Source organism: Pholcus phalangioides, unplaced genomic scaffold (genome assembly GCF_987345545.1).
Source record: "Pholcus phalangioides strain wild (caught in Gottingen) unplaced genomic scaffold, Ppha-v1.0 ptg000015l_1, whole genome shotgun sequence".
In the NCBI taxonomy this organism is placed as follows: Eukaryota; Metazoa; Arthropoda; class Arachnida; order Araneae; family Pholcidae; genus Pholcus; species Pholcus phalangioides.
In genome coordinates this window covers 40935873-42089305 of record NW_028301608.1, presented here as the reverse complement: position 1 = coordinate 42089305, position 1153433 = coordinate 40935873, and the positions used below count along the sequence as shown (strand labels likewise).

The window sequence follows — 1153433 nt, the reverse complement described above, 5'->3', positions numbered from 1 at the left end:
GGCTGTAGGAAGAGATATTGATGTTTTGGTGGAGGGCTCGTCGGACGTATGAGAGTCCGGGGTTCGAGTCCCCTTGAGGCCAGACATGATTTTCCCTTTCCTAAAAGAAATATCAATATCTCTTTATATTTTTCTGCACATTATTCCGAGGTAGTCATAAAAGCGAATAGAATGTTTGGTTTCGTTTTGAAAAATGTATCTATGCGTACTCCTAAAGTTATTCTTCAGGTTTTTTTTTCGAGGCTTATTAGTTCGTCCTGGACTAGAGTATACTGTAAGGTTTTAGGTTCCTTACAGAGGGACATTGACTTGGTCGAAGGGGGTGCAGAGAAGAGTCATGTCTGTCCTTGTTGATACATGGGTCTTGAGTTATGAAGACAGACTTCATTTTTTGAATATATATACATTGGAAGAACGCAGGTGTCGGGGGAAATGATTGAAGTGTTCAAAATTTTCAACAGGATAGATAGGATAGCTATAGTTACTAATACGTCGTGAATCGACTGCTATGACAAAGGGACGCCAGTATCGATTGGTATTTCTGGGTTGTGGTGTCGTAGGAAATTTTTGTCTAATAGGGTTGTATATAAATTCTTACTCCCGGGGAACGCAAATGACATATTTAAAAGATAAACATGCTGGAGTAAATCAAGAAACTATCCATACTTAGAATATATATATATATATATATACAAAAAAAATAATTATTTCAAGAAAAAGGATATGCAGTGGATCTTCATCAGGGGAAACCCCCATGCATGGTTCGAAAAGTGTAGGCGTTTCTGAAGTGTGGCTATTACGGCCTAGATGAATTAAAGATGCCAACCCTTGTTACCCGACGCCTGCCTTCTCAAAAACAATATACAAAGTTGCAGGAATATAATAATTACAGTGAATATTTTACAAGGATTATGAAAAATGCAAAAAAAAAATTAACAAGTCCACAAAAAGTCGAAGAATCACCGGACACACCTCAAGAATGGAGAGACCGTTGTTTGTTGATTTTTCTGGAAAAATGTCGTTAAAGAAGATGGTTGGAATACTGTTGCCAGATGCAGTTTTGAAAAGATTGAGGAGTGAGTATTGAATTCCTGTTTATTATTACAAATGTGTACAAATCTGTTAATTGTAATATATATATATATATATATATATATATATATGTTGTTTTTAGGTTTTACAATTGCATTTTTAATTGGGGTGCTGCAGTCTAGAAATATATGACATCCATATTTGTAATGAGCATATTTTTCTCAGCCACCTCGTTGTGCATTTTGCCTGTTGTGGACCAGTATTTTTATAGCCAGTTTTCCGTATATAATGAATCCACCTAATGTTCTTTGGAATCTGTATCAGTCCCAGTTTTAATACCTACCGAAATTCTTATCAGTATCATTCCAATTAAACGTAGCTCATATGTGCAATAGTTACACGTATTGCACAATTTACAGAAATCAGAATAGCTTCGATCGCATCATGCGTTCGAAGCTGAGTTTATGGTGAGTTGTCTTTATCAAATGTAACTTTCCCACCACTATCTCGAATGAAGCCCAGAACTTCTGTGGAGAGGTAAGGTGTGCACCAATAGCGCTCTTCGGCATACTCATCACTCTACGGTTACGGGCAATTATGCCACGGTTAGTGTCGGTGCGTGATCTTCTCTTCTCAAATTCGACGACATCCTGTTACCTGTCACAGGGATTAATTCGCACGAGCTTTCTCCTGGTGCTGAATTAACCGCTACACGCTAACAACCAGAGAGTTGTACGAACAACTCGGTTTTAGAATCCAGCGACAATCGCAAGTGGACTTTGAAATGCTTCGTGACCTTCATAATTATCGTTCCGAGGCACGTCCGGAGGAATTCATGCAACAACTTGATCTAGATGTTTCCTCTAAATCCGAGGGTATTAGAAATAGCAGATGCCTCGCGTTATATCTGATATATTGCATATACACAAAATCGAACGTGTATTCATCGGGATATACGTTGCGGTAAATGTGATGAATCGGTTATTATGCAAAAAGAGGCGGATAATATGCATACTTACCAATCTTCTTAGTAAGTTTGATAAATTTATCACTTCTTCCGGTGAATATGCATAATTTTTAAGCGTCGTTGGTAAATTATTTGACGCATTAAATACTGTAAATGTTGCTAAACATTCTCCGGTATACCTGACACATGCAAGCATACTTTTTAGGTACATCATAACGTGTGTATCGGCCTTAATTTATCTACAGTTGAAAAACAAAATTTCGAAGATTTCTGAACATGCGTTGCCTTGAAAAATAGCTTTACAATCTCCTCTGTCATCGAACACTCTCAAATGATTCAAAGAACATCATGTTGCTCATGAGCAGCAGGTTTAAGATGTTTGTGTCTATTTAACGATTTCCTCATCAAACCCATCTTCAGAAGGGAAAAAAAAATTAATAAATGAATTCCCACAGTGCCGTGACTAATCCTTCCCATATGATCCCATCCGTGTTTCATCCTTAGCTTCCACCGCTTTCCAAGCCCATTTCATCACTCCTCCCCCCCCCCCCCCACAAAGGGGTGATCTCACCCATTTTTAAAAACACGTGCCCTAAGGTTTTACTTGCACAACCCATAAAGCCAACGCTACGCCCTGAAATATTCTGTGGACCGATTTGGTCGCAACGCAAGGCATTTTACTGCTACTGATTTTCTAATTTTCGAAATCAGTTTACGAAAATCGCCTCCGCTAAGCTGAAACTCGCTTTATCGAGGTTTGTATAATCGAAACCTACTGTATTTGTAACAAAAGTATAAGTTTTAATGCAGTAGTATAAACCAGTGGTTCCGAAAGTGTGGATCTCCCACGGGGTCAATGAACTAGGTAGGCACGAGATATTCTCCAAAATAAAACGTCCAAATAATAAATTTATATGTACTTTCAATATATGAATAAGAAATTTAAAAAAAACTTACTTGAGCTTACTTCCCTATGCATCATATATAATGAAATTTTATCAAATTCAACTTGTACAATAATTCAAACCGTTTTCAAATATACTTATGCAGGGTTGAGTCAGAGAGAATCATCCGATTTCAAAATTGTATACATATATATTTATTTTTTTTAATTGAAAACACCGAATGATATGCGAATATAAGGGGGGGGGGGGAATGCCTATGTTTTATGAAAAATGTTATTAATGGTCAGTTTTGAGTACAGAATCATTCTGCGTACCATTCTGCGGAAATCGGATGGTTCTTTCTTAATCACCCCGTATACTAAAATCGCTACGTTACACTTCCATCTCGCATAAGAAACATCAAAAAACAAAATAAATATTTGTATAATATTAAAAAAAAAAAACAATGAATACCGTTAAAAGACAATATCGTCTAAAAAACCAAAACAAACGTCTCGAAATATAAATGTTCCGGAAATTTGGGACATATGGTCACCAAGAGGGGATTGGCGGTGAATTTCAAAAAGACTAGCGCTAACTGGCAAATATGTCTAGTGTATCTCGGAAAACCGGGGCATATGGTCATTCTATGAAAGGTAAATTGCCGATGAATTTCTTGCCAAAAGAGGAGAAAAAAGGTTGGGAACCACTGGTTTTTTGACAAAAAAAGTTCTAAACCAAAAAAAAAAAAAATCAATAATATCCCGCGAAAAAACCTATCCCAAACAGTGATCAGCAAGAAAGAAATTCACTGAACGATGTTTTTTTGTACAAAAATCATTTTCAAATAAATATTAGTCATCAGAAGCATCATTTTAATATTGGTCTATAAAACATATTTCGTTAGTTTTCCACCACGTTTATTACCTTTATAATGATAACACTTTTTTGTAATGTTTCAAATATAGAGAAACACCTGGCAGTGCCAGTACTTCTACTACTTAAATTGTGAAAATGTTTTTTTTTCCCCTTTCATTTCTTCAATGCAAAAGGTTGCTCATATTGTCCAGAAAAAAAAATAACTATTTTTTTCACATATTTAATGCTTCATTGAATGATGAAAAATGCAGCAAACTGACTTGAAAAATGCATAACGCATATTACTCCTTTTTGTACAATATAAATCAATTTAAATGCTATAAGGTTTTTTTCCTGTGAACGTCATATTCCTTTCTTGCTATTTTTCATACATGAAAGGAAAAAGGTAGAACCCGTGGCAACAATGCTTTCTAAACAATACCAATTCTTCCTGGTATTGGTAGAATTGTTATTTTTACGGAAGAAAATTCTACTCTTCTAATAAAAAAATCCAAATAACAATTTCACTCGGCAATCTTTTTACACCAGCAAATTTTATCAACAAAGTTCTGGGTCACAAGTATCTCTATATTACTCAATCAAATATATTACTCAGGTATATTTGAAGAGTTCATACCATTTTTAAATTATACAGAAACCACAACACAGCATTTTTTTTTTACCATGCTAACAATATTCATTCAAAGTTTGGCACACAAATGATAATAAATGTTGACAATCGTGTACGTCTGCGAATAGTCCGAACAATATAATTTTCCGAACAATGGTTTCACGGAAGAATAATGTTTGACACTATTCTCCCACGAAATTATTCAGAAAAAAATTTATTCTTGAAATATGAATAAATAAAAATCATATCAATGCGTTTTCACTCGTAAATACGAATCAAAACAAAAGTTGGAATAACCAACTTACAATCACTATTAATTACTCTATTCAAATTCTACGCAATTAGAAATAAACGCATGTGATTTTTAGGCTTAGGAAATGCACAAACTATTTACTTTCAAAGGGGAAAAAAATGAAGTGAGAATCGAAACTTGGCGCAGGGCGTCATATATTTTAACCTCTCTACGACCATTTGTTATTAATAACATATCAGCCAAGTAAAAGGTTGAGTTCATTTATCAAGCTGCGTCGTAAATGCAGTCACATTTCTTCGTCGGTTTTTAGCAACTCACACACACACACATACAAACACGAAAAGTTGAGTTTGAATAATGGGTTTTGAAACTGTGGGCGCTGTTTCCACGGGAATTATGATGGTTACCATACGTTATACTCAGATTTCACAAACTCAATGTGGGAATAAAGCACACATGCCCTACAAAAGAGAAAAGAAAACGAATGGCATTCGAATTTTTCTCTTTTTAAATCTAGTTTCTGTGATGGATTCCTTTTGCATTAACTAAAGCTGTCTCTGGAATCGTATTCAACAACTTTGGTTCTAGCTATTTGAAGGGATTCTTTTCTTGTTCGTTGGAAATAGACATTGAAAAACGCATTTTTATACGGGTTATTCGATTTATAATTGTTTAAATATGTTTTTTACTTGTAGAATTGCACTCCCGTTGGAGTTTTCAGAAGCATTACGAATTTTTATATTTGGAAAATTTCTATTGGAGTGGAAATATTCGTGAAAAGGTATTCATTCTGATGTTTATTGCTATAGCATTTTTTTTTTTTTTAATATTTCAATTTTTAATTTCGAAAATTTTCACTATACAGCCAAAAATTAGTAAACATTTTTGGTATTATTTTCCAATTTCTATAGAAATTCTCGATGGATAACCGTTTTGTAACTTTGGGCATGTATATATGATGCTTGAACTCACACTTTTCACTGAACATTAAATCGTGAGTGCAACTGGGGGACCAAGAAGTAATTAATTAAAAATAATAGTATATAGCAAGTGTGTGACGGGGCTCACAGCCACAAATTTCAAGCGCCTGGACACGTACGTTGGGATCATTTATTGTCACAACAAAATATAAGCTCAATTAATAACTGGAAACATTCGGCATTTCATTCCGGATAATATTGGCAGAGCTTAGGGTACTGGGCTACCGGAATTTTTGAGATCAGAGTGAGTACTCAACTTGAGTTTAGATTGAGTATTTTTATTTAGGAATCAATTCTGAGGTTCTCAGCAACTCTCACTTCTGAGAGTGAGTACCTACAGCCCTGTCTCATACGCGACTGCTCAGGATTACCATCTGCAGCCCTCGGATAACCAGACTGTCCTAAATTGTTTGCACAGCAGATATTTCTGCAACCGTTGACTTCAGAAACATACTTTCAATTAAAAAATGTTTTCAAATGACCTACACTTACTTAAAATTTTAAAATTTTCTTGAAGGGTCGTATACATACAAAATAAAGAGATAAATTTTTTAAAAATATGAAACACAAATTTTTTTACTCATTCCCCGAGTGCTAAAATTTTCAATATCATTGAAATGCATATCGCACTCTGAAAAGCCATTTGTAAAAAATTCATATTTTTGAATGCAATATATATAGAGATATTAAAGTGATAAAATAAATGACAATGGTTAGGCAATTTATCATTGTGTTATCTGAGCTTTGATTCAAAACGCTGGTTCAAAATTTTCCAATTTTATGAGCTGTAAACAAAATACAACAAACTCAATTATTTTATTTTTTATTCACAACAAATAACACAATGCCATTTTTGACTATTATTTATACAAATATAAATACAAACCTAAAGGCCCGAATAGGAAAATTGCCCAATGAAATGGCTGAAAAAAAGATGCCCTTGGAAAAATATGGATGTCACGAATTTCATCAAAATGCAGCAACCCAATGTAAAAACATAAGCCACGAAAGAAAAAACTAATAATTATTACTATATAATACACCGCCCGTACATAAAAATATATATTATGGTTGTTCTATCTCTAGGTATGGAAGCTTCTCGATTTATCCCACCACGTTTAGGCAATTACAGAATTTTTACAAATTTGAATTTAATTTACTTTTCGAAATTTTTGAACCACTTCCTCATCAAGGCTGAAAATCAAATATCTCCGTTAGTGCGAGGATGATGTTACTCTGCTATCCATACAAAGGTTTTTAACAGCTGGCTAATGTGAAGATATATTTTGGAAAGAAAAAAAATTCAACTGCCCCTGCGGGGAATCGAACCCACGTCCTTTCACTTTCCCCGATGAAAGGACGAACGCTAGGGTGTTCACCCGGAAGTGAAAGGACGTGGGTTCGATTCCCCGCAGGGGCAGTTGAATTTTCTCTCTTTCCAAAATATATCTTCGCACAGTCAGCTGTTAAAAACCTTTGTATCTCTGTTAATGTTGCATTTAAAAATACTCAATTTTTTGTAAATGATTTTTCAGACCCGCATTTACATTTCACTAATTGGAAGTTTCATCACACACTATTTATAACAACACAGGAGGGCATGAAATGCACTTACACTAGGAAAGTAATAATAAATATAAATAGAATGATAGTGATAATCAGGGCTCTACTGCAATATCGTCGATTGTTTCTGAAGCTCAATTACGATGTTGCTGCACATTTTAAATCGGTTTTGTGCTGGAACTTTCAACATATTTTTAACAAAACGAGATACAGTGGTACCATCGGTCCTTTATCTTTTAAACCGAGCACAACTCTAGTCTACCGTCATTGAGCAATTTACTACCATTTTTATCCATTTTCAGATGTGAGCTGTGCCGAAAGTGTGTATATGCTCAATAGTTCTAAATGTTAATGAAACGTTTTGCACTGTTTGTAGCCCATCTTAAGACATGCAGTGATTCTACGCTACTCCTGAGTACAAACCCAAAAATTCTTCATCAGACTCCATTGTCGGCGACTTTTTGTTTTCGAGTGAAGCAAGTAGACTCTCGTCACAACTTCGATACCGTACTGAAGACGGTTGAGACGAGATGATGTGATAGTCTCTTCACTTGGAAACAAAAAGTCGCCGACACTAGAGTCGGATGAAGAATTTATAGAATATCAAAACGCGAAATATATTTCCCTAACGTTAATTGTGGCCCAGAGGCGAACCAGCCTATACTACTAGCGATATCGGAACAATCTTGGCCTCGAATAGGACGCGAACCATTCTTCTCTTTAAGAGACCAGCATATAAATTGAGGCCCTGAAATTACAGCGTACTACCACTACTTGGGTGAGATAATATATCTTAGCGAGAAATTCATATACTCCTGTGACCTAAAGGCAACCACGTGAATTTGCAGATATAGCAGTAGCACCACTTGCAAGTCAATGTGGCTATCACCCCCTTTCACGAGAAAAAAAAACGTGGTCTTCACTTTTTCTTATCCATATCTTCTTTCTTTTCCAGAGCACAGAAATGCAAAAAAGACGTGTTCTCGCAAGAGTAAGAAAAATTTCTGAGAAAAGAGATATCTTATCACGCTTTCCTTTGTCTCGTTCAGTGACGGGGGGGTTTGTTACATTGAGACGTCATTTGCAATGGCTCAGGGTTCCACGGGGTTATCATACTCCCTTCTTCTAGTCTAGGACTTTCACTCACACATAGGAGAAGAGACATTCCTTCCAAAGAAGGTGCTTCTGTGTTCAGTCGGCAAAATACTTCTTATCAAGGTCAGGATGAGGCCAAAAAAAGAGAACCAGAAGAAAAGTTGGTTAAAAAGCCAGTTTATGTGCGTGCAATCTATACCCACTAGATTTTTTTTTTGCTGGGTGTTGTGACATGTTCCCAAGCTATAACCTGACATGAGAGAGATACAGTGTGGTACATTACTTTCAGTTGGTGCTGTTGAGAAAATGCATAGATAAATATTGTGACAGTGAACATTTTTGGTTTGAAGTGGGTACTTCTGTTGTCCTTCCTAGTAAATGGATAGGATGTTGATGTACTACAGATTAACGTCTGCAGCATATTAACATCCCAATCTCCACTTTAAATAATCTTGACACAGACAGCAACAGGCCTACAACGGTACAATTATTCAATCACTGTACTTCGCTCATAGTTAGAAAATTTCATAGCAGACTGCAACACTATGCATAACAAGCATTACACAGTAACAAACTTCACGTTAGGTTCACAACTCGTACGCGCACATTCCAACATCTACCAATCCGTTAGAAGTTCTGCCGAGGAATGCGGGCGAGATGCATGTGTGGTTTAGTATTAGTAGTAGTACATTGACATCCATGTAAGGCTTATATTGTAGGGTGAGTTTCCATCAATTCGTTTTGATGGCTTTTGCTTACTTTAAAAAATTGCTCGAGACTTCGAATTTACCAACAGTTCCCATTATGCTGAAAATATATCATGATAATTCAAGCATTTCCCCCTTTTTTACTTCAAAACATGTACGATAAATGGCAACACCAGCAAGAACACGAAACAAGCCCAACTTTTACAACATAAATATGTTGGGGCCTCGTATATACATGCACTCACACAGCACGTTCCGACATGTACAGATTCGTTAGAAATTCCACAAAGGAATGTATAAACCACAAGTAGAATCCGAATACCCTCGAAGATTTTAACTAGGGAAACCTGTTCATACATCTGCCCCTAGCAATGAAGGGTGGTTCCAAGTCTGTGGTGCTCAGATCCTCCCAAATGACTTACAGCACAGCGATACGAACTCATTTCTATCTTTGCCAGATTATATTTGTCTCACATTGGGTCCTACTATGTAAAATGATTGTGGTGTGACCCGAAATGAACAAGCAAATTACGATAATTATTTTCCCCATCAAAATTAGTATGAATATCATTATTTATAATCCGTGGCCGCTGAACGTTATACAGAGCACCGAGTTCAAAAGAGCCCTATTCTCCTTCCTGTTGGAGTAACACAATATTACATTATCATAAAAGGTAAATGTTGTACAGACCACTAATCATTTCACTGGAAGGGTCACAAATCACATAGAACAACCGAGTAATTTCATTCAGATATTCTGAATTTTCTTTTCAGTTCGTTTTAGTCCAGCTCGCTTCCTTAAGAAAGCTCTGGTTTAGACCATTCGATTTGGTAGGAACCTCTAAAAAGGACATTGTGTATTGTGGCTTGGAATCACACAAGTCAGGGTTATCTGAATTCGTTATACTAATGTTGTTCAAACATTAGGAGAATGTGAAGCAGTTCATGGGTTTGAAAACGTGTCGCGGGCCACTTAAAATATCTAGAAATGAGACCTAAAAGCATAAAATAACTTGTATATCAAACTATACTATTACAGAATCGTAGTTTGGTTACGGCCCCACTCTTCAACAACAACAACAACAACGTTATGCGTTCCTGACCTCTGATCCTGGAAAGGTGCAAAGTAACTTTTGTACCTGCGATGAAGAATAATAATGGAAAAAAAAGTAAGGCGTGCGACGAAACACATCTGGAACAAGGTGGAAACACGAAATGGAACCAGTTGGTTTCCCCATCCTCCCGGGTCCCGGGTCAGACCCCAGGAAGCACAAACATATGGACTTCCCATCGTGACTGTGTGGGTGGAGATATACAACACTTGATGACGCCAAATTATACTCTTTTCGCCCCACACACGCACTCGTCTCGTAGGCGTGCCCGTTCAAAAGCAAAATAAAATAATATTGCGCCAGAGTAGTGGCGAGAAGAGAGAAAAAAAAAATGAGAAAGTATAAATAGGGTTACCTGTCCGTGTAGGGAAGGTAATTTCAGAACCGACGCTTATACGGCCTAAAGCTTATCGTAAACGACGTCTGATTCATGAATGGATTCATCTGGTAATTGAAATGGAGTTGAAACCGCTACCGACGGTAAAAAAAAACAAACAGAATCTCCTCCACAAATAATAAAAGTACCGACGCCATCTTGGATCCTGTTAATGACTAACTTTTTGTCATAGTACCATAAGCACCATTTTATGAATCACGGTTGTCAACGAGATCAAATGTCCGGGGTTCCAAATATATTTTATGCAAATTTTCAACTATTCTTATAGTCTCTTACCCGTAAAGCATTGCAAATACCCTAGTAGGAACCAGGACTGTCTTGACGAGTCCGGGACTACACATAAACCTTCTTGTAGCTCTTTTTTTATAACAAAAACGTTTGCACACGAAGAAATACCGAATAGAATTGACTCAATCAAAATGAATGGAATATTATTGGGAAATAAAATAAATTAATGCAAAATTTAAGGATGAATAAAAATCTTGAAGGATTCGTGAGGACACTGTACACCGTCGGTGTATTCATAAATACACTGTACATCGTCGGTGTATTCATAAATACACTGTACACCGTCGGTGTATTCATAAATACACTGTGGTCGGATCAAACTTGACAGCATCTCTCATTGACAAAAATAATTTTTAACGATCCAGTGCAGTGGGGATTCCAGCCACTGACGAACATAGTGGGGTTGCGTCACCACAGTGGCGGTCGGCTGACATTGGTTTTCTGTCGTTCCCAAATTGAAGGTGCGAATGGGAGTCCATCTCCCCTATAAAAAGGCTCGCCACAGAGAGCAACAGACCTACAAACCGTACAAATGTAATTCAATCATAACACATCACTTACTTCACTTCTGAAATATAGATGGCACCACTGAAAAATTAAAACACTACATATGCACTCGGACTGTTAGGTACACACACAGTTACACTTCCGGCACAACTCAATAGGTAGCAAATCACCCATAGATGGCGATAGACCTGAATTGCGCTTGGTTTGAAAGAAAGAAAGGGCTCCAATATTTCGATTTTTTTTTTTTTTTGTCCTCTGTGCAAATTAAGGCAAGCATAGAAAGCACATGATATAAGAATATAGTCAAACCTAAAAACGAAAAAAAGTATAATTATTTTACATTACATATTTACTGGGGAGGAGGTAGAAGACCTGCTTTAGTATTTGCAACTACTCTCGCGTAGAAAAATTTTCATTATCATTATAATAAAACAAATTTTAAAAGAAAAAAAAATAGAATACTATATATAGTGTTTTAACTTGATCGTCGTACCATGGTGATATTCTATGTATTCTTTACAGCTGAATATGTTTCAGAATGTCTGAGCAATAACAACCATCTTTCTCAGGTACGACTTAGTCCGGAGCCTGGATAAATAGTGTTTTCCAAAGTGCACTATTGAGGGACAATGGACTGCTCCTTGAGAACGATGGAACGTACCGGAAGAGAGTGGGAGGTAATAATAGTTACGGGAAGAATTTAGGGTCGCATGGAATCTCTCGCAAAGAGGGGTGACGAGTACAAAAAGTTTGGTAAATCACGGTCCAGATCAACAAGTTTAGAATCGACATCGTATGCTGTAGTAGATTAGTAGACTTTCATACCTTTGTGGTCACGAACAAACTTCGAAAAGAATTCATAAAAATATTTTAGGGATAAATGATTTTAGGGATAATAAAAAAATCAATATTACAAGGAAAATAATTTTTTTTACACGTTTATCATCTTTGTGGGATGTGATGACCTTCCAATAGTGTAAATTTTTCCACCTCTCGGCGAGCCTTTAGGAACAGTCGGTGGCCGCCTTCAAGATGTTTTTAGCTTTTATTCTGGATGTATTACAAAAAAATTGCCAAAACGGCGAAAAAGTTTCCACACTTGTAGCCTCTCACGAATGAAAGAAAAACACACAGGTATATATGAAAGTATAAACTTTTAATGTACTTTCCTCTCCGACTTCAACCTTTCACCTTTGCTATTCTTTTTCCACTTAATATTTTTTCTTTATCCCTCTTCGCAGTTTTTTTCTTATTATTTTTTTCCCTCATTCTTTTCATTATGATGTGTTGGCCCCGGGGCATTCCTCGTTAAGTGCCGGCCGAGAAAAGAAAAAGAAAATGGGCGTGTTTTTGGAGAAAAGCTTTTGCGTGGGAAACAGATCGCGTGCAGCCGAATTCCCTGGCACGAGTGACATCGATTCCTGCCGATAGATGGCGCAACGACCGCTTGCGGAGGGAGTTTTCTAACTTTGATTCGGGCGGGAAATTTCTTCGTGCAGAATCATGAAAGTATAAGGTATTGCCGAAAAATAACTATATAACATTTTCCAATAAAATTTTAAAAGAATGATTAGAAGAGATGATGAATCCAATAGCCATTAATTTTATCGTTAAATTGCTATAGTTATATCCCCTAATGATCGTTTTAATCATTCGTGACTAACAAACTTAATTGTGAACAATACTTGAAAATTTAAGGATATTAATCATGATGCTCTCCGAGACCGCTCTGGCCCATTCGCGATTCTTATCTGAACCACGAACAAATCGAAATCATCACTGTTTTTCAAAATTAAATCACTGTCTATCAAATTTACTGTACGTTTGATTTGATTTTAACGCAGTTCTATACCATATTTAACAATGTGTTTGTTCTCCATACAGAACCTGTGTTTGACCTCACAAAATCAAATTAAGCTTTTATAAAACCTTTAAAGACCTAATTTAGTTGTAATACACTCTTCGTAAAAAACTAATTCAGCTTTAAAACAGCCCTCGAAGAAGTTACTCAGCTTTTATGGTGTCTTTTATACAGAGCCAATGATGAACTGAGATGCAGTTTTAATACAACTTTAGAACAGGTGCACGACTCGTAAATATAACACATACCTTCCTATTATGTTTTTTAATTGGAAGGGATATAACACATCCTTTCCAATTAAAAAACATAATATTTAATTAAATATATGTTTTTACATTTAGCTATGTATTTATAATATATGCTATTTATAATATATGCTATTTATAATATGTGCTTTTACAAATATTGCATATACATTTAGATGTGGCTGATAGCGCAGCACAAGTATGAATGACGTGAAAAAAAAAAATCAAGTAATAGATTCTTTCTGTGAAAGGGAACTCGGATCTTCTCGGAATCTGACCCAGCAGTTTGTGACGATGTCACTGTTCATATTTAACAGCAAGGATGCTAAATTAAAAAGAGAGAGAGAGAGAGAGAGAGAGAAAACAAGAGTGTGCGTGGGAGAAAGAGTAGATCACCCGCAACACAACTCTCAAAGAACTAATTCTTGTTTTATATGACACGAAGAAGTAATTCGGCTTCCATATAGCCCTGATTCCGAATTTATATCCCATCGGAGAGTAAATACGCTTTTTATACAGTCGTCGAAAAGTATTTTTGCTTTCATACGTCCATTAAAAAAAGTTTTTCGATCCAGGGTCGTAATATGATTTTGAGAGGGGGCAAACATGGCTTTGTCACACCCACCACTGTAAAATTCGATATTTTTTTAATGGTTTATTTGTTCCCTCCTGAATTTTGCCAACCAGCCAGTTTGCCTATTTGCATCACCCCCCCCCCCTCCCGCGCTGATATTCCAGTAAGTTCTAGCCCTGATAAAATGATTAAATCACCCAAAAATAGATTCTTTCCGGCATGTCTTTGAGATAATCAAATGACCAACAAGCCGAAAACTTTGCACACCAATGGCTTTAATCATATTTAACCACATAAATGCAAATATATTTGTGTTTTCTAATGATCAATCGAATCAAATGTATCATATCGATGACATCGAGTTTTAAATTATGAACGTCTAAAGCAGGGCTTCCCAAAGTTACACGAAACCCTTGGAAATTAGATCGCAATTTTAAATATCTCTCATCGCCCCCTACCTACGCTGCAGAAATACTTTCCTAACACATTAGCCGAGAAAAAAAGCTCAACTAATTGCATTTCAATAACACATTCTATCCCCTAAATATTATCATCAGACACCCATGGATGTTCTCACAACACTCAAAAAATCACTTCGCCAAAGACACAAGATGATTTTACAAGGATCACGGGTCACAATGAAAGTCTATAATTTAAGTGATGACCTTTTAAAAACCTCACCACCGTTTATATCATGTCGATACGTATAACTTTCAGTGCAAACAAAGAGGACATGGGTCAGTCATGTCGAGCCAATTTAAACGAGGCAAAGCCCCTAAGCTTTTAGACATGTTTTTATGAACCGTTAAATTACCGATAGGATATATACATAAATTTCCTTTTCTTTGAAGTTATTGATAACTCGTTATACCTGAGTAGAGGCGGAGCTCGAATTGACTTAAAAACTTCCTGACCGTGAGAAAATGTTCCGTGCCGCCGCAATATATATATGTATTTTAATACCTGGAAGAGTTGAGAACCGGTCGGGTCGTGTGTCTAGGTCTAGTCAAAAAGCAAGACAGAATAAAAAATAGCATTAAAAAAAAAGAGAGAGAGAACAGAAAAAATAGGTTCCTCTAGAAAGGATCTCATGCGAAAGCTCAATTTGTCAACATTTAGCCTCCGGGTGAAAAAGCCTGTGAAGCAGACACCTGAATCATAATGAGATCGGGAGAGTTCAAAATCGTAAATTCTCGAAGGGGTGATTAGATGGTGACTTTATTTTCGTCTGAGTTTACTTTGAATTCATTTTTTCTTTTTCAATCGTTCGCAGACGGAATTAGAATTAAGAAAATGCTGGGGATTTATTTCTGTTCATGAACAATTTTAAAATGTCCTGCTGAAACTACATATTGCCTGTTGATGTATTATTACAGTAGTAGTGTTTTGTGCGTTTCTGGAATGGTCCGGTTGTTTTTTGGTGCGTTTCTGGATTGCATCACTCCAGAAACGCACCAAAAACTACCGGACCATTCCAGAAACGCACAAAACACTATTACTTATTACAGTCAAATCCCATTGTATTGAACTTTAAGAGACCGGAGAAATCACTTCATTATAAACGAATTCCAGGGGTTTTAGCTTTCTTCCTATGTAAACTTATCTGGAGTATTAGAAAAGAGTTCGTGAAAGCGAGATTTTTTTCCGGTATTCGTTAAAACAGGATTCGACTGTATTAGAATTCACAGATAAAAATATAATTCCGATTTCATAATGGTTTGGAATAATAATAACCTGTCAGAGTGTTCAGAAATTTTGCGTTAGCATTCAAGAAGTAAAACTAAAATACTTACTTCTTAAAAACACTTGATAAAATTTCGATTGATGAGCTAAAGAAATATTATAAAATTCAAATCTACTTCAGTTTAAAACAATGAATGTAATAAAAATTCATAAGTCGCATAACATATGCTAATTATAATAGCCTACGTGGTCCGATACAAGCTGAAACCTGAAAATGACACGTGCACCGATCAGTATTGATCAATCATTGATTTAAATGTTTCTATACTGTAAAGTACATTGAATGCAGAATCTAGACATTTCTATAACCTCATTATAGGAACATTTATAACACCAGTGCAGCTGTTACTTGTCAGGATTTGTGAGAATGGCTGAATAATGAGCCGCTATTTTCCTGTAACAAATCAAGAACGTTTATCCGTGTATGATATCCGTGTGAATTTCTGTTTCGGGGAAATGAATTTAAAGTATGTTGTGGACATTTTATGAATTTGGTGTAGCACCATGTGGAAAAAAATGTGTACATAAAAATTGAGATTTTTTGCCATATATGCTATTTTTAGATTTCAGAACTGCATCAGAATGCTAGGATAACATGAATATTCATCGTACTACTGTTTATTATCTACATATTTATTTCTATCGCAATAAAACTCCATACACCTGTCCTCCTAGTGACCAACTTTTGGACTTCTTTTTCCCGTCAAATCACTGTTGTGGGCACTATTGCCCAGATCGATGCATTCTCGTCCCTAGTGCCAAAGGATGTTTAGGGGTGTCGCGAGTCCGATACCCGATTTGTCCATGTCAGAAACTTTCCTGACGCGGAGGTACAATAGATACGGCGATAACAAGACCGCACAAAAAACGATTGCTACCGTAGCAGTCCCACACCGAGGGGTTAGCGCGCAAACCACTGGGTGAGTATAAAAAGGCAGAAATATCGAACTTTGCTGTTCGGAATTGTCAATAATGTATATGTCTAATTCGCTCTCGTGTGCAGAAAATGACTGCGATGACAAAAATGATCAAATAACCATTGTAATCTTGAAGATCTACTTGATCTTCGCTTCTACCGTTTATTTCTCTTGGTGACTTCAGTGCGCATGTTATGATATGACGGTCAGAAATTATACTCCTCATGGCGACATTTAAAAACTGGAAACCCTCAATGGTTGTACAAGATTGTCGCTGAATATAGGCTGAGCAGACAGCCTCTTCATCATATCCTTACCCATTCGAAAACATTAGTACGACGAACAAATAAATTCGATAGGAAATTAGGAAAAATACTTTTTTTAATTTGAATCCATTGGGACCACTCTCTCTTAGAGAAACCATAGCCCAAGTTGTGAAGCACTAAAAATAAAGTAGAGCTCATAACGGAATGTAAGTCTATATTGCATTTCATTATGAAAGAAATGATACAATAACACTTTTCTGCGAATAATATCAAATGCCGCTCAGGTTGATTCGAGCATATAATAAGTTAGGTCGGCTTAATATATAAGAACTTCTGGGCGGAGAAGAAACTCGTGTGGCGATCCCACGACCTTGCGAACTAGTATGCATGTAGTATATATTTAACAAGCTATAATGAACATTGCACGACTTCCATATGATATATAATGTGTAATACAGCCAGCCTACTGGAATGGGTTTATACGCACACAATGCGCATTTCGTTCAACTCTTTTCTTTGGTTTTTCTTTTCAACTGCTCATTGTTCTCACTTTTCCCCGTAAAATTATAGCACATGCATGCTTTTCTTTTCTCACATGAATGTACCTTTTTCGGAGTCAATTCGTGACGCTGAAATAGCGAAGAAGATTCTCTCTCTCTCTCTCTCTATGCTTTTCGAGAACCGCCCCATGCTTCAAAATTTCGCTTTACGAAGTTGCTTGGCTCTATATGGTAGTTGGTGAATATGTTGCATAACATATATTTTCGATTTTTCTTTTTCTGTTTTTGGAAGACCTCGTTATTTTAGAGAATAGCTACCGAAATTGTAATGTTCTGATCTAAGTATGGGTATCTTTCGGCATAGAGGAAGAAACAAGGATATGTCCTTAGAGAATGGAACGGATATACAATATATTGTTTTGAATGAAGATGCGCATGCAGTCTACTCTATTTCTTTCGATTCCTTTTCTTATTTATTCCAAAATATATTGATATATTTTAGTTTGTTTTAACCAATTTACTTATGAAAATATTCAGATTCTGTAGGAAGTTTATATGTGATTACAATATATGATAATAGTTCTATATAGTTTTAACCCACTATGGTTTTCCAACATAAAAAGCACTGTTTTTTTTTTGGTTTTTTTTTTACAAAAACGGATGTAAAGTTGTGCTATTAGAACATTTTAAATTCAAAAACTACATCAATAGAGCAATTTAAGTAATTGGAGAGAATTTTCTAATTAGCCAAAATGGTCAATTAAGGGTAAAATAAACATTTTCCCTTGATTTTAACGTTCTATGCAAATAGAAAAAAAGCTTACTTTGCAAAGTTAAATAGTTTTTACTTTGAATTTTGTTTTCAATCCTCTAGAGTTTGAGTGATTTTACGAGTTACACCGACAAACAAGGAATCAGCTATTTATAAATGAAAAAAAAACTGTTGTGCTTATACTACTTTACCAAACACCTACTCTGGCCATATCGCGATACACTGCCATTAATGAGATGGGTTGGAAACGAAGGCACCATCTATCGTATTTTTCATGTATTTTCCGTGCATACTCAAATATACACCTGCACCATAGAAGGTTGAGGTAATATTGGTTTATAGGGATACTTAAATTTCGCAAAAAAAAATTTCGAAATTTAGCAACAAAAAAAATTTTTAAATCAGGAATTTCGCATTTATTCGCAAAAAAAAAACAAAATCTGATCAGAAATTTCGCATTTATTCACAATAACGAATTCCAAATGAAAAATTTCATTTTTCTTCACACACACACACAAAACAACTCGAATAAATGAAACGATTTAAATCAAAAATTTCGCATTTAAAAAAAATGTATCTCTATTTTCTATTAATTTAACCTTACTTTTCAAATGCTTTTTATAGCATCATTTTCCGAAATTCAAACAAAGTTGCATATACAGTCGGGTACACTTATAACATAACCGGTGGATAAAAATTACGGTTGTGAAATCCTTAAAATTTGGCCCACATACACGTCTATACATTTTATCTGTGTTATAACATACCCTGCTTCAAACATACACTGTGGATATAACAAACCAAAAAAACTTGCTTAGCCAAAAAAATAATCCAGATATAACACTGCGAAAAATAAAAAAAATTTCAGATAATAATATAGTCAAAACAGCCTTTTATTTGTATACGGGTGATATCTTAGACCTAAATTGTTTCAATAAACGCAAAAATACATGGATGGAATAGTTACACTTCCTAATCAACAGATAGCATTGAATATTATAATTGGCAAACTTTACCATACCTGTCGATAGTAAATGTAACTATTTTGGCAATAGAATTTTGCCATTTATTAAAATCCTGTCTTCCTGTGCAGAACTGTATCGTCTATGCTTTTCGAATTATGTAATTTTTACTTCTTTTTATAACTTTGTGATCTTTTTATTAGTGGTCTCAATTCAAGTCCAAATTGATGGAGGTGGCTAATTCAAGTGTATTATTGATTGATGAATTCATGAACATCAGTGGGATTACTTATTTTTTCTGTATTTTTTAATTTTACAACACTGCCAACTTCAAAGGGAAAAACCATTAGCATAAACTCAAAAAAAATCTCATTAACATTTCAAAAAATATCTGCATGTTGTTGTATAATTATCTCGTTTTCTAAATAAATTTCCAAAATTTTCAGATACCAATAAAAAACTATCTTCATGCTACATTATATTTCAATTATGTGAGGCATAATCTTATTTTTTCCACGACAATCTCAATAATGCATATATGTCATTGCTACGTATAATCTAATTTCAACACCTCCCTTATAACATACACGTCGGTTATTACATGCACTTCTCGAATCATCTACGGGCTATGTATTACTCAACTGTATTTACATCTAACACAACATCAAAGAGGAAAGAAGTGATGCTTGTGGTTTCCCTTTCAAGCACAAGTACTGAGTAAAGTTACTTTTCCACTTCAAAAAGTGTAAATTACCTAGATTTCGCGAAAAAGGAGTAAAAAAATCAAATTTCAGCATTTATTCGTCAAAGTTAGCAAATTTCGCATTTATCGCATTTATTTAGTAAATTTCGCATTTATCGCATTTATTTAGTAAATTTCGCATTTATCGCATTTATTTAGTAAATTTCGTATTTATCGCGGTCATTTCGTAAATACAAAATTTACGTATCCCTATTTATAAATCCAGATAGAAATGAGTCGAAAATTGTTTTTTTTACATAATTATTGAATATATTTTGCCAAAAAAAGAGAAAATATAAAATCAATGAATGACTCAGTTAAAGTTTCCTTCGAATAGTAGCTGTAAAATGCGTAATATGAATGCAAAAAAAATGTTTGCATGCATGAACTTCGTTTTCTTTCTTATAATTATCGGGGATAATTTTGATTGGAAACCACGTAATTTAATTTTAAATATACCCTTATTCACACTTTGCTATCAAGGCTTGATTTCCTTCTTTTTTGATATTTTTACGTATCTCATTTTCATTCCATAATCAACAATACGATTTTGATTCCATCCGGACATTATCTGTAAAACACCTCATGAGGAATAAGAAAATCCAATGCCATCAACTGTAAAGTTCACCAAATTCATTATCACTTCACGAATACAACGATCACCCACATCTTTCCGGCTCAGACACCGCTGCTGATGTATCACATAGCACAGACATAAGTTTGCAGAACAATAAAACTGAAAAACAACGCATTGCAATTCTCAATGTAGTGTCTTCCTCTTCCGGCCAACCGAAAATATGGAAATACGGGTACTCCTGGTATGCGGTCTCCCTCGCTGTTTCTCGGCATGACGGCTAATGCGGTGGAATACGCTACTAGTAATACAGTTCCTGCTGTGATTGATATAAAAACATGACATCATCATGATAAATTCCTCAAATTCAAAGAAATGTCCTTCATTCTTTTTTTTTTCGCGGTCTCATTTTGAATGAAAAACATATTTAAACGTACTTAAAGAATGCTTAAACATTCAATGTACATACATCTTCACTTTTCTAAAGACATCAAGTAGTTTACTTTCTTGCAAAATTATAATAGAATAGTTGTGAAAGGCAAGATTACGCCATTAAGAAAGAATTAAAAGACCCGCCGTCATGAATGAATTCGCCCCCGGGTCCGAAACCACTTCATGGCTATTTTCACTTGGATTTCTTCCACCTGGCGCGAAAGGCAGGTGGTCTCAATCTCTTCTTTTCTTAAAGCATTTCTTATTTAATAGATTCCCCACTGCGAGGCTGTATTGTACTCTTTTACGGGCTCTTTTTATGTACCGCTTTAGTTACGGGGCTGAAAATGTCCCGTCGTTTATGATAATAATAATAAAGCATATGTGAGGTTTGCGTAGGATAAATGTTGGTGTTAAAATTTCAAGTTTTCAAATTTCAATTTTCTAGCCAAAAAAAAGGAAAGAATTTTTACGAAAAAAGAAAATCATATCTTTTTCATGCGATTTAAATAAAAACTTAATTATAATTGTTGTCTTTTTCATTCATATTTCATTTTAATTCTTGTTTTCGGACATTAACACTTTTAAGAATTGGATAAAATTAATTACTTATGAATAAGCTCAAAGTATATCTTGCCTCATATTTTTTATTCAATTTTATTTAAATTGCTGAATTAATGATTTTTCTAATTTATGTCATTGATATCAAATACATATGGATGTAAACGTTATATGCTACTCAGCAATAATATAGAGCAGTGTGTGTGTGTGTGTCAACCTATAGTCCGCAGACGGACTTGATAATTCGATTCTGACTGAATGAAAAAATTATTGAGATGTTATAGTTCATATTACTAATATTCATATGAGTTCAAATAAAAATTATAACTTTTAGGATAGCTCATCAAAGGAATCGCAGGAAATTGCAGTCCTTAATACGGAATGTCACTGATTCTAGCCAAAAGATGTAATCCATGACAAATTTGCTGATTACGGCAAAAAGGGATGAAAAGTGGACAAATAAAAGGCTTCTACAAATCGCAGTAAACAAAAATGTATTTCATTCAAAAAAAAAAAAAAAAACATTCAAATGAATGGATGACCAAATTTCATTGAGGAAAATAAGGGAACTCTTAAATACGATAAAATGCGAAATGCCACCAATATCCATTAGAAACGTTGTCATAATTCTGTAAAATCTTTGACTGCAGTTAAAATCGTTAAAAAATTGAGGGAAAACATGCAACCTGACAAATACGTCAGATGAATATTTGTATTTATAGTCATAACTATCGAAATGATTATGAAAACACTGTTTAATTCTCTATTTGAGTAGATGTTACAAATTTAAATAAGCAACGTTGAAAAACTAGACAAATGCATAAAATATTTTGGAACAACTGAAAATACTGTAATGTATCTTAAAACAGGACACAAGTGCAAGTGGTCTGTCGAATTGTTTCAGATATTTTACTGGTCTTTGGGTTCAGAAAGGTTTAGAAACGTTGATATTATAGAACAATGATTACACTGATCAAAACCAAACATACTTGAAAAATTAAAGATAATGATTTATCTCAACAGTTTTCAATTTTTCAAAATGAAATTGAACTTTCTCTGAACCACAATGAAACTAAAATTTATTAATTTTTAGTTATATACAACTAAAAACAGAGCCTATAATTATCCAATGCCATGTAAATGATTGATTTCGTGAATATTGAAGCTGTTAAATGATATCAGGAATTAATGAATTTAATCATTTTTTGTGATTTATCTTCAGTAAAACTTTTAAATGGAAATCTCAGATGATGGCAGTAAATATAAATTTCTATTATATACATTGGTAATTTATATCTTGAAAAATATTATCTCCCCAATTTTTCTCCAATAAATATATTTTATTTGGGTATTTATATACAAATACAAATACAAATACAACGCCACAACAGGCAAATTGCCCAACGAGGTGGCTGACTTAAGAACATCATGGATCCCCGAGCCATTTTTTGGAGTCCCTACCTACCACTGCTACACCACACATGCACCCCCCCCCCGCGGAACCCCCCCCCCGCGGAACCCCCCCCCCCCCGCGGAACCCCCCCAACGAACCCCCAACGAATCGGTACATGCGGGAAAGTGAGTGTACGTGTAGTGCAACCTGACGTAAAGTTTGTTTCGGTGTAATGCTTGTTATGTGTAGTGCTGCCATCTGCCCCCAGTTTTTCTAACTATGAGTGAAGTGTTATGGTTGAATGATTTATCGTTGTAGGACTGTTGCTCTCTGTGGCGAGACTTTTTAACGGGGAGATCGGCTCGCATTTGCGCCTTGAAGTTGGGAACCACAGAAAACCAACTTCAGCCGACCACCACTGTGGGGTTCGAACCCGGATCCTCGCATCACGAGTCCGGCATTGTAACCACTCGACCACCACAGCGGCTAAAACTCATCTCTGCCTCTACCGGGAGTCGAACCCGGGTCCCTCGATTACCGGACGAGTGCTCTGACCACTAAGCTACAGAGGAGAGTTACGCTATATGCCATCACAGTTTGAGGTTGGGAAGTATATGACTCTGACTATGGCGATATGATTGAAAGTACAATGCAAACAGTGATTAATAATTATCTCAAAAAATGTTCATGAACCAGGTTTACAATAATAGTTACATAGGTTTAACAGTCAAAAACTTTGCTCTCATAAAATTCTATTATTTATTCAGAAAAACCTTGCCTGGTTTTAAGACAAAAAATGAGACAAATTAGACAGAAAAGTATTCAATATAAAGTGCAAAACCGAATTATACAATAGCAAAAAAACAAACCAAAAAATTAAATCCCCTATTTTCAAGGAAGAACAAAAAGTTTAATTTTTTTTTGCTTTTGATTTCAATATTGTTGCACATGAGCAAATCCAGAAAGCTCAAGAATTTTTTTTTTCGTGAATTTCATGGTTGGTATCTCTGAACTAAAGGATGGGAAGGGAAAACAAGAGAAACAATAATGATAAACTAAATTCAAATCTGAATTCGGCCGGTATAAGGTTAACTTAAAACATATGTTGTAGCACATTTTCATTGCATTATATTGTGAATATTATTTTAGCTATTACATTAATATTATAGAAAGGCTGTAAATATTTACAATCCACTTGGTCCGATGTGGTGAGGAAGAGAAGTGTGGAATACTGTTTATAACCTTATCCCAACCGATCACAAAACTTTTTTTATGTGTCCCGGAATGGTATCGAAGAATCGTATAGAGTAGGTGCCAAATATCGGTAAGATTCATATGAAGTCTCGGACATCCATTCCTGAACTCCAAACAATCTTAAGTCTGATACGTGTAGCAATAGCCATCGATAGCGATATATTGATAGCATATTTGTTTCATTTTTTACCTCTGGATATCTTTATGCTTTTTCTCGTTGAAACTTCCAAGTACACTCTTCAAGGGAAGATTATTTCTTCTCTTTATGTTTTGATCTCGAAGGAGAGCGCTTACATAAATTGTGTGTGGTATATGTCCACGAACAAATTTTATTGCTTCTCTTCCCGAGTCTATTGCCTGTAAAGGCTTCCGAGTGTTTTGGAGAAGGGAAAGCAAGATATGTATACCCGGAAAAAAAAAGATGACGGAATTTTTTTCCTAAACTAAGTACGTTTACAGTCTAGTATAACATCCGAGAGGCATAAGATGAGTTTGTTAATATCAAGTATGGATTTTTGGAGATAAAAAAGTATATATTTATATTTGGGAGGGGGGGGAGTCGATGCAAGAGTATGGATTTCCATGTTTTTCTATGGGAAAAATCACCTGTGTTTAACCCTTTATATCCTGATGGTACTTGTATTAGCTTAGATGACTTGTTTTGAACTAATTGACTGCTTCAAAAACATTTTTTTGTCTTTAATCAGAACTAAAATGACCTACCAAATAACTTACATAATAAATATTTATTATTATCATTACATTTATACTTTTATTTTAATTTATTAAAACTTTCTTATTCTGTTTTTCATAATGTCGGATATAACGGGTTAAGGAACATTTAAAAATTTTATTCACTTTAGGCATTCTTTTTTATTTCATTTTTGTAGATATTTTTGAGCAGTTTGACGAGAGTTTTATGATTTTAGTATTTAATTGTTTTATTTCCTTTCACATTTTAACTTCAATAGCTCACATGTTGGTGAAAAATGAAAAAAAAATGTATCAATATTTCGTCCATAAAATTGTTGTAAATCATTTTTTTTTAAGAAATCCTCGCCTTGAAGCATGTTCCACTTTAGTAGTAGCTCGAAAGATATTTGATCAAGTAGTGTTTGATAAAATGTCTCTCATTTGATAAGAATCATAGTTGTGAGAAAAGATCATTTTAATGGTAAACCTTAGCATAAATAATGCTTGCCAGTGCCTTATACAATGAAACCTTTGTAAAACGATAAGCCTGTCTACAATGATATTTTTGTAGCCCCGAAAGAACTCCTATATAATAGGAAGTAGCGTAAAAATGCTCAAACTATCTACAACGATAACCTGTGTCTGTAACAATATTTTTGTGTTTCTTTATTATCGTTATAGACAGGTTTCACTGTATTTAAACATTTAAAAATATTTTTGCTGCAAGTAGAACTAACAGTCGAACGCAGCGGACGCAAAAGTTATTGCATTTAAATATTGAAAAATATGTTTTTGTTTACGAATTTTCACACATGCTCCGAGACCCTTAATGAATATAACATTAAACACTGTTAAATTTCCATAACATTATAATTCATAGTAAGCTCTTATATGTGACGCAAACTTAATCTAGTTTTTAATACAGTACATTAGATCAATTTTAAATAGTATCTGTGTAATGTAGCATTTCTCTTTGAGGAAACCAAGATTCCATGTGTCATGATTTTCGAAATTTTCGTCCTTGTGGCTCCCTAAGCTTTCAAAATTTGTCCGAAACTTCATTAGTAGAGCCCGGAAGTTTGAGCACTAAAAATGACCAAAATAGGCAGGCAAAAAAGCATTAAAAATGGTTAAAACAGGCAGGCAAAAAAGCATTTGAAATGGTTAAAACAGGCAGGCAAAAAAGCATTAAAAATGTTAAAACAGGCACTAAAAAACATTCATAATCAACTTGAAAGGGAAAAATAACTGAAAGTTTAGATATTAAGTCTACGAAAACTGGTTAAAAATTGATTGCATTTACCCGGTTTAAAATGTTTAAATGATAGCTTATAATAACTGCATTATTTTCAAACTTTAATTGATTTCATGCCAAAAATAAAGTGTTAGTGATCTTTCGAGATTAGATCGATTCCAGAGCAGAATTACCAGACGTGGAACCCATAGAGGAAATGAGTGGTGGGCTCCTTCGTGTAACGAATGATTCTCATTTATTTGCTGCATTATTTGGAAAATCCATTACAATTTTTATAGTTGAAACAAGCCTATACCGTGTTATACAAGTGTATAACAAGTGTTATACCGTCGTAAAAGAAAAAAATAAACTTTCTTTTATTCATATTACCCCGTATACGGACACATACTTTAAGGGCAGGGCCCGATGTTGCCGCAACTGTCACACACAGAACCACAATTATATGCTTGGTCAGCCTAGGTAAGTACGCATTTTAACACCATCATGTTATGTTGAACGAGTGGTTAAAGTGTGACATCTGCGCCCCCTTCTTTGGTCCATCACCCGGGGCACCAGACCCACCTCCCCCCCCCCTACAGTAGCGGACCTGGCCACACACCTCTGGGCGTCTCTGGTCAGTTCAACCGAATGCTATTTATATCTAGAATAACTTGCCATGGTTGTTTGCAGTTGATTTGTGGCTTAAAGAAAAATAAAATGTTACCCACAATAAAAAAAAGGGCCTCAGGTCCAGAACCCTCTCAACTCTTGCACGGCTTGGGTGAGCGAAGACTTCAACTGATGATCTCTTGGTCAGTGATCTCTCTCAGCTCTACATTTTCAATGCAGTTCAATGCATCATCAAGATACACCGGTGAAATAAATTAAGAGAATTTGCATATTTTATCGAATTTCATGAAAATAACTGAACTGGATGTAAAACCACTGCTTCTAGACAAAAATGCAAATCTTGTACGTCAAATACGTAAGCGTGCACTTGTGTGTTGGCGGAGCCAGTAGAGAAGCAGGCTTTATAAGCGCCAGTAAGTTAAGACGTATTTCGTTCGCTAGCACACCTCGGCGAATTTCTTGGTGTTATTTTGCAGCAATCGGTTAATTTCAAATTGTAACAGAAAAAATGAGTAACCACCAACGTTTAGATGATTGAATGAGGTGGCGAATTGTGGGGAGGCTAGAAGCAGGACAATCTCAAGTCCAGATTTGTAGAGAGTTCAATTTAACGCCCAGCGTCGTGTGTACCTTATGGAAACAGTTCCAGGATACCGGATCCATCGGGAGAAAGCCTGGGCAAGGTCGTCCAAGAGCCACGACGGCCAGAGAAGATCGCAATTTGTCGATTATAGCGAGGCCTGTAGTACTCCTGTTACAGGAGTACTACAGCTTCTCAGCTCTCTCGTGACTTGTATGCAGCCACAGGAACCCGTGTATCAAGGGTGACTGTTTCCAAAAGACATCATGAGAGAGGGTTGTTTGCAAGAAGACCTGCTGTTTGCGTTCCGCTCACTTCTACGGACAGGAGAATCCGTTTATCATGGTGCAGAGAGCATAGAGATTGGAGTATGGATCAATGGGCGACCGTTCTCTTCACTGATGAGTCCCGGTTCAGCATAAGCACCGATTCTCGCCGTACGGTCATATGGAGAGAACCACGGACCCGCTACTTACCCTCCAATGTCCGCGAAATCGACCATTATGGCGGAGGAGGTTTAATGGTCTGGGCAGGCATCATGTTGGATGGCCGCACAACTCTCCATGTCTTTGAAAGAGGCACTGTGACTGGCGTGAGGTAAAGGGGTGAGGTCTTGGAGCCCTATGCTCGCCTTTTCAGGGGTGCAGTTGGCCCTGAGTTCATTTTAATGGACGATAACTGCGAGGCCACATGGAGCTCTTCTGCTCGACGATTTTCTAGAGAGTGAGGATATTCGCCGGATGATAGGCCAGCCAGATCTCCAGACCTTAACCCTATAGAGCATGTCTGGGACGCTCTGGGGAGGGCAATTGCAACTCGCAACCCCCGTTCCGGGAACCATCCAGGGCATTGCTGAACGAGTGGGACCAATTGCCACAGGAAATGATAAACTGCCTTATTTCAAGTATGAAATCAAGCTGCGAGACCTGTATATCTGCAAGAGGGGACCATATCCCCCTATTAACCCATCTATTAACCCATTTTTTTGTTTATTCTGCAACCGCTGTTTAATACCTTGAAACGCGTGAAAATTTTTCAAATAAGGCATTTTTACAACAAAAAAAAGTTCGAAAATAGGCAAAAATAGGCGTTTATGACATTTTGCCGGAAAACTTCCGGACTCTACTTATTAGTATAAAAATAAAATTAACAAAAAAAGAATCATTGCATTTTCTCAGTAATTTTTCTTTTAAAATCTGATTTTGTCGTTTTTCTCCAAAAAAGAAAAAAAAAATCAGTGTCACACCGTTTGGAAATCCCGGTAACGTGCAACAAATAAATAATCAATTTTTCGGTGATAAATTTCTCCTTCGTTTAACTGTACTTTATACCAGTTAAGATAAATCCTACTTTCTATTTACAAGGCAATGTAAAAATGTGCGAAACTTTAAATTCAATTGTTTCTCCTTTTTCCATCAGTTCTAAATCAATTCAAATTCATAAATCAAGTGGAATAAAATATATATAAACTAATTATTTCAGAAGCCAAGTCAACTTTTTTTCCGGAAGTACTAAATTATCTGAACTATTTTGCAAGATTGAGATATATTTAATTCCAAACCGATTATATAAAGTGAATTTTTTTTAAGAAAAACAATTTTTTTTATTTATCGTAAGCCGGAAAATTTCGAAAGTATTTGCTGCGTAGGGTTTTTTTTCACTCAGCATGGAGATAAAAAAATAAGATATTCAATACAAAACACAAAATCAAAGCATCGACATGATATGTGTGAGAAAAATAAAATAAAATAATGGAGAAAACAAATAAAAAACAGGTCTAGCTCTGGAATCCGACATGTCTTTCTCACTTCTCTCTTTGAGAAAATAAAATAAATATATAAGAGTATATAGTTCGTAGGTATGTGCGTGGAAGAACACAAAATTCCTTTCCGGCAAATTGAGGCGAGCCCTTCAGGTCTGGACATTTTATTGTGCAGTTTTCCTCTCGGTCGTCAATTTTTAGTGCGAAGAAGAATCTGTGGGATGTGGGAGAAAAAAAAGAGAGATCTGGTGTAAAACGAAACAAATCAGTTTCCTTTTATTTTTTTTCGTCTCCTAACAGTGAGATGTTGCGTCTCGTTCGAAAAAGAGTTTACATGTCACAGTAGTTGGATCTCTACTAATTTGACACGCGTTCACAGTTTTTCGTCTAAGAACATTTCCAGACAACAACAAGAAATTTAAAAGAGCAAAAAAGTGTTTCCTTAGTCGAATCGCATCGGGAAAAAAATGCTCAGCGCTTTGGAGAAAGTTTTTTTTCGAAAATAAGTTTTTTTTTCGTACATTTCTAACTTGATGTAAAAGTAAATAACAGTGATAGAAATAGGTATTAAAATCATAATTGATGGAATTATTCATCTCATTTGATGCCTATAATATCAGTTATCAAAAACATCAAAAATTTGATGTATCGCAGTAATTTATTAAAATGTTTAGGTATTGAAGATATGGTGCAAAGAGTAATTTCTCGAATTCATTGCTTTCAATGTATCATAATCTATAGTAATTTTAATAAATTAACACCTTTAAACTGCCAATGTTCCTAATTGGAAACATCGGCTTTGTTAATTAGAAAAAAAAATATTTTTCATACATGAAATCACTTGATTTTTTTCCCTGAAGGTGTGAGATTTCAAACTCAATTTAAAAAACAATTTAAGAAAAATAAAATTTACTATGTTTTGTTTCTAATTGCGATCTTGTTTCTGTGGACATGAGCAAGTAAGGATAGGTAAACAGGTAAGCAGGTAAACATAATAAAAAAAATGCATTTATCTTTTGCTTAATATCTCTGAAACCAAAGGGCTGTAAGGGGAAATATAATAGGAAAAAATTAAGAATAATCAATCCAAATCTTACCTCGGCCGGTAAAAGGTTAAGTAACTGTTAATCTATTTATCAGTTAAATAATCAAATGAGTTGAGAAAGACTTTTCGACTGACTTCGCAGTATTCTGAAATAATTATGATGTCATAAAACTTATTCAAAATATCCAAGTTTTCCTTTAAAAAAACACATTTTCTCTCAAAAGTGTAATTATATAAGCATTGAATATTTTAAGGAACTATAAAAGGAAAGAACTATACTTGTACAATGTATTTTTCAAATGTTTCTAGAGTACTTTATGTTATGATATAAATATTAGCTGATCGTTTTGACGATGCAGTCATATAACTGCAATTCGACTTTGCAACCTATTACAATAGGTTGGGAAAAAAATTATGTTAAAAAGATTGATATTTTTTGAATATTGATATTCAAAAAAATTAGTCAAAATCAGTTATTCTACAGATTATCTAGGTATCAAATCAGTTAATCTGCAGATTAGCTAGGTAATGTGCACATTAACGGCTTTCGAGCTTTCACCGCTAAAGCTTATACATGTTATGCAGGAAATGTGATTATAACTGATAACTTATTGGCGCCAATAATTGAGAAGTTATTGATGCTTTTATAACTGTGGAAGAAAATAACTGATCTTGGCTTCTATGGGGATTGAATATTTCAGTTCGTTTTTAGAAAGCCTGCAACCTTCTGCCGAGGAAGAATTCTACTTTCGTTGGTTGTTTGGGGGCGTAAATGACCGGTTACAAAAATGACACGTCACAAAAATTTAAAACGTTATAACTTATTAAATATTCGTCTGATCCCACAACGGAAAACATTTTCTATATTCATTTAGAATAGCGTGTGTAATTATTGAACAGTCGATAGTTACTACCCTGTATATATTAATATATTCTATACATATATATTTGATTTCATTTCAAAAATATTTGAAAATAGAGAAGATATAAAAACAGGGAACAATAAATATATTTTTTCAACTTTTTCTATTGTACTCTACCAAGAACTTCTATTGTATTCTACACTTTCCAATTTTCTAGTCAATAAGGTTTTTTTTTACTCTCATCACACGTTCTAAGATCATTTTTCAACTTTGGATCTCATAGTTTCGCTAGTACAAGATTTCGTCGTACATATATACTTTCACCCATTGTTCTCGTCACAACCGGTGTTAAGAAAAATCATTGTAAAAGAACAATAGATGAGAAATCTTGAGAACAAGACCAACAAAGAAACACGATAATTCGATTATTGAAAATAATAGTGTTATTCGTCTATGCGCACATGCTCTAGTAAAAGTTATGGGAAAATTTTGTGGGGGGTTTAGAAATTGTGATAATTATCTCCGAATCTCTTGATGTGATCAAACGTTATTCGTATCTCTCTATTACGGAATACATGAATCTCTAGATACGCAGGATATTCCTGAACTCGTGGCATTAATTAACGTAGGGGGGGGGGGGTATAGCAGTATATACCTAACTAACCAACATTCGCCACTGAGAATGAAGTTACTAATCTGATACAGTGCAAGAAATCGAGCCTGAAAAGTTTCCCGACTGATATTTTTCTTGGAAATCATTACAACAAATGGCGTGGCCTAGTAAGTTCTATCGTATGTGATACTAATTAATTGTGCAGGAAGCCAGAGAGAAGAAGGGTTAGGGGTGATCTGGGACCTCAGGATCGGATCACCGGATCTATTCCTTTGCTTTCTAATGACACAATCAGATGCTTTAATGACCATACTGGAACCACAAACGCGAGCACAGATGGCGTCTGCTGTATTCTCAAACATTTCCAGCAAAACTGAAAAAGATCAAAAAACAAGTACTATAACGAATTATTTTTAATGTATCTATCTACACTCATTGCCATAAAAATTTGCGCACCAAGAAATAATTGTGAGATGGAAACGAAAGTTGGCCTGAAGGTACATGTCGGGCAGATATGCAAATGGTTATAAATGCAGCGTGATTGCGCATTGTGTAATGCCACTAAAGGGCGTTGAACTTCGTTCTCCTTGGAGTATAAAACAGGTAAGCAGAGCTTGCTGGAGTGTATTTAATCGTTTGCAAAAGAAATGCTGAGGTAGACATGCCGTTACGCCGCCGTCGAAGACCATATGAGCAGTTGTCAGAGTTCGATAGGGGAAGAATCATCGGGATGATGGAAGCTGGGTGGTCAGCTCGGCGAGTAGCTCGTCAACTAGGCCGTTCTGATTTTACTGTGAGGAGGTGTTGGGACCAGTGGACAGAAGAGACGTCATTTACACGGCGACCAGGTTCAGGACGCCCCTCGACAGACCAGTCGTCGAGAAGACCGTCACATCATCCGAAACGCACGCGTAGAACCAACTGCCTCATTGGCCGCTATCCAGACATAGGCAGCAGCTTCACTACGGGCCCCTGTGTCTTCCCGAACCATCGCAAGGCGCCTGGCTGATGGACATCTGGTATCGCGGTGCCCATTACGTGTGCTGCCATTGACACCCACCCACCAACGCCTCCGTTTTGAGTGGTGTCGAGCACGACGGGATTGGACTGCAACGGAATGGAACCAGGTCGTCTTCAGCGACGAATCGAGATTCAACTCGAGCAGTGATGACAATCGTGTTCGTGTATGGAGGCCCCGTGGTGAACGCTTCAATCTTGCCTTCGCTTTACAGCGACACACAGCTCCCACAGCTGGTGTCATGGTATGGGGTGTCATTGCTTACGATACACGGTCACCCCTAATTTTGATCCATGGCACAATGACAGCCCAGCGGTACGTCCATAACATCCTTCAGCCACATGTGTTGCCACTCATGGCAGGGCTCCCAGGAGCCATTTTTCAACAAGACAATGCTAGGCCACACACAGCAAGGATGTCACAAGTCTGCCTCCGCCACATTACCACCCTTCCCTGGCTTGCTCTATCCCAAGATTTGTCACCAATCGAGCATATCTGGGATCATTTGGGACGGCAAGTTGGACACCCTACGAGGTTGGTCGAACTAGAGGCGCATTTACAGCAACTGTGGAACGAGATGTCTCAGGAAATCATACGGAACTTGTATGCCTCAATGCCTGCCCACTCGTATCGCATCGTGCATTCGCGCTAGAGGGGGTCCAACAGAGTACTAAAACTTCTGTTCATCTGTACTTTTTTCTGCAATAAATGATCCTTTTTCTTGGATTTTCTAGTCACTTACTTATATCAACGTAGTACTTACATGTGTAAAATTTCGTTTCATTTTGACGACTTCTTCTGGGTGCGCAAATTTTTATGGCAATGAGTGTATATATATAAAATTGATTTTCTGTGTGTGTGTGTGAGTGTGTTCTCTATACAAATCTACAATTTTAGATCGATCGTCACCAAAGTTTGCAAAAAAAAAAACAAATGGGACCCGACTTGAACGATAGGCTACTTTAAAAGTTTGTCAGAACAGGGCAAATGCCCCAAATGGGCAAAAAAACTGTCGGGCAACAATGGTTTCTCGGCGTCAACAATCATTTTCCGAACGTTTACTTTGGTTACCATGGTTCCTTAGCAATGCGTTTCAGACGTATATATGCCTTTACAATGGTTTGCCGCTTCTTTTACGCTGCCAGTGTATATGTTTAAATCTAGATTTGTTTATTTCATGAAGTCGCGCAGGAAGTCGCCATATTGGTTAACTTAGACACGGCTTGCATGTCCCTCAAATAGGGAAGATATCACGTGATCCAAAAAAGCCTCATTCAAGAAAACCCGGCAGCGCCGGGTATTATATCTGGTGTATTATATTTTGCGTAAATACGCATTAAATTAAATATTAACAACCTATTTAGAGCCGGCGGATCCGATATGAGATGTTCCGATCACTTACGGGCCAGAAATTAGTATATATGTTACGGTAAATGTGATAAATCTCAGTTATTATGCATAAATCGTTTTGGTAAGTTCGATAAATTTATCACTTTTGCTGGCGAATATGCATAATGATTATATAAGTGTCGTTGGTAAATTTTATAAGTACTTGCAATGTATCGCGTGTATCTGTGATCATGCATAATACCCTCGTGTATAATTAGGGATTTCCATATATCTATCTATATAAATCAGTTTCGTCTTGAAACGAGCGACGGTCACCGGAGTCATACATGTTCCTTTAAATTTCTCTTCTGTGTACACAACGTTCGTAAAGCTTCAACCACCGATTCGCGGCTGAGGTAAATAAACTTAACTAAGAGGGCTTTATCCACCAATATCAACGTTACAAGGAACATCTTATGTAAGCGCCAGAAATTGGAAAATTCAGAAATGAGCTGTTGACCGTTCATCCTGAAAAATTATAGGATGCTAATTTGCATATTTCCAGTGATTTGCTTTCGTGCAGCGCCCTCTATCGACAAAAATGCGACCAAAACCATTTTTTCTGCATTAAAAAAACTTTTCCTGTGAGAATATTTTTTTGCAAACTGCACTCAAAAAAAGGTACCAAATCCTTCAATTTCTTTTAATGACTTTTTAAAATGTTTGCGAATTTATGGGACACCCATTTATGTTAGTCCACCTAATAAATAGATAAAATTTGAACTCATGGGCCCCAAAATATAGGCCTTGAGTTTCTCGAACTTGTTACGACAGCTGTGAAAGAAAAAATAACTGAATTAACTAATTGAATTTTTTTAATTACCAATTTTCAAATATAATTAAATACATAATTGCTTCGATCTTCAAAGGATGAATTACACTTGAATAATAATTACTGATGAAATTGAATTATTAATTAAGTACGTACAAAATAAACGTATGAAACATATTTCTTTTATAATCAATCAATAAAGAGAGTGATCAGCATTTTGTAGTCTTGCATCAACATATGAACTTTATAATTAAAAAAACTATCGTAAAAAGCCACGTTTATGTCTTTTAATGTTTCTTAATAAAACTCATTTGAAATAGCAAGACATAATCGGAAGCTCAATCTACATTTTTTCCCCCCTTTCTTTCTGAAAATAGAAAAAAAAATTCGAAAAAATATATTTCTAGAGAAAAATGAAAAAAGAAAATAAAAGAAAAAAACTTTTTTTTTTCCTTGACGTTAATTATTTTAAAAATGGATGAAATACTCGGTGCGAAATAAAGATTAAATGTCGATAAATGAATTCTAATTAAAATCTTATTTGATTGATAGAATTTAATTAAAAAAACAGCAGATCATTAACAAGAGTGTGTGTGTGAATGCAGGAAATAAGTTCAAATAATTGAGCTTTAGGAACTCTTATTAGTCTGTCGAATGAGAGTTACTTGTAAATTAACAAATGAGATATCTATTAATTTTAATGTTATTTAAACGTGAGAGTGCGATAAAAGGGACCTCGATTTCTTTTTCTCATTTAAATTTTTATTCCTAAATGTGTGTTTTCTTTCTTTTAATGAATAGCTTTTGAAATATCTGGGAGAATATCAAACTCACATGAATAATCGGCAGGTATTCATATTTATTAAAAACTTTCCCTCTTATTAATGAACGCTTTATCGGGTCTCAGTTATAATAAAAATAACCAAACTAATGATTGCTGGATTTCTTGATTGTAATTGAATAATCGTAAATGAATTCGAGGCTGTATAGATCAAAGGATTACAGCAAATTTATTAATTATTTTGCTTACGAGTTTATTTTAAATGTGTGTTTTGTTGCGAGAAATTTGTCATATTAATATAATATACACATTATACAAGGGAAAATGTGAGTCTCAATGTCCCGAATATCATTTGGAAGGATCAGACATTTATTTTATTTGTTCCGTTAGATCCAGGAATATCAGATTATACTTTTCTAGATGGGTTCCCTAAAAAGTCTCCTTGTATGTTAAACTACGAATTAATAACAATTTTAATAATAATGTTTATCAATAAAAACAATTATCACTGGATTTACTTGAATGAGGACTCGTCAGAAATAACCCTACAGCTTACAACTGATTGGGACAACCACATTTTCATGCCTTAAACCACAACTTTAACTCATCTTTATTGAACTGGTCAATCATTTGCTGACCCAGAGATTTCTAAACGCTTTTAAAAAAAAGCAATAATTGACAATGTCCCGGATGTTTCCCGATTTCCTCCCTGTTTTTTGTGAAGAAAATTTGGTTAGACCAGGCATTTATCGTTATATGTGTGTGTTAATAGTATTTGTCTACCGGAACATCTTCCGCGGACACCTTACAGGCCGGAGGTTGTGCGACTTTAATTTCATGCTTACGTTATAGCTGAATAATATTAAATTTTGTAACTAGCATATTTTAACATGTATGAAAAATACCCTGATTTTTTAGAATTAAAATTTGGAAAAAAAAGTTTTATTCAAAGATATTTTTAAGTTATAAAAAAAATATTTTTCATTCATCATATCTCTCACTCTCATTTGATACCTCACAATCACTACATCAGCTAGGTCATTATCGTTATCAGAGTCACTCTCATCGTAAATTTCAAGGAATTTAGTAATTCGATAGTATCTATAATACTATCTGTTTATAAGAACACAACCCACCCCCCAATACTTTTGGGATCCTACTTTTGGCAAAAAAGGGGGCGGGGATTCCTTATATGAGTCACAATACTTTGCATAAATCATATATGAATTGCATAAAAACGTGGAATATATTTGACAACCAGTATTTAGACAAACAGTTTGACAAACAGTAATTTTTTTTTACGTTCAACGCCATCTTATTAGTACGACGCGAAAGTATTTAAATTAGGGTTATATATGTACGAAAATATTTATTAATTTTTTTTTTCAAGATGCTTGTACAACACCAAGCATTTTTCTCTCGATAAATATATTTTAAAGTTGCTTCAGTTACTTCTAATGATGTCTAGGAGAGTTTTTATGCGTCTCCCAGTTGATTAAAGGAACTCTTTAATGGCGAATTCTGCTTAAAATGCCAAAACATTTTTTTTTTTTTTTTGGTTAATAATCAAGTGATATTCTACACCTTTGATACCAAAGTGTTTTTGGACTTGGTTCGGAAGAAGGTGAACTCACATCGATGCTTTTGCGTTGGAAGTAATTCTACCATGCTTTCATCTCATTAATTATCATGCTAACAAGGTGGATCCCGAGAGATCTCTGCACTTTGGTACTTTGATGAAAAAGAAAAAATATATATATATATATATTAAAAGGTGGTTGCGGTGCCTCTTAAAAATTTTGAAGTCTATCAAGTCTGATTGATAAAAAAAAATCTTTTTTGCCTCCGTGAAAAAAGATATGAAAGTTTTACATGAAAGAACTCTCCTTAATTCTATTTTTTACCCATGGTGATTCACTTAATATTTTAAATTATATCACTAACAAATTTGCGAAGATGCGGTATGAAACTGTGGTTATATATTAGAGAAAGCTACTTGATATAATTAATTTAGACGGAATTTCTGAAATGACCAGATTCGTAGTCAATTTGATTACAAATAAGCACTTAAATTATCTACAATATATAATTACATTAAGTACTTTTGTAAATACTAACCGAATCATTCTGATTCGATATATAATACCGCAGTGATTCAATTTTTACAATATAGAACTCGTTTCTAGAGGGATTTTAGAAATATGTATTTTAAACGACTTCCAACATTATTAATTATGTTAAGACGAAAAAAAAATATTCCATAAGATTTGATTAAAGAGTAAAAAAAGTTTGCTGAAAATGATTAACTTTAAATTTCGGTATAATCTGATATTTTTTTTATTATATGGAGAGAAAATAATTATAACTAGTTGAAAAAAATGTAGAGATAGCGAAGAAAAATCGAATTATTTATACTTATAATAGTTTATACACTTCACTGAAAGTATTTTTCAGCGAAAACATCGTTTTCGTGCATTTATTATATAAAAATGAAAAAAAAATGGTAAAGAGGAAAACTAGAAAATAGTAAACAGATAAAAGGTTAAATCAAATACGATAGAACATTAAATATACCGAAAAGTGCAAAAATGATTAAATGTGATTCATTCTAATCAAAAATATAAAAAAACTAGATTAAAAAATTTTATAACGGAAATATAAAGCATTAAAAAAATGATATAAAATGAAAATCTGAAACAAAAAGAGTTGAAAAGTACAAACTCTAAAAATTTATAATTTCGAAAATTTCAATTAATTACCATTAAATTATTATTTAAGTAGAAAAAAGTACGAATTATTTATTAAATTGTTATTTAAGAAGCGTAATTATTAAATAATTATTTTTAAAAATATATATTTAATTAATAATAATTAATAATCCGATTAAATAAATAATTAATAGTCAAATTAATTAAATTAAATTATTAATAAATAATAGATAATTTAATTAAGTTATTAATTTCAAATTTCAAGATAAAAATACAACAACAAATATATAAAAAAATAAAAATTATTACAGTAATAATAAAAATAACGAAAAATACTACAATAATAATAAAAATAATCATGAAAAATTTAAAAAATAAATAAAAAATTCAAAATATGATAAAAATTTGAAAACAATGTTTCAAATTAAAATTTATTTAAAAGTATATATATATATACATAAAATAAATTTTCATGAAGCTGTAAGATCTTCCTGTGTATCAGTAAATTTTCTCTGTGAATATATAGTAGAAAGTCTCTTTGCGTGTCTCTCAGACATCCTAATCCCCGGATTTTTCATGGCTTATATCTTCTTTTTTATATATATTTTCATTTACTTCTCTTTTTTGCTTTCTGCTGTATTCATTTTTCCGCTCTGCACCGAACTGAATTTGAATCACTTCAAGTAAAGTGGCCAGCTTTGGCTGCTCGATGGTAATCCCTCTGAAAGATTAAAGAAGGTTGAGAGGATTTCTCTAATCCCTCTTGACGTTCTATTCAATCGGAGGAGATGAGATGAGAGAGGAAAAAGAGATTGTGGAAGAGGGTGTTCCAGGACTCTTCAAGGCTGTTCCGTCTATAAACCTCTGATTTGATTTATAATGTGTACATGCACGTGAAGCACTCTCTCTCTCTCTCTCCCTCTCGGATAGATATTTACCACGACTGATTAATCTCTGAAATCTGAATAGGTCGTGGAGGTGCCGAGTTTGGTTAAGGCACTTCAAAAGTGGGATTACATCGGAGTTCTCACCCCTGTGTAAAGGGATTTTTTATAGTAATGCTTTGAAGTCCCGCTATTTGTGCGCCTCGCAATTCCAGTAACGTTCTATGTGCAACGCTATGTAAAGTTTGTAAAAATATTTGACCAGGAAGGGATTCCTACCGGTATGAGTTTTGACTAATCGTGTACTTGAGAAATGACTTCTTTTTCTCGAGGGCACTTTTATTCGTGCCATTTTGTTTCGAATGTGTACTTGGGAAACACGTCAGCCATACTTGAATTATAAATTGGTGATGGTGCGTTTGCTCATTGGAGGGAGCGCGCGTGTGTGTGCATTCTAAGAGATTTAATTTTTTTTTTAATAATATGTTCTGGAATGACTCACTCACTCGTCGAAGAGTTTCAAGTACGAATGCGCTTCTATTTTTGGACAAAAAATACTTTCACACGTTATTGAATTCCACAGGTTTTTTTTGACAATTTTCCACTTGTTGAAATATTTTTTATATCAAATATCCTATGTTCTCCTGAGAATATATGAATTCGCACTGACTCGGTAATAAAAAACACACGCACGCGTGCGCTTGCATTCAACTAAATTTCATAGAATATTGAAAAGAAATTTAGAAATTATTGAAATAAATTAAAACATAGAATATTTAATATTTACACAAAATACGACTACATAAATTATTTTACTCTATGTGCTTTTCATTCAAAAATACTGCCTTTTATTCAGCTTTCCTGATTTTCATAAATATATTCGTATCTTATAAATTAATCAATCCACAGCATTCTTCCATTTGAAAAATTCCTTCAATATTTCTCTTTTTATTTTTACCCTTCATCTGTTCATTTTCCGATTGAATTTCCAATTATTTCAAGTGCAATTATGAATATTTAAAAGGAAAAATGTACACGCAATAAAAGAACGACAGTTAAAACAATAAGAAACTAGATATTCTTCAGCAGTAGCATAATCTTAAATTATTAAATTCATATCTGTTATAAGTGCATCGTCTAAGTAATGTGATATTCATGTAGTTGTTGTTTTCAAATATAGAGAATTATTTTTTTTAATATTATAGAAAACAAAATAACATCGAAACTAATTCCACATATGTCTACCTGAAGTGGTTTCCTTCGTATACAAAATGTCTATTATCTTGATCACTTTAGTTCTGCCTCGAAGATCAGTAAAAAATTAATCAATATAACATTTTACTTAAAATAGCGATAAGAATCAATAACAAGTGGTGTTTAGTTACTGGTTTTTCATTTAAAATTCTTCTAGATCTACATCGAGTCAACATTCATTTCAGTCTTAATAAGTTTGACTATACGTGATTTTAAGTGAATTAAAAGGGATAAAACTTCTATAAAATCTAATTAATATTCATTTTCCGGGAAATTCAAGTGATATTATCCGTGATTATTCTAACGAATGAATATATGTTTCCTCATATCTGTTAATTAATAAACACTTGAAATGAATTGATACTAATACGCATAAAACCCTCACTGTATGTTATTTTGATCAGTATTTTTTCAAAGACATACATCTTGAATAAATCACTCATTAAAAATAATGAGTGTAATGAATGTTTCTCAATTAATTTTTTTTTTTTTAGTTGTTGTGCGTCACGTTAAATTTTTTGCTCCAATCGAAAACTTGCAAATAATGCAATTTGAAATTCAAAAAAACAATTTAAATAAATATTTCCTTGGAGCATAATTATTAATCAAAAGCAAATAAATTGCCGAGGGGTTTGTGTATGTTTTTACATTTAGCGTAAGAGACATGCATAAAATTTCTGCTAATGAACTAAGCAATAATAATAGATTCATATCACGACAAAAAAAAATTAATTAAAAAAAGCAATTCTTTGTAATTAATCATTCTATGCGAAAAAAAATATACTGAAGTTAATGAGTGAAATTTTTGATTATTTGTCAGAAACATTTATCGGGAGATACTAACTAAGATGAATGGTATATGTGTTTTAATTAGATTGTGCCGAAATTAAGGAAAATAGTATAAGAAGAGAAGACAATTTGTATATGCAAGTTTATTTTGTGTTCTATTTAATAACACGATTTTTATTTTTTATTTGGATGTCGCAAATCATATTCTATATATATATATAAAATATATTTTTTAATTAATGTGTGATTTCATAACACAATTTTTCCCAACTGACGGGTGTTTCTTAGAATATCGATGAAAGTGGCTTTGATCTTGATATTTTTCGTATTAGATAAGGAATAGAAATTGCAATTTTATTATTTTTGGTATTTAATATTCCGTACTGTAGGACTTTGTTCCTTGTCATTTTTGTAGTTTTTAGTTGACTGAGTAATTATTTTTAATTTTATGAGTATGTAAGCAAAGGGGAAGAAGTCTCCACCAGCTACTATTTCTATTCTTGGAAGCTTGCAACAATAACTGGAACAAACTGGGTAGTATTGAAGCTGATAATCAACGATATCTGATTGCTTTTTATCGACAAATTTTATTTCAAAGTTCTCCGGAAAGTTTTTATTTCAGGTTCTTGTGATAACTTTTACTTCGAGGTGTGTTTTCGGATAAGTTTTATTTCGGGGAGGGGGCGGGGAGGTTCCGGATGAATTCCATTTCAAGGTTTTCTGGATGAATTTTATTTCGATGTTTTTCTTATGTATTTTTTTTTTGTTTTTTTTAAGGGTTTTTTGATAAATTTTATTTATTTTCCCTATATGTATTTGTACCTAATTCCCTACATTTTTCATTTGTGTGGATGGAGTATTTGTTTGAAAAAAATATAATAATCATGCTTATTCGGGTTTTTTTTCATAAAATTTTTCCCTTCAGCCAAATAGAAGTTATGATATATCTATCTGATGAGTATATACTATCTGTCATAGTAACGTGTCATAGTGAGCATATCGTAGTAACTTTCTGATTGCATTCAGCAGAGATTATTTTGATTGCATTTCCACTGGGTTGAAGCGGAAAAATACTATTAATAACAATCGCAACAATTAAATAAGTTTTAATTCAATTAGAGTTAATCATCTATTAGTGGACTACCTTTTTCAACGTCACACGGACTACCTCTAGTCCGGGGGCCATAGGTTGAAAAACACTGCTATAAATTATTTCAATGCCGCCGCCCCCCCCCCCCGGACTACCAGATTTCTATCAAAGCCTCTCCGGCTTATATTGTCAGTTTATCATCCCAGGACCCTGATTACAACTTCCACATAGTAACCGAATGCTTTTCGGAAAGGATATCCGAAAGTAGTATGGGAAAGAGAGAGAGAGAACTCTATCTAGGGTTTTTCCTCTATTGCTGAATAGGTAGCAGCACTATCGGAAAACAGAAATGGCCCAAACTCCACCCAAACTCTTAAACACACGCACGGGATCTTTATCGTCCGCAATCATCAAAACCTCTATACAGGAAAACCCTTCGTCCAAGTAAATGAGATTCTCCGGGAGAAGTAAAGGAAAAAAAATCAGAATCTCTACCCATAAACGTAACCCTGAGGAACTCTGTTGCTTATTTAAAGTCAACTGATAGCCACCCAATGTCTGGTGATATAGCCTCCATTAGCTGGATACGATCTTTGCGTGGACTATACGGAACCATGGAACCAAGGTATTTGGTCGGAAGGGAAATTACGAAGTCCAGATTGAAGCTTAGACATAGAATAGGGGGGGAAAAAGTCCTTTTTCGGGATTTTCCATTTCCCCTGGTTTTTTTTTTCCTTTCCTACCAAAGAGATGATTCTGAGAGAAAACAACAGGAACCAAAAGTCTATCAGGATTTCGAATAACATTTTCTTTATCTAGTTCAGCTTTACAGTTCCTTCGGACTGAAATAGCCGGAATAAAAACTGGACGGGTCTACTCGGACACAGTCCGGGAGCGACTGTTTTTTTGTTTTTTTTCTAACTTCCCGCCTTCAAAAAGAAAAATACAGCACGCAAAAGAAGTAAAAGAGCAAGCAGCGAAGGATAGCGAAACAAATGGCCTGTGGAGTCTTTATTTCTCGTCCATTAAACCTTAGCCAAGACGCAAGTGTTCGTTAACTAAATTGCTAGATTTCTATTGGGCGTGCCGTATGTCTAACGACTAGAATCGCGGAACCCTATATTCTCCTCTCACTCCATTTGCTTTCATTTATTTAATTCATGATCTTTCTCGACTGTTTTTTGGTTCTGGTTTAATGCTTCCCGGTTACGTTTAGTGGGTATCGAATCTAGGTGTATTTATTACACGTACTCGAGAGCACTCACACTCTCATAGAGTGTGATGCGTGTGTATCATGTTAATTGATGGCAACTGTCTGAACTACGGCCGAACAGGCATTATTGTCAGGATGCAATTCAAGAGAACCATTTTCTAACGTATTTATATTAGCGCATCAATTTTTTTTGGTTAATATTTTAATATTAAATGCTACTATGAAAGTAATAAATTGGCTGAAAATACATAAATGTCGACCATTTTGGTAATTTTGATAAATTTTGTTCATGCATTAAATTTATCCCATTCACCGGTGATTATTTATAATCCCCAGCTACCACTGATAGATATGATAATCGCCAATGAGTTACTCAAATTTACTGAACATTATGCATAAACGTCTGTCTAAAATGTTAAATTCAATCAGTGATTTTGGTAATGTTTGCACAGATTGAAGAATGTGAAAAAGCCACTATTTTACAAGTAATAATTGATATTTTATATACATATATTTATTTATTTATTTCTATTACAGTAAGGCATTCTCCTCTCTTGCGGCCACTCGTGGGACAAAAATATTCGACCGCAAAAGATGGGCGACTGCATCAGAGAGAAGGTTCCTGTTGAAACTGCAAAATGCAGTATTAACAATAACTGAAATGGTTTTAAGTTTGCAAATGAACGAAATTCTGACAAAATAAGATGGTCTTTAAAGAAATGAAAATAGATAATTATTGCACAGTTACGCAATGAAAATTACAAAAGTAATATTGTGCAAGGAGCTTATACTGAATTTACATCTTTTGGAAAAAAAAACTGTCAAATGGCGTTTGATGGGTTTCGCTGAGCATTCAAACACCTTCTCAAACATTGGCCACATGCAGACCATGGGGTCAGCTGTTAGCCACCCCTTGTACTAGCATTGGATGAATATCTTTAGATACTTTTTGGTAATTTTTTACTCCATTCTTTACATACTTCATCATTGGCATCAGTGGATTCGCCACACAATTTCTTCAATAAGATTTCGTTACGCACGCGAAGACTATCCAACCAAGCATTTGAAGTTGGCGAGTTTGAGTTTCTCTGCAGCTTCTTGAGCTTTTTCTTGTAGAATCGGGTCCAAAACAGGTATATTCTTGCTGAAACAAACCAATCGTATACAACTGCATCGATCGCAAGTTCTTCTTTACAAATACAACAAACAAATACAACGCCACAACAGGCAAATTGCCCAACGAGGTGGCTGACTTAAGAACATCATGGATCCCCGAGCCGTTTTTTGGAGGTTCTACCTACTACTGCTATACCACAAATGCACCCCCCCCCCCGCGGAACCCCCCCCCCAACGAATCGGTACATGCGGGAATGTGCGTGTACGTGTAGTGCAACCTGACGTAAAGTTTATTTCTGTGTAATGTTTGTTATGTGTAGTGCTGCCACCTGCCACCAGTTTTTCTAACTATGAGTGAAGTGTTATGATTGAATGATTTATCGTTGTAGGACTGTTGCTCTCTGTGGCGAGACTTTTTAACGGGAAGATCGGCTCGCATTTGCGCCTTGAAGTTGGGAACCACAGAAAACCAACTTCAGCCGACCACCACTGTGGGGTTCGAACCCGGATCCTCGCATCGCGAGTCCGTCACTATAACCACTCGACCACCACAGCGGCAAATTTGTCTTCGGAAATTCATTTTTCCCAGCTTGCTCTGTGTTTTCATGTGTCAGCCATTCTTCCTTCCAATGTTCCTTTTGCTTTAAAACGGGACAAATTTGTGTCCTCCGACATTGAATTCATTTGCAAGATCACGAATTCCCATTTTACGTTTTTCACTGTATTCGATAGCGTAATTTTTTTTTCTCTGCGGAATCTCTTAGTGATAGACAGCGAGAATTACAAGAGCTGGCCATATTGAACAGCGTGAATCATATAAAATACACGAACACAACTAGCAAACTGACATCAGAATTGTCAAACATTAACAAAAACTTCAAGCAAGAATTTCATTGAAAAGTAGACAAAAAGAGGACTAAATACAGTGAAAACCCTCTTTTGCGGACACCGGCGGGTTAAAAAAAATCCGTCAGTAAAAGAGGGGGTGACCGTTAATTAGGAGTTTCAGATGCATACATTTATTATACAAGGGAAAATTATTTGGCCGTAAAAGAGGGAATGACTGCATCTGAGGGTTATCCGTTGAGAGGGCTTCACTGAATTTGAACTTATGCTGTCCTCTAGTGAGCATAATTTGAACCAAAATTACAAATATTGGTGTCATAGGGGTTTCAGTCCAATGAAACTAATGACGAAAATGGTGTCCGCGACCGAATCTGAGGGTGATCGTTAAACAGGGGGGTTTGGAAATGCATTATTTAAATAGGCTTTTGCCGGGGTATGTTTATTTGGCTGTAAAACAGGCATGACCGCATCGGAGGATTGACCATTAACGGGGGGGGGGGGTTTACTGTAATGAAGAATAATTTTTTAAAAAAATCTACTTCAAATTGTATACTGCTTGTACAAGACCTTATAGAGGTCGTACGGAGTCTCAAACATCGCCCCTTAATTAAATGTATTGAAGTAATATCACTTTCCGAAATATGCGGAGCGCATAGGTAACAGCAGCACGTACGCAATTTTACTGGAGAAATGTTGATCCTAGAGGCATACTTCATATTCAAAAAAGTACCCATATGACGTGTAGTAATCAGATATGACATCTATGTTGCAAAGGGTTGTATGGTTGTTAAAAAGGAAATATTAACATTTTAAAAGTTAACAAAAACTTTTTACAAAGTTAACATAACCAAACTCTTTTTATACCATTGCCCTCTTCTTCAATTTTTTCCCTTGTCATAACCCCCCCCCCCAACTCATACTAACCCATAGAATGCTATACTAAACCCAGAGCTTCTATTGCCCCTTTGGAATCTCCCATTACCCCCAGAGGGCGATATTGCCCACTTTGGGAAACACTGCTTCATACTGACACCCTGTGCTCAGAAAATCAATTGCAAAGTTGTTGCCCTGTCTCTCAAATGCCAAAAAAAGAAGCAAAAATCCAATGTTTCTATGTTCACTGAGATATTTGAATTCGATAAACGGACGAAAGTTGGGAAAAGTGAACGTTAAATACGGGCAATGCGGTTTACTCGTATTAAACGGGTTAACATCGCATTTAAGGGTTGAAATCGCTTTAGCGTCTTTAATTTCAGTAATTTGTACACATCTATGCTGAACTTACCTAAAATTCTACAGCTTCTGTATGGTTTGCTTCACGTAATTGATTCTTTACTATGGCTTTTTGGCAGTAATTTTAAATCAGCAATTCATTCTATTGGTATGAATACGATAAACTGCTGAAATCTCTTAATTCAGACAAAGCGAGCGGCGAACCATGATCTGGTTACCGGGAGGTAAGAATACGATCCTTTCTTTTAACAGTGAGTCGATTCTTCAATGGAATTGGAATTTCAACGACAGGGAACAAACACTACCTCAATTAACTGAAAGCACCATCTTTCAAAACAGTGTCCATTTTCATCTTGTTTTGAATGCAATTGGGCAACCATTCAACTGTTTCTCTCTATCTGGAACGTGAAGTAATTCGCGTTGGGTGTTATATATATAAAAGCTTCTTAAATACTTACCGGCTATACTCTGATTAGATTTTTCAACTCCTAGGTCTCCCTTTGGAAAACGTCCTCCGACCAAAATAACACATGAAAGAGCCAGCCACATTGACAAATATGTTTCTCCAGCGCAGTAACTGATCTCAAAGAGTGGGGTCCTTTTCTGAAAATTTAGATAATGGATTACTCATTTTCAACGGAACCCTCTTCCTCCAGTAACCAATGTGTTTGATGTTTACTATCTTCCAGATCGTGGGTCAATCATTCATGGCCACATTGAAGTTAGAAATTCTCAAATTCGAGAGCTATTCCCCTCATTTTATATTTTCCATCCTAATTCTTTCTCATATTCGAGAATAAATTGGGGAAGGAAATTTTATTCGCATATGATGCAAACAAGGAAGATAGAATATATCACACAGCATTATCGTACATGTTTGAAAACCATCCACATTTTGTTAATTAAATTATTATTATCATCAACAATAAAAATAAATACAGTAAAGTAATATAACGTGCGCTGTATAGTAATTATAGTGCATTGCAGTAATAGTGCAGTAGAGTATATAGTAATACACGTACAATAGAACATTTTCTACAGATATGATGCATATAATTACACTGATAAAAATTAATTTACTTTTTCAGAACCTGAAAATCTTATTATGAACTTGAAATTATATTCAGATCGGACGATTGTATTGAAAAAAATAAATTAAATGTTACATGTTTTTGTAGAATAGTAATCTATTCTGAGGAGTAGGGATACTTTTATGTATTTATATATTTCAAGTAATACATTTCCGAGTACATTCTCTATTCATTCTATATTTGTGCGTAATTTGATATTAAGTTTTTTGAATTTTATATACATACGGGGTGATCCTTGCTCCATTTTGCTGTTGAACCGTTGATCTTAGAGGCAGTATTTATTTATTTCATGATATAATAACAGTACATTAATAGTAATTAGTACTTCATTTCTCTGTTAACATAATTATAAATGTTAACAAAATGTTGAACCTGTGGCATTTTAGAATTAAACTGATCAAGGCCTGCAGCTAAAGCAAATACCGAACGGAAATGGTTCCATACCAGCGCTTACTATTACTTAACCTCATATAGAAACGTCCTATCCACTTGTCAATACAAGATTCATCGAAAGACTGGTTATTTGTGGAGATGAAGATGACAAGGAAGAAAATGGTTGGCCTTTGTCATTCACGAGCTATTAGTTGATTGTTGACGCCGTCCATGTACGGTGCCTTTCAATATATATATACGCTCCAAGGTTGAAATGTTCTATCTGCTTCCATAGCTTAGATGGTATAGCACTCGTCCGGCAAGCGAGAGACCGGGGTTCGAGTCCCCGCGGGGGCAGTGATGAATTTTCGTCCTTGTAATCTTCATCTCAACAAATAACCAGTCTTTCGATGAATCTTGTATTACTTAACCGTACATGTACTTCGTAAACATTCTTTTACTCTCTAGGCAGGGAATTTCCAACGAATTGGTGCATGCGGGAATGTGTGCTCTGAGTAGATGTGTGGCTATTACGTATTCATATTCTCAGAGGTTGTTTATTATGCTATGTTTTCAGAGCTATTAAGCTTGTTTTCGTGTTTTTCTGTCGCTGCTATCAGTCTTCCATATTTACTAGTGAAAATGGCAAATACTCGAAATTTCGTGTTATGTAAGTATCATGTTGAAGTCATTGGAATATCAACCAAAATCCGCCGGAACTATTGGTTTTCTCCATTAACCACTTTACGATCAAGAACGTAATATTGCGTCCAAACGCTTTTGGAATAAAGTTAAACAAGCTCTCTCTGCCTTCTTGCCTCTGTTATCACCGTCAGGCTTTGTTGTAGCCCTACGAAGTTGTTTTTTTTTTACCTTCCTTTTATTTCTATACAATTATTAGTGACTTTTCCCGACGACGTATGACGCATTCTTCTACTATATACGTATAAGAGCAAAAGAGAATTGGTTGAGTGAGGGTGAAAAGAGAAATCTACTCTTCGTTATATATCACTAAACTCTCTTATCTCTACTATCTCTTATCTGCACTTATGTAATATACTGTTTTCCTTCATTTGTTTTTTTTCTTTTCTTCAACTTCTTTACATTTCTCTAACGTATGGTTAGGTTAGGACGAAAGAGGTTACCACATTTTTCGCCTATTCTTCAAATAGAGATCATCCGAATTTCTTGCTGAAACCTCAAAGGTGAAGCGATTAAGGAGTGTCATGACCCCTTCATGACTTCAAAAAATATTTCATTTGATAGCAAATAAAATACTAAAAATTTCGTGTCAATCGGTTAATTTGTTCAAAATAAAAGAAAGAAGTAATAAATTATAGTGTAAATGCATACAAGAAATAAACTTTGATAAGACAACCATAACATTATTTATGGGCGTTGTATCCATGTGTATATATTGTTTATAATTTTTGTGGTTGTGTTTTTAGTTGGGTTGCTGTATTTTTTAATTATATGACATCCATATTTGTTATGGACATTTTTTTCTCAGCCATCTCGTTGGGCATTTTGCCTGTTGTGGCGTTGTATTTGTATTCATTTCAACGTGGTTTTCTCAAATTGCAATTTTTAAGTTAGAAAAAAAACTACGGCACCAAAAATTCCGAAATTCTGCAAAAATGTTTACTCGACGTGTGCCAGTAAAATGAACATCGCACTTGTATATCAGACGATTCGTTAGAATTTTATGCATTTTTAAAGTTTGAAAAATATATAAATTTCAAAAATCTAAATTTCCAACATTTTTCTAAAAATACTTCGCATTATTCAATCGCTAAATCCGAAGTTCATTTAAATTACACAAGACGATAAACATTTCTGCAAAATTTCAGATCTTTTGGTGCAGTAGTTTTTTAAAATATTACTGATGAACTTAAGAACTGCAATCTGAAAAAAACAACGTTCAAAGCGTTTTTTCTTGTATACATTTACACTATAATTCATTACGTCTTTCTTTTATTTTGAAAGAACGAATTAAGCGATTGACACGGAATTTTTTAGTATTTTACTTGCTATCAAATTTCATTTTCGAAAATTCGACTTCAGGGATCGTGACACCTCTTAAGGCTGTATTTACCTCTCTCAACTGAAAGTTTCACGATAACTACTCTAGGAACCAATATCCTTGGCAGATTGTCTTTGGTACCATCCCTTATATTTAAACGCGGAAAAGTCACTCTGGGGAAGAACGATTCGACAATGAGAGAGCTGCTATCGAGTCCATGATATGTACAGATTGTACATCAAATACAGGTGTGGATTCAGGGTGATTAACTATGTGGGTTCGTAAGATCGTCCTGTATTTTATGGGACAGACCAATATTTTCCAATATCAGCCATCTCTTGGGTAGCCCCATCACCCTCCCCCACCCCTATGGATCGACGCCTGATTAAATTGATGTATTGTAGTTCTGAACCACAGCGTTTTGAATTTAATAAATGGGAAAATTTATTATATGCGTTGTTATACGTCACACAAATATAAATTCAAAATAAAATCTGGTTGATTTGAGAATTGAATTAATTAGAACTATTCGAAATGCATCATTTTCTATCATTTGTGTATAATTCAAGAGGGCTTCAAACAATAAAATCCGTAATGAGTTGTTGTGAATTAACTATGATATAAATAAAGAAAAATTATGAATCTTAATCAAATTATGAAATTCCATCATGTGTTTACCGTCAATTCTATAGCAGTATCAAAATTTTCTATGCTTACGGATTCCTAAGAAAGCCAATTAATATTCATGTATGAAATACTCTTTTTTAATTATAACCTGAACACTTTTTTCTTTCTCCCTAAATACTTATTAGATTATTAAAATCATCCGAATAGCAAATTAAATCAGAATTAATTGATTTTTGAGTCTTACCAAAATAAATAGAAAAAATATATAATTTTTTTTCCACGGTAGATAATTGAGTTTAAATATAATCCTTAAATAACTTTAAAGTAAGTACATCAATTTTCATGTTTTCTCTAGAAATTGATATATTAAGAATCTCATTTTCCGCCACGAAAAAACTCGTAGAAGGTTTTTCTGATTCACTAACATATATTACAGAAAAAACTTACACGTTTATTTGGGGAATTGAGTATTGTTAATTATGTGAAAATAATTTTTTACCGAATTGTTCATCTCTGCTGTCAACTCAAGCTTCAATATATTTTCTCAATATTTTTTTTATATTTATTATTTTTACATGATTTGAGATTATCGTGAAGTTGTTGTATTTTTTTGTGATAATTATGCCAACGATGGTTTTGGCAACGCATCAAACCGCAGTCACGATGCGGTAATTATTTTTTTCTCCAAAATTTGGCAAAAAAAAAAAAAAACCAACTATATTTATATAATTATTGTTATAGTTTTTTCTCTGAAACCCAATACAAATGCTATATGTATATGTAGACGTGTCACACGTTGGCGATGAAAAAAAAAGGATTTACCTCATACCGGGCAGCATTATCACATTGAGCATGGTCACCATGTTTAGCATCAGCACATCGACCTTCATTTAGTCAGGGATCTCCGGCAACTTCACGAAATGTCCGGCCAAAGTCAGTATCATTTCTGCAATTCGGACTGTGGCCAAAACTCTCCTCCGATTCGTGAAGTGGACGGCCCTGTCGTGAATTTGCCGTACTTCGGGCTTTGGCAGTAACGTATATGTAAATGTGTTTTCTTGTGATCAATTTTTTATCAATTCCGAAATTATTTATTTCATCAATTTAAATTTTTTTTTCGGTTTGAAATTTTAATTTATGTTATGTTATTTATTTGTTTATCATTAATATATTTTTTTTCATAATTCGCATTTAATTGTCTATATTTTTTACATGGATATTTTTTTTCAGCATTCCTCTATATTTTGTAATAACCTATGAATTATTGGATGCTGATTTCCTCCCCTATAGAATACATATATAAACTCGCTGCTGGGGGGGGGGGGGCGAAATTATTAATACATCTCTGGCCCCGCTTTCATTTCCGCACTGGGCCCCGCGTGTGGCAAGGACGGCCCTGTAATATGATATATATAATATAGAAAATATATACACAATTACTTCTCAAAAATGCATTACAAAAGTTTTAGAGAAATGCCCATAAATTTCAAATTAATGGATTATTTAACAGTTTTATATAAAAAGAGCTAATCTTCATTTCTTTGTGAACAATTTCGTATCTATTCAAGTCGATCCTTATCAGCGGCTTACATACACTGCGTACATATTAGTTATTGGGTGAATAACAAGTCCAGACTCTAGTTGCTCTTTTCAGCCAATTCTTCTAAATTCTTTTCGCCCTTCATTCAGGTCTTTTCTTCGATAGAAAAATACCAAGGACCATATTCTTACTGATTTCTTTTCAATATTTTCTCCTAAAAGAACATCTAGAGAGAGAAAAATAGACGAGAGTGTACAAAAAAAAAAAAAAAGACTCTCGAAGCCAAAACATCTGCTCTTTTACGGAAAAAGCTCATGCCCAGAGAAACCATGTTTTTTTCTCCCTCAATATCGAATGAATGAATACCTTTCGCCTTGACCCTCGTTGTTCGCGCCCCTGTTACCTACACAATCTATAGGGTACAAAAGAATATTGTACCCGATCAAGGCGTTCTCTATTACCTTTTTCTTGGAACCTCTATTCTTTTGATCGTTCCTGTAGGTTCTTTTTACGCTATAACTCAGGTACGCACATAGTTCTATTCTCTAAAAGTTACGGCAAGGCGTTCTTTTTATTTATTTATGTTTTTTTCCTCAGAAAGTAAGTTTTTATTTGGTTGAATCGTTGGCCTCTATTTGCCTCCGGTGAATATTTTTATCTACCGAAAAACTTCTCATAATATACAAGAATTTTTCTTTCCATTTTTTTTCTATGAACGCTTATGATTTATTGCACTGATCACGCCTTATGTACTTGGCTTTTGTCGGTCAACGGGTAGGATAGGAAGTAGAGAGGAAAGGAAATACGAGGACACACAACAATAAACAAATGTATTATTTCCATCTCATAAAGCAAAAGTATATTTCACTAGTAAATGTTATGAATAAGGCAATAAAAATGGATACAACATACGTTTGCCGGAAAGAGACCCTGATTCGTATTCAGTGACATTCATTTTAAAAAGAATACAGAACGAATTTTTTCCATGTTTTTCTTACCGTTTTTATTGTATTTTTAAATTCTATAGGTATTTCCAATATTTTCGCGAGTTATTTTCCAAGACTTCCAAATAAGAAGTGCCAGGTGTTTCTTTCTACTAGGACAACCTTGAAACAAAAGTGTTATTCTCATTAAAAATTAAAATCACAAGGCCACGTCAATCAAAAACCACGGTAAAGAGGATGTTGTTTAGAATGAATAGGTAATATATAAATACTTGTTACTTTTAGAAATTGTTATAGTTCACGTTATCAAAGATATTTTCAATATTGAATTCTCGTATTTTCACGTAATATCTAAGCAGCTATTTACGAAAAAATACGAATTAACTGAATTGGTAAGAAATATTAAAATATGTACGAGAAGAGAGGGACACACATTTTATTTTGAAATTAAGTAAGAAAAATCAATACTGAGGAATATACTTTTTCTGTATATAAAATTTTCCAACAGTTTGGGGTAATTAGGCTGTCTTTTTTTAAATTTTGCCACAAAAAACATTTCTTATGCCATACATAGTGTGACATAGGGAGCCATAACCAGCATTAAAATGAAAAAAATATCATTATGTAAAATATAATCACAAATACAGCAATATAAAAGGAATGAAAAATTATAAAAATAATAATCATGAAATACAAATTATAAAATGGGAAGAAAATAATAATGAAATACAAGTTGAAAGTAATTTTTATAATATCAAAAAAAAGCACAAAACATAAAAGAAATTTATCGTTGTTAACATAAAAGAATACAAAAATAACTGAAATTATTATTGCTAAAATAAAACGAAATACAAATTAAAAAAAATTTGAATAAAAAAACAGAGCATGAAAAACAAAAATATTTTGAAGTAGCATTTTTTTGAGAATGAAACTGTTTTTATTATTTTAAACCCCCGTTCTCGAATTAATAGTTTGTTTACATCAAGAGTGGGTCCTGTGTGAATCGTTGGGTATTAATCAATCCAGGTTAAAATCCATTGCAATAGGAATTGTTTTCCGTATTATGTGAATGCCAAAATTAGAGCACAAAATGAAAAGTATTGTACTTGAATGAAAATATTATGCATCCCCTATTGCTATAACGTAGGTTGTTGTGACCTCGAGCTGCAGCAATGTAATGCGTGTAACGATTTTTCCCCGTATAAATACATACTAATTTGTTTTAAACACTATATTGCCTTTTTATAGTTTAGGGCATTGCCTCTGCTGTGAATGAACTGACTACTTGAAGTCTTTCAGGGTATAATGAATAATTATGAGTAATGAGTCTATATTGTCTTCGCAAGATTCGTTTTATTTTGTGGCATTGATTTTATCCCATAAGAATTACTTCAAACGTATTAAATAAATTCAAGATGATAACTGTGCGTGTGATACAAGGCAGTGTTATAATATAGGTCATAAAAAGTGTATTATCGCACACTAAAATTGTAATGTGATTCTTGCTTTACTGAGAAAAAATAGAAGCATGGAACAGCCCAGCTATAAGAAAAAAATATCAGGGAATTCATTTTGAGCAAAGTACTTGTCTTGTGAATCCCTTCCCCTGAAGGAGAACTTGAGAACCCCTGGCCGATAAGATCATTTTGAAAAGAAACCTAATCCGTTTGAAATCGGCTTAACAAGGTGAAAGTTCTTTCCCCCGCCACACACACACCCCATTGCCGTCTTCTTACATTTCTCTACACGGATATCGACGTCACAGATCGAACGGAAAACTGAGATGTTCGGTAACTACATGAAGTTGAGCAAGAACATATATATATAAGAGTATATATACATATTTAAAAGAAAACAGAGACCTTTGAATGGACGTCTACAAGGTAGTGGAAAGATCTATTATCCCATCTTTTATTCTGAGATGTTTATCTACTTCAAAAAAAATGTTAAGAACCTTGTAATGAAGATGTACAACTTCTTATTTTCCTATAAAATAACATTTTACGCACCCGTTACTTGGGGGAGTATTTATATGGAGCGGTTAAATTGTGTTAAAGAGTGGAAAATTAATTTTTAATAAATATGTATGGAGATAAAAATTTCCGATTTACGTTTTCGTATTATCGGGAAGTGTTTATAGTATGAGTGCCGTCTCTTAAGTAAGAACCGATTGGTCATTAAAAGAGAATAAAAAGTGAGACAAAATTTTATTGGAATATATTTGTATGTATTTGTGTATTTGGAACCGTTGTTCCTAATACAATTACAAATACACTCCTTAATTCCCATCAATTAATTTCTTTTTAATGGTCATCCTTTTTTTTCACCCATTTTTGATACCATTCAACAAGCCATTTTTTTTTCTAACCCTCTGCATAAAATATACCACAAGTGCAGAGCATTTGTGGATTGCACACTGAAATTTTGAAAGTCTTTTGGTGTTGACTTCATAAACCATAGCACATTCTTTTCATCCCCAAAATGAAGTTTGAATGGTTTTTTTATTTACGATTAGATTGATTTACCTGAATTTTGTTCCTTTTCGTTTAAAGCGACAATCCCATGATATCTTGCCTAACTTAACAGGATTTATTTTTTTTAAATCTCGTAGTATCTCGGGTTCTTAAAACCCTTTCATTCCGGCATTCACGAGCCTAGATACCATTGTAAAGTGTTTTTCTTCTGATGACATGTTCTCCCCTCTCACCCATCCTGTCAATCAACTACCAGTAGATGGATTCAGCTTCTGTTCAAAATCTGATGACAGAAGAGGGGGGAGAGAGTGAGAGAGAGAGCGGGAGGTAATAATACGATTATGATTACACCATAAAATGAATAACAGAACACTACAACTTTTTTTTTCCTTTCCTTGTTTTTGTTATTATTGTTTTGTGTCGAGGGGATAGCATTTATCAACTCACGAAATCGCGAAATCAAAAAACAGATGCCATTAAGAATATTTCATATTTTTATAAAGGGTGGTTGATGACGTATCATTAAAAACACCCTCCTGCCCCCCCCCGTCATGAAACGTCAGCAAATACGAAACACCCCCCCCCCCCCATCGATGCTGACGTAATACTGAATGACCCCTAATGCGAATCGGAAAAATTAAAAAAAAAACTGCTTAATGGGTTAAGAAATATGATCACTGAATGAAATATTGATTTCGGCACTCACTATTATTCACTGACTCAAAAAAGTAATTGTTGCTACACAGTAGAACCTAGATTATCATCCGGGGTAATGGTTGAAAAGATAACCACGTATAAGGATACGCAGCCGAGTTCTCTGGTAATAAATAAGTTGTAACATAACCCTAATCACAAAACAGCTGGAATAAATGATAAAAAAACATTCATATCAAGTCCCCAGGACTTGAATCCCTTTTAGCCTTCCTTAAAAAGATGTTATTGGTTTTGGCTGTTGGGTAGTAAATTAAGTAGTTGTTGAATTTTTAGGGTAAAACGGGTAAAAACAGGTAAGAGTAGGTAATAATCCCCTTTAACCTACCCATTAGTTATATTGTGGTTTTCTATAACTTTTCAGGTAATCCGAGTTGTTCTCGGTCCTGCTTACCTCGGATTATCGTTTTACGTGGAGGCATTGGCCCGAGCTCTCACATTTTTATCTCCCAATGTTAAAATGAACCGAAAATCTTTGACCAGATTCACGAGGGTCCTAAATGCCTGCTTTTTTTCCAGGGCCATTTCAAGTAGAAGGTTGAGTTGAGCAACGAAATTTTGGGATGTATTGACTTCGTTGTGTGTGTGTGTGATTGATAATAATCAGTTTCTTGGTTTTTTTCCCCTTTTCGTTCGTTTCTCCTATTCGATGTTTACATGAAACATGTTTGGATAGTCGAAACGACCATAATTTCAACACAATAACATTTTATTCTAATTACCAAATCATATTAATATTACCCTTATTTGTCATTTCAAGGTTTTGGCGTTCTTTTGTGCTCCGTGAAGTTTTGAAATGTTGTGTCTCGGTTATTTCGCTTCCCAGATAATCGAAGTTGTACTTTGTAATCAAATTTTCCCCCCATTTTCCTGCCTAAAGAAGCAGTTGAAGTTATTGTGCTTTCGACTTGATAGAATTTGCCGTTTTTTTTTATAGTCTAACGACCCTTATTTTCTGAACAAACGACACTCGTCCAACCACGTACATACGTACTTATATCTTGAGATCGAAAGCATTTCTTTTCGCCTCAGTAAAACGACAAAGAAGTATATGATGAGTTTTCCGCAGACCTAAAGATATGAAGAAAAACTATGAGTGAGAAGAAAATAATAATAATAACAAGATAACAAGTAGAAGTAGGGCCCCTGAAGTGACGTAAAAAGCCTCGAGAGGTCAGAATGGGTCAGCTGTGTGTGACCGCTGTCCACACCCACTACATCAGCTGAGTAACGACCTTCGGCCACCTTAACGTACGAGAAACAACCAAGATATATATATTTCATACACATACATACCTCTCTCTTAGTAAAAGTTTCATCCGAAGAGACCACACTGATAAATGGGTCCTAAGTGAAAGTTCTTCTCTTGAAAGAAAATATAAAAAACCAAAGGAAAAAAAAAGGTAAGAGAAGAGCCGTGGCCTGACCTCTGTCTCTCCATCTGTCATAAAAGATATAAACGATTTTTTAAATACATTCTTTGTTTTTACTTCTGGATATATTTCTTCTAGAGAGTTTTTATGTGTGCGAACAGAAAAACCAATTTCATTATGGAAAATGTATGCTTTGACGTTTCCTAACGGGATATTTGACTCCGAAGTGCATGGTATCTATAACTGCAACCTCGTTGTTTAAAGGTGTTAATACCAGGGTTGGACAAATCCCAGGCGCCAGGTCGTCGTGGCAACTAAGAAATTGATACTGGAGACCATTTGTTTTTGAGAGCAGCATAAAATGCTTGGAATTTATTCCAGCATATCTGTCAACGTGAAACAGAGTCGCTATGCCCTGTTTGATAGAAAAAAAATCGATGCCTTAGAAATTTTTCTAACCCATCGATTTTTTTTCGCGCTTTGTCCAGCCCTGGTTAATACCCATAGCTGTTAATCAGAAAGCTATGGAATTTCACGCTATACTGAGTTTTCTATTTTTTTCTCGCCATTGTGAACAAATACAATCGTATATTAAGGGAATTCGTATGTGAAAATTTCATACATCGATAATGAAATGTTAAAAAAATTTAAGGGGTCGTTTGCCCGGTTTTTTGGCAAGAAATTATAATATTTCTTATAATTTCTATAATCGTAGTGCATTAATATATATATATTTTTTAAATTACCTGTATAAAAATTAATTTTAATTTTAACAGTCGAATCCCGTTTCAACGAACATGTTTCTGATTTCCCAGATAAGTTTGCATAGAAACAATGCAATAACCTGGAATTCCTTTATAACGAAGTGATTTCTCCGGTCTCTTGGAGATATTGATTCATTATAACGAAATTCGACCGTATATTTATGTCTTTTTAGAAAAATATTATAAATTCCAACCACTCAGAAAAGAAAACAAAAAAACAGCAAGATGAAATGCAACTGGTAAATGTTAACAGCACCATATGGAATTCCGATGTTTTCTCACGTATAAAATCCACTGATCATACTCAGGGAAATAGATACTTGCGACATTTTTCAGGAGGAAGTATTGAAATGATGCACAAATCTTAAAATCGTAAATAGTGGCCAATGTAAAATTGCAAGCGTACATGTGATAAATATTCATATCACATGTACGCACACACACAACTCACACACACAGAACAGATAGATAACTTTCTAGATAACTTAAAGAAATCTAAGTTTTTGCATGTTTTTTTCCTCTCTTGTTTGCATTCCACCAATACGGCTATGTTTGTCTAGTATTTATTATTGTTTATACAGTGTTCCACAAGAACAGACCGTTCTTCCGAATGGTGCGGAAGTACAACATTCCTGAAAGCTTTCTCCTGTACTTTAGAAGAGACGCAGATGCATATTGCGGGGAAAACAAGAAGTGCTGCTGGTCTAATGATCATCATCTGAGAGTCCCCCGTCGAGGGAGACGCTCACAATTTCCGATTAATAGATGCCTTAGGAATCAAAGCAAAAGACAGGGATCTCGAGACAATATTCCTTGCAAGGCGTGAAACAGAAGAGGAAATGTTCTTAAGTGAGAACGGGGTCGAGAACTCTTTGAAGTGAACTTGAACGCGTGGAACTCACTCACCACTTCAGCACGAACTTACAGCACGTGACGACAACGACTATCGCTTTTGGCGTCGGAAAATTAATTTGATTTGCGAAAACTATGCATACTCTGAACAAATAACAGTGAAGAGATTCAGAGAAGAATTCCGAAGTTGGGTAGACAAATCGGGATCTATCTACAGCGAATATCTTGCCTGATATCGATGGAACGCAATGGCCATAAACAGCGCGAAATCAAACTTTGTGTGGAAATTTGTGAACATAAGAGAATGGAATTACGAAAACACTTCAGTAGGTAAGGTATTCACTTTGTGTGCATAAATGTCATCCCTTGAAGTGCCTTAGGGTGCCGTAATAGTAGTCCAAGTTTGAGAAGTCATCGTTCCGTCTTGTGATTGGACAACTAATATCGGATATTTTTTTTAATATGTGTGCATATATATAAAGGAGGCAAAAACCCATAGAAATTGCTTAGATATCTATCGTCAATGTCTGAAAGTATTGAAGAAAGTTTGTTAGGAGACATTGGGGTAGAGATTCTTCTTTTATCAATGAACAAACTGCAATGGTGAAGAGACATCAAACATCCCGAAGACCGTGGACACTCACTTCCATAACCTCGCATCGGTCCCCTCAGAGAAAGAAATAGAAGTCTTAAGCAAGTACAGATTCGAGTCCATTATTTTTTTCTTATTTCTCTAACGTGGTTTTTTTTTACACTATATTCTAGCTTGTCCCACTCAGTGCCTGTGTGTGACGATCATTTTCAAGTGGTGTGTAAACAGTTCGCCTGCTTTCCTGTGTAGCCTGGACAAACATAGCTTTCAAAAGAATACCCTATCGACTTGTTGACTGTTCCATGTTCGATGCTGTTCAGCTCCCTTTTCTCTCTCTCGCTTCTTCAAAGATCACGACTGGCGTGATCAAGTTTCAAGTCAGCTGTCTTAGCTCAGTTATCCATAAATATCTGTCTTTCGAGACGGTTATCCTATTTAGTGAGCCTAAGTAATTCGTGCTTTCACGCCTTAGGAACTTGAACTCTGACCCTGCTTCAGAGAAACTAGAGTGGCTCTGAATCTCTCTCTATACTTTTCAACGCGTCTGTTTCTCATGTATGAACAGAGAAGAAAGCGGCCGAGTACGAGAAATAAATAATTGCCTCAGCAGCTGCTGAAACTAATAGTGTGTTGACTTTTGTTCTATTTCTATATTTGATGATGTAAGTCAACAATTTCAAGTACCAAATGTAAGATCGCTGCATATTTATGATTCATTATGATAAAACCTTTCTTATATACTTTGTAGGAATAAAAGACTGCCAACACTGATTAATCACAGGTGAGGTGGTCATATGTCCCGTATATTTTTGCATATTTTGGCCATCCCGGTTTTCTTATAAAAATCCATTTGATGTATAAAGCACACTTGAATGCTTTATCTGCACTGTCATCGTGTATATAGTAATTTGCATATAACCATTATTGCAAACTTGTATATTTTAAATGTATTCAGGGATCTGAATAGGAGCAAAAAAAAAGGAAAATCAAAGACGGAAAGTAGTAGAATCATTTTCGAATATGGCCATATTTTTGATAGCCAAATAGGGGAAATTGTTATAACTTGAGATAGTAAACCTTGAAACACTTGAATAGTTTTTACAGTGTTGCATTACAGTTGGTGACTAGATTGCAAGAGACCATACCAAGCACTGCGAATAAAGTTATTGATATTTTTCACAAGTGGTTGAATATCGTGTGCCTTGGAACAAAAAATATTGGGTACCTTCGAACGGCATAAAACTTGACATTTTCCTAGTTTGCGCTGGAATACTTAACATTTACTATTTTTAACTCTTCTTTCGCTATTTTGTTCTTTTTTTAATACGCTTCATATTTCAAATTTTAGTTCTCACTTCTCTACTACAAACAATTCAGCTACCCCGCAACCCAATTTATTCTTTTCCATCGGCCTTTGTTTATTCCCTGTGATCAAATTTGTTTGGGAAAAACAAAGATTACAGAGGGGGATGTGTGCAACAAAAACTTTTGCCAGAAATTTCCTTAGGAAGACAGGTGAGAAAATATTTTATTGTCCATCAGTGCCAGATATAGCAAGTATGTGTTTCCTAAACAGGGCAATATCGTCCCCGGTGGGCAATGGAATGGTCCAGGGGATAGAAGCCACGGGTATTACATAGGATCCTATGGGTTAGCTTGAGTTGTGGGTGAGGAAAGAAAAAAAATTTCTGAAGGAGGCGATGGAAAAAAGGTTGGGAAACTATGCTCCAGTCGCCTAGTATCAAAGGACATAACAAAAGAGTTAAGAAAATATTGGATGAAAAAATGTCGCCTACGTTACTGTCATACTCTTAAAAGTTGAGACGCAATAACATTAGAAAAATAAGTCATTTGTCCGCATGATAAGAAAGCAAACATTTAGAGTAGGAAGAGATAGGGCAGTGTTTCAAAATCGGGCGCCATCACTTGATTTACCATTATTCGATTACCTTAAACCACCCTTCATCTTTGGGGATTCACGAGAAATAAGAATGATAATAGGATTGCAGGGATTCCTAAGAGCTCAGCTATTATTTCAAGAGTTCCACAAGGGCGAGAAACTCCAGCTGAGGGGTGCCTTGTATCGGGGAGGACGGGTAGTAATAAACTACCGAAATAACAAGAAATTGCAGAAAAAAAGAAGAAAAAATACCCCAAAAGGTTCCGGAACAACGAGCGGAACATTACCTGCCCGGCACGATTCACGGATCAAATCCTGATTATAGTTCAGTCATATCGTACGTATAATAACGTAAATATTCCTAGTACATAATACAATATGAGATTCCACGCATGTGGTACTTTGGTCAATTCGCATTCACGAACAGTACTGTGCGTCCGTATAACAACAACTGAAAGCACCTGCCCCCCCCCCCCCTTTTCATGAACATGTTCCCTTCCTTTCCCCTCAACAACAAGGGCGTGATGATGATTTTGAAGGTTCATCCAAGCACTCAGGAAGTCCCCTGCAAGTCTCCTGAGAAAATCCTCCTTCATCAGACCTAGGCATCCATAAAGCATTTCTCCCTCCCTTTTCTCGCAATAATAGCCTCTAGCCCTCTCCATCGTATCTCAAAGGAAAAGGTTCGTGTCCCTTTCAATCACCACTAGCCGTGAACCCTCCCCTGGCTTCTGAGGGGAAACTGACATTATGCATAATATATTTTTGAACGACTTCTCTATTCCATTTCTTCTTACTAGTGCAGTATTTCTACATCCGTAATTCATATCCAGTCGCCAGAAATATCTGATCCTATTTCACGGCCCCGGGAGGTATTCGACAATGTTTTCTCAAGATCACAATAAAAAGAAGTGAATCCGCGGGGAACGTTCGTTAAAATCTGCCCTGAGTATTCAGCAATTACGAGACGGTCGGATGAATCACGGTAACACAGCGAATATTCGCAGTCAAATGAATATCCAGGAGTCAATGAGTGCTTCCAACGTGACCTGTTGGGTACTAAATCCAGGTGTTTTATAACAGGTGCTGCATCCTGTTTACGTAAACTTGAATATTACGTAAGAAATGCGGTGAAGTTCAATTATGGCGATATCCATGGAACGCGATTTTTCGCCGCTATAAACGAGGCTGTCATTTTTAAGACATGAAATTTGTTATCGGATGGTATCATGAAAAGCTTTTTTCATTAGTATTGAGAGAAATACATAGTAGTTTTTCCCACTTCGAGGTGCGAATGCGATGCGGTCTCCCATTTGAATTAGTATCTCTGCAGAGAGCAGACAGACCTTAAGCATGATACTTACGTAACATGAAAAGTTCAAGTATTTACCAACTTCATTTCAAAGTATGGAAAACAGATGGCACCATCATCAAGAACACGAAACAAGTACAACCTTGGCAACGTTAATTTGTTAGGGGCCCACACATACGCTCAGAATACACATCCCGGCATGTACCAATTCATCAAGCTGGCATCCCACTATGACTGGGTCATGAAACAGGGTCAGATAGTTAAGGTTAAATATAATAAAAAGTCTCTGTTGGCCATAAACCGGAAACCGCAAAATGCTATCGGCAACCTCAGCCGGCGTCAAGAAAAGCCATACTTTTTCTGAAATTTCAAAGGAAGACGCTTGGTAGGGAGAAAAACATCCTGCTCCATTCTACGGCCTTTGTATTGAAAGCAATAAAATTATTGTTACCGAGACCAGAAATGGATGCCTGGACCAGTCATAGTGGGATGATAGCTTTAGAGACCACGCAGAGAAATATGTACGAGCTGCATATTCAGTTAAGTAGTAACAATAGACGCCTGACATAGACCTTCGGCAACACTAGCCATAGCAGATAGCTGCCCGGTGCCTTGTATATGTCGGAGTTGCTGTTTGCGGGATGAACCAAAAGTGAAATTTTCGTTCATCGCTAATTTGGAGGCCAAATAAAAGAGACACATTATACTCTTAAGTTTTAGGATTTGCAAGACCTAAGGCCGTCACTCAGTATCCCTTGGCGTTATCTTTAAGGTGACTCCCAATAGCCCTTAAAATAAAAGATGAAACGTAAGAGTATAATGTGTGCCCGCTCGGATTATCTATGGCAGTGGATCCTGAACTGGAGGCAGGGATATATGGCCTCCTTATGGCCCTTAGTTATTTTAGGTTGGGGGGGGGGGAGGCACGAGAGAATATCAAGTAAAAAAAGGAGCCACGGCAGGGATTTAAGAAGCCATAAAGAAAAATGCATTAAAGTGAGATATTGTGAAATAAAGTTTGGCTACTTTCAGAATCCAGTAGAACTACTTGAATAGTGTTCTCAATAGTGAGGTCGATGGCTATCTTACCGAAGTGCAAGATGATGTGCCTTATTAATGATTTTTGTATACAATAAATTAAAAGAGATCGCTCCAGGATGTGTAAACCAAAATATAAACTGATACAGTATATACTGTGATAACTGACATTAAAAAATAATTAATTCATAACTCCTAAGTTACGTAATGTTCCTGCCTCCCAAGCCACTTTAATTACAAATATTTTACCATTTTAGGTGAACAATTGATCTTCATTCTCAAATAATTTGGATTTCATAATAATCAGAGACTTACAAATTTTGAAACAGCGAAAACTTTCATATAATATTTGTTCTCGATATGTTGGGAATATAACACGCAATCTACTCGATTCAGTTACCATAATTTCAAGTAAATAAGCCGCATCTATGTGGAAGAATATTCAGTGTTTCATCTTCGTATAAGCATCAAATAATTTTAATTCAAGAATAAAAAAAAAAACTACCAGTATTTTTGAATAAAAACTGAATTTTATATTTAGGTTTTTGACTCACCATTTTCCGGGTTTCTTTGAAAATTTTATTTTCACTGATTACATTAAGCATTTCTGGAGTTGTATTAAAAAGAAATGTTCATAAAAATATATTAGAATCCCTTAAAGTCAGAGGGAAAAAAAATGTATTGAATACGTCCCGGCATTGAGCTAAAACTTAACATTTAAAGCTACATAAGCCACCTTATATTACGGTACTTTCACTAGAATCAAATCCGATAAACTATTCCATGAATACATGTCGTAACATTAATACAGCTCATTAGAATATCAAAAACATGAATATGAAATGTGGAAATTCCTCACCAATTCAAACTTCGAAACATCTCAATAACTTTACTCGTGGACGAAAACTATCTACGATCGACGGTAGAGCAGTAATAAGAACCAGCCGCGACAGGAAATATATTTTAAATAGCTTTCAATTACAATTTTTTCTTAAATAATTTCCTCATGAATATCACTCAACCATGTAATTAGTTAATAAATTTGAATATAAGGGAAAAAAAAAGCAAATTTCTCATCGCGAGAGCTACCAAAAAGCCCTCCCTCAGCGCCACCATTTTAATTCTCATTTCAAACTTAAAAGATACGAAGAAAGGAGGGGGGGGGGAGAGGGGAGTTATACGATTAGGAACGTTTTAATTTAATGTCAAGATGAGTAAAGGTCTCATCCGAAATTAATATATTAAACTTCGTTAATTAGCAGGTAGCTAAATTGCTAGCGGAACGGGAAAAATATTTGGGAAAGGTCTCCGGGGACACGCGCCGCAATCCAAGACGTCTTCTTCTTTGCCATCATATCTCATTTTCCCGCCGCGACAGTTCGGGGTCCCAAGGGTGGTGATGCCATCTAGCGGCAGTTCGCCTCTTCAACCCTTAATGATCTTCTACATTTTATTTTCCTTTTTTTTTTTTACTGGATAAATTTACACTGTGCAAGTAATTTTTAAATTTAATTCAACATGAAAAATATTTATGTATTTAATGCTAATTTGGTGGATTAATTGCGATTAAATTCTATGAAATGTCTTTCCGTGGTACTGAGTTGATTAATTGCGGGAGAGATTTCGCAATTCAAATTTAGGTGCCTGCGTTTTCGCAATTTTATATTGAAATTATCATTTTATTACAAAAAATTGTAAATAAAAAAAGGAAGAAATCTTTGATTGTTTTTAATGTGGGTATCTGAATTTAAAATTTATTGTGAGTAGGAGAATTTTATAAGTTTATTTATTCATTATTCCAACAATACAACGAATCCAATTACAGTTGGAGGGGAAAAAGGGCCATTCAAGTACTACGCATAGGCGGTGAGAGACTTGGAAGTCTGGGGAGGGGGCACAGTCATTGTTGCTGGGGGGGGCGGCAAGATGATGATGATGATGTCGATTCATTTATACGTATATACATTAGATCTGTCGACTTCACCTTTGATGCTGGGGGGGGGGGGGCATCGCCCATGGTACTATGTCAGCAGATTTTTAGCAATTTTTGTTCCCAACCCTGTCAGTAAAAGTCAGCAAAAATCTGACCCCTCCCGAGACGATCAAAAAAAAAAAAATTTTAAATATCGGAAGAAATTACCTTCATTATATACGTTATTATTATAAATTTCTGTTAATTTTTCAATGCTATTTGGAGGATAACTCAGAAAATTTCTTTTTAAGAAATACATCGCGAACCACCCTCTAAGTCATATATGCTCACCCATGGCCCACGGGCTAAATGTGTTCCCCCGATGTTGCCAGCTACCCCCAAATTTAATTTTCTCAAAATGAAGTAAGCAGCATATTTACACATCGCTTAAGTCACCCGTGGCACATTTTTTCAGGTCATTCAAGTACGCACATGACATATTCGCAGATCACTTAATGGCTAGGCGGAACTTTAGAGATCACTGAAATGTCTCAATAGAGGACTTATCAATAGGAGGGAATAACAGTTCACGTGCCCACAAATTGGAGAAAGGTTTTTCTTGTTTTCGGCACACTCAGTAAAGATTTACCATTAAGGATATTTCATATTTTTATAAAGGGGAGGAGGGGGTTGATGACATGAGCATCATCCAAACCCCCTCTCGTCATCAAATGTCTGCAAATCCGAAACCCCTCGCTCCCCTATCGATACTGATGTGATATTTTAATATGACCCAAAGAAAAATAATAATAAAAATATAAAACAAACGGTTAAAATTACATAAGAAAATCGAATAAAAACTTTGCAGAACGTCCGATGGACTAATACAGAAAAGCTACAAATTGATCAAATTCTGGACTTTATAACCTCCTCATATGTGGGGAGAAAAATCTCCAAATAACAGCGTAGAATGAACAGGGAGGGGGAAAAACAATTTTTGTTCATAGGTTTAACAGTGAAGCTTCACGATGACGAGAAAAGAAAAGGTTAAAACCCCAGGGAGAGCTGGAATAAATTCATTCGGTTTGCGATATGACGAGATATCTCTGCCCCGATCGTTAAGGGGGTAAACAAAACAAAAGAGCAATATTATAGATATCAATAATGTAGTGAAAATTGGTCTAAATTTAAACTATACAAATTTTAACTAAATTATATTATTTATGAAGACAAACATAATGCTCGTACTTTTAAACGCAATCCTTTTATTCACGACACTTGTGATTTGAAACGTATTTTTAAAGCGCAGTAGAACTTCTTTGTACCAACGTTTTCGATATAACGAAAGTTATACTTATTTTAACTTGATCTACATGGAAGATTATTCTGTATAAAGAATTTTCTTTATAATTTTTTTTTTGATTGAATGAAGTGTTTTCGTAATATGGAAATCCCCGTCTATATATTTACCTCGATTGTACAACGAAAAACAACGCATTTCCTTGTCATAAAAAAATTGATTGACTCCCCGAGAACTGTTACTCCATTTTTGGAAATGTATTTCGATTTATTTACAATTTCTATACACTCCGTACAGTACCGTATAACGCTTCCAATGCATGCATACTCCGAAGGAAGAAAATATGCATAGGAATTCTGTCGGGTTTCTCCCCAGAGTATTAATTTCGTAAGTGATCAACGAAGTGAAATTGAGAGAATTTTACGAAACAAGACATTGTTTATTACAGTATCACGTTGCCGCGTTTCGAAACATTGAAAATACGTATAAGCTGATTAAAAGTCAACGAATCTAATCTATTGGGACATACGTTTGAATAAATGCAAAAACATAAAATAAAATATATCTAAAATCGCAATTAAAAAGAAAAATCCATCCTCCCCATACGAATTATAATTTTGTTTTTATCATGGAATCATACTTTAGCGTATAATCTTGTGATTTTTTTTAAAGAAAACCAATTGTATATGAAACTTAAAGTAAAATTTCATTTAAGTACAGGGGAAGGTGTGTGTATGTTGTGCGTGGGAAAAACTCTCAACACTTCCAGTATTTATACTGTACCATCCACATCGGATTATTGAAAAACAAATTAAAAAAAAAAACTTTTCGAGAAATCACCTGTATATGAAAGAAACAACAGAGAATTTGTATTGAGATTTAATTTAAATCTTTATTATTATTATTATTTTAAGCATAAAATAGAGTTTGTATAACACCCTAATCAATCGACACATTTTCAATTATTATTTTTTCATTCGTTTTCCCCCAAAGGAAATTTTTTGAACTATTTTTTTTTCTATTTAAAAAATAAATAAAACACCGTGAAAATGATGTTCTTATAAGAACTGTGTATGAAGTTCTGTAGTAAAGTTCTTTGTTCAATTTTCTGATTTATATCTTATTTTTTCCTGCTATGTTTTTCTCTTAAAACTCATTCCTTATTCTATGTATTTTTCTTTCTTATAATCTTTCTTTTTGTTTTTTTTTTCAAATATTTAAAGATTATTTTCAAAGTTCCGATTTTTAGTTTTTTTTATATAGCGGCTGTTTTCTTCATTTTCTGAACAGATTCTAGCTGTGTGTGTACAAAAAGGCTCTTCTATGTTTCAAACTAATCAGCTTATGAGGTCTTAAAAAAAATAAGAGCTGGATAAAATTTTCTGGGGAACAAAGAACAAAAATACGTTGGGAATGAGAAGACAAAGAAAAGAAAAGAAAAAAGGAGAAAGAAATATATATAGTAGAAAATGAATTATTTCAAGTTTCGTATCAGATGTCATTAAAAAGAGTTGATAAAGATCCGTTTCTTGTCAATTCCGTTCAAACTTCGACCATTTTCGTTTATTTTTTTTTCTCCATTTCCGAATCTAAAAAAAAATCTAATTTAAAGAAAATATATATTTTTTAGATCAATATAAATAATGCTATTTTTTTTTTCTTCGGTAATGTCAAAAATTAATATTTCACATGTAATAGGATTAAAAAAACTTGAAAAAATATTTTGAGATCTTTTGAATCGAAAATTTTGGAAATTATCATCAAAAGGCAGTTTGTGAAGTGGATAGACGAGAATAATGTATTGTCGGATAATCAGCATGGGTTCAGGAAGGGGAAGTCATGTGTAACTAACATCCTTTGCTTCTATGATTACGTGACTAAGGCTTTGGGTAAGAGCAAAAATGTCGACGTTGTTTACCTTGATTTCCAGAAGGCATTCGATCGGGTACAACATGGCAAACTCTTGAAGCGTTTACACGAGATTGGAATAGGGGGCAACTTGCTGAATTGGATAGAATCGTGGTTAAGAGATAGGTCGCAACGAGTTATGGTGAACGGGGAATTCTCTGGTTGGACAGACGTCACAAGTGGAGTTCCTCAGGGAAGTGTCCTTGGCCCCATACTTTTTTCACTTTTTATCGACAAACTCGATCAGGGTATCGATGGAATTACTAGCAAATTCGCAGATGATGTGAAGCTAATGGGGGTAATCGGGAATGAAAGCGATAGGGAGTTGCTCCAGACCAACTTAGACAAGATTGCAGCATGGGCAAATGAATGGAGCATGACGTTTAGCGTAGATAAGTGCATGGTCGCTCATTTTGGTTCGAACAACCCACGGTTCTCTTACGAGTTGAATGGTGTCACTATCCCGGATGCAACTAGAGTCACCGATTTGGGAATTCTCATTGACGAGCGACTTAAGTTTTCTGAACATTGTTCAGCGGTTGTCAAAAAAGCGAATAGAATGCTTGGTCTCATTTTCAAAAAGGTCTCTTCGCTTTCTCCTAAAGTCATTCTTCCGCTTTTTCGAGGCTTAGTTCGTCCTGGACTGGAGTATGCGGTAAGGTTTTGGAGACCATACCTACAGAGGGACATAGACTTGATTGAAGGGGTGCAGAGAAGAGCTACGCGTGTCCTTATTGGCACACAGGGCTTGAGTTATGAAGAGAGACTTCATTTTTTGAATATGTTTACATTGGATGAACGTAGGTGTCGAGGAGATATGATCGAAGTGTTCAAAATTTTCAATGGGATGGATAGGATGGACCATGAACTTTTAGTACACCGCCAATCAACCGCTTTTACAAGGGGACACCAGTATCGATTGGTGAGGGACAATGCAAGGTTATGGTGTCGCAGGGAATTTTTCTCTAATAGGGTTGTTAATAAATGGAATAGCTTACCCCCGGAGGTAGTAAATTGTAACACAATTGACACGTTTAAAAAGAAATGCGATGGACATGTTGGGGTGGATCGAGAGGCTATCCATTCTTAGAATAAGACAACCATAGGTATTCTTTATGGGCATTGTATAATATTTTATCATGTGTATATATTGTTTATAACTTGTGTTAATTGCATTTTTAATGGGGTTGCTGTATTTTTGAAACATATGACATCCATATTTTTATGGGCATCTTTTTATCAGCCACCTCGTTGGGCATTTTGCCTGTTGTGGCGTTGTATTTGTATTTGTATTTGTATTTGTATTTTCAAGAGAAATTATTAAATCAGCAATTATATTGTATGCAATTTCAAATAACGCTTCGCAATGACTTTCTGGTAATGGGTTTTTTACATGAAAATATATATCGTATATCATGAAAAATAACTAATACTTCTATTTTCAAATTTTTAAATTCGAAATTTGCAACTACAGCTGTATTGGAATTTCAGCAATAGTTTCTATAATTCGAAATAATCAAATGCTACTGAATTACCCTTTTTATCTGTAATATAAACATTATGAATAACGTATGGAAATCAATTATAGCTCAATATTTTCACTCATAACACTGATATTTTGCTCTATTTTGCACCATTTTTGAAAGTTTATCAGGGAAAAACTCATGCTCTAGGCATAGCAAATGTATTCCAAATGATTGAAAAAATGATGTTGGAATATTATTCTTCGACAATGTGAGAGCACGTCGGTTGCCATAAAAAACATCACAACTTTATTATTTTAGAATTTCATGATTTTCTTTTTAATTGGTGCAAAGCAACCCATAGGAGCGTTAGTTTGCACTGCCTAATATAATGATTATTTAAAGACTATTCAAGACTATTTCAGTGCACTGTCGACCCACTTGAAATTTATTGTGCTACCTCATAATGCTATGAGAAATTATTAGGAAAAGGATATTTTTGGTCTTAACGGGAAAAACATTATCAAAATTCACAAAAGTGCAACTTACTTTATTTAACATAAGGGAAAAAAACTGATATGAATGAGATTTGGTGTTAGTTTATCAACAAACAAAAGACACAAATTCAGTTATTAATATCAATTGCATGAGCTGAATTAATCCTAAAATCTACTTTGGTGTTTCCTTCCACGTCTTTTTTAGATGGTGCGAAGTAGCTCCAGCTTTGCTCAGAAAGTTACCATCAAATTACTATGGATCATATAATGATAAATAATCAAACAATTACGACTTTATGGGCATGATTTAAATGAAAATTAGTTTTACAAAAATTCAACTTTTTCTCGGCAAAATTCCATGTGAAATCAACTAGCAGAGATATGTTTAACAAAAGATATAAGCTATGAGATTATGCAATATTATTGCAATGATTGGTTAAAAAAAAAATGTTTGTTGAACAATGTTCCACATTACCAAGTAATAAATTCGTAATAATGAATTCGTAATAATAAATTCGTAATTCATGTCATCTTAATCTATATAATTTATTTTCGCTTGAGACCGGATTATATGCGCTAAAAAAGCGGCAAAATATGTACTAGAAAACACTGAAATATGCTCTAAAAATATGAATCTTAAAAATGCCGATATATGCCATGAAGTTAAAAATATGTGTGAAAAATGAGAACAAACCCATTTACCAATGCCGAGGTATGACACTGAAAATAAAGAAAATCATAAAAATGTTGAAACATATATAAAATAAAAGTATGTCTTAAAAATCCTTCAACACGCTTTACAGGGCATAGGAATTTCTAAAAATTATACGTAAAATGAAAAAAAGCATTACACTTTAAAATCATATTTTAAGCATTACACTTCACTCACAATACAGATGACAACACTGATTTCACGCAAAGCAACTAGATATGCACGCAGACGGTTATGTGTATCAGATGTCAGTTATAGAACACAACTCACTCGCATCTTAAAGCGGATAAAGTGGTAGTAAATTGTCTAATGACGGTAGGCCGGAGTTGCGCTTGGTTTAAAAAAGAACTGATGGTACCACTAAATTTATTTTGTTAAATATGTGGAAAATCTCAGCACATAACTTAATGCGTAATAACATTGCAATTCAGCTTGAGAAACGACCATAGAAATTGGAGAAACTAGGCGTCTCCTCTATGCCAAGCTTCCTTAAAATATTGCTTTTGGTAATTTTATCGAATTAAAAAAAAACTTAAAGTAGTTTCTCTAAACATTTCTTAAAAGAAACTTGTTAGATTGAAAGAATTTATATACTTATGTATTTTTGCTCAAATGATCCAGGCTTATATATTATATTTATGATTATAATTTATTGTGTAATTAATTATCAAGTTAGAGATAATATTTGTATAATTTGAGTTTCTTTGAACAGATAATTATTGCATATATATTTTTAGAAAGTGCCACAAGTATATGTGATCTTTGACAAGCATATCCTTCAATCATTGTAATCCCAGGGGATTCTGCGAAATTTTTCCTTTTTCATGTTAGATCCATAGATCAGTAGTTGGTTGTTGATTGGAGAAGTAAAGAGATTCAGTAGAATAGTCTGTTTATTTTTATTTATTATCTGGCCAAAATTGTGCACTTTATCCAAGAAATAAGCATGTTATGCACTAATGTTATTCTGCTGTTACTTATTGGACTGGAAATAAACTCAAGAAAAATAAACAATAGCAGATTTTTCTAAACCATTTGAGAAAAAAAAAAAACTGCATCACACAAAATTCAGTGAGATTTTTTATACGTAATGAAGAACACAGTTATTGTTAATAATATAGGCGTGATTTTTCACTTGAATCTAGTGAGAGAATTTTAATTGAAAAGGTAAATTGATTAATTTTTTTTGGTTATTTCTTTAACTTAATGAGATAAAAAGCAATAACTCAAAAAGAAGAGATAATCATTTGATCATTTTTGTCGCACCACGGTCATTTTCTGCACATAAGGGCTAATTAGACCGGGACCTACAATTTATTTCCGAATCAATTTATACAATATTATTGCCCAATTTATTGAAGGCTTATTTTTTTATACTTATCGAGAGGTTGGTGCACTAACCCCTCGATGGGGGACTCCCTGCGGTAGAAATTTTTTCTGCGGTCATGTCGCCGTTTTTTTGTTGTACCCCTGTGTCAGGAAAGTTTTCTGACAACGACGAACCGGGTATCGAACCCGCGACACCTCTAAACATCCTTTGGTACTTTCACGAGTATCTTTTCGACCTCGGCTATCGCGACCAAAGAAGAGATGAAATAATGGGAAAATTATAAGGTCTTTTTTTCACGTTTCTTATATCAAATGCTTACATATTCTCAAGATTTGTAGGCCATAAAAATCGATGATGCTTCATTTTTAGTTTATTATTTCGGTACAGGCACATATTGATAATGTCCATAGATAATACGACTTTTAGAATTTTATTGAATTTAAAAATTTCTTAAAATCGGCACACTGTTTTTTTTTAAATATCAATAGCCAAAATGTAAATCTCCAAAAAAAAGTAATAATTTCAACGTTTTTATCCCTCCCAAAGGCAATTTTTTATTTATGTTCATTTCTTTGCTATCACCGCAATTGGAAAGAATAGGATGCATTGGTACGGATATGTACACACACACACATATTGAATCTGTTCATTTAATTGATTACTTTGTTGTTGTTCATAGGATTAAAAAAAAAGGAAATTGGTGATTATATCAGGCGTACTTTAAATTCCTTCGTTAATTATTTCTGTTTCGTAAAGGTATTCTAATAATTACTTTTATTGTCCTTGCATATACACATTTAAGAAAATTTCAAAAGAAAATAAACAGAACTTGAGGGGGAAATTCCGAATTTAATTAAGCTAAAATAGTCGAGTTTGTTGCTGGTACGTAGAGAGAAGTGCCAAGTATATTTTCACAATCATTCCGAATAATTTTTCCCCCTTCTCTTCAAATATTTTCTGTTCATTAAATATTTAATTTTTTTTTATTCATTGGGAACAATTGAATTTAAAAATGTATGCATTTTTATACTTATATTTCAATTATTTTTATTCATATGTGAATATTTAATACGAACGAGCGGAAAAACAAAGACTTCACATTTACCAAATTAGAAATAGGATATTTCAAGTCTTTTGTTTCCCAGAGAATGCATAAAACACATTGTTATCAGATAGAGTACTACTTCTCTTAGACGGTAAATTCAGAATTTTTGTTCCTTTTTTACTATTTAAATTGCTTTCATGATTTATTTTAATGAAACATGGCGTTGTATTCGGATGTTGTGTGCGTGGAAAGGCTATATTTTATATCTTTTAAATGTTTTTTTTTTAATCAAATCTGTTTTGTAAGTAATGATACGTCATTCTTTGTTTAAGATTGTAATTGTTAATTGTGGAAATGGTCTGTAATAAAAATATTTACATCGTTATTTTGATTAAATTTTTCTAGATATGATCAGAGGCGGATTTATGGTTCTGCAGCTTGTGGGCTACACACATTCTTCTCGCATTCTTGTCTAACCAAACTTTCTTGACCCACTCATTCTCGAATTTGCCACCTTGGGAGTAAACGCACCTGCAAATACGCATCATCTGTTTTAGTCTCTGACATGCTTGCACACTTTCGACCATTCACTGACCTGATCACTCGCTCTTTAGGTCACTACTACTTTACCGCACACCAACTCCGGTCATATATCGCCATACGGCAATTTCCAAGCGGAGGAGTTGGGTGGGAAATGAAGGCTCCATCCATCGGTGGTCGCCCAAGGCTCGGTAGATAAAGAACTTGTTCCTAACGTTCTATGCCCGAATTCGAACTCACGGACGTTGATAGTAACCTTCATAGGGGAAGACGAGCATCTTACCACGGTGCCACACGGGCTCTTTAGGTCGCTGCCACGGTTATGCATCCTCAGGTCAATCTTTTGGTCCCTCACTCATAGGTCGCTTCCTCTCTCCTTGTTACTGTTTGGTTATTCACATAGTTCAACACTGTGTTGGTCATAGGTCGCTGTCACACTACATAGGTTACCATCATGCTTACACACTCTATAGGTCACTCTCATGCTTACAAACACTCTAGGTCACTCCCATGCTTACACACTCTCTGGGTCACACCCATACTTATCCATTCTCTAGGTCACTCTTTCAGTCACTCACTAACTCGGTCCTTCACTTCATGTCGCTCTTTTCATCATTCATGCTTACACAATGTTTTGGCCACCCACATGGTTGTGTACACGTTAGATCACACTGATGGTTACACACTCTCTAAGTCACTCTCATGTGCGAACACAATCTAGGTCACAATTCTGGTCTCTCATGACGTAGTCCCCCTCACTCCCTAAGTAACCGCGGATTTATAGTTCTAAATACATATTGGTGATCAATATAAACCTCGCATTTCCGGCATGCCGGGAACGAACCAGACCCCAGAACTCAAAGAGCTGGTGCCTGTCGAGTTTCACGGCACGCCGGCTTATGTGGGGGAGTACGGTAATTTTTTGTTGACTCATTCCTCGAAGTTGGCCACCCCTTCGAACTTATTTACAGGGAAGGGGGCCCGCTAAGCACATTTCCCTGTAAATACTCTTCTGGATATGATTAAAATTATAAATTAATTTTATATCATATAATTTTTGTATTTTTACAGCATTTTTACATTTTGGGTTTAAATTTTGAAGTGGTCTCTAATAAATCATTCGATTTTTATCTTTTAGAAAATGAAAATTATATATACGATAAAAACAAAGGAGATGATAACAAATGCATGGATGCTGTCATTTACATACGCTTATAAATCTCTAATCCAGTATACATAATAACTACGTGATTCGGCATGAGGAGTCAACCTCATAATTTTGAGTTATAGTTGGTACTACGGCATATCGGAGACGTTGAAAATACAGTCGAATCCCGTTTTAACGAATACCATTATAGCATAAATCGCATTTTAACGAACACTTTCTAATCCTCCAGATAACTTTACATAGGAAAAATGCGAAAACTTCTGGAATTCCTTCATCATAACGAAATTTCGTTATAACGAAGTGATTTCTCTGGTCACTTTGAGTTCGTTATAACGGGATTCGACTGTATAGTGATTTCCATGCATGTCAGACATTGATGATAAAGATTATACGAGAGGAAAAAATTGGAAATCTATGCATGATGGAGATTCGCTCTATGAAGATATTCAATTCTGAAATATCCATGTCTGTAATGATCGTGCTCGTCGGTACTGTTATAGTCTTCAGCATGGACATTTAAAAAAGTTCGAATTATCCGATTAATCTATACTGGATCCGTAAATTGACTGGAAATTCCGAAGTTGTCATCAATAGCCTACATTAATTCACGTAGGATTAATAATGATCTTTAGGAATTTAATTAATGATTTTTGGATTTATGGAAACAGTTACTGATCATAAGTTAAGAAACTGTTTCCCCGAATTTTTAACCATTTGTGTGTGAATGGAATTAGGGGAATTTATTTCTATTAGAATTTGTTAAGTAAGAAAAATTTATAAAAAGAAATCTGTTTCTAGAGGTTGAACAAAGCAATTCATATCAAGTGATACATAATTTCGATGATCCAATGTTGGAAATAGGAAAATTTATGAAAAAAAACTAAAAAATTACAAATTAGCGTTTTGAATTCTTTTCATACGGGCAGTCGTTTATGAAATTCCTCGATAGTCATCCAAACAAGTTTGGCGGATTAATCCAAAGCATGGATATTTTTTTACGAATTAAGATCACGTGACTTTTGGTGGTTTCCGATTACTAACCGCTAATTCTTTCACAATTACCGGTGAAATTTACAGTAAGTACCAGTTTAATTAATCATTAATTACACCGGTAATTTTTTCGAATTGAATTAATAATCGTGAATTTTCTTCAATTGGCTACATTTTATCATACAAAAATCATGATTTCCCCCCCCTCCTCCAGCTTCAAATTATTCAAAATATTAAAAAAAAAAATTCGAATTAAGCAAAACATTTGAATATTTAATTAGCTTAAAAACCTCGAGGGGAGTTCGTAAAAAGTTTGAATTATCCGAAATTCAAACTAACCACGTACGAATCAACCAAGTTCTAATATAATTTGCGATTGTGAATGTTAATCGATTGAATGGTCCGTAATGAAAACCTTTACATAGTGTGTGTGTGTGTGTGTGTGTGTTCATTGCAATTATTTTGTTATTAAATTTTTCTTGATATGGTTAACATTAGAAAAGTAATTTTACATCATATCATTTTTGTGTTTTTTACAGTTGTTTGTGCGTTTCGATTTTGTGAAGTTTCCCATGATAAAATGATTTTATTAAGTTTGGGCGATTTTTATCGTTTAGAAAATAAAGATTATATACGATAAAAACAGAGAGGATAGCAATAAATGCACGAATGCTATCATTTACATACGCTTAAAATTCTATAATCCAGTAAATATGATAACTACACAATCCATCATGAGAACTCAACCTCATAATTTTGAGTAATACTTGGTATTATGGCACACCGAAGCATTAGTTGAAAATATAGTGATTTCCATGCATCGGACGTTGACGATGAATATAATATGAGAGGAAAAAAATTGAAATGTATGTATGATGGAGATCCACTATGAAGATATTCAATTCAGAGATATATCCATATCTATAATGATTGTATACGTCGATACTGTTATCTTTTCAGCAAGGACATTTAAAAACAAAAACTGCACATCGCTCTAATGAAACTGTACTTCCGACGCATGCGCAAAGAGTCTCCAGCTGCTGTCTGGATCATTGAAGTCGAGGTCAAGTATCGCCTTAGGGCATTCCGACTGACGTGCAACACCTGCCTTGTTGTGTATATGTAAGACGCTATATAGCAAGAAAAAAAGTGGTAAGACGTCCGTGAAGAAGAGTGGTGTAGTCTCTCAATACGTGATGCTGTATGTGTGGTAGTGGTGAAGAAGCAAAAAAAAAAGTATACTATCGCAAAGATTATATGTCTCTCGCAAGATCTTCCTTTTTTACTTAAGAAAAAAAAGTTATCCTCGTGACCGATAACGAGTGTGTTTAGCAACTTCTCAGGACGACTCAACCACATACTAAACAGAGATGCTAACGATAATAATCGCTGCTTTGTTAAGTTTTTTGATTATTTTAGACCGGTTGAGAAGTTTTGTATTTTTCTAGGAAATCCCATGCTATTGTTATAGTGGGTAATTGGGGGGGATTTCTACTTGAAACAGATGTTCTCGAGCATATTAATCAAGGGGAGTAGAATGTTGTGCCGTATCAGAATATTGCCGGTCCATGCCTGAGACACGCACTCTTCAAGACGTTTTATCACGATGAGAGAATATTGCTTGGGAAAAAATAAGGAAGGGGGAAATATATATATAATATACAAAATATAGAGCGTCTATATTGATCATTTTCTCCCATAGAGCCCGATAATAGCCATTAAGAAGTACCACAGAGCAAGTTATATTTCCTCAAGGTAGTCATATGAAGATGACATTATAAAATTTCTGAGTTCTGTAAATGAATGTTGCAGTGCAATTTTCAACTACAGCGGATTCCACTGATAACGTGTTACTTAGAACGTTTTCCTTCCTCAGTACGAAATATTTCCGTAGTCCCAACTCTAACACTTATCGATGTTTCGCGTTTGGAAAGTTTTCCCGCTTACATCGTTTTTTCATGACAGTTTTTCAAAAAAACCTCATAAGCAGGATTCAGCTGCATTTCAATTTCAATTAGTTAAACCCATTTTCATATGAATGTTCGGTACAAAATGAGTAATGTATATAAGTTTTTAATCGTCCAAGTATAGATAATCTTAAGAAGTTAATATTTTCAAACGTTTGATATAACAACCTCCCAATGTTCATTATCCGTTGAACGAGGTTGGTTGATATAACAAATGTCGATTTGTTATAACAACATAAACCAATTTGCGGCCAACTTGACCAGAATTAGATCGTTAAATGCAATGAGTACTCAGGGTACATTCACCAACACGGTTTTCAAACTATAGACACAATTTTTGAATGAGAATTTAATCAATCTGTGGCAGTAAATTGCAATATAGTGATATGGCCACAGTTGGTGTTTCGTGAAGTAGGGGGCGGTAGAAGCTACGGGTATAACATAGGATCCTATGGGTTGGATTGCGTTGGAGGCGGTAGGAGAAAAAAATTTCTGGAAAAGGGGGCGATGGGAGAAAAAAGTTTGGAAAACTATGCTCTAAACCGTTTCAGCTGGTTTCAATATAAATAATGCAGTTGCTGATGCCTTCGAAAATCTTAAGAATCAGAAATGATAGGGGGGAAAAAGAAATCACCAGAAAACTAATTGATTCGGCCTCCGATCACATTGATAACAAACACCAATCCTGTAAGTCATTATTATTATTTTTCTACTTTCAAGGATTAACGTGATTGGTCGTAGTCGGCAAGATCATAAGTAATTTGAGCAACCCCCTCCTTATTGTCCTTCGGCCAGCCAATCAGAATCAATGTGGTACGTCAATCAAATTAGAAAAAAACCCTTCAAGCACTTTCTCACTGGTCACGGAATTTACCTTTAGGCTTTTTCAAGAGGATGAAAGTAGTACGGTTATACAAATAAATTAGAAGAGAAAAAGTAGGCTCAAGTAGGGCAAACGGTTTCTCTAAAATAATACACGGTTGTTTATGTCTGTGAATTTAACAAATTAAATAAACGTGGATTAGGGAGAAAAAATTATATTTTCGGCAAAGAATTTCCCAATATTAATTTTTGAGGTGGCAAACTCCATACGTTACGTTAATTTAGAATAACAAATTGGTCTTCGTAATATAACACGAGTTCATCCGAAAATTACTAACGTACGTTTTCAAATTAATTTTTGAATTCAATTTCGAACTATAAAAATATTTATCCTGAGGAATATAACTCCATATTACATTTATATATATATTTTAAATAGTTTAACATATTTTTAGTAACCGTTTAAATACATATATTCATCGAAAAAAATTCAAATACTCTTTCAATCGCAATGTCTTAATCCCGTAGAATTGAACATGGGATAAGAAATTTCCCATCACACACGTGAAATAATGAGGAAAGTTTATAATTGAAAGTAAACGTATATATCAGACACTAAAAATTGAAATTATAATTGAAGAAATATGAAATCATGATCGGAAGTTTCAATTTAAAATTCCAGAGATTAAAAAGCATAAGATTTTCAATAAACAGAGCAAAAATGATTAGAAATCGCAGAGGGGAAAAATAAATTGATAGGATATATATTTCGTCCATTGTCTTTAGTGTTAATTCTATTTATTCAATGCGGTAATCAACCATTGTAGAAGAAGAATAGCGGAGATCCAATTGGATTCTGCTGATGCGAGACTTGTAGCGATCTTACATGTCAAGATATAGAAATGAAAATAAAGGATTATGACAAAGAAATAAGAATAAAAAGTTGAGGATTTCAGTCACGCACTGCACGTCATGCGAGAAAACTCGAAAGCTGAGAGAATTCCACAGTTTTGTTATTTTATCTGCTTTAACTGCGGAATTATTGTAGCCATGCAATTTGTTCTGCAACCATTAACTAATTTCCCCCTTTTTTCACATTTGTTCATCCCATTCATTCACGTGAAAAACAATTTTTTTCCGACTCTTGTATGATATCTGCATTAATGTGTATAGTTATGTCTTTACTGGTAATCTTATGTCAAATTTTCGGATATTTATTAATGCGCAGATGTTACGGAACTTGTATATTTTTCTTCTACAATAATATTTGCTCATTCTCAATGATAATTTTTCAAGAGACCACCATCGTTGTGGGAAATAATCTGACCGTAATAAATGAGTAATTCGCAAATTGGATTCATCGTTGAAATGGCATGGTGAACAAAAAATATCGAGAAGTTCTTGTTCAATCCGCTGTAAGATAATATTGCCTTCAGGCACATCACGATTTCTACACGGGGAAAAAAATATATGTATTTCTAATGAATCTCTGTTAAAAAGCTCTCTAATGCAATATATAGTAACCAATCTACAGTAACTATTCATGAATAAATAAAAGCATATCGCGGTATGAAGAAACGATAATGAAATTATCGTGGAAATTTTAATAGAGAAATGATTTCAGTAAATCAGCAAATTAAAGGTTATGCAACAGGAATGCTTTTTTCATTAATAATCAGGCAAAATTCGTTTAATATTTTTTATTTTTTTTTCACCAAATATAATAATTGAATAGTAAAAATGATCATGAAGTTACTTTTTTGTATTTTTGCTATTCATACAATTTGGCCTATTGGTGTTAAAATACAGAAATTCAATGTGTGTGCCTTATAATATTCCTAAAAATATTAATCTGATTTCTATTCATGGTAGTTATGGAATTTTCATACCTTTCAACATGGTCCAAAAGCCTCAAAAACTATTGCCCACTTGAAATATCATTATTGAAAGATATTACTTATTATTATTATTTAAAATTGATTTATTTAAAAATTTGGTGTAGGTACACCTATTTTGTATTGTATATGCTCTAAAAAATACAATGTTTTATATATCTCTAATACTTTTTTTCGCAAGTTTTGTAACATTAAGAAGAAAATTTATTTTTAAAACCTGTGAAACATAACAAAATAAAAATTATATAAATAAGAATTACTTTTATAGATCTAACGTGTATTTTAACGTGAAACTGTTTTTAGAATAAATGTGAAGTTTCGTTAATTCGGGAATTATTTTCTAATTGAAATTAAAAAAAAAAAGATTTAAAATAAATGAAAACGTTCAGTCTATAAAATAATACAAAAAAATTGAGATTCGCTCAATTTCATTTAAAATTCTGATTTTAAAAAAAATAATAATTTTTTTCTGTTTATACAAATCAAGCATTTATTAATGGATCTCAAATATTTTACCTCATTTTATGAACTGAAAAATTTCTTTCATTATAAATAGATATTTATTCAATTGCGTTGATGTCATGCTATTTTCGTATATGTGCGTGCAAGGTGTGGGTGGTACATATTTTTTTTCTTAATGTTTGAAAATTAACAGAACGTATTTATTGGAGATGTGTATATAAAATTACGTTATCGTAGCATATTACGTACAGCCAAAAATATATGTAATAAATCCGATATAAATCAAAGTTAAATAATTTTCCAAACAATATTTTTACTGGAGCTTTGAACATACCTTTTCAACATGATGAAAAAGTCTCGGCAAAAACTTTTCACCGTGATAATAAAGTACGAGGCCCTCTAAATTGAATTGCGCTTTATTATGAAGTACATTTACATTTTTCTGGTTTTGCTTTGGTACTAAAACTACATCATTTTCACTTCAAAGCGGATTCTTTAGAAAGCACATAGACTTCCTTGGCATATATATAGACACACACACACTTTTATGTCATTAAATATAATTTTTTTTTTAAATTGAAGTTTCGGACTAGTATCCTGAAACACCACCTCCCCACACATTATATTTATTTTGGTTCTAAATCCGGGAACTGTTATTATGTTGAAAATATAATGAGTGTTATACGGTTCTGGGATATACAAGAATCACATTAGCGGGGGAAGCATCTCCCACGTAAGTCATATGGCGTCATTATCTAAAATGTCTCTTCCTTTTATAAAAAAAATAATGCAACATAGTTTTTTTTTTCAATCCTGCAGGATGGAAAAGTTCAAAAAAAAAATATATATATACCAAAAACAGAAAAAAAATGCATGAGAAAATTAGATTAGTTGTGACATTTAGAATATTTTAAAAATATATAATGCGTAGTTTTTTTGAGAAAGTAAAATCTCATCATTTGTTTCAGTGCGAACAAAAATAGGGGATTCTAAGTCAGGGGTGAACAACCTCCTTCCCGCGGGACAATTGCGGCCTGCAAAGGGGGGTCAGATCCAGCCCGTGTACCGGTGTCAATTGTACCGGTAGAAAAGTATCAATACATCCAACACGATAAATATATATGCACTGACCATATATCTTTCATAAAAATTCAGGACATCACCGAAAAAAGTTATCAAAATAAGTAAAGTTGTCAATTACAGCCGGAAAAATAAGGATGCGAATAAGGATGGCAGTTACAAGCAGAAATTACCAAATGCAAGTAAAGTTGCCAACTATCGCTAAAATTGCTGAAAAATTCGCCAATCACGGAAAATGATGGGTACTAAGTCAAAATTTAATTCAACAAGAAAATTTACTTGTTTGACGTAATCTATGCGATGAAGATATTTACTTGACTGCAATAATTATAACAGCCATAATTATTACGATATAATTGATGTCATGAAAATAATCTCAGTTCTTGATTTTCAAAATCAATTGTTTATCAATCAAAGCCTTGTCGAAAAAAAGGGTGAGAAAAACTGGACACTTTATGCAAAAAATTTTGGGACGGCCAAAATTACAAAATGTCCGTAAAATACGAGTCACGTGGTCACCATTTTTTATACAAAACATCCCGTAAAATACGGGTCATATGGTCACCATTTTTATACAAAATTTAAACAAAATCTACGAGCGACAGAAATACCGCATATCTAGCCCGCAGACAAAAAGGTCGTGCAGCCCTGCTCTATAGGCTTGTTTCCTCTCCTTTCCTGGAAATTATTTTATATTAGTATTCGAGTAGCCATTCTTCATACTTTCAAGCGACTAGTAAAGCAACACTATGGCTGTCCAACCACCAGGGCATTGCCCAAGATCATTAACTTCTCAAGTAAAGTCAAGCGAAATGATCGAGATCTCATCAAAATAACTTTGCCGAGCAGATGGCCGCTATGGAACATCTGCCTCATGATGCTTGCAAATAGCCAGAGGTAGAAAATAGTCAAATAAAAAGTAAAAGGATATGGGCAACACTTTATTCGATGAGACAGACTCGCGACTTTGTTCAAAGAGAGAGTGTCATATCACGCACGGATAGTCGGATGTTTCCGGAATATACATAGTTCTTGGTACGTAGCAAAAAAAATTCATAAAATCATCGTATAAATTCAATTTTGAATTTAGAATATTTTTATATTATCTTTAGAGAGAACAGGGTTCTTCAACCTTTGAGATACTGTGGGCAAAAAAAAAATCTCGAAGAAACCCGGGGGCCAACATTTTGCGGTATCTGGATTCATGCAGTGGCGCCTTAACGGGTGGGTCGAAAACGAGGCCCAGGGCTTCGAATGTAATGGGGGCTTGTTTTATTTGAGAACATGATTTATTTTCAGATTATTTTCAAAGCGAATATGCATTTTCATTAACTCTGGAATTATTTTTAATGTGAATTTTTATCAATTCGGTATTTTTTTTAAATTAAATGTGAATTTTCATTAATTCCGAAAATATTTCTTTCAATATGTCTGCAAATATTTTTCGTCAATTCTGCAAGTACAGTAAAACCTCTCTTTGAGAGGCGTTGGTGAGATAAAAGCATCCGTCCGTAAAAGAGGAGTGACCCTTAATCATGGGTTTAAAAAACATAGTTATCATTTGGCCGTAAAGGGGGGGGGGGATTAACTGCATCTGATGAATGTCCGTTAATAGGGGTTTTATTTCCCATTAATTCTGCAAATATTTTCCATTAATTATGAAAACATTTTTCATTAAAAAGTTCATCATTTAAATCTAAAAGAAACTTTTTCATTAAACCTAAAAGAAACTTTTTCATTAAACCTAAAAGAAATTTTTTCATTAAATCTAAAAGAAATGTTTTCATTACATCTAAAAGAAACTTTTTCATTACATCTAAAAGAAACTTTTTCATTAAATCTAAAAATATTTTCCCTAAATCTTAAAATTCTTCTTCCATATTTATTTTGGAAGTTATGGATTTTCATGAATTTCGAAGCACTTCTATCACACTAATTCTGAAATTATCTTTTCAATAGTTATGAAATGATTTATCTTATTTGTTTTAAAATTATTTCTTTCAATAATGAATTTTTCCTCAATAATTCTAGAATTATTGAGGAAATTATTCCATATTCTGTTAATGTTTGTCATGTATATATATTGTTTGTAATTGCATTTTTAATTGAGTTGCTGTATTTTGGAAATATATGACATCCATATTTTTTATGGACATTCTTTTCTCAGCCACCTCGTTGGGCATTTTGCCTTGTATTTGTATTTGTATAAATTACTTCTCTCACCAATTCTATATTTTTTAATACAAATAATATAGAATATAATATATTTTTTCAATGAGGAAATTTTATCAGCATTTCTGTACCTTCTGTAATGTTTTAGCCATTTCATCGGCGGATCACTGCAACAACCTTCGAGGACCACATTTGGCCCGAGGGCCATGCGTTGAACACTCCATTCCCCCGCACCTGCTTTACAGTATATAAGAAAAGTAGCAGAAAAGAGTGTTAACTCAATTTATAACTTTAATTTTGCTTCTTTTCAAAATAAATATACCCTTAAATACTTTAATGCCAGGGATTTTTTAAAACATACTTACCGACGTGAAAAAAAAAAATGATGATTTACTTCATTTTTTAGCGCATCACATCAATAGTTATAAACAATAGTAACGGATTGAATAAAATGTAGAAAGAAAATGCAAATCTTATTTCATAATTTACTCGGCGGAATGTACATATATTTAGCTTGGTCCAGATTTTTTTTATTGTAAATACTGTACAGTATGCAATAATATAGTTTCATTCATTTTTATGTCTTCTAATTTTTATATAATCATGACCATTTTTAAATATTGATATGAAAAACTGGTTTTAGAAGTCTTATGACAAAGAAAAAAACGTATTTGCACAGTATTGTTATTTTTATCAGTACTTTCTTATCTGTTATGATGTTTGTTTTAATATCAAGTGCTTTTAAATACGTGTGTTTATTAAATTAATAAATGGTGGGCTCACGCACATACATCATCCATTTTTTTATTGCGCTTTATGTCTCATACAATAAATTAGTTTGGTATATCATCATATTTCACTTGTTTCGGAAATTATTTCGGTGAAAGCGTGATAAAGTATATGGGAAAAAATTTACTATAATTCGGATATACAGTCAAGCCTCTTCAGCGGGTAACCCGGATAACACGTCACTCTGCCTACCGGACCATTTTTTTTACAATGCTGATTGTCTTTTGATGGTATTAAACTTCTGATAATGGGGATAACTCCGCTGAAGAGACCACTTTTTGCGCAAGTTCCCTTCACGAATTTTCATAAAAATTGGACGCTCTTCACACAATGTGCATGAAAGTTCTGGTCCCTACCTAGCTAGAAGTACCAACATACTTTTTTTACATCAAATGTTACTAGCACGAGGGCTACCCCCACACATGAGGTTCCCGGGTGGGAAAATGCAATGAGATTGCTCTGAGAGAGCCCTGGAACAAAGACTCCCAAGTTAATGTTCATGCGTCCCTGCTAGTAGACGTTCATTCACTGTCCCTGGTAATTGTGAATTTTATATTTTTGCTATGAAATTGAATATAATTTTTTTTGTAGTTTTGATCTCATTTTTACGAGAGACTCGTGCACCTGAAACCTCTAGACGACACCACGGTTGGCCCATGCGTTGAGCTGACCTAGCAAATATGGTCAATTTGACCTCAAAAAGAGATTTTCACTTGTTTCAGAATTAATATTTTTGTTTCTTTTCTAGCGAAAGAATTCCTTATATCTTTTCATTTCAATTATTTTTTCTTCAAAATTTTAAAGATTCTATTACTTTTATTTCTTGAAAATGATGAAATGGCATCGGCGTGAAATTCATGAAAATGATACTGTCACACCATTTACTATCGTTTAGTGACAATTAATTTTTCTCCACTTCAAAGATAACTTCAGATTTAAACCATTAAAAAATCAATACTCGTTGTAGTTGAATTTTGAATTTATAGTAAAACTTTTATATGGATTAATGGATACCTTCTGAACATGTAGCAGTCTTTTCAATAGATTACTTATTTATTTGATGGTCGCATTTTAAAGCGTATTGGATGTTCACAAAACTACAAGAGGTCCTCCATTTTAGGCAATGATAAGCATGCATCTTTGAACGTCGAAATGTTTTTAAGAGCATAGTTATCTCGGAAAGCTTGTCATTTTTCCGTTATATAGTCACGAGCCGTCCTCCCTAATTATCATGCAGTGCAATTACAAGCATTTAATAATTTATCTCTTCAGACTCGCGACTCTCTTATTCTCAAGGGGCTACGAGAAAATAGAGTGAATGCACTTGGTACTTATGGCGATGTTACGATTGCGCGTTAGGTTAGCTCTTCGGGTAAAAGCACACGCCAAAACTTCTACGTACTATACTGGTTGTACGTGCCCTTCGGCAAAACATTCTGTTCCCATTTCATATGTACCTGATTTATTCATAGCAACCAATTCAGCCGAAATGGAACATCATATTTCCGAAGGATGGGGTTACACACGCACACACACATGCTCTCTATTCAAATTCTAAGGCAGAAATTTACGCCTGACAGTCGCGAGAAATACTGCCATCTCTTTCTCCCACCATAGGCCGAGTTGCGTGAAAGTGAAATATTTCAACTTTCCTTTGGTTGCCATTGATGCAGTTCAGAGAAATTTTGAGATCAAAAGATGATCTTGCCCTTCGGGTGAAATCTAATTCTGAGACCAATCAGAAAGCAAGAACAGAAATGCGTTTCTAGGACCCCTAAGAATTTAGCACATCAAATGCTTTGATTAATTTTCTAGAAGATATAAGTGGATTTTCTCACATTAAACTGATGATGACATACATCTACAACTTTTTAAGAAACTTTGAGAAGCAAAATTATGGTATTTAAAGGTTTTTCAAAACAAATTACTAGAATAAAAATAGAATATATAATATAGTTGTTTTTTTCAGAGAGAGAAATGAATGAAGTATTTTAGTTATATATGTCACGGTGATGTATAGTATGCTATATGGTTAAGATAAATCCGGTTATATTATGCATAATAACAGGCTATCAAGCATACTCACCGATAACTGGAAAAATTGATAAATTACCCTAAATATATCAATTTTACCGGTGATTCTGCATTTTATCCAAGCGCCGTAATATTATAGCCTTTGGTTTAGTATTCATCAAATTTACCAACGAAGCTTGTGCATTATTCATGATCATCGATAAAAGCGATAAACGTAATCAACTTACACAGAGGCGATTGGTGATTATTCATAATAACCGATGCATGATAAATTTATCACTTTACCCGTGAATATGCATAATACCAAAGCGTTGGTAAATTTGATTAATACTGAAAACATTATGACTTTCACTGTCGATTGTGCACAATTACCAAGCGCTGTTGTTAAATTTGATAAATACTTGAAATTTATGACATGAATGTCGCTCTCCACTTGTTAATAAATTCATGTTCATCCATTCATGTCATATATATAGCCCTCTGGTGGCTCGTCGTCCATGAGCTATTAGCTGATCGGTTTCACCGTCCATTGCACGGTTCCGTTCGGCATATATACGCTCTAGCGAAGGAAAATCTCTATTTCCTCTGTAGCTTAGTGGTCAGAGCACTCGTCCGGCAATCGAGGGAACCGGGTTCGACTCCCGGTAGAGGCAGAGATGAGAGAAAAAAAAATTAACATCTCAAATATCTTCACAACATCCAGTCTTCTGTATTACTTGAAATTTATCGCCTTTTTCTGTGATTATTCATAATATACCATTGTGCAATTGGGTAATTTAATATGTATGAAATAATCAAATGAGTCTGATTCGTGCATAGTAAATATATATCATATAGTGCGATTTATCATTTTATTAAAGAGGCGGCATGTGGGTATTATACATAATTACCGGTAAAAATAATAATTATTTTTGTAATTAAATTTACCAACGACTAAAAATTGCTACCGCAAGGAGTCTCCCATCGAGGGGGTTAGCACACCAACCCCTCGACGAGTATAAAAAACAAGCCTGCCGTTCAGAATCGGCAATAAATTGTACGTCCCGGTCTAATTAGCCCTCGTGTGCAGAAAATGACCGAAAATGACAAAAATGATCAAATGGTCAACCAACGATGCTTGGTTGCCCCGTTTAATTGCCGGCAAAAGTGATGAATTTAGGGAAATTTATCAAACTTACTAGAATGCTCAGCGATTATGCATAATAAACTGTTTTTATGTATAATAATCGCGGATTCATAACATTTACCATTTGCGTAACATAATATTTAAATTTAAATAAATAAACTCATTCGAGCATAGAGTTTTGAAGGGGGAAAAATATTTCACCGATTTCTTATCATCAAAATATATGTGAGAACTTCAGATTTTTCCCAAGTTTCGGTAATACGAAATGATATAGAAAAAGAAAATGAAAATACACTGCTGTAAATCAATTTTTCCTCCATCATGGTGTTCATATGAATATCCTTCAAGAGACTATCGCACGCACACACACTATATTTATCAAGTGTTAAATATTTATGAGTGTGAATTATATAGAAGAAGAATCAATCTGAATTTCGAATGCTATAGATAATCATATGTTTTTCGTAATCTAAGTGCATTCAGTGTGTCCCTGTCTTAAAACGATGATGTGATAGATTGATTTTTGACAGATACCTCACTGTTTATGCATTGATATGATAACATTTAGAAATGACAGCTATTTAATCATATTTTAAGATCAAAAGGTTTTTTTTTTAATGTTCCATTTTTAGTCTGTGAATATATATGTATGAATAACTTTCACCAGCGTCAACTCGTCTTTAGATTTTATCGTCATCTTGACGACAACAGAAGGTCAGATTCGTTATCGCCTCTCACGTCGTATTTTGGAGTTTTCGGATATAAGTTTTTTTTTAAATCAATTAGCGATAGCTATACGCATTTTCAGTACATAAAAATGACTTTGAAGCTTTTATTTTTTTAGTAAAAACAATGCCTCATAAAAAATTTCTCTCAAAACAACTGCTGTGAAAAACTCTTGACAGTTTTATCATTAACAAAATTCACTCAATGTTAGCTTTGTTAAAAGTCACCAAATTTTTAGCTTTGCAAAAATTCTCTCAACACTTTAGCTTTAATAAAATCCTCGTGACAATTTTAATTTCGATAAAATTCAATTAATTAATTTTTTTTTTAAAATTTAGTTAACAGTTTTATCTTCAACAAAATTCTTATTTCCGACATCAATTGAACCAATAACAATAGATTTCATATCCCTACAAAATAAACAAAATCTTGTTTCACATGATCATATAAATTAAAATTTTTTAAAAAAATAACACGGTGATAGTTCATCAATCAATATAATTCATGTGTCCTCAAACTAAACATAATAAACTCAATACAGTTTCACATAAGATCCATCAAGAAAAAGCTCTCAAACTCGTACAAAGTTGTGATTTTATTTCCATAAAGAAATATTTCAGAAGAACTTCAGGGTATCTTCCTCGGAAATATTTCAGTCCCGGTATTCCTTTGAAAAAATGATGAGGGAAAATTGAAACAAAATTTCATTTTGTAAAATTTCAAAGAAAATTCAAATATAACCAGTAGCGGCTGTATTCGTTTCACTTTGTTATCCTAATAGTTGTTGATATTCGCGCATGTTCTCTTTTTGTCTTCCAAAAAAAAGCACCGTATTTATTTATATTCCACAAGAAATATTTTCTTTAATACTCCCCGTCAATAAAGAAACATAGTTCATTTCAGTGAAGTCAAGAATTACTTTGCACGTAGGGCTATTCGATATTTATGCCCAGAAGTAATGCAGTTATTTAGGTGGAGCGATATACGTACAAAACCTCTCGCGGATAGGAACGAAAAGAGTGTGGTGTTCCCATACATATACATAGCGTGAAACAAGAATAATTTTACAGAAGTTCCTAAAGTAAACCTAATTTAGTTTTTCTTTTGCTTTTTTGCCCGAAGTGAAGTATATGTATATAAAATTTGGAACTAAATTTGAACGTTTCTTTTCGATATCGTAGTTTTGCAATGAAAGGCCTTCGTACAAAAACGTATAAAACGATATATTCAATCAAATACTATTTCAGCGAATATATTTGTTTCCCTTGTTTGATGTAGAGATAAATTCTATTTTTCTTACTTTATATACACGGAAAATGGGTTTAACTGGTAAACAAATTTTCACTCATTGCTCCTTATAAAAAAAATCATCATAAAATTATACATACATCTGTTTTTTTTTAAATTCGTGTATGAGTTATAGTTAATATATAATAACTATATAAATACAATAAGTTATTATATATATATATATATATATATATATCACTGAAATATATAATAACTTATTGTATTTATATAGTTATTATATATTTCAGTGACACTTGTCTGATAATAAAGTTGCTATAAAAATGTTTCATCAGCAAACTTATGTAAATGTGGATTTCAGTCACCATAATGGTACATCATCTCATTTCGCACACTGTTATGGAACTTTTGATGTATTTATATACTTTCGCTATTTCTTAAAAGATACGTCCAACCTATACGTATAGAGAAAGATTTCTAACCATTATACCATAGTTTTGTCGTTACACTGCTCAAAAAGTAATCACGTCAAGGAAATTTTAACGGTTTTAGAGTACATTGGGGGCTGCTTATTTCAAAACCGGTGTTTATACTGTTGATTTTGCCGCATTGGCTCTAGTTTTTCAGATAACACATACTCTCAACATTTCAGTGCAGTCTGCAACCACTATTTTTCGCGTGAAATTTTTACTTTTAATTTTTTACTTATTTTACTATTTCGCAATATTATTGCATTAATATCATCAGGCTACAGCAGACATCACTGATCTACGTGTATTGATCTTATATTTACCACGGATTTGAATTTCACGCAATATTAATGTGATTTGTATGGTGCTTCGGTTTTTCTGTCGAAGTTTAATTTTCATTGTATTTCAAAAACTAGAGCCAATCTGAAATCACCAATGCGATATTTGGAATCAATACCCAAATTCTACCTTCAAATCACTGAAACATCTTCGACAATAGAACTAGTGTTCAGCAGTGCTATTGAATGTAAAAAAGTACTGAATATTTCTGATAGCATAGATTTTGAATATTTTTGAAGAGATACATTCAATATTTTTTATAAGATAGTTTCACTATTTTTTATAAGATAGATTCAATATTTGTAATAAGGTAAATTGAATATATTCGAAATTATTCGATTACGACTGAACGATAAATTTTTCATGTCATTGCTATTCGGCAATGTTAATCCCCAATCATTCGTAATTTAAAGGATCAAAATTAAATGACTTGATTCAGAGAATACATTGTCAACAATAACTTTTATATTATTGTGTTCTTATGAAGGTACAGTATCAACTATAAAGATTTATTCATTTACAGATACTTCGTGATTTGGCGGATTAATACATATTTTGTGTATTAATACGCAACAATGCGCAAAAAAAGTGTCAATCCGTATAAGAAAATCTAAAACCGGTTATGATACATCTTGCCATGAGCAAAAATGTATTTTGAGTTACTCTTATTAAAAATCTGAACATTATATACATCCAAAGTTCCATGTAACGATGGTCTGCGGACCATCTGTCGTTGCAGAGATGTTATCGTCATGTCGAAAGACAGCATCATCATCAATCACCATCGAATTTATGCTGTTATTGCTATCCCTTCTGAGCTGGCGTTGTTAATGCCACCATTAAATGTGTTTATAGATTTTAAAATGCATATATAAACTTATTTTCTGTAAAAATTTCAAATTGATTAGTTAGTTAATTAAATTCAGTAAATTGTTTCACACTGTAAAGTGGTAAATCGTACAGCACTATCGTATACTACGCAGTAGCTGGCATTTCGGTATTTCTATTAGCACTTTCGGAAAATAGATAGTGAAAAATGCTGTTAAAATCCTTGAAGGAAGGAAAACTGTTTAAAAGAATTTAAAAAATATATTGAAGCTGATTTTGAGAGAAATTTTGAAAAAAAGTTGTAGCGGTTTCGAAATCTGTTCAAAGAATATCGTTATTGAGGGATACACCGCAGTAAATGATATCAATGTATTAGGAGGCGTTTAAAATCATACTGTAGGTAATCCCAGACAAGAGTTAAAAAAATATCGTTGTAAAAGGATTTATCGTTATATGGGGTATCGTTGTAGCGAGATTTCACTGCATATAGTTATTTAACAGAAAAACAAAACAAAAAAAGAACTTGAATTTCAGAGAAAAATTACTGAACAATTCAAGTTTAGACAAATCAGAATAAAAAAATCCTACTTCCAACTTCCCTTTTCCCCCTCCTTTCATTTTACAAATTCCTCTGAAGTGAAGAAAAATAAAATAAAGAAAAATAGCAAAGAAGTATAAGAGATGTAATGTAAAAGGAGGGTCTTCGGTTGAAATTGAAAAATTAGAAAACGTCTCCTAGAGAGTCCCACAACTGATATCGGAATTCCAATCCCACCAATTTGCACATATTTCACCTCCAAACGAAAGAAATACATTGGCAGCAAGGGGTTTTTTTTTTTTTTTTTTTTGTATTTATTTTATTTTATTTTTTTTAGTGGAAAAGAATAAGCACTACTAAAAAATTCAAGCCCCATATCCGAGTCAACGAATTCAGTCATGAATTTTTTAAGTGAAGACATGGGCAAGTCCTTACGTTGGGAATGAAGAAGCCGAAAGAGAAGAAGAGATATACGGGGAAGCGCTCGAAGAAAAATGAAACAAAAATAAAACTTTACAAGGACAAGCCGTATAAAATAGAAACCAATAAGAACTTCCCACAGTCTTGATTTTATTTCCTTTTTTTTAATCCGCAAAAACTCACCGTGGTTTTATATATCTTTATTTTCCGGATAACTTCTCCAGTAAATCTGCGTGCGTAGATTTGTTATCTATCTATCATACTCTAGTTTTTACTGGGTTTCTTCAGATTCTTTTTCTTTCTTCTTTTTTGCGTTTCATGTGTACTTTATGGGTTTGTTATGATATGAAAAACGACGTGGTTGTTGTTTTATTTTTATGGGAAAGTTTTACGCGTCGCAAAAATTATTAAGTTATGCATGTTCGTATATTTAGTGTGTGTGTGTGTGTTCGTTTTCCGTCCCAACCTAGCAAAAACTTTTCACAGATGAAAGTGAAGTTTACACATCATTTCCGTATTTTTAAAAATTCATGCTTCTATACTTTTTTTTCACTGGCATTATTTATCTCTCACATTCCGTTGCTTATTCCACTTGTGATAGAGTTGAAGGGATTTTCTATGAGAACAATTTAGATATGACCTCTTATGGAGAGGTAATATACGATACATGATTTGAAGGACCGAGTCATGAGCATTGTGTTTATCGTAAAACGTTCTTTTTCTCTTGCATCCGTTTCTTTTCTCGATTTTTCGGGAATAGATCTTGAAAATTCCACAGTTTTTTTTTATCACGATTTATCACGAAAACGCCAAAGAAAATAAGCATCCATCTGAACAATTCCGATTTTTTAAAGCATAATCTGTGGATTATAAGCAGATAATTACGATTATAACTTGTTATTTTCTTGACAGTATTCGTTTGAAATATTTTTAACTCACCCTATCATATCATTCTATGATTAAAATAAAAATACTGCAACACCAATATCAATTTAAGCTCATAGGAATGCGATCACACTGCAAAATTACTAATTAATTTTTCCCAATCATTTGAAACTTTGTTTTGGTTTTGAAAATCACTGAAAGGAATTACTTTGGTGAATAAAAGAAATTTGGATAAAAATAACTTAAATATTCAAATATTGTATCAGTAAACTTGAAATGGTCGTTAACGTGAAGATTACCTAGCTAATCTGCTGATTAACTGATTTGAGACATAGATAATCTGTGGAAAAACTGATTTCTGCACTTCAGCGGTAACTTATATACACACAGCTGACCGTCTAGCGAGGCGGTTTCGCGTCGGTTTTAAACAGAGATAATGATATTCAATATACAGGTGTTGCATGGGGGAATGAAACCCTCAACGATATTCAAGTGGAAGATGTGGAGGTTCTAAATCTTCTAAAAAATATATGTGCGAGCAAATCGCTAGGACCAGATGATATATATCCCAGGGTCCTCAGGAAATGTGTTAATGAATTGTTAGGGCCAGTCGCACGGATATACAGGAGTAGTGTTGCTGAGGGTATCATTCCAAGGGATTGTAAACTTGCTAATGTTGTTCCGATATTTAAGAAGGGTAGCGGAGAAGCTGTGTTGAATTATCGTCCAGTGAATATGACGAGCTCCCTCTCGAAAATTTTGGAAATTACCATCAAAAGGCAGTTTGTGCAGTGGATAGACCTCCTTTGCTTCTATGATCACGTTCACGTGACTAAGACTTCGGGTTAGAGCAATAATGTAGATGTTGTTTACCTTGATTTCCAGAAGGCATTCGATTGGGTCCAACATGGTAAACTCTTGAAGCGTTTACGTTTAAAAAGAAATACGATAAACATGTTGGGGTAAATCGAGAAGCTATCCATACTTAGAATAAGACAACCATAATGTTCTTTATGGGCATTGTATAATATTTTATCATGTGTATATAGTGTTTATAATTTTTGTGATTGTGTTTATAATTTTTGTGATTGTGTTTATAATTTTTGTGATTGTGTTTTTAATTGGGTTGCTGTAATTTTTGAAATATATGACATCCATATTTGTTATAGTGCCGGACTCGTGATGCGAGGATCCGGGTTCGAACCCCACAGTGGTGGTCGGCTGAAGTTGGTTTTCTGTGGTTCCCAACTTCAAGACGCAAATGCGAGCCGATCTCCCCGTTAAAAAGTCTCGCCACAGAGAGTGTCCTACTCGATAAATCATTCAATCATAACACTTCACTCATAGTTAGTAAAACTGGGGCCAGATGACAGCACTACACATAACAAGCATTACACAGAAAACAAAAAAACTTTACGTCAGGTTGCACTACACGTACACGCACATTCCCGCATGTAACGATTCGTTGGGGGGTTCCGCGGGGGGGGGGGGTGTGGTGTAGCAGTAGTAGGTAGGGGCTCGGGGATCCATGATGCAGCCACCTCGTTGGGCAATTTGCCTGTTGTGGCGTTGTATTTGTATTTGTATTTGTTATGGACATCTTTTTCTCAGTCACCTTATTGGGCATTCTGCCTGTTGTGACGTTGTATTTGTATTTATTTTTATATATACGATGTTTTACGGTGTTTGTCCAATGTAGACACAACAATTTGAAAATTCGATTTCAAATTTAAAGTAAAATATGATATGATGCAGTCGAATCCTGTTATAACAAACTCCAAGAGACCCGAGAGATCACCTCGTTATAACGAAATTTCGTTGTAAAGGAATTCCATATTTTGGAATTATTCCTATGTAAACTTATCTGAGGGAATAGAAAAGTGTTCGTTGAATAAAATCATTCCCGGTAGTTAATGATATTATATGACCACACACACATGCGCGCGCGCACACACAGACATATTAACACTGTGATACCCAAATTAAATTGAATCTTCCTACCGAATCTGCTGTATTCGATGTTTTAAGTACTTAGGTTATAAGAATCTTTGTATTTGGATTAATACCCGAGAAGAGTTCCAAAATTCCGGGCATTGTATTAGAAGCGTTTAATTCATTGCATTTTCAGGCGATTAGACACAAATTTCGGCGAATCTCACCGCGAAAGACCATCAAATCGCTTCTCAACTAGATTTATAAAGTTCTGGTTAGAGAGAGTGAGTGGAAGTTACTCAAAGCAGTTTGTTGAAGAGAAAAATCTTTCTTTTGAAGAGTCGTAATGATTCGCTCGTAGATTAATCATCTTACCGATCAACTGCAGCTTACGCACACACATTCTTGAGACTTTCATTAGAAAGCCTAAGTATTCGGAGGTTTGAAATTTTCTTAAAATACTTCCTAAGATTTTCTCTATCGAAACGAGTTTTACTTCAACGAATGCAGATTCGTATTCAATTTTTTTCTTGTTTTACAATAGAAAAAACAGGATGGCTAATCCTGTAACAAACCTTTAATTAAGTAATTAAAGGTTTGTTCCTATCTCATTTTATTTCATAGATTTTGAAAACCGTATATCTACCAGTAATTTATTTTTTTCTCTACGATATATGATTACAAGATTACAGCTGTTCAATATTAATTAAGCAAACAGTTAATAAATTATGAAATATTTCCCATTGCTTTATAACAACACTTAGGAGTGCGTTTGGCTCAGAGCCACTGGTGAAATCGTACTTACATGCATTTTACATGTGTTCCATCTATCAAAAATATTAGATAATATTCTCTCTCCCTCTCTCTTCTCTCTGTCTCTCACTCTCTCTCTCTCACTCTCTCTGATTCCGTTGAGTGCTACACTTTAATTCAATTTAGTTAGAAAAATTTTAATTTTTGATAAAGAAGGATATCTCGGGTTCTGTAACATTATCCAGAATTTATATCTACACCAATCGGCAATAAAGATATGATATTTAGTGAATTTACATCATTATTTAAATTTAAAATACGAAAAAAATTTCGTAAAAATTTTCCATCAAATATAATAGCGTCATAACAATAACAAATTCAAGCAAATGTGACGGTATTACGGTTATGTAGAAAATTACACTGAACATGGAACAAGACTTCATCAGTCACTATTCGCACAGTAATCATTTATTTAAGAAATTTTAAAGAAATCACTTCAATGAATTCAAACAGAATAAAATTAGTTGCAATACAGTGAAGCTTTGTTACAACGGTACCCGATGTGATAATAAACCCCTCTACAACGATATTTTTTCAAATCTTATTCAGAATTGTGTATACTATAATGATAAACTTCTCTCGATACAACGATATCCTTTGCTATGGTAAATCCCTCTATAACGATTTTTTAGAATACTTTGAAACAGCTAAAACGATATTTTTTAGATGGCACTAAAAATCAAATCAAAATATCATTTTATCAATTAAATTATAATTTTTTGCTGCGAATAAATACTTATAAAGACATTCTGTCTTGGTACCAACAGTGCTTTTTCACTTTTGATAATAATATTCTGCCTCTTAATATGACGATAACCCCACTATAACATTATTTTTTCTCGGTTCGCACACTATTGTTATATTGGGGGGTTTCACCATATTTAATATATAACATAAATGCACTCTATATATATCTATTATAAGATTGGTTGAAGTTAAAAAATTAAAAAGCATAAAGTTTTTCTTTAACACGTGATCTATCAAATCGATCAAACTGTGTGAAAAGAAAAAAAAAATGGTTTTTTTTTTCCTTTTTTGATTTGGAATTCGAGTGGAGACGTACTTTTTATTTCGCTCTGCTCTTGTGTGAATCTCTCTCCCTGCAAAAACGTACACAGAAATTGAATCATACTTTCGGAAATCATTTTTCCCTTCGAGCAATCGGATTTGATGAGTTGCTAGAGACGTGCAAAGAATTGTTTGCAGCTGCAATTTTTTAGCCATTAGGAAGTCTCTTTCAAAATTTCACTGGACAACGCCGTTAGCGAAATTTATATTGTATTTTTATTTTATTTCATTCTTTTATCCTTCACTATTCATTGCCAAAATCTTGGAAAACTTGATGCTTGAGAGAAATAAAGAAAAGTTAACTAAAAAAATATTTAATGCATATTGACAGGATAGAGAAATCGAAACCTTATTTTTCTAGTAAAAAAAAAGATAAGTATAAGCATGAGTTCTGGAGATTTAGAGAATTTGAAAAAAAAACATGCTCTGTGTGATTTGTAAATTTATATATATTGTCAGATGCTATTTATATTATCTTGTACCATTCGTGTTTAACAATCTATCCATTTCCTCTCGAGAATAATCAATTACTAGTCAGTCGAATGATTAAATTAATCCTAGATGAGATTGAGTGGGACCTCTCCGAAGACTTGATCGATTACCTACGGATACTTGATAATTCTCGTACCGAGTATCTCTGCATCAAATCATTGATACAATTCTCTTAATCCAGAGATAGTTTTCTCACAGATTGTCATAACCTTTCAGATGAGGATGAAATTTGTTTGACATTAAATATATAATTGTTTTCACGTATTTAATTACATATTTATGATGAACTAAATCAGACATAGTAATAAATAAATAGATAAATGCATAAAAATAGATAAATAAATAAATAAATAAATATATATATATATATTTTTTTTTTTTTTTTTTTTGTATCAAAGTATGCTTTTTCTCTTATTGAAGATTTTTAATATAGCATACAATATGTGTTTTTTTATTGAATTCATCACCACATAGATTTTTTCATATATTTCGATCATCCAATCATCCATCATGGTCTATTTATTCACCGACAGAAAATAGAACTAGATGATAGTTAGAGATAATAGAACGAGAAACGAAACTGAAATTCTACGTTATTCGAGTTGATTTGAATTCAGACCTGTTTAAACATGCCAACATGCCTCTAAATACGAGCCAATCTTCCCGGAAGTCTCACCACGGAGGGCCTACCACGGTGCACACTTCCGACACGACTCATTCGGTAGTAAATTGCAAATTGCGATAGACCACAGTTGTGCTCGGTTTGAAAAAAAAAGGGAAGATTTATTTAAAAACTTGAAACATGCAAGGCATCGTTATAAATTATGGGGGTCATTCCTATAAAATGAATAATTTTATTGAATATCTTATAACGTAATTACACAATATATAATATAATCTTACGAGATATAAACGTATTTTATTTTTCCCATAATCCCTTCATCTATTACCTCCTTTACGACATAATTAAATGCAGTTTCAGTTGGCCGATGTTAGGTTATATTGGTTAAGTAGCAGTTGGTCGATACCATGAAAAAAACGGTATTTAAATTAAAGAAAATTACAGTTGAACAAAAAAAAAAAAATTTCATTTTTACTGTATGCAGAGTGTGTGCACCTCTATCTCGAAGGGTATCCTCTTCCTCCAAACCAGATCATGGGCCCCACCGCTCTGTCCCAACAAAGAGATGTAAGCAGGTGGTCGAAGAAGACCTTGGCCAATCGGAGTGTATTCGAAAGAAGTAAAATCTGTATGGTTCATTCTTAGATTAAGGTAAAATATGAAAATAAATTGTATAGAAGAAAAAAAAGAAAAAATTGAAAGAATTATATATAAAAATAAAAATTGCATAATAGACCAATCATGAAATTCCCATTTCATGCAATTTGTGTTGTTCTCTGTTGAACCAAAATAAATTTATTCCGTAATATTTGGACGAAAATTTGTCGAGAGTAATTAAGAATCTTGGTTTTTGCTGTGTTTTAACGTGCTAAAATGATTAACGTGCGTCGCAAAGAAATATTGAGAAAGTCATAAAAAATTGAAAAAAAAACCCCCGAGAAATCAACGATATTTTTCTGTGAATTTTTCTTGACATATTACGGGTATTTCTTCCGTTTTAACAAAGTGTGCTCAAAATTTTCTTCCATCACATTTTTTTTCGAGCCTTATGTAACATTAATTTTTCCTTTTTGAAACTTTAATTTTTCAAACTGTAGAAATTATTACAAACTGAATTTTTTGGACAACTTTTATTTACCTTATTTTTGTCAAAATTTGAACTAATTAAAAAAAAAACAAATATATTTGCAGAGCTTGCAGTTGCTTTATTTCATACAGAAATTTTATTAAGCTTTAGGATGGACAGAATAAGACATAAGGAGCTGCACAGATTGCTTTATTTTCGTTTTATAGTCTTTCTTTTTCTTGTATTGCATGTGTTGTTTTTGCAGAAAAATTTCAATTCTAGAACCCTCGCTAGAAATTTTATTATTCCTTTTTTTACCTTTGTTAAACACCAGATATATTTTTAGAAATATTTACACAACATCAACTGGCATATTAAGCTCGTCAATCTCTCTACTATTATTATTTTAGGAAACCTGTTCGATATCAGACTCACGGATTTTAGTCTCGGGCAGTTTTTTAACGTGGTCCTAATAATAGCTAACACGAGAGCGAAATAGAACGTGCGGTGAATTTTACTTGTATTTTATTTTACTACTTTTTTTTGTTTTTACTCGTGTTGTTATTTCTCGTCGCTAAGTGGAGCAAGTTGATTGCTCATCAATTAGTTCTCCTCTCAGAGTTGTTAATTGGTTCGGCTTTCCTTAAGTAATCGTGTGCTTACGCACGTGCGTTACTCTTATCGTCTATCAATCGATGTTTGATAGATTAAGTTCATTAATAGCCTACACACGAAAAAGACTACAAAAAAATTATGGTTTGAAAGTAAAAGAGACCTTATAGTGAAGTCAGTTGGGTAAATCTTGTTTAGTGAAATATTATAATTTATTTTGTGGTACTCACATTTAAATGAGAAGCACTCATGTAGAAAGCTTACCAGTTGACTAGCCTTAAGTTTTTTGAGAAATTTAATTTTCAAAGGCATCATGTTTTGATTAATTTTCATATAATTTGATTGATGAACAATCATTTATCCCTTTAGTATGCAGGCTGTCCGGGCGGAAGGCATCCGAAAGTAAGGGCTTATAGTGAGATAACCACACACGACGAGGTTATAAATTTAAATTGCTTGAGGCAGCTCCTCAAGTTTGTTTTCAGTTTAATAAAGTTCAATGTGAGCACCCAGTAGTGACTCTGCAGATGTGCAAACGGTATTCGATATCTTGTTTGACAGTTTATTTTGTATATGTGTTAAGTGTTCACTAGCATTTGAGGTTTGATTGAATCAACTGTGGTAGACGCTTTCAAATCATGTGGGGGGGACTTCATGTTCCTCTGAGTTCATACTGTTCATACGACGCTTACATGTGTCCCTTATTGAAATTCCGTTAATATAAAAACGTAATGAACTTTATGCTGTGGCGTTGACATGCTACTACGGTACTACTATAAAACTGCACATGTGTACCTAATGAATTTCCTCTAAGAAACTTGAAGCATGTCGGAATCACGGTTCACTAATGCACATCTAGATGCGTGATTCACGGATGCAAATTAACTTTTACTCCTCCAAATTTCGTTGAGGAGTGAAAATACTCATTCGAAATTCAGGTAATGATTTAATGGAGTTATTTCTCTCATAAAAAAATATATCCCTCTTTTTTGAAAAAACTGCTCCTTAAAATTTTGGAGAGGAGTGAAATCACTCTTCAGAATTATTTTTTTCGGATGACACTGGCCGGAATGTGACGTGCATGTGTTCTGCTACACATAGCTAAGTTTGTTTCTGAGAAATTCTGTCACTCATTCACTTCATCACTCATATGGTGACTCATGCACTGACCTGACATGGTCACTCATACGTTCACTCACTTGTTCACTCATACGTTCACTAATTCACTTTGTCACTCATATGGTGGCTCACGCACTGACATGGCCATCATCATCCTAACCGAACGATGACCTAGTTCATATTCCAAGGAATTTGAAGCTGAAAGGTCCCCACCGGATATTGAGATCATCTTTCCCCCACGGGGGTCCCAAGAACGGTCACACAACCAAACAAAGGACTGGACCCCTGCCCGCCAAACACAACCCACCAGTGCGACCTCGAACACTCCCGAGCGCCCACCATCCAGAGGGTCATATATTGTGCTAGAGGAAACTAATAAAAGCACTGACATGGCCACTCGTACGGTCACTCACCTACTCACCTGGTCATTCATATGGTCACACAATTGGTCGTTCAGATAGCCACTCACTTCTTCACTCACACGGTCAGGGACGAAACGTCGGGGCGAAATGTCGGAGGCGGAATTATTTCCGTCAACCAACTATCGATAATATATCCAACAATTTTAGAGAGCAGCAAATGATTTCCAAAGTTGTCCAATATGATCGGTTCGGATACGCCTTCCAACATATGAGAAGCTCGCTATAACGAAACATCAACCCCGAAATCAATCATCGTATCTAGGATACGATTTGGTGATTTGGTGTTAGACTATCAGATTACTGCCATATATATATATATATATGTGATTTAATCTTCACTCCATATCGCAGTGCAATCTAATGACACCACATACAATCCACGCCGGTCTGATCTTGTAGTGTTCTTTTTGCTTAACGATATTTCAAGATCCGGCTGTCTTAACTTTGATCGATTGATTCCCGAATCGGATCGATTCTTCGTGATCTTAGCATGCTTTTGTTACGGCGTGAAAAGCGAACTAACTCTAACGTCATCCCATCATATGTTCCATGAGTGATCACGTGTCAACCGCAGAAATCAGCCACCACAGCTCATGAATGTTCTTCAGGTATCCATTTATCGACTGACCAAGCAAGGTAGTGTTTCAATCACGTAGCTTGTTAAGGAGTACTGGATAACTTCTTCCCTCGTAACTACGTTTAAGTCTTAGTCTATAATCTGTGGTTATCTACAAACAACATCAATTTCAGATGGGAAAGTATTCCTCTTATAATGATTATGCATGACTGAAATGATATCATCGAATTAATAAGCCCTTAAAAGAGATGTCTGAATGCAAGACATTGATTGAAAACTTAATCAAGAGATAACATTCTTAGGTGTAAAAATATGTATTTTTGGATCATTTATGACCAAAAATTTACATATTAAAAACGAAAAAAAAAAATACAAAGGGTAGTGAGGAAAAAAAAAACATTTTTGTGATATCGGTATATCGGTATCCGTGATGATGTGCAAATGTTGCTCAATTTACAGCTTCGAAAGATTATGACTCATCAGATGGTATATACGTTACGAGATAAATGTGATAAATCCGATAATTATGGTAAACATGATAAATCGTACTAAATTCGTCACATCTGTCGGCTATTATGCATAATATATTTCGTATTGGTAAATATGATAAATTGTTTCTATTGCTACCTGTATATGGACAGAATTTATTATTTAGATGACGTACTTGTGAGCTGAAGTCTGAACCAGACATAATGAACTATGATAAAGCGAATTTTTCCGAACTCCCCCAAAAAGTAACCCCTATAATTTACTTGTATTTGACGAATTCTGAAATTGGACCTCAGTATAACGAACTGTTATTTAAAAAAAATTTTGCTAAATGGATTATACGATTGTAGCCCGATATACTGTGAAATCTCAATTAATACACTTAACTACAACTTAATTATAACCAACGACACTTGGTTATTTTGTATAATCACCGGTAAAAGTGGTAGTTTTTTTTCGTATTTATCAATTTTAACACGCCGCTTAGGTATTATGCGTAATCATCGGTAAAAGTGGTAGATTTTTTAAACTTACCGATGCGATTGGCAAATATTCATAATAACCGGAATAGTCACAATATATTGCATAATATCCCATTTATAGTAACATATATATATTCATTTGTAAATGAGTATTTTGCATGGCAATAAGTGTAATGAAGTATCATATAAGTTGATGAGTGACCAAGTGAGTGTGAAATTGACTTTAGGAGTGAGTTAGTGACCGTACAAATAACTAAGTGAGTGATAGAATTTGATCATTTGATCATTTTTGTCACACCACGGTCATTTTCTGCACACGAGGGCTAATTAGACCGGGACCTACAATTTATCTCCGATTCCGAACGGCAGGCTTGTTTTTTTATACTCATCGAGAGGTTGGTGCGCTAACCTCTCGATGGGGAACTCCCTGCGGTAGCAATTTTTTGCTGCGGTCAAGTCGCCGTTTTTTTGTTGTACCCCTGTGTCAGGAAAGTTTTCTGACAAGGACGAACCGGGTATCGAACTCGCGACACCTCTAAACATCCTTTGGTACTTTAGGCGAGCATCTTATCGACCGGGCTACCGCGCCCGTGAGTGATAGAATGACTGACAACGTGAAGTGACTGTATCTGTGAGTGTGTAATTGACTGTGTGTGTATGTGACCGTATAAGTTTGTAATTGACTGTATGTGAGTGTGACCGTATGAGTGTCCAAGTGAGTGACTGTGATTGACCATATGAATGATTGCATGAGTGACCAGGTGAGTAGAGGTATGAGAATCCAAATGAGTGATTGAGTGATTGACCGTGTAAGTGATCAAAGGAGTAACCGACTGAATGCTTCTATGAGTTTCCAATTGAGTGACTGAGTGATTGAGCGTATGAGTGACCAAGGGAGTTACCAAGTGATTGACTCACGTGGTGAATAACTCACGTGGTCACTTGTACCCATCATTCATATGTTCACTCATACGGTCAGGGCAGGCGAAATGTCAGGGGGTAAATGTCAAACTCACTTGATCACTGATAATCACTTAATTGGTTAATCATATGGTCACTCACTGGGTCGCTCATATGGTCAGGGCAGGCGAAATGTAAGAGGGGGTGAAATTTCTTGGGGTCAAGTGTACCGGGGACGGAACGTGCTAGGGGCGAGATGTTGGGGACGAAATATCGGGGCAAATATTCCGTGCACCAAAAAAATACATATGCATTTGCTTAAAAATATGCAGTGTGATGAAAAAGAAACAGTATTGGTCTTCGTGTTTTGCATTTTTATTATCTAAGAAAAGTAATATTTTTAAAAGGGAAGGCGCTGAATGAGTATTTCGAATGAACACTGTGGTTAATGTATAAGATCCAATTACACCAATTAAGTTTCATCACATGTAATATGGAGAAAAAAATACGATTACAATATTTTTTCCTTGGTTTTTTTGCATGTGCGGAGCTCTCTTAAAATCTGGATTTTGACTTTTGCAACTAGCCATTGCGACATTTCAATTTCGATTTCGTAACATAATCGCCTGCATGTTGCAAAATTTCATGATTTTCTCTGACATTTATTTCTGAGAGGATGATGTAATTCGATTTCTTTTTTCTTCGTTTCCTCTGATGTTACGAAATCATATTCCGATCATTTTTACAACAGTCTATTCCCGAAAAAAAAATTTCCTCATGGAATTTATCTATGATTAAAAGAACGTTTTTCTCAAATGAAATGCCAACGTTTAACAAAATGGGATAGTGTTATATTATGCTGAACAGGACTGAAATTTTCAATTTCGATTAATTTCAATTTTCTTTATATATAAAGAGACGTTAAATTATTTTTCTTTTCGTTCCATTATTTATTATTATTATTATTATTATTTGTTTCCGACTACGTTCCGTTCCATTAATTTATAAATTAAAAGATTTTTTTTCATTAAAATATAAGTAATATGAAATCATCAATCGCTGCACTAAAGCATATTGTGAAATTTAAATTATATTAAACACTTCCTAATCATAATTTAAAATAAAAAAAAATAGGCAACCCACCCATACAAATTTAATTGAAATTTTATTTATACACGTAATTGGCTGAATACATATTTTTTTTATTTCACAAATACAAACATGTAATACACAAATTCAGACGTGTTATACGAATACAAGCATGTGTTACACGAATACAAGCATGTGTTACACGAATACAAGCATGTGTTACACGAATACAAACATGTGTTACACGAATACAAACATGTGTTACACGAATACAAACATGTGTTACACGAATACAAACATGCAGTACACAAATCTAGACATGTGTTACACAAATACAAACATATAATACGCAGAAAAAATAGATGCACACATATAACAAACAAACACTTTGTAGCCTCAAGGTAATGAAAAGTCCTTCCAGCGGGCCTAAAGGAATAAGCTACAGAATATTTTTTTCTTTCTCTTGCAACAGCATTATTATATTTATTAGATATGTGTTCAAATGTATTTTCGCTTATCTATATATCTGAATGTTCACAATTAAATTGCTTTTCGTGAGAAATTCAATATAATACAACCATAGAACACCACGCTTTTGTATATTATTATACTCTCTTTTGCACTTTCAATACTTTCATCTAAATGGTTTCGTAATGTATGCGTCTGACGAAGTCAAAAATCACATGATTTATGTTTTTATTATTATTAAATTGATTTTCATTGTGAAAAATGTTTGATGTCTTAAGGGCAATGAAGGTAAAGCTCTTTTTATATGATGTTTTATTTGATTTTGGTACTTGGTAAGTTCAATTATATTTATTTGTAGTTCTATTTTTATTTTTCGTTAAGTAATTTTCATTTAATTGTGAAAATTTGATAACTCTGTACCAAAAAGTTTTGTCTCAAAGTTAGAGTATGGCATTGTATTTTGGAACTATCGATTAATGTTTGAGATCTTATTCTATTATATATATTATCTAATTTCAGAATATTTTCGTAATATGCCACGTATAATATTACGTATTTAATGTGATGTACATGTGATTCGAGAACTTTTGAAAACTATGAAATGCCTGATTATTACGATTTTAGCCAATGAATCTATATATTGTTGAGACCATCACACGGTAAATTAAACTCCATACAATAAATAATCAATAAACCATTATTTACTTTACTGATTACGCACTGGTTATACCAATTGGACGAGAAGCCCTGGACATATTTCAATCAATCAATCATTTAATTTCGCTTATGGGGCCAAACCCGTGTGAATGGTTGGCTCGAGTACAAAACATAGGTCAACATCGTATCAGCAATACAGAACAGTTCAATTTAACTTTTGCGGAGGTTAGTAATTTGATCATGTCATTTGAAAAAAGGTACAGATTTCGGATTTGAAGCTCGGAGAACTTTGTTATAGAGGATAGAAGATTTTGTCGGTTAGTGTTGGTTTTAAAACAGGAATTTAAATATGCAGCACGTTGTAGACTGAATAACGGACATTCCATAAGCATATGCAATAAATCGAAAATTTGATTTGACGCATTGCTACAATTAGGGCAGTTTTTGTCCGGATCAAGTATCACATATCCGTCAGAGGTGCGCAGGAATTTTCCCCCAGACCGCATTTGGAAAATCAGTCGTTTCCATGAAAATAGAGCATTACAGCAGAGATAGTTTTCCATCGCCAAATTCCGGAAGAGTTGATTGTAATACGAATAATTTGTTGAACGATAAACTGAACATAGATCGTCTTGGATAGTAATGTCTACATAGCTCGAGACAACCAGTGAGAAATGTTTCATAAGTGAGTCTGGTGCAATTTGGAGGTCCCAAATATATGAGTGGAGGTCCCAAATATAAAAGTCCGAGTGTTTGGAGAAATTTTAGAATGCTGTAGGCCCAATTGCGGCTATTGTTTATAGGGGGACGTTGAATTAGAGCGTTATAACAGATTTTAGGAAGACGATTATTGGGCATGAGTAGTAACTTATACCAAAAAAACAGGGTGTGCTTAAGGATTGCTATCGATATCGGGCGTCAATACCTGGACATATTTTAATATAACAAATAAACCAATTCACATAAAAAGGTGCGGCTAACATTAAAATACTTATGGTCTGGAGTTCTGTTTTTTTTTGTATTAATTAAAAAAGTTCAAATTTAACTTACAAATGACACTGTAAAACGAAAAAACTCGATATAACAAATAAAATGCAAGTCAAATGGTGAATAATTGATGTTTATTACAATTTGCGTTACATAAAATTATCACATTCGAATATGAGCGCCATTTTTAGTTCGAGCTGCATCTAAACCGGTTAAATATTGCTAAAATATAGTAGTTAATGTTGAAATATGGTAGTTACTATAGCCCGCTTTCTCTCTACAGAATTTATGATATATATTCCCTACATAATACACCAACAGGCTTGTGGTTTGTTTCTATGAGTCACGTGATTTGCAAATCGTGATTCCTAATTGGTGTTTTCCGATTCTGACAACTCCAAGACGCAATCCTTCCAAAGTATGCATTTTTATTTTATTTTTTAAATATGGTACCAATTTTATGTATTCGATGTAGCACCAATGCAAAATCGGTGCCAATTCGTAATACTTCTCCGATTTCAAACTTTTTAATTCATCCTATTGATAAATTTATCTAAAAATTCCAAACAAAAGCTAATTATTTGATGACATTTCGAAACGTTATTTTTTTGAATCGGAAACATTACTCGACTTGAAAAGACAGAAAACTCTCGACACCCGATACCCATTCATTCCTATACTTTATTCAATACAATCATTTAAAGAACAATATATCAAAAAGGGGAACAAATACTTCATGCCCTTTTAAATCGTATTGATAAAGTCTGTTCTGATGTATATAATGGAAATACAGTTTATTCTAATTTCGTCCAAAATATATACTAATAGATCTGCCGAATTTACTTTTTTTCTCTCCTCTCTCTTAGAATCCATACATTCCAGTGTGGAATATTCTTATAAGAACAAAAAAGAAAAAAATCCCATTAATATCATTCCCATTATTTAATAATTACATTGGGCTTTAACAACCATAAGTCTTTATTGTTGTTAAAAGTATCGATTTCTCTTTAGACTAATCCCTTTTTTCAAAGAAAGAACAGAAGTTTCTTGTTTAGTATAAATTTCTCGCTTGTATCGTCACTTATACACGCCATTAAATCTGCTAGTATAATGTTACAGTATACGTACTCAATATTACAGAAATATAAAAAAATTATCGAACACTTTTTCACCATGATAATGCCTGGTTTTTACAGTTCGAGCAACTTATAATGAAGATAAAGAGCTAATTTTGAGATCGGTTTCAAAATATCCGAGATTTAAAGGTGCAATTTTTCATTTTAGAAAATTTGGTTTATTTCAAAGTTTACAGCACAAAAAAAATCAATAACATCAATGTCAACAGAGTAGTAAAACCTAAATAACATCATCAGAGTGGTAAAATATCAATAACATCATCAGAGTGGTAAAACATCGATACATCGATAAAGTGGTAGAGCATAAAAGGACATCAATATCACAGTGGTGTTGAGAATTTAAAAAAAACTCAAGAACCAGACTCGTTTCATAAGAATAATTCCATTCAATTGGTGTGTGTGTAAGATCTTATAATTATAAGCACTGATCCCTAATATTTTTCGGATTTCAAACTTTTTAATTCATCGCATATATTGATACATTTATTTTAAAGTTCCAAACGAAAGCTATTCATTTAATGACATTTCGAAACATTATTTCTCAGCATCGAAAACATTACTCGACTTGAAAAGACAGAGAACTCTCTACACCCAATACCCATTTATTCATACACTTGATACTATGCAGTCATCAAGAACAATATATCAAAAAGGAGGGGGGGGGGGAAGAGCAAATACTTCTTGCCCTTTTAAATCGTATTAATAAAGTCTGCTCTTATGTGTAATGGAAATACATTTTATTCGACTTTCATCCGAAATATGTACTAATGGAGCTGCTGTGAATTCTTTTTTTTTTCTCTTTCACGCATTCCGACGTGGAATATTTTTGGTAAGAAGAACAAAAGAGAATCCCATTAATATCAATCCTATTCATTGAATAATTATATCGGACTTTTACAGTCATAAGTCTTTATTGCTCTTAAAGGTATCGATTTCTCTTTAGACTAGTCAATTTTTTTGGTTAAAGGAAGAGAACAGAAGTTTTACGCTTTATATAAATCTCTCGTTGGTATTATTAGTGGGCTGTTATCGATCTGAAGATATCTTTACTATATATATATATTTTTTTCCATTTTTCCAGGAGGTCTTTTAATTCCAAGAAAGTTTCTGATGGTGGAATCATATGGCAAAGAAGACTAAAGAAATGAAATAGAATAAAAATGTCGGAACTTGAGCTAACGGTGCGTAACGTCTCATGACTGCCCCCGGTGATGACTGTTTCTTAAAAGAAAATGGTCTTTCATTTATATATTTTTTCTATGGTATGTGTATTATTCTCCGAGAGTCGTTAGGAAAACATAGAATCTTTCAAGAAATGAGGTAAAATAAGACGGAAACATTTTTTTTTTATCCACCCACACGTGACTAGCCCGTGATGAGTATTGTTCGAAATGAGGAGGTAGGCTATATGTACGGGGCTATATATATTTTTTATGCATTACTATTTTTTTTGGGGTTTCCCTCTTTTTTTTAGAGTAGAAACCCTGTGGCTTCCCACCGACCTCACGTCCTACATTTGCACATCATTTCATGCATCCCTGAGCTCGTTGAAATGGTTGTCAAACTTATGATGGGTAATTTATATCTTCAGTCGTGTGACTGAACGATATGGAGAAAAGTTTACTTTTAACGGAGCTGTTTTTTTTTAATGTATGTGTAGGAGATCTAATGGATCCGTCTGTAAGTAGCCACTTACAAGGAGGTCTGAAATTACTTGGCTGGTGTCCATTAAGTCTACATTTTTTCTACGAATGACCTCAGATTTTGAGACAAACGAGTAGCCTGTTACATTCAAAACAAAAGAAGTGTAATAAATGTCTCCGTGGAGATAATATCGCAGTTCTGTTTTGATAATCTGTTTTAAAAAATTCCGGATCGGTGGAATTCGGAAAATACAGTGAAACCTGTGTGAAACGATACTGTATGTAACGATAATCCTGCCAATAACAACTTTTTCTTTGGTCCCGGCGGAATTCCTATTTTATAGGGAAAAAGCGCAAATGCTCAAACTGTCTACAACGATATATAACCTGTGTATATAACAATATTTTTTTTTTCTTTCTAGGTCCCTAGAGTATCATTATAGACAGTCCTTACTGTAAAAAGTGCTGCTATATCACAGATATATATTCAGTCATTTTAAAAATTTTAATTTTAAGAGAACATTTTTTAATAAAACTTAAACATGAATTTTTCGGTTTTAAACATGTATTGAACCAGTGTTATACGAAAAAGTAATTTTGAAAAATAAATTCGCTCCTCTCCAAAATTTTAAGGTATAGTTTCGTTAGTTTCTTCGATAGTTAAAAGAAAAGTGGGGTGTTCTTTAATGAAAAATATATAGAGAAATAACTATATGTATCAGGAAAGATTACCTAAAACTTTTGGAGGAGAATTTTCAATTCTCAGCGGAATTTTCAGGAGCAAAATTGGATTTTTATGCGTGAATCACGCATCTAGATGCGTATTGGAGAACACTGTATACATTTGATTTTGCGCAAGATTATGACGTCGATGGAAATATGAATTTTCAAACTAGTTTTTTGACTATGTATACTTGCTACCTACACTTCTGTAATTCCTCATAAATTTGAGAATTTACATGTAAATTTATTCCTTAAACATGCCTTTTACGTGTCTTATTTCAACAGGTGTGCAAAATATATTAGAAAATTACAGTATCATTTGTGACATTTCCAATATGATTGAGCATTATCTGCATTGCGATAAAGATATCAAATAAAGAATGAGAGTTTAAAAGGGGACTTTGTCGCTAAAATTAGGTTAATGTGAGAATTTAAAAAAAAAAGTCAATAACGTGATATTTGTCACGTATTTCCAAGATATCTGTAAGATCTGACCAGGAATCACTTACATTATATACTATCGGTATCGGTAATATAATATGAAGCCACCGGATTTAGTATGTCTATTCGCCACTGGCCAGTAGGGAAATTTCTTAGTTTTCATCTCGATTACATACGTTATTAAATCTGCGAAGTATAATGTTACAGTATACGTACCACTTAATGTTACAGACGTGGAAAAAAAATTTTTATCAAACATTTTCTACCATGAAAAATGCCTTGTTATTTCTATTCAAGCGACTTTTAACAAAGTTTGGAACTAGCTTTGAGATGAATTTCGGCATTTCCGAGATGGAGACGAAATTTTGAGATTTTCGAAAATTTAGTTTATTTCAACGTTTACAGTAGAAAAGTTCTAGTAAAGCATTAATAGAATCAACAGAGTGGTCATGAGAATGAAAAACTCAAGAGCAACCAACATCAACCGACCAAAATAATCTCATTCAATAGGTGTGCGTTTTTGTGCTCTGATGTAAGTCCTGATTCCTATCGCTTTTAAGATTTCAAACATTTTATTTCCTTGTATTGATACACGTATCTGAAAATTCTAAACCAAAGCTATTTATTTAATAGCATTTCGAAATATTATTTCTCAAAATCGGAAACATTACTCGACTTCAAAAGACATACAATTCTCTACACACGATACTCATACACCCGGATTCATACACTCGATTCAATATAGTCATTAAACACAATGTATCAAAAAAAAGGGGGAAAAACAATTATATATTACTTATATTAACCTTCAAATACGTTAACACGACTTGCAAAATTCCTCTTTATTTTATCGCACAAAAAAAAATTCAATAGAATTTACAGTTAAAAATTATCATGATTTGCTGGTAATGTTTTTTTTTTTTTGTTTACAGTGATTCCCATTTAAGACGTCTCCCTGAGAATCAAGCAACACATATTTACTAAACGAGAAAACATCGTAAACCTGAAATAGTCTGTACAATGGAAATAAAACAGGAACTTTGACAGAGAATTTCTTAACCGTAAAATTTCTGAAAACGTGGTCCCTTGCACATTTTGTCATTCAAGATGCGTTGTAAAATTACTGTATGGTTTTTAGCATTTGAAGGATTCGGACGAATAAGACGTTTAAGTTGTTTTTTCAAACTTTACAGGAGACACGATCAAAGTTATCCCTGATAAAAGGGATCTCTCTTTCTCCTGATCGTAACATAGACCGCTTTTGCGTCTGAGCTGCAATGACAAAGCATAGACGGCTGCTCCAATTATAGAACTCACGATTGCAGCTGCTTAAAATGGCCTAGCAATGATATATATGGGTTTATGCAGGAAATAACTTAAGGAACCTATAACACGGAAGCTATGTGGAACATTATTCAATAAAAAAAAAAGCCGATTTCCCAAAAATGTAACATGCACTATTATTCGTCCAAACCCCTCATTTTTAGCTTCAATTAAAAATTAAAGTCCACAGCATTGCAAGGCAATAATCAGTTTAAAAAAGCTTTAAAAAATAAAGATTTTCAAAATTTCTTGTTGAATCGATATTATTCCAATTAATTATAACATATGTATTCATACACTGCATCTATTTTATTGTCGTATTCATGTTGCTCACCGAATAAGGTGCTAAGCGAGATAGCACGGGTGATCCCTAATTGTATATATTCCCCCACACAATATTTATATTTTGTTTCATCAAATCCACCGGAGCGAGTGAACTCAACCCAATAAAACTGATGCTGGCTTCTAGTCCGCAAGTTATCAAACCCATTTGCTCACCAATAAGGTGTTAAGTGAGATGACTCGCTCCGATGGATATTTTATATTTCACAATAAGATTCTCATTTCGTTTTTTTTTTTGCATCCTATGTATATAATATGGCAAGTGTAAGATACCAGATGAGGTGGCATGGAGGGCCCCCGCCAATTGCTTTTAAAATATACCTCCATCCTAATACGCGTACATTCATCCGTCTTAACGATACCCCGGAACTTTTCTCCAACTCCCAACCCCATCTCGTTTGAAATCACCACAAAATTTGTTAATCGCGGCAGTACCCAATTGTCCGAAGAAAATATATTGCAAAATTTTTTTCTATTTTGACACAAAATAAAGTATTCCAGACTCTGCCACGAAGCTGGGCTGGAAAAGATCTCGACAACGGGATAGGTCCAGTGGCAAAGTTCTGGCATTCATTCATTCATGCATTTTTCTATTTATATAAAATTTATTTTTCCGTCTGTCCCTGTTTGTATACAAAGCTAAAATTTTAGACCGATCGTAGCCAAATTTTACATGTATATACCAAACAGGACCCGACTTGAATGGTAGATTAGTTTAAAAATTCGTCAGAGACGAGAAAATACACGAATTGGGTGAAAACTGTCGGGCAACAATGATTCGTGGGGTTCGTCAACAATGACTTTCAGAATGTTTACCTTGGTTGCTGTGGCTCCCTAACATTGCTTTTCAGACATGTTTATTCCTTGAAAATGATTTGTCATTTCTCCAACGCTCCCGGCATATAGAGAAAACCCGGGCAACGTATGGGTAAAAATGCTAGTATTATGTAAATAATATTTATACGATTCACTTTTTGGCTGATGAAAATAACAATTCAATAAGGGAATTATATCAATTTATTTGTGTGAGAGTTTTGACCGTGAGTTGCGTGTCAACCACCAGGTCAGTAAATCTGATGAAATTGATGTAGTCTGCCCAAATGTCCCATCAAACCAGAGAAATAGTAACAGCTAATAATTACCATAAATATATGCTTCATAACAATTTTTTACTTTAGTTATTCAAAGTAGATGTGTGTTGAGCATTTATTTTTGACGTCGGTCAGTGAATTGCAAGATAATCGTATCTATTTTGCGTCGAAGAACAAACATCTTGCCGAAAATACTGGTTTGTTATTTTCATAGTATAGAAATCTAAAAACAAATAATAGATGGGGCATTTATTTATAAGAAAGCATCACTTCTGAACAATGGTTATTTTCACTGTTTATAGGCTTTTCAAGAGAAAAGAAACCATGAGAAAATAAAAGTGGTTTAACTCAGTAATCCTTCTTAAGTGGAGAGGATGGTGACCACCATGAAGAACAAATCGTATGCTGTCAGTTTCGTAAAATACATCAGTGGCTTCACACCTGTCAAAATAAACGTTTCATTATCAAAAATATATATATATATAAAAAAAAAATTCATGGTCCAACACTTTACTGCTGTCACTTTACAGTGAAAAGTTTCGATTTCTTTCTTAAAAAAAAAAAGGTTCAGTTTTTAAAAGAGAAGCCGCAATGATGTGTTAGAGACGGCTATTTACTTTTTCTATTTCTTTTCTTGCCAGTCACAATATAAAGCATTGCGCCTTTGATGTGTACTTAAGTTGGGTTTACGTGAGAAATGTCACGGAAAACAAAATGGAAAAATAAATATTATTCAACTGTGTCGGTGTGTTCTGTTTGTCCATCTCACATGGACGAATAAATCTCTTCCTAAACTTCTATGGAAGCGAATGTTATTACCAAAGCACGCAACTTATATGAAATCAAATGACGAGACAACAATGGAATTACCAAGCAATGGCAGCTTATTGGACTGGATGATGACAAACATGGAATTTGAAGTGTTGTGATTAGAATGTTTTCAAGTACTCAAAAGAAGGAAGAAAAACTCTTCATTATGAATGTCCAGTACATACTGATTCTTAACTAAGAGCAGTGATGCCACTTTGTGGTACTGCGATATTTTCCAGTTTCCAGGGGCCCATAGATGAAAATCATGGTGGGAGGGAGCAGTCATTTTTCAGTAAGATATGGCATGGCGAGCACAGAAAGTAGTGGGGGGGGGGAGAAATTAAGCGAAAGTGGAAATTAATGGGGGGAAAAAGTATGACTGCTTTCAGAATCCAGCTGAACTGCCTACAGAGCCGAGGCCATCATGACGCATGGGCACGTCCGCGCTCATCAGAGGGGCCCCCTAAAGCGGGGGAGCTACATGACGCGATCTGTTACTATGATTTTCAAGAATAAGTAGTAAACACGAGGAGTCCCATAAATTCGTGAATGGTTTAAAAAAAAATGAAGAATGAATTTGCGGATGCGGTTTTTGTGAAAATCTAATTCTTTAAGAGAGGAGATTTTTCTTTTTCTGGTACAGAGAAAAATAGTTAAAATTTTCACCGATAGAGAGTGCTGCTTAAGATTCTCATTGTGATGTTGACATTGGTGGATCCAAGTGCTGTTGGTTAAGTTTTTTTACCTCAGCCATGAATCACTGGCTGAAGATTTATGAACATTTCTGACACAAAAGAGGATGAAGAAAGGTTCGGGTCCAGTCTCTTTTGCTGCCAAGTCCTGTTTCTTCGCCCAAGTGGCGTGGTGGTAAGATTCTCGTCTACCACTGTGAAGGTTGCTGTCACGGTCCCAGGTTCTAACCCGAGAGGGTACAGTTGGTTCATTTCCAACCCATCTCATTAATAGGCGATATGGTCAGAGTTGTTTTGTGAAGTAATAGGTAACTGCCGAACTTACGTGCAGCGTTCTCTCTGGATAGAAAATCGAGCTAATTTTTTGTCTGTATCAAAAAGATCCCTTTCGTGAAAATAATTTTTTTCTCGCAAACCGCATTCCAATGTACCGATTCCTTTAATATTTATGACTTTCTAAATTATTTAGAAATTTATTTAACAAATTTTATGCATTCTGCAACTCACAGCTGATTACGGACCCCAAAATCAACTTTTTGTCCAGAAGCCCATGACGCTGAGATGTCTCTGAATATAACCAATAGAAAAGGGTAGCTCACGGAACCTTAGCCTACGTTTCTGGAATCTGATATATTCAATATTTTTCCACTGTAAATTTACAAAAAAAAACAACTAATAATAACTTGCATAGAAAATAGCTCACCCCTAAATGGGGGGGGGGGACCCTGAGTAATATGGGGGCAACGAAAACAAAATATGGTCCAAAAGTACTACGGACGGAAAAAAAAAAGTTAAGAAACACTAGTCTAGCATATTATGATTTGAAATTTTACCCCGAAACGAATTAGGGCAATTCTTTTTTACAGTGGATGTCGATGCATGATATCAAATTAATAGCGAGTTTTCTTCTCTGATGTTGTAACACACACTAGAGGCAACTGATACTTACCACTGTATACATGAGTGCACATTATCTCTTACAAAATACATGTCTTGAAAGCTAACATAATATCCCTTGGCGACATATGACCTGTTGAGCGATGAGGCTTTACAAGAAAGCGATAGCGTTATCGATTACTTACGATTGAGGTACGAAAACAGGTTTTAATCACATCTAATGAGTGAACCGGTGAGTAGTAGGGTGATCATTTATCATGGTCCCGTGTGATACCTAAGGCTCTTTTTATGTCAGTGCACAAGAAAATGTTGTTTTTTTTTCCCTTTCTTTTATCAAGGTATCAAAGGCATCAATTTCATAAGCGAAAACATGAAACATGATTCAAAGCGTACTTTTCCCTTATATTTTTAAAAATCATTCAGTATCGGATATTTTGATAATTTCGATTTGAATACAGCAATTTTATATTAAAAAAAGAGCAATGTTTTGGTGAATTTTATTTCTTTCCCGGTTGATAAATATTAGCTGACTAGAATTCAATTCATGAACTTGATAAAAAAATGAAAACAAGAGAAATTTAGTGTATAGAAGGCCCGGAATATACGTTGTACCTGTAAGAGCCACAGGCAGTCTATTTGACTGCTGCTGCTTCTATTCAGCGCAATATATGTAATCTAAATTTTAACGATGTGTGCCATTTTACATGTGTATCAAGGGCTGTTTAGTATTGTTTGCGTACTTTGTGAAGAACATGTAATGGTATGTCACCATGAATTTGTACTATTGGGGAAAAATACTAAGAGTTGCTTAAATTCAATTCTACTACTTAATGTATAAAGAGCACAAAAATTAGAAAAATACATTTTTTTCTTTTCATCAGTATTATCTGATTCAGACGAGTCCCTTCCGGAATCAGTACTTTCTCGTCCAGGTGGACATAGCAAAAAATCATAATTTGAATTGTAGAGTTCGCATCGTAAGTCTTTTCAGCCGTAGACTCATTGTTTGAAATATCATTTAGTGCTGATAAATTATTGGTCTTCTAAGAGCCATTTCTACGCATTGCGAATGGACCTCTGTTTCCTAGACAGCTTTGAAAGCAGATGATACAAATACAATACAATACAAATACAACGCCACAACAGGCAAATTGCCCAACGAGGTGGCTGACTTAAGAACATCATGGATCCCCGAGCCCTACCTACTACTGCTAGACCACACATGCACCCCGCCCACACACACCCCCCGCGAAACCCCTAACGAATCGGTACATGCGGGAATGTGCGTGTACGTGTAGTGAAACCTGACGTGAAGTTTTTTTTGTTTTTCTGTAATGCTTGTTATGTGTAGTGCTGCCATCTGCGACCAGTTTTTCTAACTATGAGTGAAGTGTTATGATTGAATGATTTATCGTTGTAGGACTGTTGCTCTCTGTGGCGAGACTTTTTAACGGGGAGATCGGCTCGCATTTGCGCCTTGAAGTTGGGAACCACAGAAAACCAACTTCAGCCGACCACCACTGTGGGGTTCGAACCCGGATCCTCGCATCGAGAGTCCGTCACTATAACCACTCGGCCACCACAGCGGTGATGACATGGAAAGTTTCGGAATGTTTAACTGAAACAACAAATGAGTTTGCCTGATGAACGATCAGACAAAAAAATTTTCCTCAATTTTTTAATAATAAATCATAAATAATTAACAATTCAAAAATTGAGTTTTAATATTAGAGACCTCTACATTACATCACCATACTTTTATAGACACCACTTATTATGTATCTAAATAAGAAATGGTGTGAATACATGTATTTCTGTTTGTCCCGCAAACAGCTTTTTTAGCTAGCCAAGTACGATGATGCAACAACTATCATTATTTTATTCAATTTTCCTTAGCTGTACGTAACTCGTGAGTATGTGTTGTGTTGCGTATGCCATCAGCGAATGATAACGAATAAATCTATAGTAAAAACATCTACTGCCCGTCGCAATGAGAAACATATACAATTTACATTTAAAATGACTGCTTTTGACCGTTTAAGGTATAAACGACAATACCTCTAGAACAAAACATTCAATATCTTAAAATTTTCGTACAAGAAGAGAAATACAGAAATACAATGAAAAGTCAAAAAATTGAATGTGCATGTCAAATACTCTCAAGATTATTTTTAAAATCATGTATGTCAAAATGATTGCTCTGGCCCTTCTAGAGTAAAAAGTAGATATTAATGGGAGAAAATACTTGGAAATTTTGAAATTGACTACAAGGAAATTTCTGTACCAATCTAAGTCAATCAATATAAGACATTAACACTTTTATTCCCGACATGGTATAAAAATGATCTAAGGAAGAAAGTTTTGTTTTTTCTTCCATTTAATTAAAAAACAATACGATTCTAGGTATTTTCTTTCATCACCCCTTAATCTTCTTTTTCATAATTGTAACATTTTTGCAAATTTTTCTTTTTTTTCATAGCCTTGCACATATATATATATATATATATATATATATTTCAGCGGAAAAAAAATCAATAACATTATCCGAAGTCCAGATAACTATAACAGCATTTTTCCCATGTTATGATATTCATTCGTTACGTTCTTTGCAAAATTTATGGCAACACTCGAATAAAACATTGTCCGTGATACTAATAAGTGGCGTCTATTGTATTTCTCATATACCAAGTGGAAAACTAATCTTGAAATTAGAATGACTACAGCTGCCAAGTTACCAAATGCTTATTCAAATTTGGAAGTTGGATGTAAAGAGAAATTTCTTCACATATAAAGAGAAAATTTAAAAATACCTAAAATATAAATACTTAAATTGAGTATTTAAAATAAATACTCGCTTTTACTCGACAAGAATAATACCGGAAAAACGTTAGGAGAGAAAAAGTAACTGTATTTAAAAATACGTACCGTATATATATATATTTATACTCCACATGAAAATAAAACAAACTGCAGAAATAGCAATTAAGGATTATAATGTTCAAACGCTGGTCTTTTTCGTAAAATACATATTTTTCTCAGTTACCAACAATTCAAAACGATGTAACTAAATCATTTAAGAGAAATAAATATAACTTTACATTGCTGATAATAAATAATTAATGTAAATTAACAATAAACAAATAATATTCATATTTTTTTAATAAATAGCACCAAAATTACGTAGTATTACGCAAAATAATAAACATCAACATATATAACTTTGAAATATTTTACTAATGATGAATCCTGATGATATGAGTAAAATAAATTATTACTAACAGAAGCAAAAAAAATATCATAATAAACTTATAATATGGGACGTAAATCCAATTTATTATCATAATTTTTTGAGCACACGGACATACAAAAATGCCCTTATTCAGAAAAATTCAATCTTTCCCATCCTTATACACGGAATACAAAAATTCATAATAAGTACTGAACACCTCAAAACATGCAAAACGAAAAAAAATATATATATCTTTCGAACAAATCAGAAAATTGAATTTTCACACATGCAAGTAATTTCTTTCTCTTCTCTTTCTCGAGAAATTGCACAACAGGGATATGTAAAGAATAAAAATAAGACACACATATATATATAGAATATGTGATATATATACATATATATATATATATAAAGAATAAAATAATAAAACTCAAAAGTAATCATTTTAAGGTTTTCCGCACCACTTTTAATTTGACAGAAATTGAAAAACGACGCCCGAAATTGGATTGGAAAACGCTGAGAGCGGATTGCGGAGATTTTTGTGTGTGTGTTACGATAGAAACGAGCTAAAATAGTACAGTTATTTTTCTATTTTCTATCTCCCACTTTTTTAAGGTTAGAAACAGCTTCTGGCGTATATATCCTGAATTGGATTAATGCCTCCCTCTAATATCTCATTCCTTTTTTTTTTTCATTTTTAATCTATCATTGATAACTTCCAACGAAAAATTACGAAAACTAATATTTATTATTATTTTTATACTAATTCTAATTTCTATTAAATATAATATCGTCCTTCATTCCAATTTCCTTCTTCTAAAAAAATGCCTTGAGGCTACTAAAAGCTCCATGTTGATCGAATTAACGATAACGGCTTGAAAATAAACGAGCAGTATGAGTTATATGTAATGTATTGAATGCATTTCGCGTGCCACACCGCGTAGACGTTAGATAATAGTAATATTTAGAAGAGAGATATTAAATAACACAACAAAAAATACAATTAAAATACAGGAAATAAAGTAATATAAATTTATCAACGATGAATAAAAGGGCTGGGTAAATCTATTGCCCGCAAGCCCGAGGCACGTAAAATTTCTTACCGAGCATGTATTACTTCGAGTTAGGCATGCGAATGTTTGCCGATTTGTCGAGACATGCTATGCACTGTATATTATTTTTCGTGAATTATAAATTTTTGCATGACTTTACTCATTTTTCATTGAAAGAACATTAATATAACAACTTTTTTTTAAAAAAGTGACGCATTTTGTTTTCATGGAATAAGCTGGATTTGAATATTCTATCATCCTCAAAATATGAAAAATGGTAACTTTTAAATATTTTGAGTATTATAATACCCTTTTTTTTAACACGGCCAAAAAACCTCAAAATATTCAAGTAGAGAAATGCCATTAAAAAATTAAATTATTTGTTCATTGATTTATTTCGAACTTTACATATATATATGACATGAATGTCACTCTCCACTTGTTAATACAAGATATGTATTGTTATACACTTGTTATACAATACTTCTGTACATCTTGTATTAACAAATGGAGAGCGACATTCATGCCATATATATAGCCATGTGGTGGCTCGTCGTCCATGAGCTATTAGCTGATCAGTTCACCGTCCATTGCACGGTTCCGTTCGGCACATATACGCTCTAGCGAAGGAAAACCTCTGTCTCCTCTGTAGCTTAGTGGTCAGTGCACTCCTCCGGCAATCGAGGGACCCGGGTTCGACTCCCGGTAGAGACAGAGATGAGATTTTTCCTTCCTTAAAAAATTAACTTCTCAAATAATAAATATCTTCACAACATCCAGTCTTCTGTATATCTTGTATTTACATATATAATTTTGATTGTATGTACTAAAATATGATGACATGCTTCATATATCTTCAATACTTATGCTTTTGATAATTTTCTAACGTAAAAATAAAAATGTATTGTTAACATAGTGTGCGCATAATGAAAATAGTATGACCTCAATGGAATTAAAAATAACTAAATCAATTAAAATAACTAAATTAATATAACTTCAAAACAGTTTCATCTTTCATATCTCATTTATGTTTCCGCTGTGGTGGTCGAGTGGTTATAGTGCCGGACTTGTGATGCGAGGATCCGGGTTCGAACCCCACAGTGGTGGTCGGCTGAAGTTGGTTTTCTGTGGTTCCCAACTTGAAGGCGCAAATGCGAGCCGATCTCCCCGTTAAAAAGTCTCGCCACAGAGAGCAACAGTCCTACAACGATAAATCATTCAATCATAACACTTCACTCATAGTTAGAAAAACTGGTCGCAGATGGCAGCACTACACATAACAAGCATTACAGAAAAACAAAAAAAACTTCACGTCACGTTTCACTATACGTACACGCACATTCCCGCATGGGGGTTCGTTTGGGGTTCCGCGGGGGGGAGGGGGGTGTGGGCGGAGTGCACGTGTGGTGTAGCAGTAGTAGGTGGGGCCTCCAAAAAATGGCTCGGGGATCCATGATGTTCTTAAGTCAGCCACCTCGTTGGGCAATTTGCCTGTTGTGGCGTTGTATATGTATGTACTTTTTTTGAAAAACTGAAATAATAGAGTATTGTCATATAATGGGTTAAATATAGAAATATGATGTGATTATAGGCATCATTATGCATAAAATTAATCTAGTGCTAAAATTGATCGAATGATTTTGAGTCATAACTGAAATCCCAAACTCATTTAAAGGAAATTTTATAATGTTATATAACGTTTTTAACACATTTGGATTTTTCGTTTCATATTGTGATCTTTCATCAGAGTGCATTATTAATTTATTTAATGTGAAAAATTTCCACGAGATATGTAAGAATAAATGTGTGAAAAGTGAATACGCGCACAGTTGCACGTTGCAATTTTGGACCATTTTAAGCTCGTAGAAGTTAACCTGAAAAAAAAAAAAAAGCTCTCTTCCATTGGGTATTATTCAAATTCTGGAGAAATTCGATTTATAACAAGATTCTTGTGAATATGAAATGAATGCGCATAACTAACGTATGGAAATTATGGAAGATTAATGTAGATAATTTTAGATTAATGGGAAATTTTTGATTGCATTTTTTTTTCTTTTCGGTAATGAATAAAAATTACGATTCTTGCGTTATAAAAAAATAAATATGCATTTTTTTTTGTTTTTTTTACATAAATGTGAAAAAATAATCACTTTCTATTTTAAGGAAAAGTTTTTATTAGTCACCCTATCATTTTATAAATAATTCCGATTGTTTTCGACGCATACATTTCCATTTTAAAACATCCACTTTACAAATTCTAATGCACATCTTAAATATTTAAAAACACTTCCTATACAAAAAAATAACCATTTTAATGGAGAAAAAAAAGGGTTCAACATCTGAGAGTTTATAACTAGGCTTTGAAGATTTGTATTATTTGAAAGTTATTGAAGCTGTTGTACCTACGAGTTTTTAATACAAGAAACTCTTCGCTTAAATATGCAACGCGCGGGTTTAGTGAATTTCCTAAAAGCGAGGGAATTTTACCTTGAAGAAGAGGAAAATATCTATAAAGGCAACTGCCCCAAAATTTTGGAATCGCAAATGTCAGCTTTCCACTTCTTAAACTCCTCCATCGATGTTTTCGACAAAAGCAACGCGCGTAAACACCAAAGGAATGCAAATGAGTGTTCGACGGTAAAGCCTCCTTTCGTTGGATTCCATGCAACCAGCCCAATCTACCGGCCGCGCAACCACCACCACCACCATCACCACATATCCTTGTAAATTCCCGTGGCTACTTGTACTTCTCCCGGCGCATCTCCTAGAATTTTCCTGAAGACTTTTGAATACCGATTGCTTCATTGATATTCATGTCCAGGACCCGTAGTTGAAACGATGTTCCCGCACAATTAGCCTATGGATGTGTATGGTGGATGGAAGGGAAACACTCAAAACCAAATTGTTGATTTTTTTTTATCTCCCCCTCTTTCTTCCGATTTTTCCTTCTGAGTTTTATATATATATTTCCTCTCTTTTGTTTTGCTCTATATTTTTTCCCCCTTACCTCTGGAGATGGGAAACCTTGGGTTGTTTCTGGAAATAATGATTACATGTGACTAGAATATTCATCGGTACCGGTTATTATTCAGTGACGTCTGTAAAATAAATACTCATTCTGAGAGTTCGGAAGACTTTAGCGGTTCTTAGTCAATAAAATTATGGTTTTTAAAACTCATAGATCAATGAATGAAGTATCAGAATCGATTAAAGTAGTACGAAAAACATAAGCTACAGAAAGTTATAGTGACTTTTTTGTATTTCAATGCATTTTGATAAATCAGGTATTGGGTACACCTTTTCCAAAATTTATAAATTTTTGATTGATTTTGTAAATCGTCAGAGTTAGGTACTTTCAAGTGGCCGAATGGTTCTGATCGCTACATTCAAATGAAACAAGTTTATTTGCGAGATAAGATTCTACTTGGAAGAGTTAGCCGCTGTGGTGGTCGAGTGGTTATAGTGCCGGACTCGTGATGCGAGGATCCGGGTTCGAACCCCACAGTGGTGGTCGGCTGAAGTTGGTTTTCTGTGGTTCCCAACTTCAAGGCGCAAATGCGAGCCGATCTCCCCGTTAAAAAGTCTCGCCACAGAGAGCAACAGTCCTACAACGGTAAATCATTCAACCATAACACTTCACTCATAGTTAGTAAAACTGGGGGCAGATGGCAGCACTACACATAACAAGCATTACACAGAAACAAACTTTACGTCAGGTTGCACTACACGTACAAGCACATTACCGCATGTACCGATTCGTCGGTAAGGGGGGGTTCCGCGGGGGGAGGGTGCATGTGTGGTGTAGCAGTAGTAGGTAGGGGCTCGGGGATCCATGATGTTCTTAAGTCAGCCACCTCGTTGGGCAATTTGCCTGTTGTGGCGTTGTATTTGTATTTGTATTTGTATTTGTATTACTTTTGTCCAAGAATATTAGAAGACGCCAACGAATAAGGTAAATACACGAAAGCAAAATTTGATCAACTCTTCCATGTTTCAGATGGCAACGGGTCGGTCATCACTAATAAACGTGTATTTGCCTTATCCGTTGGTGTTTTCTAATGAAATTCTACTTTCATGCCAATTTCTTAATGCAGTCGAACCTTTATAACTGGATATCGTTGAGGTAGCAATCATAATATCCATTTGAACGATTTAAACGATTTACCAACACATCCACGCATACAAGAGACGATGATATAACGTCCTTAAACTTATTTGCTATGCATTCAGTCACAAAATTATCCAGGTAGGGATTTATATAATTTATTTACAGAGTGATTACTTAATTCCTCTTGCCGGGGAATTAAATAATTTTACTGATCAACCATTGGTGCTGGAGACCTACTTCCAATTAGAAAAAAAAAATCTGCAAGTAACAACTCAGATACGCCATTCACGTTGCAAGGGGATACATAGTTATTGAGATTAAAAAAAATTACATGGACACCCAGTCCTTAAAAATTAAATTAAAAAATTATGTTTCTTCTGAGGCCACCAAAGAAAATTCCACGTTTTTAAGTGCAAATATTCACCGACATATTTGAGTTCAAAAATCGGGGATAAGTTGGGAAAGAAACATTGTCCGTTTGTTTGTATATATAATTGTGTTCGTTCACAATTTTCCTCAGATTTTTCACTTCAAATATCTCAGTGATTATTCAGAGAAGTCTGATTGTATCAACTTTATTAGATTGAAGTGATCAATTCAAATCATTAATTGAATCAAAAAATGCGTATTGAAAATTTGATCAATAATAATCATGCCCCGGTTCGGGCATGGATGTTTACTAACACTAACAAATTCCCTGGACGGATCATGCTGATCCCTTGGGAATACGTGAAGATCACGTTATTATTAAAAAAATATATATATAATAAGTAAAGTATAAATAGCAGGCACGGCATTTCGAAACAGATGAAATTAAATTCAAGGTGGTTATAGAGCACACCCAAACAAGCGGTTCCATCTTAGAATATATTGTCGGACGTGAAACGTTAAGGCATATACGCAGGAATGACGAATTTAATGGCTATAATTTTGGCGTCAATGTCTTCAGGGGACATGACAGCTGAAATGTCCTGCTAATCTTTCCAATCACACAGAGCGTCCATAACTAAAAGACCCTATTTTAAAGTAGCCTACAGGAGAAATAGTCATCAGAAAAGTGTGAAATATTGTGGAGGACTTCATGAAGTGATGGGATTTCTTTCGAGGGGGGAAGAAGTTAGTTTCACACATCGCCATCAGAGGGCTATTCACTTGGAATACCTGTAATGAACATGTAAATTTATGTGATGTCGTGCAGCAGCTGTCACTGCAGTTTGTTGTAAAACCTAGAAGCATTCGCGGAGACTTGTTTCTCAATCTGTTAGCTGCTCACAATGACGATAACTTTACGAGATCGTGCTTTCTTGGTCAAATTGTTTTACCAAAAAAAAAAAAAACTGCAATTCCGCAGTAACTGCTCTACGGAAATATCGGACTTGGAAGAGGATTCGGAAAGATCCAATGAATGTTAAAAACCTTTGGAGTATGATAACGAAATTTTAAACCACAGGATCGTTGGCTGTTCGTCCTGCAAGAGGAAGAAAACCCGTTTTTATAAACGCAGTACAGGAGGTTTCGCTTCAGGTGGAAGAGGCCACGTTCAACTGTCCATAAAAGATCATGCGGAATATCCTCCGATATTATCCGTACAAACTTTGACTTGTGCAGCGGTTGCTTCCACATGATTATGAAGCTCTCACTATAGTTTCTAGCTCGCGTTAAGGTTGATTCAGAATGGCCTTGGAATATCTTCTGGACAGACGAAGCGCCTTTTCGCTTGGATGGTGCAGTCAATACTCACAACAGTCGAATTTGGGAATCAGAAAATCCACACGCTATCTTAGAGGTTCCATTGCATTCACCATAAGTGACGGTATGGTGCGGATTTACTACATCATTTATTCTCTGTCCCTACTTATACGAGGAGTTACGTTCTACAGGTCCAGTGGCATGTTCGATCACCGGTAAGCAATATCCATTGCTGTTACAGAACAAAATTGTTCCGGTTCTACCTTGTAGACACAATCTTTATGCAAGACGGAGCTCCTCCACACATTGCAGTATGTGTTAAGAATGTTCTTAAAATGCATTTTACAGAAGAACGTTCATCAGCCGGCACTTCCCTAATCTATGGCCTCCCCGATCGCCGGACATTAATCCATACGGTTTTTGGCTTTGGGGGAACGTTTGAAACGTCTGGTAAGTCGTGCCAATCCAAAAACTTTACCTACCCTTAAAGGCAGCATTTCACGCAACGTGCTGAACGTTTCCCCGCACACACTTCGGTCAGTCGTGGAACATTCCATCTTGCGATTTCACATGGTATCTGAAAATGATGGCCATCATGTGGAACATGTTTTGTTGAAGTAACAATTGTAAAAGAGTTTCGCAATTGTTAAAATTGTAAACGTTTGCCTAAATATGTCATTTCTTAATAAAACGCCCTCCGGTTGAGACATGTGTAACTAACCCCCCCCCCCCCAAAGATGTTTTGAAACAGCCTGCATAACAATACAAAAAAATAATAATAATAATAATACATATAAATTCAATATTTGAAGGGTTCGGACGAATTACCATCTATTTTACATTTTTGCGAAATCGGTTTTTTGACTGAATAATAATCCATATTGCTTTCGTTACAGGTTTCCTCGAATTATTTCTTTCGAGAAACTCAAATATTTCATTGCTATGCCATTTTAAACAGCTGCAATCGTGTGTTCTATAATTTTAACAACGGTCCATGTTACCATCGCGTCTCAGATACCTTCCCAGATGGAAAAACGGTCTATGTTACGATAAGGTGAAAAAAAAATCATTTTTTTTTCAGTGATAACTTTAACCGCGTCTCCTGTAAATTTTAAAAAGTGACACGAACCGCTATTCGTCTGATTCCTCCATTTCACTATTTCGGTATCACTTTTTGTGTATCAATTCATGCGTACAAATATTTCTATTATTAACAACAACAAAAAAAAAATCAGATTCTCTAAAGTTGGAGATGAAAGTGTTTCGCTCTGTCTCTCTTCCCACGAATATCTCTTCCGCATCCGCCAAACTTCAGGAATTGTATAATGGTCGGTGAAATATTATTCACACAGCGTGCCCAACCACAGGCACAGTTCAGTGCTTTTCCCATTGAAGCACTACAGAAAATCCCGAAATATATTAGATTTCCTACGCTACAAGCTGGGACAGCCCCTATTTAATTATACAGATAGCACTTGACTGTTAAGGAGAGAGGGTAGGTTTCGGGTTGTTCACGTGACACACACACACACAACACTCACTCATACCCCTGACCTCTTCGTATATGTGTTTGTGACCAATGAGTAGGACCATGAATTTTTTAGGATAGGGAAAGGTTACGCTCTAAATCTGGTAAAGACCCCTTGGGATACGAAGCCCCCGATCTGAGAGTTTGATATCCCTAGAGATTAGGAGCAAAAAAAGAGACGAGTGATTCATCCAGCTTTAGAGTGGAACAGCGTGCGAGGTCGTGCATATTTCAAATAAGATCCCTCTATAAAAATAAAATAAAAGTAAAGAGACGGGGTGGAGGGAAAGAAAAACTCAATATATCAGAATCATTTCTATCCCAAGTACCATTTTCTACTGCTCTTGCTTTTATTGTTAGCTCAAGGAAGAGCGCACTTTTATCTGAAAAAAAGATGACATATAGCCGCGGCTTTTTCAGCAAAAATTTAGTGGCTTTTCATTTCCCCTATTTTGGTCTCATAGGGAGATACAAGAAGAGACTTATGACAAGCGAAAAACACTCGATCAAATTTGAAAACGTTTCATCTCTTTTGATGGGGGGCAAAAAAGAAAACAAAAATCACGGATTTTCACCAAGTTTGACGATAAGCAGAATGGCGATTTTAAGAGCTGCGCTTCTGTACTTCTTAAACCATATTACACGAGTGCTTTCGGCTTCAATCATCACGAGTTCGGACTCTTTTTTTCGAAGTATTGGATTCGTGGTTATATATTCGTTATGAGGAATAATTCGTGATATATTTTTTATCGGTTACTTTTCATCATTGAAAATCACGGCATACCTACACGCGCCTATTATATTTCTACGTAGGTGAAAATAATAGATCAGCGTTTCTCAACATATGGTCCACAAAGCGGAGGTGGTCCTCGATGATGACAAAGGTGGTCCGCCAGCAAACTCGGTGATTTACTTCCAAATATCTACTGTAAAATAGTTCAATTGGAGTAATTGTTACTAGTAATAAGTGTATGGGTTCAGATACTAATTACAGCGTCTTACTTGGCGTCACCATATCTCATCTAGGAAAATGCGAGAAATTGTGAACCCATATTCGGGATATCGTTAGCTGTAGCCAAAAAATGCAATTTCAGACGAATTTGCTAATTGTTTCAAAAATTGTTGAAATAAAGGGCTGCTGTAAATCACAGTAAACAAAGTTGTATTTCTTGGAGAGAAAAAAAAAAAAAAAAACAGAATATACGTGACCATATTTCATATGGTAATGCTCGTTATAGTAATGAAGCTGAGGATCTTAAATGCGGTGAAATACGGGACATCATCAATTGTCACCAAAAACGTTGCAAAAAGTCAGAAAACCCAACGATTGTAGCTGAAATTGCTAAAGAATTTACAAATGCTTAGGAAATATAGGGCTACTGGAAATTGCCGTTAGTTGAAATGTAGAATCATCATAATATGATGCCATTCACAAATTATCATTCACGAGTTTAGTAAGCGTAAAAAATTCAAATAAGCTTCTTTTAAAAAAAAAAATTACACAACTGCATTAAGTAGTCGTAACTGCCAAAAATCTGACTGTTCTGACGGTCCCGTAAAATACGGGATGCCATCATATTGTAAGTTTGTATTTTGTTCTATTGTGTTTTTCTTCTTATTGTTTCAGACATTTTACTGGTTATTGGGTTCATAAAGATTGAAGAACACTGATAGATGATTATATTAGGTAATCCAGAAAATGCTGACCGTGTTTGGTACGCATCAGAATTTAGACAAATGTCCAAAACTTTACCTGCCCCAATCAATATTTGAACTATGAAATCGAAGAGAACAAAATTTCTCAGAAAATTACAGATAACTAACATTCACTGAAAACAGTCGAAGGAAAACCGTACATCGATATTTATCTTGACATGCTACATTTAAAGGGTGAAAAGCGATGAAAAAAAAGACCATATAATTTATTGAGTCGCTAGGGATCATCAATACATTACTTTCCTCCATTTCGCTTCTTTGCCCCAATCGAAGTGATGCTAAAATTCAGTAGATGAGATTTTTTCCTTCAAAAGACTTAATTCTGCATGAACGAAAATTATAAAATGACTGAGAGACATTCAGAGTATATAGGTAAAAATTCGTAATTTGTCCACCTTTTGAAAACAAGTAAAACACACTAAGCTTTCTCAATAGCGCAATACCTTAATTATTAAAGTATAAAAATATTCATCAACTATCACTATATGTTATTCGATCATTTTTGTCACACAATTGTCATTTTCTGCACGCGAGGGTTAATTAGACCGGGACCTATAATTTATTACCGATCCCCAACTACGGCCTTTTTTATACTCACCAGAAGTTGGTGCGCTAACCCCTCTATCCCTCGATATGAGATTTCCTGCGGCAGCAATCTTCTTTTGCGGTCATGTCAGCGTTCCTGTTATACCTCTGTGCCAGGGAGGTTTCTGTCAAGGGCGAACTGGGTATCGAACTCGCGACACTTCTAAGCATCCTTTGATGCTACCCTCTTTTTTTAACATTATAGAAAAATCACCATCTAAATTCATCGGAGGTGTTTCATATTTGATTATAAAATACCTAAATTACAATCCGATATACAATAAGCACTGCAAATGAAATTTTGAGAAAATATTCTTTAATGCCATCATCAAACTAAAGAACAATAAATAATAGCTCTGAAGGAAAAAAAAATGTATTGTTATCATTAAAGTAAGTGGAAAAACGTTGGTGAATATACGATATTGTATTCGAAAAAGAAACAATATTCAATGGATGAAACACGAATCTTTCAGATAATAAGTTGTAAAAACTAATGACGGAATATTCAAAAACAGATATAAAAGCTTGAGTTTTATGTATAAATGAGAGAGAACAATGCTTTTTCCTAAAAAAAGAAGAGAAATCGTGAGAAGTAATCCGGAAGAACTACCGGAAAGCAAAAAAGGAAAACGAAAGAAAAAATTCTAAGGAATAAAAATGAAAGGAATTCATTCAAGGAGTGCCCCGTTTTTTTTTAAAGATGAACAATAATCTCCAAGACTTTAATTGCTATGATATTATGCATCAAAAATTATAATTTTTTCTATAATATTCTCCTTTCTTTCAACCTCTTCATATGAAACTAAATACACGTGATTAAAAGGAATATGAATTTATACATTTATATATTTTTTTCAATTTATTTTGTGAATTTATATCTACATCCATTCGTTCGTTAAAAGAAATAGGAAAAAAAAAAATTTTCTTTGTTGTTGAAAAAAAATGTTTCTTTCATAATAAATTTTTTTTTTAAATTTTCTTTACACGTATTTCATTCACTGCAGTTTCTCTTGTTTGAATAAGTCAGCTAATTTTCATCCTGCACTGAATGATGGTGTTAATGGCTAAGAGCTAATTATTATTAGTTGTTCTGCCAATGCGCTAATGAGCATTACTTTAAACAATGTGAGAATAAAAAATAATAATTATCTTTGCTTGTGTTGAAATTGTAGAAGTGGTAGTTGTTTTTTTTTTCTTAATCTTGCGAAAAAGTTATATTTTATTCCAGGAATTTTTTTTTCCTTATTCTTTGTAATTATTTATTTATGCTTGGATGTTTAACCTTTCGTTTCTGTTTAATAATGTGCGAGAATATAAACTGTAATGAGGTATTCTTTGTTTGAATAACAATGAATTCATTGACAATAAAAATAACAATGGACGGTGACTTGCAAGAATTGTTGGAATTTTTTTTTTTGATAGTCCAGTCCTCCAATTCTGAAAATAGTATAAAATTTATTTTTATGTTCATTAAAGTTAGAAATTGCTATTAATTATAAGATGAAATAATCTGAATCCACGGTGAAACAATTCATGAATAAAATATTCTGTATCGATTGTATTCATTTAAGTAAATAACTTTTATTTATCGATTGTTTGTTTGTGCGGGTATAATATAAAGTAAATATTTTTCTTTACCTTTATTGGTTGTATGTTCTCATTACGAACAAGTAATTTTTGACAAATTTTTATTTTAAAATAAATTTACATACTCATTCTTTCACATGTGAAATAATATGTCATGATAAATATCCATATTTATTATTCTAGAATTTTTTGGTCTGTGTGCACTAATACTTTAATGACGAATTTCAATACTTTAATGACGAATTTCAATACTTTAATGACGAATTTCAATACTTTAATGACGAATTTCAATACTTTAATGACGAATTTCAATACTTTAATGACGAATTTCAATACTTTTGTTTTCATTTTTTTATCTGTAAAATAATACTTTGATGATAAATTTCCATATTTATTTCCTGAATCTTTTTATCATTAAAATGACATTTTGGTTATACTGCATGTAAGTATTTGTAGTACCGACTAAAATTGAAAATTATATCGGAACTTCGTAGAATATTCCTTTTCTTCAATTTTAATACAAATACAAATTCAAAGGCCACAATAGACAGAATGCCCAACGAGATGGCCGAAAACTTTTCTTCTCCCCGCTTGCCATCAACTGCACCGACGATGGCCACCGCAGCAAGTGGGCAATAATTCGCTGATAAAAAGCCTTGAATACAACATAGCAAACATGATAACCGCCCGAAAAGTATGGGATATTACTTTACTCACTGTTTTCGAACGCTTTGAATACAAGTGGTAATATTGTCCGAATTTTTTGATGAAGAATGGTGTTTTCCATTTTTTCAAAAGGAAAGCAAAATTAAAATTTCTATTAAATGGATTTAATGTAAATGGGTAGAGAGAGAATATAAATTCCAAGTAACTAATAGATTTTACTAAAACAATATTAAAATGATTGATCAAAAAAATACATTTTGATATTTCACGGAAATTCTTAAGTGCTTGCGAATCCGTCCTTTTGCGCGTGATAAGAAATTTTCTCATTTCAATTAAAATTATTTTTCGAAACACTCAAATTTTTGAATTCTCGATTTCTCGAAACTACCCACGTTTGCGAAAACTCTTCATCAGGTTCTTTCCTCTAACATAACAATACGAACATACAAGCTGGTATAAGATTTCGAAATCTCATTCTAAAAATGGTTTCCTCCTTTCCGGAGAGAGAGAGAGAGAGAAAGAAAGCGTTTGATTTAATATAATGCATATCCATTTAATCTAATGACGCTAAAATAGAAAATTCAATCGCGGGAATTTTTAGTAACAACAACAACATCAAAAACGTGCCCACCATATAGGAGCAACTGATCAAAATTGAACAACGCAGGCTCGAATTTGATTTCTTTGGAAAACATTTTTCCCCTAACACTTTCCCGAAAATATAATTTCATCAAGTGCCTATTTGAAAAGTTGATTAATTTAAGTAAAATAAACACGTCGGAGCGATTTCCATTCGGGTTTTATAAGAAATAAAATTTATTCTATAATAAATGTGCTTTTGCTCTCAGTAAACGTCTTATCGAAGTCAAAAATATTTTTTCCCCTGATATTCATTTAGAGAATTTATTTATTTTTTCCTCGTAAATGCGTTACGTGAGTAGATTTAATGAACTGGGACTATGTTAAGACAACTGAGAGATCTAAATATGCGAAGACATCTCGAGTGTGCTCTTATATTTCACTTCTTTAATTTTTATTTATTTTTTAAATGAACTTTGCCATTTGAAATTTGATTAAGTAAATTGGAATGCAGCGAGCTGTGGAAAAGACGATCTCAAAACGAATAAGATGACGAATTCTTTGGATGCGAGCAGCAGAAGTATTCGATTTAATCACTGAGAGAAGATTTTTCCATCAGCTCATATTCTTTAGTCTTCCCTCTCTCTCTTTTTTTTTAATTAGTATTCATTATCACTATTATTATTCAATATAAATGCGATTATATAAAATGTGACTAATATTACGTTATATTCTTTTCTTTACAGTTTCGCTATCAACTAGTGCACCAATGAATAGCGAATGCAATTGTTAAGTCTTATTCGAATTGAAAAATTAGAGAATTTTTAATGATATTTATTTAATACAGGGTGGTTAAAAATAAACTGTCATTACTCAGACGTATGTAGTTGTTGTTACTAAAGATTTGATGTAGAAAGTTGACGAAAAATTGAGGGAGAACAGACGCTTTACGATTTTGTCATTATCTAATGAGTTTCCTGAAATTTCCAGAAGTGTTCTCTATGAATTGCGAATGAAATTGCGACCAAACGCTTAAATTATCGAAAGTTGTGCAATCAAGAACAAAAGGCGTAACATATTGAGTAAGGGGATGGTTCTGCTTTATGACAATGCCCGCCAATACATGGCAAATCGAACCAAAGATCTCATCGCCTCATTTCGCTGGGCAACTTGCTTCGTTTGCAACAACTTGATCACCCTCCGTACAGTCCCAATCTAGCACCCACATGTTCCTGCATTTGAAGTAGCATCTTGGTGGTCAGCGCCATGACGACGATGATGATGTCAAAACGGCCTTGATGCAGTGTTTGTCAAATCAGGGGACAGACTTCTATGAGAAAGGGATTCAAAAGCTGGTTGTACGATACGATAAATGTCTTAATATTGGTGGAAATTATGTTGAAAATGAGATTAAGGGACAGGCTTTCATGTAAAAAAAATTATTAAGAAAAGTGAACTTGTTTTCTTTTCATTTCAAAACGGTACTTACTTAAAAAACACGGTACGTACAGTAGATATATGGGTCATTGGGGAAAAGAAATATTCAATTTCTTTTGAATTAATAAAAGATAAAAAATAATCCAATAATTGGCCACTGCGTGAAAAAATGGAGCTCTATTATCGAAGTTATCATCTTCACCTGGTCCAAATAACGTATGCATCAAGTTTTTTTTTGATATACTTACACCTAAATAGGCACTACATAGGTCGGGGTAGTGTCAGTATAATTAAACTGATTCCACTCAGTTTAATTAAATAATTAACACGGGGACAATCACCCCCGCACCCCACCCATCTCTTGCACCAGAGCCTGGTCTTACTGTGAAAACCAGTGAAACCATTCATGATTTTTTTCTCCTTTTTTTTAAATGCATTTTCTGTTTTTTTCAGCTTAATCATCCATGCTACTTAAAATGGCTCCTATAACCTTTCTGGAATAAGGGAGAGGTGTTATCTGGAAAGTCATTCCATAAAAGGTGGAAACGAATTAATTTACTCGAGCGACTCAGTTACCCATTCGATTTATTTTGATTGGCATGGAAATATAGCTCACGACTGACCGTTTAATGTTACCACTTGCGTTCATCATTAAGGAAATTGTTCGTCAGCCGAAGCGGCAAAACGTCGAAAAAAAAAAAAATCTTCGTTTTCGAAAAATTCGTAACCCCAGGTGTTCGTTATCCGAGGCATCACTGTATATGTTACAGTAAATAATTTTACAATTACCAAATTTTTAAAAACCATCATTTCAGTTAATTACTTGTTGTATATGACTTATACAAACGTTGAAAATTTGAGTTTTAAAACTCCATGTTGTGCTTTATAAAAACATTTGGTACAGTAAAAATGGTAAAAATTCACCATGATGCACACAAATATCCTTGAGCAGGTTGTAGTTTTGAATTTTCAAAAATCTGAGGCCTTCCGCTCTGGGAAATTGCTGAAGTGTCTCGAGCAAGACACGAAATCTTCATTTTCCAATGTTTCACAACTATACAGTTACACAAAATTCTTTCGAATCCCACGTTGATGGAAAGATAATAGAGCATGTGGGGAGAGGGGGTACAACGAAGAACTTGAAAATCCCTCATGGCCAGCATATAGAGTGGGTTTCCCATTCGAAAAGAAAAAAAAAAAACTTCTCGAGATAGAAATAAAGATAGATAGGTAGATGGATAGAAAGAGTAGGAAAACGTTCAGAAATATACTAACATAACATGAAAATCCAAGCATTTGTCATTTTTACTTCAAAATATGGAAAGCAGATGGAGTATAACAAGCAACAAGCATAATGCGTCCAGCAACAAAAATGCGTTAGCACTACTCAATATGCACGTTCCTGCATGTAACTAATTCGTCAGAAATTCTCCAGAGGAATGTCACAAGGTACATGTACGGTTCTAGTAGTAGTATTCATAACCTTGCTGGTGTTGGGACGAGCACTCTTCGACGAATTCGATTCATCGCAGTAGGTATTGTTCGAAGCATGCCTCAGAAAGTCATAAATGGTGTGGTTCGGAGTATGCATCAGCATGTCATTTCTCTCCAGCGTGGCCCATCCCTTCGGGGTAATGTGCATATATATCCCACGAGACCGAGCCTGGGGTCATGTCTGGCTCTACAGTATGTCGTGCATGGCATGGCTGAGATGTACTTCAGTACACTATACATGATATCGTTGAAAAATGCCTCAGATATTTTAGATATTGTTCCAGATAATGTCTCTTACAAGCACTCGAGATGAAACAAAGCAATTCAGCGGATAACACAGATTTACATTATTTTACACAACAGCTATTAGACGTATTCACAAGCAGAGATTTGAAACACGATCTACAAATTCAGAGCGACCGACAAATAACATTTTGCCTTCTGGCTAAAGTTAAAAAAAACTGATGTTAGTTCCGCGGAAGCGGCACCACTATACAGGTTGGTGAAACCGAAAATTCTCGCGTGATCTTTAAACTTCTTTGACTGCCAAATCATCGTTATCCTCAGACTTACCAAGTTCGTCATCAATTTGGCGAGATTTTCAGCGGAACTGATTAATGATCATTTACAGGCGAAAAATGACATAATAAATGATAAAAAATGACTATTTACATAATTTTCTTAACAATATCATAGTTCAAAGTATGCCTCAGTATGTCATACGCGGCGTGATTTAAAATATGCCCTTGGACATCATGAATTCAGAGAATGCCCCAGAACATCATAGATTAAAATAAATTCTCATTACGATTCTCAAAGTTTGCACCGCTTTTTCTGGGGAACGTCACCAGCATTCGTCGTGGGTTGATGACGGTGGGCTGTCTTTATTGAAGTGTACCTATTCAGTGCTTCGAAGTGGTTCTTTATCTACACTATTGTGGATATTTACGGATAAACGCTCTGAGGCAGGAAGCCGTGGTTGACATAAATTTGAAGAACCTCTGTCTTTAATCATAGATTTAAAATATGCCCTGTTGCTGCAAGTACAGTGAAACCCGTCCTAACGGTCACCCCTAGATACGGACACCCCTTTTACAGCAAAATAATAATTCTCATTGTATGTGCAATGAAAATATGCGTTTAAACCTCTGATTAATGACCCACCCTTCATGTACAGCTGTATTTTTTGTGTTTCCATGTAACTATAATAAACGCTGTTCATCGGTTTTCCAGCATTTCATAAGTGACGATCATGTTATGTACCCTACGTGCGCCAATAATAATATGTATTTTATTTATATGGACCAGTAGTTACGCTGACATCACATTACGCATTTTTATTCACGGAAGAGCAGGAAAATCGTATTCATCACCGAAAAAACTGTATTATTAATAGTTTCCTTTTTCTTCTCTTAGCCTAGGGCTATGAAAATAATTAAATTGCTCTTAGGAGAATAGCTCGTCGTGACTAAATTCTTGTTTTCCTGATCCTTGTTTAGTATTTCCTATCTCATATTCCATTACTAAACACGAAATTCAACTCAATTTTTTTTATACATCAAATACGAATTTTTGAATTTCAGACAAACCGTAAAACTCTCTCAGCAATAAAATATATATACAATCGCCCACTGTGTGCCATCTTAACACGTGTAAATCTCCAATATTGAAATAATTTTTGAAATTCAGAATCCAATTTGTTATTCAAAAAATTCTAAGAAAACTCAATCAATTTTCGAAGAATTTTGAAATATTCTATTTCTTACTTCTCTTCAAACGAGGACAAAACCACTCCGATTCAAATCCCACGCATTTAATGGTGCACTAAATATTTAAACATACGACGATGACATAAAATTCAGAATTTTCTCTATAGGTAATCTGATAGCGCCTGTTCAGGTAAAAACAACAAGATTCTTTTCATATATGTTGAATATAACTTGTATACTTCAACAGAAATTCATAAAGGCTAGTATGCGTATCTGTCTATACCACATGATTGCAGAAACTCTCATTGAAAATATTTCTCGGATAATAAGATCATGGAAATTTTATACATCCAGATATAAAATTGGACGAAACACATGGGAAAAAAAGGTGGTAGTCTGTGTTATAGCTACGGACGCATGTTCTGATGTGAATATGCACTTTGTGCCTTGAATCGCGGGGTAGGAAGGTACTCAGTGAATGGAGTGGGTATGATCGAATTTGTGAGTGGAATAGCTAACATATTATACCAGAGGTGGCCAACTTTCCGTTTAAGGGCCAACATAACGGTGAGCTACAGCGTCGCGGACCGCATTACGTGTGTCACTTCGGTCTATAAGCGTCCGAGTAAAATCAGACTCGGAAAACTTGTACATTAGTACATGCCATAAGTAATGCGGCAAAACATGGGAAGTTCAGTCGCCAAACTTTACACGGGGCATTGAATTCCCTTTCATCCTTCATAAACATATTCATTGTTTATCTGATTACTTTCACAGCCAGATGTAATGGATCAAAATTTTGTATATTCTGCGAATTATTCCATCCAATACATTCATAGGTTGAATTTTACAAATAAAACATTTGTTCCAATTTTTCTTCAATTATTATTTTGGAAAAATAGGCAATTTATCAAACGAGGTTGAAGGAAAAAGGAGAAGAAAAGTCATATATATTCATGACAAGCTTTATGAGCAATTTGTAGTATAAGTAAAAGGTAAAGGAAAGCATTATAGTGAGAGATAACATAGTAAATTATTTTTCGTCACTAATAATAACGATTTTTCCGCTGTTGGAACTAGATTATTTCAAATAACGATCACACAAATTTGATTTTACACCTTGTAAATTGTAATTCGATAACTCAAAGACCGCACAAAATCAACTCGCGGGCCAGCGGTTGGTCACCCTTGAACTTAAACCTCTATTTAGGTTGCGAACCACCAAAAATGTCTATCTGGCGGCATTACTGACTTCTATTTGTATTGTGAACTCACCGAGATTTAGCGTAAACCAATTTTATTACGAATGCGGGCCACGGGTCTGGTGCTCACATCTGAAAGAGATATTAAAAACAGGGTAGTATTACATTGGATTTCTAATAACGAAATCTACCCACGGACATCAGAAACACTGATATATTCTGAAAACTTCCAGAGATATGAGCGTTTAAAGAATTTTGTTTTGCACATTTTTAGCGAATGTATAAATTATCGTCAGAGATGATTTTAAAGACGTAATCACGTCAAAAATGTGGCGAAAATATCGAATTGCTATTGATACGGAATATTTTTTTTACTGGAATAAAACATTCAAAGGAAGGTATAATATACACGCATAATACTAGTATTGATTGGAAGAAAAGAATCATAATCTAGGGCAGCGGCTCTCAACCGGTGCTCCGCGGAGCACTTGGGGCTTCGTGAGCACTTTTCACAGTTTCCGCACCCACTTGGTGTGGGTGCAAAAAAGGCTCCGCCATAGAAATTATATACGGGGTGATTATAAAAAAACTATCCCGACATATGCACCCATAACTATCATACCATTCACAGAAACTGAATGAAATTTTGGCATAAGGTATTTTGAGGTATGCGCTCAAGAATGATATGGAAAACAACAGTGTCACTCTAACAGTTACGGTTACAATGAGAAAATTTCGAAAATATCAAATGGCAACACCAAGTTTTTTTGTTATGGAATGCGATCTCCATACTGAAAAACACTAAATAGCGTTGGAATGGCACCTGTAGCACGAAAATCCCCGGAGCTAGGCAAGGAAAAAGTAAAAAGGACTTTGCCGTGCACCAGAGCATTAATGTTCGTTTCATTCGTCACACCGTTTCTTCGGCTGAGATCCCAGCCTGATTAGTCCTGCACAAGGTCATGTGGAAAATTTTTGAAACACATTAAAATTTTCTTTATTTTATGCTGCTTCTCTGTCCTTATTGGTTGTCCTCACTTTTAGCCTATCTACCGCCGGTGATTTTCATGCTACAGTTGCCGTTCGAACGCGATTTAGGGTTTTTCACAATGGAGATCACATTCCAATACAAAAAACTTGGTGTTGCCTTTTGATATTTTCGAAATTTTCTCACTGTAACCGTAACTGTTAGAGTGACGCTGTTGTTTTCCATATCATTCTTGAGCGCATACATGAAAATAATTTATGCCAAAATTTCATTCAGTTTCTGTGAATGGTATGATAATTAGGGGCCCATACGTTGGGATAGTTTTTTTATAATCACCCTGTACAAAAAAAGGACTCGCAAATCAAATAATGCTGAGAACTGCTGAAATAGGGATCAAATTCGTAGATAATAAAAGTCGCACACAACACATAATACGCAAATTTTCAATCCTATTGTCCGAGGCGAAACGTCTCGAAAAATCCTCGGTTTTAAATTTGTATCAAAGAGGAATCGAGCGGTAGAAAATCCAACACGAATAGTAGTTCGATTTCAAACAGACCGTGAAATTATCGAGGTATTTAAATCCGCATACAGAATTCCCGCTACTATTTTGGCACGGCTTCAATATTGAATTTTTGAAATATTTTTCCTTATTTCAAATATTGAATTTTTGAAATTCAAGATCTATTCATTTATTATTCAAAAAAATTCTAAAAAAAACTCAATCAAATTCTGGTATTTTGAAGTAATATTACTTACTTCTCTTCATATTTTTATGGGCATCTTTTTCTCAGCCACCTCGTTGGGCATTTTGCTTGTTGTGGGGATGTATTTGTATATAAAGTCACGTCACTGAAGAACTCAGAGAACGTCCACGATGGCAAAGAGTCCCGTCATGCTGATTGCCAATTCAATCAGCAAGATAATCAAAATCACTGAAATATGTTTGAGAACAAAATCAGTGTTGAGCAGTGTAATAGTTCTTGGGAAATTTGTAGTACACCAATACAATTTTCTACAGAATTCGGCAATACACGTGCATGAATGGTGAAAGATCGAATTGCAACAGGATGTCTTTTTATCGGGATAAAAGAAGGTAGAACGTATATATAATCACGTGTAATACTGTCTCGTAGTATCCGGGGAAAAAAAATCATAACCTAGGGCTCAAATTCGAAGATGATAAAAGTCACATAAAACACATAATACGCAAATTTTCAATCACATCGTCAGAGAACACGAATAAGAAAAAAAAAAAAAAGACGTAAAGAACCAGAGGGATGTAGAAGAAACTCTCTCTCCATTTCATCATCGAAAGTATGATTTAATTAAAATTGAAATCGGAAGGGAGAGGAATATACCAATATTTTTTTTTTCTATTATTATTATTATTACCATCGTTATTTTCCTATACAAAGAGACAGGAAAGTTAAAAAAAAAAAGATTAGAGATCGGTTTACATTGAAAGGATGTTTTAAAAGAGAACGGCAGATGAGAAAAATATTAAAGAAAAAAAAAAATTCCTATAAAAATATAGCAAACCATTTCTATGCCCGTTTCCTATTCCTCGAACCCCAGTCCTCTTTTCCCCCCAACATGGCCGTGTATGTGTGTCTGTTCATGTAGTTTTTTTAAGAACTTGAGTCGAAAGGCATCCCAGTAATTGAAAGTAGATGTTCAATTTTGGATACATATTGCGCTTCAAGGAGAAATTGAGATAGTCTGTTTTTCTTTCCTTTAGTAGTACTTCCGTTCAATCCAATTTTGCTCTCTCTCTCTCCCTTTTTGGTGATTTTTTTCCCCTTGCTATTTCTCTATTTTTCCTTGTTATTTAGAGCTCCACTCCCTCTCTACAAATCTCCACCCTACCTCGTCCTATTCCATTTCGAATTTCGTCCATGGTAGGTAAATATTTTTGAGCGCAGCGGCAAGTTCGACTTTTCTATGTCTGCAGGGCATTAGCGTTCCTTTTGTAAGATGAGTAGCTGAGAAAGACGGAGAGAGAGAAAGTATATGGTATACACTGTAGAACATTACCCACACCTCTTCACCAGAACCCACCGATTTTATTTTTTTTTTTTTACTGAGGGAAAAAAAAGATGTTGAAATAGGAAAAAAAAAAGGAAAAACAAGGTTTAATTCCGAAAATGACGTTGCCTATCGGCACTTTGTTATTTTCCGGTGAGTTTATCCGATGGTTTTTCAAATCCTACCTTCTCTCAGTTTGGTATTCCCCATAAAATAGAAAACCGTGCACTTTTTTATTTGTATTATATTTTATTAGATGAAGCGGTTCGACAGCATTATTATATTTATAGGTTGAGTTATACTATACTAGATCAAAATTTTATAATGGAATTGAAGTTTTTGAGACTATTATCGCTACAGCAATACATGTCAATCATTTCTAGTATTTTCTATAAGAGTATATATCATGTATAATACGTGGACATACATACATACTAGGACTGGTCCGATTAATCGGTTAATCGGGTCAGTTAATCGATTAGTTTTTAATCTCAATTTAAAATTTTAGTTCAGGTAATCGACTCGACTAATTCGATTAAAATTTCAAACAAAAATTTATAATTTATCTGTTTGACGAAAACAATTAAATGTCTTATATTATATTTTTAGATGAGTGACCATATTCAAACATATTTGAACCAATAGCTTGATCAAATTTTTTGGCATAGGGGGAAATATTAGTCGATGCAACACAAATTTTTTCAGTTATTTTCAGTTTTAGAAGGAAAGACAGCATATTTCATATTCGGGAAACAACAGTCCCCCCTTCCCCCACTGCAGTTTGAGAGCAATTTTTAAGGACAAAAGTAATGATATGACGACCAAAAGTAATTTCGAAAAAACGATGACCAACCAAAAATGATTGATTTTCTGAAAAAATAACAAAATCCTAGAGAAGGAATTCCAGAATCGGACAAAAATGTTTGTACACTTAATTTCTTAACTTATTCTAATATTTTTTTACATCTAGCGAATAGGTGAGTCAGAGAGAAATAAAGTATATTTTTGTAGCATCAATTAATATAAAAAAGTTGCCTAATAAGTTTGTTTTAAAGTGATAAATACTATACGCCTTATTTATCACTGTGGACAACTCAAAAGTACTCGATTAAAATTCGATTAATCGATTAAATTTTTTTGGTTAATCATTTAAAAATTTTAATCGATTACCAGCCCTAATATACACACATATGATATACATTGTCTCCTGCAAGTCTTAATTCACCCTTTATCTCATCAACCATTTGTCGTAAAGCTATGATTCTAATTCAAAAATGATAAAAATGTGTTATAATATTACTCTAGTGATAAAACAATTTCGAGAGTGAAAATAGAGTGCGTCATAAAATTCAAAGAATCCAAATTTTTTATTTGGCCCTCCCCACGTTCTCTAACTTCCAATTAGATAATTGTTGCCCTGTCTCTCCTGAAAAACAGAGAAAGGATGGGAAACGATAGCATAAATAAAGGTGAATAAGCATCCATGAATTTGTTTTTTCCCAAATTTCTACGCATTTAAATTTAAATATCGCAGCGAATAGTGCACTTAAAATCATGAATTTTTTTTGTTTCGCCTCAGAAGAGACACGGCAACAATTTTCTAATTGGAATTTAGAGGACAGGAGGATTATATAAAAAAATTTTGACACAAACTGTATGTTCACTCTTAGAACTGGCACACAGTGATACTTGAACACATTTTGACCATTGTTTAGTTTAGAACCTTATCTCTACGACGAGCGGTTGATGAGATAAAGGCCGAATTAGGACTTACATGACACCCTGTATACACATACATACTGTATATATATATGATAAAATCATATATACTTTACATTCTGTGTATATATTTTGTGGTTTGAATAAAGCTGTCAAGCCAAGCACCTCCATTTAATTAGCTAGCTGTTGTTTTTAACCTATTCTTATGTATTTTAACAAATACAAATAAAACGCCACAACAGGCAAAATGCCCAAAGATGTGGCTGAGAAAAAGATGTCCATTAACGTATGTTGTTGTTAACGTATTCGTTGAATCGAAATCTCATACGCCGATTGGATTTGTTTAGTTCTTCTTATATTTATACTTTTCCGTATATATTTCTCTTTTTCAATATATCCCGTACTTATAAGACTAAGTGAAGAATCCCATATCCTTGATCATTTTGATTCACGATAAAAAAAACCAACTTATGTGAGTAAAATTTCATTGTTGAACATTTCGGGATATTTTTCTTCTCTCACCAGAGAGAATTTTCATATAAATTGCAAATTAATTTGACTCTCTAGCTCTCCATTCAACACATTTTTTTTGTGTGTGTCGCAAGTTTCGCGTTTTCCCATTTTATGTAAATCACACGAGCTATACCTTTTACCACTGACGCAGGAATCGCAATTGAAAATTTCACCGTAATCCCGGAATATATACGTATATTGCAGGATACGGTAGCATATGCGCGACACCAAGTTTTCACATGGAAAATTTTTTTTTTTCCGCCACCTGTATTTTTGTTATGCTTCTTTAACCCCTTTATGACGGAGGAAAACGTTATTTGAATACGAAAATTTCTCGCTTTGCGTCTCTGGGAGTCAGGTGTCAGAAAAGCAGTCAGAGAAGAGGCACCGCGTAGAATCGCGCAACCTATATGTCCTGGATCGTTCTTATTTTCCTCTCCCCTCTACGTAATATATATTCTAAAGAAATGATTGGCAGAACGGTGCGAATATTTTTTTGACAGGTATTCCGAAATAAATTACAAATTGAAAATATTCAAATTTTTTCACCGAATTGCATATGCAAAAGGCCTCGGTATAGTAGTATCTTGAAATATGAAATTCTCGGGAATCTCGACTTCTGAAACACCGTGCTGTATAGATATGCTTATTCGTGTATTGGGTTTGTAAGAATGCAATGTCTCTGTGACGGAACTAGACCGGAATATTCCGTTATGTCTTCATTGAGGTTCAGACAAGAAGACAAGATCAAAGATATGATTCTGAAACAACTCTCTAGAAAATATTGGATATCCGACTAGTCACCGCGGAATTCTGTATTTTTTTTCAATAATTTTAAAAATAATACATTGTAATACAATTCCAAGAGAAATATTGTTCGAAAAACGTCATAAACATATTCCAGAAATGATAATCATGCTGACAGACATGATTGTATTCTTCTAACATTTTTGGACCTGTCACGAGCTCTGTATTAATGATTTGTTATAATTTGAGTAGTTTTACGAAACAATATATTAAAAAAGTTTAATGTGTCGAAAAATTATTTCAGTTCAAATGAGAAAATTTCTGATCACGCAAAGCGAGATTTGCAAATACTTAAGAATTATCGGGAAAAATATCAAATTGTATTTCTCTTTCATCACTCATTTTAATATTTTTTTTCCAAATTTACTTGTTTATTTTCAATATATATTATCTTTGCAAATTTATATAAATCCATTTTGGCAGTTGAATTTCCTCTTTCCTAAATATATCTTCGCATCATCCAGCTGTTAAAATTCTTTCGTATGGATAGCGAAGAGTGATCACATCCTCGGATAAGTCACCATCTGGTGACAGTATCAGCAGCTGTGGGCTTTGGCCTGAATTAGGTCCGACCGTCCATGTACGGTTCCGTTCAGTGCGCAAGAGCTCCAAGGAAAGATCGAGATATTCGTTGCTTTTGTGGTCTAGACCGCTTATCCGTCAAATGAGAGGACGTGGGTCCGATTCCCCGCAAGGGACCAGTTGAATTTTCTGTCTTTCTTAAATATATCTTCGCATCAGCTGTTAAAAAAACCATCGTATTGATAGCGGAGAGTTACGTCATCCTCGAATAAATAAATTTGCTATAAATTTTAATTGTATTTTCAACTCCAACCACAGTAATGAACATATTCATTGCAAAAATTCGAATGCAAACTAATTGTATCAAAGTCGAAGCAAAGCCACATTTCTGCTTGATTTGGTATAATTTTGCGTCGGTAAATGAATTTTTTAATTTGGTGCCACATAATTTCAGATATACCTATGGAAATATAAATCTCGCTGCTTCAAACTAGACGAGAACAATAAATCAAGGAACTTCGACGGGACGTGGCCACCAAAGAATCACTTTATATTTTTCATATTTGAGTGTGATGATTGGCAATTTCCTATATGTTAACAATAGTGACAGTTTTTCAGATTTATCTCTGTTAGTTCAACAATGCATCGTCCAAATTTGTTGCAAAAAGTCTGTCCTTAAAGGGGAATAAGGCGTCTTTGTTGGAGTTATGAAACTGTTTTTGATCCCATACTTGTGTCGCTCCAACTCAATTCCGACAATTGAAAAATACAATATTTGTGATTAGCCGAATATTTTTGTGATGGATTTATTTTAATTTAACCTCTTTATAGCAAATTTTAATAATAAAGCAACTTACCCACTTCACACACAAGCTTTTGGTAACAAATTTGGATTATCTATATTTAACGAATCGGCGATAAAACTGGTAACCTTGTCCTACTCCAACCGCACGTTAGAAAAAGGAAGATGAGGGGTAAGAAAAAATACAAAACAAAAAAGTAATAGATAAGTAATAATAAGTAATAGAGTTTTTTACTCTTTTCACCTTCACACTACGTGTTCTCTTTTGCTCTTACATGTATATAGTAGAAAGATACAATTTTTGTGTGGGAAAAAAATCATTAGTATAGAAAAAAAGAAGGGAAGGAGAAAGCAACTTTTCAGCTGATAGGGTTACTATAAAGCTTTGCGATTGTGAAGAGCGATGAAAAACTCAGAGAACTTGTTTGCATTTATTTCACTGGTGTTTGTACACAATACTCCGTTCATGATCATAAAGGGAGTTAAATATTCTATTTCTCGCATTGTTTGCTTCTCATAAGTATCCATACAACTATACCTCTGTTTCTCCTGGTATGAACTCGACTCTTTCTTCCTGTACCAAACAACTTTGATCACAGTGACATTTCGTGATGGAGCTCTGGAAAACTCAGTTCTGCTAAAACTGTGGCAGCAGTTGAGCGAGGGGACCGTTTATTTCAACAAGATCGGGCACCAACTCACACTACTCGGGGCGTATGCAGTAGGTTTTTTGAATTGGATGTTAAGGAATCGTACTTACCTTCTCAAAGCATTGATTTTAACCCTATTCGTGCTTTCGGGAGGAACTTACACCTTATGAAAAAAAGGTCCGTTATTCAGATTCGAACATTCCGGATAGCCTTCATGCCAGAGTGGAAGCTGCGACTGAAGTCAAAGACACACACACACACGTATTGATAGTTTCTGATTTCCTGATGCAGTTTGAAACACAAAAATGTCTGAATATAAGCATGACCAGATACACTAATAAACCACACATGCAATTCATCTACATTCCTCTGCGGGGACCAGATACACTGAGTATGACTGAGAAATGAAAGGGAGGGTCAAAAAATGGAATAGAAAATTAAAACAAAATCATCTCGTAATCAGATTTAGTATCAGTTGTCGATGAAGTTTCGACAAAGAATGTAACGTCTTCAAAGTTAACATAGAAGTGCTTATTGAGTGCGTTATAACTGCTTATTTTTATAAAATTTTCAACTAAAACTCAGCATTTTTGAGAAAAGCGAATCTAAATTTATTTATCGTTGGAAATTGTGAAAGAACTGAATTTCTCTCACTCGATTCTAGCAAGATGAAAAACGTTATCTGAGTTATCAAAATTTAATAATATGTTTAATAATAATAACGGGATCTTTACGAGTTCCCAACAGATCTCTAAAATCTGTCCAAAAAATTTGTCAGTGTTAGTAGACATCCATGCCTTAACCGAGATTCAAACCCAGACCTGCACAGACAGAGTCAAGCTCCCTAATCACTGGAATGCCAGGCGGCAAAGATGATCACATTTGAAAATTAAGAGGGAAAAGATCCAGATACTGTATACATTATATGGCATAGCACGAATATGTCATTCAATTTTTGTAACCCTTTCATAACGTTACACCCATACCATGCGCAGGGAATGAGGATCGTTGCCAGTGACGTCTAGCAGCGAAGCGAAAACTTTTTCCGTGTGATCTCATTTGCTTATAAATGGAATCTCTCACTCTGTATTAGATTGCTTGGTTGTTCGACGGCTATGATTCTTCTTCTTCTTTCGAGCCGAAAAACATATGTTTTGCGCCGATTCGTCTTCCTCGCTGATCTCACTGTTCTCCACCCTTATATAATATATATATATAAGAAGAAAAATATATATTTCTTATTTGTTAGATATGAAAAATAATAGAAAAAAAATGGCTCTCGTGAAACCACCCAATATGTTCATCTTCTTTTTTGGTTCGCTCTTCCTTCTCACAGCAGGGTGATGCCATTATTTCTTGCCTGTTTCCCATTTTGTTACTGAGGCTCCACAGCCCTCAGAGGTGTGATTTGTTTGAAGATCCTCACATACGGGATTTCCGGAATGACAGGAAAGAAAAAAGAATTGTCGCCAGGATCCGTTGTGTGTGGTGATGATGACGAAAATTGTTTTTATGCCGACATTTTCAATAAATCATTTACGAAAACATTTCATTCATATAGATTTCTATATTATTCCGGATTGAAGCGATTGGATACATATAGTCAAGATCGGTTATCGATTAGATTAAGTAATTTAATAATCAATAATTAATTATTAAGCTACCTCGTGTAAGTAATGTCATAATTTAACCTTTATTTATCAGCTATTCATATTCATTATCGAATTCGTGGCTTTTTACAGCCTGTCTTGCAAAACAAAGTATTCTATAAAAGCATTTCGAATTGCAAACTTACGCTGTCGCAGTTTCTACGTTTAGCTGCTATCTATAATTTCGTCTAAAGCAGAGGTGCACATCCTACTACCTGAGGGCCAACATTTTTTTTTCGGCTCGCGAAAGGTGTAAAAGCATTTATTATTATGATCATATTTCCTTCATAATAAATGATGGTGATCGGGTTCCATACGGGATATCGCGAATAATCGTAAAAAAATGTCAAATGCAAGTTAAGCTGTCCATGATTGCCAACAAATGTCAAAGCAAATTAAGTTGCCATTTGCAACCAAAAAAATTTCACTAGATAATAACAGTCAAAACAATTGTCAAAGGCAAATAATGTAGCCTGTTACAGCCAAAAAACTGTGAAAGACAAGTAAGTTGCTAATTACAGAAAAAAAAGTTGTCAAAGGCACAAGTAAGTTTGCTCATTACACCCAGAAAGTTGTGAAAGGAAAATAAGGTTGCCACTTACGGCGAAAAAAAAATTGTCTGGGACGACCAAAAATTACAGGAATGTCCAGCAAAATACAGGTTATATGGTCACCCCTAGAGATGCAAGTCCCTGTCCCACGAGATTCTGAATCACCACATATCTGAATCGCGAACTGAAAAGGTTGTGTACACCTGGTTAGACCGGCCTAGAGTTTCTTGAAATACGCACTTTATCTTTTTAACTTTGTGTTCAACAACAGCCAGATCTCATAAATATAATACATAATGTATTGAGCGGGGTGGGGTTGATATGTCATAAATATAAAAAAAAAATGGACAAACTTCATAAGAGGAACAACAAAATCGGATATAACGATACGTTCTCAACAGTATTTTGCAATGTTTTTTATATAAAATAGTATTTTGTCCAAGAATTCAAGCTTAAAACACACACACACAAATAGCACAAACTTTGCTTATTTCTGCATTATTTATTTCTGTGCGAAACAACCTCTTCATGATAGCAACTGATCATATCTTTCAAACTATATATAATTCCTTAGAACTTCAACATCTAGCTTTACATTGCCTGAGTTATCACAACACAATTTTACCAGGGCAATTTTTCGATCTCTTCGATCGCATTAATAATAATGCTGGACAAAAATAAAGTTGTGTGTCGGCATGGACATATACAATTACAAATGATTTTGATCTGCTAAAGACGAATATCACTGTGAAAAAGTTTTATTTCCTGTTTTTGAGATATAACCCTGTTAACAGTTAAAAAGTACTTTACAAGCGTTACTGTACGGTAAAAAAAACGGTAACGACAATAAAACAACGTGTCGGGGGTAATTGTCAACCCAGATATTGGCTGATTACTGTTGGGCAATGTGAGAGACGCTGTTTATATCCAGTAGAAGCGTAACGAAGTACGTGTCGGACACCTATAAATGGACTATTATACTGTTTTAGCGATCACCGGTATAACTTGATGGTCGTAACTATATTATCTGAATCCATATATTCAGCAAGTATTCGATTCCATAATAAAAATACTTGCAATCAATAAGTAAGAACGTGATCAGAATTTATTTTTTGACATTTATTCCAACATAAGTAAAACATTATTTACACTTAACAAAGTAATAAAAATTAAAATCGATGTAATATGTTAAGGCAATCAGCTGCTACATAAGCGGAAAAGCGTATTCACAAATGGAAAAGCGTGAAATATACATATTGCAACACAGTGCCACGAACAGTCCTAAACAAAAATATGCAAAAATATGCAAATTACATATATTTTTTTATTCGTCCGCAACACCGTAATACATTTGCCGTGTCTACGTACTTGTTGTTTTTATGGTTTTTTTTAAATGTTGTGCTTCTATACAGGGTGTCCTGTAATTGCTAATGCGAACCTTATCTAATTAACCATTTGTCATAGAGGTTTGGTTTCAGATTAAAAAAATTTCAAAAGGCGGTAAAAAATTACCCTCTACCAGTTTTCAGAGTGAAAATTCAGTGTGTAAAAAACAAAAAAAATAAAATTTTTGTACTGTTCCCCGTCCTTCAACTTACAATTAGGAAGTTGTTGCCCAGTCTTTTTGGAGTCCAACAAAAGAGGTCCTATGTTTCTAACTGCAGTATTCGCCGAGATATTTAAATTCAAAAATTGGAGGGAATTTGGGGAAGGACAACATAAATGAAAAATAATGAACAACAAAGAAAGCATAAGACGAAAAAAATATTGTTTTTGCTTTTATTTACCAGCTCCACTCCGTTTTTTGAATTCAAATGTCTCAACGAATACAGCAGTTTGAAACATGGGCTGTTTTTCTTTTTGTCTTTTTGGGCTCAGAGAAGACTGGGCAACAATTTTGTAATTGGAAGTTAGATAACAAGGGGAGCGTATAAAAATTTAGATTTTTATTTTGTGACACTATAAGAACGGTACAGGGTAATTTAGAACAAATTTTGAGCCGTTTTTTTAAAATTCGAATCATACCCCTGCGACAAGTAGTTGGTGAGATAAAGGCCCAATTAGCACTTACAGGACACCCTAATATTTATAAAGTTTCTTTATATACACTCATTGCCATAAAAATTTGCGCACCAAGAAATAATTGTGGAATCGAAACGAAAGTTGGCCTGAAGGTACATGTCGGGCAGATATGCAAATGATTAGAAATGCAGCGTGATTGCGCATTGCGTAATGCCACTAGAGGGCGTTGAACTTCGTTCTACTTGGAGTATAAAACAGGTAAGCAGAGCTTGCTGGAGTGTATTTAATCGTTTGCAAAGGAAATGCTGAGGTAGACATGGCGTTACGCCGCCGTCGAAGACCACATGAGCATTTGTCAGAGTTCGATAGGGGAAGAATCATCGGGATGATGGAAGCTGGGTGGTCAGCTCGGCGAGTAGCTCGTCAACTAGGCCGTTCTGATCTTACTGTGAGGAGGTGTTGGGACCAGTGGACAGAAGAGACGTCATTTACACGGCGACCAGGTTCAGGACGCCCTCGACAGACCAGTCGTCGAGAAGACCGTCACATTATCCGAAACGCACGCGTAGAGCCAACTGCCTCATTGGCCGCTATCCAGACACAGGCAGCAGCTTCACTACGGGCCCCTGTGTCTTCCCGAACCATCGCAAGGCGCCTGGCTGAAGGCCATCTGGTACCGCGGCGCCCATTACGTGTGCTGCCAATGACACCCACCCACCAACGCCTCCGTTTGGAGTGGTGTCGAGCACGACGGGATTGGACTGCAACGGAATGGAACCAGGTCGTCTTCAGCGACGAATCGAGATTCAACTTGAGCAGTGATGACAATCGTGTTCGTGTGTGGAGGCCCCGTGGTGAACGCTTCAATCCAGCCTTCGCTTTACAGCGACACACCGCTCCCACAGCTGGTGTCATGGTATGGGGTGCCATTGCTTACGATACACGGTCACCCCTAATATTGATCCATGGCACAATGACAGCCCAGCGGTACGTCCATAACATCCTTCAGCCACATGTGTTGCCACTCATGACAGGGCTCTTGGAGCCATTTTTCAACAAGACAATGCTAGGCCACACACAGCAAGGATGTCACAAGACTGCCTCCGCCACACTACCACCCTTCCCTGGCCTGCTCTATCCCCAGATTTGTCACCAATCGAGCATATCTGGGATCATTTGGGACGGCAAGTTGGACACCCTACGAGGTTGGTCGAACTAGAGGTGCATTTACAGCAACTGTGGAACGAGATGTCTCAGGACATCATACGGAACTTGTATGCCTCAATGCCCGCTCGTATCGCATCGTGCATTCGCGCTAGAGGAGGAGTCCAACAGAGTACTATAACTTCTGTTCATCTGTACTTTTTTCTGCAATAAATGATCCTTTTTCTTGGATTTTCTAATCACTTACTTATATCAACGTAGTACTTACATGTGTAAAATTTCGTTTCATTTTGACGACTTCTTCTGTGTGCGCAAATTTTTATGGCAATGAGTGTATATTTGTATTGCTATTTCTGTACATTTATTTCACTTTCTATATATACTTATTTCAATGTATCTTTTTGTATTTGTATGAAATGTGTAGTTTCAGAAAAAAAAATTGTTGCCGATACAGTTTTTTTTATTATTTGTGTTCAGCCCAAAGAATTACACAAGGAATCACTGTTCCGAAAAAAAATTCTGCAGTAGAATTGACGTAGAAACTGTCAAAATTTGCTGTTCGGTAGAAGCTTGGGGGTCTAATACGTTTGGTATAAGTATATTATTTTTCATTGATATAGTCCGTGATAACCATACAAAAATCACTAGTATATTATATAGTTACTCAAATACCACACTTATTTTTCCCCTCGGTAACGTTTTATCCAGACATTATTCATTTTGAGACCCGTGATCATTATTAGGATATGATAACACATTAAAAAGAGAAAAGCGGCATCGGAGCGCGTAACCATCACGATGGAGAAAGCGAGCTGCAAAACATATTGGCATTTAGTGCGTGGTACGCTGAAGAAGATCACAGCGCGTGATTGGAAACGCTTGGCTCACCAGCCGTAACCACGAGTCTTCTACGAGAACATGAAAAGCCACTTTGGGAATATACCTACTCCTCTGCGCCACGGAATGGAGCGTTACTATTGCGCCGTGTCCAGCTGTGCGTTATACCGGCTAATGCATCGCAATTAGTATTATGAGAGCTAATAAAATATTTAAAAGGTGGGAAATTGCTCTTTTTTTTCTCTTTTCCTGTGATCACCTGGCCGCGAATGGTTTGGCTTTTGACTGACAGCTTGGAAACGTTTAGAAGTTCTTTGTGTTTGTAGAGTGTATTAGTATATAAGTGCGCGCGCATGAAACTTTTTATTACGCGCAATTTTTCGGTCGATTAATGCACGAACCATTTTTTCTCGATTTATTAAAATTAAGAGAGAGAGAGAGAGAGAGAGAGAGAATCAGATCAAACTGGATGATAAAGTTAGATATATTTCTAACTAAAGAGAAAGATCAATGAACGTCGTATTAATAATGCATGAAGTTAGCAAATATGGGATATAACAAAAGCTGAGATGTCTTTCAATAGAATGAACTTGAATGCGTGCACATGCACACGTTGCGTAGCTTCCTATTTTAGTTATGTACAGTAAGGGGGGCCATTCAAGTATTACGTCAGCATCGATGGGGGGGGGGGGAGAGGGGGTTTCCGATTTGCTGACTTTTGATGACAAGGGGAAAGGGGGGGTTGGATAATGCTTACGTCATCAACCACCCTTTATGAAACTTGAGTGATGTAGAGCCGCACTGGGGGCCACTTAAGTCCTCTAAAACTACGTCACATGTCACTCAAGGGATCTCTAAATGTGTCACGGATCGCGCAAATGATCCGTGACACATTTAGTACACATTACTTAATTAAGTGTTCTGGAACTGCGTCCCGGGTCATTTAAGTGATCTGAAAATGTACCATGCGCCGCTTAAATGCTCTGAAAATGTACCACGCGCCGCTTAAATGCTCTGGAATTGTACCACGGGACACTTAAACGATCTGTAGATGTGCCGCTTAGTTTATTTTTACAAAATTAGGTTTGAGGAGGGCAGACTGCATCATATAACTCCATGGTCATATTTGGTCCGCGGTCCAAGAACATTTATGCGATTTATCGTTATATGTCTTAAAGGGTGGGTCGCAATGTATTTATTGAAGATAAATTTTGAGTTTATAGCCTTCAAATAACACATTGAAATCAACAGAAATTGATTATAATAACATATAAAGGTATTTTTTTCCGAAATTTCAATTATGAAAATAAATTTTTGATCGTCGAGTGGGACTACGAGGCCCCCCCCCCCGCAACCCCGTGTACGTCTCTGAACCCACCAATATGCGTTAGGATTCACAGGGGCAGAGCTGATGACGAAATTTTGCTGACAAGGGGGGAGGAGTCAGAGTTTTGCTGACTTTTGCTGACAAGGGACGGGGGGGGGGTAAAAAATGGCTAAAAATTTGCTTACGTAATACTTGAACGGCCCTAAACACTCAGTTAAAAGATGCTTCATAGACTCCAGAACTTGAATGCGAGTGCATCTTTAGTTTGATTATTTGCAATACTGTTCGAAATATGATATTACTATGCTAATATTATACAGAGATTAACTAAACTGATGGTCAGAATTATAAGGGGTGATAGAGAACTCGAAAGTTGTTTATTTTCAAACAAACAACTTTCATCATGCAGTGTGGGGTCGGAAGGCAAGCGACGAGACGCTAGAGGGAGCTTTCTCTGGAGTGGATGAAACGTCGCCTTTCGCAGAACCCATCATTCAGTTGCCATCCGTCACCGATGTAACGCCTGAATTGCAGCTGGTGGTAGCACATTTGAGCACTTCTTGTAAAGCTATCGATAATAAAGATTCTTTCTCCTTTATTATTCGTCTTCACTGTATTCTACATTTTCACTATGCAGGCGCCCTGTCGCGGATTTCTGACCTCACATTGCATTGTTTTATAAATTTGTTCGTTTTGGCGAGTTGTATCAGCCCTTACAGTTCTGACCATCGGTTTAGGTACATCCGTCCAGTATATATGTTACGGTAAATATGTAAATCGGTAGTTATATACGGAGTTTAAAACTTGAAGTTACACGGGTTGACTCGTATTTATTTTTGCGTGCCTTTGTCTGTTTGAGGTAAACAGTATGTAGGACTTTTATTTAGGTACAAACTGTTTGATGTCATCAGTAATCCGGTTGGCAAAAGGAACTAATTGCTTCATTGCCAAATGGCTCCAAAAAAGAAAGATAAAAGAATATACTTATATGCAAAATAATGTTTTAGAAACATAATTTTGGCAGTTTATTGCAATTAGATATGCGGTGCTTTCATCGATACATATTTTAAAAAACACCATCTCCGAGAAATTGCTAATGAGCATTATCGCATAATCTCAATGAACTCAAATGCATTACTACTATTCAGATTCTGTTCTGAGCTTTAAGCAAAAATTTATTTTTTCTAGATTTGTGAGAAAGAGTTGATCACATAAAAACTGAATTTTATTCATGACAAATGCGGTGCTTACATCAGAAATTTTTCTTTTGTCTCATTGAAACGTACGAATCGAAGTAGGATAAATATTTCTACTTCAGTATTCTAATCATTATTACGTGTACAATATATATTTATCGATTAAGAGATATAATTTAGAAAATTGTGATACGTGAGCAGAGACGTATTTACGCAGGGGATGAGAAGGCTATAGCCCAGGATGCCAAATTTGAGGAATTGGTGGTAAAGAAAATTTTATTAGGCCTACAGAGTAAAAAAGACAAAAAAAATCATAAATACGCATCTGCCTATAGAGCGAGAGACAGGTCAGTGAGACATTAAAAATAGCGTAGAAAGTATGCAAGCATGTAATCGATCGAAAGTCGTACTTTCGATCATTGACCTGGAGTGAGAAGCCAGGTCAATGAGTGACCAAAAGAATGACTTGAAAAGAATATTTTTTTAAATAGGGGAGTGACACCCAGAGAGTGTGTGAGCATGGAAGTGACCTAGAGAGTAGTACCTGCCCAAAAGAGTGACCTAGAAAGTGAACTAATATAGGAGTTACCTCGAAGAGTACATGTGATAATTACGTATAGAGAGAGAGAGAGAGCGCGTAACAGTGGGAATAACCGAGAGTGCGAGGGAACATTTCAACAACCGACCAAAACAATGACCTAGGAATGTATGTATGTGAGTGACCAAACGAATGACCTACTGAACGAGGGAAAATAAAGACCAAGATATTGTGAAAGCATCTGAATGATCAAAACAGTGACTGAGACAGGTTTTTAGGGGAGAAAGATGGCTATAAAACCCAGGACGGCCAAATGAGGAATTAGTGGTAAAGAAAATTAGACTGGAATGGGTAAAAGCCGGAAAATTGTGTTTTTCCTGCAGGCGGAAAAACAAAAAATCCTCCCATGAACGCGGATAGGGGTGAATAAGCAGCATATTTGATGCAGCACATGCCCTTTGCCAATCACTCCATTTGGGAATTGCATAGAAAATGTTCTAGCGTGTAGTAATAATTTGAAAGAAAAATGTAAAAGAAAATGATACGGGCCACCCACTTCATACATTTAAAGAGATAATTTGTATATATATCAAACCATACATAAAAATTACATACACCTGATCTCAATACTCACGTAAATGTTTAATGGAGGCAATGTTTGGGGGAAAAGGGTAGCGGATTCAACAATTCCATGAAAAATGGACGGTAGAACGAACAACCATCAGTTTGATTTCTACTCGAAGATCACAATCGCAAAAAAGGCAACCAAAAGCGGTAGCGAAAAGCCGGAAAAAAAACTGTAATAATAATAACAATAATGACCAGAGATTATAACAAGAATATGTATTGGAGAAACATAACAAAAAAAAGTTGCAAATTGGTTCAAATGGGAAAGTCATGACAGCAGCTTTTCCACAAGGACAAGGTTAAACTTCTACTTTACCACAGCAGAAACAGAAAAAATAAAAAAAGAGTCATGACCCTAGCAAAGAACGTGAGGTTGATTGTTTCGCAGGATCATAAATTGAATTATAGTAGTATTATAGTTCTATGGCGATAAGAAAAATGCTTCTGCAGTAACGGTTTGAATATCCGTCAAAAGATGGGAAAAGAAGGGATATAGAATGGAGGGGAAAAAATATATAAGTTGGAAAAAATGGATTGATCGTGCTTTGTACTTGTTCAAAATAATGATCATGCGTGCGTACCCCACATGATGCTGTTTGTAATGCATATCAAGCTATTTATGCTTTTCTTTTGCGGATTGGTATTCGATTCATTTCCATTTTTATTTTTTATTCGTGTCGAAATGTTTTTCCATACATGGTTATGTTATTTGGGCAGTTTCTGTTTTGGTAATGTGCCGGGTAAAAATGGCATTATTTGACACGAGAAAGGTGTCAAAAACCGAATACTTTCATGTCAGAATTTTTTCTTATCCGTGAAATGAACACGTTTTCTAGCATATCGAATGCTTTAATAACAGTGTACAGTGTGTGCAATTATTTCAGCTCGGCAATTTTCGAATTTGAATATCTATGCAAATATTGCATTTGAAATGATGGAATGTTTCTGTTGGCCTCGGGACGTCTTCTCTCTCAAAGTTTTTTATTGCAGGGTGACTAAATGAAAAGTTCATTTTCTTTCTTATTTTAATAAACATACAACCACTTGCAATATGAATGAAGCATCCGAGGCTCACACATTATTTGTATACTTTTTCCAATTGAAGTACGCTTCTAGGATCCACGGTTCTCGAATTATTCAAGGATAAAGAGACTTCCCTATGCACCCGATATTTTCTTCTTTCTATGTACCAAAAATAAAGTAAGACATACTTTATTAACACGTTTGTTAAAAAAAAATAGCAATATACAAATGAAAATGCATTATCACATGGAATATGTTCACACAAATTGGTATCAACATATTCGAAAATCCTGTGTATCATTCGGTGGGGTGCGTGGGTTTTATTTTATTCGCAAAAAGTGCCAGTGGATTACAAAAAGTTTATGGACCCAAAATATAAGCACGTGTGAAAGGTTGTTCTGCGTTTGCTGAAATGTAGAATTTTTACCCGTTAAAAATATTGAATCGGCAGACTCTAGGTTTATGTAGATGGCCAGAAAGGAAGTATAAGTTTACGAGTAAAAGTTTATTTATTCCGATCAAGCTCACTTTGAAATTTTTGTAAGGACTCTCCCAAGGGAACGGTGGATTCTTTTGCTGAGAATAAATGGTTAGTTAATATGATAAAATACGAGATGATAGTTATTAATCTAATATATAGACTTATGATTTATTTTGCATCATGGTATCCAATTAATAGTTTTCTTTTATTCCTTCACACATCATGAGATGATGAGGCCTGAGGCCTTTGGCTTCAAGATACATGCCCTGGTTCTATGGACGGCTCTGCTGAATACGGTTCTGCTGATTTCCATAACGTATTTCATTTTAAAAGCTTCATTTTTTCAGATCTTAAACTTTTTCAAAACACTTAATCATCTGTCGTTTCCTTTCAAATTGATTTCATCCGTGGCCCCGTTTTGAATATCCCAGAACAGTAGTGTGGGGAGACATATGGCCCGAAGATGATAACACTGCTCTAATGCATTAGTCTTTTCTTTTGATTTCATAAGGGGAAATATGTTATTTACAAATCATAACTTAATATTTGGAATCAAGATACACACGAAACTCTCAGCAGATTTTGAATAAATAAATATTTTTCATATAAATATTTTACCATTTTTATACCTAAGAACCTCTGCTAAAACGGGATTTTCAGGATGTTATAAAATTAGGCCTTTTTGTAAGTTAAGAGGGTTGGTGCACGATCTCATTTTATTATGCTTTCCTATGGGAAAAGTCTTCTTCCTTTAAGGAATATTTAAAATTTTTCTATTCACTTTAGGCACTCAATTTTTTTTTCAAATACTATGGATACTTTATATAATTTAACGCAAACATTCAGTATTCAAATTGTTAGTTATTTTTTCTCGAATTTCAAGTTCACCAACACGCAACATTCTCAAAAATCACCAAAATTTACCCATTCTTTGTTCCATAATTTTTTTTTTGAAAATAATTTTAATACAAAATTATCGTGTAAACGATGTAACGCACATAGTGTTGCGAGACAGACAAAATTTTAAAACATTTGAATGAGTTGCAATTTGAATGAGTTTTAAAACATTTGAGTTTTCGAAAAATTGTTGCTTATCTAACAAAAAAATTGTGTTGAGAAAAGAGCATTTTAGTGGAAAACATTAGCCTATATAATGCCTGCTAGCAGTTCATGCCCGTGTGTTTTCAGAAATTTTAAAACTATATTTTTACCACAAGTAGAACAAAAACTCCAACACAGAAGCAGAAAAGGGCGCGATAGCCCAGGTCGATAAAATACTCGCCTAAAGTACCAAAATATGTTTAGAGATGTCACGAGTTCGATACCCGTTCGTCCTTATCAGGTATTTGCCTGACGCAGGGGTGCAACAGGAACGGCGGCGTGACCGCAGAAAAAGATTGTTACCACAGAGGGTGCCACACCGCGGTGTTAGCGCACCAACCTCCCGGTGAGTATAAAACAAAGAAGCTGCCGTTCGGAATCGTCAATAAATCGTAGGCCCCGGTCTAATTAGCCGTCGTGTGCAAAAAATGACCGTGGGGCGACAGAAATGAGCAAAAGAAGCAGAAAATTGCATAGTAATTGAAAACTCAAAGACTTTTTTTTTTTTTTGGAAAATTTGCGTGCACTAAATTACCCACTGAGCACTGGGGTATAGACTGCGCTTGAAAATCTGGTTGTAATTGTTAGAAACAAACATGTTAAATTCTGATACATTCGTGATAATGGACGAAAGTAAATAGCAATACAAAAAACTCTTCTGTGATATAAATCCTTTCTCTCTTCGTATATTCTCTAAATTTCCATTACAATTGCGAAATAAATTTGCATGATTCTTAATCGCCCCGGGGTAGAAAATATTACAAAGTGAGATATGCATACAATTCACAAAAGCATTATGGGTAATTTAAAATATAAGGATGGCGTGACGGGTGCATAACATTCATTTATTGAATGTGTTCTGCCTTTTTGTTTTAATGAGTGTAATTTTTTGTTCTGCCTTGTTTTTATTTCAAATTGTGTCACGAAATTTCAACGGACATCTTGCCAAGCAAGTTTTTTCTCATCTAATTTTTTTTTTTCCGTTCCGACCGTTGACGATTACCAGAACAAAAAGGTAATAGCCGCGAGCAATGAGCCAAGATTCCAACCCATTATGTGTGTTTCTCTTCTTCATAATAATCTCTCCACCTTTTACTTTTCCTTGTCGTACGCTTCGGTATTTAGCGGATCATTTCTCTGTGCGGTTGCTCAATGCCTCCTCCTTTATACAGCCCTCAATTATGAAGTAAACACCAGATTATTTTTAGGTCGCGCTCCGATAATGTTACAGCACTTTCCTCGGGCTAGATGTGGCGCACAAATGCGTTTTCTATCCGGCCCGCGGGAGGTGTGCTACCAATGCATACAACATGATGAATATTTAGACTGACCCCCATTTCCTTCATAAAATTTACGAAAATCAGGATCCACATGGAATATCACCAAAAACTGTTAAACTGCAAATAAAGTTGCCAATTTCAGTCGAATAAAATTGTCAAAGGCTAGTAAAATTGCCAATTACAGCTGAAAAATTGTCAAAAGCAAGTAAAGTTGGCAGTTACACACAAAAGAAATTTCAGAGTCGGGTAATGTTGCCAAATGCAGTCGAAAAATAGCGAAAGACAAGTAAAATTGAAAAATGGCCAACAGTGGAAAATATGAGGCTACTGCAAGGCACAATGGGTGATTCCAATAATATTTTATTTAAAAAAAAACGTAAATGGTTTAAAAGCATTTGTGACATGAATATATTTATGTGACAATAATCCATGCTGTAATAGAGTCATAATTATCACAACAAAATTCATAAGTCATGTCAGTAATTTTAATTTCTTGGTTTAAAATTAAGTGCGCCTCGTTGAAATTGAGGGGGAAAATGGTTGTAAAACAATTGAGACAAAATTTGGCCAACGGGAATGTTCCGAAAAATACCAGTCATATGGTCACTCACTATATACAAGTTTTTGCCAGCCAGCGAGCGCTAGAAATGTTGCATGTCTGTCCCGTGAACTGAAACGGTTGCGTACCCCTGCTATAGATAGTCCATCTGTAATACACTAGACCAGATTTCTTGATATTTTTTCACCCGTGAGCTCCCTTGGACCAGAGTCCCACCTACCTTTATCCAGCACTTGAATTCTTTCTACGCAAGGGATAATTATTTTTGACAGCATTCCATAGTGAGTCTTGAAACCATCAAAAATTCCTCGAAATCCAAAACATCTAAAAAACCATTGCACTCTATTCGCCCAGTGATAACTAACACAGTGTCGTCTTAAATAAGCATGGGGATTAGTAGGCAGGAACTTTTATGGTGGAGGGGGGAGGCTTTCAAAAAATAATTTTGCCCGAGGCACATGATGCTTTTAAAAGAACTTCAATGCAGCAGAATCCTAGATAGTCAGATTGACTAGGGAGATTGCCACAAGATTTTTTAATATAAGCATTTAATTGAATTCGATATAGAATTGGATTTAGATCCCTGGTAGTGTCCTGATAGCATTTCTGCGGGAGTAATCACAAATATATAGATTTAGTCTGATTCCGACTTGGTCTGTACTTTGGGGTTGTTATTACTTAACCGTTCAAATGCAACTAACTCGTAAGCATTCCTCTAGGGAATTTCTAATAAATTGGTACATGACGAAATGTATGTACTGTGGGCTGTAGGTAACCCAGGGCGAAACTTTATCCTTCCCCATGTAATCGCTTTACTTTTAATTTGATTATATTGGTGGGGGAGGTGTTCGGTAACTCCTGATCTCGCAGCCTAAGGGCATTGACCCGTTTGTCGATGTACATGCAGCAATAACATAGAGGTTATTGAATTCTGTTCACATTGTCAATCTATTAGGTACCGATCTACGTTATAGTTATTAGTTATTGTTTTGATCTATGGTAGTGAGCATCTATATGTGACTTGGTTATTTGATGTAAGTGTTTTTTGTTTGTATTACTATCTCTGAAATGTTTGGAAATTGTGGAATGTGTATGGGATGCACATATGTGTGTGTACTATTTCATTTGCCATTTTAAATATATTGAAAATATGTTTCCCGATGATGGCTTTACAGTTGAATATCCCAAACAAGATATAGAATGGGCTATCACACGGTTAGTTAGTTAGTTAGTCCTGGTACATACAGAGTTCCAAAGAACGAAGCTCGATGAATCAATCAGTCAACATAGACTTATAAATGTTTTCTGAAAATGGAAATTTGTATATGCTCCCCTGAGTACCGACTGCCCTTAAGGTGCATGGAAATCCTTGCACGCGCCTTCTGGCCACCATGTTGCATGAAAAAGTAGCTTTCCGTGGGGAGGGAATCAGTGGAAGGGGGAATAGAAATAAAAAATTGAGGTAGAAAAGTGTCCATGATGGTTATTTCTCTGTTTCTCTCTACATTTTTTGTTTCGTCTCTTCAAGGACAACTTTGTTCTATATTCTATAGAAAAGGGGGCTGGGGATCGCCAAGAGATTATTAGAGGAGTTCTAACGTCCATTAGGGTTCCGCTTCGGAGAATGGAGTCCTCTCAATAGTTGGTAGCCACACACTTGTGAGGAACTTTCTACTATACCCTCTCATGGTTGTGGAATCAGCTAAAAATTGAGGATATGAAGGGAAAAAAAGGAAGGTACGAATAGAACGTGATGGTGAAACTAAACAGAAGGGAAGGAGGTCTCATTTTTTTTACACCGATGTATCAGAAAAAAAAACTCGGTTACAAGGTCCCAAACATCTACGAGTGCTATCATTTTTCAGGGTGAAATGCAACACTGCTTCTCTGAATAACAATAGAGTTTGATGTATGAAGAAGCCCAACCGGTCACGCCATTTATCCACTTGATTTAGGCTTAATTTTCACTTTTATCTCTTAGGACAATCTTGTTTCTGCTGTCCCATTTGTTTTCGTTGAATACAATCAACGAATTCGTCTAGCAAGTGCAAGTCAAAACACAGTTTGTAAAGGTTCCGTTAAGCTTCTTTTTCCCCCTTTAAACTTAGCCCTACAGTTCCACCTTTTGGCGAGTTGTGACATGGAAATGTTTGATCATTCCTCTAAGATTGTTAAGAAATTTCGGCCTCCAAATTTTGCTCAATTTGAACGTCACAGTATTGTTCTAACGTTCATTGAAAAATGTCGATTAAACAAAGACATGCTTATTGAAAAAAATTAGAGAAACAGCCACAAGTTTTGACGTGAATACATTCTTCACGCCTGCCTTTGCCTGGTAAGCACTGACATAATTAAATTGGTATCATTGGATTTGTGCTTGCAATAGCTAACAGATGATCGCGATGTTATCTATTTGCGCTACGAACTTCTCGAGATATTAGCGCAAAACTATTTCGTTAGAATATACCCTAAAATACTTAGGGTATCATCAGATTCGTCTTCAAAATATCTAATAGAAGATATTCAGAGAGAGGTGGATGGCTTTTTCTCAGCCCAAGATATCAAGGAAACAGTTATTTTCCGGATATTATGCTGAGGTAAACTCGGAAAGAAAAGTCATCATGTCTCCGTTGTGACAGAAGATATACAAATACAAAATACAAATACAACGCCACAACAGGCAAAATGCCCAACGAGGTGGCTGAGAAAAAGATGTCCATACCATATAATTGTCTTTCATTTGAAATTGCGAACTTCTTGAGAAACAATTCGTAAAACAATTTCGTTACGAAAGCGGGCCACGGGTCTGGTTCAGCCCAAACCGGAAAAAGTATTAAAACCAGAGTAGAATGATTGGATTTGTATCACACATGCCTATCAGGCGACACCATTATATTCTGTATGCGTTGCGAACCTCTCGAGATACAGCTTAACCGGTGAAAAAATTTAAAAAAAACGGGTTTTAATACGCAATAATTACATTAGATTAGCTTTTCCGACCGTGTGGTCCGTGGACCAGAGTTGGTCCGCAATGATGGTAAAAGTGGTCCGCAGGCATACTTAATAATTTCACTTCTAACTAGATGAAAAATTATTCAAATTTGTGCAACTGGTATTAAAAATACTCCTCGGTTCAAATAAAAAAGTAGTCCTCCATTCTTGGGTAACCGTATCTCTAAACGAAGAAAATACGATAAATAGCGAAACTAAGTATGTAGTTGTAGCCAAAAATCGCAATGTAAGACAAATTAGCTGCTGATTATTGCTAAAATTACTGAATAGCGAAATAAAGTGTATTTCATGGGGGGGGGGGCATTTATCATGATTAGGTGGCTATGAAGGAAGTGTAGTAATTGAAGATTTAACCGTTGTAGGCCTGTTGATCTCTGTGGCTAGACTTTTTAAAGGGGAGATCGGCTCGCATTCGCGCCTCGAAGTTGGCAACCACAAAAAAAATAACTTCAGCCGATCACCACTACGGCGCCGGTGGGGTTCGAAGGGGTCCGTCAGGTCACTCTGGCTGCAAGTTGATGGTCCATCGACTGGTCTATGGGTTCAGAAACGCTGCATCAGAAAAACATCTATCACGACCCCCATTTCCGCAAGACCTAGCAAAAAGCAGCAAAGAAGTACTAAACATGATTTTTTTAACTGATGATTGGAAAAATGAAAATCTCTGATCTAACTTCAGCTTGAATACCTAAAGGAGGGTCTTGGTGACCTTTGCAGAACTTCACTCTAGCCCACAAATTGATTAACATACATGATATTTGTGGCTATAACAGTATCACAGTCTTTGATCATCCTTGTATTTGTCATATTTAGTTTCAGCATACTTGAAAACTTCTGGTTATACTTGGAAATTCAAACGTCGATGAATGAACATCATCACAACACCATCGCGAACGTCTACCGCAGTTCCAAGTGCGATTTCATAGAACATTGAAAAACTTCAACTGTGGTATACTGATTCAGAAAATATTTCTATATTGCTTCTCCACTCAGCGATTCGCGCTAATAATGCGTGTTATAAGGAATTGGAAAAGTGTGTCTTTGGAGCATTGATTAGCCCTGGGGGAAGTGGGGAGTTCAATTCCCGGAGAAGATAAATCTCTTTTCTTTACAAATATTCATTTTGGCATAACATACAGAAAATTCGATCGATCTCTCAGTGCACTTCGGGAGAAAAAAGCACCATCTCTTAATAAAGTAACACCTATCTTTCGTGGTCATAGGAGAGACAACATTTTTTTTCGCAGAAGAGGGGTACGAAATATGCAGCCTATATGAAATCATAGGCCTCAAAAACTGCTTTGGTTCAGGGTCCCTCACATTCATTACGACAGTCCTTTTTATGTGTCAAATACACAGCATGATTGTGAGTTTGGAATTCACATATTCTATCTCACAGTTCTAAATATAGCGGTAGAGATTTTAGTGACTAGCGCTTTTTTAGTCAGAATGTTTTTGGAATTTAATCGGTTTTTCTATATATGAAGTATCATTTTCTAAAAATGGTTTGTGAGCCACAGCAAGAAGCTCGGAGGGCCACATTTGGCTTGCGGAACATGTGATGAAGAATCCTGCTGTACATGATGGACAACTGGAGATACACTCTAAAAATATCTCCACTTATCCTATGTAAATATTTTTAGATATTTTGCAAGATGCTATTCCTATGTGTATAAAAAAATCGCAAAACACCTAGAAGATAGCTTCATTTCATTTTTACTTATGGTTAATGCGTAGTTGAAGTAAAGCCGAGTGGTACTATATAAGACATAGAACCACATTAAATTTTATTTAATACAGAAACTTATGCGGAGAGCACCAAGTGATCCGCAGTCTCATAGGGAGCCTTGTTATACTAAAAGTTTGTTTGCGTGTTGTTCCGAGTAGGTCTTATTGGTAACGGCGGTCCGTGCGATTTTTCTTTCTCGTTCCTCAAGTGTATAGTTCGTGGCGGCCAAACTTGACAAATGTCCAGAGATGGAACAGCCACGTTTGTGAACAAACACAAACGAAGTTCCTGTCTCTGGGCACATCTGTCTGCGATCCTTTTGGGAATTTGATTCGGCACAGGGAAGAAAAGACAAAGTGAATCCTACTCAGCCATCCTTTATATATCTTTTTGTTCTTGTTGTTTTCTGAACAAACTAAACGAGACAGAAAGAGGAATGCACGTATCGGTCAAATTAAGTGATAAAACAAGATATACGCTCTATATATCTCTCTGTAAATCTTATTTTTATACCTGGGTATTTTTTTGAGGGTCTTCATACACATAACCGAGCAGTTGCGAAATAAATACGAAGGGAAACAGTTTATTGCTCGGTTGAGAAATCGGTGGCAAGAACACTAGAATCCAGATTGCAAAATAGAGTTTCGATAGCATGATATATAGAAAAAAGAAATAACATCGTGGAATTCAATAGATTTTCCTTTCAGATAATGAATCGCTATAGAATTGCACATCAAGGATTCCCTAATCTAAAAAAAAAAAGAAGCAATAATGGTGGATACCGCCAAACCGCGAAGCCACATCGCCGTATGGCAATATCCGCTCATTGTTTTCACGGAACTGGGTATCTCTGTCAATTTAATTTTTATATGTAAAAACTGTATATATAAACATAGCAAATATATAATTGTAAACAACCCAGATATAAAACCGCAAATCGAATATAAATTTATGATCTAAGTATGAATGAGAGCGTAAAATAATAACTATCTAAAGTATATAAAATAATAATCTAAAGCTCAAAATCATGAATCAAAATATACAAAAATAACTATCCAAAGTATAAAATAATAAGTATCTAAAGAGTATAAAATAATAATTATACAAAGCATGAAATAATAATTGTGCAGCATTTCTCCAAACTTTTCGCATGTCACAGACGCCCCCGTAGAGTCAAATTCGATGCTGTCGACCCTCTCCATAAAATCAAAAACACACTGAATTTGTTTATAATTTGCATATCATAAAAAATTGATGTAATAAATTACAATTTCACAGCACTAAATGCGTCATATGCAATGTTAGTGCAAATGATCATGCGGCCACAGATTGAAAAAAAACACTGATCTAAAGTATAAAATAATAATTGTCCAAATTATGAAAAAAATAATTGTGTAGATTATAAAAGAAAATAATTAGTCAAAGTATAAGACAATATTTATCCAAACTAGATAATAAATTTATAAAAAAATCAATCAATAAGAAAATCCTAAATATAAAATTTAAAACCCTAAATGAAATATGAAATCATAAAATGAAATACAAAATTCTGAATAAAATATAAAATTATAAACAATAAGTTATAAAATATATAAAATAAGAATTCAAATATAAGATCACGAATCAAATATAAGATCACGAATCAAATATATGAAATCCTGAATCAAATATATAAAATCTTAATGCATGTATTTTCTATAAGCTCATAAAAATGTTATATTGGGAGGTACAACAATGTTCATCCAAGTTTAATGTGGCAAACAGTGAATGAAATATTGCCACGAAGGGTAGAAATTTGAAAAGTCGTTAACGCATGTAAGGTGAGCGTGGCATGCGATTGTTCGAATAGAAGTGCGAGATTGTAGTTACTCGGACAGAACAGCTCGAAGAGAGTAGGTGTAGGTACAAATGGCTGCTGTAGTTTAGCGGCACTTCTATTTACTGTAAATAAAAGCGTTTTTCTTCGTTCTCAAATTCTCCCGTCTTGTGAGTTTCCACACGTCGTCAAGTCCACGGCGAAGGACCCGAGAGATCCACGCGGCGGTACAATATATATTAACAGTAACAACGGGAAATATCCATTATATAACATTTATATTTAAATATGAAAATGAATATTCAATTCTGCAGTTTCATTTGATACCAATTTCACAAGTTTGATATTTCCCTGAAATTCAACATGGAAAACCAGCGCAATTACTTAATCTAGTTGAATAGTTGAACATTAAAGATCATTTTTATAATGTAATTTATATATGATATGCCTTTCTTACTACGTTTGAAAATGCTCATTAAAAATAAAAATACGTATATATAGTAATCCGAAATGGTATTGATATTCAAAAGCGCAAAAGGGAGGATTTTTCCCGTTCGTTTTTAAAGATGGAACAGAGCCTGTGCATTAGTATCGCTTTCCATTTCGAAAATTGCCGAAGAGAGAGAGATATGCATTGTGTGCTGAGAAACTTATTAAATATTCGTATTCTCTGAAGCGCATTGTTTGTCAAACACTCCAGGGATTCACCCCCCTCAAAGTATGTACTGTGTGTATGGGTACGTATAAATTCTTCGATTCCATCGCAAAAATCTTTTCAGTTCGGCAAATAAACTTACGTCGTGAAACTTATGGAATTATATCCTCCGAAACATTGTCGTGCGAGTGAACGAATGTTATACGGAAGAGTATCGAATATACGTCAAAACGCTCTCTAAATTATAGGCAATCTCTAGAACCGCTTTAAATATAAATTAAGATAGGCAAAAAAAAAATTGTATTTTCCTCTTGGTATTTTAATTTCCCTTTGGATTTACTTCCAAGAATATTCCAATTGGTTGATCATATTGCATTTTTCACACGTACGATTGAGGAATAAGAAATCATGTTTCGCTTATTTCTAGCTTAAATCGAAATAACAAATCAAATTTTAGTCCTTTCTAGAATTTCACAAATTCAATTCATAAAATTTCCAATGTATTGTGAAAACATTCGTCTGAAATTAACGAAATTTGTATTTCTTGCCCTTTTTGATGAATTCATTAATTCAGTTGTTTTGAGATAGTGGTATCTTTTTTCAGTATTTATCGAAGTGTTTTTTAGTATTTTTATCAGTTTTTTTTCAGTATTTACCAACAATGCTTGGGTATTATGCATATTCACGGTGAAGTGATAAATTTATTAATCTTACCAAGACGATTGGTATACACACAATTGCACATTTACCGTAACATACATACACTTTTAACAGAGTGTCCTGTATGTGCTAATGCGGTCTTTATCTCATTAACCGTTCGTCGTAGAGCTTTGATTTCAATTCATAAAATGCTCAAAAGAAAGCGTTCAAAAATCATCCTGTGCAAATTTTGAGAGCGAAAATACAGTGTGTAATCAAAATAAAAATAAAAAATTTATGCGGTTCCCCCCTGTCCTCTAACATCCAATTAAAAAGTTGATGCCCTGTATCTCCTGAGGCCACAACAAAGAAGTTCCAAGTTACTAAGTGCAATATTCGCTGAGATATCTGAATTCGAAAATTGGAGAAAAGTCGAGAAAGAAAAGCATGAATGAGGGAAAGGAGCATTGTATCTTGGTTTTTGCTGTTATTTCACAACTTTTCTCTGATTTTTAAATAAAAATATCTTAGCGAATTCACTTAGAAACATGATTATTATTATTTTTTCCCACAGGAGATTCAGGGCAAAAACTTTGTAATCGGAAGCTAGGAGAAATCGGGGAATGTACAATAATTTCGATTTTCTTTTTTGTGAAACGCTGTATTTTCACTCTCAAAACAGGTGCAGCGTAATTTGTGAACGCCTTTTGAGAATTTTTTAAGCTGCAATCATACCTCTGCAGCGGATGGTTGATAAGGTGAAGGTCGCATTATCACTTACACGACACCCTGTATACACATACATATCTCAAAAAATACAGTATCACAAAACAGTTTACCCATGTGCAAATAATGAAAATGTAAAAAAAAACCAATGGAAAATGATATGAATGTATTCTTGGAATGTGTGTGTGGCGAATCAACGCGCCACATTCCAAGAATACGTCACGAGACCAAAAATGCATGTCTTCGATCATAACATGACGGCTCATTCGACGATAAAGTGATGTCATAGTATAGAGAAGTTTCTTGGAGCGAATATACAATCATCACATTATCAACATACAGCAATTCTCCAAGTGAAGCATGCTAGAAAAAGATTATCATGTAATTATCAATTTTCTTTCGGGAAAAACATATTTTAAAATGTTTTTTGGCCTCTTTTCTAAGATTATGGATTGTGATACGACGCATAAAACCACTTCACGAGGGTTATTACTGAATAGTACGAATATGCATTTTTATTCACGGGTGAGCAAATGATTAAACGAGTATTCGTGTTGTCGGTTTTTAGCGTGTGTGTTTTATGCGTCCGCAATGTTTTTGCGCACGGCTAAGCATGAAGATGATGCTTATGATAAACGAAGTGATAAGTCATCATGCGTGAAGATCATTTTCTTGCATTTAACGTGTGTTTCATCTTAAAAATTTATAACGCGATATGTTGTGTGTGTGTGTGCTTTGTTTTTTCACCGCCATCCCTTTATTTAGCTGTATTTTTAGGTCAGATCCTAACCATAGTTAATTTTTTTGTGTGGATTTATTATAACAGTTATTTAGCAGCCACAGCTTTACTTGGAATCTATCCAAGCTATAATTTTGGCACTATAATAACACGCCGTATCATTATAAATATCCGATAGAGTTTACTATATTACATTCAAATTAACAAGTTTTTTCATAAACGTGGAGAATATAATAAATTAAACAAAACATTTACTAATTGTTTTAATTTATAATAAATCCTCATATGAATTACCATTTTCATAGGGTAACCAGTATTTTCCTTTTTTTCTGTCGTCCTGATATTTTCTTATAAAAATTCCCCGTTTTTCTTAGTGTTTAGTCAAGGCGACTGCCTACACTCGGGGTACTTTTTTTTCCAAAAAACGTAATTCGATAAAACGAATGTGGATTTGGTTTTGATATGGCATAAAATTAAGAAAATAAATGTTGTTTCATAAACATTTTTACAACAAAAATATTAAGAATTTTATATGTAAGATTAGAATATTTTGTAGTACTTATGCTAGACATTGTACGCTAAAAATTACTGCTGGTATTATCCATGTTCTTCACACAGACTATTGCTCTGACATTTTTCTGTGCAATGAACTGAAAGTTTTAAAGTACTGTAAAAAATTTTGAGATAAGATAGTTTACGTGAAACAATACGCACTTTTCGTTAAAAGCACTTGATATTCTGAATTCAAAATCATGTAAATATACAAGTTTCAAACGTATTACTTAGTTTCTAGTTCATCTTTCGGCCTGAACTGCCTAAAATACAATGGGAAAGCGATATTTTTAAAAGTTTTTGAGCTATGAAGTTTTTCGTGAAATGATAAGGTGAAGAAAAAAGATTCCGTAAATGCATTCAAAATTTCATTACCGAATTTAGATCATTACATTTGTTTTACATAATCTGCAATAACTTCGCTTCTAGTTATTGTAGAGACAAAAATGAAATAATTTTGGATTACAGAATAACTACACTTTTTCAAATGAACACACAAAATTAATTTCAAACTTTTTTTGTGAAATTCGTCATTTGAAGGCAGGCTTTTGTTTTAAATTTGTTTTCATCCCTGACACTAAGAGCCAAGATAATTTGTATAACTTTATAACTACACAAATATGATTATGCATTTGAGATCGGCTCGCATTTGCGCGTCGAAGTTGGGAACCACAGAAAATCAACTTCAGCCGACCACCACTGTGGTGACGGTGGGGCTCGAACCCGGGTCCCCGCGATGCGAGTCCGTCACTATGACCACTCGACCACCACAGCGGCTTCCGTTGATGCTACAGTTTAGGAAGACGATGACATCTTCATTTTCCAATTGGATTTGAAATGCCAAAGTAGGCTACTGCAGTTACAGATTCCGTTCCGCTCGATTCAAGAATACAAAACGGCTTCTCTACCGCAGACACAGCAAATTTTCACTGATATGTCACGTGACATGCGCGGACGCAAACTTTATGATTACATCTACCCAACGGACTGCAGTTGTGGTATATGTCTTCAACTGCTACTGTTTTACAGCATCTGTAAACTGTATGCTTCTTTATGAATCACTTGACACCACTTATCTTTTAACCGACGTAATCGTAGTTATAGACAGCCAGAAACACGATGTCCTCAATACTTACACCACAAATTACCGAGATGAACAAGTTTTGAAGTATTTTAGGATATAATCCTTCAAATGTGCGGGATATTTTCAGATTTTCAGGTAAGGAGGTGAAAGGATATTTTTTACAGCCTTCTTCATATGAAGACAAGATTGTATCATCAACGGATTTTCCGATTTCCGATTGGTAAAGTCAATCCAAGCACAAGAAATCACTACATAATTCAACAAGGAAAAATTTACGAGGAATAGAAATTTCTATATAGCCCCTCTACTTCTCTGTATCTCTTTCATTTTATTTTCATTTTTCATACCATATAGCTTGAGTAGTCTTGATATACAATGCAAGACCGTTTAAGATCTCTTTGGGGAGGCGATTCCTGTTCACTGAAGCCAGACCGCGACCAAAACTGTAGATCACTTATTTCTTTCCGTGTGTAATTTTGTATTGATACCTGCTCTTGCCTATACTTACGGTGGGCGGGGGTTTCTTTTTTGCCACGCTTCCTTGGGCAAGACTGGTCCAGTGTCACGAGCTAGTGGATTTTTCGTGCAGTAGGTCTATTACTCTTATTTTGAAGAGTATTTTTTTTTTCGTTTTTGTATATGAGTATCGTTTGCCTTTATTACACACCTTTTTCGGGGGAACGGATCTCCATGTTTTCTTTGAATTTTTGGAGTACATTTTGTGGATTTTGAAACTTTTTATGGGCTCAAAAGTCTTTTTACTAACAACCATAAAAATTAATATTTTGTGTATAAAGTAGGTTATATTAAGGAGGGATTTATTTTTTCAAGATATTGTAATGAATGAGTAAAAAAAAACTAGGTGTGATCAGCATAGAATAATTGAATAATCTTGCGAAGGCTGAATGCAGCGTGCATGCGTGCGTTCACACGCGGGTGTGTGTGGGAGGACATAACTTGTGCATTACATGAGCATATCTTTGTGCATTCGAAAAGTTCTTCCTCCTAAGAATCAGTAGGAGTAATACCATTCAATCTAAATCCACAGCTCTCGGCTTCACCGTCTACTACGATGATCAAACACCTCTGTTGATCGAATATTTGTCATATGGAGCACCTTCGATACTTTTCTATGTTGTGAAGTACAATCTGCATCATGCCACTAAAACGTTCTCGAAAAAGACCAATATACTTCGGTTTGTTTCAATCAACAGCCATTCTACTCGATGGACTTTCACAAGAAAGTACTGGAGCAACCACTCCACAGTTCGGAACTGTCGAGCTTTCATCTGTTTGCTCTTTTTCTTTCCTAAACAGACATCTTCAAGAAAGAGGATTAGTCTCGGACGTAAGGGTGTAAAGCATTTTGAAGAGAACCAGCTGCTATGACAAGATTTCTAAGAGAAGGACACAAGAAGCTGTGAAAATAATGGGAACCTTTTTTGTCATTACGCCTATCACCGCTAACGTATATTTTATTGCCAGGGCTTGTGCGGACACCTTTCCATCTGATCAATCTCATTAGTCCCAGTATTGCATGAACAATTCTTCCCGATTGTGGTTATCGATCTATTCGATGGTTAAAACGTGGAAGCATGTTTCATCCATATAGAAGAGTAGACCCCATTACTTGCACAAAAGCTTCGAAATGGATTTCTCTAGTGATAAAATATCGATTCGTTCATAATACATATCCATTAAATTAGTGTTTTAGCAGCGTTCCGCTCCGCATGCAATCTCACAGAACTTAACACTCAGTGTATCATCCGCAATTGCTGATTGATTAAACGATAATAATTCCTGCTCTCGCTCCACAAACCGATACGCCAAAAGCCGAGGCAAACCACTCAATCGCCGTACGACGTGACTAATAGCCGATGCACCGAAGTTTGGCATCCAAACCACTACTGGGGGCTATTCAACAGTAAATCGAGGGTCACATTTTGAATTTAAGAGCCATTTCGTAAGCGAAGTTTTAATAAAAGCGATATGATTGATGTTTAAATAATTGTTAGGCTTATATAGGAACGGGTTTCCCCTTTTAGCCATGAGGTTATGCGTGCTCAGCGGATTATCACACAGGATGATCGGCTGAGTGAGAGGTAGGAAAAGCCATGTACGTACGCTCTTAAATTCTCTCAAACAGCCATTTTCTAGTTAGGCTCTAGGCTGAGCACGAACTTGAGTGATTGAGACGGATTCAGGCTGATAGTGGAACGAATTAACGCTTCGGGATCCAGACTAGAGATAAGTAACGTCTGAGCTATAATCGGTTCCGCCTGTGTGTATACATATAACATAATATAAGAGATCTTTTTTGTAAGCTTGGGTTATTTGTGTGAACATGCTGTAGCAATGGGCGTCACTGTGAGGCTGAACCAATTTTGCTTTAATTTGTTTGCGCCAAATACAAAGGATATAAGAAGCTTTTCTTTTTTGCTGTCCAAAATATTTACGCATCGATTCTGAATTGAGAGATTCATCAAAAAGAGGGACTGAAGCTGTGGAAGAAACTGTAGGAAAAAAAATGTTTTCCGCGTAGATTTTCTGTGTTAAGTTTTACGAGTAAAGTGAATCCATAAAAGGATAAGGAAGTTATAATTGAATTAGATCAAAGTTATATAATTGAATTGGTTCAAAGTTATGATTGAATTGGTTAAAAGTTATGAGAGATTGAATTGGATCAAAGTTATGAGAGATTGAATTGGATCAAAGTTATGAGAGATTGAATTAGATCAAAGTTATGAGAGATTGAATTAGATCAAAGTTATGAGAGATTGAATTGGATCAAAGTTATGATTGACTTGGATCAAAGTTATGATTGACTTGGATCAAAGTTATGATTGACTTGGATCAAAGTTATGATTGAATTGGATAAAAGTTATGAGAGATATTGGATTTTCACATGAAGCAATTGAAGTTTTGATTGAATTCACATATGAGGAAACGAAGTTTTAATTGAATTCACATATGAGGAAACGAAGTTTTGATTGAATTCACATATGAAGAAACGAAGTTATAATTGTGAATTGGATCGAAGTTATAATTCAGTTCGCACAAGAAGAATCGAAGTTATTATTCAATAGGTTAAGAGTTATAATTCGATTGGTTGCAAGTTATAATTCGATTGAATCACAGTTATAATTGAATTCACGTGGAACAATCGTAGTTATAATTGAATTCACACATAAAGAATCGAAGTTTATAGATTGAAATGGATCAAAGTTGCTATGAAATGAGACCAAAGTTGTAATTGAATTGGATCAAAGTTAATATTTCAATTATTTTCATTGATTGCCGAAGTTGCAGAAGGAATTAATATGCTAAATTCATAAATAACTAATTAAGCTAATTGAAATAAAACTATTTTAAGTAAACTAAATTACAAAATCGGTAAGATAATGCTTGATAAATATTTAAAAACATATTAAATATTGGGGTAAATCGAGAAGCTATCCATGCTTAGAATAAGACAACCATAAGTATTCTTTATGGACATTGTATAATATTTTATCATGTGTATATAGTGTTTGCAATTTTTGTTAATTGCATTTTTGATTGGGTTTCTGTATTTTTGAAATATATGACATCAATATTTTTATGGGCATCTTTTTCTCAGCCACCTCGTTGGGCATTTTGCCTGTTGTGGCCTTGTATTGGCATTGTATTGTATTCGTATTTTTAAATTTAATATTAATATTAAATATTTAAAAAAATTACACATATATAAAGGACATTTTTTCATTACTGACTGAAGTTATATAAAGGACATTTTTTCATTACTGACTGAAGTTATATAAAGGACATTTTTTCATTACTGACTGAAGTTATATAAAGGACATTTTTTCATTACTGACTGAACTTATACAGAGTGAATTCCTTTATTTCACTGAAGTTATGAAGTCGGTAATGTGGGATTGAAGTTATGAAACTGAATCATTAATGATTAAAGTTATAAAATTAATTCATATATTAATAAAGTTGTAAAAATAATTCATAAGTTATCGAAGTTATAGAAATCAATTCATTCATAACTTTAGTTAAGAAATTAATTCATTGAAGATTAAGGTTACAAAATTTGTTAATAAAAAATTATTAATTATTATTAATATTTTTTAACTCATATATTTTATGACTAAAGTAATTTAATAACGAGTATTGCACTTTATGAAATTCAAATCTATTTAAGTTGTGATTCATTGAATTTGTGTAATTTCAATCTTGATTTTTTTTCATTCATTACATTGAAGTTATAAAATGAATTAATCAAGGATTTTTTATTGTTATTGAATATAGTTATTGAATGCATTAATAATTGCAAAGTTATTAAATTATAAAATAATTTTTCCATCAAAATTTTACAGCAAAGATTTAATAATAATTTCTTTCATAGAAACTGGTCGTCTTATAGACCAGTTTCTATGAAAGAAATTATTATTAAATCTTTGCTGTAAAATTTTGATGGAAAAATTATTTTATGATTCGGTTTTTTTGTTATTTATAGATGTAAAATATTTTCTAAACTAACCTCAAAAAGTTGTTTTCCCTTTTCTCTCTAGAACACGTGCATTAAATTTTTATGCGCGCATATGATCTCAGAGCAAACATAAGAAATCTTAGTTATGGAGTGGATACAAACTAAATACATTGATCCAGAGTAAATTTAAATATGGCACCTCATAAAAGTTCTTAATTTTATTTTTGAGAAATATGTTGTGTTTACTTATTTTCGATAGCGAGGATAAAGAAGATGAATGCTTTTCTTATGACGCAGACCAAGAATGTTTACGTGCGACCCTTCGGTGAATGCAAAGATTAAAAGAAGAAAAAAAAACTGAATTTATTGACGCTAATAATCTCTTGAAGAGATAGTTCAAACAAAAACACGTTAAAAATAGTCTCCAGTAGCAAATTTAAAATTTGTGGATGCCACAAAAATCCCAAATTAAAAATAAACATGGTAACCCGGTGTTTTTAAGAATGACGTGAAGTAATTCAATGCATTAAAAAATGATATATACACATATGTGTTGATTTTTTCCGTTATTATATTGTTAAATTTTCTATAGAATATGAAAAATATTTAATTGCTTTAAAATAGGGGAGACTATATGGTGTATAATTATATTATTTATTATATTATATTATATTATATTATATTATATTATATTATATTATATTATATTATATTATATTATATTATATTATATTATATTATATTATATTATATTATATTATATTATATTATATTATATTATATTATATTATATTATATTATATTATATTATATTATATTATATTATATTATATTATATTATATTATATTATATTATATTATGTTATTATGGTTTATTTTGTGCATTTTATATAATTAAATGACCCAGTTATTTCAAATTAAATTCATAAAACTTATATCCCTTCTTAAATTAGCTAGCCTTCGAAAAAAATAGTGTTATTCATAGCTACTTCATTCAGTTAGTGCGAAGAAGAATAACAAAAATATAGAAACCAAAATTTCTATAAATAATAATAACAATGTCTCTTTTTGCCTCCTAGGTTCGGAAAAAAATTGTATCTCCCAGCAGACCGGTATCGAATCTATGAAGACTCATTTCTCTCTCAGGACTCGAGCTGTGTACCGAGAACTGTTTAATGTCAATGTACGTAGGTGATTCATTAAGTCATAAAAGACTTGAAAGAATATTTTTTTTAAATAATTAAAAAATAACTTGCAAAGATAATCACTTCAAAGTTATTTTTATTTCTCAACACATAATATCCATGACTATTTATGCACATACCCCATCGTTTTATCAGTGCCCCAATAGCAGCTGCATAAAATTCTATGGATTGCTGTCTCAGCCGCATCAGGACTTCGTCTTGGAAATCTGCAAGGTGTTTTCCTCCAATATGGTTTTTAGTGGACTAAACAGATGAAAATCACTTGGGGCTAAGTCAAAGCTGTAAGGTCGATGTTGTAGAAGTTGCTAATTTTTTTTTAACTGTCTTCTGTGTAAGGTGATGCTGTATGAGGTCCCGCATTATCGTGATGAAGCATTATTTCTACTTTGGTTAATAGGCCTGGACGCTTTCTCTGAATTTCAGTCCGACGCTTCAATAGAAAATCACGATACGATTGAGCATTCACATGTTCACCTCGATTTTGGAAATGGACCAGTAGTACTCTTTTTTACGTCCGAGTGGCATGGTGGTGAGATGCTCGTTTACCGCCGTAAAGGTTGCCGTCCCGGGTTCGAACCCGAGGGAGGATATAAAAAGGTATTTCCGTAACGAGTTTGAGGCGACCACCGACAGACATCGTCTTCATTTCCAACCCATCTCATTAATGGCAGTAAATTGTAATATAGCGATATGGCCAGAGTTGGTGTTTGATGAGGGGTAGTAGTAGCACTCGTATGGGATTCAAAAAAACATCCACCTTACAGCCATGACTCAGCCCCAAGAGATTTTCATCTGTTTAGTCAACCAAAAAACCATCTTGGAGGCAAATGTTTTGCTGATGATGAAGAGGTTCAAGATGAACTCCTAATGTAGTTGAGACAGCAGCCCGAAGAATTTTATGCAGCTGCCCGCGAGCAAAAATAAAGGTTAAGAAACACCGTTGTAAAGTACCGTCTGACGATTTTTAACACAACTATTGATAGTTCGTGTATTTTAGTACATTATGTACGATGATTATAATCGTCGTATATAATCTGTAACATTTAATGATGAATAATTATCCGTCATTAACTTTTACGGAATTTGATTCTTCACATGTCTCAAAATTTCGATGTTAACGATATGTATGTAAGAAATAACTCCGGATGTGGTTTCAAATACTGTGTATTTTCTGTATCATATCTTGAATTAGTCGCATTATCCAGACATAACACAGCATTTGCGTGCCTACAAAGTCACAAAGCGTTATTAGCTACAAGATCATTACCGAGTGGAAGCAATAAACAAGCTTTCTCTCTTTCTTTTTTTTTACATTTAATTTTCTGTTCTTGTTTCCAAGTTCATTGTTTTAGTTGCTTTGACTTTACTCGGTGCTCAGTTTCATTGCGAGAGCACGTACTGATTAACATCTCTAAATATAATGATTACATGCACGCATTACGAAAAAGGAGCCTTTTTTATTCATTTTTTCGTCTCTCTCTTTCATCTTATTAGTGTTTGGGGGAGTGGAGAGTAGGAGGAGTAAAAACAATGGTGATTAATTGAAATGATAATTAATATCGCCCGGGATTCTCCCACCGTACACGGCACAAAATGCGCTTTGATATATTGTCCTCTAGTCAGATAAGTCGCTGGATATTTGTTCTGGTTTACAGTGGAATGCAAAAGAGGGTTTTAATTTCTTTTCCCATCTTTCCGCTTAGTTAGTTAGTTAGTTAGTTAGTTAGGATTTCGTGGGTAGAAACCAAGAGGTGGGGAAACGATCATTAATTCAGGTTCCAACCTATGTTGGGAAAACGCGCTCCGTCTATGGAACGAAAAGCTCAAGTTAAAGGTAAAAATTTCATTAGCGTGAAAGTATCGAATAGAATGAATTCAATAAGCTCGAAATGCCAGGCGTGAATAATAGATTTTCTTCACTTTCACGATTTCAAAAAGCAGGCGTATAGTCCTGTGTGTATTCTCTGTTCTAGCATTACGGGTATTTCTCTTGTGAATTATTTCTACGTGAAATCGTAACGTGCATTCTTTGTGAAAATTTTAAAATTACATCAGATGAATCCAACAATTTCAAATATTCCTTCAAATATTCCTACAAATATTAAAAATTAAAGCAATATGCATTGCTATATTGAATCTTTGATGTCCAATTTTTTAATTCTGTGCATTTATGAAAATATGATGTCCGGGAAATAAAGCCCTCTTAATAATTTTGAAAGCATTCACAAAAAATCCTCTTCATGGAAACAGTTATTTTCCGGATATTATGCTGAGGTGAACTCGGAAAAAAAAGTTATCACGTCTCCGTCGGGACTCGAACCCAGGCCCTCTTGCATACCGGGCAAGTATGCTACCATCTACACCACTGGAGACATGACTCTGCCTTCCTTATTTCACGCACTGTGGCGTGAGGCGCTGAAGTAGAGACATTAGTAGCCTCAACTTCAGGAAATAGCCTGGCAGGGTCAGTATAATGGATCAAATAAGGAAGGCAAGGTCATGTCTCCAGTAGTGTAGATGGTAGCATGCTTGACCGGTATGCAAGAGGTCCTGGGTTCGAGTCCCGGTTGAGACGTGATGACTTTTCTTTCCGAGTTCACCTCAGCATAATATCCGGAAAATAACTGTTTTCTTGATATCTTGGGCTGAGACAAAGCCATCTATCGCTCTCTAAAATCCTCTGCATCTTTCATATATAATTCTATATTCGTCAATATATCTTCACATTTATCTCTCTCTTACATATATTTTTAATATTATAGTACCCATGAATATTTTGTTTTACGCTGAACAAGTATTGTATGTATCGACGTCTCTAAAACTATTTTTCAAGTTTCTATGACTTGAAAGACAATAATATTTTGATTATTTAACATCTGAGAAACCACGCCACCCCCCCCCCCTGTGATTTACCGGCCTAAAAATTCTGTGAAGCTAATTTCTCTCGAAGGGATATTTTCTAATGGAAATATTAGATGCCTACTTCATAGGAGAAAAAATATATACTATTTTTATAGACGGATTCAATAAATTAATTAATTTTATGCTATTTCTCATGCGTATCAATGAATATAATTAGGCCACAAAAAGGGTTAATACTAGGGACGGGAATTAATAAAAATTTTTAAATGATTAATTTAAAAAAATGGAGAGCGAATAGAGAGAAATTCAACTATGCATGTCCCATTGAAATAGTCAAGTACAGTAAATGAGGAGTGTAGTGACTGCTCATAGACGATACCTGTCACGTCACGCTTCGCGTTGTAGCATTTTTGGCCTTGCCGCAACTGATAACCTGAAACCAGTCGTAGGGATTCGAACTTTTTTTCATGTGAAGCCCCGTTTACTGTGCTAATATCACTGTGGCATTGGGAGTTCTAGCACCCGTTTGATGACTTTTTTCCTTCGTAAGGAAAGAAATGGAGAGCAGGCATTAGTGAAAATTCTTGAAGCGGTTGAAGCGCTTTTTAAACCCGCCTTTTCTATTTCCCCATGTAAACGAGGTTTATGTGTCGCGATAGATGAGATGGCTGCCTCGTGTAACTTGTCCATGTATGTAAATTAATGTTTGTGGTTTAAAAATAACTTTCATCTCCTCATTGCTGTCGCCTTTAAGGAATAAAACTCGAAAGGATAATAAATGAGGATGCAACGCGTTTTTCCCCAACTTTTCTTCATTTTTTGAATTCAAATATCTCAGCGATATATTTTTTGTTGAACCCAGGAGAAATAAGGCAACAACTTTTCAATTTGGTTTTTGAGCACAGTGTCACTAAAAAGTTTAATTTTTTTTTTAACTACACAAACCCTTTACAATTTGAATTATGTATCTGAGGTCTACACATTCTTTGTATAATGTTTTCTAATTAGAAGTATGCCTCTAGGATGAACTGTTGACCAATAATTTACGATTCATGCTGTTAACTATATACCCTGTATATTTTTATATAATTTTAATAAACCCAAAAGGCTTGAGATTTAAAAAAAAATCAATTTCTTTCATGTAGATTCTTCATGACTTATTTCATTTATATTAAAAAAAAGTTGACTAATAAAGAAGAACAAAAACTTTTACTCAAAACAGGAAAAATTTCCGAGACTGTGATGATTGAAAGCATATATAAAATTCATTTCCCAGGTGATTCTTTAATGGAGCTAATGTACGGGGGGGGGGGGGGGGGAAAGCACATATATGATTTTTTCCACACTTTAAAAGCAAGTTATTTCTAGATCAACCTCCGCGATGAATTAATTTTTTTTCTTCAAAAAGAAAAGAAGCAAGAGATAGACAGAGAAAGAAAGAGTGATTCTGGAACCATCTTCGCTCTCATCGCATCGAAACAAGCGGAAATTTTCTTTACTAACTGATTAATGAAAATCATTACGGAAGGTGACATACCGTGAAATTACGCTCTTCAATCATTAAATGGGGGGAAAAGAAAAATTATAAAAAAAAATATAGGAATGTGGAATGATAATTTCGGAGAGGGAGAGAGAGAAAAAAAAATTTCCCGAATAAATTGGAAAATCTCATCGTTGTCCGAAATCTCGGTAGAGAGAGAAATTACAATAAGAACAAAATAAATAAATTAATAGGAAGAGAAAAAATCGATACGTACAGCAGAAAACAATTATCAAATAATAATCGATTTCACGGAAAATTCATCAGTGGAGGGTATGTGTAGAAACAATATAGAAAAAAAAAATTAGATCATGAAGTTCATACGTCTACTCGTATTTATCAACAACGCGCTATTATTATTACTAGAAGAGTGTATTACAAGCCATTTTCCTACCAGAGGCGAGAGCCATTTTTATGGGAACAGCTGCCTTTCGGATAATTAAGCCTTTGTGTAGTTTATAGGATCTAATCATCGTCTAGAGTTTCGTTGGGAAGCATGACAATAAAATCGTTGCTGGTATAGAATAAAAAATAAAATAAAAAATTGCACATATATATTAAGCGTTTCTGTCTCGCGGAAGGGTTTTCGCGAAGAATCTCTCCATGAAATTACTTCCGCAGTATTGTGATAGTAACTTTTCTCATTAAACTTAATGCCAGTTTTCTTATTATTATTTTGTTTTATTTGTGAAACCCCCCTTCTTCTTCGACCCTTTTTTTTTTAACGTAGTATTATCCGAAGTGAACAGCACCCAAGTGGTCAGTTCCATCGTTTGCTTGCTCGGTCACGAGGATAAAATTAAAGCGAATTAACCCGAAGGTCGTTAATGGGAAGGGACGGTTAATATTCTTTGCTCTCTTTTATTCATTAAAAAAAAATGCCTTTCTCTCTTCAGTCAACTATTTTTTTTTTTTTTTTGAGCTAATAATAATCATGATTAATATGCATTTATTTTTAGCCTCACTAATTTTTCGGTATAAATACTCGCACGATTGGCGCGATAATCATTCATGAGTGTCTTGAAAGAAAGGGTTTTTTTTTTTCCTAATTAGGTGGAGTAACATGGAATTATTGGTATGAGCTATACACGCTCAATCCTTGGCTTTCGAGGCCATTTAATATGGTCCAAGAGCCTGAACTTACGTTGAAGCGTCAAAATTAGGAATACGAGTACTCCCACTGGTGGTGGATTGACAATTTTGGGCTCTCTGTTAGTCATAAGTCGAGGAAGAAAGAGGAAGTTAATTCCAAGTCAGGGCAGTGTTCACGAATTGAAGATCCTCGTGGGTGAAAATTATCCTTGCTCGAACCTAACCATTTATTAAGCTTAAATAAGATATATACTACAGTATATACATGGGCAGGTGTCATTATGCACATTGCCAACATAGTAAAGGAAGAAGAAAATAATATTAAATTCAGAAAATAATAGTCCTTTTTTTTCAACGATTAGGGGGGGGGGGGCTCTGTTTAACTACTGCTGCAACTTGATCCCCCTCCCTAACTAACCACGGCCCCGATCTGTCCTCATAAGGGAGTGGTTCGCGGGCTTTATTAACTCGCTGAGCCCATTTTAGTATACATGGTAACTCATGGGAATACAATTTAAGAGGTGATATAAAGTACCTGAACAAGCATTTTTGGTCATAGAAAAAGCGGTCGAATGACAATAACAAAGTCGGTAGAGGGTGTTTTTAGAGAGTGCACAACAGCACTTCCCTGAAAACAAATATATTTTTCGATCGTCTAACTGTGACAAGAGTAAACCATTGAAATGTGCATGAATGAATGAACGCCAGGGTCTCTGCCACCGGACATATCCCGTTGCCGAGATCTCTTCCAGCCCAGCTTCGTGGCAGAGTCTGGAACAAAGTGAGTGTGTACACCTAACAGTCTGAGTGTGTAGCTAGTGTTGTGTATGATATTTCAGTGCTGCCATCTATACTTCAAATTGTGAGTGAAGTGTAATGATTGAATATTTGTAACGTTGTAGGCCTGTTGCTGTCTGTGGCGATACTTTTTAACGGGGAGATCGGCTCGCATTCGCGCCTTGAAGTTGGGAACCACAGAAAACCAACTTCAGCCGACCACCACTGTGGGGTTCGAGCCCGGATCCTCGCATCGCGAGTCCGTCACTATAAGCACTCGACCACCACAGCGGCCATTCAAATGTGCAGAAAACGTGAATTCCACCCCAAGCCATGATACCGGTAGCAACAGACCAATAAAACGTATGTCATTGGCTGAAAATTCTAAAGCCGAAAACAATCCATGGCCCGAAAGTTGCACCTTTTGTCCTAACAGGTTCACCCGGTTCAAGAAAAATTTTACGAAAAAAAATCAAGACTTTTTCTAGTAATGTGAACATATGATTTTTTTCCATTGTCAAAAATGTAAATACAGTGAAGCCTCGCTACAACGATATTCAGTACAACGATAGATTCCTCTACAGCAATATTTTTTTCAAGTCTTGTTTGGAATCACTTGTAATCTAATGTTAAACTTCTCTCGAGACAACGATATGCTTGACTACGATAAAGCTCTCTTGAACGATATTTTTGAAGAGATTTTGAAACCGTACCCACGATATTTTCTTATACCTCGCTCAAAATATCCTTCAGTGCATTTTTCAACTCATTACATATTTCAGTTCTTCAGAGGACGTCTAATACTATCTGAATTGGGCATCGCCTAATCACCAAATGTGTTCGATATCGATACATTTTGTGTGGCACACCAAAGTGTATTGCAATAAACCTCTTTACAGGAGCAATACAGCATCTAACTGAATATCGTTTATAAAATAACTAATTAAAGTTTTTGCGGAAAGTAAATATTGAAAAGCACATTTTTTTGGTAGGACGGACTAACAACGCCGATTTAGAAAAAGTTGCAAACGGCAGCATAAATCCGATGAAACGTGGTGATAATGTTGTTTTTTTTGTCTGCAGAACATCGTTATATCCTTGTTTTCGCAATCATTATTCGTAAGCATGTAGTAATTGCGATCAAAATTTATATAGTCGAATCCCGTCATAACGAGCTCCAAGAAACAGGAGAAATCACTTCATTACAACGAAATTTCGTTATAAAGGATTCCCAAGTTTAAGCATTGTTCCTATGATCCGATCTGGAGGATTAGAAAAGTGTCCGTTAAAACGAGATTTTCGCTATAACGGTATTATTACATACAATACAAATACAACGCCACAACAGGCAAATTGCCCACCGAGTTGGCTGACTTAAGAACATCATAGATTCCCCGAGCCATTTTTTGGAGGCCCTACCTACTACTGCTACACCACACATGCACACCGCGGAACCCCCAACGAATCGGTACATGCGGGAATGTGCGTGTACGTGTAGTGAAACCTGACGTGAAGTTTTTTTGTTTCTCTGTAATGCTTGTTATGTGTAGTGCTGCCATCTGCCACCAGTTTTTCTAACTATGAGTGAAGTGTTATGATTGAATGATTTATCGTTGTAGGACTGTTGCTCTCTGTGGCGAGACTTTTTAACGGGGGGATCGGCTCGCATTTGCGCCGAGAAATTGGGAACCACAGAAAACCAACTTCAGCCGACCACCACTGTGGGGTTCGAACCAGGACCCTCGCATCGCGAGTCCGTCACTATAACCACTCGACCACCACAGCGGCCATTCGTCTGTAATTGAAATTTATGCTGATAGTTCCTATTTTTTAATGTTCATTAAAAGTTTCCCGTTCTATGGAGTAGACAAGCATTGCGAAATGAAATAGTTCAATTCTGAAGTATCTTCGCCAAAAGAAAAGGGTTTCGAGAGACACGCCATATATACAAAGTGTATTTTCAGTTACTTCTAGACACAGGAGAAATACGGAAGGGAGGCGCAGTGAATGAAAAACCCATGTTTTTGTATAGCCACGTACATTTCCCATAACCTACGGAGAAATTTAAGATCCTTTCAATTCTTTTCAAGTATATTGCCCTACATCTGATTTGTATTGTATACCCCGAAAAATGAAAAAAAAAAGTATAAAGGTAGGTGGGGGGGGGGGGAAGAAAATAATAATGTTGTATACCCCCTGCTTTATCCTTTTGGTTTTTCCTGATATTTATTGTCGTCCAGTACGAAGTCATATATCTTGCATTCCGAGTGCTCTAAAAATGCGTAGCGGTGTGGCTTCGAACGCGGTTTCTGGAGTTTGTCCACGCACGGATGGAATTCGAATGAGCCCCAGACGCGTGACGTGAAATCTTGAGAGAAAATTCCGAGTTCTTTCTATCTTCTTATATTTTCTTCTTTTATATTTCTTACTTCCTTCCAGAAGCCTTCGCAAACAAATAAACGATTTTAACAAGGCAAATATGATATTTTACATCTTTCTCTATCTTTCATAAAAAAAACTTGCCTGCGTTGAGTTTGAAAAATACGAACTTCGCAGTATTAGTGATGTCGTCGAGGATAGCCACATAAGTTTTCTCTCCTACAAACTATAGTGAATTAATGGTACAGCCTCTGACATCATACTTGGTTAATTTCCAAGTAACTATATTCATCGAAAATAATTTTGTTAGCGAATCAATCGGGTGTGAAAGCAACTAATTTATAAATGAATTAAATGCTCTATATGCTTTTCAAGTGGAAATACAAAGGCTACAACAGACAAAATACCCAACAAGGTGGCTGAAAAAACATCCTCCCCCCATAAAATTATTGATGTCCAGTGCATATCTAAAATGACGAATACATATCTGAAATGTATCTCTAAATTTCAGCCATCTATTATATATGGACGTGGTGCATGCGTGGTTTATAGTAGTATCTATTATCTATTACCCTATCTGTGTGTGTGTGCGCGACTGGTGTGAAACTGGCTTCTTTAGCGATTTAATATTGTATTCATAATTAATATTTGCATTCATAATGTATAATGTATTTCAAGGGTCATAAGCAGGGACCAGGCTGTTGATGGCATTTGCACTTTATTTTGCATCTTTTTGTTTTTACCGCTTTTTTTCACTATAAGGACATTTTTTGGCATTCTCACGATATTTTTTCCACTTTTTAAAACTTTTGACAATAGTTTGATTGAATTTAAAAAAAAAAGAAAAAACATTTCATTTTCCAACAAAATACAAGTCTATTTTTCATGAAGATTGGTTTCTTTTTTTAAATCTTCCTAACCATAGGCATACACAGGACTTGTTCCAGGTGCGGGGGAAGGGGGTTATTTTTTTTGTTTTTTACAGCAAAAAATCAAACCCCCCTCCCAGCACGCCAGTCATGACCCCCCAAATCAAGCATCAGGGCCCTCCGTTCAGATTCTTCAAGGGCCTCTCAATAAACTTTTCTTGTGAAAAAACTAAAAATGTTAAGAATCGTCTCGGGTCCCCCTAACTGAAGCCCTGTCGGCCCCACCTTTCTCGTGGCCATAAAGCCAGTGCTCTTAACCCATTCATAAATGTAATGCACTCGTTTATTATGAAAATTGTTATTCTTTTGATAAAATCTAACGTTGAGAAAAAAAATTCACATGTCACAAGTCACAGTTTCGACATGCTGTCGAAACTTTTTCTTTTCACGTTCGAAAATAATCGGTTTTTCAAAAGAACTTTGTTTTATTATTTCGATGGCATTTTTTTCCAATTTTTAGGGAATTTTTTCAAGTTTTTAAGGTATGCTTTAGTCATTTTTCAATCACCAGAAAAACACAAAAATTATGTAATTGCTTGCAATGCATTCAAATATTTTAAACTATTTTCATGCTCATGTCTTCCCAATTCATTCTTTTCTTAATTTTTAGCATCAATTTTTTATAATTTTTCCTATTTCAGCATTTTTTACTTTTCTAATTTTTATTTATTTATTTAAAATAATATATTTCCTTACTTTTGTCTTTATTTATTTATTTTAGTATTTTTCGCTGGTGGTTTTTCTCTATGTGAATTTTTATATTGATTTTGTGTATGTTATTCCTATGCGTATTGTGATTATGCGTATTCGTGGTTCATGGAGTTGTATGTAAATAAATGAAATAGGATGAAACACCTCTGATGCTGCTCAAATTCTAATGACTAAAATGCTAATTTTTAAAACCAGCTTAACTTACATGTTTAATTAGAGCTCCCCATTCATTTTCTTTTCGAGATAAAAACTTTAATTATTGCAATTTGGAAAAGTAGAGCATTTCGAAAATTATTTTTATTGCATTTTTATCATTAGCGGCGTGGAGAAAATTATTGAAATAAATCTGAACGTATATTTATTTATTTATTTTATTGTTTTGGTGAAAATAAATGCAAGTACATATACGGTTTATAGTTATACTCAGTAAATTAAAAATTTGATTTTTTAAGCAAATCTTTTACAAATTATTATAGTTTTATCACCCCTAATTTTCTGGGAATTATCCCCAGATGCAGACTTCGTTATTTAGGGAAAAATATCGTTTAGTCCGCACGTTGGTGTTCCATTTACCAATGGAATCATCTTAAGGAATGAAATGGTTTATTTAACGTGATTTTTGTAGAAAAAAATATGTTGATTTTTTTACCACCGCTCGTATATGTCATCTATGATTCTCTAGTAAATGATTTTTTTTATAGAAACTAGCTTTAAATCATTTATTTCTCTATCCCAACCTCCAGAGAAAAAGCTTGGGCTATCACGCGGTACAGATGCATAATCACACGACATTCACATGCTTTTCAAAACATTTGACCCGTGGATCATAAACACGCGAAAGTAAAGTGCATGCCCATAGCCACGAATCTCAGTTATTAGCTTGAATGCAAATACAAATAAAAAGGCCACAAAAAGTCGAACCCCCCCCCCACCCACGAGGTAGCTGGAAAAAAATGACCATAAAAATATGGATGTCAAATGAAAATTCAAAAATTTAGCAAAATTAAAGCAATTTCCATAAGCAAACAATATGTTGTAGTGCCCTAAGTTATAATACATACTCAAATGAAGTGTGAATTTTTTAGTACACTAAATACAACTTTTTTTTTTTTACCAGCTAAATAATGCTAGTCGTGTATGTTGTATTCAAAAAACCCGAACAACCTCAAAACCACATTTTTTTTTTTGCTACGATTAAATAGAGCTGATTTATGGTTTCTAATTTACATTTAGGTGAAATATAGTGAGGTTGGTTCGTAAAATTACATTGCGTGATGAACCGAAGTTCCGAAAATATCTGCTGTGAGATCTTAAATATATGCGCCATTACACTCAATAGACTAGCTAATGAAGCCTTATTTTCAAATCGCTGCGTTTGAATATGCAAAATCCTTTTCGTCTCTCCCTGTTTTCTATGCGCATATACAAACTCATATACAAAGGTCACGTACATATAATTTGAATTCTTTTTTTTTTTCTTGTTTGATGCTTAATGCTTGATCTATATAATCTCGGTATAAGTCTCAGTTCAAAGTTTGCTCAGAACTTTGTATAAGGAATATTAAAGGGTGATGTTCTCTCCGTCGTTTTCACGCCCGTTCCTCAATCTTCTAACGAGTGAACAACTTGTCAAATATTTCGAAGGAAAATCCTTCAAGTATCCTCTCTTCCCCACTCAGTTCTCTATTCAAATATTTGCCGCTGTAATCGGTGCTCTTCCAACTGTCCCTTTGATCACACACACCATTTTCGAGAATCCAGAAATAAGGAAGTTAAAGATATTCTTGCGAGAGTACTATGTTGAAGTGTCAATATTTTCTATGGAATGACACTAATACTGTTTATAATCCGTATCTCTCTCTGTCTCTGAATCAACAAAAATGAATGAATTCAAGTTCCAATTCTATTTGAATTCTCGTGATGTACATATATCAAGATCTCATTCTGGAATTCATCACATGACATGTGCAGTCAGTGCCGACAAATTCTTAAGCTTGATGCACGTGTTGGAACAGTTTGGAAAAAAAAAACATGTTTACTCGAAGAAGTAAAATCAAATATTTAAAAAAAACTGTTTTTGTTCTCAAATTGATATTTTCTGTATTTCCCAAATCCAAATATATACGATTATTTTTTCATGATCTTTTCAAATGATTTATATGCAGATAGCATATAAGTTTTTCATTACCGCGATATGTAGTTTGAAAAACATTTCTATAGGGGACTGTTTTTTTTCAAAAGAACAAATGAAAAAGCATTGTTTAAAACATCCAAATGGAATTCGACAACATTGGCAAGTATTGGCATGATAATATTGCTTGAAAATAAAATAATTCACCATATCAGAAAACAATGTTTGTGGAAAAAAATTTTAACATCCAGACTTATGATGTTAATTTTTTTTCCTTCACGCAATACGTCCTGATACTAACACTTTTTTCCCCTCAAACAATGTGCTCTGATAATTTTATTTCCACAAACAATGCGTCCCGATAACTTTTGTCACAAACAATGCGTCCCGATAACTTTTGTCACAAACAATGCTTCTTGTTATTAACGGTTTTTTTTCCCCTCAAACAATTCGTCTTAATGTTGTTGAATAAGAACGCTTTGTCAAATCAGCCATTTTTATTTTTGAAAATGAAATGTAGTCAGATCTATACAGTGTAATGTCCCTTTAACGTCATCCCGCTTAAAAATCCATTTTTAAAAAGACCCTGCCAATTATTCGACGGTATTATATAAGCTCTGACTTTATCAATCTTTCAAATATAGTCGAATCTCGTTTTAACGAATACCGTTATAGAGAAAAAATATCGTTTTAAGGTATCCGACTACCTTTCTTGTCACTTTTCTTTAAAATGGTTCTGGACTGAATTTTAAATACATTTTTTGATAGAAAGTCTCTCGAAATGGTGAAAGCAGTGACAAATTTTGGACTATCTATTATATTTTCTATGAAAAAGACGTTTTTATGTCAAATTTTATGTCAAGTTTTACGTCAAATGCATGTGATATTTCGAAACACGATTGCAAAAAATTTTATTAATGAAATGCTTTGTGATTTTCACAGTACATTTAGCTAGTAATGTTGCAGGTTATGAACTAAAGTTTAAAGGATTGCATGATATGTTCATAAGTTACACCAAAATATGTTTAAGTACGTGTGAATTTTTTGAAATTTCATCCTACATTTTGTCTATAAAGCACTGTAATTCGAAAAATATATGCGATAGATTTTGGTTCATAACCTCAACAATATATAGCAATATATCACATTAAAGGATGCAATGCATCAATTTTTACAAATCATGTCACGAAGTCAAGTAAAATGTCAAAAATAGCATTCTTCGTAAAACACGTTTAAAGTCTTTATTCACGTATTACTTGTATGTAAAAACGCAACACTAAAGTGAACGTAACTTTGATTCTAAGCATCATATAAACAAAACAAGGCCCGTTTTAGAATCACGACAAATAGGACCTTTATAAAAAATAAAAAAATAAAAATCCATATTTTCTTCCAAAATGGCGTTTTCAACATAGTCGGATACCTTAACGAAAACTTTTCTAATCCCTCAGATAAAATTTACATAGGAACAATGAAAAAACCTCGAATTCCTTTATAACGAAATTTCGTTTTAACGAAGTGGTTTCTTCGGTCTCTTAGAGTTCGTTATAACGGAATTCGATTGTAATATAAATTATATTCTAGATATAAAAAATGCATCAACCACTCTTTAATTACGATGAAATATTTATCGATTATTATTATGGAATATTTTTTTTATTACTGTTGACTGCTAATTATTCGTAGCAAATATTCAGTAGGCTTTTCTTCACCGGAAATAACAGCAATACGATAAGCCATGTAAATAGGAATATTATAAATGGCTATGGCGATTTAAAAAAAAAACAACATTTTATTACATTATTAATCGGTACAAAAGAGTAGTAAGGTTTTTATATCACGTGAAAAGCATTTTTTTTTCCAAGGCTCAATTGACTTAACATAAACTTAGAGGATATAATGTCTAGATAAATAAAAAGAAAATACAATAATATCAGCAATTATCCAGTGGCAATAAAAGATGATATACGTCAAATAAGAACTTCCATGACTTGGGTATAGCAGCTAGATATAGTAGGTATGTATCTGACCGATTTGATAGTTTTTCTCTCGGGCATTATTTGTCTCTTTTAAGAAGGAAAAATAACCAATTCTTATCTATCTAAATGTCTTATCAGCCTATCTAAATAAGAAAATCATCTTCTTGCTTGATAAAGTCGTGACTAGTATAACCTCTCGATGCCGAAATTTTCCGATAAAGCCATTTTGTGATCGTCGTTATTATTGCGTATTTTCTGTTTGCGTACAATTTTTAATGGTCATTCGAACATCTTTTACGTTCATGAGGCGATTAATTTGAAATTTATTTTATATATATATATCCGTCTCTTCGTTTTATATATCCTTGTATTTTCTATTCGGCAAATTATATTTTGCTTTACAAAATGGATTTATCTCATAATCCGTTGTTATTGATCCATAATTGTGTTTACGGAGAGTTGAATGCTCTTTCTTCCCCCTCCTCTCTTTCTTTTTCTGTTCGAAAACTTTTTTTTTTTTCTATTTAATGGATAATAACCCATCTTAGGACTTGAGACCACAAGTTCTAACAGCGTTTATGTTTATCGAAGGTTAATCTTTATTACATCTGTTGACAGGAGTGGAGTTTACATAAGCATTTTTTTTTTCTTCTTTACTGAGCAGCTTTTACTGAGAGAAAAATTTCCTATTATGATGATAGAAGGTGGTCTCATTTTGGTAACAATAATTCACAATAAAACAGTGAATCAAATGCAATGGATGTAAAATACTTATACTTTTGAAATAGTGTTAGACAACGATGTTTCAAAATAGATAAACCAACATACACATTGAAAATATTTGGCACAATTTTTTTTACATAACAGTCTGGTTTCAATTAATTAATTTTTTTTTTAATTTTAAATTTAAAAATATAAAGCAACAAAAAATTCATCAAGAATTGAGATTGTTAAGAAAAGAAATGCGTTTCACAAAATGGATAAAAAAATGTGGATTTATTTGACCACTCGCTCACTTCACCAGCACCAACTACTATGGAGCACCTCGTGGCAGAAAAACTTCTTTTCTCACAAGCTTATTTTATTTATACTAAATTTCAGGAAACTCCTGGTGGTTCCACCAAATAATTGCGATGTCTCATACTTTGTGTTACTAGATTTTATCGCCACGAAGTGACGTTATGATTTTCGGAAAACACACCTAAAGTGATTCTTTATTTTGAAAAAAAATTGCCGACACAGTGACGTAGAGAGGTAAAATAAATGTTCGATTTTCAGTTGATTCACTTGATTAAAAAAAGGATTAAAATCCTCCCAGGCAAAAGCTATTTATATATATATATACATGCTAATATACCACAATCTTCTTTGACTGTCCGCTGCAGGAGTGAGAAAATGTTCCGTGAATGAGTTGGGGCGGGTCTCACAGACCCATCTTTGAATGTGTTTTTTTATAAAATATTTATACACAGAGTGCGTTTATAATAATTTGATCGATTAATGATCATATTTCAACTACATTATGAACATAAAAGGAATGTAATTACCCATTCCTAGAAAAATATTCAAGAAAATATTTCCAACCACTTACTTTAGCTGCGGATGCTTCCGATCTGTATCGATGTCCTTAGCTGAATCGACTTACTTGAAAAATTGTTTCCTTTTGCACTAATTCGATTGTATTACGACGTATTTTCCTTATTTGTACGTCCGTTTTGAGGAAATAGTATGTGTCGATAGTCACCACAGAGGATGCAATCTGTTCGTGATGCGGACTGTTGACACTATGTCGCACCTAATTTTATCTTTTAGGAAACCCCAGGGCCGTCATTTCAACTTTTTCCGGGGGGGGGAGGCAAAGCACATGTACTCAATGTATGTATATATATATTTGTATATATACGTATGTACCATTTTTAGTGTATTTTCAAAAGCCCGAGAGGGGAGGCAATGCCCCCCCCCCCCCTAAATGACGGGTGTGTAGGAAACGTGTTAAAGTTAGTAACAATTGTCATAAATGATAAAAAAATGCGATAAAAAATTCCGGGGTGGATGAAAACATTTTTTTAAACCTTTCCTGTATGCACAAGAATGAGAACAACTTGCTTCAGCTATGCTGCAAGAGTGGGGACTGTTTTAAAATAATAACAGCCATGTCGACACACTGTCAACGCACTCATCAGAAAACAAGCGAGGGATATCGACAGTCACGTTGATTGCGGTTGTTTTCCGACAACAATTAACATGCTGGATGAGAGCAATGTGCATGGGTCTCAGAGATCCCACCCGTGCACTCGAGGGTTAAAATCAATTATCAAATCAAAATTGGTTTCATGAAACCACAGTTAATTGCGTTTTTCTTGGGTCAACTATAATCAACATTGCAGTGAAAATAAATTTCGTTTGGATTCGAACGCTATACGTAATAGTGTTGCCAAGCTACTTGGTGAGCATAGGAAGTGCGGTTATTATGAAATATAATTTTTATCACTTTTTCATCTTTCTAATTTAAAAGATGATAGAATCCCGAAACCTGTATAAAAGTTGTAAACCTTAAAATTTAGACCTTGTAAATCTTATTAAAAATATTTTTTAAAATTTTGATTCTTGTCGTTGCATTGACAAGAAATTTCATAATTTGTTTTACTAGTTGATGATGGTGGTGGTGTAATTGTGTATTTTTGAAAGTAACAGATGTAATCTTACTACTCTGCCCCTGAAAACTCCTGTTAAGTCAAAAAGAAAAGGACGCACATTATTCTTCAGACTTTTCCTCTCTTATCTTACGAAAAATTTCCGTCTTGAACAGATATTCTGGCCCAACTCAGATTTAACATATAGTATTCGATATTACCTGACGCACTAGGTTTGACAAAAATGGCGTCGAATCTAATTAGAATTAATCGCTAGCTAAAAATGAGCGCATCAATATAAATTGCAACTTTTATGATGTTTATTGCGCTTAGTTTCAAATTATCCAGTAATTACTTCATAAACCCTTTTAAAAACTTGTTTGAATAAATTTCTTGAAATTTAAAAAAAAACGAAATATTCTCCTATAGCAGGCATAATGAGTGTGAAACTAAAGTGATACTAACATCATCATGAGATCAATTTAACTAGTTCATTACCCTTCCGCTTCTAAATATATCTTTGCATCAGCCATCTGTTAATAATCTTCGTATACCATAGTACCCTACATCTCTCATTTACCTCCGCTTTGCAAGGTCCAAGTTCAAATCTCATAAACTTTCATGGAAAATGATCCTCTGCTGTACTCTCTAGTTAGCTTGAATGAAATGATATTGGAGCCACAAAAAATTATCTACTAACCTTTAATGATAGTGTTTCAACCCCACCCCCAAAAATACTCTTTTATTAATATTTTATAATAATAAGCCATCTCAACATCATCAACGCCAACGTACATCAGGTGCTGTTCTGTTTCGTAACCCAACATTACAGTTCTATATGTTCAAATATCGATCTGATATACAGTTGACACCACTTATTAGAACCGCGGACAATGTTATCATTCCGGCACTGTTACCACTGTCGAAAAGGGTTAAAGGATAGAACGAACCAATATCCAACATATATAGGATAAAATTTCGGATAATATTATAGGGAAATATTTCGTAAAAAACTTATCATGACATCTGTTAACTTTTTTTTTCTGTTGAAAGGGTTTTTTTCCCCCTGTGCATTGTGGAAAGCTAAGATTCAACCAAACTTGGCTGGAAGGTGACTAGAAGGTGTTCTTCCCCCCACCCCCCGTTTATAACATTTCCTTATTTAGTGTCGTAATTGGTCCGTAGCATTTGCTGTGATCCATAACGCGTGAATCTATTTTTCCAATTGGCTTCCAATAGTGAAGGCAAATGCATGACGATAAACAAGGCCTTTCTTTCAGTCCTTCATGAGCTTCTAGCAGTTGACCAGACTCAAATTTCTTTTTCCAAGAGGTTTGATATACAAAAACTCTCTATTTATATATATTTTTTTAAATGATCGTAATTCGTGATATACATCAGATAGTTTCATTCTAACGCGTGCTAATGGCTGAATAAAAAATGTTTAGCTGAAAGAAAAAGCCCAGTTTTTAGAACAGAATCAAGAAATGAAACGATTTTGAACATTTTTCAACCAATTATGTGGAAAAGAAACAATTGTTACGTTTTATGAATATCAGTTTGCCATACACCCCGTTCAACCAAACGGTGTGTATGGTCATTGTACCTGCAACTGGCACTTTTCCGATATCGTTATCATTCGGTAATTGTTATCCCCGAGATAAAACTCCGAGTCCCGATGTGATCACATTGAATGGGCGTGGACTGCGTAATTGAGATATCATCCAATCGTGTTAACATTAGCATGTCATATCTTTATGACTTCATTCTATATGGAATATGAATCTCATTCATGGGTGACTAGTTAATCCATTGTTCGGTTATTAATTGATTTATTGTCCTCTAAAGCTAATAGCTTGACGTCGTATATTCTAAATAGTTTTAATTAAGAAATAATTAACAGTACATTCATAAATATTCATTACTAACATAATGATCCTCAGTCGCGACAGACGGCTTGAATGAAATTATGGCTGCTACAAGACATGATTGAGGAAACCCCAAAAAACCATCGATCACGGACAAGAATTGAACACTTAGCTATTTCTCAGATTAAATTATAAACATTCCCACAAAATTTGAACGGATTGCAAGAGAAAAAGAGTCATTTATAGGATAAAAATTTCTTATAAATTATAAAAAATATAATCGCATATATCATGTCTGGGAAGACATCATTGAAATTATATAACGGGAAGGTCTATCAGAGCTAATATATGTACACCCGCCAAAATTTCGCCTCCGCACGTGCAGATTCATCAAATTACCCATCTTGGACGTCAGGATTAACGCCTTTGTAAATTACATCGCATAACGATGTGCATCGCGGATATTTATGTTAAACGCCAATTCGCGAGGGAGATAAATTGAAGTTTCCACACCCTTTCGACAATGACTACATAACATCGATTGTTATAGTTACGTCGCTGGCCGCACCTTAGACATACACACCACTTAAATATTATGTTTGCAGTTGACTTTTTTTTCATTATCCTTTTTTTTTTAAGATGAAGGCTTGCATATTGACTGTAAAAATACTCACTATGTGAGACGTGTATCAAACTTACATAGAAACATTAATTTTATCCAAGAATTTATGTTTCGATTCTAAATTTGTTATTGTTGGGTGACTTTACTCCCTCATTAATGATACTTGAGAGATGGTATTGGCACTATATTTTCACTCTTCACTTACTGGAATAAAATATTTAGGTGTGTCGGTATTTTGTTTATTTATACTTTGGGAAGAGGAGTGATATCAATTTTGGTATATGCAGACCAGTAAGAGAGCATTCGATAGACTGATGATGAGGCCATCATTAATTTATCATTTTATTTAGATCACTTTATCATCTTTGTTGCACCCCTGTCATTTTCTGCATACGAGGGGGTAATTAGACCGGGGCCTACAATTTACTGTCGATTCCGGACTGCAGCTTTTTTTTTTTTTCTCACCGAGAGACTCCATGCGGTAGCAATCTTTGTCGGTGGTCATGTCACTGTTTCTGTTGTACCCGTGTGTCAGGAAAGTTTCTGACGAAGACGAACCGGGTATTGAACGCCTCCAAACATTCTTTGGTACTTTTGACGAGTATCTTATCGACCTGGGCTACCACGCCCATTTTATTTAGAGTATTCAAAAGTATTTTTATAGTTGAAGGTGCAACCGCTTTAATTACAAAATAAATTAGTGCGTATTGTTTTGTTCATTCCCAAGAGCGTATGCCATGTATATCACTGTTTGTGCAACCCTCCCCCCCCCCCCCCGTGAGACACACGTAAGGGCAGCTCTGCATGGGTACCTCGAACTTGAAAAGTTGATGGCTCCTGGCATTGAAATGCTTTGAAAAGCTCTTATTCTACAATACCGTGTTTCCCCAAAAATAAGGCCTGGTCTTATATTAATTTTTGCTTCAAAATATGCGTTAGGGCTTATTCGGGGTAGGGTTTATTTAGGAGCATCCTGAAAAATAGCGCTAAGGCTTATTTTTTGGTACAAAAGTTCTTCCTTTTTCTTGAAGGCATTTTTGAATGATGGTTACACAAAAATATCGACAAAGTAATTGCAAACGCTGAACTTCAGAAAATTTTTATTTTGGGTGTCTTCATTTAAAATAAACAAGAAGTTCAGTTCAGATTTTCAGGACCAAACGAGGCGATGTGTCTACTCGGGCTGGAAATACTTGTCGCTTCATTCGATCCTGAGCGTCGCACTGCACCGGTTGTTTACTGATGACAGCGGCATTCGTTGAATAGCCGAAATATGTCACATGTTGTTTTTATCATCAGGAATGTTGAGCAGTAATTTTCTTCGTTTTCTTTGATAAAAGTCTAAAATTTATCTATTTAATTAGACGTTCTCCTCTCGTCCAAGGACACCTGCTTGGGTATTAACGAAAATTTAATTATAGTTTATATTAAAATTTATATATATATATATATATATATAAGTATTAATTTCAATGATATAATTTTTTTTTGATAATAAATAATAATAAAGCATCATTTTACTCAATACATGTGTGTTGCAACAACGTACTAAATGTGTCTGATTGACGATTTCAACAAGGGCTTATTTTCAGGGTATGGCTTATATTAGGATCCTTCTGCAAAATCATGCTAGGACTGATTTTTGGGGAAACACTGTATTTTTCATATCAACGTTGCCGGTATACCACGAGTATACCATCGCCCAGTCATTTCCAACGTAATGTTTCTCGTGGAACCCCTGATGATGAGGCTGTTCCACGTAACTGAAACTAGTATTTGAATATTTATTCAAAAATAAAATGTCCCTACCGCCGTCTCAAAAGCATCATAGCCCGAGGGCGAAATGAAAGAGCGCTTAGGCGCTACCTCTAATAAAACGTATTTATTGTCATAAATCATTGCGTCAGATCTTATTATGGAAGACCCCGCATGGCCCTCACAAGGGGGATGGCGGGCTAACAGGGCTCCAGCCTGGAGAGTCCCCACCATTTTTTGTTATTCACACTACAAATTTGTAATAGACGGACCCGTTAAGAGTCTGAGCCGAGGTCCCACGAAAGATCAAAGCCTAGGATGCCTACTGCTGGATATGGAGGCCATGGGTTCCCGTGCACATAAAGTACACATAAATTCTGCAATCCAAGAATCCTCATTTCCAGTGAACAAAAATATTTCCAAAACACATCCTATTTAAACCTTGTATCCTGATGAATCGGAAAATGACATTTATGAACTAGCTTCTGGTTCAAAAATTTGAATGCACTTAGAAACAAGGAATTTTTTATGACATCAGGGCAACGGGGCAACAACTTTGTAATCTGTTTCTTGAGAATACGGGGATCGTATAAAAATGTAGATTTTTTTTTTATTTTGTGAAACACTGTATTTCCATTATCAAAACTGCTACAGAGTAATTTTTGAACGCCTGTTGAACATTTTATAAATTGGAATCATACCTCTACGACGGACGGTTGATGAGATAAAGGCCGTGTTAGCACTTACAGGACACCCTGTATATATTTTCTGTTTTCCCTCCTTTTCTATTAGCATTCTTCTCCTACCTTCTTTTTCGTATATTTTATTGTTGTTGGCATTTACTTCAATCATCCCGGGTCCGGTTCCCCTTTTTTTTTATTTTCCATTGTGTACGAAGGCCTGTATGAAGCTACATTTGCTATTTTACTGAGCAAAGTAATCAAGGGTTGAAAAGGAAGAAATGATAATAATAATAATACGGGAAAAAAAATAAAATGAAAACGATAAGAAAATAAGAGAGGTAAGAAAATGAAAGTGAAAGCTTTTCGCCTTCTGTCTCAGCTTAAACTGAGAACCGCCCAAACAGTAATAAAAGGGGTTTTTTTTCCTATTTTCCCTAAATGAATGTAAAAATCCCTATTATAAATGTTTTTCCCTTTCATTATGCTAAAATATAATTAATATGTATGTTTTTTTTATTTATTCATTTATCTATACAATATTGTTGGCCCTGTGGCCTATACAAGAGAATGCGATTGAAAATGACAAAGATATTGTTTGATACTGGACAAAAAACTAGTGATAGTGGAGGGTTCGACAATAGCGCTTGGGAGTTTGATCCGTTCACCAATGGTATGAGGAAAGAAGCTGTACTTCAATCAGTCAGTGGGAGCAAAAATAGGTTTCATTTTAAGGGAATGGTCGAGTCTTCTACAGATGTAGGATGGTTTGGCTAAGAAACCAGAAATATCTATGTTGAATTGGCCATGCAAAATTTTATATAATGTTAATCGAGAAATGAGACGAAGAGGAGATGAAGTTCGTTCTCAAGTTCGGACACGGAAACAAAAGATAACCAGCAGTCGTGAGCAAATCGGGTGGATTTATTTTGGATTGATTCGAATTTGTTTACATTACTGGTGGTGGTGCAGTGATCCCAGATTTCGGTGGCGTAGGAAAGAACGGGGGAGATATAAGTTCGATAACAAAAGTCAACGTGTTTGTTCCAATGTAGGTCGGCTGAGATTATGACACCGAGGTATTTGATTTGAGAAACTTGGGATAACGTTAAATTATCGGTGGAGTACGAGTATTCAAGAGGGAGTCATTTACGGGTAACTTTTATGTGAACTGTTTTTGAGATATTGACTGCCATTTGCCATAAAGAGCACCAGTCCACGATGGAAGCCAGGTTACGTTGGAGAAGTTTTTGATCAGAGATTGATGGTGAATGATACGGTGAAATTACACCAACGACGTAACAATCGTGGGGCGATTGAGAAGAATAATTAAGACTCCGATCTAACGAATTAGACAAAATAAACAAACATGATTCGTTAAATCAAAGAATCGCTTGATCGGTGTCGACGTTATCATAATTTGCATAAGCTACAACTAATTTCGTAAAACAGAAGAATTATTTAAATCGACACTCTCTACTGCATTGTTTCTCAAACCTTTTCAGCTAATGGGCCTCTTTGAACATTTTCTACCAGTGGCTCCCCTGTTTTCATAGCCCCATATATCATTCAAAAGGGCCCCTAGGCTGGGATCGTTAGAGGTGCTCCAGACCACACATTTCACTGGCCCTCTATACTAAATTTATAGTGCGGAAGAGCAGAAAATTTTAAGAATCATCGAGGAACCTCAGACAAAAGCGCGGTTAACCCCAATGGGAGGGGAGGGAGCAACTAGATTCTTGGGTACGCTGGGGGTATCAGCTGGAGGTACGCATGCATTTTGGTGCCCCCTTTTAATGTTGAAGGAGAGGTTAAAGGGCAAATATACGCCCCCCCGGTTCAATGCAACGGGACAAAACAGAACTCGCTTGCCTACCTAGTAGTGGCCATAGGACCATGCCTGTCTTACCCAAGGCTCCCTACCCTCATCCAAGAGCAAGACCCTTTCTACTTATCGAATTAAATATAATCAAAACTAAATTTATAATGAACAGAAATTTTATAAGTATAGTTTATCTCTATAACCAAGGGACAGGCATGGATCTAGAACGAAGAGGAATTATCCTGACTCTCAAGAGCCTAATTGTATGAGAAAAATGTGTCTGTGTAAAATAACGAGATGATCCAACAAACAACGCGATAGATCGAACCACCATGTTTGCCATACATCCCGTTCGGCAAAACTGGATGTGAGGTCACCCATACATGCACACCGCACATACACAGGTCACCAACTTGCACACGGGACTTTTTCGGGTTTTGTTATCATTCGGTTATTGCAATCAGAAACCCCGAGTCCCCATGCGATCACATTAAGCGGTGTGGACTGTACGAAAAATACGCACTCGTAAATGTGTGATTGTCATGCCAACATCATATACTTATTTTTCCGACCTTTTTTTTCCAGAAATATATGCGTCTAGTTAGAAATTAATGTATAAGCGGGGCAAGGTTTTAAAATTCTTTACACAAATGCACAACTACGAATTTAAAGGATGAAAATCAAAATAATTAGAGAGGTCGATGATACTTTTCTATAATATGAAACTTTGAATATCTTGCTAGAAGACAGTCTCGCTATTGGTGCCCGAGTGGCATGGTGGTAAGATGTTCGTCTACCATCGTGAAGGTTGTTGTCAGGGTCCCGGGTTCGAACCCAAGGGAGGATATAGATAAGATATCTTCCCTAACGAACTCGAGGCGACCGCCGATAGACAGCGCCTTCACTTCCAACCCATCTCACTAATGCCAGTAAATTGCGGTATGGCCAGAGTTGGTGTTTGGTGAAGTAGTAGTCTCTCAATTGAAGGTCACAAGCTTTTTCGCACAGCTAATGATATAAATTAGAAGAGAAACACCCATACAGCAACTCTGACCTACAAATCAATATAATGCTAAATTTTGATGAAATTTAATTTGGGAGTCGATTAAGTGTCCTTCGAGAGCACGGAAACAAACACAAACATCGATCACTCAAAATCCTTCAATGATATTGTGTTGCTCTCGAGCAACATATTGATGCTCTCCGGTACATCTTATCTAACGGTAGAGGATAAAAGAAAGTCTCAAAGGGGAAAAATCTAGAAATCTTTTGTGAGGATTTTTCCCTACTTTCATTTTGTTTTGTCCCGCTAGCCTTTATGAACCTTCCTTTGTAAAACCTTTCACCTTTATATAGTGCAGGTTAACGACGCAGCTATTGACTCCAGCTGAGGGTGAAGAAACAAAAAAAATACTCCTATTTCTTATTTATATTTTTTTAGTATTTTCACGTGTCTCCCCATCTCCGTCTCCCCCTGATCTCCATTTACTTCAGTGATTACCACCTGTTACGAAAAACCCGAATTCAACGACGTGTCGTGCAATTTAGGCGAAATAAATTTCAAAGATAAACACGTGAATACAGAAACTTATGAATTTCTTAAGTTGTCATATTTTTGATGCGGTCGAAATCGGTGAAATTAGCCAAATTCACGCGCTGACCTTTGGACACAGGGCGTGCTCATAACGCATGCGAATTTTTATTCTTCCAGTTTTATTCTTCTTGACATTTTTCTTCTCCCTCGAAGAGTATCACGAATTTCCATAAGCGTATACTTAATGCTGGATATACGTATTGAGGTCGAAGAGTAGCGAATTTTTAAGCCGTCTCTTTACCGCGAAGATTGCCCAATAAAATGATGAATGGGTGAAATTTAGTGAGCATTCATTCATTTATGTATGGTAGCTCACGTACCGAGATGGGCATCGTGATCCCATGCAAATGGCTCTCTCTGCGACCTTATTCCCTCCCAAACCCGAAGTGGATTCTTGTTCACCTACGCGGTTGTATATAAGCTGCCTTTTAATTGGAAGTTTAGGATTTGTAACCGGGCTGTGGTAAGTAAAACAGATTGAACTACTGGGTGGGAGTAAATCACTTATGTACGGACAGTTTTCAAAATTTCAACCCGAAGCAAGGTCATAACGACTTCGGTTGTAACGACACCTCGGCTATATACGTCAATAACCGGCCGTCTGGGCTGGTCTCCATAGAGAAGAACGTTAATGAACCTTGTTTATAACGTCGGTGAAAAGGGACCACCAACTAGGGCGTAGCGACATTTTCCGTCGCCACTGTTCCCATTTCGATGACATTTCCCCTTCCCCACAATGAACCCATACGTATGGAGCTGATCACATTCAGGGCATGTTCATCTGTCGGTCTGTTAAAACCTAACGTTAAAAAAAAGAGATTTATTGCATGTTCGATGCTTAAATTTATTTTCTTAAAAGGTCCGTCCCACGAGAGTTTGTTAGGGGACGCTGGGTAAGATAATTAAAGTTAATAGAAGTCTAAAGATAATAAAAGTCTTTGTTGGACATAAACCGCGAAAACCACAGCCGGCGCGAAGTGATCCGTACTTGTTCGGTCATTCACAAAGGAAGACGCTCGTTCCGCTGCCTTTGTATTGAAAGCCATAAAAATTATTGCTTCCCCGAGGCCCGAGACGACTGCGGACCCTGACAAAGACTTTTATTATCTTTAACTTTAATTATCTTACCCAGCGTCCCCTAGCATACTCTCTTGGGACGGACCTTTAATATTCTTGGTATTTTTAAAATTGTACGTCTTTTACTGTCATCTCAGTAAAAAATATGAATATATAAGTAAGGAATACATTTTTTATATATATAAAGATTCCTTGTTGTGTCATTTTTTGAGAATCACTTGAGGGTTCCACTGAATTAGCTTCAATCCCCACGATACCTCTTTCAGACTTTAAAACATTCATTTAAAGCAGTAACATTATCTGTTGAAACAAAATCTATCTAAAAGTTATGAAAGCTGCTTCCTAAAATAAAAACTGCCAAAATTGTCTCTATATGCCTATATTCCCAAGATATAACTCTGTCATTGCATAGGTCAAAAATATTTAAAACCTTCTAAATTATTTTCATCAACGAAAGCATTCTCATCCTACTAGGCACCGAAAAGTACATGCTGTTTGGCCAATTCACGTCGCTTTCATGTGTGCTATTTTCATTTCGATTTCCCATAGCCATTTGGAATTTTTTTTATCATATTAAGCACAAGATTCATCGAAAGACTAGTTATTTGTGGAGATGAAGATTACAAGGAAGAAAATTCATCACCGCCCCCACGGGGACTCGAACCAAGGTCTCTCGCTTGCCGGACGAGTGCTCTATCATCTAAGCTATGGAAGCGGATGGAATATTTCAACCTTGGAGCGTATATATATGTTGAAAGGCACCGTACATGGACGGCGTCAACAATCAACTAAATATGCATATGGCTATCTGGTTGGCCTTTGTCATTTTCGAGCTATTAGTTGGTTGTTGACGCCGTCCATGTACGGTGCCTTTCAACACATATATACGCTCCAAGGATGAAATATTCTATCTGCTTCCATAGCTTAGATGGTAGAGCACTCGTCCGGCAAGCGAGAGACCGGGGTTCTCTCCAGAGTCCCCGTGGGAGCAGTGATGAATTTCTTTCCTTGTAATCTTCATCTCCACAAATAACCAGTCTTTCGATGAATCTTGTATTGACAAGTGGAGAGGAAGTTTCTTATGCATATTAAGCACAGTTCGACGTGTGCAAATCAATTTGCATTCCTCTTCTGGAATTACACCAGAGATTTTTTCTTCATTTAAAAACTGAGTAATCTTCTTTTTCTAATAACGATAGGATAAGAAAAGCCTTCTTGGGAAGGTTTCAGTCCAATATTCTCGCTTCCATTCACAAAACGTTTACTTACAGTATTCAATCTTTTAATTCTTCTCGAAATTTCACTACCAGGCATCGAAGTTTCTTTGAGGGCAAATATTTCACCTTTTCAATGTCCAATAAATATGTTGCCTTTGGAATCTACACACTTTCCAAAAAATAAATTGATTTCACGGTGCATGACGAATCGAAACAGTCTCGGCTGTTACGACAATATGAGAAAAATTAAAATTTCTTTCTTTGACGTCCGAAATGACGCGTGTTCTTATATTTTTTCCAGGTTTTAACCTATTGGTAAAAATTTGACGATTATTTTCTGAAAAACTGCAGCACTCATGAAAGTTATTTTTAGGGCAAAAGGTTTACTTTCGCTTCTAGTTGTCGCTCTAAACTTTTCATGCACCTACAAGCACAAGTTTCAAGATATAGCTGTTTTCGGTTGTCCTTAAATAATTTTCCAGCAACTCATTAACTCTCTATGAAGTCCCGAGTATATTTGAATATAATTTGAATATACACGGATACATAGTCATGAAAAACCATTATGCCAATTTCTTTCCTCAATTTTTTTGGTATTTTAGAAATTACACCTTTTACTGTTTGTTCATTTCAGTGTATAAAATACAGCTATACGTATACAATACGTTTTTATCTGAAAAGAGTTGGTTCCTTGCCTGTGTCATTTTTTGAGAGTTACTGAAATTTTACGTGGTTCGAAAATTTATAAAATCACACCAAATTGAAGGGACTGAAGATAAAATTCAAGGAAACGAGTATTCAATTTTATTAAGCGTGATTTTTATCTGTTTATATATAACATAAAAAAAAACCAAACTGTTATTTCACCGTTAATTGGTCACTGTGATTAATGTGAAAATCCACTATAATTATTTGTTTTTATATTGCTGTTTCGTTTCAATTGAAAATGTGCTAACCACACCAATTTACGTACATTTTTTTTTTTCAAAAATAATATTCACTATGTTTTTATGGGGGTGAACCATAGAGGGTTAGGAAGAATTTCTACTTCAATAATACATCGAATTTCTATTAGAGTGACATTAAATATTTATTCATAATCTTTTTCTGTAGTGTTTAAATTATAAGGAATTAGAGAGATAGAGAAGAGAAAAAACCGCTATTTAAATTTGATTCATTAAGAAGAAATTAATATCCTAGGCATCTAATGTCTGGCATCACAACAAAATAACATGAGATGAAGGAATCAAAGCCCATAGGTCAAAATGCAGCCTGATCTTTTTTCCTTTAGTTTCGAGTCATTTCCCTACACTTCACTCCGACTTCAAGTGTCCATATATATAAATGCATATATACACACATTCGCATACACGCATTCATTCACACACTAACACCAGGCAATGTATATAACGTTTGGGACAGTACCGATATAAATCTTCTTCTTGAGAACTGAGTGGGATTTTATGCAGTTGATTTCCATAAAATGAACGCTATAAATTGCCAACGTGTTTCTCTATACGTTCCTCTCTTTCTTTTTTCAGGGGGAAAAACTCTGGGGCTCACATTTCTCTAGAGGTAATAATGAAAGCAAAAGAAGTAGAAAAAATAGAGGAAAAAAGAGGAGGAAAAACAGTCAAGAGTTGTTTGCACAGTCCGGGAACCTAGAGAGCTGATATCCGACGTACGCAAATAGTATCTCGTGACTGAAGGGGGTTGACGTGAAATTGCTTCAATTCTCCTACTAGATCTTCTCAATCCTCTATCTTAGTACATTATATCATTAGTTATAAATTTTCAATTCATATACTCGAACACAACAGCTCATCCAGCACAGAATAAATTGCCAAAGACTTTGAATGAATTCATTTACACAAAAGTTATTTATCAGTTTATAATAAAAGTCTCATAAATACGTCATTGACTGCTAGAAGATCTAAGTTACACATGAGACTGCAAGTATGATTGTTATTCTGATATTTCACATAATTTGTAAAATTTTAATATTAAAGATGTGTTCAAAAAATGCAGGATAATTTTACCGTACAAACCCGCTAATCCGAACTAACTGGGATCGGAACCTGTTCGGATTAGCGAGAAGTTTGGATTATCGGGATTTGTCTCCTAAACATGGTTTTTTTGAAACTATAATAAGAGTGCCTGTACGGATGGGCTAAGAGTTGGAGACCAAATAGTTTCGTTTAACAATGACCAAAACGATTACGGAGAAATTAAAGTTACCTTTGAATGTTACGTATTTGCTTCAGCCAATCGACCACGGAGCGATAGAAAACATCAAAAAGGGGTACAAAAAATGTTGCTTCGATGCCTCATTGAAGATGAGAATGAATCCCTTTCCATTCTTAAAACAAATGAATAAACAAGTCGGTGAAAAATGTCGTGTATTGACTTGCAGAAACATACGTAATGGAACCTGCCAAAATAAAAATTATGGTCAAGACTTGCTTTCAACGATAATCAAGAAATAGCAAAGGGATTCACCGAAATCCTCTGGATTATAAATAAAATCCCTGGTTGCGAAGAGACAGAGGAAAAAAAGATCTGGATGAAATGCTGTCATTGGATTTCAACAGCAATCAAATTTTCACGGATGAAGAAATCGTCGCCGAAGTTCCAACTGACAATGACTCATCGTCAAGCGATGGGTTAGATAAGTGGTTCTCAAAATGTGCGTCGTGTCTCGTAGACGCTTCGCAGGCCTCTGCAAAGTACGTCGCAGGGAGCTGCAAACATTGATGATTGCCTTTTCAGTGCTTTGGAGTGGTTTTTTTTTTTTTTTTCTGAAATATTCTGGGCAACGCTGATAAACGTTGCCAGAGTAAGGGAGCAATGGACGGCAAAAGTTTGAGAACCACTGAACTAAATCACGACGCTCCACTACCAAAGATTCATTCACAAGATGAAGTAGGCCTTGAAACTGCCCTTCATACGTGGAGTAGCATGATCATGCAACCCCTCAGACATCTGAGACACGATGACTGCAAACTGCATCGTCCGCTAGGTACAAATGATTCCGTCCTCAAATGAAAACGGAAAGTTTTTTTCCAAGTCAAAGCTCATCATTATGAGGTATTTGTATTTATTGCCCATATGCAAAATGCATTGCGCGCACGTCGTCTTCTTTTTTTTTTTCAGGACCATTTTAGATTAAGCGAGTTTTCCGATTAGCGAGGTTCTACTGTAATTATAGTTCCGATTTAAAAACGACCTAAAACAAAAATATCTGTTTAGAATGTTTCAAAACAACGTGAATACTTGTGAGACAATGAAATAATTTAGTTTTGTTATCGAGAAAAAAAATATTCTTGAGCGCGTAGTAAGTATTCATTTTACTGTCCTTCGCATTCTTAGTACCTTTTTTCTTAAGTCAGTTATAACTTCTTCACTCCACAGGTACGCATATGTCTTCCTGATTTTTAACAAATGGTTTCTAATGATTCTTTTTTGAAGTAAGACCTCAGAAACACACATGTGTACCCAATTCAAATAGTCCTAGTAAAGATATCAACCAAAACTAATTAATCAATTAATATTAAAATATTTCCTTTTAAGGGCATTTTGACGTACAATAAACACAAATCAGTCAACAAAAATTTTCACAGTCTGTTTTGGCTCCGGCATGAAGATGTTAAAAGCACCGTAATGTATTCTGTCAACAGCTGTCGACACGAATCTTTGCTGTAAAACATCATAGCACCAACGCTGCACCAGCTTCACCGTCTACTACTATCTAACCGCATATGGACCGCATGAACATTCATTCATTTAATTTCTAACGAATCTGGGCATACCCAAGAATGTGTGTTCTGATGGTATTTGTAGCCCTAACGTATTCATGTCGTCAGAGTTGATCGTGTTTCAGGTTCAAGTGACGTACACCCATGGCAACTCGTTGATATCTCAGTGGTCTATGTATCGGATACAGGGAAACACTAATCCATATGAACTCGATAACTTTAAGTAGGTAATACGAATACGACCCCCTTTTAATAAGCAACGGAGTACCCATATACATAGAACCAAACGCAACGCGTCGTCGATCGTATCCCACTGAGTTTTGTTAGGGATTCTTTTCTCCGCATCTTCGGGAGGTTCGTCTCAAAGGGAGATCCAAAGAAATCAAATACCTGATCTTCTTTTCGTCTCCCATCAAACAGATACAAACCGTGAGAAATAAAATGCAATCTCTCTTCTCCACCATCACTATCCCATTTTTTTTATCCGCCCCCTACCGACAACTTTTGAAACGAGTTCGAAAGTGTAGGGAATGGGATTAAAAACGGCTCGTATTAATAAAAAGCCAAGGGGAAACATAAACATGTTCCTCTTGGGTGTAAAAAACAAACTGCAGTAAATGTCCAAATTGATTTCTATAAGACATTTACAAAAGATGTCGCTGATTACACATCTGTTCTCTTTATCCGCTTGTCTGATAAAGTGCCTGGCCTCAGGAGGGCTCTTATCTAATATTGATCTAGTTATATTACGAAGGTGCATGTAATAATATGCAGAGTGCGTAGCAAACAGGGGGTATGACATTTTACTGGCGAATCGTTTATCCTAGAGGTATACTACCAATTAGAAAAAGTTTTCAAATAACGTTTTGTAATAAAATATGTCATCATGTTGCAAGGGATTGTATAGTTATTAAAATAAAAAGATTAGCATTTTATACAGTTCCCGTGCACCCCAAAACACAATTAAAAAATTGTTGCCCTGTCTCTTCTGATACCAACAAAATGAATAAATAAATTCCATTTTTCTAAGTACAATATTCACTGAGATATTTGAATTCGAAAAACGAAAGAAATTGGGGGGAAAAAAAACAGCGTTAAATGCAAGTAAACGGTTTCTCCGCATTTGGAGCTGTTTTCTTCCAGCTTTCCTCTGTTTTTCAAATTCGAATATCTCATTGAATATCGCGTTGTATAAAGCATCCCTTCTAATTTCATATTTTACACATACAGGTTCCATCGCTACCAACACGCAACGCATTTTACTTGCGAACAGTCGATCCTAGACGTATACTCCCATTTACATAATATCCAAATAACATGTAGAGCTCAAATGAATCATTTATGTTGCAAGGGCTATATATATATATATATATGTATGTATATATATGTGTATATATATAGTTACTGCAATACAAAAATTAACTTTTCATACACAACCTGTGCTCAAAAATCTAATTGAAGAGCTTTGCCCTCTCTATAGAAGATGGCTCTACTCGATGCCCAAACGCGCAAAAACTTGTTTTCCGTGAGAACCGCCCCACGCTGTGGGCTAAAAACAGGTTTTTGAATGGTTTAGCGTGGCGGGTCCCGACACGGATTCATTTGCATAGTGCATGGTCGAGCTCGCGGAACTTGTGTCGTAGGAGCTCTGATAGGAAGAAAACGGGAATGGGGTGGGGGTATATACGGGCCACAAGGGCGCATGCAAGAAGAGATTGCATTGAATATTCATGAATTATTGTAACTCTCTTCACGTACAAGGTTTTGACAACAAATTTGGATGATCTCTGTTTGCCGAACTGGCGATAAATCTGGTAACTTTGTCCTAACCGCACTTTACGAAGAGAAAGAAGAAGGGCAAAAATAAAAGAGAAGGAAGAAAAAAATAAATAGAAAAACAGAGTGAGATGGAAAACACTAAAATAGATATGTAAATAAGACAGTATACATTCGATTTTTCTTTCACCCTCACCATACGTGTTCTCTTTGTGCACTCTTACATGTACGTATATAGTAGAAATATACATTGTATATATGTAGGGAAAAAATCGCCAACAGGAGTGGAGGAAAAAACAGCGATGAAAAAACAACCTCGGTTCATAGGGTTGCAATAAAGCTCTACGATGATCAGGAAAGACGATAGAGAAGACAGAGAACTTAGTAGAATTTTTTCCACTGGTGTCTGGACGGAATATTTCGTCCGGGATCGTAAAGCGGTTAAAAATGGCTCGTATTAATAAAAAGCAGAACAATATCGAAAAAAAACAACTCCAGTAAATGTCCAAATCGATTTCTATAAGATATTTATAAAAGAGTTCGCTGATAAGAGAGTTGTTTTTCATCTTCGAGTCTAACAGAGTGTCTGGGATAAGCAGGGTCTTATCTAGTATTGATCTAGTTATATTACGAAGGTACATGTAATAGTATAAAACCTCCCTTCTAATTTCATCGTATATATATATATATATATATGTATATATATCATTCTTTCTTGTTTATTTTTATGTCGAGAGTAAATTTAAGAGGAATACGACTTGTGTTATTAAGAAATCGAATAGATGAAAACTAGATTTATTTACTTGGGAAGGTTAATCAAATTATTTCCCTTGCGGGTGAAAAAGAAATATTTTATTTATACATACGTATTACAGGTTATTACATTGATTAGTTTATGGGAACCAATGGTGTGGTTCGTGGAGGAAGGAAAAAAAAAGAATTACAAGAGAATACAATTTTCATTGATTTTTGATAAGAATACGTTGAGTTAATAAATGACTTTATGGAATTATACAGAAGCTCCTGAACGAACGTTTGTTTTTTTTATAGGAGCTCGTAATCAATCATAACGAGATTACTGAGGATGATATTTCATGTGGAATGATTTAGCACAGTGACGATTGAAAATTATATACTTATGCGTAAGAGGATCCGATTGCTCTTTTGGAGACAATTTTTTTTGCGAAATAATCGGGGGTTTTCGGTTTTTTTTATTTTTACACGCAAGCGTTTATGCTTTTATATAATTTTATTGTGAACCTTCATTTTTGTTAGTTGATCGTATTTATTTCAAGCTTCGTCAATAACATTAGAAAAACAAATAAACCTATATTCTCAGGAGAAATAACCGAGTTTTTAATAAATTTGTGAATAACTGATTTCACACAAGTGGTATGTTATAATCGAAACCTAGAATGAGAAAATATTATGAATTTTCTACAAAACACATTATGCTATAAATCACCAGCTCTGTAAAAACGTTATTCAATTACCATGTAATCAATGTTTTTATGTTTCATTGAATTTATTAGTGGAAGATAATTAAACAGTTTTCTGATTGTAAATTGCATTTATGTCAGCTTTTTATTTTTGTAAATATAATTAAAGAAGTTTGCGTTGCTCACAAAACACAACCCGATATGGTAGAAACAACAATTTTTATACAAAAAGAATGCAATGCCCTAGAAAATGTTACGTGCATTTCAATTAAGATCTAATTATCGATCAATTAGAATCAATTTAAGATGTTCAACTCTTCATCTGCCACACTAATTAAAAACATAATAAAAAGAAAATGATAATAAATTAAGACAACAAAAATATAATGATAATTTTAGCTTGAGCTTAAATTTTTATGCTGAGAGCTGTAATTGGGTTTTAGCCAGTTACTTTGTGTTATTAAACAAATAAATGAATTATCATGTAATTGCGGTGAACCAACCTACATCTAGTTTTCTGTTGCGTATTATTTCGTATATGATACGGCAAATGTGATAGATCCTGTTGTATTATACATAATAACCGGTTATTATGCATAATCGCCGAGCATTTTATTAAGTTTGATTTTACTGGTGATTTTGCATAGTATCCAAGCGTCGAAGGTAAATTTGATAAATTTCCCTAAGTTAATCACATTTGGAAATATACAAATACAATGCCACAACAGGCAAAAATGCCCAACGAGATGACTGAGGAAAAGGCTCCCATAGCAAATATGGATGCCATATATTTCAAAAACACAGGAACCCAATTAAAAATGCAATTAAAAACTACATATCTGCATTATAAAATATAATACACTGTCCATCAAAAATATTTATGTTTGTTTTATTTTACCGGTGAGTATGCATAATACCCAACCGTTGGTAACCATGATAAATCACACTATATAATATACTACGCGTGTGATAATTTATACATACATTGTATGATTATATAAGGAAGACTAACTCATCACACATACTCATTTCGAATTTTTTCCACACTTATCCAATTCACCAATTACACTAAAGCAGTATGCACAATCACGTGTAAATTTCAAGTATTTAGAAAATTTATGAACGACACTTATAGTTATTATGCATATTCAAGTGATAAATTTACTAAACTTACCAAGACGATTGTTAAACATGCATGGTAACCAGGTTACAGATACCCTTTACGTTAGAGGTTCCGTAAGGAATATTAACGTGGATATCTATCTGGTAGTTCAAGTTCAAGTCATTTATGTATTATGAACGATTTATCGTTTTTACTGTAACATATATGCTATTATATTTTATTTCTCGCAATGGTCAAGTATTACGTTTCGTTTGAGTCATTTTTATTATTCTATATTCATTCTTTGTAATGTAATTGCCACCACATTTATATTATAATCGGTCCAAGCACCTGAGCGAATGGCGATTGATTGATAATTTTTAATACCAATGCAATTTTTTTTAACAATTTATTTTGAAACAATGGTTTTCTTTTCCACAACAGTTCTTTTCAAACATTTCGCTGAAATTTCGCTACGTATAGATACATATACCTGCAGAGAGCGCATTCAGAAAAGAAATTACACTATTTCGGGAGTGAATCCGCCATGATAATTCCCCTGTTGCCAGCCGCTGCTTTTTGATTTGTTCTACAAGCGCTGCACACACTTTTTTCATGACATCGGAAATTATCGTTTAAGCAGCGTTTTAGTAGGGCGTGTGCTATTCCTTTTACCTGTGAAAACACGAATCAAGCACAAGGGGAAAAGAAATATAAGAAAAATAAAAAGAGAGAGAAGCCAAAAGATATTTTCGTGTACCAGATTATAAACTTCCCTTTCTTATTTTGTACCTTGTAATGCTGCCATGTTCCTTCTCTTGAAAGAGAGAGAGACTAGGCTTTTATTGAAAATTACAGGCACAAGCGTCGTAATCGCTGGGCAAAAATGTCGGGTGGAGACCGGGTGGTTATTTTATCTGCCCATTTTTGTACCACTAATTTCTTTACGAGCGTTATTCCAAAGTAAGTGTCTCACGTGTAGCGTGACTATACCATTTTTCCCTCGATGTTTCTTTTTTATTTTTTGCATATAGGCCTTCCCTTTATAACTCTCCGTCTCAAGGGATGGCGTGAGGGTGAAATTTTTGCGTTAATCATAGGAAAAAGACAACATGTGACAAAGAACAAAGGGGACTTCAAATGGAATGTGAATGGTAATCGAGTGATATCATGTCATTGGTTTTAATAAATCACTGTACATTCTATACGAAAAATGCATATTTAATTTTACATAAATGAATTATACCGTAATTTTCCGTAATAAAGACAGCCGTCGCCTGTTCCATAATTTTCTTTCTGGCTTTCCTACTTCAACCGGTTCTAATGAGTTATATGAACATTTTTACTCAAGGATGATGTTTGATCTTAATATTATACAAGTCTCAAAGAAAAGTTCACAAAATCTAATTTTAATTTTTTGAATTTTTTCAACTTTTAAATGCGTAGCTTTGCATCTGTGCAAAGGTTTCTTTAAACGCTCATTACTGCAGCCAGTTTGAAGATAAAAATTCAGAATCGCCTTTGCACATAAGGTGAAGTCATATTCTTTCCATTTTATATTTTGAATTTGCTGGTATATGTTCCAATCAACGGCACGCTCTTTGTTGCAGAGCATGCGCAGCTGAAGTTTGGAATCAGAATTTTTTTAAACAATAGTTTGAATCGCAAAGAAGGTAGTTATATATTTGGAAAGTAAATAATATTACTTGAATACGCGTATTTTATTTGTGATTTTTGAGGATTCGCAAGACTTCAATAAAGCTCTGTATAAACAGTAAAATTCAAAATAGATTTTTATGAATGTTTTTTCCGGTTTCCGTTGACTAAAATGATCAGTTCGAAAAAGAAAAATACGAGCAATTACGACAAGTTTTCGGCTTATACGAAGCTGTGGAATGTAACAACTACGGGGATGGGATTTTACGGAAAAAAAAATTTCCGGATGCAGCTTATTTACTAGAAATTATGGTTATTAAATACCACAATTATATTTGCTCATGCTCGAACTATTATATGCTGATCAAGGAATATAATAAATGTTGATGAAGAAATGTAATAAACTTCAACCATGAAATATATAACATGATAGTAAAAAGAAATAATTAATTGCAAGAACGATGTATTTTTATATCTGTTCTTTTTCAATCCATTTCTGAAATAAATTTTCAACATTTTTGCGTTAAATCATGAGTCAATCAATAATGAGCTTAACATTTCAAAATAGGACTGAAATATCTATTACGAATAAAAACCACATTCCTAGATACAGCAGTACATATTTGAATCGCTGCAGCAGTTAGAAAACTGCCAGACATTCCCAGTTGAACATGACAACCCGAAGAACGTGAGCAGACTGATACTCAACTTTTATATAAGAGACCCATCACATGGTAAAATAACAGGATGATACCGATATTTTGGTACCAGTGTACGTGCGTTCGTGCCGAACGAAAACGTTCGTACGTGTTTCTAGCCTTCAAATATAATCAGCTTATAATGAATGTATATCAACATTGGGTGCTACCCATTTCTATCCAGCACTATATAACAGTTCTCTCCAACGTATATGATTTTTTTTTTCTGTTGGGTTATCATTTATGTGCTCATTGTACAATAACATTTTTCTGTGATCGATTATTTTTTATTAAACAAATACACCACTCCCACTAGAAAATCTTCATTAAGAACATGGTATTCCTCATATATACGAGTAAGTATTAATGAAAATAAAATGATTTTCTTTCGAAAATATAACATTTTTCTTCCAATTTTCTTCAAAATTTGATTTTGGTTTTTTTTTTACTCCTGAAAAAAAAATGAAGAAAGAAAACAATATATATATTTCATTTCTATTAATATTATTTTCCACTTTACAACACACGGTCCAATGCTTGGCAAAACAACCATCTGTCCAAACTATCCAGGCATCTTGGATCACCTCAAAATCGGTTTAGGCTTTTAAAAGAAATAAACAAGAGAAGATCCAGAAACAACAAGAAAATAAAAGATATAGAGGAAATAAAATCTAAACCAGAGAGAAGAAACAAGTGCAATTTGAAAAACGCCAGACAAAACTCCACAGCTTAACCCAATTACTATCGACTTTGAAGCAGTTTGCTTTCAAAAATAAGAAAAGAAAAAATACTGGAAAAAAAAAAACCTGGGAAATAATAGAAATATATTTTTGGTTTTTTTTTTTTAAATAAAAACCGGAAAAAATTTATTGAGAGGAAAAAAAAAACGAAAAGAAGAATTTCATACTCGAAACACGATTGCAATCGATCTCAGACCTGCCAAAGATCGGCAAAATTTTCAGTTGAACAGTTCACTTAGTAAAGCCTCACGGAAAAAAAATGTTTGTTTTCCTTTTTTTCTGGTATCAGATTTAAAAAAAAAATAGTTTGGTAAAGAATAAAAATTTTCCCGAGAAAAAAATCTTTACATTTTCTCCCAATTTCTGGAAAGAACTGTACAAGAACTAACTAAGAGAGGATTAGATCGGGGTTTTTTTTTCTGTCTATTTGAGGGAAAAGTCGAATTTTTTTTTTTCTCTCCGATTGTTTTTCAAGTTTACAAATTGGGAATGGAAATAAAAAAAAAAATTGAAATAAACAGAAACTCTTCTCGATTTTGTATTTCCTGAAAATTCATTCCTATTGATGAAGAAGAAGTGGATAGGCCAAAATGTAAGAATATCTTAGTCGTATCATGAAGAGGATTGATTGTACAGCTGTCAAAATAGGGAATTTTCTACCAGTTTATAATGATCGATAAATATTAGATGTTTACAGAAAACAAAAAAAAAACTGTCTTCTATTCTAAATATAATTATTTAATGTGTTTATTTATTACAAAAATAAATTCTGAGTGTCACTGAAAATTAGTGATAGTAAATTAGAAATCAGTTAGAAGTTTTAGTTCGTTCAATACAGCGACCGATGCGGCCAAACAAGAAATTTTAAGCTAATTTTATTGTACATATTTTCATATTATTTGGCCAAGATTCAAATGATTTCTCAGCTAAAAGTGAGAAAAAAAAACTCCGCTGGTGTTTTTCGATAAATTTGGCTTTCAGACATAATTGTTACCTATTGTTTGTGATCTCTTTCACAGCGTTCATTATTATAACAACCATTAGACTATCAGAATAATAATTGTTATGTATCAACTTAGAGATTGTTTCTTAACCGATAGTTCGGCCGATCATTCAGTAGATTTTAACCGTTTTTAATTTCTTACGTTTGTCAATTACTTTAATGAAGATTCGGTAATTTTCTAAATCAGACGTAATAAGTTACATTGAAAATGATTTAATGAGATTTCCTCGTCTTTTGTATAACTTTGTATAACCTCCCAACGCGCAGACACATCCCATCAAAATTTCTGATCCCAAGAGTGGCAGTTATCTAGAGATTTCACTGCAGTTTCAAAATTTATTCTTGATTTGATTTATTGCTGATAATTATCACTAAATGATTATTTATCCGGTATATTAACACATTACTTTGTGTCATTTTGCGTAAGCAAATTCCAAAGCATTTATTGATATTGCATACCGGTTTGAGCATTCTGCCGAATAAATTTGAGACAGTGAACGTGTTTTCTTTGTTTTGTTTTTTTTTAATTTTCATTTTTGCTTCTCAAACAATTCATATGAAGCATGTTTCTATGTATTGTGTAAGTGTCACATGTGTCCCGTAAGTCCCAATTCAACCTTTATTTCACCAACCATTCGCCGTAGATGTATGGCAGCAGTTTGCAAAGCTCGGGCCCAAGTTGCGTGGCGGTAAGATGTTCGTCTGCTACCGTGAAAGTCCCTGCCCCGGGTTCGAACCCATGGGTTCGAACCCGGATATAGATAATATATTTTCCCTAATGAACTTGAGGCGAGACCACCGATTGACAGAGCCTTCATTTCCAACCCATCTCATTAACGGCAGTAAATTGCAATATAGCGATATGGTCAGAGTTGAAGTAGTTTACAAATGCTAAAAATGTGCTCAGAAATCACTCTATGCCAGTTTAAGAGTGAAAATACAGTGTGTCACGAAATAAAAAATTTCGATTTTTTTTTTTTGCGGTCCCTCTGTACTCTAACTTCTAAGTCTTCTGAACCCGAAGGAAAAATTTCCATGCTTACAACTGTAACATTCGCTCAGGTATTTGAATCCTAAAATATTGGAGGAAATTAATGGATCATTATGTTGTTCTTTCTCACCTTTTCTTCGATTTTAGGATTCAAATATCTCAGCGAATACTGAAGTTATATGCATGGGATTATTATTATTATTACCATTTTTTCTTAGGCTCAGAAAAGACAAAGCAATAACTTTGTAATTGCAAGTTAGAGGACATGTGTGACCATATAAAAATTAAGATTTTTTTATTTTATGGCACACTGTATTTTCATTAACTGATTTCTGAACACATTCTGAGCACTTTTTAAAAATTGGAATAACACTTCTATGACGAACGGTTGATGAAATAAGAACCGAAATAGGACTTACAGGACACCCTGTGTATATATATATCCGTTTGTTATGCAGTGTTCTTACACATAAATAAAATACAACACTCAATCTTATATGTCTATGCTATTACTATATTCGTATTTTGTGGTTCATATTTGTATCATTACAGCTAATACAGCTTTCTATTCCGTAACGCTTCGCATAAAGGAAATGACTTTGGATGGCCGATAATTCTTCTTGAGAAGGAATCCAATAGGGACTGAAGGGTCACGAAGGGTGGCGCAGTGGTTGGCTGCAGAAAATGGAAAAATACAATATATATATCGGCCTTTTAGAGGGCAAAAACATTCAGTCAATTTTATGTTGCGTATTATATCAAGCATACACTGAAGTGCCAAAAGTCATGGGATACCTCTTAATATCGTGTGGGACCTCCTTTTACCCGGCGAAGTGCAGCAATATTAAAAAGATATCCCATGACTTTGGCATTTCAGTGAATATCAGTGAATTAAAAAAGAAATTTCATTGCATCTCAGGAGGATCGGATATTTTTAGAATAGATGAAACAATAACTACATTGTCTTAGATATCATTTATAATGCATTTCAACGTAACACAGATCCTGCATGCTAAATCACCATCAAACACAATAACAACATGTTGACCAAAGTAACACTGGCCATTTAACCAATAATATAATCCCTAAGATTTTTGACCCGGGTATGCTGCGAAAACTGAATATCTTATCCGTTCACTTAGGTTGTCTATCTATATACGAGCATGTAAACGTACAAAGGATCACGGGAAATCACTATACTCGCCATCTTTCGAAAATCTACATATAAAAGGAGGTCTGTTGGATGCCGTACGATTTGAATAGTTCAAAACAGGAGACCCCCGTATACGCTTTCTCACTCGGTCTATCTCGTTCTGTCCCACTTCCCCCCCCCCAAGTGTGTCTCTGTCCATGATACGATTTCGCATGGAAACATCATATATGCTTACATTTCCTCTGTTTTGCATAAAAGAGCAGTTTCCACCTGTTAAATGAATAATTCAGTGCAGAAAATGTGAGAGTATTATATTTCGACCTCCTGTTTCGTGGAATCGCTTATTCAAATGATATTGTCCTTTTCCGTTGGTGTCCTTATAGTAGCAGCTCATAAAACTTCTCACTCCCCACCGGCTCCCCGTATTTTTTATTCCATCAAGTGCTATAAATATATATTGTTGGGAAGAAAATTTTTGTTTCATTTTTTTTTCTATTGTTATTATTACTCGTACAATTGTGTGAGGAAGAAGAAAACGCGATACAATATTATACACAGATATACGATATGCATTCGGCTGCTTAATATTAGCAATGATTACACACGCGCGCGCTCGAAATAAAATAACGGGGTTGAGAACTTGAAACGTGGAATGATTTAAAGCTGGTATTGCACGGTGTGGCACGTGGGCAGCATTAATCAAATGTGTGTATAAAACTCGATTTATTTTGGAAATTATCTATTTTGCATAATTTTGATTTCACATATTTTCTCATATCTGATTGCATTTTTTTTAAAGAAGAGGAAAAAAATGAGTTGATGTTTTTTTTGCATGGCACTTTCAGTTCATGTGATAAAGTATAAGTAAGATAATGAGTTGGATTTAATGAGATATAATTTCCCACCCTGAATACAAAAGGGAAATAAATATCTATCATTTACGAAGGAATTTTGCATGGCGCATCATCTCATGTGATTCTTGCATGATGAAATATAAAGTATTAAGACTATATCGTTTTACTAATTTTTCCCTTTGCGTGGAAAATTGGGAAAATTTGAAACTTTGAGTAAATTAAAAAATATATATCATTAAAAAAAAAAAAATAGAAGTATGTACATGTTACGGTGAATGTGATAAAATCTCGTCATTGTATGTAATAGCCAAGAATTATTATGTCCAATCGCCAAGAATTTCGGTAAGTTTAATAAATTTCCATAAATTTATCACTTTTACAGGTGATTATGCATATTACTATATACATAAATCGTACTAAATGATATACTTTACATGATAAATCATACATGTATTCAATCATTATATCGGGGTACAATCGTAAAATTTATTATCATTATATCGGCGTCCTACTATATTCATCACACATACTAGAAACATTTGGAATTTTTTTTCATATTTATCAAATGCACTAATTACAATAGGGTAGTATGCTTAACCACACAAATAAACGCGATGAATTTCAAGTGCTTGTCAATTTTACCAACGACACTTTATTATTATGCATAATCGCCGGTAAAAGTGATAAATTTATTAACCTCACCAATACGATTGGTAAGTATGCTAATAACCGGTTATCACGCATAATAACATATTTATCACATGTACTAACATATTTATCACATATACTAACATATTTATCACATATACTAACATATTTATCACATATACTAACATATTTATCACATATACTGTAGCATATATAATTGTTTTTATATTTTAAGTAATAATATTTACATTGATTATATAATTTATTCTTTTTTTTTAATTTCTTATAATTTTAAAGGTTGTTTTAAAAAAATTGCATTTTTGAAGTATTTTTATAAACAAACCTTTTTTTAAGTAATTTTTTCAATAAAAAATATTTTAAAAAATATACTCTTTATTAGATTATGCTTTTCATAATGCTGAATATCAAAAACTATAACAATAGCCTTTCACCTGACGACCAAATGCAGTTTAATGTTTTTAATTACATATATAAATGAATTATTTCGAATATTTGAGTGGAGAATCAATAATATCCGCATATGACAATATCTAGATGAAAATTCTTACAATTTTACGGAAAAAAACATCGCTTGCATTATTATTATTTTTTTAATTATTATTATTATTTAACACACACACACACACAAGGGTATGTTTTCTTTTTAAATGTTTTATATGTGTTTCAATTGAATGCAACACAAAGTGTGTTTCATAATTATTTCAAAAGCCAGCATAATTCATAAAAAATACAACGAAAAAAATATGGCGCCGTTTCCAAGTAATTAACTCAGATTTTATAGCTAATTCCACTAATGATCGAGCATCAGACGATCAAGTTAATCTTCTTCAAATCAGCTTACAAACATGTAATTTAAATTCATGTGAAAATAATAAATTTATTCGTATGCGTGTAATTCTGAAGAGTTATTACTTAAAAAAAACATTGGAAATCTCTTAAGTTTTTTATGTGATTTATTTAATATCATATTTGTAATTTTTCAGCTTGGTCTTCTCTATTCATCTCAGTATCAAACAATTCTCATGCATTTTTTTTTTTTAATTTATTACAGCTAGCAAATATAAATCAATAGCTATACAAGTATTCAAGTATCTAGTCTGTAGTGACATACTATCGTGAGAAATTAATACCCGAATAATGTTTTTGAAATAAGACGCTATTTTACGGTTCTAATTTCTGTATCACGAAGAAATAACATGTATACGCTATATAATGAATGTGATTAATGAGTAACCATGCATAACAACCGGTAGTTATGCATAACCACAAATCGTATCAGTAAGTTTGCTAAATTTATCACTTTTATCGGCTATTATGCATAATACGCAGATGTCGTTGTTAAATTTAATGAATGATGAATGAAATATCACTTTAAGGCCGGTATTACACTATAAAAGTTTGATAAAATCCCTTTTATAAAACTTGAAAAATCTAACCAATAAGGTTATTGGTTACCTTCTAGAAAATGCAACCGTTGACCTGATTGGCTGCATTTTTCAAGTTTTATAATAGGACTTTTATCAAACTTTTATAGTGTAATACCGGCCTTACAGGTGATTATACATACTAACCAAACGTATCGGGTTAATTTGATAAATAGGCTTACTTGAAATTTATTACTTTTAAGGCCTAGTGTAGTTGCTGAATTTGATAAATATTAAAAAAATTCTGAATTGAGTCTCGATAGAATGCTCGATTAATACAATTGGGCCCCGCTTTAACGAACTCATTTAATTAATTTCACAATTTAACGATTTTTTTTCTCGAAACTGTTAAATAAAACTTGTAAAAAATCCTCAAATCAAAGAATTTGTTAGATGAGACTTCATTATACCGGGGTACGGTTGCAAAATTTGTAAAGTTCCAGTTCCCTATATCGATGTTCGATATCAAAATTCGTCAAATAGGAGAAAATTCTGAAAATTATTTCGGGGATGTTCAGAAATTGTTGAATCAGAAGTCCATTTTATCAGGTTCAGACTCTGTCTCACAAGTGCGGTTATATTAAATGACAAATTGCAATGAGACCAATTTATGATATTTATCAGTACGAAATGTCGAATATGCATAATTACCGGCAAACGTGATAGATTTAGTACGATTTATATTCAGCAACGTCACTTGGATATTATACATAATCGCCTATATAGGTGGCGCATTTTTAGCATTTTATCAAATTTACTAATGACACTTGGGAATTATACATTATCAGCGTTAAAAGTGATAAATTTAGAAAAATTGAACAAACTTATCAAAATGGTGAGCGATTATACATATAAAAACCATATTTATCATATTTACTCATATATTTTCCATCCATTCTAAATTCTCGGTATAGTTTATATACACATACAAAAAGGGTTCTTACACAATATTTTCCGTAATGCTGAAACTCAGACACTTCCCAGAAGATAAAGAAAGGGTAAAAAGGAAATTTCCCAAGACAAAAACGCCAAGGGATTTTAACGAAAGGAGCCATTGGGAGGCAACAAAACAAATTGTGTTTCGTTGTGTGTTTAGTGTAATTTTTTTCCCCTTCTGCCATTGCTCTGAGGGTTTTTACGCCCCCTGGCAATCTATAACAGCATCTGGAGAACATTTTTTTCCCTGCCATTGTTTATTTTATAAATAGTTTTTCCAATTCTTGTTTCTTCCATTGACAATTTTTGCACGATCTCCAAACTCATGACATACTTTTGTTTATATATATATGTGTGTGTGCACGTTACAAATAAAAAATTGTAATTGATTCTCACGGAGATATTTTCATGAATTGATTTTTCCTATATTACGTGATTGAAGTTCATGAAATGATAAAAATTTCAAAAATTCTATTTTCTTATCGTTTTCCACTTATTTTGTTCACCCTTTCTATTCATTATCAAATATGCAATACTGTTTTACACAAGAAAATATGTAGTAACTATGAGCAGGGTCTCTCAGACGAAATCTCATTATTATCACTGTCACGTTTGTAACATTTTCTTGGCCATTTTAATGAACTGATTATTGATGATAAAATTTTTAAAAAGCTTTTTCGATACTATTATTAGAATTGTTTTTTGAAGTAATCGTGAATATCACAGTAGAGATATGAAAAGTAAGTAAACATTGTTACCATCCAAAAAATGAGCAAAAATGGATAAGAAGACCTCCATCAAGAGATGAAGAATCTATAGTCTCAAAGTGCCATCGAGCGAAGTTTTTAAGAGAAGAAGGACCTACAGTTCTCTTTCTTGAACGTAACAATCGTAAATAGTGGACAATAACACTTTAGAACAAAAGAAAATGCTCTACTAACTGCCAGCAATTTAAAGCTCCACCATAACAATATTTCTCATTGCAAAACTACTACTTCAAGCAATCCCCGCAGAAACTCTAGAAAATAGAGGGGGATTCTCTTTTCTCTCCTTTTTTTGTTATTACTGCTTTTTCTTCTTGATTTCTAAGTGATATTTTTCCCTGGAGTATTTTCGGTGAAGATTTCGTATGCACGATTTCGGTCATAGAAACATTAATTGGAGAAGTAACTTCTCCCGAGAGGGTCGATGAAAGAAAATAAAATGGCAAGATAGGGTTAGAGGAGAAGAAAAAGTGGTAAAGCACGCTATAAAGTTCCACCTATTTTTTCGGTGAAGTTTTTTCTTTCTTTCTGAGTGACTTTTCGACGATTTAAAAACATTATGACTTGGAAAAAAAGATTCATAAGAGATTCTAGAAGTTCTTGAAACTGCTCTCGAGAAGTAATCTATGTAATCTGACTCTTTCAAAAACTAATCTTGCATTTTACAAGTCCTTCTCTATTTTTATTTTTTATTCATTTACTTATTTTGTTTTTATTCATTTATTTATTTTTCTTTTTGCCGTGATTTCTCCTGATATTTCAGAGAAATTTCAGCAGGTAAGTTGGACATTTAGCTCCCATGACTCTGACTTTTAATGTCTGATGAGAGAGAATAAATATATTTCACAGCAAAACTTATCATCTAAACGTGAACTTTCTACGGTAAGAGTTCAGTTCGAAATGATGCGATAGTGTTTCATGGTACCGATAACGGTGGCTATATTTCTTGAACTGCTGAATAAATATTACTTGGAATTTCCAATATTATGAAATGTTTACCTTAATGATTTTTCTTGTGCTTATACCAAAATGGAGCCTTGTAATGATAACAACTTGACACATCTCACATGTGAAGATGCAAATCATGAAAACTCCTTGCAACTATGTGAGAAGTTTAAAGATAAAATGTTTCTTGATCATAGTACTTGCGAAATAATCAAACATAAATTGATCAAAAAAGTCTTAGTTTTCGAGCATATGCACACAGACTTGACCCAGAGAGTTCATCGTGGGATGGTTCGTGCTCTTTCCCTAGGGATGAACGGTTTCGAACATATGCAGTGTGGTTCTTATAAAACCGACCTAATGAATTCGCTAATAATTCCGTAGTTTATGCACCGCTAGACATTGGGAATCATTAATTCCTCAGTTTCGTGGAGTGGAATAGTCGAAAAATTTGCGGATGACACAAACAGGGGGCAGCACATACGATGCCAAGTGCTCCTGTTGGGATCAAGGCAATCATCAGATGGTCACTTCAACACATCACTGATAATATGAAATATTAAGTGACCTTGTGTCTTATAAAAACTCCAACTATTATATGAATGACACTCGAATGTACAGTACAAAATGCAAGTTCCAATTATATCAAGCATTTTCCTATATATGAGTATATTTTTGTGATTTACCTCATTTTGTGAGGCCGATTCTATATGAATCACCCTGGACAAGATTATAATTTTTCAAATATCTAAAGCTTGGTCATATTTCTTCTAAAATACATACATGCTTAAATTTCATATAACGTATCGGTTTGTTTATTCCCTTGCGAAAGCATTGCAATATTTATTAGAAAAATGGAATCGCTTCAAAATAAAATTTATTTTCCAGTGGAAAAACGTCTGTGGATTTCAAATGATTCTCAGAAAACCGAATATTCATTTTGCGTATTTGATTTGTATTCGTGAAATTCTTGCCAAGCCGGAATGGCCCGTTCATTTGAGCTGAGATAACCTTAACATCGGAGGTCGGATGCACTTAAAAACATAGAAAATCACTATTTATTTGTGAAAATCATTAAATTCTGGAAATCGTGAAAAATACTTTAAAATTACTGAAAACTCATGGAAAAATATTTTAAAATTAATGAAAATCATGAAAAAAGGCCTTAAACTAACTGAAAATCATGAAAAAATGCCTTAAAATAACTGAAAATCATGAAAAAATGCTCTACCGCTTAAACATAATGAAATACACACAAAGCCAAAGAAATATCTTCTCCATTAATAACTTTACAAACAAAATGCAAGTGCATTAGGAATGGAAGCAAGAATCATTATCGCATTCGCACAAAAGTGTGAAATAAACATCAAAGAACATTTCCCTTTAATATGTTGAGATAATGAATAAGCAAATACTGCATGTGTGTCTTATCAGTCATTCGCAAGTATTTCAGACATGAAAAAGTATTGGGGAAAGATTTAGTTTGTGAACGATCCCGATTGACTGCCGGTCTGATCAATTCTCGTCGACAATCGGGGACACAACTAACAGTTTATGCTTAGCAGCGTTTTTCCTGCGCTTCCCGTACGAAAAAAAAACAACTAAATAATAATAATAATAACAATAAGAACAAAGAAATAAAGAACAAGTTTTGGCAACAAGAGCCAGAGGTCATCAGGTCTACAAATGGATGCTCTTAAGCCAAATACGAATCTCATTTTCCGAGATACAAGCCAAGTACTTTCGCATTGTTTCCTGTTCTGATTTGTTTCTATTTTCGAAATCAGTTGTAGTATAAAGATTGTTATTTTGTTTTCCTCGTTCGAGTGTTATTTGGAGAAATTAGATATAAAAATTTATCTTTTTTTTCTCTCTCTCTTTCTGTTCTCACAAAATCTACGGATCCGGAATTTCTTTGTATTTGTCCATCACGAAATTTTGAAATTCCGGAAGTGATCTAACATCAGGTTTTCCGATTCTCTCTGTTTTGCCATATTTTCTTTGACTGTTTCCGCCGGAAATAAGACCAAGTTTTTTTTCAAATGAAGAGAATTTAGTACCGAATGAGAAGGAAATGCAACTCATATGGATCGTAAAATTGTTTGTTCCACCTAAAAAGTACAGCGATATATTTTACAAAGTACAGTCAAACTCGGTTATTACGACATGGAAGATTCTGTGAGATTTGGTCGTTATAGCCGAGATGTCGCTTCAATCGAGATTGATTTTTTCAAGACTTTTAAATATGAAACATGTAATCAGATGCTACCAAATATTATCTATACATTTGAAATTTCATTAGCATTAGGGTGACTGTAATTTACCAAGTAATTTGAAGTAAATGTAACCTGGAATGGTTTGCATGTTACTCATATGTGATAAAGTTTGTATATAAGAGATGTTTAAGGTAAATATCAGACTTGAGCTTAATCCTTTGATACGGTGCAGAAAGAAAGCTGCTCCATTTCTAAATTTTATGAACGGTAAACATTGCAGAAAAATATAGGGAGCTAAACTGCACTATTTTCAATGCATTGCTGTGTGGTACTAGGGTTCTCGTGATTAAAAAAAACAGAGAAATAATTTTTTTGTCCTTGCCCTAACTGCTGATTCAAAATAATAATAGATGCTGTACCAACATAGATATCAATGGGCTTGAGAAAAGCGGGAATGTGGTTGACATTTTCAAGAAGTATGTCCCCACGTAACCTACATTCATCAGTACAATAGAATAATCTACAGTAACCATGTATAATTATACATTTTTTACTTTGTTACGAAAAAGAAATGCACAGATTCTCATTTCGCAAACTCATTCCAGTTAATTAATAAAATATAAAATATTCTTAATTGATATTTAATGTTCCGTTCATTTTTACCTTTATATGGTGTTTTGTAAAATAAAATATGATGTATTGTTGTTTTTAAATAATTTGAATACATTGTTTTTTTTTCGAAGTCCTTCCAGTAATCCGGCGAACCCCTGGTCTGATATGTGCCGGATTACTGAGTCTACCGTATAGCGAAAATATGACTTGAAACTACTGTATATACAACCCCGACGTACTTCAATAACAATTATGCATAGTCACATCCACAAACAGGGTAAATGAATTTAACATGTATGCCAGGTCATGCTCCGCATAATTTAGCATTCCGTGATACGGGTGCAGCAAGTGATAAGCATATAGTGCACGCATGGAGAATAAACGTCACAAATGTTCAATCGGCATTTTCAACTGTCTATGTGATAATGCCGGAGAAACACGGAATTCTGTGATATCATTATGAGAATAGGCGTGTTGAATCGTGCATATCACTGTTAAATTTAGTAAGTCAACAAAAAAGATATACAGGGTGATTATAATTAAACTCCCCGTACTCAGTGTGAGTTTTTTTTTCTCAAAAACGTCTTATCCGGATGCAGACAAATTATCAGGGTATCTTAATTTATCCTGTTAACCTATTAATGCCATTATATGAGAGAGAGATTTATGAAAAAAAAGCTTTTCACGTTTAATTTTCGATCACCAGGTGAGAAAAGTGACACTTTCTTCTTGCATTTTTCATGATCCAAATAGCATATAATATACCAAGTTACAATGGAATACGTCTAACAGAACGGTCACTACATGCATCAGTAATTTCAGTATACTACTTTACCGCAAACAGACTCCGGTCATGTATTGCCACACGAAAATTAGTGGAGGAGTGTGGGGAAATGAAGGCATCATCGCTCAGGTTCGGTAGATAAAGAACTTGTTTCTGATCTTCTTAGGCCGGATTCAAATCCGTAGACCTTGACGGTAACCTTCATAGTGGAAGACGAGCATCTTATCACTGCGTCACTCGGTCACAGTTTCAGTATAATGGCACTGCTCAGACCAATATAGCACCCGTTCTGGGGACGTATTTAATTGAAACTTGTTATACACCCTATATGGTCCATGGAGAAAAATAAATGCAAGGCAAAAGCACCACTTTTTGAACTTGTGGTCAAAAATTTAACAATTTTTTTTTTTAATTTCATAAATCTCTCTCCCATGACCTCATTAAAATATACTAAAAATGTGGCTGTATCCGGTTAAGCAGTTTATGAAAAAAACTACTAAGAGTACACGGAAACTTCAATTATATATATACAGTCGAGACCGGAGAAATCATTTCGTTAAAATGAAATTTCGTTATAAAGGAATTCTAGGTAACCTATCTAGCATCGTTCCTATGTAAACTTATTTGGGGGATTAAAAAAAGTGTTCGTTAAAGCGAGATTTTCGCTATAACGGTATTCGTTAAAACGGGATTCGACTATAATCACCCTGTATTTTCATAATTATGTATTAGCTAATAGGGATTAAAGATCATAATTCCACTTTTATTGATCTAGAATGAATTTTCTTCTTTTTTTACAGGGGAAACAAGAAGCAAAGAAATTTATATATACACTGAATTATAGAATCATGGCCCACAAAAGAGGGGCGCTGACAGGGCTATAACCCTGGGACCCGGGACAGTTCTAATCTGTTTTTTTTTTTTACTTTTTCACGCTATAAATTAACTACAGAAGGGGCCCGTGACAAGTCTGACCAGGGGCCCTGCAAAAGATCCCAGCTTAAGAGCCCCGCTCAGGGATGTGGGGGCCATGCACAGAATTGATGGGCATTCATCGAAAGGAGTTGCAGTTACCGTTATCATACATATTAAAGAAAGGTGCAATATCAGTAAATACTATATGCACAATTGCACAGAAATCAGTAAACATCTGTCAAGCAATATACCTATTATTCATTTATGAATAACTGAATATTGATAATTGTTCAGGTAAATATAAAAAATGTTGTTCAGAAATCATTAGATAACATGAACTACCCGAATTCATGGAATCTCAATAAATATCGGTAACTAGCTCGGTAATAATACCTGGGAAACTATCGATAATTATTCACAAAACGATAAATAGCAATAGTTATTTGAAATTCAATAGGTACCTGTGAATATTGTGAACTATTCCACATTCGGTTTAGATATCCCGAATTATTCAGAGTTCGATAGATTTTTGAATGTACATAATTATCAAGAGTTCGATAGATTTTTGAATGTCCATAATTATCAAGAGTTCGATAGATTTCTTAGAAATAAAGAATATATAGAATTATTCAGAATGAAATAGTTTTCTTAGCTATTGAGAACATATCCAGAACCATTCAGATACAATATTCGAAAACTGATAGAAATCGAGAGTTATTCAGAAATTGTTTGATACCGATGATTATTCATAAATTCATTGGTATCGATGACCATTAAGAAATCGGATGATATCGATGACTATTCAGAAAGTGGTTGACATTGACGATTATTAAGTACACGGTTGATATCGATAATTATTCATAGATTGGTTGATATCGATGATTGTTCAGTGATTGATGGACATTGATGATTTTTCAGAAATTGATTGATATGAATGACTATTCAGAAATTGATTGATATCGATGAGTGTTCAGAAATTGGCTGATATCGATGATTATTTAGAAATTTGTTGATACTGATGATTTTTTGAAATGGGTTGATATCGATAATTATTCAGAAGTTGTGTTGGATATCGATGATTATTCAGGAAGAAAATTGGTTGATATCAATGATCACTCAAGAAGAAAATTGGTTGATATCAATGATCACTCAAGAAGAAATTAGTTGATATCGATGACTGTTAAGAAAGAAACTGGTTAATATAGGTGGTTATTCAGGGAGAAATTGGTTTTTCCATCACGGTCCAGGAACCGACCACCTGCTTATATGTATCCACTCTTATTCATGAGACAGAGCAGCGGGTCATGAGGAGGACGAAATTGGTTGACGTCGATGATTATTCAAAACTCGGCAGATATCGATGATTATTCAGAAATTAGTATTGTTACGGAATCGGTTCATATCGATTACTATCAAAAAATGAGAAAGTGCCCAGGAACTAATAAAAATTTAGAAAACTTAGGTATCAGTTAAGTGAAATTAACTAGGTGTCAATTCATAAATCGGTAAATTTGGGAAAAAAATTATCAGAAAAGGGTCGAAACCGAGAAACAGAAACCGGTCACGGTCAGTAATGGGACTTATTCAGAAACCAATACTTAATATTAGAAGCATTCAAACATCATCAAGTATAAATAATTATTCAGAATTCAGTAAAATGTAAATAATAATTCAAAAACATTAAACTTTGAAAAGTATCCAGCAATCATGAATCGATTATTTCCTACAGCACATTAAAATTATTTTTACAAAAGGAGTTCACGTACAAGATGGAAATAACAGCCAATTCAGTCACTTCTAGTTCATGCATGCATTATTATTATTTTTTTCATTTATTTCGGAGACACGGGGATTAAAAATAATTGATTTATAAACTTCAAACTCAGTCCATGTAGCAGGCAGGCATTTTCCTCAAATGAAGAAGGACTAACGCTTCGCTTGTCACACCCCCCAGAGATAGAAAGAGACGTAAACCGTTCATCTGATCGCAGTCATCTCTAAGACGTTTTAATTAAAACGTTTCTCTTAAAAGGTCACTGATTAAATTCTCCAAGTCCACTTGCTGCTGCTGTTTGATGGAGTTGCTCCTGGCATCGCATGTATGTGTGTGTGTATATGTTCGCTCAGAAATCGGTTGCTGACTTTTCGTGAGATTTCTTCCGAATTTAATTGACTTTCACTGCCGTGTCATTAAGAAGAATGGGGTGGCAACGACGGTGGTACTAAGATGTTGTCTGACAATTAACTCGGAACCCACGTGGATAGCCTTCCAGTTCATAAATTAAGTGAATACCGAGTAGCCGTGAGTGATTATGAGTGACTGGAGCTATGATTAATTAGTGCCAAGGACGTTGATGTATCATATTCCAGTCGAAAAAACTGAAGAAAGCGTGATGATGTGAGATGAAATCTTGCTGGATTCTTAACTCTCAACGCCTATTCTTTTTTTTATTTATATGTAAGATAGTTTTTATCTTCACCGAATCCTGTCAGTCCCTGTCTCTTGACCTTTGTTGTTTGATACTGTTTAGATTGAACTTTTCACCCCTGCGTTACCCCTGATGTAATAACAAAAGGTTCTTATTTGATAAGGTTTTCATTATTTCCTTGTCACGCCTTAGGCCGTGACTTCTTTCAACGCGTACGAACTTCCCACCCTTTGTTGTAGTTTCTCTCTCTTTTTTAATTTCACTGTTGCCATTTTAGTTTATTGTAATCATATTTCTTTCTTAATCAATTTTTTTCCCCATTATATCTACCAGGGTGTTATCACGATTATTGAAATTGAAGGCTCGGCACCAGTTAATCTACGCATGTTTCAAGATGGAAATCAAAGGCGTCAAAAGGAGATTCCTATACGTTATTCAACGTAAAAATAAGTGTAAGAAAAAGAGAAAAAATATTATATAGCTAGAGAATGAGACGACATTTTTCTCAGCCCAAATACATAAAATACATCAGAGATTACTTATTGCTTCACAGTAAGTGATTTAATTCTCAACTTTTGTTCAAAAATATACGAACGAAAATACAATTGAAACATATCTAATAAATATAATGGTGATGTTGCTAAAAATATTCTATTAACTATTTCCTAATCCCTTGCCTGCTGGAAGAACTTTTCATTTAATTTCATCAAAATATACATTTTTAAAGTACTTTTATTTTATATCTGGTTCCGCCATATAATTTGCGATTTAAGAATAAATTCCCATGTAAAACCTGAAAGATACGATTTTTCCTTCTGTACTCACGATTGGTGAAATTGAAGTTTAAATCTCATGTTTCAAGATGGAATTCGAAAGGCATCAAGAAAATTATTTGATTACTCCGCATCATCCAATATAAAAATAAGCAACGAAAGAAGAGGAAAAAAATAGCAGTAAAAAAGATGAGAATTTAAAACGTTGGCATTTAAAAACATCCAAATAAAACTTTCTTACTATTTCATAAGTTTAAGATAATTTCTGACACCCATACCAACCGTGGCACAGACAAGGACAAAACATAATTGCAATTAAAAATTGAAAAAAATTAACAGGAAAAGATTACATATGTTTTAAATTGCCCGTCTTTCATTTCTTCGATAATGCATAGAAAGTTTCCGTAAAAGTTTGCTAACATTGAAAACGTCTTTCATGAATAAGAAATAACATTTTGTTATTCTTCTTTCCTATTTTGCGTAAAAAATGAATAAATAAATAAATAAATTTAAAAAAGTTAATTCAAATTTTATTTCATCGGAACATATATTTCTTTTAGTTGAATTTTTTATATCTGGTTCTGTCATACAGTTCGCAGTTCCACAACTAACCTATTTTTTGGTGGTGTTTGCTCTCAAAAGCAGCATGGTTTTCTTATACTTTCAAGTAAATGCATTTTATATTTTGAGCTGGTTCCGGTATTGATGATTCTATACAATTCGAAAGCATTCGATTTTTACTTCTAAGATGTTCATATGATCGTGATGATATTCATGCTTTATCATCACAATTATTGAAATCGAAGGCTCAACCTGCAATAACATTTTTTGTTGCTCAACAAATGTTTCAAGGTGGAAATCAAAGGCGTCGAGGAAATCATTCTATTCTTATATATTATCTAATATAAAAAGTATTAAAAAATAACACGGAACAAATTTGTTAAAAGATAAAAATTTAAAAAAAATTGTCTTATTTTTTTTTCCAGTTTAAGATAACTTTGACACCAATATGATAAATGCCAATTGTGACAAAAATAAAGTACAATAATAATCAAAAACCACAAGATATGAAGAGAAGAAAAGAAATTCCAATATATTTTAAATTACTTTTCTTTTATATCCCTAATAATTCATAACACATAAAAGTATCCGTAAAAGTTTCCTTAAACATTGAAAACTTTTTTTCTGAACAAAAATAACATTGTTATTCCTCTTTTTATCTTTCACGATCTAGGACAGAAAAAAGAGAAATTCATATAAATGGAAAATAAAATTAATTCAAATTTTATTTCATCAGCAATTTTTTTCATTAAATTTTTGATATCTGGTTCCGACATATAATTCTCAGTTTTACAATGAATTCACGTACAAGACATGAGAAAACAGGAAAAAAAAAAAAAACCATAACATAAATAAAATGGATGTTCCCAGACATCATTATTTCGTGAATTTCTACACACACATACAGAGAACTAACTCCTTGTCATCTTCTTCCCACCCATTTCTCTTATACATATATATTTCAGTGCAAAATAAAGCCTTTCCTTTCTTTCTATGTATGTTTCCTAGCATTCGAGGGGGGAAAAAAAAAGTCCGAAAACATGCTTTTCAGAGATTTCCCATCAATCACTGCTCACGGAAACGAGTTCCGTTTTTGTTTGTTTGTTCCCTCTGGTGAATTACAGATTTAAAAATATGTCAGATTTTATGTTGCGTTTGTGGCGGTTGTCAGCAATGCCACCGGAAAATTTCAAAGAAAGATTAAAAAATGTATATACATATATATTTGGAATGAGAGAGAGATATACAAGAAAAAAATAATAATAATATGCGGTGAGTTTAACTTTTGATTGATGTTTTCCTACGTTCCGCTCTTTTTTATATATATGAATGTTCTTACAGTACTGCAACTAGCTGTTTATTTATAAAATAGCTTTTATGTATATGTATACTTTCCTGATTTCCTAGAATATGTCCGAGAAAGAAATGAAATACCCTAGTGATATATTTAAATGCCGTTTTTCATTATGCAAAAAACATTAATTACCCTACGATATATCTTGATATGTATTTTTTTTATTTTTTTAACGATGAATTTGTGGACAATTTTTTTTATTTCAGTTTGTAAACTTAAAGTATCCGACTACATTGGAAGGCACTTTTATATAAAATGGTAATAAAGTTAACTTTAATAACATATTTTTGGTAGAAACCATACCAAAATGGTGGAAACGGTAATACATTTTGGGAAACTTATTTCATTTTCTGTGAAAATGTCATTTTTATGTCAAATTTTAAGCAAATTTCATGTAATATTCGAAACCCGATAGCAAAAAATTCTATGAATGAAACGTTTCGTTGTTTCCGCAATATATTCAGCTAGTGGTGACGCAGGTTATGAACTAAATGTTAAAGGATTATATTTTATGATCATACGTTACACTCAAATTTGTTAATCTGCATGTGAATTTTTTGAAATTTCGTTCTACATATCATTAAAGCACTGTAATTAGAAACTGCAGATACCGTTCATAACCACGTCAATATCAAAACATCATATAAAGATTTCGTATTGATATAATGAATAGATTTTTATAAATCATGTTTCAAACTCGAGTAAAATGTCAAAAAAAAGCATTCTTCGTAAAACATGTTTAAAGTTTCCATTCAGCTATTGCTTATACGTAAAAACGCGACGCTAAAGTGGACGTAACTTTGATTTTAAGCTTCATATAAACGAAACCAAGCCTGGTCTGGAATTACAACAAACAGAACTTCATCAAAAATGAAAAAATAAAAACAGATATTTTCTTCCAAAATGATGTTTTCAACGTAGTCGGATACCGTAATTATTATGGGTTGATAGTCTTATTGTGAAACTGCGATTTCTTTTTTTTGTTTTTATGATATAGGTATTTTAGTAAATGCTGTATTTTTGCAAATGTCTTCTTTTTAATTTCTTCCTGATCTACAAAACTGTAATTTAAATTAATCTTTTTAAAGACCAGATTGAAAATAATCAGGTAGTACAAAACATCCTTGAATATTATTTATATTTCAAAACTTTCCTGTAAATGTTAAAACAAAGTGCCGTGAAGTGTTCATAATATTTTTTAATCGTATTATATATATATATATATATATGTGAACAGAATATTTATAATAATCACTCTAGTTCTTAGCGATAAACGGATACTTTTAATTGTTTTACGTGTTGTCATAGTAAATATACTTAGAATTACTTGTGCGGGGAAAAGTGCAAACTAACAAATACTCAGACAAAATAATTTTATTTTAACTCAATTCACTAACTCAATATTTTACGCAATTTATTTTTTCAAATTTTCTATCAAAATTTGTTGTTCACAGTAAATCCGTTTATTTCACAGTATGTTTGCGTTGGGTTAAAATTATATTGAATGTAACAATAAGACTGCGATTCCCAATCAGTGTGCCACGGCTATCCTAGAGTTCTTCGAGATGGGACAGTGGTGCAGAGAAACGTGGTAAATAAATACACTCTTTTGAAAAGAAACAAAAACAACAAAACGAAGCAACATGAAGAAAGTGCCTGTTTTTATTGAAATTAAATATGCACAGATAATAAAATGATTAAAAATTCAAAGCCGTAGGACCCATCAATGGTTAGCAATTGCAAGGTGAACGTTCAAATCCGTAATTGGTGAAATCTCCCTTCGTGGCGATGCATACTTGTATGCGTTGATGTAAGGAGTGATAAGATTCCGAATCTCATCTTGCGATACATTCTCCCTGGTATTCATCACTTGTTGTTTCAGATCTGGAGTGTCCGAATCTGGCGGCCTACAATGCCCCATGCATTTTCGATTGGCGTAAGGTCCGGTGACCTTGCCGGGCAAGAAGGAGTCAGTTATCAAAGGCACGGGGGCAGTCCACAGATATGTGAGTCGTATGCGGCCTCGCATTTTCTTGTTGGAAAATGGCTCCAGGTTGACATGCCATGAAGGGTAACTCAACCGGAAACAGGATCTCATCAACATATCGGTGAGCTGAGTTGTACACAGGATGACTAGAAGCACTCTCCTGTCAAAAGAGATAGCACCTCCACACCATCACATCAGAAATAATGGCTGTATATTGATTGGTGCGTTAATCCCTTGATGTGGGATTCCCGGCGGTAGCGACCTCCTTCAGTAGTCATGTCGCCGTTTCTGTTGTACCCCTGTGTCAGGAAAGTTTCTGACAAGGGTGAACAGGGTATCGAACCAGCACCCGCTAGAGATAGAAGGCCTCCGTATGGGTTGCTAAGTTCAACTGTAACATCATTACGACTATCTTGCAATTTTACCACATTTTGAACAACAGCATCCTATTCCGTTTCTTCTTATTTTGGCGTAGAATCTTCATGGTTTACTCAGAAATACCACATGGGGATTGGATATGGGGCATAGAAATCGCCAATTCTGAACCCGATCATTTCTTATCCGCACAACGATTTTCCCCTCAATATTCTGAAGGAAAATGGACTACTTGCTGACGTCACCAGTAGAGTGCGGAGGTCTTCTATCACTAGGAGGTGCTGATTCGAACTCGCGACACCTCTAACAACCTTTGGTACTTCAGGCAAGTATCCTATCGACATGGGCTTCCGCGGTCTAGACGACATTGGTATCGTTTGTTAGCTATTCCAAAGACGAAGCCGATGATTATGTCATAGTTTCATTGTGTCAATACCTACTACGTAATTCAAGGCACAAAAATTTTTTTCATGTCAAAACTTACGGCCGTGCCTATGACACAGCTTACCGAATTTTTTAAGTTTTTTTTTTAATCTTACGGACAAGCACAAAAACTACAATCTCAGAAAATCGCGTTCAAAGTGCTTTCTCTTGTATAGATTTATATCTAGTTCATTATATATATATATATAGTTCATTACTTCTTTCTTTTATTTTCAAACAAATTAATAGATTGATACAGCTTTTTTTACATTCATATGGAATTAAATGTAACATTATTTAAAGTTATTTTTGAAAAATCGTGACCCCGCCTTGTGCTCACGATCTCCTCAATGTCACATGACACGAAGTATCTACTAATTATTTTCAGACGGTTCTAATACTGCATAGACTGTCAATGCAGCTTTAATGACAAGCGCAAGCAATAAGTGTACGGAAGACGAAAGAAATTTGTAAACAAAAATAAAAATTGTTTTTCACATGAACCGTGATGTATTTAAGACTTTCAACAGACTTAATGCAAACAATTTATGTTTTCCCGAAGGTGAAATATCGTTTTTTCCTTCGTGAACAAAAAAATAGAGTAAAAAAAAAAAAAAACACCACTTTCAAATACTGTATATAAACACTTCGACGGAAGAAAAATTTCCGGTTCGTTCTTGATGATATTTTGATCCTGTTCCGTTAGAACAGGAGACATTTCAACTTCGTTTCACTTTTTTTTTTCTTATTTTCCTACAAGAAAATATTTTCCCCATTTTGTTAATTTTTTTCGTTTTTTGCCGTATGTGTGTCTCGTGTTCGTGCATCTCTTTGAAGGAGCGTTTAATCTTACGTCAAAGAGCGACTGCTTAGAAGTCATTCGAAACTACGTGACGTTGAAGATGTGCTGCTGCTGCTGTTGATCGGAAAAGAAAAGTATTTAAAAGAGCTTCCGATGGGTCTTTCAGGAGAAAAAAGAAAATCTTCTATTTTGTTTATTTATTTTGATATTTATTTTACTGACATTTTCCTTTTCTAACTTACTGCACATCATTCCCATTTCTTGAAGAAACTGAAAACGTCGCCGTCTTTTCTATTTTTTTTTTAATCTTGCTGCTCTTAAAAGTCATTTTGATGTAGGAAATTTCCCTCAGTCTGGAAAATATTCAAATTTTTATGTATATATATTTTTTTATTTATCATTCATATCTCGTGGAAACGTAATACACATGATGTGGATGTCTGATGATTGCATGATATTTGGAAACAGACCTCTTCACATTTTTTTTTTCAAACTTGAAAATTGTGTTTTTATAGATGTTTGATGTATTCAAATGGTCCTATATTTCCATATACTCGTGAAAGGCTTTTTCTTTGTTTTACGTCTGACGGAGTAAAATCTTTCACATCCATTAGTTGTGATGAAAATTTCCAAAAAAAATATTTAGAGTTTCGTCTAATGATAATGAACCTTCTATTTTAGAGTGCTTCATGTTGCAGACTATATGTAGAGTACGATCATTACGGCTGCCCGAAAACATTCTTTTCATATAAAATATGGAAAGCTCTTGACAATTTGGAGTGAGTACGCCGTATTAATGACATAAAACTTGTGAAATTTTGTGTAGAAAATAAGTTTTTCTTCAGGAATAACAGGATATATTACAACAGAAAACGATGCATGGTGCATAAAATGCAAGTATCAATATTCATATTTTCGTGGTATTAAAATCATTAGATATTTTAGTTTGAAATGCAAACAAAAGATTTATGTGAAGAATAAATTAAGTAATTAAGCAAATTATCCTTATTTAGTTATTTATTATGACACATCAAGCGGGGACTGAGATTTCTGTCCAACTTCGTCTAACTGGAATTTAAAACTCGTTCTTGAGCTGCATAAAGTTTTCGAGTGTGGAATCTTTTGTCATATTTTTAAAACATGCTGAAAGAAATGGTGGTTCAATTATTTTCTTTATTTTCCTCGTCTCTTTGGTTATGAAAGAGCGGGGGGGAAAAAGCAAGAATGGTGATGGAGTTCCAATATATCATGCCAGTGTTGCGCCTAAAAGAAACTATAAACCCCTTTTACCATTGCACGTGAAAATCGCCATCATACGAATTATTAATGTATTTTATGATTTTATAAATTTTATGGGAAATATTTTGGATACATTTTTTGAAGTAAAATATCTTAAGCATCATGGTATCATCATGTCCATTCTACGTGAACAACATAGGAAGGTCAAGATTTTTTTCCTTTACTTTTCGCGTTAATTCATCAGGCATGTCATGAGTTCTAACTAGATGGATTCATGCCCATTTTCATTTAATTGGCATGAATTTAAATTTCACCATACTTATGAAGTACACTTATGAGAAAATCGTTAAAATGCAGATCAGCCCACTTCTCGGCGCCAAAATGATGCCAAGTTGTTTTCCCGTGTGCAACCATATATATATTTTTTTCCATATTAAAGAAAGAAGGAAAAACAAATTTCACTCACATTCACTCACTTTTCTAATCCATTTTTTTATGGAATAGAAAATTATTCTAACATCAGCTCGATTCCTCCATGATAATACAATGTAAAAATTAACTACAATAGGTGACTTATCACTACGGTAAGCTCATCTCCATTTCACCTATAAAGCAAATTTCGTATAAACGAGTACTGGAGTGTAATTACATTTAAATAATTCAAATGAGATACGTATTAATTATCGATAAAATTTTCATATTTCCTGAATTTTCAATTTTTTTCAAAAATGACTAAAAATATTTTACTGAATTGCAAATGAAATGCAAAAAAAAAATTCTTGCCAATCGGTTTAATTGTTTATTTCAGAATAAAAGAAAGAGGTAATGAGTTATTGTGTAAATGTATGGGTAATGTAAATATGATAAATCCGGTTATTACACAAAATAACTGATTATTATGCATAATCGCCGAGCATCGACTTCAGAGGTCGTGACACCTCGTAAATGGAAAGCTATATTGAAAATGTCGGTTGAAGGAATCACTTTCAATATTGTCCCTACTTCAAAACTGACAGGTATTTGAAAAACATTCCATAGAACAAGAGTACTCACATCGTTCCTAGGATATTCCATTCATATACGTAAGATTTGATTGTGAACATGTACAAATAAATAAAAGAAGCATTTTCGGTAGAGTTTGCGATTCAAAGAGATATGAACTTCAGGTGTACCTGGGGAAATAATATATATATATACACGCGGTTATATAGGATACAGAATAAAACGGGATAAGAAGTAAAGAGAAACGAAAACTTACTGTATGAGATCTTTCGATCTATCTTTAGATTGAGATAGACTCAGCCCTATTATTGTATCAACTTCCAATACTTTTCCAAGTTCGATTTTTAAAGACTTTTTGACTGTTGCAAAGAAAAAAAAAGCATCGAAGCTTTTCAGATTGGGAAAGAGCGAAAAAAAGGAAACCCTAAACAAGTATATATAGATAAAAAAAGATATATTGATTTCTTAGAAACTTGTATCAGAATTTAATACAGAAATTTCTGAAAATAAGAAACAGACTATATATGCCTATACATTGAAGAGAGAGAAATATTATAATTTATGTGATTATACTTCACTATTGATTTTTATCTAAGATGTTTTAATGGGCACCATCGAATAACAATCACTACAAAAGTATGTTTTACATTTTTTTATCGCTGTACAGGATGTCCCAAAGTAATTGCTCAGCGGATATCACTGCAACCGTTGACTTCAGAAACATAATTTGCTTTACAAAAACTTTTCATTTTCAAATGGCGTGCGTTCTTTATGTAGACCCTGTACATAAAACTTCCGATTGGTGAAATGTAGATGCTGCTCTGGCAAATAATTTACAAAAACGTGCATTTTTTAATGCAATATTAACGAAGATATTAAACTTTAAAGTTTTCAGTCATAATCGCCAATGATTGAAGGTATGGTTCACAAATTCCGAAACATAAACGTATTCAAAGTTGTAAAAATTCCATAACTGTCAAAAAATTTAATTGATATTTATTTTGATTCAGAAATAAAATTGTTGAATTCACTCTATTTGTGCACAATCCCTACAAATGGTAACATTTGAGACATTGAAAATTTGCCAACACAGTTCCAAGTTGCCAAAACATAGTGATTTTATATAGAGAAGTAAAAACCAAAAACTAAAAGTATCTATATAGACCACATTTTACTGACGACCCGTTGATCCTAGAGGCATACTTCCAATTAGAAAAATTATTCAAATAGCAAGTATATAGAACTCAGATACGTCGTTCATATTGCAAGGTGTAGTATAGATATTAAAATTTAAAAAATAGCTTTTTATACGGACACCCCTGATGAATGAACAGAACACCCCTGATCCTCAAAAACCTAATTAAAAATTCGTTGCCCTATGTCTCCTGAGGTCAGCAAAAAAACTTTTACAAGTGCAATCTTAACCAAGATATATATATACTTTTTAATAATAACGTGATCCTCACGTATTCCCAAGGGATCAGCATGATACGTCCAGGGAATTTGTTAGTGTTAGTAAACATCCATGCCCGAACCGGGATTCGAACCCAGACCTGCACAGTGAGAAGCTAGTTCCCTAACCACTCCACTGCCAGGCGGCAATTTAATTTTAATTCAATTTTCAAATTTAATTCAAAAATCGGAAAAGATGCACATAAACAATGCTTCTTCTCCGTATTTACGCTGTTCTTTCGAAATTTTTGTCAAATTTATAAAGTCAGTTTATAAATAGTAGAGTTTTTAAATTCGGAGGAAAGTTAAGAAAGCATAACATAAACGAAGAAAAGAAGCGTTTTTTATGCTGTTTTTCCCCCAACTTTCCTCCATTTTTCGAATTTAAATAATGCAAATTGCACTAAGAGCCATTGAAGTTTTTTTTTGACCGTTCCAGGAGTGACGGGGCAACAAATTTCTAATTGCGTTTTTGAGAATAGGGTGTCCGCATAAAAAGTTAGTTTTTGTATTTTAATATCTATATAACCCCTTGCAATATTAATCACGTATCTGAGGCCTACGCGTTATTGGGATACTTATTCTTATTGGAAATATGCTGTGGCTTAGTGGCTTAGGTACTTTCTTTACTACCCTGTATAATAGTATATCCAACATCTCGATAAATATCACATCAAAAATATTAAATTTTTACCAATGACTTTTCAAAGCGGGATCCACATTTCAGTGATTCAAACTTCAAGCACATGGATGATTAATTATACGACCCATAAATCAAATTTTGAGATTTAAAGAAACTGCACATGAGTTGAAACTTTTTGTGATTTTATGTATGTTTTTCAAGTCAGAGTTTTTTCAGAAATGTCCGTTATGCAAATAATTTGGGATGTCCATATATAGTGATGGAGAGATGTGCAGAATAATAGGAGTGGATGTGCAATAGATATTTGCCAATAGCTTAACTATCGATAATATTGAGAAGACTGTTTTGTGAGTTATCTTATTAGGAGTCATTCAAGTATTACGTCAGCATACGTCAGGGGGGTTGGATGATGCTTACGTCATCCTTTATGAAAATATGAAATATTCTTAATGGCATCTTACTCGGTGTGCCACAAACGGGAAAAATCTTTTGCTAGTTTGTGGTCACCTGACCTAACATTCTCCCTAATGATAAATCCCTTACAGAGCCCTTAGCTAACTCTAAATGGTTCACGTATCCTTCAAGTGCTCTGGAAATGTGTCCGGGCCGCTTAAGTGCTCTGGAATTGTGCAACGCATCATTCAAGCCAAGCCATCACTTAAGTAATCTGGGAATGTTCCGCGGGTAACTTGAGTGATTTAGAACCACACTGGGCGGGGGCTGCTTAAGTACTCTAAAATTGTGCCACATGTCACTCAAGAGATCTCTAAATGTGCCACAGATCGTTTAAGTGTTCTGGAACTGTGTCACGGGTTACTTAAGTGATCTTTGAATGTACCACGGGCCTACTTCAGTGATCTGAAAATGTGCCACCGACCACGTAAATGCTGTGTAATTGTGCCATGGGTCATTTAAGCGATCTGTAAATGTGCCACTTAAGTCATTTATACAAAATTGCGTTTGGGGGCAACCCACATCAGATAACTTCTAGGGCCACATTTGGTCCGCGGGTCGGGGGTTTACCATATATGTCTTAGAGGGTGGGTGGCAATGAATTTCTTAAAGAGAAATTTTGAGTTCTCACCCTTGAAATAGTATTCAAATTAACAGAAATCGATTATAATAACATTTAAAGATATATATTACCTTAATATTTTCTTTCGAAATTTTAATTTTTCTCGAAATATTTTTTTTCGTCTGCAGGGGGGGGGGGGTCGCATGAGCCCCCAATATCGCCTCCCGCGTACGTTTCTGATCCCACTAATATGCGTTAGGAGGTAGGGGGAAGTGCTGACGAAATTTTGCTGACGGGGGGGGGAGCCAGTGTTTTGCTGACTTTTGCTGGCAGGGGTGTTAAAAATGGCTAAGCATTTGCTGACGTAATACTTGAACGGCCCCTTAATAAGATTTAATGCAGTGATTCTTTCATATATTACTTAATTAAAACAATCTATGCTTGTTAGAAATCGTACACTTTATTATACTTTCAATCTCCCTACATTGTATATAGAATACAATAAATTTCCATGAATAATGTTTACGAAACTAGATTGAAACTGTAATTTTAAAAGTATGAATATTCATCAGCAAACAAAATATGTTCTTCAATCTAAAAACATCAATTACAAATGTATAATTTAATATTTTTTCTTTGGAAAATCAGAAAGAAGCATTCCGTTTTGATTGTTGAATAAACCCTCGATACATTATGAATGAGTTTTTGCCGTGCATATTTGAATATTATTTTCATTACAGTACGCCTCACAATGAAACCATAAGCTTCTTCTAAATCCTATCAGCGCAAGGGAATGCCATTTGCATATCTATGAAATCAAATTTACTCAAAGAAAACATCAATTATTCGTAAGCGCTCCAGTTATTAATTAAAAGGTATTGGAGAGCGTGGATATTCGAATGAGTACGAATAAAAACGTGTGAAAAATAACTGGTTATTCACAATGAAATATTTATCCCTGACCTTATCCGCGTTCATGTCATATCTTATATTTCATATTTCCTAATTAATTATTGTAATAGGAAGCGAAATATCCGTATATCCCCAATATACGCTCTAACTATACGTGTTTATCCTTTCCGATAACTTAATAAAAAATTTACCATAGATTTACGCTTTTTGATCTTGAATATTTTTCCATTCATTTAATAACAACTTTGATTACCAAATGGAATTTCTATTATGTTATTAATAAATTCCTCCGATGTTGGATAGGAAAAGGGAAAAAAAAGATAAATTTTAAAATCCCCTTGAGAAATTGAATACGTCAATTCGAGTCAAACGCGTAGTATATTATCAAGATCTCTTTTTTTTCTAATATTTTAATATGTGTGGCGAATTTTCTGTTATATCGTAGTCAAATTATATAAATTAAACCAACGCTCTACTAGAAATTAAGATGTAAAATTTATCTATTCCTCTTTCTTTTTTTATTTTTTCTTCTTGATAAGAATAAAAAAAATTAAAGAAGAAAACAAAGAGAAAAGATTGAAGATAATTAATGACAACGAATTAAGATGTTACGAGGTGGTACAGTAAACAATGTTAAAAACGCGAACATTAATTACGGGCGTCGTCAAATTTATTAGTTTATCATGTTTCTTCAGCAAATTACTAGGTGACAGCGGCGTAATGGATAGTTTTAAAACACTGAGCTTTTTGGTTGTTGGAGAATCATGAGCTTTATCAAGGCAGATAAATTAATGTAACGCGTTGAATATTTCTTTAATTTTTTGTCTTATTTCTCGAATATTCTAGGATTTTTTTCCCCCAATCTCATGAAAATTACCCCAAAAAGTAATTTTTGATTTATCTCAATGGCAAAACAGATTCTTCGGCCATACAACCTCAGGATGATATTTGAATTTTAATTTCAAATGTGATCTAGAGTGCTGTGTTTCTTCGCGAATCTCCGAAGCTGTTCATGAATGTTTTTTCCACAGAAAGATGTAATTTTTAAGGTTTGTGGTTCTCAATCTGATGCGTTGCCAACGTGATTTTTGTTTCGAAGAACACAATCACCACGTGGTGACTATGAACATAATCGTAAACATTCAAACATCTGCTACTGTAATTTATAGAAGGAACGTCGCATCCTCTAATTTTCTAATAACTACTGAAACACTGCATCGCACCTAAACCCAGCAACTATGAAAAATTTGGTGGATTTTTTTTTTTTCCATATAGGGAAATAATTTATGAATCTGATACGTCTTTGGCTTTTTGATTGTGTCTTAAAGGGGGATGTTGACAGTTGAGCGTGTACAGTGTGCCATCTTTTTACACAGATATATTTAAGTTTTCTTTACAAATACAAATACAACGCCACAACAGGCAGATTGCCCAACGAGGTGGCTGACTTAAGAACATCATGGATCCCCGAGCCCCTACCTACTACTGCTACACCACACATGCACCCCCCCCCCGCTGAACCCCCCCAACGAATCGGTACATGCGGGAATGTGCGTGTACGTGTAGTGCAACCTGACGTAAAGTTTGTTTCTGTGTAATGCTTCTTATGTGTAGTGCTGTCATCTGCCCCCAGTTTTACTAACTATGAGTGAAGTGTTATGGTTGAATGATTTACCGTTGTAGGACTGTTGCTCTCTGTGGCGAGACTTTTTAACGGGGAGATCGGCTCGCATTTGCGCCTTGAAGTTGGGAACCACAGAAAACCAACTTCAGCCGACCACCACTGTGGGGTTCGAACCCGGATCCTCGCATCACGAGTCCGGCACTATAACCACTCGACCACCACAGCGGCGACATTTATTTATTTAACAGAAACAACGACATCCTAACATGGCATACAAAGTGAAATTACAATACAAATGAAAGACAACACAACAAAACAATACATACAGGGTGGGCAACGCAAAGGGGGTCCGTAGAAACTTCATAAAAATTCATAAAAACCTGGAAAAAAAACGATTTGCCGGGCTAGCATCGCTAGGTCACGGGGATTATTTTAAGACACGAAAAAAACTAAAAAGCAGCCGATAGGCGGCGCTGACGTACACAAGTCAAAGAAAATATACACAAATAACGAACGGAATGCCTCCAAATCGTTTATTACAGCAGTATGTGTTCCACATGACCACCACCCCAGGGGATAACACATTGCATGCGAGTCACAAATCCAGCAACGGCAGAGTGCAGCAGGTTCACATGCACGATTCACAACAGTGAACTGGCTGTGGATAAGGAGCGCAAGTTCTTATAACCGTCTCATTTGCATATTTCCACCCAAATCGCCTGTAGCAGCGTCACCTATCGGCTGTTTTTTTAGTTTTTTCCTGTCTTAAAAAAATTCCCGTGACCTAGCGACGCTAGCCCTAAAAACCGTTTTTTATTTCGGTTATTTTTCCCGTTTTTATTCATTTTTTTTAATTTTCTGCGGACTTCATGCCCACCCTGTACTTTCTTTCTTTCTTTAAAACCGAACACAGCTCCGGCTCTATCTCGGAACATCTTATACTACACTTTGATCTAAGCCAAAACGCCGAATCATATGACATAATATGTTATGGTAAATGTGATAAATTGGTTATTATACATAATGACCGGTTAGTATATGTACTTATCAATCATCTTGGTAAGTTTGATAAATTCATCATTTTTACTAGCGAATATGAATGATACCCAAGCGTCGCGTCGTTGTTAAATTTGATAAATACTGAAAACATTATCACTTTTACCGACGATTATGCATAATACCCAAGCGTCTCACTCTCTTATTGGCAAATTTCATAAATACCTGAAATTTATTACCTTTGTCTGTGATTAAGCATAATATCCTCTGTGTAATTGGTGAATTTGATAAATATGAAAAAGATCCCAAGATGATCCAAAAGATGAGTCTAGTATGTGTGATGAATAGTCGTATCCCGATATAATGATAGCAAATTTTACGATCGTACTTCGGTACAATGTTAAAATGCAAGTATAAATTAAATTTATAATAACCATGCATAATATATCATATAGTATGATTTATGAACGACGCGACGCTTGGTTATTATGCCTAGTCGAAGGTAAAAGTTATTATTTTATTAAAGAGGCTTATCAAACTTACTAAAATGTTTGGTAAGTCTGCATAACTGCTAGTAAAAGTGATTAATTTTAGGAAATTTATCAAACATACCAAAATGCTCAGTGATTACGCTTAATAACCGGTTATTACGTACAATAACTGGATGTATGACATTTCCGTAACATATATGCACACCACACTTTCCTGCATATAACCAATTCGTTAGAAATTTTCCAGAGGATCACTCATGTGTGAAAGTGCATATGTGGTTAAGTAGTAGTAGAACAGATATTTCGAACTTGTACCGTACATACGGTACTTCATTCCTGAAAATATTGGGAGACTGAAAAAAAAAGTTTATAAAAAGTACAAAAATTGAATTGTATCTTAATTATTCAAAATAATTGGTTACGAACGTTAGCAAGCATTTTCTAATAAATATGAAGTAGAAAAACTGAAAATCACTGAAATGATACAGCATGTCATTAAAGCTCAGAAATACACTTTAATGCGTGTTTTGGCTTTCTTTTCATTTTTGGCCGCATTTCAGACCATAAACCCAAATTAAGAACAATGTACTGCGATGTAAAATATATCAGATGTAAATATGTTTTTTTTTCCTTTTACCACACAAGTTAGTAAAGATACTTAATTAAAATGATTTGCTTGGGATCACGGTCTGTTAGTTCTAATTGATATCCGGAATGACTTTCGTCAAAGGACCATAGTCGGTTGCCAATTAGTTCGTCCTGAAGATTGATGATGGCTGTCGTGAAAATTCCAGCAGTAAAGGCTTACAAGAATGATTCTGCCAGGGAGTCACAGTACACTCATTTTTTTTTCTTCTCCTCCTTTCCGGGGAGCAGGTGGCTTCAAAACCGTCACGTAAAGCCATTGATGATGAGACTATCACGGATTAGAGGAACGGTCCAATGGTCCATTTCCCGTCCAGTCATGATATTGAGAGAAAATGGAAGAAAAAACAGGAGGAGGATCATCGGTGCAGTCATGTCTAAGATAACATCGGATGCAAGGCGGAGAAAACAGTAATGACCATCGATAATTATATCTGTGAAAATCCAAATAATAGATGTTAAACCGACTTTTATAAGCATTAGATGGCATATAATGGCTTCATAAATACCTGTCAATAGACTGTTATAAATGTGATTGGGAATCAATCAAGACTATTAAGAACTCACCAACGAATAAGGCAAATACATGAAAAATACACAAACTCGTAACGGATTTTCGACACGCAATAGGTGTCGTCTTCAGAGGAAAAAAATATTTATCCATTTCTCACGCTGACCGAGGATCCAACTTGAATTGGATACCAAATATTAACCCTCGATTTCACAGAGGAAAGAAAAATAAGTTTGTTCACTTTGAACACCGTGGTCAGAATGAAGCTGAGGGTCTGCGTGTAAGACTAATGCAGCAACCTGATTGAATGCTTATAAAATGGAGCTAGCCTATTGGTCTATTCGGATTTTCTTACAATTCCCGCTCATAATGAATCTAAGCAATGGCGTTGCGATCGGTGGCGTTGATTTATTGTCGTTTACTAATATATTTTTGAATGCTCGAATGTATGTGCCCTCTCGAAGAAATCTAAATCAGCTGTGAAAATCTCCCGCGACCGGAAATTTAAATCTATGGCCCTCTTGCCAAAAGTGAGCGACAATAGTTGATTTTTTTCATTCCTGATTCTTTACACAGTGAGCGTGTTCATTTTATCGTGCTTTTATGGGTTTGCTTGTCTGTATAACCGAGAGGGTAATATGGAATGTAATAAAAGTCATATGGTTTATTCTGTAGTATAATATCTTTACAGGGCTTCAATGCTTAGTTTTTAGTAGGACATTGGTATTCACTGTCGAAATGAGCTTTGGAGGTGATCTCCCCTCTAGAAATGTGAAAAAAGATGAGAAAAATCGGTGGATATATCCTAAAAATATGGGACCATCGTACGAACCTACACACTTACCACTATCGGCATATCACTCTCGATCCGCTGTAGCCGGGAAATTACTTGTATTAAGCGAAGAACCTCCGAGAAATACCTTCTGTTCATTGCTAGATCTGATAGCACGGTAGACATTGCCCCAAAAAACATTGTGGCTACGTCTAGAATGAAGGTGAGTATGAGATTTGAATGGGAGACGGAATGGAAAGCGGTTTTATATATGGTCAGAAATGTTTAACAATCCATGAAAATGCATGTTCAAGACCATCTGTGGTAAACCCTGGCTTTATAATCTTCTACATTCAAACTTAATGGATCATTACATAGCAAGATGATGCATAGAGAGTACCTCCGTCCCGCCTATAGAGGTTATCCGGGTATAATTTCTTGGTTGGACATCACCACGGCAGTCCCACGCAGCACGAGAGGATGAGCTAAGCCATAACTTGTGGTGTTAAGGTCTAAAAATAATACCTAATCGCAGCTTGCGCTAAATTGAAAGCCCCAAACGCGTCCCTCATTTAATTAGTCATGGTCTAGCTTGGACATACCTCCACCTAAAAACAACTGATAATGTTTAGCTGCTCTAGATATTTATCACAGTTATCTCGAATAATGTTTCCTCAAAGTGAGGGCACTGGAATGGACTGTGGGAGAGGGCAACAGGTGTCACAAATGCAATGTAGGATTCTATGGGTTGGCGAAGAAAGCAGGATATATGGCGAAAACAATAGGATCAATAAATTTAGAACACTTCGATTTAGAACAACCAAATACATATTATTATATAGTATTTAGCTTGATCATTTGTTCAGTTTTGTCGCACCACGGTTATTTTCTTCACACGAGAGCTAATTAGACCTGGACCTACAATTTTGAACGCCACCTTTTATACTCACCCAGAAGTTGGTGCACTAACCCCTCGGTATGTCTTCTAGCGGTAGCAATCGTTTTCTGTGGTCACATCGCCGTTTCTGTTGTATCCCTGTGTCTGAAAAGTTTCTGGCAAGGATGAACCGGATATCATACTCGCGACACCTCTGAACTTCCTTTGGTATTTTAGGTAAGTATCTTATCGACCTGGGCTACCGCTCCCAAATAGTATTGAAGACAATACAAATACTTTCCGTTATACAGTTATTCATTGTTCTATTTGAGTTGCAAGAGAGGTATACCGAACTACCCGTACTACCGAACCACTAAGTTATTCATAGGTCGGAAATATTACATATTTTATATCATACAGTTTTGCTTTGTTTTTCTCTCTCAGCAAGTGGAAAGAAAAAGAGCGACATAATTTTGTTGATGCTCTTTTAAGTGTCGCGTAATGATATCAGAATTACATTTTCCATATTTCAGCAAAACAAGAACCTTTCGATTAAAAAGAAGAAAGAGTCTTTCGGATAGGTATATATTTATTGCTTTCCTAGAATTCCGAGAGGCTTATCCAGAAACTCGTAATGTCTTGGAGACGTACAGATATGTATGTTCCGCTGATCGAGATAGTTGTCGATTCGTCACAGGCTAAATGGCTTTAGAACACCTGTTCGTTCCGCATCTCTCTCTCTCTCTCTCTCTAGATGGGCGATGAACGATAAATGGCATCGGGCTGAAATCGGAGCATTCAGAGACACAGGGAGGGAGACGGTTTTAACGTTAACGTTGAGGCCATAACAGCTTCACGTCGCTGATCGTGGCCTTACTAGTGAAACTATTGATCATACTCCCGTCGACTCGCTTTGATCGAAGAGGTAATTCGAAGCAAGTGCGAATTATTAACAGGCAAACGTCTTTCCGTTCCATCCAATTCGGATACGAAATTGTTCTTGCGCTATTACGAATCAGTTCGGCTATTATGCATCTGTATTTAATACATACACACGCTTTGTTCGATATTTAGAGAGAGAGAGAGAAATGAGATACACAGGCAAATTGTCTGGGCGGTGTTTATCATAACATTTGCCGATCTGTATTATGAACGGTTATAAATTATAGATGAATAAAGCATTTAATTGTCTGTCGATGTGAGCGAAATACCCAAAATCCGTATGGTTCATAATGTGATCAAGGATCGAATTTCTGTACATATTCAATGTGAGTAATTGCAATAAAAATAATAATGATTTCCACGTATACTGTACATTCGAAGGAAACGTTACTAAATGGTTACGTTTTTTTATGAATGAAACGTTTATTGCAATATCTAAAAATGGAAAGTTGTTTGCAATAATAATACTTTGCATTCTGTATCTAAGAATAAAACTTTTGTTGCTCTTGCTTTATTTAAGATTAAAACGCTGGTTGATGATAATAAGGCGTTTTTCTCAGAGAGAATAAAATTCTGTTTACTAAGAATAAAACACTGTTCACTGAGAATAAAATGTTTGAAAGTATAAAGCAATGTTTACTGGGAATAAATGTGTTTCCTAAGAATGAAACATTATTTGCTAAGAATGAAACATTATTTGCTAAGAATGAAACATTATTTGCTAAGAATGAAACATTATTTGCTAAGAATGAAACATTATTTGCTAAGAATGAAACATTATTTGCTAAGAATGAAACATTATTTGCTAAGAATGAAACATTATTTGCATTACCTAAGAATGAAATGTCACTGCTTGCTGTATGAAATGTTGTTTGCTGATAATAAGGCGTTCATCATAGAGAATAAAATTTTGTTTGCTAAGAATAAAACGTTGTTTACTGAGAATAAAACGTTGTTTACTGAGAATAAAACGCTGTTTACTGAGAATAAAACGTTGTTTACTGAGAATAAAACGTTGTTTACTGAGAATAAAACGCTGTTTACTGGGAATAAAACTGAGAAAACAATGTTTGCTAAGAATATAATTAAGAATCGAACAATGCTTTCTGAGAATAAAATGCTTGCTGGGAGCAAAATGTTTGGTAAGAAAAAATGGTAAGAAAAAATGTTTGGTAAGAAAAATGTTTGGTAAGAAAAATGTTTGCTAATAATAAAATTTTTGCTAATAATAAAATGTTTGCCAAGAATGAAACATTGTTTGCGGTAGCTAGGAATAAAACGCTACTTGTAGGTGCTATATTCACACACCCCATTTTCATTGTTTTTGCTGACAGGCCGTCAATAAATCCAATTTCATTTTGCACCATAAATTTATTACGAACTTATAAAATTTGCCCTCAGAATCCAACCTCACAAACGCCCAAAGCCTAGAGGCATGATGAGCCTCCATAAACTAAGGCGTTGTTTCATTCGTAGGCTCACCAACTGCAAACCGCATTTCATTCGTGGATATAGTAACTGCAAAAAAGGCACTTCTATAATATCAATATATAATATCTTAATTATCGAGTCCAATCAACACACACCATCGCCTTGAAAATTAAATAAACTATAATCCCTTATTTTAAATATAAAAAATAAATTAATCCAAAGTCCACGAAATCATTAAGGAAGGATCATCTCAAATAACGTAAATACAATTCCTTATTTTATCAATTTCCTCTCTTCTAATAATAACTGTTTTAGTTGAATGTTTATTAAATTCGAAGTAATATCGAGATCACACCTGCGATAACACGTACGAAAGCAAAGAAAAAGTAATAATAATAGTGGCAATGATGATAATAATAATAATAATAAGGTGAGATCGGGTAATTGATAATTGTGAATGGAAAAGTAACTTCATGACTTTTCGCGCAAGTTTCATTTTATTTCTCTTTCCGTACAATTTTTTTTCTTTTCTCTTCTATTCGATGGCGGAATTATAGCAGTAGAGGTGGGAGAAAATACCTAACCTCATTATCGAAACCTATACGTATTTAATTACCAGGGAATAATGCGTTAATGGGTTTTCTTTTAATTATTTTTCCGCAGAGATACGTCTTGCGCGAGTGGGAATCAACTTTTTCTCTTGATCTCCGGAAACTCAATTAATTACTTATTTTTTTCTCTGTCTCTTAACTCTTCTCTATTTTCTCTTATTATTATTATTTTTTTTTTCTATCTCTATACGAGATTCTGGAATGAAACAAGAATGAAGGGATACGCGAAAGTAAAAAAAGAGGAAACTCAATCAATAATTCCTCTAACGGTAATCATCTCGGATGATACTTTTATTATTATTATTTTTTTTTTCGCTTTTAATCTTTTCTTGAGAATTTTCTTATTTCTCTCTCATTTATTTATATATTTTTTTCTTCTTATATCCTCTATTTTCGAGCTGTTGCACGAAATCCTGATTTTTTTTTCCTACTCCTATTTTTTTCACTATCTCGGGAAGATACTTTAGGAAAGAGAGCAGAGAAAAAAAAAACCACACAGGAAAATACTCTCTTCAACGAAGCAGACACGTATTTGCCCCGGTGATTACTAAAGACAGTTTTAGATAGGACCTATTTTATTTTTTTCATTTATTTTGTATTTTTTGTTCGTTGTATGGTACTGTAATTAAAGTATACGTATATGAAGGGCTTGTGTATGTGTGTGTGTAAAGAGATCGTCGTCGTTGAAAATTTATTCAGAAATTTGTTGATGATTCTCGAGAATAGGGATATATTTTTAAATTTTTTTATTTTTTTTTTTTTTTTGGAATTGAGTGTCATTTCACGTTCCATCAAATGCGATTTATTTTTTATATTTTTCTTGATTTTTTGTAAAAAGTGACTTTAATTTATCGAATGCTTCATTTCCCCTTAAATATATTCTACTCGAGTTTCTTTGATGTGAACGTAATTACGTACTTGTGAGGATTTATTGATCGTTTACTCAAATATACAGCCTGTATATTCGATCTTTGATTATTTATTTCTTGGATAATTCAAGGCTGAAGAAAAATATTGTTTTTGTAAAAACTAGTCATTTAAAATTGTGAATTTATAAAATGTATATAAATTAAATTTGGTTATATATACCTGTCGAATGCCATATATATTGAAGTCAATTTCTTCGATCAAAAAAGTGGGAAATATAATATTTGTTGTAAAGTAGTAGTTTTCAATGTAAAATTTAAAAAAAAAAAATTGCGTTCCGTTATAATTCCTGTTGTGTAGAAAATTTATCTGTTTTAAAAGGTAATTATATAGAGAATCTTCTGAATTAATTGACCTGGATAGTATATATCTGTATTTTTCTGTTCATTTCAATGTATTTTATGAACGAGTGTGAAACAGCACATCCAACTGGGCCTGTGACTTTAGGATCAGAATATGGCGGCGGGCGTTCTAAGACTTTGGCTGTACAAAGAGGAAAGACGCCAGAATTCCCGAATCTACCTTGTAGATTGTCTTGTGGCTTGGGAGAACTTTATTCCACAACTTATTTAATAATGAAAGAAATACATTTCTGGATACTGTTGGCACGCAGTACTTCCATGTGGTGTAATTTTCCACTCATCAAGTATTTGCTGCATATTGCATTATTCAACCGCCGAAAATAACCTAATAATGTAAAAAACTGAAACAAAAAGTTGGAACACAACTATGGTCCATAAAAATGGTTGTACCATTCCTGAAAACAAAGTACTATTTTCTAATATTTTTCCAATAAATATGACAATACATATCCAATTGTAAAATTATTTATTAACAAATGTAAATACTAAATTACCTGTAATATAGAACATCTCAAGAACACAGAACAGCTTGTTGTAGTAGCTTTTAGCCGAGAAAATTTGCACCTGACAAGATAACATGAAAAAGTAAACCCTCAACTAACAACTGATTAGAGGGGCGAAGTATGGGACAGAGTGCGCTCTAAAAACACCTTCTATAGCTGAAAGCCTCTGCGCGAAGCTCGTTACGTCACTAAAGTCGACCATTTCACCTATAGTCATTGGGTATACAGTAAAAAATTTTAAAGATTTCGCATTCGTCGGCCTACTATATCCAATGACCACGGGTGAAATGGGTGACTTCAGTTACGTCAAAGCTTCGCGCGGAGACGTTCTACTATAGAATATATTGTTTCTAACCACATAAAAATAGTACATTATCTATGATCTTTGCGCGCGGGCTTCGGTATTTAAATAGTTCTCTAGATGTTTGCATTTCGATTATCAACAGCTCAGTGAGCACGAGTGTTTGGTCCATACATCTTGTCTCCGCGCTGAGCCAAGACAGTCGGAGAAGCTAAAAATGAAACACGGATAGACCATAGATCTGGCTTAGGACTATAGTTGTGTGAAATTACGGTAGTCAAAAAATTATGTTCAAGCGAAAATCGTAGTTTTTATGCTTATAATAGCTATTTGCATTCTTATTCTCATTAATTTTATGCTTATAATTAATAAACTTTGTGTTATAATTTTTTTCAATTGAAAAACAAACAAACAAACGCAATAAACTATACAAAACATGAACCTGCACCTTTTGACTAGAAGGGATAAAAAAAGAATCTTTCCATGAGTCTTACTAACAGATTGATTTGCACACATTTTTTTTTTTGGCAAGTATTGAATAGCAATTGAAATTTAAATTATCTTTTTCACCTGCTTAAGGAATGCACATTCTTTGTCCTTCAAAGACATACCCATATCTCTAAATACCTTCGCCATATCTACTCCCGATCAAACTTTTATCTAATTTTTAGCAACCCCTCTCCTTTTATGTGTCTACATTTTTTTCGCTTTATCGAGGATATATTAAAAATTGTATTTTTAATATAATACTAAGTACTGCTTGGTGCAGTAGTTTTGACGCCCTCCCCCTTTCTGTTTTCGTTTGCTCCCCATCTCTGCCCATACACCCAGGTAACATTTTATTTATTTATTTTATTTTAAAATCTATTTATCTGGATTCGAGACTATATTATGCATGTAAATTTTTTTGTGTTTAAACCTTATGCATTTGTTTCTGTATTGTGCGTGAATCTGCAATAATTTAATCTCTAATATTTGTACTTGCCATTCAGTGGTGTATTGATAGGCACGATTGTGCAAATCATTAAAGGTTCATTTCAGTTCAGTTATGAAAAAAAGAATGAAATAATTCACATGAAAAAATTTTGGTAGGTCATTTTAGTTCTAATTAAGACCCGAAAACAAATTATTTAGTACACAACGAATTAATTCATCTGGTACTTAGTATTATTAGCACTATACGCTTACAATAAAAAATACCAATTTAAATACGTTGAATAATACGCAATAATGAATAACAAAATTTTTTTTATACATTTGCTAGAGAACACTTTATAAAAATGCAGTCTTTCACTGCATCATATGATAGTGTAATAAAGTAAACGCTTTTACAGGGGCAAAACATGGAACTCAATTTTGTCAATGAACATATTTAAAAAACTAATAGTCCTGCACTCGTGCTGTCATCTGGTAATCACGTAAATAGTTATGCAGCTTTTATAGTTCAAAATACCAACACCAAACAACGTATGTAAATAATATTACGGGATTGGTTTTGAAAAGTTGTGGTACTTTTTAAAGTACTGACAGTACTGAAAGTGTAAAAGAAAAAAACAGCCAGCAACAAACATAAAAGTAAAATTCAATAGTTAAATGATATATTTCTTTTCACTTTTAAACTAGAAATGCCACACATAATCGTCTCACACTCAAATAAAATTCCCAATAGTTTATATTTCTTTATATATTAATCCCAAACGAAAATTGATCATCCATCACTTTTTCACAGTGACGTCTATAGTGACCGACCTGAAAATAGCGAGACAAAATATTTCTAGCCGTTAATTCACCTCTTCGGAGAAGATATTTTGTCATTTCCCTATAGAAACAGCGTTCATAGAACACGAGAAAGTTTGGTTCATCATCTTCTTACAAAGGAAAAAAAAAATGAAGGAGAAGAATACGGAAAAGAGGATGGGGGAAAAAAAAAAGGCTAAATATAAGGACAGAGTATAAAAGAATACGTGGGTGAAAGAGTAATTACTGGTCACTGGAGCATGGACGATTGTCAGGACAAGGATTTCTCTACTCCTTTCTCGTCCTCTTTTATTCTACAAACCATCCTCTTTTTCTAAGACGTTCTCATCTCTCTTCACCTTTTTCTTCATTATTTTTCTTTACCTACACGTTTTGCTCTTTATCCCGAGAGGCAAGAAATAACTAAACCTGGGAACAACGCATAATTCCACCGAAGAATATGGATGTGGTAAATTTCCGTCTCCTCCGATTCTTTCAAAATTGCTACTTGGTTTGCCGTGTCTCCTATTTCTCATCTTTTTTTTTTTTGTCTCATTTTTTCTCTTTTTTTTATTATTATTATTTCTTATTTTCCTCCTTATTTCCTCTCGCACCGTCTCTAACAAAATAAATAACTGAGTAAACTGGGAAAAGAGAAGATTTTATAAGGTTTAACTCCCTCGAGAGTTTTACTTCCTAATTGGGGCGATAGCGTTCGGACCTTGTTTGGTTACGTTTGTGGAAAATTGAATTTGTTTCTCTTCGTTAAAGACTTTCTATTTCGTTTTTCCTGCTCTTTTTTTTTTTTCATTCCTTTCTCTTTTTTGAAGATCATTTTTTCTTATTTTACTCGATTTCTTCGATTTTGTTACGAATCTTATTGGTTTCGAAAAGTTCGATCGAATCTTATTAGTCTTATTCTCTTAAATTGATATCGGAAATTTGTTAGTAATTTATAAAAGTATTTACTATCATTGCGATTAATATAGTTTCAGTTAGAATCCGTAATGAAGATAATACGATATTACGCAATACATTGCAATGTTTACTATTGAATGTCGGTATAAAATGATTTAGCTAATTTTTTTATTCTATTATTTGTTCAAAATCGCTAATGGTATGATGGTATGGAGTTTTTTTAGGGTAATGTTGTGTTGTATCGATATTCATAATATAGTGGTGAGGTAAAACTGTAAAATCGTTCGAAATCTACTGTAAAATTTTCTTTTATGTGCGAAAGCTATGCAAGATATGGTATATTAAAATTTACAATACTATTTAATTTTTTTTGTTTATTATTATTATTTAAAATCCCATGACTATGAAGAATTGTTGTTGGAGTACATTTATTGTTTCCGTAAATATTTTTTTTCCAAGTCGTTTTAAACATTTTGCATCTAGAACAGACTTTAGATTCAGAGACCTATTGAATAATATGTTCATGATGCGCTGTTAGTCACGGTTTCCAATGCACGTTGTTCCATTGCCCCTTTCTTCAACATTTTTTCGCCCCCAATTCAAGCCAACCCATAGGATTCTATACTAAACATATAGCTTCTACCGCCTTGGACTATTCTATCGCTCCCCGAGGGCTATATTTCCTACTTTGGGAAACACTGCTCCAAGTGATAGTTGAAACTACATAACCCGGAAACAAAGGAGCTTGAAATCATTTTTGGCAAGATAAATTTCTAATGAGTGAACATATCCTTAAAGTTATCAAAGACTAATAAAGGTATAAAGCTGATAAAAGTCTAGTCTAATGGTTGTTCCAAACTTATTACATAATTGTGTGTAAATGACTATGAAAATTGATATCTTCCAGAGTCTTTAGGACCTAGGTCAGCAGTTGTGCTCGGTTTGGAAGGAAAGAAAGTACCGTAGAATCGCCAATATTATCAATAATCATTATGGCTGTTCTTAATATTTTTTTTATCATCGAAGTAATTGCACTGCAACGAATGTTTTGGCGAAACCATTCCAACATGAAATCCAATGGTTTACAAAATAAGCTGAGAGGAGAATGCCTAACTGTACATAACATCATTAGGATTAAATTTAATTCTTCGGTTTTCAGGTTTTTTGGCCGAAGTAAAATATTATTTCGATTGTTGCAGGTATGGAACATTTTACAGTACAAATGTCTTCAAGAAAGTCTAAACATTTTTTCCCCTCTTCTTTGAGTTTTTGAAATTTTTGGGTTTTACAGACACCCTTTATCCAATGAGATGAGGGCCACGGACTCTCTTTTGCCAGTAAAATGAACGCCACGGACCCCTTTACAGAATATGAGGTTAAAAAAAATTAAGTTGACTTTTTCATCATTAAAGCTCACGGACCGGTTGAAATGTCTTCAAAGTTCCCCAAGGGGTCCATGAACACCTGGTTAGTGACCCCTTGTTCTAGACCGGTTCAAAGATTCCGTTACAGAGATTATAAAAATTTCTACTAAATAATCCAGACCATAAGGCACGTCTATAGATCGAATCCTACACCTAAGATATATAAAGCTTTACTCAAATCACCGATGTCTTCTATTCCAGTTTATGTTAAGGCAAGATTCTAAGGCTATACATTAATTTTAGATCATTATTTTTACAATCAGGCCAATTAGGGTGTAGAATTTGTTTTCCGCGCGCGCGTTTAAGAGTTTCTAAATTTTTCCAAGTTGCGTTTTCATTTGCAACATTTATTCGAAACATGAAGAAAAGTGCGATAGAGCTTGTTTCCCGTGATTAGGTTTCTATCTAGATAGGATAGAATTTCCTCAACAGCGATAACTAATGAGTTGTAGAGGGCGAACGAAACACCTAAAAGCGATAGGCAAGACAGCAGCTGGAAAAACATTTCCTTTCCGTAGTGTCTCAAGAATGAGTCTTTTTTATTTTATTTATTATTAGTATTTCTTTCTAGTAGTTGTTTTGGTTCGAACTAGCCGTCTGTTCCAGAACGTTACTTACTATAGGGATCCCTGATATCCGATAATGAGTTCTTCTAGGTTAAGCAAAGCGAAGACGGATAGGGAATTTATTCGATGCTGCAAAGAATAAAGTTAATGGAACGTTTCTCTTCATTGACTACCTAATGTAATCCCGTACCGGGTTAGAAAATAAAAATAAATAAATAAAATGGTAGAGGAAACTCGTGGTACCTTCATATACACACACACGTACGCCTATATAAATCTTCCACGAATACGCAAGAAAAAAAAACGCACATTTATGTTATATAGAACGCACTTATTTAACTAGAGATTGTGGAAATTGAGTGACCATGGTATGGGAGGTTAGTTTACAATGAAATATAGAGCAAAAAATTCCACTGAGGGAAACCTATAGTACTTGTTTTCATTTCCTTTTCTTCTCGTTTAGAATTCGCGATAGTATAAAGTTGTTTATTGCCAATTTATCTCAAAGGTGTGTTATCCAGTGGAATGTTCTGTGGGTGCTTGAAAATGTGCGTTTGTGTCTAGTGGATTCACAGCCGGCACCAGGCATTAGCCGACGAGGCTGCCAACCAGGGCAGCATGATTAAAGCAGAAGCACTTTTTTTATAACAGATTTATTACGACGGTGATTTCCACTCTCGGAAATCTGAAACATCGAAATGATTTTGAAGGGAAGGTGTGAGTGGATAAATTGGCGCAGGTGAATACAATGCTTTTCAGTGTTCTCTTTGCCCCATTCTTGCACTTCAAAAAAGTGCCACCTATCTCTAGAGAAGCTTTCTTTCAAACCGAGCACAAGTCAGGTCTATCGACATGGACAATTTACTACCTCGTGAGTTGTGCTGGGAGTGTAAACGTGTATACCTAACAGTCTAATGCGCATCTCGTGTTGGATCTGATTTTTCAGTGCTGTCATCTATATTTCAGAAATGAAATTTTGTACTGTTTGTAGGCCTGTTGTGCTTTCTGTGTCGAGACTTTATAACTTTTTAACTCTTCAAAACTTTTTAACTTTTTAACTCTTTAAGACTTTTTAACTTTTTAACTTTCGATTTTTAAACGAACTTTTATTCGGCTCGCATTCGCATCTCTACGTTGTGAACCATAGAAAACCTACTTTAGCCGACCACCACTGTGGTGACGGTGGGGTTTGAACCCGGGAGCTCGTGATGCGACTCCGTCACTATGACTATTCAATGAAGAACATGTAGTATAGTCCTGTTTGACTCATAAATATTTGTTTTATTATTATTTATTTATTTATTTATACTTTTTTATATCATATTTTTCTGACGGATTTGTTGTGATATGTGCCATCAACCAAATCCGAACTTAATCTCCGCCCTTTCTCCACTCTTCGTGTCATTTCTCGATTAACCTTGTTATATAAGATCATGGTCATCTCAACTTCGATACTTCTGGTATCCTAGCCAAACCATCCTAAATCTCCAGAGTGATCGACCATTCTCTTAAAATAAAACATATTTTTGCTTCTACTGACTGCTTTAAGTACAGCTTATTTCCTCATACCATTGGTGAACGGATCAAACTCCCAAGCGCTATTGTCGAACCCTCCACTATCACCAGTTTTTTGTCCAATATCAAATAATTATCTTTGTCACTTTCAATCGTATCCTCTTGTATAGGCCCTAGGGCCAACTATATTGTATATAAATAAATAAAGTAAATAAATAAACCATTCGACGGTTCACATGCATCTTCGGATTGGATTGGAGTATGTTTTTTATTGGTGCTCAGTACCATCAAGGTTATGCTGCGTTGAACAATGATCAAGCGGTACAATGACTTGTGGTAGAATTTCGTTACCAGGTTGCACCATGAGAAGACCAAGCACATTACAATACCCTGCAACCTGGTCACGAGCACTGACGTACAAAGGATTAACGCCTTTACAGGGGGCGCATTGTGTTTAGGGAGCACAAGGAATCTCTCCAACAGAGAAATTTTGAGCTACTAACCTTCAAAAAAAGCATTTTAAATTAACAGAAATTCATAAAGATGACATACAGTGAAAAAATATTTTTTGCCGATATTTTAATTTTTGGTTGTCTTGAGGAGGTTACTGTCCCCCGTCTCCCTGCTCTCTCCTGTGTACTACGCCTCTAATCACAAACATATGAACTCAAGGATGTCACTTCGCTAGAAAATTTCGCACCAACCTATAAATAAAAAGGCAGGGAAAAAACTTGTCCTTATACTACGCAACATAACATGTAAGCAACATAGTGCGGAGAATTACGTTTTTAAAAACTAGGAAGTAAGGAGAGCGATTTTTGGATTTCAATAAATAAATTTTGTCTTTAATATTTATTCAAAATAAATATATTAATTTATTAATTTTCATGTTTCTCATTAAAGTGCGCGAAAGCACACTTGTGATACTTGTGATTGTGAATAAGGTTTTTCTTCAAATTACTTTTAGTGAATATTATGTAGGATTTTAATGCGTTATATGATATACTGTATATGTGCTAAATAACTCAATTAATTCTTCACTAATTCTAAGGGCAGACATTTCTCCAAAACCCATAGGAAAAAATGTGAACAGGTGCGCTCACTATGGGACCACCCTCCCGCTTTAACGAATAGTTATTAATTGATTTGATATATTTACTCTCATCAGGCCAGGACGTTTTTATTTAGGAAATTCTCTCACAATATCTTAAATAATTAAGATGTTACCTCCCACCCAAGGGGGTCGTGACCAACATTTTGGGATCCACTGTATCAAGGTGAAGAAGGAAAATTTTCAGATAGTCGTATCTTAAGGGAGGCAAAACATAATTCTCCTCAGGCGACAGAATTTCTAGGCCGGGCATAATAGATGAGACATATACATACTTATCAATAAGTATTCGAATCACCATGGGTTAGCATGGTCCATGTTGGTGATTACAAGAATTCCTAAGGAAATCTGCTGATATATGTCAATATACAAAACAAAGACAAATAAAACAAAAAACACAAGCACGAAAAACTTATAATACTCAAGTGTAGTTTGATTGAATATTAAGGTAGAGCGAATCGAAAAAAATATACATTCACATCTTCAATACTGTAAAATATTATGTATGCTCATTCCTTTATATTGGTTTGTCACTTTTTCGACCATCCCAGTAATTAGAGAAAACCCGGACAGTACCCGGTATTATAGCTAAATTTTATATAAGATTATCCCTCAACAATATTAATTTTTTGTGAATTGCTATCACAGAATAATTCAACTCATCATAACCATTTTTCATATTTCACTTGAAATTTAAAACTTAGTGTAGAGCATATATTGTTTTTCGGATACTTTCGGTAAAACATTCCATATGCATGTATAATATAGTGTCACAAGATAAGATGAATAACATAAATATTTCTAAAACATAAAACGAACTTGAATTTTATTTCCGATTCATTTTACTTGCATTAAGGGTATTTTCAAAGACATAGATTGCAATAACCTCCCACACTTTTTCCCTCACCCTCTATGTATTTCAATTCACCCCATCACTGGAATATCATGTTTCATGGAAAAAAATCTTCTCTTTTCCAAATTTACTGCCACCTTTTTTGCCTCCATTTTTCCCCGCTCTTGAAAGTCCTATTTTATACGAGGAAAAAATATATATATTATCCTTCTGCAGTATTATCGTTGAAAACACGCATTTTTTACCTCCGTTTTTTGAATATAAAGGGGCGAAAAATGTGTATATACATATTACAGAAGAGATTTACTTCGCGTATGCGGGGATCAAGGATTCTCGAAGAAGATCAGAAATTTTCTTGCGATTTCTCTTTGGTATGGATGTACATTTCGATGCGTGCATGCGTGTGTCCTATCTTTGTTCTCCTTAGGATGGTCTTTGAGTCCATTATGTCTTGCATAGTGAACGGTTAAATGCACTTCCAAAAGCTCAGTCCTATTCTTTCAGTATTTATGAAATAAAAACAGGAAAATATCCAAATACGCTAGAGACAGGCACCAATGTTTTTTTTTTCCTGTCATGGAATGCCAATGTGGAATAGCAAGAAACATCATGGAGCACGTGTGTTGCGAGTATATTTACTGGCAACCGAGCTTGGGCTAGTTTTGGATCCTTTCAAGGCAAATCCACCATTCCTGTATGTACCGTTTTGCGTCTCGTCTTCAGAGAATATTTTGATAGATCATAAAAAAGGATGTGCGTGCTTTATTTTTCTTCATGCTCAGAGCCTTAAAATCCCGGTACGGGAAAGGAATAGACCTTGTTATGAATTTTTATAATTTTTGTTCCCTTTACTGTTTGATAATTTAATAAGTTATAAGTTACCATTAACCAGGAGACAGCCATAATTTGAAATATATTTATATTTTATCATAATCATTGGGTGTTTAGTGCTCTTATTGGGTTGTTTTATTTTGATATACTTTAGATATATATATTCGACATCCAAATTTTTATGGGCATTAGCGGCTAAATTTTGGAAAAAAATGTATGTGAAGATGAATGTACCCTGTATAAATTCTGTGCAAAAACAAAATAGTACAAAAAACAACTGCTCTCTAAAAACAAAATGTTGTAAGTCAATTTTTTTTAAATTTACCGATTGCGAATTTGTAAATAATATTTTGCCAACATGCGATACAGTGGGTTTTTTGACTTAAAACAATTTGCCTCCGTTGTTTCTTCATAAACTAGAAGAGGAGAAAGATTAAATTTTGCCTCCTTTTCCAAAATTTTCAAAAACGAGACTCCGATATGCGAGAAACTAAATTTTTTGGGAAAAGTGACTTATATATAAAAATTTTTTAAAAAAATTGCGAAAATACAGACGATGAAATTTATGTTTTTGATGTATTTTTTTGAGTATCATAAATGCAAAAACATCTTGAAACTTATTAAAAACATTAAAAAAAATTTATGCTCGGGTCTGAAATGGTAAAATAGAATTAGTATTTATCATATTCTGATTCTCTTTGGCATATTAGTTTTCATCACACCATGGTCATTTATTTCAGACTTGCAAACATTAGCCAAACCTTATTAGTTTAAATTAGTTTAAAACAACTAATTCCAAACAGCCGTGTTTCTATGCACTTTGCAAGCATCCAAGCAATGGTGTGCTACAGATTGTAGCGTTGCAAGTTCCTGTTGCTTCAAAGCTTGGCACTATATCAAAAAAATCAAATAAAGACCGAGTGACACAAAGTCACCCTCCGCTTACGGTAATTGATATTTTCAATAAATCATTCGATTTCAAATTTCTTTGTGTTTAGGAAATTAAGTAGTTAATTTTCTGTAACAGAGAAGTGAAAATACACTCGCTTTAAAAGTTAAGCACGTGACGGCTTATATAACATAACGACACACCACTTTAACCGCGTCCTTCTATATTGGACGGTTAATGGAACACAAATGCATGCTACTCGGGAGCATAATCCCTTCATGTGGAGCTTTCGGCACACAGTACTGGCAAATATTGTCTTACCAAGTGATGCTGCAACAGTGGATGTAACAGTGGTGAAAGTCACTCGTGGATTCCACTTGGGTACTATAGCAACATACCGATCAGCAGATGGGGGTGGTAACCCTGGTGGACTGGACCCATGTCTCCGGTCAGCTGTGTAACTTGCTTGGGAATTATTTTCGTAATCGTTATATTGTGCTATAGCAGCTAAGCGGAATCGGCGAGCGACCTCCACAACTGTTACTTCCAAGGTTGCAACATCACTTGGTAAGACACTATCTGCTGGTACTGAGTGCCGATGGCTCCACGTAAAGGGATTGTATGCGCGAGTATCACGCGTTTGTGTTCCACTAGCCGTGCAATCAAGAGGGGCAAGATTAAAGTGGTGTCGTAATGTTATATAAACCGTCACGTTATTAATCACCATATACAATATTTTCAACGGGAAAATATTTGGAATTAATGAAAAATAAGTCACCAAGTTAAGGATTAAAAAAATCCTAGACTAGAGTGAGAATGCAGTTTAGTTGTCAATGGAAGCGAGTGTATTTACTGTTCGAGAAAAATACGGACGCCTGGTTACCCTACATACCTGAGATTCTAATTCTCTGAGATTCTTCGGGAACATTAAAACCAAAAATTAGCTCAGTAATCACACTGCTGCGAGGCGGCTGTCTCAGATGCACAGAATTGAATCTCCAGCGGCTTTTCATATCAATTTAGTCAAGTTATCACTAATATACATATTTTCTGTCTTTTTGCATGTATTTGAAATTTTTTGTTTCGATTGTATAGGTGTAAAAATAGCTCAATTATCGTAATTTAAGGAAGAAAATCCCACGAGCTGGTCGTTTTAAACATTTAATTTTTAACCTCCGCAAATTACACCATAGTGCAATGTGATTAAAAACAAATTTTTGAAAAAAAAATAATTGTCATCTTAAAATAACGACACTTTAATTAATTTTTCGTCATAGAATCGAAAAGAGTAGAATAAAATTTCTGAAAAATTTTACAAGATCCTGTTTCGCAAGAAAGTTGCAAAACCCATAGATATCGATGAATCGAACACAACCAAAACATCGATGAAGAAATTTGGTTAACATAGCTGTTATTTCATTTCATTTCAGATGAACAACAATCAATGACTGAACTTCCGTACGTACGCAAACAAATTTCAATAAAACTCCTCTTAAAACTAAATTCAAAACTTTTTAGAGGGCAAAAGAGTAAAAAAAAAAAGAACGTGGGATACAGAAAATATAAAAGAGAATCTTCAAACTCCAGAGTAAAAGTCAGCTGCACATCAAAAGTTCTCTTTGCAGTACTTTTTATACATAAAAAAAAGCAGTGAAAAACTTTTCAAACCACATATATATATACTTTTTTTTCTATTCACTATGCACGAACACAGAGGTTTCCCAAGACTCGGAAACGATTTACCGATTTGAAAAAAAAAAAACAAATAATGATGAAGAAGAAAAAGTAAATAAAACCTCTTTTCAGTGGTGCTTTTTAACCGGACTCGTCATCGGAGTACAGAACGGATGCCTGCTCTGGACACAAGGTACCGCCTTTCACCTGTTCTTCAAAATAAATGGTTCTCAATATTCACTAAATTATAGAAACCGTTTGTAAGGCTTGTGTCCTGCTGTGTTTCGATCATTTACTTTTACTTATTTTTATTTTCGTCTTTCTTTTCTCCGCCGTATCGTCTATCTGTTATACAAAAAGGAGGTAAAAGAATAAGAAAAAGGGTTTTTAGCCGGAGATGATGAAAATGGGAAAAGAAAAGAACAACATGGAAAAGAAGAATAGCTGATTGAATGAGCTACAAGTAAGTGAGTAAGTAAGAAGTCCCCCCAAATCTATAGATTTCCCAAGAAGAAGAACACACACACAAAAAAAGAAAGGGATCAGAAAAGAGCATCAGTAGCCATCGAAAGAGGACATATACTTCTGTAAACGAGGTTACATCGCCCACCCGTCTTACACTAACAAAAATGCTATGTGATTCGTATTTTCCAAGGGAAAAACAGTACGTATTATAGTCTACACATACATATACATTCTCAAGTTTCCAAGAACAATATACGTTGGAATGTCTTCTTTGGAAAAGGGTCGTTTAGTTTTAATGTCTCCTTCTGGAACAGTTAGTACCTTTAATGACCTAGAAACGTTTTCTCTCGAAAATATCATCAACCAATGTTCTTGTCTTTGGTGCCATTTTGATTTATTCAATGGTATAAAATAGGATTTTTTTATCTTGATGTTATGAAACCGGTGTTGTTCGATTTAAATGAATCTATCGGAAAGAATGGTAGAACCCTCCCTTATCCCACTGGAAGTAGATCCTCCGCTGCACCCACTTCGGATATGAGAAAATATTCTCGTAAACCTATGAAAGGAATGAAATAATTTCTTTCCTGCTAACATTAGGCTAAGCATTGTATAAATTTTCAAATAAATCTTCAACATCATAAATTATTTGCTCACACTAATATTATGAGTTATTTTCACAAGTATTTCGCTTGGCACTGATCTTGTCTCTTGGCATGCTAAATATGAGTACGTAAAATATTATTCTGGTCGGAATGCATATGAACACTTGTTTTTATCCTTGTAAAATAAACATCTACGCAATACTATACTCGATATTGCTTTTATATTCTGAATCACTCCAATATGTTTATAAGAGAATTTTGAATTGTATTTTTTTCTGTCTGTAAATTCGAACTTACGCTAACATAAATGCTACGTGATTCGTATTTCCCAAGAAAATCAGAGCGTATTATAGTGAACATATACATATACATTATCAAGTCTCCACGAACAACATGTGTTGGAATGTCTTCTTTTGAAAAGGGTAATTTAGTTTTAATGTCTCCTCCTGGAACAGTTAATATCTTTAATGACCTAGAAACGTTTTCTCTCGAGAACATCATCAACCAATGTCCTTGTCTTTGGTGCCTTTTTGATTCATTCAAAAGGCACCAAATGGGCAAAATGAGATTTCGAACTGGATGTTATGATATTTTTTTGGAGAGAGTTCGATTGAATTTTATCTATTAGGAAGTATAGTGTAGAACCTCCCTTAATGCGGAATAAACAGGACTGAGCGAACTTCGGATATGACTAAATGCAATATCTCTGTACAGCTGTAAAAAAGCTAAAACAAGAGATTTCATGTTAATAATAGACTAAGCATTGTAAAAATGCGTTTCTTTTGTTTACACAATTCTACATACATCAACAAAATCATGAATAACTTTCACAAGTATTTCTCTTATAACTGACCACGCTGAATATGTGTGTATGTAAAGTATTATTCTGGTTGGTACGCGTGTATATATAATAACTGTCTTTTTCCCTTGTAAAATAAGCATTGCTGACATGAAACTATAATACATTTTCTATTTATGTTCTGTATTATTTCAATGTGCTAATATGAAAATTTTGAATTGTATTCAATATTAATTTTTTTCTGTCCAGAAATTCGAATTTTACTTCAGATAAATCAAATTATTTTGTTTATTTGAATTTACATATTTTTGTCAGAATCTTAATGTTTGTTTACTTAAATTATCATTAAAAAAACTTCGGATGGGCTATTTTTTCAGATTTTCCTTTAACATTTTTCAAAAAGCAAATGCGTATTGAGATGTAACATCCCATGCGGGTCATTAGTCCATAAATTTGCAAATTATTTAGAGAAGAAAAAAACAATTTTCGAACAATGTTTAATGTAAGTATTTTGAAATTAAATTTCATATGATTTTGACAAATTTGCATTAATTATATATTCCTATTTATTTATTTGTCTCCACAATTTTGCTGACATGCACTGTTACATAATGTGTGAAATATTCGATTGTTCATGATGAGCAAAAAGAATTATAATGCAGTGAAATAATTACAGTTGAATCCCATTTCAAGGAATACCGTTATAGCGAAAAATCTCGTTTTAACGAAAACCTTTCTAATCCGACCAGATAAGTTTACATAGGAACGATGTAGAAAACTTGAAATTTCTTTATAACAAAGAGATTTCTCTGGTCTCTTGAAGTTCGTTATAACGGGATTTGACTGTATCTATAGAGAGAGGAAATATTTCATTGGAAAGTTTTCTTCTTACTTGCACAACAAGTCTTTTCCTCCCTTCTTTTGAAATCCCAGGCTACAGTCTCCGGGCCTTATATGCTACTAGGCGCACGTGAAATGTTTCTCCTTATTCATTGGGTTCAGCTATCCATTTTAGTCAAATGGCTTGTACGTTGCATCGAGTTGATGGCTGTCTTCATGGGGAGAACGACGCGAGTGATTCGATACTTGCGAGCACGGGGCAAGGGGAGCCACCACTATAAATCTTTGCTAACTTTTTCCGATACAACTCTGCCTCTTTTGAGGTAACGGAAGTAAGGTGCTTTGCATCAGTCCGGGGTTGTGAGCGGTTCTATCTATGTATCATCTACAATATCCGTATGTCGGGATCCCTACGAGGAGCAAGCAGAGTTGCCATTTATCATTGAAAACCCGTCAATTTCGGAAAATGAAGCACTACTAAAAATTTGCAGTGAATTAAAAATAATATAATCCACGAAGTTGACCTACTTTGAGTTGGACATTCATGCAATAACATTGATTTCAACCATTTATTTAGATCTTCTCAAACATGAAAATCAATGTCTCCGTATTGTGTCTTTTAATATTCAACTGCATAAATTCATATGGTTTAGGATGTTTTAAAATTATGAGCCCGTAAAAAGTACATCGAAAAAATTCCACAGCTTTAATTAAGCATTTTTGAAAGCTGAAACTGGCAGATGGATAACTTGAAGTTCAGGGAGGGGGGGAATCGAAATACTCAGCACCCCTTAAAAAAGGGGAAAAAATATTCATTTCTACGTTTCTTTAAATCTGGATTTATTTATTTCATAAGTCGCGCAGGGAGTCGCCATATTGGTTAACTATTAGATACGGTTTGCATGTCCCTCAAAGAAAGAGGGAGATATCACGTGATCCAAAAAGCCTCACTGAAGAAAACCCGAGCAACGCCGGGTATTATAGCTAGTATAAAATAAAACGCATGTCCTGATTTATTCATTCATGGTCACTCAGTCAAACCTGCTGAAGTTATAAATCTGAAATTTGGTCAGTAGTTTTAGTTTATAATGTAGACTCACTAAGAAGGAATTTCTCAAAATTCAGCCCCTAAGGGGGATTTGAATTTTATATGAACTGCCGAATCTATAAATGTTAAATTTGATCAGTTGCTTTATGTTATAGTGTGTAAGTAAGAATTTTTGGAAATTACCTCTAGAAAAATTTATTAAATAAAATATTTATAAAATAATATTTATAAAAAAATTAAAAAATATTTATAAAAAAATTAAAAAATATTTATAAAAAAATTAAAAAAATATTTATAAAAAAATAAAAATATATATTTATAAAGCAATATTATAAATAAAAAAATTATTAAATAAAATTTTTATTATAAAAAAAATTGCGGGAGAATTTTTTAGATTGCCAAAATCCCCGCGAGCGAAGCCGTGGATGGCACAGATATTCGTAATATAATTAATTCATAAGTTGAGAAAATATTCGCGCGAATAGTAATTCTCTTGATTTTAATAAAGATCAAAATTTCAAGTTTGCTTCATTGAAATTACAGGACAACTTTATAAAAAAAAAAATTGGGGCAGGCAAAATAAAGGGTATTTTTCCCCAAAATACACCTTATTTTCATCGTATGATCACCCTTATAGTACATACCAGTTTCTCGCCAGCGAGGGATAGAAATATCGCATATCCGGTCCACACACTAAAAAGATGTTTCACCCCTGAATTGTAGTTTAATTTTTATATGTTTCCCCCGGAGTCGAGGGTTCTTGGGTCGAGGGTTCTTGGGAAACTTACTTCCAAGGACTCCCCGGGATACCGGGGAGTCCTTGGAAGTAATTCAGGAGGAGACGGGGGGGGGGATTTGCAAGGTTTCGAGACTGAATGAGAATTAACTTGTTTTTATATTATTATGCACTGAATTATTTATTCTGTGTAGGACTCCGTAACCATCATTTTACTGGCAAAGAAGGGTCTTATGGGTCCGCGGAAAACAAAACGTCAAGAGAACCCCTACTCTAAGTATTATTCAAGAGCGTTGCCGTTCGTTGCATCTGATCGGTCACAGTCACTTTCCTATAACGTTAACTAAGTCACATAGCTGTGAATTGTTTTACTTAGAAATATCTTTCCGATACAACCTTCATATATTGTATTTGGTTTTTATAATTGCTTTCTTATAAGTAAAATCCCTCGTCTATATTAATCTTCTGATCAGTATGCAGTATGATCTTCCCGAATCACTACACATTTATCTCACAACGCCATTCTATGCATTTAATGAGGCCGTTCATCAAATGCTGCTTGTCCAAGAAGCCAATTAGAAACTGCGGGGGTCTAAGAGTGAGCCTTTCGCTCAGCGGTGTACCATGCGTACGTATAATTTTGATCCGCAGAGTATGTGCTGTCCGATCTACGATATTCTCAGATTTTGAAGTATTTCTTCGCCAATTGAGTCTGACGGGGGTCTGGCGTCTATCAAGATGGGTTTTATATTAACAGCGCTAAGGAGCAACAATCTTATGTGTGAGTCTGAAATCTTTCCTCTGACCTGTTAGTTCATTTATTGAAGACGCACATCGACGCCACCAGATTAACTCGATTTTGTTGATGCTGTTCGAGAAGCCTGTTATGCATAGAAATATTAAATAAATTTAACAGTGTTGGCTGTTTTATGAGATTTAGAGAACCTTAACGTGATTACTATTCTGATCAAGTCACTTGCAATTACAGACTTTCAAGTTGAATGAGTACCGAATAAAGAGGATGATATCACACACACACACACTAATCGGAGATTTTTCATGAATCTTAATTGATATTGTGAGCTATATAAAATAGTTAAAAAAAATAAACTTTTTACCATTATGAGCACAGCCGTAACTAGGCAGGTGCGCCCGCACAGGGCCCACTTGAAAGAAGGGCCTAAATGGGCCCACAAATGACCCCTGCCCTTCAATTTAAGAAGTTTCAAATTTCGACAATAGTTACGACTCCTTGGCAAAATAAGAACATGTGCAACGACTCATTTGGAGCACACGTAGTTATCAAGAATACCTCATATGGTCTGACTGAGGTAGATACATTTTCTCGGGACGTACGGAGTTTTTAAGACCCCCCATAAGCTTCCCTGGTCGATGCTGCTCCGTACGAGCTGGATGAAGAAGTTAAGAAACTGTTTGTACGTAATAGTTGAGTGTGTGTGTGAGTGCACGTGTATAAAAAGCGTGTCAATAAAAGATAAAAGCCTATAAAAAAATTACAGCCTGTTCTGTACTTGGAGAGTCAGTACATGTCAAATTAGTTGAGATCATTTTAGAAAATATAAATTCGATAAGTTGTGGCTTACTTATCACAGACATTTGGAATTTGTAGAACTATGTCCGAAGGAGGTGAAGTATCAAAAGTAAAGAACGCATTTCATATTCAATTACAAAATCTAACTATCAAGTATCTGACCAAATAATTGACAAAAAAGTGTGGAATCATGCACCTAATGGTTGCAACAGAGTGTATATTTATATACATATATATACTCTGTTCATTCAAAAAATTATAATTATAAATTATAATTGTAATTATTAATTATAATTATAATTCATAAAAATTATATATATAATTTTAATGAATTGCATGATTAAATACAATGTATATGATTACGTGTGGATTCAAAATTAAATGTGATAAATATGGGTAGTAGCGTTCAGTATACAGTATATGTAACACTATGTCTCCAATCAATGAAGAGATAATTAGAACTATTACACTTTTTACAAAACTAATAGACCAATAGACTTATAGACCAATTCGCTGACCCATATCAGGCCAATATGTTCTTAGGTCGAGGAAACCTTAACATCTCTCCCGCAGGGTAAGGCGAGATATCTCTTATGTGCTGATATTCTGATGTTTCAGCCCTATCAAAATTTCCTATACATAGTTATGTATGGTTTCAATGTTCATATCCTTCATTGTGTCAAGATTTCTGATATAACATTGTGACCCGGTATATCGCCCACGTATTTTATTTTCTACGCTTGTGATTGTTTGATGACAGATGGTTTCGCTTGTAATTGTTTGATGACAGAGTGTTTCGCTGTGGGAAAACATGGTGCTGCATGGTACATAATTGGTCTAAGAAACCGAGCTTTTATCCAAAATAACACCAAGACATTTTGTCTGAGATTTGAATTGTTACATGGTGTGCCTCACTGTGATAGTGGTGTTCGGCGGGAGTTGCCTTCTTGCAAACCATATAAAGTTACATTTTCTCTCGTTTAAGACCACTGCTTGTAGTTGACATTGGATATCGACCCTTCTTACCGTTTCTTGCAAATTCCTCAGAGCTTGCTGATCGTCCCTGGATGCCATAAGGATTTTCGAGTAGTCAGCATATGAAGCTAAGATTCCTCTTTGTGGAGAGGAATCGTTAAAATCGTTAATAGAAATATTGAAGCGTATTGTGCCAATTACTGACCCTTGACAATAGACGCCTTAAGTGGGTGTCCAGTAGAGAGGGCGTTTTTGATACGAACCTGAAATGTTCTATCCCTGAGAGAAGTAGCTGTAAGCCATATGTATAAAGTGGGAGGGAAACCTTCTAAGTATCATGTTGGCAATCAGTGTTGGGTGCTTAACTTTATCGAGGGCCTTGTGTACGTCTGAATCAAAACATGGTACATAGTCATTGTGGATTAAATCATCTTGTATGTATTCTACAACACGAACCAGTTGTGTTACACAAGAATGTCCGCTGCGAAAGGCATGTTATTCATCTTGGATAAAGCTATTTATCCTCGAGAGATACAAAAATTATCTCGCCTTAAAGACTCGCTCAAAAATCTTGGCAATCCCGGGAGCCAGTTGATCGGGCGAAAATAATTCGCAAATAGACTTATCTCCCAAGTTTTTTGAATGACTTTAACAATGGTATGTTTCCAGATAGAAGGGAAATGACAAATTTTTAACATACCATTAAAGATTTTTACCAATGTGGTAATAATATTAGATGGAATCATCTTCAAAGCTGTCTATGTGATATTACCATACTCAGGGGTCTTTTTATCGTTAATCCTTTAATTATCTCGAGGATCTCCTCAGGATCAGCCGCAGCAGCCATCAAGATGTTATATGTGGCTGATTGTTTTGTAGAAAGTTGTTAACCACTTGTTCAAAGTGTGCTTCTACAATAGGCGGTTGATTACAATTTGGTGAAAACTGGTCTTCATATGTGTTAGCGAATCTCTCTCTCACTCCGCTATCTCTTCATCGGTGTATGACACCAATGGTGCCAGTTAGATTCTGTTAATGTTGATATCTCTGGACTTACAAATTCTAATTAATTTCCAAAGAGACGATACATCAGCCTCGTCAAGAATATCATTCCATTTCTGAGAGTGATATTCCTCAAGGCTGTTTCTTATTTCTCTGCATATACGGTTCAGCATATTACGGAGATTGGGGTCTCTCGTACGCTGTACTCATCTTCGGAGTTGATTTTTTATGTTAATTTGACACTTCAACTCCTCAGGGATCCCATAATTTCTAAAAGCTGCTATATCAATGTCCTCTTTTGTCAAACTATTGATCTCAATGACTGGTTCATTTTCTAGAGTTTTTAACTGTGTCTCTTTTGAGGTAACGGAAGTAAGGTGCTTTGTATCAGTACGGGATTGTGAAGGGATCTATCTATTTACCATAACAAATATCTTAAAATTGTAAACCATACAAGCAAAAATAAGGACTAATTTTTTTTATTATGGTAGATCTGATGAACCAATAATTATTCATAATCGTCGGTTAATATACATAATCACCAAATGTCCCTGTAAAAGTCTCACTTCGTTTATCATTTTTACTGGCGACTATGCATGATTGCCAAATGAAGTTGGCAAGTTTGATAAATATGAAAATATATATATATATATATATATATATATTTTCTCTTCATGTGATCAGTGTATCAGTTTTGCCCGTATGTGGTTCACTTACTACTCGAATTTTGCCATAAAAACTAAATTAAAATAAAATAAGTGCATATACTAGTTTTCCACACACTCATCAACATATGCAAACAAAACCAGCATCACCGATCCGATTCATCATTCTAGAATGAAGTATATGCACAATTTTTTTTTTTTTAAATGTTTGCCAGTCACCTCGTTGAGCATTTTGCCTGTGTGGCGTTGTATTTGTATTTGAGTAATTTTATCGACGATTTATGTTCCCAATATGACCCGGGGATTAATATATATATTCATCGGTAAATGTGACAAATTCGCAACATATGAACAAAATATACTTGGCACGACTGCAAAAGAACTTACCGAAATGGATGGGAAACCGATGACCATAATTACCTATGGTTATCCATAACTACCGGTGATTATGCATACTCACTGAATTTATCATATTTACGTAACATACTAAATGTAAGTTGGATAAATTTTCAAAACACTAAAACTGTATGATTTTCGAGGAAAAATAATCTCTCATATAATTATCTACTACTATTCAGAAAATCATCATGGGGGCGTCTTTGAATATTTTCTCTTGAGAAATCTATAACCCCCCCCCCCCCCATTCATGTAAATATTAATTCGTATCTTTTACTTCAGAATGTGTTTCTTCACCAACATTAAGGGTATTTTTTTCATGTCAATATCAATTAATCTTTATCAATTCCTTCCAGTCGAATATATTTCCAAGAAGAATTGTGCACCGTTGGAACCTCAATAAGACGTTGAAACTCATACGGCGCACAAACATACACATAAAAAAAAACGCTGGAAATGAAAGAAAGGAAGAATAAAAGGGAAATCACAATAAAACGTGACTTCCAGATCAAGTTCCATATTTAAGCTCTTCTCATTAGTGTTCAAAACTAACGAGGGATAGCAAAAGAAGAGGATCCCCTGCTGCAAAAGAGAGGATATTCTTCCCAAGTTCTTTTCATTCTCGTACACTAATGACTGCTACTAGAATCTCGGGTTTTGCGTATTCATTAAGATGTCCCTCCATACTTTTTATGATATATCGTGAAACTACGCAAACACGCTAACCATCGTTTTACAGAAAAAAAAAATACATATAGTATATGCGACAAGAAGAGGAGAAGTTGGAACTTCGTGAGTTATCCGCGGGATTGTGGTGAAGCCGGTGGTGGTGACCCCCCAGATTTAATTGGATTGCGTTATTCGCGTCAAGAACACTGAATAGTGACGAGAGCGAATGAGAGAAAGTGAGAGACAGGATCCTGAAACTCTTTACACTTAAGAAACAAAAACGGTACATGATATTAAATAAGAGAAGAAAAAAAAATTACGAGGATAAAATAAAATATGCAGAATTATATCCTTGAACTTCTACTGAGTCTAAGCTCTTTTTCTGAAGTTAGTTTGGTAAACGGAAAATTAAACTGTTCTGAAATTTCTGACTAGTAAGTGTCCCAAATTAAGAAATTCGCACGTGCGTATACCAAGAAGTGTATGCCAATTACAGCTTGTTATGAAGTCATTAAAAGTTGTAGCTCGTTTCAGTATACGGCGTTAACAACACCTTTCTAGGGAATCACGACTCCATGCTTGAATCTGAAAGTTCCTAAGTCTGAAATATTCTAGCTCCTCGAACACTTCGAACTTTAGTCAAATAACTTTACCGATACCAGAAAAAGCCAGAATTTTTTTTGAATTAAACCTTTAACTGTGAACATTAACATGTAGTCTACACAGATATGCTCATTGAGGAAAGAAAAGAAACGCACTATTTTCATCGATTAATATATAAGGGTGATTCAAAACTAAACGTACAAATTTTTAGGGGAGGTAGAAAACACAAAAACAAAACAGAATCCCGTAGGAATGTATGACCGGAAATCCCAACCTGATTAGCTGAAGGATAAACGAAGATGCAGAAATGGCAAGCCAATAATGGGTGGGAAAACTATTTATTTAGCGATACTTTACATGAGGACAGTACATGTACACATTAAGTTTCACGAGAAGTGCTCAAAGTTCTTACCATCCACAGTTATACACGCTTGTCAACGGCGACGCATTGATTGTTGAGATCTTTCAAAAATACCCGGCATTTCGCGAACGTTTGCAGCTGCGACGGAGATTCGTGCGACGAGGCCGGTGTCAGAGTCAACGGGAGTGTCGTAGACCATGGTTTTTAGCGTTCTGTAAGAACTTTGAGCACTTGTCAAACATAATGTGTACACGTACTGTCCTCTTGTAAATTATCGCTAAATAAAGTGTTTTCCCACCCATTATTGGTTTGTCATTTCTTCATCTTCGTTTATCCTTCAGCTGAACAGGTTTATATGAAGGCCCATAGGAACTTCCGTACAGATCATTATGCCGTTACAATGGATAATTATCAGCTTGTTGCTCAACTTTTGAAAAGAAGAGTGGGAATTCCATTTCAATTCATTCTAAAGATAAAGATGAATGAAAAGTTTTTCCATTTCTCTTGCCCTCTCCCTGTGCAGGGTCGTACTAAATGACCTATGGAGAAGACACGCCTGTTTGGGAAAGGGGCCACAAAGAATATTTCTTCCAAGAAAAAAGAAAATATTGAATTACAAATATTTTAAAACGTTTTAAGTTTATAAAAATTAATTAAGATAGTATAAAGGTACAGTAGACTCTCAATAATTCGGCCGCGTGCTTATCTGGCTCGTCCAGTAATCTGGCGTTTTTTATTCAAGCCACAGAAGAGGAAAACATGCTACTGCATGTCTGTGAGCAGTGCACGACATCCTCTTAATGTGATCACATCGGGACACAGTGTTTCTGACAACAATAACCGAATGGTAATTGTATCTAAAAGACTTCCGAAAACAAATACAATGACCATAATTACAGTTTGATCGAACGGGACGTATGAAAACGGGATTCTTCTGTTTTTCTTTTCCACATAACTGGCTGCAAAATGTTCAATCTTGCCATTTTCTTTTTCCATATTGTGTTACAGGATATTTTTACTTTAAACTAAAAACCTGCGTTTCTTATTATTATTCACAAATTATGAGGAGTCTGAATGAAATCATCGAATTTGAGAATTATTAATTGATTTTACGAATCATGATATATTTTTAATACACGGGACGTCCCATAGATAATCTAAGAAAGTCTTCCGGTGAAATAACTGTGAATCTGGTCTACCGAAAAAACTTACCATGAACTGATGGAAAGGGCTTTTGTGTGTTTTTGCATTACATGTGTCTCCACTAAAAGTGGGCCATTGCGAATGTATCTTGATGAATACATGAATTATAACGGCTACTACTGGCCAAATAGGGCATTGCGAACCGAGCATATGGCAGGGAACCTTCTGAATCTTCTATATAGTGTTTCAGGTTAATAACGATAATTTGTCGAGAAAGAAAGTCTGGTTCAATCTTATCGCAAAAAAAAACACACACACACCTTTTAACGGAAAAAAAAAATTATAAAATAAACCGAAATTGTGATAACTGTTCATATTGGTCTGTTCCGTACTTCAAGAAAGTCATAACAATGACTGAATGATGAAAATATCCGTGATTCTGAATTCTGATAAGCGGCATCGACTGTATTATTCAAATGATCCTTTTTAATAAACTTCGAGTAATCCGGCGATTTTGAGAGAGGATATCGTATATTTTCTTTCGAAATTTATTTTTAGAACCGTACTTCTGCAAAAATTGGGTTCGTCTTGGGAGGCACGCCCCCCCCCCCTGCCCTTCCGCCGTATGGCTCTGCCTCTTTATTCCGATCTACAGCTGCTGAGCAGTTTCATTTAATAATTATACGTGAGAATTTATAATCTGACGAATCAGCCCCAAACGATCAGAAAATCTCTAATACCCATAGAAGTATTCCATATCAATAATAAAAAGACAGACTTAAATAAAAAGACAATATCCCATGAATAAGAGAATTTACATTACTTCTGCAATGGTATAAATTATCCAACACCCTTAGATACAAAAGAATAAAAAAAATGTAGATACAAATAAACGTGAATTCGTTTTTCGGTTTCATCTTTCATTTATTAAGGGTTCTATTAATGAGACAGCTCTGAATAAAAAAAATCTACACAGAAAATCTTAAAGAAATAAAAATAAACCATACGAAAACTTTCCATTCAACCCTAAATATTATTCGTTTGTTGTTTCCCCCTCTCTTCTTTTCGGAATAGTAATTGCGGAATCATCGAAAACGTTGAAAAAACAAAAATCCGATTGAATGGAATAATTCGACTATTCATCTTTATCTATGTAATTAGGTCTGTCAGGGGATTTATTTTCGGTGATATCATTATTATAGAGCAGCAATAACGTAACTGTGATTTACAAGTTTAGAGGGAAGGGGGGTAGTATAGACGTTGTGTAGAACGAATATGATCACATTATTATTTGTCTCCGTTAATCCCCCTTTTGCTATCGGATTAATTCTCCCTCCCCTCTTGTTTCTGAATGTATGAATATCAGTAATTGACGTCCTTGTTAGTATTACTTCGATGCGTATCACCGTGTCGTATTCATTGCCACTCCTGGCTGGGACCAAAGTTATTATGAGTGTTATACATTTATTTGTAAAGGAAATTAGGAATATAATTCTTATGTCTGTTAGATAGATATTTCTCTTATTTCTTTTGTATCTGGATATTATCTTCTGTTCTGTATTGAAAGTAAAAGTATAACGGAAAGTGATTCTCTATTTTCTATGAAATAATGTACGTGATTACCATGCATCGTTTCGTATATTTGAATGCTGCTTCGTGATAAATGATTAGAATGTTTCGAACTTATGAGAGTACCTTAGCTGAAGTTCAAATTTCAACAAAGGCTGGAGTTTATAAATACACTAATACTGGATCCCTTTTCTTTTGGATTCTGGATTTTTTTTTACCTCTTATCAGGTAAACCCGAGTGTATCCGGGTAAAGTGTTTGTGAATCACTTGATTTGCGTTTGTGCCTCTTAGCTTTTCTTCTTTTTCATTTTTATGTAAAAATCCAAATTTTGTTTAAATAAAAGCCCTTTCACACGTATATATTACCTTGGATTTCTGAAACGCAAAAAAAACATTAACACACACAAAAAAGGAGTATTCACCATGTCTCACGTGTGACATTTTACCTTTGGTGTAATTTTCCGTCGTCCGCTGACCACTTTCAGGGAAATACCTATTTAACATTGAAAAAGATGATTTCACAGGGCTCTGACAGCTGTACTGTGGTATTTGGAAAATGCTTGATATTTCCTAGTTTCAACAGAGGCAATTCGCATTTGATTCATTACTGGAACCGTCTGAATGAGTTCAGGGTCCAAAGAAATTTTGAGACCCCTGATTTCATATATTTTGTGAGAAAAGAAAATCATTCAAAAGGCATACTATTTTACAAAAACACTGAATAGCTCACATTAATTAATGAAGGAAATAATTTAGTTGTTACTTTTAGAAAATAATTTAATGATTTCATCAATTTCATAATTCATAAAACAATATTCAAAATATATTTTTTTAATAATTTCAGAATAAATAAATACTCAGCAATTTGGAGGCCCTGTGTTACTCGAATTCCAATGGTTTATATCAAGACGCCACTGTACCTACATCAAGTTCTTGTTGATATGAATATTATCTTATAATATTAAATCTCGCAGTATGATTTGGTGGCCCTTCGAGCTCTACAGAAAAGTTTAGATTGATGCATTATGTCTAAAACAGTAATGGCCGACTCCTAGCACGCGTGTCACAAGTAGCACGCCATGGTATCAGGAGTGTCGCATAAACAAATTCTATTCCATTTTTCAATCAAAGAAATTCTCTCCAACCTTTAAAACAATCCTCTTCTTATGAATGATGGTCTTGTATAGGCTGTCAAACATATATTTAGTACGGTACGCAATCTTAAAATAACAATTGTGTGACGACTTTCTATTCAAAGTGTTTCTGTTCGATTTTTCATCTTTGGCCTTAGTTGCTGGACGTCTCATGTGTATGAGATTCGGGATCGTCCGCATGGGGGTTAAGCACTATATAATACAATTGCATTGTGTATCCATGATGTTTTTTTGGAGAGGAAGGGTGGTAAGGCCTTTTACAAAGTTTATTGGGGAAGGGCAAGCACCCTGCTGAGTCCTCAGGATCCGGTGTCTATGCCCCCAACATGGTGTAGGTAGAAAGAATTCTACAGATATGCTTACATATACAATCTGCATTGCGATAATCGGATTTATGACTCAAAAATAAAAGCAATTTGAATTCAAAAGAGTGACAAACTGAACATTTACACGAAAATAAGAGGGCAGCCAAACAATACTTGGCACGTAAGGATGTAATGCTGGTGTCCCGTAAAAACGGAACGTATGGTCAACATGTTAAAATTCGTAAAGTTGCACTTGCATCGAAAATGATATTGATTGTGGCACGTGTTGAAAAAGAAGTTGTCGACCCCTGGTCTAAAAGATCGAAAACCCTGTGCAATGCAATTAAACTGACATATTTTAGGATTTGATCAATAAAAGCAATCATGTGTACGAAAATGAAAAAAAGAAAAATATCGTATCAAATAAATACGTAGTTTGTTTACAATGAAATTCATATAAATCAATATTTATTTAATCACCCCTCCCCTGTCCTTAAACACATCGAATTTCTGGTCTGTGCTGTCCGTGCTATGATTTTACCCATACATATATAAATGGTGTTTCTTGAACAAAGAACAACACCATTACAATTACACGCATAAGCAAAAAGAAATACTTTCCACATGACGTAAGGAAATGAGAAACATCTCACAATCATTACGCTTTTTTTTTTATGCCTCATTCTGGTCGTTATCATGGAATATTATAGCATGATTCCAACAGTATATCACAATATATTTCTATTCCCTGCTGGCGAGGATCATAACCATTTTTACCACCAGCTGTAAGAATATAGATTACTTCATTTTAATCTGAATCATAAATAGAGAGGACGTTATTCTTCAGAAAACCACTGCAGAACGCAAACAGTAATGATATCATTTTAGAAGTCCTGCTATAGCTATATCTATATTGCAATAAGAATAATGATATATAAACTTGAAATTATGCAATTTTTTATTGTGCAGTTACCTTTATAACATATCAGGCTATTGCAATACGATGTATAAAATATCGAAATTTAAATACAATTACACTATATTCCCATGTCGTAAAAAGAGGTTCTATAAAAATCGCTCAATTTAAGAAAGGTCAATGTAATATAGGGTGGGCAAAAAGTCCGTAGAAACTTTAAAAATTCATAAAAACCGAAGTAAAAAAAAACGGTTTGCAGGGTTAGCATCGCTATGTCACGGAAATTTTTTTAAGACAGGAAAAAAATAACTCAAAACAGCCGATAGGTGGCGCTGATGTACACATGTAAAGGAAAAGATACGCAAATAAAGAACAGAATGCCTCCAAATCGTTTATTACAGCAGTATATGTTCCACGTGGCCACCACCACAAGGAATAACACATTGCATGCGAGTCACAAATCCAGCAACGGCAGAGTGCAGCAGTTCCACATACACGGTTTACAACGGTGAACTGGTAGTGGATTAGGAGCACACATGTTCTTATAACCATCTCATTTGCATATTTCCACCGAAGTCACGCGTACCAGCGGCACCTATCGGTAGTTTTTTGAGTTTTTTTTTTCCCTGTCTTGAAAAAATTCCCGTGACCTATTGATGCTAACCCTACAAACAGTTTTTTATTTCGGTTATTTTTCCGGTTTTTATGAATTTTTAAAATTTCCTGCCGACGGGAAGGTTTACATAGGCACAGAACTTATAGAAACGCTAGGGGGAGGAGAAGGCACATCAATGAAAAAATGCTAGCCAGAATTAGTCAAAGAAGTAGTTCCAAAATTACTTCTAAAAAGATTTCAGAAGTAATGAGAGAAACAGTTAATAAGAAATAATATCATAGATTTTCAAAAAAGTAAATATTTGTATCGTTGTAGGCTGGTTGCTCTCTCTGTGGCGAGACTTTTCAACTGGAAGATCGGCTCGCATTCGTGCCTCGAAGTTGGGAACCGCAGAAAACCATATTCAGCCAACCACCACTGGGGCAACGGTCGAGTTGCGAGTCCGCGCGATGCGAGTCCGTCACTACGGCCACTTCACAACCACAGCGGCAATTCATTGTGCAGCGGCACAGAGTCCAAGATTAATTCATACTTCCCAGAACCGGGTAAGAATACTATTCCCCTCAATCGGGCAGAAAAAGATGTAAACTATAACAGAGGTATTGGGGGGCGAAAAAGAGACCATAAAAATCCCTCTTTCATGATAAATATTAAGACATCACATATAGAAATCATTCCAAACCACATTACGTGCGCTAACGAGATACAGAAGTAGGATATCACGGTATAAGTGATACTTTTCCAGCGTTTGATGTGATTGCTGGTTTTATTTTCTTTTTAAATATTAAATTCGGTGAGTATTTTAACTGCAATATTAAGGGAGAAAACTACACCGCGAAACTTTTTCATATGAGACGTCTGAATTGACTTTTGGGTCCTGTAACACGTGCCTGTCTGATAATGACGTTTGGAGGGAGGTGGGACTCAATCCCAAGATCGTCGACCGAATAACAGCCGACTGGACGCGAAGTCCAAAATGTCATTCTGATGATCATTCCAATGCATCATGGAATGTTGATTGGGTACGCACCCATCATGCTTGGATGGGGAAAAAACCTAACTAATTAGAAAAAAAAAAAAGCCTATAAAATTGCGACATAAAAAGGTAACAAATTGAACCTACAACACCCGGCCGGAAAAATATGTCTTTTTTTTCTAACTGAAAAAAGTACTAAATTTTTATCAGTGAGATCTGGAACGTGCAAGTTTTAAGTGTTACTTCTAGGCAGTGATATCATCAAGAGCCGAGGCTGGACTCTCCGCCTAGTCTCTCCCTTTACCAGCCGAAAGTGAGGCGCATAAAATGTCACTTAGTAAATATAATTAAAAATGTGATGAATTTATAGCTCCATATCCGAGATTGGTGATAACCATCTATCTTCGGTATCGAGATCGGAATTATGATTTTTTTTTTCAGGTTCGACTGGTAGCAGCACCGAAACGGAATGTGACAGTTCTATAATCGATTATATTTTCCCGGCGCAGGATTGATCATTATTTCGTCGAATATGAGCGCTTATGATGCTATCTTATGGGTGGTTATTTCCAAGTCTCTCCTCTCATTGGTTAGGTTTTGAAAATGAAAGTGTCTACGAATCGTTGGAGTATGATCGCAAATAGGTTGACTAGATGGTTCGAATTCAAACATTGTGATGCATTTTTTTTATTTTACCACTCTGGATGTATGGTCACTGTACTTGCAAACGGGACTTTTCAGATTTAGTTTGGTTATTGTTATCAGAAACCATGAGTCCCGATGTGAACACATTAAGCGGCGTGTACAAAATTTAATTGGCAATATCAGTCTTTTACCCATGGATTTCCCAATTTTCGTGGATCTACACTGTCTTGAATAATTTCTCGAAAAATTGAATAGAGAATGGACATGCCATCGCTTGTGGCTGGTATCATTGTAAATAATTATTGAATGATATAATGATGTATTAGTCTGTGTGTCTAGAATTGCCATGATCTATGATAGTGTTCACCGATACGCAATCTGCATGCGTGATTCTCGAATAAACATTCAATTTCACTCTTTCAAATTTGGAGAATTTTTTTGAATAGAGTTGTTTCTGTGTTTCACATTTAAAAAAATATTCTTCTTTTTACAAAATTACCCCATAAATTTTTGGAGAAAAGTGAAACTACAATTGAAAACTATTTTCTCTGATAGCACTGATCTCTACACGACGTCCAATGATATGTAGTTACTTTGGAGCTTCCGAAATGAACCTTCATCCTTTTTATGCTTACTTCCTTCGTATATGGCTCCTACATTCCATGAGATATCTGTACTTTCAAGCGGTCCAGGTTTCTACCTCATGATCATAACAAAATTTTCGAGCTTCCCCCATGTATTAAATCAAATAATAGACTTATTTCTCTCTTTAACTGTATTAGGTCACTAGACTTATTAGGCACTCTCAACTGATCTGTGTGACTGTCCATTATAATTCACTGAATTATTATTATTATTATTATTATTAATTTCAAAATTGACAGCTCTGAAAGTTTGTAGATCGCCGCCTAGGCCTGTTTGAATACCGAATGCTTTCGGAGTAAAACTCTGAATTGCTTGGCATAATTATATCGTGTCTTTGCTTTTGTATACATCGGACAATATTTGCAAAGATTCCATAGAATAGGATAGGAAATACCGACCAAGTATCGGGATCGCAAACTCTTCTTCACAAAGAACTATATTGCTAATAGCAATTTAATCCTCTTGATAATAATCCGAGGTGGAAGGAAGAAAAGGTCAATGTGGGCCAACAAGCTCATCTTTCAAATATTCCAATGAAATTAACTTTTTAATATTATTTTAGCGTGAAAGTTCAGCCGATGAAACCCAATATCACACCTGATCTAAAATGTGTCTAATCCTATAATGTCATATACAGGGTATCCCGTAAGTCCAAATTCGGCCTTCATCTCATCAACTGTTTGTCGTAGAGTTGTGGTTCTAATTTAAAAGAATTCTCAAAATGTGTTCAGGGGTCACTCACTCTGTACCAGTTTTGATAGTGAAAATGCAGCGTGTCGTAAAATGAAGTATCTCAGTTTATATACGGTCCCCCCCCCCTCCCCGTCTTCTAACTTTTAATCACAAAGCTGTTAGTCTGTCTCTCCTGAAGTTTCTAAGTGCACAATAAATATTCACCAAGATATTTGTGTTCAAAAATCAGAAAGGCTGGGAAAGAACAGCATAAATAAAGTAAAGAATCGTTGTCCGTTAGTTTATGTTGCTCTTTTCCTCCTTTTATCCTTTTATACGATTTTTGAATTCGAATACCGTGTCTCAGTGAATATTTCACTTGGAAACGTAGAGCTTCTCTTTGACCTCATTAGAGACAGGGCAAAAACTTCCAATTTAAAAGTTTGAGCACAGGGAACAATACAAAAATTTACATTTTTTTATTCAAAGACATACGGTATTTCCACTCTCGAAACTGGTACAGATTGAACACATTTTGAGCATTTTTTTCAAAAAACAACTATATTGAACATTGAACATAGAAGGACCGGACACACCCCACTTTCAATCTCAAGGAGATATCGAAGCGTTCCCGAAAGATGGATGCATCCGGAATTTTATTAAATGAGTACATGTATATATATATATATATTATCTATATAAATTAGAACCATAGCCCAGCGACGAACCGTCGATGAGATAAAGGCTGAATTAGGATTTACAGAACACACTGTACATCAAACGTCCAATCAAAAACTTCCATTCATTCGCTATATTCAACAATAGTTTACAACAATCATTATTTAACCATGACTTCATATCTCGTTGTTGGAGCTACAAAAAATATGAAGAAGGGCATTACTGGAACATTTCGTATTATGTTGAAGAGAGGTTTCACATGTTCCACATACGTACACTTTCAAGAAGATTTTATAGTCCTTTCTTTGGTTTTAATCATTTAAAGACTTATTACAGTGAAATTCTTGTGAATCGATCCCACCAACAGAGATCATCAAAAGCACTTCGAAAAAAAAAATGAAATAATATAACCAATTGTTAATAGCAATGTACCAACTCACTCACACACAAAAAATTTTAATAATGATAACTAACATATCAAAATAAAAAAATAATGAATCGTACGTTAGTTAATTGTCTTTAAAGCCATTGATATTATATGTATAACTCTATTGATAATGACCCAATCAAAATTCATATCACAGAGCCAATTAACGAACGTGAGCGATCTCTTTTACAGAAATTCAGCTTTATATTGGAAATTTTAATGACTATAAGGTCGGAAAAAGAAATGAATAAAAAAAAATAAATATAAAAGATCGATTCACACACAGGGAAAGAGTACGATATAAAAAATGCACAGGAAGAGAACTCTCCAGTGATCAGATTGGTAAGATTTTCTTTTGATCCCGGAACCATACATTATTAATAGACCTCATAATGAAGCTTAGGATCGGACATATGTAAGAATGTCTGAACAAGAAGATAATACATATCATATCTCCTTTTACTATTATCATTACTCGCATTTAAGGAAAGAAAAAAAAATTGTTCTCTATTCAACATTATCCGAAACTTAATGACAATCGTTATGATTAAGCGGCACAAATTAATGAATGCATTCCATTTCTTTTAATTGAGATAAATATAAGCCGATCGTTATATACGTATGAGATATTTCTTAAGGAAAAAAAACCGATCTTGACTTTCTTCATTATACACGATTTCTCCTCTTTTTTTTTTTATCTTTCAAGAATTTTTAAGAGGGATTCCAAATCCCCATTTTTTTTTTAAAGTTTAAGGAATCCAAACCTCTTTTTTCTTTGTTTCCAACTTCTCGCTTTACTAAATTTTGTTTACATAAAAATTTAGCCCTCCCCCCCCTCTCCCTACGCCTTTCTTAACGTCTTTTTTCGGTCTAGTAGAAAGAGTGAGAGCCTTAAGGCAAAAGCCTTAATGAACGTGTTTTAATTACGTTGATGATGATAATGACAATGACGTTGTAATTCTGTTCTTTAATGAAGTCTAATACTAGACTAGGAGTGTGGTGGTGGGGGGGGGGGATTTGCTAGAAAAATGGAAATGAGGAGAGTTGTGGGTAATGTTAAATATGTATACGCTAATGATCTGTACTTAGGACCTTAAGCTTTTGTTAAGAGCTGGACTTCTTTTTTTTTTATACATATGCATTCCAATATTCAGTATTTTATACATAAAGAAATGGGGAAAAAATGATTTTTGTGGATTTTAACAAATTATTAAACATTAAAGTGTGATTTTTCTTTTTTTTCCCCCATACCAAGGCATTCGAAATTAAACATAAACAGCTGACTCGGAAATGACTTTTTGTTAAATAAAAATTATACATTTACATAAATTCTGCATTCGGACTGAAAAAATAATAATTAACTACCTCTAATGAGGTTTAGTGAAAAACTGTGATAATTCCAAACTAGCATTTGTTTTCTACATTCAAACTCTTATAAGTTATTATATATATATGCATAATAGGATGATATTTAATATTATGAGGTAATAAAACTGATTGTTATTCGTATTTGTTGATTTGTTTTTGCTGTTTTTCTCATTATAAGCGTCTTATCATTGATTAAAGTGAATAGAAAGACAACCGGAAAGGAATTATGATATGTTAATTACATTTGTGATTATATATATATAGTATTTTCATGAATTTTTCAGTCTTTTCTGATCGGAGGTATCATATCACGATCTAATTGCTTTCATTTCCTTATGGATTTACATTACTTTTCAATAACTATTCAAGTTCAGTGCGTGGTTATAAAATAGTTCGTGAATATCTGATGAAATCAATTATTGTGACTGGAGAAATTTGTCTTCCACTGTTATGCTTAAATTCAAATTTAAGCAATTAATATGGAAATTGTGCAAATCTTCTATCTTTTGATATTTTTTTCGATTCAAATAACATTATTATATTGGAAAATAACTATCGTTTTCGCACAGGTTATTCTCAAAGAAATGTTTAGATATTCTCACTATGAAAATGATTTCCAGAAGATTTCCACTGGGTTATGAAATGCATTCTATCAGTTATTTAGTTATTTGAGAGGCTGTCATATAAAATATTATAAATAATTTCAGAATATTCTGAATGCTATATTTATTAATGATTGCTTCAAGCAAAATATAACGCTTTTCACATAAATTTCCGTGAAATTCCATTCCATAAAACAAAGTCGCAATTTAAAACATGGAATTACACGGTCTGACCTTTTCATCTCTGATTACGTATAAGTCAAACTCATTTATAATGGCATTCAAAATTCCATTAATTTTTTCCGTTTTCGTCTGAGGTCTAGATATTTACAACCGAGGTTGACGTTATAAAAATCTTTTTCACAGAAAATATAATCAAATACTGTGTGTGGAATTGTTATTTCATTTTGATTAGAGTGACCATATTGAATCGAGAAGAATACAATAAATAGGGATAATAAATACTCGAGAGACATCACCAATTCTCACCAAAATTGTTGCCACTTGTCGACAAAATTGCTAAATATTGGTCATAAATCAGCATTGGCCAGAAATACATTACCACAGTGAATCTGCAATGATTTCAAATATATTTCACTGGGGACCAAAAGTAAACATGGCATATATGGGAGATGGATATTTATATATACCGTAATATCCATCACAACACAATTTATAATTTATACAAATCATTTACATTCCTAATTCTAGAAAAGGTCATGAAGTGAAGTTAGTTTTTTTGAAAAAAATAGGACATCTTTATGGAGGAAAAAGTCGGGAAGGGAAAAATTACGATAGAATACTGGTACTGCCAATAAGCAAGTTGGAAATGTGAGAGAAACATGAAATATATTTATAAATCTCTTTTTTTAAACATTAAGGCATCAAAGGAGCAACAGACGAACACTGACTTCATAAGATGAGAACTAATTCTAAAAATTTCTTGGCAAAAAACCCTAAAAACGGAAACAGAATCAATGAAAAATATTTCATTATATCCCAGCTGATTGTGTTTTCATCGACGTGACTAAGCACTATTCATTAAGATTATTCTTTAAGGAAAGCAACCCGAACCAGGAATTATTGACTTAATACTCAAGGTGCCGTTGCAACTTAAGTCGTTATTATGGAATTTTACAGCATCTTATTCCCGTAGCAATAAATTAGTGATACAAATTATGAAAAAACCAAAACTATCAAATAACATTTTTTATAATAAAATAATTATAAAATTATCACATTCGCAAAAAATAAGCAACAACAAGAAACATTCTATATCACATTTTTCTTTATATAAATAGCTCACGTATGTACAGTAGGCCCCTCTTAATCGGATAAGCCCCGTTTAAGCAGATAAAATCCTCCATTGCCATAATTTATCCGATAGAGACAAAGTTAAAGTTTTCGATTTGAATATAATCAATTTTGTTTGATCGAATATTATTCTCAGCAAGCCTACTGTTAATACACATCAACCACTATACACAATGTTTTTATTAAATGAAACTTAGAATGGATCAAAAATATTTTTCCAAGTTATGATTAAAAAACAAAAAACATTTCACAAAGTAGGATCTTGATTTAAAGATTTCAAGATTATTTTATTTTTATTCTCTGTTGAGCCAACAGAGGTTTCAACAGAGCTTTATTAATATTGATCCTTCATGAGTTTTCAATATACAAACTATACTAAGGTTGTATGTAAAATGGCAATTGAATTGTTCCCCACGTAATCCCGATACCCAGCTTAAACAGATATTGTGTGCTGGAATCGTTGATATCCGATTAAGCGGGGTCGACTGTATTTTCAACAGTGAAGATGAAGTATCAAAATTCTAACATATAACCTAAAAATAAAACGTATTTTCAATTAATGTCAGTCCCCGTTGTGTATGAGTCTCGATTGAGTTGAGATCGCTTGAAAGATTGTCCACCTGGAATAAGAAAAAAAAAACTAATAATAAATGACGCGATACGAAAATACTAGAAAAATGTGGTCGAATGTCTTTTCCTTTTTATAGATTATTTTCTTTTTAAAAATATATATGTATATATATATATATATATATATCTGTCTATCGGGTTGCGGCGGCAGAGAAAAGAATCAATTCAAGGAATATCTGATTGTCGCCAGTAAAAGAACTTGACTGTATCTTGAGCAATAAATGACAGCTTCTGCCGATACTGTCAGAGGATAAAGATGATTTCGGAAGTTCTTCAATGATCAGGATGCCAATTCTTATGTTATATAAAGAAAAGGGGAAGCCATACTTCTTTTTTAAACAATTTCTCATTTCTCTTACTCCGAAGAGGAAAGAAAAACTGTATGAGATACTTACTGCATGTAAATATAATGTAAGAACCCATTTTATTCCTATTTACTTCGGATTTCAATAAAAAATAATTCGCTTGTGTGTAAGTTTAATGAAGTGCTCCAAACAGGTGTTTCTCAAGTTATGGTTCGTGGACCCGAGGTGTTCCGCGAACGATGGCATAGGTGTTCCGCCCGCAGGCAGACTTGATAGTTTAATTCTCTAACTCAATGAAAAATCATTCAGTTGTTGTAATTAACATTAGTAATATTCATATGGGTTCAAGCAATAATTATACCTTCACACTTATGTCCACCATATCTCACCTAGAAAATTGCGAGAAGAGTTGGGATCCTAAATACTGGATATTGTAGCCAAAAAATGCAATTTACGACAAGTTTACTAATTACTGATAAAATGGGTAAAGGGAGAGGGGATAAAGGGCTGCTGCAAATTACAGTGAACAGAAATGTGAGCAAACGACAATATCAAAATGAGTAGATGAACATATATCATTAGAAAAAAAAATCCTGAAATATTAAATACGGTAAAACACGAGACGTTGTTCCTCATTAAAAACGTTGGCGATAGTAGATAAAATTCCAAAAATATATATATATACATATATATATATATATTTTAGTTATAATTGGCTGAAAAACGTCTAACTTGACAATTGTGTAAGAGAATATTTGTATCTATATCTATAATAACTATAATAAGTTATGGAAATTATATTTATTCACGATTTTTATAAACATTACATATTCAAATAAGCATCGTTGCAAAAAAGCGACATTTGCATAAAACAATCCGGAAGTAAAAATGCAGAAATGTTGTGGAATACGGGACACAAGTGGTCTCTCGAATTGTTCCATACATTTTACAGGTACCGACTTTTCTGTACCCTCTTGGGTGCAGAAAAGTCGAGAAACGCTGCTCTAAACAATATCTATTTCCTAGAAAATTAAATCAAACAATTGTTTGGATTTTTTTTTGCGAAGATCAATTTATTAGCAATAAAATATGAAAATAATACCTATAATTAAATTCGAATATTTAATTTCAGATTTAAAAAGTTTGAAATAAATAGAAATGAAAATAATGCAAGAAATGTATAAAAAAATTGGTTGATATGATAACATTTGTATAAAAATATATTAAATAATTTTTCTGCAAAAATAATTAATTTTCATATTCCTAAAAAATGAAGTTAAATATCATAAAAATTATGTGTTTAACATTGGGATTGACCATTATATCGATGAGAATAAAACAACATGCGATTCTTTTTCGGTATTTGTCAACGGTTAGATTATACATCCATTTTGTTCAGCTTTGACTGCATCCATAATCCGCTTGCTTATTAATGAATGACTTATCAGAATTTCATTATTTTATTTCATTTTTTTATTAGAAAGTAGAAATCACATCCCTCCCCATCATTACGAACCTGAAATTCTTATTTTCATACACAAAATACATCTACGCAAATTTAATCATACATCGCTGTGTAGAAATATAAATATTCTTCATCAGTCCCCTAAATTTACGACGAGTGTGAAATTAATGGAGTGCTTCAAACTGCATCTATTTTTCACAAAGTGAAATCAAACAACTTATCTTTGATATATCTTGCTAAAATTAAATTATTAGCAATATAAGCTATTATTAATATACAAAATGAAATTTTGAGAGAAATAATTTTCTTTTTTTCTAACTATTTTATTTATGAATATATGAAAGGTATGAATTTGTTTTATCGTCTGATATGGTTAAAACATTCTTATCCCGTTTCCTACAAAAATAATTATTTTTTGTAAATATATTATGAAATAGTCATAAAAAATAATTAGTTTTTATATTACCAATAAATAACGTTATTCTTCAAATAACACATTTGAATTGAACATTATATCGGAAAAAATTAACAATATACGAAGCATTTTCTGTGTCTTCAGACAGTTAAATTGTATTCATTGCGATCAGTTTTCATTGATCACCATAATGTAGTACATTTTTAATGAATGACTTTTCAGAATTAGATTATTTAATATACCTATTTATTAGAAAGTAGAAAATATGTTCCTGCATGCTTGAAAAAACCTCATGTGCTCATTTTCATTCACAAGATATATCTCCATGTATTTAATTTCAACATAATACTATATCTGTAATTGTAACGATTCTTCATTTATCCTCCCGTTTACGACTTCGTTAAAGCAGATTTTGTGCTAATATGAAGCAAAAATGCTCTTTTTTTCATTAAAGTCAGTGTTACCGGGTTGCCTCAATTGTAAGTTCGTTTTTTATCTGCCAATCTGTTATAGTGCATGGGCAATTTATCTCGAGATATATCTTCCTCTTGAACTAAGATAATAAATTTCCAATTCATTCGTTTCTTTTCCTACAACTATACTATCACATTTACTTACACAATATTGATAATTTTAAAGATAACTTTAAGAATTTTCATTTTGCTAAGATTAGTATTATAGTTATCTTTCAATTATGAAATGAATCCCTTTTGTATCTTCGAGTTCTGTGGTACCTTTTTGATAAATTACTGTGCATCGATGACAAAGAAACATAGTTTTTTCAGTGTAAAATATTTATCTTTTTCTCCTAATGCTACAGTACACGCATATTAAAATCAATTCAATATCATCTTTCGAGTAATATTATCATTTTCCCCTGACCAATATCATAACATAGGAAGAAATTCGTGTTATCAGGACTTTGGTTTAAATTATTTTAATTCTTTCCCGGCGATTTTTTTTTTCTTTTTTCATATTTTGAAGCTAAGGTTGAATCAAACACATTTTTTCCTTTTTAAGTTATCGTTATCAACTTGCACGACTATGTCGAAAGTAAGAAGGCTCCTTTGTTGACAAAAATTTCTGCACTCATTTCACAATGGGCGTAATAGCCTAATCAGGACGTAATGGTTTCTATAATCCATGTGCGTGTAGCGCTGCTTTTGCAATTTATTTCTTATAGTGAAGGCATGTGTAAGGTAAAAAAGCCCCTTTCTTCAGTTTAGGGTCAGTTTCTTTCAACTGATAACACATTCACAGTTACTCGTACAGAATACTCGAGGAAATCGAGTATACTATAAAAAGTATGGTGACCCGTAATGCATATTAGATAGTTCCATTGTATCTCCATACAATTTCTAGATTTAAAAAATTATTTAGGTTAAAAGGGTGGAAAAATGCTTTTATATGGAACTTTACAAAAAAATGAAAAAGAGCAAGAATTAACATTTTGGAACCTGTTATGCTAAAATGAAAACGGAGCTGTCCGGTTGCCATACGTCCTGTTCGACCAAATGGGACGTATGGCAGTGGTACTTACAACCGAATTTTTTTTTTCGGATATAGTAAATCGGTTATTTTTATCAGAAATCCCAGTCCCCATGCGATCCCATTAAGGAGCAACACTGTATTATGCGGTTGTGAGAGAGAACATTGGAATATATATATTTTTCTTAGTTTAATCACTATTTGCATTTTAAAAAATAAAGCAAAATTACCCTCTGTTCTGTTTCGCAAAGCTAGCTTATGATAATGAATAATGATGAGAAATGGTCATTTAAACTGTTTATCCGGAACGTTTTCCAATGACGTCACACTCCATTAAATTGTTTACTATCATTCGCGTTGTCTTCAAAACGGTCATTAACATGGCAGGCACACCCTTCTTTGAAGATCGATCTTGATCGTCTTGTAACATTGACCCTTTCTTCATAGAGAATTAGGGTTCGGTAGCATCTTCACAGACTGGTTTGTTGTTTTGATGATGACTTTCTCTCTCTCTCTCTCTCTCTCTACGTGTATGTGTGTGCGTGTGTCTTATTCTAGCTGCAGCCAAGATATTGTCTACACGTACATTTCAAAGAGGATGTCGCGAAGTGTTCTCACCAGCTCTCAGTAACTAACTTTATCTTAGTCCCAATTTCCGACCTTTATTTAATAGTGAAACCGTTATATGCAAATCATACGAGAGAGTGGACTAGAAATGCGTGTTAGGTGTTAAGAGAGGAACCCTTTATAAAACTGCCCGATGCGATCCCGATGCGCCTTGAAAGATTTGCATGATATGAATATTAAAACGTGCAACGCAACCTACAATTAGCGAAGTATTCATCCGGAAAATTCGCACTTGGGAATAGTATTCGAGAACGAGAGAGAGAGAATGTTCTGGATTCTATCTGCAGATGAAACCATGTAGGGAGGTCGGGAGTAACGCGTATTTGTGTGTATATATATGTGTGTGTGTGTGTGTTTCTGTATAAATGTGTATCCAAGACAAGTAGGAGCAAAATGTCTGAGAGATCTTTTCCCTTTCATTCAAATCTCTCGCATTCGTTTCTGCCCTCACATCCTCTCTTGCAAACCATCTTACTCCATCCTCAACAAGCGAAACCTTAGTTTTATGATCGCGGTGGGCCACGTTTCGTTCTGGATGTAATTGTCTCGCGTGTTAGCTGGCAATGTTTTCTTGGCTTCGTACCTAAAATACGAAGAAGCAACCGTTCAGATGAATTCCCTTAGGTTTTCAAGTATTCATTTGGTGGGTATTTCACTTCCATCACAAACCAACGAACCGCTGCTCCTAAAATGCAACGAAGAAACTCCCGTTTTCGAAAGAGAAAATGGAGGAGATAGAGAGAGGGAGAGAGAGAGAGAGAGAGAGTCATTATATAAGTGAGCCAGCATTTTCACTCGCTTAAGAGTATTACTCGTTAACGTGAGCATCGGTATTCCTCGTCGGTAATTGAAGCAAAAATTGATGCCTATGATGATGCATCATTGTGGTGTGTATGATCAATTTATATGTGCACAGTACTTTTTTTTTAAATCGTGGTAAAATTAAATTTACGTAACGTTTATAGCCATTGTCCGTCCATGTCAGCAAAGCATCTAGTTTCATATGAAATGCGCAAATTTTTTACACGGGAATATTCAAAAGTACGAGGTTGCAGAGCTGCCCAAACCAAAAAAAAATCCTTGACCAAATCAATATTTTATGTGCTAGCCTTAGGCATGTGTGCCCCAGGGGCATGATGGTAAGATGTTCGTCTACCATCGTGAAGGTTGTTGTCAGGGTCCCGGATTCGAACCCAAGGGAGGATACAGATAAGATATTTTCCCAAACGAACTCGAGGCTACCACCGATAGACAGCGCCTTCATTTCCAACCCATCTCACTAATGGCAGTAAATTGCAATATAGCGATATGGCCAGAGTTGGTGTTTGGTGAAGTAGCCTTAGGCATGTGGTTAAAGAAATGCATGCCTTTTCAAAGTTTTTAAATGCCTAGGGTATGTCGGACAATAGATGAGTTGAGAGGGTGTACTTGAGTTCAGACCAGACAAACTGTGACAATATCTTGTGTGCGCTAATTCGGTTAAAGTTACATGAGAAAACTAAACCCAGTTGAGAGACGATCATTACAGCGGTGACACGTTATTGCAATCCTTCTATTATTACGACCGATATAACAACTCTCAAATATTTTTTTATTCAAACTATAGTGTTTTTCTTCCAATGTAACGCTACACGAAGGCTATCCAATCCATTAAAACGTCCACACTCATCTCTGCCTCGGCCTATAGCGCAAAAAAATGAACAAAATCCATTTCGGGTGTTTGACCTTCATTTGGGTGATAGAGAATTTGAAGCATAAGTGCGTGTAATAAGTCAATTGGAAAACAAAATCATCATTTCCTAACCTGATGCATTTACGAATTGCAACTTTATGAAAAAAAAATGACCGAGATAATTTTTTTTATATTGTCCAAATATGGAATTATCTTAAGAAATTAGCTTTCAATATAACGTCCTTTTCCATTGAAACGTGGGGGTATTTACAACAAACGTCTACTGCAATAAAACTTTAAACTGTATTTCCCTACGTATGACTGCGAAATTATACGCTGGATAAATACGCTAAAATTAATCGGAAATTCATGATGTGGATTAAATAATAATTTGTATAGATTCATACATTCAACGAAAAAGTGTCGAACATCAATTTCAGTCCCTTATGATTTCATTATTGATCAAATTTTAATATGCGGATTCTACACCGCTGCAGAATATAGGACGAAATGTTTTCTTAAAGTAGTCAAATTTGCAAGAGCGTATAATACTCAGGAAACTAAATTAAATGAAAGGAAAAAAATTCTAAATTTCTAATCCTTTACTAGCTTTAAAACTCTGTTTTTTCAACCTAAAGAAATATTTACTCAAGTTCGAAATCGATTCACTTTCCTATATTTCGGGTAACTTACTACATTTCTAAATGACTCTGAAAATTTTCATGGTATTCAAAAAGTCGTTTATTCCTCTCGCAGCAAAATACAAATTTCTCTAAATCCTGCAGTAACACAAAAACCCCAGACTGTTCAATTTCAAAATGAAACAGTTTTTCATTAACGAAATCGTACAAAGGAATATTTACATTCAAAGAACAAAACCATCGACTTGAAAGAATTCGGGAAAAAAAAAGTTAACTCTTAGATTGATTCGAACAAGAGAGACCGCATTATACACCTACGGAATGCCTTTGAACAAATTTACAGAAAATAATGTATTCTTACTTCATGAATTTCTTAAAAGAAAAACGGACTGGAGGAAAAAAAAAAGGAGCGATCAACTTTTATTCTCAAGCATTACAAAAGAAAAAAGTGGGGAAAAAGTCCAATCTCTTACATGAGAGAAAATAGAATATAGTTACTCTCTCATTATTTCACAATGTTTGAAGTTACTAACGACTCTGAAGGATTATTCGTAGAAGTTTTAGAAACTTTAGTCTCTCTTTCCTTTTTCTTTACCTCCTCTTGGGTTTTGGGGATCCCTTCCGGCGACGTGCAAACATTAAGTTCGATTCAAAATTGAACATTTCTTGCAATGTAAACACGGCTCCTAAGACAGAAATGAGAACTTTCTTGGTAATAAAATAGAACAAAAAAAAGAATAAATAAAAACAGGAAGAGATGAACAAGACGGGTAGGAGCCATGACAGACCGCAATCTACTCACTGCATTCACTGCAAACGTTCTAGGCATTTTCTCTCCTCCGCCATGGAAGAGGCAGACAATAATCAGTCTTTAGTCTCCAGGATATATTTCTAGGATTTATTCTCGCTCCCGTATTCGGCCACATTTTTTCCTGTTATTATTGTTATTTTCCACGTCCCTTGCCTTTTTTTTTTTTTTTTTTTTTTTGTTCTTATTTCAGTAATTGCTCCCCGTGTAATCAACAAGGAGAATAGGAAGAGAGAGAAAATAAGAGAAAACTGACTAACATGAAAGAAAACGATACCTTTGAAAATCCATAGAGTCAATCATTTCGACTTCGAGGATATCGTTATGGTTCCTCATTAAATGGAGGAAAAATTTGAAGTATGAATTTTTTTGAATTGATCAGAAGGAAATAATAAGAGAGACTTCTTATAATAATAATATGTAATGCATTTCTGGGAGTATTTTACGTTGAATTTAGTCTTTTATTTCGGATACAAATGACACGACTGTCTCAAAAATCATGACAAATGAATGGGACTTGAAATATCTGTGACCATAAGTTTTGTGTAGCTTATTAGGAGATAATGAGTATATAAAATTGTGACGGAAACAAAAAGGAAGAGGTGAGGCGTAGGAAAAGGCATTAATGATGTTTCAAATGGTAAATATTTTTCAGTACTATTTGTGTGAGTTGTATATACAATTTTTATGTTCTAATAATAATAATTAATATGTCTAATAGGTTTTGAATACAATATAATTTTAATTATTTTCATGAGATTAAAATTGTTGCATATTATGTCTGAATTGTTACAAATGTGGATGGGAATGGTAGCCCAGGTTGATGAGATACTCTCCTAAAGTATTAAAGGATGTTTAGAGGTGTCGCGACTTCGATACCCGGTTCGTCCTTATCAGAAAACTTTCCTGACACAGGAGTACAACAGAAACAGCGACATGACCGCAGGAAAAAACCCCTATCTACTAAAAAAAAGAGATCACGGATTCCCTATACCAAGAAAATGCAACCCTTGCACCACTAAAATACAGGCCACTAATTCCTTTTACAAAGAAAATAAAGGCCACGGACCCCATCGACCAAGAAAATGAAGGCTACAGACCTATTCCACCAAGTAAAATGCAGGCCACGAACTCCTTATACCAAGAAAATAAAAACTAGGAACTCTTGCACCACAAAAGTGAAGGGTACGGGCCTCTTGTATTATCAAAATGGAAGCTACGGAACCCCTTTTTGCTCTTGGAGGAAACTATAAGTACTAACCCACACATGCACCTCGCCTCCATATTCCTTTGCAGGACTTCTAACGAATTGGTGCATGTTGCAATGTGTGTGTATGTATTGCGAACCTGACGTGAAGTTTGTATCTGCGTAATGTTTGTTATGTGTAGTGCTGCCATCTGAGACCAATTTTTCTCACTATGGCTGAAGTGTAATGACTGAATAATTTCATCGTTGTAGGCCTGTTGCTCTCTGCGGCGGGACTTTTAACGGGGAGTTCAGCTCGCACCCGCACCTTGAAGTTGGGATCCACAGAAAACCATCTTCCGCCGACCACCACTGTAGCGACGGTGGGGGGTTGGAACCCGGATCCTCACGATGCGAGTCCGTCACTATGACCACTCGACCACCATAGTGGCTTCTAAAATAAAAGCCACCCCCCCTTTTTAATATAACGTTCAGTAAATACTAATAAAAGAATGAAATAATGAGTTAATAATTTTTCACCAAAGCCCATCAACTCGCGCCCCCCCCCCGAAATCTCCCCCCCCCCCAAGGACCCGTAAAAGATCCGTGTAATCCAAGTTAATAACCTCTGACTTTAACTAAAGACTTTAGAAAAAAATATACTTTTTATAAATTAACATTTAAATTCATTTTTTCCACTAAATGATGTTCAAGTACAACTACAAAGCAAACCAGTAATAACTCAAATAATTGCAATGCAGTCATTTCTATCATTTTCTACAGACCAGTTATGCCTGTCACTCCACAAACAACAAGGTTTTCTTTTAGACTGATATACTTGTCAACGTATGATATAGTTTGATAATTACACATTGGTTCTTCCAGACCACTTAATAATAATATTTTCCCCCGAAATAAAGCTGTAAAAAGGAAAAAAAAAGACCCGTAATTATTTCAATTCTATTAATTTACTCGAAGTAACCACGCAGAATCTAATAATCAAATCCAATTTTACTCCCTTTATCGAAAAATGATCCCGATATAATTAGCTGATTTTCTATTTAGCAAGTAATAAACATAGAGTCGATTAAATAGAGCATTAAGTAATTTTCCATCATTAATGTCGGTAGATGGGAAATGCTAAAAACTAACCAATTCCATACATCTTTGAACATATTCAAATGACATCCGTCGCTGTAAAAGACTATTAATGGACTCATTGAATGATCTATTGGCCGTTTCACAATAATAATAATAATAATCTATTCATACACTAAAGAAAAAACTAAAACTCAATGAATAGTAGAAATGAATAAAAGCCCCCCCCCCCCCATAAAAGACGATATCACGCAAACTTTACAAAGACGACGTGAAAATGTATTATTAAATTGGATAGGATGGGAAAGAAGAAGAAAAAAAAATCGCAAAATTTCAGGTAAGTGTCTGACTAAACAAAACGTTTCTCCAGATATAAAATATTTCTTTATATCTTTGTATTACATAGGCCTTATCTACAGGAAAGAAAACTTTTTGACGGGAAAACGAATGAGTTTTGACAAGTTACTTTTTTTCCATATGTATGTTTTTATATCAACGAAACAACAGCCCTAAAAAAATCTGGAACCATCATCTCGGAAATTGAACAGGCATCTATTGAATATAGCAGATTTGAGAGAGGAAAAAATCTTCAAGAAAAAGCTCAATCTCTCTCAGGGCTATTTGTGTTTAAGTAGGGATATTTCCTTTGATGGATAAGCTGTGAAAGCTATCAAAAGCCGGAGTAAATACACGAGATGAAAATGTTCTCCGCCATTAACGGAAATAAACTAAAAAAAACGACGTTAATTTTACTTGCATTTTATTATTTTGTTCGGAGAGGTTTCGACCCTTTCTTTTAGCACCTGATGACAATCTGACGTAACTCGCAATTTAGTATAGAGGTCAAAATGGTAAGAATTAGAGCTATTTTTCTCATATGTATGGCAACAAAAAATGTAATAATAAATAGCTCGGGATGATGTAAAGAAAAATTGTAGTTGTAATAAACCAATGTAAAAGGGAGAAAAATATAAGCGTGTAGAAACGGAGAGGAAAAGATTTTATTTTCGTCAGGGTTAACACAGATCGTGTGGCATTTCATCGTTAATGAATTGTACGTGACGCGTGAAAAAACGGTGACCATAAAAAATCAGAGAGAAATAATGATAAAACCGAAACGTGGCTATGAGAGGAGGGTTTTAGTGAAACCCATAAAAAGCATTTGAAGTTCAGCGCTCAGATCAGGAACTGGTTCTAATGGTTGAGTACAAGGGGACCATGAAATGAAAGACATCTTTAATGTTTATAGTTATCAGACTTATTTTGGCTCCGTTTAAAAGAATATATAAAATATATATATTTAATTTTGTGAGTTTTCACTGATGAATTATTTTCCGGATGTACTAAAATTATGGAATATTTGACGTTAGGCAGAGCGTATATTGTTTAGACAAGGCTGGGCCCACACCGGTCAGACAAGACGAAGACAAGACAGCTTCAGATTTAGATATAATTAGTAATATTTATTCACATTGATGTGTAGGATGCAACGTTTCAATTTGTCTGACTAACCGGTGTTCGTGGTACAGCAATGTGAACAGCAATGACAACAGCAACGTGAACAGCAACGACAAAGCTTGTCTAAAGCTGTGTTGTCTTATCTAACCGGTGTGTGCTCAGTCATAGGTTTCACACCAATGAGTTTCGAAAAATTTCCATGAAGCTATGTATTGAAACTGTTTTCTATTATGTAAAATATGAATTGACGAGCGTTCAAATTTTTAAATAAAATCAATTTAACAATTTGGAACAACTGAAAAGATCATTCTATCCAATGCAAAGTCCAAACGCGCAGCCTTGCCTTCCCCTTTTTGAAAACATTAACAAAATCGGTCGAAGTGTTCGATCTTGACCTTTGATATTGGATAATTTCTTACTTAAGTACGTATATATGTGTGTATTTAATTTTTATAATTTTTCTATTATTCTCTAACGTCATGCATTCTTTTTTGCAACTGCTGCTACATTATAATAAAATGAATAATACACCTTTTTTTATATATTCTTTCGAAATAGGAATTCTCTGAAGATTTAAATTTTTGTCCAAACTTTTGGCATAACGACCTCCCAATATAACGTCCATTTTCCATGGAATATGCTCGTTATTAAGAGCGTCCACTTTATTACATAAACAAACATGAGATCAAAAATATAATAAAATAAATCAGTCATGGCATCTTGGAGACACCGCATGAGCCCATGAGGGGTTATAATGTCCAAACCATTATTAAGTTAAGATGTATCTTTACAGGCAGCATAAGAATATCTTTTTAGTTAACTGATAATATAAGAATAAGTTTGGAGCAGCAACCATTTATGCAGGAAAATGGTTAGTGTTACTTGTTTTCAACATGATTTGGCAGATGGTAAAAGAGACCTATTTATAGCGGTACTCAATTCAGCAAATTTGAGGAATAAGTGGTCAAGAAAATTCGACTAAAACCAGAAGAGACCGGCGAAGTGGGCATAAGTGGGGTCGTAACATGCTCTGTATGTACTCTATATTTGACATGGGAAGTATGTAGTTTCATTTTTTACTCAATCCCTTTCAAGAAAGACAGATTTTACGTGGGTTGTACCTATGCAAAAAAAGAGGTTGGGTCATAGGATCCCTTATCAGATACTGTAAATGCACTCCATCCGTCCCACCTTTCTCAAACTAAATGATCCTTTCGGTCCTATTGGACATTGCCCAAGGCCTCCCAGACGGACTTCGTGCTTTCTTTTATGACTTCGACTATTGATACGCCGAGAATTCCTCTCGATAACACACTTTCATTACTTCTGTGCTCGGGATCTTCTCCTCCCATTTTCAAAAGAAGAGCGCATTTCTTTTCTTTTAAGATGATTAGACACAGACGGCTCTTGCTCTTTCGTTGATGTGTCAATTGGCAGATCGCCCAGTTTCTTTTCACTTTCGCGATTTCTTGCTCGTTTTTTTTTTTCCTGCTTTCTTTCTACCCACAACAATCACCTCACTCCCTTTTGCTAATGATATCATTGCAGGGAATTAATTAGCAGTTTGTGAGGAGCAGGTGATCCTCCAAATAACTACTGTCTCCGACATGAATGTGTCTCCATTTGTGCGAACCGTTCTTTTCTTAAGTATAAAAATTTTATGAGTCGGGGTCATATATAGTCCCTGTAGGTAACTGTTTGGTTTTTTTTTTCTTTTGTGAAAAACCACAAACAGGTTTTTTGTGTCTTACAAAATCAAGATCCTGTGAGAGATCTTGATTTTATGTTTTTAACATAATTTTTTTAACATTTTATTAACTTTAAACACAAATAAAAATTTCGACACACCTATTCATATGCGTCAAAATATATATATTTTTTTTCGATGATGACGAAAGACAATTCTTTCTGCCTGAATGTGCTATCATTGGGGCTTGTCGGATTCTTCGATCGATTGTTAACAGCAGAGATAACCCTTTCAGACCCTGTAAGCACAAACGGGGGGGGGGGGAGGGAGGGTCGCTTTTCTCGCTTTAGATCAGAGGTTCTTAATCCTTTAAGACCCTGGTGCCATAACGGTGTGGGTTAATTTTTCTCGCTGTAGAATTTTTATTTTTGACCTCAGGAAGTTAAGCGCTGTATTAAAGGATTGTATAAGTCAGAAATATGGTGAATACTAGTTAGAAATATAGTGAATATGAACTTTGGGAACATAGGCAGAGATAGACTTGGAAGTCTGGGGGGAACGGTCATTATTGCTGGGGGGCATGATGATGATGATGATGATGATGATGATGATGTCAATTCACATATACGAGGTGATTATAAAAAAACTATCCCGACATATGGGCCCCTAACTATCATACCATTCACAGAAACTGAATGAAATTTTGGCATAAGGTATTTTGAGGTATGCGCTCAAGAATGATATGGAAAACAACAGTGTCACTCTAACAGTTACGGTTACAGTGAGAAAATTTCGAAAATATCAAATGGCAACACCAAGTTTTTTGTATTGGTATGCGATCTCCATTGTGAAAAACACTAAATAGCGTTGGAATGGCACCTGTAGCACGAAAATCCCCGGAGCTAGGCAAGGAAAAAGTAAAAAGGACTTTTCCGTGCACCAGAGCATTAATGTTCGTTTCATTCGTCACACCGTTTCTTCGGCTGAGATCCCAGCCTGATTAGTCCTCCACAAGTCATGTGGAAAATTTGTGAAACACAATAAAATGCTTTATTTTATGCTGCTTCTCTTCTGTCCTTATTGGTTGTCCTCACTTTTAGCCTATCTACCGCCGGTGATTTTCATGCTACAGTTGCCGTTCGAACGCTATTTAGGGTTTTTCACAATGGAGATTACATTCCAATACAAAAAACATGGTGTTGCCATTTGATATTTTCGAAATTTTCTCACTGTAACCGTAACTGTTAGAGTGACACTGTTGTTTTCCATATCATTCTTGAGCGCATACATCAAAATACCTTATGCCAAAATTTCATTCAGTTTCCGTGAATGGTATGATAGTTAGGGGCCCATACGTCGGGATAGCTTTTTTATAATCACCCTGTACATATATACATTAGGTCAGTCGACTCCACCTTTGACGCTAGGGGGAAGGGGGCACTCCCGTATCTCCGCTCATGTTTAGGGACTCCCATCACAGGGAAGCTCTTAAACGTGAACGTTCAAAGAGTCTTTAAGAACTCCGAGCGAAAGTGTCTCCGGAAAAAAGTGGGATTTATTGCTAATTTATTGCTAATTTTATTTAGCAATAAAATTTGAAGAAATTGTACATGATGATTAATATATCCTGCATCATCTCTTGGTTGAAAAAAATTTGAACGAAGTGAATTTATTGTTTCAAAAAATATTGAAAATTTTAAAAAGTAAAGATTTTCTGACATCATGTTTTAATGCATTTTTTTTCGGAAAATAAAAAAAAATACAAAAAGATTTTGAAAATTAGAAGAAAAAATTAATGCTCGGGGCCTATCACTCGTCTGTTGGTTAACATTTCACGTGTTCCAGGGAACTCTTTTGTCAATAAAATGAAGGCCACAGACCTTCCACTTTTGGACAATGAGATGAAAGCCATGAACCCACTTTACCGAAGAATATTTCATATAATAATGTAGAAGCGAAAAGCTGATTGTTTTTTCATCAATGCTCACGCAGACCCCCCCCCCCCCCCCGTCCTAAAACCTCTCCAAGGACCTCCAAGTATTAAGAAACTATGCTTAAGAATTACTGTTTGTGAAAGTTCAAGGAGTTCAGCCCTGACTTTAAGGATTACTTGTGTTATCATTTTGAATTCTGGGCTGATTTCCATCGGGTTAAAAGAATATTTACAGCGTGTATCATACAAACCGTGACTTAAATTGTTACATAATATTTTGAATATTAATGACCATACCTAAAACATTTAAATTGATATTATGATCAAATTGGCATTGGGAAATGAAAATCGATACAACGGAAACTGGTGATGATATTAGTTTCGAATTTTGTAACTAGATCACCGTGAACAGTAGCTTTTTTTAATTCGGGAATCATCAGTGCAGTGTCACTCCTTTACTCAGTACCATTTGGAAGCGAGACCCACTGGATACTTTTCATACAATTTATAAAGGGAAACAAACAACGGTATGAAGCTCAAAACAGTTTTGAAGTCGGTGAATAGCGTATAACAACTGATTTTCTAAAACGGAAACGACAAGATCCGAATGAAGAAATGCCAATATTGCACAAATATGTTCAGTATATTGAATAGCCTCAAGTGGCCGGCCTTAATTTCCTAATCTCTTCCTATATTTTTTTCAACTTTAGTAAATAGATGTGCGAAATGAATGAAATAGAATCAATAAGTTATACCTATACGAGGACCCGGGAACCCCACTACCGCCATAGTGGTAGTCAGCTGAAGTAAGTTTTCCATGATTCCCAACTTCGAGGCGCGAATGTCAGCCCATATCGCTGTTAAAACGTCTCGCCACAGAGAGCAACGGGCCTACAACAGCACAAATATTCAAACATCATATTTCACTCAGAATTTGTAATATAGATGGGTCATTAAAAATTCTTACACATCACTATACACGCACTTAGACATGTCCTCACACACGCACACTTACGACACAACCCAATCGGCAGTAAATTGCCCATGCAATAAACCACGATCACTACTACTGCCACTTAACCTTACGTGCTCCTCGTACACATTCCTCTACGGAATTTCTAACGACTCGGCAAATCGGAATGTGTGTTCTGAGTGTATGCGTGGCCCTAACATATTAATGTTGGCCGAGCTGCGTTTGTTTCGTGTTCATGTTACCATATTTCTTCCATTTTCCTGAACTAAAGATGGTAAATTCTTGAATTTTCATGTTACTTCATTCTCGTGTTGAGGGCCTGTCTGCTCTCTGCGAAGAGACTTTCTCAAATGCGAGACCAGCTCGCATTCGCTCCTCGAAGCTGGGAAACCGCAGAAAACCAAACATGGCTATAGATCGGAGTTGCGCTCGGTTTGAAAGAAAATAAATGGAAGAAAGTTATCAATATACAACGTTTGTTATGAATGGTCAGCATTTAAAAATATCCGTTCAAAATTCGACTAATCAATCGATGAACTGATTAAAATTTCCGGTTTTTTTTTTTTTTTGCAGTAATATATTTGTTATTTTCAGATGAATATGCAATAAAAGCCATCTTTTTTCATATATAAATGATTAACTTCAGAGATATGCTATAAGTTATTTATTACACAAATTCAAGGAGTCGTTGTAAATTTTTATTTCAATATTGAACCAAATACTTCTCTAAATTGCATTTTTGTTGTTATTGTTGTTCGAAATGCTTTGTCAAAAGCTTAGAAAATGATTTCTCCAAGAGAAGATCTCCTTCAACTTCTCCTGAAAATACTCTTCGAAATAACCTGTTGCCATGAGCACAAACTGTAAGAAGAATTTCTATCCAGTGTTACGTAAGTATCAGCTATCTGGATAATGTGCGCTGTCATTTAATGTAACTTACTGAACACCTTTTCCTCGCCTGCAGAACGATACGGTTAATATTGAACGTCTTCTACAAAGCCTCTCCTCCCTTATTTCACCACTCTGTGTATGTGACTCTCTCGCTCTCTTTCTCTCTCTTGCACGAAGATTCCTCTGTAAACATATATCCATGCGACCTGGTTATTGCGAAACCAGCAGCAGAGGAATCCGAAGGAATTCTGGCTTCAAAGTCGTTAATCATAGACGTATATCTTTGGTGAGCAACAAGTCTTATTATTCCTTCAGCCGTTTGTTCATAACTGCTCAACACATTATGCGAAGATTTATTACTATCGCCGATTCACTGGGATGTAGATGGCAGCAACGGTGCAGCAGATCAAGTTGCCGATAATATTAAAACGTGAACGAAGACACGAGACATTCACCGCATTAAATCTGCGAGATTCGTTTAATCAAATGTGAAGGCAATGCGACATAAAATGCGAGTCGTGACGGATCTTCAGCAATGACATGAATGTCGCTCTCCACTTGTTAATACAAGATATACGGAAGACTGGATGTTGTGAAGATATTTATTATTTGAGATGTTAATTTTTTTGTTAATATATACGCTCTAGCGAAGGAAAATCTCTATCTCCTCTGTAGCTTAGTGGTCAGAGCACTCGTCCGGCAATCGAGGGACCCGGGTTCGACTCCCGGTAGAGGCAGAGATGAGTTTTTTCCTTCCTTAAAAAATTAACATCTCAAATAATAAATATCTTCACAACATCCAGTCTTCCGTATATCTTGTATCTTCAGCAATTGTTTCGATGGAAGAAACGTTGTTTGCTGAAGGCAAATTAAACAAATAGCATGCGATTTCTCCACTTCTAATCAACTTTCTAGCCTCTATAGTCCCGCATATGTATTAGGGCAGCAGTTCTCAACCTTTTCTGACTCGCGGAGCCCTTTTCAGTGAATAATTTCTCCAGCGAGGCCCTGTTTAACTCGAGGAGCCCTTTTTAGTATATTATTTATATAACGGTACCCTTTAGGCCTCTTTTTTCGTATGTTTATCAAATTCATTGATTTCTTTCATTATTCTCGAGTGGCCGCGGAGCCCCTAGGGAGTGGTTCTCAACCGGCGCTCCGGTTGAGAACCGCTGTATTAGGGAATATGTACACGACAAATACGAGGTCAAAGATATCCCATTTCATCTTTTAGCGTCATTTCAATATAAAATAAAGCTGTATATATTGGAAAGCTTTTTGTTTTCTTTTCATCTAGTGAGAGTTGATTAGTTACCGATGCCATTTTTTCTGAGAGCTGCTGTAATGTTTCGTTTTCAGAGATTTATAAAATTGCACCAAATATTGATAGAATAGGAGATAGAATTCAAGGTAACAACTATACAGCTTTTTTAAGCGCAATTTTATCCTTATACGGAAAACTTGATGTGTGAAGAAACATTGATGTTTATATAGATAAGGAAAATTCATCTCTGCCCTCACGGGGACTCGAGCCCCGGACGAGTGCTTTACCAACTAAGCTATGAAGGCAGATAGAGCATTCCCTCCTTGGAGCGTAAATATGTGCTGAATGGCTCCATGCGATGGACGGCAGCAACATTCTGCAAATATGACATCAAGGCCATCAGATGGTTGCGTATATGTAGAGAAAGATGACCTTTTATTTTAATAATGATGATAAAATTAATAAGTTCTGAGAATAAATTAATTGATTCCGAGGTTAATTTTGAACTGAAATCGCTTTGAACGATCCTTTAGTTATTTATTTCACTCTTTCTGTAAAAAAAGAAGAATTATCTTCTCTCTCAATATAATTCCGAAATCATTTCTTTCAATAATTATTCAATTATTATTTTATTCATTGTAAAATAATCTCCATCAGAAATTAAGGTATTATTACTTTTTTTTCTGATTTGTAAGTTTCTTTTTTTTCAATAAATTCTGGAATTATTTCTTTCATTGGATTGATCATTGTTTTTGAATGTTTTCTACCATTTTCTGAAATTGTTCACGGACCGTAACAGAAAGATCCGAGGACCAACTGTGGCTCGCGGGCCATGCGTTGAAGCTCTCTGCTGTAGATATTAGTAATATACAGGGTGGTTAAAAATAAACTGACGCAACTCAGACGTATATAGCGCCCATGCTGTTGGAGATATCTTGATGAAACTTGGTATATAGGATACATAGACCATGGACAAAAAGGAAGATTCAATAAAAAATCGTTCGATTTTTGACCACCAGATGAAAAAATGGCGCTATTTTATTGCAGTTATCCCCCCCCCCCCCTGGTTTAAATAACGTATAAATCAAGTTAATGATATATACGTTAAGTTACTAAGTCTAAGTATTGATAATAGTGACACTACTCAGACGTATGTAGCGCCCATTCTGGTGGAGATATTTTAATGAAACTTGGTTCATAGAAGGACCATGGGGAAAAGATTCAATAAAAATATGAAATGTGGCAGTTTTGTTATTGCAGTTACCTTTTCTCTCGTGGTCCAAACAACGTATATACCAAGTTCCTAAGAAATACGTCCACCACAACGGGTGCTACATTGGTCTGATTGGTGTCAGTGTCAGTAAACTCACACTACTGCGGTACTATACTGGCATTGCTCCGACCCATGTAGCGCCCGTCGTGGTGGACGCATTTCATTGGAACTTGGTATATACGTTATTTGGACCACGAGGAAAAAGGTAACTGCAATGACAAAATTGCCACATTTTCACCTGGTGGTCAACAATCGATTTTTTTTTTTAAATTGAATCTCTTTCCCATGGTTCATTTATTCTATATACCAAGTTTCATCAAAATATCTCCACCAGAATAGGCGCTACATACGTCTGAGTAGGGTGAGTTTATTTTTAACCACCTTGTATAAGAAAACTTATTTTATTAATAAACTTTTTAAAGCGTATTTTATGCTTAACTGGCAATTTGAAATAATTAAAAAATTCACTATAATTAATTAAACTACTATGCATTGTTTCAATTAAAAATGTGCCAACAGTAACCATTCACATCCGCACTTAAAAACTAAATTATAATACTTTTTATGCAGGTGAACCATAGAAAGTTAATAGTAATTTATTCATTTGTGTATCGAATTCTTATTCGATCTGAAATGCTGCACATGTAGGTAAACATTCCCAAAGTGAACGAATGATAGTTCAGAAGCCTCAAAGTAATTGAAGGAACCCTAAGAGACTTCATACTCGGTCTATTCATCTCTTTAATATGAAGGAAACAACTAACTAGATGTAGCTACTGCTACGAACTAATTCTGTCAGCCGCAACCGAGATACGCGAATCAAAACATAGTGATTACAGCGAAGTATTAAAAAAGATAATTTCGTGTGTGTGCGATCAATGTAAGTGCACCTGTGCAAATCATAATCAAGATAATTGCACATTCTGCGCAGAGATAAGAAATGAAAATAAAAAGAAATCTAGATGATTCTGTACATAGTATAAATTGGATTTTCTTTGATACTTTTTATTACATTGCGTCATTTTTTTTTATTTTTTACTTACCATTCGTTCATTAATTTCTCATTCCCAGTTGTGGAATCGCAGTTGCATTTCGGCGGCGCGCATTTGTTCGCATCTAATGACAAATCTCATTCTTGAGATGATCAGATCAAGATATCGTTACATCGAGATTATATCAAAGGAGCTGTGGTCACGTTCAAAGGATTCTGGGGATGTTTGACGTTGATCTTATTATTATTTTTTATACTTGTTCCACTTCTAGGTGGTTCATAGGGCCTGGATGTTCGATTCTGGATGTTAAAAACAAGTCGTGAAAAACGAAGTATTTTTCTCTCAAGAAAATAAAGTGAAATTCTCATTAATCTAATCAGAGCGCAATTTATTGATGGTACTTTATACTCAATTAGGTAACTGGGATAATCATATAAACATTACCTGATTTAAAAAAAAAATGTTTTCCTATTTTTATTGCTCTCGGCAGCCAAGCACCGGAGTAAACTACATTTATGTGTCCATCAGTGTGCACTCCTCCGGCCCTTGTGTGTGTGTGGGGGGGGGGGGAGGAAGGCATTCCAAGAGGTATGTATGTGTATAATATACATACATCACCAGTGCCCGCAACACACAGAATCGGGATGCCGCGTGGCATTGCACGTATACCTTCAAGGGGAAGTTAGGTTTCATTTCCAAAGGCCTTTGACGGATCTCATTGTTTTCTTGCCGCTTTAACATTGAAAAATTTGCAATAGCGGAAGCCCAAGATGTATCCAGTCTGGTGGGCTCCCACAAAAATCTGCGAATTGGGTCTCGGCTCCTTGATTGAGCGGCACTGTATTTTATTCGTTGTTAAAATTAATACAAATAAAAAATTTTCGTGGCCCTCATAGGGGGGAGAATGTCCTACAAGTCTCCAGGTCGGGAGTCCCCCATGGAATAGTTGACAGGTTTCTTTTCTCTACATTGTAAAATGTTCAACATCGGAAGCCCGATATAAATCCAGTTTGGGCCCCCCCCCCCTTAAAAATCTGCGTATTGGGTGCCGGATCCTCGATTGTGGCCCTGGAATTTATTTGTTGGTAAATTGAATGCAAGTGAAAAGTTTTCGTGACCCTGACGGAGGGGATGTCCGACAAGCTTCCAGGTCGGTGGCCCCATGTGGTAGTTGGCAGGTTTCATTTTGGGAGCCCTGGATAAATCGCATTATATTTTTGTTGTTTACTCCGCTTCTACTTCTACACCGCACATGTAACTCGTAAACATTCCCCCGAGTGGCATCCCTATATGTCACCTTATAGGATTTTTGTGCAAAATCAAATTGTCACCAAAATCTGTAACCGCAATTCCGAATTTTCGTCAAATATCTACTTCGACAAACGTTGATTTCAGTGATATATTGTCAACAAAAGACCAAATTTCTCCTGAATCAGAAAACTGATATGGTTTATTGTAAGCTCTTTTTCGGAAACTTGTGAAATGGACAAGTTTTTGGCAAATTTGATCGATCGTAGCTAGAAGGGTGTTTACAGAATTGGAGAAAAAAATATGGTGACAATTCAATTTTGAACTTTCTGATCTTTCAGCGCTTGTAGCTCGCCATCGAAACCAGATATTTCAATGAAATTGGTATCACTTGATAACATGTTTTTTGTTCTTCCCCAAATATGTGTGCTTAGTTTACGTATAGGTCTATCAGAAACTTAACAAATTATGTTTTTTTTAGACTTGGCGAATTATTTTTTTCCACAATCGATTATCTACCATAACTCGAAAACGGTTTGAGATAGGACATCGTTCTTGGGGTGTTTCGTGATTCATTCGGGCTGGTCTGTCAACAGTATCGGATTCATCCTGTACAACAGTAATATGTTTCAGCATCAACAGATGATGTCATTTAATCCTACATCTATTTTCGAAATAAACTTTAAAAAATGTTAATGTATATTTCACCATGGGGAATAGAAAAGGAATTTTAGAATCATTCAATATAGAACTCGAGAGTAAATGCATTTTTTCCGGAAGAAAATATATTTTTCTATGTAAGAATCAGGAGGGAAGATCTCGGTATAGAAAACAGGCCAGAGATAACTCCGAAATTCTAAAAGTAAGAGAAATGCTGGAAGAGAAAGAAAAAAAGAGGAATTTTCTTTCGCCAAATGTTTTTTCATAGCCAACGCCTCTCTCTTTCAGGTCTCATTCAGCAAGCAATCCATAACAGGCTTTGCTCTCATCAATAGCAAATTTTCTTCAAAATCACATTGACATTTTGCGTCTCACTGTTTTTTCGTCTTCTATTCGAAACTTATTTCTTATTTTTCCTTCAGATTTCCCGTATTCATCTTTTTCCACTAAATAAAGAAACTTTACAATAAAACGGGGAAAAGTAGGGAATTGCAACTATACCTATATTATATCCGTATTGTTTATCATAATTAAGGAGGTAATGTAACGCATATACGAGTCATTCCGTAGTTTTGCCCTTGCCTACTTTTAAAAATGATCTGTCTTTTCAAAGAAGTTACTCTGATTCATAATCCATACTGAGATCGGGGATGAAAATGATTTGTATAAATAATTAGTCCTTTTTTGCAATTAATATGTGTTTAAATATGAATGATATTTTCATATATTTATCATGTTCAATTTTATTCAGTAAAATTCATTTAGAATTACTGAAGACCTTCTATAACACTCACCAAGAGGGAGGAATAATTGCTAATTTCACCGATAATTCTGAACATTATTAACAAGATGTGGCGATGTCTACGTTATTTATTATACAATTTACAGTATTTTTCAATCAAAAATGGTCACTCTAAACAGGGAAATACGAAGGATGACCTTGGGGGGGGGGGGACACAAGGTCGATCCTTCTTCGAGAATAATTTTGTGTTGCCAACCATCGAAATCAGTTAATTTAACAAAACTTGATTAAAATAGCAAATGAAAAGTATTTAATTTTTTTTTCATCAATATATTAAAAAAATTTTTTGGTTGAGTTGGAGGAAGAGGGACTCTCCTTTCCCTGCGTACACGGATGATCGATCCTAAACATAACGAAATAACAGCTACGTGCGTGGTATTTCATTTGCATCTGATAGGAATTTTGTTGAAAAAAAAAATTTCAACGTCAGTTATAACGACGACGACATTTCACAGAATCGTCGATGTCGTTATGAGCGAGTGGGAATTTCATTCCTAACGTTAAATTATACGTAATGCTTTTTTAAAAAAATTCTAAATACAGTCCAACTCTCTTATAACGACATCGATGATTCTGTGCAATGTCGTCGTCGTTATAACTGAGGTTAAAGTTTTCAACATATTTTTTTGGATGAAAAATTTCTATCACATGCAATCAACGTTAGGAATAAAATTTTAATTCCAAAATAATTTTTCTTAATAGTTTTATTGCCAATATTTAGGAATTCGTTGAGATATAAATTACAATCAGTTTTTTTTGTTGAATAATAATAGTCAAATCCACATATATAACTTATTCCGTAGCTGTTTCAATGAGTATTGATTTGATTGTGCTGTTTGGTATATTTAATATTTCTGATGATGGATCAGATATTTACGGGAGATATTTATCGATTTATTTGATGTTGTTCCCAAAAATACATCGTACCTACTTGATAGCAAAATGAATAGGGGGAATATAATGGATGCATTCATTTTTGAACTGCTAATTGCAGCATAATTCATACTAATCAGGTCATTTTGTTGTTTCCCCGCATTGAGTAGCGTAACGATCATTGCTGGTCGTTGAATTCGAGATAGAAATCAGATTTCGTATGTGTGTGTTTATATAGGTTTACGAATGTGCGTGAAGTATTTTCGAAAATGTTTTAAAAGCATCCGAACATTTTACGGTGCGAAAATCCTTTCCTAAATCAATACGACGGTTCCCCATATTTTCTCGATTCAGAAAAGTGTCGTTATTATCCGCTTTTCCGACAATAACGGAAAATTTTGCGGTTGACATCGGTATTTACGAGGGTAAAAATTCCTTTTATTGCCCCTCCAGGAATTTATGGGATTGTTAAAGGAGAGTCGCGGAGGTAAAAGGAAAAGGGATGTTAGGATGGAGATTTATCATTCTATTAGCTTTATCGAATAGTTGTTTGATGCTGGATGCTGAATATGTTTCTCTTTTGACTGCTATGTCGTTAAATCTATTAATACAAACTCCTTTTGTCTTACCGAGCCAATAAAATTGAGTACAGCAACAAGGCAATGAAATTATACAAGATACAATATCGTAATGGTTCATCTGAGGCCATTTTCGAGCCTCTTTGCATTGGATTTATATGAAAACGAGAAATTTCTATCTTTCTGACGCTATGTAACATTTTTCCTAGTCGGTGTTGTTGAATCAATTCGAGATGATAAATTTAGTTCTAGTTGGGTGTTAGAAATAATTCTCTTTGTCCTTTCTAATGTCACGTAAAAATGTATTATGTTCATAAAAATCTGAAGAATATACATAAGTGTAAAAAAATAGAATTGATGGAATGTTTTCTCTTCACAAATGTTATATATTTGTGAAAACCAATGTGAATTACTAATTTAATAAGTTTTATTCAAAAAAATTTCAATCAAACATCCTATATATTTCCGAATATGAAATTGCTAGCATGAAAATAATTTTGAAACGGATTTTAATTATTTAACAATGAACTTTTATTAAAATGTAAATAACTTTATATTTCATATTTATTGTAAAAAGCAATTGATTTCATATCTATCAGATTTTCTCCCACTGATATTTACTTAATTAAATTCAGTTAACCCTTTAATCTACTTTTTCAATTTCTTAAGATCATAAAGATTTTTTTTCTATTGTATTTACAATTTTTCTTTCAAAAATTGCAGTATAACTTGACAATACGTATAGTAGTGCAATTATAATATAACCATGTCATGCACATAATTCACGACTGTCATTTCGTTTATTTGCACATGTAAATGAAAAAAAAATTAGTTGAAATTAATTTAAAATCAAGCAATGTGAATCTTTTAAGCTATTGAATTTAATTATTTTGTATAATTTCATTCGGTTCTGATATTATTAATATAAAATAATTAAAATTGAAATATATATTTTTAATCATCTATTTTTTCATACTAAAATCATCAAAAATAAGATATATATATATATATATATATATATATTACTGGTTTATGCTTTGTATTCTAATTAAGATTAATGCATAATGTTAGCAGATATTACTCACTCAGCTAAAAAAAATTATTCTACAAATTTATAATTAGTTTTATTACATTGAAATTACCATTGTTCTTTTGAATTTAATTATCCCAACCCATACAGAATCATTCTGAACGGATTTATGATATTCATCAATTCACAGTATTCCATAAATTCTGTGCGCCATATCCCAATCTAAAATAGATACGAAAATTATTCCATATCTCTTTAATCATATCCACCAGGGCGTATAAATTTCTTCATAAATGAACCCATTCATCTAAAATATTTACTTGAATTCATTCAAAGATAACAAAAGAAACCGTATTAAAAAATCAGAGACAAACAAAGACATCGAGTGTTGAATAAACAAATAATTACCATATTTATCTTAACTATAAATAAAACGTATTTTAATTAAAATACATTGGAAAAGAAACCGTAATATATTTTATTTCTTTTTTTTTTCTTCAGTGAATTCCAATGATTATAAACGCTAAAAATTAAGGAGCAAAAAGTTCATTAGGATCTCTTATAGGCAAACAAACATTTCAAGACGGGATAAAAAAAAATGGTTAAGATGGGAGCTTATGTCATTTCAATCGTACGTTTATGTAACATTAGTCTTGAAATAAAAGAAGATAATAAAAAAATAAGAAATTTATAAGAAGGCAGCGGATGAGAAGGAAAAACTAATTTAAAGATGCCCATGGGTGATGTATTTTACTCCAGAAATAAAAGCAAAGAGAAGAAAACCTTTCGCTCTTATCCTTTAATTAATAGGCAAAAAACGAATAATCTTTAAAAAAAAGGGCAAATATTTTTCTACATCTGGTCCCCTTTAGGTTTCTATTAAAAAAAAGAGGGAATTTTTCCATAGCAAAAAAAAAAAAAGAACCAATTTATTTTAAGATTTTTTCCCCTTTTTTCCTCAACTTCAATTTTCACTTTAATTTCTTAATTCGATTACTTTTTTTTTTTTGTTTTTGTTTTTAACGCTCGATATTTTCTCATAAAATTAATAGCCGCCTTTGACCATTCCTTTATCAGGTAATTTATTCTAATACAAATAATTTATTCACGATTTCTTAGACATTCAATCCAATTATTTTAAATCTTGAAGATTTATAGTTTTTTTAAAGGGTTTTTTTTTTGTGTTTATTTTAAAATTAATGGTAATTTTTTGATATTTGATATTTTGATGATGATATTTTTTGTTGGTTCTACAGAAATTATAAATAATTGTTTGTTTATACGTAGTTGTTTTATTATTTTTTAATTGTGATATTTTAATATTATTAAATGTGTGTGAGTGACATTCGCTTTTTTTTCCCATTAGATTTCTTTAAAATTTTGGATTAATTGGAAATACAAACATGTTTTCGCAGATTAAAATCAATTTATGATACATTCTTGAGTTGAAAATAGACAAACAAAATTGGTTACGAAAAATACATAGAAATATATTTATTTTTACAAGGATCTGGTTTTCTAAATCTTTAAAAATTGATTTCTTTTGTGCAAATTTAATCGATTACCATATGTTTGCAGTTATTTGGAACTTTCACGTGTATAAAATGTGATTTTGTAGTAGAGACATTTCAAATATAAAAATTGTATTTTTACAATTTGGCAATAGCTGCATAGTAAACAAAATTAATGAAGCGATTTTCTGTCTTTTTCATGACTGAATAAATCACAAAATTAACCGTTTACACTTCTCTGGGTCCCAAGGATACTCAAAATATACTTAAATGTATTCTGATCAAACATTTGAGAAAACTCACAATTCTCAAATGTTTTCGCTCCCAATTCAAATCCCTCGCATATATTGATTTTTGAAATGGTAATTTTTTCCTATCTTTAGAAAAATGAGAGCATACATACTTCCTTAATTCAAAAGAGTATTCCAACAAAATGTACGATGTGTTATTCATTTTGCAAGTGAGTGTATATTCATTAAATTACTAATTTCATGATTTTGTACTATTATCTCCCCCTACTCCTTACTTAAAACGCATTCCAAGGAACTTTTCGACCTGCTCAAATCTACGTGTCTTCAGGTGTTATTCGTTGAGACATTTGACCTGAGAATGCCTCTTTTAAATCATCTGACGATACCAATGCAGATGCATATTGCAAAGGTGCATTCAACGATCTGGGCACGAGGCCCGCTGCCGTGATTCGCAACGAAATCGTTTTCCGTTATATCAGCAGCAGTTCATAATGAAAATAGACGACATTATGTTTAGTTTATTAGCCATTCCCAAAAAGGCAAATCCGATGATAATGACGTGTTTTCATTATATCAGTACCTACCACGCGATTCAAGGAACAAAAAAAAACTTATTCACGTCAGAACTTGCGGCAGTGTCTACGACACAGCCTACACCATTTTTTTTATTTTAGAATACGTTATTTTCTTTATAATAGAAATAATAATGTGTTAGAGCAAACTTCCTTTCTCTCTGCTGATATGACTTTATATATTTTATTTCTCTCTATTTAAACATTGAACGTTTAAAAGAAGGAATTCTAACAATAGCATGTTTAAATGTATAAATACTGAATGTTTCAATGTGTTCACTCTTTTAGAAACACCTTTAACCTTTGAAGACCGGATACACCCCGCTTCCCATCTCAGAGAGATATCGAAGCGTTCCCGAAGGATGGGTGTATCCGGAAAGTTTTATTAAAAACAACGTACATGACCACCTCAGACGAAGGCAGCAAAATAAAATAATTTACATAAAAATTGATCGCCAACTTCTGAAGTCATATAACAAATAAATAAAATCTAAACAATCAACGCCAATGGGCAATCAAAATTATAAACGGGATTATAAGATGCTTGTGTATAGCCGTCCATCCCATAAGAATCCAGTAATCGTCAATTGATCGAATGATTGCCGATAATCTTGGTATATAAAATTTCGAATCACTGTGAATTAGCCGCAGATCATCATCGTCTAAGCCGCCAGTCGTTTCCCGAATCGTCACCGGGTGAACTGAGATCAGCACAATTCACTATATAGCCGAGTAAATAACACTTAATTCGTCCTTGCCATCGATGACTTGATTCGTCTCCTTGCAGGTGAACTTGCTTCTGTTTTCCATTTATCGGTTACTTTTGTTGACGCCGACGTGGTCGAAGATCATATTTCCTCTTAAGATCAATCGCTGGGGCTCTTGCCGGTTTGAACTCGTCATCGCTCCCACCGCTCAGACGCGCACTTCCAGTCTTCTTAGTATGTATGCGATGTAAGTTGCTATCGAGGAACAATATAATCCACCGCACCACCAAAGAAACACCAAACACCAAAATTTAGAAACACCAAATTTTTTCCAATCACTCGAGAAATAACGGCATCCTTTAAAATAAATGGCACATTCAAGACTGTGGCGTACAAAAGATCGACTTTTTTTGGGAAGGAAAGCCTTCGAAAAGCATTTAAATTAAGATACGTTAATTTTCATTATAAATATTTTCAAACTTTGATCGTTTTGGGGAAGGGAGGTGCCTACGTCTCACACGTTGATAAATACTTACACGGTGTTAATAGTTTTTCTGATCGGCAATGTTTCAACGATCAACGGCATTCTTCAACTTTCAATGTATAAGCATTTTACTTTTTTGCCGTGTGTAGTATATGTACGTGCAGTAAATCCATTTATTTTGTTCATCTATCTATTTTTTTATTTAGATGTACAATATGCAAAATGTACATCTTGGGCATAGAATTTCATTCACCTACACACACAAGCACGCAAGCACACGCATAACAGGTAATTGAAAAAAAGAATACAAGATGGTATTTATACTAGAGTGAAATAGAACATATGCAGTGGGTCGTTGTCAGAAGGAACCCATGAATGATTCGGAAATACGTTCTATTATACTCTTGCATAAATTACATCTTCTATTCTTCTTTTTTTTTTTTGAATGAACAAATGAGCAGCACTAGCGCTTTTGTCATTTAAAAAGCTATATACCAATACCAGCGCCATAGGCAGCTGAAATACGTAGTGTGGTGCATATAGCTTATAATTTAATTTTAAGTCAGAATCTGATTTCTCAGATTTTAGCATAAAACATAAATTATAATCTACGTATGCATATAACCATATCTATTTCTTAAGCATATACATGTACTTATTATTTATTCATTGATTCATCCAAGTTACGAAATTGTATTAAAGAACGATATTTTCATTACTTTTTGATCAACAATTCTTCATTTCAGTTACAGTATTTACTTTCTTAAGAGGATCTTAGCATTTCCGTATCAACAAAGTTCAGCGTCCAATCAAAATATAATAATTGAACTCAATCAAGTTAAACGGGGGGGGGGGGGGAAACAAATCGAAATAAATTCAGCACGAAAAATTCAACAGACGTGTAAGAATCTGTCAGTAAAGTGTTCTTAATTCCTCGATATTGTCTTCCGGTGTCATCTGCAAAGGGGTACAGTCCAATGACTCACGGACCTTAGCGATCAACCGTGAAGAAAGCGATGATTTTTAAGTAAGAAACAAGAAAACTAAAAGGTAGGCAAACGATAAGATGAAAGAGGGTGCAAGTTTTTTGAAAAAAAAAAAAGGAAAAAAAAATTAAATTAAGCACCCGTATGTCGTATCCCGGACATGATGGAAAAAAAAATGAAAAAAATTTTTTTTTTCTTTAGTCATTTTTTTTTTTTCCTTTTTCTTCGGCGTCTTCGAAGGAGAGGAAGAAAGAAAAGAATCTTTTCTCTATTTCTTTGGGGTTTATTTCCCGAAACCTGTCAGGGCGGGAAAGCTATTTATTTAACCTTTAATCTTGAAGTGCAATTCCAGCCCTAAGGAAAGTAGATTGCTGAAAGAAACGGCACATGAAGGAGAAGAAGGCTTCTTCACAGAGAAAAAAATAGTGAGAAATTTCGTTTTTTTTTTTTTCATTTCGCCCTCTCTCTCTCTCTCTCTCTCTATTTCTCTATGCTATAACGGAATGAAAGCGTTACGAGAATTCCGGATAGAAATCCAGAAATACAGTTGTCACGGCACTTCGTTTCTTTTGAACGCTAAATGAAGTTCGGACACGGTCTTAAACTGGGAAGCTCTTGTAAAACTGAAGATCAACGCCCTGAAATATCCATATTACTCGTATATTTTTGTTTGAATTATTTTTTTTCCTTGGTGTTAGCGCGATCGTAATATTGTTGGATAAATGTTATCGAAATGTAAAAATCTGTGGTATCGTATAGATTAGTGATTCTCGACCGCCGGGCCGCGGCCCAAACTGGGCCCTAACATTAGTCACACTGGGCAATGAGTGATTAGCAGAGTTTCATTTTTCCCCATTAATTTCTGGTTAGTTATGTGTATGACAGGGTCTTTCACTTGAGCAAACGAGATTCACCGGACCGCAGGCTTCCAAAAATTGAGAACCACTGGTATATATCATACATGCTCATTCCATAGCCCGCGAGCCAAATGTGGCCTTCGGAGACATTTAATGTGGAACGTGACCTCAAACTTAATTTTGTAAAAATTTACTAAGCAGCTCCTAATCAGATCACTCTCATCACCCCGGCACACTTACAGATACCTTAAGTGGCCCGCGGCATATTTTCAAACCACTTAAATGATCCGCGGCACATTTTTGTATCACTTAAGGGATTTCACGTTGCATTTGTAGATCTTTTAAATGACTCGAGGCACATTTACAGATCACTCAAGTGGCCCACGGCACACTTACAGGTCATTTAAGTCATCTAGGGCGCAGTTCAAGATCGAATAATGCCGGATGAATGCTATTCAAATGTAAAAATCTATTTTATCGGTGTATCGATTGAAGAAGTTCTAATCTCTTCATCTAATTCAAATAGATATATTTCAACAAATGTCATTTATATTAGCCAATTTAACGTAATTTGTAAAAGTTTGTATTTATCAAGTTTGCTATCTATCCAATTTATCATTTATCTAGAGATTCATTCACACAAGAAAAAATATAATCATGCAGCGTATGGACAGGAATGGATAAATGAGCAGAATAATACAAGCCCGCCATTTAAAGAAAAAAATCCTTAGCGGTATAAACTATAGGTTTTCATCAACTCTGTAAGTGTTAATAAACTAAAAATACCGCGTATTAGATTGATTTTTTTTTATCAGTATTTGGACGGCTTTTATATAAAAGGAACCAAGCGCCATTTTTAACTATTGAAAGAGGTGGGATTTTTTTTATCTAAATAGAACCAAGTGACACATAGGGTGTGATGACGTCTGTGTGTATTTGAGCCACCTACCAAGCTGAAGAAATAACTGAATCGATTGTAATTTCTTATAGTCACACCATATATTGTCTTTTCTATCACAAAAATTGCCACAAGTTTCAAAATTCACAAACGTTTTTTTTTATGAGCGTTTTTCTTTCCGCTACCTCATTTGGCAAACCGTCTGTTGATGGTATCTGTATTTGTAGCTCAATGCATATTTGGTGTTCCGCTCACCGTGATGAAACTTTCTCAAAGTGGATGTCGACTCCCAATGTACCTCGGAATTTCAACCGACAAAACTACGCCGCACCCAATAATTTCATAGAGCAAAAATGTTTTGTAGTTGATGGTCGGGTTCATAGTGTTCTGTCGGACAAGAGTTCCACACCCAGAGAAAAGATGATTATTTGTGTTGAAAACAGAGAAGCAGTCATCTCCTAATTTCGAGACAGCAGGTTGTTGGTATTCCACGCTGAAGCAGACTCACACTTTTTCAAACCAAAATACCGACATCCTGTTTTAAGACGGTAACTCAAGTAATAAGAATTCATATATCGCAAATTTGATTCCGTTCATATAGGCACATAGGAGCACCAGGTAAAGGTGAGTGCGCCCATCTTTCCACATCTACAGGTAGTGTGCCCGGTCCATGCGAACCTAGTCTACCTTAATTCGGTACTGTCAAGTGCTTGCTTATTCCGTATGGTCAGTAATATGCACGCGGCTGACTTTTGGCATGCTTTGCATCAAAATAATAAATCTCCTATCGAAGTCTACAGGTAGTGAATTATTTCATCGTGTGTCTATTCGACCCATACGACCCCCACGAGTTGTCGTCAAATCAAGAGTAAGGAATAATAATAATAATAACAATGTGGGGGAAAATGTTGTCTGTAAAATTTATCTTGTAAATTTAAAAGGATGAAATAATTTTCAGAAGAATCTGTAATTTTTAATGTAATGAGTCTATCTGGGAACACAACAAGATAAACAATGAATATGTTATATTAATATCAATTTATAAAGTGGATATAGACAATCCCAAATGCCCGTATTTCATCATATTAATTACGGCGAAGACAATCTGCGTGTTTTCTGGGTGAATTTACTTATACTGCTTATACACCGGAATAGCCGACCGCTATGTTGGCCCCTCGAAAATGAGAATTTGGCCACCCCGGATCGAGCTGATTGGGAAAATCTGAAATTGGGTGAATCTGGGATTAGTCTGAAATGAAACTAAGAAATACTAAAATACTAAATATTGCGGAAGTTTTGAATTTTTCAATCAAACGTAAAAGGAGTGAATTATATCGAACTGGTTATTCTTGAATTATGCAGCCGAGTGAAATAAATAATTCACCTTCAAAACATATAGAAACGTGAATTATACATGGACATTCGATTGTATTTTTTAAAAATCGTATAGTTTTAATTATGGGAAGCTAGAGATGTCGTATTTCGCTTAGATACATACTCGAAACCTCACGAAATAAGAAGCACACACAAAAGTTCGTAATTAGATTCCTCGGAAAATAAATTTTTCCTCACGAAATCCTCTTTTCACGAAATCACGGTCACAATGGCGGCGGTGTTATAATTCTCTCTTCCGTAACACTTTCGGTTTTCTTTAAAGGAACCAGTCGTAGCGTTACGTGTGTGGTGGTGGTATATCTCTCGGAGGTTGATTATGAGAAGTGTCATCTCTGTCATAATATGTTTTCTCAGGTTCAGCTTACATAAATTTCCATTGGGAGAGAAACGTTGGCGAAGAAAAATACCAACCGGTGCCGTTGATTGATACCACCTACTGTGAGAGAATTAATTTACTTCACACCAGAGAGAATTTCACTCTCTTCTTCTCTACTTAATTTTTTTTTAACTCACTACCAAAGCTGTTTTAAATGACAGAGTGTCTCGTTAGAATGTGTGAATATTCCATTTTATTATAATAATTCATGAAGAAAATTCAAATAAAACTCATGTTGCAGGCGGTAACTGCTGCAAAAGATTGCAACTCTTCATCGTTGTTAGAAAAAAAAGTTGTTGTTAATTACATTAATTACATAGACCGTAATTAATGGAACTTTTTGCATTTTTCTAAAAGTATTCGACATCGTATAAAAGGCAGGACATTGAAATTTCTTCGACTCATTTAAAGTTGAGATTCAAAATTTAAAACATTTAATTTTTTTTTTCATAAAATATTTATAAATGAATCCCAAATACTTTGCTGCATTGGATGAACTAAACAGTTTTCTTTTCATTTTGCATTAGTTTTAATTCAATTATAATGATGCCATGCTAATTTATCATGTGCGTAAGGTGTTGGTGGAACAATTCATTTCTTCTTAATGTTTGAAAACGTGCAAAAAAGAATAGGTACTGAAGATATACAACCTCTGACAATAAAGTTCGGTGAATAGTAGTGTAATATTAACGTAGACAAAATGTTAACGAAAGTTACCTTACTGTCCTTCGAAATAGTCACCTCCCATTACTATGCACCGCTGAGATCTCCTATACATGTCCTGGAAACTTTGCAAGAACTCTTCTTTTGGGATGGAGTTCAAAAGCCTCGTCACGTTTCGTTGGATGTCAGGAATATCGTCAAATCTCTTTCCTTTCAAAGCGAGTTTGAGTCGTGGGAATAGGAAAAAGTCTGGAGGATTGAGATCTGGCGAGTATGGTGGATGTTCAATTTGCACCACCTCCTTTTTTGCCAGGAACTGTTTGACGATATTGGCTGTGTGAGGGCGAGCATTGTCGTGAACAAGAAACCATGAACCTTGTTGTGCGTACTGAGGTCGTACCCTGCGTAGGCGTTTCATGAAACGGGTCAAAATTTCAATGTACCTTGCAGCATTTATCGTCGTTCCCTCAGGTAGAAATTCCTTGTGGATAATGCTTTGACTATCAAAAAAGGTGATTAGCATCGTTTTGATGCGTGATTTTTCTGCTCTGACCTTTTTCCGACGAGGTGATGCAGGAGAATACCATTCCATGCTTTGCCGTTTTGTTTCAGGGTCGTACCTGAAACACCAGGACTCGTCCTCAGTGATCTTTTGTTCGTTCATTTTCCTGTTCTCAGTTAAGAACCAACGCACTAAACAAGCACTTTGTAAAACAAGTCTTTCGCGGAACACAAACGACGCTCAACTGAACAACGGTGGCGGCAGATGGTCAACACCTGCCGCTACGATGATGTGTAGCATACAATACATAATAAAGCAATATATATACTGAATTTAAAGGGAATCGGTGGCAAAATATAATATTTAATGGTATTTGTATTAGAACATAGTTTGTCAGGCTTTTCGACCATACAAAAAAGTAGGGAATCCAATATACTAGTTTCTATATAATATTCAAAATTATATGTTTCTAATTCAGGTCATAATTATTCAATGAAGTTGTGTGTACGGTAAAAATTATGGCTCATCGTGCTTTTAAATATTTTATTAACAGGAGTCACCGATTAAACATGGTACAGTAAGAAAATGTCCGGTAACCAATTATTGACAAACATTAATACAGGCGGTTCCAGCTTTAACGAATACCATTATAGCGAAAAAAATCTCGTTTTAACGAAAATGTTTCTAATGCCCCAGATAAGTTTACGTAGGAACAATGTAAAAATCTTGAATTCCCTTATAACAAAATCTCGTTATTCCGAAGTGATTTTTCCGATCTTTTGGAGTTCTTTATAACGGGATTTGACTATACTTCAATATCCCCTAAGAGTTGTCGTCGAGATACTCATCTAGTTGTAATTACAAATATGTCATAAATGGCCGGTAGAGCCGTCTTAACGTATGCACAAAGGTCAATGGGGGCCACGGTCAATCTGACCCACATGGATGAATTATATATATATGCCGCATTTTTTATTCCGAGAAGTCGGAATAAAAATAAATGTTTCAAAATTATTTTATGTAATTTTGTTTTCAAAGTATGACCTACAGATGTCAGTATAAAGTTTGAAATTTTTTGAATTTCATTTTTAAGATTTCATTATGGATTAATGAAGATTTCGCACATGTGGATTATACGTCTCTGTGTGGACCATATATTTCTTCGCAAAGTACCCAAATTCGCATCTGTGGATTATACTCCACAGATGCGAATTATTATAAATTATGTTGCATTTTCTTCTTTTCTGAAATAGGCGTGTAAAGCGGGGATAGATGATACTTGGAAGTGCAGAACATGCTGACCTTATAGGCATTAGGCTACGTTAAACAGTTTCTAAGGGGTCATTCAAGAATCACGTCAGCATCGGGAGGGTTCTGATTTCCTGACTTTTGATGACGGGAGGGGGTGGGGTTTGGCGGTGGTTGATGTTTACGTCATCAACCACCTTTTTTTGAAGATGTGAAACATTCTAAGCTGCTGACAAGGAGGGTCAGTGTTTTGCTGACTTTTGCTGACAAGGAGACGGAGGAGGTCAAAAATGGCTCAAAATTTGCTGACGTATAATACTTGAATGACCCCCCAAAACAGTGTCCACCAATATGAATTTAGATGTATTATTTAATCATAAAAATTCAATTTTACTCCAAATTATTTTGAGGAGTGGAACTACTCCTTCAAATTTCAGGTAATTTTTATAATGGAATTATTTCACTATTTTTTATTTTAAAAAAAATAAATGTACTTCGTAACACAAAAATGCTCCTTGAAATTAAAGAGAAATCACTTCTAAATTACTATTTTCCGAAGTCGGATTCCATCCGACCCAAGACGGATTTAACGGCATGTACTTACATGGGGATTTCATATTCTTTCAACAATATTCAAAAATATTTTGAGACATTTAATCGTATCCTCATTTACAAGTTAGTAATAACTCTGTATCATAAATACTAAACATATTAATGTTCTTTAATTGTTCTTCCGAGACTGATTACACATAGCAGAAAGTAAAATAATTTTTATATTTCCAGATTAGGACATTTTTCGAAATTTTTATTTCCAAACTATATCTAATGGAATAAAACTTTCGGAGAGAAAAACCATTCCACTAATTGGGTAGATTTAACTTTATTGTATTTTATTCGTTCATATTAAAAACTTTATATTATTTTTCTCAATAAAAAAAAGTGAAAATTTTCATGGAAAAAACCGAAACATAACAAAAACCGATTTTTCCACTAGTTCCTATAGAAGAGGTATTTGGAACTCATATGTAAAATTTCAACATCACATATTGGGATGCACTCATCCACACGTTATCTAAACTAGAAATCCTACATAAAAGATCTCGACAGAAGGAAAAACTTTATAATATCAGACATCAATATATTCACTGGAACTTCTAGGGAGAAAATTCTCCTGCGGTACTTTATTTACCTTGGCAATTCTTTCCCATCCCCTCCATCTCTTTATGTATGTATATATATATATATATAACTAACCACTTTTCATATCCGCACGATTTACATAACGAAGCTCCGACCCAACGATAACGATAGGACATAATGATCTGAGATTCCCCTGAGACCGACATATACATATCAGGATCCGATAATTTGAGGGTATCGCGGGAGACGGATACTACCTACCTCCAACACACACACACGCGCGCACATACTTTTCTCATATGCGTTTTCTGCTCCTGCATGATCAATATTTCGATATCGGCTTGTATCGATAATGCGAGTACGATGATTTTTGGTCCTTTTATCGGTGCATATCACTGAAGGGAGAGAGAGAGAGTTATGTCAAATGTTGCTTGGATATCAGAGATGAGATTTGAGTGGAGTTCGCTACTTCAATCTAAATTATGAAAAATATATATGAATATATACGTGGGAAACAACTTATAAATCTACCTAATTTCTTCCAGTTTTTTTTTCTTATACGAGGATCGATATTTGAATTTTTCCGATATCACAGATAGGAATAAAAAGTATTTTTCTAATATTTCTCGTATTAGATAGAGTGCAATGAAATCGGCTTACCTCGCCCGCCCACCCTCCTCGGTGTTTTCTTAAATAGAGGAATATATCTGTCTCGTTATAGTATGAGAGAGAGAGACATTTGCCAGTATTAAGCAATAACATCTAGTCAATTTTAAAATATGTATACGCGACAGAAAAATTGTATTGATTATATCCGTTGACATTATTTGAGGGAGAAAAAAAGAACATCGAAAATCGATTATAGGACATTAAAATTATTGGCATCATTATATTCCTAGCTGAGGGTTGCCATGTTCTGACAGCGAATTTATGTTATTTGGAGCTGCATTATCTGAATGCAGTAATGCATCATAGTATTTTTTTTTTCTGGAGAATAAATAATTTTTTTATTGTATACCTTGTATAGTTTATATCTACTAATGGGATCTCAAACTAAATGATAACTTAAATAATGAGATAATTAGTCTGAGCGCTTATCCCTAGCATGACGTTGATACTGGATGGTTTTTCGGTGTGAGAGCGAGCCAGTGTGCAATTCGAAAATTGTTTACAGACTATAAATTCAAACACACACACACCTGCCACTTCCATTACTGATTCGGCAAATAGATGGCAGTATTTCAGGTGAAACGCATGCCTTGGACAATCGTAAATATATAGGGGAACACATACGGTACAACCATTTCCGCCACGCACCAATTCTTTTCAAATCTGAAGTATCAGATGTTCTTAACCATTCCACGGACCCCTTATACCATTGAAATAAAGACCACGGAACTATTGACCACCAAAATGAAAAATTAACGGACAGTTTTTTTGGATAGCACACACACATTCAGTATATACTCAAAAAATAATCAGTCAATCGTTTTCTCATCTGAACTCACGGACCTCTTGAATTTTTTCCAAGGACATTTGGTAAAGACCCGCAGGCATACGGGAATATGTACGAAATGCGTAGGTGGAGTAAAGTAGTGGCTCTAGTTCTTAGCTAACGATGACAAAAATGTATTGGGAAAATGTTATTAAATTACCGAATGCGTCTCAACCTCGGATCAATAATTGCTCTACGATAAGAAGGTGACGCACCTCTTGGGCTTTTAGTGCTCTTCCTATTTCGATTCTCAAATAAACTTATAATGGGAAATCGCAAAAAAAAAATATAGAGTCCATGTCTCTGTCTCGTGACCAGGATTTTTATTAGTCCCCTTTTGTTGATTTTCTCGTTATAGTGTAGAAAATGCAAAAATACAAGATCGATTCACGGACTCTCAGACTACAGACTTGACAGTGTCGCCTTAGAGGAAGGGATGCGATAAAGGGGAGTATTTTTACTCACCCTCTGTATCATAGGCGTACGCAAGCGGAGGGCATTGAGTCCAGTGCCCCCCTCCCAAGATAATAAAAAAATTTAAATATACGTTTTATAATATTTTTGTGAAAATTTAAAATACGGAAGGAAATACTTTTTTTTAATGTTATGGAAAAGAGGTTTATAGTAACTGAAAATTCTCCTTTGTGTGGAAGAGATTTCTTGTGCCCCCCCCCCCCCCAAAAGTCGATGGTACGTCCGTGATCGATATAATATGTGATGCCACCTCCATACTAGAAGATGGTCCCCGCTCTGTTCCCCAAGGGGCCTTCAGCAGTTGGATAGACCATGCTATGAGAACTTTTCAGCATTAGTCCGGCGAGGAATTCCCGCAAGCAACGTGACCGTGACTAAGTTATGTAGAGCACCAGATCAATATTACTATTATTTTTGATCTACATCTCCATCATTGGGATCATTAATGGCGTGATTGCTAATACTAAATATTATTATTTCAATTTTAATTTTAAAACCCCAGGAAAGCACTTCGTGCACCACCACCACTGTGCAATCAGCCAACACTCGGGATCGGTCAATCTTCCAATAAACATTCAAGATTTCATATTCATTTTTAAGTTCTCATAGGTCAGGGCTGCTACCATGTGTATAGAATCATAACTCCACTCTACCTTCGTTTTTTCCCCATAATTTCCATCAATAATATTTCCACTTAATATCATATTGCTTATCATCATAGCGTCTATGGTTCATCATTTTTTTTTTCTTTTTTTCCATAACATACAACAAAAGTGAGTATTATATTGCATATTGCAATCATTGAAATTAAATTTGTTATCGTTTATTCACTTATCGTTATGAATCCCAATATAACTCACTACGTTATCCAGACATTTCTGTACACATTATATTGAGTAATCAAGAACAACTCTTAACTTTAGTTATTCAATTTAATTCAAAAACAATTTCTAGTATGTCATTATTACTATTCCAAAATAATATATCATAATAGATGAGAAAACAAATAAGGTTAAATGAGGATATATATTGCATGTGCTTTTATATTACCGATGCAAAAAGCAAACATTCAGTATCTTATTCAAGAACAACACATATTTTTAGTTTTATTCATTCTATACAAACACATTTTCTTGTCTATTACACTTATACCAAAATAATATTACTGTAATAAATGAGTTTAAAAAAGTTTAAATGCGGTTATAACTATATTATATGTGCTTACATATTACCTTATACCTTGTACAAAAAAGTTGAATACCTTTTTTCAAGGAAACGCATAATTTCAGTTATTCAAATTTTTATTTTCAAAGACTTTTTTATTCTAGTACATCGCTACTATACCAAAATAAATGATAGAAGGTTAAATGCGGTTATTTATATCATGTGTTTGTATATTACCCTGTACCTTATACAAGAAAGAATTCGATATCTTACACCAAAATATTAAGATAAATGATCAAAAGAGTCATTATAGTCCTTAATAGAGTTTTATATTTACAATATTTTTTCAACTAACACTAATATGATATATTTATCCCTATATCCTCATTCCCTTAGAACTCCTTTCTGGTACTGAAAAAATCATCAGTACACTTTTTTTTGGCCTGAGAAGTCGTAGTCGCCCATTTTGATCATATGAATTATATATTCTTATATTATATTATTATATTATACTGGAAATGTCTCATATTGGATTTCTCCAGTCTATCATAAATTTTTTTTCCAGGTCCTTTTGACATATTTGTAAATCGATGCCACCTCTATTCAGCAAATCAGATATTTTGAAGTATTTTGGAGCTTTTGAGAAGCATCTTAGCACGCTGCTTTGAAAAATTTGCAGTTGCATTTTTTTTTTATTTAGAAAATTTGCATTTGTTTCTTATATTTTTTATCTAATGTTTTGTTTATTTTACATTTCTCATCATGCATTAAGAACTTTGTCTTTTTTGTGTTGTGTATGTACGTTTTTTCGTTCTTGATTTTTTGATATTTGTTTTTTTTTTACACTGAAAATTTTGTCTTGTTTATATTGTATATGTGTCTTTATTTTAATGCTTCCTTCACGTCATATGTTTTATATATTTTATTCATTAATTACCATGTAAATTTTTAATCATCCGTACAGGCATCACGGCCTCTGGATGATAAATATGTTTTGAAAATCTAATCTAAAACTCTATATGTTGAAAATGAATAAATTTGATTTGATTTGTACATGTTCCCTTTAGAGGCAAATAACCAAACAGGAGCAGCGTAAAGTAGAGATGGTCGAATTACTTGTGTGTACATCATGATTTTATTTTTTTAGCTAAACTTGGTTATTGGATTACAAAACGTTGATGTCTGGTCCGAAGATCCTGCAGCGAGCATAATTCTACTGGAAGTGTGTGTATGAAAATCTATTGCCCAGTATTACTCCTAAGTATTTTGTGTTTACTGATAGAGTTAGTCTGTAATTCACGATGCTAATTGATGGCAACTACAGCACGACTCAATGAACTAAATTGAGATGGGAAATCTGAAAGAAAATTGTTAAAAACGCAAAGATGCAATATTCAAAGGCATGATACAGAACATTCATAAGACCCGTTTCACACGGAGCGGATGCGGACACGGGTCCGCATACCCTTTCAAACGTCGCCCGCATCTTTAGTTTGAAATTCATGCATAAAAACTATTTTTTCACAATTTTTGTAATTATGTCTCTCCTTCACCCCTGATTCAGGGCCCATAGGCATTCTTTGGTGGTTTAGTCTAGAGCCCCATAGAATATGGGTCTAAAGATGTTTTCATTCCGATCCTCACAAGTAGTCGATGAGAGAAATGTCTTAAAATATTTTCAAAAGATTTTGAAAAAAAATCTGTCTTTTCGGAAAAATATGAAAGAAAAATTCCAAAAACATCCAATGTTCGAAAAATCAAATCCAAAAACATCAAAAACATTCGATGTTCCAAAAAAAGAAAAAATTCAAGAGATATCAAAGAATTTGCAAGTAGAAAAAAAGGGCAGGGGTGGAGACTTGCTTAGAAATATTCACATCACAATTCTGTCTTAGGCCGAGATTACACTATAAAAGTTTTATAACAGTTCGTTTATAAAACTTGAAAAATTCAACCAATAGGCGGATCAGTTAAGTTCACTCGAATGTAACAGATGTGTTTATTGCTTACATTTTTCACGTTTTATAAAATAATTTTTATCAAAGTTTTATAGTGTCATACCAGCCTTAAATCCGAGATTACACTATAAAAGTTTTGTAAAAGCTCTTTGATAAAGCGTGAAAAATTCAACCAGTAAGATCACCGGTTGTATTTGCTTGAATGCAACCGATGCGCCTATTGGTTGAGTTTTTAAACTTTTATAAAAGATCTTTTATAAAACTTTATAGTTTGATCCCGGTTTTAAGTCTGGATTACACTATAAAAAATTCTATAATAATTCTTTTAAAAAAAAGCAACTAATAAATTTATTAGTTGCTTTTTTCAAGTTATATAAAATAACTTTCATAAACTTTTCATAGTGAAACCCCATCCTTAGATTAGTCACTTCTGAAATATGAAATTTCATTTTTTTAAGTTTATAGACTGATTATAGATTAAAATATACTTGTAGGTATCGGGGAACCACCAAAAATATTCAAGTGCTAGGGTCTTCAAACGTCTTAATCCGGTCCTGAGTGAACACCGTACGTGGATAACGTTGTTTAATAAAAGTATTTTTTTTAAAGTTTAAAAAAATTAAAAGATTAAAAATTAATAAAATAATAAATATATAAAATAATATTTCAAATATTTGTTTTTTTTGAATAATTTTAAAAATTTTAAAATTAAAAAATTAAAAATTTTTAATTAAATTTAAAAGTTATTAAAGTATGCAGTCAATTAAATATTCGTAATGGACAGAACGACTTATAATTTTGGTCCCGTCAGTGGCCGTTGTTGGCAGGTTTTACTGTATAAAATTGTAAAGTATGGACAAAATTCAGTTAAAGTTGCTATATCTCCATCTCAGAAGGAAACGGAGGGAATAGACGTATGTGGGTACATCATATTGATAAACAGGGACCTTCATATGGTGTTTTTAAAGGTATTTATGGCAAAATAATTAAAAAAAAAATCCGTGCAAAATTCCGTTAAAAAGTAGCCAAAGATGCGGACGAATTCGCTCCGCATCCGCATCGTGTGAATAGCTCCGAATAACCCAATTGTGCAAACTTCTATGTGCGGATGCGGAGTCCGCGCATAGGTTTTGACAAATGCAGACAACGTCCGGACCCGCATGAACATTTCCTAGGTGCGGAGATATTTCGGCTCGTCTGAAAGGCTCAGTATATTCCAATTGTTAAAACTTCTTCCGGACACGCGTCCGCATCCGCTCCTTGTGAAAGGCCTCTAAGTAGTTGCCACTATTAACAGCAATGCAGTGGGAATCTAAAGAGCATCACTGTCCATTGTGGAGTTGAGACATAACATTTCTGTGGAAATCTTATAAATCTCGCTATTCGCATCAAATATGCAATATACAATGAATAGAATTGGGATTGAAAACATATGCCACCGGAATATTTCACCAGATCAAAGCAAAAATATTCAAAAATGTTGCGCTATAATTTTCATTTTCATTCATGAAAGCCCCCCACCCCTCCCGGATATCTTTTGTGGCAGTTAATGAGGGCGTTATAGTAACCTCGCTACATCCTACCGAAAAGCTGGATTCCCTTTCGAGACATCTTTATAGCGACGAAATATTTATACGTAATTTCACGGGAAATTTAAGACAAAATCCACGATGAGACTATTCCCCGCATCGTTTATTAACACAGCGTTACGGCGCATTCCTCTAATAAAACCCAGGGCTTAATTTACAGATTAAACCTTGCTGCGTATCAAGAATCTCAAGAATCAGATAATTTATGAATCGAGATTAAAATGAATTACGCGAAACAAACAAACATAAAATAATAATAATAACCAAAGATCATATATATAAGAGAATATTTTCACTTTTTTTCTCTCTCTCTCAGACGAACGTTTTCTGCGTTCGCGTGTCTTCAAAAGAAAGCTAAGATCAAGCCCCAAACTAATTGTTGTTTATTGGATTCCGTTGTAGCGACTGCCCTCAGCATATATTTCCGGGTTTCGGTTTTGGGCGTCGAAAATGAGCATAACTTGGGATTATCTTTCGCTAAATTAACTCTTTGCTTGAAAGCCAGAGAGAGACCGAGTCTTGTTTAGTAATAGTCCGGAGAAATTAAGTGAAATTTAAGTGGTTATGGCTGAAGTCCATGGTGACAAGGAATGTCCGTTTTATGCCAGAAGCGTCGTAGTACAACCACCCATTCGCAATCCCTTGCTCTCCATCCTTTTCACTTCTTACAGCGTTTTCGGTATAAGCGACTAGAAGCTCGTTAGTTAAAGCAGTAGGACGAGGTGTTTTCGAGTTCACGGTTAATGAACTCATTAGGGTCGGTTGGTTTAATATGGAACCCTTTCCCCCTTTTCCACTCACAAGCACACAAAGTCGACGATTATTTCAGTTATTTTGTTGAGTGAAATCCTTTAGTATGTGGGCAAATATCTATCTATTAGGGCATCGTGTTATCGTTAATTATTATTTGATGTAAATGAGACAATTATTATTGCTGCTTATAAATGATGATCAGGCATCACGAAAAAAAAAATTTACTTTAATTGGAATTTGTATTGAGCTCAATACACAATATGAATTGCATAAAGTTGCTCAATAGATTCAGAATACGACAGATACAGGAAACTGGCTAAGTGAGGAGATACCGATGGTTCAGGAGGGAAAAATTCATCGCCGTCCTCACGGGGACACGAACCCCGGTCTCTCGTTTGCCGAACGAGTACTCTACCAACTAAGCTATGAAAACAGATGGAATCTCCTCTCCTTGGAGTGTATGTATATGCTGAATTACTCCGTTCAATTGACGGTGGCAACATTCTATTAATAGCTCGCAAATGACATCAGGGCCACCAGATGGCGGCATATGACGAAAGACGTCACATATATTCACGTATTGAATAGATATGCTCCAAGGAGAGGAGATTCCATCTGTCTTCATAGCTTAGTTGGTTGAGTGCTCGTCCGGCAAACGAGAGGCCGGGGTTCGGGTCCCCATGAGGGCAGAGATGAATTTTCCTGAAGAACATCGATATCTCCTCGCGGAGCCAATTTCCTGTATCTGTCCTATTAACAAGGGAGAATGACGTCTTTCCGTGGCATTCAGAATACTCTGCGGCTAATATCAATTATATAGGATCGATATAGAAATTTCGTGCACACACACTATTCTAAATATGATTTCAGAATTTTTGCTATGGTAATTATAATGTATTTGCCCTCGTTTAGTACGAGCATGCTTCTAACATTTTCTCTACCACCGGGACGTATATGTCACGCGGGCATTTTCAATCATTATTACAATATCACTGGAAAATTGTGACTATAAAGCAAGGGTGCCCAACTTTTAGGACAGTGTGCGGACCACTTCACTGGTTTGTAAACGTGTCGTGTGCCACTTAATCAAGGAATTTGCAACTGGTTACTTGAATGATCTGTAAATCTGCCGCGGGCCGCCTGAGTGATCTGTTATATGGGTCTGCTGCGGGTCAAGAACTGTGCCGTAAGGCACTTAAGTGATCTAGAACTACACCGCGAATTACTTAAGTGATCTGAATATACGCAGCGGGTCACTTAAAATGGTCGCACTACGCAAAATGCTCGAATATGTGCTGATTAAATAAACTAAAAAATGTGCCACGGGACTCTTAATTGCAATGAAACTGCGCCGTGGTGATCTATAAATAATCTGAGGGTCTGATCTGGAGTTGTGACGCGTCGGGCCACTTGAGTGATCTGGAACTGCTCTGTTGCACATTTTAAATCCCCTAAGTGATTAAAAATGTGCAACGGACCACTAGTGTGACCTGAAGTCATACTGCAGGTCACTTAAATGACTAAGTTTGTCATAGGTTAGCTTAAGAGCTCTCGATCTGTGCCATGATGATCTATAAATATGCTGTGAGTCACTTAAATGATCTGTGGCTGTGCTTCGTCACCCTTGAGTTCTCTATAACTGTGCCGTGGGTCACTCAAGTGATCTGGAAGGTGCCGAAAATGCCACTCATATAATTTTTACGGAATCAGGTTTGAAGTCACGTGTCTGGTTTGCTTGCGTTGTGCGTGTCCACTTGTGATGCCATCTGCCTCCCATATGTATCGATGTGAAAATGGCGTTAAGTCTGAATTTTCGAGTTTCATAATTATAATTTTTGTAACTACGCAAATCCGCATTTTTTTTACCATTTTATGTCACTATGCAAGTTCACAACATGTTCCCTTACATTTATTTTTATAAATTATGTAAGTTCACACGCCACGTGTTTCCTCCCGCATTATTGTACCCTGGCGACGCCGGGTATTATAGTAAGTTCTGATACTGTATAAATGGCAGTAAATTTATTTAGTCATTTTTCTTGCTTCAATTTGTTGGTTTTTTTGTAAATTATTTTTTTATACATTATACGTATAAGAAGCATAAATTTGAGCACAAATTTATGTGTTACAAATGGATTTTGCTCACACATAAAAAAAAATCAAAAAGAACCCCGAACCGAGCAGAAATTAATTTCATGCTCTCATTTGCAATACAAATTTCCTGTATAAGCGGCGAAATTTATCATTACTGAGGTACGTGTCGGATAGGCAGATAGAATCGCTCCGTGCTTCTGGACCGGCTAAACTTGTGGATAGCATTTGATAGTTTTTGGAGTTTTATGGAGTAGGGAAGGTACCGTATCTTCGTTAGCTATGTATGTGTGTGTATCCATTTCAAAAGTGCGATGGAAAGCGGATGGTATAAAGTCCCTACGAGAGCGGAACATTCGTTTTCGAAGCCTTAACTACGCACGAGGGAATACGTTGTTTCCTGGAATATGTATTCGGCGTTTTGCCTCCCACACGTACCTCTCGCGCGCGCTCTCTCTTTATATTCGGAAAATTCTCTCTTCATTCTAGATGATTTAAAATTTCGTTCGTGCGGTTGCGAGAAATTGCTCTCGATCTTTCGGTGAAGAGTTATGTGTGTCCATACATAACGCGGTATGGACTTTTTCGGCCGTTCGTTTGAGAATCTGGATTTAAATGCAAGGCATCGTGTGTAAATAAAGGGCATTCGACCTTTAAGCACAGTGGAGGCCACCTGGTTCGGAAACCCGTCGCGGGACACTTAATTAACTGATGTGGTGCAGTGCAGCCGGTTAATTGGGTGATTTTCATAAATGTGCCGCAGGTTAATTAAATGGTCTGTGAATGCAATTGAGTGATCTTAAAATGTGCAGTGGGCCACTTGAGTGATCTGGAGATATGCTACGGGTCACTTAATTGATCTGTAATTGTGTCATCGGTTACTTAAATGCTGTGAAACTGCGCCGCGATAATTTGTGAATACATGTATGCTGCGGTGTCATTTTAGTTATCTGAAACTGTGCCGCTAGCCACATAAATGCTCTAGAACTATGCCGCGAGTCACATAAGCAAATATACTGCGAAAAACTCAAATGGTCTAAGAACAGACCGCGCTTCACTAAATTGATCTAAGGGTGCACCGCGGTTCACTAAATTGATCTAAGGGTGCACCGCGGTTCACTATTGATTTAAGGGTGCACCGTGTTTCACTAGAGTGATCTGAAAATCTGCAGCAAGCCACTTGAGTGATCTGCAGATGTGTCACTCAAATTGTTTGTAAACGTCTTATGGGTAACTTAAATGCTATGAAACTGTTCCGTGGTATAACGATCTGGGATATGCCACCGAAGTCATACTGTCTTGTGGAACTTCACCGTCGGCCACATAAGCAATCTGGAAATGTGACGCACAGTTCACCTTTACAAAATTAGGTTTGAGGTGAGGGGCACATCGGATGGCTCCGAGGGTAATGGGTAGACTGTGTGTGGGGTAAATGATGACAGAGAAAGGTCATTCCATAAATGATGTGGTTGTTTTCACTCGAGAGAGGGGAGGGGGGACATTAGAAAAAACCTTGAAATCTATATGTATATAATACAAACTTTAATAATCGTGTGATTATATCCTGATTTTTCAACATTCTAAATCTTGTCCCCCCCCCCCCACCCACCAGTTTTTAAATACAAAGCTTGAAAAAAAAGTTCACCGTTTGGAGTCCGACATGTACTCCGTCTTTTATTGACGCGTATCTTCAACCCATTACTCGCAAGTACCAAGGTGTTCCCTTGAAGTACTCAGAGTGCTCGATGCTCATGTCCGATTTTGTATTCGTGAGCACTTGAGCAACGTTCCAATTAAAAACCTTGGAGGAATTGCATTCAAGGATTGAAATCATCGTTATCTCATGCACTCGTATGTTAAACTCGCCGTAAGGGTGTTCTTCTTTTGATGATGGGTACAGTCAGTGCTCGCGACTGGAAAAAGGTTGAAGACCTCTAGAGGGAAGGGGGGTTTAGGAGAACCTCCGTAAAAGACTGAATACTGTAGGATCAGAGAACAAATCGAGGAACAAAACGGTGGGCTTAATTCATTCATCGTTTAAAATGACTCATTAGAGCGCCGCAAATTTTCACACGCTGCTGTGTTGTTGAGTCATCCTTAACTCATTTTCACAAATCTGATTCATAATCATGGTTCGAAGGTGAAAATAAAAAGTTTGACGTGTCCAAATGACACCCGTCCCGATTTTTTAGTCAACTGACACAGATCATCGCCAAACATTTCTCTGGATACTTGTTTTAGTGTTCAGTGGTTCTCAATTTTTTTTTTTTTTTTTTGGTTCGCGGAACCCTTTTAGGTATGCAGTGTGCATAGGTAAACCGTTTTACCCACATTTAATCAATGCTGTTTTTCCCACCAACTTTCCTCCGTTTTTCGAATTCGAACATCTCACTTAGTAATTCACTTAGAAACGTGAAATCTTTGGCGTTGGCTTCAGAAGGGACAGGGCAATAACCTTCTAAGTGAGTTTTTTGTTCACAGGCTATCCGCGTATAAAAAAGTAATTTTCTTATTGTGTCTATTTCTTAGTGTCTATATATATAACAGTTTCTGTTATATATATATAACAGAAACATATATATATATGTGCCATTTGGATAATTTTTCAGTTTTATAGTATGGCTCTCTGGGATCAACGGTTCGATAGTGAAATGCCGTACGTGCTGCTGTCTTATGCACCCCATATAATTTCTACGGCGAGCCGAGTAGGCCTCCCTTTTCACAAATACAACGCCACAACAGACAAATTGCCCAACGAGGCGGCTGACATCATGGATCCCCGAGCCATTTTTTGGAGGCCCTACCTTCTACACCACACATGAACCCCCCCCCCCCCGCGGAACCGCCAACGAATCGGTACATGCGGGAATGTGCGTGTACGTGTAGTGAAACCTGACGTAAAGTTTGTTTCTGTGTAATGCTTGCTATGTGTAGTGCTGCCATCTGTCACCAGTTTTTCTAACTATGAGTGAAGTGTTATGATTGAATGATTTATCGTTGTAGGACTGTTGCTCTCTGTGGTGAGACTTTTTTAATGCGGAGATCGGCTCGCATTTGCGCCTTGAAGTTGGGAACCACAGAAAACCAACTTCAGCCGACCACCACTGTGGGGTTCGAACCCGGATCCTCGCATCGCGAGTCCGTCACTATAACCACTCAACCACCACAGCGGCAAAAGGTGTAGTTATTTGGAGGTGGGTGGATTTGAACCCATGTCCTCTTCCCATCTCTAACTCTGTATCTTACCAACCCACCATTACAGCACTCCTTATCAAATTTACTAATTTGTTTTATTTTGCCCTTTGGAAGTGCATGCGGAGTACTGGTTGAGAACCGATATTTTAGTCGACAGGTTGATCTCCTTACCGTTTACAGAATGGAATTTTGAGAACCATTTTTTTTGACATATAGAATTATATACTCAACACTGATGTTTTGGGCCACTGCGTTCACAGATGCCCCTTACATAACATAGCATATCACATATGTTCTTCAGACAACACCATGTTAAATCATGTGTTTTTTCCACCCACATCCCCTCCAGACAATTTCTTCAACGCACAGATTACCCGCAGAGCACCAATCACGCGAATTTAACAAAACTAATCATTCATTTATCATATAGTGTGTATAAATGTATGTATAAAGTTATGTAATGGTTATGCGTAGTATTAGTATTATGTGTTATTAGTAATGGTTATGCGTAGTATTAGTATTATGTGTTATTAGTAATGGTTATGCTTAGTATTTATTATTTTGATAATCCATGATAAAAACGAATGAGGGTTTTTTAAATTCTTCCCGGTTTAAAAAGTCACTGTCCTACGCTGATTGTAGAAATTATTAAGTTATTCATAAGTCAATGACATAGCAGTAGCTTAACCCGAAATCTTGAATAATGGACTCGTGTTCTCAATAAATGTGCAGATACTTCATTTCTCCCGGGGCTGAATTTCGGGTCCCTATTTCCATAGTGGTGTTGAAAAACACGTGTTATTTTTGGCCACGAGTTCATTTCTTTGGAAACGAAATGATGTCTAGCAACCAATATTAATCATGTTTTCGCGTAATTTCCAAAACATTTCTCAAAATATTGCTCATAATCAGCATCTGGTTCCTATAAAGACAAAATGTGGTGATGAAAGGCCATTTTGACTTTAAAAACTAGTGCAGATGAATAAAAATGTTGAAGACAATGTCAAAATGAGTCATGAAGTAATTTCCAGCAACCATGACACTGACTCGCAGTTTACGAATCAATGGAGGAGTTGCAACGAGCGAAGACTGCACCTTACATGAAAGAAACTATGAATGTGTGTTTAGGTAGATGCCTTTGGAACAAAAGGGAATCAAATTCGTCCTCCTATAATTTTGATAATATCACTAGAATTAACATCGGGTCATCATTGACCCCACGTTCATCTTCGAGTCCGAATTTAGGCACATGCACTGCCGACTGAAAATAACTTATTGGACAAATAAATTGCTACATTTTTTTTTAATTTACCAAGAAATCTATGTTCGCTAAGCAAATCGTTCGAGTGCTACAAATCGGAAAATATATTATAGTAATTTACATCATAAACATGACGACATTAAAAAAGATCAAGATATCGATGAAATGGAAGATGATACACATGTTCATAACGTGGCATCATGTTTTGTCAATGTTCACCCTTCAATTAATGGGTAATTGGATTTCTTCCGCATTACTTATCTTGGCGCAGCTACAGAACATAAAGAAAACCTATAATTACATCTCCAAGGAAAGTTTCTTGTCTAAACCCCCCCCCCCTCCTCCCACCATCGTAATCAAAATGAGGAATTGAAGTAATACTTGTTAGTCGAAATTGCATCAATTATTCCCTGTTCTGGAAACCGGGTGGAAGGGAAGAGTACCTAAACCCTCTTTGATTTAGCAGTTACATGGTATGCGTTGATTGAACAGTCGCCCCTAATCCCCTGTTGAGCTTAGCGATGGATCATAAGCGAAGACATACTGATCAGCTCCTAGTAGCGGATTAAATCCGGAGGATGGCAGGGAAGGATGTGATGGAAAAGGAGGGCGGGGAGGCCGGGGCCGGGCTGAGTGGATCAAGTCGATCGTCGTCGAGAGCCGATGTTTCCTGGATTAGCGTCTGTCGATTAGATGATGCCGCTGCCAACGGCCACCGATGCCCATTCAGTCTCTTCTCTTCCGCCCCCCTCCCCATACACGGCTTACGACCATCCATATACAGTTTTGCCTTTATGAGTCTGATTGCTTATAAGCCAACCATATAAGAAGATATAAGATTTATATATATTTACCTTTTGTTGACGCACAAGTAATAAGCTGAGGGGCCCATGACGGATTTCTGAGGAAATCATGTGTATACAGAAAATTGTTCAAATACCAATTCATGAAAAGGAAAAATTATCGAAATGATGGGACGGTGCACCGAAAATTGTTACGCCAATATTAATTTTATATCGGATTAAGACAATATATTTGTGTATAATGCGGGGAATTCATCAGTTTATTCAGTAAGAAATAGGATTATATAGAAAGTTTTCTCTCTTCCACAATTGCCTAAATAATAATTGACGACGTGCTAATGCGCCAACAAAAACAAAAGTATTATAATTAGGCCTACTAATTATACAATGAAACTACTATAACATCTGCGACAATAATCTAGTTTATAGCGATACTATTATTTGATCCGAACGATTTGTCATAAAGAGATGAGATAATTTAATCCCTTAACGATCAGGGACGAGATATAACGTTAAATGGAAGGAATTCTTTTCCAACTCTCCTTGATTTTTTTAAATTATTTTCATCATCGCGAAGCTTAATTGTAACCTATGAACAGAATTTCCCCCTACCCCGTTCTTTCTATACTCCTTTTAGTGATCACTTCCTCGTATCTTTCTAAATTTAACGCATTATCTGAAGATACACAAAGATGTACGTGTGCAAAAAGAAACTTAAAATGGCTGAAGTAGAGTATTTTCCCCCATATTCTCACTTGAAAATATGACAGCACAAGTATAAAGCGAAACAAGCATAACTCTGACAATACTAGGAGGAGGACGTACGTGCGCACAACATATTCCTGCATGTATCAATTCGTTAAAAATTCCCGAGAGAAATGTTTACGAGGTGCATGTGCGTTAAGTAAGTAGTAGTCAACAGTTACGTTCCTAATGTTCCTAGTGTATAAATACCGAATAAAAGTGGGGTAATAAACTCTCGTAATATAAAAGGGAGAAAACATAATGAAGCAAATGCGTGTTACATTACAGTGGATCCGAATCCCGCTTATAAGGTTTTCAAGAAACCGTCGTGAAAGAAAGTTGTAACAGTGAGACCTCACTATAACGATTCTGGATATAACGATAAATAAAACTACACCAATATGTTTTCGTATTGATTGGAAATCCCCACACACTGAAGTTTAACGGCTGTCTCTCGATACAACGATTATCCCTCTACAACAATATTTTTGTATACAAAAGTTTTCAAGCTACCGAAGGACGACAAGCAATGGTTCCTAACCAAACCTTCTATTCTTTCCTAGAGTCACGCATGCGCACACCCACTGATATCTAAGGGCACGAACGGGCCCGTCATTTGGGGAGTTAAAAATACACTAGAAATGGCACGCACACACACGCGCACACACGCATATATATATATATATATATATATATATATATGCATGCACTGAGTACATGTTCTTTGCCCCCCCCCCCGGAAAAAGTTGAAATGACGGTCCTGGGCACGAAAGCCTTATGCAAATGTCCAATAGGCAAATAACTTTCTATAATTTTCCTGCAAAAAAAAACCCGCATTCGCATTTCTTAAACAATTCGCTTGAACCAAAGTTCTTTTGCGTTTCTAATTGTACCAAGTCTTCCTATGCATTTGAAAAGATAAGCACACTTTCCAAGTATTTCAAGAATAAGCGACGCATTTCAAGGAAAACACAAGCCCAGCTCGCATGTCTAGGCTATCCATTTCAGGGCATACACACACTTTCTACCCATTTCAAATTTGGTATTTCAAAAAAGTATGTTCTCACACATTTCTAGGGATAAACGCAAGCGCTATACGCATTTGTAGGATCAACGCAAGCCCCACGCGCATATCGGAAGGTACGCAAGCATTCCTAGCATATTCAGAAGCATGCAAAGTGCAACTCTTTTATGCGTTTCTGGAAGGTAACCAACGAATGCCTTTTACGCATTTCTACAGTACGCTACGCAAGCCTCGTACGCCTGTCTGTGGGCAAGCATACACTTCACGCACTTCTAGGCGTACGCGAACTTCTGACATCTGTCCAGTCCAGAGGATACGAGTAGCGTGAAAAAGATTGGGAACCACTGGACTAGACCAAGAAAGAAGTTTCTGATGGTTTTGATTATAACCAAATCAAAATTCAGACGAAGGAATAAGAGAACTTCCACTGGGATGCGTTTCTAGTGGCAATGAATTAGCATAATCTTTAGCGTCCATTATCGAGATCTTATCTTTATAGCGGGAAAACATTAAAGCGGCCACTCTGGAATACGTGCAAGAGTGTTAACGTTCATTGTAGCAATGCACATATATAACAACACCAATAAACCACTACTTCGAAAGAAATTTTGTTTGTTTATTACTGTTCATTTCTGGTCCCCCCCCCCTCTCTCTCTACAAATAAATTTACGATGGCTATTACTCAAAGGTAAAATGAATCACGATTCGTCAGTGAAAAAGATCAGACACCAAGTCATTATTACTGCCTTGAACAACGTTATTTGCCAAAACTTGAATGGTTAGAAGGTAAACATAACCTCTAAACATAAGAGGTAATAATGTTATATTTTGTATCTGCGAAATTGATCAATCCCGCATGCTTTTGAAGCGCATGTATGTCTTCATGATATGGTGATATGGTACAATTCACATTCCGAATTGGAGAAACTTTCAAATTAATTGAATACTTTTCTGCATGTAATTAAATGTTGCTTTTGTTGCTGTTTTCTGAATCAAAAGTGAGAATTCGGAAAAATTAATGATGTCCGGAGTCCGGAGGAACGTCTACATATTCTTACTTTGATCGTAGGGAAATAAATAAATGAATACGCCGGAATTTAACTTTTCTTATTTTTTTATATTCTCTCCTTTTTCCCTCCCAAGATTAAGCCGGTTGCGATCGCAACACCTTAGCCTTCACTATACGAAACCCAAGAAGTGTGGAACGCAAGTATCTGTGATGTGCCGGCCGTCCATGGGTGCTCCCAAGTTTGACGTTCGTCTGGTGCGCAATGCTTGGCTCGCAAATCGAATGTACCACGGCACCAGTATACTTTCATGGGGAATTTCCGCAAAGCACTCAAAGAAACTCATAGCACGTGGATGTAGAAGCACATTGGAAAACGCATTTGATATCAGGGCCGGCGGTTGAGGAAACACTGCTTTATCATCTAAATTATTCACAAACAATTCGCATAGTGATCGTAATAAAAATTATAACGATATTTCATATTACAAGAAAAGCCGGTCTTGCCCGTTTAATTCATTAGTAAACAAATGTTTGAAAAATATTGTTTCCTAAAATAACTCATTTAGAAATCGAGTACATCTAATCCAAACTATAAAAATAAAAATTTTAGGAAAATGGGGAAGACCGGGCATGGTTCTCACGGTTAGGAAAACGCATTTTGAGCTTTTTGCAGGTACAAAAAAATCACCTTTACTATGATATATATATATTTAATTTCTTCAACCCCATACCCGGGAAAAGTCGACACAGACCATGGGGTACGTTATCACTAAATATTAATTAGGCATTTACTCATTATAAAGCATCGAAAATGGTAGAACTAAATGAGCTTTATAAAACTGATCATGAATTCTCTTGTTCAACTGCATTTATTGTCAATCTGCCCATCGAAATGGAAAAATAACTGAATTAATTGTTTACCTGGTTTGTATAGAAATTTCGCATGTATCCCACTTCTCTTGCTTGTTATATTCGAAAAATATGAATGTTGATAATATAATTGAACACTGCAATTTATTTGAATTTTATTTATGGCCGCTTTTAAATAGTAATTCCGACTCTTGTGACAAGCATTGTCACTTACACACAGTGACGTCTAAATAAAAAAGGTGGGTACAACCGCACAGATTGATGTAAGAGATTTAAAATTATTGGAAATATTTTATTAATACACGTATGCAACATTTTGAATAAATAAATTCAAAGGGATCAGAAAAAAAGACATCGAAGACGACTGTGGAAGAAGAAGCCGCCGTGGTGGTCGGGTGGTTATAGTGACGGACTCGCGATGCGAGGATCCGGGTTCGAACCCCACAGTGGTGGTCGGCTAAAGTTGGTTTTCTGTGGTTCCCAACTTCAAGGCGCAAATGCGAGCCGATCTCCCCGTTAAAAAGTCTCGCCACAGAGAGCAACAGTCCTACAACGATAAATCATTCAATCATAACACTTCACTCATAGTTAGAAAAACTGGTGGCAGATGGCAGCACTACACATAACAAGCATTACAAAGAAACAAAAAAACTTCACGTCAGGTTTCACTACACGCACATTTCCGCATGTACCGATTCGTTGGGGGTGTGGGCGGGGTCCTATGAGGGTAAATTGTCACACATTACACAATTAAGCCTGTTCCTGGGACAATCAGCCCCGGATCCTACAGGGCTAACAAACTTAATTCAGCAACGATTTTTCTGTTAACGAGGAAGTGTGAGCTATACAAAATAATATCTTTATAATAGACAAAATCGATTAATACAGGCATGAAATAAAATAAAAGACCAAGACAATGAATAATTAATAAACTAATTCAAATTCCAACAACACAAATACGTTAGGGCCATACGTATACATACACTCACCAAATACACCGACATTCCGACATGTACCAATTCGTTAGAAATTCCTCAGAGAAATTTGTATGAGATGCATGTTTGGTTAAATAGTAGTAGTAGCTAAACGTGAATACCAGACACAAGGGGAAAAAAAAGTTTGTGAAAGAATATATACAACGAAGATGAATGAAATTTCTCCAAAGGGTGGAGACACAATAATGGTTATAATAATGCGATTCTAATGTGTGAGCGTAATAATTTTTTTACAGTATTTTACTTACATAAAAATAAAATTAACGCTTTATAAGACCAAATTTTTTTTTATAAAAATTCCCATAATCATAACAAAAAATCAACCTTTTCTTACAAAACTCGTTCATCAGCTGCATAAAGTTGCCAATTGTGGAATCTGTTGCCACATTTCGAAAATGGAAGAAAAAAAAGGTGGTATTCGAATTAGATCTTTTTCCTTCTCTTTCCTTTGTCTGATTAATTTGGTCAAAAAATATCGTACGGTATGTAATGGATAAAGATAGATTATATTTCTCTTCTGGGTTTCGTCTGCTGATGAGAGAGGAAGAAGAAGCAAGAACGCGAGATGAGGGTGTGGTTTGTGTGGAATAATCCTGTCGTCGACTGAGTCGCAATATCGTGCCAGTAATGCGCGCATAAGAAATGATAAAGCAATTTAACGAATAAATCGACGAAGTAAGTGTTAAAATAAATTTTGTATCCAGAGAAAACTGTTACATTGAATCGAAACTAAAAAACAGAAATTATATAAATAGTATGAAGTTCTCTCTCTCTCTCTTGGAATTAATTGCGTAAAATTACAAAAGAAAGATCCAAACACACACACACACATACATACACAAGCAAACCTCGAAACCGAAAACAAAAACGAAAGAAGAAGTTAGTGACATTTGTTTATCATTCTCTCTCTATCTCTCCCTCTCTTTTTTACATCTTTATACACGTCAGAACACGATCAGGAGAAAAAAGAAGTTTCCGATGATGATATAAACAACCTGTAATAATATTTTCTCCGAAAAAGACACAATAGGGATTACGATAATGTGACTCAAATGTGTGAATGAAATACAATTTTTTTCTGTATTTTACTTCCATAAGAATTAGATTAACGCTTTGTGCGACCAACGTTTTCGTAAATATTCTGATAATCACAACAAAAGATCATCCTCATCTTACAAAACAAAAGCTCGACTTGAACATGTACTTAATTAATAATTAAATGCAGTATCCCAAAAAATATTGTTCCGAGTAATTTCTCTCATAAGTCCTTGAAATGAGCAGAGAATGAAACAAAATGCAGGACGTCATAGATTTATTCACAGAACAGCTATTTATATAGCAGAGATCTTGACGGAACGTGACCTACAGGTAAAATACGATCTGCAGATATAACGCCTTGTCTTCCGACTAAAATTTTACAACTGCCTGGTTCTGCAAAATCGGCGCCACATATATGAATGCAAAATTATCTTCCTAGAATAATCTCGACGATTCACGTGGCATCTTTACATTTCCCCTTTGGCATCAGGTTGGAGCTGTCGCCAAACATGCCTGTCGTTAATTTGGCGAGAATTACGGAGATATGTGCTATCGATTATTTACAGATGTAAGATAAATAATCGCTATTTACATAATTTTCGAAACAATATTTCGTCCTCACATATCGCAAGCGGAGGACTGAGAACACAGTCCATCCTCATCTGATGGAATTCGAAATTCATTCTTCAGTTACATAAAGTTACGGAGTGTGGAATCTTTTGTAACGAAAAAGCGGAGGTAACAAGAAGTGGTGTTGGAAGTGGATATTTTTTTCCTTTTCTTCCCTCCGTCTGATTCAAATTGGTTAAAGAAATATAGGTACTATATGTAATGGATAAAGATTATTTCTTTCTTCTGTGTTTCATCTCCTGGTGAGAAATGAAAAAAAAAACAGCAAGGACGAGATGGAAGTGTGGTTTGTGGACTAGAATAATCCTGTAACCTTCAACAAGGTTGCAATAACGTACCAGTAATGCACCTATTAGGGGCCGTTCAAGTATTACCGAAGCAAATATTTAGCCATTTTTGACTCCCCCCCCCCCCCCCGTCAGCAAAATTTCGTCATCAGCTCTGCCCCTCTGAATCCTAACTCATATTTTCATAAGGTGTGGTTGATTATTTAAGCATTATCCAAACCCCCTCTCCCCCCCCCCTTGTCATCAAAAGTCAGCCAATCGGAAACCCCCTCTCCCCCTTCCCCCATCGATGAAGACCTAATACTTGAACGGCCCCTTAGAAGAAATACAAGAAAAATAAGAAGAAATACCATATACCAGTAATGCGCCTAGAAAAAAGGATAAAACAGTTTTACAATTGCAGCTGAAAATCGCCCGCACAAGACGTGTTAAAATAACTTCTAAGTTCGTAGAAAACGGATACATTCAATCGATACCGAAAGCAAAAAAAAAACCTAATATTATAGAAATAAATAACTTCAGCAATCTTTCTCCACTTTTTTGTCACACAGAAGTCCTTCATCCGTATCATTCTGAGTAAAAATAAACTCACGCATACATTTCCACTTTTCAATTAATTAAAGCTACTCCCTCTACAACACTTGTACGTTAATAAAAGTTTAAAAATGTTTTATGAAAGAAGTGGCCATCTCAATCTGAAATTACATAAGTCTGGAATGCAATTTAGACGTCATACTATACAGGTACCAAGGCCAAATAAAACTCGTTTCCAAAAAAATTTTTCCTTTATTTAGCTCCCAAAATATTTAATTTACTTCCTCAGTTATTAAAAGAACAATCTTCATGTACATCTTTTTTTTGTCAATTTAAAATCTTGGTTGTTACCTCAAGAAGATTTAAATTATCTGTTTGATATTGTAATGTAATCTTCTTTTATCTTGCATACGATGCTAAATGCCAAATTTTTTTGTTTATCAATTCCATTCCTGTTGCCACTTATTACTTGGTGTTATATTTATGTGTTTTTTTCTTTCTTTTTTTCTCCCGTTATTATTTATGCCGACAGATATGTATCGGATATTGTTATGTGGGCTCAAAATCTTGCTTAGCCCCTAAATGTTTTGTAACTGTGTGTAAAAATCTTAAATAAAGGAAATAAAGGAAAGGAAAGAAATTGTATAAAGATCTCTCTTTCGGAATTTAATTGCGTAAAATTCCAGAAAAATAAATAAACAAAATAAAGATCTAAACACACACACACACCAAAGAAAGAAAACAAACCCCGCAACCGAAAACAAAGTGGGGAATGGAAAAAAAAGAAAAAGTTAATGACATTTGTTTTTCCTTATCTCTTTTAATTGTCTTTATACGTCAGAACACGATCTTACCTTCAGGAGAAACACCAGCAGCTAAACGTAAATAGCAGACACAAGAAATGAAAAAGAAGTTTTCCGAAGGAATATACAACGAAGATAAAAGAAAGTTTCTCCAAGAAGTAATAAAAGAAAAAAAACTGAAAAATAAATATAAAAAAAAAAATGGGGGGGGGGGGTGTCTCCCTTTTAAGAAAGTGCTAAGCTGAAGGCCGCTCTCGTTAGAGGTCGCCACTGACCGGACGATTTGGAACGCGCAGCATCCCTTCCTTTACTTCACGTTCAAAGCCGAGTTGGACCCAGCGAGGCAAGGATCTATACGGTTTCGTTATAAAATCTATATCAATTTATCGTGTTTATATTAATCGAGAAAAAAACAAATTCCAGTAGAAAAAAAAAAATAATTTCGGACAATTAATTAACCGGGAAATTTTCATCGATTTTTATTATTATCGGATTTAATTTAATTTTTTATTTAATTTCATTTCCAAAATACTTCGGTTTTGTGTTTGTTTACGTGGTGATTAACATTAGTGATACACGAGATATTTTTTTTTGTTGTTGTTGTTTTGTTTCGGACCGGGAAATTGATGGAAAGATCGAATTGAGATCAGATTTTTACTAGACGATTTTACTCGGTATACTTATGGACGTGTGAACTTTTTCCCCCATGTGGTGTACTTTTGTGTGAGAAAGAAGTGGAAATATATTTGGAAGATGTTTTGAAGAATCAGCACGAATACGGTGAGTGATAGTTTTTGTTCATTATTTTGTTTATTTATCTTGTGTGTGTTTGTTGCCGCACGTTTATTTCACGTGTTGATCACGTGATTCCGGCTTGCATGTTAGCGCGATTTATTTGCATATGATTGTTGTTTTATCTCTTGCATGATCCGTATGGACGTTGCATGCTCGGTCGATGAATATTATCGTTTGTTAATGAATGATATGCAGTTTATTGATTTGGAATTAATGAATTTTAATTTAGTGACGTATGGTAATGCTTTAATTATTTTTATTGGGAATTTATTTATGGTGAACTCAATGTGATCTGGGATATATAGAAATGTAGCATGGGGGTAGAAGAAAAATTATTTATTATAACATTTATATGTTGTTGCTAGAAAACTGACTAAATTCAACAAGGAAAAAAGTTGTTGAAAAAACTAATTTTCGTCTTTTTTCTTCAAATTTTTAAACGTTCCTATTTATGTCTATGGTTCAAAAAGTCTATAGAGTATAGATTCTTTAAATTGCGTGCGTGCTGGTCATGTGTAGCAATAACGTAAATTTGATTAAAATCATTAAAAATGCATAAAATTTTGCTTACAATCAACAAATGGACCGCTTATTATCTGAAAGGTTAATATGGAAAACATTTTATCGTAAAAAAAATATTAAAATTCCGATATGCATCAATTTAGTGCCAAATGACATCACAGATACTTCGAAATAAAAACCAAATTCATTCAAAATTTTCAACTAAGACGAGGGAATTCCCGAACTTTGACCCACGAACGTTAATAGTTATGTCATATTAGAAGTCGTGGTTTAATTGCCAAGGTGATGCGCATGCGTTACTTAAGTCATCAAAACCTGCTATTGTATTTCGATTCGGTACCGAGCGTCAGTAACATAAATGAATATGAAAAAAATCCACACACATGGCAATGAGTTATAATTTTGAAATATATTTTAACCCTTTCACTGCCAATTTTATAACCCGTATAGGCCTGTACATCCCGGTGGGAGTGAACGGGTTAACAGATAATCGAGGAAAGAGTAAAAGTAAAAACAGTTATCTTTTCAAGTCGAAGTGCAAAGTTCATTATTACCAAAACTCATCCAAGTTCAAATGTGATTGAAGCATAACTGTAGATTACATCAAAGCATAATCAAATACAAAGCAGGCAGTGGTCCAAGGAGAGGATCGAGGATGGGCGATCACCTTTTCCAAGGGTCGAATAATATGGAAAAAAGTTGGTCAGTCCGGTAAAGTATGAGACAATCTAACGAACCCACACAATAAATCAACCCCTACCAACACCTCGCCGTGAATCCCTGCCTGGGCAGTCCACAACTTTTTATTGTGTGTGTTTGCTTTGCATGCACATATTTTCATCTACCAGTCAATTGTTGAAATTGATTATTAAAAAATTCTTAATTAACATTGATTCGATTGACGTAGCTCAAACGTTTAAGAAAACCTGATGGGCTGAAAAATGCTGAGAATCATCGGCTTGAAGAAATGAGAAACTTCGGTAAAGAAACCAGAAACACATAAGTTTTAAATTTAAATAAAGTTGAACATTTTAATGAATTGTAATGATTTTGTTTTCGGTTGAGAGAAGTTGTAATTAACGAAACCAGCGATGCATGCTTTTTTTTTGCCTGTATCTAAAACGAATATTTTGGAAATATGAAGAGATATTTCCAAAAATATCATACGCAGTCCATGCATAATTTCATTCATTATTTACACGATGCATAAATACCTCTCGCAATCAACAAATCATAAATTATTCATTGATATTTCATTAAAAATCAGCTTCAATGCTCTGCATAAAAAAAAATTAGAAAAATTTTAATTACACTCCTCTCATTTGAAAAAAATCAAAAATTCAATTGGTTCAATCAAATCAAAATTATTAATTCATTGAAAATGCTTTTGATATATACATATATTCTTAATTCAAAGCCAACGATAAACCAAAACGTGATTCCCGTAGCAACAACTCTATTTCAAGTACCATTAATTATTAATAACTTCGAAAAATAATTCACGATTTCATCATTCGTCATTTGAATATTAATTAATTAAACAAATTACTCCAGTGAAAAATTAAAAACATAAAGTCAATGGTTTGTAACCACGCATTATCAACACATATTTAATAATTGAATAATTTTTGCAAATTTTATTGTAATTAATTTTATAATGGTTTTCTAAACATGATGGGTAACGTGAGACATAAAATATTTATGTATCAACCTATACCACTAATTGGTGATTTTTTGTGAGGGGGGAAAAGTTCTATTTTATACGGCACCGTAATTTCATTTACTCTCCAAGTCTTTAAGGAGGGAAATCCAATTGACTTATTTTTTCCTGGAAACTAGATAAAAGGTTTAGAGGAAAAAATTACGTGAAGATATAAATGGAAAAGTACAACCCCTCCATCTTTTCTCTATGAGGTTTTCCGATTATGAGGTAAATTCATTAGCAGAAGAAATCTAAAAGATCGCACTTTAAACACTGGTAAATCCTTTTATTATTATACTTTTTTCCTCCCTTTTTAACATTTTCCGGTGACCAGTTTCTAAGTTAATTTATTTCCTACGTTTCGTTGAGAAATTTGTTACAAAAGAGGATGCGGGAAAAACATGAACGCTTTTCACCTAATAAACCGGAAATTAAAATAGGATCTTATAACAAGATTCTCCTTTCGTTTATCAAAAATTAAGAATATGCATTTAGTTATTAGAGCATTTAGAGGGAAAAATCCCTTTAATCATTCTTCGGTCAATTAGTTAAATTCGTAAAGAAGAAACTCGATTTGTATTGAGAGATATACGATATCTATGGAGTATGTGAATTGAAAGTTTTTGATTTATGAAAATGATGTGTGGTGGTAAGTGAGAGATATGGTTTGTAGACGGATAATGACTCCTACGCGTTGTGCGTAGAGAAAACACAAAAGAAATAGGCAATTTCAACATTTCAGAGGGAAAAAATGAATATTACAGCTGTGAATGCATTTCTCGCATGAAATTGTAATATACATAATAATTCCATGTATTTTTTTGATGAGAATTATTAATCTAAAATTAGACAAAAGTATAACAAAATGATCAACGAAAGATAAAAATTCAGATGCGATAGTGACATCTCCTAAAAATAATAACAGATAATATGAAGAACTGAAATTTTTTAGGGGCCCCTTGAATCAAAATAATTTCACTTACAGAAATTAACGCCTTTCTTTTTAAGCATTACAAAAATTAATAAGGCATTGGCATTCGTATCAACATTTCATCGAGATATCGCCGGTTGAAATTTTTTATTTTTTGCTACTTTTTTACGAGCTAGAAATCATTTAAAGATTTCGAAACCAAAACAAAAATCTGAAATTTCACTCTTGGATAGCTCGTTTATTGTACTGAATTTTCTCAGTATAATACAGGCGCAGTGTTTGCTTATTGCTATTTCTTCTGCTGAGGACCCTATAGAAATTTTGATTTTTATATTTTTGTTAATGAATGTCTCACAGGTACTGTGATTTTTTACCTCTTTTTTTACGCATTTTTGGCGCTTTATTTCAATTCTAGAATAAATTGCAGGTTTTTCATTACTTCAGACACTGTTTACGAGACGGCAAAAAAACTGGTTTCCACACTCACTTCTTCAGGCTGACCAATAGAACGTTAGCACATCAATAAGTTACTGCAAAAAAAAAATGTAGGCCTTATACCAACTCCGAAGAAAAAAAAAATATGCATGCCTATACTACAATCTGTCATCTTACATATTTATTACTCGCTGTAATAACCCTTCGGTGCCCGTGTTTTCTCCACATATTGGGGCAGAAGAGAAATGACAAACCATTATAAATGAATAAACATGTCTGAAATGTATTGTTTGGGAACCACGGAAAGCAAACTAAGCATTCCAAAAAGTCATTGTTGAGTCCTATGAACCATTTCTTCCCGACGGTTTCTCTTTCATTTTAGGGATTTTCCAAACTCTGATGACGTTTTAAAGTAGCCTATGGTTCGAATCCGCCTGTTAAGTATGCATGTATGCAAAATTTGGCGAAGATTGGTCTAAAATTGTTGATTTGTATTTCGATATACATTTGTTTTTCTATCAAATTGTGGACATTTAGTGTTTGTATCTTGTTTGCTTACTCTGTATATCAGCGGGGTGGAAGAATTGAATGCCTTTGATTAACGAAATAATGTCTCTGAATATTATGTTCTGAATGTACTAGGGATACGAAAAACGATTTCCATTCACTATATTTTCATTACTTTTATCAAATTATGCATCTAATACATCAAAAGATCACTTGATGTCCACTAGTTGTGACAGTACCCTTTGACCCCTTTGGATATTGTTGTGGATGTTGGCGGAAACATTAATCCTTAGCAAATGGATATCCCTCCACTTGAAGGCCATATATTTCATTCTTTGATTGACTTCTAGTCGAGAGGATGAAAAAACACAAGACATATAATACACGCATATCCAACGAAGACCAATTATAAATGGTTCATCGGATCTCAGAATGGAAACTAAAATTCAGCATGAACGAGGGTCCACCCCGCTGTTTGTTTTCCTGCTGTGCAGGCCGGCAATATTGGAGGGGAAAAAAAGGATGAGAGCCCTTCTTGATCCTTCGAGATCCATCCTTAACGATGGGGCCCCCACACGATGATGATGGTCGTCACGGGAGCTGTGGGTTCCGCACCCTTCTGGCTCCCACGTCTCCAACAGCGATAACGAGCACTCTTTCATATAGGCTGACTGAATGGCAAGCAGTCAGGCCACTTGAGAGTATGATGTCACTGGAAAAATACTTTTTACGAAAAAAAAGTAATTCTTCTCTTCATATTGAGCTCCTTTCCTGTTTAATTGCTTATACCGTACATGGTCAACTCATGGCTTGCGGGCGAAATATGTGACCCTTGGAATCATTCCCTTTGACCTCAAACTTTATTTTGTAAAAACGAACTAAGCGACAGATTTCCAGATTTCTTTAACTGGGTTCTTTTACTGAGCCCCAGTGCACTTCCAAGTCCCTTGAGTGGCGCGTGGCATATTTAAATATCCCTCAAGTGGCCGCGGCACAATTGCAGATTACTTAAGCGATCCGTATCACATTTACAGATTACTTTAGTGAACCGCGGTGCTGTTCCAACTCCGCTTAAGTCAGCCGTAGCATATTGCTAGGTCACTAAATTAGCAAGCGGCGCATTTATAGATCACTTGATTGTCCCATAGCGCATTCTCAAATCACATGAGTGTCCCGTAACATTTTTACATATCAACTCCGGCACAGTTCCAGACCACTTAAGTTGCCCGCGATACGTTTTCAAATCAATAATATGGCCCACACTCTCATAAGGGTTTAACACCTTTGGCTCATACCGTCGGAAATTGATCATTCCATCAAAAAAAAAGAATAATAATAATTCAAATAAAAATTAAAGAAAATCAATAACTATGTGTATGGATTATAGATCCTATGCTAGCGGTAATCTGACGATTGGAATTCCATTACACAACATCATTGCCAGCGGCTTCGACGGAAAGTGACGTATAGTTGCATGTATGTGTCCATAAAAGAAAGATCAAACAAATGATTTCAGCATTTCCCGTCAGTTAAATTTCCGTTTAAACAGACGCCGAGACTGAAAAGTAGTTTGACCGCAGCACGCAACCCTTGATCGAAACAGCTGTCGAAATTGCGGTTCCCATGAATGGCGAAACACCTGCCACTTGGACAAAAATATTTTACCAAGGTCCGTAACTTACCTTTTATATTCACCCGAAAAAAGCATCGACTATATATATGGAGTACATCATTCTCTTTCAATCTATTTGCCTCACTCTTTCCAGCATCTGTCAACTCTATTTCGATTTATAATATCTATTTATACATTGACATAAGTCGGTATAAACCACTACGTGTTTTTCTCAATATACTGATTTGTGCTCTTTCTTTTTCGAAAACTACATCAGTTCTTTCACTGTCATATTTTTTCCCACACATAATGTATTTGAATAATATTTAAAACAAAGCTAAAATAAATGTCATTGTCTTTTTGGTTATTCGGCACGAAAAAACGCCGCTGTTATAGTGACCAATAACATATACTGTGATTGTCATGCATTGGCTGGGAAATGTATTTATTAACATTGTCAACTAGAGAAATGTGCGAAGTCATTTTACATACTGAAAAAATCAGTCGATAGTTTGAAGTTACTTCTTGTTCTTTTTTTTCTTCAATAATCGACATTTAAGTTCAAGGTTCTGCAGATGTAATCTTCGTGACTTATGATTTATAGGTGTTTTGTACGTGTTTTTAGGGCATGGATTGCCAAAATGTGCAGCAGGCTGGCTTGAAAATATTTTGAAACCTCCTTGTAATCCGCGGCGATACTTTTCATACAAAAGCTTGAATGAAATGAAAATTTTTTTAGGAACTAAAAGGTTCAATGAGTGTTATAAAATTTTTTTTAGAATTTGTTCACAATGAAATTTGGTTCTTTAATGACTTTTGAGTCATGAAATTTTCAGAAGTTCGATACTGGTTTTCGATTTGAAATTTTTTTGTTTCTCTGAATATGCACAGAAATTAATTTTTTTCATATAATTTTTTGCCGCATGGTTAAATTAGGTTCCCAGAATTATAATTATTTATTATTTTGATTAAATTAATTAAACTAACTTAAATTAATTACAAAGAAAAACGTGCAGAGTTTATGTCTAATTTTTTGAAGCTTCGAAAATATGTTATCTAAGTAGCCAGTCAGTATATATAAAAAAATTTTGCAATTTAGTCACGAATTTTAAGAGCGGTCAAAAATGGGTTAACACGGGCTCTTTGACGAACATTAACTATTACTATTGCTATTAAACAACGCATGCACCTCGTCCACATTCCTCTGTGGAATTTCTATCGAATTGGTAGATGTTCGAATATGCATATACGTGTTGTGAACTTTACATGAAGTTTGTTACTGTGTATGCTTGTTATGTGTAGTGCAGCCATCTGCTATCAGTTTTTCTAACTATGAGTGACTGCAATGATTGAATAAGTGTACCGTGGCAAACATTAGCTGCAAGGACAACAATAACACCCCAAATTATGGAAGACTCACTTATTTTGAATTTTCATCCATTTCAATTAATTGTTTCTCGAGATTTTTGAAACTTTTGAAATTATTTTTCATTAATTACTATTAATTACTATTAATCGAATCCCAGTTTAGACATTATGATGTGTTGGAAATACCTGATTATATATAGTTATAAAGTTATGTTTTTTTCCATTCGTGTTTTCCAGAATTATTTCTTCATTGATTCAGCAATTATCCATTTTATTAATTTTGTACTTTTTTTTTTCTTTCAAATAAAATTCTGTATCTTTCTCTTTCATTAACACCTTTTTTTTCATTAAATACTTATTTTGTTGATTTCAAAAGTCATTTCTTTGATCAAGTCTGAATGTTTAATATGAATTCTTTGATACACTGAAATGATGTCTTTCATTAAATCCAAATTTTCATTGATTCCTGTTATAAGTTAAGAAATTATTCCTTTATCAATTCTGAATTTATTTCTATCATTATTTTGTTTCATTAACTCCATTTCATTTCTCCTTTCTTTTCTACACAATTCTTCTTTCAAAATTATGACTTTATCGTTTTCGATAAATATTTTTTTTCATTAATGCTGATTTCATTTCCTTAATCCTGAAATTGTTTCATCCGTTATTTCCGAAAATATGTCTATCATAAGCTATGACTGTTCATTAACTTTTGTTTGGTGATCGATTATTTTTAAGAATGAAATTTCCAAACTTCTTCATAATCGTGTGTGTGTTACTCTTTACGCCAAGTACCCCCTTCCATAAATATATCAAATCAGAGCTCAAGGGGTGCCAAAAATTATTTTATTTCCAAGCGCCCAAACTCATTAAGATAGCCTTGCTCGTGATAAGTTCTTTTTTTTTTCAGAATTAAAAGGCAATGGGCTGAGGTACGTGCAGATTTTTGTTTATCAGGGAAAGTGAGTTCAGATTTTAGGAGTTCAAAGAAGCCATACTCAGATTTTCGAAGCTGAAGCTTTGAACCTATACGGAAAACTTTGAAAACCCCCCCAGTGTGCTACGACATAAATAAGTACACGTAAAATACAACATATTTTTATATGCTCATAAATAATATAGACACTTCACCAGTTATTGACAGAATTTTTTTTTTCATAATTATATATTCCGTTAAAATCAAAAAGCCGCATACAACTGTTTGTTTCCAAATAAATCGCACAATTTCAAAGTATATCCAATTATATAGAGATGGTATAAGTATAGACTTATTCCCAAATATACAAACAATATAATTCAATATCCATCGATGAATATAGACAGACATACATTGTGAGAATGAAGAAACAAACTAATAACACCATATTTCAAGACACAAGTAGTAATTTTTCATTGAAACATCAAAAAAGATAGGAATGATAATTATTTATTTCTTTTATGCAGACACTACATAATTTTGTTTCCATCAAGCACTTTTCATTCCCTTTTTTTTTATTTGCCCATTTTCACGCTGTTCAGAGTGATTTATTTCTATAAAAATAAAATAAATATCCGCAATATATGACTATGTCTTCCTACTGCGATATAAACCGAGCCCCTACCCAATTAATACAGTTTTCGTTTTTATTTTTGTCTGTTCTTTCAAACTTATGACAACTCCAATAGAGCCATGCCAGAGATGATGGTGATCCTGACGAGCAACGCACAGACCAAAAGCGTCCTTCAAAACTAGTAATGAGCACCTTCGACATAAGCATGCACACACATACGCGAGATGCCCTACTGCGGCTGCTGCTGCTGGCATTATTCAGTCAGATATAATAGCAGGGTATGGCTGAATAAAATACCCCCCGATGCCCACTCTAGATTACTTGTCCCGGGATATCTAGAGTCCCATGACATCACCATCCTACACAGTGCTTTATCTTTCGCATAAAAAGATAAAATACATAATTTCGAAGTATAAGAGGGAAGAGGATTGATGGAAAGTTATTCTTAAATTACATCTTATTTTGAAAAAAAAAAAAATTCTTATCGGTTCTATTTACAGTCATAATCTGAAACACATTAGGTTCGTGATTCTTGGTTTGGTTTTTCGTACTGATACAGTGGAACCTCCCCTAACGAACATTTTTCTGATCACTGGTCCCGCGGAGTAAGGCTTTAATATGTCATTGCCCGTTAGCGCAAACTCTCGATAGACGCCAGTAAAATCAGGCAATTTCTAATTTTTTTCCAAACTCTAATTTATTAATTTTTGGTCGTAAAAACGGAGACTTTATCATATACAAATACAAATAAATACAAATACAACGCCACAACAGGCAAATACCCAACGAGGTGGCTGAGAAAAAGATGACCATAAAAATATGGATGTCATATATTTCAAAAATACAGAAACCCAATTAAAAATGCAATTAACACAAATTATAAACAATATATACACATGATAAAATATTATACAATGCCCATAAAGAATACTTATGGTTGTCTTATTCTACTATCATATTCAACTAAGATTATATTTTATGCAAAGCTCGTGTTGGTAAATAAGATAAATCGTCAATTAATTATATAATTAACTGAAGGTCCAGGACCAGGATGTTGAATTCGAATGATAATGTTGGTTTTTTTTTTGGTACGTGTGAAGAAAGCCAACAGTACAAGACTGATAATGTTGTTATGAACGTTTTTACCTTCTTCACACTTATTGTAATTCAATTTTTATTGAAAATATATATACATATGTAGTGCGTACGTATCATGTCAGGGTAAAAATAATTGATTGGTTTCAAGAGAAGAAAAGTTATGAATTTTTCCATATTTGTTATACTTTCCATTTTTTCCATAATTTTGGGAATTATGCATAACCACTAGTAAAAGTGATAAATGTCGTGAAATTTAATCAAACTTTCTTTATCGAGACGATTGATGATTATGCATAATCACCAGTGTTGTCATAAGAACATATACATTGTAATGTATAGAATGCCAAACTTGTATAAATGTAGTGAAAGTCGTGTAAGCGAGGTTCCACGGTATATTGTACCTCCCCATTAGCGGACAAAATGTTTGGTCCCATGGATGTCCGTTATCGAGAGGTCCTACTGTAGTTCTCAAAACTTTGATACGTATATCATAGTGCACTCTTGTCAATCAAATTACTATCTCACTACAAATACGGGAATATAAATTCATTTAGACGAAAGTATTCTCTAATTCAGGTGAACATAAAACCCGTGTTTCCCAGTAATTTTGACTATATTCTTCCTGATATTTTAATAGAAGAACCCCCTCCCCGTTTTTTCTCCCTATGTTTTTAACGAAGTCTACCTGAATTATTATTCTTCACTGATATCATGACAAAAATGTGAATACTCGCTTTAATGTTGACTCTTTATCTACCGCGTTATGAAAAAAAAAAAGAATTAAGAAAAAATCATAATCAACAAGCATAAAAATAAAATTATAATGATTGCAAGAAATATTTATTTTATCGATTTTTGGTAGATCATTTCAGTTCTAATTTAAAGATTAAGAAAATACTTTTTCTCAAACAATTAATTAGTTATGTAACAAATAATTTTACCTGGTACTTTAATGTACTATCAGTAGATACAGGGCTAAACGTCTTTTCCGTGGAATTAGTTGGAATCCACTACTATTTGTGGCAGTTCTCTATCTCCCACGATTGTCAATTTTTCGTCGATTTTAATAGTGATTGGTAACTTTTAAGCACCATTTTGGCGGCAATTGGTGAATTCCCGTATTTTACAGTAATTCTAATCTGAATTTATCGCATTTCTCTCTTAAAAATATGGTCATCCTCTCTTATATTGTATTTCTCCGGCTTAAGCATTGCACTTAGAAAAAAAAAAGTGTTAAACATGTAAGCGTAACATTTTTGTACGATGAAAATGAACTTTTATGTAATTACTGTTTTCATGTGTTCCATTAACAAATATTTGTAAGAAGAAATTCCTGATAAATGAATTCATTTATCTATACTACCCAGAATCATTTCTGATTTAATTTCAATGTGATTTAATTATTTGATATTTTAATATACAAGTCAGTTTTTTGTAAACTGTATCTTGAGCACCGTGGACCCCAAAAATACTTTTGAAAACTTTATTACACTTAATCTTACATATACCTAGTAAAGATTTCTCTGGGGGAATTTCTAACGAATTGGTGCATGTGCAGGAACGTGTTGTGTATGTGTGCGTGCGTGGCCCTAAAGTATTTATGTTGTGAGAGACTTATGGGGGGCTTTTCATGTTATACTACTACTACTTTACAGCACACCAACACCGGTCATAAAACCATTCAGCAATTTACGAATATATTTTCATACATTCCTTCAATCAAGTTGATTGAAGTGTTAAACATGTAAGCATGTTAAACATGAATGTATGAAAATATAGCTATCGTAATAAAAAAAATACAAATAAAGTAAGTTAATAAGTAAATATTTAAATAAAGTAAAGTAATACCGTAGCACGCTGAGGCCGTTCTGACTGGAAACTATAGTCTTTAGCTGTGTAAATCATCAAGAATTCATTCTTTAAAACAAAAAGTGAAATATATATGCCGCTATATATAGATTTTGCGATTTTCGTCAAAAAAATTACATGAAGAATAAAAGTAATGAGCAAAAAATAGCGATTTAAGCACCATTTTGGCGACAAATAGTGAATTCCCGTATTTTACAGTAATTCTAATCTGAATTTATCGATGAATTAATACTTAAAAAATGATGATGGTGGAAAAGCCTAAAAAATCAATTTAAGAAATTAAATCTAAAAAAATTATCGCGAGTAAAATTTAGTGATAATAAGTAAATCAATGATCCTTTCTATATTTGTTTCAAATTTCTAATAAGATCGATCTTTTCAACGAAGTTACGAGAAAAAAAAAATCCCTTATTAAAAACCCTGTAGATATGAATACTCTTTTTTTAAGATTTAGTGACAAAAAAATGGACTCTCCAATGCTACTGACGATGGTGGCAACGATGACCTTAGTTATAAATTTTCACCAATCTTAAGAAATATTGTATATAATATCCTCGGGCTAATATCCTGGAACTAAATCACGTCGCAAACGATCACAAAAGCGGATCCTTAAGCCCTCCCTACGAGAATGGATTCACTCGGGGAGGTCGTCCTTGGCAGATGTGCGTGACAGATATTAAAGTTAGAAACAGTGAGAGAAAAAAAAAAATGAAACAAAAGTGTACATAAGGAGCCTAAAGTCACCGTTTGATTATTAGACTCCGTCGAGTTCTTTTTTTTTTCTTTGTAATTTTGTTTTATGTCTTATTTCTGTAGGATGTTTTGTTTTACCTGTGACAGAACTCATTAGGGTAAAATTCCTCCGGTCTACTCATGTAGCAAAATATGTTGTCGGTTTTTGTCACGCGATGTGTCGTCCTCTCTCTTTTTTTTCAACGAATTATGAAGAAAACAACTCCACACAGACTAAAGAACACATATAGTTGTAACAACGGTCTTCCGAGTTCCAAACACACATTTTCATATATATATATATATATATACAAAACTTCAGTGCACGTCACTTAATGTGATCGTATTGGAACTCGGAGATTCTGATTACAATAACCGATTCATAGCTATATCTGAAAAAATCTCGGTTGTAAATACTATGATCAATGATCCTATGTCCCGTTTCGTCAATTTGATAAGATTAACTGGTCCTGATTACTGCAAAAGAATTTTTTCCAGTGCTATAATATTGGCCCGATCAGTATATAGCGAAAGCGATAGCAATACATGAATGATAACACTATCAGTGATTCTTATTAGCGGCGTTGATTCTAGTATTAATTAAACTGAACAGTAACATATATTTTATCACAACTTTCCAGATCGATTGAAATGTTAAAAACGATTTATCAAGACTGAGTACCGAAATTTTTATCAATAAGTACTTCTGACCCCACTAAAAAAAACAAAAAAACATTGACGAAGAAAAATTGACAACATTATCCAAAGTCTTGATAACAAGAAACGATTTTCCCCATGTTATGATATTGGTTCTTTGCAAAAGTGATAACAATACTCGAATTATAACATTATCTGTGATTCTAATAAGCTGCGTCAACTGCACTTTGAATGAGACACAAAATGGAAGCTGCATATGTTGCAACGTCAGATTACTCCGAGTCACCCCGAAATACTAGTTTCTAGTAATATAATGTTTATAGAGGACTGACTGACCGACGACGTCGTAGTTAGTTCCGAGGGTTCGGACTCGACATCCCAAATGAGCTGCCACGGCAGACTTAATGGATGGTGCTATGCATTATCGAAAAGCGTTTATCGCTCGTTTCCAAGTATATATACGACGGGTTTTTTATTCTATTTTTCCCTCTCGTAATGACTTTCTGGCATTTCTAGTCGCCTTGAGGTGCATCTCCCTCTGTCTATCGACAGTTTTTGTCGCTCTCAAAAAGGTCGTTCTTAGGACCCGATGTCTGAAAAATATAATGATATTTTTCCTGAAGGTATATCTCGCGAGAAATCCATCATCAACTTGAAATGAATAGAATAATCTTTTTATTTATTTTCAAAAAAAAAATGTTGTTTCTCTTCGGGTCAAGAAGTGAAGAGGTTAAAGTTATTTACTTGTGTTTAAAATCGCCTTCAGAGATGGAAATCACTAATGTTATTTACGTTACTTTGATAATTTCGTAAATAGCTTTTCTTCGTCCTCCTATGTAGCATTCTGTGTGACTCGGAGTGACCAGGTAATTATCCATATTGGATATTAGATTTCGTTAATTTGATGCAACATTTCTTATTGTTATTGTGCAAATGATGCGACGTGCGGCCAAATCGGAACATATATTTTTCAATCGACCTAGAAAGTCTGATAAAACACAATATGTCTCAGCGTCAGGTTGACAAACTTCCAGGAGGGATAAGGTGCACCCAGGCGACTGTGATGAAGAATCGCATGTGATGCAGGGTCGAAATGCTTTCCTGACGCTTTAGATCAGGCATCTTCAACCGGTTGCTCGCGAGCACTTGATCGACGTCCCAAACCTTGTAAAAATTGCATTCAAGGATTGAAATCCTCCTGATTCCATGCTTTCGTATGTTAAACTTGCCGTAAGGGTGATCTTCTTTTGATGACGGGTACAGGCAGTGCTCGCGACTGGAAAGAGGTTGAAGGTCTCTGCCTTAGATGGATTTATACGGGAGCGGTGGTTCCTGGCCCGCTCGATCGCCGGATCTATCATGGCTTGGTTACTTCTTCTGGAGTCCCACAAGACTGGAGGCATATTAAAACAGCCCCGTTGCCAGCACGGAGGATCTTGTTGCTCTCATTGCAGGCAAGTCCTAGACATGCCCGGATATATCTTCCAGAATGTTCGAAAATCAACGCTCCTGAGATGTGAGAATGTGAGACCTACATTACATCTCGTGGATGACATTTTAAACACTTTGACCTCCGTTACTTTTTCTATGCTCATTTATTATCAAAACGCGTGTTCACTTACGTGGTGTCCTTTCACTTCTGCATACCTCATCCGAAAAGAATTACCAACTATGCATTGGTATGTGATTCTGAGTCATCTAGGCGTATCCTAGGCCTCCTAGGAGTTTGAAAATTTGGTACTGAGACATCCTGTATATGTTACTGTTTATTTTATTTTTTTTTAATTTGTATTAATCTATACTGCAGTTTACACCACTTATTAGAATCACTAATAGCGTTATCATTCGGGTATTGCTATCAATTTCGGGTATTCTATCAAGTACGGATCGGACCAATATCATTACATGGGGAAAAAATTCGTTTGTACTAATCAGGACTTCGTTTTATGTTGTCAAACTTCTTTCGTCGAAAGTTTTCTTTTTTTTAATATTTTGAAGCAGAAGTTCAACTATACTCATTTTTTCCCTATAAGTTATCGTTATTAACCTGTAAGACTATGGAAGTCAGAAGGTTCTCTTATCGACCAAAATTTCAGTAATCTGAGATCACTAATCGGGCCGTAATAGCCTATATGATCCATGAACGTGTAGCGCTTCTTTTGCGTTGCAATTTCTTTCCTAAAGTGAAGGCATGTGTAAGTTATAAGAGAACTCCCTTTCTTCAGTGTATGTTCATTCTTCCAACTGACCACGTTCACAGTTCCTCGGATGAAAGACGTTTACAAGGGAATCTATGGAACGTACCATACATTATGGAAAGTACAGTTATCCGTGATACATGCTAGACAGTTCCATTCCTTATACAATTTCTGAATTTAAAAAAGAAATAATGAAATTGAAAAACTTCCAAATTTAGAAAAATAAATAAAATTTGATTTTAAATAAAATTGAGTTAATGAAATCTAAATATTTTGCTTCATTTCACATGAATTGAACATTTTTCTTTATTTTGAATCAATTTTTATTCAATTGCATTGATGTCATGGTATTTTATCATGCACAAAAGCTGTTTTAATGCATTTTATTTTTAAATTTACATAAAATGAGGTGTTCGAGATATTTAAGACTTTATACTGACATAAGATAGGATATAAAATCAAAAACAAGTGTAAACAATTTTAAATAAATCAATGGCTAAATAATATTTTTCAATGATATTTTTACTATAACATAGTTTTTTATCAGGTTGAAAGGTACGAGACTCCTTAAGTAATCCGTATAAAATCCTAAAATTCTTCTCAAAAACATGTGGGATTCCAAAAATCATTTTACGTTCCCGCCGTTCCAATTTTATGAAATATACGACATAATTAATTCGTCAATTACTCGATATTTTGATTCACGATTGTATTTTTATTCATTCCAGAATCACAATCCAATAAAGTTCATTCAAAAAAGTCGAGAAAAAAAGGAAATTGATTTTTCTCTCTCAGCTGGTTTTTTTTTTTTTCCACATTGTATTTCCTTTCCTGAAACTTTTTTTTCTCAATGTTATTTAGTCACCACGTCCGCTTCACACGTCATACATCAGCAGACACACAAGACACACAATGCTTGAGTGAGTTGATTTTAGAGAGCGACAGACACAAAGAGCAACTCAACCACAAAAGGACATCTTAGAATTTGATAACAGTGTTCTCGCATCGCGTCGTTCAGATTAGAAGCAAACAGAATAAATAGTAATAACAAAACAAAATACAAGGAATCAAATTGACCGTTGTTTACGTTCACAAACTGATCAAATAATAGTTCTTTTCAAACGACAACCTGATGGATGTCAGGCAACTGTGATACATCGCAATTCTGGACTTTGGTAGCAAAAAAATAGGTTCAGCTTGGTTTCATGCGATCGATTTCATTTTCTTTTTATTTCTTGAAAGAAATTATTTATTATTGTTTTAGCAGTATTACCTCCGAAGAAATCTTGTTGCTTTTTAAATGTTACAACGCGTTAGTCGAGAGCAAAGAAATCAATCATGTAATTGGTATAAATGTCTCAATTAGTCATTTGAGCTCTTGCATAGCAACTTTTTTTTAAGCACCGCTTAATGTGATCACATTGGGACTTCTTATAAGAATAACCAATTGATAACTGTATTCAAAGCAAATCTGAAAACGAACACGATGATCATTAGTCCTGTTTGGTCTAAAGGGAGTATGGAAACACGGGACATCACCTTGATTACAAAATCACTTGGTGGCTGACGAAAGATTACAAAATTGCCTTAGTGATCTGCGACACATTTTCAGATCACTAAGTTCTCTCGTGGCACATTTCCAGATCATTTGAGTGCACCGTTACACACTTTCACATCGCTTTAGCTATCTGTGGTACATTTTCAGATGAATTAAGTGGCTCATGGTACATTTCCAAATCATTTAAGTTCTATGCTATGTATTTTCATATCATTTTAGTTGCGTTCGTATATTTCCAGGCCGCCTAAGAAATCCGTGGTATATTACCAGATCACTTGAGTGGCCCGGGGCACATTTCCGAATCACTCGAGTAGCCTTTGTCGCATTTCAGATTACTCAAGTGGCCCACACCATTGAAGTACCCACATCTCCAAACGGTTGAGCACCCTATGTGCTACTCTTGCCTTGCAGGCAATGAATTATGGCAAAAAAAAAAAAAAAATGTATGGTTCAACCTTGGCTTCAAAAAGCGCAAATAAAAAATAAAAAATATTGATAATATAAACCGAAAAATCCTGAAAACTAAAATCGATTTTTTTTTTTCTGTCATGATATTCGTCCATTCCGTACTTTGTGACAGTGATAACCATATCGATTTGCAATATTATCTACGATTGCAATAATCGGTGTCTACTGCGTATTGAGAAGCGTATCACATCGAGAGAGATTGGCTTAATTTCGGCTATAACGTGACTGAGCCTCGACACGCTGAGGAAAGCGTAACACAACTCACGACATCTGAGTTCGAAGAGGAGAAAAAACTTGAGACCTTATATACGGGAAATTCCCATTCCCACAGTCCGTAAGGCTACCGAGTCGAGTCGAGTTTGGTATTCACCCCGTGGGATATAAGGAGGAAAAAAAAATAATAAGGTTCTCTGCAATGCATAAGTATGTGTGCGACCAGAAATACACTTCTTCGTACCTAGAGTGCCCAAGGCATGGACGGAGCATGTTCCCCATGCAGACCACGTGCAAAAGTCTTCGCACATGCATGATACATGGTTTGTCGTTGTGCTTATTTCGACACTTTCACTTCGTTTTGTTTTCACGGGAGTTACTTTTCTTTACTTATCGAAATGTTTCTTTATTTGCTTGCTATTGTGAATTGAATGAAGAGGAAAGTTTAGTTGCTTTTTTTCTGCCAAGTGAATAAGTGAATTTTGTCCACTTTTGCAAAAACCGGCATGAAGACCGACAATCCGAGGACTCGAAACTGAAGAATAGCCGTTCGGAATGTCAGTGAAATCAATGTTTTGTCGAGATTATGTTTTTTCGTTATCTTCGTATCGTTCCAAGAAATAAAATTCTTGCATGTTTTTATAGATGTTTGTTTCATATGCATGATACTTCTATTAATGAATGTTTTTATAGACGTTCAATACAAAAGGGAATAAAGAAAGTATAACTTCATACAAAATGGGCATTATAGACCAAAAAAGCTGGTTAGAAAACATCAAAAAGTTGTCCAAGACTGTAGCCTTTTCTGCATAAATTTTGAAACTTTAGCTATGGATATCTTTTACCAGGCACCATAAAAGATAAAATTTTGATCTTTCGACGTAGAACACGTTAAAAACATGTACTGCAGTGGGAAATATCGAAACGTAAATTTTGCGGAAAATATACTGATACCCTTTTTTCACAAAGAGATTCAGTTATTTATTTGACACATGATCATATAATATACAAGTATATTTTAGACAGAATTAGACACTTATTATTAATCACTGTAGTTATCTTTCTCATTGTCATATTCCTTGGCCTATCCGTTGCGGCTCTTACGTTTTTGGAAGCATAATTTGGGAATTACACTATAAAAGTTTGATAAAAAAAAATTTCGAAAAATTTAAAAAAAGCAACCAATAAAACCAATTGGTTGCATTCACTCGAACGTTACCGATACTCTCATTTGTTTCATTTTTCAAGTTTTCTAAAGTATCTTTTATCAAACTTCGATTGTGTAATACCGGACTAAGACTTAAACTGATGCGTATTGATTTAGGTTCTGAATTAAAATCACTTTTTGATTCATCTGTCTTCAAAAGTTGTCTTATAACACTCAAATGTGAACTAAACAATTTATATTTCATACAATTTAGATGACTGATTCTGAACATTAAGCAATCATTTTTCTAGGAAACATGTTTGTAGATCTCAAGGAAAAAGTAATTACACGGAATTTCTATTCCACCCTGGAAAATTGTACTGCTTAGGCCAAGATTAAATTTTTTGTTCTGAACTAAAATAGTTCTCTTCTTCACCAAAATAACTGAATATATTGCCGTATAATACTCAAATAGGAACAAAATAAATTTTATTATTTCATCTAGTAAAATTTATTCTTAGCATTAAACCCTCTATGGTTCACCCCCCATAAAGATGTATTGAAATTTTTCTCTTAGAAAATATGGATGTAAATAGGTGCTGTTAGAGCATATTCTTAATTGAGGCAATACATCGGTTTGGCATACATACAGTTTGCAGGGTTAGCATCGCTAGATAACGGGAATAATATTTTTAAGACAGGGAAAAAAACCTCCTCAAAACAGCCGATAAGTGGCGCTGACATACACAAGTCAAAGAAAAGATAGGCAAATAACGAACAGTTAATAAATCGTTTATTACAGCAGTATGTGTTCACATGACACTACCACCACAGGGGATAACACATTGTAGGCGAGTCACAAATCCAGCAACAGCAAAGTGCAGCAGGTGCGGATGTATATATGACACCTCTCGGCGGATCGCATCTTTCAGTTCTGACAGATTGGATGGACCGGATCGATTGCTCCCAATCTCGATGTTCAGCCCATCTTCTGCGGGCCGCACGGTGGCGTGGGGTCAACGGAATGCAGACCATTGACCTACGTGCATAGAGCCCTACCTCATGAAGCCGATTACGTACTGTTTGGCTGGACACTCTTCGTCCTGTTGCCAAGAGCAACCGTCTTTGCAGCTGCGTAGCATTCTCTGTTCTGTTTCGACGGGCTGTTAACCGTATATACCGGTCATCAGTTGCTGTAATGGCGCGTGGCCGACCTTGTCCTGGTCGACGTCTAACATTTCCTGTTTCTTGGAATCGATTCCACAGCCTTGCAACAACACTTCTGGCGACTCCAACAGCGTCCGCGACACTACGTTGTGTTTGCCCGGATTCCAGTCTGCCCATAACACGCCATGCCATGGATTCCGGTAAATCACGTTGTTGAGACATCCTCAAGTCACCTTGTCTCAAAAAACACTACTGCGCAATCGAATTTCACAGTTAGGGCAGTAAAACAGACGTTTCTGCAACACCCCGATTTCTGCCCTTATCTCCTTTTTCTGGTTTTTGACGTCATGAACTTTGATTTGCATATGAAGTTTTCTTCTTCCGTTTCCTGCTAGGCTTTAAATTATGGATGATTAATTTTATGTTACTTATCGTTATACATCTTTGCGTAATTTTGTTAAAACCATGTGATCCCCTAATTGTTTTGAGCAGTGTATTTAAATTTCAAAATCTGAGAAAAGTTGGGGGAAAAACAGAATAAATCAGGGAGAGAAGCATCATATCCGTGAGTTTTTACTGTTCTTTTAACTATATTTAGTGAATATTGCACTTAGAAACGTGGACGTTTTTTTTCTTGACCTCAGGAGAGACATGACAACTTTCTAATTGGGTTTTTGAGCTCAGTGTGTCCAAATAAATTTTTTTTTTAAATTTTAATAGCTATTCCACCCCTGACAACATCAATGACGTATCTCAGTTTTACACAATTTTTGGAGACTTTCCAGTTGAAAATACGCCTCTCTGGGGTCACGGTTCACCAGTAGAATGCAGCAAGGGAAATTATGTAATCGCCCTGTATTTAGGGGCCGTTGAGGGTTAAGCAAACATTTTCTTAAGAGACATTTGTTTGTAGAACGCAAGAAAATGGGATCATATGAAAAATTTTTCAATTTCATCTGAAATGCCAAAGTCACCAACAAAAATGGTATCATTAATTCGAAAATTCATTCTCTTACAATATTTTATTTTCAATAACTACTTCTTTCCAAAAGTGTGATTCAATATTTATGCGCTTTAAATAAATAACCGCAAAAAATTTATAAAAAAAACAATTACGTTTTGAGTCTCTTTAAATTAATTCATTTTTTAGACAGTTTAGATGCAGGTTCTTCTAAATACGCGAATCAAATAACAACGTTTTATTCAACTTTCCTTCATATTGAGCTTATCTAATTTTTTGCAAATACTTTGCAATATGTATCCACATAAAAATTGCAAACACTTTACATAATTTATAAAATGAGATCGTCTTATCTGTATGTACGTATATATATTATCGAACAAACCTGTCAAAAGATAGCGCCAGTCCAATTTAGAGGGGTCTAATTTCTAGTTTGTTTTGTGTTTTTTGCCATCATTACTTCGGCCATCACTGTCTTTTGTCTCAGTCATTTGTACGTGTGAAGATATAATGGAAAAAATGAAAGCAATCTCGGGGAACAGGGAACCTTTCTCTTAGTTTTTTGTTGTTTTTTTTGTTTTTTTTTAAAGCGAGAAAAGGGTAGAAACGCTTTTTAGGTAGCTTATGATTCTCATAAAGATTTCAGGAGCCATCAACCCATTTTGGCCAGGAGCCGCCACCGCTGCTGCTGTTTTAATATTGTGTATTTGTGAAACGATCAGCCTTTCTCCTGTACTATATATTCCCTTTTTTATTTTTATTTTTGAAAGCTATTACTCTGTGAGGTAGCGGTTAGAAATAAAAAGAAAAAAAAAATTGTGTGAAAATGGCGAGATCCAGGACATGGCAACCGTTTGTTGGTTAGAGCTTAGCAACTACTAAGTTAAAAATCCCAGTTGAGGAATAATTCATAGCAGTTCAGCCCTTTCCGATTTTTGCTTTTGTACAGTTTGATATAAAGCACGATTTAACCTGAACTAATGATTTCTCTTCAATGTCCGGCTTCGATTACGTGAAGATCAGCAGCAATTCATAACGAAAAGAACACATTCGAATCGTGTTAGGTCTTCAACCGTTGCGGTCATTATTACCATCGGGCAATTATTTTAATTGATGGGTATCATTATGGAAACGTTGCTGTTTGTGAGTTTATGTCTCCTGAAGTAGATGTAACGATTCCAAAATAAATGACGTATATATATATTTTCATCATTGCGTTTTTTTCCTAAGCTTCTTTTCCTTTTCTTTTTTTTTCAAAAAGTCTATGAAGTCATTGGAAAAAGTTTTTACGAAAAAATCACAGATTGAGGTAAATAAGTGGTTCTTAACCGGGAATTTAGGAAGACTTGAGGGTCCTTGGAGAAGTTTCAGGGAGTCTTGTGAACTTGGAAAATATATAGCAGTTAATCAAATGTTTTTGCATTATTATTTACACAATGTTATTCAGTGAAAGGATCCGGGGCCTTTATCTTACTGTCACAACAGAGGGTTGTTACTGTCAAACACAGAAGGTTAAAAAACCTGAGGTAAATCATAAGTAAGATTCACGTCATTTCAATATGTAACGGTCCAGTTTAATTTAGAGGGGTCTTCCATTAAAGCAATCGTTTAGGGTGAATTTATTGTCAGTTGAATTGGACGTATCTGAGGGTGCGACAGGTGCTGAACAAGGCAATCCATAAGGAAGCTCCAAAAAAAACACTAGAGTTTGTTCAAAAACGACACTACAGACGTTAAACTTCTTTAGACACCACCTGTGGTAGATAATGTCCGGGAATATGAAATTTGATCAGTTCGCTACAATAAGGTCACCACTGAGGAAAAAAAAACCACAGGACACTAGATACCCACTCAGACGGTTAGGTGCACATTCTGTAGTGTGACAGAATTGACAAAAAACGGACGAGGCATTATTTAGTAAACAAATACGATATTTAATAACGGATAACACGACAGTTAAACATTCAGTAGAGTTAATATACGTAAAATATAGAACGCAACACAAGCACACACGACCACACCGGTCTGGTGTCCCTCTCGCCCGCAGCGCCATCTCTTATCGTTAGAACATTACAATTCACACTTCCGACCCCATTCACTCGGTAGTAAATTGCCCATGATGTTAAACCTCCTCCTCACCAGATCATGGTCCGCCGCTTTGTCTGAATGGAGAGATATAAGTAGAGGTGGTCGGAAAAGACCTGGACCATGTTGGAAAAATAGCGGAAAAAAAAATCGTTAGTGTGATACATTCAGCAAACCAGACTTGCGATCCAGCATGCTTTCGAGTAATGTGATTTTGCCGCATGAGAATGCTTTTTCTCGTTTGTTTTGCTTATGCAGAATTATTTTGCATTTTGATAGTGTGACAGATTACGACTTACGGATGGGTGTTGCAAATTGGTGGTGCTCGTGCCTTTTCCGTTTTCCTCCATTTTAAACATTTAATAATTTTTGTCGCACGAGGGTCATTTTCTGCACACGAGGGCTAATTTTAGACCGGGACCTACAATTTATTGTCGATTTCGTTTGTTTTATTTCTCTTTAGGCTTGTTTTTATTCTCATCGAGAGGTTGGTGCGCTAACCCCTCGTTGGGGGCCTCCCTGCGGTAGCAATTTTTCTGCTGTCATGCCGCCGTTCGTGTTGTACCCCTGTTTCAGGAAAGTTTTCTGACAAGGACGAAGCGGGAATTGAACTCGCGCCACCTCTAAACATCCTTTGGTACTTTAGGCGAGTATCTTATCGACCTGGACTACCGCGACCTCCATTTTGAACAGTTGGATGAATGTCTTCGAAGCTGTGCTTAACTTTTTTTTTTCTTACGAACAGAAGTTTATCCACGCTTCCTTATACATTATTTTGTTCAGTGTTTGTAAAATAATTGCTGTGATCAGTCACTTTTCAAGTCAACTTTCGCCCATCTTTGTAAATCCACTTGAACAGATTTCATTGTATCAACCATACTGATTCATTTTATACCTACCATAAAATGCTATAGAAAAGAAAAAAAAAGGGTCTTACCTATAGAAAATCTAGAAATTTATAATAAATCTCCGCCGCGACTTCGTTAAATTCATCACTCGAGTCATTATCCGAGATCAAGTTAGTGTTAAATATGCCCTCATTATATCCCATCTTAAGGAGCCACATGTTGCTTAAATGCATGTATGAGATTCAAAACATTCCAATCTAAGCATAATTTGCATCCGATAGTGCATTTATGTGAAGACCATTCCGAGCGATAGATGCAAAGACTTTTCTTAATTACATCATTTACTATGGTTGGAAACCATTGAATCGTGAGAAAGTTCGTCTCTCTCTTATCAAGAACGAATTGAGTACGCGTTGTATGTGTATGTTTAGGCCATTCTTGAGTAATGCTTCGTTCCAGAATCCCTCCCAGTAGAAGCGTGTATAACGGTGTTTAGCATATGTGGCCGTTTGACCAGAAATATTAAGGACACCCTCCAGAGAAATGATCGTTTTCGAATAACCGCGGCGATGGGCAAAGTATGGTTGATGTAGTACACGAGTTTATTTGCCGCTCCGATTGGCACATGCACATTAGGAAACTGCTTCCTTTTCGAATCATTTGTTAAACACGTTTTCTGAAATGCGATACTTTTATGGTCGATGAGGAGCTATCTCTGTGGTATGTGTGTTTATTGTTATTACCATTTTACAGAGATTAAAACGCGAAACGCGGGCAGTCATTTACACTCATTTGTTATTATTATTATTCATTTTTAAGATACGTTTTATGTAAATCACTTACTTTCGTATATTTTACGAAGAGGGGGAAAAACATACTGTAGTTGAAAATTGCGATGAATAAATCCGCTTATAATAATTTTTTAGCTTTTGATCGGGTTGCCTTCGATCTTTTTCTTGTTATTTTTGACCAGGATTCTGGGAGAAATGGATTCTCCTTAGATTTGAAATCATATTTTGCTTTTTTAACAGCTTTTCTATTAACTTTTATTTTTTCAACAATGCATTCAAGAGCGTTACTACCTATCAGTATTCTTATAGTAGGTTTACAGTGTCAATAATGCTTTTAGAATTCTATTATCATTATCAATAATGTTTTTAGAAGTATATTGTCGATAATGCTTTCAAAAGTCAGCGATTAATAATGTATTTACACTCTAAATGCCCCATTAATTCTTCCAACAGTTCTACTGTCAACAATGTTTATTGACAATGGATCAAATATCTCCAATGCCGATACGTTTTTTCAACAATTGTCAACAAGAGTCAATATATTTTTCAACGATGCTTTTAACAGTATTTAATAATATTTTTTGTCGACAATACTCAACACCTTTTTAGTAACAATTTTATTTTCAGTTATGCTATTTCAACTTTATTATCAATAACTGTTAGAACTAGTCTTTCCACAGCTTTATTGACAATAGCTTTCCAACAATGTGTTCCAAAAGCTTCATTGTCGATACCTTTTTCAACAATTCCACTGTCAATAGTTTTTTTTTTTTCAATATTTCTAACAGCTTTTTATTAGCATTTTTCCGGAAGTTCTACTGTCTAATAATGCTTTCAGAAGTGCGTTGTCAACAATGACTCCAACAGCTCTCCTGTCACCAATGATTCCAACAGTTCTTCTGTCACATGATTCTAACAGCATAAATACCAAAAATGATTCTGACAACTCTGCTGTCAACAGTATAACGCTTTACAATGTTTTTCGATGTCAGTACATTTAAGCACTTCAGCAGTTGTATTCCCATACATATCAGCTCAGATTGTTATGTTATCGTAAGACATGCCATTGATTTAAAAAAAAACTTATACAGGAGACTGAAGTCGCATAAACACAGCTACACGTAATAAGCTGGTCTGTAACTCGCCCACATGTTTTGAAATACATTTATACATACTAAATATTTTTTTCAACTAAACTTTTTTAAATGAAATACAGGGAAAACATTCCAGAAAAACAATTTCAGTTTATTGACTAGTGGATACCTTAAACCAGTTTGCTGCCTTATTTCAAATAGAAACCATCAAGAAATGAGAGAAAGGTAATTTGCCTGGATGTTAATACCAAAATATGCAAATTACATACGTAGAAAATTAAATTTTCAATCTCCGACACGGTACTCCACTATGCACGAAATCGAAAAAAACACATTTCTATTAAACCTGTTTCACTGTAAACAACCAGTAGCTGTTCAAGTAGAAAAATAAATTGATAATATATATATAATGGTATATTTCATGGTATATATATCTGATTACTTCCTCGTATGAACGTACTAAATATAAGCCGTCAAAGATGTTGGCCTATATCATGGCATTTTGTGGAAATATCCCGATGTTTAAATTACAGGGTTTTTTTGAGAAACTCTCTCTCTCTCTCGGGTTGAATCAAACGAGAAACAAAAACGGGGAGGGATTCAAAAACTGGTTAAAATTCGTTTACCGCATTACAATCGTATGTGTCGTCCACCCCACGTATGTTTTATTTCATATAAGTATACGGTTTGAAGTGTAATTATCTCCGATAAATACTCCACCGTTCAGCCCTTTTTCTATTTCAACTTTTTTTTCTTTTTCGGGTTAAAACTTAGACCTTATGCAAACAATAGAAATTTCTATCCGGGAAATGGGTCATTGGTGTGTTTCGTGCATGTCTCGCACGTACTAGCTACTACCGTACTAGTATCAATGGTCCAAAAGTAAGAAGAAAAAAAAAATGGGGGAAACTGATCGATTTTTGAAGTATCGTCAAAGTTCTATCCGCGATTAATCGATATCGTATCCTTTATTCGTCTCTTATGCAATTTCCGCCTCCCGAAAAGAAAAAAATAATATAATAAAAGTATCCCTTTTAGTTGTTGAGAAACATGATATGTTCGGTAACAATCCCAGTCACGTGATCTGTGGACAATTTTCTGTATCTTTAGCGATGGTGTCGTCTCGTGACGTGTATCATTAGCGTCGTGAACACTCGGCCGCGAATCCCGAAATCGTTAAAACTGGGCGCTTGTGAATAACCCCCCCCCCCCAACTACTCCTCCGGTTTTTTTCCCCCGTCCGTCCTACCTTGTCTGTCAATTTTTGAACGTGTACTGATGCTAAAAAGGGGTGACGCGAGGTTAAAAATTGAGACAAGATGTGTCAGTGTTTTGACTGCTTGCACGTATCGTGTCACTTACACATTCTTCTCTTGATGAGTACGCTTTTGTTTTATTATTATTATTATTTTCGTTCTGTTCTTTCGATCTAGTGACGCTTCGATTAGTGATCGATTGATGAGAAATGAATAGTTTAAATTTATTTTTTTAATAAGCAAGAAGCATGGATAAAAAATGCTTCATTTCCTTAGTGAGTATTTCTACAATCACGGTGCCACATGAGTCGATGACCATTCTTTTTTTGGTGTTGATCACATAAAAACGCATCTTTTGGTGAGTTGACGGAAATTGGACTTATCTTATCCGATTGGAATTGAGCCCCGAATTTCGAAGACTATTGTTCATGTGATAATTTTTTATTTCATTTTTTTAATTCTTTTTCTATATTTTATTTTGTAATCGGCAATGCCATTCAGTGTTTTATCACTAGAAGACCTTTTACAAAACCTGTAAAAAGCTCTAAAGTTGTTTGAGCCCATTGCGCACCTCGAACTTTTTAACCTTCTCAACGGCATTGTTGAGATATCTCGCTTTCTCAAAAGCCTTTTATTTTAACAATGACGAGCTCAGATATTCTGTGAAACTGATCTTTTTCTCAATGGAACACATTTTTATTCCCCCTCCCCTACTTTCAACCTTTTTAAAAATGGAAGGTCTTGTTTTAAAGAGTCTACTATACTTCTTTCCATATGTATTTAATTTTACGCAGAATCAAATACATCTATCTAATCATGTGCATATACATCTACGCATCTCTCTTTTTTATTAAATATCACGTAGATAACGGAGTTCATAACCAACCCTCATCCCATTTGCAGGAGCAGTGGGATGATTAGCATCCTGTCAACTTTTCCACGTTAAATTACCTCACACCGTGAATCTCCCGGGCCTTCCAATCTGTAGTTTCCCATCTGATTCAAACCAATGCCCAAGTACCATTGTTTACGTCATCACGTATAAAATAGTGTATTTAAAAATATATTATTCTAATTAGGATATCACATATCGAAGAATTGAATTGATTTCTCCGTAGCTGCTTGAAAATCGAGAAAAGGTAAGAGTGAGAGAGAGAGAGATAGAGACTCGTACTTCCTCACATCACCGAGATTTAGCTCGAGATAAAGTGCAACAGCTAAATTTTCGTGGTTTTACGCTTAATTAGATTAACACACACACACACACACACACACACACACACACACACACACACACACACACACACACACACACACGCTGTCTCTCTCTCTCTCTTTCTCTCTTGCACAACACTTGCACCGACCCGTCATTTCTCGTTGTTCTTATTATTCTCTTTATTCTCTCCTACGCACACACCTTAAAGCATTTTACTCTCGGTCTCTTCCGCTTAATTTAGTGTCTGTCTCTTTTAGGATTTTGCACTAAGAGTTCTCTACTCTCTCTCTCAAATATAAACTCTCGAGCTCGTGCATCTTGTGTATGTTTGCGAAGGGTAGTAGGTGCGAAATTTCGCACGCAGCGTAAAGGCAAATTAATATCATTAGTTTCAGATCCTGTCAAGTGAAACCGTGTTTTGAGAGGAAGTTCCTACTAGAGTCTTCTTTCGATTTCAAGAAGTAAAGTCGCGCTCGAAATTTGAAAAATGCGTTAGAAGTATCGAAAAGTTTTCTTTTTGAGAATCGTTTCGCATTTTCTTATTTATGGGGGGATTAGAAATATGCGCTTAAGATGCCAAAATCTCGATTACATTTAAATAGCGCACAGAATAGCTTCTTTTAGGTTAATTCAGAAAAATCAAGTTCCATTGTTACCGTACTGAGTTTTTGACGATCTTGTATGAAGTCGATGTCATTTAATGCGTCATTTAAAAAAGTCATCATTTTTAAATATCATCTACTTCCACCATTATTTGCGTATTGTTGAAACCTTATTGGTGTTTATTCATCTCGAGATTTGTTAGCGTACTGTCACTTTTTCTTAATGAGCAGATAGGAAAGCAGAACTGTTTGATAATCGGATTTTCGCATCGAAAAGTTACGAGATAATGAACGTGTTTTTTTCCGGCCGTGGGAGATATTGTTGTCAGTGAAGCTTTTGTATATCTACTTGTTATTACTACATATGGCACTGTTGAAATTATTGTCAATTGTAAAACTATTGAAGATATTGTTGACTAATAATGCTCTACTGAATTTTACATGCACCTGGCAAACATTCCTCTGGGGAATTGCTCATGAAGTTTTGTACGTCGAAATGTATTGTGTGTGTAGGGATCTATCGTATTATTTATGATAATAGTTGTGTATGTGTTTCGTTTTGGAAAAGTATGGCCCTCTATGTGTCATAGTGGAAAGGAAAGTGGCAGGTGCTAGAATTTTCTTGTTTTGTAAGTATCGTGTTGAACGTCCGCTTGCTGTCTGCTGAGGAGTACGCACGATCGGTCTTTATAGAGGGTACAAAGGTATTAAAGGGAGGGGGGGGGGCGCAAAAATTTTCTTCCCAAGAAATTTTGACTTACCACCCATCAAAAATCATTTAAATTAACAGAAATTGGTTTATATAGCATATAAAGGGTGTTTTCTTTCTATACTTCAACTTTTTTTCACCGAAATGTTCATGTTTTTTTCTAATTTTTTGTTGCCTTGGGAGGAGCACGGGCCCCCTTCAGCACCCCCTGTGTACTCCTCTGGCTCTTTGTTTAATCTGTTGTTGCGGAGCTTTTGAAATCATTCTTTGCAGTGGTACTTACGAAAGTTTCAGATAGTTAAAAGCTGTTGAATATAATATTGACCGTGGAGCTTTTGTAAGTATTGGTGACAGCTGTGTTGCAGCTATTTTTTACTGTGTAGCTGTTGTGAATATTGTTGACTGCGAAAGTATTGAAAGCCTTGTTGAAGATATTGTTGACGTTAGAGACATTGAAGATATTGCTGGCAGTAGAAACGTTGAAGATGTTGTTGACTGCAGCTGTTGAGAGCAATGTTACAATTAAAATTATTGTTGGTGATAGCATTGTTGATATTAAAATCGACGACAACAGAATCAAACCCCTTAGAGAAGCCAATTTGGTTAATGCACAGTGCTTTATTAGCACTACATTTGTTAAAAGTTGTGTTTTTCCCTACAGAATTTTACCCAACACCATAGACTAAATCCAAACCAAAAAATATTGTAACATTATTATTCCATGACTAAAGTTAAACAACGTTAAGAGTCAGGTGTAAATGAAGATATTAGCTGGCCCCTCTGCAGCTTCTCTATCCTGTGTTATTTTTCCAAGTTATCTAATTCATTCGTTATACTTCATAACATGGGAAACTAGCCAATAATATTATTTTTCCTTATTATATCCTCCATGAGAGAATTTCCTACCAAGATAGATTTTGTCTACGCATGTTGAGACAGCGAAGATTTCTGAAAAGGATAAATGACTCTCGTTTCACATGAGAAGACGATATTTTACCAACTTGTCGCACAAGTTTTTTTTTTTTCTTTCCTTCCTATTTTTCTTCTCGTGGAGTTATACATACTATATTATATTATATATAAGCCCAACGGGCAGATGCGACTGACCAACAAGAAAGTGCCTCTTTCTTCCCTCCGTAATCGGTTCACAATATCTTATTCGATGCCACTTTCTTTTTTCCCCCCGATATCTTTTCTACTACAGTCTTGCCCTAGAGCCAAACGGCGTCGTCGTCCACCTGATGATGGGTCACGCGAGGTCGATGGGCGAGATGCCTTTAGTTAATAACCCCGACGCGAGGGGGCAGCAGCTACCGGTATATAGTGAATATTTATAAACTACCAGATCTCTCAATGTGTGTAACCCGTCTAAAAGGATGGACAACCATTTCTTTTTCTTTATAACCAACCAACGTTCGCGTGCGACCTTAGATTGAGTTCATCATGAGTGTTTTGTTTTATGTGTATAGTTTTTTTCTTTTTTCTTTTCTACTTTCTTATGTTTTATCCATTTTTCTTTCTTCGAGATTGAACTTGATTGGCTGGTCGGTTTTCTTCTTATTTTCTTCTTTTTTCTTATCGTGACGGAGTGGCGCCTGTTCTTACTTAACCATCACTTCTGTAGTTCCTTTTTTTTGTTTGTTTGGCTTTTTACTTCTTTCGTTTCAAGTGTCTTCGTACAACAGCTGTTTCTTTCCACAAGAACAATTGACTGTCGACCCCCTTCAAGGTTGTTACAAGGATTTTGAATAAGTGAATTGCTGGACAGGGGTTAAATAACTTCCACTAGTCCTCTGTGTTTTGTTCTTCGGTACGCGAGACCATTCTTTCCCGTGAATTCATTGCATGTCTATGTGATAAGCATCTTCGGTGAGTTGCAATATGTAGGATGTTTGTGTTGCAAATTTGCTAGCTTTTTTTTCTGTCTTTCTGGTGGAGTGCGGGGATTAGAATTGTTTTACGCTTGATGGAACTTGTGGAATGGAGAAGTCTCGAGTCGCAGTATCCGTCATCTCCCGCTTTGTCATCACGCGGGCATCGCGAGGGTCCAGGTTCAAACCACATTGGTGGCACAGTGTCAGGGACGCAATTACAAACGGAAATTCACTCTGTGTGTGTGCACTCCTGTGTCCATTTTGGTGCCCCCCCCCCTTTCAATAATTTTCAACGAAAAAACAGTAAATTCAGCACTCTTCCTGATAAAGTGCCCGGGGTACCGGACACCCCCTCCCCCCTGCCCTTCGCTAGTTGCGATCGTGGGCACAGTGATACTTGGCTGAAGAGGGTTTCCTGCTGCTTTTTTTTTAAACTTTGCGGTACAAAGGCGAGTCGGTGTCCTATTTGAAGAAGTCTCTCCGTAAAGATCAAGCAGACGTTCAATATATAGCCAGAAATCACACTTCATTCACAGTTTAAAAAATTTATGGCAGATGACAGCACTACACATAACAAGCATTGCACAGAAGCAAATTTCTCGTTAGGTTCACAACACGTACATGGGCATTCCGGCATGTACCAATCCGTTAGAAATTCCGTAAAAGAATGTGTACGAGATGCATGTACGGTTGAGTAGTAGTAGTGTAGTAGTAATAGACCTTCAACATGATGTTTACATAACATGAAAATTCAAGCATTTATCATCCTTGCTAAAATGTGTATCAACACAGATATGTGTCGGCACCAGCGAGAACACGAAACAAGCACAATTCTGACAACATAAATACGTTAGAGCATATACATCACTCACACAACACGTTCCGATATGCATTGATTAGTTACAAATTCGGCAGAGGAATGTGTACGAGGTACACACATACATCGGTAAGTAGTAGTAGACCTTCGACGCGGGACGTACATAACACGAAAAAATTCAGGTAATTTCCGTTTTCACTCCAATGTATGAACGCCAGATGTCAGCAACAGTAGGAAAAAAATACACATGACAACTGAAATGCGTTAGAGCCACACATACGCTCAGAACACACATTTTCACACGTAACAATTGGTTAAAAATTCCCCAAATAAACTTTTTCAATGTGCATGCATGGTTAAGTAGTAGTTTTGAGCGTCATCTTGAAGACACTAAAACATTGCGCCATGAGACCAATTGACAAAATTATAATCTCGTTACCAAGTACTCCGTAAACAGGAAAAGTTCTGGAAACTCTTCACTAAAACTTCAAGATGTGTGATCATGATTCTTCATACACCGATAATCACGAAATAAATTATTTCACTCTATTATTTGGCACATGAATTTCGTAAAATTTCGATGGGAAATCTGCTGAATGATTTACTTTCTAGTCAACGCCTCTTTCATGTGCGTGAATACGTATGTCTATGGAAGCAACACTAAAAACCGATTTGAGTTTGGGCGTTATGGCTAAACATATATTTTTGTTTACCAGGGCGTAAACCTAATAAAAACTCTTCATCCTAGAAGGAGGATATGAAACATGATTTTTTTTCAACGGGATCTTCACTCATAAAACCGATTTAATATTAAGGCTTGATTTTATTGCCAATATATGGAATTGGGTGCTTCTCATTATATCAGCACTCCTCTCTTTTTAACTGTTTCGGAATTCTTGAAATAATACACACGTTCTCGAATATAGGTTTCCCAACTAGTATTTCGCGGTATATTCCTAGGTATAACAAGAGCTTTTCCTAGCTTTCATGGTATCAAACCTGCGTCAGGGTCACGATGAAAATATCTCTGGTATGCATATATATTAATATAAATATCTATATACTAGATAAATATTCATTTCAAATTCAGTGGAGCATTTTCATTTCAGGTTCAATGGAACACAGCCATCAAGTGTTCCGCGTGATCTAGAGCGTCGTCAACTTCTGATCCTAGTGACCCCTTTTCACCGAAAAAAATAATAATCTCTAAATTTCTACCACAACTATTTACCACACTGTTGCTCATAATTTCTCAGGATACCCGAAACGATTGCTCAAGATCACCGGGGTTCGGCGTAGCCCTGGATGAGAAACGTTGCATAACACAGCACTGATAATCTCATAGAATTGAAAGGGTTTTTGTCGATAATTATTCAAACAGTTATACTGTCAACAATGACTCCAACAGTTCTACTTTCAACAATGACTCCAACAGTTCTACTTTCAACAATGACTCCAACAGTTCCTCTGTCAACAACGATCACAACAGCTCTTCTGTCATTCTGCCAACAATAATTTTAACAGCTCTTCTGTCATTCTGCCAACAATAATTCTAACAGCTCTTCTGTCATTCTGCCAACAATAATTCTAACAGCTCTTCTGTCATTCTGCCAACAATAATTCTAACAGCTCTTCTGTCATTCTGCCAACAATAATTCTAACAGCTCTTCTGTCATTCTGCCAACAATAATTCTAACAGCTCTTCTGTCATTCTGCCAACAATAATTCCAACAGCTCTTCTGTCATTCTGCCAACAATAATTCTAACAGCTCTTCTGTCATTCTGCCAACAATAATTCTAACAGCTCTATTGTCAACAATGTTTCCAACAACTTTGATGCCAACAATAATTCTAATAGCTCTATTGTCAACAATGTTTCCAACAACTTCGATGCCAACAATGATTCCAACGGCTTAAATGCATTACAGTGGCTTGAATGCATTGCAACAGCTTAAACACTGACAATGATTCCAACAGCTCTACTGCCAATAATAATTCCAACAACTCTACTGTCAACAATAATTCTGATAGCTCTATAGTCAAAAATGATTCCAACAACTCTACTGTCAACAATGATCCCATCAACTTATATGTCAACAATGATTCCAACAGCTTATACGTATGTCAACAATGATTCCAACAGCTTATACGTATGTAAACAATGATTCCAACAGCTTAAATGTCAACAATGAGTCCAACGGCTCTACTGCCAACACTAGCACGCTTAACAATGTTTTTCGATCTCATTTTATTCCAGCACTTCAGCAATATTAAGCTTCCCATATAACCACTACCATATCAATATTCTTTGCCATATTCAAACTTTAAGAGCATGTCAAAGTGTCTAGACCTCCCTAACCCAAATAACACACGAGGTCAAGAAGGTCTCAAGATAAAACTCATTTTAAACCGGTCATAAAATAAAAAATAAATAAATAAAAGACCTAAATAGCTCACAATAATTCTTAATAACCATTTTATATTCAATAATGCATCCCCATATGCATTCGGACATTATTTTCATAATGTACCATTTTTAAAAATAGCCTTAATAAGAAAATGATTCCGATAAATGCATTAGAGAGTATATAGTATCATTATTTTTTCCTTTCCTTTAATGGGTATAAAAAAGGTGGAAAAATTATAACCGAATTGTGTCATGGCATAACCATTATCGCATGAAAAAGCGAACTTTCTTGACATTCTGCTAGCGGTTCCCACAGTTTCTTCCTTTTTTAAAAAAGAAATAACACGGATCCGTATAATAATCATAACACCAACTCCTCGGAAAACTACAACGAATATTCAAAGAAAAACACAAACGGAATAAGAAAAAGGGTTCTTTTCTTTTGAAAAGAGCCGTCCTTTTTTTTTTCATTTAAAAAAGAAAAGGAAGAAATATATATATTTTATTATTTCTTTCTCCATTCGAATCTTAACCACGGTCAACCCAAAAGGCTGATAGGAAGAGGTCAAGCTCTGTTAAAAGGTAAGGGCGACCGCAGTGTGGGTGTATGCTTCTAAAAATGCTACTAAGGTGTGTTTGCTAAATGCGTGCTTGGAACTTGCGCGAGATTTAAAGGAACACGCCCTTTTGAAACAGAACAAGGAACCTCCACCAAAAAAACATGATATAGTATCCTTCTAGTCAAAACAGATAAGTCCGCTATCTCTTTCTCTCTGTTGGACTAGCCCTTGGACATTGAAGTAAGAGACTCTCTGGCGGACTTCTCTATCTCTCTCTCTCTCTGTTTCTCTGTGGCAAGTGACCCCTCGGTGGCTTCGTATGTGTGGATTTGAATTTCTGTTATTAATTGCGCGTTTCATTCACAGAGAAGTTTTTTGCTTGAACCTGGGGTTGAACAACACTTTTTTTTTTCCTCCACCGTTAACATCCTTCTTTTCACCTCATCTGACATTCTTTTCTTCACCCCCCTCCAAGGACGTTGTTCTTCTCTCTTCCATGACTTGGTAATGGATTGAACATGTTCGTCCTACGATAGTTAAGTAGTTGGAATGCGCGCGTGTGTGGTATGGCCGTTGTGGTTAGAAAAGCTCCCTAGTTTCCATTTGATACTGGTGTTGAGAGTTTTGATATTGACCACGCAGTGCTTTATATTCCTTTAAGAATGGGGGGGGGGAGAAGACGAATTATCTATGGGTGCGTGCTGACATTTTTAATGAAGCAAACTTCATCCTATGCCAGACTTGGGTCAGGTTCCACATACACAAGGAAAATGTTGAGTTCTTTGTGCAGATATCTTCATTCTCATAAAGCATCAAAGTATCTGTAACCACCCTACTAACGGGAATAAATAAAAAAATGGAATACAGAATTTACCACGTGATTCGCATCGAAATTTTTTTTTCCAGTCATTATATTTTTTGCACAGTTTTTTTTTTCTTCTTTCTCAATTTACACCGGAGACATTGAATCTACGTGTAGAAGTCAGCATTTCACTTGGGGTGCATAATTTCAACCAAGTTTGGAACCATAGGAGGACCAGCAATCATACTGAATCATCTAGCACTGCTGCTCGTCGCCAGTGGCGTCGGAGCCAAGATAATTTGTATCATGGGTCTAAGCAATAGAATCAATTCAGAAATCAAAATTTCCTACATAAAGCTCAAGATGAGCACTGACGGGTTTGAAACGCTTTCGACGCTTTTGATCGTCACGAATCCTCATGTATATTATTGTGTTTAATCATTAAATATAACTGTGCCCAAACAGATCATTTGACCAGAAATAAAGAAATAAGGCCAGTTTTGGGATCTGCATATGAAACACTGCATTTCCCGAGGGAATATCTCTTCCTGAAGTAGCATAGATGGCGCCCACTCACGACACGGCGAGTGCCAAAAGTTCTAGTTTTCACTTTCTTTTGCGAGAAGATTGCCAATTCCGATTCGATAAGTAGTAGATCGCCCTTCGGCGATATGACCGGAGTTGCAGTACGGTAAAGGAAGAATGCGGTTTCGTTGCCAATCATTACAAGCATCAAATCAGAATCGCGCCACGTCGGCACAAAGCAATGTTTCTCATTTTTAATGTTTTAATGACGAAAAATTGGAAGAGAACATTGAGAAAATAATTCAAGCTGACGATTATGACCACTCATAAATTATTGTTCAGGTATTTTTTAAAAGAACTGACTCTCAACTTTCACAACCTTCATTTAACCATAAAAAATTCGACTAGATTAAAAACAATCTCTAATGATGAAAATGTGTTATAATTCATAAAATTGAATTGGGAATTTCTCTTTATATATGTAGGGAGGAAAAACTTCTCAATGAGAAGAGAAAAATTTAAATGTTGGACATTTAAGTTTTCTATCTAAATCTTGATTTTACAAACTCCTTTGCTTGTGGTCCATTTTTTTTCAAGAAATCATTTTACGGGCAGTATAAAAGCTGAATTACTCTTTCGAGAGCCAAATGAAAAATTAAACACTGGTGACATCAATTTAAGTATATTTGATTGATACAGAAGTTTATATAAAGAACAAATATTCATAGTTTTCTCAACTATATTTCACGTACGTATTACGCTTTTGACATCCCATCCTATATTCATCAAAATATTATCCTAATAGCTCTGCGGGATGAAAAAAATTATGGAATGAGCAAAGTTAGGCCCAAGGAAAGGAGTTTGTGTACCCACGATCTTAAATCACAGTTTCCAACAAATAATCTCATGAAAAATGAAAAAAAAAATATATTCAAGCAATCAAATGCCTAATGATATAAGTTGAAGGAATCATAAAAGTATTTTCACTTCAAACGTATCATTTTACCACATACTAATCCCCCATAGTCCAATAATAGAAATCACAAAATGCTACCGATTTCAGCTACACTTGGGACTATTAGTACGTCATGAAATGTTACTTAGCCACCATTTTTTCAAGTGTACGTGTACCCATAATATTTGACCCCCCTTAACTCAATCTTTCTCTTTCTAGATTCACTTTTAAAGGAAAAGAAACGCACACCCAACTCAATCAATGTGATTAGGAGGATGCAACGAGTTGGAAAAAAAAAAAAAAGAATACGAAAAGAACTATTCAAACTTTTATTGAGCCATTTTCTTATTCATGTATCTGTAAATGGCTAATTGCAGCTGCTCTGCAGGTAGTTCCGGTTATACCAAAAAAAAGAGTAAATAATAAAAGAAAAAAAAAAAGAACTAATTGTTCTTTTGTCAAGATAATAGAGGAACATATAAAGCAATGTCAAGAATTTTTCGTAAGACATCCATCTATTTGTTCACCATTGCGAATGCACCTGCTTCTTATTCCTATTCTTTTTTCTTATCCTTTGATGACTCTAAAATAATAAAAATAATTAAGCCCAATGATGATGATGAGGAGGAGAAAAGGAAAAAAAAAATCCTCTGGTAATTTACTCTCACCGAAAACCGTAATTAACACATTATCTAAATTATTATTCCGAGCGACGTTATTTCAACGTTTCTATTTAATTAATACTTATAATTACAACTATTGTATAAATTAGAAATGATCGCGTTCATTGTTTTCTTGCATCTGTCATAATTATGTTTCCGATCAACCACGTTTTTGTTATGGTAAATTAATATTTTCTTCTTTATTATATGTCGGTATTGATACATTCTTGTTAACTTATTAAGTAACCCATGAATTTCTAAATGTTTGTCGATTGCATGTAATTATTCCTTATATTTTGAATGAAGTCTTTTCTAGCACTTAATAATATTTAAAGATTTTTTTTTTCTCAATTTAACAATTTCTTAAACTAATCTGAATTAATGACGGTAATGTCATTTACACCCATGATTTATTTAAATGGCCTCAATTAAGTCAAAAGGAATTATTATTTTTATTTGAATAGTTTAAATTTCAAAGGAATAATTAATCGTGACATTGAATATTCTAGAAATTTTATGGATACAATCAATACGACAGTCAAATACTATGTTTTTAATTTTTGGGTTTCATTATAGACGTTTCATTAATTTATATAGGCGTAATAAATATATTGTACTTATTGTAGGAGGAAATGTCTTGAATTATTTCAAGTCACCTATATGCACAGAATAGAAATGAGTACTACAATATAAGATGGTCCTCATTATATTAAAATTTGAATTCTTGAATGGAAATTTTTTTATAATTCCAGTGTGGGACAAAACTATTTAGTGAGCACAAAAATACACAGTAAGAGACATATATAAACCGAGCACTCTTTATTGCGTCGGTAGGAACCACTGTGCTTACCAGCAATAGGTTCTGATCCTATTCTAATGAAATTGGTATAAGATACTGTGTAAGGACCGAGTGTGTGTTTAGCCCAGAAATTCACAAACTTTTTCCGTTCATGGCATCCTGAGGAATGAGATTGGAATTTTAAAATACACCCCTGTCTGATCTCGGGAAATATCGATGACACGCTGGATGGCTGCAACACACTGGTTGAGAATCACAGGCTCATTTCTACTGAAATTTACAATAAAAAAAGCCACTTCGTATCCGAAGATGACCGGGGGGAAAAGTTTTCTTGGAAATGCCCAAAGATTTGTACAATCCGTACGAAATTTTCATTCGGGAAAAACCAACTCTAACATTTGGATAAAATAAAAATTTTCTACTTTTTTAGTTTTCTTTAAATTTTACACTGCTATTGATTGAAGAGACATTTGTCCTGATGTAAAAAAGATAACTTCTAACTATATAAAAGAACCACATAAAAATATGCTTGTGAAAATTCATTAAAATCTCTCGAAGTCAGAATACCAGGGGAAAAAAGGGGCTCAAAAAGCCATTGTTTCGAATTGTTCGCGAGAGATAAAGGTTTAATTTCAAATCCGTATAAGCCACAAAATTATTAGGGGAATTCACAGTACTTTCAAATTTATCCCAATTTGTTACCTTTTGATCCACATGCCAATAAACAAATGTTAAACATCTCGCGGCACTCACGACTGATCGCAGACATCCTGAATGCCACACATCATATCGTTTGGGAATCCCGGTTAACCCTTAAACTCTTTTTTTTTTCACACTGATAATTTTTTTTCGTAATTAATAACATGTATTGAAAGCCAGAAAATTCATTTTAAAAAAATTATTTTGGATTGTACTGTTTAATAAAGGGCCTTAAAGAGGGCGTGCAAAGCCTCAAAAATCGCGTATAAAAAAGTATTTAAGTAATATCACTTTCCAAATCTATAACTACCTTTCTTTGTCATCCAAACTATAGTGAGGAAATCGGGTTGCTGACTTCAAAGTTAAAAAAAAATGCAAACAAAGTTTTTTTTAACAAATTAACAAAATCACAGCCACACATGCTATGCAACTAAACAAAGAATTGCTGTCTTCAATTGCAACACCGACCAGCAAATTCAAAATACAATATGGAAAGAATATGGTGTCACCTTATGGGCAAAGCCAATTCTGAATTTTTATCGTCAAACTGGCTGCAGTAATCAACGTTTAAACAACCCTTTAAACATACGCGAAGCTACGCATTTAATGATTAATCCAGGAGCGTAAGCAAGATCGACCTTTGGAGGGACACACACCTGACTTGACAGAGAATTTTGAGCTCACAACCTTCAGAAAACATTTTAAATTAACAGAAATTGATCGATACAACATATATTTAGGTATATTATTTCGATATCTTAATTTTTTTACACAAATGATTTTATAACGAAAATTGTAAACAAGTATTTTCAAATTTCGATCATATTGGGGGACCCTATGCCCCTCCCTGCATACGCCACCGATTACATCCCGTATGAAAATCATGGTTTCAAATGTCCAGTGAAAGATATTTAATTATATTAATTTGTATGTATCTTTCAACTGACAAGTTGTAATTAACCCTCTTGTTCACAAAACTGAAAATTACCAAACGAAATCTATCAAATAATCTCATAACTAAAACCGGAATAATTCTACGAATAAATATAGATTTTTTTTTCTCTCTTTCAGAAAAATATTCTCTCCCATTCAGAAATTCATGTCACTGAATAAATAACAAAACCAGGAGAAATGGGAAACAGCAAAAATAAGATAGATAGAGAGAGAGAGAAAAAAAAGGAAACAATATTCGACAACCGTCACATAAAAACCCGTATCACTTCCAGTTTTAGGCCAACTCCGTATTATGTCATCTCGAGAAATTTCACAAGTCGTTTGTTTCGGCTCATGCAATATATAGAAACTCTCTTTTTGTCGTGTTTTTTTTCCTCTGTTTACTTCCGACGAATAGAAAGAAAGGGGGGAGAAGAAAATAAAAATAAGAGAAATATTCTGAGATTTTATGAGATTCTTCCGACTTTTAAAACCCGGCGTTAGGTCCTGGAGTCGTATGTATATATACATATACACGGTTTGCTCATAGATCCGGGTCTTCATCCGCAGTAAAAACGGGCGGCTTTCATCGCCACGCACTCGACAGAAAGCGATTTTCCATTTATTTTTTACTTTTTGGCTCCCTCTTTTTTTTTTCTTTTTTTTTTCACTCCTTCATGAAGCACCGAAAGCAAACACGCTATCGAATTGGATGCGGAATAACACGGAAAAAGTACGGGCGCGATTCCCCGATTAAATTAACAGCCGGAGGAAATAAACCCAGTTTTCTTACTGGTGAATGTCTATAGATGGAGCATCCGCCGAAATTGTCTTGGTATTAACTAAGGGGACACGCTACTAAATAAATACTGAAACGAATACTGAAGCTATTCGTGTGACTTTGATAAATACAGTACACGCCGCTTAACAAGATTGTATCGGACTGGGGGGGGGGGGGGGTCTGATGAAAATAACCGATAGATAACTGTATCCGAAAACAACCATAAGCTAAAATAATTCGTTTCGTGTCAAAAACAAGACCGAATACCAAATGGAAAAAAAATTAACTCCAGCTCACGAGTCTAAGACTCGAATGGCTTCAACGGGACCACTCTATTTTTTCATCCAATGTTAAATCAATCACTTCTAACGCGAGAGATCGTTTCATTTTTTTCTACATAGAATTGATAATAAAATGTTTAATCTTGCCTATGGATTCAGTCATTGCGAGCACTTGAAGTGGAACTCTTCACTCATAGTTCGAAAACTAAATAGCAGCGCTAGAAACACCCCAAAACTACATACGTGCTCAAACTGTTAGGTACACATTGCACAATTCATTTGGTAGCAAATTACCTATGCCGATAGGCAAATTTAAACTTAACAACTTTAACGAGTTGTGCTCGGTTTGAAAGAAAGAAAGAGTAGATTTTTAAATGTGAATTACTATATTGTTGTATGACGCGTTCCACAGATCCCTTGAGATCAAGGATTCTTTACCATAATGTTTCACGAATTCTTCTTTACCAATAAGATGATGGCCACGGATCTCTCTCTTCACAGAATAATACTCAGCACATAGTAATGTAAAAATGTGTAAGTTAATTCCTATGTCATTCAAGATTATGCTCTTTCTGAAGCCTCTCCAGAACCCCCCCCCCCTCCCCGCAAGAGGTCCGTGGACCGTTGATTAAGAACCACTGGCTTAAGAAAATCTTTCGAAGAGCATTACGAAAACGGAAATGCTCATCAACCGAAGGGAGCTAAAAGGTACAGCTTTTGAACTCTCCAGAGTCTTGCAAATTGATAACGATAACATACAGGTGAAAAATAAGTCTGGTTCAACTTTGAATTCAAAATAACCAAAAACAAATAATTTAGATGAAGAAAAATGATAATATAAACTGAAATACTGATAACTTTAAGCAAAGTTTTTCGAAACTATGTTTTGGTGCGGTTCTACTTTGTAAAAGTGATTAAAAATAGTCGAATGACAACATTATCAGTGTTTTCCAGACGTGGGGTGTTTACTATACTTATACATTTTTTTTTTATTCTCTCCGGTTTTCAAATTCACCTTTGATAGAAAACAGCTATGGAACCGAATATCCTTCGAGGGTGTTATATATAGCGAGACTTTCTAGCAATTAATCTTTGTCTCTCGTACCCAAAACTAGTTGGAGGAAATGGATGCTTGTAGTCGTTTAGAATCTGTTTCAAGGCCTGTATTTAATAACTGTTACGTGTGTAAAATGACCTTAGTTTGACAAAAACATACTGGAAAGAATGGCTTTTAGAAATACAAGTATTTAGTTGAAATCGTATTTATCTTAAGGCTTTGTTCTTCAGCCTATGCTACCATTTCTTTTCAAACAGAAACTCGAAACAACCAGAGCAGTAAAGGTACAATATGCTTCCTTAAAATATGCTGTGAAAAATTCTACATGGGAAAGATGTATCTCTGACATACAGTTCTTCCAAACTATGGTCAACAGATTTTCAGTGGATGACTGTTTTGCTTGTTCATCATTGGTCTGAAATTTGTGTGAGAGATTGAACCAAGTAATCAACGCATCTAAACGTTTTTGCCCGTGTATAAAATTTCTAAAATATATATTATTGGGCAAATTTCCTCATTCCAACGCAATGTTTCTTAATGTGGCTGATAGAACGCATAAGGGGGGGGGGGGGCTACACGTATAGGTAGGAGGATCCCATGAGTTAGTTCAGTAAATGGGGGGGGGGAGGTGATGACAAAAAAAATCTGAGATAGACAGGAGACCCTGGATTTGAAGCAATGCTCAGGTTCTTAGGAACCTTTGAAGCAGTTCCAAGGAACTTTTGAAGCAATAGATGGTTTTTTCTCAGCCCAAAATTTCAAGGAATCAGATATTTTCTGAATATTATGCTGAGGTGAACTCGGAAACAAAAGTCATCTGGCCTCCGCCGGAACTCGAACCAAGGCCTTCTTGCAAACCGGGCAAGCATGCTACCATCTACACCACTGGAGACATGACCCTGCCTTCCTCATTTCACTCACTGTGGCGTGAGGCGATGAGTACTCTATCTCTTTCTACCGTCCCACCTGAAATGAGGGCCTTTTGCTGAAGTTAAGGGAGGGTACTAATGCCTCTACTTCAGTGCCTCATGCCACAGTGCATGACATAACGAAATAAGGGCCCTGTTTACAGTGGTGTAGATGGTAGCATGCTTGCCTAGTTTGCAAGAGGGCCTCGATTCGAGTCCCGGTGGAGACCGGATGGTTTTTGTTTCCGAGTTCAATTCGACATAATATCCAGAAAATATGTTGTTTATATGCAATTTTGATGTTCTAAGGAACCCTGGAAGCAATTTCTATGCTCTAAGAAACCCTTGGAGCAGTTGCCCTTTGGAACGCCATCCATATTCTATTCGACGCATGAAAATGACTGTAAAATGAATTTATGTTCTCGCGAGCCCTTCAAGTTACGAACATCGTGTAGAAATCTAGTCTTGGAATTCATAACCTCGGAAATATTCTTGGTATAGAGAATGAGAACTGAAAATATCAATGGTCTACTGTGACCCTGCAATACATCCAAAATTCAAACTATACTACGCTTGAAAATAATATTCATGATGTTCGAAGTACTTGGAATTTTCTCCTCTATAACGTTACAAACACTATTTCTCGCGGAAACATCAAGTATCGGTTCATCATGTCTCGGTTAACCCAAGGGTTTCGCAGAACCGCAGTTCAGAAACGCTGAATGATAAGTGCTTCATTTTTCTAGATTCACCACCACTGTAAACGTCTAGTTGAATAATTCAGGTGTGTACAATGATATATTTGTATGCGACGATCCCTTTTCACTATCATATGAATGCGTCCTTCTTTATACAGACGCTTATTTTCAGCGTTAATAACATCATTGTACGTGAAAAGAGGCAATTCCGTTCTGACCTGCGGTTTTCGTTTCAACTTCTTGTTCATATTTTTTTACCCCCGTCTGTGGACGAGCCGACCAGCATGAAAAAGAAGCCTTCCGTGAGATGATACCATTGCTAAAACAGCGTCACGGAATACAATTTTACTCGGCTTACAAGTCGCATCGCAAGAAACCATTGCGTGCCTACCCCCACCCCGAGGCGTGATTTCTTAAGAACAGGTCTTATACAGTTTTATCTATCCCCCTTTCTCCTTTACCGACCCTTGTTCTCTCTCGATGATTTCTAGAGGTACCCCCTTAGGCCAAATTCAGGACAAGTTCGACGGCTCTACAGGAATACCTCTCCTTCAGTTTTGACATTTCGATTCTTCAGCTTATCACCGTTATTTCTGTAGAAGAAAAAAAAAATACCGTAGGTTCCTACGAGTGCTTGCTCATTCCAGAGATGGTTTGTGAACACTTCCAATTTTTTTCTCAGGTTTTGCGGGATTGAATATGCACAACTATCGACCAAAACATTATTCTATCTTCCAAACTCTCCAAACTATGCAAAATATTTGCTTCTGACGGATGTTTATAGCACGTGACAAGATATGAAAATCTCGTTGATACGACTTCCATTTGACCTAAATTTTTCTTCATATATTTTGATGTTAAAATACTTCATTTATTCGTCGATCATCTTCAGTTACAAGGCGCTTTGATTTCGACTCCAATCTAAAATTTTGAGAAAAGTGTTATTTCTATCTCATGATCGGAGACCACAGATGGCTTTTATCTCCGAGTTAAACTCGGCATAATATTCAGAAAATATCTGTTTGCTTGATATATTGGGCTGAGGAAAAAACCGTCTATCTCTCTGCTGTCCCAGCTGAGGGCCATTTGCTGAAGTTAAGAGAGGTTACTAATGCCTCTACTTCAGTGCCTCACGCCTTTGTGCGTGAAATAGAGAAGGCAGAATCGTGTCTCCAGTGGTGTAGATGGTAGCCTGCTTGCCCGGTTTACAAGAGAGCCTCGGTTCGAGTCCCGGTGGAGACCAGATGACTTTTCTTTCCGAGTTCATCTCAGCATAATATCCAGAAAATATGTTTCCTTGTTGTTTCTATCATTTGAACTCCCACTTCCTGTAGATTGCCTTAACATATAATTGAAATCATCTCCCATGGAAGTTTTCACAGCTAAATCCGACAATTTTAAGGTTATTGTGAATAGATAGAAAACACATTACCATTACTGACGACCACTTTAAAGTGGGCACCAAAAGAAAATTCACTGTTTATTTCTGAGAAATCAGAAAAGGATCTCGGGACATACGTTAATCAGAGATGGGTGTTTTTCCTTGAAAGAGTTAATATCTTTGTCACCATGGGCGGAGATTGGGGGCGGGGGGGGGGGGGGGGTCGTGATGGGGCATTGCCCCCAGCGTCAAAAGTGAAATCGACCGATTTAATGTATATATGCATATATGAATTGACATCATCATCATCATGCCCCCCCCTCCTCCCAGCAATAATGACCATGTCCCCTCCAGACTTCCAAGTCTATCTATGTTTGCCACCCATGCTCACACGCGGACCTCTTAAAATGTCTCCAAGGGCTCCTAGATGCCCGTGTTCCCGAGAGTGTCTGTGTTTGTGTGTGTGTTGTTTATTCAATAAAACGAAAATAATATTGAAGAATTTTAGTTCTTCTTATGAAAGTAGACATAGGAAATTGTTATTTATATTGCCAGTAAATAACAAGGTAAAATTCCATTCGCAAAATAAATATTAGAATTTAATGTTTCTTTATAGACATATGGATATGACACGTAGACATGTATAAGACTCAAAATGACATCCAACAAAAAAAGAATCTACGATATGAAGTCTAAATACACACACACAAGGCTGAAAATTCGAGACTTGAGAAAACAAGATTGAGGTTTACAAATGAAGTTATACATCACATACGAAAAGTAACTTATATAAATACTTGTCGCACGGCGGTCGGCAAAAACAAAAAAAAATAGATGTCCTAAGAAAATTAATGTAAGATATAGGTCTATATATATATATATATATTTAGTATGGTATAAGAAATAAATAAAATTATAAAGTAGGGTTCTTGAAGAGAAAAAGACAAGACTAATTCATGAAGAAGAAGAAACGTCTTACACATCAAGTGGTTCTTTTTTACATCTTAACTTAATACATAAAGATGTAGGTAATATATATATATATATAAAATGGGCAAAATATTGGTGGTTTCACCTTGATGTGATTGGCCCCGGTGCATTGCGTGCAAGTTGTCCCCCCTTTCATGCTCGAGGCTTTAAGAATGAAGATGGTTGGGATGTGCACATGGCAGGGTTGGGATAGGTTAATGATTATCTCATTGCCATTTATTCTGCCTTCCATCCTCGAAACATCCCTCCGAGCGATTCTTACTTTCTTATGAAGATGAAAGAGCTTGATGTTAGGATAATGTTGGGGATGGAAATGCGTACAATCGGGAGAAAGGTTAAAAGCCGTTATTGTTTGTTTGAAGGTCACCTTTTTTTTTTTTTGGTATATTTAATGTCCTGTTCTAGTTGTCCGTTTCGGCAACATGAAAAGTCATCTTTAAAATCACTTTCGTTTTTCACATTAAAAATAACGTTTTTTTATGTTTCTTTTTTTAATGCGCAATTAATCGATGCTCATGCATTGCATTCTATTATTTTCAAGACTCTTACTGGAAGAAAAAAAACAAGAAGATAAAATCAACAGTTAGCTTGCAATTTTTCTGACAACTGCGGAGCTTTCTGTAATAAATTGAAGGAAAAAAAAAACTATGATCATTAATTGTAAAATAATGGAGTAATTTAAAAATAAAATACAAATGCAAACAAAAATACAAGGCCACAACAGGCAAAATGCCCAATGAGGTGGCTGAGAAAACAAATATGGATGTCATATATTTCTAAAATACAGCAAAATAATTAAAAATGCAATTATAAAAACTAAAACCTATATATACATGATGAAATATTATACAATGCCCATAAAAAATATTTACGGTTGTCTTATTCTAAGTATGAATAGCATCTCCATTTACCTCAACATCTTTATCATATTTCTTTTTAAACGTGCCAATTGTGTTAAAATTTACCACCCCCGGGGTAAACTATTCCATTTACTATCAAAATATTTCTTTTTTTCTTACAATAAAGGACTATTTCTCTTTTGCAGGAATTGATATAATATAATATGATATATTATATAATATGATATACTCATAATATGATAATTATATATATATATATATATATATTTATTTATTTATTTATTTATTTATTGTAATAATTATATTTTCGATTAGCAGAATTTAAACAAAAAAATTTACGTTCCTGCCTGTTTTAAACTAATGTGCCACCTACGTTCTATTTACTCCACCTACGTATATTTCTGTTTTGAGAAACACATTCTTCTAGGAATTGACTACAAATTTTATTTTATAATATTTGCATGTCAACTTATTTAATTGTATTCTAAGTATTAAGGATAATTCGTTCTGCACATTTTCTAACAAATACTTACGAGTAGAATCAGGAAGACAGTAATTACATGAAAGAAATTCTATCATGGAAAAGGAAGCATAATTCGAACATTTTTCGATTTTCTTTCTCCGGGCTTTTTTCGCTAAAAAATACAGTGGGCTTACTTATAGGTACTTTTTAACTTCTTTGTGAGGGAAAAGGTTGAAGAATTAAAAGGTTAGAATACGATAAACATTCAAAATACTCGAGAATATTATTTGACTTGGAATATTTTAAGAGAGAGATTCTTCTTGATAACATTTTCATTCTTATTTTGATGATTTATGTGTTTTCTAATGAATTCGATAATTTAATTTTTTTCCAATGAATTTGGTAATTTAATTTTTTTTCAATGGCTTTTATAACTTAACTTTAATTAACCCTTATTATTGATAACTTGATTTTGATATTAACTCGAATTGAATTCGTGATTTTCATAATATAATTTTGATTCACACTTTTTATAATAATTTTAAATAATCATTTCATAATTCAGTTTTAATTCATCGTTTCATAATTCAGTTTTAATTCATCGTTTCATAATTCAGTTTTAACTCATCGTTTCATAATTCAGTTTTAACTCATCGTTTCATAATTCAGTTTTAACTCATCGTTTCATAATTCAGTTTTAACTCATCGTTTCATAATTCAGTTTTAACTCATCGTTTCATAATTCAGTTTTAACTCATCGTTTCATAATTCAGTTTTAACTCATCGTTTCATAATTCAGTTTTAACTCATCGTTTCATAATTTAATTTTAATCTATAATTCACTTCGTTCATTTCGATAATAGTTCATTTTTCGTCTTGATGATTTGATATCTCTCTAGTTGGCTATGTATTTTCTTTCAAAAAATAACAACTGTTATTATTTTTTTCGAACTGCACTCTCAATGCAATCGAAGCATATTTTTCTCCTATTTTTATATCCAAATAGACTCCTTTCAAAAAATTAGAAGTAATATATCATTACCTAATGGACCATAATTTTTTTTCGAATCATTTATTTTATTTTAATCGAAAATGGCATTTCAATTACTACATTTGTCGTTGAGTTATTGGGATTTTTAATCTTCATTTCATAGATTAAATTTTCGGAGAAATCACATGTACGCTGCATTTACAATCACAAAATCTGCATTAAAAAAAGTTACGTAAAATCATACTTCCAATTAAACACTGGCAAATTTGATACTAATATTGGAAAAGCAATTGCAGTATTTTCTTTTTTTTTTCTGGAAATGTATGAGACAGACGAATATATTTCAATTGACACCTTCCCGATCAAACACCGAGGGATCCGAGAACTCCATGGGATACGTGCCTTATCATTATATTTTCAATGGAATTTTTTTTCATTTCTGAAATACATTCCTTGAGATTTAGATCCCCAAGAGTTCATGAACTACTTTCGAAAGACTGAGACTGAAACAGAGATATCTATTCCCATTATTACAAACCTCAATTTGAGAAAAGTCCCTATTTGCACATTAGTGGTAAAAAGATGAAAATTGTCTTCATTGGAATAGAATCGACATCCCCCCCCCCTGTCTCTTTCTCTCTCTCTCTCTCAAATCCAGCAAGAAACTTTCTTACACTCACACACCTCCTTATTATCCAGTCTTATTCTGTTCCGTCCCCACTGACATCTTCCCGTGGTCGACAATCGCAAGGATAGACAGAATACAAAAAAAAATGTCTTCTTTTTTTCCTTATTTACAACTGAAAGGGTATTTGCTGTCTCTCTCTCGCCCCATAAATTTCTCTAATTTGTGGTTATAATTTGGCCGCCGATCGCCATCTGTCGAATAAAATCGTAATTAGGTGTTCATCATTGCCTTTCTGTGTAATTGTGTAATTTTCTGCTTCCCCCTCTCTTCTAGCGATTCTCTTAGCGTTTGAATGGGTGAATGTGAACTTGCCATGAAGAATGTGTAACATGTTTGGAATTTGAAACCACGACACCGTACGGGCGTACGGCATTCATTTTTATAATCCAAGGTGCTGCAGCTCTGTTTTTTCTAATGATTCATGAAGTCCATTTCAAACCTGGAGAAAATGGTTGGTTTTTCATCGAAACATCCTGCCCTTTATGGCTCCAACTGCTTTTCATTAACGAGTGCATTACTAACAATATTTTTTTAGAATCCGTGGGTTATACGTTAAAAAAAAATACAGATTTTTCTCGGTAAAACTTGTTTTCTTCTTAAATGGGTTCCATTTATGAACACTCTTTGAAAATTGGCATTTTTGAGCCAATTCTATCTTGCCAACACAGATAAGTCGCCGAAACATAGTCATATTTCATCTCCAATATCTGTATAAATTTGCATTTAGAAATATAGTCTTTTGTATAAATGATTTTTTTTATGAAACAATCCCTATTCGACTAATTGGAAGTTTTAGGACAGAGGGTCTACATAAAAAATATTTTTTTTGTTTTCGTATATGGCCCCCTCAGGAAATTTGAGACGTTTTAAATAACTGCACTTTAATTGAAAGAAATTTGTAACTGGAAGTATGTTTCAGAAATCACCGTTTAGAGATATTTGCTGTGCGAACAATTTGAGACAGCCTGTGTGTGTATATATATACCGCTGCTTCTTATCTACATTTTCTTCAGTGGTTCGAATTACAATGAATGAAAATTTTAAACACGGATTATATGCCTCTGCTAACTATACGATGATACTTTTGCTCTAAATAGTGAATTCGCACCTGCGGATTATACGAAGGAAACTATGATATTCAATCTTATGAAATTGAAGTAAACTATATCCCTTTGCGCTTCATGGTAGCGCGTGTTATATCTATTAATGTGAATTGACAACCCCCGTCAAAATGTGAACTAATGTCGTTTCCGACATCAGTTCACATTCGGTATCTATGGTACCCTAACAACGAACAATAGTTATGTCATGCAGAGAGCAGCAAGACTTTCAACATAATACTTGAATAACATGAAAAATTCAAGCATTTGCCGTCTTCACTTTAAAATATGAAAGACAGATGGAAGCAAGAACTAGAAACAATCACAACTCTGACAACATAAAAACATTGGGGGAGTGGGGGACACACACACATTATTTACGTATTCCCTCAGATCACACATTCCGGCGTGTACTGATACGTTAGAAATTCCAGAATTTGTACGATGTGCATCTACGATTAAATAGTAGTAATAGTTACATCATGTATCGTACGTACATTCTGAGACGGTTGCCAATCCACCCCGCTGGATACAAAAACGCACCATCCTCTACAAACGATAGATAATCTACCAATTTATGGTGGATATACTAATCCAAGCTCAATTCCGCTCTGATAAACGCGAATTCAAACGAACAGTGCTCGTAATGATGGATTAATGCTATTATGCTCGGATGGAAATTAATCTCAATGAATTAATAAACTTTTATATGTTACACGCGGTTTTTTTAGGGAATCACACGGGCAGAGGAACTGCGCCAAAAACACAGTATTTGCTCGGGCTTAGCACTGGTTGTTACCGAAACAAAAACCTCACTGTAATGTAGAGGTCTTTCATTACATTAACATGAAATAATAATGACGTTTTCATTCATTATTCAACGTAAAAAAAAGAGAGTGAAAAAGAAAAATTATTCCTACTATTCCAAACGAATTCTCACTGCGAAAACACAATAATATCCGCATTTAATGGGAATTTTTCAATGTCTAATGTGAATTTTAATTGGATCTGATAATGATTCTTTTCGGACCTCTAAACCATAAATCGCAACATTACGAAGCACTTAATAACTATTAAGAGGGTTTTTTTTTTCGCAATGTTAATATTGAAAACATCGCGATAATATTTCATGCGTTTCCCGAGCCATTACTCATGAGCCATCTGTTTCGACAAAAACATTAATAATAACAGAAAAAAAGAAAAAAATTACCACGATGATTTAATGGCCGGAAAAATGTTCAGAAATAATCGATATGCTTAAAAGCTCTTGCACATACCGATCGTTTCCTCGCGTATGTTAAATCAGTGATGATATCGATATACGATTGGTGAGGGGAGGATCGTGCTGTGCTGTGATATACAGGGTGCATTAACACTCACGCACGCACACACACACTATCATAGATTACAATCAATGGGGGGGGGCGGAAATTACTTATTTAATCGTTGTTGGTATTTTCGATTTGCTCTGAAGAAGTTGGTGTGAGTAGGTGGTAGGAAATTAATGAATTATGGGGTGCAGCTCTCCAATGCGCACCCGAAGAGAAGAAATTTCACTCTGATGGTCTCTCGACGACTTTTTTTTTTTTTTTCCTTTTTCTTCGCTTTCCCCCTTTTTTCAGCAGCATAATTACTTCATATTACGAACCTCATATAATTGCATTTTTTCCCTCCAATCCTTACACTTTCTCCTGTGAAAATCATTTTTCAGTAATTAATTTTTAGATAAAGTTCGGCAGATTGGGGTGCTCTTTCGTCTTCTTCTTCTACCCCCCATTACTCACTTTTCTTATACGAATGTGACGCAGAATTAAGCATTATTGCGTTTCTTAAGATTTCTTGAAGCTGTGGATATCGTGGTGGGTGAATATTTCATGGGTCTTGGATTCAATTTTATATGGACTCCTACCGTTTTTTTACTGCAGTTACCTTCAGTATTTTTCCGACTCGTCAAAGATATGAGTCATGAGAACATGACACCGACTGGTTTTGTACACAATATAATGTCTTTATCAGCAATTGAATTTTTCATTTTTTGATTAACCAGTTTACGTACATTCTTTTTACAACGAGTTGGGATGATGTATAGTTGATGTATAGTCCCAGTGATATATTTCATATATTTCAATATATCTGGTATAGTTGTTGACATTTAGGAGATAGTGGGACGGTTGGAGAAGGTTTTATGCCCCCCCCCACACCCTTTTAATATATACGTGAAACATGAGCTCCTTGAAACCCGAAGCTGATTCAACCGCCATCTTTGAGTGAAGCACGACGTCAGTATTATCGATATCGTCAAGCACTATCCCTCACCCTGTTTTAAACGGTTGGACGTCACTTGGAACTGTAAAATCACTTTTTGTTGTGCTGGTTGGAATATAATGAATCCGCCCTCCTTTCTAGGCACCTTATACGGAACTGCGTTCCTCAAACGAGGGAGAAGAAAATAAGAATGCTGAAAGTAAGTACAGGGGAAAAAATCAATTCTTGTTCATAGGGTTATCAATATCTGGATAAGGAAAAGAAGAGAATGCGAGCCCAAATTTCTTCCATCTACTCTAGGCTGGATATCTCACCCCTGTAGAGGAAGAGATCAAAATGATTTCAGAAATTTTCTACTTCAATTAACACTACTTCAATCAATACGCATATGATATTCTTTATCTGATATTTTTTTTACAAGAATCGATTGAAACTAGTTTGATTGGATTAAATGAGATGGAATGAGCTTGAACGAAAAAGAAATATTACATTGCTTTATACTATGGCTTCCCAAACTTTTTGTTCCATCGCCCCCTTCATCAGAAATTTCTTTTTCTCATCGCCCCCTAACTCAAGTGAACCCATAGGATCCTATGTTAAGTCCGTAGCTTCTATCACCCCCTGGACCATCCCATCTCCCACTTTGGGAAACACTGCTTTATACTGATAATTATTTTGTAAAGGGGTGGGGCCTACATTTTTTTTTGCCATAGAGAACCTGTGTAACCCAAAAGGATCAGTACCCCCGGTTCTAACGGCTTTATAAAGTGCTTGTAGTGAACCGACATGCAATGGGTGGACGGTAAAACAATTCGCATACGTTTCTTGTCTTCTCAATAGGCTGGGCAACTGTCTGAATGTTGAGGAAGATGTCCTCTCCACTTGTTAATACAAGATTGCTCGATAGACTGGTTATATTTATAGATGATGATTTTAGGACGAAAAGTCATTTCTGGCTCCACTGGGACTCGAACCCCGGTCTCTAACTTGCTGGACGAATGCTCTATCTATCCCAAAGTTATAGAAACGGACAGAGTATTTCTTCCTCGGAGCGTATATAAGTGTTGAATGGCTTCATACATGGACGGTGGAAGCAATCAACTAGTCTGGCCGTGAATCTTTATATTTTCTCGATCTCTTTACGCATTCATATTTATTGAAATAACCTCTAGGGAATTCAGTTTTTATTCCCGAGAGATTCGGGATCACAATTACGTTCAATAAATCTGTAAAGCCACCAATAAAATGTCTTGTGGTATTTGACGTTCATCTCTCTCTTTCCAACGGGATGATGGTGTTTTGCTAAATCGGCGGGATGAAAAATGTCGACCTCAATCTGAAGATCTCGAAGTTTATCATTTTATACTGAATAAGGACATCGCACCACCCTGCAAAATGCATTTGTCATGCATCTCCAGGCAGGCAGCAGCAGTACTATGTTTGGTAGGTAGCATCTGTTCCGGAAGTTTCTCCCCCAGCTTTTCTGTGGAGGTGTCGGCATATCGATGTTAACTATCGATGACACGGTGGTCGGCAATGTTAAGCTTCCCTTCTCTCTCTTTCCTATCTCTCTCCCCCCATTCCCCAACATTCCACTTTACCTCTTTGTGACTAATTAGAAACCGTCTGTTAAACTGCGCAACGTGCGTGGTTCTCCCGGCAAATGATTACAGAGTCAAGGCTCATTACGCTAATTAGGCTCAGGGTTGAATCGTAATGATTGAATTCCGTCCTTTCTGCTCTAAACCTACACCACCACCACCCCACTCACTTCGTCCATGTCCCACGTTGTCCATACAGTTTGCTGATACTGTTAGTGGGTGGTAGTCGTAGTGGATTGTATGGACCAATAGATTTCTATTGCCAGTTCTAACCGTGTGGTGTCCCCCTAGGGTCAGAAGAGTAGCTCCTTGATTTGAATAGTAGCAGCGGCGATCTTGCGATAGACTTTACTTGAGAAGGGTGGGCTTGTTCGTACGTATATATACATATATATACAGTGTGTGTGTGTGTGTATATATATATATATATATATATAGTTCTAATTGTATAGAGCCGAGTTTGCCAGAGACTATCGCAAGCTAATTTAGGGAAGTGTCGAACTCACACGAAAGCCATTAGTAAACTCGCATAGAAAGGACACTCGTAAAACAGCAATAAACAAAACACATGGTGGACCAGAAATACCTACATTCTCATTTCTTTGGCTACAGATCCGATTTGTGTTAGGTCTGATTAGGTAAGTGGTGAATTTACGCAGGGCTTCATAATTTTATGACTCTAAAATTTATACGAAATGCATAGTTATTGAAAACTCAGAGGCACTTGCTTAGCATTAGGGAAAATTACAAGAAAATTCGGAAAACGGACATTTCTCAGGTGATGCCCTTTTTTTTATACATCTCATATAAAATTAGTACAAACATTCACCAACAACTGGCGCTATTGTCTGGTAGATCTGTTATCAATTCATGTCCACCTTGGTCATGAACAATGGTTTTTCTTCCAATATCAATCGAGAACGATTCACCAAGCTTTCTTGTTTCAAAGATGTAGATTTACTGCGTTCAGTAGTGGTTATTAAGGCCATATTAATAAAAATAATTAAAACGGAGGGTTGGGTGTGTCGAAAATCCCTGGAATCGTTTCTCAGTAGCAGCGGTAGCCTACCCATCGATGAATTTTCGTATTTCCCTATATTTTACCATTGGTATTTCAAGTGGTAAGAGCAAGGTGTGAATGGCTTTTCTCTGAAAAAAAAAAGTCTTTCCACATTGAGCAGGCAGATCCTCAACAAGATATGTACTTACATAACGCGAAATCTCAGGTACACGCCATTTTCACTTCAAAGTATAGAACTTAGGTGGTAACACCAGTATGACACGGGATCTTGCTCTCGGGAGATAGAATGGGTCAGATGCTCGCCTACCACCATGAAGGCCACCGTCAGGTCCACGGGTTCAATCTCGGGGAAGAACATAGAAAACAAGTTCCTTACCTACCGAGCCCGGAGCGACCACCGATAGATAGCATCTTCATTTTCGACCCAACTCGATTGTTAGTAAATTTGTGTATGGCGATATGACCAGAGTATTTATGTGCTAAAGTCGTAGTAGTATACCATGAAACAAGTGTAACTCTCACAACACAAATACGTTAGAGCCATGCATATACAAACACACAACCTGTGTTTTCCTGTACACACGTTCCTGTATGGAACCAATTCTTTGGAAATTCCGTAGAGGGATGTTTACCAAGAGTTTACCATAAGTTATCACGTTTTGATATCAATGTTTCGTGTTGCTCTTTAAGACGTGTACTATCACTGTCACACCACCAGTAGGAGGGATTTAGAGGGTCATTAAAGACCAGAAAAATACTTTGCGGCCGTTCAAATATTACGTCATCGTCGATGGGGGGAGGGAGGTAGTCTCCGATTTGCTGACTTTTGATGACAAGGGGGGGGGGTTTGGATAATGCTTACGTCATCAACCACTCTTTATGAAAATATGATTGGATTCAGAGGGGCAGAGCTGATGACGAAATTTTGCTGACAAGGGAGGGGGGTCAGCGTTTTGCTGACTTTTGCTGACAAAGGGGAGTCAAAAATGTCTAAAAATTTGCTTACGTAATACTTGAACGGCCCCTTTCCAGAGCCCTCTTAGGATGAGAAAGATTTTTTTTCAATTACTTAGCTGACGAACCAAACAATGATCTTCAATGGCATTTGTAAATCGATTTTGATTGGCTCCTCTGCTTCCCCTCCCCATCAAAGTCGGACCTTGGATTCATACTAAATAAATCAAACTTCATACTTCAGTGTATTGTTGTCTTAGTAGCAGCATCACCTTTTTTGAAAGAAAAAAAAAGGTGCTTATAGATAGTGGACTTTTTCACAGAATAAATGAACTTGGCTTTCACAAATGCCGTGATAACAAAAGTTCCATGTTGAGGTTCCATAAAGTATCTTTGGTGTAATAATGTATGTATGATAATGGATCTCAGCGCTCGGGCAATGATGAAAGTGTGTGTGTGGAGAAAATATATGGCCTAACCCCTCTATACAAGTAAGGCGAGATACCCTGCCCGAAGTAGTTTAAATGTCCAAGGTAAAATTGGGCACATTCCATTTATATACCACGCGCTCCAAATAGATCCTAATGAAGTGTTAGGCGTATATATGGCATGAACGTTATCGCACCACCGAAAGTTTCCAATTTTTCTTTTCCGAAACTCTTTTTCCTTGAGTACTTTGAAAGTGATATCTCGCAGACATTTTTTTTAACTCGTTAGAGGATAGCAAAAATCTGAGAAGCTGGAGAGTTCTGTCTCGTAGATCAATCAAGTCGGGGCCCCGTATCTGGTTCCCGCTGATATAAACCAATAAAAATTCAGGTCGGGGGGTACTAATCATTTGTTGGCGACACATCATTAAATTTAGTAACGAGGGTTTTCAAAAAATGACGGATATCATCGTTTCTAGTTGGCAGCCTAACAAAAATCGAACTTACCTCTCCCTTCCCTTGGTCACGCCAAATTCGGGTGTGGTTTATAAGAAAATCGTACGTTTGAACAACGAGACCTTCTCCGGAACAAATATCTGATTGATGGTTTAGAGAATATAATAACGTTACCTTCTCGTCTCTGTTACTCTCTTCGCCACCCTTTAACCATTCCTTCGGTGCTTTCGGATGCCGTTTTCTGTGGAGCTGTTGCGTCTCACGTAGCTGCTGACCGACCCTGGCCATCGGGTTTTGATTGATCTTGACGTCAGATTTTACAAAGTGTACACCGAGAACGTCACATTTGTTACTTATGAGTATAATAAATATCACGTTGAACACATCAATTGAAAGTAAATCATTCAATTAGTAGTAAATTTTCTCGCTTGAAGGGCTTCAGCATGAACCTAATCGCTCATGTTATTCTACGTGTATAGTCCCAAGCTACTATCGGAAGAAAACCCCCCTTTCCAGAAAATGCGAATGAGAATAATTTACCTTTTGGTTATACACGTTGAAATGTGCGATCAAGGACTGAAACTAAAAGTGGTTGAGTTACGTAAGCAAGCCGCTGAGGAAATTGAATCATGAACTAAGTTTTTCGAGGATCAGTTGAAAAATAATCATTCCAACAACGGGATTCCTGTTGGCTCTAACAGCGTGAAACATTTTGATTACTTGATGATTCACGATTCTTTTCACTGCCAAAATTGCTGAAAAATTATAGCAGCTTTCTTGATTTTAGTTAAAACATGGGGGGAGAGGGAAGGTGATGTGTGTGCATCTGAAACGCTTGAAAAAATATCAAGATGCAATTCACCTCGTTTATAGAATCATAGCCGATTTATGGTACGGGACCTGACTTAGGCAGTGTCCGATTGTTATGGGAATACCTCTCTTGCAACTGAAATAGATAACGCAAATTCACTAAGAACTTCAGCACTTCTGGCAGAAAATGTAATTCTGAAGAGCTGACACACATGGACATTCACAAGCAAGACGACACAAAGGATACAGACAACACTAAGGAGTACGGAAAGATATATATTAGGCATCACAAGGAGAGACAGAGAACGGATCACTTGGATAAGAAGCCACTCAAAGGTATATGACATTGTGGAAGATTTAAACTTTTAAAATGGGCTGGACATATTGCAAAAAGACATGCCAGCAGATGGACCACGAGTATTCTGGATTGTTATCCCCGTGGTGTTAAACGCCCGAGAAGGCGTCCCCCAAAAAAGATGGATTGACGAAATCCGAAAAGTGGCTGGAGTCAACTGGATGGCAAAAGCATCAGACAGAGTAAAAATGGAAAGATTTAGAGGAGACCTACATACAGCAGTGGATTGAAAATGGTAGGTGATGATGATTCAAATTTTCCATCATCCATTTTTGATGTTGATTGTGGAAACTAGTTTGTTTATCAGATATTTTGATAATAGGCTTATACTTGATACCAAAACATCTCTTTTGCACCCCGATACCTATTTTTTCTCCCCAAAAAAAGATTAAAGAGGCTAAATAAATGCTCCGGATTGATTATTTAGGAAGAGAAGTCGTCATTTACTTTCGTCCTTGTTCATCGGAATTTCCGGCTCGAGTTTCATTCAGAGATGTCGTTGTACCGTGTAAACAGATTCTAATGTTATTATCATTGGTTTTAAGGATATAAAACCTTTATTTACGTCATAATCTGTAGTTGGAAAAGCAGATCATCTTCGAAGAAGTAAGTACGCTAGTAGTAAATGTTTGTAGTTTGTCGGAACAGAAAGTAGCAGTATAGCATCAACTTCTCTCTCCCCACTCAATTCGCCTCTTTCTCCGGCATCTTCCTCCAGTTACAGGTATTGTCTTCATTAGGAGATCGGAACGATTAGCAGAGACATTGAGTTAGATGGGCATAGCTATTTTATGCAAATGCGATTGGGAATTTCTGATACACAAACTACGAAGATCATTAGAAACAACTATGGCGATAGGGGATCGCGGGGAATGGCTGATTGTGGGGAGAGACAGTAGACAGAGAGAAAACATTCTGTGTGTATATCTCCGCACGATCAAGATCAAGTACATACATCCTAACTTGGGATGTGCCTAATTTTCGATAATTGCTGCCTGAAGCGCCTCGTTCTCCACCCGCTCACTCCAGCCAGTTGTGGAAATGGAGAAGGAGGACGGACAAGAGCCGGTCGGTGGAAATGAGCAGCGTCAAGTCGTCGTCATCGTCGTATCCATCCTTTTCACCATCATCCACCATCGCCCAACCATGGAGTGTGCAGCTATTCCAACAGTGACGATTCCAAACCGATTCTTAGTCTTGGCTTTATGGATGTTGTTTCGAGTTTGAATGCTCATTTTCATTTTTGATATCTTCTTTACATTTTGTCGAATATCTTTTGGGAATTCTTTCAATGACTGAAAACGTATTACGTACTGGGGTTGAAACAAGAAGAAATTTTAGTATCACATACTGTAACAGCTGTACAGTTGGTGGCATTGTGACGGAGCGGGTGAAAAGAAAGAGGTACAGTTGGTGTTATCTATAGTTCCCTCAAAATGGATTATATAAGCAAGGCTCAAAATTTCAACTGTTTCCCAAAATGGGTTTTGGTCGTGATATACAGCCGTCCCCCCCCCCCAATCGGATAAATGATAAACGGATAAAATCATCCGGCATTAAAATTTCTCCCATAGGGACAGTGTTAAAGTTTTCCGTTTGGTATGATAATTTAATTTGGCTTTTCCGCGCATGATCGAATATTTCGCTGCACATGTCAACTGTTAATACATATCAACCAATAAACACATATTTTCGTTTTATTGAATGAAATATTTGGAATTAATAGAAAATGTAATACTTAGTTAATATTAAAAAAAAAAAAACCTTTGAGAGTATGTACTGACCTACACGTATTCAAGTTGTTTCGAATACGTGCATTTAATTATTTCATTTTTGTTCTTTATTGAACAAATGGAGAGCGCTAAGTAAAAATCTTAGGTATTGTGTCTATTTAATTAAATGTAATTTTAATTTTGTTTTTGATGTCTGATTTATTCGAGAAGTTTTATTAATATTGATCCTTCATCATTTTTCAGTATATAAACTATACTAATTCTGTAGAATGGCAATTGAATTGGTTCCCGCTTAATCAGATGTTGTGTGTTGGAATCGTTGATATCCGATTAAGCGGGGCCTCCTGTATATATCTTCTACGGAAAGGGTGGCGATGAGTCAAATAACTTTGAAAGACTGTAATTTAAACCTAGATTTATAATTCATGAGGCTCGATCCGTTGAGTAGAACGATTCTCATTCGGATATGAGGAGGTTTTGAAAATAATTATTGTCATCGCAATGAGCGTTTCTCAATTCTTCTTATCCTTGTGGAACCCCTGGAAAACCCTAACAATGCCTATGATCTGCGAAATTCTTACACTGTTTACTGGAATTATTTTCATTGCTATTTATCGCGGAACCAATGTCTCACGGAAACTTATGGCTCCGCGGAATCTCAGATGAGAAACAATGAAATAGCGTATCCACTACACACACACCTAAAGGGTACACGACCAACTTAGGTATAGCGGTTCAGATTTTCTGACCACCAATGTTCACTACCAAGTCACTCCCATCAATTCAGATCTTTCCATTTTTTTTAATGACACTAATGTAAGAACGTATGTATTCACATGCAACAGGTTGATGTGGAAAAGGGGCGTTAGCAAATAATCATTTAAATAAATATATTGATATTAAAATAAAGTAAATAATTATGATTTTATTACTTAAAGAAAAGGTAATTATTTAATATTTCCACTTCATAGTATAGAAAGGACTGATCGAAGAAGAGGGTTTCATTCTCTAAAAACATATCGGTATACAGTCCGTCACCATACAAATCAATGAATGAATGATATTATACAAAATTTAAGTTATTTTTTTCTGAAATACATTATTATATTTGTTGATTTCTCTTATACATATATATATATATTTATTTATTTATAAATCCATTACTATAATTTGACTTTAGGAATTTTAACATAAATCAAAGATATTTTAGTTTAATAGACATTTTTAATGTAATTGAACATAAAATATTGTACCCATTTTAGCATGTTCAGATCTTGGTGCCGCAATGGCACCATGGTGGGTGCTTTTCCTCACTAGAATTTTTTTTTCTTTTGGCCTCGGGGAGTTAAGCCCTGGCTTAGAGGATTGTGTAAGTTTTAAGTTAGAAACATACTGAATATAAACACACTGGGGGCTTTCATCAGACAGCAGCACTTAAAGTTTAACTTTTAAGGGTTTAAGATTGCTTTCTTAAAAGAAAGTGCCTTCAGGGAAAGTCTAATTTGTTGCATAAAATTTCGCAATAAAATTCTGGAAAGAATTGTATGTGAAGATAAATATATCCTCCATCATCTCTTGGTTGAATAAATTTGAAAGAACTGAACTATTTATTCACAAAAAATGAATAAAATTGAACTTTTGGAAATAATTTGAAAAAATACGGATTTGCTGGCATTTATAATTTTCATGCATTTTTTGAGTATCAAAAATGCAAAAAGATTTTGAAAATTCCAGAAAATTAATGCTCGGGGTCTGAAAGGGTTAGAAACACAAAAATTGCTGTAACCAATTAAATCTCATATAGTTCAAAGAAAAGAGCTTCAAGAATAATTAGATAAGTTTCATTCGTATAGGATTATAGATCTAAATTTGATTTTTAAAAAATATATAATACTTTGATATTGATGTATGTAATAGTGATGAAGTTCGGAAATTAAGCAAACCTTGATTAATATAAATTGAGTTTGCAACGCAGATCTAGTTAAGCATTCACTGGAGAAAAATTGCAAAATAATAAAAAAAAAAAGTTATGTTGAATAAATAGTACGACGCAACTAAAGATGCAGTATGCATAATGAACATTTATTCTCTTCAAAGGTGATGAATTACCTAATACGAAGGATCATTTCCGATGTAATAATGGTTAACCAGAAAACTCTCACCTTAAGCTTCAACCTGTTGAGCATATTATGCGTGTCGGATAATAGATGAAATAGAACAAACGATTCCCTACAGAGATTCAAATATTAGGTGAAATAATTCTCGTGTAGCTTATTAGCAGTGATGTACATCGTATCATTATATATATCTAAATAAATTCCACGTTCTTTCTGCGACCGCATGTAGAAATTGCAACTTTTATTGGTAGGTGATCTAGCTAATCGTGGTAATCTCCACGGACGATACTCTCTCTCTCTCTCTCTCTCTCTGAATCATAGAATGAACTTTACTGTTGGAATTCGCCTTAATTGAGAGACAGGGCGTTTGCTAGCCAAATCCTAAATTGAATTGATTTCGCCCTTAAAAAGAACGCACGCTATGCGTTTCGGCGCGAGGAATAATCACCGAACGTCGACCGCAAAAGTGAGGCAAAGTGGTTTGAGACCCCTTGGGGCGCTTCTCTGCATAGTCAGTGAGGTTTTGACGTAAGTAAGGGGAACACACTCTTTTCTGATTAATTAAGACTTGAAAAGAGAGATGTATTGAAGGGTTGGTCTCTACTGGCAAACACTCTTCTCAACACTTTTCTCTTAACCTTGTTAAGTAAACTGTGGAAAGCTTTTGTGCGATTTCGACCGACGCGTCTCTTTCTCTCTCTCGGTCTCGTTATTCTAATACTTGTACATACTTACTGTGTAGCAACTAACCAACATCATCCAACAGTGGAGATTTTCGAAAGCGTCGAGGCTCGACGAGTTCGTTCGACCTCTTCGATTACGTGTCTGTGTGTGTTACTTTGCTGCGTATCCTTGTCGTATATGCATAACGTTCGTTGGCTTTGATTTTCCTCTCTCGGGAATCGCACGTGTCAGAGAGAAAGGAAAAGCGTTTTGTTTCGTTCGGTTTAGTGTAGATACTGGAAAACATTCGGGTACCTAACTTGTAGTGTTAATTGGGCGTGAGAATAAATGTAACACCTGAGGCTGGAAAAGGCTGATGTAGATTGACAGTGTAAATATGCCAAGTCGGAGTCATGAAATGTTGCGACTTACGCTCCCGTTCAGATCATTCACAATTGATTCGTTGCTTTGTGGAATTTATGACGAGCCAAATTTTTTGAACGGACCCTACCGGAAAAGAAATGCATCCCCCATGATATGATGGCCTTCAGAGATAGTATTCTCCTGTGCAGCATTTGAAATGTGCGACGCACAAACTAAATTGATCAGCAACATTCTTATTCTAAAAAGAAGAAATTTTTAAATTTAAATTTTCTTTTGTATCGATTAAGAAAAGTTTAGAATACGGTGATTAATTTTCTCTTCAGTTAATCAAAGAAATGTGACAGAATAATGTAACTTGACCAGTATTTCAATTGAATATTTCGTACCTGATGCTTACCCGTCCTGCCAATTATAGCCTCGATCGAGCTGAAAACACTTTTGTGATTCAGATATTAAATAGTGTCTCCTAGTATATAACCGGTATTTTTGGCTACTGGAAGCTGTCGATGCGTTATCATTTAAATATTTCTTTTATTTTAAGTTAACAGTTAAAACACATGTATCGTTAAACTTTTCTGTTTTTTTTTCTCTATATGCGTTCACGACTTTAAACATGTTTGCTCTTGGGGCTTTTCTATTATTTATACGATAATTTTTTTGCGCCACACACATTTTTTCTCGTATAGGCCTACTGTGTAGCTCACAAAAAGCGTCTAAAAGTTATAAAAATTACAGGTCCTAAAAGGCAATTGAAAAAACAACAAAATAATAAATAAATTGAGCTGTGATAGTTTTACAACCGTAAACTCATAATTAAGAACAATCAAAAATCAATAATTAAGGAAAACGAGAATTATAAACACCGATATCTAGATTATTTTTTTAATGCTACGGGTTAGATTTCTTTTGCTTCATAATTGAGAGACGTGCATGTTTTAATAATTATTTTTCTTAAGACTAGGAGCAGTATAAGAATTCTAATTTCCAAATTTCTGCTAATTATTAATTTACAAAGATCACGTAGTCGCAGCTCCATTTCCCTCTTCTTTAGATCATTTCTCTTTTTGTTTTCCTTATTCTATAATGTTTGTTCATCACATCCGTGTCAATGTACAAACACGTGGTATGCATGCTTGCACATTATTTGATTTCGTGATAATTTCTTTACTTTTGCTATTAATATAAAATAACTGAATCAATATATATATATATATATATATGTGTGTGTGTGTGTGTGTGTGTGTGTGTGTGTGTGTGTGTGTGTGTGTGTGTGTGTGTGTATTTAAGTAAACATATGTCTTCAGATCGGTTTTAATAAAAACATTTATTAAGCCAATTAATATATGTATAAGAGAAATCAACAAATATAATAATAGTATGTATTTCAGAAAAAAATAACTTAAATTTTGTATAATATCATTCATTCATTGATTTGTATGGTGACGGACTGTATACCGATATGTTTTTAGAGAATGAAACCCTCTTCTTCGATCAGTCCTTTCTATACTATGAAGTGGAAATATTAAATAATTACCTTTTCTTTAAGTGATAAAATCATAATTATTTACTTTATTTTAATATCAATATATTTATTTAAATGATTATTTGCTAACGCCCCTTTTCCACATCAACCTGTTGCATGTGAATACATACGTTCTTACATTAGTGTCATTAAAAAAAATGGAAAGATCTGAATTGATGGAGTGTCTTGGTAGTGAACATTGGTGGGCAGATGGTTTTATTACAAGTTTTTATTAAAACCAATCTGAAGACATATGTTCACTTAAATAACTGCTATATGAACATGTAGGCTCAACTACACTCATGTCCATAAATTGAGGATAATGCCAGCTCCGGCAAATAAAGGTTCAGAAACAAAACAAACGTTACTTATTCATAAAGACCATTTATTAAGCAAAAGATAAAGAACAAAAACGATGGTGTATGTATGATGCTATTCATAAAAACTACGATTTTTGCTTCCTGGAGCAATTGTAAAAAATATCTCCTTTACAAAAACTTAGTATTACATGGTTGGTATGACGGTTAATACATTGTATGTCTCCCATGCGATGAAATACAGTCCGTACAACGCCTAGACATGCTGAGTATCAAATTATCGATCTGATCTTAGGGAAGATCACTCCACTCAGCAAGCAATGCTCTCCGAAGTTCCGGTACACTGTAGGAGGTGGTTGACGGGCTGCAACTCGTCGGCCAAGCATGTCCCCCACATGCTGTATCGGATTCAAGTCAGGTGAGAATGCTGGCCATTCCATACGGGTTATATCCTCAGATTCAAGGCATTCGTTTACGATATTTGCTCGATGGGGACGGGCGTTGTCATCCATAAACACAAATTCTGCGCCCATGGCACCCTTTAACAAACTTACATGTTGTTCCAGAATGATGTCCCGATAAATTTGGGCTTTCATGGTTCCGGTTTGAACATGCAGATCTGTTCTGGAACCCATTTCATTTTCATTTCATTCCGTGCACCGCCCAGGCTCTATCGACCATTGTCAATTGTTCTGGAACCCAGTATAATTCCACCCCAAACGAGCAATGCTGCACCACCGTAACGGTGTCGTTCGATGATGTTGTCTTGGTGGTAACGGGTACCTGGCGTTCTCCATATGAAAGTCCGACGTGAATCAGACTGTAAGCTAAACCTGGACTCGTCGAAAACATCACACAAGCCCACTGTGACGATGTCCACGTTGCATGTTCTCTACTCCAGGCTAATCGCTGCCGACAGTGAGTTGCCGTGAGCGGAACACATCTGACAGGCCTGCGAGCATACAGACCAATATCTCCCAAACGTCTGTACACGGTTTGCCTTGAAACTGTGGTACCCGTGGCTGCAGATAGCTGACGAGACAGGTCGGATGCTGTGCTCCGTCTGCTTCTTTTGGCAGTTACTGCCAAATACCGGTCTTCATTCGGCGTTGTAACTCGGGGGCGACCTGTAATGTAATGTCTACTGACATTTCCGTTATCTTGGAATCGTTGCCAAAGCCTAGAGATGACACTTTGAGCAATTCCGGTAAGTTCCTCGGATACTTCCATCTGAGTACGCCCACATTCCAGGCGGCCGATAATTCTACCACGTAAAAAATCATCCACATGCGTCCTCTGTGTCATAACTATTCGCTTATGGCACAGAGTGCCTTACAGAACTCTTGTGAACAATTTCACTTCTTTGCCACCATTCCTTATATACCCCCCTCTTACACTCTCGTCATTGTGACGTACTATATCGGCATCATCTGGTGGCTTCCTGAAATTTGCATATCATTCTTGCAGATGTGTGTGATAATTCTACAGGTGGAATTTTTACTTTCGATTTCGATTTCCGTGTGATTCTGAATTATCCTTAATTTATGGACATGAGTGTACTATCACGATGTAATATCACACCTACAGCTCTGAAAACCTTTATTTGAACCATAATTCAATATTCATTTTGGAATACTAAAAATTGCTTCATCTCTTATTTCTAAATATACACTCAACCCCACAAAAGTGGGCACCCTTCAAAAATTCGAAATTCACGTATTACGTATTCAAAAAAATATATATTACAGTTTCCCCAATCTCATGACCATTAAATATCAGAAACAAAATTGAAGTTGTGGACTCATGTAGACCAACAGGAGGGAAAATATATTTATTGGGTGTCAACTGTTCTTGCCAAGTTGCTTATATCAAATAAATGTTTAAATATCTCATTAATAGAGACTTTTGCGGCCGAAAATAGCAGTCACTAACGGCAACTGAATTATATTTTAACCTTAAGTTAGTTCGTTTGTTGTTTCAAGTTAGTTCGAAGATGTAATTGGCAGGACTGATAGGCATCGGGCAGGAAATAGTCAATTAAAATAATGACCAGGCTGCATTATTCTGACAGGTATCTTTGAATAACCGAAGAAACTTAATCGCACCGTCCTGAATTTTTCGTAATTATAAAAAGATTTCTTCTTTAAAATAAAAAATGAAGTTGTTGATGCTGCTGATTCAAATACTTTAATTTCGTTCGTAGCACATTTCAAGTATTGTAATAAGAGATTACTATTTCTAAAGACCATCATATCAATTACGTGGAGACCGACTTCATTTTATTTTAAGTTGCACCCATTTAAACACTGATTTTCTTTGGAAAAAAAACGATAAAGGAAAAAGAGTAAATAATTACCAATTGAAAAATCCAGGTTCTTTTTCTAAAAAATGGGAGCAATTTTATTGCTTCGAAAAGTGGTTTTAAATTTCTTTTCTATTTTTTGCTTCAAAAGGAAGATGAAATTAAGATTCTTGGAATAAGAAATTTGGAGTTGAAAAGTACTGGGGGATGTGAATTGATATTCAAAATGTTCACAATGGTGGGATTAGGTGCCATCAACCTGAACAAAATTGAATTTAATTTCATCAAATCTTCATCCATTTCTGCTCATTCGATTCAACTATTGAGGATTTATAAGCCGAGAAAAATCCTCGTGATATTAATAAAATTCATTTATTCAAGTTTAAAAAGGGAATAAATGGAATCGAGAAGTTTTTTAATAAAAATTAATTGGTGCGGTAGCGCAGGTTGATAAGATAATCGCCTAAAGTATCAAAGTTAGTTTAAAGATGTTTAGAGGTGTCGCGAGTTGGATACCTGGTTCGTCCTTGTCAGAAAACTTTCCTGGCACAGGGGTACAACAGAAACGGCGACATGACCGCAGAAAACTTTTGCTACAGCAGGAAGTCCCACACCGAAGTGTTAGTGTACCAAACTCCCGGTGATGATAATACAGACAATTAAACGTAGGTCCCGGTCTAATTAGCAGTCGTGTGCAGTGTGGTGCGACAAAAATGTTCAAATAAAAGTTGGCAAAATAGTAAACGTTGTCAATTAGATATGGAAATATTTATGAAAATTCATAAAATTGTATTGGATTCATAAGTTCTGTTATTCGCATTTGTTATTATTTTATGAGTTACGAATTTCGAAAGTCTAAATTACATATTTAATCACTTTTGTTTTCGTCGACACTATTTTCTCTTCAGATAGTTAAATGAACGCACGTATCAACAATTACTGATAAATAAATTTCATCTTATTTTGAATTGCTAAATAAATTTGATATTTCATAAATTTAATCGTCAAATGTTATAGTAAATCCTTTTTTTCGATATTTTCCTTATATATTTTGCTTTCTTCTGGAACTTAAAACGTATCCTTGGATTTTGCGTTTTCTAATAAGAAATGAAATTTTTATATTCAGAATTCCATATTTATATTAATAATAATTAATGTGTTGCACAAAAAGCAATTTCAATATATTTAAGAAAATTTAAATAATTAAATATTAATTTATTCTTTGGGACGAGAAATTTTTGAAATTATCAAAGAAAATCTATACCTATTTACGCCACACAGTATATAAAAATAATAATTCATGATCATTAATTAGTATTCATAAATACTGTAATTTTTACAAAATGAATATATATATAATTTATTCTACACATTGTAGTTTTTTCATAATTTTTATAAATACTTGTTCAAATTTACAAATGGTTGATATTATAATTTGGTGGTAAATATAAATAAAATTTGTTTTTTAATCTCAAACAAATAAATATTTACTTTCGCCTTCATCATGCTTTCGAATACATAGTTTCGTGAATAGGGATTCTTAACCAAGGATCCACGGATTACTTGGAGATTATTTTTGGGGCCCGTGTGATTTGAGGAGAAAACAATAGGCTCATTGGTTTTACATTATTATGTGCGGAATGTCATTGGTGAAGGGGGACCTCTGTGACCTTCATCTTAATCACCATAATACGCAATAAGCACTGCATTACAATAAGCAATACACAACACGTAATGCACTACCATATGCAATGCACCACAATACGCAGTACAATACAATAAGCAATACAGCGCAATACACAGCAAGCTGCATTATAAGAAGCAATACAGCGATGCACTACTACTACTACTAAACCAAACATGCTCTTCGTTCGTATTCCTCTGTGGAACTTCAAGCGAACTGGTGCATGTTGGAATGTGTGTGTACAATAGGTAATGTACCACAATCAGCGATGCACATTGCAATACACAATGCATTGCATGCACACGCTCACACGCTCGCACACACACACACACACACACACACAATAAGCAAAGCACCATAATAAGCAATACAGCACAATGCGCAATGCACTCCATGCACACATGCACACACACACACACACACACAATAAGCAAAGCACCATAATAAGCAATGCACCATAATAAGCAATGCAGCACAATACGCAATGCACTCCATGCACATGTACCCAAAATAATACGACATAACGCTATAAGCACCGCATTACAAGATGGCAGGAGTCTGTCTGGCCTCCGTATCATTGGTACAAAGAGTCGATGGAACAAAAAATATCAAGAACCTCTATTATAAAATGATTGGCGAAAGAATATTCCAAACCTTTTTACTTTGATTTTCTCTAGAATTAACGTTTAAAAAATTAGCGATGGAATTCGGACACCGCTAGTCAATTAAACACCATTTTTGTTTCGGTATCATTCAAAATACAATTTATATAATTTGAATCCCTGCGGAATAATCATTCACGTGACAAAAACATCCAAACCGCAATCAACATCGTGTAAAAAGTTACATCTACAACGATTCGAAAACGAAAAATTTAACGACCAACTACAATTTTTAGCGTACATACAATTTTTCCACCGACTAGAGGAGAGTCATCCTGATTGTAATATATGTCATGTATATAAACACGAATGAAAAAAATATATATACTTTTGTAAACACGGAGTTTTAAAGATTTTTCTTATTTCTCATTCTAAGAGATATTTCTTTTTCTTTAAAGTTGAAAAAACTCATCCACCTTATCGTAGGGCCTGCAGCTTCACCTTTTCACAACACGCATACATATTCTACTCAAAGTTCTCCGGTATCTTCGAGAAGTACAGAAAGAGAACCATATTACTATCTACCGAAAAACTACGTAATGAAGTTGCAATATTTTCCTGATATATTTTTTCTCCGCTGTTTCATTTCCATCCTTTTTTTATTATTATCATTTCTCCGAAAGTAGTATAAAGTAGGGAAGGAAGGACTATAAGCGCTGAATGACTCCCGTGTATTATTTGCAAGAATGGGGAATGAGTTTGCTGTTTACATTTTGCCTCTTTTTTTTTTTTCTTTCCTCTCATCCTCCATGGTTTCCACCACCAACCTCCTGACAAGAAAAATACACAATCCTTTCTCTACTTTTTCCTTCATTTTCAATTTCTTACACTTTTATTTTCTTCCTTCAGCTACTCACTCGCATCATCTTGCATCACACAGAACAAGAGGAAAGAAGTCGAGTACATGCGACGTAAGATAAGAAATTCCACCAGGGCATAAGAAACGAGATGATGCTTTCTTTCTCCGGTATTTTCCCACACATGCGTATATTTTTAGAATATTATTGTTATTTTTCCCTTAAACAGCAATAATAATAATAATGATGATGATTGTTGGCAAGCACCTGTAGAGACAGGAGGGAGTAGCAGGTTTTTTTTTTTTTTAATATAAAAGATAAGAAATATTCATGTTGGAGAGTGGGGACTAGAAAAAAAATTTTTTGTAAATACGAATGATATGTTGGGGTGACCTGATAATGAAGTGCAAAAAAAAATTGTCTTAGCCTCTGGTGTTTCTTTTTACAAATAGAGATCTCATTTCTTTTGCTCCTTCTCCTGTACAAATGACGGTAGTTTTTACTGTAAATGAGTTGGCAAGTGTTCAAAGTCTCGTTCAGCCTTGGAAGAACGTCACATGCAACTTAGATAGATTGAGGGAGTAGATACTAAAGACGTGGAAATAGAAGAAATGTTTCGTAGTGTATCAACAGGGACTTAAATTAGAACTGAATTGTACCAAAAGTTCAAAGAAGATGTATGAAATACTTTACCGGTGGAGACGTCCGTAAACGTTGGAAAAGTCATCGTTATTTTTATTTGGTAATTTCGTTACGTTTTTTTTTTCTGCTGTTATTGAGTAATCTACGATCTCTCTGGTACAGAAACAAGTTGGAAGATTTTCGCGGAGTTTTTAGACTAAAATATGGCAGGAATTCCTTGTATTTCTTCTTCCAAAATGATATCTAAGATAATAATAGGCAAGAAAAAATTGATTACCCTAAAAATTCTACTGACGATGTGAAAAAAAGAAGAACCACACCAACAACTATTTCTGGAATAATGCAACATGTATTTATAAATATGGCATATAGGAATATAAAGCGATGCAAACCATATTTATCATAAATAACTAAGTAGTTGAGAAAAACTGTTAGTAAAATCTTGAAGGAGTGATGAGATTCGGAAAGCCTTCTCGGAAAAATTGAAAGCATTTTAGGAGTTTTGAAAAGATTTTGTTAGGGAAATGGAAGCGTTGTTGAGAGAGAAATTGGAAAATCACTTTGTGTGTGCGTGCGTGTGATGGAGGGTAAAAAAAATAACTGTTGGAGAGTTAAAGAATAATTGTTGGAGAATTGAAGAATAATTGTTGAAGAATCTGAAAGCATTGTTAGATAATCGAAAAATATTATACAACCTACTGAAAATATTTTTAGGGAAAAAACAAAATTGTCACCATTGAAGAATCCAAAAATTCTAAATCATTGTTGAGGAAACCGAAAATTCCAAATTATTGTTGAGGAAACCGAAAATTCCAAATTATTGTTGAGGAAACCGAAAATTCCAAGTTATTGTTGATTAAATTGAAAATTCCAAGTTATTGTTGATTAAATTGAAAATTCCACATTAGTGTAGATTAAATTGAAAATTCCAAATTATTGTTGATTAAATTGAAAATTCCAAATCATTATTGATTACGAAGGTTTTTAACAACTGGCTGTTGCGAAGATGAATTTTTGAAAAAAGAGAAAATTCAACTGCCTTTGCGGAGAATCGAACTCACGTCCTTTCACTTTCCGGGTGAACGCATTAAACTACAAAGGCAACGAAACTCTCAATCTTTCCTTGGAGCTCGAGTGCACTGAAAGGGACCGTACATGGACGGCCTGGCTGACTCAGGCCAAGCTCAAAACTGCTGACGCTGCCACCAGATGGCGACGCCATGTCGGGCCGTCCATGTACGGTCCCGTTCAGTGCACACGAATTCCAAGGAAATATTGCGAGATTCGTTGCCTTTGTAGTCTAGTGGTCTAGAGCGTTAAACCCAGAAAGAGAAAACAGGTGGATTCGATTCCCCGCAAAGGGGCAGTTGAATTTTTCTCTCTTCCCAAAAATTCATCTTCGCAACAGCCAGTTGTTAAAAACCTTCGTATGGTAGCGGAGAGGGACCCTTGCACACATTGTTGATTAAACTGAAAATTCTAAATCATTGTTGGGAATTTGAAAATTCCAAATCATTGTTGAGGAAAACTGAAAATTACAAATGATTGTGTTGGGAATCTGAAAATTCCAAATCATTGTTGAGGAAACCAAAAATTCCAAATCATTGTTGGAGAATATAGAAATTCAAATCCTTGTTAAGAATCTAAAAAAATCCAAATCATTGTTGAAGAATCTGAAAAATCTAAATCATTGTTGAAGAATCAAAAAATTCCAAATCATTGTTTAAGGATCCACAAATTCCAAATCATTGTTTAAGGATCCACAAATTCCAAATCATTGTTTAAGGATCCACAAATTCCAAATCATTGTTGAAGAATCAAAAAATTCCAAATCATTGTTGAAGAATCAAAAAATTCCAAATCATTGTTTAAGGATCCACAAATTCCAAATCATTGTTTAAGGATCCACAAATTCCAAATCATTGTTGAAGAATCAAAAAATTCCAAATCATTGTTGAAGAATCAAAAAATTCCAAATCATTGTTTAAGTATCCACAAATTCCAAATCATTGTTGAAGAATCAAAAAATTCCAAATCATTGTTGAAGAATCAAAAAATTCCAAATCATTGTTGAAGAATCAAAAAATTCCAAATCATTGTTTAAGGATCCACAAATTCCAAATCATTGCTGAAGGTTCCTTTTTCCGAAATCATTGTTAAAGAACCAAAAAAAAAAAAAATATATATATATATATATATATATATATTGTTTTCAAAGTTTATTGTTGATCAAATCAAGGAATAAATCTTTTTGGCAATTCCTATTTTTCAAAAAGTAAAAAAAAACGACTTTTCTACACGAATCGTGATAGACCTAACTGCGTATAAATATGAACATGCGCTCCTTTCATCAATCTGAATTCGATACCCAGTAGCGGAATGATTGCAAATTATTATCTGACGCGGTAATCGGTCAAGCAATAATTTCACCAGAAAACTCTGATTCAAAAGAAAGAAGAAAAAAAAACAATTCTTGCACGCGGCCAACTATTATATACATACTTTGTTGCATTACATTCTGCAAAAAAGTCAAGAACAAAGAGCGATTGTTTTCTCGCTGGAGTTACGAAGGTAAGGTGCTGATATAATTGCCGGTTTGTCTTGTCTGAACTTATGATCTGCTGAGCAGAGAGAGAGTAAGAAAAATAGGTAAAGTGAGTATTTCAGTCGTAATTACGGGTATTCCCTAACCATCCTAATGGAAGGTAAAAATCTTATCTGAAAAACTTATTCTCTGGAAAGTTGTGCGTTGCGCCTCGTTCGTATATGTATGCACTTATCAACTGATCGGGTTGCTTAAACTGAACCGGAGTCTTTGTCTCAGGAATTTGATTAATCTGCTGGTATTTATTTTACAATGGCTCGGTAATTTCTTTTTTGTGAGTTTTTCCGATGTTATCTCTTCATGAGTGAATTCGTGGCATTTTTATTATAAATGCGACTTATCATTTTCCATTTACAACTTGTACCTTCTAATATATCGGGCTGGAGATGGGAACTAATTCGGGATTTTAGGTGGATATAAATTAAATATATATATATATATTGTACAGGGTGGTTATAAATAAACTGACACTACTCAGACGTATGTAGTGCCCATTCTGGCGAGGTATTTTGATGAAACTTGGTATATATACGACGTATGGGCCGTGGGGGAAAAAGAAAGATTCAATTAAAAATTGTTCGATGTTTGATCTCCAGGTGAAAATGTGGCGCTGTTTTATGGCAGTTATCTTTTTCCCTGGGTTCAAATAACGTATATGCCAAGTTTCAATTGGAATACATTGAATCTTCACTCATGTATCGTGGTGCCGTCGATGAGACTATAACAGCTCATACAGCCTTTATCATCGCTCTGCCAATTAAATGCTGTAGTGCATTGAAGCAACAGATTGAAGCCATGGTTGGTATAAGAGAATAAGAGATGATGACAATCTAAGAGTTGTCTAAGAGACAACATCCCCAAGATGGCGAAATATTTAGAAATGTGGCTGAAAGTACATGTTAAACCCGGGAATCAACAGCTACAGGAAGTAATGGATATCATATAATGACTATAATCAGCTTAATTATACTGACAATCTCCGACCTATGTAGCGCATGTTGTGGTGGACGTATTTTATTGAAACTTGGTACATACGTTATTTGAACGGTGGGGGGAAAGATAATTGCCATAAAACCGAGCCACTTTTTCACCTGGGCGTCAAAAATCGAAATATTTTTTATTAAATCTTTATTTTCCCTCCCCCATGGTCCATACATCCTATACACCAAGTTTCATCAAAATACATTCATCACAATGGGCTCTACATACGTCTGAGTAGTGTCAGTTTATTTATAGCCGCCCTGTGTATATTTTAACTGAATTAACTGGTTTATTCTGAATTAACTTCAGAATTAACTGGTTTGTTCTAGCGCATGATTTTAGTTCCTCTAATTATATTTCAAATCTAAGGAACTCTCGATCAAATCACATTCATACCAAAAAAGCGGTGATATATATATATTTTTTTTCTCTTTCAAACCGCTATCATTACGGACAATTTTACTACCGGGTTAGTTGAAGTTTGTGTACGTAACAATGTTGGTGCGTTGTGTATGACGCTGGTATTGCCGTCTATATTTTAAATTGTGGGTGAAATGTAATTAGATTGAATATCCGTACCGTTTTAGGTCTGTTGCTCTCGGTGGCGAGATTTTTTAAAGGAGAGATCGGCTCGCGCCTTTAAGTTGGGAACCACAGAAAACTAACTCCAACCGACCACCACTATACCACCGGTGGGGTTCGAACCCAGTTTCTCGCGATGCTAGTCCGTCACTATGTATGACGACACGACCTCGTAGTGGCAGCAGAGTGGGGAATTGCAGCATGTGCTTTAATCATTTACTACTTGTTTGTCGAGTATCGGTTTCAGGTTTTGGCAAACGAATCGTGAACACCTAGAGCATGGTTCCCACGGGTGGGACTGACAGGACTCCACTTCTGAGCACCGAGGTGATTCTTATCTTTTCTTTTTGTCACACTACAAGTTCACTATAGAGTGGCCCGTGAAAAGTCTTCCCTGAAGTCCGCCAAAGATGCCAACAGAATGCAAGATGTGGGAGCCATGACCATAGTTAAATCTTATTTTCATAAAATGGCTTGAAACAGCTGGTCTTGTTCAGCCATCGCATCGGGCGTATAGGATGATCGTTGTCAGACAAACAACGAATCTTACACTTGTTTTTAATTTCTGTCCACGGTTCGTTCACATGCCATCGTACAGAAGATAGCTTTATTTGTCGCATCGACCACAACTGATTTTTTTTTTTCACTTCTGTTCTTCGGTTCAAACTTCAAATTCTTGACTATCAATAATAAGCGGATAAAAATAGACGAGACTTCGAGAGACGAGGAGCGCGTTCCATTACTTAGAAAAATCCAATTTTTACCTTAAATCCCATACATATATTAAACGTTTAGATCATTCAGACTCATAAGAAGCGCGAAGAGAGTGGAAGTGAAAGGGGTGCCAAGAAGCAAGGGAAAAAAGGCTTACCTTCGAAGAAAATTTGAATCTAATTTACATAATTAGGAAACTCTTCCGCCCTGTCCCTCTCACGACGAAAACCGTTCCCTTGTTTTTCCACTCGAGCCTTGCACATGAAGGCATTGTTCTCGGCGTATGAAAAATCGGACGAGACAGGCACAGTAAAAAAAAGAAACAGGGAAAGAATAAAGAAACGAAGCACGGGAATAAAATTGGTGAATCGGTATTACTTGTGAATTTAAATTTTTAAATTACTTTCAGACACGCGCTTAACGGAAAATTATGATGGTATAAATAATGTACTTCTCACAGCCACACTTTTCTTCTATATTCTTCGAGAGAGAGAGAGAGAGAGGAATCTCTTTCTATAACTTTGCTTATTCTCCTTCACTTGTCATACTCATAATCCTACCGATATTGTCTGGGAATTTTTTCAAGGGATAATCGGCCATTAATAACTATCAAGGGTTAAAAGACGGTAAACGATACATGAAGGGATTATTCGCATAAATATATCCAGATGATTGTCCATGTTTAATATTAAACCTTTACACTAGTAGTAGTATATCTTGGCTATTTTATTTTCAACTGAATGAATGGATGCCAGAACTCTGTGGCCGGACTTATGCCGTCGCCGAGATCTCTTCCAGCCCAGCTTCGTGGCAGACTCTAGAACACATTTTTTATCTGAAATAGATTCATAGAAATTTGCACCAATTCGTTAATTTAAATAATGCAGATAATCTTCATGTGTTCGGTTGAGTAAATCGATTGTAAATAGTTTAACCTATGTGATAATAAACTGAAAACCATACGTGCCAGTTTTGAGGTAATATATGCTTACTATTTCCCATTATTTTCAATTTTATTCATCTCGGATATTTCAGGGTGACCGTTGATTTGAAGTATCTGTCCTGGCCTGGAGGGAAGAACAATAAAATTTCATTAAGTCGTACCGTGATTTGTAGATCTAGATTGTTTGGCGAAAAATGGGGACATATTTTTTGGAAAAAGAAGTGGTAGTATTCAACAATAATTGGTAGGGTTTGATGATTATTAGTGATGTTTGCGGATAGTTAATGACACATGGCGAGAATCGGTGGTATTCGTCTGGCAAATTGTCCCACAATTTCATCCTGGGGTTATCTAGTCTTTCTGGTCTTTTTATTGTCTCTGGGGCGGGAATGCGTACAAGTGACTTATCTGGTCAACTCTAAAGACATTGAATTATATTTGAATGATTTTAGTTAACATAAAATTGTTATATTAAATAGTTTCGTTCCTATAGTAATAGCGATTGTTCCCGCATACTAATGTAATAATAGTCACCATTATCATGTCATGCGGTACCACGAAAATCCAAAATTACAAGAATGTATATTTCTGTCGAAGCGCCGTCGCCATTGCCTCTTCTTTTTTTCTTTTACTTACCCTCTGCCGGAATGAAGCTAATCAGCGCCCTCGGCAAGGCAGTTTTCCCTTCAAAAAGGCATTCTTCTAATATTTAAAAGCGTCATAAAAGCTCTGTATTTCTGTCATAACCAGGGTGGAGTGCTTTTAGTGGCCTTATCGCGGACAGCTTTCCCCTCGGGAACAGCGGACTCCACGTCGGACAGCTATGTTAGCAGCAGCAGCAGCAGAGAGAACAGAAAGAGATAACGAACCGAGACGGGACTCCAGGGTTCGTAGAAAATGGTTTTGCTCCGCTTGGAAAATGGCCGGTCGGACGTGGGAGGATGACTGAGTTTTGGGTGGCCGACCGTTCCTCATAAATGGATAAATCCATACCTCACATGCCTACGTAGGAGGGGAGCGAAGATGGTCGTAGCCGCCGTCGCCACAGCTCTCTTCCAACAGCCGAAGGAGTAGGCAAATATTTTCCTGAAGTTCATTCACTCATCTTGATAAATTGTTCCCGTATTTCTAGGACGAATCAGACATGTTAAACTATGTAATTAAAACGTGTAAAGATTGAAATGTACTCTCTCGAAAATATTTTCTAGACAAAATGTATGAAGAGAAATATTAAACGCAGTACACGGTATATACGTGTGATTTTGTTGTTGATGTAAATGGGAATGAGACTTGGAGAAAAAGGACGAATAAATTAATATATATAAATATATATATATTTGATAGGAATTTCTCGCATTCAAAGATGGTTGAATTAGAACCCGTAAAAAAAAAGGAAACGCAACGTACATGCGATAACTAGTGTGATTTCCGTGCAGTCCAGGGCAGTATCAAGCCTGGTCCAATAGTCATTTACAAATATTTGCCTTCCTCAGATGCAAAGAAGCTGCATAGTCGGGCTACATGCTATCCCAGCCTGGCCCTTTAGTATAATATATATTTTTGTTTACTTTGATGATTATTTGTTTATACAACACCTACAAAGAAATAATGCATCACTGCGTCTCGTGATTGCTGGCGTTCTTCGATCAATGTGTGGCCAGATGGATTTTGAAATCGGGAAGGGAGGTGGCACGAAGCTGGAAGGTACCTGACCAATCTTCCAATACATTCCAACCTCGATCATTCGACGATCATTGCTAATAGTGGAGCGGCCACATTACTTGCTCATGATCAACCTTGCAACGTATTGGAGGCAGCCTTGACTGGGGACATACATTGACACGATTGCGGCCTTGGCTGTACTTAAATACTTTAGTAGTAATATTCGTCTACTCTCTGGGAATATTGGATATTATTACCGATTAATTAGAAAAGAAATTTCTGTTCGTCTCCGCTGGGAATTGCGGAACTGCGAAAACTCCAGTTTTCTTGCACTCCGGACAAATACGCTTGCGTAATAGTCATTGGAAACATGCACAAACAAATACACCACTGGAAACATGAGTTCGATTTTCTATAACATTTACAGTACCGTGATACGCTGAAGTACAGCTTAGCAGACTCCCTTAATTTCAGAACTTTACCGAGTCCGATTTTCACATAACACGAGTGGTAAATTATGTAAAAAGTATGAACTGTGTATGTCTGAAATCAGTTGAAAATGGTTAGGAAATTATAAAATGACTTAAAATCGATTGAAATCTTAAAATAAGTAATCGCGGATCGAATCAAATTGTTTTGAAATTCAGGAAAGTTTCTTTGTTCATTTGAAGGGTCGTGCATGAGGATGTGATGAAATACATTATACATACGTATTGAAAAGATTTGATAAATATTTTTTTTTCTTTCCTTTTGAGCATGAGCTCGAGACATTTGGCATTCCGCCACTGCAATACGCAATGTTTACAGTTGCAAAATTACCAAAAACTATAATGGCAAAATCCGAATTTGGTTGTGGAATCGGATCAATCAGTATTAAAAACCACCAAAAACGTTGGAAATATTTGTTCCAAATAGAGATGAAGCGGGAGGGAAAGTGTAGAAAAACAAGAGGGCTTTCACAGCAAGTTCCTTGTTCACATCTACCACACACACCAAAACGCGTTGAAGAAAGCCAATTTCGCATTAGACTAGTTTGATGAACATTCCTTCTCACGTTTCGCGAGAACTTAATGGTGGCGAGCGAGAAACTTTCTGGCCACCCTGTGTATTGATTTTTCATAATATCAACGGCAAATATCGAAGTAAATTCGAGAAATAAACTGTTTAGAACACACCCTTCTTAGGAATTTTTAATAATTATCAAATTTCAATATGAGATATCGAAACCAAAGTGAACCAGCCATAATCGTTAAGATCATCATTACGTAATTATGTAATATTATCCTTAAATACATAATAACTCGTTTTCATTCAAGCCATGTAATTTAGTTATTAGATCAATAACACGAAACTAGCCAAGCAATACAAAATCAAGATAATTAACGTGTGCAAAAATTCAATTTTTCCCCCCTTCAGCTCTTACGCAACAAAATTTTCTGATAACATAGCTTCATGGATATCCTTTATTATTATTATATTTTTATTCTTTCAGTAGATATACATATGTGTATAGCAGCCCCTGCAACGTTACTTACGCTACGAAACTTTCAATACTGCAATTTCGAGTGCGTTAATTAGAAAGGAGAGTGAGAGAAAGCCTAATTAGACGGACTTCTTTAGAACACGAAACGTGAAACTTTCGATAACGATATATATATATATATAACCTTATTTTAATTACTACTCATTACCATTATCCGAGCTACGCTCTTGAAATCAAAGCTAACTCATGAAATTTTCTAGACATTATTTCACTTTCATCTCGCATTGTTTAAATTCGGGTTGTTACCCTACAATTTAAATAGTTTAGTGTGATTTGATAGTCAGCATTTTTTTTTTCCTTCTTTGATTGGGGAATGGAAATACGAGAATTGTTTTCAGAATCTGCACCATCTTGCCGATAGTTTGGATGTTCATAAAACGGAATCATGTTCAACCTCTTTTACATTTATTTACAATGTGCCTATAGATAACCTTTTTTATTTTCAACCATTGGTTATAGAAGTATGCTTTCGATTAGGAAACAAATATTTAAATAACGGGCCCAGTTTATAGATGTACAATTCATTTTACTATGGCCGTACTCAAATAAAAAATTCGACTTTTTATTGCCCCCCCCCCCTCACGTTTTCCTACTTCTGCTGAGTCCGACAAAGTCCTTATTCCATGTTTGGGAGTGCAATATTGAAGGAGAAGCTGCTGATTGAAAGATGAAGGGACATCTCAGAATATAGGAAAGAGTTTCAAGGAAAACCGCAACTTCAAAATAATCTTTCAATTTTTCCTCCTCTATATTGTGTGTGTTACTTTATTCCTTCACTTACAGGCTTTGGGAATGCATGGACACACACACCTGTCCCATCCCTAAAGGTATTCAGGTAACTTTCGGCACCCGGACGTCGCCATCCCACTCAGGTACAGATCTGACTGGTTGAGCAAAAATGATTCCCCCAATCGAGAGCCAGCGGAGCTAGGTTCGAGGGGTGGTGCCAATCCCCTTAATTATCGCCGTGTGGTTTTTCGACCGCAGGGATCAGCGCTACATAACGGCAGCGCCAAGCTGAAGCCCTTGCCCTACACGCAAGGGCAAAATACCTGTGGTAGGGTAAAACTAACCCATCTCACGACGGTCTACAGTACATAGACGGTCAGACCTAAGCCCAACTCAGGCCAAAGCTAATAACTGCTGACACTGCCACAAGATGACGAGTCCAAGGATGACGTCACTCTGCTATCCGCGCGAATCATTCAATAGCTGACTGGTTTCAACAGTGGCATCATCCTTAAACACATTATCTGGAAGAAAGATTTCTTTTTTATGCGGGGGGGATCACTAAACAGGAGTACAGAAAGAACAGGGAGGGAAACACAATTTCCGTTCATAAGGTTACAATGAAACGTTGCGATGATGAGAAAAGATCAAAGAAAACCAGGGAGAGCTGAAATGAATTTCTTCCTTTTCCATCAGGACGAGATATCTCGTCTGTGATCATTAGGATATTAATTTATGCTGTTCTTCACTCATTTTCAGCAATGTACTCTAATATCTCAGCTAACATTGCACTGAGAAACATGAAATTTATTGTTCAGCTCAGAAGAGGCAGAGCAACAACTTTGTAATTGGAAATTAGAAGACGGGGATTGTACAAAACTCTAAATATTGTATCCCATGGACACGCTATTTGAATCTTTCCCTTAATTTAAAGTACGTTTCTGTAACCAACGGTTGAGCGGAAAAAAGCAAGCTGTATAGCCATGGTAGGGAGTGTGCAGCATCCTTTATTTATCCAGGTATGACGCTAGCATGCGCCATGGTAATGATGAGTCTACATCACGATAGAACACTAGCATGCAAATGGTGTATGTTATATGCAGTTGAACGATTGGTATTCCATTCAAATTATAACTCTCTGATGGATGATAAGGATTTGCTGTTGAAATATAAACCTGTGAGAAAATCTTTGTATTTATCGGACCTGCCACAGAGATGAATACTATTACCAACTACTGCAATATAAGAAAAGGAAAAAGAAAAGGGTTATAGGTATAATATTCGCCTACAGGGCAGGAACACGACTGGTTCCGACAGAAAATGAAAAAAAAAACCGACCAGGCTTGGTAAGACGTGAAGTGAATTCTAATACGACTTTGATGCAAGTAGATGACAATCTTAATTACAAAGACTGGGTGACTGAGTAAGTATAAAGTTATGCCAAAAATCTCGACCCCGAGCATCCGTTGGTGCCGGTTGTTCAATGTCAACACATCCTGGTAATTTCCATGGTTTTCTGAAGAAATACTTAATGGTTTGCGCCGATAAATCTTATGTTTAAGGTATCCGACTACCTTTCTTATCAATTTTTCCATAAAATGGTACTGGAGTGAGCTTTAATAAAATTTTCTGATTAAAAGAAACAACTCAAAATGGTGCAAGCGATACAAAATATTGAACTACCATGCCATTTTCTATCAAATACTCATTTTTATGTCAAATTTTAAGCAAAATTCATGCAATAATACGAATACGATTGCAAAACAAAAATTTATGAATAATATGTTTTATTTTCCCAGTACATTTTTTTGGCCAGTGATGATGGATGTTATGAACTAAAATTTAAAGGATTATATGTGTGTTATGCTGATAACTTACATTCATATCTGTTGATTTACGTGTGAATTTCTACGTGGAAATTTTATTTAACATATCGTGTATAAAACACACTATAATTAATCAACTATATCTGATAGACCTTAGACTTTTGTTTATAACGATTAACAATATATATAAATATGACAAAATATCCTATTAACATTTTCTAATGATATAGACAATACTTTGCTGTATATTGCTTCAAACTCAATATCAAAAATACCATTCTTCGTAAGACGCGTTTCAAGTTTTACTCTTTTACTCATGGATTACTTGTACATACAAATGTAACACTAAACTGGGTATAACTTCGGTTCTAAGCTTCATATTAAACAAGCCAATGCCTATTTTGAAAAAAAAAAGCTTTCATAAAAAATGAAAACAAAAGAATCGACATTTTCTTCCAAAATGACGTTCCCAACGTAGTCGAATGCCCAAGTCTTCTCTCGTGATAGATACCGAGAAATGTTCTTCATCAAAAAATATGTTTAATGTTATAACTAATGCTTATGTGATTTGATTCCCAATCAAAAAAAAAGCACGAGAAAGCTAAACAAATGCAAAGGCAAAATATTATACTCACGGAAACTTCGTCTTAAATTAAAATTTAATCTTCGCAAGATTCAAGATTCTATTTAGAGCTTTTGCCATTCTGCAACGGCCGTTTGTTGTTAATGCTATCCGTTTATACCAAGTAGTTAATGGATTTTTCGTTTCCCCTAAAAATCACATAAACACCGAAAAAAGAATGAAGTGAAACGACTGTCACAAAAATTAAGTTCTCGTTTTCTAAGCTTCTTAAATTTCCAGTTATTGCGTTCACTTAGTTGCGATATTTTCTTGGCATTACTATGTATCATTAACACGTGCTAAAACATCGGAACGTGTGCAAACATAATCATGAACAGCGAGTTATTTTAAATTCGATATTGAAATCGAAATTTCGAAAGAACTCGCGGATAAGTAGTAGTCATTCTACTTCATTCTACTTATTTTCTTGAAAAATTTTAGTCTGATCAGTAAAATGTCCCACCCTTCAAAATCGAGAAGAAACACCTTTTTTCAAGTTTAAACCATCGAACATAGAAACTTATCAAAGACTAAATCTTTAATGTACTAACATCGAGTTCCTTCACTAAAGTATGGAACTAACAAATGTTTACAAGTAAAAATCTTTTCGTCGGAATACAAAGAGACAATTTTTTCGGATTGATTCTAATGAATGGCATCCGCGGAAAGTGAATTTTCTAAAATCTCAGAAATAACTTCCAATAACAAAATCCGCCACAAGTCTTTGTTCCGAAATTTTTCTTCAATCTTCTAAGCAAAATTTGAAATCTTGTCTTTCTGAAAACAAATGAGTATTTTTGTGTTTATCTAATTGGATCTTATACATGCGGCAAAATCCCGATTTCAAGTTAATTTAATGTATTTCGATCGTGTAGAAGAGATTTCTTTCAAATTTGCACTAATACTACCCAAGTCAAAGCAAAACTGAAACCTTTCTTTAGTGATTTCATTTTCCAGAAAAATATATTCCCGATTGTTCCCTTTGTGAAAATCGCCCATTCCCGAGTTGATTTCGGTCTTTGGAATCCTAATTTGGAAATGTAGATTCGAATAATGTAGATTAATTTATCTCTTAAGGCTTTAAAACCTTCAAGATTAAATTGTTACGTGGTTTTATCAAGCCAATATAAGAAGTTTCTGGATTAAAATTTAACTTAATTAAATCAATGTATGTTGCCCAAAACACTTTTGTCGCTTCATTTAATACAATATTTTATTTCAAAAGAGGTACAAAAGTTTCCGAAAACAGAATTTTTTTTCAACACCGGTTAATTTTGATTGCTTGAAGCAGAGGCGTAAGCAGAGGGACGCACGCCTCTGCAATGTGATCAAAAATACAAAATACTTTCATATATTTTTGTAAAAAAATTGAAATATTTAAAGAAACTATCATTTTTCATAGTCGTCTTAATTAAACTGACACTACTCAGACCCATGTAGCGCTTTCTCGGGTTGATGTATTTCGTTGAAACTTGGTATCTACGTTATATGGACCACATGGTTAAAGAAAACCGCAATAGAAATAGAGTTCCACTTTTAACCCCCAGGTGAAAAGGGGCGTTCTTTCTTACAGTTTTCTCTTCCCTGCGATCCGCATAACACAAATATACGAAGTTTCAATGAAATACTGTACGGGGGACTGCAATTAAAGCCGCCACTTTTCACCTGGTGGTCAGAAATTGAAAATTACAGTAATCTTCATTTTTGCGTCGGTACAAAGGAACAAGAAAAAAGACGCACAAGTGAAAAAGGTGTATAAAAAAGTGAATAGCATTATTTAACTATTTCTTTGACCGGGAGTGCAGAAAATCGTCTTATAAATGAAAGAAACGTATGGGCCTTAAGCCTTTTTTAAGTGAGAAATCACTGTATTTTTTTAGCAGTTTTCTGTTTCCCCATGATGCATATAATCTACGTATCAACGAAATACATCCACCCCAGAACAGGCGCTACAGAAGTCCAGGTATAGTGTCAGTTTAATTATAACTACCCTGTATGTTAACTTAATCAATTTCTGTGAATTTAAAATGCTTTTGAAAGTTAGTAACTTGAATAATTTTCTGTAAAAAACATGTTTTGAGCTCACCCCCTTCGAAACGCCGATCCGGCTTACGCCACTGGATTGAAGTGCTGAAAAATTCACAAATTGGACAAAGACATTTTCCACTGCAACTGGTCAGATTATTAATTCTCCATTCTGCCTTCTTTATACTCTCATACACGGGACAAAATATTTTGACTCACTAAGTATGCTAATACCGTATACTTGCATGAAATATGGCCGGAGGATAATGTCTACCAAGGGTTCGAACGATAATGTTCTAGCTTACACCAAGAGAATACAATCGATTATACGTCACAACATGTGTCATGACATAGGACTGGTCAAGAAAAAAAAACCATTGCGAGAGGAAAAGGCGTATCCTTCAGTTCCCTAATATTTTGACGTTTCTTTTTCCTACCTTATTTGTAGACATTTTTTTTTTATTTCTTGGTCTTTTATCTTGGCCTCTTTATTCTTTTTTGGCTATTATCTCTGCCTTCATCTAGACGAGGATAGGCGGCGATGAATTATTGCCCTCAGCGTTACGCCATTAAAAGGCTCACAGTGTGTGTAATGTGTATACGTCTCAGCATTCTAGTTTGCGTGCAAGCATCCTTTTCCTGGCAAAGGGCTATCCGTCTTTTTTCGCCAGTAAACACATTTTTGTTTTCGGCTATATTTTCCGTGTGTGTGTGTGTGTGTGTTTTCACCAAGGTGTAATTTACTACCTGAGCCTCCCGAAACTTACGAAGAAGAAGAATCGTTTGTTCGCGTATGGTCTAGCCTAGCTGTTGTTGCTGCTGCTTCGGTATTCCGATGGCGTTAACGTGCTTCTTATAAAGAATTACAAAAATATGAAAATGAAAAGTTTGAGGGGAGGGAATGTTTCTACCAATTTTTCTACCAATCGACTTATAAATCTTGAAGTTGTGGGATGCGCCTCCTCATTTTTTTGGTGTTTTATAAAAATTTGAGACTTTTTCAACAACAGAAATCGTCGTTGCATCTTCCACATAAATCTACTTCTACGTAAACAATACAGAACCAAACTGTATGTTTTGATTCAAATTTGAAACTAATGATTTTTTTCTGTGTATGAATATCATTATAGTGTAAATATATCCAAAAATCATAATTTTTGAGACATAATTTACCGTATTTTTGTGAATGAATTTTTCATTATAAATTTAAATAAGAAATTTTTAACTTTATCCCTTTCAGACCCCCGTTGCTTATTTTTCACCGAAGAATGTTTCCATTTTACCTCAGAGACTTGAGCCTTGCCTTTAAGGAATGTGTATGTTTTGAATTAGAAATATGGTGAATGTGAACTTTGGGGCTTTTCTCAGAGGGTAGCACTTAAAATTCAGCTTGCCAATTGAGGGGGAGATTTAAGATGGCTTCCAGGAAAAAGTGTAATTTATCTCATAAAATTTAGCAATAAAATTCTGGAAAAAATTATATGGGAAGATGAACATACCCTGCATTGTCTTTGCTGAAAAAACTTGAACGAAGTGAATTATTTCTTCAAATATATTCATAAAAGAAATAAATAAATAATTGAAGATTTGAGGAAAGAAATTGAAGATTTGCTGACATCTATGTTTTTAATATTTTTTTTTTCACAAATTCAAAAAGCATTCAAAACTGGAAAAATGAATGCTCGGGGATTGAAAGGGGTACGAGGAGTTATGATGAGAGAGGATAAAATATATACATAGGATGATCATAAATGATGTTGATAAAAAAAATAAAAAATTGTATGATATAGTGTAGGGCGAGAGAAACGAACTATGTTTCTAGTTGAATCTTTTATCCGTTCCTCTAAAGCCGTGTTTCCCAATCTTTACGATGGCTTGGACCCTGAAGAAAAGATCAATGTTCCGTGAATCTCCTGTAGTGTCAGAAGGCAAATTTCAACGTCACCCTGTCATGAAATCCAAGCGATTTTTTTTTCTTTTACAATTTGCATAATCATAGAAAGTTGAAGAAATTAAAATTTCACAGCGTAAAATGTGTCATTCATTGCAATGGTATTAAATAAAAGGATCCCGTGGAACCCTTTCAAATACTGACGGACCCAGACGGGTCTGTGGACCACAGCTTGAAAAACACTGCTCTCTCTACAAATCGCATTCCATTCACGGTGCCAGAAAAGGGTAAGGCTTGATGAACTCAAATTAAGCACGCGTATTCACAAGTGGGCGATAATTCTCGAAGACTTTTTTTGACTTGAGCTTCTAGATAGGGCCATCTCGACAACATCACGGGCCTCTGGATAAAGTGATATTCTGAAGTCCTTACCTGGCTAGAAGCGACAGCCTATCAATTTAAATGCTTACTGATTATTACGGAACACTTATGCAGCGGCAGCGCATGGGTAAAGACTGCCCTGCGTCTCGAGGAACATGAATTTATTGATGTATGAGGCATGAGGAAACCATTAAGCCAATGAAGATAGCATTGTGAGAATGTTATTGTTAGGTGTTCACGAGCTCACGCCATAGTGAGCCTTACCTTTTAATATTTATCTGCTGCGAATGGTGTTTTGTTATTCATAATTTACCGAGTCTCATTATTTGCAGTGCCTAATTTTTATGCTTTCCTGATGCAAAAATGAGGCGCAAAACAAATATAAATGCAAATACAAAGGCCACGCTGGGTAAAATGCCCAACGAGGTAGCAAAAAAAGGAAAACGCATATAATAATTATATATATCAAATATATTAAAACGTAAAACAAAAGGTTTTCCTGCAAAAACATTGCCGTCTTTATAAGTATTATCACCCATAATCAGTCACCTTCATCTGTGTTATCACCCCTGTTGAACAAAGTTTAGGATCATTTTGTATAAAATTGCATGACGATCGAAACACGAACACAATGGAAAATCAATCCAGGATGCAGATCGATATGTAGAATTCAAATCTAAGAAATCCGAAACATACTTTTCTATGATCGATTCGATTAGATTAGAATAAAAGAAACAAGTATCTGAAATATATTTATTTTTCTTAAATTTTCAGGATTTTTTCCCTCTTTCTACAAATTTCTTTTCCTCATTTCAGCGTAAAGAAATTGAATTCTATTCTTAATTCCAAGTTGTCTTACATTAATTTAATTCTGTCTCTCTAATTTTTTTTGTTAAACTTATCGTGTTTAGAAATCACAACACAGAGTTATGTTACGAAGAGAAGAGGTTAATTTACTGCAGGAAATTAATTTCAACAGAATTCTCATCGCAGATACTATTATAAGGAACCGGTTATTAATAGCAACAAGTTCTATTGAGATTGTTCAGATCCGTGTGTATTTAGATTTGTGTGTAACTAAAACCTTATTTTTCTTCTCTTTCAATGCTCGCAGCTCCGTTTACTTTGGCTGTGCAATCTTCATTAGTCCAGATGTGCCTGAGAAAATAAAGTGACTGTAATTCTGCGCGAGTATGAATAGGAAAATTTCTTTTGTATTAGGTTTTCTTCGCAAATACCTTCCTTTTGTCTGTATCCATTGAATTATTTTTAATTTAAATTTCTGCGGATTTATTGATGTTATTTCAGTTTCTTTCATAGAACGCAATTAATTGCATAAATCTTGCTAGAACCTTCTATTATATTGAGTTTCCATATGTGTTAAACCCAATTTTTTAAATTGAAATTATAGGCTTTATTACTGTATCCGTATAGAATTATGTCTTAGTTTTCAATAAAACTCATGTAGCAATTTTATATCCTTTGATAATACTGCAGCATTCTCACTTTAATCGCCTTAAAATAAGCCGCTGATAATTTAATTCCAATTTACCATCAGATACTCTATATGTGTGAATATGGGTTTGGTACTCACACACACACATTAAGTGACGTTATTTTTCTTTGAATTACAAAATATTAAATTCTTTATTGCATTTCTTTTTCTTCTTAAAAGTATGCGTGGTGATTTATAAAAAGTGCCCAAAAGGAACAAATGAAATTAAGTTGCAATATGTAAAATTACCAGCAGTTTCTTCAGTTTTCTTTTTTAAGTCTATTCTTTGAATTGTGAAGAAGAGCATTTTCACTTGCATGACATCGGAAGAATGTAGTCTTCCTGAAAAACAAAAAATCGTGGCATTTTGCAGACGGTTTAGTGATTTCCACTGTATCAATTATAATGCGGATCAGAGGAATTCAAAAAACTGCTTAAAGGATTAAAAAATATATTTGAAATAAACAGCGTAATTAGTTACATTGAATTTTGAATTCTATTCATTTCAATAATATCGTATACGACCAAGGCTATAATTTATTTCGGAAGACATTTCATGTTGCTTATGTGGAAAATTTCACACTTGTAGGAAAATGCATGGGGTTTTCTGAAACAGTGATCGAGGATCATCCAATGGTTAAAAAAAAAAGAACCGAATCAAAAATGAAAATTATGGTCAAAGAAAAAAGGAACAATTGGTATTAAAAGAAACAATATATCGAAGAAAGAGTAGTGTTTGCGTGCGCAACTCACAAGAATTTTCAACTTCTGGAAGCGGAAATCTCAGAAGTTAATTGTTCTTTGCCGTGATCTTCAAAGACGCTGTCGAAGGTATAAAGAAGAAAAAGAAATATTAGAATCGGATCCTCTCTTATCTCTTTTGTGTTCGAAGGAATTATAAACTTTTTCTTGATCGTTATCTGGCAAAATTTTGTAAAGATGAGATGGTACGTAAGAAGAAGTCGTGCAGGAAGTCCACCGAAATGCATGAGTGTGTGTGTATATATAGATATCGAATGTGTATACCTCTTCCCACGTGTATGTAGTATACGCATGTGTCGTTGCTCAGTCACTCGCCCGAATTTCGCGTGCGCCGCTTTCAGGGTCGCACGCGACGTCAGTCTATCGCTGTTAATGACTGGCTCGTGCTTTACAATACAAAACGGTCTGGCTACTGGCGAGCGATAGACCACGATATCGTGAGGCGGCTGATCTGCATCAAATTGTTTTCATGCATTTTTTTTTTCTTTCTTTCTTTCTTTTTGCGTTTCACTCGAACGACAGATTCTAAAGATGTCTGACGGCTGTTTTCAAAAACTTTCTCTATTCATCCGTAACATGCCGTGATTGGATTTACTCACTTTTTTGTAAATTTTAATTTTTCATGTAAGTAACCCGTTTAATAAAATTAAGAATAAGACCAAAAAATGTCAGTAAAATTACATCATTTAGATATATACTGTAAAACCTGGCTACAACGATATTCGATGTAACGATAAAATCCTCGATATTTTTTCACATCTTCTTTGGAATTGCCAACATTCTAATGTTACTCACCTTTCGCTATAACGATATCCTGCACTACGATAAATCCCTTTATAAAGATATTTTTTGATAGATTTTGAAATCGTTAAAGCGAAATTTTTTATAAAATTTCGTTTTAACGGTTCAAATTTTTACAAGAGCGTCAAATTACATCGGTGTTTTACAGCACATGATCACCTTTCTGCGGTTTTCCAGCTTCGAGGTGCGAATGCAAGACGAGAGATCTTCCATTTGAAAAAATCTCTGCGCAGAGAGTAGGCAAACATACAACACGATGCTGACACAGATGGCAGCATGAACACTAAAACAGGTGCAACTCAACAACATAAATACGTTAGGGGCCACATATACACTCAGAACACACATTCCGGCATGTGCGGATTCGTTAGAAATTCCGCAGAGGAATGTGTACGAGCTGCATGTACGGTTTCGTAGTAGTGAGTTGTAATAGCACATGATCACCGATAATATTAATAAAGCTGCTGTAGTGTCACTTTCTCTGTACGACACAAAAGTACAATACTTCTTTACACGGCAATGCATCTGAATGAATTTCATAAATGGACTAATTAATTAGTTTTTCATAAGGAATAAATACTTCAGAGTGCATATTCTGATGGTACTGACAACGCAGCTTTAAAAAAGAACAGCCAAAAACAGCATAAATTTAGTGGCACGTGATGAGAAGTTTGAATCTTCGATATAACGATGATCTCTCTACAACGATATTTTTTCTTGGCCCACAGAATATCGTTATATCGAGGTTTTTTTCTGTGTTTACAGATTCTCAAATTAAATTTAAACCTTACAATCTGAAAAACATAGTAGCAGTGATATACTATCAAGTATCCTTAATTAAATTAGTCATTCATTTAGCTCAGTGGTTCTCAGTCAGGAGTCCACATACCTCTTGGGGTCCTTGATTTCGGGGAGTCCGTGAGTTTGAATTATATACCAATTAATTTATTGTTCTTACATTATTAAATGCTGGATATTATTTCGCAAAGAGTCTGTGGTTTCTATTTTACTGGCAAGAAACGAGTCTTTTTTGACTCATGGATCCCTTTCTGGTATATAATTTCTGTGACGGAGCCCCGTAGGCCTATTTGTAATTTATTCATCAAAGTTAATGATTTATTTTTATTATTTAAAAATATCGATAATTATTTTTTTCAAATTCACTATTTTTTTTATATTTTCCCCGAGTGGTCGTGGAGCCCTGCACCATTTGCAAACACCTGGTCTAAAGGATCTTTTCCATATATGCAAAGCTACGCATTTAAGGACTAAACGCTAACGTATGCCCCATATCCATCTTTATAACTACAAAATCCACATTCAGATATACATTTTACATCGAACTTTTCTTGACAGTTCCATTTGAATAAAAAATTCTACCAGAGATAAAACATTAAAATCCAAATTTAAAAAAAAGGGAGCTATAGCTATCCATTACCGTAAATCAGATCGAGGGAGGACGGGCGGTTATAAATGCAATCCACTACAGTTTTTAAACGCGTCTTAATTTTCTTTTTATCTTGACATTCAGGAGGGGGAGAGAAATTCGACCTGAAATTTAATTTTGTCGAAAACGATAGAAAATTGCGAATCTATAAAACCAGAGGCCACCACCATTATCAAATTTTTGTCAGTCAGCAATTCACTGTTTCTTTCTTTCTAATTTTTTTTTTTTTTTCACATTAATGTCTTTCTGCATGAGGATTTTCTTAAGGAATTTTTTTTTTCTTAAATTCTTTCTTTTCTACATCTTTGATCACCGCCATTGCAAGTATAACCACCATTCTCGATATGTTCTTTTTTTTCTCTCATCCAAGTGGCCCTTTACCACCGAATTTAAGAAAGCTACACTTGCTTCTTTCTTTCCCTTGTTACTTTTTTCACTTCCATTCTTATCTTCTTTTTTCCCCTATTTTTATTACAATTTTTCCTTTTTTTCTTTTTTTGCAAGTATAAGATCGTCGATTAGCAATTTCACATTGTAAGATGCGATCCTATTGTGCGAGTTCTGGTATTGCCTGAAGGATTCAGTTTTTTCTTTTCCTTTCTTTCTTATTCTTGCTTTCCATTTACGAAACTATTATTTCTTATTTTTTTTTTCCTACTGTTTTCTTATCGGTTGTTATTATTACTGTTTTTTCCTCTCAATAGATTATTCTTTTCAAAGTTGTTACATCTTTCGAGTTATTATTGATGGAATCTTCATTGTATAATTCAAGTTTGAATGCCGTTGCTTCTTGTTCTTATTTCTCTTCTATCTGATTTTGAGTTTTTCTAATAGTTTCGTGTATTGCTTTACTTAATGTTACCATTTGAGTTTTTGTTTCGAGATATTGGATTCTATTACGGTATTATATGTCCTTTATTCTTCTTTGTGTATATTTATTGATTAATAATTATGCTTCATTTGTCTAAGTGGTTACGTATAAGAAAAGAAGTCTTAGGGGTCTCTTAGGTATTTAATTAAAAGGTCGCATTTCATAAGATTCGGATTTTTTTTAATAACCAACCATTGACTCAGCGATTAACTTTTTTTTTAAGATCTATGTTTGCTAAAGGCAATAAGATAAAAACGAAAACTTCATACTAAACTTGGTTAATTTTTTTCCCGACTGGATGGCATGATATGACAGCAAAAAATGCGGCACGTGTTTGAGGTTTGAGGCTTATTAGCAGGATATACAGTGTATGCAAAATGTAAACTTTAATTTTTTATAACTTCTAAATTATTTTTATATGTATCACGCCATTGTTAACTATTTATCTACCGATTAATAATTTTGATAATTTGTTATGTACTAAGTAGTTTTCTTGAAAAAAAAATCCAGTAATTTATATCCTTAATCAGAACTAAAATGACCTTCCAAATGATTTACATGAGAATTATTCATTATTAGCATTTATATATTTCTATTTATATATTTTTATTATAATTTTCACTTTATTCTACTTTCCATAATAGGTGGAGTGGATAAAAGGTCAAATATTTGAATTATGTTATGATATTTAAAACAGCAATAATTACTATATGAAATAGATTTTTTATGATTGATTTGTCGACATTTTTTTATCCCCATTTTTCTGAAGTTTTGTGATTTCTCGTGTGTACCATACAATACTTAAGATTTAAGATATAGCCTACTTTTCACTTACAATAAAATAATAATTAATAACTTACGTATTTGATGTTTAAGATATACGTGACTTTATAGAGAGTGCGACTTCCCAACACTTGTTAGCTTGTTAGAAAATTTAAACTACCTATTTATTGACATTGTAACGTAATCGTTCATCTGGCATGCGTCGCTAATATCTATTATTGTGTATCCCTAAAAAAATGTCGTTTTTTTTTTAAGTCTATCTACTTCATTCGTGTTGCCACTCCTTTTCTTACTCGCGTTATTTGTACCGACAAACATTTAGCAATTATTATTTCTGTGGGCTAACAAGCCAACTTAGCCCCGAAATGCTTTATGTTTGTGTTTTAACTGATAAAATAAAATTATTTTATCTTAAAAAAGATGGTTCTCTCTGCACAAAACCAATTCCACGAATTCATGGGAATTCATGGGGCCCATGGACATCATCTGGACGCTGATGTCCATGGGGGTTCATATATGAAGATATCTGTATATAAAAGCTGTTACGTCTACCCCCCCGAGTACCCCCCCCCCCACAGGGCAAAATTTTTCCCAAGGTTCATAGTGTTGAAATGGCCCATCATGGAACCCTCGCCGAATCAGGGATCTAGCGATCGACTTCACTTAATAAATTTTTTGTTAATTCAGTCTAACGTGTAAGAAGGGGTTTAGTTTTTGGATGAAGGTGGAGGAGAGCTTCGAGAGAACGGGGGACCATCAGAAGAGAAAATCGTACACGGGGGGGGGGGGCACTAACGAAAAAGGTTTAAAAGGCGCCTCATTTGAGACATCTGTATGACTCAAAATTATTATAACGTCAGAAGTACGTACAAAGAAATTAGCGTATTCGGCAGTCCAATCGAATAGATGATGCATCTGCTGCCATCTACCGGCGTCTCAGAGAAATTTTTGAGGTTTCTTGTCATTCCAGTTCTGGTCCTTTCATAATGATGTATTATCTCTCTCTCTTCTTCCATGTTCTTCATTGCTCTTTTTTTCCACTTCGTCTCGTGTTTTTTTGCTGTTCGAATGAACCCGACGTTTGTAACACACGCTAATCATCTAAATTGCAGGAAGTATTGTATCTCAAAGAGAATTTCATTTTTTTTTTTTTGTATTTTTTGATGAGGATAAAGAATGATAATAACAGGTTTCACTAGTTAGTCTCAGAGAATCTAATCAGTTTCATATACGTACTCTCTGGTATAATATAATACGCTTTTAATTAAGTATTGAATTGATAAGATTAAAGCAGTATATATACAAAAAAACTGGATACTTCGTTTCACACGAACATCTTCTGATATTACTTCTCAATAATATATGAATGGCGGCGAATTGCAGAACGTGTCATGGCCTTTTCGTATATATATGACGGAGGTTTGGAAAGTGTGCCAGATAAGATGAATATTTAAATAAATATATATATATGTTTTTTATACAATGTTATATAGAATTATGTGTAATTGTTATGCAATATCATTTTTGCGTATGAAATACACTTTATAAAATATATTTCAAGCCATGCTCAAAATTTTAGTGATATATTTAATTATATTTTTCTTGACTGTAGTTAATGTGATTTACGGAACAAATGTGCATCTTCGATTCATTTAGTTATAGGAGATTTTAACGACGATTAAGGAATCACAAAAAATGGACTCATATAGATAGTATGTACTATGTTTCTCTGTGTAAGCACTAGAGTCGGTTAGAAATATTGAAAAATTATTATTTGGCTCCGCACTTCTCCGCAGGGTAAAATTTAACTTTCACGTAATTACCGTGTTTCTTGGGTTTCTTGGTCTATCCACTTCGCTAATTACGTTTAATTTACATTTACGACAAAACAAGCAGTAATTCTATAACTTTACGGACGTTATGTTGCGGCAAGCAAAACAAAACACGAACGTTGCTATTGTTTTCAAAAACATTACCAAAACTGCAGATCGTTGTATAATTTCAAAATAAACGTGTTTAACTATTGGTTTTGAGTATTTAGAAAGCACGGTTAATGAATATTTGTTTGTAGAATGCAAGTAAGCAATATTTGAATGAAATTGGATTTTATCTTGGGTTCCATAATCACAAATATTCGTTAATAATGCTTACTAAATATGAATAGTATTTCCAATTCTGAGTAAGTTAGTTAAAGATATTTACGCCGCAAAATAGTATTTATATAAGAGAATTGCATTTCATCATAGAAAAATTCGGTGGATGCAACGATATATGGCCTATATTAAGCTCACAAATGCAGCATTGTGCAATCATTTTGCTCACTGCGGTGCTTACTTCGAGGAATGTGCTACTTGTATTAATTTCTCTTGTATTCTTTAGAAATTTTAGTAAGGTGAAATGATTGCTAAATTCTCAGAATTAGTTCTTAATTGTTGAATTTTTTCGATGACTTTCATAACTCACGATTATGCGTTTCTATAAACCCCAAAAATCAAAGACCCCCCAAATTTGTTCAGTATCGGTTTGGACAAAATTGTACCGGAATTCTGAAAAGATTGCGTATGTAATCATCGAAAATACCGTGACAGATTATTAAGACTATTTACCGATGACATTCATTGAAATCCGCATTGCAACGTTTTACTATTTCGCATCTTATGAAATCGGAGTTTTAGTGATTAATGAAAGACTACTTTTCAAGTGCAATGTTGAAGTCAATATAACTTATAGCAAAAAGACCACCTACCAATTATACGCCATCTCTGGTTTTGTCATGTACCATACACGTTAATTTCGTAGACTATTATCAATATCAGTGTCAATCAACAAATTCCTGGAGTTTTGGATGGCTTACGGGACAGAGTTGCTTTCGACAGCTGACTATCCTAGAAATACACTCGTGAGAAACCCCAGTTAGCTAAACGTGCAATTAAAATAGAATATATGATTTATAAAAATATAGAAATAACAATAGTGTTATTCAAAGAGCATCTACTTGTAAGGAAATCATTGAAAATGTCTAACATAAAAGATACGCTCAATTTTTTAACCCTTCAAATAATCAACGTAACTTTCTGACAAGAGCTGCAATATGGGATTTTTGACGTGTGAGAAAATTCTAAAGGAGAAAAAAAAGTGAATATCGATAACTCATTGATAATTTTTCGTCGAACAGGAGTAGAAAACATTCATCAGCAAAATATGAAAAGCTTGATGAAAGAAACTGGACAACCCTCTTTTCATCTCGTTGTACACTTTTTTTTTATTTTACTTTTTTTTTTTGTAGCTTCCCTCCTACTTCTTTGTTTTGCTCTTCATCGGAGTTTTAGTGATTAATGATTATTAAGTTCATAATTCAACTTAAGTCATAACGCTAATAACCTTCTCTCTTCCTTCTAACCCCTCCATCCGTCCCTTTCGTTGGAACTCACTTAACTTAGATTATTAATTCCTTTGGAAATATTAATCACGTGTAGCGGCCCAAGCTTTATCGAATACCCCCATCTAGTCGACTTAATTTTCGATAAAATAAAAATATAATACGTAGGGAAAAAAATGGCGTTCGATCGGTCCGAAAAAAAAAATGTCTGACAGAGTTTTAGGAGAAAATTATAAAAATATAAAGGAGTGGAAAAAAATTGGACCTTAATCCCATTCCACAAACTTTGGTGTACCATAAGATTCGCGAAAAAAAATTTGTTAAGATATAATGAAATTATGTGATTTTCTTTTATATATTATCCGTTATCTTTTTCCTTCTTTTTTTAAAATTCAACGGCTTAATATAAGGTTTATATCAAGTAGGAAAAAAATGAGAAACTAAGTTATATGATATTATAATCCGCTATAAAACCTTCAAAAGCAATAAAATTTGGAGACAGAGTTTATTTCTCTATAGCATACATTATATTCATATTCTATGTATTCATATTAATAATTCATTGACACTATTAAGAAATGATTTATATTATCCTGAATATTACAACACCAACTATAATTTTTGAATGATTATTTATACAATATAATTATTCGTGAATTTTTTTTTTCTTATTTCGTAGAGAATGATTCTATTAATGTGACTGATGAACAGCATTATAAAAATAGATGGTAAAATATTTTTTATGATAATAATTATCGTTACAACAATTTTGTTTTTTTCATTTGACGTAATGCCATAACATTCTTCGCCATCTTGACACAATTTTCTTCTGATTTCAGGAAAGTAAAACTAATAAAATCAAAAATAGAAAAGAAGAATGAAGTAAATAAAAGTGAGAAACAAAATTAAAATAAAACAATGAATAATAAAAACATTTTGAAATAGAGAAAAAACGATTTGTCTTTTCGTCATTAATAATCTTCATAATAACAAAAAACATGAATACACCAACTATAATTTTCGATAATTCAAAAAAATAATGCTTGATAATTCATCTCAAATATCATTGAATGATTTTTCCAACAACACACTACAATTACCCATGATATACATAACACACACTAAATTTAAATAATTTGATTGCAACCTATAAACAATCCCGAAAATAATATATAATAATATTCATTCACGAAAAATTACTTCAGTAATGTTCATAGTATTAAATATATATATATATATATATATATATATATATATATATATATATATATATATATATATATATATATATGTTTTATTATTATTATTATTTTAGTATAAAATAACAAAAAACATGTTATTTTTATTTAACAGAAGCTCAGAGTAGTCTCTGTCATCTTAATACCATTTGTTTCCGCATTCAAGAGAGTCGCAAAAAAATAAAATAATACAAAGAATGTAAAAATGTAAAAGAATGAATTCGTGAGACAAAAAAAATGGATTGCAACTAATTGGAAAAAACTCTGGCAAACACTAATTTTTTTCCTATTTCATAGAAGGCCATTCTACTACTAATGCTTTTAAAGTTATGAAAGAAAATGATAAAATAGTTTTTTATAATAATAATTATTATTTTTTTCGGCCTATTATTTTACTTTGTTTATTTTGAGGCCATGATATTTTTGCCAATTTAATGCCATTTGCTTCTGATATAAAAAAAAATAAAATAAAATAATACTAATAATATCAAAAATAGGGAGAAGAATAAATTAGAAAGTCAATGAGAACCAAAATTGAAATGAAACAATAAATAATAAAATGCACTAATACTTGAAATAGAGGAAAAAATATTGTTTTTCAATTAATAATCTATTCATAATAACAAAAAAAAACATGAATACACCAACGATAATTTTCGATAGTTCAAAAAAATCCTTGATAAATCAATCAACAATCATTGAATGATTATTCAAACAACACAATATAATTACCCATGAGATATATAACACACACTACACGTAAATAATCTGATTACAGCTTATAAACAATCCCTTAGAAAAAAAAAAAAAATCTCGAAAATAATATAAATAATATTCATTCACGGGAAATGACTTCAGTAATGTTCTTAGCATTAAAAAAATATAATATCGTTTTTAATTATTGTTATTATTACACAAGAAGAGAAAAATTCTTTGTTATTTTTATTTAACATAAGGTCATGATATTCTCTGCCATCTTAACACCATTTGCTTCTGAATTCAAGAGAGTCGCAAAAAACAAAATAAAATAATAGAAGAAATGTAAAAGTAGAGAAGAATGGATTAGATGGAGTAAGAAGAAGAAAAAAAAACAAAATTAAATTAAAATAAAATAATAAGATTAAAAAAAAAGAAGGAAAAACATCATTACGACTTTAATGCAGTCATTCCAGATTAACGACTGCACCGAGAGACTCTTACTACTACTGCTATCTTGGGCATTACCAAACTTACTATTTTTAAGAATTTCTTTTTCTTTGAGAATTTGCTATTTCTTTGTCCCTCCGATTCTCTTTTCCTTCATCATTTCTCATTTCTTATTTTTTTTTGTTCTTTTCTGAAATCGGTGATTCAATTTTTTTTTTTCGTCCCTCTTTAATTTAAAAGTAAAGAAAAATAATAAAATAGCGGATGAACGAGTTTCTGTCATCAGGAGAACTATTTAAATCTATTTTCGAGGATATTTTTATCAGAATTTTCGTACTTTTCTTTAGTCTTAATTGCTGGTGTTTTTTTGTTTTTTTAATATTTCTTTATCAAATAGAATTTTAAGAAATGAAATTTTTACGATACATATCATAATGTGTTTAAATCCTAGGATATTTTTTTTTTGTCTTTCCCGGTGGAAATTATTACGTTTCTCGGTGCGTTTTATTCATTTATTGGATGGAATAGTTTCCGGTGGGCATTAAATGAATATCAGTGTCCAATAAATTTTACAATTAATATTAACGTTCTGCTGCATGTATATACGTGTGAAATGAAATATTACTGGGTTAGTTATTACTGAAAGTTACTTTGGTCAAACTATAACTTGTTTCTCATATATTCATCGTTGATGCAATATCCACTTTAACGAATTGAATATCTCCATGTTTTGAGAGGGGAATATGTGTGTGTGCTATACTGATTTGAAAATAAAATTGAAGGATTCCTTAATAATGGTTATTGATACATGAATAGTTATGATAACAGCAGTATTTAATTAAAATCACCAAACACACACATATACATTTCAAACTTTTATCATTCTTTCTCCATCAATATGCATCGCTGCTATTTTATTATAACTTGACGTTTAATTTTAAACTAATTGAAATTTGTTTTGATAATATTCTTGAATTAATCAATATTGATAAGAGGAAATTCATTAAATAAATAACCATTACTGGACTTTTTTTGTATTTTGCAATTTGATAAAATAGAAATTAAAAAAATTAGAGTTTTTCTCGTGCTCGTAAATACATTGCGTTCATCTTATTGGTAAATGTGTTTTTTTTCTAGTTTGCCAATCGCTAATACTTTCATTAATAACAAAATTTCTATATTTCTAATCGGAATCTACTTTTTCATTCATTAATAATATCCAAAGAATTATTTGAATTACAATTGCTTGCAGAAACATCATTAATTTTAATTATTAATTTTTTTTATTTATGTAATGCTAATAAATCCGTTCGGAAAAGTATTTCCTTTATAACATCCTACACAATCTAAAAATTCGTTGTTTTTTTATTCATGTTTCACTGGTAAATGTAACTGTTATTCAAAACAGTCCTTCCCATTTCTTTTACCCATAATTCGAGACACAATGTATAGACTGTGTATATGAATTTTTATGAAAGTTCTGTATAATTCCCGAAATTTCTCCAATCAATCAAATGTAAAGTTTCTTAGGAAGCCTTTAAAATGTGAGACAATATACATATATGTATATGTACACATATATATCGGTGTATCTTAGGAATTTCGAACCTCAATAATAGCTGACTATTTGTTTCCATGAAACAAAATAAGACTTTTGATCACTTTCAAGTATCATCGCATATTTATGATATCCGTAATGGCAGAGAAAGACACATTACAAAATAAAAGAAAAACTCCCGACTATAGTTACCTCAAGAGATATTCTGGAGACTAATATTTGCATTAATCACACCCTGATATGTCTTTGCTGTTTATATGTCATATACATAGAATGGAATATCCTCAGAATATACATCTCAATATAAATTCACATAGATCGGAGAAATATACTGATGTGAATACAGATTGAAATGTAAATTTCTAGTTGGAAAAATTCCAGATTACTTTTGTGTTTTCAACATGATTTCAGTTTCACTCTTTAATATCGGAATGTAATGTCTAAAAAAGACAGTAATGTTTCCCAATGTTTCATCGAATGTGATCAAATCAATGGTAGATGTTGGATTTGACAACGCTCCCCCCCCCCTTTTTTTTTTACGAAGTTGCAGCCAAGAATATAACATGGTGTTGCAGAACCCCATCAAGTAACACGCGATGGATTCGCAAGAATATATAAGTGAATGGATCAGAAAAATAAAGAAAAGAGAAATAGGTGAAATAATAGAGTGGCAAGAAGAAGAAGAAGGCAGAGGAAAAGCGAAAAATAAAAATAATAAAATATGAAGGAATGTCTCGTAAGTCGGAAGGATTTGAAATGGAACATTTCTTGTACAGATAGAGAGGAAGAAGCGAGAGAGATTGTATAGGAAAAGGAAGTACGCCATCCTTCGTGCACGTAAGAACCATGGCCCGATGATGCAGCAATTTCCGTTGAGCCCCCTTGGCCACCGGACCTCGAATTCCTAACCTAACGTATTATGTAGTTGGATTCGTGGGACTTCCTACATGCATGAGACCTATTCTATCGAATCTATTCCCTGACTAACTTGACTGGATCTTTGAAAAATCCATCATCCTCATTTCTAGCGAATTCTACTAGTCACGGATGCATTTACATGCGGTTTTGATGTATCTTTATCTATCTAGAGATGTTTTTCAACAGAATAATAATATTTTATCTTGATCGATTTCAAAATTTTTAGAATTAAAAATATGTATGTTTCTTATTTTCAATAACGATTTAAACCATGAACTGTGTGGATGTAATTATTCTTCGGAATAATTTTTTATATTCTACTGTGATACAGCTTGAAAATATTTTTTGTATTTAAAATGCCTGTATGTGAACTGCAACGGTTTATCATAAATTTACATTTATTTTCATTTGTTTTACAGGAACTAGGTATCCTGGGTGACGACCTAAGAGGCATTCATAGTGAGTTCCATTCGAACTTGTTGTTTATGTGTCTGTCATTAGCTCATAACAAGGGAAACCATTTATTTCGATCCGCCAGCACCTTTAAACATGAGAGAAGAGCACTTATACAGAAGAGTTTTCTTAATAAAATTACACAGCTGAATGCAACTGGCTTGCAGTGCCGTCTTAACGCATGTGCCAAACCGGGCACGGCTCGGGGGCCTCAAGAGAAGAGGGAGCGTCACAAAAGTGAGATCTGAATGAAATGTTCTACAATTTGCCAGATAGGGCCCCTGGTGCATTTAAGACGGTCCTTCTGGGGCTTGAAAAGCTTGATTGAGATCGATGAATAAATCTCGCGAGTGAAATCAGATTAACCATTTAGCTTAATTCAAGCATCATGAGTTTTCGTGATATGAACAGATGATAATTTAAAATATTAACCTTCTGTGAATAACACAAGTTATAATAGTCACCGAAATTATGCAGGCAATTCTCTTATTACAAATTTATAGCAAATATCTTATAGCAAAACTCTTATTTACATCCCCAGCTTAGTCATCAAAGTCATCAGCCCCATTCACTAATTAAAACAATACACACATTTTTATTTACATAAACAGTTGAATAATGAAGAAAACAAAGATTCGTCCAAGAACATCAAGATTTCAGCTGGAGCCACAAAACTGTCCGAAGCTAAGGCTACACTCATGTCCAACCTGCTGCAATAGTCATTCGCAAATATTTGTTTTCAATGTTTGTCTCCCCCCGCCCCCTGTTGCATCGAAATCACATTCCTATTTGTTTAAATACGATAATTTTATCCCCTAAAATATATCTCGTTGCAAACCATTCAAGTTTTATTGCTTTAAAGATCGATCTACAGTGAACTCTCGATACAACGATACTTTGTGGATCAAGAAAAATTATCGTTGTAGAGAGATTATCATTATATCAGGTATCGTTGTAGTGAGGTTTTACCGTATTTTTTTCCACGTTTGAAACATTATACTAAAATTATGGATGACCCCTTTTTTACATTTAGTCGAATCATGTTGTAATGGAGTTCTGTCCACATAGAACATAATAATGCATATTTGGGGTATCTGGTGGTTATTTTTGAATCCAAGCAGAAATCCATCACACACATGCAAAACTGGGGAAGTGATTACGCTTCGGATTATTATCAGGAGAATATATCCGCGCGGAGTAGAGTAGGCAGAACACAAAAGTCAATTTAAAATTTCCACCCTCTCCTACCACTCTTGAAAACAACTTCAGAACTCGAGTTCAACATTCCCCAACTCTCGACGTTCTCCCAACGGGACAACCAACCAAGAGTCTCCCTCCCACATCTTTTAAAATGATGGGACAGTGGTGGTGACGTCATCCATCAAACGCAGCTGATTGCGAGAGACAAACGATCCGTTAAGAATGGAAAAGCTCCTGTTAAATAAATGGATGCGTCAATCCATTCCCTCCACCCTAACCATTTAAGCTGTCGTTTTGATTGACCGTCAATACAATTTAGTCTTGTTCCCAGCCTTCTGGAGTAGCTTGGCACTGATTTCCTGGTTGCTTGGTAGGGAGGGAACTCCATGACACCCAGACCCAGCCATGACGGAAAAAGAATCGCATGTGTGTGTGTGTGTTTTGGATGACATGGGCGTCCCAATATATATATATATATATATATATATATATACTCTCCCTCTCACATTTTTTTCCTATCCACATGGAAGAGTCATTGGTATCAGAATAATCGATCGGAATAAAAGTTACCTAAAACTTTCATTGATAGGCAAAATTTCCCAGGAGAATCATGTGATAGCCTTTTATGCCACAGTTTGCTCAAACCTAAATCTGCCAGTGTTTCATTTTTTAACCTGCACTAACTTTGACAATTTAGTATTTGTAATTTGCTCAGTTTGCAAAACGTTTGTGATTCATTTGAGCAATTAATATGGCTTCACCGTTTTTACAAATATGCATTTCATCGCACCCAGAATGAAGGTTGTAACCCTTCTCCATAAGAGTTGGAAGTGATAATAGATTATATCTAAAAAATTTGGTATATACAAAATACATTATATTATACATTGTGATAAGCGTTTCTTCACCATTGTTTATGTATTCAACTCTAACCATACCAGAACATTTAGATTTTAGAACATATTCTTTACCAGCTTGATGTATAACAGTATTATGCGTCAAAAATTCATCAACAAAACATATGAGCACTGGCTCCACTATCTATGATCCAAATATTTTTACCTATAATATCACTGTATCCAACTTGGAATCCATGATCCTGTTTTCCACTTTCTACATTCATCCGCATAATTGGCTCGTTTAGGATAAGCTGCTTATGGACAAGTAAAACAAAGGGATTATGATGAATCACGTTCTCCAGTAATAAACATAGAATCACTCCGATTACTACTTTCATTAGTTTCGAAATTGAACTTAAAAGTGAGATTTTTTGACGATCAACAATATCACTGTTATAATCAAAAATTTAGTATTAAATAGCCGTAGTTCAAGTTAAAAATTTAATTCATTCCTTGGCCATATTCGTACTCCGGAACAAATTTTCTTATTTAGAAAATAAGAGATCTTTTCAGTTCATTTCATAAATCTTCACCATATTTATACAGTAGAACGCCACTTGATTAGCCTCGTAGGGACTGAGATTCACTGGGTTAAAAGAACCTGGCTGAACGAGTATGATTGAAAACGTCGATTTATATTAATTATGAGCGTGCACGTGTTTTATATTAAATCTCTTTAAGGTGCCAATTTTCTACAGGATGCCCATTGCACCGCATTTTACTGGCGAACCATTGATCATAGAGGCTTACTTCCAATTAGAAAAATTACCCAAATAACGTGTAGACGTCAGATACGTCTTTCATACTGATGCATTTCATTGTCGATACATTGATTACTCTAATTAACTCTGTGCAGCGATTCGTTTGTAAATTTTTTTCGAATGCTGTAACTATTCCTTTGATATTTTTGAAAAAAAAAACTCGTTCAACTACAGGAAAACTGAATTAGCATAGCGACAAACTACGGAACGTTTCTGTAATTCATGTATCATCCCGATCCCGACTAAAAAAATAATCCAGCTACAGTTGGAAAAAGAAAAAAAAACAAAGTGTACAAAAATAAATAAAATTAAAAATTAGTATCAAAAGAGTAAAATGAATTTTAAAAAAAGATAAAAATGGATTAAAAGAAAACAAAAGAAAGAGTGAAAATTGATTTTAAAAAAAAGGTAAAAAGGAATTTTAAAAAAGTGTGAAAATGAATTTAAAAAAGTTTAAAAATGAACTTTAAAAATAAAAGTTAATTAAAAATGAAAATGAGTTGAAATAAAAAAGTAATAAAGGAAAAATAAAAATGGATTAAAAAATAAAATGAAACTGAATTTAAAAAAAGTATATAAGGAATTAAAAAAATTAATAGGCAATATTTCAGGTGAAACTGATCACACAACAGGTATAGCGGAAACCTATCTAAGAGGGTGACCATTCGTTTCTCAGAGGATCCGCCCTTAAAAAAGTTTATCCCTTACTACAGGTAAAAAAATAATAACTTGCCACTGAAAATTTCCGATATTTAAAAATTAACTCTGAATGGAGAGGTGACAATTCCAAGAGCTATTACGTACTATATTGTATTTTATATTCTACGGTTCTATTGAAAAAAAATGTGTTGATTACCACAAAATACTGGAGAAACTGGAGAAACCGCGAGACACCCAGGCTCTGTCGCAAGAAGCAACGTAAGCTCTTCGCCCCCCCCCCCCCCAGAAAGGGGGAAGGTCCAGGGCATCTCCGGCAAAACCATTACTTATTGATACGTCAAAGATTACACCACAAAATACTGCTGAGACTGATCGCATCCTTACGTATTCATGATGAGAGCAACATAAGAGCTATATTTGATCGTACACACAAATATGAATCATCAAAAAGACATTGTGAGATAGTATATGAATAAGTATCAATCATTTTGTTGTTACTGAGAAATTTACTTACTCCAATGCTTAACAAGCCCAGTACTGAACACACGCAGATATATATAAATTTGAAATTTTATATCTGAGTCGAAGCGTGTTATCATTCTACTTGCAATAAATATTTTTTTCAATAAATTTGAAACTTTAGTAGGGATTTTTTTTTCATTTTCCCCCTTCCATCGTTATCGTTGATTTTGTCTCCCTTTTATGACATGCGTCTCTTTGAAAAAGTGAGTCATGCATCTGACCTAACAACCTCTTCATACATATCCCGTTTCCACTTTTTTTTTTTCAAATAATAATACGTTTCAAGGGAAACGTGCGGTGAGTGAAGCGGTAATCTGTTAAGCAAAAGAAAATCTCACGATAAGGATTTCAATAAGCTTAATTAAAATAAGAGTGTTAGTCGGAAAAAGTCGGGTACATATGTATGCAGAGCAATGCTTTTATGAACACTGAGTGTGTGTGTGGCCCCCATGTTTCATTTACTTTGCCATTCGATACAACTATGTAAGATTACCAATTTTTTAGAGTTCCACTGTGTGCCGTTGAAATTCGAGAAGATACATATTCGAAATTAATGTTGATGCCGAATTTTTTTTGTCAACACACATGTCACTAAAAGGATCCGTATACACCGCTGAAAGACAAGAGTCTTCAATTCACGTTAACGAAGACTCTAGAACATGAATCCAGAATTTTTCATTACATTTTTAAATCACTCAATTTTAATATTGGTTGAGTAGTTCTTTCCAAGTTCATAGAAACATGGAAAAAATATGTAAGATGGTTATTTTATTATTTATAAAAATTTTGGGCAATCAATATTGATTAAAATTACAGAAATACATATGTTGTATGTGTGCATTTAAAAATTCTATATCGTATAAGGAAATCTAAAACATATATGTTTTGACATTTTGTTAGGTACTAGCATTACGAGATCTCGATAACACGTGGGTATTGAATTCCATAAATGAGATTTCCAATTATATTTATTTTACTTTTGATTTCATATGTATTGAATTGATTTGGCTCTAAAGAAGATATTGAGTTTCATAAAATATTTACGAAATTTGTTCGGCACATAGAAATGTTCTTTCCAAGGATTTCATCTAGAAACAAGAACTCTACAGAAATACTAAATGAAAAATAGAACTCATTGCAGCAGCATTATGTGTACAGACTTGGTATTTTTTATACTTATAAGGTGATAAAGATTGAACCCCTGCATATTTCCATAATTTCGTTGAATTCCGAAAAATTTCTTAGAGTGATGCATCTTTTTTTTATATTATTTATCAGCGACCCACGCACTCATGTTTGATTTTCAATCGAACTAATCTGTATAAGTGTATTTCCGTATTTGATAATTCCAATTTTTTTTCCTCTTTTTGACATGAATACGGTTTTTAAATCATGCAACGATACTTGGTGCATTCGCAAAAGTTGCGTGGTGAAATCCTTTAAACGCTCATATCTCAGAAAGTATTCGGAATAAATAAGCGTTTTTGATGTCTGCGGGTAGATCTCGTTGAGAAAAATTATGTCACTCTGATTTTAATACTTTTTCTGGTCTATGCACAAGGCTTGCAGCTCACTTTTGTAATGAACTTCTTTTACGCTATATCTCGAGAGATTCACAACGTAAACAAAAGCCCATTGTGTCATCTTATAGACATTTTCGAGACAAATCCGATGATACCAATTCCATTATCTCAGATCTCAGTAGCCTACCTACCACGCCATTCAAGACACAAAAAATTTATTCACGTCAAAACTTGCGGCCTTTGTCTATGACACAGCCTACCCCAGTTTTTTTTTTTACCTAGTTTACTTTTGGTCACATCGTGTATCCAAGTAGCCTTCCTAGTATTTGCTGCCAAAATTTTCATCAGCCTTTTCAGAACCGGGCATTCGGTATTTTCGAATTTTCAAAATGTTTTGCATTTTTGAGACTCAAAAAATTAAACTTTAATTATAATTTTTTATGTTTGTATTTACACATATATATGCGTGTTTTTCTTTGTTCGGCTAAAAAGGAAAAAAGGGGAAAAAACCTAAAAATAACACTTTATAAAATCATTAACCAAGTAGTACATTAACAAGGCTGTTGCATAATTCAATTAACTCTTGAATCTAATTTATATTGACCCACTGAAGGACTTGTAGTCCCTTGGGGTCACAAAGTGTCTGTGTCATTGTAATGTCTTTTATTCCGGTTGTTTTGATCGTATGTTTTATGTGTTATGTTCAGTCCAATAAAAAAAAATACTGCCCTCCGATGAAAGCCCCCCCCCCCCTCTCCCACAAAGTTCATACTCATCATATTTCTAACTCAAAACTTACACAATCATGGCTTAACTCCCTGAGGTCAAAAGAAAAAATCTACAGTGAGGGAAAGCAACCCACACATTTGTGACACCTTGGTCTGAAAGGGATAGATAGACTATGGTTAAATCGTATATATATGAAATATATATAATTATAATAAACTTAACGAATATTATAATACGCATAACTTGCAGTGAAATTCCATAGTGATTTCACATTTCAAATACATTAAGAAATTATCTCTCTGTTTATCTTACATTACTTATCTATTCTGTGTTAGATTGTATAAAGTATAATTTTCAGTTCTTCTGCGGTGCGGAATCAATTTAAAATTGTCACAAGTGTAGAGAATTGAATACATAAATTTTTTAAGAACAGCCACATACATAAAAATTATTTCACGATTTTTCAAAATTGTAATTATCATTAGTTTGATATTATATACGTAATGATATGTGTAAATATTATTTGTTCAACGATTCTCGTAAATTGAATTAGATACCATTGCATTGTCAAAATCTAATACTAGTCATCAAATGGCTCCGAGTTGAAACAAACGCAACGTCATAAGTATGGTGCTCAAAATTTCGAACGCATCCTGAACGTCTAAATCCTTCACAATTCCTCAAGAAGTGGAAGAGGCATAATAAAAGGGGGGAAAAAAGAGTAGCCGGTACCAAGCGTTAGATCCAGCGCTAGAGAAAAGTACGTGCGGTGGTCGACTTTGTTAGAATCGGTTCAGTGGCGCGTTAAAAACCGATGGTCCATCTAGTTTAACCCGAGTCCGTGTCGCCATATAAGAAAAAAAAAATCACTTTTTTTTTTTGCTCAGCTCAAGAAATTCAGTTTCTTTCGATCACGCACGTAATTCGGATAGAAAGAGAAAAAAAAGAAATGAGAGAGAGGACCCCTTTCCGTATTTTTTATATATTTTTTCCAGCCCTGTGGATTACGGGTGCGAGTCCGTAAGCCAAAGTCATCAGTCATCGCTGAAGGGTGCAGAAATCAAAGAGAAAAGTCTGGCAAAATAAAGAAAAGAATGGGAATAATAATAGCAAGGAGTAAAAAAAAAACAAAAAACTACGGGCATAGAATAACTTAAGTGTTTTTTTATGGTGTTTAATTTATTTACTTTCTATATATAGTGTTTTTCTTAAATTGTCTTTATAATCTGATTGTAATCGTCAGCGATACTAATTCTAAGTATGAATATGTGTCGTAAAATGGGTTTTCATCATAAAAATATAATAGAGAAACGAAACTTCTATAATCAATTTCGCATAAAAGGGTCCTTTTTTGGAATTAAAGTATTATTAGTATTTTTATTGAGGTTTTTGATTATACGATATCAATTTTCACTCTTACAATAAGGCCCTTCTTTTGCGCACACCGGCGGGGCAAAAAAAATCATCCGTACAAAAGTGGTGACCGTTAATCAGGTGTTTGAAATGCATACTTCTGTTTCACGAGGGTATTTATTATTTGCCTGAATCTGAGGGGTGACCGTTAAGTAAAGGGTTTTACTGTAATTGAATGGAAAACGTTTTCCAATATTTTAGTTGAAACACACAGTTCAGTGCATAGTTTCCCAAACTTTTTGTTCTACCGCTTCCTTCAGATTTTTTTGGTTCTTATTGCGCCATTCCCACAACCAAATCAACCTGTGCCTTTTAAAGCATGGGCCCACCCGAGCAGTTCATGGGGACCTCAAATGCAAAGAAGTCGTATGGAAATGAAATTTGGTGAATATTTTAAGCATGTAAATTGGTAAGCCGTCATTTTTTAGAAAAATCACTTCGTTTTGAGCAAAGTTTTTCTTTTTGGTCCTCAGAAAATTACTTTGCGTGAGAACCCATGATGCTCTAAAGATGGCCCTGAAGCCGAACCGTGAGATTGCTTATACTCGCAGGTTATGCCGCCCTCGCACCATTCCATTGCTCCTTGGGTACATATCCAAATAATTTCCAATTTTGAGAAAGTTAACGAATACTGAGCGGTCCGGTCAAATGCTGTTATATAAAATTTGGTGTGAAAAAATTTCTTGATTTCCAAAATTTAAATTTAAAATAACTTTTAACATTATGAAACTCAAACACAATATACTCGAGTTTTCATATAAAAAAATTTGTTTTTTTAAAAGAAAATTCTTTCTATATCAACGTTATAATTGAAGAATAAAAGGCACTTGTCCCACGGACTAGTGAATATGAAAACGTACTGGTCCACAGACATCATCAGTGGCCCGCTAGACGAAAAATCTCTTCTGAATAATAATCCATTTTCTCAAATATATTGTCATTTGGAACAGTGATGTACCATCAAGGGATGCAAATACCATAAGAAAACAGAACTTTAGTCCAACCTTATGAAGCCACCACTGTTGGTTTTGCGGCTTTATCGACAAACAAGCGTGGAGGTTTGAAGAGGCATTTCTTTTTTAAATTGCATTTTCAGGAAAAATTTTGCAAACGATATGTGCTACTAAGAAAGTATAATAAACTGAATAGTTTTTTTTTTTTTGCTATGATTCATACAGCAACATTGATTACGAAATAATTAAAACAAAATATCTGCACATAAATACACGATTTTCGGCAGATTCAGCAAAAAATAAGGCATTTTCTGGTGTCAAACTGACTGGCGACGTTTTTCGTTCTTGGTGGTCCGACTGTTTAACCACTGGTCTCGGACTCGTGAACCAACAATAATTTCGAACGCTGTATAGGTTATTTATTACTGAGAAAATTTTTCGATGCAGATTAAACTCACAAACATACAAGCCTTCTCATAAAAATTTCGTTACATAGAAAAATAAATCATATTGATTATTTTATATGTAACGACTCTGAATATTTCAGGATTTTGTGATGTTTTCCACACTTTTTCGAAGAATCCACCAGAGTCCCTTCACAGATTAATTATTTCATTACAACGAATGTTTCGATAGTTCAAAGCGACTTCATTATATGGTGAATCGAATGAATAGCTTTTTATCATGCATGTAGGTAAACTGCAAATTATACGGAATAATTCTCTGAATATCAAGATTATATTCACATGAATATTCTTTTTTTAGAAACCTACTAAATTACATACATAACGGAATTACATTAACGTTAATTAATGAAAAAATTCATTTTGACGAATTTCTTGATGGATCGAAGTGACTTCTTTGCCTTGAATATATCGACTCGACTGAATTGATAAATAATTTTTATTATGCATATGGTAAATCTCTCTATAACTAATTCCTGTCCATAGAAAAATCACTCAGCAAATTACTTCACCGTCTCTGAAAAACGTTGAGGAGTCGAACACTTCGAAAACAATTTTTTTTCCTCACATTTCATTTCATCAGTTTTTTGTTGTTGTTTTTTTCAAATACCTGGCAGTGTTATTGGTTTTTTTTTTTAATATACACAAGAACCAAGTCGTTATAGAATGACTCAAGTGTGACATATCGCTATTCCATAAAAGGAGTTACCAGATCAATATTAAAAGGGCCCGAGAAAACACGGTAAGTGAGAGGGAGAGAGATAGGAAAAAATGGTTAATTAAGCCTTGTTAACAAATTGAGCCAATTAATTGTAATTAACTGAAACCAATCGACAAAGAAAGTAGTGGTAAAAGAGTAAATAAATAGCGGGAATAAAGGGGGAATAGAAGGTGGTCGACACACTTGAAACCTTCTCTATCCTTCCTAGACACTTGAGAATAATGAAGTTAAAAGTGTTGCGCTTGGTTACCCAAATGTAAGGGTGTGAAGGCTTCAGTTGTGTCAGCTACGCCACTGCCCTTCTTCTTTTTTTTTGTGTATCTGTGTCTTGACACCACTGTCTAGCTCTTAATGCATCCGGTATAGTGAGTGCTGTTCTATGTCAAAGAAGGTGGTCGAAGGTGCGATTTCTCTCTCAGGGATATAAACGAATGCAGTTAAATATAAATGAATAAACAAATAAAGAAGAATAAAATGTTTTTGTGTAGCGCCAAAAGCATTCACATCGTTAACTCGTTCACTAGACAATAAAAAGCTTTAAAGAAAAGAATTTTTTCCCCTCCATTTCTGAATTTTAATCAAGCATCGCAAATTAAATTGATAGTTTCCCCTTTTATAATTTTTTTCTCATTCGATTCTGGTCGAAACAAAAATAAAATAAATAGAACGTTTCTGAAAATTATTGTTTTATATCCTTTGATTATCAGTAAACAATGAATTGTTGTAAAAATTGCTTTTTTTTCCTCCCCTTTGAAAAATAGTATCCGTAAATGAAAGAGTAAAACATTTATAAATTCGAAACCCATTAAATATGTTTGAATGACTCGTTAAGATTTCATCGTCACTCCGTATAGGAATTGTTCGCATAAACGGGAAATTGGAAATATAAGAAATTTGATTAGAATTTATTGTGTTTTTCGGAATTGTTTTGGATTGCTGGTGTATATTTTAATAAATTCCAACATTGTTATTCGAATTTTTATCAGAATCCAGGTTTATACTTTTTTTTTTTTTTCAAAAGAGATTATCTATAGGTTTTTCTTCCTGTTTTGATGTGAGTGACTCGATTAAAATTTTTTTTACGGAATTTTTTTAATTTTAGATGGATGGAGAAATAGTTTTTGACATTATCAGGCGTTCGATTCGATTCATATCAATAATTTTAAATGGTAAATTAATCATTTGATTGTGAAATTCAGTTTTTTTTATCAATAGTGTTAACTTGTAGTTTTTAGAAGTATTTTGTCATATGTTTCCATCGATCGTAATTTTCTATTTTGTAATGAAAATGACAAAAAAGTGTCATCAGAAACTATTGATTTCCTGTTATTTTTTATGCTAAATAAATGTTAATTTTTTCCCAGTTTAATTTCCCGTATTAATTTTTATACTAAATTCGTATTAATTTTTATACTAAATTCGTATTAATTTTTATACTAAATTCGTATTAATTTTTATACTAAATTCGTATTAATTTTTATACTAAATTCGTATTAATTTTTATACTAAATTCGTATTAATTTTTATACTAAATTCGTATTAATTTTTACAATAAATTCGTATTAATTTTTACAATAAATTCGTATTAATTTTTACAATAAATTCGTATTAATTTTTACAATAAATTCGTATTAATTTTTACAATAAATTCGTATTAATTTTTACAATAAATTCGTATTAATTTTTACAATAAATTCGTATTAATTTTTACAATAAATTCGTATTAATTTTATACTAAATTCGTATTAATTTTATACTAAATTCGTATTAATTTTTACACTAAATTCGTATTAATTTTTACACTAAATTCGTATTAATTTTTACACTAAATTCGTATTAATTTTTACACTAAATTCGTATTAATTTTTACACTAAATTCGTATTAATTTTTTCCTACTAAATTCGTCCTACTTTTTTCCTACTAAATTCGTACTACTTTTTTCCTACTAAATCCATATATTTTATAACAACTTTTCATAACTTTTCCTCTCTGATTTTTTATTTGTATCGAAGAAAAAATCGGAGCTCTAACTAAAATCCAATCTTATAGGTGCTTAGTCCGCTTTTTAAAAGTCCATGATTTGCAAGTCTTTTCCAAATGTATGATGTTCAATTGAGAAACAAAATCTTTTATTCACAATTTTTGAAAATTCTCGTTTTAATCTGGACCTATAACATTCACAAACAATTCTCATTAAATAATTTGCAAATATACCTCTGCTCATACTAATTAAAAAGTATATATTTTTTTTATGCGGGAAGCGTATTATCGGAACGTATTGAGATGTTCAAAATGATGAATATCGAAACATATTTTAAGTAAGCACAATACATATTCATACGTCATTATTATGACTCAGTCTTCGCAAGATACGCGATTCAAATTGAAAAAAAATCATTTTTAATTTTCATACAGCAGCATACTAGCATAAGTACGAGTATTATTTAGAAGTACCGTAATTCGTCTATCAGAAATTCTAAGATCATATCCATTTTGATACCTGTGCGATATGTTTCGTAGACTTCAAATCTAAGTTTCAGTGAGATTTATAATCAACTCTTTTAAACATATTTATTGATTATTTCAATAAACTTAGTGATTAATCTTCAATCATTTAGACCAGTGTTTTTAAATGTGGGCGCCGCCAACCTTTGTCAGAGGCGTCGCGACGAGATGGAAATACTGGTGTGTGTGGTGTGCCTATTTCGGGTTTGAAATCGTTCTTTCATAAATTCACAATATATACTAAACTATTCTAGTTAGCCGCAGGTGAACCATCAGTAAGGCAAGGGAGATATGAGTGACAAAAGTGTGAGAACGACCGATTTAGATACTGTCACTAGAAACTCATTTTGCTTCTTGGAAACCTAATCTGAAACTTCGAAATACCGAATGGTCTGAAGAAAGAGCTGAAAACTGTGTATTTTGATGCCATGGCGGCTAAGCACGACCAACGAATTACTTATGCTATTTCCAATACATAAAAATGCAAAGAGGGAAAATTTACTCTACACTCTCTCTCTCTCTCTGAAGTCAGAAGGGGAAAAAACAAGCAAAATACTTGAAATTTCTATTTCACTAGCCTTGAAAAAAATAAAATACCGGGAAAAAAAATAGATTTCTGAAGGCAACATGCGCAGAAACTTTGGAAATAAATCACAGCCAAAAACATCAAGACCCGGAGCTTTCTCCAAAGGACCATATACTGTGTGTGTACGCGTTACTGAAAAATATAAAAAAAAATTCTACAAATTTCTTCCCTTTCAAGTAGTTTTTCTGTTGCTGTAGTTTTCTTATAAACTACCGAAGAAAAAATATTGAAGAAGAAAAAAAAAAAATCACACACACACATGCTATTTTTCTTCTTCTTCCAAGGCTTTAACCATTGATTTATTGAATTACGTGCGTCACTGCTTTTACCTCAAGAACCGCCTCTACTTTCACGGCACTTGATCCTGGTCTGGAACCTATAAATTGAACGGACTTGTATATTGATACACTTCCTATATAAGGCATATACGTATAGTACTTCTCTTTTTTTTTTTTTGCCCTCGACTCCGAGTCATTTTATTCTGTTTGAACATACAAGTTCCCAAAACTTGCTAAATTTCAAATGTATATATATATATATATACACTCCTACACTATTATTATTAGGAACTCCTAGAAAATGTTTCTTTAGGTGGGTAGTCAAATAAAATATGAATTTATTGATACCGTTATTTAAAAATCTATGTTTGTTTGCTGCTGATGAAGTGAATTGTTGGAATGTTTTTCAATGCGTCTGTAGCAGTTTAGTCTGATGCAACTATAAAACTAGTGACTTTTTGAAACTTATTTTTCTGGATAAAAATTTCTAAAAAAATGAAAATCATATTTCTTAGTATAAGTGCCCCAGTCGAAGAAAATTATAGGGAAGTTAGTTTTATTACTACGTTACACATCAGCGTATAAAAACCGCACTATTCCAAGATTGCATTGGTCATACATCGATTTAGTATGGTTTTTTTTTTATAATTAACGTAGTTTTTCTATTAATTGACTTTGTAATCACTATAAATTAACTCGATTCATCTGAAATAATCAGTAATTATGATTATAGGAAATAAGAAAACTGATACAAAATAATTTTTGTTCTGTTTTTAATGGTCATGAAAAAAAATTCCAAATAGAAAATCGGAATAAAATTTTATTTTTGAATGCTCATAAAAAATCAAATTTATTTGCTAAGAAATGTAACGATATTTTCTTAAATTTGTAATTTTATATTAATTAATAATTATTACTGTGTTTGACTTATTTCTCATATTAATTCCTGAAAATGTTCGTTTCTTAATTGTCACCTATTAATTCCTTGAAAATTTTTGTGAAAATTACTTGTAAAAAAATTCTAAACCGAGCATTGCGTCAGTCGAAAGCATAAGTTTTTACTCTCAGTATCTCATGTACGTTTTCAACTAGTAAATTTTAAATAGGAAAATTTTAAAATAGTTTTTCACATATTTATGGTCTTAATTATGTTAAAAAAATGTTTCTCAATTATTTAAATTATCAATTAGCAAATATTTCTGAACAACGAAATAATTATTATATTTTCCTCTTATATATATTCGTTCTATACGTATAAATGAGACTAGATGACGTTTCTAATCAACCCATAGCTGAGTTCCTGCTTCTTTTCTTTTTTTTTTTGGTAGCTAACGCGTAGGTTCATTATCCGTACTTGCAAGTTGTTTTCGCGGCGCTCATATGGGCTCCGTAACAAAGAAGGCTTTAAGGCGAGTTATTGCCCGAGGAGCCAAGATCCAGAGGCAATCACACTAGTCATTCCTATGTCCTCCGAAGCGCCTATAAAAGGGTTAACCTAAGCACAATGAATGTTTATTGCTTGTAGTCCAGGATTTTTATGATGTTGATGTTTTCTCCTCTCTCTCCAGAACATTCTTTTTACTTTTTCTCTCACCGCTTCATCTGTGCCGTGCCGTTGTGGAGATTGAAGCAACTGCGATGTGTTTGCGCACGTACATCTTAATGTTCGGAGCGATATGAAAGCCGTTTCTTTGCGTGTAGTGAGATATGTATTCGTTATACGCTTCTTTTTTTTTTACACCTCTCTCTCTGTGTCCCGGAGGTTACATTGGTCAGAGATATTTTCCCAGATGTTCTTTATACCAGTTTTGCAAGGAATATTTTGCTTTTATAAATATAGCAGATGGAACTCGTGATCTCTTATTAATAAGGGATAGCTTTACAGATTTGGTCAAATTCGTTTATAACGAAATCGAAGATTTCTTGATATTTTATTGTTATAACCGGTGTGGATGTTTCCATTATCTTTTAAATATGAAAAATGTAGCCAGATGCAACAAAATATTATATACATGAAGTTGTTTATTTTTCCATTATGACCACTACTACTTAATCGTACACGCACTTCATAAACAATTCTCTATGGAATTACAATCAATTGGCACATGCAAGAGCGTGTAGTGTGGGTGTGTATGCGTGACCCCTAACGTATTTATACTGTTAGATTCACACTTGTTTTGTGTTATACTGATGTGTACATTTCGTGTTTTACTGCCATTTTCATTTCCATATTGTGATCTGAAAATGGCTGATACCTGCATTTTCAAGTTACGTAAGTCATGTTGAGCCGCTGTGGTTGGTGATCGAGTGGTCACAGTGACGGATTGCCTCGCGCGAGGCCTGTAACAACACAATTATTCAATCACTGCACTTCCTACATAGTTAAGAAAATTGGTGACAGATGGCACCACTGAAGATAACGAGCATCACACACAGAAACAAACTTCACATTAGATTCATAACACGCATACGCACATTCCAACATGTACCAGTTCCTTAGAAGTTCCGCAGAGGAATATGTACGAGGTGAGTGTGTGGTTTAGTAGTAAACCCATGCTGAAGGCCTGTCTTCTCTCTGCGAATAGACATTTTTCAAATAGAAGACGGGCTCGCATTCGCTCTTCGAAGTTGGAAAACCACAGAAAACTAACTTCAGCCGACTACCATTGTGCTGCTAACTGGGGTGGACGGATTCCCACAATGAGAGAATCCAGTACGATGAGCACACGACCGCATAACGTCTTTCATTACGACTAAGATGACTACATTTCAGCTAGAAGAAATATAGCAAATTCGGATAATAAATACAGGCCATCACCAATTTTCACCAAAAATGTTGGCGAAATCGTCAATTTCCGCGCATAAATATTTTTTGCGTTAATGAAACTGTTACATCAAGTCTGCAGTGAATTAAAATTTCATTAAGGAGAGAAAATGTTCAAAATGACAAATATGTAAGATGAATAGGCCTACATATACCGACTTTATTTTCATAAATATGTCTCGTTTTACATTTCTATGAAAATAAGGTCAGGTGAATTACTGAAATGTCTCGTATAAGCAAGTGGGAGAGTCAAACATCTAATAAACACTTTTAACGCTAGGTATCAGCAGAACAGCCGCAAACATCCCCTTAATGGATGAATCATGAAACCGGAACCAAAAACGCCGATATAATATTAGGTTGGCGATATAATTTAGGATATAGGTCGTTATATCCGAGGTCGGTGCGTTACCATAGACGTTATAAGGAATGCCCATTGACATTATTGTCTATGGGAATCTGTCTGGACCGCTGGTCACTGCAGTTATAGCCGAAGAATCGTTTCGACCGAGTTCGTGTAGACAGTATAGTCTGTGAAATATGTCAATGCCAGACTTGGATCAAACATTAAAAATTATTAACTCCGCTTAATCACACCAAAAAAAAAAAACATTTTAAGAGGAATTAACAATTATTCGTTTGTATAACTGCTTACTCTGCAGCTTTAGAATTTCAACGTATTAATACGAATTAAAAGCTGAAATTCCATCTTAAATAATTGGCTGTTAAATTGTGATAAATAACAATTTCCGAATGTTTCTCCACGCTGGGAAATAACCTTTATTTCGTGAAGAACACTCTTTGTTGTATCAACAAAGCTGTATTAATTAACATTTGGAGTGTTCAAGCAAAACTCCATGTCATGCATGACAGTTGTCAGTGCTAAAGAGGCTGAAAAGACAATTTTTTTTCCCCGCCAGCCACCCTTTCTCTTTAGAATGGACGAGGCGATATCATTTAAGCTTTCACGGATGAAGGGATCCTCCAGGATAAAATGCCACTGGAACGAGAAGACGGCATTCGCAATGTTATCATTTTGTTGAAGGGCTTGGCGTCAATTTCTCGCTTCTGCCAGTTGGACATCGTCCAAGAAAATTTTGCACAAACTCTCACACACGCACTTACCAACAAATACATATATATGTATGTGTATCTATTGTATAACAGCCATGGTCTAAAAATGTCTGAGAGAGAGATGGAAAAGCTTTTGTATGTTCTACAAAATGTTTAATCTCTTTGCAAACAGATTTAGTTCGTGGCATTAAAGAAGGCAGTTAATTCTAGCAGAAATAGCGACGCATGACCAAAAACACCACGTAATCAACTCAAGCAATAGTATGAACGCACAAGATATGGTTTTATTCGTATCAACAACATTTTCTGCAGTGACGCTTGGCAATGTCGTTTGTACCACTGGTTAGTTTCATATCTATCCTGGTTCACAACAAATGGAATTCCCCTTTCAATTCACTGTGCATTCGTAATGATGATAAAAGTAAGGCTACTGTGGGTTAGAAACTCTTTGAAACACCGATCTGACCGCCATCTTTGAGTAAATGTGTGACGTCAATGTTATCGCTATCGTCAATCGTCGTTGTCTATCTTGCCTTTTTTTAACGATATCCAAGACATGAGTTGGAGCGCCAAACCTGGTTATTTGCTCAAAGATGTGTGGCGAGCCCAGCCGTCTCTATAAGCTTCTGGTTTTGGGCGAGCGGAATAAGCAAGGCACAGTCACAATCATTTCAAAACAGAAGAAGTTGAGATAGATGAAATTATAAGTGCTGGATGTCGTAAAGCACAACTATGTCAACAACAATTAACAAGAGACTGGCGGAGCATCAACATAACACTAAAAACATTAGCAAGATGAGTAGAAGAGTCCAACGAAAATGCTAAAGCGCAATCCACCATAAATATTACTGATTTGATCGATTGCTGAAATTGGGAAGTCGATCCAGCAAGTTTGATCCTTAGAGTATGTATGTATTTTTTCCGATACAAAGTGCACGCTGGTTTCCGATTCTGCGAGTCGTTGCAGTTATGCATTGGTTAAAAAACTTAAAATTCAGGTTTTTAATCAGTCAGCAAACGGCGCCGACTTGCAGAATCAGAAACTAGCGTACACTAAGTTCGTACCCTAAGATCTGACTTAGGATGGTAGAACCACTTTGTAGTATATCACTTCAGAACAATTTTTGACATTCTTCGTGTCAGTGAAGATATCGTTAAAAAGGTGGTGTCGTTATAGAGATGAAATATGCTAACACCATGAAAAGTGCATCAGGAGCAGGGACTAGTATCGTTGCATGGGGTGGGGAGTTCACTGTATATAATTTTTATGGAGTCATGTAATATCTTAACACTTATTTCCACCAAGATTTGCAACAATGTTCTATTAAGTTCCTTGGTGAATCCGGGAAGAGTTTGGCCAAGTTCTTCTCGCTTTTTAAAAGATTCATAAGTATTCGATTTATTGACACTTAGCGGCTGTCATTCACATGCTTAAATTATGAATATTGCTTTTTCAAACACTTTTTCACAGTTCAAGCTGAATCGTTCCAAATTCTACCATGAAACTGGGCTGAGAGAGATCTCGAAAACGGGATAAGTCTAGACGCAGAGTTCTCGCGTTCATTTATTCAGTTCAAGATGAATTTATTTTGTCATCATAATTCTGGAATGTTCTATGACCTCGAGAGAAAATAAATTTCTATTGCTGAGCAAATGTGGTCATTATGCATGTTGAAATATTCATCTGAATTCATATTAGGGGTCATTCAAGTATTACGTAAGCAGATTTTCAGCCATTTTTGACCTCCCCCCCCCCTTGTCAGCAAAAGTCAGAAAAACGCTGACCCCCCTCCCCTCCCCTGTCAGCAAAATTTCGTCAGCAGCTTAGAATATTTCATATCTTCAAAAAGGGATGGTTGATGACGTAAGCAACCTTCAAATCCCCTCCGCCCTTCGATGCTGACGTAATATTTGAATGACCCCTTATCGATGATCACAGTTCAGAACAACAGAAATAATTACAGATCATGGTAATTACTTCGAAAGCATGCACGTTAGGTGCAAGAGATCAATGTAATATATTTATTTAGTCTCTTTTCTTCTTCTTTTTGCAGGCAGTGTATATATTCTGCCCATCCTATAAATATTTGTCACTATTAGAAAAAAGCAACTCCTGCAGATGTGGTCGTTTATTTTTCCTTCTCTTTTTGTACGCACATCATGATATTCTACGGATTTGCAGTCATCTGCACGGATAGGGAGCTATAATAGTATCTCCAAATTCAAAAAGAGACATACGAATATCAAGGATTAGCCTCTCCGAACATTTCGCAGCATTAACAAAACAGCTTTTCATTCCAACTCACTTGGCTCCTGCTCAAGATCTCTGTAACTCCTACTTCACGGGATCAAGAAGTCGTTATATAAGGTGCTAATTGCTTTTGCGACTTTATCCGAACCTAATTATAATCAATCTTAAAAAAGGAATATCTTCAAATTAACGTCAACTTAAAGAGGTACCAGAGCGGCAAGTTGATTCATCGCCTCGGGGGGAAATTCGGGAAAAGAGAGAGAGAGAGAGAGAGAATCCGGGAAAACTATAGCTTTCTCGGGAAAACCCACCCTCGCACCCACCCCAGAAACCTAAAAGTCTTAGGTTCACATTTTTCAAGAACGATTCAAGTGACGTTCCATTCGGATCGTTTGTGGAAGTAGAAGGGAGTCGGGGAGTAAAACAAGAACAGAGCAGTAAGTACCATCCTCGGGAACGCGATTGTTCACTTCTGACCAACGTACCAATCATTGGGACCGAGGAGGAAAATGCGGGACATGGAAGAAGGGGTTTTAGGTATCTTTTCCGACCGATTGACCATCCACCCGACCGATTCCCAATGACTTCTTTCTTCTTATTTCCCCCACGCTATGTTTTACCCTTATTCGTTCGGTGCCATCTTTTCCACTAACCGATGCTCTTTGAACAAAAGCTCGATTGAATATGTGGAGTTGTTTTGCTCGGATGGGGATGCAAAGGGAATTTTCTCTTTTATATTCGTTGTTCTTTTTCCCGTCCTTTTATATTCCCTCCTTCTCCTTTTTTATTCTTTTACCCCCTTTGGAACTGAACTGGAAAAGACATTTTATGGATATTGTTTCGGTTAGAGGAAACCTAACCTTTATTGATCACGGGGCTTCGATTCCCGAGTTGAATCCGAAATCGCGTACCCGGGATTAAGGAATACTGGAATTACTGTCTTCCTATCTAATTCACTTCGAGATAAACGTTATCTAAGAATTTTCCACCGAAATATACATGGGGATTCTAAGATGGGGGGCTTCCCCCCCCCCTTGCATATGGAATTCGAATGACATACAGCAATGTGTGCACAACCTCCGGTCCACGGGCCAAATGTGGCTCGACAAGGAGGTTTCATCCGGCCCATGAATGTTTTTCCGGGAGAAATCATCAGTAGAAATAGGCTGTCCATATTTTCTTCACGAATCGAGGTATATACTGGCCATTGCTAATTATCGCCAAAAACATGTCAAGGGGAAGTACAAATGCTAATTTGAGTCGAAGCAATTGTCAAAGGGATATAAAGTTGCTAATTATCGGTGAAAAATTGTGAAGGGTAAGTAAAAATGTCAATTGTAGCCAAAAAATTGTAAAAAGAAAGTACATATGCTAATTATATATATTTAGATCCTCAAACTTAGGGGTTAATAAAGTTCAACGTGAGCACCCATGGTGACTCTGTAGATGTCCAGCGCTGCTTGATATCTTCCCACGCGTTTGAAAGAATTTAAGGTGTTACAGTAGAACCTCTCGATAACGGACACCCATGGAACCAAAAATTGTGTCCGCTAATGGGGAGGGTACGATATACAGATCGTTTATACCTCATTTATACGCCTTTCATTTATACATCGTCTTGCTCCGATCGCAGTTGGTTTTTATACATTTTAATGTTAAAATGTATATGTTACTAAGTGCAAAAGTGGTTATACATAATTACCAATCATGTCGATATAAATAAAGTTTGATTAAATTTCACTGCATTTATCGCTTTTGCCGGCGATTATGCATAATTCTCAAATAACGTTGGAAAGTCTGATAAATATGTAAAAATTTATGTATAGCCTTTCTTCTCTTCATTAAACCAGTTAGTTATTTTCACCCTTACATGATGCGTACAATACACATATTTTGCAATTAAAATTAAAACATGAAGAAGATAAAAACATTCATAACAACCTCATCAGTCTTGTAATGTCTTTTTACACGTATCAACAAACAAAAGCAACATTATTATTCGAATTCTCCATCCTGGACCATAGTTATGGCCAGTTAATTAAGTAATTAATTGACGATTTACCATATTTACGACACGAGCTTGGGATTAAACATAATCTTAGTCGAATATGATAAGTTCTCGGTTTATATGACCAAAAATTTATAAATTAGAGTGTTTGGAAAAAATTAGAGTTTGCCCGATTTCACTGTCCTCTATGGAGAGTGTCCGCTAAAACGGGGAGTGAAATACATCAAAGTCTTATTCCACGGAACCGGGGATCAGAAAACTGTCCGTTAACGGGGATTGTCCGGTGAGGGAAGGTTCTAACTGCATTAAAATCGACTGCTGCAGACTCTGTTTCAAATCATGTTGGAAGCCTCACATTTCACTCAATTCGTGCAAGTAATAGCCCGATGGTCGGTCAAACTAAAGGATGATAACTCAGTGTTTCAGGCTTACATTTTTGCCATCTGCAACGCAGTCTTAGATGCTTCCTTACATCAAGAAGCTGCCCTAATTAGATCTGACAGTCGCTCCAGCATACAAGTGGTCTCTAATTCTCAGTCATGAAATGGCTAGGACAATAAGAACGCTTCTCTGCAATCATACCAGAATGAGCCTCTCTTGGGTAAAAACACATATAGGCCAGTGGGGCAATGAATTGGCGGATACCACGGCTAAGGAAGCTACCGAAGTCGGAATCATTCCAGGTGATCTACTGCTTCCTGCGTCACACGCCAAAGCAATCCTATGGAAGGATCTAATGAATAGATGGCAACAGAGGTGGGATGACAACACAGAGCCCGGTCGATCAACTCATAGCATCCTGCGACATGTAATGCCTCGGAACCATAAATAGTCACGTGAGGTGATAATGTTCGTAACGAGCCATGGTCCATTTCCGGCTAACCTTCATAGGTTCAAATCAATCCCCAGTAATAAATGTACATGTTCGCCTCTTCACTACGTAACTATATGCCCCAAGACAACGGTTTTCCACTTCAGAGAGCCAGCTGAACATCTGCGAATACCTTGGGTTGAGTGCATCCTGAAGCGGTGAGATTCGAAAAGTAAAATACGTAAACTGGTCCGCTTTCTAGAGCAGCACCCTGAGGATATCAGAGCTATATTCCCAGAGCCAGAACCAGATAGAGAGCCACCCATGCCAGCTAGGAGATCCACTACAATACGACGTCAACTACACCCAGACAGCGATCTCATACGTCTGTTTAGAGAAGAGGAGCCTGAGTAGTCGAGAATAGTTTGGTCCACGCGGGCTTATCGAAAAGCTGGATACAAGCAGCAATTACTGACGAATGTCTTTGGACCAAATCAAACCACACGTTGCAGCGATTAGATCAACCCAGCACCAGATTGACAGCTTTTATTGATGTGATAGTTACTGATTCAATGAAAATTCCTGAAGAGAATCAAATCAAATTTTATCAAGAACTATTGTCGATTATGACGATGATTATGATGATTTCGTGATTTATAATCTGTGATTTATAATTGTGATTTTGTGATTTATTTATATGAATCACTATTTTTTCGATCATAAATTTTATACTTGTTTACTGGCGAGATGCGTAATGGCACCTGCCCATGTATGTAACATATCTTTCTCACGCTCAATAAATGGTTAGATTCCCCGGAGGCACCCCAGTCCCCTGGGACAATGTGCTTATGTCACCGAGTGTGACAGAGCCTGGGTGTCTCTCGGTTCCTATCACTATCACTCAATTCGTACGCGGACAAAAAAACAATTTACTGTTTAACACGCGTCACTAATTTAAATTCAGCAGACTTACGTACGCAATGAACTTTAATTTAAGATGTCCACAAGCTGGGCCTGCTACTAAACATCACATGCCCTCCGTAAACATTCCTCCTAGAAATTGCTAATGAATTTTACCTGTCAGATTGCGCCGCGTATGTATTGTGTATCATCGTCAAGTTTGTTTAAGAAGAATGCCTGTCATGTGTCTTACTTTCGAATTCGGAAGGAAACATATTCAAAAATTTACTTTTGCCTATTCGTATTCTTATGCGTGAATTTTTCAAAAAAATTCTTGTAAGGCTAAATTCTCTCTACGCGGGAACTTTGTTTTTAAAATTAGCACAGGCAACCTGTTTATGAGCCTATCACGTCACTTTTACCAGTGCATTGCCGAATAAAATGTTTGTTTTAGAGCACTGTATCATCCCAAACATTGTATGATGGAATCAGAATTCACACGTATGTGTTGATATGGGTTCAATATTAGTCAAACAGAAACTAATTTGTCCGGGAAAAATTACGGAAATTTTCCGCCTTGAAAATATGAGAACAAACTTCAATTCTTTCGAATCAATATCAAATTGTATCGTATATCAACATTTTCAAATATATTTAATATTCACGTACTTAAATCGTATTTAAAATTTAAAAAAAACTCGAAAAATATTTTATCTTGAATGTCATTCAGCTAAATATTACAATAAAATATCAACAGAAAATATCAAATTTTGCATTATTACGGAATAAATAACTTGCATAACTTCCAATTTCATAATAGATTAAAAAAAAAACACTGATATAATCACACTTCCATTTTGATAACTTATGTTAAAAAAAGAAACAGTGAAAGCATATAAAATTTCATTCACACGAGAAATTTCTTTCCAATTTCGTAAATTAGAAAAGAAAATATATTTATTAAATTATATGAAGATGGAGGAAAAATGTTCAAAAACGTCAATTTCTCAGAAATTTTTCTGAAAATTAAATTTTTAAATTACACTGTATCTAAAAAATGCATCGTAAGTATATTTAGAGAGGAAACATTCAAAACCGTAATGAGCCTAATTTATTCTATTTCAGAAAATTACGGAAAAAAAAATTCATATTTTTCCGGATATAAATTTCCTAGCCATTTGTCCTTAAAACTTTCATTTCGCGTTATAAAATACGTTGTTAAAAATGAATTTATTCAATATTTCCGTCATTTATGGAATCATTTTGCTTGTTCCGTGCGTTTTGTATACGTCATGAAGATGATCCTATGGGGATTCCTGACTTATGATTAGCTCCCGAACTATTTCTCGTGGATGAAAAAATAAAAATTGAAGGAAAAGTGGAATAACAAGTTTGTTGTGTTACAGTTCCACGTTATACGTTCTCTCCAACAAAGAGAGAGAAAAGCTCAGCAATTGATTGAGCTTTCTTCGAAAATAATAAGTTCATTATTTATCTTTTGCCTTAGATTTACGTCGACATTTTCCGAGATGCTAATTTAATTTCGAAAGTAACTTTACGCTTGTGAAAGAGAAACGCTTTTCGAAGAAAAAAACAAACGTTTTCCTTTTTTTTTGTTGAAAATTGATATTTCAGAAAAGAGCTATTTTGTCTCATGATATACCCGCACGCGTACCAAGCTTGAGTTGAACTACTGCAATTTTATTATAAATAACAAACTTTGATATCCTCGTTTTGAGAAATAAAATCACTCAAACGCTTTTATTGTCATTTTTTCTCGAAATATCTTTCACATTATTGATAATCCATATAAAAATTTCAACGAATATTGGTCATAATTTTCAACAACCCAATTCACGAGTTTGTGGAAAGCAAATAACAAAAATTTTGGGAGAAATTAAATTAATTACATTCAAATAATGAGCCGATGAAGTAATTCATGAATAGAATAAATTTAAAAATGAAAAATATTAAAATTTAGTTTTAACAAAATAATTATTGAACTACTGTCTAAATGTATATACAAAAAGAATTTACTTTAGAGAAATTTGAAAGAAGTTTTCAGTACGCTTTCAGAATGAAATTAATTAAAATAATTGTGATACAATCTGCAATGTATACATTGATATGTGTTGTATTGGTTGATTTAAGCGTCGATAGCACCGCAGTCGAAAAGAAACATAGGAAAAAATATTTTTTCAAATATTAAGCGTCGCATTTTCCCAGGGTGAATGTAAATTTCATGTAATTACTACTTGTTTTTAAAAATGAATATTTATTAGAAATGCTTGCTTCATGCTCAAAAAAATGCTGATTAGTTTAAATGCATTTTAATTACACTGCTCAAAACAATTAGGGGAATATGCATTATTTATTTAAATTTATTAAAATTCAGTCATGATTATTTCTTGTGACCAATTCTTTGTTAATGCCTAACAATGTTTTTTTAGCAATTAAAATGTTTAAAAATCAAAATTATATTGAAAAATTTTTGTGTGATTGTTTTGAGTAGTGTAGCTGAATATTGAGCAGTGATGTTCCCAATCGATTTCTCAGCTTTTTTTTTTTTTCTTTAAAACAAAAGTTACCATAAACGCATCAGTATGAGCACCGAAGCCTCCACAGATACGTTGTGAGGCTAAAGAAATACGGTGTACATTTAAAGCACACAAAATGACGACAGTAGTTTGTCTTTTAGAATAGCATTATAACATCAAAATTTGCGATAAATTGGTTGGTCGGTCATTATACATAATAACCGGTCATTATATATACCAATCGTCTTGGGAAATTTGATAAATTACCGACCCAAACGGCGTTGGTAAATTCTATACATACTAAAACATTATCACTTTTATCGGAAATTATGCATAATAAGTGTCTTGCCGTCCATGTACGGTGCCTTTCAACATATATATACGCTCCAAGGTTGAAATATTCTATCTGCTTCCATAGCTTAGATGGTAGAGCACTCGTCCGGCAAGCGAGAGACCGGGGTTCGAGTCCCCGTGGGGGCAGTGATGAATTTTTCTTCCTTGTAATCTTCATCTCCACAAATAACCAGTCTTTCGATGAATCTTGTATAATAAGTGTCGTTGGTAAATTTGATAAATACTTGAAATTTATCGCCTTTATATGTGATTATGCGTAATACGCTTGTGTAATTTGTAAATTTGAGAAATATGAAAAAAAATCCCAAATAAGTCTACTATGTGTGATGAATATAGTCTGCCCCGATATACAAATTTTACAACATACCTCGATATTATGATACAGTAGCCTACATATATGATTTATCACGTACAGTATACTATATAGTACGATTTATCATATTTACCAAGGATGCGACACTTGGGTACTATGAATAATCGCCAGTAAACGTGATTAGTTTAGAAAAATTTATCAAATTAATCAACGACGCTTGGATACTATGCATAATCGACAGTAAAAGTAATAAATTTAGAGAGATTTATGAAACACCAAAATGTTCGGCGATTATGCGTAATATCAGGTTATCATGCATCATATTTGTATTATATAATTACATTTACCTCAAAACATACATTCCCAACTCTACTTTAGTTCTTCAATAAAGTCAATAGAAAATGTCAGAGAAAATATTGGAGAGAAATAGTCCTAAGTCTTAAGTATTTTGTAAATTCACAAACATTTTTGCTCATTCATACAAAGAACCCCGTATCTTTATTTTCAATCACTAATGAATGCGGTTTAGCCGAAACCATTTATACAGGGGTTAAATATAATTAAATTGAGACTAAATAGATTATTTAGAAATCGCATAGTTTTTATTTTTACATTCATTCCCGGAAAAAAAAGGATAAAGATTATAATGTATATGATAAATTACTCGTTTTGTAAAGAGAATAAAAAAAAGAGGAAAAAATGAAATAATACGAATTTTTTTCCTCTTTTTATTCTTGAATACGTAAAAATGCAACGTTCTGTCATATATTTTCCAGTTATTTATTTCAAATATATATTATTTTTCCTCTTTTTTTTTCTCCTTTTTTCTCCCAAAGCTCATTAATGTTCAAAACAACATAATTTCTAGTTTCAAAAAAAAAAAATGTTTAACAAGATATTGTTAGATATATATACGTATATATTCCGACCCATCCCAATATCTTATCTTACAAATAGAAATTAGTTTTGCTGGTTTGAATACAACATATACATGAATTAAATATTCTATGAATCTTATATTTAATGAATTTGTTACGCGCATGGCCAGCGAGATGATGAAATTTTAACGAATACTATATTTTATTCCGGAAATTCCAATATATGATAATAAAATATTCTGTAGTTGTAATTTTTTTTTCATGTATTTGAATCACTCTCTCATCCTAAATTGAATTCTAATTTTTCATTATTTAAATATTTTATTGCATTATCAGGAATGAGATAATTAGTGCTCTCTTGAATGAAATTTATAATGCACTTGATTTCTTAATGTAAGAAGAATTTATTCGTTATTAAAATTTATTTGACATTGATTATTGTATATTTGAATTAAAAATAGGGGTTTATAATCGAGTTAAAATAATAGAATTCGGCCAGAATTGTATCCTTAGTTAAAAATTAGTTTCTTAGTTAAAAATTATTAGCGTTTTTCAAGAGAATTTCTGGGAAATATTCGAATAACTACTAAACCACACATGTGTGTACCTCGTCCATATTCCTCCACGTAATTTCTAACGAATTGGTACATGTTGAGATATTCATGTCCGTGTTGTGAATCTTGTTTCTGTGTAATGCTTGTTATAGTGCTGCCGTCTACCACCAATTTTTCGAACTATGAGTGAAGGGCAATATTTGAAGATTTTATCGTTGTAGGCCTGTTGCTCTCTGCGGCGAGATTTTTTAATGGGGGGAGATCAGCTTTTGCACCTCGAAGTTGGGAGCAACAGAAAACCAACTTCAGCCGACCACCGCTGCGGCGACGACGGTGGGGTTCGAACCCGGGACGTCGCGATGCGAGTCCGTCACTATGACCACTCGACCACCACAGCGGCACTTTCGAATAACTGTCATTCCTCATAATTGAATTACCAAACGAATCGGAAGATAATACTAAAATAGAAATAAACGAATACTGGTTTTCATTTTTCGATTATATATAATTTTTATGTTCTTTCATCCACCATTGTTAATTATTGTCATTAGTTTTGAGGAAAAATCTCATTCTAATCTTACAAATACAAATTCGTTTTGCTGGTCTGAATACAACATATATATTAATTAAAGATTACGTGAATCCTATATTTAATGAATCTGTTACACCGTTTTAACAAACACTATAGTTTATTCCCGGAAATTGCAATGTATAATAATAAAATATCCTTTTTCATGTATTTGAATCTCACCCTCCTCCCAAATTAAATGCATATTCTCTATTACATAATCATTTTATTGTATTATGAGAAATGCGATAATTAGTGCTCGAATAAAATTTATAATGCACTTGATTCCTCTTGATGTAAGAAAAAAAATATTATTTATTTTATATAAGAATTAACTATAAGCGTTTGGAATTAAATCATAATAATACAATACACGCAGAATTGTATATAATGAGTTTCTTATATAGTTAAATTATCAACGTATTGCCAGAGTATTTCGGAGAAATATTCGAATTCAAAGTACTATCTACCGTATAATGGATGGATAAATCGATGTTGTCATTCCACACAATTAAATAACCAACCGAATCGGAAAATAATACAAAAAATATAAATAAAATAAACGAATATTTATTTTCAATTTTTCGATTATGTGTCCCCCCCCCCTACCATTATTGCCATTATTCTTGGAGGGGAACCTCATTCTAATCCCGCAGATAAAAATTCGTTTTGCTGCTTTGCGTACAGCAAATACATGCATTAAAGATTATATGAACACAATACAGTATTTAATGAATCTGTTATGCACACACATCGTCAGTAAGATTATGAAATTTTATCGAATACTATATTCTATTCCAATATATGATGATAAAATATTTTGCGGTTTTACATTTTTTTCATATATTTGAAAATCACCTTTATCCTAAATAAAATTCAAGTTCCTCAGTATATTTAAATATTTTATTATATTATGGGAAATGAGATAATTAGTGGTCGAATGGAACCACCTCGTTTAGCCACCTCGTTGGGCATTTTGCCTGTTGTGGCGTTGTATTTGTATTTGTATTTGTATTTGATTTCCTGATGTAAGAAAAAAAATTATTATTTATATTGTATTTGAATTAACGATAAGGATTTTATATAATTGAATTATGGCAATAGAATTCGCAAAGAATTTTATAATGAGTTCCATGGTTAAATTATAAACGTGTTGCCAGAGTATTTCCGAGAAATATTCGAATTCAAAGTACTATCTATAATGGATGGATAAATCGATGTTGTCATTCCACATAATTAAATAACTAACCGAATCGGAAAATAATACAAAAAATATAAATAAAATAAACGAATATTGATTTTCATTTTTCGATTATGTACGTATTTTTTCCTCACCCATTATTGTCATTATTTTTGAGGAAAAATCTCATTCTAACACGTCCCCCCCCCCCTCCAGTTTTTATTTTATTTTTTTCTCTGCTCCGCATTTCAATCATTTTTGAAGGTGTTGCTGGAAATCTTTAATTTGATGCGAAGGTGTGGCCTGTTTCAGCCTTTCTCTTTTGTGTAATTTAAATGAGTTATCGACTATAGTTTTTTATTATTATTATTATTATTATTCTCTTTTTTTCCCCTTCCTCAGGGAAAAATTTCCGGTTTCGGAAATGTTCTCTTTCTGCTGGAAATTCAAAATATTACGATAGCGAATTTATTGCCGGAGTGTAATTATTTTAATGAAATGGATGACGGAGCACTGTCGTGCTCCCCTTATACTCCCCTTATTTTTCTATGTCGTGTCGTATTTTTTTAGTGTGTGCGTACTGGATACTGGATAATTTATATTCATTATTATGAGGATCGTAATAAACAATTGAACCCGGAGTATAGATTTCTATTCGTTTCGTCGTGCAATTTATTACACACTGGAAAATGATAGTCGTTTATGCGTTTGTAATCAGAAGTTGATTGATCAGTTTCCCACTAAAAATGTTTTCGATGACGTTAGCGATGAATATGGTATGCCAGAAATATACGAATTGGAAGCAGTTGTGGAAACGTGAGTTGCAGTGTTTTGTAAGTTGCACGATTTTAGTAAAAACCACAAATTTAGTCAATCTTCGTTGAGAGAACGGGAAAAATCTTTATAAAAAAAGATGTCACACACTAAAATATTAGAAAAATTCTCTTTCGAGAAAATCTGAAGAACACGCACAAGGGTGTGAACACAGTTCGTCCGTATTTCCGATTCTGTAAACCCGCGTTGTCTCCGATTGGTTAAAAACCTGAATTTCAACTTTTTTTTAGCTTGAAATTCGGGTTCTTAACCAATCGGAGACGACGCGGTTTTCCATAATCGGAATTACGGACGCACTATATTCACACCCCTATGAACTATTTTCGGGATGGCCGACTGTAATAATGACCGAATTGTGCGCTGTTACACACGTTTCCATTCATGGACCTTGCCATCGCCCATGACATTTGGTTGATCCAATTCACACGGCAATGAATTTCTCCTACATTGTTACGTGTATTACATTTGTTCTGGTAAGGAAACGAACAACGAACCTCGAGACCGGTCAATTCGGATTCATCACGTAACATATTTGTCACATCAAATGTTGCATTTCTTAATTGGTCTTTACAATGTAAATATTCCTCGTATTTGATGCGAGATTTTCATTGTTTTTTCTACAACTACTTAATCCAACGTAACGCATTACTGGAGATATTTGCACGGCAAATGCACATTATAACGATGATATTGTTAGAAAAATATTTACTGGACATATTTGGTAAGAAAAACATTTCCAGTGGAACGATATCAAGGCTGATAATTAACCCTCGTAGCAAATCCCCGGAAAATAACGGTTAGTAATTAATATTTTCCTTGACCCTTGCGGTATCGAACAGTCTAAACAGATTTTTCCGATCATTTTCCACGCGATTCTGCTCACGCCTCACAAAGCCAAATTGTATTTCACACACATACACACGTTCGATGTTAAAAATCGAAAATTAGACCCTAGTTTGTGCACCGAAACCACCCGAAAAGTGTCTCCCGATTCCACCACAAACTTTGCTGTTCGATTATTCTGTTGCACGATCACCAATTTTCATAATCGATCGTGCGATTGGCTATTCACTGCTCTTTGGACCGTCATTTACCAGAAACGTTAATTGGTTTGCGAGACACGTCAACGGAAGACTAATCGATATAATTTCCTAAAACTCACTTTTGCTTTGAGAGACAACAGAAGAATAAACTAATCTTACACTATAATTTTTTTTTCAGTTAAATTCTTCTGGTACTTCATTAATACAGTAAATGTTCGTTATAGTTGACAATTTACAATCAAGATAACAATTTTCGTTATAGCGGACTTCTCGATATAGACAGATTTCGATTTTTTGCTCTGTGTAATTATGAAATAGTGAAAAATTACCGCTTTATCTGCTTCGAAACGCCTTTTAGATAATTTCGCTCTAATACAGTGCACGATGCTTATTGTGATCACATAGTGATTCAGATCTCTATAGTTGATAACTATATCCGAAAAATGAGTCTGGGTCAACCTTAGCTTCAAAATATGCAAAAAGAAACAATCTATAACGGAAAAAAAATTGTTAACTTATACCGAAGTCTTTGATAAGTGCAAACAATTTTTTTCCCATAAGGATATGAGTCCGTTCTGTGCTCAGCGAAAATGCCAACAATACACGAATGTTAACATTATCCGTGATTTTAATAAGCGGTGTCCACTGTATTAACGAATGAACAGAATCTTGGTCGTGAAATAGTTTTCTGGTATCACGGTAGTTTATTCTGACGGTTTTTTGCATAGAATTTCTTTAAAGCAATCTTGCAACCAAACATTTGAAATTCTCACTCTTTGAAATTTTATCAGTTTTTACTTTCATGACTGTATGGACCAGTTAACATTTTTCCGCTAATCAGAAAATTTCTTAAGCACGATTCGTTCAGTCATTCAGAAACTACTAAAAGCTATAGGTTATGATCCCGTGCCACTGGGAAAGAGACATAAGTCAAATATAATGACCACATACCCTATATGTATGATGGGGGATTCCGAAGAAGGAAGAGGGGTTAAAAAATGGACGTTTCGGTGTGCATTCTTTGTTAGAACTATACCTCAGAGTAATTTTAACGAGAGGCATGTAACATGAATATCATGCCATCATATTCAATTTTTGAAGAAATGGAAGGAAAAACTGGCGTTTTTGAGGGGTTTTTTTTTGTCGTTATAGTGAATGCCTCCTAATTTTCAACTCACTATACAGTCCACGCCACTTTATGCGATCACATCGGGACTCGGGGTTTCTAATAATAATAATGAAGTGATAACTATATACGAAAATGTCCCGTTTGCTAGTATGGCGATCATACATCCCGTTTGGTCGAACAGGATGTATGGTGAACGGACATTGGTGAAACGGGACAACTGTTTCTCTTTCCACATGAATGGTTGCAAAAAATGTTAGTCTTCCCATTTTTTTTCAATTACGAAACGGGACTTTCTTTTATAACGTAAGTCCCATACATTCATTTGAGACAGTGTCTCGGAAGAGAAATTCGAATCTGATCAAAACAAAGAAACTGATCAAGAAATGAACGGAAAAGGCTTCCTATTGTCATACATTTGCTTTTACTATAGGAAGGCCATTCCAAAAGAAGCTCCACACGTACATGGATCGCTGCGAATACTACGGACCGGTTACGACAATAAGTACCGAAATGTTTGTCGTTAAAGAAGATGAAGCAGGGCCGTAACTAGGCAGGTGCACCCGCACAGGGCCCACTTGGGAGGGGGGACCAGCTTATATCCCCTTTGATATAAGCTGGATACCAGATATCCGCTTTTATCCCCTTTGGGGACAGAGTGGGAGTCATGTTCTGGTTTGGTGGTGGAGGTGGTGGGAAGGGGGGGGACCAAAATGGGCCTAAATTCAAATTCTTGCACCAGACACAGGAATGGCTAGCTACGGCCCTGACGTGAAGGACACCTTCTAACCTCCTACATTAGCCTGATAGCGATAACTTAGAAGAGAAAAAATTAGTTCCGTTAAACCATAGCTTCAGATCGCGCCAAAAAAAATTTCCTGATAAAGGTCCTGATAACTATAATCGAATTTCCCCCCCCCCCCATGTTATTGGTCTCTTCCGGTCATTGCAAAAGTGATAACCATGCTCGGATGATAATATTATCCATGATTATAATAATCCGCGTCGAGACTGCATTGGGATATTTTATGTATCTTTAACATTTGCTATTTCACTACTTGAAAATCCCTCGTTATAACGAGATTCTCGTTATATGAGCCGTAATCAAGACGGACGTTGAATTCTTTTTCCGGTACTTTATTAATATATAATATTTTTCTATATTATTATCATTATTCATTCTAACTTTGGTGTTTCTTTTCGTGATTTCTTGTTCGGCGCATTTCCTTGATTTATTTCATTAATATTATTGTTTTTATTTTTCCCTCTCGAAACAGAGTTTTTGGGATTTTGTAGCTGGAAACTTTTCTAGAAATTTCTTTTTCTTGTTCTTCTTGGACAGGGCCTGTTTTATTTTCTCTGGAAGAGTTCCATATGGTGTTCACGGCTTTAGCCCTTTTTCCATCTCTCTCTCTCTCTCTCTCTCTCTCTTGCTGTCGCTTGTGTTCAAGGTATCGGCTAAGCTATTAGTCCCATGTGTTGCCATCCATTTTTCCACTGTAAATTCCCTAATGACGAGGTTTAAAATTTTCTCTTTCCTACGGCCATGATTGGAGTTTAACGGACATAATCGCCTTGTAGGACAACAAATTACCGAATAATTGTAATCTTTTTTCCCTCCTCCCCTCTTTCATTATTATCATCATCATCATCATCATTTTTTTTTTTTTTAATTTTTCTTCATATTTTTCTTTTTTTTTATCTTGAGGCGTTAATTACTCCCCATGAACGTGTTTTAAAGACTGTGAGAAAATTTTGCCTTGTTCGGCAATTATTTATTTACTTGTATACTTCATTATCTAATAATCACTTCATTTATATACGTCTCTCTGAGTAAAATAAATAATGCCGTTTTCCTGTAATGACGAATTTTACAGTGGTAGAATTTTGTAAAGCATTATGGATGGCAATGGAATATTTTGCAGCTATACCTAATGTTTTGATTTCGACTTTATTAGAAGTGGTTTGAAACGGTCCGAACTGGTCAATTTTGTTTATATATAGAGCCGTAAAATTGTCTTTGTTGGCTTTCGGAAATGCGTTTTTGGCTGATTGGTCAGCGATGCTGAAGCAAAAAATTACATCACGTCAGACCAGGATTATACCAGATTATCAAATCACCAAATCACAAGAAGTCAGTTAGGAGAAAAATGAATAACCTAAACTTCTCTGCATGAACACGCATAGGAACCAATTTTCCCATGGACGGGGGTGGGTGTGGGCATTTGCTCCCCGCCATATGATTTTGTAATCCTAGAATTAAAACGTCGTATATTCGATAGCGATCACTAATGAAACATATTCGAGGAGCTACAGTTTACTTCGTTTAGCATTTCCGAACCATGACACAAATTTGGCTTAAACTAGTTCTTTATCAATCCTCGTTTTAAAATAGGTTTACAGTGATACTTCGGCTAACGAATACATATTCAGCTAACGAACATTTCTTTTTGATATGGATGCACCTGCTAACATAAAACCGGTGCTGCATGAGCTGTATTTTCACGCCAATCATCACCAGAATAATTTTAAATCGAGCCTGATTAACTCGTGTCTATTTCGGAATCCTTTTCTAGATGTAGCTCTACTTCAGTTTCTGAAAGTATTTGCATATTTTCACGTAAAATAAAGGATTCGGCTAATAGAAAATCCATTGAAAAATTATAAAGAAAGGAACCTATGTTTTGAGAGCACGCGTTCTTTCAGTGCAAGAGACTTAGCATCAAACTTGAACAGCCGGAACATTGCAGGCATATGTATCATGTATCTTTTCCATTTGCATGTATCACACACAAAAATGAGCTGCAAATTTCATTCTTACATGCAAATCACAAACGGATGGGGACTCATGAACTCGATTGGGTTGTGTCAACATAGTGAGCATATCCAGGAAACATATATTTTCTAGATTTTATGCCGACTTTTGAGCTCGAAAAGAAAAGTCATCTGATCTCTTCGCAGGGACATGAACCCGAGCCCTCTTGCATTCCGGGGGCAACCATCCTACACCACTGAAGACAGCACTCTGCCATAAGATGAATTTTCTTTCCGAGTTTACCTCCGCAATAAAACCAGAAAAAATATCACACACACACACACAGTTTCCTTGATACATTGGTTGTGTTGTGTACACAGAGTAAAGTAAAAATGATCTTTAGTATCTCTCATCTTTCTGTAAATTCTCATTTATCCTATTTTGGAACTGCTCTGAACCTTCGGTAAGTTTTCATATTTTTATAGCACTCTTTAGTTTTTTAAACACTTCACGTACGAACATTTAACAAGAAAACTGGATAATTTATATTGAACGAATCGGAGATAAATATGGTAACCTTGTTCTTCCAACCCTTGGAAAATAGGGGAGATGGTTTTTTTTGGCTTCTCTTTCGTTTTTACATGTAAATAGTAGAAAGATACGTTATATGTGTGTGAAAAAAAGTATCCAGAAGATAATAGGGTTGCTACAAAGATTCGCGATGGTGAAGAGAGAGGAACGAAAACACAGAGAACTTGTTTGCATTCATTCCACTGAAGTTTAGACATAATATGATGTCCGTGATCCTAAAGAGGTTAACGCGAAACTCATCTTTAAATTTTGGGAAGAACCTGGAATGAATTAAACGATCTTTTTATTGAAACCTATGGGAAATCGCGTTAACGCTAACGAACGTGATTCCAAAACGAATTATCCTCATTAGCCGAGATATCACTGTATTGCCCAAATCTCACTTGATGGGGGAGAATCAAACTAACATATTGATTTAAAATTATTTTCTAAGCTTACAACAATTTCCTTGAATCCGAAAAATACTCAATAAAAAATTTGGAAAGAATGTCATTCTATTTTTTTCCAGAAAAAAATTATAATTACCTCACTGTTATTCAATACAAAATTAGTCATCAGACCTAAACGATGAGTTTCACAGTAGAAAATAAAATTATATACAAATAATGAGCATTTTGTGAATATCAGCAGCTGGAAACAGCATCCTATTGAACAACTACGTCACTATGAAAACAATTGCAAGATCGATATCAATTTATATAAAATGAAGTCTAAAAGATTTTCTACGAAATCATTGCTTATAATCTCTCTCTCTCTTTCGGAATCGAGCAACAACCACCGAGCAGATTGTTTCACAAGACTCCATTTAAATAAGTGGCAGAAAATGGGATTTGTGCACAACAGGTGAGCTCCCCGATAGAAAAGTTTCAAGCGATTTAAATTTTAAAATACGTCAGAGCAATAAAACAACTGTGAGAAAAAAAAATTAAATTGATTCAATGAATTTCTCTCTTTTCAAAGCGGATCCTTTTGAAGTGGCAAAATAAAATAAAAAAATAATCTGGTACAAATTTTTTGGCTTCTTATTTAAAATGCGATGAAATCGTTTCCGTTTTGTGTGTGAATATTTTTTTCACGGCTTTTAAATTTATTTCATTCAGACGCTTTTCATTTCTCTTTAGAAACTTAGAAAAACAATTGTGTGATATTAAATATTATTCTTTCTTTTTTATCTCAAACCGTAATTTAATGGATTAATTAATTATTAATACATTAGTTAGCCTTACTGGACAAATAATTTACAGAAAATCCCAAACGTAATTTATTGATTTTTAAACACTGTTATGAATACTTTTACGATGATGATTTAGTTAATTAATAACAATATTATGTAGTTCCAGGACGAAATTAAACACCAGTCATTTACTTGAAATACTGCATATACCAATTATTTTGGTATATGCAGTGTATCAATTATCAGTAATCTTAGTACTGATTTCAGCTATAACTAGGTTTTCGGTAGTAACTTCTTAAAAAGTCCAAAGATCATAAGAATCATTTTTAAATTAATTTGAGCAACAATTGTTCTGAATGGGAATACTGTGAACAATCTGTCTCATTGATAATGCTCCGAGCAACATTAATTTCGAAAAAATATTGAGCATATAATGTTTCAATTAAAATTTTTCCGCCAAAAAATAATGCTATAATGGATACCTTTTTTTCAGTAACAATGATTTTGATTAAATACATTCCAACCAAAAATAATAAAAATGAATACTCTTAGCTCTTAGCTACAGTGTGATTTCAAAAATACTCTCAGCAAAAAATCTGATGCTCCGAGTTAAAAAAGTCTGAAAGACTGAGCAAGAAAAAACTGAAACATTGTTTTTATTCAAGTGTATTGTTCGTACACTTACAAAAAAATTTATGATAAAAAAATTTCGGAAGTTCTCTGAGCAACAATGGTATTAATGAAAATGCTGATTTACAGTGGTTTTGAAAACACCCTACAATGGCTTAGAAATACTCTGACCAAAAAATGTTTAGAAATAATGTCAATAACAAATGTTTCTCATTGGATATAATCTTAAGCAAAAAATGTTTACGCTGAAAAATAAAATGTTGAGCACAACAATGGTTTCAAAAATATTTGAGCAAAAGCTTTAGATTCATACTTTAAGTATCAACACCTTTCACAAAAAATAAGTTGTCTGGAAGTATCATATTTTGATTAAAATGCTTTCAGAAATTTGTTTAAGTGGATATGATGCAAAATCCATAAGAGAATTAATAAAATGTCATCATATCTATATCACCTTAGTAAAAATTGATTTATTCTACTAACAATCGAATTTTAGTTTTTTTTACTAAAAGATATTATAGTTTATGTTACTGTTCTTTAGTACAGAAGCCTTCAAGGCATGTCCCGCGGCCTACGTTTGGCCCTCGGAACTTTTTGTCGTAGCCTGCGGAATCATTTCCAGAAAATGATTGAAAACATTGAAAAACAATTAATTCTAGAATTAATGAAAAAAATTATTTGGGAATTGATGAAAGAAATAATTCTAGAATAAAGGAAATAAATAATTCCTAAAAAATTTGATGAAAACTCAGGATTAATGAAAAATAATTCCATAACTAATGAAGATTCATAATTACTGAAGAAAATAATTTCTGCATATTTGAAACAAATAATTTCTGCATATTTGAAACAAATAATTTCAGAATTAGTGAAAAAAATAACATGAATCAATGAGAAATTGTTTCGTAATTGCTGATACAAATCGTTTCACAATCACTAAAAGAATACTGTAATTGCATAATTATTGAAAGAAATGATTTCAAGATATATTGACAAGGAAAATGATTTTAAAATTACGAAAAAAATATTTCGAAGTATAATTAAAGAATCATTAAAGTGATTTCACCTTAAAATTAATCTCAGAATTAATTAATTTAATCAGTAGTTAATCAAAAACGTTTTCATATACAGTGAACAAAAATATTTCATAACTAATGAAAATTGATATTTGTAGAAGAAATAATTTTAAAACATAAAAAAGTCTTGAATTATTTTTGTTCCTTTTTAATTCGGGCCTCACATTAGTCCTTTCTATTAAGATGGTACTTAATTACATGAGTTGGTGGCCCGCGGGCGTCATGGGAAGTTTCAATTTGGCCTGAAAGGTTGACGACCCTCCTGCTTTAGTATCAATGGACACTCACAAAACCTGAAAATTCACATAGAAAAAATATTTATATTACGAATAGATTGTATGAGTACTATGGGCGTATATGGGAAAGTGCTTTGTTCTTTCTCGGGTTTCTGTAGTATCCTAAAACAGCTCAGAATTTTACGACAAGGCTCCATATCAATGTGCACCAATATAGTAGGGGGAAAAAACGTATTTATGTACTTTGTATGTAGACATGAGTTATGGTGATTTATAGAGTAAGGAAGAGAAATAACGTGGAAGATATTTTTTCGTAGAAACAAGTCTTAATCCAAAAGTTATAGCTGGACGTGCCTCAAAGTTACGATGTCCGGAAAAAGTAAGACTTGAATGCCTAATACCGTGTATGGTATTGGTGAACGTACCATTGCATTAGCGTGGAGATGCTACGCTGCCACCCTTAAAAACATACTGGTTTCGTATACCATGCTCCTGGTATTGCTTTTGCATAAGAGTAACGATATGACATCGAAGAATGCGATGTAAAATGATAAATACAATGATGTTCCATATCACTGATATCGTTTCGAAATATAGTGAAAAACAGATCACATAATTCTGAGCGTTTCTGTTATTAGTATTGTAACGATTGTTTGATCAAGAGTGTTCGAAAGAAAATGAAAGATAATTTATTTTAATGATTTCAGAATTATTTTAAAATTGAAGAAAATATGAGGTAATATTTCGATCGTCCAAAAAAAATTGAGCTAATTCAGTTGTACAAATAGTTGAAGTAAATTTATAAATTTGGATTGTATATTGCCTCCCCCTCCCCCGATCTAAAATATGTAAATCATTAAAATTTTCGTCGTGATAGTGGTGATTGAAGTTCTTGTTTTTTGCGACTTTTTTCACGATTGTTACTGTGCGAGTATTCTTTTCAAGACTGAGTTGGTTTAGCTTATGATAATGTAATAAAAATCAAGAATTTCTATTTCTGATAATCGATGAGTTTTCAACAAATGGATTTAATTTTTCTTGTGACATAAAAAAAAAAGGATATGAGTTTTTTTTTGGATTGGGGGGACATGGGCTTTCATAAATTTTAATTTTTACCTTTATTTCAATTATCATTTCATGAGGATGATACAATCACAGCTGAAATATATATATATTTTTCTACAAAGTTTTTATATTTTGCTTCAGTTTAGAAATGAAACATAGATATTTGCGTTCTTTTCGGTTGCACTTTATGTAACGTCCTGTATAATTCATCGGATTATACAAATACAAATACAAATACAAATACAACGCCACAACAGGCAAAATGCCCAACGAGGTGGCTGATAAAAAGATGCCCATAAAAATATGGTTGTCATATGTTTCAAAAATACAGCAACCCAATTAAAAATGCAATTAACACAAATTACAAACAATATATACACATGATAAAATATTATACAATGCCCATAAAGAATACTTATGGTTGTCTTATTCTAAGAATGGATAGCTTCTCGATTTACCCCAACATGTTTATCGTATTTCTTTTTAAACGTGTCAATTGTGTTACAATTTACTACCTCCGGGGGTAAGCTATTCCATTTATTAACAACCCTATTGGAGAAAAATTCCCTGCGACACCATAACCTTGCATTGTCCCTCACCAATCGATACTGGTGTCCCCTTGTAAAAGCAGTCGATTGGCGGTGTACTAAAAGTTCATGGTCCATCCTATCCATCCCATTGAAAATTTTGAACACTTCGATCATATCTCCTCGACACCTGCGTTCATCCAGTGTAAACATATTCAAAAAATGAAGTCTCTCTTCATACCTCAAGCCCCGTGTGCCAATAAGGACACGCGTAGCTCTTCTCTGCACCCCTTCAACCAAGTCTATGTCCCTCTGTAGGTATGGTCTCCAAAACCTTACAGCATACTCCAGTCCAGGACGAACTAAGCCTCGAAAAAGCGGAAGAATGACTTTAGGAGAACGCGAAGAGACCTTTTTGAAAATGAGACCAAGCATTCTATTCGATTTTTTGACAACCGCTGAACAATGTTCAGAAAACTTAAGTCGCTCGTCAATGAGAATTCCCAAATCGGTGACTCTAGTTGCATCCGGGATAGTGACACCATTCAACTCGTAAGAGAACCGTGGGTTGTTCGAACCAAAATGAGCGACCATGCACTTATCTACGCTAAACGTCATGCTCCATTCATTTGCCCATGCTGCAATCTTGTTTAAGTTGGTCTGGAGCAACTCCCTATCGCTTTCATTTCCGATTACCCCCATTAGCTTCACATCATCTGCGAATTTGCTAGTAATTCCATCGATACCCTGATCGAGTTTGTCGATAAAAAATGAAAAAAGTATGGGGCCAAGGACACTTCCTTGAGGAACTCCACTTGTGACGTCTGTCCAACCAGAGAATTCCCCGTTCACCATAACTCGTTGCGACCTATCTCTTAACCACGATTCTATCCAATTCAGCAAGTTGCCCCCTATTCCAATCTCGTGTAAACGCTTCAAGAGTTTGCCATGTTGGACCCGATCGAATGCCTTCTGGAAATCAAGGTAAACAACGTCGACATTTTTGCTCTTACCCAAAGCCTTAGTCACGTAATCGTAGAAGCAAAGGAGGTTAGTTACACATGACTTCCCCTTCCTGAACCCATGCTGATTATCCGACAATACATTATTCTCGTCTATCCACTTCACAAACTGCCTTTTGATGATAATTTCCAAAATTTTCGAGAGGGAGCTCGTCAAACTCACTGGACGATAATTAGACACCACTTCTCTACTACCCTTCTTAAATATCGGAACAACGTTAGCCAGTTTCCAATCTCTCGGGACGATACCCTCAGCAACACTACTCCTGTATATCTGTGCGACTGGCCCCAACAATTCATTAGCACCTTCCCTGAGAACCCTGGGATAGATATCATCTGGTCCTGGTGCTTTGCTTGCACATACATTTCTTAGAAGATTTAGGACCTCCACGTCTTCAACTTGAATATCGTTGAGCGTTTTATTACCCCATGCAACACCCGTATATCGAATATCATTATCTCCATTAAAAACCGACGCGAAAAAGTCATTGAAAGCACTACACATGCCTACATTGCTCTCTACTTTTGAGCCTCCTATCGAGAGGGGGCCAACTGTCCCCTTACATCCATTATTGACGTATCGAAAAAATGATTTTGGGTCAGAGCCAATGTTATCTGCCAACCTAGATTCAACTTGCTTTTTACTATCCCTTATCGCTTTCTTCAACAGTCTTCTTTTATCAGTAAACAATGATAGGTCACCTCGTCCACTTTTATACTCCCTGAATGCTCTTTTCTTTTCAAGATTAAGGTTCCGCACGCTATCCGTGAACCATAGAGGGTGTGATGTACAAACACGCTTTTTTCGAACAAAGGGTATGACGTCGTGCAAAACAGAGGACAGCTTCGTACTAAATTCTTCCCATTGACTTACCACCCCTACTGATTCCAACCGGTCTTTGAAAACTTCCGCTAACCTTCTTCGCAAAACATCAAAGTTAGTTCTCCGAAAACAAGGAACCAGTCTTTTGTTATCAACCTTACCCGAGGAAAAGTTACAGTGAAATCTGACGATACGATGATCACTGGAAGAAAACTCTTCCCCCACCGAAACATGTTCAACTAGATCCTCAGAACTAGTAAGAACTAAATCCAAAATAGCAGTACCCCTAGTGGCTTCTGATACATGCTGATACAAAAAATTTTCGAGCACCAACTTAAGAAAGTCTCTTTCATACTGATTTCCAGATGAAAGGTTCTCCCAATCAATACCCGGGTAATTGAAATCCCCTAGTATGAGAACCCTCTTTCGCTTACACATGTAGGAAATTTCATCATGCATTTTGGCGATATAGTTTTGATCCCTATTCGGTGGATTGTAACAAACCCCAACAATAAGCTTATGACGACTTTTGTTCTCAAGTTCAACCCATATGGTTTCAATATCACTTCTCTGCACGTTACACTCTCTAGCCTTCAAACATGATTTCACGTATATCAACACTCCACCCCCTTTCCTATCAGATCTATTTCTCAAAAAAGTATCGTATCCGGAGATGTGTAAGAAAGATTCATCCCCATCGTTTGCCCAAGATTCTGTAATGGCTATAAGATCCAAGTCCTCCACAACTATCATAGTTTCTAAAAAATCTTTCTTATTACCCAAGCTCCTGGCATTTATTAACACACATTTTAATTTGCCCGGTGGTTTGTTGTCAATCGAGAAGCCATCCAAGTCAGAGGTGGGTAATTCCCCGTCAGTACTGTTGTGATTATCACTATCATTATTAGTAATCTCTTTTTTAGCATATACATAAATTTTCGATTCTTTTTGTGTTTTCCAGAGGAATTCGACTGTGTCCCCATGAATGGTTGCAAATCGTTTTAGAGAGATTCCGACGGGTAAAAAAAGACCGTATATAACTGGTGAGTGTAGAATTTAGATCTTCAATAAAATCTTACAAGTATGCACAAGTAGCATACATTTATGTAAATGACACGTTATTCACTGATTCTATGAATTTATGGGAACGCGATGAATATTTTACCCAAGAAAAAAAAAGTTTATGTTCGATTTAATTAGAAAATAAATAAAAATAAATTAAAACCCTTTGTTAGTTAATATTTAAGAAAAGTTAATAAAACATTTGCCATAAAAATTACTTTTTGATATCCAATCGTACACTTCGAACATTTCAAGTTGTAATCTATACAAAATGATTGTAATAAATCTCTCTTCAATGCTAAAAAATATTATTTCTTCTATCTTATAATAAAATTACAACTGTCCCAAAAGTTTCAAAAGAATTTTAATAAAATTACTTTAAATCAATTGATTAAATTCCGATAAAATAATATATGGAGGGGCTCAGAAGCAAATCAGTGTAAGTCAATTTTCTGAAAATGACGTATTGCAAGTGCCTCTTCATTGTCAAACCCTGCAAGTGCCACAGTATTCAAGTCACTATCTTTATATTGTAACAGAGCAGATAGCTCCACTTATACTGACCATGGAATAAAAATATCCTTTAAAAAATCCTTTTATCTCATTTTTAATGTTCCTTAACTTATACTGATTGGCTTCTGAGTTCTCTAAATGATAGTTACCAGTTGCATCTAAACAATTTATGTCCCATTAAAAAAATCACAAATTTCCCAAGGGTTTTTTTCAAATTCTCGGCATTAAATAAGCAATACAATTTCAATGAAAGTGGTTTGATAATGCGGTTTATCGTTTTATTTTTCTGAACCCCTAATATTTTACCCTAATATCACTAGCATAATAACCCTGCAAATGAAAAGCGGACCAAATCCAAGTAGCTTCCGGGGAGTGAAAATTCTAACATGGGGATGGCTTTTGTTATCATTTTACGGCAGGGTTAATACGCTTTGACAGGTATGCCGCTTCAGTTAAACTCCACACCTGAATCTGTCCTGGGAGCGGGTCGCGCGACGAGCCCCTCCTCTAACGTACTGACATCGCACTTTGCGCTAGAAGTCCGGTGACGGGTTACTATTACTCCTTTTACGTGAAAATGGGGCCATGGTCAACCGATACAGCCCGAGAGAGAGAGAGAGCGAGAAAGACAGTTAGTTATTTGTATATGCGGATAGTTCGGTTGTTATATCAGTGTCTTGAGGAATGATTAAACCATCAGAATCCAATCGTCTGTTTCGAACATTCTCAACTTCTAATCTATACGAGATAATCGTAATAAATAGCTCTCTTCAATGCCAAAACATTTATTTTAAAATTAATAATAACTGAGAAAGAGAGGTCCTAGATTTAGAAAAAAAATTATAATAACAGCATGTTAATTCAGTTGATTAAATTCCAATGAATTAAGAAAAATTTCCAATGAAGTTTGAAAAAATAAATCAATTCAACGGGTTGTCAATTTGGACTAATAAGTAATAATAATCAATTTAATGGAATTTAAATTCCTCTTTTTCAATAAATTGAAAAAGAAAACTAAACTTATTACCTGTGAGAGAAAATTAAATTTCCCATTAAATTAAGTAAAAGAGTTAATACCTTTCAATAGTCTCTCTTTAACCTTATAGTTATTGTTGATAAATAATAACTACCAGTTGCATTTAAACAATTAATTTTCAAATTGAACTTCAACATTTTCCAACCGTCCTGTTTTTAATTTTCGACATTATATAAGCAATAAAATTCCACTGAAATTCCTGGTTTGATAACGTAAGTTATCTTTATATTTTTTTAACTTTCCTAATCTTTTACGGACTAATTTCACTAGTATAATAACCAAGCAAAAAGGAAAACGGACCGGATCCAGGTAAAAATTCTAACATGGGATGGCTTTTGTTATAATGGTATTGATAGAAAGATATGTAGATTCATTTTACTGCTGGGCTACTACTACTTCTTTTTCGTGAAAATGGGGCAGGAAGAAAGAGAAAGGGGGCCATGGGCAACCGATACAGCCCGAGAGAGAGAGAGAGAAAGCCAGTTAGTTATCTGTATACACGGCTAGTTCGGTTGTTATCAGTGTCCTGGAGAATAATTAAGCCATCAGAACCGGAACGGCGCGTCAGAGCTCCGTTCACCGGGAAAAGGCCCTGGAGGGAGAAGACGTCAGGAAAACAGGGAGAAGATTGTCGGATGGTCCCGGCCCTACCTCCTCTTCACAGACACACTAGCTAGTAATACTACTACCATCATCTATTCGGCTCTACTGCTCTTTCTCTCACTCTCTCTCTCTGACTCTTTCCTTCACTACTACCAGTTCCAGGAAACGTCGCATTCCTCACTCTAAGTGAAACAGGTTCAATTAAATGAAGCCAGGAACACCATTAGTAGTGCGCCTTTTGCGAACGAGCCATTTAAAAGCCTTCTCGCCCATCCCGCTTCGGGTGGTCTAAAAGAATATTTTTGCGTTATCTGGGGGGAGTACGTTTATAAAAGAGCCCGGGTCCTATTTCCAAGGAGAAGGGGGCCACGGGAATTCTGAATCGATACATATATATATGTGTGTGTGTGTGTGTGTGTGTGTGTGTGTATGTATATGCATACATACACATATATATATGCATCGATTCTATCGTCATAACGATTTGATTACCGCTGTGGATGTTCCACATCGATGGCAGAAAATTGGGTTCGCTTCTGCTAGATTGAAAATCCCCTTCGGAAAATGTGACTGCGTTTTGGAAATGTTTTCAGAAGTTTCAGGGAAAATGGGTGGGTTGAAGGGGGGGGGGGGTTTCGCTGAAATAGATTACGAGTCCTTCCCGAAGACGTTACGAGAAACGCTGAAAGAAGCTTCTGGGAATCTTTTTTTATGATGCGAGTAACTTTCTAAGAATCTAAGAAATATCTTGAATGGTCTCCTATTTTCTATGCTCATAGGGGAAAACCACTGATTCGAGTTATTGGGTTCGTCAATAAAAAAATTTTTTCAGTTATTTTTTTTTAATGTCGTCTCTAAGAATGAATTTCTATATTTTTCATTACCTGTTGCGTGAATATTTTTAATGTGATTTACAATAAGAAGTTGCAAAGTTTATCAGTAGATTGATTTGGAACTCATTAAATTTTTTCGATGGAAAATACCTTAAAAATAATTTAAATGATGGTGTTTTATGTTCAGAGAGAGATGAGAATATTTTCCAATGGTAGAACTGATGTGAATATTACATGAAAAAATTTCACTAGCATTCTTTTTTATGATTTTGAATTCACCGATTATTCAAACACGTTTTTGCTGAAAAATAAGTTTGAGATTTTTGTCTCCAAAGATGAAATTTTATATGTATTTATTACCTGTTGATGGAATATTTTGATTGATTCATTTATAACCCCAGAAAGCACGTATGAACTTACACAGGTAGACACAATCCATGTAAAAATTCATCTGAAGAAAGGCAGCTATATATAAAAATTCAACATATTAACAGTTACTAAAAAAGGAAACAAAAAAATTGATTTGATACAAATTTGATACAATAGGGCTGTAAAATTTATCAATATGTTATCTTGAAATTAATTTAATTTTACTGAAACAAACATTTTGAAGTTTGGATGATGGTTTTTTTACGTTTTGATATGAGAGTACTTCCCATTGTAATTTAACTCTTTTTATACTATTCACCAATAATTAATGAACATTATGTTAAAATTTTTGAAAAGTATTCATTTATCAGAGTATATTTTGTTAATTTAGATTTTGAATTCATTTCTTCCGATTACAAACTCTTTTTAAAAAAAAAATTCAGATATTTTTTTTAATTTCTAGTCTCAAAGAATATATATATTTTTTTTATATTTTCCATTAGAAATATTTTTATGTGATGAATTAGAAGATATGCAATATTGCAACCAATATGCTGACTTCAAATAAATTGGATTGAATAATAAATATTAAAAAAATGATTTTAATAACTGTTTTAATGTTAGATGTGAATGTTTTACAGTGAGATAAATCGGTAAATATTGCGTTAAAAATTATTTATTGGTATTGCTTTTGAATGTTGCAATTGATGATTTCAAATTAAATTTTGATGAGATAAATTTTATTCGAACTGTTTCTGCTGAAAAAATACTTAATCGGTATTTGATGATACATAATCGGTTCAGTGTATAAATTCAAATATGCACGTATACCAATGGTGAATTCAATGCAACAGTTAGAAGTTTCAATAAAATTTACGCATAAAAAGTAAAAAACGAATATAGACGTTCATAATAAGAAATCATAATGTTTAGATACTAGTAGGATTTTAAAGTGAAACTTTTCAATATAAATTTTCCAAATTATTGATAAAAACGCAATAAAACTTCTAAGCAAAATAGCAAAATTATTCTTACATCTTAACTGTTTGTGATTTTTGATCCCTCCGGGTAAAACGTATTTTTATGCACAAATTTTAAATTTAAAATCCGAATTTGATGAAATACTGAGGAAAAAAATTTATACTCTTCATAATGAAAAACAAAATATGATGCCTCCTTTCCCCATTATATAAAAGTAAATTATTAATTATTTACTGGAGAAATTTTCTTCGAATAAAAATTAAATTATTCTTAAAATGAAGTGTTGAATATATAAAATTAATTTCACGGCAAAAATTTGTGTGAGAAATGAATTTTTAAAACCTGCCTTATTATTAAAGTTCCAGCTTGTGATACATTGAATTAATTTAATTACGTTAGATTTGTTTCCCATTTTTGCTTCAAGCGTGAGAGGACCTTGCCAAGATAACTTCTGATTCTCACGCTAGTGCATTCCCATTTTTTCACTTTATTTTAAGAGCGCGATCGATGTGTGTGTGTGTGTGTTTCTGTTGTTGTATATGTGCGTGAAAGAAGCTTCGCGTTTTACAAACGCGGGTTTGAAACAAAAAAAAGAAAAGGGGGCTTTCCACGCGTTTGGCGACGCCACACATTTTTTTTCAGTGACGTCACGAGGTCACGTGTGGTTCTTGCCAACACACAGTCGCCACCACTTCATCTGCTCGCAGACCCGGTGATTTTCACGGGTTTGAGAACGCGCCAGTCGTGTGCAGGAGCGCGATAGTGTTCGGACACCCGTTTTAACTCTCGCGCTCTTCACTCACAAGTCCTTACTATATAATACATACGAGAGAGATCTCTCTCTCTCTCTACCTCTCAAGATCTTTTTCTTCGTTGTCATTTATTCTCTTCCCCTCTTGGGCTTCTTCGTGTTTTATTCTTTTTTGCTCTCGGGTATCCGTAACGTGTCAACGTTTTAACGAGACTGAAACGATATTTACACGATATGAAATTGAACAGAGATAAACACGGAGAATGGATTTAGAAATTTTGCGAAAATAAATACCGAAAGAGAAGAAATGAAAATGTTTATTGGAATGCTGTTACAGGTTAGTGTGATTTCGTTCTTTTCTTCATTTTCGCATAATGTCTCAAAATTTAATAAAACGCGAATGATAGAAAAATGTATTCAATATATCTATCAATTGTTCTTAGAAGGGCAAACTGCATTAAATTATGAACGTAAATTATTTCCCCGCTATGAGATTGAATGTACCCACGCGCACTAGAAAATTCGAAATATGGTATCGTGTATTTTAAGTGGATATATTTTTTTAATTTATAACCAGTAAAAAGCCAGAAGCCAGAATTTTGTAACAATCATAATGAAAAAAGATTTATCTCGTCATACAAAAGACTCATATTTTTTCCCAGGTACCGGAAACAATTTCATTCCAATGCGTTCACAAAAATTTTAAACAAGAAAATGCGGAAGAAAAAAATCGAAATTAATTACTATCATACGTGTAAAATATTTTCCTTTTTCCTCAATTACTTTAAAGAAATATCGTCAGCGATATGAAAATTTTAATATAATCAGATTTCAGTGATACATTGCGCCACTCCATGGTCATTCAGAAAAAAATCCTAATTCTAAAAACATTAATATTACGTTTGTGATTAATTTTAATTTAATTTTTCTTCACTTTCAGTTCAAAACTGTATTGTTTCCAAAGTTGAACCACATATTTTTAAAGAACCGGTTATGTTGAAAATATTTGTTTCGGTAAAGTCAATGTAATAAATAGAATACGTGCGCAAGCATCTAAAGGTTTTTAATTTTGATTCGCAATTCAATGCAGTTTTGTTAAAGAACACTTTTAGTTGCATGTAGAATTCTTTCATTTACAGTACAAAGAGAGCTTATTATCTGCAGACTTTGTTTCCGCATTTACAAATCAATATTAAAACGATATCAAAGAAAAAGAAACCAGGTTCAAAAATTCCAAAATCAAATTTTTAATATATTTCGTAAAACAATTTCATTAAAGAATATCATATTTATGGAATTGCAGCAATACAGCTTCTGTACATGAGAAGCGAGCGTTCACTGTCAAGATGATTTTGTTCGATATAATATCTATGCCCCCTTTATTGTTTCCAGTTTAAAGATTTCGTTTGAGGAAAGAATCTGCCAACACACACACAGCTTAAAAAAATCAATTAACTTTTTATCAACTTAATTTTTTTAACTTAAGTACAATATAAAATAACCAATATATTAAATATAAGTAATTTATAATAATTATTATTATAAATATTATATTAATTATTTACATAAAATATAAATAATTTAAGCACAAAAATCTATATAGTCAGATTCCAATCCGATATAGTCAGTTTCGCGTTTCATAAATTTCTTATCATGTCTGACATATATTTGAATTCAATAGTTAAATTCTGCACTAATTATTTATTAACTGATTATATTATTAACCAAATATTTCACAATCTATCTAACGTAAATTTCTCCATGGGGAAAAGCTTGGCGTGTGCATAAATTTATGAAGTCCCACAATTCTTTAATCACCAATAGCCAAACATATTTAAATTCGAAATTTAATTAATAATTAAATAATTTTACGAAACCAATTAACCCATGATATTTTTTTCTAATTTATCTAACATTAATTTATTTCTTAGCCGAAACGTTCATTTCGTTTCCATGAATTTCTTACTAATACAATTTCTCAATTTACTTAGAAAATCCCAAATCGTATACAATTTTATACAAAAGAATACTTCACACCGATAGCGTATACAAAAATATAATATAATTTATTATATTTAAAATATAAAACCAAAAATACAAAAAAAAAATATATTCCATTCCCATCATCTATTGTTTCTCTATTACGAACTGCGAAAATGAATGCGGCACTTTTTCTGACAGAACACATCAGGCGGAGTAAATGGAGATATCATACTCCATTTTCCTTAGATATCTTTCCTCCAGAAAACTTCTTCATTACTCGGTGTGATCATATCTTGTCATTTAAAAGAAATGTCATTTTAGAAGAGTTTTTTTTTTTTTTCATTTTCTCTTCTTTCTCTCTCTCTCTCTCTCTCTAAATCTAAAAGATATTTCACTTCGTATGACTTTTCTTTTTTTTCGGAGGTCTACGAATTTTGATATTTCTTCTTTTTTCTTTGATTTCGGTTCAAGTAAAGAAATATTCATGGTCGTACTCCCCTAGCGCCCTCTGATGATAAAAACATATACATTCCTGCCCATCACGGACACATTAAACGTTTTCCGCTTTCTCATATTTAAATCTGATAAGCTGACTGATATAATAAATGGGCGAAAGCTGCCGTCGAAAAATCGATAATTACATCATTAGAGGCAGATTTTTCTAGATTATTTTTTCCCACTCCTTCACCTTTTTCTCCTATTCCGCTTTTTTTTCCCCTCATCATTTTCCTCTCTCTCTCTCTCTTTTAATACATCGTGTGTATGTATGCGTGAGAAGATGGTGGCGAATGAGTCTTTTGGGAGCATAAAAAAAAATTTTTTTTGGTACGTCGAGAATGTGTGAGAAATTTCGAATGAAAATGAAAAAAAAAATCGTCAGAATTTATTCGAGGGCTTCTCTATATTCAGTGATTTTGTTTGAATATAGGCTGATGCATGAGTTTTAGTATAAAAATCGAGAATTTCTGGATTAATGCTTGTATCATATTTTTTGCTGTATTTTTGATAAATAAATGCAGAAACTTGCCGGATCGATTTTATACACGTGATTCTAAACAGTTCCAGAATACGGATGCCATGTGATAAGTTCATAGATATATCTTATGTATATAAATGTCAAAGTATGTATGTCTGTATTATGTTTGTTCTTTATACAAATCTACAATTTTAGACCGATCGTCGCCACATTTTGCATATATATCTTTCCCGTATCGGGATTGAACCGTAGGTTACCTTGAAAGTTTCTCAGAGTTAGACAAGTACCCGAAATGGGCAAAAAACCGACGGGCAACAATGGTTTCTCGGCCTTAACAATGACTTTCGGAATGTTTACTTTGGTTACCGTGGTTCCCTAACAATGCGTATCAGACAAGTGCATGCCTTTACAATGGTTTGCCACTTCTTTAATACTGCAAGTATTATGCATGCTAGTTCAAGCCTTTGGTCTCGCATCGTGAAGATCCGGGTTCGAACCCCACCGTTAAAATAGTGGTGGTCGGCAGAAGTTGGTTTTCTGTGGTTCCCAACTTCAAGGCGTGAATGCGAGATGGTCTCCTCGTTAAAAGTCTCGCCGCAAAGAGCAACAGACCTACAACTATACAATTATTTAGTCATTACAGTTCACTCATTGTTAGAAAAATTGATGGCAGATGGAAGCATTACACAGCAACAAACTTCACTTCAGGATCGCTACACATACACACACATTCCAACATGCACCGATTCGTTAGAAGTTCCGCAGATGAATTTGGACGAGGTGCATGTCTGGTTCAATAGTAGTAGTAGCATGGCCCAGATCTTCAATCGTTTGCTAAAATATCTGCATTGAGACAGTCTATGGGCTATGACCTGGTTAAGAGTAGGAGGTTGGTATATTTAAGATATTTTTTCTGCCCAAGTTTTTTTTCTTTTTGTTTTAAATTTCATAAAAGTTTTTGCTATTAGTGTTGCCTGGATGGAATGAATTCAAACTTTCAACGGCCAGGGCCAAAGGCGTACGCAGAGCGGTGCTCATGGGTCCCGTGGCCCCACCCAAAGCTGAACAAAAACTTGAAAATAATAATAATATTTCGGTGAAAAAATGGAATATCTCTCAAAAGTAAATGCTCTTCATATGGCTGTATTAACCGATTTCTGTTAATTTAAATGCTTTTTGAAGGGTGGTAACACAAAATTATTGTACCATCAATACTATTGGTATTTTGTACTATCCACTCTTTGAAAGCATGAAGTTGCCGCGAAGCTACATACTTCGTAGTGCACAAAAGTGATGTGAAGGAAACAACTATTCATGAAACAACTTACTGAATTTTATATTCATCAATTCAACTAATGAATTAGAATTTTTTACTGCGAATAAAAACCGCTGAACGAATTTTATAGTAGTATTAACAGCACCAATCCAGAGGAGATGCCAAGAACATCTGAAATTTGGCGGGGCCAGATCGTAATGCTTCCTGTCGATATAACGATAACCTCTCTAGAACGATATTTTTTTTTTCTTGGCTATCGCAATTGGCAGAGCATCGTTCTATCCAGGTTCCACTGTGTATCAAACAGCATGTCTCTATTCAAAATCTTTGAGGAAAAAAATCTATATAAGTGAATTAAATATTTGTAATAATTAAAAGAAAAAAAACAACCCATAAAAAATTCGTTCAAAATAACAATAATTTATAATCCCACTACTTTCGCGAAGTTCGGAAGAAATTCCCCCGAATGCATCCAAGAAATATATTCTCTGCTCATTCCTGTGTGACCAGCATCCCAAATATTCACGTCCAAAGAAATCTCCATCATCATCCTTCACTCGTTGAAATCTGAACCATGAATTGACGGTAACATCAACGCCAATGGAGAAGAATATGAAAACGTGGTTCGAAGACGGGTGGGAAAAAAAATGAAAAGTAAATAAATAAAAGAACTGAGAGACATGATATAGCAATGGATATGTGCCGTCAAGGTTCTTAAAGACACCCAAAATGTGGAAATATCTTACGTTCTCTTCTCCTTCCCCCTCCAGCGGTAGTTTCACTCTTCTATTCAACCGTACATATACGGATCGTCAAGGAGGTGATGAGGGAAAAGGCCTAAATAATTGATCAAAACCTTAGTGTGTAGGCCTGTGTTTTTTTGTTTTTTAGTCTTTATTCTCTCTTGCCTTATATATACACTCGACGGGAAAAAGAAGTAAAACTGATGGTTCACCGTTGATACGTGCCGGCTGTGCGGTAGCAACGCACCGGGAATCCCGAAATTCTCGAGACGCTTGCGGAATATCCGCCTGAGGGATGACCCTACACGCACACACACACAAGGAAAATTTATTTTTTCCGCCAATTTTTTTTTTCTGTTCTGTTTGTTTCCGGGACAGCCTTAGTCAGCGAAAATAAGGACATCCGAGATTCTAAGAAAGGAGATTTTTTTTGTCCGTTTGGGTGCGATAACTCTTCTTTAGACAGCGATTATCTCAGAATTTATCCCTCACTTTTTTTTCCCGGGAGTTTCGGGAACTATAATAAATTTCGTATTACCATCATTTAGGCTATACATGCTAAAACCCACTGTGCACTGGCCAGATGTGGTCCTCTGAAAAGTTAGGTCTGTGTTCCGAAACCTAAAATGATTATTGAGTGATAAAAATTCGAGCTAATAGCGACTGACACGACACTTATGCCGGATAAGTAATGTAGCTCCGAATTTGAAATGTTCTGAATATCTGTATCATTAGCCTCAATGTAGCTGAATTTTGATAAAATTCCGAGCTGTGCTCACTCTGCATCATTTTTGCGATGTAATGAAATATAGAATTTTTATCTAAATTGAATTATAGTTATTTTTATCTAAGCTAATTATGCGGATATTCAGATCATCTTAGATTGTGAGTTGTTCCCCTGCTGCATTACATGTACGTTGATATAACGATACTAACTAATTAACTAACCGTGTGATGGATCGGTCCATATCCTACGGGACTTCTAACTCATACTGAATGGACCAAGAAAATATATCATTGTAGGGGAGGGGCTAAGTTATATGCAGAGGTAGTATCAACAGGCGCTGCCAAATTCATGCTATTGTTAGCGGTTACTGATGGCTCTTCTGAGGATTGGCGTTAATACCACCATAGAATGCATTTATAAGTATTTATTCATCACGAAAAATTCTTAGTGATCAGTTAATTAGCAGAATTCAGTTGGTTATATCACCCTGTAAAGTAGTTTACCACACAATATAGTACAACATATTTTATATATACAACGCAAAAAGCAACTTCACGGCAATGCCCTTAACACTTTTGGAGTGTAGATCGTGCAGAATAACGATGTTATTGAAACCCTCGAAAGTGATGAAAAAACTGATGAGAAATTTAAAAATATACTTCAGGTGGTTTTTGAGCGAAATGTAAAATAGTTGTAGTGCTTTCGGAATCTGCAAAAATATCGTTGTAGATGGATTTATCGTAAAAGATGAATGATATCGTTGTGTCGAGGTTAATTTAACATTGGAATACAGGTGATTCCGAACAAGATTTGAGAAAAAATATCGTTGTACAAGGATGTATCGTTGTATCGAGTATCATAGTGGGGGTTTCACTGTATTAGGGTTGATTAAATAGTGACAAGAGTTCCTGACAATGAAATAGACACGAGTTTACTAAAGTGGGAAATATCGCACCCCCCCCCCCCCCCCGAGAGAGAGATGGAATTATCCAGGGGTGCGCTTATAATATAGGATACTATGGGTTAGCGGGATTTTTTTGGAAAAAACGGTGAGAAAAAAAATCTCTCTCTCTCAGAAGAGAGCGATAAAACAAAATATTTAGGAAACTGTGAAATAGGCAGACCAGTTAGAAGTAGCTGTCAACTGCCTTTTGAATCTGAAAGCAAAAATCCCATTGCTTTTTCAAGCCGATGTACACTTAAGAGCTGGAGGATACATGGGGGATATTACACCTGTGATTTTCAAAAGTATTACTGTGGGGGGTTGAGTGACCAGCACGTATACCGACCAACATACCTGATTTGACCAGAGAAGTGCTGCTCACGGGAACAGCCACAGTTGAACACATCGTAAGCAAGCCAAAATATCAAGTTCGTGTCTAATATGTCGAAACCCGACGTTTGCGTTACTCTATCTCGAAGTCATATAGGCACTGGGATTTCCAAGTTTTACGATGTCAAGTGGTCCCTGCTGTCAGTACATCGATTCCGGTAAAACATCACTGCCAGGGCCAACTGCCGTCGAAAACAACATGTTGTAATCTGGGAGTAGGTCAGACGGACGTCATAAGAGGTGAGTTCGGACTGTAGGGAGAGTGTTCAAGAATTTAAGAGTCAAATCCTTTGAGAAGATTAGTTGTTTTCTGGGACACACACGAGCAGGGAAAATGTGCATTCTCATATGACATTCCATAATATTTGATTTTTGAGTCACGATGCAGAAGTTATGCAGTGAGTCGATGTTGTGAAAACATTACACCTTACTGTTGACTAGCGGCGCCGCTGATATAGGTCAGGTTTTTAAATTAAAAATATTGGATTTGATGTTTAAGCTAGTTTTTTTTTTTTCATGACCTGACAAAACTGAGTCATCTTAAAAGTGTGTGAGAGATAATATGTGTGACAACAATCCTTTTCTCCCATTTTTGGACAAGGGGCCCCCCGTCCCTTTTTCCTCAAGATAAGGAGATTCTTCTCTTTCCTCTTCCGACGAGGGGCACACAACCGATAAACCAAAAATGAAGCCCACACCGGATGCTCTTAAAAGCCGAAAATAGAAGCAAATAGCATCGAGAAGAAGATTTGAGGTAGGAGGAGAGGAGAGGCCCTCTCCCACGAAGCAAACAGAAGCAATATTCATCTTCTCCTCTTCTCCCAAAGCACCCCAAAAACACAAAATATACAGTATTGCTGTCCCATATTGCTTTTAAAAGTAAAAACGGAGGGCAGGCCAGCCCATATTTTACTCATTGAGTTAAAAAAGAAAAGAAAAAAAAAATGAAGCATCTTGTCCGCTGTCACAACATAGACGACGGCTGTTCTCCATAAGGGGCACGTGCCACCACACGTGGATAAATTCCTGGAGCAACTGTGAACATTAGGAGGACATTACACGGGGGGCACTTAAAGCTCGTGTTTTTCTTTCCATGTTTTGTCTTATGACCCTAATATAAATTTTCTTTTGAAGAAGAACAAGAATATTGCACACACACACATTAGAACAGCTGCTATATTGGATCGCGGATGCAATTTTCTCGCTATTTCCCCTTCTAGTGAAGCCAAGTATTTTCATGTGTGGATATATGACCGTTGTTTTGCTTTACAATGCGTCTCAGTTATTATCCCTATGTCTTTGGATATTTATATATATATATATATATATATATATATACATTTTTTTTTTTTTTTGCCCTCTGTTCTTCATCATCAGCGGAGACAATCGTCTCTTGCAGAATCGAATGCTATGCGTTGTCTCGAGATTCCTGCGAGTTATGGTATACCGAGTTGGAACGTACCGTGGATGGCGAAGGAAAAAAAAAACGTTGCCTCTTTGTTTGGAAATTTGTTTCATCTTGTTAAGTAAATCTGTATATACTGACTGGAATGGTGTTGAACAATATGCCCGGTTGTGGTGGTCTATCTAAATCAGCGTTCTTCAAAATCGCTGGTCCTCAAACGTATTCAAAAATTCATTCGTGTAGGCCACTACATAGTTTCATATTTGTTAAAATGTCACACCTGTGTCTATATTGGTTGTTATTTCTGTTTTAGCCATTAGCGGGTCTGCGAATTATATTTTTATTTATTATTTTCTGGTCAGCAAATTATTTTTTTTGTTTTCATTTACTCCCTTTGTCGCCCGTAAGTTATTTCTCCCATTAATTAATTTTTTTGCCGTTCCTGAAGTTATTTCTCCTATTTAATTATTTTAACCAGTCCTCAAATTATTTCCTCCTGTTTATTTATGTTTAAGCGGTCCGCAGATTATAACTTCTCAGATTTCTACCGGCTCACAACTGTTTAAGCTCCGGAGAACACTCATATAAGTCCGCAATCTCTGATTTTATGCCCCTACATCTTTTTGATAATTCAAACTTGAAACGAGAATTACATATTTTTTAACTTTTCTTAGGAATAATGAATAAATATTTGGCATATTGTGCTCTTCACCAGCAGTTCGAAACGATGTCAGATGGCTTGTAATTTTCCTCAATATTTCAAACGAGTTCTTCCATAAAAAATTTGTTGTATCTCGCCCATCCTGATAATGAGTTTGTTCTAAACAATTGTCACTACATCGTTGTGATCACAATAGTCGGCATGTGCTATTTGAGCATGTATTTATTAGCTAGCGATTCCTTATCGTCGTTCTCAGACATTTTAACTGTGTGTATGTTTCTTGTCACATGTTTATAATTTACAGGAAATTCGAATTATAATCCCTGATGGAAATTTACCTATCAGGATGCAAGAGGCAACACTATTGTAGCTGAAAGCTCTCAAATTCGACAAATGGCTGAGTTTCATAGAGAGGATGCCATACATTACTGATACAACAATACAATATCTTTGAAAAAAATGGATATGTGTTGATGAACAAATACCTTCCGTTGTGACTGACCGTTTAATGTATTAAGTTGGAATACAGATTCCATCGAATAGGCGATTCACAATTATATCACTCTCCCTGGGATTTCATGAAGTGTCAGGTCCATTTGTTCCTGAAATTGACTAGGTAAATTGACGAATTGAAAGTCTTGTACATATTAAAATGTTTCTCGAATTCATTTGGAAAGGATTCGATTTTCATACGAATTACAGACAAGCGAAGAATTGTACGCTTTGCAATAACACTTTAGAGCGATACCTTGCTAACAAATCAACAGTCAACATACATGCATAATATTATAATCAAAGAGGCACGTTAACAATATTAAAAAACTTGAATTATTTTCTGTTTGTCAGTTTATCAACAAGAAAATGCATGTATTAGGTAAGGAGAAACATATAACATTTCAGGTAATACAAAGAGTATTTAACACTTATAGGAATATTTCGAAGACTAATTTTTCGATCCATTCACCACGTTAATGTGATCACGACCCCTTAGCCTTCAAAACAAGTATGTTTAAAAAATGACTATACGAAATATTTCACTTAATTGTTCGAATTAAATGCAAAAGATTCCCATGTCAATCAGTTCTTTCGAAATAAAAACAAAGATTGAGCGTGTTTTTCTCAGAAGTTTTTTCTGAATTTTTTTTTCGAATTTCTGAAGTTTTCGCAGATCATCCGTAAGATTTAAAAAAAGAAAGAAAAAAAATATATATATATATACATCACCAAAAAAGCTGAAATTTTTCAGGAATGCTTATTCGGCAAGCGTTAATAAAATGAACTTCAGATTCTCAGCACTTGTTTGAAAAGAAAAATGTTGAATTCACAGATATTTTTTCAATTAAAATTTTCCAACTTTTAAAATTCATAATATTATATCAATTCGTCAGATATTTACATTCCCACCCATTTTATCAACACATGTCTAATAAACATTCGCACAGAGTTTCAGGATTCATGATACAGTCGTTTTTTTTTTTTTTAATCGCCTGGATGACTGGTAAATACTGTACTTCAAAAATTCTACCTGAGGAAAAACACGTTTAGAGTTGGATACTTTTACGCTGTCATTCATTTCTTTCGTTTTGAATGAGCCAATCAATCGATTGACACGAAATTATTTGCGTTTGATTTGTAATGAAGTGAAATATTTTTGTCATTTTTGAAATCATTCTTGAAAAAACAGATTTTGTGAACGTCAGAGGTCGTGACAACCTTTACGTTGTCTTATATACATGCACAATATTTTTTTTTCTCCTCTCTATTCAATTAACTCTAACTAGAAGTCTCTTGCACCCTGAAACTGATACTACGACTTAAATTACAAATAAGTCCAAGACTAACAATACCTGCTCTCCCATCCTAATGTTTTTTTCTAGGATAAGTCCTGCATAAATATTATTGTCCCTATTCCAACTATTTTCATGAGAAAAAAAGGACTTCCCGCTTTGTTTCCGATCCATTCCGAAACTTTCTAAATCGTATTGGTTTCGTCCCATTTCTAATTTATGCCACTTTAATCCGGTCTTCTCGCATCTAAGAAAAAATATTTCAGAGATTTTTTTTTTTCTTCTCTGTACGGTTATAACAAGAAGAAAGAATAGTTGAACTTCCATTCAAAAACTTACAAAACAATTTCGTAAACTATTTAAAAGAAGGACTTTTCTGTCCTTTTTTTTTGGCCCAGGGACAACGGAAATTCAAAGGAGGGCTAGAAGCGAATTTCTTGAGGGGAGAGAAAAGTGAAATAAAGCTATTACAGTTCTGTCTCATCTGGTATCGTTGTAAGCATCGGAATAACTTTCGAGTTTCTTCTCGTAGATATCCTTGGGAAGTCGGGAAAATGAATCGGAACAGATTTTCTTCGTGTGATTCGAACCATGGCATAATCTAAGTCTGAGCCTACGGTATGCGACTTTCTAGGAGCATTTCATTTTCCTTCAAGAAAAAAAAAAATCCAATTTTTTTTTCCTCTCTGTTCTCCCTCTGGTTACTCATTCTTTCTCCTCTAGGCCGTGCACATCTCTTGATGCATACATATGTGATATGGTGGAGTAATGGTAAAAAAACACCGGAGTATAGTGGATGGCGAGCAAGCAAGCCATCGATGGTTGTATCTATGTGGTGGCGGTTGTATATATGTGGCTGGTAACCGGCGGAGCATAACACCCATTTGTGTCCCTCTTCAAGAAATGAGCTCGAGTACTATTCGAAATATTCAGATAAAACTTGAAGAGAGCGAGAGAGAGAAGCGAAACTGAGTCTACCGACGCGGACAGAACAAAACAATTTCTGGATTTAAAATTGATGAGGCGTGTTTTTTCCTTGTAACCAACAAAAAAAAAGAAATAATATTTATAAAGAAATGGAACTTTTGAAAGCAAAAATTCTTGCAATGTTTCCGTTTCGTGAATCTACTCTAATAACTGATGGAATTCGCGACGCAATCTCTCTCTCTCTCTCTCTCTCTCTCTCTCTCTCTCTTGCAGTGTTTTCGACACTTCTGACTGCAAATGATAACTTTACTTATGGTGCGTTTACTCATTCTGATTGCCATCTTTGTACTAAAAAGTTCAATTTTGAATTCAGAATTTATAGTAATACTCATACTTTTTTTTGAGTTAAATATAGCGTGATAGTTTTCTTGAAATTGCTTTCGTTATGTGATGTCCAAACATTTTATCGGATATCGTAAGGCTCTAAATTAGCTTTAACTTCTAAGTCGAGCTCCATAATGGAAAAAGATCAGAATTATTTTATTTAGGCTGAAGAGAATTTTTGGATTTTTTCAAATATTCTTACTGGAGCGTCTTCAAATCTATGCAACCAGCAACTTCACTCGTAGACGCGCATTATAGAAAAAAACTGCAGCATTAGTAGAGCTTCTCTTGACGGAAATATTGAAATTTCAATCCAGTTTTGAATAAGAAAATTTTTAATTTTCAATTAGTAACTCTGTAGAACTCTGAAAGTACTGGAATATGAATTTTTAAAGCCAAAATAAATAATTAAACATAATGTTTTTTGTCGACACGGGAATGTAATAAGGCTATTCTTCCACACACACACACACACACAGATGTTTGCGCTGTTTTAAGTCACAAATCAATCACACATGTAATAAATTATTGTACTATTTATCACACATGTGAGGTTACAAATATTGGAATCTCCCGTTTTGGGACGTTTCGGTGCATTTAAATTGTTAAAATGGGCTTCACGGGTGTTTAAAATAAGAAAGTATTGCATGATTATTCTACAGAACTTCAAGAACTCAGTTAAAAATGTAAATGAGTCAGACAGAATTCAGTTGGAGATTTCCGATTGCCATAGTTCTATGTAGAAAAGAAAGATGCGAAATACAAAACAATATTAAGGCCCTACGAGATGATGCAAATTGAAAAAATGCTTCTGAGTATTAAGAAATCATTCTAAACCTGTGATTTTTTAAGTTGAATTTCTTTACTATCTGGAAGCTCTCGGCGTGTATTATATCTTCATAGCATAATATAATTTTAGCAGCATTAACTAAAATTTAAGACTTAAAATTCATGGCCAAATAGGCATCGTGTGATAACGAACCTTCGATAAAGTTTCAAGGAAGAAACCAGAGGGTAAATTTAAGGACTAATTTCATTTCCTTGGCTTTCTGTGAAGTATTGGGCATTGAATCTTGGATAAAAAATACATGTTCGGCAGAGATGAAAGTACATATAATATTAGAAAAAATTTTAGGCTCTTCTCTGATAGCAACTTTTTTTTAGAGATTGAGTTGAACACTAACATTTATCAAATTGAATTACCTATACCACACGTATGAAAAATATGTAGTTTCCTCTATTTCTCTTTACACAACGTAGGTGTTATTTTCTGGCAAAAAAACAGTTCTCTTTGAGGAAAATTCTCGTGGGTTTGAAGTTTTCCTCAGAGAGATAACACCATTCCTAAGGGTATACGACAGAAAAGATTTGTTTTCCAGACGTATACTTTAAAAAGAAAAATAAAAGTAAAACATCATCTTTTCTTTCACACACACACAAGTTCTATTAGTTACCAGACTTGACTTCTCTAGGTCCCAAAGATCGCTCCGCGTAAATCCGCGGCTCCACCCGATGAAATTTACGACATCGGATTTCTAAATACAGTACCAGGCAGAAAACATACTCTCCGGAAAGCTGTCGACAGATCTAAAAATCAAAGAAAGAAACGTGACCCTACACTACCATGTAGAGGTCGTATCTAGGGGTGAACGTATTCTATGAGACTTATTTTACTTGGTTGAAAGAAGAGAGAAGAAAGTATGATGTAAAAAAGAAAGAAAGAAAGAGGAGAAAGAAAAATGTGGAATGAGTATTACTTTCAGCTCCTTTGATAAAAAATAAAAAAATAATAATAATATTATGAAGGAAAATATATAATAAAGAAAAAAGACAGTAGTATGATTTTGTTCTGCTTCTCTTGCTCTTGAACAAAAATAAAGAAAATTCCTATCTTTCTTCAAAACAAGGATGTATACAACTCTGGCGTTGTTGGTTGCTGGTGATGATGGAGGTCTTTGAGTTGCTGTTGTCTAGCATAGTGTAGAGGTTAAACGTTACTGTAAACTTCTCTTGCTCATCCTCCATCTTATGTTGTTGTTTTCTTTTTTCCAGAGCATCCAGAGACTTTGCTATACATTTTTCTTTTCAAGTATATGTTTACTTTTGTTTTTGCATTTTTTATCTTTTTAAAATATGTAAGAAGGCGTTAATGGTTTGTTGCCTGTTGATGTATGTTAGTATTTACAAAAAAGAAGCTTCTTTCCTCGGCACTCGGAATAGTGCATGACTCCTCTGTTCAGGAATTCAATCCTGCTTTAAACTTTCAAGCTTAAATACCACAAATTTTTTATTATTATTATTATTTGAACTGAACTCACTAACTCGTGAGTTTATGGACGTGAGAAAAAATACAGGAAGTCGTAAATTTTGAGAGAATCGGGTGTCATTTGGTGTTTGTAGAAAGTTCTGATCCGTTTCTTACTATTTTAGAAGTGAGCAGTGATACAGTAATTAAGAACTTTAAGTGTTCTTTTAGTCGACTAAATCATTTCGATAGTACGGAATTCTGCGGAAAAATAGCTTAGAGAATCAACTAACTACTGTGTGAGACCAAAAACCAATTTCCTGACTAGAGTTCTGTCCCTTCGTTAATATCAGAAAGAAACGATTTGAAGGACATTTTAGATTAAGAAGCAATTTTTTTACAATTTTATAGCCCGACAGAGCAAAAATGGAAAATCGCCTACAACGAGAAAAGCTCTCCTCACGATAATTTTCTCCGTGATTGCGATTTGTCGTTATAACGGACTTTTATTGTAATTCATAATTAGGAATACTAATAAAAATACCATTTGTGGATATTCTTCCCACAACAAACATCGTGGAATGATGAAATCGGAATGTTTACCGAAAAATATCAACTTTCGAAGAAACGAAAATATTCTCTACCTTTTTTCTTGTTAGTTGATTACACTCTTCGGTTAATGAAACCATTTCCTACTACTGATGCAGGCAATGTTTATTCTTGGAAGGAAGGTCACGTGGCCAGAAACCTAAATAATTACAGCTTAAACCCCAAAGATCGTTGCCCAAGCGGGAGGTTACGCAGACTTATTTCCAAATCTCTCTCTTTCTCTCTGGAAGAGATGAACAACTGGAAGAAAACACTAAATTCGTTGTAATAAGCTTTCTAGAAACCACAACTTCCTTGGGCGTTTATCTCATTTTGCTTTTCTTGGCATTTTTCATTTTCTGAAATCAAAAGCTTTAGGCGTGTGTGTTGTGCGTTTTTCTTGCCTTCACTTTTACTTTTTTTTTTTATCCTTTTATGTACTCATCTCCATCTTCTTAATAAGATAGATTCCGAGTTTTTAACAGGGAATAAATTACCTTTTAATTACGTTTTCATCGGTTTTTCTTCCTAGATACTCTATTAAAAATTTGAAAAGAAAAGATTTTTTTGAAATGGTATTTTGTTTTTATGAATACTCGAGACAAATTTAAACTTTCAAGAATTGACAAGAAATTGTAACAATGTGATTGAACCGTGAAATAAAAGTGGATCAGATGTTAGAAATGAACTTGTGGAATGGTTGACACGAATTTACGGTTAATTAATGGTTATTTTTTACTCATTTTTGGCTCGTTATTTAATTGCATTACAGACTTCATGCAATTTCGAGCGTTCTTTTATGAACGCTCAAATTATATTTCGGTAAACACACGAGCAAATTTTTTGTATGTCGTGCGTATATACAAATTTTCTTTCTGAAATTTCTAATGTCAAAAAAAAAAACAGCGGATTTATTTTTATTTAATTTGTTAATTTATCTACCATCATTATTATTGATAATATAGTCTATAATATGCATGTAGCTAACGTAATTCTAGTTTTCAAAAGTTAGTCCTTGGAACACCAAGGAGATAATACTGTAACTAAGAAATCTAAGCAAAAAATGAAACTCCAAAGAAGTAAACAATGTAAACATCAACGCATGTACCACGAATGCTCAAGCCTCAACCTCAAATAACTTCGGAGATAAAGGGTTTTTTACTCTTTATCTACCACATCACGAAGAGTAAAATAAGAATAAAATGATGATAAATATAATGATAATGATGATAAATATAATGATAATGATGATAAATATAATGATAATGATGATAAATATAATGATAATGATGTAACAATAAGTGATTATCATGAAATTATTTGATAGGTCATTTTAGTTATAATTAGAGACAAAAAATTTAAGAAATGCTGTTTTTTTAAACCATTAGTGAGAACGTAACAACCTATCTAACTTGGTACTTTGGAGCGTGGTTTCCAACTGGTGTTCCGTGGAACCGCTTTGGTTCCGTGACAACTTTTTTGGATTTCCGCATGATCAAATGACACAGAGCTCTTAAAAGTCGCGGAACCCGGAGAGTTTCAAAGAAGAAAGCTTTGGTATTACTGATACTCACAAAGTTGTTGTAAGGCGGTTTAAAAAAATCAAACCACTTGGAAGACAAAAACAACTTAGAAGCAGTAACAATTTATTTTTTCATATTTAACTTTAGAACCAGAAGTTTCAGAAGTTTATGAATGACGTTTTCCGTTTCATCAGAAAATTATGTGTGTAAAAGCGTTGCTTTTTTTTTTCATCCACTAGAAGTGAGGATTCTTGGGAGTGCAGAATTGACGTGCATGTTACGGGGCACCCAGGGCCATAAGTCTTACCCGTGTACATCACGGGCACCTCAATTGCATAGGATTTTCCAAGATAAGGTCTGACACAATGGTTTATGACAATAAATATGTAAATTAAGAGGCCCTATTTCATTTTGCCCTTGGGCTATCGTGCTGTTGATACGCCAGTATGGACACACCTTTTTGGATAAACATTTAAAATTCGTTTGAGTTCCTTAGAACAGCTTCATTATCATCAAGGGTTTCGTGGAACAGCCTTATAACTATCAATGTTTGCGCGAGAAGATTTACGCCGGAAACCCCCTAATTTAAAGTACCGTCAGTAGATAAAAGTGTAAAATAAGGAAAAAACTCATTTTCATTAGGTATAATTTTACAAAAAAAACCTCGTGACACAAAAATACGTAGAGCCGCAGTTCTTAGTTCATTCGATCCTCAATAATCACGCACTAATTGAAAAACATCTCATACTATAGTATAATACCATGCCGATTTTCTTGGAATGAGGATGATGTGCTCATTACTATTTCTTATTGTGTTTCTAATTCAAGTGCGATATTATTTATTAATTATTTATCGGGTATATTTGCATTCTGTTTATCCAGAGCGATGTTTATTGGGGAAAAAAATACATATTTTCACTGTAGTGACACCGAAACCTGTTGCCTTATCATCAAATGATATACACGATCAAATCCTCTTAAGCGAAAAAAATATCGTAGTAAACAAATTTCTACAGCCCAATAAAATATTCATATACAGTCAATTTATCAGAAACGTTTTAGGATACACGATGTTTATTTTATCTAAAGGACATGAACAGAAATTAAAGAAGGTTCCGTATCAGCTATATATTCGAGATTCTTGTCAGAAGCGGTTTTGACGTTATATCTATCCCCCTGACGGATATTTTTCTTGCCGCTCAATTCTATTGCCCTTCCTCCATCAGGAAATCACATGCAACCTGAAAGTCGATTTAGTTCAATTTCCCAAATGTTTTTCCTCTCTCTCTCTCTCTCTCTCTCTCTGCCTCTACAACGATATTACAAATCTCTGGATAGGCAGCGACATTCAAATTCCCAGAGTCACTCAGTAGATCATTGAAGGCCTGAGTGAAAGGCTAAGCAAAAACATTTCCCTTCCGTTCTTTTTCCTAACGTATATATATTTGAAACAGCCTTGAAATGCCCATTCCTCTTCCTATCGGAAACGACAGGGGGGGGGGGGAGAAAAACCAAGAAAAAATGCCCGTAAGACGTTATCAAACTCCTATAAAAGAAAAAAATATATAACTTTATTTCTTTGAAAACTTTTGATTTTCTTTTTCCCTTGAGTTTCTCCAACCAACCAACCAACACAGCGCTCTTACTCTATATCCTTCAATACGTCTTCTCTTATATATATCGTTTCTTTTATTTATTATTTTTCTTTTAGAAACGATCTATTTTGAAATACAAAATTTCTTCTTGATAATAAAAGAAAGGGAAAAGATTTTTGACGACAACAGCAACCGAAAGAAAAATTATCAGTAAAAATAAATAAATGAATATAAGCCGGATAAAAAACGAATTTTGAAGTCATTTTCTTAATACGTCTACCATTAGGCTATCAATAATTTTTGAAATGTATTCCCCTCCTCTTTATTTTGACTTTTATATGTTTTCTTATTTACTATATCTTTGATCAAAGAAACTGCATCTTAATGGGGGTTTTTTTTTTTTTTTTTTTCATTTTTGTATTTTCAATTAATTTTTTTATGTTTTGTGTATTTTTTAGAACTTTTGAACAATTTTTATTAAGAGAGAAATTCTTTAATGAATTTGAAGATTTCGGAATTTTTATATACAAATGTGTATATTTCAATGCGCCATTAATTATTTCCTGAAACAGTGAAATGAGTAAGAATAATGAATGATTCGTTTTTGATGTCTCACCGAACGAATTTTTCTATATTCTGTTTGATAACGATTTTTGAAACGATGCTCTTATTAACAATTGAATCGTCAGTTTTAAGAAGGGAATAGAAGACACCAAACATGGCAAATTTACTTTTTCACTGTAAAGTGTACTTAAGCTTCGCTCTTCACGTTAGTGGTAGCCATTCCCTTAAACTTGTGACATGACGAGAAACTAAAACATGACTTTAAGTCACTGTGTTCAGCGATGACGATACTTTATAGTGTATGATGATGTCTACTGGTGATGTAAAACTGTAGGCTTTTGAACAGTATGCCACATTGATTGTGTAAACTGAAATTTGTGACAATTATTTTTTTTTTGGAATTGTCAATTAAAACAATGATCTATCTTATGATATTTCGTGAAATTTTACTTCAATAAATATATGCTAGTGGAATATCTCACCTTCTCTTGTTAAAAATCTATATATATAAAATTGATTTTCTGTGTGTCTGTGTGTCTGTGTGTGTGTATGTTCTCTATACAAATCTACAATTTTAGATCGATCGTCGCCAAATTTTGCATATATACCAAATGTGACCCGACTTGAACGATAGGCTACTTTAAAATTTCGTCAGACCAGGGAAAATGCCCCAAATGGGCAAAAAACGGTCCGGCAACAATGGTTTTTGGGCCTCAACAATCACTTTCCGAACGTTTACTTTGGTTACCGTGGTTCCCTAGCGATGAGTTTCAGACGCGTTTATGTCTTTACAATGGTTTGTCACTTCTTTAATGCTGCCAGTTATGTATAATAGTTTATGCCTTTATAATGGTTTGCCACATTTTCAATACTCTCAGTAATGAGGCTTTTTGAATAGACGTCATAATCATCACCATCATCGCTTTGAGGGTCAGGAAAAGGGTGATACTCATAGAAATCACTATTAAAATTGCCGATTTAACTGCATAAATACGGAAATTTAGTGAGGGGGGGGGGGTCCCTGCCACATCAATAATTTTAAAAATTAAATTGAATTCTCGATTTTTGAAATATGGAATTCACTTGGAGATACGAAGCCCAGAAAATTAAAAATATGAATAATTTGCCGGATCTACTTTTGAGTTGGATATCCATGTAATAACATTGATTTCAACTTTTTATTTATATCTTCTCAAGCATGAAAATTAAGTTCTCCGTATTGTCTTTTGATATTTATTTGCATAAATTCATATAGTTTAGGATGTTTTTAAAATTAGTTATGGGCCCCGTAAAGTGCATCGAAAAAATTCCACAGCTTTAATTAAGCATTTTTGGAAGCTCAAACAGGCAGAAATAGATAACTTGATGTTCAGGGGGAGGGAATCGAAATACCTAACACCCATAAAAAAAAGGGGGGGGGGACTATTCATTTCTACGTTTCTTTAAATTTAGATTTATTTCTTTCATGAGTCGCGCAGGACGTCGCCATATTGGTTAACTTAGACACGGTTTGCATGTCCCTCAAAGAAAGAGGGAGATATCGCATGATCCAAAAAGCCTCATTGAAGAAAACCCGGGCAGCGCCGGGTATTATAGCTAGTTTCTTATAAAACCGAACTGCAGCTAAAAATTACTTAAAATGTGTTCAACGATGGCCTCATCATCCGTGCTTCGTGATGTGATGACAATAGCTTATTAAACTGTATGTACTCAGATATGGCTTCATAATCTGTGCTTCGCGATGACAATAGCTACAATAGCTTATTAAACTGTCCTACGCGATGGTAATAGCTTGGGAAACTGTGCTTAGCGATTGCTTCATAATCTGGTCTTCGCGGTGACAATAGCTTATTAAACTGTGCTCAGCGATGACGATAGCTTATCATATAAAAATCATATAATCTGCGATGGCAGTGGCGTATCAAACTCTGCACACTGCGATTTATCAGTTATTTACTGTATTGATATTGACAAGTGTTTTTGCTTTGAATGATTTCGAAGTTCCATAATAATTCGGATAATTCGTTTCGTTCTTCACAGTATCCGGATTTCAGGGCATGTTAACAGATAGTTGCGAATTTTCTTTCTGGACAGCGCGCATTTGCAGTCTGTCACTACATGGGAAACAAACTTGCAATGATTATGCCCCAGAAGGATTGGATTTTATTGCAATTTTTAGAAATTCTACCTCAAAGACGAGTACGATACATGTTTCAGTACTTACTGCAATCTGTTTCTCAAAATATAGGTGATATTAAGCGTATACTTTGCCGGAAGTGTAAGTGTGTGCACCTAACAGTCTGAGTGCGTCTCTAGTGTTGTGTCTGATTTCTCAGTGCCGCCATCTATATTTTAGAAGTGAAGTGTAATGATTGAGTTACATTTGTACCGTTTGTAGGTCTGTTGCTCTCTGTGGCGCCTCGAAGTTGGGAACCACAGAAAACCAACTTCAGTTGACCACCACTATGACGGTGGGGTTCGAACCCCGAACCCTCGCGTTGCAAGTTCGTCACTATGACCACCACACTAAGCTCTGAGACTTAAGCTTTCTCACAACAAGAATTTTCAACTAAAACTACAAATTCGCGTTTGCACCTGAAGTTCGTAAAACTGTTTTAGCTGGCGATCTGGGTGTAATAGGATCGAATCATGAAAGAAGCACTCTAGCTGTTATTAAACACCGTAACCATAATACAATTCCGTGGTGTTTAGTCAGAATATGATATATCCAAAAAATGACTCTTTGATCTAAAAGTAAGTCTTGCGAATTATATTTAATTAGAAGTGAGATAAATGTACAAATACGTACGTACGGCTAAACAACATGCTGATGTATGGTATTTTCATTTGTAATTTGTGTGTGTTCTTTAATTTTGATTTTTAAATGACAGTGAAAATGCTGATTTTCTCAAAAATGTGATTTTGGAGTTATCATGTTCTGACCAAACACCACAGAATTTCTAGTCGAACGGAAGCGCAACAAAAAGGGAAAACTATAACGATACTCTGACTTGAACTATCAAAAGTCTACGATTTCGGTAAAAAAATACTCATGTTATTGCATGGGAAAAAAAAGGCTTAACGTTTAAGACTTAAAGTTTAAACCGATCACGAGTAAAGCACAAGCAACTGAAAATATTGAGTTGAAGGCCCATGGTTTCGAGAGGAAGCGGAAAAAGCGCTGTTTACGCAGCTGAAAATTCCGTGTGTTCTGCATAAAGACGGAAAACACGGCTACTACCTTTTTATTCGCATTTTTTTGTCTTTTATCTTTTAGACTGTCCAGGATAGTTTTCCATTCTTCTATGAATATCATCTGGTAGCTGTGCAAACCCAAATATATATATATACACACACGCATATATGTGTGTGTATATATATATATAAATAACTTAGATCAGGAAAATATGGGCTGATTTGAGCGGCTTTCAGAAAAATGGAAGCCGGATTTGAAACGACATTTTCTTTCTCTTTTCATACGAAAAAAATAGGAAAAAGATGTATTATGATCACAACGATTTTTTTTTTCAAAAAAAAGGGATAAAGGAAAGCACCATTTGCCTTTCTTATCGTATGCGTATGATCTAATGTTATAAGAAGCGCCCTTATACCCATTGCTCTTTTTATTCCATCCTAACCAAAGCTTTTGTCTTCTTTTTCTCCCTATTCTATGACTAAAAAATGGCAAAATTTTGGGATCCATGCCAAAGCCTTTGTTAATGGATGGTAACACATAACTAAAAAATATATATAACCAATAAATACAACCGATGGCATTCTAAATAGAATTATTGTACCACTATCCAATTTATTTAAATGATGTATTGGGCTTTCGGTATGAAATCAAAATTTTATTATGGTGGTATTAGGAAATGAAGCTAAGTTCATATCATGTTTTTCATACCATGGGATTATGATGTGTACATAACTGAGGCCCAAGTGCTCGGAATGAATCTTTTTGTGGTCAATATTCCAAACTATAAATTTTCTAGAAAAAAAAAAGCCCCAAAGAAAATGGGGAGCAAGCCAAAGAAAGATCACGGCCCCGTAAAGGCCGTACAAACTACTCTGACGTGACGTGGTCCCACGAATCAGATTTTGCCATGTCACATGGGAGGAGTAGTGTGTAGTGGCTTTTTTAGGTGTGGGCGCCCTGAGTCTGGCTTCCAGTAAAGACTCAAAAGTTCCTTAAATATTAATAAAAACACACGAAAGTGATATTGGATTAGATGCTTACATACCTAATAACCAGTTCTGCTATCTCTAGCCTCGATAATGATTGCCACAAGATGAGTCAACGTACTTCCAAAAGCGTAGAATTTCAATGTTATTGCTTATCAAACGTTAGATGTAGTTGTTCTCAATTCATTCGGGATCGCCGGTGTAGATGGCACCCATTTACTCACTTTTCCTATAGCGTCTTCAATGTAATTTATAAGACTCGTTTACAATTCCTTGGAAAAATAAGTTTACGGAATGCTTAGTAGCCAACTGGAATTTATAAGAGGAGCAGTTGTCTTTATGGACACTTCATGTCCGTCGAAAAGAAAGAGACACATAAATAAATACATAAATAGATATAGTAGTAACATTACAGAATACATTTCAGCATATAATTAATGCAAAATCAATAAATTAACTGTTTTCTCATCCAAGCTCACGGACCCACCTGTAATCTTTTCATAAACCCCCAAGGCGTACCTAGATCCCTGGCGGTTAAGAACCACTGATGGAAGTGAATACACCGAGACATGATGTAAATGTTTCATAGAAGTACTAAAGGTACAAAGCATAGCCAACCCCCTTCCCCATCCACATGATCTGAGACAAGGTCTTCGTACTCGTACTCTTTGCACTACAGATTTATTGTTGTTATTCAGTACGTACGGCAGAAAATAGGAGCGATCTTCAGCTGTTGGAGGGAACATGTATCCTTTTCCGTTGTGGTTTTAATTAACCGTGGGAGCGGGATCCAATGCGTCTGTCTGGTTATCGATTTTAATGGGAAACATATCGTTTAGAAAACCTAACGAAACCGTCAAAACATGAGTCTGATCCCCACCTCCGAAAATGCAAAATAACTATTAGACTACCATTAACAACCACCATTTGAGAGCAAGGGTTTTCCGATCGATATGGCGGTAAATGTTGGTACATACACGTTACATCGATTCTCTGAGGAATCGAAAAGTTTTGTTGAAGCACAGAATACACAGGAAAGTACGACGTGGCATAGTATGACGAACAAATATATTTTAAAGCTGTATCAAAAACACGTGTGACTAAAACGAGAGGTATTTAATGCGGCAAGCGACTGACTGGAGAAGGTGCTTCAAATCAACATGGAAAGGAATCGTCTTTGTGTCACGTGACTGACACGGCAACCCTTGGAACGGGTGGATTGCGGATTGCATTCCGTGTCTGGCAGCGCTTAGCTCTCACGCGAAACCGCAACACAACCGTCAAAACCTCTCACACGTCCCCCCTCAACTGTTTTTTAACACTATCATTCTTACTCTGAAACCCACGTATTTCTCTAGTAGTAGTTGTAACATCACCCCCTTCTCACTCACGCCCTCTACAACATTCTTATTCGTAGGTTACTAGTTTTTTTTTTCTTTCTGCTCCTTTTCTATGCTTCTCTAATAACTTGAGTCTTCACACATGTACGTGTGAAATTGGTCGACGACACTATGCTCTCCGCCGCCCCTATGCAAAATTTTACGAAGACATTCTTTTTGGGGATGAATTCTTTTTTTTTTAAACTAAATGTAAATTCAAAAGATAACGGGGCATTGTCTCGCAATTGACGATGTACACCTGCATTAAAAAATATCTTTTCGCTTGCGTTAAATACGTTAAAATTTATGCTTGATTTAATACGCATCACGTGAACCTTTTAAGACAGCGGTTCCCAACCGATGCTCCGCGGAGCCCTTGAAGCAATCAGTAAATTTGATAAATACATAAAAAAAAGCTTAAAGGATTCCACCATATTAATTATATATTAAAAATACTTCCTCGAATATCGAACAGGGCTCCGCCATAGAAAAAGTCTCCGCGAGTCAGAAAAAGTTGAGAACCACTGCTTTAAGACCTTCTCTCGAACCACCTCATGTCTACCGTCACCACAGTGGGGATCAGCTGAATTTCCGAGCTTTCTTGACAGCAAAAGCACTATAATAATAATAATGCTAAAATTCAGTGGCGGTATTTTCATGGCATTTATTCAAATTTTTGGAAAAGGAACCATTTAAAGCCCAAATTTGACTTTTTTAATATCTTTCCTCCCACACGCATGCAATCATTTCTACACATACACAACTAACTTTCTTGTTTTTCTTTTCACACGGCCCCCCCCCCCAGGGAGGCCCAGCCCTTAAGCCGACTTATAGTCCGCTTTAGGGGCCAGGCATTGACATTAAAATTCTAGCTCTGGTCAGCTGAATTTGGTTTTCTGTGGGTTCCAACTTCAAAGTGCGAATGCGAGCCGATCTTCCCGTTGAAAAGTCTCGCCACAGAGAGCAACGGGCCTACAACGATACAATTATTTAGTCATTTCACTTCACTCATAGTTTGAAAAAATAATGGCAGCAACACATGCCCGCACATTTCACATCATGGCCCGGGTCTTCGACCACCTGCTAAAATTCCTTGATTGAGACAGAATTGTGTGGGCCATGATTTGGTTAGGAGGAGGGTCATTATATGTGGCCACTGTATTAGACAAAATTTCATACGAGTGATAATGAATTCGTAATGAGTATTAGGTATGCAGTATGCTGAGAAATCCATAATGATCTTGAATAACTAGTTTCTTAAGTTTCTTCTTCGAGAAGTTTAATGAAGAATTAGTCCGAAAATTAACGAGAAGACTTCAGCCCCGTTACCATTCAATTAACTCCGAAATGATAATTTAGCGATTAATAAAAGAATTTGACGAGCACTTCATAGCACTGTGAGTGACAGCTATATTTTATTTCAGTTCAGTGGTTCACAGCCTTCCATGCACCTGTAATTGCATAGAAGGCGTGTGTACTTTTTTGAAATGTGTATTTGAAGCTTGAGTATCATTAAAATGAGAAATAGACTCCCTAACCCCTTACACACATGCAGTAGACTTGTGGGCACGCTGACCCCCAGAGAGACATAAAAAGCATGCGTGTTCCACAAAATTCGAAAACTTGCTAATCCTTGGAAATGCATAAAAGGCGGCAGTTAGGAGAGTTTGCGTAGTACCAGAGATGTGCGTGAAAGATTTACGTATTTCTAAAAATGTGTAAGATACTTACTGGCTTCTACAAGTGGAATTTGTGAGTAACCCTTTGAGTACCTCAGGAGCTTGTTCACTCCTAAAAACGAGTAGAGGACTCGCTCACCCCCAGAAAAGTTTAGGAGGTCCCCTTACCTCCGCATGGAAATGCCTAGAAAGCTTGTTTACGCATATCTAGGCGTACAAGGCTTGCGTTCACTCACGTAGCGTACTACCAGTGTTACGCTTACAATTGATTAAGAACCATTGATTTGATATTGAAAAATAAGAAAATGATTTTATTTATTTATTTTTCCTTTTACTGCTTGGACAAACAACGACGCTAATAAATGTCAAATCTCGTTATAAGGTCTATGGATGAGTATTACCTCTGTTTTTTCCAGAGGATTATATGAAAACTGCCTCACTCGTATCTACAGGGAGTAAGACTAAGAACACTTAACAGTTCCAACAATTACGTTGCGTAGACAACACATAAGGGGAGTGAGACAGATAGTGAGCAATACTCGAGGTCGTTATAGCCCCTCTCCCAATTTCCTCCTAAAATAAACAACACCAAAAATAAGAAAACCTGGAGGATTCAGTACGATTTGAAATAAGAAAGTGGAAAAAAAAGAAAAAGATCAGTAAGACATAGACACGGGATGCCCCGGATGAGATCCGATTCCATGGAGGAGATGGAGAGTGTTCACATGTCTTTCAAGGTTGAAGGAATTGGTTAGAAAACTATCGCAATCCTGTCGGTCGTTACGAGTGTTTGACGTTGAATGCGAACGCTTTGGAAAAGCCATCTGGACTCATCTAATTCCAAAGTTATATAGAGAACGAGAAGAAATTTTGTAAAAGAAAAAAAAAATAGTATGGGACGATCTTTTCTTATATATATTTTTTTCTTATCCCAGAATAAGAGAGAGAGAGAAAGGAAAAGATATCGCTTAGGAATGTTTTCATTTCGGGAGATACTCTTGAAGTGAAGCGATGTGGAATAGAAAAAAAAGCTTTCGGAAAGTTAATATCGTACTTGGATCCTTCTTTAGGAGAATTCTCGTATTTCACGGTTTGAAGACATCGTAGCAAATCGTTAGTCAAGTCCAGGCAACTTTGGAACACTGCTATTGCTGGTCGATTTGATATTATAGTGGGGAAGGTATTGTTGGATGCTATATATAACAGAGTGATCAGTTTTGAAGAGTTTTAGAGTTTCCTTTGATTTCAACACTCATTGCGAATGACAATCAAGCGCAATTGCTTTAATCATCCTTCATGGCGAGATACCACACGCAATACTGTGGAATTGTTAAGACTTGTGAAATCAAGCAAGCGTTCTGCTCATTTTTATTGGGTAAGCAACCCTCCTACGACAAGTGCGCTTCTCTAGATGCCAACTGGTTTCTTGCGCATTTACAGAGATACTAAATACTCCTCCTCATTGTGATATACTCTGCGTATTTATAGACATATGCAATCCTCTTCCAAATTCATTGTGATATCCAAGCATTTATAGAGATATCTAACATGTATAGAGATACACAATCTATTTATTTATTTTTATTAATTATTTATTTAGACAATACTAAATCAAAAACATACAAGACAGGAAGACAAAAAAGACCCAAAGGGATATAATCCTTCCGTGGGTCATAAACAATAACACGAATGGTCATCTTCTCGGCAACCTTGAGAGAGAAAGTGTACAAAAACAACAATACTCAATAATATGAAACAATAATATTCAATATGAAAATTAACTTTAAGATACACAATCTTCTTTAAGCATTTATAGAGAAACAATCCACCTGCGTATTTGAAGATATACGCAATCTTCCTACGCATTCATAGATAAGCAATCCTCCTCCTCCTACACATTTCGAGGAGTAAGTGCGCATTCTACGCATTTTTCAAGGAGTGACAAAGTCTCCTACGCTTTCTTGGGTACGCATACCTTCTACACGTTTCTAAAGATTCACAAAACTCCCACGAACTACGTGGGATACGTGTATTCTCAATGCATTTCTAGGCAGTGCATGTGTGGAGGCATGAACCCTGATCATTTCTACAAATAAGCGAGCCTCCTATGCCTTTTCGGGGATGCGCAACCCTCTTTCGCAGTTTTAGGGATGCGCAGGCATTCCTAAAAATTTGAAAAGGGGTTATGCATGCCTTCTGCTCATTTCTACGGGTCGTTAAGTTTACCACGCGTCTAAATTTTCTTTGAAGATTTTGTAAAATTATTGATTAAAATCATGACACCAAATCCCGGAGAAACTGAATTAAAAAGAAATAAATATACACAAAAAATATATTCATGAAGATTCATTAGAATCCCTTAAGGTTAGAACATATATAAAAAAAATATTGGATAAGCTTTAAAATAACCGCAAGATTTAAAAAACAAGCTTTAAAGATTAGTAAGGTGCAGATTAGTTCAGACAGCTATTGTTATTGATTGCATTTTACGAAGCCATTTTTAGAGCTTCGTCTCAGTTTACAGATGTATGCAGTTCCATTAATTCCGCTGGTGAGTTACACAATGTAAAATTATTCAGCAAGCAAATTAGGAGCAAATATTTAACACTATCGATACTACACGGATATACTTAGTTTTTCGGAGGCCCTCAAAGAAGAGAAGTTGACCCGAATGTGACATTCTCACAACGTAACAAACGAAAATGAAGTCTCTTTTCTTCTCCAGAGTCGGAGAGAAGCAGACCGAACAACTTATCTCTCATTTGCCGACGTTTGGATTAAAGTGCATGCCACAGCAATACGTGCGCGAAGAGGAACTCCGACCGAACCTTCTTCTCAATTCAGTAGTTCTTTGGCCTTCCTCTACCGTTGTTGTTAGTCTCGATTGTGAGTGAGTGTTGCATAATGACGTTTACAGAAATGATCCATTTAGGTCTGATGCTCTTCCCTCAAAGACCAAACTTACAACAACAAAAAAAAACTTGAAGGAAGACGTCTCCCTCTGTTTTCGTCGGCTTCATCAAAGAGAACCGAATGTTTTCTTAATTGTGGGCCCGTTGCCAGGCTTGAGGTGATCTTCCTGGTTGGAGAAACACAAAAGACCTCATTTAGAAAACCGGTACATTGATATATTGAAAGCTACATGTGTATTCTTCAAAGTCTAATTCTCAGTTATTTTTGATAGAATAACTTCATAATTCCATCTAATTAATTTTTAGACGAAATATTCCTCTACGCGCACCGGTCTACGGAATGATGTAGGCCTACAGTCGGCCCCGCTCAATATCCAAATAAGCGCGGTATCCGATTATGCGGGAGGAACAATTCAATTGCCATTTTTCGACTTTAGTATAGTTTGTATATTAAAAACTGATGAAGGATCAATATTAATACAGCTTCTCGATTAAATCTGACATCAAAAATCAAATGAAAATTATATTTAATTGCTATTATCACAATATCTAAGAATTTTGTTTCATCAGGAACGTTAGCGCCCTCTATTGGTTCTGCAGAGAACATACATGGAATAATTAAAAACGTATAAAAGACAACTTGAATACTTGAAGACCAGTGCCTCTATCAAAATATGTATTTATCTCAACTAGTAACATATTTCCTGTTAATTCTTGTTGTGTGTGTGTTAGCTAATACAGTTGATTCCCGTTTTTTTTAACGAATACCGTTATAGCGAACACACATCTCATTTTTACGAACAGTTCTCTAATCCCCTAGACCAGTGTACATGGGAACAATGCAAAAAACTTTTTGCTTCCTTTATAACGATACCTTCTTTTCCTTTCCTTTTAATTCCTTTATAACGATATTTCGTTAGTTCTCCAGTCCCCTGGAGTTCGTTATAACGGGATTCGACTGTATTCGCTTAAGCAGAAAAATATGGTTGAAATTATCATATTAAGCAGGATATTGAACATTTTCCGTATGGGAGAAATTTTGGTGCCGAAGGATTTTATGCATTTAAGTGGGATATATCCGTTTATCCGCTCAAGTGAAGCCGATGGTAATTTATCACAAAACAAGACCAACAGAAGAAAAAAATACAAACATGTAGAAAAATAGGAAATTCCTAATGTAATTTCAACACATTATATGTGTGCCGTCTTCAGAAGACAAAAATATTATAGTCACTGTCCACGCTGACCGAGCATCCCACTTGAGTTAGACACCAAAATTTAACTCCCTGTGGCTCAGCGGAAAAAGGCGTCTGCTCAAGTCAAACGTCGTGCTCCACCCACACACAGTGCGTCAGAATGCATTATGAACTGCGTATTTTTCAGTGTAATATCCCTTTTTCATTAGTCTTGTTTTGTTATTACTTTTTTCACTAAGGGTTACTTACTATTCCATGATATAATTATATCCTCCCCGTAGAAAATGAATTTACTAATTCATTTTCGTTAAGTTGAAGGGAAATATTTCAGCGATAAATATTATAACGCCTTCTCGCGGCTTCAAAACATATTTCAAACGTCCAGACATGTCTGCCGGGTGTCTGCAGCCACTTAATTTACGAGCTGTGATCATGATAATCCCTTCAACGCGTTGATTGAAGCCGCTAATGTCCTTAAAAGAACCTCCATATTGATCTCGTTCGCAATGAGCGACGTATTCCGTCCAGCTACCAGGAAATACACGACTGTGCATGGATGATTCCGAATAACTGATTATTATATTACCTACTATTCATATATATTTATTCATTCAAAAATCAAGCACATACACTCAAAGATCCTATACAGCATCGTAACACGTCCTCGAAAGTTAGTTTCCCGCTTTCTACATTACTGTTTGGAGTGACACTCGTGACTATTCTTTTCGTGCGAGGCATATACGCACACATACACCCACGCAGCGAGTTTCGAAGTGGTCCCAAAAGAGACAAGGGCTGAAAGAAGACAGAACAAAAAGACGAGAAAGTATTTCAACTCAATTTCGGTCGATGTTTCCTGAGGGAGAAGCAAGAGTTCAATTTCGGGTTTGAGGCCCTTTCTGTTATGGACTAGACGTTCGAACAAACTCGAATTCGAATTGTCTTTAGCAGTTCGACAGAATGTCACAGTCTGGAGAAAAAAAAAGGAATAAGACAAAAAAAAAACATTTATTTCTTTTCTTTATTCGAAGGGTGCGAAGAAATGTTGCACCAACATATTTCTTGACGCTATTTCAAGAATTTCTTCCTTATACGTCCGAATATTTCTCTTATTTTGTATCTGTATAAATCATCTGGAAAGAACTTTAGTTACAACAGGTTGCAGAATGCATATTCACCACAGGTTGTTAAACATTGATGAAATGTAGCCAGTCGAACACATTTCACATACATTTTGAAATTAGTGATGATACAGTACTTACACATAGCAACGGAACCTCTTCGTGAAAATAGGGCTTTCCCCCCCCCCCTTTTCCCAAAAGTGTTTTTTTTTTCTCCTCAAAATTAACTTTTGACATTTCCCACTTCAGTATGTGCTTTTACGTGTTACATACCAAAAATTCAACATTTTTTGGTTTCTGTTAAAAGATATCCATGGTTAAGGTTTCGAAATTTATGCATTAAAATGTTACCGTCTTGGACAGTTTTTTGCTATTTTCTAAAAACTTATTTTTGTCCCTAATGTCCTTTTGCGTGAAGCGTTTCAATTTCCAACTCTAGTAAAGAAGTTATGCGCTATCGAAACACATGTACCGAATACCTAACTGTCTTTTTCACAGGTGATGAAGTCAGAGCCATCTAAAGAGCGTCATAGGCCCCGGGCCGAGTGTTTTTCTAAAAATCCCTGCCATATAGAAATATCCGCCTACCAATTTACAAACTTACTGTAAAAATTTGCTTGCAGATCCCGTTTTCTTGAGGCCTCCTCTAAACTCGAGGTCCCCGGAAGTGCGCCCATGCGTAAGACGGCACTGATGAAATATGATTGTGGAACTTCGATAGAGTCTCGGATCTTCTAATTTCGTAAGAAGTTACAATACACGTGAATTCTTTTTTAATGTAAAAATTTCTATAAAACCATCTTCAGTTCACTATTTAATTCTATCAGAAATATATCGCTTTTTACGAGCTTTGAAATTACAAGCTCATCTCATCTATTTTATGGACTTGAGGAAATGGGTGAAAGAGGGATCAGCTGAGCTTGACCGCTTACAAACTCTCTCTGTTCGAGTAGATGCCAATCAAAGGACGGCTAATCGTCTAATAATGGAGGATGATCATCTGTCAAATGAACCTTGGGAGGTGGTTAATGTCATTTAAACATTATGTCAAGGTCTTTCTCCCAGCCCTTCCTCCTCTGTTCACAAAATTCTGCTACAGGGAGGTTATTTGCGTATCGTAAATTCGATTAGAGAAATGAATAGATATAAATGCATATATCGTGTTTTACACTTCTGTATGTAGTTTTCTACATCAGAAGTGTAGACTTTCACTTGTTAAATCACTTCATTTAGACTTCAAAATGATGTCGTGGGAACGGTGCTCTCATTAGTATTCCTCTATTGATTTTAACTGTTATCACTAATTTAAGCATAATACGTTTTGTTCAAATGTTAGTACTGTAGTTAGTACTTAATACGTAAATATACACACGTATATGTACGTAATCGCTTTGCTTCTAGAATCGAATGATACTGAAGATTCTCTTTGGATCTCTGAACATGTACTTCAGTGGCATATCCACGTATCCAGTCGTGCAGAGAAATTGCTTCGAAAAATTTACTTTCTGTTATTGTAACATTATATAAATATAGATTTATGGACAATGCATGTGTTGTGCGAATACGTATTAAAAGACACCTAAACAGGGATTTTTTTTTACACCATGTTTGAATTTTGAAGATTTCTAATTACTACTACTTACTTAAGCGTACATGCACCTCGTAAGCCTTCTTTTAGGATATTTCTGAAGAATTGGTACATGCCGGATTATGTGTGGTCCTAATAGTTATGCTTGTTTCGAGTTATACTAGTGCTGCCCCTGTTATGAAGTAAAAATTACAAATGTCTGAATTTTTATGCCATGTAAGTATCGTGTTGAAGGTCTGCCTGCTTTCTGTAGACAGACTTTTTGCGAAAGAAAGAGACATGATTTCTGACTGAAAATAAGCATTCAGTCACACAAGCACTTTTATTCATTGAAATGGTATCCATTTGTTCAATGTTTTTATAATATCAAATAAGAATAAGGCCAATATATACAGTCGGCACCGCTCAATCAGATAACGGACAAACGGATACCCCGCTTAAACGGAAAACATCCTCTCGTACAAAATTTCTCCCGTAGACACAATGTTAACGTTCCCTACATAATTTAAATAACTTTTCCCCGCTTAATCGAATATTACGTTTCCCACGTCAACTCTTAACACGCATCAACCGCTACTCACATAATGTTTTTACTCAATGAAGCATTTGGAATCAATAGAAAATTTGTTATATTTGATTAAAATAAATACAGTTAAGAGTAGGTACTGGCCTCCAAGTATTTAAGTTGTCTTCAATAATTATTTTATTTTTGTTCTCTGTTGGCCAGTAGAGGACGCTAACTTTCCTAATGACCTCACGTATTGTGATTATTGTAATTAAATATAATTTTCATTTCATTTCTGATGCCTGATTTATTTGAGAAGCTTTATTAATATTGACCTTTGATCAGTTTTTAATATACTAACTATTCTAACGTTGTAATATTCAAATTAAATTAATTGTTCACCGCGCGTAATCGGATATTTTATGTTGGAATCATTGATATCCGATCAAGCGGGGCCGACTGCACTTCCACACAGTAGCCTATATACATAGAATTTCAAAATATGCTTCAAAACGTTTAAAAAAGAGGTTTGAAACAGTTTTAATGAACAAAATTCTGTTTAGTTCATGAGCGAAATGAATCTGATAGAGCTGAAATATTTTCTAATCCCATCCGACAAGAAATAAGCGTGAATCCCTAAGACGTAAAAGAACAATCGTATACACATATAAGCACAAAACACACAAATACCGTCAATATCCGTAAAAGGAAATGAAGATATCGGGATCTTCCGGCTTTTCTATACCTATCCCTTTTCTTTAGAAAACAGGATAAGAGAGAGGGAAAAATAAAACGACAAAATATTAGAAGAAAAAAAAATCAGAGATAATAACAAAATAGAAATCTGATTCAACCACAAAATGAAAAAAAATAATAATAGCAACAAAAGAGAAAAGCCTTTAAAATTTCCTGTCACAAAATGAGCAAAAGGCAAGAAAAAAAGACCAGGAAAACATGCATATATATAAAAAAGGGGGGAACAACGGGAAAAGAAGTAAATTCTGGCCTTTTAAAAAGACTGACAGAATAAAGAAAATTATCTGGCAATTAAAGAGAGCGGCTAAAATCTGTTTTGTAGATTTACAACGGACGGATTTGTTTTCCACGGGAGATAAATTTACCCGGAAACTCCGGGTAAAAGAGGGTCTTTAGGGGGAAAAAAATTCCAAGAGAGAGAGAGAGAGCAATGAAAAGGAGTTTGCAAAATGAAGTCACAAGGAAGTTTCCGGTAAAGGAAAGCAAATCGGGACTCGAAGGGGAAAAAGAAAATGAAAAATAAAAAAGAATTATGGTCGAAATCGTTGTGAAAAGCTATAAAAAAAAAGAAATATATTTTATAAAAAGAAAGAAAATACAGAGACATATAACACTGGGTAAGAGAAAAGAAATAATGTGAAGTGCACTGGAAAATAAATTAAACCCACAACCAACATAAAGAAGGAATTTAAGGGGGCTCTAAGAAAGCAGTTGAGAGTAAAAGACCCCATAGATTTATAACACGTTTTAAGAGAGGAACGTTCGAGAAATTTTTCGGGAAATATCCCGATTTCCTCACACTCCCCCTTTTAACTAAGGAAACAAACCTGTTTAAGTCAGTTTATAAAATGGAGTGAAATTATCTCCAGCTTTAAAAGTAAACCTTCCATTCACGAATTTGTGTAGTCAATTGTTATCTTATTTTCAAAATTAACCTTAAATGAAGTTCGAAAATTATTATACAGAGTGCTTAAAACTCCCTATATCGGTGTTTCTCAAAGTGGGCAATATGGGTGATTCAGTAATTTTTTTTTTTGGGGGGGGGGCGATGAGAAAAAATATTTACTGAAGAAGGGCGTGAGATGGAACGGAAAGCTTGGGACCCTATGCTCTATATTGTCCCACGTGTACAGGTTGTCCTGTAAGTGCTAATCAGTTTTGAGAATGAAGATTCAGTGCAGAATAGACTAAGTTAGAATATAGACCGTATAAAAATCTAAATTTTCATGCGGTTCCCTTATCCTCTAACTTCGAATTAGAAAGTTGCTCTGTCTCTCTCTTTGTGAGGCCAACAAAAAATATTCCAAGTTTCTCAGTAGAATATTCGCTGAGATATTCAAATTTAAAAAAAGGTGAAAAGTTGGGAAAGGACAGCATAAATGAGAAAAAGTAGAGTTGGGGTCCGTCATTTTTTTGTTCTGTTCTATCATTACTTTTCTCCAATTTTTTAAGTCAAATTTCTTAGCGAATATTTCTTTTTTGTTGGCTTCAGGAGATATGGGGTAACAACTTTCCAATTTTTTCACCCTCAAAACTATACAAGATAATTTTTGAACGCCTCTTGAACATTTTTTAAACTGGAATCGTGCCTCTACGACGGGCGGTTGGTGAGATAAAGGCTGCTTTACATAGCACTTACAGAACGACTTGTATTTTGCTATACGTAGACAAAAAAACCCGTTATACTTATTTCTTTCTTTCAATTTTGTTTTTCGGTATTTTAGAAAGTACATCTTCTAGTGCCATTTCAGTAAAAAATACCACTAAATAGCTACAACACATTTTTTTTTATCTAGAAAGGGTTGATTCTTTGTTGGTCTAATTTTTGAGAACTGCTGAAATTTTACGTATTTTACGTGAGATTTATAAGATCAGAAAAAATTTAGGGGATTGGAAATAAAATTCTGAGTGAAATCTATTTAGCTTTGGTAAGCAAGATTGTATCTGTTTTATTAGTAACATTAAATTCAAGACAAACTGTATATTTAATTAACTATTTTAGCGAATTGATAAATATTTTTACTTAATGAAATTGCTGAGCTGATGTATTGTTTCAATTGAAAATATGCTAACAGCACCCATTTTACGTCCGCATTTTTTGAGAAAAACTCCATAATCTTTTATGGGTTGAACTCTATTGAGGGTTAGTTTCAAATACCAAAAATTGATATTTTCAACAAAAATTGGCACGAGTGAACGAGGTAGGAACGAACTATTTAATAGCTTTTTAAATACAGTTTTGAAATATTCGAAGCTGAATTTAAAAACGGGAAAATTTTAGAGGAATATGTTGGAATACCTGCTCCATAAAATACGAAATGCTGAATAAAATAACTGATGCAGGCAGTTGCGGGGCCTATGCGGCCTGCTCTCAGCGGGGAGACCAGTTCGCAGTATAATACTGTATTTCCTGCCTACCAATTTACATAATTATTCTAGAAAATCATAATACCACATCTCATTATCACGAGGTCCTCTATGCATTGGAGGACGTGCTCCGGTGGAGTTATGCGTTAAGATAGACTTGGTATTATATTGCATTTTTAGGTACTGATATATTAGACTTATAGAAGAGTATTTTGAAGGATATAGATACATTCGACACCTAAGGGGGATGCGTGTCTCTACTAGGTCAACACCACTTCTCTAGTGTAGTATTTCTAGGTGCGATTTTCAGGAGTGGTCTCAAACACTCACGTTCCGTCCACTCAAAATCCAGTTTAATTTTAATAATCGATGCGGTCTACAAGTGATCAGTGCACTCGCATTCTGATTTACGGCTATCAATAACTCCATTTAAAAAGTCCGGATTATTTTCCTGAAAGTCTCCTAACTTGAAATTTTTTTACGGTATTTGGTGACTAGTCATTCGTTAACCCCCAATCAGAATCCTGCATGGATAATATTATAAACAGGAATATTTACTCCTCTAGCAACATTTTCATTCAAAACCCCTCTTATAATTTTAGCTTCCGGAATGTTGCAGATTTAAGCTAGGCTTTGGTATAAAATAGTTTTGGCAGTTACTAACTTTGAAATATATATATATATAGGGTGACGAACACATCTGTCCCTAGAACTCAATTTCTACATCCACAGTTCCAATAACAAAAATTAAGTCAGTAACGCCATATAATAAATCAGTAGAACCCGTAAATGGGAACGACATTTATAAACGGGGAACATTAAAAAAAAAGTTCCTAGGTCCAGCTCCACCAAAAATTTCTAAATTACGTTGTTTTTCTTCACAGATGTTTCTGGTATCCAAAGCAATGAATCCCTTGACCGAGGATCCATTATCTCAAAACACACACAAGAGTCAACTCCGTTGTTCGTCGAACAGAAGAGATGGAGAGTTGGTGGGGGGAGGAAGAAGAGTCCGTCCGGACATAAATCCAGAGAAAGACAGAGAATCAAACCCATTTTGACGCCACTCTCCATCCAAACCCATTCTACCAGGGCCACATCCGAAAACTCCTCTTTTCCGTTCGATCCCGATCCTGGCGAAAAGGGGGGGGGGAGGAATCCTCTCGTCGTCGGAGGTGGTGTAGGAAACTGTCGAAAATTAGCGAAAACCTCCAGTGCCGATAAATCATGGCCACACCGCGGGAGGTCTAAGGTATGGTTTTGACAGGCGTGAATGCTGTCTCCCACACAGAATAAAACTTGTGGACCCGGGGGTAGATGGTCGGTCGAAGAGTGAGAAGTCCGCATCCGAATTGTGCTTGCTAGGGTGGAGAGATATGGAGAACGACGACGAAAAGGAAGACACCCATACGCCATTACTCAAGAGATAGTTACCGGATAAACTACGAATTCCTGAAGAAAATTTCCTCCCCAGCATACTTATTTAGGATCCCTTTCACAAACGTCGAGAGAGAGAGAGAGAGAGGCCTCTTCAAATGTATAGATGGTGAGAGAGTGGGTATCTGGAAGATTCCGGAACGACAGGTTTTCGAAAGCTGTAATTTTTCTTTCTGGAAGACCTGCTCCGATATCGACGGAGGTGCCTTTCTCACCATTAGCGGCGAAAGCTTCTTCGGCGAAACGATTATCATATGGGATTGGGAAAACGAGAGAGTGTGGTAGCAACCAAAAGAAGATTCAAAAGTTGTGCAATGTGCTGAAGGAGTCGGTTATCGATGAGTTATTTGCGTGATGGAAGTAGAGGATGAGAGAGCGAACAAAAAAAAAAAAAAACAGAAGAAAGAGTTGCTTCTTGAGTCCGTTCAGGTATATCATGAGTGAATGTATGTACTCTTCCCATGTGTGGGAGAACCCCCTCTAGATTACGAATTCCGTAATTCGTGTGGATAACATTACGCGTGGGGACAGTCGGAATAGTAATTTACGTGAAAAATTTCCGGAATCGAGACAGTCATTGTGTACGCGTACAACAGGGCTGGACAAATCTAAAATAAAATTACGTGCCCGACCGGGCTAACTTACCGTGCCTTAATCAATATTTTACATGCACAAAAACATTGCTTAGTTTTCTCTTCTGAGCAAGTTTTACCAACGCATTCAAAGCGAATGTGTTATCTATTGATGAAAATATGCAGATAATATAGAAAATTAAAAGCGTTGCATTACATTAAAAAAAATTCAAATTATTCCTTTGTTTGATGAAATCTCAAAAGTTTCTACAACGGTAAGGAATTTCGCACGCGGACCAACTTTGGATAATTTTTCCACCCGAGTCTAAGGCTCGCCCCCTAGTCTAAGGCTGGTATTACACTAATCTAGACAAATGCTACCAATGAACATATCGGTTTGGGATGCGGTAGCCCAGGTTGATAAGATACTCGCGTAAAGTACCAAAGGATGCTTAGAGGTGTCGCGAGTTCTATCGAGAGTTCTTCGAGGATGTTAGAGGTGTACCCGGTTCGTCCTTGTCAGAAAACTTTCCTGAAACAGGGATACAACAGAAACGGCGACATGACCACAGAAAAGATTGCTACCGCAGGGAGTCCAACATCGAGAGGTTAGCGCATCAACCTCTCGGTGAGTATAAAAAAAACCTGCCTTTCGGAATCGGTAATAAATTGTAGGTCCCGGGGTTTAATTAGCCCTCGTGTGCAGAAAATGACCGTAGTGCGACAAAAATGATCGAAATGATTAACATATCGGTTACACTCGAGCGAATAGAACCGATAAGCTCATTGGGGTTGTATATACAGACACACACATATATATACACAACACAATCTGTCCGATATAAAGCAAGCAAAAAAAAAAGAGTCGTTACTTGATCGGATTTTTATACAATTTCTCTTGAATTCGAAAGAATTATCTGACATTCTTCTACTTTGAATATCATTAGAAAAGAAAACAGCACTCCAAGGAGTTTTTTTTTTCCCCCTTTTGTTTCTCGAAACACTTTGGGCATAAGTTTGTTTTTTGCCGGAACAACGTGACACGACACGAGCAGATCTTTCATGGCCTGTCTAATCTTTGATCGCGTTTCAAGATCGATTACCTTATCTTACGATCTCGAAAGCTTTTTTTCTACTTTTTTCTTGTTATTAAAATTCCTAACAGAACTGTGGTAAAAAAAAGCTCAAGAAAAGGGGAAATATCGATCTTTTATCGAATATCGTTCTGAAATGATCGATCGATATTTATTTTTTGGTACGTATGTATATACTCACTTTGAATAAGTATTTGTCTATATACAGCAAGGGGGGTTTCAGAAAATAAATTTCTCTGCTATTAGAATAAGTATTTTTCAAATGAATGTCTCGCTGTTATTATTGAACAGTGATTAAAGAAATGGATAATTTTTAATTATTTTTATTTTTTTTTAAGGATATTATTTTATTGATTGAAAGGGAAAAAGTAACTTGCAAGTTAATTTCTCATAATATCTTAATATCTTATTGCCATAGACTTCAATTTCTGGGTTTACACTCACTGGAATGGCGTAGAATCGCTGCAGATCTGAAGATGTGCTACAAACTAGTCCACCAAATTGTTTATCTACCATCGAGCGAGCCTTTCTTTGAGATCATAGACAGGCGAGTTAACCTACGTAGGCATCGCTTCCAAATAAGAATACCAATGGCTAGAAGGGATTGCTTTTTCCACGGATATAGATGCCGTGTGGCAAGAATATGGAACAGTCTTCCATCAGAACTTGTATGTGCCTCCTACGCAAGATTCGCTTCCACTATTGGGGATTTCGACCTGGCTCCGTATGCGAAGTGCTTTCCGTACTGACTATTTTTTTTTTTTCCTTCCAGTATAAGTGCATTTCATGCCTTCTGGGGTTATTATTATTGTAAATAAATAATTATATTCATCATAATGAACAGCATTATTGTCGCTTTAATATAGCGATATTCAAATGTTTACACGTGCAAAGTCAATGGATTCTTTTTTCCTATCAAGGTGACAAAAATGTCAAAGATAGTGGTGGGAAGAGTCAACGTTCGTGACGTCATATTAATTATGTAACGGTTAGTCAAGGACTCGGTTCAGTGAAAAACACTTGTCGAATCCATTAATAGTCAATGCGTTTCTTTAATGGAATTCACTCATAAATAAACATGAAATGCAAAATAGATGTTTTTACTTGCATTAGTTTTTCATAGTAGCTTCTAATATTCAGTAATTGTCTCCCCTTCTCTGGGAGCTGGTATTCCGCCGAAACTGTGTGAACTCAGAGTGTTTTAGTTCTACGTTCTCATGACCTCAATAGATATTCCCCAGACGACCCCTCTCATTAGCGGTCATCAACTGTACCGTTATTGACATTGTTTTTTCACGCTAATAACCCAGAGGTTCTAGCGTTCGGTCTGTCTCATGATGATGTTTTCGCACACACACTATGTTTTTTCGCAATCATTATATTAAGACAAATACCATGAATGTTTCTAAAGTAAGAATCGCTTTGTGTTAAAGAAATAAGTTGATTAAAAATCCATGTACTTTTATTAGTTCATTATTTATTATATGGTTTATGTTGTTATTTAAATATCCGATTTTTGACTGACGTTGTTATTTGTGAAACTCTTTGTTTGAAAAAAAAATTCAAATATTTTCCATTCAAATTTTTGTATGAAATGAATATTTTTGGGAACTGAAAGGTCTAATGAGTGTCATAGTGTTTTTCAAAAAGTTTTTACAATGAAATTTCATTCATTGTGATTTTTTTATGATTTTTCAAAAACGCAATTTTAAGAAAAAATTTATTCCGATTTTCTATTTGGATTTTTTTTTCCCCCTGACCAAGATCAAAAAGTATTTTTTTTAAAAACAGTAAAACAAATTTCCCAATTTTTTTTGGCACACGATACATGAGATTTCCCAAAATTATAACACTATCAATTATTTTTATTAAACTAATTAATTTACATTAATAACAAAGTTAATTAATTGAAAATTTACATTAATTGAAAATTTACATTAATTGAAAATTTACATTAATTGAAAATTTACATTAATTACAAAATTACTTGATTGGATATTTACAATAATTACAAAGAAAAACATGCTAAATCGATGTCCAATTTTTTGAGACTTCAATAATATGTTATTTAAGTAGCCAATCATCATATATAAAAAAATTGTGCGATTTTGTCACAAATTGTAATAGCAGTCAAAAATGGTGTATTAACCGTAGCATGAGACGAGTTTTTTGTAGATCGAGGTGTGTATCGTAACAATGTATCGCAGATGGATGGGATAATCAAATTTGGATCAATGGTTTCACTTTTTTCATTTGAGAGCAGAACCTTTTCGGGTTTTGTTATGGTGGACTTCATATCAACAAAGATAACAAGCAAACGATTATGAGAGAATAGAGGATACTTCATCACCACATCATTTTAAAAATAAACGTTGGCATGTTGTCTATTGGAATTCTGATTTTTGAAGAGAATGTGAAGTCTCGTAATACTGAATGTGAAGTCCAAATGCGAAAGCTGCGACGAAATGTTTTGACTATTAAGAATCCACCTCTTTGGGCATTTGCCTGTTGTGGCGTTGTATTTGTATAAGAATTCGATCTCCTCTATCCCATATCAGGGCTATATAATAAGAGCTGCCTCATGACGCGCCGTAGTCGGTACCAGCTGACGTCAAGGTCGCTCTTTGGTTAAATTTCATTAAGCCAGTCGTCACTGGAAGTGACAACATGAGATACGCGAGTGGCAACAGCGGACATTGAGTGTGACGATAAAGGGTGTGACCATAAAAAAAAGTTTCTTATTGAATCCTTCAAAATAAAACATAATTAAACATTGGCCATAAAAGATAAGTAACTGCATCTTCGGAGTGACCGTTAAGAAGGTTTCCACTGTATATTAATCAACAAAGAATTCATTTTTCAACTACATAACTCCAAATCCGGCCATGACAACTCCCCCCACCCCCGGCCATCTTGACCGATGACTATAAATAGAAATATCTGATCAGAGATATATATAGAGAATCAGTTCTTATCTAACAGTATTTTTCTTTCATTTATAAATATATATATATCACTGGTTCCAGGTTGCTCCGTTATTTTTTCTCCTTCCTCAATGTCCAGTAGAATGATGGTTGATAGGAGAACAGAACTTGGTAGTACTACGTCCAAGAACGAAACTGGATAGTGAAAGAAGATTAAAGCGAAGAACATACAACAAAATAATAAAACAGGAGAAAAGAAATGATAAAAATAGAAGGGACACGGCTAGCCGATCATCAGGAACAGGTCCCACAGGCCACGAGGAGCAGCAGCAGCTACCGTAAGGAGAAGGGAGTTGACCATTGGTATTGCTTCCCTTTTGGAAACACCTATTCCCTTTGAACTGCCGGACACTGCTGCTCCTCGTTTTCTTGCAACAAGGAGTCTTTTATTTCGTTGTTTTATTATTATTATTCTGCTCCTTGTAGCTTGTCTTTCGTCTCCTCTGGGTATTACTCATCCGAATCTTCTTATTAGCGGAATTCCGTCGTTATCCGTTATAAAACTGCTTCTTTTTTTCATTATTTTCTCTCTTTCCCGTTTTTTTTTCCCTTGCCGTCTTAGCTGAAGTGGATCTAATGTTTGATTATAGTCCAATGATTTTGTGTAACGCAACTGTCTAATGAGCATCTTTCCCAGTTGAGACATGTCTGGTCTATCTCCCTCCAGTAAATCTTTCATAGCGTCTTCCATTTCATATTTTCTAGACACTTGAGATTATTTTATTATTTGATTTTATAAAATTCATACTTATATTAAAAATATTAATTTTTATAAAAATTCTTTACTATTTTCAAGAATTTTAATTTTTATTTCAAATATTCATTGCTTTGAAATTCAATCATAGGTATTTTTTCAATTACTGATTCTAGATCCTTTTTATGTTCAAATTGTCGGATTTTAATTTCGCTATATGGGTTTTATTTCTAATGAATTATCAATTATTTTTCTCTTTTCTCTTTATTCTTTCTTCGTTTTATTAATTATTTAAAACTATTTCGTCTTATTTGAATTCCGATTAAACAAATTGTTCAATTGATATCGGAAATGCAATTGGTTATATGGAAACTTAAATTACTCATTTTTAATTTATTTCCGACTTATGTATCCTTATATTCACGCTGGATCATGAGATAGGTTTTTAAAAACTGAAAAATTTAATGAATTTTGTGTAGCGGCGTCGGTGCAAGCTTTTCAAAGCGATTCTATATATATATATATATATATATATGTATATACATATATAGTTTTCATTTCAGATTTCAATATTTTTCCTTAAAATAAAAATTAAATTTTAAATTTGTCGTAATAGCAAAGTAAATGTATTTATAATTCTTTAATTCATTTAGAACCCTGAATTAAAAAATAACCAATTGAACGCAGTTCGTGAGTTTTCATATAACTTATTCATTCAGCTTATATTACACATAATATATTTCTATGAACATTTTGTCATTTTCAGTTGAATTCTGAATTTTTATTATCGATAAGAAATTGTAAAAAATCCAAAACTCGATGATAATCGTTTATTAAGATGGGTTTTCGGAACAAAATTATTTTAAAAATTGTCATTCAGAAAATCTGTGGCGATTTTTTCTGCAAAAATGTCTCGAAATAATTAATAAGTACTCAAATAATGATTCAAGCAAGAATAGCTTTTAATGATTAACAATTGCAATACCATTAAACCATAATTCAGGCAATAATAGCATTGGAACATTCACGAAACAATGAATTCAAACAATGATTCACATAACAAATAAATTCAAACAATGATTCACATAACAAATAAATTCAAACAATGATTCACATAACAAATAAATTCAAACAATGATTCCATAACATATAAATTCAAACAATGATTCACATAACAAATAAATTCAAACAATGATTCACATAACAAATAAATTCAAACAATGATTCACATAACAAATAAATTCAAACAATGATTCACATAACAAATAAATTCAAACAATAATTCACATAACAAATAAATTCAAACAATGATTCCATAACATATAAATTCAAACAATGATTCACATAACAAATAAATTCAAACAATGATTCACATAACAAATAAATTCAAACAATGATTCACATCACAAATAAATTCAAACAATGATTCACATAACAAATAAATTCAAACAATGATTCCCATAACACATAAATTCAAACAATGAATTACATATTAATTATTTCCAAACAATGATTCATGCAAAAATGAATTCAGACAATCATTCACGCAGCAATGTCTTTAAACAATCCTTCATGCAACAGAAAAAAAGACTCACGCAACAATTTGTTCAAATAATCCTTCATGCAACAAAGCAGTCCTTCACGCAACAATGAATTCAAACAATCATTCACGCAACGATACCTTCAGTCAACCAATCTTCGCCACATTATCTTTTTTAAAGAAAGCCCTTAAAATATGAATATTTTATACTTATCATATATAACCTGATAGGTGCAAAATGAATATAATTAATAAATAATAACGTTATACGTTAAAGGCACACGTACTGTTCATTTACATACAATCCCAGAAGATTGGATACATATAGATCCCTTGGGAGATCATACCCTTGTATTCTGCGTAGTTTACGTGTTGTATTGTTTTTTCTGTTATGCCATTGTACGTATTTTATTCCTACCAATGAAAGCTTTTTCTTTTATTACACTCAATGCACTCACACCGAGCATGGAAAAATACACACAAAGCGTGTTAAAATTCGTGCAAAAGAAAAAGCAACCAAGTACAAATTCACGATTACTGAACTAAAGTAAGTAAAAATTTAAAAATTAAAGAAAATAATATAAAGTAAACAAAGATTTAAATAGAAATAAATAAAAAGTTCAATAAAATTAAATAAAAAGTTACATAAAATTAAATAAAAAGTTAAATAAAATTAAATAAAAAGTTAAATAAAATGAATAAAAAAATGTAAATAAAAGTAAGTAAAAATTTGTACGAAAATAAAAAAATGGAAAAACTAAAAATTTTAAAAATTAAAATTTTAAATCGAAAGCAAAGTAAAATAAAAAGCATTAAAAAAAACCGATTTATTATGAAAAATAACGAAACACGACATCCATTATTTTCTACATTAACTCTTTTAAATACGAGTTTCTTCATCTGTGATGTAACAACTGTATAAGCCTATATGACGTTTTCAATCAAAACAGTGAACGTAGAAATAAGTGGTGAAACGTCGACAAAATCGTTTTTTTTTTTTTTGTTTTTTTTTTTTGCTCCTCACTCTAGATTCAATCCAAGTAATTGATTCGATAAGCTTCGAAGGAAAAATCTTCAAAACAAAAATAAATCTTAAAATGAAAATAATTCCCTTATTTTCTGTGTACACACAGTATCTATCCGCACTCTTCTCTTGCCTACAATCTCTGTTATCGCGGGACGTTTTCTGTATATGTACCAATTTTTTTTTTCTTTTCTCTTCTTACTTACATATATACGTATATATGTGTATACACACACACGCACACATACATCTATCCTCTTCCAATCCAAAACTTGCTTCAAAAATATATCTTTGAAAGCGTTTTAGGATTTCACTTTTGCCGTTCAAAAGCTTTTCTCGGAGGCTGATGGATTTTTGAAAGGCTGCGAAATGGTTTCCTAAGGGTTGAAATAAAAATAGATAGGCTCATACCCTCCTTTTACCCCTTCTTTCATACTTATACGTGTATATCTCATGGGGATATATGTATGTGTGTATATATATATATATATATTTTTTTTTTTTTTTTTTTTTTCGTAACTTATCTGAGCATTACATAGCATGAGCATGCTCTAAGCGATAACGGAATCACTTCCTTCCTCATTCCTACAAGTTAAAGATCATGGATATGTTTACGTGTATCCCAAGGCACTGACATCGTAAGGAAAAGTCCAAGATATACCGTCAAGCACGGTTGTAACGACAGCTCGGTTATAACGTAAATAATTTGTGGTGCGCACTAATTCCCGTGTGGTCAGGTAATTTCCCCCGTAACGATTCGTTTCTAACATTTCACCCCTTGTACGTTTCGTCCCCGGAAATTCTTGCCGAACGTTTCGCCTGTGACAATTCATCTGCCCTGACCGCATGATGGGATGAGTGGCCGTATGAGTGACCGTATAAGTGAGTGAGTGACTGTATGAGTGACCAAGAGATTGTGCGATTGACTGTGTGAGTGATCGTATTTTTCAGTAAGTATGAGTGACTATAGTTGAGTGAATGACCATATAAATGATCAAATGAGTAACTGTATGAGTGAGTGAGTGACTGTATGAGTGAGTGAGTGACTGTATGGATGAGGGAGTGACCGCATGGGTGATCAAGTAAGTGAATGTGTGAACAAGTCACTCACCCACTCTTACTGGTTTACTGATAGTCATTCGCCCTTCAATTGATCACTCATGCATTCGCTTGTTTACTCATATGGTTACTCCCTCATTCACTTATTTACTCATATGGTTACTCTCTCATTCACTTGGTCACTCACCCACCAACTTGGTCACTCACCGACCAACTTGGTCACTCACCCACCAACTTGGTCACTCATCCTCTCACTTGGTCACCCTTACGGTCATTCACTTCACACTCATACAGTCATTCACTTGAACACTCATACAGTCATTTACTTATTCACTCACCCACTCTATTGGTCACTCACCCACTCACTTTGTCACTCACATGGTCAGGTCAGGTTAAATGGCCGAGGTGAAATGTACCGGGAACGAAACATGAAAGGGGCGAAATTTCAGTAAACCGATTCTCCGCTATGTTGGTTGATGAGCGGTCAGAGTAAAACGGACTCGCATCGCGTGGACTCGGGTTCAAACTCCAACGTCGCCACAGTGGTGATCGGCTGAAGTATATTTTCTGTCGTTCCCAACCTCGAGGCGCAAATGCGAGACGGTTTAAAAATCTCGCCACAGAGAGAGCAACAAGTCGCAACAAATATACAATTACTACACTTCACTCACAATTTGAAACATAGCTGGCTCCACAAAAAATTCACACAAAGCACTATATATGCACTCAGACTGTCAGGCACACACACTCACACTTCCGGCACAACTCAATCAATAGTGAATTGCCGTCAGAGTTAATGAGCCTTAATTATAACGTCATTGAAAACGCAACGGCATCGGGTATAACGACGCATTGTTCGTCGCGTTTGCTTCCATTTTCATTGGGTCTAAAAAAATTCCTAGAATTAGAGCTCATAACATTGAATCAATGTTTGTTTAGAAAGCTCAACGATATTCGTTCAATGCACAAGAATTATTCACACCAGGCAGCTGTTTCAAGGCTAATATACCCCGTTCGTCAGTGGAAATAGTCTGTTATAGCGCAGACCACTCTCCGAACGAAATGCACGTGGTCAGATCGAAAACCGTCGCGGAATAGTGATGATGATGGTAGCACAGAGGAATAAATATTGTTGATATGATAAAACAATTACGATCGGTAGGCGGAGTGTATCGATGATGAAGTAGCAGAGATGAGCAAGTTTGCGAGTGGCCCGCGCTATAATTGGCTATTTCCACTGACAAAGGTGCTATACTAACCTTGAAGCTGTCTGGCGTTTAATTTGTGTAGTTTGAGCGCAATATATTTTTTGGATTCCACCTTTCCACATTGTGCTCAAAAGGTATTTCCATTTTACAATGTCTGTTGTTCTGTTGAAGACTAAAGGGAAGCAATTGGAGTCAATACACTCGGTACGCATTGAGGAAATGCATCTACCTCAGTCAGGGCCGTAACTAGGATTTTTGCCGCCCCCACAGAATTAAAATGGACAATTTGTCTGCGTTTTTTGTTCGCACCTGAAACTGCCGCCCGGCGCAGTTGCCTCCTCCTGGCCCCCTTTTAGTGACTGCCCTGACCTCAGTCAATCAGCCAGTTTATATTGCAGTCTAATGTTTAGAAAGAGATTTATCGCATGTTCGACGCTCATTGACCCATTTCTGACTTGCTCATTGACATAACCCCTATACGGGACATCCCGGTATTATCCTGTAATTTTCCCCTTCCCGCGTCTTTTTCTCCCGTTTCTCCAACAAAGCTTGAATTGTGTCCCGTGGAATCCCCCCCACGCCCCCCGTGAAATACATTTGAAATCACTGCAGAGTCGCTGTAGCAGTTTCCGTCAAAGGTTATTTACAAGAAATATTCGACAATAACTTCAAATAGCAACATTTTTGGCGGGAATTGGCGACATATTTGTTATCCAGTTCCTCGTATTTTTATCGATCAAATTTGGTCTTTTCTTAAATAATCATCTTATCTTAAAAAATCATGATGAAATAACAACTTCACTCACAGTATTTTTGCACAGCATCTGATTATGTTTTTAGTCAAAAGAAGTCGCGAGAACTGCAACCTTGGTTGTAACGACATCTCCATTATAACACGACGAAATTTCTTGGAATCTTGACGTCGTTTTAACTATAAGTTTGACTGTATATCTTGATATTTTTAATGATGGATCCCTGAAATGTTTTATTTTAATATCATTTAAAAATTGGTATGTTATGTTTCTGTGCTCATATAAATATCTATTAATTACTCTATTTAATACCCTCACGAATATATAAAAGTGTATCCTTCAATAAACGACAAATCCGTCTGTCTCTCGCTGTTGATAAAAGTAAATAAATAAAAATCCTCTCGGCACTATAAACAGGATTTTCCAAGCTCCTGTTTCCTGAACTCAAGTCCTGCGAGTTTATCGGCTATATACACTAGCGCCTAAACTCGAGCCACCCTAAATTATATACATGGCGACGGAAGAGCCAACTGCAGCACCTGATTTTGACAGCTTTCTTTGGTAACAAACATTTGCGAACGAATAAATTTGCATATATTAGCGTGCAACACAAACGAGCGGAGACGTATCTTTTTGAAAAGTTTTCGTAGATTATAACTCTCCATCTGAAAATGATCCAGGCAGCTTTAAATGAACTGAGAAGTGAAAAGTTTGTTGTTGTCGTTTTTTTTTTTCCGCTCTTCTCCCACGTATCTTGAGAATATCTTTTTGAAACCTCCTCTTTTAACTCTTTTCCCTGGTTCTCCGAGAATTTTCTTTTCTCGAACACAAAACTGGAAAAAAAAAATTATAGTAACACGGGAAGGATCCTAAAAATAACTAAGATTTTAAAAAAAAATTATGTTAATTTCTTAACGGAACCTGAAATTTTACAAAAATCTTGAAGGCGAAATACTTCAAAATACGAAGGGCTGTCAAATAAACCGAAATACTTGAGAAAGAGAAGTTTTTAACGGCCTTCAACGATTTCCTTACGTATCTACCCCCGTGTAGTTCCGGAAGCTTCTTAATTGCTTGATACTCGGTATTAGTATCTTCGTTAATTGATATAAGTATGAAGTGCATCGCGAGCCAGTGCTTCATTAAATTTCCGCTAATACTTTAAATTGCGTTCTAAGGAAAAAGGAAATTTGAGAAAATAAATGTATAACGTATATATATGTAGGATTTTTAAGAAATTCGGGGAACTTCTTCGTAAATATTTTTAATTCTATGAATTCTAATTATTGACAGTACAGTATCATTCTCCGTTTGGAAAACTTGAAACCAGATTTAAATTAAAATCTGAATATATTTCCATTCATCATTTTTTTCTTATTAAGGGTTTTTCATGGAGTTTTCCCGAAATAAATAAAAATTCTACAGTTGATTCTGAAATGAAATAAAATATGGCCAACGAAAAGGGAAAAATTGAGCTTGGGCAGTTATAGTCCCGTCAATTAATAATGCAGTATCGAATAAAACTTCACGAACCATTAATTACCAGCAGAATGTCTCAAAGGTGCACATATCTTCTATTTCTTAACAAGGTAAGTAAGCGATCCTTGAATTTTGGAGGGAAATACCCATATGTAGAACAAGCATGTTAATATGAATTCTTCAACAATAATAGGAAAGTAAGTTTTCAAACAATAAATAACATTCTAAACTAGTCAAATCTATGTAAATCATATTAAAATAGTGTGTTCCCCTAAAGTGCGAAATCTATTATTTTTTAAACATTAATAATATTTTCTTTTATCATGTAATAACATTCAGAGTGCCCCTCATTTGCTCAAGATAACCCCTCGAAACTTTTCGCCTCTGGATATATCAGTGCTTGCCAATTAAAGGGTTCAAAAATCTTTCCTCTCAACAAGGACAAACTCAAAAATTTGTAAAGCTGGTTTCCCAATGAAACATATCTGTGTTATTATTTTGCACCTTGTTAAAATAAGAAAAAAATCTATTTCTTAAAGAAAAACACATGACACTTCGCAGGCGGTTTAGTTCATGCTATGCCACGGATAAGGGATGATACAAAAATTTTGATATGCTCCCAACTAAAAAAGTCTATTTTTGAAATTTTTTCTATGATTTGTTGAATCAAAAGAAACTCCTTCCGTATTATTTTATGAAAATTTTTAAGAGATGTCGGGGGGGGTCAAATTTTTTTAAGAACTTGGTTATTTTGAAGTTTTCAAAATTTCGCAAAACTTAGAAATCTCAATAACCATTGAGTCGAAAATTTTTCTTCGAACGGCCCAAAGTAAGTTTGTTTCGGTATAATAAAGAAAAATGCCTAAATTTTCCCAATAGTCATTCCTTATGTTTGGAAGGCGTATGGAAACACTTCCACTTTCACGTTCCCCTTTACACTACTATTTTCACTGTTCATTTTTCATATTCTATGTTAATTTTATAATCAACCATAGAATTTTATTCCTTGAGACACTCAAGTAAACCCCTTTTTATGTATTAATCCTTTTGTGGTTCTGTGTCGGGTTGAATCGACATCAAGAGAAAACGATGAGAGAAACGATTCCTTGTTATAACGGCACCTTACGGTAACGGCAAGGTCAAGAAGAAAGGTTTTTTAGATAGTATATATGTGCAATATCTTATAAAAATACAAAAGCTAACACATAGGAGTCTGAAATCATGATTGCGGGGGTCCGCTAGAAAATACGAAATATATACCGTAAGCACCAACGAAGTCTGGACCGCAAAAGGGGTAAAATTATGTTCGGTTAGAAAAAAAGAAATCCATTTCTAATCTTGACCTAGAGATAAATGATCTCTTTACGTAGAGATGCCGAATTCGACTCATGTCTGCCCCTTGATTAAAAAGCATACATTTATCATTGTTCAGATTATAGTACGGGAAGAATGGATTTTTTTCCGGTGAGTTCTCAAACTAAAATTGATGTAACAAGCCAACTGCACGTAAATGTGCAACAGAAACAACGTCATAGGTTATACGTGTTTGTTTTTTTTCCCGATGTACCTACATACACATTCAGTATCATTATTGTACATTCTATTACTTATCATTTTCTTCTTGGACCCATATGTTTAATGCAGCATCTCCGTATAATAGGACAAGAACAAAGCCTAAAAATAAATAAGAAACAAGGGAAAAAAAAGAAACAAGAACCGGTCACTTCAAAAAAAAAGGATAGGATTTGAGGCAGGAGAGTAGATGGACATGAGTTCAAGACAGGAGGGAATAGCAAAGAGCGCTGCTATTGGCAGAGTAGGGGGAGAGACAGAGAGAGAGAAGAGCTAAAGTGGACATGACTATCTGAAACGGCTAGACTATCCCCCTGAGACTGCCCCATGGGATTTCTCAACGAGGTGTCCAGTGTACCCTTCTCCTTTCACTTCTCGCTCCCTTGCCAGCTACTTCACTGCCAACATCTTCTAAGTACCTTAAGGTTCCCTTGAGCAATCCATCCTTTTCTTCCACGATTTCGTCGATGGAATGTTCTAGGATTCCTCTACGAGATTTTCGCTCCCCCTCTCTCTCCTCTGTTTCTTTCCATTTTATTTATATTTTTTTCTTACCTACCGTATACAACAATTGTATTGAAGGAATTTCGGAAAGCGATTTTGAAGGTTTTTATTGCCCTCGAGTCTTCCTCCATCTCCTCCCTGTCTTCCTCTCGGCGATGAAATGCTAAGATAGAAACGACTTTGTAGTTTACTTATATAAATATATATGAACGATGATGTATATATATTATTTCCATTTCATTTCGATTTCAAAAGAGATCTCTTTTGGATGGTATTTGATATTATTCTTTATTGCCCTCGAAGAAATTTCTCTGAGGTAAGTTGTGTATCTCGATTGCTGATTATCCAGTCAATAATTGGATAATTGTGGAATCAAGCATTCCGTTTTCTTTTGGTACGACTATTTTTCCCCATCGTGATATCACTTTTAGTACCGGAGCTGATATAAAAAAAAAGTTCTCTACTTGATTATAAAAAAGTCAAGTATCCCCGAATCTATTCACTAATAAAATCGTTCTCAAATCTATTCACACATCAAAACATCCTGGGAGCGATTCATAAATCAAAACATCCTCGAATATATTGAAATATCCAAACAGCATCGAATTCTGTTCACAAAATTCATAAATCTTCGAATCTATTCGCAAATAAAAACATAAAGTCAAGTTAAGCATCCACAGGTGTAAACTACTTCACACACTCTGTACTCAGCTCTCACAAAAATTTCACGGAACGTAGCGTTGAAGTAGCTGTAGCTGTTAGATTTCTAAATCAGTATTAAATAGATATTTATAACGACTGTAATTGAAATAGCACGATATGTATTTTACGCCTTCAAAGACGCACGGTTGTGATCCCTTCACCGTCACGTCAATTTTTCGACAAAATTTTTATATATATTTAGATGTTTACTTGATCGATCCAACAACCGCTCCATTTTTCAAGGTGAAAAAAAAATCATATTTCTGCTTCTGCAACCATATTTTGGCAGCTGTAATGAAAAATCATTTCCAGAACGGGATCAGATGGGAGATAGATGTCCCCTATGTAATAATCACCTGGAGCCTGCAGATTGTTGGTGAAATCACTTTATATTATCACTCAAATTTTTAGATAAATCGAAGTTTGTGAAGAACAATGAATCTTTGTTCTAGGGTAATGTTCTCAAAGTGCGCGCCGCGACGAGCTTGATACATTGATTTGTGTGTGCTTATTTACGCTTCGAAGTGGTTATTTTATAAGTGACAATATATAATTATTCTGGGGAGCCGTTAACCATGAATTGGTCAAGGAAACCGCGGGGGAATGCCCAAAGGTGTGGGAGCCATTGCTCTAATGTGAGACTACTTTTTTTATCTGTCATTTTGATTTCATACTACACAGGCACGAATAACACGAAGCTCTCATACAACTAATTCACCGCACACTAACTCCGGCCATATCGCCATATGGCAATTCCCAATCTGTGGGGTTGGGTGGGAAATAAAAAGAGCCATCTATCGATTGCCTCGCCTCTTGCGCAGTAGGTAAAGAACCTGTTTCTGGTGTTCTTGCCCGGATTCGAATTCGTGGACTTTGACGGTAACCTTCGTAGTGGAAGACAAGCATCTTACCACTGCGCCACCCCTGCGTAAACAACTCATGCAACTAGCACCGTCGGGTCTAGCGCATTTGTTAGACCATGCATTCTTCGATGACAATTGTTTTTGTATTGGTGTTTACTATCACCTCCTAAATTTTTTCCCATCTTTTCTGAATCACCCTGTACATAGATATATATAGATAAATACGAGTTTTCCAGTGATAAATTTATCTCGTAAGCTGAAATGCATGGTATATGACGTATACATGGTATGCGTGTAGAGTAAATATTCCCTGTTGCAAACTCTTGATGCTAGTATGTGGGGATATTAATCAGGCCGTACTAAATAGCGGAAGATATTTTAATGGAATAAATTCATGACGTGCCTGAATCCTGAATGTGAGGTAATGATAAGGTTCCACAATGAACGTGAGGTAAAGGTGTGCTAGTACATCTACAAGAGTGAGGGGTCGCGATTTCTTGGCACGTTCTTTCTGAAGAGTTGAAGGCCTCCTTGATGACATATTGTCTGAGCGACGCCAAAACAAAAAATCACAGGCACGTGAAGAATTCTGGTAGAAAATTTGCATTGTGTCATCTCAGACGTATTCCTAGCATTTTCAATTGCAAAAACAAAATAAACTTGAATCGACATTTTAAATGTCTTCTTCAGAATTTTTGTCTCTGCGGCAAGACAGACAGAAGCAGATATTGCAATGTACGTGCTATTTATGTCTTACCTCCTTGTCTGGCTAGAGCTATTTAGGGAACTATTTTTTTTTTCCAACGTTATTATTTGGGATGCTGTTCCAGTAGCTAGCTCTGTGTCGGCACCCATAGCTAGCAGATCCCTTCCGGGCTGTAATACTGATAACAAGCGTTATCGGCTGCGCATTCAAATATCAAATTGGATAGTTTATTTCCGATTCTATACGATTCGTATCAGTTTCGTAATGCGGAAATTCAATGGCGAATTCGTCTAATGAATGAAAACTGTTTTTAATCAAAGAAAACATCTTGGCTTCAGCGTTTGCATCTAAAAGCCAAAGGCTTCAGTACTTCAAAGCTCACGGAACATCAAAAGAATATTTCTCGGGTGCAAATGCTACCGAATTAATAATCATGAATTCACAGAATTTTGATATTTGCGCGTCTTTTCTTTAGAAACATCTTAATATAGAACACCATCTAATGCCCTGCATCCTCTTCAAAAGACTCTTGTGGAGTGTTTTTCTTGCAGTGGCTTCTAGAACGTAATAGTGGAAACTGAGTGAGCACTTCGCGAATGCTTATGGATGTGTCGCAAAACTGAATTTCTTCAAATGTTTGCATTCCATAACACTAGAAAGGAGAAGAAATAAATAGATTTACGTATTTAAATGTATATATATTTGCGTTTTTTGCTTTTATGGGTAAAAAAGCTTATGTATAATAGGTTTTATTAATCATTTAACATGAGCTACCATTTCGTGTAGAATGCATTGTTTGAGAAGGTTATTGTTAATTATGTTTCACATAAGATAAAGATACTTGGATCGATTTCACCGTTGAACCTCTATGTTTGAATTTTCTTTGCATATTTGTACTTCGGTTTATCTACACACAAAATGTATTTACTTTAATCAAAACAATAAACAATAACGCACTTTATTTATTCCATCTTATTTATATGAACACGTATGAGAGATTATTTGCTCTCATAACAGATTCATACTGAATATATTTTTGAAAGAAAATAAATGCTTATCGTACATTCATATATATATTTTTTTCTTTTTGTAGGTAAGTTCAATTCTATCTTCTCTCAAAATTTCTTGCTGTTTGAAGGTAAGCGAAGCTCAAATTCGAATCTCATTATAAGATTCTCATGGACCTGATTACGTATAGAAGGTATCCTATTCATCAAGATCGTAATAAAATACATATAATGTGGGTCCAGGTGATTTAATTGAAAACCCGATCTTTTGAATAATCCTTCCAGTAAGATTACTAGAATGCTTTACCTTGTACATTATGTTTTCCCTGCTATGTTCAGCATTTCTTTATGAGTACGAGAAAGAAATATTCGAACAAAGTGGATAATTGCTTTTTTTTAAGCTACCCGAATGTACATTCTCGACTGTGCGTATGTCGAATAGTTTATCTCTTTTTTTTTCAATTTAATAATGTTGACCTTAATGACACTAAAAGAATAAGCAATTTGTAACTTATTTAATGCAGAAAAAAAAAAGTAAAATCCAAGCAGAATAAAGGAAGGAAAACAGAAAATTAGTTCAATGGAGAGAATAAGAAAACGGAATATTTATTTTTCTACTTACATTAGTTTGTTCACGCTACAAGAAGCAAGAAAGAATTCTTTTTTATTCTTATTTTTTATAAATTGCACTTATTAAAAAAACGTTTTCTGTTGGGTTTTTTTCCTTTCCTTAATTCGTTAGTTAGAAATGCAAAATTAAATACGAGAAAAAAACATTAATTTTTAATTTATGATGTGGTCAAACGGGAATTTCTTCCGTTTCTCATTGATTTTAATCACTCCGATAACCGCTTTTTTAACTTACTTTTACTGAATTAATAATCGAAATTTATTTTTTTGTTAATCCATTTGTTTATTCGAATTCATATCCATTTTTTTAGATAAATATATTTGTTTTCATATTTATATTTCGCTTCTGTTTTACGAGTAATTTTTTTAGATGATATTTCTTGTGGAAATACCTTTTTGGGGATTTATTTATTATTCAAGTATCTACATAAATAGCATAGTACCTAACACACACCTTGCGAAAAAGAAAATGCTTTCTCCTGTTTACTTTTTTGTAGAATTATTATAACATTGTTACATTGTTTGATTTATAAACTCCGCGTAACAATTGAAATATCGTCAATAGTATTTGAATTATTGTAATAATCTTAATTAGATTTTAATTATTATTATCATTATTAATAGGTTTATACATATATGAAGCTCATCTAACAAGACTTTTTGTATCGTCAAATGCCAATCGACAACCTTCATTACCATTGTTGTAATTAACAAATAGTAACTTTTTTTCATAAATTGTACATATTTAACAAACCATATTCTCTCTCTCTCTCTCTCTGCCGTTTTTCTTTTCCCTTCCTTAATTCGCTTGCTGGAAAATGCGAAATTAAATACGAGAAAAAACTCATTTCTAATTTATATGATGTGGTACAACAGGAATTTCTTTCGTTTCTCATTCATTTTAATCACTCCAAAATCCGCTTTTAACTTATTTTTATGGAATGCATGATCAAGATTTCTGCCAATTTCTTTTACAAAAATGCATTTATGTATTCAAATTCATATCCAATTTTCTGTGAGATTAAGGTACACATTCATATTTTACTTTTGCTTTATGATTGATTTGTTTAGATGATATTTCTTGTGGGATTTCTCTTTTGGAGAGGAATTTATTATTCAAGGCTCCGCCCATAAAATGCATAAAATACTTTGCGAAACAAATCTTTTTTATAGAATTATTGTTGTAGTGTCGCAATGATTCGGTGTATAAAACCCGCGCAACAATTGACATATCGAATATTAGTCGAACCATTGCCGAGTATATTTGTGTGACTGTCGGGAGAACGGTGCTAATACTTTCCCGTTTTACTCTCATGCTCTCATGAAACTAGACAAGAAAACTGATATTTTCTGGATTTTATGCCGAGGTTAATTCGGAAAGAAAAGTCATCTGGTTTCCTCCTGGACTCGAACCCAGGCACTCTTGCATTGGAAAGCCTGGATTCGAGTTCCGGCAGAGACCAGGTGACTTTTCTTTCCGAATTCACCTCGGTATAAAATCCAGAAAATATCTGTTTCCTTGATATATTGGGCCGAGATAAAGTCGTCTATCCCTATTCTATAGACACTTTCATAATGAATGTTGAAGCCACGATAACTTTCAATACACCATCAATCAATTTACATAAAAGAATGTCTTATTCTTTTCAATCGTTTTATTAAATTTGTTTCCATAAACATCATTATCATTATTGTCGTTACTCATTGATTTTATATAGCATGATACTTATCTAACAAGACATTTATACCCTCAAAATGACAATAGACAACAAACTAATCAATCATAAATGTCAATCGAATACAATTGTTAGTCCAGGCCATGTAAAAGTGCTTTAATCTGTTGAATTACAAGACTAACTTTATGAATATATAGAAACTGTCATCTTTATGCGCGTGTAGTATTTGAAAGCTTATTTTGTCAATTGGGGAAAAAAAATCTTCTGATTGCCTTCTCTCCTGATTCTACAAAACCATTGAGATTTTATTATTGTGTTTTCTCTTTATAATATAAATATTTGCACCACATTTAATGTATTTTTATTTGTGAAATCTAAATTCCACACGGAATTAAATGGTTTTTTTTTTCATGTTTGAATCCATTTCTTTTTTTTTCCTTCAAATCCATGAGGATTACCATCCATGAGAGAGAAAGAGAGACTTAACGATTAATTACGAAGAGTGAGATAAATTGCGATATACTGCAAAGTTCTCATTACAATGAATTAATTACTTTGTGAAATCTTTTACCGTAAGCAGAACGAATGCACGAGAGAGAGAGAGAGATCATTTATCATTTATTTTGTTGAGGATTAACAACGGAACATTTTGTTTGCTTATTTCTAAGTAAAAAAAACACTTTTATCTTATATATTAAAGCCCACATAAAACAACCGTATTTGTTTCCGCACAATTTAGGTATAGCACCCTCTAAAAATACGAATTAAGGTAAAGCAACCTCTAAAACAATAATTAATAATAATTGAATTAATAATAATTTCGAAAACATTGTTTAGTTACTAGAAAAATGTTGAATGTTTCTTTTTACATTTGTGACCTGTATCGTTTTAGTCCCTCAAATAAGATTTAGCAGCCTGTAAAAACATTATTGGCTTACAGCAAAATCCAGGAGAGGGAAATAAGTTATACAAATCCGTCAAACAATAATAAACGTGTATCTAATCTCTAATTCGCTAAAAATTGAATAAAGGTAAAATACATCTTTGAAAAATCTAATTAAGGCATAGCAATCTTTTTTTGGAAATTCAATTGAGGCGTATAATTTTTTTTAGAAATTAAATAAAAACAAATAGCAATACTTAAAAAAAAATTAATGAATCATGGCAGTCTTTGAAAAATCAAATTAAATTATAGCAAACTTTTGAAAAATCGAAGAAAAATTGCGTGACGCGATTTTTGAGAAAACAAATTAAGGTATAGGAACGTGTAAAAATGGAAGAAGCTGGAGAGAGCAATGCAATTTTCAGCCCGAGTGGCGGGGTGGTAAGATGCTCGTCTACCACCGTGAAGGCTGCTGTCACGGTCCTGGGTTCGAGGGCGGATATAAAGAGCTTAACGAGAACACCAATAGGCATCGCCTTCATTTCCAACCCATTTCATTAATGGCAGTATCTTGCTTTATAGCGATATAGCCAGAGTTAGTATTTCGTGAAGTGGTAGTATAATTTTGAGGTATTACACAGATTACTTTAATCAGATTGTATATCTGCATCGGAGCGTACAAATCGCAGTATCTAATAATGAATAAAGAACTTCAGAAAATTTAGTATTTTCCGCATAAATAATTATGGAAACTATTCAGCAGTAAAAACAAATAATAATGATTTTATATTCATGCCTCGTAGAAACGTTCCAGCAAGAAAATGTTTTTAGTTCCTCAAAAATAAGATATAGCAACCTCTAAAGAAATCGAATGAAGATACAGCAAACTCCAAAAAATGTAAATGAAGGTATAGTATAGCAAGCTTCTTAAAAAACAGAAAGAATGTTTTTTCAACAACTTCCAAAAATCGAATAGAATCATAGCAACTTCTGACAATCGAATGAAATCATACCAGCTTCTGACAATTGAATGAAATCATACCAACTTCGGAGAATCGAATGAAACCATAGCAACTTCGGAGAATTGAATGAAATCATAGCGACTTCCGAGAATTTAATGAAATCATAGCGACTTCCGAGAATTGAATGAAATCATAGCGACTTCCGAGAATCGAAAGAAATCATAGCAGCTTCGGAGAATTGAATGAAATAATAGCAACTTCTGACAATGAAGATAAAGCATCCTCGAAAAATTTTGAATGAAGATATACCAACCTCTGAAAATTCTATGTAGGTATAGTATAGCAAGCTTTGAAAAGTAAAAACAGAATGGAGGGTTTTTAGCAACTTCTGAAAAATCAGTCAATGCATAAAAATCTCTAAAATGGTCAAATTAAGGTCTAACAACCCGTGAAGAAATAAAATCAAATTAAAGTATTAGCAACTATCGTATTCGCCAGACCAACTGGTACTTTCTATACATGGAATTCTGAAAATCTTTATAGCGAATATCGAAGCTCACAATTTTATATTTTCTACTAATAATTTTGAAAACCACGTAAAGCAACAAAAAAAAAGTATTTGTTTCGCTAAAAAAAAGGGTTCTTGTTCACAATAGATAACATGATTTCAGCGAGAAATATGTTCTTTTAGTATTTGAAATAAAAAGAAATCAAGCAAAGAGAGAGATTCGTGCCCATACTGATCCAAAAACGATTTTTATTGGGGTGGAGAGGCCCTGGGTAGAAGAAGAATAAGACGAAGTGTCAGTTAGACTCGGTTAGTGCGTGTGTATGTATCCCAGCCATATCCTTGGAACGTAAAAAAGGTACAGCAGCAGCAAGAGTGACATCGTCAAGAACAGATGTATTTGACAGCGGAGAGTGATGGGTCCTCCCCACAGCTCGAACGATGGCGGATTTCCTTTCCTCCTGCTGATACCAGGCCCCTCCCCAACCCTTCGAGCCATCTTTTACCATCCGCCACGTCCACTGAAATGGCCATCGTTGCGCGGACATTTTTCCGTAAACGGCAAAAAAATTGGAAGATAGATAGATAGATAGATATATACACACACATACACGCGACATACAGGTGGAGAGAGGGAAGAGTTCTAGTACCCGTAAAAAAGGTGCAAAAAATCAAGTTCCTAAATTTATTTTATATATATATATGAAAATTTTTTCTCACACACATCCTAACTTATATATAGATAGATTGACACGATGGCTATCCGAACGAATATATATCCTGATATTACATGGGAGATAAGGAAATTTTTTGGGTGGGTCAGAGAATAAGGTCTTTTCATTTTAGATGGAATTCATATATTTTACGATGCAACAATTGGGGAACAATTGACAGAGTAATGGAAACAATGTATAAACAAAGCAATGAACAATTTCTAGTGAAGTTGTTTTTCAAGAAAAATTGCATTTTTATGTTAAAATATTTGTAACCCTTTTTTTGCAAATCGGAATAAGTGAAATAGCATGATCGGATAGCTTTCGTTACAACAAATCTCAATCAGAGTCTCATACATTAACACTTCATTTATTTACAATAATAATAACCCCAGAAGGCATGAAATGCACTTATACTGGAAAATACTTATACTTCATAGTCTAGAGTAGCGTTTCTTATCTCAAGTACCACTAAAATTTCGGAAAAAATTTAATACACCACTTAGTTTATATTAAAATATTTGCAAATCGTAATAAATGAAATTGTATGATTGAATAGCTTTTGAGTTAAGAAAAATCTCAATCGGAGTCTCATACATTAACACTTCTGGATTGCAAAGTCTGAATAGCGGTTCTCTACCTGGAGATATATGGCCCTGTTGTGGTTTAAGGGGACCTGTTTGCCAATAAAGTGCAAGGGAACCCTTGATAGTTGGTTGAGGGCCCCAGAAAGCTGTGAGAAAAATTCAGATGTGAGGAAATTAATATTTTTTCAAGCGAAACATTATGGAGAAAGTGCGAATACCAAAATGACTGTCTGGATCAGGGCCATCCTAACAAATGGAGACCTTGAACTATGGCTTTCGAAGAGTAAGTACGTAAATATGTAAGCTGTTACTCTTCCAGGTTTCTTCATCCACCGCCTTAGGGTGGATGGCGACAGGTGCGGTCGCACCGGGCCCGCGGTTTGGGGAGGGGACTGCACTTACTGTAAGAGAGCTGAAAGCATATACATAATCAAATACTTTTTTTTATAGTAAGAGCTTCTGAACTTCAACTGATTTGATTCTGGGACTTTTATCAATTCTGGAATTATTTGTCTCACCAATTATTGGATTTTTCTTTCATTAATTTTGAAATTTTATCTCTTCCAATTCTCTGTATGTGTGGGGATAGTTTTTTCTTCCATTATGTGTCTCTGAATTTTTATCTCAATTCTGAGATTTTTTCTCTCAAAAATTCTGAATTTTATCAATTCTGGAGAGGATTATATCTTCAAATTATATATGAATTTGTGGATATTTTTCAGCATTCCTATATATTCTGTGATGATCCATGCATTTTTAGATGACGATGACCCCCCCCCCCCAAAATATATGAAATCGGGCTATGGAGCCCCGAAATTGTTTTTTTTTCCTTCTTTTTTTTTCGCACCGGGTCCCGCTTCTGAGAAGGGCGGCCCTGATTAAACCAGATCAAGAGGGAAGCTTACTGATCTCTAGCTAAGGGGTCTGGAAACACAGTGTATTTACAAGTTTTTGTGTGTCGCTATAAGATTATAGAAAAAATAGATTTAGTAATAGAAAGGGTCTCGGTCCTGGGCGAGGTTGAGAAGGGGGCTGGATGAGACAGAGGACTACGAGGAAAAAATATTGTCCAAAGATGACCGTGGGTGAAAAAAGGATTTAAAAAAAAACTGGCCAAGAGCCTAATAGGAGAAAAAAAAAAGAGCTGTTCTATTAAAATGTTCGTGATTGGGAACGAAAATTAATAATTCTGAAACTTTTCACAAATAAATACGTAAAATGAGTATCATTCGGATAGATTTTCTTGAGAAAAACTCAGCAGGGTCAATGTGGTTGCAAGGGCATGGCCTACAGACATGATTGGAAAACCTCGCAGTAGACTTTTTCATGTTCATATTTTATTTTTCCGTTCTATTTTTTATCGATTATTAGATTTGTATCGGCAGTTGTTATGACCTGATATCAATCCATATTAAACACGGACGGCTTTGTATAATGTTAATATATGTAAAATATACTCCCTAGACTTACATGCAAAATAAGTTATGAGAGCGCGTACCTATCGATCCCTGCACCGGAATTTTCCTGGGAATATAAAAAAACGGAAAAAAAATAGGGAACGACGAATTCCGTTTCGGAAAAATTGGCGAGCAAACAAAAGTCACCGTCAACAATTTATCTTTCAGTGTAATTGGCCAGTAACACCTGCGCTGATAGGTTCCGTGTGAGTGTTGCGGTTATACCACACGTTTAGTACAAGCTGCGAAACCGAAATGGTAAATGTATGCAAATTGTAGAGGAGCAATTTCCGATATATTTATTGTTTTATTTTAAGAGTCGTTCTTGTTCTTGTTTTTAGATTGAAATGTTCGTAACATCTGCGATCTTACGTTTAAAAAACCTTTCTTCCCTTTCTTCCCTTTCGTTTCGTGTAATTCGATTTGTGAACGTGTGAATTTATTAAATTTTTTTAAGGAATATAAAAACCTCTTAATTCGCAGTTTCAGAAAACATCAGGAAGTTTCTTGATCATTTCCTCACTTGTTTATTTGAATTTTACGCTCCTCTTATCGAAAATGTACAGTTACTATATCTACAGTTGTTTACGATGTTTCTCGCAACTTCTATCGTGTTTTTTCCTTAAATTATGAATTGAATAAATGTTTACAATGCAGAAGTTCCCAAAAGAAAAATATCGATACAGGCCTATGTATTCCATCCTGACGTCGTCCGCATCGATGAATATAAATGTTTCTTTAATATTTTATCGGTATTCCCTGCAACCGTGCATTGATTCTGAAACAATCGATTTTGATGGATCTTTTTCTATCTTCTTCAGGCATTGAATGTATTATTTTACTCGTGTATTTTAGAACTTTTCTCTGTCGGAAAGAAAAATCAGGGAATAGAATACGTGAGAATCTTCTTCAGAATTTTTTTTCCGTATTTCAAATTCAAATTTAACAGTTAACGTATCGTCCTGGATATTAGAGAAGAGTTTTCAATTCTTGGCTGAAACGTACAAGATATAAAAACATCGTTCTTTTTTCACATCAGGGAGGGAGAGGGGGGGGGGGTCCTTGAAACTGTGGAATCTAGATTCATACAGTGGCGTCTCAACTGCTCAGCCGGATGGGGCCCAGGACTCTGACAGGGACCCCTTTACTGTTGGAGAATTTTATTCATATAATACACACACTCCGAGATCATTTTTTTATTAAATCTATTCATCAGTTCTGGGTTTTTCATTGTGAAAAGGAATTTTCATTCATTCTGAAATTATTTTTTTCATTTATTCTGAAATTATTTTTTTTCATTTATTCTGAAATTATTTTTTTCATTTATTCTGAAATTATTTTTTTCATTTATTCTGAAATTATTTTTTTCATTTATTCTGAAATTATTTTTTTCATTTATTCTGAAATTATTTTTTTCATTTATTCTGAAATTATTTTTTTCATTAATGATGTATTAAATTTTTTTCATTACAATTCAATTTTTTCATCAATTCTGAATTTTGATTTTTCATTAAATATGAATTTTTATCAGTTCTGAAAATGTTTTTAATAACTCGAAATATTCTTCATAATTATGATTTTACATGAATTAGGAAATTATTTTTCACCAATTTCGAAATTATTTCTTTCAATAATTATGAAATTGCTTCTCTCATTTTAGTACGAAAATGCTTTCCAAAATTAATCTTGAAATTACTTCTTTCAGCAGTTGTGAAATACATTTTTTTTTATTGAGGGTTTTTTTCCCCAGCATTTCTATAAATTCTGTGATCCTTCCCAAAGGCTGGAAACCGGAAAAAAAAAACTTCGAGGGTTACATCTATCCCACGGGCCATGCATTGAACACCCCGGTTTTACAACGATGTAAATAAAATTCAGGACAGAACCATATTTAGCATATCAGAATTTTTTTGGTCAAAGAAATTACCAGTGAGAAGCCAATTAGTTTTATTGGCTATTCAATTTGATACTTTTATCACTTCTGATACACTCAATTCTGAAACAGTTTGCGGTATCGAAATATCACAGCACTATTCGGTTAAGCTAATGAAGCAATGTTTGTGCTATACTGTTTCTGATATTACATCTTTAATAAGAAAAGATGATCCATTCATTCACGATCCATTTTATTAATGCCCTGATTTACTTTCTCCATCTACGTCTTTCCTCGAAGATACGAGTATCGGCCATTAGTTTTTGTTCCTTATTCCTCCTTCTGGTACGAATTCCTAGTTGTGCAGATAGATTGTCATGCAAGCAATTATTGGTCATCGGCGAGATTATATAATATAACTGAGGTAATATAACTGCTATTATATGACATTATTCACCCATTTATGTAATTTCGTAGCGAACGAAAAAGAAAATGAATGTCTCATCTGCGTCTTTCATTTTGATTTATTTTTCATGCCTCGTCGTGGGAACAGCTATTTGTATCTGCCGTTTTATACCAATATACTTGCTTTTCATGTCTATACCGTCAGGATATAGTTCGATGATTTTTTTTCGGCGTATATGTCGATTACATTGTATATTGCTCTTACACAATACGTATTTTATTGTGGATTAATTTCGTTCAATGAAATATTTGGCGTTGAGCTTTTTCAGCATAAACGTTTGCTCTATTGTGTAAGAGGATGCATAGACTGGCGAACCGTTGATCCCAGAAGCATACTTCCAATTAGAAAAAGTATCCAAATAACGTGTGTACCTCAGATACGTCATTTATGTTGAAAGTATTTCCACGTTTCTAAGTGTAATATTCGCTGAGACATTTGAATTGTAAAAATAGAGGAAAATAGAGAAAAACGGCATAAATGAGGGAAAAATAATTTTCTGTTAGTTTGTGTTGTTCTTTTTTTTCCCAATTTTTCTCCATTTTTTTAATTCTAATATCGCTGCGAGTATTGCACTTAGAAATTTCACGTTTTATTTGTCTTTTTTTTTGTTGGCATCCGGAGAGATAGGCCAACAACTTTAGCTCGGTTTTTTAACACAGGGTGTTCATATAAAAGGTTAATTTTTTTAATTTCACAGCCCCTTGCAATATGAATGACGTATCTGATGTCTACACGTTATTTGTATTCTTTTTTAATTGCAAATAGGACTCTAGGATCATCAACGGTTCTCCAGTAATTAGCATTCGAGGAGTTAGCTATGCACCCAGTGTATTCGTTCCGCACTAAATTTATCGAGTTTAGATACGTTTTCTTTTTTTTCTGTGAAGGAATAGCTTTCATGATTTTGAATTCTTTAGAAAAATTAAATTACTGGTCACGAAAGTTCGTGTTCTAACTAACGGTTAGTCGAATGTCAACTCTGAAACAGAAGAAATAGTTTAAAAAATAGCCTTGACAAAAACAAGAAGAAAATATTATGAAGAAAATACTACCTTAACGCAGAACATACTGCATTTATGCTGGGATTGATTTCAAAGAGTTCGCTTTAATCAAAAACAAAATGTCAGTGATTAAACTTATTACTTTTGTATTTTACATCTCATTTTTTGTGACAAAATATTGGTTAAGCCCTTCATGGTGTAATTTATTTCAGAAAAATGCAACAAAAAAAGAAAATCGTTTTTCTTTGTTCATTGTTGCGAAACTTACCAATAAAAAAGATAAACGAATTCATTTCGAGCTTCTCATGAAAAAGAAAACACTTTTTTTAAATCACAAATATAATCATCAAATCGCAAATATAAAATTTTTCTGTTGCCCGAAGTGCAATCGGGCGTCACTGTCAAGGGGATAAACGTTAAACTGTAATTGAAGGAAGATGAGTGAAATTATAGATAGATAAATGTGAAATTGATCAATGTAGAAGCATAACTATATCAATATATCGATTCGATTTTATTGTCATTTGACCAGGAAAATTAAATGATTTTTCGAATGTCATGTGAATCAGCTAAAAAATAATTATCCGAAAGAGGGATTACGTATCTAATTTTTTAAGGCTTATGATTATAAGACCCGGATGCTTTCACTTCTAGGATAAACCAAATAATACCAAGTTTCCACATCAGTTTTAAAGAAAAAACAGGACGGGGCTAGCACGCTATAGAGCACTATCGCAACCCATTATTTTTTTCCGCCCACTATTGTTTTATTTTTTTTAGCTCATTGTTCTGCTGAGTTATTTCGTTTCCAGGTTTAGTTTCTGTTTCCTATCTCCTCCTCTTTCTCCTGAGAGAAGACAGGACCTCCTCACCTTTCTTGTAAGGTGAGAGGGGAGAATCGGGCAAAGAAGAACCAGCTAAATCCTCGTCTAATGACCTGGAGACGCAGTAGTATTTACTGTTGATGACCCATGGTCTAAATCCTTCAGTGCCATCGGAGGCCCCGGGCTAGACTACGACCACTGGACGAAAACGTCTCTTTTTTTTCTATTCTCTCCTTTTTTTCCCGTTCTTCTTGGGAGAAAGGTTATCGGGCATTCCGAAATCCCAGGGATAAAAACAGTAACCCCCAGGAGATTGCCCTCAGGAAATGTTCAGGGGTTGCAGTTAGTAAGAGAAAAAAAACAACAACAAACTTTTAGGTTCAAAGGAAATAGGCCTAATGATCGACGATGTCTAGTAAACGAAGAAAATAAAAGCAAAAAATAAATAAAACTTCTGAGAAGTTTTTTTTTTTTCATTCCCCTTTGAAAACAATCCAGTTTTCCCTTTTTTTCCAAGGTTCATTGTTGATTTTCTTTGCCTTTTTACTAGGTATTTTTCAGTTGATTACTTTTATCTTGTTTTAGATAGCTTGCTTTTTGAAAAATCTCAAATAAAAAAGTATTATTGGAGTCTGTTTTGTTGGTCTTGGAAAAATATTACTGATGATTGGGTTGTAGTTCTTCATTACCTGAGACTGAGGTGACTTGGGTAGAGATTTTGGACATTTTTGATGTTGTCTCCCTTATGAATTAACACTTTTTACCAAAAGTTGCACCACTAGAGAGAGAGAGAAGGAGTTTATATAGTTATGTGTTTATGCTAGGATATATGTTGTAGCTCATTATAATGGGGAAAAATGGCTGCAAAGTCGTACCCAAGTCCCTCCTTTAGGTGGAATGACTTTGGTGCAAAGTAATTGAGCAGTGTACCCAAGTCACCTCACCTGAAACGGTTACTACTAGTCTATTGCCTTGATATTTCGTTTTTCGAAGCGTATATTTCATCTCGCCCAACTGCAAATAATTAAGGATAAAAAAAAAACCAAACATAAATACATAAATTTTGTTTTTACTATGGATGTTATCACAAGGAATTACCGTTTTACGTGTGCAATGTAAATCTTCCTAGTTGAAAGTGTCTGCTTGTGTTTCAATTCGTTCATCTTTCAATGTGGTGTTAATGTCTCAAATAAGTTTATAAGTTAATCTAACCTTCTGAGTAATTTCTATAAGGCTTGAAGCCTAGCATTTTCTTATATGTTCGTGTCATGTGTGTAACTGTGTGTGCGCCCGTAACAAATACAAAAAATAAGTCACTCCGCAAATATTGATCGTTTCACTAATACTACAACCTTTCAACAAACTGATTTAATTAGATTATTTATCATCCACAGTTAAAATAATAAGTGTACCTACCAAAGCAAACTTCTATCAAGACTAATATGTAACCACTAAGCACTACGAATAAAGTTTTGCAATGTTTCCAGAAAACCTCCTTAAAACACACTTGGTAAAATTAGACGGAAAACATTGCGGGATAATTATGAGAGGTTTGGGTACTATTTTTAATCACGGGGGCTCACTTGGCTGCTAGACTTGGAATCGCAGCTCTATTTCATTTACAGTGGGCCATGACGTTATCCAAAATAAAAAATCAGACTATGTACTTAAGTCACCCCAATTCACGGTATCTCAAATTTAATCAGTTATCTATTTACTTCTATGTACATTTCTTGCTGCTATTGATATTGTTGAAAACATTTTTTAGCAATTTTAGACGTATATAATGAATCAGTAGTAGCAGTCTCAGTTTGTAGGCCGATGAGGTCCCGGAACAAAGGTCATCAAACAACTTAATGTTTTATTAAATGCGGATTTTTTTTAAATTAATTTTTCAATATATTCTATTTTGTCGCTGGTAGTTTTGCAACTGGGAGATATTTTTGACAGAGGCTGGAAAGAAGTTCCAAAAAAGCTTGGTCCCCAAACTCTTTAAACGAGCTTTTAATCTAATCGCGAAAATTGTAAAAAGCTCAACAATTGCGTTGAGAAGTTCCTGCCGGATGAATTATCGGTAATGTTCGGCGCACGTTTCCTCTTAACCGTTGTTTCCAAAATTAACTTGTGGTTCTTCTCCCTGCTGGATATCCTTCTTCTTGGCAGTCATTCTGTATAGCTTAAGCAATAACCCTAGTTTGATAGACTGCAATCAATATTTTCAGCGTAACCTTAGACGAAGCAAAACCTCGTAGACGGCATTTTAACCAGGCAGATTCCTTTAATAGGGTAGGTGCATGATCTTGGATTCTAATGCTTTCCTATGAGAAGAATTACATACCTTTTACAACATTTAAAAATTTTCTATTCCATTTTCGGCACTTATTTTTTTTAAATTCTGTGGATATTTTAACAATATTTATACAATTCATACAATTTAATGAGAGCTTTTGGATTTTAATTGTAGATTTTTTTTAGATTTTAAACTTCAACAAAATTAAACCTTTTCAAAACTCCAGAAATTTGCCTACATTTCGTGCCATAAAATTTCTCTGAATCATTTTAATAAGAGATCCTCTTATATTAAAGCATGTAAAGTCCCAGTGCCAAGAGACGCACGAATTTTAAAAACATTTGAACAATTAGGTTTAAGAAAAATGTTTCATATCTCTGAAAAAAATCATTGTTTTGAGATAAGCGCAATTTAATGGAAAACCTTAGGAAATAAAATGCATATTATCAGTTCATGTTAAAATATTTTTAAAATAATTTTGGGGCAGGTAAAAGGTTTGAAAGCTGTTAGATGCAGAAAAGTTTATAATACGTATTTCAAAATTATTAAAATATTTTTGGTGAACTTTGGCAAACCAGCCCTCTTTAACCTTTTCAGACCCGAATATCGAAAAGCAAATTTTTTTATAGCCATGAGCTAAAAGCATTCTTAGAGATAGAAATTAAGACCAAATTGTCTCTGTATTGTTTCCAAAACAAAAAATTTAATATCTAATCCAGTAAAATAGGCTTTCGTTACTGAAAACATAGAAATGTACCTCCTCATATGGGGGAAAAATTTATTTTAGGAAATAATCGGGACTTACCTCCCTTGAGGAGGCAACCTCCCGCCAGGTCAGAAAGGTTTAATCTAGTTAAAATTAACAGTGAAATTTTATCTAATGAAACCACTCAATCGGGTTTTTTTTTCAATATGCAGTGAGACTTTTTGATAGGTTCGGTGACTCACATTAGTTTTGAAATTGAGGGCCGTGGAAAACTACCTCCAGCTAAGTAATACTCTGAGAAAACAAGAATTAAACTATTAGTTTCTAATGGCTTAGGGTCGTATTCACCGACATGGTTTAAACTATAGTCACAATTTTTGGATAACAGATTAACACAGTTAAAAACCTGAATTTAACCAATATCCGTGTCGATCTCTTATCAAAAAGTTGTGACTATAATTTAAACCATGTCGGTGAATACCACTCTTATTGTTTTACTGAATTTTTCTTTTTGCATAGCCATAACTCGTCTTACTGAGTTGAAACGTGTAATAAATACTCAAAATAAAAATTCCATATTATCGATTGAATATCAAGATCAAAAATTCCGTGGCCGTCTCCAACTGTACAGTATAATTTATATAAACAATAGCATTTGCTGAACAGACATACACGTGCCCTTGAATAATTTTCGTTCGTGACTCCAATACCAAGAATCAAAACGTGGCCATCGAAAAAATAAAATAAAATGAATAGATAAGCTCACACACAAGAATACGTATGCGTTGCTACTTCATGCCTCCATGAATATCATCTCACGGCAATATTCCGTCTGGAAAAGGTTTTTACGAAACTTTTTGTGACACACTTGGAAAAGTTTAAGGTGATTTGAAAACGATTCGGAAAAATAAAATCACCTAAAGTCTCTAGACGAAACGCTGCAAAACTCTTTGGGAGGAAGAGATAGACTGAAAAGAATAAATAAAAGAGTAAGAAGGATCCAATGCAACAGCACCGGGGCGAGAAACCGTGCAGCGCCCCAAGGGCTAAAATAGGTGGGGTGGGGGAAAGGTATGTATAGTGTTAGAGGAAAAACGTAAAATAGGTTCTATGTGTTCCTTTTGTGCTATCTACCGGTAGTTGTCCAAAATATTATTCGCCATTTTCCAAAGGGACACCGAGAGCTTCGGGATAAACATCGAAGCACCTTATCCAAATTGTTGATTCCTCTTTTTTCCTATGTGTCTCTCTCTATCTCTCTCTCCCTCTTTCGTTTTGAATTTTCTAGAGTGTCCTTAGAAATACGGGAGTCGATCCAAGATCTTTTATTGTTTACGTTAAGGGGTCGTAAAATTCCAGACCAACTGATAGGAGGCTCGAGGGGGTTCGGTCGGATTCTACAAGGAATTTCTCCGACATCTCTGCAAAAAGGAAAGGAAAGTCTGAGGATTCCTTTTGATATCTCGGAACACTTTTCTTATATAAATTCGGAACAAGTAGGGGAAAAAATGTTTCTTTTTATAGTTTTTTTTTTCCTATGGAATGCAACTTCATGTGAATAAACCTGTGAATAGATGCTGTTAGGTTAGACGACCGGCATAAAATAACGGTATAAATGCGTTTCGATCTCATTTATATCGCTTAGATCTCTTGGGCATGATTCATTTACAGGCATTTATAAAATATTATGAGGGGAGTCAAAAGTTATATAACATTTGTGTGTAGGCATATTACACATATGTGTATATGTGACGAGAAATGTCAACTGAAAAGTTGATAGTTAACCTCCCGATACAGTATATATTGAGGTTGATGTCAGTGATGGAATTATGGAATTCCTTAACCTTCTCGGCGGCATTTACTAGGTGTCTCGCCTAACTGGATGCTTTGTATTCCAGCAATCCCAATATATCTCACCCTTTTTAAAAATCCTCTTATTTCGGCACTGGCAAGCCCGGATACTTTGAAATTTCGCTTATCCCAAGAACAGATTTTCCGCTAATCTATCAGATCAACTGCCAGTGAGAAGAGTCAGCTTTCGTTCACATTTTGAGTATAGAATAAGAAAGGGAAATGTTTGAAATATGCCTTTTCACCCTTCGCATTAAGGTAGTATAGGAATACGCGTACAGGATGAATAATAGAAAAGGTGGGAGAGTATTTCTTCCCCAGTTTATTGTTCCAGAGTTATTGTTCAAAAGAGTTGGAGGTAAAGCACTATTACCTTCATAAAATAGGAAGAAAGTATTCTTATAGACGTATAATTTGTTGTCACCATACTATTTAGATTTTCATGAAAAAAAAATCACAGACTTCATCACAGTTGAAGCTCAACTGCCTTGCTTTGTTATCACAGACATTTTTAGTAGAAATGTTTCCTTTTCTATTATGATGAATACAGGACCCAGTGCAGTCGCGTCTAATGCATTGTTGAAATGTTTATTAATTCTATTATTATTATAACTTAGACACAGTGCTGAGAAATTTAAAATCCAATAAAAAGTCCATAATAATTGTCCGATTATATAAAAACACTTTTTACCAACACGGAACACATACAAACGCGTGTCCTGCGGAGTACAGTTCGAGAAACGGTGCTACAAAGACAAATCCTACCTAGTTAAAGATTATGAAGCGAGCTCGGCATCTTAGACCTTCTGGTTCGTTAAATTTACGATCTAGGAGAAAAACTATGTGATACTGCATTTTTTAATAAGAGCTGAGATGGTTCTGTACGATTCCATTTTTCTTTAAATTCACATTCAAAGATTGAAAGGTTGTACGAAATACGAGTTACATACAAAAAAAAATACACTTGTTATAAAACGTTTTATTGAACTGCAAAACTTTTGGAAATTGACCAGTTTGTTCGAATTCTGGGATAAGCATAAAAGCAAAAGTTTTCGGATTGAACAAGAGAGACAGAAAGAAAGCACACCAAGCATTGAAGTGAGAGAGAAATGTTGCTCTTGAGGAAAGCGAAGGAAATTGCTGAAAGGGACCACGAAAATATGCTTTATATTTATGGCCTTTTCCCTCTTATTTTTTCTTTGCGGTCTAAACGTAATCTTAAGAATGAGAAGAAGAAAAAACTTTAAAAAAAAAAATCTTTTTTTTTTTGCCAAGAAACGGAACCCATTCTTGGCTTCACGCTACGAAGCTCTTGAAAAGAGACTTCGACCGATATGTTTCTGCTTTACGCATCTGTCCAGAATCTTGCGTGATGCCGCAACTCTTCCCATTCATTCACAACCAGGGCTATTGGATATTTCTTATATAACCCTTCCTTCATCGAAAATCCTTTCTTCTCCTTCTTAACAACACGCAGATAATATTAATGCCTCGTTGTAAAGATATTATTATCGGGAAATATTGCTTATATACCGCGTCTTGTTTCATTATTGACCACATCCTCTCGTTTTCACGGCAATAGTTCAGTCCCGTAAGTCTATCAAAGCAACCTCATCTTATGGAAAAATTATTTAAAATTTAGTTTAATTTTTGTTAATGTAGCTATACACTCGGGAATTTCATCTTATTCTGTGAAATACAAATTCGAAACTGAAAGCATAATGAGAGTAAGAATTGATGTGAATGTATGTATAAAATACATTTGTTGACAGCAATAAATACCTTCTTTAATGTCTCTGCAATTCCAATGCATTCCTCAAATATTTCACTGTGTTTCCTATGGCATGGTGAATATTTCTGGTGCCTACACTATGCTGTTAGACCTAAATGGTCTAAACAGCATGCCTTTCTCCGTAGATGATTTTTTTAATGTACTCTTTGTTTTGAATATCCCTACAAAATATATGGTTCTTATTGGTGAGATGTGGAGATCTTATTGGGTCATTGTATTTTAAAGATATTTATAGTAACAATTAACGATCAGCATTGCCGTGTTAGGAAATGCCACCCTGTATTGCTATATCCATTTACTTTTATTTTTGATGTTGAAGAAACCTGTCAACACATCTAGAAACGTATTACATATATATATAATTCTGAGAACTTAAGAAAGCCCTTACATGCTCAATTTTTTTTTCGGCTCATAAATTTTTTCATATTTAATGACACGTTCTGGAAGATAGAAAATTTTTTAAAAAAATCTATTTTGAATTTTACTGCTTATATGGGGCATTATTGAAGACGTGCAAATCCTCAAAAAACCGCACATACAATAAATGCATTGAAGTAATATTACGTTCCCACATATGCAACTATTTTCTTTGAGATTCAAACTGTAGTCAGTGAAAAAATTTAACACAAAACATATTGCGCCTTATGCAAAGCTACATATTTAAGGGTTAAGTCCACACACAACACAAACACACGCAATGCATTCCGGCATTCACCGAGTCTTCAGAAATTCCTTAGAGGATTTTCTGTGAGATGCACGCACTTAATTGTTTTTTATTGTGCTTTTAATTGAGTTGCTGTGTTTTTGAAATATATGACATCCATATTTGTTATGGGCATCTTTTTCTCAGCCACCTCGTTGGGCATTTTGCCTGTTATGGCCTTGTATTTATATTTGTATAAGTTTGAGTATCCGTGCACCGTGTCCGTTCCTCTGAAGTACAGCTAAATGAATGAATGCCAGAACTCTGCCGCCGGACTTATCTTGTTACCGAGATCTCTTCCAGCCCAGCTTCGTGGCGGAGTCTACAACAAAGTGTGTGCGAATAAGTGTTTGAGTGTGTATCTAGTGGTGTGTCGGATTTTTCAATGATGTCATCTGTTTTATTAAATTATGACCGAAATGTAAAATGATTGAAAATTTGCACCTTTGAAGGCCAGTTGCTCTCCTTGGTGAGACTTTCTAAAGAGAAGATCGGCTCGCATGCGCGCGTCGAAGTTGGAAACCACAAAAAAACCTACACCTACTTTATGTGACCACCATAGTGGTGCCGGTGGGATTCGAACCTGGATCCTCGCCGTGAGAGTCCGTCTAGTATAGCTATGTTAACCACCTCATCATATTTTGATTCGCATTTATACCGAAATGTGCCTGGCATAACATAGAAACGATTATTCGTATAAGCTTCTAAGAAAACACTTATAGGCCAGCACTTATTTCAGGACGCATGATGTAATTTTGGCCATAGGCATATATATATCCGATAAGAAGAAACCTTGTTTCATCTGTGAAAAAAACTTATGCACGAAAATAGATCTGTCTTTATCACACAGCCAGGTTTTTCCTACTGAACAGAAAAAATCAGCATTCATCGAAGTACAATTTTAAATATTAATCGCATTGCAATACATCTATTCTTTTCTGAACTAATACAGTAATGAACAATTAAATTACATGAATAATATGGAATGTTTATAAACGGTCGCAGAAAAGTAAGATCTTAATTACAGTGTTCTCAAATGATCTTTTGCAATCATCATTCGGTAAATGAACATGTCTAGTGATGTGTTTTCAAACTCCAAACTACTTTAGTTCAATTTATTCTCTTAATAATGGGAAATGACAAAATAAATGAATTTTATCACGCATTCTTGATTCACTCAATAAAAGTATTTGTTTCAGTTTATCTAAATATTTCTCAAGAATTTGATTATTCAAGTCTGTTAATGATAACAGACTACTTATTAAAAGTGAATTGATATCAATATATTTATACAGCATAAACATTCGTCAATTATGTGGGACTAAAACAAGCTTGAAATAAACTCGCGCGTGATATCCAGTTGAGTCATTTCCACAATTCCCGAGAATCTTTCCGGTAAATTACACATTCATTTAGTTTGTGTATTCTTGCCACTTGAAGGGTTAAATCATTACGCGTGAGGGAACATTAGTAGGAATAAATCAGACCGAAATCTAGGAAGTATTTCATTTTTGGGATTCATTTCTAACTATACTATCTTCACTTTCGTTATAATACTGATGAACTATTTCACCGAAGGTACTAAATACGCGAGTACACATTCCCCCAAAGAAAAATCCAGTAAATTTTTTCTTTTTTCTTCATCCCCTAAATAATTTTCAGGAAATGGGAAACAAGAAACGGAAAATGGATTTTTCTTTCTTATTCTTCCATAGGGTTATCCTCAAGCTTTCATCTTTCGCCATTAATGAAAAGTCCGACGGGGTTCTTATCAAACATTCATCGTGGTTGAGATTACCGCAAAAGTTTTTGCTTCTCAATTCATTTTCTACGGTATTTCTGGAAAGTAAATCATACGTTACTCTCACTATGTTTGGTGTAGGATCAGCGAAAAACTATAAATTCTCCAGATAATCTCTGGAACCTCACTAAAGGCAAACTAGAATATTCTCTGTACGTGGTATATCACGAATAGTGTCCGAAATGAATTAAAATTCTACGATTCATTTTAAGGTAAAAAGATTATATAAAAACAATATTATATTAAAAAAAATAAAAGGTTTTTGCGGTGACAGAAAAACATTAATTACGAGAAATAAAATAAATAAATTATTTCAACAATTTAAATTAGTTTATTCAACGAGATATTTTTAGTGGAAATTCCTAATTTTTGTCATTCTTACAATTGCTTCTGTAATCCTTTTCAGACTTGCTCATCGTAGCATCGTAGAATTGTTCCTTACTAATCGATACTGGTGTCCCCTTGTAGGAGTAGTCGATTGACGGCTTAATAGTAATGTAATTCATAGTCCATCTTATCCATCCCGTTGAAAATTTTAAATACTTCGATCATATCCCCCCCCCCCGACACCTGCGTTCATCCAATGTAAACATATTCAAGAAATCGAGTCTTCCTTCTTAGCTCAGGCCTTGTGTGCCAATAACACTATGTGCTTGTGTAAGTATGGTCTCTAAAGCCTTACGGCATACCCCCAGTGCAGAACGAACTAAGCTTCAGAGAAGCGGAAGAATGACTTAAGAAGAAACCGAAGAGACCTTTAAAATATCGAAACCGAGCATTCTATTCGATTTTTTGAGCGCAGCTGATGTTCAGAAAACCCAAACCGCTCGTTTATGAGAAAATTCCCAAAATTAGTTAAAAAACTAAACTAAAAATTATTACCACTTTTTGACATTTTTTTGAAATTTGGGAGGAAGAGTCTTAAAGAATTGTTCTTCACTTATGTATTGTTCACAGCCTGAAAAGCAATATTAAATCCTATATTTTTTTAGTACTTGATCAATTTTTCTACGTTTTTCCTGAGACATGCTTATGGCAGTATCAAAGTTCAGCATGCTTATAACACGAGGTACGAATCTAAACAAACTGCAAAATATTTTGGGCGAAAAAAGCCTTTTGTAACAAATTTGATATGGCACTTTTCTAGAGAAGAGAAATCTACAGATTGAGGTACAAAATGCCGGTATGATACGTATTTTTCAAAAATTCCATAAAGTCAATTTGATTCGTCTCATCATTTCAATTTTCCTGAATAATCAGTCATGTTCGAATTTTGTATTCCCTAATTGCCCCCCCCCCAAAAAAAAAATGTTTTGCGGCCCTCCCGGTTAAGAACCACTGGTTTAGAGGTAAAACGCTCGGCCGGCATATGAGATACCAGGGTTCGAGTCCCTGTGAAGGCAGAGATAGATATCCACCTTCTAAAAGATCATTATTCATTATCTCTTCACACAGCCAGCTTTTTGTACATATTGTATTAACAAATAAGATGATGTCTTTCTCTACACATCCATATAACTTCTACATATATGTCCCCCCCCCCCACCCCATCAATGTTTTCATCATAGGGATGAATGAAGACAAGCAACTCACAAGCAAACTATTTATTTTGCAATTTCATCTTCTATTATCCCAAAATGAAAAAGAAATACCATCACCTGTTTGCATAATTTAACCCAAGAAAAAAAACTATAGAATATTATGCAATTTCGTGGAACAAATTTCAAGAATTTTTCTCGCACGAGATATTAAAAATAGAAACCATTAAAAGAGTACAGGGACGTGCAAATTCTTTCCATAAATAATATTTATGGAATAAATCGATTGATTACAGCAAGAGTAATGATCATTAGCGATCACCCGCAACAGCAGCTTATGCGCTTCTTTTTTCCCACACCTCTTCTTCCAATATCCTATTTTTTTTATTTTTGCTCATCCCAACAGATGCTGGATTTAATGTCCTTTAATACCGGGATATCATTTAAGATAGTCTGTGAAGCCTTTCCAAGAAGAAGAAGTGGGAAAAAAATGTACACAAAGCCTCATTTTCTCCCTTAAGAACAGATTTTAGAGAATAGAAAAAAAAATTCAAAAATTTTAACGCCGCAAAAATGGGTTCAATTTTTTTTCCTTTCCAAGTTAACGACTTGAGGGTAGGAGAGGAGGGAAAAAAAAGGATAAGACAATAAATGAATGAAAAAGTGCTTTCGACGACGGAGAAGGGGTTTCTTGAAACATTCTAAATGCGTCATTAGACGCACACCACGTGACATGCATTCGTCATAGTCACGTGATGTTGAATTTTTACTTTACATCAACCCCGTCATTTTTATTTTATTTTCTTATTTTTTATTCTCATCATGAACTGTGCTGCCAGCTACCTGATAAAAATAAATCCCCGGTGGGAAAAATCATTTTTAGGAACCTTAGAGAGAGGAAAAAGGGAAAAGTTATATGATGTAACATGAAAATCTGCAGAGACGTGCTCCATTCTCGGTTAGATTTTGATGTATTTTACCACGACAATCATTCCCTTTATATTAATATTTTTTTAGAATTTTCAGTGTTCACAGCGAAGAAGTGAGAATATCCATAGAGGAATAACCATTTCGAATGAACACTAAATGAAAATTTGAAAAGTGAGCGATATTTCGCGCGATTATTAGCGAATAATGCTTTCAAATACAAATACAAATGAAAAGGCAAAGGGCACAACAGGCAATAACCCGAGGTGGATGTTGGAGAAGGGGGGTTGTTTTTGGGTTGAACTTTGAGCGTTTCCTTTTATTTTGAAAGAATCAACCTATCGACACGAAATTTTTGCATTTTATCATTTGCAATCGAGTGAAATATTTTTGAAAAAAAAAAATCGGCGTTTTGAAGTCTCAGAGGTCGTAATTACAATCCTTAAACATTAACCTTTTTGAAAGTAATTTCGACATGTCGCGCGATCGTCTTTAACATTTGGTAATTCAGTTTAGTACAAAACGAAAACGAATTGGCACTTGATATTTGTTACAAAAGATTTATAGTCCTCTACAATAGCCATTGATCCTATTTTCGAAGTAAAAACCGCCAGAAATTCAGATTGGATATAGTGAGAAAATTGTCGAATCGGACGTATTTCCGCTGTAAAAACTGTCTGAATCCTCCATATCAGACTTAACGGAATGATGTGAAAGGTCTGATAAATATCTACCAGGTATCATTTTTCATACTGATTTGTTCGGTTTTTTTCCTGGGATCTTTTAAGATCGGGTTTTTAGGAGGTATTAAATTTTCTATAGTTTTTACTTGGTTTTCTTTTTTTTATTTACGTTGTAAATGCCACATCCGTGTTCTTAGTGGACGTGGATTTTTTTTTTTCTGGTTCTATTTCTATTCCGTACATTACTGCTGATTCTTTTCTATTCTATTTTTCTATTTCTTTTTTTCTTTTCTATCCGGTTGTGTGGCACATTCGCGATCTTTTCCTCACTGATCCCGTCCGTCTAGATCGGACCCATCCATCTTATTCCAAAGTGGTTCTTTGTGACAAGAGTAGGATTAGAAAAACGAGACCTGGGCTGTGGCTACTAGTTTTGGGGGGATAATGCTGTAAAACAGCAAAACAGAAGACTTTTTCCCGTTTAGTAGCTACAAAAAAGAAAAGATAAGAACGATTGAACGATGAACGATTTTGTTTTCCATCCCCTTTTTTCGATTTATATCTTTTCTTCTTTCAAAATTTAAAAGCTTGAATAAAATGAAATTTTTTCTTATGTTTTTTTTTCATTTAATATGCGATTTGCAAAAAAAAAATGTTTTCGAAACAAATATTTAAAAAATGCACACGACGTTAAATTGAAAACTTCATATATTCTATAGGAAGAGAAATAAAATGGCGGGCATCAATTTTTTGATTCTGATTAATGTCAGAGCTTTAAATAAAAAAGTATTATCTGCGTTATTACGCTGTGATAATAAGCTTTTTGGGAACAAAAATAATCTCATAAAACGTGTCAGTTTTTTATGTTATTGTTATATTATAAGCTGCAATGCTTTTCGGATAGTGGTCTGCGGCCCAGCTGTGGAGAAACACCTGTGTGTTATATGTCACGTGTAAAATAGCTTTCTCCGCATATGGATAATGCTTGCCGTAAAGCTGAACACAAAACTAAACAAGAATTTCAGAAAATAACGTACCTGTACAGAGGTAAGTACGTACCGCATTTCTTGGTCCATCCGCCGCATGGGCGGAAACACAGCATTCTAGAAAAAGTCCACAAAATTAGTGTATTCAACATATGTATCGCATGATGCTAGAATTAGTAATGATGGTGATGCTCACGATGCTATATACGCTAGAATTAGTAATTACCAATTCTAGCGTATTCTACAATTCTATATTCATAAAACAATATTGCCCAATTTTTAAAGCAATTTATGATTAATTAAAATTTAATTTACTAGGTTTATTTTTTAATAATCTTGTATATAGATATAACTGATTTTGTGTGTGTGTATTTGGGTTGCTGTATTTTTGAATTATATGACATCCATATTTGTTATGGGCATCTTTTTCTCAGCCACCTCGTTGGACATTTTGCCTGTTGTGGCGTTGTATTTGTATTTGTATGCGTGTGCACATGTGTTTTCCATATAAATCTACAACTTCAGACTGATCGATGAAGAATTTTGCATCTGACTACCAAAAACGACCCGACTTGAACGATAGGTTACTTTGAAAGTTCATCAGAGCATGGAAAATGCCTGAAATGGGCAAAAAACCGTTGAGCAACAATGGTTTCTGGGCCTCATCAATGACTTTCGGAATGTTTACTTTGGTCACCATAGTTCCGTAACAATGCTTCTCAGACATGTTTATTCCTGTACAATGGTTTGTCACTTCTGGAAAACTTTTACAAAACCTGGGCAGCGCCGGGTTTTATAAGTTAGCAAGTAAATGTGAATTTTCAAAGACAATTTCTTTAAACAAAAATTACGAACGTGCCTTAAATATATACATATATATATATATAAGCTCTACAATCCTTTAAAATTGTTGTTTCGAAAACGTAAACACCTCGGCGTATAGGCCCAAAAATACAGTCTACAACCAGAAACTGATGAGAAAATATTATTCATAAAATTTACAGATCTATAATCGTCAATTTACCATTTTCCTATAATTCTTAGAAATCTCAGATGGAAAAGATGCATTACGATACATATATAGAGCACACTGTTCAATAAATAGTATATTCCCGACCACTATTAACCACAAACCAACAACATTAAAGGGGAGGAGAAGTATGAATCATCTATTGAAAAGTAAACACAAGCCGTAACCAACATTCATCAAACCTCTTTGGTAGAGAATCCATTCTTCATGAGATTTGGAGGAGAGAGAGAGAATCCTTCCAGCCCATTTCACCTCGAATCCATGTTTGCCGGGGCTTTTGTCAATACATACTTACTTGAGCTATGGAAGGAAAACGCCAGAAAGGAGACTCTTGTGCAAAGGATTAAAAGGCTCGGTGGAGAAGAAGACCGAGAGAAATATATACAGAGAGAAAGCATACTTTGATATGTGTATAATCGGCTACTCTAGCGTGTGTTTACTTATTTAAAATGGGTGAGCGAAGAGGTGGTTGGGGTACAGTGTTTGTTTGACTCCAAGACAAGGGTGAAAAGAGGATACATAATATGTCTCCGTAAACGGCGTTTCTCGAATAAACGTTAACTTCCTCTTGGTCATTAAAATATTTCGCATCGCAAAATATTACTCTTTTTTTTGCGCCCTCTCTTACATATTTGATTTTCATTTCTGAATATTTGCTTTTAATGAAAATTACTCGTTTCGGTATTTGTGGTTTTCTTTCACCTCGTGTATATCAAGTGTTTTAAAATAATATTTCAAAAACCATCTAAGGTGGATGTAGTTCGAAATGTAAGTTTTAGTCCGAGTACTTTTTAGTTTGTTTGATACTAATGTTTTACGTGTAAAGGTGGGATGTTCTACTGCCTAAACGTGCATGCACCTCGTAAGCATTTCCTAGAGAAATTTTTAACGAATCGGTACGTGCAGGAACGTGTTGTGTGCTTGAATATGCTTGGCTTTAACGTATTTATATTGTCAAATGGGGTCCCCTGTCCTTCGTCTTATTGGCACAAAGGGCCCATGGTACACAAAATGTTGACCTCTGGGTGACATAAATCTGTCGATATTTTCGTTATAATTTCTCTAATGTTGGGTTACTATCTTATGTACAATTGGTATCCATATTTCAAAGGTACACTCGCTTCCAAAAGTTAAGCACGCGACGGCTTATATAACATAACGACACCGCTTTAACCGTGTCCTTCTGGATTGAACGGTTAGTGGAACACAAATGCGTGGTACTCGGAAGCATAGTCCCTTCATATGGAACTTTCATTGATAAATTAGTTTTGTGGAATTGGAAGGGTTTTTTCCCAAATTACTTTTAGTAAAAATATCACTTTTTCCACCCATATATCTTACGCCATTTATATGGCGCCATTTAAAAATTACTTTTTTTACAGATTAACAAATTATTTTTTTAATTATTCATTTCTATTCAATCTCTCTCTTGGGGAGGGGGAAAAACTGCAGATAATAAGAAAAGGTTCGCACTAAGGTATTTCGGTATTTTTTAACATTCATTACACAGTTCATTCACAGTAACAATTCATTCACAGTATACGTAGGAAAGCACAATACTCGTCCAATATCCACTGCATATCATCCATGTTTCTCTCGTTTTTTTCCCCCCTGTCAGCTTGATTTTGGAGATTGCGGATCGTCTGAATAAATTCCGCCTCATAAATGTTTTTAGCCATGTAACTACAATACTTATGGAATAATCTAATATCGTGATACCCCCCCCCCCCGTTGCCATCACAAATTTTCCCCGTAGAAGCTCACCATTGATAGTGCTTTACCATCTATATTGTCGTAAATTGTCACAATACACGTTTGAAAAATACAATGTATATACCTTAAACTATATACAGTCAAACCTCGTTAATGAGTCACTCTTGGGAGAGCAAAAATATGACTTAGTAAGCGGAGTGACTCGTTAAACGGAGTAAGCCATTGCTGTGCCAATTCCTGCCTGACCACAATTGGGACTTCCCAAAAGTGATTCGGTAAGTGGAGTGACGTGTTAACTGGGTGACGCACTAACGAGGTTTGACTGTACAATATAATATAAATATCTATTATTTTGTTAAATTATGTAAATTTTCAACTTATTAAAATAATTTTATTATTTTTACTGTAAAACGGTAATAAACTATATACTACTACATTGCAATAAAGTCTGAAAGTTATCAATATTTGGTTGACATGAAATCTATATATTTTATGTGGAGCGTATTATTAGTTTTAAATTGTGTCAGTTACTTCATTTTAATTTCTCCAGGCCCGTCATTCGGAGGGTCAGGAGGGGGCCGTTGCCCCCCTGACTTTTGAAAATACACTAAAAATGGTATGCACATATATAGAGCACATATTCTTTGCCCCCCCCCCCCCCTGGAAAAATTTGAAATGACGGCCCTGCGCTAATTTTCTTTTCTTGTACTTACAAGAAAAGAAAATGATGGAAAAAAAAAAGATATGGTACAATCAAGATCCATATTTATTATGACACTATTTTCTTCTTTTCTTCAACCAATTTTTCTATTGTCTTTGTATTTGTGTATATACATTTTTTTAATTTTTTCACAATCATCGTATACAAATTTTGAAAAAAACGTTGCTGTCATATATTTTTCTTCATTCAGGATTTACGATATAAGTGTAAAGTGACAAATGTAAATATATATATTCCACATCCTGCAACAACGTGTTTTAAAATACATAGAGAACAAGAAGAAAACCATTTTTCCTTATTATTATCATCCACAAAAAATACCAAAGGAAGGAAGCAACAGTCCCAGAAATCCCTTCCATAAATCTGGAGTATTCTGGAAACTTCTCTTTTTTTCTCTCTCTTATGGGAGAAACAAAAAAAATATTTTTTTTTTTTCTACTATCTCGAACATATTGTTGTAAGCTAGAAATAAAATGAAAGAAAAAAAAGGGATTGTTGGTTGGGCATCAGAAACAGGAGAGAGAAAACACCTCCCTTATGCATAAACGAAATAACTCTATCTGCACTCGGAGCTCTGAACTGTCACTCACTGAGTTCTCTCTTTCTCTCTCTGTATGTCTCTCTCTCTCTTTCTTTTCTTACCTTAGCCTTATGCCATAGCAAACGGTGTGTATATGTGTGTGTAAAAGAGAGAGAGAGAGCGATGGTGGTGGAAAAAGAAAAAAAGACTTCATACCATGCTTGCTTCCCACAGCACATCGCTTTTCTTCGCATCTACATATAAATAGACCTGAGCTCACATACACGTCTCTCCGCATCCAAAAAAAATTGTATATGCACCCCCTCCATACACCAAACTAAAGCGCAGCATCTCTCTGTCTTTTTTCTCTCCACAACATACAGAATAAAATGTTGAATAAAAAAAAAAGATGAGGCCACAGTATGGGAAATAAATAAAAAAAGAAAAGACGAGAAGCCGAGTCACAAGAATAAGAAGAATAGGATAAAATGACTGACTCTGACCAGAAAAATAAAGGATATTGCGTAGCTCCTCCTTCTCCCTCCTGCCCCATTCAGAGACAGGTAGGGAACATGTCCAAATGGATCTTTTGTCACAGCTACATCTGTCTTTGATGTGGTGATGTTCTCTTGTCATATTGAGATGCAAGAGTTCTGACAAATTTGAACAGACTGTATGCGTTATTCGGTTACACTTCGATGTCATATTCTGTAATAACCATAAATGGATATCTTGCGCTTTAGTACCTATAAAAAAGTAACCAACGCAGGATTATAATCCTTCTTAACGAGTTGGTTATAATTATTTACCCTTTTGTGAAAGATACATAGGAATGTTCTTATTAAACTTCTTAACTGTGGAATATGTTTGACAAAAATGCATCAAAAATGGAGGTTTTTCTTGTTTAATTTCATGTATCATATTATTAAAAAAGATCAATATCATCAGGAAATAAAATCATCTAATTACAAACATTTTACTTTTGGTGCGACCACATTTTAAGGGTTGAAGCACTAATCAGATCAAACCAACAGTCTACACTCGATTTCGAATGACTAAGCAAAACCATTCATGTCTTAACTGACATTACAATTTAGTTCAACACATGTAGCGTGTGCTTCATATAAAAACAATCGAATTTTTCCTTAATGTAAAAAGGAATTTAATAAAATAACGCGTATTTATAGGAATATGCAACATGTGCCGCTTCATGAACTGGAAAAATTTCAGCTGGTCGTTTGTTAACCAACTATTTACCATTTGGTACGCAAATTTTCATTTGTAATTAAGCAGTGGAATTTTTAGTTTTGATTGTTGTACTTAAATTTTGAACTGACTGCTATAAACGTCACGAACTCAAAATGAAAATATTCTAAAATTTTTAACAAATAATGATTAAGTAATTAATTAATAATTAACCTTTTTAATTCCGTGAAACTTTTTACCCTAAAAGTTTTTCTTTTCATATTTCCCTCAATCATGTTATGATTTTTTCTTTTTTTGAAAAAGCTAAATTATAGAGTTTTTCAGATAATAGGTTAATAGACAGAGGGCGTATTGTATTGGGTTGACGGTGGAGGCGTAAAAATGTTGACCACACAGTGGCATAGTATGACCCTGGGCCTGCACATTCATTGTGCTTTCATAGGCATCAAACGCTTTAAACTATTTTTTTAGGATCTTTTAGTTCCACTTAACTAAGTTTTTCAAACTCGCTGAAAACCTTAGTTAAGTGGAATTAACTAAGGTGCTTGCTAACAATTTTTGTGTTAACTTGGTAACACAAAAATTGGTAATTTGGTAACTTTCTTGGTAAAACTCAAGCATTGTTCCTCAATTATGCATTTGATTGATTTAGACTTTTATGCTTCCAGGTGTGATGCTTCAAAAATTATATTAAAAAATATATTATTTTATTATCACAATTTTTGATAAAAAAAAAATTTAAATAAAAGTGGAAAAAGTGCAGTGCATTTCTACGTTCAAATTTAAATTTGATCTAATTATTGTTTTTAATTTTTATTCCACCAAAAATTATTTATACAAAATTCTTCCTAAATGCTCAGAATCAGTTTTTGAATTGCTGAACTATCAATTTCATTAATCAATTTTTAATTTTATATACCATAGCTTTTGTACTTAGTTTTCTTAAAATCGTGGGGATCTCCAAGAATTATTTCTATAATAAACGTAGCTATAGGTCAAAATATACGTTATCGTAGCAATGCATTTGCTAAAATTCGAATTTATTTCAACTAGAGATTATATGTATGTCTCAGTAAAATGAAAAATTGCTGATTTATTTCCAGAAGATTATTTCAAATAGATTTTGAAGTTTAAATGCTTTTGAATTTCCATCGCCACATGGTTTAATAATATACGAGTGCTCAATAAATATTATTACCATACATAAAAAAATATGACATTTTATAAACGGTCGATAAATACTTAGAAAAAGAATCTTAACGGAATTATTTTTACATGCTTTGACAATCGCTCTCGCACACATTGTTATGTCCATGCGGATGGATATACCATTTACCGGGCGTGTTAACAACTGCAACAACTAAAAGGGCTAGCTGCTTGACTATGGAGATGAGTAAACAACACGGAGACTATAATAAACTATTCTTCTCTTTGTTGTTGTTCTTGAAGAAGATTCTCTCTCTTAAGGAAATTAACCCTACGACCCAATGTTTTACGGCGGGTTCTCGCGGGCAATTTGGCTCTGTTTGCTTATGGCCTCGACAACGCAAACGACCCCCAGTGCGAACATAACTACCCATAAACGAGAAGATTTGTTCGGCGTGTCATCTGTTGATGTCTGAAGTGATTCCAAGCTTTCTTGTGATATCCCATTTGTTTTCTTTTCTTTTAGGTATACGGTATCCGTGCTGTAATATATATAATGTTTAAAGAAAATTTTTGTTTCCACTTAGGGGAATATATTTTACATTTTTGAATACTAAAACTTTCATCTTTTTATAATATTTGTGGTTGGATTGATTATATCATCTTCAATGAAGAAAAGAAAAAACAAGGGATATATTTTATTAACATTTTCATCAAAAAAAAGTAGAAAAAAAATTTTTCGTTGTGTTGAGTTACAAACTATAAGTTTATGAGTTATAAATTCGGAAAATAAATTTTAGTGTAGTCGCTTTAAATCAACGGAGTTTCATTTGGTATTGAGAATTCATTTATATGCCTGTAATTTCAGTTATTTATGGCATAATATCCAAAAACATTTGTTTCCTTAATATCTTGAGCTGAGAAAAAAAATAAAAAATATTCGATTAAAAATCAAAAAATAGAATCACTAATTTTTTAACCAAAACTATTTTGATTATTATTTTTCCCTCGATTGTTTCTATAAATTCGTATAAATGGTACAATTTGCATTACTGACTTGTTATATTCGATTTTATTTATTAATTGCACGCGCTTAATTCAAATGCATGTTTTCTTTCTTTGAGACCTCCATATTATAATTCGTGAAATAATGCTAGTTCCCCCTCAAAAATCGGAGTTTGTTTGGCGCTAAAGCATATTTGAATAACGATCGCGTTTCGAGTCTGTCTTTTTCCGGCCATTTTTCTATTCGGTTATTTTTTTAAAACATCGTTTTCATCCAACTTTTAATACTTCATTTTCTTTGCGAAGGATCCGTTTCAGTCAATAATAATAATGCTAAAGTTTCCGCTCCGCTGTTTATTATTAATTCAAAACTTCATTTTTTTCCTGAAAGAAAGAAGAACACGTTTGATTAGCTTTGCGTTAATTATGCTTCCGAGTAAGAAAGTCTTTCTTTATTTCAATGGAATATCTTTTTTTCCGGATTTATTTTGAGATATTTTCTTTCGTTATCCAAGTTTAAAGAATGGAAAGTTGTTTTGTTTGTTCTGTTACCTAATCGAGTTTCGATGGTATTCACCTGTTTATTATTTGTGTAATAGGAAAGGAATTCGATGGTGATATGTTGGGGGAAAGAATAATATTTTTGAAGAATATGAATTTCATATTTAAAAGTAAATTTTGTTTATGCTTGGTATAGACGTATATTATTTTTGCTGATGAATTGCGTATATTGTATAGAAAATTCCATTGTTTTCTAAAGATATCTAATGAAGTCTAATTTTTAATCTTGAGCATTAATTAGTGGAAAGCTTGATTTCTCTGTTAGAAATTGTATTTATACAAAGGGTTATAAATGAACTGATACTACTGTGACGTATTTCAGTGCCCATTTGGATGGAGTTATTTTGATGAAGTTGGTGTATAGGGTGTATGGGCCATGGGGGAAAGAAAGATGCAATTTAAAATAAAAAAAGAGTTCAATTTTGGCCACAAAATGAAAAAACTGAGTTTTTTAATCGCAGTTACCTGTTTTTCCACGTTCCAAGTTTCAATGAAATGCGTTCACTACAATGGGTTCTATATAGGTGGGAGTAGTGTCACTATAATTAAACTGATTAGTATTATTTTAATTATACTGATACTTCTCCGACCCATGTAGCGCCAGTTGTAGTGGACGTATTTCATTGAAACTCAGTATATATGATATTATATATGTACCATGGAAAGAAGATAACTGTGATAAAAAGCGTTACTTCTTTCACCTGATGGTCAAAAACGTAACTATTTTACTATTGAATCTTTCTTTTCCCACCATGGTCCATATATCCTATGTACCAAGTTTCATTAAAATACGTCCATCAGAATGGGCACTACGTACGTCTGAGAGAGAAATGTCTTTTCATTCATAGTCACCCTGTACATTCTGTATTTACGAATGGAAACAAAGTAGGTCCATTTTCAAAAAGCGCTTTCTCGCATAAGTTTTTTTTCCTGTTATTTCTATGTTATTACTATTGTGCATATATTGGAAACGGTGGAGTTAACATCTGTGACTGGTATGTTTTCTGGTTCAAACCTGCATTAGAATTGAAAAAAAAAAGAAAAAACGAAAATTACGCCAAGGTTATTGAATATTACGTACTACTTGAAACTACGTAAGTTATCTCTATATTTATAAAGCACATCTAAAATGAAAGAGACACAGAGGCAAATTTCCCAAGATATTTCAGAGCGGTAAAATAATAGAAATATATATCTGTACTAAATATTTTACTCATATTAATGTATAGCTACCCTAAATTTTATATAACAAATAAATGAATTTGACCAATAATTTACTATTTTCCGTATTTCAAGACTCTTGTTTATATATCTTTTGAACAGCGGAACTTTTAGTTTTCATTGTTCTGAACAAATTTTGATCATTTGATCATTTTTGTCTCACCACGGTCCTTTTCTGCACGCGAGGGCTAATTATACCGGGGCGAGCAATTCACTGCCGATTCCAAACGGCAGCCCCTTTGTCAGGAAAGTTTCTGACAAGGACGAACCGGGTATCGAACTCGCGACACCTCTAAACGTGCAAATTTTGAAATGACTGCTATAAAAGAGTTACAAACTGAATAAAAATATTTAAACATTTTTAATAAATGAAAAAGTAATTAAAAGTTATTATTTTTAACTTATTAATAATTTAATTAATAAGACTTCTTTCCCAAAAAGTTTTCCTTTCATATTTCATTCATATTTTCACAATATGTTTTTCAAAGATAATACAGTTTTCTCAGATAATGGGTTAAAAAGAAAATGCAATGAGTATAAAAACATGGTCGTCATCCAAGAATATAAATGATCCAAATGCTTCAGAATACCTGTTTCAGTTATGACAAACAATTTTTCTAAGCATTCATTTCAATTCATTATGCATATTTTTACTCGTATGCAAAAAATAATAAATCTCTTAAGAACTTGTAAACTATGTTCATGCATGTCGATCCAGAACGATAACAATATTTATCCGATATTTTTGTGAATCAAAGATACTGAAACTTCCCGAGCTCCATTTTTCTTCCAAAATTTCCCTCATGAATGAAAACGAAATTAATATGCTATTCCCATGTATATAAAAATGGTCACATGCAGATATTCTTCGCTTACAGATAACATAAATTAGCCGAGAAAAGGAAATTTGAAGAAATATCAAACCTTCAACCACAGATTTAGAAGAAAATAATCCATAAAGGAAAACAAATAATAGACAAATATTCAACCAGTTTCCTTATACCAGGAGCCATTCAATATTGCCAAAAAATATTATACGAAACTATTTTCGCATGGAAGAATCTACTCTAATTATGGAGAAAACGTCGAAATAATGAGAATACACTCGATGAAATTTCCCTCAAGAAAATCCCGTTGTCATTACTGATAATATGATATTTTTATACATTTTTTGTTCCCTTTCTTATCCCTAAAAATGTCTTATAATATATATACATACATTTTTTTTGTTCTCCCTTATTTCCATTTTAATGGAACTTTCTTTCATTATTTAAAGCAATTTCACTAATTCGCATTCTTTTCTTTTAAAAAAAAAAAAGAAAACAACAATACATAAGATATGAAAAAAAAGAAAAGAATAATGATACATAGCGTAAATGCCGCTGGGAAGAGCTGTTTAATAAAGAAATGGTTTTTGGGTTATTTACATGGAGAGCTTAAGATACAGAGTAAAAATAAATAAGTAAATAAATAAAATTCATGTATAAAAATGAAAAAGAAACGAAAAAAAATAATAAAATTTTCCGTAACTGACGAGATCTCGCAAGTAAAAATAAAAAAATGAAGCCATGGGTGAGATTTAAGTATAAAAACAAAAGAGAATTGAGAAGAGTTTGGGAATGTCCGTGGGAGTTTGGATTATATTGAAGAAGTACAGTGAGGATATTGGACAAGGGGGGAATGTCGCTGGTTGCCACCAGGCGCAACACAAACAATCGATGGACGTTGGGAGTAAAATAAAATAAAAATGAACTGAAGAAAGAGAGAGAGAGAGAGAGGATCAAGAGACACTCGAAATCGTTATTCAAATATTCATGAATTTCACTAAATCTAGGGGAAACGCCGTCGGGGCTTAAAGGTTCCGTGCAAAAATTGTGTTCGCAATTTTCTGTTTGGAGTGGAAAAGCTGTGGTGGAAGAATGGGAAAGAAAAATAGTGATATAGCTGAGGCTATATAAGAGAAGCAGAGAAAGAATTGGATGGATGGATAGAGTGTGGAGATGCCGCCGAAGATTCATGGCTTGTGAAAAGAAAAGAAGAGTTAAGGTAATAGGAGGATCGCCGTCTCGTAGAAACGATGGGTTTTGGTTGGGGACAAGGTTCTCTCTCTCTCTACGAACCCAATTAAAAGCGATTGTTTTGCGGTTTCCGCTTTCCGGAACAGAGTAAATTCTCCTGAGGGGGGTATTTATCTCCCTTTGTCTCCTGGAGAAGGCTAAAACTTTCTCATCTATCTCCGTACGAGTTCGCAAAATTTCTGGAACAGTTTGTGGACGCATTTGAGTGAGGGGGCATAAGCGTCGTCAATAAGCACAATGAATCGTTGCTACACATGGAAGATCGCATCAAAGAATCGAGTGCACAGACTCATTCTCTTGTTATTTTTTTACCCGATTCACGAGATCTTTGTAGTCCCATAAATCAACGAATGAAAATCGAGATGTAGGTGTTTCTCGGACTGCGCGCTTGAAAATGAATAAGGCTGAAAAACCATAGCTCTCGTGGTTAAGGTCACAGCAACATTTCGAAAAATTCGATTGCCAGATTTTCAACACTCACTTTCATGAACTGCAAAGTGATCGTCAGCGCAGTGAAAAAACCATAAATAGCGTTGAAACGGTACTAAAGCACCATAAATGCCGGCGCTAAACACAGACAAAGAGATAAGATATCAACATGAGGTTGGGTGCGCTAACCACTCGGTGGGAGGACTTCCTGCATCAGTAATCTGCATTGGTTATTTCCACATGTCTCTTTGTCTGCGTCAAGCGCCGACATTTATGGTGCTTTAAGTACCGTTCCAATGCGATTTATAGTTTTTTACTGTGCCGATCACTTTGCAGTGCATAAAAGTGAGTATTGCCATTTCAATTTTTCGAAGTTTTGTTGCTGTAACCATAACCACGAAAGCGTTTTTGTTTCCCCCTACTCATACCCGAGTGCACATTTTGAAACATCTATAGCTCGAATTTCATTTGAATCCGTTCCTTTTTGCGGCCGCTAGCAGCTCCTGTATCGGCAAATTTATTTTATGACTACGCTGTATATTTTCCTAATGGTAAAAATTTGAAACCTAAAATATATATATATATATATAGAGATTGATTTTTATATGGCATGTGGCTATATATGCACTGCACATACACGAATGTCAATGGTTCTTTTGAACTGAATGTCCATACAAGGATTTATTTTTCTCCGTAGATATTCATAATCAGAATTACATTTTCCTCCAGCGCTTTCGCTCTCTACCTCATTAAAATCTCTTCGAATTTTTGAACAACTTAATGAAAATGACTGTTGAATTTTCAAAATTAATAAAGCGAATGAAAACACAATATGGGTAAAGCTAGCTCATATTACGTAGTACTATAACCGTTTCCAATATGTCTAAATGTAGGCCATTGTAGTAAAAAATAACTTTTTGTATAGTTTGACCTTAGATTAATTTTTCTTCTTCTTGAAACATTCCAAGTTCCACATTCTTTTCTGTCAATAATTTTTTAATTTCTCAGAAAGAATTCAAGGAAAATCACTGAATCTTATCACGGCCATTTAATCTCCTACAACTTTTGGAAAGCAACAAAAATGTAGGTCATTTACCCAGAGCAGCCTGTAGGGGATGTGCTGCAGGTGCAGTGCATGTCTGGTTTAGTAGTAGTAGTCACACCGGGTCCCCACGCATTCTGAGGCGCCGCATTCGCTGTAAATTATTGGAGGGTTCTTAAATTATTTCCTGCATTAATTCTGAATTTTCATCAAAATTGCGCTGTTAATAATTTCATTAACTTTTATCACGTTTTCATCAATACTCTATATTATTTCTTTCATTAATTCTGAATTGTTATTAGTGATGAAAATATGTCTTCCAATTATTTTTAAAATTCATCCATTCTAATATCTTTAGTTTCGGGAATTGTTCTCTTGTGAAATTGTGAAGGCAATTTTAAACTAATGAGTTTAAAATTGCCTTCAGTGCTGAATTTTCATCCATTTTTCTTTGTATGAAATTTTTTGTATAGACATTTCTCAGCATTCCTATATTCTGAAACAATAGATGCGGATCCCCTTGAAAAAATATGTAAAATTGGGGCATAGAGGCATCCTAAACAATTTTTGGTGCCCCCGAAATTGTTGAGACGCATCTGAACCCCCCGCTGTTATTTTCACACCGGGAAATGCCTTTAGTAAGAGCAGCCCTGTATTTACATACCCTCTTGTGATGTAATTATTTTAGTACGTATATATTATCCGCTGAAAAAAATTCGGAGCGATAAATATGGCATTATTTACTACTTAATAAGCAGTTAATAAACGTCATAATCAATTTCATGTTAATAGGTTATAATTTCCTCTTGATAATGCAAGAGATTCGATGCGAGATTATTACGTGATCGAAAAATTTTGAGGGGAAACAACCTCGCGTGTATTCGTACATTATCGGTACCGTTCCTCTATATAAGCTCTACTTTTTCCGTGTTATAACTTACCGTCACGAACACAATCGTTAAAAGAAAAGAGAGAAAAATAAATAAGAACGGTATATCGGCATTGTTTCTTTCAATCGTGGAAACCGAACGATCGCAAAGTGTTGGTTCCGCGGCCGACTGTAGAGAGATCTATTCGTCTACAAATCACTCTTTGGTGAGCAATAAGTCATTCTTAAATAAATATCGAACCAGTCAGAGATAGAGTTTTTCTTTTGGTCTCGTTCTTAAGAAAAAAAATAGAGAAGTATTTCCATACTCTTGGAACTTGGTTGTCAAAGAGCCCATTCATCCTAATAGTACCAGGTCGGTACTGACGCTGGGGCTTAACGTTTCAGGCTCTCTCCCCCTCTCTGTTTCCTAAGAGATCAGTTTCAGTGATTTTCTATTCATTTGTCAAAATATTAAGTGTTTCTATAGTTTATAACTTATAGATGTTTTTTCGCCTTTAAACATTTCAATTTATGACTTTTTTTTATTTTAATAATTTTTAGTATTTCTCAGAATGAATTCAAGAAAAAATCACAGAATCTTAGCACGGCCATTTACCCTGTTGTGTCGTAAATGCGGAGCGACTATAAATAATCTGACACTACACAGACGTATATAATGCCCATTCTCGTGAAGGTACTTTGATGAAACTTGATGTATAGGATATATATGGATCATAGGGATGGGAGGAGAAGAAAGATTCCATTACAAATAGTTAAATATTTACCACCATGTGAAAATGTTGCGCTTTTTTACCTCAGTTATATTTTTCCCATGCTCGTGTACAAAAAATAACGTATATACCAAGTTTCAATGAAATACGTCCAACACAACGGTTGCTACATAGGTCAGAGTAGTGTCGATATAATTTGGCTTACACTGCTTAACTTAGCTTAATTCTACTAACACTACTCCGACCTATGTAGCGCCCGTTCTGGAGGACGTATTTCATTTAAAGTTAGTATATACGCGTTATTTGAAAAATAGTAAAAGTATAACTGCGATAAAAAAGCGCCACTTTTTCACCTGGTGGTCAAAAATTGAACTCATTTTTAACGAATCTTTTTTTTTTTCCTCATGATTCATATATCCTATATAACAAGTTTCATCCAAATATCTCTATTAGAAGGGGCGTTACATACGCTGAAAAAATAAATAAATTGGAAGCAACCAATCGCATTATTTACTTAATAATTAGCAGCTGATAGATATCGGAATTAGTTTCATGTTAAAAGGTAATAATCTTCTCTCATATATTCGCACACTATCGGTACCGTCCCTCACACAATATTAGATCTCCCCTTTTCCCGTGTTTTGTATAAACGTGTTATAACTTACCGTCACGAACACAAATCAATCGTTAAAAGAAATAAATAAATAGAAACGGTATCGGTATTGTTTCTTTCAATTGTGGAAACCCAACGATAGCGAAACGTTGGTTCCGTGGTCGGCTGTAGACAGATCTATTCGTCTACAAATCGCTCTTTGGTGAGCAATAAGTCATGCTTAAATAAATATCGAACCAGTCAGAGATAGTTTTTCTTTTGCTCTCGTTCTCCAAGAAAAGAGAAGTATTTCCATACTTGGGACAGGTTGTCCAAGAGCCATTCATCCTTACTGTACCTAGTATTTGTATGTATCGCTGCTGGAGCTTAACGTTACAGGGTCTCTTTTTCTCCTCTCTCTCTCTCTCCTTCCTAAGAGATCAGTTTCTCAGTACTATTTTTTTTCATTCAAACCTCTTATGTATAGTATATATGTGTGCGTATATGTATAAACTTTCAACGATGAAAAAAAAAATATACACATATAAAAAACAGTGTTCTCCCAATACCCCCTTGAAACGAGTCTCTTGAGAGCCATTGATTGACGAATATCAAGTAAAATGGAATTTTGCGTCGAGGTATACTCAAAGAAAAAAAATGTATAATATCATGCCATGAAAATGTATAGATATTTCTCGGAATAAAAACGTCTCTTGGAATGCATTCCATACCGAAACGATACTTTCAGTTCCAGGTAAACTAATAGTTCCACGTTTACTCTTATATTAAATATATATAAATATATATGAGTGACATTGAAAATGTTTTCATGTGTATGAATGATAGTTATTAAATTGTCCATGTATTCATGTTTATCATTATTGAATGTTTCTCAAAAATGCACGTACACTTATTAGTATACATAAGAATATATGTGTTTACGACAGATTGTTATTTTATTGATTAGTTTATTTGGTTTTCGATGATAGGCACGAACAAGAATATCGGAAACTATTACTCAACATATATTGTACTCCTTATCGTACATGAATGTCACGTACCTCGTAAATATTCCTAACATACATAGTAGCTTAGAAAAAAAGTAGGTATTCAGTACTGTACCCGCTATACAGTATACAAGACTAAGGAGAAGCTGATTTGATCCGAGGTATGCATGAACAAAAGCTCTCTTAATATCTCAGCATACTTTATGATGCTCTTCCATCAATCAATAGAAATTTCCTTGAACGACGATGGCGTGTTTTAGTGTGGCAATTGCAAGATATTGACTGATTTCAAACTATAAAATGATTGCATAAAACACGAGACACTACTTGAACACTTGGATTGGACATCAGCAAACTAAATCCAGTCAGGTGCTTGCAGAACATGTTAGAAAAGGAATTAGAGGAGTCGTCGGACTTTCGTTGACTCTTCAAGGACTTTGTTTACCTGCCAACCCAAATCAGTATAATAATAATCAGCTAATCCTTTAATGTTGTGGTTCTCAACAGGGAGACGTATGGGCTCTCTTGCGGCCTTGGAATATTGTAAGAGGGCCAGGGGTGCAAATCTAGTAGAAATGGAGCCGTGAACATAAAATGTTTGGGTTGGGGGTGGGGGTCACAGGAAATGGTAAGAAAATATAGATTTAAAGTCTCTAACTGAAATATGGTAGGGAAAAAAGCTCATTTTCGAATCCAGCAGGCCTATCCATAGGACTAAAGCCATCTTAACGCATGGGTTCATCTGAGCATGATAAGATGACATGAGATCCCATGGTGAGATTTGTTGCCCAAGTTTCCAAGAGCAAATAGGTAAACACGTAAGCTGTTCTTTCCAGCTGAGTATGCTACACCAGAAGATAACTTCAGCCGAAGGCTCCCACTATGTTTAGACGGCAATGCACGTGCAATCCCCACGAAAAATAAGCTCACTTAACTCTAGATAATAGATCTGGTGATTAAACTGATTTATGAAAAAAAGAATGTCACTAATAATTTACCAAAATAAAATCAATTTAATGAGCAGAAAAGATCTCTCTTATGTAGGTGAGGGTGAAAGGGGCCCTGGATAAGACGGGGGGGACGGGACGAAAAAGAAATATGTTCCGAAGGTGACATGGTCGAAAAAGGGTTAAGAAACACTGCTTTAATGGAATATGAATGGAGTTTAATTAGATGTCGAGTACAAAACCAAGCTAACGCACAGCAACAGGTTGAAAATACCTGTGGTAGTGTGCACAGTTCTTTTGGATAGACACTGTAGTCATCACCATAGATTCTTGAATGCACTTAATTTTTCTTGAAAATTTATAAAACCGCGCGCGTATTCTTTTAAATTCTATGAAGAGAATCGGAGGGTTTACTCCAAGAATAGAAAAGACTGTCTAAAAGACCACACTCCAGTGTGTTTATGAGAAGAAACGGAATTTCTTTTGATTTGCGCAAGACTAAATTAGCTCCACATTCTAGCCTGGAAATTCTTGAAAACAAAAACTGGAGGAAATATTATTTTGACGCAACTTGAAAACTGAAACTTTAACAATTCTTTTTAGTTTTCATCAAAATCTTATGGAAATGGAGCAACCTCCTTTTGGCAGTAAACCCTTCAATTGTAAAAGTCTTATTCTCTGTAATCAATTGGTTCCTTGAAACTATACTCTGTCGAACACAAATTTATACTTCGGAAGATATTTTTTTTTCAAATTTTAAAAAAGAGTTATCCGTTTCTCAAAAATATTCCATCTATAATAACTCTCGGAATATTATCCTTTCGGAGTTAGAACTTGCTCACATTAGTTTGAAGTACCTCCTTGAAAACAAACGAAACAAATGCTTGTGAAAATTCTCCCCCAATTTCCTGTAAGTCGAAGTGCATACATACAGCATCAGCAACCACTTGAACTTAAGTTTTGGGCTTCTTCTCTTGTTTTTTTATGTTTGTTTGTTTGTTTTATAAAACTTTAGAGGAAAAGTTTAAAAAAAAAACTACAAGAAGTAAAAGCGAGCAAGTTATAACCCGTTTCTCCGCATCTGTTTCCCTTCTCTCAGCTGTTGTTAAATGCAAATTCTCCGGGCAACCGAAAATTTTCTGGAAAATAAATTATCCCTAGAAAGAGAGAGAGAGAGAGATTTTTACTTTGTGTGTGTTGTTGTTTCTCCACGAAATCTCTTTTACTGAATGTACATATATATTTGCCTTCCAGAACCGAAAACTTGTGCTTGAAGTCGTTCGAAAATTCTCTCGAGGGCGTTTTTGACTAAACTGTAAAATAATAAATGCACATGTAAAAAAAAGAAGAATCATCTCCCAATTGGATTTCTGATAAATTAATTGGAAGACACGTTAGGGATAATTTTTGTAACACAATTACTTAACGCCATCTCATATGACTGAATTTCCGTATTTTCTTTTGTTCACTTTCATGGGTTTAAGTAGTTGAGCAAATTTCAAATGAAATTAATGTTATAAATATATCATGACATATTTTAGAACCACTACAAAATTTCAAAATCGTATTTTTTTTTCAATGTCTATACTTTTAGACCACATGTAAGCACCGCAACATTCCAAGATAAAATTTATCTTTCATGTAATTATATTTTCTTTGTATTTCTACAGACGAATAGTCGTTCAAAAATTATATTCTCGAATAGTTTAATACAATTAAAGTACGAAAGCCTGGATAACCAAGCGGAGATGAAGATAAAGTTCGGAAAGAAGAATCTTATTCGTCTGTGCGGGAATCGAACCACCAACCTCTCACTGTCTGAACGAATTCTCTGGTTTGATTTCCTACGGAGGAATGTGATGTTTTTTCCGAACTTCAACTTCATCTCGGCTTGGTTATCCAGACTTTTCTACTTCGTATAAACAGCGGAGAGTGGCATCGCGCGTTTTTCTCTATAATTAAAGTAGTTTATAATTGAATGTTGTTGGATGATGTTTGCAATCAATTTCTTGGTGATAGTGTTTTTTAAGAAAAATCTAAAAAATTGATGAAGGCATCATTATTTACTTTTTGTTTCAACCTTTTATCCACTGGCGGTACTTTAAAGCATAAGGATAAACTATTTTATGTATAAATTAATTATTCGAAAAATTGTATTTTTTTCCTTAATCAAAACTAAAATTACCCATCGAATAATTTACATAATAATGTATTCGTTGTTATCATTATATTTTTATTTACTATAATTTTCGCTTTATTCTACTTCTAATAATTTGATAAATAGATCGTTAAATACAAAATGCTACTTATATTATGCCATTTACAGAAGAGCAAAGCGTAAAAATATTTTAAAATACCATAGAACTGTAAAATAAAATACACATACGCACATGTTTATACTATATCAAATCGTAAGTCACTAAATTTTTTGAGATAGAGATTTTACGTACGTATATATACAGGGTGGGCAAAAGGTCCGTAGAAACTTTAAAAGTTCATAAAAACCGGAAAAATAACCGAAATAAAAAATGGTTTGCACGGTTAGCATCGTGAGGGCACGGGAATCTTTTTAAGACAGGAAGAAAATAATTTTAAAAACAGCCGATAGCTGGCGCAGACTTACACAACTCAAAGAAAAGATACGCAAATAACGAACAGAATTCCTCTAAATCGTTTATTACAGCATTATGTGTCCACATGACCACCACCACAGGGGATAACACATTGCATTGCCTTAAAGAAATTCCCGTAACCTAGCGATGCTAACCCTGCAAACAGTTTTTTTTATTTCGGTTATTTTTCCGGTTTTTATTCATATGCAAAGTTTCTACGGACTTTTTGCCCACCCTGTATGAAATAATTTATGAAATTAAATTCATAAATTATTCACCAGTTAACTAAAATTTAAATAAGAACAATCGCAAATCACCAATAAAATTTAAAAACGCACCTCAATTGCAGGGACGAAACTCTTTGTTAATTTACAAATAGATCTATAGATGTGACAAAAATATCAAATTCTTAAGGTCTTAAGGTATATGAAGTTCGAAATCTGTTGACTTCGCATGAAAGTGAATCCTTAAAGAGAGTAATATGAAATAAATTTGTTAAGAGTGATGCTCTATCTTGTAATAGAGAATTCTAGTTTAGACAGCAGAAAAGAACAGTCAATAAATGTACTAAGTCATAATGCTAATATAAAACATGAAATACGTACATAATACTTTTCTTTTTTTCATACCGAGAACAACCCCGGTCTATCGCCGTAGGCAATTTACTACCGAATGAATTGAGCTGGAAATGTGCACGTGTAACTATAAGTTCATATCTAATGTATGATATCCATATATAGATATAGTGTCCATATCTAGATTATAGAGTTTATTTTGTGGAATCTCTAGATCGGCAAATATCGAAAACCTGTGCAAAAAAAACTTGGAAATATTTCGAATATTATTTTAAAATTTCGCGATATAACTTAAGTAAAATTTTGTAACCACTTTTCAATTAGCTGTAGACACCCTGTATTAGCTCCTATCATCGGTTCTGAACATTCTTTTGAATATTGTCTTCTCGTGAAATTTTCAATGACTTTCAACGACTGACGAAACGGGAGATTTACGTAAGAAAAGTGAATGATTTCTTATCTTTTTCTTCGAAACACAATAAATTTCTAAAATTTATTTTCACCAATTTATCTTCTAAACATCATTTGCGAATTACATTAAGCTGAAGGTGTCGCTGCCTAAATTTGAAGATATTTTTTTCTCATACATTAACGATAATAAATTTTCCACGGAAAGATTAATAACTGATAAGAATGAATCTTCTAAGATGTTTTTTGGACAAGTCTTTCCCCTTGTATGTACACTCGTATATTTTCGTTTTTGAATCGCATAGAAATGATTCTAATGTATTTCGAAAAACAAAATTTTACCAAGGAATTACCTGCTTTTTTATTACCAAAAAAATGCAGGGAGAATTGTTTTATTTGGAACTTGCCAACTATTTCTTTTCACCTCGACGTGTATACACGTGGTTTCATAAGCAGCATCAACAATGGCGGAAGAAAACGTAGGTACACATTCATATATGTATCAGAACAAATGCGTTGTGATGTCTTTCTTACGTGAGGTCTGGTCGTTTGTCAGCACGGCACGAAAAATGGCAGCTATTCATTTCAACATTGAAGGGCACAGAGTGCTTTATGATTACGGCCACCTTTCAACGCATAAGTAACACACACACACAAGCGTATATACACTTTTATTATATTGTTGCTATAATTTTTTCTTTCCTTTTTTTGTAGTTTTCATAACTGTTATCTTAATGGTGTAATTTGTAAATATTCCGGATGTTCGGTGAAAACAAGTCGATAATTCCGTCTTTTGCCAGAAATTTTCATTTTCGAGCCTTTTTACGTTGGGAAGATAACATAGCTTGTTGCTTCCTAAATCCGTATTTTTTTTTTTGCATTGTGAAAACAAGGGTAAAGTTTTAACTGATAATTCCAAAACATCTCCTGACCAGCCATGGCCCCCGATCTGTCCCCCTAGGGGATATAAACTGGTTCGTCTCAGGAGACGTGGGCCATGGTGGAAAATCCGACATCCAAGACCGACAAACCACCCGCAGCAGGCCGGACAGTCCCAAGTCAACCAACAACAGGACTCCTTCCACAATCCCCCCATTCACCGTACAAAAAATGACGTTAAATACAAAGATATAGGGAGAACATGGACAGGTGCACAGACGCACATCGCCTGCAGGCCACGAATGGGGCCCACGAAAAACATTTATACAAGTTCATATACAAGCATATAAACATATAGACAGCGTGTCAGAGGGAATCTGGGAACATCAATGTCCCCGTTGGATAATAATAAATACAAAAAATACAAATACAATTCCGTCCAGAACACATCTGTAGTGACGTAGTAAATACCATATACCTGAATTTATTGCATACAGCACTTGTTTCTCAAAGTGTGTGTCGTAACTCCTAGGGACGTCGCAACAAATTGGACACATTGATGTCTCTGCATGTTTGTGCTTTGAGGTGGTTCTTTTATAAATGGGCAAAACCTTCCTACTAAAGTCTTTCTGGGTTCTGCAGATAACGATAACTGGGGCGCGGTAGCTCAGGTCGATAAGATACTCGCCTAAAGTACCAGAGGATGTTTAGAGGTGTCCCGAGTTCGTTACCCGGTTCGTCCTTGTCAGAAAACTTTACTGACACAGAGGTACAACAAAAACGACGACATGACCGCAGAAAAAATTGCTACTGCAGGGAGTCCCCATCCCCCATCGAGGGGTTAGCGCACCAACCTCTCGATGAGTATAAAAAACAAGCCTGCCTTTCGGAATCGAAAATAAATTGTAGGTCCCGGTCTAATTCGCTCTCGTGTGCAAAAAATGACCGTGGTGCGACAAAAATGATCAAATGATAACGATAACTTGAGCAAGTGCGCCGCGGGTAACAAAAGTTTCAAGAACTACTCGTATCAAGAACGGGAATCAAGACAACGGGCGGGGGGGGGGGGGTCTTCTACTCCCAGTCTCAGTAGCAAAAACAGACTCGGAGAGACCTACTCGGCAGATAGCAAGCTCGATGTAATGAACCTCCAGACATCCGGAAGATCCACAAAGGTCATTCTACCAATGATAAAGACCAAGAACAGCAAATGAAGGAAAGAGGTGATGTTCATAACTGGCCATGGGCCCCCTTCGCTGCCTTCCTCAAAAGATTCAAGGTAGCTTCCAACGACAATATCAAACAATATCTACGTCTCATTCAACCGTATTCTCTTATATAGGCCTAGGGTCAACAATATTGTATAAATAAGTAAATAAATAAAATAAACCGACACACATGTGCATGCGGGGATTGGGGACAACTCTTCACCATGCGACAGCCTGACCCAAGATAAGATTAAATTAACCAGGCAGTTTCACTCGCCCCAGCCGGATGATACCAGGCACACACACACACACACAATGTGTGGCTGAGCAGCATACTGCAGAGGGAATACTCTAAGAGACAACTTACTGACCTCGCAGGCTATACTTGCAAGCTAATCCGCAGATGGTCAAGGATCAGACCAGAAATGCAGATCTCGTGAAACCCACCCGACAAATAGTTAAAAGATCTACAAGGTTCAGGTGACCCAGGATTCGCTTGCGATCCAGCGTACTGGTTGTTCTTAAGTGCTTCTTGTAGTGCGCACCTCTCATGCATTGTGTGTTTCACCAATTTATATAAAATGTCTAATTTTACTTTTTCCCTTAACTTCAACTTGTATATAATAGGCGTAGGACCCTATTTATTTTGTTCTCAAGAAGTTTTATCCCGTCCTCTCACTGAGACATTCATGAAGTTCTGTAGCTTTCTGAAGAATTTGTTACAGCTGAAAAAAGTTCAGGAAAAATCAGGCATGTGGCTTTATACTCTGACTCGACGTAGCCAGAGCTGATAATACTTAAAATATTTTGACGGGATGACTAAGTGGTGACACCGCTGTATACTTTGGTATTTTCAGTAACAGCCCACAATCTCGTCAGTCTTAATGAGACACGTCAGGGATACGACGTGTCCCACTGCTGCTTGAACAGAGGTGTGTGGTGCGTCTATATGTGAGTCCACAGGTGCGTTATTCATTTCCTTCGTATGCAAATAAAGTGCTTTAGTAAGTGAATGTCTTGTTGAATGCAGCACTGTAGCTGCACATATGTATGTGATGTGACTAATGGTGAATCTTGATGTTACCATGTATACTTTCCAAAGAATTTTATTGATTGTCTGTTAGCAATTTCGTGATAGCTACAAGGTTGTCCCAAAAGTCCATGTACTGAAATTAGCCATCAATCAGTACCGAATTCATTGAAAGCTGCGGATATGTTTCCGAGATAGTGAGTAAGAGACTTCATAAATTACTTACAGCACCAACTTCAGCAAACATTCAGGAATTTTTTCAGAGCCGAAATTTCTTGAAAGGTTACACCTCCTGAATGGCTTTCACAGAATCGGTGTTGTCAGTCAGTGGAAATTCGGAAGAACCGGTTTAAATGAAAACGAATAGAGCTATAACTCGGTGAATTATATGTGAATAGTGCGATTCGAATCTGGAAAGGTGTGCGTGCGTGCGCGTGTATATATATAAGTATGTACATATAAAGATGTGGGGTTAACTAATCTTATCGGTCAAGCTATTGGCGAATTGGTGAAATACAGCGCATTCTACACAAAGTTTCTGCAATGGTTATAATTTTTCTAGAAGATTTTTTCGCCATTTCTATGATGGATAACGTAGAATATTTACAGCTTTTCCTGGCAGTTAACATATTCGCTCCGTACTAAAATATGGTGACTATTATCGTCCGAGGAATAGCTCACAATAAGATGCGGGAAATACCGCGAGGTTTTGAAAGTCAAAATTTCCTCTCCACTGATTCTCTAAAAATGTTTCGACGTGTGTGTTGCCGAATATTCTCTCGCATGGCGCCGAGAATAAATTCGAGGAAGGGCTCCCACCAGCGTCCAGCCATGATTCGAGAGCCCATTCCTGAACTCGAAAATATTCATATATGCAGCCTCATTAACTGCCGTTGTGTCACGTGACCGCCATACTACCCCCTCCTTGCCTTCTATTGCATAGGGTTCACGCCATTCCTTTCGCCAACCTCCACATCGGCGTTAGTTAAGTCCATGATTCTCCAGAGAGAGAGGCACCAAAGTGTTTGATGAATATTCATAAGTTGCTTTACCTCTCGTAGAACAAACGTTTCAAGCGGTAGAGGTGAGGGTTGTGTTTCTCATGTGTACACACGCGTATGTGTATATATATGTATGTATTGTGTATGTCTATTGTACATTACTCTCTACATTTCTACGTTGACCGACCCATGTATACGAGTCTCCCATTTTTACCACGGCCATGTTATTCCGCCGTGAAGCCTCTGCCTCTTGGGAGATGGATTACTTCCTACCGGAGATAAAAGACTCATGTGGACCTTGGTTACATTAAAAGACTGGACGTGCGTTGTTGGCTTTGACTCTCATTTTTTTCTGGTGGACGTCTGACACACCGTTGATTAACGCATAGTATTATAGAATTGCGTACACGAACGCTTTGTATCCTGTCCTCATCTATTAAACGCCTGCTCGTGTGTTGGTTCATCATGGTTCTTATTTATGATCCCATTCATTCCTTCAAGCTTTGATGCATCCGAAATTTCTTGTCATGTTCTAATTGTTTTTCCGCCACCGAGTCATGATCTCAAAATGGATTTCATTCACGGCTACAATCAGTGGAAAACCTTGGAATAGAAATCGCAAATACATTTTCGAAGTTCTTGCCACAGCTCGATAAGAATGTGAAAGAGTCGATAAAATGAAGAGGTGATGAAATATACTTACCAGATGGAAGTAAATGCCTTAGACCCGGAGGCAGAGTTTAGCAACATGGTGTTCAAAACAGTTCTTGATCTGTAAGAGCAAATAATCCTTCACACACCAGATGACTTTTGTTTCCGAGTTCACCTCTGCTTAATATCCAGAAAATATCTGTTCCCTGATATATTAGGCTGATAAAGAAGCTGTCTATCTCTCTCAATTCTTCAGAGTGCTCCCCACCTCAGCGTGTGAAGCCCAAATGTCTTTTCATATGTTTTAATCCCATGGATAAGGAGGTTGGAATGTCCCAATGTGACTGATGTGGAATGCAGGGTGAGTTAGCCACCAGAACTTACCAACGAAATTCAGTGAAGACTGATTATTGACTAACGTTTGCAAGTCATTGAAAAGTTTCCATGAAAAAAAGATTGAAGATTGATTATTGATTGACAAATTCAGTAAAATTTATTACAAACAATGACAAATAGATGGCGCACAAAATATATTTTTCAGCGATGTTTTTGCAGTGATGTTTTTTCACGTTAATGATTTTTCAGCTTTGTTTTCGTCATGGTACTGGTTTTTTGCAGTGATGCTTTTTGACGGGCAATGTTTTCGAGCGGCGCACCGACGGCGATGTTTTCACAGTGGTGTTTCCACAACTATTTTTTCGCAATAGTGTTTTAACGGCCGATGTGTTTGCAGTGATGGTGATATTTTTGCAGTGGCGTTTTAACGACGATGTTTTTATGTGATTGATGTGACGCAATGATATTATTGTGATTTTGTTTATTGCGTAGTTTTTGCAGCCATGGTATGGAGGCAACGCTTTTGCTGTGTTATTTCTATAGCAATCGATGTTTTCGCAATGATGTTTCCACGGGCTTTGTTTTAAATCGATACAATGTCTCACATCATTTCTAAATGCTTGAAAGTGGGTCTGTGTTCAATTAATTGAATCATCAGTGGTCCTTCTTCATCTTGGAATATAACCAAGCTGAAAGCTGTGAAAATGAACTGATATTCACGTGCAGCTTCTTATTAAGGTGGCTTAATGTCATGATGACGCAATGCCCATGTGACTTCAATCAGATTGCACAAAATACCACATTTGGCTTTTGAGAAATTTGCTGTTACTGCAGCTCTTCTCACTTTCCATTCACTCACATCTAATACGTTCCAAAAAAAAATTGATAGTTCTATGCAGCCGAATTTTACGACGACATAACCATACGTATTCTTGGGCATGATCCCGTAAACAGCTGACGATAATCATAACCACAATGTAAAACAGTTTTCAAAAATTCAACGCAAATGGAAACTTTCTCTGTAATTAGTAAATGTACAAGCCTTTCACATATTATATAACGAGTTATTTGTACGTAATGCCGCTGACAGCGAGAGATGCTGGCCGTTTGCAGGCATCGTTATCATCATCATCATCGTTCTCATTCCCTTCCTTCCTGAACCGAGCCTCAACTAGAATCTTCTTCAACCATCAATTTCTCTCTCTAATGCTATTTGCAGTGCTTTCTGTGACAGCCTCTAAATAGTTAAATAGCTAAAACTGTTAGTCTTCCCTAAAAATATCGGATAGTGGCTTCCGTAGCACGTCATACAGAAAGACTCTCCCTCCCCCCCCCCCCTCTCTCTCTCTCTCTCTCTCTGTAGCTCTCAATTCCGTTGACTAAATCCAATTCCGGGTTTTGATCCTCTAGTGAAACGGTCATTAGCTAGAGTGACCACGTGACGTTTAAAGAGAGAGAGAGATAGAGAATCGGGGAGTAAAGAGGTAGGTTTGAGGATCATTAGTTGGAATTTATCGATTCCAAAAGTTTTCTGTTGCTTTCCTACCTCTTAACCCCCAAGACAGCAGCTGCCGGAAAATTCTGGAATGAACCGCAGAGCATTAATCTCTGTGTGTGTGTGTGTTTTGGGATCGTGAGAGAGAGAGAGATGCGAGAGCTTAGACAGAGATGGTGATCAGCATCGCCTGTGAAGTTTATCTGGTCAGCGAAGAATACCATCGCCTTTTGTTAGTTTCTTACGGTGATTCTTTGTTGCTCTTTTTTTCTCTTTTCGAGATAACTTCCTTCTCGAGGCCCAGATGCAGTGATTAAAACTGATTCTTTGCTATTGCTATGAATGCTAATACAAGGTTATCATGAAAGAAAAAATTGCCTATTCATAGGATTCGCAGTTTCACCAATATTTGCATTGGTACTAAGATGCTAATCAAACGATGTTCTCGCCATTAGTTAAGTAACAAAAAAAGTATTAGTATAAAACCCGCGCGATGGAAAGCAATTTTTACAACTACAGGCAACAGAATTAAAATTAAACAAACGATATTTATTTCACATCTCTGTATCTCATGAACGTCGTCATATTGTTCGATATGTCGATATGTTACAGGGTATGGATTTGCGCCATTTGGATGTCATCATCCGTACGGTCAACAATTTACTGTAAGTTTTCGCATAAGGCCCGCTTGCTCTCCACGGAGAGATTTTGCCAAATGAGAGGAACTGCTACTATTAGTAAATCGCACATGCGCCTCGTAAATATTTCTCGGAGGAATTAAAAAGAAATCGGTGCATGTACGGTATCATGTGTTCTGTACCTAGAGTTCGTTTCTGAGGAATGCCTGTTATGAGTTTAAGAAGTTCTGTGATCTGCCTTCTGAATTCGGAAGCAAATAACTGGGCAACTTATTTATTTGTTGCAACTTATTTGCAACTTATTATGCGTGAATTCTTAAATATTATACTTGTAGGCTTGTCTGCTCTCAGTGGAGGGATTTTTTTTTTGAATTGGTAACAGATTCGCCCTAAGGTCGGAAGATCAACTTCAGCCAACCACGAATACGCTGTCAGTGGGGTTCGCTCCAGCATCCTCGTAATGTGAATCCATGACGATGCCCACACGCGACCGCATAGCAGGTATCCTCTAAAACCGAAAATATTGTGAATTTAAGTCTGGATATGTGAGGAAAAATATTTCTACTAATAAATCGACCATTGTTGAAATATTGACGCATAAATATTCCCAATATAAGGATAATCACAACTCTGCATGAAAGAGATGTAAACGAGTCATTAGTTTTGTAGCAGCTTACAGTAGAAGTAAATCACGAATAATTTCATAATACGTGTTTAGCAACAGTCAGAAAAAATTTCCGAAGAACCCCGGCAGTAATCTTTGTAAAAATGAAATTCCATCAGAAATGAGGATTTCTACACACATTTGCATGAAATGATGTCTATCGGAGGATTTGCTAGCTAATTTCTTTCATTGCAGAATTGTTCAGCTCATTCTTTCTATAGTAATGAGAGAAGATTTCAGTATTGATTTGACTATTGGTTAAAAATTCACAAAATGCTCCGATTGGCCAATTTTTGTTGCCAACGTGTATTATCAACGTGGACAAATGTAGAGAATCAATTATATAACTGACCATAGAAATTTCCTCTGCCATCATAGCCGTTTCAGTAGCTCACGTTAGAGATCACTTACCATTAGCGCTTAGCGCAATACTTCCGCACGAGGAGCTTTCAGTTTTGTTTTTTCTTCTCCAGTTTTCATTCATGAATCGAATCTTACCGAATACGCGCACGCATTAGTGAAAACTCGGCCTTCACCGCGGCGAAAGAAAATTAACGAAACATCGTGTACTTGTTGCAGGAAGTACATTACCTGGGTCATTACTCTACATCACGAAACGAGACTCATGCGATGGCTTCCAATCGAACTCGGTATTTCACGTGACACTCGCGCAGTTTAGTCACACGTCATTTTGTGCTCCGTCTCTACCTTTTAGAGGGCACCGTCTGGTGACTGAGTCACATTGTAGACATTATTTGAACGATATTATGGACATCAAGTCGAGTTTATATGCATGGCAAAGAAAAGTCTTTGTCGGGTTTTTTTCCCCCCTTTACGAAATCACCAATAGTTTGAATTGCTTTCGGTAAATCCATATTAAAAAAATCTGTGAATTTATTTTCTTGTCTCGTTATCAATTATTTGGCGCTAATTATCATCATGAGTAACGTTATCCAGCGTTGGCCAAGATCTTTGAAAACCTGGCTACATCTCTTCATTGAGACAGAGTGGTGGGCCATGTTCTGGTTAGGAGAGAGAGAGAGAGAGAAGAGGAGGAATGTAACTTTATATCAGTTATTGTTAATTGAAGTTTCTTGTCCAAGTGACGTTCATGCTCGGTTATTCTAGTGTTTCAACCTCCAAATGATAACTTATAATCCAGTGATCTTTAATTTCTTCCTATTCTTATGGTAAATGCTCTTCATCGGTACATGAACACCCATATAGCTATCCTGACATATGCCTAGTCTCAAATCAAGCTAATTCGAATGTTGTATGTAACTTCTATGGGGTATTTGATTGATTAAGCCCATCGATACCTGGCAAATACAAAATCAGGAAAAAGTGTCAAGCAATCCTTAGGTATCAATTAACTTTAAGGATAGTAGTACTGAGATGATCTTTGGGGGAGGAGGAGTTTTTTATATCCGCCTGGAACCGAATCCAAGTCCTCTTGCAGTCCGAACGAGCACGCTATTAATACACTAAAATAGACACAACTCCTCCTCCTTTTTTAACACAGTAGCGTTATGGGTGGAGACATTGCAGCGCCCTTAAACTGCGGCAAATGAACCCTAGATAGAAACAGTACAGAGAGCGATGTTATGTTTCGGGCCCAATAGACATTAAGGAGAGAGAGAAAATTTCTTTGTCGAGATGAACTTGGGAAAGTTGTTCATTTCCGCCAGGAATTGGGCTCAAATCGGCACTAATATTCAGAAAGGCTCTTTCCTCAATGTTCAGTGGGCCAGTGAAATAACATATCTCACTCGTTGGTGCTTCACCAAGTATCAACAACGTGGTGCTCACCAGAAACCCGTTGAAGACACTTGGCTTAAGCCTTACTGATAATGTAAAGTATAGTATACGTCTATGATTGGAACAGAAAACGAGTCGATATATATTCTTGATTTTTTTTCTGAACTGCAGCACCAGTAGGCTATTCATAGCCAAGTGCCTGAGTGGCGCAGTAGTAATATGCTCGTCTAACATAGTGAAGGTTGCCGTCAGGTCCCAGGTTCGATCCCAGGGAAGAATATAGATAACAAGAGTTTTCCCCTAAGAAGCTTCAGGTGACCACCGATAAATAGCGCCTTTATTTCCAACCCAACTCGTTAACGGCAGTAATTTGCTTATACTGATATGGCCGGAGTTGGTGTATGGTGAAGTAGTATTCATAATTGTAGCTATATATTTTAAAATATAGGCATAAAGTCAGAAACAAACCGATAACTATTAGATCAACTGCAGCTCTAAAGATTGGTATGCGAGTGGGTGGACAACAGTGAAAATCGTAAATAACGATACCTCGTGGGATGATAATTGCCTATATAACGTTATTATTCTGCGATACCGATGAATTATTATATTCCATGGTATTATTATATTCATCTAAAACAATAAATTCTTTTTAACGATACGTTGCTCCAGTTCCTTGAGTAGCGTCATACAGGATTTTTACTGTAGGTTACATCTCCATTTTAATGTTTGCAATGATGTTTACCGTCATTATTTTAATATAAATAAATTTTTCATAGCAATATTCCCAATTATCTTATAGTTATCACCTACATTCGAAATAATTGTAAATTCATTTATACAAATCTAAACATGTTGTAAATATCCATCTGTACTTTTTTTAAGAAATGAATAAAAACAATTTATAGAGAGAATTTCAATTCAAGCGTAATATGCCATCGCATTTTCCTAATCTCGTTCATTCTTTTTTATTATTTCTATCTATTAATTTTTACGTTTCAATTCAAGCGGAATTGAAACGGTTCGAGCAATTACGGATCAAATTGGGCCTCATCGGAAAGAAGAGGAACGAACGCTAAACACTTGCAAACCCTTAGGGCGAATCTTTTAAATACGAAAAAATAAGAGAAACGTGAAAATTCATCAAGTGAACCATCGAAAATTTTATTTTCAAGACTCAAGGAGAAGCAGTTTTAAAACCGTTCGGTCGTACCTTCAGCTCCAAAAAGCGTACGTTCCTCTCGCTTTCAGAACGACGAGGAAGAATTTTTACAAGGAAACAAATCGACGAATAATAATTTCCCTCTTTAGTTTGCACAAAAGTTAGTTTGTACAAAAATTTCGAAGTAAATTATTTTTCTCAGAAGGGAAAGGAAAGGGAAACGAATTTTGGGGAAAACGATCTCGAAATTCGCTTTTAATCAACCGGTAGCTCGAATTACGTTCGGTATAGTTGAGCATTTAAAAAATAAAATAAAAAATCTAATTTCCATTCGAAAATTTTATTTACCGGGATAATAACTTGAACCAGTATGAAATATGCATTTTCGCTATCATCGGTATTGTTTCACGGCTCCATATGAGTCACAAAATCATTCGCTATGTATATCGAAATTGATTAAAATACTAAATTGATATTGCAAATGTAAAACGTTATGCGTATCGGTTGCGGTAAATGTAATAAATCCAGTTATTATGTATAATCACCGACCATTTTGGTAAGTTCCTAAATTTATCACTTTTTATCGGCGATTATGCATAATACCCAAGTGTTGTCGGTGTCTTTAATAAATTGTACTGAATTCATTACATGTGGCTGTTGTTAGGCATAATCACCATTTTGTATTAACAGATTGGTCCCATTGCCATGTTAAGATTTACTTCCGTGAAATCTTTTTAACACTTACCCCTCAGATGCGGTCACCCCAATATAATGAACTCCTACATGACGAATTCTGAAATCGGATGTTTAAAACACCTATTTCACAAATTTTACTGTTATACCTCGATACACCTTATTATTTAGCAAATTTACCAACGACACTTCTTCATCACACACCGGCTCTGGCCATATCGCTACACGCAATTTACTGCCCTCAACGAATCGGAAATGAAGGCGCCATCTATCTGTGGTTGCCTCAAGCTCGTTAGAGAAAATATCTTGTTTTCTATATCCATCCTCCCCGGATCGAACGTGGGACCCGACAGCAACCTTCATGGTTATAAACAAGCATTGGTTTTGGCCACTACACAACTCGTGTGCGAGCACCAATGTCACTGGGGGTATTATGTCTAATATCGCTGATGAAAGTGATAGTTTGTTTTAGAATTTATCATATATTGACCGACGACGCTATGGTATTATGCATAATCACCGATAAAAGTGATAAATTTTTCACACTTATCCAGACGATTGGTGATTATGCATAGTAATTAATTTATCACATTCACCGTAACATATCATTTGGATAAATATCCAATGACCATGAGAAGATCTTGCTTTTCTTTTCCTTTTCAAGGTTCCCTACCGAGATAAACACATTTCAAACTTTATATTCGCATTCGAATGGCGTTGTTTTTGATGCCAAACGCATAAAAGAAATAGAACTTATCACGTCGCTTTCAAGTCTTTGCCTAATTTCTTCCCGGAAGTTTGGCAATGGCAAAGGGAGGAAAAAAATCCCGGATAACAACAAATAAAAAAAAAGGAAAAGGAAATACTAAAACAAACATAGAAGTTAAACAAAGAAAAAAAAAAGGAGGTCAGTCACCGCCATTTGTTAGCACAACTCTCTAAGAAACATTTAACAAAATTTGATACAAACGTATTTTCCTCTCTTTTTTCTTTGCGCAGAAGTAAAACATATGCTGCTGGAGGAAAACTTTAAGGAATTATCCGTTACAATAATATATATATTTATAAAAGATGAAAAAGAAAACACAAGGATTTTCAAATACGGAACAGTAGATTCCAGTAAGGGTGAAATGGGCAGACGAATCTGGACTTGGCTAGAAGCCATGGAAAATTCCAGAGAAGAAATGTATGAGGTCAATGCAATCCATTTCTCTGGATGCATCTTTCGTTTCCTCCTTTTTTTTTCTTATTTATATATATATCATAAATATTTTCTCATGGTTCAAAAGCGTGAAAACCGCAGCCTATAGAAATGATTATAACATTTGATGGATTTTCAATTTTTTTTCCTCCATTTCTAATTAGATTCTGCACTTTAATGTTTAAAATATGGCTTCAAGAAGATTTTTTTTCGATTTTTTTTTTTCACATACGAGAATAAATAATAAAAAATTGATATAAACTTTATTCATACAAAATAATGAGTCTCTCTCTGCAATTTGTCTATATTATTGCCAGCTGTTTCGATGAGAACTTTTATCAGACATTGACATGAGCTTTCCTTTCATGCAGGGAAGTAACTAATGGGGGGGGGGGTTTCCGCGGCAAATGTACACCGATGACCTGGATTCAAATCCAGAGGGTGAAAGATAATCCCCCCCCCCCTCCTATTTAAGTCAGATTCAAAGATTCTCGATCTTTGGATGAGCCGGGTCACTTGGTGCAGGCTTCTGATCATTTTCTTTCCATAGTTACTGACCAAATACTCGTAAAAAGTATAGGAAGCCGGGAAAACATTTCAAAAAATCCATTTCGATTTGTATTGCTCGTATAGGACCTCAAATGAGACGTGCTTCAAAAATCACATATAAAATGAATATATATTGAAGTAATATTAATTTCCGAATAAAATTCCAGGTTGTAATTAAACTGATGATCAGAGCTGTAAGTGAGAAACATTCCACTTTATTCTGCATTGACATTTGCAGATTCTTCGAGGCGGCCAAATGTAAACTCTCCACAAATGATAAAAGCCTTAATCGAAATAGTATTATGTAGGAAAGTAGCTGGGAGCTTCACCTTATGTTTGACATGCATATTAAAACTTGTCTAATCTCTATATCCTGAACAACTAAAGTCGGCCGCACGTAAACGATTCAACCACGTAATATCCGAGTAGAGTAAGCAAGGAACAGTTCAATTGTCATTTATTGCTGGACACCAATATCGATTGGTAAGGAATGATTCTAGGTTGTGGTGTCGCAGGGAGTTTTTCTCTAATATTGTTGTGAATAAATGGAATAGCTTACCTCCGGGGCTCGTGAATTCTAACACAACTGGCACGTTTTAAAAGAAATACCATGAACATACGAGTATATTGGGATAAATCGAAAAGATATCTATACTTAGATGAGACAACCATATTTTTAAGGGCAGAACAGTGTGTATATTTATATTTCATCATAATTATTTGTTTTTTATTGTTCTTATTGGGTTGCTGTATTTTTGATATAGTCTGGATATGTATTCGGCAACCATATTTTTAATGGGCTTCTTTTTCAACCACCTCGTTGGGCATTTCGTCTGATGTGGCGTTTTTATTTGTATTCGTTTAATACCAACAGGATGGTATAGTTTGTACAGTGAAAACTGATGGAGGATCAGTATTAGTAAAACTTCTGGAATAAATCAGAGATCAAAATGAAATGAAAATTATATGTGTGCATTGAGAAAGTTATCGCCCTTTATAAGCTCAACAGAGGAAAAAAATTAAATATATACAAGTGTGCACTGAAGGTCTTCAGTCATTGCAAAAGTAAATAATCTACATAAAATGCTACGTGAAAATATTCCGAAGAAGAAAAAATAAATAAATGAATTCTTGAAATAACTTTGGTTCTGTTTACAAACAAGCAAATTCATACCTGAAGTGACTATAATATTATCATTATTTTATTTCTTTTTTGACGCAAAGTCCTCCCATGATACTAAAAATGAAGCGTACCAATCTCTGAGAGGGATAAAGTAAATACTCGTATATAAGATTAGACAAAGCGACTTTCTTCCACTTGAAGAAGCTCTTCTGGTGGCTCTCGCGGAGAGAGATGTCGACCAAAAAGAGACGAATCTCTCATCATCTTCTTCGGCATCTTGAAGGTCTTGGAGATCTCGGGCATCCATTCCTCGGATTTTTTTTTTTTTTCTGCATCACTGAACGAGCAATGATGAAGTCTTGCGTGTGGATAAGACCGATCCTTTGTTCATTCCTCTCAGATTAATACACGCACTTATATAGATGTATGTGAATGTGTGTTTGTGTTCATATATATGTGAAGAAAGAGTTCCAAAATGTGAAGGAAGAAGAAATAAAAACGAGGAATATTTCGCGAGAAAATTATTTCTTGTAAAATTCTGCTTATTTTAGCAACAAATTGTTAAAAGCAAAGAATGCAGAAAATATGCATCGGTTCTGTTCGGGTGGAAAATCTTGACGAGAAAAATATGATTATGAAATATTTTTATTCGATTTCTATTATGAAATCGAATAAATATTTCCCCCCCCCCCATGATTCAAAAGCGTGAAAACCGCAGCCTATAGAAATGATAATAACATTTGATGAATTTTAATTTTTTTAATCCCATTTATAATCAGATTATGCATTTTTGGGTTCAAATATGGCTTCAAGACGAAGATTATATTTTTCTATTTTTTTGCACAGAAGAGGTAAAGGACAGGTAGAAATTGGACAGTTTTAAATTTCAACGGCCATAATTATGCCGCGTGTCCATAATGAGAATAGTGAATTTCTATTGTTCTCATCTATATTGTGAACAACTGCTTGCAGGTTCAATCTATTCAGCATGCGTATCGCACGCCTAGAAGAATACTATCACAACTCAAAAAATTCTAATTTTCAGGAGGAAACACAGAATAGTGTTCGACTGGCTAGTACATTTTAAAGGAACAACGACATACCTGCCCCGTGAACTATTTTATTGGTTAGACTTGTGACGCTGTTCCAACATGTACACAGCATTTTAGACTTCTGACAGTATTCATTTAAGTGTGCGGTATATGCTGAGTGGATTGTACAGGGTGGGCAAAAAGTCCGTAGAAACTTTAAAAATGAATAAAAACCGGAGAAAAACCGAAATAAAAAACGGTTTGCAGGGTCAGCATCGCTAGGTCAAGAGAATTTTTTAAGGCAGGAAAAAAATATCTCAAAAAACAGCCGATAGGTGGCACTGGTACGAGCGACTTCGGTGGAAATATGCAAATGAGACGGTTATAAGAACTGGCGCTCCTAATTCACATCCAATTTACCGTTGTAAACCGTGTATGTGGACCTGCTGCACTCTGCCGTTGCTGGATTTTTGACTCACTTGCAATGTGTTAGCCCCTGTGGTGGTGGTCATGTGGAACACAAGCTGCTGTAATAAACGATTTGTAGGCATTCTGTTCGTAATTTGCGTATCTTTTCCTTTACTTGTGTACGTCAGTGCCATCTATCGGATGTTTTTAGTTGTTGTTTTTTTTCCTGTCAAAATAATTCCCGTGACCTAGCGATGCTATCCCTGCAAACCGTTTTTTATTTCGGTTAATTTTCCTATTTTTATGAATTTTTAAAGTTTTTACGGACGTTTCCCCCCCCCCTCCCACCCTCTAATGATTTTCTCTATTACTACACTTTTTTGCAAAAAAAAATCGAGATATTGGTAGTTATTTCTACATGCTCTTGTATTCTATTTTGCATTTGTACGCCATCCAATTACAAATGAGTAACGCAAATTGATAAATCGCTAGCACATTTTGAATATTGTTCTTATATGGCTGTTACCTCAAAGTCAGAGTTCCCTCATGGTTGCCGTCATTTCGGGGACGATAATCAAGTTTACTAGTGATGATCACTATTGTGAATAAAATTATCAATCTTCTTCATGATGCTCATCGTTGTAGGGGGAAAACAATTAAGTTTCTTCAGAATGTTCTTATGTTCAATCATTCTTGCGTGATAATCAAGTTTTCTTATGTTAGCTCTTACTAACTATGGTGGGATAATTGATTCCCTTCATGATGACATCATTCTGGAGAAAATAATGACTTTTTTGCAATGATGATCATAATTCTGAGAAAAATGATCACGTTTGTTCATGAAGTTGTAGGAAAAATAATCGTTTACTCACTATGATATTATTCTGTAGAAAATAATCAAGTTTCCTTTTGATGGTTCTTTTCTGCAAAATAAGTGTCATCATGAGAAAACTTTACTTTTCATCACTGAGAAAGTTTTATTATTAATCACTGAGAAAGTTTTATTATTAATCACTGAGAAAGTTTTATTATTAATCACTGAGAAAGTTTTATTATTAATCACTGAGAAAGTTTTATTATTAATCACTGAGAAAGTTTTATTATTAATCACTGAGAAAGTTTTATTATTAATCACTGAGAAAGTTTTATTATTAATCACTGAGAAAGTTTTATTATTAATCACTGAGAAAGTTTTATTATTAATCACTGAGAAAGTTTTATTATTAATCACTGAGAAAGTTTTATTATTAATCACTGAGAAAGTTTTATTATTAATCACTGAGAAAGGTTGGTAATTCATCATTGACAAAAGTTGGTAATTCATCATTGACAAAGGTTGATAATTCATCATTGACAAAGGTTGGTAATTCATCATTGACAAAGGTTGATAATTTGATAATTCGTCATTGACAAAGGTTGATAATTTGATAATTCATCATTGACAAAGGTTGGTAATTCATCATTGACAAAGGTTGATAATTCATCATTGACAAAGGTAGATAATTCATCATTGACAAAGGTAGATAATTCATCATTGACAAAGGTAGATAATTCATCATTGACAAAGGTTGATAATTCATCATTGACAAAGGTTGATAATTTAATATTGAGAAAGTTTGAGTATTTCTCCAGAATCATCGCCATCACGATGAATCATGATTATTTTGTCCAGAATAAAAGTCAAGTTTCCTCATGAAATCAGTCATTCCCAAAGAAATAATCAAACTTATCGTTTTATGGAAAATAATCAATTTCCCTCATGGTGACAGTAATACTGGGAAAAACATTATTAACGCTCTTCTCTATAATGGCAGTTCCAGATTTTTTTCATCTCAAAAATGTATATTAATCACTTCTCCGCGTCAATTATATTATTTAAACAATTTTTTACCCTAATTTTAAATCTCATTATAATTATTTACCCATATTTTTGCTCGTTATCATCATGAAATATATATCCATTTTTTTCTCGCTTTTCAGAGTTATCAGTAACGCCAAGTCATCTGTTCCAGGGGAAACTTTGATTTACCAAGTCATAATGTGAGTTATGAATGAGTTTTATTTATTTTTCTTCCTTTTTTTTAAAAAATCATATTTTATATGAAATTTAAAAATACAAAGGTGGGTGGTGATGGGTTGAGAGAGAAAATCCTAGTAATCCATCTTTTTCGTGTAATGCAGTGACTTTGTTCTCTCGGAGCGGAATTTCCGGGTCATTTATCCGTGAGGAAAATCAATTTCTACGTGCATCCGTGTGTTGATGTTTAGCGTTTGTAGAGGAGGGGAGAGCAAAAAAAAAAACCACCCCTCCCTTTAGTCATTATCTGGATGTGAAAAATGACTTTCTCTACTTTTCACTCTTGTTTTACTTCTTTTTTTTAAATTTTGAATTCTTTTAATACGTTAAGTCAATTTGAAATACGTGTCTAAAATTTAACGTTAGTTACAAAAATTGCACGACAGAATCGTGTCTTTTGCGGATGATACTCTTCTATAAGTTGCAGATGGAAATGTAGTCCACGCCGCTTAATATGAACATTAACGTCATGTTTCGTGTTTTGTTATGCTTGGATAATAACCCGATAATACGATTACATCGGGACTCGAGGTTTCTGACAACAACAACCAAATGATAACTATATCAGAAAAATCTCGTTTGCAAGTATGGTGACCATACATCCCATTTGGTTGAACGGACCGTGTGGTGAATGAGTGTTAGTAAAGCGGGGCAACCTTTTCTTTCCCACATTATTGATTGCAAAATGCTCAATATCGTAATTCATTTTTTTTAATTCTGAAACGGGACTTTTCTTTTCCTTTAAGCTAAAATCCTGCATTTTTTTATTCAGCCATTGTGAGGCGTTAGAATGGAACTGCCTCCTGCATATCACGAATTACTATGCTTTTTAGGTTGTATATAGATCCGTTGAGAAAGTTGGAAAAAAAATTGAATCTAGTCAGATGAGAGAAATTGGTCAAGAATTGAAGGAAATGGCATCAGGCTTCATTTTTTGTCATACATTTGACTTCACTATAGGAAAGCAATTTCAAAAACAGTTACACGCGTACATGGATCACAGCGAATACTACGGGCTGATTTGGTTATTAAGTACAGAAATATTTTTCAACAAGGGGAGGGAAGGGTATCAATCGTATATAAATACAAATGCAACTCCACAACAGGCAAAATGCCCAACGAAATGGCTGAGAAAAAGATGCCCATAACAAATATGGATGTCATATATTTCAAAAATACAGCAACCCAATTAAAAATGCAATTACAAACAATATATATATACATGATGGAATATTATGCAATGCCCATAAAGAATACTTATGGTTGTCTTATTCTAAGTATGTATAGCTTCTCGATTTACCCCAACATGTTGATCATATAGAAAGAATAAAGGAATGTACACCTATTTAGGTACGGTTATACAAGGTGATTTGAAATGGAATAGTTATTCAGGACAGGGCAGAGCATATAAAAAAGTTTAGATTTTTCTATTTTATTTTGTGATATACTGTATTTTCGCTCTCAAAACTGGTACAAGGTGGTTTCTGAACAAATTTATTTTAAGAATTTTTTTTAATTAGAGCCATACCTCTCTACGACGAACGGTTGATAAGATAAAGGTGGAATTAGGACTTACAGGACACCTTGTATAAAATGGGAAACATGAATCTGGAAGTCATTAAAACGTTTTTTCATGAATGGATACAATCAAGAGTAACACGCTATAACAGTATGGGGAGGTGCTTACTGTGATTTAAAAAAAATGAATCTAATAACAAATATAATCTTATAAAATGTAAAATAATAACATTGAATAATGCAAACCAGTCAGAAATTTTAGTACTGGATCTAAGACAAATTGTGTAGCTCTGTGTCTATAAAATATTAATTTTCATGTACAAAAAATCATAATTTATTTTTCATCAACAACAGTACCTCAGATATATACGATTTCATTTATTTCAACGCTAAACACAAATAAATACCTCATTCGGTAAATTGTATAAACTACCTAAGATGGTTCGGAAAAACGTTATCCGACGTAATAATAAATAATCATTTCAAGAAAGAAATTTTTATATTTGCAAAATTCGTATCAAATTTGAAACATTCGTTGAAAATATAAACAGGCACGCAAGACAATATTTATAATAATTTCTAAAGAACTTGTAATCTATCTACTAAATATACTGATAAATATCTACTGAACGTGCATATTGTATATATAGAAATTTTATTAAGCTTTAAAACAGACCGAATTCGTCCATAAAAACTGCATAGTGTATGTATTATTATTTTTGTTGCATTATCTTTTATTCTGTTTTTACCCCTTGCATTGCATGTATAAGTATGTATTCGTGTTTTTTGTAATTAAAAAAGAATATCTGTTAGTATGTTGTTGCATCAGAAATAACAATACATGCTTTAAATACTAAATACATATATAATCAATAGCTTAACGTGCGTTTATAATCATGGTATTTCATTGAATCGATCTACTACTTTTAAATACCCATTTTTTAGAAGCTATTTCCCTGCTTTTTTAGAAAAATAATAAATTTTTCTATTCATATTTTCCTTCTTTTCCCAATCCTTCTCCGGTGGCTTCTTTTCCTCCGAATCTCCGTTTGGTTTGACCAAAAAAAAATGTATGGATCATTAATCATTGTTCCTTTTAAAAGATAAATGCATTTTTTTACGGTAGTACTTTGAGTAATGTTTCGGGTTTGTGGAATGTATGTCATATTAAATATATCTACAATATATGTTGGCTGATTTAAGGTGGAATTGTCCCTTTAAATTTTGAATACGGTAATGTTAGCAAAGTTTTGTGACTATTTCCACACACACAGATGGATTTCTATGTAATTTAGACCCCAATAATAATTTATTACAGTAACTTACTAATCTTACTGTTTTCCAACTTCAAGCCACGAATGCGAGCCGATCTTCCATTTGAAAAAAATCCCACCGCAGAAAGCAGGGACAATAGTTACCTTCAGTACGTTACTTACATATAATATGAATATTCAGGCAATTGCCACTTTTACTTCAAAATGTGGAAAACAGTTGGCAGCATTTGTATAACGTGAAAGAAGCATAACTCTGACAACATATATACGTTTGGACCACGCATACAAACAACACGTTCCTGCATGTAACCAATTCTTTAGAAATTCCCAGAGGAATGTTTACGAGGTGCATCTATGGTTCGGTAGTAAATCCAATCCCTCTTTTGCTGTCAAAAATGCCTTCACCAGATAGATAAAGTGGAAAAAAAAAATTCTGAAGTTGTTCCTTACCATAAATCTGTGACAGAAGATCCTGCAAGTTCATCCAAATCATCCTACAAGCGCTCAACAGGATTCATGGCACGCGGATTCTATGTCATTTTTTTTAATTCCGACCTCAACAGCAGATCTGTTACCCAAATAAGAATTCATTAATATTGTCAATTTTTTAACGTTTTGCTGCACTTGGCCAATGAGAGTGCCAACTTCATCTTTTTCCCTATAACAAAGGTGACTTGCTGGGCACCAAAATTTTACCGACACAATTCACAACTTTTTACATGAATGAAATGTAAAATATTAGTAAATTGCAACAATGACGATTGGAAAAAATGTGAACAGTTAGACTGTTCGAAAAGCAAAGCGCTGTTTTCAACTTAAAACTTCTAAGTCTTAAGACAAACACAGAGTGAAGGTATAAGAATGTATTTATACTAAATTCTGATAATAATACGAATGACCGTGTTGATAAACACTAAGATATAAGTACAATATATTTCCCTTTTAATATTTCAGTAACTTTTACTCGAAACTATGCACGCAACGGTGATCGTATCAGTACTTCGTACACCGCCATCATCAGTTTCTCTATAATTCAGAAAGAACACTCAGGAAATACGCATTCCAATATACTTCGGTTATATATCTGCTTATTTCCAATTCCGACCCGTAAATAGTGATAGGGGAAAGAGCAAAAAAAAAAAAAAAAAAAAATAGAGAGCAGGAAGAAGCTATAGAGAAATCTGAAATCCCATCATAAGTACGTCATCTTCGATTCCTTCTAGAACCTTTTGCGGGAAGAAAGATGGCGGAGGGAAAAGAGGCAAAACAGGAGCTGATGAATGTGAAAAGAGAGGGATGTGGGAAAAGATCTCCTTCATGATCAAATTAGGACATGGCAGGGCATCGATGTGTAGACGACATCGCTCAATAATCCGGAACTCCAGTCACGCTCTTGATCCGAACACGTGACCAGCGTCCCTCAATCTGACCACCTGTTTGCTCAAAAAGTTAGACCAACCAAAAAAAAAGGACTTGAAGAAGCAAGATAAGGAGAAGAGAGGAAAAAAACTAAAAGGAAACGCTATTTTTTTGTCTTCCTTTCTTGCTCTTTAACGTTGAGTAAACGGCAAGTTCATCAAGAAACTGATGGTTTCGTCTTGGGATTTATGTGTATTCCAAGAAATCGAAAACTCTCTCATAGCTTCAGGACATAAAATGAAAAGAAGTTGGAATTGAGGGATCGGTTACAGCTATTTCATGGTTGAAAAACTAACAAAACAAAATTCTATTGTATTGTAAAATTGTTCTGGAAACTGATGTATCCGAACTCAAACCGTTTTAGTGTTTTCTTATGTATCTCACGTGGAACGCGTCTTTGCCTGCTATCAAACGAAGAGTTTGTTTCGGAAATATTTTTAAGTTGCCTTACATCTATGGGATCAGTTTTATAGTATCTCACTTCATTGTTATTTGGGTGAATAAGCTTGATCGCTTACATGAAACAGTATCAACAAATAATACCTATCGAAATGATTGCCTTTCACAAACCCTTTCCAAATGCATTCCATATAACTCGTTTCAGCAATTAATGCGTTTTATAGACATAGGCTTCGTCAAATATTTACTCGTGAGTTGAAGCATTTGTACTGAATACTTCTTGCTTGAATCACTCGCAATCGATCTTTTGTGATTCGAAGTATCACTTTATTTGAATTGAGGGTTCCACCATCGATATGACCCAGTGCGATGCCGTAAGGTGACTGCAGAACGCATTGATACCGCAGAAAGTCCTCCACCGAGCGGTTAACGCAACAACTCTGTGAGATATATGGGAAATATGGACGATTCTACTAAAAACGAAAATTTATATTGAAGTTAAATGAAAGCCTAATCCAGGAATGCACAACACAGCACTAGTCTCGCGTTCTGATAATAACTGAGATTAATTTCATGTGGGATTTAGTAAGAGAAATATCAATGAAAATTTATGTTTTGACAATGATTTTATAAACCATGCGACAAAATGCAATAGCATTATAATAATAAATTATAATAATAATGAACGACCCATTTGGAAAAAATGTCGATAACTCAATGAATTCCCTACGAAAGCCAACCGAACTCACCTAGATCCTGTTAGCACGTAGCTTCCCAGCATTTGATCATTAATTTGAAAAAACTGATACTTATTACAATTCATTTATTATAAAAATCTTTGGAGCAAGAATTCATTTAAAAAACCCATTAATGATAATAATGGTCATTGTGACTATAAACAGCAGTGCCTCCACCTGTACTTTATTCTGTCCCACCATAATCCATGTTTCTTTTAAGGGGAAAAAACATTCTGAGTTGAGACTATATATTTCAAAAACTGCACGTAACTGTGCACTTTCTAAAATTAACGTCGTAGGGTAATATCAGAGCAGCACGAATATTTCTTCTCACTTATCCTTAAAAAAACAGTAATAATGTAAAAAATCGGATAAAAGAGGGAGAAAAAAAATATTTCTGTGAAAAAGAAATAGTGTAGAAGGATTTGATGGAGAACTGAAAAGAAAGAAAGAAAAAAAATAGAAATCCTCTCTTCTACAGAATGTCTGGATTTCCCGCAGCTTTTTTTCTTTTGCCGCTCTGTGTATGCTATCGTAACGTCGCTCCAAAATCGGTAGCTGTCTACACAAAACGACGAAGAAACCCATTTTGCAATGGCTGTAATACATCGGATCAGAAAGTTCGAGATCTTCGTAAGGTTTCCTCGAGATGGAAAACATCGATGGAGTTTGTATTTGCCGAATGTCAGCAATGGGGTTCTCTTATTCTAGGGGTTTACACTGGAATGTGTTCGCTCTCTTCTTCCTCCGTGTTTTTTTTCCCCTTCCTTTCACAAGTAAAGAACAGTCGTCCTGTTTCCAAGCACCACTGCCTACACTAAAGACATGGCAACGCATCTGCCACCACCACCGCTGGAAAACTTTCATCTCAAATACGAAGCGCACAAGATAAACAGCGGCAAAATGCGTTTCTTATACTGACTCTGAATATTTCAAAGAACCAGAAAGTATAGAATATACATATATATAAAGAAAATGTATGCACATGTATGCTATTCCACAGCACTACGGGTCTTATATCCACGTCCTTTCATGACGTCGACGTCGCACATGCGCTTCACGGATTCACACACAGCTCCGAGCAACGGAAACGGCACTTCTATGAAAATTACATGCGCACCACAAGCACTACGGATGAAACCGACGTACAATGTATGTGTGTGTGTTTCCGCAAATATTATAAGATAGAGATATCACTCGTAAATAAACGGACTTCTCTATCATCCCTCCTGTTTTTGCCAACCAATCTCCGACAGACTCGCAGTACATGTTTCTTGTATGACGTTATTGGCTTCTCTTCGGGGATTCCGAAAAAAAATTACACAATATCGTCTTTGTCTGGTCTCTAGGTCTTAAATCAAAATATTCTTTCCTATGCACGAGATATAAAGAGAATTCTGCACCGTTATTATTTTCATAACGCAGACTTTTTTTTTTTTTTGCTTTCGGTCGGAAGCCTCAATGTCGTTTTGAAATTGCTGCTCTTTTTCATCATTCTCTCTGTTGTCGTGTCAGAGTATTATTTTTCTCCTATAGTTTATATTCATTCATGTTTTAAAATAACCAAAAAAATTTCTGAATCATTTCGCTGATAAGTCTGTGATTTCTATTTTAGATTTCAGTTTGTTCTGGAAAATTGGAAATATTCGCACATAAAATAAGACATTCGTTGTTATCAAAATATGATGAACCTTCGGGGGGGGGGGGGGGAAGGTGGTGGTATGAAAGATGAAAGATGGGATATAACAATAAAGGCTGTTTCATGACTCTCCAAAGCCAGTACACGCTGATGTCATTTCATTGCTCAAAGAGAACCGAGTGCGCAAAGTTTGCTATCCTGTTAGTTACGATAGTTTGCAATGTGCTGCCAAATTTACCAAATTATTTAGGACTATTTTATTAAATTAAGTATAACATCATGAAATAATCATGAAAAAGTTAAATAAGTAGCAGCTATCTCCATAGGTGAGCGGGTCATCAGAAAAAATTTTGACACATGAAACACGAAAGATAATCGAGATATCGATTTTATAAGGCGTGATCTGTACGTGATGTATCTCTTAATATCCACACGTTAACTTTCGTATTGAGGATTTTTGCTTAGGAATACAAATTGTACGAAAAGGGAAGGATGTAGAGATAATTATCAGCACAAGATTATAGTGACCATTTCTCTGCTCGATGCTCTAATTCAAAGTTCAAGGCATGATTTCTCCTTCTAGAAATGTTATTATGGTTTCACAGCTCGATAAAGAGATGATTTATTTATTTAGATTAGTTTTGTGGGATTTTCCGATAAAATAACCTTATGTAAAGCAGCTAAATATTATCTCTTTTTCTTATACCAAAATCATAACGTAATTCGTATGCATTCGGTAGTTCTGTATACAAATGGCGACACATTGTTTACAAGATCACTCTCCCGGATTTCCCATCAATGCAGCGACACCCTGCAATCAGTGGCGTAAACGGCGAGTCTTCAATTTAAACGTTTCGACCTCGCACAACCTTATCACTCATCCAGGCAGTTGTATCAAACGCCCGTTTAAGGCGGAAGGGGCCTCCGAACTCGGTGAGAAATTGGGGCCCGATAAAGTCGTACTTAAAGATCGCTTTATCGAAGTGTTTATCTATTTTAAAGGAAGGAGAAGGCGCTACTGCTTTATTTATTACGTACACATAGCAAGCTAATGTTGATTGACATCCCGTGGGAAGTTCACTGTAAAAACTTCTCAAAATATAAAAACAAAAAATTGCATCTTTCTACAGCTGATGGTTGTTTTTATCTCAAAGTGTTTCCATGGAAAGAAATATTTTATGTATTTTAATCGGTGGCTATTGACGAGAGATTTGTAGCATTTAATAGGGTATATTCCGCTGATTAGTAGAAATATCAGTGGCAAAATACGGGAGTGAACCACTTCACACCGAGTGATGACTGGATTGATTGAAACGCGCATCGAGATTCTGGGACTGATTTAAGAAATCATCAAAGAAGACATTAATATTTTTTTTCTGAATTTTCCATGCTCATGATAACAATATTAAGTTCAAGCATAAACCTACCCAGAAATATTCGAAATCATCCCTAACTTTGTCTTATCCTCTTCGCTACGGAGGTACACTTATTACGTGCCTCACTTTTAATGGTTTCAAATGGGTTTTTAATGATTCTTTTTTTCTTCAAATTGAGAACTGGGATCTCAAATGGTGTTAGTAAAGATACAGACCGAAATTAATTAAATTAATCATTCAAAAAATTATTTTTAAAGTGCATTTCGATATGCAATGAACACAATTCAATCGAATAAAAATTAATAGTTTTGGTTTAGGTGTATATTAGTAGTACAAATATCATTAGAAATATTATTTAACCATTGATTTGTTTCAAATTCAGCACACGTATTTTTGCTTGTATATGCTACCCTATGTCAATAAAAGGTTTACATATCTGCAATACTTTTTTTTCACATTTAAAAAAAATTCATTATTTACACATTGCGCGCATGATAAAATAGCATGACATAAATGTAATTGATTGAAAATTGATTCAAAATAAAAAAACTGTTAAATTCATAAAATGATGAAAGAGATTGAGATTCCATTCATACAATATTACTATAAATTAGATTTTATATGTCACATAAAGGAATCTAAATATTTTTTTATATCTCAAGTATTAATGAATGGATTTCAAATCTTTTTAATCATTTTATGAACTGGGCAGTTTCTTTGAATACAAAAAATATGTTTAATCAGTTTAATTAGTTGAAATTATAGTTATCAGTTTATTTTAAAAACCAATTTTTACATTTATGTCCTGCTATTTCATCATGCGTGCAAGGTGTTATTATTATTTTCTTTTTTTTTTTATTTGCAAAAAATTAGCATTGCAGATATGTAAAACATTTTATTGGCATAGGATAGTATAAAACGGGTGAACAACCTTTATCCCGTGGGCCAAATGTGACCCGCCAAGGGGTTCCATCCAGTACGAGAAATGTGTTTTGGTAGAAAAGCATCAATACCAATAAAAACACAACACAATAGATGCCAAGGCTAACCATGTTTCCTTTATAAAAAGAGAAAGCATCCTTCATACGAGAATGCAGGATCCCCACAGGATATCCCCAATTATCGCTAAAAAATTCGTCAAAGTCGAATAAAATTGACAATTACAGGCAAAAAAAAAATTGTCAAAACAAGTAAAGTTGCCATTTATCGCTAAAATTACTGAGAAAACACCAATGGCGAAAAACAGAGGGCCATTCAAAATTGGTAAAAATGTAATTCACCAAGAAAGAAAAGGTATATGGGGCGTAAGTACGTCACATCAATATATTTATATATGACCATAGTTAATCAAGATAGTGATAATTATGACAATAGAAGTTATAAGTCATGAAAGTTATCTTAATTCTTAAGGTTACCATGTAAAAATTACCATTCCTTAAAATTAACAATATTCACGAAATATGACAGATTCAGAAATCTATACTGTGAAGTATCCCGATTCCCAGACTAACTTTGATTTATACGTCCATCTACGTCAGTATTTCTAAAGGGGGGAAAATAGTCGAAATTTCTTACTGGAAATAAAAGAAGGATAAGGCAGGAGGGGAAAAAAAAGACCTTATAAGGGTGAAAGAAATCTGGAAAAATCCTTCCGATAACTAGACTATGGTCACAGACCGTGCGATAGGCTTAACTTGTCAAAACTGGGTGAAGCACACTCCTCAAGACTCCGGAATCTTTTGGGGGGATTTCTTTTTTTTCCTCCTACTTATCCCACTTTAGATGGAAAGAAACGTGGAAAAATTTGCTCGATATATATTTATCCATCCGGGGCAGACTTTCGGTATTGATTGAAGACCGATATCTACCGCTGAAATAGGTAGCGCCGCTGTAAGTGAGGTGCAAAATACGTGATTCCAATTATTGTTGAAACTCTTCAATTCTTGTCAATGTCTCTAGTCTTGATAGGAGTTCTCTCTGTTCTTTTTTTTTTTTTTTTTCGATAAAATATATAGCTCTTTAAAATATCGATTTAAACCTATTATTATTCTTTTGTGGTTTTGGATTTATGGTCCGACGAGAATGACGGGATCGACCCGGAAAAAAACTAATGGCATGTTATGAATCCTTCTTCAACCTCTGAAAATAAATGATTGAATGTATCTACTCTTATAAACCTAGTATAGTGTTGCCAAAAATCTGTAGAAGCTCACCAGAATTTTTTTTAATTTTTACTCATTTTCATGACATTTATTATTTTGATCAATTTTCACTATTAAATGAATTTATTAATTCATTTCTTGAATAATATTTCCTAGCTGTGTTCAGCAGTGCTCCGAATCTGAAAACGCTGAAAAAAAATTCAAAATTTTTGATCATTTTTTCATAATTTGCTATTTATTTTACTTTTTTGATAGATTTAATAGTTTTAATTTTTTTCAATTTTCGAGTATTATTCGCAATTTGCGAATTACAGTCGAATTCCATTATAACGAGTTCCAAGAGACCGGAGGAACAACTTCGTCGTTACGAAATTTCGTTATAAAGGAATCACAGGTTTTTGCATTGTTCCAATATGAACTTTTCTGGGGGATTAGAAAAATTTTCGTTAAAACGAGATTTTTGCTGTAACGGATTTCGTTAAAACAGGATTTGACTGTATTTTAATTTCGTAATGATTTTTCCATAATTTTCTACTCAGTTCATTTCTCACATTTTTCTATTTATTTTAATTTTTTGATAATTTTAAAAACTTTCTACTTTAATTTTTAATAATTTAGCATAACTTTCTACTTATTTTATTTTTTTAAATTTATTCATAATTTTCTACTTTTTTTAATTTTTCCATAATTTATCACACACATAACTTTCTACTCATTTAAATGAACTTATTTTTCAAAAGACTTGAATAAATTAGCCTATTACTCCCATAGTTATTGTAACTGCTCTATATCAATTGATGGATACTCTTCAAAATGTAATTTTTTATTCATTTTAATTACTAAATTTTTACTTTCTTATTAAATTTTAATTACTTTATTTTTATATATTAGTAATTTATTTATTAATTACATCTACATAATTGAATAAATCATTTTCATGTAATTTTCAAATGATTGGTCTCCCTCCCTCCCTCCCAAGTGTAGTGGCACCAAAACAGCTCCAAATCTGTTGACGCTCGCCTGAAACCTTTAACATCTTTTTTTTGTTAATTTTTGGAAAAATATTTGCATGAAAAATAATTTAATTTATGATTCCGAAAACGGTTATAATTATAACAATAATGAATTCCATAAAGAGAACAATAAAGTACTCTATCTTAAAATTGCAAAAAATAATAATAATAATGACAAAACAAGAGCAATGAAATAAATTCCCTCCATGAAAACAATTTTTTTTCCTCCTGTATAATTCAAACCAAATAAAAGGAAGAAAAAAAATTGTTCGTTGTGTAAAACTAAATCATATCTTACTTCTTTTTAATGTGAATATGCGTAAAAAGGAATATTTCTTTGTTAGTATAAGGACAATGAGAGAGAGTTTTCAGACGCCTCCATTCATAAAAAAAAAAGAAACGACTGTAAATTCTATTGAAAAGCGTGTTTTATTTTATTCCGAAAGAATAATATGTGTTTAATCCTACAAATGATTTATCACGAGATGAATCTTTTTCCTATTGTTATTCCTTAGATAAGTGTATGTTCCTCCTTTTGTTTGATACCCTGGTTTTAAGAGAAAAATCATTTTTCATTTTACCTTCTTTTCTTCTTTTTTTTTTGGTTGTTATGCAACTTCTGTTTTTTTCAGAATAAATCGTATTTTGAGATCGATAGTAACAAGAAAAACGTGTTTGCGTTAATGGTTTTGTGTTCTTCTTAGTTTTACATGTTAATCTCTTTTTTTTTCCTTCTATATCTCTCCCATTTTTCCATGTTTGTTTGTTTGTATGCACTTGAGGATTTCAATGGGTTTCATATTCATCTTTTGCTTTTTTTTTAAATTGGCACAATGACAAATTTCATTTTCACTTTGATGCATTCACATTCGGCTGTTTTTCCTTTTACTTTATTCTGGAAAAAATCGTTCCTTTCAAGATTATTCCTATTTCATATGAATATAACTGTGCGGTTTTATTTAGCATTTTATAATGATTCCACCGACTAGGAAATTTCAGTGATTTTTCTGAATTTCGTTCAATGCATTATACCGGGTGATTAAGAAAGAATCGTCCGATTTCAAAATAATGTACAGTATATATTTTTTTAATTAACGACGCAGAATCACAAATAATGGTTACACAAGAAAAATGTTTGATTTTTTTTTTTACAAATGTGAAGTATGATGAATCTCTTTGGTCACACACTTAATGTCAATGAAATAGGAAAAATCTTCCAAAAAAATTTTGTAATGACAGTCAGATGCAAAAACTGCCCTGCTTCGTTGTCTTTTGCATGGGAAGGCAGAATATCAGTCGATGAGCTAATCATCACTAACCTTGAAACTTGTAAGTTATCCAATTTGAAAGGCTTGTAACAAATTTGCTTCCTCAACACAAGCGAAAAAAAAATAGGCCAAGTAACATTTTAAACGGTGATTACCGGCTGACATCCTGCAAATGAAAGAACACAGAAACCTTTCTGCTAACTAAACACCATTTTACTTCTTCACCAAAAGAGCTTCATTGTACATGTTACGGTCAAAGGTCAAAGTCTGGCCAGTCATTTCACGTAGTAGCCGAGAGGTATAGCCAAAGTCCAATTATTAGAAATAACTAGATTTAGACGTAGCTCTCGGTGTCGTTATTCGATTCAAACGTGATCAGATAAAATTTTTGACTGTCCCCGTTTTAGTACTTTTGCAAATTAACTCATTGGTGAAATGTACGTGATTTGATTTCGGTAATGAGATACTTTCAAGTAATCTTAGCTTGAGGCTTTCACCAATGCTTTCGTTCGGCTTTGTCATAGTCTCAAAAGTGTTGTGTGCTTGAAAACGACAACTTCAAGTTGAATGCTTGAAATGCGTACTGTGAGAGTGAAATGCTAATAACATACTTATATTTCGATGTTAATTTTGAAGTGGTCTCATTAATGGCATTAATATTTTCAATTTCGGAAATTTTCCCGTTCATTATCGAGTATGACTCACTGATAGTGTAGTACCTTAGCGTGTAGCATTCTAGACCGTACAAAATGTAAAATTTTGATTATTCCAAAAACTTGGTGTGGTGGGATAGGCCCGAGAGAGGCTCACTTGTTAAATGAATTTCATTGATTTCCCTTACGGTTAATGATTTATAATTGTCAACGATAAAATATTATTCATAAAAAATCTCTTCAACAGAAATTTGCAGTCATATTTGAGTAATTATTTGTTTCAACGCAATTGTAAAACAAGATTATAGAACTATAAATAAAAAGAAAGTGTATTTAAAAACTGGAAAATTTTAAATATCTTGATTTGTGATTCCGTATAAAATATCTTCTCCCCAAAATTTTAGGATAAAGAAGGGGAAATATTAATTCACGAATAATCAAACTGCGATCCCATGATTTTAACATATCCTCACTCTCACATAAAGCATAATGATTCACTTAGTAAATTATCAATAACCATCACACTCCTTACGCAATGCAACTTGAGAAAGCGTTTTTCCAACTCGCACTTCAATAGAAACCTCACCATTAATGCATCTTTACTCTTCATGAAAATTTGTATCACAAAATTGAATAACGACTTTAGTCTTCAGAATTTTGATGACGGAAAATCAAATTCATACTTCGGACAAAAAAAATAAATAAATGCCAGTATGACAAACGAATTGGATTACATCATTCATCATAGAGACGCACACAATCCGCAGTAAAAAGTCGATAAAATGATGAATCCTCCTCCTCCTCCGTTGTAGGAATGCACGAATTATAACTGTCCCGGTACTAACGTTTCCTCATGTAAGAATAAAATATACATAAATAGATTAAAGCTTCAGTATTTTGCTGAAGTGCTCTAAGAACAAAAACCTTTCTTATTCCTTATTTACTCTGAATCATTTAGAAAGAGGAAGACAGGAAGAAAAAAAAGGAATAAAGATTAAATATTGAACATTAATGCCGTTTCGCTTCGTTTGTCTTAGCTCATCAATATTCATGTACTTATGAGCTTAATTCTTTTTGGTCGATTTCTTGCATGGAGATCATTCTAAGAACGAGAAGAAATAAGCAGTATAAATGAAAAATAAAATAAAATAAAATAAAGAAAAATTTCTTAAGCTTTCAGACAAGATAATGGCACGATCCAAGGAAAGCTAAACTCGTTTAAAAGTAATAAAAACATCTGCAAAGTCACTTTAGGAAATTTTTACTTCTATTTAATTTTTCTAAATTTTTTTCCCCTTCACATCTTCTCCTAGGCAGTGTTTTCTCGTCGTTTTTAAAATCTGACATCTGGATATAAATTACACTCGTAAATTTTTCTCACTTATTTTTGCAGGAGTTCTATTTAAAAATATATTTTTTTTGCCCTAAATTATTCGGATTTTTTTTCATTCAAAATTTTTTAAACTACTTAGTTTTAAATAAAATTCTTCGAATTTTTTTTTTTTCTAATGCGAATGATAAATAGATGATAGGAAATATAAGTAGCTTTTATGGAAGTTTTGTTATGAAAATTATTCAGATTATCTGAGAATATTTTGAAATGCATGATGACAAATGTAAGTGCACATTACCTATGAAGCTAAGAGCTCTTTCTATACTGTATATAATTCCGTTATTTATCCTTCAATTTATGGTGTTAAGTTTTGCTGTTAATATAACAGCATGATACTAGCACTTAAAGTATTTGTGGTTTTATACTTATGCTAGCATAATTTTCTGCCATTAACATATAAGCTTATAGTTAACCGTCTGTTGTTCACTCCCATAAAAATGCGATGAAAAATTTAAAAATATGTATGGATGTAAATGAGTGCTGTTAGCATATTTTCCATTGAAGCAATACATCAAGCACAGCAATTTTACTTAATTTAACTAACACGAATTAGTTGTGAAATGGCACTAAAAGATCTACTTCCTAATATACCAAAAAAATAAAAAATAAATAGGTATAAAGGTTTTTTTTTTACCATGTTAATTTGAATGCAGTGAAACCTCGGTATAACCCCTGTTTGGCGGACAAAAAAAAATTTATATTGTTGTAGAGGGAATTATCATTATATCGAGAAGCGACATTGTCATCACGTGTCCACGTGTCATCAAAGTTATGCTGTTGTTGCCCGCTTTTCTAGATCGGCATTGCTAGTACCATCAAAAAATATTCTTTTCATAATTTTATTCGCTGCAAAAGGTTTTATTCATTAGCGATAAACAAAATTCAATTGAATGTATTGCCCCTGTAAAGGAGTTTATTGCAATATACTTTAATGTATTACACAGAAGTAGTGAAACCCAAAACTTCATCATTAATTTTGTGTGGTCAGGTGAAACCAAATACCGATATTATCAAGCGTCCTTGGAAGAAGTAAAATACGTGACAAGTCGACAAATATATTAGAGGCTGCCTTAAGCGAAATATAAGAGAACATTGTTTCGAAATATCGTCAAAAATATCGTTATAGAGGGATTCATCGTGGTAACGAACGATTAACATTACATAGGTAATTCAAAATAAGATTTGATAAAATATCGTTGTGGAGAGATTTATCGTTATATCAAAATATTTGCTGTAGTGAGGTTTCACTGTATACACGCAGCGCTGTCCGAAAAAATGATAATGAGTAATTTCACTATTGTCCAAAATTTTTCGAGGTAGTTTTGTGAAAAGATGGGGTTTTTTTTATTGAAAAGCAGAAAAAAAAATACTCATAAATTTATCTAAAATTTGGAGGAAAATTTTCACAAAGTTTGAAGGAGTAAAATTGAATTTACAGCAAACACTGCATGTACACGGGACCATAGAGAATCAATAATCATGAACTTTAGTGGTTTCATAAATGCATACCTTTTTTTTTTTGAATTAGTAAATTTCTGATATTTTTTTTTTTAAAAATCAAATTTTTATTCGAATTCGGTAGCGTAATGTATTGAAACTAAAACTGCGTAAAATTTATTTTCTTGTTTTTTCGCTATTTAAATAAGTACAGTATATTTGATTTCCTTTGCCGGGCGTTTCAGTAAAGCGCGCCTCGAGGCATTGGCGGCGGCGACGACGTTCTCGAGGCATTCCGTCATCTTCATGGGCACTTTAGCACTCGAAATCTCTGAATAACTTAACAGAATTTCGCTCGGATACATCAAACAAGGAAGGCAGTCAGTCACTCAGTCAGTCACCCGCCCGTCGTCGATCGGTTAAGCAAATGGTATCGAAGTATGCCCGAGGTGGTTACAAGGGGAATAAATGTCTGCGGCTTTCACTGCCACACACCAAAGGTATCTGCTCTCTCTCTCTCTCTCTTTCACGTGTAAAGTCTTCGGTTTTCTGGAGCTACCACCAATTAAGGGACTGTCTGAATATTGTGATATTCTTATCGCTAGGTCTCTTCGAGAAAATCTTCAAATATTATTCACAGAGATTAAAGGAGTAACACCGGGTGAATAAAAAAGCATTGAAAACTCATAATATGTAATCGTTTGAGACTCTCATAAAAGCAGAAAAAGCTGATTTTCCTGTTCTTAAGTGTAAAACTTTTACCAGATACACTATACACGGAATGGCACGTGTCATGGAATGGCAATGGTCTGTGTGTGAAAAGATATTGGGGTTTAGAAGAAAATTAATCTTTGCCCACACGAGAACTCGATCTCTCTCGTGCGCTGGGCGAGAGCTCTCGTTAATGGTAGAATATCCCCTCTCCTTAGAGCGTGTATCTGTAAATATATACGTGTGTGTGGTGGAGCGGATACATATATATATATATATATGGTAATAATGGCTTTGCGATGGACGGTGGCAACACTCTACTAATAGCTAGTAAATGGCATCAAGACCACCAGATGGCGTCGTATATGCAGAGAAAGACGTCCTCTAATTTGTTAATACAATATATACGGAAATATTAGCGAAATGTTTCCGCCATCCCCACTGCACGGAACCCTTCAGATATATATATGCGCTTCAAGGAGGGGATGCGCTGTCTGCTTTCATAGCTTAGAGATAGAGCACTCGTCCGGTATACGCAAGACCGGCGTTCGAGTTCCCGTGAGAGTAGAGATGAATTTTCCTTTCCTATATATAAACATCAATATCTCTTCATACTAGTTTTCCAGTTTTTCTTATATATTGTATTAACAAAGGACAGGACGTCTTTTTCTAAACGCATACAGATATACTTTACCAACCAAACACAGCTTCGTCTGCGTGATAATTTTTGCCGCTGAGGTAGTCGAATGGTCATAGTGACGGACTTGCATCGCACGGGTACTGGGTCCGAACCTCACTGGTGTCATGGTGGTGGTCTGCAAGATGGTTTTCTCTCGTTCCCAACTACGAGGTGCAAATGCGAGCAAGTTAACTCAATAAAAAGTCTCTCCTCAGATTGCAATAGCCCTACAATGGTACAATTAACGAATAGTTACACTTCACTTCAAATCTGAAAGAGATATTCGGAAAAAAAAATAGTTTGTATTAAGAAGTATTCTGGAAAGTAGTTTTTTCTCTACTAAGAAATCCCCGCCAAAGAGTTTGATCCAGTAAGAAATAGCAAAAAAAAAACCAAAAGTCATACGTAGTAAGTAAATCGTTCTAAATGGTAAATATCACAAAAAAAGAATATAAAGTAAATATTTTTCTAAATAGTTCTAGTAATAATTCGACCAAAATTGATCTGATAAGAAATATTTGTGCAAAATATTTCCAGTAAGAAGCATTTGAGAAGAACAGTTCCGAAGAGAAATATCCTGAAAAAATATATCTATAAAGAATTATTCGGGCAAAATAATTCCAGGAAGAAATATTTGGGCATAATAGTTCTAATAATAAATATTTGGGCATAATAGTTCTAGTAAGAAATATTCAAGTAAAAGTGAGAAACTCTTCTCATGTAAGTTACATACAACATGGGTAATAATCAAGAATCTCCAAGAAAATGTATACTTATTTCAAGGATTTACTAGAACATTGATTCAATTGGGAAGGTCCCTCAAGGATAAGGAGATCGAAGAACACTGCAATAAATAATGTACTTCAAGCTGTACGGAATTTTCAGATCTGTTCATACTGAACTCATTATAAAAATTTTGTAATTCAAGATTTTAAGAAAAAAGTGTATATATAAATTCATTATTGTTTCTCTCATGACTTTCCGTTACCCGTGACATTGTCTACAGCAGCGAATTCGACCTATTTTTGTCGGCGGAAAACGTGACGTTTGGTATCTAAAATCAAAGGAAGCGTGATACTATGTCTGTCTGTTGATAGGACAGATTATTTATTCCAAAAAAACGATATAATGTTAAAAAAGATGTGACTGTGTAAATATCCCGGTGTCACGTGAGGACAGGATTATTATCATTCGGGAACATCTCTGCTCTACTTTTCGCTCTTTGTCCAACTGCTGATTGTCATCTATGAAAAAAAAAACGGATATCCGTGTATATTATAGCTGAATTAAGTTCACGCCAATGCCTTCCATTATCTAACGTTGTATGGGAAAAACTAGGTTACTTACTCTAATGTACACAGATTGTACCAGGAATTTTGAGGTTTTTACAAGAGTTGCAAATTATAATATTTACAACTTTGTTCCGTTGAAATCCGGTCATATTTTAGTAAACTTTTTGAGCATTTTTCAGAGACATTTAAGGTAAGCTAATGTTTTCTTATTCCGTTTCTTCCCTTAAATATATAAGAATTTGATCCATGACAACAATTTGATTATATGCGTGGGTTAATGGTAAAATAGATATTTTTCATATGCAATGCAGTGAAACTCGAATGTAACTCTACCTCGGCTATAACGTAAGTATCGGCGGCCCCAGTTGATCCTCATATAGAATAATGTTAATGCACGTTGCTTATAACGTCCATGTAAACGCAACAACTTCGAACATAACGAAACTTTTTCGACGTTATTATGAAGATTCAGACAGCTTTTATATATATTACATTGAGGTGGCTTTTGTTTGCTGTTCTGTTAGTACCTAACGTTGGAAAAAAAAAAGCTATTAAATTTTAGACACACCCCGACTTCCTTTTTGTGAAGAACGTACACGGGCATTCCCGTAATTTAAAGTTCTGCCCAATCGGAGCCATAACTGCAGGGTATCCCATAAACTCGTAAATACTTTAAAAATTGAAGGAATTGATACATTTGAATGCGGTTTGCGAGAAAGTTATCCTCGCGAAGGTTTTTTTTTTCCTTTCAAAAAGAAAAAAAAAAGTTAAATTTTTACCGATAGAGGGCGTGGCCGTTACTAACGCTTGCATAAGATTTCCATTGTGATTGTTGACCATTTGTGAATGAAGTTAACATGTTAATTCACAACTTCGCCATCTGTGTTACCTCAACCACGAATCGCCAGCTGAAGCTTTACGAAAGTTTCGGACGTAGAAGAGATTGAAAAACAGGTTGAGATCCATTCACTCGTAACGGACGCCCTATCAACAAAAATTCGAATTCAATTTTCTCTTTTTTTAACAGAAAAAAAATTTCTCCTTTCTCCCTTTGAAAGAGAAGCTCTTTCGCAAACCGCATAAAAATATCGTGCCAATTCTTTTGATTTGTATAGATTTTTTAACTGTTTACGAAACTTTTTTTTGCATTATATTTTTTACGAAGTTTTTCCTATTTAAGATATGAGTATAACATTTTCGCATTCAGATTAAGAAGAAAGTGGCTGTGGTTAGCCGATCGGCATGTGTTGGGAATACAATCGCGGCTGTCTAAGGTAAAGCTCTACCTTCCTGATTCTAAGTATTCCTTGAATATTGATGGAAATCTAAGTTCTGCTTACGAGAGTACTAATTCTTTGAGGTTTTACTCCCCTATAATACCGCTCTCTATCTCTTGAGCGTCCCAATCTCAGATAAACTTGACAGTCGGTTATCCCCTGGAGGAGAAGTTCGGCAAATCATCGGAAGAGGGAGCGCGTGAATTTCCTCGAAGCCATTGGTTAGCAATAGTAGTAGTAGTAGTCGTCGTCATAGTCGTGGTTGTAGTAGTCGTAGTGGTGGCTGCGGTGGTAGACAGGGCGGTCCATGAACGTCAATTAGACTCGCTTGTAATTCGCTTTCGCTGTCAGCTGCGGACGCCACGCATGGATTATTAATGAAGGCCCCCAATGCTTCGAATGCCATTAAAAGGCATTTTAAAAGATCTCTCTCTCTCTCTCTTTCCCGATCTTTTAGTCCAAGAAACCCCCGCAGAGCTTTCACAACTACGCCGGGTATATTTTGGAAGAACTGGGTGAAAATGCCTAAAAGGGGGATCGGTATCTTCTTTCGAGCTTCCTTATAAGTTGAAGAAAGTCAAGTTTCCATTATAAGCTGCTATAAATGGCTGACAAGAGACGGGTAAAATTATTTTGTAACACTAAAATATCTATTTCGCCGATGAAAGTTACAAGGTTACAAAAAGTGTTTTCGCGCCCATCGAATACGACGTGCTCCTGTCATTTTCCGTCAGCGTCAATATTCGGTGACCTTATTAGTCGACCTCCTATCTTTTGACGTTCCATGGCCATGAATAGATATTTTGTACTCGGAAGCGGGGCTTGCAATTATTCATGACAATGTTTCTCAACTCTGAAACCGCAGGCACGTCTGAAACAGTTTACAAACTTACAGTGTTTGGGTCTTATTTTTGTGATATTAGTAATAATCGTGACTTATAGTTGAATTATTTTCGTTCAGTAAGAATTATGTTTTCATATGTGCCTGGGGATGACTTTTCACACAATTTTACGGATCATAGGTTGGGAAACGCGGATTTGTGAGGATGATAGCCTCGAGGTATGGGAGCGAGAAAGTATGCATCTAGATAGCTACCTAGCTTGCAGAGCGATGCTAACCCTGCAAACCGTTATTTATTTCGTTTATTTTTCCTGTTTTTATGAATTTTTAAAGTTTCTACGCGTGGACTTTTTGCCCACCCTTTATGTATTAGACACGAACACGAAAAAGGGGTTTACTTATTTACAGGGGGGCAATGCATATATACTTGAATTTTAGTAATACCTCTCTCTTAATCACACACAATTACAATTTTTTTTCAGTGAATAAATACGAAAAATCCCATTTTCTGGTGGTATTAACAATGCCTTTATATTAGAGATGGTAACAACAAATTTGATCACACGTAAGGATAATGTTGCTTCTCGATATAACGCGATAATCCTTCTACAACGCTATTTTTTCTTGGTCTGCAGGATATCCTTATACCGAAGTTTCACTGTTAGGTTCTGGTGCAAGAGACGGCCTGAAAGATACGCCCCTGACTATGGTCCAGAATTGATCTTTTTACTTCCGTCCCCTTACCACCTTCAAAAAAAACTTTTTTCATTCGTACATGTAACACATTGCAAATATCACTCAAACAAATTGATTTTAAGCTTTGAAAAATGATCCAGGAATGTGTAAAACATTTACTAAAAGTCAAATCAGTAGACTTTCTGGATATTATGCCGAGGTGAACTTGGTGGGGGGGGAGACAAAAAGCTCCGTTGTCTCTAACGGGAATTGAACACGAGACTGCTTGCACACCGAGAAAGCGCACTGACCATTATACCACAGAGACATGACCCCATTTCTCTTAGAACACGTAAAGTAGCGTGACTTGCCCGGTGTGCAAGAGACCCTGGGTTATATTCCCGGTAGAGACAATGGAACTTTTTTCCTAAGTTTATCTCGGCATAATATCCAAAAAGTCTATTGATTTGATGTATCACTTGCCAAAATAAAATCATTATCCATTATACCATTATTCATCATCCATTTTATTATTATCTATTCTATCATTATTCATTATCCATTTTATCATAATCCATTTTATCATCATCCATTTTATCATCATCCATTTTATCATCATCTATTTTATCATTATCCATTATGGGCATCTTTTTCTCTGCCATCTCGTTGGGCATTTTGCCTGTAGTGGCGATGTATTTGTATTTGTATTTATAAATTTTATCATTACCCATTATCAAGCAAAAGTCATTGAAATATTCCAATATTTAATAAAGGTCAAGAAAAAATTCCATAAAAGGGAAATTTCTATAAAAGGGAAAAAGGGAAACTCCAAAAACGTATTGGAAGGTTAAGATTTTGAATTGTATTTCTTTCTTCAGAAGTTTTGATTATAAAAATGACCAAGCATGTTTTGCTGGGAACCCTTATGTAGAAAATATCATTGATATCTATCTCACTTCAATACATTAACTCCCTATATAATAATCTTATCCCTACGATCTATATTTTATAATGTGTATCGGTATGTAATTCAAGGACTTGATCTGTATAGGGGGCATAAGACCTCCCCTGTTAGTTAAGACGTGCGCAAACGTGCATAAAGTAGCGTTTTGGCTATTAGTGGGATTAGTGTTGATCTGGTACTCCCTGGAACGCGTTCTGATATTGATTCGTGGAACGCGCGCGCGAGTGTTTAATATTCTCTCCATGCAGAATTCTCCACGTTTGTTAACTCGCGCGTTAAGGAATATATTCAGGTGGATATGTGTGTGTGTGTGCATCATTCGTAGAATAGCAATTACTGTTATATAAATCCGTGTGTAGCAGCAAAATGTAATCAAACCATGCATAGCTAAAGTGAAAATTGCTGGAACAGTAGCCAACTACTTTTTTTGAACAAATTCCAACGTAAAAATAGATGGAAATACGCTCTTTAACAAATCGCATATCGTTATTTGAGACCTTTCACTTTCGGATTTATGTTTAATTGCTTGATTGCCGGTGCGTATAAGTTTGATTGCCGGTCGTCTTTTTCTGATGGTGTCTCATCGACTTGTCTTTTGCGGTGGAATAGGATCCATTTTTTTTTCTTGATGATGATGGTATGAAATTATCCCAATTTTTTTTTACCAGATACGGGAGAAATATATTTGTCACTTCACCGTATCTTCCTCAATAATCATACATATGATGACTAAATCCATCATTGGTTTCAAATTACTTTATCTAAGCACCATTAAATATAAGTAGTCAACTTTCTCTAGAGGTCACCCTCAAAATTCAAGGTGTCTATAATCAATTTTCGACTATTCTGAGCTATCTACAGCCGTGACTATTCATCAGAATGCTATGAAACTTTGACGACATCTTTATGAAAAAATGCGAAAGAATTTTCAAGGCCTTTCCAAAGACCGGTACTGAATCCTCTGGTACTGTACTTTACCGCACATCAAATCCGGTCATACCGCGATACAGAAATTTATTACCGATCGAGTTGGATAAGATATGAAGGTGCCATGTATCGGTAGTTACCTCAGGCTCGGTAAGAAAAATAACTTGTTATCTATGTCCTTCCCAACACTGAATCTACGAACCGAACCTAACGGCACCTTTTATGGGGGTAGACGAGCATGTTCCCATTACGCCAATGAGGCGCAATCCTCCTGGTACGGTGGAGTGTTACCAGCAAGACACACGTTTTTGTTTACTCAACGACATATATATCATTAGGACAAAAAATAAGAATGGAAATTATTCTGCCGAGGGTATTTTGCATGACCTCATGTTAGGCTTCAGCACATGTGTGCCACGGTTACAAAAATTATCACGTGTCAATTTGCATGGAAAACGCCCCCTAGTGTTGGATGTTAGTTCACTGTGTGCCGGTAATGCACAGATTCTGGACAGTTGACTACATGTCATGGTGACTCTTAATTCATTCACATTTCGAAACCCAAATTAGGCCGGGAGCAACGAGTCGTGCAACTGATTTCCTTTGGGCAAGGGTTCTGAGTTTTTCTAGCTTGAGATAGAGCAGCGGACCATGATCTGGTAAGTAGGAAAAATGGAAATTAAAAAAAAAAAAAACGAAACCCCCCGCTGGCGTTATTCCTACTAAAAAACAACGATCGTGTTCCGTAAAACAGGCCGTATGGTTTTGAATAGAAAATGAAAAGTTGCATGCTCATCGTTTTAGTCTTATACGGCATAAAAAACTTTTAACACGCCTGCTCCAGAATGTTTTCTTCTGAAGTTGCTTTTCTGCTTTTTTCCAACTTCGATGTTAGAATGCTAGCCGGTCACCCATTTGAAAAGAGCAGGCAGCAGGCAGGGGCTTCAACACTATACTTCCCAACACGAAAATTCTCGCATTGGTCATTGTGAGTTAAAAATATGAACGCCAGGGGGCAGCACCACTAGAACACGATACGCGCATAATTTAGACAACATAAATAGTAACGTAATAACTTTGACAACATAAACAACAACAAAGTAGTAACGTATAAAACACACACACACACGCACAGAACACGTTCCTACATTTAACCAATTCGTTAAAAATACCACAGAAGAATATATATATACGAGATGTATGTAAATACGAGATGTATGTCCGGTCAAGCAGTATATTGGTCTAGAATATTTTGATTTGCAATATTCGTTACCTAGTACATGACTGAGTATATTATATAACTGCATGCATCGTATAATTCTCATGATCTATTTGTCTGAAGGAAAATATGATCCGTCTTTTCCCGTTCGTACTGCAGAGCACAGTATCTCTCTCTAAAACATGCTAAAAGGCGAGAGATTCATACTGTTGCGCCTAACGCAAAATCTGGCCAATCCATCATCAGCTCATCATGAAGCTAGACTTCATTCCAGACATCCTTAATTGCTGTCTGGGAAGGAAAATGGTATAACCTCCGTCGTGTGTATTTTACTTCCTCGCTTACCGGATGCATATGTATCCCGGTAAATTTGTATTGATGCAAGAGAGTTAATACAATAACACACACATAGATATACACGCACGGATAGAAAACTCGTTAAGATTGGACGTCTGTGAAGGGTTCAGCCATGCGCAATGTTCTGGAAGTGGTGATTCCTACGCTGAGCAGAACTGTCTTTCATGCACTTACTTCGCAACCCTCTTTTGAAATTTATCAGTTGGGATAATGCGTTGCATTGATTGGAATACATTGCGTGTGAAAAACGTAAATTCGTAGTAGGTTCCAGTTCATCGACGTTATGACAATGGATGCGAAACGTATAGAGGATATAAATTTAAGAATTTATTTCAAAGAGATAATTTCACACGAGATGTGTGATTTCCAAGTCAATTTGTTGAAAATATATAATTGGTTTTCACTCACTCATCAACTTCTCATCTTTAAGCGTTCGTATTCGCTCCTATTCACGATGAAAGCTATGATTACGACTTTCGATTGGTAAGGGACAATTCCAAGTTGTGGAACCGCAGGGAGTTTTCTCTAATAGGGTTGCCAATAACTGGAATAGCTAATCTCCGCGGGTCGGGAATTCTAACACATTTAAAAAAGTATGATAAACATATTTGGATAAATCAAGAACATCTCTCCATACGATTAGATAACACAACCGTAATTTTTGTATGGGTAGTATGTATATTTATATTTTATCATAACTGTTCGTTTTTTTATTGCTCTTATTGACTTGCTGTATTTTTGATATAGTTTAGATGTATATTCGACATCCGTATTTCTTATGGGCATCTTTTTTCAACCACATCGTTAGGCATTTTGTCTATTGCGGTTTTTGTATTTGTATATTATTAGACGAAAGGGGGTCTACCAAATAGTAGAATGATATTTGTAATTTCAAAGACATAACAGTGTATGTCGAGTATAATTTCAAATTATTCAAATAATATCAATTTTCTAAACTTGCCGTTTTCGTTGATCATCCCGCATACATACAACGTGGGCCAAAAAGTCTCTCAACATCAAATTTTATATTCAATCAACGAACTGGGTTGTGGTTTACAGTAAAGCACCTGTAAAGGCGTTCTAACTACATTGTCTGTTCATTGCTCCATGGGGGCGATAAAATGGTCCGGAAACGTTAGAGGAAGCTATGGGTTTCGTATACTATCCTTCAAGTTAGGGGAGTGATGGAACAAAAATTTTGGGAAGCTATGATATAGCCTGTCAACTTGGACTCCTTTGTAACCTGTGTATATCTTTGATACCTCTCTAAATTAGACAGATTTTAATGGATCCGCCGGTGTCCAGCTCAGAGACAGGTTTTGCACTATCCTTTTACATCGAAACCAATTGCCAAACTTTGAAATTCAAACCATATAGATCGAGTTTAGCAAAACCCAATGCTGCTTTTAAATTCTCGACATGGAAAACCCCATAACGAAACAACTTTGACACCTTCATTACGTTCATCTCGATAACGATCTAGCTGGAATTCTCGGTCAACTATTTGCGACACGAATGTGTTGTTATAAGTATTGTCCTCGTAGATGATTACCAGTTATGGACAAAAGGGTTTCGTGTATTGATGGAAGGTGGGAGCCAGAGACGATCGCTTCGGAAACTCGTTACAATAAAACTTGCGGGAACATCTCCTAAGGTGTAAGTGAGAGCTAATCTCTCCTCTGCCTCCTTTTATAAAGTTTCCGATCATGACGACGACAAGGCCGTGGTCGTAAATGGAACAGAGAGGCCGGGAGAACAATTCTGTGGTCGGAAAAATATAACCCCCCCCCCCCTCCCCTTCGTCTCTTTCCTCTTGGAAACATCAATTCTGCAAAGTATACAATGAACCTGGTAAGTCCTCTTTTAAACTCTACTATGACAAGCACGGACAGCAATATTTCTATGTAAAGATGAAGAACAAGGAGGGGGAGAGAGAGACTTGGAGAAAACTCCAGAGCCTGGAGTTATTGATCGCATCTCTGCTTATTATGTATCTTTAATCCCCGCAGTAACACCTCCTACGGATGATTAATGGATCCGGTCTCAATGGAGTTATGCGACATCCTGGACAAGATCTTCAACTCGGCTCCCATCATCATTCTCCTTTCACCCCTTCCCTTCCCACAACCCACGAACAAAATCTTTGTGGGGGGAAAAGGCTTGTTTTGAAGTATTTTGTGACTGTGGACAGCGTGAAATCTTAAACTAGGGTTTTATGCCTTTGATAGACCACTTAAGCGCGTGCCACACTTTATGGGTGTGTGTGTGTGTAGGCGATGGATCTTCAAAGTTTATTGGCCCGAGGTTGATGAGCTGTTAGAGTTCTCTATTTACCACGGTGGTTGGGTGAATACAATATCAGTTTTGGAACATTCACTCTCTCTTAAGGTGTTGATGTAGTCATCGGGGGTCGGCTTGAATCATCATACATCGTTACACTTGTTTGATATATGAACGCTTTATAATCAAGCTTTTTAATATTTATCTCGTTCAAATGCCCAACTAAAATTTCAAAATTGAATTCAAACTCCGTTATTACGATATCGTAGGTTCCTTGAAGTTTTGTCGTTATAACCGATGTTGACGTTTTCGATATCGCTTGAACGAAAAAAAATATATTATCAGATGCAATCAAACACACAACAAATTAAGTTTAAACTTCATTGTGATCAGGACAGTGTTTCTCAAAATCTGCGCCGTGGCTCCTAGGAGTGTTGCCAACCTTGATTTAGTATTGATTTTTGCCTATTCAGTGCCCTGAAGTGTGGTTCTTTTTTTTTGGAATGATTGTATTTTATGTAAGAAAAATGCGAGAAATCGATATCATTAATGCGTTGCATCGCCAGTTATAGCCAAAAATTCTGTCAATTGTCAACGAAATTGCCAATCATTGCTTATAAATAGCCCTGATGGAAAATAAAGTTGCTATAGCAAGTCTGCAGTGAATCAAAATATTATCATTAGCAGAAAAAAAAATTGAACATAGCAAATACGTGTGATGAACATTTATATTCTGCATAATCATATAATTATAATATAATCGATGAAATATGAAAATTATCTTCACTCCCGTTAAAAGATTACAAATTAAAATAGGCTCCGTTAAAAATAAGATATAGAAAAACGGGACATTTTTATTAAGAACAAAGTCGGGAAGGCAAAATCACGGAAAAATGTGGGAATGTCCCCTCTATAGGTCATCTCAATGATCAAGTCGGAGCGTCAAACATTTAATAAACCTGAGACGGCTTTTTCTCAGCATCAAGAAAATCGAGTTTTCCTGAACTTCTCAAGCCGAGGTGGAAAGTCATCCGATTGCCACCGGGAATCGAACCCAGATCTTTTTACAAAGTGATCTACCATACACAAAACTGGAGACACGTCTTCTTTATTTCACGCATTGTGGCATGAGGCGCTGAAGTAGAGGCAGTATAGTAGCCTTCCCCCTTAATTTCAGGAAATACCCTCATAGGTAGGACAGTAACAGAGTGAGATGGTTTTTTTCTCAGCTCAAAACATCAAGGCAAATAGATCTTTTCGAATAAAGAACAAGGTATACTAAGTATATATAAAATAAGAAAGGCAGGGTCGTGTCTTCAGTGGTGTATATAATGGCGCACTTGTCCTGTTCACCGGGAAACCTGGGTTCAATTTCCGGTGAAGACTAGGGGACTTTTCTTTCAGAATTCATCTCGGAATAAAATCTAGAAAAAAGGTCTATTTCATTGATTAAATTTATCTTTCTTTCACAGTCATTGAAGAAAACATCATAAAAATGGAAGCGACGAAAAATGTGTTGTTATATCCTATAACGTTCGTTACAAAGTAAGAGAAGTTACAAGTAAGATTCATCCGTATTGTTTCATATGCGAATCAGCCGGAACTATCAATTATTGACGTTATAGTCGAGCTTGGCTGCATTTATATTCTACATGTTCCTTCGCAGATATGCTCGAAGCATTTTGTCCCATCGATTTATTGTTGTAAGAAAAACATTTATACTGCGTCGGTGTTTCTTAGGGTCTCTTGAACAAGAAATCTTTCGAGATAGAAACCATATTGAACAAGCAATAGCACCGTGTAAAGACACTGTAAGAAACGAAAAACAAAAACAACAACATATAAGAAAATAGCCATGGGAAAGCGGCCATTACCTGGGCACACGGAACAAGCGGGTGTTTGGCGTTGGGCCATTTATCAAAACTCGAGATGCCAACATGTGTCCCCATCCCTGTCATCAACCGGTTTATGACCGGTACAGAGACGGTGACAGCCGGTGGCTGCCGACATCGCAATTACTCCGTTGCTCGGATAAACGCGATTCATCATAAGATTGTTATATGGCTTTCTGCTTCATGGAACGCCCTTCCCCCCTCCCTTCTTCTTCAAAGGCGATAGACCGTTTTTTTTCCTTCGACTCGACGAGACTTTTCTCTTCAAGAAATCACCATCCGGAAGAACAAAAACTCAAAAAATAACTCAATCGTATGGCGAAAGAAAGATATATCAATATAAAATAGATTCAATATCTCTCTCTGTGTTTTGTGTGCGTTAAAAATAGCACTGGCTTGTATCTCTGATAACAGAATATATACTGCTGTAAAATCATTTACGTCGTCTAAAATTTGACAATAAATTTTATATGTTTCATTGAATTAAAAGTGATCCATGACACCAGTTGGGATATCTAACACTCTAAGAAAAATACACGTAATGTGGGAGCCCCCTGCAGTTACTTTTAATTGCAATGTAGTTATAGTGAATGTGCTAAAAAAATTGTAATAGCGTGAATTCCAAGTTAATCGAAAAATTAATTTCAAAATCAACTTATTCCCAATATTGTTTCGGATAATGTCTGCACTAGTCAACGAAACAGTTTTAATCCCTTCGCGTGCAATATTTTGGCAACAAATGTGCATAACCTCTATTTGCGGAATTGGCGATAAATCTGGTAACTTTGTCCTAACCTAACCGCACGTTAGAAAAGGAAGAAGGAGGAGGAAAGGGAAAAAAATGAAAAAAAGAAAGATAGATTGTATAGAAAATAGATAAGCATAAAAAATAATACACGATAGATAAGAGAGTATATACAGTATATTTCTCTTTCCAAAACTCACCCTAAGCGTTCTCTTTCACTCTTACATGTGCATAGTAGAAATATTCATTATATGTGGAGAACTCATTAACAAGACAAAAGAAAGAAAAGAGAGAAAGAGCAACTTCGGTTCATAGGGTTACAATAATGCTACGCGATGGTGAGGAGAGACGAAAGAAAACACAGAAAACTGGATGAAATGTATTTCCCTGGTGTTTGGACGAAATATTTCGTCCGTGATTGTGAGAGGGTTAAAACACGATTTCACGAATTTTAACTACAGTCACGTCATCGGAAACATCGGCATTGTCGCCAAATTTGCTTAGTTGGTCTCCAACTTGGCGCGATTAACAGAAAAATACGTACATAGAAGAAAGACTATTTACAATATAAGCATAAAATGGCAAATGGACAAGGGACAATGACAAATGGTTCCCGGACAATGTTCCCCTTTTCCAGGTTCGATTCCCGAGGTGACTCCCGAAAACATGAAATCTTTCAATACGATCTTTCGCTAGTTTGTGGGCACCTGAACTAACATTCTCCCTAATGATAAATCCCTGACAGAGCCACTTAAATGTTTCACGATGAACTGTTTCACGGATCCTTCGAGTGCTCAGAAAATGTTTCCGGACCGCTTAAGTGCTCTGGAACTGTGCAACGCATCACTCAAGTGATCCGCAATTATGTCACAGATCACTTAAGTAATCTGGGAATGTTCCTGGGTAGCTTGAGCGATGTAGAATCGCACTGGGGGGGGGGGGGGGGGAGGGCCGGTTAAGTGCTCTAAAATTGTGCCACATGTCACTCAAGGGATCTCTAAATGTGTCACGGATCGTTTAAGTGTTCTAGAGCTGTGTCGCGGGTTACTTAAGTGATTTTCGAATGTGCCACGGGCCTACTTCTGTGATCTGAGAATGTGCCACGGGGCCATTTAAGCGATGTGTAAATGTGCCACTTAGTTCATTTTTCAAAATTGCGTTTGAGGGGGCAAACCACATTAGATAACCTGCAGGGGCCACATTTGGTCCGCGGGTCAAGGGTTTACCGTATATGGCTTAAAGGGCGAGTCGCAATGAATTTCTTAAAGAGAAATTTTGAGTTCTTACCCTTCAAATAGCATTGAAATTGACAGAAATCGTGTATGATAATATATGAAGGTATTTTCTTTCGTATTATAAATGTTTTTAACATTAAAAAGAATAAATTTCCGTCTGGGGGAGGGGAGGCACACGATTCCCCTATGCCCCTCCCGCGTACGTTTCTGATCCCATCCATATGCGTTAGGATGTAGGGGGCAGTGATGTCGAAATTTTGCTGACAAGGGAGGGGGAAGGGGATCAGAGTTTTGCTGACTTTTGCTGATAAGGGAGGGGGGGATAGAAATGGCTAAAAATTTGCTGACGTAATACTTGAATGGTCCCAATAACCTCACAAATATATAGTAATAGAAATGCAGATTATAATATCTTTAATGTGATCAAAAACACAGATATTTAATGCAGTGCTTTAAAGCAATTTTACCAATGCATATTAATAATATATATATATATATACACATGCAAACCGAAGAAAGAAAATGGGATTATATTCTCATCAAAATTATGATAAAATATAAAAGTATAATTTTAAAAGAATGTGCATGTGTCTCCATGTTTGTTTTCCCAACGTTTGACTTTCGCGTTCGTGTATGTTTCAATAGCGATGTAAATTGATTCTGCTATAGCAAAGGCGGAATAATTAACTGAGCTAATTCGACTAGATATGAAAATCGAATTCTAACGCCAGTCGTTCCGCTAACATGAGTTCGAATTCGATAGACGAAGGAAGAAGCCCCTTCCGCGATTTAACGCAAGAGTTATCCAATAAAGTGTGAATTAATAATAATTCTCGTTTCACCTTTAATTGGAACTTCTGTACATTTCATAACGCAAGCGTTATCTCGCATAGGGCAACTCAATTAGTTTTACTCGGAATGAAAATCCTCTAAAATTCATAACAAAACGTTTTGAATTTTTCAATATTTTCCCGTGTAGAAATATCGCTTCTCGGTTTTCGAATTTTAAATGAAGATCTCATCTCCAAGGTTTCAATCACGAGCCCTTCTCTACTATATCCCTCTCTCATTAATTTTTCATTATTAATTTTATTTGGCTCGTGTTTGCCATTTTTTAAAAATTAACCGGCTAAAAAAATGTACTTGAAATGTCAATAGCGTAAAATATTGTTATATTTTAGCCGCTCCGTAATATAAAGTAACGTTCATTTTTTAAAACTTGTTAAAATTTAAGTAACGTGCGTATAATATCTCCAAACATAATACAATTATAATAAGTGACACAAATGATGACAATACTTACATGGCTTAATTATATATTCAAGCTTTACCGTTATCTCAACGTGACATTGTATCTTAATTTTCCATAATTCGTAGCCGCATAATCCCGTTATCCTCGCAGTGTACTATGTGCTTATTATAGGTTAAAAATTCAAGTTTGTCGCAACTTGAATAATTCATGACCTCTTGATATGACTGTGAGAAAAATTCATAATTTTACTTAAATTAAAATTCTCAACCGACTTTACATGTGTATTCCAACCATGCAAAATATTTTCGTAATGTTAATGAGTATGACTGGAATTTCTTCAGGTACAAATTACGATTTTGAACATGAAAGAAATAACGCATATTGGTTTCGGTTTTTTTTTTTTAAATTTTATTTTTATTTGTTTCACTGAATAGCCTGAGGTTATTTCAATGAAATTTACCCTGTTCGAATATACTGCATGAATGTTCAATACATGTGAATAATAACAGAGGCAACGGTTTATACGCGTAATTATCTTACTGCTCTTTTGGTTATTAAACGTCCCAGTTCATTACGAACATTTGCATTTTTCCTTGTGTACACAACAACGTGGTCTCCAGCAGCGCCATCTCCATTTTTATATATGAGCAGGGCAAGTGAAAAAGACGTTTCCTTGCTATGTTAGACAACGTAACATGCAAAGCTAATAATAATAATAATAGTGATAAACCCTTGCGAGGTTAATGCGCTCGCTTGCAGTACGAGAAAGTCAGCTTGTTTAGGCATAATTTAACTGTAGTGATTCTACGTATATATAATTTATGTAAATGTCTTTCTCTCTCTCTTTCTCTCTATCTCCCTCCCACAGTTTGATAGCAATTTCCATGCGAGGCTACAAACTGAAGTAAAATTGCGGACTATGTCAAGGACTTGTGAATTAAACATATAAAAAAGTCATTAAATAAATACGTAATTTTAGGGTCTCATAAATTTTATAACATGGTCTCAAAAACCATATTATTGAAAAAATAATATTTAACCTCTGATTCGTATCAAATTTGTGGAAACATATTCTCTAATTGTATATTCAATGTTCCACCACATCTATTTACAAATCTTTAGTGCGCATTTTTTCGCAAATTTTCAAACATTTAGAAAAAAAATTATTTTTTTTAATATCGCATCAACACTTTGCAAGCGTAATGAAATTGTATGACATCAATATAATTCAATAAAAAAAAGGTGATTCAAGATGAAGAAAACTGTTTAGTTCATCAAATGAGACAAAATACTAAAAAATTATTAACTGAATCTTATTTAAAATTAAATTTCAAATTAAACTTTTCAAAGATTTTAGGTAACTTGTTTTCCTCATAAAATAAAATATTCAAGAATTAATCCGGAATCTTTACCCTCACATTTGATAAGGGTTGTAGTTTTGGCCCGTGAAAAACAATTTCGACCAGGACACTGACCAAAAGTGGTTTTTCACTGTCAAAATCAGTCAAAAGTAGCCAAAACTACTGAACTACATTGAAATGGTATTAAAGCTGATGTAATAATAGTTTCAGTTGTTTCTTTCACACATTAAATTTTAAATTGAAATCCTTTTTCATCTTAAGTAATCATAATATTTTTGTTACAAAAAAGGGTTGCATTCATTTTGACTAGAGGTGCTTTCAGCCATGCACAAAACCTGTTTCAACCGCTCTGGCTCAAAATATCGGTTTTGACCAATTTTTCCATTTACCATACGCATCTTCAGAATTTCAAAAAACAAACAACAGAAAAGAATTTTTCCATTATATAACTTTTTTTTAACATCATAATCACTTATTTTATATCCGGTTATAGGTATTTTAACTTCATGTTATTTTGACGTATGATTACGAGGTGGGGATTTCGAAAAACATAATGAAAACATGGTACATACTCTGGTTATTACTATAATGTCAAAAACCTTGTCAACCCTGATTTTCATTGACTATTCTTTGATTTTTGGCATGCTTTTATTTTATCGCTAGAACTCAATTTTATTCAAGTTAACAGTAAATCTCTACATAAATACAATAATTAACTGATCTACACACACACACATTTGCATATTCATACTTTATTTGTTCTCTCTTTAATTAAATTTGGTTTTTCAGGCAATCTTGTGAAACAACGTTTTAGAAATAAATGGGGAAAAACTTTAAGTTTTAGTTTTAACCCTTTGAAGTGGTAAAAACTGATATCGACCGGGCTGATCAAACTGATCAAAACTGATGAAACAATGCATTTTATGAACTAAGCAGTTTTCATTATTTTATGTTAATTTTTAGTGAATTATATTGATGTTCACTCTTCGCTGCTTAGACAATCTACGGTACAGCGATTTACCGCAATCGCTCGTAATGTTATAGACCCCAATCACGTCTTTCAGTATGCCCGATCCAACTATTATTAATTCTACGTACTCTCGGACCTGGTCTTCTATGATTAGGCTTCTACACTTATGTGTTCCGCCAGTTCTCAATGCTCGCAAGGTGTTGATGTAATACTAAATAATAAATTTTTCTTAATGTTTGAGAATTTTTAAAATATAAGAGTACTAAAGATATGTAAATAATTATGGTGGTATTCCATAGAATATACAATCAAAAATATGTAAATCAAATTTGAAATGAATCAGTGGTAAAATAATGTTTTCAAAGATAGTTTGACTAGATCATACCTTGCGAGGCCTTTTGATCATTTCAAACGGTATGAGACTCTTTAAAACTTTAAGAATCCCAAAGTTATATACAGTTGTTTTTCAAATATTTGAATAAATCACTAGACACATCCAGAAAATTCCCAAATTACAGACACATGCAGCTGTCTGATAAAAGATCAATGAATTTAATTTAATTGCCGCTGGCAGTTCTTGCATTTTTAATTATCGTTCAATTTTCCCCTCTCCAGTCGGAAGTTATAAAAGAAGTAAAATTAAAAACAAAAGAGTATCGAATAAATTTAATTCTTATTCCCATAAATTGCACAAATAGACGACAACACCTCCAGTAAATAAAATCTTGGAAATTAAATCACGTCAAAACCACAAAAATCTGGATTTTCTTTTTCTTCTTTTTTTTCCTATTTCATTGGAAACTTAGAAGAAAATTTCCTTTCATCCTTTGTTTGCTCCAAAGTGCAATTTAAGAGAAGGAATAGAGGGGAAAAAAAGAATAAAAAATCGTCAACGTTTCAGGTATTAATGCGAAAGCGTCTGTCAAAATGAAAAGAATTTTTCTTCACCAAGGACTTTAATGACGTTCCTAAAGAATGGAGAAGAGAGGGGAAAAAATAAATAAAATATATCTATATATATACATCAAGAAAGAAGAGGACAGGATAAAAAAGATTTTTGGAGTTGATGTTGATATTGTGAACTAAATACATAGAGTTTCTCTTGGAAACTCCTGAAACTCTATCAAGAGGACAGCAACTTATCGATCAACGACGTTGATGCATGGAAGTTTTATATAGGGAATGAACAAATATTACCGTCTGGATAAGAAGCTGATGTTATCATCTTCCTTATAAAAATCCAATCTTATAGAAATATGTATAAATTTTCAATATTTGCCTTTGTAGAAATTGTAGCCGATACTTTATTGCATTATTTCGTCAATATTTTTATACTCGATATTGTTCTCGTGTTGTTTTGGTAAAATAGGATGGGTGTAAGCGCTTTAATTCTTAGTATAAGCGCTGCCTTGAGGGAGAAAAAACATCCAAAAAATTACTCACTAATAAGCAACGCTTATTCCAAGAACAAAAAATTTTACTTTTCTTAGTTTAATATAATGTAATTAATAATTTTAATGCCATGTAAATTTAATGCAGTTATCGTTTTCTTGTGCTCTATAAAGAACAATACTTGTTAGTAAACTCTTACAAAATTCTCAGAATTAATTCTGAATTGTATTAATGAGTCGGTATTTCAAATGTTATACAGTGGATCTCGTCCTGCTTATAACGTTCCATTTAGAGCGTTTTCCTGTTTAGAACGAATATATATATATATATATATATTTTAATTTTGTGATCCTCTTGCTGATACTCATCGAGAATTTCCGTTTAAAGCGTTTTGTCCATTTGCAACATTTTTTTATGAAGGTTTTTAAAAAACGATATAAACGGGCCAAGAAATGCAGCATATCTATATCAATCTAACGATTATATAAATAGGAATCGCCATATTACTATAACTATCCCTTAGGTTGCGGGAATATATTTTCTAGAAATCATGAATAATACTTATAAAACGTATCTGAAGTATCACTTATTATATTTATTCCTTCACACACTTTAAAATAGGGCTTGAAAAATTGAGAAAAAAAAATTAGGAGCCAGCCAAATTTCCCAGGAGTTAAGAATACTTTTTTCCGAGAAAAACTGCCTAAATAATTTCTCGTTCTTTTCTGGGCCTCGGTGACCTTATCCAGTACTGTAGCTAGCCATTCCTGTGCCCTGTGCAAGAATTTGAATTTAGGCCCATTCTGAGCCCCTCCCTTCCAAGTAGGATGCACCTGTTACACCCTAGTTACGGCTCAGATCTTATCCCATGTCACTGGAAACACGTACGTAAATTCTGAAAAGTTTGCATTGTCCTCAGACTCTAGTCATCACACATAAAAGCTTTTAAACACCAACGCATATTTTTCAGTCACCATTGTGGTCTGTCGCGTGGGATTTGTCAAGGCCTGTTTCAAAAAGTTACGTATCATTTATCAGAAGTTCTGATCTGAAAATATTTGCAATCAAAAGCACATTGCAATCATCACAAATCAATAAATGTGGTATCAGCTATTGAATATTCTAATATATCAATACAATTTCAAAAACTTAAGGGTATGTAATTAAGATTATTAATCATATTCTTTTCTAATTCACTAAATTTTTAAACGACCCCCGGAACACGAAGCTATAAAATTTGAATATCTGACAAAAAAAATATGTAAATAAATAAGCCGTAAATATGCTTTTTAGCTTGATTAAGTTAAAGGCGTCATACCCTGTCTGCGTATAAATTTTTGAATCTCAAATCAGTTGACGTCAAAAAAAAGACCGTATATACAGTATGAGTGTATAAAAGGGATGATAGCTGCCAGAGAAAAATCAAGAGGCAAAAAACTCTTCACATCATGGGTGATGCTTCTAATCCCGTATTTTTTCCTTTAAGAAAATGCATATTATTTTGGGAAAAAAAAAGGATTCAAAAACTAAAGTGAAGGACGAACTTTCTTTTAAGCATTTTAAATTATTATCGTTGTCTTTAAATTCATTTGAAAATCGATACGACCACTATGAATAGGACTTACCTGTATAGAAAAAGTGTGTTATATACACAGGAATTTTTCGTAACTATATGCAAAGTTCTTTCATCGATCGTTTATGTATTTTTCTTCAGAGAAGGTTTTGATTTCCTTCAAAGGAAAAAAAAGAACTTAAATGACTGAATAATTCATGATCGTCTCCTAAAGTTTTAATGGTTGTTTAAATTTGAATTTTAAATAACTATTAAGTGGCTGAGTCTACAAGAAGATTCGCTGTTTAAGAAAATTGGTTCGTTCTCTTCTGGGAATTGTAATTCTTCATTCCTTGTATGTAGAGGTCAAACTATGTTGAAATTCCATAGAGTAAATTATTGTATATTTCCGTCATTCCACAGATAAAAATAATCCTAATAAGTTATTTTTAATTATTTAAAACAAAAAACTTTTATTATGTTTAAAAAAAAGTCTAAATAACTAAGTCATTTCTTTGTACCGAAAAGTTATATATTAATTGCTATTTGATGTATTTGATAATTTGTTGTGGCAAAATAATTTCCAGCACAGTAGATTAAAGAAAATTTTCGTTCTGATTAACCCTATACGATTGACCTCATAAAACATTGTTTTTTTATGCAATAAAGAAAATGCAAATTGATGCTGTCGGTGTATTTTTAACTGAAACAACACAGCAATATAATTAATTGTTGTGGATTTCATAACTAATTAAAATGAACAATTAAGGAAAAAATATGTAGTTTTCCTTTAGTTCACTGTTTTCCATTGACAAAATATTGCTGAGCAAAGTTGAATAGCTCTTACCTTGAATTTTATTTCCAATTCCCTCAATTTTGTGCGATTTTATGAATCTCTGAGCACGTAAAATTCCAGTAGCTCTCAATAAATTACATCAAAAAGAAATCAACTCTTTCGGGATGAAAAAGGAAGATACTTATATAGCTATATATTGTATAAAAATCACACTAAAAGATGTACTTTCCAAAACACCAAAGAAATTGCGAAAAGAAATCGGTATAATGGTTTTTTTTTACCATGCATTCGCCATGTGCATTCAAATATACGCTGGACCATAGACCCTGTTAAATATCTGTTACATTAAGACTCAGGTATATTTAAATATGCGGTAATAAACATCGGCATGCTACATATTTTTTTAATAACCATCGAAATTGTTTTTTTTTTCCTTTTAAAAAAGTGGAAATGAAGTAATATATAAATAATTTCATATAATCTATCCACACCAAGAAATTTATAAGTTATTCGCTACAAAACCATCACTCAATTTATAAATTAGTGCTACCTGACCATATCAAGGAACTTAAGTATAATTATATTTAAGCTCATCATAAATATGTTTATTAATATTAGTTATTTATTGATGGAAAAAAACACATTATTATCCATTTCTACAATATACCTCATAACTATAAAATCATGTCTATTCGAAAAACACCGCCGTGATAAACATTACGAAGTATAAATATCTGTATAAGGTCGGTATTATGTTATAAAAGTTATATAAACCTTTTTGTTTTTATAAAACATGGAAAATGACTTTTCATAAAAGGTTTATAGTGTAATCCTGGCATAAGTAATATTTGACCGAACATTATGAAAACACATAAACATAGTTCTTAATTTTGTGATATTTTTTCCAAAAAAACTACTCTATATATATAGAGAGAAATATATTTTTATATCATCAAAGAAAAAACTCAGAACCTCGCTGTTGTCTCTGTACACGCACAAACTCTTAGAGATACTGTACTACTCAATAATTACGCCTTCTTACTGCCAGGCTGTCGCATTACATATCGTCAAACCCAAGCACTATAATAAGCCAACCAAACGTTCAAAATCAAAACCACTAACGTCCATCGTATCACGAGCTTTCAACATTGAGGACATAAATAAATAAAGGTAGAGCAAAAATAACTAGAGGGAAAAAAATAACATGTTGAATGTATGTACCTGAAAAGTGAAATTTCACAAGTGCCTTCTTGTCCCGAGAGGGTTAAAGTAGGAAAAAAAATGGTAGACGAGGATGAAAAAAAAATAATAATAAAACGTCCTTTCAGCTGTCAGATTTGATATAACACCTAAGAAAACTCAATATTACACTACTTCTCTTGCCATAACACTTTTTTTTCTCTCTCTCTCTCTCTTTTACTTTTTCCTATCACTTTAGCTTTTTCGGAACTCGGAAAAGGAAAGGTGCTTCCAGGACAGGAAATTCAAGAATAACATTGCGGGAAATCTCCGTTTTTCCTCTCCTATTTTTTTTTTCTTTCTTTCTTTCTTTTCTCTGTGTGTTGTAAGAGCTTCTTTTCTTAGGAAATAATTTTCTTTCTTTTTTCTATATATATCTCTTGGTTCTTCTATTTCATTGTTAGGAACCATTTTTTTATTTCATTTTTCTGTCCCATGTTTGTGTGAGAAAAATGCGATTTATATAAAACCTTTTTTTTTATTCTAATAGATTTTCGACACCTTCTTCTACAGGTGAAGGAAATATACTAAACAACAAACCAATCATCCACCATCAAAAAATATTTTTTTCCGAATTCCATTCCCCCTTATATCATGTGCGATAAGTTGAAATATATGTCAATAATTCAGAATTAATTAACGTGCCCCATATCACATATTTATGAAATTCGAGTCTAATATGACTTTATAATATAACAAAACCAATTGCAATCAAGCATTGATATAACGGTGCTCTGCTGACCAAGTGAAAATATAATTGTTGAGAGGTTGTGATTATATCGAGAGGTAGTATATTATCAAAACAGGCGCCGCCAAATTTATGCTGTCGTTGGCGTCTTTTCTGAATTTTCGATGTTAGTACCGCCATAAAATGTATTTATGAGTGTTTATTCCCAGCACAAACCTGCAACGATTGCAGGTTTGATTACGGGTCTTTCTGTAATTGATAAATTGATGAATAATATTCAGTTAGTTGTTTCACTCTGCTGCACAATTTTTGTGCTGTATTTACTGCACGATACTTTTGTGTGTACTACACTAACTTCATTAAGACTTTTATAAGGTACAGTCTATGAGCCGACTACTCTCTTGGTTCAAAGGTTGAACATGTTTTTACGCTTGGATCAAGAATATATACGATAATAATATCAAAGTGGTAGCTTTATCTGAAAAAAATCATGTTTTTGTAGTAAAAATTGTTTTTTTCCCTAAAAAATAGTAAAAACGTACCAATCAATGTGGCACATGCTATCAATTTTTTCTTGTACATTTCTATACGTAGATCAAGAATATATATGATAGCAATCTCAACACAGTATAAAACTGTACGAGAAAAAGATTGATACAGCATGTGCCACCTTGATTAGTACGTTTTTACTAATTTTTAGCGAGAAAAAAAGCAATTTTCACTACAAAAACATGACTTTTTTCGCATAAAGCTACCACTTTGTGGCATTGCTATCACTATATTCTTTATCTACGCACAAAACCGTACACGAAAAACATAGTCAACTTTTGGCACTCCAGGTGGTACCGGTTGAGCTCATTTTCGGTTTTTGCTCATGGAAGCAGTGTTCGACTGCGTTGAAAACGTCCTTTTGGACGAAAACACCTTTTTTTTTTTTATTCAAAATCTCTTCAAAAAAATATCGTTATAGAGTGGGATTTATCGTAGTAAAGGATATCGTTGTATCGAAAAGAGTTTAACATTAGACTATAGTAATGTTTCCCAAAGTGATAAATATCACTCCTTGAGGGGGGGGTTGCTGGAACGGTCCAGGTAGGCGGCAGAAGCTACGGGTATAACGTATGTAATATCCTATGGGTCGTGACTTGAGTTGGGGAGGTGAGAGAAGAAAAAAATTGATGAAGGGGGCGATGTGGAAGAAAAAGTTTGAGAAACTCAGGTTTACATACACGAATATCTTCCCAGTAAATTTGTGGGGGGGGGGGGGGAAATAAGCTAAGAACTAGTCTAATCTCAGGACTCTTCAGACTCCCTCATGTTTGGGTCACGCAAGCATGGATCCTGGGTTGCATGAATTAGTGCAGGTAAATGTTGAACTACAAACTACTACGTATTCTCCATTGCAATTCTCGTTACTGTGATGATCACCTTCCGAATTGTACTTGCTGAAAGTGAATTAAATTAAAAAACTTATTTTCTAATTTAATCATTAAGATATCTCATCAATCAACATTTATTTATTACCTAAATTAAAAAACAATTTTAACTTTTTAAAGTCTTTCATAGTATTTTTTTCCTACTGAGTAACAATGTTGATAAAATATGTACTGCTCAGATCGTTTTCTGATTATTCCTCTAACCCGCCACCAGATGTCGCTGTATTGATCCGTCTTCAAGACGGTTCGAATGGCACCGCGATAATTAGAATGAAAGGAAAGACGACCGGGGCTATGAATTTTTAGTCTTTTCTGAGCTTTTAAAAATTAACAAATTACTCTGAAGCTTCGTTTACCCTTCTTCCACCATGAACGAATTTAATGCACGAGTAGAGAGACAAACATCCACCCTCTTTCCCGATGAATAAACCCTTTGCTCTCCCGTATTCACCCATCCCGACGCACAATCTATATTTAATTTTACCTCTCTTCCCAAATAATTAATTTCAGTTTTCACGGAACTCACCTCGAGAATGCGGACTTGGTGAGATCAGCGCGTTGTTAAAATGAAGTATTAAAAAGACTTCGCTTTTAAAGTAATGCGACACAAATACATATACATATTCTTCTTCGAAGGGAAACGTCTCCGAAGAGAGGGAGAGAAAGAGGTAAGAGAAGGTGAAATGAGAAGGAGGAAGGATTTATCCTGTTACTTTGTTCTTATTCCGGTTGAATTCTTTGGTATTTGAATAAACCGAAGGCATTCGCGAATAAAACAATACAAAATGGCGATGAAAAGAGATAATATCTTTCGTTCGATATCAATGGATACCCGATAGATATAAATCGGTATCGGAATTTTTTTTTTCTTTCAGTTTTAATACGATAACCGGATATTGACTTATAAAAGAGAGGCAATATACGAAAGTTAAAGAAATTGTCAATCGGGGAAAAATTGTTGGAAATATCTTATTACAAAATCTCATTTTGTAACGAATGTATTTGTACAATGCATATGAATGAATTGAAGGCACTTTCATAGATGAAATAAAAGAATACGGACTTGAATTTCTGGAATTATTTAATTTTGTAAAGGTCGGATGATAGAGAAATTTCGCAGGTCAGTGTTTTTCGGATGAATGAAGAAATTATAGAAAATAGAATTGTCTTGAATAGCATAATTATCTTTTTTTTTTGTAATGAAAAAATTTTAAATTCTACGAACAACTTTAGAAAAATTGTAAATTCGTTGTAAAATTGCAAACGACACCGGAAAATTTGTTAATTTTACAAACGACACCTGAGAAATTTGTGATTGATAGTATTATAAGTTTGGAAATTTTATTATCATACATTATTTGGTATGAATTATTTATTATTATTTTCATTTCATTATTGAACTCATATTCTCGTTAAAAAGACAAAATATTTTTTGTACGCCCTGTATTATTACACATGAGCGACGAGACCGAGTGGTCGATGCTGTGGTAAGATGCTCGCGTAGGACTATGAAGGCAAACCGTCCGATCCCGGGGGAACACACATATAACAAGTTATTTTCCTTCCAAACCTGGGGTGACTACCGATGGATGACGCCTTCATTTCTCACCTAGCTCGATCGGTAGTAAATTGCTGTAAATGGCGACATCACTGGAGTTGATGTACGGTAAAGTACTAGCAGTATATTTGCGAGCGGTCCGAAGCTTACAGGAATTCCTCTCTTGAAACTGAAATAGATAAGTAGTATATTTGCAGTAAATATTTCGTTCCCGGTCATTATCCCGACATATGACAGCGGTGTATATCGAACTGTCACAAATTGAAATGCAACGATTTTAGTTGTTGGAATCTGGGTGTGTCTGTATTCTAGTAGCATCAGTATTCTGACCAACACCCGTATTATTTGTGTGATTGCCATTTATTTTTATTATACCCCTTTCATACATTTGAATACATGAGAAATTCAATAATCGAATATAATTCAACTAATAATTACCATTTTAATAAACACAATCAGAGAATCCTTAATAAATGTTATCACATGGTTTATATGTGCTCAATAAAGAAACATCGTAGTATATCTGGTAATCAATTGATTAAATTATTTTGATACTAACTGATTTATCGTACATGTAACTGACATAATCTAACATAACATAAGGAAAAAGAGGAATATATGTATAATCATTTCATAAAGCACAAAAAATATCAGGTAGGTCCTATATAATTGTTTACAGCTAAACCTATAATGGCGGAGAAATCTGGGAAATAAAGTAAATACACGGGATATATACGGTTTGCGTATAAGGAAAGAAAAGAAGAAGAAAGAAAGTTGGGGAGATGAAGAAAAATGTCTACCTCTTTAAGATAAATGCCATTTCGCCCTGACGTATCCTTTATAAAGCTTAACGTCATTAAGTTCAAAGGGCTAAGGCCCTTTTGAGAATCTTATCAGAAGTTCTGTGTTCGTAAATCGACTCGCTGTGAAGAGAAAAGATATTCGAGCCTCACCACGGGCCACATACTGTACGTACTCACTTCGCTGTACCACCCGCCGTAATTGGGGGAACAACCTTTTCAATCAAAAGGTCAAACTCATAGAATTGTTGTTACTACATCAAGCTGTTTTTTCTTTTCCTATCGTCGTTCTTCTCTTTATACGCCTAATATCTTTATAACGGCATTATTCCCCCCTACTTATATTTAAAAAATAAAGGAACATGTTTGCTTCTGAGAAAGTCAATATCTCCCACGATTATTGTGAAATTCCACATGCTCGAAGAATTATTCGATGATTATGTTGTAATTTTTTTTGGATGACCGCAGAGATTACGGCTAATTAGAAATGCAAATATTTTATCTTACATACATACAGTGAGTGCTTGAAGGGAAAATAACATTAATTAGGAAATATTCTTAATATTTCCGTGAACGATATAGCATTATGAGAATAATTTTTCTTCCTCAAACTCTCATGTGTGTTGACTATTATTTATATTTAAGAGATAATGTTCTATCGTAATACTCAATAAAATACTTTTACTGATAATAACAATTATATTAACCATAAGAGCAATACAGGATGTGCGCACAAAGGAAAAATCATAATTCATCTTATAATACAGTATCTTTGTAAGATGTATCCATCTTTATAAACAGTAGATTTATTTAGTTTTAATGTGAAGTATATGGCGAAAATAATCTTATTTATATATATATAATTTTTTTTAGTGCATTAGAAACTATACCTTTTAGTGTCATTTCAATACAAAATATTCCTATATAAGTACTTTTATCTACTAAAGAAAGAGTCGATTCTTTGTCGGTGTCATTTTTTGAATGATACTGAAATTTTACGTGTTCAAAGATTTATAAAATCGCACCAGATTGAGAGAGTCGGAGTAAAATTCAAAGTAAAAACTATTCAACTTTGCTAACTAAGATTTAATCTATTCGTAAATGACATTAAAATCAAGGAAAGCTGTATATTTCTACCTTAATAAACTATTTTATTCAATTAAAAAAATCCACTCTAAAAATCTAATTATTTTAATTGCAGTGTTAATATATTGCTTCAATTAAAAATATGCTAACAGCACCAATTTACTTCCGTATTTGTAAAAAAATGAAATTTTTTGAAAGATCTTTTTTCTGGGTTATATATATTAGAGTACTATTTATCAGAAATATATTTTAATGCTGATCGACGAATGATACACGTGGAAGATTTTGAAAAGAATCAAAAGCGTATTGTCATAAGAATCATCGAATAGTATGTATTTTCATGGTAACCAAAGTTTGGGGTGTTGAACCCATAATGCTAATAACAATCTCCAGGTGCCTTTGGGTTCAAGAATAAAATAATGTGAAAACTTCAAGGAATTCATTTATATGGATTCAAAACCCTTCAATAAGAAAGACCAGGAGAGATAAATAACCCGTTTCGATGACTATCATTTATTCCATACTTTACATAACTATTTCTCCTCACCCCAAATCGCGAGGATAACAACATAATAATTCAAACAACAAAGAATTTCCAACAAATATAAATACACCATTTTTGTTTTCTTTGATTAATGGTATCATAGCAATGTCCATTTCCTTCATTTAGAAAGGGGCGATGGTTTTTTTTTTTCCATGTACGAGACACGCCCTAAAAGTCAAGTGGGCTTCTTTCTTCAGCATATGTTGACTTCCTGAATATAGTAACGATTCCTTTCTCTATCTACTCCCTCTTTTCTTGATCAGATATGACCATACCATTTATTAAACAAATTTATATTCCGTTGAATCTTAACACTCATATATCTTTTTTCCGAGTAAATGATCATTTCCTTTCTTTACGATGCTTACTGGCGTAGACAGATGCGTAATTTACATGTACATTTTTTTTAACGTGTATACTAATCCATAAAGAGAGACGCTCCTCCGAGAAACATCCAGTTCTTATTTTGTTCTTTAATTCAAGAAGCAATGATTTAAGATGACGTATTTGCTATAATCATACGCGAGGATAGGGTCATTTTTTTCGCTTTTAACTCGTAGAAGGTTCCTTTTTTTTTAAACATATTTTAAAGTACAACATAAGAAGTAGAGGGGGTGTTTCCAACATTCAAATTCGCACCGAACCATTGATGGTTACGGGACCGTTGCAGGGTCGAAAACAAATAATAAACATTTCCTCCCCCCCAATTTAGACATTTTTATTGCATCACGAACGGAAATTTTACACCTTTTGATACTGACCTCAGAGAAAAATCTATGGCCTATGGCATACATACTCATCCCTTGGGCCTCCAGAGTCATCTGATGTGGCCGGCGACCACAAAGTGAATTCTATAAAAATTAACTGAACAGTACATTACCATACCACTTAAGTGACCAGCGGCACATTTACATATTGAATTACAGAACATTTCAAGTGGCCTGGGGCAATGTTCTAGACCACTTCAGTGGCGTGCGGTGACACATTCTCACTCCAATTAATTGCTCCACGGTAAATTTGAAGATCACTTAAGTGACTCACGTAACATTGTCACTTCAATTAAGTGATCCCCCGGCACATTTACAGATCACTCAAGCGACCTGGGCCACATTTACAGATCACTCAAGCGACCTGGGCCACATTTATAGATCACTCAAGTGACCTGGTGCGCTGCTCCAGATCACTCAAGTAACAAGGTGCACCGTTCTAGACCACAAGTGACCACAGGCGCAGTTTCAGATCATTTAAGTAAGCCGCGGCGCATTCTCACTTCAATCAAATGGCTCGTGTCACATTTCCAGATCACTACAGTGAGCCGCAGCACATTTACAGATCGCTTGAACAGCAGCCCATGGCGTATTGCTAAATCACTTAAACAACCTGCGGCACATTTACAAATAAGTTAAATGGCCCGCACTCTCCAAAAGGTTAATTTCCCTTGGTCTACGATTTGATGCTAAACTACTGATGTTTTTGTTAATTACATGCATTATCATCTACTCCATTGAGCTCCAAATTTTATGATCTTCGAACTTATTAATTTGTTCCTTTCTCTCTGAATTTATTTCATGCTCAGACGCAACCTTAAGGGGTGGGGGGGAGGTGACGGATGCAGCCGCACCGGGTCCCGCACTCGCATTGATAGAAACGAAAAAATAATGATCGCATCATTTTTTTCAAGCGATGTCAAAAAATGTCAAGGTCTCTTTTAACAATTATTTTTTTAATGAAAAAATTTATTTTTTTTCGTGCCGTTAACTCAAGCGTATTAATGATTTCGATCCCCAGGGCCCAGTTATTTTTAAGGACCTTCTTGGACCTGATTTAATATTTTTTTCGGGGGTCGGACATCCAAAAGGCACACATTACAGAATGTTCGATTATTATGTAAGTTACCGAATTTGTAGAAATGTGAAAAAATATGAGCATAGAATTGATTATAATTCATATTAAAAAAAAGTATAAATCTGATAGAAGAAATTAATGAAAAATCATTCCAGAATAAAGGAAATTTTGCATTTGATCGAATTTCAAAATTAATGAAAGAATTATTAATTCTAAAATGACATGATTGATTCAGAACTCAAAAGAAATGACTGAAAAATAACGAAATGAATTTAAAAAAATAGATTGAAAAATAATGAAAATTCATGATTGATGGAAATTCATAATTGATGGAAATTCATAATTGATGGAAATTCATGATTGATGGAAATTCATAATTGATGGAAATTCATGATTGATGGAAATTCATAATTGATGTGAATCATTCTAGAATTAATGAAAACTCATTATTGATGTGAATCATTCTAGAATTAATGAAAACTCATTATTGATGTGAATCATTCTAGAATTAATGAAAATTCATAGTTGATGAAAAAATCATTCTAGAATTAATGAAAATTCATAGTTGATGAAAAAATCATTCTAGAATTAATGAAAATTCATAGTTGATTCAAGCCTTCAATAATTTCGGGACTTTTATTTGATTCGAGGATCGTCACCCGGACCATTGAGATGGCATTGCTCGTGGAGAGAGAGGCCTCGCGTGTGTCTGGTAAGGATGGCCCTATCCATGTTCTTCACGCTTTTCAATACCCTCAAGTCAAATATTTCACAAGTTATCCAATAATACAACGTGCGGCCAAGACGTACAAGCCATACTTTTCCTAAAAAAAATCCGGTTTTAAAAAGAAAAAAAAATGAACAGCCCGGATATATAAGATTGATTAGCCGGCATCTCTAATATAAAGTGATGTTTCCCGCTTGTCTGGCATCCCCCTTAAAAGAGCATCTTATTGGTGCTTCTCGTTGAAAACTACATTTACTTGGGACGTTTTTCTTTTCCTCAAATACGGAAGTGGGGAATGTGGAAACACTGCTATTTGGATTCACGCGGAAATTTATTGACCAATGAACGGGAAGCGGCAGTAGCGGTGATTTTCGTTGTTGTGTTTTCTGGATGAATCCCAGCTGTTGTGACATGGGCTGTAAGTCTTCCTTGGCCTCTAATTCAATAAAACGTTTAGAACGCTTTGGAAAACTCCTCATCACACTTCATCCATAAGGTGCTAACATTAGAGAAGAGAGAAGCCGCATTCAGATAACACCTCATTTTATCTCAAGTAATTTCCATCGAATTCCCCCTTTTCCCAACTAAAACATTCCCGTAGCTGCCAAGTCTCCCAGATTTACTGCTGGGAGATCCCGAATTTCTTTACCACCTATTTCCCGGACTCCCGAAAAACTCTTATACTCTCAAACTCTGTTATAACGATCTCGCCTATAAATTCAATAATTGGTGAACTGCATCTATTTCCATAGAGCAAGGTTGCTCAACCTTTTGGTGAATGAGGGGAACTTCATTGGTTTGTAAACGTATCACGAGCCAATTAAGAGATCTGGAAATGTGCCGCGGGATGCTTAAGTGATCTGGAACTGTGCTGTGGATCATTTGAGCGATTTATAAATGTGTCGGAAGAGTCTTAAGTTACATAGAAATGTGCCACGAACAACTTAATTGAATTAAGAATGTACCACGGGTCAATTAATTGAAGTGATAATGCACCACGGGCCACTCAAGTGGTCTGGAACAGCACTCGAGGTCACTTACGCGATCTTTAAATACGCCTGTAGGGGGGGGGGTCACTTAAGTGACCTTCATATAAGCCGAGGGTCATTTAAGGGATTTTTAAGTAAGCCGAGATTCACTTACGTGATCTGAAAATGTGCCCCAGGCCACTCAAGTAATTTGAAACAGCTCCCCAGGTCACTTGGGTGATCTATAAATTTGCTGCTTTGTCCATTTTCACAAAATTAGGTTTGAAGTAGCGGACCATGAGTTGCGGATGGACCTTGCTTATAACGTCGATCAAAAACAACCACTCCGTATATAACGGGGGGAAAAATATTCGTCACTTACGATTCAATGATGGTTTTAAAAGAAATTCCTACGATTATGGTTGGTCGTTGAGAAAAAGGTTTATTACATGTTCGACGCTCCGGTGGATTCACATCTACAGACACTCTACGTGTCGTGTCAGAAATATCTGTCTGTGCCTACGAAGTCACCTCAAAAACATTCCTCACTGAATTTCTAACGAATTGGCACTTGCCAAAACGTGTTGTACGGACGTATATACGTAGGCCTAATGTTTTTAATGTTGTCAGAGTTATACTTGTACTGCCATCTGTCTATCATATTTTGTAGTGAAAATGGCTGATGCCGTTTCGTGTTAAAGGTATGATTGCTTTTTCGGGAGAACGACATTTTTAAATATGTGACTGGCTCGTACTTGCCTTTGGAGTCGGTATAAACCGCAGAAAACCAGCTTGGACCAATCATTTTACCTGATGTTGGAACATAAGTGGCGACTTTACGCTGATTGCCGACGGCTGGCATGATGTCGAATGTTTTTCCAAAGCGAAAAAAAAAACCTGCGATTTTACTTTCACATTAAATATCCGTACTTTGTTTTCAAAAAATCCCCTTTATACAATGGATCCTGTTTATAACTTTCCCTCTTAGTACGAATTATTTTCGTGGACCCATCTTTCACTAATATTCATCAAGATTTCTCGTTTGAAGCGTTTTCCTAACAACGTATTTTCATGAAGGCTTTTTGTGAAACGTTATAAGCGGGATACTCTGTATTTGTCAATATACGGCTTTTACATGAAATTCGGATTCACTTGAAAATTCCCGTAGTTCTAAATCTCCACAATTGGCACGCACGTACGCACGCACACACACACACACGCACGCACACACATTTGGCCACATTTAAACTTTACATTTCCAAATGGAAAATCCCAGATATCTACTGCAGTCACTAATTAGAAATAATCACTTTTATAAATGCACCTAAATATCAAAGTAAAACCTCTCAGTCATAAAAACTCTCTTAAAAAAAAGATCAATATCTTCAACAGAATTTTAAATGAATTCAATTCCCATCTCATAAATTTCATACTCGAGACTTATTAGAATTTTTACTAGTAAAAAAATAAGCGCAAATATAGTATCGGAAAAAAAATTTAAGGATATGACTTACAAAAATTGGAGGAAAAAACACTTCTCTTAAAATGGAATGTGAATCTGTTCAGCCAAAGGAAAGAAGAAAAAATTCTCAATTTTTTTCTATATTTTTTGATGAAATTCGTGTATTTTTTTTTTAAATTGAAAAAAAAAATTGTACGAAAAAAAAATTCGAAATAAGAAAGCCTAGATAAGAAGGTAATACGATGAAGAAGGGGGGAAAAAAAGAGGCTTTCTTACAGCTAATTAGTTTTAACGTGCTGTTTTAATGAACTTGCCTTAATTTATTATGCACAACTACGTTACTAAGTCCAAAATGACGATTTTCGGAAGAAACTATGCACAAATATGCTCAGCTGAAGATGAAAAAAAAGCGAGAAAAAAAAATTCTATTTACGGGAGAAAAAAATTTCTTTCATTTTCCCTTCAAAGAAGTCAATGTGTGAAGAATGTGTGCCACCGAACCATGAATTAAATACTGCAAAAAAAAACACGTCGTTGTATTTGTTCCTAAAGAAAGAGTATGTTTATTTTTTTTTTTTCAGTTTTTTCTCAATGCAATTTATTTTCGTTATTATGAAAAAAAAATTCAATTTTATATATTTTTTTTAATGCGTCAATATTAATTATAAAGGTTTTATAATCAAATGACACTATTTCGTTTGAATATTTTTGATAATTAAGTAATATTAGAATATTAATCATGTTTGAATGCGTATATAAAAGATTTTTTGTGGTTTATATACAATTTTTTTTTCTTTTAAATTTTTTCTTTTGTTATTATAATTAATTAATTTGATATTTATTCTATTCTAAATTGTTGGTGTTTTGTCATAATACTCTGATCAGTTGAAAGCGTAGACCGTAGAGTAATCAAATAGACAATATAAATTAATTAATATCAGACAAATTACTGTTAATATAAGTATCGTTTGATAATGTAATTTTATTCTTATTCCGTAACATGAAATCTTACACGGTCTTGTCAATTTGAATATAATCAGATATACTGAATGCTTTATTATCGGCATACGAAAAAATATTTTGAAGACTTTGTTGTGATTGTATTTTTAATGGAAGAGTATTTTTATTATAGTTCTTTTCTGTGAATTTTCTCAATACAATATTTATTTTTTTAATATGAAAAAGTAAAATTTTATATATTTTTTAAATGATTCAATTATAAACGTTTTTTGCAATCGAATCACAAGATAGTTTCGTGACAATATTTTTGATAATTAATGAATATTAATCATGTTTGAACGCCTGTACAAAATATTTTTTGGTGGTATATATCAAATTTTATTTTTCAAAATTTTCCTTTTGTGATTACAACTAATTAGTTTGATGTTTATTCTTTTCGTAAAATTCTGAAAGATTTTTTGGTAATACTGGCATCACACAAGTGATATCGTAGCCAAATAACATTAATTAGCAGCAATAAAAATTAAGATCAGAAAAATTGCTGTTAATTAATAGAAATATGTATCTTTTTATAATGGAATTTTGTTATAATTCCGTAACATATATCTCGTGGCATCGTAAATTTGAATACAATCAGATTTTCTGGAAGTTTTATAATAAAAAACATAAAAAGTATTGAAGGTATAAGGTATCACAACATATAGAAAATTTTCAGACGAAAAATATTTTAAAGACTTTCCTGGAATGAATTTTGTTATCAAAAACTATTTTTATTGTAATTTCAGTGAATTTTATCAATACAATCCATGGGTTTTTTAACATATATGAATTTTTTTTAACATATATGAATTTTTTTTAACATATACGAATTTTTTTTGACATATACGAATTTTTCTTTAATTATATACGAATACATATGAAATATAAAATAATTTTTAAATGTAATTTCTATTTAATTCTATTTACAAACTTAATAAAATAAACTAATTTGGTGCAAATTAATTTCAAGTTTAATCGTAAAATATCGAATGTTTTTTGTGATAGTACTCGCGTCTGAGGTAGAGGGTACCGTAAGCAAAGAGAAATTAAATTAACAATACAAGATCAGATAAATTACTGTTAATTAATATGAGTATGTATTCTTTGATAATGGAATTTCATTCTAATTCTGTAATATGAAATCTCGTGGTCTCGTCAACTTGAATATAATCATATTTTCTGAAAACGTTTGTTATCAACGTGAAGAAAAATTTTCATGCGAAAAAACACTTCAAAGACTTCTCTGTGATTTTGTTATACTAATGGAAGAGTACTTTTATATTATAATTTCCATGTGACTTTTCTCTAAACAACCTATTTTCTTTTAATATGAAAAAAATTAAATTTTTTGTTTCTTTAAATCTTTTAATATTGTGTTAATACTGAAAGTTTTATAATCGAATGACAGCATAATTACGTGAGAATGTTTTTGATAATTAATGAATATTAATCATATTTGGATACATATGAAGTCCAAGATATATATATTTTTTAAATCATGTGCTTTACATTGTTTTATTCATATTATATAAGTTTATGCTATAAATTTATCCTTTTGTGATAGTAATAAATTAATTTAACGTTTATTCATTCCGTGAAATTTTGAATATTTTTTGTGATACTATTCACATCAGGTGACATCTTAGAGAAATTAAATAGACAATATAAATTGAGATAAACTGTTAATTAAAATGAGTATTCTTTGATAATGGGATTTTATCCTATTTCCGTAACATAAAATCTCGTGGTCTCGTCAATTTGAATACAATCAGATTTTCTGAAAAGTTTTGTTATAAACATATAGAAACATTTTCATGCGGAAAAAATATTTCAAAGACTTTCCTGTGATTTTGTTATTAATGGGAGGGGGGGGGGGGTGGGTAGTAAAATTTGTTTTATTTTTAGAACGTATGAATAAATCTCAGCACTTAATACCGTACGAAAACAGAAATTTGCATATCGTGACTCTTCTCTATTGTTCCTCTCATAAAGCTCCTTCTCTTCATATTCTCAAAGTACTTAACATTAAAATATTCGTCTCTGCTCCATAAGAAGTTCTCCTTAATCCTTTCCCTTCCAAGGAAAACTTTCTTGGAATATCAGAATATGCTCGATCACAACTGAACTTTAGCCAATTAGTGTGAGAGAACCATATCCTCTTAAGCCCTGGTTACATTCCAAAGTATGTAATTACTCGTCTCTAGGATTATGTGAGTTAATCTTTATTTCCTCGATGGCAGTAGTTTGGATCCGAAGAATAATTATTGAAACAGTCACTCCCTCGTCTTTCTCATGCCATAAAGAGCATATATATATATATCCCCACCATATTTTACTTTGCGTATTCAGCGTGCGTTCTTTGTTCTCACTCACACTCATACACTTCATGCATTTGGCTCCGAATCTAATTAAGTTTATACTAAAGTAATCCAAATTAAGTCAATTGCACCTAAAGGCGAGAAATCTGTCATATATTATCACATAGATTATTATTTATTTATTCATTTTTTTTTTACCAACTTCCTCAAATCCTTTCTCGAGCGAAAAATTCTGTTATAATCAAATGAATTGATCATTTTTATCTCGTGTCAAAGCGGTAATTATATCTGTATCAATGTCGGTTTAATAATTTTTATCTTGAGATAATTGATAGTGGCATAAATGAAAATAGCTGGATTCTCTCTCTGTCTCTCTCTTGGGTATAAGTGTTCGTAACCGAGAAATATACTGAAAGATTTTGGTTTATTTCAATAAATTGAATGTGAGTTGTTGCTACTAGATGGCGATATGCGTGAGAAATTACGTTGTTGTGTTAGATTTGAACTGGAATGGAATTTCTGTTTCACCATCATTATCAGAAGAGACCGCACGAAGTACCACTGTAGGAAGGGTACCAAATCAGGGGTGAGAAAATGAAATATATTTCATAAAAATAGTATATATATGTAGACGGAGGTTTTTAACAACTGGCTGTTGCGAAGAAGAATTTTTTTGGAAGAGAAGAAATTCAACTAGCCTGTGTGAGGAATCGAACCCACGTCCTTTCACTCTCCGGGTGAACGCCCTAGACCACTAGACTACTAATCTCTCAATCTTTCTTTGGAGTTCGTGTGCACTGAACAGGACCGTACATGGACGGTCGGACCTGACTCAGGCCAAGCTCACAACTGCTGACACTGCCACCAGATGGCGAGTTATGAAAGGATGACGTCACGCTCCGCTACCATACGGAGATTTTTAACAATTGGCTGTTGCGAATATTTATATACGTGTATATATAGTCTGCAAGATTTAAACTCCGGATGTATTCCATGGAATAATTTTCATACAAAGCTTACATTTTTGATATTACATATGGTGTGTGTTTGTGTGTGTGTACAAATCTGCAAATTTCCGGGTCATTTTACAAATGCTGCCTATACGCCGGAGATGTTTGGAAAAGATGTTTCGCACAGGTTAGAACTATGTCTCGAGGCACCCCTGTTGATTGAAGGAATTCAGTCGATAAAAAACGAGAATATTGCGATCCTACAGAGCAAAAAACACATCGCCAATTCTCGACAAAACAGAAAAACGTGTCAATGGTCTGCAAAACTTCATGGCTAAAACCAATTAAAAATTGTCAATGAGGTGACATGCGAAATGATAACATAAATCTGCAGTGAATTTCCACAAAAGAGATACAGTGATAATTATTAAATAAAGTAAAATAAAAAAAATATGTGAAATGGGCGATGACATATATATGAATGTGTCAAAAAAAATCTATAATAGAATTTATGCAAATTATCTTAATCCACGATTTTTAATTTTAAGTCGGAAAAAACGTCTAAACTACAGATAAATTCTGGTCATGTAGTCACCCTATGTCGTTGCAACAATTATTTACGTTCCGTACATTTCCCGTATTTATTTTTTTTACAAATACGACCAGCCCACATAAAAAATTCGATTTATTTTGAATTTTGACTGGATAAAAGGAGTTTGACGTTTCAGAAAATCAGTTTTTTAATACTTTTTAATGGCATATAATTTCTCAAAACATGAAACTTAGCCTGCGTTTTACTTACATATCTCTATTGTCATGTAAATATATAATATGCATAGGGTGTCCCATAAATTGTTAAATAGTTGAAAAATTCATAAAATTGAATGAATTTGTATATTTGAATGCGATTTGCGCCAAAAGTTATCATCGAGAAGGTGGATTTTTTTTTCTGTTTTGGTACAGAGAAAGAATTTATTTTTATTTCTGTTGGTAGAGACCTGTCGATCCTATTGCGCCTGGACCATTCTCGAATTTATTCTGTGCCCGAAACGTTCATAAAGCTGCAGCCGGCGATTCGTGGCTGTGATAACACAACTTTACCAGTAGTTCTTCATACACCAGTACCAACATGAGATGCCAGTAACAGGAAAATTTAGAAATGAGGTGTTAATCGTGCACCCAGCATTTCTTATTGGACTCTCATTGGCATATATTCTAATTTTCTTTCGTGCAGCGGCCACTATTGACAAAGTTATTAGCCATTTTTTTCTATGCGAATAAAATCTCGATCCGTAAGAATAACTTCTTCTCAAACCGCATTCAGATGTATCGATTCCTTGAATTTTTATGAATTTCTAAGCTATACAGGAATTTATGGGACTCACTGTAACTCTATTTTATTTTGTAACTTATATATTTCTCGTTTATTGTTTCAGAAATTCCGAGAAAACCAGGCTCTATAACGTCACTATATTCAATAACATCAATACGGTGAGTTACAACTCTATATCATTTATCTCAATTATCAACATCGATCAACAAGATCTACAATGCTTCTCTTATGTACGTTTTTCATGAGATCAAGAGGATTCAGTCCCCCTTAATTTCAAGTAGGAAGGGAGGGGGGTATGTATCTTAGAAAAGAAAGAGATTTTCTTATACACTTGCATATGCACACACACACACACACACACAATGCAAGTAGTTATAGTTCAAAGAGTTTGCACAATGGTACTTCTAAATCATTTGAGTTTTTTTTTTCTCAGTAGTTCAAGATTAAGGAGCGAATGCTTCCTCGAGATGTGTTGTGATTCTCCTTTTGTTTCGATCCTGACCTTACTGATTTTTTTGGAGAGGAATCTTTCAAGTTTTTTTTTGGACTTTTTCCTATTCATCAGTTTACTAGAACCTCTCTCTGTTTCCTTGATCGATGGAATCTTATAGAGGAGCCAAAAAAGAATACGACGGCCAAAAAAAAAAAAAAAGATGAGAAAAGTAGACGGAAACAAAACACTAAATCTCTTTGCTACTTCAATGGCGATTAGTTTTCCTATTTTTCTTTTTTTTCCCCCTCTTATTTATCCTATTTTCCCCATTTTCTTTCCCTCCTCAATTCCAGATTCCAATTCAAGAAAAGCACCAACTGAGAGAAAAGAAGAAAAAAAAAATGGACGATTGCCTTTCCTAAAAACCGAATTCTTTTGAAAACCAAATTCGATTCGCTTTTCTGAATAACCATTGAATTTTGTTGTTAGTTTTTTATATTTTCTTCTTCGTTTACTTGTTTGTTTATTTAGAAATTCTACATATTGATGGTATCGATATCGTACATTCGATACTCTGCTGCGGCACTCGATGAATTATTCCACGAAGTTATATTGCAGTTGTTGCAATAATTGTCATCGCACGGAAGATCTCTGTGCGGTGAAATAAAGACGGATGTTTTGTTTCTTTAAAGATTTCCGATAAATTTGCATCTTCTTCTTTTCCCTGTTAATTTCGATTCAGAGGAAACGGATTTACGATCAAAGGAATTCAGGCCCTTTTTGTATTGCATGTAAGAGCCATCTGTACATTCGGAATCCCTTCGCGTTCATATTCTCGATTCTGACATGTCTGAAAAGCTCACATGATAAGTAAACGAAAGCTTCATTGCTGCTCTTTCAATTCCAATTATTTTCATATAAATTACCTTAATATCTCCATTACGGCATTCTATTTGATGATCTGTATGTATGTTATAATTAGATATTGTAATTATTGATACTTTATACCAGTGTTTAAAAGTGAATGATATTGTTGAAGGTGGGGAAGGGGGTGGTTTATAAAAGCCATGTTGCAACGTGGAATCTTATGAATTCAATCATATAAAGCTAAATTCATTCGAGTTTTGGAAATCAGTTGACTTCCGAAATCGTGTAACATAATTCTTGTATGAGTAGCTGTCTACCAAAGAATTAAGACAGAGCTCGAGTGACGTCGTGATAAGATGCTCGTCTACGCAGATTCGATCCTGGGGAAGAACATAGATAACAAATAACAAGTTGTTTGGCGATGAACTGGAACGACCACCGATAGATGGTTCCTTCATTTCTGCCCCAATTTTGTCGGTGGTAAATTGGTGTATAGCGTAATATGGCTGAAGTTTCTGCCTAGTAGAGTAATAGTACTAAAAGTAAGACGCTTAAAAAACTGGGTAGACTCATCTTCCTCCATCTTTTTTTCTTTGTGACGTCTAACAGTTGTGTCTAATCGTTAAAAAAACTAGATAGAGAACAACTATTGGCTTAGCGATATAATTGGCGTTACAGTTCACTTAAAAATGGCAGATAAATTAGCCTAGGGAAGGGGTTGTCAAACTATGCGCCACCGACCTTTGTCAAGGGTGCCGCGGAGCAGTGACCCAATAAGGTTTTTCAAAAATATTCTTTGTTAAACTGTTCTGGGGAGCCACGGATAAGTGTCGATTAGGGTAAGGGGTGCCGTGGGTGGAAGCTTGAGAACCCCTGGCTTAGGGTATCAAAAAGCCCCGCATATAAGCACTTCCTTTCTGAGGAATGATATCTACATTAGTGATGTTGAATTTGCTGAATGTAAATAGGAGGTTTAGTCAACCAAAAATTTCTTATAGACTATGTGTTATACGTAGTATTTTTTCTCTTAGATTTTGGTTATTTTTCAATCAATTTTATTTTGAGCGGCTGAATTTTTAAATTAATATTTGGCATATCCATATTTTTGTTTTCTTTCGGCCAACTCGTTGAACAGTTTGTCTGTTGAGATCTTTGTACTTATATATTTTTATATCTTGTGATTTTCCGAGAAAGGGGAATGATAGAGTTAGAATAAATGAGATCATTTTTTATATTTGCTTCCCATGTTTGTTTTTATGTTGCAGTTGAATTGGTAAACAAAAAGATAATCTACAATTATATTAGAAAGCTCAAAAGATAATTGAAATTATCTGTCTCACGAGTTGGCTTTCAGTTCACCGAATAAAATTTAACTAACGTTCTTGTTTCAACTGAAATGGATCCGAGTAAAATATTCTCAGTGGAAATTACCTCATAATCTCTTATTTTAAATGTTTAAACGAAGAAAGCCAATAAATATACTAATGGTAATAATCGAAAGATAATTTTGGAAACGATTCAGTAAAATGGGCAGTACAGCGATTACAAGCTATCGTAATTAACAAGGTAGCAAAGCCGACTCACTTGGTTCTGTTTGAGCAATGACGTTACGCATGACGTCAGCTTGTACCGACTGTGTCCGAGTGGCATGGTGGTAAGATGCTCGTCTACCATCGTGATGGTTGTTGTCAGGGTCCCGGGTTCGAACCCAAGGGAGGATATAGATTAGATATTTTTCCTAACGAACTCGAAGCGACCGATAGACAGCGCCTTCACTTCCAACCCATCTCACTAATGGCAGTAAATTGCAATATAGCGATATGGCCAGAGTTGGTGTTTGGTGAAGTAGCTTGTACCGACTCCTGCGTGTTATGGAACAGCCTTTATTGTAGCCCTGATTTATACCTACATCCACGATGTGTCCAATTTTCGCTTAGGAATTTAAAGCTTTTGCTTGGTGTTTGCTTCACGAAAATGGCACGTAATTTGAGCATTTGCTGGATGTGTCTATTTTGTCTGCATAAAATATTTTTGGTCATTGGTGTCCGTACTTTGTTAGTTTCTGAATACGCTGTTGCCTATAATGGCATTAACCAATAGCTATTTCTTTCATATCTCCTGACATTTACCACGCTGTTGGAAAATTTGACAAAAAATGATAAATGTATAAAAGACAGTTCACTTATTGGGTCATCGAGTTCGAGCTCGTGAAAATACGAGAAGCAAACACGTCATATGGCTATTGAATACCTGCATTTTTAAATTCCAATTTCAATCTACATAACTTTGTTTAACCCGAAACGTAGACATCTCAATCAGATCTCACTCCCATATATACTGTCACATTACACCGTTTATTCGTATTTTCCGTCACCGAGAATCGGATTCGAAATCAATCCACAGAGTAAATTCAATCTTATACAACGTCAGTTGCATCCCACCAACGTAGATACCGTTTTCAAGAAAGGGGGGTATGTTTTCGAGGAAGTAAAATTACAGGGATACGTATATATATGCCAACAGATTCCACTATCGAATGGATCGAGCTTTACACAAGGCGGAATTTCTATTTCTTTGCTCGAACAAGGCCTGAATTATTACGATGTCCTCCTCAAGTTCCCCCGCCCGCCCTTATTTCCAATGTTTTGTTTTCACAACAAGAGTCGAACTGAACTCTCTCTCTCTCTCTCTTATATAACTTCTCACTTCCTACTTTTCTCGAATTTTCACGAATCTTTCCCCCTTTTTTTTCCTCTACAAAAAACCTCCATACAATTCTTCTCTCATGGTTTTTCCTTCTTATTTTCCTTGAAACTCCTTACCGTTTCTGTGGAAGCGTGATTTAGAGGAGAACTTGCGGAGCTTTATTTGATGCTATTAGTTTTACGGTGAGTCTCGTTGAAAAGCGACTTCTGTGAGGAAACGGAGAACGGATACGATGTATATAGTATTTTTTTTTTCTTTTACGTCTACTCTAACTCACAATGAAAGAAATTCAAAAGGAAGGCAAAAATATTTGCCGCATCTCTGGAAAAAAAATTATTTCCTTTTTTATGTTTTTTTTTCACCTTCACACTTTATTCCTGAAAGATGTTGTTTAAGTTTTATGTAAGAAAAAAATACATATACTCTTTTTTTTCAAGTATCCTAGGAATGTTCCTCTTGAAATATATCACACTATTTTGAGTACATTTCTTAGGTAACTCGAAAAGACTTTCTCAGATAGTAATCCTATTCTTTCTAAAGTCTTCCCAGAATACAAAAAACTCGGAAAAAAAAATATTTTATGACTTTAAAATTACAACTTGAAAACGTAGAGAGGAATTTCTTATTACAATCCTAAAATTTAAATTTTTCCTTTATAAATAATACTGCGTTTAGAAAATGTTACACGTTTTTATACGTGGTTTAAGTTTTAGACTCTATATTTAATTTTTCTCAACAAGGGAGGGATTATACCGGGACCCCGTAATTTATACCCGATTCCCAACGGCTTTTTTTTAAGTGTGTCAAGGAAAAATAGGTAGCTAACCACTCTTGTTTTGCTGTTGCTATCCATTTGTGTGGTGCGACTTCACGCCGTATCTGTTCCTCAAGTGTATATACTACTGCGGTCGGAAAACTTTTTTAAAAAAGGACTATGCCGAGAGAGAGAGAGAGTGTTTTAAATTTACGAAACTTGGGAAAATTTCATGTTTATTAGGAAAGTGTCTTATTGGCCAGAGCCCACTGAAGTGTTTGTAGTTTCTTTCAAATTATATACTGTTATATAGTCTTCCAAGAATAGGAATTTACTATGATGCGCTATGTGACATATGCGATTCTTTCTTATAACATGTTGTTTGACTGATCATCAAATCTTTCTCATTCGGCGTCAACAGTGCTATTTTGGCACTTTATGAAATTGAAGCACAAATATGATCATACAGTAAAAACTATTTGGTGGTAAAAACCAATTTTTGCTAAGGAATCGTACTAGCAACCCCTGCGAATTCTTTTTTCCAAGGGGCATTGTGATTTATCTGATTGAGCTAATCTGATTGATGCGGTATTGTAATGGGAATAAACTTGGACATTAAAGGTTCACTTCTAATAACAACATATGGCATAGATGATTAAACTTTTTTTTTTCATTGGACAAAATGCATTGCAACTGTGAAAAAAACAATTCAATAAACCAAAAACCGCAAAACAAAATACACTTACTTTGTGACCACACTCAGAACATAGTAACTTAACCAATAGTACTTTCACATGGCGTCATTTTTACTTTCTGGTATCAGAATTGGCACTTCAACCATTCGACAAATAATGTGAATCAAGAAGAACCATTGATATTCTTTCACAACACGTCGGACACAAAATCGATGATAGTTGATCCAAATACAGTAGACTCTCGATAATCCAGCCGTACGCTAATCCGGCCCATCCAATAATCCGGTGTTTTTTCTGCAAGCATACAAGAGGAAAACATGTCACTGCATCTTTGTGTGGATAACTCGGGGTTTGGAAATCCAAAAGCTAATACAGTGATCAAACTTCTATTTTAATCGAACGGTATGCATGAAAACGGGACAACTTGGTTTTTCTTTTCCACACAACTGATTGCAAAATGGTCAATATGCCGTTTTCTTTTTCCATATTGTTCTAAAACAATATATTTTTGTTTTGAGCTAAAATCCTGCATTTATTATTATTTAGCCATTATGATGAGTTTGAATGGAACTGCATGATGTGTTTTGCGAATTATGATAATTTTGTTAATGTACGGTACGTTCCATAGACTCTCCCCCCCCCCCCCATGATAATGTCTTCCGGCCAAGTAACATAAAAACTAAAAAAAAAACTGACCGAAACCTGAAAGAAAATGACCAAACACTGAAATAAACTGACCAAAAACTAAAGGAAGGACCTTTTGTATTTACAAATCATATATGTCTCCATTATTGGTAGACCATTACAAAAGAAACTTCAGGCGTACATTATATGTGTACCTTATAACTGTTAGTACTGCCCAGATAGGGCATTGTGAATCGAATATGAAAAGATTGTTGATAATTAAAGGGTAAACATTCTGTCTTCCTACATATTCTTGCAGGTTGATAACCATAATTCATCGGGAAAAAAGTCTAGTTCTTTCTACCTTACCGTCTAAATACGCAGAAACATTTTTGGAGGAAAAAAATTTATAACCTAAACCGAAATCCTGATAGTTATAAATGAATTTTTCCCCCATGTTATTATATTGGTCCGTTTCGGACTTTGCAGAAGTCACAACAATATAAGATTATCTTATCTATGATTCTAGTAAGGGACGTCTACTGTAATTTTGAAATGGACTTTTTCAACTAACTTCCACTAATCCGGCGATTTCGATAATCCGGCACACCCTTGTGTGATTAACGAGAGTGTACTGTGCAGTGAAATGCCTCTAGAAGGTTATCTCCCTATAAGGCAATATTTCTCTGGTAAAGAGCCTTCTCCGATGAATCGATGTTGTTAAAAATATGGAGCTCTCTTTCAGAAATTTTTTTAAAGAAGCTATACAATCTATGAGCGATAATCAACATAAATCTACGCAAAAAATCCATTAAAATTAATGCAAATTCTTTTTTCCATGTTAATTACCACACATACATCGTAAATTTTATTACGAAAAAATTTATTAACCGTACGGTATGACATAAAAGGTACTTTTAATTTTCGAAAAAATTTGAATATCAAAAGTCAATTTTTCGCATTTCCTATTCACTTTCAAAACTTAACATACAAACTAATTTATTAATTCGTATCCGTAAATAATATTTAATTCATATCCCCTCGAATATGTATAATATGTAAATGAGCTTGATAAAACTGCAAAAATCTACCAGAGGTATTATTTAACTAAACACACCGAATATAAATGAATGTGAACTCTTATTTATTTTTTTGTCACCCAATTAACATGAATGAGATCGTCTTCGCGTTTTATCATTCATATGCAGATGCTCATAATCCGTTCCGGTTTTTGCCCGAGATAAATTAACAACGGAGCAATTTACATATTCGAATGAATCTCGAACATTCAATCGTAAGTGGATTAAACGTTTCCAATTGCCCTATTGAGAGAGAGAGAGAGAGGAAAGGTGCGATGCTGCTGCTGCTGTCTATTGTGATGCCGATGAAGAGGAATCGCGAGTTCCTTTATATGGTTGCCTGGTATATGTATAGACGCGTGTGAGTTGTTTACTCTTTCGCTTGTCACCAATTCCATTGAAATTTCGGCTAATCCCACCGAAATCCAATTAAAATTCAATTTGCATAGTACTTCGGTATTCCTCTAAATTCCTATCGTGATCCCTGCCTCTCTCTCTCTTTCTCTCTCTTATTCTCCGTCACATCTCGGGTTTCGGGAACTCTCTACATATTACTGCCATTCGTTTGCATATACAGAAGGGGGGGGGGGAGTCGAAGGAACTACATATATATACATATATTCAAGTATGAAGTATATATCGAAATACTTCAACGTAACTCAGGGGGATGGGAAAAGAAATTATAGGTGCGTACAATACAGGTTGGAGTCTTATAAGTCTCTCTATTTGCGCCCTATTTTATCGTGAAGGGAGATGTGTGAAAAGAATAAATACCTTCTATTCAATCGAGTCCTTCTTGATGAGCGTACGTACCACCGTAGAAATTCTTAATTCCTTTCAAATTAAAGTCAAATTTTGACGCCGAATTCAATCCCAGTATTATTTTGGTACTGCCTAACATCAAATCTCTCTCTCCATGAAAATTTCGCAAAATTAAATTCAGCTATCTTACTTTTCTCCCTCCATTGATCCTCTTCAAGAAAGTCGGACACCCGCTGACACCTATCTATGCGCATACAAATATGCAAGAGGAGCTGAAAATTTGCGAGTGATTGGATCGAAAACTGAATTGAAATAAATCCTAATTCCCTCTTGGATTATATCTCATATTCTGAGATGGTGGAGAATGGAGTATCGAGATTGGATTCACTCACTTCGTACAGTTGTAAGAGTCGCCATTTATACCGATCTCTCTCTCTCTCTCTCTCCCTATTTACCGTGTATGTGGAGAGGAGGAGGAGGAGGAGGAGGATTGTTAAATTAATGTGTCCAGGTCACACAAAAGGATAAATAGTCTCTTCTCTTCTCTTTACACACACACATGAGGTCTTTTAATTTTTTTTAAAATCTTTTTAAGTCGTTATTATCATTTCCGTGGGAAATAACTGTAGGGAGGGGGATTCTCTTTTATACTGACTCAAGGCTCTCTTTTAATGCGTTTATTTCCTTAAATGCTTTAATTTGAATTGCCACACAATAAAGCATTTCTCAAAGAGAAAATCTTGGGGGTTTTTTTCTTTCTTTTATTTTCTGGTGAGCTCATTTGTGGCTGGTAATCCAAGGCTCGAAAATTTATCGAGACTTCCCAGTTAAGTATCTCTTTCTATTCTTTTCTCCTCCCTCCGTCTTACGACACTGTCTCCTGTATACTTGCTTTTAAAAGTTGGAGAAAGAGAAGGAGAGGTTTCGGTGACATTCTCTTTTGTATTTTTGGTTCCCTTTTGTAACGAAGACTTCGGCGCTAAACTCTCGTCGTTCATTTGCATGTGAAGTGGCTCGAGTTGAAGTTGAAGTATCAATGCCATCCAACCCTTTTTCCATATTATTTTCAAAGACGGGAAGAGAAAGACCAAGAGAGAGGGGAGAGGAGGAATCCGCTCTTACCTACGTTTTGTTAAGTGCTTGAATATGCGTTTTGTTACTTATATTCATAAAACCCGTGCGCTAATTCCTAGTTAAAATTTTATTGGACAGACACGTGCATATGTATATATTTATATGTATAAACTCTTCATCCAAAACCCTCCCGCTGTTCCGTTGTTCTCGAAACATCCACGAGAGAAGTTTTCTTCGACTAATAATAATAATAAGACATTGCTTATCCGCCTTTCTCTTTGGTGAACTGTGTGTGTGTTTTGTACTTTTGTTTTCGATTGCGACAGTTTCCTCCTGATTTTATTATTATTTGTTTCCTTTTGCGCAATAATTTCATTGAAAGGAAATCATATAAACCCTTTGAAAGAGTGAAAAAAAAAATCATATATATATAATATAAACATAAGCGTTTGTAGATTTTTAACAGATCTCATCTTTCGTGGAACTTTATCGGTAATCAATCTTGACTAAATACTCAGAAATCTATTGACTTTTAAGGAAATTATTTTTTTTAACAATTTTTCAGCCAATAGTTTACAAAATTATGTAGTAGTGGCCTTTTCTTTAAATTGTATATATCTAGTTTTGTGTCACAAATGTGCTGAAAAATTTCCATAAAACATGATCGAGCTTAATCAATGAACGGGACACATAACATAAGAATATGTTTATTACCTATTCGCTCGTTCCTGTTTCTCGCTTAGAATTTTAATGTGGATGGCAGCAACTATTCATCGTCTAAGATACCATAATGGAATATTCTAGTACAAATTACCTCTAGTTAGATAAAATGATAATAAGATATTTCGATAGACCAAAAATCGGCTAAAAAGATCGTTTAATATCTTTAAATCGTTGAAAATCTTTTTGATAATTAAAAAAAATATTTTTGATAGCTAAAAAGAATCTTTTTCATATTTTAAAGTATTTTTAATATTTTGAAGTATTTTGAAATATTTTGAAATATATTGAAATATTTTTTAATATTTTGAAATTTTTTAATATTTTGGAATATTTTTTATCGATTTTGTTAATTTGAATTAAAATTAAATCATTACTTTCAAGAACATCATTTTAAAGTCAAAATACCAGTCTTTTTTTTTAACTAACATCTTTTTCAGAGTTTAACAGTGAAATATTGTCGTTAATCTTTCCCAAAATTTGAATTCCGTGACAGATATTTTCTGAAGAAAGCTATCCCTTGACCAAAAAATTTTCAAAAATTGTTGTAGACCTGTGTTTCAGACAATCATGAAAGAAAGGTTCGTTAAATAGTTGGAGAACCTAAATAATATTTTATAAAGCCGCAGTTAAAACCCGATATAACGAATCAGAAAAAAAACCCGACTTTTCTATTCGTGAATTCAAAAAAATCGCTTTTTCGAGAATGAAACTAACGCCAGAATATACACACAGAAACGTATAGAAAAATTCATTGGATCGAGAAATTCGTTTGAAACGGAGTTCGTTATATTTAGATCTGACTGTATATAATTCTATCTTTCTGATTACTAATAGAAAATTGAAATATGAAACCACCGAATTCATGAACCAAATCCCAAAAAATATATATATACAAGGTGACGACATTGCCATTCATATCCCATCAAAATGACTCCCAATATTTTTCAGTAAAAATCCAAAGAATAAATAAATCGACATACCCAAAGGGAAAAAAAACTTGATTTTTCACGAGTCCACATCAAAATAATATGCATGTATATAAATATTTCTCTGAGGTCGGTTTCGAAACTGAATTCCTGGGGTAACAAATAACTGAACCATACACCGAATACCCATACATACATGGAGATAGATGTGTATACAGTCCATACACACACGAAAAAAAAAAACATATATATGTACATATAATATCTAAAAGATAAAGTTCCCCGACACAAGTAAAGTGGGAACCCCAACTGAATATTGAAAAGAGCAAAAATAAAAATAGAAATGGCAAACATTTTTAGCGAGAAGAGCCATTTGGTATTCCGTCTTGCTCATCTTTTCCTCGACCAGTAGTAGTGTGTCATTTTTGGAAATATTCGGGGGGTGCGAAGATAGCGATATAATACATATATATATATAAATTCCTTTTCTCTTTTATAAATCTCCCTTTTTTGGTAACAAAGGAGTAAAACTTTTCAACTGTCACACTAGCAAAAAAAAAAAAAAATTCCACATTATAGTTAATAAAAAGCGACAGTCGTTCTGCCACGTAATATCTAAGCCATTAGTGGGTTGTGGAGGGGGGTTTTCTCAGAAAATGACTGCGATTTCCAGATGGTTTCACCAGCTAGTTTTTCGATTTTCAATAGGAAATTTTGTTTTTTTTTTTCAATTTAAATTTTTTTTTTCCCCCGTCGCTAAATTCTTCTTTTCCTATTGAAAAGAATAAAAATTCCGTCCGTATGTGTGGAAACTTTACTGGATGCATTTCGGTGCCATTTTCATAAGTTTGAAATGAACTCTTTTTTTTTTTTTCTCGAAAAAATGTATTTTTTGGTATTTTCCATGATCATTTATTATCATTGCTGCGTATGAAGACTGTTTTTGGTAGTACGTGTACTGATCACTTTGGAGAGAGAGAGAGAGATAGTTCAGAATAAAAGAGAGTTTTCTTCATTTTTTTTATCAAATATTTATAAATTTCTTGAGGGAAAAGTTTCTTTATTACGAGTCTTAAACATTCCGATGAACTATGATCTTCAAAGTATTTTTTTCATATTTTTTTCATAAGTAGAGTATCTTTTTTATTATAGTTTTTAATGTACTGACATCATGGCTCAGTATTCAAAGCTTGTCTGTGTCGGTGATTTTGAATGTCTGCCACGAGATACTTTTCAGATGAAATTATATTGAAAATTTTTTTCCACGAGACAGTGATTATGTTCGATGTCTTTAAAACTATCATTAACAATAACCGAAATTCGAGTTATCATTCACAGTATCCGAGATTCAAATTATCATTCACAGTATCCGAGATTCAAATTGTCATTACAATTAATCAGTGATAACCACATTCTTCTAAATTGAGAGAATTCAAAATTTATTCTTTGCCACTAACTAAAATGTAAATTATTAAAATATTAATTGCTAGCAAAATATATTTTTTTATTAATTGCTGAATACATTTTTTCAGAGTTGAAGATCCACGAACATATATGTCTTCAAGTTTTGCTAGTTATGAAATTTTTATTAACCTTAATATTTTTGCTTTATTCAACGGAAAATTCCGTCGTCACGTGTAAAAGTTTGGTAGATGCATTTTTCGGTGCCCTTGATATAAGTTTGAAATTGGCATTTTGGCTTTTCCTTGGTATTTTCCTGTTATCATTTATTTTCATTGACTATTGGATACTGATTACTTTGGAGAGAGAGAGAGATTTGAAGGAGAAAAAGTTTTCTTCATTGTTTTTTTCAAACAGTTGTAAATTTCTTGCGGAAAAAGTTACTTTATCACACCGATGAACTATAGCTTCAAAGTATTTTTTTTTCTCAATTTTTTTCATAAGTGCTATATTTTTCTTTTTTACTAGTTTTCGATGTACTGACATCATGGCCGGTATTTAAAGATTGTCTGTGTCTGTGGTTTTAAATGTCTGCCATGACATACTTTGTAGATAAAATTACATTAAAAATATTGATTAGGGCAATGATTACGTTATTCTTAAAATTACCACATCTACGATATCCGAAATTTCAATTACCATTTACGATACCCGAAATTTTATTAACCATTTACGATACCTGAGATTCATCTTGCCATTAAAATTACAATCAGTAATAACCACATTCTTCTAAATTGAGGAAAATTGCAATTTATTGTCAACAAATGTTAATAATTCAAATATTAATCGCCATGAAAATATACTTTTTTATAGATTGCTGGATATGCATTTTAATAGTTGAGAGAGAGGTGTTAGTTATGAAATTTTTAATGATAATTTTTTGCTTTGCAAAATGTAAAAATTCTGTCGGTATGCGTAAAAATTTTATTGGATGCATTTCGGGGCCACTTTCATAAGTTTGAAATGAACTTTGTAACAAATATTTTTTTCGATATTTTCTATAATTATTTATCATCATCACTGCGTCTGAAAACTACTTTTTGTTAGTGAGTGTACTAACAAAACTAATCACTTAGAGGGGAGAGAGAGAGAGAGAGAGAGATATTTGAGACATATATATTGATAGTTTTCTCCATTTTTTTTCACATATTTATAAATTTCTCCAAGAACAATTTTCTTTATTAGGAGTCAAACATTCCAATGAACTATGATCGGAGATACTTTGCAGATGAAATTACATTGAAAATATTGATTAGGGCAGTGATTATGTTATTCTTAAAACTGCCATTAAACATACTCGAGATCCACAAATTGTCATTTTAATTAGCCAATAACAGCCTCATTCTTCTAAGCTGAGAGAAGTCAAAATTTATTGTCACCAAAAAAAACGAAAAACAACAGATTAATTATTCAAATATTAATAGTCTGTAAAAACTATTTTTTCAGATTGCTGAATACATCTTTTCATTGGTGGAGAACATCCACGAACATATATTCCACATACATATAAAGTTTTGCTGGTTATGAATTTTTTTTTAATGATAATTTTTTGCTTTATGCAATGTAAAATTTCCGTCGGCACATAATTTTTTTTTTAATTTTCTATGGTCATTTATGATCGTTGCTGCGTATGACGACTGTTTTTGATAGTAGGTCTACCGATCACTTTGGGGACAGAGAGAGATAAATAGCATTTGAGAAAAATATAGTTTTCTACATTTATTTCAATTATTTATAAATTTCCTCCGGAAAACGTTACTTTATTTCGAGTCTTAAACATTTTGATGAACTGTGATGTTTGAAGCATTTTTTTTTTTTTTTTTTTTTTATTTCATGTAGGGTATCTTTTGTTTTTTATTACAGTTTTCAATGTACTAACATCATGACACTATTCAAGGATTGTCGTATCGGTAAATTTTGAATGCATTCCGTAAGATATTTTGTAGATTTACCAATAAAATTATGTTTTGGAAATATTGATTACACAATACAGTAATTATATTCGATATCTTTAAAATTACCTTTTACGATACCCGAAATTTATATTACAATTTGAATTAACCAACGATAATAATATTCTTCTATATAGTTGGAAGGAAAATTTTTGTTGTCAATATAAAATGTTAATTATGCAAATATTAATTGTATATAAAAATATTTTTTTATTATTATTAAATAACTTTTTTTAAGATTTAAAGAATTAATAATTCACATTCATGTTTTGCTAGTTATGAATTTTTTTTACTGATAACTCTCACCGTAAAATAAGGGCGTAATATGTACTAAAGAATATAATTTCTGACTATATATTATCTTGTTTTAATTATGGTTTAGGGCAATGAACAAAGTTTTCTGATGCTTGAAATTGAATGAATAATTTATACATAAGTTAATTTATGTGTTCGTATAAAAAATCATTCCAATTACTTGAATAAAATAACGTTTACACACTTTATTTCATTAATTTTTAATTGATGTATTCCTAAATTTTCAGAAGATCATTACTTTTGGATATTGAAATTTTTAAATCTCTTTTCAATTAACTAATGCTAACCACGTTCTTTTAATTACGAAAAATAAAAGTCGTGTGAAAAATAAAACTTTATCGTCACACTGTAATTTTAAATATTAAATATTATTTTTATTACTAATTTAATTGATTTTCAAGCAATGTTTTTTTTCTCCTACAATAAATTAAAAGCGTAGGATGAGAAATTGAAAAAAACATTTTTTCTCAAGATATTTCCGGTTTTTCAATTATTAGTTTTAAAATTAACTTTAAAATATGAAGAAAGCAATTAGTTCAATATTATTCACATTAGTTTTTAACTAATTGTATTGAAAAATTATTAAAAATTTGTAATCATCTGTTCTTTTCCCAAAAAATTGGAACTCATAATTTCCTTCGATATAAGGAATTTTTAAGCCCTTGTATGTGCATTTGAGATCATCTCGACCCCGATTTAGCCCTAACAAAAATTTTCTTTCCGATTCATTGAATTGGGGGTTTCATTGCATATATATATATATAGATTTAATAAATCCTTTTATCAAGTCTAGTTTACTACATTCTATCAAAACTTTAGATAAACTATTGCATCAACGTCATTCAAAGCATATGCACATATTTACATATACCTTTTCAAGCATCCTAATAAACGTCACAGTAACCTCGTTCCATCATTATATTTACTATGTAACCAAGTCTCTGGCACCATTTTCCTCCCAATGTTATTAAAATCCATTAATACACGAAATTAGCAGCGACATCAATTTTGAAACTTTTGACATCCTGAGACCGTATAAATATGTTAATAAAACATTTCCCCCATCATCAAATATTTGTCGATTCAATGATATTTATCCAGTTAAATTCATCAGGAATCGGGGGGAAAAAATTTAGACAGAGAGAGTCGAGATTGACGTCAACAAAATGTAGAAGAGTATGAAGCCGAGTATGGTTTTTGATGTGGTATCGCTGACAAGTGCCGTCAATACAACACGACAGTGTCTTTAACATCTCTTGAAAATGATTTAACCAGGTTAGGGGAGGGCCTCTTCACAGACAGTGTTTATATACGAGGCAAGTAAAATAAAATCTCGCTTCCTTTACTTAAGCTCTAATTTGATCATTAACAAATTCTCCTGGATCCTACTCTCACAGAGAGAAAGAGAGATTCAAAAACGAACATCTTTTCCTAAATGCCAGGACTCTCTGTCCGCGTGTCACTTAACTCCGATATTTTATCTCATTAGCTTCAAGCTCTTGGCAGCAGTAGCTTAAAAGATGGTGGAAAACGAGGAGGTTCTCCTCCTCCAAGTAATACAGCATCCAAGCTGGGGGGAGCTGGGAGATGGAAGCTCAACTAATTCTTGAAATGTGATATCCTGGAGTGGTTTCGAGTTCGTTCCAGTAAAATTATAAATATTCATTCAAAATCATAAGCGACAGACACTCTTCCCGTCGTAGAAGGGGGGTGGGTGGTTAGTAGGTTCAGGCTCCCGGGCTAATGCAATTACCGTTCAGGGTTAATCAAATAGTGAACGAATGGAACCAAAACTCTCACGGTCTTTATTGAATAAACGCCCCTCTTCGTTCTGTATCAAACATTTGACGATGGAATCGCATCACATGTCAGCGGCATTTTCCTAGAGGCTTGCCTCTCGCTCTCGCTCCATCCTAAGAATAATTAGCTTTATTTAACCAGGAATATGCATCGCGAGAAGGAAATCGGTGCAAAAGGAAGCAACGGGTAGATGGAATGTCTGTGTATTATATGTGTGTGTGTATGTTTCCATTACCTCCCCCCCGCCACCACCGCATTTCCACTTTACCCGTCCGGGAAAACGGGAAGTGGACCGACCACCACCCGGAAATAAACCTTAACCGTAATTCCTGCATCGAAACGAATACTTATCATACACAGTCGACTTTACGATCCGTGCTAATGAAACGGAACGAGAGGTCACGAAAGGCATCCATCTGTCATTTTTGAATGCTCCATATCCATAATTTTGCCGAGTTTTAACGTATCCGCTTACAATAATCGAGACTTTTAGCTTTCACGAGTTCGCACTTGAGTGATGAAATCAATTGAACTGAGCAACAAATTTTGGCAAAGTTTGTGCGCTCGAAACAGAAATATTCATATGAAATTTAGTGTGCTCAACACGATTTTCGTTTTCCATTGGGCATTAGATGCTACTAGACATAAGGAGCATCCCTTACAACTGTCCAAGAATAGTCAGTTAACGTCGAGGTTTGCCATTTTCACTGATGATGTTGTTCTATGTGGTCCTTACCACTTTTTCCACCATATAATAACACCTATAAAAAATTTCTTTTTAACTGTTAACGGGGTAATATCTCGAAAAAGAGATCCAATAAAGCTTTTTCATGGTGATATTCGTGTTTTCAGAAGGTCAAAATCATTCGAAATTGTATGTTTTCATGGCGGATGTAATTTCATTGTTTACCAGTATTATGACAGAAATAATAGTGAGAATTCCTATCAATTATTTTTATCGGTAAACTTTTTATGGAATTTTATGACGTGATAAAATGTTATTTAGAAGTATATAAGAATTTTTTGAAATTCTCGAAATGTTTCAAAGTTTATGCCGGAAGTAAATTTTATCCATTTTGAATAAGTCTCAAGGGAATTTCCGCCGTGATTTTCGCCCACATTTATTACTTTCTTCGTAAATATTCTGACAAATAATTAAGATTTTTCCCCCGTAGAGAACTTTTACTAAAGTTTCCGACTAAATCGTCGTATAAAAGAGATTTTTCGGATATTTTCTAACTTTTCGTAAATTTTAAAGCTTACAAGTTAGCACTAGCGTGACTAGAAGACATTTAAATGAAACAGCTCCGAAATTTGAAGATTCCAAATTCTCCCGATGGTTATTTAAAACTTTTATGATATAATTACCAGATGTCGCTAATTAAATTAAATATTTGCATCGAAAAAAAATTCTAATTATCAGAGACTCACAAATATTAATGATTATTTCTGTAAAATTTGAAGCAAAAAAACAATTTTTTTTATGAACTTTCTTTTGATTTAGCATCAATGCAAGTAAAATCCATGGGCGTTGTCTTTGGCAAAGATTTAATAAAAATTTACATAAATAGCATGTGTAGTCTCAAAATAGTATCAAAAGTATCGAGAGGATTCGGGGTATTTTTAGATGGTGAAAATTAAAACCTCCCACTTCGGATCAGCCCCGAAAATTAAACACATCCTAAACACAACTTCACGATGGAACATGAATATTCATATGATAGGATACTATTCCAATCTTTTCAGCTTGTATATGTTAAGTTGCACCATGTTCTTCTTCGGAATTCCGTTCGTTCCAGAACTTTCCACCATTCGATGGGTTTTTTCCCACCCCACTCATCCTCTTTTCTGATCTCTCCCGGGATTCATCAAATCACGGGACCCATTCTTCGCCATTATAGGGGCCGGGCACGTCCATGTTTTATCGTGCCCTAACGCAATTAGGTTTTCCCGGGGCCTTCGTTATGCTCGTCCAAAACTCGTAACACAATTAAAGCCTCTTCTATTTCTCATCCTCTCTCTCTCTCTCCTCCATGCGTATGTTCGTTCACTGCCACCACCCACAATCATATCTTCCTCACATACTCATACACACGCGCCAAGCGTTATGTGTCAAAATCACGGGGCATTAGCATCACACACAAAGGACAAACCCTCAAATTAAAAAGGGAAGTTCTGCCCGTAATTTTGGGTGTCGCCTGACACTAAACGTCCTCTTAATAGCCGGTAAGTGCGATGCTCGAATTTTCCAGCCACCATCTTCAAAAGCCACAAAGCGCCCATTAGCGGGAACACTTCGCGTTAACATAAAACTCTCTTATTACTGTTATATAGGTGTTCACGGCATTCAAATAACTACTTTGACGGGCTTTTGTTTTTATTGCGGAATCGCCTGCCTTAGCAAAAAGAAGCCCTGGCGGCGAGAAGGGTCGTTGCGGCCTTCTGAATATTTAAAGCCTTGACGGTATGGCCCAGGAAAATTATAGACGGTGAAGTGCTAGAAGTAAGGAGAAAAAAGGAAAGCGTGTGAAATATCACACTGTGCAAATAAGAGGGAGAAAAAAAAATTATTCTTCCATGATTGTTATCTTTTATGATGATTTCCCACATTAGTTTAGGAATAATTTTAATCATATTTCCTTGAAACTTCTTACTTTAAAAAAAAATTAAATTTGCAAAGTGAATCCCTACTTAATGAGCGTGTATAAAATGATTTTTTTAACGTTTTTAAAATTTATAGTAATTAACCATCTATGGCTCGTCCCCCCCCCCCTTCCATAAAAACGTAGGTATTGAATTTTCTTTGCAGAAACGGTTGTGCATTGGTGCTGCTCTAACATATTTTTAATTGAAGCAATTCATCAACACGGCAATTTAATTAATCAGAGCGAAGTTTTTAATAAGACTCAATGACAAATTAAAGGTAAAATACGTATACAGTTTGCCTTTATATTACTGTTATCTATAAGCAGATAAAATCTTTCTTAGCAAGTTGAATAGCTGTCACCATGAATTTTATTTACCATTTCCCTAGATTCGGTGCGATTTTATAAATTATTGAACACGTAAAATTTTAATAGCTCCCCCAAAAAAATTAAACCCCGCAAGGAACTGACTCTTTCTAGATAAAAAATTATTTTACTTGTATAGTTGTATTTTTTGTGCTGAAACGACATTAAAAGAAGTACTTTCCAATATATAAAAAAAATTGGTATAATTGATGGTTTTTTTGGCGACGTATTTGTCATGAGCAAGGTATACATATTATATTTGTACGTGCATTTCAAAATATACGCCGGACCATAGAAGATTAAGTTCATTTTTCAAGGTTGAATACCCATTTTATGTATGTGCTGAATAGATTTATTATATTATTTTTCATCATATAGTTCATATTAAACTAAATAAATTTACTGTTTCTAAGATGAATTATGATTTTTCTTTAATTATAAATCCTGTATAGAACTTGTGGTTAGTGTGATTGTTGTTATCGGTAAAATTATGTTGAAAATTGCGATCTTATTACTACATAAGTATAAGTTGTAAATGCTATTTTTCGGGGAAGAAAAATCATTCTCACAATTACTATCGTTTGATTATCAAGAAATGTTTCCTAATTATTGTTATATTTCCTTCGATTACTTTCTATATATGACTAAGGTAAAATATATTCATTAGCCATATTCTCGGTGGTCATCCAACAATTACAACCTAATTATCGAATAATTCATCAAACACGGGGAAAATGTACAAATAGGAATTTCATAACAATCGTAGGAGACATTGACTTTCTTTTAGAGAGATCAAACTTATATTACCTTAACACTTTTATCTCATCAACCGTGCGTCGTAGAGGTATGATTATAATTTAAAAAAATATATATATATATATATATATATATTTTAATTTTGTAACACACTGTATTTTCACTCTCAAAACTAGTATAGTTTTTGAACGGCTGTTGAGGATTTTTTAAATTAAAATCATACCTCTACGATGGGTCGGTTGATGAGATAAAGGCCGTGCTAGCACTTACAGGACACCCTGTATACTAGACCATAGAGGGTTAAGCTTTCAAGTATATCCGTGTAACTACACGGATATACTTTGAAATCACCGTATATTCGATGCGAATCTGTCAATGGTCAGAAGTCAAAGCAACATGTTGGTTGACGGAAGTGCATCTTGTTCGAGCTGGAGGCCTCTTTGAATGTCCAGCGGTTCGTAAACACTGACGGAATGACACACAACGAGACCTCGTAATCGAAATGTGCTATTTTGGTGTCGTGATTCCATACGCCACACACATCGTTGGCATAATACTAATGAACTATACAATTGGCTCTTGATGGAGCTTTTGTTATGTATTGGAGGGTATGAAATTTCTCGTGTGCGCACACATACATATATAGGCATATATATTTTCCTATTTCATGTGATATTAATGCATTTGGGCGAACATATTGATTTCGCGTTGAAAATTGTGGCAACGCTATAAAGAGTTTTCGGAATGAAAATTCATTTTACACAAACACGGTCAAATGAAAGTTCGAGTGGGCTTATAAGCATGAATACATTTGATCATGTGAAATAATAATAATTCAACGAAGTAATTTATTAGGGAGCCAAAATGGATCTTTTTTTTCATTTAGCGAGTCACAATAGGCACGGAACTTCAATTTGAATAAGGAATATTTTCTAACTCGTGCTAATATAATTTTCACTCGTTTTGTATGTAACCTTTCTACATGAAGCCATCAAAAGTAAACGTAGTAGTAGCGGGGGGTTTCATTATTTGGTGTGCTTTTCTTACCCGATAATTCTCTCTCGTCCTCAATCATAATCCTTTGTTTTTTTTTCAAAATTGTGAAAAATTAAAATCGGATTGTGACAGATCAGAACCATAGAATGGATGGTGTAAAAACCTCGTACCAGAATTCTCACACCATGACAACCAACATAGTTATGCAACAAAATTACACCAGGGGAAAAGCATGCTGAACTGTTGATCATGGTGGCTTTATCCAGCTTGAACAATGTGTTATTGTAGCAGACTGACCAAAGTCCTTTTCCGGGACGGTATCTGTCTCCGCAAGAAGTCGGATGTCTTTCTAAATGTCTATGGCAGTGATTCTCAACCAGGAATTCGTGGACCTCATTGGGAGTCTTTGGAGATTTTTCAAAGGGTCCGCGAGTTGGATGAGTAAATAGCACTAATTTATTGTTTTTACATTATTATAGGCTGAATATTATTTCGTAAAGAAGTCAATGGACTTCGTTTTACTTGAAATCTGTCGCACAATTGGTCCGTGGAACACAAAAGGTTAAGAATTCCTGGTCAATTGTGATTTTATCTAATCAACCAAAAATGCAGTCTGGTTCTTTTATAAATAGCTTTGTTAAATTCTGAAACAGCTTCGGATATACCTTTTCTTAATGACTCTATTCTAACGGTTCCCATTTAACACAGCCATGTATATTTTGAGCTTAAAACTATTACTCAAACTTTGAAAGTAAGGAAACTCGAAGGAATTCGAAGAAATTTTCATATACCCCTGAATGAAGCAGACTATATCCATTAGTATGCATATTGAAAGATGTTCTCCTCATGATAAAAATCAATCATATTACTTACTAATGCTTTTCCTGAGTCTATGAATATCGGTTTTTCTTTTGGATGGGCATAAGATATTCAATCAAATCAGTCACGCGCTCGTTTAACCAGAACCATTGAGCACCCGAAATGCTCGGGAAACTACTGCCACGATTCGTTTTAATGCAAAGTAGATACGAGAGAGGAACCGAACCCGGTTATACTAAGTAATTCAAGACACAAAATTACAAGACAGTTCCTTTAGCAGCATACGACGGCCTGGCAAATCGCTCTTGTCAAAGAACTCACCACCAGAAACAGCAGTTTCGTGGGTTTTCGGAACGATCGTTTTGTGGCATCGCTTTTGTGACGCTTTATTTCGCGAAACATATAAAACTGCAGTTAGGTATTCGCGATAGGAACATGAAAATGAATATGTTCCCTTTGTTCGTTAATGTCTAAGATGGAAAATTCATATCTCTCTCTCTCTCGCTACTTCTTGGCCTGTATAATATTTTATTGGCGGCTATAAGACGGAAAATTTTTAGCCCCCCCCCATTCCCCCGCCCTTTTAACCAAAAAGGTCTAAGAAATAAAAGCTAAAAATGAACGAAATAGACATCTCTGCTGTTCATTGATATTTAATGGCGATGGTCTTTTTTCCTTCTCCTCCCTCTATCTTTTGAAATGTCTCTTTTACATGTCAGTAAGTTCGAAAACAAGGATTTCTAAGAGTCGTAAACTATATCTTATGTTTGTTGAAGAGAGTTTTGTAACTTATGTTCGTTCCTCTTCTACCTTCCGCAAATGAACTGTTCCGCTGAGGCCATCTTTTTTATTTTATTTCATTTTTGTCCCGAGCGCCAATAAACGTGGTTTTGGCAAAAGTTCAGATTTTTGAATAGAAAATTGTGCGGCTTCTGTTATTGTACTCTTCAAGTCAGATAGCTGATCAATCATGTGATTTTGAAACTTGTTTTCTATTGTCCCAAAACATATTATAGTGACCCAGTTTTTTACCTCTTCCTCCATCATCTACTCATTCTATTTCTCCAGTTCCAGAACTACTAGCTAATAAATGTGGATTTTGGCTTTTTTTTGGAATAGAGTATGCGCATTACCTCCCGCTGTACTCTGAATTTGATTATGTGCTTTATGGTTTTTACTTTTCTTTTAATCTTCAATGCTTTTGTAAATTGCAAAATTGACTGTTTGCATTAGTTTATTTTGTACTCATACACATGGCAGAGAATTTTTCAAGTTATGAAATTACTCGAGGGGGTAACGTATCGGATCTTTTTTTTAATAACTAACTCTGTTTTTCAACTCACACTTCTTATATATTTTTTTAACAATTTTCTATCTAGATCACGGGGTTGCAAACTATTAGCCCGCGATTGTCTATTTGAACATTTAATTTCTAAACTCGTTATATTTATGAATTTCAAATATGAATCGAAACTTCAAATGATGTCAAAGACTGTTTACGTAAATAAGTCGCAGTAAATGTGCCTATTGTTGGAATCTTACTTTTCCATTTCGTGTTTATCCCTTCATCTACGACATTCTGAAGAATAAGATAAGTGGAAGAAGTGTAAGGAGAATGATAATAAATATAATAATAATAATAAAAAGTTATCGAATGTAAATTATTTGGTTTTTAGTTTTGATTTCAAACAGTTATCGCATGGCAAGTTATGTTACTTGATAGTTTAAAGTACCGTCAGTAGATAAGAATTAAACTCACAGAATGATGCACATCATACGCAAAATAATGTTCTTTGTGACCCTTGATCTCAATCCTTTATATTCATTGAGTACTGGTCATATTTAATGCAAGTAATGTAAGTCAAATGTCTCAGATTATAGCAATAACTTCACAAAATATGGACATCAAATGTTCACTGTATAGAAAGAAGTTTAAAAAAAATTAAGATTATTTGAAAAGGTTTTGTGTGGCTTTCCTTGACAATATTTGAAAGTCTTGACATTCTGAAGTATGTCTTCATTCTTTCATTCCAATACATCCTTGATGCGCATTTTCAGTTTTTGCATTGTTATGGACATAAACACAAAATTTTTGACGTACAGAATGCTTTTTTATCCTAAATCAAGGAAGTAGAACCTATTTTAGACGAAAATAATTTCTGATATGGGCGAATTACTTCTTTCATAAAATATTTAAAACAAAATTTCAAAGCGTTAAATTAGAGACTAAAAATTGTAAAAAATGTCGCTCATTTTATCTGTGCAACAATTTCATGCCACATATTTAGTATATGTTGTGTACAAAGTCTTGAAAAATTATACCGCAAATTATTTTTACAATTTTTTATGTCGTTGATCTCGAATGCACCCTCTTAGCTCGGCCGTACCTTCGAATATGCACATATAAGAATCTATTATAGTTCTTTCTTTTATACAGTATATGGGAGATTTCACCCACAAAAAAAGTCACAAGTTTAATGTCAATAAATATAGATAGCCAATCGAAAAACACCTCGCCGTGTCAAGTTCAGAATGACTTGTTGAGAATGCTTCATAATAATAAACATTTCCATCAAAATTCGAAAAACTTTCTTCTTTATCGTGTCTTTTCATGAACTGCATATTAATTTCCATAAAAAAACTATCATTTATAATCCGGTAATCATTTCGATATACTTGTATTTTCCCTAATACTACCTCTCATGTCAGTCAGGGGAGCCCCGTTACGATAAATTTTCCTATAAAAGATCATACTAATATACACTATATCTCTATGATATATATTATGTAATCATACCGTACCAGCTGTTACTATACCTCACGGCTGAAAAGAAAAATATCCACGCTTTTACTCCAAAAAAAAGCCTCCCCCCCCCCCGTATATATTCAGCATATATCCCCACATTATTCTAGGTCCGGTCCCCGGTAAAGACGTGCTCGCATAAAGACCATTGTTTCGTATAATTTATGCCCTCCATACTTCTTCAGAAAAAGTACGGCCCTAGAGCCACGGGCTAACGGGTGCCGATCGAAACAGTAATGGATCATGTCAAAACAAGCGGCCCTGGGGCTTAGCCATATTTTTTTTCTCTACTACTCCTCTTCCTCCTATTTTTGCTGGGTTTTTTTCCCTATACTATTATTATTATTCCTTATATATTTTTTTTGTCCTGGATGCTTCTCCTGTTAGGGTAAAGGTATTGACAGGAAAAAGAGTTGTCAAGTTCCGGTCGAGCCAGGAGTGACTTCCGGCGTTTGATGGTCGAGAGTAGAAGGACCGATGGGTAGAGGAGAGTCACTACTGGCAAGATTTTCCCAGCGATAGAACTCAAAAATTTCGCCTCTCCTATTCCATGCTCTTGACTCAAGGAAAAATAAATAAGAAAAAATATAGGCTCTAAGGAGTAAGGAAAAGAAGGATAACTGTCGATATTATGTTATATATATCTAAAGAGGTCTGAAGAAGCGTGTCTATATAACGCGCTATATGTTCCAGTTGCTGCCCTAAGGCCAACAGATATACCCACTCAATCTGTGTATTCAAGTCGATAGGTCTGACATCTCGCTGTCAGCACAGCGCTGACACACACACACACACACTCACGACTGACTCGGAGCGATGCGAAGAAATAATGTTGTCTTATTTTGAGTAAATTGTTACAATATATATTTTTTTCCCTCCTCTTCCTCGAATATTTCTAACAGTAGCTATTTCGGTGGTTTATTTTCCACATAGATAGATAGATATCCGATAGAAAATTATATTGACGATTTCCTTTACTATTTCCCCTTTTCTACTTCTGAAATTGTCTGAAAAATCTATCAGAAGTTTTTCTGCGAGGAAAAATCTTTAAAACTTGAAAGAATTTTTTTTTCTATAAGAAATTTCTGTGTGTATGAAGTTGGTTTTTTTTATCTTAAGAATATATATTTAAACTACATTTGAAGTTCGATTTACATATGCGCAGTAAGATAAAATGGAACCTGGATATAACGATACTCTGCGGACTAAGAAAAAATATCTTTCATGAGGGTTATCGTTATATCCAGAGGTAACATTGTCATCAAGCACTACCAAATTTTCCTTTTGTTGCACTTCTTACGAATTGGTGCTGTGAGCACCATATTGAAATGCATTCAAAAGTAGTTTTTCGCAGCAATAAATTCAAATTTATAAGTTAATGAATTAAATGAGGGTTCGTAATATCGAGATCCGATTTCATAATTCGTCAAATGTTAATTATACGAGTTATTTCGAAGATATTAGGAAAAATTCGTTAAATCAGATTTCATTATATCCAGCTCAGACTCTGGCTCACACGTACAAATGTCTAAATAATAAATCATATCACTGCAATGGGATGGATTAACAAATTTACCAATACGAAATGGTGATTATGTATTATAACCAGCAAATGTGATGAATTTAGAACAATATACCATGTTTACGAACGACGCTTTATGAATAATCACCGGTAAGAATGATAAATTTAGGTGAATTCGTCAAGCTTAACCAAAATGGTCGAAGATTATGCATAATAACCTGATTTATTACATTTACCGCGAAACATATAAGCGTATTCAAATATTTCGTTGTTTATACGGCTTTCTTACATTAACTAAATATACGCAAAGAAACTGCATATTAGGAAGTATAGAAGAAAATATTTTCAAGTATATTCATTCGAGATTTATAATTGTGTTCTAAGTGTATATATTTAAACACTAGCACACTAACAGAATTAAATGCTATTTCATATTTAAATATTTGAAAAGGGAAATGCGCTTTTCATTTTAGGATATTGTATTGATTATTTATCGATGTGAAATGAATCGTATCGATTTAAACATAAGTTGCGTTCAAACAATAGTGTTTATTTAAATTTGTTTTGTTTTTCTTCGTATGCGCATTACCCGCATGAATTCAATATACATCATAATCTCATCAGTTTGGTAAATAAACAACCAAGAAATATATCAATAAGAACTTATATTGGAAGTGTTCCTAGTTTTTTAAAAATTTTCTAATCATTGCTAATTAGTTAAGCTGCTAAACTTGATTACCATCGAGTCTGAAATTATGTAGTGACGAAATTAACAGGGAATTTTTAATTATGATGAGTTTAATTATGACGAATTAAAAATAAGAATTTTTCTTAGGTTACTTTCTTTTAAAAAAGAATAGTCACGGGGATTTTCGGAGATCCTAAATCCTAAATATGACATAGTGGCCTGTGGGTTCCGTAGATTCCTGTGGATTTTTGGAGAGGAAGGTCTTCCTAACTTTAAAATATCGTAACTCTCGGAAACAGTAAGCGCTATGTTTGATGAGCGGGGCTGGAATTTGAAATACACAGATTTGCACAATTAATTATGATTTTTACTAACAGGTGGCGCCACATTCATTTTATTTCATTACTTTATTGACCCTACTTGATGGTTATTATTTACAGCAAGAAACCTGAAACGCTGCATCAGTATGAACCGAAAGATACCCAGGCCACATCGCCATATGGCAATATCGGCTCATATATGAACAGTTCCTCTACGAGGCATACCCATCCATTGCAGTGGAGATATGCAGGGAGGGGGTTTAATCTTCACTGTGTCCACTTTTGTTATATCTTCGCAAGGCAAGGCGACCATTTCGAATTCATTGCAACGGGATTCGACCGATGTTTGCGAAGGATAATATCACCCACTGCTTGGTGCACTATTTTGGTGCCAAAGTTGTAATGAATTTCACAAACCAGCGTATTTGAAATTCCAGTCCTCTTCCCATCGAACCATACACTTGTTTCACGGTAGTCTTGAAGTCTTTTCTGAAATACTCTGTATAATTCAACCAGAAATTTAAATACTGTTTTACTATATTTTCTAGTTTGAGTCAATGGGATATTTTTCCCTATTCAATCGGAAAAATTTATAGGGAAATATCGTAATCATATTGTTACAAATCCTGAAAAAAAAAATTTTTAAACTCATATCGTAATTGTTAAAAAAATATTTTTTTTTTACTTAGACTGCATATATTCTCTCCTTTTTCTGATATCCATATTTAATTTAGTTCAAAACATTACCCTGAAAATAAAAGAAATCCAGACATTGTTGAAATCGGTTACAAAATTTATACACTTTAGGCAATATTTCCAAATGAGTTCCTCGAACATTCAAAATTTATACTGCTTTGTAATAGTGAGTAACAAATGGTAATACCGAACTCATATGATAGAAAATCCTATACATTGCTGAAAATTTAAATTTCAATAAAAATACGATGAACCGCCAAAGATTTATTTACATATAAGAAACAATCGCATAATGTCTGGAATCTTCCCCCCAATACACGAAGATTAAACATTTATCAATGCAATGGCTAAACAAAGAGCTCTTAGAAGCAATTCCTTTTCAATCTTCGATATGAAGCAGCATAAGAGAAATAAATAAATATATAAGGCAGAAATAAGATGCAGTGAGTGCTATTCTGGAAATATAAAAAATATGGATATCCAAGAAGAGGAGAAGAAAAAAATCGATGGTTAGGGGGAGGAAAAGACTATATCTTGAGCAGAGTAGCCAGATTTCGTTCATTAATCAGTCGCAATATTCCACCGTTTGCATGAGTATAGCATGCATACAACATCTTACGTTTGCTGCGGCATGACGAATTGTTTGTTTTGAGGAAATTTATGTTCTCAACTTGGTTGATAGTTCGCAGATGTCGGCGATTCTATTCTTCTTCTCTTGTTCTATCTTCAACAAGATATTTCCTTGTCTCTGTTGCTCTATCCTATTGCTTTCGGATCCCCCGCATAACGTATATTCCAAAGAACAAGGAGATTCGATTTTTCTCGCAAAGCTGATTCCACATCTATTTTACCTGTGGAATGTGTATAAACATGGTTCAAGTACTATACAGACCGCCCCGAGTTGTTTGTACAATAGATATCTCTGCAACCGTTAACTTTATAAATATGCTTTCAATTGCAAAAAGTTTTCAAATGATGTGCAGTTACTTAAAATTACGAAATTATTTTGAAAGGACTTGTACATAAAAATAGAAAAATTAACTTTTTATGTAGACCCTGTGTGCCGAAAATTCCTGTTAATGAAATGGAAATGTTGGGTTCCGGGAAGTCATTCACAAAAAATTGCAAATTATTTTTTTAACGCAATATTAACGGAGATACTTGGCCTTGACGTTTTCAAATCATTCGTGCTAAATCAAACGTCCTTTCACTTCTGCTCCTTTTTTCACCTTTTAACGACTAAGGTCGACAATTTGAAACATTAGTTTTATTAATTAGAAAAACATTTTTTCACTCATAAAAGCAATGTTTTTTCCCCGAAGTTGTGCGATTCGAAATTTAATTTACAAAAAAAAATTCATTCAAGAACTTGTGTTATAAATTTCATTTTTTTAAGTCACCTAATTTTAAGAAAAAATAAAGTTTAACTTTTTTGTTTTTTAATTGTAATGTGTTTCTATGGACATGGGTAAGTTCAGAAAACTCACATAATTTTTTTTTCGTCAATTTCTTTTGTAATATCTCCAAACTAAAAGATCAGAAGTGGAAAAAATGTAAAAATATATTCTGATCCGAATTTGGATTGTAAAAGGTTAAATTAATTTATACAGAAAGAAACTTTGATACACCAAAACTCGATTAATTGAGGCTGGTATAACTGAAGTCCTACTGCACTACATTCATCAAGTGTTAATATTTCGTTTTTCAAAAAAAAAAGTACACCAACGTATAAGTACGATCCTTTTTATTGTCTTATTCACATTAATAGTAAGCTGATCGGGATGTTGATTGTTTTCAATATGATGAGATATTCGTTTTTTCCATCAATATTTTTGTAAATGTGGTTGATGAGTTTAATTCCCAGTTAATGATCAATTAATTCCTATTCATGATGAGTTCTTCTTATGATGAGTTCTATTTCAACTTATGATGAGTTTTATTTCAACTTATGATGAGTTCTATTTCAACTATGATGAGTTCTATTTCAACTTATGATGAATTCATTTTCAACTATGATGAGTTCAACTCCAAAGTATTATTTATTGATAGAAAAATTTCACATATATCACTATACTGAAAACTATTTAATATTGTATTAAGTCCCCTCATAGTTAAACATTCTTGCAGACAACGCATTCTATACACCCGTTTCTCTGGGAAAAAAAAATTTTCAGCAAATATTTTATTCTTACGTTTTTGTAATAAACAAGATTTTCTTTATTTTTCTTCCACGCAAGAATTGAGATCCACTTCTAACAATATACGGCTTCTTGTTCCTTGACGCGAAATAAAACATGAAAATTTAAAAAGAAATGAAAACAAAAACATTTTCAGACAAGTTTGACAGTTCCGTCGAGAAACACAGACATAATATGAGATCTGGGAAGGTCGAAACTTTTTCTCACGCTCTCTCATAAACTTTTCTACGCCATAAAGCTCTTTCTTTCAAATATTGTGGCTAGTGTCCTTTCAACTTTCTGGACATCTATGGGACCTGGTCTACGTCACCGAGGATTATATCATATTTTCTTCCGCTTCCACAACAACAAAATCCAAAGTCTCAACTCTTGGCACTAAATTTAGAGTAGGAATCATATAAATACACACGATCGGATAGTGAAGGGGCGGATATAGGACCGTGTCCAGTAAGAAAATATAGCTGAGATCACGTAGGGAATATATACGTGACTTGATTTCCAATGAGGTTGAGACTATCCCTCGTACTCCCGTTTCTCTGTGTGGACAGAGGACAAGAGCAATATGACGCGCTCATAGTGTTTATGTAATGTAAACCTGAATTTATATGGCTATATCTTTTCCATATATAGCAAATCTCCGATATACATATATATATTTCAGAGAATTACAGATATATATTTTTTATGCCAATGATCTCAATTCTTGTTCTACCTTCTGACAGTCTTTATCATATAGTTTTCGTAGCGTTCGTTCTTGGAGAAATTTCGAAAAATTGTATCAAACAGCGTATCAATTTCATTTGAGTTAAAATGATGGGAATATAAGAAACAGTGAAAATCTACCAATTAAATTTAATAAATTATAAAAGAGCTTCCTCCTTCTCTATTAATAATGTGCTTTAATATACAGCGGCATCTTCAACCCGTTGCTCGCGAGCACCACGGTGCTCCCTGAAGTACCTCGCGAGCACGTAATCAAAGTTCCAATTAAACACCTTGTATGCGAATTTCATTCAAAGATTGAAATAATCCTGATTTCATGTCAAATTTGCCGCAAAAGGGTGTTCATTTTTTGAGGATGTCTACAGGCGATGCTCGCGATTGTAAAAAGTCTGAAGACCTCTGACATATATACAGGCTGTCCCAAATCGTTTTCACAGCAGATATCTCTGCAATAGGTGAATTTAAAAACATATTTTCAATTGCAAAAAACTTTCGAATGACGTTCAGGTGCTTAAAATCTTAAAATTTGTTTGAGTGGTTTTATCATCTTATTTCTTGTTTTTAGAGGGTTTTTGGCTACAATCCTCCGCGCTGGCCAGTGTGGATTGGAGGAAGCCCATTCGCGTCCGTTCACCACGTGTTAAACATGGCTACTTACTGGCTGCACCATGAGAAAATGCGGATTTGACCTTAAGCCTCTACTCCTAGTCCTCAAAATGAAGCGATTGAAGGGTCTTCTCTCCCAGTTAAGAAGTAAAGACTATTCAACAGCCCTTGAATGGTTGGATGCATAAATAAATGAAGAAATAAACTTTTTATATACATGACCGTGTGCAGATGAGAATGCTTAAAATTCATGTGCGAAAAAAATTCATATTTTAACATTCAATATTCCTTGAAATATAAAATTATTATGATTTGGCAACTAATTACTGTGATGGCAAGTTTTCATTGGCTCAAAAGTTGACATTTTTAGGGAAATGTACACAAATATAGAATGAACATCGACCAAAATCTTTTTTCTATTCACAATAAATAAAAATTACATTTTTTACAATTATTTTAACAATTACAGAATTTTCACAACTTTGAATTTATTAACGCTTCGCAATTTGTAAAGCACACCCCTCAATCATTGATGACATACGTTGGAAAGTTCAAAGTTAAATACTTTGCAATTTTTTGTGCCTTCTCAGAGGCACATTTACATTTCACTGTTTGGAAGTATTGGCACACAGTGTATACGACCTCTTGGGAAACTTAAAAACATTTTGGGTAATCTCACGTCATTTCAAAGTATTTTGTACTTTAAAGTACATTTCTAAAGTCAACGGTTGCAGAGATATTCAGCTGTGCAAACAATTTGAGACATCCTGTATTAATACTGTTAATGCAACCATCAGTTTGCACGTATCAGCAACTCATGTGTAAATTCCCTTTAGTATTCCATGTACATTATTTAATATCATGTAATATGCACCATTTTAATATTCCGAATTTATTGCGTAAAAAATCCACACATGGCATACATTCACTGTCTATGTTATCATATAATCAACACGTAAAGCATAAAGCATTCACCCCGGTATAGCAGTTTTTGCATCTCTTATTTAAAATTTTAAGTTGATTTATATACATATAAATATGTACAGTATATATAAATGTAAAAAAAATTGAAAAACCATCTAATATGTATATTTTATTTATTTTTATTCCGGTATGAAAAAAAATTTCACACATATATATTTTATACATTAAACTGAGAATTTTCAAAACACTTATTTTTTTCTGAATTTTGGAACACGTTTAGACGAAGAAGAAAAAACAATTTCTCCAAAAAGGAGGAAAACAATGGAAAATCAAAATATTTTTTCCTGTTTTAAGCTCTTCCTAAAATACGAAGAAAAAAAAAATCAATATAGTGTTGTTTTTTTTCTCTCTCTGAGATAAGCCGCCTAAAAATTTCACAACAGTTCGTGCCTATTGAGACTACGTGACTAAATACGGCGTCGTTAGTTACTATATTGGCTACTTAGCTTATTTTATTCGGAAAAAAATCGCCAAAATTTGGTTCTTTTATACATTAAAGTCTTACAACTTCATAAAAATGAGACGATGGAATTTTCTTACATTTATTTATTACTTCACAATGTAATATTATAAAATATATATTTTATAAATATTAAAAAAAAAAAACCCACACACAAAATAAAATAAGTTCCTTCATTTTTCATAATAAGGTTTTTTTTAATAAGATTATTTAATAAAATTTCATTTTGAAAACAAAATAATAGCTATATGAGACATATTCACGTTGATGCAACGCAATCCCGTTTATACGACTTTCCCCTTTCTTCGACGTTTTTCGCTTCTTTAATTTATTCCTATGCATTTTAATCCTTGGGGAACCAAGGGACACGTGTCCTAGTGTAACGTGCTGATAAAACACCTGAACGAAGGTAATTGTTTTTTATTATAAGCTCATTAAATATGTTTTTGATAGTTTCTTTACTATAAATCATATATTAGCATCACTTAGCAAACAAAATTCCAAAAAAACCATTTACGATGTTGTATGTTAAAGAAATACTTAAAGAACTCATTTCAATACCTAAAAACTATTTCATAAATTATTATGGTCCTGAAAGGGTAAATATTGAAGTTTTTTATTTATACATTGCGCAACTTCAGTTAGATGATGTTTTCATTTTGACTCGAACCCAAATTGTGGAGAAAAAAAATCATATCCGTCAATCTAATTTTATTCTATTTTTTTTTTTTTTTCTCATTTTTATACTTTTTTTTTGTATATGTTATTAACACGTCACTGAAATAATATTTTATGGATATTGTCGCAGCAAAAATCGTAAATTTTAGTGCGGTTGTCAGCATTGAAGATTCATACGTATTTAGCAGGCGGGCCACTTTAAAATAAACACTAAAATTATTTTTTTATTCTCTCTTGGTAATTATGGATCTTCAAAGTCATTCGAATTTTTTGAAAGGTGGACATACTAGAAGTTCCTCTAGAGCTTTTACCCGATTTTTGTGCTTTGTTCCCCCAGTGTTATTTTTTTAAGCATTGGAAAACCCATTGAGACATTTGAGAAGATACTGATCTGTCTGCTAACGAGAGACACGCACAATATCAGCTTGCTCTTTCATGTCCAGTAAAATTTCTCTTGGTTGCGGTATCTTGATACCTGGCTGTATCAAATCAGCTTTTCCAAATGACCAACAACCAAAAAACACCCCCTTTTTCCCTGGAAAGTAAAATAAGAATTTCAAGCAATTTCGACGAGAATTCTAGATCCTTGAAAAAATTGGACCTACAATAATTGAATATCTGGAGTCACTTCTGAATACGATTGTAAAAAAGTCTAGATCTAAAAAAACAAATCTGTAAATAAAAGCTATTCCGAAAAAAAAATGTCCAAAAGAAATTTTTTTTAAATATTCTCTTACTTTTCTTTGAAAAGAATCATAAGAATCCACCAGATTTTAAACAAAAGGTTATATTTTTATATACAATTTTTTAAGAAATTTAATTCAATTTCATGATTTGTCATTTCGTTGTATAAATGCAAGCAACGCACAATTGATACATAGTTTGAAATTAGACTAAGCTGATTCAAATTTGAAAATGTAATTTTAAAAAAAACTTAATTTCTTGTGAATTTAGTTTAGTCTAATTTTAAACTATGTATCAGTTGTGCGCTGCTCGCATTTATACGACGTGGGGGTTCAATGCGGTTTCTTGAACGTCGTATAAACGGGATTCCACTGTATAAAAAAAGATTCTTAAATAAACTAAATAGTAAAACAAATTTTTCTATTTTTTTCCTATTTTCTGCGTTTTCCCAATTGTCACAAACAGGAAGTTTCTGGAGAACATATATATCGTCTCCAATGGGACTAAGAAAGTATTAAGGACAATGGACAGAGAAGCTGAAGAGAAAAAAAAAATGTCCTGGTCATTCTTCGATTTTTTTTTTTTTTTCGTCTTAGTTTTACATTCGAAGAAAACTTAAGGTTGAGCGTAGCTGTTGAGGAGGAGGATGGGGAGCAGCTTTCTCCACTTTTCTCTCTCCGAATCACTCCCTCCAACCTCGAGGGCGTTGGACATTGGTAGCCGTTCTTCCGTACAACAACCGTGAAATTGAGTTTCGTAGCCCCTCCTAAAAGATCAAGGGGGGAAGTTTTCGTTTGGGCTTTTGTTTACCCATTTCTTTTCTTTAGAGACCTTTTTTTTTTTGTCCTCATCGTGTATTTTTAGCTTCTTTATCTTTCTTTCCGATCGCCCCCCCCCCTCCTCCCTCCTTGTCCCTACACGTTGCACCTTTATATGCTCGAATTCAATTCTTATTTGTTCTTGAAGATTGGGATCTACAATAATGGTAGCTGCTGTAGCCATGAGATCCGTTTGTATAGAAATCTGCGAATCATCAAGTCACGTTTCCGTGTTGATCAAGAACATTCATAGATTTGTTTTTATTGTGTTTCATGTTTAGGGGGAAAAAATTAAATTCCATTTTTTTACAAAATAATTCTACGGTGATACCTCGGCTAATGAACGTGATTAATTATGGAACGCATTATCTTCGTAAACCGAAACGTGATTTCCCATTGGTTTCTATAAAAAATTGTTTCATTCGTTCCACGTTCCGCTCAAAATTTAAACACAAGTTATTTAAAACACCAAGGAGCGCTATAAAAAAGACAGAAAATGATGGGAGGGTTAACAGAATTTAAGTCGGAACAGCTTCAAAATCGGATAAATGAGAATCTACAGGAAGATAAGAGAGAGACACAATGAATACCTTTTTATTTTATACTAATATACACAACCAACACCAGCTTTATCTGCTGAAGCTGGTGTTGACACAATCCAGTCGAGTTCGTAGGTGTCTTCATTCATTTGTGATTTGATCAGATCATTTCTGTCTCATATTTATGCAGATGTAAAGATAATGCCCTTGAATATCCAGACTATAATAAAAATTAATGTAAAAACGTCGTAGCTTCGTTCAAGAACGGGAAAAGCACTATCATTTAAGGGTCTCATACCTTTTAACATGGTCACAAAGCCTCAAAAACTAGGCTGAAGTAGAAATATCATTAAATATAATACTATTTAACTATTGATTTACTTGAGGCATGTGGTTCACGTATTTTATTATTTCAGATTGTATATGCTATATGTGAACAATTTTTTAAATATGTCCTATTCTTATTATTTTCTAAATTTAAAAAAAAATTAAGAAAAAATATGTGTGTATTGTTAAACACCTCACGCGCATGCTATTTTATCATGCGCGTGAAGATCGAAAAAAAACCACCCAAAATGTGGCAAAATATTGAAATTCCATCGCTTCAATCTTGTTTGAAATAAAATCTAAAATTCAAATTTCAAAAATAATTTAAAATATGTTTTCTCATAAATCAAATAAGTATCTACACTACTACACTCTAAGAGTTTTATTAAAGTTATTTTATAAAACTTGAAAAATGCAACCAATAAGCATATCGGTTACATTCGAGTGAATGCAACCAACAGGCTTATTGGTTGTTTTTTTTTCAAGTTTTGTAAAATATCTTTCGTCAAACTTTTATAGTATAATCCCGGCCTATGAATGATCTCAAATATTTTGCCCCATATTTGATGACCTAAAAAGTTTTTCTTTTCTCTTTTTTGAATGAATTTTCATTCAATTATGTTTGATGCGCGAGCAGAGTGTTAACAATGCATATTTTTCTTAATGTTTGAAAAAATGCAAAAAAATATATCGGAGATGTGAAAAACATTGCGTATGTGTTTGTATAGGAATATCATATACAATCTGAAATATGTGTACCTAATCTGAAAAAACAATCAATGGTTAAATATTGACTTTATGATATTCTTACTTGAACATATTTTTGAGGCTTTTTGGCCATGTTAGCGGATTTGAAAGACCCTTAAAATAAAACTTCATTTTCAACGTTTAAGTTTTCTTTGAGAATTTTTATAATATATACTTTACTGCTCATTAAACATTTGACATCATCTAGGAGTTAAATACCATATTTTAACCGTGAAAAAACAAATTCATTAAAAATTTATTGGAATTCCTGATTTATTGTTTATGAAATTTATTGGAATCCCTTGATGTTAAAATTTAATTGAATAGGCCGTGGATTTTAATTAGCCAGAACAGCTAAATATGAACTTTCAAAGCTTTATAAGCCGTTGTTTTGTTTTGGAAATTTACGTACTTCGTTTATTCTTCACCATATTTAAAAATGACAAATATTTGCTTGGTGCAGATAAAAAAAAAACAATTTTAATTTATTTCTATAAACATTTGTTTGGTATTGAAGTCAAAAATTATTTTCATTTGCATTTCTGGTTTCATTTATAAGAAAATAATGAAAACCATGGAATAAAATAATTGCGATAATTTTCAATATTTTCATCAAAGTTTATAAAATATCTTCAAAATGGTTAATTTTTGTTCTTCCTTAATTTGTTATGCACTTTTCTCTTTTCTCCAATGCTTTCTGATTTCTGTGATTCCTTTCTTATTTGTTTATTCCTTTTTACTCCTGATTTATCTCTTTACATTTGCTTTGATTTATCTCTTTGTTTTTATCTCCTGTCAATACAATTTTTCTTCGCGCTCAGAGAATATATTCCATTGTTTCATTTTCCTCTTCTTAGTTCAGTATTATTCATCTCATACATCTTTCCTTCTCTTTCCAGAATTTTTTTCCCACGTGCTTTGGGTTTTCCCTCTTTTTTTTGTCCTATCTTAGATTTCTTTCTTTTTGTTTCCATAGCCTTTTTTGTCTCTCTTCACTCTATTTCTTTTTCCCATGCTGTGCCTCTGTCGTTCTTGCTATTTTTCCTCAAAAATCTTTTTTTCTTATCTCAAAGAACTCTCCCGCCTTCTTATCGGCACATTCTTTCTTGCTTTCTTATCTTGAAAATCTTTCTTATCTCAAACAACTTTCTTGCTTTCTTATTTCCGTTTCCTTAAAAAAATCTTCCTTGCTTTCTTATTTTTTTTTCTTTAAAAATCTTCCTTGCTTTCTTATTTTTTTTTCTTTAAAAATCTTCCTTGCTTTCTTATTTTTTTTTCTTTAAAAATCTTCCTTGCTTTCTTATTTTCTTTCTAAAAAATGTTTCTTGCTCATTTCTTATTTTCCTCGTCTCAGAAATCTTTCTTTCTTTCCTATTCCCTTATCTCAAAAACCTGCTTTCGTATTTTCTGATTTCGAAAGTCTTTTTCGCTTTCTGATCTTATCGCCAAAACTTTAGTTCTTTCAATGTCTAAAAAACCGTTTCCACTCATTCATAAATGAGAAAATTTCACCATCATATCGTCTTTAATCCTCAAAAAAAAAAAAATTTATGAATTTCAAAAAAAAAAATTGTTTCCCAGTTTTCTTTCTTTTTATACTTTTTTTCTGAAACATTTCTCATATGTCTATTTTTTTCTGTCTGACTTTCTAACTGTTATCTTTTTTTGCACAACAAAATCTTTGTTTTTCATTATAGGGAAAAAGTTCGTTTCATGATACATTGGGTATTGTTCTAATTTCTTTTATTCTAACAATTTTATACGTCTTTTCTTTGGTTACGATTGCACTTCTTTCTGTTCACATCAGCTATTTCATTGTCTTTTATTCTGTTCCCTCATTTACTTTATTATTACGCTTTTTTTTCACGTAGGCTTCTTTGCAGAGTAAATACTGCGCTGACCATCTTGCTTTGTTTGCTGTGGGTTCGTTACTGTAAGACTTGCGAATCGGCCTCCGTTGTTAACACTCTTCGTTATTTGTGCTTCTGTTTATTGTTCATCAAGAGTGCCTAACGAATACATGCCTGACCGAAACAAGGATAAATACAATGTGATTCTATCGTTTGAGCAAAAAAAAAAACAACCTCACACAAAATATATAGTTTTTGTGATTGTTATATACATACTTATTTTGTTGGAAATTAAAATTTTTATGATTTCATATATTTTGTGAATTTTATTATATCACACATATTTAAATGCAGTCCACGCCGCTTAATGCGGTCGCATCGGGACTACGCGTTTCTTATAATAATAACTGAATAATAACTATATTTGAAAAAAGTCCCGTTTGAAGTACGGTGATCGTGCATCCCGTTTGGCCGAACGGGGTGTATGGTAAACGGGAATTGGTAAAACGGGGAAACTGCCGTCTACATAATTGGTTGCAAAATGTTCAATCATTCTGTTATTTTTTTCCCAAAGCGAGACCTTTTTTTGCCGTTAAGCTAAAATGCTGCAATTTTTTTTTTATTCAGCTATTGTGAGACTAGAATGAAACTATCTAATTACGTTCCATACAGTCTCTTGAGGAAATTTCTCGGAAGAAATATTGAATCTGGTCAACTTGAAGAAACTGATCAAGAAATAGAAGGGGAAAGGCTTTTTTTTGTCATACATTTGCGTTCACTATAGGAAGGCCATTGCAAAAGCACCTCCACGTGTACATGAATCGCACCGAATACTATAGACCGATTACGACATTAGGAACGAAATTTTTTTATCAATGGGGGGGGGGGTGAAGGAAAACACCTTCTAGCCTCCTCCTGTACATACTCTTGCAGCGTGATAACGATAACTTACGGGGGGGGAGCGAGTTTTATTTTAACCTTCACAGATTACGCAAAAAAAAAACTTTCGATGGAAAAAAAAGTGATAACACTATCCAAAGTCCTGATACCTACAAACACTTTATTTTTCCATGTTATGATATTGGTCTGTTTCGTTCTTTGCAAAAGTGACAATAGCATCCGATTGATCACATTATCCATGATTACAATAAGCGGCGTCGACTTATTTAATTTGGTAACAAAAATTTGGAGCCTATTTGGTTATTAACGGATGAACCAAAGGAAATGATTTGACATTCTCATATTTAAAGTATATGTTTCCAATTTGGTAAGTTAGCACGTTGGGTTTTTCATATAAGGTTCTATAAATAAAATTCTATATAAAGAATGTCTTGAAGAAAACTGAAAACAGTATGACATTCAAGTTCTGCAACTGAAAAATCAAAAGTTGTAGGAAACTTGTTTCGCTGGCCCGTAGTTTTTGTTGTATGAATGTATATATATTTGTTTTGGGCCTTTTGAAAATTTCTTTGGTCTGTGTTTGACATCTTCGATTCTACGGGATCTTATCTTAGGTCTTCTTTGAAGAAGAAAAAATATGGCGTAGGTATTAGAACAACTGTTTTTTTTTCTATATTTTTTCCGTAAGAGAAAAAGATCTGGTATCACATACTCCGAGGTCTTTTCTTCTTTCTTACTCTGCTTTTGCTTTTGTTTTCTTTAATCTCAAGTTATATTCTCTGGAAATTTCAAAGTTTGTTAGTTACTTTTGAAAAGATCCATCCTTTTTTTTTTTCCTATATGTGTGTGTTTTTTGTGTTCATTTCACGTCTCACATTTCTCTCAGACAACAAAATAGAATAGTACAAAGTCAGGGAAAAACGTACAACAACAAAAAAGACCTGTTTGTTTTTGGGATTACTTGGTTTTTTTTTTTGTTTTTAGCATACTTTAATCATCAAAAATTCCTTTTCCCCCTATTTTGTTTTTTCCATAGAGAAAATGAAAGCTCTATTCACGAAAAAAAGGGTTTCTTGAAGAAATGTTTGATTCCTTGGACGTAATTTATATAAATGAATGACTTATCAGTCGCGAATGATTCAATACTAATAAAGAAAATATCACTTATTTTTTGAATAACAGCACAAACTTTATACCTCGATTGAATTATTCACACAAAAATTCTAGTCTATAATTTTTCACCTATATGAGTTTCAGATAAAAGGGGGAATGACTGCGGAGATACATGCACAAGATTATAGTTATTATGTGAGAAAAATTAATGTAAAAATGTAAACGACTATGTTAATGCAATACGTTTTATCCAGGAAGAGATGATTCCTTGTTGGTGTCATTTTTTGAGAGCTGCTGAAATTTTACGTGACACCAAATTGAGGGGATTGAAAATAATATTCAACGTAAAAAATGACAAATTTGCTAAGTAAGATTTTTATCAGTTTATAGATGAAAACCAGAAAATTGTCAATCTTCCTAAATGAACACTTGTCTCCTTCAAACAGGAAAAGGCTGATCCCTTCTGAAGTCAAGCCATTCTCAAGTTGTCCTTTCTCATTTTATGTTTAAACAAACATTTTTTTTTATTTATTATCGAAAAACGACTAATTTCTATAAAAAAATCCAAAAACCCATAAAAATTTTAAAAATGTCAGAAAAATAAATATTTTTCTTTTTTTCCATCTCGTTACTGGAACTTTGAAATTTTCCACTTAATTTTCCTTCACCTTTTCGTTCACGTCTTGAATATTTCCCCCATTGCTATTTTGATGGGTATTTAATACCCACCGATGTTCTACTTGGAGGTTTTTAAACTGACTTTCTGATTGTATACTTCGGTGCGAAACATTTTTAAACTTCTTTTTCCCACAACACACTTTGTACTCATACACTCCCACACTTGTTATCGCCACCAACAAATCTTTTAAATTTATCTTCACATGCTCGCACGAAGCCTAAGTAGGAATGATAGGAAGCTAAAAGCGTTGGTACTCCCTGATATAATGTCTATTTTCAGTCAGACATATTTTTATATCTATTTATAGGTGATGGTTTGTAACTTATAAAAGCATACTGCATATTTTACCCTCAGTTAACCATTATAGCTAATTAAAAAAATCACTTTAATCAATTAAATTGATATGTTAAAGTATTGTTTCAATTTAAAATATGATAACAGCACCCATTTGCATCCAATTAATACGTGTTTATGGGGGAGGGGGTGAACCACTTAGAGGGCTAACATCGTTCTTTCTTCATCTATTCACCTTGATTTGTAAGGAAAACATCTTTTACTTTCTACAGCATAATTTGGAAATCGTTTAGTTCTATGATCAGTAAGAGATTGCATTCCAAGACTATATACTGAAACATTCAATCAAATTTCATTCACCATTTCGGAAGAAAAAACGGTCAGAATTTTTCCTACTTTTTTTTTCCTCTTCCTGTTCGTTCAAGTGGTATTTTGTGAGTCTCCTTCCAGATCAAATTAGTAATCAACGATAGATTGAATCGGTGGAAATATTTTCGTCTCCCACGCGTGTATTTGCTATCAGTTAGGTTCCTCTTTTGTACGACGGACACCAAGAAGCATTTGTTACGTTGCCCCTAATCTTTGTATGGAATCAGTTTCTCTTAACGTTGCTCTAAAAGCGAGAAGAATAAAAACGAAAACGACCGGCTTGGACATCAAACGGAACTCGGGGTTCACCGATCGAAGCAATGCGCATTATTCCGTGTCCCACAGGAAATAATAGTGCCCAATCACCGGACCCATTTTTTTTTTTTCATTTATTTATTTCTTCTTGATCCAAAAGAGGGCACAATCCGTGATGAATTTGGCCAAGTTATCGGAACCTTCACTACTCGGCTAGTTGATCACAAAAGCAAGGAGATTGGAACAGAACCCTAGAGGTTTTCCCGTAATTTCTCCACTTTCTCAACCATCCTTCCACGAACTCTTTCTTGATCTTTGTCTTCTCCTTCCCTTTCATTCTTCTTTATGTTTCGCTTTTTTTTTCTTTCCCTCCTTATTTTTCATTTATTCTTTTCTTCTTTCACTTCACCTTCGATGCTGTAGCTGTAATCGAAATAAAACAAGCGGCAAAGTACCAAATACGATGTGCTTCCATATGCACATTTATATAGTAAATCCTAGTAGAATGATCATCTGACTAAAATGTTAATGTTGCCTCATCCGTTTATTTGGATTTGTTGCTGCCAAGCAATGGTTTTCTTATATTTTTCAAATAAAGGCATTGTATATTTTGAAGTCATAGTGACATAGGTCAGTAGTGATTGACCTAATGTCAATGTCATACTGCTATACCCCCGGATTAAAAAGTTTCAAGCAACAATGAATCAGTGACATTTTAAAAAAAATTAAAATTTGAAGAAAACAATCCGAGTTGAAATCTGAACGAATTAGTTATCAAATTAAACTTTTCTGGAACACGTTACTTGAAAATATGGTACAATCTCTTACATACGGAACGTCTGACAATGCTGAATGAAATCTATAATAAAAAAATGATTCTGTGACCATAAAAATTTATAAATTTAGAGGTGCACGCGAAAGATTTGTTGTATCAATAGTGGTACCGACTGGAAAAACTTTTACCACTTCTATAGTAATATGACCACATTTATTATATATATATATATATACAGTGAAACCGCTCGATAACAGAAACCATTGGGACCGAAAACTTCGTCCGCTAACTGAGGGTGTCCGTGAATAGGTCATTCGTTAGTAAAATGCATTGAAGCCCACCCACTGTAGCAGTGTTACCAACTTAGTTATTTTCCAACTAGATCTGGTTTTTTTTTTCGGTCATTTCGGATGTAAAAAAATTTTTGAAAAATTTCCCTGTGCAACTAATTGTTTGTTATTACTTTACGTGAAAATACGAGACTTCTAGTTGTTTTTTATGAAGAATCAGTTGGGATTAAGTTAAGTTTTTTGACAGTTGGCAACACTTACATTAGGGCAGAGTCTCTTTGGTGATCAGTATAGACAGATTCAACTGAATTTAGGAATTTCATAAGATATTAAAATATAATATAGTTTATAGCAACTGTGTTCACCAACAATAAGAACATTGTCTTAATTTACGAAACCTTTTACATTTAAGGGGGTTGGTGCACGCGAATTCCCACCAAAAAACACATTTTCCAATTTTTCAATTTTTAAATACATGAAATTTTTTTCATGTATTAATGTACACTGACTGTGTTAAAGTTTATGTTTAACTGTACTAAAAATACTTTTAAAATCTTTTAATATAAACTGCTGGCAGACATTATATACATGCTAATGTTTCTAACTAAAATGCTTTTTTCTCAGAAAGAAGTTATTTGTTAGATAATGAACATTTCTCCGAACACCACTCATTCAGATGTTTTAAAACAGTGTGTATCTGTGTATCAACACTATGGCGTTACATGCTTTAACACGAGAATTTTTGATTAAAATTATTTAAAATAAATTTATGGCACAAAATATGCGAGCAAATTTTGATTTCTGAAAAAGTTGCATGTTGTTGAAGTTAAAATTCAATGAAAAAAGTAACCAACAATTAAAATCCTAAAAGCTCGTGTTAAAGTATGTAACACCATAGTGTTGCGAGATACACAAAGTTCCAAGACATTCGAATGATTGGTGTTCGAAAAAATGTTCCTTATCTGGCAAAAAAACTCAAATTTGAGAAAAAAGAATTTTAGAGGAAAAATATTAGCATGTGTAATACCTGTCAGCAGTTTATATTAAAATATTTTAAAAATATTTTTAGTACAGGTAAAACAAAACATTTAACACAATCAGACGCAGAAAATTTCAGTCTTTGAAAATTGAGAAATTCGAAAATGTGTTTTTTGGAAAATTTGAGTGCACACCAACTCCCTTAAGATGGATATCAAACATTAAATATGAAACATATAAAGTGAGAATTTTCTTTTATTCCTCCGGAATGTTTCTGTATATGTATGATGATGTAGCAAATATGCATATACCAGACTGGATACGACATTCCAGAAACGTGTCCGGAGTTATAAGCACGGAGGTCCGAATTTCGGGTGATCCACACAGAAGGAATTACACGAGAATTTCACTCCCGTGTGTCATAGTCCATGATTGATAGAGACGGATGCTTCCTTTGTGCTTCCATTTATCGCTCGGTGTCTTTCATACGATCGCTCGCAGCCGCCCCATAACCGTTTCACCTCTTTCCGTCCTAGACATTCTTTGTTTGTCTTACATTGCAATGAGCAAAGTGCCTCTGAATTTCCCCCTTTTCTTATAACAATACGTCTTTACAAAGGCGATAGCTACTGGTTTCGTAAATGTAACAAACAGTATAATTCCCGTAATACTTTGCCTATTATAATTTTTGTATTTATGCTCAATCCGTAGCACTTTGGCGTAATGTGTGGTCCTTAATTACAGTTATTTGATGTAGACTGCGAAGCCAAAAATAATATGAAATCTATATGAATAATATAGACTACGATGGATATTTTATTTATCAATTCAAATGAGTATTTTTTTCAACTGGCATATAAATCTGAAATTTCATATTTAACTATGACACAGAATTTGGCGGGCAAATTGTGATAAAACCATTTCCGACCAGAGCATTCATTTTTTGGAATGTTCAAGATATTTTTTCATTTTTGATATTCAAAAAATACATTAAATACATAAATGTCAGCATATCTTTATATTTTCAAATTATCACGCTTTTTTTTCTGTAAGAAATAATTCACTTCATTTAAATTCTTTTCAGCCAGGATGATGTAGCGTATGTCGTCTTCACATACAACTTTTTCCCAAATTTTAAGTAACGCGAATCACTTTTTTTCCCGGTGGCTCTTTCTCCTGAAACTCATCTTATAAACCCTCTGAAATTTCAACTTTAAGTGCCACCCTTTGATGAAAGCCTCCAAAAAAAAAAAAAGGTACATGTTTACCATATCTCTAACTAAAAACTTACACAATCCCTCAAGTCAGGGCTTAGCTCCCTGAGATTGAAATAAAAAAATCTGCGTGAGAATCTTGCAATATATAAAAGTGGAACTTTTAGGTTTGATCTAACTGGATTCACAAATTTTGGAAAATCTGTAATTATTATAAATATGCCAATATAATATAAATTATGTCAAATAAACTTTAAAAACGCATTACCAACAGCTTGCACGCATGATAAAATAACCCGACGTCAATGAATTGAATAAAAATTTATTCATGATATGTAATAGAAATTGCGTTATGACAGCGAAGTCGATTAGAAGCTGGCACTGTGACGTCACAAAACTTGCATTCGCGTGCGACATATACTCTCGTGTGGCTGGCGATTGCGGTGCCACGGGGGGTAGGGAAAGGTAATAAACTGACTTTGTGCGACACAAACCGTCCAAACCAACCCAACCCCCCTCCCCACCCAAATTTATTTTCTTACACAGCCGAACCTCAATTGATATCCCCCCCCCCACCATCATCACAACCCTTCTACTTCTCGGACTTTCATCACACAATCAGTTAGAGGGGAAAAAAGGTGGGTTTTGAGGGAAAAAGAAAGAAACGTTTCACTTTTTGTGATGAATTTCCTTCCCCTCATATATAGAGATTCACTCTTATGTCGCTTTCACTGTTATATTGTACAAGTTTCACTTGAAAAAAAATTCTACAGTGAGAAAAATCAACCCATGCATCAAAGTCTGACAGGATCAAACTGTACTTGTATCGATTTACATATACGGACTAAGATGCAACGGAACCTAGATACAGTCGAATCCTCTTTAAACGAATACTGCTATAGCAAAAATCTCTTTATACGAACTCTTTTTCCTAATCCCTCAGGAAAAATTACGTAGGAACAATGCAAAGCCACGGAATTTATTCATAACGAAATTTCGTTACAATAAAGTGATTTCTCCGGTCTCTTGGAGTTCGTTACAACGGGATTGGACTGTGTAACGATACTCTGCGGACCAGGAAAACGTACCGTTAGAGGGTCTTCGTTTTATCGAGAGATAGATTATTACCAAATGTTTTCTGTTATTTGCATTTCTTCTGAATTAGCACTGTTAGTAACACGAGAAAATGCATTTAAAAGTTATTATTTAGCAGCGAAAAACTCAAACTGATTAGTTGATGAATAACATTCTGTTAGTTGTTTCGCCCTGTATAGTAGGTTCATTGTATAGTGGTTTAGCTCGATTAAATCCTTGAAGTTAAAAAAAATTCTACGGTGAGAAAAAGCAATCAACACATTTGTGCATTCAGAGTCTGAAAGAAAGAGAAAGGGATAATTATTCAAGGCTACCTAGATCAACTCGTGGGCCTCGGGCCATAAATATTTTTAGGGCAAGTTTCCAACTTTTTACTATTTTTAAAATTCACTGTTTCGCCGTAAAACACGGTATGGTGACTGCCAATAACGAAATTTTACCAAATGTTGATAATGTTGATTACCGAAACAAAAAGTATAATGAAAGTTCTGGAAAATAAATCTGCAATTATATATATATATATATGTTTTGTTAACCCTCCCGGTAAAGTTGCTGATCTCTATTATTGTTTGAAATTTTCGTTACATTATTCAATTATGCTTTGAACCATTTAATTTCATTATGGCCGTGAATAGATATTAAAAAATACACTCAAGTGGGGCCCTCGCTTACCAAAAGGTTGAGCGTCCGTGATTTATTGCATGACGATTTAAAATTTAAATCCAATAATATTTCTTCTTTCAAAAAGTAATATTTTTCATTATTGGTAGATAGAAAATGAGAAAATAGCAATCTTATTTTATTGAATATAGATTATTTATAAAATTAGAGTGCATATTGTTTTATATGTAATTAATATTAAATTATTTTTGAATGATAATAATTATTTGAACATCTTATTAAGTCCTATTTGATTTGAACCAACGCTATCCTGTTCATATAAAAAGTTTTTGTTACATAATATACAATTTTGATATTAATATTATCAATATTTTCATTTTTCAGAATTGCCAGTGCAACAAGCCGTGACTCTGTTATTACCTAAATGGTATTAAGAGTGTAAAACTTCCTGTTGAAGGAAGATCATCAAGGTAATTTTTGTATAAATTTCATTCACCATTATGTATTTTAGCAATATTTCAGTATATTTTTGCCTGGTGAAAACCCCATACCATGCTTATGCATTTTGTTTACAGAATCAACAGTGTTAGTTTTTTGATAATCATCAGATAAAAATTTAAATTTATGCTTTTAGTTTTGGATGTACGACTATGTCTTAGTGAAATTATATTTATGAAGTCATCCAAATCGTTTGAAAATTTTTAAAACTATTTTATATTTAAAGTTATTGATGGTATTCTATATTTTGCATCATATTTGATACGGGTAGCTTTTAAATATTTTTATAGGCTTCTGGTCATCAAAAAAAATTTATTATTTATTTTTTTATAAATTCAATTCCCCAAATCATCTTTTTCAGTTTATTGAATTATTACCCTTTTTATTTTCTTATGCCTTTTATTTTTATTTCTCGATGTAATTCACTTCATTCTGGGCAAAAACTACTTTCTCGAAATCACATGACTATATTCGCAAAATGATCGACTCCCAGTGACTATACTCTCAAAATATATTTCTTCACTGTATTTGCTAAACAACCTAAAAATAAAATGATCCCAAAATCAGTCATCTACTTCAAAATCATTCCTTTCACTAATTTTCTCAAAATTATCAGCTTTCTTTAATGATGTCAGATTACCTCTCCCTTTATTTTCAAAATCATCAACTTTATGCTCAAAATAGACGCGAACTTACCAACTTCAATCTTAAAAAAAAAATCTAAGAAAATAAATTTTTTATTTATTTTTTCTATTAATTTTTTTTAAAAAAAAATGGGTATTTTAAATTTATTATTATTTTAAATATTATACTTAAAACCCCAGACTTTATATTCTTAAAATAACTTTAATATCTAATAATTAATCTTAAAATAACTTTAATATTTAATAATTAATCTTAAAAAAACTTTAATATCTAATAATTAATATTAAAATAACTTTAATATCTAATAATTAATCTTAAAATAACTTTAATATCTAATAATTAATCTTAAATTAACTTTATTATCTAATAATTAATCTTAAAATAACTGTAATACTTAATCTAACTATTTTTTTTAAAAAGTTCATTCTTAAAATACTTTTTAACCCTTAGAAAAATTCCCAAAGAAAACAAGTATATCCGTACAAAAAATATCAAAAGTATGAATTTTATTTTTAAGAAATACTGAAATTATCATGTTATTCTTAAAATAATTTCAAAAATCAGCCACATACTTAATTTCAGAATCACCCACTTACAATTCGAAATATCTAATTCACTATTGAAATCACCAGTTTTTCACCCACTCAAATTATACATTCATCGCATTCAAGATTAGCTCAATTGTTTAAATTATCATGTAAAAAAAAAAATAGTACAACACACAAAGTGTAGTAAGAAAAGACGAACAAAGAATCGGGAGAGAAAGAAAAATCGAAAACAATCCTATTTTTTCCTGGAATATTTTTTTTTTCCTTTGTTAAGCGAAGAAAAAACATAAAAACAGAAGATAAAAGAAAAGAAAAAAGATAAATACAACGAAAGAAAACAAGAGACGGGGGAAAAAAAATGCTAGTAAATACCCTACAAATTAAAGAGATTTTCTGCACTGATGGATCCTCGCACAACACATAAGAAAAGAACAAAAAACAGAAAAATTGCTGGACGACAAAGAACAAAGTTTCTTCCTTTTTCTTTACTTTTCCGGGATAACGAACTTTAGACAGGATAAGATAGAAGAATAAAGGAATAAAAAAAAAAAATAAGAATAAAAGGGGGGAAAAAATGCTAGGAGTTGGAGATGAACCGGAGTAATTTACCGAAGAAAAATTTTTCCGACACCCATGGATAACGTGCCGCAAGAAAAGCGTGACATTGGCTCTCCGTGACACCAATGGGATTCGAAACCACGGATAAATGTATAAAAGAGCCGCCAAAAGAAAAATAAGAAATTCCTCCAAAAAAAAAAAAGAAATTCCAAGAGATCTCATGAAATATGTATAGATTCTCAGTAGTATCTATCCCCTCTTTTCCACATTCTATCCTTAGTGTTCAAGTATGGCTTTGGTCAGAACCCGCTGATTTCGAGTGGCGATCCGTAAGATTCGATCCCGAATGAAGTCCGATTTCTTACTCTTTTTTTTTTTCTTCTTCTCTTTTTCATAATTTTCCTTTCTGACATCTCGTGTTTAGCACGTTACGGAGTCACGTCATAGCCCTGGGTTCGTGAGATATCTTTTTTGGAGCTTTTTTGACACTACGCCTGTTCCGAAATGAATACATGTAACAGCGTAGGTGGTGGTTGTTGTGCTTGCATTCGTATATGCATCATCTTTCCGTCCGTCGTCCATGGATTGATACATTCAGCTCTGATAAGGTGCTACTCCGATTGTATTGGTGGGTTGTAGTTTTTTTGTGGAATGCTCCGTCACGTTTTTCTTGGAATTGCATTAGATGCATGAAGTATGTGTATACATATACGAGTACATACCTCTTTCTTTTCCTTGAAAAAAAAGCCGCTGTTTTTTGCGATATACAGTCCGCCCCGCTCGGATACCAACGATTCTAACACATGATATCCGATTATTCGGGGGAAAAAATTCAATTGCCATTTTACAACGTTAGTATAGTTTGTCTTTGGTAAACTGATGAAAGATCAATGTAGAGCTTCTCGAATATATCTGATATCAAATATGAAATAGACATTGTATTTGATTATAAGTTGCATCGAGTTGATGGCTGTCTTCATGGGGAGAACGACGCGAGTGATTTGATACCCGCGTGCACGGGGCAAGGGGAGCCACCAGTATAAATTTTTGCTACCTTTTCCCACACAACTCTGCCTCTTTTGCGGTAATGGAAGTAAGGTGCTTTGCATCAGTCGGGGATTGTGAGCGGTTCTATCTATCCATCTATCTATTTGATTATAATGATCACGATCATAATACCCAAGATGTCTACTTTTCATTATGAAAGTTAGCGCCCTCTATTGGCTCGACAAGCAACAAAAATAAAATAATTAAATGTAAGTATTGAAGACAACTTGATTACTTGGAGGGCAGTACCTACTCTCAAATGTATTTATCTCAACATAGTATAACAAATTTTCCATCAATTCATATGTTTTACTGAATAAATACATTATGTGTACAGTGGTTGATGTGTATTGAAAGTTGGCGTGTGAAGCGTATTATTCGATCAATCGGCGAAAACTTTTATAAATTATCATATTAAGCGGGTACCTCTTTAATATATTGTCTTTATAGGAAAAATTTGGTGCCAGAGGATTTTATCCGTTTAAGCGGGGTACCCGTTATGTGATCCAACGGAGCCGACTGTACTTGCATTTTCCGGATATCCATAATGATATCCATCAAGCATATTGCGTTCATGACATTATTGAAAGGGATATGTACATGAACAGTTTGAGACGTTGTGTTGATTGCATGGTCTGCATAGTGAGATCTGTCGATAAAATATGCGTACCAATTAGAGGCATCCGAATAAGGCCTAAAAAGAAATAATTCTTTGGCTAGCCGGTATATGTATGGCGTTTAGCAGATCGACCGTAATTCTGACTCAGTGGCTGGAAGTCCATTATTATTGATAATGTAAGTCTTTTGGTGTATGTATGACGAACTCAAATAAAACCTCGGTTCTGTCAGATGGTTCTTGAGGAAGAGAGGAAACAATTAATAATCATCAGGTGACAGATCCGGACTGTAGGGCGGGTGTTCCAGTACTTCTCTCCCTCCCAATAAAACTAGGAAATAAAGTAGGTTTTTTTTGCTGGGGCTCATGTACTGCCGGAAACACATTATTCAGAACGTTATTTCTGTTCTTTTGTTCAACAACTTGTCCTTGAAACAGCCTAGCAGTAACTTACTGTATAACTACTGCTACTAAACCACACATGAACCTCGTACACGTCCCTCTGCGAAATTTCTTACGGATCGGTACACGCCATCTACCTTCCATATTTTGAAGTGAAGATGGTAAATGCTTGAACTTTTCGTGTTATGTAAGTATCATGTTGAAGGCCTGCTTGCTCTCTGCTGAGAGACGTTTTCAATTTCAGTGTGGCTGTTAACGGTGGTTCAGTGTTAAAGGAACTCAATCAGCAGTGATGCTTGCTTGATTATCATCGAAGAATATGGCGAAGCTAAAACTGGGAGAATGAGCCAGACGGTCGGCCTATTTTTACTGCTTACAGTGGCCATATTTCATCGGGGAAAGTACGGAAATTAGCATACTAAATACGGGAGAAAACGGAATGTCACTTGAAACGAATTAAAAGTTGTCAAATGTTGGTGGTATTGATAACCATTGCTAAAATTACCAGATATTTCATCACGAACACTTCCAGTTAATGGCAAAAAAAAGTTAACCTTCACAAGTGTGAATCTGCAATAAAATAAGTATACATTATTTCATCTTAAAAACTTAATGTTGTGAGAGAATATGCGAGTTGAATATTTGTATTATATTAAATCATAAAGTTATGAAATCAGCTTCGTCCATGATTTCAGTTCAGATGAAATTAAGGGACATTCGAAAAAAAAGGGACATTTTAATTTTAAAAAAAGTCAGGACAGCTCGAAATATGGAAAAATGTCCCATGTAAAAAAAGCCATATATTCACTCTCTAGTATTGCTTTCGACACGGACTGACTCTCTACCGGAAGTATATTGCCATGCTTACGTATAAGGGTGCATTCACATCTACAGACACTCCCCGTGTCGTGTCAGACCCTACAACCATTCTTTAACATAAAAATGTCTGTCTGCGCCTGTAGATATGAATACGTTCATTAATTTTATGTTAAAGAATGTTTGCTGTGTCTGACACGACACGCTGGGTGTCTGTAGATGTGAGTTCACCCTAATGCGTATCACCCGCAATGCAATGAGCCGAATATTCTGTGCATTCTTCTTTAGGCCTGATCATCTATTTATTTGACCGCGCTTAATAATTCTACCTCCAAGAAAATATCCGAAAATTCTAGAACGATTCTCTCTTATTTTTCTCAATCAGTATTTGTCCTCATACATATCGAAATTAGCTGAATAGCCGCAAATGCTGCTTAACAGATCAGAGGTCTGACCTGGTAAATATACGTGATGTATACCTTACTAAAGCACATGGAAACACAATTGGACACAACTTTACTCTCTGGAGTCTTTTTTCTAACTTTGTTTATCGGTAGGGTAGCAATCACAAATGTGACGTGGAATACTACCTCACACGCTTTTACATGATCGATTTCTAGGGGAAACGCTTATCGCACATCGTAATCATTGCGAGGGAGAGGAATTTTTCGGTTTCAATGATTAATCGTTCGCCCAGATCGGGTGGCCTCGGTTAAGATCACGCAATGTGTAATGTGATCGAATCTCTTGGTACATATACGTACATATTCTTTTTTTATTTTCCTCCCCAACCGTCGAATATTCATATCCTGATCACACAAGGGTTAATGAGTTACACGAGCACAAGCGCTCCGTTTCCTGACCGCTAATGAGACAAGTCGATATTTTAATAACGTGTTTGCAAATGACTGTCAATTTGTGGAGTAAATGTCATGACGAAGCACTCAGAGTGCTCACATTCCTCTCTTTTTCCACCCAACCGTAATGGTTTTCGGTAACATCAAGATTGTTTTGTTTTTTTTTGTTCAATATGTGTACAGTATATGGTCACATGCTCAAGTTGGTTTTGTAGATAACAACTGCTACGAATAACCATTATTTGGTACTAATAATGATTTCTATTTATGAAATTAAATTATGATTTACGCTGAAGCAATCAAGTGATCAATGAAAAAAAAAAAGACCTCTTCATATTTTTATCTATTGAATCATGTTGAGTAGATATTATTGAACCGATTCTGGGTGGACTTGAATGGTACAAGTTATAATGTACATCACGCAGATTTAGCAGAGTCATTTTTTATGAGCCATTTTCAGAAATAACTATTATGACATTTTAAAAAACGTGATTATAGTTTTTGTTTATTAACTAGTAAATAAATTATATTACAATTGTAAATAGCACAGTATAGGCCTGCTGTATTTAGTTTAATGACATCGCCGCTGTGATGGTCACGTGGTGACGAACCTGCATCGCGTTTACCCGGATTCGAATTCCACCTGCCCCACAGTGGTAGTCGGCTAAGTGGTTTTAGTGTGGTTCCTAACATCGACGCACGAATGCGAGCCGACCTCCCTATTAAAAAAAGTCTCGCCACAGAAAGCAATGGCTTACAACGCTGCAGATATCCAATCATTTCACTTCTGAAATACAGGTGGCAGCACTGAAAAGTCAGATCAGTATCACATTGGATACTCACTTAGACTATAAGGTACACACTCAAGCTTCCGGCACAACTCACTCGGTAGTGAATTGCCCATGACGATAGAACGGAGTTGTGCTCGGTTAGAAAGAAAGTTTAGTGACATGCGGGGAGTGAGAGGGGAAGCAAAAAAGGCAAAATGCAGACTTGATCCGGTTGTCAACTGTTTGACTAGCTGTGGTGGTCGAGTGGTTATAGTGACGGACTCGCGATGCGAGGATCCGGGTTCGAACCCCACAGTGGTGGTCGGCTGGAGTTGGTTTTCTGTGGTTCCCAACTTCAAGGCGCAAATGCGAGCCGATCTCCCCGTTAAAAAGTCTCGCCACAGAGAGCAACAGTCCTACAACGAATAATCATTCAATCATAACACTTCACTCATAGTTTGAAAAACTGGTGGCAGATGGCAGCACTACACATAACAAACATTACAGAGAAACAAAAAACTTCACGTCAGGATTCACTACACGTACACGGACATTCCCGCATGTACCGATTCGTTGGGGGTTCCATGGGGGGTTGAGGGCGGGGTGCATGTGTGGTGTAGCAGTAGTAGGTAGGGCTCGTAGGTAGGGTAAAAAAGGGTTCGGGGATCCATGATGTTCTTAAGTCAGCCACCTCGTTGGGCAATTTGCCTGTTGTGGCGTTGTATTTGTATTTGTATTTATACATGGAGTCATAAGCGTACGACGGATTTTCTCGGGGGAACGTTCCACTCTTTTTGTTCTGCTGGTTTTTTTTTCCCTGCAAAATAGCGCTATAAGCTTAGTCCATGTTGCAAAAAAAATTCATGAAAATCTGAAATAAGGGGGGTGTGTTTAACGTATTGCCATGCGTGTAGTATGGATTAATGGTCCACTGGCCTCATTAAAATGTCAAATGTTGCCGCGCTGTGTCAACGGTTGGAAGAGCTTTACTTAGACAATATTTTTAGACAATATTTTAGGACTACCTTTGTTTAACACACATTCCAGGGTCCAAGAGGTCCAGGCTCCTCCCTTAATACAGCTGAAGCAATTCGTAAGAAGAACTTCCGGACCAGAAAAATATTGGCTTTATATGCTATTTAGGGAGGTTTGACTGTATCTAATAGATAAATTGTATGGCTCACTGTCTTCAGTTAAATTTCTAAAATGATAAAATGACAAGGGTGAGTTGAAACGTCGAAGAGCACTTTGTTCAATCTTAATTGCTTCGACAAAAATTCGAACGTAAATTTGTTTTGGAACATAAAGCTCTCAGTGTTTGTAGTGCAGAAAAAAAAAATATATCGTAAAATGAGAAGAAAGGCTCGCCAAATTGACATGCTGTTTGGTGTCATTAATGACTAGGTACTCAATATTTGGTGAATTCGGTCATTTATTTACGCAGTAAACAAAGCATTTCTTCATTATTTGGCACGACAATCGAAACCTTAATGCGTTAAATGTTCGGGAAGTGCCGACATCTATTTTGAAATTGAAATAAAAAATTAGCAAATCAAGTAAATATTTTTTCTGGGTGTATGTGATTTTATATTGGTGGTCGAGTGTTTTCTGTTGCAACAAGAATTTTTCGAACATAATATCAGCTCGTATTCATATTTCAAATCGGCAAATAAAACACAAAAATGATAATCCTGCAATACTGGTTTTTAAAAACATTAAATAACATTAATAAGAATTGATTAAATAATTATTTCATATTGCTGAGATCAATCATTGATATCCTCCCTTTGACTCTCACGAGCATGTGAAATTTATCGTTCTTAATTCTTTTAACGTCTAACGTTTATCGAATATTTTATGAATTTTCCTTACATTTCCAACATTTCGAAAAAAGAAATTACTTATATCAGATAAAAAAAAAAGTAAATTATGTCTCTATTCATCCACAAACAAGTTTAAAGCACTAAAAATTAAGTTACGGCATCGATATATATATAAAAATAGAATATCTGCAGAATTTTTCTTATTAAAAAGAGAAAATTCGCTTCAAGCATTAAAGCGATTCTCTCCTCGACATTCAAAAATCCATTTTGTAGTAGCAACTCGCAAATTTATATAATAGAACAAGAATAAGAAAACAGCGCGCGCGCTTCCCAGAAAAACAAAAAAAAACCACGAATCTTAAATTTGGCCGCAAAACAACAGCGAAAACAATTTTCGCAGTCGGTAATTTTCTTTCGGCACGCTTATTTTAATATTTTGCATTTGCATTTACATATTGCATGATGATGGCTGCAGCGGCAGTGTGGAGACACCATCTCTTCCCTCATAGAGAGCGTTATTATATATACTGGTCTCCAAAAACAGAAAACGTGTCTAGTAGGATGGTGATGTTGCTGCTTGGAGGGAATAGTGCCTTGTGCAACTGACGATTCCGTTTTGGCTAAAGGCTCTTCTAGAACATCCCTAATAGCGATGGTGTAAAATGGTAGGTAGATGGTGGAAACGCGTACGCACACAGAAATGCTTCAGTTCAGTGCCATCTTTAAACACCCGTTTACAGATCCTACGCACAAGTTTGTAGTACCTCACTACAACGGGAGTTCCTTTCCATTCTGCATTGCGTCTTCTACGCTGCATATTATTTGCTCGCCCGCGGTAACGCTTCAGTTAAATATGCAAGATTTCGAAAGCTACGAAGTGTGGGTAGTGATGGCGGTTGGTAAGGAAACAGAGCACAGAGAATTGTGGAAATTGTTAGGAGAGAAGAGATGGTCGGAGAGAGAGAGAGAGAGAGTTGGACGCCTGATTACGGCAGCAGCAGCGCAGTAGTATATGTCATTCCTCCATATCACACCGAAGAGTCCGGCAGTTGTAAATGGTTTGCAAATGAGGCTCTGGTCGGAGTTTCCTCGACTATATGTATATGTAATGCGTGAATTAGGCTGATGGTAGATGGTTTGAAAGCTGAGAGCAAGGAGAAATGTTCTCTCATTGGTAGTTTGGGATAAAGGGGGAGGGAGAGACGATCGGATTTTAATCCTTTACAGTTTCAACGCGCAAGGGTTTTGGTGACAGTTCGTTAAAGCTCTGTCTATCTGTCTGTCTCTTGCCTCACCGTTTCGACTATGTCGTAAACGTTTAAAAATCATCCCGCCGCAAACCTGAGAGCAATTTAGCACGAAACGTTTTAAGAGAGACAGTGTGTGTGTGTGTGTGCATGCGAGTGAATGTGTTTGTTATGCGTGTGATTGCTGGAGTGACGATTAGCTAAGACATTATCGACCGCTTATTTGCAACTTCCGCGCCTGAATTCTAATAATGGTGTCGATATTATCGACTTCTTAGTCGATAAAATATAAACTGAATCAGTCTGATACTTCTTCCCGAAGTCTCGAGATAGATATACCATTCTGTTTGTCAATCCCTCTGCAATAAGGAAAATTCACATTTGAAATCAAACTTGATTGAATTACAGTACTCTGTGAATGCATCTTTTAAAAAATAATTAGTCGTTCGAATGAGTCATTTGTGTTTTAAAGTTTTGTTTAATAGCACATGCGACTTTTCCACCGACTTTTATAACGCCCACATAGCTTTTACTAAAATATTGCCAGTCAGTGACTATTAGTTAAATCAGTTACATTCTGCTCCATATTACTCTCTGATGAAAGGAAAACTTTTACTCTCTGGTAAAAGAAGTAAAAAAAATGTGTTTCTAACCATGTTCAGCTTTTTAATTGATTTTGCACAATATCGTGGGTTACGCTAATGTGCATTTCTTACAGGAACTGCAGTGTACCATGAAAAGAAAAGATATTGAAATTTTAAATAGTTTGTGTTGGACTATTGACATTGGTGGGGCGTTACCCAGATGGATATGCATCTGTAAATGGGGAGGAGGAAAGATGACGAATGATAAGATAATGTAAAATGCAAAATGAATTTGGCCGAATCGATTGTTGGGGTTTGGGGTTAATAGATTAAACGTTGCCTTTGTTACAACAATTAGGGACACAAATTAATTGCATAGAACAGAGTGCTTAAATGCAAATCGGGATGACATACATAATTTTCAACATCATAACGACAATGCACCTATCCATTGCGCGAGAGAATTATTAAATTAAACGGCTTCTGCTCTTAAGATTCAATGTGTTTCGGATAATAGAGATTTTTAACGTTTTCATAAATAATAATAAAACAAAATCCATAATATGACACGCGGTGATTGAAAGAAATTTCTTGATTATAAATTGTTAATTGTTTTGTACAATTCTTTGGACTGGTTTGTGAATAGTTATCGGAATTATATACCTCGATTCTAAAGTGTTATTCTCATATGAAGTTATAAAGTATTATAACCTTTCCTGCGACGTTCCCATGTAAAGCGCAATCACTTCAAAAGAAATCTCCAAAAAATCGTCTTCAAATTAAAGGGAAAAAAATAAAATAGCTGTTTGTATTGTTTTCAATGATTATCAAAACACTATTATCCTCCTAATGTCCAAGACATGCTGTCTTCGCTCTACAGGTACACACATTTTTAACAGTTTTTAATGGTTTTAATCAATCTTTTTTTAAGTAAAGACGAGCTATATGTGCAAGGGGTATCTATATCTAACACAAATAGTCTTAGTAATGATATAGACGCAAATTAATTAATCAATTAATTGGACTTTCCTTCTTAGAAGGTATTTCGGCATACAATGAACACAAATCAATCAAAAAAATTTTAATGGTTAGCTTTAGCTCAAGTTTGAAGAGGGTACAATAACATGGTTCTCCTTACATCAGAAAGTTGTTAACCGTTTGGAAAGTGTGAATCAACAAAGTGATTCGGTAGCCTGCATGATCATGAAATGAAATTGGTCATAATTTGTTTTGTTTTTTAAATACCTTAATAAAATTTAACTAAGGTATAATTTGTCATCGTGCGCAAAAAATAGTCATGATGCGACAAAAATGATCAATGACATCGTATCTATAAAATAGCTTTGACTGTATAGCATGCCCAAGCAGCTACGTATACTTTTTTTCTCCATCATTTTGCCGGCTTCTAATGTCACAGATTTCTAACACTTTATATGGGCTTTACCCGGCATATGCAATAAATATTGTTACATTTAAAATTATTTTTTAAAAAATAAATAAATAAAGTCATTTTCTCACGGTCTTGAAAAAACTGCTTCGTCCACGTACTTAAATTACAGCTACCCATTATGCAATACATACAAGTAGTATTCCTTTAAAATAACAACTTAAGTCAAACATCATTGTCTAGCGATAAGGACAACAAAATGCATTTCTAAAAATAGTTATAAATCCTCAGACTCTAGAGATTAGTTTGATAAAAATTATCCATACTATAATCATTAATTTTAAACTTCATTAATTTTTTTAACTTCATGCAGTAAACTGCTCTTAAATGATTAAATATTTCCCACGGACAATAATTCTAATTTAATTTTTATACTCAAAAATGGCCCATTCTAATAAATAAATTATTTTATTATAAAGTAGGGAAGAAATGAAAATACAATTTTTAGAAGAATAATACATATAAGTACGTCTCAAAAAAAAACTCTTTTATTTTTATTTTTGTGAGAAATGTCATTAAACAAATTTAATTTCAAGGAAATCAACTGAAAACTACGAGAATTGTCTGAAGAAACATCTCGTTGCTTAATAATTGTAAGATTTTTTTCCCCTTCTCCCCCATTATTATTATTATTATTATTTCTGTTATTGCGCTGCAATTAAAATCGCTCGTTTCTTCTGAAAATTTTAATATTTAATAAGAGTATGTTTGTTTTTATCTTTTAAAAAAATTATTTAAAAAAATTGTATTCATTTTTTTTTAATATTTATATATGGCTGAAATGTTTTTTATAAATTCCATTATTTTCTCCTCATTATTTTATGACGGATATCGCAATGATTTCTTGTAAATAATTATTTCAAGCAGTTGAAAAAAATGTAGTTTTACTTATTTTTAGTTACATATTATTTTACGAGTTTCGTCAGTATCATGGAGATCGATAAATTTCTAAGGCGTAATAACTAGATATAAGTACAATATCATATCTTAGCAGGGCCTTTTGTGTTCTGCGGATAACCCTTGATCTAACCCTTTGTGTCAATAAGACGACGGCAAAGGACCCCGTGTGCCAATATGAGAGAGCCCATGGATTCCTTCAAAGACTAGCATATAATAATTTAAGAACAATAAATTAACTGTTTTCTCCTCGAAGATCATGGACTCCCCCCCCCCCTTCCGAAACCCTTCCAAGGACCCCAAGGGATACGTTGACCGTGGTTGAGAACCACTGATCTATTAGGGGTGATCCTTTGCTCTCTCAACAAAACAATAGAGATAACTGTTCACATGGTGACCCTGCGTTAACGAAATCTGGCTAGTTCGATAATTGACCGTCGCAACCCCGACTTTATGTACGTACCTTCTGGTATACTTTAGACTTTGGTGGATGAAACTGCAATACGCGAAGTGGTTTCTGATATCGTCAATCAGATACATTCCTATGCAATGCAAGGGCATGCTGCGGACCTTTATCGAAGTTACTATATTTCGGCTCTGAAATACATCCGTAGATTAAATTGCAGTTAGCAATCATCTTAATGCCCTATCACCACTATATTTTGTGGAAAGAGTCATCATCGCCCTTTTTATTATAACAACAAGTGGTTGATGCTGTCTCGAGTTTCAAGACTGGTTATATCGCTGGAAATCTGCTAAAAGTTTGAGTGTATCTTCAAAATCCATCACTGCATGTCTTTCCACAAATTAATCGAGAACCAGGTGGGAGATTTCTATCGCTGTCGAAGAGATAATAATCTCACAGCATATCTTGGGAAATATTAGAAATATCACTGCATTTGATCGAATTGACAGTACCACATTGTAACTATCCTAAGAAAATCATGACATTCGTTAACTATATCTCATCATAATCTACAAATTTTTCCGCATCATGCCAGTTTACGAATATCTTCGTAGTGTCACGATGGCATTATCATTCTTCTCAGATAGCATTATGTCACTAAGAGAATCTTGGCATCGATACAAGTTTTCATGTATCCCCCACCCGATTCGAGGATTACAACCCATCGGAATGTGTTATCGTAACACTAAAGAGTGACAAACATCCCGACACGGAATCCAGATCAAAAATATAAAAGAAAACTGAACAGATCTATGATATGAACACAAAAGGGGTTGCACATTAAGATAGACGACACACACAAAAAGAAGTGTTTGGTTTGAACCATGTGCTTGCTCTAATAACCATAACACATTGAATGAGGAAAGAAAAACAAAGTCCATCAAAAGTTGTCTTTGTCTGGATCAAGACTACTACCAGAAGGCCTCGGCATAAAGAACGTCTTGTTTCAAGAAAAATCCTCTCTCCCTTGCACGTTTGAGTGTGTGTGTGTGTGTGTAGGAGGAGAAGGAGAGGCCCCACAGCCTACAGCTTGGGTACCATGGATGGGAAAAGAGTAGGGACATCCCCGGATATCACGTGACTTGAGCACATGTGGTCCAAGAGAGCTGGAAAGAGTCGGAGGAGGGGGAGAACTGAAAGTTCAGTGAAGGAATATGGCATGGTAGGGAGAAAAAGTGTGTAACTGGATCGTAAGCCAGGGTGCTGCTGCTTCAAGATCAAGACGAGGAGGAGAAGGAGGAGATTAGCTCTTCCAACAACACTTGGGAACAGTTAGGCTAGAAGGGGGCACAGACAGGCAGAATACGATAGAACTCAAAGAGAGAGGGAAAAAAACAGTAAGATATGTCTCACTCTTTATTTTTTAGCTCTTACCTCCCATGAGGGCCCATAGACAAATACAATGTAGAAGAATCGGCGGAAATACCCACGAACTTTTCTTAGCAGTCTTTTGGTAACATCTTCCTGTTGATGTTATTCAGTTTCACTGGCTGCATAAAGTCCATGATTGAAATAGCAGAATTGGAATCCCGGAAAATAGCAGAATTGGAATCCTGGAAAATAGCATAATTAGAACGCTTCCCAATATTGAAAAATTTGAATGCATTGAGACTAAATCTGAACATGAAAAGGAATGAGATCTGATTGATCAGGGTTTTTAGCTTTGCTATTTCGTCGCGCATCCTCGTGTTGAAAATACATTTAACGAATCAAAAATCAAAAAATTAAAACCTCCCAAAATCTAAGTTGCTCTTCCCTTTTAATGCGAACTTTGCAGTTCTCTTTGCAATGTGCGATCTGAAATTGATGAACCTTGCAGTGATCGAACGTCTTGACAATTTGCATAAATTCTTGCAGGGCTCCAAATAATTATTATTTAGCTGGGACTAATTTAAGTGAATAAATTGGTCCCAACTATACGCGACATCAAACAACTTTTATTTCAACTAATCTATTTTTCGCACAAAAATTTCCACGTCCATTCAACACTTCAATTAGCAAGATTTGAAATTTCCAGAGGGGAATAATTTGAAGGGTTATATTAAGCAAATAAAGTACCCTGAATGCTACTACATGACAAAAAAAAATTATTGTCAATTAAAAAAATATGGGTTGTTGCACTTTAGGGAAAACGCTGTATTTTATGTTTACATAAATTTGAATAGTTTAAGAATGGCATTTATTGTTTGCCAACTTACTTCTCTATCATTGTTGAAGAATGCACAGCAATATCTCTCTTCCACACATGCTGTTTCCCTCTAAAATGCAAAGGCTAAAAATCGTTCTTGCTTGGCTTGCCAAGAAATAGGAGGTGTGTGTACTTTTGAGCCATTCTGCTGGTAACTATAGAGCCTTTATGAACATCTTAGAAGTAAAAATCGAATGATTAGGAATTGCATAGAAGCATCAATGCAGAAACAAATTCAAAATATAAAATGTCGTTCACTTGAAGAATATAAGAAAACCATGTTGCATTTTGGAGAACAACGAAAATGTCAAATAAAGGGTTAACAAAGCACATTCATATTCGTTGATATTTCACATAAATTCAATGCATGAACGTAGTTTTCTTTGACGAATGTTTTCCGAAGGCAGTTACCATAAGGTAAAAATGTGTGTTAAAATGGTATATTATTGAAAGGAGTCATGAGACACTGAGACACTCCCACCGCTCACCATAATCACATTTTAGATTTGTTGCCGTTCCCCAATGACTAGGGAAAGTTAGCCCAAAAGGATCGCGACTTCTTGCTCTTCTGAGCTACCAAAAACACACACAGCACAACGCAGTCATGCCTTCCTTCCACAACACAAGAATCTTTGCCGAGATGAGACGCTACTCAAACTCCGTCTCGTAAGGCATCATCATCATCATCGTCTATGGATGGTTAAAGAGACGGGACGAGAGTCACTTCAAAACGTTGCTTTCCCAGAGATTGTATGTGCTAGAGAGTGTGTGTGAATGCGTGTCTGTGCGCGATTCTCTCACTCTCTTTCTCTCTTGGTCTCGGCGATTCCCTCCTAAAACCACCGCGCGATTTGCCGCTAAATTACACTCATTTATCAAGGAGGATTAGCATACTAATAAGGTGAAACCGTGTGTTGGCTAAACCAGTGAGAGAAAGGTCGAAAGCTGCGGCAAGCAACCATTGCTTTGAGAGAGAGTGAGAGGGGGGGGTATGCAAACAACCACACACACACACACCTCGTGTTGATGAGCTGCAAACACAAAATGTCCTCCCACGACGAGAAGTCCATCGTCTCTCGTCGTTTTGAATGAAATCTTGAACTCCGTTGTTATAAGAGAAGAAACACTATCGAAGTGAGACTTATCATCATCTGGATATCAGGAAATAAGAAGACTACGAATGTGATGATCAGCTGAAAATGGATACACCGATATCTGCCAATTTTCGATAAGGCGCAATGTGATATGCACAAAATATTTATGGATTGATTATAAAATAGCCCGCAAACGGATCGTTCTAAACACTGCCAAAGGTAAACTTTCATTTTAATATTTACCATACTCTTTTATATAGTAGACATGAAGAGATCTACAAGTGGTATCTTAACGTATTGGCTAACAAAACCCCGAATCGACGAAATGAAAACAAATTACACAATTCAAATGAATGAAAATCTTCAATGACTTAGGGCCCCTGTTTGATTTTGGGTCTTGTTAGCCAATACGTTAAGATGCCACGCGTAGTTGTAGGAGCCCCAAGTCCCTGTTGTAATATTTGCACCTCATATTATACAGTAATTAATTAACAATAAACTTTTAGAAATTATCTTTTAAAACCCGCGGTCACTAACTTTGGCGATTTTTTTAATTTGGTGGACCTCGTGCGGTATTAAAATTTACGACTATCTAAGGTTGGTGAACCATACTAACAGTGGGCTCGTCCAGTTTCTTGTAAGGGATTGTTTGTTGATTCTCCAACACATTCATGTCCATGAGCTTAGGTTCGAAATCTGATTAAAACTGAGGATTTGTTCGGTTTGTTATTTGGTTAATATGATTCCGCTCCTGTACCAAAGCAGTTCTTAGATCGTATATGGTTCTCGGAAAAGGTATGCGATTTTCAGTTGGCATCCCAGATATTTTTATCTAGGTTCAGGTATAGAAATCGGACTTATCTGCCGAATATACTCATTTTAAAGATTTCAATACAGCGTTCTTGCTCCATGTGGACGGGTGTAATCATTTATTGAAAGGAACCGATAGTCAACTGCGTCACTAAAAAAAAATCACTCATAAAGCTCTAAAAGATAGAGATCAACCAACCCTCTATACCTCAACCTAGTCAAATATCCTTGTTCAAAGACAGCCATCCAACATGATGTGTAAATAGACCCGGCGTTATTTGTCTACATATTTTGTACTTTAGGTTCGGAATTTTCTGAAATATTCGAAAAAAATACATATATTCACTCTTTTAATTTTGATCACCAGTGTATGTGTTGAATTCTCAGTTCAATTGCCACTTGATTATTCGAGCTTCACTCATTGTACAACCCGATAATTACAGTTAAATGCATAAGAAACCCTACTATTCAGTTCTAGCAGTGATCAAGCTATTTAAAGCGTTCTTATTGACGGTCGTCGGTAGCGATTAAACAGAGAGATATTCATTAAAGACAACATTTTTTTTAACGAAAAACAATAGAAATTAAATATTATTCGTAAATATACCTCTTTTCAATGGAGATCTTTTTTGATTTATTTTCAATGGATTTCCTGGAGAGAAGCGTACAGAGTGGAGTGGAATATTTACTGCAGAGGCATAATATATTGAATCCATTCGAATTGAAGAACCAATGGTTATGAATCTTAAATAACCCCTTCTCCAGCCCCCGAATCTATCTCAAGTACCACACTCTTCAATATTATCGGAAAGAAATATGTAAATATTAATCGTATATTTACGGAAAATTATTATTATTCTCTTGCATCGTATTTATTCTATTTATGCCAAAAATGTTTTCTTCATTGTAGTAGAAAAATGGTTTTAATTTAGAATTATGCGAACACACACACACAAATACAGCGGTATTTTCTTTCTTTCTTTCTTTCTTAATGTAATCATTAAATTTTGTTATTTACGTTCGGGAGAGTTATGGTTTAAACAAACTTCGAGTAATTTCTATTATTGTTTTACTGAATAATAAATACTGGGATTTTAGGGGGTTTTCAATGAGTAAAATGCACTACGGGGGGTGGGGTGCTCTCAAGCACTGTTGAATTAAGAGATATTACTGTGGCCGCATTCCATTAACCAATCAGAAAAATAAAAATTTCTAACATTTTTTCAAGCTTATTTCAGTTGCACTCATAAGAATTTTTCCTTCAAAATTTCTCGCATTCCGAATTTTTATTCAGTATCAGTTTCGTCTCTGGAAGATAGATGGATGCACCTGAACGCATAAATCCATGAAACTTATCGTATTTTAATGCATATAACTAATACCCTGAGATTTTTTTTTTTTGAGGGGGGGGGCTTTAAATTTGATAAAAGTTTTCATCAAAGATTTTTTTTATATTAAGATGTAGAAAAAAAAATATTTTTTAATCACCATAGATAGAAACCATTAAATTCCTCGTCACTCTCATCTGATACATCATAATCAGCTACATCAACTAGTTCATTATCGTCATCAGAGTCACTCTCACCTTAAATTGCGAGGAATTGGTGAGTAAAGGGATGCGTTGATGTTTCCTTATACACGTTAAAAATATAGCACATAAAATAAATAAAGTAAAATACATAGTTAAATTACACGGCAATAGAGATCACGTTTGTGTCCTGTTAGTAAGTAAAATTCAGAAAAATAGTACAGTAGTACAAAGTATAGGTAGAGAATCAAACCAGCGTGGGATTTTCATGGAGAATCCGTGCATCTATCCACACGCTTTCTGGGCCTGAATTCCAACTTCCACTGAAACCCATTTCTATGAAGAAATCAAAATATTCTTATAGGACACGTCTGCGGATTCCCTGAAAAATCGTTACTTTGAGAAATCTTAAAGTCGTAGAAATTGACCTCTCAAATTATCAAACCAATCAGAAAAGAATCTTTGGTCTATTGAACTTTTCATCTTTACCATTTTTCTGACGGGGAAAGTGGTACCATTCCTAGGTTAAAAATAGTGAGAACTCTTTCTCTTGTCTTTAACCCCGCCCCCCCCCCTATTTTGACGGTAGAGTTAAAAACTACCCTGTAAGTCTTTTTAAAAGAATATACTGTGTGTCCTGTAAGTCTTAATTCTGCCTTTATCTCATCGGCCGTTCGTCGTAGAGGAATAATTAAAATTTCAAAAATGTGCGAAATTTGTTTAAAAATCACTGTGTACCAGTTTCGAGAGTGAAAATACAATGTGTCATAAAGTAAAAATCTAAACTTTTATACAGTCCCCCGTCCTCCGACTTCGAGTAAGAAAGTTGTTGCGCTGTCTCTCCTGAGGACAACAAAAAACTTCCGTTCTTCAAAGTGCAATATTCGCAGAGATATTTGAATTCAAAAATCGGAGGGAAATTGAGAAATAAACAGCATAAACTAACGACCAATGCTTCTTTCCCTAATTTATTCTGTTCTTTATAAACTTTTCAACGGTTTTCGAATTCAAATATCTCAGAGAATGTTGCACTTAGAAACGTAAAAGTTTTTTGTTGGCCACAGGAGAGACAGGGCGACAACTCTCTAATTGAAAGTCGGAGAACGGGAGAACCATGTAATAAATTAGATTTTTTTTTACTTCATGGCATACTGTATTTTCACTCTCGAAACTGAGACAGAGTGATTCTTGACACATTTTGATCATCTTTTAAACTATAATCCTTACCTCTACGGCGAACGTTGATGAGATGAAGATTGAATTAGAACTTACAGGACACCCTGTATGTCGATAGAACAGACTTATGCTTTACATGCAAATTCCCTTAATTTTCGCGTTTACGTTTCGGAATCCAAACAGTATCGGTAATATCTTCAATCGACTTCAGCCAGAAATTCCCGGATATTACGCGATAAAAACTCATTTTCAAAGGATAGTCCCCACGTTTTTTTTTTCATTCGTGTCGATGAAAAGACGCAATTTCTTTTCCTTCCCGGGAAAAAAAAGGGGGAGGGGAGTGGTATTGCCCTAAAGATTTAGGAAAATCCCGTAAGTTTAAATCCAGTTCACGCTGGAATATTGTTTACGAAATTCAAGTAGACTGATTCTCTAGTGGCCTCTGATGGAAATTTCACATAGGGTGGAGAGATTCACTCAGAAAATTTCCAGTGAGAGACAACACACCAGCATCTCGTTTCGTTTCTTCCCAATATAATCTTTGGTAGCGGAGATTACGTTTTAAAAGACAAGTTCAATATCGAATTCTCTGAGACGAACGAAACTTTTCTCTCTCTCTCTCCCTCTTGGCCGTCCTTTTCACTGTGTCTGAGTCGATACAATTTCTGGTTACGATGTTCAAAACCCGGTCCGATTCTTACAGCCACCTCTTTAGAAATCCAATAAAACATTGTTTTCTACTGATCTTAATGACAAGAATGGAAGTAGGAGGTTGGAAAGTCCTTCTCTCCTTTTGAATAATGCATGATAAATAGCTAAGAGTGGTACATATATGTATAGTATGCCACATCGAACGCTTCTAAAGGATGGACTGGCTTTGAAGACCTCCTCCAACTCCTTACATCTAGTGGTGGATCTTCAAACAACTATCCCTCTTTTCAGTTAATATAGTGCATGGATAAGCTAGTCATTGGAAGAATCCTTTCCGTTATGGAAATTCGTAAAACTTGTATTAAACAATGACCGATTTTCTATTGTTTGACGAGTCCCTAATATGCACTGGATATCTCAATTTCGGTATTTTCTATGGGATATTGCTGAGATAACAGTTTGAGGGGTATGAGCTTATTGACTAAGAAGCCCGAATAAGGGAACGAATAAAAACACTCGACTTGTACGTAAGTATACTGTATACAATGAACTTCATCAAGACATACAAATAAATTAGAGTTATGAATACTGAGAAAATCGAGGATGTGTCACCAATTGTCACTAAAAAAGTGGAAGATGTTGCTAAAATATTTTTTTTAAAAACGCCAATGTGGGTGTAATGTACAGTAAAATGTATCTCCCGAAAAAAAATAATAGGGGGGGGGGCGCATGACAGATATATGTCAGATGAATAATCATATTTATAGTCATGACTGTAAGATTATCATGATTTTGTTATTTTAGTTCCTCAAAATTTTCTTCATCCACGAGTTCAGTACATTTAAAAAAATGGGACATTTTTATCAGAAAATTCTTGGGAGGTCAAAAATACCTGAATATCCCATGAAACACGGACCATACGGTCAATCTATACTTTATCCATTGCAGACTATAACAGCCCATTTGATTCTTCCTGCGACTATACCTGTGGTTTCCAGAATTCTCTGAAGTTAATGAATGACAGGAGAAAAAGGAAAAAAAATTCCTGTGAATAAAATTGTATCTTCTATATAAACAATTTATGTAAACATATTACCAGGCTCCCTTCAATATATGTGATTTTTCCCCCCGCGATATAAGAGAATTTCAGACTATTCTCACTTTACTAATTCCAAAATATATTTTTCTTAACATAATAAACATACGTAGAAAAAAAAAAACCAGCCTATTCAGAACGAAATTAAAAACAAATACGCACACAGTATAGCGTATTTAAGTTCGAAAGTTGAAAAAATTTCATTTGATTTTCAGGAAAGACGCGATGAAATTTCTTCTCAAAATAATTTTTTTAAGAGAAATATACTTTATGTTTAAACCAAAACATTAGTTCCGAGAAATATGAACAAATACACTGCAGTAGTGAATGGCTACACACACATGTATATAAGAAAAAATGAATACGATAAATAAATATACACGGTTGAATTTTACACACGCAAATATGATTTTTCACGCACCTTTCGTTTCATACTGCAAATATATTTCAACAGCCTTTGGCGATGGGAAGAAGATAAAAAGCCGATAAAAACAGAAAATATCAAAAATCTTACTGTACAAAAAAATTTTCTGGAAAATTTTTGTTTCGAGTATTTTATAATATTGAAAAAAAATGCATATTTTTTCATTACGTAACTGAATCTCGATGCGTCGGGGTTGTTTTTATTCGTGTGTGTGGAATCTTATCAATAAATTCAAACATTTCATTAATTTTTTTATTTATTTAAAAGACTCGAAAAAAAACACTGCGTCAAATTTAAAATTGTATCGACCAGAAAAGCATCATGAGTGCGTGTACATAAGAAAATTTACGTAAAAGAAATCCTTGACTATTGCAAATAAGGTCCTTGCATTTTAATGCGTTTCAACTCACATTTCAAATTAATAGAAATTCTACGATTTATGCTGAAATTGCTGTAAATAGGATTCTGCCCCTAAAAATAGCAATTGAGAAAAAATTTTAAATTAATTTTTTTATGGCAAACAAATATCAAACATTTACTTTTTTTCATCATACAAGAAGCAATTTATCCAATGATATTTGAATGATTTTTTTTTTGTGATATCTATCCACGATTAGAATTCTTGAATTTTTCCATTTTTTATGACTTTTTCTCTTTCTTCTGACACTTTGTCATTTTACTACAAAAAAAGTGAGAAAAATTTTCATTTTGGCAACATTTTCATTTAAGAAATTTAATTTTCAAATTTTCTCCAATTATTATTAAGCAACAATGAACGTATCACAACTCAAATTATGTCTAACCGTTGGTTATTTTACTTTCGATCTTCAAACAGACTAAACAATGTATATGTGTGTATTTTTACTTCCATTACCATATAAAACATTTCTGAAGAAACATTTTACTTATCTTATTTCCAAATTCTCTAATATATTACCCCCAGAAATCACTCACAATACTAATTTATCATCCCTTAAAAAACGTATCAAGCTATAAATATTCGCACTTGATGATTAAAAATTTGTTTTAATATTTCTCTGTCACTTATGTATCTACTAAATAGCGCAATGGTTGAATTTATTTGCATGCTGTATATCTTGTTGTTTTTTTTCTTCCTGACATTAAAATGTTTAAAATTTTGTTTGATGCAACATGTGACATTGTTTCTAGAATGTGCTCCTATGTTGTCATAATTTTTTTTATGTATACAATATATGTAGGGGTGAAAAACTCAGAAGGAGATGTTCGGCATCAAGAGGAACAAAAATTGTCATAGAACATGATATCGCAAATCACGTTTAGTCGGTAGAAATCGCGAAAATACTTATGAAGGATCTGATATGAAGCGGGACAAAAAGGTCAATAATAAGTAGAAAAAACATTTATTTGACAACATGATTACGACGCAGCCCGTGGTGGACAAAATAAAGTGCAATAATAAGTACAAATCTCCTCTAATCATTTCTCTTCGTCTACTTTCTGGCATTGAATTGTGCTGCAAAGGTTGTATTGTAATCATGCTGTCAAGTGAATGGTTTTTGTACGTATTTGTTTTTCTTTTATACTTATTATTCTACTGTATTCCGTACACCACAGGCTGTGTTGTAATCATGCTGTCAAATAAATGTTTTTCTACTTATTATTGACATTTTTTTGTCCCACTCTACGTCACACCCTTCATAAGTATTTTTGCGAGTTTCACCAACTAAACGTAGTTTTCGATACCATGCTCTATAGCAATTTTTGTTCCTCTTGATGCCTAATAGCACCCCCTCTGAGTTTGCCGCCACTTCAAAGCAACACCCTGTATATATCAGTATACTCTGGGTAATCACATACCTCACATATACTCATCATGCCTGGGTGGGCACATAACGGACCTTGGGTACGCCGGATAACTGGAAGGTCTTCGAAAAAACCATGCATTCTGTCACGCATACGCTTAGGGCAGGCGAAATGTAACGGGGACCAAATGTCGGATGTGAAATTTCCCGGATCTCTTTAATTTCATAGTCAACCATGAAATATCCATTCTTTTCGGTAACTCTTTGAGAAACACCCAGTATATTTCTTCTCGTGAAAGTCCTCTCAAAACAGAAACTATGTCTTTCTAAAACCACCGACTCATTAGCATAAATGCGCATTCCATTTTGTGGAATTTTCTCGTAGCTACCAATTACATTCTAAAAATCGGAAGGGAAATAAGAGAAGATGAGGATGTTTCTCAAACACACAGGAATGCGGTCCTTTTATATATATGTATGGAATCAGTCTTCTCCGATGACGCTCACATGTTAGCGTGCCTCCATACGATTTGTTTAGCTTTACTTCTCGAAAATCCTGGGGAAAAGATTTATTTTCCACAATCTATCTTTCTTTATGTGTGGGTGTGTATGTGTATGTGAAATTGGTGCATCATTCCAGAAAAATAGAAAAAAAGATATATACATTTGTGTATACGGTTTTCCTCTCTTTTCCAATATTTTATAAAAGTCTTTTCTGTTCGAAAACAAGGGGAGGGGGAGGAAAAATTCTTTTATTCCGTTTGTTTTATTAGGAGAGAGAAGTCTTCGGGAAAATTCATTAAAATTTACGTTCGTTAGTTTCGGATACGTATAATCGACTGTGTTTCCGAACAGAAATATTTATTTCATTTTCCAAAAAGGAGTGTTTATAATGAGATTATTTGAATTGGATCTCCGTATGTACGTATTTGCAATTTTTATCCATTACATAAATAAATGTACATCCAGAAATTATTCGAGATGTCAGTCGGTATTTGTTCTTGGCTCTGTTTCGACGTAATTATGCACGGCAGGCTGTATTATGTGTATGGTATGTAATTTGAACTGGAATGTTTGGAGTTATTCTTTCGTTTTATTTGAACCCACGTTTTCATAAAGTACTAATACGATGACTGAGTTTCTAATAAGATAACCCGCGAGTAATTCTTTTCACGTGTTTTTCGTTAATCGGAAAATAATATCATGAAGATTATGTTGCTCAATAAGCTCCATAAGCTGTTTTTCAGCTTCAAATGAAACAACACTGGAAATAGTATGTGTTGCTACTCAATACCCAGGAGCGGCTACAGACAAAATATCTACCCGTGCGGGTCCTATTTTTCGAAACCCCCCCCCCTCCCGCCAATCTCCAACTTATCCCCATCTCAAGATATCCTAATAAATGTTGTTGTTGTTGTTGTTTTACATCACAGATCACGGATTTGGCACTCTTTTCAAAGTGAATAGAAATAATTCTTCCTAATTTGCTTTAGTTCATAAAGTTTATTTTTCGCCCTTTCTCATCAGATTTGGCGCCCCTCTTGTAGAGCGGACAGAAATAATTTTCCGTAATATTTTTTTGGATAAAAAATAAACTCTTTTCGTCTTTTCACTTCGGATTCGGCGCCCTTTTTGAGCAAATATGGAAATACTTCTCTCTAATTTGTTTTGATCAATAATGAATTTTCTTTCGCCCTTTCATTTCGGATTCGAATAAATCCCCCCCCCCCCCCGCCCCTAGATCGAACAGAAAATTTTCTCCCTAATACGTTTCCTTTCACTTCGGGTTTGGAGCCCTTCTTAGAGCGAAGAGAATTAATTTTCCCTAATATTGTTTAGCCAATGAACAAAAAAACATATTTTCCCTTTCATCCCAAATTTGGTGCCCTTCCTAGAGTGGGCAGAAATAATTTTTCCAATATTTTTTGATAAAAAAAAATTTAGCGCCCCTCAATATATAAATGGTAACATATATGTTTTTTGTATATTGCGTCTGTATTATATGTTGTAATATGTGTGTGTGTGTGTAATAAATTTCAAATTTCTTAAAGTCATCCAAGATCCGCCCCTGTTGGTACCCATCGTTGATAAAAAGTATGGAAATCCTGACAGTGTAAAATTTTGATAATCCGAAATAGGGACAGTTTAAATGCATTTACTGAAAAAAAATATATTAGGAGCTTAATGCTTAGTTAAGTGGTTGGTGCTGTGCAAAACAAATAATAAATTTTCATCGGAAATTCCCAAATTGTCATCACTTTTTGAATGTGAGTTCGAAACTGATTCTGAACAGCAGTGAGTTTATGATTTCACACGGAAAACCCCGATTTCGAGTTTTTAGAATTGTAAAGCTTTCTGGGTAGAATGTTCATAGAATTCACTCATATACGATACGCAAAATAATTCTACAACTCTCTAAATTACAATTATCCTACTCACGAAAAAATCCATTCAATCAAAATAAACCTGAAATTTCAATAATTTTCAACAAACAAAAAACAATTTCATTCCATTCTCATTTGAAAAAAAAATTAAGCTTGAAAAAAAAAAATTCATATTTTATATTTAAATAATCTTAATTCCATTTATGCAGTATCATCTTGAAGAGGGGAGGAAATGAGTATCTTCTCTTAATAATAACATGGATATCTAACTGAACCTCGTGTAATTTATTTTACAGAAGAAGAATAAAATTATATAAACTAAAAACCTTCGTTTGAAATTCTAAACTAGGACATGATCCATTAATTGTATTTCCAGCAAGAGCAAAATAAAGGGAATGAAATAAACTGGTTAATCAGGAATTGTAACTGAAAAAAAAGAAAATAAGAATAAAATAGAGGAATATCAAAGTAGGTAAAATAAAAACAAGATAGGAAGGGGGAATTCCTTAAACATTGAAAAAAAACACAGTAACATGTCGCATCGCAGCACTTTTTTCCAGTTCCGCTGTTTAAAAATTAAATGAAGCAGCTTGTTTTAAAATGCATGAGGTTTTTGGAGGAACGAATTCACTGAGAGGTAATAAAGTAAAGATTCATCTAATTTTGTGGAAGAAGAAATAAATAGAAATAACAAGGAAAGAGAGAGCGAGAAGAAGAAATAATATTTTTGAATTTGCGGAATTTTTTACGAGCTCTTTCGTGGAAGAAAAAAACGTGGATTTTTTTTGTTCTTTTCACGTTTTTTTTTTAAGGAAAAGAAACATTCTTCGATTGTCTTTTCTCGTTTGTATAATATATTATTCCCGTGGTTTGTATTGTCTTATGACTGATTTAAGCAAGGCACACCATGAGAATTGTCTTGTGATCGATTCAATCATTTTTTGTTTATTGCTTACCGATGTATCGATGTTTTTATTATTCGTACTTACACAATGAGTGGTTCACGACATGGAATTTCCTGTGGTTATGTATTTTTGTTAGCAAGACGAGGAATGAGAAATGCTTTTGAATTTATCACGATACTCCAAGAAAATGAGAATAAAGTGGATTCATAATAGAGATAGGACGAACATTCGGCTGCTATTCGGTATTAGGCCCTCTAGCCGTATATTCGGTTTGGTCGAATAATGCTTAGATAAATATTTGTGTAAATCTAAGTGTATCGAACTCATTTTTTAAAAATATATTAATTGGAATATGTCCCATAAATTAAAAATTTACTGATTATATTTTATTGTGTCGTGTATATCTCTCTGTGAAAGAGGTTATGTCAGGGTGAATTTCTAAGATAAGGAAAATGTGGAAACTGAAAATATAAATACTAATGCAATAAAGGTGGAAATGAGCTTGAACTAGATACATAAGCTCACTAAGGCTGGAATTACGCTATAAAAGTTTAATAAATGATTTTTTATAAACCTTTGAAAAACAACCAATAGGATTATTGGTTACATTTGCTCGAATGTAATCGGTACGTTTATTGGTTGCATTTTTCAAGTTTTATGAAAGAATTTTTCTGAAACTTTTATAGTGTAATCCCGGCATAGCTGAAGGATCTATCTAGACAAGATACGTATTGAAAAACAACTGAAAGAGGCAAAAGTATCAAAAAACAACTGAAAGAGGCAAAAGTATCAAAAAACAACTAAAGAGGCAAAATAAGATAATAATTTGTAAAACTTTATGATGCATTGCATGCTGAGTGTAAATAATGGTCGACGTTTTCTTAATTAGATTTGATTGTCAGTATCATGGCAATAAAAATCTTTCAATTACTAGTTATTTGAATAATATATTGCTTAAATAAAATTCAATATCAATCAATTTACTAATAACTTTGTTTTCAATTGAAAACCACACCAATTTTATTTATAATTGTGAGGAATTTTAAGAAAATTGATATTCGATCGCCGAATATTTGGTATTCGGTTATCCGGCCCAATCACTATTTGTCCCATACCTAAACCATATATGAAATTCAACGAATATCTGATGACGAACAGTAATAGAAATAAAACGGTAATTGATGTTGATTTGTTAATTTTAAGCATTTTCCTGAAATCGTTTTGTATGTTTCCCCAATATAAAATATCCGATTTGACTACACTATTCTTTCTCCACTGAAAATATTTATATACATCGGTTGATCTATACAAAAGTGACCGAAAATTTCATTAATTTAAAACTTAGAACCTTATGGTTTTTACAGAAAATTAAAAAAAAATTAACATTGTAGGAATTTTTAGTATTTTGTATTGCTTAATATCACAAGTCACAGCTGCTGTCTGTCTATAAATCCACCCATATATATAATCTATAGCGTCTATAAATCTATAAATCCACCTATTGAAGAAATATAGCTATTTTTGTTGTGAACACTTGCAAATGATTTGTTTTTTTTTTTAGTTTTTTTAGTAGTCCTTGCTGCCACAATACGTGGTTGAGGATATAGAGATTTTCTGAAACATTTTCAATGCTTTTAAGTATTTAGAAAACAAATTTGCGCTTTGGTATTCATAGTATCTTATTATATCACACTAATTTACGGTCGAGTATTTTGTGTTACGGGTTATTTTTGGCCTCTGTTGATGCATCTTCGAGTCTCAATCAACAGTCTTGGTCAATGATTTTCAATGTCAGTATTTTTATCTTCATTCACACACAAATGAACTCTATTTTCTTTCCATTATTTTTATTACATGCATGTGTATAACATGTTGTGTGATAAATTTTCTAATCATAAACAACTAATACATTATTAGAAGTTTTCCTGATCTTCCGAAAATTGGGAAAAGTCAATTTCTCATCTCTATATTTCTCGTTTATTTCTTTTTTCTTTCCTCTATCCCGATTTGAACTTGAAAATTCATGAAGAGTTTCACCTTCATAAGGTTTCTTTTCATCCTTCTAAATATTCCAAGCGCAAGGTTTTAAAAAACAAATAAAAACTGAAAATACGAATGAAAAACATCATCTAGATTTCATGTTTGTGTAAATGGAAATGTTTCTTGTGTGTGTGATCTCCACTTTCTCACCTATTGAATTGGACCTGTTTCTGTTTTGAGCTTCACCATGGGATTTCGTTCCGTTGCCTCTTAGGTTATGAGAATTTACGATTGGAGCAAGTCGTACATGCATATATACAGTCCAATCTCATGTTGAGAGTCTGAGTATGCACTAGATAAGTACTAATAAAAAGGTAGTGAGCTTTCCCGTTCGGCACGGCCCTTCTTCTGTAGCGGGGTGTACTCGAAGGCTTACAACAGGAAATAAAATCGAACACTTACTTTGTGAAAGTCATGAATTCAGATTTAAATTGCTACTTATACTTCCCCCCCCCCACTCCTGCTTTCATGCCTTATTTTGGTACTTGACTTACTGCAGAGGAAACGTATAACAAAAAATCTAGATGTTACGATTTTTGAGAAAGAAATAGTTCTTATTTACAGAAAATAATGTTATAATAAAATTTTATAGTGAGTAGTAGAATACTGGTGCTGTGTGCAGCGAGTTTATTCAGTTAATTCAGCGTAATAACTACATAATTCAGTTACAATTTCGCGTTTCCCAACATGGAGCCGGGTCTCTTCTTGGAGCCGTGTCTCTACGGGAAGAAATCGTTAAAACAATACTATCGTAAATTTTTTAGGTAATTCATCGCTAGTTTCTTTTTCCCGATCTAGATGGCAGATAGCAGCACTTCGTGAATATATATCAGGCCCCTCCCCCCAATGTGCGATATCCTTGGGGGAAAAAAGAACGTGGGGATGACGTTTGAATGTTTACTCTCTACCCATGTTACTCAATGAACGTTTTTTTTCTAAACTGTTTTGTAATGTATTTCAATAGGGATACACTTTCGTGTGTTTCAAGCAAAACTTGATAATTTACTAAGATTAAAACGTGATAACGAACTAAGGTGTTCAAGCTGATAAAAAAAAGGGGTTAAATTTGCACATCTGTGTGCATCTGGCATGTGGTGAACGATATAATATACACACACACATACGTGCATGAAGAGTTTTAAAAAAGTGCATCTGCATATGTTTACTCGCTTCGACCGTGGGGTGATAAGTTTTTCTTTTTCTGCCCACATACAAACCGATTCCAATCGTAGCTTCCGCCATACTAATTCCTGGAGACGCAACGCAAATCTGTTCGATGTGCCGACCACACGATTCGGTCCACCCAAGTTGTACATTCGTCTGGTGAACGTTGCTTCAATCGTAATCAAAATTTCGTGTCATTTGCATATATTGACTGAAAATTTTTCACCAAACCACTTGAGGACATCTCATAGCACGCTGATACAGACGAGCTTTTAGGTTTTGCTAGATCTCTCGGGCTCACCTATTCGAGATCTTTGTCCCAGTGGAAGAGCTGATAACAGTTTTTCTTTGTAGATTCCCTTCGGAGAGAGACTATTCCCCCCCCCCAAACAAACGCCAAAAATGCCCACACAGTTTTGCTCCGAAATGTTTTGATTCGGATTTTTTAATTTTGATTTCGATTTTTCCATTTTCAAATTTCCACCCATTGAGCTCCAACGGAAGACTGGGGACCAACATGGCGGATGCGTCTGTTCTCTTTTAGAGGTTTATTCGTGATGTTTTAGAAACATTTATGACATACGTCACCTCTTCAGAAGGTTTTTGACACCTCTTTTCATTGCATTTGTGATGATAAGCCAGTTACTAAATATACAGTTTTTCACTACCTATGATCATCATAACCGTACTTTTTTTATTCTTTACTGCATTTTTTTCCCCGTTATAAATCCTGTATCTTCTCGTAACTTCTTTTGGCGATTCACGTGAAATTCCTTTATCATCTAATATGAATTTATAATCCGATTTTTTTCCATCATGTCAGAGTATTCTCTAGATAAAGATGGCGCACGTGTAAGGGCACGATAAAATGCTTTGAAAAATGTAATTTTTTTTTCAAATACGTCACATTTCGAATACACTAGTTTTATGGTATTGTGTTAGACGGGAAAAATACGGTCCTCTGCATATATTTGCGCTCATTTATCACTTCCTTGTCTACTATGTGTTGAAACAAAAACTGGGTTTTATGCTTCCATCCGGAAAAAGATCGTATGAATGTCCTTTTATCTTATCATCACGATGACGCAATACTCAGAAGACTCGAATCCAGTCTTTTATACGGATTCGTAAGCGTTAAACCGCCATAGCCACATGTCACGTTATGCTTAAATCACACGGTTCAGTCTTTTTATCTGCATCGTAGCACATATGCGTTCCCACTGTTGTCGCACAAGCATATTATATGAACCCAACTCGAGTGACGTCACTGAGTACCAAAACCCCCACTGATATCGTGTTACATCATCGTTGCCACAAGCTGCTATCCTTCATGATGCACCAAAAAAACACAGAGAGGAAAAAATATTTTACTACTCATATGCTATAGTAATACTAGCTCAGCATGTATATATAATCTTTTTTTTTGTCTTTTTTAAAAACTATTCGAGGGAGGTTGAAACTGTCTTGAAGCGTTTCATCTGATAGACGAGGGAGTCTGAGGCGGCTTCCCTGTTCATGGCAAAGCTACACTGGAACTTTTAGGTTTCTAGTGTTGCTGGTTTCTTCAAGTTACAGTGATGCCCTTCCTTTATTTTTACGTCTTATAGCTCTTTTTTCTAGACTACTGTCTGCGTTTTGCAGTGTTATAGATCTTTTTCCAGCTCGTATACTTGCTGAAAGCACTGAAGATGTCATTTCTGATTAAGAGCATACACAATGACTGCTTCATATGCTATTAATTTTTCCTCAATTTGTTTTTCTACGTCAAGAGCCCCACAAAATTTTTCTACAGTCAGAAGAAAAGCACCCAGTAGCTAATGCTTCCAAACCACGATCTTGTTAGTTGTTAGTACACTAGCCTTCGGTTCAACTGGATTCTTTTCCAAGTTTAGGCATTGAAGTCGATCCTCTGAACTGTAGGTTCTAGCCAATAGGCTGTTGTTGCAGATATCAATCATGGTGTGTCAGACTTTCAATGAAAACTGACGGAAGTCGGAGCATGCTAAACTCAGACTAGCTGAAAGCTGAACTAATGCTTTGATGCATTGGCTCAAAAGCTCTAATTTAAGGGCTGGTCTGGTTCATTCGATATTCTCAACCAGTCTACGAAGTAATTAAACACAAGCGTATTTTAACTGGATTTATCAGTGTTTTACATGATTTCTATGCCGCCATCGACGGAGTAATTCAGCTGTTACACTGTTCGTCAAAGAGATAATTCAGATTTTACTCTGCTCTTAAAAAAAATTGTTTTTATCTGATCCACAAAAATAATTTTAGGAAAATATGGCCAGAAACCGGAAAAGTTGATACACCCATGCTTTAATCTAACTCGAATTATGTGATATGAATACGATTTCATCCTGAGTTCTCAAGAACATAGAGTGCTCTTAGATGCTTCTATGATCAACTTGCTGCTCGCCTGTTACATTGAAGACGTTTGTATTACTTCATAGCTGTAACTTAAAGCAGTGTCCTTCAAGCTTCTTAAAGCTATGAACAAGTGAGAGTAGTTGGAAAATTTTGCAGACCAGCGAAAATATGAAAAATCATTTACGGACCGCCAAAAAAATGCATATATACCTATATATAATTCTCAAACCAGCTGAACCCGAAGGCATTCATTTAAACCGAGCACAACTCCTATCTATCACCATAGGCAATTTACTACCAATTGAGTGAGTATCCCCGGGAAAACGATTATACAAATAAACACACCATACACGCAGCTGCCTCATGACATTTAGCCATTCGTAGTCCAGCCTTCAATGTTCAGCCGTTTTGCTAACAGTTGTCTAATTGGTGAGTTTTTCAGGGCGCGGCTCTTGCTCTCCCACGAGTAAGATTCTTTTAGTGTAGCCAATGTACCTTTGGGTGGTGGGCTCCCAAATGTGCCCAAGTGCTCAGCTGAGCCCTTGCTGCCTGGCTATATTTGCCGGCCAGCGGTGCTAGTGATCTTAGTGTGGTGAGCTCCTACTTGAGACCAAGTGTTCGGTGGAGCCCTGCCTTTTCGTAGATATGGCGGCCAACGGGTCTTTGGCCTCTGTAGGCCCCCTTGGTGACGGAGAAGAGAGATAAAGAAATGGTATAATATTTAAATTGGATCTAAAACTATGTAGCAGCTATATGAATTGATCAAATGGTTTCGCGTGGTCGGCATAATGTTCTCACGGGCCAGCGGCTGAAGAAATCGACCTAAAGAGTACTTGGTAATTTCTTGATAACGTTAAAAACGTTTTCTAACATTAGAGTTTTTCTTATTCTAATTAAGATCTAATTTGCATGTGCGGAACGTCTCATCAACAAACACGTGGGTAATCGTCCACCCAGCACTTACCAACAGACTTATATGTCTATTGTTTGCATTTTCCTTCTAAAATCAATATTTAAAATGTGGGGGGGGGGGAAAGAAATCTCATTTCTCAAAAGTAATTCCGAATTAAGAAAATGAAGTACTTTGGATTCTGTCCTTAGTATCTGATGATTAATGTCTAATGAGGCGACGATGAGTCTTTAGACTCGAAAAATACCAGACAACGAAATTTGTAAACCTTCACAAAGAAGAGTTGGAGTCGATGGAAATTAACTTTTCGAGAGAAAAAAAAAAAAAAGAGATCACACGTATATACGAAAACGGTGAAGATGCGAACATTCTTCGAACCGAAAACAAATCAAGCCTCAAATCCGAGACCACTTTCGCTCCATTTACCGTCCGCGGGACTTTAATTCTCCCTCCATTGCCTTTTTAAGCTTCCACCAGCAAAACGTACGTCGGCAATTATCTCCGAGCACAGGCTGAACACAATTTACCATTCCTTCTCCTTACCACGGTTTTATAAGTAAGTTGAAAGAGAGCGAAGTGAGTTTTCCAGTTAGTTTATTCTGAAAACTTATATATGCTCTCCATCCACGTGTTTGTATACCTTGTATATACTCATAAATACGTTTAACACTTTTCGGGTTTCTCTCTACTTCTCTTTAATACTCTCTCTCTCTCTCATAGTCACCCTTAATCACCAATTTGAGAATATTCTGAAAGAAGCCTCTCCACTGCGTTTATACGCTCGATGAAATTACGAAGAAATTATTCCAAAACAGACTCAAAAATCATGGGTCATTTTTCGTAGAATCGCATCCACCGGCAGCAGAAGCAACAAAATCGAAATAATTAATAACGAATGAGAGGTGATGGGAAACGAAAGGTGGCAGCAGGGTTTGTTAGAGAGTGTGTGTGGTTCACCAGAAATGAAGATTAATGAAGGCAATAAAAGCATCCTGCAGAACGTAAATATGCGCTCGGGAGCATCTGGGAAACATTCCTAGAATGAACGCAGTAGTTCTAGCCAGCAAATTCGCCGGGCGATATACTGCTATACTACTAACTATGCCGCTACCTACATTGGAAGATCGTCGAGAAGAAGGAATTCGAGGGGTTTTCCCTGATAGAATATACGAGTTGCGAACGGCATCATCATCTTCATGTTCATCTCGTCATGTCTTTTGTGTTTCGTTCGTCTAGCATGAGCCATCATTTAGGTTGATTTATTGCATGGATACGGTGCAATACCTGAAGATATCGTTACTAGCTCGGAGAACGTTTCAAATGTTACGAACTGAATATTTTGTATAACCGTTTGGATAACATGCTCTAGTTTACCCTAAAGCCAAGCCAATACAGTGATACCTTGGCTAACGAACGATTTTACACAAAATCGTTTGATTCGTTCCAGGTTCTACCCAATATTTAAAGCTAGGTTATTTTAAAACACCCCGGAACGCTATAAAAAAAAACACAAAATCTGATTGAAGACTAAAATGAATAGCTTCAAAATTGGACAAATGCGTATTCAGAGGAAGATGAGACATATATTGAAGATCTTTATTTTACACTAACGTATATATATACACACACACACACAACCAACACCAGTTCAGTCGAGTTCGTAGGTATTCCCATTCATTTGTGATTTGCTGAGCTCATTTCTATGTCTGATACAATCACATGGAAAAGATATGCTCCTTAAATTTTCAGACTGTTCAGTTTGATGCTTGCATTGAAATAAAGAGCGCTCTGAAAATATAGGCCCCTTTTTTTTGCAATGTATTTCTATCAGCTGAATCATTCATTTTACATGTATGATGGTTCAAAAAATTTCAGAAAAGATGTGTGTGTGCGTGTGTGTGTGTGTATATACTTATATATATATATACACACACACACACAAAAAATTATTTTAAGAAAAAGGAAAAAAATTGAATTTTGTATGAGAGTGAAATAGAACCTACGCAGTGGGTCTTTTCATCGGGGGAGCCCCATGCATGGTTCGAAAAGTAGGCGTTTCTGAAGGGTGGCTATGCCTAAATGCATTAAAAATGCCAGCCGTTGTTCCCCGACGCCTGCCTTCTGAAAAAGAAAATATATATATGTAATATCTCGTGTATTTTTTTATAGCTTTGATATACTTGTGGCAAAGAAGTGGCTAAAAATCCTATTTCATTGACTTCGATCGAAAAATGCGTAGCATCCGAAAGGTCAAGTTACCTTTCAACTTCGTCATCATGTTCTTTTGTCAATTTCAGTTTAGTTATATTAGTGAAGCCATTAACCATCCAAAGTTTTACATGATTTCGCTGATGATCCCTACAATATCGATTCGTAATCGTCCCACTTAATTGACATCACAAAATAATTCAATTATGTGCTTTTTTTATGTGATCTTGTTCAGAAGTTTCCAACGTGTTCACATGGCACCCTTCATGAGACTTTTTTTAACGAAACTTAAAAATGTAAACTCTAACATGGGAACCGAAAAGAGACTGTTTCATGAAACTCAAACGGGACTGTTTCATAGAACCCAAACGAGCATGAATAATTCACTGATATAGATATTTTTATTGTTCCACCAATGAACAACTTGACATCATTCGATACCGAACCCCTAGAAAAGCTCTTGTGGAATCCTGGTGTTCCGCGGAACACCTGTTGGAAAAATATGTTCTAATACGTGGAAACTAATGGTAAATTTTAATTGAAAGCATAGATAAAAAACAAGGGGAATTCTCATGGAAAAAGCATCGTAAAAACCATAGTAAATTTTAAACTAAAATAAACATTCATGTGTATCTCTAAAAGTTAACTTTTTTCTGCGTAGATATATTACTTTTTTCTGCTGCATTCATACACATGAACCAATAAAATATCTATTTAAAATCAAAGTAATATCTCATGTTTCTAAAACTTCTTACGAAGAATGCATAAATCTACCCGGATTAGCTTTGATCAGCCAGAATCACTACAACACTCATGCATGATGTATGAACCTCCAATTCAAAGTTTTCCCACGTCTAAAATTGATTCGGTCAAAATTTAACGGCAGTCATAATGGATACCGAATTTCGTGAATTAGTTATAATTCCATAAGATGCATCAACATTAGTGCGAAATACTCTCGAATTTTCTAAAATGCATGTAAATGTATAGCCTGTAATTTATGCATCTCTGAACTCTCACGCGTAATGGATCTTTATCGAAATGCTCACACTTCACTTGTGCTGTGTTTGTATGAATATATCACACGTGAACGCGATATATATTTGAATTTACATTGGTTCATAATCATCAGCTGTTGCTGTATAATCAAGATTATTCCGTTACGTGTGATTTAACTAGTATCAGTATATATCGTTATCTGCATTGACTCTGGCTGAGGAAATAATTGAAAGTAATTGAAACAAAAGTAATCGAAAGCCAAATTGTAAATGTTATAGATTTTTAGCATCATATTATAGTATTTATATTTAATTATAACCTTGTCCAAAAATTATGATTTGTTATGCGATGAATGTCATTTCACATTAGAAATAGTAAAACTTCGTCATAACGACCTCGGCTATAATGTCTATAATTGGCGGTTCGAGTGGGGTTGATTTTCCGTAGAGAATAATGTTAATTAATCTTGCTTATAACGTGGATCAAAAGCAACCACCTCGGATATAACGACAGATTTTTCGTCACTTTTGTTTCTATTTCAATGACGTTTCCCTGAGAAATTCCGAAATTGAAAAGATTGGAGCTGATGACATCCAGGGAATTTTCGTCTGTTGTTGAAGAAAATGGTTTATTGCATGTGTGACGCTACGACTTGTTTATTGACATGAGAGCAGTACAAAACATTTCTTTTCTTATAAAAACTTCCCCGTTTTTCAAACAAATCTTGCTTTTATTCTCAATATTTACTAAAATCCGTTCGAAATAATTTCCACAATTTTGTGTTAAAATGAATGTAACTATGTATATTCATCTCACATATTTGCTAAGTTTCAATTTTTCCTCCATGTGAAATTTTAGCAGACTTGTGGTGGCATTGCATTTCTTTCCCGGCCATAAGCAACATTTGGAAATTTCCCCGATGTTTCTTAACATGTTTTGAGTGAATCGGCGATGTTCCATATTAATTGTCCCAATTTCCCGTATTTTTCCTGGATTGAATTGGTTACCCATAATTCAATAATTCTCAAACTTTTTCGACTTGCGGCTTCCCAGAACGGTATAGGGAGGAGTGCTCTTTAAAAGCACTGAGCAGGCGCACATTTCTATCGCCAGTTCCTCGAGACCGCCTTAAGTGATTGGTGACGTCCCTAGAAGCCGCGACACACATTTTGAGAAACACTGTCCTGAACATAAAGAAATAAAAACTTCACATACACAGTTCTTCTGCAAAACTCCAGTCATCTATTTTTAACAAATACAAACACAGAGGCAAAAACAGGTGAAATGCCCAACGAGATGGTTGAAGAAAGATGCCCATGAAAAATATGGATGTCAAATGTTAAAAAAATACAGAAAACCCAAAATAGGAGCAATTATGACAAAAAAAACTAATACGCACTAAAATAAAATTGTTAAAACTAATGATTATGATAAAATAAAATATACTGCTCATAAAAAAATATATGGTTGTCTGGTTGTCTTATATCTAAGTATTGATAGCTTCTCAATTCGTAGAATCTTCGATGTCGTTGTAGCTGAGTTTGACTCTATATTTTTAAATATTAAAAACGATAAAATTTCTTGATTCAGGCATGTTGTAACTCGAACTTTCTATCTCGTATATTGAAAATTTCTCTCAGGTGATGTCAGTCAGCCAGACTTGGACTGATTGTCTTGTCTGGAGGATGAGAAAAGCAAGAATTGTTCCCTTCAAAAAGAGTAGGAAAGAAGATTTTCCTCTAAGTTTTCATCGGATTGGCACTCTGTGGCCAGTTATTGGATTTTCTTTTCGAGTAAATCCCTCGGTTAAGATCAATACTTATATGTGGGAGGATGTGTGTGTGTGTGTGCCTGGAAACCATTCAAATTCATGTGCTAAAGCTCTTTTTCGACCGTCCAAGTCTCCATTCCGCTTCAGATAAGAAAACTATAGGGGGGGTCCTTCTCTTTTTTTTCCGCTCCACGTATATAGATGGTCGAGTACCCCCGTGCTATACCACGACCACCTAGATAACCTATATAGGAAGTTATATAGGAGGTCGTGGCTATACTGGAAGGAAAGATTCTTTCTACGATCTAAATAAAACTCAATAGACGGAATTATTCGTCAAATTATTATTGCTCAATTCGTTTATTTTTCCATTGTTCAGGGAAATTTCGGATGCTTGATACCAGGAAAGAAAATAATTTGATGGACAATTAAACCGGTTTCACACCCGCATCACTACGCCACTTCGAGTCGCTAAAAAACCTGTTTTTGAATGTGACTAATAGAAACTGGCTGATTTTGCTGTCAGCAGGATTGCCCATTTTTTGGGGCGTTGTGCATCGTGTTACAGCAGTGTTTCTCAATTTTTCTGAATCCAAGGACCAGTAAAATGTCTGAAACAATTCGAAGGACTACTTGCGTCCCGTATTATAGAACACTTCACCACGGTGTTCCCAGCACTTTGCATATTTCCCTGACTCTCCAAATACAGTCGGACCCATTTATAACGAAGTCGGAAAATACAACGGAAATATACGTTATGTGCGAACCTCGTTATACCCGCGTACCCATAGCATAAATAGACAATAAGAATTCCTCGAGAAAAGGGAAAAAATTTCCTGAAATGTGAAAAATCAAAACAACAGTTCACGTTATTAGTGAGTCTGTTTATATTTGATAAAAGTCAGGAGAAACTTCTGTAAAGTAAAAAGAACTAACACGAAAAAAATTTTCAAGGTTAAGCTTTCGAATTACAATCTTTTTTGTAATTGATCAGGGCAGATTTTTACAGGAAACGCTTCTTTTATTGATATAAGTCGAATCCCGTTGTAACGAACGCCAAGAGACCGGAGAAATCACTTCGTTATAAAATAATTCCAGGTTTTTGCATTGTTCCTATGTAAAATTATCTGGGGGATTATAGAAAAGTGTTCGCTAAAACGAGATTTTCGCTATAACGGTATTCGTTAAAACGGGATTCAACGGGTATTTGATTCAATTTCGGACATCTAATGCGTTCTAAAATCCTGCACAGGTTTCAGAAATCAAACCAATTTTCGTTACTGCTTAATTGCACGTAACTTAAGAAGCTGCATGAAATCAGACATCCCACTAGGATTCAAGACACGAGATTTGTGTCTTCAAAATAAAATTCCGAAGTTTTTTTGTTTCTTTTGTGAGTTTAATTTATTTGTTTATTCAGTAGGCCTGCCTGCCTCATTTGTAAACGCACCGTATCGGGTCCACAACAGCACCAATTTAATTTTTTTTTTCCTACTCGGAATGCTATCGGGGGGCAATGCATAGCAATCATCCTTGATCAGAGCGAAACACTTTTAATGAAGAAGAGAAAGAGAGGAAAGACTTTCAACTCTCTCTCCTTCTCCCCGCTTTAGGTCTAATTTATTTGCTTCAAATTGCCGCAATCCCTGGTGCTTTCTTCATCGTCGTTCCCTTCGCTGCCAGTGAAGAGTCGCCAGTGGCATACAAAGCACCACATTAATGTCCTGAAACAGAGCAAACAATCCATTATTCTAATAAGACCACATTATAGGGAAGCAGCGAATAGATTGTAATGAATGTCCCCATTAATTTCGTGTGTGGTGCCTCTGTCTCTTTCTCTCTCTCTCTGTGTATTTTTTCTTTTTTTTTTTAGTTATTATTTCAATCGACTTGGTGTTTCTTCACACGTGCTATATATATATGTTACTGCCAAAGCCCGAACTTGGCCAGTTCGCGAGGTGGCCGAATATCCCCAGCCAAAGTCCGATATACGATATGATTCGGAATCGTCGTTAAATTGGCATATTTTTTTCGGGATAATCATGTCCACGTTAGTTACGGCAACCCATCGAACCACAGTCACGATGCGGTAAGTATTTCTTTCTCCAAAATTTGGCCGGAAAACTGTTTATATAAGCCTAATTATTTTTATAGTTTTTCTCTCAAATTTCACTTTTTTCCCTCTCGCCCCGTGGAGATAATCCAATACAGCTGCTATATATAGGCCCTATAGAAATGTATCACACGTTGGCGATTAAAAAAATGGATTTCGCTTCTAACGGGCCATCTTACATCAGCATATCGAGCTTCAAATAGGGATCTTTGGCCACTTCACGAAATGGTCAGTTAAAGTCCCAACCTTTACTGCAATTCGGACTTTGACCAAAACTCTTGGACAATTCACGAATTGGTCGGACTTCGGGCTTTAGCAGTAACATATACGACTATATAGAGTTTTTCTTCTTAAATTCAAGATTCCGTTTTCCTTCGAGACAAAAAACCATTTCAAATTTCTTGTAACATTGTATCACGGATAATGTTGTCATTCGGGTATTGCTATCACTTTCGCGAAGAAAGGAACAGACTAATATCATAACATGGGAAAAGATTCGTTTATAGTTATCGGGATTTCGAATAACATCATCTTTTCTCCGTCGAAAGTTTTTTTCCCGCATTTTGAAGGTAAGCTTTAAAACCAAACTTATTTTTTCCCCCGTAAGTTATTGTTATCAGGCTGCAAGACTATGTACGAGACTAGAAAATGTTCTCCCCCCCCCCCACCCCGACAATCATTTGATTCCGTGACAAATACACTAGGTCTTTGAACAATTATTTTAAATCAAAGTACATCCGTTTCAAAAGAAAGAAACAGCAACTGTAATTCCTTCAATGTTACAGCGCAAGATATTCATGGAAAAGAGAGAAACTTCTTGGATTATCAGCATTTTCTGGATGCCCCTGAAATCATATATAAGTCTGCTATCATCTACTTCTTCATTGATTTCCATGAACCCCCCCACAAACTATCAAATGAAAATAGGAGAGGGAGGGGGAGAAAAACTATTTTTCTTCGGTCCTTTTGTGATGATTGCAGAGCTATCATTATATAGAATTACGCTTTATTGCATTCCCCACTAATTTCTACAACATATCAGATAGTCATTTCAGTTCCATTGTTCGATAAAATTCTTTACAAAGTTGCACTTCTTCTTATTTTTGTCTTTTTTTATCCCAACTTTTCGCTTCCACGACTCGAAATTTCATTTCGCCGACATCTCTTTAGCTTCTTCTCTTTGCTCATTTCTTTTATATCTAGTCCTTAGGTTTTTTTTTTTCTTCTATTTCTCTCTTTAAAAGACTTTTTTTTTTTGCCCCTCCTTTCATTTTCTGTGTATTGCACGTTGAATTTTCTACTTCTTCAGACAACTCCTGAAAGAATTTAAAAACTCTCTTCTAATTTCGATCACGCTTGAAAAGATTTGCACACGATCTGAAAGGCACAAAAGGACCTCACCCCTCGTGCCATGAACTTCTTTCCTACTTTTTTTTTTTATGCATTTTCGGGAATTCTAACTGAACTGAAAGGTTCGCAGATTTGATTCTTGCTACGCTTGTTGCCAAAAGGTGTTTAGAACCTTCCCGTCTTCTTATTCTTCACCCGCTAAAGAAGGTGGAAGTCTCACAGCGGTCGCATACGAACCAAACAAAGAGAAGGAAGTGTACGTGCAAAGGCAATCATGCTGTGTTTGTGTGTATGTGTGCGGAGAAGAATCGTCTTTCAATGTCATACTTTATTTTATTTTTTTTCTTAATTCCACAAAATTCGTTGCTGAACTTGTTTTTTTTTTTAAACATCTTTCATTTTATGTTGCGATTTCTATAGGGCATTTAAATTTAAATTATAATTTCGCACGAGGAATCTACCGTTTATATATTTAGTAATCAAACTGCACGTTTGAAAAAGAACTCTGACGGGATATTTTCACTCTTATCACCAACATCTAAATATACCGTCAATGAAACGACATAGAAGAAATTCAAAAGACAATCATGATGTATCGTGTTGTGGCATAATACTACCTACTAACATATGTCATATTCTATACTTAGTCCCCTCATGATTAATGTCGCGCTTATATCAAAAAATGTAGTCAATGATATTCAAGTCTGAATTCCCAAATAGAAAAATTAAGCCAATTTAATTTAAAATAGTTTATTTAATTTAGGAGAAAATAATCATCCAATACTTTTTACAGGCTAAAATGTTAAAAATGAGTGTGGTGGTATCATTGAAGCTGCCATAATTTTGGACCAGAATTCCTCTTTTGCACTGTAATGTACTAGTACTACTTAACCATACATGCACCTTCTAAACATTCCCTATAAGGAATTTCTAACAAATTAGTATATGCTGGAATGAGTGCTCTGTGTATATGCATGGCCCTTACCTATTTATATCATTAGAGTTATGGATTTTTCGTCTTATACTACTACTACTTTCCCGCACACTGGTCTGGTCATATCGCCATACAGCAATTTACTACCGGTAGAGTTAGGTCGGAATGACGGCACCATCCATCGATGGTCGCCTCGGGTTCGTCGGGAAAGAACCTGTTATTTTGTTCTTTAACCAGAATCTAACCCGTGGACCTGGTGTAAACTTTCATAGTACTATACGAGCATCTTATACCACGGTGACACTCGGGCGCTCTTGTCTTATATTGATGCTACCATCTTCTTCTTCGTTATTCTGACAATGTTTCTACCTAAATGATTAACTTCCATCCATACCAGGCGTAACAAACCCAAGGGTCACATGTTGCTTATAAGAGCTATAGCAATTACGATGTAGCATCATTAAATACCTTGCTAATATTTTAATACAGTTTGAGAAAAGATTTAAAGTCTACTTTGAGTACTACCAAGAAGATCAGAAAACATGAAGTACCGTAGGTTTGTCTAGATAGCTGATACCACTTACCTTTATTAACAACGTATACTTTCTAAGATAGAAGTAGATAAAGTTTGGTCATTACTCAATGATACGGTATGGTGCGACTGGCTTTGTTCTCAAAATTAAATTATCATTTACCTTACTGCAGTAGCTCTCAAACTTTTGTCCCCCCCCCCTCCTCCGTGGTTCCCTTGAAATGGCAACATTTATCCTCGGCTCCCGAGAAGAGTCTAAAAAAGAACCACTGCAAAGCATTGAAAAGCAATCATCAAAGTAATGTCAACAGCTCACCACGTCAACTTCCGTCAAGGGTGTTGTCGACTCCCTCAAGAGCCGCAAATGAGAAACACTGCGTGATTGGGTTATGACTGCAGTTACCTGATCAAAAAATAACCATCCCCAGACTTCACTATATTTTTTTATCTGTGGCATATACCTCTTTAGATATTAACCGTTTAAACTGTCGCCTATCTTTTTTATAGTCAAATTTTCAAGAAACAATCGGATATACGATTTTAAAGGCAAATTTACGTCAAAAATATTAGAACGCATCAATGTTTCAATATTTACAGGGTCAAAACTAATCTAATTTACTTGTTGCCGTATCTTTTATGACTTTGATGTGATGGGGGGTGGGGGGGGGACATGAGTAATGCATTGATTTTAATTAAAACACCGCACATAAGAAAGAAGAAACGCATTCTATTCAAAAATCCAAATTCAAAGAAATCCCGAATTTCTTCTTTTGATTTTTTTTTTCTTTTCGTGAAAAAAATTCAACGAATAATTTTAATATTCAAATCCATATGATAATGGAGACATAAAAAAGTATTTTTTCTTACAGATCAATGTATACTTTTAAATATCACAAACATTCAAGCAATAAAATATCATCATCGACATGATCATTAATAGTAATCATCATTATTATTCGCATTCGTGCAGTACATATTATTATCATATAAAAATAACGATGCATTTTCATTTATTCACGAGGGAGAAATCGTGAATTTCCCTCCAAAAAAGGAAAAAAATAACTTTTACCCTAGAAAAATATTTTTCTTTTCAATAAAAGAACCAAAGAATTACTTCATTAAATATTTAAAAGTTGAATACGAGACAGAATACGCGTGTTCTTAATTCCATAACTTTATTTACTGACTCAATTATTTAATCTCGTTATTCTGTAAATCATTAATTATTTTATCGAACGTTAAGTCTCAAAAGGATTTTTCAACATTTTCTCTCTCATCAAATTTTAAAAAAAAAAACCCTCTACTTAAGGTTTCCCAGGGATCCTCCTTTTTTTTCTTCTTAATTTTCTATTTTCTATTTGATGAATGACTTTTAATATCGTCAAAAATTATGCATAATGCAATCTTCACTTCAGATTTAGTTTCGCTAATTATTCTATTCGGCTTTACTTAATCAACGAATAAAATATTATTAATTTCCTTTGGAGATAAATTTGCATGTTTTCATTAAAATCAGAGAATCCCCGCTCGAAAATGAAAGAAAAGCGTGTGTCGTATGAATAATAAATCATACCACAATTAATTTACAAAAGTTTTAATGTACGATTTAGCCTGGTGGTTGTTTGTTATGAGAGATTGAATCGAAGGTATGCGATTGACTACTGTTATGGTTTTTCATGATCCTCATTAAAATTACCCAAAACACCTTCACCAATAGCGCTTATTTATGTCAATTCTACGCTGTTATCATATTTACATACACACGTGAAATTTATAATACAGTGTTTGCCCAAATGAATGACAAGATTTTGAAAATTTATATTTTCAAAACTATTACACATACATGTAATATAATCTGAAGTACATAAAAATAAAGCAAAAACATTCTGGTTTTTTTTTCCGTCATCGCTCAATAGATGGCTGCACTTCCGTAGAACGCGGTGATTGAAATTGACCGAACTGTTCTTCTGTTTATGACATGATGTCGCTCTCCAGTTGTTGATCATTGATCATTTTTGTCGCACCACGGTCATTTTCTTCACACGAGGGCTAATTAGACCGGGACCTACAATTTATTGCAGATTCCGAACGGCAGGTTTGTTTTTTATACTCATCGAGACGTTGGCGCGCTAACCCCTCGATGGGGGAACTCTCTGCGGTAGCAGTTTTTTGCTGTGGTCAAGTCGCCGTTTTTTGTTGTACCCCTGTCAGGAAAGTTTTCTGACAAGGACGAACCGTGTATCGAACTCGCGACACCTCTAAACATCCTTTGTTTAGTTGTTTATGCAAGATGTAAAAAAAACTGGATGTTGTGAGAAGATGCTAGGACGAGGGCAAACGAGTGGCCCGGGTTCTATTCCCGGTAGAAATGATTTTTTTTTCTCCTTCATGTTTTTTTTTTAGTTCAAAATTTCTAAATGCACGCTTTACAGAAGTAGAGAAAAAAACGACTCTTGCATATATTTAAAAAAAAACTTTTTTCTCTCATTCTCATCATTTTTAACTTCAAACACTGTTCTACTCAAGTGCTGCCATCTATTAAGCGATATTGGAAAAATTTGTGAATGTTAGTCTTTATTTTTATGTATCACATATTATATTATGTGCAATAGATTTGAAAGTATGAAATTTTTAAATTGGTTTTTCTGAGGCCCCACCTGGTAAATTTTAATCAGATTTCATTTTTATGAGGCCCCCTCCCACGTTAAGACGGCACTGCAGGGAACCTTAGAGCACCGTGGAGCTCCGGTTGTGAAATGCTTCTGTACATCAATCGCGTAACAGTTGTTTCTCAACCTTCCTGAACCAAAGGTCTGGTAAAATGTCTAAAAAAAATTCGACGGAGCCCCTAACTTATAGTATGTGGGTCTTATTTGAAAATCCGTGAATTACCATCAATATCTATTGCAAACAATCGAATTATTTTCATTTAACTAGAATTAAATTTCGAATCTGCCTGAGGACTCCAGTCCCATTTTCGCGGACCATTGCATAAGTACCTTGGGGCAGACAAAATGCAAAAGAAAAAAAAAATCTTGAGGTCTCTTCTTGATCTTTGTTTCAACTTCCACATCGTATTAGTACTTCTTTTATCCTCTGTCTCCGCCACACACGGCTATTTTATTCTTATTTCTTTTTATCTTTTCCGATCAACAAGACAACCATCTTGGATCCTTTTAGCCCCGAAAACGTAGGCCAGCACTTCCTCGGGGAGCCTTTGACATCACCAATACTCTGAAATTCCAGTTCACAAATTGCGATTTCCCATACCCTTTTCGAAGAGGTAAAAATAAAAAATAATAAAAATCTTAGCCTTTAGGGGGGTTCTCTCATGTTTTCTTTTATCCTATCTTCTTACTTCTTCCATTTTTTTATTTTACTTTTTGTTTCTTATTTTCTTCTCTTATCCAGAGCTTTCCGTGTATTTTCGTTTGGACATAAGTATGGATAGTTCATGTAAAGTTCGTCGTGATTCAGTTTCTCATACGCATCTTTTCCTCCTATTTCTATCTGTTCCATTACACTCTGGGTTGTATTTTTGGTAGGTAGAATAGAATAAGGTTGAATGGGAGGTAGGGAAAAAAAAATTATTACATACATACTGATACATATATATATGCATCCAATTTTATATTGCTTTCTACGTTCCTATTTTTTTCTACAATATCCTTTGGTTCTTTTCTTCTCTTGGTGTTCATATTTCCCTTGGGCCTGATTGTGTTGACTCTACGAGAATGAGTCGGCTAGAGCTAGAAAAATATATATATATATATTCTACTTTTTTTTCGAATACGTTAGCAAACAGAAGTCGAGAGTAAGAATGAGAATAACATAAAATAAACCCGCATTGGAAATAGCAGTGAAATCTGGACCTTTAGTAATAATCTCGTTGGACGATATTTTTTTTATATATATGTTTGGTTGTATTCATTCTTAGCGACCTGAATGAATTCCTTTGAATGTATATACACGGGGTATATGAATGTTCATTTTTCTATCTTTCCGTATGTTGTATGAAGTATGAATATATAAGGATATGTATGAGATGAGAATAGCTCTGTTGCTATATTCATATCAAATTTTATTATTATTATTATTTTGCAATGATATCTACGACTATATAGACTACTAGTGTAATATTTACAAATGTGTATTTTGTCGGTGTGTTGGACGAGATGTGAATAGCCATGAAGGGGACGATTTTTTTTTTTTTTTTTAAGAATTCATAAACTGAATCTGTTGCCTGTTTTACGATCCACGGCGTTCGTGGAATGTCTTTTTTTTATTATTATTATTATTTTGTGTATAAAGTATTCGCAGTATTTCTTTTGTATATATTCGGCTTCTTTCCGAATATATCTACAATCTCATCCCGACTGGAATTTTGAAAATGTCGGAATATGTGACTGAAAATCGTTTACTTTGAAGTATCTATATGTTTATCATTTTGTGCGCGTGGAAAAATATTTTATGAATTCATTGGCATTTTACTTGCGCCACGGTGCACGTTGATATTATTCAATCGCGGGGCCTAGAAATATAGTTACCGAATGACTGTATACCACTTTCCGAAGAAATTTTAGTGTTTTAAGTGTTGATTAAATCCGAACAATTATTTCGCAACAACACGGGAAAGTTGAAAGTTACTAAGATGTGTCTAGTTTGGTTTCTGTCGTGATATATAGGTTTATTTCGAATATTTCAACAAGGACGTACCGTCGGCCCCGCTTAAACGGATAAAATCACCCTTTACCAAAATCTCCCCCATATAGACAATGTTAACGGTCTACTTAATATGATAATTTCAATGAATTTTCCCCGCAGATTGACCGACTTTTGACCCTCTTGATCGAATATTACGCTTCAGGCGTCAATTCTATTAATACACATCAACCACTACAAACATAATGCTTTTATTGAATGAAATATTTGGAGTTAATGGAAAATATGTTACACTAGGTAAAGATAAATGCATGCTTTGAGAGCAGGAAAATATTCGAGTTGTCTTCAATATGTGTATAATTATTTGATTTATGCTTTCTGTTGAGTCAATAAAGGGTGATAACTATCCTAATAAAAAGTAAAAATCTTAAGTATTGCGATCATTGTAATGAGATATAATATTCAGTTCATTTTTGATATCTGATTTACTCGACAAGCTTTATTAATATTGATCCCTCATCAGTTATCAATATACAAACTATACTACACTGCTGGCCACCGTAAATGCAACACCCTGAAGGAAGCATGCAAATAATATGAAATTTACAACATGCATTAGCGGAGGTGAGATATGCAAATGATTAGAATTTCAGCGCAGAGGCACATCACGCGCGCTTGTGGCGCCACTTCAAAGCGCTATTTAAGGCTTGGAGATTTCGACGATTTGAAGTACGGCAATTGTGTTTTTCTTGTGGTTTTTTCAAAAAAACCATCAATTATGCCTCGTAGAAAACAGCGATCATCTTTTGATCAAGTATCCGAGTTCGACAGAGGAAGGATAGTGGCCTACCGAGATTGTGGATTATCTTTCAGGGAAATCGGTAGTCGTGTTGGACGAAACCAAACAACTGTAATGCGGATATGTGATCGTTGGATGCAGGAGGGTACGACGGACCGACGTGTTCGATCGCATCCACCTCAGTGCACCACTTCACGTGATGACAGGCGTATTGTGCGTATGGCAGTGACGGATCGCTCAGCCACATCACGAACCATAGCACAGCACATTCAGTCTGTACCGCATCATCCAGTGTCTGCGCGTACCATTCGACGCCGTTTACAGCAGAGTGGTCTGTCCGCAAGACGTCCATTGCTTCGTCTACCCTTGACGCAGAACCACAGACGTCTCCGCCGCCAATGGTGCGATGAAAGCAGGATGTGGACGGCACAATGGAATGAAATTGTCTTTACTGACGAGTCACACTTCTGTCTGCAACACCACGATGTTCGGATTCGAGTCTGGAGACACCGTGGAGAGAGGATGCTGAACAGCTGCGTTATGCACCGCCACACTGGTCCTGCACCGGGTATTATGGTATGGGGCGGTATTGGATATCACTCTCGCACTCCTCTAGTACGCATTGCCGGTACTTTAAAAAGCCAGCGCTACATCTCCGAGGTGTTGGAGCCAGTTGTCCTTCCTTACCTTCAGGGCTTGCCCACAGCCATATTTCAACAGGATAATGCGCGACCACACGTGGCACGCATTGTCCAAAGGTTCTTCGTCAATCGCCAGATTGAATTGCTTCCCTGGCGAGCTCGCTCTCCGGAACTTTCGCCGATAGAAAACATGTGGTCCATGGTTGCTCAACGATTGATCCAGATTACATCCCCAGCTGCCACACCAGATCAACTTTGGCAACGCGTGGAAGCTGCTTGGTCTGCTGTATCCCAAGAACACATCCAAAGTCTCTTTGAATCAATGCCGAGGCGTGTGGCAGCGGTGATCTCCAACAATGGCGGCTACTCTGGCTACTGATTTTGGCAGGAACCACACTTCACAGAAGTCTATAAATTTAATCATTTGATGCTTGGTCAACATGTTATCTACAAAATAAATATTGTTGCGATATCTCTTGTCTTTCTTGGTGTTGCAATTTGGGTGGCCAGCAGTGTATTTTGTTTTATAACTTAGACTACCATATTTCTACTATTTCAATTTAATTTCTTTTATTCAACGATGTTTTTGGACTGTAACACAAGAAAAAAATTTAAATAATTTTTTTTTCTGATGGGAATTAAGTAGAATAAGTGATTGCTAATTAATTTTAGCTTATCAACTACATGAGTTATTGAAGGGTATAAGGTGAAAATCGAAGATGGTGCCCTAAAATTTACTACTCGAAACTTGATGGAAATTCTAAATATTCTTGAAAGCACGGTTTAGAAATATTTTGTGAAAATAACCAGAGGAAAAAACAAGGATCGATTTTTAGCGTGTGACATGCGTCTGAAACTCAACGAAACGACCTATTTTCAAGACATCAATTTTCTTTTGGTCACCCAAAACAAATTCTATGAAATAGACAAGTAGATTTTATCGTACCCACAATACCTCCCATTACATCCCATTTCAACTTGTTTTGCTCCATTCGAAAATACTTACGTGGAAAATCATTTGCCGGGTGGCAAAAGCCACATAGATGACTTTTTTTTTTGCTTATAAAATAGCTAAACTCTAAGGAATTTTTTGAAAATAGCTTAATCTGTGATAAAAAAAATAATAATCCTTTGGGGTTGAAGTTTTTAAGATTTTTTTAAAGTTCGAAACATTAAGAAAAAACGTTGAAATTTTTGAACACGACCTCATAAAATAATTCATAACTGGGTTTAAAATTTGAAGAAAAAAATTAAAATCAATCTAAAAACGGATCAGTGAGTTTCTTGTTTGGTTAAAATGAAACTTTTCAAGTTAGGGGTTCTTAATCTTTCTCTTTTTCAGGTACGACCCAAAACCAGCGTCAACTTGGCGACCTGTTGATCTATTTTTAATTTCAAAAATATTGTTTATTAAATATTTATGATTAACAAAACGTTTAGTTTTTGAAGTTATTGGAACACCAGTCCATGTCATCGTTAACAGGTGGGCCAACGGAGCCTTAGCCAAAAGCCCCAAATCAAACAGGGCCGCCAAATTAATGACAGTTTTCACTATTTCTGACGTTATTTCATTCATAAAGTCTGAATTTTAACTCCACAAATTATTTTTAAATATCAATTGTCGAGAAATGCATTGATTTCACTGGTTTTATTCATCTTGTGACAAAGTATTTGCTGTGTTTTTATAACCCGTTTTTTCATTGATTTTACAGCTGTTTTTCATTCATTTTAGAATTATTTTTCATGAATACTCGAATAGCTTTCCATTAGTTCTGAAGGTTTTTAATTTCTATCAAATTATTCTACCATTAGTTTCAAATTATCACAATGTCTGAATTTCCATTAATATTAGTTTAATGTGTTCATATTTTCATACAGATAATTTTCAGCATTTTCTGTGCATTCTGTAATGATATCATGCCCTTTCGGATAAAGATTTCTCCTTAAAAATTCTGTACATGATATCCTGGCTCATAAAGGCCCAAAAAAAGTCTGGGTCCCAGCCCAGTCCCCCCAAATTCGTGAAGACGACACTGAAACCAGTGTAGCGACAAATGAATTTATAGCCAGATTTGTAAGCAGATTCGCATGATTTATCTCAGGAGCTCCAGCAACTCAAGTTTGGGTCGCGACCCATAGAATAGGAACCCTGACTTTAAGTCGTTTCAGAGTGACTATATTTTAATATTTTTTGAGATACCCAGCATTACCATCGACTCATAAATACTAATAGCATTTGTATGATATCCAAGAGCCTTTGAGTTTTGTAAAACTGACCAAGGTCTCAATTACATTCATATAATATCGAGTTCTCTGTCTTTTTTCTTCTGCTCCCCATCAATATTGTGTGTCTTTGTTTCTCTCCCGAGAGTAATCAATTCAGCCAATGTTCGGTCAGCCGTCATCGCTTATATCGGAAGCCAGACAATGGCGTACTACTTACGAAAGATGTGTTCCAGAGAGAGTCAATAGTTATAGGTCTATCTCTCTCTCTCTCTCCTTCTAGCTTAGAAAAGAATCAATCATGGGTGAGAAAGCAATTGAATACAGCGGCGTAAGGAAAATAGTTTTGTGAGATGACCTTCCTGCTTGTTGTATCCTCACGTGACTTATCCGTTGGGGAAAAGAAAGGTTATACTATGCTATACTACACGGACAGCCACTGGACCTTGAGTTCTCGTGGAAAGTTTCCACTACCTTCACTGGACAACACTCCGGGTTAGAAGCAATATCGCCTCTATTCGCTCTTCTGATCATAAGAGTACATTTGTTTTCCTTGACTAAGTTTCTTAAGAAATCGAGAATCAAATTTTTCAGAATAGAATATACAGTTACAAAAATAGTTGCAGTTGTTTGGAGATCTTAATAGAGATATAGTTGCGAAATTTGATGTAGATGTTTGAAGATCTCGGTAAAGAGAGACAGTTACAAAATTTCATACAGATGTTTGGAAATTTCTATTACGCTGTTGCAAAACTCCACACAGATTTTTGAAGATATCAGTAGAAATATCCATACAGATATTTCGAAATTTCAGTACAGGTACTGTTGAAAAACTTCGCACAAATGTTTGAAGATTTCAATAAAGATATAGTTGCGAAATTCCAAGCAGGTATTTGAAAATTATACTAGAGATACTGTTGCAAAACTTCAGTAGAGATAATAGTCGCGATATTATTGAGATGTTTAATTTATTAAAGAATAAAGATCTTTTACACGCATTTTTGACATTCTCAATAGAAATTCAAAATTTCATAACATATTTGAAAATGAAACAATATATAGTATGTGTAAAGATAGACTGTTGCGGAATCCATATAGATATTTGAAGATCTAAGTAAAGATGCAGTTGCAAAATTCCGCACAGATGTTTGAAGATCTCAAAATTATGTTCAAAAACTTTTCCTGATGTTTTACTAGTAATAATTTTGAATTACCCCATAAAAAGTTTTCGAATTCTCTTATGTGGATGAATTTGTAACTTTTCTACGAAACTCTTGAAAATTCTCAAAACACAGCTTTTAATAAGGTGTGGTTTTTCAACGAATATCAATAAAAAATTGGAACATATCCACTGAGCAATTTCTACTAAAAACCATATAGTATATCAAGGGATGTAGGCGTGGATGGCTCTATTTAGACTTGCACACTGTGACAGTTTTTTTCAAATATTTATTCTAGTATCTCAATGTTATGTTAACCAGATACGGGAGTAAAATATTTGACTGTACGTAAGAAATCCTAAATATGAGTCTATAGGAGTTATATATCTGTACTTATAGCTTCTTGTTATTCATCTGATGCCTACAGACGATAAATTTTTTCATGATAAAAAAATATATATACATTCATGGTTATTTCGGCCACTTCCACATGTAATGGTCCCAATATACTTACAGTACTTATTACCGTCCTTTACCTCCTTCAAAGGATTTCAATGCTCTATTTCTAAATGTCAAAAAAAGGAAGTTTATATCTTCGGATATAAAATTCCCAAGAATGAACTAAAAATCTACATCTACGGAAAAAGACACATAAAAAAAATTTTTTTTTTCAAAGAAACTCAAATATAAAGACGTTTTTTTCTTTCGATTCTACTTTCACTGGAAGAAGAAAAAAATGCTCAATGATAACTGTAAAAACGTGGCAATGAGTAACTCTTTGGAGTCCTTGCCATCTAATGGTCAACAAAGGTACCATTAGGTGGATACGTGTTTTCGAAAAAAAGCGTCTTTCCGATACTCTCAACGTGAACCAAATGCGACACTTATTCTCGAGAGTTATTCCATGTAGAGCTGCTTTCTCTACTCCAAGAAAACACATGGCGAATATTTAAAAACCATGGAAAGTCTATGAAAGTATTTTTTTTTTCGGTTTTTATATCTTATATCAAAGAAAACACCTCTATCTTTAGATAAATTTTGCTTATATATATACTGTACATCTATGTTTTCCGAATTCTATCTTTATCTTCATATGTCCTTGTTCATTTAATACGTTATAAACTGAAAATGTCATTGCTAGATCGAAAATAAAATATATAATTTACTTTTTCTGACCTAATGATTCGCTGATGTTTTTGGCTTGCACAGCCCATTCCTCGAGGGAACGATAATCAATTAGCATTACTTATCACAGTTATTCTTTTGAGGATTCAGGTTCGACCAACGTTGGCGGCACAGTGGTTGTCGGCTGAAGTATGCTTCCTGCGACTTTACAAACTTCGAAAATTTAGAAAAGTTTCTCCGCAGACAGCAGGCAAACCTTCACCATAATATACTTATGTAACATGAAAATTCAAGTATTTACCATATTCACTTCGGAATATGGACGATAGATGGTAGCACAAGCAGAATAAGAAACAAGCACAAATCTGACAACATAAATACGTTATGGACCATGCATACACTGAAAACACAAATGCCGGTGCACTGATTTGTTAGAATTTCCTCAAATGAATGCATACGAGTTGCATGTCCGGTTAAGTAGTAGCAGTATATATATATAGTTCCTCTTTCATTCGTTCTATTTTCACTTTAAAATGTTGAAGAGAGATGCCAGCTCCAGCAGAACACGAAACAAGAACACTTCCGAGAACATAAATACATTTTAAGGCCACGCATATACACCCACCCACACGCAACATGTTCCTGGATATAATCAATCGATTCCTCTGAGAAATGTGTACGAGGTGCATGTACGATTAACACATGTAGTGACATTGACATTGACAATCTAAAATTGACAATGGTCGATAGAGCCTGGGCGGCGCACGGAATGAAATGAAATGATTAACACATCATTTACCATTGTTTTTTTTTCACTCTTGGACACTTTAAGCTGTGGAATTTCTAGTTTTGAATATTGTACCTAAATTCTAAATTGACTGCTATAAACAGACTCAATGAAAATATTCTAAAATTTTCGATTTTTATAATTTTTTTTAATTCGATAAAACTTTTTTTTCCAAAGAGTTTGACTTTCATATTTTATTTAAGTTATCATTTTTACGTAATTTTTTTTTAAAGTTAAATAACAGATTTTTGGCGTATAATGGGTTAAGTAGTAGTAGTTCCATTTTTTGCCGTTAGATTGCAGCGACTTACTGTTCTATCACGATCGCTTGTGAAAGTTAGATATGGTCAGGGAACGACTGAGCACATAAATGATATTTTTGAATTTAAGATTATATGAAGTTGCTTCTCCAAAATGTCAAATGTTGTGTATTGGAATCGTTTCAGAAAATTTTAACACTGGAATGCATTTTCCAGAAGAATGTTTGGCATTCATGTTTTATTGGATCTAAAGGCGAAATAAATTGATAGGAAAAAGTTACTCAATTGTGTCTAAAAATGGTTAATGTAATTTGATTGCGATAAGTAGTTTCACAATATTTCAAATAAATTGCTAACGAATTCCAACTTTCCAACTATGTAATGAAGGGTATTATTCACGTCTCACTTTCACTATTACTATAAGATAATAGTATGTGGATATTTGTATATCACCGTTTTCCACTGCCTTCGAAATCATGGTGATACGAGACATTGTTCTTGTCAGAATAAAGAAATATTTTCCCAGACAGATTGTGCTCGGATAAAACATAGCAATCTACTGATTATTTCGCGACGTTGTTTCCTTTTACCGCGAGAGAAAAATCCGACGTACACTGTATAATCTCGTAGCTTTGAGACTATATATATACGGCCTATTGTGTTAGCTACTAAATCATTCTGAATGTTGCGTTGAACGCCTTTAGGGGCTAGTTTATGTCTGCTGATCCTCGAGCCGGGGCTCCACATACGAATTAAACTTTAACGAAGGCTCTTGTGTGAATAGCGTAAGCCTTCCTTTCTTTTTTCGTACAGTATGTGTGTGTACTCTCAACAGCCGCTTTATTTTCCTCTCATGAAACTCATGGAATAGGTTTTTATGACCGTAACCACCAGAAGTAGATAGAATTGGATTCCGCGAGTCTTCTCTTGTTTATTTATTTCGCTCTAGTTAGCAAACAGGATTTCCATGAATTAATTAAACTCGATCGAATCAAAAACAAAAAAAAATTACCATCAAAGTTTATGTAACGATCTGCTTCTGTGTGTGACGCCGAGAAAAAAAAAATGGAAGAAATCACTGCCATGATTTCTTCAATTAGCTAAATGAGATTAAGTCACGTTTGAATCTGTTTCATTAATATTATTACTACGTATTATCAGCACGTTTTGCTTTACACGAGCTTTAATAACATCCGTGGTAATAATTACGAAAGAGTATTTTTTTAATGAAAAATCTTTATTATCGTTATTATTGAATATTCGGGGTTTTTTTTCTTCAAAAATGTATGTGTATGTCCGAAAACTCCGCGTTCAAGTGCTGGCAGCGAAGCAGTTAAAGTCAACATGGACGGAATCATCTTCTGACTTCAACGTCTATCATTTCTGTAAATGGAATTAATGCATTTCTCTATCATTTAAAATCATTTATATGATTAAAAGACTGCGTACAAAAGCTCTCGTGATTGTGGCAGGATCTAACTCGCACAGAAAAGGTCCCAAGGTGTCGTCCTCAAAAAATTATGAAAAAATTTAAGTAGGCTATTTATCTCATCTAGAAACACATGAATACAAAAAAACAACTAGCGGCGGAGTGCAATTATTAAAGCCGCAATAAATTATTCAAAATGGCAACAGTGGGCTATTCATCGCCTCTCGTGCTTCTTGGCGATATCTATAAAAAAAACTTTACACTGTCTCTAAAAAAAGCACTAGCTCTCTTTTTTCTCTCTTTCTTTTCCCAGTGCTGGACCTGATTATGTGTTTTTTGAATGACGTGACTCTAGGTTTACAATCCAATCTTGGCCATTATTGCCGTTCAAAATATTAATAAAGTGTTTTTTTTTAGTGGCCCATAATAATTCCGCGCCAGAATTTTTTTGTGCTTATTTAAATGAGTAGAATCAGTAGCAAGTTTTTTTTCAAATCTTTTTGAAGCCGTCACCTTGGGACCCCCCTTTCTTTGTCAGTGGGTCTTAACCAGGATTTACTGGAAAAATTTCAGAGCATCCATGAGCGTGAAAGGAGAAAACAATTAACTTTTTGTTTTTTACATTATACTATGTGTTGGATATTATTCTGCAAAGGGGCCCCCGCTTCGTCTTATTGAAACATGAGGGTCCTTGGAACAGAAAAGATTAAGAACGCCTGATCTAACTGAACTGCATTTAACATATTGTGATCTCATTGGCATAATACTAGCAATTATTGTTTAGTGTCTTCGATTTTTTAAATCATTGTCAAGCTTTTACTTGAAATTTGAATTTCATTTCTGACGTATAAGCCACATCAGTAAATCAACCCCGAAAACTCACAGCACATCTATCGTTTCTATCTTGATGAAATATATCAAGAACAACAGTTTTGCCCACGAATCATTCCAATACATACATAGTTTGACTTTCACACACCAAGACATTTTTTTTAATTACTCTTTACCCTTTATTTGTTGCCCCTCCTACATCGGTGCTCCACGCGGCCGCATAGTCACGGGAACAGCCCTAAATCTGTCCCTGTCTATCCAAGGAGTAACTTCCTCATTAGTCTCCAAATAATTACTTGTATTTCTCTAGTATAATTACAGAATTACTAGAATAAATAATTTCAAAATTAAAAGAATGAATAATTTTAGAATCATTTAAAGTGATTTCGGATCAGATTTAATCAGAATTAATTGTAATAATCAATAATTGATCAGACTTTTTAAAAATTAATGAGAAAAAATGATTTCAGAACTAATCAAAATTGACAAAATAAATAATTTCAGAATAAATAAAAGCCTTTATCTAATTTTTGCCCTTGGTTCAACTCGGGGGACTCCGTTAGCCCCTTGAATTAAGGTATCACTGTAAATCACATGAGAAGCCCTTCCAAATCCGGGGATTCTATCTTACAATTATAAATACCTCAGTTTGAGTTGGTGTCCCGCGAGCTCCTTGGGCAATTTCAATTCGGCTAACGATGTTTGAAAGATTGAAGACCCCTGATTTGAGTGAAACAACTTTAAATTCAACCTCCACTCTAACACGGTAGCTCTTTCCCCCCGAGCTACTATCTCCTCAATATGATATAATTGTCAAAACGAATGTGTTTCACTCTGATTCAAATGTAACTAATTATTCGGGAAAGTTAACTAATCAATATGCTAAGGATTTCTAGCGCAAACTCACTTTTTTTTGGTATTTAGAACGTTCGAGAGCAATCAAATCTGTTATTCCTCTGAGATCTCGATTAAATTTTCACGATTTCTCTATCAAATCGCTGCTTCATTCCATTTCACAAAGAGGAATTCGATTCGGTTTTTTTTTTTTTTTTTCTCTCTTCTTTTTCGGCCATTTAATCTCAAAGTCAAGGAGAAATTCGAACAGGGTATAACAGAGGAATCTTATATATATTTTTTTTCGTTTAAGTGAGAGGAACATCAGCACAATGAAACGGCACTTCACCTTTTTAGACTAATAATAGGAGAAAATAAAATGAAATAAAAAAGACCTATGCAAAATACAAGAACTCATGGGTTTTCTTTTGCTCTTTAGAGTGAGAATTTTACAAAGCATTACTGAGGGGAAAACACGTTTTTCTTCGATCAAAAAATAAAGAAAAACACCAAATACATCTTAAATAAATATATATCTGTAAATATACGTAAATATACAAAATATATATACACACACTGCTAGCCATATGTTTTATATTACACTTTATATATTTCTATTCATATTTTTTTTCCTCCCGCTGTCATACAAATTTTATTTCTTATTTATACCTTCTTTAAAAGAAAAAATAAAGAAAGAATATATTTTCTTATATATATATATATATATATATATATCTCATTTTTTCTCGAAGAAAACGTGATTTTTCACGAATGATGTTTTCGGGGGGATTTTTTTTCCCCCCTCTTACAAATTTTTCGATGAAAATTCTGCATTTTCACGTTGAATAAAATATGATCTTTACTTCCAACTCAATTTTTAAGAGTGCGCGCCGAGAAAAACAGGCGATGACTTGGATTTTGATGCTCACGATGTAATTTGTTATCGTATCTTCACGTTGAAAAATACTGCCCGAATATATCTACACGTATATCTCCTTTGGATGTGTACTGTGCCTGGTACTCTGCTCAATGAGAAAAACTCTTTCTCCATATTTTGCTTTCTTTTCTTTTTTTATGTGTTATAAGGATGAGATGAAAATGAGTTTGGCCTTCGATTTTCGCTTCGTGGGAAGTACCAAGTTTTATTCTGTAATGTAATAATTTCTTTTTTTCCTCTGAGTATGCCGTCTGCACAAATGTTTTTCCGCACTGAAGCTGTATAAAACTATGTTTGATGAAAATCTGGCTATAGTTAACGGATTGGAGTGGATTTTCATTTTTTTTTTTTTTGGTGGAAGGACCCGTCTGGTCATGCTGCGCCGACTAGTTACTGTTAATTTTTGGCGTGAAAGTTTTCTCACGCTCATTTGAAGCATTCACAGATGTTTTCATCATTGGGCCAGGCTGAACACGAGTGTGGGTCTCGCCTTTACTTAGACAACTTAGACACCTCCTGAGGATGCCAAATGCTGTTGTAGGAGGACCGTTGGGAGAAAAATCGACTCGTGCCACGGCCTTTTGCCCTGAAAACTATTCTTCCAAGACATCCAGGCATTTATGATTGATTTATCATGTTTTTGCGGCCATCGTCATTTAGTGTGTTCTCCGGTCCGGAAAATTCACCGACAACAATTCACAGAATGGAAAATTCATTTCTGGGATAATTCACCGACAAAAAATTCGCTACGTTACTCACACTGTCGGTCGGTGACTCACTCGATGTCTAGGTCACTCATTTACTCCTTACGTCACTCACTTATTCACTATGAAATTCACTCATTAGTTCGCTCACTTACTTTCTACGTCACTCACTTACTCACTAGGTTACACATTCTATCCTTAACTCACTAGGTTGCTCACTCTGCTACACTCTAAATCACCTGGTCGGTCTCTGTCTCTCGCTCACTTACTAAATCGCTCATTCTGTCACCCTTTTCACTCACTAACTAGGTCACTCACTTTGTTACACCTTGACTAGGTTGTTCATTCTATCACTAACTCACTCACCAGGTTCTTCACTCTGTCACTCGCTCTCTCACTAGCTAAGTCGCTCATTCTGTCACACCTGCTCGCTCACTCACTAAATCACTCAGTCTACCACTGGATCTCTCACTAGGTCACTTATTCTAGCTTTAGGTCACGCTCTCTGTCACTCACTCACTAGATTGCTTACTAACCACCCTGTCATTCACTCACTAACTACTGCATCATTCACTGACTCGCTTACTCCGTCATTCCTCGCTCACTTACTGGCTCACTGAGTTTTCCGTCGATGAATTTTCCTAGCGGTGAATTGCATGGCGATGAATTTCCCATAATCCGTGTTCTCGATATTCAATAGATTTTCCTCATGACGGAGAAATGAATCCATTCCATATACAGTGATCGCAGATATTGATTCAAAAGACCATTCGTAGCAAACGAGACACCCGGGTTCTTTTCTTTTTTTTCCACAGATGGTGTGCATGCGATCTTTAAAACTCATAAATTAGATTATAATACTTATTAATAAAATACTTATTCCATGTAGATGGGATCACAATCAGGTTTGGGCTGAATATGTGTCAGTTTATGAAGGGAAGATTATAAAGCCAGGGTTAGAGTTTTAATGACTCACTGTCTGTATTATCCTTCACAATACAACACAGGGCCTATAAAATCTGCGAGTTTTCTCGATCTATATACTGGTGCAACTTATACGCCAAAAGGGGCGCCGGAAATATATCTCGCACGGGTGAGAATTTCGTCACGAGCCGCCCTTGGGTGGATCAGTGAAAGTTGAATGAATATCGCTAAGGTGAAAACCATTTCCACTCCACATTGGTTTGGCTGACACGTTCCTGGTAACGGTCATATTATTATTTAACAATGTCATCAAAAATCTTGCCTCAAGATTTCAGGTTAGGGTACCCATTCCAGGATGGCGAGGTCCTGAAAATCCCCCCTAACCTATTTCTTAGGTAACATAATGAAGAATGAGTAAAATTAAACGCCATTTTTGGATCGAATTTTCTCTTGTGTCGGAATCTGAAAAAAATTGTATTGCCCGAGAATGAAAAAAAAACTTCCCCGTGGATAGCCTGCGTTGTGCAGGAAAATTACGGTACTTTTATAACAAATATGAACGAGTTGATGTCTCTATTCTATATACGATATTAAAAGCACTAAATACGGTGTTTGTACCGCGTTTACGAGAATGAGGAATTATACACCTCGTCAAACATACCGCAACACCACGTACGCGCAAACTCCTCCCCTCCCCTCCTCCAAGTACGTTCAGTGCTCGGTATTCGATGCTCTGTGGAATGGGTGATCGCTTTAAAATGCAAACACGGTCACGTGCATTTGCCGGACGTGATCTTGTGTAATCCTCTGAATGGATGCGGGCAACGACGTGTAAACTTATACAGCACACAGGCAGGGAGAACAACGCGCGTTACTCAAAACCCTTCGAACACCGAACGGCATAATCATCGTACACCTTGTCCCCACACGGTTTATCCGAAAATTATCCCGGATGTGTATATTATCCTAGGAAGGGTTTGTGATACAAGAGAATGGAAATCGATGGGAAACATCCTCGGTCACTCGTTCTATGGTCGGAATCCAGCATTTCCTGTTTTACATGGTTTCCTGTCGTTCTCGTGATGCTTCCTACCATGTCGGTTTACATGTTCATGAAACAGCTCGAAATAATACACTCGAATCGGTGATGACAGACGTGGATCACCCCTGACGAGAGATTCTAATTCTTATTTATTTATAGGGACTAATAAAATATTATTTCAATCAATATCAAGTTGGTGGCACTTTTTTTTTTGAACGCTACGTCCGGAAAAATTATGTACAGGGTGTGCATTATTTAACCTTTCAGACTTTGCACCCACAAATGTGCTGGTTGTTTTTTTCTCGCTATATACATTCTTATTTTTTTTACCTCAGGAAGCTCAGCCCTGACCTCAAACAAACATTGCGTGTGAATCGTTGGAGTCAGGGGCTGCACTCCCTGACGTTAAAGGAATATCTACAGTGAGAAAGAAACAACCCCTCACCGTTAGAGTGAGTACTGAGTCTGAAAGGATTATTGTTCCTCTGTTCTGAGCTGTCTATAGCCTCCGCTCATCAGAAATTTATGAACCTTTAGAAAAGTCATAAATGTTGTGATCTGATCCTAACTAAACTGATCACGAATGACGTGCTGTTACGTTGCTAGACACTAGTGCCATTATATGATATGAATTCAGTGTACACCGTTGGGAACCCGCTCTTATCTTGTTACCCCTTAATCGCACCAACTGTTCAGTTATTAAAAGTTATATGTATTCAATTTCTCCTGCCTGCGCATTCTCGGCCAAATCTCAGCAATGGCGACGAGGATGGGATTCGAACCCACGCGGGCATAGCCCAATATGAAGGGATGGGGAAAGTTTTTGAAGCTTCTCTTTGAAAACCAAAATGAATCTTTATGGTACGAAATCACCGTGTTCGTAAAATTTGGAACAAAAAAAATTCCATTAATTAATTAAGAACATATACGATATTCAAAAGGCTCGTTTTGAGCTTGATGGTGATACTACATTCTGTTGTCGTGATTTTGACTTGAGTATAGTGACGACAGGTAAAAAAACTATTTGATATAGGTGGATACAGACGGGGTAAGAAGAGCGATGGCAACCTCCTCCCCCGTTCAGAGTCTGATTATGATTAGTGATAATTGGTGAATTCGCTCTAAATATAAGATGATTATATCGTGATATGGTGATTTTTTTTACACGATGGGAGGAAAAAGTGACCACGAGTTAATTTTCGGTGATAAAAAGTTCCTCTTTTGTTCTCCAAAAATCACTTTTATATTGTTTTTTACGTTTTACATTTTGCTTTTTACATTTGTCTGTGCACTGGTTTTTTTTAGAATTTGGGATCCACGGGGAAAAAAATATAATTTTCATTCTCCAAGGTTGGTAGTTATGTCATTATCATTAACACTTCGAGATACAAATTTTTCAGGATAGGACTGACCTTCAGGAACGAATTGAACTCGTGATTTGAAATACCACTACCGTCAAACTTGGTTATAGCGACATCAAAGATTCCACAAAAATTTGTCGTTTTAGCCGAAGTTGACGTTTCCAAGTTTTTAAAGGTGTAAAGAATAATCAGATACAATCAAATATAAACGTGAAAATTTTATTTCATTTTGATTTGGGGTGACTATATTTTGTCACGAAAAATTACGGGAAATTGGAGATCAAAAATGTACGAGATATTTACTATTCATATCGCCAAAAAATATCAAAAATCGTTGTGAGAAGTTATCAATCATTACGCATAGATAACAATTGGCGAAAAATAACGTGAGACTACAAGTATACAGTGACAGAAAATGTAAGAAACGATTCAGCATGCCTAATATGAGAAATTAATATTTATAGTCTCATACGCATTACAATATAATTCATAAATAATGCGAATTATCCCCATCCCCGATATTAGTAAAGTATGGGAGTAAAGGTTCATTGAATAATGGGGACATAATAAAGTAGGTCAAAGTGGGCCATGAAAACTACAACAAAAGCTGTCGTTATATTCGAGTTCGTTTTATTTTATAGACACGTTACATGCAAGGCTCATCACCATTATTCCTATAGAAACCAATCGAGACGGCTAATCATTGACGTTATAGCCGAGATGAGTTTGTAACACGGCTGTATATTATTACCCTTCTCAGAACTTTAAGGAACCCCGAATCACCAAATCCTCAAATCGTCCATACCTAAAATCATTCAATTTTTTCACTATTTTCCATGAAATTTCCTCGACCGATTCAAAAGTTATGTTTACAGAGGAAAAACATTTTTTGTGTATCTATTCGGAACATTACAAATAATAACAATAATGGCTTTTTTTTTTTCTATATCAATTCAGAGAGAGAGTTCGAATATTTCCGTATAATAACTTCCAATAAAAAGAAAAAAATCTTGGGGAAATTATTATTCCCGTTATTTCACGTTTTTTGAATTAAAATTTTCGGGATATGAAGAAGAATGAAAGAAAAAAAAAAAATGCTTTCCAATTTTCGAACTCATTATTACCAAGTCTGTGGTTTGAAGGAGGGCAGGGAAAAAAAAGTAATAAATATATTTTTTTCCCCTTCATTTTTCCCTTCAATTTTTGCCCTTTTTCTCCTCCTTATTCTTCATGTCTGTGGGACTTGATTAATGACCACAAGATATCTGTAAGAATTTGTTCATAAAATGAAGAATTTTTTTATTCTCTTCTTTTATTAATATTTCTTTTTTTCTCTCATCGATATGCAGCAAAATTTTCGATAATTACTATCGTTTTTTTTTTTTATTTTAATTTAATTTTTTCTTCGAAAATCAGTCGATATTAAGGTCAAAATAACTTCATTAACTGGTAGTAGAAAAAAAAAATTATGTTTATTCATATGAACAATAATTTGTTTTTGTGACGGATAAGAATTAAAATTAATTTTTTTTTTTAGATTTGTTAATCAAAATCCAACTTTTAGACAATGCTATTTCAACATTAATGATTTTTTTGCCCTTGTTGTTACCGATGTAGAAAGTATTTGATGTTTGATTATTATATTTAAATAATAGCGCGCGCGATTTTGCTCCTCAGGAAAAACTTAGTTTTCTTTCTGTGAATTTTAATTTATTTTCAATTTTCATGAATGAAATCTTTTTTTTTTTCGAAATATATCTACATAAGATTGAGGTAATTACTGCAATATTAATCAGTGGTAATTATATAGTGATTCTATTGCCAGGGACCTCTTGGATATTGTCTGTTTGATATAAGTTGTTGAGATGATAGGTTGAAAATGTGTTTGCTTTTAACCTTCAAGATGGAGAAACCGAACATTCAAAGATGAATGATAAAAATGGTCTACATTAGTGTTTTCATAAGTGAGCAATATCGTCCCATTGTGGGCAATAGAAGCTGTGAGTATAACATAGGATCCTACGGATTCGCTTTAGTCGTGGGGGAGCGATGAAAGAAAAATATTTCTGAAGAAAGGTGCGATGGAACAAAACGTTTGGGAAACTACAGTCTACATAATCGTTTCCTTGGAATAATATATATCACTAAGTAATCCCCCGTAGAACGTGACGTCTTTTAAAATAAAGTAAGTTTTTTTTCTGATTTTCCGCTGATGCAAAGTAAGGGGTATAGGGATAAGGGTTTCATTGAGAAATCAACTTTACAAAATATCTTGGCTTGTCATTGCTTAAGTAAGAGGCTTCAAAAGAAGCGCGATACCTCGTCAATGCAAGTGGGAGGGTTAATTGCCCAAGTTCACTTGTATGTGTTCTTCAATTTCTGCAATATTTTTCTCAAGCTGTTGAGGTTAACTACTTATATGACTTGGACGAATTAACTCGTCTCATTCTACATTGAAAAAAATCATTTTGACTTTTCCTTTGTTGGTCATCATATGATGTTCGAATAAAACCAATTTCAGTGATATCAGTCATCTTTTTCTTCTTTCTTTGCGATGAATTTTCATTGATTTACATGGTTTCCCGCATCTTTTATCAGTAATTTAATAGCTTTCTTTATGGAAAGAAGTAGTAAAAATGTTAATAATTTTTGAGGTTTTTGTTTTATATTTGAAAAAGGAAAAAGAGTTTACAATAATATGAAAATATATAGCTCGCCCGAGAATCGAATATGTCATTTCAAGCCAGTTAAAACAAACTGATCTCTTTTTCCCAGTATTTGACGAGGGTGGGGATACTTGAAAATTATCAAACATAATAGTTATTTATGTTCGTTCACGATATATCAAAAGACCAGATTTAACCCCGGACGACAAGTTACACCAAGGTCAATGAGGTAGTTAAATTGTTCTTAATGGAATCCGTAAGCACCAAAAACGTTTCTGTGTTCCATGTGACTTCTTGAGGTTTGTGAGCGTTCAAAGTACTGTGTTACATTTCACTGCGCAACTTTTCAGAGACGCACAACGTTTGGTCAGGAAGATTAGTTAAAAGACGTATTCACGTCAAAACTATTCCAGAACTTTCCTCACCAGTACGCTATCAAAAGATTTCTTAAAATCAATAAATACTCTCAAAGTACTATAAAAAATTAGAAATCAAAATTAGACCTACAAGTAGATTGTAAAATTTCTTAAATGTTCATCTTTACTTTTGAAGAAGTATCCTACTGGAATATCTCTGAATCTATACGCCGCTGATGGAACCAACACTTAAGTTGTCTTTTAGGTTAATAGAAACCTCGTAAAGTACCATAACTAACTGCTTACAAAATGAAAGTTGAGAATTCCGTAAAAAGTAGCTTCTACTTAATCCTTTTTTCCATGGGCTGAAGAAGGGAAAAGAACTTCCAGGACTATCTTGACCCAACTACTTCCATTCCCACTCTCGAAAAAAACTCCCTCCATTTTTATTTTTTTTCATCTGCTACGATCCTGACAAAGCTTTGCAATAACGTTGCCACTCTGAGAAAAATAAATATTATTTTTATTTTTTTCCTCTCTTGTTCTATATATCCCTTACAATTTATATATATATATATATACAAACAATGTATTTCTTTCATCCATGCTCAAAGTATATATCCAACACAAGTTCGATACAGTACTATTTTTTTTCCTTTTCCCATTTCTACTATTAAGAAAGGCCTCGGGTGAACACAAAAATATAGAAAAGAAGAAAAAAAAACATAACATACAAGGGGTGAAAGCGTTATGATTGGAGATTTGAACCTTCACCTCTCGGACTAGTCCAGATGCCAGGCCTAGCCAATCACACAAATGAAAGAAAAAGAATCCAAAAAAAAAGGAAAGTTGTTGTTGTTGTTGCACCACCTTCTTCTCCTTTTTTTTTTTTTTTTTTGTTCCTGTTCCAATAAGAGCAATAGAAATGAAAGCAACGGTCAGTGTTATTAGAGGAAAATAATAAATTGGACTTTCGCTTTCTTGTTTATCCCTAAAGGACTATTAGATATCGATTATAAATAAGTAACTCTCCCTTTCTTTATGGGTTTTTTTTATATATTTTCTTTCTGTTGTGGTCTAAAAGCTGACTCGGAATTTCACGTCTACGGTTGTTGGTATTGGATTAATAAAAATTAAGATTTATATATATATATATAGCCCTATTCCACATTTTGTTCAGGCTTTCGGTTTGTTAAAAAAAGACGGATTCCCTAATTGGTTTTATTACGATTACCAGGCGTCTATATATTAAAGGTCTTGTCCGTACCAAAATTTCAGTATTTTTCAAAAAAACCAGTGACAGAGAGAGATGCGCATGTGGGCTCATTCAAAAATGTCTGTCCTTAGAGAGCGATCAGACCAACATCTAAAATTTACGCATAATATGAACCAGCACAAGCAATCTGCCGCGCTGTTGCTTTCGAAATCGGACGACGGATGGCAACACTTCTTCAATACGTAAGAAGCATTCCCCAGAAATGAACTTCACGGTGCAGAACACGTAGCAGGAAAATTCGAGGGCAATGGTGTATTGCCTTTCGTGAGTACTCGTACTTAGTGTGTGTGTGAAACCGGCTAAGTGAAAGAGTACGTTCGAAATATAATTGCGTTTTTCTTCTCTCCAGTTCTCTATCTTCGAGTGATATGCTACGGATTTACAGCTGGTCCGATTGGGAATTATGACCGGCCTGGTGCGAGAAATGCGTTGTATAGCAGTGCAGTGATTCCCATCCGGGGGCTATATGCCCCTCCCTTGCTGTCCAAGGATATTTTAGGGGGGACATACAGGTAAAAATTATGTGATTGGGAAGTAACGAAAGATAGTTAAATAAGCCACAGAGAGCCGTGGAAAAAAAATTCTGCTGTGAAGAAATAAGCTTTCAAGTAAAGTATAGAGGGAGAAAATGTGATTAATTTTACAATCCAGCGTAGTTTCCCATAGAACCTGAACCTTCTCAACGTATGGCATGACCCGGGGACATCATGCCCGTAGAAGGTAGAAGGCCCACGCGATGAGACCTGGTAATACGATCTTCGCGAGTCAGTAGGCAAATATATTGACTGTAGACCTGGTAATACGATCTTCGCGAGTCAGTAGGCAAATATATTGACTGTTACTTTCTGCTAAGCATGGGGGGAGGGGGTCCCAGAACACCACTTTACCCGGATCTTCTGATATTCAGATGGCCCTGCATTGAACCTCTACAATGAGGAAGCTCACTGAACTCAAGCTCCTGGTCCAGGTAGGAACATATCCAGGTAAGGAGGGGTGATTTATTGGGAAGGCTCGTTGAATCGTAATGTATTTTACGGGACATCCCAATTTTTTCCATTTAATTCTTCTGCCCTTTGAGAAGGAAATTCACCCCCCCCCCCCAATTCGCTTCTTGGCCAGGGGTCCAGATAAACTTGATTTATTAAATGTTTGCTCATTATAAATTTACTTCCGGCTAAATTCAATAAGTAGAAAGTGTCTCTCTTCCTGGAGGGAGAAGATGCCTGGATAAGACGGGGACCTACAAGAATAAAATATTTTCCAAAGGGGCTGTGGGTTGAAAAAGGTTAAGAGATGTTGTTGTTTTAGTGTTGGATGTTGATGGCTGAACTTTCCAAGACTTTTTACCTCAAAAACATGTCTCCAAATTTTGTATGAAAATTGGGAGTTTTACGGTCTAAGAAGAATCTATTTTTTTCTGCATGCTCTATTTCATTTTTCTTTCCTACATGCATTTGTAATGTGGGAGAGATCCCACTATTCATTATTCAATCATTACATACATAAATTATAATTTGTCTAACGACCGAATGAATCAAAGACTTTCTGACTTACTGTATTCCACCCACGAATTGTTCTGGAATATAATTTAGTTGTTTGTCATTTTATATGTATTATATACGGGGTATTTTCGTGGAACCGTTTCTTGCTCGTTTCCGCTATTCGAAGTGAAATTATCTCGATCCATAACTTCCGAGATTCGCGAGAGATTTCGAGCTTCACGTCTCTTCTTAGAAAAGAGAAGAGAAAAAAAAATAAGTGGTAGGCGTAGACTAATCGGTCATCGCATGTTCAATGGACGAACAACATTCCCTCTTGGGAACCACAAATCATTCCTAGCTCTTTCCGTATAATAATAAATTTGCTCCGTAAAAACACGCGTATACTGTTTTTGGTCGAGTCTGGTCGATATAATTTTCTTTTCTTTTTTTAGAAATTTAATAGGATAACATTTGATATGAACATAAATCAATAATTTTAAAGAACTCCTTTTCTTATCTCCAACTTACTATCAAAATTTTTAGATGAAGAAAATAACGCATTTTGCTCCATGAAATGAAGAAAAAAATTGGAAATGACACTCGATCTCATTTAGGAGAATTTTCTTTTTAATATATGTTGTTGGAAAAACCATATCCTCGGTAGTAGATTGTGGATCACTTTACGACGACGACGATGATGAGGAGGAGGTGCGGTTTTTTTTGTACGTCGGACGACGACGTCCTTGATGAAGTGCGGCCGGACACCACTTCTCATAAAGTCGATTTCCCAAGAAGTGTCGTCACCAGAACAAGTGTCGCTCTGTTCTTGTTTTTTCGGACTTTTGTAAATTGATCTACATGTGCGCTTGGTTCCCATGGGGTTTCGTAAAAACAAAAACAAAAAATAGTAAAATAAATGTCATTATAATCCGCCATGTTTCCGGTACTGAGTGTGATTGAACGTAACGCGCATGTTTTTGTCATATGTGTTTATGTCCATCCACTACTTTCTTACTGCTTTGTGTATAATGTATATTCTTTTACTATTTTTCATTTCCGTCGTTAGCATCTGCTGGATGAGTAAACGTCATCAAAAATCTCTTCTTGAAATTTTCTCCGGAAGAGACAACATTCGTTTGTTTTGGGGGGTTTTTGCACTGATTCATCCCGTCATGTTGAATTTTCATAATGAATCTTTTGTTATAACTAGAACCGACTTTGTTTCTTTGTTTTACTCTTAAAAGGCCAGAAACTTCCTCTGTTTTCCATGAATCTCATACACATTCGAAGTTTTTCTCTGGAAAAACAGTGGTTGCATATTTTTCCAGTAAATTCAGTCAATTCACATACAAACTTAGTGGTCATAAGAACTGGGAGAATTTTGAATTTGAGAATTTCACATTCAGATTCAATTGAAGAAAAGTTTTCATGTTGTCAAAAAGAAATAATTTCGTCTCTATTGTTCAGTTTCCATTTTTGCAAATCTAAAAACAAAAATGCATTTTTAACACCTTGCGTTCAGGGTAAAATTGCATGACTTCAATGTAATTGAGTAAAAATTGACTCAAAATAAAGAAAGCTTCAATATAAAAAATGATGGAAAAAATATTGGGATTTCATTGAGTCAATCTCATTTAAAATTAAATTTTAAATGTCGTGATAAAGAGTGAGAAAAATCCTCATAATCCCTATCACGTCCGCATTGAAACGACGCTTGAAAAGAATGCGATCCCTGGATTTTTAAAATATATATATATATATCAATACTGTCATGATCCCAAAACTATTTGTGGGAATAAAATTTGCGGATTTTCAGGATTGATATTCATGAGCCCCTGAATGCTGCGAGGTTTATATTAGTTTGAGAAAGAGGGCGAAAAAATGAATCTTTACAGTGGCAAAATGCAAACCAATTACATACAAAAGCTCTTATTCTTCGGCAACTTCAGACATTTTCCTCTCTTTCTCTAGTCCCTTCTATGACGGCCATTTGTGTGGGAGTGGAAAAATGCAAACGGAATCGAAAAACGCTTCCAGCTATCCACCTCTTATTCTATTCACCCCACTGCCAATGACCACAAACACTGTGAAGCCACAGTACATCAACAACAAAAAAAGAATCAGCAGGGGCAGTCAGTAGTCAGGGTCCACTTGATCCGAGACTAGCCATTTGCAACCATCTCACGTTTCCTACTCCAGGGGAGGGCACATTTCCTCTGTCCCAGAAATAGTAGTAATATAATGCGAAGAAGAGAGATATGGAAGGTGGATGAAAGCCCTGAAAATGCCCGAAGCACCCCAGTATATATATATATATATAGGACCTTTCCTACTACCACCCTCTTCCGAAAAATCTGCCAATTCCTTCAGCAATAGAGCCTTCCCCGTCGGCTCTTATTGGCTTTTCGGAATATCGGTTTATTTATTATTGAAATACCGACTCCAGATTTAGCAGATCACTACGGATTAAAGAGCTCTACTATTACGAAGTTGGCGGATGGTAGCGTTTTCCGTACGACGACGACGGACGCCTGGTAATGATTAGTGTGAAGGGAGAGTATGGCCGTGGCAGAAGCAGCATCAACGGTGAAGCTTTTAGCGTCACGGTAAATTGAACCCAACAGCCGGTAATTATGCGAAAAGGGGGGGACTATCACCTCCAGTATATTCACCCTGGATGACAGTAGGCGAAAAGACTCAAACCACTAAAGCGGAAAAGTTCCAGGCCAAAACATTTTTCCCATTGATGCCAAACCTCCCTCTCATAGAAAATGGGAAAAGATTCCTGGACCGAAACGGAAATATCAAGCAGTCCCCCCCCCCACTCCCGTTCCACAACTCGCCAATACACGAATCTTTAGGAAAACCCCCCATAGCTTTTGGAAATCCCGATACTGTGAATGAAAGAGAAACGACCCGGAGATGATATCTCTGGTCGTCGTCGTCGTCTCATCCAGTGAATGATGCCATTTCCATTCGGGAACAACTGCTCCTGAATTTCCAAAAAGGAGGGAGGGGGGTCGAAATTTTGCCATTTCGGTTTTGAATTGGTTGGTTGTAAAAATTTATGCTATTGGTTAGGAATTCCACGCTATCCCGGATGAGAAGCCTTTTATATCAGGATTACTAGTCCTAAAACGATTTTCACGGGTGTGCACATAGACAGGGACGGGTACATAGATTTACGTACGCTCTGATGGGCGATTTAAACTCGTACCTGAATACACAGAAATCGAAAGCTATTGAAAATGCTTTAGCACCACCGTTTAAGGCGTGATTTTCCAACTACGAGACACGAATGAGAGCCAGTCTTCCATTTGAAAAAGTGCTCCGCATAGAGCAGCAGACCTTTAACACGGTACTTAAATATCATGAAAATTCTGGCATCAGCCATTTTCACCTCAACCTTTGAAAGAAGGATCGCTGCACCAGTAGAATATGAAATACTGCTGTGGTGGTGAAATCGGGTAAGGCGTCAAGTCAGCGTTGTCGAATTCTCAGAAACCACGTTCAAATCCGGTCCTGGAGAGCTGAATTTATTGTGCCCGAGTGGCTTGTCTTCCACCATGAAGGTTTCCGTCAGGATCCACGGATTCGAACCGGGCGTAGAACGTGTGAAACAAGTTCTTTGCCTACCGAGCCTGGGAGATAGAGCTTTCATTTCCCACCCAACTCCAATTGCCGGTGGTGAGAAATTGCCGTATGGCGATATGATCGGAGTTGTGTGCTATAAAATAGTTATATAATATGAAACACGACAACATAATAAAATAAGTTAGGGCTAAACTTTCACTCAAAATGCACATTCCGGCGTGTACCGATTCGTTAGAAATTCCGTCGAGGAATGTGTACGAGGTCCCCATGTACGGTTATGTAGTGGCAGTACCATTTTACGGGGTATCAGATCCACCTAGAAAATTTTTCACTTCAAACAGAAAAATGTTTTACCGAATTCCTTAACCAGCAGAAATCACTGAACTTCCCGTAAAAACTGTCATATTCTCGTCTATGAAGTAAGGATTTACCGATTTTTAGCAGGTGCAAAGTGATGGTTAGGAACCATTCAAGTATTACGTAAGCAGATTTTTAGCCATTTTTGACCCCTTCCCCTTGTCAGCAAAAGTCAGCAAAACACTGACCCCCCTTGTCAGCAAAATTTCGTCAGCAGCTTATAATATTTCATATCTTCAAAAAGGGTGGTTAATGACGTAAGCAACCTTAAACCCCCACTCCTCCCCCCTTGTCATCAAAAGTCAGCAAATCCGAAACCCCCCCCCCCTCTCGATGCTGACGTAATATTTGAATGACCCCTTAAGGGAAAACATGTTTCATTAAAAAACCAGCTTTACAAAGTATCTGTGCCTGTCATTGCTAAAATGAAAAAAAAAAATTTAAAAAGGTGAGATATTTCATCAATGCCGATGACAGGATTAATATTAAATTAGCCTAAGATACTACAACTATTATAGCCGGCTTATCTTCCAGCTGAGAGCGGTCTAGGTTACGCCTATTTGCACATTCGCAGGGAATGGACAGTCTAAAAATTTTGTTCATTAAAAAATTTGAAAGGACAAACCTTGTAAGACGAGTGTAACTTCTTTTTCGTCCTTTGCGAATGACGATTTAAGGGCTGAATTCACTTAAAGGACAATGGTGGTAGGTACTATGATTCTTCTTTGTGTTTCAGCTACCCTCTGCTGTTGTCGAACAGTAAGTATACCCCCTCCCCTGAACATCAGATTCTCTTAACCTACTCGACTACTGTGATTACACATGCACTTCGTCAACATTCCTTGAGGAACTTGTAACGAACTACAATATATTCTGGGAAGTGCGGCATTGGAGGTTACCGTCAGGGTCAATGGGTTCGATCCGGGAGAAGAACACAGAGAACAAGTTCTTTACCTACCGAGTCTGGAGTGACCACCGATAGATGGCGCCTTCATTTCCCACCCTATTCCATCCGGAAATTTCCGTATGGCGATATGACCGGAGTTGGTGTGAAGTACAATTCTTGACTTTTTCTGTTCCACAGTCTTTTTGTGACGATAAGATGAAGTCTATAGACCCTGTTACAACATTATATTACAATGTAAAATCAATGGTGATTGTTTTCTCGTTGGGGCCGGAACTAGAGGAGGGGCAACTGCCCCGGGTTGCCGTTTTAGGTGGGAACAAAGAATACGTTATAAAATTATCGAAATGTGAACTTGTATGGGCGGCAAAACGTGTTACACCCACCCTCTCCCCGGGCGGAAAAAATCCTAGTTAACTTTCTGCTCACGTTCATCTTCAGACCTCTCCAAGAAACCCGAGGGGGTCCATGGTCCCTTGGTAAAGATCCACTGAACCAAATGTACAGAAGGCACCTTCAACTTGTTGCCCAACCAAAGCAAAATTAAACCGGGTTCACACTGGACCGGTACGATTAGCAATACAACCTGCAACATGACAAGGATCGGTTAAAACCCTTAATTTCAGGTTTTCCAATTGGTCAAAAACCTGATTGTCAGTGTTTTATTTTACAGTCGAATCCCGTTATAACGAACTCCAAGAGACCGGAGAAATCACTTCGTTATAACGAAATATCGTTACAAAGGAATTCCAGGGTTTTTGTATTGTTCCTATCTAAATTTATCTGGGGGAGCAGAAAAGTGTTCGTTAAAACGAGATTTTCGCAATATCGGTATTCGTTAAAACGGGATTCGACTGTATTCAGTTTTTTTACCAATCCGTGTCGAGTTGGAAGTTGCATCGCTTATCGTATCGGTTCAGTGTGTACCCGGCGTTAGAGTACTCGATGATCATCTGATTTTGTGCTTGTGAGATCTCGATCGATACCACAATCAAACCATCAAATTGCATCAGAGAGAGTTCACATTTACCTAGTAAGAGTTACCATATTAGGTGCTCTTCTTATTCCTGCCATAAGCAGTGCTCGTAACTCAATAATGATTGAAGACCGCAGAGAAGTAGCAAAATATTGAGAAAACTTCACGTTTATATAGAGACAGAGTCGTCAAATTCAATTCGTGCAGTTTCTTTCTGAGGGAAAAAAAAAAAATCGTTAATCAGTTTTGTGTGGTGTTCGCAAGAGGCGAAAACTAACTGTGGTTCTGTCGGGGGGTAGAGAGTGGTCTGCATGCATGTGTCATCCACACAGCACATGCTGACACTAGGAAAAATACATCCGGGTTCAATTAGCGCTCGTAATAGCACTTGCTATTTCTTTTTCCCCCTCCACGCGATTACTAGCAGTTTTCCTACGAACTTAATTGTTTCGAGTCCCTTTTTACCCTACATTAGCCTTCTCCGTTGCATCTTTTATTCGTATCGGCAGCGGCGCCATTCATGCCTGGGCGCTAGTTTATTGCCAGCCGAAGCGAAATTTTCCGAAAATGGGGAACCCGAAAACGTTCTGCCGATAATAATAATAATAGTAGTAATAATATTTTTTAAAAAAGAAAGAAAGAACGAAAATCGTCAAAATCGTTTTCGAAACTCTCCAGTAGAAATTTTCTAGAAAGAGAAGAAAACGGTCAGAGGAGGAGGAATGGGGGGGGGGGGGGTAAAGGGGTGAGGGGGGGCGTGTAAGCATTTTAAAACTTAAAATAATCAAAGCCAGAGGCCATTTGCTGTTTTGTTGATTTTTTTGTTTTTTGTTGTTGTTTTTTTTTACCTCTGGCTGAGAGCCAATTTCTCAAAGGAAGTGAATTGTGCTGAGAACTTAACCAACTCAAAATTATATCCCGTTAATAGTTTCTCTCCAGGGATGTCGAAAAAAAGAAAAAAATAGCGGGAAAAAAGGTGGGAACGGCTTAATTATACAGAATTAGGAGTGAGGTCCTAATTAACTGGCTTAACGTAAAACCAATGTTTATTTATTTTTATTTTTTCTCATCAAGACTGTTGAAGAGTCTTGGATATGTTTTGTTTTGAAAAAATTTAAAAATTTTGGAAAAACTTTTTATCGAGTTACATATCCGTGGGATCAAACGTTTCCGATAAATATCAGGAAATCTCGGTAAAGTTTTGTTATTCTTTCTTAAAATAAAAGTTTGCGACAAGTTATTTCCCGAGTTTAATCAGTTGAGAGCGTAAGATCGTCCTCCTCCCCCCCCCCCTTTTTTTTTTATGTATATTTTTTGAATATACTGACAACAAATTAGATAAGAGAGGGTTTTTGTCTTATCATGTTTCCTTGTCTTAATAACAGTGATTGCTGCTGAGTTTTGTTGTATATTCAGAAAAATGTGTTCTAGGTGATCACTGTGGCAAAATGGGATTTTTTTAGTTTTAAGAAATTACGTTAAAATTTGTATTTTGGAATTGGTCCTGCGGGTTATGTTAGATTTTTTCATTATTATCTTGATTATAACCGAAGTTTTGAAGAAGTCAATATTTACTGAGTAAAATCTTATAATTGATGGTAATTTCAATGTCAAAAAATTGAAGAAATCGAATTTTTTAGTATGAAGATTTTTCTCATTCATTGATTAACCAAAAAAAATTCAGACTGTTATTATGTTTCAGATTTTTATAATTAATTATATTTGTTTTTTTTTCCCCCTATAGGTGTAATGATGTGGTGCGCTGGGACGCGAAGAAGAAGGTGGTTCCTCGGAAGCATACACAGGTTCCACTGGTCTTACAGCATAACTAAATTTGTCTTTTACTGCTTCCTATTCATTCAATATACGATAGAAATATCTGCTCAAAACACGCCATCCGCCAAATCAGGTAAATTTCATTTGTAATTTTTTTTTTTTTTTTTTTTTTTTTTTCAAAACCACATTCTATTATGAATAATGAATCTCCTCTGTGGTTCTGAATGTATCATGATTAACCTATAGACTTACAAAAACTCATAATTTATTATCATCAGCCTCTGCAATTAACTAGTTATCGACTGAAAATGATCCCACCACAACGAAATCACCAGATCAGATTCTTCATAAACGTCATTTCACAACGATTACCACGCCCCCATGGTCAGAATTCATTCATTAAAAATGTAAATCATTTACCTATTCCTCACTTCAGGTTCAGATGGCAGCACCTACTGAAAACGACGCTAATACAAAATCAGGCGAAGATACGTTTCATCAGCAAAATATCCCGAGTGTTTTGTAGTAAAACTAAAAAAATCGCTTCGGTTGCTATAGACTGAGGTTGTATATGGAAGTAAAGAAAAGTTTAGGATATACCGTATTTGCTTATTCACCACGGCTCTTGCATTTCAAAAACATTACTTTAGAACGCCGCGGTGCTCATAGTGATGTACGTTCTCCTACATTGAATTTCGTTTCAAAATACACAATCTTCAAGGAATTACTGAGAGTATTACTTTATATCATTGTAATCAAATTAAATCTAATTGAATGACACTCTAGCAATTCCAAGGTTTCCCCCGACCTGGAAAGTCAAGGAAATAAACATAATTAGGGAAAGTCGGGAAATATTCAAATATTCGACAGAAGTCTGGGAAATGCTCAAATATTTGGTAATAATCAGGGGAAAATTCTGTGAAGGAAAAAAACAAACTCGATAGATATTTTGAAGGTAAACATTTTAAATTATATTTCTTTCTTCATTTTTTGTCAGGGAAATTCTGAAAATATTTCTTTTTTTTGTACCTGAGAGTCAGTCAAATTTTGCTGGGAACTATGATTTCATATTTAGTTTCCAGAATTCACCAAGCATTTTCTATCAAGTATATATTTGTAAAGCAGCAGATACAACGATACCGTAAGGAGCTGGAAGAAATATTGTTATAGACAGGTTATCATGTTGTAGACAGCTTGAGCATTTGCTCTATTTCCTATTGAATATGAGAATTCCGCCGGAACCAAAGAAAAAATCGTTATAGGCAGGTTTATCGTTATAAACAGTATCCGAGGATGTTGTCACTCTCCGTACAAAGGTTTTTAACAGCTGGCTGATGCAAAGATATATTTTGGAAAGAGAGAAAATGCAACTGCCCCAACGGACTTGGGGAATCGAACCCACGTCCTTTCACTTCCCGGGTGAACGCACTAGACTACAGAGGCAACGAAAAGATATTCGTTGCCTCTGTAGTCTAGAGTAGCGGTTCTCAACCGGGGCTCCTTGTGCACTCTTCATTGGCTCCGCGGCCGCTCGAGGAAAAGTAAAAAAATAATAATAATATTTAAAAAAATAATTATAAATATTTTTAATAGTAAAAATACATCAGTAACTTTGATGAATAATTTAAAAATTGGCCTACGGGGCTCCGCCATAGAATTTCTTTACTAAAAATGGCTCCGCGATTCAAAAAAGGTTGAATCGCTATCTAGAGAATACCGTTCAGTGCACGCGAGCTCCAAGGAAAGAGTGGGATACCCGTTGTCTCTGTAGTCTAATTGTCTAAAGCGTTCACAAGGGAAGTGAAAGGACGTGGGTTCGATTCCCCGCAGGGACAGTTGAATTTTCTCTCTTTCCAAAATATATCTTCGCATCAGCCAGCTGTTAAAAAACCTTTGTATAGACAGGTTCGTTGTGCAACAATATCAATCGTTGTACAGATTTCACTGTACAATGAATTGTTATTACAATTAATTTTTTTGTACAAAAATATTCTAATCAAACAGAATACGATATTTTCGGAGATCATTTCAATCAATATTTATAACCAGAAACTTTAAAAACTGACATTTTTGTATTTCTGTATGCAAATGCATAGAAGCAATAATATTTCGCATTAAAAAAACAACAAGAAGGTGAAATTAACTATCCTTCGTATAATGTGGTCATCATTTAGGTTATAAAATAAATTTAACAGACAAAGTGCCGTAAATTAAATCAAACTTCATTGGAAATGGCGTGATTGTTTCTAATCAAAATTTATCTTATTAAAATCCGATGAAAAGTTGCCTTTTTCAAGGGAAGAAAAAACTCTTTGTTCTTTATTCTTAATTTCTAATCTCCATGATGATGATATTCATTCGAGTTATATGTATGTGTGTGTGTATATGTGTGTGCGTCCCTTATTTCCCCCTTCTCCATTCTTCTTTGCCCTTTCTAATACATAACAAATTCGATTTGTCGTTATTGACTCTACCACCACCACCACCACAGATTTCTTCGTATACGGCCGCGAGAAAATCCTCATTATCATAGAAACAACAGCAAACTGTCAGAAATTATCGAGAAACTTTTCTGCGACTGTCCAAGATTTTTGGCATGTTACTGTCCAGGTTTCTGACAGTTTCTGATTTTAATAGCTTAACGAGAACTGACTGTTTCTGTCAAATTCGTAGGTTGTGGGGTGGGGGGGGGGGAGTACGGAGGGGGGGTGAATAAAGAAGAATAAGAAGAAAAGGAAGAAGCCAATGGTAATTCATTGGCGAGGGAATCTCAATGAATGGCAACGCGTGAGTCATATCTATAAGTTTTGAAAACTCTCGAAGAAAGTGTGTGGTTGGTTGGTCCGTTTTCTCATTATCTTTCTACAAATTAGAATTCCCCATTCCGTCCCTCATTTTTTTTTTAATTATTTATTTATTTATCGAATGAACTAATGTGATTGATATCAATTCTGACAAAACTTTTTACTCAAGCAGATTTCACGATGGGTTGCGTTTTTCAAATTAAAATGACACTAACTCTCTGATTAATATTCATGGTTTTTGATCGGCAGTACTGACTTCATGTTAAGAGAGAAACGCCACTTACTGTTAGTAGTTAATCTATTATTTAGTTCGAACGCGTCGCACTGTAGGCAAACGTTGTGGTTTGGAACGTTAGGTTATCTTCATCTGATAATTGAGTAAATGGCAGTAACGCGTCACGTTTTATTATAGTATTTGAGCAGAAATGTGTCTCGCTCTGATCCACCCTGTATCATCGACAAGCAAAATTACTCCAAGTCCGCTCAGTCAAACTCGGTTATAACGACATCGAAGATTCTTTGATATTTGGTCGTTATAACCAAGATCCCGTTACAACCGAGGTTACTATTTTCAAGACTTTTCAAGTATGAAAAATACAATCAGATAGAATCAAATGCTATATACTGCGTGCATAGCTAGCAGCACGCATCGCAAATTACTGGCGAGCCGTTGATCTTAGAAGTATACTTCCAAGTAGAAAAGTTTCCAAATAACGTGTAGATTTAAGATACCTCATTCATATTGCAAGGGATTGTATAATTATTAAAATACAACAACTAACTTTTTATACCGACACACTGTCATCAAAATCCCAATGAGAAGTTTGTTACCCTGTCTCTTCTGACGCCAACAGAAAAAATTACGCATTTCTAAGTGCAATATTCGCTGTGATATTTTTGAATTCGAAAATGAATAAAAATTGGGAAATAACAGCATAAACTATAGGACAAACTCATTATGCGGTTCTTTCCCACATTTTCCCAGATTTTGGAATTCAAATATCTCAACGAGTATTGCACTTGGAAACGTGGGATTTTTTTATGCGAGAGAGACAGGACAATTTTCTAATTGGGGTTTTTGAGCACAGGGTATCCGCATAAAAAGTTAATTTTTATATATAACTATACAACCCACTTCATTATGAATGATGTATTTGAGGTCCACACGTTATTTGAATACTTTTTATAATTGGAACTATGCCTCTAGAACCATCGGTTCACCAGTGATTTGCAGTTCATGATGTCAGCACCCAGCTCTGCACCCCGTATAACACAATTTCTAAGTTATGCATTTTATTTTCGTCCCCGATGTGAATAAAATGAATTTATAAATTATTATAATTTAATAATAAGTTATACAATGTACAATTTATTTTTAATTAATCATAAACTAAAATAAATTTCGTCATGAATTAAAATGTCCATTTATAAGTTATGTTTCGTTGAAAAAACAAAAACACGAGCCATATTTTGAAAAGCCGAATTCTCTGTCCGGGAAATTACGGGAGTATCCCGTTTACGGGTCATATCAATCAGCAAGTCAGAGTGTCGGTCATGTAACAAATCTTTCTTTTCCATCGTTTGTTATCGATGGAATGACAGACGCGCATTCCCTGAATATGATCAGCTCTGGTTCTCGGAATTTCTTTTTAAAAATATGCCATATAAACGGAAGCAAAAGCAACGAAAAATGAGTCGCTATATCCGACGTCATCGCGTTTTCGTCGGCATTATAGCCGGGGTTAATTATCATTATTCCTAATAGGAATTTCAGCCGTCACCACCAGTTATTGACATTAGGTGTCATTACAACCGAGGTCGTTATAACTGAGTATTGGCTGAATATGAAAAAAGATAACTACGGCAAAAAACGATAAGTCATGTGAGAAATAATATATGTCTCTTGATTTTGTAGAAGCAATGTCCCCCTTTTTTTTAGAGAGAAGCCTTATTTTTTACTCTGACTAAAAGCATACTCAATGATGGCTGCAAAAGGTTTAGTTTATTTCTTGGATATTTGCCAAAAAAAAAAAAATCCGAAAACATTGTTATACCTACGAAAAACCAAAGCCTCTTTAGGATGAAGAGTATCTTCCTCCTTGCACGTCTCGAGTTCGTTATGCGTAACAAATTAAGGAGCTTAGAGGTGGGAAGATTTTCTGGAAATGTGCTGCATTTTCGGGACGCATTTGTCCAATGTGGTGGGTAATGATGACAAATGACGCGCGAAAAACCATCAGAGTGCTCTGTGGTATATGTATATTGATAGCTGCATGTCATCGTCTCTCTCTCTCTCTCTCTCTCTCTTTAGTAGAGCGCCCTCTTTCGGCACTCCAAAGCAACTAATCATCTTCAACTTAGCGTCACAAATTACATCCTATAAAATTAATGGTTCACCTCGAAGGCTCCCAGTGTTGTCTCTGTGACATTCATACCGAAATGGAGTCTCTTATTAATAATGGTAATTTTCAATTGTTTTCTAAGGCCATTCACATATTGTTTCAATTTTTTCCTAACCTACCAACCTTAGAAAACATATTTTTGATATCTTTAGCCCAGAAAAACCAAACACAACCAAAAACAGTGTAGAAAAGCGAACAATATTAACCAAAAACTCTAAAAAGGTGCGGGTCATCTTCTTTGCTTCAAAGCGTTTCAGCACCACAGTTTGGTCAGAGAGCGAGGCAAGATGATGCCGGGTTGGCGATTTTTATCGCTGCTCACAGCACACGTACTCAGGCAACACAGGAGACTAATCAATATGGTGCAGATATGCCACGGAACAATTATGTCCACTAGACAATCTGCTTCTTTAGTGTAGTGGTAACGCACTCGTCCGGCATACGAGAGGGCATGTTTTCGTATCCCCGTACAGGCACACATGATTTTTTGCGCCTGAGCGGTGCAGTGGTAACATGTCATTTACCATTTTCTCTTTGAAATATGGAAGAAAGATGGCCCCACCAGCCACTAGAGCACAATACAAGCAAAACCCTGACAACATAAATACGTTAGAGCCATGCATATACACCCACACAACACGTTCCGACGTCTGCCAATTCGATAGAACTTCCGTAGGGAATGAGTACGTGGTGCATGCACGGTTAAGTAGTAGTAATGGCAAGATTTTCGTCTACCACAATGGAAACGTGTCAGGTCCACGGGTTCGGTCCCGGGGAAGAACATAGATAACAAGTTCTTTCTCTACTGAATCTGAGGCAATCGCCGATAGATATGGTACCTTCATTCAATTCATTTAAGGCCCAACTCGATCGATAGTAGATTACTGTATGCGGATATGACCGGAGTTGGTGTGCAGTAAAGTAGTAGTGAATCTAAACTTCGAGACACTAATGCGTCCTGGTCATTCATTTGTAAAAGTTACCGCAGAGAATAGGTAGACCTTCAACACGATTCTTACACAACATGAATATTCGGGCATTTCCCATTTTCACTTCAAAAAAAGGAGGACAGATAGCAACACCAGTATAACTTTAGTTTGATTAAGGCAATCGTGTGTGTTTAGTTAATTACATAAAAGTTTAAATTTCATTTTTTTCACAAATCTTTAATCTTCAATCACTTCAAAAATATGCAGTGAATTAAAAAAAAACAATTGCAGTAGATGAATCGTGCAAACTCTACGACTTTCATGAACATTCCTTGTCCGTACAGGCTCTTCTTTCAGCTCAAATTCTTCTTACTTTCTTGAACTGACTCTTTTTCTAACTCAAAATTTACCCATATTCTAATTAAGAGTCACCCATTGGCTTCATATCTATCTTAAAGAATTCTCCCATTCTTCTTTCGAACTTCAAAAGGATCTCTTAATACAATTTTTTTTTTTCAAATTTTCATTCTTCTTATACAACATAAAACCCAAAAATACTTATTTCTCCAACATACTGTATTTCTCAATTCAGAAATATCTCTGGCCAATTAGCTATAGTTATGAGTACGATGTGTTTTCTCTATTGGTATCCAGACTACGGGGAAAACTAAATCCCACTCATCATTATCATTCAATAAAATCTGTATGATCGGGCACTACGAAAACCCAATCGAACCATAAAACCATAAGCATACTAAAAATAATGATTAGTTAATCAAAAAAAAATATCTCCAACAAAGCGAGTAATGAAGAGAAAATAATAACAATAAATGTATGTAGTTTCTTCCTATTTAGTAAATTGATATTTAAAGACATATCGAAGAAGAAGGAGTGGGATATATAGGGTAATAAGAAACGTTTCGCGTGCGGTTGCATTGGAAAAAAAATACGTACCATTACCGTAATCATTACGCATCAAATCTGCTTATTAGTCGTTTAGATTTGTGGGCAAGGTCTCTCTCCTTATTAATGTATGTATGATTCTCTCTCTGGAAAAAAAAGTCTTCTCTGTCCCGGCGGCGTTCGAGCAAATAAAATTAATAACTTCATCGACGTTCAGAAGAAATCGTCTCTACCTACCAACCCTTACCAGAAAAGGAGGTGAGGAATGGAGCATGTAATCCTCTGTGCCTTAAGATTTGTACCTTTTGCATGTGGTTCACGTCTTTGTTACGAGGACCTTAATGACTGAGTTGGAAGTGATTTATATTTTTGCTTCTTTTTCTCTCTCTCTCTCTTCGTTGTCGATATCTTCTTCATCCTTTGCTTAATCTTAATCGATTTTAGCTTTAGGCAGACCACCAATAAGATCAAGATGTTTTCTTCTCTTCTCTCCCTCTCTACTTTAGAAACCACTGTCGCCCCGATCAAATCACTCCCCAACCCCACCTTTTCAGTTTATCGATAAAAATTTTCTTCCGCGGTTTATGATCGGATTACAGAGATTTATTTTTCACTGTGGCGTACGGGAAAGAATTACAATGAAGATACTCCATTGGCTTCGACTATCGTTTTCTCTGTTCGACTTTTTATTTTGTTATTTATTGTTATTTTTCCGCCGTTGAAGATAATTATGATGGGAATTATATAATACACAATTTTCCAGAACTCGATTTTTATTTTGTTATCATCTTTTTTATTCTATTTTCCATGTTTGTTTATTCCTTATAAGAGATCGGTTTTTGAAGAGCTTCAATATGTGTGTATGTGTGAAAACTGGAATGTGTAAAAAATATGTTTGCCAAGAAAGGGTCAAATATTTTCATATTCAATTTCTTTTTTTCGTACAAAGGCAATTCATTATTTCTTTGTATATACACTTATGGTTATACATATGGTATAACCAATATTTTGTCCAATATTTAGGGCCTCTTACGCCCTTCTGCAGTCAATTATTTCAATTCCGCCCCCCATGCCTGACAAAAATTTAAGGATTATGCAGGCATGAAAATAATTTTAACCAAAGATTTGCCTTTTTGTGAAGCTGAAAATGCCTTAATACGGCCAGCCATGTATATGATATCACAAAAGACCATGTATCTTTAAGATAAGAGTTCTGAACCTTTTATTTTGCACCCTTTCCACTGATAAGTGCCATTATAAGTACCCTCAGAAATAATATGAAGGCCACGGACCCCTTTACAGAATAATATTCAGCACATGATAATGCAAACAGAATAAGTTGATCCCCCGTCTATAAGCTCGTGGACCCAATGAGACCTCTCCAAGTACCCCAAGAACAGCTGCTTTAAACTGTTGCTCATGGCACCGGAGTACTCATTGAAGGCCCTCCCTTTCCCCTAAGAATACTCAATGCTTGTATCTGATTCTGTACTAGCCAAGATCATCCATTCAGTACTCTCATTTGCACCCCGTATTTAGATTATCTCGACTGAAGTTAAAGAAAGTGTTAGAATCAACATGTGGGCTCTCTTCTGGTAACTGACATAGACGGTGCTAGTGACTCGAAAAAAAATTGAAGACACCTGAGAAATAGTGAAAAAAAGAAAAAAATCCATCATGCATCGATGTACTTATTGGTCTTTCAAATATCTATATATTGTGTTGAAATTTAATATTTCTACAAAAATGTCGAAGTTGAAATAACGTTAATGTAATGCGGTTCTCAGTGATGCATATTCTTTACAGCGCCATCTATTGACGAGGTTGTTTGAAATTGGTTTTGTTTCCTGTTTGTCTTTTAATAGCTCTATTTAGTGTCCAATTTGAAAATTTCAGATAAAAAAAACTTAATCAACTATTGCGTTCTTAAAGCTATCACTTTTCATAATAATCATTATTTTTTATATAATAATTATTTATTATATTACATTATTTATTTTGTTAATTTTCAAACCAGTAGAATTCAATATCTTCCCTTACGGTGGTGTTGGAATCAGATCACTACATCGTACGAAGTAGTAATTCTTGGTCTTACTCTCTTGTCAATATAAACCCATTTCCAAGAGAACATTGACCGTGTGTTCTTTCCATCAAATATAATCCTAACAACGGAACATTAATTCTTTCTTCTCCTTGATCAATACACCAAGGCATTTTCTAGTCACAGATGAATGCTATCAAACTCAAGTCAGTATCTCAAGTGTACATATAAGCTAAAAATTATTCATCCGCTGTAACAAAATTAATGGGAAGTAACCATACAAAAGATGTTTGGATATACTGTAAATATATACGATCGCATTTACGATCCTAACTAAATTTACATTAAACCCATTAAGAATTGAAGCGACAAAATGAAAATTCACGTGTAAAAAGAAGAGATCGATTTTTAAGAATAAAGTAAAAATGAAGAGTAAGGAGGAATAGTGCGTGTGTAAAATACTAGAGTTCAATTTCACTATCCCGTCATTTACCTCCCCCCTCCCCTGCAACAACCAAAAAAAATGGAACCAGGTCGAATGAATGTTCGAATTTTTTCCACTAAATTTAAAAAACATAATTGCCAACCATAAATTCGGTAACAAATTTTTCGGAAAATGAGTGCGAGTTTATGCTCTAGCATCACATTTTACTTTTTTTTTTCCCCCCAACATCTTTTCTTATAACCTCGACGCCATTTTTTTTTCTTTCTTCTTTATGATGATCGCATATACACAACGTTTTACTGAACTCATAAAATAAAAGGTTGTAAAAACGGCACGAACTGAATGTGCAAAAATTTACTTTGGAGACGAGAAATAGAATTTTTTTTTTTTAAAGGAAAAAAAGTTGGTTTTTTTTTTTTGAGGTTAAAAGTATTCAAAAAATTTTTTATTATAAAAATTTCCGACAAGAATGAACCTCTAACTCTAACATCAAAAAAAATATGTGTTTTTTGAATTACCTTTTTTTTCGTATGCGTGTAAGTATTTTCTCTTAGCTTTTCCGTGTTTACAACCGGTTTATGATGCATATCTTCTTCATTCTGCTCTTTATTATATCAAAAAGATTGTAAAAAATGAATTTTTGATCATGCTTGCTATTTAATGCTATTATTGATATTAAATTATTATTTGGCATTCAAAAACTTTTTTTTACTTTCTGATAGTTATCTGAAAGCTTTATGGAAGCCGTTTTTTAATTAAAGTGAAAATTATCCGAGAGGGCTACCTTCGTTCCTCAGAAAACCGTTTTTTTTTTATGTTGGCCCTTCGATAGAAAATCAGAAAAATTTTGGACCACAAAATATTAACCCTATAGGGTAGGTTCCGCTGTGCTATATGAAGTTTTACTTGACCTAAATTTAGAATTCTTCATTTATATATAAACTAGCAATATCCTGAAAAAAATAAGATTAAAATTTCAAACATTACTGAACCCTTAATCAATCTCATGACATTTTAACGGTACGCCTGAATTGTTGCGACTCTGGTTGAGAAACCACTGTCCTTACTGATGTATACAGTCCAGTCTCTGTATTAATGAAGTTCTTTCACTCCATCATCATTGAAGAATAACAAAACTTTGCCTTATTGTATGAAAAAAATGTATGCCAACGTTGTTAAAGGCAAATAAATATAAAAATATGCAGCAAATGTGTGTGTTACAGAAAGGAATCATTTTTATTATAAAATAAATCAACGAGAGAAAGAGTATCAAAAAGTTCCGGTAAAAGTTTCATTTCAAATAAATAGAGAGACTCTACCATTATTACTGAATCGTACATTTAAACCTCGTAAATATTCCTCTAGGAAATTTCTAAAAAAATCTCTCACGCCAGATTGCATGCTCCGAGTATATGTCATACACTAACGTATTTGTGTTGTCGGAGTTTTCAATGTTTCGTTTTCCACTGGTGTTGCCATCTAACTTACCTAAACTCTACTACAGTTTCGCCTGCAAAATGTTTGGCATCACCTATGACCGATCTCACAGCTACCTAATATGCCAAAATAAATTCTGTGGGAGATCACTTTCAGAGCAATAAACCTCCTCATGCACACATGCCTCACATGGAAACTGGTGAATTTTCTCTTAGAATAATTATTCAGGCATAAATAAGAGTGATGTTGACATGCGATCTTCATCTGTGGTGGTCAAATTGGTTGCAGAAACTGTTTTCAACAGAGTTGGTACACGCTTAAATTTTTTTTTAAATTAATGAATAAAAGAATTCGTGCATGGGAAGGTATTAATATTTCGTTATTATAACTTTATGACCACCCCGTATATTTGATTATTGTATTGATGTTTATAACTCCATTTATCAGTAAGCAAAACAGTTTCTTCAAAATTATACGTGTTCTCAATTCTTATAAAAGATTTTCCGTTAAAGATAGATAAATGAAAAAAAAATCAGCATAGAAGAGAGACTGGAAGAATTTATTTATCGTGGAACTTTTATTACACACAGACACATATAATATTTAAAAATTTTACAAAAATTAGCATTATTCTCCCTATGCCCTCAATTAAGGCATTTTCCCTCTTACGCAATTTGATCCAGGGGTTTTAGCTGAAAAAGTATAGAAAAAACGATATCACAAACACACAATGAGAAAGAGGATATACATATTTATTTATTTTTATACCACACATCTCATTAAAATCAATGTATCGTTCATATAACTTTATGAACACCCCGTATATTTGATTATTGTATTGATGTTTCTCAATTATAACATGATATTTATAATTCTAGTTCTCACTAAACAAAAAACGTTTCTTAAAAATTATGCATCTAGTCAATTTTCCACGAAATGGGTTACAGTTAAATTTCCTTTAAAAGATAGGAATTGCACCAAACTCGTTATAAAGGGTTATTATAGTTGTATGCATGAGCTCTAAAAAAGCGTAAAAAATCGGCATATATATATAATTAGAAGAAGTTATTTACTATGGTAAAGTACCCTTCACACTATATATACACACATATAATATTTTTAAAAATTTCCAAATGAGCGTTATTCCCACTACACCCTCAATTAAGGCGTTTTCTTGAAAACCTCTTACGCAATTCGATCCAAGCGTAGTTGAAAATGTATAGAAAACACGATATCGCAAACAATCAGAAAGAGGATATATATATATATATATTTATGTACCATAATCTCGAGGCCATCACCCACTCCAACAAAAATTGTATTACTCCGCCCCACCGTGTCCCAATATCGGGCTCAATTTTGCAGTAAAACGCAGAAAGCCAAAGGTATAAAGACAGGTTAAAGTCAGAGAGGAGGAGGAAATGGGAGAGAGTACTTAGCAAAATGAAAATTTTCTCTTGTATTAAACCACGGGCTATTTGCTTTGAGGGGGGAATTTGGAAACATGACAATGCTTTAGCGTTGATGAGACATTACTGTCCGCATACCAATGTTGTTTTCGGGGGTACCCCTGGCACTTTATACAAAGTGGAGAGGAGCTGGAGGTGGTTACGAATTGTTGGTTGCTGCTGCTGCTGTTGTTGTAGTCGTAGTGATATTACGTAGGAGGCCTTCAGTGATCCACAAAGAAGAGGTGTGTTCCTCCTATTAATTCTGAAGGATTTTTCTGTCATGAGAGAAGAGGTTAAACTCTGTCCGTACATTGGATGGGAACTCTCTTTCCTATTATTATATTCCTCTTTTTTTTATTTCTTCCCCAATTTTCTCCTTTTTTTATGCTTATTATACTTATTGCTTGTAATACCCGTCTAATGTGATGTTTAATTACTTTAATAGCTCATTATGGAAATGGTTTTTGTTGACTTTTGTTCGTGTACAACCTTGAACCGCGTATTTTATTTATATATATATATATATATATTATTTTTTATGCTTGATTCTGTCAAAGAAACGTCAAGCTGAGACATTTCAGCTTGACGTGGTATGAATGGCGTTGATTCCACATCTCGCTGGTGTCTGCATTCTCGGTTTTATTGAGATGCTAATGTCTTTACTTTTATGTTTTCCATTCGTCTCACACTCCTCATAGTTCACTTTATTTTTCCTGAGTAAGTGGTTTTTTTGTCAATATTAGTGTTAGCCTTACGCTCACACAAAATCCCCAATATAATATTTCATTTATTAAATTGATTAATATCTGTGTATTATCAGCTATGCCGTCGTGTGGGCAACGTGATAGACCCCACTGACCTCCCATTTAAAAAGTCTCCTCACAATCAGGCCTACAGTATTTAAGAATTCACTCATAACACCACAAGCAAAACATGCTGAGTTGTCTTCTTCCGAATTCGGGGACAGTTGACAACGATACTTGAACACATAACAAGCATTCCTTAGAAACAAACTTTTCTCTCTCTCTCTCTCACACACATACTACTTGCACATTCCAACATGCACTCATTCGTTAGAAATTCTATTGAGGAATATGGTCGAGGGGTGTATGTGTGGTTCAGTAGTAGAGTATTATTGTTTATTGTTCAGAACATTATTGAAAAATTCGTTTTCATAATTGAAATTATTCTTTTAAAATTGTTACGCAATTCAAATGCTCTCACACATGTGTAATGGGTTTAATCAATAATTTATTGGGATTTTCAATTGTCCTTAATGACGCTATGGAATAAAATACGCAGATGAATTGACTTGTTAATTAAAATACGTCTGTATATTGAAGAAGCACAATCATATACGGAGCCATTTAAAAAACCATAGGCCCGTTTAACTATCAAAAATGAAATGTGATTTTGATTACGGTGTTCCCAGTGATCGGGGAAAGTCAGGTAAAACGGGAAATATTTGACAAAAATCGGGGGGAAAATTCAAGAAGGGGAAAAAAACTTGAACTCACAAAAAACATTTGAAACCTCTAACCAGTCAGAGGTTTGATTTCTTTAGGGCCGTAACTAAGCAGGTGCAACACGCACAGGGCCCCCGCAGAATGGGCCAGAAGGGGTCTAAATTGTTTCACAGGACACAGGAATAGCTAGCTATGGCCCTGGTCATGACAACTGTTTACGGAACTGTAAAGATGAGGGCGTGTTTTTGTTAGATTTCATGGAGCCTAGAATTTCTCACACATCACAAGTCATCTGCGAAACGCATTATAAACTATGGCTTACAATTCAGAAAAATTTCTGGACTGGTTTGGAAAAGGCTTGACTATACGGTGTCGAAAATTTTGGGAAATAATGGTGACTGTAAAAAAATAGTGAGACTCAAGAAAACATACATTTTCTGGATATGAGGTCGAAGTCAACTCGAAAAGAAAGGTCATCTGATCTTTACTGGGACTTGAACGCAAACCCCTCTAGCAAACAATGCACACACAAACATGCTACCATCTACACCACTGGAGACAAGACTCTGCCTTTCTTATTTCACGCACTGCGCCATGAGGCACCGAAGTAGAAGCATTAGTGGTCTCTCTTAACCTCAGCAAATGCCCCCCAGGTGGGACGGTAAAGAGAAATAAAAGGCTTTTTTCTCAGCCCAAGGTATCAAGGAAACTGCTATTTTGTAGATAATATGCCGAGGTTAACCCGGAAGGAAAAGTCATCTGTTCACCAGTGGTGTAGATGGTAGTATACTTGCCCGGTTTGAAAGAGGATCTGGGTTTGAGTCCTGGCGAAGACCAGGTGACTTGTCTTTCCGAGTTCACCTTGACATAATGTTAAGAAAATATCTGTTTCCTTGATAACTTGGACTGAGAAAGAAGTTGTCCAATAGTGATACACTTTTTTTTATTATTACATAATAATTAAAGTATCATTTTCTCTTATTTGTTCTTTTTTTTAATTGCCATTCGGTTTCTCACCTTCGGGACGTTCCTTTTACGTCAAAAAATAGCATTGTTAAACAAGGTGGAACATAAATCATCTTCATACCGAAAACGTTTTATCTATAACGCAATGCGCAATCTAATTCTAAAAAAGAAGTAAATTTGTGATGTGTGTTCCAATATATTTCTTCGTTGAATAATGACATTATTCTTTTTCAATGTTGCAGGAAACAAGCCACCACAGGTTTTCGCCATAGAGCCCGCTGACCGGACAGCCATAGTAGGCGACCCAGCTGTGCTTCCATGCAGGGTCCTGAATAGAGTTGGGACTGTACAATGGACGAGAGACGGGTTCGGACTAGGTTCCGATCGAGAACTGAAGGGATATCCTCGATATACCATGGTCGGGAGCGATGACGAAGGTAAGTTCTTCAAATATCTGTACATAGGATCTGGACGATTTGCCTGTTGTGGCTCCAGATTTTGTATTTGTCTTTCATAATAAAATTTTTGGAAAATTAAAAAATGAGATGAAGGTATTTATTAATTACCTTTTCTTCACTATCGAAAATTTCAATGAAATTTAAATCTTCTCTTATATATATATATATATATATATATTTTTAGTATTTTTTTCTATTAATCGCATTGTATTTACATATTTCCAAGATTATTTTTATCTTTTCATTCTTAAAATTTAGTCAAATTTCTTTAATTTTTCCAAGAAAGTATTTCAGCATTGAGTAGAGGACGAGATTTCAGGGCATATTTTTAGGCATTTTTAAATTTATATTTCCCCTCCCCCCTCCTTTTATATACATATGATTTTCAACATTTCTATATATGCTCTTTAGGGTATATTGAAGAATTTTTAAAATCCATATCTTTTATTTTATGAAAAAAATTGGTATTTTTAAAATGTATATTTTGAAGTTTTCCAACCCATATTTCAACATTTTTACATGCATATTGGAGCATCTTTAAATGCATATTGGAGCATCTTTAAATGCACATTGAAACATTTTTAAATGCATATTGCAGCATCTTTAAATGCATATTTTTATAATTTTATGAATTTTTTCATTTCATTTTTCGGCACCTTTAGATGCGTATATATATCTTTTTCCATTTTAGCATATCTTTTTTATTTTTAGACCCATACTTCGCAATTTTCAGATGGATTTAATTTCACTTTTCGGATATATTCTTGATTTCATATGTGATATCTCTACATTTGTAAGGACAGGTTTATCCTTATTTTTAGGGCATATTTTGCCACTTTTCAGAGCATATAATCCGGGCTCTAATAATCATTATAACGCTAGAAAAACTTGATTAGAGTAAATAATAACTTTAATTACATAAATTGCAATATTTAATCGAATTCTTTTCTCTTTTATAATGGAAAAAAACGAAAATAATATCTCTCTTTTAAATAAACAAAAATAAATGAATAAATTTTTCCATCCAGTTCATGTACAAAATACAATCCTAATATCTACGGATAAACTGTCTCTTTCCTCCAAAAACACCGAAGAAGAACAATAAAAAGTAAGTACGCATATCCACTTGTTCAGGAAATTTACGATGCTGTTTTTGGAAGTGGTAATTATTTTTATGAGGCCCGATATTCACTACCCAGGGAGTCTGATTCTCGAACTTACACAAAACGAATGAAATTTTAAAAATTTACAACCGGCTATATATTTCAATTTTAATGCATATATATGCATAGACAAACACTCTTACACATATAACATACGTATTCGAGAACGAGCACGAAATCCCAAGGTATGTAAATGCTAAAAAAAAATAAATTGAAAAGAAAATCCAAAGTCAAAGCCGTTGCAAAGTGAATACGTTTTTATCAACGGCGATTCGTTATACACTGAACGAAGGTATAGGCAGTCATTTCGGATAAAAGAAATAAAAGTAAATAAATAAATAATTTTTCCTTCTTTCTATTTTATTTATTTATATATATATATATAACAGCACAACAGGCCCTGGGTTTAAAATTTATTTCTTCAACTCTCATTTTCTGATTTCTTTTCTTGGTTTATCGGTTTCGAGGTCGTAAAAAGAAGAAACTATAATTTATGGGAAGGATTTTTTTTAAGCCCTCCCCTCTTCTTTCGCCTTACTAACATTCTCTCTTACACTTTTTTCTTATATATATACAGTATAATATTTTTTCTTTTATTTCTCTATTCTATTTCCCATTTCTTTTCTATTTATTTCTTTGGGATGTTTCTCTTTGCCCTGTTTTATATATATTTTCTTTTGCCATGGCTTATATATGGCTTGAATGCGCCAAAGCAATCGAGTTAGGGGCAATTGGTTTTTATCTGTCGTTGCAGGCGGATTTGGGCAAATTGTGTTAGAATGTCCCGGATTATTGGATTCCTGCGACAATAAAATACAACAACGTTTTGTCACCTCATTTTTCATCACAAATTTTGTTAATTCTCTTTTCTTCTCTAACTCTTTTCTTTATTTATTTCTATTATAAAAGATGTCTCGTGAACTTTTGGGGGGAAAAAAAACAAGAAATTGATCACATAAAATTTCTCGGAAATAAAGTTTAGGTTTTTTTTTCATTATTAAGTTGATTGGATCTTTTATTTTTGAGGTAATAATAACCCTTTTTATTTTTGAATGTAGTTTCATGCGATTAATAATATAATTATTTGATGAATGTTATTTAATATTGAGTGATATTTATTGTTTGAGCAATTAGAACCAATGATATTTATTGCTCATTGCAATATTACTGCATCAATAACAATAACATTAATTCTTACTGATATCTAATTGTAATGTCAAAAAGAATATAAAAAATCGTATATTATTATTTGTTTATATCGGTTTGAATGGATATTTATTTCAGATGTTTGAATTTATATTCAAAATTTTCATTTTGTTCGAATAAGATAATATTTTTCACTAATACTCTATAATTTTTTTACAAAGGGAGAATACCCTCGCATATGAAGTTATAATTTATTGTTCTGGACATTATTTGGAAAATATTTTTGAATGTAATTGTCAAATCATAAGCCAACCTGTAGCGCATACATTTTCAACCCATCTCCCACGGTCCAGATGTGGAGCATTCGTTGATTTGTGCAAGAATAAACGCAATCTCCAAGAAAATTGACTAAAATCATTACTATATGACATTCAAATATTAATATCGATTCAATTGCATTTCTACTATTCGGAGCTTATTCTGACTATTTAGTAATCATTTCTCACAAAGTGTAGAATATATTGAAAATAGCAAGCATTTTCTCTTATAATTATTTATTTGTAGAATATGTAAATTACAAACAAAAAAACAGTGTTTACTTAAAAGTTAAATTTTATCAGGGAAGTCAGGGAAAGTCAGGAAAATATGAAATATCTGGCAAAAGTCCGGGAAAAATTCTGAGAAGTATAAAAACCAAAAGTCAAAACATATTTGGAAAATAAAGATTTCAAATTGTATATGTCTTCTTCGATTTAGTCAAAAAAGTCAGGGAAAATTTTGAATTTTGGTCACGGAAACGAGCTACTATATTTTACTGGGAACTCTGATACATGGTTTAGGGTAATTTTGTAAATGATTTATCATTTTTTTAAGGGGCCATCTCTCTTCCTAATTTTCTATAATTCAGAACCACTCAATATGTGCGAATAGTATCTATCGATTACTGTGACGTAAAAGTGATCATTCGGATTCATTCATCGAAACGGCATGGCCGCTACAATGAAATCAATATAAATGAATGACTTGAGAATGACGTTGTTTCTCAATGAGAAGTTTTTGTTGTTATTTTTTTTATATGCTGGTGTGATGTGGAAATGATAATTTTTTCTACGTTCTTATCTATAACATTTCCAACCCTGCAGGTGATTATTCGCTACAAATATTGAAAGTCACACTGGATGACGATTCCATGTTTCAGTGCCAAGTTAGTGCAGCGGACGGGGTCAGCGGTATCCGGTCTCGGAATGCTGCGTTCACAGTTTTCGGTAAGTCCACAGCTATGACTTTTCAATTTAAATCTGAAAGTTTTAGTGCATTAGTCGACTACTTAATCCAATTTTCAATCGAATATTTTCAACAACAAAAAAAAAACGTTCACAGCAAACATAGAATCAATATCCAGAGGAGTACACAGAAAGAGGCAGAAGGGGCCGGTGCCCTCTAAGGAAAATATAAATTAAGAAATAATTTAAAAAAAATTGAGAACATCAAAATAAAATGTCTTTATTATCTGAAGATGCTTCACGACTTTTTCAATTTATTTTTTTAAAGCATGAGCCTCTTTTAAAATTCTGTAGGGACATATTTAAAATTCCTGATACCTGTTTTGTCAAGTAAATCACATCGATTTGCAAAATTTAGGTTTTGAATTTGTATTTCTTGAAATTTCAATAATTACAAAACTGACGGAGCCGATTAATTTCACTACATGTAATCACTTGATTAATCGGAACACAAAAATTTAGTTTTCAATAATAATTACATACAAAAGAAATTATTATACAATATGGTTTGGCCGAAGCCTATACAAGAGGGTGCGGTAATGGGATTTGACATATAGGCAATTGATGCTACATACAAAATCAGATTGAAATAGTCTACAGAATTTGATGGAAGGTTGTTCAAATCAATAATTGTAACGGGGGAAAAACTAAATTTGGAGCAATCTGTGGATGCAAACAAAAGGTTTCGATTTTTGGGAGTGATCGAGTCTATTGGAAAAATGTGAAGATTTGATTAGAATGCGGTTAGTGTCAATGTTAAAATAGCTGTGGATAATTTTGAAAAGTAATGATAGGCGAGCGATATATCTACAGGAGGTAAGTGGGAGAATATTAAGTTGAGATGGGGGAGGGGGGGGGTGTTTCAGATGTGTGATGGGAACAGAGTAAGATCAACAGTTTAAAATAAAGCGGGTAGATTTATTTTAGATAGATACCAGCTTAATTACATTAATCATCTATAAATAGTCATTAAAACATCGATTCCTCTACAAAAACATTTAATATATGAAATATACAGCAGGGTCTTCAACCCTCCAGACATTGTAGGAGAAAAAAAATGTATGATGCCCGAGGGCACAGAAATGTGGTTTCTAAATTCACGCAGTGGTGACTTAAAGGGTGGGCCCCAATGGATCTCAGGGCTCCGAATGAAGCAGGAGGCCCAACATTATTAAAGAATTGCATTTATTCTGCAATTATTTTTCAATCAAATATAAATTTTCATTAATGCCGAAATTGTTTCATTCAATTAATTAATTAAATTTAAAGTTCGATTATGAAATAACTTGTTCATTGTTTAGAAAATCATTTGTATCATTAATGCTGAAATAATTTATTTCAATAATTATGAAACTATTTCTTTCAATAATTATGAAATTATTTCTCTTACCAAATCTAAAATTTTTTTTTTCATTAAATCTAAAATTTTTTTTTTCATTAAATCTAAAATTTTTTTTTTCATTAAATCTAAAATTTTTTTTTTCATTAAATCTAAAATTATTTCCCATTAATTCTAAAATTATTTCTTATTAATTATTAAATTATTTTTGTCAATTCCAAAATTATTTCTGTTCTGAAATATAACTTCTTCCACCAATTCTGGAATACGTTTCTTCACTGAGGTATTTTTGGCCTGCAGACCATGCGTTTGAAGATCCCTGGAATACAGTTTATTTTGAAATTTATCATTTCTTACCAATGATTACATGCACATTTACCGCTGATAACATGTAATTGATTCTGTTTTGTTCGAATGTTCGAAAATTCTGGTATTGCAAGAAGCTTTTACGTGTTAGATATTTGTTGGAGCCATTTACAATTTCCACATTCGAAATCATTCTTTATAAATCAGAGAGTCATTCCCATAATTTTCTTTTCTTTCAATCTACATTGAATTAATGCTGTTACAAGATGAGGTTTCGTATTTGCTGAGCTCAAATGAAAAATTTTCTGTTTCAAGCACGGGGGGGGAGGAGGAGGGGGGGGGTCTTTTCTTTCAGTAAGTGCGAATAGAGGTGAGGGTGGCGAGCGAGCGGAATGAAAAATGACCGGTCCATTTCCAAGGTGGAGAGGGATGAAATTTCTATAGAAGATGTAATGTGTTCATGCTAGTACGACCTCACCGGGCAATTTTCTGCCCACTAAATCCGCTTTGGGAACTTGCCCGCAAAAAATAAAAAGAATAGATATGGATGCCACCGCACACCCCTATTGGGCGATGGGGGGAAGAAGAAAAAGTGGCTTATGAAATACTTATAACCTATTACATATATGGCGAGAATGTGTGGATAAGTGGAGGAAGTTCCAGTGGCGATCTAAAAATGACTAGGGCTGCCCGTGTACCTTATCTTTACGCCACACCTGCGCTCACTCTCTGCAACTGAGTCAGTGGCGACCAATTCTTCAAATGGCGACAAGATTTTCTATAAATACCTTTTTCATATTGTTCGTAGTATACTGTACTTAGGAAAATGAATATTTTAGCGGTGTCTTCTCACTGCCAAATAGCTCAAAAAAAAATGATCACAGTTCACATTTTAATACGGTTGCCAAACGTCTCGTATATACGGGGTGTGTTTAAAATTAATGTCTCATTGTCTCAAGAGGTTTTTTCGGGGCGACTATAGAAAAGGAATTTATTCCTTATTTTAAATTTTTGAAGAGGTCATCAACAAGGTTTCACGCAAATATCTGTTATTGCCGACCAAGGTTCGCCTTCGTTGGCTCCGAGATGATTATGTAATTACTGGTATTTATCAGAAGCACAAAAAGAGTGTCTTGTTTCAAAAATCACTGCATAAGAATTAAAAGTCAAGTTATCATAGTGGCACCGTCTGTTGCAAACAGAAGCAAACAATGTTCGAAAAATTCTGCCCACTCAAGGGCACGATTAGGTGCCACCATCAACTTTTTGAGGGTGTGAGTTTTACCCACCAAAGAAAACGTGTCCCGTATTTCAATTTTTGGAATCTGGCAACCCTAAAATTTTAGGAAAATCGTGAGAGAAAGAGTTCTTAATTCTTAAAAGCGACGAATTTTAGCATTCTATCACGATATTTGCGGGCGATAACACACTATTAAGTGATTATGAAATGATCTATAAAGCAGGGGACTCATCCAGGGACCTTTGGGACCTTTGGAGATATTTCAAGATGACCGCGAGCTTGGATGAGAACACCGTTAACTAATTTTTTAAACATTGCTAGATGCTGACTATTATTTTGTAAATGGGCCCGTGGTCTTTATCTCATTGGCATAAATGTCCCGTGGAACACAAAAGGTTAAGAACCCAGGCTTTTGGGTATAGGTAGCTATACGAAGGCGCTTGAAGACGGGATACAAAAAAGTTTTTCTTAATGGTGGTAGGTAAAACAATAAGGGGTTCTCTGCTTTATATTTTGGTCATCTGAATAAACATGAGCCATTCATATTTCATTTTCTTGTTCCTCGTTTTTCAATTCAGGGGAGAGGGGGTTAGTTTTTGCTGGGCTGCCTCAACATCATCATGCCCCCCCCCCCCCCGTGCCAATATATGTTCTGGGACCCTTCTATCTAGCTTGAGAAGCCATCCTACAAACTCACATAAATGCTCTCGAAGACCATGATTCCAAATTTTCGGACTTTTGGTTAAGATAAAAGTCAAGTTCTAGATCCTATATCATCCAAAGCCCGGCTGGGCCCATGCATTAAGATAGAGATTCTTGAGCTATGGCTGGCGACCCAAACTGGAGTCGCAGGTTCTTTCGAGATGGGTCGTACAAGCCCACTTAGCGCAACTACTACTTAACCACACATGCACCTCATCCACGTTCCCCTTTGGAACCTTTGACGAATTGGTCCATGTTAGAATGTATGTGTTCGTGTAATGAACCTACCGCGAAGCTTGTTTTTATGTAATGCTTATTATAGTGCCGCCATCTATTTTTCGCACTATGAGTGTAGTACCTACAATGATGCCTAAATATTGTACCGTTGTAGTCCTGTTGCTCTCTGTGGCGAGACTTCTTTACGGGGCGATCGGATCGCATTCCCACCTCGAAAAGAGATTTTTGAGGTGTAGGTCATGACCCAAACCCGACACAAAGTCTTTCTAGTGGGTCGTACAAATCCACTTACAGTCCTGCTATAACCAGTGACGCACTTATCGCGTCACTGGTTTCACTAATTTAGAAAAACAAACAGTCTCGTGGGTCGCGAAGCTGATCTGTTGTTGATTTTGGGTCGTGGCTGATAAAGGTTAAGGACCCTTGTGTAGTGACCTTAGGTTCTCCGAATAGCGAGCACTCATTAAAGCAAACTTAAATAAAAATTAGAAAATAGCGTACACCGGAGATGACGATCCCCCTCGATGACCGTTTTCCAGACACTCCTCTCTCTCCTTTTTTTTTGTTATTTTTGAATGTCCCCCCCTCCAGTTCTCGAGATTTTCGTTCTCCTTAGGCTTTTTCCTTCTTCTTCTTGGGCCCTTGAGCCTTATACAGCACTGTTACGTCATGGTTTTAACTGAAAGAGGCGCATACAGAACTCTACACTTAATCAGTCTTGAGAGACGCTTGTACACTTCTAAGAGACGCTTGCACCATTATCAGCACAATCTTCAGCCTCACGCCCTCTGAAGCCACACATAAATTAATATCTTTTTCTCATACCTCTCCATTTAAAGTACATATTCAAAAAATATGTTACAATATGTATAATACCCCCTTTGATATAAATTCAAGTTCCAATGGCTGCCTATCTCTCTCTCTCTCCCTCTTTTGCCCCGAGTACCCCCACATTCTTCGAGGGACAAAAGGCAAGTGCGGTAAAGGAAAGAAAAAAAAAACATCGGCCAATTTTGGCGACGGGGGTTATTTTTTTTCTGCGTTATTACAGGCTTTATACTGGCGATATTTCATCCACTTTATGATTCATCGCCCGATCTCGTCCAGTCATTTCCGGCGCGCACGCACACACCCGTTCTACCACCGGAAAGACTTTCCACACGTATAAATCCATGCGTTCGTGGGGTGGTGTGGAAAGATATATACAGAGATGAGGGTGTTAGGAGAGAGAGTGGTTGCTATAATCCAGTGGTGTGCTAGGGAAATGGTGATCCAAAGACGGGAATGGAACAGGGAAGGGGTTGAATGTACTGGTTAAAGAGTGGAAGCAATGGGTGCTACAGGGAGAAGAGGGGGCTTCCCAAAACACGAGCCATTGTTCTCCATCACAAAGGCGTCGTTCCTCCTTATTAATACTTCGTTCTTATTGTCGCTAGCGAGCGATATAGCTCCCGATTTTCCAGACTTAGGCCTCCACCACTTCCCCCGCCCCTCTCTAAAACCGCTCCTGGAATAGGCTTTCGCTGCTGCACTTCTTTTGTTACCATCACCATATTTCCACGCACCATACATTGGTGCAATGCACCCTACCGCCTACATCCTCTTTTCTCTCATAACCATAGCAATGGCCCATTTCTAGATTCTCCCGCTTCACAAGTTCCACTTACTACTCTCCTTCCCCCCCCCCCTCCACCACCACAGATTATTCTTGGTTTAATTATACTTCAGTAACAACAGAATTTGTGTGAAAGAATAATTTGTAACATTAATTAATGCTCTAAATTAAGCGATAAAAAGACGTTTAAATAACAAATGGCTGATGCATATATGTGTGTATATATATAAGCTTTTCTAAAATCTAGCGGGGGGGGGGGAGAATGGATTATTGTTCTTCTCGTCCTTTATTTTTCGTAGAGAAAAATCATTTTATAATCATTTGTTGTTATTATTAAACCCGTATCTGCGTGTTATTGTTTCATACCTTAGCCGTTGTTTATCTGATTTTTCTATCATTGGCTTTGGGAATTTTGCAAGGAAAATGTATATATAATTAAATTTCTCTCTCTCTCTCTCTTCTATAGTCCCGTTCCTGTATCGTTTATCTGTGCTTCATTCAAGCCAGTCTACGATTGAAAAAAAAACAATCTCCACACTGCAACTAACAGATCTTACATTTAAACTAATGTATATTCAGAAAAACAATCATCAATATATGTCAGTTGCTCACTTATAGTGGGCCATAGTCCACTCTACGTCTTGATAACTCGAAGTTCCGGATAATCCGACGTTGGAAATTCCTTTCTTGGAACCTCTTTTTTTTCCGTCAATGACGAGTTTTTCTTCCATTTTTTCTGTGTTTTCTTACAAAATACGAGTAATTTCAGTCTTAGGGAGTTCCAGACTCTGCCACGAAGCTGGGCTGGAAGAGATCTCGGCAACGGGATAAGTCCAGTGGCAAAGTTCTCGCGTTCATTCATTCAGTCTTAGGGAGTTCTTAACAACGGCTGAAGGGGGTCTTTCGGGTCAGAACTTTTCATGGGTGCATTTGTAGCAAATTTATAGTTAACAAACAGAAAAAAACATTCAGATTAGACTTTCAGACCCTCGAGCCCTTGTCTTGTAAGGAAGCCATGAATCATAGCAGTTGTTCAATAAATTAAGTACAAAAAGGTAAGAGAGTAGCCGACCCCCCCCCCCCCCCCACCACTTAAAAATTCATTTTCTATTACTTTTCGAATAATCCAAGTTTTCATTATTCCGAGGTGGTCTCGGTCCCGCTTACTTCGGGTTATCAAGACTGTGCTGTATTCATTTAGCAGGCAGATGGCAGCACCTGAAAATACAGCATGCTCTACACCAGGGGTTTTAACCTATGGTTCTTAACCAGGGTAACATTGTTTTGATCCAAATTTCTGTCGCAGGGGTTTCCGAGATAGGTCGTTCAAATTCACTAACATCCGGGCATTCTTGAGTTCTGGGTCATGACTTAAACTTGATTCGCAGAGGGTTCTAGATGAGTTGTACAAACTCCCCTACAGCCAAGGGCTCTTTCTATGGATCCCAACCCAAACTTTATTCATGGTGGGGTGTGGGGAGGGGGGGTGTTTCGAACTCTGGTATAGAGACTACAAAAATTTTCTTTCCGAGGTTCGTCTCAAGATTAATATTCGCAGAGTCTCTTTCCTTGAAATGCTTATGAAGTCCGAATTCTGTTCGTGAAAAGCTTTTAAACTAATTATATTGATTGAAATACCGTACGATGATATAACGTATAAACAAATATCCAATGATTATCATTCGAAATGCCATATATTTTTGTTTCCTTTCCCTTCAACAAGAAATATCATAAATGAATTAAAATATCTTTCAGTGGACACTCAGATAACAGGCACTCCACGTTAGAGGGCTCCTCCCATTACCGGACACTTTTCTAAATCACTTGGATAAGGCTTCAATGTATTTGGCTACGCATCAGCTCGTTAGCAGGCACAATTTTTGATATCAAGGGCGTCCATCGGTGGGCGGTTTACACTGCAGATTCACTATTCATATGATTCAAATTCAATGAAATCCGAACAAATAATTCCATACTAACGCAAACTCTATTGAAACAAAGTATTAACAATGAATGAAAAAAAATATTCATTAGTAACCGAAAACTACCAAGTAACAAAATTTTATCGTTCATGTGTAGTATTACAGAAATTCAAAAAAAACAAGCATATAATTTGACTTGAAAGTTATTAAAAATTTCAATTAGTTCTAACATATCTCACCGTTATAATTCAAAAACAGACGCTACTCTAAATAATATTTAAACGCTTAATAAAAAAGGATAATCACACGATTTTTTTTTTTCAAAAGCTTTGCTTCGGTTAATTTACGTTAAAAAAAATGGATTATGCATAAAAAATAAACAGTTCTGAATATATTATACAGGGAAAAAGAATTTTTTTTAAAGAACTCTTTAAAATGCACCTTTTTTTTCCTTCTCATTTCATTAGTTATTTCAAAATAAAGAAGAATTTAGTTGTTGTTTTTTATTTCCTTTTTTTTTTTTTCTTATTTTATAATGAAAAAACGGAGAACTAGAACGTAATCACTAATAAAATTTTTCATAATCTCACCTACTCAGCCGGCGGTTTTGCAAAAATTCCAGCTGAATTTTAAACACTTTTTCTTCCTCTCTTCTTTTTGGTTTCCCACTTCTAAACACCTAATTAAGAAAAATGCAATAATCCCCTCCATGTGCTTGTTAATGTTATCGCAGTTTTCTAGCTTTCTTAAGGAATCTTTTTCCCTAAAGATATTCGAATTAAAGCTTGAAAATTTTTAGGGAAAGAAAAGATCGGAAAATAATAAAAATTCATTCCTTGCTGTGATTTTAAAGAGCTTTGGAAAATAAATCCGCTCATGCGGAAGAGGGAATGAATATTATAGACAAACTTTTCCCTAAGTCTGTTTTCATATGCAAACTATTTACGATGTACTTATCTATTGGGTAAAAGTTATACATAAAATGCACCTTACGATCGTTCGCAGAATTTTTTTTTTCTTCTTCAATTTTGAATATTCAGTTTTAAACAATAAATACTAATATTACAGATGCTTATAAATTCAGAAACACGATTAAGATACAAGTATGAAAATTATGCTCATCAATAGTCAAGGAGAAAAGATTTCACCCGTTAAACTTTCCACCAGAATAGAATTCGATAAAATTAATTACTAAGCAATATTTTGGAGACTTAACTAATGAAGTGCTTTTTTTTCATTAACTCTATTTGAACTTTCTCAATTAAAGTCAAAAGGATAATATGGTGGAAAAATATGAACGTAAAAATGAATAATTTAACCGACAGTAGAAAGTTCCAGGTTCGAAAAGTTGTTATCTACTAACCAATTGATTGGAAAACATTTTTTTTGAATTATAACTAAAATGACCTGTCAAATAATTTAAATTGTAGTTATTTATTATTATATCAATACATTTGTATATTTATTCATATATATAAATATATCATTTTCTTCTTATTCTATTTTTCATAATGTGATGGATAAAATGGGAACTCATGTTGATAAATCTATCAAAAAAATTCAAAACACAAACTTCAAAGTAAACTAAGAAAAAAATTGAATTTCTGAAAATTTTTGTAAATTCAAATAGAAACATTTCAGAACCGTATGAAATTGAAAGCAGCGCAACCTTCGATCTTTGCTATCCCGTAAAACAAACAAATGTCCATATGCATGGCACGGACATGTTTAACATTGCTCATTAGTAGAAATACGTAAAGTTTTTTCGCAAAGAAAACCAATTTTCCAAACCAGAAATTTCGTATTTATTCAAAGTTAAGACTTTTGCATTCATTCGCCGGAAGATATTCAACTCGAAACTTTCGTCTGTTTCATTCAGCTGTAAAAATATTTTTAAAATCAAAAAATTTTGCATTCATTCGCAAAAAAAAATTTAAATCAATAAATTTTGCATTCATGCTCAAAATGTTTTTGCATTCGTTACACGTTTTGTTTTGTTTTTTATAATTTTTATTACTGGGTCTAGTATTAAAGTAGCGTACTTAGTTGAAAGTTCTAGAAATCAAATGCAAAACTACCACCTATTATTTGTTTCAAAAAGTGGGAACCATCAGGATTTTACGGAAAAGTGGTAAAAATCAAATTTTGGGATTCATTTTCATCAAAAATAGCCAATTTTATCACAGTTATTTCGTACATTCGAATATTATGTATCCCTACTGATTAGTTACGGATATGTACACAAAAAAAAAAAGAATGTTGTTAACACATGAAAAACAATCGAGTTCCACGTGTAACTATATTGGGTATCTATTGTTGGTTCATCCTCCTGCCGAAGACATTGTCCACTCTAGTAAATTTTTTGTTTCCTTAAAATAGCATTTTCTCATCATCACCACCCTACAAACTTTACCCTTCTATTGAAAGAAAGACCTTTTGACGCTATTTCTTGTGCACTTAATGTTCATGATGGCGTACTGTAGTTAATGGAAACGAAATAATTTCTTTCTTCTTCTTGATTTATTTTTTTTCTATATATATATATCAGCGTCAGAGAGGGGAGGGCGACAAATAGTTTAAAATTCATCAATCAACGGGAGAAGATTTCTATGCTTCTTCTTTGAGAATTTTCTTCTGCTCTTGTGACCATTATACCGAGCCCCCATCACCGTCTTACTACAGTCAATCGTTCTCGAGTTTTTCCATAGTTTTTCCTCTCTCTCTTCGATCCCTTCTTCTCCTTAATTTCCCTGGCAATTTCTTTTCTCTTCTCCTTATTCTCTCTCTCTCTCTCTCTCTCTCACTCTTTTCAAGTCATTATCAATCCTCATTCCTTCTTCCAACAACTTCTAATCGACGTTCATTTTCCCTAAAAAGGAGAAAATAAAAATAAAAAAACCGTATAAGGAGGAAAAAGATGAATCCAAGAATACCTTGATTGCTTGCGGTTTTCTACCTCTTGAGAATATTTTAATTCCTTTCTCTTTTTTTTTTTTTCTTCCTCCTTTACTTACGATTTCTTGTCCCTTTTCTTTTCTTTTTTTTAACCAACCAATTAATCTTGGATTTTATTCATTTTGAACAGGAACAGTCGTTTGTAATACGAATTTGCCGATTTCTTCTCTTTTTTTTTTAACTAACGCTTACTTATGATCAGAAAAGGGATGTGAACTCTGCGAAACGATATCTGTTCATGAAGAAGTAATTGGAAGTAGTGTAACTTGCATTTTCTCTTTGAAATATGGGTTCCATTTCATGAGATATCTTACACTCACCGATAATATATTCGATAAGTAAATAAATATAAGTTTTAAATTGAATAAAGAAGAATGATTAGATTTTTTTTTTTATTATCTAATAGGGGAAAAATTTTATTTAAATGAAGTTGGAAGTTTTTTTTTTTATATTGAATGAATTTCCGTTGCTTTGCTTCATATTTTTTTAGACATCATTTTTGTTGTGAATTGACTTACATTTCTGTAAGTGAAGTTGAAGGCGAGTTTTCAACTGCCGTGTTCCTGTAATTAAAGGCATGAACGCATGCGTTGAAGTGATGTGAAAATATTTAGAAATGCTTTTGAGGTTAAGCATTCGAGTTTCTTCATTTATACAATTAAATAATTGTAACGGGATATTAAATTTAAATCAACATATAGTATCGAGTCTACACTCCTGAATCACAATTCAGAAAGGCCGATATATTATATCGATGAAATATTGATCTTCAGAATTTAAGGTATTCTTTTGAGATATTACCTTAAATCCAGAAATTAAAATGCATGCCTTCACCGCGAATTCCTAAATTTAATATTCATGAATTTAAATGTGCTTCGACGTTTTATTCCACAAAATACGGTGCATCAGATGATAAGCAAAGTTTACATGTGCCGTACCACAGTAATAAATTCAATAACTATTTCAGATGAAAAGCGTAATCCATTAATCGAGCCAAATGATGAGATAAAAGAGAGAGACGTTCGATATCATAAAATCACTGATCAAAATATGACTGATATACAAAACGTTGAAATGTATCAGATGATGAGCTGAAATGATGATGATACTGAAATGCGTCATAAGCATAGATATTCAAATGCGTCTGGTAATAAGCGTAGATATTCAAATGCATCAAACGACAAGCATAGATATTCGAATGCGTCAGATCATAAGCATGGATGTTCAACAGATACAAATACAAATACTCGAACAGGCAAATGCCCAATCAAGTGGCTGAATAAAGATGCCTATAAAAATATATCATCAAATATATAACCAAAATAAAGCAACCCAATATAAATGCATATACAGCAGACTCGATAATCTGGCAGTGCGTTAATCCAGCCCATCCAGGAATCCGGCGTTTTTTAAACGAATGTACTGCGAGCATGGAAGAGGAAAACAAGTCACTGTTTGTCTATGCACAGAAGTGTTTTTATTGATTAAATGGACTTTTTTAATTGACTTCCAGTAATCCGGCGATTTCAATAATCCGGCACACCGTGGTCTTATATGTGCCGGATTAGCGAGAGTGGTTTCCCCCTTGTCGAAGCAGCCGATTGACGGTTTATTAATATCTCATGGTTCATCCTATTCATTGTCAAGTGATAAGTCCGTTGAATTGATAAACATAGATATTCAAATGCATCAGATGAGAAGCAAAATGTTCAAGTGTATGGGATGATACAACAAAACGCATCAATACATCGGTTGCTATACAAAGCATTTATATGAGCTATATATAAGCTATATATGAGATATAGAAATAAAGATGTTCAAATGCGTTAGATGATAAGAAAAGCTGCTCAGGTGAGTCTGCTGATGAGTCAAATACTCGAGTGAGTCAGATGATAAGCCAAATACTCGAATGGGTCAGATGATAAGCCAAATACTCGGGTTTGTCAAGTGATAAGCCATATGTTTAAATGCATCAGATAAGAAGCTGAGACACTCAAATGCGTGCCGTTATAACGAACTCCAAGAGACCAGAGAAATCGCTTCGTAACAAAATTTCTTTATAAAGGAATTCCAGATTTTTACATCACTTCTACGTAAACTTATCTGGGGGGATTAGAAATGTTTTCATTAAAACGAGATTTTCGCTATTACGTTATTCGTTATATGGGAATCGACTGAATATCAGATGATATACAAAAAGTTCCGATACATCTGTGTTCAGATGCTTTAGATGATGAGAAAAAGTTTTCAATTGTGTCCGTTGATGACCAAAGTGGTTGTTCAAATGCAATTACATATCAATTGATAAAAAAGGAACTGTAAAAATACCAACATCACTCGTAAAACAACGTTCAGAATCTTTCATTTACGAAGACTTCATTGAAATGAGAAAAAAAAATCTTCAATAAAACAACAAAAGTATATTATCAGCAAACAAACACATACAATCCAAAAAAAAAATTATATTACAATGACAAAAAATAACTATAAAAAAATGTAAAAATTATCGATTTCATATTTCAGAGCAGAAAATCAATAATTTTTCAATGCTTGCAACAAACAACAACAACATCAAACCATCTTCTGATAACTGATAATAGTAATAATAATAGTCGCGCAAGTAACGACAGTAGAATAACAGGAACAAAAAAAAATATAAAATAATAATAAAACAGCAACCAAAAAAAGCTTCGCAGTGTCATATTAATATCAATATATTCGAAGTTATTCCGTTTTAATTACAAAACTTTTGATTAATTAACGCCTTAATGCACAGAATTATTATTAGTTCGTACTTCGAAAAGGATAAGAAAGGAAGGGGGAAAAAAATCAATTTTCATATATATATTTTTACCACATTAATGATATGCTGTCAGTAGAGCAACATTAATTTTTTTCTTTTATCTAATAGTTTTTCACCGAATTTCTTCATTTTCTTTCTTCGCATCAATTTGCTAAAATCCAAAGAAGAATATATACATATAATGAAAAAAAAATGCCTAATGGGTTTTTAATAGCGAAACGAGTGCAAATAAGCTTTCGGGAAGCTAATAATGAAATGAAAAATTTTTTTCTTTCTCCTCATTGTTTGGCGAATTAATTTTTCTCATTAAGTATTCGGTAAACACTGCTTTTTAACTGCATTTTTTTTTCTTCCCCCCACTGTTCCTATTAACTTTGATTTACTGGTTAGCGTTATTTTAACTTACGGACCGTCCTGTATTCGTTTATGTATTTCATTTGCATACATAATTTTTTTACATGCTATGTACGAGTTTATTTGCATTTTCTTTTGATTTTTTCCCCCCCACGATGGGGAGAGAGAGAATCTGATATTCTCTACCTTGTGCTTATCAAATCGATCGATATTCTTGATCATATAGTTCATTTTTAAAAAATATTTTTTGAATTTTCTATCGAGAAATTTTATATTTTTGGTAAATTTTTCTTTTCCTTAATTCGTTGTAGTTCCCCCGGATCCACCGAAAATAGTTCAAGATGACTACTTGAAGACTACTGCTGGTATGACTGTCGAGTTGACGTGTGAATCACATGCTGGCAAGCCACCAGCGGAGGTGAGTTTTGCGATTTATCTTTTTGCTGATGTGTAAAGGGCCATTGTTTTTAATACTTTGGAGTTTGTTGGTGAAATAATTTTGCCGTTAGAAAATAGTCATTTCTCCTTGAGTTTTCTGAAGTTACGGCTATAATTTGTTCAGGGTATCTAGAAATTTTGCACTGGATTGTATCCTGCTTTTCCGGTTTTTCTTGCCATTCGCTTCATGTTTGAATGATTTTTCGCTTCCTGAGTTACCCAGACTGACTTTTACTTGTCAACGGTCTCTTGAAGTCCCCTTGATGTCATAGACATAGCACTTCAGTGTAGAGAAGTATTATTTTAACAACTTCGTCCCTCTACTATCATCTCAAAATAAAACTCAAAATAGTGATGATAGAAGAAGATGGCCTTTGAACCTCTCTATTTAAGAACTTTAAATGCCTATAAAAATGATTGCCAATAATTTTTTTTCCAGTTCGGAAGAAAACTATGAATTTTCTGTGAATGATAAATAGCAATGCTGCAACTTTCAAACATTTGTGATCGATTCATTTTTTTACCGCTCTTCCCATTCGTGTCCAAATCACGCAAGTATTAATATACTGCGTTCTTCAAAAGCTGGTCTGCAGACCGGTTGGTCCGCTAAACATTCGGCCAATTCATGTAGGCGTTACATTATTTTAGATTCATGTGAATATTATACCGTCTCCACGCTAGTTTTTATTTCTGTCTTAACTCTCAGCAGATCTGTGAATTATTTCTCCCATTTATACATTTATATGGTATTTGCGCGTTCACAAATCATCACTTCTGTTTACGGTATTTGTTTTTTGGCCGTCCTCGAATTATTTGTCTCATTTATTTTGGTTTTGCCAATTCCCCACATTACTTCTCTAATTTATTTATTTTTGTCGAACCGCAAATTATTTCTCCCATTTATTTAGTTTTGGCTAATCCTCGAATTATTTCCTCCTATTTATTTATTTTTTTGCCGATCCGCAAATTATTTCTGAATGCGCATAATGTCAATGTCGCTGGCGTTCTTTTTTCGCCATGTTCTTATGTTGAAAATAAGTAATTCTAAAAATACATTTTTTTTTTTCATGCCCTCTTCAAACCTGAGTCTAAACTGCTTTAAAAAAAATTATTGATTTGTGTTCATTGTAAGTCAAAATGTCCTTCAACCCTTTGACTACGAATTTAAAAAATAACCTCAGCTTTCTGTGGAAATGAACAAAATAGGTCAAAAGTAATGCAAATTTAGCATTTGGATTTGTTTTTGGGACAAATACGTCCCGCTTGTAGTCAAAGGATTAAAAAGAAAAAAAAATACTAATTAATTTGGGTTGATATCTTTACTAGGACCACTAGAGTTAGGTACACATACCTACATCTCAGGTTTTAACTTCAAAAAAGTATCATTAAAAACCATTTGAAACCGCAAAAATGAAATGCACAGATGTGTGCTTCCGAAGAGAATAAACTTATGGAAAAAATTTTTATTGAATTAAAATATTTAATACCAAGCTTTTATCCCTGAATTTACGTAGCAATCAAGTAATAAAAAATTCACCGAAAAGTTAATATAAATGCAAAATTTTAAATGTACCCTCAAATATATGTATAATTAAAGAAATAATTAGTTAACTGAACTGGAAATGGATGCTCATATCATTTTTTAAATGGAGGGAGAATATTTCTTTAAAGAGCATTCGACCACATACGTGCCAAGAAATCATGATTTATATAAGTATAATTCAAATTCTTATTAAATACTGTGCACCTAAATAATGCTATTTTTGCATTTATTGCATGTTTATTACTTGATTCCTTATAAAATTCTTGTACTTAGCATGAAATATCTTCTGTTTATTGGGATATTGGAAAATTAGAGAAAAAAATCATTTGTACAAAAAAACCTAATTTCTTATGTTTATGAGAATCGCCTGAGGATAATAAGTCGTTTTTCGGTCATTGAAAAATAACTTTTTTGATGTTACTGAACTAACAACTACCATTACTAACAATTAAGATATTTCCTAATTATTCATAGGAAAATTCAGCAAATAAGAATATTTTTCTTCAAGATAATAGTTTTTGATTTCGATCGAATTGGAATTAAATTTCAAATATCTTATTCTGTATATTCAGAATTCGTTCCATTGGTGTATTTCAAGAAAAACCATGATGTTAAAAATAATTTTCAATATACCTTAGAAATTTCTAAGAATTACAGTCCCAAGTTTTTCGTAAAAATTCATATTCATGTAATCGGATATATAAAAGTACATATATACATGTATTTAAATTTGATTATAAATGCATTCAAAAGCGAATGCTGATGCCTATGTATAGATAGATCTTTGAATAGGAAATCATTCTTCATATGTAATAGGATATCTAAGTTCAATCAAATACATAATAACTAAAAATAGAGAAAATATATCACGAAAATGAAAAAATATATCTGATTTGTAGAACTTCTGAACCAATCAGTCTTATGAAATATCCAAGAATGTTCGAATTCTAAGAAAAATAAATCTTAAATTTTTCTGAAAAAATTAAGTTCCAAACTCAATGATGATGATAGAAAACATGTGGGATCTCTATGAGAAAAGGAAGATAGAGGAGGAAGGAGGCGGGAAAAAGAGAAATGAATTTCGTGTTAATTATCGTCCCACTCAATCTTTCTAATTAAGCATGTGTGTTATCAGGCTATCTTTACCATTCCCTTCTTTCAGATGGTTTCTATCTCTCTCTCTCTCTCTCTCTCTACCCTCCCAATATAGGGTTCGATTCCAGGAAATGTTGCGAACAAAATATCTTATTGAGGGAAAAGCTCAAATATATATATATACATTTCTTTCTTTTTTTTTTTTAATTATTTGTTTCTTTTCTGTTTTTCAATTTTTCGCTCTCTCTCTTCCGAGTTTTCGTTTCAAATTTCGGCTCCTCCTTTTCCGAGTTCTCGTTTGACATACCAGATTATGGTACGGCTCCTTCCGGAAATAGTAATTTTTTTTTTATTATTATTATTATTTTATTTTGCTTTTCCCCTATCGTAACTTGAAATTTTTCCTCTTTTCCTGTTCCTGGGGTTTTGGGTACGGCTCGCTTCCTAATTAAGCCATACGATCTAATACCCGTAAGTGCAGTAAGCAGCAGTGGCGTAGTGGTTGGTGACTGGAAGACTCTCTATACAGTATACATACACATTTCACTCCTCCTCTTCCTTCTTCTTCTTCTTCTTAGTCTGATGGTTGAAAATTAAATGAGGTTTCCCACCGACACACACACACACCGAGTTCTAACCCATTCCCCCTTCTCCATACCACTACTTCTTACAGTCATCCTTCCCTCTGTTCCCGACATTGTTCTTGCAGAACTTGATACCTCTGGAATGCAAATAAACAATTAAAATGCTGAGAGTGTTATCTTGTTCGGTTTTGAGATTTTTACGCGATTTCTTTATTTTCATCCTCTTCCCCCCCCCCCATCCTGCAATTAAATCAGTTGATTGCTTGATAAACTGATGAAGAATTTAATGTTATCTTCTTGCTTTTCTGAAGAGGAGTTTTATTAAGGGGCTCGCGATGATTGTTATCGAGTTCGTTTGTTTTTTTCCCCATCGATATGATCTCTTAAGATCAAGACAATCACTGAGAATATCGTTTTCGTCATGCTTAAAAAATTGGGAGTGTGACGTTATAGATCTTTTTAACAGTTTTCTGGATTGTATTCGTAGAAGGCTTGTATCCGGAAAAATGATAAATGATAAAAATTGAAATTAATAAAGTCGTAATAACAACTATTCAGATAATGCCCAATCATATAAGTGTTGTTATAGAACTTAGTTTTTTGTTTATATAATTATAAATATACGAGGAGGAGAAGCCACAAGAAGCATAAAATCAAACGAGATCGGTGATCCCAGGATATACAGTAAAATATCGTTTTAACAAATATCGTTATAGCGAAAATCTCGTTTTAACGAAATCTTTTCTAATCCCCGAGATAAGTTTACAGAAAAATAATGTAAAAATCTGGAGTTCCTTTATAACGAAATTCCGTTGTAGCGAAGTGATTTCTCCGGTCTCTTGAGTTCGTTATATCAGGATTCGACTGTATTACAAATAGCCGTTATTTGCAATTATAAAATCATATTGTACAGTCGTACTAAATCAGAAATAATAAATGAAAAGTACTTAGCATTAAAAACTAAAATATTTTGCCTTCAATAATGTCGTATCTATAAAAGTTGAAAACAGCAACAGTGTTTTATTGTAGGCACACTCAGCTTATAATTAACTAATCAAAAAAGTTTGTAATTTTTCACCACATGGTTTTGCTTCATTGATCGAAACAATTAATGCATTCATAAATACGAACATATTTTTATGTAATAATATTAACATTCCTACTGAGATACTTATGTACCAATTCGTTAGAAATTCCGCAGAGGAATATGGACGAGGTGCATATGTGGTGCAGTAATAGTAGTAGTCCGATTCTTTGTAATTCTTGTTATGTGCTGCCACGCGTGTCTCAACTTTTCCAAGTATGAGTGAAGTGTAAGGATTGAATAATAATATTCTTTTAGGCCTGTTGCTCTCTCTGGTGAGACTTTTCAACGGGAGATTGGCTTGAATTCGAGCCTCGAAGTTTGGAATCACAGACAACCGAAGTAGTTACATCCTGTCGCTCAAGTTCTGAAAAAACTTTTATCCTATTAACCTTTTATTCCTATAAAACTCTTATCCGCAAATTTTTCCATTGAGACTCTGATATCTATAAAATGAAAAACTCTTTAACAAGAGAAAAGGCATATTGGACATAAAACGCTTTCTTGAAAGACATCTGAAAGACATACTGATATCCATCTGGTCAGAAAACTAACTAACCATAATACGCTACGGCGTACAGCTTAAACAATAATCTAATTCAAAGAAGAACCCTGAATTTCGTGCAATCAAAAGTTTATTATGATCAACTCCCCCCAATCGACAGATTTCAAAAAATCCAAACAGACCAAGTCAGTTATTGTAAGAAACCAAAGAAATCTCGTTTCACACGATTTCCCTTCCCAAAAAACACAGTGTTTATCTAACAGTGGGTGACTATTCTCTCACAACTCCAGCAACTACGCTTTTTTGTTTTTAATAATAAATTTTAAAAATTTCCGAAAGTACGAACGTTTGAGTATAACTCAACGAAACTTAAATATTCAAATTATTTCCACGTTCGTAGGCTGTCGACAAAAAAAAAATTGTCCATCCTATAACATAGAAAGTGAACAAAGTTCTTGTTTTTGGTCTTTTTCTTTAATACACATACGAGTGAACTAATAAATATGCTTCGTTGAAATCTGTTGTTAATGCTTCTTTAATTCACTTCCAAAACAGGAGAAAAAAAATTAGTCAAAAAGAAAACAGCAGAGTTCATCCAATTAATTTTGCACGATGACTGAAAATCTAGATCGGAAAGAAAGAAAGCAAAAAAATAAAGAACTGAAACTTTACTTTTTCATATTACAACTCAAGCCCATCAAGGCAACCTTTAACAAATTCCTCCAAAAAAAAAATTGCAACTACCAGAAAAAAAAAAAAAAAAAAAAGCAAAGTTTCAAGTCATCAAGAGTTGCTTAACTCATTTTTAATACAAGAAAACTAAGAATAATGATAGAAGAAGAAATAAGAAAAGAAACACAAAAACAAAAAAAGTTAGTCGAAACTACAATTAAGAATGTTTTCGTTCAAGTAACCAAAAGCCAGTAATCAAAAGCATTTTGTATGATCTTGTTACATAGTTTTAGTTATATAAGTACTAATTCTCTTCTCTTCTCCATTGCAAAAAAAAAATGTAAAAAGTAGTAGATTATACAACAAAAAATCCACAAAACTAACCGGATGTTAAAATATAGACACAAAAAAAATTGAAACAAAATAAAATAGAAAAACGAAAGTAATTTTTGTTGGTTTTTTTTTTTTTTTCCTTTTCTAACATCGTTGTCAAAGTTCTAAAGCCCCCAAAATTAGATTGTTGCTTACCTATAAATACAGGGTATTAACAGGCGCTGCTGCTGCTGCTGTCTCATGCACCATTTGGAGACAAGGGAGTTGGCGAAGGATGATGCAAGGAAAAGAGTTCTCTCGCTCCAAAACCACCACCACACACACACACAACACAAGCTGAGGCCAGATATTGCTCGTTAAGGAAACGTGTTTTTACCACGAAACGTGTGTTAAACACCCTCCTTAATTATTAGTTGCTGTGAGGAAAAATGCTCGTTCCGATATTTCTTTCCTTTTATTTATTTTGTTATGTGTATATTCTTTTTTTTTTTTTTTTTGTATGTTTTTGCAGCTTTCTTTTTAGTATCCATAACATTTTCTTAGCAAAGAGAAGAAATAACAAGAAAAGGTCTCAAAGTGTTAGAGGAAAGGTCGTCGCGCGCGATTGAAGCATCTGTCCACTGATCTCTTGCAAACGACTTTCATATTGATCTCGGGGCCATTAGGATAGGTGGCTTGGAACGATCTGCAATGAATGTATATGTATATGGGGGGTATTGGAGTACAGAGCATTGGTTGCTGTGATTTTGGGGATGGTGCATATAACGGTATCGAGACGTTATTCCTTCGACTGGACTTGTATCTTTACTTCTTTTATAACCTCTTCTTCTTCCTCGTGGTTGTCGTTGATGATCATTCACTGTCAGTAGCCCTTGGAAAAAATACCAACTAAAATAATCTCAAGGTTAGCAAAATGATGGACACACGAAAACCTCGCGACACTTTTTTTTTTCTTTTTTTTTTCAAACCGAGCACAACTCAGGTCTATTGCCATAGGCAATTTACTACCTAGTGAGTTGTGCCGGAAGTGTAAGTACGTGTACCTAACAGTCTGAGTGCGTATCTAGTGTTGTGTAGGATTTTTCAGTGCTGCCATCTATATCTCAGAAGTGAAGTGAGTGATGTGTAGTGACTGAATATTTGTACTGTTTGTAGGACTGCTGCTCTCTGTGGCGAGACTTTTTAACTGGGAGATCGGCTCGCATTTGCGCCTCGAAGTTGGGAACCACAGAAAATCAACTTCAGCCGACCACCACTGTGGCGACGGTGGGGCTCGAACCCGGGTCCACCTCGTGACACTGAATATGAGCGTTTCCCGACCTTTTTACCATTGTGAAACTCCCCAAATAATTCCCATCCTCTAGAGCAGGGATGCACAACCTCCGGCCCGTGAACGTTGTTCCAGTAGATACAAGTATTCATACCCAGAACACGATAAATGCCAAGGCTAGTATATTTCTTTCATAAAAATACGGGACATCACCAAAAAGTTTTCAGGGCAAATAAAGTTGCCAATTACAGTCAAAAAAATCGTCAACGAAAAGTGAAGCTATGAATTACAGCCAAAAAAAATTGTCAAAGGCAAGTAAAGTTGCCAACCATCGCTAAAATCGCTGAAAAATCACCAGTCGTGGAAAATGATGGGCGCAGCACAAGTCAAAATATAATTCACCAAAAAAAAGTATATGTTTGACAAATATTTGAGATGAATACATTTATATGGATATAGTTAATAATGTTAAGGGCGAACACCTCAAAGACTAGATACTCTTATGGGAGAAGGTGTTCTACGAAATTCTAAAAGTATTCACACTTCACTTTTTTTCACTATGCCATCAGTTTTTCTCAGAGGTCCCCATGCCCCCCCCCCAGCAAATTAATCTTCTGCCATTGATCCCCTTACACTGAATTTTAATCCATGCCCTTCCAATATCACAAAGTAGATAGAGACCATACAGCCTTCGGTTGAGAATCACTGATCTATGGCACCCTAGAAGTTACACACATCATCTGGGAATCTTCTAGAAAATACCCATCACAGAGCCCCTCAAATACTCCCCACGTTCTATAAAACCTTTAAATAATATTCATGGTCTAAGAAACCCCTAAAAATAAAAATATTCATTGTGTGTGTTGACTATATACAACATTACTATAACTATTCGCACTGCTATTCATCAACTGTTTCTCACGAAAGCCCTAGTTATGCCTAAGGAAACCTCAGTTGAAAAACGTTGCTGATACAGGATGAAAAAACTGAAATCTACAAAATCTTGTAACTATTTCTGAAGGCATTTAACATTCAATATTAACATTGGGTGAAGCTTTCTTCTAATAATTTCTGAGAATCAAAAAGAAAACAAACTGGCAATTGTTTTCATAATTAGATTTTATGATAACTTCAAAAACTCATCGTTAAAATAATAAATTTTCGCAAAACAACCATGAATGATGACAAAGTATAAAAGCCAGAGTTATATATTAGCTCATAATGTACCCTACAATAAATTGCATTAGCACTCTCTATTAAGGAAAAAAATCGTCTGTTTCGTGTCATGCTCGAAACATTCGTTATAGCTCATTAAGAGAACTCCCACCTCATTTAAAACAGGAAACAAAACGTATAATATTCTAAGAAAACATGTGAAAAAAATAGAAAGAAAGAAATCACAATTTCCCTATATCAATTCATGTTTTCTTTTTTCAGTTTTATGGAAATAACCCTCTTATAATTGACTGATTTATGACGCAACAATTCTCTCATCTTTTTTCTCTACTAGCAATAATTTTGTTACTAAGACGGGGAAAATGTCTCAAAACTTCAAACAATAGACAGGGAATCGTAACGTATTATTGCAATTCGGCTTTTAGTTGTTTCCTGGGAAGTTTCGTAAAATCTTATATATTTGTGGTTTTTTCTTTTCACCCTGATTCTTTTTTATTTTCATCAAATTTGTGGTTATATTGGCTGTGGTTTCTTTTTAAATTTTCAAAGAAAATATTCTATTTTTTTGGAACTTATGTATCTGTTTAGAAACTATTTTCCGGATTGTTATGTATCTGTGGTATCTTGAGCTGTACGATTTTTATCTTCATTGAAGTATGTGAAGCTTTTTTTGAACTACCCTGTTGAATTCGTAACTATAATGGAACAGGTGATTCGGATGAAGTTTTTGATGGGAGAAGAAATATTTTTACAGATGATTTTCAGTCCATTTTTTTACTGCTTTTTATAAAGAAGAATACTTTCAATTTGTTGGTCTTTTTCCATTGATCTCGCTCAAGTACTTATAATATTCACAAAAGTTCTTAGTTTCGTAGTTTTGTTCATCTTCAGTTTGCTAAGAGTAGAAAATGGTTTTTTCTCAAATAGTCATAATCGGCTTTGAATTGTTCTAAAAACCAGTAACTTTAGATATGCATACTTTATTTAAAAATATTTCCTCAAGTAAACGTTTTTTTACAGAAAGGCTTTAAAAGAATTAAAAATATATATATATTTTTACTGCTATTGTACTTTCCGAGATTCAAAAGATAAGTATCATTGAAACACAAGCTTGATTTTCTAAATAGGTTTTTGCGAACTGTAAAATAGACTCACACACAAACTTTGATTCTCGGGGTGCTGTTTGAATTTTTCTTTCTGAGATTTTTATTTTCAATGGTTAAGAAATTGTTATTTTCGCAATGAATATTTCTGAAAGTTTTAAATAGAGATTTATATAGGCAGTTACCCCCATCAAAGCTTGATGTAACTCGGAGATTCTTGGTCATTTGTGTTCCATGGACACAAATGTATCAATAAAATCAAGGCTATAGACCTGTTCTGTCATTGAGCATTGAAGGGCCGGACACACCCCGCTTCCCATCTCAAGGAGATAGGGAAGCGTTCCCGAAAGATGGGTGTATGCGGAATTATATTAAATGAGTGTATGTATGTGTATATATACCGTTGGTGTTGGTCCGTCCACGTGCGTTGGATATCACAAGTTGTAATCGTGTAGGCCGTACAACTACAAATCAACTTCACATCTGCGTCATATGGAGTCCTGGTCCAAGTCAGCCCATGTTCGGACATCCAGGTGTTTCAGCTCGTTCTAGGTGGGCATTGCTGTTTCATAAGTACCCAACATCTTAATTCTCCTGGAAAATAGAAGAATTTCTATTGTTTATATTATTTCTAGAGGTAGAACAACCAAGTCTTTTGATGCTGCCGCCTCCTTTGCAAGTTGATCCTCCTATTCATTTCCGGCAATACCTGCGTGCGCTTTGTATTGCCGGAAATGAAAAGGCTTGTTCTGCCAATAAAATGAAGGCTACAGGCACCCTTATTCCAATGGCTTTATAAACATACTTACAATTACAAAAAGTTTTCAAATCACGTGTACTTACTCAAAATGTATTAAATTTCCCAAATGGTCGTATTCATATAAAAAAATTAACTTCCATGTAGACCCTGTATACTACAACTTCTAATCAGTGAAATGTAAATGGAACTATGGGAGGTCATTTACAAAAAACTGCATATTTTTAAATGCAATATTGATGGCGATATTTGACTTTGAAGTTCTCACCATTTGCCGCCAATGATTGTGGATGTGGTCCACAAATTGCGAAACATAAGATGTTGTAAAAGTTCTGCAATTGTCAAAAACACAGTAATTGTTTTTTGTCATAATTGAAAAAAAATAAAATGGTTGAATTCATTCTATTTATTCTTTTACTCTAAAAATAGCAACTTTTGAGGCAATGAAAACTTACCAACACGATGTTAAGTGAAAAAACAGTGATTTTTATATATTTAATATCTCTTTCTATGATAAATACCGCATTTAAAAATATGAATTTTTTTTGCAAATGACTGTTCAGAGCGGAATTTATACTTAAATAATCGAAAGTTTTAACGCATGGGGGATCGTATAAAGAGTGCTTTTGTTTTTCTTATGTATACGACCTCTCAAACAAATTTTGAGATTTTAAATAAATAAACTTCTTTTGAAAACTTTTTTTAATTGAAAATATGTTTCTAATGTCAACGGTTGCAGAGATATCTGCAGAGCAAACAATTTAGGACAGCTGTCTAATATGGAAATTATGAGCAAATTGTTTTCTCGTATAAACTTACCTATAAACTTTTCATATAAACTTACAAATACAACGCCACAACAGGTAAAATGCCCAACGAGGTGGCTGATAAAAAGATGCCCATAAAAATATGGATGTCATATATTTCAAAAATATAGCAACCCAATTAAAAATGCAATTAACAAAAATTATAAACAATATACACACATGATAAAATATTATACAATGCCGATAAAGAATACTTATGGTTGTCTTATTCTAAGAATGGATAGCTTCTCGATTTACCCCAACATGTTTATCGTATTTCTTTTTAAACGTGTCAATTGTGTTACAATTTACTACCTCCGGGGATAAGCTATTCCATTTATTAACAACCCTATTAGAGAAAAATTCCCTGCGACACCATAGCCTTGCATTGTCCCTCACCAATCGAAACTGGTGTCCCCTTGTAAAAGCAGTCTATTGGCGGTGTACTAAAAGTTCATGGTCCATCCTATCCATCCCATTGAAAATTTTGAACACTTCGATCATATCTCCTCGACATCTGTGTTCATCCTATGTAAACATATTCAAAAAATGAAGTCTCTCTTCATAACTCAAGCCCTGTGTGCCAATAAGGACACGCGTAGCTCTTCTCTGCACCCCTTCAACCAAGTCTATGTCCCTCTGTAGGTATGGGGGTTCGTTACGAACCCCCTGAAATCTTTCCAAGGACACTCAAAACAGTGTGGTGTTTCTTCAACAAAGTTCTTCAATACATGAACTTTAGGCCCTTATGACCCGCCGAGCGCTTAGGCAACATGTGTGTGTTTTTTGGGTTTCAAGGGGTTTGGGGCTCCTTGATTGATAATCCCTGGTGTAACTGATAAGCTGCTATCAATGTGCCATCGACTTTTACACTTGATTTACATCAGAGGAAATTTTTAGTCGCTCATGTTCTAGTCCCTGGAAAATTAATTTCAAGAACATGGTTGAAGAAGAATGATAAATTTCAAATCGAAATGTAGTACACATTATGATAAATTTCAAATTGAAATATTGTAGACATTATGGTAAATTTCAAATTATGAAAGAAAAATCGATGCATTAAAATACTTGAAAAGATAAATCGTGATATTTTATGTGTTTTATTCATTTTAACTGATATTCCAAATGAAAAATTCAATCAGTTTTTCATTTTATAATTTTTGTTTGAAATACTTGTTATGATAGATTTCATTATTTATAACATCCGTTTCGTTTTAATTTCAGCTCCAATGGCTGGACGGCGAAGGTAACCCTGTGAAAGACGACGTGGAATATACGACGCAACTTTTGGCTGACGGCAAAAGGGCAAACGCCGCTCTTAAATGGACTTTGACACCCCGGAGAGAACACGACGGCAAAACCTTTACGTGCCGCTCGGAAAACCCAGCTTTAAAACAACCTTTGCTCACTAAAATCAGCTTAGAAGTCAAATGTAAGTTTAGTTTCAAATATTTTATGACTTTCCATTTGTTTAGAATTTTTCTTCGATGATCTTATAATATTCGGTGCTGATCATTTATTCTCTTGGGCTTAGATTGAGTTTTTCATCTTATCCACCAATTTTAATCACCTTTTTTTTTCTGTACGATGCCAGCATCTTTTATTCTGATGATTTTGATTTTATTAGGCGGCCTATTTTTTTAACTGGCGAATCAAAAAAAAACTGAATTTTTTTCAAAAAATTTGTATTTTCGAATAAAAATTCTATAATTTTAAGATATGTAATGTAGATTCTGTAATGTTTTTCAATGATTTCTGAATCTTTGGGATGATCTCTATCGGATTACGCAACAAGGTTTATTCCAATGGAAATGTTTTTGATAGAAATCACAATGCCTTTTCTACCAAAAAGGAACATGTTCGGTTCGTTCATTCACTTGGTATTTCCAACCTGTCGATAACAGTCATTCAACCTAAAATTTTGTCCGCTAACGAGAAGTTTCCGTTAATGCATAGTACAATACATTGAATCTCGTCCACGTAATTCAAAAAAAGTGTCGGTTAGTGGAGGTGCCCACTAACGGGAGTGTCCGTTATGGGAAGTTCCACTCTAGGATGATCGTGTTTCTCATATAATGGCGAGAGGGCAGTATGGATACCTTCCTGGGCTGGAGGTAAAATCTTCTCGAATCAACAGGTGACGCAGAAATTTCCAATTTTTCAGACTTGAATAGCTGCAATTTTAATCAAAAGGTAACATTCCCACTAAGTTTCTTTCAAAACGGAACATTTCCAAAATTTAAATGTGGATATCTCCGTTGAATGTTGATCAAGAGATAGTATTTAAATATTCTTAAACCACTCCCGTATGCTACCTGTTGGTCTATTTTCTACTTTTGCAAAGCAAACGTATTCCGGAGGTATACGTTTTTTACCCCGATTGTAAATTTAGCAAAAGTGAAAATATTTCCTTTTGAAAATAAGCTCCTCAAATGCTCTCAGAGAAAATATGCTTATACTTTCTTCAAGATTTAGATTAGTCTGTTCAGCAGAGTCTGTTATTGTTTTCGTGATAACGTTTTTAAATACAAATACAACGCCACAACAGGCAAAATGCCCAACGAGGTGGCTGTAATGATTAAAATGAATGGTTTTTTTTCCGCCAACGCGTTGACAGTCCTTCCATTACGGTAGTGAGTTGCACATAACGGTGATAGACCGGTATTGTTGAGAAATAGTAGACCCCTTTTTCAACGTCCCCAGTTTCTGTTGTTACATCTCTCATTTCTTGGGCTCCCATTGCTTTCTTGTACAGAAATTTGAAGAAAAGAGAATTGCAAATGAAGTGTAGGTACCTAAAATGAGACAAAATATTTCATAAAGTTGAACGCCCTTTCTGAAGTTTTACACAGTTTTTTTTTCTCGCGTGCGCGTGTGCATGTGTGTTTGTGCGTGCGTGTTGTTTTTTTTTAGGCTGATTTTATTAGAGGTAGGTAGTGTATTAACAAACTGAATTTTAAACACTTTAACCAAAAAAATTGAAATTGTCTTTTTTGTCTTTGAGTTGATGTGCGTTTAACTAACAGCCAGTCCGTAGTATTAAAAACTATCACGTCACGACGTGTATTAACAAATCACCGCAGAAAGTCAGTGAATACTGTATCGTATATATATATAATATACGATATACCAACTACGTGTATGCCTCTAGGGGCGGGACACGAGACATTTATGATACATATATACGATACAGTATTTACTGATATACAATATTACTGCTACTATACAGTCTGCATTACTATACAGTATTTACTGATTTTCCGCGGCGATTTGTGAATACAGGTCACGTGATATTTTTCAATACTACGGACTGGTTATTAGTTACGCGTGACAACAACTATAACACACACAAGAAAAAAAAAATTCTAATATGCGCGTATATAAAGAAGAGAAACATATAATGCACTATATGAAACGCTTCCACTTTGGCGTCGAAATCGTTTCCCCGCCATATTGAACTTGCTCCTAAATGGTTTAACTTGAACCATTTGATTTAGTGTCATGTCATACGTCCACAAAGAAGATCTTTTTAAATATAAAAAAAAAGGAATATCTACCCAAAATTGCGCTCGAAAATACCTGGTGTGTACATATATATATATTTACTTTTAAACTTTTTTGTGTGTGTGTGGCTTGAATAAAGAAGTTGAGACATAACATCTCATATACAAAAGCCTTATAACACGACTCCTGTGACCCTGGTTTTAAAGCAGTGGAGTAAAATTGGGAAATAAACTTCAACGAAGAAAAGTTTTTTTTTTTTTCCGTGATAATAATAAAAAAAAATTGGGCAATGGCAAGACGTGTAAGAAGTCGACAGCCACTAAAGTTAAATCCCGTCAAACCACCTTAAGTTGGAAATATAGCTTTTTCTTATTCTATGGCGTGGTACATACAATGCTTCATCTTCTTGCTCCTCTCTCTCTCTCGATTTACTGATCTATATTACTCCACTGCAAGTCTGAAAAAAAAAGGGGTTACATATATATTCTTGATAGTGACACCATAGAGAGAATGGAGTGGGAGCTCTTTCCTTCCTTTTTCATCCAGTCTCATACTTTAAGAGAGATTGATGTTTCTATCCTTTTCTGCCTTGGTGTATTGAACTCTTCTCTTTTTATTATTATTTCTATTATATATGTTGTCTTATTATAGTGACTATATATGTGTATTCTTTATAGACCCTCCTGAAATAACTCTGAAGGTGAGTTCCGACAAGATTTCGGAATTCGATAATGTCAAATTCACTTGCGACGCTGTAGCGAACCCATCCGAAGTACTTTACAAATGGTACAGGTATGTATATCCACTTATTGTGAATCTGTGAGCAATATCGAATTCTTATACAGTCGGCGCTTGTTATAACGACCATGCTTTTATTTTGGTTGTTCTGTTATAACGACCGGTCATGGGAGTACGCAGGCTCGGCCTTCGGAGGGGGGAGACACAAAATTTCTCTTGCTGAGAAATTTTCAGTTACCCCCCCCCCTTTCCGCAAAAAAAATATTTAAATTAACAGAAATTGCATATATTACTGCCAAAACCTGGAGTTGGCTACTTCACGAACTGACCAACCCAGTCAATGCCCGAAATCCGGGCTTTTGTCGGGCCCTTAGATATCGATCCCCGTGATCCGGGGTCATCGTCACGTTGGTGTATTTTTTTCATAATTATGGCCATTTATAATTAGCAATAGCTAACCGTGGCAACCCTAACGATCAAAAGAATCTGAATATCGATATCTTAGTGATCCATCTATAGGGATGTATAGGGATCAAAATATAGGGGCCAGCCAAAGCCCGGTGAAAGACCGAATTTCGAACATTGGCCAGATCAACAGGCCAGCCGCTGTGGTGGTCTAATTTTTAATTTGCTTGGGGGAGGGGTTGAACACGAGCCCCCGAACACTCCTCTGCGACGATGTCCCAACTCTCCCCCCCCCCCCAATCGATCCCATGTTATTTTTCATCCAATATAATAACTTACACCAGGGATGAAAAACCTCCGTCATGCTAGCCAACTGCAGCCCGTCGAGAGACAATCCGACCCATGAAAAGTGTTACAGTAAAAAGTATCAATACACTCAACACCAATTTTGCCTAAACATGTATTCGTGGTCCGCTGAAGTTGTTTTTCTGTGATTCCCGAATTCAACGCGTAAATGCGAGCATTTCTCTCCGTTAAAAAGTTTCACCTCAGAGCGCAACAGACCCATAAAAAACCCGTACAAATATCCAGTCATTACACTTGCAATTGAAATATAGATGACAGCACTATAAAATTTACACAGAGCACTTGATACACACTCAGACTGTTAGGTACACACTCTTCTGGCACAACTGATTCGGTAGTATATTGCTCATGACGATCGACCAGAGTTGTGCTCGGTTTGAAAGAAAAGGCACCCCGACCATATTTCCTCGATAAAAATACAGTAAAACGCTACCCCTACGGCAAAACACGGGGCATCGCCAATTAAGGCCAAAAATGTCGAAAGTAAACTTGTCATTTATCTATGAAAAATCGCCAATGACAGGGAATGAAACAGTCCCGCAAATCGCAATGGATGAGATTTACGGGGAAATTGCGACACCGATATAGGAATTTTATTATTCATCCTTAAACAAAATTTAGAGAAAATTAATTAACTAAACTAGAAATGTGATGCTCTTATCAGTATTTAAATTGCGACAAAAATTTTATTTTTGAAACATATATTTGCACATATTTCCAAAAACTTAAATATTTAATAAACGTATTAAATACTTAAATAATGCACATACCTTAAGGAATTCTTCTTATATTAAGTACGAAGTTCATTAAAATACTAATAACATAGAGGGAAAAAAACCATTCTTAAAAAACTTTATTTCTTATGACAATTGCCTAAGGATAGTGTAGGCTGCTGAAAATACCTGTTTTGATGTTAATGAATCAAAAAGCATTTTTAATTAAGAATAATTATAATATCCCATAATTATTCGTCGGAAAACTTGGTAAAGAAGGATAATTTATTTTCCTTAAAAAATAATTTTTGTTTTTTGATTGTGATTGGATCGGAACTCAATTTGTATCATTTTATTTTGCTCAATTAATGAATATAAAATGAATAATAAAATTCATGACGTATAATTGGTTCTAAAACATAGTATATATTGAGAAAATTCATGGTATGAAATGTTAAAAATAATCTCTAATATATCCTTTAAATTCCTTTAAAATCCTTTAAATATTAAGTCTATATTAAGAACTTATGCTGATATTATTCATATGTAATTTTTAGCACCTCCGCCGTTGCATGAGAATAATATCCTTTATTATTTATATTGCAATTTTTAACATATTTATTTTTTGTTAATTATACTATTTTTATCTGTAACTACTATCTTTTTTATACTTTTTTCCCATCATATATCTGAAAATAATATCACTGCACTATATTTTTTAAACCTATTCATTGTAACAACCAGTATGGGGCATTTGTCTCCTTGGTTGCCAATAATATCATACAACATGTATTCACACAAATTTTAAAATAAATTTGAAATTGAAAATTGAAATTGAAAAATTTGAAATTCGAAATTCGAAATTTGAAATTGAAAAATTGAAAATTGAAAATTGAAATTGAAAAAATTGAAAATTGAAATTGAAAAATTGAAAATTGAAATTGAAAAATTGAAAATTGAAATTTCAGCGAATCACAATTGCATTACTACCTAATGTATATTACAAATTACACTACATTAAAACTTCGGTTAACCATCACTCGTTTAATTGTCAGTTTCTGTTATCCGTCATAGTCTAAAAAGAAAAAAATACGGAAAAAACAGCCCCAGGTTTTAATGTCCAAAAAGATCGGACCACTGCTATGGTCTGCGCAAATGCCACCAGCAATCAGAGATTACCCCCTGCTTGTAATCGGTAAATCCAATTTTATGATATTAGTCTGTTCTACTTAGTGAGAGTGACAAAACTATCTGAATGCTAACATTATCCATGATTCTGATAAGCGGTGTATACTGTATCATGAAATAAATGTAGTACAGCATTTTGTGTTGTGTGCATATTCTCTTTTTTTTAGTCGTAACCCCTATAATTTTCCTTTCTTTTCTTTTTAAGGAATGATGAGGTTATCGTAGGTGATCACACGACGACTTACATCATCCCACGTATCACACGCGATTACAATAAGGACACCATCAGCTGTGAAGTCAGCAATTCTGTCGGAACTACCAAGTCCACCCATACGCTCAACGTCCTATGTAAGTTTACTACTGTTATGGTAAATGTGATAAATCGATTCATAACTACCGATCGTCTCAGTAAATTTGATAAATTTCATTGCATTTATCACCTTTACCAGCAATTACTTATTCCCAAATAAATTTGGCAAGTAGGATGAATAATTTTAAATCGATCTTCATTTTCTCAGGTGCTTTTATCCATGCTAATGTAAAGTTTTGACACATAAGCAGGAAATCATATGGACATATTACTTTAAGTTAATAATTTATCAGTTTTGCCCGTACGTTCTATGTGCATTGAACGTATTTTCCATAAAAATTGAATTAAATTAGTATAAGTGTGAAGAAGATAGTGAAATAAAGTTATTTAAAGTTAAAATGTGACTTTTTTCATATTAATCAACATGTGCAAATATAATCAACATTAAGGATCGAATTTATCATCCTAGTTCCAATTTCTTAGTTAAACAACGGTAAGTTTTAGTGATTCATTGATGATTCGTCATGTTCATTCATACGAGCTGCGTTGACAAAATCACCTGTAAATGTGATAAATTGGTGGTATTTATCGTACTTATTTATATACATACAAAAATGGTTGATTTGGTGATGCGTTATTCTAATCACTGGATTCATAACACATTTTAAGTAACATCACCATTGATAATAATCATGTGATGTATGATCCACAGGACAATTACCTTAGAAGTATTTCTAACCTAAGGAAGCACCAGGGACAGGAAAATTCCAAAATGAGCTAGCTGTTAATCGTACGCCCTGCATTTTATGATTCTGATTTGCTCTCGTTCCCTCTATCGACGAAAATTTGAACCAATATTTTTCCGTACCAAAAAGAAATCGCTTTCCTTAAGAATAACGTTTTTACAAACCGCATTCAAATATAGCAATGTCTTCAATTTTCTCTTCAAATATCATCAGTAGCCACCAAAGTCCGACTGCTGCTAGCATCTCTTTCGGATTGGTGTCGTTTCTGGTCCCACGATAAAATGCATTTGTTCATTCGCAACATTTTTGTTGCGAATGAACAAATGCATTTTATCGTGGGACCAGCAATTATGCATTGCACCGACTATATGCACCGACTTATGCACCGACTATATGCATTCGCAACAAAAATGTTGCGAATAAACAAATAACTACGAAGGCTTTTAACATAACTGGCTGTTGTGAAGATGAATTTTGGAAATAGAGAAAATTCAACTTCCTCTTTGAGGGGAAGTCGCCTTCTGGTGGTAGCGTCAGCAGTTGCGAGCTTGTCCTGAGTCAGGTCCGGCCGTCCATGTACAGTCCCTTTCAGTGCATACGAGCTCCAAGGAAAGATTGAGAGATTCGCTGCCTTTGTAGTCTAGTGGTCTAGACCGTGGGTTCGTTTCCCCGCAAACAGTCAGTGGAATTTTCTCTCTTTCCAAAATTCATCTTCGCAACAGCCAGTTGTTAAAAACCTTCGTATGTATAGAGGAGAACGACGTCATCCTTCATAAACAAGTAACTGTCTATAAAATTCAGTTGAATGTTCCGTACTGTAAAGTGTTTTACGGCACAGTACTTTCGTGTACTATACAGAAAGCAGCTTCATTTGCACTTACGGACGGTAAATAGCACATAGATAGATAGATAGAAACGTTCACAACCCCGGACTGATGCAAAGCACCTTACTTCCGTTACCTCAAAAGAGGCAGAGTTGTGTCGGAAAAGTTAGCAAAGATTTATAGTGGTGGCTCCCCTTGCCCCGTGCTCGCAAGTTTCAATAGCGCATAGAGCAAATACTGATGACGAATTTAAATTTTGTCGAAGGAGGTTTGGAGTGAAATAAAATTAATATCTTTGTATAGCAGTTTCAAAATATCGCCAAAAAATATCATTATACAGGGGGTTTATCGTAGAAAGGATATCGTTGCATCGATAGGAGTTTGACATTAGACTATATGCAATTGCAAACGAGATTTGAAAAAATATCGTTGTAGAGGGATTTATCGTTACATCGAGTATCGTTGAAGCGAGGTTTCACTCTAAATTGTTCGCAATGTATTGTATTTTTTTTCAATCCGAAGTATATTTGATGTTTGTGTTTTTCCCCCATCCAGATGGGCCAGTATTTCGTTCCACGACCGAAAATGTAGCGGCTGACGTTGGATCAGAGGTAGAACTGACATGTGACGTGGAGGGAAACCCGACCCCGGACACGGTGTGGACGTTCGAAGGGTCCACTGCCGTCCTGAGTACGGATTCCCGTTTGGTCATATCGCAGCTGACACCGGAAAGAGCCGGAAGGTACACTTGTCGTGGCACCGTCGCCGGATTCCCGGAAATATCCACCGATGTTCTGGTCTTCATTAAGGGTAAGAATTGTAACACAGCTTTATAATGACGTTATCCGGGGTCAGAATTTAAGTGCTTCTTCCGCCGTGGGAAGTATAAATTTGGTTATACTGTATGTTTGCGTAGATATGATTTAAGGGAAAATTTGCATTAATACGTGTTGATTTGTAGGTCCACCAAGAGTCAAGAGCCCACCTATACAATACGGAGCCGAAGGAGAAGTGGTGAAACTCGAATGTGCGATAACATCTGTGCCGCCACCTACGAGAGTTCTATGGGCGAGAAATTCTAAAGTGAGTTTTTAAGTTAGACAGTGCTTTTTTTAGATGCGCTATCATTCGCGAGGAAATGAAATTTACCAATGAAGAACTTCGGATTTTATTTTATATCAATTATTCTGACCCAAAAATTGTCAATTGAATACCACGTTTGCAGAATATTCTCTGGCAATAAACTCTAGTGATACTTACAGCATTAAAAATATTGTTTTATTGTATTGTGTAGTTTCATAAAGTTTTGCAACTTTCATAAAACTATAAAATTTATTATAAAATTATACGGTCTGTTAATGATTATTATTAATATTTATTTTTATTGTATATTATATTATATATTATATTATATATTTTATTATTTTATGATTTCTGTGCTGTTTAAAATGGAATGAAACACAAATTTTCAAACACAGACGTTGATTAGGCAATCTGTCAAAACACTTTCTTTAACTTTAGAAAGTTAACGTTGATCATTTATATGTTTCCGGTCAAAATCACTGGTATAAATTGGGAGTGAAATTGTTGATTTTTAAGTTTCATTTCCATAGAGCGAATGACTGTTACTCGTGCAAATTTGTGAAGTTTCCATTAAATTAAGGAACATTAGCACTCTTATAATGTCAGTAATGTATGTTAATGCGAATTTTGTGACTTTTCTGTTAATTTTTCAAGTCTGGTTTATAAACATTTCACATTTTTTAATTATATAAATGTATGACAGTAATAATCGCCTGGTTCCCGAGTGGCATGGTGGTAAGATGCTCGTCTACCATCGTGAAGGTTGTTGTCAGGGTCCCGGGTTCGAACCCAAGGGAGGATATTGATAAGATGTTTTCCCTAACGAACTCGAGGCGAACACCGATAGACAGCGCCTTCACTTCCAACCCATCTCACTAATGGCAGTAAATTGCACTATAGCGATATGGCCAGAGTTGGTGTTTGGTGAAGTAGTAGTAATAATCGCCTGTTAATATGCATCACCAATCTCCTCGGTAAGTTTGATGAATTTTACAACATTTGTCACTTTTACTAGTGATTATGCGCAATTCCCATATAAAGTTGATAAGTTTGGTAATATAGAAAAAATTAATACCTCTATTCTCTTAATTTAATCGGTTTATTGTTTTTCTTTTGCCCGTACATGATATGTGGGCTTCTTGGCGGTATTTGCACAATTGCAAAGAAAGCATCTTTACGCGTGGCGTGTGCTAGTTTGCATTAAATATTTATTTATTTATTTATTTATTTAAATACAAACTACAGGTAAAAGCCCAGTTACAGTTTGCATATATGAATACAAGAAAAACATATATATATACAAAATTCAAAGTTTAAAAATAGACATCATCAGTATTACTGCATCTCAGAAATCGGTACAATGGAGAATTTTTCAAAACATCAGAACGATATGGAGGAACATAAAAAAGATTACGACATCTAAGATTGATTCGTGGGCAATAAAAATATGACTATCAAATGGGTAGTTATCGATTCTCCGGACCTTCTCAGTTGAGTGATAGATTCATAGTGAAACCTGTATAAGAATGTTACCTCTGGCATCCAATATACTTGTCTTACTGTTTATTGTCCCGGATTTTTCCTCCATGCATTGGTTCATCTCTATCAAGGGACTGCCTACCCGAAAGGCTGGTTTTCTGAGGACGAGGATAGCTCTATTAAACATATTTCACAATATTTGTTAATATTGGTCGGTTATTCCAACACCATGACACCAATACAATTTGGAAAAAAACCCTTTAAGATGTCCGAAATGACCTGAAGAATCAATCGGGGTCATCGTACCGGCTCTCTCAGCCCTAATAACTTACTCCAACAACGACGGCAGAAAAGCCAGTCAGTAAATAATCTAAGTAGTAAGCATTAAATCACAGGCGGATGCTCACATTCATTTCAAAATAAGCATCTCATTTGCTTATGTTTCGTCCACTGAGAAAACGTGAAGTTTTTGCCTCCTGTGGGTTGGGGGGGGGCCAAGTCAGCGAAACCGAAAATTAGTTTTTTTAATGTTAGTTATACATTCCTTCTCCCTCATACGGCATATATTTTGTTTAGACAGCAAGAATTTTATTGGAATTTTTCATTGGTTTCACTGCTTCATAACCAAATCTTTAATTTAGAGAACCACTTTGGTGTTGGAGACCCATCTCAAATTTCTCTGAAATGAATATTTCCCGATTCTCCGGACAAAAAAATGAAATCCTGAAATTTGATGCCTTCTCTTTTATTTTATAATTTTTCCCCATGATTAAGTAAAACATTGTTTGTGTGTTGTGTGTGCGTGTGTGGGATTGATTTCGCTTTCTTATTTTATTTATTTTTTATTTCTAGCACGTCGACATAGACAATAATGAAGGATATGAAATTGTCGAGGAGCCGACACCGGATGGCGTTAGAAACAACTTGATAATTCACAGAGCGGACGAAGATGATTTCGGTCGGTATAATTGTTCCGTATGGAACACGTTCGGCCAAGACAGTATGCAGATCATTCTTAGAAAGCAAAGTAAGTGTTTTTCAAGAAAGCTTTTCTATAAGGCAATTTAGCAGCAGGTTATCGATAGAATCCGTACACATGAATCGTAAAGTACAGGGTGGTCATAAAATAACTTGGCAGATATAAGAACCCCTACAAGCCACAAAAATCAACGCATGCAAATGAGCTTCTAGGTATAGGTTTTTGAGTATGCGGTCGAGAATGAAGAAAATATCGAAACCTTATCTCTGGTTGGTACGGGTCACAGCAAGAAATTTTCCAAAAATCCAAATGGCAACACTCACTTTTATGCATTGCGCAGTGGAAAACCGTGATGGCATTGATACTTTTAACACCATAAACGCTGGTGCAGGGTGTAGACAAAGAAGCTCTCCCAAAGGAGTTGGTGAGCCCCTCGGTGAGGGACGTCTTATGGCAGTTATATCATCTGCATTGGTTGTTTTCCCAAGTTCCTTTATCTGTGTCTAGTGCCGGCATTTATCATGCTACAGGTACTATTCCAACACCGCATTTATAGTTTTATACTGCACTGATTACATTGCAATGCATAAAATGGAGTGTTGCTGTTTGAATTTTCGAAATTTTATTGCTGTAACCGTGACCGCACGAGCTAAATTTTTGTTTTTACTCGAGCACATACTTTGAAACACGTATATCTCGAATTTCGTCTGCATTTGTTGATTTATATTTTCGCGGCCACCAGGGGGGATCGTACAGTAAATCTACAAAGTTAATTTATGACTACCTTGTACATAACAACGCTCGTAGTCTTTTACAAAAATACACAGGCAACGTATCCCGAACGCCGATTCATTCCGTAATTTCCGATCACGTACAATACGTATATTTACTATGTCCCATAATTATTATGTTTCCAGCCATTATATTGTTACTAGCGTGTATTGTACCACCGATCTTGTTAAGACAGACAAAGGCTAAACATACACTAATAACATTTCGATTCACTCAACACAATACGCACAAATTCATTGTATTATTATGACGTCAATATCACATCTGGGCTTCCAAAGTATCGTTAGGGATAATTATAGCGATATATTTGAGCATTTAACATCAATTTACACCTGTATAACAAGGCAAGAATTGTCATTCAGATTTATATAACTATTAAAAACAGTCATTATAATCATTAATTAATGATAATAATTATTACTTTCCAGCATATAACTATTTAACGATACACAACATTATTTTTTGATGCACGATGATGATAATCTACGTACAGCGTTTCGATTTCTCAAATATCTATAATTGTACTTTATACACCTAAACAAATATATCGTTATTATTAAATAAAAAATATCATAAGATAATTTTTATAATAAAAAAGCCTTAGTGTTAATTAATTCATATTTTAACGACTTCACATACGTACAAGTTAAAACCATTATGATAGTAGAACGAAAATTATAAAGTGAAAAATGTATTTTGCACCGATAAATAATTCGCATATTGATAATATTTAAGGGATAAATATTGAAAAATAATAATAAATAAAATATTTTATATAATGGGATTGATTGATATTTTATATAATGGGATTGATTGATATTTTATATAATGGGATTGATTGATATTTTATATAATGGGATTGATTGATATTTTATATAATGGGATTGATTGATATTTTATATAATGGGATTGATTGATATTTTATATAATGGGATTGATTGATATTTTATATAATGAGATAGATAATATTTTATGACAAAAAATAGATAATATTAAATAATAATTTCAATAATTGTAGATAATAATTAGTCACAACGGCCAACTAAGGAAAAAATACACAATTTGTCTTGATTTTAATGTTATCTATAAAAAGATAAAATCTTGCTTAGCCAAGTTGAATGGTTTCTACCTTGAATTTTATTCTCAATCCCCTCAATTTCTTGCGATTTCTTTGATCTTTCAACATAAAAATTCAACAGCTCTGAAAAAATTTACACCGATGAGAAACCAACTCTCCGTAGATGAAGAGGCATTGTACTCATATAGCTGTATTTTGTACTGAAATGACACAAAATGTATAATTTATAAAACACCAAAAACATTGAGAAAAGAAATACAGTGAAATACTTGCTACAACTATACTCGATATGACGAGATAAATCTCTCTACAACGTTTTTCTTTTTCAAATCTTGTTTGGACTGTATCGCTGTATAGCGATACCCTTTACTACGATAAGCCCCCTCTATATAACTATATTTTTTCGATATTTAGAAACCACTACAAGGATATTATTTATATTTCACTCAAAATCACATTCGATATATTTTTTAATTCTTCATCAGCGTTTGTACTTTCGAGGGTTTTTAGTAACACAGTATATTGCGTTATCTACCATCCGAAAGTGTAAATGAAGTTTCCGTGAAGCTAATTTCTGTATAGTCACGAAAGTGCAGTGCGATAAACCACCTTACAGTGTGGAATTGCTAACTAAATGTTATTCATCGATTGCAACTTTTTGTTGCAAATAAATGGTTAAGGTGTTATATAGTAGTACCAACAACGCCGATTCAGAAGATGCCTGAAAAGAAGAGACAAAATCATAAATTTCGTGGTGACAGATGATGATGCCATTTTTTGATATAACGATAGCTTCTGCACAACCATGTTTCTTCTTGGTCAGCTATTATTATATCGCGGTTTCACTGAATTTGCAATGAATATTCCAATATTCAAGAGAGGGTTAGGCCTTAAGCATCAATTATACCTGCATAAAAGGCAAGAGTCATCATTCAATTCATGCAACTACTGTTAACAATGATTATCATCGTTTCAACATAAATATTTAACGATACACATGCCAATTATGTTTTTTGCGCACGATAATAATAATTTAACTCGTTTCGATTTCTGAAATATCTCTCTAAATATATAATTTCACATTATACTTGCGAAATATTTACCTTATCAAAGATATTATTATTGTTAGAATAGTGTAATTTAATTTTTTATAAGAAAAAATTGTTAGTGAATTGATTCATATTTAAAGGCCCACACAAAAGATGAAACCATTATGATAAGTAGAATGAAAATGATAAATCATAAAAAGTATTCTTCTGATCTGTATATAGAGAATATTTCCGGAATAAATTTAATAATACTTATAATGAATAATAATTTCAACAATAATAGATAATAATTAGTTACAATGGCCAATTAAGGTTAAAATATACAGTATAACTTGATTTTTTAATATGATTTATAAACAGATACAATCTCGAATCTTATTAGCAAAGTTTAATAGTTTTTCCCTTGTACTTTATTTTCAATCTCCTCAGTTTTGTGAGTAAAAAATAAATGACATTATTAATTAGTGATAAATATGAACACATAAAATTGCTGCAGCTCTCTCAAAATGACAAGCAATCAACTCATAATAGATGAAAAAATATTGTATTTACATAGCAGTATTTTGTATTGAAATGACTTAAAAAGATTTATTTTATAAAGTATCAAAAATATTGAGAAAAGAAATAAGTATAATGTGTTTTTCTTGACCCATGTATTTGCCCCATGTGTATTCAAACCTACGCTGGAACATAGAGGGTTAAGTATCAATTATACTTGCACAAAAAGGCAAGAATTAACATTCAATTAGTACAACTACTGATAACAATGATAATAATCGTTTCAGCATAAATATTTAACGTTATACATAACAATTAGGTTTTTTTACGCACGATAATGATAATGTAACTCGCTGCGATTTCTCAAACATCTCTCTATAATTGCACACTATACCTGCGAAATATTTACCTTATCGAAGATATTATTGTTAAAAATAATATAATTTTTTTTTTATAAGAGAAAATAGTTAATGAATTAATTCATATTTAAGGGACCTCTACACGCACATACGCACAAGATAAAACCATTATGATAAGATAAGTAGAACAAAAATAATGGAGTAAAAAAGTATTCTGTACCGAGATAAAATGATTTGCATATTGAGAATATTTCCGGGATAATTTTCTGGAAACTTTTAATTAGCGATTTTGTCCAATAATTAGGGAAAAGCGGTTTTCCGTGGGAAAGTGGAAAGAACGGGGGGGAGGGCAATACTGCTCTTTTGTGATGGGCAATGGGCATAAAATAGCGTACTGAGGGGGGGGGGGTACGATGAACGCTAAAATAGCGTCGATGGGAAAAGTTATAAGAATCGGGGGGGGGAGGCAAAGCGATTGATCGATACACGAAAGAGCCGTATATGTGAGTATGTGTTTCTCTTCCCCCCCCCCATTCCCACCAGTGTATCGATGTCTGCTGTGTCTTTTGACGACCGTAAATTATTTCGCCATGCTCAATAACAATTAAGGCTTGAATTAATGAGATCGATTGGGTAATTACTGTATTTTTGTTTAACTTCTGGTTTAACGAACGGATGATTTGGTTGCACAGCTTCTCTCTCTCCGCTTTTAGATTTCCCTCTCACTCTCTTCTCTCTCTCTCTTCTCCTTCTTCATCATCATCTTACTCTTATAAAGCCACTCTTTCTATCCCTGAAGCAATTAAGAATGGTTGGAGCTCGTGGCTATATGCAGTCTGTGGAATTTTTTTTTTTTTTGGGTTTACGTTGGTAATCGGCAAAAATTATTTCGTGCCGTTGAATTTACCCGCGGGGAATGTCAGTCAGTTTTTGGGAGAGCCACTGTCTGGTCGTGTTGATATCGTGCTGGACTTCCATCGTGAGGATCCTGGTTCGAACCCAGTTGGAGTTCGTCGACTGAAGTTAGTTTTCTACAGTTTCCCAACTTTAAGCGCCCGAGTGGCGCAGTGGTAAGATGCTCGTCTTCCACTATGAAGGTTGCAATCAAGGTTCATGGATTCGAATCCAGCCAAAAGAACATGGGAAAAAGTTCTTTACCTATCGAGCCTGGGGTGACCACCAATAGATGGCGCCTTCGTTTCCCACTCAACTCCACTAATTGGAAATTGCCATATGGTGATATATGACTGTAGGTGATAGACAGAACCCCGGACTGATGCAAAGAACCTTACATCCGTTACCTCAAAAGAGGCAGAGTTATGTCGGAAAAATTAGCAAGTGGCTCGCCGGTATCAAATCATTCGCGTCGTTCTCTGCATGAAGACAGCCATCAACTCGATGTAACATACAAGCCATATTTGACTGAACCCAATGACTAGGGAGAAAAATTGCACGTGCGTCTAGTGGCACATAATGGCCGGAGACCGCAGCCTGGGATTTCAAAGGAAGTGTGGAAAAAAACTTGTGGGCAAGTAAAGAAGAAGGATTATGTGAAAGGATGGCCGGATGTGACTTACGAACTCGCATGCAACACTACTGAATACATCTTGGAAAATGGACGAGAAAGTGACTCTCAGCGGACATATAAATACATTTATATACAAACGAATACAACTATTTGCCAAAAGCCACAACGACAGTATAAAATAACAGCGAGGAAGCTAAAAGTTTTCACCTTGAAAACAAAAAATAAATTTTACAATACAATACAAAACAATACAAATACAACGCCACAACAGGCAAATTGCCCAACGAGGTGGCTGACTCAAGAACATCATGGATCCCCGAGCCATTTTTTGGAGGCCCTACTTACTACTACTACTACTACACCACACCCCCCCCCCCCGGAACCCCCCAACGAATCGGTACATGCGGGAATGTGCGTGTACGTGTAGTGAAACCTGACGTGAAGTTTTTTGTTGTTTCTCTGTAATGCTTGTTATGTGTAGTGCTGCCATCTGCCACCAGTTTTTCTAACAGCGAGTGAAGTGTTATGATTGAATGATTTATCGTTGTAGGACTGTTGCTCTCTGTGGCGAGACTTTTTAACGGGGAGATCGGCTCGCATTTGCGCCTCGAAGTTGGGAACCACAGAAAACCAACTTCAGCCGACCACCACTGTGGGGTTCGAACCCGGATCCTCGCATCGCGAGTCCGTCACTATAACCACTCGACCACCACAGCGGCCCACTCGACCACCACAGCGGCAAATGTCGTATCTTCTTTATAATTTAAGTATACAGTCGGCCCCCCGTATTCGCGGGGGTTACGTTCCGGAGGTGACCGCGAATACGGGAAATCCGCGAATAACCGAAACCATAGTTTTCTTCTTGTATATCTCGTTTATTGAACATCATGGGAAAGAGCAGGGTGACGCAGAGGATAGAACGAAATGTAAAAGAGGATGCAGCGATTGTTGGCGATGTTTTCTGAAAGAACATTGTGATTTCTGTTTGTCGTATCTTCTTCATATGATCAAGTATGTTGTAATATGATGACAAGGCTTCCTCTACCAATTTTTCTAAATGTGAAGAGCGTACCATATGGGGGATCTATGCCATGAAAATAATCCATTGCTGATTTGAACGTGCGAAGCATTTCCGCTATGTTACTCATGGTGAACCTGTCTTCTACTTCTTTATCTTGATCTTCATCTGGTACCGCTTCAGTTTCAGGAGCAGTTAACCTGCATTAATTCCTCCTCGGTCAACACCTCTGAATTGCTATTAATTTAGCTGTTCGACTTCCTCTATATCCATATCATTGAACCCTTCTCCACCCACCTGTTTTGCTAACGTGACAATGTCTTTTATAGTCTCTTCAATTTACTCTGTAGAAGTGGTTGTATTCTTTAGTGCACATTGTGGCAAAAGGTTGATCCAACCCAAGAGGACTATTTCTCTCTTGGGGGCTGCCACGGCTCTGGTGATGACAGTAATGTCATTAGCGAGCCATTCTAAATATGCACAACTAAAATTTTATAAACAAAACACATGAATGACGGTTTTTGAGAGTTGAAAAAAAAATTCCAATAAAGGAAAAAAACCGCGAATACGGAAACCGCGTATATGGAAACCGCGAATACGGGGGGCTGACTGTAATTTATAACGGAATGTCAAGACAACAAAACCTTACAATGAATAGCCTCCTTGGTATTTTCATCTAGAAAAAGATAAGAATGGAATTATTTCATTCATATATATATATATATATATCCTGAATTTCTGCTATATCTATAATTGTTTTTTTTTAATAAATTCTGAATTTTCATCAATTCTGAAACCATTTCTTTCGCTTTTTCTGAAAAATTCTCATAAATTCTAAAAATATTTCTTTCTTTCATTCCGAATTTTCCCCAATTCTGAAATTATTTCTTGCATTTATTCCGAATTTTCATGATTTTCATTCTCTGAGAATTTTAGATAGAAGAAAAATAATCGAAGCTAAATTATTTTAGCACCACGTCTGGTAAGGGTGGTCCCGGTATGAGTAAAAGGAATATGTGAATTATATACATGCTAAAAAATTTACTCCCATTTACGAATTCGCAGTTCTCTCGTCTTCGGAGACTAGTCTCGCCTGACAAATTCAACTCCACTTGATTTCCGCGGTTTCAGTGTTTGAATTGTCTAAAGTTCGTGTAATTCAAAGCCGAAATTTTCTGCCGAGGCGGTATCTATGCAAGATAAATGTCTGAAAAGACCCTTTCCCTACCGAATTTTTGTTCGCCCCTTTCGCCTTTTCTCAGTGATACGTGTGTCTGTGTGTGTGTATTTCCACACGGCACTCTTTCCTACCTCTCCCTTCGACGTAATTAGCGAGAGATACGAGCGAACCTTTACTAAAAGATCTGGAATGTTCTGCCAGGCACTTCCAGAATGGGTCTTATTACTGCTTCTTATCAGTTCGACGTGGCTCAAATGCCCCCGTTAGATTCTATCGGTCAACTCTTACCTCCATTACAACGCCCCCACTTTCTCTATCATTCCTACGTCTGGTTTCTTGCCTTAGTCTTCGTCCACCCCCCAAGTTCCTTACTTACTAACGTCTCAAAATACTTTCAATGTGTTCTTTTCGTACCCCCCCCCCTTCTGTAATCAGAGAGTTCTGCAAACCACCACCACCCACCTCCAAGCGATTCTTTCTCTCTCTCTCCTTCCAACATTGTTTCATAAATGCCTGTCCGGGGGAAACCTTTGCTTCACCCATTGACCAACAGTCTTCTTTCTTCTGAACAAATGAAATCGAATGTTTCGGAAATTCCGCACTTTAGTTTTCCAGAAAGAATTCGTCGGAATTAAGAAAAGTTTCTATGTAGAAACTGCTGATTCTCCCTCCGCAGATGGGGGTTCTCGTGGTATAACGCCCTTGTGTCTGAAATATTATAGTTAAAGGGGTTTGTAGATGGATGTATATTATCTTTAGTTATGACAGGGCTAGTATAAGCGAGGGTGCAAGCGGCTGGCAGGTTATAAGGGACGGCAGCTCAAGCCGCTCAACATCAAAATTTCAAAAAATTCACATGGTATTGGCATCGTGCATTTGAGCCATATCTTGACAAGGGAGATGTTAAAGAAAATTGCGGGACAGACATGGACTGCAACCGTTATACAGTCCACGCCGCTTAATGTGATCGCATCTGGACTCGGGGTTTCAATAACAATAACCGAACGATAACTATCCGAAAAAAGCCCGTTTGCAAGTACGACCATGCATCCCGTTTGACCAAACGCATGGTAAATGGGTATTGGCAAAACGGGACAACAATGCTGTTTTTCTTTCTCACGCAAGTGGTTGCAAAATGCTCTATCATTCCATTTTCTTTATTATATTCTGAAACAGGACTTTTTTTTTATTGCTAAAATCGTGCATTTTTGTTATTCAACCATTGTGAGCCGTTAGAATAGAAGTATCTAATGCAGAGTGTCTTCAACCTTTTACTAATCGCGAGCACTGCCTGTACCCATAATCAAAAGGGGAGCAACCTTGCGGCAAGATTAGCATACGAGTGCATTAAATCAGGATTATTTCAATCCTTCAATGCAATTTGTACAAGTTGTTTACTTGGGACATTGATCAAAAGCTCGTGAGCTCGAAATTGGGCACGAGTATAGAGCACTGCAGGTGCTTCAGTGAGCAGTGTGGTGCTCGCGGGGTTGAAGATGCCTGGTCTAATGCATATCCCGAATTAAGATGGTTTTTTTTGTATGTACAATATATTTCATAGATCTTTTGAGAAAGTCTCTCCGAAAAGAAATTAGAATCTGATCAACTGAAAGAAACTGATCAAGAACTGAAGGAAATGGCTTCTTTTTTTTTTTTGTCATACATTTGGCTTCACTATAAGAAGGGGATTGCAAAAGGAACTCTATGCGTATATGAATCACATCGAGTACTATGGGCTGATTACGACATCAAGTACGGAAATGTTTTTCAACAAGAATGGGGGGAAAAGCGCACCTTCTAGCCTCCAACATAGTCTCGCAGCCTTATAACCCAGATGGAGAAAAACATTGATATAACATTATCTGAATTTCCCATAACTCCCTATGAATTTTTCTCCATGTTATGATATTGGCTCGTTAAGTCATTTGCAAAAGTGATAACAATACCCAAATTATAACATTATCCGTGATTCTAATAAGAGGCATAGACTGTACTAGAAGTAAGAAAGTGCTTTGTCACAAGGGGCAATTTTGCATTTTGTTGACCCCAACCCAATAATTTTTCCGGAACGGTCAAATAAAGGCAAAGGAAAATTTCGGCTTCGTATTCGCCCGGTGTCTGGAGACCCAGAGAAACGCCTTCGAAATAAATTTCTTCATAAAAGTTGTCTCGTTATACTTGCTCTTCCCGGGATAAGTTTAAGTAATGATGGCGCATTGATAAGAGCTGTAATGTGGATTAAGTTATCTAGCAAAATTAAGAACGATAAAATAATCCTGGATCAAAGAGCGAGACAAATTCCTTAAAAGAAGCGTATGATCATGTATATACATCTTGCGCAGTAAGCAATGATGTGACAGGCTGAAGACCTGCCAGCCTTCCGCGAGAGTCACCTTTAGAAATCTTCGCGTGCAGGGCCGCAACTAGATGCTTGGTCACCCGGGGCAAGCGCGCATTTCGACGCTCCCTTGTAATGTTGAAGGAGAGGTTTCAGAATGAAATTTGCGCCCCTTCAAGTTCATCGCCCGGGGCACGAGACCCGCTTGCTTCCCCCCTCCCCCCTAGTTGCGGCCCTGTTCACGTGAGGCTTTGCATTGGAGTGGCAGGTTAGCTCGAGCTGCCCCCTGTGTTATAGAGTACAATCAGGAACTCTGAGTATCACTCTCACAAACTCTACTGCACCATATAAATGCGCACATTGTATTTAATGACTGTTGAAGCTTTCTGACATCGGAAATGCATGTTGTCTCGGAAAAGTACCGTGACTAATGCTGCACGATGAAGACGAATTTAATTGAGACGATGGCACAGCGCATCTCTGTTATTCTCGTGGCTCATGTTTTCGTTCGTTCCCGATTCACCAAGGATGGTTGATTATTCGATTAATTGATCGCGTGACAGTTGAGCGGTAAATGCACTTACCTATGACTCACGTCTTCTGTCACTAGCCAAGTTTCTGACGGCATGGGAATAAGATATGGGTCCCGGCCTTTCCAGTAAGTCACGGAGTGCCTAAAATGACTGCAATGCATAAAAAAATGACGGTACTTGAAATTTCCTAGTTCCCATGATTATTAGAATAACGTTGATCAAATCAGAAGTGTGAACGAAAAGATAGACGTCAACTAGACACGTGTATTATTTATTGTTGTATTTATAGATTCTATCGTCCCCCATTCATATTATAGTCCTCTAAAGAGCAATATTTCTCATTTTCGGAAAACTAATTACACAATAAACGATAGAAATATCTTTTTTCTTAAAGATTGGCTAAATGCAATACTCAATGCATAAATAATTGGAAAGAAAGATCTATGAATGCAGGGTGGATACTTTCAATGGCCCAATAATTGCACACGTGATTTCCACGTGACTTACTTGTGTAATTATTGGGCGGCCGACAGTATCCACCCTGTATGACGACTCAAAATATTGGTACTGAATATGTTTCCTTGATATATTGAGCTGAGAAAAAAACCGTCTATCTCTCTATTAGTATATATGTTTAATAACTTCACTTTTTTGATTTCATCTTTTCATTATTTTTGTTGCAGAAAGCCTACCGATGCTGATAATATTAGCGGGTGTTATAGGCGGAATAGTCTTCATAGTATCTGTTACAATAGTTATCATCCTTTGTCTGAGGAGGAAATCTGTCATAAAAGGTACGTACCATTGATGTCAAGTTTTCTTATCTTAAATCACTCATTTACATTCAGTCACTCCCCAACATAAGAACTTTCAAGTTGCGAATAGATTGTCTCGAAGAATTTGATGGTTTTTCGAAAAACCAAAAAAAAAACAGCTTTCACAGATTTAAAACCTACGTTCGCGACACCTTTGGAAGAAAGGGTTTTAATTCTTCTTAGTTTAAAGCACTTGATATGGAAACTGCTGAGTTTCGAAGTCATCGGTGTTTGCCTAAAATAGATATACACATCGATTTGAAATCCCTGACTTAATTGCTACTTCTCACTTAATTTTAGTGTCAAAATATCTCGACACAGCAAAACGCACTAGTAAAATGTTTGAGAAATATTGTTTCTTACTGGCGTACTTCTTACTTACGAACCGGTGCTCCTAATGAAACTTGTTCTTATGTCGGGGAGTGACTGTGTAAAGAATCTCACCCCATGTTCAAAGAGAGAGACAGAGTTATTTTTTTATCAATTTTTAATACTATATATGGTTTGGCAAAAATATAGGAAATATATTTATTTTTCAATTTATTTTTACGTTTCATAATTTTGAGGATAAAAACATTTAAACTACTCAAGTGTTAAGTGTCTGAAAACAATTTAATCACATCTTTTTGAATTTTTCTAAATATTTGATTCATTTGAATTTAAGAAGTACTCATCGGAAGGAATACTTTTTCAAGTTATTTTTCCCCTCCAATGCTTCTTTATCATTGTGTGTTTTATACGCGCTACTTTACGAAGAGTGTCATAAAAAGTTAAGTAGCGATAGCTTCATTCCCGTAAAATAATACTAATAGTTTGTTTTCACACAGTTCTTAATCGAAAAACTAAGAAAAATTTTATCAGTAAATTCACGCCTTTCTACATTATATCGAAAAAACTCTCCTCGTAAAATTCCGATAAATATGTAGATGATTAAAATTCTTTCATTTCTGCCACTTTTCACGTGCTAAAATGACAAATTCTAAACGTACCTTAACGTGAAAATTGCAAAAATCGAGAATTCCAATCACTGGACGCGTTTTCATTCAAATGCTACGGAGTGAATTTCTTTCAGTAAAGTGAAAAGACTCGCAACTTTTTCTTTTTAATTGAGAGCATTGGTAAATTGCATTAAATTTGTATTTTCCAAAATTATTTTTTACGGGAATGGAGCAATCGCGTCACCATTTTCTTCTTTTTTGCTGATATTTTTCTTCACATCTTGTTATAGTTTCAAAACTTATTTATTTAGAGTTATTATTTTTTTTCACTCTTGGTGGAACATGTCGTAGACTATAGTATGTAACAATGATTATAAACTGTGACTGAAATGAAAGTTTATCCAGCTGCGCATATATATATATATCAACCAAAATCACATAAAATAATTAAAACGCTTATTTATTCAGCTTTTACGGAACTTGATAATTCATCAAAATGTTTTTACGAATGTTTTTTTGAATGGAGAATATATCAGTCAAAAAAATTTTTAACGTTTTAGTGTCGAAATGAAAAATAATTTTTATCCAGAATAAATTTGAAAAACGAAAGTTTGTCATTAAGTGTGACAAATTCTTCAAATTTGAAAATTTTCACTCGAGCGTGATTCATAACTTTCTTACATTTTTCAGTAGAAAAAATAAATAAATTCTGGAAAGCAAACAATCTATCCGTTATTTATGGCTTTATAATCTGAAGTCTATGCTACAGCCATCTAGTGACGGTATGATGAAACAATAACTTTACTACAATCAAAAAGTACAAAGTGAAAAAAAAAAGTCAGTATTAATTTTTTTGAATGGTATTTATACACTTGTGGGTGGTGTCAGTGACGGTCACTGATGACAAAATTCTTGAAGTACATAAAAAAAATAGCCATTATGATGAGCAGCTGAAGATATTTCTACAATATTACGGGCATTGATGTAGTTTTTGATGTAGATATGTAGATATTTTTTCTCTTTCGTAGTGATTTGTTCTTGTAACTGTTTTTTAATTATTTTTATGGCTTTTGCCATGATTCCGCAAAAAAATAGCAAAACAATTTCTCTTTTTTGTAATTCTGGTTTTCTTTTTTTTCTCTCTTTTTCTCTTTTTTTCTCCCCCTGTCTTTCCTTGCCTCTGTCTCTGGGCGTCTCTCTGTGTGTATGTTGGCCAGAATCTTGCAACTCGCTTCCTCACTCAATGGCTCTATCGGCGTAGAAATAGGAATGGAAGACCCTCTCTGCCGTGCCAACCCGGACACTTCCATCATAACAAATTACCATTGTTTGCTGGTGGTTCATTTATCAATATCATAACATTTCCTCAAAATGTTTTAACAACAACAAAAAAAGAGAAAAATGTTTCCAAATTACTACAAATGCTATAAAAACAAAAAAAGCACGCACTTGGAAATTGAGGCTCTCATCTTGAACAATGTTTCTTTTTGATTTCCACTGGGGAAATCGGTGGTTGTGGTCTTCCGCGAGACTTTTTAAAATGTGCTTCTACTACAACAAAACTCTACATTGCAGAGAAATAAAGGCCATTTCTCTCTGTCTCCTTATAAGGTACCATCCTCTTTTTTTATATTTCTGTTTTTAATTCTTTTTCTTCTAATAAATAGTAGTAATAACAATAATAAATAGCCCCTTTCTTGATGATTGATATGGCGATTTGCCAATACGGTAAATTAAAAAAACTTAACGATATGCGGAGTGTAAAGTGAAGTTGAATAAATTCTCGATAAATCATACCGTCGATTGCAAAACAAAAAATTGCCCAATTTGTAATCTTGTTGATGGATTTTGAGTAATAAGAAAATCGTGAATATATTCGCATTTTGATCATACATAAATTGTTAACTTTTATTTCTTGTGAACAAACTGTTCTATAATTGAATAATTTAATTTAAAAAACTTTCAGACAATGATGTTTTTCTCTTTCTTAGGCTTTTAAAGTCTTTGAAAGAAAAATTTAATAACTTTTTAACATTTTCCGCGCATTCGTTGTAATAAATGCTGTGAAGTTTCATTTCAGTCACAATATTTTAATAGTTATTCGATTTCTTATTTGATTGTTATAAATAATTTATACGAGTGATATATTTAAAATGTAATAGAGGACTTTTTATCTTGTATACTTACTTTTTAATGAAATATTTCAAATTTAAATTTTTTCTGTTGTTGTTATCAATGACAGCGGTTTTCAAACTGTTTGATGTAGCAGATCCCCTGAGAACACGTGACTCCAAGACTTCTAAGAACCTTTAAGCATTTTCTTTGAGCTACTAAACTCTGCATGTGCCTTCTAAAAATCTCCAAGAACTTTCTCTGAGCTTCCGAACTCTGCATGTGCCTTTCCATAGCTTCTAAAAATCTCTAAGCACTTTCTTTGAGCTTTTGAGCTCTGCATGTGACTCTTTCCTATGCTTCTACTAATTCCAAGCTTTTTCTTTGGGCTCCCGAACTTTGCTTGCGCCTGTTATAACTCTCTAAAATGAGCATGCGTTTTTCTAAGCTTTCAAAATCTATGGACGTGCCTTCCCTCGTCTTTCATTCCAAAATCAGCATGTGCATTCCTTGAGCTCCGGGAATCCAAACATATCAGCCCCGAGCTTTCAAAGTTTCCACGCATTTATACCCTGAACTTAGAAACCCTACACTAATCCCCTCATTCCTTGTTCCTATCAATATAGTAGTTAAAAAAAAGTTTACCACTGAGTTGTTTTATAAGCACTTTCTAAATTTCTCTGTCCTTGTCGGGTGGAGGAATTTCTACCTCCTCGAAGTTGCGTGCCTTACAGTTTGATAACAAATTATTCACGATAATTGAAATTGATATTAAGAGAATCATGTCAACCATTTTCATGTAGTTTTTCTGTAATATCATTGATTAATTAATTAATTTACTTTGTTCAAAAAAATAGAAGAATTATCTCAATGAAATCTTGAAAATTCTCAACGTTCACGATCCTAATTTTTTTCGGACGTGTAATGCATACTCACATCAACGTATAATTTTTGATAATCGTGGCATCAATCTTCGATTGTAATATATATAGTATATTCGTTGTATGGCTAATGTTTCACGTTTTAGGTGTTTCGTGTTCACGAGTAAAGATTCGTTTTTCTATATATATATATACACATCTGTACATAAAAGATGTACGCATATACGGTATACGCCCATCGTTCAAAGATTTGCAGTATTTTTCGCCCCACAAAGGACTGGGTACCACCTTCTTCACCCGCTGACGCCTAAGCGAAAATTCGTGAAAATAAACTACGCAGTTCTGAAGAACTGAAGGCTTTCCGACTCGGCCATAATTCACGGATGACAGCACTTCCTTACTAAATTCTTCCTTGGGAACCTAAAACCCTTCAAGATGAAATATATATATGTACTATAAAATGAAAGAAGCATAAAAAAAAAGCTATGTGTATTTTTCCATACATATACAGTGGGGTAAAAATACATACTTGCATCTGAGAATATATATGGAAAGGGTTGGGAGAAAGGAATAACTTGGTGAGAACAAAAATAATTGCTACTCAAGGATCTTCAGTCGTATCGAGGTTGTAAAGAAGCTCATAATTGACAGCTTTCTTGCCTTAGAATTCATCCCTTTTTTTTCACTTGTGTACTTCCTCAAAAACCTCAAACTTCCGTGAAAACCGCTTAGGATAAATGATTCGAATACTTCCGTTTTATATCTTTAATGTAAAGGAAGAGCAAAAATATATACAAAGAGAACTCGTAAAGAACTCGCGCAAATCAAGAGAAAATCAAGGCTTTCTAAAGAAAGAAAGAGAGAGATAGAACCATAATGTGATTCATGTTTCTCCGTTGAAACCATCGTTATCCAAAGAAGCAAAAAAATAATTTACCTATTTTATCGAGAATACACCAGCTGTACAAAAAAGAGATCCTGGAGTAGATGTGTAGAAAAATATGCATGTTTAGAGGGATCTGACTATTCAATGTCAATCTTCGACATAGGAGTACCCTTCCTTTTGTTTGCATAAATTTTAGAAGCATCGTAGATAGTTCATCGAATGTGCTCTGAAGCAGTGGTTCAGACAATTTATATGTCCCGTGGACTCTTTGTGACTATGGATGAAAGCCGTGGACCCCTTTAAAGAATAATTTGGCACAAAATAATGTAAAAATGTTTGTTGTTCTTTAGTTATCTATAATCTCACGGACAATGAAATCTCTCCATAGAGCCCCCCCCCCGATAGAGTCAGTGGACCCCTAATTAAGAGCCTATGTTCTAGAACAGGGATTCCCAACATGGGCGTTAATGCCCCCCCGGGGGGCGATGGAATGTTCCAGGGGGCGGTAGAAGCTATGAGTATAACATAGGGTTCTACGGGTTAGATTGCGTTGGGGGCGATGGGAGAAAAAAATTTCTGAAGAAGGGGGCGATGAGACAAAAAGGTTGGGAAACTGCTCTAGAATCTTGAAAAAGAAAATTCCTGATGGTGAAAGTCTCTGGTTTGTGTCAACAAATGTATTTTGCTCAAATTTCAAGCCCCAAATTGGGTGGAGTGGGTGGGCTCTTGCCAAATACCCGACTTGCCCATGCAAGGGTCAAGTCCAGCTGGAATAGTCCCTAACGACTGAAGAACTTTCGTTGTTTTAGTTGGCAAATGAACTTCCTCAGAGTCACTTTCGTAGCTTGAGCAATTCCGTTCCATGATACACAAGGCTTGTATGGTCACATTTGAACATATGGCAATGCTATTACCAAGCTCTTTCTTTAAAAGAGAGCCATAGAAATCTCCTGTTCCTCTCTCAAACTTTTCCATAGTGTTGAGGTAAACGAGGATATTATAACATTGTCGTCTATAAAAACTGGACAGGATCGACGAAAAATGACGACTTACCGAGGTTTTGCTGTAATTGACTATCGGTCCACAGTTGTTATACTTTGCAAGGGGAAACAAACCACTTGTGATCCAAGCGTGTTATTTGTTAATTCCAATTACGAGTATGTCGTTCTCCGACGAACAGCGAATCACATCGGACGATGAACATCTCTTTAACAAGATAACTTCGGACATATTTATGGGTTTGACAGGCGAAGAAATAGCGAGGAAGAAGAGAAGCATAAGAGTCTGTTGTCATCGTTCGAAGCAGCATTGTAACATTCGATAACTCTAACCCCCAAACCCCCACTGATAGCATTAATATTCAACAGATCCGGTCGGCTGCAGTGTTCTTTCGCTCGAACGAACAGTTGGAACACGGGCCGATCCTTTTGTACGAGTTCAGGTCTTGAGGGATCTTTACGGTGAACCCCCCGCCCATCGCGATATCTTGTTGGCGAAGAAGCCATAATGCTAGACGACGCTGATTCTGTGTGGAAGATATACAGCCCTCCGGGAAATCAACTGCTAAGAGTTATTAGGTCGTCCTATGATATTAATTGATCGCATAATTAATACCCACTACCTTTACGTGTACTTCCCATTTCCTCTCTTGTTACGAAGACACTTTCCCGAGGTACACTTCGTTTTGGAGAACCGCCAGGCATTGGTTTTGCAAGGAGAGAGAGAGAGAGAGAGAATTTCTCACCTTCGTAATAATGTGAGTGTGTATTCAGCGATGGTTAGTAAATTCCTCTGGGTTTTAACCTCGGATTCTCGAAAGATTTGTTCTGTTTTGATTAAAGCCCTTTGCTTTCCCTCCTTAACTTACTTTCTCCTTGGCATTCTCGAAAATTCCAGTATTCCGACGGATATCGTAGTGGTAAGAATTGATGGAGGGGCTATTTTTCTGGAGGGGGTTCGGGATCTCGCATTAACGCGGCTGATGATTTCTGATTAAACTTCGAGAATTTCAATTTTTCCTATCTTTTCCGTTCCCTCCCCCCTCTCTCTCTTTCTCTCTTAATTTTGAGATTGTTCAATTAACTGTTATAATTTCTGAAATTAAGTGTTATTAACCGGTTCGAAATTCGATGCGATTTGAATTTCGTCACGCAAAATACGGGCAAGGACACTGCAGTTGGACCAGTACTACTTATGTATATATATACGGTCTATCATGTCCCGTTTTCTTGGAACTCATTCATCACTGATTTCCGGGTGGTTTACTTCGTGAATAATCGTGATGCTGATTGAATTTTTCGATATTTATGATGTATATGAATCTAACTGTAATGTGACCTTTTTACATCAAGGGGGCGGTCCACTTTATTGATTTGGAAACGTGTCACGGGCCGCTTAACTGATATAGAACAGCACCGCAGTTCCCTTCAGTGATCTACAAATATGCCACGGGTCACTCAAATGATCTGGAAATGTGCCGTGAAACACTTAAATGATCTGGAAATGTGCCGTGAAACACTTAAATGATCTGGAAATGTGCCGTGAAACACTTAAATGATCTTAAATATGCCGCGAGTCACTTAAGAGATTTGTAAATATGCTGCGAGTCACTTAAGAGATTTTTAAATGTGCCGTGGTTCACTCAAGTGTTCTGGAATTGTGCCGCGGGTCACTTAAGTGCTCTGGAACTGTGCTGTAATGATTTGTAAATATGCCACGGGTCAGTTAAATGATCTGAAAAATGTGCCGCGGGACACTTAAGGGATCTAGAACTGTGCGGTATGTCGCTTCAGTCATCTGGAACTGTGTTTTTACTTCACTGATCCTTGAATATACGTTGGGTTGCTTGAGTGTCCTTAAACTGTGCTCTGGTGATCTTTACATATTCCGCGGGTCGCTAAAATGCCCTGGAATTGTTCCACGGTGTTCTGTAAATATGCTGCGGGCAGCTTGAGTGATCTGGAAATGTGCCACGGATCACTTAACAGACTGGAAATGAGTCGCGGGTGACCTAAGCGATCTGGAAATGTGCCGAAGCCTTATAATTTATATGGGAATATGTCACGGGCCACTCAAGTGATATGCAACTGCACTGCGGGTCACTTAATTGATCTGGAAACGTACCACGCAGTTCTCAGTTCATTTTTACAAAATTAAATTTGCTCAAAATTAAGTTCGCGCCATATCAGATGACTCCGTGTGTCATGATATGAGCATGTATGTTCTACTGGCGAACAAGACGAGAAACAATATGGAGGCTTCAACTTGTAAAATTCATAAATACATTTTCCCACACGTCAGAAGATTGTTTATAAATGTGTCTTATTCCATTCCGTTTTGCATCAGCTTTCACAATCTCAAGACAATAATCGAATTCTTCTCCGCATATGTTACAGATGAGGAATACGGTTCCGAAAAGAAGACGAAACAGTCGGATTCGGCTTCATCAGGAGACTCAGACCTGAAGGTCGAGATCAGGACGGCGTCATCGCTATCCAACAACGAGCACGAGCGCAGTTGGGAAGACAACAGCGACACTCTCAGGGCCCACGAGGCACATGATCTCTACCACAAGTATCCACACAACGACTATCCGGATAGCGCTTTTCCTCCAAAACCGGTGAGTCATCGCAATTTTTTAAAAATATTAATAATTATAATACACTTATTCGATTCTTTGTACTTAGTACATACTTTTATACATATGTACTATATGTATTTTACATAAGTAAGCATATATTTATTCGGCATCGCTGTTCAAATCAGGCACGATAGTGAAGCGTGCCTTTGTCCAGGAACGGCACTCTATGGTTAGTGATTTTTTTTTGTGAGATTTTTAACTAGTCACGGAAATGGTAGAATTAATGCCATTATATATTCACGGAATTGTTTTCATAATCAAAATGCAATACCAGTGTAAATATTAAGATGAGTCAAAAGTTTTGCAATATTTACGTACGTGCATAGTTTGCGGCTGGCATATCATATGAATGAAGAGAATCCCCATTGGAATGTAAAAAAACTGAAAACAGCAAAAACTGTGGTAAATGTCACGCATTGTTTAGTGCAACATTTAAGAGGCGGGAAGCTGATTCGAGAATAACAGTTCTCTCAGACTTCGGAATGGCCATAAACCACAATAAGTAATACAAAATATTTGTTTTGTAGAAAAGTGAAGGTGCAGTTAACCACAGCGCTGCAAACAAATGGTACGAAATTTTTCGTTTCAAAAAAAAGGCGTTGAAAGAAACCCGATCATACAACGTCACGTATGCCAAAACTGAAGATTCTGAGTCTGTGAGTCCCACCATAGACTCAGACATGATGACTATCAGCATTGGGAAATCAAGCGAAGTTGGTACCTTGCAGTCCAGTGTGGTTCGTCATATTTACGACATCGGAAAAGAAAATAATATAAAGCAGGAGAGTTCTTAACTTTCTGTATAGAGCGGACCCTGTGCTAATAAGATGAAAGACAGGGACCCCTTTACTTAACAATATTTAGCACATAATAATAATGTAAAGACAATAAGATGATAATTTCCTCATCTAAGCTAACAGACCATCGAAATCTCTCTCTCTCTCTCACCTCGAGGTTCCCTAAGAACCACGCTAGAAAGTAAATAATAAAAGTAATGCAAAACTTTATACTCATCCTAATACAAGTTAGAAATAAATCACTTGGAATTTTAAACCTATCACGAATGCGATACCGAAAATATCGATCTGAGTTTCAGCCTTTAAAAAATTAGGATCTCAAATTTTGACGTAGGAAAAAGCAGTTTTAGTATTTTAATGTCAAAAGAAGATTAAACTTATTGTAATAAAAATAAATTTAATAGCATATTATATCACGCATTTCTTACTCATATCAAATATTTCAAAGCAATTATGTCTTTGACAAATCTAAGACATTTTCGTTCACGAGAAAAGCGCACTTGAACAATAGGTTCGAATTAATAATTTATAAAGAATTTAAAAATCTCGGATTCTGAATTAACCACATCTTCATATGAACTTCAATTAAGATATTTACAGCCTTAAATTTTTTTTTTTTGTCAATTCTAATAACAAAACAATGGCTTCAATTTGAAAACGTTGAAATGTTCTTATTTTTACTCGTTGTTACTCCGCATTTTTTGTGTTTGTATCTTATAATCTAAGTAACTATGATTATAAAAATAATCATGATAAATCATTAAATATTCACGATTTATTTTTCGATGATGCATATTCTAACGTTATAGAAATATCGCACGTATCTTAATATCAATACATTTTCATTTCGCATTTCTATTTTTTTCATTCTTCTTCTTTTTGCAATGTGTCTTGTATTTCTTGAGAGAAAAATTCCTGCTCTTCCGGGAAACCTAAAAACTAAAGAAAAAGACTAAAAAAAAAGAATTAAAACTACATCGATTTGAACCTTAAGAATCATCACCGGAATCGCAGGAATAAGACTCGCGAATGAATGTTTTCTTGCACCTCGCAACCATTTTCTTATTAAATTTGTTTTTCCTCTCCTCTTTTTTTTTTAGGTTTCGTTTCGAATTAAACTCTCTTAATTTTCTTCTTTGATACGACATTTGTTTCTTTTTTTCCTTTCTTTATTTTTCTTTTTTTCTCTCTTTTCTTTTATCCTCACATACAGGCTTGAGGAAACGAAATTTCTTCTTTCTGGAACAGATCCGTCCATCTGTGTATATTTATATATGTATATACAAACTAAAGCGTGTGTGTCTGCCGTCCGCTACAAAATTCTTCTGTCTCATTTACATAAAAAAAATATATGTATAACAAAAACAACACAAGTTGTCTCTCACTAACTCCTTCTACTACTACTAAAACATTCCTGTTTATGCTTTGCTCACTTCCTACTACTGCAACTACAACTTCTACTACTACTACTACTACTACTACTTGCACTGCATCCGACCAAGCACTGGCGAGATGGCTATTACTTAGTAAGAATTGACCATTCTCTCTCTCTACAAATGTTGTCTCTTTCGTTTTATTTCACTTTGCATGTATCGACTCGTGTATACTAACTACTAGTTCTATGACTTTAAAGCATGTTAAAAATTTGGTTTCAATTTTTTATTTTTTATTTATATGATTTTTGCATATTAAATATTCTAAAAGCATGCTTTGCACGTTCGACGCACTCGATTTTTGTTCCTAATGTCTATTACTTTAGTTAATAATAGTTAAATTGAACCATGTAAAAACAAAACTTTTCTTTCAATAATGTTTTATTAGAATCTACGTGGCAAATTTTTTTTAAGAAATTACCGTTTAGCAATATCTTTTTTTAAAAAACAAGAGTATGTGATTTTGCACATGTGCAGTTTCCACTGATATCTCCAGTATACAAACCCACACTATTTTGAATCCCATTAGCAGTTTGTACGTTCGTGCCGTGTCATGAAAATATGGTAGAAGATCGAGTGGTCCATCCTATCAAATATGTCCCATTATTTGCTTCGTGACCATAAAACATTCTACACTGGATAGATATCCACCTCCAGATCCACTTGCATATTCCAAGTGCCATGAGTAATGGCAAAATTCGTAAATAAGTGAGACTGTTCAATTGAGGCTAGGAAGTATGGGAATCACGATGTGCAACACTCACACAATATCGTCATCGATTGCCGACGGCCGTGCTAGAGCTTCACCTATATGCTATGTTTGAGCAAAAGTCTGACGTTAGTATTATCGCTATAGCCAATCTCTGTGTTCTGCTTTTTTTCCTTTTTTTACAAGTTCTGAGACATCACTTAGTGCGACAAACCTGTTATTAGCTCAAATCAAATTTGGGTGGCAAATCCGCTCTCATTTATAGGCACCTAATAGCCTGCTTGAGTAGTTCTCCATGCTCGTTCTCACGGTATTTCTTAGATGTCTCTCCCATTCACAAACTTTCCCGTCATTCATACCGATGAGACCATAAACCAAACAGATCTGGTGATGAATCGCTGTTGATGCCAAATGTCTTACTGTCTGTCAAAGAGCGAATAATGGGCCTTATTTCTCATGTGTGGACCGTATAATCTTCTGACATATTTCCATCACATGAAATGCTGCCAACGTCATTAAAAAATTGTGTTGGTTTTAGTGAAAGAAATATCGGTAAAACTATGCATTTGCAAAATTATGAAAAAGTGTTTGTTTTAAAAATATATTGCGGATGTTCTTAATGTCGTAGCCTATGAATTTTTTTTTTTCGCTTGCAAAAAGGTGGCAGAGTAAAATTAATTTAATAACTGGGAAAAGTGCATAAATCAATTAAGCTTCTTTAATGAACCTGCAAATCACTGCAGCCACTTGTTACAAACTGCATACGGGTGCTTGAAAGACAACCGTTACGAGTTTTCAAAAACCGTTCCTTTTTTTTATCGTACAGGTAGTTTGCGACTAATATGCTTGTGCATTGTTTCTATAAAGACTAGACCTTAACTGACCTTCATTTTCCTCGCTTCGTATCAGCATAGCTTGCATTTTTTTGGCATCTGTTGCAGTCTATACAGAAAATTAAATATTTTTTTTTTCATTCAACAAATCCTTTTTTTTTTCCTTTCAATAGGAAGCGCAAACCAGCAACGGTTACATACCGTACGTGGATTACACGAGAGATTACAATCCGCCAGCCGTCCCTCCTCCGGCTAATGGAGTTCGAGACAGCTTGTACAGTCCTTCCACGCAGATCCTCACCGACCTGAGCCACGCAGTCGATCCCAGGTACCGTGCGGGTTACGCCAACCCGTACCTGAGGACTTCGCAGTCGACGCTACCCCCTCCACAAGGGGTATTCGTCACCTCGTCGTGGGGTGGAGGCGTCCATGGGCCTTCGAGCCCAACGGGCCAAGCGGAATCATCGCCGGGAGGCCAGCAGAATGCCGGTGGCCAGACGCCCAGGTACATAACGGCCCAGCAGACTCAGTCGCACGTGAAACCCGGAACTCTGGCGACCCACGTCTGACGTCAGGAGAACTGAAAGACTTACCAACCTCCGAATGAGATTGTATACACACTCAACACTTTGATCGATCGATCTATGACGTCAGCTAACTAATATAACACGTGAGATGTTATTTCTCCTGATATCAATATGTCTTCGAATTCAATTTCGTCATATCTAGTTTCCGATAATGCAGGTCAGAAAAAGTGTGTTTTCCGACGAGCCCGGCAAAGATCATTAAAACGATGAAAAATGACCTCGTCGTGCCCAGTTATAAACAAAAAGGACACTGAACAAGCGTTCTGTTGTGTGCGGGTTTATCTTCATTTCAACAAATAAGCGTTGAACAGCTTGTAGCGACCGCATCAGAGACGATCGAATCAATGGTGTCATCACCATCCGTTTGATTCTTGTGTGAAAAAGGATTTATTCAAAAAAAAAAGAAGAAAAATACAGAAACGTCCAAAGAAGAACTTTTTATCTGTTCGAAGACATTCTTGGAGAATTCAAGGATTTCTTAGAACTGTCATCAGTGACTCCGTGCCCTATTCCTCAGAAATTCTTTGAGGTATCCTGTGATGTAAATATCATTGAGCGATATGTTATGTGTCTTTGTGCGTTGTTACTTTATACATATATATATATACATACATATATATATGCTTCCTATGCAAATATCTTATACAACCGTTGAAGCTGTCAAAGATCTCTAAAAAAACTCTCGAAATAGGTCACGCAGCTCAGGGAACTGGGTGACCAATCCATGTTTACATGTATAAATACCTACCCCTCCCCCTTCGTACATCCAGTGAAAGAGCGTAACATATCTACGACGTACTTAACTACTCTGGAAGGAATCAACGTGAATGTTAGTGCCATTTTATAGGCTTCGTACATGCAGCAGTGCCTACACTGAAAAAAGACGATATTAAATGTATAAAATATTCGATGAGAAGAAAACAACATTAAACACTAGTTTGTTTGTTTTAATTCACCTCAATTATGGTCCAAAATCTTTATCGCGTTTTATTGTGCCACAAATGGCCTTGGGTCGGAATCACCCGGGCCTATCATTGTTTTCTCTGTTTTTCCGCCTTTTTGTTGACATCATGTTTTGACAGGTTCTGATTCTCGCTATACGTAGTGAAACCTATCATAGGAATTTAGTAACGATGTATCGAGAAGGCGCTTGGCTATAATTGAATGGCTGCAACGCCTTGTCCTTCCCACCCAAGCCGTATGTTCGAGTATGACGTTTAAATTTATTTTGTTCATCGTGTGTTACTGTCGTCGTCATCATCTTCATCATCATTGTGATCATCAAATTATTGACGAACTAGACATTTGTATTTTTTTCCCCTCTTTTCATAAATACGAGCATGAACATTATATATGTATATGCGTGTTTATGTGTGCGTGTGAAAGTTCAATTATCGTCCTCAGAATAAGAGAAATATCTTCCTAAGACAAAAAAAAAAATTATAAGTAAATAAAAACCATATTGTATAGAGAGAAAAAGAAAATTGGTGCTTGCTTATAATATACAATTAAATTTAAAATATTTAATTTTCGATTTGAATTTTTTTTTCCCAAAAAAAATGTTTTCTTAATAGAGTTCAACTGTTGAAATAATTTTTTTGTCGATATATTTTCAATTGCTTTTTTTTTCATATATTAATGAAAAAAAAAATTTCATATCATTCTTTGTTTTCTTCTAAATACTTCTTCACTGCTGTGATTGATGTCAAAAGAGAATTGTATAACATTTTTTCTCTCCTGTTAATTGCTCGTATTATAAGAAAAATTAATTTAATGTCACAATTTGGAAACTCAAAAAAGAAAAAAACCAAAAGGTCTATTGTCAGTGCTTTGTTACAAATAAAGGAAAATTCCTCGTTTTTGTGTGTTGTATTTTTTTTAAATATAATTTTAAATATGTATAAGTTCATTTTTAAGTCATAACTGTGGTCTTCGAAATTTTCTGAAATTCACGAGCAGAGGTCTATTACCATATAAGAGCAACCATACTTCAACTAAACACATTGTGCTGAAATTAAAATTAGCATGATGGTAATCCTTGGATCTTACTTGAATGGGTTTTTGGGTTTGGTATTAGACGTTACCATGGGGTTTTCTCTTCCTTAAGCCGGGTTTTCCTAGAAACAGGTTTTCTGGTGCCGCGTATAACGGGAATAATCGTCTGCGCAACACGCTGTCTATTTACCAATAGGAAAAGCGGTGTGACTGTTGTCCTACAGAGTGCAACGCACCTCACGCCAGCGCTTTACGTCGGCGTGATTAGCAGACTGATTATAGAGGAGTGAAATGCATCGTACGCTTTTCGCCGAACTCAGAATTTTTTATGTATTTGTTGTGGTAAACACAAATGCGTAGCGTGATAAAGTTATGTTTTTATTGAAGCGAAATGGTCCTATTCGGCTCACGCGGAGCAAAAAAAAAATCCTGCTCTTAGGAAAACACGGTTTTAAGCACACCATGGCACCTACTAACAACAGGTTAAAATTACCTTGGTTATACTGTCAAATTTACAAAATATTCAATTCGCCATGCATTATTTCAATGTCAAGTTCGTAAAAAAAAGAGAAAAAGCTTTCTGCGCGAAAGCTGTATACAAGTATCAAGATATGATATGTGATTCTATGGTCAATTAACATATTCCAGGCTCTGCACGAAGCTGGGCTGGAAGAGATCTTGGCAACGGGACAAGTCCAGTGGCAAAGTTCTGGCTTTCATTCATTCATTCGATCACTTAACATAAAAATCTAATGCCTAAATGTCTGTCTCAAACAAAATTGGAAGGTATGGAATTGAGCTTTACATATGCATTCCAACAAAAATAGGTCTGGGTCAACTGAAAAGGCATTCCAACTAAAAGCCTCATTATACAGTGAAAATCCCATGTAACGACAATCGCCTATATAACGATATAGCCCCGATGCACTTTTCATAGTGTTGGTATATTCCATCTATAACGATACTGTAGAAACGCATCTACAAAATTGTTCTTTACTTCAAAATATGGAAAACAGATGACTGCACTAGCAAGTACACCAAACGAACGAAAGTCGGGCAACATATGCATGTTAGGGCCTGCATGTACATACACTCACGCAACACGTTCCGACATGTACCGATTTGTTAGAAATTCCTCAGAGGAATGTGTACGAGGTGCATGTTCAGTTTAGTAGTGGTAGTCCCTTGAGTATCGTTGTTTCACTGTGTTAGAAAAAAACAAAAAAACTTACATATATAATTGACAAGATCTTCATTCTTATAAATTCAATTCACTATTTCCATTCAACAAAAAAAAAATTTTAAGCGGAATATTCAAAATTAAGATTAGCCACTGCATAAAAAAAAAATACACGTTAAATATAATTGGTAGAGGAGGGAATCTCTAGGTATTGTATACTAGGAACCACACACACTCACGGTAATCTAGAGCTGTTTCTCTTTATTATCTGAAATGAATAATTTACTGTTTCAAAGTACAATTTCTCTGATGTGTTTGGTATACTATTCACATTCTAGAAAACTGATAACGAACTTAATATTGGTGTTATAATCTGCCCGTTGGTGCGGCGTTACAGAGATAAGATCTATGTCGTGCCCCCTCCCCTCCCTGAAAGAATAATAGCTGTGTTTCGATGACATTATTTCAGATAATTTTATTGATTAGGCTTCATTCATTAAGCTCTTATCATTACAGTGTTAAAATTTATCGCTAATTTTCCAGTCGTTTACGTCTCCGCTCCATTTGCCGAAGTGATGATAAGGCTTTGCTATGAATTTCCCCCTAGAGTGTTATTCACTCTGTTTATGTGTTAATAAACATTCTGCCCACAGCTTATTCAAGGGAAAATTTTAATTAGTCCATAATTGAATAGGCTAATGTGAAACCATGTCAACTGTAATTTATAGACTACCCCATATTATAAGGCTTATCAATGAATATCAGCACATTTTTAAAATCTTTTCACTGAAATCTCTCAATAGTAACTAATCACTTTTATGCATAAATGTAATGCCAAATTGTTGTTTCAAACTAAATTTAAAGTTGCAGAATTGTTCAAAAAATTATGTCTAAGTACATTGGAATTAAGAAACAATTTTTTTTTATCTTTTTCATTTATGGAAAGATGTTCATGATAATCAAGTATAATTATCTTGAATATAGTCAAGATATTCAAAATAGTTATACATCACTGTTAAATGCAATTCCATGCAAATTTAACGATATCACACAAAGTAATCTGTCCACGAGATAGAAAACTTTCAACTTAAATTATACACTCTAAGATCTGGTAAAAAATATTCATTTATTCTGTAAGGTTCTGCAGTTACAGCAAGATACAAATTTGTATCCTATTTTTTTATGGCCCTGTTGTAATGTTTTTTCCATATATATATACGTGTATATTTAATTTCATTTAAGTGTGAGTTTTTCTTTAGCACATAATCATCCTGAGAAAAAGAAATAGAAAATAATAATTATTGAATAACTTCTGCCTAAATATTAAATATTGATAACGAGATTATTGAGAGCGCAAAAATATAAATGTCAATTCATTGTCCCTGATCTGAAGGGGCCTGAGACTGCTCCTCACGTTCGACACCACCAATGATGAGATTCTCGCACTCCTCACGAGCTTTCTCGACTCCAGCAATCAGGTCTGCATAGCGAGCTGGGTCGATTCTACTAGCGAGTTGGAATCCGACTTCGGCCAATTGAACTAATAGACAATTTAAAATAATTTCAGCCACACATAATTCATATAACGCATCCGTAATATGAAACGATACGTGTACGCAACAAAAAATGGGGCTTGGGTAACTGTCAACCGTTTCAAAAATTCTTCATCACAGCAATGAAGCATTTTCAAAATAATTGGTGGCAGTCGTTTCACATATACAAGAATCACTTATAGAAATAATTTTCAAGTAAATTCATTGGCAAATATTTTTACAAGCATTTTGTAAAAAAATTGATAAACTAGAATCTAGAGTTATTTCTGGTCTTAAAATATTTATCGAACCGGTCAATCTTCAATGATCGGAGTACGCAGTTTTACTACCTATAGTTCGTGATTTTGAAAAAAAAAAAGGGATTGGAGATATCTCTCAAAACAATGTTGAACACTTAAAATATTAAAATTTTTTCATGTTATATAAATGACTGTGCTCTCTATTGTAATAACTAGGGCTAGCGCGATTAATCGGGTCAGTTATTCGATCAATTGTTAATCGTAATTAGAAAATCTAATTGAGCTAATCGACTCGATCAATCCGATTAAAATTCGATTGAAATTTTCATTTAAGTTCATAATTTAGTTTTATTTGTTTGACGAAACCGATTAGATGTCTCTTAAAGTATATTCCTAAGGAGATATAACATTTCAGATAAGTGACCATATCTAAAAATATTTGAATCAATATTGTGATCAAAATTTTTGACATGGGAAAATACAGGTCGATTTAGCGAAAAATGAAGATTTCAGTTTTAAATTGTGTTCGATGGAAGTTTCAAAAAACAAGACCAACATTTGTTAGGTTAGGGAAGAAAATAACAGTACGAAAATCGAAAGTAGTTTCGAAATCAGTGACTAAAATAAAAATGATTTTCTAAATAAAAGATCCCAGTGAAGAAATTCTAGGATGCCAAAATTTTTATCATTACAACAGACACTTAATCTCTTAATATATTCCAACATTTTCTGGCATCTAGCGAATAGGTGAGTGGGAAATAAATAAAATATAATTTGTTGCATCAATTTATAAAAAAAGGTTGCCTAATAAGTTTGTTATGAACAGTAAATAGCTTTTGAAAATTTTACTGAAAATATTCGATTCGAATTCGATTTATCGAATAAATTTTTTTGATAAACCACTTAAACATTTTATTCTATTCCCAGCCCTAGTAACAATCCATAGAGAAAAGCAGTTTTCAAAAACAAATTTTGTTCTCGGGAAATTAATAATATATTATTATTATTAATGCAGGGTGCTCCAGAAATGTGGACCTGTTTTGAAAAAAATATTTTGAAAACCTGTTAAAGAGATCGAAACAAGCATTTGAAAGAGAAGGTTTCAAGGGTTTTTTACTTACTACAAAATTTCTATATGTGTGCACACCTTTAGTGACGCGGAGGTCGTTAATCCTATATATCATTACTTGCCATGTTCTTTGCAATATGGATGTTACAAAGAATGCAAGTAAGGACGAAAGTAAAATGGTGGATGGAAGTAAAAAAAACTTGAATCATTGTCTTTCAAATGCTTTATGACGTTTGTCTGACTTTTTTTTTAAGTATTTCAATTTTTTCAGCTTGTCTTTAATAGCTTTTTGTGAAATATTTCAATTTTTTTTCAAAACAGTTCAAGACTTCTGCACTACCTGGTATATCGAATAGTTTATATTTTGTTTTTTTTCGGATGGAAATAAACTAAACTACGGTGATTTCAAATTGTCAAGTACGAAAATTGGTTCAGGAAAAACAAAGATAAAAAAATGTATGATAAAAAACAATGCATACGCTTAATAGTAAGTGACGAAAAATGTATCAAATAAAATAATTTTAGAAAAAATTACTTTTCAAATCCGTCACCTTCTCCGCTAGCTCAGTGAGTCTTCCAATAGATTTTGAAATATCCTCCGAGATCTTGGCGATGCTACGAGAGTCTTCAGCCGAATCCTTAAAATCAAAAACTTTTTTTTTACAGTCGATATACCTGCTTTATATGTTGCATATATACTGCTTTAACACTTTCAGTACTTATGGTACTTAACCCCGTCAAGTATCACCAACACTTTTTTTACCCCCTCAAATAACAACATCCCTTGCATACATTATGTTGATATTTTGAAGTGTAAAAGCTGCATAAAACTACTTTACGATTACTAGATGACAGCACACGTGTGCACTGTCTCACTTTTGCGTGATACAGTAACACACTGCTTTTACAAAATGTTCCCAAAAAAATGTATAAAACACACAAATTAAGGCTTTCTTTGCGGTAAAACAAATAAATAATCATGCAACTGCATTATTCGACACATTTAATTGGTATTTTTATTGTACGCGCATAGTGCTGACGAAACTTTCAAGTACCAGGCTAATTAAATCGTTATGTACTGAATGATTTATTGAAAAAAATTAGTTTTTGTTTTTAGGCATTAATTGGAACTAAAATGACCTACCAAAAATTATTCATAGCTAGCAAAAATACCCGGCGCTTTCCAGGTTTTCTTCAATTAATGAGAGGATTGAAAATTGACAAGCCATTAAAAAGGAATAAACTGTAATGCATAATACTGGTAGCATCAAAGAAGTGACAAATCATTGTAAAGGCATATACATATTTGAAACGCATTTCTGGGGAACCACAGTAACCAAAGTGAACATTCCAAAAGTGATTGTTGGGGCCCAGGAACTATTGTTGCCTGACGGTTTTTCACCCATTTCGGGCATTTGCCCAGCTCTGATGAACTTTTAAAGTAGCCTATGATTCAATCCCGGTCCTGTGTGGTATATAGTATATGCAAAACTTGTGGCGACGATCGGTATAAAATTGTAGATTTGTATAAAGAACAAACATACACACATACATTTTTCATATATTTTTTCAAATTTATATATAAGATAATTATTTCATTTTTTCATAATGTGGTACCGAGAGGGTTAAATATTGTTGGGAGCATGACAATTCACAAACATTACTAGTCATTCCTTCCACAGTGGATTTTCAGGAATCAGTTATGTTCTCGCTTTTTTGAAAAAGATCAACCGTAGAGAGATAGTCAGAAATGGTGTGTTCTATGATAAAACCAATCAAAACGTTTTTTGCCATGCATAAACTATCTCCAGTTTCTCAAAACAGAAACACATAACACTTTTTTTTTCCAAAATGTTCACCCACGTATCCATCGTATTCTTCACATGCTAAAACTTGCATCATTTTAAGAAATATAGCTATAATAATTTGATCTTTACATTAACAATTTACTGAAGAACTTTCTTGCTGATGAGCTGATGTGTCTCCATGAATTACTGTATTCGATTAATGAACATTTGAGTCTTTCGGCAAAGTCATAAAATTGCAGGCATGCACTTTCATTACTTTGCTATGCAACTATATAAATATAGCTTGTAACCGTTAAGGTTTTGTGAATAGCATAATTACGATATTGTATTTGTTCTGTTGTGACTAGCGCCAGTTTATCAGGGAAACAGTTATTTTTACACCAGATATTTTTCGAGAGATTTTCCAGAAGGAAATTTTTTTTTCAAGGAAATAAAATTTTATACTGAGATGAACCAGCACCACTCCTAGAACCACGTTCTGCTAGAATGCTTCTAAGATGCTCGTCTACAACCGTGAATGTTGCTGTTACGGTCCCTGGTTCGGATGTAGATAAGATATTTTCGAGAGGATGTAGATAGGATATTTTCCTTAAAGAACTCGAGGTGACCACAGATAGACAGTGCCTTCATTTCCAACCCATCTCATTAATGACAGTAAATTGCAATATAGCGATATAGCCAGAGTTGGTGTTTGGTGAAGTAGCACCTCCTAGAGATAGAAGGCCTCCGTAAGCCCCTTGGGATGTCAGTAATTAATCCATTTTCCCTGAGAATATTCAGGGAAAAAAATTTCATGCCAGTATCATCGTTGTGCGGAAAAGAAATGATCGGGCTCCTAATTGGAGATTTCTATGCCCCCACATCCAATCACTATGCGGTATTTGTGAGCCAATCAGGGCGATTCTACGCCAAAATAAGAAGAAATGAAATATCATGCTGTGTTTCAAAATGTGGCAAATTTGTTAGGTAGTCTGAATGACGTTTATGGCAACCCATGCTGAGGCCTTCTATCTCTAGGAGGTGCTGGATGAGCTTGGAAAGAAAAGTCATCTGGTCTCCGCCGGAACACAAACCCAGGCCCTCTTCTTTATTTCACACACACTGTGGCATTAGAATAAAGAAAAGAGAAACAGAAAATATATGTTTCCTTGATATATTGGGCTGAGAAAAAAGCCGTTTATTTCTAGTAACAATTTGTTTACACATTTTAGTCGAAATTGCTCAATTAAGGTTGTGTTTCTCAAAGCGCTAATTCTAACAGATATAACCTAATTAAAATATCAGCAAAAATATGAAACCAAATCGAAAAGAAATGCCTAACTAGGCTTAATAATTGTATCAACTACACTTACATCCGAGTTTTCAGCGGTCGACTTCATGTCGTTGTTCTCAACAGCCATTCCCAACTCTAAATTAAAAATGTCATGGTCAGTAAAATGCATTTTATCACAGATTAGATGATCAATAATGAAATCTAAGAAATGAAATTTTGGTTTTATTTGTCCCGTTTTATTAAAAAACCCCGATTTTTCTGATCACATTCTACGCCTTCTATAAATACGTAGTTAAGAAATAATTTCTCACATGTTTTCAAAACACTTGTTTCCATTCCAAACTTCCACAAAAAAAAAACTTTTCAGATAATGCCCAATTATACACAATCCGCGCATTAAAAAATCTCTGCTTACACAGAAAATTACGGGAATTGCGACCAAGAAAAGAAATAACCTTTTGTATTACTCAAATTTTTGCACCAGAAAATCAGGACTTTCTTTTCCAAAGAATCAATTTAAATGACTCGCTTGTTTAGTTAACCCCAATTATAAGCCCTAGCTGTAGACACCAGGGCTGGACAAATCTATTGCATGACACGCCCCGGACAAGTAAAAAATTTAACCGGACACGTAATTTTTTTCGACCACGTGCCACACAGAAGCGGGCATACATAAAGAAAACATTCAACATTTTCCTTTTTTTCTTCTTTTTTTCATCGATGATGATGCAAGTTTTCCCTACACATATACATGAAACTCCACAGAAACGCTTTCTTCGACAACCTTGATGCTAACGTGGATTCAACGTATTTTACACCTATTGGCACAGTCCTCCGAAAGGTATAAATATTTTGAGATTGATTTTAAAATTGTAGAAAATATTTATGCGCATTTCCTATACAAAAATATCAGAGAAAATATCCATCACAAAAATATAGGACTTTTGCTATCACCTATCAAATGGAAACTAAACTATCTGTAATAATTTTTTGAAAAAAGTTACTTATTGGTATTAAACCATAGCATGAAAATGAGCACGCATTTTTCATGCGCCAAAATACCGATTAATATATTTTTATGTTTATCACTGCATGACTTTTTTTTGTACACAGCAAAAAATACAGTAACCAGCATTTTGTACATAAAATTACACCGGTATGCAGCATAAAAAATAAAAACATATTTAGTTTCATTCCTTATTTTGTTATTTTTCATTCTGCACCTCGGTTTAAAACCAACACTCACTTTATTTTAATTATAACAGATAGTTATGATTTCATTCAATAGGTGACAGCAGACATCCTAGCTTAAAAGGGTTTCTCGAATTTATAATAGCAAAGTATATAAATATGAAATATAATAAATCGGAAAGTCAGGAAATTTTACTTTTTTTTTTTTTTTTGCTTTCACAATTTGTTGTTCCCAAATTGTTTCTCCTATTTGTGCCGGGTTTGCGAAAATTTTCACTTATTTTCAGCGGTCTATAGTGAGAAAAAAGTTGAAAAACACTGAACTTAACCGTTTTCAGGCTTTCAATACCAATAAGTTATTTCATTCATTGCCTCCCACACATACACACAATTCGACTCTGTAATGTCTTAATTTTTTTCAAGATCTCTTGGTTTTTACCAGTGAATTTGCGTGATGTAGTGATTTTTAACAGGATTTGTGGTCTCTAAGTCACTTGATTTAGTCACCCTAGCCTAGCTTTGGGGCCGTTCAAGTATTACGTAAGCAAATTTTTAGCCACATTTTTTATCTCCCCCCCCCCCCTGTCAGCAAAATTTCGTCATCAGCTCTGCCCTTCTGAATCCTAACTCATATTTTCATAAGGGGTGGTTGATTACGTAAGCATTATCCAAACCCTCCCTTCCCCCCTTGTCATCAAAAGTCAGCAAATCGGAAACCCCCTCCCCCCCCCCCATTGATGATGACGTAATACTTGAACGACTTCTTTACAAATACAAATGCAAGTCCACAACAGGCAAAATGCACAACGAGGTGGTCACGCTTGCCCACGTTCGATCCCATGCAGTAAATCGACTATGATTCTATAAGCGAGGTGAATTGCAACTTGGTGACTTCTTTTCCGACGCCAACAACGAAAAATTATAATTAGTGGTTTGACTAATTTTCGATTTTTAATGGTAAATAGTTTCAATTAACCCCATTCCCTTTTTTTTAGTTTTGGTATTTCTTTCAAAATTTCGATTTAAAAAAAAATTATACCACTTTCGATGTTTTTCATGCAATTAAAATCAATTTGATTTTAAAACATTTTTAAGTAAATCCAGTGATAATATTTTCGGGTCCTGTCTACATCTCCTTCCAAATGGCTCGGGGCCCGAGACAATTATCTTTTTTTTCACACCGTAAATTTACTAGAGTGGAGGCCCGTAAAAAATCTGACCGGGGCCCGCCAAATATCCTAGCTTGGAAGGGCTGCTGCAGGATGTGGAAGTTGGTTGGGGGAGCCTATCTGTTTGTATTGGTCAATCATTGGTGTTGGGAGAGGAGATTTATTGTGTAGGCTCGTTAAAACAAACCCATTTTTCTTATATTAGTCGGCTCTTCGGAGGGATGATCTCCCTCTACCTCCGGTTCCGCGCCTGTTATAAAATAGGTGCAAGATTAATATTTATTCCTGACACCTCAATTGATAGAATTTTCAGCTACCACTTGTTTAAGTATTTATGGTCAAAATGGAATACGCATGTAATACATGCCTTTTGATCCCGTTTTTATACGGCCCCGTGTGTCTGTATCCCTGACCCCGCTCGAATCTGGCCCAGCTTTCGAACGATATCAGCATCATGCACTCCCCCAATCCTGCAGCAGGGCTTCTAGACCGGGATCACCCACGGGCCTTTAGGTCAGATTAATCACGGGCCTTCCCAGAATAAATAGTATGACAAAAGTGTGAAAAACAAAAAAGTGGTGAAACTTGTACTAGGTCCCTGGGCTGGCGCCCCGTCCGCCCTACCCTTTTCGGGGCATGATTTACCTAGAAACCATGGCTATATAGCACTTCTATTTCAGCCTGCGGGGCCCACCACGTACCCTAGTGTAGATGGTGCATGCCCACCTATATTCTTGAAAAGAGGCTCAAGAATGAAGAGGAGTGCCTCCACGCCACCACTATATTCAAATTGAAAACCCGTACCAAGGGACCTCGGAACAAAACTTCACTCTCAACCTATAAACTCAAGGCCCGCGGGACAAATGTGGTCCTCGGAGTCATCTGATGTGGCCCGCGGCATTAAACCTAATTTTTTTTTTTTAAATGAACTAAGCAGCACATTTCTGAATGTAAGTGAACCGCGGTGCAGTGTCACTTCACTTAAGCGACCCGTGGAATATTCCCAGATGACTTAAGTAATACGCCGCACATTTACAGATCATTTAGATTACCTGCGGTGCTATTCCAGACCGCTCAAGTGGCACGCGGCACACTTCCGGATCACTTAAGTGAACCGTGACGTATCAACAGATCATTTACGTGATCTGCGAACTCACGGGACATATACAGATTATTTGAGTGACTGCGGCACATTTACAGATCATTTGAGTGACTGCGGCCCATTTACAGATCATTTTAGCGGCCAGTGACACATTTGCAGATAATTTAAGTGACGTAATTATGTGTCCCGTGGCACATCTACGGATCATTCAAGTTACGTAGTTAAGTGGCCGACGGCACATTTACAGATCACTTAAGAGACATATTTAAGTGGCCCGTGACATGTTTTCAAATCAATGAAATGTTCGGTACTATCCTTAAGGTTGAACACCATTAGTATACAAAAAAATAATACATATAATTTGGTTTCAAGGCGCCCCAGTCCCCGGCCATCAAAATATAACCAAAACGAGTCTCAAGAAGGAAGAGGGGGTCCTCATGCTATACCCATGGCTCCCATCTATCATTCGGCCAGAGGCTGAGATCCTTGGGGCTTTCCCCTCCCCCTTTCTCAGATGGTTCACGGGCTCCAACATAGTGAATTTATAGCATGAAAAATTAAAAAATGATGGGAATCGTCCCGGGTTCCCCCCGCCCCCGATCTAGAACCCTGTCAGTCCCACCCTTGTGGGAGCCATGGCTATTCCACTGTATTTCGGGGAGGGTCGAAGACCGGGACCCAATGGCCTCCAATCAATCAGAACCTTAATTTTTTTTTTTTTAATTTCATACTATGCAATAATATTCCATATATATTGGATCCAAGGAGGACCCTCAGTTTTTCGGGGGACCCTGTAATCGACTTTAAACGAATATTCGAGAATGAGAAAATTTGACCTACCGCCTCAAGATTTTTGCAAAAACTGTCAAACGTTCGTCTTTTCTACCCCGAAACAAGCATCAAACCAGCTCTGTCGCATGTAGGAGTCTTCCGTCATGAAATCTTCTGGCACTGAATTCTGAATAAGCTAATAAAAGAAATGCGAAACTTGCAGACGACACAGAGTTCAGGATTTGCTGGCAGAAATAAAATACGGTATAACGGATATATCTTAGGATGACCATATGACCCGTCTGTTACTGTAATTTTGGCAGTTTTTATCAAGTAATAATATTTATGATCTTTTTCATTTTTAAAGTTGTTATTCTAAAATTTATTTTATCAAGGGGAGAAGCCTACTTTAATTTTTATATTTTACTGAAATCAAGAATGAAAATAAATTTTTACTCTACCTTATAAAATGTATGATTAATTATACATAAATATATATATGTATGTATATATATATATATATATATATATATACGAATATGAATATCATCTCACACTCGTCATGTGTTTCTGTTTATTTAACTTTTTTTTCTTTTCTTCATAGAAATCATATTAATGGTTGGGATTCGCAGTGGTGCAGTACCACTACTACTATTCAACCGTACATGTACGTCGTACACATTCCTCTACGGAATTTCTGATGACTCGGTAATACATGTCGGAATGTGTATGCCACCCCCCCCCCCGCGCCCGCTCTCACCGTATTTATGTTGCCATTTTCTTGCTGATGCTGCCATTTGCTTTCCATATTTTAAAGTTAAATGAGTGAATTTCTATGTTTTGTAAGTATGATGTTGAAGGTCTCTGCCTGCTGTCTGGGGGAGAGAGACCTTTCAAAATGGGAACCGGCTCGAATTCCCGCCTAGAAGTTGAAAAACCGCAGAAAGGCAACTTCAGTCGTGTACTGTGCTACTGCAAAAATCCCTAGAATGAAATTGGTGCCATCATTTTGTGAATGTTCAGTAATTTTAGAAAAAACAACTGAACACTTTTCTTTCTTTTTGCATTACTTTTAGCGACAAGTAGCGATTTTTCTGTATTTTGCCGTTTCGGAATCCCAATTACCTGTATTTTTCTTGGGAGAAATATGGTCAGTTCTACTGATACGAAAGTCGTACTGAAACGTATAGGTTATTTTTGGAATTTTATTCTACAGGACACATTATAAAATATATTAAAATTAGCAAAACTTATTAATAATACTTAGACTGACCATATTTCCTTGAGAGAAATACGGGACATTGCGTTTCCAAATACGGGACATCGCCAATTATTGCCAAAAACAACGCCAAAACCAAACAAAGTTGCCAAATATTGTTGAAATTACGGGAAAAACCCCAATGGCGGGAAATGATGCAAATTGCAGTGGATTACAATGTATTCCACGAAAGACAAACGTTCAATCAAATGTGGGAGATTAATATTCTCATATATAGTTGTAATTATCGTAAAATAATTTATGAGTTGAAAAATAATGTCAATCTTTGATTTCAATAAAGAATAAAAATTCAAGTTGGCTTCGTGTAAAATACGGGAAAAACCGGGACACTTTTGCCAAAAAGTCGGGACGGCCAAAAAAACAGAAAATACCGGGACTGTATCCCGGGAAATACGGGACGTATGGTCATCTTAATAATACTTCTGTTTTTGGATATTATTCATCATTTTTCACAATTTCATGATTTTCTGCCTCAAAAGCGAATAGAAAAAGAGTTTTTATCCAAATGTGACATTATTCAGTAAAACAGCAAATTTAATTGGCCGTCGCAACACGACTCCTGATCAAAGGCATTGATATGGAGGAGGAGGTCCCTTTTAACAACAACAACTAATTTGACTTCACATGGTTTATGTTTGTTGTTTATACTTTACGCCCTACTATGGCTGTTTTCGACAGGTTAAAAACTAATAAAGTCTTACTAGACGACACCCACAGCCTAGTATGTACAATCGAAGCTGCAGAGAATGCTAAAGGCCATACGGTATAGTACAAATAAAAATTGATTATAACAATGGTTATTATAAAATACAGTATAATATTTACGATATACATATCTCGTAATCTTATCTATGTCTAAAAGTATTTTGAAGTGTGTTTCTCCTTGCTAATAAGAATATTGGGTGGTGGTTGTTTTTTTAATGTACTTTTTGATCCGCGTTCTTCAAAAAGGGTGATATTTAGGGAGGAAATAAGCGATATTAGGGTAGGGCACACTTCGAAAGGTCCTTGGGCAATCCAGGCATTAAGTTGCCGCCCCAAATATCCTCAATTAAACAGTGAACTAATGTTAAAATTTGGGACTCCGGGTAATGTTTAGCTATCCATGTGGAAATCGGGTCCAACATGGGTGAATTATTAGTATTGCCCATAAGGTGCATGAAATTTATTTTAGTAGTGTTAGCTGGGAAATATTTCTTCAACCTCATTACAACAGACTAATGCGGTCAAAGGTTTTCCGTTTTAACAAAAGAAAGTCTAGTTTATAACAAACAATTCTTATAGGGAGGTGCAGTGTATAGGAATAAGTTAATTGGAGTACAGTAGTTAGCTATAAAGGTGTTGATTATATATTTAAAACAAAAAACAGCGTGCTCGACGTAGGTGGAATGGGAAAAAAAAGATGTGTATTAATCTTCATTTTTGTGGCTGGTGAGAGGTATTAGTCATGCAGCGGCCCATCCATATTTCCACAACACAACGATTGATGTTCAATTACTTGCTTGGTAATGTAAAACTCGTCAGATAAAAATAAGCACCCTTTATTGTTATTACAATTTTTTTTAACTGTCTGTCATAATGAGGTTTTGTATAAGGTCAGGGGTTATCAAACTTTTTGACCCGCAGCACCCCTTGCTCTCGTCAACACTTATCTATAGATCCCCAAAGCAGTTTAACAAAGAAATCTCTTGGAAAGACCTTTGCCAGGCTGTCACTTCACGGCGCCTCTGACAAACATTGGTGGCACATTAGAGAACTGCGGAACGCAGTTTGATAACGTCTAGTATAGGTTATTTATAGAAAAACTGTGGTACTGTTCATGCTGGCCCTTGAAGAAGCATGTACCTACCCTGAACGGGACTGTCCAAGAGTGAAAGAAAATGTCAGTGTGCTCTGTGGCTGACAGCAGGGGGTTCTCAAACTGTGCACCCTGGTGCACTGCCACCTTTGCCGGGGCAACACAGAGTGCCAGCCAGACAAAGCTTTTCCGGAGAGGTCTTTGCTTAACTGCTTTGGCTTGAGCACTTGCCCAGACTGCAAGGAGACTGCGGTTTGATTCCTCCTAAGGCATGTGAATTTTCTTTCCAAAATTCATCTCCCCCGCCCCCCATCCCTATTGTCCAGTCTTTCGTACTTTGTGTGAACAGTCGAGAGTGACATTTTCCTCTGCATGTAACCACCTGGGACTATTGTAATCTAGAGAGCAGTGCTTCTTAACCTTTGGAAGCCTGCAGCCTAATAAATCTTTTTTGTTTAAGTGAAAGGTTCGGTTGCACACACAGATGATGAGAAATTAATGGGGAAAATGACACTACGAATCACTCGTGCCCCGTGTGATTAGTGTCAGAGTTTGGCAGTTGAGAAACATTGGTCTGAAGTTATTAGCTGAGTTAAGAGGCTAACCATGCGTAGTTCTTTTCACTGTTTAGCATATGCATACTGTATATGCTTTTAAAGTGGTGTTTTCCTAAGAGCAGGGTTTTCTTGCAGCATGAGAGTTAGGTGTGGTTAAAAAACTACAATTTCACATTTTTTTAACCAATTCCCTACCTTCACACAGCACAAAAAACATACTCAGAAAAACACTGTTAAAAGGCCTGTCTACTTGGGGCTAAGTTCAGTAAGACCTCTGTATAACATCACCACTTTTTACGTTGTCCATCCTATAACGTCACTTTTCGTTTGCCAGCATAATTAGTGAATTGAGATTAATCATTATTCGGTCACTTCACCTATGAAGTCATTTTTATTCTGTCCCCAGAGGGTTACGTTACACCAAGGTATGACTGTATTTTGGTAGTTGACTGAACTTTAAGTGTTTTAAAATGTAGGGAGACATCAAACGCCATTTACACAGGTTTAGTTGGTAAGTGATCGAATAGTTCAGTGAATAAGTCAATGTAGTGTGTTCTATTTTTTAAAATTATGTAGGCATTATATGCATGCTCCAGTTTGCATGACCTCGTATTATCCAATGAGCATTCAATACTTGATTACTTACTTAGAGTTTTTTGAGCACTTAATGACTTGAAATTTAGTTAACTAATTAATCACTTAACTTCTCGTATAAATATGTCATATATATATGTATCCTATAAAGAAGAAAATTTCAGTCCTCTGTAGCTTAATGGTAAATCACTCGGAAACTATATCCATGTTTCTTTTCATTTTAAACTGCTTATCAATCTATTTTTTTTAGGTCTATTTGCTCAAAGTTCAAAGAGGTCCTTATTTTGATACGTCATGGCAAATTCCCAGGCGATATAGTGATTTTGATGCTTTGAATTCGGTTCTTTCTTGCTGTGGCTTAGAACTTCCTTTGCCACCAAAGAAAGTGTTCGGGAAATTGGAGCGGGAATTCGTAGCTGAACGACAACAAGGTCTTCAGGTGAGTGTCATTCATGAAAGTTTTATATAATGATAGTAATATTTCTTTGTGTCATAAACTCAGATGTGATGCTTGCAAGAATGTAGTGAGCCTATAGCTAGCTTCTAATGTATTGAAAAGTCTTAATTGGATTTAAATTACTACTCTGAAATTTGTTTTGCTACTGTAGATCTAATTGTAGAACTCCTAGCAACTGGTGTCAAGTACTGTGTTCCCCTGCATTAGATGGCATGCCATAAAAATCAGGGGGCACCAGGTTTTTTAATGTTAGTTTCTTCGATCATCCACCTAAACTCTAACAATGGTATGTTGAAGTGCAAAAAAACGTAATAAAACAAAAAAATTCTCAAGTTGAAAATTTTTAGTGAAAATCATCTTAAATACGAAATAAATGGGAAAAAATCATAAATTTATTCCAACTCAACCTTTAAAATCAGTTCGTGAACTGGCAACAATCAAGGAAAAAAGAATCTGATCAGCACTTTCATGGAAAATAAGTGTTTGATCACTGCTTTAAAGAAATATATTTGGTCAAAATATGTAAAAGAAAAATCATGTTTACGCAGTTGCAGGGTAACTAGACATTGTATAAAAAATTAATGAAACAATGTTTTCAGCATTATGCTTTTTCTGAAGCGCTAAAAAGATGGTTCCCAAAATATATCTTTCTGATCTCAAAAGCTGATATTTTCCATGTTAAAAGACCTTCCTTAAAGGAAGTTGTAGGATTGTTTAACTCTGCTCTATGTACAAGGAGCTATCTTTTTGATATCTATCTTAACTCACATACTATATCCGTATCTTTTTTTTCACCAATTGGAAGAAAATATTTTTCACCACTGAAAAACCATGGAAACCTTGAAATTTCAAATGAAACAATGGAGTTCCAACACCGTTTTCCAATAAATGTTTTTGTAAGTAAATGTTATCCCAAGGCTCTTGATATGCCAAGAGCTTTCCATGCTGTACCTACAGTGCTCTTGCTTTAAGACACCCCTGTTTGTATGCGTTTTGCTGCCCCATTCAGTTCATGCAGTATATTTCTGAAAAATTCCATGTACAGTATAGTAGTATATTTCTGAGGGGGGAAAAAAAGATACTCTCAATCATTGTTCATCTGAATTTTTTTGCTTATCTGAGCAGATCTCTATCCCTATTTTGCCCCTGCATCAGCCAGCATGCCGATTACTTTTTGATGGTAACCTGAAGTTCATATTGGTGCCCATTATTTAAGCAATGACCTTATTTTAACCTTCAAAGCATTTCCCACATAACACTTGGTTGTTGTTTTTTTTTTTTTTTTTTTTTGGGGGGGGGTTGTCACTGATTTTAGACTGTCCAAAAAACTGATCAGTGTCATTTAATTCAATATATAATTTTGGTATTTCATAATGAAGTCTTCAATCTAAAGTAATATGATTGAAAAAAATTTCCCTAAACCATGATTCTCATACTTGTGTCACTAGTGGCTCCCTTTCCCTAGTCTAAATCTGTCAACAGAATAGTGGACAGAATCTTTTAAAAATTTGTTTCAAAACATTAAGCAGGCACTCATCAATTTCAGAAGCTTAATATGACACCCGTGGCAAAGGTTGGCGACCTCCTTAGGAGCAGTGACGCATTTGCTATTTTTTCTTGGTGTTAGCTATATTTTTATTATTTTTTAAACTATGCACATTTGTATTAAGCTGATTTTTTGATTTGTTGTTTATTATTATTATGAGACGTTTATTTTAGCCATCCTAATTTTTCAGTTTGTTGTGAATGCATGAACAAAAATCATTTTTTTGCAGGCTTATATCAATTTTGTTCTAAGTCATCCAATTCTAAGTAACACTATTTATGTGAAGAGGTTTTTTGATCCTGAAAGCTATTCTTTCAACTTTGCAGGTACGTTTGGTTTTTCAATATTGCAAGGTGACCATTCTTCTAATTGAATAATAACTGATTCAGGCGAACCGTTTCCACGACCATTAGTCTTAAAAGTAACTTCCAATTAAAATAAAGGTTTTAAATGTCATTTCACATTATCCTAGAAATGTTTAAGTCAAAAAATTTATATGTTACTGCAGAAGCCCAAAATTTCAATTTCGTTGAATATTAACTTGGCCAATGTCAAAATTTCAGCCTTTAGCAAGCCAGTTTGTGAAGTGGCCAAAGATCTTCAAGTTCTGTGAGCATAGAAGTATGTAGGATTTTCTCTGAATAAGGGAAGTCACATTTTTTTTCTTTCGGGGGGGGGGGGGTGGGTGGTTGTTTTTACTGTAAAAAAGCCACTAGAAAACCACTAAACTCCACTCGAGGAGGGGGGAGATTTGCACATAAATCAGTGTTTATAAATCACACCTAATAAAAAATTCACACCCTGACATGTTAAATGTATCTGTTTCTGTATGACCAATCTAGTTTTATCTAATAAATGCTAAAGCATCTTTTTTTTTTCAAGAAAAAAGGTTGTGTAAGAAATTGTATCAAAACGTAATTTTGGCACATTATATTTATTAATCTACAGGAAGCCTTTGTAACTCCTTATGTCATTCAATGATTTTTAAAGAAAATTATATTGAATAGATTGATTAGATTGTGCAAATTGATTGATTTTTTTTAGATATAAATTTTTAAATGTCCCTTAAATCAGACATCAAATTGCATACATGATTGTTTTCAAATGAAAGCTGATGTATTTCCTTTTGTACTCGACAGCCAAAACCAATCTCTGTCTTTGCTTTTCAGAATCATCTCTGCAGCATGTATCGATGGTTTTTCGTTCTGAGACTGAATGGGATATTGTCGAACCCTTACCAGAATTAGGTATATGTATAAATTTTTTATACATAAAAAAATTAATATATATAATTTTTTTTATATATACATTGTGACATAGATTGCTTCTACCAACCTCAAATCAAAGCAAAACGGTTTGTAGTAACTCTGTATTGCAGTACATACATTGCCATGAAAGAAAGACTGGCCTTTTTTGCTTTAAGCTTCTTCTATAGTTCTTAATACATTATTAGGGGTTTAAAAGTGCTACAGAAATTTTGTATTTTAAAAATTAAAACGATGTATAATATTGATAATATAAACATGAAATGCAAAGAAAGCAATGTACTTGAAAATAGTGTCTTCTGAATATCCTCTTTCTGCTTGAATGTACTGTTCTTTACATTTGGGAAGTCTGTGTCTAAGCATTTTTTTTTTCTTTTTTTAAACAAGTCTCGGGTTTATTTTCTTACTCAATAATTCTTATGTCATTTGCATAATGTATTAAAGCCATGGTTATGCATTACATAGATGTTTTAATAGTGATTTCTCAGAATTCCTTATGCTATTTAACCCTTATCACAGGTTTATAAATTTCACTAATCTGCATTATAAATGATACAGTGGAAGTAACTAAACCTTTATTAAAATGTCACATATTTTTTTCCTAGAAGCAGAAGACTTTTTTTTTTTTTCTGCTGATTCTGTGCAGGTGATAGTGTTTTTCTTCCCCGCCCCCCAACTCTGTGAACAATAAACTGAGGAAGAGAAATACTGTATCTTTTTCTGGTTTTTGTAGTGCACACATATTCCTTTACTACCTCAAAGGAAAGGAAAAATGATAGCTTTCGAACACTGTTTTCTTGCGGTTCTGTTATCAAAATGTAAACAAATGCTGATTCTGTCTACTAGTAGGTACCTACACTGCCTTACCCTCTGGGGCCATGTGCTAAAGTCTTCTAAGTAATAGAGCCTGGCCATGCGTGGTATTTTCATCAACATCAACTGTCCAGCAATGGATCGGACAGGTTGAGGGATGGAAAACATTTGACAGAGAAGCTGGTTTCACAACGTTTATGGCCTTGTTGCAATAAGACGATTTTAAGGAAGCAAAGATATCTTAGTATTGCCGAAATATGAAGTGTCAAATTTGATAAGGCATCTCATAATTGCCCAAAAGAGGGTTAAGAAAAATAAAAAATCCATTTATATCTTTTTTCTAGGTTGGAGAATAAGGAAGCAATATTTTCTAGTCAAGTCAAAGAGTGATAGCAGGCATCAGTCAATAATGTCTTGGGTAAGTTATATTCCATGTTCTCAATATCCTTACAATTTTCATTTTCTCTACCAATTCTTTTCTAAATTTAACGGATTGTTCAGCATGTGACATTTGTAATAGAAATTTGTGTATAAAGTATTACACTTTTTCAACATCTATTTGTATCCAGTTCCTCAAAATACAGTTTCACAATAAAGTTTAAATACAACAGTTTATTTTGTTATTCAGAGTATTAACTCAGCAACTAAAAAAACTTGAAAATATATGCATTTGCATATGGCTGATGTGAAATCTAAGTACGGATGGATTCATTCTGGTGCAGTAATCTGTCAGTATGTTACACATCATGGGATACGGAAAAGCATAATATAACCAATGACTTTCGTCTAATTTAATTTTTAACAGTGGTATTTTTTCCTAATGAAAGAGCAAAATATCAAAATGTAGGTTATGATGAGAAGGATGTCGTATAATATGATTTTTACAATTGTATGTTATGATTGGCAAAGAAAAAATTTTTATTTGTATTGTGGATGCTTGTTATTCCTTTTTTTCAAATGCTGTTTGCAAAAAACAAATTTACTGCTATTAGTTTGCATGCGTAACAAGAAAAAAATATTTTTTTTTTATCACAATTTTCATTTTATTTACTTTTTTAGTCTTGTTTTGGACCAGATAAGCATCTAGAAGAAAAAGACCTCGCTGCCATTGTAAAAATTTTAGGAAACATCAAGGTATTGGTATTTTTCACAACATGAAATTTGTATTTATCTAACTCATTTTCAACAATCTCATCATCTCATTATTTACTCTATTTATATGGCGTGTTTATATCAAATATTTCATGATCATTTTCACTCATTTGCCTAGTTGAAAATGTGGTTTAAAAATTCTTGGTTTTTTTTTATTTAAAAATTGCTCCAATATGTAATTAGGGCTCTTACTTTTTATACTATATGCATAAATATGAAGTAGGAAAGAAAATCTTGAGTAGTCAACATTCATTATAAAATATATAGGTATTTAACAAAAAAGGCTTTCATGGCCATCGTGAAAATTAGAATTAAGTTTAAAAGTTTTTGGGTTTTTTGGCTGATGTGAAGTACAGTTTTTGTCTGCCAATGGCTCAACAGACTAATCCCGATGAGGCAGTGCGACTCAAGCAGGGAAAAGGTGTAAGTAATAGCCTTTTGCCCGCCGTTACATAATTCTTGAAAATGTTCGCCACTCATGCGAACGTAATGTTGAAGGACAAACACTGTACTTCACATCGACCAAAAAACCGAAAACTTTTAAAGTGAAATCTAATATATGTATGTCTTTGTATTTATTATGATTTAAAATATGCTGTGTTTGACTATTGCTAAACATGTTTCAAAGTTTTACTGTATTGCATGAGTTATATACCTACATTTCCATTGTGATTTTTGATGGCTTGAAGAAAAATAATATTGTGCATTTCAAATAGACCTCTATTCATTTTAATTTTTCACCTTCTTTACATCATTTGATGTTTTTTTATACACTTTTAGATACTTCTGTTGTCATCAGGTTTTTTTCCCCTTTTTGTAGCATCCTTTCATATATCCTTCATCTCTAAGCTGTGTCAGTGACAAAGGTGGCCTTGTTATTTATGATTTTTTAGAAGAGGGATCTCTCAAAGACCTATTGTGTAAGGTAATATGCATTTCCATTTGAATCCATATAGAAAAAGTTGTTAATAGTTATCAGTCAGTACAATGAAGACAAAATAATTATTGGTAGGTATTAAAAATAATTTGAGATGTTTTTAATTTAAATGCAAGAAACTGTTTTGGGAAGAAAATTGCTAATTCACACACACACAAATTAAGATCATTTTGATAATTTTTGTCGCACCACGGTCATTTTCTGCACACGAGGGTTAATTAGACCGGGACCTACAATTTATTGCCGATTCCGAATGGCAGGCTTGTTTTTTTCTATACTCATCGAGAGATTGGTGCGCTTTCCCCTCGATGGGGGAACTCCCTGCAGTAGTAATTTTTTGATGCGGTCAAGTCGCCGTTTTTTGTTGTACCCCTGCATCAGGAAAGTTTTCTGACAAGGACGAACCGGGAATCGAACTCGCGACACCTCTAAACATCCTTTGGTACTTTAGGCGAGCATCTTATCGGCCTGGCTACTGCGCCCCCACACAAATTAAGATTTAACACTTTCACTACCATGCAGTTCATATATGCCGCACAGTTTCACTCCATAGACCACCGTCTTGCACATGAGTCAACAAAGCTAATGAAATCTAAAAAAAATTAAGTATGTCAGATTTTTTTTAAATAAATATATTATCTACATTTAAAGAAACAAGTTTAGTCTACATTCATATTTTCTTTAACACTATATTCTATTTATTGTAGGCATTTGGAATATGCCAAAATCAGCAATGTACATTGCAGAACAATCAGTGCTACTGCTTATAAGTTCAAACTAAAGTGTGTTTGCACATGCCTTTAATGTCTAAATTGTTTTAACATTAAATTGCTTAGATATCATTTGCACTCCATGTGCAAATAATAGTGCAAATAATAAATAGGTTTGCCCACAATGTAAACTATGATAAACTTCCATAGTCTCATCAGTTTTAACCTGTTCAATGTTTAAAGCTTTGGTATTCATTTCAATAAGTTCTTTCTTGTAAGTTTCATGTTTGTTAGATGAAAATGTTTTGCAAGTTAACGCATTTCTAGCAAATATCTTTCTCTAAATAACTTAAATTACTCTCAAGAGAAGATGCTTGTAGCACCACAGCTTCTTATTCACTGTGTATCCATACATACAAAAAATATAATCAAACTTGTAGAGCATTAAATATATTTAATTTGAAAGAAACCTTTTTATGCATGATCTATTTATATTTGTTTTTCTGAAATTATATAAATGAATAAGAGGAAACACCACCCTTAGGGCCTGTCTACATTTGTAGATTTACAGACCAAACCACTTAAATGGCAGAAAACAGTTAACCATTGGGAAAAATTATAAATATTTTATCATTTTCTCCAATTTTTTTTTTTCTTTTTAGGTTAAACCAAAAAGTAGATTTTTGAAAAAATATGGAAACCCAAAAACATATTGCGTTCTTCCTTATGAAGATATCCGAAAGTATGGACGGCAGATATTATTGGCTTTAAAGTTTCTACATGACCGAAATCTTCATCATGGTATTCTTTCTCATTATATTCATCTGATTAATCTGTGTTATAAAAAACTTCTAAAAGCATACAAGTGTGTGGTCATAAATGGTTTAGAAAATCTTTAGGTGTGGTAGTACTGTCAAGAGGAATGTCCAACAAGCACAAGTCCTCATTTCTGACATCCTTTTTGCTCTGCTAGAGAAGAGTCTGTTCCTCTCACCACACAGAAGAACATGTGGTTTTTGTATGATGAAGCCCCAGCACACTTTAGTACCACTGACTGGCATGTCCTGAATTCCAGATATCCTGAATGGTAGATTGGATGGAGTGAACACGTTGCGTGAACTTCGTGCTCACCAAACCTAAATCCACTGGACTTCTTTATGTGGGGGTATATGGTAGCATTGGTGCACCTGTAGACTCTGTGGAAAATCTCATTGCAAGAATCCTTGTTGCAGTAAACAAGATTGATACGATATCAGAAATCTACGAAAGGGTGCCCCAGTCTTTGCCTGCTGCACCCGAGTGGTGCCGTGGTAAGATGCTCATCTTCCACTATGAAGGTTACCATCAAAAGGCATTCGATAAAGTAGACAGATTGCTACTGCTGAGGAAGCTAGCTTGCATGGGGGTTCCGGGTAAAATTGTGAGGATAATTCAAGTGCTGCTATCAGACAGAGTTCACCAGGTTCGCGTAGCCAGCATCACGTCTAGAGAATGTCAGGGCCAAGCGAAGTCGTCCAGTGATCGGTTTTAGGCCCTATCTTATTTACTTTGTACACTTACGATATTACTCAGGCTGTGTCACCCATCTCTATTGCAATTTGCTGATGACATGAAATTATTCTCCCCAGTAGAAAAAATTAGGGGCCTCAGAATTGCATGCCAACAACTTTTCCAGTAGAGTTGTCAGTATAATCTCCCTATTTCATCATCAAAAAGTGGATCAATGCATTTAGGCAGACGCACCGATCCTGACTATTATCAACTAGATAATAAAACGTTCCAGCAATTAGATACATGCATGGATTTAGGTATTGCAATGAGCCGCATTCTGCATTTCACTGATCATTATCATGGCATAGTCTGCAAAGCTAATAGAATTTCATATATGTTATGTACAGCATACCGTAAGTGTGATGCACATACATTGTCATATGCTTTCTGTGTGTACCCGACTCTGGAGTTCTGTTCGCAAGTATAGAGCCCTTACAAAATCAAGGACATAAAGCTCCTCGAAAAGCCACAGAGGTTGTTTACTAAACAAATTGCAGGCATGAGCGGTCTGTCTTATTGCCAAAGACTTCAATTTCTGGGTTTACACTCACTGGAATGGCGTAGAATCACTTCAGATCTGAAGATTGCTACAAACTAGTCCACCAAATTGTTTATCCACCATCGAGAGAAGCTTTCTTCGAAATCATAGACAGGGAAGTTAATCTATGTAGGCATCGCTTCCAAATAAGAATACCAATGGCCAGAAGGGATTGCTTTTTCCATGGATATAGATGCCGTGTGGCGAGAATATGGAAAATAATCTTCCATCAGAACTTGTATGTGCCTCCTATGCAAGATTTTCTTACACTATTGCGTATTTCGATGTGACCCGTGTATGAAGTGCTACCCTTTCTGACTATTTTTCCCCCCAGTATAAGTGCATTTCATGCCTTCTGGGTTTATTGTAAATAAATAAATAATCAAGGTCCATGGGTTTGAATCCGGGCCTTGGACCTTAGAAGCAGGTTCATTACCAGCCTAGTCTGGGGCGACCACCGATGTGGATGGAGCCTTCATTTCCCACCCAACTCCTCTGGTTAGAAATTGCATATGGTGATATATGACCAGAGTTGGTATGCAGTAAAAGAGTCTTTGCCTGCTGTGGTGGTCAAGTGGTCATAGTAACAGACTTGCATCGCAAAAACCAGAGTTTGAACCCCGCTGACGCCACAGTGATGGCCGGCTGAAGTTAGTTTTCTGTGGTTCCCAATTTCAAGGTGCAAACGGGAGCTGATCTCCCCATTAAAAAGTCTCACCACAAGGAGCAACAAGCCTACAATGGTGCAATTAATCATTACACTTCACTCATGGTTAAAAAATTTGGCTACAGGTTTTTGGCATTACGCAGGAACAAACTTCACATTAGGTTCACAACATGTACACACACATTCCAGCATGTACCAATTTGTTAGAAATTTTTTAGAGGAATGTGTACAATGTGCATGTACTTAACCAGTACATGCACCTAGTAGTATTTGCCAATGTGAACTGTGCAATGACACCCTTGGCTTGGATATAACTTTGAGTGTCTCCTTTGAGTCTTTCACTGACCTGCACAGGATTGTGCAACTTATGATTTTGTTACATCTTTTTTTTTCACTGATGAAACTTTAATGGGAGAAAATATACTTTATACTTTTCTGGCACTTTGGGTGGATTGCAACAATAGCAGGGCTCGGCACGGGTCACTTTTTTCCCTAAAAGTCACTTTTTTAGAAGCTGGTCACTTTTATTACCTATTTTCGGGCCCAGGTCACTTTTTCCACTTTTTTTAGCAAAAAAACCTCGGTCTCGCGCGCTTTTCGGCTGTCAGTGTTTTTCTTTTCTTCAAGGAGGAACTTTACCGGTTCAAGGTCGCTAATTTTCTCCCTCCCTTCATTGAACTACGATCGTACAAGGAACCCCTATATATATATATATGAAGGAGTCTTTATCTTCCCGGGAGCATACCGTGTGACGTCAGCATAACTTGATTTCAAGGCGCTTGGAAAAAGAAAGCTCCTTGGTTAAAGAATCGTCATTTTATGGAAAAGCCGGTCGGAAAAAAATAGCGTAAAAGGCGTATTTACAACAAAGAATTTTTTCCCCTCCTCTACTACCATTCTTTCTTATTTCCCCACTCGTTCTTTCATTTTTATCTTATTTTAAAATTGATCCTTTATTTTATTTGTTTTAAAAAGTTTGTCCTAAGGGCCGAATTCCTTTCTTGGAGCATCGAGCAAGTTACATTTGTTGTTTGTTCTATCGTTACTTTTGTTAATTTTTTTAAATATTTGAAATGACGATTTAAAGGCTCATTTACATTGAGCGAGTTTATAAAGAGAGCCCGTGCAGAAACTAACTTACGCGCAGCGGGAGAATACCAAAGCGCGCATATTAAAGATGCGTACTATTAATACGTATTAAGCGTATTATTAGTACGCTTTGGAGAATACTCTTGTAGCTGGCCAACGTTAAAGAAGCTCGCAAGTATTTTGAATTTACTTACAATAAAAAAAAATCATCCGACTGAAAATCGCGATCTAGAAATAAAATTCGTGCTATTTTTCTAACTGGATTTAAATCTCGGCAAGAAACCGTAGCCCCAAATTGGATCGAAAGGAGAACTGTTTATGAAAAGATCACAGAATCCTGCAATTCAACGTTTATGGAAGGATGACGTCACTCTCTGCTACCATACGAAGGTTTTTAACAACTGGCTGTTGCGAAGATATATTTTGGAAAGAGAGAAAATTCAACTGCCCCTGCTGGGAATCGAACCCACGTCCTTTCACTTTCCGGTTGAATTTTCTCTTTCCAAAATATATCTTCGCAACAGCCAGTTGTTAAAAACCTTCGAATTCAACGTTTAGTTTAACCAAATCAGATGAAAATTGGTCATCAGGCTGATGAAAACCCAGTTAACCTGCATGCGAGCCGTACATAAAGGCAGATTTAACGGTGGGCACAGCGACCGCGCCTTTGGCCCCTACTTTATACTTTTTTCCTAATTTAAGGGGCGTAATATTAATTTTTTTTTATGCCCGGGGCCGTCAACAACTGACCTTTATCCGCTTCTGGCCGTAACTTGATTTAGGGCATCTTCACGATGCTGATTGTTGACTTAATATCGACATATTGCGCTCCATTCTCCGCGCGGTGTTGTGTAAAAAAATCCCCTTTTCAGACCTCGGAAGTTATTACAACGTTTTTGTCTCGAGTCGCTGTTATGACCGCAATAGGAGAGGGCGGGGTCTGGTTCCACGGGTGTTGAACGAGGAAGGGTGCCGAGTTTACTTTTTTTTCCGTTGTTAAAAATGGATACCGGCCCCGGGCGATAGTAAATTTTCGTTCGTACTTGCGGCCCGGGTTGCTACATACCGTGATCAAATCCGAAACTGGGGGGGGGGGGCAATGCCTCGAATGGAATTTTTGATGGAATGGTATATTTAAGAAAAGGAAATAAATTCCTTTGCAAAATTATCGAATTTCACAGTCAAGGGGCAGTAAAATTACGTTTCCCCTCCAGAAAAAATATCGTATTACGGCCTTGGTAAATCGGGTGCCCCGGGTGGGGGCGAATTCACTGTTTTTGTTCTTTGAAAATTACGGGAGGAGTCCGAGCTAACGTGGCGACTTTTTTTCGCGCTAAAATAGGTAGCCCTGACAGCAGCATCCATAAACTCTATCAACCGCATTTATAAACCCCGTATGTCGTTGATTCGATTTTTGTGTTCATTTTATCCTAATTTTCCGTATTTCCCGATATATTTCTATATTATAAATTATAATATCTAATTATAAATTATATATTTTTTTGTAATTTTATCTTTGTCAGCCATCTTGAATTGACCGCCGCAAAACGGCGATTGGTTGGCGCGGAAAAAAGTCGCCACGTTGGTGCTTACCAGGTTCATGGGAAATTTACCGGGGAAGACCGCGGAGTCTTTTTCTGTTAAAAATTACGGGGGGGGGGGGCAAAATTATATTGTTTCTGGGTAAAGTAGTAAATGTTTTTTTTGCAGGGGTGTATGTTGTGTGTAAAAAAAAAGGAAAATATATATTTACAAATTTTTCTCTCAAAAACCAAACAATTTCAAAACTGAATTGTTTTCTCCCTCACCCAAGGGCAGTATTATTTTGGAGCCCCCTCCGCCTGTAAAAGAATAGACCCACCCACCCTTCCCAGTCCAGTCATAGGTGCAGATAGACTTGAAGGTCTTAGAGGTGCGGCAGATGACAATTGATATACATCAGTAGGCTCTGCCATTGACGTTGGGGGGAAGGATGGATTGCCCTCCCTCAACGTATAAGGGGCCGTTCAAGTATTACGTAAGCAAATTTTTAGCCATTTTTGACCCCCTCCCTCCCCCCCTTGTCAGCAAAATTTCGTCATCAGCTCTGCCCCTCTGAATCTTAACTCATATTTTCATAAAGGGTGGTTGATGACGTAAGCATTATCGAAACCCCCCCCCCCTTGTCATCAAAAGTCAGCAAGTCAGAAACCCCCCCCTCCATCGATGATGACGTAATACTTGAACGGCCCCTAACAATTAAAATAATTTAGTTAATTTAATAATTTAAATAATTTATTTAATTCAGTAGTTTAAGTAATATTTTAATTTAATAATTTAAAATAATATTGTTAAAAATGTAATTTTAGTTTTTTTTTTAAATCAATCATTATAGTAAATTTCTTAAAATTTGTTGGAAGATATTATACAAACCTAATTATGTAAATAAATTTGTACTAGTTAAAAAAAGTGTGAGTACATTTTGTATACTGTCATTCATACCATAACATAATGAAAAATCCACTAGAATGTAGATGGGACAAATTCTCTCATCAAATTTTGTGTTATTTCATTTTTTTTCCTTCTTTGAATGTGAAAATTTTTTCCCGTTTTGAAGTTTTTCCTGCTTAAATTGATTTTAAGCTGGGTTGTGGATAGCAATATGGGGCCATTCAAGTATTACATAAGGAAATTTTTATCCATTTTTGAACACCCCCCCCCCCCCACCCATCAGCAAAACGCTGACCCCCCCCCCCACTTGTCAGCAAAATTTCGTCATCAGCTCTGCCCCCCCCCCCCGAATCCTAACTCATATTTTCATAAAGGGTGGTTGATAACGTAAGCGTTATTCAACCCCCCCCCCCCCCCCCCGTCATCAAAAGTCAGCAAATCGGAAACCCCCCCCCCCATCTATGATGACGTAATACTTGAACGGCCCCTTTGGGGGGGGGGGGAAAGGCATTACTACTGTTACTTAAAAAGGATGTAATGTTACTCTCTCACACATAGTTGTTGATAAATTTGATAAGTTATTCAAAACTTTTCTGGTTAGCAGAATGCATTCGAGTTTGATTTATTTCACACTACTATATGTAAAAAAAGCAATTTCGATGAGCTCCATTGAAATACAAAGTTTAGTGAAAACTAAATTCAATTTCAATTCATTCAATTTGGTAATAATCAAAATTCATTGTCCATTTGGTCTCTTTCTAAAATTATTTTGGTCACTTTTTAAACATTTTGGTCACTATTTGGTCACTTTTTTAAATATTTTGGTCACTATTTTCACTAGTTTTGAGGCCATGATCCGTGCTGAGCCCTGCAATAGGTTCCATTACACACATTGTTTGTTTTGATGGTGTACTATATATATTAACCCCCCCAATTTTTTCTATACAGTTTAAGAACACCCTGTATATCTAATCCATGCTATTTCAACGTGGAGCTCCGTTCATTAAGGTTTTATTTTTGCTAACATTTTCCTCAATAAAATTATTTTATGCAAGGACACCTACATACTGGAAATCTGGTGATTCATGAAGGGGCATGTAAACTTGTAGACTTGACCAACTCTGTAATGGGAGTGTCGTCGTTGCTGAGGCCACATTTTCTAAAGCTTAGAAAAGTTCAGGTAATAAGCTATGTTTTTCCCTTCTGTTCGAAATTATGTTTCGAGTTCTCACAGTGATTGATTACTAATTGTTTTGATTTGTAATTTCAAGTTTTATTAATTTCAGCCCAGTTTTTGTCACAAATTCTCATTTAAATCCTGTAATTTAATAATTATCAATTATAATTAAATTTTAATTCTGTAATTTTAACTCCCAGGGTTAAGGTCCAGAGCTAATCATAGTTGCATACATATGGATTTATTATTTATTTTATCGTTCACAATCATAAAATTGTTCAACCAAAAAAACAATTAGTGCTGATCTTTCAAGAATTTGTTTTTTTTTTTTAATGTATTACGTGAAAATTTGAAATAGATTGAGGGAAGAAAAAATTAGTTATGCATAGATACTTTCTCAAAAATGAGTGCTCTTGAAAACACGTAAGAAATTACTCAAATTGAATCTTAAGCAAAATTTATAAATTTTTATTATCTGATGAAATTGTCATTAGAATTCACTTGTGCCATTACATTGTGTCTGCAATGCAAGGACTGGGTGAGGTTTGCTGAAAAACACTAAATGCTACCAATGTGACAAAGATGTTTTCCTTCGTTTATCATGGACATTTTATGTTAAAAAAAATTGGTATGTGTTGCGAATTATAATTTTTAGTATAAAATAGAACGTTTCGTGTGATAACTGTACTCTAGAAATAAAAAATCGTGAGAATATAGGCGATATACCAGTTCCCTCTTTCACTTCTCCTCAAGTGCCAATGTTCCATTTATGAAAGATTGTGAAAAACAAGGAAAAAAGTTTTTTCTTCAAATTTCAAACTTGATCTATGTATAGGCATGCAAAAGGACCCTAAATTCCAAATTTCAAACCAATAAGTGATTTTGTTCATACTTCTACCTTTAAACAGTTAATTGAAATTCTCAGTCGAAACATGATAGATTTCTTTTACATTCTCATCGGCATACATAAAATTTTCATTATTATAATCTATTACTGTTTATAATGAATTCAACTTTATCTGTTTGTTCTTCCCAGACAGTTGAGAATATTGATGTATATAGCTTTGGACATGTAATATATGAAATGGCTTTTGGTTCACCTCTTCCGGACCATTCTTGTGACAGCTTTCCTAGTTCTTGTTCTCCTGAACTTCGTATGTACAGTTTTCATCTCATTTATACTAGCAAAAGTATTCATTGTGTCTTGGAGAAAGTGATAAATGCACATAGCATTATATATTGTTAGTATATGTAATTAGAAAAGCTTGATTGTCTCACTTTCAAAACCATTTGATCATTTTTATCACACCGCTGTCGTTTTCTGGATATGAGGGCTAATTAGACCAGGACCTACAATTTATTTACCGCTTCCGAGCAGCTGCCTTTTTATATTCACAGAGAAGTTGGTGCACTAACCCCTCAATGTGGGATTCCCTTCTGTAGCTATCTTCAGGGGTGGGAACTCTGCGCCAATTGCGCCGCACTGCACCAAAATTAACATCTTGCGCCATCCTGCTCCAATAGGGTATTTTCGTATTTTTCTGTGCCAAATAGCGAATTTTGCTTCAGTATGCCCGGAATTTCGGAAAGGACGTCAAAGATTTTTTGTTCCTGTTTGCCGCGGAACGATTCTTTCCGAAAAGAGCGTGTTTTATTCCACTGCACTTCAACTACCGCCTTATTTAAACTATCGGCCCATCATCATCAGGCTTTCTATCGCGAAACCCCAATAATATCCGTGATCGTGCAACTTAAGATGGTTTGCAATGTCTTTCAGCTTTAAAGCGCAAATGCGAGTGTTTCCGTTTTCAAAAAGAAAGTCGCCACTGGAAGCAGCAGAAACTATTGTAGTCGATCATCATTGTGTCAAATCCCGATGTTTCGTGAAAAAAAAATTTCATTCCAGAAGTAAAAAGAGCATGTGCACCGAATTACGATTGCTAATTTAGAAACTTTGCCGAATAAGGAGCGTTAAATCACCAATGTTTGCCGAATAAGGAGCGTTAAATCACCAATGTTTGCCGAATAATGAGTGTTGAATCGCCAATGTTTGACGAATAATGAGTGTTAAATCGCCAAATAACAAGTAAGATCGCCAATCTTGCCAAACAATGAGTGCGGAATCGCCAACCATCGTGTAGATTCTTCCGAAATTCTCACCCATTTTTGCAACAATTTCTTTCTTAGTATAAAAAAATTGAAAACTTAATATAGAAAATTTATAATATTTGTATAAAGACTAGTATAAAGACTAGAAAATTTTCAGCCCATTTGAAGGATATCTGTTCCAGACAGCAAATAGTGCCCTCAGTAAGCAAGAATCACCTTAAATAGACTGGTACAAAAAATTTTGACAGCCGCTCTTTCAAACAAGGTGTCAAAAGCCTGAGACACCAAAAACAAAAAACAAGCTGATGAAAAGATGTTTGATAACAAAAGACAGTGCAGTTGTTTTATTTTGAAAAGGGGTGAGGGTTAACAAAAATATTGTTAATTTTTCTCTGCTCCAATTTATAAATATCTGCTCCGAATCCTATATTTTGCTACTCTAAAACTGCTCCAAATCCTGAATTTTGCTGCTCCAAAGCTGCTCCACCCAATGCTGGACTATTACAAAAGATTCTTGATTTCTTTGCCAACTTATTGCTGAATGATTAATAGATTATGAACTGAAACTAATTATCTAATTATACCATATTTCTAAGAGAGTGTGTTCCCTTCATTTCCAGGCATATCCATTCCTGTGGGCACTTCGATATCTCTATAAGGGAATGTGTCTGGTCTTTCAGTTTTGGACCAGTGAAATAATGGCCATTCAATCAAATGACTTGGGGGAGGAGGGAGATTTTTTATAGAAAATATTTCTGTTCCTTTAAAGTTTCCTATGCTAGCCTATATGGAGGAAGGCAATACCATCCCTGAAAAGCTTTTGACCCCCCCCCCCCTCTCTTTAATAATGTGACCTACTTTTTGGTAGAGGATGTGCTGCAAAGCATATAATCTGATGCTTGTAGTGACGAGATAAAGCATATTGAAAATTTTAATGATTTATATATACGAAAGAAATGTAATGAGCAGGAAGACACACATGTTTACAAATATATGGTGCAAGTCAGACTGGCTTTTTTCTTTTTTACAATCACAAGAAATGTGAAGGGGTTGCGCCCCCTCCCAACCCCCACCCTGCCGAATGAAGGGGCATTCGAATTGAAATGCGAAGAGGTGTCTATACAGATAAAAATGCACTACACACACAAGTACAGTAGAACCTCGATTATATCCGAACACATCAGAACATAAGAGTGTTCAGAAATTTGATTTTGAAACTAATTTGATAGCACAAAGGAATAAATTGAAATTTAGCAACAAATTACTACCCTTCCCCCAGGCATAAGAACCGTGATAAGAACTTTCTTGTTGTCCAGATGACAAACTCTTCCCTCTCATTAAGGCACACCCATAGGATTAAGATGAATTCGTCAGATGAAAAATAAAAAAGATGGCAGCTAAATCTGCTCCTATTCATGCATTTGTTTGCTTGTCAATTGTTTATAGCTACACGAAATGTACCCGGATCTACCCCTATTTACATCTGTAGCTCACAGGTACGGTATGTACAATTGTTTGGAAGTGGATTATTGTACAATAGAACGAAGCTATCGAGTTGGGAGATAAAAGGATTCTCTCTCAAGTTCCAAGAAAATACAAATTGTGTGAGCATCATTTACTATAGAAAACTTAAAATTAGTTAAGTTGAAAAGGTGTTTGGTTGACCGACTTGTTCGGAAAATTGATGTTTGGATAAAGGAGGTGCTACTGTAGTATGATAATTTGGAATAGTATTTATTAAAGTTCATATATTTATACATGTTACACAGTGAACATCAGAGGTCTAGTCTAAGTGCCTGGTGTCTGAAATCTGAGCAATGTGTGAAGAGGCCAGCCACTTCATGAAGTGTCCAGACTTCGGACTTGGACCAAAACATATACATATGTTTCCCAAGATGTAAACTATACTTGAAAATTGTTATTTTTCTTTTTTTTTTAGGTTCTGTGTTAGAGGCAACCATCTCTAATGAAGCTTGTAGGAAAGGTTTACCTTCAGTATCTGATTTGCTGCTTCATCCGTGAGTTTTTTCAACTAAATTTAAAAAAAAATCCAAATGTTTAGATTTTACTATTTAAAAGATGGGTTTCATTCAGTTCTGGTCTTTTATTACTTTTTCTTCCTGTAATTTCAATAGAACCCTGATTTAACAAATTTCTTATATGTAATGAATTTTTTCCCCCAAATCTCTCTGAGTATATTAAATATTATACATTAAGGTTACAAATTTTTTAACCTTTTGATCGTTCCCAAATGTTTGGATTTTCCTTCATTTAAAAAATAATAATTTGTGTCATATCTGATTACTATTTCAGGATTCCATTGTGTATTGTATCACATTAATATTGTTTTGAATGTTCATTGTGCACATGAATTCGGATGGTTTGATATATTTTGATGGAAGTTTTGACGGAACCATCCTGTTACATATTTTATACAGGTTTTTTGCACCTATGTCTGGAAAACACGATGAAAAAATCCACTTGAAAGTGCCCTCACAATTGAAGGAGAGTTTACGAAAAGCCAATGAACAATTAGAAAAACGATTAAAAGATGAACAAAAAACTGTAAGTCTTTTATTTAATTTTTACTGGCAGTTCCAATTATGAATGACATTGTTACTATTTTTTTATGAAGTTGCTAATTTTGAAGAAAAAAATTTTAGTATGAAGTTAAAAAAAATTTGTGTTTTTAGAGTTATCAAATGTTTCACATAGAATATGGTTTCAAATAGAAGAAACTTAATGAAATGACATAAATAAAAACCTGTATTTGGAGGACAAAAGGAGGCTATATGTCCATGTTTTGTTTAGTGGTTGTGTTACAGCTAAAATAAATGAGTTTAAATCAGAGAATTATATTTAATTTATTCATTTCAGATTCGTCGGTCACAAAGATTATCTAAAGTTCAAGCACAACTCGGCTCTGAAGAAGAGAAAAAGAAAAGGATATCAGAGAGAAAAAAAGTAATTAGTAGTTGGTTTTATCCATTCATTTTATTGCTATTATAAATTGTTTATACAGACAATGTCTGAACAAATAGTTGTTTGATTTGTCTACTGTCTGAAGTGTAAGAGAAACTAGACTACTTTGCAAAGTGACACCTTTAAACCTTAGTCAAAGCATTACAGTGTTTTCTTTATGTAGTTTAAAAAGTTTTCTATATCTTATGTTGTGTTTTTACTTTTTTCTGAAAATTGCAATGTATAAGTTTTCTTCATCTAAAGTTATGTTGTTTGATTAATGGCATCAAATATGTGTGTCTGTAAAGAAATTAAGTACAGTAAAAGTCTGTTATAATGAGAATCTTGCTATAATGAGTGATTTGTAAGTGATTGTCAAATAGCTGATGTGAAAGATACAAAAAAATATTTGGTTGTATCGAGTTGAAAATTAGTAAGCATTCGCTATAGTGTAAAAATAATTCTAAAAAAATATCTACTTTTTCCTTCTCTATCTTCAAGAATTGAACATGATGGCTCTTATTAGGGCACATGCTCCTCGTAAGAATTTCTCTGAGGTACTTCGAACAAAGAATAGGCGCAGAAAAGTCAAATTGTTTTAATCTCTGTTTTTCCTATTTTTGGGCTTTTTTGATACACACGTGGATTATGTGATGATTTTTATTCAACTTTAGTCTGTTCCAGTGACTAATAGATCACAGGACCAGAACTTGCAGTTTAAACTTATTGCTGAATGTCTGAAAAATTGTGCTAAAAAACTTTCCTATTAGTGGAAAATCGTTAAGGAGTCCATACGGTCATGGAAGTGAAGTAGTGGTATAATAATTGAGACACAAAATTTTCAGTTGATTGACTAAATCGCTTTGATAATATGAATTTCTAGCAAAAAAATCTCTTAAACAATTAACTGCTGTGAGACTGAAAATCAATTTCATGTCCATCTCATTCATTAATATTAGAATGAAACGATATCTAAAAGACATCTTAATGCCGATGAAGTAACAATTTTGTAACCTCACAGTGCAAAAAATGGAAGTTTTCTCAGACGAGAAGTTTGTTATAACAACAATTTTTCTCGTGGTTGTGCACTGTCATTATAATGGACTTTTACTGTATTTTTTACTTTCTTTTCTACTTTTTTTTACCATTCCTTATGTTCTTTGTGAAATTTAATGAATTTGAACATTGGCATAATTTATTGTAGAACTTGTACCATTTTATATGTTTATTTTATTTGTTTTCCTGTTTGCATTTTCAGCAACAAAGAAGTCAAAATCGATCAGAGGGATCCCAAAATGGAATTGCCAGCTCTCCCACTCCTACCGGTAACTGTAGTTACAATATAATTTTCAGTTTTATTTAACCAATATCTCACCTCAAATTATTTGAGTGCTTTCAGTGTTCTGCTTGTATTTTCTAATGGGGTTCTTGAGATTAATGCTTTTTCCCCCATATCAAAACCTAATGAATTGCTGAAAGAAAATAATTGCCATTGATGTGTTTTTAATTTCTTACATTAGCTGCTTTTTTTATGACACATTTCAATATCTATATATACAGTCTAATCCCGTTTTAATGAATACCGTTATAGCGGAAATCTTGTTTTAACGAACACTTTGTTAATCCTATTAGATAAGTTTACATAGAAACAATGCAAAAACTTAAGATTCCTTTATAACAAAATTTTGTTATAATGAAGTGATTTCTCTGGTCTCTTGGAGTTCGTTATAACTGGATTCGACTGTAATACCTACTTTTATTGCATGCACTGAAAAACTGCCATGGCAATATAGTTAGGCTTCCACCAAATTTCAGATAGTCTAAGTTTCAACTTGGGTGTATGTAGTTTTTTAGAATCTGGTTTAAAACTGTCTTTAAAAATCTCAGTTCCTGTTGTTAGCATTCAAAGTATGGCTGTAATGGGAAATGCCATATTTTTTGCAACATTGCATTTTCTATATTGAGATAAATGCAAGAGAAATCATTTCGTAAAAGTATTCAATACTTTTCCTGTACGATTTGGATTGATATATCTATTGCTATTTTTTAATGATCATGATGCAAGGATGAACAAAAATATAGAAACATCCACTCTTAGTTAGAATTCTTATCTGTGATGAGTGATTTTGGAATTACAGCTGATCTATAAATTTGTAGTTATGGATTATTATTACTCTCTCCACTTTTAGAGAGGTTTTTTTTGGTGTTGATGAAGTTTGTGAGAGACATTTAGTTCAGCAGTAATTTTTTTATCTGTAGTCTTCTTATTTTTGTTTGCAATGCTATGCAATATTAGTCTGTCTCTATCAATCAGCACAGATTTGTGTCTACTTTTTTATGAGATGGTGCTGTAGAAACATTAGAGATACCTGGTTTGAGAATGAGGGAAAGAAGAGTTTTACATTTTCTTTCAGGCTGTGTGTTGTAGTTCAACTGGTTGTATTCCTCTGTTTTCTTATAAACCCTGTTTAGTTGTTGGGGCGCAGTAGCCCAAGTTGATAAAATATTTTCCTGAAGTACCTAAGGGTGTTTAGAGGTGTCGGGAGTTCGATACCCGGTTTGTCCTTGTCAGAAACTTTCTTGGCGCAGGGGTACAACAGAAAGCGATATGACCACAGTAAAAGATTGCTACCACAGGATGTCCCCCATCAAGGGGTTAGTGCACCAACCTCTCGATGAGTATAAAAAATGAGGCTGCCTTTCGGTTTCAGCAATAAATTGTAGGTCTCGTTCTAGTTGGTCTTCATGTGCAGAAAATGGACTGGTGCAACAAAAATGATTAAATGATCAAACTTCTAGTTGTTGTGCAGTTTCAGTGAATTTAATGTTATTGTTTTTGAAATGATGCACATACAAATTATGGTGGAGAAATTTTAAAAACAGTAACATTTAATCATAGATAATATACAATATTTGAACACAGTATCACAAGAAAAGCAAAGAAGCTCAACACATGCTTACAACAACTGGCATAACCCAAAAATGTGCCAACTTTTTTTTCTTTTCTTTCTCTCTTCTTCTCGAACCAAACCAATTATATTACTCGCTTCTGCAGTACCATCTCATTAAAAGATAATTCACCATGCTGATGTTTCTCTGTAGTTTTTTCACTTCTACTGTGTGAAGCTGTTATCTTGGATTACACTTCACTCGTAGTTAGAGATTGATGGCGGATGGCAACACTACACATAACAAGCATTACACAGTAACAATCATGTTAGGTTCACAACATGTACATGCGGGCATGTACCAATTTATTTGAAATTTTGTAGTGGAATGTGTGTGAGGTGTGTGTGTACGGTTAAATTGTAGTTTTTATTTTGAATACTGTGCCCCTCGAAACACAAAAAAAAACTGGTTTCCTTGGTTATAAAAGCACCCAATTTCAATGGCATTTGACTTCTGTTAACTTTGGTATAATTCATTCGCAACTGGGCAAAACACTGTTTCAACAAGAAATGAAATTTGCCATGTGTCAAGTAGGTTATCGGGTAGATGCATTGGGTGTAATAGTGTTACCTGCACCAATCCTTTATTTAAAAAAATTGTCATTTCACAAGATGTTCCCATATTTTTGTACACTCCTTCAGTATTAATAGTTACAGTGCATTTGTATGCATGAGGATTTCAATTCCATTGATTTACTTCAAATTTGCTGAATGCAGTAAAACCCCTTTTGTGCAGACATTGATGAGAAAAAAAAATTACCCGTAAGAGAGAGCTGACAATAAAAAAAGATTCTTGTTGAAACATTTCAAATGAATTTGTAATTATATATATATATATTATTTGGCCAGCCATTAACGAAGGGGTTTCACTGTATTTGGATAATAGTCAAATCTTGTTATAACAAATTCTAAGAGACTGAAGAAATCACTTCATTATAACAAAATTTTGTTATAAAGGAATTTTGGATATTACGAATTTTAACGAAATTTTGTTTTTCGAGAATAAATGTCCTAAAATCATGTATGTTTCTGGAAATTGTCTTGAACGAATGTCTTGTAAAGACATGTACATCCACATGTTGAAAATTTGAAAGTCTAGTCTCTTTTTTTCTATGGGATCCTATAACTGCTGTTTGAATTTGAAAGTCTTAGTTCAAGTTTTTAAAGATGTTGAAAGATTATATGGAGATATGCCATATTTTAATGCTGCATTGTTTTTATTTACTCAGCATCAACTTCAAAAATGATCTTTTAATCAAAAACTGTTTCCTTTCGAGGCCACTCATTTTGAAACACAAATATGAAACATTCCTAATGCTTTGCACTGACTTCCCACAGATTTGATTTCTTTTTCTGCATACATTTTCTTCCTGTATCCCTACAAGTCATAGAAGAACCCTTCTTCCCAAACAGTTTAACAAGTTAATTCTCTGAAACAATCGTTTTTAGAATGTTATGTACTCTTTTTTTGATTTTCGGAGAAATTGTTTTTCAATTCGTTATAACAGATTTTTCATTTCATAATGTCAGAATTTGCAATACATTGTTCCTATGTAAACTTATTTCAGGATTAGAAAAGTTTTCGTTGTAACAAGATTTTTGCTATAACTGTATTCGTTAAAACTAAATTTGACTGTACATCAGTATTTTTTTTTCTTTTAAAAAGTGCATGCGCTTCCAAAATGCTTGCAAATGTCTCAATTCATCTAAATGTTAACAGGTATATATGTCACATTAATATTATTTTCTCTTGGTACTCTCGCCTAGGTCCAGCTTTGTGATATATACTTTATATTAACATTAACTTCTTCTATGCTGTCTATCATGTGTTGTCTGGCTTTAGCAAGCAAAGCATTTTTCTAACAGGTGACTTGTGCCATCCTTTGTGCTTTACTAACATGATCCCAATGCCCTTTTTTTTCCTTTTTTCTTTAATGTGCATTTGCTTCATTGTTTCTAAGCACAGTTGACACAAAATTAAGAAATCCACTTTTATTGATTAATATGTGTTACATCACCTATTACTTTCTCAAATAGAGCTACTTTCTCAAATTTTTGTCCGCTGTGCTTATGTCTTAAAAATTATAGGTGGAAACATAAAACTTTTAAATTATGATTGATATATGTATTGACATCATTTTTCACTAACTGCACATTATTCTCCATTAAAACATACAGTAAAATCATAAAAAATAAAGAAATATGGGTAGAGCAAAAAATAACATTCTTTTTCAAAATATCTGCCCTCAGAAGATATGCAATAGTCCCATCATTTCATCCACTTTTCAAAGCAAGTAGAAAGGGTTTTTTATGGAAACTGCCTCAATGAACCCTACACAGCTGAAATAACTAATAATTCTTCCACAAATATTTTCCTTCAACATCGGAAACAGCCAGAAATCAAACAAGAAAAAAGTGTGTGTCAACACATATTGGGAAATTATCATGTACTGGTAGGAAATTAGTTTTGCAGAGTTCACTGAGGCAGCTTCCAGAAAAATCCTTCTCTATTTACTTTGAAAAGTGGATTGAGACCATTGCGCATCATCTGAGGGTAGATACTTTGAAAAAGAATAAATTATTTTTTACTGTACTGACATTTCTTGATTTTTTATATGATTTTACTCTAAGTTCTTATGGAAAGCAACCTTGTATATTTAGATCTTATAGAATCTCTGTGTTTTGTGTGAAATTTGTTTTTTTTTTAATATGAAATATATTTTCTTCCCTCAAAATCTTTAATTTATATGTATCATAATGTCCTGCATATACGTAAGTCATAGATTATATATTAAAAACACTTCTGAATTTCTGAGTGGCTATAGAATGCTGTGTATTATCTGCAGCTTTCTTTTTCCTGAGAGATTGGAACAAAAATATTTTTTTTATTTATAACATATTACTAAATAGATGCAAGTGAAAGAAAAAATCATTTTTTATTTCTAAAAAACCCCATTGATTTCATCGTTATTGATAAAGATAAAAATCACACAGAAGTTTTTATATGGGGGTTAAGTCGCAAAAATATCAATGTGAAGGTTATAGTCCCCCGCAGAGTATTTGCAGTAAATTACAGCAAAAGTACTGTTTTTCCCTCTCGATTTTTTATTTATTTATTTTTTTAGTTCTAAATCCATTGAATTTCTTTGCAGAAAACAGTGGAGAATTCGATGCATCTAGTGCCTCACCTGTACCAAGTGCATTAGTTAGTCCCCCTCCGCCACCTCCGCCAATGCCATCTGCGAGTATACCACCACCACCGCCGCCGCTTTCGGCCCCTCCACCACCACCCCTACCTCCATCACTGTTGTCTGGGGGAGGTGATAATCGCTCTGCTTTGCTAAGTTCTATTCAAGGTTTCAATAAAAGTAAGCTGAAGAAATCTGAAACAAATGATAAAAGTGGACCGAAATTGTAAATCCACACAACATAGAGTTGTCCCCCCCCCCTTCCCCTGAAATTTCAGTTAAATGCCAAATATTTAAAATTAAAAGTGATTTATAATATATATTTTAGCATTTCTTGTGTGAATGCTATCTTGTTTGTTTTTTTTAAACAAAATTTTGTTGAAATTTTTTTAGGAAATTATTTTGAAACTGTTTATGGCCCTTTTTGTTTTAGTCCTGTTGATCTTGCTTATTAATGTTAATGAACTACCTAATGAAAGAGCTCACCCATTTATTAAATTTTGCCCAAAGCAATTGGACTGTTTTCCCCCCTCTCAGTCACATTTGTATATGTATAAATGAATAAAACATTCCAAATGTTTCAATTACTTTTTGATGTGGGTTTTTTAAAATAAATATACACATAGCGAAACCTCTGAACAACAGACACATTTTCGTGGAACAGAACGTATCCCATTGGATTAATATTCAGGTCAACCACAGATCAAAAATTTCCTAACAACTGTCACTTTTGGACATGCAAACAAAAGAAAAATGTATATCCTAAGTTAAACCACCCAGAAGAACTTTTCAGTTTGTACACAAGGAGTTGCTAAGGGGGTATGCTAGATATGTTTCAGAAAATAAATAAATTTTTTCAATAATATAACAGGCAGTTATGCAAAGCTCAGGGGTCTTTATGCCAGTATGCAGTCGTATGATCATAGTGACGGACTCACATCACAAGGACCTGGATTTGAATCGTAGGCAGAGATAGACTTGAAAGTCTGGGTTACATGATGATGATGTCAGTTCTATATATGCAAATGCATTATAGTAGGCTCTGCCTTTGACACTGGAGGGTGGGGAAGGGGGGGGACAATGGCCCATTATCTCCACCCATGGTTCGAACCAGTGTCGTTTTACTTAATCTAGGTTTGAGGCAGAATTATGATGCAAATATTTCTAAATATAGAATTTTGTGTCACCAGCTTCCCTTTTTTTCTACTCAGTCTTGTAATCGATCTAATGCGCAAATTTAAATTAGACCACAAAGCAAAAAAAAAAGTATTTCCTTCTGAAAACTTTTTCTAGTTTTTATCTGTCAGTCTTCTTATTCAGATACATAACTTCGATCAACCTGGCATATTTGAACAGCGGTAAGGTCAATTATGCTCTGCACACTATTGTTGGAGCAACTATTATTGTAACAAGCAAAAAAAAAATATTCAAAGTATTATTGCGTCTAATCCTTGAAGAATAAAAAAAGAAATGCACTTCTCAGTCGATTCTATATGCTAAAAAATAAATATTCCCAATAGCCATAAAAGAAAAGCCTCACCTCGTTTTCACGCAATGGTTAATTCCTAGCGCACACATAATCACTTTTTTCGTTTTTGTTCATGAAAAAAAAGTGAAAATACGTTGATTTGAAGGGAGGGAAAAGCCTGATGCATAGGCGGAGATAGACTTGGAAGTCTGGGGGGAGGGGGCACAGTCAATTCATACATACATTAGATCAGTCGACTCCACCTTAGACGCTGGGGGCAATACCCCCCCCCCCACTCCCCCCGTATCTCCGCCTATGGCCCGATGTGAATTTAATCAAACCTTGTAAGCGAGAATAGTAAAAAAAATTAAACATTATAGTTGGGAAAAGTTAACAAAATATATATATACCAATATAGGAAAAAAAGTTAAATTCACGAAAATTTGTCGTACTTATCCACGACTATATAACCAACGACGTTAAATGCGGAAAACCAGTTTTACCCGCATTTAACACTGTTCTGTCCCAAGTTTCCTCCTTTTCACGAATCAGAATATCTGTGAATATTGCATCAGGAGAGACGGTACCAACTTTCTAATTGGAAGTTGGACCGTATAAAAATTTAGATTTATTTTTTCACACATTGTATTTTCACACTCATAACTGGTGCAGGGTAGTTTTTGAAAGCCTGTCGAGCATTTTTTTTAAATTAGAATCACACCTCTACGATGGAAGGTTGATGAGATAAAGGCTGTGCTAGCATTTGCAGGACACCTCAAAGCTGTATTAAGAATTATACTCTTTAATATAGCTTTGAGACACCCTGTATAGTCTTTTACTCTTTCAGCCAGCGCAAGCGCATATTTTACCTCCCCGTGTAATTCGAACACAGGAAGGAACATATATTTCATTCCACATGAAGGAAAAATTCAGCGTTCAGAAAACACATACCAGATCCATCTGCAAACACCCCCCCCCCCAAGGCAAAATGTAATCAAAGTATTTTTATCCCATTTTTGCGGCCCCTGAAATTTAATTTAGCAGGCCGCATCCTTCACAACTGCTGTCAAGTTCAACCGTATATGAAAGACAAAAAAGAAGATAAGAATCGTCCCGGACTGGAGCTTCGTTAGCCCCATTTCCAGGTACCATCATGGCCTGCACAAGGGTTGGGCGGACCAGGGCCGTAACCAGTGGGGAGCAGGCGGGTCTGGTGCCCGGGCATTGAACCAGAAGGGGCACCGAATTCACCCTTCAACTGCTTCTTCTACATGCAAGGGGTGCCAAAATTCCAACTTGCCCCAGGTAAGTATCTAGTTGCGGCACTGGGGCTGAGCCAATTATTTTTTATATAGAAATGCAGAGCCGTCTCAAAAGCATCATGCCCCCACCCGGATCAAGTGATTTTTCTGCGGCCCTACCTGGCAAGTTATTGAAAATTACAGTCAGTTCTACCGCCTTCAGTCAGTGCCGTCTTCACACGGTAAGACGGCACTGTAGAACTCCTCGTGAAAAGTCTGGCTTGGATGCCTGTCGAAGATCCCAGTGTATAAGGACCCGTCCGAGATGGGGGGGGGGTGGAACATGCCGGTTTGGATCTTGAATCCTGCGAACCACGCAGGCGCAGAAGGCGCCAACTGAAGGGGAGGGTTGATATTTTATCATTAATCTCGCTGAGTATTCGCTTACACTTTGAAAAATCCAAACCCACACATGAGTGCCTTAAAGCAGAGTGATACCGTTTCTATTTGCATCATGATCAAAGTTATTTTCATTCATGATTTCGGGAAAGATTTTAAATTCTCGTGCGCTTTTCATTAGCCGCTGTGGTGGTCGAATGGCCATGGTGACAAACTCGTATCGCGGAGACCCGGGTTCGAACAGATATATAGATTCTAGGAGGCTTTGGTTCTAATGGCGTGGTATCTAGGAAGCTTTGGTTTGAACCCCACACCGTCAGCCGAAGTTGGTTTTCTGCGGTTCCCAACTTTTCGAAGCGCAAATGCGGGCTGATCTCCTTGTTAAAAAGTGTTGCCATAGATGGCAGCAGGCCTACAACGATACTATCATTCAATCATCACACTTCAGTCACAGTTGGAAAAGTTGGTGGCAGCACTGCACAAAACAAGCATTACACAGAAACAACCTTCACGTCAGGTTCACAACACGTAGCCCTGGCCCAACGAGCGGGAGGGGGTGCCCTACTCCCAAGTCTCCCATCTTCGGCTCTCTTTGAGCTTCGCCCACAAGAGAGAGAAAGTGGTCTTGGAGACACCTCTCGTCGAGCCCCTAGTTCGCCTCTGCCGACAACGGCCCACGGTACCCCTCTTTATAGTTCGCCTCTGTCGACAGAGGCCATCCCTGGCCCATCGAATGGGAGGGGGGGATCGTCGTTTAAGTGTTCTGGAACTGTGTCGCGGGTTACTTAAGTGATTTTTTAATGTGAAAGTGATCACAAAGATCGATCTTTGAGGCCTACTTCAGTGATCTGAAAATGTGCCACGGGCCACTTAAATTCTCTGGGATTGTGCCACGGGTCATTTAAGCGATTTGTAAATGTGCTCTTTGTTCATTTTTACAAAATTAGGTTTGAGAGGGCAAGCCAAATCAGATAACCTTCAGGGCCACATTTGGTCTGCGGGTCAATTGTTTAACGTAAAGGGTGGGTCACAATGAATTTCTTGAAGAGAAATTGTGTGTTCTTACCCTTCAAATAGCATTGAAATTAACGAAAATCGATTGAAACAGCACATATAAAGGTATTTTCTTTCGAAATTTTAATTTTTTTTTTAAATATTTTTTTCATCTGGGAGGGGGAGAGGTGCACGAGCCCCCTGTGCCCCTTCCCCCCCCCCCCGGCGTTCGTTTCTGATCTCACCAATATACGCGTTAGGAGGTGGGGGGGGCAGTGCTGACAAAATTTTTCTGACAAGGTGAGGAAGGGGGCCAAAAATGGCTAAAAATTTGCTGTCGTGATACTTGAACGGCCCTAAAGTCACGCATAAAATACGGGTGATATGGTCATCAATACATAATCTTTTTTCCCCTTCAATGACCGACTGATTTTCCGAAAAAACGTAAACAAAAAATACAGTCAAAAAAGTTACGGGATCTGGCATCGGGGCATTGATTGAGCTTGTGCCTTGGCTGATCCAAATATGGCCGTACTTTCTTGCAAGATGCAAGGAAAGAAGTCGTGTATTCCGAGGGTTACCAGTACTATAAGTTCTTAACATGTTTTTAAACGGCGGATATTTTGTTGCGTCATCCCCAATAAGATGTCGTTTAGATTTACTAGAGAAGTTCTCAAGATTAGCGTCGGACAGATCTGTCAGAACATAGGATGGCACGCAGTTCAATCCTCTCCTATGGACATTTTAGTGGACGTCTCGCATCGGTATTTACGTGAGATATGTAAGGCCGTTCACAGCTACAGTAACCAGTGTAAGTCGCTCTATCGATCGATCATTTATCAATCAATCCTCATCTCCGCCGATCATCCATTAAATCATAAGTTCTCCTAAGATCTAGTTTTTGTTTACGGGCTTGTTTATATTATCAAAACCGCCCTTCGCGAAATAAACAAATCGATTTTTCTTTTTTTTGTCTCGTAAAATAAACAAATACAGGTATAGAGTTTTTATTTTTCGAAGAAATTAAATGGTTTATTATACTGTGGTGGAGTTTTACAAACAATAAATAGCATGAAATTATGTAAATGTACCCACACAATTGTGTGTAAAGTGGCCGCCGCTTATAAGAATCGCGTTTTTGCTCTCCCATTTTGATCCTTGTAAGTGGTTGATTGTTATAACCAAAACAGCATTTTGTTTTGCGGCTTTGATTCTCATAAGCAATGGCTGCTGTAGTAAGATTCCCAAATTTTTTCTAATTGATATATTTATCTAATGTATTGATTTTTAGATATAAGGCATTGATTATGTACATTCGATGCATGCAATGTTATCAATTCATTTAAATTCTATCACATGTGACTACCATCTTCAGACATGCATAATGCTGGGTTTGGCAAATCACAAAAAGATCTAGACACCAAAACAGTCTTTTCGACCTGAAACATTTTCCCTCATGAAGAGTAACATTTCTTTTAACTTTTTAAAAAAGCTATAGTATAATACCCTTTTTTGGTAAAGTGATAATACTGTGGCTGTTAGCCCTTTGAAGGGTGGACATTTTTCCAAAACCCGTGTAAACAGGTGGGGACACTTGCTTCAAAGGGTTAAAACGAAAAAATTATGCAGGAAAAAAAACCGAATGACAGAAGCAATAACAAAACAACATTTTTAGACTAAATAAGGGATCAAGATTAAAAATGCAAAGTACTGAGAAAACGGTATGTATGATACAATGTATAAACATACAAAAATAGATCTAAGCTCTTAAATTCTAACAGACTCAATTGATTCAAACTTTTCGCTGTATATGAAAGTCTATTATTAGTAGCGGCCTCTAAGGCTGACTTCGCCTTCAAATTATAACCAACAGTAAAAAGGGAAATGACAACATAGAATTTTCGAAGGAATAATAATAATCAGGGGGAAAACACCAATGGAATAAAATGGCCAACCAGGAAGGAAATCGCAAAAAAAAAAAAGTCACCAAAGCAGAAAGGGTTTTTACCATAGCTATTCCAAAAACTAATCAAAAATATAAAAAAAAAACTGATCATTTCTTTTGACTTTTCCAAGCCATAGTGATGCCTTCGGCAGGGCTTGACAAATCGAATAATATATTTAGGCCCCAGCTAAATATCTGAAAAGCCAAGCATGGTTTTTTCTCAAGAAATATAGTCTTAAATAATGGGAGGTTCTACTCTTTTGGAACTTCATAACTTCTTTCAGAATGTAATGAAATCAAAAAAGTTTGTGTCATCCTTAGATTCTAATGTATCAATCGCATATAGAAAATAATTAGATGCCAATAACGACCTGATGCCTGGGATTTGTCAAGTCCTGGCCTTCGGTATTAATAGCCCACTCAAGTCCAAAAATATACTATTCTCAACTGATTTTTTTTTTGGCTATAAAAAAAATGTGCGGCACCTATTTTTTCTTTTGATTTGTCAAGTTCTGCACAAATTTTATATAATAAAGTATTTCGTTCTATTTGTTGCAGATAACCGAATAGAACCAAACTTGGATGATGTTGCGTTAGCTTTTAAAGATCTTGGTATAATTTTACAAGAAATCGAGGAATATGTCAGCCATGTGGAGCCCGTTCCGTTTGCTCACAAAGTTCCGGCATTTCCTTTGAAACACCCGTCGAAAATCCAATACCCAAATCCTACAAGTGGTGAGCTGTTGCATCGTCCAGAACACATTCCCGGGTATTTGCCACTTATGCACCCAGATTTAGAAGGTAAGAGATTTCATTACTTTATCCTTCACTATGATCATTACTTCTTGTAATTTATCATTCATAACAAAATTGTACTTTTTACAGTTTGTTAAACATAAATTTATCAGCAGTCTAATATCACTTTCAGACTCTGAATGCACAAAGTAGGCGATGCTTTTCATCGCTAGAATTTTCTGTTTCGACCTCAGGGAGTTAAGCCTAGACTTAAAGGATTGTGTTATTTTTGAGTTAGAAATATGGTGAATATTAGCGTTGTAGTCCCTCATCAGAGGGCAGCATTTAAAGTTGAACTTTCGGAGGAGGTTTTTTTAAGATGGCTTCCAGGAGAAAGTGCCTCTGGGAAAAGTTTGATTTATTGCACAAAATTTAGCAATAAAATTCTGAGAAAAAAATTGTATGTAAAGATGAACTTATTCTGCATCATCTTGGCTGAAAACATTCGAAAAAAAATTATATTTCTTCACAAATAAAAGAAAAAACAATTTCAACAAAAATAAACATTTGTTGTCATTTATGTTTTTGATGTATTTTTTGGGTGTATCCAAAATCCAAAAAAACTTTAAAATTCCAAAAAATGAATGCTCAGATCTGAAAAGGATATAACAAGTGCAGCTTATGACGAGAAACAGCTTTCTCGTTTATCAAATTTATCTTTTCCTGGTGCACTTGCAACTCATAATTTGTATCAATTCATAGGGGGATGTACTCAGTGGTGTATTTACAGGGGAGGGAGGGGGCTTAGCAGCCCATTGAAACAAGTTCAGTGAGGCAGTAAATTTGAAGAATGAGTGGCCAAGAAAATTAGCACGATGGAAGAATGGTGGCAAAATTTGTACAACCCTCAATAAATCCACTTCTGCCCAGAAAGCTAGGAACTAGTTCAGTGAAAGACCAACAAAGTGACCTATTGCAAGCACATGAGTGAGCAAAAGACTGACTTAGAGCATGAGCAGGCATATGAATGACCTAAAGAATAACCTAGACCAGCCATCTTCAACTTGTAGCTCATGGGCACTATGGTGCTCTCTGAAGCATCAAGAGTGCCTCAGCTTTCAGTCAGTTTCTACTATTTTTTTTAATAGTGCTTTTTAGTGTTTTTTGTGAAACTTATCTCAAAATTTTGGGCTGAATCCAGAACAAGTTAAATAGTTTTCCACAGAAATCTATGGGAAATTATTTTTCACTTGAAAAAAGATTTCAGGAATGTGGTTTGGGAGTGAATTATCTTCATTAGCTGGGTGGTATCACTGTGTAGTGTTCATATATTTATAAACTTTATATATACATATATATATATTTTTTTTTAATTCAGAAGACGACGGATTACTGTCTCCAGTTTTAGAAAGTGGACAGAAAAAAAATTCAATGGAAAACAGTGGTGCTACTGCTGATGGAGAGTCGACATCTCCTCTAAACAGCCCAAAACATGGCATCAAGAGGCCCAATGAGTGGTCCAATGACATTCCTGTTTCTAAAAAACCAAGGTATGTTCATATATATATATATATATATATATATATAATTCTGCTTCTATTATTTGATGTGTGCATCATTACCATGAGGATTTTCATTATCATTATGCGTGAAGTGCATTACAATCAACTTGTATTTCGATGTAAATCGTGATTCATTCAGGACTTGATAGAAAAAAAACTTTTTTCTCTCAGTTTGTTGGAATGCCAAAGATCTCAAGAAAAAAGATTGAAGAACTCATGAATGTGTATTGAATATTCATTAATAAGTAGGACATTACAAGTATTAGGGAAAAAGCTATCCGCTACTGGCTTGGCATCGTGGCTGTAACAAAAAAACTACTCACTCAATTTCTGCAGGGTGTTGTAGCTCAACAGGCTACAACATGCTCTTTACAATAATATGTTGTATCCCCACACAGTACTTCCTCCCGAGATTAAGTTGGTCAGGCTGGAGGAAAACAAAATATTACTGTCCAACCAGTATGAGTTGTAACGGTTCATGGAGGGTCTTTTTTTTTTTGTCCGATGTGGAACAGTCTGCCTCTCTTGTAAGTTCTTCTGGAGTGCTGAGGAAGAAGGAAGAGTTGAGATAGGGGGAAAGCAAATCTGAAATTCAAACTATCCCCATCGTAGTTCATAAAACAAAGGATCCTTTGTGTAGGAGAACAAATCAGAGAACAGATGATGTTCTAATCAGCTTCACTATAGGGAAGGGGTGTTCTCGGCATGGCCTGTCTTCCACTTGTGGCCTGCCAAGCTCTTTGATAATGTGTGTGCAGTAGAGCTAAGTTGCATGCGGGTCTTGCTAAAAAGCCAAATTCGGGCCGAACTGTGCAGGTGAAGATCCCCTACTGTAGGGTATGGTGTTGAGTTTACAAAGAACATAGCTTTTGAAAATATTTTACAAACACAATGATTCCTAACAAGGTAGGTGAGGTTAATAAGATGGGGCCACTGATTCTTTTGTAGTCTGAAGGAAGGGTGTCTCCTGTAGTCTGCTGGCCAATAACTTGCTGGAGAAAGAAGTCTTATATACAATTTAAATTTTGAAATTAACATAAAATAATGCTTACTAACAAGAAAGTGGAACACCCCCCCCCCTCCCATGTTGGTTTAAATAGAAACAAATTAACAAAATAAACCAAATGTGTTAGGATTATTATAAACATCCCCCCCCCCATATGTGGTAATCACATTCAATTTTTATACATTAATTGTTTTTTTTTCTTCTTTTCAGACATTACACAGAAGAAGAGGGGAGGCCAATGCGTGAAATGACTAGTGTTTTCATGACACCAACAGGTTTCATTTCTCCAGCTCGTGAGGGGCGTGCGCCAGACCCTACTCTTCCAAATACTTTCGACTCCCCACCATCCACTCCAGAACCACCTCCACCATCCGAAACCATACCAGTTAAAAAAGAACCTAAATCAAAGGAATCTAAAAAGGACAAAAGTTCAAAATCAAAGAAAGACAAAGAAAGCAATAAGAAAGATGTCAAGAAAATCAAGACATCAAAGAAAGAGAACAAAGAAAACACTGCCTTTTCGAGTGAGAAATCTGTGGTCCCATCTTCTAGCAGCAAAAAAGAACACACAAATTCTCACAAATCTGGAAAAAGCGATAAAAGTTCCGTCAAAAGTTCAGATCCTAATCACACCAAAATCAAAATCGACAAAGTAAAACACAAGGAAGGAAAAGATGAACATAAAAAGAGCAAAGACCATTCAAAATCTAGTAAGAGCAAGTCTAAAATCAAGCATAGCAGTAGTTCTTCAAAGTCCTTGAAGTCATCAAAGACACCAAAATCGCCACAGAAATCTACCATCAAGTCTCCAAAAAAGAGTTCATCGAAATCTCCGAAAAACGAAAAGAAATCCCACACATTTGTTGCGACGCCTCCATTTGTACCGGTACTGCCACCACCTCCACCACCACTTCCACCCCCAGCAGTTATAAAGAAAGAACTTGAGGAGGTTGTTGAAATGTCATTTGATATAAAAGAAGAGAAAGTGGAGTTTTTGCCCAACGAAATAGTGAATGACTATGAAGAACGAATAGATTCTAGGGAGGAGTCCCCAGAGCCCAGGTTGGTGATAGATGATTCCCTTGAAACTCAAGTCAGGCAAGAACGGGAGTCTCGTCTAGCTCTCTTTGATGAGTCCATAAACGCTGTCATTCAAAGAGGTCAAGAAGAATCAGAAATGGAGGCAGAGAAATCACATAGAGCAGTCGATGATGTTATAAATGAAGTTGCAAGAGGACCTGTAATGAGAAAGTTTGAACCTAAAGATATCTACGAGTTCACTGATTCATCCGAGTTGTCGTCTCTGTCTTCTCTTGAACCTGGTGATGTTGATGATGATGACTCTTCAATCGATGTCCCTATTGTTAAAAAAGAAAAGATTAGAACACCGGAAACTGAAGTGAATTTCGAAAATCACAAGAAGTCTAAATCAAAAGAGAAACAGTCGAAAAAAGCAAAAGACTCAAAGCCTAAATCTCCTGGTCTTGTAACTTCTCCGAAGAATAGAAAATCACCTAACGTGATTGTAAAGCGTGAAGAAAGATCTCCATCACGAATAAGACTCAAAGAAGACATATTCAGCAGTGATGCATCTTCACTATCACCATCGCCATCTCCTCCCCTTAGCTTCTCTGAGTTACCATCTCAAAAAAATGGTCCATCTTCCATGTCAGAGTTGCCGCAAACATCCCCATTCGTTCATTCGCCATCAATTCCATCAACTAGCTTTTCGTCGAGTCCATTTGCACCGATTCCTCCCATGCCATGTCATATTCAAGCCAATTCACATTTTCCCACTCCTCCATTGTTTGTCACAACAAAGCAAGAACCTAATGCGTTCCCAGATATGTCCAGTCCCCAACCTCTAAACCTGGCCAAGTCAAGTTCCACTTCATTTTCAAAGGGCACTCCTGATGCAAAAATTTCCGATTCTCATCATCTGTCATTGAAAACTGAAGATTTGGTTGATGCACCGAAGAAATCTGAAAGTTCCGCAGATAAGGTAAGAGCTAGCATGAAGTTCATTTGCATAAACTCTAGCCTTGTAACCAAGTGAGAATTTTTTCTTGCTATTAAAAAAAAGTATATTCATTCCTTAAAGACTTGAAGGCAGAATGTTGTAAGTGGTCATTCTCACGAAATTAAAAAATGAAGCAAACGTTACCAAAAATAAATGTCAGCCAAAAAATAGAAAAAAAAAATCTCGCTGACACTTTTTTACCTGAAATATAAGTCAGCCGACGCGAAGTTTGTTGGTGAAAAAAATTAATTTATAAGATTAACCTTGTTAAGAGATAGCCAAATCCGATGTAGCATTTTACCTTGTTTCAGCACTTAATATTTATGCTAGACACTTGCAAAATGTTCCATTTATTTTGATAGCTGATTTTCAACTTGGACAAGCACTGATACTCTAATTTTTATGGCAGTTGCATGTTTTTTTTTGAATGGTTCAGCGCAGTGGGTCGAGACCCGGCTTCATTTGCATAGTGCATGGTTGAGATCACTAAACTTGTGTCTGAAAGAATGTTTCGTCATAGGAGCTCTGATACGGGATTGGGTATAAAAACCGGGGATTGGGGGTTTAGGGTTGCTAGACGTCCATATATATATAGCCCACAAGGGCATATGCCAGTTGGGATTGCACTGAATATTTGTGAATTATTAAGGACTTGGCATCCTCTGAACATTGTTTCAGGAAGTGTGGGTGGAACTCATGTGGCCCGAGCCTGATAGGTTCCAGTGCCACTGAGGTGCTGTATTTAATGAACTTCAAATTAAAATTCTTTAGAAAATTAAATTTTTTAGTGATTATTTTTTATTGTGCTGTGATTACGTTGTACTGGGGAGTAACCCCCTCCCCCTTCATGTCAAAGCTAAACATTTATCACTACTGATGAGCTTTAAGCCAATGTTGGCATGCCTGTATATTAAACAAGTGAATCCGAATAAAATAGTCATTGTTTGCTGTAGCAAATATGTTTCGTCCAGGAATTTGATAATGAAAATTGGGCAGTTAGTTATTGATATAATTTAACTATCGTCAACCTATTGCCAGACACTATATTCTGCATTTTGAGAAATTGGAAAAATATGGTCACTTTTTTTTCTTTATGTTTTGCATTACAATTCCTTAGTTTTTCATTCTTCTTATTCCACTTTTACACGCATGATCAAGTAACGCAAAAATACTTTGCAGTCTACTTTTCACATTAAACTTATCTAATGTATACAAACATACACGCTTAGTATCCAGCATTTTTTAACAAACCAGAGATTTGTGGCAGCAGAGGCAAACATAAAACTCAAACTAGTTAGTTAACTAGTGTTTTTAAAACCGAAAGGATCCTACGATGCAGCGAGCAGGAAAGTTTCAAGTCAGCCAATTAAATCTAGTCTAGATATTCAAGAAATATCTGGAATCAGTTGCTTGAATTTCTTGGTCTACCAGCTAATTTGGGGGATAATACAATATTAAAGTCAAATTAGCTGTTATGTGATCAGTTACAAATTCGGTTTCGCTTGATTCAAGAATGCTGAATATATTCTCCCCTTCAGATGCTGCCATTTTGACTGATTAATTATGTGACACACACACACACTATCGCCTGCACCACTTCCCTCAGTAGCTGGACACAAACTGTCTTTATGAATACACCTACCAAACTTATAGCAATTATGGTCAGCATCTGAAAATTATACTACGTTTTGGGGATCACCAAGCTCCAAAGCCGAATGTTTCGCATTGTTCAGCAGCGAGCCCTGGGTGGAGTGGAAATGTTCTGCAGTAAAAATCCCCATGGTTCCCAACTTTGAGGCACAAATGTAAGCCAATCTTCCTGTTAAAAAGTCTTGCCACAGAGAGCAACAGGCCTATAATGGTATACTATTTAATCATTACACTTCATGCATAGTTAGAAAAATTTATGGCAGATGGCATCACCACACATAACAAACATTACAAAGAAACAAACTTCATGGAAGGTTCACTACATGCACACACATGCACCAATTCATTAGAAGTTTCGCAGAGGAATATGGACGAGGTGTATGTCTGGTTTAGTAGTAGTAGTAGTAGAAATCCCCATAAAATTACATCACAAATACTTTTTTATATGTATTTCTTGCTTAAAAATGTAAATATTCCTCTCCAGGATAAATCAAAGCTTCATCGAAAAGACAAGAAGGAAAAAGAGAAGAAGTCCAAGGTGAAAAAAAAGAAAGAGCCGAAGGAAAAAGAGAAAGAGAAGACTAAAGTGAAAGTGAAATCTGAAAGTGCCAAAGAGAAAGAGAAGCCAAAGGAGGTTATAAAGGATGTGCCTAAGGAGTCCCCTCCAAAACCAAAACCGGAGAAGGTTGTCAAGAAAAGAGGAAGACCAGAAAAGAAAAAGAACAAAGATAAAGTACAAAAGGTATGATTTATGTCTTTGCTAAAAATTCATGTTTCACATTTCGTGACTCGTTTATCATACTGGCTGATTTCATAAAAATGTGAACTCTATGGTACAGTGGATCCTGCTTATAACGTTCTTCAAAAAACATCACAAAAAGTGTTGTAAGCAGGAAAAATGCTTTTAAGTGGGAAATCTTAATGAGAATAAGAGTTGTGAGGTCATGAAAATAAGTTGTACTTATTGACATTAAGGATTCTGAGTGGGATCGACTGTATCTTGCTTTGTATAAAAGGTCTTGAATCAACGAAAAATACTGTATTTCAATCCACAGCAATTCTTTCATTTTTTTAGAAACAAAATTTAGAAGCTTGCTGCATTTGTACCAATGCATAGACCATGTTAGTTTTTGTTCAACCCCTTAATATACAAGGACGAGATATCCTGTCCCTGTGTATATGGAAGAAATGCATTTTTGCTCTCTCTTCTCGTGCGACTCTTCATTGGTAACTCTGTAAACGAATTTTTTTTTCTTTTTTTACTTTTAAAAGTATTTTTTTACTATCATATGTTTATGTAACTGCAAAATAGTTTTTTTCCTATATTTTCAATATATTTTGGTCATATAAATAAAATATGTTGTGTAAAATTTTGATGCTGTGACTAAAATTATGATTGGAATGTTTGCTTCTTGAATATGCAGTTTTTTTATATTTTTTTATTGCTTTTTTTTGTTAGAATAATGATGATAGTGTCACGAAGCTCACCTTAAAATTTGCCGGTGGAAGCTCTGGATCTGGACAATTGTAAGAAATAAGAAATTTTTTAAATATTTGTGTATTATTTGACTGTGTCTCATTTTTATGTTATCTTAATCATGATCCTTATGCTGCATGTGCATGTACACGGTGAATCGTCTTATCAACCCATTCTCATCATATTTAAATACCCACTCAGCTGACAGAAAAGTTGGATTTAATCCCTTCTGGTGAAATGTTCCTATAGTGGACACACCTGTTTACATTGTTTTATATGAGTTTTTGAAAAATGTCTGTCCTTCAAATTGTTAAGGTCAGTGTCATTGTGATAGGAAACACAGTAACTCAAAAAAATATTATGAATTGAGCATATGAATATATATTTGTGAAACTCTTAGCATGTGTATCACTAAAGGGATATTCTCATCAGTTCTGGTGCTCTGGTATGTTTGTTGTACCGAATAAAAGCAGCATCTAGTATTACAGGCAGAAATTATAGGGCAATGTAGCATTGTGGGCTGAGCCAATGATTTCATTTATACGTCAGAAATTGTAATGTTACCACAGCTTATCAAAATGATGCGAGTGGGTTAAAAGTTGGTTAAAGTTCTAATAAAGCTATAACCTACCTTAATGAACTTAGGTTTTATTAGGTTTTTAGAATATACTTATTTCTTGCATGAAGATTAAAATACTAATAAATTTGTGATAAATACTTGAGTAATATTTAAATTTCATCAGTGCATGTTGAAAACTTTTTTTTTCTTTTTGTTTTGTTCACTTGTAAACACATTGTGATAGCTTTGATTTTGCGTGCACTGCATGTCTCACAGGCATTGCTTCCTCATTCCTGATCTCTTGAGTCTCTATTGTGCTTTACAAATTAACCAGTTAACTTCTACACTGATCTTGCATATTTTAAATGACCATGATAATGTTATGATCTCTGATCATAGCTTATTTCATTTCTGTCTTTTTTGGTTAAATAAATTCCTGTTCTTTCTGATGGCATTCAGATTATTATTTTTTTATTTGGCAACTGAAATCATTGAGATTGATGGCAAATTTCGGAAAATTCTGAAATATGAGGGGTTCTTTTATTCCTTCCTTTTGGTTTCTTCTCATTCCAAAGTTCAAATTTACAGAACCCCAAAAAGTAATATCTAGTCTTTCTCCCATTTTTTTGCATATTTACCGCTACTGAAAAATCTCTTACTGCTACCCATATTCCACATTTGTCCTGGCAAAATCAGAATGCTTTGAAGGAAGTTAGGGGTACTCTGGTTTTCTTTGTGTATATACAATATGTATGAGCACACAACACTTTTATATGCTTTAAAAAAAATCATTTGCCGCTTGCTTGTATAGCCTTGACTCATTTTAGGCTCTGAATATTTACTTATATTTTTGCTTCTGCTTTCCAATGCACATCACGGTTAATCACCATCATGTGTGTTACAAATCACTTCTTTTTTTTCGATCATTGTTTGTCATCTCTGTGGGATTTCTATTTAGTTGTAATAATAGCTTCTATTTTTATTCGTCATATTTTTCTCCACTCCGTTAATAACTGAGCCGTGTGGCAGTGTTTTCTTCCTTTCATGTTCACTCTGATGCTTTTGGCTTTTTGCAATGTTTTTGCTTTTTGTGTGTGCGTGCTTCCACAGTAACAGCACTCTAACCTATCCAGTTCACTATTAAAAAAAGAAATCTACTAGTAATTTTGCTCTTATTAACTGTTCCTTATTATATTGAATTGTATTTGTAATATTCGTTTATGTCATCATCTATGCAGTTTCTTATTCTTCTTGGAGTTTGGGTTATGGTGAAATGATTTAATCTTTTTTATAATTTTTTTTCCAAAATGGAGGCATATGTCTGTTTTGGGGTATTCTTTCTTTTTTTGCATGTCAGCTTGCATGTTTTACGCATGTTCATCCATTACTTGTCTCATTCTCTGCAGTGTTATCAAACCTTCTTCGAAACGCTTGTCTAGCCCCCCATCATCTAGCCCTGGACGAGAGGACAGATCGCTGTCACCTACAAACCGAAGTCCTACTCCACCACCATCATTGAAGGCTCCACCTGCTGCTTCTATACTGCCATCGCCGCCACCAGTCAGGCAACCTTCACCACCTCCTACAATGATAGACTTTCAGCCACCAGTCACTACACCAATTCAGCCCCCTGCAACAAAAACACATTCCAGGGGAAGAGGTAGAGGTAGGAAACCTGCTGCCCAGCCTGCTGCACCGCCGCCTCCAGCGAGAACCGTTATCACCGAAACCTTAGGAACCATCGTGGTGAGTTGCTATCAATTATAAATATGAGGGATTTTATTTTGTAAAACTTTAGATACAAATGTACGCAAGTTACTTTAACCTCACACTGATTATGTTAAACTATAAGTGAAAATATCTGGGAAGTGGCACATGGCCAAATGCTCAGGAATTCGGCTCATTTACAAATTTATATGTTGCAGAAAAGCATGTTGCTGACTGACCAATTATCAGTCCGATACAAATGTCAGAGTCCATTGCATGTTCGTTTGCTTTGTTTCACCTCAGACATGTTTTTGATCATTTGATCAGTTTTGTCACACCATGGTCATTTTCTGCACATGAGAGCTAATTAGACTGGGACCTATAATTCATTACCTATTCAAACAATTGCCTATCTAAAAATAGGCTGATAACATATCTAGTTGCATTCCCAAATGAGGGCTACATATTAAATTTCTCAATTTCTGTGAAAGTTTTTCTTCTGCCTATTATATTACCGGAAAAATATAGTACTTTTGCAGATACCTACACTGCGTATGACACCGTCTAACTGTGATCCAAGTAAATTAGCACTGAATATACAATGTTTTCCGAAAAGCATTGTAAGCTGGAAAACCCTTTAAACAAGAAATCTCAGTGAGTATTAGTAAAAGTCAAATAAGACCAAGAAAATAAGTAATACTAAGCAGGAAAACATTCTAAATGGAAACGTTGCAAGTGGGATTCCAAAGTAGAGTTGTATTAGCACAAGTCAGGGTATTGCTGTACCTTGCGATATATTTTTGTCATACTGTTTCTATTTACACAATTTACCATTTTAGTTATTTAGTTTTGCAGATAGATGTATCCTATATGCCCTTGTGAGATTTTCTTCCCTTTTTTTCAATGTATGTTTTGTGTTGTTCTGCTATGAGTACTTAGCTGGTTGAAAATTTCCCATGCTAGTGTTGTTTACGCCGAAAAGTTCTTTTTCCTTCTTTTCTTAAATTTATTCCAGAGGTCATTCAGCTTTGAACATCACTGTTTTTGGCATATTCTGTTTTGGGGATCCTTCAAGTACTTAAGACATCAAAAACAAAGCCTGGCGCAGTTTGACCAAATTGGTTCTTGCGCCAATAAACTTAAAATCCAATCCAATCCAAAAACAAAGCCAGCATTGCCATGTGTTATGCATATGTTGATGCTGAAGCATAGTTTGTGGCAGAAGCTTTTTTAATGCAGAAGTATCAAAATTTTCACAAACTGATAAAAGTGAATAGGTAACTTGGGATAGATTTACTGATACACATAAAAAGGGGGGGGGGGAATTCCACAGTCAGCATTGTTGCTGCATCGTCCGAAGCTTCGAATAGAAGAAAATGTTCTGAGGAACATTAAAATTATATCACCTGAGCAAAATGTTTTTGCATTTCATTTAAAAATTGAAGAAAAATGGTTGACGGTAATAGCAAAATTAAAATATTAGCTATAGCTAATTAGTGTTGTGTGTGCAACTTTATATAACAACCTGTTTAATAAATAATACATTTAATTATGAATCAAAAATTTCTCCTGGTTTTAATTTCCCCCCCCCCCTTCCTTTTCTTTCATCCCAGGATGAGCAAGGCAATAAAATCTGGATCTGTCCAGCATGTACTCGTCCCGATGATGGTAGTCCGATGATAGGTTGTGATGAGTGTGACGATTGGTATCACTGGTGAGTGCATCTAATGATTACGTTTATGATTTTGTTTATATGTTTTATTCCTCCTTCATTTAAATTCATTTCAATTGAAGATTGAAAAATGATGAAATATTATTCTATGCACATTTAAAATATGATAGCTTGAAATGATATCTAGCATATCTGTTAAGTTAGCGCATGAACTCTTTTAGACCTGTGACATACATATGTGGGGAGGGTTTCTTTTTCCTTGGTGTAGTTCAAAGGGGTTCTTAACCTATGGGGTCACAGGGACCGTGATGAGTCATTCAAATCCTATTATTCCTCATCACCTCTTAGAGCTTTTTTTCTTAGTTTCGGGGCATTTTTTGGTATTTTTAGGCTGTTCTTTCACTTTTTAAATTTTTGACAATGGAAATAATTGAAAAATTATATGAATACTGATTGCATTGAGCACTTACAAATAAATATGATTGAATTTCTTGGAAAATAAAATGAAGGATGCTTTTTGGCTTCCTAACCATAGGCGTACACAGAATTTTCTGGGGCGGGAGTCATTTTTAGTTTTTTTTTGCTATTCCCGCCCCCTCCAGTGCACTAGTCACGGCCCCCACATCTAGTAGCAGCAGGCCCTTTTTGTCATCAGATGCTTTATGGGCTCTCAATGGTGACTTTCTTGTGGAAAAACAAAAAATGATATGAATTGCCTCGGCCCCCGGGTCGGAGGCTGTAACAAAGGTGTTCCTAACCAATTCACGAATTGTAACTTGTTTATTCGAAAAATTGTTATTTCTGATGTTTTGATGAAATGTAAACATTGATAAAAAAAATTGCATATGATTGTGATGCTGTCAAAAAATTTTCTTTGGACTTGACCTGTTTTTTTTTTTCAAGGGAACTTTGTTTTATTATTGTGATGGCATTTATTTTCCAATTTTTTAGGACATTTTTTTAAAATCATTTTTTCAAGATATTTTAGGGCAACAATATCCAGGTCTTACTTATCACCATTAAAGTATTGACCAGTTGATGGTTTTGACAAACAAAGTTTCTGGATAATGGATCCAGTTTCTGTTTATTTCCCAAGTTTTCATTATTTGAAGCAGTAATATGTCTCTTTGAGCATTTTGATTCATATTTTCCTTTGAAATAAAATTAATAAAGCAATACATGCATATAATAATAGATAATTTAATTTTGAAATCCATAATTTCTAAACTGCTAAGCATTACTAGTAAAAAGATCCTTTCTTTATTCTTTAAACATATTTCGTATAGGTATTGTGAGGATTAAAAGAAAACTGAAAATGTATATAAATTCTGAATATTGTGAAAAATAAATTTTCTGATTCTATATTCGTCACACAATATTCGTACTGGTTTTTCACATTTAAACTTTTTTGAAAGTTTAACTTTCTCACATATACTTAAAGTGTTATGTTGCTATTAGCAACTTATACCTGCCACTTCACTGGACGTTTTTGACATGTTAGGAAATTCACTTAGAAAATAATAGAGCACTGGACAAGTTCTAAAACTCTAAGGTTGAAAAAACAGCTCAGAGAAATGAAATGATGGAAAATTAAATTTACATAACGTTTGATTTTACTTGTACACTGATATTCTCAATTTAAATCTATAACCATATTCATTTTTTATCGTATCTGCAGGGTGTGTGTAGGCATCGTCGTTCCTCCAAAGGAAGAGGAGAGTTGGTACTGCACTCGATGCATATCAAAACGTCAATGCGCTCCAGTAAAACAACGCAGAAAGAAGCACAAAAAGGGAAAGTGAAAAATAATTTCAAGCTGATATCGCTGTATCATTTCCTCTTACATATATGTGTGTGTGTGTGTGCGTATCTTTTTTGTACACTAGTTGCACAATCATCTATGCATTGTACAAAGAAAAATCTCATGTAATAACATGTGTGTGTTTGTCCGCAGGGGAGCTTCTTCACCTCTCGTGCAAGGGTTTTACAAAAAATCAATGACAAAATAATCATAGAGCAATGTTGTCTTTTTTTTTCATTTAAAAAAATTGATTTATACATTACAATCATTGTCAATGCATGCAATATAGAGATACATGATGAGTGTGGCAGTGTTAGAAGTTATTGTTAGATTACTTTTGTTTAAGGTGGGTGTGTGATATTTCAAATGAAGCAACAGACTGTTTTTACATTGTTTTTTTCCGCTGTTTTCTCTTGTTTTTTTTTTTCTCCGCTTTAGCCAGTTTGTAAAAGTATGTTTTAAATATTTATTAAAAACTGAATTTTTGATTTCATATTTTGTATTTTATTTCTTTGAGTTGTTACTACTTGTCTTTTTTTGGCATTTTGGCTTGATTTGTTTCAATACTCCATGTGTCTTAGAATAGGTTGAAGTTATTCCTGCTATCGTTATTTAGTTGATTCGCCATAAGTCAAACTCTGATAACTTGAATATCTGTTGAAGTGGAAGTTTCCACTCAGCCCCAGAACTTTTTCTGTATTTTAGTGTTAAAATTTTCCTTCAACTCAAAAAGTTCTTTGGTAAAATATTCTTTGAGAGAATATTAAAAAAATAGCATTTTAGCAATGGAATTTAGCATTTTGTAATAGAATTCAGTAAGGGAATTTAGCAACAGAATTTAGCTTTTGGCAATAGAATTTAGCAGATTCATTTTTCTGCTTGCAAAAAGTGAAGGACTTTCTTATGAAAGAAAAAAGACAGTCAAAATTGCTGCATTTTTTGACAGAAAATAAATAACCTTGTATACACTTTTTATTTATACTTAGTTTCATTTATACCAATATCATGTATACATTCGTTTCCGTAATACAATGTGCAAATCTAGTTTATTTCTAAATATCCTCGTTCAATAATTAAATATGATTCGATTAGAATAACTTATCTTTTCGAATTTCTCTATCTCCAGTAGTTTGATGTGTTTTACTAATACGATATTCGTAAATAGTGTTGTTATTTTAATAAAATTTTCCTTTTCCCACTCTGAAATCGGAATTTCCGATTTTTCAAACTAACTATAACACAAATTTTTTGTCGGACGATGCACGTTCAACTTATCGAAATTTAACTATTTAGTTCCGAAATTAGTAGTCATACATTATTAGTACAGCTCAGGTTGATGAGAAATTTGCTTACTGCCCCAAATGATGTTCGTAGGTTTCATCAGAACAAAACACGTTGTGGATCCTAGTTAGAATCATTTTCTTAACACGGTTACTAATGTATATTACATTCAAGAAACATCATTGAACTGGAACTACTGCTGTCACCTATCAAATAAAAAATACAACTATTGTGATTATTTGATTGGAATTTGTGACCGGTTCGTGATTAATGGCCCGCATAGAAAAAATCAATGTAGTATGATATTAATCAATATTTTATGAGCAATATTATTAGTTAAATTGGCAAGTTTGCTTCCAAATTTTAACTGTTGTTGTTTGTGTATGGTAAATTAATATCAGTAAAATGAGCAGAAAAAGGAATGGTCCTTCTTGGCTGTTTGAAATTATATATCGATAGGTATATTGACCAGAACCAAGGAAGGGTGAAGTCCTGCGCATTTTACTAATGTTAATTTACCGCACACAAACAACTGCTAAAACTTTGAAACAAACTTGGCAATTTAACTGATATTATTATTTATAAAATACTCACCAATCAGAAACCGATCACCAATTTCAATCGAAGAGTTATAACAGTTTTATTTGATAGGTGGCAAAAGGGACTAAAGTTCATTGATGTTTCGCACAATACTGCACTGTTAATTTTTATCCGTTTATTTGTGGACAAAAGTAACAAAGAAAGGCATCATTTTTTCACGGTGAGTAAGGGTGGATTCACATCAGACACTCACCGTGTCGCGTCAGATCATTATCTCCTAAATACATCAGACAGACATTTTTATGTTAAAGAATGTTTGCACGACACGGTGAGTGTCTGTAGATGTGAAAGCCACCCTTAGTGTGCAAAGTATGGCTGTTTATAGTCTGAGAATGCTTCTGTGTATGCAGAGTTTTTTGCTGAGCAGAGAAAAATTCCCCATAACTGTATAAACATTTTATATTGTCATTTCGCACAGATATTGAAATATTCTGTATGAAGAGAAACAACAGGTCAGTGCAGGTGAAATAAAATAGAATGTGCCCCCCTCTCCGCATCTGGAAAAAAAGGATCCCTCGTATAACCACCGTGATTGCATTTTTTTATGCCACCGAAATATGTACTGCATATATTTTTATTCAGCTCAGCCGGGTTTTTAAGCAGGTTGATGTTTAATATTTTTTATATTTTATAGATGGCAGCAGGGATTCCATTGTAACCAGGGCCGCAACTAAGGGGGAGCAGGCGGGTCTCGTGCCACGGGCGCTGGACTAGAGGGGGCGTAAATTTTATTCTCAAACCTCTCCTTCAACATTACAAGGGGGCGCCACTTGCCCGGGTGACCAAGCATCCAGTAGCGACCCTGATTGTAACGATATTGTTTATTATTTGCGTGTTCAACATGCTAGTGAAAGTGTTGGAGTTACGAGATATGTTCCCAAATGAACATGAGGACGCATCCGCACTCATCTTTGGCTATGTTCCTTGCACATATTTGCAGGAGAAGGTGCCACTACACCAATAATGAACGACAATAGTTTTTCAACCAAAACAAAACTACTTTTAATATGTACACATCTTTAAAATGGTGCTTTCCAACGGAGGGCACCTATTATGTTTGTTTCTGAATTGAAGAAGGAAGAAATTGCCTGATTTTTTTCATAAATTACCCAAGGACCGTCTTAACGCATGGGCCGTCAAGGTACAGTCCCACGAGAGTTTGCTAGGGGACCCTTGGTAAGATAATTAAGTTAATAAAAGTCTTTGTTGGACATAAACCACAGCCGGCATGAAGTAATCCGTACTTGTTCGGTCATTTTCAAAGGAAGACGCTCGTTCCGCTGCCTTTGTATTGAAAGCCATAAAAATTATTGCTTCCCCGAGGCCCGAGACGACCGCGGATCCTGACAAAGACTTTTATTATCTTTAACTTTAATTATCTTACCAAGGGTGCCCTAGCAAACTCTCGTGGGACTGTGCCTTCAGACACGCCTCGGGGGAGTCCTTGTCGGGTGCATAGGGACACACCACGATAATGATATCGGGTGCTATGATTAATAGCAGGTGCCGCTTGGGTGAATGCTTCATTTTTCCACGTGGAAATTCGAGCGATTGACAAGGGCCACATAATTTTACGGCCCTCCAATTAGGGTTTTGCCCGGGATCTCCTCCTACGGAGGCAGATTTATGGTTTTATCACCTGTGGGCTATATACACACGCACACAAATTTTGTTACCCTTCACCCATTCTAGTCTAGATTTCTTGACTTTACTCATTCCTCCAAATTAGCCACCCTAGACCATAGCTCGCTTATCCCCCCCCCCCACCTCCCACGCCGTAAGTATGCCTCTGTTTCTAAGTCACTCTTCTGGTTGTTCACATGCTTTCACACGCTATAAGTCCCTCTTTTCGTCCCTCGCTTAGCAATTCTTTTGGTCACTCACATATTTGCACACACTCTCTAGGTCAGGGGGTTTCCAACGTAAAATTTCTCTCGGAAACGATGATAATGAGACTGTTCCAAGGAGAACTCAAACAAATTTTTGAATACTTATAAAAAATATAAAAAATCGCTGAACCTAATTTTAAAAAGGACCGTCTTATTCGTCTGAAATAGTTGCTATGTCAACAATTTATACCGCGAACGGGGAGGGGAGATTTGACGTTCCAATAAAAGGCAAATTACTTTTTTTTTGTCATTTCGCTTTCACAGAATCTTTCACAGGAAAAAAAAGGGGGAGGTTCAGATTTTTACATAGAATTATCGAAGACCTCTTGAGGTAGGAACTTCCAGATTTTGACCGCAGAATTTTTTTCAAATATAGGAAGTGCCCCCTCTCTCTCTCTCTCTCTCTCTCTTCGTGCGTCCTACAGCAGCAGCAATGAAACCTCTCCCGGAAAAATGGCGGCTCTCGTATCTCCACAACGAGACGGAAAATACCTACAGGGAGCAAGAGTTGGTCAAGGTAATACTTTGACACATTTTTTTTTTCTTACTATTTTGTTGTATGTTTTCAACGTTACATTTAAAAATCTGTTGTAAATTTTACACCGAAGTGCCAGAAAAACTGGTACACCCACCGAATATCATGTAGATTCCCCAACCATCGTCCCGCTCGAGCACCCAAAAATGCTTTGACCTTTGAAGACCGGACACACCCCGCTTCCCATCTCATAGAGATATCGAAGCGTTCCCGAAGGGTGGGTGTATCCGGAAAGTTTTATTATAAAAACAAAACATTGTCGCCTCATACGAAGGCAACCAAAAAAAAATCGCTTCTCGGCCTTTTGGCTAAGATCAAAGTGTAGTATCTGTTCTTATCAGCTTAATATCTGGTACGTCTCCTACCCAAAAATGCTGCAGCACGACGTGGAATAAGCCAGTGGCGTATTTACGGGGGGGGGCTTAGCGGGCTATACCCAGGGCGGTAAGTTCAATGGGGTGGAAATTTTTAGGAATGAGGGGCTCTAAGAAAATTAGTACATGATGGGAGAGAGAAGGGTGGGAAAATTTTATAACCGCAGATCCGGCTCGGCCCAGAGAGCGAGAGACTTGGTCAGTGAGTGAGTGACCTAGAGAGTTTTTAAACATGTGAAAAGAAAATGAGTATGCAAGCACGTAAGTGAACAAAAGAGTGACTTAGAGCGTGCGCAAGCATGTGAATGACCAAAACAGTGTGCAAGAATGTGGGTGACTTGAAAATGTTACAAGCATGCGAGTGACCAGCTAGTGTGCAACCATGTGAATGGCTGAAAGAGTGACTCTTCCACAAGGGTGCTCAACCTTTTAGAGAGTGCGGCCCGCTTAAGTGCACTGACACTGCACCACGGGTCATTCAAGGGGATTTGTGAACATGAAGCGGTCACTTAAGTGAACTGGGAATGTCTCCCGGGCCACTTTAGTCAAATGTAAATGTGGCGTGAGCCATTTGAGTTGAGTGAAACAGTGCTACAAGCCGCTTAAGTGCACTGAAGCTATGCCGCAGGTCACTCAACTGATCGTTAAATATGCCGTAGGTTACTTGAGTGATCGGTAAATGTGCCCCGAATGACTTAGGTGATCTGGGACTGTACCGCAATCCACTTAAGTAAAAATGTGGCGTGAACCGCTTCAGTTATGGGGAAATATGTCGCTATTAACTTAAGCGACGCGAAACTGCACAGCGGGCTACTCAAGTACCCTGAAACTGTGCCACAGGTCATTCAAGTGATCTGTAAAGATGCCGCAGGTTGCTTGAGTCATCTGAAAGTGTGCCACCTAGTTTATTTTCACAAAATTAGATTTGAGATCGTGGGCCACATCAAATGACTCAGAGGGCTGTATTTAGCTCGCGAGCCATGGTTTGAGCATGTGTGATCTGCCAGCTTGAACAGTCCCCCGTTGACATGCGGGGTCGATGGTTTTTATGGGGTTTTCTCCATACCCGTACACGTCCATCAGCCCGATGGCAGGCAACGTGTTTCCAGTCGTCAACAGTCCAATGACAGCGCTGAATAGCCCCAGGCGAGGCGCATAGTTTATGCCTTGTGGTACACGAGTGGGCATTCGGCGCCGATAGCCAATACGAAGGAGGAACCGTTGTACAGGTCACATGCTGATACTTGTTGATGTCCATCATTGAAATCTGTTGTGATTTGAGCATGGGCGGATTTAGAGTTCGCTGTTGGGAAAGGTGATTTTTTTTTACACTAATTTCTTACCGAAATAGGCATCATCCCATATTTACCGTAAAGCTAGGGCCACTCACGTCCAGCCTGGTCCGATAGTCATTCGCAAATATTTGCTTCCAATTTTTGCCTCTCCCGCTGCAATGAAGCATTAGTGACATAGGCTGGTGGCCCAATATACACATTGCGCCCAAATGTTCCTTGGCGAATATTTGCTTCCAGAAAACAATCTCCAATCATACTCCATACGTTTTCTTCGACCAATGTTGTGGCCAGACGGATTGGAGGATCAAGAAGGAATTTGGCTCCTTTGACTTGGCTCAGGGGGCTAGAAAGTTCTGGTCGTTTTCTTCTACCGCCCTTCCAATACCTTCCAGCCTCCAACATTTGACGATCACTTGAGGGATTTTCCATACTACTAGCAGCTGTGGTGGTCGAGTGGCCATAGTGACGGACTCGCATCGCATACTACTCGCCCATGACCAGACCGTGGAACGTATTGGTCCAGTATGTGTATTGTATTAGTGTGGTATCAGCAAAACGCTAATTTAGCGACAATTATGAACCATCAACCTTGTTAATATGTAGGGACTATAGTAACCCTACGACGTATAATTTGCGTCAGAACTTGCTTTTTGTCAGCACCTGGAAGAAACTAACGATTTTCCACAGAAATCTATGAGAAATCATCTTTCGGCTAACGAACGCGTGTAATTCCGGAACGAATCATCTTCGTAAGTTTGAGGCAGAGACGCCGAAATGAAGAAAACATTGAGGGGCTGAAAGTTGTCCCGGATGTACGGGAATCAAGCCCCTATTCACGGGGGGGGGGGGGGTTACTTTGCATTTTATATTCATTAGTTATTGGGGGAGGCTTGGCCTCCCAAGTTCCTGCACCTATGGTTTCGGGCAGTGTTTCTCAAAATGTGAGTCACGGCGAGCTGGAGATACTCATTTGTGTGCTTATTTATGCTTTCAAATGGTTCTTTTATAAGTGGAAAATACTAAACCATAGTTTCCAAATCTTTTTATTCTATCGCCCCCCTTCATCAGAAAATTTTTTCTCTCATCGCCCCTCAACTCAAGTGAACCCATGGGATGCTACGTTAAATACGCAGCTTCTATCGCCCCCCCCCCGAACCATTCCATCACCCACCAAGGGGCGATATTGCCCACTTTGGGAAACACTGTACTAAACTATTCTGAAGAGCCGCAATTGAAACATGAATTGTGTAAGGGAGCCGTGCGTGACAAAAGTTAAAATGTTCTTCTGTCTAAGGTTCTTCTAATTTAAGTTCTGTCATTACATGGGAAGAGTGTTTCGGGGCAGTGTATTCTTTCCTGAATGGATTTCTTTCGTTTCTTCTTTCTTCGTCCAGTCGGATTTCCAGTCTGTGTCCAGCGTGATAACGAGGAAAAAGCCGTCCTGCTCGAATATTTGGTGCAAACTCCACCAGACGCCAACTTACTCCATAGAGATGAAGTACGGCCGTACCAAGGATAATCCTGTACATCGAGATGAACTAGACTTTGGCCTGATGTCGACATTCAACCAAGTGCACGAAATTTTCGTGGGACTCGAGAGGACGAAAATGCAGCCTGAAACCGAAGCTGCTCCGTCGACTGAGTACGTACATGTGCTTTTTACGTTTTTTGTTGCTTATTAATTTTATATTCAGTGCATCCATTAAGGATCCCCCTACACATACAGCGAATTTATAGAGTGAAAGAAAAATTAAGTTCGGCCTGGATCCATAGATATTATTAAAGCCCGGTCCATGATTCTATTCGCATATTTTTTTAATACGATATCTTTTTGTAATTGAAATATATAATGATACTCTGCGTACAAAGAAAAAAATATCGTTGTAGAGAGATTATCGTTATATCGGAAGGCAGCAGTTTAATATTAGAGTGTAGACATTTTCAAACAAGACTTGAAAAGATATCGTTGTAGAGGGATTTATCGTTATATCGAGTATCGTTGTAGCGAGGTTTCACTGTATTTACGAATTTATGGAACACCCTGTATTAAAAAAGGGAAGCGAAATAAAGCAAAGTTAGATAGCGTGATGAGTGCGCATGGTAAATGTGGATGAAAAAAACTTCGCCAATCTATTTTATGAAATTTTTTCTAATTGACCTCCGAGCCAAAGTCCTGTCGGCCTTTCTCTTATGGGTACCCTCTCAAAACAGGCCCATGCTAGGACAGCGCCGTCTCAACACATGAACCCACCCGGCACGGGGGTCCCCCTCATGATAATAAGATCTCGTCAAAATATTCCAGAGTAAGTATACAGAGTGATTTCTTAATTCCCCTTGCCGCAAATTACTGGTGGACCATTGATCCTAGAGACATACTTCCAATTAGAAAAATGATCCAAATAACGTGTAGGACTCAGATACGTCATTCATTTTTATACGTCAATAACTTTTTATACGGACACCCTGTCCTCAAAATCTCAATTAGAAAGTTGTTGCGCTCTTTCCTGAGGCCAACAAAAAAATTCCACACTTCCAAGTGCAATATTCGCTGAGATATTTTAATTCAAAAATCTAAGAAAAGTTTAGAAAGAGCAGCACAAACGAGAGAAAGAAGCGCTGTCCTTTACTTTTTATGCCTTGCCCTCTACCTTTTCCCAACTTTTCTCCAATTTTTTTATTTAAATATCTCGGTGAATATTGCGCTTGGAAGCGTGGATTTTTTTTTTTTTTTCATCAGGAGAGGGCAGAAGAACTTTCTAATTGGGCCTTTTGGGCACAGGGTGTCAGCAAAAAAAGTTGATTTTTTTGTTATCAATATAATAACTACACAACCCTTTGTAGCATGAATGCCGTATTTGAATTCCACATGTTATTTGGATAGATTTTCCTAATTGGAAGTATGCCTATAGGATCAAGGATTTGACAGTAAAATGCGACAAGGGAGAATAAGGAATCACCCTGTGTAAACAGCAGGCACAAGTATTTCTAGTCATTCAGGGGCTGATAAAAATCACTTTGCCTGAGGGCCTATGGTGTTCTTAAGACTGCCCTGTGCCCAGATGGGCCGATACGGTACGTTGATCCGAGCTGCTTGATTATAAAAATAGTCTCGCACTCCCCGCCCACCAAATTTTTACCTCGCAACTTTATTTCGTAACATCTGAAAAAAAAATTTCACAGCTCTCTGTGGGATCCCCCCCCCCCTACCAGCCACCTGTCACGGCTCCCCTTCTATTCGATTTTCCCCCCTGCCCCCCAGAATATCCCTTGGCCACGGGGGGAGGGAATGTGGCCCCAAATTGAGAACCACTTCGATAAATCACGTTTAATGCCAGAGGCCGCTGAATGTTTTATCAGATTTATGCTGAAAAATTCGTGTTTTCGCCAACTCTTCTTTTTTGTATCTACGTATTCTTTGCTTATCTATAGAAAATGATGTCACACATCATGGTTGTTATTATACTAATTGCAACAAATGTGTATTTTATTGATCGTGATTTTATTTATGGTTGTGTTTCAGCTCCACCTACAGGTACCGGCCGTGTCTTCGCGAACCAAAGCGCAAAGCTCGACCGTTCTTCATGAACCATCCGCTCTATGTTTCGCCGGTAACTGAGAGATCAACTTATTTGAACAACGTGAAATTGGCCATCGGTGAGTTTTTTCCCCCTCTTCCAATTGATGCATGCTAAACCCATTGCGGACCAAATGTGGGCTTGGGAGTCATCTAATGTGGGCTGAGCATTTACAGATCACTTAAGTGACCTGCGTTGTCACGCTGCTATTATATTTTTACTTAATGTTATGGAAAAAGGGGCTGAATTCAGCAAAGAATCGAGCACTGTAATAGATGAGTTTATGTACTTATAATTCAATATCATTTTCACAAGCATCAATTAGGGCCATCCTTTTTAATAAAAACTTGGCAATATTTGGGAAAAGAACCCTTCGACCTCAAAATTTCAAGAACATTAATTTCCGAAAACTTCATTTCTGTTCATTTTATCAAAAATGATTTTTTATTTGAAAATTTATATATGAAAATATATAATATATATTATAAATTTATATATTTATGAAAATTTTATCCAATATCCATAATACTAGGAGAAAATCGAAACCAATTCAACTATACAGGGTGTTTTGTTAATGGACCAACAAACTCAGAGGGTTGTTAGTAGACAACGCAAACCACATTGAGAGCGTGAGAATCGCGAAAAACGCATGCATGTTCGGAGTCCAGAGGGGACGAAAAATGGGTGTCAGTTGATCGCTGAATGCGTTCGTGGGTTCGATGATCATATCTGACGTTTATGCGACGCCTGTGGACACACCGGAGGATCTCATAGCGCGGATTGCCGCCGTTGCGGCAGACATCAAAAGCATACCTGGTATCTTCAAGTGCGTCCGGGAATCGTTTTTACGTCGTTGTAGACTGTGTAATGACGTCAGCGGTTGCCACTTCCAACAACTCTAGTAATAATTAATCAATTAAATCTTTTTTATAGTTATTATTGTTCTTTTTCAGACCCGTAGCAAGAAATTTCGTTCGTTCGGGGGGGGGGGGGTTTATCACCAAAGTGATAGAATAATAGATTTAACCATCTTTTTCCCTTTTTTTGGTCATTTTCCCACATTTCGGGAAGGACCTACAGCCTTGTACTTTTTGTCGTTCCAGTGTGACGTCGGAACCTGCAGGCGTTTTTCGTGATTCTCACCCTCTCAACGTGGTTTGCGACACCATGTTCCATTGCAATTTTTGTTCCTCTTGATGCCTACTAACAACCCTTTGAGTTTGTCGGTGTACAATATCCTTTATTTTTCATTAAGATAGAAGCATGCAATATTCACTGATATACAGGGTGGGCGAAAAGTCCGTAGAAACTTTAAAAATTCATTAAAAAAAACGGAAAAATAACCGAAATAAAAAACGGTTTGCAAGGTTGGCATCGCTAGGTCAAGGAAATTTTTTGAGAGGGGAAAAAATTAACTCAAAAACATCCAATAGGTGGCGCTGGTACGAGCGACTTCGGTGGAAATATGCAAATGATGGAAATATAAGAACTTGCGCTCCTAATCCACAATCAGTCCACCGTTGTACACCGTGTATGTGGACCTGCTGCACTCTGCCGTTGTTGGATTTGCGACTTGCCTGCAATGTGTTATCCCCCTGTGGTGGTGGTCATGTGGAACACATACTGCTGTAATAAACGATTTGCAGTCATTCTGTTCGTTATTTCCGTATCTTTTCTTTGACTTGTGTACGTCAGCGCCACCAATCGGCTGTTTTTTAGGGGGGGGGGGGTTGTCCGTTTTAAACAAATTACCGTGACCTAGTGATGCTAACCATGCAAACCGTTTTTTATTTCGGTTATTTTTCCGGTTTTTATGAATTTTTAAAGTTTTTACGGACTTTTTGCCCACCCTGTATTTTCGGTCATTTATATATTAAAAAAAATATGTATAAGAAACTTGTTATGTAATGGGTGTTGGCTTAGCCTCCCCATCTCTTATAAATATGCCTCTTCCTATATATTAATCCATCAATGGGATTTCTAATGTGTGTATATATGCATATTATAAATTCATTATGTTTTCTTATGTACTATAAGAATATAATGTGTGCTGTATATAATTATGTTGCAGAGTGTCCTCACATCCCCCAGACGAACAACGGGTATTCCAGGAATTCGGAGGGTGGAGCCTTCTATTGCGCCTGACAGTTCAAACACAAAATGGCAAAGCATTTCCTAGGTCAGGGAAGAAGAATCAGATCGCCCCTGACTCTCTCTTTTTTCCTTTTTTTTTTCGGAGCCTCCAGAAAATTCTTGCAGCGAAATTTTTCAGTTTCATGTCATGTTTACGCAGAAAATGAAATTATTTCCTTCTCCAACCTGTGCATGTTTTAATTCACAATTGGTCTCATGAATTGCATGAACGAAAAATGTCCGAACTAAATACTGACGTCTCTGGTAACTTAAGTTGCATTAGCGAATGAGTGCTGACAGAAGTGTAAAAAACATGTGTAAAGTGTGCGAAAATAATTTGGAGACTCCTTATAGCCCCGATGCTATATATTTTGGTGGGGGGGGGGGAGGAATCGGGGGCATCTTGCATTATCACGGAATATACACGAACGCTGAAAAATTGCGATTCTCCAATGAAAATTCCCAATTAATGAGAGAGAAAGATAGAGTGAGAGTGAGTGAGAGTGAGTGAGCGAGTGAGTGAGTGTGTGTGTGTGTGTGAGAGAGAGAGAGAGTGTGTGTGTAATACTCGTTGAATGTCTTGAAATAAAGTTTTCTTAGTAGATAGTGTAAGCATCATCAAAAAGACGGAGTGAATGCACAGCTGATACAGTATAATCATGAAATTTAGTCTAAAGCTGTAACGAGAGGGAAAAAAGTGTAAGGCTGGCTTTTTTATAAAGCTTTAATGTATTGATGAGGAAAACAACTGTAGATGTAGCTTCACTGTAAGCATAATTAAAACGCTGCGAAGCAAATTTACAGGCAAGGAAGACCACCCCTGAGTTTGCGGCAGTGGTTCTCAACCTTTGAAAGCCCGCGGCCCGATTGATTTCATTTTCGTGAGTGAAAGGCCCAGCCATACATACAATTAATGTGAAATAAATTAGTAAAAATGGTACAATAAGCCACTCACGGTCCAGTTTGACTGACGTCCGGCTGTCTTACACAAACAAAAAGTGCTAAGACCTAGCATAGTTGAGTGATTCGTTTTGACCCTAGATCCTGAAAGTTTCAATACATATTAAATATGGCAGGAAAAATCGTGGAAGAAATATCATAATATCACTTTTAAATTCCCAGGGATGATAATTACCTAGTTCTATAGACTGTTTGCACCTTGTATGGTTAGCTCCATCATCTTCCGAATTATATTGCGAGCTGCACTCGAAATAGAATTCACTCATCGAAAATGGCCTGAAAGTCCATTTTAGATGCAGTTGGTTATGCAAAATTTCTTGAATGCTGTTATCTGGAAATGGCTCTGCATTGTTCAGCATGACGTAGAAAGAAGCAGACGTCACAGCTCCAGACATAAGCCGTTCTTGGGTCGTACTGCTTATCTGCCAGGATCTCAGGTGTCATGTATGACAAGCTGATGGTAGGGAAAAATGAAACGGTATTGCACTGCAATGATACGTACAAAATCAGGGAAACATTTTCGTTTAAAGTAATTAAGAATGTAAACTGATTTCTAACTGAAAGTTAGAAATTTTAAAAATTTCCATATGCATTTTGAATGTAAAAAAAAATACAGGAATGGATTAAAAAATTGAAGCCTCCCGCTGGAAACACGCACTTTATTTTGCATATTATGCTGGTATTTCTCGAACTTTTGTCACCCCACAGCTTCCTTACCAAATTCACGTTTCGTCTGCGGCTCCCCAGAATAGTTTAGTAGATTTTTCACTAATGAAAGAACCACTTGAAAGCATAAATAGATACACAAATCACTTTGAGGAATACTGTGCTAAACCAAGAGTGCTCAACCTTTAGAAGAGTGGGGGCAATTCACTGATTTGATAACGTGTCGCAGGCCACATAATTAAGTGATTTGGAACAGCACCGCACATCACTTACATGATCTGTAAATTTGCCAATTCAGTGATATGGAGCTGTGCGTGGGTCACTCAAGTGATCTGTTAATGTACTGCGGTCTGCTTGAGTGATCTGTAAATGTGCCACAGATCACTCAAGGGATCTGGAAATGTGTCGCAGGCCGCTTAAATGCTCTGGAACTATGACGCGAGTCATTCAAGTGATTAGTTAATATGACCACTTAAGTGATGCTGAACTGCACCGCAAGTTATTTCAGCGACAAGAAATATGCCACGGCCACTCAAGTGCTGTGGAACTTCACAGCAGGTCAGTCTCGAGTGACCTGTTAATGCGCAGCATAGTTCCTTTTCATAAAATTAGGTTTAATGTCTCGGGCCACATTTGGCTCACGGGCCATGGATTGAGCATGTGCGTGCCAAACTATCTAGCGTACGCAAGTGCGTCAAAACAGAAATGTTCCTTGTGCATTTTGTCTTTTTTTGGTCAAATCATTAGAATATGTACCTTCAATCGATTTTTTTCCTTCAAACAAGCAGGGTCGGTAGTTCTTCCCAAGTGGAAGAAACTGTCCAACTCTTCAAAAAACTGATGCAGTTATTAATTTGCATACATAATTAAATTAGTGAAATTAAATTTACTTGATGTTATATAAAAAATATAGATTTGCTATACCTAAAGCATAAATTCTAACTTATATGATAAATTACTGAAGGAAAACTAATTTCTTCCACTTGGAAGAAACTTATTTCTTCCGACGGACCTGTTTTTTCCGCTTTGGAAGAAACTGTCCAACCCCTGGTTCAATCACTTTTTTGACCATGAGTTCTGAATCACCCTGTATACATAAAATTTTTCCAAGTTATATTTATAACACATGACACCCCGTCCCAGAATAAATTTGAAAATCGAAATTTCCTACATAATACTAAAGCCGAACCACCACAGGCCTAAAACACTCCTGACACCCCTGACTTTTATAGTTGACCCGCTTATAACGAAGTCAGAAAAAACGGCAAAAATATTTGTTTCACGTGAACTTCATTATATCTGTACAAATTTGATAAGCTAGATAAATAATATGAATTTAACAGAAAATTGAGCTTTGCTATATGTAAAAATTAGGACTGGTCCAATTAATCATTTAATGGTTAGTTGCAGTTAGAAATTCTAGTTGGGTTAGTTGACTCGATCAATCCAATGAAAACTGTTATTAAATTAACTTGATTTGTTTGACGAAACCAGTTAAAAAAAATGCCTTACGAATTTATCATGTTCCTATACATAACATTTTGAATGTGACCACATTTGAAAATATTTGAATCATTATTTTGGCATGGGAAAATAAAAGTCGATTCAACAAAAACTGATGATTTCAGTTTTGCAATGAATTTGATGAGAGTTTTAGAGGACATCATCAAAATTTATTGTCTCAACAGCAGTTTTCATATTCGGGAAGCATAAACTCCTCTCTGCCTGAATACCATTTCAAATGGTCCCCATTTGGGACTCTTGAAAAATAAGAAACAGTATGATTGGAAGTAGTGACCAAAAAAATCATTGACTGACCTAAAATAACCTGTTCACTAAAAAAAGCACCACAAAATCCAAGTGAAAAAAATTCCAGGATCCAACACAAATATGTCCAGCATATTAAATTGATTCAAACAGATAGCTTTAATTTCTTAATTGATTCCTATATGTGCTTAAAGCTGGTAAATAATGGTAAAAAATATTAACCATTTAAAATGTTTAATCGATTCCCAGCCCTAGTAAAAACCCCTACTATCTGTATTCGTTATAAAAGTGAGTCAGACTATATATTATTCAAAACCTCTTTTTATTAAAGTGGCTAAGAAAATTATTTTTTTAAACGTAACCTTTTATGAACTAGATGAGTTCAATTTTTACATGATTACAAAATCTTCAGTCTATTAAAAACAACAGGCATGCTAAACCATTTATAAACAAGTTATTTATTTTTTTCAAATAACATATGTAATGCAATTTTACAAAAAAAAAGTATTTTTATACATATATGACATCACTTTACCAATATGTACATATAAGGGGGCCGAGAAAATGTAAAAAAAATTAGTTTCTTTCTCACATTTATGTCCCACAGTGATTGCTCCTATAGCACCACAGATAACAAAACGAAAACTGTTGCAGTAATCACAGTCATTCTTAGAAATGTGCGGGCCCTGCACTTGCGATATAATAATTTCTTTCATAAATTCTGAATTTTCATCATTTCTCTGGAATTATTTCTTTCATTCATTCTGAATTTTAATCAATTCTGGAAAAATATACGTCATTTATTATGAATTTTCATCTGTATAATTTCATAAAATTGAGAATTTGTTATGCATTTGTAATGCAATTGTTTATGTGTAAAATACTTAACAATCTTACCTTGTGTAATCACTTCAATATTCATGTTTGCATTTGGGTTATGAAAAATGCAAACACGAATATTGAAACTATCGTGCATGATCTATTGAGGTAAGAATATTAAGTATTTTTCACAACAAATTGCACTGTAAATGCATAACAAGTTTAATTTTACAAAATTACACTGACGAGATAGAGGTAGGCCAGGCCCATCCCACAGAAATGCTGGCTATTGTTACACCCGCTCTTACTTCTGCACCACACCCCATGTCTGGTGAGGGCGGCCCTGGTAGTACAGTAGACTTTTGCTAATCCCGCACATATCAGACCAGGGTGCGCTGGATTACCGAAATCACCACATTACTGGAAGACAATTGAAAAAGCCCATTTAAATAACAAAAACTTCTGCTCAATAAAAAAAAAAATTTCAAAAATGCTGGATTACTGAATGGGCGGGTTAGCACCATAGCTGGATTATTGAGAGCCTACTGTAATTGTTTAATTTTGGCAAATATTGCTATACCCAGCTGATGTGACTATGATCTCTTTACCAGAATCAGGATGAGAGAGAACCACTGTCAGAAACCCAGTACAAGAATAGACAGGGGGGTTACCTGTGCCATAGGGTGGAGGGTGGGTGCTACTACTAATAAACCAGACATGCACCTCATCCATATTCTTGTGCTGAACTTCTAACGAATTGGTGCATGTTGGAATGTGTGTGTACGTATAGTGAACCTTTTGTGAAGTTTGTTTCTGTGCAATGCTTGTTATGCATAGTGCTTTCTTTCTTTCAAACCAAGCACAACACACGTCTATCACCATTTATGGGTGATTTACATCATACCTAGTGAGTTGTGCCGGAGGTGTAACTGTGTGTGTACCTAACAGTCTGAGTGCATATGTAGTGCTGTCATCTGCAATGAAATTTTTAAACTATAAGATTTTTCTCAACTCATAGTGACTAAAGTGTAATGAATGAATAATTGTACCATTGTAGGGCTGGCACAATTAGTAGGGTGGTGCTGCAGAACATAAACAGAAGTGGTCACGCTGATGGTAGATGCCTTCCAGTAAATTGGCAGAAAGTAGTAGACATGAAAGACAATAATACAGTGAAACCTGTGTATAACAATACTGTCTACAATGATAAACCTGTCTGTAGTGATATTTTCTTTGGTCCCCCAGCAGAATTTCTATTTACTTAATGTATTTTGAACATGCCCACAGCAATAATCGCTTTTTAGATGCACCTGCCTATAACGATAATTTTACCTTTTTAGAAAGTTGGTAGTACATTATATCTTGATTTTTTTTTTTTAATCTTGGAAAACGATGTTCCATTGTCCAGAATGTAAGATAACATAAGATTGCAGCACATGGGTGATAAGAAATGATTGAAGAGGGATGGGGTGGCCTTTGCTCTGAGTGGGCACTGTTGTTGAACCTAAAGCTGGTTCAAAGGTAAAGCATTGTCACTGTGCCTGTGTAAGAAATCAGCCGTAAACTTAGGCATCAAAGCGGCTGAAGCGGTTACAACTGTAATTGTCAAAATGTTTTTTATGGCTTCCGCCATTACCTATTTTACTCTTCCTAGTCATGTGAGTGTTGTGATTTTTTTTTTGTTGTCTCATTTCATCTTAAATTTTATCAGATTCTTAATTCATTTATCAAAAAAGAATGCTTTTTCTGTAATTTTATCATGAAAAAATTGTGATTACATATTCCGTTATACATACTTTTATGTCTATAATTAGCAAAAATTTTAACAAAAATTTTCACTTTGAGGTTTTTAAAAAAATTTTAAATAGTTCAAAGTTTATAAAATACAATTTTATATAAGCGAGTATTTGTAAGATAAATCAATAAATGCAATAAAATTAGTTAGTACTACATACGTTATATTACATGATCACATTATACATGCATATACATTGGATGCACAAACTGTCTCAAACTGTCTATAACAATATTTTTTCTAGTTCCCTACACAGGGCCCTATCTAGGAGTTTTGCCACCCATGGCAAACATGATTTTGCCACTCTCACAACTTTAAAATTTGATAATTTTATAAGGGTGTTCTTTGTTCCCCATCTAAAACTGCTGTCCCCCCCTCCCCCCCCCCCCAATTTTTTTCGCCCTAGTTCCGGCCCTGTCCCTACAGTATTGTTATGGACAGGTTTCACTGAACTGAGTGTAAGTGTTTGCACCAATAGTAATAAAATCATTTTGAGCTATAGAGATGTTGTCGCTACTTTTTTTATCGATCCCTCGTAAAAACACACCACGTATATTCTGTACACACTGCTTATCCATGAGGATAACAACATTCATTTGCAGTTTGTGCAGATAGCACCACTGTTCGTCAAAGAATCATAGACTTCGCTTTTTCAGTTTCCCCGAGGAGTTCTTCACTTGCATATTCTTTCAGAAGCTCTGCTTTCTTCTTCATCACCAGCGCTTCTTCAATCTGAAATAAAATAGTTGATTTAATGAATTTCATGAGCAATTAGAAATGTTCTTCATTAAGTTGTAATATTACAACATACAATATTCAACATTATACAATATTCTTTGCTGAATATCGATTTTTTTTTTCCTTCCATGAATCAATCATATTTTAAAGCACAAGTAAAGTCTTTAGCACTTAATTCTACTCTATGGTGTTCAATTAAGTATAGAGTATGCTATGCTGTACTACAGTGCTTGACAAGTCCCTGCACCAAGTTGCCATGGTAACTAAAAAACTGAAATTGTTGTCAAAATTTTAAACCTAAGACAACTAAATCTAGTCGGAGGAAAACGATTGAGTTTTTGGCATGACAAGGTGTCAAAAAATTATTTAAACAGTCAAAATCAAAATTTCTTGATCCGCACATAATTATGCAATTAAAAGTCTGATTTCTTTTTACCGCACAGCATTTGATAACAGATACATAACTAATTGCACTCATTTGTTCACTCCTAAAAGAATTGTTGGCTTGGATTATACAAATCCAGAATTTGAGAACGTGGAACACCAATACAAAAATATTGTTTGAAGAATAGAAAATCTGGAAAGCTACCATTTATAACGTTGAGAAACTATTTTTTTTTCCTCTTCCAGGTATGAATCCCCCACCTGAGTGGAACAGTGTTAAACTACTTTAAAATACCAACCCCCCCCCCCCCCCATGATGTTAGACAGGCATTATAACTCGGCTGTCACCATCATCACAGCTACTATAGGAGAATATTTGTTTTTCCACATCCAGAAATCAGAAATTTAAGTTAGGCAAGTTTTCAAAAGTGTTTATTAATTATTGGAAATGTGCCCAATAATTGTCACAAGTGTTGTATTTTATTGTGCTCTGCTCATTTTTAGCTAACAATCGTTCCCAGTTAGATTTGTTATTATTTCTTCAAAGATTATATGTTGAGTAATATAGAATATTTTAAGTATCATCTTGGGCTGGATATAGCTTCAAGACGAAACGCTTAAGAAAATAGAAGAAGAGAGAGGTTTGGGAATAATGTGTGACTGGTTTTCCCTGTGTATCCACCTCAACTGTTTTAGGGCAGAGAAGGAAGATTGCATCGGTGACTCTTGTAAATAGACACCACTACATCATCAACTGCAGGAAAAAAAAAGATTAAATTTTTAATTTTTAGTATTCTAGACTTGTTAAATCTTGTTTTTGATCAACTTGAATTAGTCTTCTTCATTTTGAGCCCCCTATACCATATTACCCCCCAAAAAATGATATTTTTTTTTTAATGCCTTTTTTCTCAAACATAACCTTTTTTTTAATATTATACACTTGTCAATGCAATGACAAGAACCCAAATTTTATAGAAATACAGATTTCAGGTTTCTATCATTCTTTAAATGCGAATAATGGAAAAAACAAAAACGGTATTCAACATCACCCAAACTTCCTACATATTGCTCAATTAATTTTCTTTCAAAGGAAAATAAAGAGTCAAAATGCTTGAAGAGGCATATTACTGCTTTAAATATAAAAACTTAAGAAATAAACAAAACTTGATTCATAATCCAGAAAACTCCTTAATTCTGAATCATGTTTGAATTAACTAGGTCTAGAGGAGTCCGAATTAAGGCAAGTATACATTAGTGCACAGACCATGTACTGCAAGCTTTCACAATGCATTCAGTGGGTGCAGTTTTTGAAACAAATCATCATCATCAATGATGGGTCCATCCAAGAGCTGTAACAATGCCATCTGTAGGTTTTGAGCAGCTGCAGTCTGTTGTGACACAAAAATAGAAATGGGAAAAAATAAAAAAGCTCTAGAGCGGTTCAAAAGCACAAGTAGACAAACGTGCAAACTGATAATGATGGGTTCCAAACTGGGAGGACGAATTCCTTTGTGTTCGTTGAAAAAAACTGACTCCAAGTGGTCCGGTTCAAACAGATCACGAAGGATTCATTCATAGTTCACAACACCATACAAATTACTGAACAACAGAATGTGAATACTTGCATTGCACGATATGTGCGCTAATGTATACATGCTTTCAGAAAGGGTCTATTGTTTCAATAGAAATTTGAAGGTTCTTGCTGAGGGAATTGGCATGAATGTCTGAAACACAGTTAACACAGTCAGAAACACTTATATAATTTACCAGCTGGTTCGGAGCCACAATGAAATAGTATAGAACTTTTAGTTTGAATAAAAAAATTACAATTTTAATTCACTAATATGAAACACATTTTCTCTGATTTCTATGCATTTTAAAATTGTGAGTGTATTATGGATATCCTAAACAAAGAACATTGTTGCTATGAGCAACTATGAAATAATTATAATGGATAATCCAATCTAAAATGATGTAATTATTCATTTTATTACATGAAGTTTTTTCTTTGCATATTATAGTTTTCCCTAGTGTAGTTTTCCTCGTATACATCTGAGATACTGCACTCAACCGAGAGAAAATTAATTGAAGGAAGGAACCATCTTACCTCAACAAACCTTGTCATTTTTCAGAAGATTTTTGCAAAATTATGCGGCAGTTGAGTTGAATGGCAAATAACAAAGAGACACAGATACAAAAGATTTCAAATTTAGATTGAAAAAGTTTTTTTTAACCTCCTTCCTTGATGGCACGGGAACATGAGCAATGAATCTATGTTCACCATCTGCTTCAATCTGTACATCTGATTCCATTTCTTCATTCTCATTTTCACTCTGCAGATACAAAAAATAGTACATATAATATAATAATAGTAATAATGTTATTAATAAAAAATGCCATATATACCAGGGTTGGCAGGTTTGTGATGGTTTGAACTGTTGTGTCAAAAACCTCAAATAGTGAATTTCACTATATATCCTATCAAAAATAAATACACTGATTGCATGTAACGTTTAAAATGCATTATTATACCAGTAAATACTTAATATAATCATTAAATAATTTTCTGCTCTCTTCGGAATAATTTTAAGCAACATTATTGTTATTATAATCTACAGCTCTATTTTTCAAACAGATATGGTTATATGTTTTTATTTTATATACACAATGTTGATTTTTGTTATTATTAAATTATGTTGAAAATTTCAGGTACTTAAAAACAATATTCTTACTGGAAATAACATTGCAACCAAATATAAATTAAAGGCCTCAGCAACATGCAAAATGATATGGCTCTGAATTGGGCAGCATAATAAAATTAGCAAATGCTCGTCATCAATGGCAATTTGATATGAAAGCTGATGAAACTATTTCTTAGTGCACAATGTCTAATAATATGATTTAGTATATGAAAATTCCTAAATGCAATAGTTTTTGCAATTAATGCTGTAGCTGAACTTGCACAAATGGCAATGCTTTAGCTAGCGAGCCTTGCCATCTCAAGTTCAATCAAGAGAGTATTTTCAAACTTTGGCTTTGTACTAAGATATATTGTGAATGTGAATAAATGAGTAAAATTACTTATGTATTGCTCTTATGGGATGCTAAGCAGTAATTTAATTTTGCTATGGAATAAAATTTTGTGCAGACAAAAAATTTAAAATAAGAAAATTAATATTTTGTACTTAATAATTATATATAATAAATTAATATTTCAAGCTAGTCTGCATAAAAAATGTTTATGGTTGTTCAACATATCTACAACAAAAAAATATTTTAACACATTAATTATGGTTTTTGACGTCAAAAACCCAACCCTGATATATATATACCTCTGTATAAGAAAGATTTTTTGATTGAATCTTTTCCCCATGTTGGAGGAAAAAGGTCTGATTATATACTGACCAGTTTTTCAGAAGGAAAAAATTCAACCAGAGTTTGGTTTCAACACTTACCCCCCATCTGGGGTAGACTAATTACGGCTTGTAAAGTGAGTTTAGCCCAGCCTGTGATAATTAAGCCAGCTTTGCAGCATCGTATAGTCCCCAGGCCAAGCACTGCACTGAGACAAACTACAATTTGAACACAATTGATGGTAATTGTTATGCAATACCATCTAAGCCCCCCCCCCCCCCCCGAGCAATGCCCAGATAAACCTTCATGCATTATGACAGTCCTCTGAGAAAGAAATTTTCAAAAAAGTATCAATCCACACAACACAATAAGTTCACCAGTTTGTCGTGCAAACAGTAACCATCTCACATATCCTGACAGCAGACAAATATTGTATATTGTACACCCATGTCTACTTGCTCACAAATTAGCCATTGATGCAATACAAAAACATATTAACTACTATCTCATAAACTGTCTGCTGAGTATATGAGGAGGAAAAAAATATTTAAGATTTTGATTATTTTTCTTAGTAACTTTTATATCCTAAAAATACTCATTCTTTTCTCCAAAATGTATAATTTGTTAGGGTCAGCATACACACGGGTTTCCAATGTGTTGTAGTTATGAGTCCTCAAGTGGGGTCGGATAATACTCAAGTATATATGATAATAATATTATTATATCATTATTATCACCATTTACTAATTATGGATATCACAGTTTCAAAACATTTCTGTGAATAAACAGAAACCAAACTTTAACTCACAATTGTTACTAAATTTGAGACAGCATAATATATCATCATCCATTCAAATATACAACAATAACTCAGCCTGAGAGGAAGGAGAAATTCGTGAAAGGATAATGTAATTATTAATTTATTACATGAAGACTACAGTTTTCCTTAGTGTAGTTTTTCCCATGTGTGTGTATCTGTGAGATACTGCACTCAACAGAGGGAAAAATGAATTGATTCATTTCAGTCATTAAATGAGCACGATAAAATAATGATTCAAATAACAAATGATTCTACAGTTGAATTTTCAATAGAGTCCAAAGGTTTAGGTACAGTAAGAAAAAGTTTGATTTTCTGTGAAACTATCTAATGTAAACAGGAAAATCTTTTGAATTCTAATAGAAAAAAGCATAAGACTGTATGGAGCATATCAGATCAAAAAATTATGACTAAATACACTGAGTTCATAAAAATGCAAAAACAAGTTTTTTTTTATATTTTAGGCACAAACATGATTTTATGCAAATAATTGGTTGCATGCGATTGGACGATCAAGATTACACGTCGAGTGCATGATATAAAAGCAGAACTGATTTCATAACTAAATCAAAATTTAAAAGTTGTCACAAAACAGAGGTTTTTAGATTGTGAAAGCTGAAAATAAAAGGGGGGTGTTAACAAAATTTCGAATGCTTTACAATGGTCCAAAGGAAGTATTTACCCAGTGCTAATCAGTAATGTAGATTCTGAACCAAAATCACTATGTGGAAGGTCACCTACAATGATTATGACTACAATGAGGTGTATTGTAAGAATGACATTTGAAAAGAAAATGTCTCTATATCAGATAAAAAATGGCTGGGATCACAATATTATATGGCAACAATTTGCCCTCAATTCAAAGATATGGCCCATATTTTTTTGAAGAAAATGGCTTGCACTCTGTCAAAAATTGACCTTCAAAAATAAAACATTAAACTTTTAAGCACTTTCAACCACTATTGTATTTTCGAAATTCGATTCTATGTAAATGCAGCCTTGTGCATGTTTTCTTATTGTGACTAAACTCTTGAAACAGACTAATTTTTTTTACACAACTAGTTTTAAATATTTGTCTTTCCTCCCAATCCTAAAAAAAAGTATTATGTTCTTATACATTATAAGATAGGACATGTTTTCCACAATCAAACAAGCATCAAGCACCAACATATAAGATATTCTCCCTGTTTTTCAGATTCAGAATAAAGATCGTATATGCTAGCTATGAATTGTATTTTTGTAGGCCTATATAAAAACTTACGACATTCTCTTCTTCTACCAAATATATACTGTCGTCCTCTTTTTCAATGCCGGAGATAAACTTTCCGGTCTTCCACTCCTCAATGAGCTGTTTTTTCTTCTCCTCGTCATACTCTCTTTCCAGTGGCACCAATATATCATCATCTTCATCCCTATAGCCATAATAATCAGCATCAATGTCTTTCATTAGCTCAGCCCTGGTTTTTCTTGGGGGTGGAGGAGCTAAAAAAATATTCAGGAATGATTGAAAATTCCCAGTCAACATAACCGTTGCAACTAAAATCACAACTTTTATTATTACTGAAGCATTATTGTTTTCACATAATTATGATGGTTATGATTCATTTCCCAATTTAAGCATAATTTTTTTCTCAAACTTTTCTAGAAAAAATCTGATGATTTAACATAATATTTTTTTTCACAAAATTAAAAACACATTGAAATAAATTAATCACAATTTTCTACACAAAGTTTTTAGATTATATTCTTAAAAAAACAGATTATAGATTGTTGCATATTACCTCTGCAGCATATTTTTCTCTATCAGAGGAAGGAATAAAAATAAATATAGTAGGCTCACTATCTAGCCTAGTTAAATAATAATAATCTCCTGTGATAAAATTAAGAACAATTTCCTTTGCCTAGGTGTTCCAAGTGTTATCAATTTGTGTAATCACTTAATCAATGAACAAATATAAATTTGAATAATTTTTGTAAGAGTAAGTTTATATTAATATTTTGTTTATCTTAAAAGTTTACATGTTCACACCAAACAGTTTACATGCTTTTATATTCTCTGCAATTAAATTAGACATTACTAAATTTATCTTAAAACTTATGCAGTAATTTTATTCTTGGAATTCTTCTTTCTGTAATAATTTTTTAAACGTACAATATCATAGACATATGCCAGGTGAGAGGGGTAGAGCTGAGATTATGGTGTATTTTTGCATTAAAAACGAAGTACTGGGAAACAATGAAAAAACTAAACCATCCCCCCCCCCCAAGAAAGTCTTGCTTACACTATTGCACAGTACAGTACATAATTAACATTTATAAACTACTAGCCTGTACTTAGAGGTTCGAAAATATAAATAAGAGTGGGTTTTGGTATACATATATAAAAATTGTGTTTTTAATGGTAATGGGCAGGAAAGGAAGTGAGCATTTATAGACCTCCTGCCTATCCGACCTACCCTTCCACCACATTAGGCAGGGTAGTCCAGAGTCTACAAGAAATACCTGAACTTGCATCACCTTGCATTTAGGTCTCATCTTATCCTAATTTTTTTTCAATTAAAAACGTGTGTTCATGAAAACATTCTTGAAAACACGTTGAAACACACCACTGATCCGAAGATTATAAATGTAGGAGTGGTTTCTCTCTCGTTTGGAATTTTACTGATTATCATCTTGAATAGTAGGAAAACCGTCCTTCTTTGAGCTAATCTAAAGGCTTATGGCAGTGGTTTTTTTTAGAATGTGTTTTCTTGCGTTTCAGTTTGTTTCATTAAAAGGACAAATAAATGAGAAAAAATAAAAACTACTTTCTGCTCCCAAGGAGAGAGAAGTATTATCAGTGTAAAAATGCACCTCAACTTATGCCGGCCTTACACTATAAAAGTTTGTAAAGGTTCTTTTATAAAACTTGAAAAATACAACTAATAAGCTTATCTGTTACATTTGAGCAAATGCAACTGATAAGCTTATTGGTTGCATTTGTCACGTTTTATATAAAAATATTTATAAAAAGTTTACAGTGTAATTATCACACTAGAAAAGTTTGATAAAAGATCTTTTACAAAACTAAAAAAACACCAATAAGCTTACTGGTTACATCCGCCGGAATGTAACCAATAGGCTTATTAGTTGCATTTTTCGAGTTTTATAAAAAAAACCTTTATAGTGTAATCCCAGCCTTAGTCTTCGAACAAATTACTGGCACAAGTTGGGTATTTAAAACTTGGATCTTATAAATGTATGTGGGGTATTTAAAGTGGGATCTTAAATGTTGATAAGAAATTAAAGAACGAGTGTAACTTGGGTACTTACGATCCTGTTCAAACAATTCTCTAACACCAGGCAGATCCTTGGTTGCTCCAAAATATCTGATTTATCGAGAAATAAGTAGAAACAATTAATGTACATTTTCACAATCCACCTGCTTCAGTTATTTATTTCACACAGGATAAAAATCGAGAAATTAGAAAAAAATTTCTGCTTTCATGATTAAGGGTTGCAAATATAATTGACAAATTTTCCCTCACTCTCAACATGTTTTCATTAAAAAAAATTGAGACATACTTGTAGCCTTTGTTGCCTGGAACTTCTTTTCCTTCATGATCCAGCATTTTCGGTCCTATTCTCTATTTGAAAATAATAATAATAATAAATTTTTAGCCAAGATTACACATTTCCATTATGACATTTGCCAAAACCAAATGACTGAAAATGTTCCTGAGATACTGAAACACTTAAAATGCCACCTCTTTTGAATATGATGTAGTAGGACCAGTTTGGTACTTCAACATGAATGTCATGTCATAAGGACATCAACATAATAAAGTCAAACTCCGTTATAACAACCTCAGTTGTAATGACACCTCAGCTATAATGACAATAATTGACAGTCTCAGCTGATTCCTACAAAGAATGTTAACCTTGGTTATATAACATCAATGAAAATGCAACAACCTTGGATATAACGACACATTTTTCGTCACTTTTGCTTCAGTTTCCGTGTGACTTTCAGCATATATACATGCGCTCCAAGGTTGAAATATTCTATCTTTTTTCTACAGCTTAGATGGTAGAGCACTCGTCCAGCAAGCGAGAAACCAGGGTTTGCGTCCCCGTGGGGACAGAGATTAATTTTCTTCCTTGTAATCTTCATCTCCAAAAATAACCAGTCTTTAAATAGATCATATATTAGGCTTTACACTTCAAACTTGCCATGACACTTTATATCCTGCCGAGGATTACTTATAAGCAATAATAGTCAATTTCACCAAAGATCTGCACGATTTTTGGCGAAAATTAGCTATGTCCCATATTCATGTTCTTTGTGTTCTTGCCATTTTCTTCCCCTAAAATATGGTAAACCTAATCATAGTGAAATAACAACTTGATATATGATGTTTGATTGCTTCTAATTGAATTTTTCATAATCAAAAAGTCTTGAAAACTTTCAGCTTGGTTGAAAGAAAAAAATTCTGCAGAATCTTCAATGTTGTTATAACCGAGTTTGACTGTATCAATCAAATAAAATGAAACATTACTTTTGTTTGATTCTATTAGTTCATTAAAAAAAAAACGCTGAAACATTACATTATGATTCACAAATTTAATATTCAATTAATCAATTGAAATTTAAATTTAGACAAAAAAGCATATTTCGCATTACAAAAAAAAATTACTTTATAAACCGCTCCAAATAGAAAGACAAGTTGACAAAACAAAACCAAAAGATAACTTGGTCCCAAAAGCCACAAAGGCAGGAAAATCTATTATATTTCATTTCATTTCAAATTTGGATCAGTCCGGCCAGGAAGAGCCAGACCTCTTTACCCTAAACGCTCCTGCCAAGAAGTGTGTCACGCCGATTTTTGGCACTCTGTCTTGCTATCTTACATTTTCATTGGTCAAAAGTGGTCACGTGAGACTTCTGGAATTCTGTAGAACTGTGGGAACCAGGCAGATGAGTGCATGTTCATAATTTGACAGCAGCCACTGATGGGAAAAACACAACAACTCAGTACATGAAACTTCTGAAGGCTTTCGCTAAAGATAAGAAGGCAGGCTTTGAATTAGCAAAGAAGAAGAAATGTTTGATTCTATTAATTCATTTAGCATATAAAAGAAAGTAGCAATCCTTAAAAAAAAACTGAAAACATATTCACATCAATAGGATATCACCCAGGTTTCACTTATGAGTTTAATAGTAGAATTATTCCTGATGTAAGTAGGATTACCGATTTGGAAATTCTGTCTCCCCCCCTCCCCCATCAACAGTCTTGAGTTTCACTCACATGGGACATCCAGCGGCTATGCCCAAAGATGAAAACCAAAACAGAAATGCATTGAATAGTATGTCATCACATAATTATTAGTTTAAGAGCACCTACCATTCTAAATATGGATTCAGCAGACATCATTCACAAAAAAAGGTGTTTTTAAATGAGAGAATTACTTTTAGATTGAAAAATTAAATAGAATCGCTTTAATTTTTAAAAAGCATTCACGTGTTACTCTTTATACCATGGCGTTGCCACCCCTGGTGTATATAGTAATTCTGCCATACTTACAGAATAATCAGGTCCTCCAAGCTCTCTGATGCGAACTTCCCAGTGACCTTTCTCCCTCAGCAATTTGTTTATCTCGTCATTTATCTCCCTCATTCTGAATTCTCCCAAACCAGCTGCAAAAAAAAAATTTTAATAACAATAATTATAGTAGCAATTTGTAAACCACGCAAGATTAAATGCTTCATTATTCAAATTGAAAGATGTTCGCAGTGTGACCAGACTCTGGGTTCAATGGACCACACAACTAAAAAAATGGTACTGTATGTATATATATAGGGTGCATAGCTACCAGCCCATACCGCATTTTACTGGTGAACCGTTGGCCCTAGAGGCATACTTCCAATTAGAAAAACTATCAAACTATCCAAATAATATGTAGAACTCAGGCACGCCATTCATGTTACAAGAGGTTGTGTAGTTATCAAAAATCAATATTTTATACAGGCCCTCAAAAATCCAATTAGAAAGGTGTTGCCCAGTCTCACAAACAAAAAAATTCCATGCTTCCAAGTGCAATATTACCTGTGATATTTGAATTCAAAAATTAGGAAAAATGGGGGTAAAACGTATTTAATCCTAATTTTTCTGAACTTTTCTCCTGCTTCTTTTAAATTCAAATATCTCAGTGAATATTGCACTTAGAAACATAGAAATTTTTTTTCCGGCATTAGGAGAGACAAGACAACAACTTCCTCATTGGGTTTTAAGCACTAGTTGTCCGCATTAAAAGTAATTTTTTAAATTTTAATAGCTATACAATCCCTTGCAATATGAATGAATCTGGATTCTACACATTATTTTTGAATACTTTTTCTAATTGGAAGTATGTCTCTAGGATCAATGGTTTTCCAGTAAAAAGTGGTGTGTGCTGGTAGCCATGCAGCCTGTATATATTGGTTAGAGGAAGAACAAAATTTTCGGAAAAAAATTTAGAGAAGTGGGAATTTGTAAGGAATAACCAAGTCCCGGAAAAGTTCCTACTCAGAGTTTTTCTCAGAATACAAATAGCTTAGCTCAAAATAAAAAAGGAATTGGGTGACGCCTATACTTTTTAAATTTGTTAGGCCTTGTAATACTAATAGTGAATACAAAAAGCTTGAGAAATACCAGCTATATTTGGCAAGAATTGATGTCCTGGTCATGTGTAATAGAAATCTGGTCATCCTAATAATAGGTAAATATCAAGCTCACACATATTGAAAAAAAGTCCAACAGTTACCGAATGCTAAATAAAGAAAAGTTTTCAGCTATCACTAAGCAAGTCTGTCTACAGTCTTAAGAAAGTCCCTGGTAGACACAAACATATATTCAGTCAAACAGATATGTAATTTTTCAAATATAACCTTCCGTTACTGCAGAATTATTCTACATAACAACAATTTAAAAAAATCTCTTTTTCCCTGAGTTTGTTAGAAGTTTTACCATTTTGTATCTGTGCAACTTTCTTTGCTATTTCCCTGATAATCTGCATTCGCCACTTCTCAGCTTTCCTCAGGTCATCACACTCTGATGCCAAGAATGGCCTCCTTTCCTGCTGACCCTTGCCTTGTTCTGCCAGCTGTGCAGCTCTGAAACGAGCTAAAGTCGTCCTGTAAAAAAAAGCAATAATTACACAAAATATATTGCATCTTATAATGTTCTTTCTCTCATGTATTGTAAATGAATACACGTAAGGTAAACTGAGGTAAGTGGAAACACATTTTTCATTGCTTCAAGTTCAACCTAACACCTATATTTGAGAAGTCAACAAAACTTCTTGAAAATATGTCAGAAAGTTCTTTAACCCATTCTTTTTTTTAGGGATAGTGCTTTAACCACATTTTCTTCAGTGTCCCCTTTTCAAGATTAATTTTAATTAATTTTTCAGTGGAGCGTTAGTTCCACTTGCCTCCTTGAGGGGACAAGAGAAACCTGAAGCTGATTTTGCTTTAAAATCATTCATAATACAATGATTCATGAGTGAAAAAAGTTTAAACAAGGGAGAAGCTCTCTCTCGAAAGTTTTGAAAATTATCATCAAAATACAATTGGTAAAATGGATAGACGAAAATAAAGTGATGCCGGAAAAACCAGCATAGGTTCAGGATGGGGAAGTCTTGTGTAACCAACCTCCTTTGCTTCTATGATCATGTGACTAAGACTTTGGGAAAAGGCAAAAATGTCAACTTTGGACACTTAGGACACAGTTTAACACACTTTTAACTTTTTAGACACTAGACACACATACACAATGTAAAAATACCCCCCCCCCCTTCCCTGTAAATATTATCTGACATTATATGAGGTAAATGTGAAATTCGCAAAAATTCAGGGTATGGGTTTAGTGTAGATGCATTGGGTTGCACTTGCTTTAGCATGGTGAAAAAGGGGAAAAAATGTAAAACTCTCAATTCCTACTTTTCTTAAAGAGATATAATTATATTAAAATGACATAAATTAATAAAAAAGAAAGAAATTGGCACTTAAATATCAACTTTTCCAGCCAATTCATACTTTCAGAAATTGTTGAAATGTGAAGGGCACAACAGATAGTGCCTTGACCATAAACCTAACTTCTCCGTGTGACAGCTACTTGTAAACTTGTGTAAGCAGCTATCATACAATTAAATTTTTACTGAAAAAATAGAGTAAGTGAAAAACTCTTCAACAGACCATTCCCAGAAGCTAATTGAATTTTACAAATCACATGTGGTTCCACTTACCTCCCAATTTCCACAAGTTTGGGGGAGGGGGCAAGAATGATGACGATTATATCAATTCATATACATGCATATACATTAGATCAGTTGGCACATCTGTTACTGAAATTGCTGATACAAACAAAATAGTTCCAGACTCTGCCACGAAGCTGGGCTCGAAGAGGTCTTTGCAATGGGATAAGTCTGCTTTCAGAGTTCTGGCATTCATTCATGCTGATGTAAAACAAAATTAAAGACTTACTGCTCAATTGGGGTGTCCTTAAATGACAAAGAAAAATATATGCTAAAAGCCTCAAAGTATTAAGCGTATAAAAAACTTACATAGCTTTCTCCGCATTTCTAGCCTGAAAAAAATAAAAAAAGTTCATTAAATTCAAAATCTAATTTTAAAAAATACCATTATAAGAGAGATTGATCATAGTAAAGGATATTGCTGTATCGAGAGGAGTTTAACATTAGACTATTGGCATTTCCAAAAATATTAAAATTATGTTGTTGTAGAAAGATTTATCACTATATCGCGCATTGTGATAGCAAAGTTTCACTGTAGTACAGGTAGATACAAAACCTTCAAATTGGCGCATATTTGACAAACCAGAAATTTTGCTTTTCTATAGGCTTCTACTTCTACCCTTTCATAGGCTTGTACCGGATAATCAAGGTTCTACTAACTAGAATTTCTTATTTCAACTATACACAAATATTACAACAGCCATGCACCAACTTAGAGCTTTCAGGTTTAGGAACAGATTTCAGACTCTGCTAGGGATCTCTTGGAGTGAGCACAAATACAGAGAAGGGTGATCACCCTTCCAAGAGCAGAATAATATGAGGAAGATTTATCTGGCCTGTAAAATACATGAGGATCCAATGCACCACCACAATAAGTCACTTCTCAAACACATTGCCCTGTGGATCTATTTCCTCTGCTCAATTCACAGCTGCAGATGTCTGCCTAGGCTTCATTTGTAGCTCATGCCGTCTTAATGCATAAGCCTATCTGGGCAGCACGGGGCCTCACTAGAAGAGAGGGCCTTACAAAAATGAACAAGTTCAACTTTTTTAGAGTAAGAATGTAAATTTGCCCGGCAGGGCCTCAGAAAAATCACTTGGCTCAGTGGTTCAGGGTGCCATGATGTAGCCCTGTTTGTAGCTAAAGATGCCTGCGTAGGCTTCATTCACAGCTGAAGATGCCTGCCTTTGCCCCATTCAGATTTGAAGTTGTATGTGTGGCTCTGATTTATTCACAGCTGAAGATGTTTTCTTTCGTCAAGTGCAGATCTGGGAGGGGGAGAAGATGGGGACAACCACTTCTCCCAAGCTACAAGCCTAATGATATGGAAAAATTAGTTCTGTCCCGTAAAATACGGGAAGATCTAATGAACTTACACAACTAGCCCCTCCCGTCACATCGCCCTGCATCCACACCTGTCTGGAAGAGATCACAGCAGGGGGGGAATAAGTTTGGTTGCAGAGTTCTGGCATTCTGTGAGGTTTCGAAACAGTTATAGCGCAATCCCCTTTTTTTGATTGATGGTTGTGCATACGACACACAGTCTGCTCACACACTCAGCATTATATTTTTCCACGAGAAAGTTAATGACCATTACTCACGCTTTTAGTTGCTTGCATCATCATTATCTGTGGCTTTTGGTTCTGATGGATTTGATTTTATCTAACAATTGCGATGCATCTCACATTTCTAAATTCATCAAAGCCATTGATTTTTATGAGAAATTATAGTTTTCTCATTGTTTTTACATTTCACCCATCATTATTTTTTTATCATACATATTTTTATTTTCCTGTCATGAAAACAACAAATTTTATCTTATTTAGTCATTTGTTTTGGTGAAGTTTGATCAAATCGGTCTTTGCGCCAATGAAACCGAAATCCAATATAATCCTTTTTTGATTTGGCGGCTATTTTTTTTTTGACAATTTCATCTTTCATGGGAGTTTCAAATTTGTCTTTGCCATAGTTTTTACCTGTAGTGACAGCATTCTCACGCCGAGATACGTGCCGCATGAAAATTTGTATTTATGAGTAGCCTATTTTGACATTTCTTTTCATTCTTCAATTTTTTTCAGGATGTGTTTTCCAACAATCGTTGATGAAGTTTTAAAAGTCACAAATTGGGTCAAGAACATTTTTTTTCATAGGTGTTATTTGAGTCAATGTAGGGCACTGCTTTTAAAGTTCCTAAGGGAAATAAGTACATGGGAATGGTGGTAAATTCATAATATACTGTATACTGCTGTTTGGCAACTTTTTTTCATTGTCAGACATACTTTTCCTTACCAGATCATCGCCCGCCACTGTCTCAATGAAGAGATATAAGCAGGTGGTCGGAAAAAGACCTGGGCCATACTGGAAAATGTGTGTGAATATGTTGTGAACCTAACGTGGTTTGTTTCTGTGTAATGCTTGTTGAAGTGCTGCCATCAATTTTTCAAACTATGAGTGAAGTGGAATAATTGAAAAATTGTAGGCCTGTTTCTCTCTGTGGCAACACTTTTTAATGGGGAGATCAGCTTGCATTCACACCACAAAGTTCGGAACCAGTGATCATAGCCAGACCCGATTTGGTGCCATTTGCTTATACTTGAACAGAACAACCAGACACACCTCCACGTTAATATTCAGAAGAAGGCTATACTTGAACAATAAAAAAACACCGAATTATTTTTGCAAATGCTCCAGGGTGGGTGCCAGGTTGGTGACAATTCACTGTTTTGGCAGAAGTAAAAACTTGGTGATGGAAACGTAAACCATACATAGGGAATTAATCGGAATGATATATGAAACTTGTTTGTAACACTAGCATGAGAAAACAGAATTGGCAACAAATTTAAATTTAAAAAAAAGGCCAAAAGGAAGATTATGGTACCAGCCAGTTATCGGGATGACCACCAATTCACAATAGGGGAAAAAAACATCCACAGCTTAAATTATAAAGCTTGACAAGAAAGAAACAGGTATAGTATAATCTTTTTTTTTCCTTCACAAGGATTTCCTTTTTAGTGTGTGGGCGCTTTTTCTACCTCGTCGACAATGGTCATTCATTTTTTTTGTCCGCTATTATTATTGTTATTATTTCCCTAGGTTGGATTGCCATTACCTTTGTTACTGTTGGTTGTCATCTGAAGGTGATGTCACATTGCTTTATAAGGCTGTATATTTTATAGGCCTACTTGTCGTTTTTATTATTATTTTGCATACTATCCATATTGATCATTTTTGTCGCACCACTGTCATTTTCTGCACATGAGGGCTAATTAGACCGGGACCTACAATTTATTGCCAATTCCAAACGGCAGGCTTGTTTTTTATACTCATCGAGAGGTTGGTGAGCTAAGCCATCGATGCGGTAGCAATTTTTTCTGCAGTCATGTTGCTGTTTCTATTGTACCCCATTGGGAGATTGGCTCACATTTGCGCCTTGAAGGGCAAACTACGGCTGGCAGACATGATGCTATAAATTTCAAACATTTTGTGCTGCTCTCAGCCTGCAATTTAATAACTACATGAAGAAAATCATAGGCGCCAATATCAATTTTTTTAGTCGCCATAGCGACCTGGCACCTGGGATTTGTCCCGCCCTGGTCTAGGATGTTATATTTTTAATCTTATCCTTTATTTAGTCTAAGAATGTCGTATCGTCATTGCCGGTCGTTTTTTTTATCATATATTTTTTTCGTTTTAAAATCCGTGGAATTGTTCTTTATTGGCGAATTTTTTTTCCTTTAGCAAGAAAGACGACCGAAGGCATCGGTCATCTCATTCACTCTCGGCGACTTTTCGTCCCGCTTTCAGGCGTTTTTCCCGCCAAAGGAAATAGTCGCCTCGCCAACACATTGCCAACAGGGGGACTATACTATAGCTGTTCTTCGGCCAGTCATCGGGATGACAGCCGATTCACAATAATAAAAAAACAGCCACAGCTTAAATTATAACGCTCGACTATAGTAATGCCAGGTTACCATCAAAGCACTCAAAATCACGCCAACGGTCGTACGGATAACAGGCCAGTACAAGGATTAAACTGTGTTCTCGCATAGAGAACCATGGTTCTTTCTAATTACAACAACCCTTCAATTAGAACCATGAACTTAAATTTTCGGTCCTTCTGAATAACGTTAATATTTCCGATACAACGTTTTTCGGCCATTAATAGAACTTACCATCTTGACTTCCCTTTGATCCCAACTCGCTTTGTTTTGTCAACACAACGGGATGACCCCGGTTTTCACAATCAATCGCCGAAACAGCTATTTTCGCCTTTTTATTTCTCTACGTATACCATACGACCCGTATTTTATCCGCTATATCTGATCTGACCATATTTGTTTCACAAAAGAAACCACATTTCAGTTAGGGATCATTCGAGTATTACGTCAGCATCGATGGGGGAGGTGTTCCGATTTTTGATGACGGGGGGGGGGGGATAATACTTACGTCATCAACCACCCTTTAGAGAAATATGAAATATTCTTAATGGCATCCTGAACTCATAGGCGGAGATAGAGCTTAGAAGTCTGGGTGGGGGGGGGGCATGATGATGTCAATTCATATATACATTAGACGACTCCACCTTTGACGTTGGGGGCATTGCTTCCCCCCCCCCCCCGTATCTCCGCTTATGTTTGAACCTTGGTTTGTGGACACCTGAACTAACAATCGAGAGCCACTTTAGTGATCTCTAAATGTTTCGTGGATCCTTCAAGTGATCTAGAAATGTGTTTAGGCCGCTTAAGTACCCTCGAACTGTGCCACGCATCATTCAAGTGATCCGTAATTATGCCGAGGATCACTATAAGTAATCTGGGAATGTGCCAATGGTAACTTGAGTGATGTAGAACCGCACTGGGGGTCGCTTAAGTGCTCTAAAACTGTCAACTGTTTTGTCAGTTAAGGGACACTCAGTCAACCTGTCACTCAAGGGCATGGTCCCCACAAGGGGTGGGCTGACAAGGCTCCAGCCCTGGGGCCCGGGACGATTTTCACCTTTTTTTTTTTTTTGCTTTTCACGCTATAAATTCATAAAAGGGCCCGTGAAAGTGTGGTCGGGGGGCCGCAAAAGATCCCAGCCTAGGGGCTCTGCTCTAGGATGTGGGGGCCATGCTCAAGGGATTTCTAAATGTGCAACGGATCGCTTAAATGTTCTGGAACTGTGTCGCGGGTCACTTAAGTGATCTGTGAATGTGCCACGGACCGCCTAAATACTCTGGAATTGTGCCATGGGTCACCTAAGCGATCTGGAAAAATGTGCCGCTTAATTAATTTTTACAAAATTAAGTTTGAGGGGGCAAGCCACATTTGGTCCACAGCTTTATCATTACATGGCTTAGAGTATGGCAAGGTTTCTAGAATATATAAGGTTTAGTATTAGCAAGCGCGCGCTTCAGAATGAGACTGGTTTTGACGTCACCCGATTCCTCACGTGACTCACTCAAACGGGAGCATAATGTAAAATTGTTGGTTTTTCATGAATTTTTTCGCATAGTTTTCACGCTCAGAACTTCGTCATTTTTTTTGAGCGGATGCCACAAAAACCGCTTATTGTCAAGATATTTTTTTTTTATTTTTAAAAAATTTATTTGATTTTTAATGAATTTTTTTCCCAACTCATGTATGCAATGTTAAGTCAATGGAAGCAGCTTCTCTCTTCCACGAGAGGGAAATTCTAGAAACCATGAGAGGGAAATTATCAGGGACGCGTCTGGACGGAGAAAAAAACATACAGGGAAAGAAAAATATTAGATACATTTGAAAGTGTTTAATAATTTTGGTTGAATTAAAAAAAATTTCTTGGTAATAACAGTTATTATTAATTATTATTAGTTATAAATTACTAGTTATTTATTATTAATTATTAATTATTATTTATTATTAATTATTATTTATTATTAATTATTATTTATTATTAATTATTATTTATTATTAATTATTATTATTACACATTGCATTCAAGGATTGAAATCATCCTGATTTCATGCATTCGTATGTCAAACTTGCTGTAAGGGTGCTCTTCTTTTGATGATGAGTACAGGCAGTGCTCGGGACTAGAAAAAGGTTGAAGAACCCTACTTCATAATACGTTTGGTTAAACCTAGCGTGCACAACTTCCGGCCCCTCAAGGCCGAAATTAGCCAGCTGCAAAGGGCGCAAAATATTAGGGGCCGTAAAAATGGGTTTTACTGCATTGATTATGTATAATATTTTACGCTAACTACATACTTTGAAAAGTCAAAACTTGAAATTTTATTGAATCCATTGATGAAAAATACGTCGATTTATTAAAAGACAAACACATATGGTAGTGAATCTGCAGCCCGCCCCCACTACATCCTTAGATGGGGGCCTTAATTTTTGAAAGGACCCCCGAGACTAAGATTTTTATCTAGCTTCTTTGGTTGAAATTCAAGAAAATTTATATTTTTATATATTTATAAACATAAGACCGATAACTAAAGCCCCTACAGCCCGGTCTGCCTTTCCCATAAATTGGCCATGCCTTAACACTGTGATGAGCCCTCGGTGCAAGGAACTCACCCTATCAGACTTAAAGCACCAGTCATCCCGATTCAAAATCTTATTTCACAGTATTAGACATCGGGGCCGCAACTAGATGCTTGGTCAGCCGGGGCAAGCATGCATTTTGGCGCCCCCTCATAATGTTGAAGGAGAGATTAAAGAGTGAAATTTGCGCCCCCTCTAGCACAGCGCTCGGGGCACCAGACCCGCCTGCCCCCCCCCCCCATCAGTTGCAGCCCTGTTAGACATTATAGTGTTTTACATATTTCTCGTGAACGTGAAGCTTTGTAACCACCTGCACTGCCCATGCGCTAGAACGACCCTACTTACTGGGGCCTCCTCCTCGGAAAGATTTTTTACGGATCCAAATTCGAAGACCCTCCCCCGCCCCTAAAAGAAATTTCGGCAAAAATTAGTTAACCTCTGGGCCCAACACCTATCACCAGGACCGCAAAACTGTTCTTGCACCAGCTGAATGACTAAATCCGATCCTGCCCCCGGGCCATAGGCACTAGAACCTGGGGTTGAGGCAGTTCGAGCCCCTCCCTAATAAACTTTACGAGGGGATTGAGCCCTTCCCCCCATAATTAATAAATATACAATGCAACAACCACTGCCCCTCCCGCATTAGGGCTAGAGTCCCGTATATACGGGACAACCAGTCCCCCACCCATAGTGGTGGGATGACAAGAGATTCCATACGGCTCGCGAAAAAGTATTGTTAAGAAAGTACCTAGTGCTTACAACACGATAATTGTATCAGAGAGAGTTTGTGGCCCGCAGCTAAAAAGTACACGCCTGGGCAACACGTATGCGAAATCGAATTATATTATATAATGCACTAATGATTGTGATGCAGTAGTAACTATGCAGAAATTATTCAAGCATCAATTAAACATTTTGAAATTAATTTTATCCCTGTTTTCATTGTCATATTGTCATATGACCCGCAAACCGAAGAGCTTGAACATCCATGTCGGGGCCCAAATCAGACATGGGGGGTATCCGTGACCTGGATCAAAGACGTTTTGTTAATCAGTGAACACATGTTGTTTACATGTTGGAGCTCCTGGGCAGGGCCGTAACCCGGAGGGGAACGGGTGGGTCTGGTGCTCCGGATCCTGGGCTAAATTTTCGACATTACAAGGGGACGCCAAAATACTTGCTTGCTCCGACTGACCAAGTATCTATTTGCGGTCCTGTCCCAGAGCAAATGCTTCACTTCCACATGCGGAAATCAGGCCCTGTTCTATGTTCTACAAGTAATGTGGGCAAGCAAGTACATATTCTGGCGTTCCCTTGTAATCAGAGTCGCAACTAGGGGAGGGGGGGGGGCAGGTGGGTCTCGTGCCCAGGGCATGCCCCCCCCCACAAGGGGTGGGCTGATTTTACAAACGTGCATACTCCCCATTGATTTAACATTGCATACATGGGTCGAAAAATAAATCTGTCAAAAATAAAAAAACTTTCAAAAAAAATAAAACAAATATATTTTGATAATCAGCGGTATTCGTGGAATCTACTCTGAAAAAATGATTGAGTTTTGTGAATTAGAACTATGCAAAAAAAAAAATTATCAAAAAAACAGTAATTTTACTCCAAGTGTTCCAACGGGAGACGGTCGCGTGACGTCACTTGATTTTTCGAAAAGAGTAGCTAGAAAACCGGTTTCAGGGCACCCCCCTGGAGCATAGTCTCCCAAACTTTTTGTTCCATCGCCCCCCAACTCACGTAAACCCATAGGATCCCATGTTAAATCAGTAGGTTCTACCGCCCCCTTGGACCATTTCATCGCCCACCAGGGGGCGATACTGTCCACTTTGGGAAACACTGGCTTAGAGGGTGGTCACAATGAATTTCTTAAAAGGAAATTTTTTGAGTTCTTGGCCTTAGAATATCATTGAAATATCAACAGAAATTGATTTAATAACATATTAAAGGTATTTTCTTTCGAAATTTGAAATTTTTTTTTTAAATATTTTTTTGCATTTTATCGTTTGGGGTGGGGCAGGAGCCCTTCCCGTATAGTCTCTGATCCCACCATGATAGGAGGTAGGGAAGCAGAGATGAAATTTTGCTGACAAGGGGGATCAAAAATGGCTGAAAAATTGACGTAATCATGGCCCCCACATCCTGGAGTTGAACCTTAGGCTGGGATCTTTCACGGGCCCCTTCAAGGTGGATTTATAGCGTGAAAAACAAAAAATAATGAAAATCATCCCGGGCCTCATGGGTAGAGCCTCGCCAGCTCACCCCTTGTGGGGACCATAGACGTAATACTTGAACAGCCCCTTAGGGTCTCTCATAAATTCAGGCCTTGGGAAAACGTGTTTTTGAGTCACGCGTCAAAGGTGGAGTCATATGAACCAATTGTGAATCGCGTCCCCCGACTTTCAAGTCTATCTCCGCCTATGTTTGGGGGCCCTTTATTTCGTGCTTTCCGCGAGAAGAGACAGGAGACCGTGAAACTTTTTTTTCAACGTCGTTTACGTATTTTTGCTTAAGTTTTCATTTCTCTCGAACACTGGTTTAAGAGACCCGCTGCACCCACTACAGCTAATCTCTTTCGACTCCCGGCCTATCAACATACGGGATATAAACATCCAAATTTAGTATGCAGTTATTTTTCACCGAAATAATTATAAATTAAAAACATTGAAGTAAACTTTCGGTGGAAGTATTGGAAATTTTTGAAGATTAGGGACGGCCTATCCAAGTGTCTAATGAAATTGAAAACTTGTTCAACAGAAGTATTTTGAAAACCTTTCCCACTCCGGTACTTTAAAAAGTAGACTCGTTCAGCAACTGCCTGCATGACAGTTTACGGTGGACTTATCGTGCTGTTTTTCAGGCTTCAAAACGGATCAAAATTAGTTGCTTACATAGCGCAAGACCCTTTCAAAAGGAATACGAATCCACCAAAATTGTAAATAAATGATCTGTGAAAAGATCAAGCAATTTATCTACACCAGACTTGCTATCAAACTCACCCCCCCCCCAAAAAGTTCCAATGCTTCCAAATTAAACTCCTAGTATTGGAGCATGTATACCGCTCCCGGAAACAGACAGGCACAATCCAAATACATACTAACTTAATGCTTTATTAAACAAAAACACGGAATGTTACACAGAATAAACATTACAATGAAACAGGATGACTGTACAGTGTTTGAGAAGTCCAAAAGTTGAATTAATCTACTTCCTCCATGCGAGATGCATCTTCCTCATCACCACCTTCCAGAGTAGGCATCTCTTCAACAACAGCATCTCCACAAGCACCAACGTCATCCTCATCAATACCCAAGCCTAGTTTGATCATGCGGTAAATGCGTGAAGCATGCGTTTGTGGATCTTCCAAAGCGAAACCCGAGCATAGGAGAGAGGTTTCGAACAGTAGCATCACCAAATCCTAAAAATAGAAGAAAAAAAGTTGCCTTATATATACAGTACAATCAACCGCTGTATGTCTCTAGGGGCAGGACAGCAATATATATACGATTTATACAGTACCATAGCTGCCAACTTTTGAAAATTCGGGAGATTTTCGCGCACACCCGTATTTTATGCTAAAACCACTCCCTAACAAATACAATAGGGATTTTCCAAATATAAAAGTTAGAGCGTAGGGAATAAAATCCCTACTCAAAAACTGAAGTCAAATTAAAATAGGGATTTTACACACATGGAAGTTAAACCCTTGGGAATAAAATTCCTACGCAAAAAACAAGTGAAATTGGAGGCCAAAACTTCAATGATGTAAAAATAAATATTGTGTTCAATCAGAAACGCTGTGAACAAACATTCTGAGCGAATGACCCCAAAATCATCGGAAGATGAAGGAAAACATTTTTGAAGAACACTGACTTTTTGAGACACTGTTTTTTTTTTTTTCATTTCACGAGTGATGATGGCAGTCTTTCCATGACCGATGTTTATGTCCGTAACACAACTTGTACAAAAAGGAAAAGTCTGCCCTCTTCTGGAACGTTTGATGAAAGGAAATTCATCAGAATAAGTATCTTTAAAATTGATTAAATATGTTTTTGCTTATCAGTATTCGTGTTTTGTTATATTGCACGTTATAACAAAAGAAATTTTGACCACATGCGCGTGACTATAATCTTCAATTATTATCCAGGACTATTGGCTGCTAAGTCATTTCCCTGCACAATAAGACAAACAACTTTCTTGTTACCATCAGAGGGTTTGTAAAACTTCCTTAAAAAGGGAATTTCCCCATTTACGACGTGTGACCTCATTTCGAAAGGGAAAAAAGATGCCCACAAGAAATTCCTTAGGGATTGTTTTCATAAGCGGGGATTTTTTTAATGATGTAGGGAATTTTAAGGGACAATTAGGGATTTGTGATTTTCGTAAAAATTCGGGAGATTTAAGAACTTTTTGGGATAACGAGCGATGAAGGTAAAATTCGGGAGACTTGGCAGCTATGCAGTACAATCATTGTCACTCAGATTTCTGCATTTCAACCCCTTGTATATTTTCAGGTACAGCACTGCTCAAACATACAATTTCATGGGAACCTGGACTTTCACAGCTCAAGGGGTTAAATGATTAGTCAAAACTCTGTACATCAATGATCAATCCAAAACGTCTGCGAGAATGACATTACCATACACAAATTGTAGGCCATACATACCCATCATCTAAATCAGAGATCAAACATTACACATCCTGGCATTTTTCCAAAGAACTAGTTATTGGTATATAAGGAGTGTTTATTTTCCAAAAGGGAAACATTTCCTTCCTTCAAAATACACTTCAACGGTTTAAGAATCACTGGGATTAGCCATCAGATTATGTAAATTGGGATTCATCACACGAATATTTTTGGTGGAAATTACAATGTATATAAAGTTAGTCATTTCTAACAGCAGCATATTTTTCATACATTTCTGTATTTGATAACAGACACCCATGGGGTCAAAAATTTCACTATAGAGTGCCTATAAATGTAATTCAAAATTATGTCCATCAATAGAGGTATGTTATGAGAGGTTCCACCAAAATATTAACATAAGAAACTATTACAGGGCAGTAAGGGTACGTTCTGGGCCAATTATAACCTGGATTCAACAGGTGGCATAGATTTTTCAGACTGACCATTGAGTAAAATTTGACCAACAGTCCCATTAATTTCCTTCAAAATAGAACCTTTCCAAAATTCAAATATGAATGACTTCAACAGCGGTTCTCAACTATTGCTCCTTGTGAACTCTCCAGGGGCTTCTTGGACACTTGAGGAAATTAACTTTAAAAATATTTTTTTTAATTTTACTTAGTAAAAAAAAAAAAAAAAAATTAACTTCAATGAATTAAAAATTAGCATACGAGCTCTACCATAGAAATTTCTTATTAAAAAGGGCTCAGTCAAAAAAGTTGAACCGCTGCTCTTTGATATTGATCAAGAAACACAGGAATAATAGAAAAGATTACTCTTTAGGCTATTTTCTGCTTATGTAAAAAGGTGCAAACAAGACTTATCCATTAACACTCTTCTGGTTTTTCCAGTTTACTGTAAATTTCACAGAAGTGGAAATATTCAAGAACTATCAAGGACGTATTCTTCACAGGAGGTAATTTTTATAAACAGATTGTTAAAACACATTTCCGTTGACTATGAAAAAAAAAAAACCACACACCATTGGTTTAATTTAAAGTTTTACTTATTATTAGGATTTATTCTATGTATCAAAGCAGATAGAATTAATTTTATTAACCTTCAAAACAACCACATTTAGATTTGAATAAATTTCCTCCAGATTTTTCAGTGGAAGATTAGAAAAATTTTCATTACTGTTTTGGTCTTATCTATATCTACAGAAATATTAAAACTAAGATTTTGTTCTCCTCAAAAATAAGGACGATTTTAAAATTAAAAACAAGAAACCAAATTTCAATTCTGCATTTAAGTTTGGAATCTCGCGTAAGGACAGGGGGAAAAAAACCCAAGTGATATGCATGTAAATTATTTTTTCTAATAAATGAAAAAAAAAAGTAATGTTATCAAAATAAAAATTAATATATTTACTGTTAAAATTCTTTATATTTGTCTCACATTTCCTATATATCTACCTCTCAAAGTTTGAGCACATATGCCAAGTCGTTTCGAAAACATCTGATAAAATATATTTAAAATGAGACCAACAGAAAAATATCAAGCCCATCCATTAAATACAACATAGGAACTAGACCTTAAACCACATATACCTCCTCTGCATTACCCTATGGCGGCTGTTCTCAACCATTTGAATTCTATACCAGAAAACACTTTGCAAGCTAGTTATTACTATTTAAAAAATATTTTTTACAAACTTTGTCATTTCAAGTTCCCTCATGTAGCCACAGAACCCTTGGGGAGTGCACTTTAAAACCACTACCCTATAGCATTAACAAATGAGCACGTATGTGCTACGAACCCAACATAGAAGCATTATAAAGAAAACATGTTCAAGATGAGTGCCACCATCTATCTACCAAATTTAAAAAAGCAGATGAGCCAGTAGTTTTGCTTTTGCTATGCATGAATTTCCAAGAATTTTGCAGGCTCAAATTGTTTTGTGGATAGGAGATGAGCTCACATCAGCATTCTAAATGTTGGAACCCACAATAAACCAGGGGCTTTAGATGACTATTACACCAACAGATTGCTTAGGTCTTCACAATTGGAGGACATCACATTTCCCCTTCCCCAGTTACACGAGAGAACTCTCAATACAAGTGTCTACAGATATAGTACTATACACATTTATGTTACATAAACAAGAAAATTCAGCAATAAAAAAAAAAACTACCTTGACAGACTTGTCATTCTTATCTACTTCAGCTTTTTGCCTGAGGTTTTCAATGATCGGGTGGTCAGGATTGATTTCCAAATGCTTCTTGGCTGCCATGTAACCCATAGTACTGGAATCCCTCAAAGCCTGTGCTTTCATGATCCTTTCCATGTTGGCACTCCATCCATATTGACTTGTGACAATACAACAGGGTGAGGTGACTAACCTGTTTGACACTACAACCTATAGAAAAGAAATTTGGATGTTCAATTTTTACATGGGGTGGAAAAAACCACGCATCATAGTTATCAAATGAACTAGGTAAGTCAACCTTCACGAGATATGATCATGGAGAAGCTCAAAACGTATCCAAAATACAAAATTTAAACATTTGTTTGAAGAAAAACCATTCAAGAATATTGGTATAATAAAAACCTAAGTACCTTTTCAACTCTCTTGTCCAAGATATCTTTAACAACCTTGCACAAGTTTTCGAATTTTGCCTTGTCTTCCTCTCGCTTCTTTTTCTCTTCCTCATCTTCTGGCAATTCCAAGCCTTCCTTGGTCACAGAAACCAAGGTTTTTCCATCATATTCCTTTAGCTGCTGCACACAGTACTCATCAATAGGTTCAGTCATGTAGATCACTTCAAAACCCCTTTTCTTCACTCTCTCAACAAATGAAGAGTTAGCTACCTGATCTTTGGACTCACCAGTGATGAAATAAATACTTTTCTGATTTTCTTTCATTCTTTCTACATAGTCCTTCAATGAACAATACTCGTCGCCAGATGCAGAAGTGTAATACCTAAGGAACTCTGAAAGTTTTTTCCTGTTCTGGGAATCTTCATGAATACCAAGCTGAAAAATAAAAACAATGTAATCAAGCAAGAGAAATAAATTTTTAATTCATACATAGTATAGTATTTATAAATGTGTATATATCTTAAAACACCACACACTTAGAACCTCCCATTATTAAAACTCGAATAGCCAACTCCTTCACTAGCTATTGATCACCATGGTAGAAAACAAATCTTGTAATTACCTTAATGTTCTTGCTGAATTGCTCGTAGAACTTCTTGTACATGTCTTTGTCTTCAGCAACCTCATCGAACAATTCCAAGCATTTCTTCACCAAGTTTTTCCTAATAACCTTCAATATCTTGTTCTGTTGCAACATCTCTCTGGAAATGTTCAGTGGTAGATCTTCCGAATCAACAACACCCTTGATAAAATCTGAACCAGAAGTTAAAATTTTAACAGGTATCTCTAAAAACATTAAATTCAAAATGTTAAATTATATAAACTTCAGCTTTTTTTGGCACTAGCAAATTAAAGTGGTTCTAAATTACAACTTTTTGAACTTATACTAGCAAACGCAAAATTAGAAAATACCCTGTTCACGAATTCTATTTCATAACCATATAGAAAATTACATGTGCCAATACCTATTTTTTATAACTGCCATGTTGACAAAAGTCTACAAAAGCATTAAATAATTTAAAGTTTTCGGTTCTGTAAATCAAGTCCTTTTAGATGATTTGTATTATGGAGAAGCTCAAAATGTATCCAAAATACAAATTTAACAATTGTAATGTTAGGATACAATTGTTTTAAGACATTTACAAAAAGGTTTCACAAACTCTACAAGAACCTAGTTATTCTCAAATAGACTTGATTTAACACCAATGGAATAAAGATTTAACTATTCTTCATTTACAGTCAGTAAAACAATATACTTACTAAGGTAATCTGGGATAAGATCTTCACAATTGTCCATAATGAAGACCCTCCTTACATATAACTTGATGTTATTCTTCTGTTTCCTGTTCTCAAATAAATCAAATGGTGCCCTTTTGGGAACAAACAACAAGGCTCTGAATTCAAGTTGCCCTTCAACAGAAAAATGTTTTACTGCCAAATGATCTTCCCAATCATTAGTGAGACTTTTATAGAACTCTCCATATTCTTCTTGACTGATGTCATCAGGATTCCTCATCCATATTGGCTTTGTCTTGTTTAACTCTTCTTCATCAGTGTATTTTTCCTTGATTTTCTTTTTCTTCTTCTTGTCTTTGTCTTTCTCTTTGTCTTCTTCCTCATCCTCTCCTACATCTTCAACTTCTGGTTTGTCCTCCTCTTTGTTTTCTTTATCTTCTTTCTCTTCTTCGGCCTCGTCATCAGAAACTTCTTTCTCACGCTCTTTTTGAACAAGTAATTTAATAGGGTAGCCAATAAATTGACTGTGCTTCTTGATCACTTCTTTGACTTTTCTTTCTTCCAAATATTCAGCCTGGTCTTCTTTCAGAAAAAGCACAATTCTAGTACCTCTGCCAAGTGGTTCACCTGTAAAAACAATGACATAAGTTCTCAGCTTCTTCAAAAAATTATTGATGGAGTTTAAAATACTTTCCATTTAGTAATTAATTGAATAAATATTAAAATAGACCTATTTAGTAAATATTAATGAATTAAAGATTTAACTTCAAAAGAGTCTGCTATTGGGAAAGATACAGTATAACCTTGTTTCCATTAATTCTTACAAAAAAGGTTTTCAACAGCTGGTTGATATGAAGATATTTTGGAAGAATTCAACTGGCCCCTGCAGAGAAATCGAACCCACATTTTTTCACTTTCCAGGTGAAAACCCGGACCACAGAAGTAACGAATATTTCAGTCTTTCCTTGGAGCTCACATGTACTGAACGGGACCATATATATGGATGGTTAGACCTAACTCAGGCTAAAGCTCACAATTGCTGCCAATGACTAAGTGATTATTTATCCAAGGTTAATGTCACTCTCTGCTATCCATACAAGTTTTTAACAGCTGGCTGATGCAAAGATACATGTTCTGTGTACATGTTACGCACAGCTACGTTCAGTGCGCACAAGCTCCAAGGAAAGATTGAGATATTAGTTGCCGCTAACCTAGTGCATTCAGAAAGTGAAGGGACATGGGTTTGATTCCCTGCAGGAGCAAGTTGAATTTTCCTCTTTCCATTATCTTTATATCACCTAGTTGTTAAAAACCTTTGTACGGAAAGCAGAGCGACATCATCCAATTAGTTCCCATACGTTAAAGTGATACACTTGAGGTTATGTATAATCAATTGTCTATAAAGAAAATTTGATTAAAAATTACATTTCATTTATTATTTTCACCAGTTATGTATAATTTTTTTTATATTTATCAGACTTTATCAAATTTCTTTATCAAGTCTATTTTACCTATAGTAGTGCTACATGTATTACATAATACAAATTAAAGTAAAAAAGAAATCCATATATAGAAACCCTATTCATAACGTTATTGTAATGTTTGCTTTCATATATTGAACACACATACATACACATATATACACACACACACACACACATATATACACACACACACATATATACACATACACACATATATACACATACACACATATATACACATACATATATATATATATATAAACAAAACCAAGATTACTATTTGAAATCAGTACCTTCTACCATAGTAATTAGTCAAATCAAATAATTAGATGGATTATATTTATATTGCATAGCTGCCAACTTTTGAAAATGAAAATTCTGGAGATTTTCGCGCAAACCCGTATTTTATGCTAAAACCACTCCCTATAGGGATTTTTCCAAATAAAATAGGGATTTTCCAAACATAAAAGTTAAAGCGTAGGGAATAAAATCCCTACTCAAAAACTAAAGTCAAATTAAAATAAGGATTTTACACACATGGAAGTTAAAACCCTTGGGAATAAAATTCCTACGCAAAAAAACAAGTGAAATTGGAGGCCAAAACTTCAATGATGTAAAAATAAATATTGCGTTCAATCAGAAACGCTGTGAACAAACATTCTGCGCGAATGACCCCAAAATCATCGGAAGATGAAGGAAAACACCGTCAATTTTTGAAGAACACTGACTTTTTGAGACACTGTTTTTTTTTTTTTCATTTCACGACTGATGATGGCAGTCTTTCCATGACCGATGTTTATGTCCGTAACACAACTTGTACAAAAAGGAAAAGTCTGTCCTCTTCTGGAACGTTTGATGAAAGGAAATTCATCAGAATAAGTATCTTTAAAATTGGATTAAATATGTTTTTGCTTATCATTATTCATGCTTTGTTATATCGCACGTACGTAACTTCAACAAAAGAAATTGACCACATGTGCATCACCATAATCTTCAATTATTATCCAGGACTATTGGCTGCTAAGCCATTTCCCTGCACGATAAGACAAACAACTTTCTTGTTATCATCAGAGGGTTTGTAAAACTTCCTTAAAAAGGGAATTTCCCCGTTTACGACGTGTGACGTCATTTCGAAAGGGAAAAAAAAAAGGCTTCATGCCCCACAAAAAATTCCTTAGGGATTGTTTTCATAAGTGGGTTTTTAATGAAATAGGGAATTTTTAGGGACAATTAGGGATTTGTGATTTTCGTAAAAATTCAGGAGATTTAAGAACTTTTCGGGAGATCGAGCGATGAAGATAAAATTCGGGAGATTCCCGAAAAATTCGGGAGACTTGGCAGCTATGATATTGAGATGATTATATTTACTAAGAGCTTGAAATTACATATAAATCACTATTGAACATTATAAATTCAACTTATGAATAAAAATTAATTAGTTTAGGATAAAAATTGGAACAGATGCAGTATGGTCCGCCACGACTTTGGCGACTTTTTTCTCGCGATAAGTCGCCAAGACCGTCATAATGCTTCTCTGGGTTGCCGTATTTTTTAACACTTTTCCGGTTTCGTTGGGTGATACTAGATGGCGCTGCCTTCACCAAACAGGATTTTTCTTTTGTTCACCGCGTTTTTTCAAAAATTCTAAGCAGCCGTTGTTCCATTTCCAGCGCGTCTCTCTCTCTCATTATTCCTCCCTTCTGTAGCTCTAGTTATTTGGATTATCTACTGCTCAGGTTGTATCATACCATTTTATTATTTCGTTGTATTTATTAGTTATTCATCCATTGCCATGCCTTCTGTTTTATCGGTTTATTATTTAAAATGAACCTACAGAATTTTTCATGCCCGGACCCGCTTACTTAAAGAAAAGGGTCCGGGTTTTAATTTTAATGCATAAATATTTATTTATTCAACATGCCCGGATCCGTTTATTTAAAAAGAAAGGGTCCGGGTTTTAGTTTTAATGCATAGAATATTTATTTATTTATTCAACATGCCCGGATCCGTTTATTTAAAAAAAAGGGTCCGGGTTTTAGTTTTAATGCATGGAATATTTATGCCCGGAATTCCTTATGCCCCGATCTTTTTATTATTAAAAAAATGGGCCAGGTGTAATTTTTTTTTAACTGATATTTTTTTATATTTTTATGCTTGGTGGTTTCTATTATGTTTTGCACGCTTTTTTTTCGGCGTCCGTAGTGTCTGACGGCCTTGGCGACTCTTCGTCGGGCCATCAGACATGTGTGGCGCCAAATAATCGCCAAGTGGCGGACCATACGACAGCTGTTCCAAATGTTCATTAACAGGAAGTCTCCGTTAAAGAAGGTTCTATTATAACCAACTAATCAATGCTAAAAATTTTTTTTTAAATTATGGGATATTCTGTACAGCAGAAAACTATTATAAAAATAAATTATAATTCAAAGATTAAAAATCTACGAAAATACTGTTAAATTGTTCAATATTTATTACACATATACTCACTAATATCAGGTCGTACAGTGAAAGATCCTCCAGCAGAAGATTCCCAAGTATACTGGTCATCATCATTATGCTTAGAAGTGACAGTAACTTTATCTGCTACCAGGTAAGCAGAATAAAAACCAACACCAAACTGCCCAATCATAGATATATCAGCTCCAGCCTGCAGAGCCTCCATGAAAGCTTTAGTGCCTGACTTTGCAATGGTTCCTAGATTGTTAACCAAGTCTGCTTTGGTCATACCAATACCAGAATCAATGATGGTGAGAGTACGGTCATCTTTATTAGGAATTATCTTTATGAACAACTCCTTGCAAGCATCAAGCTTTGTTGGTTCTGTCAGAGATTCATACCTAATCTTGTCTAGAGCCTATAAGAAAAACAATTTAAAACTGATCAATTAACCTCAAACATTAAAACCTTTTATAGACAGCAGATCAAATAAAACTGGTAACCTATATTGAACTTAACAAGTATAATTTAAGAATAATCTTCCAAGAAATATATTCAATGATTATTCTCCGGAATGAACAAGTATATTATATGAAGAAATTAAATTTCAGTTTCGGCATAACATTCAGAAGATTCAAAAAGAAGTGATTTGCCTCCTCCAGGAATCAAACCCAGGTCCCCTTGCATACTAGGCAACCAATACACCAGAGACTTCTCAATCCGTTTCTCTATGGAGTTTTAATACAAAATGTCAATTGGGGTGAAAATTGCTGTTGTGAAGAGAGGCTGCTACTCAACGTTTCACGCTACTAATAAGTGTTATAAAGAATTCAGAAGTGTCCGATGTATTTGTTAGCAAACTTGCCCAGTATGCACGGGGACCTAGATTAGATTCCCGGAGGTAAATAACTCAGTTTTGGCATATCATACAGAAAATTCAATTCCTCAGTATAACGAGTATATTATTTTAAATTATAACCAACTATTGAATCTAGTCAAATTTTAACCCAAATGATAACCCCCCCCCCCCCATGGAATTTTACACTAGATTTCATATTATATGAAGTCCAATATATTAACCAGACATCTCATTGGCCTATTGTCACCAATGGTAACACTGCTTTGTACAAGCTTATAAAACACCAAGTAGTTCTTGGGAAAAATTTCTTCACCAAGTTTGCTTCTGTGATTGGCTATGTGAGGAAGAGAAAAAACAAGTCATTTCAACTCCTAGTAGTGCATAGGCTCTTGTTATATAGAAAGGGGGTCCCACTTTTTCTTTGTTAGCTATTACGTGCTGCCAATTGCACCAAATACAATTGCAAATAAAATTGTCCATTTGACCTATTATTAGTCTAATCTGGTGTAATTGGAGTTTTACGCTACATCACTTAGATTAAAGGTTCTCTCGTTTAACAACTTTTCCACCTGATCAGCCAAACCATTAATTACTGAGTCAATAAACTAGTTACAGGAGACGTTACACTACAAAAAACACGAGTCTAGAGTTTCTTATGGTGTTCTATTTTTTTCTAAAATCACATCGATCTTTATTATGATGAATTTGTATACACGTGAGAGTTTGAGAGAAGACTTTCACACACAGACAAAACAGATTGCCTCAATCTCATGCCAGTCTAAACCTACTGCTCTACTAACACCTATAGCAGGAAGCCTCTACACGAAGTTCACAACGTCACTGAAACTTACTATTTACCTATAGTTATTGCATATACCATAAAAAGATAAACCATTTCGCATACGTCTACTTGCTTTATTTATTTAATTGCGACAGGTGAAATAGACAACTTCAGTGACAAAGCTTCACGCCAAGACTTTCTGCTATAAAAAGGTGTTGGCTACACTATGTCCAAACCCATACAAAACTGTCCCACACTCAGTTCTATTTCTATGGTCGTATTTTTACAAAATACGAAAATCTTGGAATGCGACAGAAATAGCCACTTTTGTAAAAAATACCATGGCTGCCAACTTTTGAAAATGAAAATTCTGGAGATTTTAACACGAACCCATATTTTTTGCTAAAACCACTCTTTAATAAATACGAAAGGGATCTTCTAAATAAAAGATTTTTCACACATAAAAGTTAAAGCATTGGAGAATAAAATCCAACTCTAAAAACAAGTGAAATTAGAGACCAAAACCTCAAAATGATCTAAAAAATAAATATTGTGTTCAATCAGAAACGCTGTGAACAAACATTCTGCACAAATGACCCCAAAATCACTAGATGAAGGGGGAAAAAAAAAATGCCAATTTTTAAAAGAACACAGACTTTTTGTGACTCGTTTTTTTTTTATTTAACAGGAACAGCTTTGGTATAAGGGACACGCCAAATTTGCGACTTTTTACCGGCGATAAGTTTCCATCGTTGGCGTGCTCTGGTTTGTTCTTCCAGAATGTTTGTAGAATTCTGCCAGTCGGTGGCGCTGGCTGTTGTTTTTCCGTGTTCTTAGCGTCTTTCAAACGGGTTTTACTGCCATTTTCAAACTGGTTCTATTTTTCTCATTCTATCCTTTTTATTCTTCCAAATGACATCACTTAATAGCCGCGGCATTTTGAAAAACTGTTGGGATAGTTCTTTATTTTCTCTTCCTTACGTATATATGATGTAATGTGCGTGTCGGATTAATTAAAATCATTTTGGATATCTTTTCCCTAAGGTTGTACCTTTAATATTTTCCAATATTTATTCTTTTCTACATGCAGGATGACCCTGCATCCTTTTTATTTATTTTATACCGTTGATTATTTATAAGAACCAGGATTCTCCGAAAGAGTCCAGAAAGAGAGTCCCAGTTTTAATTTATAATAGAATATTTTTATTTATACAACAGGACCGATGTTTATTCACAACGGTCCGGGTTTCATTTAAACCCAGATTCATTTTTTTTTTATCCAGTTTTATTTTTTTAAACACTCCACAGCTTATTTTTGTTTATGCCATTTGTTTTTATTGTTTTCTATGCTGGCAACTTTTTTTTCTGGCGCACGTAGTGCCTGGCGGCTTTTTCTCAGGCCATCTGACATATTTGGCACCGGAAAAAAAAGTCGCCAACCTGTTCCGAGATTTTTTATGGCATTATGATTATGTTCTAGAGAGGTAGCACCCCTCCTGTGGCAGCGCTGAACATTCACCACTGCTAACAAGTTTTAAGCCAATGTTAGCATTTGCTTTTTTACTAAAGGAATTTTTTTTATTTATTTATCTAGTTTAAACCTTGCCTACACTGCACTGTACTAAAGTTTCTTTTTGAATGGTACAATGTTGTAGGTTCAGGCCGTTTCATTAGTACTTATACATAGTCAAGCTCACGGAACTTGCGTTGGGAAGAATGCTTCGTTGTAGGTGCAACAAGAGATGGCTCACAAGGATGTACACAGGTTGGGATTAAATTGACTATTCATGAATTAAAGGACATTTTACCGTGAGATTGAGCTTTATTGGCACTAATCTGGAAGGGTCGCATGAAGCGTTATATTTTACAAATTTTGAATTAAAATACTTTGACCCCTGATAAAGAAACCCCCCCCCCCCCCCAATCACTGAAATTCCAGTTACTACATTAATATGTGAAACAAGTTTTTAGTTCTTTTGGTAGAAAATTCTCTATCATATAAACATCAAAGACTTCCCCTAAGATGAAGTCTTCAAATAAATACACTTGCCGTATATACTCTTGTATAAGCCGACCCCCCCTACTTCAGGACCACCAAAACCGCAATAAATTTAAAACCAGTGTATAAGCCGACCCCCAAAAAATCCGTGCATTTCAGAGAATATATTTCCATGTTACAAGAAAAATATTTTTCCTTATATTTCCATGCAAAATGAATAGCTTACAGAAATTTACAATAGAAAAAGATTCAAAAATTTTAAACCATTTTTCCTGAGTCTCAATCTCAAGTTCATTGTAATCCATCAGATCATTATAGGGTACGGCATCGTCCCTACGACGGGTACACTATCATCGCCATTGTCACTTTCAAAGAGGATATAGTCTTCAGTTCCGTCCACGGCATTGCTGATGCAACACTATTTGAAGGATCGAATGATAATTTCAGTGGAGACAGAATTACACACCCCACGTGCCCATTGGCACACTAAGCCGATGGCAGGTTTCTTCCAGGCACCACCTTTTGTGGTTTCTTTATCATTGAAACTCATCCATTCGATCCACAAATTCCTCTAACAGTCTTTGAAAAGCTTGTTGATGTTCACATAAAGCTTTACAAAATCAACGTTTGCCCACCTGGTATCAAAGTCAATGTTTTCGATTTCTTTGCCTCGTCTTTGACATTTTCGGGGGTTTGAATATATCGTATACCAATAATGCCAGTTTTTCGAACACTGCTACAAAAATGAGTACAGATTGTGGGAGTAGATATTTTTCCCACCAAAAACTGACCTGGGTATAAGCAGACCCTCCCACTTGAGGAATTTTTCAAAAAAAAAAAAAAAACCTGCTTATACACGACTATACGGTATTTCACCTTGAAACCTATAAAAACAGTGTTAAAAATATTTTTCAAGCACCCTAAAAAATTACCACTGCATTTTTTATACACATTCAAATTAATTTTTTAAAGACGTCGCCTTTACGCACTTTCCTCGCCAATTTTAATATAGAAAACAAAAACCAGACATTATGCAATACATATTCTATAATATACTTACATCAGATGAATTGGAGATCAACTCCCTAAGAAAGATCTCTTTGTTGGAATAGAAAGTATTGATAATCAAGCTCATTAACTGAGCTATTTCAGCCTGAAACGCAAAGGTTTCAGCTTCCTCCATTGTTACATCACCTCCAGGCATCTAGAAGAATAAACCATAATTATATAGATAAAGTGACAGACTACTTATCAAAACAACGATAAATACAATCTGGGAGACTGGTCTTACCAATTCAAGACAAGGTAACTAATTTCCTTAATAATGAGGTCTCTTTAGATTTACAGGACCCCCTTCCGGTCACAACTTTAAAAAGCTAAATTACTTTCAGCAAGGACATCAAGTTCTGGTTTTTCCTTATATTTGTTAGCAAGACAATTAAATTGACTCTTCAAAGACTCAATCACATTGCACGTTTACTAGCTATTCAGTTTTACTGATACCAAAATCAGTGATAAGGCACGAAATCTACACCCACTCTGCTAAAGCAAATGAAGTTCAAGAAAAGGGTACTTTTATTTTCACCTGCAATATATTACTCTCTTTGACTACGACCTCCTAGATGATCTAACAGAAATACATAATTCATATAATGCAAGAAAATCCATAAGTAAATCTTGTGAAAATATTGTACAACACAAGCGATTTATTGTATGGCCAAATTGAAACCAGTTTGCTCTCTGGCTACTTACACTTGCCTAAGGATAGCTAGTATTCACCCAATGTAATTGTAAATTGATAAGGGCTTAGATACAAGTAATGCAGGGCTGGACAAGAGCCATGTAACCATGGCAACTAAAAATTAATATCACCTATAATTTCCATGTAAGCTACTAAATTGCTGGCTGAGAACCCCACATTTGGAATTAATAGCATATCTGCTAATGTAAATGAGCGTCAGTAATAAGTCACAAGAAGCATTATTTTGGACCTTCAGATAAAAATTTCTTGGCACCTAAAAATTCCAAGACATAAGATTTGTCAAACCATGAAGGAACCCAAAATTTTCCCTGGAATCCCACTTCATTCTATTCAAAAAGAATTTTAAACACAAAAGAAACCACTATTACTTTAAATTGCATATACCCATTATCCAAGATTAATTGAATATTCTGGAATCAGATTGCCCAATAATTTGTATAATTAAACCAAGAAAACTTTCCGATAGATCAATACACTCATGAACTAGATAAAATTTGTAACTAGTTTAACTATAAGACTATTCCTACACCAAAAAGGAATCGCACCATACCCTTCAGTAAAATTAATATCCACCTTTCTTAAAAATAGGCTACACCCTTAAAAAAAGGGGGGGGGGAATCCTAGTTCTCTGTTCCAATGAATTCCGAACTCATTTCCACCCATAATTCATTAAATTTATGGAGTTGCTAGTAAAACGCCAACAATTCTAATAAAAAAACTATTAGAAAACTGCCTTTTAGATCTTTAAAAACGTTGTAAATTGGACCTCACTTAAAAACTCTTTGGACTTTAAAAAAAAAAAAAAAAAGAAAACTTAAATTTCACAAATCAATACATTGACAAATAAATTTTTAATTAAATCGACTGCAAATAGTTGAAAAAAGGGAAAATATAATACCTTCAAAGCTTTAAATTTCACTCGATAAGAGAATCAATCTCAAGAAAAAACTTCGCTCAGCGAAACTCGGTTCACTTTGAACTCAACACGCCGGCAGGACAATGAAATTCTAAAACGCCGGTAACCGGGCGGGCGTATAAATATCCTCATCTCGATCGATACCGAGAAACCGGGAATATTCTAGAAATTTCTTAAATCGGACGAATATCGAGTTTTTAACACAAAAATACAATTTCCTATATAAATATCATTTTATTTCTTATTTAAAAAAAATTAATACAATACATTGGTGGTTAGAATTTCTATATTAAAGTTGGCACTATATACCGGAAGTAGCAATCGCATAAAGTGTGATGCGGTTTTTTCTAGAATCCTCTGGAAGGTTCTCCAGCCTTCTCTAATGTTCTTGATTGTTCGACGGAAGCGGAAGTGTGTCGGAAAAGTATCGATTCAAGTAATCGTTGCAAGTTTCGATTATGAAGTAAACCTTCAACTTGATTATACAGGAGTACCATGCATCTGAGCATTTAGAATGTGCTGACCATATTTTTTCGACAGAAATAAGATTCATTCAGAACAATACAGCAAAACGAAACCTCTCTTTTGCGGACACCACCGGGACAAAAATTCGTCCGTAACAGAGGGGTGACCGTTAATAAGGGGGTTTCAAATGCGCACTTACAGTAAGAGAAATTATTATTTGGCCGTAAAAGAGAGGTGACCGCATCTAAGGAAAGAAGGGCTTTACTGTATTGCTAGTTTCAGGGTCGGAAGTGGGGGGGGGGGAGGGGGTGCAGTAATCAGGAATTATTTTTAAAATCACGTTTACCACTTCATCCCCCGCCTCTGTTAAATTTAGCAATTTGATAAGTTTTTTTTTTGTTCTTGATATTTGCCGCCCAGGACGGTTGTCCCCCCCCCCCCAGTTCTATCGCTGCAAACGAGACAAATGCTTCCGACGGCAAATTTTAAGCGAAGAACAAAAAAAGTTATAACACTATCGAATTATACAGCGGGAAATCATGCCCCCCCCCCCAAATTAGAGTTAAGGCCCTGGAAAACTATAGCAAATAAATTTTAAATTTCTTCATAATCAATCAGCGGCAAAACAAATGCCTAAATTGCATTCAAATTTTCATCTGTAAATCGCAGCCCGGGGGCCTGCGATGCTCTTGAGACGGCTCGGCTCAGCCTATATAACACATATATGGAAAGAGACTTATTTCTGGATATTATGCCAAAGCAAATCGGGGGCAAAAAGTTAATGCAAGATTCATCGAAAGACTGGTTATTTGTGGAGATGAAGATTACAAGGAAGAAAATTCATCACTGCCCTGCACATCTATATGCAAAAAGTTAATGGCCTCCACCTTGAACCTTGATTCTCTTGCAATCTGGGCAAGGGAGGTTGCAGTTTCTATATTTAGCACATCAAGTTTTATGCATGTCATAAAGGAAGAAGAGTTACGTGTCCACAAGTTTATTGGTAGCGAGATACCCTGGATTATCCCCCTTTACGATCGTAGGCAAACGATAGTGGAATAAATTCAAAAATAAATTCACTGTGCTTTTTTTCCTCAGCATTGCGAAGCCATATCAATATTTAAGGTGCTTCTTCTCGTTCAATAGCATTCTATTTATACCCTTGTTGAAAATTTTTCCCACTCATACAGGGTGGGCAAAAAGTCCTTAAAAACTATAAAATTCATAAAAACCGGAAAAATAACCGAAATAAAAAACGGTTTGCAGGTCAAAGTCAAAGAAAAAATAAGCAAATATCGAATAGAATGCTTCCGAATCGTTTATTATAGCAGTATGTGTTCCGCACATTGAGAAGAAATATAATTGCGGAACGCATGACCACCACCACACACAGGGGATAACACATTGCAGATGAGTCACAAATCCAGCAACGGCAGAGTGCAGCAGGGACACCTCTTGGAGGATCGCACATTTCAGTTCCGACAGACAGGACCGTCTTAAGAGAATCGTGGTCCCCGGGCCAAGTGGTTTTTCTGAGACCCTACCTGGTAAATTTTAATCATATCTCATTTTTATGAGGCTCCCGGCCAGTGCCCGGGTGGACCCATGCGTTGAGACAGCACTGCCGACAGATTGGCTGGACCGGATCGATACACCCGGGATTTCAAATATCCCCATAACCAGAAGTCTGCCGGTGTCAAATCTGGAGACCAAGGAGGCCATGGGAACCTGCAACGCCTGCTAATGATTTCGTCTTCCCCGAACATTTGTATCAGGAACAGGGCGTAGCCAGAAATTTCGTTCGGGGGGACCAAAGTGACAGAACACTAGATTCGGCTATTGGCTATTGGCTAGATTCGGTCATTTCCGTATCTCTTCTTTTGGTCATTTTCTCACATTCCGGGGGGAGGGCGGGACCAGACCCCCAAGCCCCCCCCCCTCGCTACGCCCTTGATCAGGAACGTCTTGACCGGAGTAGCAGCGTGACTACAGTTGCTCCATCTTGCATAAACGTGACGGTAGAAAGCACATCTCTTTCACGCAGACAAAACGTTGCTAGATTTGTGTTCGCCTGCAATGTGTTATCCCCTGTAATGGTGGTCATGTGGAACACATACTGCTGTAATAAACGATTTGGAGGCATCCTGTTCGTCATTTCCGTATCTTTTCTTTGACTTGTATACGTCAGCGCTACCTATCGGCTGTTTTTCGAGATATTTTTTTCGTCTCAAAAAAATTCCCGTGTTCTAGCGATCCTAACCACAACCACCTAGATAACCTTATATAGGAGGTCGTGTCCTAACCTTGCAAACCGTTTTTTTATTTCGGTTATTTTTCCAGTTTTTATGAATTTTTAAAGTTTCTACGGACTTTTTGCCCATCCCATATAATGTACACTGAAGAGCCAAAAAAACTTGTTGACCTGCCTAATATCGTGTAGGGCCCCTGCGAGCCCGCAGAAGTGCCGCAACACCAGGGGCGTAGCCAGAAATTTCGTTCGGGGGGGGGACCACTTTCATTTCGGGGGGGGGGACCAAAGTGACAGAACAATAGATTTGGCCATCTTTTTCCCTTTTTTCGGTCATTTTTTCACATTTCGGGGGGGGGGGGGACCAGACCCCCAAGTCCTCCCCCCTGGCTACGCCCTTGCGCAACACGACGTGGCATGGACTCGACTAATGTCTGAAGTAGGGCTGGAGGTAATTGACACCATGAATCCTGCAGGGCTGTCCATAAATCCGTAGGGGTAAGAGGGGTGGAGATCTCTTCTGAACAGCACGTTGGAAGGCATCCCAGATATGTTCAATAATGTTCATATCTGGGGATTTAGGTGGACAGCGGAAGTGTCTAAAGTCAGAAGAGTGTTCCTGGAGCCACTTTGTAGCAATTCTGGACGTGTAGGGTGTCGCATTGTCCTGCTGAAATTGTCCAAGCCCGTCGGAATGCACAATGGACATGAATGGGTGCAGGTGATCAGACAGGATGCTTACGTACCTGTCACCTGTCAGAGTCGTATCTAGACGTATCAGGGGTCCCATATCACGCCAACTGCACACGCACCATACCATCACAGTCCCCTGTTGACATGTAGGGTCCATGGATTCATGAGGTTGTCTCCATACCCGTACACGTCCACTAGCTCGAAGCAATTGGAACCGAGACTCAGACCAGGCAACGTGTTTCCAGTCCTCAACAGTCCAATGTCGGTGTTGTCGGGCGCAGGCGAGGCGTAAAGCTTTGTGTCGTGCAGTCATCAAGGGTACACGAGTAGGCCTTCGGCTCCGAAAGCCCATATCGATGATGTTTCGTTGAATGGTTTACACGCTGACACTTGTTGATGGCCCAGCATTGAAATCTGCAGCAATTTGCGGAAGGGTTGCACGTCTGTCACGTTTAATGATTCTCGTCAGTCGTCGTTGGTCCCGTTCTTGCATGATCTTTGTCCGGCCGCAGCGATGTCGTAGATTTAATTTTTTACCGGATTCCCGATATTCACGGTACACTCGTGAAATGGTCGTACGTGAAAATCCAAATTTCATCGCTACCTCGGAGATGCTATGTCCCATCTCTCGTGCGCCGACTATAACAGCACGTTCAAACTCACTTAAATCTCGATAACTTGCATATTGTAGCAGCAGTAACCGATCTAACAACTATGCCAGACACTTGTTTTATATAGGCGTTGCCGACCGCAGCGCCGTACTCTGATTGGTTACATATCTCTTTATTTGTATACGCATGCCTGTACCAGTATTTTTGGCTCTTCAGTTTATGTTACTGTATGCATGCAAGGGTGAAAAAGACAATAAAAAACCTCTTATCCCTACTTTACCAATAAAACTTTTTCCCTTTATATATATTTTTCCCCCCTTCTCAATGTGCTGTTAGATTAGAGAAGACGAAGTCACCATATTTATCATCATTGACAATCCAAAATTTGCCGCCAAAAGCTTGTACGTGAAGTTATTATAAGAAGACTGGGGGTTAGATTATTTCCCAAATGGTGGAGGCAACTTACTTTTTAGATATCAGGCTGGGGAAAAAAGTATCTTTCTTAGATGTGTTTCGACTGAGAAAAAACATCTCCCTTTGTGAAACTTGTTCTGCCTTCACTGAAATTTTGGATATAGCCCTACAATATTATAAACCACTACCTATGTCACGTTTTTCATTGCAATCTGCACTAAAATTGGAGATGGGGATAAAAAAAATTTGCATATTTATGAATTATATATATTTTTATTAAGAATGATCAATTTGAGAAATGAATATTTAGTCAAACTTTTTTTTCTGAAACCCACTCTATATCAGGCATACTGCTGTGGCACTTTATTTTCTGCAGTATGTGCTAATTGGCAAATTCACCAACAAATACTTTTTGGTGTGAACTAACAATGTTCCATATTCATAATCTCAATTTCATGTACTTTTTCTCCCTAAATTATGGTAGTATTAATCATAATAAAACAGCTTCGTGTATAGTATTTGATTGCATCTGATTATATTTATCATACGTAAAATGTCTTAAAAACATCAACCTCAGTAACTGAACACAGATTTCACAAAATTTTGTTGCTACAACTGTTGTAACAACACAATTTTGTGAAATCTTTGTCACGTTATAATCGAGTTTCACTGTATATTAGGGATGGGAGGAATAGTGATTTGTCTGAATACCAGGGATATTCAACAGCCAAATATGTATTTTCGTAAAATTCATTACAATTATAAATAAAATAGTTTTTAACTGAAAATTTCAAATGATTGAAATTGAATTACAATCATGCAATTGAAGGATTTTTTATTGTCATGATATTAACAATCAAATTTAACAATGTATTGCCCCTCATTTTAAAGAACCAATTTTTTTTAAAACATGTTACAATTTCACAATAATATTAAGAAAAAATTTTAACCATTACTTACTCTAAACTAGTAATGCATAAAACTAAATTTACAGCTCTTTTTCTTGTTTTCCCTCTCTTTAGAGTACTTTTTCTCCTTTCTCAGTAGCTTAATACAGTGATACAATAAGGTAATTTGTTTCGGAATCACATTCGTTTGTCGAAACCTGATATTTTCCATAGGTTTCTGTGGAAAATAGTTTAACTGATTCTAGGAACTGTCCAAAATTTCAAAGCAACTTTCATAAAACACTGTTTTTATCTTACACTATGTACTCGAGTTCCTCAGGCATAGTGAAAAAAAAGTGTGTGAGAGGTGGTGTGCTATGTAATACGTCAGCTCATTTCTCTCACACACATGCACAGATGGGAAAAAATAGTTTCTAGAATATCCAGACTGTTTAGTTTGGTATTAAGAATTGCTGTATTTACTGATACCATTCAAGTTTAAGGCTATTTTTAAAATTCATTTTCTCTTAGCTGTTTCTCAACCAATAGTCCGCAACAATGGCATAGGTGGTCCGCAAACAGACTTGATAAAAATTAATTCTAATAAAGCTTAGTTCTAATAGAATGAAAAATTATTCAACCTTTATAAATGATGTTATTTTCCCCCACATGGGTTCACATAAAAATTATACCTTTATATTTGGGTATAAAGCAACATACATTATCATGGAAATATCAGAAATTGCGACCCCATGGGATGCGATTTGTAGGGTATCTAAATTTAGTCATAAAAAATGCAATTTGCTAATTGCTGCTGAAATTGCTTCGGGGGGGGGGGGGGATGAAGGACTGCTACAAATCATAGTAAACAAAATGTATTTTAAGGGGGGGGGGGGAAATACTCAAAGGATCAGATGATCATATTTTATTGAGAAAAATATGTTAAACTGGAATCTTAAAAACAGGTAAAATGCAGGACATTGCCAATTGTCATCAAGAACATTGTTAGAAGTAGGCACAATCATCAATTATTTAAATTGCTGAAAAATCGGAAAAAAAAACATTGAACCTGAAAAATGTGCAAGATGAATATTTATTGTCATAATTATCATAATATAATTTATATATTATGAAGACCATATTTATATGAGCTTAGTAAATATTACAAGTTCAATATTTATTGTATAAAAAAAATGGAACAGAGAAAAGAGAATGGTCCCATGATATGGGATGCAAGTGGTCATTCAAATTGTTCCAGACATTCTACTGGTCCTTCGGTTCAGAAAGATTGAGAAACGCTTTCTTAGCTTAATCATTCATTATACATCAAATAGCTCAAAACCTTTCTGAAAGAGAAGCGATTTCGAGGTGGAAAATATCTGGCTCAAGTGTCAGTTACTCAGTGAATTCATTCCGATTGGCACAAACATTTTTCTCAAGACACAGCTGTTTAATGACAGCTGATGCATCCATATTAACTAAAATGTTCACTAGCTAAGGCAGAAAAATGTTTAAAAAAAATCTTTGTTATCTGAAAAATTTGTAACCTGTTGCGTTGATCAGCCGAGATATCACAGCATTTGGTTAAGAAACATCCTTCAGTAATGAGCTCGACTTACATAATTCATGTTCACCTTCACCTCATTGCTGTGTAGGATTAAATTTTCATTTTGGTATTTTCTCTATCGTAGAAATTCATCCTGACATAACTATAATGCAACTCTCCAATACACTTTACTAATAGAATACAATGACCCCAGTTCGTTCCATGAAAAACTAACGTTAAACTGAAAGGTCATTATATCGAACATTTGAAAAAATTAACTTAAGAGAATTCATATTTGAATAGAATAAAAAAAAAGTTTATTCTCCATTTTTTTAAATAATGTAAGAAACTACAGTGAGAATGAATCGGGTTAGAAACTAACAATAAAAAAATTATATGCACACACGTATGTACTCAAAATCTTCAGATCGAGGTCAAACACAAATTTTAACAGAAAAATTGACAATGTACAAAACATTGATTTTGTACATTTTTTTGCAAAAAAGATTTTAAAAAAAGTAAGACAGCCGAGTATGGACATTACATTAGATTAAATGGTCTTTGTAGGTTGTTATAGTGGATGAAAAATAACATGGTATGAATAGGAAAAAAATTTAGAACATATATTACTAGTCGTTTTAGTGGAACGGTCACAACAATGCATTGGTCATTATAACGAATGTTGACTGTATAATTTTCCAATTTTGGTGTGTATGTTCTTCGGTGAAAGTTATAGACAAGAAATTGTGTATAGTAACAATAACAGAAAAAACTTCTAAAAAAACCTTACAGAAATAAGTACAAGTCTAACAAAATTTATTTCACATGATTTATGCAATATCAGAGGGAAAACATTTTAGAACATGAAGAGGGGAAAAAACAAAATGAGAACATGAATGATAAATGTAGATCCATAAATGGAATAAATGCCTATATATTTGGAACCATAAATGAGAATCTCATTCACCATGAATATTTACTGCATATGAATTCGCTCTCCCATGAAACAAAATTTCAGTACCACAATGTTTGTCACAATAGTTGACTGTACAAGAGATACGTAGCTTTTCACGAACTTGACTTGTTAGCTTGCCTCCTGAGTAGTATATATATTTTTTCTTTTATCCAATCCTTGTTGTATGGGGCATATGTATTTGTTGATTTTTGGTAACTATAACAAAAGAGAAAAAATATTAAAATATACCTCGTAAAACCTACTTAAAAGTAATTGCTTACGTAACAATATTACTCCAGGTCTCCGTACACACTTTCCTTAGCATTAATTAGGGCTTGATAAATTGAGGCTGCTCTGACCACTAAGAAATTTAAGAAACTGGCACCAAAAATTTTACATGAGCGACTATAGATTGGGGTCTGAGGAAAAACACAACGTTTTCAAAATTTATGTCAGCAGGTGTCAAATAACATGAAAAGGGGTTGTTAAATCTGTTCACTTACTAAAATCTATAGAAATATTTTGGACAGTTTTGTGTCCTTAAGAAAAAACAACAGGCTACTTAGAAGTTTGGCTGGTACTTAATTTTTTCAGATTCATGAAGTCCTGGCTAATATATATTCCATCTATTTATAGTGATAAATCCTGCACAACAATACTTTTTACCTGGTCTTTTGAGCATCATTAGATAAGAGTTTCAACATGTTTACACATATTGATTAGCTATTACAGTGCACGAACCCCAACATCTATGGTGAATGGGGGAATTCTCTGATCGGACAGGTGCCACAAGTGGAGTTCCTCAAGAAAGGAGATACTTGGCCTCATATTTTTTCACTTTTTATAGATAAACTCGATCAGGTTATTGATGAGATTGTTAGCAAATTTGCAGATAGCGTGACGCTAATGAGGGTAGTCAGGAATCAAAGCAATAGGGAGTTACTCCAGGCCATCTTAAACAGGACTAGAACATGGACAATTCAATGGAGCATGACATTCAGCATTCACAAGGGCATGGTCACTCATTTTTGTTAAACAACCCTTTTCTCTCTCTGTTAGGAGTTGAATTGTGTCACTATCCCGGATGCAACTAGCGTCACCGATTTGACAATTCTGATTCATGATCGGCTTAGATTTTCTGAACACTGTTCAGCGGTGGTCAAAAAAGTGAACAGAATGCTCGGTTTTATTTTCAAAAAATGTCACTTTGCATTCTTCTGCTTTTCCAAAGCTTAGTTTGTCTTGGACTGGAGTATGCTGTAAGGTTTTGGAGACCATACCTACAGAGGGACAGACTTGGTTGAAGGGGTGCAGAGAAGAGCTACGTGTGTTCTTGTTGACGTACTGGGCTTGAGTTATAAAGAGAGACTTCATTTTTGAAGATGTTTAATTTGAAGAACGCAGGTGTTGGAAGGATACGATCGAAGTGTTAAAAATTTTCAATGGGATGGATAGGATGGACCATCAATTATTAATATGCAGTCAATTAACTGTTTTGACAAAGGGGACACCAATATCGATTGGTAAGGAAATAACTTACCCCCAGGGTAGTAAATTCTAACAAAATTGACACGTTTAAAAAAGAAATTTGATAAAGGGTTATTATATTGGGGTAAATCCAGAAGCTCTGTCCATACTTATACAAATACAAATACGAACGCCACAACAGGCAAAAATTGCCCAACGAGGTGGCTGACTTGAGAACATCATGGATCCCCGAGCCATTTTTTGGAGGCCCTACCTACTACTGCTACACCACACATGCACCCCCCCCCCCGCGGAACCCCCAACGAATCGGTACATGCGGGAATGTGCGTGTACGTGTAGTGCAACCTGACGTAAAGTTTGTTTTTTCTGTGTAATGCTTGTTATGTGTAGTGCTGTCATCTGCTCCCAGTTTTTCTGACTATGAGTGAAGTGTTATGTACACTTAGAACAACACAACCATAAATATTTTTTTATATATGGGCATTTCATAATATTACATCACATTATTCTATATATAGTTTTTAGTTTTATAATTGCATTTTTAATTGGGTTGCTGTATTTTAGAAATATATGACATCTATATTTTGTTAAGGGTATCTTTTTTTCAGCCCCTTGTTGGACATTTTGCCTGTTGTGGTCTTGTATTTGTATTTGACAAAAAAAAAAAAAAAAAAAAAAATTCAAGCACCAGCTAAATTTTTTTACCCTGAGAAAAATGACCAAAAACCTTGGTTCTCTTGCTTTTGTTTTTCTTCTAACTAAAGAAAGAAATTAGGATATGCAGTGCGGTCAATCTGTCACAATGTTCATTATTGATTTTCAAAAGTTAAAATTTTAGATTTTTTCTTTAATACATTTTTATTTTTCAGCCCTTGAAAGTGGTTGCCAACCACCTGCAGCTGTTGCCTTAGAATTCAGGTACTTTTAGCATTATGTCTATGGAGCATACTGTTTGTTTCAAGAAAAATTGACCAAGAAGAGATGTTGACTGTCAAATAAAGCTATTGCGTACTAAGATTTGATGGTATTTGAAATTCAAAAGAATGCTGCAAGCTTAAAAATTTAGCTCATCTTTTTATACACTCAAACCAGATTGTTTTTTTTTTGGCAGAAGGACTAATTAGGTCAAACTGGGCCAAAACAAATGACCATACAAAAATAAGATAAAATTTTGTTCTTATGTCAAAGAAGTAAATGTATGATAAAAAAAAACACTGTTGTGTGAGAAGTTAAACAATGACATTGTAAGCAACTATAATTTGTCATGGAAACCAATGGCTTTGTTACACATCTGGTAAATTTTGTGGGAAGCTCAATGGTACTAAAGTGTAATAAATAAGAAAAAGAAACCGAATACACTTACACCAAGCAACTCAGATCAGCTAACTGGTCAATAAAATCAAACAACTGGCTGATATCATATGTTATTGATGGTGAATTTGGGTTCTGTCTCTTCAAATGCTCTTCATACATATGGCAGACACCTGCATATAAACAGATCATGATAAATAGAATGTTCAACTTTCTATTTACTACATTTCTATTGTACTAATAAACACAAAAACATGTTCAACATCAATCATGCTTATCTATACGTTGGAACATCTTGACACCCATGGGACTGAAATTTCAGTCCACCAACAGGGATTGTCTGTTGATATATAGCAAGGCACATTAAAGCATTTTTCTACAGGTTTAAAAAAATGTCTGCTGATTGGGGGTGTCTGCTAATGGGAAGTGTCTGTAATGGAAGGTTTCAGTGTATTAACAAGAGAAAACAAAAATAATTGTGTACAATCAACTCTAGATTAGTCATACATGCAGCAGCCAAGAACAACAGTTTGAGTTATCACTACTTCAAACTAATTTAATCTAACTACCTTATAACATTAAAAGTTCTTGGCTCCCCTCGAAAACTGCCAATTCAACAAATATTTGGCTCATAGGAATTTGAACAGGCTCAGACACTTTTTTAACACATTCACTTCCAGTCATGTTAGGTCGTGTTGATAGTTAATGAGGATTCACGCACTAGCACAAGATCTGCAGTGAATATGTTAAAACTAGTCTTGAAAAAAATTGAACTGATATCACAATTAAAAAATTATTTTCCACCAGTCACAACTATGGTTGAGAAAAGAATAAACATAAAATCAAAATTTAGAGGTAGGGCAAAATCGTTTGACCCTCTTACAAAAATCCTAGTTACGGCTCTAGGGATAAGTATTTGATAAAACATACTGTTCGAGAACCATGGTATAATGAAAGTACACTGCTCAAAACAATTAGGGGAGCACATGGTTTTAACAAAATTACGCAAAGATGTATACCGATAAGCAACATAAAATGAATCATCCATAATTTAAAGCCTAGCAGGAAACGGAAGAAGAAAACTTCATATGCAAATCAAAGTTCATGTCAAAAACCAGAAAAAGGAGATAAGGACAGAAATCGGGATGTTGCAGAAACGTCTGTTTTACTGCCGTAACTGTGAAATTCAATTGCGCAGTATTTTTTTTTGGAGACAAGGTGACTTGAGGATGTCTCAACAATGTCATTTACCGGAATCCATGGCATGGCGTGTTATAGACAGACTGGAATCCGGGCAAACACAACGTAGTGTCATGGACGCTGTTGGAGTTGCCAGAAGTGTTGTTGCACGGCTGTAGAATCGATTCCAAGAAACAGGAAATGTTAGACGTCGACCAGGGCAAGGTCGGCCATGCGCCACTACAGCAACTGATGACCGGTATATACGGTTAACAGCCCGTCGAAACAGAACAGAGAATGCTACGCAGCTGCAAAGACGGTTGCTCTTGGCAACAGGACGAAGGGTGTCCAGCCAAAAAGTACGTAATCGGCTTCATGAGGGAGGGCTCTATGTACGTAGGCCAATGGTCTGCATTCCGTTGACCCCACGCCACCGTGCGGCCCGAAGAAGATGGGCTGCTGAACATCGAGATTGGGAGCAACATGATTGGAGCCAAGTGCTGTTTACAGACGAGTCCCGATTCAGTCTGGAGTGTGACACCCGACGTGTTCTGGTATGGAGGGACAGGGGCACTCGAAATAACCCCGCATTCGTTCGTGAAAGGTCGCAATACAGACGAGCTGGTTGGATGGTATGGGGTGGAATCAGCATAGGCGGACGTACGGACCTGCATATCATTCGGAATGGCACTTTGACGGCCCGAAGGTATGCAGACGAGATACTGCGACCTCATGTCATCCCTTACGCTGGAGCCATTGGAGATTCCTTTGTTTTCCAGGATGATAATGCCCAACCGCATAGAGCTCGTCTGGTGGAGAACATGCTCGAAGCTGAAACAATACAGCGTATGGAATGGCCAGCGTGTCCGAGACTTGCAGATTACACTTCTTGAGGAGTGGAACAGTATTCCCTAAAGTCTGATCGATAACCTCATCGCATCCATGGCAAACAGGTGTGCAGCAGTCTTAGCTGTTCGAGGAGACCACACGCCCTATTAAAACTCATGCATCATGTCTAAACAGTACTTTTTTTATCGTTTACATGTAACCAAATTGTTGCCCTAAATCATCTTTTCATGTTTTTTCCATATTTTCAAAGAATTAAAGCTTAATTCCAAATTTTTTTTACGTCTTTTTTCTGTATTGCACATTGATACGCGTGTACTTGCAATGTTAAGTTCTAAAGGTTTTGCTTTTAAAAAATGTCATTGCAGTTTAGAATGTATGTAATTATATATCTAGGGTGATTATATCACCTGTATTTCCTGGGACGTTCCCATATTTTCATGTAACTTTTGATCATCCTATTTTTTCATGATTATTCATATTCTCCATACATTTTCAACCAATCCTATTAAAATTTTTACGCTTTAATTTGCTATGTATTAAAATAATTTTCCCAATCCTATGAATCATATTATGGTAATTATGAATTTAAATTTAAAGATTGTCGTGTTAGCATTCTTCCCCCCCCCCCCATTGGTATGGTTTAGCAACAACAGTGAACTTGCTTGGTTACAGCGTTAATTCCCAAAATGAAAAAAATACTCAAAAGACAACTCTGCCCCCAATATTTGAGTTACGTACATGAGAAATAGATAGAAGATAACTTCCACAGAGAAAATTCCAAACGAGCAGGGATGATAAATTTAAAAGCTGGAATCTAGGAAGTAGAAAAATTACTCAAATAATATGCCTTAATCAACAAGAATACTAGTGAAAACAGTTTTCCCCCTCACCTTCCATACATTCATTGACTGAATCATAATCTGAATAACTCCGAGTTTCAGGTTTGCCAGGCTGCGCCAACAAGATTGTATGAGCCTAAAATTATAAAAAACAAATAACATGCTTAGAATCTTCATAAAACATTGCAACTGCAGTAAAACTTTGGATTATGAGTGAATTGCAATAAAAGCAAATAATTATTCAAAAAATTGACTTAATGAACTAGTAGTAGTTACAATATAAATATGTATATCAAAGACTCTTAGACGCGGGCAGTACTGTCTTAATCTTAGTGCATAGATCAGATCAGGTCCATAGTGAGCCTTTTCAGGGACTACTGAGCGAGGATTTTGTGAGCCGTCCCTATGTGATCGCATCACACCCTTTTGAATGAAGTAGGCAAAACATTCCCTGAATATGTTAATACAATGGGGTAGTTCAAAATCTGAGACATACATTTCATTTTTTTTGTCACTTTTCGGCCAATAATTATGCATTCTTTCATCGCAAAATTTTTTATAAAAATGAATACTTACTTTCCTACAAAGAAAATACCCTTTTTTAAAAGCTTATGAGGAACTATTTTTTTTAATAAAAAAAGCAACATACATTTGAAACATTATGTTTCGTATTTCGATGAAAGCTTCCACTTCAAAAATTCATAGAAGTGAAAAAGAACTTTCATTGCAAGAAATTAAATAAAATATTAGAGAGAAGGAAAGGATTTTTAATGGCATTTTTCCTCCAACATTATATAGGCCTATACAACAAAGTATACATATAACTATATCTGCCGCTGTGGTGGTCGAGTGGTTATAGTGTTATAGTGACAGACTCGTGATGCGAGGATCCGGGTTCGAACCCCACAGTGGTGGTTGGTTTTCTGTGGTTCCCAACTTCAAGGCTGAAATGCGAGCCGATCTCCCCGTTAAAAAGTCTCGCCACAGAGAGCAACAGTCCTACAACGATAAATCATTCAATCATAGCACTTCACTCATAGTTAGAAAAACTGGTGGCAGATGGCAGCACTACACATAACAAGCATTACAGAAAAACAAAAAACTTCACGTCAGGTTCTTCACTACACGTACACTCACATTCCCGCATGTACCGATTCGTTGGGGGTTCCACGGGGGAGGGGGTGTGTGGGCGGGGGGCATGTGCGGTGTAGCAGTAGAAAAGCCTCCAAAAAATGGCTCGGGGATCCATGATGTTCTTAAGTCAGCCACCTCGTTGGGCAATTTGCCTGTTGTGGCGTTGTATTTGCATTGTATTGTAAGTTTGTCAATAAACAATTTACAAACATGTCCAGAGAGCATAATTTGGAACATTACAATCACAATTCACAAGAGCACTTATGTGTTTGCTATCAAATAATTACTTAGTTACAATGCAAACCTTTGTCTAGTATTTTATACAAACTCTAAATCTGAAGGGATTTTTCCCCCCTCCAACATATGCAATTATTTTCACAGTACATAAGAACTTCTTTAACACATTTGAATTAGATTTATTTCCATCATGACTCTACAACTGCCATGTTTTCTCACATTTCAAGGATATCAGAACCTAAAACCTTTTTTTCTGATTAAGACTTTGTGATATTACATACATAGCTCAACAGTAACATTAAGGAAGATGACCAGGTGGTAGCCCAAAATTTAAATAAAAGATATTTCACAATCAATACATTAGAATTTAAAGGAACTTGGAACTATAAAAAAACTTTGTGTTAAATAGGCATTTTCACAGTCAAAGCTCAAGAAAGACTAGACCAAAGGTGCCAACATGAAGAAAACATGGCATTGTGTATTCATTAATTATCACAGAACACATTAGTGCGGTCTTTAATTGAAAGAAATTAAAGACTACACTAAAAAATACTGAAGATGGAAGTTCCCCCCCCCCCATAGTTTAGATCCTGAAGTACACATACGGAACACAATGTTTTGTCCTCTTCGCTCCATCATGACCACTTTTGTACTCCTCCGCATCAGCTTGCACACATCCTGGTTATTGTATAGGGAGTCTTTCTTCGCTCCAGTTTTTCAGCTCAGTGCTCGGGCACACTTTTCCTTGGGGCCCTTCTTAAAAGGGTTATTATGCAAAATAAATAAATTTTTTGAGGGCCCTTCTTTGGCTCTGGGGTAGTGCCCCAGATGTCCCAGCCTAGTCAAGGCCATGGCATGGATGCTTAGGAGCCCCCCCCCCCCAACAAGCAGAATATGCCAAAATCTGTGACGTACACCACAGAACAACCAGTGCTACCGCAGAGCACGGAAGAATTTAAAGAAAAGTGTAGTGAAGGAACACTATTACGGGAATTTTTACTGTCAGAACATTTTCAGTCAGCCAAGGAGAATGTTGCAGAACAATGCAAAAGATTCTGCTTTGTGTGTGGGAAGGAAGGACACTTCTACTACGACAAGACCTAATACAGTCAAACCTCTCTTAATGGACATCTCCTTGGCCGTAAAAGGGGGATGACCTTTTTATGACCAAATAATTTCTCCTTGTATAATAAAAATATGTAAAAGGGGGATGACCTTTTTATGACCAAATAATTTCTCCTTGTATAATAAAAATATGTATTAAACCCCTAATTAATAATCACCCATCTTTTACAGAAGTATTTTTTTTGTCCTGCCAGTGTCCGTAAAAAAGAAGCTCCACTGCATTATGATTTTTTAAAATAAGAGAATTTTTAGGTTGGCATTATCAGGCAAGTAGAAGGGACCTCAAAACATCACTTTGCACATTTACACTGTCTGTCAAACTTCACATGCTCACAGCTAAGCTGATGGATCTCTTTCACTCACTGCAGGCAAGCCCGTCTTAATGACATCAGAGGCCAAGCCCACACATTTTTTTTACAGCTCCTTTTATTATTTTAATGAAAGAGCCATTACTTTAATTACAATAAACAAGTAATCAATGACATAATCAAATACAATAGGACTTTGATAATGCAAGCTAGTGTGGACCAGTCTAATCTTGGATAATACAGACCAGGGGTGGACAAATCCCAGGTTGCCATAGTAACTAAAAATAAGTGCCATTGGTGCCTAAAATTTTCTTTGTGTAGTTACTAAATTGCAGGCTGAGAGCAGCGCACAATGTTCGTAATTTATACCAGCATATCTGCATACATGAGAAAGAGGGTCACTATGCCCTGAAGAAAATAAACATTATTTTAGACCTTTTCTTCTGGATAAAACTTTTTGGCACCTAGATTTTTTTTTCGCAGATTGTCCAGCCTTGATATAGATTACAGGGTTAAATCAGGGCTTGAAAAATCTAAAAAATGTTTAGACATCAGTAAAATTTTTTAGGGGCCAAACACTATTTTCACTCAAGAAAAACAGTCTTAAATAATGGTTTTTAGACTTTTTCTGGAATTCAATAACTTCTTCCCATGTTAAAAGACGAACTGCAATGAAATTTGTAGTCTTCTGAATAAAATTAACAATCACATTAAAAAATCACATTGAACGCTGTATGTAGAATCCTCATGGGTGCAAATTACATTCACTGAAAAGAAGCTCGCTGGAGATCCCAGCTTAGAGAGCATGATCTAATCTCGAGAAAAAATGTTTCGTACTAATAAGTTGAAGGAAGCCTAGTTTTTTAAACAAAATATATTGCTAAAATGGTTTCAAACAGTGTGATTGACAACTAATTTGGTTTACGTTGATTGATTTTTGGTGTATTTTTTTTCGGGGGGGGGGGGAAATTTGAATGCCATGCAATTTCTTTTTTTGGCTGCCAGCTTCAATTTATATGTTGTTAGAGATGTTTGACAAACAAAAATTTGTGTCAGCAAGTGGTTGAAACCTTGATGCAATGAGAAATTGCCAGGCCTTTGCATTTAGATTTGATGTAATATTCTCATGTATACCTCCATAGAGGTGTACCTGTCAGGGAATTTCCCATTTAACTGCTCCTTCTACATTACACCGGGGCACCAAAATGCATGTGTGCTTGCCCAAGCAGACAAAGTACTTAGTTACGGCACAGGAGAACGGCTGTAGTATAATCCCATTTTATTGGTGGGGATTTCCTTCCTAGCCTGTTGCCGCTTTTCTTCTTGGTCGGCCATTTTCTTCAATTAGTACGTTTTTCTGTCCACCATTTTTCCCTTCTGCTTTTGGGTTTGCCATTCTTTTAACTGTTGTTTACAACGGTAGTGTGTCACTGTAGAATAAGTCTCACCAAGAGGTCGCTAGTAATAATAGGCTTCAGTGTCCGAGAGTGCGCCATTTGAATCAATTGAATCTGTTAGAAACTTGAAACTTTTTTTGTTCGCCTCATACTGTGTATAAAATTTTCCCCGGAGATTTTTTTCATTGGCAAGGAAAAACGTCAGAAAGCACAACTCCATTTCACTCTTGTGGCAACTTCTGCTCTCGAAAATGAAAAATTTCCACTATACAGAATACCGCTGTTTGGTGACAATATCACCAGACCTGATTGAGCACTATTTGCACTACCAGCGTAACAATAGGAACATGCAATGACATTAAAAAATGTGTCAGAGGGGACATTTGTCATTTCACTGTTTCGGAATAGTTGAAAACTTGGCAACAAAAAGATAAACTATTACTCTCTATTGGGCAATGAATGAACTCCCAACCCCATCTCATCTGTAATCACCACAAAATCTCTTAATCGCGACAGTACCCAATACCAAAATTTTTGTTTGTTCTTTTTTTTTTTGACACAAAATAAAGTGTTCCAGACTCTGCCACAAAGCTGGGCTCGAAGAGATCTTCGGCAACAGGATAAGTCCAGTGGCAAAGTCCTGGCGTTCATTCATTCTCTATTGGGCATTAACCTTCGGAAGTTTTTCTCGCCACAGAAAGAAATTACGTACATTGCCGAAAAAAGGGATCATACTTTTGTTGTTCCCTGAGCGGAAACAAGCGGGTCTAGTACCTTGGAAAAGCAGGGACAACAAATTATACTTTCAACTGCTCCTCTTACATTACATGGGCACTTGCCCTGGAGCATAAAATATCAAGTTGCGGCCCTGGTCCTATAAAAGCAAAAGACCCCACAATATAACCCATTACCCAGGGTCGAAACTAAGGGAAACAGACAGGTGAGGTGCCCCGGATCACAAATTTAGACCTTTAACCCCTTTTCTTCAATATTACAAGTGTGAACCAAAATGCGAGCTTGGCCCGGCTGATTAAGCATGTAGTTGCGGCCCTGTCAATAGTTCGAATCACGTGTATATCCACGCATGGCACCTCCCCATATCGAAGGTAGACACGGGTCGAGCCGGAATTATTACGACTTTAATATTTGATACGAGTTTACTATAGAGTAAGCCCAGGCCAAAGATATGTGAGCTCCTATCACAGTGTAGCAAGCCCTCACATCCCCTACCGTATTTTCCAATCAAGTGTACAACTTGAAATTAACTTACGGCGCATGCACGAAATGTAATAATTGAATTATGGAGAGAAAAACAAATAATTTTACCATTGTTCACAACAGTAAACAGCCGAAATTTCCTGAACTCCCACCCTTCCAAGTACACGCTCACAATTTTGAACGTCAGTAAACAACAAACATGCAAACATAAACTACACATCAAATAAAAGTACGGATTTCGCTACGGAAGAAAAACATTCTTTTCCGTGATTCGTGCGTTCATCACACCGACATTATTATGAATGACGTCATCATGTTATGAAAATATCAAATAGATATAATTTGCATTTAGCATTGAAAATCACATGTAAAGGTTTATAAAAGACAGATATTTTATTTTTTTATTCATTTTTGAAGACATCAGTTGAAAATTTTGAGGCGTTTCGCTTTCTTTTTCTCCCCCAACATGTTGAAAATGTTTTGTGACCATATAGCCCATACTTTACGGGACATTCTGTAGTTTGACCATCAGACGTTTTTCAACAACTTCACGGACTTAAATTTTTTATTCTTTAAATTGAGATTTTCTCATCTATTTTTCTCACGTTTGGGAAGAAATGTTCCATATCCAGAAGCTAAATTTCCCTAATTTTTCCTCGACACACTATGGTCAGCGTACATTTCAAACATGATCAACCGCCCTCTAAAATTTAAGATCTCTTCGAAATCTCTCTTTTGACTGGAAAAAATAATTAATTGAAATTGAGAAATCGAATATATACTTTATTTATTAAAGAAACTTAACGTGTTTCCAATCAAAATAGGGGTTCACGCTGATCGTGTAAGGACCCCGAAATTTATAACAAGTGGGTTTCAGTATCCGTTTACTACCGTTTGTTTCTTTCCCAAATAATCTCAACTGAAAAAAAGATTAAAAAAAAAAAAAAACAATCTCTCGTGTAGGAGGTTTTTACACATAAATAACTGTGATCAAAAAGATCGTGTTTGAAAGAATTCCCTCCCCTCTGTAAACAAAAGCTCGCGGATACAAAAATTTCGATTCTTAACTTGTTTCCAGAGTTCTATAAATAATCTTTCAACTCCGCTGCTGATTGCGGGGGAAGTGCTTTTAAAAATCAATACATACCTTGGACTGTTGAAAGGCGTCCATCAGCTACCGGCTGTGTGTGTATGTGTGCTCCGTGAGGTAGAATAATGACCATCGATTGATCGATCTGTTTGTTGTTTTGTTTCTTCTTTTCAATGAAATTCAGTTTCCGTTTATAACGGAAATCTTTTTTTTTCCCCCCTCCCCCATCCAAATGTTTGTTTCATGAAACAGCGCTGTTTGCAGTTTTTGGGGGGCACCCTATAAAAATGACTGAGGTCGAACTTGAGGTGGAGATTGAAGACCCTTCATCAGGAAACGTTTTCGAGAAATCGGCATCGGCACCATCTTCGCCGTCGGACAGGAAGTCGTCGATCAATCGAGATCTTGAGAACCTTGCCTGTCACGTCAACGGTCGGCGAGTCACGTTTCCGGATGATGATACCATCGTCACTGGCTATTTTGATGCCCCGGATCCATGGAGTGATGGTAATGCTTCTCTTGTATACATGTGGCTTTGTTGTTATTATCAATGGTGGTTTCCTCAGGGCCGCAACTAGATGCTTGGTCATTCCAGGGCAAGCATGCATTCTGGTACTCCGGAGCAGAGAGGGAATAAATTTCATCCTCCAACCTCTTTTCAACATTTCACGCTTCCTTCTCCTACTTCTTCCTCAGGGCCGCAACTAGATGCTTGGTCATTCCACGGTAAGTATACATTCTGGTGCCCGCAGTAATGTTGAAAAGAGGTTGGAGGATGAAATTTATTCCCTCTCTGATCCGGAGTACCATACCCACTAGTTGCAGCCCTGGTCTTAACAGCATAGGCTTAACACCATGGAGTTCCACCCTTAAGGATGGGGCTGATAGGGCCTGGGACGATTGCCATCATTTTTTGTTTTTCACACTATAAATTAACTATAGAGGGGCCAGTGAAAAGGCTGGCAGCAGGGACCATGGCTCCACCCCCCCCCCCCGCGGCCAAGTCATGACCTATATAAATATACAATCTAGGAGGCCATGGCCAAGTGATGTCCTGTAGCCCTGCCCAGCTTGAAGTACCTGTCTCATGCAGTGCCATCTTAACACATGGGCCCGCCTGGGTGCCTCAAGAGAAGAGGGGCCTTGCAAAAATGAAAACTAATTAAAATTTTTGAGAATTTTCCAGGTAGGGTCTGAGAAACACCAATTGGCCCATGCCCCATGATGCTCTTAAGATGGCCCTGGCCTAAGGGCTGTTTTAAGAACATCATGCATCCCTGGGCAAAGCGGTTCTTCCAGGGCTGCCCATAGAAATGCCCACCACTAATTTGCTTGCCTACGGTCAAAAATTTCAACCAGATCTTGTTTTTGTGGGCCCCTCTCCCCATGTGTTAAGGTGGTAACAAAGCAATTCAGGTTTAACGATAGATTTTCAGGACTTGACCGAGTTTTATGTGGTTGTTGGTTATTAAAAATATTGTAGAATATATCTTTTATTCATTTAAAATATTTATGTTTCGCCATCTATTTAATTTATTCATAGTTTCATGGAAAGAGACATTGTGTGGTTTCGATACTTTTTCTGAACCTTCATATATGGTTTAACTGTTTGCATGCTTCAACCATCATGCTATTCATCGCAGTCTTGCTCATTTATAACGAACACCATAGCTCTTAAGAACACCATGGGTCTCCATGTAAAGTGATTTTTCTAAGGGGCCCCCCCCCATATCTGGCTAAAAATGTCCACCATCAATTTACATTCATAAGATTGCATGAACATGCTTTCAAATTTCCGCATTTACTCTAGAATATAATAGTCCAAATCTTATAATGCAACCCTTAATGCACTTGAGGCTTCTTCCTGACCAGATCATGCCTCAATGAAGAGATTTTAGCAGGCGGTCGAAGAAGGCCTGGGCCATGCTGGAAGCTGTGCATGTGTGTGTGTTGTGAACCTAATTTGAAGTGTTTAATCTAACAGTTTCAGCGTAATGGTTGTTATGTGTAGTGCAGCCATCTGCTATAAATTTTTTCTAACTATGAGTGAAGTGTAATGATTGATGCTGCCTGGCAGTCGAGTGGTTAGGGAACTAGCTTCTCACTGTGCAGGTCTGGGTTCGAATCCCAGTTCGGGCATGGATGTTTACTAACACTAACAAATTCCCTGGACGGATCATGCTGATCCCTTGGGAATACGTGAGGATCACGTTATTATTAAAAAAAATAATAATTGTCTCGTTGAAGGCCTGGCACATTCGATCCTGGAAGTTGGGAACCACACAACCAACTAAAAATAATAAATTTTTGAGCTATCAAGTTGGGGTAATTAAGTGATGATACATGCCTGTCTTCATTAACGCTCCTTACATGCCTCGAAATATAGTTGTAACGCATAATCTTCATACTTGTGCACAATAAAATATTTTGAAAAAATTGCATTTTATATTACAGATACAATAAGCTCTGATAACATCATAGCTGCATATCGTGCAGCATGTTGGAAACAAGGTGTGAAACCATTACAACGTGTACTGCAGCAGCTGCAGGTAAATTCTTATTTTATCTCAAAGTGATTTTTGATAAATAATTCCCATGGAGTAACTAAATCCAGAGGTGTATGCCAAAATTTTGGGGAATGAAAAATATTTAAAATTCTTGAGAATAGGTATGGAGAAATTCCTGCTTGAAAATTCTCGTTTGTATTATTTCCAACAAGCTTCTGTGTTCCTTTGCCCCCACATGTATAATAAGGACTAAGCTGTAGTGAAAATATGGAGATAACCTTATTTATTTTATTTGAAAAAAAAACGACTTATGCTGAAAATTCTTTCATTAATATCTTATCCACTTAAGCATTTGGTTTTTACTGTGAAAAATAATTTTTTTGCAAAAATCTAGCTTTGCCGCGATTGAAATTGTAGTGAAGTGGTAAAATATAATTGGTGATGGTAATAAGGATTGGGTGCATAGGTTATATAGGTTTGTTAAACTATAAAATGATTCATTTCATGTTTTGAGTACCAAGTCTATACATATTTTTTTTACTGTGCTTTAATAATAATTATTATTACTATTATAATTAATAATATGATTAATATCTAATTATAATTGATATCCTTGGGAAGAAAAAAAAATTCTTACATCAAAATGCATACTACATGTAAATTTTATATGCAGATTTTAATACAAACTTATAAATTTTTACGCTTGTGTGTGTGTGTGTTAGCTACATAATGCCAAAATGCTGTTTCATTTTATTTCTAGAATGTGCCATTGAATGAAAATACAGAATTTGAACTTGATCTCAAAGGTTAGTTCATTGTTTTGTGCAGAATGAAATTTGAATTTGATGTACAGTAGAGTCTCGATAATCTGAGGTGGATGGGACTGAAGCCATTTCAAATTATGGAAAAACTTTAATTACTGGAAGACATTAAAAATATTTTAAATGCTGGTTCTACTTGAAAAAAAAAAAGCAGTACTAACATACTCGCTGTATTTTTATTCTTGAATAAGATATAGATGAGAATTTTCACTACTTGAAGAAACAGTAAATTTTTTTTTTTTCAAAATGTTGAGTAATGTTGGAGAATGGGATTAATGGTGAATGATGTTGAGACACTGATGAAATTTTCAACTGCCTTTCCAATGATTTTACATGAGCAATCAGGGGGAGCAATGCCATTGTCCACCATTATGAAGAAAACTGTCTAACTTGCTCCTCTCTCATCTACCCGCGAAAGTTAAAATGGTCTATGTCCATTCAAGGGAGTCTAATATTTTATTACACTTGTTACAAATTATTGGGTTGCCTAGTCTCTTTCAAATTGAAATTACTATATAATATGCATATATTAACAAGTATTCCTGCAAAAAATGAAAGGAGTTGGGTTCTTAGAGGAAAAAATAGAGAGAGAGGAAGAGGGTCTCTCAAGAAAAAAATGTGAAAATTTTCAGTGCCTCTGAACCAGAAAACAAACCAGAAACTCAAACTTTTGGGACTTGTATTTTTGAGACTCTACTGTATAGAGCCTGAATTGGCTGCATAGAAAAAGTGAAATGTTTCTTTTAGGATTTTTCTTCATACTGATTCATTAGAAGTTCTGTTGCATGTGTGAGGGTAATGAACTGTTCATTTGAAAGCATTTATATTTCCTTTATTGATATTGTTTATTGATAGGGTTCTGATTATAAGAAAGAAAAAGTTTTTGCATTAGAATTCTGTGCTCATGACAAAATGTAATAAATCACTTTTCAAAATTTCCCTAGGGCAAATTTGTAAACAATATTTTGCAAAAATGTGATACTGTGGCTTTTTGACATTGCAATTTGCCTCCGTTGGTTTCTCATAAACCAAAAGAGATGGACGAAATTTTGTCATCTTCCAAAATTTTGATGACACCAGAATGCGAACAACTCAATTTTTTGGAAAAATTGACTTGTGACATTTTGCCATCTGACCACAGAATTTATCAATGTAGTTTATAAATATACAAAGTGTGTTCCATAAGAACTTAGAGTAAAATCATAAAAAAATCGGGAAATATAGGTACAGCAAAAATAATTTATTATTTTCAAAGTATCTTCCCTCAGATGATTTGCAATGCTCCTGTCGTTCAATCCGCTTTTCAAAACAAGTAGAGAAAGCTTTTTCTGGAAGTTACCTCAGTTAATCCTGCAAAAGTGAAATTTCTACCAGTTCATGACACTTTCTTGATATATGTTGCTAACTTTTTAAAACTGAAACACATAATATGTACAGGCAATATTAAAATCATGCCAGAACCCCCTTATAGTCCAGATCTTGCACCATGCGATTTCTTGCTTTTTCCGATGTTGAAGGAGAAGCTCTGTAGGAGAATTATTGATTATTTCAGCTGTGCAGGGTTGACTGAGACAGTTTCCAGAAAAAGCCTTCTCCACTCGCTTTAAAAAGTGGATTGAGTGATGGGACCATTGTGTATCATCTGAGGGAAGATATGTTGAAAAAGAATAAATAATGTTTTGCTATACCTGCATTTATTGATTTTTTTAAATTTCACTTATAAAAGAAAGTTCTTATGGAACACATCTTGTACATCAGTCACTTCAAACAAAGTCTTATAAGTTGAGATAAATCATCAGCTGAGTAGCCAAACCTCTAGTCAAGTTGCAGCTTTATTGTGCAAAAGAAATTAGTCAGCCAATCTTTCATATTAAAAAATGTGAGAAATGTGTAATTAGGTTTTATTTATTTTTTTGAGAATCCTCAAAAAAGAAAATTAGTAAAATTTAAAAGTAACGTGGAAATGTGTGCATGCTTCATGAAGTGCAATAAGTTTGACAAAAGACCTAAGAGCACTTGAGTAAAAAAATTAAGAATTGATCAGTATTGGGACTTCAAATTCAAACTACTTTTCATCTTGTATTCAATTGTCAAACTTTGTCCTTGACTTACAAAGATTTTGAAAAATAAAAACGAGATTGCTTTATTAAGCAAAATTAATTTTCTGTGATAAGATTCATTCTTTATGTTCGAGAACCTCAAGTTTGAAGGGGAAAAAAATAAATTTCCATCGTTTATTTTCCATGAAAATACAATAATACAATTTGATTCATTAGACATGAGCTTAATTTATTTCATTCAAGTTGTCTTTATGTCGAATCAAATTGAGAAAAAGAAAATAAGTGAATAAAAGGGAGCTACTCACGAATGATACAGACTATTCCTTGACTAGAACATTCTTCAAGAACAGTTTTAAATACTTTTCTTCATGTATTACTTCCTATATATGTTGTATATCCTCTACATCAGAATGATAGTGTGCTTTCGTCCTCATGTAGAATAATTCAATAATTTTTTTTTTTGCAGGTGAAAACCTTGATTCTCAACACTGCGAAGCACTGGAAGAAATATTCAAGAGGTTGCAGTTCAAAAAACTTGTATTGGAGAGCTCAAACTTGGATGATGAGGTATTTGTTTAATTTGGATTTTTTTTCCAAGTGTCTTAATTTATTCTAATATAGGTCCATACATGCAAAGCCGCTTATTTAAGCTTTAATATCATATATTATTGTTTGTGAGGATTCATATTAATTTTTGAAAAAAAATGTTCTATGCCAAAAAACTTTTCACTTCCATAAAAACTTATACTGTGTTAAGTTGCTTTTGCCCCCCATCAAATGAATCAGTCTAATCCTTTGGTGAATCAAAGTATAAACTATAAGTGCATTATTTCTCACCAGTGGATTATCAACTGTTCTTTCATAATGAAAAACAAATCTGTGACAGGAATGTTTTTATGTTGATAGTGTATATTTTACTAGTATATTCTTTGATTGTAGTTTCTCTCTATCTTTATTTTAAAGGGAGCAGCAGCTATATTTGATATGATTGAGTATTATGATTCCACTTCCCATTTAAACATAGCCAGTAACAGACGAATTGGTGGTCAAGGATGGCATGCTTGTTCAAAGATGTTGAAAAGGGTAATACATATAATTAATATATTCTTTTGTTTTCTAGGAATTTTTTTATTAATTTTTGAAAAATGAAATACTATAGTAAATTATTAAGTAGTGAAACTCATATATAACAATGCCATCTACAACAACAATCTATATATATATATAAACGAATGTATGTCTGTTTGTCCTTTATGCATTACTACACCATTCATCCGATCACCATGAAACTTTGGGAAGTTGCTAAGTACACTCCGCGAAGGTTTCTGGCATAGTTTTTTTATTTTTTCCTTTCCTTCATTTCCTTGAATTTCCTTTCTTCTGAGACCGCAGCAACGCGCGACGGATAAGCTAGTTACTTGTATACAATATTACTCTCTGGATGCGCTTTTCACAGTGTTAACCTCTTTAGTCTTGAAGAAAACTGATTTTTTAAATTTTTTTTTATTTATTTTTAAGTGTGGAAACTGCCCAAAATTTTTTTCTGTTGACAGATGAAATATAAATAATTTGCTACCAAATTGTTTATAAAATCTGTAACTTAATTTGAGGTCTCTGTGAGCATTTCATTTAACCAGTTGGAATTCTTTTGAATATGCACTCTAATGTCTCCTACAAGCAATACCAGGACTGAGGAGATAATATATCCCATCTATAACGATAACTCACTTATGATGATATGTTTCTCCGGTTTCTTGAGTGTCATTATATATACATTTCACTGTATTAGAAAGAGAAAATAAAAGTTATTTGAAAGTTCTAAGAATTTTAACATTTCAAGTTCTGAACAAAAGCAATTGGAAAAAACCAAAATCTTATAACAAAATATAATACATATATGATACGTGTAAGTGATCTATAATAATAGTCAATAAGGATGTGCTGAAAAATTTATGTTGTATAACTGAGAAATAACATAGTCTAAAAACCACAAGAAAGATAAAGGAAAACACAAAAACATACTTATTCACTTGAAAAAATATCTCAAATCAAGTGAAAATTTGTATTACAAGACCTTATTTTGAACTTTTATTAGAAAAATTTTTTATTTGAAGTTTCAGCCTTTTGACTTGTTGCTATTTTTAAAAGTCTACTCTTTTTAAAAGATTTCTCTTTTTTCTTTAATCTCAAGTATTTTTAATTATCTTGTTTTATTAATTTTTTAATTTAATAAAACATTAATATGAATTTTATGTTTCAGTGTTCTTATTTTATATCTTTTTATGGGATCGAAAGTGGAGTAAGAGCCTTGAAGGCCTTTCACATGCAGTGATAAATAAATAAATAAATTTATAATCATTATTGCAACTTAATCATTACATGCAATTCAATTTTGTGTGAACTTTTGTCCTATTTAATGACCATTATAGCTGATTACTTCTTTATGAACTTTTTTTTTACTCCACTGTTTGAAGCTCTTCAAATTAAATTAGTTTTTGTTCAATTTATCAGAATATTCCATCTTCAAAATGCAATTTTTTTATGAAGTAGGCTTTCTCCCGATTTTCAGCAGGTGAAAAATAAGGGGTTTTGCATTTATAATAAAGTTTTGCATTGAGAAATCAGTTTTACAAAATTTCTGAGCTTGTCAGTGCTAAAATAAGAGGCTTTTATTGAGGTGGGATATCTCGCCATTGCCACTTAAAGGGTTAAATTGACTAGAACTTAATCTGCATAGTAATTTTTAAAAAATACAAAACTTTCATTGTTCACCATGTTTTTATATATTTATCACAAACATGCAGAGGCGCCAAAATGAAGAAAACATGGGGGGGGGGGGGTGAAAGTTGACAGCTGTCCTGCATATACTGGATTCAAGTATAATGCAGGAGTAGTGTAATGCATTATATATTTATTAATTATTGGGCCTCCCCGTAAAATTTATTGGGAGGAAGCTCAGACAGCCTCAGCCCACAAGTTGCGGCACCTATGCAAACATAGCTGAGTTTATACTGTCCAATTTAATAAATATAATTTGTTTTAAACATTGCATAATTAAATTATTATGGTATTAGTATAGTATAGTACATGGCTTGTGACAAATCCCAGGTGTCACATTGTCATAGCGACCAAAAAATTTGTATTTGTGCCTAAATTTTTCTATATGTTAAATTAAAGTCTAAAGATGAAACTAAATTTTCTTATTTATTTACGTATATCTTTTAACATGGGAAGGATTTATTAAGTCCTGGAAAAGTTTAAAAAAACATTATTCAAGATAAATAGTTGATAAGGTTTTCACTGCCATCATTTGATGAAAATTGTTAGATCGGGTTCGTAGATCGTCGTCTGTTTGAGTTAGTTCTCAACGTTTCCCCAACATTAATCATCATCAGGAGAATTGATAAAACTGAATCAAAGTCAAGTTTTGCGGAGTCTCAGGTTGTATTTACATACATGAGTGGCTTGACATACACTATTCTTTTGTGATTGGTCAGTTGATCCTATGTATGCCTATTTGCTGCCAGACATAGGATCAACTGACCAATCACAAAACAATAATGTATGTCAAGCCACTCATGTACGTAAATACAACCTGTGACTGATCCAGTTTTATCAATTCTGATGTTGCCAACCACTAGTGTTGGGGAAACGTTGAGAATTAACTCAAACAGACGACGGTCTTCGAACCCGAACAAACAATTTTCATTCACTATTTAAGACTGTTTTTCTTGAGCGAAAACCTCTCTAAGGTTTCCTAAGAAATTTCCTATAAAAACCGTGGTGCCTAAATGTTTTTTTTTTATTTCTCAAGCCCTGGCATAGTATGTATACCATCATTAACAGTTGTTACTGTTTTTTAAATAGACACCATGCCTTCAATATTTGGATGCTCGAAACACAGGCCAGTGTGAACAAAGTTTACTGATATTGGGTAGAGCTTTTAGAACTGGTTCAAATTTGACTGTTTTACATCTAGAAGGTTGTGGTTTGACAGGAAGAGCCTTGGTGATATTGGGTAAGACAATTAATTGAGTAAGATCTAAGTTATTCAACTTAATGTATACCTCATACTGCCTAAATGGATGTCATATCTGAGAATAAAATGTAAATTAAAGACATACTTTTTTTCGTGAAATTCATTATGGATCTTAGTGTTTGTTTTCATCAGCTGCAAGCAAAGCTTTTAGTAGTTTTGCTTATTTTATGAATTCAATTAAGTGAATTATTTCAAGAAGTTCAGTTTTCATTGGCTTCTCAATCAGGTTTATCGAAAATTAAATGAATTTATAGTTTTCTTTCCACCAGAGGAAAAAAAAGAACTTTGAAAGAAATGTATTTTTGTATTTTTATTTTGTATGAATTTTATGCGGCATGAAAACATCTTGTAATGCATTTGTTTGTTTGGTTTTTTTCACAGTTGCTGCATTAAAATTGAACACAGTACTTTTAGAGCTTTATCTTGGCGAAAATAAAGTTGTTTCAGCAGATGGACTTCAACTTGGCAATTTACTACGGTCCAACAGTACTCTAGAGCTTCTTGATTTACATGGAAATAATTTACAGGTATAATTTTGCAAGTTTTTGAAATACTTTTTTTCAGCAATTACCCCAAGTGAATATTCTTAATCCATGTGATCTCTTTCCTTATTGTATTGTACATTTATTTCATCACCTAATTGCATACCTGTTAATACTCAGAAATATTTTGTGTAATTACTCCATTGTTTATTCTCGACATTCAGTGGCATCAATGAAGTTCAAAAAATAAAATGTCTCAGGTGTTGTAAGCTCATGTATACTAAAGCTTTCATGTATAAAATCATGTATACTAATTTTACGTGATTTAAAAAAAAACTAAAAATACGTACCTAGGTTTTAACGGATAAACTGATTGATTATCTTCTTTTTCCCAGGATGTTGGAGTTTGTCATTTGGTGGATGGTTTGTGCCAACAAATACCTGGAAATGGCGAATGTCTAAAAGCATTGAACCTATCTGGCAATCATTTAACACATATAGGAATGGGGCATATAAATCAAGCCCTGGTAGGTCTGCTGATTCAGTTTAGTATTGTTTTACGCTACACAAAGCTCTTATCGCCACCTTCATTCAATGCTGAATGTTCTGAATTTTGACTATTCTTTCATTTACCAACAGAATATTGTTCCGAGATAAGTTTTTTTCCAGACCCAATACTATTTGAAATGTTAAGTTTTTATATCCGCTTAGAAAAACTACGGTAAATCATTGTTTTACTCTGAGGAAAGCTGTAAAAAACCACAAAAATTGTATTTAAACTTTTTATTGTCAAAATTACTTCTTATTTGCTAAAGAAATTATGCCTTTTAAATCTTTTCCTGTGATATGCAGTAAAGCTTTCATATCCAAAGATGATTTTACAGCAAAAAATCAATTATTCTATTAATTGAGACAAGCCTGCATCAGGAAATCCAAATTTTCTTATAATTGAATATATATCATTCTAAGAGTCTGGAATCCTCAAAACTAATTCTAATCAAATATATTTTTGACAGAGATTAGAAAGATATGTGATCATTCTAGTTTTTGCAGTTATAACACAATGGTTTTTTTTTGTAACATTATTCTGTGAGGCGTCACAATGCTGTTGCTACTCCAACCAAACAATACCTTAATTGCATTGCTCAAAAGCAGTGGTTTTCCAACCTTTATCTAACCTGAGTTTTAGTGAGTGAGGTGGATGCAAATGTCTGAATTTATTTGGGGAAAAAAAAATAGTCACATTAACTGTAACACAGTTTTTACATAGTAACATGTAAATCATTCCTAGGTACCAAGAAAAAGCATGGCAGGAGACATGGCGTCTGCATAAAACCATGGGTGTTGCTTCTTTGCTCTTGTAAATTTGCTTCAGCTTTAACATTTTTGTTTTCATCTGTTGGAGAATTCCTGACTGCAGCGATCCTCATATCTTTAATTAAGCCAGTGTTGTTTAACAGAGTTTTAAATAAATAGGAGTTGGATAATTAAGGTTTCCACTGTGTCTTCGAAGTAAATACAATTTTTTATGTATAGTTTTACTGTTAATAATTCCAATATATTGGCAAGTTTTTCTTGTTGTGTAGATTGCTACAACAAGTTTGTCCACTTTGGATATTAGTTGCAATAATGTTGGGAATGAAGGTGTACATGTACTGAAGCAAGGGCTGTTGCACAACCAGTCGCTCCGATCATTGATTCTTCAGGAAATAAATATCACTTGTGAGGGTGAGTCTTTCAGTAGCATGTTAATCTTTTAAAAGTACCTATCATTTTTGATTAAAATTATTGCTTTAAATTTGAATGGGATTATCTGGTTAGTGAAGATTAGAAATAAATATTTCATTTGTGTAAATTCAATTTCCTTGTTTCCAAAAAATAATAAAAATAGTTTTATATCCCAAAAATTTTTGCTGAAATGTGTACTGTATATACTTATTTATGTCAAGTTTTTTTGTCTGAGGCTTTCATGACTGGCATTCAATGACTTGCAAACAGTTTCCGGGCTATTAGGTCATGGTCTAAGGGATTTTCTTCCTAACGTTTCGCCCACATCTATGATAGGCATCTTCTGAGGTTATGTAAGTTTCAGTGACAAGCAAAAAAAAAAGAAAGGCTTCCTTTGAGGTTTCTAAGCTTTGGAACCTCTGTCTTGCTTGCCACTAAAATCTATGTAACCTCAGAAGATGCCTTCCACAGATGTTGGCGAAACGTTAAGAAGAAAATCTCTTAGACAGCAACCATGGCCTAATAGCCTGAAAATCACTTGCAAGTCAAGTTTTTTTTTTGTTAAAAAATTTGTTCCAAAATTGGGGGGTGGGGGAGTGCTTGATACAGGTCAGTTTTTGTGAAGGAAAACCTTGATTCACATTGTGGTTTTGGGGACCCCAAATGGGGGGGGGGGTGTCAACTTATCACGATCACATAGGATATGTAAATTATATAGAATACCACTTTAATAATGAGACACATAGTTACAAACAGTTGTCTTTCTCTGCTTGGGCTTATTTTGCTGTAACTTACTGTTCAAAGTCATTTTCAAACAGCTGTATAACTCATGCAAAGAAACCCCAACCTTCCGATATTAACAAGTCCATAAAACCATGGAATTAAGCAGTGAGAATTTTAATTGTTTTGTTGGTTGGAATATGGAATTCTGTGTTAAAAATTTTTTTAGATAATCAACTACTCTGATGAAAAAAAAAAAAATAGATTTTTTGACTATATATTGACAAAGTGCATAGGTAACAGGGCTTATGGTATTTTACCGGTGATCTGTTGATCCTAAAGGCATACTTCCAGTTAGAAAAAGTATCCAAATAATGTGTAGTGCTCAGATATGTCATTCATGTTGCTAGGGGTTTTATAGTTATTAAAATAAAATAAAAATAACTTTTTATATGGACATCATGTGCTGAAAAATCCAATTAAAAAAAATTGTTGCCCTGTTTCTCCTGGTACCAAAAGAGAAATTTCATGTTTCTAAGTGCAATATTGCTCAGATATTTGAATTTGAAAAACAGGAAATTTGGGAAAAACAGCAATAAATGCAGGTAAAACTGTTTATCTGCATTTAACACTGTTTTTTCTCAAATTTTCTCTGTTTTTCGAACTTTAAAATCTGAGTGATATTGCGCTTAGAAACATGGAATTTATTTTTTGGTATCAGGAGAAACAGGGCAACAACTTTCTAATTGGGTTCTTGAGCACATAGTGTCTGTGTAAAACATTATTTATTTCAATAACTATACAACTCCTTGCTACATGAATTACATATCTGAGCAAATTATTTAGATACTTTTTCTAATTGAAAGTATGCCTCTAGGATCAAGGGTTCACCGGTAAAATACTATACTCCCTGTTACCCATACACCCTGTATAAGTCTGTCCATTCAGTAATATCAGAACAAAATGATATACCTAAAAGATGATTATAATGCAAATATGCATGAATGTTCTTCAGTTCATTACCTGACAGAGCAAAAAGTTGGAATTTGCTTATATTAAGAAGTCCTTTACAACAATTTTTCACATGTTTGTAAATAGGAATACTTGTTATTCCTGTTTTACTATGTGTAGTGTGGTGTTTGCGACAAAATGTCAGATTTATGTCAAAAATTCAGATATCCGACATAAATCTGAATGCTTGAGAATTGTTTGAGCTTATCAAATGACATGAAACTTTGATACAGATTTTACTATTTGTAAACCATTGTAATTCTATTAATTATTTGCTTATCAAATTAATTAAGGTGCTGTTACACTGGCAGAGTATGTAGCAGACAATCGATACATTGCTCATCTTGATTTGCGGAAAAACAAAATCCAAGTTGGTGGTGTAATGGCATTGTCTCTATCCATGAAACACAACCACAGCATTACCAGCCTTGAGCTTGATGATGTAATTCCTAATGCAGATGTAAGTTGAATATATCTGCTCAATAATACTGAAAATTAGAATCTTTTATAATAAATTCTATTTCTTTCATAAGAACCCGCACGATAGTGAAAAATTAGTTCGTGAAATTGAAAGTTTGTAAATAGGAAAGACATTTAAAGCAATAGTACATTAATTGGGACCAGAAAATTAGTTTTGGAAAATATGCGGTTTCATAAATTGGAGGTTCATAAAATCGAGCACCAATTGTAGTTAAATATCATACTTTTTTTTAATACATAATGTCCTCACACAATAAAAGCTTAAAATTCAATGATAACATATATAATCTGTTATGTGTATGATTACAGTGATGTTATATTAAGGCTTGAAAGTATATAACAAACATTACAACATGTATTGTATCTGTCACTTCAAAATGTGCTACACATGTTTTATACCTATATCTCTTCATAAGTAGAAGTTGGGCAATTAGAGTACATGAATCGATGGTTGGTTCAGATGACGGTTGCCTTAAAATATTTGACGTCCATGTGACAGATTTTTCCTCAAATCTTGATTTTTTTTGGCCCTGATCAATTTGCTTCTCTAATTTAACAGCTCTGACTTTGTTCTCTGGGATTACCTAAAGAAGAAAGTCTTTGCACATAGCTTGCAGGAAATTTACAAATCCAGTGAAGATAGTCAATAATTGTTGTAAACTGTGCACTAATCCACAGAATATGTTGAGATGGACCACGGAATCCTTTTACCATATCTCATTGAACAGTGTATCCAAACAGAAAGAAGACATTTTCAATTATACAATATGCTGCTCGTAATATACATTGCATTAATTGCCTATGTGTGCACTTTTATTTTTTAGCCATATTAAGTTACAACCACTCAACAACCTTGTTTTTTTTTTTCAAATACGTCAATCATTAATTTTCAATATGATTTTTTACATAATCTCATTTTGCTGGAAAAAAATGTTTTGATGTTTCGTGTGAAAACTTTTTTTTTCAATTTATGTTAGTCTGCACCTGATGGTGTCCAAAGTTGTCAACAATTATTTCACGACATTCAAGAGTATTGCCGTAGAAACCAGAAAGAGATAGAAGAGATTGATGAGATGAACTCTGGAGCAGAAAAAAATTTTGTTCCAACCATACACAATGATTCTGAGTTGACCTCTGCAGTTGTAGAAAAGGCTCCCCTCACAAGAATGCACTCGATCAGCCCTTCTCATGCAAGTATGCATGGCATGGTCAGCAGCGCATCATTTCCTGCTGGTTCTAGAGCCACTCAGTACTCGTCAACCAATGCCAGAAATAGATTTCAGGTTTGCAGAGTGTTCCTAGAAGATGATAGCAACAGATCAAAAGATGAGGCAGTGTTCTTTCCTTCTTCACCGAGTGAGAATTCTGAAGACAGCCAAGACTTGTCAGATGGTCAAGCAGAAGTCATTGAAAATCCTGTAGGAGAACGAAGTAAAGCAAGCTGCTTGATTAAACAAGAAAGGGTGGTTGTGATTGAACCTGAACTTGAGGATGGCACAGAAGATGGTCTAAACACGTCAGAGTTTGTTAATTCAAATGAAGGGGAATCTAAGGAAGGTCCCACAAAGGCAGTGAAGAAAATAGCCTTCCTTTTACCACCCGAAGAAGACGATGAAGGATCATGTGGAAAATGGAAAAATCGCAGGATGAGTACCCCAGCACCTTCCTCTGTCCGGCTGGTTAAAGAAAAACCTAATTTGCGTTTAAAGCTTGGTAAAATACTGGAAGGGCTGGATTTGAAAAGTTCAGTTCCGCTTTCTCCCACAAGACTTCGTGAATGTTTGGGTGAGTACATAATTTCATTACATGCTTACAGTCGAACCCTGATTAAACGAATCAGAAGAAACAAAAATTTAATTTATTAAATTATTTATTATTGTTTTTTTGAAGTCATTAAATTGGAGTCAAATTAATCAGGAGCAAAAACATGCTTCAAATGAAAAATTCTAAAAGCTACTTACTTTGGGGTTTGCTGTTACAACATATTTTTGATAATAATTGAAAAAAAAATATGCATAAACTTAAAAATAAAATCCGGATACATGAAGAAATTGCTTAATAGAAGTTTGTTTAATATGTCTAACATTTTAATCAAATTCTATTGAAATCAGCATTTTTTTTGTAACTGAAAAACTCTCTTTCTTTAGATGACCTGTCATTTTTAGCTTGTCAAGACAGAGCACAAACTGATATTAAGATGTGATTTATGATATTTGTGTACATCATAGGTTTCCCAAACTTTTTGTTCCATCTTCAAAAATATTTTTTTCCCAACACCCTCCAACTCAAATACAACAAATACAACGCCACAACAGGCAAATTGCCCAACGAGGTGGCTGACTTAAGAACATCGTGGATCCCGAGCCATTTTTTGGTGGCCCTACCTACTACTGCTACACCACACATGCACCCCCCCTCGCGGAACCCCCAACGAATCGGTACATGCGGGAATGTGCGTGTACGTGTAGTGAAACCTGACGTGAAGTTTATTTTTTGTTTCTCTGTAATGCTTGTTTATGTGCAGTGCTGCCATCTGCCACCAGTTTTTCTAACTATGAGTGAAGTGTTATGATTGAATGATTTATCGTTGTAAGACTGTTGCTCTCTGGGGCGAGACTTTTTAACGGGGAGATCGGCTCGCATTTGCGCCTTGAAGTTGGGAACCACAGAAAACCAACTTCAGTCGACCAAACTCAAGTATACCCATTGGATCCTGTACTAAATCCATAGCTTCTACAACTTCCCTGGACTGTTCCATCGTCCTGGCCACTAGAACTTTCTCGCCCACACTCTAAATGGCTTCAAAAGGAACAGATTTCTGCTCCTCTTCTTTTTTTTATTGTCTCTAAAGAAGAGCTGAAGGGGTCAAATCCTGAGAAATCAAATCTTTGAATTGTGGTTTTGGGTGACGAGAAATAAGAAAAAAAAGTTAATTATGGTTCAAAAAAATTCATTAAATTGAGGGTTTTTATTCATTTAATTGGGGTTTGACCTTTATTTTCATCAGAATTTCAGAAAAAATTTGTCAAATTAAGGAATTCATTGTATAAGAGTTTGTTATATCAGGGTCCGACTGTAATTTAATTATGTGCATATATGATAGGTAATTTAAACCATTTTTTCCCCTCATTCATCGTATTAGTATTCAATGTTTTCTTTTATCTTGGGTAGCATTTAATTGTTTCACACTAGAATTAAAAATGAATTCATTGAAATAAAAATTTAAGAAATTCATTGGGTTATGATTTTTTTTTTCAATGGAATATTTTAATTATTTACAGTAAAAAAAATGTAGATGAATATAAACACTTGAATATATCGGAGTGAATTCACTTTTTTAATGTTTTTTAGTGTTCCCAGAGCCTTATGATCTCAAGCTTTCTCCCGATTACCAGGCTATCAAGTGATGATAATATTGTGTTGATGTCTCGTTTGCAGTGAAAAACTATCCTTCTCCAACATTTCCGCTGTGTGCGTGTAATGAATTGTTGCCCTTAAAATTAAAAAAAAAGCCAAATGTGGATGATTAGCTTTTTATGTGAGAATGTATATTCTCTGCCTTCTGTGTTTATTTCCTGTCTTAGTTGATTAGTTTGTTGAGCAAGTAGTTGTTAGCTAAGCACATTCGCTTGTTAATTATGGTTTTTTTTTGCCTTATGTGGATGTTTGCTTGTATAAACTTTTTGATTTTTTTAAAATCTCTTGCTCAGCTGTAGATGTCATAGTATTTGCAGAATGGTTTTTGTTTTTCTTCTCCTTTAGTTTAGCACATAGTAAAAATGTGTCTCTGTGATATGGCAATAAGATTCACAATTTATTGAAGATATTATCCTCAAAATTCCACCTTCAACATTGGTTGATGATGAAACTTGGATCAATTTGTTATCTCAAGTTTTCATGCTTTTTCCACCTTTTCATTCCTTATATGTTTGATGTATTTTTTCCTGAGTGGTTTATCAATTGTGTAATTATGTGTTTTCATAGCTATTATTGTGCTTTAAGTAAAGCTTAAAAATCCGAAATTTTTTATATATATATTTTTTACTTTGTATTGATTTTCATTGTGATACTTTTACATCAAGATAGCAGTTTTTTTTTAATATTGATTATTATTTTAATCTCTTTCTCCTGACCTGCAGTTTTTTTAACTGCCAATGATCTCTAGGAGGATGATTATGGTATGTGAAATTCCAATGTATTGCAGGTTTAATATTATTTATTTATATATTTTTTTTCTTCAAGTTGCGAAGCTCTTGTCGCTTGCTATTAATGTATAGGTATGGTAAATTATGAAATGTGAGGTAATTAAAAAAAGTTTCCACGAGTAATCGATTGATTGATTAAAAATCCAGTTGACATTTGAAAATCTGCTAACTTCTGGACCTGAGGAGTGTCAAATTCTCGAAAATTTCTGATCTCGTATAGTTATATATTTCACAAAAAATGATTAAAGAAAGAAAATGAAATGCTAAATGAAAAGGAAATGAAATTTTGATGTTTACCAACTTAATAAAACAGTTGTCCATAATTTTAGTTCAACTAAATAAAGAAAACAGTGTCGCGCCAACATGGTAAATTTGTAAATGCTCTCCAAAATCCATGCCACAAATCTGAAGGGACCAGATAATCAATAAATGGATTTTTAAATGTCAACTTTAACTGGTTTATTTTGTAGAGAAGGTGAAACACACAAATTTCAGAGTTATAAATTGTACTGAGTGTTTGTCTCTGTGGAACAAACCTTGTGGTTATTTGATGTCTCTAAATTCATTTGAAAACTTTTGTCTGAATGTGCTAGAGACGGCAATTTGAAATGATTTTATCTAGTTTCAATATATACAGAATTTTTTAAGGCAACTGTTATAACTGTTATTTGTTGAATTTTTTTTTTTGTCTTAAAATTTAGGACCAGAAGTTAGCGATCATAAAAAAACAAGAAACTTTATGAGACATCACAGTCTTGTTAACTGGCTGTAAAGTCTGTGTAGTTTTTGGTAAAGCATTTTGGATATTATAAACGATATTCTGCCATTGTGGAGATGGATACATATGAAATGATAATAGTTAAATTTTTGCAAGATTCTGAGAAACTGATTCAAATGTTCAATGTGATCAGAAGTGCAATATTTATACATGTTTATTCTGTGCTATTCAGAAAGGTATATGTGCATAAAATGCAGTTCAATGAATTTATTACCTTGAGGAATGACTTTTAAAACTTATTTAAAAATGAAAACCAAAGAATATGGTGTTGAATATTTGGGTTATGTGAAAGTTGCACGAAGGAATTTGAGAAAATTACAGATGTTATTATTAAAACATTTCAGCAAAAGTATGATGTCCATTGGAGATGACCATGGATGAATTTTTTTTAGTTATGTTATTTGAAAAGCTCTCAGTTCATTAATGTTGCTTGCTGCATGTGTGATAATGTTATGAAGGTGGGCTTTACTAATATGTTGCCATATTGTATATGTGTATATATACATATTGTTTTTGTTGGATTACAATATTACCTCCTAAAACAACTGTGATTTTTGCCCTGTAACATTTTTCTCCTGAGTTTAAAATGTCATACTTTATTTGTACTGTGAGTTTTTTGTTTTATATCTTGCATTATTATTTTCAAAAGGGTGCCAGAAGATAATGCAAGATAATAAGGAACAGAATGCACTCACATGAAGCAGAAATAGGAAACATTTACTAGAATTTGAAAAATACTGCTTAATTTGAATAAACATAATTTGTCAAAAATTAAATATGAGTAGTGAATCGAACTGTTGACTGAAGAAAAAACAAATCATGTATTGATATTAATGAAATTTCTGTATGTGACCTCTGATTACTGAGTGATTGAAAAAGAAAAGAAAACCATTCAAACTGTAACGAAAGACTTTCAAACTTTCAATTTTTTTAAACAAGTGAGATTTTCATTGTGCAATATCAGGTTCTTAATAATGATAGTAATAATAATAATAACAATATAATATTGCAAATAATAATTCAATCTGCTCTGCATAGGGTGCTAAATGCATAGGACTGAAAATGAAACTTTTAAAAGAAAGAAGTTCTTCAAGAATCATGGATCTAGAGATCCTTAAAAGAAAAAAAAACCACATTAATTTATGATCATTGTTATTTCCTGAGTATAATCCACAAATGCGAATGATGCTACTTTGATGGGAAACTATCATCAGGGCCACAACTAAGGGGGAGCAGGCGAGCCTGGTGCCCCGGGTGCAGGACTAGAGAGGGTGCCAAATTCATCCTTCAACTGCTTCATCTACATTACACTGGGGCGCCAAAATGTGTTATTGCCCAGCTGAAAACTTATCTAGTTATGGCCCTGACTATATATATATATATATATATATATATATATATATATCGTAACATAGTTCACAGTGGGGTAAAAACTGCATGTGTAAACTGCAAATATATTTTTCATTTTTTTATTGAGTTAGAAATCATCAAAAATTTTTGCAATAGGACAGAACCAATGAAACTTTTTTCTTTCATGTGTAAAATTATATGGAACTATGCTTATGTTATCATGTGTGTAATTTGTATAACAAAAGCTTTATTATACAAATTATATGTATTGATTACAGAAATGTAACGGTCACAAATTTCTTTGATTCACACAATATATAGCTGTGACCAAGAGTGCCAAAAAGTTTTTTTACAATATTTTTTGAATACACCCATTTTGTGAAACACATTAAATATTATGTTCATTCATCATATTTTGAAAATATTGTTAAAATTCAATTTTATTATCCAAAGACAATGTTAGTGTTGCCATAACATAGATATGGATAGGATGACATAGCTGTATATATATACACATACATAGACAGAAAAAATTAATTGAAAAATTCATTTGTGTATTGGTGAAAGGGGATGGAAAATTGGCTTATTACAAGAATCTTTTTTTCCTTGAGAAAAAAAAATTCAATTTGAGTTTTACCAACACTTTCTACAGCAGGGACGCACAACCTCTGACCCAATGGCTGATGTTGTCTTAAATATGAGTATTTAAGAGACCCTACGGAGAGCACTGTAAAAGAGATAGAGGGATTTCACCATTAAAATTAGTGAGCAGGTTAAGGGGGAATTCACATCATGAAAATGAAATCTTAAAATTTTAGCTTCTTGAAGCAAAATGTTGCTCCAGAAGCGGAAAATCATGGATGTAAATGCAAAAATATATGCCACAGAAATAACCTTGTAACAGTTACAGAATTTGCTTAGGAATTTTCTTTCCTAATCTACTACTACATTATACATGCACCTCGTAAACATTCCTCTGAAGAATTTCTACCAAATCAGTGCATGCGAGAATGTGTTGTGTGTGTTTGAACATGGTTTGTAACATATTTATAATGTCAGCGTTACAAGTGTTTCATGTTCAAAAAATGCTGCCGCCTGTCTTCCATATTGGAAGTGAAAGTGCTTGCTAATCTACTTCATGCTGAAGGCATACTAAAACATTTCAATTCATGCAGGAAGCAAATCTGTTGGCATACTAGCAGTGCAATGTCAGATGCTTCATCTAATGCTCTACATTGTTGACCATACACTGCAAAATGAATTGATTCCCGCACAATTTTAAGATGTCCTGTTCAAAGCAGTGTTAGTATTTTATCAAACAAAATATTTTATTAAAGGATTTCAAATGCAAAATAAACTACATAAAACAATGGTAACAAAAGATTCAATTTGCTGCCTCTCACCTTCAGTTTCAGAAGGCAAAGTCTGCTTTTGAGAAATTAGAAAAACAGTGGTTTCAGCTTCCTGTCTTCAACATTTTGCAAATGAAAAATGCCAATTATAGAAAATGAAAAATTTCTCATTTCAAAAATGTGCCACGATCAGCTATGAGAACCTCCTTAATAAAGCTTGATGCTTTTTCTTTCTTTTTTTTATAAATTTAAAATACGTAAAAAAATATTTAATCTTGTGATTTCATTTTTCTGTGCAGGGAGTTTTGTTTTTCTCAGTCAACCGGTGATGAAGTTTTGGGTGCAATTACATTTGAGGAAGGAAACATATATAAATGTGCATTAACATTAGCAAACATTAACAAATGCAGTGACTAAAATTTTCATGATGGACAATCTTGAAATTGATGAACGTGAAATTGTATGAATCATAGACTTGCATGAGGAATAAAATGCTGTTTCATTTCTTGCCTGCAGTATATTTACTACTGCATTATGTTTCAAAGCCATTGCTTCTTGGTAGCAGAGTGGTCAGTGCACCAATCTTCTTGATAGGCCTGATTTTGAATCTTGTTTAGAGACATAGTAGTATAGCTGTTCATAACCATAACTTACTTTGAACTATAGGTCCCAGTTTAATCAGCCTTATCATGTGTAAAATGGCAGTGATGTGATCAAATAACTCAAAACTTCTCTAACTATTGTAGCTTCGTAACAGAGGTCTGTAGGTACTGAAGATAATTTTATAACAATATTGGTATTATAAATCATATCAAGTGTTTTTTCTTCTTTTCCTATCAACTTCTATTGGTGTAGATATTCTGGGATTTTGCAAGAATTTTTTTTATCATGTAAGTGCCAAAGTATTTTTCCTCGATTTCTGTTTGCAATTCCAATTAATTTTTTATTTATATATTTATTTTTTTTGCCCTAGCACATGAGCTCTATTTTGTGAGTATTAAATTGTAAAACCTTGTGAAAAAGTTTTTATTTTCAAATCTTCCAGTGCATGAATGAATCATGAAACATGACTTATTGCTGTTTGATTCATACTGTTATAAGCTAAATAAAATATCATTATGAATCCCAGTCATACACATCATGCTCGGGGTTTCCTAGACTAAAACAATTTCAAAATGATAGGCTATGTTGGCTTGTAATGAAAAACTTGTATATCAAAAATTCCCAATTTTACAAGAAGAGAAAAAAAACTTGTTGTAACCATTGAAGAACATGACTATGTGGTTCCTTTTTCCTCCATAGAGAGCAGATTGGTGCCAATTTTTTTTTTTAACAGCTTTCTTTCAAACAAAACACGACTCGGGTCTATCACCATGGGCAATGTATTACCTAGTGAGTTGTGCTGTAAGTGTGGTGTGTATCTAATGCTGTGTCTGATTTTTCAGTGCTGCCATGTATATTTCAAAGTGAAGTGTAATTACTGAATATTTGTACCATTTGTAGGCCTGCTGCTCTCTGTGGCGAGACTTTTTACAGGGGAAATCAGCTCGCATTCGCGCCTTGAAGTTAACAACCAAAGAAAGCCAACTTCAACCAAACACCACTGTGCCGTTCGAACCAGAGTCCTCATGATGTGAGTCCATTTTTTAACAGCTGTGATAGATGAGATACTAGGTCCTCAATCTAAAACTGTTGGAAAGTCATTTTGAAAAAACTGATGTACAAGGTTTTCATTATAAACCATTGCTTAGTTGAAAAGCATACTTTTTCGCTTGAATGAACTGGTGAATTTTTTTTTGAAAGAAAGCTTTAGATAACTTTTTTACTTTTTCCCCCATGGGGTGGAAGATATCCATTCTGTGACGTTTGATTGTTTGCGCTGAGGATTTTGGAGAAAGGAAAAAAAAGTGAGTTTTACATATATATAAAATATAATCACGTCAAACATCTTTATATATTCATTTGGCAGCTTTAATTCTGTGCCAAGAAATTCAGCAAATTTTCTTTCTTTTGCTGTATGTCACCAGTTATTTTGGTGCAAATCTTATCCACAGATACAACATTTTTATATCCTGTTTGCATCTATAATTAATGCAAGCAAAAAAAGCAAAAATTATGGAGTTTCCCATGGTTAATTTTTTATCAAATGCTATTATATCTTTCATAATATTTTGCCTTTTGTTTTATATTTGCTTAAAAAATTAGATTTTTTGTGTGACCAGAAAATTTTTTTAAATGTTTACATTAAAGAAAAAAAAAGGGATTTGAAGGTTCCTGTTCCTCTTCCTGGTGTGAAATTGATGTTAGGAACGTGGGAAATTCAATGTATGAAATATTGACTAGAATTCTGGAGAGTTGTGTTAGTTTTTTGTCAAAAGTATATGTATGTATACTGGCTCATCTTGTAAAAGAATTAAGTTTTACACCTTTGAAAGCCACGTAACTCACTGATTTCAGGCTGAGGTCATATATAGAGGTTGGGGGGGGGGAAATATTGGGACAAAACTTTACTGACCCTTATACAATCTGATCTCACTATCTATGAAATTTTTGTGATCACTGTTGACAGTTACCTATAATTATTCTCATCTCAGCCGATGGAACTAGTTATTTTCTATGCCTCCGAATAAATATAAGCAAGTAAACGTGTGAATTTTATTTTGCTGTTGATCATTTTGTAAACTTGTGGTGCTATATTGTTTTCATTTCTTTATATATATTTTTGTTGTAGCATTATAAGTGTATGATGTTTCTTGTATATGATATTTTGTATTATATTTTAGATTTAGAAGTTTATTTTTAAACATAATTTTTTTTTTCTTGTCGAAAATTTGTTTTTTAGTTGTACAATTGACTATGTGTTATAATCTTGAGCGCCAGTGATTTTTTGTTTCCTTCATTCAAATGAAAATGAAATGAAAGATATGCCTATTTTATATTCTTATTTTGGTGATACAAAATATGTGATTGTGTTCAAATTCCCCCTCGCAGGATAGAAAGCCAGAGAATTTCTCTTTGAAATCCTTGCTTCCAATTTATCATTTATCATTGTTGACCGGCCACAATGTCTTAACAAGAGGGTGAGAAAGTCTTTCACTGGCTTGTGTGCTAAGAATGCCACTCCTGTAGTCAATGATATCTTAATGAATGGGCCCATGAGACTCTAATTCAAACAAGGGCTCCTAAACTATTGAAGTTCTTCATTAATATACATATGAGTACAATATTTTTGTTAATCAAAAAGGCCTTTCATTAAAATAATAAAAGCAAAAAATGTTTGGGCGTTTCCCCTAAATTTGTTAAGACACTTGTGATCACTTCACGCTTGACAGGCAACACTTTCTTCCAATCTGAGCACAACTCCAGTCTATCGCCATGGGTGATTTACTACTGAATGAGTTGTGCTGGAAGTGTACCTGACAGTCTGAGTGCATATCTAGTGTTGTGCTTGAATGTTAGTGCTGCCATCTATTTTTGCAATGCATGAGTGAAGTGTGATTATTGACTATCTGTACAGTTGCAGGTCTTTTGCTCTCTGTGGCTAGACTTTTTAAGGGGGAGGTCAGCTCGCATTCACACCTTGAAGTATATAGGGAACCATTGAAAATTAACTTTAGCTGACCACCACTGTGATGCCAGCAGGATCCAAATCCAGGAACTCGATATGCGAGCCTATCACTATAACCACATGACTGCACAGTGGCAACAGACAACACTAATTAGCAAAGTCGTTTATAGATTAGTTCTCATCTAGGAGGCTTTGGTTACACAGTAATCGTACCGCGAGAAATCGCTAGTTTGTCAAGTAAAAATTTGTTAAAACTTTTCATAATTTTTTGCTTGTATTCTAAGACATCACTCATTTATCAGGGCAAAATTTGTACAAAATTTTTGTTCATCTTGACGAATGATTGTAATCTGAAGTTTTGCTATATTTTGTTGTATACCAGTTTTCTATGCATTGTGTTGAAGTATACGCTAAAAAAGCCAACTAAAGCGAGTTTCAAGTAAACATAACGTATGAGCTGTATTTTGTCACACACACACCATATTTTACAATTTTTTTTCATGTTATTTTGAAAAGTTTTGAGTGTGTGTACAGTGACACTTAATTATAATGGATATAATTAATATAATCCATAATTATAATGGATAATCCAATCTTAATTATATTCGCCCGTTAATACTGTGACAGAAAACTGTGACCAGTTCAAACGATACATATTTTAATGATTGTTATTCTCTCATTCTCCTGTTAATGTTTGATTTTTGTATGCATTGTGTTTAATCAGCATGTCTGCATTTTTAACTGTTTCATCATTACTTCAAATTCACTCATCTTTGTTAAAAAAATTTTATACTCTTTTTAATACAGTAAAACCCCTCTTTCCAGACACCCATCAGATGCGGTCACCCCTCTTTTCCGGCCAAATAATAATTTCCCCTATATAATAAAAGTATGCATTTCAAACTCCAGATTGACGGTCAACCCTCTTTTATGGACAAATTGTTTTGTCCCACCAGTGTCTGCAAAAGAGGTGTTTTACTGTATCTCACTTTTTTTCTTATTTTTTGAGAGGTGATTTATCCAGGTTCCATCAACCAGTTATCATACAATTGTGTGTTGTTCGAAGCATAGATACAGGGAAGAAAATCATATCCATGTAATTGTTCCATATTGTTTATTTAATCATTCATGTTGAACAAGTTAAATTACAGGAAAGGAAGGGGGGGGGGCATCAAAATGAAACATTAAATCACTTTAAAATACAAGATGTTCTGTTCAAATGTTGCTATTTTTGAGTGGTTCATACTCTTCACAAGAAGGTGGAAAGGATGATAAAGTATATAAATAGATATTGAAGGACCAGACACCCCCCCCCCCCGCTTCACATCTCAGAAAGATATTGAAGCTTTCCGAAGGATGGGTGTATCCGGAAATTTATTAATCTATTTGAAAATGACAATGTTATTTCGTATATACAATGAAAAATCTGGAATAAAAATTGTAATCAAACGTCGTGTACAGTTAATCAGTCCATAATCGTAACATTGTTTTTGTGTAGATAATCACACGATGGTCTTGTCTATGACAGAATCTGGAATTGAACTTATCCAATGTAGCAATGTTAGTGATTTTAAGTATAAGTAATCATGCTGGAATAAGAAATAACATATCCATATGCTTGCCAGTAATCGATGAAACAGCTGACGCGTGCCTTGGGCATAGATGAAATTTCTTTGATCAGGTGTCATAAAACAGCGTTTGCTTGGTCATAAATAATATTTTTTATTAGGTATCCATGCTACCTCTCTTGTTGGCTCATAATACAGGTTTTTTGAACGTGAATGTTGTCTACTTGTTCGTACAGCTTGCATCGTATTGTGGAGTAGATGTAGACAATTAGACAGCAACACTCACAAAGTTTTTGTGAAAAACTGTTGTATTTCCACATACGTTGCTTTTGCTGCCTAGATGACATGCAATCAATTGTCGTGTTCTCTGCAGCTTTTGTGAAGTTATGATAGCATTGACGTCTGCGGCATGAAGGTCTTGCAGATAACAGATATTTATGCCGCAAATGCAGTTTTTAACTTGTCTTCAGAAGAAGAAATAATCAGGAGCAATATCTGTTGATCTGGTTGGCCAGGCAATTGGTCCACTGCGCCTGATTCATTGATTTGAAAAAGTTGTCTCTGGAAATTATCGCCCATCTGTGCCCTAGTGCTGATGAGTCCCATATTGCTGGAAGATAACACTGGGCTATAAATGTTGCATTTGAGGTACTACTGCTACTTCTTAACCGCTCATGCACCTTGTTCACACATTCCTTGGTAGAATTTCTAGCGAATCCATTATATGCTTGAACATGTAGTGTGTGTGTGTACATGCATAGTTCTGTTTTTATGTTGTCAGAGTTGTGCTTGTTTAGTGTTCTTGCTGATGCTGCCATCTGTTTTCCGTATTTTGGAGTGAAGATGGTAAATACTTGAATTTTCATGTTCAATTTAAGTATCGTGTCTATGGTCTGCCTGCTATCTGGGGTACTGCATAAAATTTCAGCATATCCAGGTAAATGTTTGCTGCCATAAATGTCTCGCCAAAACAAAAAAAAATTGTTTAATGACCATATTATGTGAAAGCGCACACCACACATTGATTTGGTAACTGTTTCTTTCCACTTCAACAATTGCATGGGGATTTTCTAAAATTCTTGCCCTAATTTAGTGACTGTACTTTATTAACCTTGTTGGACACATGTTGTTGTCTCATCTGAAAAAACGTTCTTGGAAAGAAAATCGTTTTCACAGTCGATGAGAGATAAACATCTCCACAGAGCAATTTAGGCCTTCTCCTGGGATGACACCGTTGTTCTCTTTGTTTGCTCGTTACAATGGTAGCTTACATAATGACGCTCTCACAAAATTTGTCATTTAATTTCCGGAGTTGGGAAGCCAAATGTTTTTGATATTGCCACCCTATGTGACATGCCTGATTTTTGTTTGCTGTTTAAAATTAGGGACATTTGATCTGGACACCCTGTATCATGTTAAGATTCACTTGTATAAGATTCAAATTGTGTAAGATTTGAAATAATTTTAAGAGAAAAATGTTGATTGATTAATCGATCTGAAATTATTGCTTTATAAAATTCTAAATTCCTGAAATTATTGAATTTGTTTTATTAAAATACAGGATTTTTTTGAATCTATTAAATTTTTTTTATAAAATCATGAATTTCTGAGAGCATTGAATTTGTTTATAAAATTCCAAATTTCTGTACTAATTGAATTTCTCCACAAAATTTTTGAAATTATTGAATTTCTTTATAAAATTTCTGAATACTATTTGATTTCGTTAAAAATGTCTGAATTTATCTGACATTGCTGAATTTTTGTAAAATTTTTGAATTTCCGAATGAATGATTCCACCACTTTGTCAGGAAGGAAACTGAAAAATTCCAATAATATTGTTTAACATAATGGATTTTGCTAGCATTATTTTGTGGATTCAAAATGAAGAATATACAAGGCATATATACAGTGCCGTAACTAGCTATTCCTGTGCCCTGTGCAAGAATTATAGCATTTAGGCCCCTTCTGCCCCCTCCCCAAGTGGGCCCTGTGCGGGTGCACCTGTTTAGTTACGGCACTGTGTATATACATGATTAAAGATGTACTGAGTTAAAGAATTATGTAAAACAAATATAAGAAGTTCTACCACACAAAGCGGTTGATAAATAATTTTAATGTCATAGTATTGATATATGAACCGATATTGTATCGGTCGTTTTTTGAAAACTCCATGAATAAAAACTGCAATACAAGTTTTAACGTTTTAAAAGAAAAAAAAAGTTGAATTCCTTGAAATAAAAAGGAAATCCCGGTTTCAAACAGAGTTTTTAAATTTTTTGTGAAAAGAGAAAGACGTTTGTATTTTTCCACGAATCAAGTTTAAAAAAAAAATCGAGCTCAGTATTTTCCAATTTGCCAATTGACTGTGCAGTATACAGATCATGATTTTAACTGTTTTTTGAGGTTTGTTACAGAAAAAAAATTTTATTCTGTGTAGATCGATTTGAAATTTATGTGATGTACCATATTTATGTATTGAAAATATATATATATACACAAAAGTGGTCGGAGAGGAAAGAAAAAAAATATTGAAGATTGACGCACTTGTTGAAGTCATACATGTAAATTTTATGTATTAAGTCTGATGAAATTTGCAAGCAAAAGAAAAAAGTATGCATTCTGTGTATATACGTAATAATAATGTGCATCCAAGAGCCACATTCCACTAAAAAAAGTAACAGTATTTTTAATAGTAGTTGACAAGAATCGAATAATTACTTTGAGGTTGGAAGTTACATTAATTTTATTTTTAATGTTGAATAAATATGCTTATGAAATTGAGATGGGGAAACAATATATCAGTGTTTTAAATACTTGTTTAAAAAAAAAGACTAATGTTGTTGCAGTGTGTATTTAGATCATATATATTGGTGTTTTGCGGAACCAAAATGTTCCTTTTCCCATGAAGTTGATGTGTTCAAATTGTGAGATATATTTACATACCTATATAGTGTTATTTATCTGTAAATTTTACTAATGTAATAAATATTGTTGTGATTGAAGGCATTCCATTTCGAGATTTAGGCTTCTTTTTCTTTAGCCTTGACTTACTTAATTAAACATGTAATCTAATTGATGGCTTCTTTTGATCTTTAGCAGTCCCCTCTAGTAATTTTAGTGTTAAAAAAGTATAGTAAGATTTATCTTGAGCTGAAGCAATTCCACCTATAAAAAGATCTTTTGAAGATGGTGGCTGAAGTACTGTCTGCCTTCCTTATATGGGAGGCATTATGGAATTCTCATCCAAATAATTTCTTTTTAAAATCTAAACGAGTTTTCTAATCAACATTTTTCTGGTATCAAGTGATAAGCCGACAAATAGAGGGTATCCCATACATTGGCGTACGAAAGGGGGGTTTTGGGGCTCTAACCCCCCGAGCCGGGATTATAGTGTTATTTTGCAGGAAAAAACGTAAACCCCCACCTTGAGAAGAACAAAAAATTGAAAACCCCTCCCTTGAGAAAATTTTGCGTACGCCTATGTCCCATACGTTTGTAAGTAGTTTAAAAATTCAGAAAAATTGAAGAAATTGGTATATTTGAGTGAAATATTTTTGCAGAAAAAAATTAGTTATAAAAAATATTTAAAAGTTTTGTCAATAGAGGGTGCTGCGTGGAAGCAAATCATTAATAAGACTTGAACCCTTCTTCTGCGTCCGAAACGTTCGTAAAGCTTCAGCTGGCGATTCGTGGTTGAGGAAAAACAACTTCACCAATAGTATTCCCCAATGAAAACCTTTTATTAGTCAGTAACAGAATTTTTTTTTTTTTCAGAAATGATATGTTAGTCATCACTTGGCATTTTATAAGACTCTGATTTGCGTATTTCCTGTAGAACGTCCTGGCGTTGCACGAACGTGCAACGCCCCCTATCAACACAATTTTTCCTTACCAAAAAAACCCCTTTGATGAGAATAATTTTTTTCCTTCAAATTTTTAAACACTATGACCTAAATAATTTATCACGTATAATTATTATTGAATATCCTGTATTAATGTTCAGTCACAACCATAATTATTGGGCACCCTGTATATATGACTATTACTAAACAATACACATGTACTTCGTGAATATTCTTTTGGGAAATTTTTTACAAATTGGATAGGACCGACATTTTGGCATGGAGGGAACGAGTCCAATGTCGAAGATCTTTGGTTAGTTCGTTAAAAAATGAGTGTAATTATATTATTCAAACTTAGACAAGTATCCCATTTGCCAGTGCAGAAATCAGGCCTTGGAATATGAGCATGACGGAAAATGTATATACAAATACAAATACAACGCCACAACAGGCAAATTGCCCAACGAGGTGGCTGACTTAAGAACATCATGGATCCCCGAGCCATTTTTTGGAGGCCCTACCTACTACTGCTACACCACACATGCACATGTGTGAGCGTATATGCGGAATCCTAACATTTTTATGAGGTCTGAGATATGGGACGTTCGAGAAGTGCTGTCAGCTGTATTCTATTGCAATATGTAAGCGCGAATTTGTCCCCAAAAGTTTGAGGCTAAAAAAAAAAAAAAGATTCGTGCCCATGTGGGCACCTTGTTTAGCTAGCTTGAAAATAGATTTTAATCCTTCTTAGCTCTGGTACATGTGGGGGGTCGTTATTATACAACCTCCCTCTCTCTCAGATAGGCAGTATCTCACACTTTGGGAACACTACTTGATGCTTTAGATGTAGACGTACGTTCTTTAAAAAAAAGCATTGTTTTTTAGCGAGCTCCGCTACTCCTAAGAAGTTCGTGCTACAAGTTTGTTAGAATCACTCTGCATAATGTAGGAAGGACATAACAAAAACATTGTAACCAATTAATGTGGTATGGTAGCTAGATACATATACACAACCTGACTTTAGAGGTTGCACAGGTAGCAGTTTTAACATTTTGTTCTTGATGCAGGTCTTTGCTTTGTATGAGTGCCCGCCATTCGTCAATTTTCATCCTGGCCGTTATTAAAAATTTAACATTGCCAGTTATACTGCGCGCTTTTCAATATGAACTGAAACCCTGATTTAGCGATAACCAAGGTGCCGGCGAAAATTTTCGTTGAGTTTCGCTGCTTGAAAAATGTAGCTGCAAATTTACCACCGAATATGCACATATTTTTCCATTACTTATTTCTTTTTTTTGGAGATAATCGAAATTCGGTAAAGATGATCTCTATTTTTGTTAACGCAGAGAATTACAGTATTATATATGTTTTTTTTTATTATAGTTTCGAAACCTGTAAACCTCACGACCGCACAGTGGGCTGATAGTTTTGAGATCTGGTTCTATAATTTTTTTAGAAGTAATAATTTAAATTGGTAAACTGGTATTTCTCCAACCAGACAGGGAGCTTCAGAACATCATTTTTCCGGGAGCTCGCGATTCTGTTAAACTGCCTCATGCATAACAAATTAATTTCACCAAAAGCTGTCTATGTCCAAATAACGCAATGGTTCTCAAAGTGTGCGACGGGTCGGTGTATTGATGTACGCCTATTCAGTTCTCTGAAGAGTGGTTCTTTTTCACACCATTGAGGGGGACCGCGCATAAACGATAATAAAGCCAAGGGAGCCGCGGATGACAAAAGTTTGAGAAGAAACACTGAAATAACGGACAGCAGTGGACGCAATTAAAGTGTAAAAACTGAAACCATGCCAGAAATGAAAAATAATTATTTTGAATATTTACTTTAATTATATGTAGATATATATTAATCAAACATTACTAATGCTTAAAAAATGAAACCACTGGATCAAATCCTAAAATAAGCATTTTTTTCATCCAACGTAATAGCGATTCGAATCAAAATGATATCCTTAATTTCTATAAAAAAAAAATCTAACCTAAATTTTTTTTTTTAAACAATTACTAAATTTAAAAACTAAACTCTACCGTTTGTAAACTAAGTAACATCAAATAATTTTTAAGCAATTATTCAGCGGAGCTCATCTTTGGCTCAAGACATCAAGTCAAAGCTAAAGTAATATAAGAGAAATCACGAAAATTCACATCATTTTTCACTAGGAAACATTTCGAGAACCTAAATCGAATGACTGAATGTTCAATCTTGCAGTCTATAGTCACTGAAAAATGCTGAGCATTCATAAAAAAAAAAAAAAATCCATGAAAATATATGGAAAGTAAATGGTGTATATAGGAACGCTTTCTTTTATTGCACTTTCGATATCTTTTCTTCCTGTTGCTGCAGATAAAATACCGTAAGAATAAGCCAAGGTTTTTTTTTTTGGCAAAATATTCATTAGATTGCGAAACGGCAGTTTTTGCTTTGCGAACAGAATTCACATTTCTAAAAAAGGCTGAATCAAAGACAGCTTTCTATTCACTAGACACTGTGATTTTTGTCTGAAGTGGTGTTTTTTCATCTTCTGTCCCATCGTCTATCTTATATGGTTCCGGCGGTGGTAAATGGACAGGGCTGTCACCACCTTTCTTTTGAAGTTCCAGGATGAACGCTCGGAAGTGCACGTTGTCGATGTTGTCTGCCAACATGTATAGCATGAACCAGTCACCGTACGAGAACTGCGGGACGAGTTTCATGAGCTCCTTTCGCTTGGTCAAACTCGAGACACATTTCAACAACGAACCTCTAGCGGCCTCAGAAAAGAAAGGGATCAATCGGTAAACTATTACCATTCCATCCAGAGTGGCTAGAATGACGAACCAGAACCACATGATGACGAAAATCTTTTCGTTCAATATGTTCAGAGGCAATAAGCATAAAGCGTCGTGTTTCATGACGTCGCCAGAAGGCCCGTATCTGTGAAATGTACACTTTGTTATTCGCGGGAATATCTTTATCATTGGATCAACTCTATTTTCTTGTTCCTCGTTGACATATTTTATGACATTAGCTCCGTAGGTTGTAAAATGACCACCCAAAAATTTGTCGATGAAGTAGATTTGTCCTACGACATTTATGAAGTTCAGTGATTCGCAGAACAGATATTTCAATGCATACTGTTGATGCGTATGTCGATGAGATCGAAAATAGTTGGCTAAATTCTGATAGTTAGACTTCCTCTTTGATGTTTCCAAGACCGGATTTTTCAATTTCTGAACCAATGTTTTCAGCCGACGGCCTTCCAAAGCCTTCCACGCAACGTAAGGTACGCAAAACAACAACGCCTGAAGTAGTAAGACGAAGCAAACCCACTGGTAGTATCCATGTTCTACGACCTCGTCGCCTATTTCATACTTTTCAATGCCCGGATAAACAATTTCTTCGCCAACCTTTTTGGTGAGTGCTTTCGGTAGAGAGAACGTTCCTTCGATCCAGCAGTAGGTATTCAGGAGCTGGGCGGGTATGTCAGCTGACGGTTGAATGCAAAGAATCGGCTGGCCAAAGAACTGGTAACCGGACACAAGAACACTGAAGAACAAGAGAGTGAACCCAGTTGCCGCGTAATGAAGCCGAAATATCGGATCGTCGATTACAACAGGCTGTAATTTCAGAACACCCTGCACTCCTTTCTTGAAAGTGTCGGCAAACACAAGTTTCTCCATACTTGAAAATGTACACGAATCTTATCACACGAAAATGTATCACTGAACTCGATCAACACAAAACAGCTTCAGTTTTTTAAGACCTCGGATCTTCGATTGAAATCATGAGCAACAGTTCTTATAATTCATCGAGAAAAATCATCACATTAAAAAAAGCACGTAAATTTCTTGAAGAGCACACCTTTACCTTCCCGACCGACTTATCATATTGTAAGTGATGATATCTTAAAGAAAAAATTTTCTCTATTGGTTCTATGTTATCATTTTACCTTTGCTGATGTTGTTGAACTTTGTGTTCTCTGATATCAGAAGAAAGAAGTGGATATTGAATAAGGCGTAGGTTTCTTGAAGGATAAGAATGCATCGTAAAAAAAGCAAAAAAACGATAACCTATTCCGGAGAAAGATGAATTTTTACGAGAATTCAACGTTCATAGATCAATACAGTTTACTGCAGCGAAATCTCCCATAACGGCCACCTTCCGAAAAACGATTACATTTGAACAACGGCCACATTTTCTTGGAACAGAACGCATCCCTTTGGATTAACATTGAGGTCAACCTCCGGACAAAGATTTCCGAATAACAACAACTTTTAGACATGAAAATGAAAGAAAAATTATACATATCATAAGAAAATAGCCCTCAACATCTGAGCCGGACTTTGAAGTTCTGCCATCTGCGGCGAATAACATTTTGCCGCTCTATTGACTATCTGAAAATAGGCCTTTTTTACTTCATCTCTATTATCTTGATACCGTGGTGTTGGTCACGACCCCCTGGGTGGGGGGTAACGTTGCTGATTTAAGATGTCTCAAGAGAATTTCCTAAATAAAAACATCCCGATGAGAGTAAATATACTGTATACCACATCAATGTAATAATTCTTAGAAGGGAGAGGGTGGTCCCATAGTGGGCGCACCTGTTCACATTTCTTCCTGCCGAGAGTTTCAAAAAATGTCTGCCCAAAGTCTGTCCAAAAAATTAAATGAGCTATTTAGCACATATATATATGATATAACGCATTAAGAAATTCAACATGAAATTTACTAAAAATAATTTGAAGAAAAATTTTATTCAATCGAGTGCTTTTGTGCACTTTTATGAGAAAACATGAAAATTAATAAATTAATATATTCATTCTGCATCCCAAGACAATTTATTTATTGAAAATCCAAAAATCGTTCTCCTCTCATTCCGGTTTTAAAATCGCGATTTTCCGCGTAATGTTGCGAAGCATTTTTTCCTACCTTTTCATTTATAAATTGCTGCGAAATTTTTTAGCGATAGCATCTATGAGTTCATATGTTTGTGGCCAGAGGCGTTGTACGCAGGAGAGAACATGGGGGGGGGGGGGGTGGTGCCCTCCCCAAGACGATCAAAAATGAGAGGGGGGGGGGTGCCCTCCCCAAGACGATCAAAAATGAGAAATATTTTCAAACATTTTAGTAAAAAATTAAAATATCGAAAGAAAATACCTTGAAAAACTGTATGCTATATTTATCCATTTCTGTTAATTTAATATGCTTTTTAAAGGTTATAGCCCCAAATGTCTCTGCGAGATATTGTTTGTGCTCCCCAAACCCCCATCTAAATGTCGATCTAGCGTTAGCGCTCCCGTGACCAGCCATTCTAGCGCTCGTGACCTGGATCAGGGGTGCAAGCGCCCCTCATCCATTTTGGAGCTGCAAACTTTCATTTTTGGAGCAGAACTAAAAACTAACTATATCTGCAATATAAGGAGTAATTTTTCTGGGAAATACCAAAAGTTTTGCCAAAAGCATTGCATGGACAGATTTTTCACTGTTCAAACATACTTTTGTTAACACTGAACTCTCTTTCACTGTCTGCATTACATCCATGTGCTAAAGATAAAAAAGCCTTCACCGAAACTGGCAAAATTTTGAACTTTGGGCTGCTTACAAGGTTACAATGTTTGAATATGTCTGCCCAATCTCTATATCTGTTCTCTGAACAGATTTAACTTCTTGTAATTCTTTGCATTGTAGTGCAACCCATTCATCACCATAATTGATAGTTTTGTTGGTGATACAATGTTAAGCAACATCCCAGCAATGCACAAGAAGGAGTGCGAAAAACAAGAAGAGGGGGCAAACATTTCATTCTCTCCAACAACGTTTTGGAAAGGTAGGACATTTATATATAATAGGTATCTCACAGAAGTTATATAAAATGAGCTAGTACAAAATAACTCCTAGTACAAATTCCTTCCTTTGACTATTGTTAAGAGCATGCCCCTCCCCCACAAACGCAGGAGCGGACCGTGCAGCCATATTGGGCGCTGCTGTAGGAAGGGTGCCAAATGGAGTTGAAAGGGTGAAAAAAACTTTGTCGACCAAAAAAAAAAACGTGGTCACTAGCACCAAAAATAGGTTCTGCATGGGTAGAGATTCTTTTTCCTCGAGCTGGCCCTGCCCTGTGTTCGCGATGTGAAATTGTCACGATCGGCAACCGCCGACGATAACCACACGACCACATAGTAGCTAGACGACAGAACTACGGATATTTTAGCTGGAGTTTTTACAGATCCCGTTTTTTTCCAACGATATCCGAAAAATTTCGGTAATTTTAACGAGTACACCAATCCCCCTTTTCGATTCTTCGCAAAGGCGAGTGTGCAATTTTGTGGGAAATAAAGCGAATTTACGGCATAGATACGCTGTCTTTGAACACAGGTTGGTAGCGGCGAAATTTCCGTTATTTTGAAAAAGTATATAACCCGCAGGAGAAAAAAAGCTCTCCGAAATCGGAAAATTCGGCACATGCATAAAGGGACTTTGATAGACCGCGGGTTATACCAATAACGGTACAGGACTACTTTAAAGTAGCACAACTACTTTCCAAGGTCACGAGATAGCACGATTGTGGTAGATGGTGGGAAGTGAAAAAAATTTAAGTTTTCCCTCAATACCTTTTTTTTAGCGGTACCTCCGCGAACCACAAACAAGAACTGGAGCAAATGCAAAGGGATTCGGCGCACTATGTAGCAAGAGAACCGTTTCGGCGCAGTTTGGCGCAGCTCTTGCATCCCTGCCTGGATGCAATGAACTACAATGTAGTAAGTCTTCTCATGGTACAACTTGGGTAACGCAAATTCTACCACGTTATTGTACTGCTTGATCATTGTTTCGCACAGCACAACCATGATGGTCCTTGCACCAATAAAAAACAAACTCCAATCCAATCCGAAGGTGCATATGCACCATAAAATGGTTGATGGCACATACCGCAGCAAATCCATCGGGAAAATATAATTGCTGTTGTGCAGTCTCCAAAAACACCTTCGACTGCACATTTTATGATCAAAAATGCTTGTTCAGATGTCTTATATCACTTATTAAAGTTTGTCCCATGAATTTAGTATGTGTATTTACATAATATAATCTCATATTATAAGAAAGACATCAATGAACTCTCTAGAACCCTTTCCGCTACCTATCAAATAACAGTTACAATTCTTCGATTGAAATTAGCAACCAGATTTTAAAAAATGCAATTAATGACAAAAAAAACAACAAAACAGTACATGATATGATATCAGCTATTTCATAAGCAACTAGCTATAATACCCGGCGCTGCCCGGGTTTTCTTCCATGAAGCTGTTTGGATCACGTGATATCTCTCTCTTTCTTTGAGGGACATGCAAACCTTGTCTAAGTTAACCAATATGACGACTTCCTGAGCGACTTCATGAAATAAACAAATCTAGATTTAAAGAAACATAGAAACGAATATTTTTTTTTTTCCTTTTTTTAAGGGGCGCTAGGTATTTCGATCCCCCCCCCCCCCTGAACTTTAATTTATCCATCTGCCTGTTTCAGCTTTCAAAAATGCTTAATTGGAGCTGTGGAATTTCTTTGATGTACTTTACGGGCCCATAATTCATTTTAAAACATCCTAAACTATGAATTAATGCAGTTGAATATCAAAAGACAATACGGAGACATTATTTTTCATGCTTAAGAAGATGTAAATAAAAAGCTGAAATCAATGTTATTGTATGAATGTCCAACTCAAAAGTAGGTCCGGCTAATTACTTCATTTTTAATCTCCTGGGCTTCGCATATCTCTAAGCGACCTCAATATTTCAAAAATTGAGAATTCAATACAATTTTTAAAATTATTGATGGGGCGGAAAATCCCACTAATTTCCACATTTCTACAGTAAAATCAACAATTTTAGCACTGATTTCTATGAGGATCACCCTTTTTCCTGACTTTCAAAGCGATGCTGATGATGATTATGACGTCTATTCAAAAAGCCTCATTACTGAGAGTATCGAAAAAGTGGCAAACCATTATAAAGGCATAAACTATTATACATATACTAACAGGATTAAAGAAGTAACAAACCGTTGTAAAGGCATATACGCGTCTGAAACGCATTGCTAGGGAACCATGGTAACCAAAGTAAACGTTCGGAAAGTGATTGTTGAGGCCCAAAAACCATTATTGCCGGACAGTTTTTTGCCCATTTGGGGCATTTGCCCTGGTATGACGAAATTTTAATGTAGCCTATCATTCAAGTCGGGTCCCATTTGGTATATATGCAAAATTTGGTGACGATCGATCTAAAATTGTAGATTTGTATAGAGAACATACACACACACAGAAAATCAATTTTATATATATAGATAATATTAGTTAAATTATCAAATTTGCCTCTAAATTTCAACAGTTATTTGTGTGTGATAAAATGACGTTAGTAAAACATTCGCAATGTGTACTCATCCTGGACTTTCTGTGATTGTAATAAAAACAATATAAAAGCCAATGACAGTTACACTTTGTGAATTAGTGGCAGCGTCATCTTAATGCATGGGTACGGCCCGGGGCCCTCAAAAGAAGAGAGGCCTCACAAAAATGATATCAGGTTGAAAAATTTTCTAGAATTCACCAGGAAGGGCCTCAGAAAAACCACTTGGCCAGGGAACCCATAATGCTCTTAAGACGGCCCTGGTTAGAGGATGAATATTTCTGTCCCAATCTGTCCATTATTGAGAAGTTACACTGTATTCGAGTGATGGCCACACCCTGTTTTAGTGTACAAAAAATAACAGCTGGAAACACAACAGGATGGGGGAAAAAAATCAATTGTCGGTGGATGTTTAAAATGTTTAGTTATTTAACATCAGATACTCCTCTGGACAGTAAATGACAGAATAAAAAAACAACAACAACAAATGTTAATGACTGAGATTTTAGAGACCTTCTGAAAATAAAAGCAAATTAAATAGTTTTATTTCCTAAGTTTCCATCTTCTCTTCACGTGGTTCATTCCTTGGTAAAAGTGTACAAAACGTCAAATATCCACTGTGACCCTGGGTTTGCAAAGGTGGAACTGCAGACCAAAAGCTCTGGTTAGACACTCCTCTGTTTGCAGATGCATTAGATGCAACGTCCACCTTATCAGATAATTTCATATCTATACTCTCAGTTGCATTTGGCTTATCCCGACAGTTTTCCTACAAAAAAGAATTAAGGAAAAATTTAATTCATTCAATGCCTGATTAAAATGTGTAATGACAGTAACAACAAACTGATATGCATTTTTTGAGTGTTTTGGTAAGTTACAATTATTTCCCAGGGTAGGAAAAAATCATTTATTAAGAAAAACAGATTAATTTATGATTAAAATCATTGCACCCCAGCATCAAAGGTGGAGGAGTCGACTGATGTAATGCATATGTGAACTTGCATAATCATCATTGTGGCGCCCCCCCCCCCAGACTTCCAAGTCTATCTCTGCCTATGATGCCGCTTATTAGAATCACAGATAATTTTATCATTTGAGCATTGTTATGCCTTTGCAAATTACAGAACAGATGAATATCATAACATGGGAAAAAATTCGCAGGATTTTGGTTCATATTAATTTTTTTCATGGGAAGTTTTTTTTATTTGTGCATATTTCAAAGTGAAGGTTGTGACTAATTTTTCCTATAAGTCATCGTTATCAGCCGGCAAGACTATGTAGGAGGTCAGAAGACTCCCTTGCTGTGAAAGGAGCCTAAGGAGCCTAGAAATTATTTTCGCACCAGGCCCCACATCTGATAATGGTGACCCTTATACCAACTCATCACAATGGCTCAATAAAAAAAAAAAATTCATCTCAAAGAGTGGGAAAAATCCTGTTTTAGGACAGTATGGGGGAAAGAAAAAGAACTGCCATGATTGGACATTTTACAACCAGTTATGTGGGAAGGAAAAACAGAGTTTCCATTTCCACATGTCCTTTTCAACCACACAGGATGTACGGCTATCATACTTGCAACTAGGACTTCTTTTTGGACATAGTTATCAATCAGTTATTGTTTACAGGAATCTCAGAATTCCAATGTGATCACATTAAGTGGCGTGCATTGTAGTATAAATGTAAGAAATTGGACCAAATGGAATAAAAACTTCGACGCATTCAAAGACTGTGACATGATACTGAACAAATTGAAGGTACCTCTGTCTTGAAAACACTCATGGTTACTTTCTTGACTTCAAACTGCTTCAGCAAGCATTCCACAGTTGTTATGTCCCTGAAACCATGAGACTGCAAAGCAATACAGGTCTGTTGTACCTGCTCTATACAAGGTGAGAAGGAACAGACTCTGCCACCTGCGAGAAAATCAAAACCATTAGCAAATATATATATCACATATATATATGTGTTAATGCCAAAGCCTGAAATTGGCCAGTTTGTGAATTGGCCAATTTAATTATAAATTGATCAAGCCAATGTCCGAATTTCAGGCTTTGGCAAGCCAAATCCATGAAGAGGCCAGAGATTCTCTGCCAAAGTCTGATAACAAAAGTAGGGAGGGAGTAAAAACAACTTTGAAATAAAAAGGCTAACCCTCAAGTTTCATTGCTTTTGCTACATGAGGTACAACTTCCCAAGGTTGAGGTAAATCTAGAAATACTGCGTTTGCCATGTGATCCAAACCGAAACCATCTTTAGCAACATCACGATGCCTGACTTCTACTATATTTCCAAGTCCGTGAGATTTGAATTCTGTCTTGGCGAGTTCTACTCTTTGTTCGTGGAAATCGAATGTGTGAAGTTTGCCATTTGGTGAGATACTTCTAGCGATTGCATGAGACAAAGAGCCACTCCCTGTTCCTGAAAAAAAAAAATAACGCTTTAATGTCATCCCATATGTTTATCACGTACACATCCTAGTTTCATCATAAATTTCATTCAGAAAGTTAGTCATATTTTGAGCCGAGACAAACTTAGTGGGGGGGGGGGGGTGTACACAACCTATTCAGCCTGCAGGCTGATATTCTGGTATTACGAGATGGCTATTGTTTGCAAGCCATGAACAAATGTAATTGTTGTGTTGCATAGATATGTTCACAGGAAGGAGACGAGCCACTTCTCTAAGCTGGTTTTTGTTTAGTTTGGTGAGGATGGTCAGAACACAATGCTGGCTATCATCATGAGTGGAGATATATGAGCAGCAGCAGATTCACAGCTTTGTTGCCAATTAGCTGGATGAATTTTGTTGCCCTTGAATACTCATTCTTCGAACTTGCCGACCTGTGCAATAATCCCGTTGGGGATCGCTCCCCCTTCCGTAAATATGCCTCTTTTGGTCACTCCCATGCTCACACACTCTCTAGGTTATTGTTTTGGTTTACACATGCTTACACATTGTTTTAGTCATTCACATGCTTGCACACGCTCTAGGTCGTGCTTTTGATTGTTCACTGACCTGGTTTCTCCCTCTCTAAGTCACCCCTTCCCCCTTCTACTAATTTCCTTAGGTTTCATTTCCTAGGTTTTGCACACAAAAGGGTAGTTAAACTTCATTTTCACCTTTTAATCCTGCGTGTTTTCAAAGAAAGAACCCAGAGAGACTTCTATGCCCTAATAGATAGAACCGCTCACAACCCCCGGACTGATGTGAAGCACCTTACTTCCGTTACCTCAAAAGAGGCAGAGTTGTGTCAGAAAAGTTAGCAAAGATTTATAGTGGTGGCTCCCAGTGCTCACAAGTTTCGAATCACTCGCGTCGTTCTCCCCATGGAGAACAGCCAACTCAATGCAACGTACAAGACATTTGACTGAAATGGACAGCTGAACCAATTGACTAGGGGGAAAAATTGCACGTGCGCCCAGTGGCACATAAGGGCCGGAGACTGCAGCCAGGGATTTTGAAAGAAGAGTGGAAAAGACTTGTGGGCAAAAGAATGAAGAAGCTGGCATGTTTCTATGCCCTGATCAGTTTACACAAAAGCAGAATGTTTTGCATTGTTCTGCAACGAGTCCTCTGCTGACTGAAAATGTTCTGCCATAAAATTTCCCATGATAGCGTTTATCTACACATTTCTTAAAATTCTTCCAGATTGTTCTGCAGCAGCACTAATATATATATATAGTTCTGTGACGACCGTCATCACACATTTCCACATATTCTACTTTGGGGTCGGTTTATTATTAAAAAAATAGAGTCAGGGTTTTTACTTTTTTACACAGACAATATTTATTTATAAAAACAGGAAGGACCGTTGTTTATTTAAGAGATTAGATACCTTATGTTGTTTTTATGAGTACAGACATTGTATGAGACGGAAACCTGTCTTAAACAGAACAAATATATAGTCGTTAATAATTCATGCTTTTTCAATCAGGGAAAACCTCTTTAAAACAGAAAATATTTAACACAGAAATGGAAGACACATATTTAATCTATCTGCAGATACAAAACCTGCTGAAACTGAAATAATTTCTGGCCAAGCGCAAATCTTTGTCCTTTGGATGGGAGGAAAGTTACGTCATTCTGATCCCCCTTTTTGTTAGGCGAACTCTTTTACTTTTTGGAAAAACGATGAATGCTTATTATCTATCTGAACTGGTTCTGCGGGGGGGGGGGGGGGGGGGGGTTTGAGAGGAAGCGCGCACAGATTTACTATTCAAAATTTAGTAAAGGCTTGTTTAGCGGTTCATTTATGATTGAAATGGTGATCTTCGTTACTCCTATTTCTTGGAAAAAGTGACTATGCGAGGGAAGACTGAATAATTGCTCACATTTTAGCGATACTGTGTTTTGGCTACTGCAGAGATTTTCATTCAGTGTAGAGATGACCACCAGCAACAAGAAACGTGGTATATTAGAGGCATAAAAAAAGCTAAATAAATAAATATATATGTGTATATATATATGTGTTACAGAAATGAAGAATCTTTCATTTACAAACGTTATTGATCTCATTGCCACTTTTTTAAAAGGTATGCATGATAGGATTAACAATGCCAATCTAGACAAGATGACAACAACAGCATAAAGTTGCTCACATGTAAGGACAATTTTGCCTCTCGCTGTTACGATAATCATTCTATGACAATATTTTTTTCTTGGTCCGCAGAATATTGTTATATCAAGGTTTCACAGCATTACAAAAATTTCAGTTTTTTACAAAGGTAAGTTTTTATTATACTGCTATGGAGGAGAACGTTTTCTATTGAAGTTTGAGTATTAGCGCATTAAATATGAAATTTCAACTGTATAGTTATTTGAAACACCAAACATGAAAAAAATTCAAAATAACAATATGCATGTCTCTGTTTAACACTGTTTGGTTTATAGAAGTTAGGGTGATGTTATCAAAACTCAAGTTTCGTAAGTGATTGAAATAAATGCCTGCATATATTTTTATGTGCATTTCTATCGGCCGTATTCACCAACACAGTTTAAACTGGGAACAGCTTCGGTATAAGGGACATGCCAACTTGGCGACATTTTTGAATGAAGAGCAAAACATACCGGCCTCACAGACCACACACCCAGGCTTCAAGTCGAGCTGCAAGGAAATCAAGCTAATGTCCGGGAAATACAGAATCTGAGTCCTGTGCGGTAACGTGACGGTCCACAGCTCGGGGGTCGGGAAGAGGACGTAGACGTAACCTTTCGAGCAGTGGACGATGCTGCCGTATTTCTTTCCGATAACGTCGTTATGTTTGAGCGCGCCATACTTATTCTGGAACACCTCGTTATGTTTCAGCACTATCGGGTACATGCTCTTCACGCTCAGGTACACGATGACCAGATCTCCTTCTTCGATGACCTCTTTGTATTTACACATATCCATTTTGTATAAATGAATGTGTAAAAACAAACCTAAATACACGTGAATTTGTGTTTGAGGCAAGAACGAACTCCGGACGTCCTTGACCACAATAAATGAACACGTAAACAAACAGTATTCTTTTTCTTCATTGATTATACAGGGCTTTATTTCTAAAGACTTGTTTCTGTTCCAAGATAAAAATATATATAACCATACAACCCGTATTTTTCAAAGACTCCTGCATTTTTGGTTTTCGATATGCAGTATTGCACCATCAGTGATTTTTCATTGGTTTGAGCAAGAATTGGCATAATTTTTGTCGACAACTGACAATTTCCTGTATTTTAACCCCGGATTTTCGGTATTTTTCAAGATAGAAATAATGAAATCAAGGTGAATCCTGCCATCTATTCGCAAGCTTGAGTACCATGAATTTACATTGACATCCTTAGATGACAGCACAAGTCCCATTAGAGCCATCAAACTCCAAAACTTGCATTTAATCAACAGATGGCAGCAGTAACTTCATTATATGGAATTTCATTGAGTGCGAAATTTAATTTTTTGTCAATTTTCACGATTGAAAACCAATTTACCGCTCATTTTGTGGCCGAACCACAATTTCTTTATTTCGTTGAATATCTTATTGTTTATTTAAATACGTGATTGATCCAGTCAATCAAACATGCTGTGACCATATGACCCTAATTTTAGAGGACACTACTACAATTTTGCTCAATTATGTGTTACCGTAATTATGACTTCCCAAATTTTATTTCATAAAATCAATTTTTTCCAGTTTTTTTACCTCAATTTGTAATCTAATTTGAATCTTACATGAAGATAATTTTTGTTGCTTAAAAATTACATTACGTTAATTATTATGACTATTGAATGCAGCTATTTTGTCCCATACTTGTCACATTCAAAGTTTTCTCATGAAATACATTTTAATTCACCGCACGCTTGTAGTAGTCTTTCATTTCTCACCCAAAAGAAATTTTTTTTGTGCAATTTCAGCCATAACTGGTGCATTTTTGTCACGTTAACAGTCAATTTTCACGAAAATTGGTGATATCCCGTAGTTTCCCCCAACAGCCTAGTTGGACCTCAACGCTCACGCAGGGAAGTCAACAGCATCATGAACCCCTATTTCCCCCAAGCGAAGGAATTTTTCTGAGGCCCTACCTGGTAAATTTACAGGTTTCTCGAAAATTTCGATCCCGATATCATTTTTGTAAGGCCCCTCTCCTCTTGATAGGTTCCAGATGGACCATACGCTAAGACGGCACTTGCGCATACGAAAGTTCTTTTTGAAAGAAAATCTTACAAATGCTTCGCAGCTCTACCATCAAGTATGCACTATGCATATTTAAAAAAACCACAATCGAGCTATGTAATTTTCTAGCTCCATAGATTCAGTTCTTGCCACCGACGTTCATGCTTTTCCCGCACAACACAATCTAGATCAATTCACACACGATACGCAACAGTGATCGATCCAGCAATAACTCAATTCATGGAATTGTAAGGTTAAGGAGATATTATCCATTGCCACGTGTCGTTTTTTGGAGTGCAATGCATATAGATACATGATCGGAAACGTGCGTGTCTAGAAGAGCACATGTTGCTTGAGAAATACCGTTTCGTCATTTAATTTCGTTTCGAGAAGCGAACTTTCTTGCTTTGGGTGAAAGCAATTTGTACGAATCGTAATTTAACACGGAAGTCGGCCATCACATTCCCGGATATGAACCAACAGAACTTCTTGTTTGGAACTTTGGTCGACACATACCAGGAAGATAGTGCATTAGGTACGTGTATTAATTTTGAAATGTTCTCAGAATTTCGAACACTTTGTTCCGTCATCTTCACGGTTGTCTCACAACGCAAGGACGCGGTGAATTCGGCACCCCTTCTAGTCCAGCGTCCGGGGCACCAGACCCGCCTGCGAACACAGCCTGCTACAAGTATAATTTATTTTGTGAGAGCAAAGATGTAAATTGGTTAATTTCGGGGTTTAAGTTGTCAGGCTCTGACAAAGGTTTTTCGAAGAAAGACTGTTAAACTGCTCTGGGGAGCCGCGTATGAACGTTGATTGCGGATGGAAAGTTTCAGAACCCCTGGGTGAACTGATGCTTCCAGTTAGATAGAGAATTCTGGACTGGAAAGTCACTTTGCACTCAGGGCTATTTAGACGGCCCTGAGTTTTTATTACAACAGAGAAATGTTATGTTGCTTCTTTTTAATTATGTTAAATTTCGTACACAACGATATCTAAGATCCATTTGAAATAGCGCTATCGGTTCACAAGAGATTCCGGCAATGCGCGGAATCGGATTCGTACTAAATTCAAGGATTCTGGCTAAGAATGCTTAAGGTGCGTCTACACGCCCATGCTATGCGTTGTCTTTGAGTGGTTTGTTGGGATTTCTCATCCATGTGTGCCACAAAATATTTCATCGCAAGTCAAGCAACGCACACTAGACGAACGCCGAACATGGGAGGCTCGCCGACGATGGATTCGAGGGAGGAGCTAGCGTTGCGTCTCTCTGATTTTGTATAGCCGAGGCTGCGATCGGAATCTAGTTATGCGTGGAGAGAAGGAAGAGTAAGAGCATGAAGAAATTATAAAGAAAAACTGCAGTGAACAGGGGGGATCAGGACGAATGAGCCTATGTAGACACACCCTTAGAAATACTCTCAATTGGTGATTCTTTAACCATCTACAATTGAAGGGCTTGTCGCAAGAAAGGGTTAGCTCAGTTTTTGGACTTTGTACTCTTTCCCAATTAAAAAAAATCTTTACTTTGTTTAATGCAAGATGAAGATAACTCCAGCAGTTAGTTCCCATGTTTTCAATAGATGAAGCATCACCATCGTAGCAAGAAAGGGATGTCTTCTCTTAGGTGTTTTAATTTTCTAAAAAGTGCCAGAAAAGGAGTTATTCCTTCATGTTGCAAGTCCCTTCAATTGTAATAAGAGGAATGCCAGGGTGACAATCGCAATCCTTCTCAGAATATAATCCTGACATGCAATGTTTCAAAAGCAGTTCATTTCCTATAGCTTTTCCTTGCTTTTTATTAACTGATGATATAATAAAACCTCATAACAAATTTGAAATAACCTATGTTCGAGATTATTAGCCTGAATATATAATATACTTATATTAATCATGAAAGTTCAAGGTTATTTAATTTAAATGTTCACATCAGGGTTGCCGGTATTAATAGTGACAACTATTCGCAGGGAGCAGGCAGACCTTCAACATGATGCTCACACAATATGAAAAATCAAGCATTTACCATCTTCACATCAAAATATGAAAGACAGATAGCAGCATCAGCAAGAAACACAAAACAAGCACAACACTGACGACATGATTATGTTAACGACCACACATACACTCATAACACAATTATGTTAAATTAATTCAGGGACCAACACATTCTGGCATGTACTGTATCATTAGAAATTCCATAGAGGAATGTGTATGAGGTGCAAGTACAGTTAAGTAGTAGGGCAACAACCATTTATATACATTTACCAGATAGACAGAATATATAAATGGCTGTAAGTTTTACATGTAGTTACCAGCAACGTAGAAGTCAGATGCTGCTGCACTGCTTAATCTGCGAATGTCCCAAAAAGAGCAGTGTACTGTGCAAAGTGAATCCTGCAAAGTGGTTCCTTCACGTTAGGCCAAAGCAAAGAGTGGATATTGGGGGGATATGCAAGGGCCCTGCAAACTTGTTGGGGTTCTTGGTGACAACTATTTTGCGACAAAAACTGTAGAATATTCAATTTCCACCAAATTTTCCATTGCTTAAAATGCAACCATACTTCACCATTAAATCTTATTTTTATGAACTCATATGGATCTGAAAATTAGTGAATGAGTATGTCTATCAAAGAAATTACATACTGATTGAGACCAGAAGACTAGCACATAAAAACATGCTGGTTCTTAAAATTAAGAACGGACTGTACGTTGAGCATTTCTGTGGTCCTTCATTATTGTGCATGAACATGGACCAGATAATCCTTCTGATGCATCCTTGACCCACCCTCTTAGGGGGCATGTAGGAAAAAAGCAAATTGAACGCTATAAATCCTGTCAGTAGAGCACCGGCAAGGTGAGACTGGAGTAACCTTGAATTGATTACTAGTATTTAACATTTTGAGAGAGGTTACACTCATTTAATTTACTCTTGTCTGTTTGTACCTGTGATACAGATCATACATCATGAGGTGACCCTGGGGGTGGGGGAGAGACTAGACAGATAAGTCATGTGATGAACCTCCAACCTAGCTCTGAGGCCGTATGGGATATAAGGCAAACCGAAGAGCCCAATCCTGCCAGTAGAGCACTGGTAAAGTCAGACGGGTAATGATATGCTGATTCGAGTACAAACATTTAATGGTTTGAGGGATAGGTGCCATTCTCTTAATTTTCCCCCCAGTCTGCCCTTGTCCATCTGTGTGTGTGTGATGAAGATCATGGCCCTCAGAAAACCCTGTAAGTTGGACTAGACAGATAAAGTAAATTTCCCCATGGAAGGATGGGAATGTAACTAATCCATAGTACAAACCAGAGTTTTCTAAAGTGTGTAAAGTAAAAAAATATTACCCCTGTGGGAAGAAATAAAAGCTACAGGATCCAATGGGTTTGCACGAGGAGTTGGGGGTGGGGTAGCATTGAGAGAGAGAAAAAAATTCTGAACAAGGGAACAAGTTTGAGAAACTGGTATAAATGAATAATGCCCAGTTTTGCTGTATGGAATCTACAGCAGAACTGTGATGTGACGATAAAAAACTTTTCATTTTTTTTTTTTCAAATAGTTTAATTATTGTGACAACATTTATTTCACAGAAGACGCAAGGTGATAAGAAAGCTAAACTTTCAAATTCTTTGTAGATGAAACTGAACAAATTTTTTTTTTCTTTTGTAGTAAGTCTCAATGCCACGACAACTGTGACTTTGTCCAACTTTGGTAAAGAAAGAGACACCAGGACAGATGCCACTGATGTCAAGCGCAACTATCACAACCAACTCGAGCGCAAGAGGCGAGATACCATAAGGCTAAAATTTGAAAAGCTTCAAGAAACTATACCTGTTCTAAAAGCCAGTAGTATGTCTCGGTGTCAGATGCTCAAGGAAACGATAGCTTACATACAGAAGAAAAAGCATGTCAATTCAGAGCTCAGAGAGGTCATCAAAATGCTGGACCACCAGAACGAACTCTTGCAAAATGAAATAAGTGAAAAAAAGAATATTGCCGATTCAAATGAGAATCATGATAACAATAACAGTATTCATATTGATGATGGTGATCATTATGAAGATGTGATTATTGATAGTTACACTGTAATGATTGTTGAATGACATTTGGCAAAGTGTGTACATGAATAAAGATATAGTAATAGCATGATCAGATCAAATAGCCTATATTGTATCGTTGAATGAAAAACATTTCACTCTATATTTCCTGTCAACAATGTGCTATACAAAATATAAAAGACTGGAACCAGGCGGAGATAAAGAGTTTCGTAAAGAAAATTCACATGCCTCTATGGGGAATCGAACTTCCTACCCCCCGCAAACTGGGTGAGTGAGCTATGAAGCTACAGAGGACTCAATTTTTCTCTTAGCTATTAGCTGAGTCAGCAGGCTGCAAATGCACAGTTCCATTTAGTGAAAACATATGCTCTAAAGGAAGAGTATGTCAGTCCTCTGTAGCTTAATCGTAGAGCACTGCTTGGTTTACAAGGAAGCAGGGATTCGATTCCCACAGAGGCAGATGAATTTTATTTCTGAAACTTGTCATTTCCCCCTGGTTCCAGTTTCAATAACTTGTATTAGCAGTGGAGAATGACATCGTTTTTCTCTGAACACTGCATAAGGATTGTACAAATCAGACATCAAGTCAAACTTTGATATCTTGAAATGCTTTCAAAAATCAATATCATTTCTTTGTATTGTCTCCATCTGGGGGTTTATTGCTGTAGTCAAGGGAGGCTGCATGTCTCCAATCAGCACACCACGCTATCAATGATTCTTATAAGGAAAAGGAAATTGTATCTCTGGTGTATTAGTAAACATTCTTTGATGATTTCTGGGGGGGGGGGGGGGGGTGACAACTAACTTTTCTTTTCCAGTTTGCTTCAGCATAATCTTGAAAGAATCTAATTGAAAGTTTCTTTCCTAATTGATTCTATTATTTTTTTTCCAGAGAGAGAAAGATAAAGTGATCATATATATATACATAAGAACCGGTTTAGCAACTGAGAATCAAATATTTCCTTACTTTTTGGTCAAATTTCTGTGTTCTATAAAACTAACTTATAGTGCCAAGGCAGAACACTGACAATGCAAAAATGATTTTGGGACAAAAACTTGATTTTCACCATGAACAGTGTACCAGCAACTTCTAAGAATTCTTTGTTTATTGAGAACGAGGTGATTCTCTTCAGCCCAATGTATGAAGGAAAGTGACTTTTGTTCTGGATATTATACAGAAGTGAACTTGGAGAGAAAAGTCAACTGGTTTACTCTGGGAATCAAACCCTGTTCCTCTTGCAAGCCCAGCAAGTATGATATCCATCCACTACAGGAGACAGAGCAGGGAAAGGTCGTGTCTTCTGTGGTGTATATGGATAGCATGCTTGTCCGGAATGCAAGAGGACCAGGTTCAATTTCTGGTTGACTTTTCTTTCAGAGTTCACTTTGGCATAATATCCAGAAACAAAAGTCTCTTTCTTTGTCTACCCATACAATGAAATAGATCTCTTTTTCAATGAGGGTGGTTTGAAGTCTAATCTTGTTGTTAGGGAACTATTATTAATATAAACTACCAAAACTTCTAAATTAAAAACTTGGACATTAGGAAAAAAAGTTTCAAAAATTTTGTTTTTATAAAATTTATTAATCAAATGGTATTGTGCGGATGTAGGCAACTATAAAATGTACAGTAATAGTGAAGAAAACTCCCTAGTACAAGTCATAAAGCTTTGAATTAAAAAAAAGAGTGAGTTTAAGAGAGTACTAAATTTAAAATAAAAAAAATAAAAGATGTCACAGTAAAACTAATGAGATGATTGCAAAAAACTCCTGTACTAATTTTTTTAATGCTATGGATTAAAAAAAAAAATCTTTTATAGTTTTTGATCTTTTATGAATATAATTAAAAAAAATTGACATTAACATTACTGTTCAATGAATTTGGATAGATTAAAAAAACAACTATAAAAAAAATCAACAAATCGACATACCAGGGTGTGGCACCCTTACACTTGCCAAACAATCAGTTATTTTTTTTGGTGTGAGAAAAAAAAATTGGTAGACACTCTCACTGATAGGTAGCACCATATTAAGAAAATACATGAAAAGCATCTACATTATACAGTAGGCATTCATCTTTACTTGAGAACATAAAAACCACAAATGTTCGACATGTTCGCTGTCATATGAAAGAAAATCCTGCAAAATATCGGGAAAACATTTACATTATTAAATTTGGCTCCTGTTAAAGAACTTTCAACAGATGGAAATCAAAGACAAGGAAGTATAGACAACTTCCTTAGAAATAATGCTAACAATGTGTGAGAATTGAACTACTGCTTTAGCGAATTAATACATCTCTCTAAAAGACTGCCATGTTGACACATGGTTGTCATGGTTTACGCACAATACAATGTTGTTTTCAGCAATGAATTGGCTGCAGAACCATTACAAAAATAAAGACAGGAAAATAACATCAAGGAACAGCGAAGTCCAATAACTGAAATTGGGCTAAGATAGGAGTTCAATGAAACGTGGCTTAAAAAGCGATGGTTCTTAATCTATTTAATCCAGCAGCCCAGTTAATTTTTTTAATTGGAAAGGCCTGGTCATATACAGGACTAATAGGAAGTACTGTAAATAGGAAAAATGAAAAGGCAAATTGCTCATGGCTCGATTTGCCTCATGTCAGGTATCGGAGTGTTGCCAGTCAGTTGAGAAATACTGCCCTAGAGGATTGTCCTTAGAGTGTCAGGCTGTCACTGTCAACAGATCACACCAAGAGGGTATCGACGCAAATGGATGTTCTTGTATGATATTTGTTAGAAGTCTATTGACCCTGTCTGAGCTCAAAAATGGTCTATACTGTGAGATCTCGGCAATTGATTAGGACTCATTGCATGTAAGTGTAAATAATTTTGTCATGCCATATTTAACAGGATTTTTTTTGCATATAGCAGTAGACACATTGAATGTTTGTGATTGTTTTTACATTCTCAAGTGAAAGCGAATGCCAGCTGCATAATCTAGATGCCTTTTCAAGTATTTCACAAACATGGCGGCAATATCGATGAGAATTTCAATAAAAAAAACTTTTTTCTCATGTCAAAAACAAATCAGACTCTGACCAAGTCTAAAGGCACAAACCATACTCTGCTTTGTCTCAATTTATTGATTTTTAATGATATATCATAAATCTGATGTTACATTTTTACAGTTCAAAAAAGTTTCTCAATATACTCGTGCATAAATAAATTAAAACATAATAAAATCACAGATAGAATGCAGAGCTATCGATAACAAGTCCACGGGAATGACACACATTAAAACTTTCGTAACATAAAATTCATACCATTTCAAAAATATGACACCTGAACTAATTGAGACTTTTCAATAACGCGTAATTGACATCATCTATACTGATGTTGAGGCGGATTTTCATGTACAGATCATTTTGTACATTGTCTATGAGTATTAGGTACGAACTGGCCAGATGGCAGCACATTACTGATACTTCAGATACAGTTGGAGGTCGATATCCTAGATATAAATGCAAAAATAGGAATTTGAATATGTACATGAAAAGTATTAAGTAATTTTTTTTTGGAGTGGGGGAGAAAAGTTAATATACACAGTAAAGAACACTTTAAAAAGAAAAAAAAAACTTACTAAAAACTTACGTTAAATATTTAAGGTTCACATTGTAAAATATTTCACAAAGTGGAGTACGTGAGAATCAGAATAAACTTGTAATTTGTAGATTGAAAAGAAATATTTATCATTATGAATTCAATAAATAATTGGTATAGGTATTTTTTGACAGAAGTATTGAAAAATTGTGAACTTGAAAATAAAAAATTACAGGGGTGTAACACAACTTCAAGATTTACAGAGACCACTCTTTTACAGTGACTGGTATGATATATCCCATATGTTGTCATACACAAACTACAGCATATACTTGTGTATGAGCCGAGTTTTTTTGTGGAAAAATTCATTCCTCAAGTGGGGGGGGGGGGGGGGGGAGATCGGCTTATATTCGGGTCAGTTTCTGATGAGGAAATATTGACCCCCACAATCAGTAGTCATTTTTGTAGCAGTGTTCGAGAAACCAGCATTATTGGTATGGGATATGTTCAAACCCCACAGAACCGATAATGTCAAAGCTGAAGCAAAGAAATCAAAAACATCGTTAGCTTTGATAAGGTGGGCTAACGCGTCGACTGTACAGCTTTTAGATCTCAAAAACTATTTGATTTGTGGATTGAATGGATGAGTTCTGATGATAAACTACAAAAAGTGATGCCTTGAAGAAACCTGACATTGGCCTAGTGTGCCAATGGGTACATGAGGAGTGGAATTCTGTTTCCGCCGAAATTATCATCCAATCCTTCAAAAAGTGTTGCATCAGCAATGCGATGGACGGAACTGAAGATGATATCCTCTTTGAAAGTGACAATGGTAAAGACAGCCCAGATGAGGATAAAAACGACAATGCTGCACCCCTTATGATAATCTGATGGATTACGATGAGCTTGAAGACTCAGAAGAAATGGATTAAAAAGTTAGAATCATTTTCTGTTGTCATTTTGCATGAAAATACAATTTTTTTTCTCTAAAATGTATGGATTTTTCTGGGATCGGCTTATACACACGGGTTTTCAATTTATTACAGTTTTGGTAGTCTTGAAGTGGGGACGGGGCGGCTTATATACGAGTAGATACGGTACTTAGCTGTACATGGCATCTCATAAACATTCCTCTTGCCAATTTCTAACGAATTGGTACATGCAGGAATGTAACGTGTGCATGTATGCACCTAATATATGTGTTGTCAGAATCACATTTGTTTTGTGTTGTACTGGCACTGCCATCTGCTTTCCATATTTTGAGCGAAAATGGCAAATCGGTGAAGATGAATTAACACTCCACCATTCATATGAATGTTTATCAATTGGCTGATGCAAAGATGAATCTGAGACGACATGGGTTCGATTTCCAACAGAGGCAGTTGAATTTTCTTTCCTGAATTCATTTTCGCATCAGCCAGCTGTGAAAACATTCGTAAAAATGACAAATGTCCAAATTTTTGTTATGTAAGTATCACATTAAATGTCTGTTTGTTCTCCATGAAGAGGTATTTTCAAATGGGAGACTGGCTGAGCATCATATGACTGTCCCACGTTTTCTTTTCTACAGAATGTTTGTGAAATGTTTAAGAAAAATTAGAGAGGTGGTAGTACCAACCTATGGTTACAATCAACTCAGCATCAGAAAAGTGATACTTAGAAACATGTTCAACAAGCACAAGTCCTCACTTATGATGCCATTTCTGTCCCGCCGGAGAAAAAGCACTTCTCCAGAATGTAACCATTGATCATTTGCAGTATTCACTTTGAGCATCTCCATTGTCTGTTGTTTATATGCATGGGATTGTGAACCTTATGATTTTTCTTTACATCTTTCCCCCACCACTGTTGAAACTTCAACACGGGCAATTTACTTTATGTTTTTCTGACGCTCCGAATGGATTGCAACCACAGGTTCCATTGTAAATATTGCTCATCTTGAGAGAGATGGGTGCTATCACCCCCTCTAATTTTTTATAAACAGTTTACAAACACCCCCGTATATGCTCAATGTCCGCTTTCAACAGAATGATAGGGGGTTGTGATAATGAGCATTGACAGCATATTATTTATATCCCAGGTGAAGAAAAATGAAAAAAAATTCCCAGTTGGTTTTTTAATTTAGCTTTTGAGAGTACTGTAATTATTTTTTAAACACAAAGGTTCTTACCCTCAAATCGACAAAGGCCAACTAACTGGCGATACACTCGGTACATAACTGCTTCTTCACACCCAGTTCTTTGAAATTCAGCAAGAATGGCATGGAAGAACATCTTTTGAAGCTGCGAGCAACTCCTATGAAAACAATAGATTTAAATGCTCATACCATGCAATCATAAGATTTCTTTTAGGGGATGGGACGAATAGTAATTTGGCAGAATATCAAATATTGGGCTAATGTTTTGGCTCAATACCAAATATTTGGAGGCTGAATGTCAATTTTCAGCATTTTTAACTGAAAATGAAATTATTGATAATTTCAAATGATTAATATTGAATTTTAATTATGCAATTTATTATTTAAGTAAATATTAAAACAATTGGTTGCTGAAAGATTTTTATTATCATGATACCGATAATCAAATTTAATGTATTTATTGTATTTCATAGCTGCCAACTTTTGAAAATGAAAATTCTGGAAATTTTCGAACGAACCCGTATTTTATGCTAAAACCACTTCCTAATAAATACAAAAGGGATTTTTGCAAATAAAATAGGGATTTTCTATATAGAAAAGTTAAAGCATTCGGGAATAAAATCTCCACACAAAAAAAAAGTGAAATAGGAGGCCAAAACTTCAAAATGGTGATCTAATTAAATAAATATTGTGTTCAATCAGAAACACTGTGAACAAACAGTCTGCGCGAATGACCCAAAAATCATCGGAAGATGAATGGAAAAAAGCGTCAATTTTTGAAGAACACTGACTTTTTGTGACACTTGCTTGATGTTTTTTTTTAATTTCACATGAGTAATGATGGCAGTCTTTCCATGACCGATGTTTATGTCCGTAACACAACTTGCACACAAAAAAGGTTTTTTTTTTCTGGAACGTTTGATGAAACGAAATTCATTGGAATAAGTATCTTTAAAATTGATTAAATATGTTTTTGCTTATCAGTATGCATGTTTTGTTATATCGCATGTACGTAAGTTCAACAAGAGAAATTTTGACTATATGTGCGCCACTATAATCTTCAACTATTATCCAGGACTATTGGCTGCTAAGCTATTTCCCTGCACAATAAGACAAACAACTTTCTTATTACCATCAGAGGGTTTTCAACGTCATTTCGAAAGGAGAAAAAAAAGAGGCTTCATGCCCCACAAGAAATTCCTTAGGGATTGTTTTCATAAGCGGGGATTTTTTTTAATGAAGTAGAGAATTTTTAGGGACAATTAGGGATTTTTTATGCTTTTCGTAAAAATTCGGGAGATTTAAGAACTTTTCGGGAAGTCGAGGGATGAAGCTAAAATTCGGGAGACTTGGCAGCTATGGTATTTTAACATTACAGTAATACCTCCACTAATAAAGATGATTCGCTCTGGAATCACATTCGCTAGCAGAAATGAGATTTCCCATAGGCTTATATAAAAATTGATTTGTCCCAGTTTCTGCCCAAAATTTAAAGATTTTTAAAACATAAAAAAAAAAATGCTGTAAAAAAGACAGACTGAGTGAAGGCTAAAATGAACAGCTTCAAAATTTATAATTAAGAATATACAGGAAGATGAGAGATGCTGAAGATCTTGTTATTTTACACTAATGTACACAACCAACACCAGCTTTAGTCTACTATGAAGTTCGTGTTGACACAACCAAATCAAGTTCATGTGTTCCCCATCCATTTGTGATTTGGTCAGCTAATTTCTGTCAGATACGTACAGATGGAAAACAATCTTTCAGACTGTTCAGCTTGATGCTAAGAGTCTTGCATTGAAAGAACAATGTTCTGAAAACATAGGCTACATTTTTTTTCACTACATTTTATTTTGGCGGAATCTCTCATTTTATAGGAAATGGTTCAAAGAATTTCAGAAAGAGAAGTGTATAGGTACATCTAAAAAGATTCCAAGGTGGACATGAGATAATCATGCCCTAGTGACAGTAATTCTGATGATAGTTGGTGCAGGAACCCACCAGCTCAGTTTTGATAACGTGCAAATAAATACATAAAGCTGAAAATTTTTGCTCGCAGTGCGAATCACTTCACTCATTAACCAAATCAAAATTTGTTCAAAATTTTTGCTTGTTAACTGAAGTTCTACTGTAGTTATAAATTGTAGACTTCAAAAGGGGGTTTGGCCTTCAAAATTTGATTTATATCAAGAGCATTTTTAGTATAATGGTATAATGCCATTCTGAATTAGGTAAGATAAACTAATAATATCCGAAAAAATAAAAGCAAAAATTTTTTATAGATAATCTATTTAGGAAGGCTCACATTAAGTTCAGCAAAATATTTGTATTGGATCTCAAGCTTTTGAATCGAGATAATGTAATGCAAGGCTTAAAAATCAACTTCAATCCCACTTGATGTTCATTTATTTCTGTGTCAAAGCATGTTTATAAGCATTTTAGCGGTTTTTGAGAAATTTATCATAACGAACATACCAAATATATACCAGATACTGAAAAAAAAAGAATTCCTGAAAAGACAAACCTTATGGCAGTAACCTCCGGTGAGGCCAGCATTTGCTGTAGCGCTGCATCGACGTGTCCCATACCTACAAGTACTTTTTTCTTCTTCGTTGGAGATGCTTTGACAGTTCCTTCTTCCGCAACTTCAGCAGCACGTTTACAGATCTCAAGAGCTCTTCTGGCATCTCCAGAAACGGCTGCAACCTATACACATCAACAAGGTGCAAATTAGATCAAGGTTGTAATCTATAACACTGATATCAGTGAAATGAAAAATAACCGAACTGTCACGCAAGTGTTTTGGGAACATAAACATTTTTATTGGGAATAGATCACATCATATATAGTATGAAATTTTAAGCTGACAACTGAAAATAAATCATCTTGAATATGATACACATAATCTATGCAAGAGAAAACAGCAAAATATTGATACCCAGTTTAGGCACCCTGTTTAGGGACCGATGCAGGGCACCGGTGTGTAGTCGCCTATCTGTAGGACCGGTTGTTGAGCTCCATTATTAAATATAATAACAATCAGAAGGTTTTATATAATACATGTTTAATTTGGTACGGACACATAAAAATGAAAGACATCACATGACAATGGTTGCTTGCCGACTGCGAAGAAAAACATTCGATTTTTTATCGCAACTTGCGTTGCTAGGTAACAAAATATTCGCATCAGAAAATTGCGAAGTGCGACGTCATAATTTTTCCGCAGTCGGTGAAAGTTCAAGTAGAGGTCGCTACACACTCCCCCCCCTAGTGTCAACGAAATGTCGTGGTCGAGTATCTGTCGGGGAAGTGGACATGACGACCGGAACGAGTCACAGTTGCTGGTACTGTACTTGGATGGACGGGTGACGTCGAAGGCACTTGGGTATGCTGGTCACTTAAGAAAGCTGGGATCAACCGATCGATGGAGATTCTCCTGGATGTCCCGTTGAAGTCGATGTCGAAGAATTTATCTCGTCGATCTTTGACCAGAAATGGGCCTTGATACGTTGGTTGCAAGGCAGAGTGTGGTGCATCGTTACGCAGGAACACATGAGATGCGGATTGTAGACATGTAGGAACATATGTTGGCGTAGATCCGTGAGTTGTTGTAGGTATGGGTTTCATTGAACGCATTAGTTTTTTAAGTTGATGGACGAAATCGGATTGTTTGACGTCTGGTATTGCGGAGAAGTACTCGCCAGGCAGTTGCAATGGTGATCCGTAGAGGATTTCGGCGGAGGAGCATCCTAAATCTTCTTTCACTGCGGATCTCAGGCCTAGTAGTGCTAATGGAAGAGCGTCAACCCAAGCTGCATGGGATTGGATTCGGCATCTTAGGGCAGCTTTCAGAGATCGGTGTTGTCTCTCGATGAGTCCATTCGCCTGAGGATGATATGCGTTCGTCTTGTGATGTTGGAATCCGAGGTATCTGCTTAAGGTTTGGAAAAGATGACTCTCAAACTGTCTTCCTTGGTCTGTGGTAATCTTCTGTGGTATGCCAAATCTGGCAAACCAGGTCGCAATTAGGGCTTTGGCGACTGTTTCGGCAGTTTGGTCTGGCATAGGTGTGGCTTCGATCCATCTGGAATATCTGTCTATTATCGTTAGGAGGTACCGTGAGCCTTGGCATAATGGCAATGGGCCAACTATGTCGAGATTGATGTGTTGAAATCTATTGTTTGGTACTTTGAATTCGGCCAGAGCGGAACGAGTGTGTCGGTGAACTTTAGAACGTTGGCATGCAATGCATGCTCTAGTCCACGCCTGACAATCTTTTTTGAGGTTGCGCCAGATGAAGCGTTGAGAAACCAACTTGGTAGTAGCTTTGATACCTGAATGAGAAAGCGTATGGAGTGATTCAAAAGCTTGTCTTCTGTGTGATTCTGGAATATAAGGACGGATGTGTTCCGTAGAAATGTCACAAAACAAGTGCTTCGTTATATTACTGTCCGACAAACGCAGTTTGACGATTTTCAATGATGAGCTTTGTTGGAGTTCACGTAATTCATCGTCACATTGAGAGTCGGCAATCGCATCGTAGTCGATTGGTGATGGAGAAGCAATAGTTGCGATGCGTGACAAAGTGTCAGCAACTACATTGTTTGGTCCGGGAATATACCTGATATCAGTAGTAAATTCTGCGATATAATTTAATTGCCGTAGTTGTCGAGGCGAAGCTTTGTTCGGGTCTTGTTTGAAGGCATACATCAATGGACGGTGGTCACTATAAATGGTAAAATGACGTCCTTCTAGCTGGCATTTGAAATGTTTAACTGCGCTATAAATAGCTAGAAGTTCTCTGTCATACGCACTGTATTTTACTTGAGACTGAGAGAGTGTGCGAGAGAAAAAACTGAGGGGTTGGATCACACCGTCATGCTCTTGCTGTAACACTGCACCGATGGCATTGTCCGATGCATCTGCTACGAGAGAAATGTGCGCGTTTGGCTTTGGATGAACGAGCAAAGTGGCGTTGCATAGCGCTTCCTTGACATCGGTGAAGGCTTGTGAAGCTTGTTGAGTCCAATTGAGTGGTTTCCGGCTGTTTTTCGCATGACCTGCTAACATAGCGGTGAGTGGTCGCTGCAGGTCCGCACACTTAGGTATGAACCGGTGGTAAAAATTCAACATGCCCAGAAATCGGCGCAAGGAAGTGGCGGAAGTGGGTTGCATAAAGTTCTTGATGACATCTACTTTGGCGGATAACGGTTTGAGTCCATTCTTGCTAATTTCATATCCCAAGAATTTGATGGTCGGGACGCCAAATATGCATTTTGGCACATTTATGCACAGTCCGTATTCGTCAAGTCGACTGAATACTTCACGTAAGTGTTGGAGATGAGTTTGCTCGTCTGGAGAAGCTACCAGGATATCGTCTAAATAACAGAATACGAATTCCAATCCTTGTAGGATCGTATTCATGAATCTCTGGAAGGTCTGCGCTGCATTGCGTAATCCAAAGGTCATATACGGAAATTCGAAGAGTCCAAACGGCGTAGTAATTGCTGTTTTTGGAATATCCGGCTCGTGCACTGGAATTTGTTGATACGCTCTAATCAGGTCGATTGAGGAATATATTGTCGTTCCGTGGAGAATGTGCGAGCAATCTGTGAGGAAAGGAATCGGGTAACGATCAGGAACTGTGATTTTGTTTAGTGCTCTATAGTCTCCACACGGTCTCCAGTCGCCAGATTTCTTTGGCACTAGATGGAGTGGACTAGGCCAACTGCTCTTCGAAGGCTGACAAAGTCCTTGTTGCATCATGAACTCGAACTCTTTTCGCGCAACTTTCAACTTTTCCGTGGAAAGCCGTCGAGGTCGGGCAAAAACTGGTGGACCTGTAGTCTCAATGAAGTGCTTGATATTGTGCTCTTTAATTTTCTTATTTTGGATGTGTGGACGGAGAATATCAGGAAACTCTTTGACTATATCCCGATATGGCGATGATAATAGATCGATACCGTTCAAGCAAAAAGATGGAGCTGCGATATTTCTTGCAATGGAACAAGTGGCAGATAGCAAGGTCGTTCCATCGATGAGGCGATGATGTTTGCTATCGACTAACAGATTGAAATGCGATAGAAAATCTACACCAATAATTGGTCGGGTTACGTCGGCTATGATGAATGGCCAAGCAAATGTCCTTCGGAGGTTCAAATTCAATGTTAGAAGTTTGGTACCGTAAGTTGAGATAGAGGAACCATTGGCAGCTGTAAGAATCAACTTCTCGGGTTTCTTATGGGTATTGACGACAGTTCGCGGGACGACTGACACATCAGCGCCCGTGTCGATCAAAAAAGTCCAGTTGGTGGAAGGATCGGCCAGTATGACTCTGTCGACGAATTGGCAGCCGTGGCCTTGGCCGGTGGACGACTGCCTTATTAGTTTCCCGGTGAGGTTTTGAAGGAGCAGGGCTGTTGACATTTCTTAGCCTGAGCTCCGAAACTGGTGTGATAGAAGCAGAAGCCATTTTCAGCTTGTTTGTATTGGGCTCGGCTGTGGGATCGCGAGCGAGAATACCGTTCGCGATGACGGAATCGAGGTCTAGGCTGTCGCTGTGAAGTGTGAATAGCGGCCTTCAGCTCACTCAACTCTTTGGTCAGAGCTGCGACTTGTTGCTCCAGTGATTGGCTGATTGCGTTCTCAGGTCGACCGGATGCTGAACAGATATTTGGAATGGCCAACTCAGCGATTTTATCTGCCATCGAAGCGAGTTGTGGAAGCCCTTCGCTCGAAGCAGCTAGTATAGCTTGGACGTTAGCGGGGAGTCGCGCTAACCACAACGATTTCAGCAAGTCATCACTGAAGTTATGTCCGGCAAGCTCACGCATTCGGGCAAGCAGATGCGATGGTTTTTGATCTCCTAGTTCTAAACCTTGCAGTAGCGTACGGATTTTCGATGATTCGCTCTCCGCGTAAACCTGAATCAATCGTGTCTTCAGCGCGTCGTATTTATTCTGCTGGGGAGGTTCTAGAACTAAATCTTGGACTTTCGATAAAATATCGGCATCGATACCAGCGATAGTATGGTTGAACTTCGTAGCATCGGCAGTTATCGCTGCGATCGAGAATTGTGCTTCTAGTTGGATAAACCACAAGTTTGGATTGTTTCTCCAAAATTTGAGGCGGCTTTATAGCGACGCGATCGACATTCGGCGGATTGTCCATTTGGAACGGAGGAAACGATTACTCGCTTACCTTGAGAAGCTTGCTGTTCGAAATCATGGCGCTGTTCGAAATCACGTCCGGCGTCGCCAGTTTAGGCACCCTGTTTAGGGACCGATGCAGGGCACCGGTGTGTAGTCGCCTATCTGTAGGACCGGTTGTTGAGCTCCATTATTAAATATAATAACAATCAGAAGGTTTTATATAATACATGTTTAATTTGGTACGGACACATAAAAATGAAAGACATCACATGACAATGGTTGCTTGCCGACTGCGAAGAAAAACATTCGATTTTTTATCGCAACTTGCGTTGCTAGGTAACAAAATATTCGCATCAGAAAATTGCGAAGTGCGACGTCATAATTTTTCCGCAGTCGGTGAAAGTTCAAGTAGAGGTCGCTACACCAGTATCATAATACAATGGAACACTCATGTAACCATGACTGAGAAAAAATATGGTTATACATATAGCACTATAGGAAGTGTGCTACTAAACCACACATACACCTCGTTCATATTCCTCTGCGGAACCTCTAACAAATTGGTACATGCGGGAATGTGCGTGTACGTGTAGTGAAACGTGACATGAAGTTTGTTTCTGTGTAATGCTTGTTATGTGTAGTGCTGCCATCTGCCACCAATTTTTCTAACTATGAGTGAAGTGTAATGATTGAATAATTAATCGTTGTAGGCCTGTTGCTCTCTGTGGCGAGACTTTTTAATGGGGAGATTGACTCGCATTTACGCATCGAAGTTAGAAAGTGCGCTGAGAGTGGAGAAAAATGTCCTAAGCGTTATAGTGGGTATTCGATGTGCTATACTGTCTATTCTATTGTTAAGTCCTTATCTATTGTTATACAAGATTTTCACTGTATATCATTGCTTATTATGATAAAATAACTTTGGGGAGAATGGAAAGAGACAATTTTAGAGTATATTTTTATATTTTTGAACTTAATATTGAAAAGAGATGGCCATTACCTTTCTAGCAACAAGTTGCACAGCATCTGAATCGAACACTTGAAGTTCTTGAATACGACTCATTACAATTTCTTGCAGTTCTTTGAATGTGTATGGCTGAAAAGTTCTTCTAGTGAGCCCCTAAAAAAATACAACACCAATATATAAAATGCTGAACCTAAACATATTTTCTATTTTTGATAATCTTGATTTATATTTTTTTTTATGTACGCGATATAATCAGGAAAATTAGTTACAATTATGATGAAAAATAAACTTTGAATAAAATTTTTTTGAGAATTCTTAAATTTTAACACTGACATTTATATTTCTTACACATAAAATACCAAAACATAACACTTTGAATATGGACTTAAAATTTATAATAAATTTTAAACTTGACTGCAGCATTGATGATATGTGAAAATTTAGACTTACTAGCCTACTTGATATACGACTCATCATAAGTCTTTCAGGAAGGTCCAAGGTATTTGCAATTGCTATCACAATGAGTTTGGAAGAAGGTTTCGTAGGCCAATCAAATATGTTATACATGACAGTCTGTTTCCGAGTCCAGAGTTTATCAAGTTCATCAACAAGCAAAACAATAGCTTCTTTCTTAGGCCCTGGTTTTGTAAATCTTTTTTCCAATAATTGGGCTGCTTGTTGTGGAGCTATTCTCTCGCCAGTTAATTTCTACAATGTTGAAAAAAAAAAAATCATTCAATACAAAGTATCACATTAGTCAGAAATGGCATTTTATTGAGAAAAAAAAATCACTTCACTCCAATGGCATAAATCAGGGGTAGCCAACCCACGGTATCAGAAGTGGCACCAGAATGCTTTCCAAAAATTAAAGAAATTCCATTTCATTTTTCAATCAAAAATAAATTCTCTCCAACTTTTAAACAATCTTTTTTCTCATGATGATTTTATAGGCTGCTAAACTTATATTTAGTTAATATTTTAAGAGTGCCTACCACACTAAGTGATGATTTTCTATATTCAATGCGTTTCTGTTCAGTTTTTAATCTTTTGGACGTATTTGCTGGGCGTCCCATTTGTATGAGATTTAGCATGATCCACACTGGGAGGTGTGTGGATCACCTCCCATATATCACCTCCATAGGACATACAATACATGTCCATGAATTATTGGGGGGGGGGGGGCTAAGCCCTCACACAGAGTTTACTGGGGTCGGAGCCCAAGCACCCTGAGTCAGCAGGTTCGGTGTCTATGCCCAATATGGTGTAAGAAAGATGAACTTCTACCAATAGACATACAAATACAAAGACCACAACAAACAAAATGCCTAACGAGGTTGCTGAAAAAAGATGCCATAAAAATATGGATGTCGAATGCATATGTAAACTATATCAAAAATACACTAATCCAATATAATAAGAACCAATAATTATTATAAAATATAAATATAATGGCCATAAAAAATTATGGTTGTCTCATCTAAGTATGGATAGCTTCTCAATTTATTTCAATATCTTTATTACATTTCTTTTTAAACATGTCAATTGTGTTAAAATTCATGACCCTTGAAGGTAAGCTATTCCATTTATTCGCAACCCTATTAGGGGAAAAACTCCCTGTTACACCACAACCTAGAATTATCCCTCACCAATTGATACTAGTGTCACCTAGTTGAAGCAGTTGATTGATGATGTATTAACCATTTAAAGGCCAATGTGCCATTTAAATGGCCTTTAAATGGTTAAACAGAATTAAAATGTTGCGAATAAATGGAACATAGCTTTTATTTACAAAAATATCCAATAAAAATTGATTCAAACATTTCCGGTATTTTATCGTATATATAGAAGAGAGTTCAAACTATTTTTCGAAATGAATTTGGAAACTTCAGGTTGATATAAAAATTTTTGACAGAATTTTGAAATTTGACATTTTTTGGGCATTTTTTCCCCATTTTGATTAAAATTTGCCAAAATTTCAATTTTGAAGTAAATTGAAACTTATTTTGTTTTCTACCAGTTAATATATCAAAGTAAATCAATTAATTTTTTTGTAGTGTTAAACGTTAACAAACTACATGCATTCAAAAATGCATGTTCCATTTATGGAACATTGGCCTTTCAAGAGAGCGAGATTCTAGGGATATCTAATGTGTGGAATGCGCTTCTTCGATCTACCCGTTCGAATCCCAGGGTTTTGCCCTCATTCGACATGTGTATAGGGGCTAATTCTGGGTAATATGACACAGAAGAATGTTCTTTGTGGGGTGGATTATTTATATTGGGTGAGTACTTTTTTCTTCTTGCATTCTTAGAAATGTATGTTTTTGCAAACTCCAGACTAATCAAACCGAGTTCAACAATCGTAGATAGTCTTGTTGTGTTCAGCTGAGTGTAACAATATCAAAAAGATATTTCACATTAGAAACTGTAGGATATTTAGAAACTCTTTTAGATTCTGAATCAGAAAAAGTAGATATATGCCAGTTACGTGCTTATGAAAATGGGAAATTCGTGGATGAAGATGATTTGTTGAAAATGATCTAAGTATCAACAGTTCTAACTGATGTATGTGAAATGCTAGGTAATTTTTCAACAACAAGAATGAGGTGTTAGAAAACTCCTGAAACATGTTCTTCAAAAGATGTAGGGAAGAAAAAAAAACACTCAAGTTTCAAGAAAAAGCAAGACAATTTTGAGCAATCCGAAAAAAAAAACAAAACTATTGCATAGGATAAAAAAAATTATTTCTAGAATTCGATCGAAACCTCAGCTCTGGATTCCATTAGAAAAAGATTGGCCACATGACCATTATAGCACATTGGATAATTCATTCAGAGCTGCGAGAAGCGGATTGTATTTCGCATTTGAAATTCCAAAGAGAAGTAGCAATGGACCTTCTACGAACAAAGAAGGGGTTAATTATTCATCCAGGTACATGTTGTCAACTGAAAAAAGATGCCAGGCCATCTGATGGCCATTATATTGTGTCTGCGATGCAAGGATGGTGTGAGGTTTGCTAAAAAACACTATGTTCAAAAGCTATCAATGTGAAAAACAGGTCAATCAAATATATATGTTTTCCTTCTTTTATCACGGACATTAGAAAAAAATTTGAATTTTCTGCACTCATTTTCATGTTAAAAAAACCAGTATGTGTTGCAAATTTGAATTTGTAGTATAAAATAGAAAATTTCATGTGATAACTGTACTCCAGAAATAAATGATCATGAGAATTTATGAGATTTCCATTTATGGAACATCGTGATAAACAAAGAAAAAATTTTTTTCTTCAAATTTCAAAGCTGATCTATGTATGGGCATGCAAAAGGACCTAATTCCAAATTTCAAAACAATAAGTGACTTTGTTCATAGTTCGGCCTTTAAACAGTTAACTCATGATCCATTTCATCCATCCTGTTGAAAATTTTAAACACTTCAATCATATCCTCTGACATCTGAGTTCTACCAATGTAAACATTTTCAAAAAATGAAGTCCTTCTTCATAGCTTAAGTCACATGTGCTATCAACAGCATGCTTGGCTCTTCTCTGCACCCACTCGATCATGTCAATGTCCCCCTGTAAGTATGGTCTCCAAAACCTAATGTCATACTCCTTTCCAGGGGACCAACCAAGCCCAAGAAAAATGGAAGGATCACTTTATGAGAACACAGTGAAATTTTTTGAGAATGAACTCAAGCATTCTGTTTGATTTTTTGGCCACAATGTTCAGAGAACTGAAGCTGCTAATCAATAAGAATACCTAGATCAGTGATCCTAGTTGCAACTGGGATAGTGATATCGTGCAACTCAATAAGTGAAATGTGGGTTGTTTGAAACAAAATGAGTGACCGGGCACTAGTCAATGCTAAAAGACACACTCCATTCATTTACCCATGCTGCAAACCTGTTTAGGTTGGATTGGAGCAACTCCCTATCGCTTTGATTCCCGACTACTCCCATTAGCTTCACGACATCTGTGAATTCGGTAACAATACCATCCATATCCTGATCAAGTTTCTCGATAAAAAATGAAAAACACATACACAATCTCTTGTGATAATAAAACTCATAACTAAAACATAAAAACAATGTAGAACTCAAAAGAGTGACAAACTGAACATTTTTATGAAAATAAAGAGGACAGCTGAAAAATATTTTGCAGAAACACAGAATGCTTGTGTTCCGGAAAAACGGGATGCATGGTATCTATTAAAATTTATAGAATGACATGTGCATAGAAAATAATCTTGATCGTGCCACTGCTTGGAAAAAGGCTGGCCACCTCTGGCTTAAATAAACCCTGAAATAAATTTTCTCATGCATAATCAGTATAAAGTAAAATTTAAAGAGAGTGATAATAAAAATAAAACTATGTTGTGATTAAACTCACACCATTTTTGCACTTGAAATATTACAAAATTTTAATGACGCATCTTTTATGGCTTTTGTGCTTCTTTTGAGTTGATCCGGGTTAAATTACAACTAGCAATTTTATTCTAGAAGAGACATAATCACTAGAATTGAATATCAGAACGGGTAAATTGGAAGATTTTTTTTTTCTTGTTGGAGCCATTTGATAAAACGCCAGGCTATGTTACCACCTCTGGAGCAGCACACGATACCTAATAAAAGTAAGTGCTGAGTTGAAAATAAGATCAGTTTTTTAACTCTTTAAAACATTCAAATATTTCTTTTCAAAATAGACTCGTCAAAGTTTTGACTACTTCCTTTTCCCCCCACCGTTGACCTGTTATTTCCTGTTCCTGCCACTGACAAGAGATTTCATCTTCTTCCCCGCAATTAACAAAAACCAAAAAAACATACCCATACTCCACCTATCTGAGCCATCTTGGGGGTTAAAGGGCAAATAATAGTTTCAAGTAACCCCTTTTCTTTTTATAACGATAGTGATTGTACATAACAAGGGGTGTACATGGGATCAACCTTTGGGGGGGGGGGGGAAGCACAAAGATTTTCCTCAGGAGAATTTTGAGTTACTAACCTTCAAATAGCATTTAAATTAACTAACAAAAATGGATTAAATTACATATAAAAGGTATTTTATTTTTTACGAAAATATTAATTTTTTAAGAAGTTTTTGGTTTTCTCGGGGTGGGGGAGCTCTGCATACCCTTTGTACATAACCATGATCATAGAATGATGCTCTTTAAACCAGGGCTGGACAAAACCCAGGTGCCAGGTTGCCATGGAACTAAAAAAATCATATCTGCAACTAAAATTTTCTTTGTGTAGCTACTAAATTGCTGGATGAGAATAGCACAAAATGTTTGGAGTATATAGCAGCATATCTGCCAATATAAAAGAGGGTAAATACGCCCTGGGAAAGTCGAAATAAACATTATTTTGGACTTTTTTCTTCAGGTAAAATTTTTTTTGGTGTCTAAAAAATTGTTCTGGTACATAGATGTTTTTTAAGATTTGTCCAGCCCTGCTTTATAATCAGGGCTTATTAATAGGGTTTAAAAAAATAGGAATTAAAGTATGAAGTGATATAAGTGCAATTACTTTGAATATCTGAACATAACACTGATACGGATCAGTCATTTTCATGCCATTTACTTCAATGAATTGAAACTCTGGTAATCTGTTGCTGTCACGTTCTTTTTCTAAATTTCTAATCACTTCATGAACAGTGGCTGTTTTTCCAGTACCAGGCACACCCGATACATACATACACCTGTAACAGGAAAAATGACATTATGTATACATACAGCAAACTAAAAAAAATTCCACACTAAACAAAATATTTTATTAATATCAATTAACTAGAAGGAATGCAGAAAAAAACCCCAACGAAAAAGTGAAAAAGTAAATGCCCCTCCCCCCGTTTAAGAAGCCAATAACTGCTTATGATCAAGAGAGAAAAAAACAAAATGATTGAAAAATATTTTCATTGACGCATTAAAATTACATAATTATTTTAATCAAGTTTTTGACCGTTTTTACAAATATATGTTAGTTAATCTCATTTTATTTTAAAAATGCTCAGATTATTAGAAAATTTGAACATTGCGCATGCAAATTATGTTTATTTAGCTTAAAAACATCATTTTTCAAGCCAGTTCGGAGAGATATAATGAATAGTTTTCCTAGTTTTTCAACTTTGTTAAAAGCAGGTCTGGCTGTATTTAATGTGTCATATTTTGGATTTCAAGTTTTTCAAAAGGATGTGACACACTTTATTAATCTCTGTGAATTGGTGAATTGTCCATTCTAATGAAAGAAAAATTATTATTGTGGCATAAAAGAAGCTTGTAATTATAATTAATCCAGTGATATTATTCTTAAAAAAATCGATTTGTTATTTATGAAAACACGGTAGAAGTTCAAGAAGATGCAATCACAAGCCCATTTATGTAAGAAACATTTTGAACATTACATCTTATGAATTTAAGGGAAAAAAAAGGGACTAAGGAAAATAGAATTATATGGACCATAGGAAACAGCTTTGCACACGATAACAAGTTATAGAAGAGGCTTTCTTCCAGAGAAAAGAAAAACAATTCTGTTTTCATTATCAATAGACATCTCTTCCCTTATCAACTGACGCTTCCTGTCAGTTTTATAGAACATGAAAATTATTTTTAGAAGGAACATTGAAACACCATTAGTTTTTAATTCAATTCAGACTAATTTTTAATAAAATAGAAAATTTTCTTCCAAAGTTAATCGAATTATTTAGAACTAATTTGTAAAAAAACTTTCATTTTAATAGTTAATCCTTTAAGCAACATTGACGAAATATCTTGCCCCTTTAAAAGCCTCTTTTACTATCCAGATATTTTGTTAAGTTTATTTCTCAATGGCAATCTTTTCTGTACACCCATATCTTCACATATGCTGAAAATCAAAAGAAAACCTACCTTATTAAAAACCCATGGCATTTTACAGGGGGCTTAATGATTTCTACTGTGGTGCGGAAAGAGCTAATAAGTATTTAAGAACTTTTATGTATATTATTTGGTATGAGAAAAGACAAATTTGTGTTATTTTACCCTCCAGTTTTATCAAGAAGATTGCTTTCAACAAAAGCATAGATATCAGCATATTCTTCATCACGACATGGCAGAGAGCCGGGAACTGCTGAAACATGCAACCTATAAAATAGAACATTCAATCTATACATTTATACAAAAATTGCCACGTTTTTAAGACAAATAAATTCAATTGGTCGAATGGTCAATACGTTTCGGCTCTTCAATGGAGAGCCGTCATCAGGACCTCGTGGCCAGAATTCACATGAATCAGTCGTGGAGGGGTGATGTTTATGTCTGGTCGTCCGAAGAGTTCGCCTTTGTATTTGCTGCGTCTGAGTGGTCTTTGGATGCGAACTGGGGAGCCATCTGTAGCAAAGCGTTGAAAGTTTTGTCACGACTGAGGTTGATAAAGCCTGTCCAAGCTGACAAAATAGGTAGCGTGTTCCTTCCGTCAGCTTGGACAGGCTTTATCAACCTCAGTCGTGACAAAACGTTCAACGCTTTGCTACAGATAGTTCCCCAATTCGCATCCGAAGACCACTCGGACACAGCAAATACAAAGGCGAACTCTTCAGATGACCAGACGTAAACATCACCCCTCCACGACTGATTCGTGTGAATTCTGACCACAAGGTCCTGATGACGGCTCTCCATTGATCCATTGAAGAGCCGAAACGCATAGACTATTCGAATTTATTTGTCTTAAAAACGTGGCAATTTTTGTATAAATTAAAACCAGGCAAAGTTTCTCATTTTTGTGACAATGTATACATGTTAAAAAAAAAACCAATTTAGCTCATTATTTAACAAAAAGTCATAAACATAACTGAGTTTTTCAAGTTTTGAATAATAATATGAGTATAAACATCTACCTCTGTCGAGATTCTTCAAGAAGACTCTGGGGTGTTTTAGCAGGCGTTTCCCTCTTTGGTATGGTTGGTGTAGTGACACTTGAAATGCGCTACAAATATATATAAAAATAACCCCATCATATATAATGCTGTATTTTATCCATGAAACAATGTTTTAAAATATTCTGATATGCCAAATGAATATGTCAAATGCAAATTTATATCAACACTGCAATTTTTTAAATTTGGGAACTTCAATAAGTGAAACCGATATGAATCATTCATATATCTGATCATCTATAATCCATTTAACAAATGGGAAAAATATATTTAATGTTACAGAAATGTAAAAAATATGAAATTGTTGTATCTTATGCATGGACATTATTCATGTATGAATAAAAATCACACAATTTAACAAGTGATTGAAGCATTCACTATATTCACTTTTTTATTTTAGTGTAACCACTGAAATTTCATTAAGTTCCTATGAGTGTTTAACATCCTAATTAAATTAAAAATTTTCTTTTTACTTCTTAGTTTTTTTTGCAGTTGTGAAGTAAAAAAAATTGCAGGTCCGATAGCTCGAGTTACATAAAATTCATACTTATTTTACTTATATTTTAAATTTATGGTTATATTCCAAACCACTGTTACATATGGTTTGGCATAATTGGTGCAACATAAAAAAAAAAAGAATCCCTTGATTCCCAGAACTGATTGTAGGCATTAAATGACACTAGATGTATGTGCATCCTTAGATTAGGTTAAAAATCATTTATATTAATGCAAGTCTCAATAAGAAAAAAAACCACCAAAAAACATACATATCATGACACTTAAACCTTCATCAACATACAGGGAAGGACTCGAGTTTGATTTTCAAAAATAAGTTCTAATGAGAAGGGGTCTTACTTTCTTGTAACATGGTGTTCTAACTGCCCTTGCATTACTTGTGCACTTTTTATTGGACTTTGGTGTTATGTTTCTGATGCTGGAATGTTTGAGTTGTTTTGTCTTTGGTGTTACAGCCAGAGTTTCGACTTGACCGTCTGACTCTGAATCACTCACATCACTGGGTTTATACACACTTTCATCACTGTCGCTCACATCAGAGTTGTAAAACTTTGTTCTTGTACGTTCTAATGCAGACTTTTTAGACACAACTTTTGCTTTCTTTGGTGTGGCCAATAAATCCTCAATTTCACTGTTGTAAAAGAGTATAGAAATATATTTCTTGTGATATCAGTAACATTTGGATTAAAAAATACATATTAGTTTCATGCTGGCACGAGTATTCTATAATACAATTAGTTGGAAATGGTGATTTCACATGAACAGTGATCAGTTCTAAGCTAAACTTTGATCATATAATAATCTCTTCAGCTGAAATACCGTATTTCAACATGCATAAAGAACCCCTTTTTGCCAAAAAAATGGTCCCCCAAAATAGGAGGGGGGTTTCTTATACTGGGAGAGTATTATAGATATATCTCAACTTTTTTCAAATTTTAAGCCCAAAAATCAGGGTTTTTTTTAAACATGAGGATCCCTTAAGCACGTTAAAATAAGGTAATTCAAATTCTGATAAAGGTTTCTTTGGAAAAACATGAATATTTATTTTGTTCAGTAAAAAGACAGAAAAAATGTTAATTAGAGTGTGATTATAATTGAAGTTGTGGTTACAATATAATGGTTAAATTACCTATACAATCCATTAGGGATTGGTTTAACTTTTCTCCCATATCTTGTTACAGTCTCTTCTTTTTTTTCAGTTGCTCCGAAACGATCAGAATCAGCATCAAACTTTAATGAGCGTCTTGGGGGTGGCTTCCTAACTGCGGGCGAGTCTGGTACATTCTCATTTTTGTTTCTTGGCTCTGTCTTACACTTTCTCCTAGGAGTCATTCTAGCTCTTTTCATTGGCGATTCAAAGTCACACGACATATCAATATCACCATTCTTTTTCTCAAAACCATTAAATTCAGATTTCAATTCATCTTTATCAATTTTTTCATGAGTTGATAATGATATCCTGCTGATGTCTAATCCAAGGGCCACAATCGATTCATTTTTCTTTATGGTCTTTGATCCATTTGGAGAATTACAGAGTTGCTTTCGTGATTTGCTTAATCTATGACTTCTCTGAGATAAGACATTATTCTCATCGCCTATATGAAAGCCATTCAGTTCTCTTTCAATTTTGTGAATTAACACAACAGGTTGCTTTGAATCATCTACACTGTCTGATTTCACATAAAAAGCATCTGAAAAGATTATAAAGAAATAAAAAAATTATTTGTAATTAATTTTGAATTTCTGGTAAACACATAAAAAAGCAAAACAGCAGTCACACAAAACAAATTTCATTACTGATCTCTTAAATCTAATTAACGCAACCAAGGGTGAAAATTGTTATTACATATTATTGAATTAGAGCAATTTGAATACACACAAATGGGATTGCAATTAGACTTTTATACACTGTCCTTGTGATATTACCATATTTCCGTGCATAATCAGGCATGCCAGAAAATTATGAGCTTCAGCAGCATGACAGAAAATCAGCTTATCTGGAACACTTTTTCTTGGAACTTGAATTTCCTGTCTGAAGCAGTTTTTTTTTGTTGAAGGAAAAAAAATCTGAATACATCATTCAAAGATGGCACAAAATTGATGTCAATGCTTATATTCAGAGCTCAAAAACATTCAGAAGAGTGTTTTTACCCTGAGGATGTCATAGTGACTGTTGCCACAAAAGGCCCCCATGACGAGTAAATTGATGAACTAGTATAAAAGGGAAGTATGGGGGTAAAAGACCCAATGCAATTTTCAAGCAAAAGTTCATACATGTTATGGATAGTGCACCAGTCTATTTGAATGAACTATCAAAGCAAGCTTCAAACAGCACTAGATTGCACTAGCTTCTCCATTACTCTAGGTGGATTATCATTGTTTCAACCTGCAGATGAACACTGGAACAAATCCATCAAAACAGAAATGAAAAATTATGGAAAGCGTAGCTGCAAAGAGTAAAATTCATGAAATCAGGGAACAGACTAGTGCATCGTATACAATTGTATGGAATACTTCCGGTCAATTAAAAAAACTCATTTATCAGATATTGATACACTTCACAAAGGAAAGCCGAAGGAGCTTCCATGACAGATTGACAGAATTGATGGTATCTGGGACAATGCACTGTCCTCAAAGTGAGCAATATCGCCCCTCCCTCAGGAGATGATGGAATGGATCGGGAGGGAAGGAGGTAGAAGTCATAGATTATAACATAACATAGCTGCCAACTTTTGAAAATGAAAATTAGGGAGATTTTTGTGTGTGTGGACCCGTATTTTATACTAAAACCACTCCCTAATAAATACAAAAGGGATTTTTTCAAATAAAATAGGGATTTTCCACACATAAAAGTTGAAGTGTAAGGAATAAAATCTCTACACAAATATTGAAGTCAAATAAAATAGGGATTTTACATAAATGGAAGTTAAATTAGTTCGGGAATAAAATCCCTATGCAAAAAATCCAAACTCCATTTATTTTGATTCCTTTCTCATTAAAATATGTGCGATAATGAGCGATGTTTACTGATCATTATATTGGATTAAAAAATGACATGGAGGAAATAGAAAAATATTTGGGACCAGTCTTACTGGTCGTTATAATGGAATGGTCATTGTAATGAGCATAGACTGTATTTCAGTATACAGTCGAATCCTGTTTTAACGAATACCGTTGTAGCAAAAATCACATTTTAACAAACACTTTTCTAATCCCCAGATAAATTAACATAAGAATAATGCAAAAACCCAGAATTTCTTTATAATGCAATTTTGTTACAAAGACGTGATTTCTCCGGTCTCTTGGAGTTTGTTATAGCAGGATTCGACTGTATTGCATCAAGATAATTTTTTTTCTTACGACCAATAAATAAATATTTACTACAAACTATATGAACTTTTACTGTTATGTTATGTTAAGAGAATCATCCAGTGATATACACCCTAAAAAAAAGTAAATAGGCAGCAACATTGAACAGACCTGAGCTTTTCCCCTTCTTCAATGTGATGCTCTGAACGGATTCACTTTGCTTCAGTGCTGATCCAGCCTTTGATTGAGAACTCAAACGTATAGGTTTTCTGTTTACAGGAGTACCATACAGCAAAACAGGCTTTTGATCTCTGGTCTTCCTTAGGTCTTTGCCTGCAGAAAGTTTAGGTATGAATCTTATGCCCGAAAACTTGAACCGGCAATAAAACACAGGCATGGTTTTCTCTTTACTTGAAACAACCGATTCAGGAGAGCCTTCTTTTGGAATAAATATCACCTGGCAGGAAGGAGGGAAAAACAGAAAAGGTATTTATGAAACACTGATGTAGTAGTGAATATAGTCCAACTTTGTAAATGGGTTATCGGGATAACATGTTACTCAGCTTACTAGGTCACTTTAAAAAAAATCAGACTGTCCTCTATGGTGTTCTCATGTTATCAAACATGACACTGTATCTCCACATTCTGCTTAAGGGGTCACTTTTTAGAAAGTATGCCTACACAAATTTTCATACAAAACAAACTCTTCATAAAATGCATATAAGTTGAATGTTCAATTATTGGGATTTTCTTGCCATTTGACAGAGCATAGTCCCCCCCCCCTCCCTCCCCCACTAAGATAGGCCTTCAGTCTGGGGGCAAACTCTTAGATAAGAAGAAATCTGTGACAGACTCCTAATTTTTATGATAATACCATGAATAACTGCAATAAATTCTGATAATTGTAATTAACTGCCCTTATAAAATTAAACCATCAGTTTTTTTAAATTTTAGTCTTATTAATATGAGGCCTGTATATGCAACTGAGCCCTCTAGTTCAGTTTCATGTAGGTGCATGTGTTAAGATCCCTACCTAACAAGTATTTACTGGTAGAATAAATGCCAGTTTTATTTTTTTCAATACATTTTGATGATTTTGAAATTTTTGCCACTAGAAATAAATGACACAATATTGTCCTGTTGCACTAAGAAATATAAACAACACACTCGAGATATAATATAGGTACAATTGTGCTAAATGTGACACAGATTTAACAGATGAAATGCTGAGGAAATACACAAGATGAGGAACTTGCAGGTAGCTTGTTCATGTATTTTACAATGCCCATTTCATTGTCACACTCACTATATGCTTGGATAATTTTTAAGGAATCCTCAGGCTCCACAGTTTCTCAATGAGGATTTCTTCTTGTGCAGGTGCTTTGCGCAACAAATGCCCTCCAATTCTCCTACATACCAAAAAAATGAAAGAAATGTGCCTTCTGACAGTGCGAAGGATGCTAGAAACTGTTTTGTAGAAAGTGTTGCTGCTACTGTCAAGCATGCATATTGTTCAACTTTTATTCATGCCTAATGAACTTTAGAACATATTGTGGGTTCATTCATAGTTCTTGTTCATGGGCATCATTTCGCTTTCAGACATGTATTAATTTATAATTACGTGTTGAGTCATATCACCTTTTTTTCTCTATTATAATTTGTACTCCCGCAAAAGTCATAAAACAAGTTAAATCTTATACAGTCAGACCTGGGTATAACGTAATCTCTAGATATCAAATAAAAATGATTTCATAAGTGGGATTATGTAATGGAGAGTGAATCTTTTTGCCAATTATGCTAGCAGAACTATCGAAAAACGGATGTTATAAGTGGGGTGACGTTAAAAGAGGTCTTACTGTATGTGGTCATTTCAACATCATTCATCAATCAGTTACTTTTAATAGGGCTTGAATTTCTTATGGGGGTTTCAGGTTAGTCCAAAATCCAGCTGTTCTAGTGTTAAAGTAGCCAATCATTCAATCTGGGTCCTGTCTGGTGTATATGCAAAATTTTTTGCAGAGATTGGCCTAAAATTGCACACATAGAAGTGAAAATGGCCTTATCTTAGGCTTTCACAAAATTCCACGATCAGGAATGGATGGAAAAATCAGGGGTCTGTCCAGACTTTTTTGTAGGCATTGGTGTAGATACGGGGGGGGGGGCGTCCTAACTCCTCCCTCAAGCAGAGATTTTAAAGTTATTTTATTTTGCAGGAAAAAATTAAACCCCCCCCTCCAGAAGAAAATTTTTTCTGAAACCCCTCTCGAGAAAATTCTGCATACGCCTGTATTTGTGGGGGTCCTGTTTTGTGAAAATTCTCTTATTTTTGTGAAAAGAGTCATTATTTTGCAAAACATAAGTAATTTTGTACAAAGCGAAATAATCTAGTTAATTTATCACAAAGGAAATGCCAAATTTAAGGTTTCATTGATTTGTACTTTGTGAAGGGTCCAGAAAACGGACCCAAATTTTGGCTGGACAGACTCCTGAAAATAAAGGAAATAATATAAACTAATGTAGGCTTCAGAAGAGCTGTCTTTTGGAATAAATATCACCTGGTGGGAAGGGGGAAACAGAGAAGGTACACATGAAATACTGATGCAGTAGTGAATAGTCAAACTTTGTAAGTGGGTTATCAGGATAACATGTTACTCAGCTTACTGCACCACTTTTAGAAATCCAGACTGTCCTCCATGGTGTTCTCATGTTATCAAACATGATACTACATTTCCACGTTCTGCTTAAGGGGTCACTTTATAGACAGCATGGCTACATATAAATTTTCGTACAAAATGGACACTTTTCATACAATGCATATAATAAGCCGAATGTAAGCTTGAATGAATAAATTTCCAATACTGAACTCGCTTGAATAATGAAAAATTGATTTCATGTGCATGAGAGCATAAATGGGAGATAGGAAATATCAACGCCATGGCTTTGTTTATCGGGTCACTCCGCTTATAGGGGTCATATTTTTTCTCTCTCAAGTGTGACTGACTCCCTGATAAGGTTTGGTTGTAATTATTTTTAAGCATTAAAAAATTAAAAGAGCATCAAATTTCATTCACAAAAATTTTTGTAAAAATTCTAGGATAATATCAAAATCAAGGATTAACTATTAGTTTGTGAGATCCATGCATGCGAATTATTAAATCATCAAATTTTGATGTACTCTTTTTAAATTCTTACTCACCACACATTTACTAAAGATGGATTCTGCATCAATTATATTTTCAAATAGATTTCGTTGCTCTTCAAATACCTCACACTGCCATGTATTTTGAAGTAATTTCAAATATTGGTCTGGCAAATCTGAAAGTCTAGAATACCATTGGACTTTGGCCTTGAATGGCTCTAGTCCTTCACCTGAAATAAAATACATAAATTAGATACAAGAATTACTTCCAGATGGAATGAAATTGATGACATGAAATTTTTGTATTCTTATGTTTTTCAAAATATAAGCTGAGAGTGAACTTTCATAGATTTGGCGCTCCTTATAAAGACCGTCATTCCATTGAAAAGGAATGTTATATCAAAAAGAAAATACATTATCATCATTATAATGTGCAGTCTCTGATTCGAAGGTTGGCAATTACGGCTCTCCATCTTACTCGATCTTGTCTCTTTAAATAACGATACTGTTGTCCACTACACTCCTTCAGCTCCTACGTCTTCATTTTTCTTGTTATTCCTCACTTCTTATATCCTTGTAATATCAGTGTTGCGTCTTCTCCTGCAGACCCTCTTAGGATGTGTCCAGCAGTGTGGAGATTTCCCAGTTCTCCCCTTCCAGAGTTCTTTATTGGTGATTTGTCAGTCTACTTTATTTTTAGCATTCTTCTGTAGCACTAAACATCAAATGAATTGATCTTTCTTTTGATTTCCTTGTTCTATGTCCAGGTTTTACATGCATACAGTAGGACCGGCCATATGTAACATCTAAGGAGCCTCATTTTTAGTTTCACACACACACATGTATAGGTTCCTCCTTAAGAATTCCTTAATTTCCAAAAGGATTCTTTAGCAAGCTGAACTCCCCTTCTCGCTTCCATAGCGATTCTTCCATCATTTGTTATGCAACTTCCTAGGCAAGTGAATATGTCCACTATTTCAATTTTTTTCATTTTCTGAAGTAAAATTTTTATTTCCTTCTCTTTCAGTGATCAAATAATAAAAATCATGATTTTTTTTTTTTATTTTGATGTCACCAATTTCATGAGCTGTCAAATGAGAAGCATAAAAATAAATACAAGCAATCTGATTTGACTGCGTGATTTAAAAAAAAGAAAATACAATTTGGTATATCAAAATCAGTAAATTTTTCAGAAAAGCTTTTATTTGTTAGCATGATATAGGCTATTAAATCTACTAAAGTTTTTAAGTATGTCACTAGAATTATCACTGAAAGGGTCCCAGATATGAATTTGAAACTCCTAAGATATAAACATCTAGAAACTTGTTTATGTAACATGAAAGTTGATTGTTCTTTAAATATTTGTGGGGATAAACTAGCTTTTTCAGAGTGAGAAACAATTTCATTCCCAAGACACTAGTGTATTTTGTGAGAAACATATTCTGGCAACACAGTGAGAGGGCCTTCATTTCACTTAGACTCCAACTGAAAATATTGATCCTTCAACATGTGTTAATTACAAACATAATGCTTCAATATAATTTCACACATGCTTCCTCATTTTTCACATATGCTTCAATATAACTTCAGACAAAATAGGTAGACTGCGTTTATTACCATGTTTTGTTGGGCGTGTGTTATTACATATGGCAGCCCCAGCAAACACGAAACAATCACAACTTCCATTCATCAGATTTATCATTCACTGGAACACACATTTCAGCATGTACTGATTTGCTAGAAATTCTGCAGAGGAATGTGTATGAGGTACATGTACGATTAAATAGTAGTATGTGTATTATGCATTGACAATTTATCATGACGTGTTATTTAGTTAATTTTTCTCATTTTATTTTGTCATGCATGCAAAGAGTAACTCCTAATAATTTGATCTCGAGCAAATGCTAGATATTTTCCAACTGCTCATATTAACCAAGTTTGAATGTATTGTTGCATACAACCAGTAGCATGACCAAATTACATTATACAAGGAGTTTATTCTCCAAAAGAAACATTCCCGCATTTATTAAATTTACAAAGTAGAAATAAAAAATGTATTCCTCTGGAACGGACTGCTTCACAAGAGTGGGAATAGCCCAACAGGTAGCATATAGGACTAGTAGAATATTTAAATACCATGATGAAAAGTGAACAAAAAAAGTTGATTAAAAAAGGAAATGTTTCCTTTAGAAAATAAGCTCCTCATATTATGTTCTTCCAGGATGACTCAAAAATTGGCAGGGACATCTGGTCACCCTATTTAAAATATTACAAATAAGATTTTAAAATCAGCTCTGTTTGTACAGCACAAGTCAGTGTAAACTAGGTAATTTCAAATATAAGGTAATAAAAACTTACCTATATCATACATGTCAACAATTTGAGCCACATAACACTGTGTGTAGTCTTCGGGGTCCAAAATATCATCATTTCGAACAAGAACGTAATCTCCCGTTGAAATCTTCAAATTGCCATTGATAAAAGTCCTAAAAAATCAGCGAAAAGAAATTGAATGGAGTACAATAAGATGAAATTTGTACATGAATAAAATATTCATACCAATAAAATTTCATCATTCATGAGTAATTATTCAGATTATCTTTACAAAAAAAATTTCCCTGTGCTCACATTTTGAACAACAATATTATTAGAGTTCTCCCAAAATAAAATGTGTTTCGTTAAGTTGTTTTATTCATCTTATAAGTACCTTTTACTACGTGAATTTAAATATACACACCCAAGAGATGCTCTCTGACGGAGAGATTAAGAAAAAAAGAGGTGTTAAGCGAATTAAATGCAAGAATATTAAAATCTGAATCTGAGATTAATCTATCATTGCACTCCAACCCAGGTACAGCCCTAGTGAATTTGAATAATAGCGCGCATGCGCACAAACACCCCTCACAGATATTTCTTCGACCCTTCAAGTGAGATCATGACTTGAAAACTACCAAGAAACTTTAATAGTTTTGGAATTACTTTTTTTAAATAGTGATTTAAAAGGTATTATTTTCATCAGTCGTCTATCGGGAAGGTGTGGCTATAACTTGAAAGGTGTTCAGGGTGTGTTTGAGAGTCGCTTTTTGTGAATTTCGGGAGTGGGCGTGCTGTGAGAGGTTGATGGGATGGGGGGGGGGCAAATTTAAACTTAAGGGACACCCTACATAGTATTGATTAGTTTTTTCTTTCATGATATAGGCATATGCTTTTATATTGAGTTGCTGCAGTTTGGTTATATTTGACATCCATATTTTTTAATGGGCATTTTTTTTTTTCAGGTATCTTGTTGGGCAATTCGTCTGCTGTGGACTTTGTGTCTGTATTCGTCTAAGTGGGCTAAATTTGGAATATGGTATTTTCCATTAGAAACTATCAACAGAAAAGTGTGAGAAATGGCTCTCGCACGGGCCGCTGTGGTGGTCGAGTGGTCAGAGTGACGGACTCTCGTCCCAAGGTTCCGGGTTCGAACCCCACAGTCGACACAGTGGTGGTCAGCTGAAGTTGGTTTTCTGTGGTTCTCATCTGCAAGGCGCGAATGCGAGCCGATCTCCCCTTTGAAAAGTCTCCCACAGAGAGCAACAGAACTACAAACAGTAAATGTAATTCAATCATAACACATCACTCACTTCTGAAATATAGCTGGCAGCACTGAAAAATCAAACAATACTACATATGCACTCAGACTGTTAGGTACACAGTTACACTTCTGGCACAACTCACTAGGTAGTAAATCGCCTGTAGATGGTGATAGACCCGAGTTGTTTTGTTTGAAAGAAAGAAAAGGCTATTGTAAGGGGAAGGGATTCAGCAATTAACCAAATAAAAATGGATATATTTTTATTCTAAAAATTTACTAGACTGATTATATAGGGGGGTGGAGAAGGTCACCCTTAAAAGCATTGGATTGGAAGAGGGCTGTACCGTAAGCTGTAAAGATGCTGGGCAGATTGAATTTCAGGGCTTTTTTACATCAGGAACCCCTGATGATCAGTGCATTGTTACTAGACTGGCCAGTGAGCAACCAAAAGAGTGACCTAGAGAGCATAAAAGCATGTGAATGACCAAAGCAGTGCGCAAGTATGCTAACGACCAAAAGGTATGACAGCCATAGTGTTATATGAGGTGTTCACAATCATAGTAGACCAAGCCTTATTAAAAAAACAGTGATAGTTAGCTCAGAAGGTGCAGTAAAGTCTGTTATGTTCACTGCCATAGTGGGCCAAGTTTGTAGTTCACACACTTTCTCAGAGGTGGCATTCATTTTCACAGCTGGTGAAGTAATACATAAAACTTTCACAGCCATACTGAACCAAATACATTCTTGATTAGAATTTTGATTGCCTCGTTGCTATTTTTCATTATATTAATCATTTTCCAAGTCAAAATAAGTTGCGATTTTGAGTCTTTTGGAAAGAAATATGTTCCGATTCCTCACATGAATCATAGGATGATAATATTGTCAACTGTAGGTACCTAATATTGCAACTTAGCTGAGGATGTGTTTATAGATGTTTGAATAAGGATTGCATCACATCAGCCACTTCAGGCTCTAGAGGTAGACATACTCCTGGAATCAAAAGTGACATTACAGGCATTAATGATCATATAATTTGATCACATGGTCATTTCTAGCCTATCAAAGTCACTATTCCAAGAAAGATAGACTAGAAAGTACCTTCACCCTGATCTTTTGATTCGGAAGACGTATGACATATATGTAGAGGAATGTGTGGCAAAGAAAAAATCTCTGTGAAAGAAATTTTATTACAAATAATCTTCAGCACAAAATTTAATTTAGACTTAAAGCCACCAAGTAGAGATACATGTAAATTATTAAATTACGCGATGACATGTCCATGAAGTTTATAACAGGAAATTATGAAATCACTACAAAAAGCTAAATAAGAGCTTCACTTGCAGAAAGCATAGCAGGCTAGAGAAAATGAAAACAAGGATAAAGCCAGGCCCCAAAGCAGAATGTTTTGAATTGTTCTGCAACGAGTCCTCGGCTGACTGGAAATGTTCTACATTAAAACCACCATACAGTGTGTTTTGATAGTGTGCTTTCTAACTTTTCTTAAAATTCTTCCATATTGTTCTGCAGTAGCACTAATTGTTCTGCGATGTACATCGCAAATTTCAGCATATTCTGCTTTGGGGAAGCCAGGGCTGTCATTTCAACTTTTCCTGGGGGGGGGGGGAGACAAAGAACATGTACTCAATATGCATATATACCATTTTTAGTATGTTCTCAAAAGCCAGGGGGCGTTGTCCCCCCGACCCCCCCCCCCAAATGACGGTCCTGGATAAAGCCTTGAATGACACTTACTGCTGTACATTCGACTTGTAAAAAAGCACTTTTCCTAAGCTTTCAACATCCATAGCTTATTACAAATGCAATTTATATGTTTGTAACTTTAGGGTACATTCCTTCAATGATAATGTTAGATACACGCACGTTTGGGATAAAATGGTAGGGGCAAGAGGTTCTCAAGACATTTCTAGCATTATTGTGAGACACTTAAGAGAGAAAGCCTCTAAATATAAGGAAATAATTCCATGTTCTGATGCATGTGTTGGCCAAAACCGGAACATAAAATGCCTCTCACACTGTTGAAACTATTCAATATTATAGATATAACAGCACAGTCAAGTGACCTCAAATTTATGGTGTCTGGCCACTCTTTCCTTCCAAACGACTAAGACTTTGGCCTGATTGAAGCAGTACGTCGCAAAAAAGAACACATTTATGTTCCTTGAAGGAAATAAGAATGCAAAGAGGAGATGCCCAAAATTATTCATGACAGAAATTAAAAATTCTGATTTTGTTTCTACCACTTTAGAAGAAGCTGTCATGAACAGAAAGAAGGACACAGAGAGTTTGTTTCAGTTGGTTGAATATCAGATGGCTGCGAATTTGAGGGGGAGTGATCAAAAGAGTGACTTAGAGGGTATGAAAGCATAAGAGTGACCTATTTTGGAGAGGGAGGTCTAAGTGGGCAATAGACTGGATAGCGAATTTGAGCAATGGAGGAGGGAGAGGGAATTGTGCTACATAAGGTGGCAACAGTACTGTTTTAATTGCTTAAGCCAATGAAGAAAACCAGAAATTCTAGACAGGTGGTGGTGGGGTGCCCCAGGCTGGGCTCCCACACAGGGCCACATGTTTGATCAGCTGGGGCAAGCACACATTTTTGCGCCCTCTCGTAATGTTGAAGGAGGTTAAAGAGTGAAATTTGCACCCCTTCTGGTCTGAGGCACCAGACCCCCCCCCCCCCCCCCCCACTACGTGTGGCATTGCTTCCAGGTCAGACTTTCCATTGGTCCCTATGCAGTGAATTTGTTGAATGAAAGAAAAAAAAAGACAGTAAATGACCAGAATTGCCCCAGCTGGTGCAGTCAGCCTCAACTTTATGGGGGGCCCGGGGGGGGGGGTTGTAATTCTGTTAAAACAGCCTGGACGGCAAAACTATAAATCCACTTTTGGGCTGTACCGTGAACGATAGGAACACTGAATTTCGGGGCTCTTTTTTTTTTGTATCAGCCCTCCCCCTGATGGGGGTGGGGTCTTACCGCAAGGCCTCTATATTGGCTTGGTGCCTTCATTAAAGGGAGGGCCAAGGGTATGCCGGATGATGGTAGCATCACAAAACAAAGGAAGATAATGACACTCGTAATATAAATTGGATATGCATGTTAATTGACTCACTGGTAATGCAGTTCATTGTTCTTTCTTCTTGAAGTAGGAATACCTTCGCCAATCCATCGGAAATCGGAAGCGACGGGCATCTTTTCACGCCAAAATGTTATGAGGATTTAAACTTGTTTACTTGCGTCTCTTCGAAGTTACGGCGGGAAAAATATAAGGCGGTTACAGTTTGCTGACTTACATAGAAAGGGGAAAGCTGACACTTCCCTGACCATATTTTATACAGAAAAATAGGGGACACTTGAGATTTAAAAGAAACGAGACATCGCTGATTCTCGGGAAAAAAAAGTTGCCAATTATGGCTGAAATTATCCTGCAATTATTATTGCAAACGGCGACGATTTCCTAGATTCCACTATGTTATCTAAGACAGTGGTTCTCAACTTGTTGCATATGGCTCCCACCATTGGCGTACGAAAAGGAGGGTTTGGGCTCTAAAGCCGGGTTTTCCTATGAGCAGGTTTCCTGTGCCACGCGCAACGTGATTCGCCTAGCGCGACACGCCGTCCACTCACCAATAAGAAAAGCAGCAAGACTGTTTTCCCACAGAGCGCAATACGCCTGACGACAGCGCTTTACGTCGGGCGTGATTGGTCGACTGACTGCTTCTGGAGGAGTCAAATGCGTCGTGCGCCGCGGTTTTGCCGATATTCTCTTCACTCCTGTGTGTTTTCTTTTCCTTCCCTTCAAACCGGAGCATGCAGACGACAGGGTAGCTGATGCCAAAGCCAGCGCGAACCGAATTAGACTATTTCGCACCGACAGAAACGTGCTACATAATCACGCTACGCGTTTGTGTTTTCCTAGCGAGGGGCATCAGATCAGGGCGGCTATATAAAGTATATGGCTTTGGCATCAGCTACTCTGTCGTCTGCATGCTCCGGTTTGAAGGGAAGGAAAAGAAAACACACAAGAGTGAAGAGAATTTCGGCAAAACCGCGGCGCACGACGCATTTGACTCCTCCAGAAGCAGTCAGTCGATCAATCACGCCCGACGTAAAGTGTTGTCGTCAGGCGTATTGCGCTCCGTAGGAAAACAGTCATGCTGCTTTTCTTACTGGTGAGTGGGCGGCGTGTCGCGCTGAGTGAATCACGTTGCGCGCGGCACAGGAAACCTGCTCCTAGGAAAACCCAGCTTAATCCCCCCCCCCTTCAAGCCGAGATTATAGTGTTATTTTGCAGGAAAAAAACGTAACCCCCTCCCCCAAGAAGGAAAAAAAATTGAACCCCCCCTCCCTAGAGAAAATTCTGTGTACGCCTATGGCTCCCATTCTTGTGGTCCTGGGATGTTCCAACGGGGCCATGGGCAGGGTCGTCTGAAGAGCATAATGGGCCCTCGGGCCAAGTGATTTTTCTGAGGCCCTACTTGGCAAATTCTCGAAAACTTGAACCGGTTCTCATTTTTGTGAGGCCCCGGGTTGTGTCCGGGTGGACTCATGCGTTAAGATGGCACTGGCCACGGGTGAAAATCAAATGAAACGGGGAGCCACGTCAAGTGGTGGAGGGGGCCACGGAGAGCTGTGGAGAGATAAAGCAATAGGGTGTGAAAAAAATGTGTGAAGAACTAATTTCAAAATCCAACAGATATGTTGACAGGGTCATCTTAACCGATGGGCCCGTTCGGGCATAAACCAGAATCTCCCGTCCATGGGGGGGGGGGGGGAGGGGCTGCTACACGGTTATCACTTTGCTCGAGGACCCACACATCAGATATCACAACTTTTTACGGGTAAAGAATCTCGAGACGGCTTCATTTTTTATGTGAAATAATTTTTGATGGGATTTCACTTCTTTTCGTAAGTACCGCAGTCCCCTTTTTTGACGTTGCGTACTTTTTGTGTGTGTGGACATCATTTTATTTTATTTTTTCAATTATATTTTGTACATTGTTTCACCATACGATGCCAAGTACACGAGCTGAAAGGCCTTCTTACTATGATGGCCGCATGATCCGTATTTTAAAAAAATATTCCAGTAATTTTTCTGTCCCTACCCTACTTTTACAAATATGTTCAGGTTTTCCCAGAGGCGCATTTATGGTTTTGCCGTGTGTGGGCTATACGAATTTGACCGCCCTTCTCCCATTCTAGTCTAATTTCCTTGACTACTCTTCCCTCGAATTCGCCATCCTTTCCGGTAAACCTCTTGGTACAGTAATCGGCCCATGGCCCCCACATCCTGAGGCAGGGCCCCTAGGCTGGGATCTTTTACGGGCCCCCCGGCCAGACTTTTATGAGGCCCCCTTTATGATGAATTTATAGCGTGAAAAAACAAAAAAATGATTAAAATCCTCTCGGGCCCCAGGGCTGGAGCCTTGTCAGCCCACCCCTTGTGGGGGCCATGAATCGGCCAGCTATCATAAATAATGCAGGCCAATGCTTGAGCGAGACATGTTATGTGGATCATGAGGAGAAACTAATTTATAATTTTTCCTCTGCTTTTCTAACATGGGCTGCTTTCATTTGAAACAAAATCATTTACGTCTAACACCATCTGGTCAAAGCGAAGTTAAAACATAGCAACACCAAGTTCCCTATCTCTCAGATCACTTATTCGCGTTTAAATGAGGCTGGAAGTGGGGTGGGGGGGGGGGATTTTTTTCTGATAATTAATCGAAGAGTTGGAAAATTTAAAAAAAAAGGCAATTCCTTTGTTCTTAATGCTCAAAATATCCAAATTTCACAAATTATGACTTTGGGAATTCACTAATAAACTTAAAACTATGTCAACATAGGCATTTGTCAGGAAAATTACAAAAAGACATTTTTACCGAAAAGTTTGAAAATAGGCAAAACAAAAGGCATTTATGACATTTTGTCTGAGCTTCTGGGCTCTATCAATAATATATTATTTTATTTTTGTGAAATATATATTTAATAATTTACTTAATTTAATCTTGGTGCGAATCGCAATCGAATATATGTTTAAAATGTTTGCTTAATTATGTTTGATTAATGATTTTTATTATATTTTGAATGCTTTAGAATTTCATTAAAAGTTGAAATGCGACGCGTTGGTTTCAGTTTCTTATAAATTGTGTGTATGAATTTTTCATTTAAATTTAAAACTTGCGGGCGCGGTAGCCCAGGTCGATAAAGGATGTTTAGAGGTGTCGCGAGTTCGATACCCGGTTCGTCCTTGTCAGAAAACTTTCCTGACACAGGGGTACAACAAAAACGGCGACTTGACCGCAACAAAAAATTGCTACCGCAGGGATCCCCCATCTAGGGGTTAGCGCATCAACCTCTCGATGAGTATAAAAAACAAGCCTGCCGTTCAGAATCGGCAATAGTAGGTCCCGGTCTAGAAAGTTAGCCCTCATGTGCACAAAATGACCGTGGTGCGACAAAAAAACTTGTTCCGGCACCTTACACGACATATATTGAAAAGATAAGAAATAAAAATAGGATATATATATATATATATATATATATATATATATATATATATATATATTGGGGCACAACGTCAATGCATCCTGAGTATTTAATTGTGAACGTTCTTTTAATTTCAGTATTTAAATATGTTCGTGACACGGCCAACATATATATATGACATTTACCTTTTAAGATTTTATCTGCAATAAGAATTTCAATATTTTTTTCTGAAACTACTAATTTTTTTAGATTCTGCGAGTAAAAAGAATTAAATTACTATAACCTTCGGAAGATAGAGAAGCCACCAATTATATAAGTACGAAAAACATTCGATAAAAATTCGATTAATCAGTCGATTAAGCGATTAAAATTTTTTGATTAACTGTTAAAAATTTTAATCGATTCCCAGAACTAAATCGGGAAAAGGTTCTCGCGTGTTCTATTCCTAGAAGTTTATTCTCGTAATCCCCTTTCAAGGTAGTCGTCATCGTTACCAAAAACTCGTAGCCTTTGTTCTCGGCCTTAGCTTTATGTAGGAGATTTGGATTTTTGAATTGATTTTAAAGGTATCCTGAACAATGACACCCTGGTTGGGAAACATAACCCCTTTGTTTTACTCTCTACGTAATTTTATTGCAAATATAACTCGCAGCATGTTTGGGTGCACTAGTGGCTTCGTTTGAAAATCACTGCAACAGCGAAATTATAATCAAGAATAAGGAAAAAACTCTTTCAATTTATATGGGCATTATGAATAAACGAACTAGATAAAATAAATAAATAATGAATTAAAATAAATAAATAAAAACTACCAGAAGAATAAAAAAGTGCAAAAAAGTGTGTTTTAGAAAATAGAGATAAAAAATAATTTGTAATATATATATATATATATATATATATTAAATTGATGTTTTCCAACAAGAAGTGGCGAGAAAAATCCCTTGGACAAAATTGTAAAATCGATGATGGTCAAAAATCTAGGAAAAAATGAGAAAATTTCGGGATTGATTTAATTTTCGAAACTTTGATGGGGCGCAATCGCAAAAGCGGTGAAAAATATTTTTTACGTTAAGAAAACTTAAATTCATTCAAAACATTTGAATAATATATGGTAGAATCGTTTTATGAATCTATACAGATAAAATTCGGTCAAAAACTCATCACGTGAATTACTTATCACACGATTTCTTTTGACAATAAAAAGAAATAATCTCACTTGAGATTGAAATTTGGAAGATATTGCGATATCCAAAGATAATGATTGTGTGCTGACACATTTTTCATATGTCTTTGCAATCGGTTGTTTTACTCATGCGATAAGCGATGACGGTGAAGTTCGGCAAAAGCTAAAAGTGTTGTATTTTTAACCGTTTTGGACATGAAAGTCTCGTCATTCCACTGCTAGATTCCTCTCTAGCTTGAACGCAAGTAGCCCTTTCCTCCGTGTTGCGGATTTACAGTTTAGCCTACTAAATTTCAACTAGCTTTCCATGATGCAAAAGATTAAATGTGTTGCTGTAGGAGATAAGTAAGTACCGTAATATAAGTATTACATTTGAACGAAAGGTAATTTGTAGCATTTTCATTCATCAGTCATACAATCAAACTCACTTCTACGAATTTCAATAGACTAGTCAGATTGTTTAAATGGTCCAAAATAAGAAATATCGTTTCGGGAGAAATCGTGAGTAAAAATGTTAACATAGTCATGCATACTAAAATTATATTCAGGCATAATTTGTTTCTTGCATAAGAAATTTGAATAAAATATTGTAGTACAGTGAAAAAAAAAATAAATAAAACATTCTATTCGTAATAAGCTAGGTTCATCATATAGTATATAGATATGAGGGTTTGATTGTAACTTATTTTAGAAAAAAGTTTTTAATGGAAATAAAGTTCAGTTTTTTGCGATTAACCATGAAAATTTAAATTTCAGTTTTTCTTCTCTTTTGATGTAACTTTAAATCTGGTAATATAAAGTTAAGTGAAATTGAATGGTGCGGAAAACTCAGAAAAATATTTTCTGTTGATATATACAGTAGGATATTTTGAAAAAAAAAATTAAATTTAAAAATGTGCATGCAGAAAAAATTATAAATACTCCCTATTAAGTACTTCCCTACCAAATACTTATGCAAAAAGGTTATTTTATTATTTATTTGTCAATTGAATTTTCATATTACTTTTAAAAACTAAAAATGCAATGTTAAATTCATTAACTTAATTATTAATTTCGTACTAATTTTTAAAATCAATAATATGAGTTTGATTTATGAGTTTTTAATCTTTGTATATTAGCATGGATAATAGTAGTATGTGATTATTTTCGTTTGTGATAATTGTAGATGATGAATAATTGTTATTTACAACTTTTTAGGGGAATCGGGAGATTTACTCTGCTTGACAATTTTACAAAAGAACATACGTTTGATACAATGTAAGTGTTGTGTTTTTTTTTGCTTTTTTTGGGAAATGCTTGAACGGAAATAACTTTAAATAGAGGCATAATGTGGGTTCAATTGATAAAATTATAAATACACGTGCGGTACAATTAATTCAACATAAAAATTTATCGGGTCTAACAATATTTCTATTTTATTAATTCACAATATTTTTTTATAATGTTCTAATTTAAAATTTATCATTAATATCTAAATACTGAAACATAAGAAGGTATAGTAAAAGCTATCGAAGTACGAGACCTACGGTTCCATTAAAATCTTTCTAAGTTAGAGAGGTGTCCAATATATACAGGTACAGTATTGGGGAAATTTCGGGTAAAAGGATTATGGATGGCTCCATTCAAAACTATTCAATGTGTAACTAGGTGTCCATGATATAGAGGTATCCAAATCGACAGGTTTTATTGCAATTGAATTTTTTTTGTGTGTGAATTCTGAGCTTTTTCTTATTTCTTATTTCCTATTTATAACTTACTGGTGATTATCAGTTGTTATACATATAAATCTTATTTTCTAGAGGAGAGCGATATACAGCTTATATTGAACTCGGCGATGCAACTGTTCACTTGGTTCTGCGGTACCCTCCTGTAGAAGATCACTACAGTGAATTAAGGATAGGGGGTGAATACCCTGAAGCGGTATGACTTTTATATAATTTGAAAATCAAATCTATTGAATTGTAAAGTTTCACAACTGTTGGTGAAACGGGTTTCACAAACTTGCACTATGAATTTTGATATTCTTAATTTCATTTTTTTTATTGTTTTCTTTAGTCGTTTGATTTGCGTATTTTGAATCGAAAATTGGTATTTTAGTCTTCTTAGACAAGTCAAAATATTTCGCAAATAACACAGTTATTTTTTTTTTCTGTTTTAATGCATTTATATATGTAACGTGTTTTATATTGATTCGGAAACGAAAACCAGAATTTTATAATCCATCTCAATTTCTTATTAATATAATCTAGTAAACCGTTTAAAACTTAATCAAAATTGTAGTTCCATGGGCAGTGTATTTAGAGTTTTGATTTATTGTTATCACATGTTGTATACATATTTTTTTTCTTTTTCATAATTTTAAATATTTTTTATCAATACTTTATAGCCAAACGAAATTTTCCCCCAGCTTTTTTTTTTCATTTGTGACATTTGAAAAACATTAGTTCCAGTCCTATAACCCCAGTTGCCACCTATCGAATTTTGCGTTGAGAAGGTTAAGAAGAATGTAGCCATCACTCGAACCTTCTTTTAAATCAATTAGAATTGTAATGGATTTACAAATTAGGTTAATTAAGGAAAAAAGAAGTAAGTGTTTTTATTAAATGTCCTTCTCCTGGCTATTTTTTTTGTGAGAAATATTTAATTGAAAATCATTTTCACTTTTTAACACATTTTTCAGTCGAAAGACATTTATTATTTCGAAAAAGCACATGTTTTCAACATTCTTAGTTTTTTATCAGTGTTGCAAAATATGTAAAAATGTCTTTCTCCTGGCATTAGGTGACCAGAAGGAAAATTTGATCATAAGTTAGGAGATAAAAACAAAAAAATTCAGATTTCACGGTTGCAACATCAAGCTGCAGTAATGTTTCATGTCAAGACTTTACTGTGAGAGTGCATCTCATGCTCTAGCTCATAGTTTCCTAACCTTTTTTGTTCCATCGCCCCGCCCCCCCCCCAACGCAATCTAACCCATAGGATCCTATATTATACCCGTAGCTTCTACCACCCCCTGGAACTTTCCATCGCCCCCAAGGGGGCGTTAACGCCTACGTTGGGAATCACTGCTCTAGCTCAACAAAGACAAATTAGAAATTTGTTGTTTTCCATAAACTTGACGAAAAAATGAGCGAGAAACACAAATAAAAAAAGAAATAAAAATGCAGTTGGCTAAAATATTATTTAGAGCAGTGGTTCTCAACCGGTGCTCCGCGGGCCGCTCGAGGAAAATAAAAGAAAAAACAGTAATTTGAAAAAAATAATTATAATTAATTTAGAATAATAAGAATAAATCAGTAATTTTTTGCTGAATAAGTAAAAAATAGGTCTACGGGGCTCCGCCATAAACATTATATGCCACAAAGGGCTCCGCGAGTCAAAAAGGTTGAGAATCGCTGGTTTAGAGTATCGCTGCTTGTTCAAGTTGAAAATGAGCTACCAAAATAGAATTATAAAATAGAAAATTATATTAATTTTTTTCAACATGAACTTTTAATAAACTTTGCTGCTGACTATATTTCATTTATCACCAGATAAAGAAGTGTTCCTAAGAAAATTTTTGGATTTTTTTGGTTGACATTTATTTTTGATAACTTTTTTTTTACTTTTTGTCCAATTTCGTGAGAATGACCCGTAAACAATATTTGTGATAGCATGTTTCGTGTGAGTTACGGCATGTTGAAAACGAAGCTATTGCTTTCAGTGATTGTACATGAATCAGTAATGTGTGTACTCATGCATGTATGACATCTTTGATATATAAAAATGTATGAGTGTACAGCTTTTTCTTCTTTCCATTCAAAACTTTTCTTTTTACTCTAGGATGGATTTGTTGTTTGTTTTTCCATTGTGGATCCAGCGTCATTTCAAAATGTCAAATCAAAAGTAAGGATAGATACATTTCGACACTTTCGAGTTTTTTTTAAGGTTCTAGTTTTTCACGATTAAATTACAATTAAGTGAGAGTACAGCATGTGATCCAGGGCTTGGCAAATCTATAAAAATTTACATGCCCAACTCAAATAATATACGCCTGAACGTTGCTAACGTTGAACGTTGAACATTCTATATGCTAACGTTGAACGTTGAACATTCTATATGCTAACGTTGAACGTTGAACATTCTATATGCTAACGTTGAACATGTGGTTGAAAAAAGGTACATGCCTGGCCAAAATTTTTAAATGCCCCCGGCTCGTCAGGCAATAGACTACATCCAGCCCTGATGTGATCTTAAGCGGCATACCTACATCCTTTGAGAGCCGGGAATTGAAAAATCAGTTTACCGTGGACTCTTGGGGCAGATGGGGGATTGCCTGAAAATCTCTGACTTTCAAATAAAAACCTCAAGGCATTGCAAAGGTTGTGGTAAGTTTCATGTGCTGGATTATTTTTTCTTACTCTCAGGATGATTCCAAACGTGCAGTATCTGTGGATTCGTTGTTAGAATACAAATCTGCACTTACTGCACTTTTAATAAGATTCTCATTTCGTTTTTTTTTGTATCCTGTGTATATAATATGACAAGTGTAAGATAACAGATGAGATGGCATGGGCCCCCCTCCAATTACTTTCAAAATATACCTCCATCCTAATATGTGTACATTCATCCGTCTAACGAAACCCCGGAACTTTTCTTCAATTCCCAAATCTCGTCTGTAATCACCACAAAATTTGTTAATCGTGACAGTACCCAATCGTCCGGGGAAAATATATTGTAGAAATTTTGTACGTTCTTTTTTTTAACACAAAATAAAGTGTTCCGGACTCTGCCACGAAGCTGGGCTGGAAGAGATCTCGGCAACGGGATAAGTCCAGTGGCAAATTCAGTTACTGCAATTCTGGAATTATCCTGAAAAAATCAGAAAAACCAATAACTTAATTTGAATAAATAATTACGTTTATTCATACACTACTACCTTTAAGGATTTCGTCTATGCCAAGAGTCCATCGCATACTAACATACTAACTGCCCGACATTCAAAGGCTGTTGGTTTACCATGCACACGAACATGCATTTTGACACGGTTGCTAATTCGAATTGATAAATGCATTACACGGCCACGCTGTATATACAGAGGAATTCGGAATTCTTTACAAAAGATTGAAAACTGTGTTTTGTAACGAAAGAATTGGAATTCGTTGAAAAAGAAAATTTGTTTTTATTTATAGTGGAAACCAGAAATCACCGAACATCGTCCAAATGTTCCTTTCATCGTTGTCGGAACAAGAGTCGATCTTCGTGAAGATAAGGATACATTGGAAAGTCTAAAAAAGGACAATATGGAACCGATTTCATATGAACTAGGACAGGCAATGGCAAAAGATATCGGTGCTGTCGGCTATTTTGAATGTTCCGGAGCAACTCAAGAAGGCACAGCGGAAGCTTTTCGAGAATTAGCAAGAGCTGTATGTTTCACTTTACCTGAAACGACAGGATGATTACTTATGTAAATAAATAATTACGTTTTGTTAAATTACATTTAGGGAATGAAATAACTATTTTCAGTGTCTCTCATTATTGGAGTGCATTTTTATAAACTGATAACAAAAAAAAAACAAGTTGTTCGGCTTCGATTATAATTTTCTCCATAATCATTAATAGAGTCTGGAAGTTCAGGCAAAATGGCATAAGTGCCTTTTTTTGCCTATTTTCAAACATTTCTGTAAAAAAAAAATTTTGCTCTTTTTAAAAATTCCAATTCTCAGTATTCATTCTCATCGGAAAGCCCATTTGAATGCAAATAGGCGTAAGTGCCTGAGATAGACAAATGACAAAACAGTATTGTTAGGAATAGATATGTGAAAAATATTTTTCATCTCTACTTACGTATAGTCTTCAGATAGCAACCAACAATATACCGTCGAACTCACAGTGATTTTGTAAGAGTTCTAATCAAAACATAATTATAATTATTTATTATTTGTTCTTTATTTTAACAAGCATTATTTAGCATCATAACTGATTACCTATTTACTATTTGATAAAATCGTCTCCAACCTAAGCGCTTGAAGGATCGCAAACACTTCTTTTGCATGATATTATTGGCTTCATTAATAATACAGTTATTATAAACTAATATGGAACAATAGACGGAGTAGCAGCCAATATATTTTGGCCCTTAGTTTTTAGTTATTTATTTTTTCCATTCATTATATAAATGCTTTTTTTCAGTGCCTATTTTAAGCATTTTCAGTGCCTGTTTCTCTGCTTCCCCCTTTTTTTAAAATTTTTAGTGCTCAAACTTACAGTCTTTAATCATTGACGTGTGTTTTCACGCAACAAAATGTCGAAACGCGAATGTGGAAAACATTCAAGCTTCCAATGCAGTTTTCATCTTTTAAAAATTACAAGTTATTCCTATTGCAATGAAGGGGGGGGGGGGGGTAGAAAAACATCATCGTACATCTAGACAGGTAGATTTTAATCAATCTTTCTCCCAGGAGAAAAATCAATTTTGAAATACTTTTTATCAAGGGAAAAGAATCCTTACCGTAATAGTTTACGGGGATATCACGGAAATGGATTTTTCATAACTTTTAGCGCGAACTGCAGACCGGAAGCTGCGAACATAACCGGAAGCGTTGAATATTGCTCCTGCATTATCAGACATTCGCCTATTGTCAGTTTTGGAAGATTTATTAGGAACATCCATCCCAACTTTTTCCCCAATCTTCCATCGTCTCTAATCACCTCATATTAGGGGAGCGAAAAGACAAAGGGTCGGGTGCGATCACGCGCCGTGCCTGACTAAAGCAGTAAAGTTCGCGAAATTTTCGACATTTTCGCCATTTCCATCGTTAACATAGCTGAAATTACAGTAAATTGTCCATTAATTTGATTTTGCTGGCGAAACAGAACTTTTGGTGGAAACATTTTCTCTTTCTCACGTCATAACTCTTTGTTTCCATAAAGAGAAAATGTTACAGGAAATGTGTTAGAAAGTCGTGGATGAACAAAAATAGTCATTTTAATTTTAGTTCATGGCAGGAAAACAGGTAAAAATATATCGTTGTTATTTCAATTAAAAACTATGTTGTACGTTTGATAAATGTTGTTCAATCCCGATAAAAGAAACTCTATTTCTAATTTCCCGCTCAGTGAATTACTTAAAACGCTCAAGAAAAATATCGATAGATGTCCATGCAATTAACTCGGAAACGACGACTAAATACGCTAGATTACGTTCTTTAACTGCTGAATGAATGAATGCCAGAACTTTGCCACTGGACTTATCCCGTTGCCAAGATCTCGTCCAGCCCAGCTTCGTTGCAGAATCTGTTCTTTAACCGCTGGTCCGCAGATCGTTGCCGTAATTTTAGATTTAATAAATTATTATACAAATTATTTCTTTTACTTATGCATTTTTGCCGGTCTGCAAATTATTCTTCCAGTTTATGTCTTTCTTGCCGGTCCTCAAATTATTTTTCCCTATTTCCATTGGTCCGCAAATAGACGGATTCGAATCGCGAGGGTTCGAACTCCACCGTCACCACAGTGGTGGTCGGCTGAGGTTAGACCGCAAACACCAAACATGGCCCCCGCTCTGTCCCTTGTGGGATATAAGCAGGCTACCTTGCGGCTGGGCCATGCTGGAAAAAAACAAACAAAAAAAAAACACCGTAAGCCACAGGGCCCAACCCCGCCGAGGCCCCCATCGCCTCCGAATCACGGCAATCACATCCGCAAAAATCACCCCCCCCCCGGAAACCCCCGCCATGGAGCTCGGGCGGATCGCCCGCAAGAGGGCTGAGGTTAGACCAGACCAGACTGTGGTTCCCATCTTCCAGGCATGAATGCGAGCCGATCTCCCCGCTAAAAAGTCTCGGAAAGTAACAGGCCTACAACGGTATAATTATCAAATCATTACACTTCACTCATCATTTAAAAAATTGGTGGCAGATAGCAGCACTGTAACAAGTATTGCTCAGAAACAAACTTCACCTTAGGTTCACAACACACACGCATGCACGCAATTTTCCAGAATGGCCCAGGACTTCTTCGACCACGTATTTATGACCTCTGCTTTATAGGCTATGCTACAAAATTCACTGATTATAATTGTTTCTTTTATTGCACAATTACTAGCATTAATTTTTATGTACTGTATACCCAATATTTCAACGGAAGTTTTCATTCAAATGCTACGGGGTAAATTCCTTTCCATAAAAAAGTAGGAAAGGAAAACCGTAAATTTTACAAATTGGCATTTTTTTTTGGGTTGAGCGTAGCATGGAAAAAATTATTTTCCCTGCAATTATATCATTTTACGCGTCTGAAACTATCACTGCTCAATTCCTATTTTTTGCACAGATATTTCCCCATATATATTTCCCTTTAGAAACTGTATAATGAGCAGCTATAAAATTTTCATTTCTTGTGGGGGGGGGGGGAATTAATGTTTCATGCGGCAATCCGAAAAATGTCGGTTAGCAAAATTTGAAATTGGCTTTACAATATCGAAACAAATTTCTCCTGTAACATGCGAATGATAATTAGTCGAGATATTGATGATCAAAATGCTTTAATTTTTGCTACTTTTCACTTCTAAAAAGCAATACGCAGATAGACGCTGAAAGTGGTGAAAATGAAGAATTTTAATCATCGATATCTTGGTGAAATTCAAATGTTGAATTTAAAAACACTGAGGCCCAATTTCTTTCTCTGAATAGTTCGCATTAATTTAACTGTTTTAACATTTAACTGTTTTAACTGTCTAACATTTTATTGTTTCTCTATATTTAATTTAGGTAATAGTGAAAGGTGTGAATTTATTTAGTTGGCAATTTATTTTGCTTGCAGGCAATATGAACATTTTTCTACATTTCTTCGAATTATCATTTTACTTAGGTGAAACTAACACAGCAGAATTTATATTTAATTTCCTCCTTTACTTGAAATTTTTCATACTTTACTTCAATTTTAGAATCAACCTTAGAATTTGTATTCTTTTCGGATACTCTTCGTGAAACACTCTGTATATGAGCAAATACTTGCGGCAATAACTAGCACTGTCCCATGTTTTATTTCACATTTCTAAAATACACTGAAACGATTAAAAACATTGCTTAACCATTGTAGAGGAGGAAATACCTTAGCACTTTTTGAAAGGAAAAAATTGTGCGCTGTTTAATTTAAATTTTACTGGGGTGTGTTGTAAGAAATTCTCTCTGTATTGGAATAATAATTTTTGTAATTTTAAGTCAGTACACGCATCTCACGCATGTAAAGTATACCTCATGTTTCTTTTGCGTGGCTAAATTAAACTCAAAAACTTTTTGCTGATTTTTATTCAAAACTTGGTCACACACATTTGCTAAGATACCGTAAAAAAGTTCACAAATTTTCCACTGGGGGCATTATTAGCAGAATTATTAGCATTACATGGGCAGAAGTTAGAACATTTAAATATTTCATAATAATCAAAGATACGCAAACTCTTACAGTCATTTCTCTTTCCCAAATCATTTTGGGATGCCCGGGAGCAAAAAGATTAATATTTCAAAGAAACTTCTATGTAAATTAGGATATCCCTGAAAATAGGACAGATAGAACCATGACAGTAGAGTTTTTGCAACGTTGATACGTTCCACATGGTAAGACTGGTTCGAACGCCACCTAGTGTCAAATTGAGGAACTTTTTATACTATATTCAAATTTAAGCCAAATAGAATTTCTTTTTATAACATTGCAATACGGCATATAATTAGAATGAACACAAGCACGGGCTAGAAATCGACACTCTTTGAAAAAAAAGGGCAAAGGTGAGTCAATCGACACTTTTCACCTATGCTTGAAATTCTAGAGTTCTTTTATCATCTGATACATAATTTTATGAACGTTCAGTATCAGAGAACATCTTTAAAGTTGTTTATTTTAACACTCAAAGAATGAAAAACACAAGAACGCACTTACAAGTAGTTTACACACATTTACGTTAATAATAAAAGTTTCATTGATACAAATTTCAATAATTTTTTTTAAAAATTTACGTTTTTTTTAATACAGAAAATCTCGTAGCAGCAGGGTACCAAAAGCAAAGCCGTTTGACTTTCTGAAAAACTGACATATATATATAAATAAATCTTAATATTTTTTAAAAAGAAAGTGCAGCTGAAGGTATTTTAACAAATTTTGAAAATTTTTTTGCACTCATTTAAAATTTTGTCAAAACTGAAGTGGTAAACCGTTCAAATCGGTGAATATTTGGTATATAAAGATAATAGATTGATAGATAATATCGCATAATATACAGGGTAATTCTAAATTCATGGAGCGAACTTCAAAAGGTAAGACACATTAAATAAGCATTTTTGATCATAGAATATGTGGTCGAATCACAATAGCAAAGGCTGTGGAGGCTGTTCTTAGCAAGTGCACAACAGCACTTCACCGAAAGCAAAATCATATTTTTCCGACGGATTTGCTGCGACCTGTGCTATCAACCATTCGAGGATGCAGGAAGTTGTGACATGGTAGGCCGTAGTGCGAGGACCATTAAGGTCATACTGCGCCAAACAATGATCAAGCGGTATAGTGATTTGTGGTAGATTTTGCGTTATCCAGGTTGCATCCAGGCCAATCACATTGCAATCCTCTGCATCCTCGAATGGTTGATAGGACATATCGCAGCGAATCCGTCGGAAAAATATATGATTTTGGTGAAGTGCTGTTGCGCCTCCCCTAAAAACATCTACTGCCTTTGCTGTTGCAATTCGACCACACATTCTATTACAAAAAATGCTTGTTTAGGTGTCTTATATCAGCTCCTAATGTTTGTCCCATGAATGTAGAATCACCCTGTATGCAATTCAAAACGGGACAATAAATTTTTTTTTAAATTTACCCTTTGTGGATTTGAGTCACTATAATTTGATACCTGGAAAAAACTTGAGGGAACGATCTATATAAATCAGCTTCGTATCGAAAATTTATATTCCGATTAACCCGATGGTCCCTTTTCTTTCCGAACGAATGTCACACTCCATAAATTTTTCATTCTTCAGGGTGGAACCTCTTTTACTTTCCAACTCTTTCTTATCTCCGATTAGTTGTTGCAGAATCTTTAGAGGAAAAAATAAAATCCATGGTCATTGGATGTCCAACTTCGTCAACATCCCGAAAAAACTTTCCCGTTTCCTACGTTATCCTTCGATGGTTTTTATTTTCATCAAGGGACTCTCTCATTAGGTGACTAAAGTAGTTGAAAAATAAAACAATATCTTTTTTTTTTCCCTTCCTGTGGAAAACTCTAATTTTTTCTCATCTTCCCTTTTTTTTATTGCTTCGAAAAGATATCAAACTGTGGTACTCAGATTGAAATTTATTTTAACATTGGCAAAAGTGGGAGAAACTATAGTGAGCTTTTTTATACGCTTTTGGGAGTTCGATTGGGTAATAAATTCTTACATAAGAAGGGATAGGAAAAAAACAATGTGACATAGAGATACTGTGGTCGAATAAACTGGTGCAAACTCTACAAGTATATCGGTATTTCTTTTTTTTTGTCATGCACGCCAAGTGATCTTTACACCATCTAGAAAATAATTCTTACGAATTAATTTTTTTAATACAGTAAAACCCATCATAGCGGCCACCCCTCTTTTACTGTCGAATAATAATTTCCCTTGTACAATCAAAGTATGCATTTTAAACCCCTGATTAACGGTCACTCCTCTTTTACGGACTCATTATTTCGTCCTGCCGGTGTCTGCAAAAGTGGGGTTTACTCTGTATGCATCATTATTTCTATTCCGAAGATTCATTAATTTTAACGGATCGCTGATTCTGCTTTTACCTCAAAGTGATAAACTATTTTCTTTATAAATTTGAAAGCTTAAAACTCTGGAGCATACAAATTTGAATACTCGTTAGAATATTTGTTATTCCCATATTATACAGTACGTTTTAATGTTAAAAGAGAAATCTGCCAACTTCAAGCGCAGATCTTAATCTAATGAAGAATGTGTGGGGTATTTTAATAGGACCATATGTAACGACAATAAGAAGCAAATCAATTTTTTCACAGCTCGCAGTAGCTGTAGAGCAGGAATGGTGTTTCTTCTGGTAAAGTAATTTACAAAATTTTGTTGTGTTCAGGGAAGAGAGGTTGTTTTTTGGAGTGATCGGATGCCAAGAGATAACTGTTTTTAATATGCGTATCATTTATGTGTTTGATCTAGAAATTTGTGAACAGTACATTTTTCTGATTTGTGCACTTTTAGTAAATTTGTTTTTCATGGTTTAGTTCCTTCAGTATAAAAATGTTTACCTCCTGAAATTTGAGACTATGTTTATGCAGCCTTCTTTTTTGTGTGTGTTGAACAAACTTTAATTCATTTTTTTGATATGTTATCCAGTTGTGTTGCAATTTTTTTTAATTTGCCTGAACTTTTGAAACGGATTAAATACAGTGAATACCGCTTATAATGTTTTCAAAAAAACCGTCATGAAAAACGTTGTAAGCGAGAAGGCAGTTTAACCGGGAAAATTTGATGACTATTAGTAAGGGTTGGAGAGACCGCGAAATTAATTCGCATCAAGTGGGAACGTTATAAGCGGGATCCATTGCGTACAGTAGAACCTTTATACATGTATGATAATGTGTAATTTTAAATGAGAGAAAATCACCGTGATGCTAAGAAGAGGGATTTGTTTTTGCAACCCGCGGAGATGTTCACAATTTGCGCGCTTTACACGCTCTTTTGAACCACAAGAGGACTGCCAGGCACTTTTCACGTTGACAACATCATAAAGGATTGCTCATTTGACACTTTAACGTGGAAGACGGTGTTTGAACATTTTTAGAACTTACAGCGTTTACCATTTTTACCCTTCATTTATTGATACTATTCTTTAACCTCTTCAGTGGCAATCCCGAGATATCTCGTCAAACCTGATGTGCTTTATTTCAGCCACCCCGAAGTATCTCGATTTCTAAAAACACGGTGAAGTTATTTTTACAGTAAAACATGTCTTTCACACCCCCCCCCCCCATTCAAATCAATCAACTTTTGTTCCTTTCTTTGAAACCGAGCACAACTCAGGTCTATCACCATCTATGGGCGATTTATTACCTAGTGAGTTGTGCCGGAAGTGTAGCTGTGTGTGTACTTAACAGTCTGAGTGCGTATATAGTTTCTTGTTTGATTTTTCAGTGCTGCCGTCTATATTTCAGAAATTAAGTGAGTGATGCGTTATGATTGAATTACATTTGTACTGTTTGTAGTCCATCAACTGCAAATGGGCGGAGTCAGCTCTTGTTCAAGGTTACATAAAAGAAGGAGCGAGAAAAAAAGACTGCGTATGTTTCCTCCTTTCGTTCAGCACAGTAAAGAAATATAGGCTCAGTGTAAACATGTAATACACTTTTTGTATAAATAATACAACAAGTTTTTTTTTCCAAAAAAAAGTACGCCTCTTCCCAGAAAGCTACACACGTCATGGCAGGTGTTTTTGTATGATAATGAGGGAAATAAACGCGATGGACGGAGTAAATTTTCTGGTTGGGGGGGATAGACAGTTATCAGCTCGCACACAATCGTAAAAAAAAAAAAAATCATAATTATTCTTGAAAATAGGTGACAATTTGTGAAGGTTTCACAATTTTAAATGCGGATCAGGAAAATTTTAAAAACCGCTTAAAGTGTAATAATAGAGCAAGACCAGACGCATGGTTACATAGCACGCGTTCATCTTCTCAAATCGAATGTATCGTTGCCATCACAGCTCACAGGTTAGAGCACTGTTCCCGTAAACTCATTAGCGGAGATAGAGATAAAATGTACTGGGGAGGGGGGGGGGCACGATAATGAAGCTGAAAACTGGGTGGCATGATGACGATGCCAATTCATTGCGAATATGATTCTCCATACGGGGTTCCCCGAAGGGAGCATTTATTTTCTCAAAGTAAAAAGAGAGTGGGGGAGGGAAATACATCCTACCCCAGGAAGCACCATTAATATCTCGCGAGCAGCAGTTTGGTGCCCCTGGGGCTTAAAATATGCTAATTCATTTATATACGCATATATCGACTCGGTCATTGACGCTGTTGGAGGGGGGGGGGAGGGGGCTTCGTATTTCCACTCATGCGTAAACCAGAGGTCGTGAGTTCGAATTTCGCTGTTGACTTTATCAATTAATTGGTATATAGCTTCTGTGTTTCTCTTGTGAACAACAACATAGCTTTGAGACCGTAGGTGGTTTCCGAAGTGCTTTAAGTTTGTACAGAACTCTTGATGGTTACGAGACTGTTCCACGGAACACAATCAAACACGAATCTTTCCAATAATGTACATTGTTATTTGTATTGTATGAGCACAAACAGGAATATCGTGAAAAGGGAGTCAAAAACCGACTTGACAGAATAGATATTCCTTTATATTTTGAAGAATGTTCGTGAAAGAAAAAGGACCGCGAATTTGTTTAAATCTGTTTTTTCTATTGAACCTAGACTGAGGAAAACTTTAATGCTAGACCGACCTAGTAATACGTACTTTGAAACAAAACAAGCAAGAGTAAAGTTGAATTCCCCGAGTTCGGAAAAGACATTAGCTTCAAAAAATTCACAAGGAAAGTTCTGAGAAAACTCGAAATTTTGCTCTGCCCGTTTTTTTAGAGTTTTGAGAGCTAGCAAACATTTCTTCAAAATAGTTTTACACTTATTATCATGCATTCAAATATAAGCACCTCCTATCGGAGGAGTAAAGAAGAAAAGGTGTTCGTTCACATAAACAGATTGTTAAACATGGCTTTATTGCACTTATTAGGTTGATTGGAGTTCAATTAATAAATATATGCATAATAATGTACAGGGTGTCTCATAAATTCGTAAAAAGTTTTTAAATTCATAAAAATTGAAAGAATTGGTATACTTGAATGTGGTTTGCAAAAAAGTTGTTCTCAAGAAAGGGGATTTTTTTTGGTACAGAAAAAAAAAAAATTAGTTCAAATTTTGTCAACATAGAACACTGCACGAAAGTGAATCACTTTAAATATCAGAGTCCTATAAAACGCATAGTGTACAATAAACAGCTCTTTTCCGAATTTTCTTGTTATTGGCACTTACATAATGTTGCCAATGTGATGTTGACATTGCTGGATAAAGGACTGTTGGCATTGCTGGATAAAGGACTGTTGGCATTGCTGGATAAAGGACTGTTGGCATTGCTGGATAAAGGACTGTTGGCATTGCTGGATAAAGGACTGTTGGCATTGCTGGATAAAGGACTGTTGGCGAAGTATTTTTATCTCAGCCACAGATCGCCGGCAAAAGCTTTAAGAACGTTTCGGACACTGGGAAGATTGAACGAAGGTTCAAGCCCAGTCACTCCTACGGAATATCATACAGCACTCTCTATCGACAAAAATATGAACAAAACTTTTTTCCTGTATCAAAAAAAAAAAAAAAAAAAAAAAAAAAAATCTCGTCTCGTGATAATAACTTTTACGCACCTATTCAAATGTACCAATTCCTTCAGTTATTATTGATTTTTAAACTATTTACGAATTTATGGAACACTCTGTAGATAGGGTACACTTAATGAAAGTTGATCTAATTCTTTTAATTGGGCATAAAAATAAAAGGTTCTTTAAATAATTTTATTTTTCCAAATATTTCCTGTTTGGTAAATTTCCAAGAGTTGTAATGCGTAATCCACCTGCATCCGGAAAATGAATCAAAAAATAACATGGAGTAAAAGCGCACAAGCACGATTTATATTTATCGGGAATAGTATGTTGGTTCAGAATGCCTCTATCATCGTGTTACACGATAATCCAGAAAGTTTTGAAAAAAACAATATAACGACGTGCATTTTATTACTACAGCTGAACTTCAAGGAAATTTTAGGTATCACTCGTATTTCAATCACTTTCGACGTAAGGATATTTATTACTCAGGATAAAAAAAAACGTGACTTTCATAACACAGGTGACAAACAGCGCAGTTGAATTCATATCACATCACCGATGTTTTTTAAACGAATTTTAAGTTACGTACTTGAGCGAAAAAGTTTTTTTTTGATTGTGAAAAATGATCAAGTCTTGATCTTCTTCATCATCATTATTGAAAAATATACTAGATCAGCTGTTCTTAAAAATTTTCGATTCGCGAGTCCATTTTGATGTATAATTTCTATAGCGAAGCTCCGTAGGCCTGTTTTTTATTCATCCATCAAAGTTAGTTTTATTTTTATTATTTAAAAACTTAAAATTATTTATAATTATTATAGTTCTTTTTTTGAAATGTACTTCCTTTTTTATTTTTCTCGAGTGGCCGCGGATCCCTTCGGGAGTGCACACGGAGCCTCAAACACTCGGAATACCGGTTGAGAACCGCTGTACTGGATGATAATTGTTATACCAAAACACAGGTGAGTCACTACGTGCATTTATCCCATGTAAATAAAGTTCCACGTCGAACACAAAAAACACACACACACTAATACTGTATTGGGCTCGCATCAGCCATAATTTGTTGTTGTGCCCGTTAGAAAATGCAAATGAGTGTTATTCAATGCAAATTGGAAACAAACCATTCAACATAATTATTTAACACATCGTTTGCCAATTGCTTGTGAAAATATATATCCTAGTTTTTCAATTAAGAACTTCTGAAGGACTCACCCGTCCTCCTGAGTGGATGACTCTATGACGTGGATGTCAAATGACTAGAAAGTTAACCAACTAGATAACTAATATTTTTCCACCAATATCACACTGTTTGAGATCAGTATATTTCAGCGCTGTCATTGGGACATGTAACCGCCTTCATGGAAGAAAATGTCTATTGATATGGATAAATATGGTAGTTCTCATCACGCATACGATAAACTCAGCTGAGTTCATTTTGTTGACTTGGGTACAAAATTCGGCTCGACAATTTTCTTGTTCCACAGAGTATCGTTATATGGAGATTTCACTATAGTTTAGAATGAAAGATACAAAAGTACTAGTAGTACTTTACTAAGTACTACTAGTACTTTTACTAAACTAGTACTTTTACTAAATTCATTTAGAATTCAGTAGTTTTGGAAGATTCTTATTTCAAAAGAAGGTTCGAAAAATTTCTCTTAGTCCATCAATGTAGAATATTTGGTAAAAATAAACGAGATTTTTGCTGCTATTTTATTAATTTATTATAAGAAGAAAATTGAAAAAGAAATCAATGTGAATATCAAATTACGGAATACTCTACGAAAGAAATCATTACAACATGAGTAATAGATAAAATAAAATTAGATATGAGGGAAGGGTTTTGTGTGGATGAAAAATCTCTTAATGTTTCAGAATTAAAATATTAGATTTTAAAAAGAATTCATTTGAATTATTTTCTGCCTTCATATCACTGTTTTCGAGTAATCCAGGACACGATCAATGTCACACGAAATATATAAAACAAATGGGAAGAAAAAAAAAATGTTTTCCCCACTTTAACAGAATGTAGATGAGAGAGGGTCTTGAACTTCATTGAGATGCATTTTTTAGGTTCAACGAAGAAAAACTTGAGGCATTTTTATTTCCGTGCTCCAAAAGCACAAAACGGTGAAGAGAAACAGGTGACATTTTTCTCGGTATTCAGAAAAGACATTAGCTACCTAAAAAGACGTTCTGGGGGGGGGGGGGGATCGAATTCTCAACTTTGTGAGCAAGTTTGCCTTTTTTGTAGAACCAACTTTTTAAATTTCAACTTCTTAACCGTACGCAATCCAGACTATCGACCATTTTCAATTTCAGCCAAGGGTGCTCAACGATTTGGACAGTGCTGGCCTCTTCATTGGATTGAAAACGCATTTACAGATCATTTAAGTGATTTTCCGAAATTCGAATTATCCAATTCATCAATATAGGATGACTATACTAACAAAAAATCAGAAATTCTTGACAATTATAATATTCATTGAATGTATCACTTACTACTATATCAGTTTCCTCGTTGTTGCAACTAGTTTATATAACGCGCCAACGATCACGCAAACTATTTCATTTGAGAAGGATAGGGACCTCTACTACTTTCTCAGATTTGTTTTCAGAAAATTTAATGTGACTATTATCTGCTTCTTCAACAATGTGCGCATCCGTAAATCAACCACGGTTTCTGTTTTAAAGCGGTCGCATTTTTCAAGTGTAATCCCAGACAAACAAGCATATGAACCTCATTTGGACCTGGTGAAAAATATAGTGATTACTAAGGCTAAGATTACACTGTAAAAGTTTGATAAAAGATAATTTATACAAAACTTGAGAATAAAAATCAATAAGCTTATTGGTTATATATGCTTATTGATTGCATTTTCTAAGTTTTATAAAAGAACTTTTATCAAACTTTTACAGTGTTATGAAGGCCTAAGCTACTTTTTCTTAAATAAAAACGAACAGTAATGCTAAAGAGACATATATTTCCAACACATTTTAACAGCCAATAAACTCGGAGATTTCTCTAACTTATAAACATTCCATCTATGGAGAGAGAGAAGTGATTATACCACATACACGTAGAAACCTTTACATTTGCCGACTAATAGCATCTGCCATTGCAAGATGCTAAAGAAGTCGTCCAATATCCACTGAAATTTCAGTTGAAGCGGTAAGACAAAAGCCAGTGTGTGTGAAACCAATAACAAAATCATTGTTTCTTACGTCGACCAACAACAACAAACGAATTTTGATTTTACTCGTTGACTTTTAAATGTTAGTTGCATATTATATTCTAGAAAATATCATTAAACCCCCGAATAAAGAAAACTGATGACTAAATGCTAGTCAGAAATTCTGAGAAAAGGCAGCAAACTCCGCAAATGAATCAATCTGAATCAAACTTCGAATTATCCAAAACATAAAGAGAAAAATCGAATTAAACAGGTAGTTTTGCAGCATTAAATTGAATGAGCAACTCAAGCATATTTGTTTTTATTTTGTGGATGTTGTTTTATTTTTTGTAATAAACTGCCGATTATTACTACGCATTATTATTAATTCCTAAAATTCGAATTAGCCAAGCTCACCTGTATGTATTGTGACCATATGATCCTTATTTCACAGGACATTCCCGTAATTTTTTCTGTACTGACTTTTTATAAAATGTCCGTTTTATTTACACATTTTTGACGAAGTTAACTTGAACTTTTATTGTTCACTGAAAACAAAAATTGAGATGATTTTCGCAACTTATAAATCATTATTATCAACTCTGTGGGAAAAAGGGATGTCGCATTACGATCAATATCTTTTTCCAAGCCTTTCTTTAACATGCCAGCTGGTGGGCCAAAATTACCACAAGACTATCTCTTTGATCCACCAGTAAAGATGCTCATTAGTTGGGCATTATTTTTTTTCCTACTGGTGACTACAGTAACATTTTGCAGGTTTTTGAAATCACTTCATTCGCATCTCAATCCCTGAGAAAAACGGGGGCTCTCCACCTAAGGAACAGTCTGAAATTGCTAATAGTTGGCTCTACAGATGGGTCGTAGGCGCTACAAGAGGTTCCTAAGCCCCCGAGGTACGTGTTTCGTGTTAAAGCACAAATCAGAATGAATACTAAGTGTGACTATGGCAGAGAGCAGGAGTTCTTGGCATCTTTGGGGTTTGATCATTGGGGGATCTTGGAGGAGTACCAAATAAAAAAAACTATTTCATAAAGCAATCATGGTCCCCACATCCTGGAGCAGGGCCCTTAGGCTGGAACCTTTGGCGGGTCCCTAAGCCAGACTTTTAATGCGCCCTTCTATAATGAATTTATAGCATGAAAAAAAAAATTTCGATAATTGTCCCGGGCTCAAGGGCCGGAGTCCTATCAACCCCTGTGATGGAGATTTTTCAAAATGGTGTAGGGTTCTATGAGCTTGTTTATCCGACTCATGAGCAGAGGTGCCGGAGGTATGTTAAATCTCTAATATGGTGCTAGCAGCATAAAAGTTTGGCAATGCTTCAGAGCAATGATTCCGCCCCTCCCCCCAAAAAGGTGCCGTGAGATATGTCAAGGGCACTTGAGAGTAAAATTATATTCAAAGTAATAATAAGGCTGTGATTCCGGTGACCGCACTTTAGGGTGTCGTTTGTTTCTCGGGATAAGACTGGGGTGCCGCAAGATATTTTAAGATTTCCCACGGTGCCGCAAACGTAAAAAGTGTGGGAACCTCTGCCTCAGAGTCAGCTCCTTTTTGAATGTTCCCCCTTTTTTAAAGTGGCCCACCAGAGTATGAATTTCTTATAAACTAGAGAAGAGAGACTTGTTTCTCCTCTCTTAAATACCAGAGTTTATGTATTTTGTTCTATTGGGAATAATATGTAATTCCTTTGTCCTTTCAGTTGGAGAAATTCGGAAGAAATGGTTTAGAGGAACAATTTCAGACGCTGGTGTTGGAATGCTGAGAGCCATTAAACAATACACCGATCCAAAAAATATATTGGCTAATGGTAATTTGTTTGGAGAATTGAAATTCGGGACCCGACTTGAACGATAGGCTACTTCAAAAGTTTATAGGCAAAACACTGGTAACAATAGTTCCTGGGCCTCAATAATGACTTTTGGAATGTTTACCGCAGTTCCCAAAAAATGCGTTTCACACATGAATATGCCTTTACAATGGTTTGCCACTTCTTTAATGCTGCTAGTATTATGTATAATAGTTTATGCCTTTATAATGGTTCGTCACTTTTTCAATCTTCCCAGTAATTGAAGAAAATCCGGACAGCGTCGGGTATTACTGCAAGTAATACAATAAAATTTATGAAGGAGCTCATAGCAAGACATTTACACAAGCGAAGGGTGTGGGGCAAGTGACTCTATCTCTAATAAAGGCGACCTAAACTCGAAGAATATCAGCATCCAATATCAATGTTCTCCTTCGTCAAACTATTGATCTCAATTACTGGTTCATTTTCTAGTGTTGTACGGACGTTAGTCTAATCTACATGGGCGTAGCCAGAAATTTCGTTCAGAGGGCGCACTTTCATTTCGTGAGGGGAACAAAGTGATAGTACAATAGATTTGGCCATCTTTTTATCATTTTCTCACATTTCGGAGGGGACCAGACCCCCAAGTCCCCCTCCCCTCGCTACAGCCTTCCATGCACGCTGTTTGCGTGTATGGAATTCGATAGGTGATACCACTGTCAATTTCAAAGAGGACCGGATTATGGTCAGATCCAAGAGCACTAAGCACCTCAATGTTGACTCCGTGTAATAGGTTTTTTTGTCAAACCTAAGTCAAGTACATCTGGCCTGTACTGAATGCTATAGGGATAATGCATAGGTGATTGTGGTGCATGTGAACATCAATAATATTTGATTGACAAAAATTTGCGAGCACTCTGCCATCTTGATTTGTTGTGATGCTATTTTAAAGTTGATTTTTTGAATAGAAATCACCACCTAAAAATATGGGTTTATTCTCATTGCTTCGAAATATCGCCTTTAATAAGAGGATATCGAGGCGGTTTCGTGGTGACTTGTAGAAGGAACAGATTACCATCGGTTGTTGATTTGGGTGGTGTACCCTAATGATGGAAGATCAACCCTTTTCGTTTGTAATTGAGTACGCAAATTCCTCTTGACAAGTTTAAGAACGCCTCCACCTGGTACGTTTGGAGCGCTCAAGTCCGTGAAATTTACATGAACAAGCATCATTATATATTAATAAAAATAATTTTTGAAAATAATTTCTAAATAGTATAAGTGTTTGATAAAAAAATTTTCAAACAGAATCATTTTGATTAATTGATTTTAAGAAAACAATTGTTCCAATACAATTTGCTGACTCAATTAGAATTCGTGCTAACGTTTGTGTATTTCTGAGATCAAAGTGTTTTGATACGACGCTAGATGGCAGCATGAAAACATTGTCTCATTCTCAATGTTTATACTAGGGTTACCGGTTTCGTAAACTGAGAAAGGAGGATGTCTGCGCACGCACTCTTGGTAAAGTCACTTATCCCAATTTTTACAATATATATATATCGCCAGTATTCCGACCAATAAAACCGGCCACAACAATAACTTTTCCCAACTCTAAAACAGAACTGCTAAAAAGAAGCACAGAAACGGAAAAAGTTCTTTCAATTTTTCGACGGCTATTGGTGAATGCGTGTGGGGGAAAAAAACCCAAAAACACTCACATCAATGAAGAAATACATGTTTCAAAGGGGAGAAAAAAATTTCGTTCCATTATAACGACCAGTACGGCAAGTCCCAAAATCTTTTCTATTGATCCCATGCTGTTTTACATTCAATATAAAGGCACACAAAGGCAATTCAACCCACTGCAACGTCCGAAGTTACCTATGTTTCGTCTGTTACGTCTGTTTTCCGCGAATCGAAGAGAGTCGTTATAACGAACGTTGACTGTACGGTGGATCTCGCTTATTAATGTTGTTTGAAAAAAAAACCGTAATGAAAAACGTTGTAAACGGGGAGACGTTTGAATGGGAAATCCCGATGAGTGTAAGAGTTGAGACCACGAAAATAAGTCGTTATAAATGGGATCCACTGTTTATCAATTTATTATAATAGAGTAGATGATAAGTAGTATGATTGGAAATAGTAATTGGAATTACGAATAATTCTGTATAGTGGCAACTCGACTTTCGAGATTAATGCCCCCCCCCCACTGCTGGAAGCACTAAAGTGCAATGTCCTTGGAGAAAAACATCGCGGGGAAATGATGTAATGATGTTCAGATATTTACCGTAAACTGGGGTGACTTTGTGCCCCTTTTCGAGGTTTTCCCTTACACTTTGCTTAGTCTGCTGGGGATTTTACTAAAGGTAGCCTCACATCTGAGCTTTCGATTTCTAGCATTAAAAAAAAAAATTATGATGACAAGGAAAAAGACGGAATTTTTTCGCCTATAACTTCCCGGAAACAAGTCGTGGCACATTGTCGCATCCAGTTTTATTGAATTCCGGATGTTAACTTTACTAGGAACCCTTTGAAAAATTATTTCTGCCCAAATTAGGCCATTTTTGTATTTTTAAATAAACTTAAGGCTTTTGAAACCTAAAAACCAATTTTATAGACACTTTTAAATAAAGAAACAGGAATAAAGAAGACTCAAAATTTGAAAACATGACTTTTCTTTAAAAAATAACACTATATAAATATAACATTCATTTTTTCAAATCCACTAACATTTTTTGTCACTGCCGATTGGTCGAGGTTTCTTGATTTTCATTATGGTTTGGCTCCTCGGATACCCAATTTCATCATCTGGGTAGGACCATGAGTAAAACTTGCAAACTTCTTTTTTTCATGGCCCTTACCCCACACCTCCCCACTATGATCAAAATTGGCGAGCATCAGCCCAGGGTACAGAAATTACTGTAGTGTCGACCACCCAGCTTCCGCACATACTTCCGAACCATTGTTGGAACAATAACAATAAAAATTAACAAACTAGTGAAAAAAAGGCAAAAACACTGAAAAACAAGCGGCACAAATTTACCACTTGAATCCCTATTTTTTTGTTTATGCGTCATATTTCTGCTAAAAAATTCAGTATTTTTTACAGTTGAAATAGGCATTTCTAATCGTAGCTTCTACATAGAAATATTAACTTACCTAGTTTCCACGAAACACGCACTAGCTGCATCACGAGAGGTTTACACGCACTTGAAAAATTTCGTGTAAATCACAATATAACTTAAAAAAATTCTCCAGACAACAGCTGACAGGAGATGATGCAATAAATGCTGTCGGTGAGTCACCTGCAGCTCCTAAATTAGCATGAAAAATCTCAAAACCGATAGTTCATTCATAGCTTCTAGGAAGCGCTTGCGTCCTAAAATCCGGGAATGGCACGTAGTCGGAACCTTGGCACAAAGCCACGGCACTCTATAGAAGTTATTTTCCTAAAAATATCTTGTAACATGGTTTCAATAGCGATACACATTCGAATTTCAGGAAAAACTTGGATGACAAAATAAGGTATTTATCAACCTGCTGATAGAAAAAAAGAGAAGGAAAATTTGAACATTCGTGCTTCTCTGGCATGCAGGGGACGATGTATTAATTGCTAGCTATTCCTAGTTATGAAAATCTCCTTATTTCGAACTTTCCCCTGAAAAAACGAATGAGTTCATTAATTCTTTTTCCCCATTCTTCTGCATTAAAAAAATACTTGTTCAGTGTAATGTAATTCACGGAAATGAAAAATTCTTACGTGAAATGAAAGTGTATGATTGTGAGGTGAATGATTACAGTACATAGGACTAGATAAGGCGACTTTAAACGTATTTTCTAGGGCAGTGGTTCTCAACCTTTGGAAGCCCGCGGCCCGGTTTCATTCATTTTTATAAGTGGAAGGCCCGGTGAAACACATGATTAACGGAACATGAATGGGGGAAAAGAAAACGGCAGATCAGTCGCGGCCCAGGACCGGGCCGCGGCCCGGCGGTTGAGAAACACTGTTCTAGGGGTTCTAGTGCTAGGTGTCAACCTATCGGTTCCGAATTTTTCATAGCGCCTTTTTCTCGCATGTTTCATGCATGTTGGTTGAGTTTAATCGAATGTTGTAGGAGTTATAATTTTCAAACAAAAGAATTACAAGACTGGTGAGAAAATGTCATATATGTAAGGAATCGATAAATTTCGGGAAATTTTCTTAAAAAGAAAAGAATATTCTATCAGATCAGAGAATTAGATATTCTGAAAACTAGTCCTATTGAATTTATTCACGCCGTAACGATTAGAAAAATGGGTTATAATTTTTTCATGTAAGATAAGTAATTATTAGTATTGATTAAAGTCTTTTTGAGTAAGTTCAAAAAAATACGAGTGGAATACCAACGAGCGTGTTAACTGTAAATACTGTAAATAGGGAAAAGCTAAAAGAATGTAATGTAAGAATAAAAGCGATATTATTTCAAAGCATCGCGAGACGTTTTACCAAACTAAAAATATAAAAACCAAAAAACGAACAAACTGCTTAACAAACTAAGAAAACGGAGATCGAAAAGACGTTTGGTTTTGGTTCGTTGAACTACCAAGTTATTAATGAAGAAACAGAAAAGCCACACGCACACAATGTGTGAGAATCGATTGGACAAAATTACGGAAGAATCACCGTAAACAATGACAGAAAACACACAACATTTACGGTCATTGGATTCAACGGAAACTCCTTTTGTAGGGCTTTATCGATGCTTTCTATTGATGATGTTTTATTATCATTAAGATCTTTGACTTTTTTCCCCCCCAAGTCCCGTTTCTTTTCTGCATTCTCCAACCCTTCGCTTTTTTTCCATTACAGCTGTATTTTATTTTGCTAGTGTATTTCGGTGGTGTATTTAAGATCCTCTTCCGGAAGGTTGACTAGGAGCAGAGGAAACAAAGGCTGTGTGAGGTGAAGTCTACGTAACTCTTGTTATGTAAGATCAGTGATTAGTACTCCGCTAGGAATGACTCCGTCAGCAGGATTTCAATATTTCTTTATTGCGATCCAGTGGGAAAATACAATATCCACATTCTTTCAAGATTTCAATTGTTATACAGTATGTCTATATGATTGGGACAGTTCCATTATTTTTCAAAGCTTTAATATTAGAGAGATTTGCGATTGAGTTAGATGTTAGAAGTATCGCTCCAAGTTTCCTTTGGTTTTTATCAAAGCCAGGGATTAAGGTAATCAACAATTTTTTAAGAACTTTGGTTTTCACTTGCGTCATTGAAAGGATTATGTCTATGTCAGTCATTAAGGTGGCACCAAACAGAAAGAAAGTTTTTTTTTTCTTTTTGGTGAGCAAACCTCTACAGCAGGTGCTCTTAACCTGGGGTCTACGAACCGCTGGGGGGTACTTGTACAGATTTCAAGGAGTGGATTCAAGCTTGGATGAGAAAACAAGTGGTTTATTGTTATTATATTGTTAATACACCGGTTATTATTTGACAAGGAAGTTTACGGACTTCACGTTATTGCCGTGAAGGATTTGTGGAACACAAAGGGTTAAGAACCAATTTCAGGGCGAATCTATTGCCCTAGCATGTAAAAATTCTAACCGGACATGTATTTTTTTCGATCACATACCCGACCGGGCATATAATATATAAAAAAAACTAAATTTTTTTTTTTTGAAATTTTTTCATCGACGGTGATGCAAGTGTTCCTACGCACACGCTTGAAATTCCACAGAAATGCTTTCTTTGGCAGCCATGATGTAAATGTGTATAGTAAACATATTTTGATCTATTTTCACTGCCGTAATATAGCAGCCTGGTGCGATCAGGGGCTCTCAAAATGGAATCTTATACTGCACTGGGAATTCTGAAAAACAGAAAGCCTCGTTTCCCGCGACATAGTATACCCCTATTGGTACTCATAGAAGAAAAGAAGAAGACTCCTTAGTTTGAATTATAACGTGAAAATATATTTTTCCAAAAAAAAAATTATGTATTTTATGGCCGTATTATACGGTATATATTGTATCCGAAAGGGATAAAAATTCTGTTATTGATTCTAAAACTATACAAAATGCTCTCTCTTATGCCTTCTCTTTTTTCTATTTCTCTTCTACGTGCACAAAAATATCGGGGAAAAAAATATCCATCCACAAAATTATGGAGCCTCTGCTGCCACCCATCTAATAAAAACTAAACTATTTGTTATAATTTTATAAGTTCGTTGTTGGTTTCAAACCGGTATGCAACACGAAAACGAACATAATTAGTTACAATACGTATTATGTTGTAATAGTATTTGTTGTTGTTCTTTGTGTATGTGGTTTTTTTTGTTAATTTTCATTCTTCATATAAGTTTAAAACAAACAATTAATTCATATTGAAAATTAAAACATATATATTTTTTATTTTATTCAATAGGTGACAGTAGGGGGGCCCTAGAGTAAAGCGGTTTTTTTTTGTACATACAATGGCACAGCATAGATATGAAATAAAATATGTCAGAAGGGGGCGAAAATTTTCACTCAATTTCAGCGGTCTATAACTAGGAAAAAGGTTGAAGAACATTGAACTAAACCGTACAAGGCACGGGTTTTTAGTACCAATAGGTATCGCCGCTGTGGTGGTCAAGTGGTCATATTGACGGACTCTCATCGCGAGGGCCCGGGTTCAAACCCCACCGTCGTCCCAGTGGTGTTGGTTTCCTGTGGTTCTCAACTTCGAGGTGCGAATGCACACACAAGCCGATCTCTCAGTTAAAAAAGTCTCTCCACAGAAAAAATCAAAACATGATTTTCGGACGATTCATATTTTCTCTAATCGTGGCATTTTTATTTTAAATCCAGAAATAATTTTTTTTTTCTCGATAAGAACATTAATTATATGCAACGTGTATTTTAACACATGACTAGCAAAAACTTGATGAGACACGGTATATCCTCCTCTCTTCCATAAAAATGCATTTCCTCAACGAATGCGTCAATAAAAATAAGATAATGTATATAATTAAGAATTAATTCACCAGACAAAAGGAGACACATGCATTCGTACGCAATCAAACAAGAACAAAATTGAAGTCAATTTGTGTTCATTATTATTATCATTTCCAGCTTAAAATTAGCTCTCATGAATACAAGACCGGTTATGGTTATCATCTCTAAACGTACCATTAACCTTCCACTAGTAATGCACCGGTTGAGTTATTCCACTGCAGGTATTTATTTAAAATGGCTAATCCGGATCGACATCAACAGCCAGCTCTTGTAACTATTAAAATGTCATTAACTTAGGGTGATCGAGCTCGATATAGAAACAGAAAGAAAAGGGTGTTCAAAGGCTTGGCTCTCGAAGGAACGTCATTGTCCTGAACATTGACTGAATAAACGAGTATCCGTAAGAAATCTGAATGAAAATTCACTTCTCTCTCCCGCCCTTTCATCGAAGGTTAAATGATTGGACCTTGTCAAAATCTTTCGATGGAAATAAAAGCATTTTGAATGATATAAACACACACATACACGCCCTAATATGATTTCCGGATTAAGGTTAAAACATTAATTGTACTAGAAAATAAAACTCTTCTGGCCTTGATCCGCGAATTTCGGAATAATTTAGACGCGAAATCGATGGCTGTTTCAGGAAATCAGGGTAATAGTTACGTATTTTTAATGGGACCGCTTGGCTTTATATGATTGTTCTCATATTATTATTATTATTTATTTATTTCTATTATTCTTATCATAACTTATAGGGAACGATTACCACTCAAATGTCGACTTCTTGATTGGAAATCGAACATGTTCCCGTCGAGTTAGAACTTTGTTTATGTAAATCAGCTGGTGAGTATACGGAATGTACATGTTATAGTATTATAGTAGGTTGTAGAAGTAATTTTTTCATTCATTAAACAGTTTGATGTATACGATACAATTCAACATACTGCATATAATTTTTTCATTATTTTCGTTCTAATTATGATCAAGAACCTCGATGGTTCTACGCCCTGAGGGGAATCGACAAACACGTTAATTTCAGCGGTACCTGTTTAATTGATGAGGTTTTACTTGACCTCAGATGAATTTTTTTATCTGCAATTTTTTATGAAAAGTTTAAAGAAAAGCATATTTTTAACTCCCGAAAGACGTTATTTGCAATTGTGAATGTTTAAACTTTCAAAAAATGAGAAATTCCAAAATATGAAAAAAAAAACTTAACTTTTTGAACCCTTTTATCACTTAACCCTTAAACTGCTTTCAACGCTTTTAGACGATTGTTTTAGAGCGGGGGGGGGGGGGGGGTCTTCAATCTTTCAGACATTGTGTACCAAAACGAAACTCCCTACGAAGCCACGGGCCACCAATCATACTACGGTATTTAGAATTGTAAATGATACCCAGATTTACAAGGACTTGATGTAATGTACTGTGCCGTCTTAATACAAATACAAATACAACGCTACAAAATGTCCAATGAGGGGGCTGAGAAAAATATGCCCATAAAAATATGGATGTCATATATTTCAAAAATATAGCAACCCAATTAAAAATGCAATTAACAAAAAAATTGTAAACAATATATACACATGATAAAATACTATACAATGCCCATAAAGAATACTTATGGTTGTCTTATTCTTATTAAGTATGGATAGCTTCTCGATTTACCCCAACAAGTTTATCGTATGGATGGGTCTACTGGGTCTTTTAGTAAAAACAGGAGTAATCAAATTAATAGGATCTAAAAAAATAACTTTTATTTATTCTGAAATTATTTCTTTAACTAAATACAAATTTTCATTAATCTTTGAATCATTATTTTCACCCAGGCTGAGTTTTTTTCGATTAATTACTTCTTTTTATAATTAAAAAATTACTTTTAATAATTCTGATATCATTTATTTAAATAATCCAAAATTATTTCCTTCAAAAATTTTGAAATTATGTTTTTCAGTAAGATGTTTTCCAACACTGTAATTCGTTGTTCTGTAAATTATGTAATTATTTGGATGCCGAGTTTTCCTTTCTGAGATACATGACTTCCGAGGCCTCAAAAGTTGTTTGGGCTCTGGACCCTCAACTTGTTAAGACGCCCTGGTAACGTATCAAATGCACAGTGGTAGTGGTGAATCTCAAAATCATCTCCAGGTCTGAATACCATAGTATAGGGTGTGCAAAAAGTCCGTAGAGACTTTCAAAATGAATGAAAACCGGAAAAATAACTGAAATAAAAAACGGATTGCAATGTTAGCATCACGGGTTCGAACCCCACCGTCACCACAGTGGTGGTCGGCTGTAGTTGGTTTTCTGTGGTTCCCAACTTCAAGGCGCGAATGCGAGCCGATCTCCCCTTTAAAAAGTCTCGCCATAGAGAGCAACAGACCTACAAACAGCACAAATGTAATTCAATCATAACACATTACTCACTTCACTTCTGAAATATATATGGCGGCACTGAAAAATCAAACACACTACATACGCATTCAAAAGACTGTTAGGTACACACACACAGTTACACTTCCGGCGCTACTCGCTAGGTAGTAAATCACCCATAGATGGTGATAGACCTGAGTTGTGCTCGGTTTGAAAGAAAAGAAAGGAAGGGTTAGCATCTCTCTCTCTCTCGCTAGGTCACTGGAATCTTTTTTGCTTGTGGTATACTGCATTCCCCCTTTTTTTCTCCCAATTCTATTCGATCTATGCAATGTCTGAGTGCCATTTATCTTACATGCAAGAAAAATTAGTAACTCGTAAACTGTTTCTATAAAGAGGGGAATTTCCTATCTCGCAGAGGAGGAAGCGTAACTCCAATTATTTGCCCGAAACAATTATTCAATCATTACACTTCAATCATAGTTAGGAACACTGATGGCAGATGGCGGCACAATACACACAGAAACAAACTTCACGTCAGGTTCACTACGCTTACAGGCACATTCCAGCACGTTAGACGTTCCGCAGAGGAATGTGGACGAGGTGCTTGTATGGTTTAGTAATTTCCAAGGAGCAGGGAGTGTGGGAAGTAACACTCACCCACACAAGGTATGAGGAAGAATATTCGACAAACAAAACAACAAAAAATAATGAAACTGAATTTTTTTTTAAAATACACGAAAGAAATGTCGTCTTTGTAAATGTAGAATGTAAAACAACGTAATCTTTTTTTTTTATGTACTTCTCCCTGACTTTTCTCATTAACACTTTTGACAGTTTTATAAATTCCGCATTATAATTGGCAAGTGGAAATCACTAGCCTGTGTATAATGCTACATCTTTTAAGAAAAGGACTTTTTTCCGGTGATAGTGCTTCTCCCCCCCCCCTCCCTCCAAATATACTCTCGATTTTTATATTATTTATTCCGTACTCATATTCCTTTACAACCCTATAGGGAGAGGGAAATGATAGCCCACCAACCACGATATGAGATTTGGCTGTGGCTCGTCTTGTCACGTCAAACGATTTTTTTCCCTCGAAGGATGCGAAGGATAAGCCAAATTGGAAAGCTCAGTCACTGACGAACTATTCTCGATGCGCAATCATTTTACCTAAAAGAATTGAACAAAAGCGTCCGTCTTGACGAGGCTTGATGCAGCCAAAACTCATCTCGAGGTTGAACAATGTATTTCCCACTGTGTTATATATTCTCCCTCCTTCTGTTATCAAGATTCGAATTAAGCGCGGACGCAGACTCCACCCACTGGGAATGCCTAACAGATTATGGGAGGTTGGGGGGTTGGGATGGAAAAAATGTTCTTAGGAGTAGCAAAGTTACAAAGTATCTGGGCTCGTCATTGCCGAAATAAGAGGGTTTTAAGGAGGAGAGATATCGCGTAATTGCCCGAATACAAAGCATCAAGTTAGGCGAGATATCACGTAAATGAATTTTTTCATCTCCCATCATCAATTTCATAATTTTTTCCATCATCGTATACAAACGATAATACTTGTGGTATTAAGGATTGACTATGAGAAAGAAAAGGATAGGATCATCTAGGTAAAGGAAAGGATCTATTTTTAATGCCCGATCCAGAAATGACCACAAAGTTTTATCCGCTATGGTAATTTGTCTCTGTAAGCAGTTGAAGGCATGCCCTTTTCCTTGAGATGATTTGTCGCAAATAGTGTCTTTGGTCCATCAGGAAACGAATCGTGCGTCATGGTCAGCTGAATCATTGTCAGCGATTAAAGTTCAAGGATCCAAACGGGTGGATTAACAAGGTTGGACCTATTGTCTGACTTTTTCTTTGCTCTTCTCTTAAATATTTCCTGCAGGAATAGGCCAAGGATCAAGCATGTGGTGCTCTAGTAACCAATCTTTGTCAGCTTCACATGTTCACATCTGTTTCTTTGTATTAGTCTTAACATCGAGAGACGTTATGTTTATAACATTTGTTAATTTATTAGCTTAATTCTAATTTTGGTATGCTTTCCAAATTTTTTATTAATTTTTTTCGTTTGCATTTATCGAAGTTGTATTACGATGTTGATTTGAAAATTTCAACCATGTACAGAAAAGTTCAGAGAAATAACAGTTAATTTCACGCCACTTTGGGGTCATGAGAAGTGAAATATTTTTCGCCCCAAGACAGTTCAATCTCTTTAAATTATAACTGATAAGGGCGTACATAATAGAATAACCTACATTCTGAGCTGTCTGCAGCCTTAACTAGTCATCAGAAGATTTTTTATAAAACTTTAGGAATATTTCAGTGAAGGGATAGGGAGAATTTTCGAAGACCCTTCAAAGACCTAAATTCTCCGAATAGTTTTTGTTGCAGAATCACCGTTTTCGTAAAAGAGTTTCACCAGCAAATCACGTTCTTGCAAAGTCCTCGTCACGATCTTCAGTGCAAAAATATAGGAATGGAAATGGTTCTGTTATAGGTGTGTGTGTATATATATATATATATATATATATATATATATATATGAAGCTTGACTAGTTTGGTCACATCAAATGCATTCGATTTCAAGGCTGTTAAGCCATGGTCTAGAATATTCAGGTCCTGACGTTTCACCCACATCTGTGGCAGGCATCGTCGGAGGTTCAATGACGATGATGAAACACCAAGATCATCTCCTCAGAAGTTCATTATCATTCCCGCCTTCCATAGAGAAGCGATCTCGAGATTTTCAAGCACAAGCAACAAATTGAACCTCCGAAGATGCCTGCCACAGATGTGAGTGAAACGTCAGCACGTGAATATCATTAACCATAGTTTCCCAAAAAATTTTTGTTCCATCGTCCCCCTTCTTCTAAATTATTTTTTTCTCATCGTCCCTTAACTTGAAAAAAAAAGAAGCCAACCATAGGATCTTATATTAAACTCATAACTTTTACCGTCTCCTTGGACCATTCTATCATCCACTTTGGTAAACACTGTCCCAGACCATGATCTAACAGCCCAGCAGTTGAATACATTTCACTGAACGTCAGCCATTAAGCCTAAGACAATATTAGCTGGTCACATGTTTGAAAAAAATTATCACGTGCACTAAAATTTGTGTAGAAAACACCCTCTAGTGATGAATATAGGAATCTATTTTTATTTCCCCTTCGAATTCTATCTCTCTTTCCCATTCATTCATTAAGACATTCCAAAAGTTTGGTATTTTTCTAGTGAATAATGTTGGTTTTGGACAGAACAAAGAAACTTTAATCATGTCCCCCTTCCCCCCCCGTATATTGACACCTAAAACTTTGCCACCCTCACATATTGCACATGCCAAAACACAGCCCAGCTCACAAGAGAAAACTATTGAATTTTTAAAAATGAGGACACATAAATTTTTGTTACGATTTGATCTAACATTAAAACAAAAAGCAGCAACAAAAAAAAGGCAAATAAGAGGTAAACAAGAGTCTCAACACGTGCCGTTGTCAAAGGAAAAATACAATTTACCTCTTTCACAGAAATGGTTGATTCAGTTTTATAGAACCATTAGTATATTTTTCTAGATGTTCTTACTCCAATATAACCCAGAAATTCAAATAAGGTGCCACTTTATTTTCAGTGAGAGGTTATATAGTGTTTTTTCATGTCCCTTAGGCATTGAGAAGACCTAACGCTGAAGGTATGAGGTGAGAAAAAAAAATTTGTCCAAGGTATATATATATATATAAAAAAGAGAAGGTTACAATAAGAAGAAAACTATAAGTGATGGCTCCAGAAACCATCAGCAAACGTGAAACTTATCAACATTTTCGTCGTTCGTTCGGTACAGCAACGTAGGATTCTGTGCCATGGGTTCCCTCTTTTGTAGCTTCACCCACCTATCCCTTGATAGATAGGGAGTCCATCTATTGTGCATGGTTTGTCCTCAAGGCAGAACTTAATAATTCTGTCACCGTACCGTCGTGTACCCTAAATCTTTAGCTACTTTCTCTCTGATTTTTTTTTTGTACTCGTTGCAGCAAAAAAGATGATGGTTATAGGGGGAAGAGGAACCAAAAGCTAGATGGCGGGAACAGGGAAGACTAAACGATATCCCGAACATTTTCTTCCATCCATTGGCTTTTTTTCCTCATTTTTCGTGGATTTTTCTTTTTCTTGCTTCTATTACTTTCACTGTCGACTTACTTCCTATTATCAACCACCAACGCGAGTGATTTATAGTACCGTAAGAGTTATTGAAAGCCTGTCGGGTGATTCGGGATCTTTAGCTATTTGGACTTGGTGGATAAAAAGGAAGTTGTGGTGGTGTGTAATAGCTTGTAATAAAAACGTTTATGTGCATTGCAAACTACTCGATACTTGAACCATAAAAATGTTTAGAAACACTTTTGTAAAGCCGTATAATAGAATTTTCACCTGAAAAAGTGATTCAATTGTTAATTTTGAAATTTAAACTTCCATAACATAAACTGTTTTTGAAAAAAACTCATATATTATTTAATTTTTGGATCTGACGAATTTTTGGAACCATATGGAAAACATTTAATTTATTTTTGACAGTCGATATATTTTGAACCTCATTTAAGTATGGCCAAGTGGGGGCATTCGGAAGCTCCCCCCTTCAACTTTGAAGGCAAAAAGTTTAAACATTCATAAACTAATCAAACATCTTTGACCCTAGTCCGGTCAACACCTCAAGTCAATGTCAGGCTCTGGATGTACGCATTTTAGCCATCTAAGTGGTTTTAAAAATTTTCCTGATTCGCATTAAAATTCGGAAATCACTAAACCTTATGAAAATTGCCACCTATTTTCAAGAAGAATACGTACTTAATTTCCGATTATGTGAGCTGATAAATGTTCCCCAACACAAAATAATAACAATAAAAAGAAAAAAAAGGAAGGAAAAAAAAACCTATTGTTTTCGTTATTGGTGCTGTAAGTATAATCGTATACAACATCGAAGGGTAAAGAGAAACGTCCTTTCTCTCCCCCCTTCTGTTATCAGACTTTGAATGGAAGTTCACTCCGCCCACAAACAGATGATTGACAGAGCGGGGCAGGCGTGTTATCAGAAGAAAGGAACTTACAATGGAATCTGGGCTCTGGGTTGCCGTTTTGAAAGTTTTAAGAACCCGAGGTGTCTCAGGATTGCCGCTTTAAGAATAAATTAGCATTGACAGAGCCGATCAAATGTTTTTACATGGATTGCCTCTTTTTAAATCGGTTGCAAGCATGTTCCTGTAATTCAAGAGATCTGCGGCACGGAAAATTTACTTTAAGTAATCTCTCAGCGAATTCTTTTAAATGATGTTATAGGCTTGTTTACGGTTTATAGGCTTACAATATTGCTAATTATACACAGTTAAATACAGGGTGAATTGAAAAGTTTTAGTTAAAAAATTATAAAGTAGCGATTTCAAAACACTGTGAAATAATAACCACTGGTTACAGAATGATTTAAAAATTTGTATGAATACATTCCTGAAGCAATGGAATTTTGTTTGGCGAAGGGGGGAAAAAACAACTTAAAACATTTACCGATAAGGGGTACTGTACACGTGGAACACGGGAAATTCGCTCCAGAATGGAAACCATAGTCAGCCGGGGCAAAATGACAATTTAATTAACATCGCAAAATTTCATAATTCATGCAAACACACACATCACAAAACATTTCGCATTTTTGTGATGCATTTTGATGATGATGATGTGTTTTCATCGCATGCGAAATATAGTTCATATGAGATGAACTATATTTTCATACTCAGATAGGACCGGAAACGTCAACATCAGTTATAAGGACAAAATTTCGCAAAAACGCAAATTCTTGAAAGTCACAGACCCATTAAAATAACTTCATCATAAAAGTACTTAAGCGATAATACATTAACCAATCTCACGGCACCCTGGGGACACTATGACACATCGTGTGAGAATTACCTTTTTAATCATTAAACCTTTCAAATTATTAAATGGAAAAGAGGAAAACTCAAATTGGAGGGAATCCATTTTTCTAATTCCAAAACTAATTTAAAACATTACAAAAATTCAGGCATTTTACTATTTCACTTCAAAATATAGAAGGGAGATGGCAACATCAGCGCTAGCGTGCGTTCGAGGCGCGAATGCGAGCTCTGGTCTCCCATTTAAAAAAATCTCGCCGCAGACAGCGGGCAGACCTTCAACACGATACTTGCATAACATGAAAATTCACGCATTCACCATCTTAACTTCAAAATATAAAAGACAGATGGCTGCACCAGCAAGAACACGAAACAAGCGCACCTATCACCATAAAAATACGTTAGGGGCCACACATACGACTCAGAACACGCATTCCGGCATGTACCGAGTCATTACAAATTCCTAGGAATGTTTACGACGTGCACTTACGGTTAAGTATATTTGTAGGTAATTCAAAATCACAATTATTTCAATCCACCACGATTCGTCTGTTTGATTTAATTTCAAGATGGGAACTGTCCAAAGACCCCTAAAAAAAAGTTAAGGCTATTGCCCTTTCATAACCTCTCTCAGCTCGCGTTATTTTATTTACTACTACGATAGTGTCACTGACAGTAGGGTCTCTAAACCGGCTCCAGTATATAAAATTAACAACAAAAAAAAAACCGTGCCAGTCAGGTTCCGATAAAATTCAGTGTCAGGTAAGGAGAGGAAAAAATAAAAATAAAGAAGAGTTGAACGAAAAATAGTAATAATAACGAGAGGGTAAGCGAAAAAGATGGCTGGAAGAAAAAAGTGGGTTACTACATACATGACTTCTATCAATATAATCGTAGTGGTCAGGGGAACTGAACTCTCTTTTAGGCGGAAACTGCGTATTACTGATGCTAGACAGCATGCCAAGCCAAGAAAAAAAAAAAACAACAACAATGTTTCAAGACAGTTTTTTTACTAGAGAAAAGAAAAAAAAAAAGTAAGTAGACTGTCACTATTAAGGTCAGGGACAATAAACTCAATTCTGAAGGCATTGATTCTTTTACTTTGAAAAAACGTTGATGGCTCTTTAACATTCGAAGATACGAAGAATAAAGTGAAAACGTTTCTCCATGTGTCTTCATTCATCGTGGGTAAAAATTGAACAGACAACGGATCCGTCTAGAATTCCAGATGATGTTATTGTGTTAAATGCAAAGTTACGAAAATAATAAGAGACCTTGGTCTTATGTTTCTTATACTTTATTTATTTATTCGCCACGTGTCACAGATTTTCGTAGGATGTGTATGATGTTTTGTTTTTTTTTCGCTGGAGGTGTTTAATAATTTAAATCGAATATGTAAGAACACAGTGTTTCGAGATATGCTTGGCATTTTTGATTACGACATAAATAATCTTACGTTTGGATTTTTATTTGAGGTTTCATCATAAGAATTCAGCACTTTATCTATGTAAGTGTCATTAGAAATCATAGGAGATTGTTATAATTTTCGATGGCCTTCCATATATGTTCTTTATAAACATTTATGGCTAAGATGTAGTCACGTAAATGTTTTTTTTTTCCCTACTATATTCTCAGTAAGTCATCAAGTAGTATAAATTACGGGACTCGAAATCGATGACATAACGTGGAATGGCAGTTGTTTCTTAAATTTATTTTTCCTAAAACCATTCATTTTCAAGGTAAAAGTCATTTCAAGTTTTTTTTTTATTTTATTTATTTATTTTCAAAGCGGTTCATATGGATATAAGTGAGTACAGAAAATAAGATTTTTTTCGTAAATTTCTCAAAAGATATTATTTTTTAAAATTATTTTTATTGATTAATTATTATGTTTTAAAAACTATTTTTAAAATATTTATGTTTTTTTGTTGATATCTTCAGTTATCTGTAGAATTTGAAGGCGGGATATGCTTGGTATTTTTGATTAAGACATAAATAACGAGTTTGATTGTTATTCGGTTTTTTACCCATAAGAATTTAGTACTATACCTCTGTAAGAGTCATTAGAAATCGTAGAAGACAGTTATAATTTTCGATGGCCTTCCATATAATATGTACTTTATGAACATTCATGTCTAAGCTTCAGTCACGTTTGAGTTTTTTCTACTACTCTCACCAAATCATCAAGTAGTAAGAATTATAGGGAATCGTAATGATGTCTCTCGCGGAATGATAGTTGCTTCTTGAATTCGTAAATTTATTTTCAAAAATCATTCGTTTTTCCAAGGGAAAAATAATTAAAGTTTTTGTTTGTATTTTACAAGCAGTTTCTGAGCACTAAATTAAGTTCAAAAAATATACAGGTACAAGAAAAACTTTCTTTTCGTAATGTTCTCCGTTGATATCCCTAAACCGGTGGCTTTTAACCTTTTGAGCTCCACGGATCCATTGTGACAATAAAATAAAAGTTAAAGACCCTTAACAAAATAGTATACTACTCCAGGCTCACCGATCCTCTGAAATCTCTCCGATGACCCACAAGGTTGAGAACTCCTGTTCTAAACTAAAAAAATATCAAAAGAAATATATATACAAAATATCAATAAAAATCAATTTGAATTTGAATTCAGTATGGAAAAAAAATTGAAAAAACCACAGCATTTTTTATTTAGTGATCACGGCTAAAACCTATCTTCCACGATTATTATAAATTATAATTTAAGGTAAATAAGCCGCATCCAGAAAAATCTCACGACAAAAAAGTTTCCATATAAACGCCTCGGCTTTTAACATACGCCACAGCTTCGTGTAAGTCGTACGTGATTATCATTCAAGAACTAAAAAAAAATACGACCAAAATTTTGACAAAACTCAATTTTTTACGTTCAATTTATCCTCTGTTTTCTTTGACAGTTTTTTCTTGTTAAACATTCGACAAATATTGTGGAGTATTTGTTCATAAAAATTCACAAGAATTCCTCAAAGTTAAAACACCCCGAAAAAAGTTATTGTATAAGGCCCGCGACTTTGAATTTGCCACTAAAAATTCACTTTAATGGTAGACAAGAAAACGAAAAAAAAAAAATACTGTATTTCAAACAATTAATTAATACTAACAAATTTAAACTGGTACTGTAAAGTACCTCCAGTAGATAAAGGGTTAAAAGCTACCTAAGCAGTGTCTTTAATGTTTTAAAGAGTTGCCATCGAACAAAATAATTATAAATACAGTGAAATCTCGATATAACGGTATTCTGCGGACCAGGAAAAAATTTGTTGTTAGAGAGATTATCATTATGTATCGAGAGGCAACATTGTCATACCATACCATCAAATTAATGCTGCTGTTGGTATCTTTTCTAAATCGGTATATATATATATTGTTAGTATCACAAAAAAATTAGCTTTTGAGTATTTATTCACCACAAAAAAATTTAATTGATTAGTTGACGAACGAAATTTAGTTAGGCCGGCATTACACTATAAAAGGTCGTTTATAAAACTTGAAAACGCAACCAATAGGCGGATTATTTAAGTTTGCTCGAATGTAACAAATACGCTTATTGGTTATATTTTTCAAGTTTTATAAAATAATTTGTATCAAACTTTTATAGTGTAATACTGGATTTAGAAATATTGTCTCTGCAAGGAGGTTTATTGCAATAGCTTTGGTGTCTCACACAAAAATTATCGACACCGAAATTTCATCAACACTTTTGGTGATCAGGTGGTACCAAATACCTACATTATTATACATCCTCTGTGACGAACATAAAAACATATTAAAGGATATTTTGAGCGAAATATTAAAGAATATCGTTGTAGCGATTTCAAAATATCCTTAGAAAAAATCGTTATACAGGGGTTTATCGTAGTAAAGGATGTGTCGTCGTATCGAGAGGAGTTGGGAATTAGACTATTGGCGATAACATACAAGATGTGAAAAAATATCGTTGTAGAGGAACTTATCTCGTTATATCGAGCATCGTTGTAGTGAGGTTTTGCTGTAGTTAACATTATCGCTAAAATTAAAATCAAATAAGGTCATAAAAATTCATATCCAGCCGAAAATAAATTCAACTATTTATATCACGTCCAATTATGGATGATGATCGTGCATAAAATTCCACGAATCTGATAT

General features: G+C 35.0%; 13 protein-coding genes, 1 long non-coding RNA gene, 2 other non-coding genes and 1 pseudogene across 21 annotated transcripts; 9 read left to right on the top strand and 8 right to left on the bottom strand.

The window, feature by feature from the left end:
- Window positions 1–23316: 23316 nt before the first annotated feature.
- On the bottom strand, window positions 23317–23388 carry TRNAT-GGU (transfer RNA threonine (anticodon GGU)). The gene has a single exon. It is a non-coding gene; the product is annotated as a tRNA-Thr (tRNA).
- Window positions 23389–84248: 60860 nt separating this feature from the next.
- LOC149076044 (uncharacterized) lies at window positions 84249–114118 on the top strand. Of its 2 annotated transcripts, none has more exons than XR_016194200.1 (3): window positions 84249–84322; window positions 110875–110974; window positions 113533–114118. It is a non-coding gene; the product is annotated as an uncharacterized LOC149076044 (long non-coding RNA). The 2 variants fall into 2 exon arrangements; XR_016194201.1 differs by lacking the exon at window positions 113533–114118 and adding an exon at window positions 111859–111891.
- A 239182-nt stretch (window positions 114119–353300) lies between these two features.
- On the top strand, window positions 353301–885993 carry LOC149076042 (irregular chiasm C-roughest protein-like). Of its 3 annotated transcripts, XM_089243566.1 has the most exons (19): window positions 353301–353763; window positions 456340–456379; window positions 499704–499785; window positions 623569–623628; window positions 680427–680481; window positions 727687–727772; window positions 804031–804195; window positions 819149–819343; window positions 822816–822938; window positions 836741–836847; window positions 849020–849227; window positions 851977–852091; window positions 854915–855057; window positions 857145–857399; window positions 857551–857672; window positions 860004–860178; window positions 871187–871297; window positions 879531–879754; window positions 883721–885993. In XM_089243566.1, the coding sequence occupies exons 7-19, from the start codon at window positions 804036–804038 to the stop codon at window positions 884114–884116; spliced, it is 2334 nt and encodes a 777-aa protein (XP_089099692.1). In that variant the 5' UTR covers window positions 353301–353763; window positions 456340–456379; window positions 499704–499785; window positions 623569–623628; window positions 680427–680481; window positions 727687–727772; window positions 804031–804035; the 3' UTR covers window positions 884117–885993. The 3 variants fall into 3 exon arrangements, with proteins under 3 accessions (XP_089099692.1, XP_089099693.1, XP_089099694.1); XM_089243567.1 differs by lacking the exons at window positions 353301–353763; window positions 456340–456379; window positions 499704–499785 and adding an exon at window positions 504863–505227; XM_089243568.1 differs by lacking the exons at window positions 353301–353763; window positions 456340–456379; window positions 499704–499785; ... (1 more) ...; window positions 680427–680481; window positions 727687–727772 and adding an exon at window positions 743327–744024.
- TRNAA-GGC (transfer RNA alanine (anticodon GGC)) lies at window positions 482402–482473 on the top strand. Its single transcript has one exon. It is a non-coding gene; the product is annotated as a tRNA-Ala (tRNA).
- A 2644-nt stretch (window positions 885994–888637) lies between the features above and the next one.
- Window positions 888638–893381, bottom strand: LOC149076041 (uncharacterized). The gene is made up of 3 exons (XM_089244094.1): window positions 893331–893381; window positions 890706–890808; window positions 888638–888849 (listed from the first exon to the last, which is right to left on the bottom strand). Exons 1-3 carry the CDS (start codon window positions 893376–893378, stop codon window positions 888683–888685), a joined length of 318 nt encoding a protein of 105 aa, XP_089100220.1. The 5' UTR covers window positions 893379–893381; the 3' UTR covers window positions 888638–888682.
- Window positions 893382–899341: 5960 nt separating this feature from the next.
- Window positions 899342–927837, top strand: LOC149076040 (PX domain-containing protein kinase-like protein). Of its 2 annotated transcripts, none has more exons than XM_089243564.1 (15): window positions 899342–899526; window positions 901963–902151; window positions 903945–904041; window positions 904885–904962; window positions 906138–906211; window positions 906853–906927; window positions 907766–907870; window positions 909255–909393; window positions 915923–916047; window positions 917081–917198; window positions 920093–920171; window positions 920592–920718; window positions 921031–921117; window positions 922373–922439; window positions 927215–927837. In XM_089243564.1, the coding sequence occupies exons 1-15, from the start codon at window positions 899395–899397 to the stop codon at window positions 927478–927480; spliced, it is 1758 nt and encodes a 585-aa protein (XP_089099690.1). In that variant the 5' UTR covers window positions 899342–899394; the 3' UTR covers window positions 927481–927837. The 2 variants fall into 2 exon arrangements, with proteins under 2 accessions (XP_089099690.1, XP_089099691.1); XM_089243565.1 differs by lacking the exon at window positions 927215–927837 and adding an exon at window positions 925830–925928 and having other exon boundaries at window positions 899369–899526.
- Window positions 927838–931810: 3973 nt separating this feature from the next.
- LOC149076039 (uncharacterized) lies at window positions 931811–947978 on the top strand. 2 transcript variants are annotated; one of them, XM_089243563.1, is made up of 9 exons: window positions 931811–932162; window positions 933855–934097; window positions 935410–935581; window positions 936810–938601; window positions 940754–941011; window positions 941729–941796; window positions 943745–944051; window positions 945626–945726; window positions 947363–947978. In XM_089243563.1, the coding sequence occupies exons 1-9, from the start codon at window positions 931997–931999 to the stop codon at window positions 947484–947486; spliced, it is 3231 nt and encodes a 1076-aa protein (XP_089099689.1). In that variant the 5' UTR covers window positions 931811–931996; the 3' UTR covers window positions 947487–947978. The 2 variants fall into 2 exon arrangements, with proteins under 2 accessions (XP_089099689.1, XP_089099688.1); XM_089243562.1 differs by having other exon boundaries at window positions 943712–944051.
- Window positions 947979–952078: 4100 nt separating this feature from the next.
- On the top strand, window positions 952079–952160 carry LOC149076038 (U2 spliceosomal RNA; annotated as a pseudogene).
- Window positions 952161–954697: 2537 nt separating this feature from the next.
- Window positions 954698–959179, top strand: LOC149076037 (uncharacterized). The gene is made up of 4 exons (XM_089242172.1): window positions 954698–954706; window positions 954854–955101; window positions 956980–957113; window positions 959106–959179. The coding sequence occupies exons 1-4, from the start codon at window positions 954698–954700 to the stop codon at window positions 959177–959179; spliced, it is 465 nt and encodes a 154-aa protein (XP_089098298.1).
- Window positions 959180–962997: 3818 nt separating this feature from the next.
- On the bottom strand, window positions 962998–982991 carry LOC149076036 (pre-mRNA-splicing factor ISY1 homolog). Its single transcript, XM_089243560.1, has 9 exons — window positions 982915–982991; window positions 979051–979073; window positions 977454–977620; window positions 976032–976144; window positions 974032–974093; window positions 973780–973835; window positions 971729–971949; window positions 968531–968629; window positions 962998–965906 (listed from the first exon to the last, which is right to left on the bottom strand). The coding sequence occupies exons 1-9, from the start codon at window positions 982915–982917 to the stop codon at window positions 965802–965804; spliced, it is 849 nt and encodes a 282-aa protein (XP_089099686.1). The 5' UTR covers window positions 982918–982991; the 3' UTR covers window positions 962998–965801.
- Window positions 982992–988348: 5357 nt separating this feature from the next.
- On the bottom strand, window positions 988349–1004112 carry Hsp83 (Heat shock protein 83). The gene is made up of 8 exons (XM_089243559.1): window positions 1004002–1004112; window positions 1002402–1002545; window positions 997754–998120; window positions 993807–994409; window positions 993109–993299; window positions 992505–992921; window positions 992080–992304; window positions 988349–988676 (listed from the first exon to the last, which is right to left on the bottom strand). Exons 2-8 carry the CDS (start codon window positions 1002543–1002545, stop codon window positions 988458–988460), a joined length of 2166 nt encoding a protein of 721 aa, XP_089099685.1. The 5' UTR covers window positions 1004002–1004112; the 3' UTR covers window positions 988349–988457.
- A 6300-nt stretch (window positions 1004113–1010412) lies between these two features.
- Window positions 1010413–1023136, bottom strand: e(r) (enhancer of rudimentary). Its single transcript, XM_089243558.1, has 4 exons — window positions 1023032–1023136; window positions 1017556–1017640; window positions 1014690–1014810; window positions 1010413–1012054 (listed from the first exon to the last, which is right to left on the bottom strand). The coding sequence occupies exons 1-4, from the start codon at window positions 1023032–1023034 to the stop codon at window positions 1011952–1011954; spliced, it is 312 nt and encodes a 103-aa protein (XP_089099684.1). The 5' UTR covers window positions 1023035–1023136; the 3' UTR covers window positions 1010413–1011951.
- A 705-nt stretch (window positions 1023137–1023841) lies between these two features.
- Window positions 1023842–1042299, top strand: LOC149076033 (uncharacterized). The gene is made up of 12 exons (XM_089243556.1): window positions 1023842–1024520; window positions 1026468–1026562; window positions 1027281–1027326; window positions 1029868–1029968; window positions 1030365–1030484; window positions 1033269–1033419; window positions 1033822–1033967; window positions 1034318–1034449; window positions 1035509–1035650; window positions 1037675–1037841; window positions 1038839–1039646; window positions 1041213–1042299. The coding sequence occupies exons 1-12, from the start codon at window positions 1024301–1024303 to the stop codon at window positions 1041266–1041268; spliced, it is 2184 nt and encodes a 727-aa protein (XP_089099682.1). The 5' UTR covers window positions 1023842–1024300; the 3' UTR covers window positions 1041269–1042299.
- Window positions 1042300–1056344: 14045 nt separating this feature from the next.
- Window positions 1056345–1058422, bottom strand: LOC149076032 (innexin inx2-like). The gene has a single exon (XM_089243557.1). The coding sequence runs from the start codon at window positions 1058202–1058204 to the stop codon at window positions 1057017–1057019; it is 1188 nt and encodes a 395-aa protein (XP_089099683.1). The 5' UTR covers window positions 1058205–1058422; the 3' UTR covers window positions 1056345–1057016.
- A 5015-nt stretch (window positions 1058423–1063437) lies between these two features.
- On the bottom strand, window positions 1063438–1068386 carry Trmt61 (tRNA methyltransferase 61). The gene is made up of 4 exons (XM_089243555.1): window positions 1067986–1068386; window positions 1065072–1065338; window positions 1064679–1064833; window positions 1063438–1063689 (listed from the first exon to the last, which is right to left on the bottom strand). The coding sequence occupies exons 1-4, from the start codon at window positions 1068308–1068310 to the stop codon at window positions 1063471–1063473; spliced, it is 966 nt and encodes a 321-aa protein (XP_089099681.1). The 5' UTR covers window positions 1068311–1068386; the 3' UTR covers window positions 1063438–1063470.
- Window positions 1068387–1076727: 8341 nt separating this feature from the next.
- On the bottom strand, window positions 1076728–1109180 carry Orc1 (origin recognition complex subunit 1). Its single transcript, XM_089243553.1, has 14 exons — window positions 1109041–1109180; window positions 1104690–1104817; window positions 1102389–1102561; window positions 1099364–1099649; window positions 1097013–1097574; window positions 1096223–1096514; window positions 1095329–1095417; window positions 1094475–1094576; window positions 1092985–1093156; window positions 1087908–1088165; window positions 1087491–1087610; window positions 1081864–1082045; window positions 1079370–1079494; window positions 1076728–1077110 (listed from the first exon to the last, which is right to left on the bottom strand). Exons 1-14 carry the CDS (start codon window positions 1109118–1109120, stop codon window positions 1076947–1076949), a joined length of 2733 nt encoding a protein of 910 aa, XP_089099679.1. The 5' UTR covers window positions 1109121–1109180; the 3' UTR covers window positions 1076728–1076946.
- Window positions 1109181–1113709: 4529 nt separating this feature from the next.
- LOC149076029 (ras-related C3 botulinum toxin substrate 1-like) lies at window positions 1113710–1119081 on the top strand. The gene is made up of 5 exons (XM_089245482.1): window positions 1113710–1113945; window positions 1114798–1114857; window positions 1115400–1115520; window positions 1117423–1117485; window positions 1118772–1119081. Exons 1-5 carry the CDS (start codon window positions 1113908–1113910, stop codon window positions 1119039–1119041), a joined length of 552 nt encoding a protein of 183 aa, XP_089101608.1. The 5' UTR covers window positions 1113710–1113907; the 3' UTR covers window positions 1119042–1119081.
- Window positions 1119082–1153433: the final 34352 nt, after the last annotated feature.

Bases quoted from the DNA above. Each gene is read 5' to 3' on its own strand.
- LOC149076042 (XM_089243566.1), top strand. From the start codon at position 804,036: ATGATGTGGTGCGCTGGGACGCGAAGAAGAAGGTGGTTCCTCGGAAGC. The intron at 819,344-822,815 runs GTAAGTTCTTCA...CCAACCCTGCAG, and splicing joins GGTCGGGAGCGATGACGAAG to GTGATTATTCGCTACAAATA. The intron at 852,092-854,914 runs GTATGTATATCC...TTTCTTTTTAAG, and splicing joins GTACTTTACAAATGGTACAG to GAATGATGAGGTTATCGTAG.
- LOC149076041 (XM_089244094.1), bottom strand. From the start codon at position 893,378: ATGGCTGTTGAGAACAACGACATGAAGTCGACCGCTGAAAACTCGGAT. The intron at 890,809-893,330 runs GTAAGTGTAGTT...TTTGATTTTAAG, and splicing joins CGACCGCTGAAAACTCGGAT to GATTCGGCTGAAGACTCTCG. The intron at 888,850-890,705 runs GTAATTTTTTCT...ATTGTCTATTAG, and splicing joins GAAGGTGACGGATTTGAAAA to TTCAATTGGCCGAAGTCGGA.
- LOC149076040 (XM_089243564.1), top strand. From the start codon at position 899,395: ATGTTTGTTGTTTATACTTTACGCCCTACTATGGCTGTTTTCGACAGG. The intron at 909,394-915,922 runs GTATTCTTTCTC...ATTTTATGCAAG, and splicing joins TGACCGAAATCTTCATCATG to GACACCTACATACTGGAAAT. The intron at 917,199-920,092 runs GTATGTACAGTT...TTTTTTTTTTAG, and splicing joins TTCTTGTTCTCCTGAACTTC to GTTCTGTGTTAGAGGCAACC.
- LOC149076039 (XM_089243562.1), top strand. From the start codon at position 931,997: ATGTCGTTTAGATTTACTAGAGAAGTTCTCAAGATTAGCGTCGGACAG. The intron at 938,602-940,753 runs GTAAGAGCTAGC...ATTCCTCTCCAG, and splicing joins CTGAAAGTTCCGCAGATAAG to GATAAATCAAAGCTTCATCG. The intron at 941,012-941,728 runs GTATGATTTATG...TTTTTTTGTTAG, and splicing joins ACAAAGATAAAGTACAAAAG to AATAATGATGATAGTGTCAC.
- LOC149076037 (XM_089242172.1), top strand. The intron at 955,102-956,979 runs GTACGTACATGT...GTTGTGTTTCAG, and splicing joins GAAGCTGCTCCGTCGACTGA to CTCCACCTACAGGTACCGGC. The intron at 957,114-959,105 runs GTGAGTTTTTTC...ATTATGTTGCAG, and splicing joins CAACGTGAAATTGGCCATCG to AGTGTCCTCACATCCCCCAG.
- LOC149076036 (XM_089243560.1), bottom strand. The intron at 976,145-977,453 runs GTAAAACTTCTA...TTTTTTTTGCAG, and splicing joins AGTTGCACAGATACAAAATG to CTGGTTTGGGAGAATTCAGA. The intron at 971,950-973,779 runs GTAAGTACCCAA...ATATTTTTTTAG, and splicing joins AGAATTGTTTGAACAGGATC to CTCCTCCACCCCCAAGAAAA.
- Hsp83 (XM_089243559.1), bottom strand. From the start codon at position 1,002,545: ATGCCTGGAGGTGATGTAACAATGGAGGAAGCTGAAACCTTTGCGTTT. The intron at 994,410-997,753 runs GTGAGTATATGT...TTGTTTTTACAG, and splicing joins CACTGTACGACCTGATATTA to GTGAACCACTTGGCAGAGGT. The intron at 992,305-992,504 runs GTACTTAGGTTT...TCTTTTCTATAG, and splicing joins TGGACAAGAGAGTTGAAAAG to GTTGTAGTGTCAAACAGGTT.
- LOC149076033 (XM_089243556.1), top strand. From the start codon at position 1,024,301: ATGACTGAGGTCGAACTTGAGGTGGAGATTGAAGACCCTTCATCAGGA. The intron at 1,024,521-1,026,467 runs GTAATGCTTCTC...TTTATATTACAG, and splicing joins CCCGGATCCATGGAGTGATG to ATACAATAAGCTCTGATAAC. The intron at 1,033,968-1,034,317 runs GTATAATTTTGC...TCTTTTTCCCAG, and splicing joins TACATGGAAATAATTTACAG to GATGTTGGAGTTTGTCATTT.
- LOC149076032 (XM_089243557.1), bottom strand. From the start codon at position 1,058,204: ATGGAGAAACTTGTGTTTGCCGACACTTTCAAGAAAGGAGTGCAGGGT.
- Trmt61 (XM_089243555.1), bottom strand. From the start codon at position 1,068,310: ATGGATATGTGTAAATACAAAGAGGTCATCGAAGAAGGAGATCTGGTC. The intron at 1,065,339-1,067,985 runs GTATGTTTTGCT...TTTTTTTTTCAG, and splicing joins GTGTGTGGTCTGTGAGGCCG to GAACAGGGAGTGGCTCTTTG. The intron at 1,063,690-1,064,678 runs GTACCTTCAATT...TCTTTTTTGTAG, and splicing joins TGAGTGTTTTCAAGACAGAG to GAAAACTGTCGGGATAAGCC.
- Orc1 (XM_089243553.1), bottom strand. From the start codon at position 1,109,120: ATGCCCGTCGCTTCCGATTTCCGATGGATTGGCGAAGGTATTCCTACT. The intron at 1,079,495-1,081,863 runs GTTTGTCTTTTC...TTGTTTTCATAG, and splicing joins CCGGAGGTTACTGCCATAAG to GAGTTGCTCGCAGCTTCAAA. The intron at 1,077,111-1,079,369 runs GTAAGAACCTTT...ATTTATATCTAG, and splicing joins TGGCCTTTGTCGATTTGAGG to GATATCGACCTCCAACTGTA.
- LOC149076029 (XM_089245482.1), top strand. From the start codon at position 1,113,908: ATGATGCAAAAGATTAAATGTGTTGCTGTAGGAGATAA. The intron at 1,114,858-1,115,399 runs GTAAGTGTTGTG...CTTATTTTCTAG, and splicing joins GAACATACGTTTGATACAAT to AGGAGAGCGATATACAGCTT. The intron at 1,117,486-1,118,771 runs GTAAGGATAGAT...TTTTATTTATAG, and splicing joins TTCAAAATGTCAAATCAAAA to TGGAAACCAGAAATCACCGA.